This window comes from Cavia porcellus, unplaced genomic scaffold, assembly GCF_034190915.1.
Source record: "Cavia porcellus strain 051 isolate PalLab524CR breed Dunkin Hartley unplaced genomic scaffold, mCavPor4.1 scaffold_6, whole genome shotgun sequence".
Taxonomy (NCBI): domain Eukaryota; kingdom Metazoa; phylum Chordata; class Mammalia; order Rodentia; family Caviidae; genus Cavia; species Cavia porcellus.
The window spans coordinates 58,915,923-60,069,355 of record NW_026947489.1 but is presented as its reverse complement, the minus strand read 5'-3'; the positions used below and the strand labels follow the sequence as shown (position 1 = coordinate 60,069,355).

Here is a 1,153,433-nt window from a genome sequence, read left to right as displayed (position 1 = left end):
TCTAACTAATCTGCCCAGCCTGACCTCCAATTTAGGATCCTCCTGCTTCAGCCTCCCAAAGTGCTGACATTTATAAGCACGTACACTGAGCTGCTTCAATCATGTTTCCACTGACCCAGCTTCTCAGCAGTCTAAATGCACCTGGTGGTGAAGGTGGGCACAGGAGCAGAGCTCAGGCTTTCTGATGATGGAGATCAGGGGTGCACTGAGCCAAGCTGCCATGGGAGCTGCGAATGCAGGGCTTTTGGAGAGGAGAGCCAGTGTGGGGCCTTGTCACAGGAGCTGGAGAGGTGTGCGGGCACTGCTCTCACGGGGAAAGAGTGAGACACCACTCAAGGCCCAGGGGAACTGAAAGATCAATCTAGAAAGGGCAGGAGGGCCTGGTCCAGTCACCGTGAACAGCCTCTGGGGGCTGGGAGGTGATGCAGAGGCCTCATAGCCATGGGTTCTGTGCCACACCGCAGTGGGCAGTGGCTGCAGGACCCGCCACAGCTGCTGAGTCCACCACCACCACCAGCCTCTCCCAAGCTGCCATCCATCCTGGACAAAAAGAGACTATTTAATTTACCTACCAACAACTCTTGCCCAAGGCCAGCCCTACCCAGGGGGCGTGGAGCCCACATATACCCTCACCTGAAAGTGGCACCTGCAGGGCTCTTGGGCCTTTCCACAGAGGAGAATTGATGGCTCAGTGCCCCTTCTGGGGGTCCCCATCCCAGTGATCCCTCTTAAGCCTCGTTCTGCCAGGCCTTTGGATCAGACTGTTAGTCTCCCAAGTAAACTGAGGTGCAGGGCCAAGGTCACCAGTAAGAGTGAGGACTGAAGTCCAGGTAGAGGTGGGACAGGTGCAAGTGCCAGGGAACAAGGGCCCAGGTTGAAGGGACAGAGGAGTGGATGACTCCCAGGATGCTTAGGGGTGTCCCACACTGCAGGGACAGGGTTGTTTCACATTTTTAAAAATGTTTTTAAAATTTTTTCTTTTTTTTATTCTAAAGGGGGTAAAATCAAACACAACAAAACAGAACAAAATAGAACATAAGAAAGCAATGTAAGAGATACAGATTTCAAAGCTAGATGATGTGAGATCTTCACTGTCTATCATATTGTCTCTTGTTTTCTTCCAAATAGTTGTCCATATCTTCGCATAGAGAATACATACAAAACAACATATATAAAAGTGATCGGAACACAATGAGGAAGGCGTTTTAGGTCTTCAAAACCAGACAACAAGGAAGTCACTAATGGCTGTCATAGACTCTCATTCTCTTCAAAATAGCTGACCTCAGTTTCATGTATATTGAAGTTCAACAAAACAAAATAGGCTAAAAATAACACCATTAATTAGAACAAAGCAAAACGGGGATAAAAGTATTTGCCTTCAAAGAGATGGTAGAAGGAAATCCCCCCTATTTGCTACATTGCCTACGGTCAACCTCTCAAGGGACGTCCATGGAGATCACTGGCTCCCACTTGCTAAGAGGGTTGAGGGGAGATGTGATGTTTGATTCTCAGCCCGCTCACAGCCGCTCACAGTGGGGAGGGGTTGCTTGGTTTCCCAGGCGCTCCAGGTCCCATGGCTCGCGTTCCAGTCTGTCCCACATTTATGAACCTTCAAAAGCTGGCATTGTTATTCCTCCCTTACAGATGGGGAAGTTGAGACATGGACAGGTCTGTCCAAAGCCACAGTGCTGGTGGCCGGTCACTATGCTCAGGCCTTGTCTGCAGCTTGGTGGGAGCAGTCCGACACTAAAGACAGACATGTGTGGTCCCCACCTACAAGGTCCCTGGGGTGGTCAGTAGAAAGGTAGATTCCAGGGTGGGATGGTTGAGGACGAGTGTTCAGGAGTACAGAGGTCACTTTTATGAGACAAAGGTGCCCCAGGGCCAGTGGTGGTGCCAGCTACAGGAAGTCACGTGAGTGTCCTCCGCATCACACAGCTGTGTGCTCCGAAGTGGCTCCCACGCCAGACGGATGTGAGGTGTCCTTTGACACATTTATAAAGAGACCCAGGTCACAGAATATGGCCATAGGTCAGGGGGCTTAGGGAAGGAAGGCAGTGCCACCCCAGGTGGTCAGGGACCCACCTTATGACACCAGGTGCCTGGCACCTCTCAGTAAAAGGACTGAGTAGGAAGAGGGGTGAGGAGAACCCACATTCCACCCCCCCCCCCGTCCTCAGGAGCACAGCCCAGTAGCTCCCTAGCCCCCTGGCATGAGGTGACCAGAGGACAAGGTCAGCAGGCAGTGTACCCACTACAGCCCTAAGATGCCAAGCCAGTCCTCTACCTGTGTCCAGCTGTAGATAGCTGTGCCCAGGCAGCTGCCCGGCCTCACACAGAGGCTCATTGAAGTCTTAGGAAATGAAGTAACACTAAAACTACAGCCCTGCTCACACTGCCAGGTGGTCACCTGGACATGGAGAGCCAACACACGCTGGCAGCAGCAGAGGACAAGTTCATTGTCACCGAGCATCCCCCTCAACAGTGCTGGGGAGAAGAGGGGCTGGAAGAGATCCCTCAGGCAGAGCTGCTGTGGATCACAAGCATGAGTGGTGGAGAGAAAGGAGACCTCTGGGGGCCCAAATCACCGAGTCCTGGCCTCTTTGGGGAGCACCCAGCTCTGGGAAGTGGATTTGTGAGTGTGTGTACACAGCTAAAGGGTGACCAGAATTGTAGTAGTGGAGGCTGCTGTTGCGTGCCACCCTGTGGAAAGGCAGACTTGTGCAAACGTGACGTTATGTCCCATCCACCTTATTCATCTGGTCCGATACCATGCAACTTCTGGCTCTTCCCAGAGTCAAAATGACTACAGAGATGAAATGTTTTAGGTCAATTCAGGACATTCGGGCAGCCAGGAAAAGATGCCCAGGAAAGAGGACTTCCAGAACCACTACAAAGTGACAGGAACAGTGGGATAAACGTGCTTGAAGTGAGAGGCAGGATTTGAATGACGACAATGTGTCTCGCCTGTATGTGTTTTTCCATCTTGTTGTGTGTTTTCCCTGGAGGGGCTGTGACAGACCTGCCACTGATTATAAACCTCAGTCTCGCATATGGAGAGCATCTCTAGACAGAGACAGCAGGACTCCCAGAACCAGCCTAGAGCCACAACTGGGTCAGAAGTTGTGAGGGTACAGGAGCTTCCTTGTGGGAGATCAGAGGCTGGTCCTGGTCCCTGGTCTAAAGCAGGCACACAAGGCTGGGGATCCATGTCTGGGGTATCGGTTCCAACAGCAAATGGCAGAAGAGAAGCACCGAGTCTCACCCCCATTTTACAGACAGGAAGACAGAGGTACATTGGATCAGATAAGTAACATTCCCAGGGTCAGACAGCCACACTCAGGACTCAAACCTGGGCACTCTGACCTGTTAGCCCTCTGGACTCTCCAGGGGCAGATGAGAGCTGAAAACAGGGATATTGGCATCTCAGGGACTCACACGTCAACAGGGAGGGTCCCTTATTCTTGGCTGACACTCTCCCAGCAGTTTTCCCAGTGTCACATGCAGGAAATTGATCCTCACTCTGCTGTGTGAACACACCCCTTGGGAAATGACTGTGGCAGCCAAGAAATTAATTTTGTGTAGGTCACACAGCACCACTGCTAAGAGAATTCACCGTCTGGGGCCAGGATGTGGGGCACATCATGACAAGAGCTACCATCATTCAAGAGTCTTGGCATGTTCCCTCCTGCAGACCTAGCACCCTGGAGCCACTGTGCCTGGGCCCAGGCACCTGGTGAGGGCCTCTGACCATGGAAGAACTCTCACCCTGGATTCCTGACCCTCTCTTGAAGGTTCCTTCAGCCTGATGAGGTCACAGGACCAGTGTGGTTGGTGACAGTGATGTCTGGGTGGGACGGGGCTCTGGCCTTTTCTGCGGGTCCGTGCTCTGGAGGCTCAAGTGAGCTTACACAGTACTGAGGCTCCTGGAGACAGAGGGACCTGGGTGGGGGGAGTGAGATGGGAGGGGGCCTTCTGAGGAGCAGCCTGCAGGATACCCCAGCCCCACGGCAAGAAGGTTCTGGAAGCCCCCAGAATGTGCTGTGTTGAGGGAAGCTGGTCCCAGGGACAACGGACACAGGGTGGCAAGCTAGCAGAGAAACCTTACAATCAAATTAGGTTTAAACTCAATTGCCAGTGGAGCAGATGATAAAGAGGCTTTGCTTCTCCTGGGATAACGCTGGAGCTCTAGGGCCTGGACAGAAGGACATAGATTTTGTCACTTGGTCCACGTGGGCTGAGTCAGGACAACTTGTTCCTACCACTATCCTTACAAGCAGGACTTCCAGAACAATGTGTGAGGCAGGCCCCACCTTCCAGCTCATGGAGGCCCCTGATTGGGTCAGCTTGTCCACACCTCACCCAAGTCATTGGCTCAGGAGAAGCACGCGATTCCATGTGAGCCAGTGAGTAATGAGCAAAGTCCCCAAGAGTAGGTGGAGCCTGTCGTGCCCGCCCTTCTCCCACTGCTCACTGAAGATGAACTAGGATTCCTGGCAATGCCTTTGCCGGAGATCAGCTTGTATCCCACCTTGAGAAAGCCACAAGTCAAAGGCCGCAGGAAGAGACTAAAGGAACCGGAAGCTGGTGGCCATGTGCGGCCCCTACCAAGCCTTACCGGAAGCCCATCTTGACGCTGTGTTTGTGGGCCAGTAACTCCCCGGCCGTCTTAGCTAATTGAGTTGGTCTTGTCTGGCACTTGTGCTAAAGTGGACACAGCCGTGGATGGTCTGTAAGGCTGGTAATAGAGGACTTTTCACTCAGAGAGGAGCACCGTGTCCAAGGTTCCTATGCAGCTGCGACCAGTTTACGTGAAAGTGCCACTTGGGTCATCACCCTGCATGCCCAGCACAAAATATCACTGAGCATCAGCACCCTCCACTGGCAAAGGGCAGTGTCCATGACTGATCATTCCCAGGAGGTCACTGAAGAAATTGTGCTAACTCACCATCAGTGTTGTTTAGGATCCAGAGGGTGGATGAGAGAGACAGACAGACAGAGAGTGCATATGCTCCTCACAGTGTTAAGCAGGAGAGCAGCACACTGTGGGACAGTGTCACAGCCTTACCAGTGGTGACTTCATTGGGGCCTGGTAGGAGCAGCTCCCTGGCCTTGTCAGAACGTAGGGAGGGGGTACCAGGTGAGAGGGGATGCAGACATGTAGGGGCATGGGCAAGAAGTCCAACTGTCTTCTCTGGGCCTGGAGCCCACAGGGAAGACATCACCTTGGGGTGATATGCAGGACCCCAGCAGGTCACATATAACACACCCTACCAGAGTCACTGCACCTCTCCTTGGCCTGTCCATGTGTCCAAGGGGAGTTGGAGCCCTTTGTCCCATGAGCCACAGGGTTGCTACCTACGCAATGTGGTCTTACAGTCCTATACCCAGAGCCTGGAGTAGACAAGAACTATACCACTCACTCTCACAAGCCTTGGCAGAGGGTCCTGGAGGGCCACTGCACTCCTGACCACTGGGCAGCTCTAACCTAGTGACCCAATCTAAGGACAGAGGAGGCTGGAAAAAGGGTGAGTATACTTGGGACACTGGGGAGCACACTGTCACCACTGTCCCCAAACAATTTTTGTCCTTCAAGTGCTGATGCCACAGGATTAGCATGGCTTCTGTCAGTGACTCTTAAGAGGTGGTCACTCCTGGAGATGTAAATGCAGGTCCACCACTCAGCCCCATGGCTTCAGGCAAATTGTTCTCCCCTCTGCCACAGTTTGGATCTGAAATGTCCCCAAAACTCCTATGCTAATGGGCTTTGGGAAGTGACAAGACAAGAGGGCTCTACCTTCCCTAGGTGGGTTAATCCTCTGTTGGTATAATTAGGCATTATTGGCAGGTGATAGAATCAGGAGATTTGAAAGGGTGGCTCAAGGTGAGGTGACCTTGGGGACTTTATTTCTGTCGTCTTCCTTTCTCTTTGCTTGCTGACTGCTAGGAGGTAAGCAGCTTTGCTCTGCGGTGACCTACCACAATGAACAAAACATCCAAAACCATGACCAAAACAAAACTTCTCCCCTTTCAGTCACTTTCCCTTATGTCACAATGACCACAAGCTGACCAACACATGCCCTGTCCCCTTCGCCTGGATGTTATGGGGCCCAGCTCTCTTCGTGCAAGGATGCAATCACTTGGCCCCAGAAAGGGCTGTGCAGTGGCTAAACAGATGGTCAGTGTTCAGCATTCTGTCCTTGGCAGTGACCACGGGGCCCCTGGACTCTGGTGGAGCATGGGGCTCAGGTTTCTGGTCCCTCAGCACCAGAGCCCAGTGCTTGTCAGGTGATGGGAAAGAGCTGAAGTTGGGATATGGGGTCTATGTGCTACTCTCCAGGGCCTTGTAGAATCACTGGGGAGACATCGACTCCAAGCGTGTCCCACAAATTCTGCCACGCTTCTGCCTTCCGCCCTCCTCTACCTAGAGCACACGAAGTTTACCCTGATGCACAGTCATGTGGTCACCGCATCCCCAGGTCCCTGGGGTCCCTGGGGTTGGAGTCTTAGTACTGGGCTCTGCTAGAGGAGGAGGTCTCTGTAGGACTGGTATCTTCATCTGGAAGGCAGTGGAACGGGGTCAAGGATTCTACATCTTATCCATTGTGTGTGAGGCTCAGCATCTTAGTAGTCTGCCTAGAAACAAACCAACTCAGGATTCTGTGGTTGGTGATGTGAACCCCTGATGAAGTTAAGAGCAGCATTATGGGGTGCCTGAGAGCTCAAACGGGCTGTCACATGCTCTGCCCCCAGGACAGCTTCACTCCTTGGAGCCTAAGTTCTGTACCCATAAACAGTGAGAAGAATTATTACAGGGTGCCTGTGGGACATTCTGCCTAAAGAACTCAGTGTCTCCCAAACCCTGTCCACCAGAACCTGTGAATATAACTATGTGGACACTGCGCTCCTGTAGACATGATCAAAGTAAGCAAAGGTTCTGCTAGGCCGGGGCAGACCCGAAGTCCAATAGGACTGGAGTTCTAGTTAGAAGAAGAAATTTGGGACCCAGACACAGGTGTGAGTGGGGAGAAAAGCCACATGCCAGAGAGGACTGGAGCAAAGGAACACCAGGGATGAGAAGCTCAGGTGACACTGAAGATGGAAAAAGGTGAGGAAGAGGGCTCTGTGGCACCTTGAGCTCCCAGACTCCAGAAGGAAGAAAAGAGATTTTTATTGCTTAAACCACCTGGTCCGATGTATTCTGTTATGGTGCCTCTAGCAGACTAATACCCTGGCACCTGGCAGGGTGATGGAATACACTTAGGGAGTGGGAACATAGGAAGTGTTCACGTCTGTGGAGAGGAAAGAGGCTAACAGGATTTGCAGAGTCAAGGGGAGGAGCCAGTGCCAAAATAGTCCTTTGCTTCCTTTGGCTTTCCCAGGAATATTTGAACCTGCATCTGCAGGTTGTGTTTGTAGCAATCACTCCGTGTGCATGTGTGTGGGAGTGTGTGTGTGTGTGTGTGTGTGCACGCGCACGCACACGCGCGCGCGCTTTTGCCCATGTGCGCATGCCCACTTCTGCGCCATATACAGCGGGGATCTGTGCAGAGTGGCTTCCCGGCGTCCTGGAACCCGGAAGAGTGGGGGTAACGGGCTCAGTGTGGAGGGGACTGGGGCCCACTGCCCTCCTCTGGGAGTGAGCCTCAGCCTGGACACCTGCCCCTCTTCTGCGGCGCAAGGTCTGGAAGGGAGGGCTGGGGAATCCAGGCAGGCACAGGCTGGTACAAGTCAGGTTTTCTGCCTGAGGCGGCCAGAATTCTAACACAGCCCGGAGCAGGAAGACAGAAATTGCCTTTTAGACGGCTGCCATCAGCAATATTCAGCAGGCAGGTTCTGCAGGGCAGTTTAACCTTCTGCGACCTCGCAGCGTGTAGAGCTGGGTGCGCACACACAACACACACGCACATGCACACTTACGCACAGGCTTACGCTTACATCCTCAGCTGTACAGACACATCTTTGGCTCCACACACATCCAACCCTTGGTCTTATTTCAGGGGAGCATTGCAGACTGGTATTTTTCCTTCTCCTTGTGCCTAATATTGTACACACATGCACACGTGCGCAAGCTTGCACATTTCCCATCCATCAGAAATCGAAATGCATGGAGTCCAGAATGGGGAGCCTCTTGCTAAGCAGGGTGATGCTGGGTGTTCAGTTGGAGCTCAGAAAATAATTAATAGTAATGAAAATTGACATTGTAAAAATTAAAGTGAGAGGGTTGATAGGAAGGAATTGGCCTGGTTGTCAAACCTCAGGCCTAAAGGGAAACAGATTGCTTTGGAGAATCTTTTAATTAATTTCAGAGCTTCCCTGTTTCTCTTCGGCCAAATGAGCTCAGCTCCTTCCTCGGCCCCAGGACCTCTGCAGAAAGACAAGGAGGCTTGTGTGGTGGCAAGGATGGACCCATCCTGGAGCTCCTGTAATCCCTGCCCCTTGACCAGGGAAGCTCAAGATGGGGGTGACACAGCCCAAAGAGGGGTTCATTTTGTAAGTTTACTTTTATTACCGATGAATAAACCAAGAGGTCTGCCTCATTCATCGCTAAAATAAAAATGGGTCTCTACTGTGTGACCAAGTTCAGCCAGTGCAGCATTAACTTGTATTCTAACAAGATTAAAATATATTTGTCCTGGGGATTAGCATACTTAAGTCTCCTTTTGCCTTTTTAGCAGTGGCAGGGCACTTTGATCTACCTTGCGTGGCAAGAGCACGGCTTGGGCCCAGCTATCCGACTGCCAAGTGTGAAATCAGCCTGATGTCATCCCATTCTTCATCTTTTACATCTTTCACCAGTTTAATTATATTTCCGCCACAAAGCTCTAGTGCCTCATTGCATATGCAAGTTGGACTAGGAAGCATTTTTTTAAAAAAGTGCAGATGAAATACCCCTGTGGGGGTAGGGATAGGTGGGGTAGGGGAGTGCAGATCTTCGCAGTCTTTGACTTGCTTTGCCCCATGGACAGCTATGCTCACCTGTGTGGAGACACGTGGGCCACTGCAGCTGGTACCTAGAGGCCCGCACTCCTCCTCCATCCAGTGCCTTGGCAAAAGCATGGTTGGGTACAGAGCTCTTCTGGCAATGACGCCAGTGGGTCTGCCTCATCCTCCTCCTTGACAGGCTGTTTTCCTTTGGAGCTCGAAGTCCATGGGGAGTTCCAATCTGTCTGAAGAAGGAGTCTTTCTATTTGAGGATCCCCCCCCTGGGCTGCTGAGTATGGTGAATTCTAGGGGCCAGTCTTTGGTCTTCTTAGGACTCCCTCCCCAACCCAGTCCTGGGGTTCCAGCCTTTAGGACTGGCACAGGTCACTCGGACCTGCTCAGAAAGAGTGGCTAGTCATCAGGCCAGGCCTGGAGTCAGCCCCAGTATGGCACTGGCTCTGGTCACCTTTCCTCGAAGGCCTCGGGAACCTCCTCTTGTGAGGCTTGAAGGTTCAGCAAGCTGCCAGGCCTTCCCTGCAGGCTTCAGCAGCCATCCTCTCCAAGAGCACTGGCGTGGGGGATAGGGAAGGAGCCACTCGTAGGGGTGGCTGGGCCTCAACCTTCACCCCAAGTTCCAGCCCCAGACTCCTTTCACATCCTGCTGCAGTCCTGGAGACAGATATTCTCCAGGGCTCAGAGTGGACAGAGTTGGGCGTGACTTCCGCATACAAGCTGCACAGAATAGAAATGCAGATGGGCTGCGGTAGCCTTGGAGAGCAGGTCAGCGCTGGGAAAGCCTGCTCAGACAGCCCCTTTGTCTGCCTTTCCCTTTTTGGAGGGGAGCACACACAGGTAGCTGCTGCTTTCCTTCCAGTGCAGAGGTTTGGGACAATAGAGAGGGCTTTGAAAAGGCACAGATTTGTGACCATTTTTGTTTGGAATCTTCCCTCCTCTTAAAATGGGAGGTTAGCAACACATTGATCCTTAAATTAAATGATATAATTATAAAATTATCTCCACGTAATTAACTCAGGATTATGTTTCATTCTAGTTAGCATGTAATCAAAGCCTGTTATGCTTTTAGCTATAGGAACAGCAATTAATTTCAAAAGGTTACTTAGACCCTTCACCGTTCAGGCTCCTGTTCAGTGAGGGTGCCCCCTCCTTCATTCAGGAAGGGCTACACGGTGTATTGTGACCCACAAGGGGGTGGGTGCATGGGCCTGGATACAGGATATCCCTTTGCTGTGCTTGAACTGGACAGCCAGGCTTGGTGGCACTCTGCTAAAGGCAGTGGGATTCTTTGGAAGGGAAAGCAGGGTGTGAGCATAGTTCCTGGGCTTTTGCAGAAAACTAAAGCAGACCCTCTTACTTATTCTGAGGCCAAGAAAAATGTGGGGGCAATTCTTGAACAGGGCTGGGGTATCCCCTGGGTTAGATGCATACTTAGCATGCAAGAGGCCCTGGGTTCAATGCCTGCCTCTCCCAAACATCCTAAAGTAAAGGTGAGCGTGTCTGCTTGCACCCCCAATAACAGAGCACACAATAGCAGTTTTGGAAGAGTTGGGGAGGCAGTGTTTCTGCACAGCTCTAGAGGTGTGGTATTCTTTCTCCCTCACTTCCTCTCAGTGAGCCGGTTTCTGTGGCCACATGGAAGCTGACTCTGGCATGCACTGTGTCCTCTCTAGCTTTGCCTGTTCCACTGCAGAGATGCTTCACCGGTGGGCAGAAGCCAAACGTGCGGGTAGGTGTAGCACTCATGCTGGGGAGTGCCGCTGCCTCCTGACCCAGAGGCCCTGGCAAGGAGAGCTCAGCCTTCCACCGGCCCACCCCCATTCAGCCGGGGGCTTTGTGCTCCCTGCCTCACAAAAGGCCCTTGCAGGAAACCCATTAGGTAGATGTTCTTTCTGATCAGGAGGAGAAAGGCTCAGCGTCCTGGGAGTCTGCTACAAACTCGGTTCCTGCGTGAATTCGCTGTGGGGCTGCGGTTTGAACACAGGGCTGTCGGCTGCAAAACTCTTTTCCAGCAATCCCACAGGCTTCAGTGCCTGAGGCAGAAGATTCCAGTTCAAGCTCAGCCTGGGCAACTTAGACCCTGTCTAAAAATAAAATATGAAAAGGTCTGGACCCTAAAAAAGGGCTCCATGGTGGGGAGCCCCACCCACAATCTTATCCTGTCCAAAACCAGACAAAATCCATGGATTTCCACCGATCCGTACTTCTCTTGGTGCTGAGGGTATTGTAGAAGTATTTACACGAAACTCCTGGAGCCCAGACTGTCTGTGAGCTTGTGCTTAAGACTGGGTGTTGGAAAATGAGATCAGCCTAAGGCTCCTTCCTGAGCTCCAGTCTTTTCCTAAACAAATAGATATTGGGGAGCAATCCTATCCATTGTCCTTCTGAGTTTTCCTGGGGAAGACTCACCCGACCTTCAGAGCAAGGCTTCTGGGTCATCATGGGGCAATGATAGTGGTACTCTGGGAGGTACCTTGCCACGGAGTAGTCAAAATCACAGAGACAGAAGGTAGGAAGCTGTTGCTAGGAGCTGTGGAGAAGGGGAAGTGGGCCAGTGTTTAGTAGGGTCAGAGTTTCAGTGTTACAAGATGTCAGGAATTCTGATGAGAGCCACAGCACTATAAGGCTATTTAACATCCCTGAACTGTGCACTGAAAAGTAGTTAAGATGGTGAATTTTGTTATGCGTATTTTACCATAATAAAAATCGGGAAGTATAGCAGCCTTGGGAGAGGCCTTGGGAAGAGCAGAATTCCGCAGAGGGCGGCCACCATCAGCTTTCAGGAGTTACTGTCTTGTTATATTTGTGAGGAGCATGAAAGTAAAGCTGCCAAAAACCCCGAGGGGACCGCAGCAGAACCCAGACGTCTTGGGTCAGTCAGGGTGCAGGCAGCTGGGGCCTGTGACTACCCATCCAGAGAGCAGAGAAAGGGACAGCAAGAAAGAGGAAAGCTAGTGGAGGGGGCTGAGGCTGGGAAAGGAGGAGGGTGAGCCGGGAGGCTGACAGTCCCTTCCAGACAAAGGGCGTGGAGGGGGCGAGCACCCCAAAGGCCCTCTGGACAGATGGATGCTGCTCCGGTCTTCCACAGTCCTTGCAAACAGGGATCCTCACTCTTCTGTGCCGAATGCTGGGCTGGATCCCTCCAGGGTGTCACCGCAGTCCCTTCTGCAGAAGGAAGTGCTGCACAGGGCCTCGAGCCTTGAGCACTTGCCTCTCCCTGGTCTAGGGAGGCAGCCTGGGCCTCCCGAGGGTGAAAGGGCAGCCGGGAAGCTGCTCTCTGAGGCCCTTTGTTTCCGCTCCAAGCTGGCGCAGGGCTCAGCCCCTTGTGGGGTGGGTGTACGGCCTATGGGGCGGGTCCTGGGCTCAGGACCCCAAGTTGTGCTTTCCCAGACTACCTTCCCTGGACATGCTGGGCTCTGGATCTGGGGAGTTCTTTCCTTTGCCAGTAGGGTGGAATGGGGCACTCTATGCTTCTCTGCCCCCCCCCCCCCCCGCTGGCCCTGTTGCTGGAGAAAGGTGCATTTCACCTGGTCTCTGGGATCCAAGGTATACTTATTATGGGGGAATCCTCACCCCAAGAGAGGAACACCCCTAGACCCCTCTGGGGGGACTGGGCCCAAAAGAAGTGTCACCCAGGCAGCTAGCAAAGGACTATCACTAGCACCAACAATAACAACACCATCCTCTTCTTTACATCAGGAGCCAGAAGCGCCCCACCACCATGCTTGATTAAATCCCATCATTAGGAGTCACTTTAATGAATATTGTTACATTTCAGGCAATTTCCAGAATGACCCTTTCTTTTTCAGGGGAGGGCAAAAAAAAGTTTAATGAGGGATTTGAGGTTATTAATAAAAACGTGAATCGTCTATTTGGGGTTCCTGCCGCACGCATGGCTCTCCAGTGTGTCCACCATCCCTCCCCTTGTGCCCTGCAGCCTGCCAGCCCTGGGGTCCTAGGACCCATGCTGTGCCCGCTGCAGGCTGCCTGTTTCTGCTTTGAGGCTTAGGGAGGGCCCAGCCCTCTCTGGGATAGCAGAAAAGAGGTTTGAGAGGAGCTGAGTGTCAGCCTGTTGGGGTGGGGAGCCCAGTGTCCCCGTTGGCGATCTCTGCTCAGCCCCCGTGGTGCACCTGCGTCTATGGTGGATCTCCAGCTCCCTGTGTACAGTGCGGTGTGCACAGCGCGGTGCGCACAGCACGGCTTGGCTCTCAAGGCTGCTCCGCCTGGAAGGCTGCAGTTTTCGGCGGAGCCGGGACCCTAGGGGCGCTCTAATGCTGCGGAGGAGCACTCAGAGGCCGCTGCGGTTGGATATTAAATCAGCGGGAGACAGAATGACTTTTCACAGAGCCCGATATTTGCATATATAGTGTCTGGGTGTCTGCCGGGTACACCTGTGCCAAGCTGCCCGGAGCCCCTGTGGATCTGCCTGGTCACTCAAGGAAAGAGCACTGGAGAGCTGTTGGTGACCACACTGGTCTCCCTCCCTCTGCTCCTGAGGGGAAAGCACAAGGTGGGTCCATACTGGGATCCTCGGGCCCCTTAAACCGTGGCTCCAGGCTTCAGGTCAGAACCTATGCATCCAACACCCTGTTACCAGAGCCAGGGGCAATGGGAGCAGAATTAACCCCCTGTCAGGCACAGGGCGCTGGATCCACTCGGTGAGCCTTGTCAGGATACCTGGGAAGCCAGGCCTGCAGACTTCAGAACTTGTCTATTTCTGCTGCGTGCTCACTGCTGAGGCAGTGCACTCAGCTCTAGGCCAGGGCCAGGCAACCAGCAGAGAGACATGGTTACTGGGCTCCAGCCCCCCAGGACCAAGGACCGAGGCACTTCACAAAGTAGCCTCTCTCTTTGGAGCACTGTGGAAACCCGTCTCCTGCGGAGGACCATCTGGCCTAGCCCATCGGCCTGGCTGCCCTAACTCAGGCGACACCTCTTGGGCCTTCTGCATTTGGCATCCTGCTCTGAAAAGGATTTGGGGGCTTTGGAGGCCCCTGCCAAATTCTGGCCTCTACTTACTGTGGTGAAAGCGGGATGCTTCGGTTACAGTCTGTTGAATAAGAGTTAACACACAAAGAAACCCAAAGGCTCTCTCCACACCCAGTTCCATCCTGCACTGGAGCCCCTGGAGCCACAAATGCAAACTTCTCCCTCTCACTGGGAGCCTGAGGTCCCAGTGAACTGGGGAACTGGGGCCCCAGTACCTTACAGCGCTGCACGTTGCCTTTTTCCAGTGTTGAGCTGAAAACGGAAATTTTAAAAGATTGTTTAGTATTGATGAGTAATTTTTATTAAAATGAGCGAGGCCTACAGAGTGTTAGAAATTGTGCTAGTATTTTGTGTTTTGCTTTGCCTCTTTTTTAACATAAGAGCCAAGAGCCTCAGGAGGTGTGCTGAAGTTGAGGTTCCAGGACAGTCTGCATAATCCTAAAAGCACTGAGCTGACCCCAGCCTGCTCCAGCGGGTGTGCAGAGGGTGGGGGGACAGCTCCTCAGTCCTGTCCTTCCAGCAAACTCAGGTCACGGCTCATCCTGCGCCCTGGGGCAGGTCACACAAGAAACGCCTAAAAGCTGGCCCTTGGTCACAGATTATTTCTCAGGGTCTGAATTTCTAGTACTGAGAGAAGGAAACTTTTTCTTTCTTTCAACCCAACCAAGTTTAGAAACAGCAATGAGCTTCATGCACCTCAGTGCTCCTTGAACCTCCCTGACTTTTCTGTTTGAAATGCTGTACAATAACTTTTTGTTTATTTGTTTTTTTCTTTTTTCTTTTTTTTTTTTTTTTTTGGTACCGGGATCGAATTCAAGACCCCGTGCTTGCAAGGCAGGCGCTTATGCTGCTAAGCTAAATCCCTGGCTCTGTACAATAACTTTTACTTTGGGGAGTGAAAACAATCAAAAAGGTGAACAAATATGACCCAGAAAAGAAGAAGGTCCTGGATCTCATCCCGCCCCCAGCCGAGCCTCCTTTCCTCCTTCTTCCTCCTTGTAGCGCTGGAGTGCAGCGTGCTGAGCAGAGACCTGTTGAACTCTGCTGACGAACCATAAACAGGCTCCAGCGATTCCGATTCCTTCTAGTGATAAAATGTGGACAGAAGTTATTTTGTTTGCTCTGTGCTCACATGTGAGGTATTCAAAACCTAGTACTTTTAAAAATTAGGAATCCACTTGTTTCAAGAGTAGGTAGCCTCCCTACTAGGGGCACCAGGCAGGTAAACGCAGGCCTGTGGCTGGTGGCCGGGCATCGGCTGGACTCAGAAACAGGGAAGCCAGTCATGTCACCTGGAACTCTAATGTTTGTAATAAAGAGGTGTTTCTTTTTATTTATTGTAACTTTCAAAGAAGGTTAAACACACAAAAATGCGCGTGGGGGGATGGAATGTTCACAATTCTGATAACCACAGTTGTAAATAGAAACATTCATTCATTTCTCATAAGATTATAAATATTTGATACTCAGACTGTCAAATGCACATCTTAGAAACTAAAAAAAAAAAAAAAAAAAAAAAAAAATCAACACGTTTGCTTCCTGCTAAAAAAAGGCCCGTCATTTCATTGAATTTCCTAAGCAGTAGATGGTTACTCACAGAATTTTAAAGTACAGCTTTTGTTTTTATAATTTCCTTTTCAAAAAGGTTTATACTATTATGTACAAAGTGAAACTATTATTGAAGTGAAATAAAGAGTTTAAGGCAAAGAGACAAGTCCGCCGCCGCCCGCAGTGTTCAGCAGGGCCGTGGGCACATCCCCTGGGCAGCCCAATTCTGGCCTCCATGAACATATGGACATCTTTTCTGGACACTAAACAGAAGACAGTGTGGTGTTCTATATAATGTGTTTGCTCATATATATATATGTACTTGGTGAAGAATATATTGAATATATTTAATTTACATTGTACCACACCTTTGAAAAATAAAATGTACATTTTTTTAAAAAAACAAGAAAAGACAAAAAGTGATTAAAAGTGATTATTTACACCCTTTCTTCCTTCTAGATCCCTAAAGGGGTCTGAGTGTCTTTGAAAGTCAAGGTAGGCACAGGTTCCAGAACTGGGTCTGGTACATGCCTGCTGTGTGTGTGCACAGCTCACACAAATACGTACACACATGTGTGTTTACCTTGGAAGAACAGCAGAAGTGGCTAAAACAAATGAAAGGGGGATAAACAGGAAAAGGAAAGGAGCAGAATGCCAACTCCCTCTGCTCATGCTTTGGCGAAGACCTTGCTAGCTGGGGCCTGGAGGAGGGGCATACCAATCTCGGGGGCTCTGGGTCCCACACCCCAGCCCCTCACTCCAGAGCACAGCAGAAGAGCCGGCATGGGAGGGCTGTCGCAGAACAGGGCACAGCAACACAGATGTGGCCGGAAGTACGGAGAGAGATGCGAGCCAGGCCCAGAGGAGACTGGGAGGAGGACAGCAGGAGGACTGAAAGGAGAGGGGCAGGGAGTCCCAGAGCTGGGCCGAGGGCAGTGTCAGGCCTGCTCCCAAGACAGGCCTGGTATCACTGAGAGGCCACTTTCAAGGCCAAGACTGGACCTCAGCCAAAGACCCTGGGCTCTCCTATTTCTGCTAAGGTCCCTGGGTCCCAAAGGCCCGGGCTCTGGGCTCTGGTTTGGGCCTCTGCTGTCCTGTCCAAGCCAACACAAACAAAATGGCAAAACTCATAGACCAAATAGGAGCTATTTATTCTGTTCACAGTTGTGTGAGATGCAGCAATAAAAATCTTTGGACTTTAGCAAGTTGTTTTAATTTTTTTTCTTCTTTTGAAATAATAATAATAATAATAATAATAATAATAAAATGTCTGATGTGCCATAATGGAGCTTAGGGGATTAAAAAAGATGAGACCCTAAGCAGCCCCCTTTGCAAAAGAAAAGAAAAAGAAAAAAATCATAAAATTAGCATAACCTTGTAAACACAGAAAATCAAAAAAATATTTTATAGTCCAATATTTTGGATTTTACAACACCTGTAAATTATATACACATAGAATATTGCAGAACCATAGCTAATACACAATATTTTCACGATTAATGCTGGTATAAGTTTTATACACTGGCCCTTTATGATTTTAAATTATTGCATTGTTTTTGCGCGGCCCGCAGGCCTTGCCCACCCTGCTCCTACTCGCTGTCCGACTTGCCCTCCTTTGCCGTGGTGGAGTGGTTGTACAGGCCTTGGGCCATGAGGTGCACGGCCAGCGTGTTCTTGTTGCCGGTGGCCTTCTTGATCTTGGCGCGCTTGTTCTGGAACCAGATCTTGATCTGGGACTCGTTGAGGCTGAGCTCCTGCGCCAGGCTCTGGCGCCGCTGCTCCGTCAGGTACCTGTTGGTCTGGAACTCTGCCTTCAGCCTCTGCAGCTGTTCGGCAGTGAAGGCGGTTCGAGGCCGCTTATCCTCTTTGTTGGGGTTCTTCTTCTTTGGTTTTCGGGACCGGGGACCTGGGAGGGAGAGCAGCAGAGAGGAGGTTACAGTCTGGCAGCAGGGCACCTCCTTCCCAGCAGCAGTTCCCAGTCTTGCCGTCAGCCGCAGGCAATGGCGTGCAGCAGCCAGGAAAGCTACAGAGTCCGGAGAGAGGGGAAGGGACGGCCCACAGCCACTGAAGGATGGTGTCTGGGGCTAGGCAGGCAGCCCCCAGCCTCCATGCACAGAAATGTGGGTGTATAGTGGATTAGGTGTACGGCTGGCCAGGCAGAAAGGCCCTACGAACCAGAGGGCTCCACATAAAAGGAAAAAACTTTTTGGCCAAGTTTCTTTTTCTGATCCCTCCCTCCCTTCTGTGTTCTCTCTCTGGAACCAAGGGTAGGGTAGGTGCTCAGAGAGAAGTGAAGGGGTCAGCCTGGAGAGGGCCATAGGCAGGCAGTCAGGAGGAGCCCCCAGGGAGCATCGCATAGTGTGCCAGGAGCAGAGGGTTCCCCAAACTGGAGGGGCCCAAAGAGGCCTGGACACCCCAACTCCCTGGACTTCTCCAGCTGTCCCGAGGGCCTAAGTTCATTGTCCCCTTGAAGAACAGGGTGGTGCAGAATCTCTCCCTCTGGTAGGGAAGCTCCCTGTCTAGGAGGGCGTGGGCCTTGTGTGGGTGCTGAACACAGTGGACTGGACACTCTCCATGTCCCCAAAGGGCAGCAGCCCAGCTGACCTTGAGCAGGTCTACATCTCAGACTCCAGCCCTTACCTAGGCGGTGCCTCACTGACCCTGCACTGGCCAGGGTGGTGGGTGAGTTAAGGCCTAGGGATGGACACAGGAAAGGAATGATGAGGACAGAGAAAAGGAACTAAAGGCCTTTATGGTTGCGGTCAAGAGCTCAAATCCCAAGCTCCCTGAGTGCAAAAGCCTGGCCAGGCCACTGGCAGGGAATGATGACCTTGCCTCTTCTTTCTCCACAGCTGATCTGCAAAATCAACTCGGCCTCCGCAAAGGTTTGGTTTCCTAGAGCCCCTGCGGCTGGAAGCAAAGAGGCAAGAGAGGGCAGATCCTCCCCTATTCAGGGCTGGGACAGCCGGGTTACTCAGAGAAGCTGGGGTACAGCCCATCCAGACTGGAAGAGTGACAGAGCTGCCTACATGACCAGCAAGAGGGCAGACTGTGGGCTGAGAGTGGGCACTGAGGGACAGCTCCCCTCGGCTAGCCTAGTGGACTCCATGAAGGCGAACCTGGCAGAGTAGCTATAGGCACAAGGGGGAGCGCAGGGGCAGCTCGGCTGTGCTCACACTCATCATGCCTTAGTTGTAAAGCGCACTCATATTTACTACACTCACATGCCAGCTCGAGCACCCCACTCAACACGTGATGGGTGGGTGCTGCACCTGTGGCCTGGCCTTGCTGGGGTCAGGGGTGCGGTTTAGCTCACTAGCACCCAGGAGGGGGCCAGAGATAGAACTGGAGAAAGGAGAGGCCCTGGCGCCAGCACTTGCTCGAGCTGATGGTGGTCTGGGCTAGGCTCAGGCTCAGGCTCTGGGTCTCCACTGCTGCCTGCCCCAGAAGCGCTCTCCTTGCCCTCAAACTCCTGTTGTGGTTCTTGTTCACACACATACCAACCAGCCTCAAAAAGACACTGTTTATGAAAACAGCATCAAATGGTAATAAAATACCATTTTTCTGTGTTCTCTTTCAAAAGAGAAACATTCTAGAGGGTCAGATATAGACTCAACCTCCGTGAAAACTCTCTGCCCCTTTTTTCATAATCGTCCAGGAGCTGAAACACTACTTACTGGGTGTGGTTTTACAAAACCCAGCAGGATCTGTGACTTGGGGGATCAGGGCCATGCAACGGGCTTCTGGGACCACCAGCCACTGGACTCGGCGCCGCCGCGCAGGCAGGCAGGACGCCTACAAAGCCCAGTGCGGCTCTCAGCCGGCCAGCGCTGTGAGCCTATATGTTAATTAAATATTAACAAAGGAGGCAGCTGAGAACAATGGCGCAAATTTCAGGTCTAGCTGGAGAAATTTGGGTTTCACCAGAAATACACACATAGACACATTTCTGGGGGAAGGCAGCCCAGGGTCACCTCGGTCCTGTTGTAGTGTGTATCAAGGACCTCGCAAAACAGTCTCGAGTTGGGGGACAGAGGAGGCCCCCTGGCATCTTGAGGATCAATGAAGCACACTCCTAAGGGCCTTTCCCAGCCGCAGACCAGCGTCTAGTGCAGGTGATGATTTCTAGAAGGTCGTGGTGGACTTAGCTCCTTAAAATCACTGATGGATTAACAAAAAAATAGCCGCAGAGCCTCACACACCATCTCCGAAAGCTGCCTCTTCCCCAATCCTGGCACAGCCTGGAAACCCTCAGAAGGGATCTTTCTATCTGGGGAACTCTGGTCCCAGAACAGTTGTGTTCTTCTAAAAGCCGTGTGTGAGAAGCTTCAACAAATAAAGTCGGCAAAGGGAGAAGAGTGAGCATCCTGTCTTTCCCTCCTTCCCTCTGCAATCCCTTCCCCAAGCCTAGGCCTAAGAGAGGAGGGATCCAGGAAAGACAAGCCTTGCTCCTCTGTCCTGGATCACATTTTGGGTAACCAGGTCTAAGAACTCTGGGCCTGGAGATGGTGGCGGTGGCTGGGGATGCATCAGAATCTGGACAGAGGGGAAGATAGGGAAGCAGTTCCGAGTGTGTTCTCAAGGGCCTGTTTTCCAGCCACCCCTGTTTTTGCCAAATAAACTACTGTCTGGAGAAGCGGTGGGTAAGGAGCTGGGAGCATAGGAAAAATACATATGAATATGAAAATATGAATTCGGCTTCCGAGGTCCTAAGGGCAACTGTGCCCCTTCCTGATCCTCCCTGCCCTGTGCCGCCTGCAACTGCTCCAGCCAGTGTCAGCTGCCCATAGTGTCTCTGAGCGTATGCTCAGTGTGCCTCTTTGTGCGTGTATGTGTGTGTTTGTGTGTAGAGAAACGGACGCTTCCCATCTTTTTTCTCCCTGCACCCCCCCACCCGCCGCCAGCGCCATCCCCAGCCCTGCGCACCTCCCGGTGGCCGGCCTCTGGGTTCCGCGGGCTCACCTGAAGAAGGGCGGTCGGAGTAGCGCGTGCAGTAGACCCAGGCCGGCCAGAGCATGGGCTGCGCGCCCAGGGTGGCGCTGGCCTGCGAGCTGTCCGAGTCAGAGCTTATCGACAAGTCACCGCCGCCCAAGGCTCGGGCCTTGAGTGCCCCGTCCAGGGGGCCCCCGGGGTCGCTGCCTTTCTTGGCACCGCCGTGGAGCGAGAGCGTCTTGGAGCCGCCTTCCCCGTCGCCCGGAGAGTCGCTGCCGCTGGCGGGTAACGGCCCTCCCGCACTGGGCGCGCAAGGCGGGTTCTGCCGGTGCTCCCTGGCCCCCGGACCCAGGAGCTGTTCCACGCCACCCGTGACGCCCCCCTCGGCTCCGCCTGTGCCGCCTTCGCCGCTGGCCGAGCTGCCTCGTCCTCCGCCGGCGCCCGCGCAGCAAGTCCCCGCGTCCTTCCGCCGGCCGAACTCGGGCCGCAGGATGTTATCGATGAAGAAGTTGGTGATGCGGTGCGGGTGCTGGTGGTTGCCCGGTGCCTGGAGGACAGCGGGCAGCATCAGCGCGCGCCGGTGGCCGGTGTCTGAGTCGCCCGGGCTGCTGCCGCCGCCGCCGGGGCTGATGTCGGGCTGCCGCTGTCCCTCTGCCGCCGCTGCTGCCTCGCTAGGCTTGGAGTCATTCTCCTCCATGCTTCACAGCGAATCCCGTCTGGGTTCTCCAGAGACCCCAGTCCAAAGCCCCCGAAACCCCCACCGCGCCGAGTCCAGCGAGGGCGCGCTCGGCGGCTGCGGCCAGGGCTGGGATCCTGCGAGTCGCGGGCAGCACTCGGAGCGGAGCCACGATCGAATCCACGAGTTGGGTTGGAAAACTCTGGGCGCCGCGCGGCTCCTAGCTCGCCGGGAGATTCAAACCCCGCAGGTCCTCGTCTTCGCCGCGTGCAGGCTCCAGTCACCACGGGGCTGTCCCGGGCGGGATCCGCGCTCCTCTCCGCGTCCGGCCGCCTCTTCGGCCGCCCGGGGCTGGGGCTGCGCGCATGCAGGCAGCGCGCTCCCCCAGCTCACGCCCGCCCGGGCCCGTTCCGGCCGCCGCCGCCCGGCCGTCCCCGCCCGCGCGCCCCGGCCGGCCCTCGAGGGTGCGGGGCGCGAGCGCTCAGCGCGTACATGGAGGCCCGCGGGCCTGTGCTGGGCTGCGCCGGCCTTGGGGTCCCCCGCGCCCCGCCGCCGACCCGCTGCGGGTCGGGGTGCCCCACGAGCGAGCGGCTGCGCCCCTGCCGAGCCCCACGGAGCCCAGCGGCTCTGGGCGCATGGGTGGGGGCGGGCCGAGCCGGGCCGGCGCACTGGGCCTCCCGCGCTCCCTCGCCGTCCGCGCGCCCTTGCCGCTTCGGCCTCCGCGAGGGTCGGGAAATTTTCAGGCCACTTAGCGCAACCTGAGACACTTTCACTCTGGATTTTTGTTCTTATTTTTAACAGAGCCACCTCGAGTGACGTCGCGGACCGGTCTCCTGGACACGTGCCTCGGGCCAATGGCAGCCGCGCCGCGCGCCCACGTGACATGCCGGCGGCCGCTTGGTGACAGGAGCCACCCGCCGCCCCTCCCCCCCCGCCGCCGCCCCTCCCCCCCTTAAAGTGGCCTCGTTTCCCTGCTCCCAGCCGGAGCCCTCAACCTCGCTAGCCTCGGACCCGATCCTCTGCGTTTGCTTGAATTCTCCGGGTATCTCTTAGCTCAGGGAGCGGAGAAACCCAGCTACAGCCCTGCCAGGTCACCCTGGTGCGCCTAGGTGGACGCAAGCTGCAAGACTGCTATTTTTAACATTTCCATATTGTTTACCGTGGGGAGAAATCCCACAATTCCTTGCACAAATGCATAAATAATATTAAATGAGCTGCCGAGATACAAAGGGACTTTTGTAGTCCGCTTTCCTTGCTGGTGGAGAGGAAAACTGTCACTTACATTTGACTTTGGTAATCCAGCGGCATCCTGTCTTGCATGCAGAGCGGATGCGCAGGACGCTCCTCCTGCAGGCACTTATGATAGGTGTGCGCGCTTGTGCGTGTGCAAGGAGGCGCGTGCACCTAGTAGGATGCCATCCCAGACTCGGGATTTCGGGAAACAAGCGCGGTTCTGGAGCAGCGTGGGGATGCAGTTTGGGGAGCCCTTTGCAGAAGAAGAAATGAAGGGAGCGGGGATAAGTAAATCAGTTTTGGAAAGGAGAAGAAGGCCGATTTTTCAACCAAAAATGCAAAACCATCGGGACGAAAAATACCCGGGAGGAGAGCTGGCACCCGCAATTCCGCCCAGTCTCCCAACCCCTTCTCCTTAACTTCCCTCACTGAGAAGCTACCAGGCACTCATCTCGTTTTAGTACCTTAAGACCCTTTAAACGAGTTTCGTTGGAGAGAAGGATTAATTAGAAAGGAGCACAGGAATCTGATTACAGGCTAGGGCCCCTGTTGGTTTTACTGGCTCTTTTCTTTATCCCCTTCCAAACACCCGAACCACAGCTGCTATCAGAATGTCCGCTTCCTTTTCCTCCTGCATCCTCAAGCTTCAGTTTTGCCCACCTCTCAGCATCAAACACCCTTGCTCCCAGGCTTGCTTCTCCACCTTTTAAACCCCATTTGTATGGAGATGTGTGAATTCTGCAGACCGTCCAAGACTGTGACTCTGAACTGGGAGCGCTGGTGCACATGAGCATGTTTGGTGCAGAGACTGCAGGGGCAGGGGTAGAGAGAGTACCCAGCCCACTTCAGCAGGTCTCACCGCTGTGTGGGGACTCCCTGATCCCAGGCCCATTCTAGGCTGGGCAGCCAGCAGGGAAAACTGCTATGCCCAGAGTAAAGGGCCAGGGTCTGAGCTAGCACTGCTGCAGTGAGACCTAAAGGGCCGTCTCCAGGATGGAGGGTGGAGGGTCCCAGCCTGCCTCAGTATCCTGAGTCCACACATACTGCACGGTCTGCACAGGTTGTGTCCACACAGAAGGCAGGAGTGGGTGAGAAGCTTCAGTTTCCAAGGTGCTGCTGCGGAGAAATTAACTGGGTGTGTGGGAGTGGGGGTGAGGGCTTGGTTCTCAGCACTAAAAGTGGCCTGTAGCCTGTGTGTGGGTAAGTGCTGGAACTAGACAGGGGTCACCTGCAAGTCCAGGTAGGGGTCCAGAGAGAGCTTTTCGCATTCCCACTAGGGTCACTGACAGGAGGGGTCTTCACATTTTTTTTTTCTAAACACACACCTGGTAGGGGTCCTCCCGGTATCTCAAACACCCGCTGTTGGAATGTTCTGTAAATGCTTGCTTAGGGTTGGGGGGGGGGATTGCCTGTGAATCTGAGCACCCTCACCACTGCAGTCCAGTCTAGTCTTTTCCTGTCTCTTGAGTGTGGAGAGGTGGAGGGAGGACCCAGGTCCTTGAGCTCCCTGCAAAGCCATCCTGTGGAAGCCAATCAGGCAGTGTGGTGTGTGCTGAGGAGGATCCTCTGATTTCTTGGGATCCTCCAACTGCCTGAATCTCAGATACCCAGATCCAGGCCCTGCATCAGGGCTGCAACCTGCATTCTAGCCAGCAGCTGTCTGCAGGCGGTCTGGCTTGTGTGGGGGGCTCGATCTCCAGTGTCCTGTGGTACTGTCAAGCTGGGTCATGGGAAGGGAAACAAGCTCCTAGGCTGCCCCAAAATGAGGATTGGAAGGTGTCGGGAAAGGGGATGGAATAATAGGGGAGATAAATAATGTGAAGGAGGGAAGGGGCCGCCCAAAGAGGGACGCAGAAATGTAAATACCTCAGAGGGGGAAGAGTGACTCTCAGGGGTGGGACCCTTTAGAGGGACCTGGAGGAGGTTGAGCGATGCCAGGGCAAAGCTGCAGAAAGTTATACTGTACAAGCTGGAGGGATCTCAAATCACCCTGCAGAGACAGACAGAGACAGAGTTCAGGCAGTGCCTCAGTGAGGGCCTCTTGCCCCTTCCAAAACAAAGCTTGCCAGGCTTTCTGGGGTGCCAGGCAGGGGAGCAGGTCTGCTCTCTCATCTGCCCCTCCGATGGAGACAGGGGACATCTTCCTAGCTGCCTTTTGGCCCTGTGCTGCCAATCTGTGAGCCTGGGCTTCTTGGGCTCCACTGGGCCAGCCACCACTGGAAGCTGGCTTCTCACCCGAAGTACCCAAGGCCCTTTGCCCAGGTCCCCGGTTTCCCTTCACCCTGGCCTGGACCTGGAGCATGCTGTAGTAGCACCTGCTCACACAGAACTGTCCTCCATATTTCTGATGCCAGTTGCACAAAGAGGCTTTGGAGGGCACAAAGGGGACCGCTGGTGTCCACCCCGGAGGACTGCACAGTACTCACGCTCCTGCCACGCATGGACCTGCTTTGGCCGAAAGCCTCCAAGAGACAACGCTTGCTGCTGCTGATCCAGCCTCCCGAGTTTCCTTGAAACGAAGCCAGAGGAGAGTACCGCCCTCAGTCCTTCTGTGTAGGATTATGTACTCCCCTGGCTTCTCTAGGTGCAACTGAGGGTACAGGGAAATCGTGAAAGCAGCGCGAGGGCGGCTTTTGCTCGCATCGCCTGTGACTTGATGCATAGAGAAGCCTGACAGTTCTGGAGAGCGAAACCTCGACGACCCCTCAGAAATTGGGCCTCGCAGCCCTGCACCCGGATCCGGTGGCAAGCCTGAGCCTAGCAGCATAGCATACCCATCGCCTGTGCCCCTCCTTCCTAGTTGAGAGCCATTGTCAGCTCCTGGGCTGCAGCTTAATGTGGCCTATAGACAGAGGCTAAAAAACAGGGGTGCAGGGCATAGGGGCTCAGGGCACAGGGCCGTGGGCAGGCAGCAGGCACTGAGGTCACCTCTCTTGCTCATCTTCCAGCCAGGCAGAGGGATCTACACACTTAGGGCACACACAACTGGAGTCAGGGAACCACAACCAAAAGAATAACCTCAGAAAGGAAGGGGTTAAATGTGCCCCCACGGGCCTGGAAGGGGGCTAGAGACTTGTGAGACAGGGAACATAGACACCCAAATGCACCAGGCTAGGCCACAGGGGGCCATGTCACCCTGCAGGGCTGGTCCGTGGCTAGTGTTCCTGGTAGCTGGGCAGGGGAGGGCAGCAGGCTGGTTCTTCTCCCGTAGCTGAAGAAGTACCTCTGTCCAGTTGAAGCTCATGGGTGTTGGGGTTGTAGTACTTTCTGGGTGTGCCCTCCTCTCTGGGCCACAGGGACAAGACCTAGTCCTGAGCTTAGTTCCAGCACTAGCTTAGGAGGACCGGGATATCCTGCAGGGCAGGTATCCAGCAAAAGTGCCTCTGACCTGGTTTTTCCTGAAAACAGCCACTTAGAAACAAAGGTAGAGGGATGGGCTTGATTGCACCAGCGAACCTCACTCCCAAGTCATCTGTGGGCCACCCATCTCAGGTGATAGTCCCTAGGGCCAGGGCTGTGGCTTCCCATGGCTGGAGTTCCCTAGAATCACTCAGCCCTCCCCACCTTTAACAGCTGCCTTCATCCTGGCAAAATCTGGACCGCTTGGGAATCTGGGCTCTACTCCCCTCCAAGGGGAATTCACCAAACTGACCTATACCCTGCTTAGTGTCCTGGTTCCTGGAGAGAGGTTGGGAGTGTGGGCTGCTCTGTGGGCTAACATTCCAACTCCAAGGCAAATGCCTCTAGCCTGGCCTTCAATATCAGTCGCCCAGAAGAAAGTGACAAATTCCAAATAAGTAAAAAGAGTAAGTCTGCAAGGAGACTGGACGAGTTGCCTGTAGTGCTCCAGCTGGTTAGGCTCAACAGAACAGGAAGTAAACATCCAAAGGGGTAGAGAGTTTTGAAAAAATCAGCACTCTCTCCCATCTTAAAATCGTTTGTACACAGGAGGAATCCTGGAGTCTGCTCACTGCTGTCCGTTTGACCTTTGGAAGGAAAACAAGATGCGCAAAAGAAAGCTCCGACAACACTGCCTCATCTCACAGAGCAGGTAATCACACAAGGGGCAAGTGAGGCCCAAATGCAAACGGGCTTTTGGCATTTTGGAAAACAGGATCTAGATGCTGGGCAGATAGACCCAGGGTTTTAGACAACCATAGGTTTTCGCTCACGCTCACATCATTTACATTGATCCAGACAAACTACCTACAGTCAGTTGAGTGATGACAATCCTCGTTAGGGTAGATTTAGCATATGGAAAATCAAAACAATCTGCTTGTCTTCAAATATCGGTAGCAACTAAAAAGTGCCCAAGTATGTGTAGAATTACATATTGGATACCTCGAAGAGATAGATTTTTAAATGTGTGTTTAAGTTAAAACAATAGAATTGATTTCTCTTGTATTAAAGAGATAAAGACATGCAGTTTTATCGAAAAGGGTGGGTGGCTAAATTTTGAATTAAATTCAAACATTCCCTACACTTGATTAAAATTATTGAACAATTGGAGTTGAAAAAGGTTTGCCATATCTGGAGTGTGTGATCTAATTGGCATGCATCCTTGCTTGTGTGGTAGAAGCTGAGGGCATCCTGCATCCCATCAATTCCTGGGAAGCATGGTAACCTTTCACAAGCCCAAAGGAGCCCTTGGTAATGACCTTCTGGGATGCACCCTTGGGTGGGATCCGGTGTCTCTCACACAATGGACACCTGTCCTCAGTGCTTACCAAGGCCCCGGCACACTGCCCTGAATAACTGTCCCATCTCATGACCACCCTCTGGCCACTATCACCCAACCATCACTTCTGAGTCCCCTGAAGGAAACGCTCAACAAATCAAGATTTTAAGCTGTCTTTCCTTCCTCTGAAAAGCATTTTTGTTCTCTCCAGGAACGCCACCCCCCCCCCGTTGGATGTTGCATTCCAGGGTTTCGGGGTGTCATATGTGTCATATCAGTGAAGCCCCTAAGACACAACAGCTTCTGTAACTACGGCAAAGTGTAGCAACTCTGCACTATTAGGAGCGTTAGCACAGGGAGGAGAAAGAAACAGGATCTGAGCAAGGGTTTCCACAAGTGTAGCAAATTCCCTGAAATTCCTCGGGATTTACACCTCCCCGCTACCAGCGGGAGGAAAGGAGCTGCTCTAATTAGGCTGCACTTCCAGGACTGAATCTCAGATTACAGATGTTGGGGCCCCGCATCTGGGAGAGGAGACTCTGGGTGCCCAAGGCCTGGACCAGAAAGTTTGGTCCCAAGGAGAAGGAGGACCCTCCCAGGGCAAAGCGCTGGTCCCTGCACTAAAGATGCGACTATGCGACACATGGTTTTACGGTTTTTTTTTTTTTTTTTTTTTTTTTTTTTTTTGTCTCCTTGGCAGACCCTCAAGGAGCTGTGCCCCGTCTCCAGGGCAGAGCAGGCAGCGCAAGGTTTGAACGCGGAGCACGCACCGCATTCGCTGCACTGGAGACCTCGCTCTGGGCCTCTCTGCTTGCAGAGGCCAGGACGGATCGCGGCTGCAGATGCTCCGTGAAACGCCTATGCCAGGGCAGAGGCTGGGCGAAGGCAGGGTTGTGGCCCTGTGCCCGGATGAGAACCTGTTTCCGGGTGACAAAGGCTCTTGCAAACGCAGAGCCAGGAGGACAGAGGCGCTGCGGGGCGCGCGAAACAGAGAAGCCGAGCTCTCCTTCTCTGGGGCTTGCGCCTCGCCGTGGCCTTGGGGGGGAGGCGGTGCTCTCGGAAGCGCCCAGGCTTCCCCGAGGCTTGGTGGGGGCCAGGAGCATTCCTGGGGCCACAGTCCTGTCTGCTCCGTCCCCACTCCCAATATCCACAAATCACCTGGCGGTGTCAGGCCGAGTCTGGGCTTTCAGCCTAGCGGGGAGCGGGACCGCGGGGTCCTGAGAAGGAAGCCCCACTCTGGGTTTCCATTGGCTGTGTCCCTCGTCGCCGGCGGGTGCCCTGCGAGGAGTGCGGCCTCGGCTCCAGGCATCAGTGATCCCCAGGATGAGCAGCCTCTGCTGGGCGCAGCCCCTCAGTCCCTCTCCAAACCCTGCTCCCCACTCCAGGATGCTGGAGTTGGTTTCCACGACCCTTTCTATGGGGCGCTTGACCCCAGACTGGACCCCCACAGCGGGTTCTCTTCAGGGGTTGAAGAAATCGGGCCCTCCTAAATCGCCATCCCCAGCGCCATGTGAACAAGAGTGAACCCCAGGGCAGCAGTTTTAGGGATGCTTCCTCAGAACTTGCCTCGTGCCCGGGGTTGCCGGACACTCGCGTCTTTGGCTAAGCGCAAGACCAGGGAAGAATCGGGGCCGCTGTCTAGGAAGGAGGAGGGGCCGGACCATCGGATCCCTGCCACCACGCGGGCGGAGAAGCACAGTCAGGGTCCCCGGGCCACCTGGCGCGGAAGATTTTCCTCCTCGGTGGCGAAGGCCCTCTCCCCCCACGCCTACCCCACGCCCTTCCCCGGCGGGGCGCCGCGGCAGGAGCGGCACCCTCCACCCCCAGCGCCAGCACCCTGAGCGCACAAGGAGCCTCCGGCGCGGATTTGTGAATGAACCGCAGCTTCGCAGCTCACAGATCAGAGGCTGCGATCGCCCCACCGACGTGGTCCAATGAGCGGCTGCAATGAGCGCTTAGCGACCGAGAAGGGGACCAAGAAGGGGCCCAAGCTCCGCAGTAACTTCAAAGCCTGCACGGGGCGGGGACGGGTGCGCGCTCCAGGGAATGAGAACGCATCCGCACCCCCGCGCTGGAAAGTGCAAAGGCAGTGGAACTTAGTGCCGTGACCCGGCTGTCCGGTGTGCTGCCCTCCTCTGTCCTTGGCATCCTCCTCTCCGCCTGACCCTGGGGACGACTAATCCGGTTACTTCGGTTACTTCCCGGCTGCGAGGGTCTTCACGCCTCGCCTTCCGACCACCCCTATCTCACCGGCTCCCCACCTTTTACAATTAAAATCTTTGACTCCTTGATGCTGAGGGAGGCGTAGGAGGGACACCCACGGGTGCCCAGGGGGCAGACACCGCCTCTCCACCACCCCCACAGCAGATGCCCTGGGTCCGTCTTCAGAGAGAAATCGATCTACAAATATCGACCCGGGCAAGAGCGCACGCTTGGCCTCCTCTCCGGGCTAAGCAGGTGCAGGCGGCGTCTCCCAACCCCACTCCTGCCTGCGAGGAATTTCTCCCTGGAGGTCAGGGTTTCCTAAGCGCCGCCCCCCCAACCCCGCGTTTCAAGTGTGGGTGCTGTTTGTTCAGAGGACTTTGGAAAAGGAGGAGGGGAGAGGAGGAGGTGCGGCTGGGCAGGGTAGAGAGAGAGGTCAGAGGTTAGGAAGGATTATGACTGGGCTCTGTGACCCTTCTCATCCTTAGAGGCCCTGAAGGAAGTTGCTGTAGCAAGGAATCCGGACATCTTGTATATATATAAAAAAAAAAAATCCCTAGTGCTTGGGAAGGCCTAGGCATCCAATGAAGGCTCAGGGCGAATCTCAAGCGGAAGGGAGCAGCAGATGGCTGCAGGATGGGGATCCTGGACCGAGGAAGGAAGGCTGGGGAGCAGAAAGCTGGCTTCCCTCCCTGATGCCTGTAGACTCAGCCCCAGCTATGCCCCACAGGGGAAATCAAGATGGCTCCCACGCAGGGACCTGTGGGGGCAGAGGTGAGAAAGTCCCTGCTCTGCTGTGGCTGCAACATAAGCTCTGGTGGGTGCAACTGTCCTGCTCACTTCCTGGGCCACAGGAGGGGCTCAGATGCTGAGGGATCCAGGACAGACAGAAACCTGCACAGAATGCTCACACTGGACCCCAGCCCCACTTCCCCCCAGTGGAAGGATGATGGGCCTCACCTGGTGCTGCAGCTGCCAGCCTTTCCCTAGCTCTGAAGGGCTCCTGTGGCCTCTTCTGGGAGGTCCAACATTTCAGAAATGTTGTGAGGCCCAGTCACCATCTGACTTTTGTCCTACTGACCTCCCGACCACCTTTTGAGTGTCCCTCACCCACTCTGCTCTGGCCAGGACTCTTGGGAACACCTGGGACTCCTCCCTTTCTCTCCCCGGTGCACCCTGTGCCTTAGCTAGACAAGGACATCACCTCCCACCCACCCTGCCCCAGGCAGCCTCCTGCCTCCCCTTAGTACCCAAGCCCTTTCTCCTCTTCTCCCTCCGGAAGACCTCAGCTGGCTCCTGATGTTCCAGCCCACCAGGGTCCCCTCTGCCTACCTTTAGGTGCATCACAGACAAGGGTTTGTTCTTTTGCTGTTGTTTGTGTTTTTGCGATACTGGGGATTGAACCCAGGGCCTCCACACATCCCCAGCCATTTTATTGTTTATTCTGAGATGGGATCTTGCTAAATCACTAAGTTGCCCAGGCTGGACTCAAATTTGCCATCCTCCTGAGCCTTCCAGAGCGCTGGGATTATATTATGAAGAAGTCAGGTACTCCTAAGTCACCATTCCCAGTGCCATGTGAACAAGAGTTCACCCTTCTGCCCTTTGGTTGAACTTTCCTTGTTCTTTTAGAGCATACAATATATGCTCATTAAAGTATGTTAAGTAAATATGACTATGCTTGGGTACTGTGCTTCTAAAAAGTACAACAGACTGTGTACTTTTACCATCCTGAGAATGCGACCCACAGTCTCACAGTGCTCTTCCTGGGTAAGTCAGGCTGGCCTCTATCTCCCTCACCAGGCTTACAAATACAGCTGGGCAGCAAGTCTAGCATTCTGACCTCACCAGGCTGAGATCTGCACACTGCTTTCAAAAGGGCAGGTTCTTCAGGCCTGCTCCTCCTTCACCTGCGATGTTCTTTTTTGGATCTTTGGCCCCAGAGAAGATCTTATGATCTAAAGCAGCCACCTCATCAGCTACCATCATGGTAGTTCCATGATCATCCAAATGACAAATATGTTCTTATTTTCTGGCTCTCCTTGAGAAGAGTAAAGGTTGGTTATCTCCAGAACATCACTCTGGTTCCTGTGGAAGCATCAGGTCAGTGTCCACAAATGTCTGGTCTCAGCACTGCCCACCACCCTTAAAAGTGACTGGGACCCCACAGAATTTTATTTATTTAGGCTGCATTTATCAATATTTCTTGTATTAGAAACTGAGGGGGAAATTTATTAGCTATATTGATTCATTCATTCATTCATTTGCAATGATAGTCATATTTACTTTAATGAGCATATATTGTATGCTCTAAAAGAACAAGGAAAGTTCAACCAAAGGGTAGAAGCAGTGTTTTCCACTTTTGCACACCTTTCACTGGTTTGAGAGAAGACAGTTGGATTCTCATTTCTGTTTGTGTGACTCATTATGCTGCTTCATGTGTAGGAGGAAAATCCAGCCTCTCACAGATCTGAAGCTGGAAAAGGGGAAAGAGTTCTTGGCCTTGCTGGATAATTATGAAACTTGTCTTTAATGTTATGCCAAATGCCCTCACGTGGGAGGTAAACCTGCCCTACCATGTCATGTCAAGATCCACTGCACTCTCTTGCTCTTGTGAGGTCACTCATGGTGACTGGGAAGGCCCTGGCCCACTGAGCTCTGCAGTCCATCCAGGCACTGACATGTTCTCAGCTGCTTTCCAGTGCTGGACCAAATACCTACCTCTCACAGTGTAGAGGAAGAGAGGCTTATTTTGGCTCATGGTTTCGGACTGAAGGGCTTGGGAAAGATTCCCTGACAGCGATTCCACTGGGATGGCTTGCCCTGGCAGTGGTCAGGCTGAGGGCACGTTTTCTAGGCTAATTGAGCTTTGCCCCCAATTCTGATCTCCTGGAAGGAGACTCCTTATTATGCACTTATTAGAACACGCTTTAAATAGTACCTCCATTTGCCTCCCACCCACTGAGTGGGGTCTCCGTGGAGAAGCTGTGGCCCATGGGAACTCGTGCCCGTCTCTATTTGAGAGAAGCCATGGGTAGGGGGGCCTGATCTCCCCACTAGGGATGGAACCTGCTTCTATTTCATTTCCATGTGGGGGCGAGTCTCAGGCTATGACAATTAAGAAAGAGGAAAAGCCATTTGCATTTTTTCTGGGTGTTAATGACCTTCCAAACCAATGTTCGATTGTCTAGTTTAAAACAGTGCAGCTACACATTTGTATGAATAATTCAACAGCCATAGAATTCTCATGCATGGAGTAAAAATCCTTATTTTTAACCTAGTTCTTAAAGTTGAATAGGTTCATGCAATCTCTATACATACATGGTTTCTGTTTTCTAAGGTCTGTGCTATTTTACTCAAAGATGTTATACCCTAAGTAAAGTTACTGCCAAGGTTTGGAGACTTAAATTGATGAAGTAGAGACTTAATTCATTTTGTATAACCTGAAGCCTTAAATTTAATTAATGTTCCATTTTGGGGCACAGAGGCACCTACTGGTTAGGTATGATATGGCTTCAACGTGTATCATAAATACACAGACAAAGGGAGGAGCGGACAGATGGGGAGTAGGGAGGATGCCAGAGGATCCAGGGTACCTGTGGCTCTGGCCAGTGGTTGGGCACACGGGTGGGGCTTGGCAGTGGCTGGAAGTGATGAGTCCTTGGAATCGAGAGAGAGTTGCAGGTGGACAGTGAGGCAGAGGTGTAGATTTCTAGCACCAATTGCTCCCCCAGGAAGCCCGAGCCCCAGATGTTGGATGGTCTTCTCCAAGGGAGGGCGGGGTGCTCCTATACCATTCTGGGGAACCATCCAGATGGCTGCTTGAAAAGAAGAGCACTTACCTACATTTGGGCAGACTTGGCCCTGTCTCCATGTGCAGTATGCATAGAGCTGGCTGGGCCCTTTCTTTGTCCCTTCAGTTGGTTTTAGGCAATGTAAACTGGGCTGAGGAGCTGATATGTGATCTTTGAAGCAAAGCGACAGGTCAGTGTTACCCCACCCAATGACTCCCCAAATGTATGGCTGAGCCTGTAGGATGGAGAGCCATGCTCCACGCTGGCCAGGTGAGACTGAGCTTCGAGAAAGAGGCTGTGACTTCCCAGGGCAAACAGGATTGTATGTCAGAGCTGAAGCACTGACCCTAGATTATTAGCTACTGCCTCAGCTGTGTTATGCAGATTCCTCTCTGCATTTCCTGCCCTCTGCATATCTCAGAGGTGATCTCAGAGCTCCTACCTAGCCCAGCTCACCGGAGTCCTGGCAGTCATTACTTCCCACCACTCTGTCATTCATCCTCAAGCCACTCCCCTCATGGAAAATCAATAAAATTTGGGTTAATATAAACCTTCCTGGACCTCGACAAGAATGGGAAAATAATCTTGTTCTCCTTCTGTCTTTTTGAAATAGGGTCTTTCACGAAGTTCAGGCTGGCCTTGAACTCACAATCCTCCTGCCTCAGCCTCTGGAGTGCTGGGATTACAGGTGTGCGCCACCATGCCCAGCTACGGTAAATGTTCTTTATACACCATCCCATCGCTGGAGCCACCTATGAGCAGCACTGTGAATAGCACTGGGTTCTGGCCCCAGTGGGAAGCTGTCACAGCCAAATTTCCGGGTTGGGTCTGGGTAGTCGTATATTATGTGTGTTCCACAAAGGATCCTCAGCAAATCTACCTTGGTTCCCTAGATTAAAACACTGGGCAGCTTCAAACAGCAGCCATATCCTGGGAAGTGGGGTTGTTGCAGGAGCAGCTAGCTAGATGGGTTATCCTAGAGTAGGATGGGCCTCCCAATTCCGGAGTCCTTGGGCTTAACACCCTGTGGTGCCTCCTCAGAGTTGTGGGGCAGGCAACAGTTACCCTGTTAATGATGGGCTGGAGGTGTGGTGGTGTCTTGGGCTTTCCTGTGCAGGCCAGACATTATTTATTTATTTACTGATACCAAGAGTTGAACTCAGGACTTATCGATTACTGGGCAGGCACTTATGTCCCCCGGGGACCACACTCAGTTCCCCTGCCCAGCACAGAAGAGAAGCCCCCAGGGGATGCTGGCAACCTTAGGGATCCACTTTCCAGTCTCACCTCTTCTGGGAACAGAGCTCAGCCTGGCCTCACACTTCATCTCTTACATTTTCCTTCTCCGAACAGGAGCACTAGAGCTTTCTCCACATGGTGTCCTTGCATTGTGTCCTGGGGACATAGCTGTTCCTCACACGGAAGTGTCCTGTGCCCAGGTAAGAGTTGTACTAGTGCTTCTGTACTAGTGGCAGGGTTTCCCCCCAGTAAATTGGGTGTGTGCTGAGCGATGTAGAGAGGGGACATTGAAAATGGCCAAGGAGGTGTAAGGCACACTCTCCGATCCTGTGCTGAGGTGGGCTCCTCGGGGCCAGCATGTACTGCGGGAGGGCACACCTGGGACTGGAGCAGGGGCTGATGCCACCCCAAAGTTGGGCACCCACCTGTGATCCCAGCCTTCAGGGCGTGGACAGCCACTACATGAGGAGTGTGAAGCCAAAAAGAAGGTGGACTGTCCACTCCTTGCTCCTGCTGTATCCTCAGTGTCCAGATTCACATGGAGGTGCTGATGCTCAGGTTATGGGTAACCCTTAAATCCTGGGATGCTGTATCACTAATAGTGAACACAAACACTGCTGGGTCTGGGAAATGTGGGGAGGCCCCAGCCCAAAGCCATAGTGGTGCCCTAGGAACTGGTCCAACTTACATATATAGTCGTGCTTCAGTTCATGAACTGACTTCTCTCCACAATTCAGGTTGCAAACTACAGTGGTCAAAATCTGAATCACATTTACCCATAAGGTCAATACTGAACCTAATCCATTGAATTTGATTTGGTTCTCGTCCAACTCAGTGTGTGGCCAGAGCTGTGGAAAGAATCAAGTTTCTGAAATGAGGTATCACTATACACTCCTGATGAATGGAAGTCATGTGTGATCATGCAGGCAAAAGTGGCAGGTGTGTGTGTGTGTGTGACCTGAATTTACTTCTCTTGGTATTCGTCATCACAATGGTAGTCACAGAGTTTTCACACCAAACTACATTCCTATCCCTTTTTATTTTAAGACAGGATCTTCTTAAATTGTCCAAGGTTCAACCTTGCAATCATCCTATTGCGGATGGATCAAGAAAGCTGTGGTTTCAGCCCAAGAGGATGAAGACGTTGTCAGAAGAGGGGCAAAGCAAGATGAGGCACAGGCACAGCATGACAGGCATCCTGGAGCAGACCAGAGACCAGGGGGCTGGACCCCCATTCAGAGGTGTGGACTCAACTTCCTCTTAACAATGAGTTTGAAATCCTTTGCTTTTCCCACTGAGACTCACAGGATTGTCAGGGTTCTCCAGCAATCAGAAGCAGTTTGTGTGCATGTGTGTCACTCAGCATAAGGAAGTGGTGTCATATGAATGGATAGAGAGGACCCAGGTCAGAAGGCGGAAGGTGATGTCCCAGCTCCAGGAGCCAGGGAGGGAGGGAAAGTGGATTTTCTTATGCCCCAACTTCAGGTTCTGTCCAGGCCCACTGACATCTGGAGACCATGTCCTTGGATTCCAGTGCCCAGCTGCCCAAGATCCACCCACAAAGCACACTCAGAATGTGTAACCAGCCCTTGGGGTCTCTGCTACCCCAGGGAGTTCACATGTGGACTGACCCACCCCATAATTCATAAGAAAGCTCAGTGGGAAGCAGAAGATGCAGGACAACTAGCACCAGAGTGGCGCCCAGGCTCGAGAGTGTCTGCTGATATTTCCAGGTCCACCTAATTTCCCACCAGCTCACTTTCCCAAATCAGAGTCCCATTGCCCAAACTGCAGGGGCCTCTGTTTCTTTCACTGGGATAAATTCATGCTTCTCTTTCCTTCTATGAGTTGTCTCCAACAAAAGTCTCAGACACACACAGACATCGGGAGACTAGAATACAGAACAGGGGAAGCAGCCTTGACAGAAGCCTGCACTGCTGCCCCCAGCCTCCCACGAGGCTCTGGGCAGGGGCCACTGTCTGTCTCAGGAGAGGGGCCTGGCTCCTGCCGGTGCCCGAGGAGGCAGCCTCAGTGCAGACAAAGATGAGCAGTGCCTCTCGCTTGGTAACCAGAGGTACTTTCCATCCGGGAAGATTTATTTCTAAGCCCTTCCGTTGGCCCATTTTCCCGCAACACATTCTCTGCCTCCTCAGCTAAAGCTCCCACTGCCCTCACCCTCTTCCCAGCTTCTCCGATTCTGCTCCGGAGCCCATGGCGGCTTTGATAAATCTATCAGCTCTAACAACCAGGATCCAGGCCACTTCTTGGCTGAGTGGCAAATCTGTCATAAAGTCCTTAGCACTGAGCCTCAGTGAATTTAAGGGTAAGCCCTGGATATTTATTAAACTGGAGGCTTTACAGGAAAAAGGTGTCTTTTAGAAACACAATAGAATTCCTCTAAAAATATCCCCTGTCTTGGTTTGCTGGCTTCTTAGATCTAAGGCCTCTGTGGCCATCAGATCCTTCTGGCTCAACCCCACCCCTCCAGCTCCAGGGACATGTGCAGTGTACATCACACACACTGATGGATGGTGTCTGTGCATATACAGGCATACCTGTGTGCATCTATGTATGTGGTGTGCACGTGAATCTGCACACAGAGGTGAATATGCATGTGTGTGTACCTGCACATGTGTGAGCAATGTGTATATGTCTCGGCCACATGTCACATGGCGTGGACCCAGGCCACCCTCATCATCCCCTCTCCCTGTAGCAGGGAGATCTTCTCATGTAGATCTGATTCACAGTATTGGGATCAGGCAGCACCACGACACAGGTCCATATGGGAGTTGCCACCTCCGCTCCCGCTCTCCCTGTGCATGGCATGGTGGCCCAGTCTTCTGCTGAGATGGGGACGGGCCAGTTAGCACTACCAGAGGACAGTGAGCCAGTTGGCACTACCAGAGGACTTTGCTGGGTTGGTTCCACCTGCTGTGCCCAGACCAGGCTTGCTGCTGGCAGAAGGGGAATCAGAGGAGACCCTGCCCGGCCCCCACACTCCCTTCTCCTGCCATGTGGGACAGGTTGGTTGTGATCTCACTAGGCTCTCACTGCTGTGGCTCTCCTGCTCCTCTGGGTGAGCTCCTGGCCTCGCAGTCCCTGGGAGAGAATGGATGTGGGAAAGAACGGAGGGAATTTCCTGGCCTCTGGGGGCCAAGGGAAGCTTGAAGAAGAGCAGAGCCCGGAGTGCATCACACTGGGAGCAGATTTTCAGCCTGGGTGGACTTGGAGCCCACAACACACCATCACTAGGCAAGGGAAGGAGGAGGGCAGAATGCAGGGGTCATAGCAGACGGAAAGGCAGTGGAGGGATCCAGCGACTGTGCAGTACCCATGCCCAGGGTCAGGTGATGTGCTGGCCCCCAAGCTTGCTGCCTGGGAAAGCCTCAGTGGGAGGAGGGAAGAGTGAGGCACAGAAAACACTGAGGGGACCAGTTGGCACAGGAAGGATGAGGCGGCAGGAGAACGTGCTGGTCCCTGGTGAGGGCAGAACCCTCTATGTCCCAAGAGTAAGTGAGCTGCTGTCCATGTACCCACGGGGGCTCAGCAGAACCTGGTCAGGAGGAGGACTGGAGGACACGGGAAGAACTCAGCAGGGAGCTGCCCTGGACAGGGCCAGGGTGTGGGCGAGTCCTTCCCTTTGGGAAGTGATGCAGGTCTGCAGCACTGGCCCTTGATTTCCTCTTTGCATCTCGCTTCTTGTGTCCACACATTGTAGGGGAAGCCATGTCTCTCCTCACGGAGTCTGGAGATCACTTGTGAGAATGAAGTCTTCTGTGTACTGTAGCATACTTCGTGGCAAACACGGAAGTCACGCTTTTAACCTTCTTCTTTCTTCAGAAACAAACTTCCTGGGGCCACTAAAAAGAGAATAATTCTTTTCCCATGATTTCTAAGGATTTGCATGTGGTTTTTGACTCTGCCACCCGTAGCCGCTGTTACTCTGCAGAGCTCACTAGGTGGTCAATGGATCTGCCCTTTCCTGGGTACGTCAGGCACACCTGTGGTTATGTTAATACCTTGTGATGCTCTGAAAAGATTGTCAAGAGAAAGCTGGGTATTTTAATGTATCTTACTCATGGCAATTTAGACTCTTTAAGAGCAGAGCTTTGTCTGTTTTGGTTACTGCCCAGAGCATAAGAGGCCCCAGTGCTCCTGAATGAGTACACGATGACTGTGCTAGCGAGACTGAGTGTCTCAACCCTGATACAGTGCCACTGTGCATTCACCTGTGCATCATTTGGTCTCCATTTGGGGGTGGAGACCCCACTGTCCTGATTCTCCAGGGTCCTTAGTCCTTGGCACAGTATTTGATACATGATGGGTTCTCACAAGGTCACCATCATGACTGGAATATACGGAGAAAGCCTAAGTTGTTGAATTTGTTTAAAGTACAAGGCACACTGTAACGGATCCTCTCCAAAAGACTCTGCCTCCCTCTGAGCATCCTCATCTTCCAGCAAGGCTCTTTAATAAGGCATGATCAAAAATACGGTGAATGCTGTCACTGAGTGCCATCCAACAGAAAGACGGACAGCTGTGTGCTTCTCCACCTCACTCACCAGCCTTGGCACCATGCGACTTCTGGCTCTTCCTCAAATCAAGGTGACCATGAAAGGGCAACATTTTGAGTAAAATCAGGACATCAAGGTAGCCAGGATAGCACAACTAAGGACACAAAAGAGGACTTGCAGAGCTTTGGAAAGTGGCCAAGATGCCAGGATCAGTGTGGTCAAAGCAAGGGGAGGTCTGAAGGGGAGTTAATGGCAAAGAGGTTTTTATTGTAATAAAGTTTTTCTAATTGAATCATTTCCCACATTTTTGATCAGACTGTGTATCTATGGAAGGGACAAGTGCTGTGAGCAGAGTACTTGCCTTTTGGTGACTTTGAGGGTCTCCAGTATCCTGAAGGACAAGGCACAGAGAAGTGGGGCTGTCCAGTGTCCCCCCTGTCCTTGTCCTCCCAGCACTTGCAGGAGGTGCCACTGCCCATTTCCCTCTGTCCCCTAACCTGGGCCATCATCTCACCATGCACTGGTCTCTCCTAGCTCCACAGCCACTGTCCTGGCTCCTGGTGGCCTTTGACCCTGGCACCCTCCCTTTCTCCTGCAAACCCCAGAGCTGACTGTGCAGAGCCACTACCTGGTGCCACCTCGTGCCCTTGGTACACAGGCTCTCTCCTGTCTTGGTGCAATCCTGGGCATCCATCATCTTGGGCTTAGGTAGAGAAGACAATTGTAGGGATGAAGCTTTGGCCCCGGGCCACCTTGGCTCACCTTGTGCCACAGCCTCTGCTGAGACACTGGTGCCACCACCCCAATCCTTCCTGTGCTGACCCTGCCTCTTCTTGTCTGCCTTCCCTCTCTCCTGTGGGAGTGAATTCCAAGTGTCCCCTCATTTCTTCCCACCTGGTAACCCTCATCTACCAGATGTCTGCTTTCACTTTCTTTGTTGGGTGGATGCATTTGGTGAGAATTGACCAAATGTCCCTCCTCTGGGGCTTTCTTGTCATCCATACTGTGGGCCTGGTACCTGCAACACTCCCCAGGGCAGGATTGGTACATCCTGCCCCAACCTTCTCCACCAGCATCCTGGAATCACTCCTATAGGGCAGGGGCTGTGCCTGAGCTGTCCTGGGTTCCAAAGCCCAAAGCCTCTGGTGTGTGGGACAGAGCAGTAAGTCCATGAGCTGTCTACTCATGGCTGCTGTCACACAGACAGGTATGACAGTGAAACTCAGAGTGAGTTTGGCACAGGGAAACCTGGTTCTTCCACTTGCAGTTGGGTGACCAGAGACATACTCCACCCTGCTGTGACTCAGTTTCCCCAGGAAGTCACGTGATGAAGTGGGACCATCCCAGCTGTTCCTGTATCCAAAGAGAGGCTGATCACGTTGCTCCTAACCTCTCACCTGCCCCAGAAGCACTGTCACCCACACCACTGGCACAGGGGACACCTGTCCCTCTTTGCTGCCTGAGTGGCGATGATCCTGTGCTGAAGCAGCCCCACGCTTCCTGGAGGAAGCAGATTTAGGCTGGCACCTCCTTTCTCCCTGCTGCACGGCCTGGTGCTTGCAGCACTCCTGCGCATTCTGTAACACTGAGAGTGTGGGGATGGTCACCATGGCCGACTTCCCGACGTGAACCTTGCTACATTTAGTCTCTAAGGAGCTTTGCAGGGGACGTTCTTAGCATCGCCCTCATTTCACAGGTGAGAAAACCCTGAGAGAGGGATGGTGGCTCCCTGTGTCATCCTCCCCTTAGTGGCTTTGTGGGGCAATGACTGGGATGACGGTTGGGCTTGGGGGCTCATGCCTAAGCTACTGAATAATGGAGGAGTAGAGCACCCTGACATCCCTCTGGGCTGCAGTCTGCAGTGGCAGGTGCTGAGGTGGTGGCTGGGCAGTGATCTCATACTGAGACTGGACTCTACACTTCTTCACTGCCCTGGGGACTCAAGAAAGGCAGAAAAGAGAGGGGCAGGTCCCCTCATGGCCTGGAGGAAGCCACAGCTCTGTAGAGAAGCAGGGGCAGGTGGTGGGGGCCTGGGGGCTCAGGTGGGGCTCCAGTGACCGGACACTCATGGTAGACCCTGACTTCCAGTGACTGGTGAAGAAGTAGTGAACTCAGAGGTCTCTCATCAGATACTGTGGGGAAGGAAGCCTGCCCCCAGTTAGGCAAGGCCAGCAGAACCAGGCCCAGGGTGCCATCTAAGCCCCAGGACTGCAGCCTTGGTACCACAAGGGGCAAAATGACTTTGTGGATGCCACTAAACACCTTGGGGTGGGAGAGCCCAGGCTCATCTCTACTGAGCATCACCAGCCAGCTTTCCATCTTTGCAATAAAGTATCACCTTACCAAGAGAGGATGCTTGCCTCTGTTTACAGACTCAGGGGTTCAGTCCGTGTTTGTTGGCCCTGCTGCTTGTGATCCGTGGTGGGTGGCTCAGGAAGGCCAGAAGATGGAGGAGAAGAGGGTAAATCCCACAGTTCCCTTGATGTCACGCTCACCTTTAGTGACCTGAAGACCTCCCCAGGGGCCTGCCTCTTGAAGGTCCTTGGCCTTCAAAAGTGCTGCTCTCTAGGAAGCCAGCCCTCCATACGTAGCCCGTCTCAGATCCAAACCACCACAGCTCTGATCACAGGGTCCTGAAGTGGATAGCCTATGGTCAGAAGGAACTGCCACCAGGAAGAGGGTCACAGGGACACAGCTTGGGCTCTGAAGATGGAGGAAGGGGTCATAAGCCAGGAAACACAGGCAACCTTAGAAGCTGCCAACGCCAGAGCTGAAGCCTCCCCTGGGACCAGGAGGAGCCTGCCTCTAGCTGTGAGCCCCAGACACCCAGACTCCACACACGGTTGTGTTGTTGACTCTGTGGCCCAGCAGCCACAGGAAACTGATGTAATGAGTGACCTGTTTGGGCGTCATGCCAGGCACAGCTTCCTAGAATGCCATCACATAGGCTGGTGGTCAGGGCCGTTGTTGCTATGCACGCTCACGGTAGTGATTAGTCCTCTTCCTCCGGATGGGGGGTGCTGTGACCCTTTGAGGCTCCCTGCACAGAGATGCTATCAGAGCAATTTCCTCTGGGGCACAGCACAGGTGATTCGGTCAGGTGACATGGTGGGGGTGCAGGAAGGACAGAATCAGGCCCTGTGGCTTCAGGCAAGTCCTTTAAAGTTGTGCATTGGATCCAAAGGGGCCCCCAAAAGCTGGTGGCCTGCGGCGTGGTCTCTAGTGCAGCAGCACTCCCAAGCGGGTCTTTGGGAGGTGATGGGGTCAGGAGGGCTGTGACTCCATCCGTGATAACCCACTGGTAAGACCGGGGCTTGATGGTTTCATTAGGAGGTGATGTATACCCAGGAGTGGGGCCTGGTTGGAGCGGGAGCCACAAGTCTGTGACCCTGGGAACTGTATTTTGCTCTCATTCCCTTCTTCTCTGACTCATCTGCTTCCTGTCTGCTGTGAAGCAAGCAGCTGCCCTCTTGTGCCCTTCCACCATGATGTTCCCTCCTCACTCTGGCCCACAGCAATGGACCCAGCTGACCATGGACTGGATACGAGGAAATCATGAGCCAAACCTCTCCTCCCTTGTGTGTTTGTCCTTAGGTGTGTTTGGGCATAGTGACAAGACGCTGGCTAACACTCTGTGAGCTTCCTCTGGGCCCTATACTCACTCGAGTGGGAACACGTATCTGTTTGTTCCTGCTCTGGGTTCCTGCTCACCACCCACACTCCTTCCTGGCAGTATCTGCTGAGGGCTGGAAGGCAGGGTTCTCAGAGGGTGGGGGAAGCGAGGCAGAGGCCCTGGTCCCACGGTGCCATGCAGTCTATGGCATGATCTCTTGATGAGAAACAGGGTCAGAGGCTGAGACTACCCAAGCATGGCCATGCCCAAGTGGAGGTGGTATCTTCATGCTCAGGGACCTGTCCCCTCACAGAGCCACTCCTGATGATGGCTGTCCCTCTCCCTCCCAAGGCAGGATGGATACAGAGATCTTTACACCTTGAAGATATTAGACGCATGCACCCCCATCCCAGACCTGACCAAGTGCAGGGCTGGCAGGCTCCCCCACCCTTTGCAGCCCACACTGCAACCTTGGTGTAACTAGAATGCCAGGCCTGTGCCACAGACACCTTTGGCTAGGTGAGAGGCCAGTGAGAAAACCCTCTCTGCCTCAAGTGCTTCCCTAGCTCGGTGCTGCTGGGCCTGGAATTTCACTCTTAGAGACTCATTCTTTTGGCCGAGTTTTCTCTCCCTCTGAGGAAGTATGAGGGATGGAAATCTTCACCAAGTGGCCCACAGCTGCTGGCTCCTGAGGGAGAAGTGGGGGAGGGTGGCAGAGGCAGAGGGCCCCAAGAGAAGCTGAGATGCCACCTCCCCTGCACCCTGTCCCTTCTCCCAGAAAGGCCTGAGTGCTGATGCCAAGTTGTCCAGACTTGGAGGGGGTTGGATGCACTTGCAGCTGCCAGGAGACCGCCCCCTTTCCCTTGTTACAAGCCTTCTGGTTGGAACAGAGGACATGATGGATCCCTGGGTCTTCTAGTCATAGGAAATCTGTCCTAAATCACGGGCAGTGCACAGAGGCTACACAGGGCAGGGAGGTGGCCAACATGGGATTGTCTCCGAGAATGGGGCCGCAGGGACACAGGTGGCCCCCTTGAAGGGGCCATCTCATGTGGAGCACAGGGCATTCTCTGCCTGCCTGAGTGTCTCTGATGTGTCCCTTGGAGTTCTCTAGCTGTGCACCCTAGAGTGAGAGCCTTAAACTTCTCTGTACTGCGGTTTCTCCATTTTCCCAAAGGGGATAATCACAGGTCCTGCTTGGTGAGTGGCTTGTTTTGTTTTGTCTTGTTTTGTTGTGGTGCTGGGCTGGAACCAGGGCCCCAGTGCATGTTTAGCAAGGGCTCGCTACTGAGCCCGGTCTCGTTCCAGTGAGGTGGTTCTGAGGACTAAAATGAGTCAGTGTCTGTGGGTCACTTAGCAGTGTGCTAGGCAAGGACAAACTCTCTAAGTTGACAAATGAGGCAGAAAAATGTCACCATCAGGACCTCGGGGGTTCAAAGTGAACCTTTCTGATCTCTAGATGTGCCTGAAGCTGGGAATCCTCCACACACCCGATTCCCCAGACTCCACTGGCTGTGGCAGTCCTTCCTTCTGAGCTCATCTTAGGAGCGGGGCACAGGTGAGTCCAGGGCTGCTGGGCCTCCCGGGATAGGGCCTGAGGGCAGGGCTAGGTCCTGTCCCTCAGAGAGGACAGATTGAGGGCCCTATGTGGGCTCATGTGCAGCCCTGCGGTGTGGTGGCAGGTGGCAGTGTTGTACAGTGATGGCAGGAGGAATGACTGTGCCTTGTGAGTCCCATGTGTGTGCTGCCACCCAGCAGCTATGGACACCAGGGCTCAGACATGTCCTACAGGCACTCTAGGGTGGTTCACACCAGGCCATCCTGCCCATCGTTGCCTCTGAGCCACTGGGCCTCAAAGGCCTCTTCCACTGGGAGGCATCCCAGACACAGGGATCCATGTGGGCATGGGTGAGGTGGACTGTGGGCTCCTGCAGACAGTGCCCAGCTTGGGACAAGTGAGGAGCATGTGAAGGGAGGCAACTGGGGGAGGACAGAGGTCGTACAATCTGGGTGCCACTAGTAGGGACTTAATGAAGCCCCAGAGGCAAGGGACAGCTGCAGACAGCAAGCCTCGGAGTGCCCCCAGGGATCTGAGCAGAGCAGGCAGAGTGAGGATGGGGCCTGGCATTCTGAGTCTAGGACTAAGCCCTTGACAAATGTTTCAGGAGCTTGGGGGCTCCCACCTCCTTCCAGCATGGCTACACCCCCCCACCTTGGGGCCCTGCCCTGTTCCTGGGTATCTGGCAAACATCATGTTGAGACTCCCAGGGAAAAAGGCTTTTGGACCAGGGAGCCAGGTGGTTCTGAGATCGAGAACAACAGAAAAGCTAAGAAGACTTCAGCCCTGGTTCACTTGAACCCAGCTCCCACCGTAGTAGCATTCAGTGAACTCAGAAAATCCCACCTCTCTTTTTAAATGATTCTTAACATTTTCCTTTGAAAAATAATTAATAGGGGCTGGAGATGTAGCTCAGTGGTGGAGTGTTTTTCTAGCATGCACAAGGCCCCAAGTTCAGTACCCAGTACCACCAAAAAAAAAAAAAAAAAAAAAAAAAAAGGAAACAGTCATTTCCAGATTAGAACCACGCTGGGCTTGAGCCAGTCCTCCTGAGGTGGTGTGCAGGCTACCCGTCCAGGAGCCCCCTGAAAAAGACTTGCAGATGAAAAGCACGAGGGTCCTGTTGGAGTCAGTGCCTGCAACCAGGAAGTGGTGGATAAATGAACTCATACTCATGGCAGTGGGGATCATCTTGAGCATGGAGGGCCTGACATAGTCTTTAGAAACAGCTGGCATGGACCCCACCCCTCTGCCAGGTCCCAGACTCCCGGCAGCGTGGCCCAGCACAGAGTTATGGAACAGAGGGGTACACTGTGCTGCACCCTAAACCTGCAGTCCCCACCCAAGGCCTGGCTGGGCCAGCACAGCATCCCCACCTGCAGGGCCCCTGACCTGGCTGTCCCCTACTGTTCCTGGCCTCCTCAGCAGCCTCACACCAAGCTATGTGCCTGGAGCTGACAGCAGCCTGTGGCTCAACTTTGATCTGCTTGTGTGCTGACATCTTCAAACAGAGTGCTTCCCAGCCCCCGTGCCTGGCTCATGATGGCAGGTCCCTGGTGGGGTGTGACAGGGTGGTAAACATGGATGTGGCATGGTCTGGGCTGTCACTTCTGTTGGCAGAGTTTGGCCAGGCAACCTCAGCCAGGGTGGGGACAAACTGTCCTTGGAGCAGCTCCCAGAGCAAGACCTGCGCCCCTCCCCTCTTGTTACTGTTCTTGGCCTCACCTGTCCCTCTGGAGCTCAAGGACACCTGCCCTGCTCCTGACCCCCTGTGAACCAGCCATGAGAGAATATCTAGTGGCCCACGACAGCTACACACACCAGTCACAGTTATGGCCATCTCTGCACCCCCCGCCAGGCTGAGAATTCTTTCAGGGTCCTGGAGACAGCTGCTACCTGCACAGCTTGGCAGAAGGGGATGTCACCAAATAAGATTCCACAAAATGCCGAAAAGTCATGGATGTACTGGGGTCACATGGCTAGGAATGGAAGAGGAGATGGATGCCATTGTGACCAGATGCTGGGCCATACTGATGCAGCCCAAAGCCCTGGCCTCACACAGGGGCCTCACTCTCTCATCTGATCAGGGTGCACAGTGAGGCTCCTTCCCCAGCGAGCAGGTTTGTCATCTGTGGATGCCTAACCTGGGCATCAGGTCCTGCTCCCCTGCTGCCCAACATGTGCAAGATGACCAAGGGGACAGGGACAGGAGCTATGCAGGGCCACAAGCCTTGTCTACCTTGTGATCCTGCTCAAGCAGTATATTCACCCCACAGTGCCCTGTAGTGGAAACCAGACCGGGCCTCTTGAGAAACAGAGGACCAACCAGATGCTTGGATAATGCATCATAGGAGAGGGACTCACAGTTCCAGGGCTGCATGTGCCCCTGTGAAGTCCCAAGGCCTGAGAGCTGGAGAGGTGACAGTGCACATTCCGGGCCAAGTGTGGGAATCTACCCTCAGGACACTGAGTGAGAGAGCATTCTACACCCCTGCCCCAAACCAAGCCCAACGGGAAGCAAGGTTCACTCACCACTTCACTCTATGCAGCCCTGGCAGATTCAAGGATCTCTTTTGTTGCGCTTCTTACATGATGTGTGTTCCTCAGCTTTCCCATCACTGGCCATGATGGGCACAGGTGAGACACAGTAGGGATATCAAATATATTGCTCCCATGGCTCAGAGAGGCCAGGGTGCCCACAGGAGCAGCAGGAGGTCTGGAGGTGACACCCAGCTCAATTGTGGTTCAGGATAGAGGCATGACCTGGAGACTCTGACTGGACTGAAGACCATGTATTATCCCTGATGCTCGTTCTTGGGCATTGTGGATTCTTGAATATAAAGAAGAAGGCTGATACAGGGGATGTGTGGGAACTAATCCGATACTGGCCTTTCTCAAGGTCTCCAGCTGTGGGTGTGCTGGGCTTTGGGTCGGTTTAGGTGACAGAACCCCATAAAATCTGATGGTGGGGGAGCTTTAACTAGGCCAAAAGCGATAGGATTCCCAACAACTCATGTCAGGCCCCAAAACAGGGACAGAGGCATCACCTATGTGACACAGACTTATGACACCTGCCCAACATTCAAAGGCTGTGGTCTTTTTTTGAAACACTTCGGACACACCCCCAATGGCAGCCTGCTACTCAGGTTGACATAAATGAACCATCACAAGTGAGTTGGCCAGTCTCCTTCCCAATTCACATCCTCTTAGAACCTCAGAATGTGGCTTTCTTTGGGATAGGTTTTTGCAGATATAAGTTATGGCTCCCAAATTGTAATCAGCTTGGATTTAGAGCGGAGCATAGTTGGAGCTGTTGTGATAAATCAGAGGACTCCCAGGACACAGGGAGACAGGACTGATGTGGCCATCAGGCAGGAAAGTCCAGGACTGCCAAAGCACCAAGCTGGGACAGGTAGGGAAGGACCCAGCCCTAGAGACCCAGGGATCCCAGCACTGGAAACCTTGGTTAGGATTGACAGCTAATCTTGGCTAATCTTAGGTGTCAATTTGAATAGATTCAGTGACTCGGGGAGAGGTGGTTGTGCCCTGAGGGCTCCCAGCTCATCCATGGGTTACGCTATGAATGCATCTATTGCTAAACGGGCTGTGAGGGGTGGACTTCGGGGAGGGGAGAGCATGAGCACTTGACCTGAGGACGATATCTGACCTTGGTCCTTCCTCTCTATCTCTTGCCTTATTCTCTGCTTCCTGAGCTGAGCAACTCTCCTCTGCCATGATGCTCCTGTCTTGGAGCCAGCTGACCAAGGACTGAACCCCCTGAAACCATGACCCAAGATAAATGTCTCCTCCTCTCAGTTACAGGTGGCAAGTGTTCTGTTCCAGCACTGGAAAGCTGACTCTGCAGGGGAATTCCAGTCTACAGGACCGCAAAAAACTCACGTGGTTAGAGTCACCATGGTGTATTTGGGGACAGTCCAAAGAAATGACACCACCATGTATATAATGGCCTGGACCTCCAGTCTGAGCCCCTCACTGCTTCCTGTCCACTCTTGCTATCAGAGATAATGGTCCGCTCTGTAATGGACATGGACTCACCGGACAGCTTCCTGTGGCCAATGGAATAAGAGCAAGGATATGGCACCACATCTGAGAGAGATGCTAAGGATTTAACTGATCTCCCTTGTCTGTTTCTGTCACCTACCACAAGAGGAATGTGGAACAACTTGTACCTGCTTAGTGGCCTAAGATAGAGCTGCCTCTGTTATGCTATAGACTCAAAAGCAGGCCAGGGATTTAGCTCAGCAGCATGAATTTCTGCCTGGCAAGCAAGAAGTCATGAGTTTCAACCCCCAAAACAGACTCAAAAGCAAGACAAATCTTTTTGATGAGGATCCACTTACCTTTTGGGGCCATTTGTTACACAGCCTCAACAAAGCAATAGCAGTCTGATAGACTGTGTGGCCCTGTTTCTGCCCTCCATCTGCCTAATTCTACCACTCTAAATCCTGATGATTGCCCTCATTTCTTTAAAGAACATTTTGTTAGAAAGAAGAACCTAACAAAGGCGGCTGGACTTTATTCTACAGCCAGGGAGGCCCCACAGTGACATGATGGGGATTTATCTGCCAAGGCTCCATGGGCTACTGGAAAACTGGGGGAAGGGAAAGCATGCAGAGAAACTCGCTCAGTTTTGATCACTCTCCATTTCAGCGCCAGCCACCCTGCAAAGAACAGGTTCGGCACTGCTTGCACCGGAGTTTCAGAGCCGCCTGCACCCCAGCCTGTCTTTCAGCCATGAGTCTGGGGCCCCTGGTGTGGTGGCAGTGGTTGCAGGAGTGTGACCTCTGTCCTTTCAGGGGTGCTCTCATCCGGCTCTCTTCTTTAGAACGAGGCTGGCTGGCTCCTCTGATATCTCCACCCCACTCCTCTCCCTGTGAGGGAAAAGAGGCCCCATTTAGGCTTCTGCAGCCAGGCAAAGGATTTCTGAATGCAGAAGGCCACTCCAGGCCAGATTAAAATGCACTTTCATGGCAGCTGGGTTCCTGACAGAAGTGCCATAAGCTGGCACCTGGCTGTGTTTCTGGGCTGGCAAAGTGGAAAACTTTGATTTCTTTGCGGCTCACACAGCAGTGCCTTCGGCAAGCAGCAGTCACATCCGTGTGACTGAAGTTGCTTCGAGGGGCTGAGCAGGAAGGAGGTCGACTTGGATTCACACTGACGCATGAGGGGTGCCTGGTCTGTTTGAAGTTCTGGGACCAGGTGCTGCCTGCTTGCTGATGCACCCAGCAAGGGGGTGGGTCCTTCTGCTACCCACCTGGCCCTGTCACTGGATGCCATATATTCACAGTGGCCACAGCAGCCCTACCTAAAGGCTTTGTAGAATTAAGAACTCAAGAAAATACAACAGCAAAGTATTATTTGTCATCAGTCTTAGACTTAACAATGGAAATATCTGTCTTGGCTGGACATGGTGGTCCATACCTGTAATCCCAGCACTTTGGAGGCTGAGGTGGGCAAATAGCTGGGAGCTGGGCTATGTTACATAGTGAGATCCTGTCTCAAAAAAGGAGGAAGGGAACCTCCAGGAAAACAGGCATGCTGGGCTTTGTAAGACAGGCAACTCCCTGGCAGCAGGTGAGCGATCTGGGTCAGCAGGGCATTCACATGCTTTGTCTATGCCTGCACGGTGCCAGGACCCCACAAAGGGTGAGAGTCAAAACTGCCCCCAGGAGATCTAGGCACCATGCAAGGGGTCGGGGCTCAAGTCTGGCTCTGCAACGTGTGACCATAACCTACTTTCCGGCCTCTGTGTGCTCAGCTGTCACGTGTAGGCTGAGCTCTGGACAGTGGGTTCCAAGGCCTGAGCTCCACCTGACAACCCCACCTTCCTGAGCCTTAGTTTCTCTGTCTGTCACCCAGAAGGATTGCCGCAGTACACTCGGGGAGCACTTGCCCTGAGTTCCGTTATGTCCAGATCTTATCCTGGGTGGTGGTCACTGCTATCACTGCCACCTGTGGTCCAGGCCCCAGAGCTTCAGGGTGCACATGTGCAGATGCAGTGAGCTCAGCTCAGGGGTCACTGGGGCTTTGGGGTGCTTCCTTCTCCCCTCCACCAGCTGCAATCCATGCCAGGTTTACTGGGCTACGACTGCACCTTGGGCCTGAGTGAGGGACTTTTTGAAGTCCCCTCTCCTTCTGCAGTTGCACATACCAGTCCATGCCTGGCGGCCACCCTGATAAGAAATACTGGTTCTAGAGTGAGGACACCATGGCCTGGAGTACAGGGAACAGAGTGGCCACCAGGGCTGGACGGGAGGCGAGGATGTCAGGTAGAGTCAAGAGAAAGGGAGGCTCAGGCTCTGTGATTCTCCACCTGTCCACTCCCCTGGCTGCCTCTGTTTCCCTTCATTTTGGCTACCCACGGCCAACCAAAATCTGAAATATTAAATGGAAAATTCCAGAAATGACCAATTCCTCATTCAGTTTTCAATCTCATACCATTCTGCGTATCATGTGAAATCTCAAGCCATCCCACTCCATCCTCCCTAGGAAGTGACTCGTTTCTTTGTCCTGTGTCTCCACTGTCCTCCAGGCTTCCATAGCATCTCCTTTACCAAACTGCGATCCTAGCACTGCAGTACTTGTGCTTATTACAAATGACTTTGAACTTCACCGTAAGGACGTCAGGCAGGAAAGCACAGCACACTGGGGCCTGGTGCTTCCTGGGATCTCAGGCACCCTCAGGGGTTGGTGGTGCCTTGTGGAACTACTATGTCTTCCAGTTTTCGTGGTCAACATCACCCAGGTTTCTGGGCAGCCTGAGCCAGCTATATTGCTATGGGGAGCTGATGTCATTCTAGCCTGATGTTGCTGGGCTGTGTCTCTGGGCCGAGAAGCACGTGTACGGGACCCCAGGGGCTGGGGCACTGAGGGAGAAAGAGCCACACATGCATAAGGTCAGGGGCCCTCAGCCAAATACCCCTCCACAGAAGCCTAGCCTGGCACCCTTGGGACACAGAGGGAAGCTGTCCCTAAGGGAGTGGGTGGGGACATGTTTCCTTGCATAGTTGTCTCAACATTTTCTGGGGACTAGGAAAGGAACACGGATCACCCAAATAGAAGGCTTGGTTCTGGCTCCTTGACCATGGGCCTATTACTGTTCCCTTAATTATGGGTCAATTACTAAATACATGAGAGCCTTGGGTGCACCTGAGCCAAACAGCAACAAAACCAGCTGAGGCTCAGCCAATTCCACAGGCAATGCAAAATTCTTTGAAAAATATGAAGCCCAAAAATGGTGTTAGAGGTGGGTGGGACATACATGTCTGTAATTCTAGCTACTCAGGAGGCTGAGGTAGGAGGATTCCAAGTTTCAGATGAACCAGGAAACCTGTAGTGAGATCCTGTCAGAAAACTAAAAGGCCTCGGGATGTAGCTCAGCAAAACCAGACTGAACTGTGCCGCAGGTCACATGGTCTCCTGGACTCTAACACCTGGCTTGTCACAGTCATTCAGTGTCCTTTCTCACCTGCCACCCCACACTGGTTGCTGAGCATTCTTGTCTAGAATAACGATCTCCCAATCCTGATCAGGAGCCTTGCTGGCCTCCCTGGCTTGCCTGGACACAAGCCAGCCCAAAGGAGTGGGTGGCACTTCCTCCATGATGCCACCCTTCCCACCTCAGGCACCACATGCAGGGCCACATTTGTCACACAGGCTTGTTACCTGTCCCTATAGATGTGGTAGATCAGTTTTTCTGAGACAGGACCACAGGAGTCCCACCACACACTGCCATGTAACCCTGTGAGTGCCTGTAGTAAGATCTTGTGAGTAGGGAAAGCTAAACCTTATTATGTGAAAACAGCAATATGATACTTCTGAAATGGGTCACCATCTGGCTAATTCTTTAGGTGTATTACATTGCTGAATATAATATCCCTTTTTGATTATCTCTATGTCACATATAAAGAAATGGATCCTGGTTAAAGCAAAGTGGCCTGGCACCCTGGAGTTACAGAAAGCAGAGACCAAGCCCCATGCTGCAAATGAAAGCCCACTTGTATTCATCCTTGCTGGGCTGGATCCTCTACCTTTGACTCTCAAAAATTGCTTGCCCTCTGGGAGAAGGCTCCCTGCTCCTGGTCAGTACCACTTCTGACCTCTTTTGCTTCTGTGGTGGTGGTGGTAGGGCGGTTCAGTGAGGCAGTAGAAGGGTTAGTGTTTGGTTCTGCCTCTGACAAGGCCTTGAGTCATTGGCTGCTGGCCCTTTGTAGGGGGACAGCACACAGCTCTGCGTGAAGCCAAACTGTCACGTGCTGGGACATGGGGCCCAGAGTGCACCTGGGTGCAAGTCTCACTGTGCCCGGGCCTGAAAGGACCCTTCCCTGCCTGCTTGAGCAGCTCCCTGGCCTGCCAAGGATCCAACATCCTTCAGCAGAACCATCTTCTGCTTTGGGCTGGAATGAAGTATTGTAAATTTAGAGGCATGGCCATCGGAGAAATGGGGCCCAGGAAAGTGACACATGGGCTCTCCCAAAGGAAGAGAGAACGGCGTTGTCTTCCAGCGGAGCAGATAAATTGATGTCCTCTTTGTCTGGCCCTGTGCAAGTCATGCCCAGTACTGGCATTCGGGTTGGGAATGCCAAGTCTTTCAATGTCTGACTCCTCAGAGCCAAATACACGAGGTAGGAACATCTGAAGCCGGAGATGGCTGTCCCCAGAGCTTGTCTATGCAGCCTCTGGCAAATAGGCTCAGCCCCATCCTTGGGGACAGGAAGCCCTGGGCTGTCATCTGCAGTCCATGATACAGGGGCCAGGCTCACCTGATGAGCTGGTCTTTGTCGAGCTCCTCAGCCTCCTGGTCCTGGCCCCTGCCTCTCCTCAACCTAGGCTGTCTAAGAAGAAGGAGTTGCCAGCGTCCAGATACATTTCCTGTACTGCTGGATGCTTTAGCCGGAAGGGTGAAGTTAGCCAGGCACACACCGCCCGCATCCATCCTTGGGCACGAGGCACCGTGTCCGAGCAGAAGCAGGAAACTGGTCCCCCATGCTTGGTCACAGGAAGTGTGTCCTCCGCAATGCCTTCCAGGGGATCTGTGGATGGCCTGGGGCGCAGCTAGTTCTGAGACTTCCAGTTTGCTGAAGCAACTTAAGAAGGCATTTCAAACCTAATGTGTGCAAAATGGTATTTTCTGCCCGCAGACAGTGCCTGACAGGGTAGTAGTCCTGCTGGGCTGGTGACAAGGTGGAGCAGTCCCTCTTCCTCCAAGGTGGCAGCTGAGAGCCCAGGGAAGCTATTTATCTGACATTGAAGGAAAAGCTAATCTTGTGCTGCTGGGGCTCTGGGTGCAGAAAGAGCGCCCCTTGAAAGCACTGTGAATTTACAATTGCATTTAAATGGCTCCAAGGTAGGCCCAATTCCTCTTGCTTTAGTTACTCATAACTAGGGTTTTCTGTTTTCCATCCCACCCATGGAAAACAAGTGCGCATATTTTACGTTGTTTCTCCAGAGTGGTGGTGAAGAGTGTCCCTCCTTTAACATTTGTGCACTTCTTTCTAAACTTTAGGGTGGAAATTTCTAAAAACCTTATAGAATTACAGGGCCCCCTAATTTCTTGTTCAGAGTTTCCGTTTTCAAAGAGGTCAGACTTCCACACCTGCTCTGACTGTAGGTCTAAACTGTTGAACCCTGGGCCCTGAGACAGGGGAGCCTCACGGAGCTGGGCGGAGTGTCAGGAGGCTGTGTTGGGGAGATGCTACGGCTCTGGGCATCTTGTCCCCACACCCAGGAGTTCCTGGCATCTTCCCGCTCTGTGCCCCTGACACCTCTGACTTAGCTGGACCAGCCACTGGGTGTCTGAGCCAGGACCTTGAGGACAGCCACAGGCAGAGGGAACAGATTTACAGCAGACGAGGATTCTGGACCTTCTAGGGTCTGTGTATTAAAAACTGCTTTAAAAACAACAACCCAGGGTTTCTTAACTCCTTCACCTTCCTCCCAGCCCCAATACCAAGACAGAGCGGGAAGTGCCGGGTTTCTGCAGACTGGCACCATCCTCAGCCACCACCTCTGAGCTCAGGCACCATCAGGGTTTGACTTCAGGCCGTGCTGGCCTGGCTGCTGCCTGCTTTAGCTCTGTACTCTCATCTGCGCTGGGCACCGTGGCTGTGGAGGGTGTTTTATTAATCTACATCCCAGGCTGCGTGTATTGAAATGAGACAGGATTCAGAGGAGGCAGGGCTTAGAGCGTGGGTGAGGGTGGAGGATGGCGAACTCACAGCCCGGCTGGCAGGAGGTCAGCTCACCATGCTCCCGAGCAGGGTGTCACAGTCATATTTTAATGAAATCGCAAGCTCTATGCTCCACGCTTTTCATTTGGGGATATTTCCCAAGAGACACCAGACTGGGAGTTTTTACGGGTTAATCATTTTCCTGCTCAAACATACACAATTTATGAAGATACACTGTTCTCAGGAAAGAAAGTGCGGTCTGTTTGAATTTAAATGTCTTTCATAGTGACCAGGAATCAGAAAACTCCCTTGGCCCATCACGCAGAGAGTGGCCTTTTAATGTCACTAGGTCCTTCTGTCCATCCTGTGTCCCTGTCCATTGAAGCAGTGCCTGCCGACAGTCACATGCTTCCCTCAGCTCTAGGCCCAGGAATCCTTTTGGCAAGGCTGCCCGTCCTCCCTGGCAATATAAACACCACCAGAGCAACTTTCTTTGCAAACGTAACTTAGAGTCTGATGGCCTCTCTCCCTTGCTTCCAGGAGCATGCAGGGCACACTTGCCTGTCCCTCTGCCCCTGCTCAGCAGGGCACCCATACCTCCAGGGGAGGAGGGAGCACGTGTCTTAGCTGGATTCTTCAGTTCAGGTGGAAAGTGTCATGCAGTCCCAGTGCCCTAGTGCTGCATCCTGCTGGAGCATCCTGCCTGTTTGCTGGGCACCAGAGGCCATAGAGACAGTGAAGCAGTGACCAGGCAGGATATAAGAAGCTGTGGGGACAGAGGGCCCAGTCGGACTGTGCCCCTGTGTATCTCTTCCCTCTCAGTGAGCAGAACAGCTGTGCTCATGGAAATCTCCAACCTCCCTGGGGTCTCCCTCAGCTTGGGGGAGAGGCAAGACCTCTACTCAAGTACCTTCCCCTCACCTCTGTGCCTCACTTCTCCACCGCTCTGCACCCTGGGAGACTGAACCATTTGGGAGGAAGCAAGGAGTTCTCTAGACTTTCGACTTCTGGTTGGATGTCGCCATTGGGGAAACCAAGGCAGGGAGCAGCGTACCCATAGGTGGTTCTCACTCCTGCCTGTAGTTGTTCCTGGGCTCAGGTGGTGACTGCTGCTGGCAGTACTGGTTCTCTTCCCACAGAGTCCTCCCATTGCCCTCCCTATCTAGCCCTCTTCTCTGGGGATGTGACCATCTCCTGCAGTCTGGTGACTTCAAAGCCAATCACAGGTAACTTGCTGTCTTTGGAGCAAAGCCCAGCTCCAAATGGCTTGAACACCAACCCACTGGCCAGGCTTCCATCCCAGAGGTCACCAGTGGAGGATTCCAGGGCCTCCCAGGGCAAGGGGTGGCCCCAGAATACTCATTGTTGTGCGTATCACCTCAGACTAGAGGAGGTCACCCTGAGATGATGGGGTTTCCAGCAGGTGCCAGCAGGGTTGCTACTCTGAGTCCCCCAGCTTCAATATCATAATGCTCATCTTGCTCCTGGACACAAGCCTGCAAGCTGGGCACTGTGCTGATTGGTGGAGGGCTCAGAAGGGTTGGTGTGTTCTTCGAGGAAGGCCATATGTTGGCTTGGCATGTTGTATGATGGAGGCCATGCGTGCTCTGTATTGGAGGCTGCATGTGGGCCTGGTGTGTCCTAGGAAGGAGTCTGTATTTGGGCATGGTGTGCTCTATGGAGGAGGCTGTTCTTTGAAAGTGGCTTTCTATGTATCTGGCACATTCTCTGAATGAGGGTGTATATGCCTGGCATTGTCTATGATGTGGGGCCTCCTATATGTTATGGGGGAGCCTACGTGTAGGCCCTGCAGGTTCTTTGAAGGAGACCGAATTGACCGTGGCAATGGAGGCCCCAGGCCTGGCACCTGTCTTTGTCAGTCTTCTGCCCCTAGGTTAAATACTGACACCCACGACCTGAAGAAAATATTTATTTGGCCTATAATTCTGTGAGTTCAGTCCATGGTTAGCTTCAACCCAGAAACAGCGTGGTGGGAAGGCATGGCTGAGGAAGCTGCAACTGATTCTGCCCTGTGCCTTTCTAGTAGGTAACCTAGCCATGTGACTTCCTTCCCGGGCTCCCCTCGTAAAATGGGAAGTGTTGTGTCCTGTGTTGTCAAGTGTCTCCCATTTGAGCCAGGGCCCCAGGCTCATCCTCTGCTACTCACCCCACAGTCTACCTGGTCAGCTGCATCCTCCAGGGTGCTACTGTCCCCCTGGGGATACAGGGCACATGGTGGTCTTCCCACAGATGCAGCTAGAGGGAGACTCAGCTGGGAATAGGAGCTGGGAACTGGGCTGCAGACTGTGCTTGGCTTGACATAGCAGTGCAGCAGTCCATCCCCTGTCGGGGAAACATTGAAGCTGCCGCTGCTACTACTGACAGGGACCTGGAAGACCTGGGGAGGGGCCATCGGAGTCCTTCCTTACTGTTTCCTGCAGCTGGATTTTCTTCTTACCTGGACACTAACATTTTCTGGCAGGACTCACGGCACGGCCTGTGGATGGTTGAGAGCAGTCAGAAGGGTGAGAACAGCACACATCCCTAACTCACTGGACCACCAGTGACCTTGTCTCATCTGCTGGAAACTGACTGTGTTGATGGGTATCTGATTTTACCCCTGGAGCCACAGAGCAGACCCTCATGAGATTCCAAATTTCCCTTGGATTCGAGCTCCCCCTGAGCAACGCTGGCCCATCTTTGTCTTTGTAAAATCTTATTTCATTTTTCAGACAAACTAACACTTTCTCCTCCTATGGCCACTTGACCACAAGAACCTCAGACTAAAAGGCTTTTCATAATCTCAGAGCATCTGCTGTAGGAAGGCACTGTGGTATAGAGTAGAGGGGTTGTTGTGAGGGTAAACAGATGTATCGGAATTGAATTGGCTCCTCTGGTCATGACAGAAGGTACCGGCTCAGCAATAAACACCACAGGCCAGCTTCTCGGAGCGAGACAGCCTTGGAATGAGCTGGTGTTTGACCCCATCCCTCAGCCTGGCTTGAGCCCCAAGCAGGTCTGTCCTCTTACCTGATGAAAGCCTGCCAGAGAGAGGATAGGTAAGCAGGAAGATGCCCACCTGCAGCCCTGCCTGGCCAGCTCCTGAGCTCTGCAGGGTACCTGCTGCTGATGACAGCATAGGTGCTCCCACTGTGTGCATGCTGCCCAGGGACCTGCCACACACGGTCCCACAGGGCTAGGACAGGGCAGAAGTGGCCACACCCCCTCTCCCAGGCACCAAAACCCTGTCTTGGCTCTGTGACAGTCTCTGGTCCCTAGCAACAGCAGAGCAGATCCAGATATGCACCTGGGGCTCTAGCCATCCCTTTCCTGCTGGGATAGCAAGACACCACTTCCCTGAGAATGAGATAAGGAAGGAGCAGGTGGAAAGGGTGTGCGATGGTGGGAGGTCCCGAGTACGTGGTCATAGCACCACGCCTTTTGTGAAGATGTCTGGCCCATAGTGAGGCCTGCATAAAACCAGGTGTAGCGTCCCACCAAGGCCAGGTCACTGTGTGAGGGTCCAACAAGGCAGGAAAGAGTATCTGCTTTTTCTAAGGTGGAGAAAGCCTAGCAAGGCTGGTGGGAGGCGAGGCTCCCTGCTTAGGTAGGTGCCCAACCTGAGGTGCAAGCACACGGTGTGGGGCTGAACTCTGTCAGTGAGCGTGAGGTCACCTGCCCACTCAGGTGAGCTCGGTAACCCAGCCAGGTGTCCACTTGCTCCCCTGCACCACCACCACACAGGACATGGCTCTAACATGTACCAACTGGAACTCTGGAATGGGTTCACATCTCCTTCCACATTGCAGCAAGATTTCTGTTCCTGTTTTTATTGTTTTGAGGCAGGGTCTTCCAGCCTGTTCTGGAACTCACTATGAAGCCCAAGTCAGCCTCCAGCACATGATCCTCCTGCCCTCGCTCCTGAGGCTGAAAGGCTGTTTTGAATTGATGTGTACATCCTTGGAGCACAGCTTCTTGGCAAGAGCTTCAATCAGTCATGAGTTCCTTTGTGCTGTGGAGGGACAATAGGGATAAGTCATTCCCTTCTTTAAACACCTACTGTATGCAGCCCCACGAGAGGCCTTGTCTGCCAGAGGCCTCAGAAGCAAGAAACAGAGCCTCTGGCAGGTTGGGTAGGGGGTTCCACAAGGAAAAGCTTCTTGGCATGGCCAAGGACTGGACTCTCTGGAGTGGGCACTGCCCCACCCTATGCTTGGAGGAGGCTGGGGAGGGGTGGAAATGGACCCTGGTTCCCAGAAAGGAAGCTTAGCTTTTATGGCTTTGAGTACTTAAAAAAACAAACTCATAGAGACTTTGGAAGTGGTGGTGGTGGTGGTAGTGGGGAGACTTGTAGCTGGCTTTCTCCTTGTCCTTAGGTGTCTGGGACCACCTAGGCTTTGAGGGGAGTTGGTTTCCTTGAGTCAGGGTAGTTTCTGGGGTGGTAACCCCCAGCTATGCCAGTGAGTTCTACCTCTGATGCCAATAGAATCACTCTGGGAACTCCAGGAAGCAGCAGCCAGCAGGGGCTGTTTTGTTCATGGAGCAGGCTTGATGTCCCAGCACCAGTGTGGTCCTCAGCCCTGGTGAGAGCTTAGGATGGAGCATGGCTTTCCTGTCTGTAGATAAAACAGATGCAGGACAGCCACGCTGGCTCTGAATCTTACACATACAAGAAGTGGGCATGAGGTTGGACACTGATCAGCACAGTGCCCGCTCCTCCACTGCCTGATCAGGGAACAGGATGCTTGATTGTCACTGAGCAGCAAACAGGCAGTGGAGCTGCTGCTCAGGTGTGCAGTCCTGGGGTTCCTGTGATCACTCACTTTCAGGAGGCCGTGGGGAGAAGCTGGTATCCTCAGGAACCCAGGGTGCCACTATGCACAGGAAAATGTGCCTGCCCCTGGGGTCTTGTGATGCTGCTGCTCTCAGCTAAGGAGCCTGGGAAGAGAGGCAGGTCCTCCCCACACTCGTATCCCCACAACCCTGAGGCAGGTGAGAGGTGCTCCTCCAACCTGGGCTAACCATTCTTGCAGCCCCAGGCTGTGCACAGACAGGAAACACTGGTGCCAGGTCATCCCTAGGGACCACAGCATTGGAGGGGGCCAGTCCAGCAGCCAGGCAGCACCCACACTACAGAGAGTAGAAGACCAGGGAGAACAGGGACCCAGGAGGCAGGGGACTTGAGTCCTTGTCACTGTGGCCTACCCTGTCACTCCTGTGTGTGCACTGCAGAAGCGTTGGACCAATCCAGTGCTGTGTCCTCCAGAGGCTGGAGGCCCTACTGTGCCCGCTCTGTGCCCACCTGGGCAAGCTGACCCAGGCTTCCAGCCAGCACCCAAGTTCTTAATGACAGAGCCTGAATAAAATAAGGCATGATGAAAATATATGGTGAGTGGTTTTTGTTTGTTTTGGTACCAGGGACCAAACTCATGGTCTTGTGCTTGCCAGGCAGGTGCTTATGTCACTGAGCTAAACCCCTGGCCATTATGGTGAGTGTTTGAATTTTTAAAATATTTATCACTGTAATTCCCTCAAAACATCCCTCTCACTTCCAACACACTCATCCCATCGTTCCTGCCACTTCCTGCAGCAGCCTTGAAGTGTCTTCATAAAGTGTGACAAAAAATACAGTGACTGCTGCCACCAAGCACCACCCAGCAGAAAGGCGGGCCCATAAAACACAATGCCATGTCCTCACGCACCTCACACACCACCAATGGGAGACCTTCTGAATTGATTTAGGACATCTAGGCAGCCAAGATAACGCAGCTACCGACCCTCACAAGAGAGGACTCCAGAGCTGCTGCAGAAAGGGGTGGGATGGTGGGACAAGCGTGTGTGAAGGGATTTAAAGCAATGTAGATTTTACCATAATAAATTTTTTAAAAATATAAACAGCCACCCAGAGAGCCCCCAACAGCCTCCCAACTTCCTCTCCAACGCAGTCTAGGTGTCCTTGGTTTTGTTTCACTTAGAGAAATATTTTTGCTTTAGTTTAAGGTCCTTGGGTCATTTAAAAAATGTAAGTTGCCTCCTATGTTATTTTCTTTATTCCTCTCTCCCCACGCAAGATAGCATTGGCCTTGGGTAGAAGGGGACTCGATGCCCACCCAGCGAACAAAATGAGCTTGATCAGGAGTAGGTAAGAAGAAAGAAAGAAAGAAAGAAAGAAAGAAAGAAAGAAAGAAAGAAAGAAAGAAAGAGAAAAAAGCAGGAAGAAGGGAAGGGAGAGAGAGGGATAGGAGGACAGAGGAAGAAAAAGAGTAGGAAAAAAGGAAAGAGGGAAGACAGAAAAGAGGGAGGGAGGGAAGGTAGAAAGAAAAAAGGAGAAAAAGAAAGAAGGAGGAGGAGGAGAGAAAAATAGAGAAACAAAGAAGGAAGGAAGGAGGAAGGGAGAGAGGGAAAGAAGAAGAGCTGTTCCAAAGATGTCATTCCATCCTAGAGATGGAAACAACCCCTCCACGTCCTGCCACTCCCACCACCAGCCCCAGAGTCTGTGCCAAGGAACCTTGCTTTGGAAGGGAGCCTCAGCCCCAGGTTTCCATCCAGACTGCAATCACAGGATGGGGGACAAAGAACATCCCTGCCTCCCTTCTCCCAGACGGCAGTCCCTGGAGCCCTTACCTGCTGCCCAGAATCCCCATCCACACCCACTCATCAGGTCTAACACCAGACAGGAACACTTGTGTCCATTCATGGCTACCTAGGCTGGAGGATGCAGAACAATTCAGCAGCCAGAGAGAGCTCCAGTCTCTGAAATCCTGAGTGGAAAGGGGCATCTGAGGGACGAGGTCCCACCCAGGACCTCCCTGGACCGATGAGTAGCATGCGTGGACATTCAATGTGCAGCCAGGGCCCAAAGCTGGGTCCCGTCTGTACTCCGGGGACTGTAGCCAGGCTTGCAAAAGCGCTTGCATGCTTGTACTATTGCACACTGGGTTCAGAGAGCTGGGAGAGAGTCTGGGTGCTCAGGGTGGGTAGTGAGGGGGCACTGAGTCCAAAAATCCCCAGATGTCTAGAGCTAGTCAGAGAAGACACGGACTGAAGCTGGGCTTAATCCCGGGAAGCCTGTGGGGTTAAGTGAGGCCCAGGCCCCAAACACTCAGAGATAGGGACCTCAAGGGGTATGGTGATGACCTGGGCTACCCGGCCTGCCCAACCGGCATCCCCTCTCCACTGGGCACCGCACTACTGTATACCAGGCTTTGCCCCAGATGCCCTGGAAGCAGAAGATGGAAGTTGGCTTTTGTCTGACCTGGTCAGACAGCCGTTTTGTGGGATAAAGGCTTAACGCTCCGTGAACATGCAGAAAAAGCACTGTGCTGGCCCTCTGACAATTCCATTGTCTCGGGCCTGAGCCGGGCGATTTGGTCTGAAAGCGCCAAGTTCATGACATTTCAAAGAGAAATGATACCGGGAGGAGGGTGAGAAGGGGATCAGTTTGCGGGGTGTGCAGGAGAAATAAAATCCCAAAATACAAAGATAGCAATATTTGACTCCTTCCCACTGTGCCCCATAATCCTCCCAGCAAATCCTCCCTCCAGCTCCATCTGGAAGGGAACCAGGCTGGAAAGCCAGCAGCCCTCACCAGGGGCCGCAGTTTGGAAGGTGAAGGTGAGAAAGGTGCCCAAATAAACCCCAGGAAGCTGCCTGGACTTCGGGCCAGGAGTAGTGCCAGGCCATCAGCACCGGCTCCCTGGACAGCCCTGCCCTGCAAGATAAGGATTTGCCAGGAGGACTCAGGGTGCCAAAATGAGTTTATTTTAAAGGACGGGGTGTTATTGTTTTCTTTCACTTTTACTATTATTACCACATCTTTTAAAAAAGCAAAACTGTCTTTTTGGGCCAGGAAGCCAAGGAAGTTCCATTCTTTCGCGTTCCATTTGTTTAAGGTACCTCTGTAAAAGCAAATAATTTGGCAGAAAAAGCGGAGTCGCCAGGAAATTGAATGTGTTTTGTCTCCGGCGAAGTTTCCCTTGAGTGATTTAGTTTGCTTTCTGTCTCGCTGAGGAGCCGGCTCTGCACTCCGGACCTCCAGACCTCCGACCTCCTCCGGGGAGCCTGGGCCTGCAGCAAGCAGCCCCCATCCTCTACCTCTTTAGGTGGCCAGGGAGCTCCCCACCACCACCACCTTAGGCCAGGTAACCCGCCCTCCCGAAGAACAAAACGTGGACTTGCAGAATCATCCTAATGCAAGGAGAAAATAGGATTAGGCCAAAGTATCAGCAAGGTAAGTCGGATTAACAGCAAGGTTCAGTACATTTTTGGCTTTCTTCTGCGATGTTTAATTGTACAGAGGTCTGCGTTTCCCTTCCCTGGTTTTATTTAAAGAAGCTGCTTGTTTGTGCCCAAGAGGTAGATGAAGAGCGATAAGACTCTGGCTGGAATTGGAAATGTATAACCTTGCAAAATGACATTTCGCTCTGTAAAGGGTGACACGCACGGGTAGATAAAGAGAGAGCTGGAGCTGCTGGCCTTTGTTAATGCTTCTTGCCCCCTGGCGTCGCTTTGATGGAAGGACACCCCACTTGCCTGCTGAGGTGTCTGCCAGCTCACCGCTCCTTCCCACAGGCAACTGCAGGGCTGACTACAAATCGATTTGCTTTTTAAACATCCGGGCAAAGTTGAGTGTTTAAAAACTTATGAACAGGGATCATAGATCATCAGACCACAGGGGGAGAAAACTGGTGAAAATCTGCTGTTTGTGTTATTCTAGAAATAGGTATTTTGTTTAGCCACATATAAATGGAATCTGTTGTGAATCGGGCTGCTCTTATGTGTCACAAATTAACACCATTTCTTTGGGGGAAGGTGAGGGAGAATTTCTAATTGTTTAAGTTAGCAGATCATTTAGCAATTAACTTTGAGGGCAGAGGGCTGTGGCTCCCTGGGTAGCTGAGGATGGTTCTGGGGCCATTTGGAAGTTATTGAGTCTAACTGTCTGTGGCATCACTCAAGACGCTTTCCAGGCTGAGCTACAGACAGAAAGCCAGAGGGGAAGAGCGCAGCCCAAATGGTTTTGCTGTTCTGGCTGAAAGGGAACTGCGTGCCTGCAGAAGCCAGGGCCAAAGGAAAGGAAAACTGCACTGGATCCAAGTTTCCCCGGTGGGGACTGCTGAGAAAGGGCAGCTGGGGATTTCAGCTCCTTTCAGGCTACGCACAGTGATGTGTCAGGGCACTGGCTAGGAGTGCCATTTCTTTCTAAATGGAGACAGGTGTCCCCAAAAGTCCAGATATGACTTCCGGGGAGGTGGCAGCAGCTGTAGGACTGGGAGGGTGCCTATCAGCTCGAATTCTTTCATCCTATTGCAGAAACAGATGCAGAAGTTCGTTAAATCTGGGGTGGTCTTTGCCTACCTTGTTTCACTTTGGCTCAGGCCTTCTTGGAAAGAGGCTTCAGAATTCCTTGGTGCCGAATTTCTAGTTTTCTCTGGATGCTCCCTTTAGGTAAACTCGAGAAGCCTATAATTCCATTTTGATTAATCTGGTAAGACGAAAGCCAGGCTTTTGTTTATCTTTCAAATTTTTTCCTCTTTTCTATATTTAATGTAGATGTGCATGTATATCAGGAGTAATGAACTTTCACAAAGGCAAATCTTGCTGATTCTGTGTTTTAATGAGATGGCTGGTGAGTTCATGCATGGGTGCTCCTTAAAGCTGATCAATAATCAGTTCATTGCTAAGGCTGCAGCGCTCACAGAGCTGCTGTTCTCTCAGAAGTGGGAGAAGGATCACAACTTCCCTGGCCTAAATCCTTTTCGGGTTACTTTGTATATTATGCTTACATGGTACCTGTTTCCATTAGACCCTGAGAGTCATAAAGGCCTGAAGAGCCTGCCCGGGTGCCTGGTCCTCCCACCGTCCTTAATATACAAGAACCACCTGGAGCTTCCTGTCTGTCCCAAAGGGTCTCAGCTTTCCAGCTGTGCACAGCTGGGTCCTCCCATCTCTACCACACCCGCTCCTCTGGCTTATTTCGTTGGACCCTGAAAGCAATCTGGTGAGAAGCCCTCGAGACTGGAGAACATTACAAAAATATCCCAGTAAAAGAAAAAAAGGACTCCAGCCCAGCCGTGGAGAGGGGGTCCCAGATGAGCCCGTGGAACAAGTGTGTGGACATCATTGCACCTTACCTGGGTCTGGCTGGCTCAGGCTCCTTGGTACCAGCGAGTGCGAGTGCGAGTGCGCGAGTGCGGTGTTAGAGGAGTCCTGTTGTTCCGTTTCTATTCCTGGCAGATCTCACTTTGCCAGAGATTAGGCAAAGGTGAATCAGACTGCAAGACCCTGAAATGCAGAGGAGCACTGTTGACCAGAACACCACTCTGTTCTCTACCTGCACTGGGGAGAGAGAGGGAGGGAGATGGAGAAAGGAGTGGTGTTTTATTTAGCAAATCTAGGGCAAGGCAGAGAAACCCCAGAATCTGCCTTTCCTTCCCTTCTCTTCCAGGGCTCTGCCTTTCTCCCCCAACCAACGGATGTTGCAGATAAACAGCCACCAAAGCAGAGGCCAGGGTGCCCAGGCTGTTCAGTATGTGCCTTTGTGAGCCTGGGCATTGGCAACCTCCACACTGAGACCTGAGCTCTAATGATACAGGACTAGGGCTTGGACCACGAGCTGCAGTGGCCAGGCTGCTGTAGGACACAGGGTGGAGGTTAGAGCATCAGGAGCCCAGGCAGCCCAGCCCACAGTGGCAAGGACTGCTTGGCTCCTGTGGCCTTGGAGTAGAGCAGGCCTCAGAGAGAGCCTGGTCCTGGAGGTTTTTTGGTAGATTGCTTTTTGTTGGAGAGAAGAGTTTTGGTGATGTGATTTGTGCTGGCAAAGCATACAGGAAATATTTTGAGGTATCTTGGCAAGAATTCAGCCTCAGGGCCAAGAAAGCCAAATTAGCTAGATCTTAGGGAAACCCAACCTCCTGTGTCCTGAGACCAGAACAGACATTGTGCTAGATCTTGGGGTTATGCTCAGCCCTCATGTTAGAAATCTTTCCTGTAGGATGGGCGGGTGCACACAAGTGCCTTGGCAGCCTGGTTAGCAGTGAGATTCCAGCCCTCACTTCCCATTGCCAGCCTCTTTGGGGGAAATGAGATAAAAGCCCACACAGTCACACAACCCTTTACCAGGCTGCTTCCACCTGAGAAAAAGGAGCAAAATGGGAAGCTTTACAAATCCTCCACATTTGGTATGAGAAATGGAGCGGGAATCCATTGTCAATAATCTCCTGTAAGAGCAGGTTTGGAAGAGAACAAAGCGAAGACTGTCCCTATATTTGTAGGTATACATATTTATGGAACATTTGTCTCTCTAAATATAGCTTCATTAGGTGTCTCAAAACCCATGCATTGAGAAGCGTCCAAAAGCAGTCTCTGGTCTCTGGGCCAAGTTCATGGAGTCAGCTCCCTTCCAGGTATGCCCAGGCATTTTATTTACCCTCCAATTTATTTAAACTTATTTTTGAACCACAGGAAAGCAGTTGTATTTGGCTAGGAAAGATTGTGTTTAATTCATTGAATATGCATTGTAAAAGTTTCACAGTCACTTCCCGAAATCCAAATTGGGAAGTTTAAATATTTGTTTTTAATTTTCTGGCTCTAAAATGTTAACTAACAGAAATGATTCTTTCTGCTTGGGTGTGCTTGCAGAAATGGGGTTGTTATGAGAAACTGCCCCTAAAACATTCCTTTCTGACCCGACACACTGTGTTTGAAAACTTCACTTGCAGGAGAAATTTTAATTTGCATAAATATAAAACAGTGGCTGGCCTTCGTGTTGTGGTACAGAGCCTAGAGGAGGCAGGAAAATAACGCAGCATGTATATTCCAAGAGTTTGATGTTAGCAAATTTAGGGAAGAGGATGGATGTGCTTTGGGGGAAACTGTAAAAGGACTTGCGTTACAGTTACAGAAAATCCTGGTACGGGAGGCCCCAGTACAGTTGTCTTTTCTGAAGATTTTTGAAGTTTTGTGAAGAACTGTCAGCACAATTTGTTCACTGCTTGACTTCTGTGGAATTTTATGTTTATCAGACTATGGTCACCTCTGCAAAGAAGCAAACTGCTTTTTTCTTCTCTGACTGCAACTAAATGCAAATAACCTCACTATAACCTGTATTCTGTTAGAAACGGAGTCAGAGAATATATTTTTTCTCCCTAAAGGGGTGTTTTGGGGTGAATCAAACTACAAACCATTTAAAATATCCTGCTCAAATGGAAGCTATAAATGAACTTCCCAAACAGGAAGCAAGAGGCGACTGGATCCGCTCTGAAAAATCTGGGTACCAGCAGCCTTCAGATCAGGCTTTTACAGATAGGGAGCTCTTGTGGAATAGATACATCTAGAATTTGGGGAGATGAGAAATCCATAACAACCCTAATCACCAAATAAACATTTATGTCTTAACTCCTAAGTCCTTTTTTCTTCTATACTTTATTTTCTCATAGTCAAAGGAAGCGAAGACGGGAATTCAGGATGTGGGGTGTGTGGGGTGTGTGGGGTGTGGGAAATCCAGGCACAGCCAGGACAGACATCCCCAGCTTTGCTTTCAGGAAAGGGTTGGATTCACAGCCTGGTCTAGTCTGCCAACTAGGTGTTAACACCTTTGAGAAAACGCCCCACTTTCACCGGTGTGAGGTGGGCTGCTCAGAAGGCTTTTGGGAGTGTGCTCTCCAGGGGCCCCTGTACATGCGTGTGTGTGTGTGTGTGTGTGTGTGTGTGTGTGTGTGTGTGTGTGTGTGTGGTGTGAGCCAGTAGCCCCCTGTAAACACAAGACAGGCTTTTGAGGGTCAAATCCAACCACTCAGGTGCCCCTGGCAGCCTCCTAACCCACTTCTTCCTCCTCTTCTAGGGGACAAAGGAAGAGAGACACAGCCTTTCTAGGTTTTGGAGAGGGGAGGACTCAGAGGTTTCCAGAACAGGTCATTTCTTTTCAGCTCAGGGGTTTATAAAGGTCACCAGTTAATTCATCCGACCGTGTAATCTGCAGCCAATATCATTTTAAACCGAAGAGAAAAACTTCCTGGGTGTTTCCCCTTATTCCCCTTCTGAGCCCAGCTATGGGACCACCTTGGAGGGCTGGCTGCCCTCTTTCTGGGTACTGCGTTTGGGGCAACCGTTTGTATCTCTCCCTTGGCGGCGGCGGCGGGCGCGCCACTGCCCCGACCTAGCAAAGCCCTGCATACCAAGCCTTGTCGCGTTGAGGGCTGCGGCTGCCTGGCCTGGCGGCAGGACCGGGAGATTATCCTTTTTAACGTTTCCTGGAGCTCCTGTTACAACAGAGAAGGTAGACAGCGATCCTGCCACCTCTAGCTCGCCACCGGTTTCCAGCCCCTCAGCAACAAAGGCTGTATCTTTTTAAAAATCTTCCCATGTCCCGACGATGTCTGAAACTCTGATGCGGGCTTCTGCCAAGCCCTGCGGCCGCCCGCAGGTGGACCTGGGGCGTGGCGCGTCGCGCTCGCTTGGAACGCAGCGTGTGCGCCCTGGGCCGGAGCCCTGGTTTCTTGGCAGCCTCCTACCGCCACCGCCAGCGTTTGGAAGCCCAGCTGTGGGTGGAGGGTTGCAGGGGAAGAGGAGGACAATTAGGGTTTGTCGGGGTGCCTGAACTTTTCTACCTTCCCCGAATGACCTTTTGGAGCCCGTGGCGGCGGGAGGGCGGACCGTATTGATCAGGGTCTCCTGCGGCCCCGCGGCCCCGCGCTCGGCGGTGCCAAATGAACGTTAGTGGACGCTATTGATCGAGCGCGCTCGCGGCCTCTCCCCATTCACACGTCCTCGCGTAATGAATTCGTCCATTTAAAAACATTACAAGGAATATTGGAGATTGACTGCCAGAGGAAGTGACACTTGACCCCCGCATCCTGCGCCCCGTTGGAGAAGCCACCGCCTTTCAAAATAGCAGTCCCCGAGTCGTGCCGCGCAGCGAGGTGGCTCCACGGGCCTCGCCAGTCCCTGGCCTCTCCAGGGTCCCTTCCTTGCCCCTCCCTGCCTTGCACGCCACGTCCTCTGCGCCACACTTTCCTGCAGCCGTGTTTCCACCCTACGCGCTGGGATGGCACCGAGCAGGCTTCGGGGACGGGGAACCCTGCGCAGACCACAGCGCGCGAGCCTGCGGAGCCCCGCGCCCCGCGAAGCGCCATCCGCACGCGCGCTGCATGGGAAGCCGCACCCGGAAGCCCTGCCTGCGGTCTCCAGGGCGGCCTAGAGAGGCTGGGACCCCCGATCCCCCACTCCAATCTAGGTGTCTGGAAACCGAGCCGCGCAGCCTGTTCTGCCCTGGGGAGTGGGGGTTGGGGACTGGAGAGTGAATTTAAGGGACGTCGCGCTCTCCAGTTGGTTTTTCAGGAAGGAAGGCAGCTGCAGAGAGGGAAGAACGAAGGGAGGAAGAGAGGACTTGCTTGAGTCCCTCCCTTGCGCCTCTGAGTTGCACGCTCGGGCGAGGCCACACTTGCGAGGCCCAGGAGTGTTGTCTTCCGCGGAGCGCGGAATCACGGCGCCGGGAGCGTTCACGACCAGGACCCGGGTGCCTAACTTGGCCTTTAAATTTGAAGTCAGGATGGGCTGGGCGGCTAGAGGCGTTCAGGGTCTGCAGACCAGCCCGTTTTGTTGGGGTCCGGAGGCCACAGGGCCAGGAGGCGCGGCCCCTCCTTTTGTCCTGGCCAGTAGCTGTAATTTAACATAAAATGCCTATTAGAATCACTGCTGCTGGGACACGAGTTTCTTCTTGTTTTGCACCAACTAACAGGATTAGCCAACAAGAGCGAGATTTCAAATTAGCCGTAAAAATTACAAATTGCAATTCATTTAGCTGCCCATTTACTACATTAAAAAACATAAACAAACGAATTTATATTCGGAGAGGAAGCTGAGCGATGGGCCCTGGGCCTAGGAGTCCATGCGAGTGCGCACCGAGACGGTGCGGACCAAGGGCGGAAAGAAGCAGTGAGGGTGCTCGGGGCCACTCGAGGTTTGCTGAGCAAGAGCCTCAGAAAGGAAGTGTGGGGAAGCGTGGGCAGCGAGGCTGGGTCCAGGTGATGGGGTGGGACTCCTAACCCAGGTCTGCCAGAAGAAAAGCAGCAATAGAGATTCAGGGAGGAGCGGCTTGAGCTGGGTGCTTGGAGCTTAAAGGGAAGTGTGGCGGGGAATCCCCAGCGAATTTGGAAATGGCCCCCGTTCTAGATCCATTTGCAGGACACCCCTTTGCCTTTTAGGAGAGCAGGGTTTTCACGTACGCAGCGCACAGCGAATGGTGGAGCGCAGAGGCCCTTTGTGCTTTCACTGTAATTGCAGTTTTTGTATAGATATCCAGAAACCTAAAGCCTCCTCTAAAACGTAGCCTTAGTTTGGGAGCTGATGCATGGGGATGGTGAGGGCAGTGCTCGGGGGCCCAGTGAAGAGTAAATCCCTCCCTGGTAGGGGGCACCATGGGTAGGGATCCCGGAACCCTCCCCTAACTTCTCAGGCAGAATGACTCAGAGGAAAACGCCGGGCTGTCTAAAATGGCCATGCTCCACGACCACCAGGTTGGTTTGTTTGGTTTTAGCCCTGGGAATCTTATCCTGGCTTTTGAACCCAAGACTGAGTGAGGTTGCCCCGGGGTGCGCAGAGAGCCAGCATGCTGGGATGCCTCCCCCTAACCCTTAGGTCCCAGGGCTCATTCCTGAAGAATGATCCCCTAAGTGGGCTTCTCCCTGCTGCAGTGGACAGGTGGACAGCTCAGTGAGGTCTCAGTGCCTGTGCCATCTCCAGTCCTAGCGCTGCCCCAGGGTGGGAAGAAAGCACTGAGTTCCTGGGTGCATCCAAGAGCCAGCTGACTTCTTTGCCACATATACCCATCTCCCTAAAGTCTCTGCCAAGCCCAGACCCTGACTGACCTTTCCCTTATCCACAGTAATCAACTGGGAGGGTGGGAGTTGCTTAGGGACCTCTAGGGGACTCAGTGTGACACAGATCCCCACCATCTGACTGTCCTTGTTCTCCAGAAGCTGCTGCTCAAAGTCCAGGGAGCCAGAGTGCCCTCCAGCAGGTCTTTTGGCCCTGGTCAGGCCAGGAAAGTGAGTGATGGGACTTCAGCAGGGCTGCTGGAGCCACAGCTACAGTGGTGTTACCTTGAGGGGGAGCCCATGCTGCCTTTGACGGCTCCCAGGGAAAAAATCCTGGCACTTTGTGCTGCCGGCTGTCCTGCCCTGCTAGGCTTCTGTACCCAAGGGGGAGCACTGCTCCACCTCACCTGTATTACAGGCTGTGTTTGTTGGAAAAAGGAACAAGGCAGGGGGAGCAGGTAAGTGCACTGTTATCCTGTTCTGGGCTTGCTTTGTTGTCCTTGTACGCTGATCTTATAAATACAAACCCCGTCCTCTGCAGATGCGTGGGCTGCTGAGCTGAGGTCCTGTGGGTGGGGTAGGATTGTATCTTGCTGAGGCCCCAGCCTGTGCCCTGGCTGGAGCCCACTGGAATTAATGCAGAATCCTAGCAAAATTTGCCACCTGTGCAAATCGGGGCTGGGTGGAGGTTGTGGCTGTGGAGTTAGGAGGAACTGCCTATTGGCCCCCATGCAAGAGGGGTCAGGGTTGCTGAGGAACATAACCCAGTAGCAGCATGGAGCTTGAGGACTAAACACAGTGACTTCCACACACTGGGTCCCTTTGGGGGACTTTACATGGTGATGTTGTTTGATCCTTCCAAGACTCAGTGAGAGAGGTACACAGTATTCAGTTTGCATCTGAGGAAACTGTGAAAACACCTTTCCATGCACACGCAACTACTAAGGGCACAGAATCAGATCAAGAAGAACTTCCTCTAAAACACTGTCACCGGGTGCCCCTTTCTGCCTGCATATAACCCTTGCCCATCTGGACTCTGGTTTGTGCTCTCCCTAGCTGGAGACCCTTAGAGATTGCTGTGTGCCTTTACCTTCAGGTTACACACTTGGAAAATGAAAATAATCAGCCAATCCCTCTTCCCTCTAGAAGGACTCCTGATTAAAAAGGGTGAGAGTATCTGAGAAGCACAAGGAATCAGCAAGTCCTTATTACCCAGTTGCTGTGGGCCAGTTACTGCCTTGGGCACATTGGGGCTGTGCAGGAGTCTTGCCCTGGCAGGGCAACCCTGTCCTCCCAAAGAAGCTATCCTCATGCAAGACTTCTAACTGGGTCCCTGGCCGGTTTCCATGGGGCTCTGGGCTCTGACAGAAACTAGAACTATGGTTTGCTGCTAAGCCGTTCCTGTCTCACCAACAGCAACAGTGAGCAGCAGGTTGAAGGGCCCTGTGGCCTTGCCCCTGGACCCTAACACAGCACTGGGCTGAGGAGGGATGCCCAGCACTTGTTCATATGTCCTGGCTTCCTGTCCTCTTCCTAGGACTCTTATGCAGGGGCCTTCACTCCTGGGGACCCAGATATCTGTGTCTGTCCACTCCCTGGGCAGTCTGTGAACCCCTCTAGGTGTCTTGGGCTTAAAGACCTGTCCCACCAGTGACCTATGTTCCTGAAGCCTCCTGCCTTCCTTGCTGAGGTGAGGACACCACTGCCCTGACCAGCTTTCCCAGATCACTAGGAAGGGAGTGGGTGCTTCACACAGTGCTATAATGTCAGATGGGCAGGTGTCCTGAAGCTGGCTTGTTCCCCGCAAGGTGGACAGGATAATGTGGGAGAATCAGGTAGGACTCAGAGGGCTTTGAGGGGACTTTGATCTGCAAATTATAGCCTTCAGGTGTCTGGGGCTAATACAACCCCACTACCACGGCTGCCACCACACTGCCACCTGAGGTTCTCCCACCCTGCCAGTAGGGACTGACCTTTTTAGAAGGGAAAACAAAATCCTAAACTCTTGACATTTACTTCCTCTGGACTTGCAAAATTAAAGTTTAAATTAAAAAAGAAACACTCTGAAGGCAAAGGCAGCCGCAGTGTGGGTGGAACGGGCAAGGTGCCTTTGAAGGCAGGAGTTGGCAGGTGCTACTTTGCAGGTGGTAAATGGCTTTTCATTAGGCAGAAATCCTAACAGGGTGCAGGCCCCTGGGTGGGAGCAAGGTGGGCAGACACAGAGGCCTGACTTGAACAAACAGAATAACAGAGCATGCAGTCTAAGGCCAGAAAGGCTGGGAAAGGCTGCCATAGCAGGCAGGGTTGGCTGGTTGGGTCTGGGCATGCATTGTGAGCTCCTCTAGTCCGGAGCCTCAGGGTGGAGTCCTTCTTGCACCATTTCCTTGTGAATTTGGCTGAATTTGCCCTACCAGGTCTTGATGTCCTTGTACCCAGCACAGATCATGAGTCAGTAACTAAGTATGGGTCCAGGGTTCCAGAGAGCTGATGCTCAGCCTGTCTGGTCAGAGAGAGCTGTCAGGGGACACAGGGGGTGGTAGCACAGTCCTCGAACCTTTGTGACCCTCATTTTTCCCTGTGTGGGAGACACTGTCCCTACCCACTCCCTGTTCTACCAGCTGAACCTTGGTACTGGGTGGGAGCTCCCTGCATCCCAGTTCTTGAAGGAGGCCTGGGAGTGGACACTCTTGGATTTCTTCACAGCCTATGACCTGGGACAGCTGATTCCCTGGAGTCTTGTGTCCCCCAGGGGACACTTGCATCCCCCAGCTGTCACCACTGGCTTAATGGAGTACCTAGGGTTCACTCCCTTTTGATCTCTTGCTCCTGGGGCAGCTGTGCTCTGTACTTTGTCACCTGCAGGACCCTTACTCAGCTCTGCTTTCTTTCCCTTGTTCTCACCCCAGCCACTCCCGCTTTGTGATGGGAGGGCTTCCCCCTGGTGTCTCTGCTGCACCAAGTGCATTGCTTCAAACCAACTGCTGGGGGAGTAAGGATTGGAGGCGCTGGGCTCCCACGTGGACACTGGCCACCTGCAGCCTCTCCTTCCTCCGCAAGCTCACTCTCGGTTCCTTGCTCACTTCTTTCTTGTGCAGACACCGAGTGTGGCTGAATTGTGGTCATGTCCACAGTGTGGAAAGGTGGACTACAGAGATGAGCCCTAGGCACCCAGGGCAGGTGAGACATACGTACATTAGGGCCCCACCCCACCCAGCAGAGGCCCCTCCACTGGCGAATCTGGAGAGAGTGGTTTTATTTCTGCTGTGTTGCAATTGCTGTGTGAACCCAGGCCAGTCACCTCCACCCTGGGAAGACACGATCCAATCTAGGGGCTGGAGGGAGCTGGAAAGGTGTCGCTTCACCTGACCTTTTCCAGTGTGGCAGAGCAGCGTTGTCCAGGCTTAGATGTACATTTGGCCCTCCATGTTGACCCCTTTGGGCTCAGAGCAGAGACCACACTGCTGCTGGGGTCCTGTGCCCCTGTTGTATAGCATCACGGCTCCTCACATCACGGCTCCTAACCTGTCACCCTCTCAAGGACCTCAGAGAGGACCTGAGGCCTTAGAGTGCAGGGCCCCTGCCTGTTGGGGAACATGCCTGTCCTAGGGTTCAGAGTGTCCACCAGGTCATGTTCTTCCCAGATCTTGATGAAGGGACCTTCTTTGGAATTGCCAAGGTGACTTGTTGAGCTGAGGTCATCTGGGGGTGGCGTGCATCCTCTGAACGAGGGCTTGTGTCCTTGTAAGAGGAGATGCCCAGGAATGAGGCCATGAGACAGCAGAGGCAAGGTCCAAGTGACATGCCTACCAACCCTGGAGCTGGCATGGCCAGGGGATCACAGCTTGGGGCCCAAGCCAGAGCGCAGAGGTTTCTGTTGTTTCCGTGCCATCTGTGGGGTTTTGCTATTTGGCTGCAGGATACTCGGGCAGTGTCCTGGAGTACCCAGCTGTGGAGGAGGTATAGCAAGAGGAGGGCGGGGGGGGGGGGGACCTGTCATTGGCTACCTGCCCAGAAAGGAGCATGCAAAGGCCCCAGGCTGTGGAGTGAGGTGTGGCCCCTCCCTCTACCTCCCCTTCAGTGAGGGCTCCGCTGTGTTGGATCTGGGGCAGCTCTCTGCCCCACGAGACTGGAGGCTGCCAGTCACGCTGATGGGGTGGACCTGGTGTCCAAGGCTACAGAGAGCTGGTCATGTGCTTGCGGAAAGCAAGGCCACCACCTTTATGGAGCTTGGAGAGCCCAGGCAGTTTCAGGCTGGAGGAGCCCAGGATTCCTGGCTCAGAGGGGCTGCTGTCACCGGCATGTGAGCCGGGGCTGACCCAGGCAGAGGCAGCCCCTCTAGGAGTGGACCAGAAAGACACGCCCCCGCCAGGTAGGGGCTTTTTAATCTTTAGCTTTATTAGCTCGTGTTTGCTGTATTAATGATTGAAATCCTCATGGGGAGTTGGTGTTGTTCCTTTTCCATTCTGTTCCCTCCCTCCTGTCCTCCTTGCTTCCTTTCTTCTCTTGGTTCCCTTCCCATTTGCAAAAATCTATCTCAAAAAAAAAAAGCCTCTTGGGGCTGGGGATTTAGCTCAGTGGCATAAGCGCCTGCCTTGCAAGCAGGCAGTCCTGAGTTCGATCCCTGGTACCGATAAAAAGGAAAAAGACAAAAAAAAAAAAAAAAAAATCTATCTCACAGTCTCCTAGCATCTGCCTTCTATTTTAATGTATTTATGCTTCAAGTTTCTTATACTAAAGAAAGTGTGCCATATTTAAGCTGATATGTCTGATTTATTTATTATAAAGTGTTAAATGAAGTAAATCGGGCGAGGGGAGTTAATGTGTCAAAATACCGTAATATGCAGAAAATTAAAACCTCACACATAGAGTTTATTGCTCTCAGCAAGTCCTGTGTTCTGCAGGCTGCAGAGTTACAGCCAGAGTCACCTGAGATCACAGGGCCACTCAATGCCTGTCTAGGACATAGGACAGGAGCGAGACTCTTGGGGAGGGTGAGTGGGAAGCAGGTGAATGAGAAGGTGGGTCAGTTGGTGAGCATCACCAGCTTGGCGCCCAGGGCCCAGAGACCACAGGCATCCTCAAGCATTACCTGGTGCCTGAGGACATGACATTGTTTGCCATCTGCCTGCAGTGTACTGCTGTGTGGTGACCTTGGAAAAGGGCATTCAGCTCCAGAATGTGCCAGACCCCCTTCCAGGGCAGCAGGGTGCCCCGCACATCTGTGTGTGAGTAAAAAGAGCTGCTGCCACCTGCATGGTGACAGCACAGCCTGGAGTCAGGAGGGGACCTCGAATGCTGTGTGCCCATCGCTGTTCCCATGGCCAGCTGGGTCTGTGAGGGCTCCAGGACAAGGGTGACCAAAGAGAGGGAAGGGCCTGTTCCTCTCCTGTGCTTCCTGGCCAGTGCCCTTCCTTTTTTTCCTTCTGAAGGCAGGATCTGGGAACAGAGGGACACTTGTCCTGCACACCCTGCATCTGCTGTGTATTGCAGATCTTGCTGTTTGGAGTACACAGAGACCCAGGCTCCTGGTCCAAGGCCCCAAGGAGCTGCCTCTTCCTGTGGGCTGAGGGCTGGAGGCTCCCAGCCTAGGTTACTTGGGGCATTGATCTCACAAGGGGAGATGCTGCTGTCTTGCTGTGTAGACACAGAGGGGAGGCTGTGTGGGGAACACCAGCACTGGTGGGGTCCCCTGGGGGGCACGATATACAGGAGAGCAGGTTAAAGGTGCTCTCCCCTCTGGGTTGGGTTGGGTCGGTGTTCTGGGATTCCGTGGTCAGGTCTATCTCACAGTGCTGGGAAACGGCCCAGCAGCAATCAGCACTGCACCTGGAGATGGTGCAGTCCTTAGCATGGCTGGATGTGCAGCTCCTGAGTAATGATGGCAAAGAAGAAAGTCCTCAGAGCCACAGCCCTCCTTTGTCCCAGCTTCCTTCCTGTCACACTTCTCTCTTCCCTCCTGCTCAGACATCAGGTGTTGACTGGCTCTTTCTTCCCCTGTTCCAAATTATCTTTCTTTCATGGCAGAGATGGGGAAGCTTATTTATACTAACGTGCAAATCACGAAAGCATCTGATAGGCCTTAAATTCTGTGCATTCAGAATTCTTTGTTCATCCTGTTCACAACCCCAGGGTTGCTTGCTTTCAGGCATAGGACCATCCCCCATTTGCCTTGTGCCTTGTTACTTTTTTCTCGTTGCTGAGACAAAATACCTGATGCCAAAAATGAAGGAAGGAAAGGTTTATTCAGCTCACTGTTTGTTCAGATTTCAGTCTTTAATCAGCTGGCTCTAAGGCAGGGGTGTCCTGGCACTGGGGCAACATTTCAAGGCAGCACCCAGAGCAAAAAGGGGAAACAAGCCTCTTCTCCTCCCTTTTAGGGTACACAGCCCACCACCCCTGCTCCAGGGCAGGTGTAGCACTCACAAAATGTCTGTGTATCCTTTTGCCAGGATGAGGATTATTTACAAAGTAAGGATCCTGGTCCCTGCTGAGTCTCTTAGTTAAACTTCTAAATTTCTTCTCAAGTTGACACAAAGTATCAACCATAACATCTTGGGTCAGTTCTGTGGGTAATCATCACAGAATCTTGAATACTAGGAAGCTGGTAACATTATCAGTTCGTGGAAACCTTCATTTATTTAATAAGCATTTGCTAAGCACTACTGCCTTAGGTAAGGTGGGTCCTGCTACAGTGAGGACAGACACTGAGGCACAAGATCAGCGTGGGGCTGGGGCTGGGTTTCTGGTCAACCAAGAGGGACAGGCCCCCTTTCTCCCAGCTGAGCAGGGAGTGAACATCGGCCAGGAGCTGCATAGTGGAGCAGGCAGAGAGAGAGGAAGCGAGAGGTGCTCCTCACAGAAGGCAGGAGGAGAGAGGTGAGCTGCTGTGTGACCTCCCTGCTGTCTCTCCATGGTCATTATGGGGTTGAGCTTAGCGTAGCTAGGATGAGCAGTGTGCCATGCAGTTCTTTGGTAGCTACAGTGACCCCCATCCCACCCCCATCATTCATGCTGGAGTGAGGTAGTGACCTCGTATGTAGTGGGCTCACCCAGATGAAAGTGTTTCCCAGAAATGGATACAGAAGGGACCTCACTGTTGGTCACCCTCTCTCTCCAGCTGGCAAGATGGCCCTCAGGTTTTAGCCTGGCCAGCCTGGATAGTGTGCTGCTTCGCCAAACAAATCTCTTTCATCCTGTCAATTTAGGGAGTCATGGTTGAGACCTAGAATTTCCCCCTAAAATCTCATGCATTCAGAGTGAGACTTTCAGAAGGTAACTGCATCAGGGGACACTGGACTCAAAAGTGAACTGACCCATTGCGGAGTTCTTAGCCGACTTGCTGTTAGGAAGTGGAGCCTTGTTGGTGGTGGATTCCTGGAAGGGTGCATCTGTATGCCAGGCTCCTCCTTTCTCTGCTTCCCATGACATGAGAAGCTTTCCTTCTATCATGCCCTTTCACCATGATGTCCACATGATGGTCAGAGTCAGCTGACCATGGACTGAATCCCCTGATCCAGACTAAATGTTTCTTCCTTTAGGTGGGAGATATGGAATATTTTTCTCTAGAGAGAGGAAAGCTGCCTCCTGCACAAGCGTAAATACACAGAGGTACATCCTCAGTGGGCCCTGCTTCTCTAGGAATCCCGGCTCCCCCAGCAGTTTAGGGGACAGCTGTTAGTCTATACCACAGCCTCTGAGCCTTACAATGCTAGGCCTCTTCCAGCTGTGGCTCCTGCTAGGGCTCAGCTTGCCAGGAACCAGAAGCAGCTGGCTCTGGATGAAGCTCACACACCAGGAGCGCTGGTTTCTCCAGGGACTCCTGATCTGTGTTGGAAACTAATGAGCCTAGAGACTCTTCTGCAGAGTGTCAGGGTTGGCTGTTATCCCTCTAGATACACTTCTGTCTCAGTGTCACAGAACCATGCACTGGAGAGGAACCACCACTGGGAGGGGACACATTCCTGTCCCCTCTGCTGGCTACTTTGGGCTGTGGGTAGTGAGTGGCAGGGACCTTGCTCTTGTCTACCCCCTGTGGGCTGGTGGTGGGCTGCCGCACCATGAGAATGCCCTGTCACCAACCTGTCTGCTCCTTAAGAGACATATACAGCCACTCTGCACTCTAGGGGCATCCTGTTGGGAACCTGGCCTGAATCTATGTCACTTTAAATCTCAAGGGTCTATGGGCTGGAAATTTAGTTCAGTGGCACAAGTGCTTGCCTGGCGAGCATGAGGTCATGAGTTCAATCCACGGTACCCAAAAACCCTCTCAGATGTCTGCCCCACCCTGGTAGAGATTCGGAGCTACCAGGTGTGGGGACACCTTCTGTGTGGAGGAGCCCATTAGAGGCAGGACATGTGGAGCTACAAGGCCTGATGCATGGTGGATGGATCTGCTGATTCCTGGCCATTGTTCTTGTGTGGCACCCCTGTGGCTGTGTGTGACCCTCAGAGCCTCTGTGGTCTGTGTCTTCTCAGCAGGAGGAGTGGCAGGGAAGCAGGGGGGGCAACAAGTGATCCCTTGTGATGTGATCTTCTAACAGTAGCCTGAGTGCAAAGAAGTGTGTGTGTGTGTGTGTGTGTGTGTGTGTGTGTGTCTGTGAGAGAGACAGGGATCAATCCAATCCAGCTCATGGGTTGTGTAGTGTGTGCACACGTGCGCATTCATGTGCTCAGCCAGGCCTTTCTGTGCCAACATGGACCACCTGCTGAATTCAGGAAGGGAAGCAATCGGTGGAGTAGGAGTAGGGCATGGAGCCTGTGTTTGAATTCTTGGTTGTGCAGTCAGAACGTGCGAGTTCACATAAATGGCTGTGCTGGTGAGGGCAGTCAGCAGTCAGACAGAACAGAAACATCAGCCACCAGGAAGATGCTTGCTGATTGGCCGTCTGTAGAGCCGAGCAGCAGTAAATGCCTGGTAGAATTATTATATAGAGAGAATGAATTTTAAAAATTTATGCTTCCTCATGTTTTCCTCTTCATCACATGGTTTTTAAAAATATCACATTCAAAAGGCAATCTGAAATATTCAACATGATCACTCCTGATTAAAATCTAATAAAAGGTAGGGGTTAAACCACCCCTGAGATAGCCTCCATATAGACAAGGGGGTCAGACTCCTGGAGGAGATCTGTCACTCTTTTACAGCATCGCAGCCCCATCTGAGCCACCTGAAGCTGTGTCCTCTCCCTTTGGTTAGGATGAGGGTGCAGCCGCTGGGTCCCTCGGGGCACCATGCCCACACCATGTCTACCGCGAGCTGTGCCACAGTGGTGGGCAAGGAAGTGGTTTTCAGAAGGCTCTTGATGATTCCCACAGCCAAGGCCTCGGTACCTGACCTTGGAGGAGCCAGGGCTGGTGCCTCATCCTCCTGTGATGGACCTGTGTCTGGGCACATTTCCTGGGTCCCGGCTGCTGAGCTCTGGCCGTGCCTGTGTGCAGTCTGTGTGTAGGGTCTCTGCGAGTTCCACTGCTTTATTCTTAAGATGCTGTGCTGATCGGTACCTCGGATGTCCTGATGAGTTCCTCCTGCGCAGGTCAGAAGAGTGACATGAGATACATTACAGGGCAATGCTGTGCCTGCTCTGTGTGCATATCCTCTTGATAGTGAGTGGCTGTGCCCCTGGAACTTATGCATAGAAACTTATGCATAGTCACTGATGTGCAAAAGAGCTCTATGACATTCCAGCACACACACAGCAAACACACGCCCCTGCATATGCACAGCCTTTCTTCCATGCAGGGTTGCATTGGACAGCACTTTCCACAGCAGTTTTCCTGGGCTCCTGGAAGCGGGAGGGGGGCCTTAGTTTTGGGGTGAGGCCCTCCAAAGTTCCTCCATGGCTAAGAGATTGATGTGGCAGGCTGTGTGTGGGTGAGCCATGCAGGGAAGCATCAGGCACTGCCAATTTGGACCTCAGAAGGGCCCTCCCCCGAGGCTCAGCTGACATTGATCCCACAAGACCCTTATGACAACCTTGGCCCTCTGCCTCCTGGGACAGCCTGGCAGATGGGCCTGTTACTGTCCCCTTGTAAAACTCAATTTAGTCTCATCTCAGTCACATCCTGGCTGAGTGACTCCTGCCTGGCCTTGGTGTCCTCCTGAGACATGCAGCTATGATGCAAGCAGGCAAGCTGTGGATGTTAGCCCTGAGTCTGTCCAGGGTGCTGGACACCAGTGTCTGCAGTGTTGTGGTCACAGTCACTACTGCTTTGGGCAGCACTTGGTGCAGGCAGGCTGTGGCCTTAAAAACCCACCACCTGGGCTACTCAGAACTCTGCTGCTAGCATCCGGAGCCAGGCACAAGGTCCCTCCAACTCCCAGGGTGAGGTGCTTCTTAGGAGAACCTGGGGATTCTGTGAGGTTCTGAAAGAAAGGAAGGAATACCAGGCAGGACAAGCTTGACCACGAGGGCCTGGTTTTGGAGCACTGTGACCAGGTGTGAGGCTGCTTTGACACTGGGGGCCCCAGCCAGTCTGTGCCACCAGCTGAGGGCCTCTTGCAGTCTGCGTGTCCCCTCCTCCATGTCTTCTGTGGGTCTACTATACCCCTACCACCTCTCTACAGATGGACGGCAGCCAGGAACATCAGCTTGAGGTGAGGCTTATGGGCTTCTGGCTTTTGCAAGGCATCATGATAGACTGTGTGGCTTAAATAGCAACATTCACTGCTCCGGTCTGGAGGCTGCAAGTGCAGCACACTCCCTCTCACATGCTAGGTCAGGACCTGTCCCAGCCTCTCCGGCTTCGGGGAGCCCTGGCTTCTGGCTTCACCATGCCAATCTGCATGTAGCTTCTTCCTCTGTGCCTGTATATGTCACAGTGCCCAGAAGGACACCACTGCATTGGACTCAGCACTCATCCTACTCAAGTGTGACCTCAGCTGTGTTATGTCTTCAGTGATGCCATCCCCAAAGGAGGCCATGTGCTAAAGTCCTGGGGTTAGGACTTCAACAGAGAAACTTGGGGGTCCCAATAAAACAGCAAATGATACATCAAGAAGGGAGAGGGGGAAGGATGAGGGAACCCCAAGGGGTTTACTCTGCATCTTTTATTGGCCTACAATAAAGGTATAAAACCCCACATTCAAGAACAGAACAGCAGAGCTGAACCAAAGAACAGAACAATGCCAGGAAAAGCACCTAATGCCCACCATGCAGGGGCTGCTGATGGGTGGGGGTGGAGCTGCAGTGGGGCTAGGTCTGGAGTCTCCTGCCGGAAACCAGGAAGAAGGGAATTTGGAGCAGTGTGCACTAAAACATGGCCTCTTTGATGTCTTTTGGGGTTGGTCACCCCTGGAGTCAGGCTGAGGACAGTGTGCTGGTTTCCAGAGTGTAAGTGCTGTGCATTCCCTGGACTTGTGGGTACCAGGTGCCTCTGAGGGTCAGGATAGGTGGCAGCAGGAGTCCGGGGAAGCCCACCCACTGAAGAATGAGACCAAGGACTGATAGTCTCAAGTCTCCCCTAGGAATGCAAGAGGATACGGCTGTCACAGTAACCCCAGGGTACAGAAGACTAGGAAGCAAATTCTCCAAAACTTTGAGTCAAAAATGAGGCCTCTGGTGGTCATAGCCAGCAATAGGATTCAGCAGGAAGCCAAAGGGGCAGGAGTCAGCAAGCCTCAGGAAGCTGAGTCCTCTGAGCTGTTTTACTTAATGGGGAGGGTTCAAGGTCCTGCTAGGGAGTCAGACACAATGGCTGCAGAGGTGAATATAAGAATTACATTAATGGAGAACAGGAAGACAGCCACTGACTTCAGTTAAAAAGTTGCCCGAGAAAAGAAACACAGGCTGGCACACACCTGTAATCCCAGCACTGGGAAGGCTGAGGATTGCCACAAGCCTGCCTGGGCTACATAGTGAGTTCAAGGTCTACCCAAACTACATAGGAGATCCTGTCCAAGAAGAAAGAAAAAGAAAGAAAGAAAGAAAATCATAATACAAGAAATGGCTTAGCCATGAACAATATTTCCATGATAGTTCATAAAACCAGTGAATATGTTTGATAAAACACTGTGATCTACTATGCTGGAAAGGACACAGAAGAGAAGAGGTGGAAGGTGAGGGAGTTAGCAGACTGGTAAACCACTGAATTCCATGGAGGAATTCAGAAGAACTAGCAGGTGATGCACATGGCTTGTCCTCACAAGCGTGTGTGTGTGTGTGAGTGTGAGTTTGTGTGCAGAAATTCCCAGTGGGTGCGGAGTGGGCAGGGAAGCTCTATTGTTTTTTTCTAAGCAGACGGAACTAAGTTACTATAAAAATTGAGATTATTTTGGCAATAGAAGACAGAGCCGTTACACATAGGAAGGTTTTTAAGAGGGGGATCCACCCAAGTTCAGTGTTCTGAGCATCAGGGGCTCCAAGACACAGAGAGTTGGAGTTACTTCCTCAGCCTTGCACTAGAGTGTTGTGTTGGGGTTGGCCCACCTGACAGGACTGTCCTGGGTGTCGCTGGCCTCTGCCCATGGCACATCACTAGCACCGGCCCTCATCCTGACCTGCGCCAGATGTTGCTCACTGTTCTGGAAGCGAGTGTCTGGCAGCTGAGAGCCAGGTCAGCGGGCAGTGTTTTGGTGGAGGGCAAGATGCTCTGTGCCTGGAGCCCACAGAGAAAAGGAGTGGGGATTACTGTCCACCCAGTGGGCTGGCCCGGAAAGTGTTTTGGGGAGAAGAAGATGCTCTTAACTCATGTGTCCTGAATCTTTGCTGTGGCCTCAACTTGGCCCCAAAGCAGCTTGCACTGCAAAGCAGCAGTGCAGTCTTGCACTGGCCAGCTGCCCACTAGGGACTTTTTGGGTCTTTCCTATACCTGGTGAGCCTTGCAGAGGTGTGCAGGAAACGGGGATCTGGGACCCTCCTCGGTGGCCTCAGCGGCCTGTGGACAGTGTTTGGGGACACTTATTGCTTATCTAAAAGAACGCTCTCGCTCTCACTGGGGAGTGTGCAGCGCTGGCCCTGTGCACCTCTCTGACAACGCAGCTCGTCCTTGGCTGTAAAGAACAGAGCATTCGCCCGCGGAGCAGGGATCAAACCCAGCTCCTGCCTGGGTGCTGGGGCTGCCGGCTGAGCTCTGCGGGAGGATGCCCCGCCCCCTTCCCTAGCCCACCAATGAGAAAAAAACGCCCTTTTCTTCGTTCCTGTTGCCAAAGTGACTGGTGTACAAATCCGAGCTGGCAGAGGCGCAGCAGCTGCTGTAATTTTTACCTGGGCCCCTAGGGCAGAGCTTCCTACCTGGCTGCCTTCACATTATCTTGCATACTTGTCTCCCCTTTCTTCTGGTTTCGGCTGCAGGCAGACCAGCTGGGAATGGATGGGAATGCTACACCAGGGCAGGCAGGTGAGCCCACCCGAGAGCTGGCCTAGGCGGGCTGCCGCGGCTGCTCCTAGTTAGTCTGACCTAAGGGTGGTTTACCTTTTGGTTTCCAGTCTGGATTCAGCCATCTGTGCGCACGCGCGTCCTAGGTCTCTGGGTCCCAGGCTTTGGTGAGCAAATTGCATCAATGTCCTCTGCTTTTGTGAGACCCACGGGAAAGAACAGATTCCTTGCAATGTTTCCAGCACGGGCATTTCCATGGAGATTCGGCTTTTACAGAATACCTTACCCTGCTCGATCCCTTGGGCGGGGCGCGCTGCCCGGGCCCGAGGCTCAGTGGCCACGAGGGGGCGCTGCGGGTCTTACAAACGCGCTGTGGAGGGTGTGTGTGTGTGAGAGAGAGAGAGTGTGTGTGTGTGTGTCTGTGTGTGTGTGTGTGTGTGTGTGTGTGTGTGTGCGCGCGCGCGCGCGTGCAACGACCGCTGACCCTGGGCTCTGGGCCCACAGCTGCGGATGGGCGGATCCTGGTCTCGTGTAGGCCTGGTGGGCAGTCACCCCCACGCCAGGCCCAGGTAGCAGTCCCCAGTTTAGGGATGTCCTGGCATGGCACAGGGGATGGCTGACAGGGTGGGACATGGGTACAGCTCATCCCAGGGAAACCCGAGGACCCAAGACCACGAGGACAGTTCTGGTAGATATTCAGGGGACATTTTAGGCCAATAACATGCAGTCGATTTCTAAAACAAAAATTAAACAGCAAGAACAAATCAAAGTCAGCAGTCTCTTCCAACATCTGCTGGGTCCCCAGCTGGAAGCCAAGGTGTCTGAGGACTCATGCCAAGCTGGTATCCAGGCCTGCACAGGATGGACCTGGGATGGACTCTGTTCCTGAGAGGCAGTAGAACCTGCAGGCTGAAGGGACAACCCTTCAGGAGCATTAAGGGCCTGGGGCTCCCAGCTCCTGCGAGTGGGATGGCAGGATGGACCCTCACTGGAAGGGCCTGCTGTGTGCCCAAATGAGGTCAGGTGACAATTCCTGGGCCTGCCTTCTCCTCTCAGTGGGGCCCGCTGCACATGGGCGCCATCTGGAGTTCTTTGTGGCTCGGGAAGTGGGGAAGGTGGAGAAGTCTGGGGACCCTGTCCTGGGCTGCTCTGTCTGGCCATGCCCCGATATGGACCCAGTAGCTTCTACAGGAAGAGAGGACCCGCAGAGTGGATGAATCACATCATGTCCGTATCTGTTAGGGACCTGTTCTCTTGGGGAACGAAAGGCCACTGCAACAGCTGCACTGCCGTCTCTGCACTGAGAGCTGGGCACCTACTACCCCGTTGGCTGTGGCAGGCACCCCATTTTGTCTCCCTTGTGTCCAAGGAGACTGGGGGAGATGCCAAGCTTCGTTTGCTGTTTCCATCTGGCCACCGCTGTCCTGTGTGATCTACTCACCGGGCAAAGCCTAGCTTCTAAAGCCACATGAAAGGTCACCTGTGCCACTGTGCAGATGAAAAGTGCCTGCTGTCCCTGACATGAGAGGGGTTCAGAGGCACAGCACAGCGTCTGGCAGTCCTTTGGCAAGGTCAGCCTGTCACTGCCCACTAGCCAGACGGCAGGAGGGCCCAACGATGTCATCTTAGTTGCCAGGAGCCCAGAAGCACCCTAAAGGGAACCAGGACAACTAATCACCACAGTCCCTTGACAATGCGGTTAAGCAAACATAGTGTACTTCTCGGACAGAGGGGAGGAAGAAGAAGAAAAAAAAGAGCCAAAGAAAGACTTGTTGGGTGTGTGCATTACCAGTGCTGGCAGAAGGAACCCTAGAAAGCTGCATACGTCTCCCCGTCCAGGGCCAGAAGTCCAAGGTCAAGGTGGTGGTGGGGTAGGCTTTCTCCTAGAGAGCGTCCATCCCATCTTGGTGTCTCAGCTTCCTGTTGCTGGTTGCCCTGCTATTCTATGGGGCCCACTGAGAAATTCTGTATCCAGATCTGTTGTCATTCAGATGTCTTCCCCTGTGTGAGTATTCCAGTGCCTTCTTCCTGTGGGTCTCTCCTCTCTTCTTATAAGATCCCTGGGACTATCGCAGTAAGGCCCTGCGCTCCAGCCTGACCTTTTCTCACCACTTCTGTGGTAACCCCTTTTTTCAGGGTCATGCTATGGTTTTGATCTAGAATGTTCCCCCACAGACTCACGGCTTCAGAGATGGGGCTTGCGGAAGGTGATTGGCTCGTGGGGATGCCATACTCATGAGTGGATTCATTCATCGATGAGCTCACAGCTGAACATGCTGTGGGGAGGTTGGAAGAGGGGGCTACTGGGGTGTTCGCAGATCCCCCTTATTCTCTGTTTATTGGCCACCATGACATGGACCACTTTGCTTCACCAGACTCTTCCACCCTGTGCTCCCACAGTGGAGCCGGCTGAGCAGGGACTGGACCCACTGCACTGCGAACCAAAACACACTTGTTCTCCTCCAAGCTGCGGGCATCAGGTATTTCATCCCAGTGATGGGAAAGTGACTAAAACTGTCACCTTCTGAGGTCTCAAAGGTAAGGACAGAGGTACCCCACAGAGGTCTCAGCATGTGCTCTGGGGCACTCAGCAAGAGCTACGTCCCACCAGGGATGGGAGTCTTGGAGCATTCAGGGGCATGGGGGAAGTGCCCAGTCAGAGGTCAGTGCCTGGGGGATCAGGAGGGGTTGGCTCCAGCCTGAGCTGACACAGGAGCCAGAGCAGGCAGGATAGACCTGTTCTTAAGATGTTTTCTGAGGTTATCAGGTTCCAAGGAAGAGGAGAGAACTCTGGTCTCTGACCTCCACCTGCTTGAGCCTCTTTAATGTGGCCGGGAAGATTGGCTGCCAACCTGGCTGTAAACCAGGGTGCCCATCCATGGGTGAGGGGCAGAAGATCACCAGGGCTCACACTGTGTCCCTGATTTGCCCTGAGGACCTGCTGAGGCGGGCATTAGCAAATCTTCCTAGCAGGAGAATTTGACACTGGGTTTTGAATTCTGCCTGATCAGAGCTGATCTGAGGTAGAAATGTTTATTTCTATACAAAGATTAGCAAACTTTTCCTGGTTTACTTAAGAGCCTTTTGGGTATCAGCTTCCTCTACCCAGGTGTTAGGCTTGTGCTAGGCAGCTTCAGGTCTCCTGCTGAGGGACACAGCCCTGTGCCTTTTTCTCTTGCCTGGCTGAAAATCTAGAAGTTCCAGCCTAGGGAATTTTCCAGAGAACTAAAGCTCTCTAAACAACAACAAAATAAACAAGCTTTTACTTCAAGCAGTAGAATGCTTACATTTTGGGCTTCTTTAAACAGATCTCACTGAGACGGTTTGCATCTTCCTGGTTCATGAATACTATGTGAAGCATTCTATCATCTTTGATGACAAGGATAGAATTTTTGGTGTGGCCAAAAAGACAAGACATATGAAATAAAAGTGGCCTTTATTTTAAGAATGTGGAGAGAGATTCCATGACCTCCGGGGTCTGGCATCCTCTCTGCTTGACACATGGTATGGGGGCATACATGTAGCTTAGGTTTGGGGTGGAGCCTAAGGAGCATTACTGATGCACAGATAGCCCATTGAAATTCATTTTGCACCACAGGTAAATTGCTTAGGGGCAGGAAAGGTGACCTCAAGATAGAGCCCCCTTGGATCCGCCTCCCAGGTTCCCACCAGCTACAGTGTCCCATCTGGGGCAAAATCCTTTCAGACAAAGCAGAGTGGCCCTTAGGGACTTCATCCCCAGGATGAGGCTTATGCTGCCCTGTCCCTCCTGGGGTTGTCCTCTTTGCACTGGTCTTGGGGGTTCTCAGGTGGCAGCATCTGTCTCAGCCCACAGACCACATGCTCTGTCCTGCCTGTCCCTTTCTGTGCAACCCCAAGTTCAGGAAGGTTGGGTGCTCAGCTGTGCTTTTTGAAGCCGCTCCTCCTTGCTTTGCAAGCCACCTTGGAGCTCTTAATGAATGGGTGTCACAGGTCCACTTTCTTTACAAGTGTGAAGGCCCAGCAGGTGTCATGGTTGCGAATGTGTCATGGCTCTTGCTGGTCTCTGGGGCTGCTGTAGCAGGGACCTCACTCTGTGGCCTTCAAGAAACACAGATTCCCTCTTGCACAGTTTGGGAGGCCAGGAATTGGAGGTGAAGGTGAGGCTAAGTCCAGCTCCCTCTCAGGGTCGAGCACAGGCTGGCAACAACCCCCAGTCCTGCCTTCATGTGCCATCTCTTCTCTCTCCTCATATGGTCTTCCCTCTATATGTGTTTGTTCCAATTTTTCCTTATAAGGACATCAATCATACTGGGTTTGGGCGCACACTTTGAGGACTTCATCTTAACCTGCTTCAGTCTGCAAAAATGCTTTTTTAAATGAAGTCACATTCTGAGGTGTTGGGGGTTTGGATTTGTCTTAGTTTCTTTCCTTGTCATTGGAACACATCTAACACCCACAACTTAAAGGAGGAAAGATTTATTTTCAGTCCAGCTTTGCAATGTGCGTGGTCAGCCAGCTCCAAGGCAGGAGAGCATGGCCAAGGGGCATGGTGGAAAAGAGAGGTGCTCACAGCATAGTGGACAGGAAGCAGAGAAAGAGAGAGATAGAGAAACAGAGAGAGACAGACAGACAGAGACAGAGACAGAGACAGAGACAGAGACAGAATCAAGGGAGGATTGGGAAGGGAAATATAACCCTCTGGGTTATGCCTGCAGTGACCACCTCTTATGAGTAGCCCCTACCACCTAACAACAAGTCAATTTAAACCTTCATGTTCCAGTAGACTTCCAAAAACCACACCCATGAGAGCATGAGGCTCTTCAGGGATATCTGGATATAAACCACATCATTCTGGCCCTGGCCCCCAAAAGATTCATATACATTCCTTTATGCAAAATGCATTTAGTCCATCTCTAGGAGTCACTGAAGTCCCGACAGTTTCAGCATTGCTGAAAAGTTCAAATCCAAATTCTCCTCCTCTAAGAATTAAGGCAAACTGTAAGCCCATTTCAAAATCAAAAAGAAAATTAAACACTACTGTCTCAGTCAGGAAAACAATTATATTGCAGGACACATAATTTATAGTGTGATTTTATAATGGTCACCCAAAGAGTCAAATACAAAAGAAAGAGCACAGGAAATCTGTCCACACACTAAAATCCAAAGAATACAGCTGAGGGCCTGGATCCCATGGCAACACCCTGCATGAGTCCAGCTGAAGACCTAGAGCCCATGACAAAGTCATGTGCAAATCTGTTTTACAGATGTATGCTGAGAAGGCCCAAGGTCAGCAACGAAAGTTAGAAAGTCCGTGCCAGTGGAATGAAGGACCTGTGCCAGTAGGTTGAGGATTCTGTACTGGAGTCAGGAAGTGATGCTCAAGATAAAGACCAGGGCTCTCCTGAAAAGTACCACAGCCATCCTCAGTGGCAGCGAGGTCTGAGTGCCTCTGAGGATGAGAACAGCTGAGCGTATATCAGGAAGCCAGCATGACCTCCTGGAGGTTATACAGCATTCTATCTTCACCTCTGGAGCCAGGAAGTGGTAAAGACAAGACCAGAGCTCCCCCAAAGTGAACCACAGCCATCCTCAGTGACAATAAGGTCGTGAGCTCCTCTGACAGTGAGAGTGTTATAGATGGTTGAGCACTGTGAACAGAATCCCAACCTTAGTTATGTTCCTACCACCTTGTTTTGAAAGCCTATATTGTTATTGTTTTGGGCTCTTCATTATTGTTATTTATTTGTCTTTTTGTTTCTTGTATTTTGTTTTTTTTCCCTTCTAATAAAGATCTTCTCCCAAAGAGTCTATAAGAATTGATTTTATTGTGAGTGATGGTATCAACAGTGATGGTAGCTACTTAGAAGAAAATGAGACATTATGGTAGTCATTGCTGATTTCCTATCATCTTGTTTTGAAGTCCAATAATGCTTTTATTCCTGTTTTGATTAGTTTTAGTCTGTTTTCTATTATTTGATTTAAATATGTGTGAAGGTATGGACAGCTATTTTGAAGAGGACAAGAGACATTATGGTAGCCACTGTTGATTTTCCTATTGTCTGATTTTGAAGGACTGTAATGTTTTCATTATTTTGTTTTGGTCAGTTTTATACTATTTTATCTTGTTTGAATTCATTGTGTGTGAAGACATGGACAACTATTTCAAAGAAAATAAGAGACATTACGGTAGCCACTGTTGATTTCCTGTTGCCTTGTTTTGAAATCCTGTGTTGCTTGCATTGTTTTGTTCTGATTTGCCTTATTTTGTTTTATCATCTTTAAAATAAAAAAAAAAAAGCCTTGTAATGCTGTAAGCTAAACTTGATGGGAGATTCTGGTCAGAATTTAGAATGCTGATAAAAAGGCAAATGGTAAAGACCAAGCTCAGGAGGTTTCAGTGGGAATAAGAACTCCATTAACAGTAGGACTCCATGGGACTTCCAATCCCAGCTTTTTGAGGAATCTCCAGACTGACCTCCACAGTGGTTGCACCAGTCTACACTTCCACAAACAGTGCAGGAGAGTTCCTTTTCCCCACACCCTCTCCAGCATTTGTTGTTGGTAGTTTTCTTTATCCTGGCCATTCTTTCTGGAATGAGATGGAATCTCAAGTGTGGTTTTAATTTGCATTTCTCTAATGACTAATGATGCTGAACGTTTTTTCATGTATTTATTTGCCATTTGTATTTGTTCAGCTGAGAACTGTGTATTCACCTCATCATTTTTGGATTGGGTCTTTGAATTTTGGGAGTCTGATTTTTTAATTCTTTATATGTTCCAGATAGAATTCCTTTGTCTGAGGGACATTTGAGTGAGACTTTTTCCCAATTCTTGGGTTTTCTTTTTTTTCTGTTGAAGGTTTCTTTGACATGCAAAAACTGTAATAAGACAAGATCCCAGTTGTTGGTTCTGGGAAATATTTCCCATGCAGTTTGATTTTTGTTCATGAATTCTCTACCTACTCCTGTGTGTTCAAGATTTCTACCTACTTTGTTTTCCAGCAGATTTAATGCTTCTATTTTAATATTTAGATCTTTGATCCATTTTGACTTCAATTTACTGCATGGTGATAGGCATGGGTCTAGTTTTAGTTTTTGGCATATGGAAAGCCAATTTTTCCAGCACTACTTTTTTTTTTTTTTGTCTTTTTGAGACAAGGGTCTCTATGCAGTTTGGGCAGGCCTTGAGCTCACTTTGTAGCCCAGACTGATCTTGAACTCGCAAGGATTCTCTTGCCTCAGCCTCCCTGAGTGCTGGGATTACAGGAGTAAGCCACCACGCCCGGCTCTAGCATTACTTATTGAAGAGGCTATCTCCCAGTGAATGTGTTTGGCCCTTTTATCAAAGATGAGGTAACTGTGGCTGGCAATTTAGCTCAGCGGCATAAGTGCCTGCCTTGTAAGTTCGCAGTCATGAGTTTGATCACTGGTACCGATTAAAAAAAAAATAACAAAAGATGAGGTAACTGAGTGTGTTTGTAGTTGTGGTTGTATTTTCTAATCTATTCCACTGATCTCCAAGTCTGTTTGTATTCTAGTACCATGCTGATTTTATCACAGTAGCTTAACTTCAAGTCAGGAATTGTGATGCCTACTGCCTTGCCTTTGTTGCTCTGAATTATCTTTGCTATTCTAGGTCTCTTCTGGTTTCAGATGAATTTTCTGAACGATTTCTCTAGATCTGTGAAGTATACTAATGGTATTTTGATTGGATTGCATTAAATCTGTCTAACAGGTTTTGGAAAATGGCCATTTTTCATAATGTTTGTTCTTCCTATCCATGAACAAGGGATGTCTTTCCATTTTCTGAGATCCTCTTCGATTTCTTTATTCAGAGTACTGCAATTTTCACTGAAGAGATATTTTACTTCCTTTGTTAAATTAATTTCTAAGTATTTCATTTTTTGGATGCTATTGTGAAGGGTATGGCTTCTCTTATTTCTCTCTCAGTGAATTTGTTGTTTGTGTACCGGAATGCTTTTTATTTTTGAGTGTTGACTTTGTATCCAGCTATTTTACTGTATTTGGTTATTACATCTAGAAGTCTTTCAATCGAGTTTTGTGGTCCTCTATGTAGAATATCATGACATCTGCAAATAATGATAATTTAACTTCTCCCTTTGTTATCCTTATTCCTTTTCTCTCTCTTGTCTAACTGCTAATGTTTCCAGCACTATAGCCATAGCTAATGTTCCAGCATTATATTGAATAGGAGTGGTGATAGTGGACATCCTTGTCTTGTTCCTGATTTTAGAGTGAAAGCTTTTCACTTTTGACCATTTGATATGATGCTGGCTGATGGTTTGTCACAGAAGGCTTTTATCAGACTGAGGTAAAGACCATCTATTCTGATTTTCTGTAGGGTTCTTATCATGAATGAGTGTTGGACTTTATTAAAAGCCTTTTCTCATCTATTGAAATGATCATGTCATTCTTGTCTTTGGATCTATTGATACGGTGTATTATGTTTATTGATTTACATATGTTGAACCATCTTTGCATTCCTGGGATGAATCCCACTTGGTCATGGTGTATAATCTTCTTCATGACTTGCTGCATTCTGTTTATCAGTATTTTATTGAGGATTTTTGCATCTATGTTCCTTACGGAGAGTGGTCTGTGGTTCTCTTTTTCAGTTGGGTCTTTCTCTGGCTTTGGTATGAGGGTAATACTTGCTTCCAGAAATGAGTTAGGGAGAATTGTTTCCCTTTCAATTTCATTGAAGAGTTTCAGGAGTGTTGGCATTAAGTCTTTCTTGAATTTCTTTTAGAATTCCACAGTGAATCCATCAGTCCCTGGGCTTTTCTTTGTTGGTAAGGTTTTATTTACATTTTCAATTTCATTAACTGAAATTGGGTTATTCAACAGTTTTACATCTTCTTGATCCAGCTTTGGTAATTCGTATGTTTCTAGGAAAATGTCCATTTCTTCTGTGTTATTGAGAGTAAAGGTTTTCAAAATAGATACTGATGATCTTTTGTATTTCCACAGGTCCACAGTAATTTTGCCCTTTTCATTCCTTATTGCATGACTTTCAGTTTTTTCTTTTTCTTTTTTATTATTATTTATTTATTTATTTTTTAGGCCTACAGCACCCGGTATTCGCAGGCAGTCTCCCATCCAAATACTAACCAGGCCCAACCCTGCTTAGCTTCCAAAATCAGACGAGATCGGGTGCGTTCAGGGTGGTATAGACTTTCTTTCCTTTTTTTAAAAATAAGGCTGGCTGGGGGTTAACAATTTTATGTATTCTTTCAAAAACCAATTCTTTGATTTGTTAATTTTTTGTATTTTTTCTTAGTCTCTATTCTATTAATTTCTGCTCTGATCTTTATAATTTCCTCCCTTCTTTTGACTTTGGGCTTGACTTACTCTTCTGTTTGTAAATGTTTGAGGTGTAGTATTAGGTTGTTTGTATTCATTCTGTTTTCCTGATGAGGGAATTCACCACAATGAATTTCCCTCTGAGGACTGCTTTAGTTGCATCCCACAAGCTCCAATAAGTTGTATTTATATTTTTGTTTGCTTGTAGATATTGTTTATTATTTAATTTCCTCTGTGATGCATTGATTGTTCAGGAGTGTATTATTTAATTTCCATGTTTTTATGGAGTTTTTGCAGTTTCTTTTGTCATTAATTTCTAGTTTCATGGCACTATGATCAGATAGTATGCATGGGATAATTTCAATTCTTTTGCATTTACTTAAGCATGTTCATGGGCTAGTATATGATCTCTTTTAGAGAATGTTCCATGTGAAGATGAGAAGAATGTATATTCTGATGTTGGGTAGAACACTCTGTACACATCTACTAAGTCCATTTGTTCACAAATTTGATTCAGTTCTGTTATTTCTTTGCTGGTTTTCTGTCTAGTTGATCTGTGTCTCTGTGTCAATGGGGTGTTAAGGTCTCCCATTTAATTGTATTATTGCTTATTTGATTTTTCATTCTATTAATAATTGTTTTACGCAGCTGGATGGTCCCATGTTTGGTGCACATATTTAGAATTGTTATCTATTCCTCTTGAAGTTTCACCCTAACCAGTATGTAGTGACTTTCTTTATCTCTTCTGACCATTATTAGTTTGAAGTTCACATTGTCTGCAAACTGAATAGCTACCCTTGCATTTTTTTTTTTTTTTGGTTCCTATTGCATGGAGTATTGTTTTCTATTCTTTGACTTTCAGTCTATGAATTTCCTCTTGGGTTAGATGGGTTTCTTGTAGACAGCATATACTTGGATATTAGGTTCTTGATCCATTTTGCCAGTCTATTTCTTTTAATTGGTTAATTGAGGTCATTTACATTAGTGATTATTGTTGATATATACTGGCTCATTTTTGTCATGTTATCTTTATGCTGTTGGTTCTTTACCTTTCCCCTTTATGCAATTGTTTTCCTTGCTTAGTGGTTTTTTTTCCTGTTGGTGTTCTTGGAGTTATAGTTATTTTGTCTATCTAGAATATTTTTCAGTATACTTTTCAGGGTTGGTTTGGTGGTCATGAAGTTCTTCAGCTGTTCTTTGTCATGGAAGTTATTTTTCCATCAATTTTGAAGGACAGTTTTGCAGGATACATCAGTCTGGGTTGGAAGCTGTTTTCTTTTAGGATCTGAAATACTTCACTCCATGCTCTTCTTGACTTCATTGTTTGTGTTGAGAAGTCTGCTGTGATTCTGATAGGCTTTCCTCTGTAGGTAATCTGTCTCTTTTTCTGTAACAGCTTTTAATATTCTCTTTTTATGTTGAATCTCTGGGACACTGATTATTACATGTCTGGGTGTAGACTTATTTTGGTTATGGCTACTTGGTGTTCTATATACTTCATGTATCTGATGTCAGTTTCCTTTCCCATGTTTGAGAAATTTTGAGCCATTACTTCTGTAAATAGTCTTTTTATATCACTGTGTTGTCTCCTTTTTTGTTTACACCTATTGTTTTCCTTTGCATTGCCTTGGAGCTGTTGCTTATTTTCTGATTCCTTGTTATTTTAAAAAGGTTTTACCTTTCCTGTTCATTAGCTGCAATCTTGTCTTTGAAGTCTGAAAGTCTATCTTCACTTTCATTCAGGCAGTTTTGCCAGCTCTTGATGGAATTTTTGATTTCCTGGATACCTTGAATCGTTTCATGCATTCTATTGCTTTCTCATATTGTTCATTCAAGGTTTCCATCTTTTTGGAGTGCTCTTCAGTTTTTTAAACTATGTCTTCTTTAGATGTGCTCAGCATTTCTTTTATTATCTTTATTATTTCTTCTTATACCTGGGAGATTATTTCTGATCTGAGTTCCTTTACAGCTTCATGGAGTTGTTTACTTCAGTTGCTAATATTTCAGAAGTTTCAGGTATATGGTTTACACTTTCTTCTATGTCCATGTTTCCTAGGCTTGTTTGGAATGGGCTGGAGGTTTGAGACTGCATTTTGCTCTTTTATTTTGTCATTTTCCTATATGTCCCTGGGGAAGTCGAATGCAAGGTCTCAGTTGCTTCCTGGATTGAGGATGTCTGTCTGTACTGCAGGGAGTTTCCCCAGTTGAGTAAAGTTTTTAGACAGGCCTCATCAGGTCCCCAGTGGCACTTGAAGACTCCTAAAATCGGGGGAAGCACACTGGGAGGATCTTCAGCACACCCCAAGTGGCATTCTGAAGCTCCCTGGCTGCTTGAGGCTGCTGGGTGGGACTCTATCAGGTTCTTAGTGGGGTACCAAGTCTGAACAGCCTGATGGAGTATGCTGTGCATGCCTTCAGCTCATGTCACGTGGCACACCAAAGCTCCCAACTGTTTGGGAACTCTGGGTGGGGCCCCACTGGGTTCTGTGCGAAGTACCAAGGTTGCACAACAGGTGGAATTTGCTATTTAAGGCTTCAGCTTGTGCCACTCAGCACAGGAGGTCCCCTGTCACTTGGGATCACTGGCCGGGGCCCAGTTAGGACTTGAGCAACCTACCGCAGGCTCCTAGCTGTTTGGGAGCACTGGGAGGGGGCCTTACCTGGTTTTGAGCGAGGTGCTGAGCTTGCATCGCTAGATGGGGTTTGCTGTGCAGGCCTTCAGCTTGTACCCCTCAGTGCAGGCGGTTCCCTTGCAGGGCTTCTTTAGCTAGCATCTCCAAAGCTTTCCGAACTCTGTGAACTGGTTTCAAAGCTTCTGAACCACATGATCTTGTAGCATCACAGTAGTGCCTTCTGGTATCAAAACCTATCTTGGTCATTTACTTCATAGCTGGGCCACAATATCCAACACTCACCATTTAGAAGAGAAGTTTATTTTTGGGTCATGGTTTGTAGAGGTTTTATAGTTGGCCAGCTGCAAGGCACAACAGCAGGTGGAAGGATGTGGGGAGAGGAAAGTTGCTCATCTCACAGCACCCAGGAAGCAGTGAGAGTAAAGAGAGGGCCTGGGAAGGCACATATCACCTTCCAGGTCACACTTGTGGTGACATGCCTCTTCCCACCAGACCCCACCTCCTGCCATCCAGTCACCTTCCCAAAGCCCAGCCTAGGAGTCCATGAGGCTCTGGAGGACATCTGGATACAAACCATAACCAGATGCGAACCTATCTTCTCCTGGGAAAAACATAATTTGGCTCATGGTATGAGGTGAAGAATAGTGAGATTCCCGGAGAAAAATGGCTCTGGGCACACAGAGTCCCAGCCTTTGAATGAAAAGTAGGAGTCCAGCTATGATGGGTCAGGGATACTCTCCCTGACCTTGCTTCCATTTTCATCATGGAGAACCAATGTCCTCAGGGATTTCTGATGCTCTTTGATGACAACCAAGTATCAAACCCAGGTACTAGATGAAGGCTACAGGTCATTTTAACCTAACAACTGGTGTTTGTAACCACCAGCAACCCAGTATTTGACAATTAACCCAGCCCTTTTCTGCCTCATTCTCTGCCTCTTTTCTCCCTTTTTATTTCCTTTCTTCAGCCATGGCGTTATTTTGAATATCTATTATGGGGAAGGACTGGCATTACTAAAATGCCACATAAAAAGTGTCCCAAAAAAACCTCATTTTCCAGAGGCACAGAATACATCTCCCTGGTAGCCAAGTGGGTTTTTTCCTTGTTGGGGCCCTGATCTAAGACCACCAGTCTCTTGCTCAGAGTTATGGTGACAGAACAAAATACAGACAAAATGTATATTTTAGTTACATGGGGGACCAGATGGTCAAAGACCAGTGATGGGCTAAGACACAAGACACCAGTGTCCTTGGCCTTTATTAGGTGCCCGGCTTGATTGGGGGTGTGCTGGTGGGCTGCAGGACAGTGTGGTGGTGAACCACTGACACAGTCAAGGCTCAGGGGTTGAAGAACAATGCATTTTTGGAAAAGCACACAGGAATAGATCAGGATTGATCAGTAACCTGACTGTCTGCTGTGACTACTGAGCTAGACCGAGTTTGCAGGAGTCAGGTCCTCAGCTGCTCTGTTATCTTGCTTTGAGGTGTCAGAACTTTAGACTGTTTGCAGCCATGGCTCTGGCCTTGACTTAGAGATTAATGTCCTTACACCAGCTTGGGGGTCTCACCATAAGTCATGTAGGTCTAGGACAGAACTTCAATTTAATTTTGTGCAAAATTATTAATATTAATTACTGCCTGCCAGGCAGTGAGTCAGCTGGTCCTCAGCACTTTCCCAGTCAGGAACCAACTCGGCAGATGCTGGGCGCCGTGGCCCAGCATAACTCCATGTGCCTTTAAGTGTGCAAGAGTGTGATCTTCCCAGGTTCTCAAGGAACAAATGAATGACTGCACATGGCTTAAGAAGTGCGAGTCTCCTGGGTGAGAAGCCACAGGGAAGGGCATTTCCATGTGCCAGGGTTTTTCAGGGAACACAAAGCCTGTTTCAACTGCTGGCTGGAAGTGATGGAATGTACTATCCCCTGGTCGGGTGACACCTTGTGATACTCTCTGATGATCTGTTGGCATGCTGACCTTCAGATGACTCCGGAGGCTGCTGGCTGTTCCTGGAAGGACAGGCATAGCACTGTGGGATGGAGCAGCCTTGGCCCAATGAGACCTGCTTGGCTGTCCTGCCCAGCATGCAGTGGGCACAGTATAGGACTCACTAAGAGAAGGATGTGTCATGTCACTATCTCCCTCCCTCTAATGTTTGCTTACAGCTGACCTGCTCAGGCTCACCCTGCCCCGCCATGACTGATATGGACCAGGGTCAAAGAGGGTGTCAAGGTACAAACTGGCCCAGGGTGGTGGGCCCCTGGGCTTAAGAGGATTTAGTGCAAGGGCAGTAAGGTATCGCCTGTCAAAACAAGCAATGTCAAAGGCACAGGTGTGCACATAGAAATACAAGGTTCTCAGGACATCCATGGCTAGCACTGGGTGGGCACCATGCTCCCAACCACCAAAGATGCCCCCACTGCCTGCCAGCCTAGCAGATGCTGGGCCCTTGAGGAAGCAAGGCAGGAGACCATGATTGCCCAAGCAAATCCAACCCTGTTTCAGGGAAATAGGTCCCAGTGCTGTGTCCTTGCCTGGTGATGACCTCTGCGTACAGGACAGTCCAGGACACAGGAGTGGCTCTGCTGTGGCCCACACCCAACTGCCCTGGCAGACCAGCCCACTTGGGGCTCAGTCTCATCTCTCATTGTAGGGGCTACACCTATGATGAAAAGGGGGAGAGTACGCTGCTGGCACAAGACAGTGCAGTGAACAGAACACTTGCTCTGCCACACAGCAGGCATGCAGACATGTGGGCAAGTCGAGAATGAATGCATGAGTTCATTTGTTCAAACTCTTCAACAGCATTGCGACTGGGTCAGCAGCAGACACTATGGCTGGGCCCCAGAAGGGGACAAGTGGAAGGCACTGCCTCCTCTGTCTTAGGGTTGCAGCCTGCAGGAGCATCAGTCAGATGCCACCAAACTCAAGTGGCTGCTGGGACAGAGGTCCTCAAGCAGAAGTGAGTGTGGGCGTTTGACCTGGTGAAGAGCAAGAAAGCACATTCTGGCCAAAGTCTGAGGGCAAATGGGAATCAACTGCAGGAATTTAAATGAAAAGCTGGCCCAGAGAAAAGCGAGGGAAGAGCATGGCTCTGGTGATAAGCTCCCCTTGGGGATGTCCTGCGGGAGCCTCACTTTGCATTATGGCTCCTGGAATTGAGAATGTGCATATCACGGACAGCAGAGCTGTTAGTCAAGGGCCATTGAGAGACAGAGACAGGAAATCTCAAAGAGGAAGCCGCTGCCCATGTGCTGTGCTGTTTCCATTAGAGCCTGACAGAAGGTGAGGGACTACCTCAAGACCTTCTTTCCAGAGAAAACTGGGGAAAGGAAAAGTGATGTTTCCTAAGAACTCACCTTGTGCCAGGCACCATCAGTTCTCATAAATTCCCTAAGAAATGTGGGTATGAGGTTAGGAACACTGACCAGATCCAGAGCCCTAGCAAGGTGCTAAGACTCAGATCTCCTTGAAGCCCTCTTTCCTTCTCTCTTGCCATGTTGGGCTTGCATTTGGATCAACACAGAACCTCTCATGGCTGCCTTACTGCCCACAGGCCCTCCAGAGGGCCCACTGAGCTGGATCCTAGCCTGTTCAATTTTATAGTACTCCCTCGAAGGCACCATCTGCTATGTGGTTAGATCACTGCAGAGAACCTGAAACTCAGGACTGGACACTTTGAACAGGCTGTCTATTCCACGGTGTGACATAAGCAGAAAAGCAGTTTGGGTTTACGATGGTCCTTTCTGGGGGAAGGGGTGGTGGGGTGGTAGGGCAAAAGGATTAGAAATACTCCTCTTCACCTTTCTTTCCACCACCGGCAATGACCGTGGTTTGAGGGTGGGGTGGTGCCCAGACATCACATGATTTGATACCACTTGGTAGCCTTTCATACTCACCAAGAATGTCCCTTCTGGAAGATCACGGGTAACTTCACCTACATGAAGTTGCCCTTTGAACTGATCTTGAGTTTATTTACTCAGCCCAGCCTATGCAGCTTGAGAACTGGAAATCTTTTGAGACTCACATACCTTGACCTTATTGAAATGGAATAATTCAATTATTTGCTTAAACCCAAGTTCCAGGCAGCTTTTAACTTCCCCAGCAAGACTTTGTGTGTTCTGGGTGAGCCTTGCTCTTGGAACTGCCAGGAAGTAGGCCATGGGGAGGGAACATGTGCAGCTCCTCGCACCCCAAGTCTCTACCTGCCCAGGGGTGAACACCACGTTGTCTCTGCACAGAGCCAGGGCCAGGGTGTGGGCTGGTGGTGAGTGCTTACTTAACAGCATGCGACAGCCCTGGGTCCATTCCCAGCACCACTGAAGGAAAAGCAAGTGTGAATGCACAGGAGCCGGAATGCTCTGGGAGTGCACATGGCTGGCTGTCAGGTAGTGACCATGATAGGGGAGGGGAGATCCCATGACAGGAGCCACGTTCTAACCCAGGCCCAGTGGGCAAGCTGCCCTTCAACTCAGCCCAGCTTCCACCACACAGAAAACATAACCCTGCCATCCACAGGCCCTGCAGAAACATGAAGCACTCTGACACATTTTTACGTGACAAATTCTAACATTCTAAGCTGAGGATACCAAGACCCCGACTCTTTAAAAAGAAAAACCCAGAAATACAACAGCTGGTTTTAAACCTTTAATAAAAGTAAAAAAAAAAATGAATGCAAAAAGAACACAATGTTGAAAACTTAATATCAATGTGAATCTCACTAGTTGTTCAAATCTGGAATAGTGCAAATTTTGCTCATACTTTTTACATTTTTACAAACTCAAATGACTTTGGTTCAATATATTTGCTACAAACTATTGGCAAAAAATTTTTTGGATTCACATTTTTTGGCTACATTGTTTTAACAGATACAGATTTACTTCCAGTTTAAGAGAAAAAAAAAACCCCACACTGTTTGTGCATGATCAAGTATATTGGAAAGATTCACATACTGCTTTCAACTAGCAGCCTCTGGTTTTCATAAAAGGCCAACATTTTCACTGAAAAATGTTTTCACATAACCCCTGTTTTCATTTTAAGAAAATGCATAAGGGATCATCCCAAAATTCAGGACAACCCATCTGCTTTTAAACAAAATTTCTCTAAAACAAATTAGCTTCAGAAACCTAAAATTTACTCCAAGACATTTTCCTCAAAATGAAATACAGGCAGCCACACCCGGAATGAACCCACATGCGTCGGCTGGCAGCGGGCAGTCACGCTCCTGTCCTGCTGCCTGGTGACTTCTGGAGTCTCTGCATTCATCTAAAATGAGCCCAAAACACTTATGTTGCAAAATACAAAACAAGGTAAATTTGTAAGTAAAAATTACCATCCCCACAAAACCGGAGTATATCAGTGGGCCTGGGCTGGGGGAGGTCTGGCGGGAAGGGACCTCGGGACTGAGCAGTACGCTCACCTGCCTCCCTGCGGCACTGAAATGAGTGGAGAACCCTTCTCTGGAGCATCTCAGACATTAAAAAAAAAATAAATATTTAAGAGGATACAAGGCTCAGATTGGTTTTCATGTACATTGCACTTGAAGTTTGAGACCCAATGCCTGCAAATTAGGTCCGCCATGGTCTACGCCATGGAATGAATACGCTGTGCTCACCACCGTGGTCGAGCGCTTAGAACATCACACGGGCAGTGCAGTGACGCACGCACTCTTCTCTTTACAGGGCAATCACAGATTGCAAGTTCCACAGGGCTGTGGAAAAACAGTCCTCTCTACTCTGGAGTCACAGAGAAACAACTTTGGCTCGCTGAGATTAAAATACACAGCAGACAGCGAGCCACTCATAGATGATTCCAGACTGAATAAAAAGTCACACACTGAGGTCAACGCCCTAGATCACAGTGTAGGACTTGATTCCTCATGCCTGCTGCTCCCGTCAGATTGTCTACACAAAGCTCTGTGGGCCAAATGCAGCTTGTGGCCTGCTTCCTGGTGACACGCACATGTGTGACTGCCTGGGTGTGCATGGTGCCACCACAGCAAGTGTGACCATAAGCTGCTACGGGACATCCTCAGAGCGCCACCTTCCTACACTCACCACTGCTCCTGTTTTGCTTTTCTACACAGCCCTATTTTTTAAAACCTTTTGGATAAATATTCCTATTATACCATACTTCATCATTAAGCACCATCAACCTGTTTCTGTGGGCACCAGTACAAACTGAGAGTTGGAATTAAGTTTTAGTTCAAGGCTTTCGCATATGGCAACTTGCTTTTAATAACACGAATGTGAGCTAATACTTGGGAAACTGCCGCTGCTGGGTGCCCACACACAGCCTGGGCAGGGTGCTCCAGGGCACTGGTGGGCACTATGTATTCAGCCACTAAGACTTCAAGGTAAGCACTGTCTCCGCTCTGCTATTCTAGACATTTCTAGGTGGACATTTCTTCTGGAGTCATGAGTACAGTCAGCCCAATCTAAATAAGAGTATTCAGGAGAAAGATCATCTTCATTGCAACCCACTGCCCCAAGTTTCTTCCCAAATCTGGTTTCTTATTCTTCAGAATCAGTGGGTTTGGAAGCTCAGTCGCTATGCGGCTTCTCAGGAACACCCTATGTGGAAAAGGGAAAAGCAAACACATTTAGCTGCTTGGCAGGTGTGAGGTTATAGTTCAATCCCCAGCACCAGAAAAAAAAAAAAAAAAAAGATTAGCTCCAAGTATATAACTACTTAAATATCAAGAGAGCAGGTCCCAAGAGGCTTCTAAAAAATCACACTTCCTGACAGTAGAGCAAATGACCGAGATGGGAGGATCGTGGAGACCTGAGGCCTGACAGTAGCTCACTGGCTGCCCTGCTGGGCCCCACCTAGTGGGACCGGCAGCACTTGTGTGAGGGAGCCTTGCCATGTGGCCCCAGCAGTGACCCTTTTGGCAGAACAAGAACCAGAGAGTTCTGACTGGTACAGCTGACAGCAGTCTGGCCAGAAGGTCTCTGACCCACCTGACCTGCCAGCAGTTGGCAGTTCCTGCCACTGTTCTCTGTCCCTTCCCCCACGATCCTTATAGGAGCCTGTGTGCTAAGTAAACTCTCAATGCAGGATCAAACAGACCTAAGAGACCGAGCTGCTTCGTGCTCTGTCCCCAGGCTGGGCCCTCTGCACACCACTTCCTCCACTGGGCAGGCAGCTTTGAGGTGAGCACACCAAATGCTGGGACTGCCAGCCAGAAAACCATAGACTGTCTTTTCTGAACAGACAGTTAAGGACAGAGTCTTAGCAGAGTCAACAAGGTACTCCAGAATGCTAACACCCGGCATGCCTTCCAGGTTAGGGTCACTCCTAGGAACAAGCAGAGTCAAAATGAACACAAGAAGGCTCACACGTGTCAACCAGAGCGCATATCCTGCCAGTTATCTGGAGACAGAACTGCTCCTCAGAGTTGCCTGCCTCCTCCCTCGCACTGGTAACGAAGAGAACGAAGAATGCTAAGAGCGCACAGGTCTCTCAGTATACTCAGATTAGGTCTGTGCTTGCCAAGAACACAAACGACCCCGCCACGAGACAGCTGCTAGCAGACTCCTGGGAGGCCGTGTGACAGGCGAGAGTGGACGTGAGGGTGGCAGGGGTGTGCTAAGGGCAAGAGGGGTTCAAATGCCACCTGCCTGGCAAATTGTTTGCCACTCCCCATTTAAAACAGTCTGACAGTAGTTTCACCTCGGTGCTGGGCCACCAGGGCTCCAAAGCAAACAATCAACGTCCCACGGACAGCAGCAAGTGCTCAACCAGTGAGCGCTCACAACTGCCAGAATATGGCTGCTGTCAACGGTGGCTGAGCTGGGTCAATCAACAACAGCAGCGCCAAACTGAGCCACCAGCAGGTAGCAGGCACACACCTGATTGCTGTCCTCGCCCGAGGCCGGGTTTGAGAGATGTTAAGGCCAACAGCTTCCATTTCTATAAGTAACAGCTGGCGACCTGTTGTCTTCCTTCAGTCACACAAACTGGCAAAAATTCCCTGCCACATTTCTGGCCGTAGGACAACAGCAAGCAGGGAGAAGAAACACCGAGAGCACTGAACTGCGAGTGGAGTTAGCGTCAGTGCTGCAGGGAGCGGGCCCGGCAAGAACCCCCATTCTCTTAGGGAGGGATTGCAGGTGGGACCACAGGAGAACCCACGCGTGAACAAGAGCGGAGGCAGGGGTCACCTGGAACAACTCAGCACTCACCCACCCTCCCAGAACGACTTCTGCTGCTCCTAGGATTTGGAACCTGCACATGCTGTGAAAGTTCTACCTCCCCCAACAACAGTGCCCACTGAGCTCTCTAACAATGACCGAGAGCCTTCAGTGCGACTGTGCAGCAGCACTGATCACCGCAGCCCCAGCAGCCAGCCTCCTAAAGCCACTCACATTTTAACTGAATGACCAGGTAACCTGACTGAAGGCCACTGTATTCCAAACTTCTTCACAGAAATGCTCTGCCAAAGAACACTCAAAACTTTTAAAGTGGCCTAGCACTACTACTGACACTGTTGTATCAGCCACTCAGGAGGTAAGACTAGAGGGTCGCAAGTCTGGGAGCAGCTGTCTCAAGATGAGAAGGGTACAACGTAGTTCAGTAGTAGCATGCTCCTGGGTTCCACCTGCAGTGCCACAAAAACCAACCCATGAAACACACACATAGCAATACAGGAGTACTTCAGTTCTCCCCGAGAACTGAAGTACCCCCAAGGGTACTTCAGTTCTCCCCGAGGACAAGTAAAGTACGCTCCTGGGAAGTGACCCGGTGTGTGCAGAAGTGCACCCTTTCCAGGTGAGATCATCTGACCACACAAATTTCCAACGTTACAGAAAACAAAACCCTCTGATTCTCTCTTAGGGACATGAGAAACAGTGTTTTCAGTAGAGACTCCCTTGTTTTGGCAGGAGATCTGTAGGGAATTAACAGAAGCAGATGAAAAAGACTCTTAAGACTCAGAAACCAGTGGAACACTTTACCAGTTCTAGCCTCTGGAAATGACTTCTCATCTGAGCAACACGGAAGGGGCATTCGAATCCAACTCCAGGTTAGTCAGCTCAGCAGGTGCAAATAAATGCACCATTATAAAGACAGCAGAAGTGCTACGGTAAGTTTCTGAGGCCAGGAGAGCTTGTTTCTGAGGCAAAGCTCTAGTTTCCTTTTAAATTCATTCTACTTCAGCCCTTCAGTCAAACTCACCTACAAGTAACATCTGTCTGTCTGCATTTGCTTTTAAAAGTAAAGTGCTCAAATGTCCATGCTAACCTTCAGAACAGAACTGCCGCCACCGCCCTCTCTCCTTCTGCCTTCAACCCTCAGGATGTAACTGTGCCCTGGGAGGTGGCACTGCCTTCTTTCCCACTCTGAGCCACCAAGCCTTGTACTATGACTCAGGAGGACCCTGCCCTGCACACATGGCTATCTGTTCCCAAAAGGGCCCTGCATGCTGATCCTGTCTCCTGGCCAGGATGTAGTCACTTGCGGTTGAAAGCAGAGTCTCCCAGTGTCCTCTGTTCCCATGTAACACAGCCACGTAGTAAGTGTCATTTATTGGTAATCTGGGTCCCTGACACATTGGCTTCAGCTGTTCAGGACTGCTCTCTGCTGCTTACTTTATCAGATCTGCAAACTCAAGACAGGCCAGGGCCACACCCGGAGGCCAAGGACTGCACTGAACCTTAGCTGCTTCTAGCACAGGCCATGAGTTTAGAAACCCATAAACTTTTAAAATGAAGCGAACAATTAATTACCTGAGTACTACTACCTCTTTATGCCACGCTCTTCTCAAGTCTGTTTGCCACTCTGTCTGAACTACACATGTGTTAAAGCAGATGAAGCACAGCGCTGACACAGTTCTGTTAAGATAAACCACCGGGCAGAGGAGGCCGTGCAGTGGTCACTTCACTTACCATAGCTAACTGTCGTCCTATGTTTCCCACTGTGACTCCTCCTGAGAAAAATATACATGGGAGCCACGATCGAATATAGAGGAAATCTGGGGAGGTATACCTAGAGGAAAAAAGAAAGGAAGAGCTTAGGAGTCTGCTTCACCAGGGTGATTCTGGGCCGGAGATCTCTAGTATGGGGTCCACACAATGCTGCATAACCACAAACTGCTGCAAAGATGTCACCATCTGAGTGCCACGCCTCAGGGTTACCACTCGGTGTCTGCTGCCAGCAGAGCAGAGGCAGGTGGAGGATTCATGACTATGTCCTGGGGCCGTAGGCAGAGCAGCATGTAGGGTGCACACTTACTGATAGACACCATTGTACACGAGAAACTGAGTGATGAGCGTCGCTAGGAAGGCTATGGTGATCCCGAGCCCAAGGCCACTTCTGGAGCGATCAAATGTCCACCAAAGGCCCAAGGACAAGGCTGCCAAGGTCAAGGACAGCTGGACATTATTGGCAAAATCCAATTTCTGGTGATGCACAAGTTAAAGAAAAGCTCAACAGTTTTTCATAGGATCAAAAACACTTAAACCACAGGTGCTGCTCACAGGAGTTTGTCAGTGCACAGCAAGTATTGCCCAAGAGCTGTGCAGGGAGCTGGCCCGGCTTCCTGGGCCACCAGGTCAAAGTAGAATTCAGGTACAGCCCCTCAAAGCTACACATAAGTCTTCTCAGGGCTCCGGACATAAAGCAACGTATTTTGCCACGAAGGAATCACTTTTTTCCTTTTCTTCTTTTCGTGACTTAAAGTGAGCAAATAGTCTCCTCAAGTCTGCACGATGATCTCCAGGTACCCTGAACAAGACACTTAGAGCTGTCATTAAACTCTGCTCAACTGATGGCAAAACTGATTTGTTGGAGCTATCATCTAGTAACACGGGAGGGGCTAGGGATGCGGCTCAGTGGTAAAGCACCTGCCTGGCAAGCGCACCATCCTGAGTCCAATCACTGGCACACACACACACACACAAAGGCGTATGTTAAATTAACATAGAGGGAAAGCAACCTGAAGACCTCTAAGAATATCTTTCCCTTCATCTTACTACAGCTAGCAACAACTGAGGGAGTCACTCCTTTTCTCCATCTAATTCTAAGCAGCATCCTACTTACTATTACTTTCATTGTCCGAAGACACAGAAAGTAACAAAACCTCAGGAAACTGCCGATGCTCGCCTTGGTATGTACTACCTGCCCTGTCATAATATAAGATCAGAGTGAATTCTGGGACAAGCATACGTTCTGAGCACCTCCACTGTGACACAGCACCTGTCAATCACAGCTAGAAACTCAGCAGGAGGCCCCCAACACTGAGGTGCACAGTCTTTAAATCCTGGAGCCCACTTTATCTGTGCATGTCACTCTGCGGCTGAGGCTATCTTTCTGTGCTCTGACCCAAGTGTAGTGTTTCTCTACCACCCTTTTTCCGTCTGCCTTATCTGACGCTGTAGACTTGCCCTGAGCATAACTTGCATATGATCTTTAATAAAGGGAGCTGCTCACTTACTCCTGGGTGCACCACTGGGCAGTTCTTTCCTTGCTGTACACAGCAGCCTGGGTTTAATGGCCCATTCCACTGCAAGGACTTTGTTCCAAAGAAAATCTCAATCTTTCAAACTATGGACAAATTCTCAAAAAGGCAACATGGACAATGCCAAAGCACACTGCACAGGAGGAGTTCTACCCACAGATGCCGTAAGCGCCGGGTCTTCCACGACTGACCCTGGATATGAGGGGCAGCTGCAGGCGCTGTCCCATAATGTAACGACAGCTCCTCTCTCCAGTCCCTTCCATCATAGGTGCCACCATACCCTCAGCCTAGGAGGACAGCAGGAAGACATGTCAAAGTGAATTATGAGAAGAACTCTTAGGAGCCAAAAGATAACTGAGAAAGGAGCACAGGGAACACAGATTGGCTCTGGCACTATTTTAACAGTGTCCCAAAATATAAAGGCACTCTAGGAACTGTACCCTAAGACTCCTGCTAGGTGTCAAGCAGATGATATACTCAAAGATATGGATGAGGTACGATACCAGATGCTCAACAGAAATAATATGGTGGTTACTCATGTGACCTCAGGGACCCTCTGGACACAGCACATTGAGTCAAGGATACAGCACTGGCGTGATTAATGCCAACAAAAACCGCAATGCAGCGCATGACGCTAGCCCACTCTCTCTTGAACTTGTGGGGCTCTCCCAGATGACTGTCGATACAGGGGTACAGTAAGCCGACAACAGCTGTTTAAGGAAAAGACAACACTGTTAGAACATACCAGCTGAAAGCCACAGTTCTCACATTGATGCTCTGGAACGGTCGTCATTAATACTCAGAGCAGCCCCACAGAGGGGCATTGGCCACCCCTCAGGTGCTGCAGCTATACTCTAGGAGACACAGAGCACTGCTGCATGTGCATGGTGTGGACAAAGCTACCTTGCCCTGAAAAGGGTCAGGCAGAGGAAAGTGGGCCACGAGTCCCAGTGTGCCCTGTGTGGACGTAGCTCCTGGTGTTTGTTTTCTCATGTGTGACATGAAGAGGGTTATGTAACTGGTGGGCAGAGGAGGAAGAGCTCCCTCGATCTGCAGTCAGGAAAGTGCCACAGACGCAGAACCCTAAAGACCATTTGAGCAGTGGATGGCAAGCCTTCCAAAAGAGCAGTATAGTAGCTAAATAAGCCATCTGCAGCCCAAGCGGGACACAAGGTTCTCCTGTAAAGTGCACCCTGTCAGAGGAGCTAAAGCCTGGTAATGGCTTTACTCAGTCTGGCAGGAGAGAGGCAGGCATTCTGGTTTTTTAACGGTGAACAGAGGAGCAGGGTTAGCCACCCACTCAGAGTCACAGAAACTATGGTACATTCCTGGAACTCACCAAAGTTCTAGTTACAAATAACCTCATTTTGCAGATTGTTTTTGATTAAAAGAAATAAACTACCGTACCACATTGTGCTTGAAAAGTGCAATTTCAAATCCAGCTCCACTTTTCAAAAAAGAACTCTTCATGAGCACAGCCATGTCCTTAAAGGTTCAGAGAAAAAGCAGGGTCCCATCTTTCCGAGAACAAAGATGAGCAATTTCTGCCCCAGCAGATAAAAGCAGCACCCTGCCTGGCTGGAGCAGTCCTCCAGCAGGGCGGCTCTGCACTCACCACTGTGGATGCTGGAACACTGCACACTACACTTAACCTCTGTGCCTCAGTTTGCACATCTGGTCACAACCAGATGGAGTTAGGGTAAAGCTATAAAGGGACAAACAAAACTGGATAAAGCTATAAAGGGACAAACAAAACTGGATAAAGCATGCATGCTGCCAGTGGAAGTCTGCCACAGAGCACACAGGTGCTTGCCCTGCCTAGTTTTGTATTTCAAGTGCTCTTGGGTGGAGGCTGCACCTGATAAATGTCTATTATATAAACAAATGCTGGGTCATTAGGTTAGTTAGCAATATGCTGGGCCATGACCATACAACGTTTTTATAATCTAGCTAAACTATAATCAAGAAATTCTATTAAAAAAACACACCAGTCCGCAGTTTAACTATTTCTTGTTGGGCTCTGGCGTGTCTCTGAGGCAGGTCAGGTGTGCTGCAAGCTACCCTCTCCAGTCCTTCCCTCAGGAGACAGGGTGGTGGTGGTGGCTACTTGGCGGAAAGCCACCACAGAAGGAAGTGCTAACGAGTTGCTGCCCTGGCAACGGCTTCTTGCACACGTGACGGTTTGTTTTCAGTTACCCGCAGGGTAGCATGTTCATGCGGACAGCCAATGGTGTGCAGCCCTGCCCTCACCAGTTCTGCAGGTGGCCAATCCCTGGGCGCAGGCCCTGGGTGACAGCTGGGCCTCTGTCATCCGGACGCTAGAGGACGCGACTTGTTAGCTGGCCCAGGTTTGCTCAAACAGCCAGTTATCTCCGACCTCATCTCCATCCCTGCTCCTCAAACTTCAGGGCTGAGGTTGGCCGGCGCGGGCTCCCCACCCTCCCGGCCGGTCCTTCTCCGGACACAGACACTGCGATGCCAGCTGTCACTCCTTTGCAAACGTGCGCTGCTCCCGGGCTGGGAGGGGCCTGGCAGGGGACGCTGCCTCCCAGTCCCGCGCAGAACACTCACCAGCGGCCGTCCCGCAGCACGGCGGCACCCACCAGGCCGAGGAGAAGATGGTGGCAATCACCTCGTCCGGAAAGAGCGTGACATTCCTCTGGATCTGCAGCAGGTTGAGCACCAGAGCCAGGACGACCCCGACAGAGAAGAGCACGAGGCTCCTCTGCACCAGGTCGTGGTGCCAGCTGCTGACCCGCGGGCTCTGGGGCACGGGGTCGGAGTGCGGGACCCCGGCAGCAGTGGGCGCAGGGGTGACCAGCATGCCTGGAGTCAGGGCGGCGCGGGCTCGCGGAGGGCTCGGACGCCGCGCGGCGCAGGGACAGCTCCAGAAGTGGTCGTGCAACCTGGGCATCGGTGCGCGCCGCGCCGAGGGTCCTGAGGGCAGCAGATAAGTCATGCCAAAGCCCGCCTTGGCGGGACCAAGTCGGAATCCCCGCCCACGCCCCAGTACCCGCGTACCTGCCGAGGGGCACCCGCCCGCGGCCGGAGAGCGAGCGAGCACAGGTAGGGGGGCGGTGAACACCCGAAGAAGAGAAGGAAGAAGCAGCGCACCCGGCCGCAGTGCTCTGCTGACCGTCCACTTATATGGCGGGCCGTAGCCCCGCACCACGTGACCTGGCCCGGCCTACCCGCCGTTCGCGCGCACCGCCCAAGGGCGTGGCCCCTCATGGCCCCGCCCCTCCCGCGCGCCCGTCCGCACTGCGTCTGGTGAGGCGGCCGCGACCAATGGCAAATGGGCGGCCGATATGACGTGCTCACACGCCACCGCGGCGCGCGCCGGCACGCGCTTGGCGGGAGCGCGCAGGGCCGCTCAGCGCGAGGGAGGGAGACACCAGGGGCGGAAGTGGGACGCTAGGCGGAATCGAAATGTGCTGGGGGGCGGGGAGTAGAAGGACCGCGGGCGCCGGGCTTTCCCACCTACCGTCTGGGGCCCTGGCGAGGCCCCGCAGGCGCTGGCAAGATCGTTGTGACATCATGGCCGTGCGCAGCGCGCCGATGCACGACGTCCTCGTCCCGCGCCCTCCGCATCTGGGACAGCGAGCCGTGCGAGCCAGTTGGGCGAACGATCGAGAACGCGGGGCTGGTTTGCAGGCTGCCTCTGGGATCTAGGAGCCGCGGGTAACACGTCCAGACTCGGGACATCTGCCCATCTGGAGCCCATCTGAAAGGCCCGCGCCTGGCCACGAAGTCTCCGCGGGGCCTGAGGCAGAAAGCACCTGGGCAGGGGACCCTGCTAGCTCAGAATGTCATCGAGTCACTTTCCCTGGCGCTATGCCAAAAGAAAAAAAGCAAACAAAAAACCGCCTGAGTACAAAGAGTGACATCTGAACTGTCAATATTTCTCAAAGTTCACGGGGCATGAAGGGAGTCTGACCTGTCCCATTTCTGGAACGTGACCCAGCAGGGGATGGAGCGTCCGTGTCCCTTGTCCCATGCCCAGTGTACAGACTAGGCCGGCTTCCACCTCTGCACACTGTCCCTGAGTCTTGCTAGCTGCTGTGGGTTTGTGCCCCAGGAGTCAAAACTTGTGACTTGAAGGAATACTGTGGTCAGGGTCCCTGGTGAGTACAGATTGCACACACATACACAGGCGTGCCTGAACTTGGGCACTGTGTGTCTTGTCATAGCAACACAGAAAATAGATGAAGCTACCCAGGTCAGGGAATAGAGCTCAGTGGCGGAACGCCTGCTTGGCAAGCCCAAGGTCCTGAGTTTGATTCCACACACAGCAACAATGAAAAAACAAAAGGAAGCTGCCCGAGGTGCTAACTGGTAGGAAACTGCTTAGACCGGGGTTGGGGGGTTCTTTGTTACTAAGAGTGCTCCAGGAGCAGTGCTCTCCACCCCACCCCACCATCAACCACCAGTCCATTGTCACTTATTTTGGGAAACTGATACAAATCAGGAAGTTGTGTCAGCTACAGCCTTGACGCTGGATTGGAAAGACTCCGAGATGTGGGGAGCATCTAGATTGTGCCCGTGGGCTGTGAGAGGGGCAGTGAGTGGAGGCAGCAGTTCTTGATGGACCTGTCCAGCCGCTCAAATGCAGGCTCCCATCTCTCAGATAACAGGTGTATACGGGATGTTCTCTCTTCGTGGTCTCCGTGTTGGCCATGCAGACTACCGCATGTTCTCTCAGTTGCAACACCCCACACATGCAAGTGTGTAGTTTATGGGCTCTGTGGATTGGTACGTTTCCTGTCTAATATGGAAAGTGGTGTTGAATCCTCCAGCTCATTGCTCTGTTAAGAACTGTTTGTTACTTTTCCTACGCAGGCAGCATCAATGCAGTCTGGTACAGCCCCTTTGCCTCCCCAGCTTTCCTCTTCTCATCTGCACTGAGACCACAGCAAGCCTGGGACTTTTCCAGAGGCACAGGGACACTGGGTGTTCCAGGACATAGACCAGGATGTCCACTCAGCAAGAATGTGGAGGGATGCCTATGTCTGGTTCTGTGGGTCCCTTGGAGAAGTGTCGTGGACTCCTAATCTTAGGTTAGTCCCTCGAGTTCAGTGTTTGGGGAAACGTGTTTAGGATGGTTCTGTTTTGTTCTCATCACACTGCTGTATGTTAATCATTACAGGTATGCTATGAACTTGGAAATGTTTACTTCGCAGTGACCAAAGAACTTGGCCAGTCCTTCTGGATCACTAGTAAGCAGGCTGGTGGGATAGCACCTTGACATCCACAGCTCCTCTGGTTATGGAGTGGTCAAGGGCCCAAGGGCTTTATTTGGAGGAAGGGGTACTGGGAATCAAACTCATGCTTGCCAGGCAGGTGCTGCACTGCTGAGCTAAATCCCTGGCCCCTGCCCAAGGACTCTGAGCTGCCCTGTGGTGAACAAGCAGGTTCCTCATACCCTTACTCGGGCCATTATTTCTACTGTAACTTTAACAATCCTTTATAATAACTATTCTTAAAATAGATCTGATAACAATACACAGAGTCTGCCAAAAATGTATACACACTTCAGGAAAAGACATACTTGTATAAATATTTTAATGCTAAACTTGATGAGCCATCACAAGATGCATACAAATTGCCTTTGGCCTCTGCCATTACAAGAGGTGCTCAAAGTGCTAAGTTTATTGGGACAGTGAATTGCTGCTTAGTCTTTGAGATTGCTGCATGTGCACTTTCAAGTTCTTCTCTAAAGACCAGCAGTATAGTGGCTTTTCTGTGATACATGACATCCACTAGGGTCCCCCCCATGAAGGTGACACCATCTGTTGGAAAAAACATCACACTGGGCTGGGGGTAGAGCTCAGTGGCACAGTGCCTGCCTAGCATGTGTGAGGTTGTGAATAATTCCCAGTACCAAAAAAAATGCACTATTTTTCTAAACTGTGTATACATTTTTTGTTGGACTTTGTATTTACTTGTTTAAAAGAATCAGGTGTTCATAAATCATTTAGGAAATATGAAAAACCATGTTTTAAAAAAATCATGTATAGTCCTACCACCTAAGGTAGATATTTGGAGTATGCATTTCCAGATATTTCCCAGTGCAAAATGTCCTTGTTTTGTTTTGTTAAGCAGAACCACACTTCACATGAAATGGAACCAATTCCTAACTGACACAAATGTCTTCTGAGCCCATGTGCCATTGTTGTGATGTCTCTACCGGAACCTGATTTACATGCCACACAGTCCTGCCACAGAGAAGTGCAGCCATCACCACAGCCACTGTAACCCAGTTCCCTCTACACCCACTCCCTGGCCACCACTCCCCTGCTTTCTGAGCCTGGACTTTGATGTGGATGTATTCATAGACTATGTGGTCTTTTTTGATTGACTGCTCACAGTGCTTTCAGGATTCCTCCACGTTGCAGTGCGTACTCATACCCTATCTATCCCTTTCTAATGGGCAAATAATATTCCATTATGTGGAGGTACCACATTTTGTCTTTGCATCACCTGGTGATGGACATTTGAGTTGTTTTGACTTTTTCACTCTGATGAATAATGGCGTGATAAACGTGCACCAGTTCTGTGTATGTCACCCCTTCTTTTGGGCAGGTGGAGTTGCTGAGTCCTGTGGGAACCCAATGTGTGATCATCAGAGGGGTCTTCCCAAAGCAGGTACCCCATTTCACAGTCCCTCCAGCAGTGTGCCAGGGTCCTTGCCAACACTTGTTACTATTTAACTTTTTGATTTCCCCATCCTGGGAGGTGTGATCATGACATCAGTGTTAACAGTCCTGTATGTGGGGCGTCTCAGCTAAGATTGTGGTAGGTGCCATTCTCCAGGAATTAGGGGAAGAGGAGAGAAACTGTGTAGGACTGCAGCAGGCCGCCTGCCATCCGGGCTGCAGATGCCCATCACATCTGTGTGGACTTGGGGCAAAGAGGAAATAAAAGTTTCTGTGATCTCTGCATTGCTTCTGTAATTGGTTATCATGCCTTCCCTCTTAGTGATCCTGGGACTCACCCTTGAGAGTATACCTCTAGTAGGGCCTTGTGATCAGCTAGGGAAGCTGCAGGAAGAGGCTGCAGGGGAGAGCCCTGCCCAATCCTGCATCTGTACCTGGAACATGAGGGAAAGAGGCAAGGTATGCAGGGAAACCACAGCTGCAACATAGAAAGAAGGTGGCCAGGAAGGTCATTGTGGAGTATACTACCACAGCGCTGACCGACTAGAGGGAATGATTGGCTGAGGTGGAGAGGAGGAGGAGAAATAAGGGTCCCTGGACAACCCCAGGGGTGAGCACGAAGAGGCTTTGAGAGCACTCTGGGGAAAGGTCCACTGAGGTAGGAAGAAGATTCAGAGGGAAACCCCGGGGGTGGCTCCAGGAAGAAGAAGCTGTCCCTGGTGGCCTTGGAGATGAAGATCAAGTCATGTCCCATGGCTTGGTGATGTGGGGTCAGGGCACCTCCGTGTGAGTCCTAGGGGGAGAAGCCACTGTGAGCAGCAAAGACAGGAGGGTGATTTTGCAAGAGCGGCCAGTCCTGGAAGGGGTTGGCTGTGATGGGAAGGAGATACCCGAGGCTGGGAGAATCCATGAGGAGGGAGTTCTGCTTTTAAGATAGGCAAACCTTGAATGGCTTCAAGTGCTGATGAGAGATTTAGGGGAAAGCAGGGGGTTGAGGAAAGAAGAGGGAGCAGGCACTGGTGGTAGAAAATGATTCCCCATGGAGCTGAGGAGGCCAGGTGGGTTGAGCCCTGGGAGAGGAAGGGATGCCCGGGGTTGGGGTGAGAGGGAACTCAGGGCCTGGTTGTTCTCAGGACAGGGATGGAGCAGGTGCAGGCAAGATGGGTGGTGGCAAGTCCCTGGGGTCAGGGGCCTGCAGGGTGGCTGACATGGTCTTCTGTACCACTGGCTTGCGGAGCAAGGCTGACCAGGGAGGACATCCTTAACTGGGCTGCTTTCTACTGGCATAAAAAGACAGTGGCACAAGGGATCATGGCTGGTGACTGGGTGGAAGGAGGGGTGGACAGCATAACTGGAAGTGACACTGTCCATTGTCAAAGGGCACAGTTACTTAGCTTAATCAAACAACCTCATCTGGCATTGATTGCTAGGATTGGGTCACATTCCGTTCCATAAAGCAATAATCACTCTAGTGGGCTAAGCAGGGGAGCTTGGGTTTAGAGTCAGAAACCCAAAAAAACGCAGAAATGAAATGAAAGCAGACCATGCAAGTAACTTTCCTTGGAAGGGACCAGGGAGCGAGAACTGTAAGCAGATAACTGTCCTTGGAATCAGATGGCCTTAGGCTACTTTGGGTAAGGATTAAAGGATGTAAGGATTAAGGCAGGGAACTTTGCAAATCTGACCTGTTTGGGAAACTTCTCTGTTGTGTCGTGATTTCTGGGAAAGACTGACAAGGAGTTAGTTTCACTTTGATGATGTCGCTCAGTAGAGCGAGTCTGCTGTGAGCTGGACAGGTGGGGCCTGGGCAGGGCCTGGTGCAGAATAGCGGTAGCTGTGGCTGTGCTGCATGCTGAATTCACTGCAGACCCACCGTGTTCCTGGGTAGCCTTTGGAGAAGCACAAGCACCGCAGGAAGTGGTGAAGTCCACTAAGTGGCAAGGCCACGTGTTGGAGCTGCAAACAGAGGGCAGTGGGGCAGAGCCTGGCCAGAGGTTTGGGAAATGAGTAGGCTGGGAATGGAGATGGCGCTGGGTGTCCTGGTCATGTCCCTTGTTATTGGGACAGGATACCCAAAGCCTGTAGCTGAAAGAAAGAGGTTTATTCTGGTTCACAGCTCAGAAGTTTCAGTCTGTGGTCGGTGGCTCAAGCACAGAGATGATATGGCAAAAGGCCCAGGCCAGGAAAGCCGCTCATTCATTCAGATCAGTGAGAGGGAACCGTGTAGAGCTTTCAATGACACAGTCTGCTGTGGGCCCGTGGCCCAGGCTCACCACCATGGGGTCAGACGGAAGGCGGCACCTGAGAGCGGCTTCCCCAGCTTCACTGAATGTGACAGACGAACGACTTCTTCCTGAGCTGGGATGAGAGCTGTAGGAGGAGATCAGAGCTCTGTCCTAGAGTGGATTAGTCCACTGGTGGGCTCCTGGCTTCCCTGGAGGATGGCCTGCTATAAAAGCCTCGTGCAAGGGTGCTCGCTGCCTTGTCTCTCGTGTAGCTTGGGCTGTGGCAACCCCAAGACTGTCATGCAGCCCCTCAAGCTTTGCTCAGAATTGTGAGCCAAGGTGAACCACTTTCCTCTATAACTTCCTTGTCCGTGGTATCATGTTATTAGCAACTGAAAATGGGTTATGACATGCAGTTTAAAGAGCCAACAGATGAAAGCCAATGTAACTGTAAACATGATTATAAAAAATAAACAACCATGCCAAGGGAAGGCGGGAAAGGAGGAAACGAATAACAACAAGATCAAGGGTTGAACAAAACAAACAGCAAGGGGTCAGGAATTTAGCTCAGTGGCACAGTGCCTGCCTGGCAAGGATGTAGTCCTGAGCTTGAGACCTGGCACCAAAAAAAAAAAAAAAAAAAGTTAAACAAACACCTAGCAAGACAGCCGACTCTGAACCATGTCTGCAGTTACGGTGAGCATGGCAGGGTAAACCCTCTAAGGAAAGATGGAGACAGGCAGAGTGGATAAAAATATAGGGAAGGTGGGTGCGGTGGCACATGTCTGTAATCCCAGCACTTAGCAGGCTGAAGCAGGAGGATCCTTGAGAGACCAAAGCCAAACTGGACTACATAGTAAATTCAAGGTCAGCCTGAGCTACATATCAAGACTCTGTCTCCAAACAAACAAACAAAAAGCAGGAGCCCAGAGGTGTGCCCTATGTACAAGAGAGGCTCTTTAAATGTGCAGGTGCAGGTGGGCTGCCAGGAAAAGCCAGGAAACCAGTTACAGCTGGTGTAACTCAACATCAGGTGAAGATGCTTGAAGACTGAGCTAGAGAAAGACCTGCACAGTAATAAAGGGTGAGTTAATCACACAGAAACCACAGCAAAAAACATGTAAGCATCTAATAACAGAGCTTCAGAATCTATAAAGCAAAGTTTGGTTCCCAGGTGCAGGTGCTGAGAGCCAGAGCCCTGTTGGCTCCCATTGTGGGAGGAGGTCTGCATGGAATCACCCACATGTCAGGAGAAGAGCCCTTCCCCTGTGGTGACCTGCTATCCTGGGCAATTTTGCTCACATTGTAGTGTAACAGGAAGTGAGATTTGTGAGACAGAGGTTCTAGGTTCCTGCTCCTGCTAATCCCATTCACCCTGCAACTTGGAGTAAGTCATAAAGTCCTTTGAGCTTTAGTTGCCATTAATATCCATAGACAATTAGAAGTAATAATCTGCTTCCAGCTGCACGAGTGATCTTCATCTTATTCTTGGCTTTGATAATTTAAACATTTTTGCAGAAACTCCTGGGAGGAAAAAGATATAATATATATATTTTTTGTTGACTATAAGATTTGAAGAACTGATACCTAAATGAAATGATTCTCACAGAGAGCATGTGAAGAAAATTTCAATGATGAAGTTAGAAATATCTTCCTAATTTTATGGCGGGATAAGAACACACAGCATGCCTTCACAGCTGGGCTCAGTGTCAGCAGCAGCTGGGTCCCCTCATGCTTCAGCCTCTGCCCAGCCTCCTTGGGGTGGTGTCAGCCCAGTGCACCAACCCACATCCGACTCTTGGGAGCACTCTGGCCTTGTTCGGGTGTGGAACACACCTGCGGCCCTGGGGACCCTGGACCCTGCTTGTCCTCTGCCTTTCTGCTGGGTAAAAATTTCAGGTTAAAGACTCTCCCACCTCATGTTGGCAAGTTTCCCTTTCCCGCCCTCCCTTTGATCTCTACCTGTGGATCGGTCAGCAGTGTGATCTGCACTGTCCCTCTCTGAGCAGAGGGAGACTCCCGTGTTGCCAGCTGAAAGGTTGCTCTTGGGCTCAGCCAAGCCCCTGCATCTTGGAGACCTGGGCTGCTGTGCCATCTGCCGAGGCCCACACGGTTGGCTGTCAGGCAGCTACACAGGATGCGTGTGGGGAGAGGCGGGACGTGGGTGTCCCTCAACTCATTTCCAGAAGGTGTAAGGTGCAAGATCTGCACGTTGGCTGTAAGTCAGCACTGCTGGAGCTGTAAGGTGCCCGCCCACTACCAGAATTCCCACCTCCTTTTGCAGATCCCCACCACCCTCCTTGCCAATGGTGCCTACACTTCCGTGCATCTTTTGTTTTGTTATTTTTTCTAGTTTTGGGAATTGAACCCAGATCTTCACACTGAGCCACACCCCCACCTTCCTTTTTATTTTCCATTTTGAGATTGGGTCTCACTATGTTGCTGGGCTGCCCAGGTTGTGCTTGGACTTTCAAAGCTCCTGCTTCAGCCTCCCAGAGTGCTGGGGTGACAAGTGTGTACCACCATTCCTGAGGTGCTTTCTTTTAACTACCTTTCATTGCACTGAATTGAGCATGAGATTAGCAAGCACTGCTCCCTACTGGAAAAATTCATCCAAAATATAAACTATGCCGACTTCTCTCAGGTTTGAATCCTTTTTCCTGGGTGTGTTTTCCTCATGCACAGATGAACTGACTGGGGAAAGGGTCTATCTATCATACAGTGACCTGGGAATTAGGAAGGTAGTAACCCTGTGAATCATGGAACAAAGTAATAATGTACCATGCTAGCACATCATTAAACAACAGGTTAACAAGTTGTGGACCCCTCTTTCCGGCTGGGTTCCTTGATGGGCCAGGGTTGCCAATTCTAGTCCAGTTTCAGTCCCCTCCTGCAGAGCCTACTTAGGGGTTTCCCTGCAGGGAGCTCTTAATTATCATTAGGTTACCATAGGCTGGTACCACTCTGCTATGGACTATAATAGATTCCTAGGCACAGTTAATATTTGGTTTGCATTTATACATTTAAAACCCAGTTTCTAGAAATAGGTCTCTTGAGAATCTTACTGTTATCCATGGCTCAGCTTGCCCATCCTGCCCTGAGCCTCGTGGAGAGAGACGACTGTCCCCTGTCACCATCACTTCCCCACTGTCTTTGGTTGACACATTTAGGAACTGGCCTTAGTGACGTGGGTGGCACCTCACTGCTGACTATGAGTCAGCTGGAAGAAGGGTTTATGTCTGAACCTATGGGGTTCCTATGACACCTGGCATAAAGATGCTCAGAACCTCATGAAACGAAGCTGTGTGGCACAAAGCCTCATAGCCTGTGAGCTGAGTCCATGTCAGTGTCAGAGGGGACCAATGGAGGGAAAGTAACAAGGAAAGACAAGCAAAGGCTCTTGTGCTTTCCCCACAGACCTTCCAGGTGGGGTTGGGGTCTTTGATCTGGCAGTGGATGGACTCCTAGTAAAGAGTTCTTTGATTTGTGGTGGAATACGGCCAGTGGGCCAGGAAGCAGGGGCACTGCCCTATGATGCTTGGCGTCAGTGCCAGGGGTTGCGACATAGATTCTGTTGACATTTTAGTGAGCAGAACTCACTTCTTCACCTCGATTGATAACAACAAAGTACAGATCCACTCCCCCAAGCTCATGAGACCCCAGAGACAGGAGTGGTTCTCTTTTCTGCTCTTGATTTTAGATTCTCTTTTTCACATTCAAAAGTTTGTTTCCATTAGAAGGAAAGGAGAGTAAAGGAAACCAACATGGAAATGTGACTGTTGACCTTGAAGTATTCTGTTTGCCAGGGAAAGAAAACAGGTTTCTCAAACTCTGGTGCTTTTAGATTTTAAGTATGCGTGTGTGTTTCATCTTCCTGCCAATGTAAGTTTTTTCCTGGGACTTCATCCACAGATTTGTATTCAGAAATAGCCAGAGGTTTACATTTTTAAAAGCAAATCCGAGAAATCTTTTTTTGCCCGGTGAAACCATGCATGATGCCAACTGTGAAAATGGCACGTTCCCAGTACTGTTATTCTCTTAAATTCTCAGAGAAGCTAACCCAGACTCCTTTGGTGGATTCGAGATGTGCAGCCTTCAGCTGGGGCTCCCTGCCTCCCCAAAGCTCCTTGTCCTTTCTCAGCAGACAAACGTGTACTAGCACTCTTGTGGGGCTGCTCACTGGAGGAATCTCCTCGTCCCACACCACATCCCAGCAAGACAAAACCACTGCCTCTCTACTCTCAAAACAGCTTTTGGAGATAATCGCTTGCATGGAAGGCTGAGGGACACAGGTTGGAAAGGGAGAAGGCAAGAGAGAAGGCGGGCCAGCATGGGAGGTGGCCTTTGGGCATCCTTTGGGCATCCTTCCCTCCTCTGAGGCCCACTGCCCTTTGTCCCTGGTCAATGTCACATTGCCAGGGTAGAGGTCACCTTCCCTGTCCTCATGCAGAGCAGCCCAGCCCTTCAGGAGCTCAGTCTCCACCCCAGAGGGACCTGAGGCCATGTGGAGTGGCCAGGAGCCAGGGACAGTCCTCTCCTTTCCACTTCAGCTCCACCACGCAGAGGTCAGCTTTCTGTAAACACTCATCCCTCCACACGTGTACTCACTTCTCACAGTTCCATCATTTAGCGCTGGAGAAGTTAAATGGGAAGTTGATCTGTGTCATGTGACAGTCTCCCTCAGGCCCACTCTGTCCCTCTTGTGATGATGAGAGCCCTGCCTTTGCACATCATATCCATGCTGCACCCTACCCTCCCATTAGGCATGGGCACTGGGCCACCTAGGTTATCAGATCAACCCTTCAGGGTAGGTGGTGCATATTAGCCATGGCCTCAAAGGTGCAAGGCAGGAGATTCAAGTGCCAGAGAGAAGCTGCCAAGGGTTTCCTTTAAGTGGAAAAATGGAATTTCTCAGTCCCAGGTTTCTGTTCTGTTTATGAATTGCTTTTCAATGGGTATTGTAGAGGGTCTTTGTTGTTGTTGGTGGTGGTGTTTTGTGTTTTGTTTTTGGAGGCATGGTCTCACTGTATAGCCAGGCTGGCCTGAACTCTCAGTCATTCTCCTGCCTCAGCCTCCTGAGTGCTGGCCTTACGAATATGCACCACTGTACATGGAAGGACTTTAAATATATTTATGTTTCAAACTGACTTATAGAGATAGATTTACCAAAGAAAACATGGTGCATATATACAGTGGCATACTATTCAGCCATAAAGAAGGGAATATTGTCTTTGACAGCAAATTGGGTAGACCTGGAGGATGTTGTGTCAAACAGACTAAGAAGGAAGCCTAAAAGGTGTGTGAACCTGAGTGCTGTCCAGTGATTGCTAGGAGTTGGGAGTGGTCTGAAAGGCAGAGAAGGGAGGCTGAGTTTGATCCGTGCATGCTGTACGCATGTGTGGAGATAGCATGTTGGGCCCCATTAGTAAGTACAGTTAATATGTGTTCATTTAAAAAGGTGGTGAATCAACATCTACGGAGTGGGTGAAAAGAAAACAGAGTAAAAGTTTATATTTGCTGATTTATCAGTGCCATCAAAGCAAGGCGCCTTTTTTCTTTGAAAAAAAAGGAGAGGATATTTAAAGCTTCAAAGAGGTTTTAGGTCAAAGAAGAAACCAGTTTTTACACTGAAGTACTTATATTTTTGATTTGTTACATAAAGTGAAAAAAATACATTCAAGAAAAGTTTAAATAAATACCCATAAATACCCTATAATACCCATGGAAAAGCAATTCATAATTACAGAAAACTGTGGCTATTTGGGGTATAACCTTAATCACCCTTCTATGAACTGTCCTAGGGTCCTATGAGTGACAGAAATCTTTGCAGATGGTGGTGGTTTCAGCCAGTGTGACATTTATTTTATTTTGTCCTTTTGAACTTTTAGAATGAATATGTTCATATTTACTTGAGGGATGCAAAGAATTATATTCTTTACTGGAAAGATAAGTGTCCTAAAATTGCTTTTAGGGTAGTTTATCTTACTACTCTCTTCATTAGTGAGGCTGGTTTTGCTCCTGTTAAGAAATCCACTAAGACATCTCTCCCCATGGTATGGGAGTCAAAAATCTGTGGAACTGAGGGCTGGGGGTTTAGCTCCATGGCACAAGTGCCTGCCTAGCAAGCTCGAGGTCATGAGTATGATCCCCGGTACCAAAAAAAAAAAAAAAAATCTTTGGAACCTGAAAAGCAGGTAGATGCAGAAGTCAGTGGAAAGTTGTGGGCATTTGTTACCCAGTGTTCTCTGGCATCACTGGCACCCACACCTGCATGCAGGTGATGCCCACGGTGGCTAGGAAGCATAGGATGTCATGCCATCTAGAAAGTCTCCCCACTCTTCAAGGCGATGCCAGAATGGCAAGATGAGCCTTGCCCCTTCTCCAGCGTCTCCTTAAACAAAGAGCAGAAATAGCAGCTTTTATCTCAGATTTTACCCAGTGGAATTCAGAATCAGTCTGGGTTTGAACTTGTAATCCTCCTGACTCAGCTTCCCAGAGTGCAGGAGTTGCAGGTGTGCACCAGCACGCTCACCAAAACATCCCCCTCCTTAACTTGGATGGAAGTATCTAGATGGTTGTTCTCACACCAGGCAGGAACAACTTTGCACCAGAGGCTCTTCCTTGTCAGTAGAGCATGGGTCTGGTTGATTGAAGCAAAAAAGGAACTTGTCAGAGGGCTATTGTGTAGTTCACGGATGGAGGCAGGGGCAGAGACCAGACTCATCTGAGCAGAAGAAGGCGAGGCCAGCGACCGTCAAGACTGGCCCACGAGAACTCCCCCAACCATAGCTGCCTCTGCATGCACAGACGGGAGCACGCACATCTCTGGTCCCCTAGTCCCCTCACTGCTGCTTCCAGGAGAAGTGTGCCCCAGCGTACACAGGAAAGACACCATCACCAGCTTTCCAGGGCCCTCACAGGCTGCATGGCTTGGGTGCACTGATTTGGCCACTGCAGCTGGACCTGGACACTTCTCAAGGGCTTGGAGGAAAGGACCGTAGATGCTGGGTGTGAAGGGCTGAGTGACAAGTATCCATCCAGGCTGGAGAAGCTGCAGTAGGCCGAGGCCAGGTGGATCAGCACAGGAAAGAGGCCATCAGAGAGCAGCAGCTGGGTTTGTGCTCGGTTTGGTCAAAGCAAGGGGCAGCTAGGCATCACGACCGCATCTCATTACACAGTGTACTTGCAAAGTGTGGGAATTCCATGTAATATTGAGGAACAGTCACTGACCGTGAACGATGAACCCCCATCTGAGCTAGGTGTGTTAGTTCTCTTGAGCTGCTGTTAAAAAGTCACCATGAACCTGGTGGTTTAACATGACAAATGAATCCTCTTTCAGTCCTGGGGACACAAGTCTGAGATGAGGGTGTTGGTGGGCTGTGCCTGGGAGGCTGTGGGGTGAACCTGGGCAGGCCCTTTTCACTGATACTGATGCCACTGGCCACTCTAGGGGACTGTTGGTCAGAGGGACATCCTTCCAGCGTCTGCCTCTGTCTCCACACTCGCAGTCCCTTGGGCTGTGTCCTCACAGGGCTTCTGCTCTCCAGAAAGCAAGCTCCCCCAAACAGGCAGGCAGGTGTGGGCAGACATTTTCTGTCTGAAGAGAGAAACGGGAAGAAGCTCCAATCCTAAGAAACTCGAAGGCATGAGAATGGCTCTGGCCGGATGCTCTGTCCTCTGCCCTCTGGGCTGGCAGTCGCAGCCTCAGCCTTGCCTGCCTGTGAGCTGTCCCTGTTGTCCTCTGAGTCATGCTTCCCTGGACTTGCAGGAGGATGTGTGTCGATAACCACGTAGCTTCCTGTCTGCATGGATTCCTCAGTGTTAGAACACTGATCCACAGCAGGGCGATCAGCTCCAGCTGGCCATGGGATGGCAGCTCAAGGCTCACATCTGGGCGTCCCTCTGTGGAGTCCAGCGAGCGCCTCTCAGGATGGCCCCGCAGCAGCTGTGCGTGTCAGATGTCAGTCTCCGCCTATAAGGGCTCCCTACATCGGGCTTGGCTGGCTTTCCTTACCTTTTCAGTCAGCGTGTGTCTCCGGGCAGAAAATCTCTCTCCTTGTCCTTCCTGCTGTCTGCTGCCCAGAGTGCCCAAAGCTAAATGTATCTGATCAGAATATGACACTCCCAACCCCCGAGAGGTTGCAATTGGGCTGGGACCTGCTTTTCTACAGAAGCTAGTAAGTGGAGATCGGCAGCAGGGTTCGTGTTGAGGGAGCAGCTGAGGTTTCTTTTGTTTTTCTGTCTTTTTGAGATAGGGTTTCACTATGCAGTTCAGGCTGGCCTTGAATTCACACTGTAGCCCAGGCTGGCCTCAAACTTGCAGCGATCCTTCTGCCTCAGCCTTCCGAGTGCACAGGTGTACACCACCATGCCTGGCTAGCAGGTGAGCTTTCTTCACAGGTGTGATTGCAGGTGTAACAGTGGCCGGGGCCTACTCAGATGAGCAAAGGGCATTCTGCCCACCAGGAAGAAGGACACATGTTAACTCTGGCTCTTATTGTCAAATCTGGAGGAGCCCAGGAAAAGAAGCTTCATCACATGGACCCCTGAGCTTCACAGCGAGGCTTTCTGAATCCTGTGGGTCCCCAGAAAGACAACAGACTTTCGGTCTGGGTCCTGTGTGGAGGACACATGTCCTGACTGTTTTTGTAGATGTCTGCTTTAAGGGCTGGGTGAGGTAGAGAGGGCAAATGCAGCGCAGTGTAACTGCTCAGGGTGAAGCTTAGCTGGGTCCCTCTTGGACAGATGTCCAGGCTGGGGCCCTGGTTTTCCCTGGCAGGGCCCTCTCTGTGACAGTGCTGGGCCTCCATCCAGACTGTGGCTCCCGGTGGCAGAGCTAAAAGAGCAGACGGGGCTCTGATTGCTTGGGGGGCCACATGGACAGGTCTGGGCTTTGCAGCCTGGCTCACGGGGACCGTGCCCTTGGTGCTGCCTGCTGCCCAAGCACTGTGTGCCCAGCAAGCACTCACCTATCCCTGATGAAATGGCGCACAGGCTGACCTTCCACATCATGTGACAATCCCTCTTCCACAAGTGGATGCATGTATATCTGGCCAACTACTGCAAAGTGGGGCTTGAGTAGGACAGCAGAGAGGACACCAGGGACCTGGGACCTGGCTGGGGACACAGGCCTGCAGGTGACTCCATGTATGCAAATGTGCTGAGTGACACTCCCTTGAAAGCAGCCCCAGAGAGTGTGTAGGGAAATATCTTGCAGGTGGCCTGTGCCTTAACTGGAGCCGTGGCTGCACAGTGGCATCAACTAAGCCAGGCCAGCGTGGAAGCTGTTGTCCTTGGCCCAGGCCTGGTGTTCATGGGGGCCCAGGCTCTTCACCCTTTTGTGAGATTGGTGGCACAGGAGCACATGTTACCCAGGCCAGCATTTTAGATCTCAGGAGAACTTGTGTGCAGCAATATAGTAGGAACTGCCAGGGACTCCTCAGATGGGAAAAGGACCCCATCTCACTGTCTCCCTGTCCCTATCTACTCTACTGTCCCTCTGCCTGCAACACAGAAGAGGTTCCGATTGAGCAATGGCAATCCCAACAGGAACTGGACAGGTGGCCATCAGAACACTTTCCCTGTAGGAATTCTGCATCTGCAATGCACACTGTGCATGCATGTCTACCCCTCCCTCTATGTACCAGCATGTATTTGGGCACACACACACACACACACACACACACACACACACACACACATTCTTCTAGACACAGAATGGTCTAGAAGAATGTCTATATAGATTCAGTCTGTATTCCTTGGGGCACTGAAACACTCCCCAAAACAATGAACCACCTATAAATCAATTGCTTTAATTCCTTTAAATCCCTTTGCATTATTTATCAGAAGCAGATAATTATAGTCCAAACACAGTTTAGGTTGAAATGTTTATATGAGTGAGGTGGATGTTTTTCAGCTGGAGTTACCCAAATTTTACACTCAACTGGATCAGCGCCCAGGCAGGGCTAGTCTCCAAACCTCTGGCTGGGAGGAATCTGGGATCCACTTATTCCCAAACAGTAGGTTCTGATGGTCCTGAAGGGACCTGGGCCTTATGCTACGAGGGGTGGCCTGGGTTACGGAAGTCTTGATAGATAGTGGAACCATGAAAAATCCCACAAGAGATGTGCAAAGCTCCCACCACACACAGCCACCTGGTGAGGCTGTGGAGACACCAGAGACACAGGAAAGCCGTGTATGCAGTCCCTGGACAGGAACAGAGCTTGGGGTGTCCCAGGAGTGATGGGGGCTCAGCCTTGAGGGAGGTCCTGTTTGGGGCAGATACAGCAAAGCTAGGTGGACAGCCTTGGACAAAGAGATCATGCTGTGAGTAGGGCTTCAGCAAGAGGGCGTGAGGAACACACAGGACTTGTCCCTGGTGCTGCCCGGTGTGAGAATGGCCAGTCCCACAGCTGCCAGCAAAGTTCTGGTCAGCCCAGCTTGGCCCACAGAGTGGAGTCAGTGCGGCTCTGGGGGACTCATGGCTGCGAGCTTCTGGGAGGGTCTCCTGGGAGCGCTGTCCCTGTACATTTGCTGGACTGGATGGTTCTGCTGCCTTGTGACTGGCCCGTAGCTCAGCCAGCTCTCACCCTAGCCCCATGGCCAGATGATTCCGTGGTTCTGCCTCTTGGCAGCTGTCCCTAGGTCGTTTTCTTGGTGCCACCTTGCCTCATAGTTGGGGACCTTTATACAGCTCAGAATGTTTTCCTCTTGGGGATTTGCTCTTTCATCCGCGGGCTTGCACCCTCTTCCTCCAGTGTCTTTGCTCAGGTGTTTGGAGTCAGCTTGACTTGGCATCCTGTCCTTTCGGCCAGGTTGCTGGATTGAGTTCTCCACTACCCCTGCGAAGGAAAACACACCTACTCCATATTAGATATTTTGGATTATGCTCAGATTAATCCGAGGGTGCTGTCTTTTTGCCCAAGGATGTTACCTGGTGCCCTAACCTTGCCGTCTGGCTCAAATGTCTTCAGGTGCCAAGTTCCTGTATTTTTCTGGGTCTACAACTGTTGTGGTGGTGGGGTGTTTTGAAATGCTTAACCTGCTCTGTAAGGACCCCAGGTCCTGGCTAATGATGGTAGTTTGAGGCAAATGTTTTAAAAATGGCTTAATTTTCTTTTTACACAGAAAGTCCCAACCTTGAGGAAGCTGGGGACTCATCCATGTTTAGGTCAATACAGAGCAATTGGTTTTTTAATGACCCCAGGGCTTTGTATCTTTGGTTTTTCACTTTGTTTCTTTTATGTTTAATAGCAAGAAAGGTATTGTCTGAGAACATATGGGACAGATTAATTCAGGGTCAGGGACAGTTAGAGACAATGGGTGAGAGTGGAACCAAGCTCCTTGCAGTATCAGAAGCCAGAATGACACATTTGGCCTCTGAACATATTTTTTTGTTTTCTGGTATTGGGGTGGCACCCAGGGCCTGCTGCAAGGAAAGTGCTCTACCACTGAGTTCTGCTTCCAGCTCCTGGACTCAGTTCAGTCTTTTCAGAAATCCCTGGCCTCCCAGTTGTCCAAGGCAGCTAGTAAGAATGGAGGGTTCTTTGCACCTCATCCTACAGTAATCCTGCTTATTTCTCAGATTCCTGAACCCTTGTCTCTCTCATCCTGGGTTTCTCTGTTTCCCACTCAAACAGGAGATGGGTCAAACAGCACCAGGAGACACAGAAGAGAGTTACTGTTTTGTCTCTCCACAAAGCCACAAGCCTTGTGACCGAGGAAGAACTGGAAACAGAGTTTTCTGCCTGCAACGCTGAGTACAGCAACCTCCTTGGGACCCAGTGAGGCACCGTCCAGGACCAGCCTGGCCGTTGTCTGAGGCTTTTGGCCTCCAGACTTTTGCACATGCTGCTGTTTGCCTCCAGCCCCCAGGGAGAACTTGGCCCGTGCAGAACCAGTGCCTCCATGCAGGCCATCAAGACAAAACACCCCTAGTTCAGGGCCTTGCACAATACAAGTTTATTCTATGGGCTGTGAGTGCAGCTCCCTTTCTGGCTCAAAGACAGACACTGGCATGATTGGGCCTTACCTGCTAGAGAGGCCACAAGAACCTCTTTTGTCTCCTTTTATAAAGACACTGATCCCAAAGGCAGGACCCCACACCAGGACCTCATCTGGCTGTGGTTACCTTCCAAAGGCCCATCTCCAACTTCCTCACCTTGGGGGATTAGTGCATGAATTTTGATAGGACGAGCAAATCTTCCACCCATAGTAACCAGTAGCATGGACAGAAGCTGTGGGTTAAGTGTGGTCTCTGAGCCAGGTGCAGCCCTGCAGTATTCAAAATGTGGCTGGTCCACAGGGAGATTCTCTGTGGACTGTAAAATACACACTGAGTTTCAAAGGCTTAGTATGAAAAAAATCCTATAAGTAACTAAAGTTTTTGATTACATGCAGTGATAACTTTTTATATTCTTGGATAAATAAGATAATACTAAAATAAATTTAATCCCCCCTACACACTTTTTTTTGGTACCAGGAATTGAACTCACGACCCCACACTTACTAGGCAGGTACTGTGCTGCTGAGCTATATCCCTGGCCCCATCCCTTTCTTTTGACCTTTTGTTTTGAGACAAAGTCTTGCTAAATTATTTAGGTTGGGCTTGAACTCTTAATCTTCCTGCCTTGGCCTCCCAAGTGGCTGGAATTACAGGCATAAGCCACCACACTTGGTGTCTTTTTGACTTTTAAAAAAATGTATCAGTGGGATAATTTCAACTCACGCACATAGGTATTGACGGATTTATTTTATGTTTCAGGTTTACAACAGGATTTTAAAAATTGTACATGGTATTTGGATTGTGTATCTGTATAGCCACCTGGTTGCTGAAGTTGAGCAAGGGAAAACGTCCATCACTCTGTGTGTGTGTGTTAAGGCTCTCTAACATGTACCCTTGGCCATCTCCAGTATAGCACATCACTCTCCTGTGCTACCTAATTATATACTGGTTAAAGATGAACCATGTATGGTACAGTGTTCCCGTAAAATCATCTCACCCATCAGTGGCAGAGCTATCCTATCTCCCATAGGTACACACTGTCCTGTTTGCACAATGATAAATCAGCCACGGACTTGTTTCTCAGACTGTGGCCCATGGGTGGTGAAGCCCGGCTGTGTTGTTCACTGTCTGCTCTTTGGGGGCAGCTAGCCGTGCACTGCAGCTGTCTTCCCTCCGGGCTGCCCACTGCAGCTGCAGGCTGTGCTGCATTTCCCAGGGTGGTGCTGGATTGGCATTGGTACCAAGGTGGAGGGGAGAAGGAGCCCGGCTCTGAGAGGAGCTGGGCATCTGCTGGTGACTGGCTCGGTTGGAGCAGTGTCAGGGACAGGGCATTGGGATGGGGCTGGCAGGAGACCCAGGGAAGAGCTGCTATTGAGGCTTAGAGTTGATGGTTGGGAGGGGTCAGGACAACACAGGTTCCTTTAAGATCAGATTTACCTTCTATTGTCCATGTCTATGAGAGTGGCCCACAGGCTGTGCTGCATTTCCCAGGTGCTCACTCGGTCCAGATACTGAGGACAGCTCAAGGAACTCGTGACACTAAAGATGTCCCTGAGGTGGGCAAACACTGGCCTGGCATTAGTGTTGGAACTGCCAGCTGCAGTGGGGCTCCATTAGGAGGCTGTGCATTGGTTGTATCAAAGAACCCAAGAAGAGGAGGTGAAACTGGAGGTGACCTTCCTGGGTCTTGAGGAGCCTGGCATGTCTGAGCTGTATCTGGTGAGAATGCAGAAAATAGGGCAAGCACGTGTGCTCTCCTCTGGTGAGAGGGAGAGACGAGCAGATTCAAACTGACTAACCTGAGAGCAGCGCTGTGAGGAAGGAACTGTTACCCTGTGCCCTGAGGAGCACAGTCCCTGCCCACCATGCTGCCAGGGCTGGTGGGGAGAGGAGATGCCCTGCCCTCCATCTGACCACACCCTCCCTCTGGTAGAGAGTTGTTATCCTGAGGCCAAAGCGTTACAATGTCGTTGGGAGCCGGCAGTGGGAAGCAGGGCAGCTCAGCAGCTGTTAGAGGCCCCAAGTGTTCCTGAGCCTGGTGTTCTAGAAGCTTGGAGACAGTGGGATTTTTGGGGGGCAGGGAAACCTGTCTTCCTCTAAGTGGAGCAGGGAGATAAGAAGAGGAAGGGGACAAGGTGTGGGGAGGGGGCAGGCTGGGCTCCAGGTCATGGATGAGAACCAAATCAGCTACCAGGTCTGCTCCTGTGGTGGTGACACAGGGAAGACAGCAGCCAGGAAGCCCAGGAGAGGTGGGCGGGGGCGGGTGGGTGCTCTCTGTGAGCAGCAGAGCAGTGAGGGCTTTGAGGTGAGGCGCGTACAGACAGAGCCGCAGGCAAGTGTCTGAGTCAGGAGATACAGAGCTTGGACGCCAGGTCCTAACCCAGTCCCTCATGCCCCAATGAGGGATGGATGCAGAGGGGAAAGTGCATCTCAGGGACCAGCTTCCCTCCCTCGGGCTCACACATCGACCAGGGACCTCACAGCCTGGCTTGACTTACATTCGTGAAAGTGAGCTGACACTTAAACCTGGGCTCCTCAGCCATGCTGGCTGTGTGTCAAGTGCTGAACAGCAACATGTGACCAGCAGCTGTCACCCTGGCCATCACGGATCCAGGACATTTTCTGAGTCACACAGAGTTCCTGCTGCAGCTGCTTCTCCCTGGAGGCCTTCAGAGGTGCTTGCTTTTTCAGGGCACAGGCTGTGCCCTGGGGCCGGGACTCCTGCCTACCCTTCTCCCTCCAGGCCCCACCTCGGTTCCTCAGAAGTCTGTGCTGCTTGGGCCGGTTCCTGTTCAGCTTCAGCCTCTGCCCTGCGCTCACAGCTACAGCTGGTGCTGTTGGCATGGTCCCTTCTGTGCCTACCGCAAGGTGCTGTCCAAACAGCTGAGGCCTGAGCTACAGGAAGAATCCGAGCTGGACTGACAAGGTGGCACCACTGTGGCCCAGGAAGTCCTGCCTGTTGGGCCAGAATCAGCTTTGGAAGCCAGGGAATGTACAAAGGAACCCATCGAATGGCCATCAGTGGTGGCCTTGTGAGAGATTCTCAGATTTGCCCAGTGGCAGCTCCACCACCCTGGGAGCTGCCTGTAATACTGGTGCCCCCGTTCCTTGGGTGGTCATCTTGGTGGAGGAGAAAGTTCAAGCCTTGCTGGTGTTATTTTGGGAAAATGTCATCCCAGATCATGTCGCCGTGTCAGGTCATTTATTTGCTTTATTCTTTTTCCTCAGCAGGTGGCATTTTTTTTCAGTGATTTTATCCATAGTTGCCTGTATTCATCGGCTGTGACATATTAATCATGCAAACGAGGATATTATTAATGAAGGAAAAATTAATCCTGCCACTATGTCTGGTCTTCAGTGACAGCTTTGTTAATGCCCTCTTACCACATGATATGGTCCACAGAGTCTCCTGGCCACTGCACGTGGGCACATTAACATCCAGGGGAAAGGTCAGAGGCTCCAGCTCTGCAGTACCAGGCCCAGGGTCACCAGTTCATGTGATTTGGAACGCACATTCTCAGGACAGAGTTGTGTGATCCTGACTTCCTTCCTGTCCAGGAAAATGTTGGTTGTGCAAGGAGATTGGCACTACACTGAGATTCCCCTGGGGAAGCCCACTGAATATAGTGCCAACCAGCCCTTGGTCCCCTGCAGGGACCAGCATGCTTAGGTCACTAGCCCCTCTCCCCCGTCCCAGTACCCGGCATCTCAAGTTTGCAGACAGTGTGAAGCAGCCTTCCTTGGCCAGTGAGCCTTCTCCTCTGCCTCTCCTCTGGGGATGGGAGCTGGATGGCCTCAAGGTTTGTTTGTGTGGCACTAGAGACAGGCAGGAGATATAAGGGCCCAAACTACTTCCCTCAGTATCCTCTCTGGAACCTGGCTCTTCCTGCACTCCACTACAGGCAATGACTTGCTTGCAGTCTGTGCCAGCTCCTGAGATGCACTGCCTTGGGTGCTTCGGGAAGTCACTGTGTCAGGAGGGCAGCACCCCAAAAGCTTGCTGAGTCACCTCACTTTGGCCATGGAATGTGGCTGACCCAAGGGAGAACGCTGGGACCACACAGGGGACCCAGAGGATCTGCAGGGGACAGTGTGGATCTCAGCCAGCTGTGGCTCCAGGCTGAGGACCAGAGCCTGGGGGTTTTAGGTCCTGCCCAGGCCTTGCTGCTCTCTAGGCTCTGGGGTCATGGAGGGAGGAGTTTCTAGGCCACTTGCTGTCTGGAGACCTGGCCTTTCTTTTCATGGTCTTCATTACTTCCACTGCCGCCCCAAAATGCCCAGGCCCTGGCCCCTCTCTGGGTGGTGTTATGGTGGGTACTTTGTGTCAACTTGAGCAGCTTAGAAGTTTAACTGAGAGACTCAGCAGGGAGCCAGGGTGCTTGCTCTGTAAACAGCCTCATCCTGGCAAGGGGAGGGCACAGAGGTGGTGTGACGGCTACACCTACTGGGGGTGGTGTGGGGTAGCCTGCATACAGTATAAGGGAGGAGAGGATTGTTACCCCTTTTGGCTCTGGCTGCTTTTGCTGGCTGCTGCCTAGAAGTGTTACCCAGTGCTATGCCACCCTGGCTTGGAGTCAGCTGACTATGGACTGACACATGCACAAACTGTGAGCTAAACAAACCTTTCCTTTCTTCATTTTGGGTGTCAGGTATTTTGTCCCAGCAATGAGAGAAAAGTAACCAAAACAGAGGACTCTCACGATGCCTCTTTCTGAAAGCAGGGGGGGAGGGTGCGCACAGTTGAGATATTAAACAGGAGACACTGTAATACAATGTCTTTAGCCCCTTCAGGAAGATACCTAGCAGAGGAACAGCTGGGTCACATGAAATTGCTAGTTTTAGTTAGCATTTCTCTTATTTGCTTGGTTAACTATTTTTTTCCCTGAAGGTCTTTGATTCTTTTCCTTCCTGCTTTTAGGGGAAGTTCTTGATAGAACTTGAATCAGAACAAAGCATAGTCGATGGGCATTGTGTTTGGGGCTGCCTTGCTCTCCACAACTTCTCTTCTAGGCACAGCCCAAGAGCAAGGGGTCAGGCTGGCTGCAGAAGGCCACAGGCTTGCAGGCATCTGGCATCACTTGAAACCCCCACCCCAGGTGTCTGAGGCCCTTGGTGCTGGTGGGATGGGGTTGCCCCTCCAGCTTGGCGTGACCCCACCCTGTCCTCTATCCTCACCACCCACCACTGCCCCGCACTCGCAGTCCGGCCAGCTGCCACACTGCTGCGGCTTCTCCTTTCAGGCTTCTAGTCCCGTGGTGCTCTGTCCCTCCTGACCGCTTGTCACAACTAAACTACGTCATTTTAACAGCTCCACCTGAATCTGAGTGGCCCCACAGCTAGAGCTGCAGTGTCACCCTCACCGCCTTCGCTCCCAGGCTGCACTTCCTCCATCTGGCTTCTGCCTGGGCTCCAGGCATGGTCACTGGGCATCACCAGTCAGCTCCTGGGCATCACCAGGGCATGATCTTGGCCTTCTCTAAGTTTTCCCTTGCAGATAGATACTTATGTTCTGTGCCCAGGGCTCAGGCAGGTGAAGGAAGCACCCTCGGTTCTCACAGTCCATGGATGCCTGTCCGAACCAGTCAGCAAGGCGGCTCTTTCCTGGAGACTGGGCCCCACCTCAGCCCTCTGTGTCCTGCTGGGCACAGGCAGCTGGCAGAGTGTGGAAATCATTGTGCCCCCTGGAAAGACCCGAGGTCCAAGCTGCATCCCCCCCACCACAGCTCCCCCAGGCTGGACGGCTGAGACTCCCTTCCCTCCTTTGAGGTGTCTTCCCCAGGTAAACAAAAACTTCACGGGGGCCAGGGCTTTGCCTCTGAGCATGTGGGACACAGATAGCACCCACCTGCTGGTGTGGGGCTGGGCTGTGGCCTGGTCAGATGTGGGACCAGGAGCAGGGCTGTGTCCTGGGCCCCCATGCACTGAGCATCAGCCTTGAGTACGAAGCGTCACTAGCCTCCTCCTTCCTCGTGGAAGTTTCTAAAGCCTCCAAAGCGTCTTTCTGTCCAAGCTGCCACCTCTGGCTTTGTGAATTAACCTGCATTTTGAAAGCCCATTATCAACAGGAGCTTTTAAGTTTAAAGAGCACTTTAGGCCCTCAAGTCTAGTAAAGTCCTTTTATGTGCAACACCTGTGTGTGAGCACCTAGCCCTTGCCAGGGCCCTGGCTTTGGCTTGTGCCTGCCCCTTCCTCTGTCTTTCTGGCTTTGTTGGGAACTGGGAGCTTCAGTTCATCTACCCTGCTCTTTCCGCTCAGGTTACTGGGTCTTTGGTGCTTCTGTATGGATTTCAGGATTGTTTTTCCCAGCTCTGTGAGGAACAGCATCACTGTCTTGGTGGGAGCTACACTGAATCAGTGTAGTGAATCAGACCTGGCAACACTGTCATTTAAAGACCTTGCCTCTGCTGGGGCATGAACATGACAGGTCTTCCACCTTCGGTGACCCCAACACTTTCTTCCTTTAGGGTTCTGTTGTCTTCACTGTGGAGGTCTCTCTATCCTCAGTCAGGATTGGTCCTGGATGTTTTAGGGTCTCCTCCTCTTAAAGGCTGAGCATGACCTGTTGTGTGGAGAAGCCATGTTCCCTCTGACCCCACCTCTGCAGGGCACTGCAGGGCTGGGCATGGGGACCTGGCCTGTGCACAGTGAGGTGGACTTGGGCGGTGGAAGTTGGCACTGATGGCTTTGGGAATGGGTGGTCCAGGGTATGGACAAGTGCCATGGCTCTGCCCAAGTCACACTGATGTTATGCATGGCCTTAGTGATACCATGGCTAAAGGGGGCCAAGGGTGATGCTGAGATAGCCCACAGCTTCAACCACAAGCTGTGCGGTGTCCTCCCAGGGCTTGGTGACTCCCAGCTTCCATCCCCACCTGCCAGTGGGTGAGCAGTGCTGGCCCTGCCCCTCCTAGCACCACACAAAAATGAGCAAAGTGTATGTGGAAGTCTCTGTGGTTCACAGCGCTCCCCATGAGTGACCATGTGCTTACGGAAAGACACCTGCTCTACAATGGAGCCGTGGCAGAGGAAAAGGAGTCCTGGGAGACAGCCCATGGGTCTGTCCCTCTCTGTCCCCATGTTTCTCAGCACGTAGGTGTGACCGTCCCAGCCTGGTCACTCTGCACATCACTTTGGTTCTTCACAGTTCCCTGCTGTTGACAACAGCCCAAGCAACCATATCAGAAGTGCCTGGAAGCTTGTTAAAAACAGAGGTGGGTCCCAGAGCCTTCACGAGTCACAGACAAGGGGACCCAGGGTGAGGAACAGCGGGGACTTAGCCCCAGATCCCCCTCTCATAGCAGCTTGGCCCAGGGACGCAGCCTCCTCCCTGGAGAGGTGCCACTGTGGGAACTGAGGGTGACTGCCGGAAAGGCTGTAGGCACACCACCACTGTAAGAATAGGGGGGACCCTAGGGTGTGTTCACGGTGACAGGATGTCCATTACCCTGCTGTAGTCATCATGGGATGGACGCAGTGACCAAAACTTCACCCTGTTCCCAAAATACGTCCCAGTGTAGAAGAGGAGGAGGAGGTGAACAGTATGGTGTCTAAACCTAAAACGCACTGCAGTGAGAGACACCGCTCCACTGATCCCTCAGGTCCTCCCGCTTGCTTCAAGCACGCTGGACCCCTCCTTCATGGACGCTTTCCGAAGCAGCCTAGAGGTCCCTGCCTGTGTCATGAGTTGTGTTACAGTGGCTGCTTCAGTGCCCTGAACTGATTCAAAACCTTTCCTTTTCATGGTGATTTTGGCTTCAGGGAAGTGGCAGAAGTCATGTGGTGACAATGTATCTTTTACAGTAGTAAATTTTTTTCATTTAAACACACATCATATTTTGATCAGCTCTTGTATGTGTCAATCAAAAGTTTCTGAAAAAGCTGCTCAGGCAAGAACTTGTTCTCCGTGGCCACCTCCTGGGTGTGTCTGTGTAAGGGGAACTGGCCGGGCACCAGGGTGCAAGGAGGTGCCACCTCCCCTCGTGTCTCCGGTGTGAGGCCCAAGGCCTGCTCTGAGCCAGGTCGTGCCAGGTGGTGGGGTCACTGAGGCTCAGCGAAAGCAGCCTGCCAGACTGGGTCTTTCCTGGCCTCATTAGTGAGGCGAGGCAGGCATGCCCTGTAATTACCCTGTGTACACCCTGCTTCTGCCTGACACACAGCTGGTGCTGTTGTGAACTGGCATGGGGCTGCATCTGCAGTCTGGAAGCCTGCTCCACCAGCCCACCCAGCTGTGCTCCTGCTGCGGCTCGTGATGGCTGGGTCACGTGGGTGCACATGCACAATATCGGTAGGTGGCACGGACGCTGGACACTGAGCAGCAGAGGGCGTGGCCTGCTTATCGTGGGCCAGAAGCTGCTGGGAGGAAGGGAGCTATTTTCCTTTTTCATTTGGAAAAATGTTAGGAAGCATTCGGTGGGCAGGTTCTGAGATCCTTGAAGCAGAGGACCAGGGAAAAGAGCTCCTTCCTGGACCTGGGATGTGTGCCCGGTTCCTCGCCCAGACTCCGGGCCACTCACATATCCTGATCTGAGGGTGACTTTGTCACGCCTGATGACATAGGATCTGACAGCCCAAGTGTTTTTAAGACTTTTAGAATCTATTTTAGCAATTGGACTGAAATGTACATTGCTTGGAGGTGCAGGAGGCAGTGGGCACAGGGTGGTGGGCAGGAGCCAGAAACAGGGAGCTGAGTTTGGGTCGTGGCTCTGCACTCACAGCCTTGTTGCTGCTGATTCACCTGCCAGGTGGGAGGAGCCTGAGCTTCAAAGCAGGTGTTGGGGGATGGAGCCTATCAAGGAGACTACAGACAAGTTTCCAGCAAAAAGAACCTGGTGTCAGAGCCCCTAGGACACTGAGATGCTGGGATCAGGAAGCAGCAGAAGGGACATGTGTTTTTCTCTCCCTCCCTTGTCGCTAAACTGGAGAGGACAAGGGGTGGCATGATGGTCCCTTTGGTGACATAACGAACCCCCCTGGGCTAGGGCTTCCAGAAGTGCTCATCGACTCCCTTAGGGTTCTGTGTTTCACGAGCACGATGTGTGCCAAGCTGTCCACTGGCCAAGGCTAGCCAGTCCTCTGAGGGTGACCCCTTCTGCCCCCAGCCACACTTTCTCTGACTCTCTACTGCTTCCCAGTTTTCAGGGCCTGCATGCAACCACTTGCATTGTCCAGCATGAGCTCCATTTCCAGCTCATCCATCAGTAATCATGGTTCCAGCCGCACCCCAGTTCCCGCGCCATGGAACCCAGCACACACTTGCATTCTGGGATCAGGATGAGATTGTATTTGGGGCCATTCATGTTTGCTGACCACAGGGAGCAACTTTTTCTGAGGTGACTTGTGTCTTTTGGTCCCTTTCCTTCCAAAAGGACAAAGAAGATTCTAGGCCATCTCCAAAATGCTTAGCACCTCCTACTGTCTTCAAACTTGGATTGAGGTCAGTAGAGAAGTAGGTAAGAAACTGGTGCTGGCTCACCCATGGTGCACGGTATGAACACACCCTCTTGTGCTCCTGGTAGGGTTGGATGGAATTGGTTGGTCTCGAGCCAGGGAGGCCGGACCATTTTCCAGTGGTGGCTTCCTGTAGGGTGTTCCCACCACATCCCCAGCCATGCCTCTTCCTTGTGGACAGGACTTTTTCCAAACCATCTTCTCTGGAGACTCAGCTGCATTCCCAGTGTCAGGAGAGCCCTTCCCAGCACACTTTGTGGTGTCACCTTGGACATGTCCCTGAGGCTCCCATATCCTCTGTAACGAAGTAAGCAGACAAGGTGAACTATTTTTATTTTCCTCAAGGCCTGAGAAAGGAAGTGCCACTGTGGGGTCCCTACTGTGGAGCTGAACCCCTACCCCAAGACCAAGCTTAAGGAACAGCACTGGGACAGCAGGCAGGCACCAGGGTAGAGAGGGAAGGGGCCACTCTCCTTTCCTTGTTCACTCAAGACTCAGGTGGGCCAAGGGCAAAGGTGTCATCTAAGCAGGATTGTGTCCTGACAGCCCCATCTGAGTTCCCAGGAGCAAAGGGCAGGAAGCCTGGGGCAGGGTTCTTCCCACGCACCCATGCACACATGCATGGGAGCACACAAGACGCTTTACCACAGTAAATACTGATACCTCTCCAGGAAGGAGAGGCTCTAGCATGAGGTCTATAGCAATAACCATACGCTGGCCAGGAGTGTCTTAGGCTTTGAAGGGCATCACTGAAGTCTTGATGGTGACCTGCAGATAACCATCCAGCCCGTCAGCACACTCTGACCCCACTCTGAAAGAGGGTGGGGAGGTTGTCTAGGGAGATCGCTGTCTGGTCTACCTGCCCCTTCTCCTGAGCTGCGGTCTTCCTCCCAGTGCCCTGCTCTCCTTCCTCATGCCCAGGACAGCTGGTGTCTCTGCCCTGGCAGAATATCCCACACCATACTCTGACCTGAAGGCAGAAGGAGATGAGATGAAGGACATGAAGATTTTACTGGACGGAGCGTCTTTGGAATGAGGTGCACTGCCAAAGAAGGCTGGGTGGGGTTCCGGGTTAGGGCTAGGGTTAGTGTTGGGGTTAGGGTTAGGGTTAGTGTTGGGGTTAGGGTTAGTGTTGGGGTTAGGATTAGGGTTAGTGTTGGGGTTGGGGTTAGGGTTAGGATTAGCTTGGGAAGCAGCATGACAGGCTCTGCCCAACTCCAGCACAGAGGCTGTGATGCTGGTAACTGGGACTTAGCCACCGCCCTCCGGGTAGAAACAAATGTGCCCTTCCAGCAGTGTCATCACAGCTGACTACTGCCCACTGCAGACTGCTGTGGACTTTGCAAGCTGTATCCATCTAGCGGGGCTACATACCTCCAAGGTCAGGGCCTGCCTCAGTTTCCTTGCTGTGCTCAGGTGTTGGCTAGGAGCCCAACCTGCGGACATGGTAGATGGCTCAGCCCACGTGGTCTGTGTGGGCTTCTGCAGTGGACATGTGTGACTCCCTCTGTGACCACCACTTCAGGCTGCACACAGAACGTTAGTCCTCAAGGCTGTGTGGGGCCCCCTTCTGGTTGCGTTTTCTGGCTTAGTCCTGGTGGCCCTCAGCCCCTGTAACCACTAACCTGACCCCACACTGCTGGTGCATGGATGCCTGAGTCTCCCCTCCTCCTCCCCAGCATCCGGTGTCTCTGGCTGGAAAGCACTGATGCTCTCACCCAGGACATGGGCACAGAGATCATGTGGAGGAAGCAGCCCTGTAGCTGGGGCAGAAGGGTATGTGGCCTGGCTGGGGCGGCGAAGTGCTGGGCTGGCCTGGACGGCTCTCGGAGACTGGACAGTCCCTTCCTCAGCCCTGGGGGTCTCTCCATCTCCCTCAGTCTCCTTCAATCTCTGTCACTTTCTAAGAGGATCCTCACTTTTGTAACTTGCCCAGGCTCAGGGATCCCCCAGACCAGGCTGGCCTGCATAGTGTTCTGGGATTGGATTAGCTGCTCTTCCTGGCTGGCTCCTGGCCTCCAACCAGCTCCTAGCAGCAAGGAGCCCCCATAATCCATTTACTCTGAGCACATAAAGCTTTGGGGGGTACCCTGCTCCAAACTACTATGGTGAGCAGCCCCACACAGAGTGGGGCCCCTGGAAATTCAGCTTTCCAGCATCTGCCACCCTCCCCTGCCTGAGCCCCAGTGGTTCAGGCCTGGCCTCCAACCCTGCCTGGCCCTTAGCCCACCTCAGTGCTGGAGACCTGCCAGGGGTGAGCTGGTCCTCCCCCCCCCCCCACTGCTTTCTTTCCTCTTTGGGGTCTCCTGATGTAGGAGGCTGAGCTACACCCCGAACCCCTCTGTGTCCTTCCCAGAGAAGATCAGTGAGTGGATGGTGTTCACTGGCTTGCTTGACTTTGTAGGCTATGAACATTGACTGGGTGTTCAGATGCAGAAATTTGATTTTTCTTTCTTTTTTTGTGCTGGGGATTGAACTCTGGGCCTCTGAACTAAGCTACAGCCCAGTCCTTGTTTAATTTTGAGACAGGGTTCTACTAAGACATTAAATTGCCCAGGCTGGATGAGAACTTTTTTATTTTTTGGTGCCAGGAATCTAACTCATAACTCATGCTTGCCAAGCAGGTGCTGTGCCACTGAGGAATATCCCTGGCCCTGGGTAGGAACTTTTGATTCTCCTGCCCCAGCTTCCTAGACAGCTGGGATTACACATGTGCACTTCCACCTGGTCCTAGCTGCAAAAATTTGAAGAGAAGGAAGGAAAGGAGGAAGGATGAAAGGGAGGGAGGATCGAAAGGAAGGGAAAGGAAGAAAAAGGGGAGAAAAATCACTTAACATTATTTTTTTAAATTTTAAACTGCACCAAACCATTGGGTGGGCTGAAGGGCCACCTCTCCTGACCTGGGGCAGGACCCAGAGCCTTTTCCTAGGCTGCCCCTACACAAGCTCCAAACCGCCTCCTCCTGGAGGTCAGAAGCGCCCAGTCTCCAGGTGATATTTATTCATGACCACACTTCCCTCCTCCCAGGCTTCATTCTGAAAAGCCCTTCCAGAGTTGTTAACGAACATTTGAAAAGCGGGAGGCCCCGAGCTTTGATCCGGCTGCTTAATTGCCTTTACTAATCACACAGAGATCAAGAGGATGGAAACAGCCCACAGGGGTTGGGTGGGGGAGTTCCAGGCCTCTTGATGCAAGTTTTGGAGGAGGAGGAGGGGAAGGTAATAGACTGGGCTACAGCCTGAGACTTGCCTCACTCAGTGCTCTAATTAACCAGACCAGCCTTCCTTCGCTGCGGACAGTGCCACAGTCTTGGGGTACTGACACACAGACAGGCCGCTTCTCCAGCCCACCGACCCGGCTGCAGGTTGCCTTCCTAGGGGCTCTGCCCCAACCAGGGAGCCTCCTGCTCCATCTCCTCACCTCCTCTTCCCTCCACTCCCCTCCTCTGCTGCAACCCCCCTTGCCCTCCTCTTCTCTGTTTGCCCCCTCTCTGGTTCTCTTGTCTGCTCCTATCTTACTGGTTTTTCTTGAGAAAAACCTGCTGGGCATGCCTGTGTTTGCTGCTGTGGCCCCTGCATTTTATTTGCTTGGCCCCCTCCTCATTTTAGAGCTACCTCTGTCCTTAAACCCCACCTGAGCTCCCCACCCCAGGCTTCAGGGCCAACTCCAGGGCTCACAGCTGACTTCTCAGGGCCTGTATCCTGGCAGGGCGGGTCTGTGGCCTGCTGTGTGGCACCAGGAGCTGCTTTCACAGTGCCCCAGGGCTCTGCAGCCACGCAGCCACCAAGGCTGCCTGTCCTCTCTCCCAGCGGCTGAATGATGGTGCATTCCATCAGGTCTACATCAGAAGCTCAGCAGCAAAGCGATGTCAACACCCAGCTCCCACCTGGGAAGACTCCGATGGCTCCCAGCAGTGTCTACAGTGAGCCTTCTGCTTCAGGTCCAGTGCCCTGGCATTCATCAGGCAGCAAATGCCAGGGTTCTTACTCCTTACCTTGTGCTCTGGAGCCTGGCCAGGCAACAATGTGCTATCCAGGCCGCACCTCCATACCCCAGATGGCATCCATCGCCCAGAGCCAGGACATATCGTCGGCTCCCCTCAGATGGCCAGCGTGGCGCCCATCCTCCCTCTCCTGACCGGGAGAGCATCCCGCCCCAAACCTGACAGAGTCGCACTGGGTCCCAGTCTGTTAGTACCTCCCGTGGCTCCTCCCAGCCCTGTGTGGGGGGCAGGTTCTGTGGCCCTTCTGTTCCCAAGCAGTGACTTTGCTGAGCCTGGTGACCCTCTGTGCATGCAGGCCCTGGCGTTTCTCCACGGGAGCTGCAGTGCATGAGTGTCGCATTCAGGCCCTGGGGGAAAGCTATGCTCATCCTGCGGCCTGGGAGGGCGGCCTGAGGACCCTTTCCTCTTCCCTCTCTTTCCTACCATCTCTCCTTTAGTCTGTTCTTTATTCATATTTTGTGCCTCTTATAGAAACAAAGTCTTGGGATATTTAGCCTTCTGAGTCTGGTTTATTTCACATATTATTATGGTCTTAAAGTACATTCATTTTCCTCCCAATGCCTCAAATGTCTTTCTTTATGGCTGAGTAGTATTCCTCTGTGTGTAACTGTCATTTTTCACATTCATTTGCTGATGGCATTTGAGGCCTGTTCTTACCTATGCTGACCTGTGACTAGATTAGGTGTTTATTTTGGTGTTTTCAATGGATTTTCCATAAATCTTTAGATTCCATAGTTGAATTCAGCAAACATTGGCAAAGCATGTCCTGGGCAACCGGAACTGTGGTTGGTGTCTGGAACACAAAGATGGGTAAGACAGTGCCTTGTCCCCACTACCCAAACCCCCCCACCTCAGACAGACTGGCCACCAACGAGTGCCAAAGCAAAGCTGTGGGAACCACCAAGGAGTGTGTCTCGTGTGCAACATGACAGAACCACACCCAGAAACACACCAAGCCTGCAAACTGACTCCGTCACAGTGGAGCAAACACGAGTGACCTGGACTCTGCGCTTGGGCTTGACACCCGGAGCACATGAGCAAGGAAGCCGCAAACAAATCCTGGAGTCAGGATCAGGTTTGCCTCCTCGGTGGCCCGTGGATGGCCCGGAACCCTCGGGGTCTTCTCCCTGAGCAGGTTGAGCTTGTCCCTCGGAGGGCAGCGGGTCCCTAGTGCGTTCCTCTCTTCACAGCGCCTCCCACCTCCCCACCCCGCAGCACCCACGTGGGCCCCTCTGTGCTGAGTCCCCTGAGTCTGGAGTCAGGTCTGAGATTCGGAATGTTGGGGTGTTGCTCGGTGTGATAAAAAATGAAGTGAACGTTTGAATTTGTAATCTGATTACAGTAAAAGCCACGTGCCTGTGAGTCCCCCTGACACCGCCCTGCACTTCAGACACACTGATTCGTGCTTCTTGTCGCCCTCCGACACAGCTCCGGAGTCCTCTTGCCTGAGTGTTTCCTGTGGCTGCCTTGAAGTCCGGCATGGACTTGAGTGTTCACAGCAGTTTCTGCCAAAGAAGCGGGAAGCTGCAGCCTCACCGTGTTACTTTCGGGATCCGACACTGCAGGCTTCCGGCCGCTCCCCACAGCTGAAGGGACCTTGAAGGGAAGTGTTTGAATGGACTCAGGACACTGAGGCAGGTGTGACGGTGGATCCCCCCTTCCCCTTCCCCTCGGCTCTCCTTTCCTTCCCCTGCCTCCGCCTCCCTTTCCCGCTCTCTCCTCTCCTTCCTGCTCCTGGTCTCAGGAAGGAACCAGCCCAGCTCACAGAACTGGTCTGGCGGCTGTTCGCAGTTGTGGCTGGTCTCACAGGTCTTCGTGGCACGGATGTGGGTGTCCCGGATGTGGGTGTCCTGGGGGAAGACTGGCTTTCTCCCAAGACAAATCTCTCCCTTAGCAGCGAGGGCCACTGGCCCCTCAATTCTTTTTCTTTTCTTTTTTTTTTTTTTTTATTATGTTTGCAGTGCACAATGATTACATTCCTCACGGGGAATTGGCACATGTATGTAACACGTGTTAATTTTCTTTCAGCCCCTTCTCTTTCTCTCTCTTCTCCTCCATCTTAAGCTCCTTCCCATTTACAAAAGACCTATCTCCGTGTTTGCTAATTTGTCTTTATTTATACTTTGGATTTTTCATATAAGAGAAACTATGCAATATGTAAGCTGAGTCTGATTTCTTTCATTGAATATTATGGTCTTAAGGTTTGTCCACTCTCTCACAAGTGACCCAACTCTGTCCTTCTTTACCACAGCGTAGTACTCCACTGTGTGTGATGTTACATTTTCTTGTAACTTCCAAGATGTAACTATTATGAACTGTGCTGCTACGTACATGGGTATAAATGGATCACTGTAATATGATGTCTTTCACTGTTTCGGAAAGAAATCTAGAAGGAGAATAGCTAGGTCAAATGGAATTTCCAGTTCCAGTTTTTTATGTCTCCATACTGGTCTCTATAGTGTTTGTACTAGTTTACATTCCCACCAATATGTAAAAATGTTTCTTTTTCCCTGCAGCCACTCCACCATTTGTTATTTGATTTCTTGACAGTAACATTCTTTCTGGAGTGATCTCTGTATAGTTTTAATGTGCTCTTCTCTAACGGCCACCAATGTTGAGCATTGCTTCTTGCATTTATTTAATCCCCTAAATTCTATCACACAGAACCCCAAGGTCACCAGGGAGGGGCTGTCCAGTGGCAGGAGCAAGAAGAGGCGGGGAGGGCAGCAGGTAGGAGATGCAGGTATCCAGAGTGGAGTGGGCAGGGCAGCCACGGGTCCTGGCTTGGCATAAGGGCACCAGGAGACCTTCTCCCTGCAGCAGTGCAGCCCGGTGTGCAGCAGAGGCTGCGGAGGAGCCCATGGGACTACAAGCTAATCCCAGGGGACTGGCCCCTGGTTACCCAGCGTGGCCCAGTCACAGCAGCATTACCTGGTGGCCAAACACACCTCCCACATACCCTGTCCTTGTGTCTCTCCACCTGGCACCTAATGCCACCATCTCTGTGTGCCCAGTTGCTGTTACCACTGGGCTCTGGCTACCACTGGGTCCTGGGCAGCATCCTGCAGCACAGCTCTGAGAGGCTGGCGCAGACCTAAAGCATCGGGAAAAGGCCACTTGCCCTGGAAGGATGCCAAAGGTCACGTGGCCTCAGGTGGGTGACGAGAGGAAGGGAGTTGAGTTAATTTTCTACTGGCTCAGGGAAAATGAGCATTAACAGAGCTCACCGCAGAGCCTCAGAGACCACACGCAAGAGTGGAGAAGGAAATGGAAGCCTGTCCACTCCCTTGGTTCCTTTCCACCTCTTCCTTCTAGGATGCCACTAGAGAATGAGGCTCTGCTGTCATGATCCTGTAGTTTTCACTGTGGACTGTTTGTCTCGGGTGCTGTTTGATTACCTTAAATGGCCACGGTGTATTTCAGCTCACACGAGGGTGTGTTAGGGTTTATGTAACCTTTTGCTGTGGACTTCACTTTCATCAGAACTTCCATTGTGGGTAACTGGCAGGGTGCTGCGGTCTGGGTTCCCTGAGTGCTTGGACCTGGGTGCTGAGGGAGCCGAAGATGGAAGGGGCAGAGCAGAACGGAGATGTGAGGATTACAGCTCGGGTCTAATGTAGCAGCTATTGTAGGAAGGGCTTCTTGCTGGTTGCTTAATTGAAAAAGCTGTGAGCCCTGAGGGAGACGTTCTAGAAGACACATAAATATCCTGTTTACATTTCAAGCTAATACAAAAGTCAGTCTGTCCTTCCTTCCTTCCGTCCATGCATCCTTGTCTGCCCCATGCTGACTGGAGCTTTTTCCCTTGGTATAAACCACATCAGTGATCAATTGTGGCCTGGGTTCCCTGGAGCCTTGAAACAGGATGGCAGTTTGGAGAGAGTGGGGTGACCAGTGAACCCCCAGAGTATGTAAGGGCTTCTCACTGGGGATCATTTTCCATCTTGAACCACAGGGTGGTCACAGGGTCAAAATTTAAGCTGTGCAATTAAAAATAAGCAGTTTTGAGGGTATTTTATGCCTCCACAGGAACATTTTTACAGACAGAGCACTGTGAGAGCTGAAGCCAGCCGTGGGGTGCCAGTCCCCCCCGAGGTCTGCCTTCTCTCAGGCTTTCCACACTGGGCACTGCAGTGTTCTGTCGAGCACGCCCTGCCGAATCTCCCACAGCTGTCCAACCCGGTTTCTGCAGAAGCAAAGACTCACTCCCTTTGGGGCCTTTTCCTCCACTGAGTCTTGTTCTGTTCCCTGAAGACATGATTTCATCTTAGGGACAAGTGTGGTACCCACTTGGGAAGCATTTGGGGCCTGCCAGCTCCCCTGGCCCTGGCCAAGCTCCACAGAGAAGCGAGGACCACCGAGAATGCTGTCGCCTGGGGTCTCAACTCAGACCCAGAGCTCTGAGGAAGTCTTTGATTAGCAAACAGTCACCCTGTGATTTTTAGTGCACAAATGATGCTATTGCAAGTCAGTTCATTTATTTAGAAAAACAGTATCGACAGAGGCCCCGCCTGCCATAAATTCCCTGTTCACACCCGCCTCCCCAGTTTCCACATGCAGGTGCAGATCCAGAGTTAAACTAGAATGTAACCTTGCTGAGTCACTCTGCCTCAGTTTATCCATCTGTTAAACGGGGACACCAGCACTCCTCTTTCACAAAGAATCACAGTATGTGTTGCTCATTAAAAATGAGGTGCTAATTAGCTTGGCTGAATCAGTGCACACCATGTGAATGTGTTGAAATGTCACACTCAACCCTATTAAATGTGCAATTAGCACAAGTTACTCAAAGCAGACAAACAACAGAATCAGACTAGACCTCACCCAGGTAGCATCCAGGCCCACATGTCTGCACCTGGTAGGATGTCACACTGCACCTGCCCGGGGGAGGGGGGGGGCTGCAGGCCAGGCTGGGTCAGCCCCAGGCTGCAGGGTGCCCTGCCCTATCAGGTCCGCTCTGCCATTCCACTGTGGCCACACAGAGCCTCCCTGCTGTGAGCTCTTCTAGCAGGGCTGGTTCTTGCTGTCACTTCTAATGCATTCCTTCCACCCCAGTGTGGTAGACAGGAGCAGCTGTGGGTGGCTTCAAGGGCCGAGGTGTCAGCCAGGATGGGCACTGCTCCGTACATCTCCCTGGGGGACTCACAGAGCAGTGGAAACTTAAGAATGAGGAAGGAAGAGAGCGAGGAAGAGAGGGAAGGGTCCAGGAACCAGGAGTCCCCTCTGTGTCTCCCTCTGTCTCCCTCTCTCTGTCTTCTTCTGATCTGCCCCTCTTCTCCCTCTCTCTTCTCTCTCTGCAGGTGTGGGGGGTCACCATCTGTGCAAGGTCCAAGCCTAGGCGAGGCAGAGGCCAGTCGGCCTGGAGCCAGAGTCAGCGCCCTGGACACAGCTCCTTCCCATCTGCCCCGTCTGTGTTTTGATGACTAAGTAACCACTTCCTTGAATTCTCCACAACCCCCAACTCCAGGCTGATGCTGTCTACGAGAAAATTTTTGCTTGTGCTTGGCAAAATGAGAAAAAAAAAAGAGTAGACTACAGTGATTTTTAAACATTTTTTTTCAGTACTAGAAACTGAAACTTGTGATCCTCTCACCTCAGCCTCCCAGAGTGCCGAGATTATACCCTGTGCCACCATCCCTGACTTCACACACATTTTAAATTAAAAGAAATGTTCATTCTGCCGTTATGCTGATTCTTGGTATGGAAGAAGCTGTTACCATGTGTGGTACCCCGTCAGGCCCTGGAGACTCTGTGTCTTGACCGTCACCTCTTCTGGGAAGCCTCCTGGATTGATTGCTAAGTAACCACAAGGAATAGAAGCCGTTGGGGTACTGAGGCCTCCCAGAATAGCTGACAGCAGCACCAGAGATGCCTGATGAACTTCTCACACACAGGATCTTCCTTTCCAGAGAGGCCACCTCACCCTCACCAGCACCTGCCAAGAGTCCAGGGGCTTTGGTGGTTCCCATGTCGAGTCGTGAAACATCCCAACTCTAATCTGTCCAGGGAGGCAGCCCCATCGAGAGTCAACACCAGGAGCAGCTGGCAGGGGTGACAGAGGGAGGGCACCGAGTGCCACATCTGTCCCAGAAGGGGCCTTCAGAGAGTGCCGAACCCATCCACAGGAGCAGAATGCAGGTGGGGTGGCCTGAGGAGCAGAGGCCACCGCACCGAAAGTGGAGGGAACGTGACAGGTGCACCAATCAGGGCGGCAAAGGTTGAGGCCTTTTTAAAGAGGTTATTTTTCAGAAGCAAGTAATCAGGGCAACAGGAAGTAGAGTGCAGCTCAAGGTCACCTTCTGACTCTGGTCTCTCATCAGTGTTGGGGGCCCTGCCCGCAAATCTAAGCAAGGCTATGGCATGTGTGGTCTTTACAGGAGCACAGAAAGTAAAATGAGCCTCCTGGGGTGGCCCAATCTTATCTGCCTAACAAGAAGAGAGCAGGACAGGACACACATGGGTAGGCCAGATGAGAACCCAGAGGAAGCCACCATCCGGGAACCTGGGAGTGAGGGCAGCGCAGGAAGAGCCAGGCAGCCACCCTTGGTCCTGGCCCCCTGGCCTATGGGATCCAAGGAAGTGAGCCTGGGTGGTTAGGCCTGAGAAGACGGGTACACGGACATGTACCTACGTACACACACATACAACACACATGCCCCTGTATGCACACAGTCACAAATGCGCTCACATGTTCAGACACACATGTGTACCTACATGCACACATGCTGTTCACACATATACACACACAGTCACAAATGCACTCACAGGTGCAGACATATACACATGTGCATACTCACATACATGATGTGTGTTTGCTCACACATACACACACACATACACACTGAAGCCCAGGAAACAGGTCCAGTGGCTTGAACAGCTACTGAGTAAGTCAGCATGGGCGACAGCCGTGTGTGCGGGGTGAAGTTCTCTCCAGGTCAGATCTTTCAGCCACTGCTTCCTTGCTGCGGGCTGCAAGCGAGGTCTCAACCTCTCCACCCTGCATCTGTGAGCGAGGTAGGGCCTACAGACCTTGTGGTGCTGAAAGGGGTCCTGTTGTGTCAATGTTTGCAAAGGAAAACAGAAAGTATGGAATTTGCTGTTCTGTCTCTCACCAGAGGAGCCTGGTAACACAGACAGGGATCGTGGCTTTCTAGGAGGGACGAAGAGCTGAGATCCCATCACTGCTCTCAAGAGTTCTGACGGAGTCGCTCGTCCCAATCCTGGATGCTATGGCAGATCCAGAAACTTTTGCTCTGTGGCTCCTGTGTGTCCCCACCTAGGAACTACCAGTTAGAAATGTAATAGAAACTAACACTGAGAATGTTTAAAGCTATTAAGTCACCTAAAAATAACAAGAACATTGAGGGCCAGGGTTTCACTCAGCTGCACAAATGCCTGCCTGGCAAGTGCAAGGTCGTGAGTTTGACCCCTGTTACATAGAGAGAGAGAGAGAGAGAGAGAGAGAGAGAGAGAGAGAGAGAGAGAGAGAGAGAGAGAGAGAGAGAAGGGAGGGAGAGAGAGAACGAAACCTACAGATGTAACATAAACACTTTGTGACAGTTATATTTTCCAAAACAAAAATACACTTTACTAAGAAAAATGGTACTGTTTGCCTCTTTTGGGGGATTGAACCTAGGGCTTTTGCACTGAGCTATATCCCCAGTCCTTTTTGTTTTTCACTTTGAGACAAAGTCTCTCTAAGTTCCCCCAGCTGGGCTTAAACTTCCTGTCCTCCTGCCTCAGCTCTCCAGAGACTGGAATCGACAGTTATTTTACATTTTGCAAATTTCTTTCCTGTCACACTTAGTGGGTGCCTATTTGCTTGGTGCTTGTCCAACTTTTGTCAGATGTCATTCTGGTTGCAGAGAGACAGATGTTTTGTGACAGTTATGTGGTTGGGACAGGAAGGACCCTATGGGTCTCCAGAGAGAGCTCAGGAGCACTGGTGTCCAGGAACCTTGTTTAGCACCCCGGATGCAGAGTTTGGGGGGTGCTTAGGAGAGCCCTGGGCTTCAGGGAGCAGGACAGTGGGTGGAGGGGACTCTCCATCCTCCAGACAGCCTGCACCATCAGGCCCCTTCCTGCTTTTCTGGGTGGACGGTGCATAGACGAAGAGCAGCTGAATTCAGTCACTGCAGGGTGAAGTGCTCTGTACAGCCCAGGAAGGGACATAGAGGGGACTCCTGGAGATCTCAGAGAGAGGAGGACGGGAGCTGGGCCAGAGCTCCTGGGCCAGCTCAGAGCTGCCTGGGCTGGCGTCTGTTTCCTGTGTGTTTCCTCCCATGGCCCATACACACTCCACCTACTCAGGGCGCTAGGTGCTGGCCTGCTGTGCTGATGGCTGCGGGCCATGGTGCAATGGGCCTGCCCTGACCACTTGCTGCTTCACCAGCCTGTGGCATGGAGTCTGGGGCACTAAGCCACATGGGGCATGGGGGCTGTCAGCACCACCGGAGGTGGCACACATGGACAGTGCCAGCCCAGGCATGTTGCTCTGCACCCGCCTCCTCTGCATACCTGGTCCACGCACCTGCCGCCCACACCAGGGTTACTCCACAAGGCCTGGGAGTCTGTGGAGAAGGATGACTCGGGGTTTGTTCCAGACAGACAGTGGCAGGGCACAGCCAAAGCCTCTGCCCCCAGAACTGGTAAGATTCACAGCAGGGCCACATGGTGCCCCCTAGGGGCTATGGGCTCTACGCCCTGCCTAATGCATCTTGGTCTCTCCTCTCCTAGGTCAGTGGCCTCAGGATCTCTGCCTTTGCCCTTACTGGACACCACTGAGATTCTGGTTCTCTTCACCTCCTCAGTGCCTCCTGCCAGCTCAGAGCTGCCCGGGCTGGCATCTGTTTCCTGTGTGTTTCCTCCCATGGCCCATACACACTCCACCTACTCAGGGCGCTAGGTGCTGGCCTGCTGTGCTGATGGCTGCGGGCCACAGTGCAATGGGCCTGTCTGTGCCAGACTCCAGGTGCTCCGGTCGTTGCAGCCACCTGAGGCCTTGAGATGCTGGCTCACACCTGGCAGCCTCTTTCCGGTCCAGATGTTGGGGCCAAGAGCTTTGGACTGTGAGTTGCTGCTTGGCGTATTGAGTTCTTTAAAGGGGCAGAACCAACAGATTCTTTAGGGGATGCCTGAAGAGGAATGACTGAAAAACACAATAGCTACATGCTTAAAACGTGTTACTTTACTGACATTGCCACGAATCCGCTCACAGTCCTCCTCCTCGCTTCGAACACGCCTGCTCCGTCGTTCTGCCCCTTGCTGAAGCCGCGCTGCAGTCCTCTCTCCTTTCGTTGCTCCATCCCAGCTGGCCCAGTGCCCTGCACTGGTTCAGAACCATTGTCTTCCATGGCCATTTTAGCCTAGGGGAAGAGCCCGGAGTCTCATGGTGTCAGATCCTGTGAATAAGGTGGGTAAAGAGGCGCCGTGATTTTTAAAAATTTTTATTTTAAAGAGAAAAAAACCCCTCAAAATTTTGGAATAAGATAGTAAGAGGGTAACAGTGGTTAATACACTGCATACTGTTATCTTTAAATTAGTTACTCAGCACAAGATATCAACATTGAATTTTCCAAACAATAATAACCACAAACCTTTCTTTTCAATGAACTAAGAGAAAGTAGTATAGCTTTCTTAACTATCATATATATATATATATATATATATATATACATATATATTTGTTTTTCCCTTCCTTCTTTTTTCCATTCCCCCACCCCAGTTTCTCTTTTGTTTTGAACCTTTTTCCCATTTTACAGTCTCTACTGTACATTTTGGATCTTATTTACTCTTCCAGCTTCTCACACTAGGGAGATAATATGACATTTACACATGTGTGTCTGTTTATTTTAATAATGGTCTTGACTTGCATCCATTTACCTACAAAAGTCTCCAATTTATCCTTCTGTATGGCCAAATAGTACTACATTGGATAAAAAGACCACTTCTATTTTAAGCATTCCTCAGTTAATGGGCATTTGGATTGTTTCCAAGGTTTAGCTATTACAAATTGTGCTGATATAAACATGGGTGCACCTATATCGCTGTGGTATGATGTTTTTAATTCCCCTGTGAAGATACCCAGAAGGGGAATAGATGGGTCAAATGGGACCTCCAATCCTCGTTTTTTTTTTGGGGGGGGCGGTACCAGGAACCGAACTCAGGACCTTATGCTTGCCAGGCAGTTGCCGTGCTGCTGAGCTATATCCCCAGTCCTCCAATCCTAGATTTTTGGGGACTCTATAGATTTTTACAGTGGTTGTACCAGTCTGCATTCTCACACAGTGGATAAGGGTTCCTTTTCCCTTCAGCCCCACTAGCATTTGTTATTGGTTGATTTCTTGATAATAGCCATTCTTTCTGGGGTGAGATGGAATCTCAGTGTTGTTTTAATTTGCACCTCTTGAATGACCAGTGATTATCGGGAACCCAGCCAAAAGTCCTGATTGTCTCTAGGACGCCATGAGAAAAATAAAAAGAGACAAGTATTCCTTCTATGGCTGAAAATCAATGTCTCTGGATCCGACCTCCCCTCCCAAAGCAGCCACTCTTTATTAGCTGTATCCAGTGGTACGTAGGGCTAGCGAAGGATTACCAAAGACTATGACTCCAGAGGGTGTAGATAACCTTATTATTTTTTTTTTTTTGTCTTTTTCGTTTTTATCGGTACCAGGGATCAAACTCACGACTGCCTGCTTGCAAGGCAGGCGCTTATGCCGCTGAGCTAAATCCCCAGCCCCTGATAACCTTATGTTTAATGAAAGGTTTTTGCCCTGGTATAAATTACCCCACCATAAGACAGTTTGCCATCATTTTGTGACAGGTCATAGGGTAAATGGTCGCCATCTTGCTGTCCCTCATCATGGGACAGCAGCAGCCATCTTGTTGCAGGTCACATGATGACCAGATGCCATCTTGTGCTTCCTCATCATTTCACCACCAGCAGCCATCTTGTTGTGGGTTACATGGTAACCAGTCACCGTCTTGTGCTTCCCTGTGCATGGTGATAAGTGACCATTTTATGGTCGATCACCCTGTAATTGCCCACAGATGCCTGCTGAGCAGTTGGCTGATCAGTGGCCATCTACTCCTCCCACTCTACAGCTTTCTCAGCCTCAGCCCTATTACCTGTTTGGGAACAGGCTGTTCCTTTTTTCTCTGCTGACCTATCTCAGATTAACTGTAAATTAGGTTCTTTTTCTGCTATTCTTCTTTCAAGAGATCTCTGTTAATTAAACTACAAAAAAGTTCACACTAGTCTTTATTATAATTTAAATTGGCCAAACACATTTGAGAGCATTCTGATTTTGTAAGATGTTTGTCAGTTTGCTGTGCATCTGCTGTCTGTTTGTCCAGTCTGTTTGTACTGTCCAGATTGTCTGTCCATGTTTGTCCATTTCTCTGCTCTGAAAACAGCTGTTCCTTTTTATTTGATCTCAACAATCTTTTCTCTTTCCCTTTTTCTTTTGCATTTGTAGATCATTTAATCAAGGTTTATTTATTTAAAAAGCATGCTTCCACCTGGGTTGCTAGCTGGTCAAAATGAGATTGGGCAAGACTTCAACTGACCGATAAGAAAGCAGCTGCCTGGTAACTTTAACCAGTTCTTATTCATTAATTAGAGGCCCCAATAATTCCCATAGCCTTATGAGAGACACTCCAACTAAAGTTATAAAAATATACTAAGATTCTTGGTAATACAAAGGTTTTTTATGGTTAAGATAATTCATTATTGCTGATCTTATTGTACACTCAGGCCTTCAAATATAAAGTTGGTATTGTTTATGATGATAAACATCTTCTTTCAGATCCAGACATCTGCCTTTTTCTTGTGCTCCAGCCAAGAGATCCAAGTTAAACAAACACGAGGTCACCAGTCAAATGATAATTTTTAAACAAAAAATTGTGTAATGTCCATTAACAAAAGGACCTAAGAGCCATGTGTTACAATTGCTATAACCTAAAAACAGTTTCTAAACTTAACTGTCAGCCCCACTGCTTATGCTTCGATTGTACAGGCCTTTGAATATATATATTTTGATTATATGTTTTGATTAAAGTTTGTTCTTGCCTAGAAAGCGCCAAACCCCAAGGCATCATACAGATGAAAACAATAACAAATATGCTAATTTCCTTTTAGATTCCTTTAATTGGGATCCACCAGATCTTTTCCAGAAAAAGGTGATATGATGCATATTGGGGCCATAATCAACTGGCCTTGAATGACAGACACCACGGCTTAGCTCTCTCCTAAATAAAAAAGGTAAAATTAATAACACAGGTTATCCTCCAAAATCAGATGGCATTAGACATTCTAACAGCACAGGAGGTACTTATACAACTATAAAACCTAAATGTGTGTATGGCAAATGAATGATATGTCTGTTCCTAGAATTCCCTGGACCTTATCCTTATCCTCATTATGAGAAGCCATTACTAAATTTATACTCATAAGTACCCTGTTGATTCTATTCTATTATTTGGCCCATACATACTTAATTGATTCTTTGCCTTTGTCTCCTCTAGACTTAAAGCTGTGTGCCTACCCAAGATGAAAATGCCTGCTAACTACTGAGGGCCACTATTTGAAAGCTCTGCAGAGTATCCCTGACTGCCATCCAATAACTTCAACCTCTTCAGACTGAATTGGTCATTGCCCATTACCCCTCATGGCAGTTAGGGTTACTTCTTCAGAGGGAAAAATGTTACAGGTAATTGAGTTAGTTAAAAATATTGTAGGCAGTCAGACAGGACTAGGGCCTCATAGGAGCCAGCACAGAGGACCAGATGTTTTGTGACGATGGAGGAGACAGATACCTTCCACTGTGGGCCAGATCCCAAGACAGAAGGCTAAACTCAGCCCTTAAATTCCTTAGGGAGACCTTTTTGTATTTTCAACAGCAGAGATAAAACTCAAAAGGAAATATCAATTAGCATTAGCACTTGGGGCTCCTAAAATAGGTAAACCAAAACAAGGCAGAGCTGCCCAAGACCTCCCCCCTCCAACCATGCTTCAAATGCAACAAGAAAGGACCCTGGGTGAGAGAGTGCCCCTGCTCATGAGTTCCTCTGGAGCTCTGTCCTCTCTGTAATCTCAAGGGTCACTGAAAGAGTGACTGTCTTAGCTGCCAGAGAGTGGATAAGCCATCCTCTAACTCCCTGCTCTCACATGTGATCTCGTTACCACCAGATTCATCGCAAATTGATCTACTTGGACCTGCTCCTGAAGACCGATGGGGCTCAGGGACCACAGACCCCATTAAGGTATCCTTCTCAGAGCCCCAAGTCCCACTGGAGGTTTCAGGTAAGACAGTCTCTGTACTTGTGGACATACAGGCCATGTATAGGATTCTTCTTGAGTTTTCAAGCCATTATATTAAATCCTCAGTCTCTGTCACTTTTGGCTGTAGTGGCACCAATGGCATCAAACACAGCCTAGAAAATGACAGAGTGAGCTAACTATTAATTTACTATTTTTAATCATATGAACTAGATTTGTGGTTATATAATAGAGTCTAAACAAACTAGAAATGTATATATAGTGTACAAGTCATCAGTATGCCGATTTTCCCTCAGAGGTTAAAATTTAAAATGAGTTAAGAACAGAATAGAGAAGTAGAGGAAGAGAAAGAGATCAGAAGTAAGGTTGGGGAACAAAGGGAGATCACACTAAGCTTGGGGAATTGCTGCTGAAGACAGGAGGGAAAAAGAGAAGAAAGACATAAAAAGAAAAACATACTAGAACAACAACCACCAAGAGGCTAAAACAGACTCATGTAAAAGTAAGATCAAACAATGGAGGGAAAACCAAAGACTAAATCACCACCACTATAACAAAAAACAACATGGAGAGAGGAAAAAACAGACAAGAAGAGAATAGAAAAAGTCCGCTTCCAGGATTGTTTCTGCTTTCACTGATAGACAGTGTGTGACAACAGAGTCCTGATCCATTGCTGTCCAGCCCAGCAAGCCAGAAGAAGCTTTTTATTGGGGCAGTGGATAGTCTCAGTGAGCCTGCACTTTCTGGCTAAGATCAGACTCATGCGGCCTGCAGCTCTCTGCACACCTTCTGTGGTCCTGAGTCCGGATGGGAGCCGCTAGATGGAGCCAGCAGCAGCTCTGAGTTCTGAGGTCAGCCAGCCCCTCTCTTAGATGGTCCCAGGCCAATTGTTCTCTCACTACAGGGTGACTGAGCCTTCAGCACTCTCTGCCAGCCAATGCAGTCCTTCATACCCACTACTGCCCCTGTCTGCAGAGGCCGCTGAGGTCCCAGCCATTCCCGTGTGTGCCCAAGTTTGAACTGCTCCCAAGCTGAGTGTGCGTTTGCGAGATGGTGCAGGTGGCTCCTTCTTTTTTGCTGAAATTTTTCTCTTCATTCTCGTCATGGGCTTCAATTCTCACTTTGGTTCCTTTGTGGGTCCAGGGGACCCACTTCCCTTCACTTTGTCTTCTCATGTTGCTATATTCCAGTGTCTGGACAGCAACTCTCTGAGAGGATCTTTCTCTGCTGCTTATTCCTCCACCGTCTTGGTCTCCCCCGACACCATCGTGTTTTACAAGCACTCAGCCACAGGCACACCCGTGTAATGTGTCCACACCCATTACAGACACCAGTGCTCCAGTGGCTTTGGATCCTGAAGTGCACAGTTCTTCTTTGCAGTGGCTGGGGACACATAGCCTGGACCTCCCTACTCCTCCAGCTGGGTCCTTCCACAGGACCTTACCTCTTTGGTCAGTTTTTAGGCCATCTGATGACCATTACAACTTTCCCCTAAAATTTGCTTCCAAACAATAAAAAACATAAGGATTGGCTTATACTCTCATGGAGTTTCACACACACACACACACACACACACACACACACACACACGCCAGCTATGATGTCACTGGGGATAGGAGACTTTAGCATCACTGCAGACTGATGAGACCATTGTCATACCTGTGATCTGTCACTAACCTTATGTCATTGGGTGGCAGATGACCACCTTATGTATAATACTTATCTCCAGGTAAGATGGGTACAGGCCCTTGCAGTCCACCCAAAGGAAGGACGTTTGCTTTCCAGGCTTTGCCTCTTAAACTTCAGGTACCCACTTTGATCCAAATAGGGATGATGGAGACACCCAGTGTTGGCAGTGAAGAGCCCTCTCGGTGACCTGGGGCCACAGGGCCCAGAGGAGGAATGACATCCTGAAGACTTCTCTCCTTTCACCCCACCCTGTCCTCTCTTAGGTGACCCAAGGGCAGAAGTGAGAAACTGAGCAGACACAACTGTTGCTTTGCTGATGCAGAGGTAAATACTGACAGAACTTCAGCTGCTAATCAATATCTACCTTAAGGGACAGGACACCCAGACTTCAGATCTGGGACATGTGCCCCCATCTCCAGACTCCCACATGACCCAGGCATCGGGCCATTCCAGCCAAAGTCCCCTGGAAGTGGCTGGCAATGAGCTGCACCCGGTGTGCCTATGTCCATACACCTGTCCTGGTTTGTGACAATGGCTTTGTGTGCACAGAACCTCAGTGCACAGAGCTGGCTTAGGCTCTCCCCAGGAGGTCAGGCCCTGGCTTGGCACACCAGCTTCTTACTGCGGGGCAGACCTGATATTCACAAAGGTGGTGCCCACTGCTTAGACAGAGGAGCCATGACAGGCACAGAGGCTTAAGGAAAGATGACCACAGAAAAGAAACCACAAGCTGAAAGTGGACAATTCTACCCACAAAATATCCTGTCCCTGTGCATTGGGAAAAGAGGGACATTGTTTGGCATTGACAGGGGCTGCACCCACCCCCAGCTGCTTCTGGTGTGCCCATGGACACAGCAGCAGAGGGTGGGACCTTTAGGAGGTGGTTCCGTCATGAGGCTCTGCCCTTGTCCGTGGGTCAGGACTGTTATCTTGGGAGTGGGTTCCATACCAGAGGGTGGGTTGTCCCCCCAAAAGATGCACTCGCAGCAAGGAGGCTCTTCCAGATGCAGCCCCTGGACTTCCAGCTTCCAGAACTGTGTGCCCAGAGATTCCTGCTCCTTATGCATCCCCCCAGTCTGTGGCCAAATTGGAAGCAGATAGGGGCTGAGCAGACTGGAGAGCTTCCCTTGCAGGCCGTGGGAAGTGAGCTCTGGCCCTCACCCTCTTCTTATACCTCTTCTTGCAGTCTTCCTCAGCAAGAGGTGCTGTCCTGGCCCAAGTCTCACCCTGCTAAGGCACAGCCCATTCAGCAGACCCTGACTGTGGGTTGCAGGCTGGGTCTCCTGCCTCTGGCAGTTCCCACTCCCCAGGTCCTGGCTGCACCCAGTTCCACTCCCCTCTGCTCTCTCCTGCTCATGGAGGTGTTCTGGAGCCCTGCAGCCTCTCTGTGTTCCACACAGGCTGTTGCTGGGACCTCGGAGAGGAGAGCAAGGGATCTGCAGGGAGAAGGAGTGGACAGATAGTGCTGGAGACGGGAATCGAGTTTTCCTTATTAAAGGGCCCTGGTAACTCCTGCTGTTGGATACTACATGGCTTATGGTTCTCTTTTTAGTGAATAAAGGAAAGAATTAGTGACCTGTTAAGAAGAAGAAGAAAAGATGTATATTCTGCAGGAAACTCTTTTTAAGTTCTTTGGTTTGTTCCACTCACCTTTTCCTTCTCAATAATATGACTAAATCCCCAAGGTCCCACAGCCAGAGAGGCTCTCCTGGGGGTTGTGATGGCTACAGGTGAAGCCATTGGGGTGTGGAGCTCATCACACCTGAGGCCAGGGCTGGAGCCAGGTGATGGCCTCCAGGACTGAAGGTGAGGAGTGGGTGGTAGTGACCTAAAGGTGTCAGAGTGGGGGGACGTCACGGGAGAGCATTCAGGGGCACTGTCCATGTCATTAAGGGCTCTTCTCAGACTCAGCACACAAGCCTGTCTCCAGGTCTTCACGTCCCAGTTTCTGAGGAAGAGGAAGACGTTGGTCTCTTGGATCAGGACCACCTCTCACCATGACCACACGCACACTTGAGCATGAAGAAAAGTCCACCAGGGCAGCAGTGGGCTCTGACCACACAGTGTGTGTGTGTGTGTGTGTGTGTGTGTGTGTGTGTGTGTGTGTGTGTGCAAAAGAGGCAAAGAGGAAGCACCCATAGAAATCAATAGCAGCCAAAGTACTTGCACACCAGTGCCATCCTCTGGATGAACCCAGACGTGGTGGCACACAAATGGCTGAATTCTAAGAGCTGGTTGATGAGCACAGTGTGGCTGGTCACCCCCTGACAGGCACAGGGCACTGAGCTGGCTGGGAGGAGGTGACACAAAGATGCCCAGGAAGGCAGCTGACAGCTTGGTCCACACAGAGCCCAGTGGGAAACACTCCCAGGCTGTGGTGAGAAGTAGACCCCACAGGCCGTGCTGTGCAGGGCGAGGCCTGGGCTTGAGTCACCTGTGTGGGGCCTCGGGGCTCAGGCCCCACCAACAGGTCTGGCTCAGGTCTGGCCATCTCCACCTACAGCAGTTGAATTCAGCTACCTCCTGGTCCACAACACAGGATAAGAGAGGGCATTGTCCCAGTGGTTTTCAGTACGACCTGCCTGAGGGATTTTATCGTCACTGTCAGCACTGCTGATCGCCTCTGTGGACTCCCACTTCTGTCTGAAATCTGCTGGTACCCAATGATCTTCAGTCCCTTTCCGCTCTGTTGTACCACAAAGATGATTGATTAGACCAGTTTCCGGTTTCCATGGTGATGAGGTTGCTATGGTAACACCTCAATTAAAGCTGGCTTGGGCCAGGCCACGGAGAGAGATCTGCTCTCTCCGCATGCGCAAGCAGCCCTGTGCTGTCTGGGGAAGGCACGGGGCTGGGAAGGTTTGGGGACTTGTGCTTTCCTTCCTACCTTTGTCTGAGCCCGAGTAGTTCCTCTGTGTGAGTCCTGATGCTACCTGCTTCCAAAGATTGTGGTGAAGAGTCAGTGAGGTGGCTTATTTATTTATGTATTTCACAATAAGTGAGATCTCAGCCGTTTGCTGAGACAGGGTCTTGCTAGAGACAGAGTTTTGCTAGAGACAAGGTTTTGCTAAGTTCCCTAGGATGAGTTTGAACTTACGATTCTCACGCTGTTGACTCCTAGAATGTTGAGATCACAGAGCCACACCCCAAACCAGGCTAGAGATGGTGCCTCTGAAGCCAGTGAAAAGCTGCATGTTCAGAAGTCTATTTGGTGCTCTGGTCCTGGTAGGGCTGCTCCTCAGAACTCTCGCAGTTTCCCAGACGGCAGCTCTAGCTTATCCCTCTCAGATCTGACTTTCCACTGGAGGTTTTTGATGAAGCACTTTTATTAAGCATCTAGGGGCAGCACTGATCCTTTCCCAAAGTTGGAGACCGCAGGCAGCAGCTCGCTAACTTCCCAAGCCATTCCCCAACCCTTGGAAAGCAGCCTGGGCCACTCCTTAATAAATAATGCAGCTCTGCAGTTATACTGTTAATGATGTGATCTTTACTACCGTATTTGCAAACCAAAGCACTTGCCGGGAGTACAGATTTGGGCCTGTTGCTGTGAAGATGGAATTGATATTTAAATCAGGAGACACAGATCAGGAGAGAACAGCAAATCACGCGTCCTGAAGAGGGTCCTTCGTCCAATCAGGTGAAGGCTTCAGGAGGAAAGAGCCCAACCCAGCATACCTCTAGAGCACAGCGAGCCTAGTCCCACAGCCTGCCCTTTGGGCCTCAGACTTGCAGCAACCCAGTGTGGGAGCAAGTGTCCTCGCCCTCTGTCCCTTCCTCTCTTCTCCCTCTCCGTCTCTCTCTTGTTTATCCCAAAGACCTATTTCTCTGTTGTGCGTGCCTACCTGCCTGTGTGGGTGCGTGTGGTACTGGAGAGTGAATCCAGGTGTTTCACACAGAGCTACACCCTAGCACATTTTAACTTTTTATTTGGAAACACAGTCTCACTAAGCTACTAAGTTGCTCAGGCTGAACTAGAACTGGGGTCCTCCTGCCTCGGCCTCCCAGAGTGTTGGGATTATAGCCTATACCCTATCCCCAACTGGCTGCAGAGCCTTCTGAGACTGTAGAAAATGTGGGGAGGGACCAACGCAGGGCACAGAGCTGTGAGAATTGAGTGCTAATGAGGTCTGGGAAAATATGCAGCAGCTTGGTCCTTCGCAGTGATTTTTCTGGGTTTGAAAAGTGCAATTATTTTGTACATGGTGACTTCACAGAGCCATTTTATAAACAGTGATTCTCCTGTTTATTTGCGGAGGGGTCTCAGATGTTTGAACATCTGAGTAGTCTGATAGGCACAGTCCTCATGCATGAAGGCACTGAGTCCTTGAATTTGGAAAGCATTGGGCCTAGGGGCTTCTGCATCTCCTGGAAAGGAGCCGAGGCCAGAGACCCCGGAGCACAGTAGATAACAGGACAGAGAGTCTGCTGGTCCCTGCAGGCTTGCCCCATGGGGCAGCATCACTTTGTATTTCCAGTCTGGACTTGGGGACCCTGGCTCAGGGCTTTGTAGGAGCTGCCCTGGGGAAGTCCGCAGCATGCAGTGCACGCATCCTGCGCCTCCCGGGTCGGGCCCTGTCTCCTCTCTCTGGCCTCAATCGATGATTGCTCCAACCCAGTGAAGGATGTAATGCCTTGAACCAGAGCTCAGGGCCAAGGGAAGAAGGCAGAGCTTAGGGTCTCATGCCCCCCCACCCTCCCACCCCCCTCCACCCCCTGCCACGCCGGCCGCACTGACAGCACCACTCGCAGCACCCAGATTGCTGCGTGAGAAACAGCAGAAGACGGAGCTGATCGCTCATCCAGCGGGCGCCGGACACCATTCCCACGTGTGACCTGCAGCGGCCCATTAGCTTTTGGATACCAAGTCTGCGAAATCCCCTTGTATTTTCCTGTTACAGTACATCTCAGTCAGATGCTCAGCACCAGACACGGACGTGACGGTAGGGCCTCCCGGACAAAGAGGATACTCTTAAAGGGAAAAGAATTTACACCTTTTAAATCGACCAGAGGTAAAAATGTGCGTTCCAGTCCCCCGACCAGGTGGACTCCGCCTGGTGTGAGTGGCCCCTAGTGGCCATGCCTGGCAGTGCAGGGTCGTGCCCAGGACCTGGGGACTGTTTGAAATGAATTGAGTTTCTGGTCTCGGAAGAGGAAGACAAAAGGCACGCGCTTGTTCAAGACCTCTGTGTCATCCTGTTCTTCACATTCTACCGGCCAGAGCCACCCGCTGGACAGGCCAGCGCGGGGGTGGGGGAGGGCGCACAGCCATGTGACCAAGGCGAGCTGCGGAGTCCGGCCATGTGGAGGGCGGGGGCGCAGCATCGGGCCCTCGGGAAGGTCAGGCAGGGCGGAGGAATCTTGTGTTGGTGCAGTCAAATGAACATTCTGTGTGTGTGTGTGTGTGTGTGTGTGTGTGTGTGTGTGTGTGCGCGCGCGCCTTTCACCTTTTGACTTAGAAGTTTTGTTGAAGTCCTTCCCTACCTTCAGGGTCACAAAGGCATTCTGAAATTTCTTCCATGAGTCCCTGACTTCATACTTAAATTTTCCCTTCATTTCAGCAATGTACTTCTCCTCTTCTCCAGAAGATTCAATTTAAATTCATGACATTACTTACACTTTAATTTCTCAGTTTATTCTTAGGGAGAGATTTTGCTTCTCACAGACAAAGTTATTTTTCTCTGGAAAAAGACTGGTAGAGTTTATACAGGAAATTAGAGAGTGTGTTCAGAGCTGTCCTGGAGTGACCTTGCTATGACACAATGAATGAGTTAAAAATTGATTTCTAACAGTGCTTGAGGAATCATTACACTTGCCATTTTGTTCTGTTTGAGGTTAGCTCTATTATGAGAACTAAAAATAATTCCAATTTACTTTGCATCTTGTGTCCTGGAAAGAAGATTTCATGGCCCAAATGCAAAACATAATGAAAATAAAGCATTCCCAACTCTAATTGCAGAAACTTAATTGATCGCAATAATAACTAGGATGCAGCCTCCCTTCCTGGGTCTGGGTGGTTTCACTGCATGCACTGAACACACTGATTTCTGTTGTTTCCTCTTTCTTCTTGCCTTACCATCCCCTTCCCCATTTACACTAATTTTGAAAAACAGAATTTTGAGTGAGCAGATATCTGAGTAAGCGGATTTTACTTTTGGTAATTTACCAAATTTAATTGCCGTGCAACACATGTATAGAGAAATATGCACACCCTGAGCTCAAAGCTCAGCACATTACACAGAAGTGGATATTACCATCATCTCAGAGATCACACAGGCCCCTTCCGGCCTTCTCCTTTTGCTGAGACAGCCCTGCTCTGTCTTTCTGCAGCCTATATTAGTGCTGTCTATTGAGTTAGTGACTTCATGGGTGTGCAGGTGTGTACTGGTTGTCATTCGTCTGCATTACTGTGTGCTGGTCCATGGTCCATCCAGTCAAATCGACCAATCCATTCTATCACATATATGCTGCTGGGACGCTCTGAGACATGTATTTTGTACATGAATTTGTGTACCTTTCTATTGGTATGCACCTGGGAGTTCCCCTGCCAGATGCTCTAGAAGGTAGACACTCAACGTGGTTGTGCCGACTCAAACTCCCAGCAATGAATGGGTATCCTAAATGCCTCACATCTTTGCTAATACTTATTTCATCTGTCTTTTATATTTCATCAGTCTGCTGGGACTGTGGTTGCTAATTGTGTTTCTCTGATGGCTACTGAAGTAGAATACTATTCCACATGTGTGTTGGAAAGTAAAGTACAACCCTTTGTGAACATCCTGTTTTCTGTCTTTTTCTAGTTTGTCTGTCATTTATTTACAGATTGTCAAATACAAATACATGTATAAAATATATAGTACTAAATATACATTAAATGTATACTAATATACATAAAGTATGTCTACTAGTATATATATATAGATAAATCCAATTCATATAAATATACATAAACCTAAACTAAATGAATGCATAGTAAATACACATGTGTGACTGTTTGTTGTGATTTGTCAGCTTCATGTGTAAGAATCCCATGGCAGAATAGTAAAGCATATTTCTGGGTGTGTCTGGATAATTGACACATAGGTCAGCAAATTGAGTGGGGAGATCTACCCTGAATGTGGGTGGTGCCAGCCAATAGCCTTGCAGCCTGAACTGGATAAAAAGGGAAAGGAACAGGAAGTGTGCCTGTTCTCAAAAGAGCTACGGTCTTTCTGAGGAGATGCAGCCTTCACTGCTCTTGTCTTTGGCCATTAGTTTCCAGCTTCTTCACTACCCAGTGAAGTAACTGTGCAGTGAGCCTCCGGGACTTTGACCTTGGACCTTGGACCTTGAAATCTGTCACATCCCAGCCCCTCTTGTTCTGCAATTTCCACCTTCCTGGGCTGAGTACCTGCTGGATCCTCTGGCACATTGATGGCCTTTGTGGACTCTCCAGCCTCTGATCCTGTGAGCCACCTAATTAATACCCTTGCAGAGTTATACCTGTATTTTCCACTGATTCTGTTCCTCCAGAGAACCCTAACTAATACTTTGACATCAGTCCTTTGCATTGCACTAACTTCCCTCACTCTGGGCTTGATTTTTTCTATCGTATTTTGTCTTTGTATACCTAGAAGTACGTAGTCTGAATTTAGCTCAGCTCATTGTGTTTTTAAATGTGAGAATTGAAGATTTATGGGAGCAATCACCCAGATTTCAATGGAAGTCCTGGGAGGCGAGACAATTAGCCCAAAGAGAATGACACATGACAGTGAATAAGAGGTGCAGTGGATACATCAGGAAGTTAGGGGAGCCAACCACGAAAGAGGCCTCCAGGGCTGCAAGAGCAGGGCTGCAGGGGCAGAGCTACCCAGGTACTTTAGAATTCACAGGTCACTACAGCATGCCCTGGGCCCTGAACACAGAGCCACAAGACTTCATGTCTGGCCTGCTGATTTTCAGACTTCTTGAGTCTTATTCCTTCATATTCCCCTGTTCCTCCAGTTTGGAAAGGAATGCTACTCTGTATGTGTGTACTCTTTTGATTTTCACAGAGACTCACAGCTAGGAGTTTGCCTTGCGTCTCAGAGGAGATTCTGGATTTGCACTTTTTATCAGTGTCTGAAACTGTTAAGACTTTGGTGACAGAGATGGACTAATGGCTTTTTGTATAAGGAAATGACACCAGCCTACTGAGAATCAAGGTTATGGCTTAGAACTGAATGGATCCCCACAGTCTCATGTAGACCTAGTAAGGAGACACCAGTCACCAAGTGTAGGACCTGGAAGGTGTTCCCTTGTCTCTGGCTTTTCCCTGTTTCCTGGGTGCCATGAGGTGAGCATTTCCTCTGCCACACCCTTCTGCCATGTGTCTTGGAGTCAGCCAACCATGGGCTGAATCCACTGAAACTGGGAGGCAACATAAACCTTTTTTCCTGTAAGTTGTGATTGGTAGGTATTCTGTGACTGACACACAGTGTGAGACTGGTCCCTGTGAATCAGAGGACATCCGCCTGGTCCCTGCTATTGCAGAATGGGCTGACTGCTTAGTTAAGGCTGGGGCTCATCTGGCATCGGAAGCCTAGTGTGTTGATGGTACTGCGGCATAAGAGGGAAAGCAAGACCGTTTGTCTTTCTGCCACAGGACACCCTGTCATCCTTCACATGGATTTTTAAAGGTGGAATGCAAAAGATTTTAGGGACCCAAAATCCTTCTGTACATGTGAAAACCCAAATAAATACTTGGGATGAGAACAAGGGACAACTTTCCTTATTAAGGAGACTTTCATTTTCAGTGGCACAAATACATATCCCTCTTCTACAACCTAGACTCTTAATAGCTGAGTCCCTCAGTGACTTCCCCAGAGATTCCCAAGGCAGAGGCAGGACACTACGTGTGTTTGAGGGCTCAGTGGTGTGACACCAAGATGGGTTCCTGAAGCCTCAGGGTCACTCAGGGTCGGGAGTCAAGTGGAGAGTTCGTCGTGGGTTCTAGAAGAAACCTGGTGAGCATGCCCATACACAGAGGCAGGCGACAGGGCCTTGGGAATGGCCAAATTTCCACTGCAGGTGGTCCTGGACTTAGGTTAGATGGTTGGGCTGCAGATTGCTCTGCAGTCTGAAGGTGTGAAAGTAACTCACACAAACACCCTGCTTCTCAGTTCAGTACAGCACTCAAGAGAGTAGGTGAAATTTTTGACACTGCATTGTAAAACAGGCGCATGGTGGGTGATTTTACCCAATGCTAGGCCAGTGTGAGTGATCTCAGCACATTTCAGGTCAGCTAGGTTGAGCTGGGATGTCAGGTAGGTGTAAAATGCATTTTTTACTGGGGTACATCTGCAATACATAACGGTTTTGGGGGGTAGACAGCTATAGGCATATAGATGTAGATCATTGCTGACCACTTTCCACCTCTTTATTCCCCCTTTCCCCCATCCTCTCCCTCTCCTCCAAAAGGTCTACTTTCCTGTTTCCTACATCTCTCATTTAGTTTGGTCTTTAATTAAATTACATTTTGAGTTTCTCCTAGAAGAGAAACCATGGGCTATTTTACCTTCTGTGTCTGGCCTACAAAATGTATTTTTGGCTTCTAACCTTCCAATTTGCAATGCATTTAGGAGAATGCAACCTCGCAAATTGAGGAGCACCTGTCTCAGTCCACACCCAATTCTGCTAACGCAGCCCTGGTAACCAGGGGAAAGGCTCTGGGGGTCCCGACGCAAGCCACTCACTCGAGACAACCACGAGTGCAGCCCACTTGGGGCAGAACCAGCCACGGCACAGCCTGCTTCTTGTGCTATGTTGAGCTTCTCAGTCACCCTCAGAGAAGACAATGTTTCTGTTAATAGCTGATAGATGAGGCACTGTGCCTTAGCAAGGTGAAATGTCCTGCTCAAGCCCACCTAGGCAGGGGGAGCAGAGGCGTGACTGCGACCTGGCCATCTCAGAGCAGCTGATGGAAATCCGATGGCCTGGCCCAGGGGGCTGCCTCCCCTGCCTCCCTGGAGTCTGGGTCTATTGCTCATTTTCCCATCTGTTGGCTCCTGCAGCTCTGGCCAGATGGTGCCGCCCACTCCTGTGCAGGTTCATTTTCTTCTCAGGAAGGGGCTCCTTGGATGCTGTGTCATGTGTCACAGGGGCGGATGGAGGGGACGCCAAAGCTCAGAGCCGGGGCTCTTGGTGTGGGATGTTGGGAGAATAGCTGCAGCTTGGCACCAGGGCCACTCTGCTTCCCAGAGCGGACCATGGTCCCTTCCCCCTGGAGTGGACCTGTACCTCCCAGGGGCCCTGACCCAGATACTGAGCACCTGGCAGTCCGGGAATCCCCTTAATCTGCTGGCACTCCAGGTCCAGGCTGCCTGGCCCTGGCCTTATGTTCCCTGGTGACTGGCTGCCCCCCTCCTCCTCCCTGTCAGAGGGGCAGCCAGTCTAGGTGGATGCCCTACTCCCACCTTGCCCCCTTCTGGAGGGAATGTGGGAGGGAGGGCCCTTGATGACCAGGCCTTTGGTGATTGCACTTTCCCCGGAAAGAGTAATTCTCCTAATTATACTTGCTAAGGATTATTGGTCTTTTTGTTATTTCAAGTATTTTAAAATATGGTTCACATATTTAATATGTCATGAAGTTAAGCATTACTATTAATGCCCAGTTCTCTGGCAACTTAAATTTTACTCCTTGATGCAAAACATTTATGAGTAAGCCTTCTGAGTTTTCATAAATCATATTCGAAACCTATGCAAAATCTATCCACTTTCATGTTATTAAGAAACAAAGCTGGGCGTGGCAGCATGTGCCTGGCTCCTAGCCATTCAGGAGGCTGAGGCAGAAGAATTGCCTGGCTCCCATCTTCCAGGCCAGGATGAACAACGTAACAAGACCTCGATAGAAAGAGAGAAATAATTTATTAGATCACTGCACAAAAAATTTTCTACTGAAACTGCAAACCCAATTCAATGCATTTTTTACTGGAATTATTTTTCCCTTTCCTAAATTCAAATGAATTAAAAATAATTGCTCTTCAGCCTAGTAGTTTTCTCTTCATGTAGTGTCTCCTAAGAAAATAAGAGACATTTCTAAAATTTTTGTAATAAGATCTTCATCGCAGGGTTACTTACAGAAGAAATCACTCAAATATCACTGAGTAAGAATTGCATGAGGGACACATTCTGACTCAGTGGTACAGTACGATGCTCTATAAAACGTTACTTCTGAAGAAAAGCATGAAAAAATGCTCATAACACAATGATACAGCCAGAAGCACAGTTCTGAAAAGGGAGGGAGGCAGAAGTAAGAAAAGCCATTAGTTGGGTGGGTTTCTCTGGGTTAGCAAGATGAAGGCATGGTTGTTATCATCGTGATCTTTTTGGGAAATTAAGAAGAGCAATCATTTAAAAATAAACCCGAATGGAGAGTTTCCAGAGGACTTGCTGTGGTGTCTACTGCCCAGTGACCCTGCGGCAGGCAGGAGGGCTGCCCTGGTGCCCTAGCAGGGCAACTGTTGGCATAAACGCTGCGTGGCACCCCAGGAGCTCCTGTCCTTTCCCTATGCCTTACCAGATGCTAGGCAGACACTAAAGAAGCCACCAAGACCACATTTATCCTCCTCAACTGCCTACAGGAGGGTCAGAACCACAAGGAGGGAAGGAACTTGTCCAGGGCTGGGCCACCATGGGCAGATCCAGAACCAGCACCTCATTCTCTGTGTTGCATGGCCCCACGAGGCTCAGACTAAAATCACTGCAGCTGGTCAGAAGCCCAGAATCCCTTTGCTTTTAAGCCTGTTTTAGGCATCTTTAGGCCAATGTCAAGAAAGCAACACAGTATAGCTTGGGGAGTGTGGGCTCCAGCGCTCCTGCAGTTAGCAGTGTCCTGCCTGGGTCACTGCTCATTCTCTCCCTCTCCTCACTCCTGTGCCCATGCGCCCTTGCAGAGTTAACTCCAGGCACGCAGCCCAATGATTTTTCCAAAAACATAGGGAACAGAGACGGATGCACCCCATGGGATGGCTTCAGCGTACTGAATATGTGACTCGGGTTGACGGCTTTATCACACACCTCTTGATTAGAGAACTTGGTTTTTGGTAAGGCCAGTGCGGAAGTGCTGAGCTTCCCTGTTGCACCCTCCCTGTCTGGTCCTCGGCTCCACCACAGCTCCGCCACTGTCCAAGGAGAAGTGCAGGCACCTGGAGTGCCAGGCCAATCCTGGCCCCTCCTGAATGAGTGTCCATCCCTGAGGCAGGAATGGCTGCACCCTGCAGCTCGTCATATCTTATAGACAACTCCACCTCTGAAGTCTCCAGAATTCCCAGTCAAGGCTGCTGCACGGAGCCCACCCTAGGCCCCCAATGGACCTCACAGCAGGCACTTCTTTAGCCACTCCCCAAGAAGGACACTAGCACCTTCCCTAAAAAAGTGGGGTGCCCAGCCCCAGGAAGATGCCCTCTCAAATTTTAATTGCTCCCTTAGGATTGAGCAGCAGCTCCCCAAAATGTCACCGAGTCCTGTGTGGCCAGAGGAATAGCCAATCCTGCCATCCTTTCTTCCCACAGCAAGATGTTCTTTATTCATTAGGGGAAAGCAGAAATAGATTAATCTCCCAAAGAAAGGTAGACAGGAAAAGGAAGGATGGCAGTGGTCTGCAGCCTGGCAGGAACTCAGCCTGGACAAGGGGCTGGGGATGTGGGTTTTGAGCCCTCCAATCACTACAAGAGCAGAAACCTCAAGGAAGCGTAGCAACGTGGTTGGTGAGCTGTCTGAGTGCAAGTCTGGTCTCAGCAGCAAACAAGGCACAGTCAGCACTGCCATCCTGCAGATGAAAAAAAAATAAGGCCGGTTGAACAGAAGACCCCAGCTGTACATGGAAACAATACGACTGCTCCACTGGTCAAGGTTCCCAGGGTAACTAGAGGTAAGGTGTGCTGATGCTTGGGGCATTTCCTGTGCCACCTCTGCACCACTTTTGCTGAGATTTGCCACTTTGTCTGATCTCTTGTCCAAGCTGCCTGTCCTCCTCCCCAAGCGAGAAGCAATCTGTTGGATGTTCATGTCTGTTACCAGGCCTCCTCCATATACTAGCACTTGTAAAGTGCAAAGAGGGTGTATTAGACCATTTTGTGTTACTATAATGAAATGCCTGGGGCAAGCTAGCTTTATAAGGCAAGAGGTTTATTTATGTCGTGACTTTGAAGATTTGAGGACTGGGAACCAGAACTAGCTTGTGTTGGTGGGGATTTTGTGGTGGTGGCATCACGGTAGCAGGAGTAGATGTGGAGGAGGAGATCATACTCTGAACCAGAAAGTCAGAGAGTGACTAGCAGGGATCAGCTTGTTCTTAGAACAACTTGATCTTGGGAGGACTCTAGGGTCCTCTGCACTATATGAAAATCCACTTCCTAGCTGTGAGGACAACTGGATATTGATGTGCAAGCTGGACCCTTACACCAACACAGAGACTCAGCACAAAGAGTCAACTGGACCCAACCTCACAGCAACTCAAAAATCAATCACAGAAAGTAGGCCTGGAATGAACATTCAGCTCCGACTAAGTGGAAACACATGGGTGCATGACTCTCCAGTACCTGCACTTGCTTTATAAGGATGTTGGCAAACAAATCTAGATAGCAGATGGCATTTAGTGGCAAAAAATACGAATAGAGACTCCCTGGCACCAAACTGTGTTATCCATGAATAATAGTTTATCTTTGACTCATCTGGTGTTCATGGTGACCTCACAGTATGTGGTCATCATAAGAGGTGTTGAGTTTCCCAAAAGACACCTGAATTTTATCCACATTTTGTTTTATTTCTGTTTACTAATACAACAAGGGAGCCCCAACATTGAGACTCTGGCAGCCCGAGGCCTTAGACCTCATGTCACCATTAAGGTCACTCTAACCAGCCTTGGTCACCCTTCCTGACACCAGGAGGAACCTGCTGTGCAGACTTCATCCCAGGCTGTCATGCATCTGCCACCGAGTCCCCCTGCCCAGGCCTGGAGCTCCCTAAGTTGTCCGTCTCTCCTCCCTCGCAGTGCAAGGAGGGCTTCTCTCCTGGCTCCTCCCTTTTCTCTGCTTCCTGGCCACTATGACATGTAACTGTAAGCTTTCTGTGGCTGTTTCTTCCTTAGAAGCAGCAAATCATGGACGGATAGAGACTCTGAAACTGGGCAATCTCGTGTTTAAGTTGTGGATGTTGGGTATTGTGTCCCAGCTATGAGAAAGTGACCTAGAAAAGTCTAGAGAGGGGCTCACAGGATGTGCAGTCCACCTGAGTGGACCTGCAGAATGGGAAAAATCTCCAATGTGGGCTCCTTTCAAGGTACATAACCAGCCCGGCATGCTCATGTTACCTGTAGAGGTGGACAGGGACGTGGCCAGGCCTTACTCGCCATCACAGGACACTAACTCAGCCTCAGGGATTGGGGAGATTCGGAGTAGTGTGGGAATTTGTGTTGGTCGGTTTTCTATCACTGTGATAAAATGCAAAAGGAGGAAGGGTTTATTTCAGCTTGCAGTTTCAGAGGTTTCAGTCCATGGTGGTTTGACTCCATTGCTTTGGGCCTGTAGTGGCAGAATGCATCATGGCAGGAATACATGGCACAGGGGTCCATTCACCACATGACACCTAAGAAGTAAAGACAGAGCAAAAGGGAAGCTAGGGGCATGCTGTGACATCACAGGCTGGTCCTCAGTGCACTAGGGAGCACCTTTCAGCCTCGAAGCACTGGTCTTGGAGTGGGATGACTCTTCACTGTGGAACACTGCAGGATGTTTAGCCATACCCTGGTTTCTTTCCACTTAATGCCAATAAATCGTCCCGCCCAACCACACCTCCCTGCTACTCCAACTTTAACAACTCTAAGCCTCTCCAGCCATTCCAAATGTCCCCTGAAAGGGGTAGGGCGCTCCCTCAGAGTCTTCCTAGAGATTTTCGAGATCCAAAGATGAATTTCTATGGATCTTTTCAGAAACTCAGAAAGATCGCTTCACTTAGCATCTCCTGCACTTACTGGGCTACAGATCACTTACAGTTACATAACTGTGATAGCTCAGCCCTTCTTGGAGCTGGGGTCCTCAAGTCCACACTGCCCAAAGCAATCTGTACCATCAGTGCAACCCCTATCAAAATACAAACTGAAAGAAATATTGCATCTTTAAGGTTCTGCAGGGCAGTCTTACAGCACTAAACATTACTGTACAAGCAGCATGGAGAGTGCCTACGGAGGACTCAGGGAGGCAAACATGAATGAATGTGTCCCTCTGCACAAGCTCGCTTCCCTCCCAAGCCCTGCAAATTATCTACCCGAAGGCAGTGTCAGGAGCAGAGACGGGCCCTAGAGATGGAGATATGGACATCTGGACACTGTGTTCTTGGGAGATGAATCCATCAGCTTCCCACTGCTGGAACAAAATGCCTGACATCACAACTTAAAGGAGAGATGTTTATTGTGGCTGATGGTTTCAGAGATTTTAGTCCCTGGTCTACCTGCTCCAAGGCAAAACCATCATGGCTGAAGGGCAGAGCAGAGGACAGCTGCTTCCCTTATGACAGCTCGGAAGTGGAATAAGTGGGGAAGAGCCAAAGAGGAAGGGGAAGGGGACCGGATGTATCCACCAAGCATGTTTCTCATGGCCCGCTCCCTTTGATAGGTTCTCCTCCTCCTAAAGGCCCATTCAGCTATGGACTATCAATGGATTAACCCACTGACAAGGACATGCTATGACAGTCTCATAGCATTGCTGGGCATCCCTGCGATGGGTATCAAGCCCTGCTACCTGTGTGCTTGGGGGGTGCTGCATGTTTAAACAACAACAGGTGGAAACTGTGACAGAAAGTCATCTTGTCAGTGTCCTGGTGGGTCCCTGAGCCCCCACCACGAACTCTTGCTCTCCTCAAGCTGTAAATGCCCTAGAAACACTTCCTTCCCTTTCCTCTAATAAGGCTTCAAATGGCATTCTTAAATGTCACATTTCACCTGTGCAAAATGTTTGAGGTGATTCTGCTCTGCCCAGCCCCTCCCCCCAGCCCCCACAGGCAGCCTTCTATCCCCTGAAGGGCCGTGGTGACATCTTGGTTCTCATCATCTACTCCAGGCTAAATCCAGCACATGGAGTCACACACCAGGGTGTCTCGGCTGGATGTTTATGTGAAGTGTCAGGAGAGTCTTCTTTCTCCTTGTAGCGCTTGGGTCTAGGCAAACAAGAGATTTGGAGTTGACAAGTAGTTCTGCTCAGGAAAAATGTACGCTTTCTGCCTTACATAAAACATCAGGGAAACCAGATGTAGCCCCCTGAATATTTATGGTCTCACAGCTTCTTCTATTAATAATTCATCACACATCGTCACGTCTACCCATCAACAAGGACTGGAGAGCAAGGCAAGCGATGGGAAAGTGCTCCTCCCCTCCCTGGGTCCCTGTGCCCCTACCAGACAGATGGGCAGCCACATGCCACGTCGCACCACCCTGTGAAAGATAATAAAACGCACTGTGTTGGAATTTTCTATAACAAGCCTTGATTACTTTAATAAACCACAGGGGGAATCGTGAAGAAGAAAGCACTGCTTTTCCAGCCTGACTTCAAAAAGGAACATTTGGCTTCTTTTGTTATTATTGGGCCAAAAATTGTTGCTAAACTAGTCTGTTTGAAATATATAAAAAAAGCCCTTTGCCTCCCAAAGTTAGCTTTATCTTCAACTCCTATAGATGTTTCTGTTTCTAAAAATATAGTCACTACAAGTGTCAGAAAAGATTAGACGTTGAAAATGAAGTCACCCGTAATTTCATACACCGAGATAAGCACCATTCCTGTCTTGCTTTATAAACTTCCAGGGTAAATGAGCCCACACACGTGTAAATGTGTGCTCACAGAAATGGGATCATAATGAGGACTAGGGAGTAGCTGGGGAGCGAGCTTGTGCCGGTTTCATGAACAGCATTACAAAAGCAAAAACGAGGTGGGAATCGCACTGCAAGTTCCTGTTTCATAAATTTCTTCCATTGCAAATGTACCACAGTCCTCTTTCTGTGTAACTCACATATGTGCGCACACTGCAATGGCTTCCCTATTGTATGTGTTTTTCTGTGACATCGAAATCTTTCCTGCTTCCCTTCCCCTCTGTTCCTGCCCTACCAATGGAAGGTCAGTGCACACAGCTCTGTCTTTCTTGCCACCTCATCTATCTCTGCTCAGTGCAGAGCAAGCAGAGATGACTTGGGACCTTCTACCTACAACTGTGTTAAGACCTTGGACGGAGTGGCAAGAAGGGGCGGCCTGATGGCCATGCCCAGACCCACTTGCTGTGGGGTGGAAATCCTGCAGGAATTGACAGTCTGTCAGGAAATCCACTTCAGAACTGTGGTGCGGGGAACTGGAAGTGGGGATTCGAGTGCTAGAGGATCTTGTCCTTGACCCTGGATTTTGATGTCATAATTAAAGAAGCAAGGAGCTTCCACAAAGGAAGGGGAGGATCTAAATTGTTCTCTGGGAGTTAAAACAGAGGAGAACATCAGAGTGTTCACCACAGAGGCCAGCAAGCATGCAGTCACACAGCCTGAAAAGAGCCTGCTATCCTCTCAGGACATTCTGGCCATCTACTGTCCTCCAGGGATACCCTTATTACACCTCCTGTCCTCCAGGGACACGCTTCGTCATCTACTCTTCTCTAGGTCACTCACTGTGAACCAAGCCCTCTCTGTGTCCTATCTTCTGTGACACCCCTTGTCTACCACCTATCCTCCAGGGACATTCTCTGTCCATCTGATGTCCCCCAGGGACACCATGCTGCCATTTACTCGTCAGGTCACAGCCAACCCAAACTTGGGATCCCCAATACTGTTTTGAAGGCTCTGCTCTCCTCTGATGGGATTTTCCTAAAAACTGGTCACCTCCTTGCTTCAAGAGTCCATTGGCCATGCTTCTTCCAAAGCACAGTTCCTTTCAAAGATGGGTCTTCATGGATTTCATGTCTGGGGACTTGCCCCTTTCCTTGTAAAGTAGAACTTTTCTCACAAGTGCCTCTCAATTCCTACTCTAGCCTCAGAATTCATGATTCCTATGGAAAGCAGTTTTTGACTCTTTGTTGAATCTCTTAGGCTAGGGCTTTTAAAAACTATTTTAACGAAAAGACTGCTTTTTATTATTGTAGAGACCTGCATAAAAATGTGATTCATTTCAACAACAAACAACAAACCTATAATTTTAAAGACAAAGATGCAGTGTGCTAAATTCTTTGGTTAATTAAGGGTTCACACAGCTCTGCAGACATTGTGAACAGGGCCACCGGCCAGTGCTTATTACACAATAGCTCCATTGCTAGGCCCCAGTCTCTAATGAGGACCCCGGCCAGCATGGATGCTCTGGCTTTGGGAGAACATTATCTAAGGTCCAGTGCTCTGGCTATAAACACAGCTGCCACCATATTAGTGGCTGTCCTGGCACTCACTGAAGGAAACACAGAAAATGAGAGCCTTGGCTCCAACAGTGACCATGCATGGGAGTTCAGCAGACGGCTGCCCGTGGGAGGGAGGAGTGTGGAACCATGGTTCTCTAAGAGCAAAGTGCACTTCACAGGGCTGGTTCTGCGTGTGTCAGCACCACCCGAGCCTGCCATTTCTGCTTCCTAGTCACAGTCCTCACGCAGTGCCACAGCAGCCCTACTGGCTTTTGGAGGCTGCTTTCTTGCACTGACTTCCTTGCTGTGCCCTGTGCGATGGGAGGATGCACCACGGAGCTGCCTCGAAACAGGGGAGAGAAGCAGCGGGAGAGGTCAATATACAGAAGATCTGCAGAGAAGCAACCCTTCCTGCTAGGCTCTCTCTCAGTGCAGCAAGGTTTTTCTATAAGCTGCCTCCCGATCTTCCAAGGAGGAAAATAACTATTCTGGTGAACCTAACCCTTCAATTAGGGCCCAGAGGCATACCCAGGGACTGGAGTGGTGAGCGAGATATGCTAATTATTTTAAAGCAGCCAGGCTACACCAGGGAGAAAACACCACTCAAGGTAGTTCTTTCTTTCCATGGCGTTTATATCAGACAGATTTTTTTTTTCAATAGCGGGTTGAATCCAGATTTTTCACACTGAGCTACATTTCAAGTCCTTTTTTATTTTTATTTTGACACCAAGTCTCACTAAATCACCACATTGTTCAGGCTGGGCCTGAACTTTTGATCTAAGGTGGTTTTGTAGTAAAGCTTCAGTGAATCTACTTCAGCACATACATACGGAGCCTGGGCTCCACACATCAGTCATGATGCCTGATGCTTCTCATCACGCATGTGCTGTGCAGAAAGACCGTGTGTTACAGGTCAGAGGTAAACTTCAAGACAGAGCCACAAAGAAACTGTCACTGATTTCCGACTTTGGAAATTTTAATTGGTATAATTTATTATATACAATATAATATATATTGTCATGTATTACAATAATTTAGAGAGAATATAATACATAATTTTTAAATGTATGTGTTCAAAAAATCAGGGACATTAGTGGACAACAGGGAGTTTTATTGCCCAGGAGCTTTCTAAAACCCACATAATGTCCAAGGTTTTTTGTTTTGTTTTTGATTGACTCTGTGGGTGAAATCACCAAATCTTATGAGAGGAGTGGTGTTAAAAAGGTCAGAATCTTCTATGGTTGAGGCAATGAAAGAATAATTCATGTAAACATTTAGCAGGGAACCTGGTAGGCACTCACTGGTACGTGGGTTTATTTTTACTGAAAGTTGCAAAGTAGGAACAGAAATAACCATGCTTCGTGTTGCTGCTTGCTCTTAAGGTTCACTGTACTGAGCGCTCCCCCATAGAGCAACGATCAGTAAGTAGACAGAATTTGTATGACTTAGAACATTTTAAAAGTGTCTTCATAGGATTAGGACTCGAGCGAGGGGGGCCTTTTTATATTTATCAATTTGATTTTAAAGAGCTCTTGAAAAATTAACTTTGGCAAAACCATACTATGAGAAACTTTTGTGGCTTTGTGGCTTCTTCTTTATGATATGATGTGATCTCAGTTTGCTTCTCAGTCTGGTGCGGACATGAAGACCACAGCTGGCTGAGCTCCTGATAGGAGATATGTGATCTTTGAGGCTGATGCTCCAGGAAATTGGAGAACTTTTTCTTCAATTAAAGTGCAAAATTCATGAGGAAGACACAAGTTGCACTTTAAGCCAATTAAAGAAATGCATGGGTGTACAGGACTCTGGTGCTTTTGGCAGTGATTCCCCATCTCTCTGTCCTGCCAGTGGTGAGTTTGCTAATGGAGACAGCCTCGAAAGTGACTTCTCAAGAAATAATTCCATCACTGTACGTTTCTGTGACCTGAGGTCTTGATCCATGTCTAGTAAGAAAAGCTACCAACCAGCAAATTAGGATTTTGGTGGCAACCAAGTATTCTGAGATGTCTCTGGTTTGAAGATTGTTGGAATGAGCTGGGCATCCTCTGTTCTTGGTGAGAAGGCAGCATGTACAAAATTCTGAAAAGACAGCTGCCTTGTCAAAGTTTCTAGAGATTCTTCAGTGGTGTTTTTCTGACAGTTCTTGGCCTCTGGAGATGGGGCTGTGACCAAGTCTGATACGGCTGTACATACCCACGTCACTCCCTTACTGCCTCAGCCCACCAGTTACATAGCTGACCTGTAGGGGACCAAGGCCACACTGACCTCCTTCTACTCTCTGGTTACTTATTCTGGCATCCACAGGCCAATACAAATTGCTCAATGACTCCACCCAAGCGCATGCATCTGGAGAACATGCCCTCATAGTTGCTGTTGTAAAACTGTTTAAGAAGCTGTGACAATTTCACAACAGTCTAACACCAGGATCTGAGGATAAAAGATTTTTGCCCAGAATCATTTCAATAAATTCTGCACAAATAAGCAAGTTTGGGAGATTCTATGAAACTAGTAGATTTTTCTACTGTTTGTGAATTGTTGCTTCAAAACGGAAGGATATATTTCATTTAGCCCTTAACACATAATCTAAGTAAATGAGTTGTGTGTTGGGGTAAACTAGTCAATTGAAGTAGTTGCCTTTTCCATAGTGTATGTGTGTGTGCACGCGTGCACATGTGTAGATGTCATACTGCCAATAGTCACTGTCCTCTTCAGAGGGGCTGCATACTTTAATATGTTTGTAAACAATGCTTTGTGGTTGAAAGTTGGAAATAAATGGTAAGAGTCAGGACACGGTTACTAGGTGCACACGAGAATGAGTCTGGACAGCTTAGTATTATGGTCTCCTTGCATCTCATTGGGTTTTTTTCCCATCCTCCTTCCCTTGCCCCTATGCTGTACCTCCTCCCACTTGCTTCCATGATAGGGCTTCTCCAGGTCCATGCCAGGGGCTGTGTTGGAGTGGACTTAGGGAAGGAGTGGGTCCTTGGTGGGCCAGGTCTGCGGCTGCTGGTGCAGAGTAAGGGACAGGAGGCAAATGGGACACACAGAGCCCTGGGTGAAGATGTCCCCGCTGTGTGCAAGTTAGGAAATGGGTGAACTGAGCTCTGAGATGGCCATGTGGTACTTGGAGAATTTTACCACTCCGTGGCTGCAGGGTGCAGAGTCCAAACTTCTACAGAGCCACAGGACAAAGGCATTTTTGCCCTCAACTATGATCAGTGCTGTCTCGAAAAGAAGCTCTTGAAGGCGCTGCTATAGTTCTTGTTGAAGGCTGTGTAGATGAGGGGGTTGAAGAAGGAGTTAGAGTAGCCAAGCCAGAGGAAGATGCTTTTCCAGATGGCCGGGATATCCCAGGAGCAGAGGGGGCCGACAAGCTCGGTGACAAAGAAGGGGATCCAGCACAGCACGAACACCCCGATGAGGATGCCCACCATGAGGGCTGCTCTCTGTTCCTTCTGCTCCCGCCACGTGTCCCCGTCTGTCTGGAAGGTGACAGTGGTAGGGCGGACTGTGAACACCATCTGGGACTGTTGTGTGGAGTCCTTCACCTGCAAGACACAAGCAGGAGTGTCATGAAGACCTAGCTCTCATCTGCCAGGCTGAGCCCAGGTGAGAATGGCCTGGGCCCCACATGTCCACTCCAAGACAAAGCTGGATTTCCAGGCATGGGAACCCAGTGGCTGTGGGACTCAGCCATAGACAGGAAGTGGGACAATAAGCCCGGCTGTTCACGTGGGTCGTAGATGTGGAGGAGTGTGACACCACTGCCCTGTTTGCTCAACAGAGGAGACAACAGCAACTACAGGGCTGCAGTGCATGTGATTCAGTAACAAAGACTTAGCACAAGGAGCTCCTAATTTACCATGGAGTCCTGCCCAAGGAGCCTGTGAAATGCTGCAAATATCATAAGCATGTAATTCTCTACCTTACTAAGCATGCTGGCTTGGTGGCAGAGCGTGCTATAGAGTTTGGGACTCAGCCTTTGTGATCACAGAGTGACTGGGACCTGCTTCTCTCTGCTACTCCTGAGCCTCGGGATCGAGGATCCTACTGTTAGTGAGGAAAATCAAAGCGCAAACAAAAATTTAAAGGGCTGTGGATATAGTGCTGCACTATCCAGGTCCAACACCCAGTAAAATGAAAATGTGATAAATCTTTATCCAACACCTATAAACTTAGGGCCAGATTTCTAAAATCTTTATGATGTTCTAGATTTCAGTGAGTCCTTTCAAAGTAACAGTGCCCTGGTCAGGATGCCTACCTCTCTGGGCTTCTGCTTTGTCTGACCCCACACACCTATGTGTGTCAGGAACATACTTCAAGAGTCACTGGACACTGGGCTTCCACCATTAAGTGGAACACACCACAGCCCTCGCTCTGCTCCTGGGTCCTCCAATGGAGAGCTTGCAGCAGGACGGTCTCCGCCTTCAGCTCCTTCTTTCACAAAAAGCTGAACTTCCTGAAAAGAAAGTACCTCTCTCCAACCCAGACTTGTGTTTAGCTTGTAGGAGAGTGGAAGCCACAAGTGGCTGAGCATGCAGCAGTTAAATATGAAGGAGGGAATTGCAATGGGTGAATTACCTAAGTTAGCAAAGCTACCAACTCAGCTTAGCCACAGGACAGATCCTAAGTTGGCAGATCACACTCAGAGGTGACACTGGCCTGACCATCACCTTGCTCTTCCAGACTCCAGGCTTCTGAGGCTCAGGAGAGCTACAGAACTTGCTTGTCCGAAACACACAATCCTTTTGGTGCTAGACAAGGAGGAAAAGTCTGCCTGGTTAATTCAAACCATTTACCCAATTCACACTGTGTTGTAGTCAGGGGTTGTGCAGAGAACAATTAGAATCAGGACATGGAGTTTATAATACTTTTATAATGGTCACCAGGAGTTGACACAAGAAAATGCAGGAAATCTATTCGCAACACCAAGAACATAGAATATTTAGTCAAGGGCCTGAGTCCCCAGTAATGTCCCACATGAGTCCAGATAAGAACCCAGAGCTCATAACAGTGCCTCCCACAAGTCCAACTGGAGATCCAGAGCCCACAAGAAGGACTCACTCCAGTCTCTTTTATGGATCCGTGCCGGGAAGGCCCAAAGGTCAGCAGGGGAAGCCTGGAAGTCCATGCCAGCAGGGTGAAGGAGCTGTGCTAGTGGGATGAGGGTTCTACACTGGAGCCGAGAAGTCACACTCACAATAAGACCAGGGCTGTCCTGAAAAGCACCACAGCCATCCTTAGCTACATGGAGGCCCAGAGCTCCTCCAATGACCAGCACAGTCGGGTACATGCCAGGAAGCCAGCATGATGAGTTCATCCTGGAGACCAAGTGGCACACGTCTTCCCCTCTGGAGCCAGGAAGCAATGCTTGATGTGAGGACCAGAGCTTCTCCAGGAGAGCCAACAGCTCAAACAGCAATGCATAGGAGACCCCACAATGCCTCAGTGCAACAATGTATTAATGTCTCAACAACCTCCTTCTCCTTCTCCACCTATTTATCCTGGCAACTTTCCTCAGGTGGAGCATCTTTGCTCAGTGCCATGATGATGTAATCCAGCTGGCATTAAGTTGACCACCAGTTCTTAATCCATAACACACTGCCTCTCTACAGTAGTGGATCTGACTTGTTTATTATATAACACATATTAGAGTGTAGTAAGAATACTAGCATTAAAATAGCATAGTTGATATATGAATTATTGATTTTGCATAACAACCTTGCTGGAATTTATTTGAAAAACAGTAAAATATCAGGTGCTGAGCAATTAAAGATGAAGATGTTGGAGATAAATACTGGAAAACATAGTCCATAACACTGCAACCCTTAACACACTCACAAAATCAGAAGTAAAATCTCTCTTCCTGTACCCTGCACCTCTTATCAAAGAGCACAAAAGAGTGAAACTCTCACAGGGAAAGACTCCTAAGGATAGGGAGTGATTCTATTCATGATAATTAGGTAAATAGAAGTTTTCATTATTGTTTAAAAGCTGTCACAGTAAATAATGCCACATAAGCTTTCAAAGCAAATTACAGCCAGTGCTCTCTGTCCCCAGGCAATGCCTGAGCCCCTGTAGCCATGACTAATCAAAGAGCCTGAAGTTTTCCTCTGGTCAACTGCAGAGTTGACTCCTCAGGCACTACTTCCTGTACAGCAGTTACTACTTCCTGTTAGACCTGCATGCATACATGGTAAAATGACCTCTGTGTAAGCTAGAAGAAAAGGCAGTACCTAAATCCCTAAGAAAAAAACGGAGAAACTTTGAGACTTGCTTTTTTGATCAGAGAGAGGAGAACTTGCATCATAATTTGGGATCTCATCCAGCTCTTCCACAGTCTGCTTATAGTTAAACTTGTTTGTCCCATACCTGTTCAGTGTCTTTTGTCCACAAATTTGCATTCTCAGCCTTATTCAGAGAGATGATTAGAATGATTGAAAGACTAGACAGTCATGTGAATCAGTGCACAATCTCCCTCCCGTTTCCTCTCCTCTCCTCTCCTGTCCTCTCCTTTCCTCTCTTCTCTTCTTTCTCTTCTTCTCTTCTCTTCTCTTCTCTTCTCTTCTCTTCTCCCTTTTCCTTTCTCCCCTCTCCCCTCTCTTGCATTCCCCTCCCCTTCCCCCACAGGCTGGAAACCAAACCTAGGGTCTCATGCATGCAGACAGGTACTCTACCACAGAGCTACCCCAATCCTCAGTGAGCACTGTTGACCTCAGATCTCCACATGAAATTTCACCTTTAATGAGAGCCAACAACAGTAGTTAGAATGTGGCAAGTCCTCGATGGTCTCCCTGAAGCTTTGGCTGAATTAGGACCACAAGTAGGAGGCAGAGAAAAACACATGTAGGGGAAGACGGAGGCTCTCCAACTGGTTCTAACCAACTCCTCGATCAAGGACAGTTCACCTCAATGAAGATGTCTTTACAAGCCAATCTACAGGTGTTGGCCTTTTGCTTCTAAATGTCAGCTCATCAATAATGCACTCGCTCCAACAAATTCCCATCAGAGTAACAACCAAGCAACAGCTGTTCATACAGATGCACCTTGTACCTTAACAGCCTGAGCCCCAGAGCATCCTTCCAGAAGCACTGTGCAACATCAGCTTTCTCCTTTCTGCACAGGGAGAGTGTGTCTGACCAGACCCGTATGGCTTTCTCTGTCTGGTAAGTTATACCTTTCTTTCCATCATTTAATTTCAGATCTTCTAGGATGGTTTATGTCCTTTGACAAGTTTAAGGACATTTTTCTCCTGTTGCCAGTTTCCATCCCAGTGCCTGATGTAGGTTAGGGCCTGCATGCATTCAAATGAAACTCAGAAGATGAAGAAACTGGGAAGACATGCTGTGGTTTCCCTAGGTAACACAGCTTGCTGGCAGTAGGACTGTATTTAGAAACTTTGACACCCACTATCACCAAGCAGTCAGGAAGCCTGGCTTGCTGTTATCCTTCAGCATAACAAAAGGACAAAGGCACCCCCATTTTATACACAGAACCCTGGATCATGTATGGGTCTCAGAAAGCGAAGGGACATGTTTTAAAAAGAGGCAAGGACAGGAAGCAGTGTGTGTGTGTGTGTGTGTGTGTGTGTGTGTGTGTGTGTCTGTGTACAAAGGTCTCATAATGCTTTGTTTCTGCTATCATCAGGACAAAGACAATGGACCACGCTCTTCCTTTCACAACAAGCACAAAGAGCCAACTGGAAATGATTTTCCTCTTAAAGTGGGGATTGGTGTTCATTGTCAACCTTGCTTGCCTTGATGGGCATCCAGCCTTAGAGGATTCCTGTAGACAGGGCTGTGGAGGTGACCAGCCCTCTTACTCTTGATCCAGAATCTGAGTGTATTCTCCTATACTTTGGTGGTCTCTCTGGCATCTTTCCTCATTGCTGCTTCCTGTTCAGTGCAGAAATCTAATATCTCAGAGTTCCCAGTGTTTGATGTTCTGGACATTTTGGTTTGAACAAGTCTTGGCTGCAGGGCTGTCCAGTTCAGCAGCATCCCTGTTCTCTGCATGCTAAAGGCCAGTAGCACACTGTTCCCAAGTCTGAATTACCAGAAATGTCTCCAGACTGTCCACCTGTGCCCTGGGATGCAATGCTACCCTTAGCTGAGGACTACTGTCACAGACAAAGGACAGATGACCTCTGAACCCTTTTCCCCTCTTTCTTCTTGAATCCCTCTACTTTCCCTAGAAACATCTCTAGTCTCTTTAAGTTTTGGCCACTGGGTATGTCTAGAATTAGCTACCAACTAGAGAAAATGCAGCCATCCTGTAGGACTCACAAAAGGTGTCTGTCTCCCCAGCTGTCCATAGATCCATCTGTCTCCCCAGATCTCCATAGGCAAAGCCTGTCTTTCCGCTTCTTCTCTCTTCAAGCCCATAGTGCGCACGGTGCGGGATGCTTCATTAAATGCGTTTTGCTGCCCCAGAGCCCAGTAACAGAAAATGAGGCCTGTGAATGTTCCTGACCTGACTTCGGTATGTGAGTGAGATTCAGAATGAGCCTTAGTAATCAGTAAGGAAGGGGTAGGGAAGAAGTCTGCACATCCAGTGGATTGATGTGACTATAGACTCTGGCATCATAGGGTCAGGTTATCAAGAGTTAACAAAAAACAGGAAAGTGTGGATGAGAAGAAAATTTAAAAAAGGAGGCTTCCTGCTTGCTGGAGCGGTGGTTTCACATTAAATGCTATTTGTGGGGAGCTGGTCAGTTGTCAGTCGTGAGTTTTTAATTTCCTGCCATAGTGTCCTCACGATCAGGAGGGAAACAAATGGTCCTTGGGCAGCTGATGGGGCCACAGGGAATAGAGCTGAGCAGTGCCACAAGGCATGGAACAGACACCAACATAGGCACTGAGACCCAAGTAAACAATACTTGCAATCCCACATCAGCAGGGGAGGTCGCCGTCAAGCGACAGCAACCCAGGCACATTTTGCAAAATTGGTAGCCATAATTTTCAAGGAAAAGAAGGACTCTAAGGTGCTATTCCTGAGTGTGGTGATCTCCTGTGGAGTCCAGAAACTCCTCTACCCAGTACCCACTCTCAGGATAGAAAGCTGCAGGGGATTCAGAAGTGCAGACTCCAGATGCCCTAGGCACCTACTTCTCTGTATGCCTTAAAGGTTGTCACAGTCCCACAAGGTTTTAGTTCCAAGGGAGACCAAGTAGAACAGGCAGCTCAGGCTCCTCATTTTATAGCTAAGGAAGTCCCCTATCAGAGATGCCAGTAGGATGGGTAGCTCCGGGATGTGAAGTTTGTCAGAGCAAATTCTGGCCCTTGGTTTCTCCCCAGCCTGACCCTCCCTAAATCCAAAAGTTCCACTTTCCACCAACGTCAGGGATGGATAGCGTCCCGGGTACAGCCTGCACAGATGCGAGTGAGGGATTGTTAGGGATTGCTGTGCACCCACCTCCATGGCTTCAGGCACAGGTGAGACGCTGTTGGTCTTCCTGGCACCCACACGGAGCTTGGCAGCCTTGTAGATCTTCCAGTATACGAAGAGCACCACGCAGAGCGGCAGGTAGAAAGCCCCCACGGTGGAGAACACGGCGTAGGAGGGCTCTCGGCTCACCTGGCACTCCTCTCGGTGCTCAGAGTACGTCTCCCCCCAGCCAAACAGCAGCGGGGCCAGAGAGATGACAGCCGAGAGTGCCCAGGTGAGCGCGATCATTACATTGGATGCGCGCTTTCGAGCGCGGGTCGTGTATTCCAGGTGACATGCGATGGACCAGTATCGGTCCAGGGCTATGGCCGTCACATTCCAGATGCTGGCCGTGCAGCACAGCACATCGCATGCCACCCACAGCTGGCACAGCCTCCGGCCTAGCTGCCAGCGGCGCCCAGACAGTTCATGCACCAGACTCAGTGGCATGACCAGCGCGGCCACCAGCACATCGGAGACAGCCATGGAGGCCACCAGGTTATGTGGGACACGGTGGAAGGTGCGCACGCGGAGGATGGTGGCCAGCACCAGCAGGTTCCAGGCGAACGTGGCTGCCACTAGAAGGCCCAGCAAGGTCAGAACGAGCATGCTGAAGACGGAGAGCAAGGGCGGGCTGGGGCGCAGGTCCTCAGCTCCCAGGCTGTGGTTAGACTCCAGAGAGGATGGGGTGGAGAGGGTAAAGGAGAAGTTCACAAGCAGATCCATCGTTAGGGCAGGACACCAGCGCGGCACGCATACAGCAAGGGTGCGCAAGTCTCCAGGCGGCCCTCTGCGCTCAGAAGCAGTCTGGATGTTCACTGCCTTTGGCAGGTGGCGAGGCGTCTGGAGGACAAAGGTGGCCCCGGCCTCCTGCCTGAGCGTGCAGAGAGACGAGACGGTCTGGAGGAGGGCACAGAGCTGCAAGTCCCTGAGCCTGGAGTCCCCAGAGGCTAGGGCAGCTGGGTCAAGGAGCTAGGTCACATGCTGCAGGTTCCTCACCTGGGAGAAGACGGCTGTCCCGTAGCCCGGAGTACAGCATCCCAGGGTTGGCCCTGCAGAGAGCTGGTGCTCAGAGCTCGTCCGTGCGTCAGAGCCGAACTCTCGGCGTGGCTCCCGCCGCCAACCCCCTCCTGCCCACGGTCTCAGCTTTTCATTAGGGAAGCCACATAGATACCTCCTCCCAGGAACTGCCTTCTGATCCGGGCGCGTTCCTTTCCCACTCTGTCTGGGGCTGCGACTCCAGGGAGGGGATGCTGGCGCGCCCACCAGACCTGCCTTATCAAAGTGGGATCCAGCCCTACGTAAGGCATCAGCTGATGAAGCCGCCAGTCCCCGCCTGACTCCGCGCGCGGGTATGGCGCTGTCCGCGGTGCCGCGCGCTCACCGTGCTTCGCGCAGAGCAGAACAGAACTGAGCGCAGCAGGGTTTGCGTTTGCCGCTGTCCGCGGTGCTGACACAGTCTGTGGCAGTGCTGTCCGAGGTCCTGCTGCTTTCGCCTGAAATAGTTGTTCTCCTGGGACGAGTTGGCCAATGAACTTTTGGCACCTGTCCTGGAGCTGCCATGCAGACCTCGAACACTGTCTTCCACTTCTCCTAGCTGCAGTCGGGGGTGCTGCGCCTACTTTTCTCGTCCAGATTTGGGTACCTGACTGCTTCCTTTGTACATAACTCTTGGTTACTACTCTTAAAGTGTTTGTTTTCTTTTGGGTGAAAAGGCAAGATGACATTTTCTGCTACTCTCAGAGATGTCCCGGTATTGGAGGTAGAAGGCCTATCCCAGAGAGAGGCTAGGCCATCTCGCTGCCCACTAAACTGAATTTGCTGTATCCAGAAACAGTTGGATACAAGACGTTATAAGTGCTGTATTACAAAAAAGAGAAGGGACACATCTAACTCCCCTCCACCTATAAACAACCAGATACACATCCCCAGAAATTAGGAGAATATTAATAGATACTATCCAGAAGTTTGGATCTACTACCTAGCTAGTGTTGGGAATCAAAAGTAGGGTCTGTGTATACTAGGCAAACACCCTACTCTTTATTTATTTACTTATTTGTGTATTTAAGTTTTGAGACAAGGTCTTGCTATGTAGTGTAGGCTGGTCTTAAATTTACTTATGTAGTCCAGTCCAGGTTGGTCTTGAACTCATGGCAATCCTCCAGCCTCAGTTTTCTGAGTACTGGAGCTACAGACATATGCCACCATGCCTGGTGCCACTCTAACATAGCTACACCCCCAGTCCCATAAAATATGTTAGGACTTGCAGCACCTCATACAGAGACACATGATGCAGCAAGATGAAATAAGTTGAAATAAGGAAAACTATATGACAGAAAGGAAAGTGGGATAATATTTTTTAAAGTGCATTCAATGTGTATCACGAAGTCCTGTACATATATTACGTGTAAATTTGGTCAAAAGTTTTCTAATCATTTGAAAACAAGAAGCAGGTTATTTTACAAGATTCTATTTCTCACAAAGAAAAACAAGTATCATTAGAATGTACTGAGAAGTTAATCTCCCTGTGGTAACTTCAAAGTGATGTAATGCATTCTTAAAAACATAGCTATTCTAGTGAGGGCAAAAAAATCAGGCTTGGATACACATTAACTTGTTACTGAAGTCTTCTAAGAATAAGATTAATACATGAATTTGAAAACTGTGTGTTAGTAGCTAATACAGTGATTCCTCCATAATCATTGACAAGAATAGAATGGTGTCCAACAGACAAGCAGTCCTGGACTCAATACGTAGACAGTCAGAGAGAGTGGCTTAATTCATCACTCAAAACAAACCAAGGACAGATGACCAGGAAGCCGATGGCCCAATAAGGAAACCAGTTTCCAAGGTCAAACCATTTCTGAGGCCCAAAGAGGGGCTCAATGTCTGTGAGGAATACTCCAGCAGCCCAGCAGCAATGATGGTCTACAGAAATATCTGCAGTATTCCTCCCCAGGCAACTTACAGCTATCTGTGCAGGTAACTGCACCAGGAAAAGGACGTACCCACAGGGTGAATTGACTCTGACATTCAGGGACACAGCATGGCTGGCCTCCCTGCTACAGCAGTGGTAGGGAGAAGACAGTCTAGGCCTGGCTCATGGATGATGCCCTGGACCACTGTACGCACTCCTTGGTGGCCTCTCCATTTCCCCAGGGCATCATCGTATGTATATCATGGTCATTGGCAGAATCCCACTTTGGTGCTTGACCTTCAGGGTAAAATTTACTATAGAGGGCAGGTCAAATGGAGTCTCCAAAACTTCCTCCTCAAAGTAGGAGCTGGGATAGTGGATAACAACAATACTACTTCAGAGGAGAGTCTGATGGCAGAGATTATGGACTTCTGTCCTAGTCACGTGTAATCCAGGTGGTCTCTACAAAAACTGGGTTATAACAGAGAACAGCAACCTGCCACAGACATGTCCAAGGACCAGCCACATTACTGGCTGTGCAGGATGTATGGGTGAATGTAGTTGCTGGAGTGGATCTACGCAGCCTACGATACGGGACACTCAGTTATTGATCTGGGTATGGGGCATTATTGTTCCTCTAAGAGGGGGAATGGAAGCAGTTTTAACTCACTAGGAACAGACAATGTAAGCATTATGTTCTTGCTCCAATCCCATAGCCACTTTCCCTCTCTCTGCCATAAAATCAGAAGAAATTGGCTCATTCAGATTTTCAAATTGTGTTCCATGATCCCTGGAGGTCCCCAGTCCCATTCAGTGGGTCATGAAAGGTCAGGTTATTTTCACAATGATGCTAAGGGATTGTTTACTTCTTCATACTGTTGACTTTTGTGCTCATGGTGCCAAAGTGGTAGTGGGTGTACTTGGGGGGACCTGCGCACAGACCATAGCAGTTATATGAAACCCAGACCATGGTCACTGGCATTCTTCACTGCACTGCACCCACAAGAAATATAAAAACTGCAGGTTTCACTTAAGAATGTCTTTAAGGGTATAATAAAGTTAGTAATTATGCTAGAACTTGACCTTTGAATGTTTATCCCAAATACCTGCACACCATTCTCTGCCTCAGAATACATTTCCTGAGAGCAAAAGCCAAGACAGCTATCTAAATGCCTGAAAGGGATGGGCAAAATTATGCTGTGAAAGAAGAGAGGGGAGGAATGAGTTACTGTTTATATCTAGACGTCCACCTGAAGCCTCCTGTGCTCATAGATGGATGCTCGTGAGGTGGCTGCAGTGCAGACTCATTGCTGATTGCTGTACACAGTAGGGCCTGGCAGGAAGAGGCAGTCACTGGGGATTTGGTCTGGAAGAATCATGTCCCTCTCCGGTTCCTCTCTTCTGCCTGTTTCCTGTCCACCTATGTTGTGAGTAGCTCTGCTCTGCCAGGCCTTACCTTGGAGTCAGCTAACTATGGCCTGAAATGTGAGCCATAAGAAATCTCTCTTTCCTTCAGTCATAGGGTTGGCATTGTGTCTCAGCTACAGGAACAGTGACTTAGACAAAGGGGATTGAAATAAAACTGAGTAGGGTATGATGTGTGGGTACCAACTCCCCACAATGACTGTAATTGTGATATACTGCAAACATGGAATAATAAACATGTTTTTAAAATGAGCCCTCACACCATGCTCACATCCATCTGCACTCAGTGTGTGCTGAGATAACCGTAAAACACTAGGCCCAGGTTAGCTGGCTTTCAAAAAAAGAGAAGTATTGGTACTTAGTTATACTTCTATCGGACAAGGCTACTCCAGGGGAATTACGGAAGTGAAAGGATTTTAAGAGATCTTTCAGAGAAGATGTTAGAAGAAGAGGGCGATTCTCATTTGCTTTGCTCTGACATTTTCTATGATGTAAGGGGCTAGCTGTGACCCCTCAGGTTGTCATTACACGGGTGATGCTACATTAATATCTCAGGAGGTTTCTACTGTCAGCATGAGTGACATTTCCTGTCACTCTTGGGACAGGAGCAAAAATCACAGTTATTCTTAGTCTGCTTTTCTCTCCTTGCATTCTTCAGAGAGCAGGAAAAATGTAACAGGACACAGGCATAGAAGGGGTGGGGATCACCAGAGTCCTGTTGCTCCTTTGTTCTTCTGTTTGGGTTTTTGGAAGCAGGGTCTTGCTACATAGTCCAGACTGGCCTTGAGCTTACTATGTAGCCCAGGTTGACCTCAGAGTCATGACCATCTTTATACCTCAGCCTCCCACTTGCTGGGATTACAGGTGTGTACCACCATGCCCAGCTTTGAAAACTAAATCCCTAAGTCCTGAGGTTGTAGCATTTGGAGGTGAGGACTTCAGGAGGTAATTAGAGTTAGATGAGGTCATGACGCTGGCTTCTTACAATGACATCAGTGACTTCAGAAGCAGAGGAAAACAGATCCACTTAACAGCACAGCAGGGGGCACCCACCAGACTTCCAGTCTCCATTCTGTCTCGGGTGCTTGGTTACAGTAACAGAAAACAAGGTCACATACATAGTATCTAATGCTAGAGAATGCTGTCTTGGGGGGACACAGAGAATGTCCCCTTCACAAGCCCCTCTGGGAGGAACTTCTGGAGCTAGGCATGGAGGCACACACCTGTAATCCTGGTCCTCCAGGAAGCTAAGGCAGGAGGACTAAAAGTTCAGCTCCGGCAATTTAGTAACTTAGTGAACTCTTGTCTTGACAATAAAAAATCCAATAAAGACTGGGCTCTAGCCCAGTCCGAGACCCTGGATTTAACCCCCAGTTGTTTTTTTTTTAATTTTATTTAAGAGGAAAAAGAGAAAAACACCAAAACAAAACAAAGCGGTGTAAGGGTACACGTAATACAGAACTACAAAAAAATCAAAACAAAAAAAAAAAACATAACAGTAAGAAATCACCTGTTAATAGATTACATATTATCATCTTGGAAATAGTTGCTCAAATCACAGTATCAAAGGATACAAAGTGGACATTCAAACAGAGAGATTGCAAACAGCTGTGTTCAATGATCCAAAAACATTAATATAGTCAGCTATTTAACATCCCTAAACACACTTGCTGTTATATCTGTTAGAGCTCTTTTTTTCCCCTCTCTTTTTTACAACAAAATTTACACATTTTGGATTTTATTACTCCTTAGTTCTTATTACTTTTTTGGGGGGGGGAGAGAATAAAGTCAAATATGGCAAAACAAAGCTGTCAGTCAAAACCAAGGATAGACATAGCACATGATGTAGAACAGAGTACAAGGTTGTTTTAAACAAACTGATTAGTGAAAAACTCTCCCCAGAAGCTGAGAGTGACGGTAGGAAAGGTGGCTGCAGAGCAGGACTCACACTTCCTGCAGGTGACCGAATTCTGAGCTGTAGCTGTGTCCATCTGTCCAGCAGAGGCTGAGGCTCACAATTACCATCAGGATCAAGGAGAGGTGGCTAGGGGCACCTGAGCCTCAGCACCACGGGGAGAGCACACCACCCCAGGGATGGAGTAGGCAGGCAGCCAGCAGGATATCTAACACCTTGCAGCCCAGCAGAAAAGCCTAAACCAGAGGCACAGGAGGCTGTCACACCAACAGGAAGCCACACTCTGTCATTCGGTTCTCAAATATGAGGTCTACAGCCATTGCCTAGAGAGAAGCTATGTGCCCAGGGCAAGGAGCCTGTGACACTGCAGATAGCACACCCTCCCGTACTTCCTCAGGTCTGGCCCCAGAGGGGTCTGCAGCCACCATTAAGGGCTGGTGATGGCAGGAAAGTGAGTCCCCAGATGTGTTTCAGGTGATTGGGCCTGAGGCCGCAAGCACCATGAAGACCTGCTAAATGCCTCCTGCTCCCACTCTCAGTGCAGCAGGGGACGCTGTGCAAATGTATACTAGATGCCACCTCCAGTCACCCACCCTGCTCCTGGTGGCCTGCGAGGCTGCTTGCACTGCAGCCTGCACTCCACAGGAAAGTGTGATGAGCACACTTTCTTTGTGCTTAAAACGGATAACTTTAGCTGCATGTGCTGGTGCACATCTGTAATCTGAAGGGTCATGGGAGTTTGAGGCCAGCCTGGGCTACATAATGAGACCATGTCTCAAGAAAACATAACAAACACTGATGGCTTATCAGTAACCGTTGGGTCAGAGAAGCTGTCCAAGCGTCCAAAATACAATAAGACAAAATACTAGAGTCTCTCTCTCAAAGGGGTGTGTCCTCACATCAGAGAGGAGACTGTAATGTACTCCATAGCCCTGGACATCCTTCCACAGACTCTGCTGGCTTTCAGCTCTCACTGTGTGACAGGCAGGTAATTATTACTAGACTACCTGTACCACTAGGTAGTTTCTGCTCCACAGATACAGCCAGCTGCTCACTGTCAAAGGCCAGCTGGGGTCCTCTGGGACACCAGGTTTCCTGAAAGCGAATTCCATAGAGCAGGAGAGTCACCAAAACTCTGAAGGTGATTTGACAATCATGCCAAGTCAAAGGAGATTGCTTCAGGTTTCCTTTACCAAGCTGACAGCACTTACTTGGCTCCTGCACATGGTCTGAAATAGTTTACTCTATTAAAAATACAGCATAGTGCAATAGCTGTGAGGCCAACTCATATACTTGTGTACTAGACAAACAGGTGATTTGAGCAGTGGTGGGATAGGAACTAAGGCCCTGGCACTGGAATCTCTGAAATCAAACAGATGTGCAGAGGCAGGAGGATTCACAGGCTTTACCTCGGCTCTTCCTGCCTGCCTGAGCCCCTCCTCTGTGGAACCAGACATCCTGCAAATTGTAAATGAACAACAAAGCACTGAGGGATTGTTTGAGTCTGTGTGTTTGCTGACTGTGGGCTGAGATTTTGTTCTTTTTTTTTTCTTGTAAAGAAATTAGGGCAAAAGAGGACAGAACAAAGCAGATCAGAACAGAACAATATAAGCAACACAGTACTTCACCACAAGACAAGCCTGGGCTACACCGGATATTAATAGTAGCTACCATAATGTCTCTTTCCTTGAAATAGTTGAGCATACTTTCACATACAATAGTATCAAACATAACAAAATAGTATAAAACCATTCAAGAGAATGAAAGTATTACAGGGAACTCAGAACCAAATAACAGAATATGAACAATGGCTACTCTATTATCTACAAATTGTGCTGCTATAAACATAGATGCACACATATCACAGTGGTATGATGTTTTCAGTTCTTCTGGGAATATGCCTAGAAGTGGAATAGCTGGAACAAATGGGACCCATTGTCCATAAAAATTTGTTTATAACTATCACACACATCAAAATCCAATAAGATACAATATGATAGAATCAATGGAAACAGAAGAACAAGAGCATGGTAGGACTTTAAAGCAAGATGATATTAAACAGCAATGGCTGTCATAATGTCTTGTGACATTATGACACATGACAAATAGTTGTTCATAGCATCACACATAATAAAATCAAACAAAGCAGAATAAAACCGGTCCAACTAATGAATGAAAACATTATAAGGCTTCAAATTAATGTAATGGGGAATCATGATTACCATAAAATCTTATGTATGCTTATTATTTCTTACACTAGGGCGACTATATGGTATTCACACATGTGACTTCAATTTATTTCACTTATGAGTATGGTCTCAAGCTGCATCCATTTATTTATAAATATCTCAATGTGATCATTCTTTATAGCTGAGTAGTACTCTGTTGTATAAAAATACCATCGCTTTTTTTTTTTTTTTACCCATTCCTCAGTTGATGGACATTTAGGTTGTTTCCAAGATCTGGCTATTACAAATTGTGCTGCTATAAACATGGGTGCACACATATCACAGTGGTATGGTGTTTTCAGTTCTTCTGGGAATATGCCTAGAAGTGGAATAGCTGGAACAAATGGGACCTCCAATCCCAGCTTTTTGAGAAATCTCCAGACTGATCTCCACAATGGTTTGCACCAGTCTACACTCCCATCAACAGTGCAAGAGGGTTCCTTTTTCCCCACAGCCTCTCCAGCTTTTGTTGTTGGTAATTTTCTTGATCCTGGTCATTCTTTTTGGAGCGAGATGGAATCTCACTGTTGTTTTAATTTGCATTTCTCTAATGACTAATGATGATGAAAAATTTTCATGTATTTATTTGGCATTTGTATTTCCTCATATGAGAACAGCATATTCATCTCAGATGCCCATTTTTGGACTGGGTCTTTGAATTTTGGGGGTCTGATTTTTAAAATTCTTTATATGTTCTAGATAGAAGTCCTTTGTCGAAGGGACAGTTCACTAAGATTTTTTTCCCAGTTTGTGGGTTTTCTTTTCACTATGCTGGAGATTTCTTTTGACATGCAGAAATTTTTTAATAAGACGTGATCCCAGTTATTGATTCTGGTAAGTATTTCCCGTGCAGCTTGATTCCTGTTCATAAATTCTCTACCTACCTCTATGTCTTCAAGATTTTTAGTAATTTATCTTCCAACAGATTTAGTGTTTCTGTTTTAATATTCAGATCTTTGATCCATTTAGATTTTAGTTTAGTGTATGGTGATAGGCATGGGTCTAGTTTTAGTTTTCAACATATGGAGAGCCAGTTTTTCCAGCACCATTTATTAAGGAGACTGTTGTTCTTCCAATGAACATATTTGGCCCCTTTATCAAAGATAAGGTGGTTGAGTGTGTTTGTAGTTGTGGTTGTATCTTCTAATCTATTCCATTTATCTTCAGATATGTTTTATTCCAATACCATGTTGATTTTACTACTGTTGCTTTGTAGTATAACTTCAAGTCAGGGATTGTGATGCCTTCTGCCTTGTCTTTGCTGCTTAGAATTGCCTTTGCTATTCTAGGTCTCTTCTGGTTCCAGAAGAATTTTAAGAGTCATTTCTCTAGATCTATGAGGTATCTTGATGGTATTTTCATTGGGAATGCATTGACGCTGTATAATGGTTTTGGGAGAATGGCCATTTTCACAATATTTATTCTTCCTATCCATGAACAAGAGATGTCTTTCCATTTTCTGAGATCCTCTTCGATTTCTTTTTCAGGGTATTATAATTTTCCCTGTATAGATCTTTTACTTCTTTTGTGAGATTAATTCCTAAGTATTTCATTTTTTTTTTTTGGATGGTAGTGTGAAGGATGTGGCTTCTCTTATTTCTCTCTCTGTGATTTTGTTGTTAGTGTATAGGAATGCTATTGATTTTTTAGTATTGACTTGTATTCAGCTACATTGCTAAATTTACTTATTATATCTAGGAGTCTTTCAATGGAGTTTTGGGAGTTTTCTATTAGAGTATCATGTTATCTGCAAATAATGATAATTTAACTTCCTCTTTTCCTATCTTTACTTTTTTTATTTCTCTCTTTTGTCTAATTGCTCTGGCTAGTATTTCTAGTACTATGTTGAATAGGAGCAGTGATAAGGGACATCCTTGTCTTGTGCCTGATTTTAAGGTAAAGGCCTTCAGTTTTTGGCCATTTAATATGATGATGGCTGTTGATTTTTCACAGATGGCCTTTTCGTATTGAGATAAAGACAATCTATTCCAATTTTCTGTAGGGTTCTTAGCATGAATGAGTCTTGGACCTTATCAAAAGCTCTTTCTGCATCTATAGAAATGATCATGTCATTCTTATGTTTGGCTCTATTGATATGGTGGATTACATTTATTGATTTATGTATGTTGAAGCATCTCTGTATGCCTGAGATGAATCCCACTTGGTTGTGGTGCATAATCTTCTTGATGATTTGCTGCATCCTGTTTGTCAATATTTTATTGAGGATTTTTGCATCTATGTTCATTAGGGAGGTGGGCCTGTAGTCCTCTTTTTAAGCTGGGTCTTTCTCAGGTTTTGGTACTAAAGTAATATTTGCTTCTAGGAATGGCTTAGGAAGGATTGCTTCCCTTTCAATTTCATTGAAGAGTTTGAGGAGTGTCAGCATTAAGTCTTCTTTGTATTTTTGATGAATTCTGCAGTGAATCTGTCTGGGCCTGGGCTCTTCTTTGTAGGTAAGGACTTAGTTACATTTTCAATTTCATTAATAGAAATTGGGTTATTCAACAGTTTTACATCTTCTTGATCCAGCTTTGGTACTTCATAAATTTCTAGGAATCTATCCATTTCTTCTGTGTTCTCAAACCTATGAGAGTAGAGGTTTTTGAAACAGGTGTTGATGATCTTCTATATTTCCACATTGTGAGTAATGATTTCACCTTTTTCATTCCTTATTGCATGAATTTGACCTTTTTCTTTCCTTTTTAAAATAAGGTTGGCTAGGGGCTTACCAATTTTATTTATTCTTTCAAAGAACCAACTCTTTGATTCACTGATTCTTTGATTGTTTTCTTTTTCTCTATTGCATTAATTTCTGCTCGGATTTTTATAATGTCCTTCCTTCTTTTGGCTTTGGGCATGACTTGCTGTTCTTTTCTAGTGTTTGAGGTGTAGCATTAGGTTGTTTATTTGTGTTCATTCTGCTTTCCTAATGTGGGAACTCAGTGCAATAAATTTTCCTCTGAGGACCGCTTTCATTGCATCCCACAGATTCCAGTGAGTTGTATTTGTATTTTCATTTGCTTGTAGATTTTAATTTCTTCTTTAATTTCCTTTGTTCCCACTGATTGCTCAAGGGTGTGTTATTCAATTTCCATGTGTTTGTGGGGTTTTTTCACTTTCTTTTATCATTAATTTCTAGCTTCATGGCTCTATGATCTGATAACATGCATGGGATAATTTCAACTCTTTTGTATTTACTTAAATAATTTCTGTGGGCTGGTATATGTTCTATTTTAGAGAATGTCCCATGTACTGCTGAGAAGTATTTTAATGTTGTTGGGTGGAACACTCTGTATAGGTCTATCAAGTCCATTTGTTCACAAGTGTGATTCAGTTCTGTTATTTCTTTGCTGATTTTCTGTTTGGTTGATCTGCCCTTTAGTGTCAATTGTGTTAAGGTCTCCTGTTACAACTGTGCTATTGCTTGTTTAATTTTTCATTTTTGGTAATACTTGCTTTGTATAGCTGGGTGCTCTGGAATTTGGTGCATATATATTTAAGATTGTTATCTCTTCTTCTTGAAGTTTTCCCCTAACTAGATGCAGTGACCTTCTTCATCTTTTCAGATCATTCTTGGTTTGAAGTTCACATTGTCTGCAAACAGAATAGCTACCCCCGCTTTTTTTTCAGTTCGTGTTTGCATGAAGTATTGTTTTCCATCCTTTGACTTTCAGTCTATGAGTTTCCTTTTGGGTTAGATGGGTTTCTTATAGACAGCATTTGGTTGGATGTCATTTCTTGATCCATTCTGCCAGTCTGTTTCTTTTAATTGGTGAATTGAGACCATTTACATTAATGGTTATAACTGTTATATATTGGTTTATTGTTGACATGTTATCTTGCTGTTGCATCTTTATCTTTCCATTCTGTTTAATTGTCCGCCTTGCTTAGTGATTTTTTCCCTATGTGTATCTAGACCATCTTTCAGTACTCTTTTCAGGATTGGTTTGGTGATCATGAAGTTCTTCAGCTGTTCTTTGTCATGGATGTATCTTATTTCTTCATCCATTCTGAAGGACAGTTTTTCAGGGTACATCAGTCTAGGTTGGAAGTCATTTTCCTTTAGGATCTGAAATACTTCACTCCATGCTCTTCTTGACTTCACTGTTTATGTTGAGAAGTCTGCTGTGATTCTGATAGGTGTTCCTTTATAAGTGATCTGTCTTTTCTTTCTAACAGCTTTTAATATTCTGTTCTTATATTGGATTTCTGGGATGGTGATTATTATATGTCTGGGCATAGTTTTATTTTGGTTATGGCTATTTGGAGTTCTATATGCTTCACTAATCCACATGTCAGTTCCCATTCTCATGTTTGAGAAATTTTCAGCTATTACTTCTGTAAATAGCCTTTTAATATCACTTGTGTTGTTACTTTCTTTTTCATTTATCCTTATCAATCTAACATTGTTTTTTTTTGCATCATCTTGCAGCTGATGAACTGTTATTTCCTGATTCCTTGTTATTTTCAAAAGATTTTTCCTTTTATGTTCACTAGCTGCAATCTTGTCTTTGAGGTCTGAAATTCTATGTTCACTTTCATTGAGGTGGTTTTGAGAACTTTCGATGGAATTTTTGATTTCTTGTGTATCTACTTGCATCTGCTTCATGTATTCTGTTTGTTTCTTACATTGTTCATCCAGGGATTCTATCTTTTTGTTTTGTTCTTCTAATTTTTAACTGTGTCTTCTTTAGATGTGTTCAGCCTCTTTTTTATTACTTTTATCATTTCTTCTTTTACCCGGGAGATATTTCTAGTTTGAATTCCTTTAGTGCTTCCCGGATTTGCTTCTTTATTTCAGTTTCTATCATTTCAAGTATTTCAGAAGTATGGCATATATTTTCTTCTATGTACATGGCTTCTAGGCTTTCTTGGGATGGGCTAGAGGTTTGAGATTGTATTTTGATCTTTCATCTTGTCATTTTCCTATATTTCTGTATTTAAAGTGATGTTCCAAAGCTTCCCCTAGGTATGTTGGAAATCATCTCCTATGCCCTTGGCTCCTGGGACTGAATGGAGGTTGTTGAGTGTGGTCCAGTCAGGCCCACAGGACTTCCAGTGCCACCTCCGGTGTTCCAGGAAGTTCGGTGGGCTCCTAACCACTGTGGATGATGGTCCAAAGCTCTCCCTGGGCAAGGACCAATGTGCTTGTATTCACCTCACATGCCCTCAGCTCCCCCTGATTGAAGAAGATCACTGGGCGTGGTCTAATCTGGCCCCTGAAACCTCTCAAACCTAGTCTAGTGTTGCTGGAAGCTGGGTGAGTCCTTGACACTGGGAGGGATGATCTTATACTCTCCTGGGGCCCGAGCTGGTGTGCTGGAACTCACCTCCAGGCTGAGATTTTGGCATCTGCCCTCCATCATCCCACACTGACTGGACACCACTTGCCACCATGGCCTAGCAGTCAGTGAGGTAGAAAGAATCCAGTTCTTCCCTCTGTCCCCTGTCTCTGCAGAACTTTAAAAGGCTCCCTTAACAATGAAATTGTGATTCGTTTATTTATCTTTTCTGCTACCCAGAATACCTCTTTCATCAGTGACCAGCATATCAAAGCTGCACATGTCCCTCACTCAGCTCCCACGCATCAACTCATGGTCAATTCTGTCTTATCTCTACTTCCAACTGCCTTTTCTCTCTACCCAGCATAGTTTGGGTAATTTTGAAGCAAATTCCATGACAGTATTCCACCCACCAAATATTTTAGCTTGTACTTCCAAAATAAGGACTCTAAAAACATAATCACATGCATCGTTGTACCTGAAGAGTCCAACCCTATTAGGGCCCAGACCTAGGACTACAAATCTCCTGCTCAGAGGTATAATAATGACACTGCAAAACACAGACAAGCATACTTGGCTACAAGGTGCAAAGGGCTGGTCAAACCCAGTGACAGGTTAGGACACAAGACACCAGTGTCCTTGGCCTTTATTAGGTGCATGGATTGATTGAGGGTGTCTTGGTGGTGGGGTGAGCCACTGACATGGTCAATTGAGGAACAATGCACTTTTGGAAAAGCACACAGGAAGAGATCAAGGTTAACTAGTAACCTGATTGTCTGCTAACTGTGACCACTGAGCTAGAGTTTGTAGGAGTCAAGTCCTCAGCTGCCCTGTTATCTTTCTTTGAAACACCAGGACTTCACAGACTGCTTGCTGGCCTCAGCTCTAGTCATGGGCTTAAAGATTAATTTGTCCTTAAACCAGGTGGGCCTCTCACCACAAGACAGGTAGGAATAGGACAGACTGTCAATTTATTTTCATGCCAACTTATTAATATTAATTATTGCCTGCTCTGTACTGTGTCACACTGTTCCTCAGCATAACCCTACCTCTCCAATACCATCGAAGCATCAAAATGGTCACATTTTGCCTACTTTTAATGGTTGACCTGCTGGAATCAGAACCCAGGCAGGTATACTTACCTACTCCACATGGTTAATAAGTCTCTGAAGCCTTTTTAGTCTGTGAGGTGCTTGCCTCTTGTGTTTTATTCTTGTATGTTTTGAAGCAGATCAGTTGTTTACTTACACATCACGTGTCTCAAATTTTGGTGTGTGAGTTCGATCCCCGGTACCGATAAAAAAGAAAAAGACAAAAAAAATTTTTGGTGTGTGCAAATCATCCTGGGCTCTTTTGAAATGTAGACTGAAGTACAAATTGAGCTTCCTGGCTCCCATAGAATGTCTATGCTGTTGATCTACTAACCATACTTCTTTTCTCCTTTCTTTCTTTCTTTCTTTCTTTCTTTCTTTCTTTCTTTCTTTCTTTCTTTCTTACGTTCTTGCTTTCTTTTCTCTTCAGTGTGGAAATGAAACCCAGGGCCTTGTGCATGCTAGACAAGTATCCCTGAACTACACCCTCAGCTAAATCACCCTCAGCTGAATTCTTCACCAAACTGATTGTATCTCAACTTGTATCACTCAGCATGTTCCTCTTCGCACATGTTTCTTATCAATTATTAGCAGAATTTAGAGGCTTACTCACATTCAGACCTAGATGTTTTGCAGGCAAAAGTGCTTTCTGGACAGGGCTTCCTCTCTTGGGAGGCTCTGTATAGATGATGACAAGATCAGCTGGGGTCAGTTCCCATGAGCATTACTGTCACCTCCTTAGAATGGCTCATCCTGGGTTTTCACGTAATGGCTAATAATAATTTCTGTGACCCACTGTTTCACTTTAGGTTGCTAAGTGGTGATGTACTGTCATTTCTTCCTCAACGAGTAGCTGCAGTACTTTTATAAAAATGGCCTTCTTAACCATTCAATGTCCTTAAGTTATACTTAATGTATGTGAGCCTATGCATATAAGTTTAGTAAGAGGAAAGCATCTCTACAGGATGAGACACCAGGAGAGCTTGTCTGCTTTGCAGAGACGGGGCAGGAAAAGGGCTATTTTTTGCTGCGTCCACTTGTGAAAATTCTTTAAATTATGCACTTGTGACTAGTGCATTTTGTTATATATGATGATTTGTGTTTAAATATTATGCTTTGTAGGGGCTGGGGACCTGCCTTGCAAGCAGGCGTTCATGAGTTCGATCCCCGACACCGATAAAAAAAAAAATTATGCTTTGTGTATTATAGATGAGACTTTCTTTGAGCCAGTGTCTCACTATGTATTTCAGTCTGGACTCGCACTCATGATGTAGTTCACGCTGGCCTCAGACTTGTGCTGATCCCTCTGCTTCAGCCTCACAAGTGCTGGAACTACAGGCACATACCACCATGCTGACTATAGATTATACAATCAATCAATAGATAAAGTTCAGTGTTTTCCAATATATATTTGTCCTTCTGGGGTTAATGACTTCCTACAGCAACAACTACCTTTAGCAAAACTGGAAACTCACGATTATCCTTAAGTCATTTATTTAAAAATTTTGGAAGAGGGGAGGGAGAGGAGAAATAAAAAGAATTAAGATGGTTTATGTACTAACTCCCCATGACGAATGTAAACATGTACTAACAAAAAATTCTAATTAAAAAAAGAAAAATGTTAAGGATGCCAGATATAGCATTGCCACTGAAAATGTTAAATTTTACCATACTACAATGTAACAATAATAATTTAAAATCAGAATGCCATTTGCTGCAGCTGTCTGCTACTTTCTGATTCATTTTATTGCCATTTTGACCAGGAACACAGTCAGTGGGAAATCACAGAACTATTGCTGGTCAGTGATTCCAAAATGACATCATCGCAGATGACCAGGAGCCTGGGAAGTCCGCGAAGGGCTGCAGCCGCAGCTCGTGATGCCTTGGGGACAGCGTCTCCGCCTGCACCTTCTTCACAGCCTGGCTTGCCACCTTGTGGCTGCAAGTCGGCATCTACAGGTTCAAACATCACTGTACTCTCAGAGAAAGGAGTCTCCGTGCGGATTCCTACAGGGGTTGCACTGGTGCAATGGCTAAGGCTTCCTTTCACCTGCAGCCCTGTCAGCATTTGTTACTATCTGGTTTCTTGACGGTAGCCATAATTTCTGGAGTAAGTTATTCAGACATTCTGAATTTCAGCGCTGTTTTCATTTGCATTTCTCTAATGGCCAATGAGGTTGAGCATTTTTTCATGTATTTATTGTCTATTTGTACTTCTTCTAAGGAGTGTTTATTCATTTCAGTTGCAGATGGCCAATGGAACACGCACAATGGGTCAGTTTAACACATCATTGCACTCTGTGGGGTCACTGGGAGTCCAAGACCTAACAAATGATGATAAACATTTTGTACACAGGAATCTCTATTTCTTTACTTAAGTATAACTGGCAAAGTATCCTTTTTTTTTTTTTTTTTTTGAGACAAGGTCTCACTATGTAGTTCAGGCTGGCCTTGAACTCACTATGTAGCCTACAATGACTTTGAACTCACAGTGATCCTCCTACCTGAGTGTACCAAGTGTTGGGATTACAGAGCCCATTTTAAAGGCATTTTGGATGTCAGCCCCTCCTTTTTGTCCCTCAAGCTCCCTTGGGTCTAACACTGGCCTAACAGTTTGATTAATTATTATCATTGAGAAAAACTGATGATAGACTGAACAGCAGAAAGGGAATCCAGGTTGTTAATATACAAGGGAAGGAATCACTGCAGAGGGGGAAATTATAGGCATGCAATTATTCAATGACCCCTATCCTGACAAAATTTATAAGATTAACACTCTTTTCTATAGCAGAGGGGAATGTAGACAATTCCAAGGAGTCATAAGCAATGCAATCATTATATGCTGCAAACATGTACTAATAAAAAATAAAAACTAGCCAGGCACGGTGTTACAAACCTGTTATCCCAGCACTCAGGAGCCTGAGACACAAGTATCATTGAGAGTCTGAGACCAGCCTGGGCTACATATGAGTTCAAGGCCAGCCAGAGCTACATAGTGAGCCTCTGCTTCAAAACAACCAAACTGAGGAAAAAAGAAATGTACAATAAAAAAGTAAATAAATGGATAAATAAATAAACAAGCAGATTTTTAGAGAAATGAATGATCCCAGTGACAGAAATGTGCTTATAAAATGATTCTCTTGCCATGTGAGTACAGCCAAGGGATAGACAGAACTTGGGAATCCTTTTATTTGCCCAGTACAAAACACAGAACCCCAGGACCTTCACACTGAGCTACACTTTTAGCCTTTTAAAATTTTTTTTTAATTTTGAGACAAGATCTTACTTAGATCATTAAATTGCCCGGGCTTGACTTGAACTTGTGATCCTTCTGCAGCAGCCACTGAGAGTGCTGGGATTCTGGGTACGCATCACCACAGCGGCTACCCATGGTTCTTTGCATGTCTAGTCTTAACAAGGATGGGAGCATCCCGAGCACGAGATACCCTTGGCCTGGAGATGACTGTGTGGCTGTAGCTCTCTTCTAGGTAGGGTCACCTCTGTCTAAGAAGCTGCAATCCCAAAGCAAACAGCTCACCAAGACCACTGTCCAAGAAGCAGGACAAGAGCCTCACTTGGGGCCCTCAGTTGTTTGAGGTAGGGGTCCTAAGCCCCGCTAGCATCTTAATTGACAACAATTGCATGATTACAGCTTTGAAATGAAAGAGGACAGAAGCCTCTGTGATTATGCTTTGCCTGTCTGGAAACAGAAAGAAAGCTATAAAAGATTTACTACTTTTCCCTGTTATTTCTCCAACAATCACTTCTCCTCCCTGGAAGAAAATCTCAGTTGTTTGGGGACCACAGCCTTCTTCCATTGTGAGTGGTTTTGGGGGAACAAGCGAAGGCACCTGTCTGTGTAGACACTGGAAGGCTCCCAGTCTGTCCCAGTCCAGGGGCACGGATTGAGAGGTGTGTGAGCCAAGCCTGGCATCAGGTGTGCCCTCCAAGGACCTAAGGGCACAAGTGTGGGCGCAATGGCTCAGTCTGGCGTGAATGCTAGTTAAAGCCTAACTGAACATCCTCACTCGTGGGAGGCCGGCCCTTTTCCATCCTGTCCCCACGCCTGCATTTCCAGCCTTGCTTTTGATTCTTTTTTTTTTCCAAGACGGAGTCTCACTATGTAGTTCTGGTTGACTTTCCACTCACTCTGTAGCACAACCTGGCCTCAAACTCCCAGCAATTCTTCTGCCTCCGTCTCCTGAGTGCCGGAATTACAGGTGTGCACCACTATTACTGGTTCCTACTTTTAATGAATGTAAAACCTCATTGTCTTTTTCATGCATCTTTTTTCAGGACAACAAAAACCTAGAAAGAACCCTTGAAAAGAGCCCACAGCACCTCAGAACCCAGTAGTAAGATCACATGACTCCCATTGCTCCGAATCTTCCAAAGATCTAAATTATATGTGTCGGTTTTCTTTTTTATTTTATTTTTGAGACAGGGTCTCACCGTGTAGTCCAGACTGCCCTCCAGCTCATGCCAACCCTCCTGTTTCAGCCTCCCGAGTGCTGGGATAACAGTTATGCACCACTGTGTCCAGCTCAACAGTATCCATCCCACTAGCCAGTATTACTCCCGCCAGTCTTTGTCTTCCTAAGGTGCAGTGTCATTAAATAATGACAATAAGCTGATTTCATTGAGGAGAGAATTTCAGGTGGGCTCTCTTCAGGAAATACAGCATGATATTAGAACTTCCAGAAAGCTGGAGTTTTAATAGCTTGGAAACTGTATCTTGAGAATGCACTGGGATTAGAAAATTCATAGACTGATTCACAGATGCCCTTTTAGATTTATAGTCCCTAACTGTATTGCAAGCCAAGTGTGGTGGCAGTATATGCCTCTAATCCCAGCACTTGGGAGGCTGAGGCAGGAGGATCTTCACTAATTCAAGGCGAGGCTGGGCTACATAGTGAGTTCAAGGGGAGCTGAAACTATGTAGTGAGACTCCTATCTCAAAGAAACCAACCAAACAGCTCACCAACAAAACAAACAAACCAAAAGACAAAAATGTACTCTAATATTAAAGTTCTAACTCTTGCTTATGTTCAAAGACTGAAAATTTTTTATTTGATTCTTTTAAGGAGTCACATGACTACATTTTGTGACCCTTTTAGTGAATATGTTATTCATAAACACGGTAATCATATACTGAAATAGCTGCCTTTCTGTGATAAAAACTGTTTTTATTAATATCTGCCCCTAAGATCTCCAATCATGACACAAAATATTTTAACATTTCTTAGACTTGTGCTCTTTCCCCCACAAACTTCCCTGAACAATAGGCATTGATATTTTTTGCACTGTGAGCGGATTTCAGTGAGACTGTTCATTTTCACCTGTGCCCTGCTAATAAGTCTCAAATTAAACAGCTCCATCAGGTCTCAGCAGCTGGCATCATGCCCCACTGAGCATCACAAACTAAAAAGTGATTATTTGGGGAGGCTACATAATTATGTAACGATGAAATTCTTGGCAGCCAGAGATGCATATTTTTCAAGATTTGAGAGAAAATGTAATGAAAGTGCCACAAATATATTACTTAGGATGACAGTTTGCACTTAATATGAGGTCCTTTTCTCCGAGGATTTCAAAGTCTTGACTAATTAATTAGCCTGAATTCCCTGGTTTTCTTGATGGTCAAGCGTTCAGGCAGACCTCTGGGTGTGCGACGCCATCACGGGGAAGCTGGCAGAGCGCTGCTGGGTCCCCGGCTGGTAGCTAGTCAGTACCTGTTGGGAGTTAGTCTTTCTTTCCTTTCCTTGCTTGCTTGTGACCTTGGAAGCCTCGATCAAGAGTTAGCAAACCAATGCCCACAGGTCAAGCTTGCCCCTGCCTATTTATGCATAAAGTTTTATTAGAACACAGCGGTGCTTGTGTGTGCGTGCCGTGGGATGTGTGCACACCGTCATAGCGTGGCCGAGACCCCCCAGCAGAGGTCACAGGGATCACAAAGCCTAAAGCATTTTCTACTTGGGCCTTGACAAAAGAGAGAAAAGGAAGAGGGGAGGAGGAGAGAAGAGGAGAGGAGAGGAGAGGAGAGGAGAGCAGGAGAGGACAGTAGGGGAGAGGAGAGGATAGGAAAGGAGAAGATAGGAGAGGAGAGGAGAAGAGGGGAGAAGAGAAGCTGCCAGCTCCTGACCTATCCTCTCTAAAGTTACTTTCTCAACTTTAAAATAAAATGCTATAGTCAATAGCAAAACCACCTCATTAGGAGAGCTAAGTTTTACATTTGTATAGAACTCTATCTCTGAATCTGCATCTTCCCGTTAGAAACTATCTGCCCCTGAATCTTTCTACCTTAAAACCAAGGTGGAAAGTCTTTAGCAATTTGTTTTTTGACAGGCTTTCGGTATGTCATTTATTTATTTGTTTGTTTTTCTGAGACAGGGTCTCGCTATGCAGTTCAGGCTGGCCTTGAACTCACTATGTAGCCCAGGCTCGCCTTGACTTTGTGGAGATACTTCTGCTGCAACCTGGTGAGCATTTAGATTATACTCACCTCCCGCCATGCCTGGCTATAGCAAATTTTAAAAGCCTAACACATTCAAAATGCACCCATTTACTCCTTAAATAGTTATCATTGTCCACCTGATATCAGGCACCACCATGTACATACACAGAGCAGGAACATGGGTTAAGAGGTGTAAGACACTTTTAGTTGTGCAGGGCCAGAGCACTTTGTAAATCCTTCTGACATTTTGGATGCAGGTGTTAGGATGTGGGTGGTCTCCCACCTGGGACCCGCTCTGGGCCTGTGAAACATCACACCAGTTGTCCCCTTGGTTGGGATGAACCCTTTCCACCTTGGGTGAATGGTCAGACTTGACCCATCTACAGAGCTCTGGCTCAACAATGCATTTTTACTTTTGTGTGATCACAAGAAGGAATCAAAGCTGTCCATCTCAAGGCAGTGGAGAGGTGTCAAGAAACAGGGTGGGAAGAAGAGGTCAGATTTGCAGAAGTGGCAGTGTTAGGTGCCAGGACCAAGTCTGGCTATGCAGTCTGGTGGGAGAAAAGCTGGGCTCCTGGGGCACCTAGGTGGAGTGTAGGGGAAGAGATGAGAGACCACAGAGTTCTCTGAGCAGTGCTAGAGTAGGTTAGACTTTGAAGTGCAAGCAGGGGAAACTGAGGGGCTTTGGCACAGACTGCCCCCCCAAAGCAAGGGGGCTATTTTTCCTGCCATAAACCCATGAGGGACAGATAGTTTCCGATGGAACCAAGCACTAAGGGTTTACGCTTAGATGGTCTCCCAAGCCTCACGCAATCCTGGGGGCAGCTGGATCTAGCATTGGTGATTGGTTTGTTGTCTAGCACTGGGATTGGCAGTGTGTGTGCTACACCCTCCCAGGGGTGGGGAGCTGGCATACAATACAGGGCAGGCAAAGAGGTGAGCTTTCCCCCTTGTAGCCTTTCACTCTTGCTGCTTGCAGCCACCATGAACTGCCCCTCAGCCATGCCATCTTGCCTTGGGGCCAGCTGAGTATGGACTGAAACCTCCAAAACCTGTAAGATAAATCTTTCCTTCCTTAATTTTGGGTGTCAGGTATTTTGTTCCAGAAACAAGAGAAAAGTAACTAAGATCCAAATGAAAGGCCAGTTTCTGTTGATTTAATTTCAGTATGTACCTTCCCCATGTTTGTTTGTTTGTTTGTTTGCTTGTTGGAGTACTGGAGATTGAACCCATGGACTTTGCACTGAACCGCATCCCTAGCGGGTTTTTTTTTTTTTCTTCCCTATTGAGACAGGATCTCACTAAGTTGCGCAGCCTGGGCTAGAATTTGTGATACTTCTGCTTCAGCCCCCAGAGTGCTGGGATTACATGATTGTGCCACCACCCCTAGCTAGAAGTATTTGGTAGGGTATTTATTTATAAATGTATTTATTTTTTGAAACAGTCTTGCTCTGTAGTTCAGGCTGGCTTTGAGCTCACTATTTAACCCAGGTTTTTGAGCTCACTATTTAGCCCAGGCTGACTTCAAACTCAGGACGATTCTCCTGCCTCAGCCTTCTGAGTCCTGGGATTATAGGTGTGTACTACCATGCCTGGCAGAAAATTTAAATAGATGGGTTTTCATCTATGAGAAGTGTGGTTAGTTAATGTAGACAGTTGTTCTCTCTCACACAGCTCTTCCTTGAAGGTCTTCACCTGTCTTACTTACTTTTTATTCTCACTGAGACAAAATACTTGAAGCCCAAGTTGGGAAAGGAAAGGTTTATTTCTTACAGGTTTTGAAGGTTTCAGTCCACACTCAGTTGGCTCCAAGACAGGCAGGCATGGCTGGGCCGCAGTTCATGGCGGCCACCAACAGCAAGCAGGAGCTGGCAAAGGGCAAGACACACCTTCTTCCTGCCATTACATCACATCCTGGCTCCACCCCTATGTGGGTGGAGCACTGACACCATCAATCCAAGCACTAGACAATGAACCATCACAAATGTACAGTGCAAACTCATGAGGCCTGGGGACCACAGACGTAACTGATGACATCACCCTTACTGTTTTACTTATGTTGCTGGCATTCAGCACCACAACCTCCTTCTCTAGTCGGTAAGACAGGATTCCCATGCTCCAGATGGTTGTCTCTGTCCTCTGCAGTCTTCACCTCCTCCGGGAAGACCTCTTGGATGTTCCTGAACCTGTGGCATCTCCAGTTCTGCATCCACTACCCTGTTCTGCTTGGACTGACAGTGACCTACAGGGCCTGAGGCTCAGTTGCTTCAGGATGTGCCTCACAGCTAAGCCAGGACCGTGCGTCGTGTGCCTGCCTGCTCTTAAGCATTTGCACAGCTGACGCGGGTTTCCTCTCACTGAAGATGTCAGGCTCATCCTCATTGAAACTATGGCTATGCCCACGCTTTCCTCCTATAATCTCTGTGCCCTGAGGTCCCTCCAGGTGGCAGCATCATGGACACGAGTACTAAGAGACTCAGTGACCATTCAGGTTACAGCTTCTTGAGTGCTTTGCCTGCAAAGGGCTGGCTGCTCCAATTTACATCCAGGCCATCACAAGGTGGGAAGGGAAGGCAGACTCAGCCTTTGTAGGTGCAGCCTTATTTCTCCCCATTAAAAGACAGGTACCCATCAGTCACTTATATTTATGCCTGCATTAATGGGAAATAATAGGATTAACCTGAATTCCAGAAATGATAGATATTAAGCTTTATTGTTTTGCTGTCTCCCTAAAATGTAACCCATTCCATCCATTGAAAAAATCTGAGGAAAAAAACTAAACATTGTATTATGCAAAATAGATAATAAGAAACTAGATAATAAATAAAGAAACTCTCCCTTTCATCCTAATTATTTACTCTTTTTGATGTTTGATGACTATTGTCTATAACTAAGACTGCATGTTAGTTATTTCTTATAATATAAAAGTCTATGTTATTGGATATTCTTAAGTAAAGGATGTATCAACTGAGTTCTAATTTGGTAGAAATTATTGATTCAGTCCACATTTTTATCAAAGCAAGAAGGACATATCCTTTGCTGATATTTTACCTGATATTCTCTTCAACTTCTTCTATACTGGCCATCTGATCACATAGCAATGAGTGTAAAACTTGGCAAAATTCCCTCTTGTCATAAGCTTTCCAATTATTGAAAATCCAGTCTCTCCCTATAGAGGAGAAATCATTAAATATATAGTAAATAATGAGGTTAATTAATTTAACCCTTCTAATTAGGAAACTAATTAAATCAGAAAATTAAAACTGACACAAGACATTAAAATTAGGAAGTTCTGAATTTAGATCTAACCAATGTCTCTTCCACTTCAACCAATTTCAAAAGAAGACTGTTATTAGCTACAGAAATTGTAAATTAGTGGACTGTTTTTGGCCTATTAAATAACTTTTCATAGTATGATTTTTTTTAGGTTATATAACAAAACCTAAAATGAATCAGAAAATTGTATGCAGTAAGCTCTCAGTGTGGCAATTTTACCCTCTAGGGAGAAAATTTAAAAGGTGTTAGGGGAAAAATAGAGGAATAGAAAAAGAGCTAGAGATTTTAAGGGAGGCTGCAAGACAAAAGGAGGAGCACACAAACTTTGGGAAGATAGGAGAGAAAGAGAGAAGAAAGAAACAAAAGCAAGAACAGAACAGAACACAAAAAACTAGGAACTATATTGACACTCATAAAAACAAGATCAAACAATGAAGAAAAAACAAAACAAAACCAAAAACAAGAAAAGCGAGAAATAAAAAAAAAAAAATGTGTCTCTGCTGTCACGGGCAGAGTCCAGATGCATGTAGATTTTTCACAGGAAGCCAGCGGTAGCTTTATGGCATGGTAGCAGATAATCCAGGGGAACCTGCACCTTTACTTCCACTGAAGTTCAGGCTGGTTTCTGCCATGAAGCTGGAACCAGACTGGTTCGGCCTGCAGCGGTCCATGTGCCTTCTGTGGGCTTGCGCGTGGCCAGGAGCCACTAGGTGGAACCAGCAGCTGATGTGAGTTTTGAGCTCAGTTGGCCCGTCTCCATGATGGCTCCTAGCTAACTGCCCTCTCCTGGGAGAGATCTGAATTTGAATAACCCACCGGCCACTGCGGGCTGCTGTGTCCACTGCTCCGTCCCACTGGCGCATTTCCCTGTGGGGACCTCTGGGGTTGCCAGTAGTCAGCGTGCAGTGCGTCTGCGGGTTTGAGCAGACAGGAAGAAAGCCCTGCTTGCCACCTCCTCCTTCTTCATTGAAGTTTCTCTCCTCACTCTCCCAGGGGCTTCAGTTTTCACTTCAGGGTCCAGGGACCCACTTCCTTCCTTCTTCTCTTCCTCATTTTGCTGTATTCCAGTCTCTGGACATCAAATCTCAGAGAGGCTGTTTCTCTGCTGCTCACCACTCCATTGTTTCTCCAGCATTCTCACTTTTTGAGAGTTTGCCTCTTTTCCAGTTTTATTTAATATGAAATCAAAACTTTTTCCTATAAAAACATTAAAAACTGAATCAGAAAAGTCAAAAAGATGGATGAATTCAACTAAAACTTTGCCAGCAACTGGACAAGCCACTTACACAAGGTGGCCTCACATTTCTTATTCTTTGTGTCTTCCAGAAAAGAAGTGTGATTGAATCTACCTTCTTGAAGACAGAAATGGACTTAAGTAGGAGTAGCAAACCAACCACTTGAGAAAATTGTTAAAACATTTGTCAGTGTAGTGAGGACAAGAACAAGATTTGGGCTCAGATCTCCTTTAATTAGCTGGTGTGCCAACAAGTGAACTCATATTTTGAAGACAAGTTCCTCTCTTTACCGCCCTAACCTGCTGTGCTTTGTCAGTGTGATTCCTGGACATAAATTTGTAACCTCTGGGGAAAGTCTCAGAGCGACGGCCAAGTGAGAAAAAGGTTGTGCTTGGATCACCATTGGACATTGCATTTCTAAGCTTAAAAATACCCTAGCAGGTCTCTAGGTATGAATTTTAGGACTCAGCTTGGTTTTTACATCATTCTCATTCTCAGACTCCCCAAAGCCCAGGTTCCCACGTGACTTGATAGCAGAGGAGGTCTTCTGTAGACACGGGTCTTACCTAAAGGGAAGCAGTGGGCCCCAATTTGTGGAGTCTACCCTGTTTCAAGGCCCTGTTGCTTCTTTGTGTGTTGCTCCTCCCTGGCCTCCAGGAACTCTGGCAAAAATGCAGTGTAGCCTATCTAATCAAGGTGATTTAATTACAAAGCAGAAGCTGAAGCTGCTAGGACACAGTTTCCTTCCCCAAATTTCTTCCCTCAAATGAGGGTAAGCAAATGTGTTCCCTGGGCATGTCAGTGCAGCTAGATACTTTTAATTAAGTGACCAATGCAGTTCACGATGACAGTTTTATTTTCATACACTCCCAGGCCATAAATGAACCTATAAAAGTTTTCCATCTGTTATGCTTTAGGCTAATATAGAATACATTTCGTTATTTCCTGGATATGCATTGTCGTCTTCAGTTCTTGCATGTTGGGTTGTGTTAACACTAGACACAAACTTGGAAAGGTGTGATAGGTCAAAAGAAAATATTTGGTGAGAGAAACAGTTAATGAACGGAGGCCCACTTCTTCATGACAGGACACATGAATGTCTCCTTGCGTGGCCTCTCCAGCTGGGTCCACAGACGCTGAACAGGGCACCTTCCAGATGTCCCTGAATGCCCTTAAATTCATGCTTCCTAATGGGGCAAAGTAAATGCTCACAGTAACTGAGAAAAGCAAGATACCATAATGTGAAGAATCTTAATCTTTCAAGAGCCATCAACTGGTGGAAGTGTCCTGGGTAAGGATCCTGGAGGGCATTACTTGATGACAGATTAACTAGTTTGGGTAATCAAAGTCTGGTGATGTGCTGGAAGCCTGAACTATCTTGTTCTTCAGGTCATCTCTCATAAGTGTGAAAGGATAGTTTTTGGTTTTTTGGGGTTTTTTTTTGTACCAGGAATTGAACTCACAACCTTGCAATTGCCAGGTAGGCGGTTTATGCCCCTGAGCTAAACCCCTGCCCTGGGTTGGTGCTTTTACCACAGACAAGAGCCAGCCAAACAAAAACACAAAGAATGAAAAGCCATTTTGATGCTGCAGTGGATTCTTGTCTTTTGTTGAGGGTTGGCCCTGCCTTTCCTGTGGGGTCACAGTTTTCCCTTAGCTTTGGCCTTGCCCACTGGGACTTGCTTGGGTCTGGTTTCTCCATCCTGTGGAAACAAAAGCTGTGTGCAGTATGCTGCTAGGAAACTAGCCCAGGGGCTGAAACAGGGCTGGAGGGCCATGTCACCAAACTGGATGGGCAAGAAGATGGTGGTGCTCAGCTCTGAGGAGCCTGGGGACATGACTTTCACAAGTAGAGGAGAAAGGAAGGCTTTCACCCATGGGTTCTTTTTTTTTTTTTTTTTCTTTTTTAGTTTTTCGACACAAGTATGTATCACTCACTGTGGATTCCAGGCTGGCCTTGATCTCACTATGTAGCCCATGCTGGTTTTAAATTCATAGACATACATCCTCCTGCCTCAGCCTCCCAAGTGCTGGGATTTTATGTGGTTCTCACCTGCCACTGTGCAGGTAACTCCCTGTGCCAGCTCCTCTCAGTTCCACCTTCTCCCTGAGTGGGCTGGAAGCTGGGTTGCTGCAGTGGAATTTAGTGAAAGCTCCCTGGTGGTGGCAGTGTAATAACAGGAACATTCTCTAAACCTAGGTGGAGTTAGGGATAACATTTGCTCATTGGGCTGGGAGGCCCATTGCTGCAGACCAGGGTCTGTCCTCAGATTTCACCCCTCCTAAACTGATGTCATTGTCACCACCTTATTTTGGGGAACAGAAGGATTGGCTACCCATGTACAGGAGCCACACCTAGAGTTGCTGCCCTTCAGCCCAAGGCTATAAAGGGGGCAGCTTCAAGAGCTCTCCTGAGGGGCTGGGGATTTAGCTCAGAGGCATAAGCGCCTGCCTTGCAAGCAGGCAGTCATGAGTTATTGGTACCCTGGTACCAATAAAAAGGAAAAAGACAAAAAAAAAAAAAAAAAAAGAGGTCTCCTGGGAGGGACTACGTGTGTGCTGTGTGTAAAGAGGTCGAAGCAAGGAGGATCGTGCAACCCAAGGCCAGCCAGATGTGTGGACAGAATACATGGATCCTGGTACCAGCAGGTCAAAGTCCAGTTTTGTTTCCACAGGGAAGGGAGGGAGGTCTGTGTGCAGAAGAGGATGAATCCGGCCTCCACATGTCTGCTTTCTCACTGCTCTCCCTCTGCCCTGCTCCTTGCTAGAGAAGCCCACACACACCTGGACACAGTGCCATGGTGATTTTTGTTGGGAGCTGTTGAAGATCCCCTGTGCAAGGCTGGAGCATGACCATCCCAAGAACAAAGAGCCTTAGATCAAACCACCTGAAGAAGCTGCTTCAGCCCCACCCAACCCCAAAACAATCGGAACCCTGGGTTGCTAGGACACAGGATGTCAGGTGACATTAAGTTGCTAAAAGGTTTACATAAATGCCCCTGGAGGGAGGGGCAGTTCCTTTCCTCCCATCACAGGGATAAGGACTCCACCCGACCCTAGCTTTGTCTCTTCTTATTTTTCTCATCCTTTCATGGTCCTTCATCCCAAGAATCTCAGAGCTGCATGAGTTGAGGCAGATTTTGAAGGGAATGTATTCTCCTATCTCCTTGGAGCTGGCTTTGAATGAATCTGTTTCACAATTAGTGACCTTCTTTGATTGGATCAACAGTGATCGAACAAATCTAAGTGGTCTGTAACAGGCTGTGATTTTTTTTTTGTATTTTTGTATTTAACATTTTTATTTTAGATATTATAAATAAGGAAACAAACAACCAAAAGGTATGAAATAGGTTCATCAAATGATATAAAGTCATCTTTTCTAGAAAAGTAGAGGGTAGACCCTACCACAATGAAAAGGCGCTTGGTTAATGGATGTTAAATTTAGAAGTACACTAAAATATTATCAGTTTTGCTAGGATTATTTCCAAAAGATGAAAAATATTTGCAAAAGATGAGAAGTATAAAATAAAAAGTGGCCTTTATTCTGAGAACACAGAGAGAGATGACCAGCACCCCCACGGCTGGCATCCGGCGATCTCTCCAGCCGACACGTGGCGTGGGGGCATGTAAATAGCCTCGGTTTGGGGTGGAACCTAAGGCGGGCATTAGGGATGCACAGGTAGCCCATTGGTCCTAGGTTTGGCGCTATATGTAAATTTCCAGGGGTGGGAAGATGGCGTCACAGGTAACTTCCTAGGGGCAGAGGAGATAGGGCTTCCTGCTTCCGGCTGAGGTTTTCCTGGCTACAGTGTCCTGTCTGGGCCAAAACCCTTTCATATCCCGTCTTATGATTATTATTATGAAAAGGGGCAAAGATTTCTCTCTTTAACTACTTCCTGCTGGCAGAGGGCGTTGTACTGGAGCCTAGGGGAGTTGATGGGATGAAGGTTGATGCCCAGGTAGACGCTGGTGCCAGGTGTTTTTGCCAGGACAACTTCACTGGTGAATGCATGAATGTTAGACTGGAAAAACAAAGAGACAAAATGTTATGAGGAGATATAGCACTGTCATATTTAAGGAGCCAGGTGAGGTAGAAGAAAAGGTGCCTTTGATTTAGACATATCATTCTATCAGGACCATGTTGAGGTAGAAACATTTCCATGGTAAGGCAGAATTCTGAAAATTAAACATGGGGTTAGGAGGAGTGGAGTTATGAGAGGTGCTTACTCCCCCATCTGAAAGCATAAAAGACAGTAGGTTGGTAAGGCTTGTCTCTGGTATGCATGATGCTGGAGTTTGTAGGAAATACTGTTAAAGAGTCCTGCTGTAAAAATTATCATTAACAGAATGTAAGGAATTAGGAACCAAAGTGGATAACAAAACATGACTTAGCCTGTTAACTGTGGCTGCAAGGCCTTTGTAAGATGGAGACGGGTAGGTGACAGAAGATAAGATGACCACTCAGGATGATCAGATTTAGGGCTTGAGTGATGTGAAACCAGGATGGGAGTCCAGAAACTTTGATTTAGGCATGGGTCGCTGTATCCTGGTTGTATGAGCAGTTTACCTGGTTGTGGGAAAGGCTTTTATGTATCCTGAAAAAGTATAAACAAAGTGAGAAGACAAAAATGTATCTGTGAGTCTTGACTAGTGTTACTTGAGAAATTGGTGAATAAGAAAGGAAGGGAGTGGTCTTATATCACTGAGGAGAGGTCCACCAGCGACAACAGGTAGAAGCTGTTGAGTCCTCAGTGTGTCTAAGTCAGCCTGTATAAAAGGCATTTTGAGATTTAGGACTGGGACCTGCACAAAATAGGCCCTGTTTGTAAATGGCATAGGTTGACCATCAATACCCTGTCATAGAGATTGAGGACTTAATATAGCAGCCTGAATATTCAGGAAGAACTCTGTATATATGTCCTCTATGTCCACAAACATAGAGAATGTCTTACCTGAGACTTTAGTGTGACTTGGAATCTGACACAGACACCTTAAAGAGGGCTGTTGTTGCCCTGAACCACCTCAGCCTTCAGCAGCAATTTTTGTCAGTGATGAATCTGGCAGTGTTGACATTTCCTGTGAGGGCTAGAACTTAGGATGACTTACCCACTCTCTGGTGGCTAGGACAGTCCAGTAGCCCTGGAGTAAGGTCTCAAAGAATGCCAGGAAGGGGCATTTTCTTGCCCAATGTCTTCTGCTGCATTTGAGCGTGGTCCATGGAGGGGCCAGGCAGCTCCACCTTGTGTAGGTTTACCTGTCTCAGAACTCCAAGTGTCACAAGTGTTAAAAGTATGAAAAACCATATTAAGATCTCTCTAAGGTTTGAAGGTCAAGTTCTGCCTTTTTGTTTGGGATTTGGACTACAGTAAAAGGTATCTGTAGAATTAAGTAAGTAATGGAAACATTTTGCAGTAAAGGTTTAGCAATTTATGAATAAATCTATCAAAACTGATCTAATACTGTCAAATTTTGAACACATTTACTTTTAAAGTTGTTATTTGCAGTAGTATGAACCAAGACAAATAAAATAAAACTTTGAAGAAAACCCTTGTCTTGAAACAGAGCTAGTGATTCCCAGCAAAAAGGACTTTATAACCTTAGTTGTTAAATGGGAGAATGCTGAAGGCTTTGACTGATAAACAAGGCTGGTAAAATTATCAGGTGGCCAGTAACTTTGATTAAATGGTTTGAGAATTGTGATAAAAAAAATAGCATCTCTTGAGTGGAACCGAATTGTAAAAAAAGCATGCCTGAGCAGAGTCGCTGAGCTGCTGTTTTGCAGTGCTCCAGCAAAGCACACCCAGCGGGTGGGGCAAGCGCTGGGACGTAGCACGCAGGGATGGGCTGGGACTGCCCTGGAAACGTGTAAGATGGCAGCGACGACGACAGCGCATGGGGGAAGGAGGGGCTGGGACGGTGCGTGGGGGAGGGGCTGGGAGGCGGCCTGACACAGCGCGTGAAGCTGGAACTGCTTGCGGGGCTCGAGGATTAGAAAGCCAATTTAGGAACACAGCTGGGTTTTGATTAGCCTCCTGGACCTGTTTTAAAAGTTTGTTATGGTTAGTATGCTTGACCTGCTCTGGCACAGCTATAGGCCCAGGGTCATTATCAGTGGTGTTTACCTTATGTCTGTGATCAGCTTTTTCTCGAACTGCTTGCCACAGCTGATTCTGTTCTTGTGAGCTAAGGGCAGTATTTAAAATCACATGAACATCCGTAAAATGTAAATCATAACAATTAGTAATAAATGTAAATTGCCTGATATAATCCTGTGGGTCAACAGAGAGGCTACCAAATTTATGGGTAATCTGAGATAGATCAGAAAGGGAAAAAGGCACATGGATGTTAACAAGTTCCTTGGGGCTAGCTTGCTCCCGAAGTGGTAGCAGAGCCTGAGGAGAAGATTCTGGAGCAGAGGGCCATTGGGCAGCCATTCGTCTGGTAGGCGCATGTGAGCAATCATCTGTAGAGCGGCTACAGAGCTGTTGCTGGTCACCCTGGGAAACACAAGCAGATGGCATCTCACAGTGTGCCTTGCAGTGAGAGGATTGCTGTCGGCAGCACAATGAAGCATCATGTGCACTGCAACAGGGCAGCTGTTGCAGTTCACAAGAGGAGCCACAAGGAGACACCCGTTGACAGTGAGCGTCCTGGAAACATGGCGGTGCCCTGTCACGTGACCCAAAACATGGTGGCGCCAGTCACCATGTGACCCTCCTGAACATGGCGGCGCCATGCCACGTGGCAAAGGGTTGCAACATGGCGACTGTTCCCGTCGCAAGCTGGAACAATCATGCGGCCTGCTGGAAGGACATAGCGACCGAGACCTACTATGGTGGGCGGAAGGTGAGAATGCTGTAGGGGATAGAGAATTCTCAGGAGAAGTCAGAGACTGCGAGGAAGCACTAACAGAGGTATTAGAGCTGCTGAGAGAGTTATGGGTCTCGGAAGGCAGAGAGGGAGAGGATCGCACAGTGGGAGGTATCTGTGACAGAGAGGGATTAGAGCTGCTGGGAGAATCAGGCATAGGGGGAGGGGAGAGCGGTCCGGCGGGAGGTAACAGCAGGGAACCAGTTTGGTGGGAGGCAGGCAGCGGCGGCTGTGAAAACACCGGAGGAACATCCTCAAGCGAATCCTGAGGGCAGGACGGAAAAGTTTGCGGCACGGTAGAGTTAGCTAAAAGTATCTCAGCGGGAGCATAAGACTGGCGTGTTCTCAGAACAAGAAATGCCTGGACATAAGGGAGTTCTAATAACTTGTTGCCAGCTTGACAAAAATCATACAAGTTCCTGAGACTGCAGGGGTCAAATGTTCCTTGTTTGGGCCAAGGCTTGCCAATAAGCGGGTAGGTTGGCCAGACCTCCTGGCAGTAAAAAGTTAGTTGTTTAGTTTTTATGGTACCTTTAAGTTTTAGAGTACATAAATTGGAAATTAGGCATTGTAAAGGCGTCTTTTGGGAGTTAGAAAATACATTCCCCATGACTGATTCAGGCAAGAAAAAAAAACCGGAGGTCCAGAACAAGTCGTCACTTATTTGTGGCACCACACCGCAGCTACGGTTCCAAAAATTCATAAATTCCAGTCGTCGCTGAGAGATTTATGAGTGGAGCCTGCGTGGGGTCAGTAACAGTTTTGCCCGTGAAAGCGCAAGGCTTTAAGGGAAGGGAGGCATTCTTTCACTGTGGGCGATCCCAAAAATCTCTGTTTTGGGCTATCCGAACCCAAAGAACATGAGAGATTTTGTGGACACAGGGTTGCCCAGAAAGAACCCTGCCCTGGGCGATCCTAAGGACGTGAAAATGCACAGACCCATGCAGATGGGGAGAACAGTTGACTGGGGCTTCCCAGTGCCAAAAGTTCCCCGGGGAGTGCTCACCTGAAATCAATCTGGCCGATGCTGAGTGCAGGTGGCTCACGACAGGTACGTCTCGGGAGAGGAAAAAGCTCAGGATTAATCCAGGATGTTATCTGGTTATCGGCTAGAGGACTCAACTGGGTGTGTGTCCCAGGAGTCAATTGCCTGCCAATCCGAGTGATGGCACCAAATGCTAGGATTATTTCCAAAAGATGAAAAATATTTGCAAAAGATGAGAAGTATAAAATAAAAAGCGGCCTTTATTCTGAGAACACGGAGAGAGATGACTGGCACCCCCACTGCTGGCATCCGGCGATCTCTCTGGTGGACACGTGGCGTGGGGGCATGTAAATAGCCTCGGTTTGGGGTGGAACCTAAGGCGGGCATTAGGGATGCACAGGTAGCCCATTGGTCCTAGGTTTGGCACCACATGTAAATTTCCAGGGGTGGGAAGATGCTGTCACAGGTAACTTCCTAGGGGCAGAGGAGATAGGGGCTTCCTGCTTCCAGCTGAGGTTTTCCTGGCTACAGTGTCCTGTCTGGGCCAAAACTCTTTCAAGTTTACTTGTGAATATTCCAGGTTTTATTCACCTTCCTATGATAACCATAACCATGTGAGTTAGGCTTCATTACAATTAACTGTTAACTAAAATATAAAAATTCATTAATAAGCTAAAAGTTAGATTTGGTCTTACTGGAAGATTTTTTTTCTTCTTCTTCTTCTTCTTTTTTTTTTTTTTGTCTTTTTGAGATAGTCCCTCTATGCAGTTCAGGCTGGTCTTGAGCTCCCTTTGTAGCTCAGGCTGGTCTTGAACTCACAACAATCCTCCTGCCTCAGCCTCCCAAGTACTGGCATGCACCACCATGCCCAGCTTTACTGAAAATTCGTAACTACAAGTTAATTATTTTCCTTTAAGTGATGAATTGTATTAGTATAATCACTGTATCTCTGTAGCAAAAAAAAAATGAAAAACATAAGTATGCAAACAACTTAAACCCACTCTACTACTAACAGGAAAAACTATTTTGATTCTTCAGAAAAATGATCAGTTAATCTTCACAGTTATACTCCAATAATTATATGATGCAAAGAACTAAGTCATAGAAATGAATATGCTTCATTGAATATGCATATTCAATGTATCTGACAGTAAAACAATATTAAAATGCTAGTGAGAACAAATCAGCCTTTACTGTATTAATTCCTTTAAAAAATTATTGAGTCTACCAAGAAAATACAAAAACATACGATTGTAGGTAAACAGAAGTTGTGTTCAGGCTTTTGCAGCACTGGGTGCCTAAGGGCCACTCACATCCTCCTCACTGCTGCTCCCGTCCTGCTGGGGTTTGAATCTTCTTGCAGCTGGAATCTGCACCAATATCCTCACCTCCCTTTCCCCCTCCTCGCCCATTTCTTCACCTTCTTCATGATGGTGGTCGTCTTTCCAACCTCTTCTGTAAAGTGTAGCCGTCTTGGTTTTATACGCTCATGTAAAAAGCAACCACCTGCAAAGTCCACAGGAAGGGTAGCAGCAGCAGCAGCAGCAGCAGCAGCAGCAGCAGCAGCAGCAGCAGCAGCAGCAGCAGCAGCAGCAGCAGCAGCAGCAGCTGGAGTCTGCTCTCAGGAACTTCAGGGTGAGCAAATCCAGGAAAGAATCACTGGAAACTGTTTCAGTCACAGCACAAACTGACCATGTGTTTCTGCTTCTTTTTAATGGTTTTCAAGGTGATATCCTTTCCTTTTCCTCTGTCGATTTGGCACCCTATCCAGCCTGTAATTTCCTCTCCATCAAATGAAAACGAATCAGGATCATCTGGTCCAATTCTCATCCTATACATCTTTGTTAACATTTTGTAGAATACTCTTTGGGTTCAAAGTGACATACTGAGGTAAAAGGGAGAACTTCACTTTAATGTCCTTTGAATGCTTCAGGATAGATTCCTCATGTTCCTGAAAGATGTCACTGAGCAAGTCAGCATTCTTAAAAACACTCAACCAAAATTCAGGAATTTCTTGAGAAGCTTCTTTTTCTTTATCCTTTTCTCATCTTCAATTTTGGCCTTTCCTGTCAGCTCTGAAGTTTCATGTTCCTCATCTGGTTTCCTTTCACATTCTTCTCCTGTAGGTTCATAAATTGCATTAACGACCTCAAATTGCTTACCAAATAGTGGCTGAACAGTATATTTCCTTTCAAGATCATGAACCTACTCATAGAATTTTCTTTCTCTCTGTACACATTTAACCTGAGGCTTACCAAGAGCGTCCACTCTTCTTTAACCCACTTTTTCATTGTTTCCTGTTGGTGTGTCTACCAGACCCAGGCTTTGTTGAAGGGCTGCAAGAATCCTGAGGAGTTTGTGTCATCTGAACAGTCAACTGATGCACTTTGAATTTTATCCCTCCTTCTTCAACATCATCCCATTCTTGATCAAGTTCAGATTGTTCTTGATAGGATTATTTCCAAAAGATGAGAGGTATAAAACAAAATGCGGCCTTTATTCTGAGAACATGGAGAGAGATGACCAGCATCCCCCACTGCTGGCGGCCAGCGATCTCTCTGGCGGACATGTGGTGTGGGGGTATGTAAGTAGCCTCAGTTTGGGGTGGAACCTAAGGCAGGCATTAGGGATGCATAGGTTGCCCATTGGTCCTAGGTTTCACACCATAGGTAAATTTCCAGGGGTGGGAAGATGGCGTCACAGGTAAATTCCTAGGGGTGGGGGAGATAGGGGCTTTCTGCTTCCGGCTGAGGCTTTCCTGGCTACAGTGTCTGGCCTGGGACAAAACCCTTTCATATCCCGTCTTATGATTATTGTTATGAAAAGGGGCAAAGATTTCTCTCTTTATCTACTTCCTGCTGGCAGGGGGCACTGTATTGGAGCCTAGGGGAGTCGACGGGATGAAGGTTGATGCCCAGGTAGATGCTGGTGCCAGGTGTTTTTGCCAGGACAACTTCACTGGTGAATGCACATATGTTAGACTGGAAAAACAAAGAGAAAAGATGTTATGAGGAGACATAGCACTGTCATATTTAAGGACCCAGGTGAGGTAGAAGGGAAGGTGCCTTTGATTTAGACATGTCATTCTATCAGGACCATGTTGAGGTAGAAACATTTCCATGGTAAGGCAGAATTCTGAATATTAAACGTGGGATTAGGAGTGAAGTTATGAGAGGTGCTTACTCCCCCATCTGAAAGCATAAAAGTTAAAAGGTAGGTATGTAAGGCTTGTATCTGGTATGCATGACGTTGGAGTCTGTAGGTAATACTGTTAAAGAGTCCTGCTGTAAAAATGATCATTAATAGAATGTAAGGAATTAGGAACCAAAGTGGATAACAAAACATGACTTAGCCTGTTAACTGTGGCTGTGAGGCTTTCATGAAACAGAGATGGGTGGGCGACAGAAGATGAGAGGACCAATCAGAATGATCAGATTTAGGACTGGAAGGGTACCTCTTAGCCAGAGTGATGTGAAACCAGGATGGTAGTCTAGCAACTTTGATTTAGGCATGGGTCGCTGTAACCTGGTTGTATCAGCAGTTTACTTCGTTGTGTTGTGGGAAAGGCTTTTATGTATCCTGAAAAAATATAAACAAAGTGAGAAGACAAAATGTATCTGTCAGTCTTAACCAGGGTTGTCTGACAAATTGGTGAATAAGAAAGGAGGGGGTGGTCTTATATCACTAAAGAGAGGTTTATTAGTGATAACAGGTAGAAGCTGTTGAGGCCTCAGTGTGTCTAAATGAGCCTGCATAAAAGGCATTTTAAGATTTAGGACTGGGACCTGCACAAAATAGGCCCTGTTTATAAATGGCATAGGTTGACCAGCAATACCCCCTCATAGAGATTGAGGACTTAATATAGCAGCCTGAAAACTCAGGAAAAACTCTGTATATATGGCCTCTTAACTCACTAATGGGATGGAAAAAAAATATGTGGCCTCTATGTCCACAAATATAGAGAATTGTCTTACCTGAGACTTTAGTCGACTTGGACTCTGAGACGGAGACCTTAAAGGGGGTTGTTGTTGCCCTGAACCCCCTCAGTCTTCGGGAGCAACTTTTTCAGCAATGAATCTGGCAGTGTTGACATTTCCTGTGAGGGCTAGAAGTTAGGATGGCTTACCCACACTCTGGTGGCTAGTCCAGCAGCCCTGGAGTAAGGTCTCAAAGAACGCCAGGATGGGGCATTTTCTTGCCCAATGTCTTCTGGTGCATTTGAGCGTGGTCCATGGGGGGGCCAGGCAGCTCCGCCTTATGTAGGTTTACCTGTCTCAGAACTCCAAGTGTCAAAAGTGTTAAAAATGGGGCTGGGGATTTAGCTCAGCGGCATAAGCGACTGCCTTGCAAGCAGGTAGTCATGAGTTCGATCCCTGGTACCGATAAAAAGAAAAAAGACCAAAAAAAAGTGTTAAAAATATGAAAAACCATATTAAGATCTCTCTAAGGTTTGTTGGAAGGTTTGTTTTTTGTTTTTGTTTTTTATCGGTACCAAGGATTGAACTCACGACCATGCACTTGCAAAGTAGGTGCTTATGCCACTGAGTTAAATCCCAGCCCCAAGATCTCTCTAAGGTTTGAAGGTCAAGTTTTGCCTTTTCTGGGGGGATTTGGACTACAGTAGAATTAAGTAAGTATGCAGGAGTTTAATATTGGCATTTTAGATCAGAGAGCAGGCTTTATCTGGTTGGCATATCACTTTTAGGGTGTTGTGTGGAATTATATATTTAATAAAAAGGCTTTAGTCTGCCCAAAAAGGTTTAATGGAAACATTTTGCAGTAAAGGTTTACCAGTCTTAGGAATAAATCTATGAAAACTGATCTAATACTGTCAAATTTTGAACACATTTACTTTTTAAAGTTGTTAATTGCAGTAGTATGAACCAAGACAAATAGAATAAAACTTTGAAGAAAACCCTTGTCTTGGAATAGAGCTAGTGGTTCCCAGCAAAAAAGAATTTATAACCTTAGTTGTTAAACAGGAGATTGGTGAAGGCTTTGATTGATAAACAAGGCTGGTAAAATTATCAGGTGGCCAGTAACCTTGATTAAATGGTTTGAGAATTGTGATAAAAAATAGCATCTTTTGAGTGGAGCTGAATTGTTAAAAAAGCATGCCTGAGTGGAGCCGCTGAGCTGTTGCTTTGCGGTGCACCGGAAAAGCACACCCAGGGTGGAGGTGGGGTGAGCGTTGGGACATAGCTCACAGGGGCGGGCTGGGACTGCCCCGGAAAAGCGTAAGGCAGTGGTGATGACCACGCACCAGGGAGAGAGGGGCTGGGACAGCGCATGGAGGAGGGGCTGGGAGGCGGCCTGACACAGCGCGTGAAGCTGGAACTGCTCATGGGGCGTGAGGATTAGAAAGCCAATTTAGGAACACAGCTGGGTTTTTATTAGCCTCCTGGACCTGTTTTAAAAGTTTGTTATAGTTAGTATGCTTGTCCTGCTCTGGCACAGCTATAGGCCCAGGGTCATTATCAGTGGTGTTTATCTTATGTCTGTGATCAGCTTCTTCTCGAGCTGCTTGCCACAGCTGATTTCCCTCTTGTGAGCTAAGGGTGGTATTTAAAATCACATAAACATCCTTAAAATGTAAACCATAAAAACTAGTAATGAATTCAAATTGCCTGATATAATTATGTGGGTCAACAGAGAAGCTACCTAATTTATGGGCAATGTGGGGTAGATCAGAAAGGGAAAAAGGCACATGGATGTTAACAAGTCCCACGGGGCCAGCTTGCTCCCAAAGTGGTAGCAGAGCCTGAGAAGAAGATTCTGGAGCAGACGGCCATTGGGCAGCCATCTGTCCGGTAGATGCGTGTGAGCAATCATCTGTAGAGTGGCTACAGAGCTGCTGCCAGTCACCCAGGGAAACACAGGCAGATGGTGTCTCACTGTGTGCCTTGCAGCGAAAGGACTGCTGTCGGCAGCACAATGAAGCATCAAGTACACTGCAACAGGGTGGCTGTTGCAGTTCACAAGAGGAGCCACAAGGGGGCTCCCGTTGACAGTAAGGGTCCTGGGGAACATGGCAGCGCCCTGTCGCCATGTGACCCTCCTGAACATGGCAGCGCCATGCCACGTGGCAGAGGGTTGCAACATGGTGACTGTTTCCAGCGCAAGCTGGAACAATCACGCGGCCTGCTGGAAGGACATAGTGACTGAGACCTAGTATGGTGGGTGGGCGGTGAGAATGCTGTAGGGGATAGAGAATTCTCAGGAGAAGAAGTCGGAGACTGTGAGGAAGCGCTAACAGAGGGATTAGAGCTGCTGAGAGAGTTATGGGTCCTGGGAGACGGAGGGGAAGAGGATCACACAGTGGGAGATAACGGCAAGGAACCATTTTGCGGGTAGGGAGGCGGCGGCTGGGAAAACACCGGAGGGCAGGATGGAAAAGTTTGCAGTGCAGTAGAGTTAGCTAAAAGTGGGAGCACAAGACTTAATGAGAGACTGGCGTGTTCTCAGAATAAGAAAGGCCTGAATATAAGGGAGTTCTAATAACTTGTCGCCGGCCTGACAGAAATCATACAAATTCCTGAAAATGCAGGGGTCAAATGTTCCTTCTTTGGGCCCATGCTTGCCGATAAGCGGGTAGGTTGGCCAGAACTCCTGGCAGTAAAAAGTTAATTGTTTAGTTTTTATGGTACTTTTAATTTTTAGAGTACATAAATTGGAAATTAGGCATTGTAAAGGCGTCTTTTGGGAGTTAGAAAATACGTTTCCCATGACTGATTCAGGCAAGAAATAAGCCAGTGGTCCAGAACAAGCCGTCACTTGTCTGTGGCACCATACGGTGGCTACAGTTCCAAAAACTCGTATATTCCAGTCATCACTGAGAGATTTGCGAGTGGAGCCCACATGGGGTCAGTAACAGTTTTGCCCGTGAAAGCACGAGGCTTTAAGGGAAGTGAGGCAGTCCTTTCAGTGTGGGTAGTCCAAAAGTCTGTGCTTTGGGCTATCTGAACCCAAAGAATGTGAGAGATTTTATAGAGTGTGGACACAGGTTTGCCCAGAAAGAACCCTGCCCTGGGCTGTCCTCAGGACGTGAAAATGCACAGACCCATGCAAATGGGGGGAACAGTTGACTGGGGTTTCCCAGTGCCAAGAGTTCCCCGGGGAGTGCTCACCTGAAATCAATCTGGCAGGCGGCTAGCAACAAGGACGTCTGGGGAGAGGAAAAAGTACGGAATTAATCCAGGATGTTATCGGCTGGGGACTCAACTGGGTGTGTCCCAGGAGTCAATCGCCTGCCGATCTGAGTGATGGCACCAAATGATAGGATTATTTCCAAAAGATGAAAAATATTTCCAAAAGATGAGAAGTGTAAAACAAAAAGCGGCCTTTATTCTGAGAACACGGAGAGAGATGACCAGCATCCCCCACTGCTGGTGTCCGGCGATCTCTCCAGTGGACACGTGGCGTGGGGGTATGTAAGTAGCCTCGGTTTGGGGTGGAACCTAAGGCAGGCATTAGGGATGCACAGGTAGCCCATTGGTCCTAGGTTTTGCACCATAGGTAAATTCCCAGGGGCGAGAAGATGGTGTCACAGGTAAATTCCTAGGGGTGGGGGAGATAAGGGCTTCCTGCTTCCGCTTGAGGCTTTCCTGGCTACAGTGTCCTGTCTGGGCCAAAACCCTTTCAGTTCTTTGTCATCAAGGTCTGCTGTGTTACATGTAAGAACTCCAAGTATCGGAGCTAGTTCAGGGAACTGTGACGCGGAGCAGGAGGTGGTGCTGTGAGCAGATGGTGCTCAAAATTTGAAAGCAATATTTCTATCCAGTCCTGGTGACTGAACTCATGGCGTTTGCACTGAGCTACATCCCAAGCCCTGACTTTTTATTCTGAGTCTTAGTGAGTCGCTAAGTTGCCCAGGCTGGGGTTCAAACTGTGATGCTTACCCCTTAGCCTCCCAGAATGCAAGGATTGCAATCATGTGCTGCCATGCTTGTCAGGCTGTGATAACTGTTTTAGTATTATTTTTAGTAGTAGTAGTACTAATAGTATTTAGTGTGCCATTTGGTTTACTCAGGAAAGAGTGGTTTTCAGGTCTTTCTCTTGCTTCCAGCTATTGGATACAAAGGGTGTGGGTGAATGGAAAATATAAACATTTTCATGATGTTTGTTTAAGACATGCTTGTCTCACCATGTAGCCCTGGCTGTCCTCAAACTTCTGGTGATCCTCCTGCCTCTGCCATCTGGGTCTTGGAATTAGAGGCGTGTACCACTACACCCAGTTACATATATGATCTTTTTTTGGTACTGGGGATCGAACTCATGACTGCATGCTTGCAAGGCAAGCACTTATGCCGCTGAGCTAAATCCCCAACCCTACACACATGGTTTTTTTTTTTTTGTCTTTTTCATTTTTTTATTGGTACCAGGGATCGAACTCACGACTATCTGCTTGCAAGGCAGGTGCTTATGCTGCTGAGCTAAACCCCCAGCCCCCACACATGCTTTTAAAGCATAAGTTTTCCGCCCTGGCTGTTTACTAAGATAGTAAAAGTGTAACAACATGTACAAGTCTAGTGGCCATCCTCCCAAGATGCTGAGTGTGTTTCTGTTTCCTTCATGGCTGTTACTGGATGGCTTGGACAACGGAAATTGACTCTTAGTCTGGAGGACAGAAACTCCACATCAGGGTGTCAGCAGGCTCTGATCTTTCAGTTCTCAGCCTTCCCTGGCTTGTGGATGTGTTACTGGGTATCTCCTTCTAAAAGTGGTTCACCAAATAAATGTTATCAGGTTTTTTAGATTCCAGGTTCTTCCTGGATGTGTCCTTCTTTTTTAAACTTGGACTTCTTCTTGTGTACCTCTGTATCCCAATTTCCCCCTTATAGGAAACTAGTAATTGCTTTCGGGGCCCACCATAACCTGGTATGACCATCTTAACTTTATTACAGGTGCAAGAACTTTACTTCCAAACAAAATGACATTCTCAGATATGGAGAGCTAGAATCTTAGTTCGGAGTTAATATTTCTTTGGGAGCAAATACAATTCAACACACAAGAAGGCAGCCCTCAGGCACCTTATTACAAAACACTTAGCTGGAAATGGCCAGGAAGCTACAAATTTTCCAGTGCCAGGGTCGCCAGACTTAACTCCACAGGGCTCCAGGCTCTTCTCGCACTGGCTGTTCCTTTTTATTTTCTATTGCTCCCCATTTTTAACCTTACATCAAATCATCAATTACTTAATACCTGAAATACACTGAGTGTGGTGGTGCACACCTGTAAAGCCAGCACTTTAGAGGTTGTAGGAGGATGATTAACACAATTTTGAAGCCAAACAAACAAACAAACAAAGCAAAGCAAAAAATTCTGGCATCAAGTTTCATGTCCAGCACTATCAGGACCACAGTTGGAAGCAGCACACGCAATCTAGGGTCACCTTGGGACATATATTTATGAAGGGACTAATTACCATGTGGTGGCTAGGATGTACAGATGATGAAAAAACCCAGACAAGAAGCAAGGAGCCCTCATCACCCCAGGTCCAAAGGATGAGAGGAAGGAAATATCCCTGGAACCTGGATGCAGAGTTACACAGAACAGATTCCTTTGCTGCCAAGTGGCAGCCAAGGAAATGGGACATGAGCACCCATGAAGCCTCCGCACAGGAGGATCAACGTTGAGTTCACGTCCAGCCTGGGTTGCACAGTGAGTTCAAGGCAAGGCTGAACTACATAGGGAGACCCTGCCTAAACAGCCACAAAAATAAATTTGTTTCCAGTAAGAGAGAGGAGGAGCAGGGGCAATGCCTGTGGTCTCCTGGGTGCACACCAGATACTTGGCATGAGTTAGCAAGCGCCTCCTCCCATCTGACAGCTGGACTATGGTGGTTCTATTGCTTCTCTACAGTTCTCTCAGAAACAAGAGGTTTACAAACTCCATCTGCATAATAAGCACCATTAAAGTAACTGCATGGAAAGACTGTCTTACACGGAGTAGTGACAAAGATGTCTTCTCTGTCCCCAGCTCTCTAGGTCCCAAGCTACCTGTGGCACCTGGACAGCTATCCCTGGGTCCCCCACAAACCAGAGGGATAAGGAAGGGCTTGCCAGGCCTACCATGAGGCACTGAAGGCCTTTATTGGACTCACAGTAGGAATCTGTGCGTCTTGAAGAACTTGGTAGTTTTTTCCTCCGCATTCTTTTCTGCCTGTTCTTGTAGCCTTGTGATATTTTTTTCTTCTGGTAATAGATCTTGGTCTTTCTTCTCTTTTCTTCCAGGATGGCTGTCACTGCCCAGTACTTCCGGCTGACCTCATGAACCAGAAGCTCCCAAGGAGGCAAACCTTGTCCTGGGATTCAGATGCTCAACCTCAAAGGCAACAGAAACCACTGCTCACTTTTTCTTGTCATAGGGTGGTAAGGTCTTGTCAAATACCGTGAGGCGGTCCAGGGTGATCTGGCTTGGCCTGTTGAGGCAGCACTCCTGGCACAGTCTGCCAGAAGATATGCCAGGAGTCCAGAAGTGGTAGGGCTGCAGGATAGATTGGTGTTCATCTCCCTGCGGAAGAAAGTCAGGTATGTTTTGGTAGAAATTGCCAGAAACGTGGATGCACTAGAAGTGCACAACCACCACCTTCTGTCCCAGGAGTCCCCTGCTTGGTCACAATAGCCTCCGCTGTCCAGCATCAAGACCCGTTCCTCTACCATCTCTGGGAGCCACCTTGGGGCAGGGAGTGGTTATGTTGTATTACACTTCCTAATCTTAATTTGTAGAAATTTTAAAAATTGGCCAAGATGGGCAAGATACTATGGATGCCATATCCTTTCCCTGGCAATTAAGACTAGGATCACAAGGTGAGCTTTTGGCTAATGGACGCGGGCAGAGCTGGAAGCACGCGGCTACCTAGGCCTGCAAACTGCCTACAGTTTGGAACCCTTGATCCAAGTCGTCTTACCAGTGTGTGTCTAGGTGCTCATGTGACAAGAGGTACAGCCACTCAAAGGATGAGACAGTCTAAAACACCCTATGTGGACTCCTCTTTTAAGAGGCCAGCTTCATTGCACCATTGTTTATAGGTGTTAAATGGGAAACAAGGGACATGCAATACCACAGGACGAAATAAATTTTGGTACAATGGGGCATTACTGTTATGGTTTAGACTTAAAATGTTCCCCACTACAGACAGCTATCCTAAAAATAGCAGGATATAGTACAGTAATCATCCTTAATTTCCTATTAACTTAATCTGGAGCCTTGTATAACTTATACTGTTTTACCATGACTGATCTTAGTTAAATTTCATTTGATTGCTGTTTGTTATCGACAGATTTTATTCAAATGATTGATAATATCAAGTCTGAGAGTACAAGAAACTACACTGAAGACGACAAGATTCACTAGGATACCCACTCTGGTTTGATTATTACCTGCTTTTGAAGTTTTACACAATCTACAAAGTTGTTTTTATTAATATTGTTATGTACTGCTATATTCAATTATACTATGTAGACAATTCTATTGAAGACAACACAGTAACCATTGTAGATCACCTTGTACTGTGATTTTGACTTTTTCGTTTCATATGTTTATAGGAATATATTGTTTTGTCTTGCTTTGTTTTGTTTCTCCAATATAGAAAGGATAGAGATACATGTTAAGACTCATGCATGTGTACAACTTATAAACAGTTTATGAGAACTGATCTTGTAACACATGATGAAATGAACAAATACTTTGAAGAAAAAGAGATACTACAGTACCCAGTGCTGATCCCTTAGTGCCTTGATGTGAAATCCAGAATTACTATTATTCTTTGTTCAGAGTGATTTTTAGCCTGCTTTGTTTTGTTCAGTCTCAACATAATTGAAGATATGCATAACTGCATGTATGTTTAAGTGCATAGGATTGATAACCATATTACTAAGTTTTTGTTGGATAAACAGAACTGTTTGCAGTCTCACTGTTTGAAGGTCCACTTTGTATACTTCACTTTTGCAACTTGAACAACTATTTGTAAGAGGTCAATATGTAATCATCAACTAGTGATTTCTTACTGTTTATTTTGTCTTTGAAATTATGTATTATTTCTGCCCTTTTTGTTTTTTCTTTCTTTAAATAAAAACAAAAAAAATGTGCTCCACGAATGCTCTTGTGTTCAGTGAATGGTGACTGGACCAAGAGGCCTTTGACTTCATCAAGTGGATTAATTCATGGGTGAGACTATAACTGGTAACAGTTAAGTGGTGGATGCAGGAGGTAGGGCCCAGGGGGAGGGCGTGCTCCTGCGGGTGACTTTGGGGACTGTACCTGCTCACAGACTGTTTCCTCTAGTTCTTCTTTCTGCTCTCTGGCTGCATGAGGTGAGCAGTTTTCCTCTGCCATGTTTCTGCCTCACCACGGGCCTGAGAGCCACCTGGCCACGGACTGGCACCTCAGAAACTTAAACCAAAACAAACTTTTCCTCCTTTAAATTTTCCGGGAGTTTGCTACAGCAATGCGAAGCAAACACAATATATCTATTAAAGGAGGTAGATCCTTCTGACATGGAAGACATTTTCTTGGGGGCGGGGGAAGGAGCAATAGAAGTGTATACAAGGTGTGATTTTTCTTGTTAAAGGAAAAATATATTTATATGGGACAGTGTCTGGAAGGATCTCAGTAGGGATTGAGGATAATTTACTGTTTTCTTACTTGTGTTTCCTAATTTTTCCATGCTGGCTAAGTAGCTAAACAACCACAGGGACAAATGAGAAAACTGTCCTGTGTCTCTAGGATCTGGACCCTTTCATGAGACAGGTGTGTTATAGCCTATAAACTCAAGACAAAGGTTTATTGAACATGGATAACATCTATCTCTGATGTTATCCAGGCGTGTGGCTAAACTGAACAGAACCTGAAGCCAAGATTGTTGCATAAAACACAGAAATGCAGTTTTAAAAAGCCATTTGGTAAGACCTAAGTAATTGTGTCTCGGGTTTCCCTCAGAAGTACAACTGGATGGAAGTACAATTGTACATTTTTTCTAAACTCAATATAATTTCCCACTTTACCTGATTTGTATCAGCACCAAGGCTGATCACTCTTGGGAAGTCACATGATCATGTTGTAGCTTTACTTGGGAAAACTATAAAATATCAACACTCAAAGCATCATATTGGGGGTACTACATGCCTCCAAGTTACAGAAGAGATGGAAAACTTTCATTTAAGGAAGTACTACCTTACGTGGGTTATCTTTCAAATGTCACAATAATCAGTGATAATTATCTATTTATGAGTAAAATACAGCAATCTTAATGTGGCATTTTCCCAGTAATTTTGTAATGGGCATTTTATATTACAAAAGTGGACTTTCTGTAAGAGTAGTTTTCTCACGAGTCTCACTGTTTTTCTTTAAAAGTTGAATCACCATGCTTCATGACTTCAGGCTATTTCTTAGAACATCCATTATCTAAATGAAGATGATTTCAGGTAAAATTTGGCTGAACCATTTTTCTTGATTGGATCTTAATTGTGCAGATTTCTTAAACTCCCGATTTACCTTACTAATGGCACTTGAAGTAACATGAAATAAACTGGACCTGCTGAATGTTACTAATTATTTTTTTCATTTACAAAAGTAGGTACCAGGTTGAGGTCAATTTCCAGGGCTTTAATAAAATGACTTGCTCAGTTTGTGTTTAACCAAGCAGCAAGCAGCTAAACAACTCTGATACAAGCCAACAAAGACATGAGCTTCAGAAACACAATTTATTACGCTGATGCTTTCTGTATATTCTTAGGCATTTAAAAATTTCCTGACAACAGAGTGATGTCACAAAAACATAAAAAATGGGTGACAAATTTCTTGGTTATTCATTCAGGCCAGTACTCAATAACTATTTGTAAAAGAAACTTGCTAGGCATAGAACAGGGTTTCAGGTCACTCAAGTGTAAAAAGCAGAACACAACCAGAAAATAGATGAACACGAAATGTGTACTGTTCACTTTGCTTTAACAAAATCACTCACACCTACATAAAATTAAAGACAACAGAAAGGGCACCGGCCGGAAGTGGCCAGTTAAAGGGCGCTGGCCAAAGGACCAGCTGACGACGTTCACCTCCAGGACCTCTTTCCATCACAGACCCGAGTGACACATGGGCCGACTTGAGTCTCCAACGTTGAGAGAGCTATCGAACTGCGGTGTCACGGAGAGCTGCAAAGGCGTAGCCTTCTCTTCGAGCGCCCCGCTGACGTTCACAGCGAGGGTTTTAGACCCCGTCCAACCCCCGCGGCCCAGCGACGCTGGGGACCTCTCCGACCGCACCGCCTTCGCCTTCCTCGCGATCGCCGGGTGTCGCGGGGGTGCGGAACGCGATCCCCGCTGTCGTCAGAGCCGGCGCAGCTCAGAGCTCGGCGTTGGAGCCGGGAGCGGACAGTGGAACCTACACGTGTGGCCCAAGGTCGTGGATGGGCAGCTTCGCTCGGCCGCACAACGCCACGACACTTGCCCCACCAGGTCGCCGTCGCCAAGCCCGAGGCCCCGCCTCCTTCACACGCATGCGCCGCCCGCGGCCGCGCAGGGTGACGGGAGGGGCCGTCCGCCCCCGCCCCCGGACTAGCTTACCGCGGCCCGCGGGGGCAGCCGGGTTTCTGCGTGCCCGCGGCTGGTTTATGGGAGGCAAGTGGCGTCCAGCTGTCTGTCTTCGAAGCAGGAGCGCCAGTGTCTGTATCATCTGGGGTCTCAGGCTGCAGGAGAGACTCTTCTTGGCTCTACCGGCCATGCTGCTCCCAGGAGCCCCCCCCTACCGCTGGCACGATGGTGCGGTCCGCAGGGCGCGCGCGGCTCCCGCGCTTAGTGCACTCGGCGCGGGTCGGGACGCGGGCGAGCAGCTGGCCCGATCTGAGGCCGGGCCGGGCTGGGCCGGGCCGCGGGGAAGTGGGCAGACGGTTGGCGGACTGCGGGGACACTGGGCGCGGGGGCGGCAGGGGACTGGGAGCGGCGGCGGAGCCGGGCGGGGGCGGGGCTCCGCGCTGCCTCCGCGCCGCCGCGAACATGTCGGACCCGGCTTCCGAAGTTCCCGAGGAGATGTTCCGCGAGGTCAAGTACTACGCGGTGGGCGACATCGACCCGCAGGTATCGCCAGCCCGACCCGGGCTGCCCAGTGTCCCCCTCGCGGGCGTGCGCCGGGGCGCAAGACGGGCCGCCAGGTGGGCTGGCCCGCCGGGAGAGTGCGTGGGTCGGAGGTCCCGTCCGCGTCCGCGTCCTCATCGCGTCGCGCGTTCCTAGAATGGGGACGCGACCTGCCTGACCCGCCCCGCGGTCTCGGGTTCCCGGCTTGTGCTGGGTGAGGGTGGGCACCGGGGCCCAGAGCGCCGCCGACAGCCTGCGCAGAGGGCTCAACGCGGGGACACGGGTCGCCCAAGGGTGGGGGCTACGGACCTGCCCAGGCCGGCCTGGAGCGCTCGTGCCGCATGCAGCCGGGGTTCTGTAGCCGGGGGTCCTGGCGGAGGGCTGGCCTTCCGAGTCCCAGGTGGTTCACATGTTGTGAATTGGAAATACAGAATATTCCATGCAAACACCGTCACAGCGGGCGCAGCATTTTCCCTAACCAGAGGATAGTGTGGGTTGTCCTAGGTAATAATACCCTGTAACCATCAGAGTATAGTAATATCTGCTAGAAATGTACTTTAGCTTTTAGTCCGTGGTAGAAATGAACCTCTGTTTGGCATCTTCTTGGAGCCAATCTTCAAAACATTTCCTTTCTTAAAGGTTTCACACCCGCAGCGCTGAGCTTGGAGCAAGGAAGTAATCTGTAATCCTAACTTAATTAGACATGGAGCTGTGGGCACTACCATTTCACAGATAGCCTGGATGGTAGAGAAGGAATTGTGAAAGACAGCCTTCCAGGGGCTGGTCAGTGTGTTTGCCTAACTAAACCGCATTAGGTATTTTTCTCCTGTCACTTTAGTGTGTAGAGACTTCCAGCTTTGAGTTTAAAGACTTAAAAACAAGTGCTAAAGCCTGAGTGGTAAAAATGGGCACTTTTCCCAGTATTTGTCATCTCCATTTTTTTCCCCACTATCCATGATTGTCTTCCCCCTCCTTCCTGCTCTTCTTTTTAGGACTTTGGCTCTTACAGGAGACTTGAACCCACTGTTACTTGAAATGGGGAACAAGCTGGCCCCAACCATATTTGTTCAACTATGTGTCAAGTCTAAATATACTTAAGGATGTCCTCTGCAAATACCTTAATGTGAGACAGTGTGTTTTCTAAAAAGTTTAATACCAGAGCAGCTTTTCTCTGTCTTTGGTAAATGTGGGTCGAGTACCATGTTGGGAGTATCTAGTATGGGTCAGGCCTTGGACCAAGTGTCAGAAGGAGGAAGGGGCCCTTCAGGGTGGGAGAAGGAGTGCAAGTGGTACACGTTTCTCCCCTGGGATCCATAGAAGACCCCACTGAGTTGTGGCTAGGTGTCATTTCAGTTTAGCCTTGAGATGAGAGATTATTGTCACATGGAATGCCCATGCTAGAGTTTGAAGACATTTGTGTATGTGGGGTACCTCAGGATGTTCACTGTGCAGAGTGCATGGGAAAATCAGGCAGGAGAGACTGGGGTGTGAACTTGGGAAGAAGTGGTGGCAGCTGGCAGCTTCCAAGTCCATGGAAACTTGGACTGGGCTGCAGGGAGTGTAAGAGTAACTAAGAAGTGAGACTGTGAACACAGAAAGCTGAGACTTGTTTCAGGAGGTTGGCATGAAAAAGAAGCAGAGTAGGGGCCTGAGGAAGAGAAAGAGTTAACTGCTGCAAGCTGGAGTGTGTAATGGTGGGGGCCCCTAATGTGCCTGTGTGAACCCAAGATGCTTGGGGTCAAGCAAAGATAGGGAGGAAGAGTGGCCCCAGGTGTGAATGGGTTTGCATGGCACCTCAGGGTTCACCTGCCCAGCTACTGGACTCTTGCTTTCTTTTTGCCTGGTTAACACCTGTGTGTTCTCCACTTGTGGGTCTCCACTTGTGCTCATGAGTTGCTTCCTCGCCCTAATGATAATGAAACTCCTGGTCCTCAAGCCCTGGGCTGGTGGTCCGGAAGATGTCCTAGTCTGTCCTGTCTGTCTGGAAGACAGACAGGTAGTAGCTGACTCACAGTACCTTCTGTAGCTCGGTCAGTAAATCAAGTTTGCTATCTTTTATTGTTCCCAAAGGTGGTTAATTCTACTTATGTGGTGTGTTTTTAGTAAAATGTCCTGTCACTTTTTGCGATTATTCACATAAATCAGAAATGGAGTACAGTAGTGTTCACTTTAATTTATGTGCATGTCTTTAAAGGTTATTCAGCTTCTTAAAGCTGGAAAAGCCAAGGAAGTATCCTACAATGCTCTCGCCTCACACATAATTTCAGAGGATGGGGACAACCCGGAGGTCGGTGAAGCTCGGGAAGTCTTTGACCTACCTGTTGTAAAGGTCAGTAGGAAATCTGATTTTGTATCTTTAATCAATACATTGGCATTTCAGCATAGTTCTTTGCAGGATTGTTGAAATTCTGCTTTAAAGGGAAATCTGCCCAATGAAAAAAGCTCTTTGTCATTTCGGTGACTTACCTCAGTTTCCAGTCCTTGAGTTCATCTTGATGTGGGAGGGTTGATTCTAGGTCAGCTTTGACGTTTGCTGTAGGCTAGCATGGGCAGGCTGTTTCTGCCTGGAAACTCTCAGGAGACCTGTGCTAGGAGGGGTCTGTTGCTGGAGACTGGATGGCGTTAGGTCCCTGTTGGAAGGTGTGTTTGATACTGCACACACAGTGACAGTCTGCCATTTATATATCTGATTTTTACAGATGTTGGAAGCTCAGTTTTGGGAGGGGAGGAGGATAGGGGAATGGAAAAAAGTTACATTGTATACGGGTGCAGATTCTCTATGATGGATTCGATCATTATTATGTGTGAAGTATACCAGTAAAATCTGGCTGAATGAAGAAAGCTCAGTTTTGTAGGCACCAAAACATCTAGCATGATTTTAAAATTTTATTTTATTAGTACATGCTTGCCGTACATGATTGCCTTCATAATGAGGAGTTAGTACAGGCAGGTAACATAAAACTTTTTCCTTTGGCTTTCAGACAGGGTTGCAGTGGAGGCTGGCCTTGAACCCACTGTATAGGTTACTCGCAGTGATTCTCCTGCCTCAGCTTTCAAGTGCTAGAATTACAAGTGTGCACAACTGCCTGGCTCTAATTTTTTAATGGAAACTTTTTCCTCAGTGGCCCTGACATCATTGGAAATACTTCTGATAATACTGATTTGTGGTGGGCTTATTTTGTATGCTACTTCTTTGTTTTTTTTGTTTGTCTTTTGAGATAAGGTTTTGCTTTGTAGTTGAGGTTGACCTTGAACTCAAGGCAACCTTCCTGCCTCAGCCTCCCAAATGCTGGGATTTTAGGTGTGTACCAAAAAATCACTTAGTACTTTGCCTTTTTTCTTCTCTGTTTTTGCTTTATCAGTGTATCCTACTTCTTAACTTTGCATTATTCTACCTAGACACACCTAACAACGGCCTCAGGGTGGCTGTCCTTGCTGGGACTGGACTTTATGATCACTAGGACAGGCTCCTTCAGCCCCGGGCTGGCTCCCCAGGGTGTGTGATGCAGGGCAAAGCGGCCTGAGTACACACCTGTGGTTTCCACTGCTGGTCCCCAGTCAGCAGAAAGGGCACCCTATCTTTCCCAACCAGCCTTCCTGTAGGGGCAGGGCCTCAGGCAGGGACAGCTGCTCTGGGGGCCTCCTCCCTTAGAGCTCAGTCCCCCCACCTAGTCCAGGGCTCTGGGGGTCACTGCCCAGTGAAGCCGGGCCCAGTGGAGGATGTTGTAAAATCAGAGGATCCAAAGTCACACAGTTCGGGGTGCTGGCCCAGGACTTGGATTTAATGTGAATTTTTTCAGAATGACCAAATTGGGAGGGTACACTGGGCAAACGAAATGGACGGCAGCATTAAGATGCTTTCTTTCAGATATGGTGCACTTTATCCAATGCTGAAATACTGGAGCTGTAACCTGAACACTGATGCAGGGGCACTCTTGTCCAAAACCTGTGTGAGGCATGTGTGATAGAAGGGGTGTGGAGACCATTAGCTAGCGTACAGCTTGCTTGAGAGAGGGAGAAATGCGTCTTTCTTGTCATTGTTCTGTCCCTCAAGCCTCGCGCTGGTTCTGCAGGAAACATTTGACATCAGTATTTAATGTCCACAGTGGTGCTGTGTCATGAGTGTGTGTGTGTTTCACTTGGCCAGGGTTCAGAGGTCAGCTGGCTAAAAGGGCGCTTTACTGTATACTATGTTTAGAATGTACCTTTTACAGGTAGATTTCTTAAGGTAACGATTAGTGTCATTTAAGAAAGTAAATATAGAAATAAAAGATGAGATAATTTTCTAAAACTATAAAGTATCCTAAAAGGTCGTATTTAAACTGTTTTATCATTAATGAGTTTTGGAATTCATAAGATTACTAAGTAGTTGGAAATAATTTTTATATTTTGTAACCACTGTATCTCCTTGACTTTACTAAAAAACATGCTGTAAATTTGAGCCTGATTTAACTCAGGATTCTATAAAGTCCGTGCTGGGGCTGACTGGACCCTAGCTGCGGCTCTGGTGGTGGGTGGGTGGGCAGCAGCCTCATCTCAGGGTGTGGCCAGCAGTAGTAAGTATGTACACCCACGTGGTGAAGGTGCGGGAGCGCTGCCCCGTGGAATTGGGGTTTTCGGCATGCACAGTTGTAGCTGATCTTTGGCTTGCGGATATTGGGACTGTAGGAATGCTCATCCTTACGCCTGGAGCACTTTTTTATTTGATGTTTTTCTTTTTCAGCCTTCCTGGGTGACCTTGTCTGTGCAGTGTGGAGCTCTTCTGCCGTATCCTTTTTCATGGGTGGAGAAAGGATAACTCTGAATTTAAGACCGAAGTGATAATCACTGAGAGAAAAGTGGACTCATTAGTTAGGCACAGCTGTTTCCTCTGCACTCTGTCCCTTTCTTCTCTGTCCTGTATCATGTGTTATGTACCCCATCCTTGTCAAACGGGGACGAGCTGTGCCCTGCAGCTCTAGCAGCACCAGGAGTTGCGAGTTGCAGTTCTTCTTAACTTTGATGGACTATAGCTAGACGGTATTTCTCGACTTTTAAGTCCATAGAAACCAAAGCATGAGTATTTGAAGGCATAATGGAGAACATGAGAGGAAAACGCCCAGCTGTGTAGTGGGCAGAGTTACTTGTTAACCACGTGGGGCGCAAGGTTGGTTAGATCTGTGTGCCTGGGCAGCACTTGCTGACACTGGACCATGACAAAGGCCACCTCCTTTCCGTCTTGGAGGGGCTCCCTGGTGCAGTGCTTGCACACGTGTGTCAGGTAGCAGTCTGAGTGTGGCTGCACCCCAGAGTCTTTTGGGAGCGAGCCATTCCACAGCCTGCTGTTTACTTTCCATGGCCTGGTAGCTTCTGTTTCGTTCTGCAAGGGTGAAGCCTCTTGGAGATACAGACCAGGCAGAGCCTGAGTGTGAAGATTGCTTCTTTTAAGAATACCTAATAGTATACAGTTACAATGTTGAAATTTTAGGCTTGAGCAAGAAATTCTGTCATTCACCCTATGTTATTTTATAGCTGTGTCATACCGTGCCTTTAAAAGCACTTACTACCTGTCGAATCAGTGCAAACAGAAGGAATATTACTATGAAATTTATATGGAGGACCTCAGACTGAGATGTACCCTTTTAAAAGCAGCTCTTGGAGGAGAGAAGACTTCAGCAATCCTGGCCCAAGACTGTGTGGCCTCTCCTTGTGGTCTGAAGAGTTGAAGAGTGTCAGCTCTGGGTAGAAGCAGTTTTTAAATTTCATTTGTTTTGTTTTTATAAGCTCAGAAAAAAGACAAAAGAAGTGAGTGTTTCCAGGATAAGAGGCTTATTTTCTTGTTCTGTACCGTTTACTGTCCACCAGGCCTCCTTTGGCAGCTCTTGCCTTGTGGCCATCAGAGCGCAGAGGACCAGGAGGGGCAGCAGAGCTCCGTGAGGTGTGTCTTCAGTTGCTGGAAGTAAGAGGCCTCCTGAGCTGAGGCAGGAGGGGTGAAAACTCTTGGAGAAGGGAGCTGCAGGCATCTTTTGGTCTGCAGAGTCTGTGACAGCCAGAGAAGGCTGTCTGCCTGCTCAAATAGGAACCCTTAACGTCACAAGTCGGGTTACTGTGCTGTTCTGAGCGCGCCTGTCTCAGTAGGCATACTCTTATGTAGGGAGGGAGGAGTACTGTCTTAGCCGTTTTGAACTCTGGCTGCTCCGTATTATTCTGAGATAGTCGGGAACAGGCCTGGGGAGACAGATCCCAGCTGCTTGCTGTCGCTGTGCTGTGTTGTCAGTGTCAGGAGCATGGTGAGTGCAGCAGCTAACCTGCCTGGCTTCACTAGGGAGGGTCTGGGGCTTGTTTCCTGCTCCTGTGTGCGAAAGGGGCAGCGGAGCCCTGAGCTGGCCCACTCGAGGTCCCAAGGATGTGGTGGTGTTGGGGCTGGAGCTCAGGCCCCTAGGAAAGGGTTTTATGCTGTGCAGTCTAAGTGATTTCGTGGGGACTTCATTCTAGGCCTTGTACTAAGACATTACCTTGCTTTTAAAGCAGTTGCAGTACCCGTGTGTGCATGTGTGTCTGTATGTGTGTGTGTGTCTATAAATGTGCACTACTATCCAAGATGAAGATGTTTTTCCATGCGTGTCTTATGTCCATTTTATCTATGATGTGAGTGACGAAACTAGATATTAGAATGTATTCTACTGAAAATCCCTCAGTTCTTTCTGCTCTGTGCAGTCCTGTTTATTCCAGTCCACTCTGCGCTTGCTTTGGTCATCTTTAGTCTCGCTTTGCTAAAAGGACTGAGCGGGAGGCAGAGGTGGGCCGTGTCTCTCAGTGAGGTCCAGGCTGCGCTGACCATATCATTGTGATCTTAATGACTGTCAAACAGAGTCAATGGTTTTTCTCCAGAGTCCTGTCAGATTTTTTTTGGAATCACTGCCTGCCTTTCTCAGGTAAGCATGGTCAACAGTTCGCGATGTTTATGCACGGCAGCAAGTGTTTATGTGACTGGATTATTGATCTATTAACTGGTTTTAGAGGAGACCCGTGTACTAACCAATTCTATATTCCCTGTGAGTGTCTGAGGCAGTTATTTAGATATCAGGTTTACTTTTAGTAATTAAAATTTTAAGTGAGTATAAGTGCCTTTGTAATTTAAAGAAAGGAATTACAAAGATTTAAAACTTAAATATGAAAACATTTGAAATGAAAAGATAAGGAGAGTTTAGTCAAAACTATAGTCAAAAATTTTAAAATTTGAACTTTGGTACAGAACATAAGAAAGTAGTAGTAAGACCTAGACAGGTCAGAAAAATGGGCTCACAGCTTATAAAAAGGAATTGTATAAATAAGTGTGACAAAACATTTGATGACACTTTCTAATTTAAGACATGAGTGCGTTAATGGCGAGACAAGGATGTTTGCTCATCAGAGCCAGAGCAGTGCGCCAGGTGTTCACTGTGTCCCATTGCTGATGACACGGGAAGGGGGACACCAGCCTTCCTGTCAACTGCTGGCGTAGTGTAGCTCAAATACTCACTCTGTGTGTATCCGGGCAGACTAATGCTGGAGGATGCTCAGAGTGATTGAAAAAAATCAGGGCACTATTAAAGAAACTGTGTACTTACACAGTGGTTTGGACACTTAGACATTTTGAATTGCAGTTTATGAAAATATATTAAGACATGGGAAATATTTCAGGTGGGAAAAAGTGTTGTAACTACATCCGTCAACCAGTAGAAAAGGGACAAAATATCTGAAAGGAGGGGCCGGGATATCTAGTGTTTAGTTCTGGGTAGTGGAAGGATGGGTATTAGTGCTTATTTGTTCTGTTTCGTCTTCCTAACCTTCAACTGCAACTAAAACCCTTTATCAAAAACCAAGTTGTTAGCTCAGCGGTATAAGTGCCTGCCTGGCAAGTGCAGGGTCGTCAGTTCGATCCCCGGTACCAGAAAACAAAAACAAAAACCTGACAAGTTGGGGTTGTTTAAACATATGTCAGAACTGCACAGGGTAGCTATGACATGAGATAGAGGTGTGCTGACAAGGGCTGGCCTCCCCTGAGCTGTGGTCGCAGTCTTGGCCTGTCCTTGGTGCTTGGTGACCTCAGAAAAACCAGCCACGTGGAGGTGGGAGGGCTGTTACTGTGGTTCTGCCCTGTCCCTGAGCCTTTGGGCTAGAGCGTGAGGGAGCCAGTTAGTGTTTAATTACCGCTGTGAAGCGCTGGCCAGGCAGCCTTTAACAGTTTGAGTATGACTGCTCTCCTCCCAGTGGTGAGTTTAGTGAGTTTAGCCATGGTTACTATGTTCTTGCTTCTGTTACCAATTCTGTAAATTCTTCAAGACTATCAAACCCTTTTGGTTCGTTTTGCATCAGTTTGATGCAGATTCTGAAAAGAGAAAATTGTCTCTTTTTCCCTTCTGAGTAGGAAGCTGGGATTTGTATTTTTTTGATCATCTTTACATCTGGTATAAATGTATACTCACATGGTGAAGATCTTTAAAGTTGTTTAAAATGAGGATTTTTAAATGCCAGGTGCTATGGTTATATGTAATTTTACTGTCTTCTTTATACTTCTCTGTATATCCTAAATTTGCAATTAGCACATCAGATAAATTTTTAAAATGAAAACATTTTATCACTGTTTATGCATAAACAAAGGGTACTTTGGCTACAGTGTATGCATTTTACTTCCACTGTACACCGACTGGGTTTCTGGGGTCTGAGACTCAGAGCCCAATGCTCAGAAAGGAATCTCATTTGGTGACCAAGGGTGGAAGGGAGAAGCCGTGCTAAGCTGGCCTTTACCATACGGGACCACATGGCATGGCTTGGCATACCTGAGGGAATCAGAAACCAAAAGTGTGAGACTGTGAGGGTGTTCATCTTAGCTGAGCTGAGGGCTGAGGAGACTTTCGGAAGGCATAAACGGATACGTATGTTAGCAAAGACCCTACTCATGAGAGGCAGAATGGTGTGCAGGGCACATTCTGTGTGATGTGCTGTCTTAAGTGGCACAGGGGATGGATGTGTCAGCTAGAGAGGAGGGCATCCGCCTAGCTCAAGGCAGGGTGGGCCCTGACAGGACATCAGGAGCTGTCAGTGTCCTGGAGGGCAGCACATTGGGTACAAGGAGAGGAGAGTAGGGTACCTGCAGGAGGCCAGCTTTGAGGCAGAAGCAGGGTGTGTGTCTGGTGGTGAAGAAAGACCTGGCCAGGGAGGTGCAGGGTGGAGACTCCAGAGGCTGGGATCTGGTGTATGGCTTTGGACTTGGTGGAGACTCGTAGGGTGCTGCTTCACTTTATTTCCTCTTACATATTTAGTTTTGGATTATGGCTGTTTAAAGAATTAGTCACTTGTAATCATTTTATTAAAGCTGGCCTGGGAGCCATGAGTGTGTCAGAGTGGTCAGGGTAGAGACAGTTTTGGCACTGAGCAGAGTCGCCGTCTACTGGACTTCAGGTGAAGATTTGGGATCAGGTTGGCCAGCCCAGCACGGTACCTAAGCAGTGAAGGTGACTCACAGGTCCTGTGGTGTGGGAGCACTGTGGTGCAGGAGTGGGGGCGTTGGCACATTCCACAGGTCTGTGCCAGTCCTGGTGCCTGCTTTGCCATGGAGATCAGGGGCCAGACATCTGCTGTGCCTGCAGATGGAGCTTGGGGAGGTGGCGGGTCGCTGGTGAAAACAGGAGAGCCTGGTTGGTGACATGGGACAGAATGTGGAATTCTGGGTAGATGTAAGCTGTTCGGACCCAAGCTGTTAGACCCATGTACTGGCACAGCTGAAGGGGATTCCCCCAGCAGGGTAGAGACAGGATCAGGCAACCGCAAGTAGAACCCTCCACCTCTGGTAATGTGCATGCGAGGGAGGTTCATTCTAGAGAGCTTGGAAACAAGTGGAAAAGAGGCTAGAGAGAGAGGTATTGTTTTTAGAAACCAGGATGAAACCAGACCTGACGGTTTTTATTGTCCTTGCTGAAAATTTGCAGTGTCCAAGCTAAAGGTTTAGGGCGTATGTTTATAGCAGAGTTGTGCGTGGTTTTCCCTTCCCAGTTCTGTCTGTGGTCCAGGAGCAGGGAAGGAACATATGTTGAAAGTGAGGCAAGAGTATTGATTGGCTGCTTGAGCACTGCACAGGTACAGGGGTCTGCATAGGGCTTGGGTTCTGCAGAGAAGACACTATTGTAGTCCGCATGGGCAGGAGCAGTCCATCCCACAGAGAAGCCGAGGGGAGGCAGAGTGGCCAGTGAGCACAGAGGTCCAGAGGCTCAGAGTAGGGTAGTGTTGTCTGATGAGTGTCCCAGGGGTGGCCCTGCTGTGATGGACAGAGCAGAGGCTCTGCTCTCTGACTAGGTGCTAAGCTTGACCAAGGCAATGGCTGGGTCTGTAATAGACAAGCAGGAAAATTAATCTCTGACAGCAGATTGATGAGGTAAGAAAAATCAGGATTCTGAATCAGCCAGATCTTCATGGATAACTCACTGGACTTACTATGGGTTGTCATTTATGGTGATGAATTGAAATCCCAGTGTGTCATGGGGTAGTTTTCATAAAAAGTACTTTACGTTCAGAGAGGTTAAGTAAGGATATGGGAAGATTTTATTTGGTAGTAGCTTATGTAAAGGAACCCTGGAAACGTTAGTGTAAGAAAAATACACGGAGCACAATGCTTCGTGGTTGCTCAGAATGTTAATTTAGACTAAAGACATGCTGATGAATATGTGTACAGTGTCCAGTTAAGGGAGCTGGGTTCACCAGACCTCTGAGAAGTACTTCCTTTGCAACAAGGACCACGCAAAGGGGTGCATGTTCATCACCATGCAGTTTCTCCTTCAGTAACCACACAGACTAGATGGAGCCACGCGTGTAAACAAACGTGGTTGTATTGTAAAGCACAAAGACCTACTGGACGCCAGGTATAGACACCGAAGGAGGGAGCGGTTGCAACGATCTGCACCCTGGGACCCCTGTGCACACGCCAGGCAAGATCCACCTTACTGAAGGACTGTTTGCTTGGTGGTTCTCAGTGACCTTCTGTCTTTTCCCGTCAGGGTGTTGACACAAGCTGGAGCTCTTTGTTGGAGTCTTCCAGAGCTCTCCCAGGGAGAGGTAGGGAAGGGAGCTTGTGCCAGCAGAAGTTGGGAAGCACAGACACCATCTGCCTTCTTCTGAGCCGGTATTGATGCAGGCTGGGGCCTCTGTTGTAATGTGCTGGGTAGGTTTTGGGGAATAGGTTGAGAATTTAATGGAGAGCCTGGTCAGGTCATGACTCAAACCTGGAAGCCTAAAAATGAAAATCCTTTCTGTTCTGTATCTCAATCAATAAATATTTCTTGACTGCCTACCCATGTGCCTTGCACTGTACTAGGTTCTGTGAAAGATAACAAGGAGTTTAGCTCATAATTCTTCCGTAGGACTCTAGTCTTTAATAAATGGTATTGTACCTGATCAGTAAGATGGGACCAGGAGGAAAGCAATGCAGCTAGAATTCAGGCCTGATACAGGAGATCCAGACTGCAAGGAGGAGAAAGGTGCTTCCGATTGGTTGTAGGAAACATTTATTCCCTGGAGCAGCAGGTGGAATTCTGGTCCTTTGCTCCTGAATGCTGGAGTCGAGTGAGGGGGACAAGCACATAGGCTGTTCTAGAGTGTGGGGATGCCCAGGATTTGCATGCTTGCTGGTGGTATATGGGTTGACCCCTGAGCTGGGTCTCAGGAGGGGCCAGGGCCTGGGCAGGGTCCGGACACATGCAGGCTTAGCATGTCTAAGGGATGTTGTTTCCATGCAGCTTTTCAAGGTCCACAGAGAACCAGTGCTCCGCAGCAGGAGCCAGAGAGCCCCACTTGGCGTGATGTCCTGGGGTTTCTGTGCTGGGATTGCAGCTGCACGTGTTGAGGGGACAGCATATATAATTGATTGGTGTTTTAGACATTTGGCTGTTAGAAAGGAAAATGCTTTTCCCCATTATAAAATTAATGCTTTTGAAAATGCGGGAAATGCAGAAAAGTATAAAAAAGAACATACAAATCTCCCCTAACGTACCACCACTAGGTAACTACTGTTGGCATTTTGGTGTGGGAAGAACATGCTAACCATGCAGCTGCGAGGCATGGTATGAGCTCTGCGGACGCCGTTAAGTGTGCAGACCAGACTTGCTGCTGGGAGCCTAGGCTCCAGGTCTCCAGGGTGGTGTGAGCTGGTTGGTGGGTACACAGTCTTCACCCCAGCCCCTCTGCTTCTCCATGCATACTGCTCTGTCCATAGCAAGGCAGGCTCCCGGGAGGCAGGTAGACAGCACACAGGGTTAGTCACGAGGGCTGGTGGGTCAGGCAGGCTCGGCCCATGCGGCTGCACTTGCTGGTGAATGCACATGGCAAGTTTCGTTCTAGAGATTGTAGACTGACCCATTGGATAACTGTCTTGTTAACCACACCTAGCTCTCCAAATGCTACAGAGCATTGTTTGTGAAATGCTCTAATAAAAGTAACCAGGTCCGTGTGTCTGAAGTGTGACATTGAATTATTAAATTGCAGAGATAGAGTGACTTTAAAAAGTTATTTTAAAAAGTTAACATGTTATTCGGAGTAGTGTGGAATACAAAATAATTTCTAGAAATGCTCATCAGATGGATCCAAGGAGATGTGTAATGTTAGATTACTAGCAAGCTGCAAAATGCGTTCAAAATGCGTTCAAAATTCCTGTTCATAAGTATTTTAAAAAATTAGCTGGAGACACATTTAGGATTCTTCAATCCTCATGACCCTCAATTTACAATAAAATTGTCCAGACAGAAGGGATTATCCTAGAGTTCATGCTCACACATTAGTTTTCTTAAATGTTTCTTTTGTCTTTTAGACTCTGTAATTTTACTCTTTTAGAAATTATTGTTGACTTACCTAGAAGTAGCTGCCCTTGGAGAAGCATTATAGAACAGTAAAAAAATAGTTCGGAGCAAGACCTGAGTGTAGGTTCTGACCTAGGTGTTAAAGCAGTGTGTCCAATGGCAGGCGCAGTGTAGTCTGTCTTTTGCCTTCAGAGGGGGTGGCAGGTCCTGTCTCAGGTGGCAGTGGAAAACGTGGAGTGTATGTAACACACTTGGCACAGTTCCTGGCACATAGTAGGCAGGCAATAAATGGTAGCTGTTTTTACCGTCACAGCAAAAGCCTGTTTTAGGACATAGCCATTGTACCTGGAGTCTGTTTCATCCCTGCGCAAGCATAAGAATGACCCCTCTATGCTTGCTGTGTTGATTTTGTTTTGTTAAATGATATTTATGTTTTCCCCTGTGCTTACAAACCACTGTTTCTATCTTTTTGTTTTCCTATGTCATAATCAGTATTCGTTACTCATTGGTTTTAAGCAGTTCCTTATAAATATGGTTTGATACTGCTATTATATTAAAATTACAGACGGAAGCTGGAATGGTCTACTAGTTCTGCCCTTTTGTCCCCTATTATTTTTGCTGAAGACTGAAATAATACTCCATGCAGTTCTTGGAATGTGGATGTAAATATTTATTCTTTTGTAAAAAGGGAAAAATGATTTATATCTATAAAACTGTTAGGATAGGAATACAGCTAAATGCTTCTCTTCATTTTTCCGCTAATGGCCTTGGGTTAATTAATAGGGAGAAAGTTAGCTAAGATTGCTGTGATCGTAGCCTGTGTTGTGTGGATGGAGTGCTGTCGAATGTGAACATGCGGACTGAGTCCTTGCTAAAGCACCTTTCTGACCTTCTGTCAGGTGTCATCTGAAGACAGAAGTGCCCTGTGGGCTTTGGTCACTTTCCACGGAGGCAGTTGCCAGCTAACCCTCAATAAGAAATGTACGCATTTGATTGTGCCAGAGCCAAAGGGGGTAAGTGTCCCCTGACCATGTCCTTCTATGTGTCCATGAATACCATCCTTACCCCCAGTCTCCTGAGCTCCTAAATTACTAGAGTCCACTTACAAGAGCTGATCATATTGGTTTATAATACTTGTTTCCAGATTCATTTCACAGAAATGTGAGATAATTGTAAATTGATGACAATTACAAAGAAATTTGGGTTTATTCTGTGGGGAAAACAGAGTTTTCAGAATTCTCTTACAAACTCTGTCAAACTTGCTTATTTTTATATGTGGAAAAAATGTATTTTTAGATTCCTTTATGATTTTTTTTTTTTTTTTGAGACAGTTTCACTGTGCAGTTCAGGCTGGACTTGAACTCTCTTTGTAGCCCACACTGGCCTCAAAATTGGAGCAACCCCCTGCCTCAGCCTCCCAAGTGCTAGGATTACAGGGGTGTGCCACACCAGACCAGGTATTTCGTCATGGTTTTTTTTTTTTTTTTGTCTTTTTACATCAGGGTCTCACTATGTAGTTCAGGCTGGCCTTGGGCTCACTTTGTAGCCCAGGCTGGTCTCTAATTTGCAATGATATGCCTGCCTCAACCTCCCGAGTACTGGAATTACAGGCATACGCCACCACGCCTGGCTCGCTCATGTTTTTAAAAAATAGGTTTTGATAGGTACTGAGGATTGAAATCGAGGGCCTGGTGTATGGTAAGCATGTGGGCTACCAAGTTACTCCTAGTTTTGTCTCAGAAATTTTTAAAAGCTTTATTTCAGGTATAACTAAGCATTTGCTAAAGGTTGTTTTTTGGGTGAGGGGACTAGAGATTGAACTCTTGGCCTCTGCTTACCAGGCAGGTGCTTAGGCTGTTGAGCTAAGTCCCCAGCCCTTGGTAAAGGGTTTTGGAGGCAGGGTTTCACTGTGTCTCAGACTGACTTTAGACTCACAGTGTAGCCCACGTTGGCCTGGAACATGCAGGAATCTTCCCGCCTTAGCCTCCTCAGTGCTGGGATGACAGGCATGTGCTGGCTTGGTAAAAGTTTCCTGTATGATACATTAGTAATCTCGGATGTATCAACACTGCTCTTAGCCCAATTAGCACAAGACATTGGTGTCTGAGCAGTGGTATGGCCAGAGACACTGAGGTTCGCGTGGGGTCCCTGGGCCCCCTCAGATTACAGGTTGCCCTGCAGCTTCCCAGGCTCATGATTCCAGCAGTGCATGAGGAAGTTTAGAGCTTGGAGAGTCCAGTGGAGAGTATTTGTGTAGCTAACTAGGCTTCTGACTAATTTTTCCCCATGTGCTGGTCACTGCCTTTACAGTTTGGCATTGCTTTTGCTTGGAATTGACCCTGTTGTCCTGTTCCTGCATGCGGTACTGTCACAAAGGCAAAGAGGAGTTGAGTGTGCTGGGGGCAAGGGCTGAGACAGGGTGCATCGGCTGAGACAGGGTGCGTCAGGAAGGTGGCCTGTGCCTCACATTGCTCAGTGTCCTGGCCTCGGGGGAGACCCTTGCCTGCACTGTGCCCCATGGAGGTTTCCTGGCAGATGGCCAGGACTGGCCACCCTCAGCTTCCTAGGCGTGGCCCAATATGAATTGTACCTGAAAGTAAATCATTTGATTTTACATAGTCAGTGTGAAGAGGAAATGAACCGTTTTGTAACTGAGTGATGCTTCTGAAGGGTCAGCTCTAATTTTAAGAGGCAATACTTGAAGAAAGTAGGTTTGTTAAAATTGTTTCAAGTTGTAATTTAGCTTGTAGTTTTTTTTAAAGTATTGGGCATTGAGTCAGGGATTTTCTGCCCCAGAACTGTATCTCTAGTCCTTTATAACTTTTTATTTTGAGACAAAGTCTCACTGTTCAGCCTGGCTGCAAAGTTGTGATCTTCCTGTCTCAGCCTGAATATCTGGGATTACAAATCTGTGAACCTGCAGTAGCTGCAGTCTGGTTTTAGAATGCTAATTGAAGGTTTCCCCTTCAAAAATATTTTGTTGGTGGATCTTTAGTAACTCTTTGAGTTTCCAGCTAAATATGTATGTATTATGTATGTAAAATTAAGTAGTTTTTCAGTACTGGGAATCAAACTGATATAACTAAAAGTGGAATATTTTTTAAATGACTATCTGGAAGGAAACCGTCTCTGAGTCAACAGTTTATTTAAGTATGTATGTGTGTACTTTAATTAGGCTTTATCTCAACAAAGAGTCCCATACAGATAATTTTTTTTGGCTAAAATGTGCTCATGAGTAAGACAACAAATGTGCTACATGGTCATTTTTAGAAAAAGCAAATAATTCATGCATTTTAAAAGTTTGATATTAAACAAAATATGTGTACACACAACATACTACACTTGTATGTAGGGATTCTCCCATCAAAGTCTATAATGGAATTACAATATTATTCTGTGTAATTTATTTACTCCTCATCCTTGGTTTTACTTGTAAACTTTGAAAAAAAAGAAAGTTTTGTTCTTCACAACTTCTCAGTTTTTATAGCTATTTCTTACAAGACCAATTATGATGGTGTAGTTTTCTGTGTGGATACTTGGCGATTCCCTTGGGAGGCGGGGGAATGAGCCTCAGCTTGCAGTTTCTGTCTGGGTCGTTCTATGGGAACGTCCCTTGCTCTGTCCTCTCTGCTGGCTTTTGTGTAGACGAAGCAGGGGCCTTTAACACATTTCAGAACTAGGCAGCAGGAGCAACTTCTCGCAGTGTCACTGAATTAATAGAACCGAAAATCTGAGTGGTAATGCTGGTGCTCAGGTTGTCTGCTGTCCCTCTGAACGGCATGTTGTTGGTGTGGGGCTGGGACGGGCCATGTGGCCTCCTGGTCTGGTTCAGGGGCTGGCAGTAACCCCAGGGTTATGACTTATAAAACCTGAATCAATACAGATTATAGGTAGCTCCTGTAGTTTTGAGCCAGATTGTATCTGTGGCCTACACCATATGACTAAATAACCACAGTATTTGATAGTAAATCCCTTTAGAATGGCTTCCTTTATATTACTGTATTCTACACCCGCTTGAGACATCACTTTTCAGGTCTAATGATGAATTTAAAGTTTTCTAGTTATGTGAGTGCTAAATACAGACCCACACAAAAATAAATGGCATTTCTTTTTAATGTTAACTCAAACTTCTGCATTTTAAAAAAATTGACCGATCGATTGGTTGATTGAGATAGGGTCTCACTGTGTAGCCCAGGCTGAACTCTTGGAGATCCTCCTGAGTGCTGGGATTACAGGTGAGTGTGAGATTTGCAGGGCAGGGTATGGCTATAGTTACAGGGAGGGGCTGCACTGCAGCTGCTGCATCCCGCTGGGTACAAAGGCCCCTGCTGCCACCTGACTGTCACACTGCACGTGCATGTGGTGGGCCAGTGTTGGCTACCCTGGTCACCCCAGCCCTCGGGCCCTTGCTGACACTTAGAAGTCAGTTCGAGAATTCATAATTTCAAAACATTGCCAGTGAACTGAAACAGCAGAGGCATTGAGTCGTCAGTAGTAATAATGCTTTGGGGACAGAACCTCTTGGATGAGAAATGAGAGCAGTCTGGCTAAGGCTGATAGGGCAGTCTCCTCCCCACACCCTCTCCTCCAGTGTGCACAGGAAGTAAGTAGCCCGGCCAGCCCTGAAATGGGACCATAACAGCCCACATAGGGACTCGCAGATCACAAACTCCTGTGTGTGTGTGTGTGTGAGACCACTTTTCAGTTTCCAGTGTGTGCTGCACTGCATCCATGGCTGTAGTAGTTTTATTTTTGATACGAACAGCACTTTTTTTTTGAGACAGGGTCTCACTGTGAATGCAGCTGACCTTAAACTCACAGCAGTCCTTCTGCCTCAGCTTCCCAAATACTGGGATTAAAGTGTGTGCCACCACATCCAGCTATAAGCCACATTATATGCCATCTGTGTTATTGTTATTTGAATATATATTTGTATTATTGAAGTTATAAATACTTTGCTATACGCTTGGTCTTCATATTTTCCTAAAATAACTGAATTTTCTGGGAAGGGAGGATAGTCCAGAAATTGGGCCTCTACAGAGACTATAGAAATTTCTCCTTGCATTTACTGGGAGAGGGGGAAACTTGGGGAATGTTTTTATACTTCCGTGCAGTGGTACCTCAGTTCACGAATTCAGTTTATTCCGTGATTCTGGGGAAAATGGCCATGTTTGTTTGTGTTCATGTTAAAAAGATGGCCACAGTTGTGTTTGTCTCCTGATGCAAAGTTTGCAAAAAAAACTTCCTAAACCCAGGTACCATTCTCTTTAAGAACGACATAATTACTGGGCGTGGTGGCACTCAACTGTAATAGGAGACTGAGGCAGGAGCATCACAGTGAGTTCAAAGGCCAGCCTGGGCTACATAGTGAGGCCTTGACTCAAAAACAACAACAAAAACAAAGGATGACAGAGTTAAAACAACAACAAAAACAAAAGATAACAGAGTTTTTAGGATAAGAAATGAGAAATGTTATTAGGATTGTTGGTGAATTGGTATGTGCCTGTACAGCGCTAGAAGTGTAATCCACGTGGCCTTTTGGAGGGAAGTGTGGTCACACACAGGAGGCAGTGGGAGTGAAAGGAGTTGAGATGTGTCACACACATGCAGCAGATCCCTTTGAGTGGAGCCACGAGGTCCTGAGATCAGGTGGTATCAAGAATGTAGAAATGCAGGGAAACAAACGCAGGGGAGCCTCAAGTCTGCTTTGCCCTCATAGCGAACATCAGAACTTTGGAGTCAGTTGTGAGGTCTGGCTTCCGTTTCTTGCTGTAGCAAAAGGTCAGGCTGTCTGCTGCTGACCACACGTGAGCCTTTGCATGTGTCTGTGAAGCGGGAGCCTCGTGGCCGGGTGCAGGGGAGCTAAGGAGCTGCCGGGTTGTCTGGTGGGCGTGGCGTGTTTGGGAAGTCGTCCAGGGGCCCAGGTGTGAGGTGGGCAGAGGCAGGTGAAGTGGGTGAGATAGCCAGGGAGCTCCAGGTTTGGACGGCGTCCCTTCTGTTTGCATACTGCGTGTGTGCGTGTGCCCGTTGATACGGGGTGTCCTAGCAGAGCGGTGCCGGTGCGGCTCCCTGGGTGCCCTTGTACATGCGTGTGTACTTAGGACGAAACAGAGCTGCTCACCAACGCCACCTGCGCCCTGCCCGCTAGCACTTGCACTTGTTTTCCTTGGCTGAGGTTTCTTAGCCTGAGTGTGTTATCTGGAGAAAGGTGCAGTCTTTGCTGGGCGGAGCCGCCGCGGCCAGGCAGCCAAGCAGGCTGTGGGGTAAAGAGCCTCACCTTGTCAAGGCCTCCATCACGACGCTCCCATGTCCCCAGGGGCGCAGCCTTGCCCCAGCTGTAAACTACAAGTGCTACCGTGGTGTCTGAGGTAAGCTTTGGGGCTCCGGGTAGGGCCCAGTTCTGTGGTGGTCAGAAGGGTATGATTCCACTCCCAGCTGAAAGCCAGAGAGCAAGGCTGGCCGAGCCATATTTAGATGCATTTTTCAGGAGCCATTTCCTTGCCTGTGCATTGTTCTGTCTGCCCTTGCATGGGTGCCCACCTCCCAGAGGACGACCTCCTGCCCATGTCCATGTGGGCCTGCCCATCACGGCATTGGCACGGGCTCTGGCTTGTATTCTCACTGCACAGTGAACTCCTCTAACCTCGGAACCAGTCTGTGGCCCTTCTCAAGCTGGAGACTTGTATCCTTCTGGCCTGTAGCTCCTTAAGCTGCTTGGCACGTAGAGTGAGCTCACTGAGTACCAGATACCTGGGGAAGTTTCACTGTGACCACCAGCCACGTCCTGGTGACAACTCCTGAGGGACTGAAGGTGCCAAATGTGAACCTATCATGGCAAACCAGCTTTGCAAAAATGTGTAAAACTTAGTGATTGTTTACTTTATCATTTCCTATAACATTCCTAGCTCTACTTGTACACTTCAAATGCCCCTTTCAGATTATGTTAGACAAGATGGCTGTTGCAAGGATGTGGCCTTTGGTGGCACTGGCATGGTTGCTTCTTGTCTGCAGGAGCGCAGGCTGTGGACACCAAAGCTGTATTCCTTCTTGCACTCCCTCTGGAAGTGCAGAATTCCAGTGACATCTCTATGTGTTTGTGTCTCACTCGCAGGAGAAGTATGAGTGTGCGGTGAAGCGAGCTGGTATTAAGGTGGTGACTCCTGACTGGGTGCTGGACTGTGTGTCTGAGAAAACCAGGAAAGACGAAGCACCTTACCATCCACGCCTGATCATCTACGAAGAAGAGGAAGAGGAGGAGGAGGAGGAAGAGGAGGAAGAGGGGGAGAACGAGGAGCAGGACTCCCAGAACGGGGCCAGCACTGAGAAGTCAAGCCCAGCCAGCTCGCAGGAAGGCTCTCCTCCTGGGGACCAGCCGTTCTCCCCCAAGCCCAGTGCGGAACCCGCCAAAGGGGAGCTGATGTTCGATGACTCTTCAGACTCTTCACCCGAGAAGCAGGAGAGGAACTTGAACTGGACCCCGGCTGAAGTGCCCCAGCCTGTGGCCGCCAAGCGCAGGCTGCCCCAGGGCAAGGAGGCCGGGCTCATTAACTTGTGTGCCAATGTCCCACCAGTTCCTGGGAACATCCTGCCTCCGGATGTCCGGGGGAACTTCATGGCTTCTGGACAGAACCTTCAGAGTTCTGAAAGAGGAGAAATGATCACCTCATGGAGTCCGGCTGTGCGGACGTTGAGGAATATTACTAACAATGCTGACATTCAGCAGCTCAATCGGCCATCAAATGTTGCACATGTAAGTTACTCTAGTAAGGAAGCTTTGTTTGTACTGGGAGTTGGACCCAGAGCCTGGCACTTGCTAGGCAGGTGCTTATGCCCCTGAGCTGTATCCCTGGCCTTGGCAAACAGATTTTAAAATTGGATTTTAAGAACTGAACTTCACAGCTCTTTTAGGATGGTTCATTTTACTGTTTCTGCTTGTTCAGATCAAGTCACTCAGCAGTGTTTGTGAGATTCCTCCCAGCATCTTCTGTGGCACTTGCCCCTTAGAAATGGGCTGCCAGGCTGGGCTTTGGGCTTCCTTGATCCTCTCCCTCTTTACATTGTATCCCTGCCCTGGAGGTGAGTAAATTTGCAGCTGACCACTGGTGTGACTGGTAATAGAGTGGACAAGGTCTTGTCCACACAGGTGTTTGTGAGCCCTGCTGTTGCTCATAGAAGGGTCAGGGGTGTAGGTATGTCCACCCAGTCCATGCACAGCAGGACAGCAGGCTGCCGAGAGCCACAGAGAAATGGGGGTGCAGTGTACAGTGTAAAGAATTGGTGGGCAGGAAGGCTGTGAAACTCCTGACCCCAGAGTGGTCCTCCCACCAGCAGGGGGATTGATAGCCAAGTGGTTGGGAATGGTAGTACGTGGCTAGCCACATAAGCAGCAGGGCACATTGCTGGCTACAGTTGTCCTTGGGAGGTGACGTGGCCTCTGCTGCATGCTGGCCTATAATGGAGGACCAGTCACTGGTGGCCACTGTAGAACCCTCCACCAGCTTCCAGTGGATGAGGGGAACCATGAGGACAGCTGTAAGATATGAGCTTGGAGTCTTGGTGAGAGGGGTCATGGGCCCGCACTGCAGTGCTTCCTATGGCAGTGTGCGTCAGGTGACAGAGTTAAGGAAGGGCTGTGATAGTGACGTCGGAAGGCTCCGCCCTCCATTCATCCGTAATGACCTGCAGCGCTGCAAGTTACAGAGTTATTAGGGTGCCTGCTTTTCTTCCATTCCTTAGAGGGGCACATTTTCCCCTGTGGCTGGCGGAACAGGGATCTGACGAGCACATAGGTGTTGAGTGCATGTCTTGATGGCACCTGGTCCTCTGGCTGTCCTACCCCAGCCCTGGCCTGCCAAGCTAGGGAGAGTACCCAGGCGGTGGCCTCTTTCTGTCTGGTCAGGTACTTGTCCTGGAATGGGCTGAGCTCTCTTCACCTTTGCTTCTCAAGCCCGAGGCAAACGGCTCGGTGCTGTCTTCTCTCATGCCTTGCCCTCCTTTCCCTCTTAGATTGTGACCTCCCCTTGTTGACAGCTACCCTGCCATGTGCATGGCTGCCTCTCCTGCAGGCATTCCTCTGAGACCCTGTCCTAGAATCTGCTCTTGGGTCTGTAGGGGTGTCCCTCTGGCCCCCTTACTCTGGGGTAGGTGGTGCATGGCATAGACTGGTTGTTTTTTGCCTCAGGACTCATTTGGTTTCCTTGGGCACTTACTTCTAAGGGTGGGAAAATGTGCCTTTAGAACAAAAAGGGAGAGGGGACCAAACCCATAGCTCCCGTGTTCTCCCCAGGAGGCAACCTTGTGATGCTCAGGGTTGCGTTCAGGCTTGCTGCTGGCCGGATGTGCGCCCCTAGGCAGATAGGTGTCTCCTGTAGGCTCCCCTTGGACTTGGTGGTGCACTAAAGGCTGCATGACTAGTTTCCCCCTTTGCTTTATGAAATACGTTTAAGCCTTGGGAAGACACAGTATTCATGAAGTGCATTGTGCTGCATGTTTGTTTGATTTCGTACCTTGTAGAAAAGTACTTTGCAGTGTGGTGCTCAGCTTGCTGGGTGACCCTGGTCACTGTCCCTTTCCTTCCACCTTAGCAGAGTGCCCTTCACTCAGCCCTGTCCTGCAAAGCACAGAGAACTGAAAGGGAATTGGGCTGGCTCACTGTCCAGCTTGAGAGGGTCATGTCCATCTAGGAGCCCATGGTCTTTGAGAAGCCTATTTAGCACCTGTAATGATGGTCTCTTGGGGACCCTTGCCAGGCATCAGATATATGGTTGTGTCCTGTGTCATGTTATTGTGTGCAGAGGATGTGCAGCAGGGGAGGCCTTGGCCTGGTGGGGTGGCTGCGTGGTGGGTATGCTGGGGTTCAGTGTGAGGTGTTCCTCTTTGGAAATTGAACCCTTGCTTGGTCACACAGCAGGAGAGGGTGGGGTGGCAGCTGAGAGAGGAGGTGAGGGTAGGTTTGAGTCTGGCTGCTGGGCGCCTCCACCCTGTCATTCCGTGGGCACCTCCTGGTCCGAAGGAGGCTTGGGTGGTGGAGGAGAGGATGGTGGGCCTACAGGTACTGACCAGGAGTCCAGCCAGGTCGGGTAGCTTGTACTTGAGACACTGAACTACAAGTCTTCACATTTGCCCCTTTAATCCATTAGTTTCTCCCATGTTATACACGTAGTTTGAATTGTGATATTCGCAGAAGAGGAGCTTATGGACTTGCAGTGTTGGCTGTGGAGAAGGAAGCGTGCAGAAGCTGCGGTGTGACTTCGCAGTTTGCTGTCACCTGACGCTTCTGAAAGAACATGAGAACATGTGCTCTTGCTCACTCTCCTGCTGTGGGACCATGGATAAGGGCCATCCTTGCTCTTGTTTTTTAGATCCTACAGTCCCTATCAGCTCCCACAAAGACCCTGGAGCCGCAGGTAGGCCATGGCCAGCAGGGGCAAGGCAGTGCCAGCGCCGGTGCCATCCTGCTCAGCCAGACCAGGGGCACTCCTGATACACATCTGCCCCCACCGCACCGCCAGCCCCCACCGCAGCACCCATTGCAGCACCCTGTCCTCCACCTGCAGCCCCCACAGATGCCCCAGCAGCCTTGTCCACAGCAGCAGCATCCGTTTCCACAGCAGCCTCAGCAGCCCCAGCAGCAAGTCCTTCAGCACCCGTTCCCCCAGCAGCAGCTGCACCCCCAGCCGCAGTTGCACCGCCCCCAGCAGCCCTTGCAGCCGTTCCAGCAGCAGCACCTGCAGCAGCAGTTCCACCAGCTGCAGCAGCAGCAGCTGCAACACCAACAGCTGGCGCAGCTGCAGCACCAGAGCCTGCTCCAGCAGCAGATGCAGCAGCAGCAGGTGCAGCAGCAGCAGCTACAGCGCCTCCACCAGCAGCAGCAGGTGCAGCATCCCGCCGCTCCGCACCTGGGCCAGGCACCCCCAGCCATGCAGCACCAGGCCCCACACCTGCAGCCCCCGCCTCAGCAGCCCCCGCCACAGCTGCCGCTGTGTGGACATGACCCAGCTGTGGAGAGTGAGTAGTGGGTTTCTTTAGGTCTGGTGCCTGTGTGAGTGCTTCTGGTGGGTAAGGTGTTTGGTGGGTTCACACCGGTAATTGTCATGGAGCAGGGAGCTTGGGTCTCACATCCGGCAGAGCAGCTGTGGGTCACTGTGCTCTTTTTCCTGTTGTGGGGTATTACCTGCTGACAGAGGACAGACGCCTCAGTCGTCTCTAGTACCTAGGGCATTTAGCATCCAGGCATAAATTCTTTTGGATTACTTTTTTCATGCTTTACATAGACAATGAAATCTGTGTGTTACAGCTGTGTTCTAAGTGTGCACACATTGCTGGCAGCCTCAGGTTACAACTGACTTAGTACAGGCTGAACACACAGCTGTGCTTGCATTGTGCCTGCGCGTTCATCAAGTCCTGACCTTCCTCTCCCCTAGTTCCAGAAGAAGGCTTCCTGCTGGGCTGTGTGTTCGCGATTGCAGATTACCCAGAGCAGATGTCCGACAAGCAGCTGCTGGCCACCTGGAAGAAGGTGAGCTTCCTGGAAGGTTGGACCTTGTGCTGGAAGACGAGCTTTTCTGAGCCAGGACTGCCTACTCCTCTAGCTTCATTTCCTGGGGCTCATCTGTGGGTTCCAAGCACGCGACGGGCATCCTTGCTGTGAGCACTTTGGCTTTGGGGAGTTCTGGGTGTCACCTTTCTTGCCTTTAGATGAAAATTTATCATCTTTGAGGTCCTTGCTCCTAGATAGTAGGAGTATCAGGTAAAACCAGGTGCCTAGTGACCTGGGACATGGACTGGCAACTTGTGTGTGTCTGAGTCATTCTGCTCTTCAAAGGTGCACGCTAGAGTGCTAGTGCTATAGGTAGCAGGGACCTGGAACCCTTCTCATTGTGGAATAGTGGTCCACTTCCTTTTCATTTTGCCTGGTGGCTTTTAGAGAAAAGAAAAAGCAAGCACTTTTCTTGCCATGCCACAGGTAAACAATCCAGCAATGTTTTGAAATGACCTGAGTAGAATTCAAACACATCTTGAAATGCTTTACTATAGATATTCCTGGCATTTAAACCCCTAGTATTGCTGGCCATGATAGCACATGCCTGTAATCCTAGCACTCAGAAGGCTGAGGCAGGAGGATTGCTACAAGTTCAAGGCCAGCTTGGGCTTCCTAGTCTGAGACCAGCCTGGACTACATGGCAAGACCCCTTCTGAAAAATTAAAAGAACTGTAACCCTTACTGTGTTCCGAGCATGCTCCAGGAGCTGGGGTGTTGGATGACAGACAGAATGACCCTGGGACATGAGGAGCAGGGCTCTGGGGCTGGGACAGAAATGGCACAGATACCGGGGGAGCCCAGGGAAGGACATTCTCCTGCCAGTTGGGAGTTGCATTATGAATCCTGGGAAGATAATTCTGGGCTGAATTTTAAATGCTAAACAGGGGTAAACACCTGGGGGAGGATTGTACAGAGAGAGAGAGTAGCAGGCAGAGGCTGGTGCCTTCCCAGATGGATGAGCAGAGCCTGGCAGAAAGCAGCTACATAAGGTCGATGAGCAGGGAGGGCAAGGGACGGGGCCAGTATGATTGGGAGCTTCATCTGTATGCCGTGCTGTGTAGCCTGTGTTTTCCCCTTCAGGAATGTTATGGGGAGGGGTAAGAGTTGTCAGCTCCCCATGTTGTGCAGAGTCACCAGCTCTGTGACATCCGGGTATCTCTGCCTTCCTAGCCGAGATGTGCTGATGGCCCAGCCAGAGCACCATTGGGGAACAGGGTGCACTTCGAGGGGGTTAGGGTGAGGATGAAGGTGCAGAACGCTGTGGGGGGGGGCTGTTTGAGGGTCAGTGGGGGATTGTTCCCAGGGAGGACTAGCACAGGGTCTGGTGTCTCCGTGGAGCTGCCCAGCTGAGAGACAGGCTTCCAGCCTAGAGTAACAGCCAGCCCAGCACTCATGGCACAGTGGACTAGAAGTGTGTTCAGAGCACCAGCCTCTCACACAGCAGGTCAGCGAGGCAGTGGGGCAACGGAAATGAGAAATGGGAGCTTCCGGGGGAGAGCAAAGGGAATACCTGGCATAGAAGTAGGACTAGAGAGGGACCAGGCTCAGGACAGCAGAGCACAGGAGTGCTTTGCAGTGAGACAGTGAGTTAGGGGAGAATCAGCACTGCCTTAGTTTTCTGGTGCTATGTAACAAATCACTCTCAAGCTTTGTGCTTGACACAGCATTCACTGTCCCACAGATGGGAAATCCTGCGGTAGTATAGGGTGGCCATGGCTCTCCTGTCCCCTGTGGCTGCAGGAGCTGCTCCTAGGCCTCAGCCCGCGCTGACTATGTGCTGGGGTGGCCACAGCAAGGCACAGATGTCTGCCCCAGAGCACACACCCCACTCTGCATGAGCAGAGCCAGTCTCCCTTGTAGCTGGTGGCGAGAAGCCACGCTCAGGCCTGGGGGAGTGTCTTGGCTCTTGGGGAGAGGTAGCGAGCAGTTTGTGGGACATCGGGAAAAGGAAAAGAAGAAGGAAGTGGCAGGTAGAGCAGTGCAGCCACTGCAGACCCCCGGGAAGCAGCAGGAGTTGGAAAGGAGCCGGAGTCGCGGTGCTGATGGGGTGGGGTACACGTGCTGCCACAGGGGGGACAGGAGCTAACCGCACCTGAGGCAGTCCGATGGGTCACTCAGCAGTGACAGCTTTTGGCGGGATGTGGCGTCAGGCTGTTGTCACCTGCCTCACATATCACAGTTAGAGGGACCATGCAGCACTGAACTTCCAAGCAGTGGGCGTGGGAGTGGTCAGGCTGCTTCTGATCATGTGTTCCATGCCGTACTTGTGTTCCCCTCCCTGGGTGTGCAGTGCTTAGAGGTATGACGGGTGCCTGGTACCCTGTAATCAGTACAGAGTGTAGGACTGCTCCTTCCCCCAGAAAGCAGCTGCTGTTAAAATTACGTTTTGGGATTCATTCCTTTATCCCCTCCTGAGTTTCTCTTTTCCCTTTCCTTTCCTTTCTGGTAGTGGCTCTTGAGGGGTGGAGTCTGCCTGGGGCACTTAAGGCATCTGGAGATGTGTGCACTACTCAGGTCGGGAGGATCTTCTTGGTGAGAGGCTCCTGGGTCAGGCACAGATGCTGTGCTGCCCCGGGCAGCCTCACCATACACTGCTCTGGTCAGGACGGAGAGGCCCCTTGTGAGAAGGGCCACGTTTCATTTGTCCTTCTTTCTCCCCGGACACGAGGTGAAATGTGTGTTGGGGTCATTTGTGTTTCCTGGTGCTGAGTGGAAAGTCCAAACAGTGTTGCCGCATGTTTCCTAAGGTGTGGTAGTGGCGATGGGTCCTTGGCCCAGCTGCCTGTTTCATCCACAGTCATGCTGAGGCACGGGGCTGATTCGCTCTGGCTATGTCTTCCGTGCAGATCATCCAAGCACATGGTGGCGTGGTGGACCCCACCTTCACGAGCCGGTGCACGCACCTCCTCTGCGAGAGCCAGGTCAGCAGCATGTATGCACAGGTAAGGAGTGGCTCCGCAGCGCCGGACAAGGTTGCCTTGTGTGCTGACAGGTGGCTTCTTGGTCAGCGGCTGGTATTTTGTAAAGAACTTTTTTTGCTTGGTTCTTTCATCATGTTTGGCGAACTGGGCACTTTTGTGGGTACCATTTGTCTTTGGGCACTGGAGAAGGAAAGGGAAGTCCCAGGTGGCTGTGGAGAAAGGGTAGGCATCCTTGGGGTCATTGGCACAGAATGTTATGGATGCCAAAGTTAATTCCTGCCCTGTGGCCACAGAGTTTCTCTATGCCTCTGAACAGAAGCTTTCTCCCTAGGTCAGCTCCTTTTACTCTTAAAGTCTTGCTTCTCTTCTCGTAAAAATGGTCTTCCCTGTAAATGGGGTGGTGTCAGTGTGTTTGTAACAAATGGTCCTTAACATACTCCCCTTGGGTGAGGGTAGCTGGGTGGTAGAGCTCTTACCTGCATGTGCAGACCTTGGTTCAGTCACCAGCCTGCAGCAAAGAAAAGCAACATAAAGAAAAAGCCATCTTACAAAGGTAGCCGTTTACCATGCCTACTTAGCATTTAAAAAGTGAGAAATTGTAAGCTTTCTTGCTTGGTTAACTGTAGGTGTACGGTTGCGTTTTATTCCCTTGCTCTGTATTCTGCAGGGATTTTAATTCAAGGATCATCAGCCTTCACTTCATTCCGGGTTGTTTTTGTGGTGGTTGCACAATTTGTTGCTTCTATCCCCCACTGCAGGCTCTTGTTCATGGATAATAACATTTTCTGGTTGGATTGGTGTTACCAGCTATATTACCATAGTGGGTTACTTTAATAAATTATGTGTTCAGTGTCTTGACATTGTTTTAATTTGTGGGCTTTTGAGAAGGTGGCATTGTAGTCACAGAACCTTACCGTTTTGCATTTAGCACCGCAGCCAAACATCCAGAGCAGCAAACCTGTAATCTTGTTTGACAGGCGATAAGAGAGAGAAAGCGATGTGTCACTGCACACTGGCTGAACATGGTCCTGAAGAAGAAGAAGATGGTGCCGCCCCACCGAGCCCTGCATTTCCCAGTGGCGTTCCCGCCAGGGGGCAAGCCGTGCTCACAGCATGTAAGGCAGGGCTGTGTGGTGTTTGGTTGTGTTCGTTGGGGGGCCTGCGATGTATCGCTTGGCCTCTCGCTGCTTGCTCTGGGAAGTTTTTCATGTCATTTTGCCCAGCCTGCCGCGAGCGTAGCCTGTTTCCTCTTAGGCCCCATTGCAGGCACGGTTCTCTGCACATGCTGGTGTTAATGATTCCCCAAAGCCTTGGACTATATTTAAAATTCTAAAATCAACCAGATATCCTGCTGCAGAAGCAGCCAGTATTGGGTAGAATTTTATCAGTAGTTGTGGGTTCTCTCACCTAATGACTAATGATCTCAAAATCAGGATTAGTGCAGAACATAAAAAGCTGATTTTTCCCTTACGTATGCATCTGAGCAATGTCATAGGAACCCCAAAGAGGTTTTCTGCTACTTAATGTCTTACATTTAGTTGTCTTCTTCCTTCTGAGGGTTGTGTGTATAACGTGGTAGCCATTAGTAAAATTCTAGTCTTGCCATTCTTAGGAATGATAGCGTGTTTCCTGCAGTGCCAAGGAAATAGTGAGAAAAAATATTAAAACAGCTGCAAAGCTGAACCAATGCTCTGTATTCTAAAAGCTGCCTTTGCTCTTGTCTGTCTACAGATCATCTCTGTGACTGGCTTTGTAGACAGCGACAGGGATGACCTGAAGTTGATGGCATACCTGGCAGGCGCCAAGTACACGGGCTACCTGTGCCGCAGTAACACAGTCCTTGTTTGTAAAGAGTAAGCCCACACCGTGGCCTTCCCACCTCCTATTTGTTAAGACTTCATAGTTTCCTGGCAGACATCCCAAGGAGGAGTCAATTGTAAGAGTGGGTGTGACGCTCGTGGCTGGCGGCATTAACAGGGACACGGATGCAATGTCTGGGCTGTTGCTGTGGGTGACTGAGTGGAGCTTGGATGAATGGGGTCTGCCCCCAAGGTGAGGGCAGTCCGAGCCCCAGCACAGCTCTACCTCTGGCCCGGGTCACCACAGCTTTACTGAGATATGCCTGCCACTTCTGTCATGAGAGGTGTTTTCATTGGCTTTGATTGCAGATAAATGCGAATCTAGACAGCCAACAATCCAACATCTGGTAACTGTGATTTCTCCTCAAAAACAGACCCAGTGGTTTGAAGTATGAGAAGGCCAAAGAGTGGCGGATCCCATGCGTGAACGCACAGTGGCTCGGGGACATCCTGCTGGGGAATTTCGAGGCGCTGAGACAGATCCAGTATGGGCGCTACACGGCCTTCAACCTCCAGGACCCCTTCGCGCCCACGCAGCACTTGGTGCTGAACCTGCTGGGTAGGGGCAGCGCCTGCTGTGGGGGTGCGCAGCTCCCTGCTGTCACTGGCCTGGCTCTGCTGTTTTAGCCGCTTTTGACATATCCTGCTGCCTTCCTGCACCCTGGGCCCTTGAGCACTCACAGGAGGCTCTCGGCACTAGGCAGTAGTGTGAGGAAGCCTGAATTGGTCCCTTGGGCCAGGTGCCTTGTGGTAGTGGCCCAGCCCTGCGGAACGTCGCCTGCTTCCTAGGGATCAGTGTCTTCCCTGTCACTGCAGGCTTTGCTGTTGCATCCTTGGTGTCTCTGTGCTCCTGTGGTCAGCCCTTTGCTATCACCCAGTTTCCCCAGGGGGACCCTCCCTGAGGAACATGGCAGCACTGCACTTCTGTGTTGCTTATTTGGAGCTAGACATTAATTGACCGTTCAGGGCGGGCTCTGGTGTTCTCTTGAGGGAGCCCACTCTGCTCTGGGCTGTCTTTAATTGTGGGGAAAGCCTTTCTCCTTTTGAGTCTTGATCTGTGTCCCAGCCCCTCCCTGGGCTGACCCGCTCTGAAGCATTTGTAGAGGGCCAGCCTGTGAGAGATGTCCACTCTGCACCTGCCCTGGTGTTGGGCTGCTCCTCCCCTGGGTAAAGCATGGCAGTGCCTGGACAGCCTCCATCTGCATGGTGTAGTCCTTCCTGTCACCTCCTCAGATCCTAGTTGGTGCGTGGCAGGCCAGCCAGTGGTGCCTGGCGCTGGAGTGTGCTGTGAGACCTGGCGTGTTGCAGTGCGTGCTGCGGCCTGCTGAGTGCCACCTCATGTTGATGAGCACCTGTGACTCCCTCTTGTGCCTCATCCCCTGGGAGTTTACACATAGCCCTGTTCAGTGTTTTGTGAAAAGCCACCTGTGTGTTGGGGTCACCACCCCAAGGAAAGGCTTGTAGAAGAAGCTTCTTGTGTCTAAAAGCAGTGTGTTGTGAAAAATAACTTGTTTCTCTCTTTAGACGCGTGGAGAGTTCCACTGAAAGTGTCACCAGAGCTGCTGATGGTACGTCATATCACTTAGCTCCCTTTGGCTGTTACCATGCTGTTCAAATGCAGCAGGGATATGTTTGGAAATTTGGAAATTAAAATTGTCTTATTGTTGATAAGATAAAATTGTGTTGCTGACAAATGAAGACTGTATCTTACTATCTTTATTGTCATAAAATGCCTGTGTGCCTTAGGTCTTTTTTTTTCCTCATTATTAGTGTTGATGGTCTGTCACTCACATCTGTCTGGGTTGAGAGCATTTTGAGTGCTCCTAGATGAGGCCACAGTAAACTGTTCCAGGGATCCAAACCTCCTCCTCCTCAGGGGTGACGTCTTCCTCTGCTGCCCGGTTCCAGGCCCATGCCCTCTAGTCCTGGGCTCTGATGGGACCCTTCTTGCCACGTGCATGGAATCTGAGTGCCATGAGGTGCTCACGCGAGGTGTCTTGTAGGAGACTGCTACGTGCCCGGCTCTTAGTGTGAGGAGTAGAACATTGTTCTGTTTTCCTGTAGTAATTCTTGGTTACCAACAGCAGTGTTTTTATTTTTGGTCAGTCATGGTGTGACATATACATAGGATAGTATACACACACACACACACACACACACACACACACACACACGTGACTTACTCTTCCATATCTTTAGGAAGCCTGTCACTTGGCTGCTGGTTTCTTAATGCTAGTGATGTGATGATGTCTGTATTTTCTTCTGGTTTAAACTGCCCAGTTTATAATTTTAGCAGAACATGACTGACTAACTCTGGCACATCAACAGAAGCACATGTTCTCCTGGTTCATGTAGATAAGAGGAATTGTAGAATAACTTTGAAAATCAAGCTGGAAAAGTGGTCATCGGTTTTCCCCCATGCCACATGTGGGTATTCTAAAATTATCAGGGCTCCACGTTGAAGTTCTCTGGTGGTTGTGTATTAAAAGCTGAAAGTAGCAGAGCTGCCAAGGCCCATTTTACCTTTCTCCCATTCTGCCAAGGAGGGTTGAGATTCAGAGGCAGACTTGTGGTCTGAAACAGGGTTCAGGGACAGTGCTCCTGAGGGCTTTGCATCCGTTTGCTTTGGTAATGCAGAGATGGCAGCGATAGTTAGAAAGCACAATGTGTACTGCTTAGGTAAATAACCTGACAAGGACGTTGAGGAAAGCATGCGTAGTTCAGACAGGCAATCCTGGGCAGACCAAGTATCATTTTGGAAGCACCCTGAGGAAGGAGTGAGCAAGGGCAGCGTGGAAGCGCTGGCAGCGAGCGGGGCCCTTACGGCCATGTCCCTTCTGCTGTCCTCCTAGCTCTGGACAGTCCCCTTGGGCACTGTCCGCGGGCAGAGCGTGAGTGCCACGGCTCGGCCTCCTTTGGAGGACTGTTGATCTGATCATCATGTAGAATCTTTCATGACAGCTCGAGTGCCGTTTCTGTTCTTGGAGCGGTGATTTTTTAGGAATTTTTTGTAGTTATCATACTTTTCACATTGTAAGTTGGGGCATAGAGCAAAGCACTTAAAAATGGTTCAAAAAAGTTTCAGGCTGAGGACAATAATGTAATGTGCAACACGAAAGGATGGACAAGGACACAGGAACCAGGAAGGTTTGTGGACGGAGAGGGGAGGCAAAGCTGCACAGAGCCCCATGTGTGGCCCTGTGCTCCTGGCCATGGTGCCCAGCTGTCCTCTGGTTAGCAGTTCCAAGGGCTGAGCACATGGTCCCTGCAGACGTAACTGGTCGCTCGTTTGCAGATAAGCTTCCTGGAGGCTGGTACATTACAGGGAGGCCTGGTGTGGCTGACGGGGACAATGCTTTCATTGCAGGGTGTAAGGTTGCCTCCCAAGCCGAAACAGAATGAAGTAACCAGCGTCCAGCCTTCTTCCAAAAGAGCCAGGTAGGTACAGCAACTGCCCTGCCTTGTGGCCGGCCACCTTTGCAGCTCTGTCTTAGAGGACTGGTAGCAGTTGGACAAAGTTGCTTACGGGTTTTTGTAGTAGGTAAGGCTTGAAAGGCCTGGTGTTTGCTTCCTATTACTGTGGTCTGTCTCATTACTGGAGACAGGCAGCAAATGAAGACAGGGCCAGCAGATGTCTCTTACTTTTAATTAAGAAAATGAAAATAGTGCTTTTCTTTAGTCATGGCTGTACTGGGACCGCCACCAGTGAAGCAGGAGCTCCTGTAGCATGAGGGGCCTAGGCACAGCCCGTGCCTGCCTCTGCGGTGCTGCTGCATGTGACCCTGGGCTACTGGAACCCTGTGTGGCCCTTCAGGCCCCTGTGGAGCAACGTGGGCGCCATGCTTCCTGCCTGTTGCGCCGGCCCTGTGAGACAGGGCATTTGCACATCTCCTGGCCTCATGGTCGCCACTGCAGAGTCAACACAGAATGCTGTACTCTGTGCTTACTACAGCATATAAGGCCAGGACCTGGGATTGCTCTGGTTCTAGAAAACTGTTTCCATGCTGTGCCTGGTGAAGTGGAGCTCGGGGCTGCCTTTGCAGTATGTGTTTCCTCCCTCCTGCCCTTACCTGCACGGCCGGGACGTATACTGCAGAAACCCTAACTGCGGAGTAGTGGCTGTCATGTGGATGTCATGGGGACTGCACTCCCAGCCTTGTGCTGGCCGCACCTCCAGCCGATTTTATTAGTCTCTTTGGACGATCTCAGTAGGTTGCTTTTGTGGGATTGGAATTTGTTATTTCCCTCTTCCAGCTTCCCAGAGCACTGTGATTACAGGCGTGGGTCCCCACACCTGGCTGGGTTTCTATTTTTAAGGCTGTGATCTGATGGCTGCAGATAAACTATAAATTTTCCTTACAGCATTTGATTAAAGAGTAAGATTTTTAAAATATCAAGTAAATAAATGTACAAGGTGTGATAGAAAAGTATATTACTCATTTATTTATTTGATTTTTTTGAGACAGGGTCTTGCTATGTAGTTCAGGCTGGCCTTGAACTCACTATGGTGCCCAAGCTGCCCGTAAACTTGCAGCAGTCTTCCTGCCTCAGCCTCCCAAGTGCTGGGATGACAGGTGTATGCCACCACGCCTGGCTCAGAGATTTAAATTTTGAAAATTTAGAATAATAAAAAGCATTGGCATTAACCCCCCTCAGAATCCCAGTCCCCCTTCACTTCACATACACTCATCCCGTTGTTCTGGCCACTTTATAGAGCATTCTGGAGTCCTCTTTCCCGAGTGTCTTTCGTTGTGCTGTCCTGGCTGCCTCAGTAACCTGAATCAAAGCAAGGTGTTTACCTTCCATGATCATTTTGACTTGGGGAAGAGCCAGAAGTGCGCGGCACCAGGTCTGGTGGATGAAATGATGAAAGCACAGCATTGTGTTCTTGTGTGTTCTTTCTGTTGTCTGGTGCTTGATCTGACCTTGTAAAGACTCAGGAAGAAGGACTCCAGAAGTGCTGTAGACAGTGGCAGGAATGATGGGTTACATGTGTTTGAAGCAAGGGGGTTCGTTGCAGTGTGTCTCTTACTTATAATAGATTTTTAAATTGAAGCATTCAGCCTGAAAAAGACAGAAAGGTCTGATTCCATAGCCTGTAGTTTTCAGTGAAATAGCTTGGCAGTCCCCTAGGAGGAGGTGAGAATGAAGAGGGCGGCAGGGGCAAGGTCTGTACCCTCCTGGGTCCTCGAGTCGGTGTGACTGTCCCAGTGAGGAGCTGTGGCTGAGTCACGCAAGGTTACCTTATAAACTTACAAATGAAGAGTGGCAGGGTATGGAGGAGCGGATCTGTGATCCCAGCCACTCGGGAGTCTGGGACAGGACTACTGACAACTTGGGCCCAGACTGGTTGAGCAGCCCAGCAGGACCCTGTCTCAGAAGCTAAGAAGGGCCAGTGTGTGGCTTGACGTGGAGGCCCCAAGTTCAGTTCCCAGTATGCAAAGAGGGAGTCAGGCCATCAAAATTGGTGAGGCAGAAAACCAGCTGGAGTCTTTCCCTCCTTTGTTAAAGTGCAGTTAGGACCAAAATCAGGTGGAGGCGGGATGGAGAAGGGAGAGGAGACTGAGTTCTGTGTCACTGAAGAACAGTTGAAGAAAGTGGCATGGTGGTCACTGTTCTATGTTTGTTTACAGAATTGAGGATCTCCCCACTCCCACCAAAAAGTTGACCCCGGAGCTGACGCCTTTAGTGCTTTTCACTGGGTTTGAGCCTGGCCAAGTTCAGCAGTACATTAAGGTAAAGTTTGCATCCACACAGGGCATGCTTCGCTGTGTTCCTTTCTGTGCCTGTACACTCCAGGCTAGTTGCTTAGTGCATGTGTGCTTAACCAGGAATGTCTTCTTGCAGTCGCCTTAGGGTGTGAATCTGCAGAGTATTTATAGGTGTTGTCCAGGGTGTTAGCAGCCGTCAGATGACTTCCCCTGCGTTTGTACTGCTGCTGCTCACACTTGGTTTCTCGTTAGCATAAACATGTGACTCAGAGGTGCCAGTGAGAGCCAGGTCCCATCCCGGGGTGTCCCAGGACTGGGAGCTTCTATCCCTGGGTAGAACACAGCTGGCTGGACCTGCGCTCTGAGGGGCACAGTCTTTGAAATGACAAGTGGGAGCAGAGTTGTAAACACATTTTCTGAAATAATAGCACAAGGGATCTTGGGGCTTTATTTGGTCATGGGTGTTTTGTTTTGGTAGTGGAGAGGTAGAGACTTGAGACACCTGTAATAGACTGGATTTGTGCAGTGTACTCTGGGTACAGAGAAGAAACAGTTAAAATGTTGCTGTTGCAAATGTAGTACAGTTTTCTACTGCTTTACCTGTGAGTGTAGCTGTTAGAGGTCTTATGTGCCCATGGAACAGTCTTTTCCATGCTGTTCTTTTTAAAAACAGAAGTCGTACGCCAGGTCAGCCTGGTGACCTGGCTCTGTCAGTTGTGTCCCCCACACTTGGAGGTTCCTGTCTGGGTCCTGTTTTGTGTGTAGTGGCCCAGGGGCAGCCTTCCCCTGACTTCTGCCCACACTAGGAGATGGCTAGGTCCTTTGTCTGGCTGCCGTGTGGCGCCCTGCTGACCCGCCCTTTCCTCCCCGTGTGTGCAGAAGCTCTACGTCCTGGGCGGTGAGGTGGCCGAGTCTGCGCAGAAGTGCACCCACCTGGTCGCCAGCAGAGTGACGCGCACCGTGAAGTTCCTGACGGCCATCTCTGTGGTGCAGCACATCGTGACGCCCGAGTGGCTGGAGGAGTGCTTCAAGTGCCAGGAGTTTGTGGGTGAGAGCACGGCACCAGGGCCGGTCCGCATTTTCACCCCAGTGCATCCTGGGATCTGAACCCTGCTTCGTAGCTCTTCACTTGTGTTGCTAAACTTACTTCATGTTCAGGGATTTCCTGTCTTACCATGAAATAGGAAGGTTTGGGTAGTTTGAGTGATATTGGGGAAGAAAGTTCTCCATCCCTCCTTGTTAGTTTTTGTTGGGGAATCTGGCTTGCACAGTGGGGAGCGTGGTTTGTATCTGTGTTGGAATGGAGCAGTCCGCCCAGAAGTCCTGGCCTGTTGGTGTGAATGGCATGTGCAGAGCTGTGTGTGCTGGCGGTGAACACGCTGTGTCGGGGTAAGCCTGCTGCTTCGTCGTCAAGCCTGTGGCTGGGTCTCCGCTGGCCCCTCTTGGTGTGGGCTGAGACCTGTGTCCCTGTGTTTGCAGTTGCGGGTTTGGTCTTGTGCCCTAGCCGCACTGCTACCAAGTGGAACTTTCTGCCACCTGTGCTGTAGGCAGGCTGTGGCTCGCCAGCCTCTACCACAGCGTTGCACATGCTTGCGGTGTCCTGGCAGTGGTGCACCTGGCTGTTGTGTTCTCACAGTGCACACACACACACACACACACACACACACACACAGCAGTAAGGCTGCAGACAGGTGGTTAGTCAGTCCTGTTACATGAGGCTTTTTCGGACATGTCATTTTCTGCTCAAGATAGGCTGATGGCACAGAGAAGTAAGCCTCAGCTGAACACGGCTGAGACTGCTGTGTGCGGGAGAGGCAGAAGCAGACTAAGACTTGGGGCTGTGTGTGTGAGACAGCAGAGCCTGGGAGACAGTTCAGTGGCCAGCAGGTCATGGGCCTCTGCCTGGTAGAGACGGGGACTGCGCCCCACCCAGGGCCTGCATCTGAGCAGTGCAGGGCCTCATCCCCCTTGTTGAGTGATGCCAGTGTTTGCTCACCTCCGTGCTCCTGGCTGGCGGCACAGACAGAGCAGGGTCTGAGTGTCACCGAGCAGACTGCTGAGGGGACAGCCAGGCACGTGGGAGTGGGAGCAGGGAGGGACTGCAGGTGTGAACCTGAGGAAGCCAGCCTCCTCAATCTTCGGGTCCAGGTGGCCACACGTGGCCACGGGCACTGAGAGGTTACAGCGCCACATAGACAGTAGGAGGACTAGTGAGTGCGGAGACAGCCGTGTCTCCGTGCTCCTGGTGGGGAACCAGGGTCGAATTTCCTTTGTGAGTGGACTGCTGTGCATGCCTAGCGGTCCCCAAGCTGTGGGCTGGTTTTACGTTTCTTAAGAGAAGAATGTGTGGCAGAAATTGTTGAGGCCCACAGATCCTTAAATCTGTGTCCTCTAGCGACCCAACTGCCCCTGCCGTGAGGGCCTTGGGGGCTGTGCAGGCAGGTGGAGCCATCTGTCACACAGACATGATCACACACCAGTGCAGCACGACTGGACCCATATTTGTAACTTCTGGCCCGTGGACATTCCTTAAAATCTTGCCATGGAGACTGAAACCAGTTCGTTGAGAATCCTCAGAAGTCTTCAGACTGGTGGACATTTGGCTTTCTGTGCTGGGCATTGAGTGGTGCAAGTTTTTGTCCATTTCAAAGGAGCGGGTGTTTGATAACTAGGAAAGTTGGGTAAATTTGCCTGATTGGCACTGGGGAGTTGGTCGGTGTGGTGGCAGCAGATGTGATGACAGCGTGTCGCTGGCCACTCAGGCCTGGCATCTTGACCTGGACCGTAGTGAGGAGCTGTGATACCATTTGGAAGGGGATGGGATTGCTGCTAAGAGCGGAAGAGCCTCCTAGGTCGCAATCGGTTTCTGTTCCAGCCCTGGAGGGTTGTCGCTGCTTACCTAGGAGAAGAGCTGTCTGCCTGTCTGTTTTGGCTGATCCTTTTCAGGGGGAAGCAAATGAAAGGTAAAAGTGAGGTACAGATGCCCAGCATTTACTCAGGTCAGGGTAGCCACAGCTAACGGGCACTTATGAATGTGGGCAGCCTGCAGTGTGGTGGGCCCCATCGGGCAGCTCATCCTGTACTTTTCTGGTGACACTGCTGTGTTTTCCAGATGAGCAGAACTACATCCTCCGAGATGCTGAGGCCGAAGTGCTCTTCTCATTCAGTTTGGAAGAATCCTTGAAACGGGCGCATGTTTCTCCACTCTTCAAGGTAAGGCCGAGAGCAAAGCTGTGTCCGTGTGGGTGGCACTGCAGGGGCACATTAGAGGGTGCTGGGTGTGGTGAGCACCCTGCTGTGTCCACAGCATCTTCCTCCTTGGTCCTGGCCATGAGGGCGGCTACTCCGGGGAATCTGTACACTCTGGGGCCTGTTCTTTACCGAGCCTAAGAATTGGCACCCAGAGTGCAGATGCATTAGGATATGAAGTTGTTTGGGAGCTGTCTCTGAATAATGTAGTTGGTGAAGTTTCACATCTTAGGAGGACATTGCTTACGTTGCTCTCAGTAAATGTGTTTTCAGCTAGAGAAGATATTGGAGAAGTGTTCATTGAATTTTGCATAATTGCAGAACTAAAGATTTTAAAATTATTTGTTAGATGAGAGACTTAGAAGAGTTGGTAAGTACTTTTTATATCAAAGAACAGAGTAAATCAATAACCTGTTCTTTTAAGTTCTCCTAAGGAGTCAGTTTAGGAATCAGAAATGACTTGGAATATTGAATTAGCATGCATTTTCCCGAAAATAGTCTGATTTTTCAAATATTTATTTAGGTTTTTTCTGTGAGCAGCTTAAAGCAAAATAGTTTGCTGCATACATAGAAGCAAGCTCATTGGGAACCAGATATTAAGCACTGTCTTACCACTTCCCTTTTGAGTCTAATAAAGGAGGTTTCATGGCCTCAGGCGGCGTCTTTTTGGGCCATGGCCCATGAGCAGTGTGGCAGGTGTTGGGTAGCACCAGTCATGACAGAGTGTGTAACAGGCTCAGGTGTTTGCTGAGCGCTGTCTCCTTTGAGAAGCTAAGGTCCAGCTCCTGTGTGTTAGCACAGGTCTTACGTCATGGGTGACGTTTCCCACCTTAGAGCTTTCTGGGCGGAACACTAATAGGAGACCGCTGCCTTCATACTTTCAGGAAATGAGACGTTTTGTCAGAACTCTCAGGGCTGAAAGCATCTGAAGGCCAGTGCCTATGTTTTCCTTTCACTTTCAGGCAAAGTACTTCTACATCACCCCTGGAATCTGCCCGAGCCTGTCCACCATGAAGGCCATCGTGGAGTGTGCGGGTGGGAAGGTGCTATCCAAGCAGCCGTCCTTCCGCAAGCTGGTGGAGCACAAGCAGAATAAGGTGGGACGCGGGTGCGGGCTTGGGTAGGGCGCAGGCACCGGTCTCGGTCTCTGTGGCGCCCGAGGGTTCCTGTCGTCACTGACTAGTGCGTCTTCCTCAGAGTCTGTCGGAAATCATCGTGATATCCTGCGAGAACGACCTCCACCTGTGCCGAGAGTACTTCGCCCGAGGAATAGGTGCAGCTCCCAGCCCCCTGTCCCACCCCCCTGTCCCCCCCTCTGTGCTGCCCTGCACGCTTCTCCTAAGGGCCCAGTCCCTGTTCCTTTCAGATGTTCATAACGCAGAGTTTGTGCTAACCGGAGTGCTGACCCAGACCATGGACTACGAGTCATATCCTTTGACAGAGCGGGCTGCGGCTGGGCTGGGCTGGGCTGGGCTGGGCTGGGCTGGGCTGGGCTGGGGCCGTGGCTCCATCCTGCCCTGGGTGTTGGGGTGCATGTCAATGGCAGCCCTTCCTCACCAGCACGTGTGCACTGTCTTTACCAGTAGGCCAATTTAGTCCTGACTCACTGTACTTCTGCTTATGTGGGTGGTTAAGTGTTTTACAGTGAGATAAAATAGAAAATAACTGCAAAATTAAGTACTTTCAGTACTCAAGTACATGTTGAGTTTGTATTCTCCAAATGGAATGCAGCTTGCATGAATTCTCTGTGCTCTGGCGCTTGGCCGGGGAAATGGATGGCTTACTAGAAGCACTGTGAGGAATCACTTAGTTTTACTGGTAGGTAGTAGGCAAGGGTAAGTCTTTAGAATGATGTTTGAATATTTCTAGGCTTTTTATCTCATGCAGTTGGAAGAAAAATAGGTTTCTTATGTTGTTGATAATCTTCATTAAAAGTCAGGAGCACTATTTTAATCCATGCCCAGCAGCCCACAAAACAAACAAAATGCGCCTCACAAATCCTTGTGCAAAACTACTACTCAACCCGTTTCCTATGCAGGGGTGCCTGCCACAAGGGAGCCCCGGGAGAGAGCTCAGGGTCAGGGTCTGCGCTGAGCATAGCCACTGCAGACATTTCAGCTGTCACCAGATCTCACCATGTGCTGGCATGAGCTGTTTGAGACAGGAGGTATGATGTGCCCACCCTGGCCCCGGCTCCCGCATGGGCACTGGGGCCTTAGGGTCCTCGGACAGCTCTCAGCATGAGAGGGCTTCAGTTTATGCTGTTAAGCACAGAACCAGGGTACCTTCGGGAGGAGAGCGCTTTAGGGGAAAGGCTGTCCAAGGGGCAGCAGGCATCTGCCAGAGTGGCACTTACACGAAGCAACCGCACGATCTGAGCAGTGCTGGGCATCCATGAGAGGTGGCTGCTGAGTCCTGAAGAGGGGACACTGTCCAGGGTTTGGTGTGCAGACATACTGTGATCGTGGTCCGTGCAGCGCACGTGACTTCTCATCTCTTTCAGATGGCTCCGCTGCTGAGGTTTATGTTGGTGAGAGCCTGCTCTCTTCTGCTCCTCAGGAGCAAGAGTTCCTTCGTGTGCTGTGTGTGATTTGTGGGTGTTGTCTTAGAGGCCTGCAAGGGACCTGGCAGCGTGTCTGAGGGTGTGATGCTCTGGAAGGCGTTGATGCTCTGGGGACTCAAATCTGTCTGGCTTGTGCATGCTTGTGTGAGCTGAGTGCTCCCCGACTGGTTGTGGGCTCCGCTTCAGCTAGGGTCAGAGTCACATGGTGGCCCCTTATGAGCCTGAGTGCCCCTGTCCGTGTGGCAGGGTTCTGTTGATTCGATTTGTTTTTAGTTTTTTGTGGTACTGAGGATTAAAGCCCCTGGGGTTTGGATGTGCTGTGTGGACGGGTGAAGAAGTGCAAATTGTACTGTGCTGAATGGGACTGAAAACGGGAGCTCTTGGCATTCAGAGTTGTTCCTCAGCGTGCCCACGTATAAATTCAACTGAAGGCCGAGCCAGAGCCGGAGCCGGAGCTGGAACTGGAGCTGGAACTGGAGCTGAAGCGGAGCTGGAGCTGAAGTGGAGCCGAGCCCAGCCCAGCCAAGCTGAGCCGAGCCGAGCCGAGCTGCGCTGAGCTGAGCTGAGCTGAGCCGAGCTGGAGCCCGAGCCGAGCTGGAGCCCGAGCCGAGCTGGAGCCCGAGCCGAGCCAGGACCTCTGACCGACTGCATGTGTTTTCCAGCTGCTTCCCTAGGGATGAGATAGAAAGCAGGAAGACAGTGGCACCTATGATGCATCTTATTAAGATGTGTAATTTTATTCTGAGGAAACATAAATTATGTTTTGTATTATATGACTTTATGAGCACACATTAGGTTTTATGATTCATTTGCCAGGTTTTTAAATGTCTTCACAACACTATGAAATTTCAAATAAAATGTGTAAAGACCTTGCTATCTAAATTATGGATGTTAAAGATTTGAAATGTTTTGTACTTTATTTTTATTTCTTACACTCTTTTCTTTTATACTGATATCTTACCCACATTTTAAATAAATGTACTTTTGAACTTAGAATTTAGTGAACTTTTTTTTTGTAGTTTCTGGCTTTTAAAAAAATATGATTATGATACATAGTAACTATTTATCATGGGATATTAGAAAATACACATCACATCTTAACCCTTGGAGAAACTTGTTTGTTAGTATTGAATGTTTTTTTTTTTTTTTTTTTTTGTATTTCTGCTTTGACTTACATAGACTGGGTCACACATTGGAGTCATTTCAAGGCCAAATATTTTCTAGTGAGTTTTCTCCTGAAAGTATATATGAAGAGCAAAATAAAGTGATAGAACAGGGAGAAAGATCTTTTGCTAAGGAAAGAGGACCAAAAGATGGAAGGGCAGGGAATGAAGGAGTTGAGTTGTGTTATACTCCCCGCTGTGGGTGTGGTCCTCGTGTGCTGCACATGTTGACTGACTGGTAAAAATCTATAAAGGCGTGGCTTCTGGGTGGCAGCTGTCTTTCCCCTGTGGGGCATCGTTGCCAGCTGCACCCTGGGAAGTTTGGCTGTTCCTGGGCGTAGGCTATACCCTGCCTGCTTCTCATGGAGTGCTGAGGTTCTGCCCAGCAGAGCCCAGACCCGAGAGCGGGTGCAGTGATGACTGGTATTGTCAGTCACGTCATGGCAATGGACCTGTCTTCACTGCAGAGCTGCCCTCTGCAGTGTGCCCGAAACTCCATTTATTTCCATGACGCTTTGAGCACACATTAGGTTCACAAACTCCTAGAAACACTTGCGATCTGCGTCAGGGTCATTCACTGATCTCACAATCTACAGTTGAGTTGTGTGCGGTTTGGGGAGCGTGTGAATGAGGGAGCACCATCCCCACTGGGTGCTCAGAGCTCCTCCAGCTTCATGTTGGCTGCACCTTCTGGCCTAGCTCTTGCAGGCTCAGGGCCTGTGGAGTTGGCCTGCAAAGGAGAGGAAAGGATATTTGGCTTTAGGGACACCCTCATGCTGCATGTCACGTTTTAAAGGCGGGGTTAACACCTGTGTCACTTGTTTTCTGACTTGACGTAGTTTCACCATGGTCGGATCAATGAGGGAACACCTCTGGTCTCAATACAGCTTTCATACGCAGGGGTACTCAACTGCTGAATGTTTAAAACTGTCCTGACAGCAATACTTTCCAGACACACGGCTTGCTACGGGTCCCTGACAGAAGCCACCGAGTGAGGAGAGTGGTGGCAGGGAAGGCTACCTCAGGCTGGCAGTTTTGGTTCCCATTTTCAAGATGGGTTATTTTCTGATGAGGTCATACTTTGGAGGCAAGAGGGAAGCTTTGTCTTTGGAGGGATTAGAACAACTTGAGAGAGACTGACCTGAAAGTGGAAACCGGGAGATGGAGAACACGCTGGAGTCACCCATATGGGAGGTAACAAGACCTTGACCGTCTGCATAGGGAAAGTGCTAAGATTGCGTGAGTTGGTACAGACGATAAATCCATGCGCTGGAAGACAGGAATATTCAGGCCAGGACACTGAAAAAGGGACAAGATGGGCCAGTTCGCTTCCCTGTGGGGCAGAGAGCAGAGGCTCAGGCCTGCACACAAGAGATGGAGATGGAAGCCCCAGGATGGGTGTCCAGTAGAAGTCACTCAACCATACCACCAGGCCTGGCCACTGCCCATCTTGACCCTCTGAGCTGTGGCCCCAGCTCCTCCCCACAGGTGGTCCTGGGGCACCCCCACCCAGACCTCTGGCCGGGTGCCTGCAGGAGCAGCTGCAGGTCTTTGGTGGAACTGTCTTCCTCCCAGGACACCTAGACTGTCACAGAAGAGAGCAGGATCGTGATTAAGCAAACAGACGGGACACGAAGAGAAGGCTGCTTGGACACGTGAAGTAAGAAACTAGCAAAGAGTCTGGGGATTTAGCTCAGAGGCATAAGCGCCTGCTTGGTCAGCACTGAGGTGCAGAGTTCGATCCCTGGTACCACCAAAAAATAAAAAAATAAAGAAACTACCAAAGAGCCCAGTGGATTTGACAGGCCTTGGCAGGAGTTACAGGAATAAAGTGCAGTGATTGAAATAGGAAACTTAAAGGATATCTCACAGGCATTAGGATCTCATATGCAATGAACCAAAGATGCCACAGAAAACTTGTTAGAACTAATAACTCAGCAAAGTTGCAGGATGCAGAATCAACACAGGAGTCTGTTTTTCTGTACACAAATAATAATTTAAAATGAGAGTTCCATTTAAAATAGCACCAAAAATAATACAACCCATATGAATAAGCTTAAAAGTCAAGGAGGTTAAAGACTTGTACACTGAACGCTGTAAAACACCCATGAAAGAAATTGAAACCCCAGTCAATGGAAAGACACCCTGTGTTTATGACATGGAAGACAGTAGTGTTAAGATATTACTCAAAGCAATACGCAGCTTCAGCGTAAGCCCTACAAAAACCCAGTGGCTTTTTCTCCCCCTAGAAGCAATGTATCCTAAAATTTATACCAAATCACAAGGAGCTCTGAGCAGCCAAAACAATCTTGAAAAAAGCAGAAAAAGTCAGGACACATCCTTCCTACCTCCAGGGTTTATTCCAGGCCCCCAGCGATGCTGACCCTTCCCCAGGCCTCGAGCATAGATAGGAGGAGTGAGGAACCACACAATCCGAGTGGAAAGGAGAGTGACCAAGCCACCAAATCGTGGCCAGTCTGCTCTTCGGGTCTTTGCAGCCAGGGCAGCAGAGGGGACAGTCAAATGACTATCGTGGCTGCAGAGGAGACCAGCACACATGAGGAGAACTCTGTCACAGCAACTGGGGGAGAGACAGCCTTGGGAGACAGGCTTACAGCTGGGAAAGCTGACAGGTCCCCGGGAATGCAGGGGTGTCACAGGGCCTGTCTGGTGTGGCAGAAGGCTGGGTTTGGTGGATGAATCATTGGAGGGATGCAGCCAAAGGAGAAGGCATTTATCTCAGGGGCTGCTGGAGCTCTTGTGCTGCTGCTCATGCCCAGAAGAAACTCGTGGTCTGAATGAGTATGGGTCAGTACATGGGTGGCCTAATGGTCTTCACAGAAATCGCAGGCCTCGTGCCCTGGCGAAGGGGTGTGCATGGCTTCTTAAGGTTTGTTGGCATCCAGGTGACCTTTGATTCCGTCCTTGTTGTTCACCTTACTACTACGGTAGTCTGTTGGCTCATGAATTTGATTCCTCCTATGATTCTGGTCACAAAACAAACTGGATGAGAACTGAATCCAGTTCAGTAGTTAGGTTCACAGTAGAGCTCATGAGGAAATTTGATTTGGTTCTCATCCAATTTGGTCTGTGAGCAGAATCGTGGAGAGAACTGAGTTTGTGAACCGAGGCACACTCTACAGCCAAAGCGACACGGCCATGCTGATGGTTGGTTTTCTCTCTGGGCCGGTGTCTGGGTTGTTGGGGAGGGAGGTGGGTCATGACAGTACAGGGCTCATCTCGGAGGAACAGGGCACTGGGCCGAAGAATGTGCACACCCCAGCATGGAAAGCTTTCTGGTGATCTCAGCTGTTTCGAGTATTTTCTGTCAGTATTTGTCTGTTATTTGTCTGTTAGTGAATGTTGATTTGTGTCTGCATGTAAAAGACTTGGTTTTTATTTCAGTGTCCTCCTGTTTTCAGATATTTCCCAATGCAGAAGTTGTGTGTGACTGTGGTCATCATGATGACTGTGGTCATCTGGTGTTTTGGGGTGGTGACGAGAAGGACCTCAGCTTTCGCACTGGGCGTGGCAAATCTCCCTTAGCCCTGTGTCTTTCCAGATGGAAAGTTTTCTAGAGAGGACTGTACATTTCTTTACTGAACCTGTGAACATATGCACACACACACACACACACACACACACACACACACACACACACACGCATGCTTTCATTCCCCTTGGGAAAAATCAAACTTCTGAAAAGTCTATCCCTGTGTGCAGTAAGAACGAAGTTACCCAAGTCTGGCTGCAGAAGTGGCTGAGTTTAAGAGCTGGCCACAGCATCCCACATTTCACCACCAAACCCCAAAGGCCTCACACAGAGCTGCAAAATCGCTCCTGTTGCTTTCTGCTTGGGGACCAAGGAGCAGAGGCAAGAAGAACAGCCCCCTCGCAGTGACGCCCTACGGTGCTCCCAAGGAGATGCTAGTGGCAGGCTGACTCCCGAGGCTGAGAGCATCCGTCTCTTGGGCTGCCTGTGGGGAGCACATTGCTTGTCCTGGAGAGACATGGAGACGACTGCAACCCAGGGCTGCCTTGGGTATCCCTATGGGTTCTCTGGCACTGTGGCTCTAGCAGTGAATGGAGGCACATGTTTGAGGGCAGGCCTCTGAAGACACAGTGTGGGTTTGAACAGCAAAATGTGCATGTGTGTTGTGTGTTCCTGAGGACTGAGCACAGGGCCTTTGCACTGAGCTTTATCCCCAGCATTTTAAAATTTTTTATTTTGAGACAAGCTCTTCCTTAGTCATTAAGTTGAAGGCTGGCCTGGAGCTTGTGCTCCTCCTGCTTCAGCCTCCCAGAATGCTAGCATTTGCTTTTTTTTTTGTACCAGGAATCAAACTCATGACCTCACACTTGCCAGGCAGTCATTGTGTCACTGAGCTAAATCCCCAGCCCTACCATTTGCTGCTAATGTGATTGTGAGGCTCTTTCTTCATTTCCCTAGTTCATACTTTTGCCCTTCATAGTTTACATAAAGAGTAAGAAATTAGCATGCAGCTCGATCCTCAACCCTCATTCCTGATCATGGACTGGGAAGAGGTTCAGTGCAGGTTCAAGTACCTGAGCCCTAAGTCATACCCAAGTGTGAGAGGCCCATGGGCCCCACCAGCTATGGGCCTCTTTGACCACCCTTTGGTGCTCCTGTGACCTCAGCATGCCAGGTCCATCTCTAAATTTCGTCCCGTAGGTCCCAGGCGCTGGTGGGACTCAGTTCCTCCAGGATCCTGGCACAGCTTCAGTGCTAGCTGCTGCTGGAGGGGTGGTAGCAGCCGGGTAGGGCCCTGACACTGGCATTTGCTGAACACCCTCTGCTGAGACACAGACGTCCCCCTCCTGCACGTGCAGTGGTGTTGCTGTGGTGTTGTCTGCACTGATGTTTTCTGAGGATGTCACGATGACCCAGAGTCACTGCCCTTGGGATGCTGTGGAGATGGAAGAGGGGGAGCATGCTGGTGGCCCCCGCTGCCCAGCACTGTACTTGCTAAGGCCTCGGGATGCTGCGCTGCACCTCCCATGCCTGCAGCCTGCCCAGTGGCCTCGGCCCAAGACCCCCTGCACATCCCTCTCTCTCCTGAGCTCTGGCTCTTGGTCCCCTTCTGCCCTGCATTAATGTGCAAGTGACTTCCAGGGCTCCCCCTCGTGTGCCTCACTGTGCAGTCTTGGGGGCTCCATGACACGATGCCAAGGTCCTTATTTCTGCACATAGTGACCAGAGTGCGGCCTTTGCTGCCCCCTGCTGGTGGCTCTCAGGCGACAGGCAGGAAAAGGACAGCTCCCAGGCCCAGGCTGACCCAAGCTTTCCAGCCCCAGGTTCCACAGGCACAGCTCTGCCTTTGGATCACGGAGGCCACCCCGAGGGTCCTGCTCATTGGCCACAGGTGACTCTGTGCAAATTCAGAGCGGGCCTCTCATGTCTGCAGCTGCGGTGTCCTGGCTGCTTAGTGTCATGAACTGGTTCAAAAATTGAGTTTTGTGCCCTGGTCACTTTGACGGTGGAGAAGGGCTAAAGGCCACACAGTGCCAAAACACAAGTGAGCAAGAGCACAGCGCTGCATCTTCACCTGTCTGCCTTTCTGTGGGGACGTGTAGTTGCAGCAGTTCTTGTATTTTTGATCCCACTTCCTAAAGACACTATTGTGCTTCAGGAAGTGGCAGGAGCTGGGTTTGAGGTGCGCACTTATGATCCCAGCACCCTGGGAGGCAGAGGTAGGGGGATTCCCCTGAATTCCAGCCCAACCTGAGCTAAGTAATGAGAGCAGGTCCAATCTGAATTCCAAAGTGAGACTGTCTCAACAATAGCAATAACAAAGCAGCAGGAATGGCGGGATAAAGATGTTTGACTGAACAGTTCATTATCTTTTATTGTAAGATTTTTAAAACTTAAAGCACTTACCGTATATTTTAATCACATTTTGTATACCCCATGTGCCACACGAACTATCCTGAGAAATCACCTTGAAACTCATTGATCTGAGTTTCAAGTGTAAGGCTTCTGGAGAGCTGGGCAGGCTTCTTTCCTCACCCCACTCACCAAGCTAACTCCCAGAAGGAGGTGGCTGTGGGCTGGATTGTTGAAGACCTCCCCAGCAGTGCCTTCTAATGTGACCTGATTTCAGGACAGTGTGCACAGAGGTGACCAAGAATAATGGGTCTTTTAGCGGGTACTTTCCACACAGGAGATGGGGACTGAAGTCACACAGGGCTTCCAAGGTGGGGCCACAAGCCAGGGACTGGTGGGAGTAATAGGTCTTTGTTATGGTTTGTGTTCAGATGCCCCCTGCCTCAAGGCCTCATGCAATCATGGATGTAGTTGAATCTAGCGTTTGTGATTGGTTTGTTGCCTGGCGCTGGGATTGGTGGTGTGAGTGCTGCACCCGCCCACGGGTGGAGCCAGCATACAGTGTAAGGGTGGGAAGAAGGCAGGTCTTTCTCATTTTGCCTTGTTCGCTTTTTCTGTTTGCAGCTGCCATGAATGATTGCCCCTCAATCATGCCATCTGCTTTGGAGTCAGCTGAGTATGGACTGAAACCCCCAAAACTGAAAGATAAATAAGCCTTTCCTTCCCTAATTTTGGCCTCAAGTATTTTGTCTCAGCTACGAGAGGAAAGTAACTGAGACAGTCCTTCTCCAGCACTTGATGGGATAGGGGACCATCCTGCCTGCACCCTGTCTTTGGAGTCCAGCCCAGGATTCTGTTGTCCTGGCTGCCTCCTTTATGAGACTTTGAGGGTGGCCACAGGAAGCCAGCCCGGTGGTCATACTTATTTTCATAAATAATATGAAGGAAAGCTAGAGGGACAGCAATTTGCTAGAGCCATACAGCAGGCTCAGGGGAAGTGTACTTGCCTTGCATCAGGGCTCCCAGATCCAAAGGCCTCCTCCCTTGTCTGCCTCTGTCACTGTAGCTTCTAGGGCTCCAGACACCTAGACCACCCAACTGGGGGAAGAGGAAGGAAGAGATGGGGGAGAAAGGGGAGAGAGGCAGGAGGAGGAAGAGGAAGAAAGAGGGGAAGAAAGAGACTGCAAGAAAAGGGGAAAGGGAGGGAGAGGAAGAGAAGGTGGGCGCTTGCCACCTCCGAGCTGTAACTGAGACTTTATGAAGGGTAGCTTTGCAGTAGGTGAGTCCCCAGCTGACTGACTAATTGAAGAAACATTTGCAGGTCCACTTGGGGTGCTAACTGATGGCTGCAGGACCTTTAATGTTAGGAGCCAGATGAGTTATACGTGAGCTGGCCACAACAGGGGAGCTTGCTGTGGGCTCTGGACACCTGTTCTTGTGTTCATTGTCTTGTGGTCACTGCCTTGGTCTCTCTGCTGGTCCCCTGCTGTGGGCTCAGCACAGCCTGGTCAGGACTAGGGTGCCTATTCCTCCTCCCTCCATGCCCTGTTCCTCCAAGGGACAGCTCAGCCCAGAGCAGGACCTGGGGGGACTACTTGTCACATGGGCAGAAGTGACCAGTACCCCATCACGATTCACCCCAAGGTCAGGTGACAGGTGTTGACTACGGTGCTGTGGTAAGGGACTGTGTCCAGTGCCAGGTGCCCATTTGAAATCAGCCCCCACAGGAATATTTGCCTGTTGGGAATAGGACAGGCCCATAGGTCAAGGGGTTTCCTTTGTTTTTCTTTTTCTTTCCATCGGAGGGAAGCCTTTCCCTGGCACTCCCCGATCATCCTGTGCTGCACAGATTTCAGGATATCTGGGTGCCGCAGTAGGGGACCGTCACAGTCATTCAGTCCTGTCTTCAAGCATGTGGACATTGAGCAGATGATTGTTTCCATCCTTTGAAGACACTAAACTACTGATGTGTGGAGTTCTTTAGAGAACCATATACGGGATGGTGCATTCTAAGCCACAAAGGGCCTGTGGTCTCCATGTGCTCGGAAACAGAATTTGGAGATGTGATAGAGATGTTTTTCTCTCCAAAGCAACAAGTTTAGAGTAGTTACCACCTATTTTAAAAATACTACTCTCAGAGCTGTGTAGGGGATGCACGCCTATAATCTCAGTACTTGAGAGGCTGAGGCAAGAAGATGGATCTCTGTGAGTTTGAGGCCAGCCTGGACTACAAAAGTGAGACCTGGGTTCAAAGCAACGAAACAAAGTCCACTCTTGCACAGGGAGGCATCGGTGGCTTCAGAGAGACTGGTGACCGGTCAGGGTGTTGGGACAGGGAGAGTGGCCTCTAGGACTTCCCAGCAGGTCTGCACTGGCAGCCAACAGTCAGAGCAGCTGTCTTTACTGGTGGTTCCTATTGCCTAGCTGCTGTGTGTGCCCAGCTTTCTGTAGATGTGGTCCAGGTCCTGCTTTATGTTTTTTTGGACCACTACTGTGTGCCCATCTGTTCTCTCAGGCTCCTACTGGTTCTGCTCAGCACCCCTGAGGAACCCACTCAGGAGCCAAGGAGGACAAGGGAGGAGGTAAGTGTCCAGGTCCTTCTGAGACAGTCAAGCAGGGGACAGAGGATCCAGGTTGCCGAGCACACAAGGAAGCCTGGAGGCTCAGACCACAGAGGAAGAGGCACAGCTGGGGGCCTGGAGGAGCCCTTGGGCCTGCCTTGTGTTCCCAGAGCTATTCTAGAGCTGGGGAGGACAGAGGGTCTTCCTGGTGGGAAGCAGGGGATCCTGGGGGCTGTGCCCATTCTCAGTGTTTCCCAAAGTGGAAAATGCCCCTTCCTGTGGGCCTCTTCAAGTCCTGCCTGCAGCTCCAGCCCCCACCCAGGAGAGACACTTGTTAGAAAGGTTGGGGGAGGAGGGGAACAACTCCTAGGGGAGGCCGGGGAGCTCAGGAGGACCCAGCCAGGGGATGCATCCCATGGCCTCTGCAGCTCTGGTACTGACCAAGAAAGGCAGCCAGGGCAGATAATCCAACGCAGTGACAGGGCGGACCTTGAGTCTGAGGTGGCAGCTGCTGTGGGATGCAGGGTCAGTCCCTGTGCCATCAGGCGGGGCTGGGTTACACCAGAGTCAGTGACTCACAGCACGATGATTGCACACATTTGTGACAGAGAAGTTTTCCTGAAACTCTCCCTTGGGCAATGCGGTGACCCCACGGACAGACATTTCCGTTCAGTGCTGGGGCTCAGTCGCATCTCCCCAGCCATCTGGACAGACGGCTCTCCCCCCATGATTGCCTTGGCTTGGACGCCACTGAGGGGTCCTGCGGGTGTTGGCCCCTGCACACCTGGTACTCTATGTGCCTGTCCTGGGGCCCCCATGAGTACTTCTACCTCGACCACTCTGGGAGAGGACTCAGTAGTGGAGGAGCAAGAAAAGAGCCATCCAAGTGGTAAAATAATGTTTTATTCCATGGATGAACAGACGCTACCATGCCGAATCCCCACATCCCTCCAGCCAGGTCTCGGGGCCAGAGCTGGTGTCGCCATCCGGACCTCACTGAAACAAACAGCAGAAGCACAGCCAGACAGCACAGTGGCCAGTCCTGGTGGCCAGTGCCCTGCTCCTCTTCACACACAGCCCTGTGTGTGTCTGTCACCTCCGAGCCACCCTGGGATGGAGCTCCTCCCACAGACCTGGCTGGAACTGGCGTTCAAAGCTCACACGTCTGGAACCAAACCCCCAACACCATAGAGTGACATGGATACTTCTCCTCGTTGGACAGGGTGCCAAGGACACCCCCGGCAGGCCCAGAAGCTGGAAGTCAGGTTATCACCAAGCCCAAAAGGAAAAGATGGGAACTGACCTACTTCAGCCTAGCGCTCTAGAGTCCAGATCAGCCACGGTGTCCACATGCAAGGGGGACACCACAAACGCCGGACACACATTCCTCTCTTATATACAACAGAATGAGATATACATGGGGGGCAGTGGCTGTACATCTGGCCAGCGTGTATCTTACAAGGCTGGTGGAGACCAGCGTCACTGTCCTGCCGGGGCACAGGGGAGTGCACCGCTCCCAGGATCGAGGAGGTGCACTTGTGACCTTGGCTTAGAATTTCTGTGACCGAGACTCCAGCTTCAGGGTGCACCAGGACTTTGTCTGTTTATACTTTTTAACCACATGTTATCAGACAAGACTCGACAACTCATCAAGGAGGAAAAGGACAGTTTCAAGGACATAGATGAACAGACAATGTTGATCTTCAGAGAACCCTAGTGCAGCTCAGTGGAGAGAGGATTTGTGTACGTGTTCCGTTACTGGGCAGTACTGGGTATGTTTTCCCTCCATGTCTAAAATGCCACCACAAAATCTGAGGACAATAGGGAGGAGGGAGCAGGGACTTCGGTTCTATTTCGCTACCCAAACAAATGGCAAGCAGAAAGCAAAACAAAGCAGTAACAGGAAGAAAGAAAACAAAAAAGAAAACAAGAAAAAAAGAAACAACAAAACCAGTATACGCAGTGCTCATCAGATTAAAACATAAACATGTGAGCGAATTCTAGACAGCAAACCACTAGCATAGCTACAGTGATGCTTTATACAGGATGGGTCTGTTTTCTTGGTGCAGCCCAGACAAGCTTGGAGGTCATAATTACAGCAAGGGCCAGTCTGGGCCCTGACCATGCACTGCCCACGGCTGGGCTCTTCAGAGCTGTCGAAGGCCGCTGTGTGCTGGAACGTGGTGCTCCTTGCAGAAGGGCAGGGGCTAATGCTACTGGTTGGATGCTTGCACTAAGGGCTGGCTTCCTGGGGCTCCCAGGTGGCCCTCACTGCCCTCTGTCCTTTGCTGTGTCCCTGGGGGAGGACTGTGGGACGTGCCTGTCACTGTGGGGCCAGGAGGAGGTGATGCTGCTGAACGGGGTGGGGGGGTGTGTTCCAGGCTGCATGGGGAAGCATCTCCCCCCCGCCAAACCACCTTCCGAGTCTGAGACACACATGCTAGGGAAGGTCCTTGACTCTGCCCCACCCGCCCTCACCCCAGGGCAGAGGGAGCAGCAGGAGACTCCTCTTTGCATATTATAGTGGAGAGAGCCATCTGTGCTCAGAGCAGCCAGGTGTTAGTCTTCCTCCTCGTCCTCTTTTGCCATGGCTGTTGGGAGCTTGTCCTGGATCCTGAAGCATTCCACAAAGAAGTTGATGATGGACCGGTATAGATGCTGTTTGAGTGCAGGGCTGTGGAAGTAGTGGCTTTCATCTGGGTATATCTGCAAGCAATTCGGGGCATGGTGTTATCACCGTGTTCTTCCTCCAGGATACCACGAGGTGCAGCAGGAACCAAGGCCATCCCAGGCCCACAGCCTCTGAGTTTTACTTGCATATGAGTTCCCTAACCATTTCAGCCTCCACAGAGAGGTGCCTTTAGCCCAGAGCTCTGCCTGCTCCAGAAGGCTGGAACCTCTGATCACAAAGCTGCCACACTCCCCAGCACCTCTCCCCCTGCCTGGCACGGGGAGCTTGGTGACGGCTGAGTAGGTTAGAAAGAGCATCACCCCTTGCAGTCCAGACTTGCCTGTCTGAACGTGGCTGCACAGCCTGGGTCTGCACTGGAAGAATTCACACTATCTTGGAATCTTTGCATCTGACCATACCACACTCACATCCCTGGGCCTCGGACTTCAGGAGTGACAGGGAGAGGATGCACCCACCAGAACCGGACCAACACGCTCTGTGAGGATTAATGGTGTGATCCCTGCAGAGCCCTGAGAGGCCGGGGATGGAGGTGGCTCACGGGCTCAGCAGTCTGAGCTGGATGCCAGCCGAGAGGGTGTATTCTCTGGCCAGCACATGGCTCCCGTGCCTGGGGATGCTGCACCATTCCCGTGCCCTTGGGCTCCAGCCTGACTTGGAGGTCATCCTTCCTGTGACCCCAGCTGCCCTGCAGTTAGAGTCCTCTCTTCCTTCACTTCACTGCACTAACTATGCCTTCTGGTCAGGAGGTATTTATAGTAGAGTGTACCACAGGGAACAAAGCCGCCCTGTGTCCCCTCTGCCTCTGGTGCCCTCTGTTCCTGTCTGCAGCTGGCCATGGCTACAAACTTGCCAGGTATCTGCTAAGACCTGCTGTGCTCTCATGCCTGGTTCCAGGTGGGCCCCTCACTGGCCTCGATGAAGCAGCAGGGCCTCCTGCTCGGTACCTGGTGTACACTCCAGGGTGGCCCCGTCAGCACATACGGGAGGAGACGCCTTTAATCCAAGAGTCAGATGTGTGGGCACCGAATTCTTCATTACAGTTTCCAGATGCAAACCCAAACATCCCATAACCACGTCCTTCCGTCCATTCAGGGACGGCCTCCCTTCCTGCTCTCCCTGACCTGCCCGCATTCACATGTCCTTTGCTTGCTAGAGACAGAGCCAGGTGATGGTTGGTACCCAGCAGCCCCTCCTAGAGGGGGGCAGGTGTGTGGCTGAGGTCTCCTTTATCTCTAGACTCCCAACACCACCAGGTCATACAACACCACCAGGTCATACCCGTTCCACCAAAGGATCTGGGGTGCAAAAGGAAATGGGAGAAGTTTGCGGCATAAAGTTAGTAGGTGAGGACGGTGAGGCCAGGCCAGGTACCGGGACAGCTGTGGACGGTGGTCCTGAGACACTCATGGCTTCTATCTAGATGTGCCCAATGCTTCGTGCAATGGCAGGCTGGACTTTTGGGAGGTGATTGGCTTACAGATCGTTACTGCTGACTTGTTGGGGAGATGAGTTCTGCTTACTGGGGCATAACCTGGAAGGTTCACTCAGCCTCCTGGCTTCCTCCTTTCATTTTCTGCTTCCTGCGGCCATGGTGTGGGCAGCTTTTCTTCCACCCTGCCCCTCTGCCATGTGCCGCCCTGCCTTGGAACCCAATGACTATGGACTGACCCCTCCACAGGCCTCTCCTGTCAGCTTCCAGTGTCAGGCATTGTGACCCAGCGACAGGAATGTGACTGAGACAGTGGATGCCTTGACAGTGTCCGCGGTCACAGGTGGAACTACACAGGGCACGAAGGCTGAGACCCCCGAAGCGCAGGCTGTACCTGTAAGGTGTAGTTAGCCTTTTCCTTGATGAGCTGGGTGATCAGCTCTGCTGTGTGCTGGAAGTGGATTTTTTCTGTAAGAAAGGCAAAGTAAAGCGGTAAGTTTCCATGGGTAAGTGCCCATGCCCTCTGGGCGCATCCCCCCCACCCCGCGGCAGTGGCATCAGATCCTCACCGTCTGCGGTGGCATGGATAAGCAGGAACTGCTGTCCCTCCAGCGCTGACAGTCGGTGGGCCACCTTGGTCATCTGCACAAGTAGACAAGGGCACAGGGTTAGTGGCTGCAGGACACATGATGGAGAAGTGGACACAGCTAGAGGAAAAGTCTGGGAGACACTGGCCCAGGAAAGCAGGGATCTCTGTATCACAATGAAAATGACAAGGACAGAAGCCTCAGCTCCCTTCCTTATAGGGCCCCCTCTCGGGGTGCTGGGAGGAGAAGGAAGGAAGTGGGATTCCTCCAGGGACAGGTGGCCTCTGCGGATACCCTCTTCACTTGGGAAATGGATTTGGGCAGGCCCACGGCCTCTGTCCACACAGGAGGCTCACACCAGTCCTGTCAGCCATGGTGTACCCTGTGCTCATCTCACTGAGTCACTGCTTGGTGTGGCCAAAGGGAGAGAGGAGCTTCCTGTTGCACCCTCCTGAGGGACAGCCAGTGTCTCATAAGCCTGGGACAGATGTCAGGCCCAGGGATCTCTCAGCTTCCTCCTTCTCCCCGAGTCGAGCCATGGGGACAGGCGGCCCTGAGAGGGGACAGTCCCCAGGGGGCTTAGCTTTGGTGTAGAGAGGGGGAAGCTGTTGCTGAGTGGGGCCGAGCTGCAGTCTTGGTGAGAGGGGTGAGGAAAGAGTCCAGTGGCAGCTGTGTTACACGTACCTCATATGCCCTGTTGTCAAGTCCGTGGAGGCCCAGGTACCGTTCAGAAAATGCAGAAGCTGTACAGAAGCAGAGGGAGGGTCACTAGTGCCCTGAGGGCCCTGGATGTAGCATCCAGGCTCTGGGGGTGGACTAGGATATGGGGGGGGGGGGCTGCCACTTGCGCAGTGGATTCTGGCTTTTAGCAAACATCATCTTCTACATTTCTCAGGCTTGGGGGAGATCAGATAGAGGGGATGGTGTTCAAATGTGTCAGAGGTGGAAACTAGCTTTTCTCAGGACAGCAGTCAAGCAAAACGAAACCAGTCCTGATCAGAACCCTAAGCAGACAGACAACCCCTGCTTCATTTCAGTGTGATTTGTAGGTGTTAGGAAGCTCACGGCTTTCATCCCAACAAACAACTCGAGACTCTGCCCTAATTCTGCTGGTGCTCAGCACAGATGGGGGAGTTGACCCGGGGTTCAGTGCGAACTGGGGGTGCCCAACAGCGGGTCACCTGGACCAGGGAGAGAGGTGCTGAGGGGAACAGGCCCTGCTAGGGACAGCACTCTTGGTCCCTGCAGCCCATTACCGTAGAGCCTGAAATCCGTGATGGGAGAGAGGGCTGCGCCACAGGAGAACACCTGCCCCTGGTTTTCCCCCTTGGCCGGGAGGATGTAGGTGCTCAGGTATCCGCCATAGTCCTGGAGAGGGGCACAAAGGAGAGGGAGGGGGCAGGGCCTGAGTCAGTGTCAGCGCTCACAGAAACCGGCCTCCGCCACGAGAAGTTCAGAGAGAGAAGCAAAGCGTTAGTGAGGATTTTAGGAATTTTTGCAACTGTAAAGTTTCTTCCAGGGCAGTAGGTGGAGATGCAAAGGAGACCCCTTCCAGCTACATCCTGTGTGCTGTGAGGTCCCCACCTTCTGGGCACAGCACCAGGGGACAGAAGATGGGTGTGCTGCGGGGCAACACTTGGCACACACACCCTCCAGCACCCTGGGTCTGCAGGCTAGGCCAGCCACAGACTGGACGCCCCTGGAGAGAGGCGAATGCCAGTGCCCCAGCCAGGTGCAGGCCTGGTGCTGCTGCAGAGGGGGAACCCTCCATTTCTGCTCTGCCTTGACCGTAGTCTTCCACACACCCTTGGTTCAGAGGTGCTGCCATCTGCCAAGATGGGTGGGAGTAGTGGAGGCAGGAACCAGGGACGGCACTGGGTAGGCCGAGGGAGGTGTGAGCTTCCAGGAGGAGTGTGCTGGGTGTAGTGTGTGTGTGCACGCACGTGGGGCTATGTGGATGTGTGAGTGTGAGCGTGCAAACATGTGTGGCTAGGTGTGTGAGCCTTTAGTACATGTAGATGTGTGCACATGTGTAGGTATATGAGCATGTGTACATGAGTGTATATGTGCATGAGTGTGGAAGCACATGTGGGTGTGGTGTGAGCATGAGTGTGTGTGACTGTGAGTGTGACTCTGCTTGGGCTGTACCAGGTCAGGCCCCATGAGAGTGGAAGTGGCTGAGTTTCCCATGCTCCTCTGCACCTCTCACCAAACACAGACATCAGGGGCAGACACCTGCCTCCCCATTCTGGGTGCCGTAGTGGGAGCCCACTGGCCTGGGAGGGAAAGTACTGGGGCGCCCCCTCCAGGGGAGACCTGGCTCCTCTCTTCTTTCTTCAAGAAGCAGAGGTAAGTGAGCTAACCCAGGAAGCTCCCACTGCTGGGATTGCTGAGCCTTACCTCTTGTTCTTCAGAAAGCAGTGACTAACTCTGAGAGGCTGAGGCAGGAAGATCATGATTTTCTTTGTATTTACTTTTATTTATTTTTTTGAGACAGTGAGTCACCTTAGTTCAGGCTAGACTTGAACTTGCAGCAGTCTTCCTGCCTCAGTCTCTGAAGTGCTGGAATTTCAGATGTGGGCCACCAACCCTGCAGCAGTATCACAAATTTGAGCCTAATCCGGGTAACTTAGTGATGCAATTAGACCATGTCTCAAAGTAAAAAGTGAAAAAGGGCTGGGAATGCAACTCAGTTCACAGGAAGAACTCACGCTCCCACCAAGGAAGAGACTTCCCAGTGAGCCGGAAGGAACTTGGCAGGATGCAGCCCCCCTGCCTGCCCAGAGACGACAGGGAGACTCACCTGTCCGAACACCGCCACTCGCGTCTTGTCGATGTACTGCTCTTTCAGCATCGTCCTGCAGCCAGAGAGAACCAGGAGGGTCAGGGCTCTCTGTAGTGGGACTTTGTGCCCCAAGGCCCACGCGTCCCCCCAATCCTTTCAGGCAGGAGAACCCCTCTTCACGATGGAGGAGTCCTGGTGCTCATATGATGGCTCACTACTTTTGTTTAGTTAGTGCCCAGGGTATTTCCAGACTCAGAGCACTGTGCGGCCCCTCTGTGGGCCCCTGAGCAAATGCAGCATCTGCAGAGCTCAAGGCCACTCCTGCTGACCTGCCCCCTAATCCCCCACTTATAGGCGTGTGACTCCCAGGCACAGGGGCTGTGGGGTGCTTCTCTGAGGTCAGCACAGGCAGAGGGGCTCTGGCTCTGGGCCACAGTCAACCACTGAGCATGTCCTGCACGGTGTCCTGGTGGAAGCATCTTGTCTCGTGAGTGTTGAGCTCAGTCCCAGGTGCAGGTGGAAGGAGGCCCAGGTGACGTGGACAAACACCCTTTCCAGAAGTGGGACAGCCATAGGGGAGGAGAAGGCGGTAAGGATGATGACATGGGTGACACTCAGGGTGCCCCCCAGGCAGGGCTGTCCTCCATGCTGGGATACAACAAAGATCAGGACAGCAGAGCCTTGAGAGCCGAGAGGCTGTGCAGCCTCCTGGTGGCATGATGAGCCTGAGCCAGTGCAGGAGCTGTGGCATGCGGGGCCCCAGGGCAGACGGAGGTGGGTGTGGAGGGATGGTACATTACTTCTGCTTGCCTTGGGCCAGGGTGGGCACAGGCTGAGGGCCGGCATGCCTTCCACCTGTGGGCTGCTCCTGCCCAGGGAGCCAAGAGGGCCCAGTGGGCGGGAAGTCAGATCGCAGTTTCTTCCGTGAGCTTGCCACAGGCTGTGTGTCCACCTTGCCCCCGATGCCCTCTCTTTTTCCTCTGGTCCCCATGGCCTACCCACTCTGTGAGTCTCAGTGTGCCCAAGGCTGGCCTGTGGCTCTCTTGGGCTCCTTCACAGTAGAGTCTCTGGAGTGGTGGAAACTCCTGTTTCTTTCTTCCTTCCTTCCTTCTTTTCTTTCTTTCTTTCTTTCTTTCTTTCTTTCTTTCTTTCTTTCTTTCTTTCTTTCTTTCTTTCTTTCTTCTTTCCTTCTTCCTTCCTTCCTTCCTTCCTTCCTTCCTTTCTTTCTTTTTTTTCTTTTCTTTCTTCTCCTCCTCATCCTCCTCTTCCTCCTCCCCTTCCTCCTCATCCTCCTCTTCTTCTTCTATTTTTGTCTTTTTGAGACAGGGTCTCCCTATGCAGTTCAGGGTGGCCTTTTGTAGATCAGGCAAGTCTCGAGTTTGCAAGGAGCCTCCTGTCTCAGCCTCCTGAGTGCTGGGACTGGCACTGGTGTCCAGTGCCAAACCTATTCTTTTTTCCTTAAAGATCCTGGCCCTGGGCCCCGTGTTGTTTCTTATGTCCTAGCCTGGAAACCAGCTTGCTGCTTCTAGTCCTGGGGTGCAGGTCTGAGTGGCTCCCCTGGGCCTACCCCAAGGGCCTCGATCGCTCTCCACTTTTTTTTGGCACAGATACCTCTGCTTGTTCCCTGAAGATGGGAAGTGAGTGTGGGGGGAAGGCGAGGTGGGAGATGGGGAATTTGACAGGTTAGGGAGCTGTGGGGCACGAGTGATTTCTGGTCTTACTGATTTTGACCTCCTGCTAAAATTGCTGCTGCTCCCTGAAGAAGGAACATTTCTTAAGGAAGCTTCATTACAGTTCCTCTGGCCAGAGGCCATTGGGCACTAGTGTTGTTTCTGATGTCCTAGCCTGCAGATGTCCTGAGCCCTCAAGCCGTGAGCTTCTGGGATTCAGGTGACCCAATGACTGTTTCTGGAAGAGGTTCCACCTTGTGTTCGGACATGCGCTGTGCCCACTCCTCAGGTCTGATCCCCTGTACGTGAAGAAGCAGCCTCTTGCCTTGGGTTCTGAGCTCTCAGGGACCTGTGGTGCTGAGCAGATGCTTAGGTTCCACCTGGGCCCCCAGTGGGGGGAGTCAGAGCAGGTGCAGCAGGATGAAAAGGACCTGCATGCACCCCACAGGCTGCTGGCCTGGCCATCCCCTCCCCAGGGTGGGACCCCGGACTCTGCCTGCTGCGTCTCCCATCTGTAACACGTAGCTTTGAAGAAGTTGCTTCCTCGGTCTTCACCAGGCCCACGACTCCTGGTGGAGGGACGGCTTCTCCCGTCACTCTTGGATTGTTTAGAATCATTTGTCATGAGCATCCATGTGCTCTCAGTCTTGATAAACAAGGGGACGAGGCCCTGAAAAGCCAGCAACATGAACTCTTCTATGTGGCAGAGGACACCAGTGCCAGGCCAGTACAGAGATCCCGCTGATATGCATGTTCCCTGGTGCACCAGGTCTCACTGACCAGGCTCTGTGTTCCCTACATCTGCATCCCATGGTGGGGAGCTGTTATCACCATGGATCCCTACCATGTGTGCTTTTGTCACCCTGAGCACCTGCATCTGTGCCTGGTAAAGAGTTCTCCACCCTTCTTTCAGCGGGAGTCACACTGAGGACCATGGTCGCCTGATGTGGGTTCTCTGTGTCTTTTTATTTCCAGAAAACAATGCAACCCAATAACTGCCTGTGAGTGCCCACGCCTTAACATCAAGCACTGCCTGTCTTCAGGGGTCTGGGGAGGGTGGGTCTTGCAGCCTTGGTGACCAGGATGCACAAGAGGAGCCCTCAAATCTGGGTGCATTGGGGACTTTGGGGAGAACATGGCAGATAGATAGCAACAGCTTTGGAGGCTCTCTGAGAAACTGCACTTAAAATCCAGGAATGGTGCCAGGCAAGAAGTCCTAAGCAAGGGGAGATATACTTTGACAACCCAGGAACGAACTAAACTAAGAGAAACCAAATGGAAATGCAATCTCGGTGATATAACAGGAACAGATAAGGTCTCAGCGCGGAAGCTGGGGTGCGCGCCACTGGAAGCCGTGATTTGAATTTCCTGCAGCCACTGCTGCATCCCAATTGGCACGGCAAGGACAGAGGCGTGAAAGCTCTGAGAGTGGGAAGCGGTGAATGGAGTTGAGAGCAGGACTGGCCGGGAGCATTGACCTGAGGTGAGTGAGTGGATCGGGGACCCTTCCATAGAGTAGGAGGCTTCAGCAAAGGACATACTGGGACCGGGCAGACTAGCCAGAACAGGTTGTTGCAGTGACTTCAGTCACATATTCCTCTCTCAAGCGGGATTGGTGGGGAGTGCCTGGCTTGGGTGATGCCGCTGACTAAGACCCAGTAAGCTAGCCCAAACCAGGTCCCAGAGCCTGGAGGTGCACCCTAGCAGTGAAGCCTTCGGTAGGTTGACCTGGAGGGGAGGACCCAGCATAGGCTGCCCAGGTCTGTGTCTCCCTAGTACACTGCAGTGGGCGGGAACACCTAGCCGGTGCAATTCAAACAAACGGTAAATGACAAGGAAAGAAACTGGGCCTCCTATACATGCTTGTATAGCAGGAACAAAAAATATGGGAAGAGGGAGCAACAAGAAAGAGTCCTCGGCCCCCAATCCTGAGAAACATGCAATATCAGACACAGCATCAATAGACATAAAGCGCTATCTGCAGAGCCTCATAGACGAGTTCAGGAATGAAGTTATTAATGACCTGAAGCAAGATATAAATAGAATAGTTAGAGAAATGCTAAGCACTGCCCAAGAAAAAACAGATGGTGGAATGGAAGAACAGAAAAAAAGGGGAGAATTGTTTGATGGAGAAAATAGAGAAAACATAGAATGCGTGAAGCAGGTTCAAAGACATTACCAGAAAACTAAAAACTCTATCAAAAAGTGGCATAACAGCTTGAAAGAAATTAAGGATAGATTATCTGAACTGGAGGGAAGATTTGTAATATGGGAGCATGAAATGAAAAACTTCTTAAAAATAACAAAAAAACCCCAGCAACAATACAAGGGGGCTGGGGATTTAGCTCAGTGGCATAAGCGCCTGCCTTGCAAGCAGGCAGTCGTGAGTTCGATCCCTGGTACCGATAAAAACGAAAAAGACAAAAAAAAAAAAAAAAAAAAAATACAAAGGCTAGAAGATGATAAGAGGATCTATAACTTAAGAATTAAGAACATGAAAGAAGAAGTAGGGACACAAACAAATGGACTACAAAAGCTATTCACAGAAATAATCTAAGAGAATTTCCCTAATTTAGCAAATGGTAAAGATACTAAGATGTATGAGGAATACAGGACCCCGGCCACCTACAACCCAAACAGAATTACACCCAGGCATATAATAATCAAAATTCCAGAAATCCAATATAAAAACAGAATATTAAAAGCTGTCAGAGACAAGAAACAGATCACTTACAAGGGAACACCCATCAGAATTACAGCAGACTTCTCGGCACAAACCATCAAATCACAAAGAGCGTGGGGGGAAATAATTCAAGCTTTGAAAGATAATAACCTCCAGCCAAGATTGGTATATCCTGCACAACTGCCCCTAGAAATTGATGGAAAAACAAGGTATTTCCAGGATAAAGAGGAACTAGGGGAATTTGCAACCACAAGTTCAACCCTACAGAGAATACTACAGGATATTCTAAAAAAGGAAAATACCAAGATTCTAGAAATAGTGGCAAAGTGGCCACAATGAATGGAACAGAAAGCGAAATGAAGAATGACAAACTGAAAACAAAGGACAGAAAAAAAGCTCAACAGAAATGAGGCAGAGAAGATCAGATGGTAGGAACAGCTATTTTGGAGAAAACACGACATCATAATAGCTAGTGCTGATTTAGTATCATCTTGTTTTGAAGTCCCATTAAACTTGTATTCTTCTGCCTCCATTGGTCTTATAAGGTTGTATCTTATTGGATTTTATTATATATGATAATATAAGCAAAAACTTTTATAGGCAAGGAGATTATACAGAAATCATTGTTCATTTTCTGTTAATTGGTTCTAAATACCCTGTAATAATGTCATTCTCTTAAATGGTTTTATAGTGTCTTGATATGTTTGGTGCTACAGTATATGAAGTTATACTCAAAGATTTCAAGGAAAGAAACACTATGGTAATTATTTTTATGTCAGGATATCTTGTGGTGAAACACTATTTTGCTTAAATGGTTATGTTTTGACCTGCGCTGTTCTGTTGTTATGCCCTCTCTTATCTCAATCCCCCTTTTTAAAAAAATATTTACTTTTTATTTTTACCTTTTTAATTAAGGGAAAAATAAATAAAAAATAGCAGGATACATTATAGTAATCTACTTTGCTTTCCTATTAACTTGATTTGAAATCCTGTATTGCCCTCACCATCTTGTTTTGACTGATTTTCCCCTATTCTGCTTTGCTTGATAGTACCAAGTTCGAAAGTATTGGCAACAACTGTGAAGACAGTAAGATTCATTATGACGCCCATTCTGGTTGACTATTATCTTCTTTTAAAGTCCTGTAATGTCTCCAATGCTTTGGTTTTGTTCTTTACTGTTTTGTTCAATTTTATTATAACTGGCAATTCTTAAAATAGCAAGAGGTAATATGGTAACCATTGTTGATCACCTTGTATTTTGTTTTTACATTATCTATTATGTCCATCCTTTTGATTTGACTGACTCTGTTCTGATATGTTGCATTTGGTTTTACTCTCTTCAAAAAAAGTAATAAGAACTGTGGGAGTAATAAAACTCAAAATGTGTAATTGTCATTGTACAAAAGAAAAGAAAAGAAAGTGCTCTAAAGGTTATAACTGCATATATGTTTAAGTGTATAAGATAGATAACCATATTACTTTTTTTTTGGATCATTGAACAAAACTGTTTGCACTCTCACTGTTTGAAAGTCCACTTTATATGCTTTAATTTTGTAACTTGAACAACTATTTCTAAGATGAGAATATGTAATATTAACTATTGATTTCTTACTGTTTATTTTTTAAATTTTGTATTACTTGTACCCTTTTTCTGTTTTTTTCTTTTTCTCCTTAAATTAAAAAAAAATCTGGGTGCATTTCTTCCTACTGCCCAGATGTGCGCGGTAACAGGGGACCATCTGCAGCCCCTCATATTCACCGTCCTTCCTTCCCTATGGCCCCTGCCTGCTATGGTGATGGTTGGCAGAGATGCAGGGGCTCTGGCCAGTGTCAGCAGCCCCAGCACTGAGGACCCCAGCTCACCGAACAGCCTCCATCTGGTCTTTCTCCTCCAGTGCGCCCAGCCGCCTCCTCACTTCCTGCAGGAGTTTGGTGCCCTGGAAGCCACTGCCTCGGCCATCGCATTTGACCACCACAGCTCCATGGCTGCTCACCAGCACTGTCTCCCACGTCACCTGGAACTTCTCAGCCACGCTCTGGCTGCCTGGGGTGCCGTCCCTGGAAGAGACAGTTAGGGCCTCACAGTGTGGCTGACACCATGTCTGATGGTTCTGCCCCAGGGATTCCTCCTCTGCCCTGGCCTCAGGAGCCATCTATTTGCTAAGGGAAACTTCAACCCCACCTCTGACTCCATGGGGTGCTAACCTAGCATAGCGGGACTCTGGCGGGACTCCGCCACTGGGTCTTAGGTTTCTCCCCTCAGTGGTGTCACATGGGTGCCATTTGCAGAAATCCTCTGTCCCATGTTAATCTGTGAGAAGCAGCACGTGTGACAGGCCTGTGACACTGAAGCTCTTGGGAAGCCTGGCACTGCGGCCAGCAGTGCTGTTCTCAAGGGGATGCTGGGTGTTAAATCAACCCTGGCCACAAGAGGTTTTGCGAGGCTTTTTCTTTTCATTTTTACACTGTACAGCAGATTGGGCCAGAGCTTTTGCATTGAGCTACATTTCCAGGTCGGTTTTAGTTTTTATTACATTACAAGGTCTCAGTGAGTTGCTAAGCCATGCAGGCTGGGCTCGAACTTGTGATTCTCTTGCCTCACACAGAAATTTTCTAACCACATCCCTTAGTGACAGGGCTGCATTCTGAGAAGGCGCTGCTAGGTGATTTTGCCATGTGAACTTCACAGAGCACTCACACATGCATCACTAGGTGATAGAATCCTACGGGATCACTGTCACTTGCACACCCTTTCACTGACCAAAACACTGTGACGCTGCTGTGACTGTGTTTCCCCTTGAAGGGGAAGGATGAGGAAGAGAGATGGTCCAGGGTTGGCCACAGATGGCCATGCTCCCTTCCAAAATCAGGGCTGCCAGGACACGCAGACCCAGCCTTCTCTCCGGGGAGCTCACCTTCTGCGAGGACCATGAGGTATAGGTGACGTGGGGTGCTGGAGGGGAGCAGACAGCGGACAGCCCAGGAGAGCTGCAGCCAGGGGCTGGCAGCTGAAGGGCCTGTGTTTCATCATGAGATTGTTCTCTGTGAATGTGGGTCCTGTTTATTTTTGTATTTTTTTGTTTTAAGCAGGCATTGCTGGCCTAGTATCTTAGGAGTGTCGGAGTCCCCAAATCTCCTTGCTGTCACATTTGAAGTCATAGCAAGAAACAAACAAGCAGAAAGCCATGTCCTGCAAACTGGCCCCTGAGGCAGGCGGCAGCCCATCTGCACACGCGGTAAGTTTTGCCACCCCTGACTGCGTTCCTTCTGCTTCGGATGCCCGCCTAAGCTGATTCTGGAAGGAAAGTGGGTAGTTTTGTAAATTGAGAGGCTTTGCAGTTTTTCCCTTATGATCCCTGGAGAACTCTGAGTTCAGGAAAGAAGCTGGCTTTGAAGTATGTAGTATTTCTTAGAAAGTTGTAAGAATGTAATGTGGTGAGGGAGAAAAGAGGAGAGAGAGAGAGAGAGAGAGAGAGAGAGAGAGAGAGAGAGAGAGAGAGAGAGACAGACAGACAGACAGAGACAGAGAGAGAGAGGTGTATGTGTACTTAGGGGGATTTTGGGCGAAGTGTGAAGTTGGTCCAGATATCCAGAGGAGTGGTAATAGCAAACCAGAGTAAGACACTGGAATTTATGCCCTGGGTGTCTTTATAACAAAGGCTCTTTGTAACTTAGGAATCAGGCCCCGGAGTAACAATGGTAGGGTGAGTTGTCAGGGTCACCTGGAGCTCCAAGGGGAACCTGTCATTCACTCAGGGAGTGACTCCTGATGTCCCCAGAGCCACTCCAGTGCAGGCTTGTACTCGCCCAGCTCCCCGAGGCCCACATGGGCTCCATGTTCCCTGCCATTCCCTGAGTCTAGGAAGGGCTGGTGACGGTAGACAGGGATGGTGTGAACCCTTTTGGTGGCCTCTCCCTCCATGTGCTTTTGGTGCTAGCACTGGAAACCCCTCGTGGGGAGGTGCCCAGCATGCCAAGAACCCAACTGGACTCCATACCCTCCGGGTGTTGATGGGGCACTGGATGGTTGTCTTGAGGTCTAAACACAGGCCCCCAGAGTCTCACACACATGGAGGGTGCTCAGGGGAGGCTTTGGGGATGCTGTTTAGGCTCCCTGAGCACTGGCTTCTGCTTCCTCCCAGCCAGCACTGGCAGAGTGGCCAGAGCAGCCAGGAGGGCAAGGAGCCCCTCTCATCTAAATGTCGGGGGTTTCCAGGATTGTGAAGAGCACTTGCAGAAGATGATGGCGTGATACTTACACAACCAGCAGCAAGGGATAGTGGGCTGTGTCCGTGAAGGTGGCTGGCTTTAGTATTTGCACCGGCAGGTCTGGGGAGAGACCAACATAGCCAGGTCAGGGCGCGGGGACAGAGGGTAGGGTGTCTGTCCCCGGGTGGAGGCTGTGGACACTGGGAAGGCATGGGTGGGAAGTCCAGAGTCATCAAAGTGACTCCAGATGTGTGCTCTTGGGTGTGTCACCCAACCTCCCTGAGGCTGTGTTCCCAATCTGAAGCTTAAATGCAGCCACATATGCGGGAGCCCAGGGAAACCAGGACCTGCTGATTAGGAGGCTGAGTTCTGAGCGCAGTCAGTGCTGTGTGCAGCACCCACAGTGGGCTGGTACTTGGGAGCAGTGGGTTTGGGGTGGGGAGGTGACCAGGAAGGGAGGCTGAGATGGGGACCGGGTACGAGTGCGCTGAGGATCTGGCCCGGCCTGGTGGCTTTGTAGATAGGAGCTGGGCAGGTCTGTCTGCTGGAGCCAGAGAGGACTCTTACTTCTGCCAGGGTCACTGAGCTTGGTCCTTGGCAGTGTGAAATGCAGAAGGGGAAGAGAAGAAGAACAAGCAGGTCTCAAGAAACTGCTTCTCCTAGCCATACATGGTAGTACATGCCTGTAGTCCCAGCTGGGGAAGCTGAAGCAGGAGGATCGCCGTGAGTTCAAGGCCAGCTTGATCTGCACAGAGAGATCTAGCTTCTACACAGAGGGATGTAGGATTTCCTTACTGATGTTAACTACCGCCCAGATTCCTAAACATACACATCCCCAGGCCGGGGCAGCTTCTCATAGAGATCTGGGGTGAATGTTAATGGCTTGCGAACTGTACCTGTGGCCCAGGGCCAGGTGGAGAGATAGGCAGGGGACTTTAATGCTCAAATATCTACAAGATGTGTGTGTGTGGGGTGGTCTTGGCCACTGAGAGAGCTGGGGAGGCCGCATTCCAGCCCCTGCTGCCCACTGCTGTCTCCAGGTGGCCTGAGCCTCCGGGGAGCAGAATAGGAGGACAGGCCCTGGAAACACAACAGCCTCTAGGCCACTGTCCCAACACTGGAGTCCTGGGGACAAGTGAGAGGCCGGGGAGGGCTGTGGTTGACTCCTGAGCTGTGTGAGAGGTGCAGTCAAGGTTTGGAAACCTTCGGGGACAGCAGTGGCAGAGCCAGCTGGAGGGATAGGGTTAGGGAACCAGGAGAGGAGCTGGGGGTGGGGGTGGGGTGGTCTATGCTCCAGGGCGGGGCAGAGGAGCATTCTGGGAAAAAGCGGACTGCCACAGCCTTGCTTGCTTGGGGGTTTACAGTTTAGGGCTCTTCTGACTTGAGGGGGCTGCCCCTCATGTCTTCTTCACTGTCCCTCTCTGCAGAGCAGCAGTGTCTGGAGGATTTGACTGGCGGTCACTTTCCAGACCGCAGGGCTATTGTGAGTGTGTGCTTGGCGGAGCCAGGACAGGTTCCAGCAGAGGCCAACTTGGCAAGGGAGGGCCACCTCCCTTGCAGGGGATTCTGGGCGGTGCCCCCTTGCCAACACCTCTTTTCTGAGTAGGTCTGTCCTGTCCCACACCCCTGCAGGACCCTGCCTCAAGGATGTGGAGGTACATAGAGGTGGGCTCTAGGCTGAGGAATTTCGGGGGCTATTCTGGGCATTGCACCCTGGTTAGTGTTCTGGGGAGTGATTGCCGCTGTGAGGCATACCCAGGAGCCACCCCAGTGGCGCTAAGTGAAACTGCCGAGAGGCAGTCAGGAGGGGCGCTAGCCCACGCCTGGGTCTGCACTCACAGACACAGGTCCAGGGATGGAGACAGGCACAGGGTAGAGTGCTGGGTACTCCTCAGGCTGTGACAGCACATACTCTCCTGCCTCAAGACATGTCTCTCTAGCTATAGGAAAGCTGTTGGTACCCAGGGCCTGCAGGCAGAGGATGGAGGCTGCAGTCCTGGAAAAATCCACGAGTGCCCTTCCCACGACAGTGCAAGCACATGGCGACCAGGGAGAGTTCCAGCCGAGACCTGACCTAACCCATTGGCCTCTCTGGTGAGTGTTTCCTGTGCTGGCCATCAGGGCTGAGGGGCAATCTCTGACATACCACCGGCTTTCTTTTTCTTTTCAAATTTTTATTTTTTTGCATTGTGGGGGATCCAATCCAAGGCCTTCACACTGAGCTAATCCATTCTGAGACAGAATCTTTAAGGCAATAAGTTGCCCCAACATAGCCCAAAGTCATGATCCTCTTGCCTCAGCCTCCTAGTGCCAGGATTACAGGTGTGGGCCATCAGGCCCAGCTTGCTTTTCTGTGAAAGGGAAAAAGACTTGTACTTACTGTAGTCATCAATCTCGATTCTCCTGTACTCTATTTTAGGCATCTGCCGATCACTGACAGCCTTCTGCATGTGTTCATTTGTTTCCAGGTCGAAGATCTCTGAAAGAGAGCAAGGAGCAGCATGGTGATGGTCCCCTGAGCATCCACATTAGCAGTGGGGTCATTTCCACCCTGTCCTGGCAGTGATGCTGCATGCTGCATCTCAGAGCAGGAGCTTCTGCAGACCAAAGAATCTGTACCTTGTCAGACCACCTCCTCCCCACTAGACCTCTGCTGTCTATAGAATAAGTGAATAAGTCTATCGAGTTGCACACTTGCACGGAAAGGCCTGGGCCCGAGCCACCAGGAGGAACCTTGTTACCTCCCTGTGCGGATGGAGGTCCCCATCAGGAGGAAAGGAAAGAAGGAGGTCTACACACTACACTGTTTTCTCTATTAAATTTTCCCAGGATAAATGGACTCAGACTTGTGCTTTAGACACAACAGGCCTTCATTGCGGTGGCTATATTTGAAGATACAAAGCTTCCAAGTGACATGTCACTGTGTTGCAGGACTGGCCCTTTCCTGCCCAGCAGGCAGAGCTCCACCTCTGCCTTAGAGGATCTCTTCTTTCAGGTTTGTATGATGTTGAACACCCTCATCATGAGCTCCTCCTGTTGGCCAGAAGCGCCACCTGTCACCAGGGGGGCCAAGCCACCTCATTCAGCAGCTGAGAGGTGATGAAAACCTTGAGATTCCTTGTCCTTTTTCATTCTGAGTTCACCCTTGGGGACAACTTTTGGTGCACTATGAAAGGGAATTTTGTGTTTATAGGACTCCACACTTATGCTTTACCTCTAGGTGTTGCCCAACGCCTCATGTGCTTATGGGAAGCCCATTTGGAAGGTGGTTGGACCATGAGGCTTACAGCTCATTGCTGTCAGGAGGAGGAGCCTGGTCAGAAGAGGTGGTGACTGAAAGTGTGGTCTAGAAAGATTTATCTCTCTCCCCAGCTCTTTCCTTCTTTCTCTACTTCTTACTGCCGTGCCACAAGCAGCCTTTCCCCCATGGTGCTTCTCTGCCATGAAATCCCTAAAAACTGTGAGCCAAAATAAACCTTCCCACCTTAATTTGCTGGAGTCAGGTATTTTGTTCCATTGGCATAGAAAATGACTAAGACATCTACCCTCCTTTACAAGAGTTATAGAGGGGAATGTTTTAGACCTGGAGTGCCCAATTCCCAGGTATTGGTCCATAACCCATGGGAACTAGGTCACATAGCAGGAAGAATGTGACAGGTGACTGAAGCCTCAGCTGTATTTCTCATCACTCCCAGAGTGGGTGCCATCACATAAGCCTTGCATCCTGTCAGATCAGCAGCAACACGGAACTCTCTCAGGAGCCCAGACCCTACTGTGGACTGTGTGTGTGAGAGACCTATGTTGCCACCCTAATGAGAATCTAATGCCTGGTGATCTGAGTAGAGCTGAGGCAGTGATGATAGCGCTGGGGAGTGTAATTATTAGGGTTGCAAACATAGACTAGTCTAAAAGCAATAAAAAATGATCCCTCACCCATCTATGGAAACACGGTGTTCCATGAAACTGGTCCCTGGTCGCTGGGGATCACTGCCTTAAAGAGTGAACCAATATTAAAAGTCAAAAAAACCCATGATGTTCCCTTGGGCGTACAACTTTCCAAGGCTGCTGGAGGGTATGTGAAGTGTCATCTGCAAGTGACACTTGGTGGCACCTCTGCTCCTGGATCTTCAAGGAGAGGCAGCAGGTGGGAGAGTTCTCCCCCTTGTGATGAGTTAATGAGGAACCAAAAATGATTTACTAGTAACTGGGTACATGGGCGGTTCACTTTCAATGGAAAGACAGAAGGAGAAGTAGCCAAACAGACCTAGGAGAAGTCAGCAGGAATTGGTCTATGAGGCTTCACTTATTACCTGTGTGCGCGCGCGCGTGTGTGTGTGTGTGTGTGTGTGTGTGTGTGTGTGTGTGTGTGTACGTGTGTGGTACTGGGCGCGGAACACAGGACCTTCTCACCGAACTACATTTCTAGTTCCTTTTAAATTCATTCTTTTAAAAATTTTTACACAAGGTCTTGCTGAGTCTTACAGTTGCCCTGGCCAGGCTTGAACTTCCAACCCACCTACCTCAGCCTCCCTGAGTGTTAGGATTGTAGGTGTGTGCCACCACACCTGGCTTTATCTGCATTTAATGGACATTTCTAGGGTATAAGATGAGAAGGGACTCCAGGATAATGAGGAGAATAGCTTTCCACCAAGCCTCTTGCTGTCTTTGGGTCTTGGCACTTGCTGTCCCCTATATTTTGGAAGCTTCTTTGCTGGCTCCTCTTCCATCAAGTAAAGAGCCACCTCCTCAAACAGAAGCCATGGCCATCCCATCGTGGGTGTCCACCAACCTCTGTAGAGCTCAACAACAAGTGGAAGAGGGTTGGGTGTCTGCCTGGCCCCACCCTCTCACCCCCACACCCCAGGGGCTCACTGTTAAATTCCACTCACTGGAAACAAACTCATTTCCAGTAACCTGGCTTTATCTATTTGTGGAAACCTAATTCATACTCTGAAAATTAAGCACCTTTAGATGGTAGCTGAGCCTAGGTTAGGTTTCTATCCACATCTTTCTCCCTATGTCCTGCATGGGTATGGCCTTTACCATGGCCCCAAGAGGGTCTTGAAGAAACAAAACATGACTGAAAGATTCTATGGGTGTCTCAGGAGCCTAAGGCTCTTGGTGTCCCCAGAATTCAGACTGCTCTAGAAGCTTGACCATCCATTCCTGCTCCAGTGGAAAATACAAACCCATACAAAAGAAAGCAAATAGTTAGGAAGTAGGCTGAAAAGTTCCTGGTGCTTGGAAGGGCACACAAGCTGATAGTCTCTGATGCCAGGCTTATCAGCCGGCTTACTGACACACCAGACTCTGTGTGTGGGTCATGTGGGATCATTTCGAAGCCTCACCTTGCTGGAAGCTGCTGTGGCCCTTGGGAGACTGTGACCTTTACCACTATGCCCACCCTTATGATAGCCCAGGTGGGTAGCAGGAAGAAGGATGGGGTGGCAGATGTGGGTCAAACTGTGAAGTGGAAAACCTGTGAAGGTTAGTGAAGAAACTAAACATTCCATCGCTGTCAGTCAGCTTCTGCTGTGGAGGATCTGTGGGGGTTTTGGCTGGGGGCAGAGGTGGAACTGGATGAGGAAATTTCAGAATAAAATTGACCCCCTCACAGTTCACTGCAATGACACAGAACACCTTATGAAATTTATGACCACCAAACTAGCACTCCAGAAATCTTTTAAGGATATCCTAGACAGAGACAGTGAAGCCAATAATGTCCAAAATCTAATGAAGTGAACAATCAGGCAGGATGAGCAGTTAACCAGAGTGGAGCAAAAAAGAATCAGTTACAGGGAAATAATCCAATGACAAGAATGAGCCAATACCTTTGAGTAATAGCTCTCCATGGAAAAGGTCTCATTTCCTTAGTCAAAAGATACAGGTTGGCAGATGAGACTAAAAACAAAACCCAACGGTATGCTGCATACAAGAAACACATTTACTCCTAAAAGAAATTCATAGATTAACAATCAAAGAATGAAAAACAAGTTTTCATGCAGCTCAAGCCTCCAGACAGGCAGGAGCAGCTATCCTGTTTCCAAACTCTTCTCTCCTTATGGATACCTTTGAGTGAAATAGTTCTGACATTCCTCTACAATCCCAAGTTCAGATTCAGAAGGAGTGGTTTCAAATTCAGCGCAAAAGGCTGCTGTGCTGCCTGCTGAGCTGGGTTTGCCACCACATTCCCTGTTACCAACAAGGGGGCCTCGGGATCCTGCCTTTCGGTGGGAGGCACACTGTGTTCTAATCGCTCCTGGACCGCACAGGCTGCATCTGAATAGCTCGCTGCTGTCTATTGAAATCCCACCCTTCACTGAAGAGCGCCAAAGCAACAGACTATTAAATTTAGTTAAATATTAGATTTCTCATTTAATGATTGCCCACACAACTGGTTTTATCAGCAGAGAGCTGGCTGTCTCACCAGGGAGTTGAGTTAAGCCATTTTATTTGTTCCCATAATTGCATTCAAAGAGGGCAGGAGCTCAACAGAGAAATAAGAAAAGATTGGCATATTCCCCAAAGGACTCTTCTTTTGACTTCAGGGCAGCGGGGACCCCCAGTCTGGAGCATACAAATGGCCACTCCTTAATTAAATGTGAGCCCCTCTAATATTTGGTGGAATTAGCTATTATCAGATCTGGACACAGCGAGCCCACAGAGACTGGTGCCTGCTCAGGAGGGCGGCTGCTTCCCAGTCTGTGAGGCCCTCAGGCTGCTCTAAGGCCTGCTTCCAGTGGCCCTGGGCTCGGGGGATTGCTGGTATCGCTGCCTGATAAATTCTGGAAAGTAGGGAGCTGGATCCTAATGGTAACCAAAGGCAACTGTTCAGAGATGTGTACATGGCCCCACCAATGCCTTCCTGTCCCACTGCCCAACTTCCCTTGGCTGTGTTTTCTCTCCCTTTCTCTTGCCCATTTCCCAATCACTCCTTCACACACTATTCTCTCCCTTGCCCACTCCTCACCTTGGGTGCTGTCCCCACCCTGGGCCCATCTGTGCAGTTGTATTCAGAGATCAGATCCAGCCCAGTGCCTGAAGGGGCCTTTCCAGACTAACTCATGTCAAGGGATAGCTCTTTGCTCTAAACACTGGAGGGTCCATTGTTGATTGTATAACATACACTGGCTGTTTTTTTTTTTTTTTTTCCCTTGGTACTGAGGCTTTAACCCAGGATCTTTGCACTAAGCTATCTTCCTAACTTTTTAAGTTTTAAAGAAAATTTCTTACACAGGTTCTTGCTAAGTTGCCCAGCTTCACTTGCCATCTTTCTGCCTCAGTTTCCCAGAATTCAGACATCACAGTTGTGTACCACCATGGACAGCTGTGTTGCTATTTTGATGTGAGCAAGTGATACCATAATCATGTCTTATAGTTGCAGGGAATGAGAAAACAGTATCTAGAAGATTTTCAGGCATAGGACAGAAGGACAGAGCTCTGGGGACTGGCGAGTGAAATGTGACAGCAGAAACCTTTAAATGTAGCACAGAAGGATTCAAAGTGCTGTGACACATGGGCATCCAGGATTACAGAATGGTTTAATTTTAAAGTGAAAACATTTTGCCAGGTACTGCAAATACACCTCATATATTCTTTAAGAAGGATAAACTTGAGGTGACAACTTAAAAGTACGCGAAATACACTGTTGATGCTGATTCTCCATGGAGCATGTCTTGGTGCATGGCCCCCACACCAATGCTGATTTACGATAAGACTCCTTTCTATGGCCACTAAGCCACCCTGGGCCACTAAGCCCGGGGTATCTTCAGATGAGCTTTGAGTAAGAACCAGGGTCATCCTTGGCAGGACAGGTACGAAGCTGGCACCTAATTCTGCTTTTGGGAAACCCCAGGTGGGCAGTGTCCCAAGGAATTCATGGGACTGCTTGGGGCCAGTCAGAGACTGGAGATGGTTTTGTTTCTTCATAGTACCAGAGCATTCTGGGAGGCCGAAGCAGGAGGACCACATATTCCATCCAACCTAGGCAACTTAGTGGCTTAGTGAGACCCTGTCTCAAAATTTAAAAAAATCAGAAAGGGCTGGGAATACAGTTAACACGGAAGGCCCTGGGTTCAACCCCTGGTATCAGAAAATAAAATAACAACAAAAACTAGACTGATGAGGGTGAGTGGTTAGAGAAACCTGTCTTCCATGGGACCCAGGGATTTGGTAAGTGGCAGCCCAGTATCCAGAGCTCCCAAATACACGTGCAAGTGCAAGATGCTGCGGGGGGGCCTGGCTGTGGTGCCACCTTCTGTCACCTCACCAGTGCGTGTGTTTTCTCCTCCTTAACACCAGTAGCTTGGCCCGCTGGCCCATGTTTGGCTGGCTTTCTATGCACACCTATGTTGTTTGAAGTCTCAGGGCCATGGGCCTCCTTGGGTCCTGGCCATAATTACATTCTTAAGGAAAGGCTTCTAAATAATTCAGAGTCACAGCTGTGAACACCCGCAGGCTCTGTTTGTAGAAAAGATTTTCGAGAGGGGGAGAAAGAGATTCCCAGGGTGGTTTGGGGCCAGTGAGGGGGAGCAGGAAGGACAAAGAGGGCTGCAACAGTAATTCCAGCCTCCACTAGGACTAGAAGAGCCTGGCCCAGGATCCATCCCTGTCAAAGCGTCTGGCTCCCAGCCTCCGTGCTTCCCGACACCCAGGCCCTGACAGAGTCTGTGCCCTGCTGTGCCCACACGGCCCTGCCAGGGGCATAGAGGCCTCTGCCGCCACTGCTCCTGGGTACAGAGCACTGAGAGCACCTTTCAAACACAGAATTCCCTTCTGTGGGCCAGGTCATAGCTTGGGGATGTCAGAAGAATGGTCACAGAGCCACAGCCGCACCCTGCCTCCCATTGTGGGTGGACTGTGAATCTCTTTTCTTGACCATGAGCACAATAACAGGTGGGATTTCAGATACTGCACCAGTGGGGCATGAAAAGTGGGTGCCAGGGAGGACTTCCTGCCCCTTGGAAGAGCCTGAAAACTAACTAGACCCTGGCGTGTGTAGCTACCACATCCTAGGCACATAACACTCTCCTTTGCTTAGCCCACATGGTCTGCTCTGTGTCTCCAGGAGACCCAAGTGACAGCTCAGCTCTAGGCTGTAAAATGCTTCTTAGGGACACAGTGGCCCATTCCTGAAGTCCCATCACGCTGGGAGGCTAAGGCAGAAGGGTCACAATTTCAAGTCTGGCCTGCACAACTTAGCAATTTAGTGAGACCCTGTCTCAAAATAAAAAAATAAAAATAAAAATAAAAAAAAATGAAACGTGCAAAACCTGCGTGAAAACCTTGGGTTTAATCCCAGTACTGCAGAAAGGGAAAGAAGGACAGTGCACATCATGGAGCCCTCTGTGGACAGCAGATGACAATAGAAGATTGCTGGTCCACCAGTGCTGATTGGACTGACAGGCTCAGGAGCCATTCTGTTCTGCAGGTGACAAGAAGTGGTGATAAAGCATCTCTGAATGTTGGGAGCATTCGCGTATTACAGGTGCTGGTGGCAGATGGCACATTCTTAGGCAGACACTCCCAAAGCATTGCATCCTGCCCCACATAAGCACTTTGCTTTTATGCATAGAATAAGTAAGACATTTTCTCAAATGTCTTATCTAAGACATTGGTCTGCTTCACTGTCATTTGCTCCTGTGTCTTGGGAGCTCAGAGAACCTTGTCTAGGACTATGGAATGTTTTCACAGGGAGTGTGGTCACAGCCACTGCGAGTCAAAAAGTCCTCTTCAAAAACAGATGTGTTAATCAGTGTTCCCATCACTGGTATGACACCTGATACCTACTACTTAAAGTTAATGGGGCTCATGATGCAGGGGGTTTAGTCCACAGTCAGCTGGGTCCAAGGTAGGAATATCCTGGCAAAAGGGCATGAGGATGAAAGCTGTTCACATCATGGCAGCCAGGAAACAGAGAGGGAAGAGGAGGATAGGAGGGAGCTAGGCCTTTCCAGGTCACGCTCCAGTGACCCAGTTCTTTCAACCGAGCCCTGCCTCCTAGAAATGGATCCTAGCTATGCAATGAATCAACCATTGATGACTGTAGCACCCTCATGATCCAATCACCTTCCAAAAGCATCTGAGTAAATGAGATTTGGGGAGTGTTCTAGATCTAAACCATAACAGACACTGTGGTGACCTTTGAAGCAGATAATGTTAATAACTGCATTTCCAAAAAGAAGCAAGGGAAAGCATCTGAGTGAGTGGCTTTTGTAAGCGATACATGCTGTATGTTTAAATGCCTAGAGACAGTTTTGTGTTTTTTTCTTTGACCATAGCCTTAAAAAAACAACTTTTAAATAGAATATAATGATAGATTTGTAGGCAGTTGCAAAAATGGCTTACAGAGTCTTGGGTCTCTTTTCTCTGCCCTCCACCTAAGGGTGACATAGGCTGAGACCGGAATCAACATGGTGCCATGCTGTTGTTACCTACTTCAGTCACTTTTCACCAGACCACTGATTTTAGGAGAAAAAGCCCTCACAAATATACTCTTAAATCTTAGCAAGTGTTCTAAATGAACAGCATGCATTTTCTTAAGGAGAAACGAGAGACTCGGGAACTTCCAGCTCCTGGCAGAGTCCCTCTCCTGGTCCACACCTGTGGGACCCTCTGAACCCATTCTGACCCACCTCATGGTGGATCTTTGGGCAGCAGCATCAGTTTTAGCAAGCACCCCACTAAGTTACCTTGGAAAAACTGCCCACCTTGATGTGGGTCACCCTTGGTGCCTGATCAGTTCTTCCCCACCTTGAAATCTTTGCTCTGCCTTCCGTTGAGCAAGCACTCCCTCCTCTCAATCTCTCCTCTCAGCACGTTTCCAACTACTCTGCTCCAGGCCACGAGTCCCAGCCGTGTTTGCTGTTATTAGAGTTGAGCATGCCTTCTCCCTCTTCACGAAAGCCTCAGCCTGCCCTGACGGTCCTGAACAGGGTCTCCCAGCATCCCGGCAAGGGTCAGAGAAGTTTATCATTAACCCGCTGTGCAGCCTGCATGTGTAGACCCTCCATGCCATGCACACAGCCCGGGACCCACAGAGACAAAGGAGCCTCCTGGTGCCCATGGGCCATAGGCTCTAGAACAGAGGAGAGTACAAAGGCCCATCCCAGGCTTCTGAACTTCCTCCAGCCTTTGGCCCTGTTCGGCTTGGGTGGCAGAGAAGGGGTATAGGACTCCCCACCCCACTGGCTGTCCCTCCACCCATTTCATCAGCCCTGGCCATCCTTGGGGCCATTTTGTGCCACAGCATGTGGCCCATTCTTGTGCCAATGCAGGGAAAACCCGGATTATCCCCAGAGCCTTTTCCCTCTTTTCTCCAGACTCTTGAGAAGGTCTGAGGAAGTGAGCACTTACTTTTCTTATCTGTGGTGTTGTGCACAGTCACTGTGGGCACCCCGGGACCTGGATTGGGCAGTAAAAGAGAAAGACAAGTGTTATGGTTGATACATTGAGCAGTTTAGAAGTTTAACTAAGAGACTCAGCAGGGAGCCAGGGTTCTTGCTTTGTAAATATTTTCATCCTGTGCAAGAGGACTGCAAGCAGATTTTGTGAGTGCTACACAACCCGAGAGTGGGGAGGGGCTGGTCTGTGTACAATATAAGGGAGGAAAAGACACTCATTCTCCTGTTTTGCTCTGTCTGCTTTTGTTGGCTGCTGCGTTGAAGTGTTGCCCCAGTGCTGTGCCACCCTGTCTTGGAGCCAGCTGACTGAAACCTCCACAAACAGTGAGCAAAATAAATCTTTCCTTCCTTTGTTTTGAGTGTTGGGTATTTTGTCCCAGCAATGAGAGAAAAGTAATCAAGACAAGAGAAGTCATTAGTTTAGTTGAGGAGAAGCAAAGAAAAGACATTTTTCTGAGGACAAGAGGGTTTGCTGAGCACGGAGAAGCCAGCTCTGTGGTAAGGGGTTAGCAAGAGGATTGAGCCCACGCTTTGTCTCTGCAGTTGGGACAGCAGCCAGGAGAGGGTTTCACCGAAGGTTTGGCCATGAAGGTGCTGCAGAAGTGCGATGCATTCAGGAGGAACCATGCTTTGAATCCCATCTTTGTTCCCATTCCAATCCCTCTGTGTTGCTGGGTGGTGGCAGGTGGAGCTCCCAGTTATCCTTGAAGGAAAATGACTTCACAGTGCTGTAGGGTAGAGCCAGGATGGGTGCCAGTGAGGGGAGCAGGTGCATTATAAACTTAGGGTCTTTTCAACCTCTGATCAGTTTATGGGGACTTGGCCCCACCAAATGCGGAGGGGCACCTGTGCAATATTTTTAGAATAATACAGTGATGTTGAGCATTTTATGGGAACCTCTATTCTGTTCATTTCCTCATAACGTCATTATTACCATCCAGGTTCAAATCCCTGATGATACCCTGGGGTCCTCAAAAATCACTCATCCCAGCCTCAGTCTGACCAAGATGCTCGTCTGCTGGGCCCTCCAGGAAAGAAGCTGCTCTGTCATCTGCTTTCCGAGAATACTTCATCCAGGATTGTGAACAGGTAACAGGGCTGTTTTGAAAGCCTTGTGTCTGGCTGTCCCCAGCATCCCAGTCCCAGGTCTCAGGGTCTCAGGGGGAAGATGAAGACCTGACTCAGCACAGTGAACTCTGGTAGTGTTGTGACATCGTGCCTCAGAATACAAATGCATCTTGTTGGAGACTCTGGGTGCTCAGGACTTGTGTGCAGGGCCATGTCAAAATCTCAGGACACAAAGCATTTGGGCAGAGAGACAGATGGAGTTTTGTGTCCTTGGTACCATTTCCTACACGCTTCCAGGGGCCATGTGACAGTGTCTGAGCTGACAGCCAGGTGTCTGCTATGGATACCACCTGGTTTAGAGACCCCTCTGCAGAGGCAGCAATGTGGACACCCTTGCTGAGGTCCAGAGAGGGTGTTGACAGTCCCAAAGGGCTTCATCTGAGAGGGGCCATGGGCCAAGCTTTACCAAGGACATCCACAGGTTGTGACTCTGCTGGGAGACATAGACCATGGTACATCAGCAGCAGACATCAGAGCAGGTACCTGGTTGCTCAGGAACACCCGACACCACCCAGTGCATATTCAAGTGCGGGAGCCTAGGGCTCTTCTCATCCATCCAGAGAGGGTGGCCAAGTAATCCCTAGGGTGCTGGAGCAGCAGATCTAGGATAAACAACGCAGATTCTCTCACTACAAACAGGGCCTTTGCAGTACTCAGGATGCACCTTTACAAAAGCATTCCTGTGTACCAGAAATTCAAATGTAACTGGCCATCCTGTGTTTTTGCCCACTGTGTGGAGGGGCAGTGATCTGAGCGTCCATGTACATGTACCCCAAGAGACGGTGCTTACTGTGAGAGAGCTAAGCATTGACTGCAGGTCTGAATTATTGAGATGAGCTAAGTTTCCCACCCTGGGATCTGGTGCCTGTGATGGGGCCTCCTGGAGGAGGAGAGCAGTTATGAGAAGGGGAAGAGTCCGCCCGGCTTCCTGGGCGCAGGCAGGGAGCACACTTGCTGATGAATAATGTAAACAATTATTATTTATTTAGGACCTACTCCATAAAAGGCTCACTGCTGGATGTTTCTAATTGGATCTTCACAGCAGTTCTGCAAAATAGATATTTCTAATCAGATTTTAAAGAGAAAGCACAGGGTCGGGAGTCTTCAGTCTTGTCTCACCCACTCCTGGCAGGATTGCTCTCCCCGGATTACTGCCTTCTCATTCTTAACTTGTGAATTTAAAACATGTTTCTAAAGTCACTCAGACATTAAAGAAAGGCGTGAAATGATAAGTCCCATTTATTTTTTCTCCCTGCCTTCCAGGTGTGACGTACATATTCACACAATGTCTTGAAATGTTTATCTGCAAATGGGCGATCTTATTCATACATAAACACCCATCTCACTGTGCAGAGAAAAATAACATACAAAGTTGCTTGTATATCTGCAAGTTTTACCTAGTCTCAATGTTAAACTATGCTTATCCTGGTTGCTATTTTAAAAAATGAAACACAGATAGATTTGAGATCACCAGTGTGTCTTCCTTTAATCTCTGTAAAAGTACTAGAAGAAAACCCAGAGGGCATGTCCCAAGACATTGTTTTGGGTAACTACTTTTTTGGATATGAACCTGAAAGCATAGGTAACGAAACAAAAAAAGTGAAGAAAATGGGCTGACATCAAACTTCAAAGCTGCTGCTCAGGCAGGGAAACAATCAGCAGAGTGAAGAGGTGACACGCAGAATGGAGGAGTCTGCACCAGACCTCTGAGAAGCGCTCAGTAGCCAAAAGATAAATGCAACTCATTTTTAAGTAAACAAGCCCATTATATAACTGAAAAGGGTCTGAATAAATATTTTTTGGAAGGAGATATACGAACGCCCAGCAGATGTGTGAAGAAATGCTCACCACCATGAATTACAGAAACAGAAACTGAAACTACGCTTAGACTGTGAACCTGTTAGAACAGGTACCAACAAAAAAGTGAAGAACAAAGAGAATGGGAGAATGAGGAGAAGGGGAGCTTGTGTACCACTGTGGGGATTGTCAGTTAGTGTGGCCATTGTGGGAAAGAGTATGGATTCTCAGAGCATTACCAACAGAGCACACAAGCCAGCAGCCTCATTATCAGGTGCATATCCAAAGGAAATAAAGGTGGGGTGGTGCAGAGACTTCGGCACTCCGGTGTTCGTGCAGCTGTGGTTACGGTAACCAAGATATGGAAACTGCCTGCCTGTGCATCATTGGGTAAACAGATAAAACATGAGTCAGGTAGGCATACGATGGAATGCTACTCAGCCTTGAAAAGCAGGAAATCCTGTCCCAACAACAGGAGCCAAACTGGAGGATGTGATGTTAAGAGGAGGAAGCCAGGCACAGGAAAACAAGTATGGCATGATCCCACCCACAGAGGGTAAAAACTGGACCTCACAGAGAGCGGAACAGTAGCCCCCGGGGCTATAGGGCTGGAAGGGAGGGCTGGGGAGGTCCTGGTAAAAGGATACATATTTCATCCAGACAGAAGGATTAAGTTTAAAGAGATCTGTTGTGTGGTGCAGTGAGCAGGGTGGAGTCCCTATCACTGGAGGTGGCTGCGGGTCTTATGGCAGCACCTCTTATGGGTGGGGTAGATGAGGTTAGGGACAGTGACACAGTTGACCACTGCGAGCAGAAACACTGTGCATTTTGGCAAATATTATTAAGCTGCCCTGTAGTCAACAGTGGATGGAGGTCTAAGGTTATCACTTTTTAAAATGCTTTCACTTCTCTAATGGGGAAACTTTTTAAGCATTTTAAGATTTTTGAGCAAAGTTGAAAATCTTTTCAGGGTTGGGCGTGTGTGTTTTGTCTACACACTGCCTCTCCTCTTCCTAATCACATATAAATTGCTCCATGACTATTTGGGAAATTACTTCTATCGAAATAATGCAGAGATCGCTCTGTGCTCCTTAGAAGGGCTGGCAGCACCAGTGATAGCAGTTAGCATGCAGTGTGGTGGATTGATCCACTGGTGGGCAACTTGTAATACTCAGGTGAACTGAATCAGCATGGTGCTGGGTGTGGAGGGCCCATCTGAGCACTGTTGACAACAACATAAAAAGGAGAGCTGGAAAGGAAGAGGTGGAGCTGTTGATTCTTCTGGAGGAGCTTGTCACACTGGTTTTCCTGATGTAAATTCGGCTGTTATCCAGGAGCTAGGGACCTCACTGTCTCTGGGGATAGCTGCAGTTCTTTTCAGGGAGCTCTGGTCCTTTGAGCATTGCTTCCTCACTCCAGGGCAGATCCCTCAGCCTGCTGGCACAGACTTTCTAGCTTCCACACTGACCTTTGGGCCTTCCCAGTGCAAATTCATGATGCAGACTTGCATGAGACATCCGTGTGGGCTCTAGGCCTCTAGTTTGACTTGTGGGCTCTAGTTCTTCAGCTGGACTCATGCAGGACATTGCTGTGGGATCTAGGCCTTCAGCTAGATTCTCTGGGTCTCTAGTGTGTGGACAGATCTCCTGCACTTTTTTGTACTTGACTCTTTGGGTGATAGTATCAAATAATCATATAAATTATGTGACTTGTATTAAACGGTTTCCCTCACAAACTCTGACTACAACATGTAGAACTGTAATTTTAAAATCATAACTGTTTCTGCCCCATCCAAATAGGCAGCAGGGTGGATACATACGGAAATCCTTGGCTCAAGGATCTGTGCCTCACTCCCTCCACCCACCCGTGTCTGGGAGGGGGTGCTGAACACAAAGTGTTTGCCTAATAGTTTAATGATTATAAGTGACCTTCTGAGCCCATGCGTGGCTGTGACATATCAAGGTAACAACTTTAAATTAGACTAAAGAAGGGTCTCTCAGGACCGTTTGTTGTGTTCTGTTTTCAGTAATTCAGGCACTGTCTTCTCTGCAGTTGCTTAGGGTACTCTCGGCATCCACACTAAGTGCAGAGGGCAGCTGACTCCATCCACAGGACCTGAGTAGTGCGGCTTCGCCTGAGAACATCGCAGCTGAGCTGTCATCACTGCTCTACTAATGCAGTACAGGTCAGGCTGCTGAAACACATCACGAGTAAAGATTACATGTAATGAGGCTGCTACCCAAAAGCTAAAAGGCAGCCTCCATACCCTGCTGCATTTGATGATCGATCACACCTTCCAACCCTTCAGACTCCTGCGATTCTGGGCTCCTAGTCTGTGACTGGCTGTGGCCCCATTTTGTGAGATCATATCTACCTACTGATTTGGAGATTTCTACAGTGAGGAGGCATCTGAAAATTTCAGGTGACTTCAGAAAACACCTAAATCAAAATGAGTTTTCTTTGAAGATATAAAGAACAACAAGAAGAATTTTGAATTGGAATCAGCTATCTGGAACGCAGGATACCAGACGGTCCTGGGTTAGTGTTTACCTGAGCTCTCTCCATGCAACACAGTGAACACAACAGGAGTGTGCACAGGATTCTGGGCGGCCTGGAATAAGCAGAGGAGAGCACTCCAGGCCTGTTTTAAGCAACTAGGAATGGTGCCGCTAATGAGGCTTAGGAGGATTTCTCTCACTAAAGTTCTAAATTGGCCTTTCAGCTTTTCTTCTTCTAAATCATCTTACACACAAGTAGCCAAAAACTAATTTATCTTTAGTTGAGATCAATTTTGAAGAGAAGAAAGCTCTGCTGTTTTGCTGTCTGTCTATAGTATGCTCTCTCGCCTGTACACAGAGTTCTGTGGTGGGAATCTGGAGAATCTTTCTTGCAGCTTCCTAGACAGCTAGAACCTTAGAAGGCTCTGCTTAAGTGCTATTCTGACATCTATAGTTGGTACTTTATTTCTGCTCTGAACATAATTCAAGTATCTATTGCAATTCTAGTGTGTGCAAGCCACAGTGCCAGGTCCAGGAGAAAGAGACACAGATAAAGTATTTGTCACCAGGGTCTGTCAGGAAGACACACACACTAAGCATCTTTGATGTCCCAGGCTCAGTGCAGTTGCCAGAGTTCCATATCTGCCATGGCTCCTCTAAGCCAGAAAGCAGTCAGGAGGCTGCAGCTACCGGCAGCTCGGTACTAACTGCCTTGTGGAGCCAGACAATGACTCTTTCACTGGTCTCAAGTGTGGAAGGCAGATCGCTGAGGTCTACTTTTGCAAAAGCAGTAGCAACATGGGCAAATCCTGCCCAGCCAGCATTTCCCATTTGGCACCAGGCATTGTGTTGGGTGCTGCGGTGATGTCTCTTAGCCTACTGCCACTTGGACAATGAGGGTGCACTGTCTGTACAGCAGAGCTCCCTCCAAGATGTGAATGGCGGCCAGTGGCCGAACACACACCCCGACAGGAGGCTGTCTTCCTGCCTGAGGCGGAAACAGGGAAGAAGGAGGAGTGGTAGTACAGGGTCCCTGTTCTGCCCGCTTCACCCATTTCCATTGCACACCCTGCTCTGTTCTATCTTAGGATGGGGGGTGCGTTGCTCATTGGATTCCTCTGCCAGTTAGGCCATGTCAGACATCTGATTTTGGGTGTGCACACTCTTGCGTGTGAATTTTTCAATTCACGTGAGTGAAAGGGTTTTGACCCAGGCTGGATACTGTAGCCGGTAAAGCCAGGAAGCTCCTATCTCCTCCACCCTTAGGAATTGCCTCTGGCGCCAAACTAAAACCAATGGGCTACCTGTGCATCCCTAATGCCCCCTTAGGTTCTACCCCAAGCCGAGGCTACTTATGTGCCTCACTTTTCGTGTTCCACGGAGAGATCCCCGGCCCCGGGGTGGAGATGCCACGCCCCAGGGGGTCGGGGGTGTCTCTCCCCACATTCCCAAAATAAAGGTTATTTGTATTTCATACTTCTTATCTTTTCAGCCGCCACCGGTCCTCCTCCTCCTTCCCCCCACAGTTCTATCAGTGAGCAAGTACTTATCACATGAGCAGGAGACAGATGCATGTTACTGTGCTTCTTTTGGCCCCATCCTAATATTTTTCCAGTCTTCAAAAAGGACTGACACATGGCTGGTGCACCTGGAGACAGGTGAGAGTACACACATGAGGACTGCGGGGCTGTTACCCTGGTGCAGTCTTTGCTTACAAGGGAACTGGAAACCTGTGGCCTTTAAACGTTGGTTAGTGATGGGTATCACTTCGATGCAAGTTAAATATCTAATATCTAAAAATATGTTGTTCCTAAAGGGAAAATAAACAAAGCAAAAACACTGAAGTTGTAATCATCACAGATGGTAGTTTTCTTGGGTCATAAGAGATCCTGTGGGCAGAAGGGAAAACTTTCAGGTCACATTAACAGCCCAGCTTTGGATTTACTGAACAGAAAACAGTTACTTTTCTGTCTGGTTTCCAGCTCCATTCATAGAACGAGGTAACCGAGACCTCTGCTTGACCGGAGCGAGAAACAGAACAGTTACAAATGAGAAAGAAGTGATTAACAAGGGCACAAAGCTGTGAAGGGAAAAAGTCATTGGGGTACATTAGGAAGGTTCATAGAGACGAAGCGTGTCCCCTTGCTTCTAGTCTATGTCCTTGGAGGGTGCTTCTTTGCCACCCCATTTCCACCCGCAGCTAACCTCTGCGTTGGTAAACAATGACTCTAACCCGGACCACAACCCTCCCTGTCTCCTGTCCATATCAAAGAGCAGCTGAGCCCAGGCGGGGGAGGAAGGCTCTGGCTGGGCAAGATAATTTGCAATGGCCCTGCTGTGCACGGATTCCAGATCTCTCTATTTGCCAGCTCATGCATTATGGATGGTGGAGACATAAAGTGTATACATTGCGGTGATATTATCATACTAATAAACGGGGAGTTGGTCTGGCTACCAGGACTACTGCAGATAATTAAAATATTTGTTCCGAAGACAGTATTTCCTAGTCAACACTGCAGAGGGGGCTTTGTTGCTGTTTGATTTTGAAACCTTGTTATCTCGGACATCAAACCTGAGATTTAGTGCTCCACCCCCACGCCTCACAGCATTTAGTTCTGCTTCAATCCAATTTGATGTCCAGGGAACTTGAAACTGATGTTAGCTCCCAGGCAAGGGTTTGAGTGGCGGCTCTCAGTGGGGGAGGTAGGAGTGGGTGGGTCGTGAGACCCACTGAGAGATGGTGAGGACCTGGCTCTGCCTCTGTAAGGTCATGTGTGCCCTCTTGCCCAGAAATTGTCAGGGACGCTTAGGGCTTGTGGCCGATGTTTTAGGAAGAGAAACCTTTGCAATGACAAAAATAAAGCAAATGGGGGCTGGGGATTTAGCTCAGTGGCATAAGCGCCTGCCTTGCAAGCAGGCAGTCGTGAGTTCAATCCCTGGTACCGATAAAAAGGAAAAAGACAAAAAAAAATTTGTGTGATTTTGAAATTCACCCTTGCCTTCGGTAGACATTTTACCAAACCTCTTGATTTTAGGAACTGTCTGCATTTAAAGTCACAATATCACATCAGCCTGAGTGAAGCTTTTAGCTGATTCAGAAATTCAGAAACCTCAGAACTCAAGGTACGAAGGGAAGGGACTCAGTTTTGTACGAGGAATGCGGGCTGGACCTGGGTTTCCGGCTCCCATCCAGGCTCTGACCTGTGTCCTTCTCCAGCTTCTGGAATTGCCCTGCACCCCCACACCCGGATTCTAAAAGTGCTGCAATGATTGTCAAATCAAAAAATGACATTCTAATGTGACTTCAAATGTCATAGGTTAGGTCTTCAACCATTCTTGAATTTAGGAATCTTTTAACAACTTTGTATTCTACATAGAACAAAGTACTGTGAGGAGCTAAGAGTCAGTTGCTGGTGAACAGCTGAGGATGGATGAACAGATCAACAGTTCCTTGGCACTGTGTCTTCCTCGGGTAGCCGAGCATGTGGCAGGGGCTCGGAACAGCCTCAGTGCTGCCCATCTCTGGCACAGAGGTCAATTTTTCTTTTTTAAAAAAGCGTAAAAGATTGTGCAAGCCAAGTTGTGGAATGGGGAGCTATGAATGTGATGCGCAGGGTGTTCCTTCAAAAATTGAGCAGATGCAACAGTGCAGAGCTGGGTGGACCTCATCGGTCTCAGACAAAAGGATCATTTTAGGGAGAATAAGCCCTAAACGCTCTTTGTAGTGTTCTTGTTTGATCATCATTCCTTGTGGGGATACCTGTCCTTCTGGATCCAGGAGGACAATGCTGACTTGGATGCACAAATTAGGATGTGTGGGCACCAGGCTCCTTTAGATCAGGACCGTGGGAGGGGTCACACACAGAGCTAGACCCGGGATAGGCGCCGTTGGTAGCAGATAGAGGCCTCACAGGCCTGTGGCAGCAGTACCTGCCCGATCTTGCCTTCCTGTCACCTCTGTGTGTCTTATTCTTGACGCGCAGCTGACGAGCAAGCACCATGTCTTCCCCATCATACTGTTGCTGTGACCCACCTCACCCATGTGGGCTGCTTTGTGTCCTGAGGGTAGCTCCCTGGCTCCGAGGTTTGGGACGTGGGGACACAGGTGCACACGGGATCACAGGACGACTGGGTGGTGGAGCAGTCCAGCCTGAGTCTCTGCCTAAGATGCAAAATTGCCTGCTGACTGGTCTTGTTACTGTTTGGCTTTGAATTTTGGTGTCTTTCTGGATTCGGGGCCATGGAAGAAGCGAATAGTGTTTTAAATGAACACAGCCCAGCCCTTGGTTCTTTATGCCACACTGCATTCTTAGGAGTCCTCTCAGTGGAGCAAGAGAGAGTATCCCATCTCCATGGTGACATCCCAGGCCTCCCACATTGCTCCTGACCAAGGATTTACACACAGCTCTGACTCTGTGGTCCTATTCGGCAGTGGCCTTGAGTATGTCCTCTGCCTTATTCAAAATGAGATGCAACCTTGGTGTGAAACACGAGACATCCCCAGACTTAATCTCTCTCCAACTCATGCCACAGCTGATTGGGGAACCGCATCCTCTCAGTCCTGACCTCGGCACCTGCTGACCCCTGCCGGGAAATCCTGCCTACCAAGCTCCTACACACCCTCTACAATGGAGTCCTGAAGATTTTCCCCTTCTCTGTGGTGCTCCTTTGACTGTTCTCTCCTTTATCTGTGGTCACAAGAATAATGACAATGAAGACCGTCACGGATCATACCATGCTTACAATGTGCCACACATCATCCTGAGCATCTTACATACATGAACATACTGGTTCCTTAAAATAGCCCTAAGAAGCATATACTTTGCATATGAGTAAACCGAGGCACATTTACACTCAAGCGGCCTGGCAGATACTGTCCACTACCTACTGACACCAGCTTCTCCCCATGGCCACTGGGACCCTTGTATTTCTTTACCATAAAGTAAGCAGGAAAACTCAGAATGAGCCCTCCGCCATGTAGGAGAGCTCAGCACACTTGAGCCACTCACTTTGAGTCTGTCCTTCTCTTTGCCACCTGTGAAATGGTGATAAGACCATGCACGGCTCCTCTGAAACAGAGCTCTGAACTCTCACAACTCTCGCGGGATGCTTGGAGTAGACCATGGCCCTGCAATCTCAGGATATCGTGCATCCACTGTCACCATCACCATTAATCTATGTGCTACTGTTTCACAGGGGGCTGTCTGTGTTCAGCCACTCACGTCTTCTCCCAGCCTCCCCGGGTGAGTGGTTACACCAGTGAAGACCCTGTGAGGTTAGAAGCCACAGCACCAGGAGGCAGGCTTCAAAAACCCTGGTCCTCACCAACTCTAACCTTTTCTGGAACCCTCTTCTCAGTTCCTGTGTGGACAGCTTCTCTGCTGTGCCAGCCACCACAGGCCCCCACCACCACCTTGTGAGCTGTTTCTAGGTGGGTCCTTTACAGTGGTGTGTTCCTGCCTTTCAAGCATTCAGAGGCCCCTGTTACCCTGTTCTGCCACCCAGAACCCTCCCCCACCTCTGCCTCTAAAAGGACTGACCCTACCCAACTCTGCCCCCAAGGGCCTGGAGCAGCCCCTGTGGCTTGGTGCCCTCTGTCTTCTCTCCAATAAAACCCTTAGGTATCTGAGGTGGGAATCCTAGAGTGTGAGGGTCCCCCAGTCTCTACTTAAATCATCCAAACTCTGCTGTCATGTGCAGGCTCTTGCTACGATTGAGTTCTGTTTCCTTCAAGCAGAGTTTTCTTATTGCTCAACCTTTTTGCCCCCGCAGTTCTTTAATCTGCAAAAGGAGGCACTAGAACCAGATCAGAGCTCTTCAAAGACAGCCTGGGAGTCCCCGGAGGAACCACGATTTCCATACTGGGCTTCCCAGGAAGTTGCCTTTTGAAGAAGGCTCCAAGGCTTAAAACAAGTTACAAACATTTGGATTAGAGGATCTTACCCTTCCTTCTGCCCTCACCGTGCATGCATTTAAAGTGCTCCCATCACCCTCTGGCTGGGAGGAAGTGCTCAGGCCTCTGAATTATTTAACAATCGCCTCGCTGCTTCTCTGTCTTTGGCTCTCCCTGTGTATCAGTGTTGCAGGAAATGTGGACCTTTGCAGCCATCTCAAGTCCGAGACCTTAGAGATCCTTGTAACACAGCCCTTGCAAATAGAATCCCAAGTCCCCAGCAAACACAGGGCCCCATAAAGAAAATTCTATGTTTTCTTTAAATAAATGAACACATTTAAAAAATCTAATCTCTCTGGGGGAGGATGTGATGTTTGAAATCTTTGCTTTGGAAGACAATGGTAGAAAAAGAAGTGAGGGAATAAAGAAACTGGAAAAGGTGTTAGGTCTTTGGTGATGATCGTTTTGGAAAACGTCACCGATACTGGGGAGAGGAAGGAAAGAAATGAGCAAACACATGTCTACAGATGCAGTATAAGTTACGCGTGTGCATGCATGAATGTGTGCATGTGCAGTGTGTGCCTGAGTGTACATTGTGTGCACATTCGCCTGAGTGTACACACGTCACTCGTGTGTGCACATGTGTAGTGCGAGCCTGTGTGCATGTGCACATGTGTGTGACTTGTGCATGTGTATGCATGTTGTGTGCAGGTGTACCCATCCTTGTGCATGTGTATGCATGTTGTGTGCAGGTGTACCCATCCTTCCAATTTTTTTCAGTTGCTAAAATACAAATCTCTTCCGATTTCCTCCCCATTTCTTGTGTCACTGGGCAATTAGGCATAATTTCAGTGGGGCTAATGATGTGCAACACCACAATGAAGCATCTGAGAACACATGCATGAGAGATCTGTGGTGAGGAGGTAGGAATATAACTTGAACAGCCACACAAGTGACAATTTTAATTAATCTTCTGCTTTAAACAACCATGTTGTTAAAGTGTGACAGAACAGATGTTCTCTCTTGAACACCAGCCTCTTTGCCACGCACTATTGTCATGGGGAGCCCAGCCTGTTGTGCCAGTGGGGAGGGTGGGATGGGCCATGTGCTGCATAGAGACCTTGCAGGTGGAGGGAAGGTGAGACAGCCGCACAGCTCTGCCCACACATCAGGTACTGAGAAGAAGACTGGAGAGGAGATAGAGGTCTCGGGAATGACCAATGAGTGGCCTTTGGAGACTGGGCCCTGCGTCTGCTTTGATACATCAGAAAGGAGCTAATGGTTCTGGGGCCACAGAAAGAACATTCCAGAGGGCTGCAGATAGCTGGGGTGTGTATGACACCGCCCATCGTTGGGACAGACAACTTTGGCAGTACTGGCTATGTTGATAGGTGCATGGGATGCCTGGTTCTGGGACACCAAGATGAACCATGGACTTGAGAGGTTTCACAGAGACACTAAGACTCATCTCAAAAATTAAAATGGAAATAAGCCCATCTGGGAAGCAGGGAAATAGTGCTTCATACAGCCTTTAAAGGCAGGGGTTCTCAGACTCTAGCCACAGAAGGGCTGGGAGAGCTGGGCTGGCACAGGTGAGCGCAGCCAGCAGCTCTGATTGCAAGTGCTAGTGATGGGGCCTCAGGAACTCTTCTCCACCTGAAGCCACGCACTGCATTTGACATGCTCCGCTCCACAGTGACCATGTGCAGCAAGGTTCTCTCTAGCCAGCCCCAACCAGCAGAAGCTTAGCCTTTGACAGTCTGTGGAATTTCTGCTGATAAAGGCGCAGCCTTGGTCTCTGAGCGTTCTGGCCTCCCGTGTGGGCTGTGAGCGGGATGACTGAGCACAGCTGACTTTCGTGGCCATTGTAAGAGCAACATAATGGGAAGCCCCTCTGTGCAGTTTCCTGAGAAACGCTGGTCATTCTAGTCTGAAGCTGAACAGGTGTTATTAATTGATGGATAAGTAGTATTAGGTTGCCAGTTATTAGAAGGAGGAAGTGAACTTGGCTTCCCTGTCTGGGGAAGAGGGACCCATGGGGTCACCTCTGAGGTGCTGAGTCAGCTGGTTGCAAAGATGACAGTAGTCACAGCATTATCAATATCACCACCACCACATCCTTTGTCAGTACCCCTTCTACCTCTATCACCACCAGAACTGCTACCATGACCACCACCTGCACCACCATCACCATCACCATCTCCACCATCACCACCACCATCACCACCATCACCATCATCACCACCACCTCCATCACTGGTCACCATCACCATCATCACCACGACCACCACCATCACAATCACCACTACCATCATCATCACCACCATCACCACCACCATCACCACCATCACCATCATCACCACCACCTCCATCACTGGTCACCATCACCATCATCACCACGACCACCACCATCACACATCACTACCACACCATCACCATTATCATCACTATCACCACCATTACCATCATCACCACTGTCACCATCGCCACCACCACCATCATTGTCACCATCACCATCACCATCCTCATCATTGACAAACACAGTCACATCACTGACACCACGGCAGCACCTCTGCAGTCAGCCTGCTCCAGGTGTTCTGCAGGTAACACAGAATTTAACCTGGTCACAATCTGCAGGGCGTGTGTCATTATTCCAAGTGTATAGAGGAGCCTAGGGAGGCACAGGAAGCCAATTTCCCTTGCTTCTTTCCACTCCCTGCAGGACCACCTACCTTCACCCCTCCCATCTTCACCACTAACCAAATCCTTTCTTGTCTACCTGGAGCATGAATCGTCTTCTGCAAGCCATTTGCTCTGTTCAGCCCTTTCCTGTCCCCTTGGATGTGTTTGCCCCCGAGGCCTTCTCGTTTGAAGTTGCCCACGTGTCCTAGTGTCCAAGGCTGTGTGCAGTCAGCAGCACCTTGCAGAGGAGACAGCCACCCTTGGTGGAAGGTCTCTGCAACTCCTAGCATCCAGGTATGGTTCTCCTCTCCCAGTTTCCAGCCTTTGAGCATCCTAGAGCATGTCTGCTTGAGGGCAGGGTTGTTCTATGTTCTTCAGGCTTTCCTGGTATTCAGGCTGCTGTCTGCCTAATTGGCAGGCATCTCAGACTTCTCCAGTCTAGGGCTCATTGCCTCAAGGACCTGATGAGGCTGACATGGCCCTAGTTAGGTGGCAGGCAACACCAGGCACTGGGCCACGTCAGGCACCGGGAATCAGGTGGATTGGTTCTACAAGGAGGAGGGTGATGTGCGGGGCTGCAGCGCCCTCTTGTGTCCGTGGGAGGCTGTGCCCAGTAGAAAGCAGAGGGCTCTTGGGTGGCTGTGGGCCCTGCCCTGGCCAGCTGTGTGCCCTGGGCTTGAGATGCTCATCTAAGAAATGGGCAGGGCTTTGCTGTGGAAAAGGGCTGGGCAAAAGCCGGTCTTCCAGAGTAGCTTCCGGGTGCCCAAATCACCATCACCATGAGCGTCTGTGAGTTCTGTGGGCGCATGCTGGCTCCTCCACAGCTCCTGAGGGTGCAGAGGGAGACCTCCTGGTCTGCTGGCCTGCGGGTGTCTGTCACCACACTGAGTGGTGGACTGCTCAGAGTCCTTCTCCCCTGGCACTTCTCAGCATCACTGTTCGGCCCTCAGCCCTCAGCCCACTGCTTGGCCTGCAGCAGCTGCTGGAATCAAGTGGGGTGGTTGAGTGTGGGTGTCCGGGAGAGTGTGGCACTGGCGAAGGTACCCTTTGTCCCCGGAAGTAGAACGAGAAAGACACTGGGAAACTCTGCTTTTTTAGTACAGTCAGCCGCATGCATTTTGCAAGATCTTGCAGTAGATTGTCAAGTTAAATTAACTTGCAATAACAAATTAACTTGCAATAACAAAACGAGGTAAGTGCTTTTGTGTAACTGCAAAAAAATGGCAACATCTCAAGCTAGCCGGCCATGCAGACTACTCCCATGTGTTCTCCTTCGTAGAAGTCACAGAGCTCGGTGTGACAAGTCAAGAGGAGACTCGGGGGATGATCCCCTCTGATGGTGTTTGAGAGACACAGCAACCACTCCCAGTCCTCATAAGCTGCTTGTCAGTGAAGGCAAACACTTCTAAGCTGAATGGTTTTCTTGGCAGCTGTTCCCCAGGTAAAGCTTAAGGTAAACAGCGCTGGGAAGAAGTCATGTCCATACAATAATAAAAACAGCTTATCCTAAGTGGCAAACTCCTCCAACTTCATAATTAAAGCTAGGAAATAGATGAGGATGCCTGGGGTCAGCACCTGTATTTAATATTTTTGGCGGCATTAGGAAAGGGAATAGTAGGATAAAATAAAATAATAGATGTGAACATCGGAAAGACATCCTTTTGTACTAGTGATGCAATAATGCCTGTAGAAAACCTGGCACTATAGATCAAAAGACTTGCCAACAGGAAACAGAAACAGGCAAGAGTGAGTAACTTTATGGTAAAAATGGAAATGGAAAAACATTTCTAATCCATTAGTGACAAAAATTATAAACCCGTCAAGAATACACTTAACTTTGAAAAAGGCGTAGGTTCTAGGTGAATAAAATTGTGAATGGTCATAATTTGTAATTCTCAAAAATTATGAATTAGATACTCATGATTTATTTTCAGAATTTACAAATTTTAAAAACACCAAGACTCCTAAACATTCTTGCTTCTTTCTTAGTGTCTGTTTATGATACATGATAAATACATTCATCGTGGGACAAGGGGTGAAAACAAAAATGTACATGACATGCTCCCACTTGTGCTAACTAGGAAAACACAATCTGAGTTTGAGAGAAGTCTGATTTCAGGATGATTTTTGAAACCAGTATGCAATGGGTAAGGCTGTTGCTGACACTGCTCTTTGCTGAAGTGAGAGAAGGAGCCCCGTCAGACACTAGCACGGAAGGCAGACAGGGTGTACGGGAGTCTCCTCAAGCAGAAGCAGCATCTCTTTTGCAGTTTCTATTTCTGATTTTGTTTTTGCAAGAAATAAATTGAACTTCTACTCAGTCCTTAGAGTCCCTGGAGAAGTGACACTTTGCCCCAGAGCATGGTGGTGTCTGTGGCTGAAGAAGACACCTGGCTCTCCATCAAGACTGAGGGAATGTCCTAACTTTGCTTCTATAAAAAAGCCCTGATGGAAGATGACCCGAGAGCACCAGGTGGCAGATGGTTAGGCACTGGTCCCAATTTGTCCTGTGAGGAGCCTTTTCTTTCAAAATGGAGGGTCCTATGGTCCTTTGTTCAAGGGAAGAGCTAAGGACCAGAGAAGGCAGCTGTAAATGTGTTGAAGACCCTAGCTTGCTGCAGATGACTGGATCTGCTTGTGGAGGGTGGAAGAGGGTCCTGGAGAGGGCTAGGAATAGGTGGATGATCCTCAGATAACCTGGAAGTGAATGCCCAGTTCCTCTACCAAAGTCACATTATGACTGACCACAAAGCAAAGAGATGAGAACTGGGGTCAGAACACTGGGTTTTCCTGCAGGAGGGCAGGAATGCACACGGTCCTCTCTTTGGATGTGCCACAGTATGTAAGAAGCTGTTAAAATGTGGGAATGCATGCAGTGGGATACGTGCTGGCAGTGACTTCACTCCATGCAGACCAAACAATGCAAGGAAGCCTGAGCATGAAGTCAGGTATCTGGCCTCCAAGCCTGGCTTCAGAGAACTTTAGAAGTGGTGAAAATTAGGATCAACCTAGCTCAGGGATCTCTCTGTCTCTGAGAAATTGCATAAATTGAATGAAATGAAAACTCACTGCTAATTTGGTGCTGGGGTGTGGAGACCATGCGCAGAAGCTGCTCAGGCTGCTGCGAGGTCAGGACCATCACTAGGCACAGCCAGGAGCTGACCAGGGCAAGCTGGTGTGGATTTGCCTCTGCTGCAGAGCCAAACAAGCTGCCCACAAGAGTCAGGCCCTCCTCCAGCACCTCCCACTGGCCAAGGTGCTGAAAAGCAAAGTCACTCCTGAATGGAATATTCTGGGCACCTGAGTGCTGTGTGGGGCGTGCCCACAGATGTTTCAGGGATATCTGCAAGTTCCTTCCCTACACCATGGAGCCTGGTCATTGCCCCTCCCTGCACCTAAGCTGGGTGTCTGATGCCCTCACACAGAGGCGAGTTGCTTCAGTGTCTTTAGTGCTGACCCTGCCTTGCTGGTTGTGCCAGAGCTGCTAATGCTCATGGTGCCCTGCTAGGGTGGACAGGGTATTGCTAATGCCCATAGTGCCCTGCTAGGGTGGACAGGATGCTAGGGTGGACATTTCTCCTTCCAAAGTGAGAAAATGACTCTGTCTCCTGAAACCAAGGCTCTATCTGCCCTCGAACTGTATGCCTGGACTAAGGCAGGGCCGGGATTCCTAGGGTCTCCTGTACCTCAGACTTCCAAGCAATAGCTCTTCTGTGGGTTTTTCTGGAAGTTCCTCTCTGCCTTTGAGTATTTTTGGGCTTTGTGATTCCAGGCAGGGAGACTGGATCTAAATGACACCTGCTGACCAGGGCTGGCCATGTGTCATTGGCACAGCAGGGAGTCTTCATGTTCTTCTGCATGGATATTTTCCCTGGAAGTCCCCACCTTAGGAAAATGTACTGCTAACATGCCCCTGAGAGCTGTACAAGCCCCAAACCTTGCATGCCTGTGACTGACACATAGTCTGAAATGCCCAGCCATATCACAAGATGATGGACAGAGAGGAAGGCTTTAGGGGAGACATTGTCCAGTGAAGACTAAGAGTTTACCTTGGAAGCCTAAGCAGCCAGAGATTCTCAGGGAATCATGGGATCTCCCATGTATACCTTGTAACCAGAGTTCCCTGTGGTTCACGAAGTGTTCTTCCATGAGGTGCCCAAGGCTTCCTGATTACCTGGAGCCTCTGGAGAGCTGAGGAGTCCTCTGTCACACTCGGCTTATCCCATACCAGGCTTCCCAAAGGGACTCCAGAGTCCAGCAGGGAGCCCAAGATGGAATGAATCTCGAGGTAACTGTTGGTCCAAGACTGAAAGAAGGTGACATGGGGCTCAGGTGAGTCACAGGGCTCTGTGTGCCCCACTGTGTGGAGTGCAGGGGTACAGAGGATGGCCACTTAGCAGAGGCAGTGGTATGGGTGCCACTCACAGCAGGCAGAACAAGCTGACATGACCCTGGGGGTGCAGCTGCTGACCCTCACTCTTACAAGGCCGTATGCCCAGTGCCTTCAATGCTCAAGACTTGGTCTTCTAAGGCTCAGCTGAGGTTGCAGTCATTCCAGAAGTTCTCCTAGAAGTTCCTTGCAGAACTCTTGTGATGGCTTTGAGCGTGCATGCTGGAGACACCCCCACCATCCAGTTACAGACCAGGGGGAGTCGGTAGCTCGAAATTCAATATCGTCCCACCCATGGGAGGCTTGACAGCACTTGGCACCCACATAATTCTGGGGTCTGAGTGTGCACTCCCAAGTTTGAATGCTGAAACTCAGATTCCCATCAAGCAGTGCTGGAGGGCCTTGTCAGAGGTGTTACAGTCCGAGTGGGGGAGGGTTGCTGTGGAGGTGAGTTTTCCTTCTCTTCCCTCTCTCCCCTCATGGTACCTTCTGCCATGGAGGATGAAGCAAGGACAGCCCTGCTGGCCAATCCCCTTGCTTGTGCATATCACAGCTTCTAGACACATAAGTGAGGCACACTTCTGTTTGTCATCTATCTCCCAATGAGACCCAGAGGATGCTAACTCAGCGTACAACTGGCAGATGATCAGGAGGCTATGGTTGGTGAGTTTCAGACCTGTATAGCAGTCCAGTCCTTTCTTGCTGGGGACTTTCCATCCTCACTGTGTGGTGTACGGTCAGTGCACTGGGCACCCTGGCACATGTAGATAATGACCAGGCATTTGGAAACATGATTGTGTACGCTATTGGTGGTAACATGGTTTGCAAGGTGGTGAGACTGCATTTGCATTCAGGACAATGTAAAGAATTGAAAAGGTTGAAAAATTTAATGCATAAGCTATTGACTTTGAAATTGAAATGTCAGTAGGAGACAAGTTTAGGATTTATTACCATTTTAAAACAGGTATTTGCAATCTATATAGAAGAGGGTTGTATCAGGGTATACATGTATCTGAATACATTAAAGGCCCAGGGGAAACATTTTTAGATTTTCTCCATAAGTTCTAATTTAGCATAATTATGTTCATAAGATACAGGTGATCCTTGACTTATGATGGCTTGACTTCTGCTTTTCTGACCTTATGGGGACACAGAGGCAATAAGTGTTCAGTACAAACTGTAATTTGAATGCCAGGATCTCCCTAGGCTAAGGCAAGCTGACCTTCTCTTGTGATGCAGGGTAGTGGTGGCCACAGCTCCCTGTCAGCTTATACCATGATCTTTCTATGAAGCGCAGGGTGCTCTTGAGTTCTCTTTGAACCTCCTACTGTAGCCTCCTGCTGATGACAAGCGTACACCATCCATGACAGGTTACAATGAAGCTCTGATATTCTTAGTTTCCACTGGGTCTCTCAGCCACATGGTGGGTAAAGAGGCCCCACTTTATCTGACCAGGTGTTAAACAATCCCACTAGATCTATAGAGAAGATAAAAACTCAGGTGGACAGAATAACTGAGGCAAAGCCTCTTGTACCTGACTTCTCATTTTTTAAGAAAAATTTTTAAAGAAACTTCACAAAACTATGGAGAGTAAACTTGTTCAATATAGTAAAATTTTGCCATTTGCTGACAGCCACAGCCATAAGAAGGGAAGAGCAGCATGCTCTGGGAGGCTTCTTTGGGCATATGGTGTAGTTATTCTTTAAATATTTACATGGCTTTAAAAAGATTTTATGGGACTTTTAAACTTGGAGGAGAACTGTGAGTCCAGTGTGAAGAGCTACGAGGATCTGAGGCTGAACCTGGGGCCAATGTTGTCTTCCTCAAACGTGGCCCCCGTGTTTCCTACAAAAAAGCCACCTCTGCGAGCCCATGGCAGGCAGCACCACCAGATCCAGGGAGCTAAGAGCACTTGCTCAGGGCTGCCATGCATGTTATGACCTGCCTGGCTTTTGCTAACTGTCTCAGGGACACCTTGGCACCAGGGCCAACTAGAAGCTCCATGTGGCACAGAAAACCAGGGATGTAAGTGCATCACTGCCCGGGGCCCAGCTGACACCAGTGAGGGTTCCAGGCTACTGTCCTGCCTTCCCCCCTTATCCCCAACCAGGAGAGATCTATCCCTTGAATGTCAAAAATGTTCTACCATACCTACCACTACTTGCTACCCGTGAGTCCCCGAGACACTCCTCATTAAGCTTGGACTCTGAGTCCCACACCAGGTGCCGCAGCAGTAGGTGGGTGTCATTGTCACCTGGCATAGCTTAGCCACCCCATAATAGGCTACCCTTCTGGGAAGATGTCTGCTCTGTCCTGTGCCAGCTGAAGGCTTAGGACTGAACTGGGGGTGGGCAGGAAACAGAGGGGAAGGAAGAGAGGGGAGAGAGAAGAGGAAAGAATGAAAAAAATGAAGATGAGAGTGAGGAAGAGCTGGTTTAGCATTTCAACATCCATCAGATAGTGTGCTGTGCACGAGAGGGGTGGATTTCACTGTGGCTTTTATACCCTGTAACAGCTGACTAAAAATAGTGTGCATTACTATTCTATGCAGAAACAAGTAATAGAAATTTAAAACCCTCTTGTCACCATAACTTAAATTATAGGCTAAGAAATGATGTCTAATAGAGCGCTTTGACTTTGTGATTGTAGGTTCTCTCTATTCATGTCCATTTTGTCTCATGTTGTGTGAACTTAACAGCTATGAGCTACATAATAAGTGGCTTTCAAAATGTGCTTAGAGTGTTGAGTTACCATTCAGCAGCTGTCTGACATTATCTAATACCTTCTCTGGGAGAACAAACCCAGTGGAAGTGAAGGCAGTTTTAATGTTGAGCCAGATGTCTTGGCTCCATTTGTTTTGAGTATGACTCCCGTAAGTACATTCATGATCTTCTACAAAGAAGGGGTGCTGGCCTCCTTGACTTCTTAAGGGGTTTGGGTCTTCTTAAGATTCATTTTGTAAACCTCCCTCTTCATCCTTTGTTGTTGTTAGGTGGTAGTGGAGAAGTCGGCTGCTATGGCTTATTTTGTCACACAACTTCCTCCTCATCCTTAGGTGTGATGGAGATGTGGAGAGCCTCCTTCTTATAAGTCTTTCTTAGTCCATCGCATAATGGCAGAACATCAGCCATCCAACAGTGGCCCCAAACTCCAACCACCCAATGATGATCCTGGAACACCAGCCACCCAACATGACCATCAAACACCAGCCATCAAACTGACTGCTGTATACCACCCACCAGTGATTCTGAAGCCAGGCATGAAAGAGTGACAGTCAAACATCAGTTTAGTGCGACATTATCAAGAAGACAGCAAGGATCGTGGTTCAAAGAATCAATATTAAATAATGTTATGGTTTATATCAGATTCCCCGCCCCAAGTCTCATGCAACCATGGATGAGGCTGAATCTAGCATTTGTGATTGGTTCATTGTCCAGCACTAAGATTGGTGGTGTGAATGCTCCACCCCTGAGTGGGTGGAGCATACATTATAAGGGTAGGAAGAAGGCATGTCTTCTCCCTTTTTGCTGTTCATGCTGTGCTGCAGAGGTGGCCATGAACTGCTGCCCCTCAGCCATGTCGCTTTGCCTTGGAGCCAACTGAATATGGACTGAAATGTCCAAACTGTGAGAAATAAACCTTTCCTTCCTTCATGTTGAGTGTAAGGTATTCTGTCTCAGCAACAAAAGAAAAGTAACTAAGACAAATACCAACATCTAATATTGTCAGGGAGCATTTTCTAAAATAGGGTATTGACCAAGCACAGATACTAAACTTCATTTCTAGAAGAGAAAGATTGGTTTAGGAAGACAGTTATTTTCTCTAGTGCTAAGCCAACAATTGCTCCTTTCTGCAACAGGTACACAGACATCTGTTCTAGCTATAAAAAAAAACTTCATTTGTCCTTGTGGGCATCAAATCTTTATCAAATGTACACACTGTGTTAGGGGAGAAGGTAAGGTTCAGGGTGACTGCTCTTTTCCAGGATGATCTGCTGTTCTCATCCTGCAATTGCTAAGTGTTTACGTTTGTCACATGTGGGATGAACACCTCCTGTGAGTCTCCTGTTGACTAGTGGCTTTATAGGGGTTCATTACTAGCATATACATCCCCTGGGGGTGGGGCAGTGATTGGGATCAGTGGTCTTCTGTATTTTACCTAAATGTGAATGTCCCCTGTTTTTGAAGGCTATATAAATGCCATTAGTGAAATCAAGTGTTATGAGGGTATGACCTTGGTTGCAGTTTTCTTCTCTTCCTTGGGGGCATCTCTCAACCTTGCAGCCTGTCTCTTTTCCATGTATGCTATGCCAAGCACATTGAACATCAGTGTCCAGGCCCAGATTAGCAGAGTGTTTAGGGGCAGGTGGGCACAGCAGAACCTCAGTTCTGTGGAAGGACAGTGGGGCCCAGTGCTGAGTCTACTGCACATGGTTAGGAAGTATCCCAAAGTCCAAGGGAGGAGGGAGAGGGGTGGTTAGGAGAAGTAAAGAGCTGTGTCTTGGAGGTTGTGTGATACATTCAAGGTTGGGAAGGGTCTATAGTTTCATAGGCATTGAAATAACATCTAGAGAAGAAGAGACATTCCTTCCAGGAACAGCCTCCAACAGAAGTGCTGCCATGGTTCTGTGAAAATTTTACCTGAACTTCACAGATGTTGAAGCTGATAAATAAGGGCTGTAACTTTTACCCCTGTTGACACATTTTATACCTACCAAAGTGGTCTTACTGTCCCCATCGGTACAAATTTCTTTTTCTGACTGAATGTCCCCAAATTTCTTTTTCTGTCCATTTCAGGAACAAGAACTGAATTAATATAAGGCTGAAAGTTAAAAGTCATTTTCCACCACCAGCAATTAAGACCTTGCCTATTGTTGCCAGTGTGTTGATTTGAAGCTGAGAAGTCTGATATCATTCAGAATATTTAGAACAAGAAAAGATGAAAGAAAGAAAAGGGAAAGAGTTCATGCTTTTATTCTTCTCCTTCTACTCTTTATGCAATTTTTAACCTTGAGATTGTTAAATTTCAATAGGAAATATTTTAAATTTTTATGACTATATTAAATAAATCTTTTCTCTCTTATGACTCAAACTTCAGGACAGCTTTGGCCACAGTGTTTTAGTTTATTTTTCCCCAGTCTCTTTTTCTGGAGCCACAGGACCATAACACATTTCTTGGGTCTCTTATTCACAGTACTCCAAGTTGTCTCTGGATTTTCCTTTTAGTTCAGTTGTATGTTGTTCTGGAAAATTCATCAGCTGTTTTTCTTTGGTATTGCTCTGGTTATAATTTTGTCAAAACAAGAACACTCAGAGGGGAAATAACAGTAGTGGACAGGGCTTTACTGCTAACTGCCAGGCAGTACCTAGGGCCTTCCTGGGGCAGGCACATGATCCAGCTCTCCATTTGAGCTTTTAAAAAACAACTTTGCTGAATACTTTTAGTCTGGAGTAGCTGGTTGTCTTCCTTTTCACAGCATCTTGCCCTTGCAACGTGGAATCATACCTTCAGGGGTCTCTGAGGATATCTGCAGTCAGCTTCACTGCAGCAGGCAGAAGGGGTCTGTAATACAATGCACATTCTTGGATCCCCTTTCCTGGCTTCATCCAAGGCCTCTTGCCCATGTTTCCTGCACACATCGCAATTCTTGGTTGGATCTGTGCAGCCAGCAGAGGGTCTAGGCTGGGGAGGCCCAGCTTCCTGTAGACTCTGGCACCAAGACCTTGGAGGTGGCCACACAGGCTGCCCATTGGTGCTTGAGGCCACTGCCAATGCAGCTTCCCTCCAGCTCTGGCCCATGGTCCTCTCCAACATCTTAAGGCCAAGTCTCCTCTGGTCAGGGGCACCGGTGGGACAGCAGGACTGTATGCCCTGCACCAGCATTCCCAATGGCCCAGAGACTGCACTGATGGGAGCTCCAGGGTACAGCACCCTGAGAACACAAGCCACTACATTTAATAATCATGCTCTTTGCCAGCTGAATAACACATCCTCATCCTTAGCCTTCATTTCCATGTGAACCGTTTATATTCAGTTTGGAAAATCCTTCCATGTTCTAGTCTGCTGGTGCCTCTTCCTGGTAGCCCAGGGATACTGTTTATTTTATATTCCTTCTATCAAGAAATGGCTGTGCAGGATCTGGTTATTTCCAGAGAGGAGCAAAATGAATTGCCTGGAGGGAGCTCACCAGGGTGAGATGACTTGTTACATGCAGGCTTTTGTCATCTGGAGCCCAGGCCACCAAAATGAAAGGAAGATTCTGGAAGCATTATTGACCAGGACTGATGCCACTATTTCTTTTTTACTTAAAATGTCTGTTGACACAGAAAGTATATCATCATAAGTATCAGTGTACCCATCACCAGCCCAGTGACAGGACAGGTGTCTAGGAGGATGGTGAGAAGTTTCTTTTCCATGGAGACATCTACTTGAGTGTTAATAGGCAGTGTGGCTCCTGCAGTGTGATTCTTGGAGCTGGGCTGTGCTTACAGAAGAGGTTACATCGTCCAAAATATTCATGAAACTTACACTAATGATACAACCTGTTCTTGGTATGGCTGTCTCATAGGGAATTGCTCCAAATGTCTGAGAGATGGAACAGATGTTCCTACTCACAAACACACTAGCAATGCTCCAAGGAGCCACATGCTTGGTTTTAAACATTTACTTGGACAAATTCAAAATTACAAAGGGCAGCTGAGGTTAATGTCCTGGAAACTCAGTGTAAGTGATGGTCTGGAGAATTAGGTGGCTGTAGAATCCAATCATTCATTTTCAGATTTCCTTCTGGGAACTGATTCTTCCTGCAGGTTTGAAGTTAATGATATGGCTTTATCAATGGGGTACAGGTTCTTTATTATTTTCTAGCTCTGGGGCTACTCATTCACAATCAGCCATGAATTATTAACAAGTTCTACATTGGGGCAGGCTGTAAAAGGGTGCACTGGACAAGCCATTGGTCTGCACACTAAGGGGAAGGACTAGTATTAATCCTACAGTGAGGTGGATTTTCTTGACTGTAAAAAGCACCCGAGAAAACCAGTTGATAAGGAGGGTTGATTTTGGCTCATGATTGCGGAGTGCTCAGTCCATGGTTACTTGGTGTCATTGATTTTTGGGGATCAGGGTGAAAGAATGAAGATGCTCATCTCATTGTGGTCTGAAGTGAAGGCTAACAGGAAGATGAGGGAGTGGTCTCAACATCCCTTCCAGTGTACACCCCAATAATCTAACTTCCTTCCACCAGGCCTTCCTACTAAATGTCCCACTGCTCCCTAACAGCACTATGGACAGGCAACCAAGCCTTCAGCAGGCAGGCCTTTTCAGGGACACCTCAGGTCCATGATGTCCCTGGAGCTCGGCGAAGGAACATGGCAAATCTTCCTGCATGGTCTGAAACCTGTGTGAGAATCAGAGGTGCCCATCAGATGGCAGCGTGAGTACGGGCTGCCTGCAGGGAAATCTCTGAATTGGTCACTTTCACTCCTTTTAGCAGCAATCACTGTGCGTGTGTCTCTTTATGACACATTGTCATTTTTTACCTTGCTGGACCAGAATGCTTTAGTTTACTTCTCTTTCAAAAAACCAATCTATCCTACCCCAATCAGCATTATGAGATAAATTTTAGGATACAGCTTAACTCTCAGACAGGTCCCGTGTCAGACTGCGTGGAATGTGACACTTTATCATTTAGTGTTCATTATTCTCAGGATTGCACCAAATGTGACAGACACGTGACATGTGGCTGCGACCTCCTCCTCACTTGTGTGGTTGGCAGAAATCACCAACCTGTCCCTCAGGACTTCCATGACATCACCAATCCACTCCCACACCTTCCATTGTCACTGAGCCTGGAGTCAGCCTTAGGACCCTTTTCACCATAGTAGCACAGTCAGTAACGTCAAACAGAGTTGGCACCCTGGTCCCTGTGATTTATCCCAGCCTTATTCAATGCTCTGTAATGACTGGAGCTCAGGCAGGGGTAACATGATACACGAGTGCCATAGTGTACACTTCCCAGTGGCCAGATATACACAGACACCTGGGAGTACAGGACACTCATGCAGGTGGGGCGACACAGACAGGAACAGGCATAGGCTAAGGAAACCCAAGGAAGTGTGGTTATCACATAGCACTGGTCGAGAACCAGCGAAAGGAGAAATCTGGCTATGTGCACTCCCGAGGCCACCATACCTCTCTTCCCTATGTCCATAGGCGGATGATCTAGTCTCCTGTCGCTCTGGCACCAGTGGTCACTCCATTAACTTGCTAACCTGCTGGTGAGTGCACAGGGACTCCAACCCCGCTCAGTGGAATGTGAGAATGCACACTCTGATTTGGGAGTCACACAACACATGCCGATTGTCATTTCATGGAAATTTACCATCTCTCGACTCAGCCCCAACTTTGCACCTTGAGTCTATAGCAAGTAGACATCCAGAAGTTTTGAAGAGATTACTAGCACAATAGCAATTACGATAATAAAGATAAATTAGTTACATTTACCAAGCACTTGCTGTGCCTCAGGTACACAATAAGCACCCTCCAAGCATTAGTGCAGTTCCCTCTCCCAGTGACTTTACAGGTAAACACCAGTGCCTCACAAAGACTCAGTGTGTTTAGCAAGATTAACTGGTGTGCCCAAGGTCACAGAGACCGTAAGTGGTAGAGCCCAGATTCTAACCCAGGTCCATCTTCTCTGTTACTGTTACTTCCGGGGGCTCTTCTGTGTATCATGATTGGTCTGATAGGACATACATGTGATAAGGATAAATTATCAAGGAGCTGGGTCGCAGGAAATATTTTTCTGAGATTACTTGTACAACTCCATTCTTTATATGCTGGAAAAGTTGATCTCTGAAACTGCTTTATTACTTTTCTAGATTATCCAGGTTTGCTGATGTGTGGGATACCACAACTATCTTATAGAGAATGTGAAGCGGATTTTGGGAGTGGTCACCTTAGCAGGGGCAAGGTGCCCCGAATGTTGTGTCTTCTGAAGATGAGTGAGTAGGTGCTCAGGAGTGTCCCATGGGGATCTGCACCCATTCCACCATGAGCTGCACCTTCTCACCATGTCCACGCGCACCCAGCACCCAGCTGTGGCCAGGCAGCAGCCACTCACCTTCGCACTGCAGCAGGAAGTAGTCAGCGCTGTGGCTGAAGGAGGCGCTGAAGTAGGTGCAGTTCTCCACCAGGTCACACGACAGGCACTGCCTGTTGAAGTTGCCCACTGTGTTGGCACTGGAAGACAAGGACCCAGAATGAACCAAGGAAGTGGGGCACCGTCTGTGGTCAAGGTCAGACTCCCGGTGAGTGCTCAAGCCAAGTGACATCTCTTTTACAAGGACCCTGCCACTGCCTTCACTGGGCCTCACTCCCACCTATCTGCTTGGGGTGCCAGAATCACCCAGCTCGATCCCACCATGCTCAGCCCCCTCCCCTCTTGGAGTTTTCAGCATCTGTGCTCCTGGAACAGCTGGGCTCGTACCTGCACACCTATGGCTCAGCTCTGAGCCTGGGAGGGCACACTCAGCCCTGAGTGTGTGAGTGTGCTGCTCTGAGCATGTGACAGTGTGCTGTTGCTTTGTGCTTCCCCCTAGTGCTATGCCTCCCTGTGTGCCATGTTCCGAATGAACAATAGGTAACTTGAGAACAGGAATAATTTCATAAAGGGCAGAAGTCCAGGGACACAAGCTGACCCTGGTTGTTTCCAAACCTGCTTCCCAGTGGATGGTGAGGGATGTAAACAGTGCTGTCTCCCCAGCATGGAGTTGGGTAGATAGGGATGAGTTTGTGGATACCACAGGGACTGCCCTGGTCAAGTATAGTGTCATGTGAGAAGGGCTCTGAGTCCCCCTACAGGGGATGCATGTATCCTGGGAGAAGCTTTCATTGCACGTCAGCTCAGGAAGAGGCCACTGTAACCACAGACTCCAGCATCGAGCCCACCTTTGCAGAGCCGAGACTTTCATGGGTCGAAGGTGACATCTGGTGCTATTTGCTGTACACAGGCTAAACAGGGTGTTTTCTCTTTATACACAGACTCAGTGGCTGTATTCCAAGGACCCTAGCAGGTGTGCAAGTGTATGACCACAGGCACTCACCAGGGGTTTATCCTGCCACTTGCACCCCGTGGGCCAGCTTTATATTCTCAGGCGGGAGCCCAGAGGGTTGAGGGGAGATGGCCATGCATCTAGGCTCCTCTGCCCTCCCTGCATTGGACAGAGGCTTACAGGCACTGGCCCCACCCAGACTTTCAGGCAGTAGCCTCAAGTCCTCTGATCTGGGAAGCATCTAGGAGGCATCTTTGGTCCCTCTTCTTCTGCCATCCAGGCAGAAGCACCCAGGGCCTTCTCAGTTCTGGGATAGGTAACAGGGTTCTATGCTGACAGAGACCTCAGGTCTAGCTCTGTCCAGGCTCTGTGCACCTCTGTGAAATTCACAGCTTGCTCAGAGTTCATGGAGCTTGTGCAAAGTTGCACAGCAAGTGTGCAAGAGACGAGGACAGTACACTAGCTCCCATCCCAGCCCACCAGCCCCAATCCGGATGCTGCTATACTCTAACACTGAGAATGACCCTCAAGTCCACACTTGGATACAGATTCAAGGAAAGACTGTGACGCCCACCCATTGTCAAGAGGGGGCGAAGCAGTGTGGAGAGGCCTTTCATCCAACCAAAGCAGGCAAACTGAATGAAGGTTCAGGTATTCAGGCTCCTCTCCAAATGTTAGAGCTACCCCACCCCAGGTCCTCTGTGTGCTGAGGGGTGCAACCCTGTCCCACAAGTGGGGCCCAGAGGAGGGAAGCCCCATGTGCCCGAGTCCAAGCTACCTGTACAACTGGCGTCTCTGTGGCAGGTCCTCTGTGCTCAGGAAGTAGCTGCAGAGGTGGGAAGATGCACAGGTTAGCTGTCCAGTGCATGCCAGGTACCACCCTACAGTGTCCCAGTGAGGCTGCAATTCCCTGGTGATGCCAGCAGCCCAGCCCTGAGGCCAGGGCAAGTTTCTCAGCCCCAGGTCCCTCCTGCCCTGGACTTGCCTTGGAGCTATGGGTCCTGTTTCAGGGTGATGGGCACCTGATTCTGGACCTGGGAGTTTCTTCCCCAGAGCAGTGACCACATGGAGGACAAAGGCCCCAAACACTTTTCACAGGGGTGAAGTATGGCCCAGTAAATACTCCTTGCCTGACTTCCCTGAGACTCGGACGCTGCCCTTGTGTGAGTGGGACTCAGAAGCTTCCGGGCTTTGTGCTGGGGCCTGGGCTCCCGCCATCTTGGCTCAATCCTAGCTCTGCCAGGGGCCATCTGAGGAACCTGGGGTGGGTGACTCAGCTGCTCTGAATTTGGGCTTATTTAATTTAAAAACGGGAAAGTAAGGAGCCCGCCCTGCGCAGCTATGAAGCGAGGCATCACTTGCGATGCATTCGGCATTGAGCCCAGGACAGCAGAGACCCAAGGAGATCTGGACAGTGCTGCCACCGTGAGGCAAGTGGGGCCTCATGGGATGGGCACGGGCTTCACTCTGTGCCTTGCAGAGAGGCCGGCTGTTGAGACGGAGGTGTGCCTGGGCAGCTGGTAGCCCGTGATTGCTGCCCAGCATGGAAGTATAAGAAGACCGGGAAGTGCAGATGGGCCTGCTGGTCAGGAAGATGGCGTCCTGGGACACAGCCCAATGTCACTCACATCTTACTGCGCTTCTCATCATAGGACAGGATCTTGGTCACATCCCAGTCCCCAGAGGTGATGGACTGGATGTTGTCATTGCTGCTGTTGGGCTGAAACAGAGAGATGGGGTCAGGAGCCCAAAAGGACTTGGCTGCCACCTCAAGTTGCCTTCATGTCACCCCTCTGCCCATTCAGCCTCTCTGCATTGGGTGACAGCCGTGCTGGGGCCCACAACTCTAGTGCTGGTGCCTGGAGCCCACCCCAGACCTTCCAGCTGCTCCACAGAGTCAGGGGTTTGTGTGCTGCTAGGTGGCAGGTGCTTGCCTCTCTGTGACTCTACAGGCCTGCAGGGAGGAAGGAGAGAGGAGGGTAAGGGTTCGTGAGATTGGGCGAAAAGCCCACACAGGTATAGAGGAGGGAAGATAGGCAGTCTGCTCTGCACTCTGCGGCCCAGGTGGGGTGACTGGTGTGTATTTCACACACACACTCCCCGGGTGCTCCCAAGAGCCAGGCCCCACCATCAGTATTAATCATCACCAGGTTCTGGACACCAGGTATTCGGGGAAGGGGGTGGGAGGCAGGTGCCCAGCAGCTGGAGATTAAGGTAGGTGAAGAAGGGCTGGTGGGCCAAGGCCTGGAGTAGGGTGGGCAAGGATCTGGGGGTGGAGGTGGACCTGGTGGAGGCAGTCACTGCATCCTCTAGGGGATCCTGGGCCCAGGGCCGGAGTGGGTGCCGTGGGCAGGGTGGGATCTGTTTACGGCCGCGTATGGATGGAGGTCTCAGCAATGCTGACCATCTGAATTAATTCAGAGACTGAATAAAAACATCTAATTTTTAAAAACACATTTCAAATGACCCCAAATGAGGAAGAAAAGGAATTTGGCTCTGGAGGATGAAGACGGGAACAGTAAATGGATGGGGGCAGTTTAAAGGCTGGAAGTCAGCAGCTGGAAGATGAGACCCTTTCTCTCTGAGAAGCTTTGGGGTCTCTCCTACTCCTTCCCTGCTGCTCTTAGGTGAGTGTTCTTGGATTTTCCTTCTTTTTTGGAATTGGTTTTGGGCCACATCATAAACACAAGCCCCCTACTTCAAAGCCATGGGATACTTTGATCGACCTTTTCTCTGTTCACTTGTTCTGACCTCAAACAATTTGAAGTGATTTCCAAATGAACCCCAGAAAGAATAGAGTGTGCGACCTTGAGGAGCCGCAGGTCCACATTCACTCTGCCTAAGAGCAGCAGCAGCAGCACCTCCCAGGTCCTCTCTGGGAAGGGAAGGTGTCTACTGAGAAGCCTACTTTGAGGTCTGAGTCCACGAATGATGATCGCTGACATCTTGGCTCAGAGATGCTCACTCACCAGACCCCACAGTCAGGCGCTTGGTGAGAGGAAGCCACTACATCATAAAGCTGGAGCTGCCTCTGGCTCCTGGGGTGGGAGGGTGTAAGGCACAGTTGACCCCTCAAAGTCCTGGTTGTACCCAGCCATGTCCAGTGCCCCCTGCCATTGCCAGATGTGCCCTTTCCAAACCAAAGTTCTCTGAGCAGAACCTGCTCTGCTAGGAATCTCTGTCCTTGGATCTGATGGCTCCACAGCTCTAGCACAGCCTTGGTAGCCAATGTGAGTGACACCTCTGGGGCTATTTAGGCTCCTGAAAAGGACACGCATGCTCAGTTGTGAGAGCTGCTCCGACACACACAAACTGCGGGATTCACCTGGGATGATGACACTGTGATATGATAGAACTTTCCTCGTCCGCCCTGTGGGATTGCTCTGACGAAGAAAAACTTCCGGCCATCCTTGGAGAATACAGGCTCTTCATTCTGTGAACAAAGACAAGGCGTCCAGTTAACACAGCATGCCTGATTATTCTGCAGAAGGCGAGCGGGACACAGTGTACCACGGGTTCATGTTCTCTGTGGTTTCTAGAGAGAGAAGCTGTGGGGAGAAGGATGCTGTGAGGGTCTTCTCCTTCCTTAGGAAGCATGAATCGAACTGCAGGTTTCATAAAACAAGAGAGAGGAACAATGGGGAATTAAGAGGCCACAGTGCAGACAGAGGTAGACAAAAGAGCATCCCTTAGTCTCCAAAGCACAGCGGGAGGAGGGATGTGTGTGCGCCCCAAGCTCTCCTTGAGAATAGGCATGCGCCTCCCCAAGGCACTGCTGCTCACTCACCCCGGGCACGCCCCAAAGTTCTGCAGCGGTCTTGTGACCAACCAGGAGGGGCACCCCAAAGATCCAGGAGGAGCACCCCAAAGCTCCAGGAGAAGCAACCCTGCAACATCCCAAACCTGATTTTGTCTACAGCATGAATTCTCTTCCAGTCCTGTCTTTATTTTTCCCTTTAACATAACCCATTTTCTATTGAGTAGCTCATCAAGGAGACAAGGTGAAAAGTGAAAAGGTTGATATCCCTGAACCCTAACGTGTAGATCAGAGGAAGGAGCAGGAGCCTGCCCGTGGCCACCCACACGGGGAGGGAGGGTGACCTAAGCTGGCACTGACGGGCCTGCGGTGCGGGTCCACCTTTGCTGTTGTCTGGAGACAGAATCGCATTCCCGGGATTCCTGGGGACCAGGCCTCAGGCGGGGTGTAAGGGCACAGGAGGGCAGCCTGGCTACCACCTCTGCCTGGCCCCCCAAACCCAGACCAGCCAGGCGCCAAGCTCCAGCAGCCCTGAGCAGGGCGGCTGCCACTCCAGCGGTCAGAAATGGTTTGTGCAGCAGCGGTGGTTCTGCACTTCAAGTTCGGAAGTTTCCATCCGTGAACACCAATTAGTTGGCTATGACATACATTTTCTGATTCAAGAGGCTCCATGCTAAGGTGGGGATGAGAACAAACGGTAAATAAACCTCAGCTGGCACAAGGAAAACTCATTTCCGTGCAGTGAATGAGTACATGCAAATACGATATGCCCAGAGAAATAAACTAACGTGTGATTAAAATGACATTTAATCTTCATGAATATTTGCAATAAAATGAAACCTTTAATCTGCAAATATTGATTTTTTTTTTTTTTTTTTTTTTTTTTTTTTTTTTTTTTTTAAATTTTTATTTAAGGAGAAAAGAAAAGAAAAAAAAACAGTGAAGGGTACAAGTTATACAGATTTACAGAAGAAAAAAATGCGCAGTAGGAGATCACTAGTTAATAGATTACATATTGCCATCTTAGAAATAATTGTTCAAGTCACAGAATTAAAGTTTGTAGAGTGGACATTCCAGCAATGATACTGCAAACAGTTCTGTTCAATGATCCATTAGAACTCTGTGATATCATTTTCTGTCTTATACATTTAAATATACATGCAGTTATATAGTTTAGAGCACTTTCTTTTCCTCTCTTTTGTACAGTGACTATTACACATTTTGGGTTTCATTGCTCCCACTGTTCTTATTGCTTTTTTGGAAGAGAGTAAAACCAAATGTGACATAACAGAACAGAATCGGTCAAGTCAAAAGGGTGATTTTTCTATTTAGAGCTGGGAGCGTGGTATTTAAAAGGAGAGAGTGGAAAGACCAGCCGTTAATTTGTCCCTTTGCACGCTCTTCTGTTTGCTGACAGCAGGACAGACAAAGGATGTTACCCCAGTTTTCTGGGGGGAATGTTTGCACTCTGGGCAGGGATGAAGTGTAATATAATTAATTCTGGCCAGAGGCATTGTGTTTATCATGAGGAGGCCTCCAGGTTCTGATGTTATCTTTACCATGCACACCAGGAAGGCGTCTGTGTTCACCTCCCTGAGACTCAGTTTCTCATGCTTAGACCTAGTTTTAGTGATAAAGTAAAGGGGCCTTGGATTGAGTGCTGATTCTGCTTGTCTTTGGAATCGAGGCAGCATTTCTAGTCTCACATGGTTCCTGCAACTCCATTCAAAGCAGGTGTGTGAGGATCGAGTCCTTTACATCCATCAGAGCTGCTGCCTGAGCTACTGGGAGAGTTCCTGCCAGTTCTTCTCACAGTTTACGTGTGTTTGTCTTCTCCAACCTCGCAGGCCAAATTGTGATGAATTTTGAAATAAAAAATTTGGTGAAAGAAGAACAGTTAGAAGTCAAACCATAGGACATAGCACAAGCAAGCCAGCTGCTGCGGGTTCCACGCCCGTGGTGTGAGCAGTGATTTTGGGTCTCGGTGACTCACTTTCCGCCCAGCACAGCAGCGATGGGTCTGTGTGTGAGGAACGAACTGGAGAGGGACCCGGCAGGCATCCACACACATCACTCCTTTTCAGCTCCTAGGGAGCTCTTGGGGATCCACATGGGGGTTGGGGAAGGGGATGGAAGGAGAGAGAGGAGATGGGGCTCAAGGATGTCAGCATAGCATGAGGACAGCTTAGCACAGCCCTTCCCGCCATCTATAGGTGATCTGGGACTGGCTGATGTGAGCACACAGGGTCTCCCTGGGCTCTGCAGGTTTACCAGATGCACCTAGGCAGGGATATTCAAGGCAGGCTCCTGTGACCCGCTAGAGATGGGTGGGTGGAGGTGCCATGGCAAGGTCCCCATTCAGAAGTCCCCACAAGCCCCTGAGGAGAAATACTCCAACCCGAATAGGTAGGCAGCAGCTTTGTGGCCTGGCATGGCAGGCCCAGCCAGACATGAGCTCCTAAACTGCAGGATGTTATGGTGTCCCAAAGGAGGTGAGGATAATGTGGGAGATCTTTGGAAAGCTGAGTCCACAGAGTCCTCCAGGAAAACAGGTTTTAATGAGAAGCTGCTTGAAACTGGCCCTTCCGGGATGAGCAGGACCCTGACTTCCCTGCGGCCCTAGGCCTGTGGTCTGCAAGGTGGTTAGGCACGTGGGGACCCTTGCTGTGCCCAGGGCGGACCACATCTAACTCACGCTGAAGGAGGGTTCTTGCATCCAGAGGCAGCTCCTCCCAGCACACAACACAATCCCTTATGCTCCAGACTTCATTGTGTAGTTTTTAGTAGTTGTCCCTTAAGCAGTGAGCTGTTTTTTCAGTAAACACTTCACAGTTTACATTTCAAACCCGTAAGAGTGGTGATTTTAATTCATGGTACTCTTTAAGGCTTGCTTTGAATTTGGTACTCTTTAAGGCTTGCTAGAAATGACCTGGCATCTTGAATCCCAGGCAGGCTGTCCCCTTTGCGGGGCTGGTGTTCTGTCATGGGCAGTGGGACTCACAGGGATGCAGAAAGGTACACTCTTGACCCTGGCTCTGAGGCCACTCGGGCAGGGGAGGGAGAGTACACAGCTTGTCCCTGGTCCAGAGCTTGCAAGCTGCTGCCCCCTAGGGCTAACAGCTCACCAGCCAGGTCCCTGTGGAGTGTTCTGGGGTGGCACAGAAGCAGGATTGAGCATCTCTCCTTCCTTTCCTGTCTGTCCCCGACAGACACTGCTGGCCTTTCCTGGCACAGCCATCGCTGCTGTGCAGAACTGCCACTATCCAGGCAGGTGTCCCATGCTTCCCCCAACAGGTCACTCTGCTTTCCTGTTTGTCAGGCACCGGCACTGAGGCTCAGTTTTTGAACACATTTGAGGGTGCACACATTCCTTGTTTGCACACTTGGAAGTTTTACACACATCTCTGTTTTTTTTTTTTTTTTTTTTTTTTTTTTGTCTTTTTCCTTTTTATCGGTACCGGGGATCGAACTCACGACTGCCTGCTTGCAAGGCAGGCGCTTATGCCTCTGAGCTAAATCCCCAGCCCCCCACATCTCTGTTTTTAGTCCCAACTGCACTGGCTCAGAGCAGGCACTCGGCCTGATTTAGTCCTTATAAATTATCGAAGTAAAAATGATCATAGTAGAAAGTGAAAATGAACAGTTCTGTGCACTTAGTAAATTCACAGTGCCATGCTCTGTTGTGAAATCCTTTCATCACCCCACACAAAACTCTGCACCCACTAAGCTCTGCTCCCACTGCCTTTGCACCTGAAAACCTCTGGTTGGCTTTCTATATTCATGAACTTCTCTATCCTGGGCATTTCATGGATGTCTACACTCACTGTGGGTGGCCTTTGCATGTGGCTCATGTCACATGGCTCGTGTTCTTGCAGCACGATTCACAGTGCTGGAAGGTGGAAGCTCCCTAGAGCTGTCAAAAAATAGGCAAATAGTGGGGGTCCCTATGAGGGAGCGCTATGTGAGCCTGAATGCAGTGATACTGGCGCCTGCCACATACAACACCGAAGGGGCCTATTCACCTTTTACAGTAAGAAAAATTTAGATTAACAAATTATATGTATATGGCATAATATTATTTAAAAATACATATATTATGGCATGACCATGTCGAGCTAATTGACGTATGCATTTTCTCATATCCTTATCATTTTTCTGTGTTGAGAACCACAGGAAATCTATTCTGGTTGCTTTAAAGAGCAGAACACATTGTTATTCGATATGGCCACAGCTGTACTTCTGCCTAACTGAAGCTGTTTTTCTGCTGGAACAGACCGGCAGGGCTGAAAGAGGAAACTCTAAAGTGACGGTGTATGAACGCTAGGCTTCCACCTTGAGAGGCATGGCCCGGTGCTCTGCCAGGTCACTAATCCCACACAAAAAGGCAGCACGGAGAGTCAGGGTACAAGGATAGTCTTTTTTCTTTTTTTAAAGTACATTGTTATAATTTTTTTTTTTTTTTTTTTTTTTTTTTTTTTTTTTTTTTTTGGTACTGGAGATCGAACTCATAACCTCATGCTTGCCAGGTGAGCCCTTATGCCACTGAGCTACATCCTCAGCCCCACGAGGATGTACTTGAAGGACCATTGTTGATAGGTACATTGTCCAATTTCAGTTATTTCTCATACATAGGGTTTACCATATCAATAAAAACATGTCTGAACCTCTCCACTGTAATTCATTAAGACTCAAGTCTGGTTGAGTTTTCCCACAGAATTTTAAGGCAATGTCCCTTCCTTTAGGTGAGACAGGAAGAAAACAAGCCTCCCGAGCGTTACCCCTGTTCTAACACAGGAGTGTGGGAGGAGACCAGAAGGACTGAAGACAGGAAATCTCAGCCTGAAGCCTTTCTCTCTATGGTAAGTTTAACCTAAAGTTGTCACAGGCTGGGTTGCATAGGGTGTTCACCATCACTTTGTGAGTTTGTTTCGGTGGTGCTAGAATAGAACCCAGAACCTCAGCAGGCCACGCAAGCAGTCACCAGTGGACCCTGCCACCATTCCTTTCAGTCTTCAGTGCCTGCGTCCTGTTCCAATGTGCCTGTTCATTTTCCTGGAATCGAACTCAGAGCCAGGCAAGTGCCATGCCACTTAGCTATGTCCCCTGCGCCGTGCATCTCTCTGTATCTGAGCAGGGATGGAAACCCTGGGGGCAGTTCTGAGGAGTCTGTCAGGTCACAGAGGCATCTACTCCAGATGTTTTACCATCACAGACTAGATCTGGGCAAGTTCTGTGACCCATCATTTGAAGTCACCCCAGGGGGTTGCCCAGCTGGGAAGGAGGTCTCTGAGCCACTTCCGTTTGGCACAGAGCTGTGATCTTCCCACGCCTTCTGGGGACACAGTTTCTGCAGGAGCCCGAGGCTTCCAGGGAGGTGGGGACGAGACAGGAGTCCACACCCTTACCCGTTGCTGGGTTACTGCTCCTCAGAGCTTGGAGAGGTGTCAGAGTCCCAGAAGGGCTCAGAGGAGGGAAGGCAGAGATCAGGTGGAGGTGTTGGCGAGGACCACAAGGGGACAGTTACCTGTCTGTGGAGCCAGGCTTCACTTTCATCCTCGTGTTTCTGCAAAATGACATAAGAGCGTCAGTGTGGGGTTCTGCATGTGACCAGTGGCACACAAGGCAGTTTGGCTTTAACGGCACGGTGGACGCACAGGCATGGGGTGATGGGTGCGGGAGCGAGTAATCCTGTTCTGCTCTGTTTCTATTGTGGCTCAGAGCCCAACGCTAGTGTCCTCTACAAGAAGAATGCCACCGTCCCCAACAACAAGGGCAGTCCACTGTGGAGAAGAAGCCTTTGGAAGACGGTAGCATTTCTACCACTTGGGGTCACCACTGGTCAGTGTGTGCCCATGTGGGTGTCCCCACAGATGGACCAGCTCCCTCAGAGGCAGACTGCACTATGGGAGTCTCAGGGTGCTGGGAACTGAAACTGTCTGAGGTGCTAGAAGTCGTGTGGTAGTGGACCTCCCAGAAGAGCCTGAGCAGATGCCTGAACAGAACTAAAACAGATTCCAGCACAGGACACAGCTGCTGGGCACCACAGTGTGCCCCAAGGTCCCAAACCTTCTCCAGGTGGTGGCCTGACGGGGCCTGGGCCGGCCTGTGCCCCAGGATCTATACACAGGCTGGGCATGGGGAACAGGTGCCCAGGCGGCACTTGCCATGCTAGACCTGGCCTGTCTGTCCATAGACACTATGGCTTGGCAGAGTAACCTGAGTGTGCTCCCAGTGGCTTAAAAGGGAAGAAAATCCCTGGGCATCATGGTGACATTATTCCCAGGAACAAGCCTGTGACTTTCTGCCATCCTGAGGCAGCTCAGGGAGGGCTGCTTTATAGAGCCCTGTAGGGAACCTGCTTACCAAGCCTGGCCTGAGACTGAGGGTCCATCTTTCACACTCCATGCCAGGTCATCTGCTTCTCAGGGCTGGGACCCAGCAGTCTCTGCCTATGCAGGACCAGGCAGGCTAGTGCCCAGGCTGGGCTCCATATTGCAGTCCTCCTGCCTCAGCCTCCCAGAGGACTGGGATTACAAGCATGCATCACCACACCCAGCCTTTCAGTCTTTCTTACTTTCATGCCTCTTTACTCCTTTTCTTCTTTCACTCTCTTTTCTCACATTTGCTTCCTCTAAATACACATCACTGTGTACTCCTTCCTGGCTTCCAGGACCTGCCCATCAGTCAGGAGGGAGTGCCTGGCACTGGGGTGCGGTGGGGTGGGGTGAGAGCAGAAGTGGTTCTGGAAGCCTGGGCTCTGGCCTGAGCCAGTTTGCACCCCTCCTTGAGCACCATTTAGAGAACAAGATGATTCAGGGGCCCTGCAGCTGTGGGGCCGTGGAGATACCTCTGGTACGTGAGAGCACTCTGGTGGGAGCGCAGGGGTTAACCACGCCTCTTCTTGGCCAGTGGCTCCTCACAGTGGTACCAGATTCACCCAGCAGATGGCACCAAAACCAGAGGCCTGGATGCCAGAGCAGCTCTCAGAGGCAGCTCATGCTCAAAGGGGCTCTGACGCCACCTCCCCTGCTCCTTGCCCTCAGTCCCCTCCCCCGTACCTTTGTGCAGACCCCCGTGGTAGCATCACAGAGGGTCAGGATGGACACGTTCTGTGCCCGGTTCAGCCAGGTCACGGCGACCTTGGTGCTGGTGGCCCACTTCACCATGGTGATGTAGTACTCCCTGCAAACACACCAAGGCAGAGGTGAGCAGGGTGCCTGGGAGCGGGACAGGTTGTGCCCCAGGCTTGGGTCCAAGGCAGCCTGCAGGAAGGGTGCGCAGAATCTGAGTGGGGTTTATGGAGGATGTGTCTGAGACACTAGCGTGCACTAGGGTGAGGTTCTCCAATGTACCTCACTCCCGCTGGGCTGGGTGGCTGCTCCTGAGCTGGAGGTCACATGCCCGGCCTGTGGCCCACACCACAACACACCCCCACCGCACACCACACATAGAGCTCTATAACCCTAGGCAGGGCAGATGGGGGTGAGAGGGAACCTGGGCTTCTCAGCACTCCACTCTGCAAACCTGGGCTCTTCGAGGCTCTCTGCTTTTTTCTCTCATCCTTAAAGACAAATTCCCGGGGATATCACAGCTAATTAGGGAAACTGGTTCATACTCTGGGCTTCCAGTGATCTTGGCCTGATGACCTCAGTGCCACATGCTGAATTCTGCTCAAACCTGAAAATACCTTTGGGCTCTGTGCCATCCTCTATGAGCTTATGAGACTTCTGCCTTCTAGTGATTAATCCCAACCTCCAGAGCCCTCCAAATGCTGGCTTTAAAAGCTCCAATTTCATATTTAAGACCAAGAAGAAAATATGAAGAACAGGAGTGCCCAAAATGAATATTGTCAAGTGACTTCCCAGCTAACCTAGGCCAGCAATGGCAATGCTTTCAGAGGCAATTGCCCAGACCACAACTCAAAACCCCACATATTTATCTCAAAACACTAACACTGCAATGAAACCTGAGTACTGCTGAGGTTTTAGTTTAGAAAGAACAATGCATACATTAACATGTTTTGTCTTAAAAGAAAAACAACACACATGCCCTAGGTTTGCTACCACTGATCTACCCTGTCTCAATCTATGGTAAGAGCTGCCATCCAGAATGATTACCTGGTGGTCTTGCAGGATCATTATCACCAACAATGTGGTACATTCACCAGACGATTCCTAGCAAGCTGGGAAGGAGCTTCACTGCACTGAATCTTATTTTCACCCGAGGCAACTGAATACCCAGGTGCTTGAGACTAAGTCTCAGTTGACCAGGAAGCTAAGTTGCTGGGTGTCTCCCATTCCTCAGTCTACTTGTTAATTAGTGTTTTTGGCAAGTTTATCTAAATTGGGGTGCATGTAGTGAACATACCATCTCTGAGCTGAAGCCCCTGACTCAGGGGGTCACATGGCTTGGGGGCTTGGGGAACGGGATCCTTTAACATGTTTCACTGCAGCCTGGGACACTTGCTGAGGATGAGAGAGGTAAAGAACACCAGAAGAGCACACACAGAAAGGAGGGCATTGAAGAGTTGTCCAACTATCGCGATCTTCAGCCTTCCCAGTTAGGCGCTTTTTGGAGCATAGCCACGTCTTGGACGCATCTGTCCCCAGCCTGCACGCCCTGAACCCAGGGCGTGGCTCTAAGAGGCAGTGTGTCCTCTGCCATTCTCTCAAAGGTCTCGCTCTGCTGCAAGCTGCACTGCCCCAGGAGCTGGGATGCGTTATCACGATGGAATTGGTCATCTCTGAATATCTGCAGGTGTTACCGTTTTTAGGCGCTGAGTCCTTAAAGGTATTTCAAGATCAACACCCAGATCTTACTTCCCATGGAACCCTTTCACCTTTGCTGATGTCCTGGTTAGCCTCTGATTCCGCCTTAGATGGAGGCTGGCAGTCTGAAGTGCTCAGGGGATGACTGAGGGCTGACGGTGACCAACCAGAGCAAGCTCACGGGCTGGATGCTCTCTTCAGGGACCAGGGAAGTGGTCCACACCTAGCAGGATCACCTAATGACCTGCACTTACTCGCATGTACACCCTCCCTCTGCATGTGCTCTGGGAAGGAGGGAGGGCCTCTAGAGTAAAGTCCTTATCCATGTCCTTCACACGACTCAGTGACAGCCTGAATTCTGTTTCCGTTTATTGGAAGCACTCATCCGATGCTTGGTTTCCATGCTGCGCTTCAGCATGAATGAGCTTCATACAGGCCAAAAATGATCATGTTATTCTCAACTTTTCTGCTCCTCATTTGATAGGTGAAAGACTAGAAACGGCCACAGAGATTCTCTTTTGCCAATAAGTTCCTTTGGGATGGCTCTGGAGCAGAGCACCAAGGCACAGCACTGCGCTGGGTGCTGCTAGTTGCTCAGGGAGGCACTGAGAGCAATCGTGTGGCCCATGCAGCCACTTCGTCACTCACGCTGGAAGTGCCTGGTCACAAGCATGGAGGGAAAGCCACCGCCAGCCCAGAGATGGAGTGAGGCAAGGACATTCTCCTGGAAAGACCAGGACATTAGCCTAGAGAGGCAAGGACATTACTCCGGAGAAGGCTGTAGCTCCCATGGTGACCATGTGGTGTCTTTCTCTAATCACTAAAAGTTGTCCATTTAAATCTAGGAAGTGCCACGTCATTACCTGTGTGTTACAGGAGTCATGTGATATGAGGGGCAAAAGTAACAGCAATTGTGAGAACAGGTGACCCAACTCTGCCACATCCCCAAGGACTTCGGCCCAGAGGTGTCCCCACACATGATAATAGGGTTGCTAGGGCTGAGACTCCCCTCCACACTGCTCACTTTACACAGAACTCAGGTGTTCAGCTTCTCCACTCGCACAATACGAACTTAAAACATGGGTGTCACTTTAGAAACCGTTATGTGATGAAATGTGATAAACAGTCTTAAAATCTTTAAAGAGTAGAAATGATCAGGAGACTCCCTAAAGACTGATGACTTCCTCGTTGTCAGTGAAGGGGTGTCAGGGGCACCCCACCTCCATCAGTGAGTGTGAGCATCCCCTCACCTGTGGCTTCTGACCCTGGGGCCCATCTCCAAACCCCTGGGGCCCCTCTCCCTTCCCACCTTGCAGTGACCTCACCACTGAGGTGATTGAGTACGCTCATCTCTAGTCAGAGCTTCCTAACTTCACTGAGTGCTTCCATGACTACACTTGGTGTCAGATAAAAACTGGTTCTTTTTAAAGAAAATCAAGTCACCTTACAAAGACAAAGCATTGTCATCCACAAGGCCTTTTGGAGCACTGTGCATCACAGAGGTGGCACTGTGTGCAGGGCTCTTCTGTGGCTGTTTAGGGTTTCGCAGTCACTGGGAGCTGAGAGGCAGCTCCTACGTGTAAGGTCTCTGCCTGCAAAAGCTCCCGAGCAGAGTGCAGAAGGCCCTGTTCCTACTGCAGTCTGCACCAACCCTCCTTTGACACTCTCTGCCTAAATCCTACATCAGAGGAGATAGCCGTGGCCCCTCTGACAGCCAGGCCATGTTTACATCAATACCCTTCTGGCTTCTCCCAGGACTGTCCTAAACAGCACAGATGTAGTCACTTCAAGTACAGACCCCGTGAGCACCAGAGGTTTACAGCATGCAATTGGGAAAGGTTTGAGGCAGCCTCGGCTTACTCTGTGTTATCACAGCTACTAAGATATAAGAAAGTGTCATAGTGACACATGACACTAACAGCATTGGAGATCCTGACCCACAGCACAGATGGGTCCAGGCAGCCGCCAAACATTGCCCAGGTGTAAAACAGAGTGGCAGGAACACTGAAAGTGGACAGGGCGCAGGCTCCTCTCCCTTTATCTCCTTATCTCTGAGTGCTGGGCTTGCATCACCCAGAACCAGGGAGCCAAACCTTCACTAACGGGTGCGAACTAAGACCGTGGTTTTCATGTACCTGTCACTGTGGTTTTAATGAGTGTCCCCCACAGGGTTGGTGTTAAAGACTTGGTCACAGGGGAGGCTGTTGGGAGATGGTGGGAGCCCAGGGGGAGATCCTTGATCAGTGAGGACAGTGAGGCTGTTGTCTATGAGATCTGGGTTTCTTTCCCTTGCTACTTCCTGGATGCAGTGTAAGCTGTGTGCTCCGCTACATGCCCCTGCTGTGATGGGCTGCCCTCCCTGGAGGCCCAAAAGCACTTTGGAACTATGAACTGACCCAAGCTCACCTTTACCTCCTACATCACCTACAGCAGGCATTGTGGTGATGAGGAGCTGCCTAGTGACCAGATGACTTAGTATTGAAGGCACAGCCTGCAGGGCATTGGGCTGGCATGGGATGGCCTCCACTTCAGGCTGAGATGGACAATGTTGGCTCCAGGCCAGTATGGGCTAGTCTCAGCTGCAAGACAATATGGACTAGCCTCAGCTCCGAGGCTGCATGAGAGAAGGTCAAAGGCACCCAGAGGGCTGAGGGAGGGATCCTGGCGATGCACACCCCTCTAAGGTACAGGAGGCGCTCTCTGTGGGTGAGAACTAGGTCAAAAATGCAAGACAAAGGAAAGGGAAATCACTCTAAAGTAAAACAGGTCCTAAAATACAAGGTGTGGTAAAGATGGCGCAGTGGGGGAAGGTATCAAGGAAACAAAACCTGAAAATTAAAAAAATGAGGCTTAGGGAAGTTGAAGGAGGGGAAGGAGCCTCTCCAGGAGCCAAGGAAGCCCAGGAGCAGCTGGGTTCCCCCCACTCTGCAGACAGAGGCACCCAGTGCATGAGCAGGGGAAGAATCGTATACAGTCCAGTGAGAGTGGTAAACTAAAACATCCTGACAGAAACTGGGGTTATGGAGAAAAGAAATTCCACATCAACCCAGTAATAAGGAAAAACATTTTGATAAAGGATCAAGATTTAGGCTGATCTACAATTTTTCTGTCCCATGTTTATTGTTGTTCAACATCTCAATGTGTTTTCAAATGATTAATATCTTGTTTAAAAATAATTCTTCCTGAATATACCCTACACTGACACAGGAAGGCAATTCAATATTAAAGGCTCAACATTAAAAATGTCAGGGTATTAAAAACAATCTCTAAAATCAGGTCACCCACAGGCAGTCAAAAACTACTATCAATTGGTTACAAATGCAAGTAAGTTGTTAAGATAACATAAATATATTGGGTGAATGCTTTTGTAGAAGTATATACTCAGTAAATTTGGAGAGGAAAAATGAAAGATAATGTATCTTACAAATAACCAAACAGAAAAATACTATTAAATAGAAGCATGTATTTGTCTAGGAGAATATCAGGGCATACTTTCTTTTTTTTTTTTTTTTAAATTTTATTTAAGGAGAAAAGAAAAAAAGCAGGGAAAGGGTACAAGTTATACAGATTTACAGAAAAAAAAATGAACAGTAGGAAATCACTAGTTAATGGATTACATATTGTCATCTTAGAAATAATTGTTCAAGTCACAAAATTAAAGCTTGTAAAGTGGACATTCCATCAATTATACTGCAAACAGTTCTGTTCATTGATCCAATAAAACTCTGTGATATCATTTTCTATCTTATACACTTAAATATACATGCAGTTATATAGTTTGGAGCACTTTCTTTTCCTCTCTTTTGTACCATGACTATTACACATTTTGGGTCAGGGCATACTTTCTAAAAACATAATCAGTTTGGGAAGAAGTGCATTTGTTACATTTCTGCTCTATGATGGCAGTGACCACACCCACTTTGTTCACTGGTACATTTTCAACAGTGGATGTAATTTTTTGCACGTGCTCAATAGTGAATTTTTGTTAAGGGAATTCATTGAATTCTGACCCCAGGACTGATGGGTTTCTTTTAGAAGGAACATTCAATAAAATGACTTTAAAAATTCATGTGGAAAAGTCTACAGCAAGTAGTTAAGATGGGTTCAAAAGGAAGAACAACAAAGGGGGTTTATAGAAGACACTGCTAATAAGTAATACAGCTGCAGAACCACCCTGGCTCCTCTATGCAGCGACAGTCGTAACCTGCAGAGGGAGGAGCTCTGGGCAGTTTGCAGCACAGTAGCACCTGGGGAACAGGATAGTCCCAGGAGAGCATCCTGTGTAATAGGAGTGTGGTCCCAAGTCATGAGCAAAAAAGGCTTCCACAACAAATGGTGCCAGAAAAATGGCTTAATTATAAAACATAACAAAGTAAATAAAGAACAAGTATACATAGCTAGTGAAAAAATCAAAAGGAAAATTAATCATGGCCCACGTGTTATCTATGGGTAGAGGGAGGGCAATTATTTTTTTTTTTCTGGGTTATTTTTAAAATAAGAAATTTATTAAGGAAGCACTGCAGGATCCCGATTTAAGTTGGCAGGTAGATCTTATTTGCTTATTTTTCCCCTCTGGAGACCTATTGCAATGATAATAAAAGAATAAATAGGGGCATAGCTGCAGTAATGAAGCTATAGAGCCCAACACATTTCTCTAAGACTGGGGGCCTGTGGGGAGCCCTGAGGAGTAAACCTGGTGGCAGAAGTGGCACCCACACATCTGCAGAGCTGACGCTAGAGAGAGGGCACTGAGGACCCAGAGGTCCAGTCAAGGAGCACAGGAGAAGGGGAGTGGACTTGGAGCAGTGGCAGTCACGGAAAGTCTGTGGATGAAATAGGAATGAATGAAAAGAAGCCCACGCTGAGGTGCCTCATACAAGATTTAGAGAGTTCTTGGAAGGAAAAACTGGGTGATTCACAAAGGAATTCAAATCAGCTTAACATCAGGTTATCAGCAGCAGCACCGCATGCTGGAGCCAGTGGAGCTCTGCTCCCGAATTTTAAGGGATAATGATTTTAAAAACTGCAACTTTACATACTTTCTATGTTTTAAACAAGCCTGAGAAAAAGGAAGCATTCCTACAGTCAAGAACTAAGAAAGTTTATCCTCACACTTCTTTCTTAGGAAAGTTTCCAAAGGATGTGCTCCAAACAAAAGCAGGAGCATTCCAAGAAAGAGGATGATGTGAGATCTAGGAAACAGTTGCTTTCAACTGGGAGTGGGCTACAGGGAGACCCCTCCAGTTCCACCACCATCCTGGTGTGGATGTAAAGACTAGATCAGACAGTCTAGTCTTAAAGAAGACTTGGAGAAAACGGCAACATAGCAGTATCTGGTAGAATTTTTAAAAAGAGAAACTATGAAATAATTGAATAATTCAATTAAGAATCAAAAATAATTTTCAATTACAGATGAATGGGTAAAGAAAACACGGCATTTATATACAGTGGAGCACTGCTGTGCCACGGAGAAGCACACATTGAGTCATTTGTATGAAAATGGAAGCACCTTGAGACCATAACATTTAGTGAAGTAAATCTGTCACAAAGCATCAGCATCACGTGGTTTCTGTTACATGAGAAACCGAAAGTGTAAATTAATCAAAGGACAAAATAACGGACAGGTACGAGGAAAGAGGAAGATAGATTTTTTTTACAAATGGGAAAGGGATTAAGAGATAGAGTAGGAGACAGAGGAGCAGAAGGGGATGAAAAGAGAATTAAAATGCATTATGTCCCTGTACTAATTTCCCACAGTGAGTATTATCACTATGCACTGCAAACGTGTGCTAATAAAAAATGCAAAAAAAGAACCTCTAGGAAAAACAAAAGGAAATGTGATCACAGGGCACTCATTAACTCTACCAGGCAAAAGAATTATTTAGTTGTGATAGAGTGGGTAGGTATTATTTATTGCTTTTGATCTTTTAGAATCAAACTGTGTAAACATAAGGGAGGTTTAGTTCTGCTCCAAGACAGAGTGTAAATACACTACCAACTTCCACACCACCTCCAACCTTGGTGTTTTCTCACTAAACACAGGAAGATAGAAGTTTCTGGGTGGCAAGGATGGAAAAGGAACTGCAGGGAAGGCTGCAGGATGGGTAATACTCATTTTACAGGTCAGGGAGCTAAGAACTCCTATCTCTGGTTAACATAATATTAAAATAAAACCCTTGCACAGAGAAGAATATGCACTGCCCTCCAGTCCCAGCTCTTACACTCTGAGTCCCACTACCTCTCATGAGGGAATTGGGATGTGCTGCTTAGAGGGAGAATCTGTAGGGACGTCATATGGAGAAAAAACTGACTGCGAGCAAACCACACAGTGGTTTGGACAGGTCATGCCCAGTGGAAGTACATTCTCATCTGGGGTTTGCAGAGGAGGAACATGGTTCAGGGGTGGCAGGTGGCAGCAGGCACCATGGGTGCAGCTGTGCTTACAGCATGGTTGTGGGGTGCCTGCCAGCTGAGTCATTGAACCCCTATAACATTGCCTCTTCCCCTATCCTATTCAATTCCTCACAAGGATAGGTCACGTTGATGACACACCTGAAGCTGTTCTCATCGTGTGCCTGTACAAGGGGGGCAGTAGACAGTGGGAAAAGAGAATTTGTGACTGTCAAGCCTGTTAAGTCACCTCTTTACAGACAGAAAGTCCTGGGAGATTGGTAAAGCATGCTTCTGGGTGGGTCTGGGTGGGTCATGCAGGTGTGAGCTTGGGTGCTGTATCTGGTCCCTTTCTCTTTCCTCTCTGGAACTGTTCTCCTGCTCTGTTCCCTGACCACCATGAACAGAGCAGTTTCCTCATGGTGATCCTGCTTTGGAGCCAAATGACCATGGACTAAACCCCTCGAAACTATGAGCCACATCAAAGCTCTTCTCTTTCGAGTTGTCGGTGGTCTGTGTGCCCCAGCTATGGGAATCAGTCCCCCTCACTCATGAGGTCAGGCCTGTCCAGTACAGCAATGAGCATCTAACACACTGGTGGCAAGACCAACTGATGCCTGTGTCACTAGAGGAGAAGGCAATGACAGGAACAGTCTCCATGCTATCTTTCATGACCTATGTGAGTGGCTCTCCAAGTGGACGCAGACCAGCATTACTAGGGGAGACACTAGAAACACAAGTCTCAGACCTTGCTACAGACTCACATGATCTTGGGGAGCTTGGAGATTCGGTCAAAAATATCAAGGTAAACTCTGTTTCCCAGGGATCCCAACACATGCATATTTATGGTTAGGGGCACCAATCTGTGTGAAGGAGACAGTCCTGAGCACCGTTCAGCTTTGAATGCATACACATACTGGGAGGCAGACAGGGTCTTTCAGAATAAAGAGAAATATGCAACAGAGAGGGTAAGTAGGGTGCAAAATAGAATATCTCTGAAGAAGGCAGGGCTGGAGCCTGGCACTGAAATTCAGCATCATCAGGATTGATGTGAGGATGAAATGGAGGGGCACTGAAGCATTCTATTTGTCCCACAAAGTAACTGACTGTATTTTGATAATCACTGACATTGTATTTAAAAAAGAACACGGCCCACAATACTAGCAGGAAGCAATGATGTGAATGCGCTCTTTGTTCCATAGCACCCCGTCTGCTTACAAGCACATTTGCTCATTCAAAGAGCGTTGAGCAGGGGCTTAGCGCGTGGTGGGCAGACATGGTTGCAGGGCGCTTTCTGCTTGGCAGGGAGACAGAGGAGTAGGCTGGCTGCCCAATGGAGGGAGGCGGGCTCAGCCTCCAGCACACGGGAGGAGCACTTGTGGGAGCACAGCCTGGCTGAGCAAACACTGTAATGTTTCTGGAGCCCCAGCCAAAGGTGCCTGCACACCGAATACGGTGGTTCTTTCTGGCCAGCTGTCAATGAATCTTTTATAAGCCCATTTGTTCACCATGAAATATTAACTCCCTGGGATAAGTGTGCAGTGTCGCTTCTTGTTGTTCCAAACTCTGGTAGAGGTTCTGACAGTTGTGTGGCAGTCAGGGGCCAGGGAGGTGCAAACCAATTTGTGTAGTGAAAGAAGAGCCTACAATTAACATCAGCCTTCTTTTAAAGCAATATTTTCTTCATGGATCAAGCTGGGATAGAACAATTCTGCAAGACAGAAGATTTTGAAAGCATGTGCTTTAACAGGGGGATGGCAGCTTGGAGCAAACCAAAGGGATATGGAGCACCAGCGTGATCTGTGACCGTGTTCCCCCTCCTGGGAACAGGGTCACTTCCATGCGTGTTCCCAGAATTAAATTTTCAAGGCAGGGACAGAACAAGAACAGATCATGTCTGTCCATCTTGGTGATGGGCTACAGTGCAGGGCCAGCTGTCAGGATGCTGGGGGAAAAGATGGGAGTGAGATCACAGAGAGAACATTTCTATCTTCCAATGTGTACCTATCATCTATCTACTTATCCATCATCTAGCTAGCCATCCACTGCTTCACCCTCTACCCTTCCACTCATTCATCCTCCATCCCCCATAATCCACTCATCCATCCACTCATCCATCCATTATGCCTTTGTCCAGTCATTCATCCATCCATACAACATCCGTTCATCCACTCATCCATCTGTCCACTGTCTACACATTACAGATAGGACATTTCCTGGATAAGTTCCTGGTGTAAGGAGAGGATATTTTGGATGATCTCCACGTGTCCCTCAAGGTTTCTTCCATCGACTCCATCTGGATGGACTGTCCATCTGGATGGGCAGCATGAGAAGGCTTTGCCTGCCCCCTAGCTGTACTGGCAGAAAGTTAAAGGAAGGGAAAGAAGAATGTAGGTGTTTACTCCAGTGGCTTCCTCTTTGCCCTCCTTCCCTCATCAGTCCAGTGTTACAGCCAGAGGTGACCCAGGCCATGTAGCTCCGTATGCTTGGCACCCAGTTACTGCATCTCCTATTTGTCTTTCAGGACAGCGAACATGACAGAGACCCAGCTGGCTCCCCCATCCCAACCTGCCTCTGTTAAGGACCTCAGGAATGAAACTACTAGGTGTGCCCTGTTTCCTGCCATAGCACCAGTTGGCAGGAGTGGATCCCCTCTGCCCCCAGCAGCCGCTTCTTCCACCAGGTGCTGCCTCACGGACAGTCAGCTCTGACTCTGGCATCATGGAGCCTGTAGAGTGCCAGAGAAAAGAACTGAGCCTGTGTGCTCATGGCCAGGAAGGCCCTGATGTATCAGGGGACCCAGGGTCCTCCTCCTGCAGAGGGGGACCTGAAGGATTCTGTGGGGCCTGGGCAGACCAAATGGTTACCTGGCTCTTCAGTGAGTCCTTGCTGATGCCCAGAAGCACCATCTCCTCTATGCCTTCTTGCACAGCTGTGACTCGCTGAGCACAGATCACAATTTGCCTTGGCCACACCAGGCTTTGACTGGTCCCTGGCCAGCTTCTCAGTGTCCATACCACTCCCTGGTCATGGGGTGACACTTACTTTGACACTTTCTTTAGTCCTCCTGCTTCACAACAGAGCTCACATCATGGGCTTGCAAGCCCTTCTATGTTCAGGCAATGCCTGAGGGCTCACAGTGCCTACCAGGCGCCTCTGCTCTTCCACTCCAGGTGAGGGCACTGTGCAAAGGAGGATCACTCCATCTTGCTTCACTTTGGGACATGGAGGACATTTGAAAGACCCTACTGGCTACACCCTGATGAAGGAAAGCAGGAAGAAGAAGGATATTGCCTGTGGACCCTAAAGTCCCTTGTACCTGGATGCTTGAGCACAAAGGGACACATGGCAGGTTAGAGGTGGAGGTGGATGGAGGCGGAATGGTGGAGAAGGCGTAGGCAGGTGGTGGAGAGGAGGAGGCAGATGTGGTGGTGAATTCAGGCAATGACAGTGAAGGAGGTAGTGGTGCAATGTCAAAGGCGATGGTGGAGGAGACCTAGACCCCCAAGTATGGGAACCCCATTGTTCTGTGATGTCTCCCCTGCTCCGGTGATCTGTGCCTTCCATTCCCAGGAGGACGAGCCAACACGCCACGCTTTATTTACCTTGGAAGATGACTGACTTTTACACCTCAGTCAGTGTGTCACATGCATGTCATGGGCCTGCCTGGGCAGTGGCAGCTGGCTGGGGGTTGGCAGCAATCTAGAGTCACTAGTTCCACTGTATACAGTGAAGACCTATGTGCTGGACATACACAAATGGCCTCATGAGGTCCTTGCATAGCTGGAGGGGGACAGGGAGAGAACAGAGCTGTCTGTGTAGATATAATTACACCTGTCTCTATGTCTGTATCTGTATCTATAGGTGTATCTATCAGGAGTGTTTCTGTACCCATATCCACGCAGACCCATGTTTATACCTGTATAAATGTAAATACATACATTCATATCTGTGTCTGTAAAAATATCAATAGCTACATCTTCAATCATTATTTACACCTGTATCTATACTTCTGCTTACATCTGTATAATACACATATCTATATTGAAATTCCATTCATGTAAAGGTATCAATCCATGAACACATAGTAATCCATGTCTGCACAGATACACAGGAAAGAGCTGCACCCCCAGACTCCTGATAGGGGCCTAGAAGGGGAGCAAGGCTGAGACAGAGCAAAGCAACAAACGCATGCAGCCTTTCGAGGCCACACAGCTATGCAGTGAGTGACCAGACCCGAGCAGCCCCGAGGCCCTTGGTATCAACGTAAGTAAACGGCAGAGGAGGTGAGCAGAGCCCACGGCTGTGCTCTGCACGTGGGGCCATGGCTGGTGGGGGCCGCGAGCCAGCGATGGTTCTTGGATGACCCAGTGCAGAGCCAGAGCTGTCTCTTTTTTGGGACCAGCAATTCCTTTCTCACCTGGCGTTGCCAAAAGTCCAGGGCCCTCAGGTGTTTACTCTGCAATAGAATGTTTAGAGGGGAGTAAACACACATCAGAGCAGTGCGACATGTCTTTAGGATGACACCCCTGGGTATCTACTGTATCTCAATTCAGCACTGAGCCGAACAGCTCCGGAAAGGGCCGAGGGAAGCATGCACAGAGTGTGTTTGCTTTAGCAGCACAGCTGGGTGCTGTGTGCGGCTGAAGAGGCCGCAGCACCAGCGGTGCCTGATGATTTCCCTGCTGCTTTCTCCCTGGACAGGTGCCCTGTAACTACTGTTCTTGGACGAAGGGGGCATCTGGGCCACTGTCTTTGCACACCAGTGTGGTGCTCAGCCCCACAGAAGCGCTGTTCTCAGTTCTCTTGCATGCGCTGGAATTGTTTTCCCAATCAGTGTCTCCTGGATCTGAGGCATCAGTGGGACTGCTCTACAGACTTCCCTCTGCTTCCTGCCAGAGCCCTCTGCTTCCACAAAGCCTTCTAGTTCTTTGTGATTGGCAGCCTGCGGTGCTTGCAGTTTTCTGGACAGTGAGCTCCCCATGGCAGGAGCCACCAGCTCTGAGTCTCCAGGTGCTTCAGCCAAGGCTAAGTAGAGGGACTCTAAAGCCCTGATTCGAGTTGCAGTGTCATGAGGGGCCCCTGAGAGCAAGGGCTGGGTTGGACCTGAGCCGTGGATGCTCAGGCATCTCTGCATCGGCCCTTCCTAGATGTCTGAGGTGTATTTGCTCTAGGTCTTTTCATATTTAGTGTAAGCCTTTTGCAACATCTCCCCAACCTCCGCCATAAAGCAGCTGTCTGAGTTTTGTCTTTTCTTCATCGGTGCCTTTAGTGGTCTCTGTTTGAGGCAGGGAGAAGTCATCAGTGGCTAAACACTTCAAATGGTCCTTAGACATGAACCAGAGCCACTGAAGAAATCTGAAACAAAATGTTTATGGTGAATGTTTAGGTTCATTTATTCATTCAGCAGATGCGTGGGGACTGAGTGGCAGCCCCAGCGCAGAACCAGAGGCAGCCAGGCACATGTGGATGGGCTCCCTGCCTGGCCAGCTTTGTGTTCCAGGTGGGGCTGGGAAGGGTGATGTTTCAGCCCTTCACATCTTCCGGTTTCCATTTCCAGAGTCAATCAACTGTGAATCCAAACTGTGAAAAACACAGCCTGCTGTCTATGGTGGACGTGCATCCGATGGGCTTAGGGCACAGGTGGTACTGCGCTACTTGATGCCTGGGGCAGTTGGAGGTGGATATTTGCCAGTGCTGAGGCTGAGAAATTCTGGCCTACACCGACACTGTCATCTGCAGGGAGGTGGCCGCTGCAGTGCACATCTCCATGGCCCAGCCAAGCCTCTCTATCTCCCAGCTTAAATGATTTGTTCCAGTTCTGTGGCTCCTTCTTCCTCATAAGCCTGGGTTCCATTTACCACTAAAGTCTTAGTACTCAGCTTCGTGACTGCAGATCCTCAGTGTCTGCTTGCAATTCTGATTTCTGATATATCTGTGCCCACTTAAAAAAAAAATCTCAAGCATGTGAGACAGAGACACAGCAGGACATGGTGTGAGATCTGTGTATCACAAACCCATGTTGCTTAAGAATTGAATTACTGCATTGAGCCTCGGAAATTAGAGCAAGGGAAGACCTGGATCCCAACGCCTGAACTTCAAGTCCTCACTGAGGCTAATTTTTCATTGTCCTTGAAGCTAATCATGCCTGCGGAAACAGCATCACCAAATTGACTAAACGAGACTTTCAATTAACTCAAACAGATGGCTGAAATTTTCCAGGTGACTTTCCATATTAATTCAGTGAGTTGGCTGGACCAGGCCCCAGGAGGCTGGAAGGGAAGGGGCTGTGAGGGAAACAGTGAAATATGCAGATCTTCAGGACAGAAGCCAAAGCCATAATCTGAATGTCGTTTTATGGCAGTGAAAGAATCAGCAACCAAGTTGATCCAATATCCCCAAGCCAGTGTGCATCGAGGGAAGCCTTCCCAGGAATGCTCCAGCAGTCAGGTGGTCAGGGACAGCTGCTTGGGGCCAGGGTCAATAGCTGGCTAGAGCCCCCCATAGGAGAAGCTCTCTAGGACCCTCTGTAGAGTGGAGAGGACAATTCAGGGCAGGGACAGAAAGGCAGCACCGGCTTTCACAGAGCACTGGGGTTCTGTGCCTGGTCTGCAGCAGTTTATGCTGGAGAAAGGCGAAGTCAGAAGCTGGAGAAATGAGAGTCAGAAGCTCTTCACTGGGCAGGACCGAGGACCAGGATGAGGACAAGCAGATGCCACTGCTGGAAAACACCACTCAGAGTACTAGCTACCCTTTCTGAGCCAGACCTGAGCTAGCGGGGCCCCAGCTCGCCTCCTTTTGGAAGCTTCTGATGGTAGGGAGTTCTGTGACTGAATCATGAAGCCGGGGCTAGTGGGTGTGGCAAAATGCAGGTTGAATATTTGCTAAGACCAGAAGGAGTCACTGTTGACTTGAACAGCCTTACCAATGGAGTCACAGGGTTTATAAATGAGCGCAGTCCTGAGCCATGGTCCCGCTATTTCTGACTCTTCCATTAACCATCTCCACAGAGAAAGGCTTAACGGTGACATAACTGGGCCAGGGTGGTGTAACCAAGCCAGGTGCTTGGATTTGGGGAGCAAAACTGAGCTGATATTCAGAACATACCACTTAAATAAATCTTACTCAGTTGTTCCAATTTAGCCAAAAACCTACTCAAGCCAGAAGTTGCAATTAATATCAGTAACACGGATTGTTTCCACCAATTGCACAGTTACCCTATGTGGCAGGGGTAGAACAGGACCCAATACACAGCCAGCCACGGAAATCCCCGGAGCCACTGCTCTAAAGTGAGCTCTGTTCACAGAGAGTCTGGTTGTGTTGGCATTCATGGGAGGAAGACCTGTTCCAGGGTACCCTGTGGATGTCACTAAGGGCCTGCCAGGTATGGGGCGGCGTACTCCTGGTGTCAGCTAAGAAGCAGTAATGCTTATTGATTAGTTTGTGTTCTGCTTTTTTCCCCAGAAAACTGAATCATCCACCAGCAAGAAACACTTTAGAAAGTATATCCAATTCTCGAGTGCTTAAGTCAGCAGTAAAACAAGTCTGACCCTGAATATGCCATGGAAACTATGTGTACCAGAAGTGAAGGGACAAACCTCATCCGGGGGTCATCTGGTGGCATCATCTCCAGGTCGTGAGTGGGTCCATTTAGGCCGATGACATGAAGGGAGATGCTGGGATTCTCACTGCCCGCCTGTGAAGGAAGAGAACAGAGACAAGAAGAGTAAGTGCCCTTGTGCCAGAGAGCGCTTTGCAGAATCTTCCCCGGAGACTCCCAGTGTGGGACTCTAGCAACTTTGAAGCTCAATGCTGGGTTGAGAAAGTCAGGAGGAGGACAGCTCGTCAGCTTTACGACATTTAGAATGGAAAAAGGATAGTCAGATGAGTTCTTTACCTTCCCAGGAAGCCAGCTCTCTCCCATCCTGCCCACTGGCTCAGTTTCCCATCTCAAGCAAGCAATCCTCCTGGTTTTGGTGAACCATGAAGGAAAGGAGGAGAGATACAGCAGGGGAGGAATGATGTCTCATGATAGCTGGGAAGGAGAGGGAGTGGTGGGGACACTGATCTAAGTGTCACAGCTCAGTGTGGAGAGGAGGGGATCCTATGACAGGAGCCAGCACACCATTCTGCACCCAGTTGCCCTTTCTCATGGTAACCAATGCTGGGCTGGATGGAGCTGGAGGAAGATGTGACAATTCCTCATCAGGAGACGGGGGCTGGGCTGACATCCTCTCTCCACATCTGCACAAGGCACTCAGGACCTGGGAGGAAGTTAGCCAGAGCTAGGTGGGTTTCCCAACTCCAGGATCTGATTTGAGAGTGGATGGGAACAACAGAGAAAAAGATATCTGAACTTTGTTGATCAAGTATGTTGATTTTCTATTAAAATGTGAGACCCCCCACATCCTGAGCAACCTGAAACAATATGAGCATCTGTCTCAGAGTTCACTGGAAAACAAAAGGTCCCACTAGATGCCAGTTGGTTACTCCTTGATTTGAGCATCTCCTCAGAGAGGGGGATCACCATGGAAACTAGTCTATCCTTGGGCAGTTGAATAAATGGCAGATAATTACATACTTGTGGGTGTGCATGTGTTTGGGAGGATGCAGAGGAATTAGCCTGGCACCCCTTGTTTAACTGGGCATTCAGCTAACCCTGAACTTTGTCATGTAGTATGGAACTACATCCAATCAAGACTGGCTGAAGATGAGGAGAAGGAACCCCACTCTGTCAAAGGCAGATCCACACTGTGTGCTGAAATATAGACAGACTCAGGATGGGACTAAGGAGAGACCAAGCCAAGGACTCCAGGGACCCATGTGTCTCCACTCTGCACAGAGGACTTTATCGCCCCCTGTTGTAGGGATAATGGCCTACAAAGGGTTGTTCAGAAGGATTTGCAACATTAGCCCCTCTGGACTGCAGTGTTGCCCCAAATGCTCATGCTTAAGCCCTGACCTTCCATTTGGAAGTGAGTCCCTTGGGTAGCTGGGAGGCTGGGGCTGATGACTCGATTAATGTTTGTACCAGGTGGGAGGGACCAGAGTTCTCTGTCTTGCCCCTTGTGAACAAGGCAGAGCAGAAGCCATGGTGTACCAGCCAGGAGGAATGCCCGTGCCAGGGATGAACCGGCAGAGCTCCGACTGCAGCCCTAAAGGTGTGAGAAGTGAATTTCTGCTGTGCAAACTTCAGGGTCTGTGGATGCTGTTCTGGTAGCTGGAGCCTACAGAATGCCTTCCTGGCCTATAGTTCTACAACCCTGATAACCCTTTTGTCTCAACCTTTTACAGCAGTCAAGGGCTGGCAGGTGCAGATGCTCCTGGGGCATGGAAGGTTTAGAAGGTAGTGTGTCTGTGCCCAGCACTGTTGTGGTGAGGGTGCTGTGTTTCCCTGGTGGACACTAGGGCTGCACCAGAGGCCAACGGCAGGATGAAGCTTAGTTGCTCAGGGGTCCAGCAGCAAGGGTCTCATATTCATTGACCTAGTGGCCTTGGGTCAGCTAGAGAGGCCAGTGGGCAGACAGCTCTGTGTGTGCACACTCTTGGACATCAGTGCCCTCCTACCAAGTTGGCTGTGAAGGATTCAGCATCCACTCCCTTGGCCCGGGACACCATAATTAGGTGAGGAAGTGAGAGTTGGGCATCTCTTCTCCTCCTGTGGAGGTGTGCTGTTCTTTGGGTCAGAACAAGACTGTCTCCATCTGCTTGGGTTGTTCTAATGGAAGGCCAAATGCTGAGTGCCCTGGCACTAGGCATAAGCATTTCACTGTTCAGGGGGACAGAAGATCAGGATGAAGGTGATGGTATACTAGGTGTTGGTTGAACCTGTCTCTCATGAATGGATCCTGCTCACTGTGTTCTCTCCTGGTCCCATTTGCAGACAGAACTCTCTGGAGTCTCACGACAAGGTACCAATCCCAGTCATGAGGACTGTCTGTTCCTGACCTAGGTACTTCTCCAAGACCTGGCCTCCCCATGCTGCCATCTTGGGGTGAAGACCTCAGCCTAGGAATGCTGGGGGAAACAGGCCTAAAGACCACAGCAGGGGCCAGACACCATCAGCCCACTCAGGCCAGGCCAGGGGGTGACCACTGTCCCTCTGACTCCACAGAAGCCACATCCAGGAAGGAGCAGGGCTCTCCTGACAACGTGAGATTTTGTCACCCGGAGTCAGGAATGGGGTGATGTATTTATTTTGGTTCTGGTGAAAGGCAAATGATTAGCAGTTGCTCAGTTATTTAAAATAAAGCAAATCTGCCAGCAAACTCAGTTCAACAGCAATGGCACTGTCAATGCCATTGAAACGGTCAATGTCTCCTGTTTGCTGCTCACTCAGAAGCATGCTTGTCTTCACCTCTCCCGCCCTGCCAGCCTACCTTGGGGTAGTGATAGGGCTTCACCGCTGGGTACGCTGAGCCCGTGTAGGTTGGCAGCTCCATCACGGGCACGCGGGAGTCATTGATGGTGGCGTAGGCCAGCCTTGTGCCATCTGGAGACCACCAGTGTGCGATGTGAGTCTTCAGGATCTCCTCTAGGGAAGCAAAGCAGAGACTCGTGGTGAGTCCCCAGGGGAGGGGACTTCGTGCTAAAGGGGAGAGGACCACACGGCCTCCAGGGCCCGGCCGTCCTCACTCAGATACCTTCTCTCAGGCTCAGGATGACTCTGAGGCTGACAGCTGAACCCAAAGATTGATGTCTTGGTTAATTTCTTATTTCTCCTTATTTAACAAACACGCTTATTCAAAGCCCTGTCTCTGCTAGGGAGCCCTTCTGAAATGAGTGATTCCAGCTTGTGATTTGTATATGACGTCAAACACAGAGCCAGAGGAGGTCAGAGCAGCACAGCAGTTTCTATGACCAGAGCTCCCCATGGGAAAGGCTGCTCTGCCCAGCTCTCAGCCTGAAAGGACGCCAGCCCGCAGAGGTGCGTGCTGAGCCCTGCAGACAACATACGCTTCTGCCGTGTCCTGAGGGGAAGGTGGCGTAGTGTGTGCTGCCTAGAAAGCCCAAGACCTTGGCTTTCATCCTCAGCACCCCAAACCAAAACCAAACCAATAAAACAGAAAACACTAAGGGAAAGATGGACACAGTTCAGTTCACTCTAGTAAGATATGAAGTACAGCAGCCTAGAAAGGACAGAGACTCCTAGGAACCAGGACTCTCTTAGGTTCCCACCAGCGGCACAACCCAGTCCTTCCCTTCCCATAAGCACCTGGCTACACAGTGTCCACTCTCCAAAGGTTTTCCAAGTGTCTGAAATACAATCCAGGGAGAGAAATTCTACTGTGTGGTTATTTTTTCCTGTACTGAGATTGAACCCAGGGCCTTTGCACTAAGCTACAGCCCTGGCTTGCTTTTTATTTTGTTTTGACTCAGGGTCTTGTTACATCACTGAATTGCCAAAACTGTTTGAATCTGTCCCCTTCCAGCCTTAGCCTCCCAGAGTGTGGCTTGCCACAGTCCCAGCACAGCCGCATGCCCATGGCTCTGAGCTCAAGAGGCTCTCTCCTATGGAAAGAGCTTCTATGAGGTGTAAGTGAACTCACATTGAGTCTGATTTTGGGATGATCATTCCTGCAGTTACACAACAGGAAGCTCTGGTCCCTGGTAGGTGAGGACCACATCCTGCCTGTACCCCCACAGTGTGGAGGGCAAGGAGAGGCTGAGGACACTTGAGAAGCAGCATTGGTGCATGGCTGGGTGGGAGCAGAACTGATTGGAATGGAGCTGGGATCACTGTCCAGGGAGCACATATCCACCAAGAGGAGGTGCAGTGGGAGGACCCAGAGCCAGGCCACACTGGCCACAGAAGACTCAGGCTTTGCCCATGGCCACAAGGACATTTCCCAGGCTGGGCAGAGAAGCCAGGTAACCATGGGTACAGATTTTCCCATACTCATGTTGGGGACCTGGATAGCCTGGGAGGAAAGAAGACTGAATCTGAGACCCCTCCTTCAGGGACCCTCAGCCTAAAGACACGTGCTGCTGCTTCTAGCATCAGATGGCAAAGTCTGATGACCCATGAAGCCAGGGCTGGGCCACTTCCATCCCTAGCGTACCCTAACCTGGACCCAGTGTTCAGACAGCTCTGGGTCCTGAATCAGAGCCCCATCAAGCGGTCTGCCCCTGAGGCCCAAGTGGAAGGGGGTCCACATGTAGCTCCCGAGAATGAGGCAGGGAAGTACCTGCTCTTACACCCTGACCTGTGGCACTGTGATCTCACAGAGCGGCCCCACTCCTGCGGGGCTTTGGGGCCCCGTGCAGGTGCTGCAGAAGAGAACAAGCCCTGTGGGCCAGTCTGCAGAGTTGTGATTTTCCAGCACTGTCAGGCGCAAGCTTGGAATGAGGTGACTTGGAAGTGGTTTCACACAGAGACACCTGACCTGCCAGGGTGCCAACAGGAGCCATGAGTAATAGACTACAGCAGATGGCCGACTAGAAAACAGGAACCATTTGAGTACAGTTTTCGGTGATTCTGTTCAAACACTTCTCCAGTACAGAAATCGTGCCAGTGAGCAGAGTCTGAGGGCAGAACGAGGAGGGAGGACAGCCCAGCAGAAGTCAGCTCAGGGGCCTCTAAGGGGCTTTGCAGGATGCTAATTCCCAGCCACAGTTTCATGAAAGAAGAATGTTGGATGGAGACAAACAAGAAAAACAGCAAAATCCCCGAGAGGTGACTTGTCTGTTCCTTGTCTTTGAACCCAGCACCCTCTCCTGAGACCAGAGAGGTCACACATGACACATGGACAGGTATCTTCATCCCTCGGGCACAGTGAGAGGTGACCAAGAAAGGCGAAGTGTCTGGCACTTTCCCATCCATCCCCGTTTGTTTCTCATTGCTAGATTTGTGCTTGGACCAGAAGGAAATACTGTTTTCTCAGTCTGCTTAGCGCAGGTCAGGGTGAGTCACATGTGGGGACAGAGACTGACTAAACAGGAGTGCGGGCCTGATGCTGCACTGAGGAGACCACATTTCCATCAGCTCCATCAGCAAAGCACCAGGGTCCTCGGCCCATGCTTAACTTGCCATTCTGAGAATGTGGGCGCAGAGAAACGATCAGTCAGTGCAGATCGCAAAATGTAATGTTTGGAACAAAAATTGGAATGTACTGAGTTGAGGGATGGCAAACTGTGTGTGTGTGTGTGTGCATGTGTGTGTGTGCACACGCCTGTGTGAGGCATTAGCTCCTTCCAGGTCTACCCCATGGTGTCATGGTGGCATATACAGAGGTGCCCTCTGAGAGGCTGGCCCTATAAAATAAGAATAGCTTAATTTACTTTCCCTGCATGTTCAAGAACCTATTGTCCCCTGGTGTTTTTATTTTCCTGTACTCTGGCTGCTCATTAAGGACATCATTAAGTATGAGAAACTAAGGGGAAAGGGCCAGGAGGGCAACACTGGACATCATCACATTCATTATCAAAATCCCAGTTCTGCGAACATTTTCTTCAAGATCTCTGGCTTAATGAGGCAGCTGCTTAAATGCCACATACCAAGTGTGGCTCAGGAACAGAGATTTCTCAGACAGAGGGAAAAGATCACTATTTCATCCACTGAATTAATTGCACCAGCCCTTGCTAAGAACAGAACAAATAGCTCACCTTTGCCAGCAAGTCCTTCTAGGATTGCTCAGCTCTCCACTCCATGGGGGACTAGTTTAGCATCACACAGGGAGCTCTGCTAAGATGCTCCGAGATACCCAGTGGCTCACAGCAGGCACAGGCTCAGTTGGTCTCTATTTCTTGGCAAAAGTGCCATTGGCAGTGCCACTTTCCCATGCCAACCTGTGTATCAGGCATATGGGCTCCAGATGATAGAGGGTGACTTGGCCAAGGGAAATCTTAGCATCTCTGGATTGGTTGGCAGACACAGATTAAGAGTCAGACACTGAGGTCATTCTGTCACTTTCTCCTGGGGTGGCATGGGTTTGAAGGCACCACTCAGCTATGCTTTGTGCATGCGTGTGTGTGTGTGTGTGTGTGTGTGTGTGTGTGTGTGTGTGTGTATGTGTGGTGGCCCTGCTCCAGGCCGGGGTCTGCGTGTGCAGAGCCCCTGGGAGTGTCCACATTCCTCTCTTGTAGAGCCCAGCAGGGTGCTTGGTGGTGCATATTTTGGTTAAAGATGACTTGAGCAGAGAGGAAGGCAAGAAGCCCTGTCACTGTGGGCATAAGGAACCCTAAGGACACCATGCTAAGGGAAGTAAACCAGGGACAGAAAGACAAGTCTCACCCAATCTCACCTGGGAGTGGGATCTAGGGAATGTGACATCAAAGGGACAGAGGGAGGATGAGGGACTGCCAAGGCTAGGTAAGAGAAGGGATGTGTTTGTCACAGGGTATGGCATCTCAGTGAGACCGCAGGAGCAAGGCACGGGCCCTACTGAGCACCGTGGTGCTGTGGTTAATCTAACTGTGCACCTAGGAGATGTGGACAGAGTGCGGTTGATGGGTTCTCCCCACAAACAACACAGATGCATGTGTTAATTAGCCCAAGTTAGCCACCCCAAGGAGCGTAGGCATCTCAGAACAACCTGGTACACACCATAAATACATCACATTTTTACCTGTGAATTATAAAACACCAAAAAGCAAGAATGATTGACTGGAGACATTCACGCTATCTTGTGAAATAAATATTGGATATGGAATTGTATAGGGTTCCACCTCCACACAGGAAATTCTTAGAAGTGGTCCTTCTTCAACAGAGAAATGACAGACTCCCTATACAGGTATTTTGTGTTCCCTAAGAGAGAAACCCCCAGATATTGAGCATGTGGCCTTATTTGGCATGAGGTTCATGCAGACATAATCACGAGCCAGCTCAGGATGAGGTCATACTGGGGTGGGGTGGACTTCAGCTAATATAGTTACTATCTTTACGGGGAGAGGAGAAGGGTACGGACAGACAGGGGTGATCACACGTGACCACAGAGATAGAGCAATGTGTCTCTAAGTCTGGGTAAAGTCCCCTTTCATAACTAGAGAACTGGAGTTTCAAAGAACTTTACTCAAAAAGCCTGGGGACTCGGGACATGGCAAACCTCATGCTGTAGTTGAGGGAGACAAAGTGTGTAATAAAAAATATTATCGTCCACTAACAACTGCAGCACACAGGCAATCCACATTGAAACTGTAAAGGATGGTAGGAGCTGGAAACAGAAATTAGCAGGAAATTTGAGCAACATTAAGGAGGTTCTTACTGGAACAACAATGGCAAAGCCGGACATTGACCTCCAGTTCCCACATTCTGTTCTTTTAGTAAAGAACCTGTAAGCTGTGGTTGGGCACATGGCCTTCCAGGGCAAAGGCAAGGGAGCTGGGGCTCCTGGAAGTAGGGCGGTCTGTGACCAGTCCCACATTCACTTCTCTTTTCCTTTTCCTGCTGACTGGGGTGGAGACATGGGGTGAGACCACATCAGCACACAGATGATGGTGACACTCGGCATGGACCATGGTGGGTGGAAGGGTCCTTGCTGACCTCCGTGTTACCCAGAGCTCTTCCAGCAAACAACCTGAGCCACAAGAGGAGAGCAAAGGTCACTGCCAGGGGGAAGATAGAGCCATCTACTGTGTTGTGCTACCTGCCTGTGCTTTAGCAAGGAGCTGAAGCTCAGGAAAGAGCGCTTGTCCCCTGGTCTCTTAAAGCTCTGTCATGGGGATGTACACCCCTCTGTAGGACTCCAGGCTGGATGGGCAGTTGGTGTCTAGGGCTTTCTGAGCTCAGCAGGAGTACTAGGAATTCAAACTTGGGATAGAGAAAACGGCTTCCCAGCTGCAGGGCCGCCATCGAGAGAGGGCAGGCTGGGATGGGAATGCAGTCCCTGGGGAGGCTGGATGGGCAAGGTCCACTGCTGACATCTAGGGGGAAACCCAAGAAAATGGTGCAGCCATGGGGCAGAAAGGAAAGCGGTGGTGTGGGGACTGTGGAAAAGACCTGTGCACATTCTCTAGGTTCTGGACATGCGTCCCACACAATGGGCTCCCCAGACCTTGCTGGCTTCAGGGATGAGATGGGGCTGGGGAGAGGAGAGAGGCTCTTAGCAAAGCCTGTATCTGAGTTCTCTGGTGTGCACTCAATTCCCTGCCCTGTGTTGGCTCAGGGGACATTGTGGGAGGCCACCTACTTCATCTTTCCCTCCTTACAACAGCAGAGCTAGTGCTGAGTGGCTACCAGATAGCCAGCCACTGTGGGGGGACAGTGAATGCCAGAATTTTCCTTCTCTTGCTTTAAACACAGTCCCTGGCACTCACACTCCTTATCACCTTCTCTGGGTTTTCTGCTTCTGGTCAACACAGGCCACCCGCACTGACACAGCCCCATTGCCTCAGTTTGCACTAGGGTCCCAACCTGAAGCTCTTTCAGACAGAATGGAAAGCCACAGACTTCCTCTAGAAGCAGGAAGGAAAATGCCCCTGGGTTATTACAGAGACAGTGGAACAGTGGCTCAAAGTGAGAGGTCCATAGAGACCTCTGTGTTGGCCCTAGGTGTCCAGGCTCAGGGAGCTCTGCAGGCCACCATGTCTCCTTCCCAGACCAGGCTATGCAGGCTCCCAAGACAGTGAGGCTGTGGGCTGCAGTGTGTGCCAAGTCCACACACTTTGAGGCTGGAGCAGAGCAGTTTGGGGAAGGCGTTGGGAACAGTCCCTGGAGGAGGCAAAGAACAGCAGACTCATCTTCTAGAGGAGAAATCACAAATTCATTCAGGCACCACCTCATAACGCTTTGGTTAATGACAGGCTGCGTACATGCACGGTGAGGGCCCATGAGGTAATAATGGAGCTGGAAAGTTATCACCTAGTGACAGCCTGAGGGTTACAATGTCCTGGCACAATGCTTGCACCCTGTCTGTGGAGACACGTAGGTAGACAGACCCACTGCATTGCCAGCCATGTGAAAGTACAGGGCACAGCTACGCACAGCTATGCACCCTTAATGATGATCAAACGTGACTATGCACCTAATTTATGTATTTACTACACAGCTGGTCATTTTAAAGAAATATATTGCTTATTGTTATCGGGAAATTGGTTGTTCAGATTGTAAGATTCAGGAATGAAAAAATGACCAAATGATGGAACGGTGGAAGCATAAACTGTTCTTTTTGGTGCACTTACAGAGATTAGTGGTATAGTTATCTATTGTGTATACATATATACGTAGACACACACGTATGTACACCTATATACACATAATTGTTCCCCTTCTTTCTTTTCTCCTTTTCCCTCTTCCAGTTGTTCTTTCCTTTTGAGCATTTTCCCTTTAGTTTTCACAATATCTATTTTGGGGTTTATGTGCTTTTTCATATTTTTTATGCTAGGGAGACAGCTTTTTTTCATTTGTGTAGAGCACACTCCTTCCTATAAATACAGAAGCTCACTATGCTGGCCCTGAATCAAGGCCAGCAGCTTCCTGACACTGTTGGGTTTAAGCAGGAGCCTAAAGAGATGTCTTTCTATGGTCTGTTTGCCATTTCAGAACTTGGCCAGTGAAATGGTCAATTCATTACAAAGAGACAGCTTGAAGCAGCCCCTCCCTGACCTTGGTGAGTGGCTGTGAGTGTGGCAGGCTCTGGTGGCCCAGGACGGGAGCCACGGGCATTTACTGGGACCCGAGCCATGCTGGGACCTGGAGTGCCAGGAAACAAAGCAATCCTTCTCCCCCTGCCTGTTTTGTTTTGTTGAACTACAATATACATGAAAGTACGGTCAGCTATTTTGAAGAGAATTAGAGACTTTACGACAGCCATTAGTGACTTCCCTATTGTCTGGTTTTGAAGACCTAACATACCTTCCTCATTCTGTTTGGATTAGTTTTATACTATGTTTTTTTGTATGAATTCTCTGTATGTGAAGACATGGACAACTATTTAGAAGAAAACAAGAGATAATATGAGAGACAGTGAAGATCTCAGGTCATTTAGCTTTGAAATTTATATCTCTTACATTGCTTTCTTATGTCCTATTTTGTTCTGTTTTGTTGGGTTTAATTTTACCTCCTTTAAAATAAAAATAAAAATAAAAATAAAAATAAAAATAAAGAAGTTCGCCATGGAAGTGTGCTGTGCTGTATGGTCAGCAGTGACATCCATCTCCTGTTGATGCTGCTCTTGAGATGCTTCTCTTGACTGCCCTGAGAGGCTGTGTCACAGGACCTCCCTGTACATGCAGGCTGTGTTTGCACCCTCCAGGGTGTTTCCGTGATGCAGGGTTACATAAGACATATTTCTCAGAAACCCCCTCTGCCATTGTTCAGTGAAGCAGAATCCACTTGACATTATTTGAGGGTATTGGTGTCTTTTCTTTGGAAAGTCATTGTACTGATCATCTTTCCTGCTGTTAGCACACAGTGCCTGACCTCCATAACTTAGAGGAGGAGAGGTTAAGGAAACTCATGTTTTTGGGAGATTCAGTCCATGATTGGGTGCTCCAAGGGGGGACCATCATGGCAGAAGGGCGTGGTGCAGAAAGAAGATGTGTTCATAATGAAAACTCAAAATGAAAGGGCACAGCAGGGAAATAGCACCAGAGAGGAAAGACCCAGATACAGACCCATGACCCACCCAGGTCCACTAAGAAGCAGCTTTCTCTAATCAGAAGCCAATTCAGATGACTCAGTCAAGCTTACCCACCAGAGTCATTTATACCTCATTACAAATGACTGAGATCCACATCTTATTAGATGTGATGGGCTCTATTTCCTAAAACTGGCTTCTATGCTAGAGCCAGGATTTGATATTCTTCCCTACAGGTATTATCCTGCCAATAAGCCAGCCCCACATTCTGAGCAGCCTGAATATGGTGGAAACTGATGCCAGAAATGTCCAAATCTGGGTTCTAGCAGGTGGTGTAGCTCTATGGTTCTCTCTGGCTAAGGGCACTCAATCTTGATAGCATCTTCCCTGCTTTGAGGGAGCTCTGACCCCTCAGAGCTACCTGCAGGAGTATAGTCAACATGGCAGCGAGCACCAGCATGCAAAGTGATGTCTCCATCCAGCTGCGCAGTGTTGAAGTCATTGGATTTTAGATTAATGAGACCAACTTCAGTTCCAAAAGGTTTGGAATAAGGAGCAGCAAGGAAAGGAATAAAGCAGAGCCTGTGGGGCAGCCTTCCGAGAAGAGCTATGATCTTGGTTTGCATTTCTCTCCTCTGTCCTTTGCACTTTTAGCCAGGGCACTTGTGAAAGCATCCAGGACTTATGAGCCTGGGGCCTCTGCTCAGAGGCCTCATGCCCAAATAGGCAACAGCATGCCCAAGATACTTTCCTGCCCCTTAGCACTTGCCAGCTCATGCCTCCAACCATTCCTGTGTTCCTTCACCCCACCTTTGCCATCCCGAGCTGTCTCTGGAAGGAAGACCAGGCCCTGGAGACCCACAGCCCACATGGCCTCTTGATTCCCTCTCCTCTGTGCTGCATTATAATTGCATGTGGATGTGGAGAAGGCATTTAGGGTACAAGAGGGTCCTCATCGAGGGAGATAATCCAGTGGTAATCAATACATGCAAAGATTAGCCAAGCAATAGCTGGAGTGTGTACCCTCCTGAGTGCCCGTGGGAGTCCCCACAGAAGAGGGGACCCACTCCAGGCTGCGGTGGCCAGGATGGATCCCCATGGCAGGTTGTGGAAGTGGGGCCTGAGTGCCTCTTATGCTTTTTCTAAAGAAATGTCCCCCAAATTTTATAAACTTCCAGTTTCTCAAAGCAGAGACCTTGGGGAGAAAAATATCCATAAAAATATTGCCCTGCTTAGAAAGATGATTCCCACCCACTCACAGAGGACAAGAGCCATCCCAGGGAGGACTTAACAGGCTGTAGGATAGGACCCCGGCCCCCTTTCTAGGCTTCTGATCCTCAACTAGGAAATGAGGGTTCAGCAAGGGTGGTTTCAGAACCTTTGTTTTCAGAACCCCTCTTCCTGAAAAATGGCGGACACCGCCTTCTAGTGCAGTTCTGAATCCTTGGTGGCGTTTTAAAGGCAATTTGTATTTCCTTATCCCAACAGCAACTGCATGGATTTGAAAGACCTTTCAGTGCGATGTGGACTTTGGTCCCATGGGCTGGAAGTGGCCATGGATTTGAAGACTTCATGCAACCACACAGGCCTGTCTCTCACCTGGCTCCTGAACTCCCCAGCTTTGACACGACTGGGCTTCCTGTCGGTAAATTCTAAGACATTTATCACCTGCACGTGAGCACCAACTCTGGGTCCCCAGGACAGGGCCCATGTGAGGCCCACTGCAGCAGCCATGTGGCTATCAGATGTCACACAGGACGTCTTGCACTCTTTCTAGGACAGAGACAGGGAACAGCAGGCTGTGCTCTGTGGTCAGAGGATGAGACTACCTTCCACACGGGCACATCAGGCTCCTCCTACACCAAGCCTAGACTTTGTCCCTAAGCTGGAAGCCCCCTCCTCATAGGAGCTGTGACTGTGAAGGGAGAGGGTGAATGAGAGGCAGTGGTGCCCCAGATCGCCCCATCCCTCCTCTGATGATGATGACAATGGTTGTATCTGCCACCCGAGAATGGTGACTGTGGTCTGACATGGGACAATAGTGGCCAATGGACTGATGTCTTCTGAGTCCTTGTCCTGAACTCAGGGCCATCACTGAGCATATGGTTCCAGCCCTGTCATCAAGAAAATAACAGACTCAGCATGAGGGGTGGGCACTCTTTCACGCAGCAGATCAATCAGCCTCACCAGCCATGACTGATGCCTGCTAACCACTGTCCCAGACTTCAGCAACATTCTCTGTTTGGAAGAAGATGGTGGAAGAGTTGGGCTGTAGGAGGTGGCTTAGAAAATCCTGACCACAAAAGGGAACCCCAGGGTATGTACCATGTGCGCGCGGGGGGGGGGGGAGGGACGGGGGGGCGGGGCTCTCAGCTCCTTTGGTATCATAGGTCTCTCTACACCCAGGGTGACAGGACCCAGGGCAGGGCACACAGCCTGGCCCAGTGCAGGGCATACACAGATGCCTGGAGAACAGCTTGGCAGGACCAGAGATGAGCAGAGGTGGGGGCACTGTGTTCACAAGGTTCTACTGTCATTCCCTGGACAGAGATGGATCCACCTCCAGTCCACACCAGCATCTCACCTCAGAACCTGGCTCTCCAGGTCCAGCCTGCACCACCAGTGTCCCAACACTCCCCAAAGCCCAGTAGTGCCTTCATGATGCACAACCTTCCATGGTGTTGAGTAAACAGAAGGGGCTCAATAAATGCTTTCAAAACAAACACAAGAGTGAGAACCACTATCACCAGCACAGCAGCTCCTTGACATGCACATCAGCAATGGAGGCATGCGGAGGGCTTTCCGAGAACCGAGACTGACTGTGTAGCATCTCATCCTCAGGGAGCACTGGGAACAGGATTGGTATCCCCACTGCCTCAGGGGGAGTCAGCCTGGTCTCAGGAGTGCTAATGAGAGGGGGATGTGGAAGTAGGCATTTAGCAAGCAGCATGGGCCCTGCTGGGTCCTGTCCTGTCCTGCCATCAGCATGGTGGCCACTGAAAGACCACTTGTGTCTTCCCAGAGCCAGTTTCTGAGCATCTCTCTGTCTGCTCTGCAAGCCAAGTAGCATTCAGGGATTCCAGGACCTCCTGAGTTGGGCTTTCTTGACACCTTGGGTAGCTTGGCATTCGAGGTTGCAGGAGAACCCTCACAACTAGTGGTTGATCCGAAGGTCAACAGGGCCAGACCAGTATCTCCTTTCTGCTGTTGACATCCAAGGCCACACAAAGCTCCCTCAACCCCAAATCAACAGTTAGAGTCAGAGCACTCCCACCTGAGTTAGTTTCTCACTGCTTATGGCTTTACAGAGAGACTTGCTTGTGGAGCTCTGAGTGGCAGGAAAGAGCCATGCTCTCATTTTTCTAACACACGGGCATTGCCATTGCCAGGATGGATAGCTACATGGCACCAAGTGCCTAATAAATGACCACTGCTGCTGGAGACCAGTCACATGGAGCATGGTGATGCTCACAGGTCACCACGAGCTCACTACTAATGCTGGTCTGAAACCTGAGGTCTTACAAGTGGGTTTATTTGCGCCATGTCACACAGCCAGAGTTGACAGAGATAGAAGCCCTAGCTGTCACAATCCCACACTCTTCCCCTCCCCAGGAGCCTGTATTTTGTTGGTGGCTTCAGGCAAGTTATGTAGCTTTTAGGGGACTCAGCTTCTACCTCTGTATAAACACGGTTTCACCATTCGAAGAGCCTGTGGCTTTAGATCTAAAATTATAAAGGTAAAATAAAAATTAGCTGGAATTCAAGGCTGACATTCCTGGAATACAAAGGGACATTAAGCAGTCCGAGGGCCATCAAACACCAGCTCTCTATTGAAACTCAGTGGTGAGATGGACTCTTCTGCCCAACAGAAAAGGTGGGGTGGAGACAACTGTGCTGAGAGGTAACTTTGATGGCGCTCATGATGTTTCTGAGTTGTCTTCCTGCAAACCTCTCAGTTTTCTAACATACGGGCAACCTCATTGCCAGAACGGATAGCAACAGTGCTACAGTGCTTCTCCCAAAGTCTCTGTTCCTGGCTAAGCTTACACGATCGATCACCACTGGAGCTGTCAGCGATGAATGGTGTAGGCGCTGAGGTCCTACTAGACTCTGGGAGCAGAAGATAAGCTTTGGTTTAAAGGGAAATCCCTTCTGACTTAGAGAAAGGCTTGTGCTCCACCCTCTCAGGGAACTCATCTCCAAGACAAAAATAGTTTATTTTAATTGTGTTCTGTAGGATCAGATGTTTCTCTTGTTCTTTCAATGAATCTTCTGTTTGTTTCTGTGCAATAGTTGGCAGAATATTTCCACTTATTTTTGTAGTGAAAAGTAAGAGTAGCAGAACAGTCTCCCCTGCCAAAATCGAAATAGCACATGAAGTCTAAAAATGGAACCCTTCTAAGATTGGTTTTCTCCCAATGCTTTTTTCGTTAACTATGATCCAAAGGTCTGGAATATGAATATATTAGTTCTGCTTTATCTTTTTTGCCCCATGTATCAAGTTGTGTTTTTTTCCAAGAATGCTTCCTGAATACTTTTACATATAAAGGAGAAATGAGAGATGTGCAATTTAGTAGTTCAATGTTAGGGATTAAAAACTTCAGATATGGAACTACTGACTGGCCGAGATGTCTACATCTGTCTTCATGGATCTTTACAGATCAAAACAGATTTTTCAAGGCATATATTTGCAGTAATTTTGAAGTAATAAAGAAACATCCCCTGGATCTGTTTTGTTTCAGTTTTGCCCTAGCAACAATGCACACGATAGTGAAGAGAACAGGCTTTGGAGCCAGACAGATAAGGACTAAATCTGCCTCCCTTATTTACTACTATGCGATCTTGCTCAAGTTAGTAAAAATGCTTCTGAGCTTCTTTTTAGTGATCTTTAAAAGAATAAATGATTAAGATATAAACTCACTAGGTTTATGAGAGCTTTAGATTATCTGTAGTACAGGATGACACAGTTCAGCTGCAGGTGGAGTGGATTTCTCACAGCGAGGAACTTTTCCTTGAGCCCCTAGTTCACAAGGCTACAGATGAGATGGCATCGCAGTGGTCCTGTCCAGTGCCCAGCTTCTTCCCCAGAGGGCCCACTGCCATGTAGAGAAACCTGAATCTTATGACAGCTTTTAGAACTCAGAGATCCAGCAACTCATGCTCCCATGTAGAGGACCCCGCTCAGTTATGTTCCCCTGCCACTCCTCAAATACTGAGCTTCTAGAACCTGCTCTGGGCCCTCCTGCAGTTTCCCATGCCCACTCTGAGCTCATTCTCTTCCCCCCTGCCTGCCTCCTTTCTTGGGCAAGTCCTGCCAGAAGCCATTCACACCCTAGCTATGTCCTGTGAATGCCTCATGTGAAGAGCAGGCCTTAGTTACTAAGGTTGATGTGTACTTTTTATACCAGTAAGGGAACAGTTCCAGGAAGTCAGTTGCTGGGACAATTCTGCTGTAGCCCTTCTACTGATCTTTGGATAGATTTCATTGTCTTGTTTTATGGAGGAGAAAGCTGAAGCTCCCAGACACTGACAGTGACAGTCACTAGGACATATAGATCCCCAATTTCACAAGTAAGATTGGAGCCACTCCAACATCAGGGGCCAGTGATGGAGACCTCCAGGAAAGGAAACCAAGTCATAGCATTGAGGAGCAAGTACCAGTAGAACCTGTTTAGTCCTGGTTCCGGAGCACATGCAAATCAGGAAACTAGACTGCAGCGAATTGTCTATTACACTGCACACAGTCTGGCAGCCCAGGCTACAGCTCGCCATTTGGAAACTCCGTCTGCCTGAGTGATAGCAGCGCTGCAGATTGTTGTCTTTTAATGAGGCAAGAGACAGACCCAGACAGAGTGCAGACAGTGAGGTGGTGTTCAGGACTATCCTTACGGGAACCAGACCCCCGCACCCATCCAGACTGTCAGCCACGCCTGTGAACGCTGTGCTATTTCATTGCACAGAAATTTGACAGAATCAAAGCACCCTGAGAAATTTGGGTCCTAAAAAATTGCAAAAGACATAAATAACACGCCCGATAGCTCTCTCCTCAGAAATAAATGGTCTCACTCTAAATATGGAAAATCTTGTTTATTCCTCCTTGCATCTGCTGCCTTTTTTCCTGCTGCTAAATATTTTATCCAAGGTGCTGAGACCAGAATTTAATGGGGGGTTAAAAAAGAAATCAGCCAACATCAAGCCAGAAGGCAAATGGGGCTTTTACCTTGCAAGGCTCACAGCTCCCTGGCTAATCAATGCTCTGTTATTTGCATATTACATATTGCAAAGGCCTCATTATCATCAGAGAGATTTGCAAATTCCCTTGAATCAACTCCCCTGAGCCTGCCTGAGATGGCCACCAGGTGGCAGCATCGCTGCCTCTTGGACCTTTAGTGGGAAGCAAGTGGGTTTGATTTCGTGTGCTGCCATGATGCCTCAGACAGATTTTCACTGCAAGCTTCCTGGCTGCTAACCACAGGCTCTGATGGGTGGGTTAGACCACCCTCCACCTTTTCTCCTACAGTGTGTGTCTGGAGTGGAGGAGTGCAAACAAATTCTTGTCTCTGTGCCTGGAGAAATTTAGGTAGAGATTTTCCAGGGCCTGCTCATGAAGGGTAGGAGGTCAAGGCTTGGAATGGTGTCCTGCCATGGTCATTTCAGGTGATGTGAGGATGCGCAGATGGCTTGTTATCAATCTACCTGCTGCACAAGCCAAGTTAGCCACATTCCATGGATGTGGGGGGTAGGGAGGCTATTACCCTTTACAGGACAGGGATGGCAAACTGCAGGAACCCCAAAAGCAACAGCCCCATTAATGGCATCTTACTGTCAGGCTTTCTGAGCTTGGTTAAAGCAAGTATTTGAGTAACTTAATGAATTCTACTCTGTCTCTGTCTCTGTGTCTCTCTGTATCTCTATGTTTCTCTCTCTCTCTCACACACACACAGACACACACACACACACACCTGTTCACCTAGTGTTATCTGCTTTGGAAAATCTCCATGCACACAAATTATCCTATTTTGTTTCTCAAATTGCATGAATCAGAATCGCCTGGGGCTGGGTTCTGGACAGGCCACCTCTGGGCAGCTGGACAGACCTCTATTATAGTTTGCCTTTTCAACCTCAGTTTCCTTCAGCAAGGATTTCCTCAGACTCAGCTAGTGCCACAGTGGCAATTTCTGGCTGGTAGATTGTGAGCCATACACCAGAGCCCTGAGAAACAAGAGGTCACCTTGTAGGTACACCAGCCTTCTGCTGGGGTTCGCAAGTTCCAGCTTCTTGGCTCACTGCTGCTTCTCCTCCTTTATGTCTGGCTCTGCTTTTGCCAAGTGTGAAAGACCATCTGAGTCCCCAGGAAGATTTTAGAATGGCTGAGGCATAAACAGGGCCCTGGCAGTTTCAAGATTCAAACAGTGACCCTTGTTAGTATCTGCCTTGTGTCCCTCAATGCCAGAGGCTCTTGAGGCCCCCAGTGCTCTCACTAGAGACTGAAATTGGACAGACCAGCATCATCTAGTTTGAGCAGAGCCAAGAGGGGGACCCTGACCAGTGGACAGTGTCTGGCTTGGGCCACCCTGGAGCATGGAAGCCATGGCCATGAGGGCAGGGCCTGGGTATTCCCAATGGCATAATGGTTTAAGACAACCATGCATTTTCAACCAATCTCCCCCGGCTCTGTTGCAGTCTCCGCTACAGGAAAAGCTTATGTCCTGTCATGCCTCACAGGATCCCAAATTGTCAACTGTAATGAAAGACAGAAATTGGATGAGCTTGGGAGTGAAGTTACGCTAATATTACCAGAGGAGGAAATTTGGAATAAAAAAAATTTAAGAGAATTAGTTCTTAAACTAATGGTTACTTGGCTTTCCAATTCTCATCTCTGCAGTCTTGAATCTGAATATTGTCTATTATTCTGCTACAAGTGTGCTGTAGATCCATACCACCTGATTAGTATGACAAAATGCCACTATGCCTTATAGAAACTTCCTCCAAAGCAGGTCCAGGTCTCACAGCACCCCTATTTCCTGCAGGGGTCCTGATGAGGGGCTTTGGGTCACCAAGTACGATGGCTGGCAAGTTGCTCATTCTCTGGGCTGACAGCCTGTCATTCCCGAGGAAGGTCCCTGTCTTCTCTTTTGTCTCCTTTCTCCCTCCTTTCTGCTTTGTCATGGCCACATGGTCCTGGGCTCCAAACTCCACTAGCCAGTCTGATGCGGGGTGCCTGGCATGGATTCAAAACACAGTCCTTGCTGAGCGAGGGATGCACAGGCATTGTAAGCACCAGAGATCTTCAGGGAGTGCATTTTGTCACCTGCAAATGTCTGGGCATGCAGGCAACCTGGAAGGGAAGCAGTTGGTGGCTAGTGAGATGTCACCTTTTATGAAACCGATGCCATGGGTTCTGGGCAGACCTGTAAAGGAACTGAATAATCATAAGCAAGGTGAGAAGCTTGAGTGGCCTGGTAGTTCTGTCCCAGGTGGGGATGGAGCTGGTAATGTTACCTCTGTGGGTGACATCTCCATAAGTGTCCCAGTGGTGCATATCCTCAGTTAACATGTACATGAAATCCCAGCATTTTCTGGATCCGGTACCCACCCACTGTCTGTTTTGCCTTTTAATAAATGGAGAGCCAGATGCATTTATTTTTGCCGAGAGAACAGGTGGAATATTTTGCCCTTAGAAAAGGAAAAGTCCTCACCCCCTTATGTAGTTCCAGGGCTCAGATAGCCATGTTCTTTGGCTTTCTGCTATTGCTGCAGGCATGGAGGCCCTGGGGTGTTGGCCATGGATTCCAGCAACATGCAGAGTTCAGTCAGCTCCTTGGGTCCTGCTGGGGCCCCTGGACTCCAGGACTGGGCTCAGTGCCCAGAACCATGAACTTGTGTGGCTGGAAGAGGAGACAGCTCACCCCAGGTGGGACACCCTGGGATGACCCTGACAGCAATGTGACCTTCCCAGGATAGCCACTGTGCTTGTGGATTGGGAACCACACGCTGACCACGGACCTCCTGCAGTATCAAGTATTTCAGCCAAAAGGTTTAACTTTCACCAATATTCTGTATCAAAGTGAAAGTGTGTTCGGCTTATTCTCATAATCAATGCAAAATTTATAACCACTGAACATCCATTATGTATCATAAGGTCTCAGAATCAGCAATAAACTGTAAGCAACATTTCTCAAGACTAAGGAAAATTATTTTTGTACCTTTGGTAACATTTCCCACTATATTTCTTTGATTTCTGATTTTTATAAGTCTAAGTAGATTATGAGGCATGATGAAAATAGTGAATATTTAAATTAAAATATTATAATAAGTACATGACATTAATCCTTAGCCCCAGGATACTTCCTCTCACTTCAAGCACAGGTATCCCATTATTCTGTCACCTTCTGAAGCAGCTCTGAAAGTCCACTTTTATGTAGGCAGTTGTCCTGCGATGGCTGCCTCACTGTTTGGGATCCATTCAAAAAAATTCCTTTTCTTGGTCATTTTGGCTTTACAGAAAAGCTAGAAGTCACACATGCTAGAGGAAGAGGGAGGAGTCACCACTTCTAGTGAACAAGGTGGAAGAGGACGCACCATGACTTTTTAAAGAGCCTGCCTTTTATGTTGGATGGCGCTCGGTAGCCGCAGTAACTGTATGCGTGTTTATTTTAATCACAACTCCTAAGAATACTCACAAAGGAGGACTCCAGAACTGCTTTAGAAGGTGGCAGGAATGACGGGATGGGATGTGTGTTTGAAGCAAGGGGGAGCACCCTGGGGTGATTTATAATAATGCTCCTTTAACTTTAATGGTTTCTCTCTGGGGATCCTGCCCACCCACTGATTTACAGATGCCAAGAAAGAAGGGAGGCAGGCAAGGTGTACACTGTATTCACAGATCTTTCCACTGGAGAGGCCACAGACACTAGTGGTTTTAGTTGTTCCTCTTAGCTGTTGTCTTTTGTTATGATTTAGATCAAGAATGTCACCAACCATCCTTCTATGTTTATATGCAGGGCTTTTGGACGGCGACTGAATCATGGCTGTGGCATAGCTGAGCGGCTGTTAGGAGGTGGTGCCTGGCTGGAAGAGGATTCACCGAGGGTGTGACCTGGAAAGTTGTAGCTCCCTTCCCGGCTGGCTCCTCCCCTCTCTCCTTCCTGGTTACCATGCTGTGAGTTTAAGTTGTGGGTGTTTTAGGTATCTTGTTCCAGCAAGGAGAAGGTGACGGAGACATTCCTTAAGTGAGAAATGATAAACTGAATTTGCAACAAAAAACTACACACTGCAGCTCCTTCTTGGCATGATCTTCATTACTGCTATTGTATGGTTGGTCCAGTGAGGGACATGGCATTTCTGCTTGCAGCACAATCCTGCCATTCATGACCTGGAAAGAGCACTCCACTCTCTGACCGCATCCTCCTTTCAGCCCCACCTCTACAGTAGCATCCTAGCCAGGTAGACCCTGAGCACCTGGGATCTGACTCTGATACTCTAACCTCCTCGCTGATTCTGAGATGCCCCAGCATCCCTCCAGGAAATCCACTTTTGCTCTGGTCACCAGATTTGTGTCCTGCTGTTAGCAAGCGCTCCTGGCCGGGAGTGGAACCTTCAGTGCTGTTCTCAAGCCTGTGTCTACGAGCTGTGCTACTCCCCAGCACCCTGCTGGGGCCATACTGATGGGTTCTATATGGTGAGTGGTCTGCTACAGAAGTGCCTGCCACTTCCAGGCCAGGTGCTCAGTCTCCAGCAGGCTCCTCTCTTCATGGTGAGGCTGTGGTGCCCAAATAGTGGAGGCCTGGCAGCCTGGGGCCCCAACAACTGACATTGAGAAGCAGAGTCCTCCTGCCACCCAGACTGAGCTTAAGTGACCGCTGGTGAGAAACACGCAATGCTATTTTAAATTAGAGTGGTTTTTGATTTGTTCTTGCTTGTTCTGTCTGCCCAGAGGCCTTTTCCTGTCGCATTGCTCTGATCCAGCTTATTTGTTGCAGTTCAAGGTAGAGAATGCTGAGCTGCAAGCAGAAGTTGTGGACCCTGCCCTTAGCACTGGACTTCACAGAAACTCCCACCTGCAATTCTCACAGGTCCTTGTACAGACGTTGCATTCACACGGCAGGCGCTGGCTGTTGACCCAGGTGCAAGAGGACTCTAAACACCTAATGCAGAATACTGTTCATCATCAGTGCTTACTGTGGTTTCCCCTTGGTTCCTGCCAGGGAACTATTACAGGCTGGGACTGCTGCAGTGTTACCCCAAGACTGTGAGGACAGCACTTCATCCTAGCTGGACAGTGTGTTTCCCTTGTAGTCTACACAGCTAGCTGCCCTTAGCCTGAGCTCTAGAGGGCACAGTGCAGGAGGCAGGAACAGAAATTAAACAGTGAACCACTGGGCACCCTGAGATCAAAGGGGGCATGGAGTGGAGCACGGGGAGCAAGGAGGAAGGATTCCAGCACACTTTCACACAGCCCCTGGGGACAAGTCCAGGCCAGGACAAGTCCAGGTGCAACCAGTGCCCTGCCTTCTCTTCCAGAGGGTTCAGGTCTGGATTTCTGGTGCCCTAAACCAGCCTGTCCTCTGACTTGCACTGTGAGAAGCATTTTCCCGGACTGAGGTGGTTGGAGATGCTGGTGCCCAGTGGACCCATCCAGAGGATATGAGAAACATGTCCCACGTGATATGAGTATTGACCCAGCCTCGTCTCCATGCACAGAATGGACAAGCAGTGGGTGCATGGTGGGGTTCCCTGGACAGGCAGCAGATAGCTCCCAGCTATGTGGCCAGAGAAGGTTACAGATCATGGTCAAGCCCAGGTCCCTGCAGCAGTGCATTCTGGGGCTCCTGAGGGGTAAAGTGAGTGTGTCAGTGATGGGCCTAGTATGGGAGAGGCACTTGCAGGAAGGTCCTTCACTCAGGTACACTGAGGGGTGGCACTGATAGGAACCAGTCTAGACAGTCTGTCAGCCCTGAGCACTGAGCAGGGGTTGCCATTGTCCCCAGAACCACCTGACTTCCTCGAGTGTGGGGGTCAAAGATGAAGCCTGCAATCAAAGTGAAGTTAATGGCCACTCTGATTTTTCCAGCACCAAGTGTCTTTATGCCCAGGAGATGTGTGGAAGAGCAAGTCCTGGAGCAGTGAGGAGGGTGCCAGCGTGACCTCTTTGGGAGAGTTCCAGAACAAGTTTCTCTCTGTGTTAACCCACCAAACCCATGCTCTGGCATTGATCAAGTACTTGAAGATGCATTTGGTGCTGTAGGAAGCATCCAGATTTAGACACATTCCTGCCTTTAAGAGTTATTCCAGTTGCTCTGGATTCATTCAGAGATGTGGTCTGAAACCACTGGTTATCAGCATAAACAATCTTGATCCGGACAGAGTAGAAGAAATGCAGCCACTGCAGCCTTTAGATGGCAGCTGTCGTCTCTGTTAATGTGACAGTTGCACTAATTGGAGTTGCAATGGTACTTGGGGGACAAATCCCTCTTGTTGCCTTGTTTTCTGTGACCCTAGGAGGGGAACCATTTGTGTGTTTTTTAAATGAAAGATGAAAAGGAAGGATATTTAATGACTTAGGAGAACTATATCAAATTCAAATTTCATTATCCATAAACAAAGTTTGATTGGAATACAGGTACCCATGACATTTGTCTCTTGTGGTCCATGCTATGACAGCTAGAATGAGAGGCAACAAAGACCACACGGTCTGCAACACCTAAAGTGTTTTACACTTGGCCCTTTCTGGAAGTCACTTGCTCCCGAGGCTCAGCTCATGCTCATTAAGGTGCCTTTCACCTCCAGGGAGTGGGTGCTGAAGCGCATTTCAGGGCCACTATAACCTGACCTGTGACCACAGAACCAATAACCCTGTGATGCCTTCAGGAAAGCCCAGGTGGAAGGTGTGCAGGTAAGGTCAGTGCCTTGGTGTCATCCTAGCAGTAGGAGGCATCGGGACAGTTGGGTGCTCACTGAAGCTGGACCCGTGGGTAAACTTAGGGGCTGGGGCAGCATGTGGGGAGAGGGAAGGCAGGGGTAGTAGAGAAGGGTCTGACAGTACTCAATAGCACAAAAAGAGGTGGCCAGCATGGATGCTGGGGGCCAGTGACTGCAAGGAGAATCTCAGTCATGGCGAGGATTTGGACGTGGTTATCACATCAATGAGATGCCCCTGACAGCTTCAGTTCCTGCTGTGGTGCGTCCTTCTCCTGATGTCTGTGCAAATGCAGAGACATCTGAGCCCACCTCATGCTGGACAGGACAAAGCAACAAGGTGGCAGGTCCACAGGTTCTCTGCTCCCTTTGCTTGGCAGAGCCAAGGAAGTCTCTCCTGAACACCCTGCATCTTCTCCTCCATATCTCTACAGGATTCTAGTCCTGTGTGCTGTTATTGAAGGATGCAGAAGGGACTGGAGACAGGGCTGGATAGGGACAGTGCCATTCAGTGACATCAAGTGCACTGAGCTCCTGCTTGACACCACAGCTGTTCACTCAACCAGTGCTTGCCGCATGGCACCTTGCAGGTCTGAGAGCTATCCACAGCAATGTCATTGAGATGCATTCACTGTGACTGTCACTTTCATTTTCTCCTTAGATATTACAGATGCAGACAGTGTAACTGTCAAAAGTATTTAATTTCTACAAGCAATCACAAGGCATTCGTTTCTGCTGAGTCACAGAATCTTCAAGGAGTAAGAAAAGCAGCTGTCTCTGTGGGGTGTCAGGGACAGAGACACTCAGAAGGAGGGAGAAGAGACCTTGGAGAGAGTCCTATACAATGTCCTCAGCCTCTGCAGGCTGGCTTGGGACTCATCACACATTTCTGTGCAAACATACTGCAGCCAAGAACTTAGGAGGACTCAAGCCTCACAGTTTGCAGAGATGCTCTCGGGGGTGTCTGATGACACAGGAATGTTCCTCACTCTCAGCAGCCCCAGGGAAAGTGGGGCAGGTCTTCTGATTTCACATGGTTTGGAGATTACCAGGTAAGATCACAGCTCAGAGTACAACAGGTCCTGCTGTTCTGAGAGACTCTCCGGGTGCGCTGACTCACTTTCATTTACACTTTGACCTTAGGGGACAAATGCTGCTGAGACCTGATTGCATACAAGATGGCAGAAGTTACATCTTCCCCCCGGAGTCACAGAGCTTGAGGAGGTGGGGCTGCCATCTAGCACCAGCACACTCGGGAGAGCCTGCATCCGGCTTCACAGTCTGCCTCCCGACAGCCTGGTAAAGAAGCCCCAGGATTTTGCCCTTTACTGACTGCGACTTCCTGGTTTAACAAACATTTCCCATCCAGAAAAGCAGAGACTGGCAGGAAGTTCCAAAGAGCAACAAATTAATGATTTGTTGGCCTAAAATGATTAATGGCCTAAAAAGTGAAGGCCTTTACTTTAAAATTAGGTATAAGATAAGGATGTCCCTTATCACCGCTCCTATGCAACATAGTACTGGAAATACTAGCCAGAGCAATTAGACAAGAGATAGAAATTAGTGATTTGGATGGAACTTATGAATTTGAATATTTTTCCAGGTGTCATTGTAGCGCTAGACCTATGATTTGCTTTTAAAATAACAGTTTGAGGTGAGTATGGTGGTGCACACCTGTAATCCCAGCAGTCTGGGAAGCTCAGACAGCAGAATTGCAAGTCTGAGCTCAACCTGGGTTATTTAGTGGACTTAGTGAGAACTTGTCTCAAAATTAAAGGAAAAATAAAAAGGACTGGGGATGTAGCTCTCAGAGAAGTGCCTGGGTTCAGTCCTCGGTACCCTGCTCCCCACCTCCACAATCGACTTGGCCAGAAGTATGCGTGATGGCTATGTAAACCCACTTTGACCTGAGTGAAACTCACTGGCCACAAATGTGCCCTAACCAGGGACTGTGGAGACAGTCAGTGATCTGAAGAGCCTAATCAAGAATTTACATCAGAGCGGAGTCTGTACTCCATGAATGTCCCAAACACTGCTCTCTAAGTGCATATCCAGGGTGGGGACGCTGTTAAACACAGCACAGGAGGGGCACAAACCTCTGTCCTCTGTAGGAAGACAGTGAGTGGCACTTCTCCTCACAGTCCAAGACTCCATGGTTACCAGAAGGTGGTGGCAGTCATCATGGTCCAAATGGGCTCTGGTGTCTTCACTACAAGCATGAAATGGGCTCATGGCACACAGCGGGCCAGTGTGTGTGGCAGACACAAAGGGTGCGATGTGCCACGGTTAAAGCCAACAGGCAGATCACATGTAGAATGCTACTTGACCGTTGTGTTTGCCCCTGTGGGATTTGGAGCACCTGGGGGGAGCTGACAAGTGTCCCTTTCCCTTTCCTTGTGGGGACAGGCTTCCTGTGGGAGGCAGGCTTGCTCAAGGTAGTTGCAAGTCTCTGTAGATGCTTTCCCCAACTCCTTTGCTTCTGTGAATACTTGAAATTATAAGGCATAAAATATCAGTAATTAGAATTTATCTACCTGACGTTTCATTGGATTAGAAATCCATGAAGTCACTAGTGCTGACTCCAGAAGGTGCTTTGAAGCTGGTTGTTGTAATCTGGGAGACTGAGACAGGAGGATTACAAGTTTATGCCCTGCCTGGGCAACTTAGGAACTTAGTAAGACCTTGAGACAAGCCTGTTTCAAATAGATATAAATAGGCTCAAGGATGTCGTTCATTGTGAAGGTCTTGGGTTCTACTTCCAGCACTGGGGAGGAAAAGAGGCTTTGAGAAACTGTTTAAAGACAGCAGAGAAGACCTGAACCTGGCTGGCTTCCAGGGATAAATCTTTGTATGTTGGCAGCAGAGGGCAAGGACCTCAGTGCTTGGACTCAGTCCTGAGAGAGAGAGGTGGTGGTTTGCTCACGGGATGGAGATAATTGCTCAGAGGCTCCCGGGCAGATGAACACAGGTCAGGGGCATCACGGGGCCTGGATGGTCACAGGCTGTGGACCCAGGAGAAGATGGGACTTGGGAATGGCAGGCAAGGCCACGGGAAGTGGGGAGAGGGCCAGTGAGACAAGAGGAGGTCAGTGGAGGCAGCGGGGTGGGGTGGGGTCAGTGAGCCCTGTGGTCACAGGGCCTCCCTCTGGATGCCCTGAGAGGATGTCCCCGGACCAAGGCGGAGTGGGAGTGAAGCAGGGGGAGCTGGGGAGAAGCAGTGCAGAATGTGCTTCTCATCCCCCACTGAGGCTGCTCAGCTTGTCAACCAGGTCTTCTGGGTTGACCCCAGGTGCGAAGTGGCTGTGAGTTTTGAACTAAAGTTAAAATTCAGCACTGGAATCTGCACTAGTCATTTTCCTCTCACTGGGACAAAAGACCTGATGTCCGCACGTGGAGGAGAAGAAGTTTGTAGAAGACTGATGGATGGGGATGGCGGAGGACACCAGCTTACCCCATGGATCCAGTAAGCAGAGAGAAGGGAGGAGCTGGGATCAGCACTATGCCCTTCTGGGTCACACCTCAGTGACTGCCTCCAATTGGGTCCGACCTCCCGTAGCACATTCAGCCGTGAGATCATCCACAAGGAATCTTTTATTTTATTTATTTATTTATTTATTTATTTATTTATTTTTTTAATTTAAGAGGAAAAAGAGAAAAACACAAAACAAACCAAAGCGGCGTAAGGGTACACGCAATACAGACCTACAAAACAAAACAAAACAAAACAAAACAAAACAAAACAAAAAACCATAACAGTAAGAAATTACCTGCTAGTAGATTACACACTATTTTCTTGAAAATAGTTCCTCAAATCACAGTATCAAAGAACACAAGGTGGACATTCAAACAGGGAGACTGCAAACAGCTGTGTTCAATGTTTTAGATCCAAGCCATAATGAATGTCATCCTTGCCAAACCAGACTATAAGCAAATGACAGAAATGCCCTTCAGGGCATTTTCTCAAATTTGTCCTTCCAGTTGGATGGTTCCATGCTCTATTTTGTAAGCAACTTCTCAAGTTCACTGACAGCCCCACCCCTACCTCCCTTTCAGATGAGTTGAAGCCTTCTACAGAGGCAGGAAGAGAGGTTGCTCGCAGTGACCTCAGCCCATCTAACTTTGCACAGGCCTGGCCATTCCATGACAGTGATTTGGGCCTGAATAACCTTTATTTGTGCTGGGAGTTGAACCCAGAGCCTTGTACCGAGTTACAACCCCAGCCCTTTCTTAGCTTTCATTTTGAGACAGTGCCTTGCTAAGTCATTCAAGTTGTCTGGCTGTGATCCTCTGCCTCAGCCTCCCAGAGTGCTGGGATCACAGGTGTGCGTCATCACACCCGGCTTTGGACCATATCTGTGCTGCTTGCAAGTGGAGGCCTCCTTGTTCAGGGGAAACATTTAGTGACTTAAAGTCTCATTATGAGAAAACTAGGGGTCAGAAATTCTATGCAGCACTTCCATATCTCATGTGAAGGATGATAAGGATGGAAACAAGCTGACAGTACTTCATACACAAAGGCAGCAACTAGAAAATATACCAGCCCTGTAACCATGGCAACAAAGGGCCTTTCAGAAAAATTTGGAGCATCACGATTGATGCTTTGCCTATATAGTTACTTTCTTGTGAAATTATTATCAAGCCTTGCACAAAAGAGCAAATTCTTTGTAGAATCCTCTTTCCAGAGTTTCAAAATGCTTGAGGTGCATTTTACATTTATGGATAACCAACTTTAAAAAGACTTATAGCAGTCATAAGATACCCTCGTGCTATCTTTATTTTTATATTAAAGTCAAAATTCTATAGAATTCCATGATATTTGTCCAGAAGAGGATAGATATGCAGTTTGCTCATTAAAACCCCTCTCCAGTCACCCTGAACCACGAACTCTTTTTGGACGTCGATGGTGCTAAGCTCACATCGGCCTGGAGCCTATGATTTGCCATGTGTCAACTGCCCAGAGAACCGCAGGAGCATTTCCCATGCTGGACGTGGGTTTCTCAGCCCCAGGGATGGAGACGTTTGCAGCTCCCGTGTTCCTACCTCTTCTCCACTACTCTGTCACACTCAGTTTTTTTCTGAGATCCTTTTTGGGAAGCAAAGCAAATCAATATTGCATTTTGCTGGGGAGTTTCTGACAGAGGCAGGAGCTGTTTGGCATGTGTGGCCTCAGCTTCTTCTCCACTGTTGTCGCTAAACAATCAGGTGACTGCAAATGCTTTCAGACCATGTTTCTCCCCAGTTACTGCCCAGCCGTCCCTTTAAAGGTAGAGTCTAGGATAAACCTGTTAAGATACCTCGTAGGAAAAAGCAAAAACTTTCCCATTACTAAAAGAGGAAGCAAGATTCTCCAGGGCTCTCGGGCTTCTAACTGCAGAAATCTAAGCATCAGTACATGGAACCTTCCTGGGAACGACACTAAGCAGATTAAGCTCCCACATCACTGAGATTGATTTAAAATATCTGGGGCCCTGTTATCATAGCTACACAATTTCTTGTAATGTAAATGGTTTGAAGAAAAAAAAATCCCTTTCAGTGGATTTGCTAAAGCAAAAGCTTAATGTGAATGGCAAAGCGATGAGGTTTTTTTTTTTTTTTTATTTCATTAAGCAGATGCTGAAAATGATGTTTTCGATCTCCTGGCTGTGGATTTTTAAAGATCAGCCACAGAGCAAGTTGAGACTCCACCGCCAGACTCAAGCCGTTTCCTGTGGCCCTGGGGGTGCTTAACAGGTACAATCTCTGCAAAAGTCTCAACACACAGATTCCACATGGAGTGGGGTGGCAGCCTGTGAAATGCTGCCCACCGACACCCTGCCTTTTGGTTTTATAAACGGCTCTCCTTCCCTTACAGTAAAAATAACAGTGACAAAAGGTTACCGAAATAGTAACCACATTTATTATGATTACAATAGTTTATTATTATTATTATTATTATAAGGAACAATAACTGTAATGCGCACGAACAGGCCATTTTTCCCATTATGTATGAAACACGCTCTGCTTGCAATTTCACCTAAATCCCTAGGGTACGGAGTGCCCAGTGCGTGAGTCCCACCCTCAGATGAGCAGGCTGAGCTCCTGGGGGGAGCCCAACTGGGCTGGCTCACCTGTCTGGGTTCCTGTGGCCCCATGGTCTTTCTGTAACCATGTAGCACCCTGCCCGCAGAAGGTTCCCTTTACCATTCAGCCCCATGGATGTGGGACAAAGCAGCTGATCATGCATTTCAGATGTCAGGTACGCACAGAACCCAGCGTGCCAATTGTTCCCCGAAATAAAGCTTTTTTTTTTTTTTTTTTTTTTCCAAGGACAGCATTCACTCGACTCCAGGGTCTTTACTCCACTGGCTACTTCCTGCCTTCAGAGAACTGAGGGGCTGAGTGATGTCCCCCTCACCTGCCACCTGTGAGCCCCCTATGGAGGTCCCCTGAAGCTCTGATAGAGTTTTCTCATCTTGGCCAAACCTCAAGAAACTGCGGGTTAGTCTATAGTTAAAATCAAAGAAGTCCAAGCCCCAGTCTGGTGACAGTCGCACCTGTGGGACGGGGGCACACCTCTGGGGCCCTGAGCTGCCATGAGCCTTACCTTCATACAGCCAGTCACTGAGGCCATTGTAAATGACACCCTCCTTCCCCGTGGAGACCACGCGGATGGCCTGCTTTCCCACGTGGGCACAGTAGTAGATGTTATTCTCAAAGATGAATATCTAGTTTGGAGAGAAGAAAAAAATTAGCATTTACAGAGGAAGTAAGTACAAATTAGGTGTTCTTAAAAAATCTGAGCTCATCAGGAGGTTTTCATCCTCCTGTTGCGATTATCTAAGAGAAGGCAGTGGTCCCAGGGTCACTGCCGGTCACCCACCTGCCGCGTTCCCTATATGTAGGATTACTTAGTGGATTTCCTGGAGTTTGCCCAAGCTGTCATCTTCCAGGACTGAGCATTTCATGGTTGCATGCTCTTGGGAACCTAACCTCAGATAGGACTGGATATTTTGACAAACGTGGTTTCTCCTAGCGATTGAGATTGGTGGGCTGGGAATGCAGAGGCTGGGCTCTGGTGACTTGGCGTTGAGGACAAATCTCAGTCCAAGTCTGTGGCAGCCACACAACCGGGGGAAAGGTGGAGATGGTCACGGGTTGAATGATGCTAACCATCTGGTAAGAGGAGGCCAGACTTTAAACACGCTGTGGCCTTTTCTGAAAGTGCTGGAAAACAGGTTTCCTGACTGTTTTGGTCACATGGAAGTGCACAGCCCTAAGGCACTGAGCTTGTTTGTGCTGTGACAAAACCACCCTACTCCCTCCAGAACTTTCCATCGTCCTGAACTGAAGCTCTGCTCCATTACACATGGACTCCCCACCCCCTCCCAGCCCCTGACACCTGCCTCCTGTCCCTGTGTGTCATCTGTCTATTCTGGATCTCCTTTCTCCGGGGTCCTTACTGGTGGTGACTGCCACTCCCAAGGGCCATCCAGTGGGAAACAGGTTGGCAAAAACACGAGGCTGGGTCCTCATCCGCCTGATTCTTCAGGTCTGGCAACGTGTGACTTCTGATTTTTCCCCAACGTCAAAATTATCATGAAGGGGAAGTGTTTTGAATTGATTCAGAACATTGAGGCAGTTAGGACGGCACAGCTAAAGATTCAAAGAGGACTCTCAGAGCTGTTGCAGAAAGTGGCAAAAATGATGGGGCAGTGTGCTTGAAAAGCAGGGAGAACATTTTGAGGGGAATTTGTGGTAATTCTTTTCCTGTACTAAATTATTTTTAAAATTTAAACATTCACCGCAGTTTTCAACTGCATCTCCTATGTGTTTGGATGCTCTCATGTTGTGATTGAACCCATGCTCTCTCTCTGAAGCCCCGTCAGCCATCCCCCATCTTTTCTGTCTGTACCTGATACGTCCTTTTAGTGGTTCAGACAAGGCTCTGCAAACATCCATTGTCAGTGGAAATTGAATCATATGCATCAAGAATAGGAATCTGTTTTAGTTTTTTAAAGGAATTCCAGGAAAAATATTGTTAGTGTTATTGAAAAGACTATGGAGAGAAGGTATTTTGTGCAGTACAGAAAATGGCACAAATATTGAATGTTTTCTCCTGGAAACAGTAAAAGGCAGTTTCCTCAGATTGTTCTCACAGAAGGATGATCCTGAAAGCCCTATCAATTATTAGTTTTTTGTTCAGGCTTCCTGGCTTCCAGGACCCAGTATATCTCCTCATTTAATTTCTTATTTGGTTCTTATGTGTTTGCCTAAGGGTATGATGTATGCCTGTGTTTTAGCTTCTTTTATGTGTTCTAAGCCTGAAAAGGATTTTTGAATCAAAGAAGGCTGTAGCCAATTAATATTTCAAGTAAGTAAAATCTGCGGTGATAGATATTAAACCCTTTTCTGCCTTGGCTTTGTTTTTGATGGCAGGGAAAGGAAAGAACATGCCATGAAGGGAGCTCTGGGCTTTGATGACATTTCTCACTTTTCTGCCCACGTTCAGGTTGAGGGGGCACTGTAAAAGGTACTGCTGCCTGTTCCAGCAATGCTCAGCACTGGGGAGATTCTGGAGCAGTCAGAAATTGGGGTTCAGGTCAGCTTTTCACTCTACCCACAGTGTGCTCCTCCATGCACAGCTGGTGAAAGCTTCCAGCCTTGGAGCTTCTGAGGACCTGGGCTCTGCAGAGCTGGGCACCTTCCTGGGTGAGATGGTGATCTCTGGATGTCCTCATACATTCTCACTTTTCAGTCCAGTCCAGCCTGACCTTGTTGCGAAAGCCAGGAGAAGCCAGAATGAGCTCAAGCCTTGAGCTTCTGATTCATGGCATCTTGCTTTACAGGTAATGGCTCATTAATAAAGGAAATGTGTGACTTTTAACCAGAAATGCACCATGGAACGACACCACTTTGAGACACAATACTACTTCTCATGTCCCTTACATCTTCCTCACCGAGAAGGAAGGAGGTGACCCAAACAGAGGCACGAGTGTGAGGCACCATCGTGTGACTGTGAGACTCCCAGAGCCAGGTCCGCCTGTCCTCTTATTAGGTTTACTGGGGTCTGGTGGCCCATGGCCCCCTGATTGATGCTGGTCTTGAGTCCTGTGCACCTGCAGGCATCCCTCTGGCTCTGTTTCATCTGTCCATCTGCCCCCTGGAACAAGCTCAGAGTTCTGTGGCCTGGATGCAACTACTGAAGCTGAGGCCACCATTCTGGGGAGACCACACCCCATTCTGCTACCTGGCCTTTTTCTTTCCTCCAGAAGCTTCCCAAAGTTCCTGCCCAGGTTTGCCAGTGACAATCAGAGGTGTGCAAGCACAAGAAAGCAGTCACAGAGTTTGCTCAGTGTCTTCAGGGTCACTTCTGGTGACAGGGAGTGACAGGGAGTAACAGGGTCACTCCCGGTATGCTTGGGGAACCCCAGGCTTTTCCAATGTGTCAGAAGCTACTACAGGTGCTCCCTGTGTTCCCACCCAGATGCGCTGTCCCTTGGCTCTTCCTTGTCCTGGGGGCTGGCCCATTTCCTCCTTGACACTCTCCCCGTCTCCTGTCCGGACTGCTGGGTCCTTGCTGTCCATTGTCTGAGGCCCTCCCAGACACCCATGGCCCTGCACATGTCCATTCCTCAGCAATGGCTCTCACCTTGCAGGTGGCAGTGTTGGAGCGGGTGTAGGAAGCTCCAGGGGAAGGAAGGGACAGAAATGGCGGGCGACACTAGCACCCTGCCAGTCACCTCACACATTCTCATTTCTCACCCAGAATCAGAGTTATGTGATGTTAATGTAGGATCCAGTAGTTCTGTTCAGAGGTGACATGTTTACCAGACCTCGGCTAGCTGGCAGGTGGGGCAGAGGTGACTGGCAGGTAAATGGCACCCGTGGGTCCACAGCAGGTGGGGGAGCCGCCAGCTGGGTTCCCAGGTTCCCACACAGGGATCTGGCTGGTGCTCACTGGGAGAGCGGAGGATCTCCATTGTTTTGGGAGTCCTTGGTTACTTCGGGAGACTTCACGTGTCAGGGACTCTCCATGTCTCCAATTGTGAGGCACCCCTTTACACTAGCTGTTTCTCCTTTTCATAGAAACTTGTTTTTCTTTGTTTTAAATTTTTAAGTGACACGTAGTAATTTAGTGGGTTCATTTCATCTTTCCAACTGTCTGGATTTCATACTTGATGAGAGCAAGGCCATCTGTCAAGATTTTTCTGCTCTCTAACTTCTCCTCTCTGCTCCTGAGGTCACCTTATCCTTGGGTATAAGAAGCCACACTTTTGCAGCCTTAATGAAGCTGCTTCACGAGAGCTGGGCTAGGGCCTCTTCCTGGCATCCCGGTGGCCCACAGGAGTCTGTGTGGAGCTCCCATGCCCAGATAGTGTCTCATTGCTCCAGAGAAGCTGGGGTGCACCCTGACACCCCAGACAGGTTTGATCATGAGGAACAACCCCAGCAGCTCCCCGAACACTGGCCGTGGGCAGCCCTGGCCTTCAGCTCAGAAAAGCAAGAGAGAGGTGGGGACAAGACATGCTGTACCTAAGACACAACTCCGAAAGGATTGGGGAAGGGGACTGTCTGGCATTTTGGGGCAATGGATGGGATGCACACCTAGGAAGTCCCGAGACATCAAAATGGAGGAGGTGACTCTTCAGAGGGGAATGGAACACTCTAGGATGGCTCAAAGACAGAGAGAGATTGAAAAGCACAGGAAGTCCCCTGTGCATAAGAGGACACCAGTGCCATGCAGAAGTGACTGAATACAGCAGCAGATGGGCAGGAGAGGGAGGGGAAATATGACAGCAAGATGCTAATTTAAATTTAAAGTTTCACTCAATCATAGTGGTGTGAAGTGAATAAAGGTGCACAGAACATTAGGCTACCTTTAAAATCAACTTGGGCCATTTTGGAAAAATAATATACTTTTTTCACAGGGTAAATTTTACATCTTGAGCCATCCAACCTTTCCTCCAACTTGTGCACCTTCTTGGCACCACTGTGTTGATATTGAAGCTGCTTGGCGACCTGGTTCTTTCCTGTTCTTAGGGTTCCAGTGGGATGCATAGGAGGGTGATGAGCTGTGCTTTCAGGACCCAACCTGAAGACCTCCGTAAGGGAAGAGGTGGAGAGAGGGCAGAAGCAGCAGCAGAGGCATGAGAATGGGAAACAGGCTGAGCTTAGGATCCACAGCTGCAGACTGTGGGACAGTGCATGTGTGCCAGGTAGAGCAGGGATGGACCAGGGAGGGGCCCTCTTGAGGTGGACAGCACGGATGTGGTGTGCCTTTGAGACACAGGGCTGAGGGAGGAGGCCACCCTTGCAGCTGGAGGTGGGGAGGTACCAGAAATGGGGAAAATACACACTAAATCCATGAAACAAGGTACATTTGGAACAATGTATTTAGGGTGTGTGGCAGGAAAGAATAGAATAAACAAAGTGTGTCAGCACTTAGGTGGCTGGGAGTGGGTTCGTTAGGAATAAAGTGGGAAATGCCTTCAACTACTTCCCCAGCCCTTTTCAAAAAGAAATCACTTCCTGGGTTCTCACTGATGGCTGAATTGACTTAGGCTTGCAGTTCTCCTGCCTCAGCTTCCCAGAGTGCTGGGATTACAGGTGTGTCCGCTCAGCCACAGAGCTGGAGATAGGCAGGATGTGAGATGCCTCTGCGGCACTTCAGGTGGAGGCATCTGTGTTTAGAGGTGGCCCAGGGATACAGCTTCAGATCCTCTATAGGAGAAAGCTAAAAGCATACATGTCATTCAAAAGAAGTTTCTCCGGAAACAAGTTTCTCTCAAGCAACTGGAAAGCCTGCAGCCAAGAGCAAGAGAACATCCATTTCTGTCCTGTGAGTGACACAGAGTTTCTGTTGGCAACTCACACTCATGAAGTTCCTCATATCTGCCAGCACTGCTGGGAGGAGCCATAGCAGTCCAAAGTGGTGCTTTAATTCATCTCCTGAGACAGCCTGCCACAGTCCCATTGCATCTCTGTCACAACCCAAGTGTTCCAGTGACAAGATTGGACAGCACTATTTCTTCTCTTTGTCTGAAAACTTTACTGAGGTAATGTAGTCTTCACCATGAAGCAACCCAGAGACATCCCTTTGTAAAATGGTTTAGTATCTCTCCTTCCGTGCCTTGCGGGTGAAATCTGGAGACCTGTGCTTTGCTTCATAGTCACTGCTACCCATCCGAATTATTTCCACCAGATTTCTTCTAGCCAGGCTCCTCTGTTGTTGTTCCTCAGGAAACCCACTCATTTCTGCCTGGGCAAGATCCCATCCCTCATCTCTGCCCAGGCAGGCCTCACTGCAGTTCTCCGTTCCTCCGGGGTGCATCCTTTCTGGGTGCAGAACCCTGGGCTTTTCCTGCATTTTCTACCTACTTGCTTCCTTTTCCGGTCTTTCCTGTTCATTCTGAATTTTCTGAGTGCAAGGCTCACGCCCCCACTGTCTTGCACATGCCGAGGCCTCCGTAAATAAGGAGCTGGATTCACCTTTAAACATAACTAGTTTTCTGAAGTGTATTCCTGTAGAATCTACTTGAATTTCACCTCGATTCACCAAGACCATTTCCTCCCCTTGTTCCCAGGCATCTTAAAACCTTACTGGCTCAATCAGACAGTGGCTGACAGGGAAGGAAGCTGGGCCTCTTATATACGCTTGCATATATAAGGAACAAAGAATATGGGAAGAGGAAGCAACAAGAAAGGGTCTTTGGCCCCCAATCCTGAGAAAGAGACAACAGCAGACACAGCACCAATAGACATAAAGCGCTATCTCGAGAGCCTCATAGACAAGCTCAGGAATGAAGTTATTAATGACCTGAAGCGAGACATAAGCAGAATAGTTAGAGAAATGCTAAGCACCACCCAAGAAAAAACAGATGGTGGAATGGAAGAACAGAAAAAGAGGGGAGAATTGTTTAATGGAGAAAATAGAGAAAGCATAGAATACGTGAAGCAGGTTCAAAGAGACTACCAGGAAACTAAAAAGTCTATCGAAAACTGGCATAACAGCTTGAAAGAAACTAAGGACAGATTATCTGAACTGGAGGGCAGAGTTGTAATATGGGAGCATGAAATGGAAAACTTCTTAAAAATAACAAAGAAACAAACAGCAATAATACAAAGACTAGAAGATGATAAGAGGGTCTATAACTTAAGAATTAAGAACATAAAAGAAGAAGTAGGGACACAAACAAATGAACTACAAAAGCTACTCACAGAAATAATCCAGGAGAATTTTCCTAATTTAGCAAAAGGTAAAGTTACTCAGTTATATGAAGCATACAGGACCCCAGCCACCTACAACCCAAACAGAGCAACACCCAGGCATATAATAATTAAAATTCCAGAAATCCAATACAAGAACAGAATACTAAAAGCCGTCAGAGACCAGAAACAGATCACTTACAAGGGAACACCCATCAGAATTACAGCAGACTTCTCGGCACAAACCATCAAATCACAAAGAGCGTGGGGGGAAATAATTCAAGCTTTGAAAGATAATAATCTCCAGCCAAGATTGATATATCTTGCACAACTATCCCTGGAAATTGATGGAAAAACAAGGTGCTTCCAGGATAAAAAGGAACTAGGGGAATATGCAATCACCAATTCAACTCTACAGAGAATACTGCAAGATATTCTAAAAAAGAAAAATACGAAAAATCCAGAAGTAGCAGTAGAGAGGCCACAATGAATGGAGTAGAAAACAAAATGAAGAAGACAAACTGACAACTAATGACAGAAAAAGAGCTCAACAGAAATGAGGCAGAGAAGATTGGATGATAGGAACAGCTATTTTGGAGAATGACGTCTTAAGAGGTAATACTGATTTAGTATCATCTTGTTTTGAAGTCTCATCAAGCTTTTGTTCTGTCTCCATTGGTCTAAACAGGTGGTATCTTATTGGATTTTATTATATATGCTAGTATAAGCAAAACCTTTTATAGACAAGGAGATTATATAGAAACCATTGTTCATTTTCTGTTAGTTGATTCTAAATACCCTGTAATGCTGTCATTCTCTTAAATGGTTTTACATTGTTTTGATGTATTTGATGCTACAGTATATGAAGTTATACTCAAAGATTTCAAGGAAAGAGACAATATGGTAATTACTTTTATGTCGGGATAATCTTGTGGTGAAACACTATTTTGCTTAAATGGTTATGTTTTGATCTGCGCTGATTTGCTGTTATGCCCTCTTTTATCACAATCTCCATTCTATTATTTACTTTTTTATCCTTTTAATTAAGGGAAAAATAAATTAAAAATAGCAGGATATATTATATTAAAGCCCTGTATTGCTTTCACCATCTTGTTTTGACTGATGTTCCTCTATTCTGTTTTGCTTGATAGTATCAGGTTCAAAAGTTTAGGCAACAGCTGTGAAATAGTGGGGTTCATTATGACGCCCATTCTGGTTGACTATTATCTACTTTTGAAGACCTATAATGTCTCCAATGTTTTGGTTTTGTTGGTTTTGTTCTTTACTGTTTTGTTCAAATTTTATTATAACTAATGATATAGGCAATTCTATTAGAGATAGCGGGAGGCATTATGGTAACCATTGTTGATCACCTAGTATTATGCTTTTACATTATCTATTACATCCACCCTTTTGATTTGACTGACTGTTCTGTTATGTCACTTTTGGTTCTACTCTCTTCCAAAAAAGTAACAAGAACTGTGGGAGCAACAAAACCCAAAATGTGTAATTGTCATTGTACAAAAGAGAGGAAAAGAAAGTGCTCTAAACGATATAACTGCATGTATATTTAAGTGTGTAAGATAGATAATGATATTACTGAGTTTTATTGGATCATTGAACAGAACTGTTTGCAGTCTCACTGTTGGAATGTCCACTTTATACGCTTTAATTTTGTAACTTGAACAGTTATTTTTAAGATGACAAAATGTAATCCATTAACTAGTGATTTCTTTCTGTTTATTTTTTTCTGTAAATCTGTATAACTTGTACCCTTTCTCTGATTTTTTTCCTTTTTCTCCTTAAATAAAATTTAAAAAAAAACCTTACTGACTTCACCACTGTTATACTAAGATGCTGAAAAGTTAAAATAATTGATTAAAAGATAATTAGCAAAAATAGTTACTTAAAAGGATAGTTATTAGCAATATTGTCATTCTGTACTGAGCTTGTTACCCTAGTAACCAAGCACCAATCACATAATTATAAATTAACTGACGGCGTCGTTATGCTGTTCTGTAATGTGTCACCCCCGACCTTAGTAACCTGTGTGCTAATCAACTTTTGTTCCCCTTGTAAGAGACAAATGATGCTGTGTCAACCATTGTTCCTTTATGAGAGACAAATGTTCCTGGAATTGCCAGACCAAAGGCTATGAGTTGGCTAACCACCCACTGTGAAATGCCTCTGACCTCAAGCAAAGGGGAACAAAGGCCCACCTTATTTCTGTTTCTCATCACTATGTACTTAATGATCAGTGAGCTAATCATAAATGAACTATAAGAATCAGTCAAAACTCTAACTCAGTTGCACAGCTTTGCAAATTCCATCTGCACTGTGTCACTGGACCAGCTAAAATAAAAGCGCTTCTTCCTAAAAATGACATCAGTCTGCCCCATCTTTTCCATCTGAGGGGTTTTGCCCCATTTTTCATCTCAGGGGCCTTTTTGGGGAAGTACAACAACCACAAGGATGGGGATGGCAGTGCACACTCTGTCCTCAGACCAAGCCCTGATCCCGAGCACACGGTCGTGAAACAAAGATCAGCTGGACAGGAAAGAGGGAATCAGGTATATTTGCTCTTTTTCACAAAACACATCATTTCCATAGACTGATATTTTTAATGAAGATTCTGAATATGTTTCTGCCACTCATGGATGTGAATTCTGTGGTAGCTCAATTGACTGGAATTCTCTAGAGGAATGAAAACTTCCATTAAATCTTCTTGGTGAATTTTCTAATGAAGGAAGAGATTTCTTCAATTTCCACTCTTACTAGGCAAATACTTCCATATTTTGTACTTCCTTGGTTTATTAAACACAAGGAGGTGCACAATATGGAATCGATACAAGTATACATTTTTCTTGCCTGGAGCTATTGGTAAATTGTGGATAAAGGGATTGGATCAAATCTGTATCCATTCCCAGAAATGGTTTTCCTGGATGTTGTGGGTAACCATTTCCCCTTTTCCATAAAAGCAGTGCACAGAAAAACTCTACTAGGGTTTAGCAGGTGAGGTGTCTGTTTTACCTAACTGAGGCTTGATTTGAGTTTTCAGTGAATCTGAAAAGCTAATATAAATTCCCAGTAACTCACTGAGTGGAGCATGATGCCTCTGTGTGTGTGTGTGTGTGTGTGTGTGTGTGTGTGTGTGTGTGTGTAAGTGATGATAATCTGCACCTTTAATATCCCTAAAGCTGACGCATAGTAGATTACAAGCCGCATGTTCCTAGAGTCGTTATAATAAAACTAAAAGAGACACATAGTGCTAAAGAGGAAGCTAATTACATCAGAAACCAGGGATGAGATAATTACTATAATTAGGAGCAATTTAGTTTTTAGTTCTGGAAAATCAAGGCCAAAAGGGAAACATGTGGAATAGCTTAGTGTTCGACAAAGATAAGGGTACAGCTCCACGTAGAATGATAACAGAAAAAGAGCATTGCATTTGGGGTCAAATCTGAATTCCAGCTGAAACTACTGATTGTCCAGCCCTGGAAAGTCACCTACCCTTGTTTCATCTAATTTTCCCCATTCTGAAATAACAACTCAGATTGGATTACCTCTAAAAGATTTCTTTCTTTTGCAACTTTAGAGAATTCAAAAGAATCAAAAAATATTTACATCAAGAAAGGATGTATAACAAATTAACTTAGTTATGCTTATTAATTACCAAGTACTGGTTATGCTTGTTATTATCAAAGTTTTATTGAAATGTGTACTATTTACCAGGAAGGAGAAATTAAACATTCATTGTGAACGCCATGTATCTTATTGAGGTAGGGCTAGACTCTACATATTGATTAAAAAATTTCGAAGATCACATTATCCTTAATCACTTTAATTAGCATTTTGTGGTGACTTTCCTAATCTCAGGAATATATCCAGGAAGTAGTTACTGTTTATTAATTGCTTTTCCTCTTGTATTCTGAGTTCTTATCTCATTCCCTGAAGCACTAAGACTTTACTGACATTTCCTTAGTAAATAAAGTGGAAAGGCTTTATACATGATATGAAGCTTAATTTGTAGGGTGGACCAGAGGTCCATGGGGTGGGATGGGATGGTCACTGGAGTGGCTATCTCTGGGTTTAGCAGTGATCACAGCCAATCTGGCAGCCTCTCTTCTTATCCTATAGAAAACTGCAGTTGACTTCCATCACTGGAACCCAAGAGACAAGGAAAACTTGTCCCTGGAGTGCAGGGATTCTATTTGCAGATTTAGAGACCCCATCAACCTATCACTTGAGGAGTCTGGTAAAGAAGTGGAAGTAGGACCAGAAAAGTCCATGGGTGGCTGTAGAGAAGCGGCAGAGTGAAGAAGGACTTTAGTGATGGTCTGAGACACATTGTATTCAGGTATCAGTGATCAGCTGGTTTGTCTACTGCTTTAAACTTTGGGTGTACCACGAAGGCTGCCTCTGGTTCCTGTTCATCAGCAAGCTCTGTAATGCAAGTAAGAGTCACTGACTAGGGCTAAAGGACTGAAAAAAACCTTCTTGCATTCAGAGCCTTATGACCAGCCCAATGTGCAAAGCATTTGACCTACAGCTAACCTTCTGCTTCTGTTGTCTCAGAAAATTGGCAAGGGGCGGCTATCAGCTCTACTCGCAGACGGTGTTACTTATGACTGGTTGCATGTGGACAAGGAGAACTGTATGCCTCAGAGGAAGCTGTGGTGCAGGTGACTGTAAGTGAGCACGACATCTCTTGGGTTGTTGAGGACCCAGAAGCCACGCCTCTGATTCAGAGGCACAGGGAGGCCAGTTCCATCCACTGCAGGAGTCCTGTCTTGTTGCATCTGAGCTGGCATCATGAGGTGGGGGAGGGGATAAGAGGGCTCTACGTGGATGTCTAGTGGGCTGTTGATGAATCCTGCAGAGAGATACATCCAATAGCTCTGTCCTGCTGCTGACAACTTCTGCCCTGAATCTCCCATGTGCAGCTGGTGCCAAGCATGGACTGGAATGAGTCTGAACAATGCGGATCCACAGGAGACCCCTGCAGGTGTTTCTGAGCTGCACCTGGCTCTTTCCAGAACAGCCCACCCTCCATGGATGTGGGGCAGAAGAAACAGGATGATGAGGAAAATTCTGAGTTTTTACTGGAATAAGATTAGTAGGGTAGTGATAAGAAGACATAGCTATGCCTCAGCATTGAATGGGGCAGAGGAAGAAGAGGCTGGCTGGCTTGAGATGGTGCAATCAATCTGACAGACTACAAGTAGCAAAAGCCACCAAACTTTGCCCTGGGTATCATTATGGCTGAATATATAGAAAAATAAAAATGTCGCAATCCCTCAAACCGTATGTGTATACATATAAAATGTGAGCTTTGAATAAACTGCTGTATTCTATTACTTTCTAGATGTCTAGATGTGAGGTGGTAGGGGCAATTTAATCAAATCTGGCCTCTGTTAGGAATGTTTTCTGTGTCATTAAGAATTCTTGGAGATCTTTTAAAGAGATATAACAGAGGTTTTTAATTATTCCTCTGTGGTCTAATGTATCCTATTTATTTTTACTACAATAAAAACAATGTGTGCTTTGTGGTACAAAAAGCTTTGCCTCCACCTTTGATATCTTCCTAGGATAAATATCCACATGGGGAAATCCTGAATCTTGCTCATTTACAATAAAAAATGTGAGCGAAGGATATGAACAGGTGGGCAAAAGACCATGCAAAATTTCAAAAAACATTCAAGTGTTTGTACAAATAATGGAAATTAATCTCATTATCAATTATTAAGGACACTAAAAATGATGCTCAGTGCTGCTACAGATAAGTGCTCTCTCAGGACAGAGCACAGACTGCTAGAATAGTCAGAAAAAGCAGTCAGAAAGTCACACCAAAGAAACCTTCCTTTCATGGATCGTGTGCAGAAAGCTTGCTGGAGCAGGGGGAGGTGTGGAGGTCGGCTCACAGGTGTGGGGTGCATGGGCCAGGAACAATGAGTTGGGGTGTGTGCCTCACAGCAGGGTGACCACAGGCAGCAGTAGTTCACCATTTGTTCCAAAATAGCTACGAGGGAGGATTTTGAATTCTCCCAACACAAGGAGATTATAACTGTTTAAGGCAATGGATCTGATAGTTACCCTGACTTAGGCATCACACATTGTGTACAGGCATCAAATTATCACACTGCGCCCCATCAATATATACAATTATTGTGGATGAAATAAAAAATGTCATGAAGAAGAAAAAAAACAGAAAGAAAAAAGCTGTTGGATTGAGTGTACCTGGCCTCTGCAAACCATGTGCCATGTCTATAGAAACTTACGAGAATGGAAAGCTTGGTTACTTTTAACTAAAGGAACAAATATATATACACACACACATATATATATATACATATATATATATATATATATATGTATATATATATATGATGCATTTTTATTATGCATTACACACACACACTGACATGCTTTTTCTGTGGAAGACAGTGGTTGGTCAGGCAATGCCATGTCCTCGTGCCCTCCCATGATGCCGGTTTGTAGCTCCATGTGGAAAGTGCGCTACAGAGGAAGCCAAAGCTTCTGGTGATGAGCTTGGGAAGCTTGGTGACTCTTCCCCATCTTGGTGGCACAATCGTCAACACCACATGTGTCATCTGCATCTCTCCTGTGGGCCAGGCTCCCTGCTAAGAAGCTGACATGTCATGTCTAGTCTGATCTTATTCTGGGTACATTCTAAGAGTGTATTTTGTATTTTCCAGTCAACCCATCAGCCTAAAATCAGTCGTTTACTTGGCTCTTGCCCAGGCAGCTGCAGGATTTTGCAAAAATTGCTTAATTGTGGTACTGTTTCTTTTCCATCGTGGAATGGAAGCAGTCACACCTGGGCTCTCAGGATGAGGGATGCAGGTGATTTGTGGGGAGACACATTAGCACAACAAGCCCTCAGCCTGGCCAGCCACTCTGTGAGGACTCAGAGAGCATACCTGTCCCTCCAGGCTCGGGGAAGCCCCTGCCCTTAGGGCTTTCCCTTGGGCTCTTTCCCTAAAAAGCCAGCAAAGTGTGTCACTGTCAATCTCCATTCCAGCCAAGACAGCCAAGATTCAAAGCTAAAGGAAGAGAAAGTGCAGTCTGAGATTGAGAAGTTCTCCCATCTCTTTCTAAATGTCAACAAAACCAAGGTGAAAAGCCCCAAAAGCCACAGTCAAGACTCTTTTGTCACTTGGTTTCCAAATGTGAAGGAAAAAAGGAAAAGCTACCTTTTCAAAGTCAGCTGTCCTGGTTTAACACAGGAGCTAAAGAAACTCACAGTGAAGAAACGTGGTATTTCCATAGCTGCAGCAGCAGCCATGACACAACTGCCCCTCTTTTTCCAGGGAGGCTCTGACTGCTGAGCGGCCTGGCCCAGCTTCCTGACCTGACCCCCAGGTGGGGAAACACTGAGTGGAAGAGTGCAGCTGCCCCAGGGACTGATGATAGGGAACCCCTGTAGACCTCACGTGGGTGCTGGTAGGTAGGGTCACCCTGAGACAGGAACCTGAGCTTTGATCTGAAGGTGACAGGGTCTGATGGGGGCGGGGAGAGGACAGCCCAGGAGACAGCTGCAGTCTCTGTGGCTCTGGTGAGGTGGAAGGAGGGGGACAGAGCTCTGGGTCAGGACAGACATCCATGGGGGAGGCTGAAGAAAGGCCGGGATGGTAAACACAAGCTGCAGAGGTACCCTGAGAGCGCAGTGCTTTGTCTGAGCACAAGGGGGCGCCACTGGAAGGGCCAGTTGGTCACCGTGGAGATGGGCTGATCTAAGGGAGATTACGGTATGGATGGAAAGGGCTTCCAAAGCCTTCTGTGCTCCAGGGGCAGGGCTCTGGGAAGGTGGCTGGGTTACAGGAGCTCACAGCTGACTGCTGCTAGGAGGTGAGGCCTGCTTGGAAGAGGCGGATGCTGGGAGTGTGGCCTGGAAGACTGATCTCTCTCCCTGGCTTCTCCCTCTCTCTGCTTCCTGTCTGCCAGGCTGTGGGCAGCTCTTGCCTGTTCAGGTTGACTATGGGTTGAAGGTGTCAGTCAACACACGCCTCTCCTCCTGCAAGTTGCTGGTGCTGGGTATTCTGAACCAGTGATAAGAAAGTGACACAGGCAAAGGACAAGGTGACAATTGTGTTTCCTGTGATGCTTCCACTGCATGTGGAAGCAGAAAGTAAGAGACTGAGGACAAGACAGCAGTGGGATGTCCAGACAGGGACAGAATGTAGATGAATACAAGAGCATAGAGCAGGTAAAATCAGGGCTTGACGCTGCCTGGAAGAGGACTGGCTTCCGCTGTGCTACTGCATGCCCTGTAAACCGCTTGGCCTGATCTCTGTGCCTTGTTTGCCTGATTGGAGTTGAACCTTCCTATGCCCCATAGCTTGGGGGGCTGTCTGCACATGTCTTCCAATATGGTGTGGCGTGCCAGCACCCACAGTGACAGACACTCTGGCTGGGTCAGGCTCTCAGCACCTCTTCGGAGCTCCAGTGTAGACTGCCTCTTGCCTCTGGGCCCAGTGTTGGGGGACCCAGGTCAGGGATCACAGGCTTCTTGTCTTCTGAGTCACTCACAGAAGATCTCTGGTGTGGCAGTGGCAAGGAGGGTAAGTGCAGAAAGAGGCTGAGCGGAAGAGACATTGCAGAAGGAGAAGAGGGAGCCGGAGAGTGAGCCGTGCTCGGGTTGAATGTGTCCTTGGACACAGTTACACCTGATGCCACACACACACTTCTGCACACACCCAGTAAGACACGCCCTTTCCTGTTTATTCTGGTTTAAGCTGGGGTTCTGTTCTTTGTAACAGAAATGTCCCTATGAGCCTACACACTTCTGTTACATTTTTTCTGGGGTGAGAGAGGGATGTATCCTGATATATCTGAGCTCTTTGGCAAGGGCTGGACCTTGGGCTCTCGTGGAGGTCCCCAAACACCTCATGCTATGCAGGCATGGGGCCAGAAGGCTGTGATATTCATGGGAAATGATTGTGAGACTTTACTTGAAAGAACCCAAGTAGATGAGCATAGTGGCACATGTCAGTAACCCCAGCACTCTGGCGGGCTGAGGCAGAGGGATCGCAAGTCCAAGCCAGCTTAGGCAACACAGTGAGTTAGTAAGACCCTGCCTCAAACCAGAAATAAAAGGAAGGGAGAAAGGGGATGTAGCTCAGTTCAATCCGCAGTGCTGCAACAAAACTAAATATAAGCACAAACACCCCCCAAATCACTTAAACACGTTTGCAATGTGGCTTTAGTATGAGTCTCAACAGTTCAAAAAGTCACACTAGACACCACCAATCCTTGTGGCCACTGCCCCTTTTATCCTTTTGTCCACAAGAGCTGTTGGTCCAGCCTGAGTCTGGAGGCTCTGGAGTTGAACCTGTGATTTCACTGTCCTCTGCTATCTGATCCAGGGATGAGGTCCTCATGACAGCTCCCAGACACTGGACGCTCATGTGGCCTCCCTGGCAGCTGTGGTCTGGAAGGCAATGGCCAGCTGGCCTCAAACTCCAGATGTGTTTGCAGTGGGGCCTCACAGCACCTTGACACAGATTTTCTGTGATTTCATGGATCCAAGAGCCTTAGCAGAACAGGACCGTGTGTCGCAGGTTCTTGTCAGGCACTGAGATGTGCTTTCTTTCTGTCTGTTTGGTTTTACTTGCACTCATTCTGTATTTACGATTGGCTGAGCCGTGAGTATAATTGATGTGATCCTATGAGATGGGTGTTTCCAGGGCTTACTCCTCCCACTTTAGGGCTGGGGCAAGATAAGAAAGGATGTACCCCACCTGTAAGGAGCCAGGATTTACATTTAGAAGCCAACTTAGCAACCTGGGAAGCAAGGTGCCACTCTTATTTTGCAGAACCAGACTTGGGCTCAAAAGTGATAGTGTGGCCCATGGTCACACAGTGAGGAAGGAGCAGAATCAGAAATGTACATCGCTTGACCCATGACTCCAGCAGTTCTCTGAGGGTTCCTGGAGCAGTAGTGTGGGGAACTTGTTCATATGCATATTCTCAAATCCACTGAGTCACACCCTAGGCTTTGGCTGGGGGAGGGTAGCAGGTCCCCTGGTTGCTGGACACACATGGAATTCTGCATCCACAGTGCTGATCCAGCTGCCTCTTGCAGCTAAAAATACCAACTGTGCACAACTCTGACTGTAAGAACAGGGGGACCACTGGCTATGGGGTCTGAGTGGAGACATGGGTACTTTAAACTCCTGGAAGGCATCAGCAGGTCTGATGACTGGTGGAAAGCAGTGGCATGCACTCTTACGATACAAATCTTTTTATCTTACAGTTATGTTCAGGCCTCATGGGTTGCCAAAGCTCGCCCTCTTACTCCAAGAAAGTGAATGAATTTTCAGTATCTTCTTAAGATGATAGAAAAATCGATTTTTTTCTTGGAACCTTTCCTGGATTTTTGGCACACAGTCCAAACACGGATGTCCTCTGGCTCCCGGTGAGGTGGGAGTATTTCCAGGGAAACGTGCTCAGCCTCTCCTGGGAGAGGCTCCTGGATCGCAGCAAGGATGTGCAGTGATGACCTGTTAGAGAGTGCACCGAAGCCACTAGCACACCTGCCATGTGGTTCTTTCCCTCTGCAGTCCTGCGGCCACTGATCCTGGAACTCACTCTCCTCCAAGGTGACGACATGAACTGTTCACTGCTCCTCAGCCCAGAGGGGCTCATCACTGATTGCAAGTCACTTGAGCTCTTAGAAGAGCCCTTTCTCTCTGGCCCTGCACCTCTGTAGCTGGGTCCTGCATGTCAGCACTCCCAAGGCTGAGCAGGAAGCAGCCACCAAGCACCCAAGGCACCCAGCTCTGCCATAAATGCTCAGGGGACATCCGTAGGCACATGAGGCTTGCTTCGGCTACACTGTGTCATCTCCAGATGACTGTGCACTGTCTCTCCTTTAAGTGACCTTTCTTTCATGCTCTCCAAACACTCAGGCACTAAAGGCCAACAGTAAAGCCAGGCAATTCACAAGAAAGATATGCAGCACCGACTGACAGAAAACAATCACTTCACTATGAAATAATGCAAATTTAATCTGCTGTGGAACATGACTGAATATATAGTGGGTTAAACAGCAATGTGATTGAATTATGTTAGCTAAGGTTTTTTTAAAAATCATAGAACTAGCAAGACTTGCTGAGGTTTTAGCTCAGTGACATAAGTGCCTGCTTGGCAAGCATGAGGTCATGACTTTGATCCCTGATACAAAAAAAAAAAAAAAAGAACTTGCTAGTTACTTCTCTGAAATGAATGCAGGTGCACATGGTGGCAAGTGGACGTAATTGGAGGGGCGATTAAGGCATTTGGGGCACACCATTTGCAAAGCCACTCTAGAGCTCACTGAGAAGCCTGCAGGGTTCCCCTTGGCCAGTCCCTCGCAGGAATCTTAATGTCAAAGGTATTTCACAGCATCTGGTACAATTTGAAATACTATAAGTAGCCCAGCCGTCTGCTAGGAAAATGATAATCACATTTTCATAATTTATTCAATGAAATATTGTGTAATTATTAAAATTACAGTTACAGTAAGTGTTTACTTGTACAAAATGTTAATTGTAGCAGAGTAGGCCTGAAAGTTGGGATGCAAAACTAATCCTAGGTATAAAAAAATGTGTTTTCAGAGCAAGGTGATGTAGTACAATCTTGATAGTGATTGTAGAGCCTAGGTCTGTTGGTGCTAGTATAAGTGAGGTTTTCCTAAGTTTTTTGTAATTTTCATTGCCTTTGTTCTGCAGTATTTTTACAACGGAAAGCAAATGATTGATGAAGTTAATCAGATGCTTAAAATGAGTTGGTATTAGTACTGAGAATTGGGGTGAGCCCATGAACTTGCACCAGGGACCTTGAGCTTGTCCCGAGCCCCAGGCATGTCCATGTGATGGGAAGGGATCCCTAGACAAATCTTCACTATGGCCTATATTGTGGGTACTCACCCAGGGGGCAGGGTTCTAACCTGGGGTGGCAGAGACTTTCCTAGAACAGGTGGCATTTCTCCTTTAGACTCCAGGCAGTGCCTGTGGATGGTTCTTGGTGAGCTCCTATCTTTGCTGAGGCTTAGACAAAACTCCCAAGGCCTCATGGGTTCAAGATCAGTCACATGACTGTGATGTACTTCAAGACAGGCCAACATGAGGAGCTGCAGGATCAGAGGGGTGGCTGGGGTGCACTGGCTGTTTGAAGTCACACATCAGTGTCTGCACTGATGAGCAGATTCTGCATAAAGACACTTATACCTCCCTCAGGAGCCAGCAGCCTGCTGGTCCTCAGAGCTCCTCTGGTCAGAAGAGACCCCAGCCTGTGAGCAGCACCAGGCAGGGGCCTCCTACCCTGTCCCAAGGCTAGTGCAGCTGAGTGGGGACAGCTTTGAGCTCAGTAGGGGGGCTGTGTGAAATATTTTAATATGCAGCCAACCTTCTGCTGTGAGCATGGTAATTAGCACTTCTGGAAAATCAGTGCACTCCAAAATTTAGGCAAAATGAAAATGTTAATTAATAAAACAAAATTTCAAACTTCTTATAATATCAGGAGACATTCAAACTGCAGAATATCACTTGGTATTATAATAAAAATGTGATCTGGAGGAGACGTAATGGAAGGACTGTCAGGAAGGGCTGTCTTTCATGGCCACTTGAGCATTCACACCTCTCCCTGGAAGCTAGCACACAATTGCAATTGCATTACAGCACTTACACTGTGACTCACATTAAATTTAGAGATGACTGACTTTAGAAAGTCCTTTTGAGGGAAGCAAAAATATCACTCTTTAATCCTTAAAGAGGCTCCTAATACGGTAGAATGTAATTGTCAGTAGCTGCATAAAAAGAGAGAACAGTTTTCCAATAGGAGAATCACAGGAAGAAAAGGTTGAACTTTTAATTAATGAACCAGGTGTGTCTCTATTTCAAATCTGGAACCATAGCTGAACTGCAGAAATTATAATTGGGAAACCCAAATTCTCAAAGCGCTAAAGAAATGTCTCAGCATCCTGTTGCTTCTTGATTGCAAACATTTGTGAAATTATTTCCCTCCTGACACAGAAAAACGTATTATGCACACGAGGTTATTGTTTAAAAGAAAAAGCCATTACCATCCTGGGACGGAAAGTCATTGCAATTCCCTGAATATGGACCATGACAAATAGCTTATATTTATTGACTGAGTCATCTTTGTTTTATGCAATCACTATTGAGTGGTGTAATTATATATATTACCTCAGGTTCATCAATAACCATGCAAAATATGTATTTTAATCATCCTCATTTTATGGATGAGGAAATCAGCCCAGAAGATTCAAGGTCAAAAAGGCTAATGATCTTGCTCCAAAGTTCATGTCTCTACATTTTGTAATTTTCTCATCACTTGTGCAAAAATCATTCTGCCTCTGGCCCGGATTCAAGATAATATTAGATTCTTTCTCAATATCATGGCCAACAGAGCAGATGATTGTTGGCCATGTTAAATAATGCCCCCTGTAAGTTATAGCATTATGGCATCTCCGGCAAGTCTTTACCCCTGTTTACAAATGAGGAAACTGAGGCCCAGAAGGGCATCATCCACTCCTGTGAATGGTGGGGCTGGGTACCAATCCATCATGGGCAGATTCTACACAGTAGGTGCTTTCTGCTATAAGTACTCTCAACATTCTGCTTTCCCATAAATTATCTATGTGTTTATTGTAATATTTGAGTGTCATTGAAACTATTGTTTGCTTTCCCCACAATCAATTCCCTTTTTTATGTAAATCAGCTTCATTTATTAGGAAATTTTTATATTGTGACTACAGGTGGCATCAGTATTCCTAGCAATGGTAAGTATAAGTAACCAGACCAAACCCAAACCGTCACTAGTTCTGGCCAAGTCTGTTGGCAGTCTTGGCCTGAGTACTCTCCCCTTGTTAAAAAGGAAAATGAGCAAGTATTAAAAGACACCAATGACTTTGTCCTTGCCTTCAAGCCGGGTCTGAAAGAGAACTGCAAACTGAGTAATATCCTGTGATTGAAAAGTGAGTAAGACGGGCCAGGGATTTAGCTCAGTGGCATAAGCACCTGTTTGGCAAATGTGAGGTTGTGAGTTCAATCCCCGGTACCACATATGGAAGTACCGTATTGTCTCACTAGTATAAGAGACTGAAAGAGTACATAAAATCCCAATGTTACAACAGACATAGCAAAAGGGAAAGAAACTACTCAAAGGGAAATTACACTGTTTGATCAGTCTTGCAGGCCTGTATCTGGTAACCTGAGTCATTACTTTGAGGATAACAGTATGCAATATAACAACCATGTTAAATCCTTATCATCTTGTTTGAACTCGTACATTGCCACTGGTTGATTTTTTGCTGCTGTCATCATTTTGCTTTTATTAGTGTTTTTAAAAACTGTTTTATTGCTTCTTGATTTTTCTGGGGTTTTTTTTCTTTTTAAAATAAAAAAACTTTAAAGTCGCTTGTCACAGGAGCCTAAGAAAGCAATCTTTTCTTTTGACAAAAACCATGCAATTTACAAACAAATCTGGAGAGTGTTTTAGGTTTCACCTTAGCCTTTAACTGAAGCACTCAGGGTAAACCAGACAGGACAGGTGGTCCTCAGGGGAGGGCTGGCCTGGTACACAGAAGGCACTTAGTACTTGTTGGAGAATGGGGCTTATGGCCATCACTATGGAGGCGAAGGGATTCAAGCAAATAAAACTAGGTTTTTTCTCTATTCTCAACACTTACTGAAAATCAGATTGAAGAGGGAAAAAAAGCAGCTGGAAAGGTAGGACTGTCACCATAGGTAGAGGTTATTCTGTGTGGAAAGATATCTCGCCTGGTCACAAAAGCATGATAGCCCCTTTTTTTTCTAGTTCAACATGTAAGTGGTGACAGTAATTCTGAGCAGTTCTGTTGTCTGCATGGTCAAGACTTGGATGAGGTCACCCAGGGCAGGGGCTGCTTTTCCAAAAGACCTTGCTCTGCTCAGCTGGGTCTTAGCTACCCAACTTTGATTCCAAATGGGAGGCTCACATTCACTGAAACACACTGTAATGATTTTTACTACTGGTTCTTCTAGAAGAGAAAACAAAAATAGCTAATGACTTAGGAATCTGAGAACATGTGCCTTTTAAAAATATTTTTAAATTTCATATGTTCATTTTGATGTGAATTCTCAAATTAAAATCATGCATACTGGACCACTTGGGTGGCCAAATAAAATTAACTGGCAGGCATAAATTAGGGAAATTATATTTCAGAAAATGAAATATATGCATAGTACCAAAATTATCCAAGGAATATACCTATGAATGAATTTAGTAATCCTAGCATTTGAGAGGTTGAGGCAGGAGGATTGTTGCAAGTTTAAGACCAGCATATGCTACAAAGTGAGCTCAGAGCCAGCCTAAACTGCACAGTGAGACCCTGTCTCAAACACACACACACACACACACACACACACACACACACACACACACACACCCCAAAGATTTCTGAATGATTTATGACAAAATTTATGAAACATTAGTAAAAGGTACTTTTTAAAAGTAAAGAAGTCTGAGAGGCTGTGTCCCGAGACTTACAAGTATGAGCCCATCCTGGGCAACTTAGAAAATTAGAGAAATCCTGTCTCAAAAACAAAATAAAAACAACAACAACAACAAAAAACAAAAACAAAAACAAAAAACTTAAAGGGGAAAAAGGGATGGGGATGTAATTCAGAGTTAGACCTTGGTTTCAATTTCCAGTAATGACAAAAAAGGTAAATAAATTGGAAACTTTGCCACATTGGCCAGTTCAGTAGCCAAAGTTTATAAATTCTCCCTTGATTGCATATAAATGTATTGCAATTCATACTAATATCCCAAAAGTATTTTTAAAAGAACCGCGCAAACTTATTCTAAACTGTGCATGTGAATTTGCATACATGAGCACAAAGAGCCAAAGATAGGCAAGATGCTCTCAGGAATGACATGTTTGGGGACTCACTGTGCTGAAAATTAGACTCATTCTAAAACTATAGAAATTAATAATATGTGGTATTGTTACCTCCATGGATAAGGGACCAGAGGAACACAACAGAGATTATGAAGCTAAACCTACACATACTCAGAACTGTACAGTATTCAAAGATAGATCTAAAGATCAGTAAAGACAGGAAGAGTTCTGGATGACTTCCACAGACAAGGAGAGACTTGGCGCCCCTCTCCCATACTGGGACAATCTCAACAGTTCATGGGAGCATCAGTGACCCCTTCCACCATTTGTAGTACCTCAGTGGGCTGGTAAAAGCCTTGCTGGTTCCCCCCACCAGAAGACCTCTCCAGGACAGTGAATGTATGGTGAACCCTCTCTCTCAAGAAGAGGACCTCAGTGGGTCAGCAGGAATCTCAGTGGCCCTTCTCCCCACCTGGAGGACTTTGGTCAGCTGGCAAGAGTGTGGATGAGTCCTTCTTCCTTACAGAGAACTCTGGGTGGGCTGGTGAGTGCAGCAGGCCACCCCATCTGGAGGAACCCAGTTGGGCCTGGGAGACCCCATGACACAGTATAAGGTACCATCTGGGGTATGCACTATAGACAGGTGGGACTGGTGGCCTGGAACAGCCTGAAATCACAGTAACACTATGAGCTAAAGGTTGGTTCACATCAATACTCTTAGTCTAGTTAGCCCAGGAAGAATATAGGACTCAAGCAACTGGCCTGCAGGAGGAACTCTGGTGACAGGCCCGTCCCCTACACGGCAGGACCTAGCAACTGTGTGAACATCAGCCATTTAATAGGACCACAACGCACACATGATGCACAATCGAGACTAGTGGGATTGAAAAGACCAAGATACTAACCCAAGAGATGAAAATGACAAAATGAAAAAGCAAAATGCAATGTCAAATGCCCAGGCCCTCTGAAACACATACAGGCAACGTCAAAATAGAGGACTTTGGAAGTCATACACCTGAAATTTCTGAAAAGGTAGCAAGTGAAATAAAGAAACAAATCCATGAGGCTATAGAGGAAATCAAATTGGAAATAATCTCGATAAAGAAATGACAACCTTAATGAAGGAGTTGCTCAGTGTAGCTAAAGAAGACATAGATAAAAAGGTACAGGGGAATGGGAAATGATGGAAACCTTGAATGAACAATGCAGGAAAGAAATTCAATGCATGAAACAAATTGATGGAGATATCCAGTAAGTCAAAATCTCCATTGAAAGCTGACAAAACTGCTTAAATGAAACTGACAGTAAACTTTCAGATCTTGAAGACAGGATCATAGCTAGTGATCAGACAAGGAAATAACTCTTAAAAATAACAAAGAACCACGAAATAACAATTCACCAGCTCTAAGATGATACAAAGAAAAACAATATAAGATTGATAGGAGTCAAAGAAAATGCGAGAGTCAAAGCAAATAACATAAAAAGTTATTTAATTATTTGCATAAGTTATACAAGAAAATTTCCGAAGCATGGGAAAAGAATTTGATGTACAGATAAGTGAGGCATATAAAACTTCAAACAGCCATAACCAAAATAAGTCTATACCCAGACATATAGTAATCAAGATCCCAGAAATTCAGTATAAACACAGAATACTAAAAGCTGTTAGAGAAAAGAAATAGATCAACTATTAAGGAAAGACCATTAGAATCATGGCCAACTTCTCAACACAAATCTTCAAGTCAAAACAAGCTTGCAGTGAAATATTTCAAGCCCTGAAAGAAAAGAACTTTCAACCCAGATTGATGTACCCTGAAAAACTATCTTTCAAAATTTTAATGGAGAAATAAGATACTTCTGTGACAAAGAACAACTGAAGAAACTCATGTTCCTCAAACCAACCCTAGAGAGAGTACTGAAAGATATTTTAGATAAAGATAAAAATGATCACAATTCTCAGAACAACAACAGAAGTCATCAGGCAGGGCAAGCAATTAAACAAGGGGGAAAAAGTAGGGAACCAACAACAGGAAACTAACTTGACAAAGTTAAGCCCATATGTATCAGTTATAACCATCAGTGTAAAAGGCCTCAATTCTTCAGTTAAAAGAAATAAATTGGCAGAATGAATCAAGAAACAGGATCGAACAATATGTTGTATATAAGAAATACATCTGACTCAAAAAGAAACTCACAAAAAAATTAAAAAAATAAAAAGAAACTCACAGATTGAAAGTCAAAGGGTGAAAAATAATAGTCCATGTCACAAAAACTCAGAAAAAGCAGGGGTAGCTCTTCTGTTGGCAGACAATGTGAACTTCAAACCAAAAATTATGAAAAGAGATAAAGAAGGTCATTAAATGCCTGTTAAGGGAAAAATTCAAGAGGAAGAGATAACAATATTAAATATATATGCATACAATATAGGAGCAACCAACTATATATATAAGACAAATATTAATAGACATGAAAAATCAAATATGAAATAACACAATTTTAACAGGGGACCTTAATACCCATTTGTCACAGAGATAGATCGACTAGACAAAATATCAGCAAAGAAATAACAGAACTGAATCAAATTTGTGAACAAATGGATGTATGAGCTGTTTACAGAGTATTCCGCCCCACATCACAATACACATTGTTCTCAGCTGCACATGGGACATTCTCTAAAATAGATCATATACAAACCCATAGAACTTTCTTAAGTAAATACAAAGGAATTGAAATTATCCCATGCATATTATCTGGCCATAGTGCACAGAAATTAGAAATTAATGTCAAAAAACCTCAAAAACTACAGAAACCCATGGAAATTAAATGTCATTCTTCTGAACAACCAATGGGTTACAGATATAATTAAAGGAGAAATTAAGCAATATCTTCAATGAAATGAAAATGCAGATACAACATACAAGAACCTGTGGGAGGCAGTGAAAGAGGTCATAAGAGGGAAATACATGGTAATGAATGCTCACATCAGGAAAATAGAATGAGCACAAATAAACTACCTAATACTGCACCTCAAGTTCTAGAAAAAGAAGAGCAAGCCAAGACCAAAGCCTGAGGAAGGAATTTTAGAGGTTAGAGCAGAAATTAATGCAATTGAGACTAAAAGAATTAATGAAACAGAGTTGATTCATTGAAAGAATAAGCAAATTGATAAACCTTTAACCAACCTTACCAAGAAAAGGAAAGAAAAAACTCATATTCTTGCCATGAGGAATGAAAAGAGTGAAATTACTACAGATCCTGTGGAAGTTCAGATCATTGACGTCTACTTTGAAAATCTTTACTTGCATAGGCTGGAAAACACAGAAGAAATAAGACAGATTCTTAAAAATATGAATTACCAAAACTGAATCAAGAAGGTATAAAATTTTGAATAATCAGTATCCGTTACTGAAATTGAAAATATAATTAAAAGCTGAATTCTATAAGAAATTTGGAGAAAATTTAAAGCCAATACTTCTCAAACTCTTTAGTGAAATTGAAGGGGAAGGAAATTTCCCTAACTCATTCCCAGAGGCAGGTATGACTGTCATACGAAAACCAGAGAAAGACCAAACCAAAAAGGAGAAGTACAGTGAACACAGATGCAAAAATTCTCAATAAAATACTGGCAAATAGAATGCAGCAAATCATCCATTAGATTACATAGCAGGACCAATTGGGATTCATCCAGGAATTCAGGGATAGTTCAGTGTAAATCAATAATTGTAATACACCACATCAACAGAACCAGAGATAAAAATCATATGATCATCTCAATAAATGCAGAAAAAGCTTTTGATAAAGTCCAGCACTTGTCCAGATAAAACCCTACAGAAAATCAGAATAGATGGTCTCTGCCTCAATCTGATAAAAGCCATCTATGACAAACCAACAGCCAACATCATACTAAATGGGCAAAAACTGAAAGCTTTCACTCTAAAATCAGGAAAAAGACAAGGATGTCCACTATCACCACTCCCATTCAATATAGTTCTCAAAATATTAACCAGAACAATCAGACAAGAGGGAGAAATAAAAGGAATAAAAATAGGAAAATAAGAAGTTAAATTATCATTATTTGCAGATGACATGAAATTCTACATAGCAGACTCCAAAAACTCCATCAAAGGATTATTAAAGTTGATAAGCAAATTCAGGAGCATAGCTGGATACAAAGTCAACACTCAAAAATCAATAGCATTCCTGTACACAGACTACTGAGAGAGAAATTATGGAAATAACACCTTTAACAATATCATCCAAAAGAATGAATTACTTAGGAATCAACCTAACAAAGGATGTAAAAGATCTATACATTGAAAACTGTGGTACTCTTAAAAAAGAGATTCTGGGGGCTGGGGATTTAGCTCAGCGGCATAAGTGCCTGCCTTGAAAGCAGGCAGTCGTGAGTTCCATCCCTGGTACCGATAAAAAGGAAAAAGACAAAAAAAAAAAAAAAAAAGAGAGAGATTCTGAAGAAGATACCATAAAATGGAAAGCTATCTCTTTCTCTTGGATAGGAAAAGCCAACATTCTGAAAACGGGCATATGCCCAAAACTGTTACACAGATTTAATGCAATCCCAATCAGAATACCATTAGCATACCTCAGAGATTTAGAGAAAACATTACCAAAATTCAAGGCAGAAGGCATCAGAATGCCTGACTTGAAATTATACTACAAAGCTGCTGTGATAAAATCAGCATGGTATTAACAAAAGAACAGACATGAGGATCAGTGGAACAGATTAGAAGACGCAGACACAACTACAAAGACACTCAGCCACCTTATCTTTGACAAAGGGGCTAAATATCTTCACTGGAAAGAAGATAGTCTCTTTAATAAATGGTGTTGGGAAAAATTGGCTTTCCATGTGCTGAAGACAAAAAAACTAGACCCATGCCTATCACCATGCACTACACTAAAGTCAAAGTGGATCAAAGATCTAAATATTAAGACAGCAACACTAAATATAATGGAAGACAAGGTAGTTAGAAGTCTTGAAGATATAGGGTTAGGCAAAGAGTTCATGAACAAAACAAAAACCACATGGGAAATACTTCAAAGAATCAACTAGCATCTCACCTTATTAAAATAGTTTTGTTCATCAAAAGAAATCACCAACAAATTGTAAAGAAAACCCACAGAGTGAGAAGAAAGTTTAGTCAATTGTCCTTCAGACAAAGACTTATATCTAGAACATGTAAAAAATTGAAAAACATCAGGCCCCTAAATTCAAAGATCTTCTCCAAAAATGGGCATCTGAGATGAGTACACACTTCTCAGATGAAGAAATACAAATGGCAAATAAATACATAAAGACATGTCAAACATCACTGGTCATTTGAGAAATGCAAATTAAATCAACATTGAGATTCCATCCTACTCCAGAAAGAATGGCTATCATCAGGAAATCAACCCATGGCAAATGTTGGTGGGGATGTGGGGAAAGGAACCTTTCTCCACTGTTGGCGGGAGTGTAGACTGGTGAAGCTACTGTGGAAATCAGTGTGGAGATTCCTAAAACAACCAGGATTGGAGGTCCCATTTAATCCAGCTATTCCCCTTCTGAGTATCTTCCCAGAAGAACTGAAAACATCAGCCACATCGATGTATGTACACCCATGTGTATGGCAGCACAATTTGTAATAACTGAATCTTGGAAACAACCCAAATACCTGTCAACCAAGGAATGGATAAAAAAGATACTGTATTTTTGTACAATGGAGTATCACTCAGCTATAAAGAAGAATAAATTTGAGGCTTTTATAAGTGAATGGAGGCAACTTGAGACTATACTCATGAAGGAAATAAACTTACATGTGTAAATATCATATTGTCTCTCTAGGGTTAAAAATCCTCCAAAACTGGAAGAGTAATAAATCCAAAATATATAATAGATATTTTGAGAATGAAAGGGAAAGAACGTGGTCAAAAGGAAAGAACAACTAGGATAGGGAAAAGGAGAAAAAAAAGAAGGGAAAGTATTATATACTGGGTATACATATATTTTTGTGTGTGTATATGTATACACACACACAAGATAGACAACTATACTACTAATCTCTGTTAGCTCATCAGAAAGAACAGTTTGTGTTTTCATTGTTTGATCATTTTTTCATGCATAACTCTTGTAATCTGAACAACTACTGTTAAGGTAACAATATGTAATGTATTAACTAGTGTTAATTTCCTACTATTTTTTGAAATTCTGTATCTTTTTATCTTTGTCTTGTTTTAAATAAAAAAATGTTTAAAAAGGAAGACTTATTTTCAATAAATGGTTTAGGGCGGGGCATGGTGGTGCATGCCTGTAATCCCAGCACTTGGGAGGCTGAGACAGAAGGACTATTGTGAGTTTGAGACCCGCCTGGGCCAGCCTGAACTGTGTAGTGAGACCTTATCTTAAAACAAAAAGAAAGAAAGGAAAGAAATTCTGTATCTTTTTTATTCTTGTTGTTTTGTTTTTAAATTTAAAAAATTAAAAAATAAAAGAAGATTTCTTTTCTTTTTTTTTTGGTACTGAGGCTCAAACTCATGACTTCACATTTGCCAAGCAGGCACTTACACCACTGAGCTAAACTCCCAGCCCACGAAGACTTATTTTCAACAAATGGTTTAGGGCCAGCATGGTGGCACATGTCTATAATCCCAGCATTTGGGAGGCTGAGGCAGGAGGACTCCTGCTAGTCCTAGGTCAGCCTGGGCCACAAAGTGAGTTCAAGTCCAGCCTGAACTGCACAGTGAGACTCTGTCTCAGAAAAGGGGAAAAAAAAAAAAGGTTTAGGGTAATTGGTTGCTCTTATGGAGAAATAATTGTATGCTTTACATTATACTCTCAAATCAATTTCAATGTGTTAAGAACATAACTTTGAAAGATGAAGTTATTAAAATTTCAGAAGATAATACAGGAGAATATATTTATGTCTTCAAGGTAGGCAAGATTTTTTTAAAGAGGACATAAAATTCAAACTATAAGTGAATACACTGAAGTTGAAATTAATGCCTTTTAGCACCAAAGTTATTCAAAGGAAAGTGAAAAGAGAAGTTGTAAAATGAGAGAAGATAATAGACATTACCAAAAAGACTTGGGAATCTATGATGTATAAAGAAATGTTACACATCAATAAGAAAGTGACGGTCTCCTAAAATATGTTAAAAACACGAAAAGGTGTTTATGGAAGACGTCACACAATGGAAAACGTACCTATGAGCAGATGTTCAACCTCCTTAGCAATCAGATGTCTGCAAAGAAAGGCCTACAGAAACTTGAGGCTCCGTGTACTGGGAACCATGAGAATCATGTGCATAGCAAGGCTCTAAACAGATTTTTAAAAGGAAAACTAGAAATAACCAGCGTCTCCACGGACAGGAGGCTGGACACATGCATTGTGATACCTGTCTGAGGGTGACCACACTGTACTGGAGCAAGTGACTCCACCTACGTGTGGCAATGCCCCTGCTATCACACCCAAGGCTGTGCACAAGTAATAGGTGTGTACATGTCGTATGGTAACAGAGACAGAAAGTTAAAAATACAGATGATACACTGCCAGGGGCTCACAAATGTGGTAGAGCTGTTTTTATGAACCAAGCAGGGAAGCATAAAAATTCATGCTAGGGAGGAATCTGATTGGATGGCCTTCTGAGCCCTGCAGAGCTTGGTAATCTTCATTTCATGCTGACTGGAGGGCATATGAGCGTGTATTTATTCACCTTTATTCGTAAGATATTTTGTTATTATGTAAAAATTACCTGAAATTAATAAAAAATGGGGAAAGGAAGGAACAAATGTTTAGGTCCTCTTGAGGAAGTTGAGGTACAAAGCTTTATTTATTTAACAATTTCCTAAAGGATTGTGTTGCAGTTCTGTTCCAGAAAAATGATCAAGTCATAACACTCAGGTGTAGGAAAGAAAACGGAGCATTTTTAATTTTTAATTTGGTGGAACCTGCTGCTGAGCGACATCCCCGGCCCCAACAAGACATTTTTGCAACATCCTGACCTTGACTCTGAGCTGCACACACAGATTGGCTGGGGCCCACACAGACTGCAGCGTGGTTGGAGCTATCTAACTGTGTCTTTTCATGACAGGAGCAAAACAGCCAGTATGAAGCAAGGATTTCCCAGAGAATGATTGAGCACTGGCAGTTTTACAGATAACAGTGTCTTTGTTACTGGGTTGGTGATTGGAAGGATAACTGACATATTCTCTGCCTTATGATGATGTTGCAATGGCTGCTAAGCAGCTTCCAAGTTTATTAAAGATGCTGTCCCAATCCAGTCTTGCTCACAGTCATTCAAACCAGTGAGGCTCAACTGTGACTATAGGCTGGAGACACCTGGGAAGCTGTCAAGTACCCCGATGCCCAAGCCCTTCCTGGTGCAAGTGAACCAGATCACTAGGCATGGAGCTGCGGCACAGACAGGAAAGCTGAAGACTTAGGTAGGAGCTGCCAGTCCAAGCAGTCATCTGCCACCATAAGCTTTTTGTTCAGAGTGTGTACCATGCTGTCGAATCCTTGGCTAGTTAAATTTTAGGGTTATTGAATGAAAGGATTTACAGACTCTGACGACTTGTCAGGAAATTATGGATACATTGGCACATTTTTCATGATGCAGGAGGTGAAAGGCTGGCTGAGCAGCTGCTTACCAGGCTGGCTGTGTTATTACACAGATTTACTGTCCAGATATGACTCACCAGGGACGGGGGTGATGGCTGAGTCCAGACAATAGTGAGATGTTCTATTATGCCCCATCAGCCCGGAATAGATACTTTACTTTTCCATTGACTGCTTAATTTATTCTTTTATTATTTTAAACTTTTAGGTAGGGAGATGTTGGAGTCAACTAATCTTGTAATGCAGGAACACATGGAAAATGCAGAAGACAGAACTGACTAAGCAAGCCCGTCATGAACTTCTGGTGATTAGATTTGGAGGAAGGAGACTTCAGGGAACATTCTAAATGACTCGTGTTCCATTAAGAAGTCACGTCTCAGCTAATTTTTAAAATGTAAGTTTGTATGGCTATGGAAAACTTAGCTTAATTAAATAAATACATGTATACGGCAATTATAATTTTTAAAAATAATCCGCAGGGCACTGGGGTGAGGCTGAGCTTGAGTTTAACATGATGTCATGGGCAATTATGACTTATCTGAGGCAGAAAAGTTTAAGACTGAAGGGAGGTATGTCACAAACTATGGGCTAATGGAGAAGCTAACTTCCAAAAGGTTAAGACACAAAACAAAACAAACTGAAAAAACCAAACAAAAACGAAAACAAAACAAACCACAAATGAGTCTTTTTTTGTGTTTATATTGAGAAAACTAATTGCTTTTTTATCTTAGGTAAATAATATTCCTTCATTGCCTAAGTCATGCACTCAACCTTCACGTACTTAGTCATGGTCACTAAGAGAGTAACCAAAGGGATAAGAGTACTTTCATGAATGGGAGGAGGTAGCTGTTCCTGTGAGCGGTCAGGCAAAGAATAAGCAGATAGATACAATCGTAGCATATCCTACATGTGTTAATAATGTCCCCTACAGTAATGGGGGGCACAGAAGAAGGTCATGAGCCCATCTTAGGGAAGCTGGAGTTGGGGTGAGGGAGTGAGAACTCAGGGAGCTGGAGGAACAGGGAGCACAAGGACCATAAGATAAAGGAACGTCCCGGACTTTTGAGGACCTACATATGGCTCACTGTGGGTGACAACTACCTGGGAGGCATAATCAGCCACAGAGGTCAGAGAACATCTGCGGTGAGGTTGGTGGTGGGGGGGGGTCAGGGTCTGGCAAAATACGTTAAAGAGTGGACTTTACCTTAAAGGCAATGCAAAGCAATGGGAGGATTTTGTGTAGCACATTTGAAAAATGTGACCATATTTTTACTTAGAAAAGTTGTTCAGTTAATTTTGGCTAGATTTTGGGTAGAGAAACAAAAGAGGAAGCTTATAGGAATCTAGGTGTGAGGTGATGGTGGGATGGGGATGGATTTTATCAATATGTACCGAAAGGCAGACCTCATAGGGTTCCTTGGTAGGGACTCATACGGCATGAGGAAGCTGGATAGGTCAAGACTGCTGAGCTTCTGGCTTGGTGAACTGAGGGGGTGGTGGTGCCATGCTCTAAGGAGTGAGCACTGCGAGAAGAGCTATGGAAGGTTTAATGGAGACCACAGTGCATTCAGATTACAGATGAGCACAGCCTGGGGCTGCTCAGATGCCCAAGGGAAGACACAAGGCCAAGAGCCTAGGGGACACTGAGTCTGGGCATGGTGGTGCCACATTTAAACGAGCACTGACTATGGAAACTAAAACAATTTCAATGTTTCATGACCATAAAAATCATTATAGTAAAAACGAAAATCATTCAAATAAATGATCTGGCTCGAGAAGCCAGAGTTCCTGCCTTGTTATGGCTCTCTATCTAAATTACTGAGTTAATTAACCATAGGATGAGTTGTTGAATCTTAAGTCTTTTAGGTTACATCAAGTTTTTCCACTGTCTTTGAGTTTTGGAATTGATGTCCATAAATCTAACATTAAATTTTATTTTCGCTATTGGATATCACTCCTTTAACAACTATTTGTCGAGAACCTGGATTCTGCTCAATCTTGAGCAATGGGCCATGGGAGATAAAAGAATAAATGGAATTGCCCTTGAGCAGCTAACATTATTTAGTCTGGGAGATAAGGTTATTCAAAAGCAAAAGAGTTGATGATTCTTTTTGGGGGGCCAGGGATCAAACTCACGACCTCACACATGCCAGGCAGGCACTTATGCCACTGAGCTAAATCCCCAGCCTCCTGATGATATTTATACAAAGAACACAAGATTAACTGCTACCATAAACAGGACTGACAGTTTTCCAGCACTTAAAGAGGATGAATAGGTCCTACTTATCCTACATAGATGGAACCATGATGCTGATATTTCCAATTGTGAAATATTTTAGAAATTATCATGCTTTCTCCACCCAAAAGAATGAATTCCATAAAGCAATCCACAGAAGCTCATTATGTGCAGTCAGGTGAACTCTGAGGGGCACAGAGAGCTGGCCTCACCTCTCCAGCCCAGGCCACAGGAAGCAGCTCTAATCATCCGGAACCTGCATCCTCCAAGGCAGCGTAAATCACTGTAGCTCTGTTCCCCATCTCAATGCCACGAAAGGCTGTTTTAATTTATAATTGCCTCATTACATTATCTTAAGACTGTATCATTAAGTGCTCTCTTCCTTAATGCAGAACTTTGGTCCTGCTTATTAATTCTCGGTGATAGATTACCTGGAAATTCTCTAACTTAATACTGCCAAGCCTGATGTAGGGCTCCTGTCTCAATTTGATTCTTTGGAAGAAATAATACTCTGTTTCAGTCTCAATAGCATTAAGTAAGCCTTGAGGGAGCTAAGGGAGAGAACAAGGTTTGCTCTTGCAGATTGACGCGGGTAGCTAGGTTGGGCTATTTTCAGCAATAAAAACATCTTTTCCTAAAGTCTGCTTTGGATAAAAACTGAGTTGCATTACCGTGTTTACTTATTGGTTTTTGGTAATCATATATTTGAAATATTCAGTGCATGTGTTGATTAACCTTCGTGGCCAGCTTGTCTGGTTTAAGAGACTTTTGGAGTGGTCATCCAATTGTGATGGCCCTAATTCATCAATGGGTTAATCCCATTGAATTAAGCCCCTCCTCCTACTTAACCAATGGATTAATCCATTGATGGGTTCACAGCTGAATGGTCTGAGAGGAGGAGGGGCTTAGATGCAGGTCAGGGAGCATGACCTTGGGGATTATGTCTGGTCCTGGCCACTTCCTTCTGGTTCTCTTTTCTCTGCTTCCCAGATGCTAAGAGTTGAACAATTTTCTTACACCATGCCCTTCTGCCATGATGCTTCTACCTTGGAGTTAGCTCACTACGCACCGAAACTCCAAAATTATGAGTCCAAATAAATCAATCCTTTGGATTGTGGATGTCTGGTATTTTGTTCTAGCAATGAGAATAGTAACTAATACACATTATTATTCATCAAAGTGACCTTGGACCTATAAATATACACAACTATGATTTACAAATTAAAATATATAATGATTGAAAAACAGTGAGCCCAAGAAAACCCCCCTGAAGAGTGTGTAACAGAGCTGCAATAGCACTGAATCCCACAGCATTAAAGGTCTTGGGATTTTCCCAGCGATAAGAACCAGCCCATTCCTGTCCATACTCCCTTTAAATAGTGTCTAGCTTTTCACTTAAAATTGCCTAAGCACCTATGTTTGGAGTGGAATACCTAAACCTCATATCTCCCAAAAAGTTCTCCTCCCTTTTTAATTTTTGAATGAATATATAATGTTGAAGTATCCAAGAAACCTTTAGAGGCAGGAAAACACCCATAGCCAAGTAAAGTAATGATTTTGATTAACGCGTCACTGTCACTTTCCAATCTTTTCCTATGGGCAAATGTGTGCCAAGCTGCTTAGTTTGAGTCCTAATATTTAACACAAATACCCTGCTCCCATACAAACTTCTTTTGTAAGGGACATTTTAAAAACTGATTTTTAGTCAACAAACATTAACATGCTTAGGGAGGACCGTGTGACACTGTTACAGATGTACGTTACGTGGTGTGTCGTGTTCAAGTCAGGGAAGCACACTGATCTCAAACACTTGCCCTTCTTTGTTGGTGAAAATACTCCACATCCTTTCTTCCAGCTTTCTAAAAGTTGCACCATACATTCCCATTATCTGTAGTTGCCCTGCTGCACAGTAGAGCTTCAGCACTTGCTTCTTAGATTTGACTACATTTTGGTAGCTGTGGACCTTCCTTCCCCATCCCTCATCCTGCTACTTTCTCCTTCTTCTAGTGGTAACCACCATTTTCTTCTCAACTCCTATGAGATCAGCCTTTTTCAATGTCACACAGGACTAAAATCATACATTTTTTTGTGTCTGGCTTATTTCATTTAACATGCCTTCCAGTTCCATCCATGTGGTTACAAATGACAGAATTTCATTATTTTTGTGGCTGTGTAATACTCCACTGTGTATATGTGCCTGTTTTATCTATTCACTCATCACTGCATATTTAGGTTGGCTACAGTTCTTGACCATGGTGGATAGTGCTCCAATAAGCATGGAAACCTAGATGTCTCTCAAATATACTAACTTTTTTTCCTTTGGCTGTACATTCAGTGGTAGGATTGCTGGATTGTCTAATAGCTTTCTTTTTTTAATTTTGAGGAACCTCCACGCTATTTTTCATAGTGGAAACACTAATTTACACTGCTGCCAGTGGTGTAAATGGTCCCCTTTTCTCCACGTCCTCACTAGCACTTGGTATGTTCTGTCTTTTTCACAGCGTTGCAGTGGAATGATTGGATTTGCATTCTGACAGTGACCAGTGATAGGGAGCATTTTTTCCTGTATATCCACTGGCTGTGCACACATCTTCTCTTGGGACACGTCTGTGTAGATATGTTGCCCATTTTGTAATCAGATTATTTGCTTTTTTGCTATTGAGTTCCTTACACATTCTGAGTCTCTTCTCAGATGCACAGGTTGTAAGTTAACTACTCTCTCCATTAGACAGGCTGTCTCTTGTGATCATAACTTTTAATGGTTCTATAATTGCTCTTCCTGTCCATGTACCATAACTTACCAAACTGCCCTCCTGTAAACACATACAATATTTCAAGCTTTGAAAACTGTTATGAGTAACGTGATATGAGTGTGTGTATGCAGCATTCAGTTTCTTTTGAAAAGGATTTCTGATGCAAGCTAGCAATGTCTTTCTGAGCCCTACTGCATCTTTTCGTACTTATTTTTTGAGGTGTGAGGAGTTGGATGCAGGCCTTCACTCTGGGGTGTATTTCCTTCCCTACTTAGTGCATTTCTTTAGACAGGCTTTCCCTACATTTTAGGCTGGCCTCAAACTTGCGACCCTCCTGCCCCTGCCTCTGGAGTCTCTGGGATCACAGGCATGTGCCACTGTTCCCAACTTCCTGTTACTATATTCATATACCATGACAAAAGTTCAAAAATGCTCCATTGCATCCTGATCAGAGTCTCCATGTTTAATCTCACTGTCTCTACAATCCCACAATTATGAAGTTGCATTTGAGCTTTGAAATTCCCATATGATCAGAGAGTTGGTTGAGAGCAGAAAAGAGCTATCATGGTCATTTTCCTGCGTCCCTACCTGTGATTGTCCAGATGTTATCCCATCCCATCAAGTTAATTACCAACCACTTGCTTATTGACTTGAGTGCAAGAGAATATTAAAGTGATTTAGCTCACTCTGTGTGCAGTGTAACACAGTGCAATTCAGTTCCATGTGGGCCCTCAGCAGAGCTGGTAAATCACTCACCAAACTGTCTCCATCTATTATTTGAGGATATATAAGGCGATTTCCCTCCCTATGATATTAATTTCCTGGCTACTGTCACAGACTTCAGTGCCCATGATAAATGTTTTTACAATGAATAGCAAATTAACCCCAACTGATTAGAGGCATTTATAAGTTATTAATGGGATGTCTCTTCAGTCTGGTCCTCTCTGTGTTTGTGACATTTCATTAAATACTCTCCTCCAGCAGGGAAGATCCTTCTTTTTCCCTTGCTGGGCTGGTCAACTACAGTCAAATGCTCCCTGCTCTCTCTTGTCATCCACCATGGACTTGGGTGAGTGACAATAACCTGGAAGACTGCCTGGGACCCTGGTGGCTGCCCAACGAGGAACACCGCAGTCTGAGGGGTTCCCTGGAGAAGGGTGATCTGTCTTATGGGAGTGGAGGACCACAGGCTTTTCATGAGGGACATGCTTTCTGTCCAGGGCATACTGGGTGGCATCAAAGCGGGAGACTCAGTGCCACATGTAAATAGTCTTTCCTAATGACACAGGCAGCTGCCAACTTACTGGGAGCTAAAGACTTAGAAGAGGAGAAACTGATAGTCTTAGCTACCTTTCTTGTTGTGGAGACAGAATATTCTACATCCAAAGTGAAAGGAGGGAAGATTTATTTCAGCTCACAGTTTGTAGAGGTTTCAGTCCATTGTCCACTGGCTCCACAGCAGGGTTGGCATGGCAGAGGGGCATGGTAGAGGAGAGACAGTTCATGGCAAAGCAGGGCAGGCACAAGGAAGAAGAGCAGTGAAGCAGCAAGCGATGGCAATAGCCCTGCCCTCTTTCTGTCCCTTTTATTCCACCAGACCACCCACCCTGTGGACTTGATCCTTAATCCCAGCATCACATCCCTGATTCCAGCATCGCAGCACCAGCTACCTCTGAAAAGCTCACTTATGACCACATGAGGCTTTGGGGAGGCATCTAGATACAAGCCATAACACTGATGGTGTTTTCTCCAAGAAGCAGAAGGTAGCAAGATATGAGGATGCTCAAGCACCTAGGGTGATGACAGATAACCGGGGACATGTCACCGAGCCCACTGACTTCCTCTGGGGTGGCCTTCCTCCTGTGTCTGACACATGCCAACCTTCCCATTGATGAAAACATGTGTTTCCTTTCATTCTCTGCATCATGGCTATTCAAATAGCAGTGACAACAGTGAAGCCATCTCCTGTTGAGTGTGTGCCTTTTCATGGTGTCCTTGCAGCTACTGTAACTGGATTAACCTGATCTATGCGGTGGCCCTACAAGGTCCACCCTCCTGCCTCCATTTTACAGAGGAGGAAATGGAGGCTTGCGAGATGAGCATCTTGATCACGGCCAATTTGTCCTGTAAGTGCCAGAGGCAAGATCTGATCCAGTCCTCTGGACTCCAAAGCTCCTGTTGGCAATGACCCTTGAAAAGCAAGACAGGAAAATGAAGGTTTCTTTTCCTTTTGAAGCTCAAGGTGAGACTTCTGAGATTCTGAGAATGAGGAGGTGGACTGTGTTACTTCCATGGAGCTCTGATGGGTCTTCTGGATTCAGACTGGCTGCTCCTGGAAGTGCTTCACCTGTTCCAGACACTGGGACCAATGGGTCTCACACTGGAATGAGGTGGCCTCCCAAGGGGCAGGAGGCAGGTGAACTGTGTCCTTAGGCTGTTTTTCCTGCCCTCCGCTCCAGCTATCCTTCATCTCATGCTCAAGTACTGACATTTTGGCTTTCCTAGCTTCAGTGGATTTTCTTGTGAATGTGTGTGGTACTGGGCCTTGCACAAGCTAGGTAAGTTTTTTTTAATGTACTAGTTTTAAAAAATATTTAAAATAGAAAGCTGAATGGCACACAGGAACCCCATGTAGGCATCCCAAGCTTCAGTCTGATTCTTCTGGCTCTTCTTTGTTTCACAAGGAGAGGACTGAAACCGTGTCTGGGAGGATGGGGCTAAATCCCACTGCTGGTGACAGAAGAGCCAGCCAGCTGCTGACTCTGCAAAGGGGAAGGGCCCATCTTCAGATCAGTTCCCTTGGGAAGAATTTTGTCTTTATAAGCTGTGGAGCCTGTCACAGACCCAGGGGACAGCACTCGGGTGTAGGTAAGGAAGGCCCAGAGCACCAGGCAGCAGGCAACAAGGTGGAATACACGGGGTCACCTAGGATTCCAGTGGTCCACTTAGACCCAAGGTGGCTGGACTCCCGCTGTCAGTGGAGACAGCTGGGGGAGCTGGGTTGGCCGCAGGGTGGCACGTCCAGCAGCAGGGAGGACAGATGATGAGGCAGCTTTGTGCTGGGAGGCAATGTTGTTTACTCAGGGATCCAAGGAAAGCATCACACTCAGGGCAGTGCCCCGTCTCCTGGAGCCTGGTCAGACAAGGGAGTGTGAGTGGGCAGGATCAGGGAAGACTATGCCAGACAGCAAGATGGCAGGAAACGAGTGAAGCAGTAGGGAGCGTGTGAGTGTGGTGGTCCAGCTGCAGCAACCCTGACTTCATCCAGCAGCCCAGGGAGCTCCTGGGGCTGGGGGACACTGAGGATTGGAATTGTCCAGGCAGACCGTGCCAAGAGAGCTGGCATCTGGACCTAACCATGAGGATGAAATGCAGCTTCCTAATTCTCCCTTAAGAATTTTTACACCCAAGATCTTCCCTGGAAAAACATTTGAAAGGGAAAAAAGCCAGAGAATCAAGGAAGTTCTCCTTAAAGTCTAGCTGAAATCCTCTGTGGTAGGTAAAGCTAACTGCATTCTCCGGTCTCGGAGGAGTATTCAGTGTAGTCCCCCACATCTTCAAGCAGAAGCGATCAGGAGCACCATCCTCCTCTCAGCTGGCCAGCAAGGCCTTCTCCCTGCCTGGCTGTGTGGCCACCACTCTGCCACCTTTCTGGGACGCTTTCTCTAAGGACAGCTCCACCCCAGCTGGGCCAACTCCACTCCCTGCTCTTCATTTTCCATGTGCTAAGCCGTGGAAGATTTCCCAAGGGGCTCACTAAGTGTGCTTTTCAAACTGCTCGTTTATCTCCATCACGGTAGCAAGCCAAGCAAAGAGAGATCGTTTTCTCCGTCTTGGAGCCTCTGCATATCCCAGCAGCTGCCGGTCGCGCATTCTTAATGTTGTTTAATGCTGGGCAGTCTGAGAGCTGCAAAAACTTCCACACTTCTTGTTTCCAGAGGAACAAATATTATATAACAAATTCACCCGGGCTCACTACACTCCGACCAGCCTGCCAAGGCACAGGGGCGGCTTTCACTCCAGGTGCAGGTCTCCAACCCAGAGGCAACCACAGCATCAACTTCCTAGTGTGTTGGTCTCCAGCAGAAAGGACAATAAGGGAGTGACAGGAGATTTCTAAGCCAAACAATTCAGTCATTTTCTAGGTGAGCAGAGAGAAAACTTCAAAGAAACAGCTGACCATATACGGGGTGGCGGGGGGCAGGACTCCAGGAGAGCAAAGATAAGAACTCCTTGGGTCAGCAGTGCAGGAAGAGATTCATCCAAAGAGGTAGAAATGAAGGCAGCTACAGCATGGAGAAAATCCCCAAAGTGGCTGTTCTGAGCCCAGACGTCTGCACTGCGGACTCCTCCAGATGGAGAATGGAGCACGGGGAGATGCTGTGGGGTGCCGTTCACCTGGCACATTGCTCCTTCTTTAACCCTGTTTAATCTGGCCACAGCCAGCTTCTTCTTCCTGGGCTCGGTCCTTGGTGAATGTTTTGGAAAGAACGTAGGTGCTTACCAGGAGCAGTCACTACCACTGACCAGCAGGAGGGCAGAAGCTGATGCTGGCAGGCAAAGACAGCTGGGGTTTGCTTTTTCTTTGTCTCTGAGGAGCCCACGCCACCAGGCAGGACTCATGCCCACGTGAACTGGAGGTCGAGAAAAGCTGGCTCTAAGGGATGCAGGTCACTCCTGAACCGTATGCAGAGACATGGGGAGAGATGCCCTTTGCAAGCTCTTAGTACTGCCCACGTTTGTCTTCTGGTGACTCAGGGACTCAGACCCTGGCAAACTGAGCCGCAGCTGAATCCTTGGCTCCCAGCGGGGAATTACTCACTGCAGTCTGCCTCATTATCCTCAGAGCAGATTTCCTTTAGGGAGCAATATTTACTTTTTAAAATAGAATGGCAACGAGGGATTTGTCACTTGCCATCATAATAGATTAGTATTTGCAAGGCTGCTCATGGTTGCTGCTTTTCTCTGCAGATGAGCAGGCTCAGGAGTGCCTGTCATGAGGTGGTGGCTGAGAGCTCAGGCCTCACTAGTTGAGGACCCCCAAGAAAAATAAAGTCAACTAAAACCGGGGCCAGCCAGTGACAATCCCCAGGCCAGTGCTCCTGCATGTGTGAATGTTTTTGGGGAAAACAGCCAAACCTGTGTTCTACATTGTCCACATCTGCCTTTGTGCTACAACCGCAAAGAGAACTAATTGTGACAGAGCCATGAGACCTGCAATGCTTAAAATAAAACTTTTGCCATTTGTTCCTTTTTTGAAGAAGTTTCCAACCCTTGCTCTAACATACGGTCTCTCAACCATAAGTTATATTGCTTCTTAAACGCAGTACAGGGACTTATGCTAAACCCCTGAAGTCCATATAGGTTTAAAAACAAATATTCCAAGAGTCTATCAGCATCTTTGGAACTAAACTCAAATATCAGCAATTAGTAATTAACTGGAAATTCATCACTCTGACACAGAAAGAAAGTGAAATCTCACAGGCAGAGGCGTATTCACGAATTCTGGCTATTTACCTTCCTCCACATTTTTCATGCTGAAGTGGTTTAGCACTAGAATATGTTATTAATTAACCAGTCTATTTATTTATTCATTTTTTTTATCTCAAAAAATACTTGGTGAGCATCAGACACTGAACCAGCCCTGTAGAAGACAGGGAGGAAAGGTCTGATTCCTTGGATTAGGGAGAAGGGTATCCATCTGCATGTCCACTGTGACCAAAGGTCACACAGTGAGATGTGGACCCCAAAGAAGGCTGCCTAACAGAGTTTGTGCCAGAGGAGAGGGGTCTGGGCAGCTTTCTCAATGAAGTCACACTCTTGCTCTGTTTCTTCTCTTGAAGAAGTTGAACATGATAACCTCTATCATAACTCATGCTTACCTCTGTCCCTAAGGCGTGACATGTGTGAAAAAACACTTGTCCATGAGGCAGCAGGGAAGGAGCTGTCCTGATAGGTGGTCTGGAGAGTCACCAGCCTGCCTCTGATTCTAGACCTATGTCAACAGCATCTGTGCACACATGTGCATGCAGAGTTCCCCCTTTCACACTGGGATTTTATTCCCCTTTACATTGTAAACTCTGTCACTGGGCAGGAAGACACAGTGGTCAGTACACTGTAGGGTCTCGTGTACCTCTAGTAGGTGACAATGAGATGCAAGCCCTCAGGCCTAGTGCTAACCCTTGGGTGACAAGGAGGGAGGTGACAGAAAGAGATCTTGACAACTGATCAATGATGACATCCTTTTCCTCATAAGTGCCAGAAGTGGGACAAGGGCCACTCAGTAAGGCTCTTGTTTCCATCCTCATTTCCCCAGAGGATGTCAGAGCATGGGTGTCAGGCTACAGGACCAGTGGAGGGCAAGAGGGCTCTCTACAGAGGCATGGTGGCCACACCTACAGAACCGTCTGATGGGCACTGGGAACCTCTTCACCCATAGGTTCCAGAGGGCTGCTGAGACTTATCTTTCCAGTCATCAGCACTCAAGTCTTCTATAATTACCATCACTTTGCCTGTGCTTCCAAAGAGTTAATGCCTTTGGGGAAAGAGAGCTTTTATCTAAGTCAGCTCTCTGCCCTCCCTTTTCTGCCACATTCTGGTTTTGATCCACTAAATGTAGTGTTTGAAATCTCTGATTAACAAGTTTGTAGCATTAGGAATGCTGTAGTAATAGCTAAAATATTTTAATTCAAGACAAGGGATCTAACATGCATCCAAGAAAATGTAATTGTAGTGGGGGGGGGAATAAGACTATTCCCAATCTTCAGACAGTAGGCAGCTTATCCAATGCAATCCTATGCAAACTTTTGAATGTAATCACTTTGTATGCTATTTTAGGGGAAAAGAGCTTTAAAAATGGAGCTTTGGTTAATCTGCTTTAAGATACAAAATAAATTGGTGATTTAAATGTAGCGTCTAAGTCATCTTGTCTGCAAATCAGAAAGATTGTCCCCAAGGGTGAAACTGTCTCATGGAGTAAAGCTAGGCAGGTCTCACAGATATTACTTATTAAACAAATGTAAGGTCAGAGGACACATCTTCCAAACCCTTCACTTCCTCCTTTACAGGGAAGCTGACAGCAGGCTTCCCACTGAACAAGCCATCTGTGATCAGTCAGCCAGTAGGTGTGCAGGGCTGGCACTCTTGCGTTAGCACCTCCACACCTACAGCCCTTTAGAAACACTTCATCCTGGGGGTTCCAAGCAAACCTGGAACCTGTACATCTGGTACGGGTGGACATCACTTCAAGGGTCCCAGAGATGGAACCCACACACATACTATTCTGATTCTTCAACAGTTCTCTGTCCAAAGAGAAACAGCTACTTCACATACTCGGGTCCCCTGGTGCATATGCCCAAAGCTTCATTTACACACACACACACACACACACACACACACACACACACACACTGCGTACGAGGCTGACTCCCGTGAGGTGCACTCAGAGTAGAAAATGCAAACTTTGAGAAAAGCAAAACACGACACTGCTGTGCTTACCAGCTGCTGCCCTTTGGGGCCCCATCCTGCATACTGAAGCTTGGCATTGCTGACTTCTGGGGGGTCCAGACTCTGAGGGTCCCTACAAAAACAAAAACAAAAGCAAAATGTTGGGCAGCACGAATTTAAAATGCTTTATTTTCGCTTCCAGCTATGTCTTACTCCTTTATCCTTCCTCTGCATCCATTTTCTCCAAATGTATGTAATTTAAATGAAGCTGAGGCGGGTCCTGCAATGCTTAACCCCAGTGGTAAATATTCACTGCGGGAAAACATGCAGAGAAGTCTATAGGTCACTTTTTAAAGGATAATCAAAATCAAAAATCAAAATGCTCAACCAGATAGTAATAAGTCCCTGTAGCTTATCTCTTCATCCTTGGCTCTCCAGAAGTTTTTTTTCCCCAAAAATAATGCCAGGCCATTCTGACCTTCTAAAGCCCAGGCTTTAGAACAGATTGAATCTTTTGGTTTCTGCTGATTGGTACAATAAAAGAGAGAGATAGAGAGATAGAGATAGAAATAGAGATAGAAATATAGAAATAGTATTTTCCCCTATCAAACATCACTTTTATTTTCATTTTTAATTTATTGATATGCAAAATACCATGAGAGTAAAATGCTGTCTGTGTATTTAAAGGTCATAATGAATAAAGGTCATAGTAAAAAAAAATGAAAAATGAAAAATGAAGGTAACTTTTGCTGCCTTCAGCATCAGACTGACTTCCCTGTTTCTTTTGGAAGAGGCCCCTCCACACGAAGCAGGTCACCGCGCTCTGCCTCATGTTGGAACTCCCCAGTGGGTGCCTGTTCTGGCGTTGCAGTTCTTTTTCTGCAGACATAGCAGTAAATGTACCCACTCATTCACCTAAGAAGAGGAGAGGGCTGAGTGGTCTTGAGGAAAGGAAGATGCTGAATGTTAGGGGCTGCAGGAACAAAGAAGGAGAGGCAAGAAAGAGGGAGGCAGAAGTGGGGAGCAGAGCTATTGGGACTGGAGTCAGTGGGAAATTCCAAGGTCATCAGTAATGCCACAAGAAAGAAAATGAAGCTAAAAGGAGGGAGTATCTAGGAGACACAGGAGAGAAAGAGAGAGAGAGAGAGAGAGAGAGAGAGAGAGAGAGAGAGAGAGAGAGAACCAGAAGGTAGGTGGAGGTAAATTCTTGCCTTGGTGAAGCCACAAGCCGTGGGGATGAGTGGCCTGAGGTCTGATTGGGTGTCAGCTGGGAAGGCAGCTGCTGGGGGAAGCTGGTAGTGATGGGGGTGGGGGCACAGCAGATGGAGGATAAATTTCTTACAAACCCTGCTGCATGTGTTTGGAATATTATTTTCATAAGCATGCAGGATTCCTCCTTACCCCTGGTGTAGGGACAGCCTTTATAAGAATGACTCGGAATCCAGAAGCAAAGTAAAATATTGATAAATTTGACTATGTGACATGTAAGATTTTCATGTGACAAAAACATAATGGAAAAATAAAAAAGACTGAGGAACTGGGAGAAAATCTTCTTAGCACACACCATAAACAAACTGCTAAAATCCTAAACATATAGAGAACTCTAAAAGTTTAAGATTACAAAAACAAAAAATGAAACATGAGAAAAAGATATGAACAGGCACTTAACAAAATGATGTAGAAATGATCCTCACACATAGGAGAAAGTACTTAATATATATAAAATTAGAAAAATAAAAATAAACTGAGATATAATTCTCACTTGTGAGGTTGATCAAAGAAAAGAAGTTGAACAAAATAATTTTCATAGGATTAGATCAATTTTGCATGTCTATATCTCATAGAGCAACTCTTTTGAAGATAACTATGCAAAAGAACAACCTTTGTTATGTTTCTACCACCTTGTTTTGAAAGCCTAATCGTTATTGTTTTGGGTTTCCTGCTCTTGTTATTTGCCTGTTGTTTCCTGTTTTTCTTAGATTTCTTTGTTTCATTTTGTTTTTTCTCTAATACAGAGAGGATAGATGTACATGGATAGGATTATACATGCCTAGCATTTCTCCTCAAGAGTTTACAAGAATCAATTTTATTATGTGTGATGATATGAACAGCTATTTTGAAGAAAATGAGACATGGTAATCAGTGCTGATTTCCTATCATTTTGTTCTGAAGTCCAGTAATGCTTTTATTCTTTGTTTTGATTGGTTTTAGTCTGTTTTCTATTATTAAATTTCAATATGTGTGGAGGTATGGACAGCTGTTTTGAAGAGAACAAGAGACATTATGATAGCCATTGTTGATTTCCTATTGTCTGGTTTTGAAGGCCTGTAATGCTTTCATTTTTTTGGCTTGATTGGTTTTATACTATTTTGTTTTGTCTGAATTTATTGCATGTGAAGGTATGGATAATTATTTTGAATAAAACAAGAGACATTATGGTAGCCACCGTTGATTTCCTGTTGTCTTGTTTTGAAGTCCTGTGTTATTTTCATTGCTCTCTTTTGATTATATTTGTTCTATTCTGTTTTGTTTTGTTTTAGTCTCTTTACAAGGAAAGAAAAGAGGGTGGGTAAAATGGGGACTCTAGTACCTGCTAGTAGGAAGGCTCAGTGATCCAGTCATTTCAGAGGTGAGTGTGGCATTGCCTACCAACATGCACTCCTAAATTTAGCCTTGGCAGTGCCACTTCCAAGTCATCCCCCACAAGGTACCCTTCCCATAATTCTAAAATACAAGTGTACAAGACTATCACCATTGCAACTTTATAGTTACAAGATGTTGGAAATAACATATGGTTAAACAAAGATGGTGCACCCATCCATACCAATGTAGGTAAATTATCAAATAGACAATGGCAGTCATCCTTCCTCACAATATAGTACAGTTTCTTAGTGTGGAGGGAGAGAAGGAAATCGAGTCACCCTTTGGCCAACACCACACTAGAAAATGATGTGACCAGAACCACTGATGGAGGCTGAAGTTAGTGGGTAAAAGTCTGAAGGGAAAGAGAACTTGCGTAGTCTCAGAGTAGCTTCCCTAAGATACTACTCAAATAGCAAGTGGAAGATGAGACCTTTGGGTAGAGAAATCTGCAGATAGCAGCTAAACCTCATGACCAAGGTCAACACTGCCAAGAATAAGACTCGTCAAGGTCACTCATCAAGACAGAGTCCTGGGAAGGATGAGGCACCATCTATGTGATGGGTTTACCCAAGTACTAACTTTACTTCATTCATGAGAAAATGTTGGAAAAACCCAGTCTGAAGAACAAATCCAGTCACCAGCAGTACTCTTATAAAGGGTAATTGGATCCTGGAACAAAGCAGGGATGTTAGAAAACTCTTGAATTCACAGGAGGTCAGCAGTTGAGTTAATGTTATTGTAGCAATGTTAACTTCCTTTTCTTGATAACTATCCTAGCTATGAAATATTTAAACACTGGAGACTCAGCATGAAGAATGTAAAGGATTCCTAGTGCTATTTTTGCAATTCAGAAGTCTGAAATTATTCAGAATAAAAGTTAAAGAGTAATTTTCTCAGTTTTGATCTCACTGGCTATCAACACTGTTGTAGAAAGAATAAAAAAGTTAGTTAATTTCTTCCCAAGATACTATGATCTTGGTACCAGGCACTGAGAAATGTGTTTTTCCATATGGAAACTCACTACATATGCTTGAGTCACTTGAATAAATCCAGAGGGGGTGGTGCTCACTCTCAGTGAAGATACTTATGCAAACTCAGAGATGATTTTAATCATGGCTGGGTTGATGTGGAGTTTTCTAAGCACTCAGGGAGGTGAGGAGGTAAGAACACCATGAAAACATCACCTCAGTGTATCGAAGTGCAGTACATCAGACTGTTTCCAGTAGGTGTCCAGATGTGCAGGAACTGAGTGTAAATTCCTACCCCACTGAGTAGGAATGGCAGGGGTGACCCCAAGTGGATACAGGGCCTTCCCCTTTACTCCTTCCCTACAGATGATGGGGGCTTCCCTGCACCCCTCCAACCACATCCTAGATCAGGGAGCCTAAAGGCAGGGGCAGAATGTCCACCGTTCCAGCCCCAGGTCATGACATGCTAGTCACAGACACCTGAAAGTCCCTGAGTGTCAGCTTCTTCTTCCAGGAATGAAGGGGTTGCTATCTCTCTCCTAAGAGTGTCATGGAATCAAGAGCATCAGTGAATAGTAATGTGAATACAAACACATAGCAGAGACAGGCTTCTCCTCTTTCTGCTCCTTAGAACTCTGTCTCTAACTAGCACAGGGCTGGGGGGCAGTGGAGTGGCTTAATCCAAGTTCGCTTCCTCATGTAGAAGGTGAGATCTATAAAGCCTGTCTCACAGGTGGGGCTCCATATATACTGCCAGTGACAAACCTCACAGATACTCCTGGCTTTCCATTTAGGGGCTAGGGCCAATTGGCTGACTGCTGCTAAAATATTATTATGAAGAATAACTATATAATTTCTTCACAAGGCCAATAACTGGCTGGATACAAGGGGAAGTGTCCCCTGTGGAACCCAGTAGCAAAGACAGATGGCCTAGTTCCCTGCGGGATGGTGTAGGGAACTGGGTTTAGGGTTCAATCGTCAGTCATGCCCTGCACATTGGCTTTTGTGAAGTCAGTTTTTGCACCGGCATTCAACAGTTTCAGATTCTTTTGCTTTCAAGTTGAAACAGGGTTTGGGGTACTCTCTCCCAAGGAATGTTCCAGGCTCTGTCAACTGGAAGGGTTTTCAGTGTATGGTCCTTCCTGGCCCAGCTTCCCTGCTGAGCAGTACCTGGGCCTCCTGGAATCTCCAGCAAGGAACACGGAGCCCAGTACGATATCTTGGGTTCAGCTGGCTGCACCCTGCTCTCCATCCCCCATCTTAGTACCTCCTGCTCCTTCTCCAGGCCCATTCCAGAGCCCCAGCCTTTCTGCTCTTCTCTGAACCCTCCTTAACTTCTGTCCTTACTCTACATGGATGCCTGTGTGGGTGTGAGGGGCAGACATAGGCTTCACCCCCTGGTGTTCATCACCTTTTGGGAAGGGCTTTCTCTTTATGGGTCTGCCGTACAGCCAGGCAGTGGGACTCCTCCAGGGCAGGTTGCTTGTTCCTCTGCCCAGCCAGCCTGGTGCTCAAATTCAGCTCCTCTAAAGCCCCAGGTGCCCTACTTAAGCTCTGGACCAGACACACTGGGCCTTGCCCTTCTTTCCTTTATCCTCTCCCTAGGGCCTCCTGCCCCAATAGCATCTCTTCTGGTCCAGCCAGGAGCCAGAACGCTTTTACTTTTTCCATTTGCCTTCTTGGGAAATTTTCGTTATTATCATTAAACTACTAAGCTGTATTAAGAGGCTGAAATTGACAGAACTGAATAAAAGTAGAGTCCCAAGCATTCGACCTTCCCTGCTCGCAGTTTCCTGAATTACCAACATCGTGTGATAGTGTCACATCTGAACCAATAAGGACACGTCATCCTCCGTACAATCGCATGGTTCATGTGAAGATTCACCCTGCCAGGTATGTCCCAGGGTAAATGCGTCCTGCCACATATCCACCACATGGTATGACATGGAAGAGGCTCATGTGTACTTCAGCAAGTGCTGGTGACCTCTGGCCTTGGTCTCCATCTCCTGCCCACTCTAGAAGGGCATACACTGTTGCCTATGCTAGGTTGCCTTCTTCAGTCTGGGCAGAAGATTTGTCCTGGGCTTAGAGGTTCAGCTGGCCTCAGGATTTTGCTCTCTATGTTTGTCCTCTGTTCTTATTCCTGTCCCTAAGTTATTTCCTATCTAAGCATCAAACAGCAAAACAGGCAAAAGAGACACATAATTCCTTCTTGACTCAGTCAGAGTTCGAATTCAGGATGTATCCAGGCAGCTGCATGCTGGAGCCCAAGGCTGGGACATTAGCTTGTGTGCACCTGAGTGTTTCATCATGTCTACGTTCCTTTCTCTGGTGGTGGCACCACCACTCACTTGGTCACACAAGTGAGATGTGTGCTGCAGGCCTCTTAGGTACCCACCAGCTGGGAACGTGTGTCAGGGCTCAAATTGTACCCTCAGAAACATATACTGGAGCCCCAGCTCCTAGTGCTTCTGAATAAGACCTCATTTGGAAAGTGGGTCCTTGCAGATGCAATCAAGTTAAAGTAAGGTCATACTTTACCGCTGTGAGGCATAACCAAGAGCAAGCATCTTCACTAGAAGGAAGGAGGAGACAGAGAGGAGCCTTGGAAGACAGAGGTAGAGACTGGAATTGCACATCCTCAAGGACAGGATGGTGGTGCCATGGGGACATGGAAGGGGTGAACACTTATAATAGGGCTCAGAGGAACCTGGCCTCCTAGATCTGGGACTTTCAGCTTCCAGCACCAGGAGAGGAGGAAATATCTGGTGTTTCAAGCTATCCTGTGGCAAGGGAAGGTCCTCTAGGGGGCTCACATACCCTTCACTTTGCAGATAAACCCAAATTCACAGTGATCTGCTCCAGGACATGATGCTAATTAGCTTTTATAAGAAGATTTAGTCAGATTTAGGCTCTAACTTAATGAACATAACAGAAAGATGTGCCCAGAGTAGAGCCCTAGTGCACCTGAGGAAGTCTGTGTCCCCCTGGGGGCATGCTTTTCCTCAAGAAAACTGGTTCCCATCGCCACACCATGCCTTCTGCTGTGAGTCCATCGACTTTGTGGTCAGCCAACAATTTCCTTGATGCACTGGGTATTTCTGAAATTCTTGGGGTGTGTGGGGTGCATGTGCAAGAGACAGGAAGACAGGGCAGAGCAAAATGCAGCTATTGATTTACTTGGGGCTGGCTGGGTGCTCTACTTTTCCTTCTTTATTTTTACTTATTCATTTATTCTAAAAAGTCCGTGGCAGACCTGTGATGAATTATATCCAGGGGGGCAATGAATTGGTGAAAAAATGATTAAGGAAGAATAAATGATTTGAACTTAGTATATCTCAAAGTAATCACACAATCCATTCTGATTTTGCTTATTTAAGCAATAAGCAAAACAAAGCATAAATCATTTTGAATTCTGAAGAGTAAATTAGTGTAGCAAAGTTTACTCATTTATCTTCCCAAGCTATTTTGAGGGATTGAAAAGCTTCCCACTGACGATAGCACTGGGAGAGACAAAAGCTGAAAACTGCTTTTCTGGCTCCTAAGCTTTCAGAGCTAAAGAAATAAGAACTCAGATTTGCAATGTCAAATAATCGTTTCTGAGTCTTTCTGTGTGCTTAGCATGGTGAATGATACAAAAATGTAAGGTACAACTGCCAGTCTGAGATGATTTCCCAGCAAAATAGAAGAGCAATAAATATTAACTGAACAACTGATGGATGGATGGATGACTACGTGGAGCTGGATCTGGTCTCAAATTAGTGATTGGTTAGTGTCAGTAGCACCAGCTCATGCAGGTCTTAGAAATTTGTGTTACCTTTTTATGTTTCTCTTCAATAATTTGATTAAAATATTGTGACTAGGAATCCTATGTCATAAATACTTAAATCCCAGCAGTCAACAGTTGATATTTTCTCTTTTGTTAATTTAAATGTCTCCTATCTATAAAATAAAAGGTGCTCAGAGCTTCTCTCCTTCAACTGTAGATCCATTGTGAGACTGAGATGGTCTGCTCACAGAAATTGTGATCAGGGGAAATGTGGATGTGGACTTTCCCAGGGATAGGAGGAAAATCACAAACATCACAGTGGCCTTTTGGAGATGACAGAGGCCAGAAAGGAGTGGCTGGATCTCATCTCAGCAGTGCAGACTTGATGCCATGGTTCTTCTCCTGACCATCATTAGACACAGCTTCAAGGATGCTGCTGCTCTGAGACCTGCCACTATTTTCCTGAGTTTGTTGAGAGTACAAGGAAATGAATCTTTCAAGAGAAGCTTTAGTGTCTCCAGGCAAAGAAGTGCTATTTCTCAGCTCCAGCTATGATCCTGACTGTCACTTAACAATGCAGTGCATAAGGCGGAAGCAACCCAGTGGACTCCTGTCCCACACCAAAGTCATGCAGGTAGCAAAGGTAGCTGGTTCTCCACAGGCTCTAGAGCCATCTGTTTGGGGTGGGCTTACTGGTGCATCCTCACTGATTCTCTCCAATGACCAGCCAACATCAATAGGGTCCTTCTGTGCCAGGGAAAGGGGTGTGGAGGTATTATTAGGGTGGACATGGGGCCTGTCTAAAGGATGAATCATGCATATTTTCACCTTTTGAAAGGATTTGTTTGAAAATCATTCAGACATGAAAAAGAAGTCCTTGAGGATAATGATGTTTCCCCTGGCAAGGATGGCTGAAGAAGCTCCCACTGCAGGGGGCTGATGAATTTCCACCCCATAACACACTTCAGCCTGTGGTCTGAGACTTGGGCCAGAGCTGAAAGAGCAAGACCTTCAGGTGCATTTTTCTGTGCAATATGCATTATGCCAAGTTACTGTTCTGGGAAGTGGCCATTGGGTGACAGGCACAGTCCAAGACCCATGACCTCTTCTCTCTGATGCTGCAGAATGATAGAGAGGAATGTGCTAGGTGATAAGTGGATGTTGAAAATGCTATTTCTTTAGAATATGATGTTTAAAGCAAGCTAAGTAGCAATTTGATACAAGAAGAAATCAGTGCAAAATGCGAAGCAGCATTTACTCTTGGAATTCAAGTAGTTAGAGGAGATTTTCACATCAGGTTTCAGAGGTGAATGATCAGAGGTTTGGACATAAAGCCCAGCGTGGAGCAAAATTTTGTTGTGTATATAAGGAAGGATGAGAATGAAGGCAGCAAAGGTGTGAACAACCAGAATCATTCTCAGGTTCAAGAGCAGAACCAGACCCATTGCTTGATGTGGTTCATGCAGAGAAGCAGGATGGGCAGTTGTTAGCTTCCTGTGTGCCTTCCCTTACATTCATGGTCACAGCTTCTTTCCCAGGGACCCCAGGCTTGGTTCAGCTGACTTTTAGACTCTGAGCTTCAGGACTGAGAGCTTCTGATTGAACACAGTTATTCCCTGTGAGGAAATCTGTCGTCTGTCCCAAATGTAGGAAATTGTCTAAGAAGGATGATAAATTGGATTTGACTATATTATGTCAATGTCTGTGCCTAACTTGCAAAGACCCTGTAGCATTTCCAGTGCTCCAACGTGGGCATTAAAACTCACTGTCTCATATTCATACAGTGTTTTCCAGACTCTTGCATGTGTCCTATGTGGGAGGCATTTTATAAGTGAAGTAATTGCGTCCAGAGGAGCAAAGTGACATTTCCACAATTATAGAGGTAAGAGAGGCTGATCAGGAATTTATTCCAAGACCAATTTGACTGGGAAGCTTGTGTTTTGGTAATGCTGGACCCAAGTTGAGAGCGCAGGGAGATGGGGACAAACAGCCAGGCCAAGTCCCCTCCACGGTAAGACTGATGCGCTGTCCGCAGTCCTGAAAATTCGTGCCGGCAAATGTTACTGCAGAGATTTGTATGATGCAATTCCGAGAATGTCTCCTCCTACAGTTTGGCTTCATGTTGGTATTTTCCCAAGGTATAGAAGGAACTCTAGTGCTGCAATCTCGGGAAGCTGTGACAGCAGCTCTTTCTGTAGAGCCAGTGTGTCTGTGTGTGCAGGAAGGGGTACCTGGGGACCCACACAGGATCAGGCATATTGCTCAGACAAGAAATGTCTGGAAGGGAAAGGTGCCAAGTTGCAGAGTCCTCATTGCTGACATTTCACAACTCATGACAGAGGAGCTCCCCATGCACCAGGCTCCACTCATGAGACACAGGCTGCCAAACTTTCATTAAAGGAACATGGAGTACAGACACCTGAAATCTCCGCGCTCCAAGAGAACACCAGCCACCCACAGACATGACCTGTGTGGTTTCCACACTGACTGAACACTCACAGTCTGCATCTCCCACAGGCTTCCTGGTTGAACATGGGCTTCTCATTTTCCCTTTGCTTTGGTCTACTCTGTGCCAGCACCAAGCTCACTACTCCACTTTTTCTATCTTCTGCTCAAAGCATTTGTGTGCCCAATTATAAAGACCAATCACTCCAGAGTGGTGTTGAGGTTATCTACCCTCCGGACATGTCCTAACACTCAGTCAGCCCTGTTACTGCCCAGATGAATCCCCCCAGCTTGGCTTGGCACCCCACCCATTCAGGCAGCCTTGGTTGCCTGTTGAGGTCAAGCCAGTGGAATGCTTTATGTAGCCCAGAACATCTCCTTCCTGCATCTATCTATCAGAACAATGGACAGACCACTAACCCAACCACAAGGCTCAGCTCTAGGCCAGCTTCCCTCTTGAGATTCTTTATGAAATCAGGGTGGCTACAAGTTTCTTCTTTCTTTGCTGCTCAGATCTGAAATACTCATGGGAGGCACTTTAATATAGGTTGTTATGTAAGTCTGTATCTTTCCTTTGCAATGAGATCTTGAACTCCTTAAGAATAGCAGCCAAGCTTGTGTGCTCAGTGCAGCATTTTAATATTTGCTGACTTAAGAGTATCTTTTCTATATCACCAGAGGAAAAACAGGAAAGCCTAAAAAGTTAATTACACTAGGTCAGAATGATCTGAGATTAAAAAGCAAGTAATTGAGCATTGAGAATGGTAGATTGTTGAGGTGATGGGCATTTCTTTTAGGAGTGAAACTAAAATTCCACAGGCCTTGTAACTATTAGAATGTCAGGGGAGAAGCTCCTGTTTAGAATGGTTATGAAAGGGAAATTTATTACTGTCTGTATGGTTGTCACAGAAAGGATTTGGGCTGGGGATAAAGAGAAGTCTGAGTTACAAGGCTACAAATACATATTGTGCACACACTGCAGCATCAAGTAGCATGATTCAGTTCTGTGAAGTTTGCATGTATCAGCAGACTCACTTCTCACAGGGAGCCTGAGAGGTCAGCACTGCTATCGTCACCTGTCAAAAATATGGAACCTTAAGCCTGTGGAAGTGAAACAGCTCTCCAGGTGACATAGCCAAAAGTCAGCAGTGGTGGTGGTATGGACACAGCTTGAGGTCTTCATGACCACAGATGTGAAGTCCCTAATATCAGTGTCATGCTTCCAGGCAGAGGGATGGATCTTGTACACGTGTTTGTATCCAGATCTCTCAATAAATGGAAGCCTTTCTGCATCTGAGACTGGAAAGTTAGACTGTAGGTCCAGGCAGTAAATCCTGTGACTCAGTTTATTTTAGTAGATGCAAGAGGGAACTCTAAAAGGTCTACTACATTTCTAAAGAAATAAAACTTTTGTACATTTTTGTTTGATACCTAAAGTATAGCAGCAAGCAAGAAATTTAGGGCAAAATTATCCACAGAAGATGGCCTGATATGGAAAGAAATACCTTCGGTATTTCTCAGTTTTTCTTCTATTATTGATCTGAGTCTGACATACTCCAAACTGGCAGCTTTGAAACTGTCTGTGCTTCAGTGGTTTCCTTTGGGAGCTTTGTGATTATGTCCCAAGGCATAAGGTGGAGGTGGGTGGCATTTAGCAGCTGTAGAAGAAGAGCAAGAGAAAGAGAAGGATATCAGATTCTTAACTATAATTGAAAAATGATCTTCCCTGGGAGTGGTGGCAAAGTTCTATAAGAAAGAAAAAAAAAAAAAAAAAAAGAAGTTGCTGCTGAAAAAGATAATGATTCTGATGAGAAAACTGAAGGAAAATTGCCAGTGAAGAAATGTGTATGAGATAGATCAGCACAGGATACACAAAAATCGGACCCAAGTGGGAAAGACTCAGGAGCATTAAGGGCTGGGGATTTAGCTCGGTGTTGTAAGCGCCTGCCTGGCAAGTGCAAGGTCATGGGTTCAATCCCTGGTTTAAACAAAAAAGCATTAACACCAAGATCAAAAGGTCAATTCTTCAAAAAAGGAAGGAACTCCTAAAGTAAACAAAAGGACCTCATTCTGTAGATGTTAAAGGCAAACTGCACAGAGCCAGGTACCTCTCCCCCTAACGCAGGAGCCAAGCTCCTCAGTTACGGCTTCCAGGTGACTGACCAGGAGGCCACCCAAGGCCTCCAGCAGGGGAGGAAGTATCTTTCAGAAAATTGTTTAAAGAGTTTGCTAAAATTTTCTGTCTTATTTTGCTCCATAACAGCTAGTATATAGCTGTCCTCTTAATAGTGCAAAATGAGAACTTTCCCTGCTGGGTTTGACAAATGTCATCCAGGTTTCAAAGGCAGGAATGTGCCATCCAGAACATCTGTCATCCTCTGCTTGGGTCTAGGTACATTGGAATGCTCTGGAAGGACAGCATAATAGCAGGGGTGGGCACATTCAGGAAAGTAAGGGAGATAAAGATACACATGAAAAATAAATTCAGTGTTTTAATAAAGTAGAAAAAAATACAGTTCTGAAAATTCAATATGTGAAAGTCAAACCAACCTATTCCTAGGTACTTGATCATTGAATAAATGAAAATTTAGTCATCTGGGGACTGTGTTGTCGCTTCAGCCATTACATGCAAAATGAATTCAGCATGACTGTAGCTCCAGGGACCAAAAAAATAATCAGAGTCATATCAGTAAGAACTGCGTTATTAAAAGGACATGTGTCTTTTATGAAAATTTATTTATTCAAATAGAAGTAAAATTGATTATTTTTTAGCATGCATTTTACTGCCTTATACCTGCACAGTGCAGAGCTGTACAAGAGAGACAAGCAACATGCTTGGAGACTGAGGCAGGAGGATCACAAGGTTGAGCCCAGCCTGGGTGACTTAGAGAGAATCTATCCCAAAATCAAAAAATAAAAAGGGGCTGGGAACATAGCTCAGTGCAAAGACCTTGGGTTGAAGCCTCAGTACTACAAACAAAGAAAAAAAAAAACGAGAAAGACACCTCCTCCTCAAACTCTCTTCTGCTATTTGCAAACAGGAAGGGAACCAGGAGTTAGACGACGGAGAGAACTGACCCTTTGCTGCAACTGGTTGGAAAACTTGAGAGTAAGAAAAGACTCATCATAAATGACAGATAATCCCCCGTGGAGATGGAATGACCTCTGGCTTAAATCCAGGGAAAGGGGTGAGGAAGGAAAGATGAGACTGCAGAAAGGTACAGACCCCAGTCTTTAGAGTCATCAAGAAATGTTTCCTCACTTTCATATGAATAATGCAGTTATTCATATAATGTATGTGCATAATGTAATCTTAAATATGTTACTAGGATATTTTTATTTTTACAAAATGAGCAAGTGTTCTCCTCTGTCTCAGACCCACCGGTAACGTAGGTAATGAGCCCCTGGGCTATGCTCCTGCTTGCCATGCCCAGGTTGCAGGTGCAGCTTCCAGGGAAGGGAGAGAAACCCATCCAGCGTTGCAGTTGTCAAAGCCCCAGGCAGAAGGGTGGCTCGGTTCAGTAATCCATGGACTCATTAATACTAATAAAATTTTGACAGCATTTGAGGTTAACAAATTAGTGAATTTCCTTCCAATCAAGGATCTTATGACAAAGAGGAAGAACTAGAAGGTGGGGAAAGGCTGTGCTGGCACAGGAATGTCCATTTATGTGGCAATAGGGTGACAGTGATCTCAACAGCCAGCAGAGGCTGCAAATGGGACAAGAATCACTACATCTTCCAGTCACATAAGGAAGCTTGGGAAAGCCATAAACCAGCTCTTCACTAAGATTCTGACCTTCCCGGATGTAATGTTTATTCTTGGCCTTGCTAAGCCTCATTGTACTTTGTCTTGACCCAAAGAGGTTATTTAATAACATGGAGTTTGGAGTCAGCCAGCGCTGCCCTGGGATCTCAGCCTTTCTGAGTGCCTGCAGAAATATGCTGGGCAGGTGATGTCACCTCTCTAGGATCCACTTACAGTGAAGAGCACGATGTTTGTTTTTGCAGGGTTGTTGATTGAGAGCAAACACAGCCACCAAACATGGTCAGGGAATGATGGTGATCACTATTACTATCAGAATTTTAAAAGTTCTGGAAGCTGATTACTGCAAGACTCCTGTGAACACATGCGGAAACCCAGCCTAACAGGGACTCTTGCCCTTCATTTCCTGGTGTGTTTGGTGACTCTTCTGCCATATTCTTGGGAATACGGCAGCATTGTCTTCCAAATGCCGTCCAGTATAGTTTATTATTATCACAGTATGTCAGGCATAGGCTGCTTTTAGAGTTTAGAGTTTAACAAATTTATATAAGATGGAATGAAATATCCATCATCTTCAGCAAATTCTATTGTTCCCAGAAGGGGTAGATAAATCTCCAGGCATAATTATATTCATGCCCATCGTGACCTTTGAAGATGTCTATCTGCTTGAAAACGAGCAGAATAATTCATCTTTGCTGAAGAATCCTTGCGTTTCTATTTGAAAGATGCTTTTAATGGAAGATTCTTATTGATACCTTATTTTCAGTAAGACAGGCTATCTTTAGCTTATTTGGCTTAATTTTTAGACTATGCTGCAAGATACAAACAAGTATACTTTACTGTATATCTGCAAGAATTTATGTCCCTTGTGCTGGAAGTAAAGTGAAATTATTTTATCTGTGTTTGTTTTCTAAGCACATGCCCAGATTCTACCTGAGCATCGTGGAAAACAGAAAGCAGCAGTTGTAAACACTCATGCTGTGATTAACGTTCTTCTCTGGAACAATACTTTTTAGCAGTTCCTGCTGTTTGTTTAAATTAGCTTGGGAAAATGAGGCTGCCTCAGCCTGGATATTCACAGGGGACATGGACAGCAGCGTGATTCCATTCCATTCTGCACATGTCCTAGTTTTTCCAGAGTGTGATGGCAGAAAGCATGAGGGTGGAAAGAGAAAGGCAGAGATCAAGGGGATGGGGAGATAAGAAAATTGGAGAGGAGAAGGGAGAAGGTGGGGACAGAAAGAAAGGTAAAAATGGAAGCAACAAAAAACCACCCCTGCTGGATTTTTCTAGTCATACTTCTGGTTTCTATGTAGTGTCTGACTCAGCCAGGGCCTTGAGAGGGAAGGCAGAGGTCCTGGTCATGCATGGGAATGCTAGGAGGGATCAGTGACCACACCGAACCCTAAAAAAGCTTCATGCTCATTTCTGCTCCCCAAGATACTTTTGGGTACCAGCCATGTACTTGGGAGAGACTCGCTGAGCTGAGCAGTACAACCCAAGGTCAAGAGGCAGCAGGTATCTCCGCAAGTGGACGTGGAGCTCTCACTTCTGGGAGAAGAACTACACGGAGCCTTCATAAACCACAAATGCAGACTTCTCTAGGGCTGGCTCTTTGTTTCCAACACCAGCCCTTTTCCCAAGGCACTGCTACACATGTCACAAAAGTAGACCCTTTAATATGACAAACACACCAGACAGAAGTGATGTGTGGAATAGCGGCAGAGACTTCTCTTTAGCCAGTAAGGATGTGACCAGTAGTTTCATGGGAGTCCCAGGCCACTGCTTGTCCCTGAGACTGGCCATGATAACCACTGTACTAGGGAGAATGTGACCAGTAGGCCCCTGGGAATTCACAACCAAGCTGCAGTTTTAGTCCCACTGAGGAGACACAGGGGAACTTGCCTTTTACAGTCATAAGGGTTGTGGGTATGGAACAAGAAGTGACCAGAGCAGTTCTGGGGAGAAGCCTTCACTAATGGGCCAGTTGGTGGACTCCAGTGACCTTTCTGTCCTTAGTTACCTAGTGATGAGTCACCTTGGCTTCAACAAGATCTGAACCCTTCTCTGTAGAAGTCAAAATGCTCTGTGCCTGCCCTGAGGGCTGAGCTGGCGGTCAATGTTCTGTGCCTCACTGTGTTCCACAGAGTTCTAATTAAAAGAAAATGAAAAATCATCTTACCCATGAGGAATTTTGCTCAGGACATAATATCCAGTGTAGGAGTGCTGATAGATCTGAAACAGATAAAGGGAAAGCAAGCATTGAGACACAGCCGTGGCTATGAGATTTCTTTTCAAATCACTGAATGTTAACAAACATCGGTGGATAAAAGCAGCAAATCTGGAGACCTAGAGGCAAAGGCAGTTATTGACTTAGGGTGTCTATTTGCATATCCTGTTTATTTTTACCACTTGCAATGGTTTATAGGGCAGCCAGGAGCTCGATGTCATCTATGTCACTATTTGGTTCATGGTTAAATTAGGGGCACAGATTTGCAACCCATCTAAATATGACACAGAACTAATGAGGTCACTGTGGTCCTGGAGATCACTAGACAGTGCTCTGCTGGAGTTCCTGCCCTTTAAGGTCAGGAGCTTCTCCTGTGTGTCTTCAGGGAGCTGCACTCCTGGAGCCAAGATGTGCTTAGCTGAGAAAGTTCTTGCTCCATTGCACTATGCGGTGTGCATCTTCTGGCCACTGAGAGAGTGGCCAACAAGAACTCACCATAAGAAGGGAGTTATCAGTAGCTGGCTTTCAAGCTGGAGGCAATGAAAAACCAAAACAGAATTTGTAAACTCCTAGAAGTCCGACTCACAGATGCCTCTCCTGATCTCTTGAGATGGGAGATTACTCCCCAATTCATAAATGCAGCAAAGAGTTGGCAGAACATGGCAGCCCAGGGAATGTTAATGGTCTCCATCCTCAGCCTTCTGGAGGGAGACCCTCCCCACCATAGGGAATGTGATGGGTTGTTCTGTCAGATGGGAATGTGGCACTATTTCCCTTACCTTCTTCCTCCTGCGAAGCTGTGGAGGGCAGTCTGTGTGGCTGAGTACTTGGTGATTAGCATGTAAAGTTGTCTTTCTAGCAGGGTAATGAGGACATTTGCATTAGGAGTGCCCATGAGGGACATAAGTCTACACAAGGAACTGGCTTAGATTTTCTGACCTCTTGTTCTGTTCCTAGTCCAGATCTATGGTCCCTAACTGTTTGGTACCAGGTATCAGTTCTGGGGAAGGTGATTTTTCCATGGGGTGGGAGGAACGTGGAGTGGGGATGAGGAGTTGGAGAGGAATGCTGGGGTGGTGGTGGTTTCAGGGTTAGATTCTCATACAGTAAAGCTGACCTAGATCCCTCACATGCACAGTTCAGAGTAGGGCTCAAGCTCCTATGAGAATCTAATGCTACACTGATCCCACAGGAAGTGGGCCTCAGGTGGTGATGCTTCCAGGGGAAGTGACTGGAAATACAGAGGACGCTTCTGTTTCTTCCCACGTGTCTGCACCTGCTGTGTGATCTGGTTCCTATCAGGCAATGGGCTGATAACCAACCCACTGCCTGGGGACTAGGGACCCCTGGTGTGGCCCTCTGATTCATTTCTTTCTGGGACTCACAGTGGACTTGGAATTATTTGGTGAAAATAGGCCCAGATATAAAAGCAAATAGCAACACTGAAATCCCAACAATCTGCTGCTTCTTGGGACTCTGAAACCCTCGAGCAGAAACATGGGGTCTGGGGTGGCCACTAGAGGATTCTGGATGGGCAAATCACAGGGTGTGGTGTGTTCTGGCCAGGTCCTTAGCACACCAGGCTCTTGTATCTCTATGAGGAAGATGTTATCATCCAGTGTCACAGGCAGGAAAATAGAACTTGAGGGAATACAAGCCAAACCCTAGTGGGACATGCTGTGAGGTCTTTCTCTTTTTACACACTGCCTTGGACAGTGCATGGCTCAGTTCTCAAATGACTAGTTTCAGTTGATGGTAGTCAACTGAAAAGTCCAGAACAGGACTGACAGATGGAGGGAGAGGAGACAATGGAGGGGAGGGAAAGAGGATGAAAACAAATTAGGATGTGTTGTGTACATACACCATCTCCCCATGATGAGTATAATCACTGTGTACTGCAAAATTGAACTAAAGAAGATTTTTAAAAATGAAAAATCCAGAACAACAGGAGATATGACAAATATACAAACACATTGCGTATTGTTATGCATAACACCTCTGGCACTTTTCTTGGTTGACGGCCTATTATTTTAAGCCATCTACAGACAGTGATTGTGTTGGAACTTTCTACAGGGATTTTTTAAACTTTTATCCCAAGTCTATCTTTTGAAAACTAAAATATTCTTTACCTTTTAAAGACTGTCTAGTTTTCTCCCATTTACCTGGTCCCTTGATAGAGAAATACTAGAATTAACAGCAACCATTCCCAGTTCTTCCTTTCTGCTCTGAGGAGCACTGGGTCCCCAAGTACAATGGACTTTGTGACTTTGTCCTTAACTTCACCTACTTCTCCCCTTGGCAGCACTCTCTGGCTTGGCTGCCTGCCAGGACCCCACCTCCTTGCTGGCACCAGGTCACTGCACCAGGCCAGGAGCAATGGGGAGGTGGCTGAGAGCAGTTCTGGAGTTGAACACAGCTATCGCCTTGTTGATATCACTCAGCCGTAGTTTAAAAGCCCATATCAAATAGGGATGAAATATATGGGTAGTTGCTAAGGAAATTTAAACCATAAGCAATTACGAGGGCTCTTGTTTACGGTGTCAGAATTGTGTGATGTAGTCACTAGCTTATGGAACACGCAGGAAACTGCTCCTCCTCTGCTCTCCTGGATGCAAGGAGCAGGAATTTCATAGGAATGGCAGAGTACCTCTTCCAAGAGGCTGTGTGGTGAGGAAACCAATGACTTTATTGCCCAAGATCCCTTTGGTGTGAGCACCTCGTTAGCTCAATCGCTGCAGTCATTGGGGTGTTCCAAGAACACTTGGGTGTTTCAAGTCATTGCGGTGTCCAACTAAAGGGTGTGTGTTCTTCTGTGGTAGTGAGCACCCTGCTTCTGATGGTTTTCAAGAGAAGGCACCATATTCATCACCCTTGGGCTGCTGTGGGAAGGGTGGGATCAGAATGCTGCTCTCAGAAATAGTTCACACCTGGTTGCATTCAAATAGCTGGTTCCTATTCTTGACCTTGACACATTCTTTAAAAAAAGACAACTTCTCTCCTTTCATTCCAGTAATTCCACCCATTGCTAGGATTTCCCATAACCAAACAGGTGCTGAGTTCCCCAAAAGCCCTGGGACAAAACCCTGGTCCCAAACAGATGATCACCAGGTGGGAATTCTGGGCAGCAGTTTAACACAGATGATTTTGATGATTCCATCTAGAACTTTCTTTGAGTAATTAAAAAATGTGCGCATCTCTCAAAAACCAGGTGGAGATCAGGGCTAAGCAGTTGCTAAGGTCTTGCCACACAGAAATGACCTTTCTTGTTTAGAAACCCTCTCCCTCCACACCTGGAGAAACAGATGCAGTGGACAGAATGAGATGAAAAAGCCAAAATACTTTGGAGAAGATGAGCAGGTTGCTGGTGTCTGGAAACACAGCCCCTGAGGGACTGTGGAGGAGCTGGTGGAGGTGGACATGTGGAGGAGAGAAGAGGGGCACTTGATAGATGCCTCAAGGCTTGAAGGAGCATCCAGAGTGAGTAGGAGCAGACCTGTCTCATTGGCTTCTGGGAAAGTTGAGGTGGATGGGTACACTGTACAAGGAGACAGGCTTAAGATGCATGCAAATGCCATCCAACATCCTTAAGGCCTCTGGCTCCTGTTAATAAAAGTCTAGAAGTAGTTTATTGGTGTATCCTGGAAAAGGTGGTGAAGAGGGAGGTTAAATCAAATGCCCCTGAATTTTCCTTCTGCTTGACTTTCAATAATTTCTCCTCAAGCATCCATGCGCGGATGTGCAGCCCCTTGCCACACTTTTCAGTCTGCTCTCCACCTGTGTAAGTATAACTGCTTCTCAGCACTGGGCCCATTGCCCAGCCATGGCCCAAGTCCAAGCTCTTATATGTCATATCTAACAGACTCTCAAATGTGACAGAAACCATGTCTCTCCCTGCCACATGCAACATCCACACCCTCTCCTTTCAGGTTCTATAGAAGTCACATCCCAGAGCAGGGAAAGCTCAGCTTGACTCTCAGCCCTCTGTTCCATTCATGTCTTTCCCTGGGCCTCCTCCAAGGTCTGCCATCTTGCTGGAACTTCCAGCTTCCTCTTGGTCTCCATCCACATTTCTATAGTTGATGGTCTGGGAACCATAAGTTCTGGTGTTGGAGCTGTATGATGGTGAACTTTCCAGAATGAGCTCTCTCTCCGCTTGGAAGGTTTAGTGCAAACCCTATGCTCTAGAGATTCCATTCAGCACACATTTCCAAGCACTGTACAATTTTTGTGTCATTGTTATGAAGTTGAGCTAATTTGCTCCAGGACTCCAAATGCTATATAAACATTGAAATAGTGAAAAGTAGAGATATTTAGCTTGCATGACACAAAAAAAATGTTGAGAAGTAAACATAATATGAACTGAAAGGCCTGTGGTTTCCCCCTGGTCTGGGTATGGCTTGAGTGTATCCCTGATACTATAGCCTTGGAAGCTTGGTCCCTGATGTGGCAGTGCTGAGAGGAAGCAGTGGCCTTAAGAGCTAGTCTGGGTGACAAGCAGTTAGGTCCCTGGGAACACTGCCCTCAGAAAGGATCAATATGGTTCTTATGTGATCCTAGTCCTTCATGTGTCCCCACCACTGTGGTGCCACCTACTCTGATGCCCTCACCAGAGACAAGCAGAAGCCAGCACTCTGCTCTTGGATATCCAGAACTGACAGTTAGTGACCCAACCAGCCTCTTCTCTTTGCAAGTCACCAGCCTGAGGTATTTTTCTGTGGCTACAGAAAGCAGGCTTACCCACTTTGGTTGTGTGACCTTTCTTCCCCACCATGTATGAAAATTGCAATCTAGTGCAACAGTCCAGGCAAGGGTTAAAAGAGATGACACAGAATTGTCAGACTTAAAATGCAAAAATTATGGACAAAGCCTTAAGGTTCAGTGTTTATATCTCCTCTTCTCTCCTCCTGAAATAAGTGGTCTTCTAGAAATCCTCTTACATTTAAGTAGGTTGCTGAAACTGTCATGTTTTGACCTGTATTGTTATGTTGTTATGTCCTCTTTTATTTCAATCTCTCCCTTATTCATTAAAAAATTATTTATTTTTTATGATTTTTTAATTAAGGAAAAAATCAAAAAAATTAGCAGGATATATTATAGTAACTTTTTGATTTCCTATTAACTTGATTTGAAGTCCTGTAATACTCCCATTATCTTGTTTTGACTGATTAGACTCTGTTCCGTCCTGTATGATAGTATCAAGTTTGAGGGTATAGGCAACTACTTTGAAGGCAATAAGATTCACTATAATGCCCATTCTGGTTTGACTATTAACTTCTTTGGAAGTCCTGTAATGTTTACAAGGTTTAGGTTTCATTGGTCTTGTTCTCTACTGTTTTGTTCAACCTTATAATACCTAATGAGATAGACAATTCTTTTTAAGGAAGCAAGAGGCATTATGGTAACCACTGTTGATAACCTTGTACTCTGTTTTTACATCATGTGCTATGTCTATCCTTGGTTTTGACTGACAGCTTTGTTTTGCCATATTTGACTTTATTCTCTTCCAAAAAAAAGCAGTAAGAACTAAGGAGTAATAAAACCCAAAAAGTGTAAATTTTATTGAAAAAAGGGAGGAAAAAAAGTGCTCTAAAGAATACAACTGCAAGTGTGTTTAGGGGTGTTAAATAGATGACCATATTAATGTTTTTGGTTGGATCATTGAACACAACTGTTTGCAGTCTCACTGTTTGAATGTCCACTTTGTATGCTTTGATACTGTGACTTGAGCAACTATCTCTAAGATGATAATGTGTAATCTATTAACTGGTGATTTCTTACTTTTTTTGTAGTTCTGTATTACTTGTACCCTTACACCGCTTTGTTTTTTCTCTTTTTCCTTTTAAATAAAAAAAAGAGTAGAAGTGGCAATCTATTTCTTCTTGAACCTGCAGCCTCTTCAAATAGACAGTATATGTCAGGTGTCTCTCTTGCCTTCTGCACCACACCAGTCTTCCATGAACAAGAAGCATCCATTCTCCCTTTCACTGTCAACAGAGGATGTTTCTTTCAACCCTTGTATCTTCATGTATGATGTTTGTAGTGATGCGATCATTTGCATAAAAAGCAATATGATTAAACATGAGAAAGAAATATATATTATATATTTGTCCCTATATATTACATAGTTTATGTAAATAAATATATCTCAAGCATCTGCAGTAAAAATTCCAGTTATGATTCCAAAGATGTGTCCAAATAGCCACTTCATTAACAAACAGCTAATTTTTAAAATCATGCTTCCCTTTTCTGCATGGACATTTCTGTTCCAACCACCATAGCATATGTCTTAGATGCACTTTCTAGAGACAATGGAGTCAGCTTGTATTGCTAGGAAGAACAAAGGAAGTGCTCCGGGTGAATGCCCTTTCCAGCTCATGTCCAAGGACACACATCTGGGCGTCCTGGCTGCCTCTCAGACTTGTCACTCCTCGTCCTGCCCTTGGCTGCCCCGGAGAAACAAGCTCTGGGTTTTCAGATCACTGCTGGCAGCTGACTTCCTACTTCGCTGGTTTTCTATTTTCTTGCTTTGCCAGATCTTCCTGCTGACTCACTCCTTATTTTCCCTGAGAGCACACTTTGTTCTTTCTCGCTCGATTAGCTGACTTCTTGTCCTTGGCTGCAGATACTGCTTGTAGGACCAGGCTTGCAGAAAGAAAGAACTGAACTGTCCATGGAGATAAATAGAGCCTCTCTCCTCCATGTGAATCTTCAGAATTTACCAGACAGTTTTCTACGTTCCTTGATTTTCACAACTTCCCTTGTTGCTGGAGACTTTCCTTGCTTCACCTTGCAAATTAAGAAACTGAGCCTCAGAACTGCAAGCCAATTCGTCCATAGTCACCTGACACCCCAGGAAAGGAACAGGGGATTGATGCTTTAATGTGTGTAGAGTAAAACCGTATCCATGTTGACATGCTGGTGCAAGGCTTCTTTCACCCCAAACCACCTTTTGCTTTTTTGTTTTGTTTTGTTTTTTTGAGACAGGGTTTTATTGTGTAGCTCAGACTAGTTTTACACTTATTATGCAGCCCAGACTGGCCTTGAACTCATGACAACCCTCCTGTCTTAGCCTCCCAAGTGCTGAGATCACAAGCATGCACCACTATGGCTATCTCTACAGCATGTTTTCTTTAGAAAAGGTCCATCTTTGAGAAAGCCTTTCTAAAACAAGTGCTCAGGGATAAAACACTGAAGACACAATTAGCTAAGTCATGGGAAAGGTCAGTTAATGGCCATTGGAATCAGCTCTTAGAAAACGGCCCAGAGTCCAGAATGGGTTCTGAGGGGCAATGTGGGAAATGGACAGGACTGGGGGCAACCGCAAGAGGTAATGACCACAAGGTATTGTCTGTGCCATACAGCTTGCATATCTCTTGCCCACAGCAGCCTTGGGTTTCTTTGTAGCCTTGATGGAATATTTTACCACCTGGCCCTGGCCTGCACTGACTCTGCAAGTTCAGGGCTCTGGACTCGCTTCCAAAGACAAAGGAGATAGTGTGCAAACACCTGCTTCTTTTCTTAGGAAAGTGGGTCCTGATGGAACGGTGAATTTCACTTGGCACTTAATTGTAATAATTCCCTGGCCCTGAATCAAGGCCAGCAGCTTCCTGACGCTGTTGGTTTCAAGCAGGAGCCTAAAGAGATGTCTTTCTATGGTCTGTTGGCCATTTCAGAACTTGGCCAGTGAAATGGTCAATTCATTAGAAAGAAACAGCTTGAAGTAACATCCCCTCCCCTGCCCTATGAGTGGCTGTGAGCATGGCAGGCTGCAGCGGCACAGGAAGGGAGCCACCAGCATTTACTGGGACCCACGCCATGCTGGGACCTGGAGTGCAGGGAAACCAAGTAACACCCCCTCCCCCACCGTGAGTGGCTGTGAGTGTGGCAAGCTCTGGTGGCCCAAGACAGGAGCCACCGGCATTTACTGAGACCCACGCCATGCTGGGATTGTAGCACAGGGAAACCAAGCAACCCCTCTCCAACTGCCTGTTTTGTTTTGTTGAACTTCAATATACATGAAAGCATGGACAGCTAATTTGAAGAGAACAAGAGACTACGATAGCCATTAGTGACTTCCCTGTTGTCTGGTTTTGAAGATCTAAAATGCCTTCCTCATTCTGTTCAGATCAGTTTTATACTATGTTTTTTTGTATGAAATTTCTGTATGTGAAGACATGGACAACTATTTGGAAGAAAACAAGAGAGAATATGATGCACAGTGAAGATCTCAGGTTATTTAGATTTGAAATTTATATCTCTTACATTGCTTTCTTATGTCCTATTTTGTTCTGTTTTGTTGTGTTTAATTTTATCCCCTTTAAAAAAAAGAAAAAAATTGTAATAATGCCAATGTCTACATATTTCTGCCTTCCAAGCAGATGTACCTATGGGCATGTATGTATCCACACTGGGTCTAAATCAGCTCTGCACTAAAGGTCAGTAATGGAAAGTGCAGGCAACTTGGCACCTTTCATTCCTGCTCCTCCATTTCCTCCATCTCCATCTCCTTCCACTCCTTCCTCTACTCATTCCTCTTCTCATTCTCCTGTTACTGAGTTTTTAACACATCTATCTTTATGAGAGTGTGTTGATTGACTTGGCAAGTCAGTTTTACTATGCTGACATCTAAGCTGATGGTTCCAATCCTTAGTTTCATCATTTGCTTGACAAACATCTTTACCGGGATTTTCTGCCTATTTATGTGTCTAAGGTGGAGGAGAGCTGTCCTCTCAGTTTGTCTTCTGACCTACCTGTTGTGAGGACAGCAGATACCCCTCTGTGGTCACTCATGGGGATGAGTTTCTTATTCTCTTCATCCAGATTTCACAAGATTAAGGCCCTGCCACACCTAGACTTTGGAATCTGATAACGTTGCTATGGCAGCCCTAGGAATCTGATGCACCAAATATGATTTCTGTTAAAATCAGCATCACCTGGGATCTTGTTGGAAGTACAAATCCTCCTGTTGGAATTAGAAAACCTGGGAGTAGAGCCCAGAATTCTGTATTGAGAAATCTCCAGGTGATTTGGAGGCAGTGCCATGTTGGAGAACCACTGCTGCCCACTGGCAGGGCTGGGAGAAGCTCATTTCCACTGGAACATGGCTCTCTCAGCCCAGGAAAGTAGGAAGAAGATTGCTGAAAACTTCATGAACAATGGTCAGAACCTAATTGATAATTATACCACGTAACACAAGCAAGTTATATTAAGATTGTAGGTAAATGTTACATATTCTGACAGTTTTCAATCACCTGGTCACATATTTCACAGTTATTGTTTTTTCTCAAAAAATTACCTTTTTGTGTGCTTGGCATAAATACCAAGTAGATATAATTTCTCTCAAATTCTTAGCTTTCTGAGAGAAATAAACTTACAGTATGGGTGCTGACCTGTGTGTGTGTGTGTGTGTGTGTGTGTGTGTGTGTGTGTAGGGGTCATTAAGTGCCCTGTCCAGGGACTCAGCAACCCACGACAGGGACTTGCCATACAGGGCTCCTCCTACTGTGTCCTCGTTTGAGTCTGTCTGCGCCAGAGTGTGGCCCACTGTGTCCATTTCAGTGTCAATAGAGACTTTAGAAATCGCTTCCTCAGCAAATCACTGTAAAAATATGGAGCCAGCATCCAACCTTTTAATGTCATAGAGCAAAAACCTGAATGCCCTTTGTAAGTCCACCTTATGACTGCATCTCCTATTTTTTTCTATTAACTACCCATCTGATTGTTAAGTGCCATCCAACTTCTCTCCCCTTCCATCTCCAGAGCGTTACTGTTTTAGTTACTTTTCTCACATTGCTGAGATAAAATACCTCTTAGCCAAAGTTACAGAAAGATTTTCTTAGTTCACAGTTTGTAGAGGTTTCAGTTTATAATTGTTTGGCTCCAAGGCAGGGTGGCTTTGCAGAGAACAATTTCTTGGAAGGCACAAGACAGCAAAAGTGGCAAGGGGACCTTAACAGCATCTCTCTGTCCCTTTTATACTCTAGTTGGGCTACCAGGGTTACAGGTGTCAAACCAATCAGTGGGCTAATTTAGTAATTACACAACCTTAATCCCAGCATTGCACCATGAATCAAACACACTCTCGATCCAGGCACCTCTGAAAGAGCACTACCTATGACTACATGAGGCTTTGGGGGGGACATCTAGATACAAGCTGTCACACCTAGCAAAGCCAAGGCAGGAAGAGGTCCCCTTTCCCTACTGGAAGGGAATTTTCTGTGGGTCCATCAGTATTTGGGGCTCTCCCATGATCCTCTTTTCTCTGTGCTCCTGATTCTCTGATTGCTTTGCTTGTTCTTGTCCATCTGGCCATCTGCCCATCTGCCTTGCCAAGCTTCAAGGCCCTGGGCTCTGACACACCTGCCACTCACAGGATTAGCTGCTCATTGTGGCTTCTGTCCCTTGAATGCTGTCCACTCTGGCAGGGACAAGGTGACATTCATGGCTGTGTGTTACTTGTTGTCAGGGATAAAGCAGCCTGGGGACTGACTATGGCTTTGGTGAGGAAATTTTACCAAAGATGCCTTCGTTCCTGACCATCCCATGCAACATTTCCCATAATCACATGTGCATCTCAGAAGATGGAGAAAATAATGGGGTTAGAATATCAGATACCATAGCTGCAGAATCCACTATCACACAAGCCAGCATCTACCAGCTATGGGTTTTGTATTTCTGGAGAACACGCTTCTGCTTTTGTTATGGGCCATGCAGAACCTGGGAGCCTACCCTCCTACCACTCCAGCACCACAGCTGGGTTCCCTCCTTTGTTCTCAGCTCCAAATGCAGGGCTGGGGCCTCTGCAGAAATGCCGTGTATGGTGAGTGCGTACTATAGGTCACAGCTACCTTGGTGCCTCCTTAAACCAAGCCAGACACATTTTGCCTGAGACAGGGTAACCAGGATGTGGTGCTGGAGGAGAGGCTGATTGCCTGTTGAGTTGCTTTGGAAAGGTAGTTCCTTGGTCTCCAACTTGCACCTGTAACTTCCTCCTGTTGAAGGCTGTAGATTTCTAACTTCATGAAATAATATACGTATATTTTAAAGAAGTTAAAATTAGGGAATTTATCAGCTGCTTCCTTGGAGTATTGGTGCAGGAATGTGCAAGATGCTTAAGGCCTTCAGACAGAGCTGATCTTAGTCCTAGGAAAAGTTTCCTGGCCTGCTAAGGGCATGAGACTCCCCAAGCCCAGAGACGGTTGGGTTCTTCCATGGACCCCAACTCTGTTAATGCTGAGGCCAGGGCTTCTAAGGTGAAAATAAGCAGCATTTGTCATCCCAGGGAGCTAGCAGCCATCTCTTTCCAAAAAATCTCCTTGGGAAGATAATATACTAACAGCAATAAGGTGACACAGAGTGTCACATTCTGCATAATTAGACTTATATGAGGTACCTAGAGTAAGAAAACCCTAGAGAATGGAGCAGAATTGAGACTGTCACTTGGAAGCAGGGAGAAGAAACATTTACTGTTTACTGCACACAGTTCCTTTTGGGGAAGATAAGAACACTTTATCAATGGATAATGGTGGAGGGAGAGTACATGAAGTGTGATTCAGTGGGCTCCAAAGATTTTCCTTTTTTCTAATTTTAGTGTTGCGATTGTATATTACTGGCCACTCATAGAATAAGTGTAAGCGTTAAGAGTTGTCAAGCTAAGGGGAGTCACCAAGAATAATCTCCCAGTTTTCTTATTTTGCAGGTGAGGAAGTTCCTTGGCCTGGTTCTTGGCCTGGAAGTTCTGGTCTCTGGACACAGAAATCTGTTGGTGATCAAGATGGGCAGGAACAGAGGCCTCCTCATGTCCTGCCTAAGTGTCTCTCACAGACTCGCCTGCACAGAGACATGCAGGACTGCAGGGAATGCATGTTTGAAATTCTGACCAGCACCTTCCAAGGTGAGGCCACCTTTGGACCACTACTGAAAAAGTACCCAGGGCAGGTCCACTCCAGGAGCCACAAGCATCAGTCCAGGTGAGCCTTGAACATCCTCAGGGGAAGCAAATGATTTGACTGCACATGGGAACAGGAGGACAACAAAGAACCTATGACACCCACTTTGCAAACCTTTATCCAAGCCAACTCTTCCATGCCCAGAAACATTTCTAATGACTTAGGGTCAGTAGAGTTTTCTCTTTTCTTCACTCTCCTTTGCTATCTAATAAAAACATTCCCAACAGTTAATGCTAATACGCGAGAAAGCTTCAGTGGATCCAAACATTACCATTTCCTATTAGCACTCAGGAAAATTAACTGGGACTCCTACTGGTTGCCTTGCTGCTGAGTTAACTTAGGCACAAACAATAAAGGACTCCAGATGGTTCACAATGACATGGTTGTCAAGAGAAGGTAGGACAACTCTGTCAGAGTAAAGAAAACAGAACCATAAAACCCAGTATTCTATTCAAGACAGAACAGTGAGGAACAGGATCTGACTCAAGAGGAAATCATTCTGCTCGCATCCACATTTTTCCTGAAAATAGCCACACCAGCGCATTATCTGTGGAAATGCTGCCTCCACTCCTCCCTCCTCCCCAGCTCTCCCTCTTCTTGGCTGATCCCACTGTAGCTGGTATTTAGGAACTATTTGGATTGCATCTCCTCCTGTGATTAAGCTGACTCATAAAACAGGGAAACAGAAGAGCCAGTGAGACAGGAGAGCAGAAGGAGGAGACTCCGAGGCTACACTGTGGCAGGAGAGATTCTGGAGGGCCGAGTCAACAGGAAGCCTGCAGGACAAACTAGTGATGGATTCTCACTGTGCTCTCCTTGCCTCAGTGTGAAACCTGCTGCACTCCAGCCCCAGCACCCAGGAAGGTCCTAGTACTCTGGGTGTGCTTGACATCCTAGCATAAAAGCAGGAAGCTTGTGTACACACATGCACGTGCACACATGTACATGCAGGTGAACTATGAACACAGCTATATCAGTGTCCTCTAGTCATGCAAGGCCGGGAAATCAAACACAGCCTTGTCAGTGTCCTCTAGTTGTCCAGGGCATTTCCGCTGTGGGGACCCAGATAAAGGGTTCCCAGGATATTTTGATTATTTCTCACAGCTGTAGGTAGATCTCAAGTGATGTCCAAGCTGAAAGATCAATTTCTAGAGTGTAAAAAACTAGCATACACAAGACGAAAGTGAATGTGACCAGGACAAGCACCCTTGGTATTAAAGTCACCCTTTCCAGCTAGGAACTGTGGTGCAGTGGTAGCAAAAAGGCACTTTTCGGAGTCACTTCTGAGAGAGAAGAAAGCAAGAAGTTTGTAGAACCAAGACACAGTACCTGTCATGGAAATTTGAAGAGGTCCAGCTGCTTTTTTTTAAACCCTAGAAATATTTGCAGAATCTGTTTTGTATGTGTTCATTTGTGTATCAGACATAAGTAAGTAAGACACTTCTGTCCCTCTCCAGCTCCTAACCCTGGTGAGTGTGAAGACCATTGCTTTTGCATCTTCCTTCTAGAAGGTCCACCTTATCTAGCCATGGTAGAGGGCAGAAATATTCCCACGGTGGCAGTTATGACACACCCAAGGCAGAAGTCATAAATTAACAAATGGCTTTGGCTACTAAGTGATCATTAGGCCAACAGTGTCATTACCTTCATGAAACCATCTGTAATGTAAAGATGGATACAAATTGTCTCTGGATCAAACACTGAAAATGAATTTACCTGGCACCTGGCTTGGATTTTAAATAACCTTTAGATGGACAGTTTGAAAGAATTGAGAGGAAGATGATTCAGCATGGATCTAGGAAAAGAGGCCATGATAGAATTTTCCAGAGGAGAGAGACAAGTGGAGCCATGTATGCACACACACACATAAACAAGAAACAAATTGGAATTGATTTTACTGAGACTTCAGTACAATGTTTATAACACTGTCTTAGTCACTTTCCTTGTTGCTGTGATGCCAGTACCAAACTTAACGAAGGAAAGGTTCATTTTGGTTCATTTTTCAGTCCGTGTCTGGTTGTTTCCAAAGAAGAAACAGCATAGTAGACGGGCCCAGCAGAAGAAAAGCTGCTCACGTCCTGGTGGCCAGGAAGCAGAGGGAGGGGAAGAGCCTAGGAGAGAGGCCACATCTCTAGTGACCCACCTCTTCTAACCATGCCCCACCGCCTAACATTGCATTTACATCACTGCCCCCATGATCCAATCACCATGCAAGAGCCTGCCCATAAGTACATGAGGCTTTGGGAATCCCCCCAAATATAAACCATAACAAACACTAATACAAGATCTTAATGTCAAAGAACATATGCTGGCTGCAGGAACAGTAAGACTGCCAAACCTAAAGAAGAGATTTACAGGTAACTGAGACACATTTACTGCCAGAAATGACAAATGCATTATTGGTTGCTGTACCACCCTGAGGAAGGGATGAAACTTTGAGCTTAGCTGTCTCCTTGCTCTGAGTGTCCTTTCTCTCATTCCATATAACCTGGGACCTGATCATGTTGGAGCCCTCACTGAGTTTCTTTCCTCTTCTAAAAGGTCCTCCCCTCTATGCTTTTGGGCTGGGTAAGTACCTTGCCTTTTCTAAGCCTCCACACTGGTCAAGTGAAGCCCCTTTACACTCAGAACTTGCCACTCAACCTTGCCAGCTAATTAACGGAAGTCTTGGCCTTTCACAGGAACCATGTGCTCCAAAAGGCAAGACTAGGGCCTTCCGTCTTCTGCCAAGGAGCAGAGTTTGGTTACTTTGCTCACTTGTGTGTGTTCTGCATCTAACACACTGCCCATGACAGGACAGCTACTACAGCAATCACCGGATGCATAGCTGACTTGATTTTTTTACAGCTCTATATGACGTTGAAGACAAGGGCCAATGGAGGTAGTTTTGCTTTACAAAAAGGCTGTAAAAAGTAGTAACACTTTCCAGAAATTGTCAGTGTGGGAAGGGACTAATGGATCTACTGAAACTAAAGACTAAATGCAGAAAAGGAGGATGTGCCCTATGTTAATGAAGATCCTGTAAGATGGGTCATAGAAGGGATTCCTAGGAATAGGAATAATCCAGGGAGCAAAGGTGAATAGTAAGAAGCTGTGTGCACATGTCAGTGAGACAGGATGTTTGTGCTGTCAGCAGATCACCCTGCTCTGCTGGACTGTGCATGGCGTGTGAGAGGAGAGAGAGTGGGAGAGAGGGGTGGAGACAGAAAGACAGAGAAAGAGAGAGAGAGAGAGAGCAAGAACATGTGTGCATTCCTGTATTCACATGAACATGTGAGAATGTGTGCATATATGTGTCTGAAAGTACACTATGCACATGCATGAGTCTTTGGTGTGTGTGTGTGTGAATAATGCAGAAATGCTGGAAGACACACTAGAGGTGCTTGAGAATTAGGAAAATATTTTATATCACAAGTACAGGAAAGCAAATGGGTAGACTTGTGTAAGCAAGCATGTGCATTAAAGTTAGATCAAAACCAACATGTCTAAAAGTATCTCCCTTACTGAACTGACTTATAAACTTGCATCTTATCTGTGATCCTGCCTGGGAAACGATCTGAACATGTGTCAGACAGCTGTGACCAACAGGAGACCTGCAGCAGGCTCATGTTTGCAGTTGGTGTGGAGAACGAGAGAGTCTTAATTCCTGCAACGCAGTGTGCTAACAGAGAACATGCTCCCCTTTAAATGCACGTGGTGCAGCAGAGTGAACTGAGAATCCATCAAGTTCCAAATCGGGGAGATCCTCAGAGGCTACAAAGCAGATAGAATTCATAAGAACCCGGAGTGCCAGCTTTGGCTGAGACAGTGGGAACAAGGCCTGAATAGGGCTGGAGCTGGTGCTGAAGATTCAGTGCCCTATCAGGGGTGGTATAGGTACCCAAGGTCTCCATAGGGACAAGAAATAAAATTATAGACTTCTTAATAATACCGGGACCCACGCATGGACCAGCTCATCTTGAAAATGGGGCTTGAAGATTCTTTCTGCTTATCCTAGAAAGAACCACTGAGGTTCTGTGCAGCTGTGGTTCTGCACAGGAATCTCGATGGGACATATGAGTACAGGACACTCCAGGAAAGCTGAAGTTCTGGAGCACTCACGAAGTCATGTGCAAATCCCTTTTCAGGTCACCTACATAGAAATCTTGCAGCAGGACCACTCTGGGTAAGAAGAACTTGCAACAAAAGCATGATAAACCCTAAACAAACTACTCAGAAAGTAAATTAATAGAGGAGAAGAACCTATACCCTCCTTCCAAAATACTTTTAAAGACGCAAGCAAGGTTTCTAAATATAACAAAGCAGATATCTTCTGAAAGAAAAAACTGAATGGGTCTGTACCCAACAGATTAAACACACCTAAATGAAATAAATCAAATCCGGATCAAAACAACGTCCACCTAGTGTAGTGCAGAGACATGATGAGATAAAAACAGACTTAAAAAGATACATAAGGAAAAAAGAAGGTACAATGCACATGGAAAGAATTCTAGAATGAAAAAAGAAAGGATAGGAGAAGGATGGTTCCTCTGAATAGACAGAACACAAATAAGAATTTAAAAAAAAATTAATGAAGAAGCATAGGGTAGGAACTATAAAAAATAAAAAAAACTCAACAAACTAAAGGCACAGTGAAAATGCACATATATTTAAAAATAATCAAGGACATAAAGGGGTTTATGCAAAAGAACAACACTAGCTTGTATACAGAATTATGATCAGCAATGAGAGAGGGCATTCAGCAAATTAGGAGGGATTGAGCACATTTTGAAGCCTAGAGTCAGCCTCTGTGTGTGTGTGTGTGTGTGTGCATATGTGTGCATGCGTGTGCGTGTGCGTGTACGTGTGCGTGTGCGTGTGCGTGTGCGTGTGTGTGTGTGTGTGTGTGTGTGTGTGTGTGTGTGTGTACAGGATGGAGATAGCACGAGGGACTGAGTCCTAGAGGCCAAAATTTGAGAGAAGAGAAATGGCAGAGATCAAATGCAGATTCTGCTCTACACTCTGCTGAACAGGATCACCAGCTACTTGGGCCACTTCGCCTCTCTTGTGTTTAACATAAGAGTGTGATCTTCTTCCAGTCAAGCTGTACCTTCTCTACTGCAAGCTGAACCTACTCTACTTTGTGAAGTAGAAAAGGCCATGACGTGACAGCACTTCATGATCTTAGAGCAGAGTGCCCATCCTTAACAGATCCACAGGGCTACATCTGTGCCCATTTCCTGGCCTTCATCTACCCTGGACTGTTCACCTGGCATGAGTACACTCTTCAGTTTACTTTGTTTGGACCTGTTTGTAAGTGTAAGGAAGATGGCAGCCAATCCATACTGTGCAGCACAAGTTTATCACCCCAGGATTAGGGTGCAGTTCACCCCAGCTCTGTCCTGGGAGAGCCCAGCCTCTGCAGCAGTGTCTCCCACAGGAAAATGGCCAGCTGTTCCTGGAGACCACACTCCACATGGCCCATTTCCTTCCCAATTTCACTGGATGCCAATTGTGGACATCAGGGTGGTGGTTTCATGGTAAAGGCTCTGAAGATGAACATGTCAAATACAACATTATACAATTAAGTTTCACAGGGTCACTAAGCACCATGCAACAACAAACCAAACACCAACTTGCAGCTTCCTGAGCATTCTTGCTCATCAGAAGATGTGCACAGGTCTTTGACAGTGTGGTGTCAGCTGCAGTGTGCCAGAGCTATAGTCCAGGACACCAGGGAGGAGGTGAGAATGTTTTGTCTCCAGGAACCTGTCTTGAATGATAAGACATGTTTTGGCAACACATCTACTGGAATTGTGTCTGTTTCCAGGAGATAAATGCAGTCTTTTGTCCACCAAGCTTTCTGTGATGTGTATGAGGTTGTTAGTTTTATGTACCAGTACTGTTTTGTCAGAATCAGTGACCAACAGATGCAGACTGGCAGGCATAAGCCAAGCAATAACCTGGCAGGGTGCATCTTTCTGCATGCAGGAATGGTCCCATAGGAAAAGCCAGTCTGAACTGAGCAGCACCACCTGCAAATGCTTTTCACTGCATGGACACCAGGGATCCTTTCACTTCAGGCCATGGACTAATAGCCACTCTGTTAGGAACTAGGTCATATGCAGGAATTGAGTAGCAGTCAAATGAAGGAGCAAACAAAGCTTCATCTGTATTTACAGCCACTCCCTGTAGCTTGCATCACTGCCTTAGGTCCACCTCCCATCAGAAGAGCAATGGTATTGGATTCTTGTAGAAGCACAAATCCTACTGTGAACTTCACATGTGAGGGATCTAGGTTGTGCCCTTCTTGTGGGAATCTAATCCCTGATGATCTCAGGAAGAGCTGAGGTAGTGATGCTAGCACTGGGGAGTGTTTGCAGGTACAGTTGAGCATTAGCAGGGAGGTTTGGCTGCAGAGGCCATAACTAATTAATTGCTTACAGACTCTTATCAAAACCCTATCAATGAGTGGTAGGTAGCAATTAAGCCTGCCTGCGTCCCTGGGAGGCTTTCTAGTGACATGAACTGATGAAATTCAATTGTACACCTACATCTGCTGGCAGGCTTTAAGTAAGAATCTGGCACTTATTTTAGTTTGCATGTTATTTTTATTTAGTTCATTGAGGCATTTAGGTTCATTAGGTGTTAGGTATTTAGGTTTAAGTATTTAGATATTTTATTTACTTTGCATATTATTGCCCGTTATTTTATTTACCACTTCTATCTGTGCCTCTTTCTTATACTTGTCTCAGTCACAGGTTTGGAAAGCTAGAAGCTAATCTGAACCAAAATAAGTAAAAACCAAATTTCACTGGAGAGCTTCTTTGCAAAGAGGGAAAGAAGACTCAGTGATGACACAGTAGAACATTCTAAGACACAACAAAAAGAACATTTCACTGGAAAGAAAATATCAAGAGGTCGTTTTTAGCTGCAAAGATGACTCACATTTTCTAAGGCGATTTTGTATAATATGTGATCATTGTCTATCCAAGGAAGCTATGAAACTTTCAAAGCTGCTTTGCCACATGGAAAAGAAGAGTTTTTTTTTGTTTTTTTTTAAACTCAAAGAACTCAAAGTTTTGAAGGTGACCATTTCATGGAATGTGCCTCCACTGAGAGCATTCTTCGTGGTTCATTGCTAGAGCCAAAAACCCCTTCATTGTTGGTGAAGGGTGGGTCTTGCCTGCTGCTGGGGACACTTGTCTTGAAGTTTTAGTCAATGTTGAAGTTAAAAGGTGCCACATGTTCCTCTTTCAGACAGCACCATAGTGAGACAAAGTGATGAAATACAGAGGATATTGCAGCACAGTGGGTAGAGAGGAGCAGGCTGAAGAGTCTGCTGGTGTTGCTAACAAGACAGCAGCACTTGTTTCTCTGTGCTGTTCTTTTCAGCTGGATGTGCATAAAGGTGATATTATGTATACTTTTGTTGTCAACCAACACCACAGTTGCAGTTGTTCAAGTGTTTGAATGATTACATATGAGGAAAACCGAATTGGTCATTTTGTATCTTATATACATGAAAACATATTGGTTGCTAAGACTGGATAGCTTTCTGGTTTCACTGCTCAAGTCAGAAGGTCACTTCTGAGTGTGACCCTATACACTGTTTCATATGTAGAGAAAGGCTGGTTAGCTGAAAAATGTCATGCAAGCAATGTTTTGCAGGGGGTGAGCTAAATTGTTAACTAGATTAAGGTGCACACCCTAAATTCACATCTGTTCACACATCTCTGTGAGCAGACGGGTGTGGAGTACACACATCTTCTCTTACACATAGTAGTAAGATGGCTATCTAAAGGTAGATTGCTGGCTAGAGTGTTTGAGTTATGAGATTCATTCCATTTTTCTTAGACAAACAGGTACCACTGGCAGCACAATTCAGTGACACAAACTTGCCTGTTTTTGTGACATATTCAACCTTCTTCACCTGTCACTTCAGGGGAGAATGACAACTACGTTTGAGTCTGCAGATTCACAACCAAACTGGCATTATGGGGCAATAAATAAGCATTAGGATTCTTAACATGGTTCCAACATCAGCAGAAATTCTGAAAGAGCCTAAGCCAGGACCTTCTTCCTCCCACATGGTACAAGCTCAGTCATCTCAGCTTTAAAGAATTTAAGCAATTTCTGGGAAGATGGAGGAGTGGTGAGCAGCAGAGAAAGAGCCTGTTATGGTTGATAGATTGTGTCAACTTGAGAAGTTTAGAAATTTAACTAAGAAACTGAGAGGGAGCCTGAGTCCTTACTTTGTAAATATTCCAAGCCTGTGGAAGAGCAGGTGTGGAGGTGATGTGAGTGCTACACCCACCCTGGGAGCAGGGGGGTGGCCTGCATACAATCCAAGCGAGGAGAAGAGGCTTATTCTCCAGCCTCCTTTTTTTTTTTAACTGTAGATGCTTTTGCTGGTTGCTGCCTTGAAGTGTTGGCCCTGTGCCATGTCACCCTGCCTTGGAGCCAGCTGATTATGGACTGAAACCTCCATAGACTATGAGCTAAATAAACCTTTCCTTCCTTCATTTTGGGTGTCTGTATTTTCATCCTAGCAACAAGAAAAAAGTAATCAAGAAAGAGCCTCTCTGAGATTTGGTGTCCAGACACTGGAATGTGAGGAAGAGAAGAAGGAGGGATGCTGGTCTCTGGAACCTAGAAAGGATCTGAAGCAAGAATTGAAACCCAAAGGGAGAATGAGGAGAAAAACTTCAGTGAACAAGGAGGAGGCTGATGGTACTTATTGCCTAAGCCCAGAATAACCTCGTGGAAGGGAATGATTGCACTTGTGGAAGCCCAGTGGGCAACTGCAGTGGACTGCAGTGGCAGGTGGTGAGTTGTTCCCTTTGGGACTGCCCCCAGGAGAGGCTGATTGGCTGGGAGTCATTTTGGAGAGAGGCTAACTGAGCTCCAGACTCAGAATGGCTGCAGAGTCCAGTTCAAGACACAGGGGTTGTGGGGACTGCAGTGGGCTGGGCCAGCCTGGACTCAGCTATGCGGCTGGAGGCCAGCCTGAACTTCATCGGAAGTCAGTCTGCGGGCGCCCTAGGACTGTCCACTGTCTCCCCATGGAGCTGCTGCCAGCTTGCTGGGATCCACTGATGTGGACTCTGTCTGCCCAAGTTGCTCACCAGTAGCAGCAGGGACACACTTTGAAGTGAACTTTTTTCATTTATTTCTTTCTCTCTTGTTTTTTTTTAAAAAGATTTTTTGTTTGTTTTTTGTTTTTCTTCATTGTCTGTTTTCGTAGGAGTGTGAACAGGGTTTCTAGTTCATGTTGTTGTGCTATATTTTTGTTTTTCCTTCTTCCGTCTTTGCCTCCTGTGTTCTATATCAGATTCCCAAAGTTGGTGTGAGCTTCATTTGTCCTCCAGCCTTGCTTTTAATCTCTTCCTTTGCTTCTCTTCCTCTGGTTTCCCACCTAACCTCTTTCCATTTTTTTCCCCTGAGGATAATTGTGCCATATCGAGGGCTTATTTACTGCATGCAATTTTCTGGTTCATTTTAGAATTTTTTATGTAACCACAAAACTAGCTCATATGGTTAGAGGTAGAAAATTAATAGTTACCTCAGCCTGTCATTTTCATGCTACTGTTATTACCACATTAAGCAAAGTGACATAGTCATTCTAACCATTGTTTTTCCTGGTATATCAAGACTGAGATAATAGGCCAGTGCTAAAGAACAAGGGGCTTGGCCAAGCAGGCAGCAGTTTCCCATCCCTAATAATTTAAAGAGGTAAAACCTTGCAACAGACTCAAAACCCAAAAGCCAAGTACACCTGGAGAATGTCTCTGAGTAGGCATTTCCTAAGAGTTCTAAATACTAATGATAAGGCTACTTACAACAGGAAATTTACAAGCATCAAGCCAGGAATTAAACTTAAAAATACAAAATAATAAAATTCTTAGACAGAATGCAACCCCAGACATTGGGTTCACCAAAAGCAAACCCAGGGAGCAATGAGGTGGAGCAATGCAAAGCCACCCCCTGGGCTCTGTGAAGGGGTAAGAGCAAAACAAGTGAGTGAGATCTAGAAAAGATCAAATCAGAAGTAATTTCTCAGATAATTAGAGAGGTGGTGACCATAATGAAAGACACTTCTAGTGATTCTAGAGCAGATACAGATAAAAAATAGTGGATCTTAGAAAAATGACAAAAACCATGAATGCCCAAAATAGGAAGGGAACAGAATCCACAAAACTGATTCAAACAGATACCTAGGAAAATAAAACTTCCATTTAAAATCTATGCAACACAATGAGCCAATGTGAGGACAAAATTTTAGCTACAGAAGGCAGGAATGAAGTTAGAGATCATGAAAAGAAAGATTTCTTAAAAATAGTAAGGGACCATAAGAAATCAATCTGGAAGCTGCTAGATGACGCAAAGAAGAAATTGGTTGGAGTCAATGAAAAATCCAGACTTAGCACAAATGACATAAAAAACCTGTTCGCAGACATCATGGAAGAAAACTCCCCTAGTGAGGAAAAAGAATTTGACATACAGATAAGTGAGGGACATAGAATGTCAATTCATTGTGATAAGAAAAACTATCCAAAGGAATATAATATTGGTATTCTAGAAATACAACACAAGAATAGAATATTACAAGCTATTAGAGAAAAGAAAAAAATCACCTACAAAGGAAAGACCGTGAGAATCACATCAAACTTTTCAACACAACCCTCAAGTCAAGGAGAGCTTGGAGTTAAGTATTTTAAGCCTTAAATGAAAACAACCTCCAACCTAGATTGATGTACCCCACAAAAGTTTATTTCAAAATTGATGGAGAAGTAAGATACTTCTATGACAAAGAATACTTGAGGAAATTCACAAACATGAAACACTCTAAAATGTTCTAAAAGACATTTCAGAAAGAAGTAAGGATTTGAGCATGAACTCCAACAGAATAAACCCACCAGGCAAAGCAAACAATTAAATAGTTAAAAAAGGAGCCAACAACAGGAAAATAACACGACAAAGAGAGGTCAATACATATTAGTTATAGCTATCAATGTTAATGATCTCAATTTGCCAATCAAAAGAAACAGACTGGCAGAATGGATCAAGAAGCAAGATTCAACAATATGCTGCATACAAGAAGCACATTTAATTAAAAAAGAAATTCATAAACTGAAAGTCAAGGGATGGAAAACAATACTTAATAGGACACAGGAATAAAAACTTTGTGGAGAATTGGAATAGATGGTCTTCATCTCAATCTGATAGAAGCCATCTATGACAAAGCAACAGCCAGCATCATACTAAATGGTCAAGAACTGAAAGATTTCACTCTAAAACCAGAAGCAAGACAAGACCATCTATTGCCATCCTTATTCAATATAGTTTTGGAAATATTAGCCAGAGCAATTAGACAAGAGAAATAAGGAATAAGAAAAGGAAAGAAGAAGATAAATTATCAATATTTGCAGATGGTGTGATACTGTACTTAGAAAACCCCCAAAACCCCACCAAAAGACTTCTACACTTGGGGATGTGGATCTAGCTCAGAAGGGGCCGGGGATTTAGCTCAACAGCATAAGCACCTGCCTAGCAAGCAGGTGGTCGTGAGTTCGATCCCTGGTACTGATTTAAAAAAAAAAAAAAGACTTCTAGACTGAATAACCAAATTTAGTAACATAGCTGGATACAAAGTCAACACTTAATAAAATAGCCTTCCTATTCATGAATCATAAACTCCATGACAGAGAAATTAGGAAAACAACACCTTTGATAACAGCATCTAAAAAAATGAAATACCCAGGAATCGATCAAGCATGGGAAGTAAAGACCTCTATGCTGAAAACTAAAGTACTCTGAAAAAGGAGATTGAAGAAGCTATCAGAAAATGGAAAGACACCCCTTGCTCTTAAGAGGGAAGAACCAGTATAGTGAAAATGGCCACACTTCCAAACTTGTTAAACAGATTTAATGCAATATAAATCAAAATTTCAACAGCATATTTCAGTTAGAGAAAACGATCCTAAAATTCATTGGGAAGTAAAAGACACCTAGAATAGCAAAAGAAATTCTGGGCATCAAAGGCAAGGCAAGGGTCATCACAACTCCTGACTTGAAATCCTATTGCAATGCCACTGTGATATAGACAGCATAGTACTGGCCAAAAACAGTCCTACAGATCAGTGGAACATTTTAGAAGATGCAGAAACAACTCCAAACATATTCACCCAACTTATCTTTGATAAAGGTTCCAAACACCTTCCCTGGAAAAAAATAATCTTTTTAATAAGTGGTGGTGAGAAGCCTTAAAATTAGACTCATATATTTCACTGTGTACTAGACTAAAATTGAAATGGATTGAAGATCTAAATATTAAAACAGGAACACTAAATATGCTGGAAGGCAGAATAGGTAGAACTCTTGAAGACACTGGTGCAAAGACTTTATGAACAAAACCCCAATTGCACAGAAACTATCACAATGAATCAATAATTGGGATCTCATCCTATTTAAATGCTTTTAAATAGTAAAAGAAGCCACCAACAGAGTGAAGAGACAACAAAGTATGTAAAAATTTTTTGCCAATTATTCCTCAGAAAAGGGAGTAATATCAGAAAATATAAACAACTCAAAAAACTCAGGTCCCCCAATTTAACAATCCAATCCAAAAATGGGGTTCTGAAATAACTAGATACTTCCCACATGAAGAAGTAGAAGGGGCAAATAAATACATGAGAAACTGTTCAACAGCATTCGTCATTTGAGAAATGCAAATTAAAACAGTGCTGAGAATCCTTCTCAGCTCAGAAAGAAGGCCAGGATCAGGAAGTAAGCCAGTAATAAATGCTAGTGGGGCTGGTGGGGCTACTTCTCCACTGTTGGTGAGGTGTAGACCGGTGCAATCACTGTGGAAATCAGTGTGGAGATTCGTCAAAAAAACTAGCACTAGAAGTTCCATTTGATCCAGTTATTCTTTTTCTTGGTATCTTCCTGAAAGAATTCAAAGCATCATACCACAGCAATATATGCACACCCATGTTTGTAGCAGTACAGTTTGTAATAGCTAAATCTTGGAAACAGTCCAAATGCCCATCAACTGATGGATGCATAAAGAAGATACCGTTTTATACAATGGAGTACTACTCTGCCATAGAAGGATAATCTTGAGGCATTACTAGCTAAATAGACATAGTTTGAGGCCATTCTGTTAAGTGAAATAAATTGACACATGTGTAAATACTCCATTGTTTCTGTGATGTGAGAAACCAAAAGTGTAAATAAAGGTCAAAATGTATAACAGATATTGTGAGATGGGAAGAAAATGTTCAAATGGGAAGGAGAACTAAAGAGGGGGCAGGGGGAAAGGAAGAAAGGGAAAAGACAAAAAATGAGATAGGAAGAAAAAATGGAAACAAACTTTTGTTAATAAGGAGGGGAAGAGGGGCTGATGGAAGGACAGAGGAATGGGAAAAAAAGAATCAAGTTATATCATGTCTAGATAGAAATTCTCTATGATGAATGTGATCATCATAAATACCAAAAAGTAACCAATAACCTTAATTAATAAATAATTTCAAGCATTACTTCCCAACCAAAAAACACCTCAGAACCGGGGAGGAAGGGATCTGAGCATCATTCATCAATAAGCCAGCTGAACTGACTGTGCTAGAAGAGGGTCAATTGTTTGAGATCGCAAATCACTAAAGGTACAGTTCGGGCAACTTCCAATCTCCCTACGCTCTGGATTAAAGGCTAGGTAGGACATCCAGAGATTGCCACAAAGGCACTGAAGAGCCTGCTTCCTCTCCCAGAGTCCTTTCTTTGTGAAGCAGAGACAGCACCCGAAATGAGATTATGGGGAGGGACAGACACACGCACTACACTTTGAGCACCACTGTCTCCTGTCACCCCTGAAAGGACTATCCAGCATCAGGAAACCAAACTGAGGCCCAGCCATCTTTTATACTGGGTTGTATAATTATTTATTATATATTACAGTGTAATAATAATAGAAATAAAATGCGCACTAAATATAATTTCCTTGAGTCATCAAAAAATCCTCTCTCCCCACCACCCCTTGGAAAACTTCCACAAAACTGATCCCTGGTGTCAAAAATGTCGGGAATCATTGTTTTCACAACAAATTTCAGGGTTCGACTATTACAACCAGTAATTGTTTAAATTTTTGGAGCAGTTTCTATCTTAGGAAGCGCTGAGTTGATTATGTATAAAACTCAGGGCTTTAAGTGCACTTGTGAAATGCAAGCATAGTATCATGAATAACACTACTGGCTCATAAGCTGGTTTGGATTTTGGTAAACAAACATTATTTTAACAGACATCTAAACAGAAGACAGTTGCTGAATTCGTTATTGTTGCTTAAGTATTTTCTGATGATGGAACCGTATCTCCAAAAACGTAATCTTCCTGCCCAGGACATCCACGTGTGCCTTTATCTGAAGGTGCAGACGGTACAGTGGTTTTGGGGTTCAAATGAGGTCCTCAGGGCAAGATGCACTGTGGCTGTTGTCCTTACCGACAGGGAAGCTAGGACTTAGAGACTTGCCACGTCCAGGTGACAATGACAGCAGAGATGGGCGAGGACACTGCTGCATGCTTCCAGCTCCCAGCATGGCCAGCAGTTGCACAAGTCAGAGTTCTCAGGGACAAGTCCTCCCAACAGCTCACAGGCTGCTGCCTGAGCCCCGATTGATTCCTGGCTTCTCTCTGTGAGCTCCTCCCTCTGCCTCAAAGCCCCAGGAGTCCTGGCTGCTGCTTCCCTGCTCCTCTGATTTAATGTTAGTGAGAAGCTCATAAAATAATGATCTGCAGCAACACACCCCAAACTCCACAAGTACTTCACTCACACCCTGCTTTCTGCTTCAGCATTTCCTAAAATGGACAGATAAATACAGTTCTGTGTGCTTCCGGACACGGAGGGAAATGAGTTTTATCTCCACAGAGCTGCCGGCCATTATTTCCCAAAAGCTTTCCAGCTTTGCACAGCCGTTTGGCTGTGTGGAGTGCCTGCCTGCACTGGGCTGGCTGTTCTGACCTCTTTGCCACGTGGTAGATTTGTCACTGTGTCCTCCCTCAGGGCCCCATTCTTGCGCCCAGGAAGCCTGAATTCTCCTCCTCCTTCTCCCCCCACACGGCAGTCAGTCGGTGCTGATACTTTCTTACTCCCTGTCCATTTCTGTCTAGCAGTTTCTCCTTATGAATCAGTGTCACATCAGTCTTTCCTTTCTGTTTCCTTAAAACCTGAATGTGCAGGGGACAGAGAGACCCAGTGGGTACCCTTCAAAGGTTTTTCACAACTGTTTGAGTTTTGCCACAGTGAACTGCAGAGGCGGAAGCTGGGCACTGATATGACCGGCTGGCACCGGCAGGGACCCCTCCTTCTGCACCTCCACCTCTGAGCACCCAGCTCCACCCTCAGCAGGTAGGAGGAGGGCAGGAAGCTTGAAGAAAAATGGAACTGTTTTACTTCAGTAGTTTCTGTAATTTGGGTCAAATGCCCTTTTCCTTTCCGTGACTAAAATGAACACTTGGCTCTTACAAGCCTGAGCTGGTTCTGTTCTAACTGTGAGAGGAGGGGCCTTCCATACAAAAATGATACAATGATGCAGTGGCAAGTCCCTGCCCTGCCAAAGTACATCAGGCTGATACGGTGGAGGACAGTTCCACTGGGCTCCTTTGAGGACAGGGGCTGTCCTGCCTCTGTTTCCTGCTTCCCTCCAGGGTGCAAACTCAGAGGTACACTGGTGACAGACTCCTCAGCAGGCAGACAGAAAGATGAATCTGGAGATATAAAAACTCCATTGAACAGGAGAAAACCTTTAGCTGGCACAAGTACCATGGAGATGTTTATGAAAATCCTAGGTAGTTTAAGATGTTAGTGTCAGGCAGAAAGCTAGATATAAGCCAGCTGGAATAGGCAGCTGGAGCTCCAAGGAAAGCAGAGATGACATGATGTTTGTCCCCTTTCTAGCATTTTTCATCATCAGCCATAGAAAAAATCCACACCAGTTTATGGATTTAAACTTTGATCCAAGGGAGAGCGATGTTCTCTGAGCATGTCGGGGAGTCCAGGCTGTGCAGTGCACAGAGCACACTGGGAAACCTCAAGTCTCAAAGTAGACACATGGAAACCATCTATCTATGGAGTAAACTGGAATCTTCTTCCTTTGGAAGTTGTTCAACACAACCCTCCCTCTTTAACCTCAGAGGAAAGAGAGGCTATTCCTTAAAGATGCAGTTAATACTGTCAAAGCAACAGCTGACCTAATTTGGTATGTATGACTACCATTTTGGTGCCTCAACTCTGGAAGGAGGATTTTCTCTCTTGCTCTAAAATGCACAATTTGCAATAAACTCTTCCTAAAACTCCACACAATCCTGGGCATCTTGTCTAAAAGCTTTCATCAAAGATACAGTGAATCCAGCCAGGTGTGGTACCAGTTCCTCACCACACTGGGATTTTTCGGTGTCAGGACCTGGCTATTAGAATTAGTGGTCTTCGATAAATGATCTAGCTGGCTCATTGTGTAGGGGACAAAGAGGAACCTTGGAGTGTTTTAGGGATTCCTTCAAGGTCAAACCAAGAAGTAGCAAGCAGGGCGCCACCATCACCCTCCTGGGGTCTCGTCTGTGATCTGGGTACGAGAAGAAAGGGCACAAACGCAGGAAGGTGCTTACAGGAGCTGTGAGAGGCTGCTGACAGTGAGGAAGGACGGTGGAGAGCAGGATAAGGAAGGAGAGAGGTGAGGACAGGACCAGGCTGAGGTCAGTCCCACATCCTCAGCTCCTGCGGGCTTCAGTTACTTTCCAAATTACACAGCTACTTTTAGATTCATCAACATCAAATAAAAATCTTAACACCTGTAATTCAAGTGTGGCTATAAAACAGGGCATCGAGATGCAAGTGCTCTGACCTTAAACACATGCCTGTCCCGACCCTGGGTCTGGAGCTCATCTGAATGGCCTCTGGTGTTCACTTAGAACCCAGGAAATGCTGGATGCCATGAAGGTCTTGGTCTCACCCAGACTGAGTGAGCATCCTTGGGAAACCCACAGCCCTGCCCCATCAGCTCCACTGGTCAGTGCCTTATTACAGACAGTCCAAGTTCAATGTTGTGGGTAGATTATTTTTAAGATACTTAAAGCTGGACATCAAATGTGCCTATTAAAGATAGAAATAAGTGGGTGAAACTAACTGTCAACCAATCAGAGAGGCAGGAGACACTGTAGGAATTCACAAACAGCATCTGTCATAGGCGACTTCGGTGGAAGGGACAATTCCTGCCACTGGCTATGATTCGAATACAGTTTGTTCTCCCTGAAACTTACACTGCGATCTGATGCCACCACTGTGGTACTGAGAGGAGGGACAAGGTGAGCCCTTTAAGAGGCCACCAGAGTCCTGCTCTCATGAGTGAGTTAATCCATTTGTGTAACTGGTGAACTGATGCCACAGTGGGCTACTGGGGAAGCCAGTTGGTCCAGGTATCTCCTACATCCCCTCTTCTACCAACAGGTACCTGGCCCACTTCAGCTGTGTTGGCTGGAAGCCACCAACAGAGCAGCAGCTCCTAGACCCGAGGACTGCAACAGACCTCTGCCAGTTTGTGCTATTGTGTCATTAGCAATAGGAAATGAACTTCAATATGACCTAAAGAGAAATGACCAATTTCCTATTATTTCTTCACTCATCGAACACACAGAAACTGATGATACGGTCTGTGAATGAGACACATTCCTAACCATCAAGAAGTTGGAGCCCAGCATGGGAATCGGACTCCTCCTCCTCCCACTGGACCTGTCTTGCAGTTTGGGGAATGGCATTAGCACACAGTCATGTAAGTTAGCATGACGTTAGGAGGCAGGGACACTTCTGACTGCAACCACCCTCCCCTTCCTGCTTCATGACTTCACCACCCAGCAGAGTTACCCAGGCAAAGGAGTCCACACCAACAAGGTGACCCTTAGAGTGACTCTTTAGGAAGGATCACCGGCACTCAGTGCTGCAGAAGGTAAGGGGATGCACTACCCCTGGGATGCCGCCCTAAGAGTCGGGGTCCACAGTGTGTGGAGCATCTCTCCTCTACCTGCATGCAAGCTTCGGTGAGGCTGAGGACTCCTGACATGACATAGGTAGGATGTGTTAACTATTAAACTGTTCCCAAAAGGTTTGCGAGGACAGCACAGAATCATAGCATGATGTGGGAACGCAGTTCGTCTCACTACGGAATCCTCTGCGCACAGGGCTGGGGCCAGGATTGCACAGAAGGTTCTTTTGCTGTCCACTTTGAGCTTCTCCTGGGCCCACACAGCTCCACACTCTCGAGGTGCTGCTTGTGTGTGCTGACTCCCTGGGTGCAGCCAGAGGCATCTCCTCACTCCAGTCCTGGCACAGAATGGGGGTCACAGGCAGACGCCCATTTTCTGGCCATGTGACCCTTTGGGTCACTCATTTAACCACACACCAGTGGCCTCCAGAGTCCAAAAAGGACACATGACTTTTTAAAAAAGAAGTCCAAAGATTCAGACTCCTCAGCTGGCCAGAATCAACAGCTACTGCTCCAACATCTAGTGAGACCAATTCACAATTTGAAACAGCACAGTGTTGGAACACAATCTAATTTTTGAAATAATGTCCCATATATTTGGCTTTTGAAAGATTCATGGGAAAGGCAATGTGCTCTGAGGCCCTAGCATGGTAGCTCTCACGCACTTGGAATTATTAACAATGCAAAAGGCAGCATCATTCACCCACGATGTGGCTGCTCTGCTCTCCTCCTGCCAAGGAAATCAGACTGCGACTGGCCTCGGGCTATCCATCTCTGCTCCTAACAGGACACAGTAAACTTGGGCCAGATGGAAATACTGCCCGCGGTGCAGGGATGCTGATGAATGTGCATATCTATCACACATGCTGACAATAGCGTTGCACAGTTATCGAGGGGACTGGGAGGGCTTCTGCTCTTTCCATAGTGGTCCATTCCCAGCCCCAAACTTCTCCTGCTGTGCCTTTCACTGGTACCCGGACACAGGCATGTCCCTGTTCCAGCACCCTGGGTCAGCACACAAAACAGCGTGTGGATTAAGGAAGGGGTTCCTCTGCCCACCTCGGCCCTGGACTGCGTGCCCCTTCTCCTGCGGTTCCTCTGTAAAGCTGTGTCCTGGTACCTTGGGAGCAGAGTGAGGGTGCTGTGGATGGCTGGGAGGCCACCACGAGCCTGTCACCATATGTGTGGTTTGTAGACGAAGCAGTGTGTGACCGTTTCGTGGGCTGGTGTGGAATATCATGAACATCAGCTTGATGGCCGGCGGGCTGTGCTTCACAGGTGGTCTCAGACCAGAGCTCTTAAGACCCAGGCCTCCCACTACTTCCTGTCTCTGCCTCTCTGGGACCCTGCTGTCCCTTCCACCCCATTCCCTCTCAGGCAGCCTTCTTTGCTGTCTTTCCTGTACTTCCCCTTCCAGGGGGCACACACCCTCCACAGACGCATGTGTTATAGACGTACTCGCCCATGAAAGCTCTCTTCCCAGTGGGCTGCAGGGTCCCTGAGAGTGGGAGCTCCGCTGTGTGCTCTTTGTAGCATCCTCTGTGACCCCAGAAGTGCCCAGCACCTGTTGGGGATGAGTCAGCCTCCATGGAATGCACAAGCATGTCCTAGGGGTTCAGGGCCCAGGCAGTAGGCCAGGCAGTAGGCCAGGCAGTAGGCGTTCAGCTTTTCACTGCCTTATTTTTCATAGCATGCTTTAACCCATATTTCTTTCCATTTCTTCTTCCATTTCTCCTTCCCAAGTCAACAAGGAATGTTCTAGGCCAGAAGGGACATGGCACCTGCCCTTCTATACATTCCCATCGCCATTGTCTGGATAGGACATAGCTCTGGCTACCATTGACCTGGCCTCCCTCGGGTCCACAGGTGGAAGAAAAGATGAGAAAAAGAACAGATAATGGCCCACAGGTCAGTAGGCACTTCTGCAGTAGGGCCTGGTACCTGGCACCTGTGCCTGTTGCGGTCTGGTCTGTCTTGGGCCTGTACTGGGGCCCTCAGCAGTGGTCAGGGTCAATCTGAAGTCTTACAGGACCTCTGTGAACCCTCAGAGGCTCAGCCTGGGAACTGGGCCCCTCTTCCCTCTCCTGACATGTAGAGACAAAGTCTGTGTGCAACCTGACTGGCATGGGCTGGCTGGCATTCCTGGACGGGACCATATCCCAGGCTTGGCGTTAGGGCTTCTATTCCTGGCAGGTGGCTTTTGTTCCCTGAAGCAGCTGCCAGAGCCTGCAGCTGGTGAATCTGGCAGCTGTGGCCCCCTTTGCAGAGCACAGCCAGGGCTGTGTACCTCTGGGGAGTGGGGACATTACTGGTTTCACTCCCAGCACGAAGGAGGATGGATGCCACCAAGCAAAATCCGAGGAGTTGTGCACCTCTCATCCCCTCTGTTCCTTCCAGGCTGCTAATCATTCCCCCTTTCCCTAAAGAGAAGCCCCCTGGAAGTAATGACAGTGGGATTTCACTGACCAGGATCATTGTCAGCATCTATCAGTCATCTCCAACAGTCAGCACCGAAATCAGCAGGGCTACCCTCCTCTTCCTCCTTCTCCTCTTCCTCCTCTCTGCTGCTTTCTTCTGCATCCTAATCCACACATGCTCCAGATAGCCTCCACCATGATCTGTTTCCATGATCAGGGCTGAGCCCTTGATTAGCTCAGCCTCAACCCAACCTCTTGCACAACACCTTTCCTGTGCCCCAACCCCCCACAGTTTAAGTTCCTGTAGGTATGTGTGCTGGAGATGAGGAAGCCAGTCGCCCAAACAGCTCTTAGTCACTGGCCTTGACCCTCCCTAGGGAGTGTGCAGCATGGTCTTTGCGTCACTGCCCTATAACCTCACTACCAATGGCAAATGTCCAAAAGCTTAAAGCAGAGCTCAGACATTCGCATTTCTGATTGCTCCCCAGCCCTGGCAAACTTCCTTCTCGGCTGAGCCCAGGGCAAGCAGATTTGCTACTGTTCAAGGGAAGACAATGACCAGGACCACTTCCTTCAGTCTTGGTCCAAGACATAGTGGGTCATGAGTGAAGACGTGTTAGCAGAATCGAGTTTTTGGCTTGAATAACAAGATGTGTCTGCCGTATTCACCACATGTTTGTTAGCCTTTGCTCTTCCCTTTCAAATGAAAACATAGGCCAGCACGTACTTCTGTTTTGAGGAACTTTGGTGTGATAGTGAGAAGTTTGAGAGACAACTGAAAGTGATGTTCAAGCCCAGAGGAGGGCTAACAGCATGAGTGAACAGCTTCTGGAAAGATAAGGAGTGAGTTTTTGGTAATGAAAGGTAGGTGGGGGTTTCCATGCCCATTTTGCTCTCTCTTTGAATTTGAAGGCTGTGACATTCTGTGGGGCAATTTGGATCATTTTGCTTAGCAAGTGACACCCTAGGTGCCACTGCAGGATCTTTCGTGGTCTCATATGTCTTATTTTAGTAAGACATCAATACCTGAAAGCAAGTAAATGGGAGAGGGTTTGGGAAACATGACCCTCCCTGGTCTTCTCCCCATGCATGGACAGGAAACCCAAAAGCTCAGTTTGTGTGAGATTAGAGGACTGGACAGGAAGAGCTTTACAGGAAGAATGAAAATGCATGTACTCTGTTCCTAGTTAGGCAGAATGATTATTGTCAAAATGGTCATATTACCAAGAATGATGTCTAGATTTAGTGCTGTCTCAATCAAAATACCAGTAGCATTCTTCATGAAACTAGAAAAAACAATCCTAAAATTTATATAGAACCAGAAGAGACCTGGAATAGCCAAAATAATCCTGGGCAACTAGACCAAAATAGGAGGCACCACAATCCCAGATTTCAGTAATATTACAGAGCTACCATGACAAAAACAGCATGGTACTGGCACAAAAACAGATACGTGGATCAGTGAAACAGAATCAAGGATGCAAAAACAATCTTAAGCACATTCAACCACTTGACATTTGACAAAGGAAAAGACAATCTCTTTAACAAGTGGTGCTGGAAAACCTGGCTATCTACATGCAGAAGAATGAATCTTAATCCACATCTCTTACCCTGTTCTTAAATCAAATCAAAATTAATCAAAGACCTAGATACAAAAGCAGAAACACCGAATCTGTTGTTAGATAAAACAGATAAAAACACTGAAGATATCACCTGAACATATAGGAATAGGCAAAGACCTTCTGAGCAGAACCCCAACTGCCCAAGAAATAACAGTAAGAGTAGACCAATGGGTTCATATCAAATTAAACATCATCTGCACAGTGAAGGAACCAACAAATAGAGTGAAGAGATGACCTATAGATTATAAAAAAATTTGTCAGCTACTCATCAGACAGAAGACTAGTATCTAAATATATAAAAAACAAAGGATAAAAGAATAGTAAAAAAATGGACACTTGAAGTGAACAGATTCTTATGTGATATTTCAATCAAGATCAAGAGCTAATAAGAAATACCACTCAACCCAACACTCTCCTACTCAAAGTAATAACAGCATAAAACTTAGCCAGGAACTCTAGGAATGAACATGCCCAGGTAAAAAGACAGATATGGACAAGGTGATTTATCTGGGCTGCTCCAGGGCCTGTGGACTGATGGCATAGGGAGAATGGATTCCTCTGTTGCAGTCATCAGGGGAGAACACTGTCACCCACCAAGCCACCAGGCAACTGCACGCAATCAGAAATCACATGCAAGGAATTTGAGGGGTGCGTGTTAGCTTTAAATACAAAGAGAGAGAGGCTGTAAGGTAGTTTCAAAGTAACAAGTAAATGTTGGTTTGATTTATAAAAACCACTTCTGTATTTCATTCAGTAAGGCCCCTGGATATTTGATTTCAAGAGAAAAGCTGGTCCTTTCGTCTTGCCGAACATTACAATAACATGGGGGCACAGCGAGGTTAAGTACAACCTATTGGATGAAGTCCTAGAATCAGCCAATAAAGAAGGCAAAAACAACAACAAAAAAACCTCAGCAATAAAAAGTCTGGAAAACGGGTTATTTTCCACTGCAATAGCCAAGAAAGAAATCTGCGGTCACCTGAGATTTCAGTGTGTATCCTGTCCTGCCAGAATCCACGGGAGGCTAGTCTCACTGCCACTCGAAGACTCAGGAAGGAACCCATAATTAGGAATTAAAATATTCACGGGGTCTGCTGCCAGCCCCTCTTAGAACACTGTCCCGTGCAGGACTCTTCTCCTCTCAGTGGGAATGCTCTGGGGTGCTACCCTGTGATGGGGTGGCATGAGGAGAAGAGGTTCCTCTGAGCTCAGTGAGAGGTCAGGTCTCTCCCCAAGTGCTATCCACCTCTGCAAGTGACACTGGCTGGCGCAGCATGGCTCCTTCTGTGGTCCACAGACCTGGGACCTGTGTTCAGCTGCCCTCTGCCACCAGAGGGTAAGAGATGTGCCTGATGTACTTGGAAGAACCCTACGGCAGCCACAGCCTGGCCCAAAGCTTGGCCCCAATGAGGACGCATAAAGGCTGATGGGCACCATTCCGGGCTCTGTGTACATGCAGCTGCAGCCTGCGGCAGTCAGTCTGTCTCCATTTTGCCTCAGACTTGGGACAAATTTCCCACTGAGAGTATCTGAGACAGAGCCACTCATGGGTGCAAGCGGGCCTCTCCTGTTTGTGCCTGTAGGCCGCTGAGACTCGGTCTCACAAGGCTGCTGAGAAGGGGTTGGTGGTATCATGGGAGAGTGGGTAAAAGGCCAGGATACTGTGCTGATTTGGCCTCTGCTGAGCCTCCTGGCTTCGAGGGAACCGACTTCTCTCTGCACCTGACCTTCCTCATCTATGTGGTGAAGAGTGGGTAGGCGCATTTTCGAGATGTCTACGTCAGCTCCATGGTTCTAGGACGCTGTGTCTTCGAAGGGCATGGGAGACTGGGGTTTGGGCGTCACAACCAGAGTGGCTCCAGGGCTGGGTGAGACTCAAATCAGTCTCCAGGCACAGGCAGGATGGTTTGACTGCAGGAGAATGATCCTCAGACCGTTCCTAGGCAGCGCTGTGGGGCAGCAGCCTTGTGTGGGATGGTCGAGAGGGGGTGGTCAGCGGGCAGGAGCAGCGTCAGTCCTACAAGAGGCAATGAGGGTCCAGATCTTGTGGGCGTTGGGTTGTCAGAACGATGGGTTAAACTACCCGGATCAGGGCAAGCGAGGGAAGCTGTTTGTGTTACTTTGGAGTCTGCGGTGCTTGGCTGCTTCTGTTACCCTGAGCGCTTCCTCCTCTAAGAGCCCATTCCATCAGAGCTAGAGTCCACCGCTCCATTTGGGATTCTGGAGACTCATATTTCTTCATTCTACTTAAGGAAATAAGAGTTTTCAGTTTTTTAAGGATTGGTTATCCCTGGCAGCTGACCTGGTGGATAACTCCGAATGTCCCGAGGAAGTAGGCTAGGCGCGAGCTGCATCATGGCCTATTGGCACTGTGATTCTTGCACCTCCACTTAACAGAACGATGGTCTAAGGGTGTGTGATTCCTTACTCAGGCAGCAGGGGGCAGTGCTGCTGGGGGACAGCGCAGCCAGCTCTTCCTCTCCTCCCGCGTTGAAAGGGAAACAGGAAGTGAGGAGCTCCATTTGCACATGCACACACATGCACATGCCCACACGTACACCCTACAGACACAAACCATGTCTAGGAGAAGCCCTGAGGGTCCCAGGCGACAGCAGTGTAGGAAGTGTCCCAGCTGCTCATCACAGTGCTTATTAATTTCTGCAGATTCAACAACTGTGGCCGTGGACTTGGCCCAAATTCCACCACAGCAGCTGCACTGGCAAAACTGCCAAGCCGCCGTCCCACTCACGTCACGTGCGGTCTGCAGGACGGTGGTGAAGGCACAATCCATTGCTCATTTTCAGGCTTTTTGTTGCAGTAAACACTCAGGGGAAAAGCAACCCAGTAAGGCAGAAAAAAATAGACGAATAGAAAATGAAAACCTATAGTCTGCTCCAACCGCAGATTTCTAAGCACTTGCCACAGGATACACAGTACAGGGGACATCTTGGAGTTCCCCAAAACAGGTCCGTGTCCACTGAGGTCAGCGCTTTGGAAAATTATGCTCTGGAAAGTCTATCTGTTGTATTAGAATAATCATTTTGGTTGTCCAAAGTAAAGCAAAGACATGTCCTAACCTGTTTCTAGGAGTGGGCTGTCTCCTGTTCCCCATGAAGATGGTGACCTGAGTGATAGTACAGGTAACAAAAACTTAGCTGAGCATTTTGCTTAATAATTTTCTTAATAGGAGTTGGAAACTCACCATTGGAGTTGGTCCTAATCCACCACATTGATTAATCAGTACAGTTTCCCATAGTATAAAGACGCTTTCCAGCCACAAAGTAGAGATAATGAGTGCAGGAAAAGTCTCTAAGCCCTAATCATTTGCCGAGAAGGCACTGGTAACCTGGTCCATATTAATCAGCTTTGAGGCTCTGTGTGTAATTTCTGCTAACCAGCTAGCCCACAGTCATGGACTGCTAAGATGGAACTGAAGCGCAAGTCTTTCAGGAAGCGTTTGAGTCCTCTCTTCCCTAACGATGTCACAAAGAAGGCCGGTCATAACCAAAGCCATTGCTTCTGTCTGCTGGATGCTCCCTGTATCACTCAGCAAACCTATTTCTCTCTTCACTTACAGCCCTTCCTTTCTTTTATTACCAGTTACAGAAACTTCACTGGCTAATCTCAGTCACTCAGGGCCCCTCTATGAGCTGATGGTCTGGAAGACTGTCATTATTATTATTATTATTACATCACCACTCTCTGCTGCAGGATGCCACAGCACCTGTTACTCTCTCTCAGAGCTTTGTCTTCACGGGCTTCACCTAGTCTTGTGTGGCCCAGCCCGCCCCTCAGGTGAGCAGCTGCTTCTGTGTCTCCAGCTTCTCCCTTCCCACTCCTGCTGAACAGGGCTGGCTCTCAGGAGCCCACCACATCCTACTCCACAAAGGCCCCCATCTTTCCTCCCATGTTCCGAGGCACAGAAAGCCGGAATGAGGGTCTTTCTCCTCTGTTGCCTGAGGCTCTGAGCCCCCACACTCCCTTCTCCTGCAGCACCACCGAGCATCCTCCACCGCTGCCCCCCAGCCCAGCCGGTGCCTGACATCTCCCTGGCCCCCTCTCTGGTCCTTGCATCTCATGTTAATCTCATTATTCCAGATCTGTCTCACTGTCCCGAGCACCATCTCAGTTGCTTTCTGACAACCACCCTGTCCTGTCACCATCTTTTCTCAAGCCTGGCATCTCAGATGTCTGACCCTATGCCAGAGCTCACCCCAGAACCTACCATCCTCTGCCCCTGGCCCCTCCTGGCTTCACTGCTCCATGGACCAGGTGTGTTTCCATGGTCTGTGGTGACAAATATCCTTAGCCCCAAGTTCCAGCTGGGCTGTGCCATCTCTGGACTGTGCTCAGGCTGTGGGCAGCTCCATCCTCCTGGAGAGGCCCATGACGGGGGGGTCTAGGTTGGCCTCTCCCCATTTACAAACCTTCTGGCCTGGAAATCTGCCAGCCTCTGCAGGAAATGAACTACCTGCACTTTCTCTGCACTTTCTCCATCCTCCCTCTCAACAAATGAGTTCATCTCAAGCTGCACTGAGAAAAATGCAAGCATACTTATCAGCCAGCTTTCCCATTGCTGGGGCCAGACGCCCAAAACTCACAAGTTAAAGGGGGGCGGCTTAATGTGGCTCATGATTTTGGGGGATGCAGTCCATGCGTGATTGCACGAAGGCATGAACATGTGGTAGGAGGGGGTGCTAGAAAGCTGCTTGGTTTATGAAAGCCAGGAAATAGAGCAGGGGACAGTGCCAGAGAGGAGGGGCAGAGGTCAGATATAGACCCCCAAAGTCGCTCATCTATGACCCACAAGAAACTCCCAGAAGAGTACTTTACTAATCCCCATGAGGTTCCAGGTCAGTTTAGTGACACAACTAAGCTGAAAGATCACAACTGCATAGGAGGAAGCATTGATCCTTCCATGGGAAGCCTATAGGCAGGGACAACAACAACAACACCCTTTTATTGCCAATTACCCCCTTTCTATCCCAGTGGGAAAAATTCTTTCTAAACATTCTGCAGAGAAGTTTTAGTAAGTGCAAAGGACCTGAGGCTGGGAGGAATCAGCACCTTGAGTTACAGCTGAGGCCACATTTTCTGGAAGAGCTGAGGACGTATGTCACATGGTGCCAGGCGCTGGGCAGTGTCTCCACCACACTGTGAGGTGGAGACAGATGAAACCTCACTCTCACAGTCGAAAGGAAACCATGGTGGTGTGGCAGACACCAGCCTCAGCATGGGTCCCAAAGAAACAGGGGCTAACAAGGAGGCCACTTGCAGAAGCGCTCTGTGCAGAGCCACCCTGCAGGCGCTTATGCAGGGTCACCATGACAACCTCCTGCATGACAGGGCCAGGCAGTCTGCACAGGGTCCTTCAAATGTCTCTTGTAGGACCACTGCAGGATGCAGATGAGTACTTCAAGTGCCCTCTTACACTCCTTGACTGGGCACGGCGTTGTGGGGCACATTTGTAATCCTGGCACCCTGGGAGGCTGAGGCAGCAGAGTTACAAGTTAGACCCCAGTCCAGGCAACTTTAGTTACTGCCTCAAAATAAAATATAAAAGAGCTGGGGAGCTATCTCAGCGCAAAGTTCCTGGGTTTGACCCCAGTACTGGAAAAGAAAAATTACTGCTATGTAGAGAATTAGGGACAATGTTGCAGAGAAAAACTATGATGATAAATATAGTTTTAAATACACAGTCACGTAAAAGTATCAGTCAGTAAGCTTTTTGGTCCGTAGGAAATTTCAAGCAAATAAAATTCTCTAATTCTTTCTAGCCAAGCAAAACACACACACACACACACACACACACACACACACACACACGTACAGAGGTACAGAGACAGGATTATCTTGACATTGTAGAAAAGAAGCTTTGTTTGGGTTACATTTTTTTGTGCCTACATTTGTACTTTTAAATTTAGCTCCAGAAACCTGAATAAGAATATACATAAAAATAATCAAGAAAAGAAGAAAAAACTCTGTGTCAGCTTTGAGCCAGAGTTATATTAGGATAATACAACAAAACAAAAATTCTAAAAACGTAAACTTTCAAAAACAAACACACTACAGCAGTCAGCACCGCTCCAGAATGGGGGAGGAGGAGTGAACCCATCTCCCCTGCTGATGGGGAGGGAGCTCCTTGGCAGGTCCCCAAGTTCTTGAGGAGACAAAACACACACCAAGCCCCTTAGGGTGTCTTTGCCAAGAACTTCAGTGCTGCTGATTCCCACCCCACTGCAAAGTCATTTCTTTTGTGCTTAGCTACATACTATGTGAAAACACACATTTCAGAAATCTAAGAACAATTTTCAACAATTTCATAGTAAGAGCTGCAAGCAAGCAGTCCTTAGACGGCAAAATACCAGAGTGCGACCAGGCAATTGGCAGAGTTATTTATACAGTTGGCTGCTGAGGAAAGCTTTGTGGACCAAAGACATACATAAATCACAGGGCAAAGGGGCTTTTGAGAAATGCTGACGGGCCTGGGGTGCCCTCCTAGGAAGCACTAGGGGCGCCTCTTCTTCAGAGGAGGATGGTGGGGGATCCAAAAGGCTGGTGCCAGCTCCCTCTGTTGCCACAGCTGCCGAGCTAAAGCAGGAATAGCAGCACAGGCCACAGGCTCACCAGACGCTGCTCTTTGGAGTTTGCCCTTCAAAGCAAATGGCCAGAGATGAAGGACTTCCTGCAATTCCACTATCAGCCCTGATCACTCAGAGTTTATTAGGGATTTGCCACACATAAACTATGGGAGTCAGCTGGTTCTACAGATGGGCACAGAAAAGGCTCTACCAAAAGTGCTTGAAAAGGAGTCCAACAGCAGGAGAATGGAGAAAGTCATTGCCTTAGGGATGCTGGGCAAACACTCCGTCAATTCTAAGGAAGAAGGGATGGTGGTAAACATAGGAGCCGTGTTGTAGCAAGAGCTAAGTTTGCTGCAGTGTGGGAAAGCTCACAGTCAGAGTCACGAGAACATACTTAAGTGCATAAACACAGGCTCCAAATTAGTAGCTATCCCTTATGTTTATAAAGATGCAAGTTATTTTTAAAAATTAATCCTCACAGATAGAGACAAGCGGGTGACTCTACCAGGCAGGTGCATAGAAGATTATGGAACTGGGCTGGGATTCACTTCACCAAATTTGCTTGATCTGATCCATCCGTGTTTGGTTGTTTTCCAAGCTCTGCATGAATAATAAATTTCACAGCCCCTTAGACAACAGAATTGGCTACACTAACTGACAAATTCAGAAACAGAGTCGTATGTGCAAACAGCATCAAATTCCTGCAGGAAGGGCTCCGAGTCAAATCATCCTTTCTCTGGATGGAGTGGGGTGTAAGGGGGAATGGAGCAAGGGAGGCTGTGCCCCGCAAGTTGCCCTCCCTCTGCTAGGACAGGAGCTGCTGGAGGTGAGGGACCTTTCAATCTCCAGCACCTGCATCCCCGCCCAGCACAGAGAAAAACAAACATGATCCAACAGCTGGGGGTTGTTGGCTAATGAACGGCATAGGAAATTTCAAAATGAAAAGTCACTTTCTGTCTTCCTAGGAAGGACTCAGGCCTGAGGCTCCTCATACCACATCATGAGAGCTCCCCGGCTTCTGTGCTGCAGGTAGGACCTGCTGCAGACATAGACCCAAAGACAGTGAGTCTGGGGCACAAACCAACGTCATGTCAAGGAACCGCTGTCTGCATTAAGAATGGTAAATGTGTAGTGGCCTTTCTCAGTGGGGACTGGTATGCTCTCACATAGGGACAGTTCCTTTTTTACATACACAGCTCGAGCCCTTTAAGAGTGGTATCAATACTGTGGGTGTCTTTGTGTTAGTACATAATAATCACATTCATCGTGGAGAGCCTGTACGCACACATAGCACCTGTGTGCTCTCTTTTGTCCCCTTCCCTATCCTTCCCTCCCAGCTCCCCCCAACTCTCGTTTCCCTCTCTATGTATGGAAACTCTATTCCATTTGTTATTCAATCCTCTTTTAAAAATCCCATTTCCCTTCCTTTCTCCCCTCTTCCTTCACTTCTTCCTCCCCTTCTTGTTTGAAAAATATCCTACTTCCTATTATCTATCTTTTATTTTATTCTTTATGTATATTCTGGGTTTCTCATAAAACAGAAACCATGTGATATTTAAGCTGTATGTCTTGTTTATTTTACTTGACATTACGGTCTCAAAGTGCATCCATTTATCTACTGATGCTTGAAGTTCATCATTCTTTGGCAGAGTAGTACTCTGCCATGTATAAATATCATGGTTTTCTTTTTCCATTCATCTGCTGATGAGCGTACAGGATACTTCTTGGATTTAGCTAATATGAATTGTACTGCTATAAACATGGGTATGCATACATTGCTGTATCTTTGCAAAGACAGGATCTCACTGTGTAGTTCAGACTGGTCTTAAGCTCACTATGTAGCCCAGGCTGATCTCAAACATATAGCAATCCTCCTGCCTCAGCCTCCTGAATCCTGGGATTACAGGCATTTGCCACTACACCTAGCTTTGCATACATCACCACAACTTAATCTATTTAACTCTTTCAGAAAGGAGAAGGAAAATAATTGAATCAAATGGAATTTGTATAAGGGAGGGGAAGAGGAAATAAAAGGCTTAAGAAACATTTTGTACATGTACTAACTCTTCACAATGAATGTGTCATCATGTACCACAATGGTACTAAAAAGAAGTGTATCAAAAAACCAAAGGAAATATATCTAATTAAGTAAATTGTTGGATTTCAGATTCTGGGAGTAATTAGCACAAAAATAAGATTTTACTTGGATTCCTAAGAGAATCAGAATAATGCTGCACTTCTATGGATTTACATAGCATCATTACTCCACTGAGCTTGAATATATAAGCAGAAGATAACAGTAAAAAGAATCTACCATCTATTGAGAGATCTGAGTCAGGCATTTTGTTGTAGTGCATTTGCAAAAGACAGACAGTAAGTGATGTCCACAATACATCCCTGAGTCACTGATGGACAGCTCACAACCTCCATTCCTCTGACAGCAAAGCCAAAGTCCTTTGGTCCCAGAGGTCCCTAGGCTCTTGGAGAAGAATGAGGAAAACATGGCTTCTTGACTTCCTGCCTGGTACTTCTTCAAGACCAGCCCATGGCCAGGTCTCCTCGCTTCTCTGTCTTGTGGGAACTTTGGGGGCAAGGAGAGATGTGAGAGCAGCCATCGTGTGTCCACTTAGCACAGGGCAGGGTCGGTGGCACAGTGCAGACGTGAGGCTGTGGCTGAGAGAGAGGTCCTCCTGGGTGTCTGCAGGGAGCTTCTCTCCCCCATGTCCTGCTTTTCTTGTTTCTAAAAGAGAATCTGGAAAAGGAGAGGATATCCCCCTGACATTCATCGTCTTTAGACACTCTGGCTGGTTGTCTGTGCTCCAATTCAGCAAACTATCATGTTCCAGGCTGGCCTGTGGAGGGCTTCCAAACAGACTGTCCTCAGTCCCTCACGATGGGACCTCATGAAAACCCCAACAGCCCACAAGGAATTGCGCCGGGGGAACCACGCAGCAGGGAGCGGGGGAGAAGCAGAAGTGGGGAGCCACTGGGATGATTTATTACACAGCAACAGATAATGAAACAGACCAGGCAACATACATCAATCCATTCTTTTAACTCAAGGGCCATGTGATTGATTGTGCTTTTATTTAGATCAGATTTTGGACAGCATACTATCAGTAACAGGAGGATGTTCTACTAGCTATGAGATCATCCTCTTCAGCAACTCCTTAAACACTGTGGTGCAATTCTTCAAAAAAACATTCCCATGACTTTTTCAGAACATCTTCTCTGAGGAAGAACATTTCCAGATATAAGTTTTCTTTCATCTTAGGAAGTTATGAAGTACATTAATTTTTAAAGGATCTAAGATACTGCATTTTAAATTACTTTCCCTCCTCCCAAAAGAGTTTTGAAAGCTTTCCACAATTATCAAATATTTCTTAGGATTAAGAAACATAGTCACCCTAATTAAAGAGTTTGTTCAAGACAGTTTTAAAAATCTATTGGTAGTTAGTATAGTTTTCAAACTAATAATTAAAAACAAATTACTACTCCCTTAACATCTCACTTAGCTTCAAAAGAACCCTCCAGAAACCATACATCGAGAAGTAACATAAAGTTCCAGCTACAAAATAACAAACCAAAAATCATTAGAACTTCAGAGCAGGAATAACATTTAAAGAAGAAATGAGTTGGGAGAAATAAACACACTTTGCAGACTGTAAGGCTGATGCCACATAAAGAAAAATATGATATCATTTATTATTTTCTGTATTCTAGGTATTGTTTTGGGGCATATAAATATCTGTGTCCCAGAAAAACGGAACATGGTACTTTCTCACTTTTACCTGATTACTGATTTTTTAAAAATAGTTTTAAAAGGATATTTTTGAGTATACCAATAAAACCTAGGGCAGATATACTTACAATGAGCTGATTTGTGGGTATTCAAGATATTCCCCAAGTTATACATGAAGTAATATAAAAGGAGTTTAGTAGAGAGAAGCACCCCAATTAACCTGTCCCCACATTTCCTAGTTAATGTGGTCTGTAGGATCGTTCATAGTGTGCTCATGGGGGACTTTGGGAAGGTGCTTGGATGGTGGGAGTGAGACACTCACTGACGAGTATATAGCTAACTGTGGTGTCAGGAGGTGAGGCCTGGTAAGAGGAGGTGATCACTGGGCGTCTGACCTCGAAGGATCCATCTCCCTTCCTTCTCTTCTCACCTCGCTCTACTTCCTGCCTGCCATGCCATGAGCCTTTGCCCCTATGCCATGCTCTCTGTCATGCTGCCCTGCCTCGGAGCCAGCCCACTATGGACTGAAACCTCTACAGACTGTAAACCAACATAGATCTTTCCTCCTCTAACTTGTGAGTGTCAGGTATTGTCTCAGTGATGAGAAAATAAGACAGCAGGTCTCTCCTTCTGTTTTAGAACTTATCTGGCATTTCAGGATGGCATCACAGCAACCCAGAGTGCACCTTGATACAGGAATCAGAGGTTCAGAGAAAGGAAGATGCCACAACACACTTACTTGGCACCTTGTACACATAGATAATCTTATAGTCGGACCTGGGAGGACACAGGAGAAAGGGTCTGTCCCTGTGTGTGAGCATCTGCCAAAGGCAAATGTGAGCAGATGAGAGGTAATGTAGCCAAACAGCTGGAAACTGATGCACCATCATGACTAGTCAGAATGAGGGGGGTGACAAATGCCACAGTGAAGCACCTGACCCCCTTCAGGTCCTGCTCTTCATGATCTGTTCACTATGGTGTGGACTTCATAACTGTGGTTTGTGGAGGCCTGTGGCTGTCATGTGCCATGCAGCCCTGGCAGCTCTTAGCTTACACACTGCCCAGATGGCTGGTTTCAGAGGGCCCTGGACACACATGCACACACCTATTAATTGTTACATTACTGATATAATCACACACTGATACCAAGCATAGCTTAGGAGGCCCCTGTCTAGTCCGGTATTTCACAATCACTGATCTCCACTCTTCCCTCAAAACCCACCCTGCTTTGTAAGCTCTGTTCCACCTTAGCCTGTCTGCTAAGGAAGTTCTGTCTCAGGTAACTCCAGATTCTCATGCAGAATCCCAAGCTCTTTCTCTTCCAAGTTTTCCTCCAAAAAGCAGAGATTCCTTGCCTGGGGGCAGGTAACTGATCAGTACCTGGAAGGCATGACAAGTGTTTCTCATGGGAGCAGGTTGATTTCTATAGATTTCCCATATTTTTGATCACTTTTATAGTTCCCTCAATCCTTTCCCAATTCCCTTTATTTTACTGTGGCTCAGAAAATAAGCCAAACTTGGTCTCACTCAAAGCACCAATAAACACTACAGAGCAAGACAGGGTTGTGTCAGGGTTCCCAATGACAGTGAGTGTTCTACATACTAAGATGCTAGATAATCTTTACTAAATCCGTTACAGCTTGCAATGGGATCCCAGGGTCCTACTTCAAAGGAGTGCTGGGAAAGAGGAGCAGGACTGGTGGGGAACCCACCTACCCCAGAACCACAGCTGTGAACCCTCCCCTTCAACATGCAGCTGGGAGAACCTTCCATGATATTCCCAGATGCAGACAGCACTTTTCAAGGCTCCTAGGAGCAGAAGGCTGGATGCCAGTGTTGGGTGCTCCAGTGATGAATGATTCTTTATTGAGATAACCTGACCTCCTTCCATACTTTCCTCATTCCCATGTTAGCTATGTCTCCTGGACCAGCAAACCCACAAGGGTCCTGGAGATTCATGATGACTCATGTTCTTGTTTGTTTGGGGTTACTTCGGTGTGGAGATGATAGATTTAGGAGTTTCGGGGGTGATGGAAAGGTTGAAATAGTCAACATCCATGGGTGGCAATCATGTCCATGTAGGAAAAGCTACCACTTTAGGGCTGGAGATTGGAAATGCAGAGACCCAAGTATACAAAGTCATCTTCAGAATGTCAAGTTCACCAGATGCTTCCAGTCAGGTAGATACAGATGTTGAATGTTGGTAAGGATTTGGATGGAGACTTGTGTCTCCATCAGCACAACCTCCAGCTTTTCCTAAGAGCAGCAAATCAGAAAGCCTGCCCACAGGGGCCAGAGAGGCCTTACTGGCCTGGCATACGATGCTGGCACAGATTCCCCACTGCCCCCACAGGGCACGATGGTCTCTGGAACCAGAAAGCCAATACAACTCTGCTTTATCTCCCAGAAAATAAACTTCTTAACATGCACTTTTTAAGGTTGCCAATCTCCTTTTAGCTGAAGAAATATATAAATAAATTTCACCCCGAGCCAAAAGGAATTTTAAAATACCAACACATTAAAAGAAAAAAGTGAGACAGAAAGAGATCAAAACGAGAGAGACACAGATCCAGCATGGGAGGTTTTAGGTTTCTACTGAAGCCCTGGGTAAGAGTTTATGAAAAATTCTGGTGAAAATTTATTGCAGGCATAGATTTGGTGCTAAAATGAAGATTTCTATAATGAAAATGATGGTTTAGCTTTCACCAGAACACAACAACAGCAAGGAGACAGTTAATGCACTACTTCAGTTTAGCAAGAATTTGGCATCTGGTTTTGATTCTCAGGGTAAAAAATATGGTTTGTCAGACATGGAGAAAAAAACCACACACACACACACACACACACACACACACACACACACACACACACACACACACGGTAGGCAGAATGTCTAGAAACAGACCATTTCCCCAACAAAAACCTATGAAATAATTCCTAAAAAGAATGATTTGCTTCCCCTGACAAGGAAGCTTTTATCCCTTTCTTCTCTCCTAGGTGGCGGTATGATACACACAAAAGAGGACTCCAGGCCCTACAAGGTATGCTAGCGCTCAGAAACCAGGAAGAAGGAGGAAGACCCCAGGAAATTCACTTAAGGCATCAGTGAAGTCGAAAAACAGCATTTGGAGACAGAGAAGACTGGAACTCACCGGCTCCACATCATAGGAAAAAAGTGCATATTCTCTATCTGGAGATATTTCATATCTGATGGCTTTTAGTGATTCCTAAAAGAAAAAGAAAAGAAATTTAAAGTATTATATATTATGCATTATAACTCAGTATCTTGTAGAAAATCCATGTCTGATGGCATAGTTTCAAAATTTGCTACTAAATTAGTGGGCAGCAAACTAATAACCACAGCATCTAGTAAAATGACTAGATCCTCTCTTTGTTAGCTGATTGACAACCAATGCTTTTCCCTACTTTATTTGTATTTTTCTATTTTCAACAAGACAATTTTTATTTTATCTCCTGAAACAAATCAACAAAAAGGTTCACAGAACATCACAGAACAACCTTTTCCTGCAAGACTTCTCAATATGCTTTTTTTCTCATATTACCATACCTCAAAGCATATACGAAGCAGTCGGCTATTAAACAGACTGATAGTTTACAGATCATTCTTTAACTTGTTTGCTCTCCCTTGGGGATACCCTGCAGGTCAGTATCTGGAGGACTCCGATAGCTTTTCTGCCGACTTCCTCCCTAGAGCACCAGTCACTGTACCTAAGCAAAGTCACCAGGCACTCAGCTTCTCCAACTCAGCCTGCCTTCTGCACTCAAATGCAGGGCCGTGCCAACCCCACCCACTCTGGGGAACCTCTTTGCCAGCTTGAGGGCCATCACTGCATAATACTCAGATGCCCATAAGGGACAAAGGCAGACAGGACGGTTGATGATGACACATTCTGCATCTTAGCCTTCTCGTGCAAGGATGCCTTAAGGAAATAACACAAAGTTTCTTGAATCTTTAAAAATTTCCTAACACTTTATTTCCCATCTGCTACCTTAACTTTCTCAGTAGTCACTACTAGTTGCCAGCCTTGTTCTTGATGACTGTTCTAATAAGTCACCATAAATGGAGAGTTGGTAAATACTAAGCCACTGCTGCAAAGGGAAAGACAGGTCCTGTTCCTGCAAACCTTTTTGGTTACATTGTGCTGACCAGTGACTGTGTAACCTTGCTCTGTTGCAAGGTGTCTTTCTGGCTGTGAGGCACTCAGCACTGGCACTGAACTCTGGGCTAGCAGTGCAATGGCTCAGCTCAGATGGAGCGTCTCTGACACACCTATTTCCTCCTCTCAGGCTTTAAGCACCTAGGACAGGAGACAGCACTTCAGCACTTTGTCCTCAACAGACCACGGGAAAGATGCAGTAGTTGGTTATGGTGTGAGAGCAGAGAGGAGGGCAGAGCACGCCTGGCTCCCCAGCTGGGAAACTGAACACTGGACCACACCCAGGTTTGCTGTTCTCCCGGAGCACAACTGAGCAAATGCTACACTGCTCAGGAGATCCAAAATCCTAGGGAGGAAGTCGTAGCAAGCAGTGAGGTGCAGACTGCAAGCCTGGATGTGTGCTACGTGGTATCTCCTGTGTGTCCTGAGTGTGTACCATGCAGTCAGAAGACGCTAGTGCATGCATGTTGGATGGTGTGCATGCATGTGTGTGTGCATGTGTGTGTGTGTGCATGTGTGCGTGTGCGTGTGTGTGTGTGTGTGTGTGTGTGTGTGTGTGTGTGTGTGTGTGTGACATTTTCACAGGAGACACTTGTAAGCCTGGCAGTCATGTAGCATTTGTGGGCAAGTGTTTTAAAAATGTAAACAGTTGTTGCCAAGTCGCTTTTTAGAAACGGTTTATTCACAGGCATTTCCAACACCAAGATATGGTGGACTTTTTCCTTCTCAAAGCATAACTAACACGCTTGTCCTTTGGGTGTTTTGTGTACTAGGGACGTGACCAAGGCCTTTCACGCTGACTTACATCTCTATACTGAGTCAGTGAATTGGCCAGGCTGGGCTTGGACTTACGATCCTCCTGCCTCAGCTTCCCAGAGTGCTGGCATTACAGGCATGCACCCCTACATTCAGGGGTCCTGAGACCTGAACCCCGTGGGTTCCACTGATCCTTTATGAAACCATGCTCATAGTTACCAGTGTCCTCATTACTGGACTAGGCAGTGGGGATTTTGTCCTTAGAAATCTGTCCAGCCACCTCCCCTTAAAGCGCTTTCTGTACTGATTTCCCTCTTTCTATTCTTTGTTAAATGTACTCTTGTCATGTACCTCGCCCACCGCTGCACCCAGATGATCTTCTCTAGGGTAACAAAGTCTTACTTCGATAAATGCAATAATTCTTGCTGTCACTTTACTTGACAGCAAACCCTGTCCTCCTCCTCCTCCAAGCTCTGCTGTGCGTGGCCTCCTGTGCTCCTCCCGCCTCCTCAGTGGGGTTTGCCTGCTCTTCAGTGTGCCTGGTAGCCCCTTGACTTCTGAGCATTGTGGTGCTGGGACCAGTATTTACATCACCTGGGTGACACCTCTGGTCTCGTGGCTCTAACACCTGCTGAATACACCAGCCTGCACTCTCCTGCCCAGCCACTGTGCCCAGGCGAGGCCTAACCTTAAACCTCATACTGCACATCTACCAGCCTCCCTGGCAGCTCTCGCTCAGTGGATGCCCGCAGGGAAGTCTCACATGATGCAGGGGCCTCTGAGCTTCCCTGTCCCTTTCCTGTGTGTTTCAGAACAGGGAGTGTGGCCCTGTACCAGTCTGGAGCCTGTTAGGAGCTGGGCCACACAGCGGGAGGGAAGCAGTGGGAATGCAAGGCTTCGTCTGTATTTCCAGCTGCTCCCCTCACCCCAATAGCATCCCTGCCTGAGCTTCCCCTCCTGGTAGATTAGCAGCACCAGCGGGAAATTCTCACAGGGGCAGGGACCCTGCTGTGTGCTGTGCATGGGAGAGATCTAGGTTGGGTGCTGCTTTGAGTCATCTCAAAACCTTTCCCTTTACAGGTCCCCAGGCTATGGAAAAATTGTCCCCCATGAAACCGGTCTCTGGTGTCAAAAAGGCTGGGAACTGCTCTCTGCAGTTCTCATTTCTCTTAGCTTTGTTCTCAAATGCAACCATCTCAGTGAGTCCTCCCTTGTCCTCTATATAGAGAAACTAATAGTGCACCTCAAGCTTTCCGTGGTGCCCCACTCTGATGCATCTCCTGGACTGCATCACTATTGGAGGTAACAGACATACCTATTTTGTATTTTGCCCATTTCTTTCACTAGAACGTAATCTTCATGTAAAGAGGGTTGCTTATTTTAACGTTCAATTTCCCTTAGCAATATTTGTGGGTTTTAGCACAGGTCTTGCCATCTTTTGTTAAATTTATCCCTAAATATTTACTATGGTTGATGTTTTGTATGGAATACATGTGTGTTCCAATTCCATTCTATGCCTCATATGCAGAAATACAATGGGCATTCCCACCTTGACACTGTGTTCTCAAACAGCTAGGCTCATTTGTTTTAGTAGTTTTTATAGATTCCTTAGAACTTTCTACATGGTCCTATCTGCTGTGAGCAGTTTCCTTCTTTCTTCTCTCTCCGCTGGGATCTTTTTATTTCCCTGTCACCCTCTGAAGAAGACCAGCCCCTAGGTGAGTGTTAGTAAGGGTGGATGCTCTCTCATTTATCCTGACTGTAAGGAGGATGCATTTGCCATTTCCATCTTGTATAATATTAGCAGCAGATCTTCTTCTAGAAGAAACCTTATATCAGGTTGAAGATGTTCCTGGTGAGAGCCCCGTGTGGGGCCAGGATGGCAAGGAGCATCACATGGAGGGGGCAGGGAAAGTGCCCTGGCTTGGTTCTCTCTTCCTCTTGTTATACGGCCTCCATGCCATGATGGGGCCATAAACTGAGGATATCATCCTATCCTAACCCTGCCTATAGGCCAACTCCAAATAGATTAGCATAGGAACTGAGGATTTCCTGATGCAGGAACACCGGGGGACATCATCAAGCACTTGTTTTTGTAAGTTTGTGTAGAATTAACATTCTTTTCTCCTGAAATGCTTGGTAGAATTGATCAGTAAAGCTGTCTGGGTCTCAGTTACCTATAAGTGTATATACTTGATTACGTAATATGGAGCTGTCTGTTCACTCATTTCCCCATGAGTGAACTGTGGTGATATGTGGGTTGCAAGGACCCACACTGTGCACCCCACACACCAGTCACCTAAGTGTTGCCCTCAGTGTTGTGATAGAATGTTACAAAGCCTTTGTGAACAGGGGGCGATCCATGTGATTTGGGGAATGGGTGAAAGGCTCGGACCGAAAGGTCCAGAACGAGGATGGAGAGAGCATCTTCAGAGCCTCCTATGTGTCCAGTCTTCATTGCACAGGACATAGTAAAGAGCCCAAGCAGTACACATCAGGAGCTTAGGAAGGTACTGTAGGCTCTTAACTCTTACTTTACAAAGCTTAGAAGCAGTGATGCTGGCATGTGGATGTCACTGAGAAGGTGTCACGTGTTTTAAGTGAAAAGTCAGAAGTTCCTGACTTAGTCAAGGCAAGAAAACCATCCCATGTAGAGACTGCTAAGACCTATGGTAAGAACCCATTTTCTGCCTGTGGAAGAGTTAAAGAAAGTCACTCCTGCTCCTTTTCTGGCACACTTGGACCCACAAGTACGATGCCATGATCTGCTTGGCTAGGAGAAAGGCACTGGATGTACAGCGCTGATACCCATGGGTTCAGGCGTGGCCTGGGGGGTTGAAGGTATCCTTTGTGCTAAGCTGAGACCACTCTGAGGGGGCCACTGTGACACAGCAGAGCTCAGCTCTCCATTCTCTCTGCTATCAGCTGAGTAACCGAGAAAAACATTCTTTTAGCATCATGTTTCTGATCAATAAAATGAGTAAAAAGCATTCTGGCTCACTGAATTCCTAAGGAGATAATGTCCATGCAGCATGAAAGAAGTGACCTCTGGTGAACATTTCCTTATAAGCTTTCCCTTCCCTAGCCCCTTGTTCCTGTCTATCTACAGTTATTTTCCTAAAGCTCCTGGTGTACCTTTGCTTGGGCTCCTTTCTGTACCCTGTGCAGTGAAGACTGGACACCCAGGAGGTTGGGGGCAAAGTTTTTATCTCTAAGTGTAAGCTACCTAAGAGTAAAGCTGCATGTTAATACTAATCCTGGTGTCCCCTGCCCAGACTTCATGGCCAGTGCCTCATCAGGGTCCAGAGACAGTATAGGCAGGGGGAAACCTACAACATCCCCCAGACTCACAGAGAGCAGGAAGTGTGGGCATAGGAAATTAACCCTGGCTTTATATTTCTTTTAAAGACATATCATAAAACAGTCTATCTACGTACCTTAATAATTAAAAGGACAGCATACGAGATAATAATTAGAAAAAGGAACAAAAAGTACTGTATTTTTCTGTCCTATCTCATAGTAAAAGAAGTACAAAACTAAGGAAAAAGATAGGAAAGATGAAAGAAGAAACCATCAGAGACATAGAAACACATACCAAAACAGAAAACTTGCATCATGATTTTAAAAAAAGTTTTTGAAAATGTTGGGTTCTAATGCCCCACTCTGGTCCTGGGCTGGAGCGGGTACGCATTTGGATGGGCTGCTCCAAGAAAGTCAGGGCGGTTTCCCTGGGGCTGGCAAGCCCATGGCTTGTCCCAGGGCCCAGCTGCCTCCAACATCAACAAAGTTTTGTGTTCCATGAGAAAATGACACTACATCTTCCTGCTTTTCAAGATTTTCCAAGAATTTCCATTTCACATATGTAAGAACCAGTCTTTGGCCAAAGCAAACATTTTCATGGGTGGCCCGTGTCACTCAATCTGCCACCTGATGATAGACACAGACAAGCTTCTTCCCCTGGGGGTTTGTGAAATCTGGACAGGGCAGGGATTGCCTGTGTCCACTCTGGCTCGTGTCTACTCGCCACCTGCAGTCACTGCACAATTGTGGGTTACACACAGGCATTTCTGTGCAGGGAGCTGAGGATGCCGGGTCTGGTATCCAGCAGGCCTAGGTGCTCCAAGGCTCTCCCTAGATGTGCAAGACTCCTGCACAGTCATGCCCTGGGTTCTGGAACAGAAAGGGACAACACAAATGCCATGAGTGACTTTCTCCCCTCAGATGTGATACTCATTCTGCAGGGCAGAGTGAGGGGTCAGCCATGGGGCACTTGGCGGAAACCAACTAAACTTGGTAGAAGTAGCAGAGGAATGATGTGATGGATGGCATTTTAAAAAGCCCAGGGGTGTGACTACTGGGATTAAATAACCAGATACTGGCCCCAAAGTGAAAATGACGAAACAAAAAACCAAAATGCAATCTCAAACATCTAGTCCATCAGAAGCAAGAACAGGTGACAGTGAAATGGAGGAATTTAAAAGTCATACACCAGAAATCTAAAAAGATAGCAAGCAAATAAACAAATCCATGAGGCTATAGAGGAAATCAAATTAGAAGTACTTTCTTATGTAAAGACAGATATAACAATCTTAGGAAAGGATTTACTAAACATAGCTAGGGAAAAATAGATAAAAATAGAGGATCATGGGAAATTGATTGAAACTTTGAATGAACGATGTAGAAAACAAGCAGAATCCATGAAAAAATTCAAAGAGATATCCATGAAACAAAAAATTCTATTGAAAGCTGGCAAAACCATTGAAATGAAGCTGAGGATAGAATTTCAGACTTTGAGGACAAGATCACAGATAGCAACCATGAAAAGATAGAGCTTATAAAAACAACAAAGCAGCATGAAATGACAATCCAGCAGCTCCAAGATGACACCAAGAGAAACATGTAAGACTCATCGGCATCAGTGAGGATGCAGGAGTCAATGCAAATGATATAACTAAACTATTCGCAGAAGGAATAGCAGAAAATTTCCCAAACAGGGGGAAAAATCTGACACACAAATAAGTGAGGCATATAGAATGCCAAACAGTCATAATCAACATAGATTTACGCCCAGATATATAATAATAAAGATCATAATCAACATAGATTTACACCCAGATATATAATAATAAAGATCTCAGACATACAGCATAAAAACAGAATATTAAAAGCTATTAGAGAAAAGATACAACTCACCTATCAAGTAAAGCCTATTAAAATCACAGCAGACATCTCAGCACAAACTGTCAGGTTAATATGAGCTTGGCATGAAGCATTTCAAGCCCTAAAAGAAAACAACTTTCAACCCAGACTGATGTACCCAGAAAAACTCTCTTTCAAATTTAATGGAGAAAAAAGATGTTTCCATGATAAGGAACAACTGAAGAAATTCATATCTACCAAACCAACCCCAGGAAGAGTACAGAAAGACATGCTAGAAAGGGATAAAAATGATTACAATCTCCAGAACAACAACAGAAAGAAACTACCAGGCTGGACAAGAAAATTAAACTAGGGAGGAAAGCAGGAAACCAACAACAGGAGTACAATATGGCAAAGTCGAGCCAGTACATATCAGCGATGTCTGTAAATGTAAATGGGCTCAATTCACCTGTCAAAAGAAACAGGTTGACAGAATGGATCAAGAAGCAGAATCCTACAATATGCTGTGCCAAGAAACACACTTGACTCAATAAGAAACTCATAGACTAAAAGACAAAGAATAGAAAACAGTATTCCATGCAACAGGAGCCCAGAAAAAAGCAGGGGTAGCTATTCTGTTTGCAGACAAAGTGAACTTCAAATGATTAAAAGAGATAAAGAAGGCCACTACATACTTGTAAGTAAAAAACTACAAGAGGAAGAACTAACAGTTATAAATATATATGCACCAGATACAGGAGCACCCAACTGTATAAGAAAAACACTAATGGACATGAAAAACCAAATGCACAAGAACACAATTGTAATAGGAGACCTTAACACCCCACCGTCACAAAGAGATAGATCAACCAGACAAAAAGTCAGCAAAGAAATAACAGAACTGATTCATACCTGTGAATGAACGCACTTAGTGGATGTTTACAGAGTGTTCCACCCAACCAAATCAGAATATATTCTTCTCAGCTGCACATGGGACATTCTCCAGAATAGACCACATATATTAACTCACAAAACATTCTTAAGTAAATGCAAAGGTAGTGAAATTGTCCCATGCATAATATCTGACCACAGTGCACTAAAATGGGAAATCAATGGTGAAAAACTGCAAAACCTGCATAAATACATGGAAATTGAATAACAGCCTTCTGAACAATCAGTGGGTCACAGATGAAATCAAAGAAGAAATAAAAAAATAACTATAATATAATGAAAATGCAGATACAACATACCGTAACCTATGGGATGCGATGAAAGCAGTCCTAAGGGGAAAATAGATAGCAATAAATTGTCACATCAAGAAAATGGAATGAGCACGAATAAATAACCTAATGCCACATCTCAAGCTTCTAGAAAAGGAAGAGCAAGTCAAACCCAAAGCTCACAGAAAAGAGGAAATTGTAAAGATTAGAGGAATTGAAACCAAAAAACCAACACAAAGAATTAATGAATTCAAGAGCTGGCTTTTTGAGAGAATAAACAAAATTGATAAACCCTTGGCCAACCTAATGAAGAAAAAGAAAGAAAAATCTCAAATCCATGCATTAAGGACTGAAAATAGGGAAATTACTACAAATCCCAGGGAAATTCAAAAGATCATGAGCACCTATTTTGAAAATCTCTACCCACATGGGGTGGAAAATAGAGTAAATGGACAGATTTCTAGAAGCTTATGAACTACCAAAGCTCAACCAATAAGATATAACAATTTTGAATAACGCAATATCAGTTGCTGAAATTGAAAACATGATTAAAAACTTAACCAACAAAGAAAAGCCCTGATGGATTCATGGCTGAATTCTATAAGACATTTAGAGAAGATTTAATGCTAATACTTTTTAAACTCTTCAATGAAATTCAAAGAAAAGCAGTTCTCCCTAACTCATTTTTGGAGTCAAGTGTCACTCTGATACCAAAACCAGAGAAAGATCCAACCAAAAAGCAGAACTGTAGAACAGTCTCATTAATGAACATTGGTTCAAAGATTCTCAATAAAATACTGGCATCAAGAAAATTATACACCACAACCAAATGGGATTTATTCCAGGAATGCAGGGATGATTCCACATACACAAATCAATAAATATAATACACCACATCAACAAAGCCAAAAATAAAAATCACATGATCATCTTGATAGATGCAGAAAAAGCTTTTGATGAAGTCCAACAACTATTCATGACAAAAAACCTCCAGAAACTCAGAGTAGATGGTGTCTACTACAATCTCATAAAGGCTATTTATGACAATCCAACAGCCAACATTATGCTAAATGGACAAAACCTGAAAGCCTTCACTCTAAAATTAGGAACAAGACAAGGATGTCCACTATTACCACTTCTATTCAATATAGTTCTAGAAATGTTAGCCAGAGCAATCAGACAAGAGGGAGAAATAAAAATAGGTAAAGAAGAAGTTAAATTATTATTATTTGCAGATGATATGATACTCTACATAGAAGACCCCAAAAATTCCATTAAAAGACTACTAGAGGTAATAAAGAAATTCAGCAGTGTAGCTGGATACAAAGTCAACACTCAAAAACCAATAGCATTCCTGTACACAAACAAAAAACTCCATGAAAGAGAAATTATGAAAATATCGCCCTTTACAATAGCATCTAAAAAAATGAAATACTTAGGAAAGAACCTAACCAAGAATGCAAAAGAACTATGTGCTGAAAATTGTACTACTCTATGAAAGGAGTTTGAAGAGGATATTAGAAAATGGAAGGACATTTCTTGCTCTTTGTTAGGAAGAACCAACATTGTGAAAATGGCCATACTCTCAAAAGTGTTATACAGATTTAATGCAATCCCAATTAAAATACTATTACTTTACCTTACAGATCTGGAGAAAATATTCCTAAAATTCATCTGGAAAAACAAGAAACCTAGAATAGCAAAGGTGATTCTGGGCAACAAAGGCAAGACAGGCAGCATCTCAATGCCTGACTTGAAACTATATTGCAAAGCCACACTAATAAAATCAGCATGCTACTGGCAAAGAAATAGACCTGAGGATCAATGGAACAGATTAGAAGATGTAAAAACTACTACAAGGACTCTTAGCCACCTTTTATTTGTCAAAGGGGCTAAACATATTCACGGGAAAAAGATAGCTTCTTTAATAAATGGTGTTGGAAAAATTGGCTTTCCACATGCCAAAGACTAAAAATAGACCCCTGACTGTCACCATGTACTAAATTAAAGTAAAAATGGATCAAGGTTCTAAATATTAAAACAGAAACACTAAATCTACTGGAGGATAACATTGGTAGAAATCTTGGAGACACAGAGGTAGGGAAAGAATTCATGAATAAAATGCAAACCACACGGGAAATATTCCAAAGAATCAACAATTGGGATCTCATATTACTAAAAAGTTTCTGCACTTCAAAAGAAATCACCAACAAAGTGAAAAGAAAACCCACAGAATAGGAAAGAATTTTAGCCAACAATCTCTCAGACAAAGGACTTCTATCCAGAACATATAAAGAACTGAAAAACATCAAATTCCCCAAATTCAAGGTCCCTCTCCAAAAATGGGCATAAGACATGAAGGCACACTTCTAAGACGCAGATATATAAATGGCAAATAAATATATGAAGAAATGTTCACCATCACTGGCCATTTGAGAAATGCAAATTAAAACAGCATTGAGATTTCATCTCACCCCAGAAAGAATGGCTGTCATCGAGAAAATGACTGATAGCAAACGTTGGCAAGGATGCAGGGAAAAAGGAGCCTTTCTCCACTGTTGGTGGGAGGGCAGACTGGTGCAACCACTGTGGAAATCAGTATGGAGATTCCTCAAAAAACTAGAATTGGAGGTTCCATCCAATACAGCTATTCTCCTCTTGGGTATTTTTCCAGTAAAACTGAAAAGGTCATGTCACAGAGATATATGTGCACCTATGTTCATAGCAGCACAATCTGTGATAGCTAAATCTTAGAAAAAACCAAAATTCCCATCAACCACAGAGTGGATAAAAAAGTGGTATTTTAATACAATGGAATACTACTCAGTTATAAAAAAGGATGATCTTGAGGCATTTATATGTAAATGGAGGCAACTTGAGAATTACTCATTAGTAAAATAAAAAATGATAAAAACTGACAGAATAATGGGATCCAAAAAAGTATAATACATACGTAAAAGTGAAAGGGAAGGAAATTGCTCTAAAAGGTATAATGGTATTTATAGTGTGTAAGATAGATGACCATACTATTGAATCTTTGTTGGAACATTGAACAGAAGGATTTGCACTGTCAATGTTTGATTGTGTAGCCACTATTTATGCACTGATTTTGTGACTTTGGCAACTATGTTTAAGATGACAATGGGTAATGTATCAACTAGCGATTTTATGATGTTAATTTTTAAAAATTCAGTATTGTTCTACTTTTTTTCTGTTTTTCTATTTTCTGCAATTTTCTTTTCTTCCTTTAAAAAGAACAATATGCAAAATTGTTAAATTTCTTACATTCTGTTTTGAAAACCTATATTGTTATTGTTTTGGGCTTGCTGTTGTTTATCTCTTTTGCTTTTTGTTTTTCTTTCCTGATTTTTTCTTTTTAAAATAAAAAAAGGCCTGGGGAAGCACAAGTTTTAATCTCAACAGACTCTGCAGCTCTCTGTGATCAGGCAGGCAGCTTGCTTGTTCCTCTTGGAGTCTGAACTGCTGCCTGGTGACACCCTTCTCTGTGAGGGGTCAGAATGGATTAATATTCAGATAAAAACTCACAGTCTATATCTGAAGAGTACATAAAATCAAGGGCAAATATAAATTACCAAAACAAAAATGCTCTTCATTTAAATTCTAATCTAGCAATTAAAATAAATAATTACCACAAGTCGAATTAGTAATTAAAGCAAGACATAAAAAGTGAGAAAAACCTGACCTAAGCAGAACAACAGAATGGCTTTTTTAAAAATGGGTATATTTTATCTTCTAAATGTCTTATTTTCAAGAATTGTTCTTACCTATACATCACTGGAAAAAACTTAGTTCTTTGGAATACGAGGCTACACTTTTAAGAATCTGATTAAAACTACTGCGTGCATGGCACTGAAGCAGTAGTTATGCAACTCAGCATACTAGAAAGTCAGATGAGCCCAATAAAGTTTTCATAGTTTCCATTCACTCCTAACTTTTTCAACACACACCCTTGATGGCTGTAGTTGTTAACTGAGCAGTACCAGGCTCTCTTGCTTGTTGAATATGATGTCATAACGACCTTTCATATTTCTAGAGTTTTCATAGTTATTATTTTATGGCCACATGATGTTTCACTTATATTTGTTTATTCATTTCATGTTCCTAGTGTCAGGTATTTCGCTATCACAAACAATGTGGCAACACTGTGCCTTTTAGGTACTCATGACAAATTCTCTGGGGGTGATTCAAAATGCATGACTATTTTTATTGTCCTTGAAATGCATTTCCAAGTTGCTGTCTAAACACCTGGTGCAATTTAATGGGACAATGAGTAACTTATCAATCTTTGTTCCTACTCCCTGTCCCCAGTGGTACAATCAGTACAGAGGACATATAAAGTGTGATTGACGCACAGACCAATACAGGGATTTATTTGAAAACAGCCCTGGTGGATCAGCAGCACTGTAAGAGGAGGTTAAGCTAGAGTTTTTTCTGTATATGTTCTGAGTTTGCTCATATGAGAAAAGCTTGGATATTGACATAATCTCCGAAGACAGTTCCAGTTTAAGTATCTAACTTTCAGACAAGGCTAACCACCTCTCTCACTCTGTTATGTTTAGGAAGTATTGCTCTATTATGTTTTTGAAAAATTGGAGAGATGAATTACATAAGAATTACAGCCTCCATGAAAGCTATTTAATTAAATTCAGCAAAATGCATCATGCTGATTTTAAGTATACTGCTAGAAATAAAGGGAAACAGAAAGGAGGCAGAAAGAAGGAGGGAGTCAGTTTTCTGCTCGGTAGAGATATTTATGAGATTTCTCAGGAATGAGGTGACCACTGGGCCAAAGTCCAAAGACCCAGGTTAGACTGTGAGAAATATTTACAGTGGCTCACTTTTTCAGGCAAAATACCATGCACTATAGCAAAAACTTTCTTACAATTTGTGAATTTTTTGATAAAAGTCTTATTATGAGAATGAAAATAAGTTTGACGATTAAATTATTTAAAAATGAGACTAATATGTGATGTCCAGATTTCCTGGTACATCAAACATGTACTTGAAGTGGAAGTTAGTTTTTGGTTTAGTTTTTTCTTAAATTGTTTTTAGAAATCTGAAAGTGCCTCTTGCTATCATTACCAGCTTTTAACAACCCTGCCTGACTCTGGAGGGCAGCCTAGATCTGATGTCCATTGGGAAGGAGATTCTGCGATCTGCTACTGCTGTCTGGACCCTCAGGGCTGTCCAGATTCTGCTATCTGCTACTGCTGCCTGAACAGTGATCTGCTCTGGGGACTTGACTGTCTTCTGGGTCTTCCTGTGTGGCACTGCCTGTCTTGCCTGAGCCCTGCCTGCACTGCCTGTCCTGCCTGAGCCTTGCTTGGCTCCCTTGGCTAGCATAACAAATGGAATCCACACATGGTGTATGTTTGATCTCCTACACGTGACCTGGAATCTCTTATCTATCCCTGCACACCCCAGGAAGGTAGGCCTGGGGACCATAGAGCTTGCATAGCTGGACAGAACCTGTGGCAACAAAATAGTTTGATCCACTGGGGAGAAGAATCTTGCTGTTGTGACCCTGAGAACCCCTCTCTCACTTGGATGCTTCCAGAAAACCTCTCACCTCTGTCACTCTTCCAGCTTTCACCATGGATTTGTGGACTGCATGGAGCACCTACCATATGAGGGACAAAGTCAGAGACAGATGTGCCTATTACCCGGGCCATCAAACCCTTCTCTACTCTCTAAAGAAATCCAAAAGAGTACTCCAAAAGCTTTTGAACTGGAAAATGGTCTAAGACATTTTAATAAATGTCTTCTAACCCTTAATTATGATATACCATCAAATATGCTATTGTTAGGATCAGAAGTGGATGCCCTCAAATGTGCTGCTTTGGAATTTAGACCCAGCCCCTAGGAGCCAGAAATGCAAGGAAAGGCTTTCTTTGAAATTCTCTACCTAAGGAGGAACCCAGCTGTTTTTAAATCTGCTCACTGGAATGTTATTAACCAAGGAAGCTTAAGAGATTGGAAATCAAGCAGTATGTCTGTAGTCCAGGGCTGAGGTGGCAAACCTATGGCACACATGCCTCAGGGGGCTGCTTCTATCATCAAATGCTCTGAGATGTTCACCATCACTGAGCTGGAGCAACTTTGTCCCATGGCACTGTCTTTTCAGACTCACGTATTCCCCTAATGAAATCACTTACCACCCCAGTGAAATAGCCCACACCTTCCATTTTTTCACTCTAGAAAGAGGGTATTTAAGCTTCCGCTGTCTGGTCCTTCCTTGAGTTTCGTATTCTGTGTGACTCCTGCGTACACATATGTGTTACATAGATCTGTCTGCTTCTGCTTCTGCTCATGCTAATGTGAGTCCTGCCAGTTCGCTTCAGTAGACCCAAATATTGAGCCTTCAGAAGGGGATCTAAGCTTTCTAACACTATGCTATTAAATAAAGATCTGAAAAGAGCTCATTAAAAAAAAAACCCAAAAGATATGCACCACAATGTTACCACCATAGAATGTTAAATGTATGCATACATGTGAACTTATCATGTAATGAGTTTGAATATTTCCGAATCTCTCCCACCTGGAGGTACAGCAAAGGCCAACTGAGTTAAAACTTGTAATCCGGAGTCATTGTTTGGGGCAGCCAGGTGTGACAAACAGTGTGAGCACACCACTTGTTCCCAAGCCTGCATTTGCACTATCTGTGACCGTGCTGGCCCAGGCTGTCTGTATTTTCTTGCACATCCATAATCCAGCCCTCCTGGAAAGAGTCAACCATCATGGCCAAAGAGGCAAGAAAGGCTGGAGGCGAATGGGCTGGGCACACAGTGTGACCTCTATGCCAACAGTTTGTTTTCTTGGCAGGGGAAAGAGAAGCCTCGTAAGACTGCTGACCAGAGAATGCGTGGCTTGTTTGCCATTTTTCTGTTTGTTTCCTAGATCTGCCTGAGGGTTCCAGTTGGTCTTACTGGGACTTAGGTTATACCTTCATGGTTTAAACACGCCCCAGGTTCCTGTCATTCAAACAAGAAGAGGTCACCTGCTGTCACCATAAGACAAGAGCACAGAAAGTGGGGAGACTGCTCTTGACCCCTATCTCTCCAGTCCCCCGCAGCTGCAGATGGTGTTGCAAACTCTTGATGTTTCTGCAGGCCTGCGTCCTTCTTCAGTCCTGCTCAGCACAGTTACCCAGACACCCCACTTTGACCCGTGTTCCGGGGTTGTGGAGAGACCAGCTCTTGGAGATGGAGCAATTGAAGCCCAAACATTATAAATGGCCTCCTGGTTCAGTGCAAACCAAGTCTCCAGCTTTTGAACTCTAGATTATGATGTAGACCCCAAATGCCATCTATCCTGCTTTTTTTTTTTTTTTTTGAAGCTTGATGGTAGGAACCTTTCAGTGTAGTTTTTGAAGTAATTATTTTGAATCAATCTGGCTTATCTATTGGGTGCCCAATAAATGTTTGTAAAATGAGCACATAAGTGACACTTCAAAGCAAAAAGGCTGCAGTAGAAGCCAGCTAATGTGTGAGACGAGGGTTTTACTGTGATGTTTTTTTTTTGAAGTCACCTTATTATTTGTTTAAAACAACTTTGGTTAAAATATAAGATCAGCCACTAACTATTGATTTTAGAAGGAAGAAGGCTATTCATATTCTGGGTGTCAGTACTACGTACTGTCGTGTGTCATCCTGCTTGACTAAACCAATGTCCTCTTAGGATACACCGGGGACATTACGACACTAAAATGTACCTGCCCTCAGCAGCAGACAGTTCATTGTCTCCTCTCCATTAATATTAGAAAACCACTTCTGCAACTGTGGTACTTTTAAGTGGGTGGAACCAGATTTTCTTCTTCTTCTTCTTCTTCTTCTTCTTCTTCTTCTTCTTCTTCTTCTTCTTCTTCTTCTTCTTCTTCTTCTTCTCCTTCTTCTTCTTTGGTATTGGGAATGAAACTCAGGACCTTGCACTTACCAAGCAGGCACCGTGCCGCTGAGATACATCCCTGGCCTAAATCAGATTTTCTGAAGGGAGTAATCCTACCATTGGGCATTTTGTAGGCTGAAACATAGGTACATTCAATCTCTCTGGGTCTTACATTGCAGAATATGATTCCATTCAAAAAAGTGATCTTTGGGAGTGTGCCATCAACCCAGGCTTCCTAGCACCAGCAGGCTACTCACAGGGCAGGGTCCATGCAGTACTAAGCCTCAGTACCCATCCCCCTTTAAAGAAAAGATATCTCGGCATAAGTGCCTGCCTGGGAAGGAGAGAGGTCATGAGTTCAATCCCCAGTACAAAAAAAAAAATCTTCATAGCAAAAGAAAAGGAAATAAAAGAATGCATCTAGGGCTAGTGATTTAGGTTAGTGGCGCAAGCGCTTGCCTGGTAAGTGTAAGGCTGTGAGCTCCAACCCTGGTACAAAAACAAAACCAAAACAAACAACAACAGAAAGAAATATGCACCTAGTCAGTTAAATTTCCTTTAGAAAGGAAAGAAAGGAAGAGCAAGCTTTCTGTGGGTCCACAGATGGGATGGCCCAAAGACAAAGTCCTTCTTTCCAAGGACTGAGGTCCTGGCCTAGCCACCAGAGACCTGTGGGACACAGAGGTTCATCAGCCGACGAGGCTCAGGACTCTCATCCATAACATCAAGGATCTGAGTACTTCTTCCTGTGTGTAATCCCAGAACATAGGAGTCTAAGCTTTCTATGAGTCCAAGTCAAGCAGAGCTGTTTACGATTGTTCTCATTCAGAATTCCCAGTCTGCTCCAATTCTTGTTTTTTAAAACCTGGATTTAGTTTCTTCTTTTGAGTCTCTCAGTGTGTCAGGAAAGAAAATGTTCAACTCCCTAGAGTTGGACATTTATTCTGCTGGTACTGTTCAGGAACATATTGTGAACCAAGAAAGTTAATTCTCTTGAAATTGGATTTTGTATAGAACTTCAGTCAATGCTACCAATATCTTTATACATGATCCCACAGTCTTAATGTCATTTAAATCCCAGAGTAAATAAGCTTTCCCAGATGGTAAAATAGTGGAATCTGTTTGACTCTGTTCTTGCTTTAAAACATCAACATCACTTAACATATTTGGGCACAGTCACTGTGTTTAAGTTAATACTCCCTGTGCACAGCAGATTTTTTTTTCTTTGAAATAAGATTGTGAAAGTTCTCCTGAAGTATTCTGTAGGCATTATTAGAATTGTTCTGTAAATGTGTAAAAGCCTCAGGACTTTATCTTTCAATTATATATGATATGCAACACTTGTTTCCAACACCTGCAGAGAAATTCCTGGACGCGGAAAGAAACAGAGCTTTCATCTTATTAAATTAGTGTGGTTTCAATTTCACATTATCTTCAGTAGCTTGGCTCATAGTATTACAAGTTTATTGCTTCTCCTTGTCTATACGAGAAGTTGAAACCTAAAGTCATTTTCTGCTTTATTGACTTGCAGGAGAAAAAAACCTGAAATTATCCTGGTCATTAGAGAGAGTACTTACAATTTTTTTGCCTTCTATTAACACTTCGGAAAAATTGGTCTCGACGTCCCGCAGTATTACAGATCCATTTCGTTCTCTGTAGATGAATTCTTTATCTGCAAGGGAAGAAATTAAAAAAAAAAAAAAACAAGAACCATCAAGAAACTTGGCTTGGCTTTTGATGGACACTTGCACAGAATGTATTGCAGGGTTTGGAAACAATGGGCCATGGCTCTTCATCCAAGAATCCTTTAAAGATAGTGAATCCACTTTGGTATCCTGTGTTCTCATGGGCTGCTTCTGTCTGGTCTCACTGTGGGCTCCCCACCGGACGGAACACACAGCTTGGGCGTGTACAAACCTTAGAATACTGTGGGAATTCCTTGAATGGTACACACAGGGTAGATACTCAGAGAAGGTGAGGAAAGGAGCTGCTATGAGCTGCAAGGTAGTTGGGAGGGAAGAGACCCATGTCCTGCACCTGACACGGGGGATGGGTCCATGCAGCACCCTAGCAGAAGGCAACTATAAACCCACAGCCCCAGCTCTTGTCCACATGGACTTCTGGCTATTCCTGGAGGATGCAGCAATAATCTGTCCATCACGGTGTTAGAGACCCTAGTCTTCTGTATATCACCATTCAAAGTTTCAATTATTCTGTTGGAAAATTAATAAGTCATATACTCCATATTATGCAAAGGGAAGGGTACCGTTTCTGCAAGCAGGATTGTTGGTGGGAAGCAGGCGTGCCACAGGGACCAGAAAAACACATCTTTCCAAGAGAAGGTGCTGACATTTGGGTGGCAAAGTTCTTTCACACTAAATAGGTGATGCCCGAAAGACCTGGTGCAGACTAGATTCTTTCAAAGCAAAGTTGCAGTTCAAGTATACTCAGATTTTATGGGGAAAACTAAAGGTTATACATAGAGAAAGGTTTTAAACATTTGCATGGTTCTAGGTTAATCCATTTTGTGCATTAATGTTGATTGTTGATTGTACGCAGAAGATTAGTGCTAAAGTTAGCAAGAGACATTCAGAGGAAATCGAAGCCGTTTACCTTTTTTGGTAATACTTTCATGTACCAATCAATAAGTCATATTTTTCTTTTTCTTTCCTTTTCTTTTTGCAAACAACCAAGGCATTTAATCATTTCAATGAAGTGAATTTTATGCTCCAAATTTTAAAATTTCTTTTTGGAAAAGCACTTGAAAGTTGGCTTATCAGTTCCAGAAGAAAGTTGCAGAAAAAGGCTATCATTTAATTTAATTACCACTCTATCTCCATTTGTTTACCAGCTTTTACACTAAACAAATGTCAAAAAATCAAATTATTGTGAAAGGAGGAAGATCTACTACCACCAGTTCCTCTAGAAAGACCTAGGCTTTGCTTTAAACTACTCTTCATGGCATGACTCACCCTAGAATAAAAGTTTTTCTAGAAATGGTTTTATAATATTTGATGTATATACAATATGTTTCTGTTAGAAAGTGAAACCAGCAAAACAATGTAAGCATTAGAACACAAGGTTTCTGCTCTGTATTTCATTTTTCTTTTCCATCTGTGTACTCCCTTTCTTTAATTTTCATCCCACATTTTATGGTGTATCTTTAAACAATGTGTTATTTAGTCTTCTTTGCAGTGTGTGTGTGTTGCTGAGGATGGAACCCAGAGCCTCACACATCCTAGACAACTGTTCTACTGCTGAGCTACACCTTAGCCCTAGTTTTGCTTGGCTCTGAGCTGAAAGACCAGTGGTGTGCAGAAATTCCTATGATGTGTCCAAGATTAACTTTTATAAGCTCTCAGTTTTCACAGGCGTACGCTATTCTCGTTTATGTATGTCACAGTGAACACCAGTCATTGCTAGTTGTTGTTATTACTATAAATGCTTCTACCAAGAACATTTCGTCCCACATTTATTAATCTAACCGTGCAAGTCTTTCCCTCACATTGTGTGCAGGGCTGGAAGTGCTGGGTCCTGGTTGCATGAACACTTATGGCTACAGTGGTTCACATCCTCTGGAAAAGCAGTCATGTCCTTTTTTTCAATTTGTTTCAGTATAGTGGGTGAAAAACAATACCTTTATAATTTTAGTTTATGTCATCTTATTGTTAATGGCATCGAGTCTTTTTTACTTTTGTAATACCATTTACTTGTTGAAACCAGGTCATTCATCTTACAAAAATTTTTCCATGTTTTAGATTCAGGTAGTTATTTCCTTGTGGTGTTACTTGTTTCTTTTAATTCATATCAGTACATGTGTTAGTGTCTAATGATTACCTTAGTTGATTTCAAGTCTTACATGCTTATTTATTATTTTTATTTCTTATTTATTTATTTTTTATTTTGTAAGATTCCTGGGGCTTTTTTTTTTTTTGGCCTGTTTTGTTCTGTTAGACTTTTTAAACCTTGTTGATGTTTAAGGATTTTAAAACATTATAAATGAAATTTTTATTAGTTTTACATGGTGAAGGTGCCTTTTCTTCATTGAAATTCTTATTTGCTTTATGTAACGTTTTATATTGCCCAGATTTTTAAATCTTTTATTGTTACTGTTTGAAGTGCCCCATTTAAGAAATCTCTTCCTCTCACAAGATCACATAAACAGTATCCTGCATTTCTTTCTGAAACATTTTTGGTTTTCCTTTTCAAAAATGAGATTTAGTTCACTGGCAAGTGATTTGCAATCACGACGTGAGGCAAAGATCTAATTTTATCATTTAGATGTGCAACTCTTTATCCCCAACAATCTTAGAGCAGTTCATTAGTCTGTCAGTAATCAACCATGCCACCAAGGCTTCATCATTTGCATCTATGGGCTCCCACAGGGCCTTTTCCGTGGGTACTGATGAATGGGCCCCTCCCATTCAGTACCGTACTGTGCGGTTAATATGCTCTGTCTTGGGAAAGGCTGGTCGTTCTTTGGAATGTTGTTTTTCTTTATATATACTAAATTCAGTGTAAGTTCTAGGAAACCAAATTGACTAAGAGTCTATTAAGTGAAGAGGTCATTTTGGATGAAATTTGACATTTCTCCAACATTGAGCGTTCCTTTTGTGGAGTTGGTCTAGCTTTTTATTTACTTATTTAATAATAAATTTTTATGTTTTTACTTTGAAAAACTACACAATCCATCAGCTACTTAGAAATTAATGTAACAAAAGGCACAAAAGACCTGTCTATCCATGGCTATACATAATCCACTCTATCCATGGTCCCAGGAAACAGCAAGAGAAATTCTACAAATTGGCTGACCTGGTCTCCTGAAATAACTTCAGAAAAGACAGGAAACTTAGACAAAAGAAACATTAATAGAAACTTAACAGACAGAATGAAGTATATAATGATTTTCTATTGGCTGTAGAAGCTATAGTACTTTGAGAATGAATGAAGAAATATGAATACGGCCTAGTGACTCAGTATTTGAGAGTAGAGTTTTGGTATGTGTAATACTGTTCTTCACATGAATAATTAAAAAAAATCAGGTCCACCAAATTCAAAGACCAAATCTCAAGATGGGCATCTGAGATGAATACATACTTCTTAAATGAAAGAATACAAATGGCAAATAAATATAAGAAAAAATATTCAACATCACTGGTCATTCGAGAAATGGAACTTAAAACAACACTGGGATTCTACCTCACCCCAGAAAGAATCACTATCATCAAAAGATCATCAATAGGAAATGCTAGTGGGGCTGTAGGGTAAAAGGAACCCTTCTCCACTGTTGGTGAGAGTATAGATTGGGGCAATTACTGTGTAAATCAGTGTGGAGATTCCTCAGAAAACTAGAATTAGAGGCCCCATTGGGCCCAGTAATTCTCTTCCAGGTATCTTCCAGAAGAATTGAAATTATCACACCCATGCTTATAATAGCACATTTTTTGGTAATAGCTGTATCTTGGAAACAACCCAAATGCCCATCAATTGAGGAATGGATAAAAAGATGTGGTATTTTTATACAATGGAGTACTACCCAGCTATAAAGAAAGATTAACTCAAGGCTTTTATAGGTAAATGGATGCAACTAGAGACTATACTCACAAGTGAAATAAATTAGACTTACATGTATAAACAATATTGTCTCCCTAGTGTAAGAAAGTGGAAAAGTAAATAAATAAGGTTCAAAATATATATTACGAAAGGGAAAGAAACTGCTCAAAGGGAAAAAAAAAACCAACTAGGATGGAGGAAGGAGAAAAGAAAGGGAAAAAATATATATATACATACAAGATAGCTAAGATAATTGTACTACTCATTCTATTAGTTCACTGAATGGAACAGTTAGTGCTTATACTGTTTGGTCAATTTTGCATGCCTATATCTGGTTATCTGAGCAACTGTTCTGAGGACAACATTATGCAATATAATAACCATTATTAATATTCTATCTTCATGTTTTGAAACTGTGTATCATTTTTATTGTTTTTTATTCTTAAAATAAAATAAAAATAAAAAAGAATAATATTCTTATAGGGTATGGGAGAACATACTTTAGAAATGTATGATTTACTATTCAGAGATGAAAGAAAATCATATGATTTATATTTAAATATGTTTAGCAAAAAAACAAAGAGGAAGCACAGTGATCAAGGCATTGAAATCCCCTGGCACAGATAACATGCATGATATTCACCAGGCTGGTAAACAGGGGTTCGTTGTACTGCCCTTTCTATTTTTCTGTACATTTTTTGTTAAAAAGAAAGGAATAAATAAAGTGACCCTGATATCCAAGAGCATGTGACAGGGCAGGGAGGACAGAAGAGCTCTGTGCACAGACGTGGTCTAGGAGGGTGACCACTTAGATCCTCTAGAGCTTCTCCCCAGGGTGGGGAGGATGGAACCCCCTGAGGACAGCTGGAAAGGGCTTTGGGTGAGGCAGAATCTGGAAGGACCATTGCAGGAAGGGTGCTATGTGTCAGGAAGTGGAGCAGAGGCACAGGAAACCACTGCTAATGAAACCTAACAGGCAGCAGAGACCCTAAGGTGGATGGACTGTGCCTGTGGGGATGAGGTGCAGGGATTTCTAGGACACCTATGGGCCCTGGGGCAGGGCTACAGTTTGTAGCATGGTTAGGCACCAAGGAGAAGACGCTGCAAAAAATTAAAAAAAATAATTTGTGTGTGTGTTTTCTTGGTGGTTTACAAGACAAAACTTGTTGGAGGAGGCAGGGCTGGCTCGGCAGATGCAGTGCTCAGTGTGTCAAAGCAGTAACCTTAGCTGGCTGCGCTGATGCGTGTCTGTTATCCCAGCTCTGGGAGCTGACATAAGACTCATGCATTTGAATCCAGTCTAGGCAACTAGCAACTCAGGGAGAGCCTGCCTCAAGGTAAAATCTAAAAAACGGGAGGGGATATGGCTCAGTGCGAAGGCTCTGGGTTCAATCCCCAGCTCTGTTTAAAGAAAGAAAAAAGCAGCAAGCTTTTCTAGTTAGAGTTCTTAATTTCTGGGCATGGAATGCACGGAGCCCAGGTGGAGCAGCAGGACTCCAGGAGGTCCAACCCACACGACCCTAAGCACAGAATTGGGCCAGTGGGGCCACACGTGACTCGTGTGACCGGTGGACTTCAGGTCACAGTGTCAGATGGCAGAGTCGACTGCTCCACCTTGGGTAACCGTACAGCGGTGCCCTCTAGCTCCTCCTGTTTTCTGCTTGGAAGTATCTACCTTTCCAAGATGATATCAGTGCTTGTAAATTTCACTTCATCCTCATCACAAGACCTGAGACTGCCTTAGGTTGTTTGAGATGAATGCACTGCCGAGGAACTTTTAAAAGCTTTTAAGTTTCCATCCTTCTCATGAACAATGATTTTTCTGAACCTCAACAGAATTGTGATCACTTTTAGACAGAGAGTGACGGGATTTCTTGCAAAGCAGTTCCTTGTAACATGAGGAATCAGATACCTCACATGTATAGGGTAGGAGAAAAAAGATACATCTGGAACTATGATTTGCTTTTGAGATTATTTTTCATCTGAACCTGCCACAAAGGAAATGTAGATGCGAACAGGCTTTCAGATGTCTAAATGGGCGAAAAAAAATAAAACACTGGTGAAGAATAAATGTTCTCAAACATTTATCCAAAGAATGAATACTGTATTCTTAAAAGTGTGTGTTACCAGAGCCCTTTCCTAGTAACAAAGCAAAAGCACTTTGTTGGTAACACATTTTCAAGAATATTTATGATTCCTTTTCATAAAAATCTAAGATTCCCTGCAGGATTGATAAAACGATTACAGGAGAATGGCTCTATTTTTCAATAAATCTCACTTCGATTCAATAACAAGTGTTATGAAAGGTATCAAAAGATCTGAGAGACTTTGAAGTCTGTGGAAACAGATCATTGTCCGTCTCCTAAGCACAGGATGCCGAATCTTCTAGCATGATTCTTGGGGTCTTGGTGGTGTCTGTGTGTGTTCCTGTCCAGGTCTCTGGCTCTGCAGGGCTGTATCCGGTAAGAAACTGAAAACAGTGTAGATGATGCTTACGCGCCCTGCCCAGCCCAATTTAAAAGGCCGGGTCCATGGCAAATTGATTTCGCTACACTAATTGCCCATATGTGTACTTAATTCTTACTTCTCCTGAGCTCATTAATTCATAAACTAAAGAAAATCTTAACATGTTTATCTTATATTAAGTCTCATGAATTGTATCCCTAAAAATTCTCTCCTAATTAAAATATAGTATGGTCAGAAATGGGTAGAATTTCACAGAGGAACCATGAAAAAACCATGAAATTACTCAGAAAGTGATTTGGGTTACTGGTTTGTTTCAAAATTAACCAATTTATAGATACTCATGAGGGTGTACATAATACCACATGGGATCCTAATCAGTTGTTCTTCAAAAGTTATGATGCATGAAAGAGTCCATGAAACATGGTCCAATGTCATTTTACTAGTAAATCAGTAGCTACATTTCCAAAAGGCCCCCTTGCATTGCCTGAGGGCTGCCACCTTAGCTTAGCTATTGAGGCACAGCTGATTCTAAACTCTGGACACACTGATCCCCAGGGTGTCTGTGACAGACACTATTTTGTCCTACAAATATAGAAATTACTCCTTTTCAGTAGCCCAGTTTTCAGTTTCCTCTTTTGAAGATAGTAGACGGTTGCAGGAAAAAAACCTCCTCAGTTTATTGTTCTGCTTTTTGCAGTTCTGAAGAGTGAACCCAAATGTGTTCACCCTAAATAATGATCATGGAACTAATTGGCAAATAAATGTACCTAGAGGTCTACTTTAAATGACCACGTTTCTGTCCTCTACCTATGCTTCCAGTAAGACATACCATCTTCCAGCAAAGCCTAAGGATGGGAGTGCTGCAGAAGAGACTTGGCAGAGCATTTCATTCAGAGAAACTGGCAAAAAGTACCAGGGCTAGGAGGTGATTGTTGGAATCGGTGTGTGCAGAGCACACCAGGAAATTTGGCTTGCATTTTATAGACTGACTGTGCTACTCCTGTGCAGTAAAACTTCTACACGGTGTCCTTAAAAGGGCAGAGGATGAATTTTCCTCTTCCTTTTTCATATGCTAGCAGGAATGCTGTTGTGATAGGTGGAACCAGAACCACCACCCTGGAACTTTAGGTGATCTTAGACAAGGACCATAAAAGGAAAACTGACAGAACGCAGATCCCACCTCCTGGCTTTTATGTGAGAGAGAAAGAACTGTGACAGGCCAATTTCTATCTGGCTTACACTGGCACTATTTTTATTCTTCTGTTGCTCAGAGTTGAGTGAATCCTAATAAAGAGATATGATCCTACCCAGACTCTAATTTCTGGCTTCAGAGTCAGGGGAATTGGGTTGTAATCCTGTCCTTGCCAGTGTTTATTAAAACAGGATCCCGGGTTTTTCAGCCTTTCATTTTCATAAGAAAATAGCTTAATTTTCTGAAACGGTTACTAAGCCGGTTCACTGAGATTAGCCATCTTGGGGTATGGTAAACGGAGAAAGAAGAAAAGGAGGGGGAGAAGAGGGAAGGAGGAGGAAGAGAAAGAAGAAGAAGAAGAAGAAGAGGAGGAGTGCTAGAATATTTTGTATCAATATAGAGTGCTTGCTGATTTGTCTCTGGCCTCAAAGCTCTGAACTGTGTAGGGGTCAGTGTGCAGGGTCCTGCAGAGGGGACTGATCTGTGTCTCACACACAGGATGGCAAAGGCCGAGCTCCACCAGGGTGCACAGCTGTATGCATTTGTCTGCTTCAGTCAGAGTCTGAGTCTGAATTTACTTGTGCTGGTGCTGTGTTAGGATCACCACTAAGCTCCCATCTACTCAGCTGCAGCTCTCGGAGGGCTGAAAGGTCGCCAGAGGTATTCTGACCCAGGGAGCTCTGCTGGATTATTAATGTCCAGGCAACCAGAAGCTAGGAATGGCCTTCCAAAAGGCACTACAAGGTCAGCCCTGGCTCTAGCTCTCGATGGCTTGTGTACCTGTCACACAAGACTTCACACAGTGTCATAGTCATTGCAAACAGGGGAGTCCGCACCATTATTTGGTAGGCAAGAGAGAATGCCTGTCTGGTGTGGACCCTTACCAGAAGTTTGAGAACATTTCCACCTTTTCTAGCATTCCCTGTGCAAGTGCAGATAGGTTCCTTGTCTTTTGTATGCCTTGATCTTCCCATCTGAAAGCACAGCTCTAAACAATGTCTATTCTACATGACATGAGGACAATGTGAACTTTCACTGCTGCTCAGTGTCATGTGTTAAGGACTGCTGCACTGGTCCACAGAGGACAATGGGGATAGCACCCAGTGCTTGGAACATGGAACTCCAAGGACTTTGCAGTATGCCTTCCCTGCAGGACCTGAGGCCCAAGCACTGCAGCAGTCTTTCTCTTCATGTGTTCCTAGTCAGGGTGTGAAAACTGTCATCTGTGCTAGGCCATGTGGCAGTGCTGTCACCTAGACGTGGAACAAGCATTGCTGTCCAAGCATGGTCTGGTTTGGATGCTGCTCAGGGAGAAGTAGGGGTGGTGGCTGGAGCACATGCTCAGTTTTACCCAAACTTCCAGGCCCAACACTCACTTAGGTGTGTGTGAAACAAGCGCGTGACTCCAGTTGAACCGGCAGCTCTGTGACTCTAACAGTCACACTCCATGCCAGCCACTGAACAACCTTCTAATTCAGCAACAACAACTCAGCTTTCAAAAAAAGAGCAAATCGATTGTAGTATAACAAACACACAATGGGCTCCGGTGATCTGGGGGTGCTATTATTGTAGCCATCCAGAAAATCAATGCAAGGCATTTCAGGTCTCCTGCAGTAAGAGACACTGCACTGGCTGGCATGGTGCATTCCTCCGTTAGGGGCAGCAGTGGTCCTGGGGCAGGAATGGTCCTGTCCTGTCAGCTGCCTGGCACATTGGCACTGGCTCTCTGAATGGCAGAACCTCTGAGTAAATTCTTGTAGCAGAAGAGCTGTTTACTCTATTAGCACATAGTTTAAGTGCTCGAGTTCTTTTGGCTCCCTTTCCTTCCATTTGCTTTTGCGCTTGCTTCCTTACATAGGACTGCGGAACGCACACCTGCACCTTTGCGTGCTGAAACAGGTTGGTCAGTGGCCACATGGGTGTAGTTTAAAGGCAAACCACTTCTCTCCTACAGCCCACAGAATTACACGGTGAAATTTCCTCCTCCAAACAATATCATCATACCTTACCTATTCGGTGTTAGTAACTCTCACCCCAGTGTGTGCACTCCAACTTCAACGATGCTGAAACATCTGACTTCTGCACAGCGAGCGTGTGGACCTGCATAACTCTGCTCCAGGTTTGCTCTCCCAGTTCCATTCCTCACTAACTGTTGTCAGAATCACTACCTGGCCAGCCACTCACCTTGCGCCTGTGCAGGAGGTTCCCCGGATCTCCTGTCCCCAGTGGGATGGCTGGACACACCTTCCCTAGACTCCAGTGACTGTTAGATGTGGGACATGCTTGGGTCTCCCTTTTAGTTCAACCCACCATAATTGCAAGTTGGATCACCAAGGAAATAGCTTCTGTGGGCTCCTCCAACACCTGCCCCAGAGTCCGCAGCCCTGAGATCACTTTGCTTTTGCCAGGACCCTGCCCCAGGCACCATTCTCCCTTGAAGGGAGAGCTCGTGCCAGAGAACACTGCAACACAGAGGTAGTGAATATTGCCAAAGAAAAGCAAAAGTAACACCGAGAAATCTGAGATGTCAGTAAGAGTTTGTCATTGCCAGGGAAGAAGATTTTACCCCCTTCTTTGTAACACATGATTTCTCTTTTGAGATGTGTGACTTGAGAGGTCATTTGTGGGACAGACAGACAGCCACCGAGGGTCTGATGCTGCTCAGCCCCTTCATCACCTTCTCCACCACCTTCTTCTTCCACAAGAGCAAATCATCCAGTGATTTCAGAGGATCCAATCGCTGCTCTTAACTCACGATATCGCTTTCACTCAAGAGCAAGGAGAGCTGTGTCATTATACATGGAGCCACCAAGCAGAAAGAAGAAAGCTGCTGTGTTATAGTGCCACCGATGTGAAGAGCGGTACCACAGCATGCTGTGAAGCACTTTGTGTAACCATACCCGGGGAGGAGGCGGGCACCGGCTCACCAGGAACAGAGGAAACCACTTCACAGACAGAGCTACCTGGGAAGGCAATGCGGGGCTCACTTGGCTGCTAGAAGAAAACTTGCACATAGGTTTTAGACTTTTCTCATTACCTGAGTGATCAAAGTTAACACTCTTATGTCTGAACATCTACAAAAATTAGGAGAAAAATGCAGGATGCTTATGAATTGAGTGCCATGGATTTGGGAGAAAACACAGCCTTTTGTCAGTGACTTCAGTGGTTTCTAATCTTTCTCAATTGTTAGTGGACTGATTTTCCCAAAGTGGGTCTGATTTTCATAAAGAATCAGGAAATGTTTATGAGAAAGGTCAGCTTGACTTATATCTAGAAGCCATGTTTCATTAATAATTTAAACATTTTAACAATTTTATTGAGACCATTTATAGTTTTAAAAATATACTACCAGAAAATACTTGAATAAATAAATTTCATATTAAAATATAAAAGTCATTAATCTTTTGGCAAGAGAGTATAAAAAATCAGGAAAATGCAGGCCTGGTGGATGGCTCTGTAATCGCAGCACTCTGGAAGGCTAAGGCAGGAGGATTACAACTTTGAGCTCAACCTGTGTAACTTTGCAACTTAGTGAGACCATATCTCAAAATAAAAAAATAAGGGCTGGGGATGTAGTTCAGGGTCAAGGCGCTGGGTTCAATCTTGAGTCCCAAAAAAAGTTAGAGAAATGGACTTTTCATGCGGTCAACAATCAAGTTCCTTCAGGATGTAACATGCTTTCTGGAATGTACACATTTGTTATTGTTTTAAAATTTTGTCAATTATAAGTGTATTCCTGCAAATTATGCCTTTTTTGACAATTAGTACAGTGATTCCCTTCTCCCAGTCTTCAGCTTCCTCTCCATTTGCACTGTGGGTTATTTATGACGGTTCTATAATTTCCCTGGCAAATCCAATGATGCAAATTAGGAATCTAGGACTTGGTTACTAAACAAAATATCACCAGTGCCAGCACCGTGTGTCTTTTGCCTGCTGAGAACTCACGGACAGTGGTGTAGATTTGCTAAAGAGGTGTGTGCAGACTGATTTTGGTCCTGCCATGAATGTAACAAGAAAAAGAGACATATTAACTACTTCCCCCAAGACCTGAAAAGCCAGCACAAACAATATTACATGTGTTCTAAGTCTAAGTAGACAGAAATAACTGGATGCAAGAATAAAAAAGTCTAGAGATAAATTTTAGTTTGATATTATAAAGAGCTTTTTAATGATTACACCCTTCAGATGCAGCCTGGTTGCTGGCCCACCCTTGCAGCCCGGCTTCTCTGCTCCTGGGGGTGACTGATGCCCACCTCAGCGCCTTAGGACACTGAAAGCCCCTTTCTGACTTACCCACATAAATGCCTTTAAGATCTCACTTTAAAGTTGCCTCCACAAAGGCTTCAAAGATGACCCTTCTCTTCATTTTACATTGAGGCTGATTTTACGCTTTCTTGAACCTCTTTATTTGAATATCCTTTATAAACATTCTCTTGTTGCACCAAGATTGTTTTTTAAAAAATTTTGCTGTTATTCCCTAAGTACCAAGAATCTTCCATCATTTAATGTGTTTCTCATTACACAGCGTTTATAAGATAGGATTGAAAGGCACAGTGAATGTTTGAATTTAAAAGGTCATCAGAGAAAAACATATATTACCATTAACCCTCCCCCAAATATTCCTCCCGCTTCAACCACACGTATCGCATCATTTTTGCCACTTTCTGAAGCTCTTCTGGAAGTCCTCTTTCAAGAGTGTTTCATTGTGCTGTCATGGCTGCCTTAATGTCCTGAGTTGATTCAAAATGTTTACCTTTCATGGTCCTATTGACTGTGGGGAAAAGGCAAAAGCCACCCTGCCAGATCCCGGGAATAAGGTGGAGGAGGACACAGTGTCATGTTTTAATGAGCCTGTCTTTCTGCTGGATGGCGTTCAGCACTAGGATTCACCATACTTTTTAATCACATCTCCTAAAAACTCTCACAAAACAAGACTTCAGAAACACTTTAGAAAATGGCTAGAATGATGAGACAAGAATGTTTGAAGTAAAGGGGAATATTCTGAAGAGGAACTGTCATAATTGTTTTTTATATAACAATATAAAATTAATTAGGCCGATCTAGGATTCAAAAATAAGGTCTGGAATTTGTGCGCTTTCAGAGGACTTTCTAGGGAAACTCTTCCCTTTCTTCCTGCTAATTTATAACAATAGCAAAAAACCAGGCAGGCTTACATCCTGGCCTCCTCACTGGAGACAGAAGGAGATACTCAGCTCCTGGTTATCCTGCTCAGCTTCCTGGGATAACCTGGGTAGGGGCTGCCTTATGCTTTCCTAAATACAGACCTCGATTTCAGTGAAAAAGGAAAAAAATCATATTTTTCTCTTGCAGGTATTAGCTTCGTATACTTTCCACATTCTATACAGAAAAGACTGAAAAAACTGCTTTTAAATGGGTTATTTTGGAGGAATTTACTGCCTCCATCACATTACTGCCGACTATCACATTAATTCGATCATTAAATAAACAAAACAAGACAACGCGTATTTCATTATCTGGAGGCAGTGCTTTCTCAAGGCACCAGACACTTAACACTGCAGAGTGAATGTGCTAATGCGGTTCTTTCTCAGATAATTGTACTATTATAAAACAGACTGCAAAAACCGGAAATGGTCACAAGTTCGGGTTTCTACGCATGCAACATTTACCCCTAAAAGCACACTGCTATGAATAGAGGAGAAATTTGTAAATAGTTTAAAATTCTCCTCTGAAAACTCATGAAAGTATTGACAGGCAATAATACTTGTATACTTTTGCGTGTCATCCAATATCACATGTGTTAGAGTTGAGAAACAAGCCATTCTGAACACAGAAAAGAAAAGAAATGCAGATAAAACCTTACAGAGGAAGCAACCACGTCCAAACTGGTAGAGTAAGGAACCAGCAAAAATCTGCTGTCCACCAAAGAAATGAGATGCGAAAATTCGAGAAGATCATGTTTTACAAACTTTGGCAACTAACGCATAGTTTTCAACACACTGAGCAGGATTTGCTCAAGAAAAGTCACTTGCTCTCCTTAACAGGAGTGAGCCTTGGCCTTCTAAATGCCTCAGCCCCAGCTCCCCGGCTCCAGGTAGTCTTGTTGAAAAGCCATTAACAGTTGTTGAACAGCTGTCTGAGGTCGTGGTAACAGCTGAAGCAACAAGATGTCAAATGTCCCTGAAAGGGAAACACAGGGAATGATATATGCACGGAGCCTCTGAGGAGCTTGAACATGCGGCTGTGGATCTACCTACAGTCATTTTCATGCACAGGGCTGTAACTCAGGAAAGGTACAAGAAGGTGTAACCCTTCACCGCTGTCCGACAGGAGAGCTCCAAGCGAACAGGGAAGGGGCGCTCCCATCTGGCTACTCTGGCATGGGTAGGACTTGCATAGTACTTGCTGGCGAGAGGTTCATGGGTTCTAGGTATCTGAGGGCCTCTGCCAATCATTACCTGAACATTAACCTACAAAGCAGAGCTTTAGTGACCAGGCACGAGGAGAACACAAACTTCAATAAATTAGCTCAGGAAAATCGTTAAATAATCAGAACAACAGTTAACAAATGATGAAGCAAGACTTATGTAGGAAGGAAATTTTATTTCCAGAATTAGTACCTTGTATTATTTAAAATATTCAGTATTTCACAAAAAGTCTAACATGTACAAAGAAGAAAAGTATGGTGCAAGCATAGAAAAAAAGGATTAGTATATGGCCGTGTAAAGTTTTTAATAATAAGGTGACTCCTGAAGAAGATTAGACATTGGACATATTAGAATAAAGCTGTTAATTTAGTAGTTGCGAATATATTCAAATGAGTATGAAAACTGTTTCTCATCACATACAGAAAATCAATTAAAGGGCAGAAATCATCAGACACAAGAAAAGAATCAGACACAAATTCTGGAGTTGAAAAATACTGAAATGGAAATTCTACTGAAATGGAAATAGTATTTGACCTGATAGAAGAAAGAAGCAATGAATTTGATGCTAAATTAAGACATTTAGTCTGAGGAAAAAAGGTAAAAGAATGAAGAAGGATGGTAAGAGTTTCAGACATCTCTGGCACTTAGTTCAGTCAGCAACGAATGGGACTCTCAGAGGTGAAAGACCAGAAAATGGCACACACAGTATTTAACCAAACAATATGAATCTATACAGTGAAGATGCTCACAAGTTTCCACGTACAATAAGCTAAAGAGATCCAAATCTAAATTCACTACAATCAAACTGTTCAAATGAAAAGACAAGGAGAAAATCTTGAAAGTCATGAGAAAGTGTAGTTCATCATGTAAACGTGACCCTCAAAAAGATCAGCAATTGATTCTCATCAGAAACCATGGAGCTGATAACAACATAGCATCATGGTTTATGTCGGTGGACCCCGGGCCTCATGTGTTTGCATTGTGCATTTGTGATTGGTTCATTGTCTAGCACTTGGATTGGGGGTGTCAGTGCTACACCCACATAGGGGTGGAGCCAGCACACAATGTAATGGCAGGAAGAAGGTGTGTCTCTTGCCAATTTCTGCCTTGCTGTTTGCAGCCGCCATGAATTGTGGCCCCACCATGCCACCCTGCCTTGGAGCCAACTGAGTATGGACTGAAACCTCCAAAAACTGTAAGAAATAAACCTTTCCTTTCCCAACATTGGGCACCAGGTATTTTGTCTCAGCGATGGGTTAAAAAGTAACTAAAACACATATTCAAAAGCTGAGAGAAAAAAGATTACCAACCTAGAATATGTATCCAGCCAGATTGTCCTTCACAAAATTAAGATATTGTCAGATAAAAATTGAGTTCATGGTTAGAAGATCTGCTCTCTTAGAAATAATAAAGGGGACCCTTCAGTCTGAGAGTAAAAGGTCACTAGATGGTAACTGAAATCCACATGAGGAACTAAGGCACACCTGTGACAATAAATACAGAAATATTTATGAAAGACATGCAAATGCACTTTTTGCTTGTGACACATTTTTCTCCAATATGACATAAAAGTCACATGCCTACAGAAAAATTATAAAACTATGCAAGATTATATATATAAAGAAGTAAATTGTATGACAATAATAGAAAAAAGGAGAAGGAATAGATTTATGTAAGAACAAAGCTTTTGAATACCATTAAAATTAAGGTGGTAGTAATCGGATTCACTTGCCATAAACTGAGATGTTCTTTATGGCCAATCGAAGCAACTAAGCAACTAAGCAACTAAGAAAAATAACTTTAAAAATACAGTACAAACTACCAAGGACTTTAAATGGTACAAAACAAGGCAATGATGAAGAATCAAGAAATCTAATCACACAAGACATAGAGGTAACCAATAGCAAAATCACAGCCATAAGTTATATGTTATTGAAAAAACTTTATATAAATGGATTAAAGAATGGTTGGAGGAATGGGAAAATATGAGATACATCAATACATATCTGTAAGTGATACATTTACATAAAAATTTTAAGTACATTGAAAATAATAACATAGTGAAAGATGTAACATGAAAATAGTAACCAAAAGCTTGCTGGATTGGTAGGATATTATCACTCAAAATAATCTTTAAGGTAGAAAATTGTTACCAGAGATAAAGAAAGATGTTTTGTCATGATGACAGGTTCAATCTATGTGGAACATATAACATTCTGAAACATATGTGCACCAAAATTTCATGAATTAATGGAAAGCTTTCACTAACTTCCAAAATACAGAAGAGTATTCTATGAAGCCACTATAAGTTTGATATAAAAAGAAGATATGAAACCATGAACCAGCATTTTTTGAAAAACAAAACCTCCTTAAACTATTAACAAACCAAATTTGGCAACCTAAAGAAAGTTGTTCAGATGAGGCAGGTGGAATGCATCCCCAGAATGCAAGCTTGCCTTCATGCAGTAAGTTAACCAGCCTAGTGAGCCATAGTAAATGGGATGTCACAGCAAGAGGAGGCTGAGAAGAAATCAGACTGAAACCAGCCTGGGTGGGGTCCTGTGGCCACTGGGGAGAATGCTATATCAGAACTAAAGAAATACAAACAAACTAAAGAAATACACACTTCAGTCAGTAGCGCCACATCAATATTGGTTCATTGATCATGCCTGATGCACCAGAGTCGTGTAAGACGGTAAAACATAAGAACCAGGTGTGGGTACCTGGAGGTTTGTACCACCTTCCCAATGTTTCTATATATAAATCCACTATCCTAAAACTACAAGTTTATGTAAAAAATTCCCACAGAAGATCCAAGCCAGGGATTAGTAAGTGTGCAGGGCTGTGCTGGGAGAGACCGTGGCTGTGGGGTCTCCGAGCATGAGTAGCAGACACCCACGAGACCCCATGGGTGGCTGTACCTGAAGATGCCACCCAGCATGTCCCCACTGCTCAGGAGACTGTCCAGTTCTGCAATGACAGCATGTGACACTTATTCTCCATACACGTCTCCAGACCTCTTAAGTCTCAATGCTGTATCTCTGATTGCATGATCCAGGTGCTCAAATGTTGGGTGATGGATTTAAAATAATAACTATAACTTTCAGAAACACCTACTAATACCGTTCCACATGAGAAAGAGAGAAAAAAAAGGGAAGAAAAATGCTGCGTATTTTTCATTTACTCTTTTGTCTTTTTAAACTAAAAGTCATCTACACGTTTTTTTAAATTTTGGTATTTTTAGCCAAGAGAGGCTATTTTCAGAGGCAGATTTAATTTGCATTTTGAGAAATATGGTATTGAGCTCTTAGGTTATAATGATCCTTTGGACAAAAAAAGACAAATGAGACAAGAGTAATTTTTCATAAAAATTAGGTCGCGTCTGTTGATCCTTTGACTTCTCTATTCCTGTACGCGTATCTCTACCGAATCACACCTAACTACACTTTAAAAAATCATTATTGAGGCTCTTGGCTTTGGCATAAAGCAGTGCTCTTGCTCAGATGACAATATGTCACATTGCTAATGTTATTATAAATGACAGGAAGCTAAATTTACACCCAGGGTAACATTATATATTAATAGGTGGATTAATAGGTTTGCGATCAAGAAATCAGACACCCATTAACAAGCCAGATTGTATCTGTCTTCATGCTTATTTGTGACACATACACAACACATACATTTGCAACGAGGTCATAAATCTCTTTAAATGCTGGCCTTACAATCAATTCTCTAGCCAGACTAAAAATAGCATCCCTATTTTAGCTTTCAAGTGAATTCTTAGCCACTAGAGGGCACCGTTTTACAAAATGCTCCAAGTAGAGAAAACTAAAAATAACAGAGATTGTAGAATGTATCAATGTTAGTAACAGGGATAATTTAGCTAAAATGATCATTTATTGTTTATATTGTTTATCCATAAATCAAGAACAGTACATTTTGATCTCAGTCCTCGGAGACGTACACATCCATCAAATGTCTTGGACATTTGTTTCTTTACCAAAAAGTTTACACGGTTGTAGGATTTTTTTCATGAAATGCATGCCTTGGCTATTCAGCATTGTCTTGAGCATCTCAGGTTTCCGGAATCAGAATTTATAATGCCTGTGGCTGTGTGTGTCTACAAAGATTTTCCAGTCCAGGCACCCCAGGAAATAATTTCACAGGAAAAGCATAATCGTGGGACATAGTACCATCAAACACTGATCATTGGGAAGCAAGAGTCATTGAGCCAGGAAGCACAGATCCTGGCCTGGAGTCCTGTTGTCCTGAATTCTCAGCACAAGCCTTGCCGTTCCCTGACGAGACACTTACCCTGGCATGGAGAAAATGTTTAAAGAGTATTTGTCCAATAGTCAAATAAATAACACAAGGATGAACACAAGAGCTATGTCTCTTGTGAAGAGGCTTTGATGCCAAAATGGAAGGCAGTGCTACATGACAGGTCACTTTCATGACAGGTCACCTTCATGACAGGTCACCTTCAGTCCCTCTCCACATTTCCCCTGCTGGAGAAGACAGAGTCCAGAATTGCATGCAGCACTGTGCTGCTATCAGCCCGAGCAGAGGCCTCCAAGACAAGTTCCAGCCGCTGCTACTGAGCATTAAGGCTTAATGACTCTCTGAGACCTCAGCAGATGGATGACAACGTCCCAAAGGTTGGGGACATACTTAATCTGTACATTATCCTTTTTTTTTCTTCCTGTCTGTGTATGCAGCCTGTTGTTAGGGCAGTGACAATGATGGACAACTTTCCACTGGACAAAAACATCTTAGGGTGCTTTCCTTTGAACTACAAAATAGAGCTATGGCTACAGAAGATCATGTAATTTGGCCTCAAAATCAACTCGGAAGCTTTATCTCCCACAGTTCCTTTCTATAGGGATGGTGCCAAGAGGGTCACACTGTACTCCTTAAATAAAATGCACATTAAAAGTTCTTGTTGTAACTGTTTTGAGGTATTCAGGGTGGCATTTGGGGTGTATCCACACAGCAGCAAACATCACCATGCTTGCAGAACATTTCACTGGAACTGCTCAGAGTTGCTTTGTGCCCATTACTTAGCTGGGATATGTGTGGCTTTTAGAACATGGTGCTGCCACTTCAGCACCATGGGCATTTGGACCAGGGGGCTCTGTGAAGGTTCCCTGTCTGGGTGCTGGGGGATGCTGAGCAGCCTCCTACCCTCCACCTGCTGGCGCCAATAGCAGTACCAGGATGGTGAGTAGTGTCCTGGAGACACCTGGGAACATGTGAAGGCACTTTGGTTTTTGCAGTGTGGGTGATGGGTGCTGCTAGCTCTAGCCCTACTCGCTAGGTAGAGGCTAAGGGGAGGCAATGGGCATTCTTGATGACTTTAGGTCTATGTGAAGAAAATGAATTTCCCTTTTGCTGAACCCATTTATTTGGATTCCTGTTACCTTCAGCCAAAACTGGCTCATGTGCCTCTGTTTATCTATTGACTTATTTTGCATTCTCAGCTCCTTACCTCAGAGTTCTCAGAGGGCCCTTCTCTGAGTTATGTCAAGCACAGCTGTCTCCCTGGAATTAAGCCCTGGCTCCCTGGAGTTAAGCCCTGTCCTGTGGGCGCTGTCCTCTGATAGTATTCTCTCCCATTCATCTGTCACCCCTGTCCCTGACCACAGAAGGCCTCATCCATTGCCACAACAGAGATACAGTAAATACTTTCTTTTCCATCTTTCTTCTGGGTGGGAGAGACCTCTTGTGACCGGACACCATGACTGACTGCTTTCTGGCATATGGATGAGGGAGGCTGGTTGTCTTAGAGGTTAACAGGGTTTAAAATAAGAAGCACACCTAGTCTCACTTCTTGGAAATAGATACTGTGGGTACCTTGTTTAATCCCTTTCCAGGTATCCCTCCCCCTGCTGCATAACAGAAAATGTAGCTTTTTTAAAAAGAAAAATGAGCAAAATTATGGGATTGTCAGATTTTGTCCTTCAATTCTGTGAATTTTGTGATTATTTTTCTGAGGGCAAAGACTCAGCCCTGTAGTATTCTTGGGAATGGCGCTATACTTGCTCCCTGAGTCTCAATTTCAGAGTAACAAAGACATGGAGAAGGAAGAGGTGGAATTAGCAGGTGGTTGGGATGGGGAGATCCCCTTGTGTCTGTAATGGTTTTGTCAGTCAAATAAGTGGCTCGATGATACCATCATGAAGATTGTTTCCTGCTATCTCAGGCTTTGAGAATCTCATTGGCCTTGAGTACAACAGGAGCTTTCTGGGACAGGGCTGATCTCCACAAGCTCCCAGGCGGTTCCTGACATGTACTAGTTCCCCCATCGTGGGCTCCATGAATGACTTCTGTTGAGACTGAAGTGGGTATTCTTTATGTTCTCTGCATGTAACGCAGGCCAAACAATAAAGACACCCAAAAGTCAGCAGCTATAATCACAGACAGCCGACTGACAACAGCATTTAGAGAAAATAGGTGTTGGTACACATTTCTATTTCAAAGTGCCATTAAAACCAACTTCTATCTTATTTTCCAGTGCACAGTTTTACACTGTTCTGTCTTGCTTTTGAGCAGTACTGATGGATCGGATCTAAACAGACTGTGAACTCCGTTCTTTTTTCTGGCACTGAGGACAGAACCCAGAGCCTGTGCAAGTCTTGTGGGAGACAAGTGTTCTCCCACTGGGCTCCATGCCCAGCCCTTTTTCTTGAAGAGAGGGTCTGACGAAGTTGCTCAGGCTGGTACTGAACTTGCAATCCTCCTGTATTTGCCTCCTGAGTAGTTGGGCTCAGGAATGCACCTCATAGCTGTACTTTTGCTTTGGCTAAAGCTGTGGCCTCATAAGCCAACAGCATAGTGGAGGACTCTGTCCTGTGTGGGCTTAATAACGGGTACATTCTCCTCACTGCTTTTGGTTACTTTTCTTCTTGCTGAGACAAAATGCCCAACACCAAAAACTAAAGGAGGAAAGGTTTATTGAGCTCACAGTTTGTAGAGGTTTCAGTTCACCGTTGGCTGGCTCCAAGGCAGGGCAGCATGGAGGGGCACCACAGAGGAGAAATAGTCAGTGGTGGGAAGAGGGTAGGAAGGCAGCAAAAGAGTGAAGTAGTGAGGGAACAAGTGCAAGCAAAGAGCAACAAGCCTCTTTCTGGTCCTCGTATTATACCTAGTTTACCTGACCCAGGGTAGGTAGCGCTCACACCCGAGGTGGGGCACCCTTCATCCTACACAGAACTGTGCCAAGCCAACCAGAAGAGTGACTCAGAAATCACACAGCCTCGATCCCAGCATCACACACTCTAGCTCTGCTATGTCTAAAAACCCCCTTCCTGTGACCTCATGGAGCTTTGGGGGGCTATCTAGACACAGCCGTAACAGGGGACACGGACTGGAGAAGAATCACCCTCCTGGAAAAACGCTGGGATAAACACATGATCCTTGGCAAAACCCCAGAATCTCTGGGTCAAGCTAATTATATTAAGTGAATCCTTACATCTTTAATGTTCCTAATGTCTTCCTCCTGCTTTTGAAAAATTAATTCATTCCTTTTAGAGAGGAGATTTGCAGACTTGGAGTCTGAGAAAAAAGGATAACACTGAGTGCACTTCATAGGCTCACCTGCCTTTGTATTTTTCCTGGGATAAATTCACTAGTACTTAGTCCACAGAAAAACAAATCTTAAAAACAGATCCTGGAAATCTCATTAAAAATTAAGATACATAATCTTTGTGAGATCTCCAAGTCTTTAGAGATTTTTCTGCATGAAAATTTAGGACTGTGCTATGCAACATACATTGTCCATTGCAAGCCTGTGTTATGAGCATTGTACTCCCACTGTCCAGTGAGGCCTAAGAGCATGGGGCAGCTCCTGACTCCTTGTTATGTCTCCTGTGCAAATGCCCTGTGGCATCCTTTACCTGAGCCCCCTTTACCAGGAGCATACCTAGGTGTCTGTATGCAGGGCTTGTGTTCTGTCATATTCTCAGGATGACACAGGAGTGATTTGCATGGCTGCTCCAGTCCCTCACATGCCCTACGGATGACCTGGCTATGGAAAGTGACTCATGAATCCCTGTACATGGACACTCTGCTGGCCCTCATACTCACCCTCAGCATCTAAGGAAAAGAGTGGGAAGAATTTAGAAGGGAGATAATGGGCCCAACAGAATTGCTATTATTATTAGATCTTGGAAGTGGTCTATATATCCATCAACAGATCCATCAACAGATAAAGAAAATGTGATATCTACATGAAGAAAGAAAGATAAACGAGTCATTTGCAGGAAAATGGGTGGATCTTGGGATCATAATGGTAAGTGAAGTAAATCAGACACACAAATGATAAATCCAAAACATAAAGAGCACAACAAAAGAGAGATAACAGGAAATTGGGAAATGGTATTTTTCCCACATGGGAGGACGATGGAGTGGGGAGGACAGGGTAGAAAGACGCACATGTGCCATTCTCCGTGAGAAATGTCGTCATGCTGTAATGCTAACAGGAACCAAAATAAAACTGAGAACGCAGCGATCAGGCTGGCTCAGAGGGGCTCCCGGTCTGCCGTGCAGACCAGTGGCACATCTTACTTACACAGAGGAAAAACAGCCAAGCCCTCAGCTTGCACCAGTCAGAGGCTCAGGAATCACAGCCCGGCCTAGGAACGTGTAGTTCCAGGTATGCACCCCTTGTGGGGAGCGTCCAAAGCTGGAGATGGATCACAAGTGTGGAGTTAGAGCGGGGCCCACAGGAGAAGAAAGAGCACCCAAGGCAAGCACTAGCAACAAGTTGCCCATCCAGAGACATCAAGCCCTTAGACTACTACACAAGCCGGTTGCTAGGCAGAGTGGTGTCACGTGACGTCAACCTGGCGAATGTATCAATAAATGCTCTGCTAGGATCACTTCCTTTCTTCCCATTGGAAGAGAGGGCTCCACCAGACCCCAGCTTTTGTGTGTTGTCTTATCGCCACCCTTCATAGTCCTCACCCCAGAAAGTCTGAGAGCCCTGCAGGCCTTGGCATAGCTTATCCAGGATTCCCTTAAAAGTCAGCACTCACAGCCAGCAGGGTGGGAGGCACCTGCAATCCCAGCATGCCATGAGGCTGGTGACTGCAATCTGGCTCAGCCTGTGTGACTTAGTGAGCCCATGTGCAATAGAAATCAACTAATTAGCTGATGTTAAAAACTCAGGGTCTAGGTCAGCACAAAGGCTTGGGTTCAATCCTTAGTGCCACAAAGAGTTAGAACTTATTACACAGGTTAAGGCAGTCAAATACAAGCAATTTGGTAAAGTTAACTATCCTGGGCATATCACAGTTGTGTTCTCATTTATATAAAAAGGCTGTTACCATGCTACAACCATTGCATCTCTCCAGCATTCAAAACATAGACTGCTATGCTAAGCAAAATAAACCAGACTCTGAAAGACAAAAACTGCATATTTTATTTCATATGTGGAACCTAGGGGGGAAAGATACCTTGAAAGCAGGATAAAGAATACCAGGGAAGAGGAGGACCAGGCTGCAAGACAGGCAAGAGGCTGACGATGGTCAGGGTGTGCTATGCACATGTGTGAAAGTGTTACAAGGAAACCAGCTACTGTGCACAACTAGTGCACGCTGATTCAAAAAAGATGGAGACAAAGGTGACTCTTTCCAGAGCAAAATAAATCCAAGTAGATATCTGCCAACATCTATGTCTTTAAATGGAACTTCAGTTTGAGAGTGGCAACTGTTCATGTCCATTTGAAGAAGCTGGGGACCTTTCTGGTGCACTAGCCTAGGATCCCAGGGTTGCTGGACCATTGGGAGCAGCAGTTCTGTGTTTAGAGATAGCACCACTGACATGGCCCCAGAAATAGGTTCATGCCATCAGTCTGTCCTCATGTTTGGCCCTTTCCTACCATGTAATTTGTCCTCTTACGTCATATGAAACTATGCCAAGTGTGAGCTTTAGGATGGCTGGGTTCCATCTCATGTCTGCTCCGGCCACAGTCATGGATGGGATCATGGTGCTGGCTGAGCAACGTCTTAGACTGACTTTCTATCAAATCTTCTCAGCTCTGGAGACAGCTTTCACTAAACTGCTTGTCCAAAAAGCACTCTCTTCTGAACCAGTCTGGCTGCTGGGCCTTGTTTAAGGCTTGGTGCAGCTGACCATCTGCTTATGTTGGGTTTCATCATAGACCTGGCTAGTTGAAAACCAGTCTCATCCCTGGAGGGAGGTTTTACAGCTGCTATTCAGTGAAAATGCTCAGATGCAAGGGAGAAGGGAAAGGAGAACCAGGCTTTCCTGTGGAGTAAAGGGACTTTCTCCTGTAGCAGGAAGTCAAGTCATGTCATAGGCCTTAGACCCAACAAACCTGCGCTCACATCGCCTGGGACCCAGATGTGAGCCTTGGGTAGATGCACTGAGCTTTGCAGACACATCCTTTCCCCTGTGTCAGTTGAGGCCTCCATGAGCAGGCTGACATGGGCACGGGAGCTGGAGCAGTGTTTCTCCAGAACTGGGGAAAGGAGGAGGGAGAGCAGACATGGGAAAGTGTGAGGTCTTGGGATCTAGCAGTGGAGGCACAAGGAGCAGGAAGCCTCCTTTGAGTCTTCCAGGCCCTGGGGATTTCCATTTATCTGAAATTCCTGCTAAATCAACGGACACCTGGGGTACAGGAATCAGGTTTTACCATTGACTGTGGTTGTTGGCAATTTATGTTGTTGCCCAATGTCTGCACTGACAGCTCCAAATTCTTCCTGGAACAAAGCAGTGCTCATAAAGGAGGACCTTTTTGGTTAACCGTTTAGAATATGCCTTATGTGAGGTACAAACTACGTGCTGTGTATCTTGAGGATCCCAAGTTACCTAGCTGCTCAGGTCCAGGCTCTAGTAGATCTCATTAATATGGTGCAAGGGCAAAGTTCCCTAAGCATTTTATTCACTGCTTTATGCAGCTCAGTCAGTGGAAGACTTAGTCTTCTTTGGCACCATGATAGCATATTCAAGTGACTAGGGCTAGACAAAAACCATGCAAAGAGACGGTCCCAGAAAGGAAGTTATGAGAAGATCCACTAATAGAAGATTTTTAGGGTGATAAAGCAGCAAAAAGCTTGCTAATTTTTGCTTGGGGACTTCAAATGACATCCTCCTTTCTGAATCACAGGAACCCCTCCATTCCTAGGGAACAGTGAATGATCACAGCTAAAGGTGTGGGTCTAGAATTCAAACCATTCATAAAAATCAGGTAACACCTGCTTTCCTGACCCATCCTTTCCCCTCTCTGTCAATATGATGTCAGGTGGATCGGAATGGGATGTGATGGGTTCTGGGTATTTTAAACTGCTGTTTTGCTTTGATCAAACAGAGGGAGGAGATGAAAACTGTGAACAAATCTGAAGCCCTCACAGGGGAAGATCAGGGGAAGTAAACAGGGAAACAGCTTAGTTAAGAGTCCAAATAAAAACGGAAACCTTTTAGCTTTTACTGCATTGCTTCATTTCTTAAGCATTTCATGATTTCTTTTAGACCTGTCTTGGGATCTGAGCAATCAGAAAGAAAGACTTTTAGTAGCTTAAGGAGAGTCTCCAGGGACTGTCTCTAATGCCTATGAACTGGTAAATTACCAGGCTCTAATTTTATTTTCAATCTTCTTGCTTTTTGTTTAACCTTACTTATTAGGAGATCTCAACCAAACATTCGTTTTTAAAACCTAACAATTTAGTTTAAGGATGAACATTGGTCCTTTCCATTCAGTAAACCTATTGAAACTATTTCAATGTGTGAAGTCATTGAGAAAAAAGTTAGAAAGGAAAACATTCCATAAGGCAGAGGCAGGAGGAAGGCAGGAGAATGGAGAGTTTGAACCCTGCATGAATAACTTAGTGAGACTTGTCTTAAAATAAAAAAATAAAAAAGGCCAGGGATGGAGATCAGAGCTAGGGCATCCCTGGGTTTATGTCCAGTGTGTTGGTACAAAGTACCTGCCCTTCACAAGTTAAAGAAGGAAAAACTTATCTCCCCTCACACTCTGTTGAGGTTTCAGTCCATAGTCAGCTGGCTCCAAGGCTGGGTGCCATGGTAGAGGGACTTCACCGAGAGAAACAGTTCGTGTTGTGACAGGTAGAAGGCACCAGCAGCAAGCAGCAGCAGCCTGCCTTTCTGTTCTATCCCACCTAGGCTGCAATCCTATTGTTTGCCCCCCCCCCAGGAGAGGGCTTCCATTGTTCCCATCTTTCATCCCAGTATCACAACCTTAGTTCCCAGTCACATACAGTAAATTAAACCACTGGTGGCTGAGGATGTGGCTCCGTGGCACAGTACCTGTCTACCAAGTGCAAAGTCTTGAGTTTGATTCCTGGTACAAACAAAACAAAACAAAACAGAAGAAAACAAAACAAAGCAAAACAACCAGTATGGGAGGACATCTAGATACAAACCTCAATAGGAAGATAGGAAGAGAGCAAAGAAAGACAGATGGAGGGATTAAGGAAGGCAGAGTAGAGAAGGAGAGAAAGTAAGGGTAGTCAGAATAAGAAATGAAAGGAAAGGAAAAGAAAGGAAGGGAGAGATTGCAAGAGAAAATGTCGCTAACTTTGCTGTCCCTTGCCTGAGGCAGGTTCTCACCATGGAACACGGTCCTTCATTCTCTGCTGTGCAGGCTGCATGGATGCATCTAGGACACATCTAGGACAGATCTGCAGTGTCACGTAACAGAGATCTCTTCAATGAACCAGTGTAACATCATAACTAGTAACTGCAATGAGTCCTGAGGATGCATTCCTGGTCCACGGCTATCACTATGCTACCAATTCACCAACGCCAAGCACCTAGCATGGACCTACAGGAAGGCCCGGCAAAGTGTCAGACTGAGCACAAAGTCAAACTAGTTTAAGTAGCCTAGCAATTACCAGCCCCCAATTTCTGCATAGGTGCATTCATTTGGCCCCTAGAGATTTGTCTGATTTTGCAGATCATAGCTGCAGGGAAGAAGGCATTTGGTGTCCAGAGGTGTTAGGAAGAGACTCAGATGCTATCACAAAAATAAGTCAAACAGCAAGAGTAAATAACATCTGGTGGGGAAAACAAAGCTTCACTCCATCTGGCTGCCGTTCAGGGCCTCAGGAGGCTGTGTGAGTGTTGGCAGCCCCCCTTACACCACCACATTTCTGCTGTAATCTTCGGGTGCCAGGCTTGGAGCAGACAAGCCACAGAGGCAGCTGTAGGCATAAGACTGGGCTGAACTGGGATTTTGGGCTGATCTGTGAGCCTGAGAGGGGGACTCAGGATGGATCTGGTCCTTCTCAATCTTTTCTGGATTCCCCTTGTATGTAAAGCACAGCCCCTAGTGCTTCCTGTTCAATAAACAACAATTGGGTAAATCTGTGGGTAAATCTTCAGCCTCACAAAGGACATTTGCAGAGCTGAGGCAGGACATAGATAAGGAATAGGTCTGAGAGAGAAAGGAGGGCTGGCCTGGCTGAGCGTACTCTTTCTAGGTCAGCTCTGAGGTATCTGGTAACTAGGGAAACAGCTGAGGATAAAGGGTGTGCCCACCTTGGATCTGCTGTCCAGGAGCAGACCCACCGTGTGAGTTAAACATTAGCCCAGGAACAGGATGCCCAGGTCTATACCAACAGAGAAAGGTAATCAGGTAACAGCAAGTCCCTGACATGCACTCAGTGGTCTTCTGCAATCCTCAGCCAGCTCCAATCCAAATTATCATAATATTGATTATGTAGCTCTGACCTGTTCTGGGATTTAGACACTAGGACAGTCCTCAGAGGCCATAAAAGGTGAAAAAAATCCCACCTCCATCTCTCCATGGAGAGGCTGAGGCAAACATGAGTCACCACAGACTAGACCCTTATATCCCACCCGAACTCTAAAGCTTAAAACCCTCAACTCCAAGCCCATCAGTACAACGAGCCTTTCCCACTGACCTGGTCCCCCATCCACTCTGTAGAGCAGATCTCGTTTTATTCTCATTCAAGCTAGTCACTGATCCTGGTGCTACTCTTGGGTGTCCTGCTGAATTCTTTGTTTAAGACATCCAGAACCTGAAAAAGATCCCTGCCCGGTAACAGAGTGAGTTAGATGCTTACGAAGAATGGGTCAGATTTCTGTTACTGTGACAGATCTGAGATGCCCAGCTTACCAAGAGACAGAGTTTGCCTTGGTTCATGGTTTCAGAGGTTTCAGTCCATGACTGAAGAGACCCTGTGGCTTTGGCCTTTGGGGTGTATGTGGGGGTGCAGGGAGTGTGGTCCTGGCAGAAGCAAAATGCATCACCTTATGATTGGAATTTGCAAAGAAGGGAAGAGGAAGAGGCTAGGTCCTACTTTCCTCTTTAAGCACACACCAAGGCCCCACTCCTAAAGGTCTCACCACCTCCCATCACCAACGGTTGGTGACACTGAAACTATAGAGACCTAGTTCTGCCCCTCCTAGCTGTGTGGCAGGGAAAGTGCTCTGACTTCTCTCACTGATGGGGAAGGGATGAACAGCACCCAGGGCAGGAGCAAGAGCACAGAATGGAGAAGCCCAGCCACCATGATTGCTTGCAAGATGATGATTCTACCCTTGTTCTTTGTTGTCACTGCAAAGAGATTTTATAGGAGCTCAAAATATTCAGAAAAGGGGGGACTGGTAGTGGCCTGGAAGGAAGAGAGGACTGTGATCCAGAGACAGTCTGGGCTGTGGTCCAGGGAGCTCTGGGCAGAAGCATCAGGTGTGAGATTGGCAAATATTGGGGGAACTTAGACCTAAAAGTCCCCAAACTGCTTAGCATTCAAGACATCCAGCCACCAACATGGCTACAGTGTTCCTGTTCACCTTAGCTATTTCCATTCCAGTAAGAGAAGGAGGGAGACACAAAGAAAGATGATTCCATTCCAGCCATTTGTGAACCACAAAATACAGTAATACCTCAGTTCACAAATACTTCCGTTTGTAAACAATTCTGTTTGCAAATTTTGCTTTCGTTTGTGAACCGCAAACTGGATGAAGAGGACTGTGGTCATCTTTTCCAGAACTGCGGAATTAATTAAGTTCGTGAACTGAGGCACCACTGCATCAGCAAGGTCTACCCTGATTCTCAAACTGCCCCTCCAGAAGATGTACAACTTAGGGAGAGCACAGGACCCTTGCAGCCAGACCCACTCAGATACCCTGAAGTCTTTAACATGGGAATGCAAGACTGGTGCCCAGTGTGAGGGCAGATTTGATTCATTCTATACCTTTTACCCCTGATTCAACTATTTCTGGCCCCTGAGTGGGCAGAGGACTCCTGAGGGCCACAGCAGTGGAGTAGTCCAGATAGTATTTGAATGTTGACCCCATGTGAGGACAAGAGGGGAGGCCATGGAACTATCTAGAGCAGGGTTCTAGGGGGCTGGGAGAAGCCAGGTTCAGCATTTTCAGCCAAGCACCTTGTCTATCTGTGAACCATTGCTCTGCTCTGCCATCTTGTAAGTTTTCGTGAGTCTGCTGTCGAGCTGTGATGAAAGAATGGTGTCAAGATGGAGGACGGAGGGGAAGACGGAGAAGAGGACAGCACAGAATCATGCACAGTGTTACACCGGTCACCAGCCATCCTGGGGGAGTTGGGGCCCTGATTACACTTCCTATTGAGCTATGTCGTTGGAAGAGCTGAAGCCATTGGCTTATGTAGAAATGAGGTGGCCTGTCAGTTCTGGGGTGGTGGAGTGATTAGGGAGAAAGTACCCGCAGAACCTGGCTCTGTGTTCAGATCTCTCTGTGCATCAGTGACAAACATAGCATTTATGATGGGAGCAAACTTAGTATCAGGCACTGTTCCAGTTACTTTTCTTGTTGCTGAGACAAAATGCTCCATAGCCAAAGTTAAAGGAGAAAAGGTTTATGCAGTTCAGTTTGTAGAGCTCTCAGTTCATCATTGGCTGGTTCCAAGGCACAGTGGCTTGGTAGAGGGCATCGCACAGGAGACACATGCGTGGCACACAGAAGACAGCAGAGCAGGAAAGGGCTTCTTTGTGCCTGTTTTACACTCTATGTAGGCTGCTAGGGTTAGGGCGGAGCCACACCAAGCAGGGAACTGATTGATTTAGCACAAGGCACACACCCTTAATCCTGGCATCACACACTGTAAATTCAGCCCCACCCAGAACTGCATGAGGTTTTGGGGAGACACCTAGACATAAGCCATAACCCTCTCACTGTCTCACCCTACTAGAGTTGTCAGTTAAAGCAAGATAATAGGTATATTATATCTTCAATTATAAGTACATGTACAACTATAAATACATGTACGTGCACACTTTCCTTAAATGCCAAGACTTACCAGGAACAAAGGATCTAGTTAGCTCTCAATTAATCAGAAATTCAGTCTCCCCAAGTTTTCTTTCATGGGCATGATTTTCCCACTTGCTGACTCAGCCATTCAATCGATTAATGTTTACTGGAAGTTTATTACACCCTAGATACTCTAGCTTGTGAGGGAAACATAGCCATTACGACCCTACACTGAAGACCCCCAAGAAGCTCCCTGTTAGGGGCGAGATAGGGCTGTAGATGGACATGGAGGATGGAGGAAGCTACACCTGGGCGGAGGGCTGATGGGCCAGAGGGGATTCTGCTCAATTACGGGGAGATGAGATGATTCATTTTTTATTAATTAAGAAGCTGATCCATGTTTGAAAAGATGTCAGTGGTAATTCATTAGGCTCCAGCAGGCTGCCGAGGTAAGGGCTGTGTGGACTAATTTAATTGAGACAATAAATGATACTAGTGAGGGTCACTGGATTGAAGGAGGCAGACCTCCAATTAATGTGGTTTCCTGGTGCTTGTTACAGAGCCACTCTAGAAAGGGTACCTGGCAGATCTCACCCTGCTATCACAGCACAACAGGACTCATCTAGGTTCTTAAATCTTTTCATTTTGGGGTAAGTAAAATAAAACCAAACCATCAGGCCTGGATTGGGGAATACTAGGCTGAAGTGTCTTTGCTGGGACCAGGTTGTAAAGCATCGTAGGACAGAAGATCAGCTGTCCCAGACCAGGGTTCACCTTGGGGGCAGATTTGGCATCCCCATCCACCATGCTCAGGTCCATATTGCTCATCGATTGCATGGGCACAAAAAGTGGCGGGACAATATGTGTTTTCCCAGGAAATTTTCTAAAGAGGCTTGGTGCACTTAAAGTGATCCTTTGATATCTTGGGAAAGCAACACTCCCTTGGGATCCCCCCTTTTGACATATGCATAGTTACATAGGAGGTATAGTTAAAAATTACACTGAGTATTTAAATTTAAAAATTTATGTCAGTAAAGCACACATTGCCATGAATCCACTTCCAAATACTCTGCCTGGCTTCCCACATACTTATCCCACTGTTCTTCTGCTTTCTGAAACAGTTCTGGCGTCCTCTTTCCCTAGAGTCTGGTTGCACTGCCATGGCTGCCTCCATGACTCCAAAGGCTGATTCCCTCTCATGGTCATTTTGACTTTGGGGAGGAGCCAGCAGCCTCAGGGGGGCAGACCTGGTACAGAGGGCAGACGAGGACACAGTGCCAAGTTTAATAAGCCAGCCTTTCTGTTAGAGGGTACTTGGGCAGCAGTGTTCGGTGTATTTTTGTTTTATTACAGCTTATAAAGACATGAATGAGGACTTTCAGAACTGCTTCAAAGCGGCAGCAATGATGAGAAACGTGTGTGCAAAGTGAGAAGGCGCATTCTGAGGGTGACTCAGGGGCAATGTGCCTTATACTGTAGTACATCTTTTAAAAACATGAACATTCCCCACATATTTTGACCACACACGCACGCGCGCGCGCGCGCACACACACACACACACACACACACACACTTAAACTTGCTCACTCCTTTGTAATACAAATAACTAAAGTTAGGATGGGAATCTACACTTGACAAAACTGTATTCCACAGAGATGGGACTTGCTTTTAAATTTTTCCTGGAAGCAAATACAAAGTCATCATAAGCGGTAGGACCACGTGTCCCTTCAGGAAGAGGGCCGGCCCACCTGGGTCTGGGCACACCTGAGTGCCTCAGTCCTGAGTTAAGTCATCTCTGGACAGGCCTGGCCTCCTGCAGGCCCTCAGCGACAGTAGAGACTCCCACCTCTGTCACCAAGTGGGGACCTCCAGCAGGTCAGGAAGGCATGGGGTGCAGCTGAGGGCATCCATCTAGCTGCGAGGGGTGAGCTGAAGGGCTGAGGTGGGCAGACCCTGAGTGCAGATTGCTAGTCCTGGTGCAGCTGCAGGAGGGAGCGTCTGATTCTAACTCAGAACAGCCATGAAGAATTTCTGAAACAGAGAATCATGGCTCAAAAGCAGTTTCAGAAAAAGAGAACAGAGTTGAGAAACTGCTATGGCCGGGGATGCCGGTCCCATCCAGCCAGAGAGCAGAACAGTGGGAGGGGAGGTGCTAGGGAGGCCTGGGAGGGACACTGAGGCAGGGATGCCCTGGATCTTCAAGAGCTGCATTTTTGAAAAAGCAGCTTAAATTTTTGATTTGCAGTTTCCCAGATGCTAATGTAAAGATAAGACTTCCCGCCTCCTGTACCGCAGCAAGACTGGAATACAGTCCAGAAGGTATCAAATTAGCTATTACTGTTACTTCTGTAGCCATTGTTATTGATTGCTTTTTTTTTTCCACTGCCACTAAATGCTACTGTCTTTTCCCATCCATGTCACAGGACACTGCAGAAGGAAACTTAGAAGGGAAGCACGCGATAGTTTTAGCCGAGACACTAGGAATGTGAAAGAATGAGAGAGAAAGACACGGGCAGGCGGGGTTGAAACCGTGTCCATCTGAGTTTCTGGCAGCATGGTGTGGGCCGTTTCACTCGTTAAAACAGTGGGAGGCATAATTGGTCTCCTGATGCCGGGCAACTGAGGTTCCCTTGTCCTGAGGAAAGAGGGATCTTCAAAATGCCAACGGATGGAGAGAATGTGAATGGGTGATTTGCACAACCGGTGCGATAATTACACCTCGCTTTCTTCTTCGGGCTTCAATGTGCATTTGATGTAATGACTTCAAATGATGGCTATTGTTGCTTCCTCCCCTTGTTGAGCCTTTGAGGATCCCTCTGTCTCTTGCGGTGCCTGTGTTCCTGGGCACGGTCCTGTGATCTCTGCTGGTCACTCTGCAGGGCCGCTGCACCAGACGTCGTTTGGGAACATTTTTCCTATCTAGTCATCTGGGTCTTAATGGTGCTACTTGGACAATGTGGCCTCCAGCCAGGAATAGAAAAACCCAGATCATTCAAAGCTCGTGTTCCCCTTTATTGAGCTCTACAAGCTTTATTTTAAAAAACACACCTGAATTTTCAGATAGCAGAAGAGGATAAAGCACACATGGAAACTGGGTTCCTTTGAACCCTGTGCACCAACTCCAACCTTATCTTTTCAAACATATACTATTCCAGTCCCAGCCAACCAGCCGACCCTGTCTTGTGTTCAAAGGAAGCCATTCTCTCCACTTTTAGAGTCTCTGCAGCCCTGTGCCTGAGACACAGAGGGCTCTGTGCTATCCAGTGGCAGGATGAGTGAACCTGGACGTAAACACTGACAGTGGGAGATCTGGGTGTCCGGCATAGGGGCTGCCACCACATTTGGACTCAGTGGGACATGGTGCAGGGGGTAGCCAGGGCACAGAGCCCTTCCTGCAGCTGGCAGATGATGATTTTCCTTCACAGCCAGGCCTGCTGGCATCTAGAAACATGGAGGCACTGGGGTGCAGGTTCCCTGGCAGATGGTGGTGGCTTTGCTGGCTCCTGGCACAGGGTGTGGAGTGTATAAAACTGTTTCTCAGTCCAGTCTGCCTTTTGCAAAAGCATTATATGAAAGAAATCAGATATGCACCCTTATACATCACACAATTTCTCTTATATGAGGAAGCCAAAGCATAAGTAGAATAAAGAGTAAAATAGAAGCTAGATGATAGGACAGAGGGAAATGGATCTTTTGCAAAAGGAAGGGAATCAAGAGATGGAGGGCGGGGAGGGAAAGGGGAACATGAGAAGAGTCAAAGTGGGTTATGTCGTGTATTGACTCCCTGTGATGAATGTAGTCATTATGTGCTGTCAAGGTGGACTGATGAACATTCAAAAATCAACAAAAGACGAGTTTGCAAAAGATAGATGTGCATTCCAAGTGCTGCCATTCAGGGACATGGTCAGGCGCCGAGGCTCTGTGACAGATTCCCCAAGCATGGAGGAGACCAGGAGGAAGGCTATGCCTGTTTACACATCTTCCAGCTCTTTTCTGGAATTTTTCTTTCCCACTGCTACAGTGCGTGATGGGGTTAATAAAAGGGTGGACGAGGGAGGCTGTGGAAAGGGCAAAGGTTTTAGATTTTGTACTTTTAGGTTTGGAAAGAAGTCAAGAACTCTGATTTGGAGGTATCAAGGTTAAATTTGCAATGTCCATGAGACACTGAAGACCTCAGGAGAGAGGTCTGGAATCTGGTGATGGCAGCAGTAATGCTGAGGAGTGATTGCCACGTCTACTGCATTTAGGTGACAGCAGAGTGGGGGGAAACCCTGAAAATCATGACACTCAATAAAACGGGGATGGAGTCAGACACCAAGGGAGACCACAGCCTGGCTCCGGGGCTATCAGTGTGTGGCACAGGGACAGCCAGCGTGGGGTGGCTAGGATTCCAGCCAGGAGGCAGAGATGAGATTTGGGGGCAAAAAGTTTCAAGCTACAGAGTGACTTTGGCTCAGAGCAGGAGTTATGGGTTGTGTCATGTGTTGCTGACGGCAGCATAAAAAGTAGTCTGAGAAGTGACCAGACTATAGTCATGTGGAGGCCACCAGGGCCCAGACAGGACAGCTGCTGGGCATATGAAGTAGAGAACAAATGCAGTGGGGTCAGGAGAGAGAGAAGAGGGATTGGAAATGCAAGGATGGACAGCCACTTCCTGCTGCACAGGAGACAGAGACAACAAGGCCTGTGGAAGGTGGACCCAATGAGGGGTCTGTGTGTGTGTGTAAGGTGAGAGAAATGAAGGCATATTTATTTCAAGATCAGAATAACCTATTGCCAGAAAAAACCACAAAAAATTTCCCCAGCACAACAATAAGAACAATAACAAAACAAAATGAAACATTTTCAAAGCCCCACTTTATGTCAGTGATGGTGAACCTTTCAGAGATCAAATGCCCAAATTACCACACCAAATACACTTATTTTATTGCACAGTACCCATGCCGTAGTTAAACCCAAATATCCAGTGCTCAGCTGCCAAGGGGATGTGGCTCATGTGTCAACAGAGAGGGCTCTGTGTGCCTACGGCAATACGTGTGCCGTAGGTTTGCCATCACTGATCTACACATACAAGAAGGGACCAACATGCTGCCCCCTATGGAACCCCAGAGCTGCACAAAGGGATATGGAAGGTGGGCAGGGCAGGGTGGCTGCCACAATGGCGGTCAGCAGTGCCTGAGCAAGGTGACACCAGACAGAGCACACCGTGGCTGGCCCCTTCCACTGCACAGGGACAACACAAGAAGTGCTAGGTGCTATGGGGCCACTGTTATTTATGTCCCCTTCTGCTGCCCTGGGCTGGTGACCATCAGTGAGGGAAGTCCAGGGATGCTAGGGTATTACAGGATGACAAGGCTGTCACACCAATCATCTTTAGAAAAGGTAGGTTGAAAAAAAGTCTGCTCACACGGGGGAGGGAAACTTAACTGCAACCCAACACATTTCCTCCTGACAAATAAAGCACATTAGTTCTAGACTATTAACTCCAATATTAAGCCCAAGATACATTTGTTCACTTTAGCAGTTAATGTGTACTAAAAATATCCCATTTTTTCCTCTGAAGAGAATTACTCCATTTTTCTTTATCACTTGGGTGTTCTGTTGCTTTGATAAAGGCATTGTGGGAAGGGGCATGCTGGGATAGAGAGTTTAAGGGTTGCAATAATTCAGAAAGATTCATAGCCTGGAATCTTGCTTAAACTACATGATGCAGCTCCTGAACTGGCTTGCACAAGAAGCTTGCCAGGGCAGAAGGTCTAGATCCTCTCTAATGCAGCACAGTGTCTCGAAATCAGACGGACCTACATTCAAGTCTAAATTTTGCTATGATATTGATCAAATTCCTTAACCATCCCAAGGATATTTCCTCATCTGCAAAATGGGAACAATAGAAGTTATGAGAATAAAATTAATATGCATAAAACACTTAGCCCAGAGGCTAATATATAACTAGTGGATTATGATTATGATAAAGATATGATGATGATTATGACAAGGAAGAGGATGAAGAAAAACAGGAAGAGGATAATCTGGTGAGGACAGTAGTGGTACTAAGGGGTGATTCCCATGTCTACTGCTAACAACTCAATCATGGGTGAAGCTTTTACCCTCTCGGGGCCCAACAGTCTGCCTGCCTGCTACACTGTGGGTCTTTGGTAAAGTCTTAACACGTAAGTGAATGTTTTAATAATTTCTAAGGCTCATCCCAGCCTGCAGCATGAGATAACTGAATGAATTCATAGTAATCTTTTTATGGACCTTTACACTTAGACTTGTAGTATAAGAAAATGCGTGAATTCTCCATGGCATTTGTAAAAAAATAATTAGAAACCACTATCGATCTTGGGTCACTCACTTTAAACTATCAACTTTTAAGGGGCAGGAAGCAAGGGCATGATTAAGAAGAGGAATAAATGAAGGGGAAATAGGAGAACTTCTAGGAGCAGTTCGGGGAGACCATTTTGTTTCCAGGCTCCAAAAAGCCTGTTCTTTGGGGAGACCACCAGACAAAACTTCACTCACAGTTACAAAGGGGTGGCCCTTCTGTGAAAGACCACACACCCCTGCTGGTTCATCCATGAGAACCCCAGTGCACTCTAAGTGGATTCCCAGAGCAAGGCTGTGCAATTTCTGCTGGTGCATAGCTGCCTTCCCAATGGCTTGTGTTAAATCCTGACTTTGGGGCTCTGAGGAAAGCCTGGCTGATTTTCTGTGGCCAGAGAGACAGCCAACTCATCTCCAGGCCAGTACCACTGACTTGCTGATGACACACGCACTCCTGGTTCTATTCACTGGTCCAGATGCCTGCAGAAGCTTACGTGACCTTGGGACACCAGATCTCTGCTCGACTTTATTTTGCATGTGCAGTGCTGATTTGGTCCTGCTCAAGCCATGGCACCCTAGAATCTTCCAGAACCTTCTCACGTACTCTGAACCCTGAAGCTTGAATTTGCTGTCCCTTAATTCTGATCTTTCAGTGAGGCTCAGAATCTGCCTCCTCACCAGCTTTTTTGCTTTGCTTTTCCTGGGTGTTGTCTCTCATTTACCCTGGGTTCTCCCAAGGTTATTTAGCACACACCAAACTTTTAGATGTGGATTTTTCCAGGGCTCTGCTCTCTCATTTCTCTAACAAGTCCTAGTTTATCCCCAGAAGACTGAGTTCACACACTGTCTCTGAAATACCTTTCTGGGTGAAGGAGGAAATCAATTCCTTCTTGCATTTTGCATAGCTGCTCATCATTTGTCTGCAGGATGTGATCCTGTGCTCATTAAGGAGAGGAACTGTAATGTATTTCCAAGGTCTGGCCCAGAGCTTGCCCTTTGTGTGCACACTCGTCTATGCCATGCTTTGGCACAAACATACTCCAGAAACTCAGATAGCCTCAAAGCAAAAGGTGAAATCAGTGCCTCCGTCAGCAGAATTACCTGTGCTCAGGATAGAACCTCGGTTTCTGTGTGTAGTCTGTTGCCATTCACAATGTTCTCTTCTCATATCTCCCTCATTTTTATAACATACGTTTGCAATTAAACTAGGGTCAGATATTGATAGTGAAGTCATAGTAGAGAAGGAAAAAGAAGCTGTTGCTCAAAGTAGGAGATGAAAGGCATTATTAATTGATTTCTGAGAGTTTGGGACTGTGAGAAACATTTTGGAGGCAGTTGGACAGCTAAAAGTACAATCTGCAAAACAGGGTAATGGAAAGAACATAGAATTTTAGAAGTCAGAAAGTGGGCTTTGAGCCAAACTGCTGCTGACTGGCTCTATGACCTCCTAAAAGCAACCTGGCCTCTCTAGACCTCATTTCTTATGAAAGTAAGGATTTGAGCTGGACCTCAAGCATTGCACTTGAAAGGGTCCCAACCTGGAGTATTTTCAAGTGTGTTTTACTGAAGCACAGGCTGGAGGCAGAGTGCAACGTCAAGATAACCCTGCTGCAGGGAAGAAACAGCCGGGAGGGGATAGGGAGCCATTCATAAGGCTTTGATACAGGAGGGGAAAGAAAGAGATCATGCCAGCCCCCAAACAGTACACTGCCTTCTGCCCCAATTCTCTTTTGTTTTGTTATCTTAAAAAAATTCTTCCTAAAATAGCCAGGTTTGGTGCAGATTAAAGTTCAAGAGGGAAAATAAACTCATCAGCATCTGCACAGCAGGTTCCCTGTGTTTGGCAGGGTCTCTCAGGAGTCCTTTGTCATTGCTTTTTCCTCCGCCTGGAGAAGCTGACAGTAAGAGGACAGAAGATCATGGAGGACCACAGAGAAGGCAGGCAGGTTCAGCTTCCTTCAGGGCTGTTGCTTAGCAACAAGGCAAGTATCCCTATGAACTAGTGACTCCAGGAGGGGACCCAGGGAGAAAGCGTCTTCAGCATATTTGTTTCTCAGGAAGCTGATGTATGTTAAGTCTGCCAGGGAGCACCATGAAATGAGAGCTGGGTTTTATCAGGTCTGCATGGTCTTAGTGTTAGAGTAAGGTGACTGTAACAGCAAAGCCCTGCACATCTGCAGAGCTCGCACAGCCAGCAAAGGGACAGAGAACAAAGGAACCAGGACATGGGGGGGGGGGGCTTGGGTGCTGGGGAGGGAGCTCCTCAGGGCTCCAAGGACTCTGTACTCACCACTTATCCACTTTGCCTCTGGATCATGGATTTTAAAATCTTTACTGAAAAGATCTTCCACGGTGACCTTCTTCTTTTGAGATAGACTATTATCTTCCGCTAGAAAAGAAATGAGAGCAATAGTGAGACTTTTTAATTGGTTAAAATAACATATATATATTATATAATTTTTGGTAAGTGAGTAGTCAACAACAGCTAGTCTTGCTTTTTCTTTTTCATTAAACTATCAACATCTATGGCAATTCAGTAAAACAGCATCTCTGGAGCCTTACGTGCATACACAATGCATAAGTGGTTCTGTTCCTTAGAAGAGAGGCAAATACTTCCAGGCTGATGCATGAGTAAGGTGGGGATAATAAGACAGAAGGAGCTCTGTAATGAGTGTAAACAATCACTCATTAAATGTCAGATGCTACTAACTACAGGCAGTGTGTTGGCTGCTGGGAATTCAAAGACACACGAACTATTCCATAAGTGTTTATGATCCATAGCCTCACTTGTCCCTGGCTACCACTGGGTTCTGGGTTAGTGCTTATTCCGACAGAACGACACCCAAATAAACACCTGCATGCCAGTTGGCTGACCAGCCTGCCTCATCCATGTTTAGGAGAAAACCCTTGACATAAGCCCCTGAAGGCATCAAACTAAGACCCAGCCCCAGAGGGCATTTTTGCTCATGGCCCTAATGTGTAAGACTTTAAAAGCCTGGCAGCTTTTTGCAGAGGTCAAAGCTTCCAGGATGTTAGCTCTCCTGGGAAGAGGCTGTCTGTATTACAGTCACAGAAATCCATTTGTTTGTCCTATTAGGAGAACCTCAGCTAACAAGAAAGCTCACAGAGCAATCCACCAAGCAAGCACCTCTTCTTTATAGTAACAAGAATCTCCATTTCCTCACCTGTCTCTGCTATGCAGCATCTACCTGGGCGCCTAACCAAGGATGTTAACATTGCTGCACTGCTCTTGATGGCTTATGTCCTTCTGTTGGGTCCCTCATATTCTTAGTTTGTGCTGTGCAGCTGTGGGGTCATCCTGGGGCTAACTGTGCACAGCCTCTGGTAGCTGAATGTGGATTGGTGAGTGTCTATATTTGATCTCTGCTTCTTATGTCTCTGCAATTTCTGTCCATTGGACCAGCACTGGGCCGTGATGGTTCCTGTTCTCCATAGTGCTCTTTGCGTCTTTTAATTTTCTCTTTCAAAATTTCTAGCAGGTTGGGAAAATAGCAAAGAATCTAGAATTGTATAATGAAGTAGGAATAGACAATTTCTGGATGAGCTCTTCAAAAGCATCTTTTAGGGCTACTGGTCATAGTTTTTTTGTGTGACACAGTTTCTCCTTTCTGGCCTCTCTGGATATTAGAGTATTGAAGTTACCAGACAAACCAAGTGTCCCTTGTGCATTGATTGATTTCCTGGCTATCAAATGAAATGACTTTGGATGAAAGGTTTCTGAAAGCTGCAGAATGCTGCAACTCAGGGCGGTTCTTGTAAGATGTAACTGAGTGTGAAGCTACATGGCTGATTCTTCTCTCCAGCTGGGTTCTATCTGCCACTGAAGCTGCACTGGAAAAGACACACAGTTTCTAACAAATGATTTTCTCATGAAAAAAAACCCAACAGAAAATAGGATTTAAAGGTGAGTAAATATCCATCGAAGACGACGCTACTTGACCCAGCAATTAAGAGCGATAAATCTTTCTGTGACACTCTCTAAGTATATGATCAACAAACAAGCTTAAATATCATGTTTTATCTCGTATGGGAAGCCCAAAGTATAAATAAAGTAAAGAGCAAAATGAAAGCTAGATAGTAGAAAACAGAGAGACCTTTTGCAAGAGAAAAGAGGATCAAGAGATGGAAGGGGAGAAGAGAGAAAAGAGATCCATCAAAAATTTATAAGTGATGTATACATATACCAGCTCCCCATTATGAATGTGATCATTATGTCCTGTAAACATGTACTACTAGGAAGAAAAATTAAAAATACAGTCACATTAAAACTTACATTGTACCTAATTAAATTTCACTATTTGAGGATGATTCTGGTTCCATATTCTGAGGTTTCAGTGTGTCAAATAAGATAAAAATACAGGAGTAACATTTAAACAAATCAGGGGAATGAAAGATGGGAAAGCAATTTATTCACTTGCTAAAAATTTTTTTCCCATGAATGTTTTATTATTTTGAAAAATGCTCTCCTTATTTGGTTTCTGAAGACACGTTGACAACGTACAGATTTTTATATGAAGCAAACGAAGCACCATGGAATGTGTTCTTCGAAGTACCTTCGGAGCCAGAAGCTTGACTTTGTCAGTGACTGACTCTGTATCCCTAAGAAACTCAGAGCTGGCCAGCCAGGATGCTGAAGACTCATTCATACATCCAGCCAGCTAACTCGCTCACTGACTGGCAGTGGGACATACTCCCAAATCATTTGAGGTGACTATGAGCATGCTGACCACCATGTTCCAGGAACCATGCTGAATTCTGAAAATCCAAGACAGCAGATTTCACTCTTGACTGCAAGAAACTCATGGTGCTGTGAGAGCCAAAGCCATAATACTATGGTGACGTTGGGTGCTGAGAGGAGGAGAACCTGTCCTTCTAACATCTACGGTGACCAGGGAGTGGGAAATCGGGAGGGACTATGGGAAGACTTTCTTGAGAAAATGATCTTGAGCCAAGATAAAGGAGGTAAAAGAACATACAACTAGGAAGAATTAAAGGTATTGGTGGGTGCAGTATTTTCAGGAAACTGTAGTGTAATGGCATGGGCCAGAAATAGCTAGACATGAAGGCAAATTTGGTCATCATGTTTGCTATCCTAAAACTCCATTAGGGCAGGTTCACCTGCAGGGTGTCATCTCAAATTCCATGCATGGGTCAGTAGCACCTCCAATGTAAGAATTACATATCTCCACATCAGAAGTAGTTCCAGTAATTACCTCCTCAGCACCACTGTCCTCTTTGTTCCTCCCAGAATTGCAGCCAGCTGTGCAGAGCTCTGGGGGTGATCTCCGCGCCCACACTTTTTCTTTCACGTTTTCCACCTTTCTATGTCTTTAGGGAACATTTCCATGATATCTTCAGTTCAGTCTTCCATTTACCACTATTGTCTTTAGCATATCTGACTGTTCTTTTATCCAGCTACTAAGCTTTTAAATTTAAGATGATTAGAATTTTAAATTCTAAAATTCCTCTTTTCCAAGATTATCAACTTTTGCATTAAATTTCAGGCTCCTTTAGCCAATGAATAACTGTTTGAAAAGCCTAAAAGATTGTTTCCCGCTTTCCCTATTGATGTAGACTTCCTTGGATCTCAGAGACCTGTGTAGGTTGGTGCTTGGCTCCCTGGGCAATAGCTTCTTCCCAAGAAGGCCTTGATCGGATTTCTGGTCCTAGTGTACTTGGTTGTGAGAAACTCTAAGTGCAGTCTCATCAGGTAGTTTGAAGATGCTCTCTGGGCAATGGTTCTTGATCAGATCTCATTTGAGCTGCACCCCTTGTCCCTAAATTGGCAATGTTTAAGGCAGGGGTTCTAGTCTAGTCCCTGTCCTCTCCAGGACAGCAACACACCAGCCCTTCCCTGACTTAAACCTCCCTGTCTGTGGGTTGCAGGATCTGACTTGGCCTCCTGCTACAGGTTCCTTCTTGGTCTTCCCAGGAACACTTCTCCGTCCTGCATGAGTGGCACTCTTCCTGTTTCTGAATGCAGCTACAGTTTCATTATGTATTTCTCGGTTACTTTCCCATGCTTGCTTCTAGAAAGGAGGAGATCTCTTCCAACAGGAGGGCAGTCAACCTTAAATCAGAGATGCAAGAAGCAGCCTCTGGTTTTTGTAATTTGGAATTCACCCTAATGGGAATCTGGGAATCAATGAGAAGTAAAATTTCTTGCAGGTCTTTACCTTTGTGCATTATCAATACCATAGGATAAAAACAAAGTTAGTGAAGACTGGCACAATGGTCATATATGGGTTCATGGAAGAGACAGTTATAATTTAGATCCAAGATATCCTCCCAATGACTCATGTGTTCAGAGGAAGCCTTTAAAAGATCATCAACAGACTGATGAGCTCATAGCTCAATGGGCTGTTGAAGCAGAGCTTGATGGAAAAAGTAATCTCTAAGGATACATCCTTGAAAGTTATGTCTTGTCTCTGGCTGTGTTTTGCTCCTTCTGCTTCCTGGCCACCATGAGGTTGGTAATGTTGCTCTGCCCTTCTCTTCCACCATGATTATTCTGTTTTGGAGCCAGTTGATCAGGGACTAAACCCATGGCCAAAATTAACCTCCACTCCTTCAAGTTGTATGTGTCAAATATTTTGTCCCAGCAACAGAAAAGTGACCAACACGGAGACTCTATGCTGAGCTCAGAGTAGAATACATTTCTTTTTTAGAGTACAGTTAGACACCCAACTTCCAAGCACTCAAGTTGCAAACTTTCACAGGTACACTGTATAAAGCTCACTTTGCCAGCTTATGAATGAATCTGACTTATGAATAATTCTCCTGGAATGGAACTCATTCATAAGCCAAGGACTTACTGTAATGTTTTATGTTATTTCTACAAAAGCTGGTGATTTGTTTTCTCCCTTACAAGCACATGGGGAATCAAGGTGACTGCCTCGTTTGCAATGATGATACCATTAGATCAAGAGTTCTGCTGAGGTACTAGATGTGCCAGTGCAACCTGTTCTGCTAGTGATGGACCTCTCATGGATATGGCTCGTCAGCACCCTGCACTAGGCACTGCCAGGTACATGAATTGGCACTTCAAATTAGACTTCCTTTTAAGTAAGAAGTGTGGTCAGTGACACCTGCTGTAGATGCTATCATGCTTCCTTGAGAGATCTTTATCATAATGAAGGAATACTTTTCTAACATGCTGTACTATCAATAGATCAGGGACACTGAAATGTAAAACCAGATACATCTCTGCAAATTGCAAGGTGCACCCTGGGGATTTTTGACCTATTTCTGAATAAAGCGTACAGCCGCAGCAGATTCTTCACTAGATGAATCCTGGGCTCAGTGCTGAGAAAGTGGTGTCTGAGCTGCACACGGAACCCCTGGAGACAGGAGAGGCAGCAGCTGTGTGTCTAGGGAATGCTTACTCTGTTCACAGAGTCAGCCCGACTCCAAAACACAACCAAATAGATTTCTCTAGAGAAATCTCTCTAGAACAGTTCGACCATGAATGTAAGAAACAAGCTAAGCACAGTGGTGTTGAGCATTACTTTAAATCTCATCTGAGGAAGAGTAGAGGTTCTGTAAGGAAACCCGTCAGCACTGGGTAGGATGTGGTTCCCGCCGAGGCTCCAAGCTGTCTGAGCCTTCTTTCCTGCCTCAGGAGCAGCCGCTGATCTTGAACTCTGTATTCCAGACTAGCCTGACTTTTCTCTTTCCCAGGTAAGACAGGAAACATGACTTCACCTTTTAAAGGGGTCTGGAATCTAGTAGATGCTCCATTGGTTTCTTTTGAATGACCAAACCATTTGTCTTAAAATCTTTACCCTTGCTTTTATTTTTTGCTATTTTTTGTAATGAAGTCTTTGTATTACTAAAGCATATTATTTACGGTTTTACCCAAAGTTTATGTCTATGAAAGTCCCTCAGATATCGATTTATCTTAAAAATTCTTAATAAAGGAACTAGCCTCATTGCATTTTTTTTTTACTGCAATTCTGGCAACTAAGTCATCAGTCCTCTGTCTAAAGTACTTAGGACCACTTTTGATGGCTCAAGGATGCCTTCCTCCTGGTTGTTGCTCTGCCCCATGGAGTCTTTCAGCATCTGCTCTTGTCCGTTCCCTACAGGGCTGTCTCTATTCTATCATGGTGAATGATACCTTTGACACTCAGTTGGAATGCTCAGCCACAACCAGCACTAATGAGTCAACAGCAGTTACAAAGAACACCAAGAGCAGTGGCATCATCTTCAGCCCAAACAGATCTGGGTTCCATGGTCACAGTAGACACCATCTGCTTCCTGGGTGGGCTGGCAGATGGGTGCGAGCAGAAAGAAAGCCGTCCAGAAAGCCACCTGGGGCCCATGTACAAGTGAAGTTCATCACAGACTCACTCAAGATACCCATGCTCCCTGAGAAGATGCTGGGGCCATAGTCACTGTGGAGAGATGAGAAGCCACTGGAGTGGATTTAGATGTGTTCAACATTAGACACAGAGCAGAGAGAAGGGCCTGAAAGGTGCGGAACAAGCTGTGTCCTCTCTAAGACTAAGAAATTATAAGCTACTCATCAGTTGTGATGACACACACAGTAGTAGTGATTACTGCTACCCTTACTTTGGACTATCACAGGGCTTATGTGGGACTTGGTGATGACTTGAGCCAGTATAGGGTAAAGAGTAGACAACCAGTATAACCCAAAGGGCCTCAGTGAATTTCAAAAACAATCAGGCCAGAAAATGCACAAATTATATAATTGATTACATTTAAATTATAAAAGTAAAAAGGACAGCAGTACCTTTTCATGAATAGTTTCATTTGTGAACAGTTCGGTTTACAAACAGAAGCGTTTGTCAAAATTTTGTTTCTGTTTGCAAACTCTGCTTCAGATGATGAACATGATGATGACCATCTTTCCCTCAAGAACACAAACATGGCCATTTGCTCCAGAATTGTGGGATGAATTAACTTTGTGAATTGAGGTACCTCTGCATGAAAATTTGCAAAACGATTCCAAGATGTCAACAATTAGGTAACCCTTGAGGGAATTGGGCATGAGAGGTGCTGGGTTCTGAAGATAGGATTATGTTCAGTTTGAGAATTCATTCAGCAATGTATTATTCATAAGTATTCAATTTAGATACTTCATTATTTATATAATGTAATGTATATAATATATAAGGTAAATTTTACTATGTTATTTTATGCCATATTTTAAAGTAATTTGTTCCAGAATTTTAAACAGATAAGCAGAGGGTGCACAATAAGGTCATAGACACTGCACATAAATCAGTTATGACATTTCAATTGTGTAAAATAACGTGTATGTCATGTTTCCCTCTAAAGATCACTGAGGCTTGTACCTGATAACTGATAACCTGTACTTGGCCTTACTCTGGAGTCCATCTCCAATATGACCTGCTGGTACCCAGGGCTTTCATTTATGCACCCTCTGAGAATGTTCTAGAATTGTCCTCACAAACCACTGTCTGCCCTTAATACAGAAATCCATCAAAACTGAATGTCAGGAATATTCTAATGTGAAGATGACCCTGCTGTGTTTCAGATGCCCCAACCATGAGGATGCCACCACCAGCTAGCACAGTCAGAATGTGAGAGCACTGGCTGCCAGAAAGACATGCACATACTTCATATCCAAAAATTTTATAAATCTTAACTTTGGGTCAATTATTCCAAAGAGAAATTGAGGAAAGAGCACAGACTGGCAAGGGAGAAATGAAAGACCAAGCTGAGAAGGACATATTCTCATTTGATGAAACCCTTCTGAGCTAAGATTGCCTTAAACACTTTTAATTTGATTTCTGAAACATAAATTGTGTGGAACCGTGAGAATTACACAGTATCACAGAACAAAAAGCCTCACTGCTCAGAGTGATTGCCACAGACCCAATCCCTGCATCCTGTATCTTACCAGGCAGCGAGGGGCCATGTGTTCCAGGAAGTGGATTTAGAAAAAATCGAATCCCCTGAGTTCAGAATGGAGTCTAGACAGTAGTCTCAGTTTCCAGAATACAAGAATGCAAATCAGCAATGTTAGAGAATTTTTTTTTTTTTTTAAAGCACGTGGAATTTAAACTAAGTCTATTGGGATGAATCCAGGGCTCCAGAGTGCTCCCTACACTGTGTGCAAGTGTTTCCAAAGTGTCCCTGTCCACTCACTGAGACCAGAGTGTTCCTCCATCCCTACCCTTGGTGATGTTTATGCTGCTAGACCAACGCTCCAGTTATCTATCCACCGCTACTGGCCAAAGTCACCCCTGCCTGTGACTTTTATTTCTGTTCTGCCTTTACAGGACTGTGGAATCTCTTATCCGTGGTTCCATGGAGAACACTCGTGTCTTCTTTTTCTGTATTTCATGCTGCACCCAGCAAGGTTTTCTCAGCTCCTAACAGGGCATCATTAATGCTGGGTCAATGAGCAGGTAAGATCAGCTGGCACAACGATGCCCTGCACATTACTGCACTTAAGAAACATCTGGGGCCAGTGGAAGGTTGCATGGTTTGACATCCTCCTCTACCTAATATGATTTTGAATGTTGAAGCAGAAGTCACAGCCAGTTGACAGGAAAGTGATGTAGAGAGCCCATGATGGGGAGTAGTTGCTGAGTCTCAGGGAGGCTGGGCCTGAACCAAAGTAGGAGCAGGCTCCCCCAGGGCTCCAGGAATACTTGATTTCCTTTAGAGTAATTAAAATATGCTGTTGCTAAGGTTCCCTGCTGTGTTAGATCAGCAGCAGCCCAGCCTCCAAAAAAAAAAGGATTTGTCTTTATTAATCCTTTTCCTTCTCTCTCAACTCTCATTCAGATCTCACCTGCTGCAGGGGTTCTTGTTCTGCTCAGGGGGAGCTGCTGCATTCTATCCTGAGGCCCCACCTGCCAGCAGCTCTGGGTTATTCACAGACTCCAACAAGAAGAACCATACCACACTTCTGCAGAATCTCTGCTCAAACCTCTTCAATGTTAGGCAAAGGTTATGCATTTTCCTATGCAAATGGCCAGATATTTTTTTATAATTTTGCTGACATTTTTTAAACAAACAGCTTAATTGGGATAATATTTAAATACATAAAGTTTATCTTTGTAATGTCTGCCACTCAGTGCTTTTTAAAAATATATTAACAAGTCCAGGGTTTAGCTCAATGTCTTAAGTGCTTGCCTGGTAAGTGAGGTTGTGAGTTTGATCTCTGGTACCAAAATAAAATAAAATAAAATAAAATAAAATAAAATAAAATAAAATAAAATAAAATAAAATAACATATAAAAATGCCTTTATTTCAGAACATTATTGTCACTCCCTAAAGAACTTTCATACCTACCAAAAGTCCTTTTCTCCCTATTTCTAGCTCCTGGTAAATGTTAATGTGATTCCTATCTATGATTTGCCTATCCTGACCTCACTCAATCTGTGGCCTATTGTGCTGGGTTTCTTTCACTTATATGATGTTTTCAAGATTTATCCATGTTGTAGCATTTAGAAGTACTTAATTTTTCTTTGTAATTGAAGAATATACCATTGTACGCATAGACCTCAATGATTTGTTTATTTAGTTTTTTTTTTTTTTTTTTTTTTTTTTTTTTTTTTTTTTACTGAGACAAAATACCTGAAATCCACAAGTTAAGAGAGGAAAGATGTATTTCCGCTCACGGTTTACAGAGCTTTCAGGTGAGATACGACAGGCTCTCAGGCAAGGTGGCGTGCAGAGGGGCATCACAGAGGAGAAATAGTCCATAGTGTGCCAAGCAGGAAGCAGCAAGACGCAGACAGCCAGCCTGTCTTTCCCTTTCATCCTATCTGGGTTGCAAACCTTTTGGATGGGGCCTCCCACAGCCAGGGTGGGGATTTGTCTTCAGCGCATCCATTCAGCCACACTCAGAAAAATGCTAATTCCAGTTAATGGACTAATTTAGTACCACGCATCCTTAGTCCCAGTATCACATACCCTAAATCAGTGGTGGCAAACCTATAGCGTGCGTGTTGTTTTTCTTTTAAAACAAAAGATGTTAATGTATGAGTTATTTTTTCTAAACTAACACTCGGTATTTGGGTTTGATTGCAGTGTTGGCACTTTGTGAAAAATAAGAGGGTTTTGGGTTGCAGTTCGAGCACTTGTCTCTAAAAGGTTCACCTCCACTGCCTGAGATCTAGCAAGCTCAGAAAAAAAAAGTCCCACCTAGAGTGCATGAGGTTTGAAGGGACATTTAGACACAAACTGTAACATTCATTCCCTAGGTGATAGATATTTATTTAAGTGATTTCCATTCTTAGCCTGCTATAAATAATACTATTACGAGGTTCATATTCAAGTTTCCATATAAACATGTTTTCAGTTTTCTTGGTATATATCTAGAAATAGGTTACTAGATAATCTGGTAATTCTTTGTTTACTCTTTATTTAGAAAAAGTAGGAAGACTTTATAGAGAGAAAGAAAGAGTCTACCTAAGAGAGACAGACAGGGCCTGCAAAGTGGGCTGACCCTTACCTTTCTGAGAAAGTTCCATGCTATCTTTTTTCTGCCTTAAAAGCTAATAACTATCTGTGTAGTCTGTTTACCGAGGATTGGAAGCTTGGTGTTTCTGTTCACATATGTGGGCATCTACTGCGATCATGAGAATGGATCAAACAAACAGGCATTGTTATCTGTGGCCACGGTATTTTCCCACGGTAGCCCTGTAATAGACAAAAGCTGTCTTCTCTCTCTGCCCCTCTGCTCTGGACAGCATTCTTCCATTCTGTGGAGCCACCTCGCACACTGCCTGCTCCTTGAGGGTCCTCATAGAGGACTCTCTGCCTGCAAAGCCCCTAGAGGACCTTTGCTGGCACCACTGCCAGATCCCCGAGGGGAGGCCTTTGCCGCAGGTTTCTGTGTGCTCTTTCCTCCCTGAGAGACTGTGTACTCCGGCTTTACTCCTCTTCATTAGCAGTACCAAAAATGTATGGTGTCGTGAGTTCTCACTCACTGCACGCTCTTTTAATAGGTTTCTTATTTTGTTGTTACTGATTGACTCTAAGATCTTTGTACTGAGATATATCTTCAGCCCTTCTTATTTTTATTTTGAGACAGAGTCTACCTAAGTCATCAAGCCCCCCAGGTTGTTCTTGTACTTGCGATCCTCCTGCCTTAGCCTCCCAGAGTACAGAGATTGCAGTAGTACATCACCACATCTGCTTTTAAAATTCTCCTCATGACACTCCATAATTCTATTATACACATATATTTATATTTATAATGTCACTGCTTTTAAATTCATCAAACATGAATAAGTTATTTTGAATTTTAATAGATGTCAAACATTCTCACCTAGGCAACAATAACATAAAGAACTTCAAAGCATACGAAGTGGATTTTTTCTTTCATTGAAAGCATATTATCATTTTATCATAAGGCACAGAAGAAGTAGAACAAGGGGAAGTAGAACATGGGAAAAACAAATTATGTAATAGTGGTTACTTAGAAAACATCACAAGGTAAAGCTATGGCCCTGCGACTTAGAAAATGTCTCAGATGGGGCTGTGCTCTTTCTCCCCGAAAGCGATGGGTTTTCCAAGAAGGAGCTCAGGTACCTGGTGTCAGCAGGATGACCGAGGTGATGATCAAGGAGCAGATGACCAGAATGACCAGCAGTGCGATCGCGATTCCCTTCCAGTTTCTCTGTGGCGGATTACTGCCCACCAGCTCCTGAGAACAACCACGGAAAGACAGAAACCCAGTGAGCAACATGAGGAAGTGAATCCCATCCCAGATAAACATTCATGGTCCACGCCAAACAGCGAGATGCAGGAGAAGGCATCTCACCGCTTTGAGCTCTGCCAGTAACTTTCTGTGACTTTCCACTTCTGGGGCTGCCTCTGCCCTGGGCCAGGGTAAGATACCAGCTCCAAAGAACCCAGTATTATGCTGTGTGGACAGCTTTGTGCCAACCCAGCGCCCTCCTCCCAGTGACAAGTAAACAACACCTTGAAGCATGGGGTGCCAATGGCATGTCCCTTCTCACACCGCCCCATCCCCCATGGAGGCCAACTGAGAGTGATGGGATTTCCCATCTTCTCCCATTGCTCCCTTCCTTTCCAACTATGCTGTATCTTCTAATTCAGAGTACCAGTGTTAGCGCATACAAGAGCCAGTGTTAATGGATTTCTGCACGTGTCTTCCTCTGCTTATACTCCTGTGCAAGGTCTCTGGGTTCCCAATTCTCTTTCCCTGTGCAGCTCTCTGTCTCTGTTCCAGACAGAGTACCCTCCACGGAGCCTGCTCACAAAGCAGCAAGCATTGTGGGTGGGAGAGGGTCTGCAGACACTGCTGATGGGTTGAAAGAGTGGGTAAGTCTATAAATGTAAGCCAGTAAATTGGTTGCAGAAATCAGATTCTCAGTTCTCTTCAAATTATGGTGGTCATATAATTTATAGATCAACCTGGGGCTCTTTGAGAGACAAACGGAGCAATATTAATAAGTATAGGTCATAAATATGACAGTACGTTAGTAATATTTATTAGTAGTTTTACAGAAACAAATTTTATAGAAGCAGCTAAGGGCATATGGCCACACTGCAAATGAAACTTCTGCATTGGTAAAGATGTGAGAGTCCTTCCTATCTAGGGCCATAATTACAACTCACATGACCGAAGCTACCATCAAGTGGGAAAGTGATGATCTCAGAAAGTATATAAAACAATGCATAAATACATCTTCACCCACCAGTGAAAGTTCACTAGGATGTATCACGTTGCTTCTAGTGAAAATAAGGACAATGCCTTCTCTGGCCCAGACACACTCACCCTACGGCAGAAGGACAAGACTATTGTCATGGTTAATGATAGAGAGAGTGAGTCTAGGAAGATGGCCAGAAGACAGCAGACATTTGCAGAGCTGGTCCCATGGATGAGGTTGAAGGAAGTGCTCAGCTTTAAAAACCAAGGCATTAGTGAATCCAACTGTGACAGGCATCGCACAGAAAGTGAGACAGCTTATGTTGTGCAGAGGGCAGAACAGGGCCCCAAAAGAAATTTCAGAGAAGCGGAAATGCGTCAGTAAAACTCAGACTGTTCATACTGCCCAAGAGCAGAATGGGCTGTGAACAGGGTACAGGGGCACCTAGCACGGACCCTGGAGGGGTGGCTTAAGCTGACATGCGTAAGGCGATCTGCTGTTTCTTGGGAGGTCACTGTGATGCATGCCAAATTTTAACTCAGGCAAACAACAAAAAAGAAGCAAACTAAAACAACAAAACCCTTTCTTAAATTATATTTTCTGAATGCAAATTTTATCTTTGCAGAGTATTATCATCTTAGTCATTTGTGGTTACAGCTTGGTATTTTATGCACCACTTGTAACATCTGAAATGGAGGTGCGGGTTACAATAATAATTCCAGGTGGTGTACTGAGAACTAGTTTGGGGGTGACTCCCTTGCATGTGGAGTTATTTCCTTCCCAGTTGTAGAAGATAGAACCTGTGCACCTGCAGCACAACCTGGGCCTGTGCTCTCTCTGCTCCATTAAATGTGGCCTCATCTCTCCTGGTCTGAGCTTCCCTCTCTCCTGAATTCCCTTTGATCCTCTCCCACATTTTGTGGCTTATGAGGAGCATGGATTCAAATGCAAATCGTAAGATGAAGGTGATTTTAGAAATTACAGAAAAGTGAAAGCTGTGAGGAGGAAGGAAATCTCGGGTAGCACTGAGGATTAGGTGTAAATATATTCGAGAGCACATTAAAATTTACAAAGCTCTCAAAACATCAGATGTTGCTTTACTATTTATTACTACCCACACTAAATAATGGTTCAGGAACATTTAACACCCAATGTGGGAAAGAACTCAAAAGGGCATTAAATTCAACTCAAAAGGAAGAAATAGCTGGAGACTAATCAGACCTCTGTCTCCCTTTCAGTGCCTCCTACACTCTATCGAGGTAGAGTCCGAGCCTTCACTTTTGCCAGGTCCCTGAAGAAAGGTGACACAGGTAACAGTCCCATGAGCCCACCATAAAGCACAGCTGTCTTCATGCTGCAGGTTAGTCCACTGAGTAGCCACCAAGGGACCTGCCAATTTCATGAGAGGAAAGTGCAGCTGCCCACCTAGAGGGGCAGAAGGAGCTGCTCTCAGCAGAAGAAAGGATGGATGACCTCACAGTGAGTGGAAGGAAAACACAGTGCAGGGAGCTGGGGACGCAGGAGGTGTCTCCACAGTGGAAGGTAGCAGGTGCACAGAAGAGACTGCTGTGATAGTGTAGGCCTGGCAGTGCCAGCCACCAAGGGCAGCTGGCAAGTTTGCATTTTATTTCTCTTAGTTGAAGGCAAAGAGGTCAACCAGATGGCCCTCTCTGCAGGAAGGAGAAAGTCAGCTGACTCTGTTTTTCACAACAGTGCATGATCCCACGGATCCATTGCCCCTTCTCTCTGGCAGCCTTCACAAGCAGATGAGGACCAGAAAATTGTTTCTTTCTCCCTCTATGGAAAGAGGCCTTTATCAGGCTGTAGCTAGAAAAGGTGATAGTTTTAAAAATTCAGAGGCTGTGCATAAATCAACAGGAGGTTGGGCTTTGCAGGGGAAGCTGGGCATGAAAGAGCATCTGCTGGCTGAGAAGACCCTGGCGCACCATCCATGCAGCAAGGTGCTGGGCAGCAGGGGATGCATCCCACAGCTGAGATTCCCTCTTACTGGGCCTCGCTCATTGTGGGTGTGAAGATGCTTCTGCTGGCTGTGAGTGTGAAGGATGGATGAGGGACATAGCTACAACACGCCAATTAACACTGGCTCTGTAGTATGAGTCTGGGGGTTGCAGGGGGAAGGCTGAAGAGTGGCTTCCCAAGGACTGAAGCATTGTGCTTTGTGAGCAGAGGAAAGGTGCCAAGAGGTCCCCTACAGACCTACTGATTACTTTGAAGTGAAGTGTGGCTGGCCAGCCCAATTCTGGAGGATTATGAGTTAATTATGCATCATAATCACCTCAGAAAGAGGAGTGTGGATATTCACTCCCAGCGCCATCAAGCAGGAGGGCTCAGAGGCCTCTTCCACACCTTTCCTTCCTGCTCTGTGTTCTAACAGGTGCTCCTGCCTGTTCTCCTGGGTCCTCCATCCACTTCTGTATGGGCTTCAAGGATCTATCCAAGGTCTGTCACTGTCCTTCCTCATACAAATCTGGAGACTTCTAAAGATGATTATTTTATACAGTGTGACTTTACATTCTGCCAGAGTACTTAAACCCCAGTGTTATATCAATTTCATTCCTAAGGAAGCTCCTAACCCTCTACCTGGAGTCTGCAAAACTATGTTCAGAGACTGAATGCTTGCTCCATTAAACCTAGGAAAAAGTTCAAAATAAAAATAAGTCAAATTACTGACTCCAGTATCTATCTGTTAAAATTTCTTCTGGATTACTACTTTTACTTACAAATTAATTATCTGCAAACACCAGGGCTCAATTTATTCTAAGTTTCCACAGCTTAAATGACTGTGACTGATGGATTCTATTATGAAATTCATTCCAAATACATTATTCTTACTTTCAGAGCTCAGCCTAACTCAGATCTATTTTGATCAGAATGTTTTAAAGGTATTAGGTGGTTCCATAAATTCCCCAAAGAAATAGCACTGTGACCTGATCACCTCGGAAGAAATTTCACAATGCGTCTGTGAAAACGTGGCTATTGAAGGCAGCAGCAGAATTCAAAATCAAGCATCTGCATCTTTCCCGTTGCCAGGCCTGAGAACAATGTCTTAGCATCTGTAGGTAACGGCTGTCTTCCCTAACACACACTGAAACCCACAGGCAATTCTGAGCTGAGCTTTCTGTACTAGGCATTTTTTTTTTTTTTTGCAAATTCACCACATCATTTTGAGTGTTAAAAATTCCCACAGGCATATAATAAATATTAAGTGACTAACAAAGTAAGTTTCAAAGACAAAAACTACCAGCAACTTAGTGGCAGACACCAAAATGTGGGCTTGCCACCTGACCCAGTGTTCCAGGGGGGAAATTAGCCTTTGAAGAAGCATCCCAGAAAATGATCTAACTCCCTCAAAACCCAGGGGTCACACTCTGCCCCAGACCCTTCTCCTCTCTTCTTGAAGACTGCTCTAGGCTTTCAAGTGTGGAGTCAAAACTTGCCAGTGTATTCTTGGCTGGTCTCACGAACCCAAGAAGCTGGGCAGGTGGAGGAGGATTTCCATGTAATGAGAGGGTTACTTAAACTGGTTTGAGCTGATTTTGGAAATCTCAGAACAAAGAACATAAATTCACTGCAATGGATGTGGCCCTGGTTCTGTGTCCTCCATGTGGCGTCTGGTCACTGGCAAACACCTCCTTTGTGTGTGTAGAGAGATGAGACCAAGCCTAACTTAAAAGCCAGGATGCAAGTGACAACCACTCTCTTGGTTGACTGGCTGTTTTGAAACAACTAATTTATTAGTTTTACATATAATTTCTTGGGGGAAAGGCTGTCCATTCCAGTAGAACACAGTTACCAGTCCAGGAAAGCTCTGTGTGCCATGTAGCTGCCCCAGTAACCCCTAAGAGGAAGCCAAGATCACTCCCTGGATGGGAGGGTCTTCAGAATTCTGGAAGCTGGGGCTGTAGAAGAGGTTTGAGCTATTGTAGGCATTGCGTTACACCAAAAGAAGGAAAGCGATCCATTCACAGCTCCATGGAAACAGCAGCTGATCTAACATCATAACCAGACATGTAGATACCATCAGAGTTAGCCACAGGACACAACTGATTAATGCTTGTAATATTTCTTATTATTTTTTTATTTGGGGGGCATGAGACTTCACATCGAGCTGTATTTCCAGCCCATTTTTTATTATGAGACAGGATCTCGCTAAATTACCCAGGTTAGGCTCCAACTTGTGATTCTCCCATCTCAGCCTTCCAGACAGTGCAAGGACTGTCCCGGTGGATTACATGGGTCCTTGCAATATCTTCATTTCCTCTGTCTTATTAATTCCCCTGTGCCATGCACCTCTATATTCACGGGGTCAGGAGGATGTAGACATCTTGGTGGGACTGGTGTCATGCGTCACTGCTTTGCCTACCACAGTAGTGTAGTCCATGGAAGGAAATTCCATACAGCAACAAAAATAACAACCTCCATGCATAGTATGGGTGAGTCTCACAACGTTCAATGAGTTGGATGAGACATATGGGATGCACAATGAATGATTTGATTTCCACATAGTTTAAAAACAATTGAAACCATGTTATAAGTAAGGGACTCACAGTGAAGTCTATGAAAACCAGCAAGAGCGTTGCTACAAACTCCAGATGTGGCACAGCTCAGGAGAGAAGAGAGTCCCACTGAGACGGAGTCATGTGGGCACCAGGGCTCTTGGGTCTGGAGCTCACCTGTTGTGAGATGGATGGGGTTCTGGGGAGTTTCTGGTGAGTTGCGTCTACCAGTTCTGTGTTCACTGATGCTGTAGGTTTTCACTGCAATATTGTACAGCAGCCAAAGGTAACTGTGTGGCCTGCATAACAGCTTTGTGACACAAGCGGTAGCCAAAGTGGTGAACTGCAGACACACTCCTGGATTGACTTCCTGTAGGGGGGGACAAACTTGATACCCTGGAGGACAGCTTGAGCAGACCTTAGACAAGGAGCTTGGGGCACAATGAGATGGAAATAGCTGGGGTGCAAATCCTCATTGATTTGAGGGCTGGAGGCCACAAAGCAATTAAAAGGAGCAGAGCTGGGCTAGTGTGTCCCCTACATGAACCTGCAGGAGTGGGTGGAGCCTGGTGCTGATGGGCCACACCTGGGGACCCCATGAAGTTTCTGGAGCCTGAACTGGGGAATAGGCAGAGACAAACCGGCTCCTAACATGGTACCTTATGATTCATCCCAATGGCAACAGAGCAATCTGTAAGCCACCCTCAATACCTTCTAGAAGCAATCAGGCATCGATTAATTATTCATTGTATTTCCTGACATTAGAAAGGAGCATAGGAAAAGGCCAGGATTTCTCCTGCTGCACTTTAATGTGTGTCAGATATCAGGCCAAGATGGGCTTGCATGCCTTGCAATGAAAAGCATTCACAGAGCAACAGTAAAGATGATTGGGAGGAAATGAAGCACAGCGACAGGAGGTGGGTCTCCCCTCACATGGGCCCATTCCATTGTTTAAATGCATTTTCTTCCTAATATTTATTCACTGGGAAGAGGTCCGACATAAATTTCTTTTATGTATCATGGACCATTTACTGTAAGTAGAAGGTAGCAACAAATTACAAAATCAATGATGCGTCTATGTCAGGGCGGTGAAGCAGCTTTCAGGTCTTTGTGTTCCCATATTCAGGGGGACCACAAATGACTTCAGGGCCAGGAGAACACATTTTAAATAACAGTTAGCCACTGATACACGGCTGTCAATAATCACTCTGGACTGCTGTGGGGGCACATTCTCTAGTGTGTTTTATTGGTTCATTTCATTATTGAGAGCTCTGAACTGTTCACAGAAGTGCTAAGCACAAGCCAGGGGTAATCATTAGCCTTCGGAATTTAGGGCAGATTTAGGTAAGATGAACGACCTTGCATAGCTCCAACCTCACACAATGGTGATGAGATGCCAATGACACCAATCTTGATCCAGAATGCTATGGGGAAAGGGTTGCCCTGGAATGCAGCTGGTTCGGTGCAATCCCTCAGTCAACCTCCCAAGATCCCCTTCCTCCTCTCTGCCTCTGTTTCCCTATCCACATCCTTCTCCCAGGCTCTCTGCCATAAGTATAGCTCCTGTCCATGAATTCATGGTTGCCATGCTGTTCCCTCCCCTGAGCAGTGGCCATGAGCAACGAGGCACCAGCATCAGTCAGCAGTTTCTGAGTACAGGCAAGAAAGAGATGCAATTCTCAGAGCCACGAATTCTGTCCCTCGTGGGACAAGCCACTGTGAAGTCAGAAAATAGAGCCCTGTGACTTGATGGTCTAGTCAACAGCAGTGCAGCACAGGTGAGCAGTTCAGGCAGAGAAGGGGAGGAATGAAGCAACATGGGGAGAAATGAACAGGCACAGAGAGGAAAGTGCAAGGGGCCTGAGACTGAGGCAGAAGGGACGAGCCAGGAAGGATCCAGAAGCCTGAGCCAACACTAGGAGCTGTGTCCTCAGCTGAGCCAGGACCCTAGGACTCAGAAAAGGGAAATGCAGGCTGTGGTGGCCCTTTCATGGCAGCACTTTGCAGGGTACTTTTTCAAATAATCCGCACCTGAAATACAAGACGCATCCTGACTTCAGGAAGCAAAACTTGAGTTATGTGGAAGTTGCGCACATCAGGAATGCGATGAGTAAGTTTATTTCTTAAATGAAATTCAGATTACTACTTCATTTCTTCAGCTTTATCAATCTACTTTTAAGTGATTGTTAGGACCCAATACCTTCACCATGGTTTTATTTTTTCTGTTTTTCCATTTGTTTGAGAAGGGTCTTGCTATGTAGCCCAGGCCTCAAACTTACAATGATCCTCCTGCCTCAGCCTCTGGAATTACAGGTGTGCACCACAATGCCCAGCTCTTCATGACAGCTTGTTTGTTTATTTATTTATATTTTTATTACAAAACACCATTTATTGATCGTTTACTTTTCTACAAAGCACAGCAATGTAACCATGAGAACTGACTAAGACTCACTCTGTCCTTGCAGGACAGAACGATGCCCTGGACAAAGAGCCTGAAAGTGATCAACAAAACAATGTCTGGCTTCCTTATCTCCCCACATAATGCATGTTTTGTCACCTCTGAGCAGGAAAAAGAAACTGGTGAGAAAATTCAGGTACAAGGAAGCTCACAACAGCTTTGAGGCTATCGGTATCATCTGCCTGGAAATTCTAGTTTGTAACTCTGAGATACCATGTCAGGAAGCACTGTCAAACACCCACTCCTAGCTATGTGTGCTGTCCTTATTCTTTGAAGTTATTTTAGTGATTACGTTTTTTTTTTTTTTTAATAGCTTCTGTTTATCCCAGAGCACAAACTCTAAAACCACGTGCTATCTCCATGTTTGAGTATAAAGGTTTGCTTCAGGACCATGCCTGGCTGCTGTAGTGTTTATAACTTTGTGGTGTCCACTGGGTGTCACACCTTAAGACTGATTGTTCAAGTAGCAGCACAGAGCACGGGCACAGGAATGACTTTCCCACAGCCAGACTTTCTCCCCGTTCAATCTGTACACACACCACAGTCAAAGCAGAGATCTCTGAGATCAGAGGTGACCCTGCTCTACTGCAGTGGCCCGTAGGAACGGGAATCTGTTTCATCATCATTAATTAAATGGAGCTTTCAAAAGGTATCAGGCCTTAGGCTACCTTAAAATGTTTATGAACACCATTGTTGTTTTGGATAAAATGAATCTAAAAAACACCCAGATGAGGGTGTTTTCAGGAGACCTGTGGCCTGTCTTTCCCCACCACAGGTACGACAAGAAAGAAGAAAAGGTGTCTATCTGAGTTGGAGTCAGACATCTTGCAGCAGATGAAAAGACTTGGGAGCCCAGGGGAAAGCAAAAAAATCAGTCAGCCTTCAGAGCGCTGGACTGCAAAGAAAGGTTGAGGTAATCAGCCATGTACTTATCTGAAGAAAAATGAAATTAATGCATTTCTGAACAATATCTTCCTGTGATCCACAGGTTTTTGGAGGAAAAAAATAAAGAAAGAAAAGTATGATTGGAAAATACATTGCATGTTTTTAAAAAATGTATTACAATACAAGTAGATTACCATTAATCCCCCTCAAAATATCCCGCTTCCATTCAAACTTATCCCATCCTTCTCACCACTTTCTGAAGCAGTTCTAGAGTCTTCTTACTTGTTCAGTTGCAGCATCATGGTTGCCTTGACCACCCAATTCAAAATGTTTCCCTTTCATAGTCATAACTGAGTCCTCAGAATCTTCTAGAACCTAACTATTCCCAAGTGGTCTTCTTGAATACAACTACAGACATGCCCAGGAGAAGAGAAATACATTGTCTCTGATTTTGCTCTTTGTTCCTTTGGGTTACCTTGGGCCGCGGGTGCCTTGGACTTATCCAACCTCTTCACTGTTCCCCCAATTCTCCTGGGAGACAGCCAAGGACCTGAACCTGCTGAGATACGGTCTCCAGCTTGGGCTAGGGGCAGGCCTGGGTATCACAGCAGTTCAGAGTTAGGGGAGCAGGACACAGCCTCAGGTTACAGTGTGCACCCTAGGACAACAGGATCATAAATATCAGTGCCAAAGAAGTGGCTTCCAAAGAGAAAAGAGAGGGGAACCTGGAGTCCCATGGAATTGTAGCTGTCTGTGAGCACAGGAGCTGGAGGGCCCTGAGTGCCCACCATGCCCCTGGGTAGGGCCACCTTAGGAGGGTAAGATACTGCAGACCTGGTGAGCAGGGGGAAGCAGGGTGACCAGGCCTGAGTTTAGTCTAACATGTGGCAGGCATGCTCTAGGCACCCTGGGGCTCAGAGTAGCTGTGTCTGTAAAGGAAGCAGGGGTTCCTCTGGACTGCTGTATTCCAAGCAAGTAAACACAGGACACAGCTCCTGGCCCCCGGCCTCTCTAAACCTGGATGAGCTGTGTGTCCCCTCCACAAGGTCACATCACCTCCACTTCACAGCCTACTCCTGGCTTACCTACATGGCCCAACCACCCACCGGCACCCTTGGATGGAAACCAGCTCTTTCTCCTCCTGTTTCTCTTAGGATTCTGCCACCCTTCCCCATGGTGAGCTATCACATCTGCTCTCCTGGCATTGCTAAGAGCAGGCACCTGGGCACGAACCATCACCATGACCCAGCCACATGTCACCAACTCTTGTGACATTTTCCCAAACGTAGCATGCAATCTTTGCTCCCAATGGAAGAGTGACAGGTCACACTCAGAGGTACTTGGGCCCAGAAGTCCCACACTCCTAGATTTGTGTCTGCCCTAACTTGTGACTGGACATCAGATCACGGGTTCCCAGTATTCTCATCTGGGAGCCTCTCTCATCCATGTGACTCAGAACAACACCCAGCAGAGGGCAGTTGATTAGTACACATTGCTGTGGATGTGTCATGGATGAAGACACCAACCAGAGCACACTTCTGCTATGCCTGTGTAAAAGTGCAGTGGGCCGAGTATGTCTCCTTAAATTCATGGGTGTGGGTCCTCACCTCTGAGGTGATGGTATGAGGGGAGCCTTAGATGTGGAGCCTGCCGAGTGGGGTTAGTGTCCCTTTAAGGAGAAGAGATTGCTGTCTGGTCCACTATGGGATGACACAAGGGGAGGACACAGGGGACAGCCAGCACCACCTAGCCATATGGCCTCAGATTTCGGACCAAGTGTGTTGGATTAAGCCTCCCAGGGGAAGGGTTTTCTGTTCCTGTCTGAGCCTGGAGGTTGACGCCTGTGTTCCTGCAGTTTGGAGCCCCCCATTGACTGCATTGCCAAGCGAGGCCTCACCTCTGGCATAGTGCTCTCTGCTCCAGGGAAAGAGGACAGACGAGCGGCTGCACCCATGCAAGAATGTGTGGGTAGAGGAGAGAAAGCAACTTGCACCTGAGATGCTGAGAGCACCCCAGAAAAAGAAGGCCTAGGTCTGGGAAAGGCAGCGGAAGAGCTATCTGATTGATGACAGTGGCAGGTGTCATGACTGTGCTTCAGATCCTCCAGGAAGGAGAGAGGTCTGAGGTCCAGAAAGCGGTAAGAGTCAGCCAGGTCCCCTGGGGGCTGGTGGCCATCCCACAGCACCACCTGAATTGGCTGCAGCCTGCCAAGACGTGGGTGTTGCTCGGCCCCTTCTGCCCTGCTGTGCCTGGTTCCCCCTGACCTTTAGACTCAGGGTGGAAGCTGTATACTGTTTTGCATAGCAACTCTGAGACAGTGCATGCTTCCATGTGTTTAAATAAGACAGTGATATTCTGCCGGATATGGTCACGTGACCCGCAGTGCTGTGACAGGGTTGTGACAACTGGCTTGAGCCCCTGCTGTGAACTTTATGAAGTGCTTCGGATGCATCACAAAGGGGATTGGGTTATGTGCTATCCTTGGAAATGATGCTCTTTAGCAGTGACTCCCATCCTGACACCTCCACCCCCAGCATTTATGAAACAGACTCAAGGACCTTCAAGACACTGGAACAGACAGACAGCAGGAATGGGTCCAGGCCAGTGGCATGCCTAGAGTGTCCCAGAAGTGGCCATGAACTTGGGCTTGGCACTGCTCACACTTGAGTGCCTCTTAGCTGCTTAAAGTGACTCTTCAGTGCTCACTTCAATTTGAGCAGAGCAAGGCTCAAATTAGATTTGAGCAAGCTAGGCATTACCTTTTTCTACGGGTTAAGAGGCTCAGAGAGATTGGGGGACTCATCCAAGGTCACACAAATACAAAGCAGCAGAGGGAACCCAAGACCAGACCCCGAGCCTCTACTTTAGGCATTTCAGGACTACACACGCCCAGCAAGCAGACATCCCTGAGAATTCCCTTTCTCTTCGACATGCACTGCACCCCTGAGCGTCTCACTGAGTGGTGAGACGTCGAACACAGTTAAGATACGCTATGTTGAAAAGGGGGCTTCAGAATCAGAATTTAGATTTGACTTTTCTCTTTTTGACTTCTCAAAATTTCTTTAAAACAGTACTGAAGTATTTTATGAAATCCTGTGAAGAATTTTTACCTTCCAGTTTTCATAAAAACCCTTCACCAGAGGTTAAGTTAGATTTCTAACTACCTCCTTCATCTGCAGGTCTGTCCCATCTTATGCAGACTTCAGAATCCAGCTATCAGCTTCTCTAGGTCTCCTGTATAGGAAGTTACTTGGCTACAGCACCAATATGAAGTTCAAAATGCTGATAATGTAGACTGAAAAAAATCCCACACCACTGATACCTAAGGCACATAGTATTATGAAATAAATTGCGGACCTAATCTTGGACAAGACAGTACCTATCTATTCTTTAGGAGTCAACCTTAAAAAGAAGTTTTTCCTGGCTATTAGGTTAACCCCACACCTTCCCCACAGAAGAAACAAGAGATAAAAACATTGACATCATTGCAAGATGCAAAACAATGTCTAAATTGCACATGAAGATATTTAAATGTCTACAACAGTTTTTGTCAAGATTATTGCACATAATTAGGTTGAAGGTTCATGTTTTGGCCAAGTTTGGCCACTTTTGAAGGCTGTTTGCTTTCACATCACTATACTCTTGGGTGCAATATAAATTCCTGAAAGTGACTTGATTTTTAAGAAAGAAAAAAAAAATCCTACAGAACAAAGAGGATGCATATATTAATATCTCAATATCAAATAAAGCCAAGAGGTAAGTCTTAATTTTATTCCTTATCAGCTTTTGTCAATAACATGTGAATTTCAATCAATTTCAAGTTTTCTAAAAGAATTTAGCACAAAACAATATTTATTCCTCATTTTGGAAACTGAGGCAATAATACTTGTGTATTTCTCAGCAGCATATGTAGCGGTAAGAGAAGTAGAGAACAAAAAATAACAGATGAAAATGTGATTGCAACCCAAATTGCTTATGACATTACAATTTTAATGATTTTGTTACTATTTTGATGTTCATGGAAATGCTTATCAAAGTTACTCTGATGGAATAAACCCTTTCTCCCTGGCCCACTGTTACCCAGCACTGCTGGAGGAGGTAGTAAATAGAAGGGTCAGGAAACTGCCCAGATTACTGTCTAAGCAAATACATTCAATGTTCAAGAGATTCTTTTTGAACTTTGTGTTTGATGATCTATTAATTCTTACACTTTTTGAATAATTTCTGGCATTTTTCTGAAGAATACCAAATAAGCCACATACTGGTGTTTATCAAAAGTCATCATCTCAGGGCTTTATATCATTCCAGCACATCTTTTCAACAGTGACCACCACAAGGCCAGTCTTTAATCCAGTGTCATTGCTCACGGTGCAAATCCCTAGACAAACACAATGCAGGCTGACTCCTACAATCCCCGCACTATGACTATGGAGACCTCCCAGATGGGTCCAAGTCGAACGACCGTAGGAGTTCTGACAGGGCCATCACAACACTAGAGTCAACACAATATAATAAATATGAAGCTAAGGTGGGGTTTTGCACATCTTTCTTCATCTTAGAGCTGCACCCCTCTGAAGTCACATCAGTTACATTCATCACCAGAATTCCCCAAATTCCCATGTGATTATTTGTATTAAGCCTCAACTGCATAAGCAACCAAAAGTATGTGCTGTAAGAATTACCTTTCAGATGTGGCACTGAGTGGTTCTAGAATTGGCTGATTTTTCTATTCTGATGAAAAGACCAAATGTTAAATTAATAAATTTTTTTATTGCATCAAGGCATCTTGCCAAGCTCCTGGTTGGACAGCCACTCACTGAAGATAGTTTACACACGCAGCAGAAGTGACAAGACCATTCCAGTGAGTGTCTGGGCAAGATCAGAGAGAAAAATCACATCTCACATAAATCCTTTGGCATTTACTGTGTTCTATAGTGGCAAAGAAGTCAAATCTAACCTTAAATTTGCCTCTAAGCCTTTTACACTAAAATCATATATTTCAGCTCTAGAATATTCAAACTCATTGCTAATCAGTTTAAACCACTTAAGAATATATACATTTTTTCCAAGCTAGTCTATAAACAAAGGGGAAGGAGAGATTCCAATCCTCCAAAAGCTGCTGCACTTCTGGCTGTATTGAATTGCTACAAGTCTATGCAGGGACCAGACCATGTTCATGTTCCCACACATAAGAGATGTGCCCAGAGTGTGGGCCCAAATGCCGGTTAGAGCTGGCCCTGAACACTGAGGGGACTGCTGGGGGGTGGAGCACTTGCTTTTACCTGTAGGAATGTTGGGCAGCAATATTTACATATACTTTTTTTTTTTTTTGTACCAGGGATTGAATCATGACCTTGTGCTTGCCAGGAAGGTGCTTATGCCGCTGAGCTAAATTCCCAGCCCTTCCATACATTTTGATAGATACTCTTTAGGAGTATCTAATTTCTGTGCAGTGTTGTAGAGTGCTTTATATGAGAAAGAAAAGGTGCGTTATTGATTTCTGGAAGGAATCCAAGGTGTACTGTGACAGCCTGTTAAACCGCACACCCAATCCTCCCCATCAGACCTAAGGCAACTCAGTGACTTCTGAGGGAACAGGGAAGTTGTACAACGCTGGTCTGCTCACCTGCTTTGGAAACACTAATCTACCCATCAGACACTGCACACTGGGCCTCATCTACGTTCAATTATGCCAAATAGAAATAATGAACTTTAAAAGTGCAGAAGACTCTCTTGGCATCCATGAACAAACAAACCAATAAGAAAGTAGTAATCTACCAAAGCACTTGGCTGTGTGTGACAGTCACCTGATGTAAACAGATCTCTCAGGCTTGAAGGTCTCTGGATGAGACCTTAGAGATAGCCTCACAGAAGCCTGCAGTTCACAGGTGAGGAGACAGAGAAGCATGGGAGGCAGTCAGGGGGTGACCTAAAGCCACACAGGTGTCACCTGACAACTGGGTTCTGACTAGCATCTATGCTGACTCTTAATGCCATTCTCAGCTCACTTATGTTAGAACGTCTTACTGTCATCTGTCATAGGTTCAGAGCAGAGCTCAGTGAGGGATGGTCCTCTCCAGGCTCAGCAAGGAAATAGCTTCATGTTGCATGCACATTCACCAGGGGTAGACAGATCACAGAGCTCCCAAAGATACCTACAGCCTACTTCCCAGAACCTGAAAATATGTCACACTAGATAGAGAAAAGGAACGACGGAGCAGATGGCACTGATAATCTTAGTCACTAGGCTTTAAAATAGAAAGCACTCTGGGATCTCCACATGGACCCAGTGTGATACCAATTCCATTGGGAAGGTCATGCTATTTGTGTGAGTTGAATTAAACACCAGGTGAGATTCTAGGCCTGAGACACTCTGGCTGCTCATGGTTAAAGATGGCAGAGAACAGCAGGACTATCCTTTCTACACTCTCTTAGGGAGAAACATAAACACTGTCAGATACAGCATGTGCCCACATAGGCAGGAAAACTTGATTATTTTCTTCCAACATAAAGAGAGTTGAAATAAAAGGCAGGAAACAATAGCTACGAAGAGTGCACAATTGCATCAGAAGAGCTCATTGCATTGTATTCTGACTCTGTTAATTTCTGGGCTTAACTCTGATTTGTATCCTTCCTTGGACCCATTTGTGTGCACATGAGAAATTCCATGGGTACTTTTTTGAGAAACTTGGCTAATCTGCTTCTTGGATTTTGAAATGAAGATACACTCACATTCAGTAGTTTTTTCCCCAAACTTGGCCTTAAACAATACAATCAAATTCCTTAATCATGCTGCAAAACACAATTAATTTTGTAAAAGTGATTAAGGGAGGCATCTTACAATTTTCCAACTCATTAATCATCACAGAGATGTGTTTTCCAATAAAACCATTCTTTGATGACATAATTGGTTGTATTCATTTTTTCTATATCCTCTGTTTAGTATTTAGAAATAGCCAGATGCTTCATTACTGAGCAACAACAAATGATCGAGGTAGAGACCACTCCTCAATCAAAACCCCAGCCAGGTCCCTGAGCCTTTTTCTGACTGGACCCAGTCTTGGTTATAAAGACTGGAAGGAACATCAACACAGATCCCAGCAGCCCAATACCATGTCCCTTGGGACATCTTTCCTGTGTTGCTGTGGTGATTCCTGTTCCAGTGATTGCTTTCCTGGATTAGGTGGTAGCAACTTGTTGCCATTCTGGTTTAAAATATTTCACTATCTTTTATTGCTTTCTTCAAACCCTTCCCTTCTAAATCAATACTGCATTATCTCCCTTCAAACACCTGTTTTAAATGTGTCACCTACATCTTGCAACTATGACTGATTCAGTTATTTCAATAATTAAACAAATGTTTCCTTAGTATCTGCTGTGTGCTGGACACTGGGTCACTGTCATAAACCATATGCACAGTAACATTTAAATTAAGTAGCAGGCTTTGCTTCTTCCCTAATGACTTCTTTGAGGGAACTGATGGCATTCATTAAAAGCGTTCAGCATCATTTGAATGTACTGTGTTAGGTTATAACCTCTACACAGCAAAGTCTTTGTAACACCCCTCATAATCTAGTCTAATCCTTCCTTTTACTGGGGTAGAAACTGAAATTCAAAGAAGCAAAATTAGAGAACAAATCACAGAAGAGTACCTGCAGGTTTTGAGTTCCTGCACAGGGCACTTTCTGCTGCAGTGTGTATGATTTCTGTGACTATGATGCAAATTGGACATGATTATGTCCACTTACAGACATGGGAACTGAGGTGAGAGCAGTTAAATATGGTGGCAAAGTCACACCCTCTGATCAGCAGAGTCAGATTTCAAATCCTGGCTTGCCTAGTTCCAGAGGTCAAGAATTCTCATTTCAAATCAGCCTTGTTTTCTTTATTCATTTGTAAGCATCTTCAGTTTAATTATGATCATAACATGTCCCAGGAGACTTTGAAGTTTATTGCTCCACATAACGGGAGGGCTCCATCCATCTGTTAGCCCCTCCCACTCCCCTTCATGCAACCCTGGCAACCACAGCTCTGTTCTTTGCTCCCATGAGTTTGACCACATTAGATCCCTCTTGCAAATGGAGTCACACAATCTGTCCCTCTGGGACTGACTTCATTGCTCTGTGCAGGGTCCTCTATGATCATTTGTGTTTGTTGTGTAAGGCAGGATCTCTTTTCCTAAAGGCTTGGTAATATTCCTTTTGCATATACACTGTTGTAAAATAAGCATTGTCCTGTCATGTGACCACACTTGGGCTATCACAAATAGGGTTACAAAAGCATACAACAGGGGTAACATCTCTTTGGGATTCCATCTGAGTTCTTTGGGGTAAATACCCCTCCCAAATGCCAATAATGCAAAATAGTACAACAGTCACTGTGGAAATTTCCATAAAAATTATCAATAGAAGTAATAACATCTCATCTGAAGCCCACAAGCTTTCATGTAAACTGGGCTTCAGATTTCTAAGGCTCTTTGTTCTCTCTGGAAACAAGATTCACAGATTTCATAAACTGGTTTATAAAGCTTCTAGCTTTAAGCATTGCCAAGAGAAGGAAAGAGTGGGGAGGCTGCCACGGGCCTGCCCCACAGCCCAGAATGACTGAGATGCCCCTGGCACCATTGGGATGACTGGCACACCTTGGACCACTACCATGGGCCCGCCCCTTGGCCTGGCATTCTTGAGACACCCCAGGCAGCTGCTGTGGCCTCACCCCTTGAGGAATCCCCTCACATCCTGGACCTAGTACTGAGTTGATCTTTGGCTCCAAATACTTCTCCCAGAAACTTGGACTACAGCAGATTACCATGCTGGCTCCATGGGAGACTCAGGAAACCCTCAACCAAACAGAAGACCTCAGCAGGCTCTAGTCAGTGTGGTGAGTTTGCCCCTAAAATAGAGGTCTGCAGTGGGTATATAAGTGGAAGAGAAGTTTCCTCCAAGTGTAAGAACTTGGCAAACCTGGAAAGAGAGTGAATAATCCCCTCCTCCACACAGAAAACATCAGACAGGTTGAGGCATGCGCCAATAAGGCCTCCCCCAACTTGGAGAAAATTAAAAGAGCTTATGAGATTCGCACTGACATAGTAGGGACTCAGCTGACACAAACACTATACACAGGGAGATCTGGTGACTTGCAACAACCTGAAGACATAGGAACTAAGAGTTGACCTACATCAATACTTCTAGGCTAGTTAACCCAGAAAGAATATAGGACTCACCCAACAGGCCCTGCTGGAGGAATTCAGGTGACTGGCTCTCCTCTTTATTGTGGTACCCAGCAATTGGACAAACACCAACTACACAGAAGGACCCTAAAACTCACACTATGGACAGTTGAGACTGTTGGAAATGAAAGATCAAGTATTTATTCAAAAGATGAAAATGACAAGATGAAAAGGCAAAATGTAATCTCAAACATCTAGTCCATCAAGAGCAATTACAGATGACACTGAAATAGAGGACTATAAAAGTCATACACAGGAATCTCTGAAAGATAGCAAATGAAGTAAAGAAACAAATCCATGAGGCTATCAAGGAAATAAAATTAGAATTAATGTCTTACATAAAGACAGAAATAACAACCTTAGTAAATGAGTTGCTCAACCTAGCTAGAGAAGAGATAGATTAAAAAAAAAACACAGTACTATGAGAAATTGATTGAAACTTTGAATGAATAATGTAGAAAATAAGCAGAAGCCATGAAACAAATTCAAGGAGATATGCAAGAAACAAAAAAACTCTATTGAAAGCTGGGAAAAGTTTAAATAGAATTTAGCTGAGGATAGAATTTCAGATCTTGAGGACAGGATCACAGATAGCCATCATGAAAGGATATAACATAAAAACAACAAAGCAGCATGAAATGACAAGCCAGCAGCTTCAAGATGATGCCAAGAGAAACAATATAAGACTCAGAAGCACCAGTGAAGATGCAGGAGTCAATGCAAATGACATAACTAAACTATTCACAGAAGTAATAGCAGGAAATTTCCCAAACATAGGGTAAGTTTAATATACAAATAAGTGAGGTATATAGAATGCCAAACAGTCACAACCAGCACAAATATACACCCAGACATATAATAATTAAGATCTCAGACATACAGAATACTAAAACCTGTTAGAGAAAAGACACAACTCACCAGTCAAGGAAAGCCTATTAGAATCACAGCAGATTTTTCAGAACAAACCTTCAGGTTAAGACGAGCTTGGAGTTAAGTATTTCAAGCCCTAAAAGAAAATAACTTTCAACCCAGACTGATGTACCCAGAAAAACTCTCTTTCAAATTTAATGGAGAAAAAAGATACTTCCATGACAAGGAGCAACTGAACAAATTCATTTCCACCAAACCAACCCAAGAAAGAATACTGAAACACATGCTAGAAAGAGATAAAAATGACCACAATCTCCAGAACAACAGCAGAAAGAAACCACCAGGCTGGACAAGAAATTAAACAAGGGAGAAAAGCAGGAAACCAACAACAGGAACATAACATGGCAAAGTTAAGCCAGTACATATCAGTGATATACATAAACATAAATGGGCTCAATTCACCTATCAAAAGAAACAGATTGACAGAATGGATCAAGAAACAGGATCCCACAATATGCTGTATACAGGATACACATCTCACTCAAAAAGAAACTCAAAGATTGAAAGTCAAAGGATGAAAACAGTATTCCATGCAGCAGGAACCCAGAAAAACTCAGGGGTAGCTATTCTGTTTGCAGACAGTGAACTTCAAACCTAAAAGGATTAAAAGGGATAAAGAAGGCCACTACATACTTGTAAGTGGAAAACTACAAGAGGAAGAGCTAACAATTGTAAATATATATGCACCAAATACAGGTGCACCCAACTATATAAGACAAATACTAATGGACATGAGAAACTGAATACACAAGAACACAATTATAATAAGATACCTTAACACCCCACTGTCACAAAGAGAGAGATCATCTAGACAAAAAGTCAGCAAAGAAATAACAGAACTCAATCCTACCTGTGAGCGAATGGACTTAGTGGATGTTTACAGAGTGTTCCACTCAACCACATCAGAATATACATTATTCTCAGCTCCACATGGAACATTCTCCAAAATAGACTATATATATTACCCCATAAAGCATTCTTTATTAAATGCAAAGGGAGTGAAATTATCCCATGCATAATTTCTGACCATAGTGTACTCAAACTGGAAATCAATGGCAAAAAACTGCAAAACCTGCATAAATACATGGAAATTGAATAAGAACCATCTGAATAATCAGTGAGTTACAGATTAAATTAAAGAAGAAACAAAAGAATCCCTACAATACAATGAAAATGCAGATATAAATATCATAACCTATGAAATGCAATGAAAACAGTCCTGGAAATATATAGCAGTAAATAGCCACATCAAAGACAATGGAATGAACACAAATAACCTAATGCATGTTTCAAGCTTCTAGAAAAGGAAGAGCAAGTGAAATTCAAAGCTCATAGAAGAGAGGAAATTGTAAAGATTAGAGGCAGAAATTAATGCAATTTAAACTAAAAAATACAAAGAATAAATCAAAGAGCTGCTTTTTTGAGAAAATAAAAAAATTGATAAACCTATGGCCAACCTAATGAAGAAAAAGAAAGAATAAACTCAAATCCACACAATAAGAACTGAAAAAAGAGGAATTACTACAGATCCTATGGAAATTCAAAAGATCTTGAACACTTACTCTGAAAAATCTCTACTCACATGGGGTGGAAAACACAGAGGAAATGGACAGATTTTTAGAAACATATGAACTACCAAAGATCAATCAAGAAGATATAACAATTGTGAATAAGCCAGTATCAGCTACTGAAATAAAAAACATGATTAAAAACTTACCAGCAAAGAGAAGCCCAAGTCCTGATGGATTCACAGCTGAATTCTAGAAATTTAGAGAAGATTTAATACTATTCCTCCTTAAACTCTTCAGTGAACTTGAAAGAGAGGCTGTCCTCCCTAACTCATTTTGGAAGGCAAGTATCACTCTGATACCAAAACCAGAGGAAGCCCCAACCAAAGAGGGGAATTATAGACAATTCTCACTAACGATCATTGATGCAAAGATTCTTGATAAAATATTGGCAAATATAATGCAGCAAACCATCAAGAATATTATACATCACAACCAAGTGAGGTTTATTCCAGGAAAACAGGGATGGTTCAACATACGTAAGTGAATAAATGTAATACACCACATCAACAGAGCCAAAAATAAAAATCACATGATCATCTCAATAGATGCAGAAAAAGCTTTTGATAAAGTCCAACACATGTTCAAGATAAAAACTTCACAGAAACTTGAAATAGATAGTATGTATCTCAGTCTCATAAAGGCTATCTATGACAAACAAACAGCCAACATTATACTAAATGGACAAAAACTGAAAGCTTTCACTTTAAAATCGAGAACATGACGAGGATGTCCACTATCACAACTCCTATTCAATAAAGTTCTGGAAATATTAGCCAGAGCAATCAGACAAGAGGGAGAAATAAATTACTTGCAGATGACACAATACTCTACATAGAAGACTCCAAAAGCTCCATAAAAGACTACAAGAGGTAATAAACAAATTCCAGAGTAGCTGGATGCAAAGTAAACACTCAAAGATCAACAACATTCCTGTATACAAACAAAAACCCCCATGAGACTGAAATTATGAAAATATCGCCCATCACAATAGTATATTAAAAAATCAGATACTTAGGAGTCAACCTAACCAAGAATGTAAAAGACCTATATACTGAAAATTATACTACTCTGAAAAAGATTAAGAGGATATTAGAAAATGGAAGGATATTCCTTGCTTTTGGCTAGGAAGAACCAACATTGTTAAAATGGCCACACTCCCAAAACTGTTATATAGATCTGATGCAATCCCAGTCAAAATACTATTAGCATATCTTAAATATCTGGAGAAAATATTCCTAAAATTCATCTGGAAACACAAGAAACCTAGAATAGGAAAGGCAATTCTAAGCAACAAAGGCAAGACAGGAGGCATCTCAGTTCCTGACTTGAAACTATACTACAAAGCTACAGTAATAAAATCAGCATGGTACTGGCACATAAATAGTCCTGAGGATCAATGGAACAGATTAGAAGATGTAAACACTAGCACAAAGACACTCAGTCACCTTATACTTGACAAAGGGTCTAAACATGTTCACTGGAAGAAGGATAGCCTCTTTAATAAATGGTGTTGGAAAAATTGTCTTTCCACATGCCGAAGACTGAAAAATAGTCCCATGCCTATCACCATACACTAAACTAAAGTAAAAATGGATCAAGGATCTAAATATTAAAACAGAAATCCTAACTCTTCTGGAGAACAAAGTAGGTAGAAATCCCACCAATGCATTCATGACAGTGCATAGACAGAGGAGAGATGGCTCTCGAATTTATTGGAAGAACTTAGGCAGGGGATGATAAGTGCAAACAGCTTCACCATGCTGGGGAGAGGGGAGATGAAAGAGAAGTGACTCGGGAAGAAAAGGTGCAGATGGGCACCTTGTGAAGCCATCGCCCACAGAAGTTTCACCTACACATACAGCCATGATCCACACACAAAGCCATCTTCTACAGGCAGGAGCATCTTCATCCACGGGGCCATCAGCCAAGTAACTGATGTCTGGGGCAGGCTGGATGAAGGAGAGGCTGAGGAGAGGTGAAGAATGAACCCTCTAACTTGGGAGAGTGTAACAGTGTTGAAGTTGTTGACCAAGACAAGGGACAAGGAAAGCAAAGCTGTACTTTTCTTTGTCTCTGAGGGTATAGTGGGAGGTGAGGAGGGACAGACTAGTGGGAGACACTCTTGAACCATGTTGAGGCACATCACATACTGGGGATTCAGAGCACCCTCAATGGGGATGACCTGTGCTGTAGATGTGATTTTCAATTAGTAAAGGTTCAGGCATTACTTTTTAGAGGTTTTTGAATTTTAATGCCTTCAAGCATGATCCCTGGACTAGCAGAAGCAGGGACTTTATTGCAAATCTATTGCACCAGAGTCTGATGTTAACAAAATCTCTATCAGATCAAGAGGACTCGATACAGTCCTAGACTTTTCCAAAGTAGGAAAGTACTATAACCACCCGGGGAGCATATCTAAAGTAAGGGGTGTGGAGTGTCACAGAGCCAGTTTGCAAGACACCTCGGATGGAGAGAAGCCCTGAGATGACTCAGAAGCCAGATGCCTTGGCCTTGCTGTACTTGTCCCCTGGCAATGGTCATAAATCCTGTGAACAGAGAGAAAGTAAACATCGCAACTGGGGTCCAAGGCTGTGAGCTCAACCTGGGCTACAACTGAGTTTTTATAGAGACTGAAAAAGGCTTTAGTAAACAAGGTGAAACTGTAAACACAATTTCAAGGAGTCTTCTTAAACCACTTGAGGAAGAATTACTAGAGATTTTGCATATTAATTGCTACAATATGAAGAACTTGCTGGCCAGGCCCTTCTGATAACCTCCATCTGGAAGCATTTCCTGAGTTGTCCACTGAGGTCATTCACATTTGGAATCAAGAGAACAACACTTCTGTAATCAGTACTAAGTTTAATTTATGCAAATTGGTAAAGACTAACTATATGGACAGGCTAGAAGTTAGCAGCTAATGTTTCTGAAGATGCTTCTCCCAGAAGAGTTGCACAGCTCCAAGGTGAAGACATGGAGGAGGAAGGAGAGGCTGGACCTTCCAGTTCAAATCCATCTTGTGCAGCTGTTGCTTTTCCAAATCCACAGTCACTGTCATTTTTGGAAGTCACAAATGTTAAACTCAATCAGAAGACTGAATACATTTCATGGGGGCAATGGCTCAGCCTCTCCAATACTGAAAGTGAGCCTCTTGGCCTGGCCAGGAATGGGTAGTCTAGATGACAGGAAGGTGTCATTTTAAGAGTTCCATTCCTATCCTGAGTTTAATCTTTCTTTACTTACTGGGAAGGGAACCCAAGGTCACTTAGTGGTTTTATAAACCACTAAGCTTTCTTAGTGATTCTGAAAGTTATGTCAGTCCTCATACCCACATGTGCCTCTGATTGCAGTGTCAGCCCAGTTCTCCACAAAAGTCAGCATGGTTTCAGTAGCATGACCACTGCCACAATATTTACTTATGTGTGCTGAAGGCCTGTTAATTTTGGATTAAACCACACAGAGTTGAGGGCATCAGATATATGCTGCAGATTTTATCCTCTTAGTTCTAAGAAATAATCATCAGGAGTCTTTCTTAATGCCTTCCATATAGAGGTTGCTCCTCTAAGAGCCAGGCCCTTAAACAATTTCCCTAGAATATACCTCAGTTCGGGACAAATCTTCACATTCAAAGAGAGCATACAGTCCATGACTGATACGTGCTAAAAAGGAAGAGTGCACCCATTCATTTTGCTCTAGGAAGGTTCACAGAGGGTGGGCTCTATCTATGTGCTGGAGGAAGCATGAGCAGATGGGATAGGGTGAGCTCTGTTGGCATAAGCAAAGGTGTAAGTGGTTGACAACCTTTGGGGTGGTGCTCACGATCTGAAACTCTTGTTCTTCAATTCTGAAAAATTAAATCACGGTCTACAGAATGCAGAAAAGGTGACAGCATGTAACTGTGCCTTAAAGAGTCCCAAGCAGCACTGTGCAGAGGTTCAGGCAGAAGGCCTGAGAGTACATCCCGTGGCTTGGCCCAACCAATGGCCATCAGGGAGCCTTTGCCCAGTCCAGGTTTCAGATGAGCACCCCCAGATGGCATTTGACTACTGATTCTTGAGAGGGGTCAGTATCTGCTGGCATGTGTCAGGGTTTTTTTTTGAACCAATAGGAAACTGGTGCAGGATCTGCAGACAGATACCCAGAGCTGAGCACTGCTCAGAGAGCAGAGAGAAGGGAAAAGAGGACCAGATATGCATGTGGGCTCAGCCCAGGATACTTTTGGTACCAAGATGGGAGCTTTGATTCACCTCACATAAAGTGAGTATCACCAAAGCGAGATAAAGGTGATGAAGCAGAGGAAGTATTCAGGAACAGACTCAAGCCACATCTCTTGAAAGAAGTTTTTTAAAAATATAATTTCAATTAAATCTAACCTCATAGTTGACATGAATGCAGAAAATCAGAAGATGAAAAATGTCTCTGATGAAAAGTCTCTTTCTTTTCCTCAGACGTATTTGGGGTTCTTTAGTCTGTAGTATTTGTCATGCAAATTCACAGCAGCCAAGGACTCTCTACTTGAACACTGGAAGCCAATATTGTAGTGATGGCAAATCACAGAGCAAAGTTTGCAAATAGCCCTTTGGTAGGTTTTAGGAGATTATTGTCAAGCAGAGGTATCAAAGCTTTTTTGTCACCATAAAAACGACAGGCATGATGGCTACAAAACCTCAGTGATTTACAAATCTTGTGCTTCATTCATTTTCCTTTTCTTAACTTACAGACCACAAAACTGTGAAATAGCAGGCTGCAAAAAGCATTTTGTGATTGCTAAAATATTCTTGGATTATTTTTCCTGAGGATACAGGTCATTTTCATTTGACTCCCAAGCATGCTTGGCAAAAGAAAAAGATGTCCTATGCCTACTGGGATATTTGATTCTCATTTAATTTTCAGTAGAATCCATTGTTGAATTTTTCAAGAAGTTGCAAAGGGAGAGTTTGATTCATGCAGCTCATTCATATTTTAAAAGTCTAATGATAAACAGTGAAAATACATCCCCAGGGAGGGTACTGCTATTTGAAGTCCTTATTCATAAAACCTTTTGTGTATTTAATATAAAGTAACTGTTCCAGTTAAAAGTACTAAAAATATGGGTTCAAGAAAGTGAATTAAAATAATAGCCCATATTTTCACTCCAGAAAATCAAAATGGCATATCAATAAAAGTTGAAGCCACAGAACAAAAATTACCATAAGCCATTTACCATGCATGCCTGACTCTTTGTATCCAGCCTTCTGATGTCGTATGATTACCTTATTATCAAAAACATTCCTGCATCATGCATCGGGCTCCATAGAAGTGGCCTGTGATCTCTGAGTAGCAGCATAAAAGACAGCAGGTGCAGAAACATCAGATGGGAAGTCTGAAGGAAAGAGTCCCCTGAGAAGTGTGATAAGGTTGTTTTAAACTAACTGGAAGTCACTAGATGACTGGGGTAGAAGTTGCTTGGAATTCATGTAAAAAACCATCCTAGAATCATGTTTCTCCTCCTCTGCCAGGTATGAAGACCAGCGGGGGTCTTACAGAATGCAGGTCCTGCTGCAGGATATCCAGGAAGGATACTGAAGTCTATATCCTTAACGTCTCCCTGGGGAAGCCAATATTTCTGGGACTATAGTTTGCATACTACATGATGGACGAACATCAGACAGCAAGGAAGATATTTATAGTGAGAAAGGGTTGTGGGGCAGTGGATCAAGCCATGAGGGATTTCTTTCAATCCAGAACACAAAGAAGGGTACATCCATGGGCACAGGGAAATGCAACCATCCACTCTGATGAACACCCTTGAGGGTAGCAAACAAGACATTATTGGTGAAGTCACCAAGTCAAAAGATGTCACTGTGATTAGGCAGCACTGAGTGAATTCAGAGAAAAGATGTAAAACTTTAATGGAGTTCTTCTGTTACAGATGGAACTGTGCCTCTGCATTCACTACTGAAACCCTCACCCTCAGATGGTGGTTGGGAGCTGCAGCCCCACTTAAGATAATCAGGGTTAAATTAGGACACAAATGGGGAACCTGATGAAATAAGATAGAGACACTCCAAGGTTATTGTCAAGGAGAGAGAGCTAGATGCTGGAGAGGATGAAAGCAAGGAGAAAGTGCCGTCTGTGAGCCAGAAAGAAAGGAAGGAAGGAAAACCTTGTGGCTTTAGTAAGTAAAGGAGTACAGCTCAAGATTAAGCTCAGGGGTAAAAAGGTTCAGCAACATTCAGATAGATAACAGGTTGACCCCATAGTCTAAAAACTAAAGGAGCTAGTGGGACCCAAAGTATACAAAGCATCCTGAGAAGGGGAAAGGTGAGGAACTGCCTAAAAAGGAAGGCAGAGGATATTGTTAAAAGTGTATCAGGATTTAAAAGCCACAGTAGTCTTATCGCTGTGTTTAGTTTGATTATATTTTGTTCCAGTCTGTCTACTCATATGAGATTTAAGGGCACAGACAGCTATCTCAAAAATAGCAGGTTACACCATGGTAACTATCCTTAATTTCCTATTAACTTAAACTGAAACCCTGTATTACTTACATTGTCTTCCTATGACTGATCCTATCTGAATCTGGTTTGTTAGATCACTGTTTCATCTTGACTGATTTTATTCGAATTGGGTATGCTTGATAGTATCAAGTCTAAGAGTAGAGGCAACTACTCTGAAGATGACAAGATGTAAAAGACATACATTCCGATTTTGATTATTAATTGCTTTCAAGTCCTACAATGTCCTCAAAGTTGTGTTTTTATAAAAATAGCTATGTAATGCTATGCTTAACTATATAATGCCTGATGATGTGGACAATTCTATTGAAAATAATAAGAGACAGCATAGTAACTACTGTAGATCAACTAATATTGTGGTCTTATCTGTCTTTTTAATTTCATGTTTTTCCAGGAATTTTTTTTTTGTTGTCTTGTTTTGATCTGTTTTTCCCTAAAATACAGAAAGGATAGATGTAGAGATTCACACATGGGAAGAATTTCTAAACTATTTAAGAGAACAGATTATATAATACACAAGGTAATGAACAGATACTCTGAAAAAGAAGAGACACTAAAAAACCCAATGCTAATTCTGTAGCATTGTGATATAAAATCTAGCAATACTGTTATTCACTGTTCAGAATGATATTAGTCTATTCTATTATATTCAATTTCAGCATTCATAAAGATAAAAACAGATACTATGAAGAGAATGAGAGACATTATGGTAGCCATTATTGACTTCCCCAAAATCAGCTCTTGAAGACCTAAAAAGCCTTTATCATTCTGTAATGACTGGATTAGTTCTACAATGCTCAGTATATATTCAATGTGTGTGAAGATGGGGACAACTATTTGGAAGAAAACTAGAGACAATAATATAGACAGTGAAGATCTCCAGTTGACTTGCTTTGAAATCTGTGTTTCTTTAAATTGTTTCCTTATGAACTGTGCTGTTCCGCACTGTCATGTTTAATCTTACCTTCTTTAAGATAAAAAACAAGTGTGTAGGACTGATAACCATATTATTAAGTTTTTGTTGGATCACTGAGCAGAACTGTTTGCAGTGTCATTATTTGAATGTCACTTTGTATGCTTTAATTTTGTAACTTGAACAACTACTTCTAAGATGAGTGATTTATTACTGTTTATTTTTCTGAAATTCTGTGTTATTTCTATCCTTTTTAAAAATCTCTTTAAATAAAAAAAAAAAAAAAACAGAAAGGGCTCACCTGAAACCAGCCTGCTGGGCCACTAACTCTGGACTCCTACCCACTGCCCTGTGAGAAGTTACGTTTTCACTCCATCTGGTAACCCAGTCTCTCATATTCTGACACTGCAGGTGTGGTAGCCTGAATATCTATGCTCCTAATGTACCTGGGTTGAGATCCTCACCGCAAGATGGTGGCATTAGGGGTTGGGGCTTTGGGAGGTGGTGTGGTTACAAGAGTGTGGCTCTCATAAATGGGACTGCCACCCTTATAAAAGAGAAATGCCTTATCCTTCCCACCAGGTGGACACAGCAATAGGTGCTATCACTGAGCAGAAAACAATCATACCAGAAGGCAATCATACCAAGAAGCCAATTGTACCCACTTTCCTGAAAGAGAAGAGAAAGGCCTGGGTGTGTTTTTCAGCCTCATCATTTTCCAGGAGTCTGCTGATTACTATCACCACCCTCCAAAAATGGGAAGCTACAGCTACTCAAATACAGGTGATTTAGACTTCTGTTTCCTATACAAGCAATGCAATCGTTTACTTCAAATTAAAAATGACCTATAAAAATTTAAAAACCACCAAATAGTATAATAAGTCCTGGGGATAAGAAGAATTTGCAAATGTCTTTCTGTGTATCATTGACTTTGTCTTGGGAGGTAGAATTTTTGGAAGGTTAGTTTTAAAGACCTAGGTTTGTAACTGCTATTCAGAAAGGACCATCACAAATATCCTGGAGAGATGACGCATGATAATTTTTTAATTGAAGAAGATCAAAATGCAGTAAGAGTTATTAAAAACTAGACAGGGACCTGAGAATGTCATTACATGTCCATCTCTGCAATATTTCTGCTGAATATCAAGGGGTCATCTCTTTATAAGGCCATTAGGTTTTAATAAGAACAGTCAAGGATGTCTGCTGTGACCTTCAGTGTGATGTGTAATCTTAGGAACATCTGTTCTGATGGGAATTTTCCATAGGGTTGGAGCAGGGAACATTCTGAGATGGGATGCATGATAGGCAGGTCTTGTAAGTATCTCAATTCCTGACAGTCCACTGCAAATATTCCTGTCATTTTCACAAACCCAAATGTGTGCTTATTTCTTTATGCAAAGAATGGCAACAATCAGTACATTTTCCCATGCACTAAACAATGATTTCTAAATGCCTTTTAATCTAGAAAATGAGTCAAGCTGTATGGGAAAACACCAAACTTAATTTTTTAAAAGGAAAGAAAAAAATTATTGCACTTCGTGGAACTTTAATGTTTATTAACAGTAAAATTAAAAATATACTGTTGTAATTATGCAGAATCCATTTTGCTCTAAACATACATTTATTAAAGGTCTTTGAGTGTAAACATATATTTATTCCACTATTGTCAGCATTTCCCCTTGCATCTATCTCCATAGAGCACATGTTAGCAATATATAGAGCCTAAGTACAGCTTACCACAACTTTGGTTATCCAAAGATATATACCATCAAACATGCATGCACATAGCCAAATGAATCCCAGCATTCCCTCTGCTGGATGAAAACAATGTATATCCAATTAAAAACTGGATCTGAAATATTTCATTACCAGTATATTTATTTAGCTAGTTTGCACTTGTTTACTAGAATTAGAAGAAAATTTCTTAAACTGCATTATTGCTTCCTCCAGCCTCCTCTAACCTTAGCTCTCAAGAAATGTGCTCATATGCCTAAAATCAACCCTAGCACACTTCTTGAATTGTCTTCAATAAGACATGGCATTAAGTAAATCTGCAACTGTGTGGTCTGTTTATACATAACAGTTTGGACAGTGCCTTCCCATATTTCTCTCTACAGAGGTTTTTCTTGTCCCCTTCAAATGGTGAATTTGCAAAGAGATTCTTACTACTTATTAACTACAATTATCTCTGAATTTATTTCCCCTGAGTGATCTATCTGCCCTCCACTGTTCACTTCATGAATGCGAGCAGGCTAGAACTAGGAAATGTGCCTAAATAAGTATGATGCTCTTACCCCTTGGTTCTCTCCTAGCATGATCATCAGTACCTTGGAGAGTGACTGCGCTCCCTGAATAGAGAATCCAGCTCCATGCGCCCGTCACCCCCCCCCTTTTTTTTAAATTTTAAAGAGGGTAAAATTAAGCACAACAAAACAGAACATAATAAAACAATGTAAGAGACATAAATTTCGAAGCAAGACAATCAGAGATCTTCGCTATCAATCGTATTGCTTCTTGTTTTCTTCCAAACAGTTGTCCATATCTTCACATACAGCAAATTCACATGAAACAACATAGTATACAACTGATCTGAACAAGGTGAGGAAGGCGTTTTAGGTCTTCAAGACCAGGCAATTGGGGAGTCACAATGGCTGTCATTGTGTCTCTTATTCTCTTTAAATATCTGTCCATACCTTCATGTATGTTGAAATTAAACAAAACAAAACAGACTAAAATCACTCTGAACAAAGAATAACACTATTGCTGGATTTCACACCATGATGCTACAGAATCAGCACTGGGTACTTTAGTGTCTTTTTTTCTTCAAAGTAGTTGTTCATTTCATCATGCGTTAAATGATCAGTTCTCATATATTGTTTATAGTTTTAGACATGCATAAGTCTCTACATGTATTTCTATTCTTTCTGTATTAGAGGGAAAAACGAAACAAAGCAAAACAAAACAAAACAAATTCCTATAAAAACATGAAACAAAAAAGTATAAAACCACCATACAAGGTGATCTACAATGGTTACTGTATTGTGTGTTGTTATATTCAATAGAACTGTCTATACCATCCTGCATAGTATAATTGAATATATCAGTACATGACAATATTAATGAAAACTAAACATTGTAGACTGTATAAAGCTTCAAAAGCAGGTAATAATCAAACCAGAGTGGGTATCCTAGTGGATCTTGTCATCTTCAGTATAGTTGCCTATACTCTTAGACTTGACTATCAACAGATTTGAATAAAACAGATTTGAATAAAATCTGTCAATACAAAACAGCAATATAACAAACCAGATTCAACTAAGATGTCATGATAAAACAGTGTAAGTTATATAGGCCTTCAGATTAAGTTAATAGGAAATTAAGGATGATTGCCATACTGTGTCCTGCTATTTTGGGGATAGCTGTCTGTGCTCTCAAATCTAGTACAAGTAGACACACTGAATCAGAATATAATCTATCTAAACAGTGGTGTGAGTAATGTGGGTTTTAAATCCTGATATACTATTAATAATATCCTTTGCCTTCTTTGTTTAGACTATTCCTCCCCTTTCACTTCCACAGGGTACAGTGCACATTTTGGGTCTCATCAACTCCCTCAGTTTTTAGATTGGGGAGGAAACCTCCTATTTACCTAAGTGGTTCCGAAACTTCTCACTCCTGGACTTAATCTCAAGTTGTATTCCTTTACCTACAAAAGTCTCAAGGTTTTCCTTTGTTATAGCTAAGTAGTTCTCTATTGCCCATAAATATCCTGTCTTTCCAACCTATCTGCAGGTGCTGGTCAAGTTGCCCCTATTTCTCTCTGGTTCCTTGTCACACAGAGTATTGTTTTTCTCATATTTAATTTTCTGTCCATAAACCCTTTTTCAGGTTAATTGTACTTCCTATACAGAGCATCTCTATGGACCCTACCTCCTGATCTACTCTGCATGTGTTTCTTTCTTTTTCTTTTAGTGTATCAAGGCCCTCTATGTTAGAGATTATAGCCAACCTTCTCTGCCTCATTTCTGCTATGCTATTTTTCTGCCATTGGTTGTCTACTTTTCTCCTTCATTCCACTGCCTGCTCCATTCCTTAAGGCCTCTCTGCCACTGTTTCTGATATCCTGGTATTTTTTTCTCTCTCTCTAGAATGTTCTTCAGTATTCTCTGTAGGATTGGATTGGTGGTCATGAACTCCCCCAGTTCTTCTTTGTCATGGAAGCATTTTGTTTCTCCATTAATTTCTAGAAACAATTTTTCAAGGTACATCAATCTGGGTTGGAGGTTATTTCCTTTAAGGGCGTTGAATACTTCATTCCAAGCTCTTCTTGATTTGATGGTCTGTGTCAAGAGGTCAGTCATGATTTTGATGGGCTTTCTTTTATAGGTGATCTGTTTCTTTTCTCTAATGGCTTTTAGTATTCTGTCCTTATATTGAATTTCTGGGATCTTGATTATTATATGTCTGGGTGTAGCTTTGTTTTGGTTGTAGGTGGCTAGAGTTCTGTATGTCTCATGCATCTGAGTATCATTTCCTTTTCCTATGCTTGGGAAGTTTTCCTTAATTATTTCTACGAATAGCTTTTGTAGGTCCTTTGCTTTGTACCCCTGCTTCTTCATTCACATTCTTTATTCTTAAGTTATAGATCCTCTTGTCATCTTCTAGCTTTTGTATTGTTACTGCCTGTTTTCTTGTTAGTTTTAAGAGATCTTTCCTTTCATGATTTCATTGCAAACCTGTCTTCAAGTTTTGATAGTCTATCCTTAGTTTCTTTCAAGCAGTTTTGCCATATTTCAATGGAATTTTTAATTTCCTGGTAATTTCTTTTGAATCTGCTTCATGTATTCTAAGTTTTCTTTATATTCTTCATCAAATGTTTCTCTCATTTTCTTGTGGTCCTCCATGCTTCTGTCTGTGTCTTCTTGAGAGGTGCTTAGCATTTCTTTTATTAATCTACTTATATTTTGCTTTACTTGAATTAATATTTCACTTTTGAGCTCATCTACGAGGTCCCAGAGATATCTCTTTATGTCCACTGATGCCGTGTCTGATATTGCATGTTTGCTGCCCTCAATCTCTTCTGCATTTACCTCTCCTGGGCCCATTTTCCCTGGGTTGGGGGCTGGAAGCTTTTTCTTATTTCTTTCTCTTGTCATGTTTCTGGTTTCCTACATACAGGTGTATAGTGGAGGCCCCAGCCCATTTCCTTGTTGGTTAAGGTTCTTCTGAAGCACTCTGGCTAGGGATTTCTGCCCTTTCCAGTTTTCTGTTGGTCATTGAGATACAAGCAGGAGTGGCATATGCTGGCTCTTCTCCTCCAGGCCAGTCAACCTGCAGGGCCCTTTACCATATTAGTGTGTGCTGCATGTATGGAATTGGTTTGGGACAATTTATTGGCTCCTGGCCAGGGGCGTGACCCAGGCAAAGCAGATTCCACCAATCTGCTCTGGGAAGGGGGCAACCAACTTAAGTCACTGCCATTCCTTGTTGCTGCCTGTCCTGCCCAATTCCAACATGTTGTCCAGTTAGTCACCCCTTTTCCATGAGAAGGTCTTATTGCCTGCACTCACCGGGTTAATGCAGGTCTCCACGCTGCCTCTGTTCTCCATTGGGCTTGCCGACCTCCAACTTCAGCATGGCTGCAGATCCAGTGGGTTGCAGTGGCTTGTGTTTGGATGGCTCCGGACCCTCGCCCTTCTTGAGCTCTTGGCTGGCATGTTATACAACCATCCACAGGTCCACAAACAACATGTGGCATTGCAGATTTTGGTTTCTAAATGCCACTTCCAAACAAAGGAACCAGCATCCTTTAGAGAAATGCTGATTTTTAGGGCCAAGTCAAGAAAGTATGCAACGTGAATCCACTACATCTGGTGATCTCAGAAAGGAGGTGTTCCGAAGTCAAAAGCAGGGGACATGCCAAGGGAATACAAGGTTCAACCCAAAAGACTCCCAGGGGCCATAGGTGGTATCTTCTGAGCCACAGAAGAATTGGATAACAAGGAAACATTTAGAATAGACACGTCCATACTCACATGGACATAGGAAGTTTCCTGCAGCTGCCATGATAAATAGCACAGATGGGGTAGATTAAACAGCAGACATTTGTTTCCTCTCAGCTCTGCAGGTGAGAGGAAGGTCAAGAGCCAAGGTCAAGTTAGTACAGGACTGGGTTCTCCTAAGGCCTCTTTCCTTGACTTTTATATGGCTTGTTCTCCTTTCTGTCCATGTCTTAATACAGATAACAGTCATAAAAGGTTAGGGCCACCCTAATGTCCTTATTTAAATTTAATTACTGTCCTAAGACTCTGTCTCCAAATACCATCACATCTTGAGGTACTGAGGACTTGAACTTAGTTGGGGCATAGTGTGTAACTCATAATGATAATGATATGAATAAATGATTCAAATCCAGAAAAAATAAGGAAAGGCAAAAATTGTCACATACCGGGGAGTATTAGGGAGATATGACAACCAAATCAGTGTTGTACTCAGGATTAGATCTGGCACATGAAGAGGACATTGATAGAAAAGTTGGTGGGATCCAAAGAAAATCTGGAGTTTAGTTAATAGTTATACGGCAGTGTAAGTTTCTTAGTTTTGATGAGTGTATCATGGAATATTAAGACATCAATAAAGAAGTTAGGTAAGGAATACACAAATTTGTTGCCTTTGAAACTTTTCTTTAAATCTGAAATTGTTGCAAAACTTAAAAATTGCACTCAAAACATTATTAAAAGACCAGTAACCATGTAAATCTGATATTAGAATTTGGTTTAAAGAAATAGTCAATTCACTCTTTTAATCTAACCAAGACCCAAGCAGCTAATTGTAAAATTAGCCTGACATCTTAAGTAATAGACTATTTGACACCAAAGCCATATGTTTAGCCATTGAATATGTCATAAAATTATTTACTACTGAAAAGAAATTTGCTTTGTCCCATTTTCCTATTACACGTGATTTGCTTGTTTTTCTCCTCTGAGAAGAAACATCAGTAAATACAGTGACTACTGTCACTGTTACTAGCACATCTGACAACAATAGCAGCACTTCTTGAGCCTTCAGTATGTGCCCTGTTTGTCTAAAGCAATTTCTTCATTCATTACCTTATCACAGCAGCCTTTTAAGTTAGGTATCATTTACCATGCCCAATTCAGGGAACTCAGAAGCAGAGATGCCGTATCTCACCCAAGGTTGCTTAGTTATGTCCACTAAACTGCAAAACCAGCACTGGAAACCATCCAGTGCTTACACAGAGGTACACTCAACCTAAGACAACCAATAGTGTTCATTGAAATTAATAGCAACACAGCATCCACAGTGGACACACTACATCAGGCCTTGAAATTCATGTGCCCTGGCCATACCAATGTCCATTCCCATGGGAACGAAGAGCCAAGGCCTTCATCCTCATTTTTTTTTCAAAGAAACCCAGATGTTTACTTTCTTATTTTAAAACTTCTCAAATTTTAACTTGAGATTCAAAAGGAAAACCAGCCTTATGAGCCAATTAAATCAAACCTATCATCCAGGATTCAAGGAGCCACGGAAGGAAGAGGAACCAAGAAAAGATGCTCTTCAGCAATCTGACCATGTTACATGGGGAAACAGACATGGAGACCCAGGCAAGTAAGTCCACACACAACAGCCATGGAAGCAAAGCCCTGTGAGCTGTGGTTCCTCCTTGTGGAATGTTTGCAGTAAGACTGGGGTAGCCAAAGTGTGGCCTGCAGAAAATGATTCTTGCACCGAGAGCTGTGAGGAGCCCCATGCCTCACAGAGTTACAGGCTGCTCAGAAAAGAGAAGGCTTGGAGCAACCTTCCCCAAGGATCTTAAAATTAAACTGAAAGCTCCATAGTGCAGAGTACATCAGTCATAGCAGAAGGTGACCAAGGAGACCAGAGGTCAAGCTGGTGTGTGCTGTGGAGTCTGCCATCTCCCCAGAGCAGACAGAAAATTAATGGCATACTTATTAGACATGTAGGCTGGGCAGTGCAGTCCTGAAAACAAATTGAAAACTTGGGATCTGAGCTTATCTCTGAGATAGATGAGGGGCTAAAGATTATAGTGGTTGACACATGCATGGATGGAAAAGCTGGTTTGCCTGGAGTATCCAGGTGTCAGCCAGCAGTGTCCATGCATTCTGTTGGCAGACAGAGAGGAGACACATCTTCCTAGCCTGGAGAAACCGGGTCAGCTGTCCTGTGCACTCTGTCCTGATACCTCCCTTATGTGGTTTTTCTGTTGGCCATGAGCTAACACAGAACTGTGCTGGGAGGAATTCTGAAGGCCTGATGGGTCGTGAGCTTCTGATTCCATTGGCCTGGGATGGAAACTAAGATTTTCTGTCCCATAAGTTCCCAAGAGATGCTGATGGTGCTGGTATGAAGACCACTCTTGGCCTCTCATCTGTCTTAGAGATGAGCTCATGTGAGATTTTGTTTTCAGGACCTCACTGCCCCGGTGTCTGAGAAAGGCTGGCATAGGAATCGTGGTGGATTCATCTCTCTGGGTTACTGTGGCGAAATGTGTGTGTGCACACACGCACATGATATGTGTGTGCATGTGTGTGTGGACACTGCCCACTTCTTACATTCCCAGAAGTTAGTGTAACAGCCATTCATTAGTGCTGTTAAATGGTGAAGAATTTTAAGGAAAGACTGACTCACAATCTACAACTGAATTGTGAAGTGCATTGAATAAAACAAAATGCTTACCTGCCTTTTAAAACCTTAAGAAATCTTCACTGCTCACATCTTTTGAGATATAAAGGGTGATGGGTAAACTTCTGGTGTCCTCACAAAAGGGTAAGAATACCCGGATGAATGACAGTGACATTTAGGAGGCATTTCCTCTGAGGTGGCTCTGCACTGGGCAGATGGACAGATAGCCTGCCTGCAGCTTCCGCTTTAGCTTGCTGTCAACACGATGTTTCTCCCTATCTGCTTCTCTGGGAAGTCAGTGTACTGGGATCTAAGTTTAATGCAGCCAAATGTCCTTTTGTATTATACCTCATCTTTCAAATGATTGTTTTTCCTGAACAGCAGCAGCACTGTGGGCTTCCTCAAACTTCTGAGAATGTGAGCGCAGCGGTTCCTTCACACCGGGCATACCTCATATGCTCCCTGGGCGGCTCTGATAGGTAATGGCACACCTGGTCTAAGTGCATTCTGGGAAAGGCAGGTATGGGTAGTGTTCATCGCCAGAACTGGGTGTCCAGTGTCACCCTGTGGAGTTCTCTATGTCTTGCTCCAAGACCTTACCTGGGATCCCTCCTCTATACACTCCTCTGCAGGTCCTGCCTGATCAGGCTCTGTCTGATCTCATCAGCTGACTCTGCTATCTCTGAGCCCAGCATGAGTTGGAAACAGCTCTACCCATGCCTGAGCCTGCACACAGGGTAATTTGCATTTTAATATATTCCTTTCTCAGTTCGCATAGAAAACATTTCTGTTTTTCAAGCATGACAAGCAAGGATGGGAAACAGCTCCTAAAGGAATATGTAATATTTTTCTATTGACAAAAATAAGATCTTTATTTTCATTTATAGCTGGCAGGAAGAATGAGCAAAACATTGGTACATGCACTTCTAAATGTTATTTAAAACCCAACATCTTTACCTACTACTGGGAACATTTATGCAGAAAGGAACCATGGGGTCCCCCCTTCAATATCTCTTCCTTTGACATCTGAATTCCTAATGGAAAATCTGGACTAAGTGCGATTTACCTCACTGAGAGTGAGGCCAGACTCTTCACATAATCTAGGTAAGAGCAGGTCCTGCTCTGCAGGCTAGCTCTCTGCATGAAGGAAGACAAAGATGAGTCAGGAAGTGGATGCACTTCAAGACCACCATGATAAATGGAATAAATTAGACACACAAGCTCAAATATTGCTTGACTCTCTTACATGAGAAATCCAAAATACAAATAATTTAAAAACAAAATAAAAGACAGAGACTAGAAAGCGGGGAGCTAGATCTTTTGAATATGGAAAGGAAATCTAGAGATGGAGGGAGGGGGAAAGAGAGGGAGGGAGGAGAAGACGAGGGGAAGAAAATAACTCGTACATGCTACACACACACACTTAGCTCCTAAAATGAACACGAACATTACACACTGCAAACATGCACTAAACAAATGTAAACAAAACGTGTAAAACATTTAGAAGTATATGCACGTCTTATTTTATGATAATTAAACATCTTTTAAAACTTAATGAAATTATGTGTGTATACCTACATAGCAAAACAGATAATGTCCCTTATCAGAAGTGATTGGGACTGGAAGTTTTCCAGATTTCAGGTTTTTTTTCAAGTTTTGGAGTATTTATATATGCAGCACACAATTAAACAGTTTGGGGACGGAACCCAGTCTAAATACAAAATTCATTTCTTTTTCTTTTTTAAAAATTTATTTATTTTTTCATATACAACTTATACGTGCAGTGTAAGGGTAGTTTTATATGTCATTTTTAGTACATCTACGTTTTGACAATGAAATGGGATTAAAAGTGTGGAATTTTCCATTCATGGTGGTATACAGGCACTCAAAAAGTCTCACATTGGAGGATTTAAGATTATGATTATCTGAATTAAGGATAGACAACATGTATATATAAAAATATGTGTGAGCACATACAAATACATATTCGCTACATATGTGCCATGCACACACAAGTCAGAGTGCTTGGAACTACAGGTACAAAATGTACATTTGGTGTTAAGAACACACTTAAGAATAATTTTAATGGATAACTTGTTTGGGGTTTTATACCCTAGCCAGTGCTTCCATGAATGTATTGGTGGATATTTTTGTATTGGGTCTATATTCGCTCAGGAACAGTTTCCGGAAGTAGATTATGGATTTTGAGAGCATAGACTTTCTCCTGTCCTCCCCGGAATGCGGGCATCAGTAACAGCCTTCCCCAAGGCTGGCAGAGGCCACTTACTGCATCACTGCTAGAGATGAAAGCTGTCTAATTTTTAAGCATTGATTAATTTTTGGTTGTCCTTGATCACTCTGAAACCGAGCAGACTGACTTCTCTTTCATCTCATCCGTCTCTCTCTCGGCTCTGTGTGAATCTGGCTTGTGTCACTTTTCTCTTCTTCTCAACTCACATGAGCACCTCTATAGCTCTGTGATAATAATCTTTCTTTCCCCACGGCTTTTTTTCCTTTGGTTTTTCCACATGGTATTTTATAAAGTCCATGTTTTCGTACTCATGCAGCAGGCACTGATTTTACCTTCAGGATTTCTTCTCTCCCTTCCTCAGGTGCCCTCCTCTATCTGGGAACAAGGTGCCAGGCACACCTGAGGGTGCTGCCAGCCAGGTGCTGCAGCTACAGCCACATGCTGAGAGTCTACACTGCAAGTGACAGTGTCAGGACAACGATGGAAAGGAAGGAAGCTGGGGAGATGGTGCTCTTTTCAGTGGGCAGAGCTCTGAACGCTCAGGTATGTAAAACACTGGGTCCTCAAAAACCTCGAGAAACTGTATCTCTATCTTACACAAAACCAAGCCCAGCAACTCTGGGTGGGGACTGATGTCGCCCAGACAAATCTTCTACTAGTACTTCAGGGTGTTTCCTTTCACTACCCCCTTCTCTTCCCAAGAATGGTGTTAAGTAGCCATCTCAGAGTCTGTCTTCAGAAACCCAGGCTTTTAAAAACAGCTGGAGGCTTCACTTCTCCGGCTTCCCACTTTGCACTGCCTGGCTCCTGCATCTTCTCTTGACTCCAAGTGGCTCATGGGTCAAAGATTCTGTGATGCAGTGATCAGAGTTAAGCTCCATGGCCTGAGGTACTAGTTTCCAAAGTCCTCATTATCTAAAAGTGTCTCTACTTCTTCCCCGAGGCATCCTCAAGTAATTCCTTCCTTTGATCAAGCACAAGAGAATCTGGAGCTCTGTTTGCAAGAGGGTACAGATGCACTTACCTTTGAATTCGCTGGGAACATACCTGAGATAATATGCACTGCCTCATAAATATTTTTAACTGGATAATAAGAAAGAGTACGGATCAAAAAAACACAATTAGCATCAGGACTAACTCCTGGTTCTTTCCAGTTAAAATATTTCTTGAAAAATCAAACTTTTACAAAATATGTAGTGAGTTTTTGCTTAACTGTCTGTAAATGCATATATCCCTCTGAAGGTACATTCTGTATGCCCATGTGTAGCTTGCAGCTCATCTACCACTTGTCTGACAGTTGGTTTTTATTTTAAACCAAACCCACGTCACACACTGATGAGAGACGTGAACTGGAGAAAGGGATTCTCCATATAGCTCCAAAGAAAACACGAGCTGTGGTCAGATATGAGTGGGGCAGGTGACCCTCACATCTTGTGGGTTTCACAGCCCTCTGCCTCAGCACACTGGCCTGACTTGAGGCCTTAGAGCAAGACCAAAGGACAGCATGGCAGTTCCTGATGAAGTCATAGAACACATCGTGGCCTCCTTTACCTTTCGCACACCCTCAGTCTGGGGGAGCCAGCTGCCTTGTTAGAGAAGGGGTCCACATATTGATGGAATGCAGGACCTGTCAACAGCTTCATGGGCGACCCTGGGTGCAGGTTCCCCAGCTGGGCCCAGGTTGGAGCCACCCAGCCCATGCTGGTGCTGGCTGTGGCCTGATGAGAGGGTTCAGCACCACTGCCCCCTTGGACCTTGAGGACAGTGACACTCAGCATACCTGTCCTTCCAAGAAGTTAATTTTGAGGGAATCTGTCAGTAGCACTGGATATACGAGGAGAGATATTTCAAGAATGTGGCCAACCTCCAGTGGAGGCTTTTCTGCTCTAGTGCTTTCTCTTGTACCTTTTGATTTTAAATCATACGTCAAAGCCTCTGAAAGTCAGGGCAAGCCTTGCTGATTCTGTCCACTTTCAGTACTTACGAGTACAGATGTAATAGCCTCACAGTATCCAGATACAAGCTTCCTTCCTTATGCTGATTTCTGACCTCACAAGATCCGTCTGGTTTTATGCTTGGCTTTTTTTTTTTTTCACAGTTTCACTGTCTGTCTCCTTAGCATTCAGGATGAATCCAGAACACTAACCAGGAACAGTGATTGCCCGGCTGCTTGCTTAGTGTCCTTGGGGGTTGATGGTGATGATTATGAACATAAATTAAGACTTGAAAACCACTGGGGGAGTCACAGGCTGGGCGAGCAGCTGCTCTCTGTCTCTCACCTTCGCTTCTGGCTGCACTGCAATCTCACCTTAGCACGCTGGGTCCAGGCGACCCAGAGGCACGGGGCAGCTGTCATGTCCCCTCTGGACTTGGAAATAAGGGAACAAGGAAATTTCTGCCTGTTTCTCTTGCTATCCTAGCATTAAGTCTGAGTACGAGGGGCTTCAGCTTTCTCTGCAAGTTGGTGATGGATGGTCACACTTTTAGGGTTGCATCCTTCAGAGACCCAGAGACAAACCAGTACCCAGTTAAAGCCTTTTGGGACACCTGTCTCTCCTATTGTGATTCCTGCAAATCAGCCCCAATAGAAGGCAAAATGAACAGTCATAGAGCCTCTAAGGTAAGTCAGCATTCACAGTGGAAAGTCCCATTCCTCCTACCATTTATTCAGCCCTAGACCTGCTTTTCTTGCCCAAGTCCTGCCTGTTCCTGAGAGCAGACTCTTCTGTTCCTGATTAGCACTGCAGCAGGCACACTCTGACCCTTGGATTCTCTTTCATCCCCATCCTGACGCCTGTCTGATTTCAGCAAAATGAAGCACCTGTGCAGGGAGCTCTCGGCAGTGGAGCCATGCTCAGGGGAGTGTAGAAAGAAGGAAATAAAACACCCAAATGAAGTGAGCAAAGTCCAGCCTAAAGCCGGAGCACACACCTCACTGTAAAGGCACCTGGACCACACAGAAGCCAGAAGGAGAAGGTAACGTACAAGACTCAGTCTCTCCCAAGACTGGGTGTCCTCCTGCAGGAACTCTCCCTTTCTACCAGGTTCCTTTGAGCAAAGAGATTCATTTACCATGGCAACACGAACCCAGCTCTTCACCCAGAGTATAGCTCAGTATCTAACACGTGCTCTGCCTCATGTCATCTACCTGTGACGTTAACAGGGAATGTCTGATCATCCTCATTGCCTGAAAACAACAATGGGTCTTAAAAATTACATTAGTTGTTCTCTACAACCATAACATTAAGAAATTGCTTCAGGTATAATCCAGATGTCTGGGTGATGGAGCCATTTTATTGCACAGCTGCAGAGGACATGTTAGACTAAACCAATAACAAACAAAGTCACTGAGGTCATGCTTAGCTGGGACATAGGCGCTCCTCTAGAGAGAAGATCGCTTCTCCCCCTTCAAAAAGGGAAAGTAGTAAATATCAAGAAATTTCATGGCTTTTCCAGAAAATCTGAAACCCAAAGCTTCATTACATTTGTTCTTTGTTCTCTCACTAACACACTATTAAAAGGAGGAGCACCATTCTGGTATTTTAAAATTTCCATTCACAATTAATTATTAAAGCAGTACCTCAATTAACAAAGCCCTGTTCCAACAGCTCTGATAAAGATAGCGTTGGTGAAGAGTCAAGCCCTCTTGAGAATCAGCTCATAATAATTTACCCTGAAAAAATAGCACAGCATCACTGCTTCTAAGAAGTGCGCTTTTCAAATTTGTTTACCTAAGCAATCAAGTGTGCCATATAAAAATGACCTGCAGTATGCCAGAGAGCTGTTGCTTTTAAGAAAGGAATTTATTAGTCAGAAGTGATAAATGAACCGGGTCGGCAAAAATACACTGCACCTCCCAGGGCACGAGAATATGATACCCTGAGTTTGAGTGAGGCTTGGAGCTCCTGGACCACTGGATTTCCTGGCACTTGTGGGCTTTTTCCTTTGCAAAATGAAAGAGAGAGAGAGAGAGAGACAGAGAGAAAGAGACAGAGAGAGAGAGACAGAGAGAGAGAGACAGAGAGAGAGAGACACAGAGAGACACAGAGAGAGACAGACAGAGAGAGAGACAGAGAGACAGAGAGACAGAGAGAGAGAGAGAGAGAGAGAGAGAGAGAGAGACTGCCCACTCCTTGAAATGGAAGAAAACCAAGATAGCAGACAGAAGAGGCCCCATGAGAATGACAGCCATTTTTTCTCCTCAAACACAGTGTATTCAAATTGGTCAGGAAGTCTTTGAAGTGGAAATGAAACAGAAGATGCTATCCTTGCATACAACTTGCAAGTGAATGCAAACTGGACAATCCGGTTGGTAGAATGGTGGAGCATGCTAATTTCTAGAATTAAATTCACCTTGGGATGAACTCGTGCTCTGTTACTAATTAGCATAGATCTCTCAGACAAACCATTTCAATAATTTGATCTTCAGTTCCCCATTTCTGTGAGACGGGTTAATAATGAGAAGTCCTGAGAAGATGGACAAGTTGCATCTTTAAAACGTTTGTCCGCAACATCACAGACACTCAGCATGATACAGTGCCACCTTACAGTGGGGTCCTGATACAGTGTCACTGCTTTGCTCAGTGTTGCATTCTGAACTGAGACACACATTCAGGCCAGTGTCTGAGTTTTATTAGTAGTTTTACCACACTCAAAATTACCAAATCTTTTATAGCATCATAACTGTTGGGTATAAATCTCAAAATGTAGATTCAAGGAGAGATAAAGTTGAAATGAATGCATGTCTAAAATTGTTCTATTCAGAAGATTGGCTATCGAGCCCAAGGACACCAAGACCTGGATCTGTGTGCAAATCCAGTAGGAGAAGGAAAGCTGTTTAGGGGGCAGAGGCTACAGCTTCTCTTCCCCACAGACAGAGCAAAGGGGATGAATTCTCTGCCAGTGCTTAAAAGTAAACAAATATATTCGAACTCACCCCAAACCGTGTAACATCACCATGCCATCAGAATCAGAGAAGTTTCCCCATCAGAAGAGAATTAATCTCGGTATTAATGGCATGCAGTGGTAGTGCATGATTTATTATGGGTCACTGGCCCATCATTTCTCCCTCTGAAATCACATCACACCCAGCCTGTGTAATATTTCATTCAACACCGCAGGTATAACTTTGTAACAAAGACAGCATTTTGCGGGGCGGGGGGAGGGGGGGATATTATTTTCCATCCATTTCATGACTCTAGAATTGTTCTCCTTTTCTAATGAAGTTTCTGGGTAAGAAATTAAAACTGAAATGTGATTCTTCTTCTTTCTTAGAGTGTCTCTTCCATTACCATTTTCTTAAGAAGCCTGCTAAAATTTAACACTATGCAAATTTTTCATAATTCCATACTGTTATGCAGTTGGTGCTCACTGCTGAACAGTCATGGAAAAACCATCAGCTTCATTTTGCTCCAAGATAATGAGATGATTCTAAAAGCAGATCCCCATTCGTTTCTAGCTCTGGTGTATTTAGTCATTTATTACAATACCTACGTTGCACAAAGAGAATATCTCATTTATATGCTTGCCTAACAATTGGCCACTATTTGTAATGAAAAAATTGAGGATATCAAGGCAAAGTCCAAGCCCATTTAATCTCCACCGTGATCCTTCCAGGGTGGTGTCTGGTTCTCCGTTGAGCATAAACTTTCTTTGTGCACAGGAAGGACTGAGCCAGGCAGCAACACTCTCAGAAGTTATGAGAAATGAAGAGCACTTCCCTCCTGTTTTTCCTCTCCACCCTGCAGCTTCGGGATAAGGGTCCCTGCACACAGAGGCACAGCAGTCACACGGGCGGGCGGACTCAGGGGACAGGCACCTGCTGCCCAAGGCCATGTCTGATGTCTGGTCCCTGTGACCAAACATCTCCTCACTGTGTCCCCTCCACAGGGTGAGGAGCTGAGCATTCAGGGCGTGGTGACAGCACACTATGTGCACAGTCACAGCCACACAGTCAGCACACATGATGGTCAGCTGTTTGTGCTATACTGTCATTTAAATGAGACTTCAATCCAGTCAGTCAAAAAATTAGTAAATATACCTAGTCTGAAGTTATTTGTTATTTGTTGAAAAAAGCAATCAAGCTGGCAAACTGTGGCCCTTCCAGGGGGAGAACCAGCAGCAGCTCCTGAGATCCACATCATGTTGGAACTTAGGATGATGTGAAACCAAACAACCAGCCTGCCTCCTTGCTAAGCAATAGTGAACCTACTGATGCCGATGCACGGCCTAGAACCAAATATCCCATTCCCCTATCCCCCTCCTCTCCCCTCCCTCCACCACCCATTAGCAAATGGGAACCAGAAATCTGAGTGTTTCCTGGGAGGTTGACATAGAAAATAAGGGGGACTTCCTTCTACCATCTCTTTGAAGGCAAATATTTTTATTACTGTTTTGTTCGTTTCTGATTAATGATACTGCTCTATTCAATATTCTGTTTTAATAAGTTCTATAGTGTTCTATATTTCATCTCATTTTGATATATGTGATTGAAAGAACAACTATTATAAAGATAACAAAATATACTGTGATACCTATTACTGTTATCCCGATAACCTGCTGTGAAGTTCTGTACTAATTTCACTGTATGATCTTAGTTGGCTTTATTCTGTCTTGTTCTGTTGTATACTTTCAAAATAAAATTTAAAAAAAAAATTAAAAAAGCAATCAAGGCCATCATCTCAATTTCCACAGAGAAAGCACTTGACATAATTCAACACTCTGATAAAACATGATGAAAACACTCAGCATAGTGGGCCTGGACAGAAGCTACCCTGACATAATAAAAAGCCACCCGTGAGCGGTGCCATTCATGGTAAGACTGGGCTCTTCCTCCGAGAGCAGAGGCAAGGTGAGGTGCCCACTTTTATCTCCCAAATACTTAACTTAGTTATAGAAATTCCAGACCAAGTAAGAGATTTTTAAAGTATTTAAACCCACTAAATTGGAAGGAAGAAGTAAAACTACTTATGCCTGATATGAGCTTAGAATCGTAGAGATTCTACTTAAAAATAACTAAAAAATTAATTCAGGAAAGTAGCAAAATACAAAGCCAACACACAAAAATTAATTGTATCTCTACAGGCTAATAATGAACAAACTTAGAAGAAAAAAATTAAAGACAATTTCTTTATAATAGTATAAAAATAATAACAAATAAAATAAAATAAAAAATTTGGTCCATGGCTAGGTTGGGCAACTTGGTGAAATGCTATTTCAAAATAAAATAAAAAGAGTTGGGGATGTAGCTCAGTAGTAGAGAATTTGTCTAGTATTCGTGAGGTCTGATCTCTAACGCTACATAGGGATAGACATGGAGATGGAGAGGGAGAAGGAAAGGGAGAGACAGAGGGAGAGCGAGACAGAGACAGAGACAGAGAGACAGAGAGAATAAAAACTTAACCAAAGAGGTAAAAGATTTATATAATGAAAAGCATCAACCAGCTGTGACTTGTTTCCTCCAAAATTTGAGTGTTAAGACCTAATCCTCAGATGACAGACTGAGATGTGAGGCCTTTGGTAAATATTTAGATCAGGAACAGGTCTCCTAGGGACAAAGTTAGCACACTGCTAGAGAACCCAATGGAGCTTGCGTGCCCTGATATCATGAGAAGACACAGGGAGAAGGTGCAATCCGTATAAGTGGAACCTCACCAAACAGCAAATCAGCCAGGGCCTTGATCTCAGACTTTTCAACTTCCAGAACTGTGGGAAACCTTTTCATGTTGTTGGAAGACACCTTGCCTGTGGCATTTCATCTGAAAGGGAAATAACACACTATGCACAGTGATCGACAGAGTCAGTGTAACCCCTACCAAAATCTCAATGATATTTTCAGCAGAAATAGGAAACCTCATCCTAAAATTCATGTGGAGTCCTGAATAGTAATTTTTAAAAAGAAGAACAACTTGTTCTTCTTGGTTTTCAAACTTGCTATAAAGCTACAGTACCAAACCAATGCAGTATAAACATAAAGACAGACACAAAAATGGAACAGAGGGAGAGTGAGAACTAAAATTTTACCCATATGGTAAAATGATTTTTGAGAAAGATGCCAAGATTTTCAATGGGGGAAGAACAGACTTTTCAACAAATGGTGCTGGGAAAACTGGTTTCTATATACAGGAGAATAAAGTTGGGCCATTACTTTACACAAAGAATAAAAACCAAAAACGCATCAAAGACCTAAATATAAAACAAAGAACTACAAATCCTTAGAAGAATAGGACAACACTTCACAATATTTAATCTGGCACTCATGTTTTAGAAGTGAAAGGCACAGAAAACCAAAGGGAAAAATACACAATTGTACTTCATGAATCAAAATATGTCAATGAAGTAAAGGGCAGAAGCTCATGGAATGGGAGATGACTTCAAGTCATATATCGGACAGGAGATTAACATTCAGAACATATGCAGGGTTCCTAACACTCAACAAAAGCATATGCAACTGTGATGCTTAGATTCAGAGTGTTTCTTGAACCCTCAGGTGCTCAGAAGCGAGGCTTTAGGAAGGTGGCTAGATCATGGGGGATGCTCCACTCTTCAATGGATTTCTCAAAGGACTAAACCAGAGCTGCCTATGCTGTTAGGAGGTGGAGGCTCGTTAAGAGAAGCAGGTCCATGGTAGTATGACCTTGAAGCATCTGTCTCCCTCCATGGCTCCACCCTTCTCTCTCTGCTTCCTGGCCACCATGATGTGAGCACTTTCCTCTCCCCAGTCCCTGCCACCTTACCTTCTAGCTTGGAGCTGGTGACAGTGGATTGAAAGTTCTGAAACTGTGCATCAGACATAAACCTCCTCTCCTTTCAGATGTGGATGTTGGATATTTTGTCCCAATGACTGAAAGTGACTGAAACAGCAGCCCAAGATATACAAATGACCAATAGCAAAATAAGAGAATTTCCAACACCATGTACCATTAAGGAAATGCACCTCAAATCCATAATGACTTCTCACCTCAACCCATCACAATGGATACTATTTTAAAAAAAAAAGAAGATGATAAGTTTGATAAAGACATGGAGAAATGGAATTTTGTGCACTTCTGCCAAGGAAGTAAAATAGTAAAACAGTGTGGCAGTCCTTCAAAAAACTAAAAGTAGAATTATTATACTATCCAGCAATGCCACTTCTGCATATACTCCTGTAAGAATCAAAATCAGGATCCCAAAGAGGCTTTTGTGCACCCCATCCATAGCAGCATTTCTCACAATTGGGAAAGCATGGCTGCAAACAAGGGTTTATCAGTGACAAGTGAAAAAGCAAAATGGTGTATAAAACCTTCTGAAATAGTATTCAGGCCTAACCAGGAGGAAATTCTGATACCTGTTACAGCATGAATGAACCTTGAGATCAGGAAACTGAGAGAAACGAGTTAGCCCACCAAGATAGAGTCTGTATCATTCCACTTCCACAAGCCACTCTACATAGTCACAATCAAGGAGACGGAACAGAGAACAGAGGGGGCCAAGGAAGGGTAGGGGTCAGTGGGAACAGTGTTTTAGTTTTACATACTGCAAAGGTTAAGGAGACGGGTAGTAATAACAATGATGGGTCATTTTGAATGTATGGAATTCCACTGACTGGCACACTTAAAAGTGGAAGAGGTGACCAATTTTGTATTTTATGTATCTTATGATAGTTACAAGGAATAGGACAAAAAAATAATCAATGTAAGTCCCAAAGTCACTGAATCTTAAAAGAGAAGAACAAAATGGAATCATTTCCAGGATGGGGCCATTTGCAAAGATTTTCTGCACCTTGGGCCCCTCCTACAAGTCACAGATGTGAGCACAGCAAGAATCTGAGGACAATTACAAGGAGGTGTCTGTGGCTAAACTCTTGCCCAGAAGCCCGTATGACTTCTGTTCTTCAGTCATAAGCAGGATTTGGTTTGCCCAGCAGCCTCCCTTTGCACAAGTGTCCTACACAGCAGGGCTAATACGCAGATGCCAGTTGTCTCTGCTGGTGAACAAAATCACATGGATAGTTCAGATTGTAGTTTTCTTCTGTTTAGGGCAGCTAAAGCTTTATCCTAAGATGGAGGGTGTCTGACTAAATCCCTTGGGCATTCAGACGTTGATTGCTCATGGCTCTAGACCATCTTCCACTCCACCCCTCTGTACTTCTGTCTTGTCTAAATATCCAGAACACATAGAAAATGGCCATATGCTGGGAGGGTGACAGTAAGATTTTAAACAAAAATTAAAAACATTAAGCCACTCTCATTCAAAGACTTAAACCGAGATGTTTTTTCTTCCACTGTTGAACATCTTCATGCTGTGACCCTTTTAAGGAGCTCTTGACCTACATCTGGAGCCTCCTGAGTGTGCTGCCCCTTAGCTGTCCCTACTGCCCACTCAGCAGTGTGTTTGAAGGGGGCTTCTGGGAGGGCTGCTGCTTCAGAGTTTTGCAAATTATCTGCGGTGCCTTCTTTCCCAGATTCTCCACTTCTACACAATGATAACCTGGGGCCTCCTGGGGCCTTCTCTAATCCAAATACAGTAAAACATCAATTAACCAGAATGCTCTGGGAGTGAGCATTGTAGTTAATTTAATTTTCTAATTAACTGAAGACTAACAGGAAACACTGCTTAGCTTCAACTCTCTATTGGAAATCTTCCTACAATACATTAGTCCAACCTCTAGGAAAGTCAAACAGACAAAAGCCATCCTGGGTGACTAAAGATTTAAGCCACCTATCCCCAAGCCATGTCTCACTGGACCCCTTTGCAACCAGAGAGAGCACAAGAAAGATCAGTGCACCCTGCTCCTTCGGCACGGAACAACTCCCGGGCTTGTTGTCGTGTCCCTGGCTTCTTTTCTTGGATGACAAAGGAAATCAAAGGTTAATGTATGATGTTTCTGCTCAGTTGAACTCCGGTTAAGTTAATCGCCCACGCTCACTTCTTAGCTGAACACCTCCAGAAGAGTGCATTTTCTAATCTGCTCCAGTAAATATACGGTCTGTTTTTTTATTTCACTGTGATGATCCTGACATCACCACTGTCATTAGAAGACAATTTCTGTGACTGTTCTCTTGGAACACTGGTCACTGAGACCTAGGTCATGCCTAGGTGGCCTCTGAGGTTGGGAGTATTTTAAACACTATGCTTCACTCAGAGAATTCCCAAGTCAAATCAATGTCACACCTTGGTGGGCACCTGTGATTCATCTTCACCTTTTTTAAGACCCAAAGATTTCACTTGTAAATCGTTTGTGGCCAAGATGATGAGGGTGCTGCAGGGAAGCTGGGGTTGCTCAGGAGGGCTGGCGTGAAGGAAAGGGGAAGGAGTCCCACGGAGGTGCCTTGCCTGATGGATGGCCTAATGGATTTTGAGTGAAGAGGTGCCCTGCAGTGAGCCCAACTTGTCCCATAGGGAGGAAGGCTCCTTCAGATACCCAGACACACCAAGAGGGGGCTCAGAAGAGTCCAAAGGTAGGGACATATATAAGCCTAGAGGTGACACCTGAAGCCCAGCAGCTGTGGAGATTTGGGGACAGAAAAGAGGTTAGAGAAGGTGTCTCATCAAATGCCAACCATTGGAAAACTGCACTGCCCAGCGTCTGGGGTACACAGATAGAAACCCTTAGCAGTGTAGCTGCTGAGGAGAAGGTTATAAATAAGCAGGACCAGCATGCAGGGTGCACATGTGAAGCAGCATCAGGGGCTCACAGGTGGGACAGAACAAGAGGTGACCAAAGCACACACGTTTAAATGTGAATGTTTAAAAATCCATCGCAGTGAAAGACACACTGCCGTTCACTGCCTCTCAGAATCCTCTCCCCTGCCTCGAATACTTATCACATTGTTCTTGTCATTTTTGGCAGCACTTCTGGAAGTCCTCTGTCATGAATTTCTTTGTGAGTTGTGGTTACAAAAGAAAAAGGGAGGAAACAGTGAATTCTGTTGCACAGACCCATTAAATGTAAAGGCAGTCCCACAAAAACATGACACAATGTCTCCATCCTTCTTATTGACAAGATCTTTCACCATGTGACTTCCGTCTCTTCCTCAAAGTCAAAATGACCATGAGAGGAAATACTATTTAATCAATAGAGGATATTGAGGCAGTCACAATAGTGCTACTAAAGTCCCTCACAGAAAAGGACTTGGAGAAATGCTTAAAAGTGGCCAAAACAATGAGATAAGTGTGTTTCACACAAGGGGAGTATTTTGAAGAGAATGAATGGCAAGATGTCTTTTTATGCAATGCATGTTTTTAAATTTAAATATTCACCATATTTTTGATCATTCCATGAATTTAGAGTCCGTGTTTACAGAGTTCCCACTGCACTCTGTGCACAGGATTGGCATCTCCAGGAACATCATGCCCTTCCGTTCCACGAGGCAGGTAGGCTGGTAACAAGGAACTTCGTGACCGACCTTTCACCCGAATGACTGTGCTCACCTCCCGACCTGACACACCCTATTGCTCTTTCTCACTTGGATCTGAACATGAACAGATAACTGACCTACAACAGCCTCTCAGTGCTTGAAAATCAGTTTGCTGAATGAATGAGTTGACAGTGAGCCAACAAAGGAACAACTCCAAGTTCCTTCCTCAGGAACCGCATTTTAATATGTGTCGTGGCTCTCCTGTAGGACATGCGTTGAAAGTGTACCTTTTGCTGTGGAGAAAAATTGTACTGTTTGAGGACCACACATTGCAACACCCCCATCTATAACCACCGTCGTATTTACAAGGCTGTGATACTGTCGCTGTCTGGAAATGAGGTCAAATTGCACTAATCTGGCTTTTATAATAATCGCCCTTCTGACTTCAAAGCTTAGACATTTAATCCTTTTAGAAAGAACTCATTTACTACATATGAAAATTACCATGTGAATTTGACTAAGTGGGTTTTATCTAAGAATAAACTTAACCAATTAAGAGTGAGGGAGTGGGGCTTCAGCATACAAGGACAATCAGCCTAGAAGTGGTATATTTTCTTTTTTCCCCCCTTTTTAATTAACCTTTATATTTTAACTGTTTTTTATTTTAAAAAGATTAAGACAAAAGAGGGCAGAATAAAGCAGATCAGAACAATGTAAGCCACATAGCACTTTACCACAAGACAACCTACTAAAATGTCTCTTTCTTTGAAATAGTTGAGCATACCTTCACATACAATAGTATCAAACATAACAAAATAGTATAAAACCATTCAAGAGAATAAAAGAATTACAGGACATTCAGAACCAAATAACAGAAAATGAACAATAGCTACTATATTATCTCCTTTTCCATAAAAAATCTGTTTATACTATCACACATATTAAAATCCAGTAAGATGCAACATGATAGAACCAATGGAAACAGAAGAACAAAAGCATGGTAGGACTTCAAAGCAAGAGATATTAAACCAGCAACGGCTGTCATAATGTCTTATTTTCTTCAAAATGGCTGTTTATACCATCACACATAATAAAATCAAACAAAACAGAATAAAACCATTCCAACTAATGAATGAAAACATTATAAGTCTTCAAAGCAAGAAAGTGGAATATTTTTAAGATATTATCTAGATCACAAATCTAAAAAGAAAAACCCTTGTATTACCTTTCTAACTATTTAGGCAGTGAAATAGAGAATCATAACCTATTATAAATATATTATTGCATGACTCTAAGTTCAAGATGCAAAAAGGTAATTTTTAAATACCAAAACACAGTGAAATGATCAAAACCCACTTCATGAAAGTATCTGATCACAGATCTCTTTTGCAGAGAGGAATTCAAGGAAGTTCCTTGAAATCACAGGCACATGTGGAGCTCATTAAATCCTCTCATTTTTATTCATTTCTAAGTGACCATTTTCACTCTGAAGTGAAAACATCTAAATTTCAAGGCAGAATGAAACTTTCATCAGCCTCAAAAGTCCCTGATCTTGCAGCGGGGTCTTCCCAAGTCCCCTGCCTTTTCTCTGGTTGCTCTGAAATTACTGATATCTACAAGAATCCTTCTCTAAAATAATTTACCAACATTTCTACGCAGTTAGATACTTCTAGTGAGGGTGTGGGACTCAGTGTCAGCCGGGTTCCTCCTGGGGACAGTGAGGTCCACTGGATCCCCAACCAGTAAAGTGAGGGACGTTTACAACTGCAGAGAGGCAAGTGCTTGGGGGCCAAAATGTGCTCCTAGAAAGTCATTGAGAGGGGAGAGAACATTTGAGAAGGAAATAAACCACCAAGAAATAAGACACAGCCTCTGACCATGCAATACTCCCTTAAATTGTCTCAGTTCTCTGATTTTAACTTCACTTAAATGGCGAAAGATTTTGTTTTCTTCACCTCCAATCCATTTCCAAATACCAATACCAGTCCCAGGCTTACAGTTCCCCTGGGAGCTTGGTCCCCGTGCCACTAATGTCATCTCTTCTTCTGTTAAGTGCATTGCAGTGCCCACCCCTCCTCCTGGCTCTAGGTCTGGGTAGACATACGTGGGAAACAAAGGTACAGTGGCCTGTCCGGGATGACACCTCAGACACAAACTCATTCTCTGCCGCTGGGTCTGCTTTGTCCCTTACAGATCGTAAGGTGGGCTGGATCTGTAACTCTCACAGCTAGACGATCATCTACGTCAAAAATAAAACTCCAGAAAGGCTTCCAAATGTCTTTGGAAGGCTTGGGCGGATTTCTGGTTTTTTCATGTGTACCAAGCAATTTTGGTGATCACCTAAACTTGGAAACAACCGGATTTTAAGAATACTAATGTCTTTAAAGTCTCAAGCCTATTTTTTAGAATACATGATAGGACAAGGTTCAGAGAAAAATTTAGCATTGCAATTCATTCATTCAGAAAACACTTTGGGTGCTCATAGCATGCCATGCAGGCTTCTGGAAGTTGAGCACATTGCAGCTGGAAACCCTGAACTGTGGCCAATCCCTGTTCCCCTAAAGCTGTCCTGAGGGCATTTGGCCATGAATCACAGGGAGATAAGGGTAGAGGAGAAATATGCAGCCCAAAGGGAAAGGGACTGCAAGGTATGTGGAAAGCTATGTGTGACCTGTCATAGGCTTTGCCTGGTAGCCAATGGGAAAGGCAGTAAGAGCAGGACAGTGTACAGATTGCCCTGGTGTGGACAGTGGTGTCACAGGAGATGGCGGTTGGAGAGAACCAGGAAGTGGTGGAAGGAGCAAGTCATGGTACTGAGAGTGCTAGCAGAGGCCTTAGATGCTAAGAGAAAGATGCACAGACCCGAACAGGTTGGCAGTGTCCCCCCTAGGTACGAGATGCATGGCCCTGGACACCTTCTCTTGGCCAGATATACCCCTCCAGCCCCCATTAGATGCTCTTCTTTCAGGAAGCCTCTGACAGGCCTGCCTTGTTTCCCTCGATAACTCAGCTCTTCAGGGACAAATACTTTGTGTGACTCTGAAGTCTAGCCCTTGAGACCCAGCACTCACTAGGCAGACCACAGTGCTAGTGAGAAGAACAATGTCTTCTCCTGCTCCCTTGTAAAGGATACAGGTCACTGTCAGAATTTGTGGAATGACCTGTTTCCAGAACAATAACGCTTCACTGGAAGCCTTCCAGTCTATTTCTTCTCTCCATACTCTTTCCTCGCCCGGTCTGTGCTGTCTCCCAGGCACCTCCCTGCACCCATTCACCTGTTCTTTCTGTCTTGCTTCTCAGGCAGGTCCCATCCTGCCCACCTGCCCAATTGCCCAGCCCCTATTTAGCGGGCTTCCTCCATTCCACTGCCTGCTACTCCCATTGCCCTCTCCCAGGTTTCACTGTCCCCCAGATGCCCACGGGAGTGTGTTACTATAAGGTCAGTGCCACAGGAGCTCTGGAGTGCTATGGGAAGTGGTACTTGGTTCTAGTCGATATATTTGGATTCTCCTTGGCTTTCTCTTAGGTGAAGGCATCACATCCCTTTTCCTGAGCTAACCCACCTCTCACATGTTAAACAGAGCAGACAAGTGAAAGTCCAGCTGGGAGTTGTACATGCTGCCCTCCCTCCTCCACGGGAGGCACAGAGTGATCATGCCACTCCTATGCCTGTCCCCATGGAGGTTAAATGCTGAAGAATCCCTCTACTGCTGCAGTGTCCAGAGACAGTGGGAACCGTGGAGGCTGTGGTGAGTGTCTAAAGGGGAGCACAGGCCAAGGAGAATTGAAAGGCAGTGGAGGACAGGGCCTTGGCCACATGGACATTCCCGGCCAGTATGAGCACACAGTGGTAGGGAGGAAAAATTACGTAAATATGTGCATAGCTCTGGCAACATCCATGTAGGAATTTGGATAAGTGATGAGCTCTTTCTTGCCATATCAGGGAAAGCAGGGCAGAGACATCAATAGGATTTATCAAATTGCAGTGAGCTAAAGTGGTTCATCTCCATAAATATCCAGGGGCCACAAAAGCTGGCAAAGGAACCTTGGTGCCAGCTGAAATTCCCAGGATGCTCCCGTGGCTCTGGGAGAGCACCATGCACTGCATCTAAGCTCTGACGTCTCTGGGAGGCTCCAGAAGCTACAGAGTTACCTCTGCCTGCCACAAGCTCACCTGCTGGGCTTGCACACCAGGTAAGCCTGAGCCAGTCTGCAGGCTTTCTCTCTGAGCTCACAGGGGCAGCCATGCATTGCGTGCTTCCTTCCCTTTAGACAAACTTACCTGCACACTAGGTTGGGGGAGGATGGCTAAAGCCTCCCCTGCAGGAGGACAGAGGAAGAATGCTGGGTATGTGGCCTGGGCCACCATGGTGCATCTGAATGTCACAGCTTATGAGGGACATCTGACCCATGGAGACCAAGAAGTGTCTCAAACATCCCACAAAGGGGACTCAGACCCTGTCCCAGAACCCAGGCAACCCTGCCATCAGCTCTGCCAGCCACACAGAGCTTGATGTCTCCCCAAGTAGCAGGGTTAGGGTTAGGGTGGAAGGTGTAAAGCTGAGTGATTAAGGAAAAACACCTAATAAAAAATTACTACTCAGAAGTAGAAGCCAAAGTCAGAATGTGACTATTGCTTTCTATTTCTTGGCAAGAAAAATCAATTAACTCCACTTATGTGGTTCTTGCTGTTTTTCAGCAAAAAATATGGATTATAATTTACAGAGTGATAGGTTGGGGGTAATTAAGATCCCACTTCTTAATTGCCTTAATTAGTTCAGGGCTCCACGGTGACATGGTCTTTCCTTTTTCTTTCTTTGAGTCCCAGTATCCTGGTACCCAGTCTGCCCACTCCCAAATGCTTCCCACTCTGTTTGTATCTGCGCAAAATCAGTGTGGTCCTGCACATCTTTCCAGATGTCCCCGCATCCTTACTGGAGGGCTCAGATGGAGGACCACCTTTCCTTAGCACCAGGTGGCTCTTTCCAAAGAAACTTGGACTGCTTCCATGGGCCTACAAGATTGGTGTTACTTTTATAATTCTCTAAAACTGCCAGGTTCACATTACTTTTCCATGTAGTTACTGACAGTGTGCATCATTTCTTCATATGAAAATTGACTAAACACCTCATATTTAGTAGTAACAATGCCCTTTAAGGCTCTATGGAGCAATCTTTCAGGTGTTAGACGCAATTCTAAAGGTGAAGCTAGACAGAAATGTAAGCATTTCTGTGAACTGAGGACCCAAAATAAAAATAAAGGAGTGCAGGTTGCAAGTAGAGAGCAGGAAATTAGATCCTCTATGAGCCTGCAAGTGGCCAGCCCCTTGGGCAAGGGCCAGGGAGAGCAGAGGCCGGGGAGCTCTCAGGGTTTGGGGTTTGGGCATGGACCTGCTGTGTCAGCAGAGAAGGAACTGAGAGCTTTCTGGTCACACACTGGGCCTCACTGGAAACAGCCCCTGGGGATCACAGCTGTAGTCACTGAACCGTGTGCCCCCTTGTTACCAAGCTCATTCTGATATACAGCTTTGGTCATTCTTCCTTTGTCATTCTTCCTTGGCAGGTGTGAGGTTTTCAAGAGGAACATTAAAACTGAGGCCACCAGCTGCAGGTAGGAAAGAAGGAAACAGAAGGAGTGGGGCAGGTAGCTATGGAGCAGCTGTGGAGCCCCCTCCACTGAAGATCGAGGATGCCACCATCACCATGTTAATGCCATTATCACTCCATAGGGGAGGTGACTTGGGTGAATCCTTCAACTTGGGAAAATAAAATTTGCTGCCACTACAGGTGCACCCACTTGGGTGTCAGAGTAGCAAGTTAACCCAGCAACACCTCTGTGAGGGCAACAGCATGTGCCCTCACATTCCAGAGTCCTCACTTCATGCTGAACAAACCCTGCCCAGCCTGGCCCTGCCCAGGGCACCCACACTGCTGCAGACCCAGTGCCCTCCGAGTCCAGATGGCCAGGCAGAGGGAGGCAGCACGGCTCCTGAAGTGTGGCTCACGTCAGATACAAACACTCTGCCACTACTTCAGCCATGGCCAGGAGATAGCTCTGTCCCCCAAAGACAATGTCCCCTCTAGAGGACATGAGCCGGCCTGTGTGTCATCCCTCCGACATGCAAGCTGCCCTCTGTGGTCCCTTCCTGCACAGGGTGGCTGTACCATCCTGTGATCTTCTGCAGAGACAAGGCAGAAGCAAGCACTGAGAGCTGACCACACCCTTGGTCTTGCAGGGCATGGTTCCAGGGAAGCTGAAGTTGGTGTAAGGTCACTGACATACACAGCCTAGCAGTGGCTGCACACACACACACATACACACACACATACACACACACACACACACACACACACATGTGCGCGCGCACTCACGCACGCAGAGAAACAAGCAAACACAAATACACTTATACAATTACACACCTATAAGGTACAACTGGTTTCAACTCCCTGCTCTGCCATTTATTCCTCTTATTGGTCTCTGTTACTTATTTAACCTAGCCCTTCTAAACCACAGCTCATGAAATGAATTCCAGAGGCCTCAAAAGCAACCTCCGTTGAAGAATAGAGCACACTGGTAAACAGAGAAGCAAGAGGGGTTTCGATAAGACTTTGTGCCACATTTTACAGATGTATACACACACATGGCTACACACAGACCTGCACATTCAAGTTGGAATACGTATCTGTCATTGTGGGTAATCATCAAAAATTAGAGAACGCTGAAATTCTTACCTGCACCCAGGGAGAATCAGCAAAGACAAACGTCGGGCAAGTAGCCAGGAGGCTGAGAGAGAAGGATCTTGGATTTGCTTAGTGGCGTTGAGACCCAGGACCTGGCAGCACTCTGTTAGGAAGCAAGGGAGCCCAGCAGCAGCCGTGGCACTGGGTGTCCTAGCCTGCCTCTGCATGTGTGCTGTCCCATGGTCCTAGGGCCCCTCTTTGCATAGGCAGGGAAGCTCTGGCCTGAGACTGCAGGCCTTGAGAAGCCAGGACACTAGGGTGATGGAGGCTTTCCTTCCCAGAGCCAGTGCTATTTCTGGAAGTCCCCATCTCTAGGCAGGTGAAGATAGTGACAACTTTACCCACCCACCCTTCCTCTTCTCCGTCATCTTTCTCTTCACCTCCTCTACCTTCCTCCACCTTTCTCACCTCCCTCCTCCTCTCTTTGTCATCCTCTTTGTTGTTAAGAAGTCCAGGCTATGGTAATTTGTTACACAGCCTAAGCTGACTAATACAAGAGGTTTGTAAAGAGAGCTTTAAATCTGTTTTTGATGTCTGTTTGTGTCGTTTTTGCACCTGAAATGACACAAGGGTTCAATCCTATTTGTTATGTTAGCCCTCAGAGTAAGCCAGAGAGCAAACTTCTGGCAATAGCTGGACAGTGACATATGAAGTTAGCCTCAAAACAATGGCATTTGCTCATTTACAAATTTGTGAGTGGCCCTGACATTTCTCTAGAGACAAGAATGAAAAGATATGGCATTGGGTCCCAAAGACACCTCAGCTGGCACTGTTCACCCACACTAGTAAGAGCTTGCTGAGGTTACTGGAATGGTGGTGAACTTCCACTGTCTCTAGAAGACATGGGCTTGGAGGGCCTGGGGCCAAGGTCTGCCTGTGCTGGTGCCCCTGGCTCACCTGGGCTGCTTTATGCATCCTGAATCTCAGATCTGCTTTAGAAAGTCTTAGTGAAGAGCAATGGGAGAGTCTGACTTTAACCAATCTGTACTGGGTTTTATCTGCTTACAGTTACTGTTGGAGTGGAATGTGACCATCCTCTCCCTCTGTTTCTTCATCCGAAACTATGGTTAAGAAGCCCTACCTTGTGGCATTGGTAGGAGAGCTGTGATCTATGCAAGAAAAGGTAGAATTCTTCTAGCATAACACATGGGTTCTATTTGGTGCTTGAGCTGGAATAGTAGGAAACTCTCTCAGTCTAATGACTATTAGTTGCTATTTAATGATGAATTTGACTTCCTAGCCATTTAAAGACAACTAAGGGATCCCTCTAGAGGTAAAGAATACAGCAGAGTCCTTGACCATTCCCCAGAACAAAGTGCTGGGGAAACTCCATTAATTTTACTGTACCACAAAGTAAAATGAGAGAAATCCTCTAGTTAGCACCAAATTACAGCACACTAATACAGAGGATTATGGTCCATTGCATGGAGAGGAGTTCTTTGACTTAATGAGACCCAGGCTGCAAACTATTAACCAGAGAGATTAGCTTCACAGACCAGTGGGCAGACAGACCACCCCGGAAGAGCTGGTGCTTATACCTGCAAGGACCCACCACAAGCCAATTAACCCAGAGGGCATCAGCTGTGGAAAGGGTTGTCTCTAAATTCCTTCCACAGGACACATGTAAATGTATTTCCTATTTGGTTTACATATTATTCATGGCTATTGCTAGATGCAATTTTAGCAGTGCTGTGAAATTTTAAACTCCATTAGACTTAGCCTTGATCCACTGAGAAAAATAACCCTTCTCACCTTTTACTCACATGATGATTAATGAGAGACTGCATTTCTAAACATTAGAAATAGTTGTTAAAGCTCAAGGGTGACAAAATGATATTTACCAAGTCTGATATTTTATTGGCTAGCACTGCCTTGAATGCTGAAGGATTTTTGCTAAAAGTCTCTCTAAGTCAGACTAGGGTAGAGATCCTCCATCCACCACTAGTGGACTCAGTGCTCCCAGTACAATTAAACTGGGTCACGTGTTGGGACCAGTAATGACCACCATCTGCTCAGGCTGACAGCCTGGTGGCCCCTCACCCCTCACTGCACAATCACCACACATCCGGTAAATTACCCAGAGCTGCCCACTCCTGGAAGGACCAGAGCAGCCAAGCGGCTACCCCACAGATGGCCCAAGGCTGAGGGCAAGTGTGCATGTGTCTGAGACAGCCAGTAGCGAGGCAAAGGTAGTGCGTGCCACCTAGCCTGGGCCAACCCTGTTGCCCCCGGGCAGAATGCCACTGGACTCTTTGAGGCGGACTGGTCAGCAGATGTGTTGGCCCTGGTGCAGGAAGGTACTTAACTCTTCTTTTCTTTCAGTATCTGTGTATCAATAGGCAGAATTTATTGTAAATTTTGATGGAAACCAGAGGGAAAATGTGGGTCTTGAGAGGGAACCTGAATCACTTGAAGAATCAAAGGTCCATCTCACCTGCTCAGGCCACCAGAGCAAAAGACAGGGACCCGATGGCTAAAACAGGAGATGCTCAGTTTCCACAGGCCAAGGTCAATGTGCCCATAGATTCTCTTGCTGGGCGAGATCTCTTCCTGGCTGGTCATGGCCCCCACAGTGGTATATGGCAGTGGGGAGCAGAGAGAGACAGAGCTTTGCTGTCCCTTACTCTTTCTATAAGGACACTTCTGCCCATCCTGAGGTCCTGCCTTCACCACTTCATCTAATCTTCTTTCTCTCCAGAAGGATGTACTTCCAAATCCCAGGTTAGAGCTTCTATCAATGAATTTCAGGGGACACGAACATTTAACAGTGACAAAGTACATGCTGGGAGCATAGGAAATAAAGGCCAGCAATAGAACCCTGCAGCAATATGGCTCCAGGTGTCCCACCTGACTCATTCATTACCCGAGCTCCTGTCCTCAGGCTGTGCCAGGCTTGTCACCATCTGTGGGTTCTAGAATGTTCTCTCCTCTGCTGGAACACCCTCCCCCTGTACTCTTCATACTGCCTTCCCACATTGTGCCAGTCTATCTACAGTGTCATGTCCCCAAGAAAGCATTTCTTGGATGTCCTTGCAGACCTGTTGCTATGGCTTATATACAGATGTCCTCCCAAAGCCTCCCATGCTTATATGTGGATTTTGAGAGGTGGCTGGATCTAGGGGGTACGATGCAGGAGCTAGGGTGTGTGATGCTGAGATGGAACACGTGTAGTGCTAGATTCGCCTACTGATTGGTTGAGCATAGTTCTGCGTGTGGATAACAGGAAGAGCCACTCTGGGTATGGGTGGCACCATCCAATAGGCGTGAAGCCTGAATAGGATGAGCTCAGAAGACCTGCCTTCTCTGTCATGGGCTGTTTCTGCTCTGCCATGCTGCCCTGCCGTGGAGCTAGCTGACTATGAACTGAAACTTTTACACTCTACCAAACGAAATAAACCTTTCCTCCTTTAACTTATAAGCTTCAGGTACATCATCCCAGCAGCCGGGAAGTAACTAAGATATCTGTCTTACTTTTTGTGCTAGGCTCTCAGTACCACCCTGCTTCCCCTCCAGCACCTCCCAAGAGCTGGGGGACTGCTGTTCTCTGAATTCCACATCTGCCAGGACAAGTCCTCAAGTCCTTCAGGGTTACTCTTGGGTATTAAGGGAAGCCAACACATAAAAAGAATTAGTTAAAACTATAATGTTGCTAGCTTTTCCTTTAGTGTGAAGGAGAAAGACCAGCAAGCCACTGTGGCTGTACAAAGTAGGGCATTGAAACACCTTTGGTAGGTCCCTTCCTGGCACTCATATACTGACAGCCTTAGCAAAGGACAAGAGAGACATGCCCACCTTTTCTAAAATGGGTCATGACCTGCAGTGCCCACAATGGCTATGATCCCAATACTTAGCAAGCTAACCATTATCACTTGCCAACGGAGTCCTGTGGTTCATGGAACAGCACCATGGGGTATATGTGAGTTGTAGAAACATGAAATTAAAGAGGTCAAATAACTTCTCCAGAGTCCCAAAGCTGGTAGTCACACAGCAAGGATGCTAATAAGAGTGGGCCTGATCTTCAAAACCTGTGGCTTCTTCATGGGCCTCATTGGAGGTACTCAGAGTCAGGAAGATTTCTGGAAGCATAGAGTCCCCCACGTAGAAACAGGCTGCTTTCCAGAAAGTTGTTTATAAACCCATCAGCTGAAAAGCTGCCCATCCAGCCATTTAAAAGGAAGGAACACTGCAGCATGGATGAACCTTGCAGGTATAAACCAGTCCCCAAAGGACAGATACAGTGCGATTTCACTTGATGAAATTCCCAGAGTGGTCAAATTCATAGATACAGATAACAGTATGGCGGTGGCTGGGGTTGGGGCTGGAATTGGGGTTGGGGTTGATTAATGGGAAGGTTTGCATTCGGGGCGTTAGAAAGTTTTAAAGATGGGTAAGTGTGAGTCCCCCATGGGAGTGAATGTGTAATGCTCCTGAACTGTACACTTAAAATGATTATGATGGTGAGTTTAACATTATTTGTTCCACCACAATAATTTTTGAATTGAGCACATGCAGAAATTGTTGAAAATGTTTATGATCTGCCTGAACATTTCTTCTGGGTTCAAATCTAACAGAGCTTGTGTCTGTTTGTAGCAGCAAGCTGTTGGCAAGGAGGCAAATGCCACAGATATGTGTGAGACAGACCCAAGGTGCCAGGTGTCTACTCAGTATGGGGTGGGACCTTGGAACAGATGCCTCTCACGTGCACTGTGATGTGTGTCTACACCAGGCTTGGTTCTTTAATAACAGTGAAGGCATCAAGTTAAAAGGCTATGTTTACCCTTTCCCAAAGACTGATCCTTAAAGAAAATGACAATGAGCCAGAGGGAGTTTGCCGGTCACAAGGCTCCAAGATCTTCAACTTGTAAATGAGTCCCTTTCCATGCACAACTGAGACCATGACTAAGTCTGCTCAGCTGTTTAAAGTCAGTTTTTCCACTCATACTTAGAGTTTAAACCAAGGTGGAAGAATGAGAGGAAGTGGATGGTTCAGGGAACCAAATACGGGGGTGGGGAGAAATCTAGAAAGAGATTTTACAGAGTGATGAAGACAGGACGGGAGACGAGGCCAGGAGAGGTCCTGGGTAACTCTGACTGTCCAGAAAGTTTGCTGGAAAGTACTCAGCAGGGACTGAAGGAGGCATCTACCAGGGACACTGTGATGTGGTCAGCAAACAGAACTTACGTGCCAAAACAGTGTCTGCTTACATGTAGCTTTTATTCCTGGGTTACTTGCTGCTCTCTCTAGGGTTAGCTATCCCTCCTTTGGCTTCTGTTTGTGAATTAACTTTGCCTATGCCAATTAATGCACTGTCTTAATCAGGTTCCTTGTTGCTGAGATCCTCCACATGACTCCTGCAGCTTACTGGAAGGAAGGTTTATTTTGACTCACATTTCAGTCCATCATTAGCTGGCTCTAAGCTGGGGTGGCATGGCAGAGGCATCTCACGGAGGAAGCTTCCCACACCATGGTAGCCAGGAGGCAAAAGTGAGGAGAGGAGCCATGGGGGGAGACAAACCTTTGCAGACCGTGACCCCACTAACCTGCCTCTTCTGATCAGATTCCATCTCCTTGTGTAAAGTCAGCTCTGGCCACTGTTTGATATCCACGATCACCTTCCAGGAGCCTAACCTTTGGCCGTATGAGGCACTGGGGGGATGTCCAGATATAAACCATCTCAGTATTAATGGCAATTCCTTTCTATTCGCAGGAAGTAATGTTTCAAAAAGCATCTTTGGACACTCATAACATCTTGACTCCATATGCCAGTAGAAAAATCATCAACATCAATCCTGTCATCCAGAGGGCCCAGTTGATCACCCCATCCTAGAAGAGAGGCAGAAACTTACTACCTGACACAGTCATGCTTTGGGGTCAGTGCACACCATGCCCTGGGCGTGGCTGAGGGGTACAGTGTGTGCAGGACCCATGATGCACAATTGCTTTGCCTGTTAGAAAACTCACACTGGACAATGCTCTCAGCCCCAACAAGGCTTCGTAAAGCTCCTTTCTAAAGCTCCGGAAGGTGCTTCAAGTTGCAGGGCATCACACGCTTTCCACATCTACCATCAGGCAGCACCAGCCTTCAAAGGCCAGGACACTGAAAATGATTCCTGCTGGAAGAATTTGATCTGACAGCTTGAAAGTGAGCCATGGCCTCCAGTCTGGCGGCCCCAGCCTGATACTCTGGTTCTGCTCCCCTGTCCTCCTTCTCATCTTGCTCTGCCCCCAGTGTACACATCTCACAGGCCACAGCACCCGCTAATTCTGGCTGTACTCCCCCCGCTCCACACTCACATTCTGTCCAGTCACAGCCATTTCCAGGAAAAGGGCCTGGAGAAGGCCCAGAACCTCTGACTTCTTGGCAGTGGGGAGAAGGTACATTTTCCCTGGATCCTTCCAGGAGGAAACAGTCAGGAGTACCTGGGCCAATGGGACAGAGGCCTTCCTTGTATGTCCTGGTTTTTGGCACCTTAGTTAAGCATTTGGAAAAGAGGATCCTATAAGTAACTGGGGTGCCCTTGCGAATCACAGTGAACAGGAATGGGACAAGTGACCCCTGCCATCTCTTCCCAGAACCTCTACTGTGTTCAGGCAAAGGACCAATCCTGCTTCAGTTTTCAGGCCTCCATCTCAGGGCCCCAGACATGAATCTGTCTGCACATCACCCTGTCCCCATTTCAGACACCTGGACTTAGGCCCAGTCTGAAAGGTGACACCACACATAGGGACCATCAACTCCTCACTGTTTCTTTTGGAACTTTGAGTTTATTCTAGAGAATGGGCAGAAATTCCCTTCCAGACCAGCAAGAGGCGATCCTTTCTCATTCTGACCATTCACTGGAAGCTGAAAGAGGATTTCCTTCAGCAGACAGCTAAAAACTACTCCTTACCTAGAGCAACCTTAGAATCAGACAACCAGCAAATCTGTACAGGAGAGTTTGGTAGAATGCTCAAGCCAGTGAACTTAGGCTGCTGCCTTGTTTGAGTTTGAAAGATGTTCTTGAACTTGGGAGGCTAAGAAATGAATTGTGCTGATGCAATAGAATTTCTGCACTCAGTTTATTAATGAAAAATCTCTAGCAGGGTGCATCTGCTTAAATTAAGAATAGATGGTATACCATCACAGAAATTCTGCAAATATTTTATCTGATTTAGCACCTGGGTAATTCAAGAAAGCAGGTGGCAAGCTGGGTTAGCAGTGTAGCTTCCAGGGACCCAAGTGAACTGTCCCTTCAGTGCAGTGTCAGAATGGCCCAGGCTGTGACATGCTTGGCAAGTGTGCACCTGACCCCAAGAAGCAGAGGCTACAGGTGCAGGTGGTGACCCAGTGATGACAGCATAGGGAATTTGTAGTCATGCACTGGAGGATACTTTTTCAATGTTTGGACATAAAGCTTACTTATGTGTATATACTTACAATTAGTTTGATTTGTTGTACTTATGAGTTAGGTTTGCCTTCATATAAAGTGATTGGTTTACACTTACTGATTAATCTTTGAGGTGAGAAAGTGACTGAGGGCAGACAAAATCATGCAGCACACGGATGATGGTATCCCAGCACAGGCAGCTGCTGTCACAATAATGTCCCCTCCTGTCCCAACCTCATGGCCACTCCCAGTTAGAGCAGAGCTAAGTAAATCAGCATCCAGCTGGAGTTACTGTAGAATATTAATGCCACGCATCGGGAAATGGCTGAAGCATAAGACTGCTGTAATGTAACAGCCATAATTTAAAATATTTGTTAAACACTCTAAAATATGAGATCATATCTAGGTGGTAAAACTACTTTAAAAGAGGAGCACATGCTAGCTGAAGAAATATAATCATGAGTCAAAGTGAAAGCATTTATATTAGTTCAGCTTTAAAATTGTTTTCAAAGCAAACCTGGGGATGTTGGAACCCAGGACCCTGGGCCACAGGGAACCTCAGTCCAGGGTGTGTGGAGACCTCTCCCTGTGAACATTACTAAAAGGGTCCAGTCATTCAGCTGCTTCTTTAGAAACTGCCCTAAACAATCGGCCATGCAGTCACTTGGCATGTTACTGCCACTTAAAAATAAATAGTAGAGTCTGGGGCTGCTGGCGGGGCAGCATCAACTTGATTTGCTTTGAGATTCACTCAGGGAACTGGTGGAACACACTTCCACATTTGGCTGGGTGAGCCAGGGAGGCATGGCTGAGGGCTGTGTCTAGCCCTTAGCCTCTTCCTCTCTGGTGCTGTCTCTCTGCTCTGCTTCCTGGCTGCTGTGAGCTGAGCAGTTTCCGCCCATTCTGCAGTGGTGTTTCTGCCTTTGAGCAGCTGACCATGGACAGAAACCATAAGCAAAGTCAAACCTTTCTTTCTTTAAATTGTGGGTGTCAAATACTGTGTCTCAGTGACAGGAAGACTAATTAGTAAGAGTCTGAAGGGCCACATGGCACTCTGTCTGCTAACTCTACCTGGGATGCACACTCCAGTATTCCCAGTTATCCCCTGGCTGTGGAATTGAGATCCTAGCACAGATGTGCTCAGTCCGCTCAATAAAAACCCCGTGTGCTACAGAGGCAGACCCAGAGCAGGCTGTTGATGGATAACTCCAGGCAGAAGAAGATCCTAATAATTCCACAGCGTCCTGTTATTTTTAAGCCTCACAGTAACTCTCACATTATTTATCTCAGTGCTTATTTATGCCATATAATTGAGTTTTTTCTCAGATACTGTCATAAATCATGTAGGCTGGTCACGCAGGACACAACAGAACAAGGCCATCATTTAGTCCCTACGTGCTTTTATATTCTTAATGTGGAACAGAATCCACTAACATATCATATAGAGACATCTGCTGAAAAGTACTAAAGTGAGGGACTTTCAAAGGGATCAACATACTTATCCACTTTTCCATTCAGACCTATTTGAAGTCATTTTCAGGTCTTGGAAAGATCATCTTGTTCTGGCTTGGGAGTAAGCTGACCCCTAAAATATGGGGGACACTGGGCCTACCATTGATGCTCTAAGGAAAAACTAAGGGAAGTCACTTAATGATCTGGATTGAAGTGAAGACTCAGGAGAGATGAAGCGGTTAGATATGGGTAAAGAGGTGGCTACATCTTTCCAAGATGCCCATAGTGGTGGCCCCTTGAGATCAGACTGTGCAGTGTCCCTCTGGTCCCTCTGATATTCTTCAAAGGAGCAGAGTTAACACATAGCCAACTAAGACTCGAGACAGCTTCCATCCTTAAAGACATAGATAGGAAAGAAAGGATCATTGTCAGCACAGTAAAATCATCCGGGAAGGGTCTAACATGTGAATCTTAAACTTCAAAACCAAGTAGCATTCAGAAAGACCAGTTTTCTTCTACATGCAGCCTGGCTTCAGCCAGCTACCACATGGTTTCCAAACCCAAAAAAGCATTCTATCCTCAGTATCTTCCCACTACCTTCAACTACCACTGTTGATGTGGAAGTGTCCATTCTCTAGACAATACTCTTGATCAGCTGTAATACTTTTATGAGCACATTTTAGGTTGTTACACTTGTCTGTGTCAAATCTAGGGATGTAACTAATGGAGTTGGGTTTCCCAGTGCCAACTTCAAGTTCTGTTATTCAATATTTGTATTCTTTATGTGCCTGGATTCACTCTTCTATAAGATAATTCCTTAAAAAAATGCTCGTTAAATGTGATGCCTTCATTGGTCCATAAAATAACCATAGGAGGACAGCCTATGTAAAGATCATTTGGACTGATTTCCAGAAATACTCCAGGTTCAACTTATGAGTTCAGGACATTTCTACATCCTTCATGATGAACTCGGGCTGGAAAAGATCCGATTGCATTATTCTTTATTATTCTGCATATCACATGATCAGACAGCCCCACTCTTTTTAGAAAAATTCCCTTGCATTTATTCTATCCTACCTCTAGTGCTTGGGAAAGCACCTTTTAGATTTCATCCCGACTCTGGAGAACATGGCGGACAGACAACAACAACTACTGAACGCTCTCTAAAGGCTCGGCTCAGAGGCCAGGAATGATGCGGACTAAGGAGATACGAACCAGTAGAGATATGCTCTGCTGACTCAGGAACGAACTGGGCTGAGAGAATCCAACTTGGAATACAGTCCTGGCGCTAAAATAGGAACAGAAAAATCTCGGTGTGGAGGCTCGACTCCGCGCCATTGGAAACCGCGGCTTGGATTTCCCGCCGCGCGGCGGCCGGCTACCTCCACAGCGGCTCAGCAAGGAGAGACGCGACCCCCGAGCTCTGGGAACGGGCGTCTGGGAACGGTCTCAGAAACGCGACGGGCAGGAAGGAAGGCTGACTGGTGGCGAGGTGAGCGAGGAACTGACTCCCTACCGCAGTCTGACTCCAGCGGAGGATTTTCTGGGCGCGGGCAGTCCTGTAAGAGCAGGGCGCGGTGGCAACTGCAGCCGCGCATTTCCCTCTCAGACGGGATTGGTGAAAGGTGCCTGGCCGGAGGGACGCTGCTCGCGGACTCCCTAGGCTGGCCTAGCCCAGATCCCAGAGCCTGACGGTGGCCCGGAGGAGCGACCGACTTCCGCGTAGGCTGCCTCCTCCGCAACTCCCTGGGGCGCAGCGGTGAGCTGGAACAACTAGCCAGCACAATTCGATCAAGCTGTAGCTGACAGGCAGGGAAGCCGGGCCTCCTGTGTAAGATTACATTTTATAAGGAACAGAAAATATGGGGAAGGGAAGCAACAAAAAAGGCTCCTCGACCCCCAATCCTGAGAATCAGGCAATAGTGGACACTGTACCAATATACATTAAGCGCCATTTAGAGAGCCTCATAGACCAATTCAGGAATGAAGTTATCAATGACCTGAAGCTAGAAGTATGCAGAATAGTTAGAGAAATGCTAAGCACCACCCAGGAAAAAGCAGATGGTGGAGTGGAAGAACAGAAAAAGAGGGGAGAATTGCTTGATGGAGAAAACAGAGAAAGCATTGAGTATGTGAAGCAGGTGCAAAGGGACTATCAAGAAATCAAAAAGTATACCCAAGACTGGCATAACAGCTTGAAAGAAACTAAGGACAGACTATCTGAATTGGAGGGCAGACTTGAAACATGGGAGAATGAAATGAAAAACTTCTTAAAAATAACAAAGAAACACACAGCAATAATACAAAGACAAGAAGATGATAAGAGGAGCCATAACTTAAGGATTAAGAACATAAAAGAAGAAGTAGGGACACAAACAAGTGAACTACAAAAGCTACTCACAGAAATAATCCAGGAGAATTTTCCTAATTTAGCAAAAGGTAAAGATACTCAAATGTATGAGGCATACAGGACCCCAGCTACCTACAACCCTAACAGAGAAACACCCAGGCATATAATAATAAAAATACCAGAAATTCAATACAAGAACAGAATATTAAAAGCTGTAAGAGACAAGAAACAGATCACTTACAAGGGAAGACCCATCAAAATTACAGCAGATTTCTCTTCACAAACCATCAAATCACGAAGAGCATGGGGAGAAATAATTCAAGCTTTGAAAGATAATAATCTACAGCCAAGATTGAGATATCCTGCACAACTGTCCCTGGAAATTGATGGAAAAACGAGGTGCTTCCAAGATAAAGAGGAACTGGGGAATTTGCAACCACCAATCCAACCCTACAGAAAGTATTGCAGGATATTCTAAAAAAAGAAAAATACAAAGAACCCAGAAATAGGGGCGGGGAGGCCACAACGAATAGAGCAGAGACCAAAACGAAGAAGACAAACTGACAGCTACTGACAGAAAAAGAGCTCAACAGAAATGAGACAGAGAAGATTGGATGATAGGAACAGCTTTTTTTTGGAGAAAATGACATCTTAATAGGTAATGCTGATTTAGTACCATCTTGTTTTGAAGTCTCATCTAGCTTTTGTTCTTCTGTCTCCAATGGTCTAAACAGGTTGTATCTTATTGGATTTTACTATGTACGATAGTATAAGAAAAAACCTTTTAAAGACAAGGAGATTATACAGAGACCATTGTTCATTTTCTGTTAGTCGATTCTAAATACTCTATAATGGTGTTATTCTCTTAAATGGATTTGCATTGTTTTGATATACTTAATGCTACAGTATATGAAGTTGTACTCAAGGACTTCAGGGAGGGAGTCAATATGGTAACCATTTTTGGGTCAGGATTAGCTGGTGGTGAAACACTATTCTGCTTAAATGGTTATGTTTTGATCTGCCCTGTTTCGCTGTTATGCCCTCTCTTTTTCTCAATCTCCACTCCATTATTTACTTTTTTATTTTTACCCATTTAATTACAGGGAAAAATATAGCAGGATATAATATAGTAACCCACTTTGACTTTCTATTATCTCGATTTGAAGCCCTGTATTACTCTCACCATCTTGTTTTTGACTGAGGTTCCTATATTCTGTTTTGCTGGATAGTATCAGGTTCGAAAGTTTAGGCATCAGCTGAGAAGATAATGAGATTCATTATAACGCCCATTCTCGTTGACTTTTATCTACTTTTGAAGACCTACAATGTCTCCAATGTTTTGGTTTTGTCGGTTTTATTCTTTACGGTTTTGTTCAATTGTATTACAACTAATGATATAGGCAATTCTATTAGAAATAGCGGGAGGCATTAGGGTAACCATTGTTGATCACCTTGTATTATGTTTTTATATTATCTATTATGTCCACCCTTTTGACTTGACCGATTCTGTTCTGTTATGTCACATTTGGTTTTACTCTCTTCCAAAAAAGCAACAAGAACCGTGGGAGCAATGAAACCCAAAATGTGTAATAGTCACTGTACAAAAGAGAGGAAAAGAAAGTGCTCTAAACTATATAACTGCATGTATATTTAAAAGTATAAGATAGAAAATGATATCACAGAGTTTTATTGGATCATTGAACAGAACTGTTTGCAGTATCATTGGTGGAATGTCCACTCTACAAGCTTTAATTTTGTGACTTGAACAATTATTTCTAAGATGGCAATATGTAATCCATTAACTAGTGATTTCCTACTGCGCATTTTTTTATTCTGTAAATCTGTATAACTTGTACCCCTTCACTGTTTTTTTTTCTTTCTTTTCTTTTCTCCTTAAATAAAAATTTAAAAAAAAAAAAAGATTTCATCCCTCAGAGTTCAAGACTTAACCTGTGAGGTACTACTCCACACTTTGCATCCTTGTGAGTTCACTCATGACTAGGTCAGAGCTTGTAGCACCATGGGGGAAACAATCAGAGGAAACCAGAGAAAACACCAGGCTCTGCATGCTAGTGGGGAAGACAGATAGTGGATGAGCTGCTCTAAGGGAGGCAAAGGGCAGCGATACCATCAAGAGGGTTGCAGGACGAGAGGGCTCAGGTGGGTGGAGGAGGAAGAGGCAGGACACTGCTGTAAGGAGGGACTGGGGCTCCTGCAGCAGGAAAGAGTGGGGTGAGCACATCCCACATCCTGGTTTTAAGCTTGTCAATCACTCTCATGAGGCCGTGAGATCCCCTAGGACAAGAGCAATGTCCTTTCTCTATGCCTCCAACGCTCAGTCCAGGCTAGCATGACACTGGGAGATGTGAAATCAGAACAGGATGAAGGTGTTGTACAAGGCTCCATAGCATTTATGCTATAAAGTGAGAAAGGCCCCTAAACTACCAGCACATCAGGCTTATCTCAGAGACATCCAAGTTCCCTTCCAGGCTTTTCCTTTGCATCTACTGGGACATGAATCTTATTTACTTCATTCAGCAGCTACTGAAAGTATCTATGTGTAGTTCTGTGGGAGAGAAGATATTGTGGCTTCAACCTGAACAGCAATGCTAATAATCAGCATATGTAACACACTCAGTAAGAACTGTGACCTCAGATGGATGCAAACACAAACAAACAAAAAGAAAAGTACCACACACAACTCTTCAAGGGTCACTAATCATTGCCTGGCACTCCCAGATCACGGCTTTCTACTTCCTCTCCTCTACCTCCTGTTTCTGCCTGACTGTAGCTAACACTTGCTGGTTTCTGGTTTTCCTTGCAGTACAGATTACACGATGTGCATCTCCACTATTTCAGAAACACACGTTTACCCAGTGTTCAGCATTTGCAGTTAGATGGTCAGATGAGTATTCATCATAAAGAAGAATTGATCAAATCCTAGGGTCTCTGTCTGCTCTCCAGCATTAAAGGGACCACAACAAAGCCCCAATCCCCCAGGTACCCTGGCCCTTCGTTACCCAGGCCTCAGATGCTTGCCCCTGTGGTAGTCCAACTGGTCTACCTCATGCTTCAGCTACCATGGAGCTGACTTACAAATGCAGACTGCTCACAACAAGCAAAACTAAGGGGAAAGGAATGGCATGGCCTAGTGCAGTGGTGGCGAACCCATGGGCACAGTGCAGTGCCACAGAGGGCTGTTTAGCTCCCTGAAAGCCCTAAAAGGTCTAGTGTTGTGACCACAAGATAAGCAGCCAGTCCTGGGGCACAATGTGCCTTGAGCTGTTCAGCAACCCCCGGCTCTGTGTGGAAGCACCACTGCCACTGTAGAGGAGTGACAAGGGATGCCTAGGAGGAAGGTGCCTTCTAAAACCACTTGGTACCTCAGACTGCAGACTCTGCCTGCAGGTCTCTAGCCAGGCACACATGCAGATCAGGTAATGAATATCTAATGATTCTCCTGCTAAGTGTTGCCCCCAGCCTGAATGCATTACAGGGAAAAGGCATTTATTTTCTGCCTTTTCAAGAGAGAATATAAAAAGCCAACATTTATTGACCTCCCCAAAACCTTTGATGCAATTAACAGCAATTTGGTGAGAATAAAACCACACGCAATTGACCCTACTCCATTAGTTTGAGGATTATTTTACAAATGGAGAGCAGAGTGCTGTAATTTAACAGTTGAACTGCGGTAGTTGATTAAATGAATCTTTTTGCAATTCTGACAAACTTGGGCTACTTTCTAAAGATAATTCATTAATGAAAGAGGCACTGTACGTGTTTGGTTTGAAATCAAAGATAACTACTGTAGTTTATTTTAAATCTTAATTTTAGATGATCTTTTAAAACTTTAGCCTCTTGCTCTATGTATAAAGGTCACGTATTTATTATTCACTGATCATTTGAAATTTATCATGAGACTGACAAAACACGGCAATAGAAATGACGTGAAAGGATGTGGTGACACACAGCTGTTATCCCAGGACTGAGGAGACTGAGACAGGAGGATCACCCTAGTTTAAGGCCAGAGTGGGCTATAGTGAGTTCAAAACCAGCTTGACTACACAGTGAGACTGTGTCACAAAACAGAACACAACAAAACTGACTTATATATTAAAAGTGACATGAAAAAAGAAAGTGAAAATTCATGAACAAAAGCACTTTAGCTTAGTATCACCGACCTAATAGTACTTAAGAGTTAACCTATTAAATGATCTCTAGACCTCTATCCAGAATTTTTTTTCCCTTGTTACTAGAGATTGAACTCATGACCTCGTGCTTGCCAGGCAGGCTCTGTGGTACTGAGCTATATTCCCGGCCAGAAATTTTGTTAAGAGAAAGTAAAGATCTAAATAAATAAGGGATATATCATACACATGAATTGCAAATTGTTCTGTTGTAAATATGTGAATTTTTACCAATTATATTTTTATTTGTAAGTTGTATTTGGTGTAGGTTGACGCAAAAGCCAATTTTGTCTATCATACACAGAATGCTGAAATTACATTCTATGTATGGTAGAACATTCTCTGTGTATGTTTGTGTATAACTGGACAAGCTGATTCTAAAATTTTTATGAAAATAATGGCAAAAAGTAGTAAAAATAATTGTGTGTGCTTTACTGGGGATCAAAACCAGAGCCTTCACAGGGAGCTGCAACTCTCACTCACCGCTTTTAAACTCTGTTTTTTTCTAATTTTTGAAACACTCTTACTTCTCTCAGAGTCCTGGGGCTACAAATACATGTCACCAATCCAGGTCAGTAGGGACATTGTTAAAGATGATTTGGAAGGACCTGAATTACCAGCCAACATGAATAGATCTAAATAGCACAACTGCAAACCCAGAGGTAAGCAGTTTAACGAAGGAACAGATGGAGAGCAGACACAGAGCTGCCCAGTGTCTGATGGCCAGCAAAAGAGCCATAGAGCCACAGCAGGCGGAATGAGCTGTCTCCACATCATAGCATTGGTCACACCCTGACCAAAAATATCCTCCTTGATCTATCATACAGCTCAGTGCTTCCAGTGAAACAATAAAATTCCTCGCAGATAACAAGGGAAAGTATTTTCATGACCTTGAATAAGGCAAAGATTTCATTAAAATATAACAAACACAAAACACTAAACAAAGAGGAAAGACTAACTAGTCTTCATTAATATTTTAAAGCCCTGCTCATCAAAAGACATTGTGAAAAATTTTGAGTAAAAAGGCAAGCCACAGAGAGGACATTTACAGTAATATATCAGACACAGCCTCACATTCAGAATGTGACATATAAATGACTTTAAAAGATCAACAAGTGTAGGGGAGAGGGAAGGGACCTCAATAAGATAAAAAGAAGCACAAATATTGTGCAGGTGTTACTTGAAGAGGCTCTGGAAAGGCCAATAGCATATGAAAAGTTGCTCACTGGTCACCAGAGAAATGGAGACAAAGTGACACAGAATCATTTCATACCTCCCCCAGAGTTGTCATACCACACCACCCCCAAACACCAAAACATCCTGAAATACTCCTCGTGTTGGAGAAGAGAGGCGTGAGGAAAACGTCATCTATACTGTGAGGGCCACAGCTGGCTGCAACTACAGCCGGGCTCTGTGTCTGCTAAACCACAGTTCACATTCAACCAATAGAAATCAAAGTCATTCCCCCAAAAGTTGCATCCGTGTCCTACTGCATCCTGAGTTGTACAGAATTTTTCTTGCTGTTATTACCTGACCAATACAGTATAACAAACATTTACACACCATTGACATTGTATGAGGTAGTAGAAGTATTCTCAAATTGTTTGCATTACAGAGGAGGACTGGTTAGGTTACATGCAATGTTATATCAGTTTATATAACACACATGGGCATCCTTGGTGCTTCATATCTGCAGGGGTTATGGAACAAATCACCCATGAATACCTGAGGGTACCATGGTTTGAAGTCTCCTGTTGTCCTAACCAAAATCACAGTGCTCATATTTCATGATCATTCAGGTGAATGCATGTGTTCATGGTCGAACACACAGGTGCTCACGGCATCCATAAAAACCACCTCTGGAAACATGAATGTCCAACAGAAGAATGGTGAAATGCTGTTAGGCTCAGACATGAAATGCTGGAAAGCAAAGCAAAACATATGAGGTGACTCAGAAGTAATTCTGAGCCAATTAGATTTGACATAACATAATATGTTTTCCACAATCCCATTTTTATACGAAGTTCAAAAGAAAGAAAAAGTGACTGGGTGGTGAAAGCTGTCAGAGCTGTGTTTAACACTGGGAGGAAAAGACACAGGTAATGAATCATCATTTAGGAATAATAACAAGGAGGGAAGCAAGCTTCAGGGTACACTGAAGATGGGAGGTGAGGCTCGGAGAAAAGGTTTCTGATGCTACAATGCAGAGAGTCAGGTCAGGACAGAGCGTGCGGACCAGCCCCTGCCACCCCGGCCATCAGAGTGGTATGGAAGTCCCAGCCACAGACCTGCTGATTACACCCTGAAGGAAAGTTTTTAGCTGGGAAAATTCCTATTCATTGACAGAAGATGCACAGGAGAAAAACCCACGAGTTTACTGCATGTGCAGAGTTGCTCAGGCAGAGGAGGAGCCGCCTTTTGGGAAAGTACTGTGCTCCCAAGTGCTGACCCAGGAATATGTCTTCAATAGGATTTTAACAAAGACCAGGGAGTGCTAGGAACCAGAGACAGAAGTGAGAAGCCTAAGGCTACAGAGGCAGTGCAGTGGGAGGGTGGGAAGTCCGCTCCTGTGCCTCCTTGGTCTCTTGTGCCAGATCTAGTTAATACAGTGGGGTCCCAGCAAGGGACACTCATACCTCCAAGCTCAGGCAGCTCAGGAGAAAAGCATAGAAGGCCTTCTGTGGTGGGGCTTTTGCCCCTGTCATGAGTAAGTTTTAGGGGCGAAGGCAGAAAGGCCTCCTGCTTCTTAAGAGTCTTCAGCTCTGTCGATGATGGGTACCCAGGCTGCTTCCAGTATTCAGCTACTGCAAAGTGTACACCCCTCAACAGACAACTGAATAAAGGAAGTGGAATACTACTTGGGTATAAAGAAAGACAAAATTGAGACATTTGTGGGAAAATGGTCGCATCTGAAAATAAAATGCTGAGTGAAATAAACCAGATCCACAAGCTTAAATAGCACATGACATCTCTCAGTTGAGTGAGGCGAAGTACCACAAAGAGAATAATAAAGGAAGGATAGAAAGAGATAAGGGGATGATCTCTTACAAATGGGAAAGGCTCCAAGGGACCAAGGGTGAGGAGTGAAGAGAATGGGATGGGAAATAAGAAAATAAAGATAAGCCATATGCAGGATCCCAATAATCTCTATGAATGGAGACATTATCTGCCATAACAGAAACTATGTTTAATAATATCAACAAGAATGAAAATGGAAAAAGGAGAATAGAGGTGGAGAGAGGGAAAGGGAAGAAGGATAAAAAAGAACCAAGTTCTATTCTGCACATGCACCACCCCCAAATGATTGTAAAGTGCAGGTAGTATAGTAATTAAAAATTTGAATAAAAAACTAAGGGATAAAAGAGTCTTTAACCTTGTAATCCTCAAGACCTAGGGAGAAACACCAGTTTTGTTTCCTTCATTGGTAAAATCTGCACAAACTCCTACTGTTACCTGCCACACAACACAGGTTGGTACTCAAGAAATGGTGACTGTGATCACTGTTAGAGAATGCAGCAATAGGCAGAACGCACTAGAAGACACTCACTAGGGTGGAAACACCAGTGTGCATCAATGATTGGATACAGAAACAGGAAAGCTGGCTCAGGGGTCACTAGCCATGCAGATTTGGCTGTGGTATGTCCAGATGTGAACCTAGCACAAGTCCTCCTCTGCTACTGTGACCTCCCAGAGCCAGGCCTGGTGCACAGGACCTGAAGACGGTAGCTTGCTTACTCCATGTAACCCCTGCAGCTAACACAGAGCCTGACCCATGACCTTTAAGGCTCAATAAACCAACCAGGAGCAGGAGAAGCCCTGCCTTTGTGGACTTCCACAGAAGGTTTCTTTGGACACCAAAGAGTAGAGTGGAATAAGAAAGAAAACTTGACCATGGAATTTATTTTTCTACCAAAATTACAATCCTCCTCACAAGGCCTTGCCTGTCTGCTGTGCTGTGTTCGCTCTACAAGCTTCTGTTGCAGTTTGTGTCTGGATGTCCCCTCAAAGCCCTGCACAGTCAAGAGAGGGGTTTTTCAGAAGTGGCTGAACTGAGTGTGTGATTGTTTCACAGTGCACTGCTAGGATTAAGGTTGGGTGATGACCAAATCAGTCCACTGATTGGTTTGGTACTACCCTAATCCCAGTAACCTGAATATGATATGAGACAGATAGGGGCTTGTTTTGTCCCGTGCTTGCCTTGCTGCCTTCTGCCCATCATGAACTGTTTCTCCTCTGCAATACCAGTCTGCTGTCTCACCCTGTCCTGGAGTTACCCAATTACTTACTGAAAGCTGCACAAACTTGGAGTTAAATAAGCCTTTCCTCCCTTAACTTGTGGGTGTTGGGTATTTTGTCTCAGCACCGAGAAAAGCAACCAAGACAGGCACAGACTTCTGCTTGTCATTGGCCGAGACAGCCAGCTGTCCTCCAGCTGAATTTCAACTGCAGGCTTTCTGGTCCTAAATCAGTGTTATTGTCAGTGCTGTCTTCTGTCTGCAGGGGCTGACTGCTGATTTGTGGCAGGAAATTGTCTTTTCTTTGGCTGCTGTTCAATTTTAATAGGTTAGACGTCTGTTGTGTTTTTCTCTCTTACATTGAAGACCCTGTTAATCAGATTTGGGGCTCATCAAAGTCCTGTCCATTTGACAGAAAAAAACATACAGGAAAACATTTGCGATTTATCCTTCCTTCACTGAGGTGCAGGGAGAATGCCTTCATCTGAGAAAAGCGGTGGGCTGGTGCCTGGGCTGGGAGTCAAAGTCATGCCCTTACCCTGGCCAAGTGTCTCATGGCTTTCAGGGGTTGATGCCTGGCTCTCCATGTACCCAGTACCTCCACCAGGAAGCATGGGTGCCTTTCCTTCTGTGTCAACTCAAAAGCCACAGAATACGTATGTCCAAACTCTGGTCACAAGAAAGTAAGTAGAATTTAATGAGGAAGGAAAAAGAAACTTCCCTGAAAGTCTTACCCAATAGACCAGTAGGCACACTCCCAAGCCTAGTTCTGTAGGCTGGGGCGTCTCAGGCCAGGATTCTGAGTTCCAGCAGGTCTTGGCTCCAGGATGCTGGTACTGCAGTCCCAGGCCCAGGGCCACAGAGCATACTCAGAGCATCTCTTTCCTGTAGTTTGTATTTTAAAAATGGAAACAAACAGGGCAGAAGGAAGCTGCCAAGTCCTCTATCTGATAAAGTGAAAAGCACAAACAACTCAAGGACCTTGGAAATGAATCCTTAATACCTAACAAGGCATAGTCAAGAAGAGAGAGCCCAGGGCTGGTCCTCCCAGACAGACATCTGTTCCTCCTTCACCTGAGTTTCTGAGGGTCAGACAGTGGAGGCAGCCTTGTGTAAAAGAGGACAGCCCATCGTCAGCCCATGATGCCCAGAGAGCTGGTGGGGACAGGTGGCACTGCAGCCCAGTGGAGGCCTCTGTCCTTTGCCACCCCTCCTTTCCCCACTTCCTTCAGGCTTGGGCCCACACCTCCAACCAAGGCCCTGCAGGCCCCAGCGAGGGAGGTCAGCGGCCTTTCTATTCTAGGGTTCAAGAGCTCAGATACAGGCAACATATCATCGCAGGGCACAGCGCACAGCAACTGGGGTGCCACTGTCTGGAGTGCCATGGCTGTCATCTTCTGCCACCTGACCTCTTCATGACTACCTAACCTTCCTGTCCTCACCTGAGGTCACTTGGTAGGTTGGCTGAGGCCTGAGAGGGCACCTGCCTAACTGAGACCACCCTGGAACTGTGCCCTGCAGCCTGGTGACTTTGTCAGCTCCGTTAACTGGGGCCACATATGCTCCACATGTAGGTTGCAGTGGGGCCCGGCTGAGCTGGGGCAGGGGTGGGGGTCACCCCTTCTCCCCTTCCTTCGTCACTATATTCCAGCTTGTAACTGTGAGCCAGGCTCAACACGAGCAGGGCTTCCAGGGAGCCCAAGGCTCTGCTGAAAGCGGGCTGAGAATACTTGTCTTCAACCTAAAATGCAGGGGGAGGTCCTCAGTACCCTGCTCCCCAGCTCCCTGTCCCACTTAGAGTCTCGGAAGAAACAGGAAAGTGGCAGGTGAAGTATAGGAAAGGGGGTGATTCAGAAAGCTGTGTGGTCCAAACCCTGCAGGGCTTCACCTCTTGGGCCCTCTCTGTGTCTCCTCTCAGTGGGGGAGGGGAGCCCTCAGAACTGCAGTCATGATCCCAGCCACTCTGAACTGAACACCTCATTGGGCCTAGTACCCCATCTCTGAGCACCTCCATTATGTTCAGCTCCTCCTTCGGGGGCCAATGAGTCAGGGGTAACAAGCTCAGGAAACCCCAGCTCTAGGAGTATAAGGTTAGTCCCCACCCTCCAGGCCATATGTCTGGGGCCATTGAACAAACCCTGGCTTCTAACTGGCCACTTAGCTCAGGCTGCTTCCTCTTGCACCCCCTTCCCTGACTAGAATTGAATCAGTCTGGTAGCTGCAGCTGGAATTTGCAGCAGCCCTTTGTGGGGCTTCTCTGGGGTCTCCAGGCACTGTGCCCAGAGTCCCCTCTGCCTCCCAACAGCCCTAATGATAGTTTTACCCCTGGCTCCATCGCTCACTTCACAGAGCCAGGGCAGCCTGTGGCTCGTGGCTCATCCTGAGGGCAGATGAGGCCCTGAGGCCCCCCACAGCTTTACCCTGGGGATCGGTTCATTCAGGGGAAAGAGCGCCCAACACCAGCCAGCCTGGATCAAAACATAATTCCAGTCAGCTTCCTGACTGTCGGCGTAAAAGATACATTAGAAAGTCTTAATGCTCGTTTTTTACTTGACATACAGACTAAATGACTGAAATTCTAATTCTGACCTTTCCTCACACACACGTTCTCCCAGCGCTTGAGTTCTGAGGAGGAGAAAGCTGTACAGGGATCCACTGAAGCACTTCAGCCTTATAAGGTGCTGCCGGGTGGCAGAAGGACTTCGGCTGAGATGGCTACAAGTCACATGGGCTAAACATGTCACCAAAGAGTGCTATCTCTTCTAACAATCTCCTGGAGATGATCCACGAACACAATTCCTTTTCCGCTGTGGCACTGAGGATGCACCGGGTAGCATACCAAGCCCGTATTAAGGCAACTGTGCTAAGAGCCGTGTTTGTGCATTTATCTGAAAACACTGCCTCAGTCAGACATCAGACAAGGGAACAGCGTAAAAACCACACATCACTCTCTCTTTCTCAGCTGGGATTTATAGCTGATGTTTACCAGGATGACTTGATTTACAGCTCTAAACCTCTCCACATTCCTCTTGCCTGCCTAGAAGGTGGCACTGAAGATCACATTCTCCTGTTTAGATGGAGCTAAGAGCTGATGGAAATAACTGTCACTTCTTACACCATCTCAATCAACCATCGCTCATCAGGCAGTGATGATTTTCCAGGACCCTGAACAAATACAAAAGACAACAGGTGTCCTGTGTGCCACTGTCCTTGACTTTGCATGACCTTGGGGTCATTTAGCCAATGGCAGAAAATGACTAGGTGACTACTAGGAAAGAAGAAAAGAGGACAGCAAGAAGCAGACCAAACCATGCTCTAGGAGCTGCAATTTTAGGTTAGATCACATTGATATAGGGATGACATAGGACCTCCAAATGACATAAGGGAAACATTGTAACTCCCAACCTGTTAGAGGTCAGATACGCTGAGTTCCTGTTCCCTGAAGCTGAAGAATGAATGCTAAGGAAAACAGAGGTTAAGGGTAGGAAATGCAGATGGAGGGGGAGAAGTATAGACCCTGAGAGACAAAAGTGGTTCCCGAGTGGGCTGCCAATGAGCCCACTTTCTTTTTTTTTGTCTTTTTCCTTTTTATCGGTACCAGGGATCGAACCCATGACTGCCTGCTTGCAAGGCAGGCGCTTATGCCACTGAGCTAAATCCCCAGCCCCAATGAGCCCACTTTCTTGAGGGAGTTTTAAAGAGCAAATCTTGAAGTGGGTACAATGTGGAACAAAACTAAGATCAACCAATAAAGTTACAAACACAACCTCTTAGGTAATGTTGATCCAATGGGGAAGCAGGTCACATATCAAGTGTACATGGAAAGAACAAAGAACTTTGCAGGAAAGGAAGAGTGTAAGGGTCTTGGTCACCCACTGAGATGACTGGTGTCCAGGTAGCCTTTATTACCCCTTATCTCTTGGGAAAGTATATCGAGTTCATTTAGTCTTGAGGCTTGGCCTCTAACAGATTCACTTCTGGTCACAGTTGTAATGTGTTTTTTATCTTTTGTGTTAATTCTCTTGAGAGTCTGTTCCTGTTTGATTGCCTGTATTTCTACCTGAGTTGTCTATAATAAAATCAGTTAGAGTCCTCTCTCAGTTCCATCTCCACCCTACTGCTTGGAAAATGCCATCAGAAGTGGTGATTTGGGAGAACTTCCAATTATGCTACTCTAGAGGGAGGGTAAAGACATGGACAGTTCATGATCTAGAAGTTCTCATGCAATGAAGGTAGGGCAGGTCTCTCTTAAGCCCACTATCCATGAGTCTAGAAGGATTTCTATGCGCTTTGGATCGTTTTTGCAATGCTGCCCTCTAAATAAGAAGTTACTTCATCACTTATGTTCCAGTTCAATCAAGTTGGATGTTTAGGAGGATGAAAATTTATACTTAAAACTTCAGGCTTGCAGTTTAAGATTTAATTAAGACTCTCATTTCTTTATAAATTTTGATGAAAATCTCCAATGCTCTTTAATTTTAGTCCAATTATTTACAAGCATATTACTGAAGAGTATCAAGAAGAAAAGCTTCTCTATCACCAAAAATATCATTGTCTGAGTCTGAGATCACTTTTAAAAACTGATCTATGTTCCTGTGAGAACTTCCAGAGACCGAGGAAGGAAGGCGGTTTCATTACAGGACTCAGAGTGTGGGTGCCTGTGTCCTGTTGTGATAAGTCTTGCAGAAAGGCATGTGTAGCCCCCAAGAAGGAGTTAGCTGCTGCCCCAACTCGGGTTGCTGGTGCTGCAGACTTCTCTGCACCCAGAAAAGCCCCTCCATTCTGCCAGGAGCACCCACCAGCACCCCTTATGATAAACTAGCAGCTTGAGGCTTTCAAAGAAACCTCCCTGTCTATCAAAGTCCATTTGCCTCAGGGGGCTTAATTATATGCAGATTTCTTCACAATTGTGCAAAGATTTATCGGCTTTATTGGGGTGACTGGCTCCTTCTATAAGCTGGCTGACCCACTGCAGGAGGAGCAACTGGGACAAAGAGGAGGCTACTTGGTCACAAGTGGGCATTCGTTTGCACTAACATATTCTTCCAGTCTAATAGCTCTTAGTCTGCAAACACCTGTTGTCATGATTGTTAGTCAAACACCCATTCTTCCAGTGGTCCTCAGTTTGGCAGCATTTGAATGGGATCAAATGAAAATGGTAATTTGTTTCTAGCAATGTGCAGGGAAGAACAGATAGGCATATTTATATGTACACAGACTAAACACCAAAACACTAATTAAGTAAATTTAGTTTTCCCTTTAATCAGACTTCCAGGTAATTAGCTGTCAGCTAAGATAAATTATAGTTTATTCCATTTTTATACTGTGCTTTGGTCAAATAAAGATTATGTTTTAATGGCCAGATTTAGTTGCTAATTTTTCATGCATATGAAAGGATTTGCAAATATTATCATTGGAATCTCTTAATGATCTGAAAACTAATTTCAGATATAAAACATCACTCAACATTTGCACCCGTGGCTAGGAAAAATTGGTTCCAATCTTTTCCACTCAATGCACAATCATTCAGACTTTTCAAATCCTAGATCAGGAGTTGAGAGTGTCTGTGAATGTGTCTCAATTCAAGCCAAAACTGGCAGAAGGACTTTAAACTCAAAAGAGCAAGTCCTCCATGCTCCAAGCACGGACAGGAGAAATGATTGAGAACCACAGCATTTGGTGAGTGGCAACAATCAGACATAGAAACCATTATAGGAGTGTGTGTGTGTGTGTGTGTGTGTGTGTGTGTGTGTGTGTGCCCCTTACCATGCCACCTTGCCTTAGGGCCAGCTGATTATGGACTGAAACCTCCACAAACTGTGAGTTAAATAAACCTTTTGCTCCTTAATTTTTGGTGTCAAGTATTTTGTTCCGGCAATAAGAGAAAAGTAACCAAGACAGTCCTGTAAGTGTACCACCTATGGGTCATAACATACCTCTGTCTCTCTGTCTCTGTCTCTGTCTCTGTCTCTCTCTCTTTCCATGCATACTTTTAAAATGCTGCCTAATAAATCCCTTTATGTCTTTACCTAACACATCCTTAAAATTCTTTTTCTGCAACCAAAGTCAGTGAACCTATAATTTACTTTGTAGGATGGGCTAAAATTTCTTACCTCAGTGGGAACTTCTTTGGACCCCATCTGGTGACAGTTTCAGCCACCTAACTGACAATGTCCTATTACAGAAACCTTGGCTAGTGGAGACTACACCAGAGATGTTTGATGAGGGGTTCATTATGGTTTATATCTGGATGCCCCAAGAATCTTATGGCATTATTGGCAGGGCATTTGGAAGGTAATTGGATTATGGGACATATAGCTGACTTGCTTTTAAGAGCTCAAATCTGACAGGAAGACATGGGTTACTATGGGTGTGGCCTGGATGGCTTGACCTTTTCTGGCTTCTCCCTTGGGTCCACTGCTTCCTGTCCAGCATGCCATGGGCAGCTCTCCTCCACCATGCCCCTCTGCCATGGTGTGCTGCCTTAGAGCCACCTGAAATGTCTACCAAATGTGAGTCAAAATAAACCTTTTCTGTTTCTAGCAATGAGAAAATTGACAATACAGGGTTACCATATGAGTTTCCCTATAGTGTTTCTTCAGATGCCAGGAATGAAGCGCTTCCAAGAACATTCCCAGATCTGAGCCCTATAGAAAGTCTCTACAGTCACTATCTGTCACCACCAAGGAACTGGAGACACAGAGGGGCAGCAGTCAGTCCAAGCTCGCACGCCTGCTGATCTTGAAGCTGGAGGTTCTGGGCTTGGATGTTTAGTTCCACCTGAGTTCTAAGAGGGCCTTGGACTTTTTAAAAGACCTTTCCCTGGCAAGGAATTAACCTGAGGCATCGCTCAACTCTAAACTGTTATCTTTACTGAGAGAAAGTAAGTTGGACTGAATTCCTGAGGACAGAGGATCATGAATGTGGGACTTTGAGGAGGGATGTCATCATACCACAGGTGACCAGGGGTTAGAGAAAAAAGAGGCTGGGATCCATGACAGAGCTGTGCCTCTCCTGGCTGCATTTGCTCAACCCACTCAGGTCACGGCTCCCCCAAAGCAACTTTAGAAAAGCGTGACACCTTCCTCCTCAGGGGACGGGTCCTGCTATGTGGGAGCATTGTTTCTCCATCAATTTTCTTTTTCCTTTTTAAAAATTATTATTTCTCTGGAACATTTATTTTATCTGTCCTCTTCAAAGCTGCCCTCAGGCTGACCAACTGTATAAATCAGGGCAGAGGAACAGAAACAATATTCTATTCAGAATTGAAGGAATTTCTGTGGAAAATGTGTCTTAATGTAAGTATTTCATGATGGTCTTTGACTGTCTTAGGGAAAAATTACTGGCACTGACAGAACAAGATGGTCCCCAAAGAACAAAATGGCCCCCAAAGGACAAAATGGCCCCCAAAGGGCAAGATGGCCCCCAAAGGGCAAGATAGCCTCAAAGGATGTATTGACAGCAGAATAACCCACTTCTTCACCTTCCAATTGTAAGAAAACAGTTCTTGAAATTATATCTGCAAGGACTAGTGCTAATTTGGGACAACAATGAATCAATGACGGACCACTTCTATTTCTAGATGAAGGTAGTGCCAACATTTTCCATGAAGATTGAGGTTCTGAGAGGATTCCACCTCAGAGGGCCCAAGCACTGACTCAAGATCATAGTTTGCAGGTTACACTAAGGGTCACCTATTTTCACACTGGGATTCTGTTCCTGTGGATTCTCTGAGGGAGCACCATTTCCTGCATGAGGGGCTGATGTTCATAGGCTCTAGGTGCACAGCGGGCCTTTTCACTATGACACTCATGCCCATGTCACTGCATTACAGAGCCAGGTCACCAGGGAGCAACTGGGTATTTCAGCAATTTCTATGACCCTAAGATAACGACACCATCTTTAACAATCCTCAAGGGAGAAGCTAGGCTCTGTCTCTGTCATTCTCCACATATTCACACATCAAGACCAAACTTAAGGGACAAGAAATGGAATGATAGCACATTTTTCTGTTTCTACATGATAATCTACAGTAGTGGTTTCTCTCTATCCTACTTGCCTCTGACTTGTCAGATCCATGACTAGAGACTGTCAGAAAGGCATCTCAAAATGTACCTTTCATTTCTAAAACCTGAGGTGAGATACGAAAGAGGGTTGTTTTCCCAAGTCACACAGGATGTCCCCTTCATACAGACCACAGGTACCACACAGAAGGATGGAAGAGGGAGTGTAGTGTGTTCCCGGCTGCAGGGTGGCATCCCCAGGTGGAGGGAGCGGTCCACAGGAGCTACTTTGGCCCTTGGACCCCATCAGTGAAGCTTAGGTCCATTATTTTAAAACCTTATTGGGACTCTTTCCTAGATATATTTCTCTGATATTTTCTAAATACCTAAATAGGGATGAATAACTTCCTGGAATCTGGCCTGCATAATATTTTAGTGTGATTTATTCCAACAATACAGTAGGTTCAGAAACCAGTGTCCCTTATAATAGCTCTGGATTCAGTCACTGGAAAGGCAATTCATATATTTCTATAAAAATTTGATTTATATGTTTGATGTGTTGAAACAAGTTCAAACATTATGAAAAGTGGAAGTCTTAAGAAATCCTTTTTTAGTTTTCTTTTTAAAATTTTAACTGTATCCCCAGTAAACAGAATCAGGCTTTCTGTGGTGGTCATGGAGTTGATGCCACTCTATCTTCCTGTGAGACCTACAGCTAGTAACTGAAACTGTGCAAGCCTTACCACTAGCTGGACATTAACAGTAATCAGATGGCGCTGCAGTGATGAACACATTGTATGCCAACCAGGAGTGGGTACAGGATAAATGCAGTAGAGGTCAGCTAGCGTTGCTACCACTTACGTTTATGTGGCCAATACATAGTCAATTAATGGAAATATTGATTTATTTATTATTTTGTTCTTTATTTTAGAAAGAAAAACAGGAAAAAGGATAGAAACACAGAATTTCCAAAAATAGTAGGAAACTAACATTAAATACATTGCATATCGTTATCTTAGAAGTACTTGTTCAGGTTACAAGACACAAGCACAAAAAAAGTTCATACAGTCAAACAGTGAAAGCACAGACTGCTCTTTTGGGTGAACTAACAGAGATTAGGAATAAGGTTATCTCTCCTGTATGTATATGCATGCATACACATACATAGGTATATCTATATACATACAACCCTTTCTCTTCTTCCTTTTCTGCTTTCCCCTATGCCAGTTGTGGAAATACTTTTTTTTTTTTAAAGCACACCTTTAATTTAAAAATCACAGCAAAAGCAACCTATGTCTCCAAATTTTAAAAATTCCACGCAGCAGACTGCCTGGAACCCAGAGGGGTCAGTTGCTCATGACAGCCAGGGGGTCTGAGTGAAGGTCACATGAGTCAAGGGCACGTCTGCAGCAGGCTACAGGAGATACCAGAGCTGAGGACGGCCCGGGAAGGAAATGCTAGGGAGATCCCAGTGGGTTTCTGTGAGCCTGAGCTGGCCGGGCAGAATCTAGGGTTTTGATTTGTTTCATTGTTTAACTGCTGATCCACTGCAGCATGTTCACAGACTATACAGGACATCAGCGATTATAGAGCCTGTCTAACCACTGGAACTTTGTAGAAACTTCTTGGCACCCTCGCTGCCAAGTTTCTGGCTGGCTGAAATGGAAAGAGGGAGAACCCTGGATGAAAGCAACCGTGGTCGGATGGAGAGAATGTGAGGTGATGATTCTGCAGGAACCACTGGGCAGCCTTGCCTGTTGCAGTGGGCTTCCAACAGCCTACACTCATGGGTGCAGGGCGCTGACTGGAGCATGTGGGATGAGTTTTCCATTCTGCAGGCTCAGGAGAAACAGACTTAGCAAACATCAGGAGCCGTGGGAGGGCCTCAGAGCCCCTCCCCATGAGACAGGCAGGTGGCTACAGGCTCTTCTCCACCCTGTTTCCTGGCCAGACTTGGGTACAGAAAGCAAATCATTTCTCCACCCTCAATTGCTTTCACAGGGAAGTCAGAGTCCGTCACATTTGCAATACATCACACGTGCAGCCTGATACGTCTCAAAGAAGAAAAGGAAACAGAATGTTTTATTCAATCACATTTCCCTGCAGCCTGTACATGTTTATTACATGACAGTGACCTCTCAGGACCGACCCCACACAACCCAGCCACCAAGCACTTTATTAAAAGGCAACAAGCAATCCAGCCTGTCTGCATTCAGCCTGGTGCAAGTTTGGAAATTTGGAGCGTAAATAGTAGCTCTGAGAGCTGTGTAACGCCAGGGAGACAGAGTGACCCTGTACTTTAGCAGCAGGAGGGAGGTGACTTAGCATGGAGGAGAAGGAGCAATGCCTGGATTCAGGATGAATGAGGGTGACACTGTACCCAGGCGCATAGGGTCTCACATGGGCATTCAGATCACGATCAGAAGGGGACAAAAAAGCACGGAAGAGAAGCACAAAATGAGTGCCAAAGAGGACATTCTGTCAAAGGGTCTGTTTCATTTCAGCTCAATGGGGCTTTTGTTCTTGAAGGGGCTCAGGCCTTTTTTAAGACATTGATCATGCAGGGATGCGAGGGTCTCACTTTCTGCTGCCTATGAAAGAAGTAAGACAGAAGAACTCAAGTACACTCCTTCCACAAGGTGTCCCGAGGGGCAGGTGGAGAAACCAGCCCCAGCCCCATGGAGGCAGCCAACCTCCCACACTCAGGGCTTCTCTTCTTTACTTTGGGCTTCATTCACTCACAGATTAGAAACGCCTTTGGGGGGATATTTCAGATTTTATATTGTTCAGAATCATGAGGTGGTGTTAAGTTTTTGTACATTTTTTTCCTTGATGCTTTATGGGGTTTTATCATCCTTTAGGCATTTGGTTTCATATCAAGATGCTCTTATATGAGGACGCTCCTCCCACATTTCTGATTATTCTGGGGAGCTCTGGGTCGGAGCTGTTCTCTGAAAGTCTTGCCTGACCAGCTGGACTTTGGCAGGACAGTTCTATCCCAATAAATTCTGCTTACAGAGCCCTTGGAAAACATTTAAGCAGTTCAATGTTGTCATCCCTCTTCCTCTGATGGTCTTGGCTGGGAGTCTTGTCGTCTGAAAGAAACCATCCAAATGTGGGCTAAAAGTCAGCAAGAAGCCAGGCATGGTGGTGCATGCTTGTAATCCCAGCACTCAGGAGGCTGAGGCAGGAGTTTTGTTGCCAACTTTGAGACCAGCCTGGGTCACAAAGTGAGCTCAAGTCCAGCTTGAACTGCATAGTGAGATCCTGTCTCAAAAAGAAAAAAAACAAAAAAAAACAAAAAAAAAACAAAACTTCAGCAAATTGTCATGAGGAAAATCTCTGCCAGTTGGCAGAACAAATACACACCAAGGAGGATATGCTGTGAGTGGTGGGGCCACCCAGATTCACCTCCTAAGGTAGGCAGATGGCAGAGTGGGGTGAGGTCCAACCTAATCCAGTCTCAGGGACTCCAGACCAGATTGCCAAACAGTAGACCCACTAGTGGTACATTAAGAAACCCCTAAGTTTTGCCAGGACTCAGAAACAATAACGTCCAGTGCTGACAATGAACATCCATTTACTTTATCACTGGACATTGAGTCTGGTGGGGAGTGACCTACTGTGAGAACCAGTTCTAAATTTTAGATTATGTCTTCTGAAACTTCAGATGCCTGGAATATGCCCCTGTCCTTAAGGAATGGGCATACTTTCTCCTTCTGTTGCAATGCTAACAAATAATGATGTGCAAGTATAATTTCTATTTGGATTTGCGTTAACTTGATGTTTTCCAAAAGTGTAGAAATGGTTTGAGAGGTGGGGGAGGAAGTAATTTCAGACCTGTGTAAGTTACATTTTGGTACAGGTGGCTTATACAATCTCAGGTCCCATTTCTAGGAGCTTACATAGCCACCATCTCAGTGCTTCATATGATGTCACTTAAAATCATTTTCACTGTTCTGTCGCTATAGAAGCCAGCTCAGGTTCAGCTTTGTAAAGAGCACAAGTAACAGAGCAAGCACTGAAAATGGTCTCGCTGTCCATGGGATACTCCAAAGTGAGAACAGGGCCAGGGTGACACTTAATTTCCTTCCTTTCCTACCCTAGCTGCTTCAGCTCCACTTCCTAGCTACCCGTGTTGCACACCCAGCAGGAAACCAGGCCTGTCTGTCACACGTTCAGATACCACTGCCAGCCACACAGGCACCTGCTTTCATGCCTGGCAAGCAGGAGAGCAGAGCCTCTTCACACAACCAGCCCGATTCTTGGACCTAGCTCGTCCCTTCCCTGCCTTCTACCACTCCTTGTATGTTTTATCACAGTCCTCCCCACTACCCTTCCATCAGTCAAAATCCTGGACCAATGCCTTAGGTCTCACACCATGTGGGGAATGGGTTCCTGTACTGCTCAGCAGCTCTGGGGATCCCGATGAAGCCATGCAGGTCCGGCACTGAGCTCACGGAGAAGTCCAGGCAGGCAGCCTTATGGACCAATGGAGAACTGAGGCACAGTATCTCCTGCTCTTTCTTACCCTGTGGCTGGACTGCTCTGCACCAATCACTGAAGTAAGACAGACCACAAGTCCTCTGGGGAGAGATGTGCATATGTTCTGTCCCGGCATGGAGGTCCTAGAGCCTCAGAAAAGACCCCCTATGTATTTTGGATGCAGCGTTCAGCAGCAGGCAAGGGGACCGACTTGCGGATCATTTTGCGCTACTGTTCCCTTCCTGTATCTGCACTACTGGTTTTAGAATGTTCGCTCTCTTTTCTGCAGGCATCCAGATGTATGCTCCCCATCCAACCCATCCAAGGCAAAAGAACACATGTTATGTTTTATCACACCCACAGAGCACCTCAGTAACGGCTGTCAACACCAGGAAGTGTACACATTTGATTAATGTTTTGATTGATGCTTTCCCGCAAATACCGGCAGAATTCCAAGTGAGAATAGAAAGTGTGAAGTACTTTCAGATGGCCTGGACCTGTGCAATCCCAGGTGGTGAACAAGCTCCCTCTGATAGCCCCAACTGTACTTGGACTGCGGTATCTGATTCTCAATTTACTGGCCTCCCGGATTGATTTTGTATTTTTAGTAATTGTTTATTAAGATGTAAAACATTTCTTACTGTGGCATTACTTGGAGTTTGCGTATCATATTTTACAACCTGCATCACACATCATTCATAGGTTAATAGTGCATACTGTGTCCAACAAATCACCTTAATGGTCATTAGTACAATCCCTGAGTGGCAAAATATCGATATCCATTAGGTGAAATGGTACTTATTGTTCATGTGTGTGGTGTTGGGAGCTTTTGTTTTTTAAGAAATACTCTGATCCGATATGATGGCAACAGGGTAAAACGTGGGAGGCTCGCACCTAGCATCCCATTCAGGTGTGACAATTAATATCTACCACTTTTTCTGAATGGAATGAATGTAGCAATGTTAAGTAGCCAGAGCATGAAATTTCCTGCTCACCCCTCCTCCTGTGGTCTTGCCCTTCTTTTATGTAGTCTAGGTTGTACTTGAATGGAGTTTGTGTTGAAGAACTGAAAAGAGGGAAGCAAGCATTTCCGTCCCAGGAGCGGGATTAGCTGGCACAATAGCACACCCACTCTGAAGGATGCTCTGATGCAGGTACACATGTGGTGTTCAACTGCAGACCATGCATGGCTACCTCTCTCATTTTGCAGAGAGTTTCTGTGTTTCATAGCTACTGCTGTAGTATTTATGGAGCAGCTACTGCACTCCAGACTCTGTATGAATGCTGTCCTGGCTTTTGCATCCTCCAATGGGTACCTGAATTGGAATTCAATTCGTGATCAGAACCTACATCTGCAATCTTTTCTGCACTGCAAGCAGTGGGGGTAGGATTTCCCTCCGGGATCCATCGTGGGAGGCTGGTATTGTTGACGAAAACACCCATGACCACAATGTCTCCGCAGAGGGATGTTGCACTTGCCTGGCTATCTCCTTTTGCCCAAATACTTGCTAGGAAAAGGGGGAAGAGGGTTACCTGTGGGTTCTGTTCCCTTCATCCCTTGCCCCTTCCCCCATGCTATGCATGGGTCTCCACAGTCCCATCGAAACGAAGGACTTTTGAGCTAATAAAAGCCCTCATGTTTGTGCCCACCATCCAACACACACCCATGGGCACTCTGTGGTGAGGGGGTGGGTGCAAGGAGACAGGCTCTTCCCTCAGTCATTCAACCACAGGACACAAAGACATCACAGAGGCGATATGTGTGAGGACACAGAGCAGCTGAAAGCTGTTCATTCACAGAGCACCTGGTGCAGATACAAATACCTGCCCTGCACTGGCTACTGATTCTCATGGATGACCCTTCCATCCTTAGCATGGCAGCTGATTTGCTGAGATCCCTCATGTTTGAAATGAGGAAAGCATCTGCTTGGTGGAACTAGAGGTGGCCCTGGAGTTGCTCTGGTCCCTCCATGTGCAATGGCATCTTGCTTCCACAGTAGCTGTGAACAGCAGGCACCTGATCCCAGGAAGGAGAACTGGAAGGGGCAGCTGAGGAGGCTCCCACACTCCTCGCCTACCCTAAGAGTGAGGATGTCCAGCAGGTGTGGTGAATGCTGGCAAAGGCAAACCTATAAAGTACCATGCTCTGTGTTTACAAACCAGAAACAGTCCTGCTCTACAGAAAGAAAGGAAGCTGCTAAATCTAAAGTCTCCATCAGCCTGAGAAGCAGCGCTCAGTTGCCCAATTTCCCATTTCAAAAATACTGGGAAGCACTTGGAAAAGAAATGAAAAACATGAAGGAAAAAAATGAAATAAACACCATTTGTTTTGGCACCAGAAGGCAGTAACAGCTAGCCAAGGATACATCTCTCCGCGACTCTCTTGGGCTCTGGGTGTCTGCCATGTAAGTTTTGCTACCTATGAGTTAGGATCACCTTCTGTTTCTGCTTTGAGATCTGAAATGGACTAGAGTTTGCCATGTGGCTCAAGACCTAGGAGAAACTTTTCCTGATATTTCTGAATATCTGGGGCCCCTTGGGCAGGGTCACTATGGCCTGAGGCCCACTGAAACTCAATGCTCCTCGTATATCTGGAATCCTGCAGGGCATGGGTGAATATCAGCTTTTCACAGCACGCAGGGATCCTGCCCTCCCCTTGACATCCACTCTATGTGCAGAACGCTCCATCTAAGAGGGTGATACTGACAGCAAACTGCCAGTGCAGTAGCAACCCACCTTCTGCCTGTCTCAGGCTCGCTAGTCATCAGGACCTGCAGAGGTATTTTTGTCCTCTTCCCACCGGCATCCTACTGTCCCTTGCCTACTGGAGAACTTCTCTAAACTTCCCCCTTTAGTATCTACACTGGTCATCTGATTTCCCTAAGAGAATCAAAGGGCCTCACTTGCTCTGGAGACAAACTGAACTCGCCAGCCCATCCTGCTGCAGATGCAGCTCTACACTCCCATCCCTGGGACTTTGAGAACACAATGACACCACAAAGATGTCCCCTGCATGTCCTCATGGACCACGGAAGCAGTGACAAAGGGGTGGGCTTGGTGCCACATGTCTATAATCCCAACAACCTGGGAGGCTGAGACAGGAGGATCAAAAATTCAAGGCCTACCTGGGTGGGTAACTTACTCCAAATTTAGAAAGTAAATATTTAAATAAGGGGCTACAGGTACTCAGCGTGAAGGCTCTGGGAAGGCTCAGGAGCACACACAGGGACACAGGACCTGGCTAGGGTGTCCTCTCTGTCCTCCTTTCTTGCCTACACCATAGCAGATATGGGGACAGCTGGTTTAGTCTTTAACCATTTTCAGCCTGTTACATGCATTTACATAAGCTTGGAATACTGTCTCTATATTTGTTTGTGCTATTTGTTTAATGCAGAAGCATTTCCATAAATCCCTCAGTGTTTTCTTCTGGTTGTAGTTTTCTACAGGATAAGCCATCCATTATTTAAACCTTCCATAACTATGAAGCTCTGAGGTTCATTTGCATGCAAATGACACATGATAAACACATTTGCTCACATAATGCCCGGACACTTCTGCCACTGTGCCCTAAATTTAAGTAACTAGAGAAAGACTGAAGGCTAATGAAATCCTAATATTCACCTTGTGGCACTTGGTCCCCACCTTGGGAGCTAGTGGTAGGACTTGGAACCGTTAAGAGGCAGACACAGTGGGAGGAAATTAGGTCATTATGGCTATGTCCTTGAAGGGAAAATGGGGGCCCAGATCTTTTCCTCTCTCACTGCTCCACAAGCACCATAATGCAGTTATTTCCCCCGCCTCAAACTCCCTGCCTCAACAAAGGCCCAGAGGTGATACACCAACCTGCCACAGACTGGCACATCCAAAACCAGGAGCCAAAGTGTACCTTTCTTCCTTTTCTACCTGAAGGAAACTTGGTAAGCAAGAAACAGCCTTGGAGGAGTCAAGAGAATATGTTCTGGTCAGGGAACACTCAAACAGAATCTTGGTGAAGACTCTTGTCCCCATACCCTATTTTTAAACAAATGACAAAGTATCAACACCATCCAAATTCGGTCAGTCTCTACTTAAAATCATCTCAGAAGATGAGGTGCTGATGATGTATCTGTGAGCAGAATGATTTCTATTAGCACATAACAGCATGACAGATGTGAAATGATTTCTCACTGAAATAGTTCTGTATTTACACTACTGAGTTATGAAAGGGATTTGAGGATGCATTCTGGAAACACTCCATTAAAATCTAATTTCTGGCTACACCAGATGATAGAAAAGAATTGGTATTTGGCTGCTTCCTCTTCAAAGGCAGTCTTGTCCATGAGGTGAGCATTCCAAGAAACTTTGCTAGAAATCATTAAAAAAATATAATGAAATCACAATGACTAACCTTCACAATTAAAATCATACAAAATCAGATATTATGTTCACTGCCAAATACAATACTGATTGTTGGTTTGGATCTGAAAGCCTTGAGGTTAATGAATAAGTTGTTTTTCTGATTCCAATTTTCACAATGATTTAAAGCAATCTTCATATCCATGATGGATCTTACCATAAAGTAAAACTACAAATCTCCCCATTACTCACTACAGCAAGCAACATATGTGCCACAGAGATTAACCAAACTCCCCCCCTTTTTTTTGGGCATCCAATATCTTCAGAGTTGTCAGAGAGAGAAATCAATGCCTTAAACCATCTAAATGCAGCCAGAGCTCCGTGTGAGGCTATAGGAAGCATTAATCTACACTGCTCGCCGCCCGTGATTTAAGTACAGAATTATGGAACAGTAGCTGTCAGTGTGCTGCTGTATTAGCAAGATCAGCCTAGAGGTTTCAAAATGGAAAATAATTTCCAGTAACAGAAAATGGATGTGTTTGCCCTTCTTATCACAGACTGTCTGGAAATACAACATCAATGTCCAATATCAGTCAATTAAAAAAAGAGAGAAGTGTGTATATTTCCTCATAGTGTCAAACATGTAATCTGTTTCTAAACTAGATGATACAGAATCAGAAAGATCTTTCTCAAAGACATCTGAAAATAAGAAGTCTATTTGCTTGATGCAGGATGACTAAAGGGACAGCCAGCAGGGGACATCTGTGGTTTCCCAGTGGAGGTCCAGCTCCAGGGGCACCACAGGCTCTCAGCATCCAGTGCTTCTTCCTGCAGCCAGAACTACGGTCCCCTGAGCCCACGCAGATCCAGCCATGCCTGCAACTCCCAGCACCCAAGTCCCAGATAAACATCTCGGGGCTGAGGCAAAGATGTCCTGTGTTTCCAGTGGTGCTGCCAAAACCAGGCAGGAGTGCTGGGAAGGGAGGAAAGGAGAAAGGCCAAATGTACATTCTTGAAGCAGTTATTCCTAGAACTTGTCAGTGGAAGAGTTTGTTTTGCTTTTCCCCAGAAAAATCCCTCAATTCAAAACATCTGTTAATAAACACCTCCCTCTCTTTGCTTCTTAGATTTCCTCGGTCTGAATGTTAAAGCTTGGCAATGTCTTTACTTACAGCACCTTTACAATGTCTGAACTATAAAGGCCCCATGCATTGTTATGGTTGATATATTGTGTTAACTTGAGAAGTTAGAAGCTTAATTACCTAATTGAGCAGTTCTATATCCTTACTGCTCTGGAATGTTGTTTACTGTGTCAATTTGAGAAGTTTAGAAGTATAAGTGACTTATCAGGGGGCCATGGTCCTCACTTTGTAATATCCTGAGCCTGTGCCCTCCTGAAATGGTGTGACTGCTACACACACCCAGGGGCAGGTAGCCTGCATACAATGTAAGGGAGGAAAAGAGGTTTGCTTTCCCTCCTTTTTGCTCTTGTTGCTTGTGCTGTTTTCCACTGCCATGAACAGTTGCCCCTGTGCCATGTCACCCTGCCTTGGAGCCAGCTGATTATGGGCTGAAACTTCCACAAACTGTGAACTAAACCTTTTCCTCTAACTTTGGTGTTGAGTATTTTGTCCCAGAAACCAGAGAAAAGTAACCAAGACACATTGTTACCCAAAGGTCTACCACTGACCAGCAGCACCTGTGCCACGCAGCCCGCCCAGGGCTCCTTGGAAAACTACCTATCACGTATACCCGCAGTCTCCAGATGCCTTTCTGCACACAGGGCAGGGTTTTGAAAGCACCTGGGGAAGATGCCACAAAGAACATATTTTTTATTCCTTCCTTGGTTACTTTCTGAGATCCTTGGCCACAGACTGCGAAGTATATACATCAGTAAAAATATGAAAGGTCCGTTAGAATTTATTCGTTCCCTCAAATCACACCTGCTAAGTGTAGATGTAGGAAGACACACATCATAATTTAATATCCCTGGGATATGTGAGGCACATGGATATACAGCAGCTGTATTCGGGGAGACTCCAGGAGCTTGTTTTTGCAGACCCTGACAAGCGTCTTCATTCTCCAGCAGCCTATTAGTGCCTCACTGGACTCTATATTCAACCACACCTGCTGTCTTAACGACCATCTGGCATTTGATTCTCTGTCCACCTTGGGAGGCGACAGTCACAACCCACCCTGGGTGTGTGACAGACTGGAAGAACATGGATGTGCAGGCTCTGAAAAGCTGCTCCCCTGGGCATATCTGCCACAGCTGGATCTTCCTGATCCAACAGCCAACCTCTGCTGTTCGATTTCCTGCAAAGTTAGCTTCCCTGAACATTAGTGCCTCATCTTAAATGGAGAATTTAAAGCCCGACAAATCAAAATGTGACACATTCATTGACCAGACAGCTTCTTCCTCTGCATGGTGCTCTCCTGGTCTGCCCATTAGTGAAGCTCCTGAGGGTTTGGCAGAGAACTCTAGTAGCTAGCCAGCAGGTAGGCCATGCAGGGAAACAGACCTTATATTCCAACACAAAAAGCCACACAGACAGCCCCTGTGTCCTGAGTCTGCCGTCAACTGAAGTGATGGTAGATAGTGAATCTCCACAATAGTGTCTCTGCCTGCCAATTCCAAACAGCTTTTAGTCTTCCTGTGAGTCCCTGAGAGTAGCTGTTTCTGGAGTCTGAGAAACTTGAAAGGGGAGAAGATAATGCAGAAAAATACAGGAATACAGAATAAGAAGCTATTATGTAAGCTGGCAGGAGGGCCATTCTCAGGGAGTAGGGTGGCATCACAGGAATCTCTGAGCTACTTTGTCACATAAAGACCACTCCAAGAAGGTTTCCATGGCCTGAAGAGAAGGCTGTCATGGGAGCTGGTGGGTGCAAATGGTACCTGTGACCAATGTGACAGATGCGCATATTGCTAAGTCACAAAGCTGCCTTGTCCTGGCCTTTAGGCCAGGAATTTTTTATTAATTAAAACTGAATAAAAATTAAATCTCACTTCTCACACAATCCTTATTTTAAGGCCTCAGTGGTGTTACACTGTGACCAGTGGGTGCCATATTGGTCACAAACTCATCACAGCTGAAATCTCTCCCGGACCACATCTTTCTGGAGAATACTATGCTTGTTACACCAGGTCTTGTTGAGATCAGGAATAAAACAGATACGTACACCCAAGTTCACACACTAGAAAAAAATCAAGAGGGTCCTTCTGGGTTCTGCCCAGGTGTCAAGTTCTGCCAGGCTCAGCATGGCGACTGCCCAACCTGGTGCTGGACCCTAAAATGACAGCATGGCCCCTCCATGCTAACTTCTGCATTCTTCCTACAGGCTGAAGTTGAAATTCCTGCTTTTTGTGGGTGCCAACAACCCCCTAATCAGCTATCGATATGTTATCCTGCCTATCCCTTCAAACTCCACCCCCTGTCAAACCAAATAAAAGCCATGCTTCTTTGTCTGCCTCTCTTCCACACTCCCATGCCTGCAGTAAAGGCCCATTTCCTTTTTTCCTCTTGCTTCTCTATCATGCCAAGGAAAAACCTTTCAGGTCCAACTAGTTTCTGTTTTCCTGAATAGCTAGGGCTTCAACCAGTTTCTACTTGTCATTCAAAGCTAGTCTAGGAAAAAAAATAATGAGTGTTAAAAAGATAGAAGATGCTGCTAATAGGGATATCCATACTTAGACATATTTATTTTTAGTGTTTCTCAGTGGCCTTGGTTGATAAAAATTTGAAGAAGTGCAAGGGGAAATCACAGACATGGTCAAGGTTCACAAAGCGACAGAGTTGCCTACCCAGGTTTTGGACCCGGCCCTGCCCATCCTGTATCTTGCAGGGAAGTGGACTCATGCGAGGGAGGTCAGTTCTCAACCTGGTCCCTGCCATCAGGCAGCAAAAGAACTGGGAGGTAAGTAAACCCCTCACTTCTGTGGGCTTGACTTTTTCTCATTTCAGGATGAACTTAAGGATCACCAAGTCTCTCTTAGTCTTTAATATTTTATGGCTCTTTGATAGTAATCAATAGGATTCCCAGGGTTTACCCTGCTATTTTAGACCATTCCAGACAGAAGTGCAGAGAGTATTTTCAGGACTATGTCTATACCAAGTGAATAACTTCTCTATTTATGATTCTCTCTACATTCTATTTCACACAAACACTGATAAAATTCAACTTTTTAAAAATTCTTTTTAAAAAATTTTTTTTATCAGTACCAGGGATTGAACTCACAACTGTCTGCTTGTAAGGCAGGTGCTTATGCCACTGAGCTAAATCTCCAGCCCCAAAATTCAACTTTGACAAAAATATTACACACACACATTGATTAAATTTGCCTTTGGAAAACTGGTTGAGTCAAAGTCCCAGGTCAGCAAGCACCCCTACTTTGTCGGTCATTCCTGTGGGAGCCTGCTTCTCTGATTTTGGAATGTGACTTTAGGGTGGTCCAGGTTATCAGGAGCCTTTCATTACTTGTTCTTGTCTCTAGTCCCCTTGTGCCACAGGTCATTTCTCCAGGTGGTCGCAGCCCGCAAAGCAATGCTTAATCCTACAGATGCCCCCTAACTCTGCCCAGGCACCACACCCAGCAAGGGCAAAAGGATGCGGAAACCTAGCAAACTATGTGCCCTGCTCTTGGGCAAGTAGCTTACCTCTGGCAAGTTTGTCCCTGTGACCTGAAATGCTCATGGGGCTGGTGGAGAGTGTCCCAGTAAGTGAGACTGATAGCCACCTCCATCACTGGGCCCTGGAAAGTAGCCCAACAACTCTGGTACTTTACAGCATTAGAGGGTCAGGAATCACTCACAGGAATGCGCATTTCCTATGCAGGGGGAACACGGATGTCATAGCTGGGCAGATGAGGTTTCTGTCCCAAATCAACACAAGCCTCATAATCTGCATGTTTTTCTTGACTAGCCTGGAAAACTAAACAATATTTCTAGCACAAAAGGCTAGAGACAAGAATACCAGCGCTGTGGTTTAAATGTGTGCCTTAAAGCCCATGTGTTGGAATCTCCACGGTGTCAGTGTTGAGGAGCTGTAAGAGGTGACCAATGTCCTGATTGCAGGAGTAGGTGAGTTAATCGCAGGAAGGGTCCCTTCCCTACCTCTTGTGACCTTCTGCCTTCACCATGGGAGACACAGAAAATGGTCCTAGCCTGATGTTGGCCCCTCAGCCTTGGACATTCACATCTCCAGGGCTTGAAGACATGAATCTCTCTGCTTTGTAAATTCCTCAGCCTCAGGTTCTCAGCTATTGCAGCACAGGATGGACTAAGACAGCCATGGAAAATATGAACACTGCCAGTGTGAACTTTTCTGGATCTAGATGAGATCTCCTCTGACAGCAAGAGAAAGCAGTTGATCCAGTGGTGCTGGGAAGAGCTCTCAACTCTTTATATTGTGTTCCTGAAATAAAAGGCTCAGCTTTACCACAATTATATTTGCATCTTAACTGTGTCAAAGTACAGATTTGCTGCACAACTGTAATCCCGGTGCTCAGGAAGCTGAGGCAGGAGGGACTGAGGCATTGTGAGTCTGAGACCAGCTACAAAACTACAAAGTGAGCTCAAGGCCAGCTGTTTTGACTACCTGTCTCGAGAGAGAGAGAGAGAGAGAGAGAGAGAGAGAGAGAGAGAGAGAGAGAGAGAGCACAAATTTCTGAACCAATTCCTACCCTCCAGGGATAATTTAAGACTGTGAAAGACATAGCCAGGGGTGGCAGAACACACCCAGCTGCTTGGAAGGTTGAGGCCAGAGGATGGCTGGGGGCCAGGAGTCTCAGGGCAGCCTGGGCAACATAGTGAGACCCTGTTAGCAAAAAGCAAAAACAAAAGAGGTGAAAAATTACTTTCCATAAGTTAGGGACCACCAAGGACATAACCACAACACGATTCTGGATGGGGGACTCAATCCATAGAAGGTGACACAGCCATACACAGAAGCCTCAGGTCCTGTGCTACCCACTGACCTCAAGCTCGGGATCCCACCACTCTGGACAGGTCATCTATAGATAATGGATCACACTTTCCTTACAGGTCTTTGGGGAGTGGGTGCTCAACTTCTGCCAAATCTCAAGGATGTGAGACAGTGTGTTTTTATTTGCTTTGTGGTTTGGAGGTAAAGTCATCAGTATCTGGGAAAGTCTTCACCGATGGAGCCCAGATTTTGTGCACAAAAATAATAACGTGAAATCCATTCTTTTCAATAAAAGTGTCAGGCTTAAGGTTCAATTAAAATGATACATGCCTGTGATTTGGCAGTTGACAACAATAAAACCTCCAAACAGGTAAGATATTCAGGTAACAGAGAGGCACAATTTATATTTGTTATTTGAATCCATTAAAAATGTGTCCTCAGTCTTGGGCACACTGAGGGATGTGCATGTGACAGAAAATATCAGTGTCTCCCTTCTGAATATTAGTAATACTGATCGGGTAAGACAGCCTTGGTGTGGTTCTCAATAGATGATGAGAACCTCCTCCAAATCTCTGGTTTCTAACTAGAACAAAGCAAAGGACCAACCACTGTGCTCTCTGGACCATGCGAGTAAACACCTGATCAAGAGACATTCCTTTTATTCTGTGGGGATGGAGTTTACCAGACTCCAGCAAAATTCTCAGTTTAAAAGTGATTCCCAGGACCCTTTGCAAAAAGATCAGAGGAAAAAAAGCACAAGGAGAGGCTGTTTGTACTGGAAAGGAAGCTGTAGGGTAAGTGCTGGGGACAGCCCGGGGTATCTGAGTAAAGGTGATGGTCCAGCCTGGAATGTCTCAGAGAGCCGGAGGTATTTCCCTGCAACAAGATGCCTTGAAAAACACTGTTTTCACCCAGGCCTGAATTCCTCCCCAGCTGACGGCCAGGGACACAGAAGTGCTGTGAAAATAGAGGCTGCCCAGGCTATGGCTCATTAGTAGGAACCTCTCTCCCTCCTTGCCTTCCGTTTCCTTCTAGGGCAACACAGGAAGCTTGCCAGTCCCACCCTAAGAGCGTATGAGGATCAACAAAAGCCCATGCATCTGCCAGCCTGTGGTTTCCATGTCATACTCATATTCAAGAGATTCACAAAAGCTGCTACTGCCTACCCGGGTGAAAAAGTACCCATCAGACCAGGAAACACCTATGACCCGGTGTGGGCATGGAGGACAGCAGCCTGGGGCAGTTACCTGGGGTGGGAGATACAATTAAGCAGGGTGGCAGGGGACCCAGGGTTCCGCATACCAGCACCTGAGGGAGGGGATCCTGCCCTGGGATGTCTGTGTTGAGAGGAAGAGACACATTGCAGCTCAGTTCTGATGTGGCCCAATGAAGTGCAGACCGGCAAGGACAGTCCTGTCTGTCATTCAGGGCCGGCTTCAAGGAGTCAGACATGGTTCAGAGGAGTTTTATCATCAGAGAGGGAAAGTACGGTGCACAGCCAGGCCAGGCACAAGCTGCCCATCCTAGGTGCCCCACAGCGTGTGTGGAAGCTAAACGTGTGCAGGAAGGACTATGCCAGCATTGATCCAGCAGACATCAATTGATTGGTCAGGAAATATGTTTTACTTCTGCAGAATTCAAACCACTTTGCCTCCAGTTCCTGACTGGGTTCTTATTCAAGAAATGGTCAAGCACTCAGTGTATCCTCCAGCCTCATACTTTCCAACTATCAAAGGGTAAGATGTGCATGCGAGTGTGTGTGTGTGTGTGTGTGTGTGTGTGTGTGTGTGTGTGCATGTGTGATGTATATCTGTCTGCTGTGAAAGTTTACACCTGTGTGATCCCATCAACCTTCCCCTGTACCACGCCCACCGAATCTCTGACATGGGGACATCAGATTGGTTTCATCTACACAGTACTGGACTGCTTCAAAAATCAGTGAATTTGGCAGTTGATCGATTTTGATGGAAATGCTTTGCCTGGTTTGCATCATTTGCTTAGCACTCTGCATGCTATCCAGGTCCATGGCCTCATGATGTGACACCCTCTCCAACCAAAACAACTCATTCAGTGCTCAATGGTTTTGGTACTATTCCATTTCCCAGCACTAGTTAACAAGTACCGAGATACCACTATGTTCAAACTTCAACCAAGTCAGATAAAAACATTAAACACATAGGCACCAGCTAAAAAGAGGATGTCAAGCTATTACAAAAACTCTAGGAAACTGAAAGCAGTGTATCTACAGTTGACAGAGAAAAGGAAGCTAATGTCGAAGTCTGTAAACATGGTAACTGTTGAGACAAGCAATACATGATTCTCGAGGTATCTCCCAAGAGAGATGCTTCCACTGCCACACATGAGCAATGAGAAATGCATCATGAAGGTTGCAGGACTGGGGACTCACACATCTTGTGCACAGTGAGCACATATTTTGTGTAGGCTCCACCAAGTCACCGTCACTGGGTAGGGGTGTGACTCAAAGGAGAGCCAAATGCCTCTCAGGCCAGATTCCACACATGCACAGAATCCCCACTCACTTTATTCACAGCCTCATCTCCCATGGCCTTCCACACACACAAGATTTTCTTTTAATACAGATGACAGACTTACTTGTAGCTTAGGCCACTGCACCAATTCAAGTACTAGACATAAATTCCTAAGAACCTCCCACAGGAGAGGCATCTTGGAAAAGTGGATCTTGGGAAGGAAACAATATCCTCCCAGCTTTGTTGTCCAGCTTACAACAGCCCTTCATGTTTAAATGGCATTGTACATTTCTCCAAGAGGTGCATGGAATGGCGGCTCACTTGGATTCACATTTTCTTCATCATTCCATTTATTTTTCCTGAACAGGGATAACAGGGCCATGGTTGTGCCTGAGCAGAAGGATGTGGGCCTTGAAAAGTCAAAGTGAAAATACCTGATTTGACAGCGTGTTTGACTTTGACACCAGACTCATAACTTCAGAGTCCTGGGACATAGGTACTTGCCTTGGATTTTATTTTTGAGGGGGAGGGAGTTATTGGGGATTGAACTTGCAACCTCGCACTTGCCAGGCAGGTGCTTATGCCATTGAGCTAAATCCCTTGCCCAGATACCAGCCTTGAAAGCAGGCGTGTTTAGCTAATGTAATGTGTTTTAAGGGTTCAGACATCTTAAAGATCAGAGATGACACATTTGCTACCTAGGAATTCCTCTTGGATATGACACCCAGTAAGTAGCACCATCTTCCCAAGTACACTGACAGCCAAGAGGTTTGACAGCTGGGGCTTTCCTGTCTTATCCAGTTCTACTGTGGCATCATGAATGCAGTCCACGCATTCCCCACCACAGGACACCACCACGTTTCCCAAGGTTAGTGAAGGTGCCACATTTTCTGGAATCCTCTCTACTGCCCAACACAGTAGGGAATGGTTCACGGCACAGAGAAGCACCAGGTACAAAGGTTTAGATGGAAGGAAAACCATCTTCCTGCAGTCACTGACACGCCTGTATGCACAATGACTTTCTAAAGAGTTGGCTTTAACAAGGATGGAGTAAAGATCAGATGTACTGGTCCATAGGGTAAGGCTTATTCTGCCCAAGTAGGAAGAAGAGGGGAGAAGAGGCACGTTTCAAATGCCTTTCCTCCCAAGCAAACCCATCTCCTCATCATCACACAATAGCAACTTTTCAAGTCCCCTTCCTCATGGTGTCTGCAGGGAGGGAAGCTTCTCAGTAAGCCAGTTCCCATTTCTGACCTCACTGATTCTGACAGCAGCTCAAAAGTAGTAACCAGCTGGAATGGGCGCAGAGGTCCCTAAGCTTCTCCCGACTTCCTCAGTTCCAGCAGGCTGTGGCCTCCTGCAAGAGCTGGGGCCACCTTAAGGAGGGCAGAGAGCTGGTGGTAGATAGAGAGGCCAAGGATGTGGAGATGGGAAGGGCGTCTGGAGACGGAGGGGACAGGGGAAGCGAAAATGATGGAGGTGCGATATGTACACACATCAGTTCTCCAGGATGAATGCAATTATCAAGTATCGCATGGATATATCAAACAGAAAAAACCGGTGAATACTAAGGAGAAAAGAGGTAGGAGGAAAGCAGGTTTTCTAAAATTACAAATCCTTATGAACACTAATCCAGGTACAAGTATAAATTCTATTAACAGAGCTAAGCCTGCGCACAGTGCAAAGCTCACTCAACATTTATATTCTTTTTTTTTTTTTTTTTTTTTTTTTGAGCATTGTGCCTGAAAGTCTACTGAACACCTAGTAGATTTTCAGTGAATATTTATATTCAGTGAAAACTGCCTTTTGCTCAAAAAGGTCTCTGAGTGTTATCGACAACAAACCAGCTTTAGCTTCTTTGAAGTTCTGGAAAACTGATCAATGGAAGTTCAAATAGAGACAGAGCTGGCTGGTTCTTCTCTCCTTAACACAGACTTTGGATATATAGTTCCACTGCCTGGGGGCACCTCCTTCTCTCTACTATGGAGCTGCAGGGATTAGGGGTTGTGAGAGCTCCGAGGGATACCGAGTACAACACAGAGCTGCCACCCCACCACCAGACATGAGCCCCACAGGGACATCCCGCACTGGGTGCACACTGAGACCACAGCAAGCAGGGGTATGGGTGTACCACGCGGTGTCGTCACAAAGACTCCATGTGGAACTAATAGAATGAGATTTCATTAATAATTTTTATATTCATTTCTGTCAGAATAAGATTTTAAATCTGTTGGTTTAAATAAAAATACAAAATTCACCTCATCTGATTCTTTTATACCATAGGGCTGTGGCTGCCAGCATCTTGTAAATTAGAGCATATCAACAGCCCGGTGGCATTTGTATTGGCACTGCATAAATATAAAGTAGTATTACTAGGTGACTAGATGTTATGTTCACCCAAAGAAAAGTTAGAAGTTTTCACTTGTCTTTGGAAATAAAGATTTCACTAGAATTGGGGTCAAGAATTCAGGGTGGAAAAGCAATTGCTGTATTTTAATCTTTATATCAAAATATTCTATTTTTAGATGAATAAGTGAACATCAGGCAATGTTTTTACTTTACAAAATCAGCAAGGCTGTTTGGGAAGTTCATGGGCCTGGGACCCTCTTGCCTGGTGTGGACATCCTCAGTTTGCAGGCCGCCCCTGGACACGGTGGTCTGCTCCTCCTGACGTCAGTCTTGGGGTCATCCAGCACTGCCCTGACAGGTCACCCACTAGAAGGGTAGAGGAGGGCATTTCCAGAGGACCCACAAGTCTATATCCTTTTCATAACCATATTTACCTCAACGCAAACCTTGAGATAGCACCCCAAAAACAGTCAGGCATGTTCACACTGCTTTTTTCTCCTGGGACATGTTGGCTAATGTACATGACGGGGACTCCCGCATGACATGGTTACTGCACTTTAATTCCTGAGCCTAAGAACAAATGAAACAGTACATCCCGAGTAGCAAAGGACAGAAACCTGTCCCTCCATTCCTAACCTGCAGGTAGAAGTCTACCTCTGTCTTCAAGTTCTGCTTATGATGGTGCAGGTCTGAACTGGACAGTCCACACTCTCCTGGTAGATAAATTGGTGGACTTATCAAGGAATTTTATCAGTGCATACATTGTTTGCAAAGAAGTGGTTCTCGGCTCTTTGGTCTCTGTGGTGGTAGGTGGGGTCATAGACAATGTGATGGACAGGGAGACAGCTGGTGTGTAGTTTGGGAACTTCTTGTTCCAGGATTTCTCATAGGATCTCTGTGAATGGTTTCAGTGCTACCAAATAAGGGATGTGAGGCTAGAAATAAAGATATTCTAGAAGAGAAAAATTTAGATAGAGATTTTGGAAATTTAAATTTTCCATTTTATCTAAATTCTGCATATAATCCTCAAACTCCAGACATCGGGTCAGCTCAAAAACTATTTCAGACTTAAAAGGCGTCTTGTATTTCTTATTTCTCCTGTTTCCTTCCCTTGCTATCCACTTGTGGAGAACACTTTTGGCAAGCCACCACAAGCTTCACAAATGCACAGGCAACTAGTAGGTGTGCACTGAATTTCATCTTCTTTAGCATTTTTTTGGACTCAAACACTGTTTCTTTAAGTATAATTTCCTCAGTCAAGCAAAGACAACTCAATTATATAAATCTGAAATTTGCAGGAGAGATATTACCAAATGAAAACACTCTAACAGAGAAATCTAATCATATTCATTCATTACAAGGACCATAATTCTTCAGAATCTCAACTTTGTCATCTATAACCTGGTCTCTGGGTGAGGCTTTAACAGAGACAATACAGAGTGTCTGTCCTGCATGCAAGGCCATGTAAACTGGCTGTCTGACAGTGTGGTTTATAGCAGCATCTCTTCTGAGCAAGGTAACTAAGTGTCCAACACGCAAATACATTCCGACAACTAATAAACCACAGTTAAGATTCAAATACCTGGGCACAGCGGCTCAGCCCCATACATGAACAAATCCAGCAGTTACCAACTGCAGGCTAATTGCTTTGACGGCAGCTTATTATCACTCCAATCTCAAGCACAGCAGCAGTTAAGCACAGTCCAGCCGCTTCACCGAGAGCAGCAATCACAGCTCCAGGAAGCAGTGTGCTTCCCTCTCGGAACCTGTCCTGCAGTCCTGGTGAGGTGGCAGACAGGCATGGTCAGAACCTGACCCAGCTCCTCAGAGTCTGCTTACTGCTTCCTACTGTGAGAGCTCAAGTCCTGAGCTGGTGACACCTGGTACTAAGTGGAGCATCATCTGCTCAGTGTGGAGACAGAAGTTCCTGACTGAAGGTGTCACTTGGGGAATCCAGATCCGGCCCTGTTTCATATGAAGCCAGTTTTATAAAACCCTGTAATTTCACTAGTTCCTCTCTTTCTTTGTAAGGCAGCATGTCACCTTCTCACCCATGTGAAAGCTGTCATCTTGTCACCTGACATCTCCTCAGACTGTACTGCCTCACTAAAAAGATCATCAAACTTTCCCAAGAACAAGGATCAACAGGGGAAACCTGGGCAAATGTCCCAGAAGGCTTCACTCCCTGAATCTTTATTATTATTATTATTATTATTATTATTATTATTGTAAGACAGGGTCTTGCTGTGTAGTTCAGGCAGGTCTTGAATTCACTTTGTAGCCAAGGCTGGCCTCGAACTCATGGTAACCCCCTTGCTTCAGCTAGAATTCCAGCCGGGTGCCACCATGCTTGCCTCACTCCCTGAATCTTGATCCACTGCTCTGTTTTTTTCCTCCACTGGCACTTTTAGCCCCTCGTTAGAGCAGCCCAGATACCATATAACAGCCTCTATAGCATTTACCCTCTACTCATTGCCTCAGCCAATGCACAGATGTGACAGCTGGGAGCCCTCTGCAAACTTGAACAGCGTTCCCAGCATCTGGGGCAAGCAGCTGACAGAGAAGCAGCTTCAGGAGGAAGATGCAAGCTGAGTGCTAGGGAAGGAATGGTGATGGTAAGGCTGTGAACATCGGTGAAGCTGAGAGGGACCGAGTACTCCAAGCGGCATTGGACGTCTGATCGATTCTTTCAATGCTTCATTTGTTGAATACAATCTTGCATGTGTGAATACCGAATAGTTTCCCTAATGTAAGTAATGATTCAAATATATAAAAATATGTGGTAATCATGATTCCCCATTAGGTGGCCTTGAAGCCTTATAAAGTTTTCACTCATTAATTAGAAAGGCTTTATTCTGGGCTTCTTGATATGAAAATATTTGAAGCTAGAGTATATGAAGTTTTACCCAAATATTTCAAGGAAAAAGACACTATGGTAACTACTATTAAGTCAGGTTATAAGGTGGTGAAGTACTAGGTTATTGAAACAGTCATGCTGTGACCTCTATTGTTATATTGTTATGTCCTGTTTTATCTCAATCTCCCCCTTATTGTTTCAAAAAAATTATTTAGTCATTTCTTATGTTTGTCTTAATTAAAGAAAAAATTCAAAAAAATTAGGATATATAAATAGTAACTCTTTTCGATTTCCTATTAACTTGTTTTGAAGTCCTGTAGTACTCCCACGATCTTGTTTTGACTGATTAGACTCTGTTCCATTCTATATGATAGTATCAAGTTTGAAGACATAGGCAACTACTTTGAAGACAATAAGATTCACTAAGATACCCATTCTGGTTTGACTATTGTCTTCTTTGGAAGTCCTGTAATGTTTACAACGCCTAAGTTTTATTGGTCTTGTTCTCTACTGTTTTGTCCAACTTTATAATATCTAATAAGATAGACAATTCTTTTTAAGGAAACAAGGGACAACGTTGATAACCATTGTTGATAAACTTGTACTCTGTTCTACACCATGTGCTACGTCTATCCTTGGTATTGACTGACAGCTTTGTTTTGCCATATTTGACTGTATTCTCCCCCCCCCCCAAAGAAAGTAATAAGCACTAAGGAGTAATAAAATCCAAGATGTGTAAATTTTGTTGTAAAAAAGAGAGGGGAAAAAAAAAAAAGAAAAGGAGCTCTAACGGATATAACAGCAAGTGTGTTTGGGGGTGTTAAATAGCTGACTTTATCAATGTTTTTGGAACATTGAACACAGCTGTTTGCAGTCTCCCTGTTTGAATGTCCACCTTGTGTTCTTTGATACTGTGATTTGAGGAACTATTTTCAAGAAAATAGTGTGTAATCTACTAGCAGGTAATTTCTTACTGTTATGGTTTTTTGTTTTGTTTTGTTTTGTTTTGTTTTGTAGTTCTGTATTGCGTGTACCCTTACGCCGCTTTGGTTTGTTTTGTGTTTTTCTCTTTTTCCTCTTAAATAAAAATTAAAAAAAAAAAAAAAAAAGGAATAAAAACAACAGGCTCTCGACTTGGGGGATCGTTCAGTGGAAGAGGTTTAGAGAGAAAGAACCCAGAACTTGGTTGTCCACTCACTCAGCACACAGATCAGAGGGTCGGTCTGGCTCTGTGCATGTGGTGAGGTTGGCAACATGGGGCAGGTTTGAGTCTCCAGAGCTCATAGCTATGCATCAGAGAAGATGAAATGGGGACCCTAGTGAAGTCGTGAAATCCTCAATAGAGGGTGACCTTTGTCAACATCTTTCCCCACCGGAGACAGGCAGAGCATGGCAACCTAGGCTGATGTCACAGTGCACCCTCTAGAGCCACCTGAGCTGAGGCTGGCAGATCAACTATCATGCAAAGTCTGTCTTGCCCCTTAGTGACAGCTGCTGTCTAGAGACGCAAATTCACAGATTCTCAATTCTGACTTTTACAGCAACATAGAAAATTTAAAAGATCATAATCCTATCTCTCTTTGTGGTGATATTCAGCCACCACTTGAATATGAATTAAAGATGGCACGTTACACACTTAGCTCTTCCTAGACATACAGTCACATACCCTCAGCCCCTCACTACCTAACATGGCTCACAGATCCATTGCCTACCACATTAGGGGGACCCTACCCCTGCGTCTCTGATTGCTCTCCCCCACCCTGACTCTCCTGGGTGCTGAGTTCCTAGCAAGACTTCTCTGTTGCATGGTTTGCATCTGCATATGGTTTTCAGCACATGTCTTCTGATGTATCTTAGACTGTGCCATCTTGTTGGTGGACCAGAGGAACAGAACAGGGCTTCTGTTCCTGGGATCTACGGACAGGAACATAAGGACGAGAGAGGAATGTTTCTGGTGAATAGGTCTGCAGCTTTCTTCTGATCCTCCTTAAAAGAGATCCATGCTCCATGGTTATTCATCCATATATACTGGTTCCATTTAAGTTTGTGAAGAAATGAAAGTCCAGATGTTTCAGCATCTGTAACCCTACTGCACCAAAGCCCTAGTGTATGCAGGTGAATCTGTGGGCTCCTCTCCTTCCCTTCATACCCCAACTTCTCACTCCTGCAGTATACCTACTCCTAAGGAGGTTATTCAAGTGAGTGAGACTGAAAATTACCTACTGCATCCTTCCAAAGCATGCATGACATATTAATTGTTGCTTACCTTTAACATTTGGAGAGATAAGCAATTGCTACACCCTCCTTTTTTCCTTGTTGGGAAAGCAGCTCATTAAATTACTAATTACTTGAATATGAAAAGTTGCCGTGAACTTCCTGAAGCGCCCAGGGTTGGCACAGTGAGCTGCGTCTACCAGGGAAAGTGAAGACAGTGTCACAGCTGACAGAGCCTGGAGCACTAGCCTTTCCTCAGCTGATCTCCAGATAGCGAGTTCTCATCCATTCTTATCCTTGGTTTCCTTTTTACTGTCCAGTTAATTTCTTTTTTTGTGCTAGTTTTTTTAATGTATAATTTTTATCATGCTTCACTCATGATCAATTGAGTTAGAGCAAAAATTTTTAAAAAAATGGCTGATGTTCTAAATCTGAAGTTTCTCTGCTCTATGATTATGACATCTTATTCAACTTCTCTGAGTTTTGTTTTTACCAGTGTGAATCACTGCTGAATCAAGTGTGTGTTTGTGAGCTGTGCAGCTCAGTTGCCTGGGGATGGGTCTCCGGACCTCTGGGAAAGTGCACTGTCCTCCTTCTGTGACAGTCGTGGCTTTTTGCCTTTTGGAAAAGAATTTCAGCTACTAAGTCAAAAGTCCAAAATCACTGGGCAATCTAGGGTACAAACTGTGACCTATCCACCCCATTTTGCCCTCAAGTTTCTAAGATGTTAGTACAAAAATATTTTTTAAAGAGAAATTAGTTACTTATGTGCATTAACTGTATTATACAGTTTATATGTGGCCCAAGACAATTTCTTTGTGCTAAAATAAAACAAAACAAAATAAATAAACAAAATGAGGGGAATAAAAGGCTGAGTTGCCGGTTGGAACATGACTATAAGCCCAGAGATCAATGATTTTATAAAGCAACTCACCTTAGAATGAACCCACAAGCCCTTTTCAAATGGTAAAAATAAGATCTACAGAAATATAAGCACCCATTAAGCAAGAAGACTGAAATCTCCACGCCAACTCCATGCGTAAGCAATGATTTTTTTTCCTCCCACAGCAACGGTGATCCATGGACAGCTTATCATTTTCCAGAAGTGACCCCAGCCCAAATTTGGCCCAGGTCCCTCAGTAGCAGGTAGGAAGCCTGGGATTGGGAGTTGGTGATCTCTACACCAGAGCACAGATGTTACCCAAAAGGGGTCTTGAAGAGATAAAGGAGGGACTTTCCTCCAGCCCTGTAACAAGGGAACAAAATGAATGAAATGCATTAAGGGGAATTTGGAGACATGACGGTTTTGTGTTACCTGCCAAAGTCCTTCTGTTAGTCCGTCTCATTCTCTGACTAGGGACCATGTAACTTGGTGTTGGAAGAATGGAGTGCATGTGTTCATCGAAATCACAGCCAGCAGTCCCAACTGCCCTGTACTTTCCTAGATACCACTCTCGGGCAATCTCCAAAATTGCTACACACAAAGTCTGTGTATGAGCCATAGTGTTTTAAAATGCTTTAATGCAAACTGGATTCTATTAGTGAAGTCACCGTGTTTGCGTTTTTTTGAAAACCAGACCCTTGACAATCGCTCTCTGTTAAGAGACGCCCGACATCAGGATACGTCTAGATTAGAGCATGGCATTCACACTCTTTACACCTGAGTCGCTCTTCAGTTTCCATAGATAACCCAGATTCCTGTCTTCTCAGCTCTGGCCCCTGAGAGGGACAGGAGTAGACATATTTTAATATTCTCACGCAGGCTCCACTCTCTTCCAGACCCATGCTACTGTCCACTGCTTTCCCTGAACATTTCCCAGCCCTGCTTCACACATTTTGGGTAACTTCTTCAGGTTCCTTCTCCCCTGAACCACCTCCATCTTTCTTTCCCAAGCGGCCCATCGCAGTGGCCTTCAGGTGAGGCCACATGGAGCAGGGAATGCTTCTCTCTCTGGACTTTGAGCCATGTGTTCTCAGCATAGGAGAGCATATTTTGCTAAGTTGGTGCATGGGACATGGGAAGAAGACAGCCAAAGGAGGAGGAATGAGTGAGCAGATGGGACATTCAGTAGGGTATTAAGATGAAAATATGTTTAATTCTGTCACGTTCAGGGACCGTATCTTAGATACAGAGGCAAGCTCATCATTTTTTAATCCCCAGTATGCATACTGTCACAACTTCAAACAGTAAAAAAAACCACCTTTTTTGAAATTAAAAAAAAAACACAAGTATTTTCCACTCACTTTGAGGCATATATTACTTCCACTCAAGGCTACTTCTGTTACCCGTGAGCTTTGGGGAAAAAAAAAAAATGAGGCTATGGCTGCGATCTTTGGTTGGGATGTGACATCTATCCAGAAGGTTCAATCAATCCTTTTAAGAGAACAAATCCCCATTATCTGCAGGAGGAGTCAGGCCAGCCTGGCAGGACACTGTGACCACTAGTGTTAGGAAGGAGCCCCCCACCTCCACAGTTTCCCTCTTTCTTTCATCCACAAGCATATGCCCCTCCCACTCTGCCTCCCCTTCCATACACAGATATCTGTGCACACAGATAGTTTTAGACGCCTGTGCCCCAGATTAACAATGCGGCATCTTGAGATGATGCTTAGAGGTTCAGGAGGTGTCAGATTGGGGAAAGCAGCTTTTCTGGCAGCAGAATCTAAATCTCATAAAAAGTTGATTAGATACCAGTCATGGAGTAATATATAAATTGTTCCCGGCAATTCTATTCACCAGACTTTATTATATCAGCAGGGTGCGTGGTGAAGCCACGGGTGCAGCACTGCATTCAGGATGCCATGGCACCCTCGCTACCTCTTTTAAACATACATGGTGCTGCCAAGGCAGGTCCAGGGCTCAGCCTTCATGTTGGCCCTTCTGGCAAGTTCTTAAAAGGAAGGGCTGCAGATTTCAACTCTGTGGCAATAACGTCTCCTGGACGAGGAAGAGACAGCAGCAACAGGCTCTGCTGGGTGGCACTCGCCAGAGGGAGGCAGACTCTGGGTGAGGAGCTGTTTACAGGATGCTCATAGCTACAGGTGACCCAGGAGGGCCAAGGCTGCTTGCCCTGAGACCTTCACTTCATGTCTGTCTGTGACTCTGACTGAATATCCTACTGCTTCTTCCACTGGCTCTGCTATCTCTTTGTGCCTAGAATGAGAACCATCAGAAATTTCACTGGGTTCCAGCCCCAGTCAACCTGGCATGTTCATGGTGACAGTAACCCTTACATCACTGCATGCACTGTTCATGATAGCTGAATTTGTCTCAGTCATTTAGCCAGATCCAGGCAGATGAGCACAGGTTCCATTTGGAACACAAAGGGCCAAGTCTGAGTGGACTTTCTTGTGCCCTGAGTCCCTGGGAAATGAAAGAACCTCGGCTGTAAGATCCTGCAAAACTGAGGACACTGAGACAGAAGGAGACTAAGGGCGAGCTCTCCAGATTGAGCCCTTTCTCTGGGCTGCATGTTGTGATCTCTCTACGCTCCTCCTCCCTCCTTACAGTCAGGAAGACCCCAAGGACGCCGACCATGTTTAGACAAACAACTTGTCAGTCAATACTAGATTCTGGTATCCATGATTGGACAGGTGAACAGACAAGGTAGGACTATGAGCACATATGCTGCTTTCAGGAACCCGAGAAGCAGCGGATAAACCAGGTCATATCGCAAAATATGGTTCTAACACTGACTCCCAGGTACAAGGAACTAAAGTTGTGATTCCAGTCAACATATGACAAAAGGCCTGAGTTAGCAAATGCAACACAGGCTGCTTCCATGTGAGTGTGCACTCGTGTGCTCAGTGTGTGCGCCTCTGTATGCATGTGTCTCTGTGTGTGTACACACACAGTCACGCACCTAGCTGCACAAACATAGTGTATGCCACGAAAAATTTGTCTGTGCTTAAGAGTTGAGCAAGAATATCTTATGGCTCATTGGAAAATTCCTGGATTCATCTGTCTTTTCATACTCAATAGCATTACCAGATCCTGCTTTTCAATTTTAAATCATCTGAATTTGGGGCGAGCATATGCTAAAACAAATTTGTACTGTTTTATTATAAGTAAAAAAAATCTCTGAGTAAGGTTATTAAAGAAAAAGTTTAGGCCCTAAGGGAAAGCACAGTAAATTTAAGGAAAATGCCCTCATCTTTCCCTGCTTTCTCCCCTGGCTTGCTCTCTGGGGTCAAGGGTAGCAGAGAGACAGAGGGTCAAGTGCTCTAGGAGATAAGGTGCCACCAAGAAGGGCCAGCACCCTCACCCTCAAGCTGGCTTCAGAACCAATGAGAGAATCAGTCCACCAGATATCATGGGCTCTCAACGGAGCACTTAAAAGAGAGGGAGATCATCTGCAGGTGTGCATATACATTCTTCTTTTTCTTCAGGTGTGTTCATACAATACTCTCTAGAAAATAAAACTCCCCAAAACTCTCCACACAGCCATCTAATTCTGGTACTTATTTTAGCCAGTTAGGAAAAAAAAGGAAAAAACCACAGTCATCTCTAACTATCAGCAAAATAATTGATTTCATAACTTTTTGTAATTTTTCTCATTAATTTGTGGTGACATCAGCCTTACAGTAATGTCTTCGCATCATGCCCAGTCCTGACTCTCAAAGACCAAGGCAGGTGAGAAGCAGTAATGCCCCAGCTGGACCTGCTCAGAAGAAAGGTGGTCCATGCAGTGGCCAGACACTGCCCATGACCAGTGTTGATGGGCATCAGTGACGAGAACACAGGCCTGGGTTAGTGCCTCTCCGTGAGTTTTTCATAGAAACAGCACTTGGAGGCCTGAGATGGCCATTGAATTAATCCCATTAAATAGCTCCAGCTTAAGCTATGAGCCAAACCACATACCCAGGAATCCTCTGTCTCTCTGCTAAAACATCCAGGCATCCTTCCCTCAAGGCTTCCCTATGAATTCCATCAGCCTGGGCCTGGGGCAGTCCCCCAAACTCCACATTAACAAGGAAGAAAAGGAAATAGAGAGCTGGGGAGCTCTTCCAGGGCCATGCAGCTGAGCACACAGACAGATCAGTGCTTTCAGACAGCCACTGTGATGAAGGCAGAAGACACAGCTTCAGGAATTTCATCTCAGGATTCTAACTGTTCTGTTTATGGCAGTTAAGATTTTAGCTAAGCTCTTCTAAAGCTCTGCAGATAGATAGAAAGATAGATAGGTAGATGAATAGATAGGCATATAGATAAACACATAGACCCAGATGTACATATAGATGGTATAGGTATCACTTCTCTTATCTTGGCTTGCTGCTGGGTCTCTTTCTGTGGACTTCATGAAGTAAACTATATTTTTCAGGGCCAAAAACATGCCACTTGGGAATGCAGGGAAAGGACTTTTCATCTGCATGTGACAAGGACAGTTGCCTCTGGGTGTCCCACCCGCTGTCTGGAGCCACGCTGCCTCAGGACTGCAGTCTGGACCAGCTTATGTCTTCCACCACAGAGGCAGGTCAAGGACAGGCAATTTCCAGAGATCAGGAGGTGTAGAATCAGACTGAGGGCTCACAGTTCTCAAAAACCCACACCCTAATTAACCACTGCCACATTGCTGCATGCTTCAGGATCAGGCAAAAGAAGAAAACTGTAACAGAAGCCTGTACTTCTTTTCCGTCATATAAATCGAGCTGTGTGCTCCTGGTCTCTGGGTTTAGACCCATGAATACCAATGTGCTCTTTTACAATTATTCTCTCCTGCTCAGGGGGGCTCCCTGAGTCCTAGCTCAAGCCTGCAAACTCTGACAGCATTTATTTCATAGCCAGTAAGGGCAGAGAACTGTAATAAAAGGAGACCAATTCAGTTACAGGATGCTAATGTAGCTAGAAATATTTCTTTACTGAGCAAATATCCTGCAGAATTCTTAAAAGAGGATCTGATTTTTCTATTCTGAACCTATCAAGCTATACTTGGCTTAATGAAAACTCTTATATTGAATATAAATAATTTTAAGATTCCCATATTTACAAATCTTCTCCCCAGAAGAAATAGGATTGTATTTAAATATTTTAAGTGGCAAAGATGTAAGAAGATGGTTGATTTTTTATTGAAAAATTGGCTGTGGGTAAATGACCCCCAACTGAAGCTCTCACTAATACATATCCAAAGTTGTCTTCCTGTCTTCTCTAAAGAGTTGATGTGGGATTCTGTCACACATCTCCAACAAGGCTCTGCTTCTCTGAACTCTAGAGATATCTCCCTTCATTACCCTGGTCCCAGCAAAAGCTACCTAATGACAGCCCTACAACACAGAACGGAAATCATCTTACGCTATTGATTTACTGGGCTCTGGCAAACTGCTCTGCAAATCTAGTGGTGTCTCCCAGGATCTATTTTAATGATCTGCCTGAGGTGAACCGAGCAGCGATTAACAGACAGGAGCCCTTTGGATCCTCTAAGCGGGGAATCACAGGGTCTCCAGGAGTGCCTGCAGATTCCCCCTCGCTCCCCAAATGTGCCTAAGCCTGCAGAAGTTGGGATCCCCAGGCCAGGGCAGCCCCTCTGCACCAGAGGCCCCCTCCCCACCTAGCCAGCCTTCCTGACCAGGCTTTCCATCTGCTACTTCCCAGCCAGTTCTCCTGGTCCTCAGTGGGCACTCCAGGAGGCAGAAGCTTCCCTGTCTGTCAGGAGCAACTCTGAGCGCCCATGCCTTGCAAGGATGCTTGCAAGAGAGGGGCAGGGGCAAGGAAAGGGCAAGTCAGATCCTAGACACACAGAGCCCCTTCCCCTTCTCCTTGTCTTTGCAACAGCCAAGTCCTCTTGGAGCTTCAGCAAAAGCTTTTTTAAAAAAAAATTTTTGGCATGCCCTTCTTCCCCCCAGTTACAAAGTAGTTGGGAAGGTTTGCAGCCAACACAGGTGAAATGAGGGAGCTGTGAAGAGGCCTTTGTGCATAGGCGCCACTCAAGTTTACGTTGCCAAAGGCACTCTGTCCTATGAATAAGGCCAGGGCATCCTTTAAAAATAGGAGTGGGGGCGGTGGAGGAGTCGACACCCAGCAGCACAGCTTGGTGGCCCAGGCAGGGAGCCACAGCCTTAGCAAATAGCAAAGCATCGAAGGAACACACACACACACACACACACACACACACACACACACACACACCCAGGTGTTACCTGCTCCTGCTGTTGCACAGATTTCCCTGAGGCGCTCGGCTCCTTGGCAGTAGTCATGGTCTATCCCTCTGTCCCGGGCTCTCGTGGTCAGCCCAGGGCCAGGTGGGCTCTGATTGTGAGTTTGGAGCCACCAGCCTCAGGATGGCAGGGAGAGGAAAGGGAGTGCAAGGCTAGTCCATACTTCCGAAATCGCAGGGCTATTTTGGGGCGCGTGGGGGAGGGCGCTGGGGTGGACCAGCCTAGTTTGCTCTTGCAATGCCAAGAGCAAAGCGGATCGGAAGCGGGAAGATGCCTCTACTGCTGCACGGGGCTTCTCCAATTAGCAACAGCCTCTGCAATCGCCACAGAAACAATAACTGCTTAGCAACCGGCAGCAGGCGGCTGGGTGCGGGAAGGGCCTGAGTGATGCGAGCTGCTGCCTGCCGCCTCCCGGCTGCGCAGGGCGCATGCTCGACCGTGCTCAGGCTGGGGCGGGGGCCAGCGGAGGGGACCGTTCGGGGGACGCAGGCAGGCCGGGGGATGCGCTCCCACGCACCTGCAGCCTCGGCTCCGCGCGTGCCCAGACGGTTGAGCCCGCGTGCTGGTTCCCGACTCACACCTGGGCAGTAGCACCGAGTGGCAGGGGTGAAGGTGGCCTTTGCTATTCCTGCTGCAAAGTGTGGGGTGCATTTGGGAAAGCCTGGATCTGGGCGCCCCACTAGCAAGACAGTTTCCTTGTGCCCTGTGGATTTGCAGGAGTGCGAGCTGGTGCAATCTTGGCCTTTATTTTCCTGACAGTTTAGAAAACTTAGGTTCCATTCTTAGAATCGATGAATCTATATATAAGAAATTATAAGAATCTATCTATCTATCTATCTATCTATCTATCTATCTATCTATCATATATATATATATATATATATATATATATATATATATAATGAAATTTGATCTGCACATCAAGGTGTTTTCCGACTAAAAGAAGAACCCATCTGGGTGGTGAACCTGCCGCATCCTGCACTCAAAGAGTGAGCAGGTGGCAGGTGGCTGGGGGCTCCGGTGCTCGTGGGCTCTGTTTCTGGAGCCTGAGCACAGGTTAGTGGGTGAGATTTGCCTGTGGGGAACTCTAGGTAGAATATCATCAGCCCATAGGTTGCAGGTGGAACTGTTTACCCTTCGTTCGCGAACTGGGACAGGATCTCCAGGGTGTCCACTCTGTGTGACCAGGACATCTCTCACTCCTGCTTTGGAACCTCTCGTGGTAACAGGCATTCACTGACCGGGGCACCCTGGCCATCTGCACACAGATCACTAGTAAGCCCAAGGCCTGTATCAATGGGTGGGTTCTTTGCACCTGTGTGAAGAAGTCCAGTGTGGTTCTGACCTGAGACACAAAATGAATCTGGGTCCATTTAACAGGTGCTTAAGAGAAGACTTCCTGTGGCTCAATTCCATACTAGTACCCTCCAGGCCATCATGTTACAAAAGCAGAGAACCTGGCAGAATTTGAGGCATTGTGTCTGTCTTTGGAGGTGATGGATGAATGGGAATCATAGCAGAAGGGCCACATCCTGCACCAAATTCTGCTCTGCGTGTTCACTTAGCACAGGTTATCAGAGGTCTGGACAGCTGGTAACACACATGGTTTGGCCAAGAGTGTAAGAAAATGCCATGCAAAACCCCGCCACCCTGAGAAGGCTTGCATTTCATTTTGTCTGCATTGGGTTCGACCTCCTGCAGGACTAGAGGCTCAAGGGGTGGTTCCAGCACAGCCATGGGCTGTAGTTCACTTCTCTCCATGGCCTGCCTGCTAGGATGCCTAGAACCCAAGAGTTCATCAGGGCTGGGTGAGGGGCAGGTGCTAGACCAAAGCAGCAGCTCGGAGGACTTTGCAAATCACTATATTGTGTGCGGACAGTGCCTGGAACCAAGCTGGTCTCACCACTGGCCACTGTAGCATGAGGTCATTAAGAAAGCCTGCCACTGAGACCCAGGAGCAAACGGGACAGAGAATGGAAAAAGAGGACCAAGCAGCAAGCTGGGCCATCCCATCCCCTCAGGTCTATCATGCAGCTGCCCTGGCTCAGCGTTTCTGAACAGTGTGCCTCAGGGTTCCCTAGGCCCTGAGATTCTTCTGCAGTTCAAAATCCTGGGCTGGGTCAAATCTTGGGCTATGTTTTGCTGACAGCTATACAGTGATCTATTGCTGGCTCCTTGAGGCAGAGAACTGGTTTCCACGAGCAGGGACAGCACTAGATGAAGAAGTGGTGCAGGTGTGAGGGGGTGCAGGCAGTGTCGTCCACACTCCCAGGACCTGGACCTAACCGTGCAGGGTGGCCTGGGACGCTCAGCTGTCTGTGATGTGGGACACAAGAAACCCCTTCACCTATTGTTTCACACAAAATAAATACAGACCTAATGCAAAAGCTGCCCACATTTATGAAATCATGCATGGTACTAGCCAGGGAGGTCTGCCTGGGCTCAGAGATTTTCAGTTTGTCTGGCTGGACCTTGTTCCTAGGCTTTCCACACCCTACATGCATCAATTCTGCCATCAGAGCCACGAGGTGTGGGTGTCTGAGGGTCACTGCTAAATGCCTGACCAGGTGGTTCCACTCACAACCTTGCTGTGGGGTTTCCAGGCCTCAGGTCCCCAGCTTTTCCACACACGACCCTTTGAAAGACAAAGGGGCAGGAAGTCCTGTGTTCTCTATGCATCAGAGGAGCTGGAGGATGTGCTGAGCACAACAAGCCAGGCAGAGAGGACAAACTCTGTCCTTGTAGGTGACGTCTACAGAGGCCAGGCTCTGAGAAGTAGCAGAGCAGAGGGTGGCAGGGGCTGGTGGCAGGGAGAATGGGGAGTTGCCACCGAATGGGCACAAGGTCTCAATTCTGCAAAATGAACAAGTTCTAGAGAACTGCTCAACAGTGCTGAGCCTGCAGGAGATGGAGCTGTAACTGTGCTGTGTGGTTAAAGTTGGTTAACAGGGCAGATCGCATAGAATCGTTATTACCATAGCAAAATTAAAAAGGAGTGTCTTTTAGTCATATTTTAAAATTAGTTAGGGTCCCTCCAGAGGGCATGGATTGAGCTTCAGTTTATCCTCCCAGGCTTGAGATTTCTCTTGCTGAGATCATACTCTATGCCTGTGAGCTATCAGCATGGTCATCCCAGAGGCACACATCAGGGGAAAGGGCTCTATTATAGGCCATATCGCCCCCAAGGCTGTGCAGATCAAAGTGAAAGAAAGAACACACAGCCAAAGCAGCATGTAGAAACACTGTAACTATGAGATGTGATTGAAACATGCAGTGAAAGTAAAAACTCATTACAGTAAAAGACACATTACTAGCAACCCCAGTCAAAGTTTTCCTCTCACTCTGCACACACTTATCCCATCGTTCTTGCCGCTTTCTGGAGCAGTTCTGGATGTTCTCTTTCCTGGGTGTCTTAAGGAGGCATGATAAAAATACAGTGACTTTTGCTGCTAAGAGCCTTACTCACCGGATCCAACACCACGTGCAAATTCTGATTGTACCCCAAAGTCAAAATGAGCACAAAAGGGAAGCTTTTTGGACAAATTGAGGACATCAAAACAGCCAAGACAGCACAACTACAGCCAACACAGTACAACTACAGACACTTGGGAAAGAGGACTTCCAGAACTGCTTCAGACAGTGGTGAGAAGGCCGGGATAAGCACGGTGAACGTGAGAAGTGTTCTGAGGGGAATGAACTGTGATGTGTCTTTCAGCATAACGAAAGTTTGTAAATTTAAACATCCACTGTATTTTATTCTTTTATCACAACCATACAGTTTTCCAGAGCCTGAGTGAATTGAGGATGCATGGAAGGGATCCCTGCATAATCTGCCTGCCTCTTCCAAGGCCCTGCCCCAGGAAAGCGGTACTGCCACTGCCCACACTGAGGGACGAGGAAGGGGACTGGATGCTGACTGCCTTGGAGAAGATGGCAGGAGTGACAAGTGCCACCTGTTCTTGTGCCAAGTGCTCTGTGTCTAGCTCTGGTGGAAGAAATCCAGAAAATGTTCAGTTTGCCAAACTGGTACCAACCACCATTTACACAAAGCACTCTCCAGGATCTGTTTGAATTAGTGGGTAATGCGGTGTCTTCCATTGCATGTCACAAGGGTTTTGAGCTCTCCTTTTCCTGAAGGGCACCTTCCTTGCTAGCAATAACCCCTAGGAAATGAGCCAGCAGGACTACAGTGCCACAGCTAGGTGATCCGTCTTGCTATGGTCTTCACTACCCCAGGACTGGCTTGGCCTGAGATAAATCACCCAGGCTCTGTGTTCAACTGCTTGCATTGTGTATAAGCTCAGGAAATATGCACTCACATCTATAGTTTAGTAGGAGAAAGAAGCCTGTAAAAGCACAAGTCTTTGGGCTTGCCTTGGATGTTCAAGGAAATGGAGGGGAGGGGAAGGCAGAGGCCACCATGCATCCCTCCAAAGAGAGTATGGGTGAGCTGGAAGCCCAGTGCTCAAGGCAGAAAATAAGAAATACTAATATATACAAGTAAATGCACAGGCACAGAAAACATGTATACCATTTCAAACCATTTAAGCCACAAAAATACACACTCATATAAAATATACATTTTGCAAAAATACAAATCAACCTGGCAAGCATACTATAACATGTATTGATGATACAGAGGGGAAAGAGTAATGAAAAGGAAAAAGAGATGGGAAGGAAGAAGGAGAAGAAGAGAGCAAGGAAGAAGGGAATGATTGAATGAAAAGTGGGAAGTGTTCCTTGCTTGAACCATGTGAACCGGCTTCCCACATGTAAATGAGGGTAGAGGAGGTAACACAAACGTCAACGCTGGTCTTGTCTTAACACTTCAGCAACAGTAGTTGCTGCCACTGGTCACTTATGCCTAAGTGAGAGGGGTTCAGGGGGTGGACGGCCACCCCTGACACCCAGGAACCCCACTCCTCTGCAGCACCTTACACGCTTTAGATGAGACACTCCCTGAATGACCTTCCAGTTGAGAATTCCACCTTTTGAGTCCAGGTAGGCTTGCCAGGGTTGATGATTAACTATCCGAGGTGTGCTGTTCTTCAGAAGAGGGTGAGACCCGTTCACATCCGCGTCTGCAGCACAGCTATTGGATGGCAGCTTCCGTTCAGCATGGGAGGGAGCCGAGTGTGTGTGCTGTTGTGAGAACAGCCGTGGAAAATGCCCGCCTTCAGCCCAGAGCAGTGCAACTTCCTCCACATTGCCTCTCCCGCCTGGCGTGAGCCATGGGCAGAGCAGGGTCCATGGTTCCCAGGTGGGCTGCGCCCGCTCAGCCATCAATTCTTAGGCTCCTCGTGCCACAAGATGATCTTGGTGCCAGCAATATGACAAATGTGTTTATAGTCTTTTTTTTTTTTGTATCAGGAATCAAACTCATGACTGCGCCTTTCAGGCAGGTGCTTATGTCTCTGAGCTATATCGTCAGTCCATGTGTATAGTTTTATTTTTGTTTGCTTGTTTTTGGTAGCGGGAATTGAACTCATGACCTTGTACTTGCCAGGCAGGCGCTTATGCCACTGTGCTAAATCCCCAGCCCCCATGCTTATAGTTTTTAATGAGGCTCACCAGTGTGCCTGGGGCTGTTGAATCAGCCGCTGTTTGGTACTCATGATGGAACAGGTTCTCACATGGTTTAGGGACACATGTCATGGGGTAGCCCAAGTGTCTCCCCAACTACGATGGGTTCAAGGGCATTTCAGGAACGATGTCCCGTCCTAGACCCTGCCTGAGGTTCATTAAGAGGACTGACACCTGGGAGGGTTCTGCTGGCCAACATAAGACAGCGTCTCAGGTGTGCGGTCCCCAGCTTTTCTGCTCTCATCCCTCATTTCTAACACACAGGAAATCAGTGAGCAGATGAAAAGCAGGAAATTCCCAGCAAAGGCTCGGTCAGTGCAGTCTCTGCTGCCCAACTTTGCAGAATGTATCTGATTTGGCTTTGGGCATTAGTGCAAGTGACCTTAAATGGGCTACTTAATACCAAAGACAGGGGGAACTAGTAGAAGTCTAAAACATGTAGCAGTTTCTCCAGAGACCCACTATGCAAACAAAAGCATTTATCAGTGTGCATAAAATCCCACCTTCCCACCTAGCCTCTAACATCAGCTCCATGCCCAACTCCTTCCCTGTGGCGAATTCCTATGCATCCTTTAATGCCCAACTCAAATATAACCTTCTACCTCAGCCTTCATACGCCTGATTCTGCATCACTGTTCCCCATCACCCTTTACATGTCCCCTGCAGTGTCACCTCTTTACTTGGGGTCTTGGCCCCTTGGTGGCTGCTCTGTGGCAGGCAGTACATATGATGCAGCTTTGCCCTTTATTAAAGGAAGGAGATTTAAGTTAAAATAGTTTCTTGTGAGCAAATGGGAGGTGCTTTAACTTGTGGCTGTGTGTACAGTGCAGGGTCAGAAACTTAGAGAATGGTGCTAGGGTTAAATGAGAGAGACCAAAGCAACAGATGAGGACCCAGTAACAGCCCTGCTCCTGTCTGTCCTGAGATTTCTGCAGCACAAGGATTTCTCATCTGTCCATCCCTAGGACTCAGCACCCAGAAGGAACAGAGCAAGTGGCATGCTGGGAGATGGCTGTGGGACCCTGAGTACTGTGGGATCACAGGTCAAAAGACAGGTGTGTCCCCTTATGCGCTTCACCAAGAGAGGTTGGAACCAGACCTTTCATTTGAGGCAACACTCTGAGATTTAGGCAGGACCACAACACGGAGTTCCCCACAGGGCCAAATGAGGAACCCCACAGGGTCGAATGGGAAGTCTTTAAATAACCTAGAGTGGCCAACGTGAACTAGAAAACATTCCTGCAAGTGGCCATGGGACAGTGGAGACACAACAGGAAAGGCAGTGTCTACTGCAGAGACTCAGCAAGCCTCATGTTGGGCCAGAGAGCCCCACTCGCAGGAGCCAACATGAAGGGGTTTGGAGGATGGGCTTTGCCAGAATTTAGGGCTCCAGCCCCACCAACTGCAATTCCAATCCACAGCCTCACCTGGCGCCTGGGCCATTGCCTCTTTGGTGTGAGTCACAGGGGCGAAGAAGCAGGAGACTCACAGCAGGAAGCCAGCAGCGGCCCCTATGCGGGAGCACTTCTGAAAGGAGAAAGGGTGAGGAGGAAGATGGGACTCCCTTCCTCTTGGGCATCAAAAGGGGGACCCCTCTCCCTGGAGGACAGACCTCATCCACCCACGGGCAGGAATAAGTTACATAGGGCTCATCTCTTTAAATAACAGTCTTCTTTTTAAGTGAAAATTGGGACAAAGTGTAAATTCTAATAAATTGGAGCCCCGACTGTCAATTAAAAAGAGGGTGTCTTGAATGAGTAAGAGACAAGATGGGAAGACAGAACCTCCCCCAGGTCCCCAAGAATCAGAAAAGACAACTATTAGGAGGAAGCGGAAGAGAAGCAAGCGGAGACGATCACCATTCTGAGACAATAAGCAAGGTGAGATTTATGCTGCAAAAGGAACTTACTTTCCCTTGTTGCCTCAAACCATCGTTAGAAGGGAGCAGAATAAAATAGGGAATGTTAGTGACACAGCTCTTCACTAAGGTATTATGTCGTGAAACTTTTTTGAAATGAGATCACCCGTGAAATTTTAGGAAGGGTTGTGCTATAAAATGTGATGGAAATATATGAAGAAATTTAAATTTTACGTTTTTTAAATTACAGTAGAAGGCACATAGCCACGAGTCTCGCTCAGAATCCTCCTCCTGACTGAACGCACTCCTCCCACCATTTCTGCCATCTTCTGAATCTCTTAGCTGGGCTGCCCTGGTTGTCTTGATGTCCAGATTGGAATCAAAGCATGACATTTTCTAATCATTTTGAATTTGGGCAGTGTCATGTCCAGTGAATTAAATGGATGATAACCCATCATGATATTTTTATTTGACGGAAAGTGCTGTAAATGGTTGATCAAAAAATACGGCGAGTATTTACATGAAAATATTTATCACAAGGACACACTGCCATTAACCCTCATCAAAATATCCAATATACTTCCCTTCACTTTGAGCACATGACCATCATTCTTGGAAATGTGTTTTTATCTCTAATAATTTATTTTTTGTTTAAATTTAAACACTGCATCTTTCATCACCCTTATAAATTCTATATGTTGATGTCATTCATAAAACTGTGGATCACAGAGGACTTAACATAGGCAAACGTTACCTCACATGTCCTTATGAGCCAGCATCAAGAGGCATGCATGGATTAAATTAGCAAGGTTACCAGAAGGACTAACTGGAGGAAATCCAGGAAAGTCACTTCCAGATGCAGGGGTCCCCCTCCTTTGCTGTTCTCTACCTGACCTCTGAGAAGGACCAGGATTGACAACTATTCACCAGGGAGCACTCAAAATGGAGGGTGCCCTGTCTGGAGTGTTTACGTTCTCCTGGAAATGCCCACAAGGTCCAGCTAAATTCCTCTGGGCAGAAGACACCTTGGCATCTTCCTCCTAGGATAAGATGAAGACAGTGACACCAGGGGAAGCTGTGGGCATAAAGTCAGGGTGAAAGCACGAGGTGGGGCAGTCCCAGTTTCCCTTTCCAGGACTTGAATGGAGGAAATTTATCTGCTGGTGGCTCATGGGTAATTGGGGGCTGAAGGGTAAGAGGGAGAGACCAGTCTCCAGGAAGTGATTCCAAGGTGGCAGAGATGGCTGGGGACACTCTGGAGGCTCAGGGAAGAAAACACATGAGAAGTACTTGGTTGAAAGAAAGAACTGGGCATGGTTATGGTGGCCATTATTGATTTCTTGTTGCCTTGTTTTGAAATCCTGTGTTGCTTTCATCATTTTGTTCTGATCTGCTTTGTTCTTTTTTGCTTCGTTTTGTTTTATTCTTAAAAAAAAAAAACAGGCATGGTAGTGCACAGCTGTAATTCCAGCATAGGGGAGCTGGGGCAGGAGAATTTTAAGTTCGAGCCCCACCAGAGAAATGAGCAACTTAGTGAGAGCTGGTCTCAAAACTTAAATAAAAAGGCCAGAGATGTAGCTCAGTGTGAAGGCCCTAGGTTCAACTTTCAGTATTATGAAAAACTGAAAAGAAAAGAAAAAAGGAAGGAAGAAAAGAATGAAAGACTGAGAAGAAAGAATGAATAAATAAATGAATGAAAGAGAAAGAAGAAAGCAAAAGAATGGGATGTCTCACCGTCCTGAGGAGATGGGGAATGACCAGCCGGCCTTGCAGTGGTCCCAGCTCCTGGGGACCCCCAATTTCCATTTCCAGGGGGCTATGACCTTAACAAAGCTGCTTTCATCCAGAGATCACTGGAACACATCGTTTTTCTGCACCGTAAAATGCACCACAGTAAACGGTCCCGGCCGCATCTAGGCTGGGTATGAACCAGGGTCTGCCTTTCACACTGAGCTGGAAAACTACTTTCTGATCTCACACTGCTCACAGAGAGGAGCCCGGGAAAGGTCCCCCAGGGACCGATGCTCACAGATTCCCAAGGCTGCTCTCTACCTCAGTGACCCCTTGTCCTGGGGTGAGGTAGAATTCACACAGGATTTAGGGGTGAGGAGAGGTTGTCTGTGAACTAATTCATGTCCCCAAGTTCATATTCATTTTCTAATTTTTGAGAATTTGGCTCCATCCCTACACAAAAAATTAGTTCTGTCTTCCTGAATGGTCACATATCTTTCTACCTCATTGAACTCCAATTTCTTGAGCATCTATTATCAGCCAGGTATACTTTTTAGATAGAGGAGGATACGGGACACACAAGTCCAACCCCTGACCTTGAAAGACCCCAGGTTAGTGAGAAAACAACCCAGGCAATGAAGCCATCAGCCCCGGTGAGTGCTGAGGCAGATGTGTCCACAAAGCAGCCTGCCAGAGGGAGAAAGCTGCGTGGCAAGTGGCATGGGGTGCTCAGGCCTGGCACTGTTACCCAGAGCCCCCACATGAATGGGGGTGTGGCACAGGCTGCAAAGGCAACTGTTCACTAAGTCACAAATTCTTCCCACAGATGAGGGGAACGCTTTAGGCAATAAAACATCACAAGGGAGACCTTGCCATCTGGAAAGGCCTCTTTTGGAGTGTAGAAAATGGAGTGCGGGGAGGGGGGGACAGTTTAGGAAGCTGACAAGTAATTCAAACAAGAAATGAGAAGCATCTAAAGGGCAACAGAAGATGTAAATGGAAAAGAGAAATTAAAACTCGAGTCAGGGCACACCCAAGGGAGGCAGTGGCCAAGAGAGGCTTTCTCTGTTTGCTTCGGACGTGTTTGGCTGCATCGGCACCAATAACTCTCTCGAAGGCTGGGAACAAGGTGCTGCCAACCTCAGAGATGTCCTTCGCTTATTTTTCCCTTTCATCTGATTCGCCTTTCTGTGGCAATGCCCGGGCCCAGGGAGAACATGGTATTTGTGAGGACAGGAATACAGTGCAGTGATCACAGCTCAGTTATCTCTCAGGATCCTCTCCCACCTGGCCACCCCATCCCATGCAATGTCCCATGCTGCCCCAATCAGCCCATTTCATTGCCAGCTCCTGGGATGCTTATGTTACCTGGACAGCCTTAGGGTAAGGCTGGGCCAGGATTCAGACATCTAGGTTGGGATTCAAGCTCTGCATCCACACTGGGCTGGGCATGGTGGCACTGGACCAGCGGTGGACAGAGATGCACACAGGAGCTCCACAGGTCACACCGCCAGGGTTGTGCAACACCTGGGCCCCTTGGGTTTTACCATGGAGTCTGCTATTTCTAAGGGAGTTTATGATCAGAGGAGACACCTCTCCCTTCCTGGCTCTTGTTTTATTTCCCTATTCTGGGTTCCATGGGGGCAGGGATCTATCAGCCTTGTTCCCCACTATGTTCCTAGCTGCACCTGTGCTTGGTATTCTTTGTGCTCCCCAAAGAGGTGGTCACCGAAGACCCCACAGGACTGAACTGCTCAGTGTGCCCTGTGTCTGTTGTCCCTGGGTCTCACAGGGTCGAGGTTGGGCTCCATCACTGGCCTGGTCTGGTCCACTTGCCCCTCTATGGTTGCATTTCCATACTGTTTATGCACAGCTACCTTGGCCGGGAACTCTCAGAGTCCAGGATGTACTTTCCTGCCTTGGCGATCAGTTCTGCCTCTTATTCAGCTCCGAGGTTACTTACTGAACCCCTCTTTCTCCCACACTCTGCCGCACCAAGGCCCCTTCCTCTCACATGTTCATTTTTCCTCCACCATCGGGGGCCTCTTCTGCCACACTGCAAGCCTTCTTTCTAGCAGGTCTGCACTTGTCCACCTCTCATTCTTTGAATTTAGCAGGGAGAGAGGAAGGAGACTCAATGCTTAATCCAACTCAGATATCCAGCGCCTGGCCACACTCCCTCATTTTTAGGATGAGCCATTCCTGAAACCGATGTTTGTGGACTTCCTGGCTCGTGATTTCTGCAGTCTGTAACTTTTGCTGCCATTTCCGGTTTGTTCAAGGAACTCTCTTGAAATGTCCACCAGAAAACCAGTGCAACAGGGCAGAAACTCACATCAGTTTTTGGTTTTTACTAATACTTCACAAGTGCTGGAAACAGTGAATAAATATCAATAAATATTGCTTGAGATAGTCACTGTCCAGCGTCTTTCTTTCCTGTCACTTACAAAGGCCAAAATGCAGAGAGCCATCCTGCAGACCAGTCTCTCTGTATGAACAGCGGTTTCCCGTGTAGATGACAGCTCATAAAATGCTTTATCTGTCACACTCTTCAAAACTGTTTCAGAAAGTGGGCACAGCACACATCATCTCTCTAATCCTAAAGATGAATTGCTGAAGGCAAGTACACAGGGAGGTTAGTCCCAAGGCTTAAGGTCACAAAGTTAGTTAATGGCAGAGCCTGTTTACCTGGAGCCTCCAGACACTGCTATTCTCCCATGAGCAGGGATTTAGGTGGCCAAGGCATCTTCATGGACTCTCACACATGCCCTAGAGATGGTGATGCAGATTCTGATTCCCTTGGCCAAGTGGACACCACCACATCCACTTTTCTGTTCCAGGTCCAAACGTCTATGAATTTGTCCTTGATGTTCTTGTCCCCTGCGGTTTATTTCCCTGGTCTTTTGGGCATGATGAGCATCAGGGAATGAATCTCCTGATGGACACTTCTACAGGAAGTGACTCAGAAGCCAGGGGGTGACTTACTGTAGTGAGTTTGGGCAGGTATATGCACCAGGAATAGGATCATGTCTTTGTGGTCTGCCTAGTGGTTGGGGCACCACACTGCAGGGGACACTGGACATCTGGCAAACTTCTGGGCACAGACTTATTTTCGGTAGAAGAAAAACTATTACACAATGGCCAAGTCCTCCAGAACTCTGCAGAGACCTGTGAGATGGGTCGTGTCCCATGACCTTCAAAGTCCTCCATCATCTGGGGATACAGATGCCACAGCATCCCAGAAGAAACTTCCATGTCAGACGGACACTGACCCTCCTGCCAAAATTGGGGCAATACTGTGTCATCAGGACAGTGGGAAGTGACAAATGCCTTCCCATAGCCCCTAGAGTCCATCTCTGTAGTGTGGCTGAGCTGTGGTCTCTGCCATCCAAGTCAATGGATGCCATGGCTTCCTGTTCCCATCCATCCCTTGGTCCTGGGCTTGTCATTGGTCTTCTCTTTGGGACAGAAATTTTAGGAAATAGCAATTGCAGGAGATGGGAGTGTGAGATACGCTAGCTGCAGGATGACAATGTGACATTACCCAGACAGTGGCATCAGTGGTCGCTGGGGGCTTTCTGTGTTGAGCACTGCTGTTAGGACCCATGGTGACCCAGGCCCTTGCATAGACCCTGTCTCCTCTGTGGGCACACAGGCAGACCTGTCACCCCAAAATGCAAGCCCCTGGCTTTTCCTTCTTCTGCTTCCTCCTGGTTATTTCCTCTTCTTGTCACTAGACAGATTCTCTTCCTTCTCACTGAATCCTGCCCACTCCTTTCACTTCCAATGCTATTCTCAGGGCCGGAGATCTGCAGTTCCCATCTACCCGTTCCCCGCATGTGGCACACAAGCCACAAAACACCATGCTGATCAAGAGCTTGTATAGTTAAAAAACAAAATTGTGGAATTAGCTTATTTTCTTCCTAGTGTATTTCAGTGTGACAGGAAAAAATAGATTATAAATGATTCTTAAGAAAGTAAGGAGAAAGAAGCTCCCCAATGTGGTTTCTCATCTGCTTTATCACCAGTTTGTCAGAATGAAAAATGCACCTGGGTTTTCTTGTAAAGAGTGGAGTGTTATCTCCTTACAGGCTGTCTATTCCACATTCCGAACTCATCATGACTCCCCATGTTTTTAATAAATGCACAGCTGTGGAAGTCAGTTTTGAAATTAAAATCATATTCCTCTGCTTTGTGATAGCAGTGCTTTTGGGTGTGTAAAATGCAAAACCTATCACATTTGCTCAACTGATAACATTCCTTATGAAGTCTCCTGTGCCCTCTCATATTTTCCCACCATTTGTTCGAGAAACTTAGCTATGGCTGTGTTTTTCTATTCTGAAAAAAGTTGCCAGCTCAGTAACAAATGATAATTCAGGAGCAATACATACATTCATAATATTGTGCAAAAATCACTGCTGTCTAGTCTCAAAAGTTTTTCTCCTAAATGCAAATTTTGTACCCTTTAAACAATAATTCTCACTTCCTCTCTGCTCCAGCACCTAATTAACTTCTAATTTACTTTTTGTCTCTACAGCATTGTCTCTGTGAATCTGTCTCTATGAATTTGCCTATTGTAGAAATTTCATAGAAGTAGACTCATACTATTTCCCGTGTCAAGGGGCATAGGGCTTTCAAGGTGTATCCATATTGTAACATGAATCAAAAGTCATATTTTATGGGAGAGCGAAATTCTACCGTGTGTCTGCATCACATTTGATATATCTGTTTTATTTGTTCATCAGCTGATGGACCTGTGAGTTGTTTCCACCACTTGCCTACTGTTGATAATACTTCAGTGAACATCAGTTTGTAATCTGTTTTCAATGCTGCTGTGTTCTTCATCTATTTTTAATTTTAGAAATACAATTAACTAGTTGAGATTTGTGGGATTCCCTTACTTCTGCATGTTGTTCATGGTTCTGGCAAAATCTAGTAATAATCACCACCTCCTTGGGCTATAAATTAACCCACAGGAGCCTCTCAGTCCCTAGGGCCAAGAGCTTAAAGATATCTTGAAGAAAACAGTGCCATTTCCTCCGCAAATAAATGACCAGAGGAGGCTCTTCCGCTAGGCTCACATCCTCCTTTTTAGGAATAACTCTTGCCAGGCATGCTTATGAAGCAGGAACAGCATGAGGATTTGAGAAGCAGACTGCAGAATGTCATGTCATCCAGAGCAGGACACGCAAGCTTTGGACCCTGAAAGAGCAGTTTCATGCCACGTGCCTGCAAAGAGAGCTGCACGGCTGGTTCAGGGTAAGGTCAGGTGTCCCAGCAGCTGGTGTGCAATACTCCGCCCCCAGCCCACAGATACAGCATGGGTACTGCCTACAGTGAAGTCTCTGACCCTTGGCCATCCAAGAATCACCAAGCAAGGTCTCCAGGACCGTCCACAAGGCTCACATCCATTCACAAAGGCAGGGTCCTCAGCACGCTCCTTGTTGCTGACCTCCCACCACATGTTGGGCTGAAGAAATATGATTGATACTTTCTGTTATTCTGCTACTCTTTGCCACAAATGCAGAGGTTCATGTTGAAGAAAGGAGCTGCTTTTGAATACTGATTGTCTACACCAAAGCTGTGAATGTGGCTTTGCTTTTGTAAACTGCTGGTGTGACAGGGCCATTGAGCACTATAGTCAGGGCATTCTGAGAGTGACTCGGTATTAACTTGCTTATTCTTAAAATAGCCCTGTGAAGTATATCATCCTGCCCCTCACTTACAGTGGGGTTAACTGAGGCACAGAAAGTTTCAATGCCTTGTCCAGGACAACACAGCAGGGTCCAGTCTAGGGGTACAGCAGCAGACACGTGCTCAACTGCTGTCCTCTGTTCCTTCTTTACAGCGAGTGAAGGAGGGCAGCACAGTGGACACAGAGACACCGTCAGTGTCTCAGGGAACAGCAGGCAGAGCACAAGCAGGAACCAGGGACCAAGCCAGGAGGGCTTGTTCCAAATGTCACCTGGTGCTTCACCGAAGTGTGGGGGTGGGTGGGGACAGGGTGTCAGGCATCCCCGCCTGCAGAGCAGGGCCCCGCTACCCTGAGACCCCAGTGAGTCGCAGTCTGTGTTCTGGTCCTTGACTCATCTGCCCCCTAGCCCAGGACATTCCAGGACATCTTAGCATCTGGATGTGGCTCCCAAGAGTCACAGCTTCCTGTGACTTAGCATTGTCAATCAGTCATCTGTGTTACATCTACACAGTCACCTGCATAGACATAAATGCATGCTCCTATCAGTTCCATCTGTTTTGTGGAGAGAGGAAGGAACTACCTTTTTTTTTTTGAAGGGGCAGGGCACTTTCGACAGTGTCATAGTTCTCTTGAGGCTACCAAGAACAGAGGGGAGGAAAGGCTCTGAGAGGAAGATACCAGCCTTCAGATCCACACAGGGGCCTGCAGATCAGTACTTAGGTGCCTGTCTCTGCCTAATACCATAGGCTGTTCAAGAAAGTCTTTCTGGTGACCACTGAGGACATGCATGCCAGGGGACATGAGCCCTGAGAAGTACATCAGTGATTGGGTTGGACTCCCGAGAGACAACTTACTTGACAAAAACTGCCACCACTAAATGAAAAAGGACAGATAGAAACTTTCTTCCTAGGGCTGCATGCGGGCACAAAGTAGGGATAAGAAGATGAGGTTATAAATGCTCCAGACTTGCTTGGCAGATAAGGTAGGAAAAGTGTGGAAAGCAAAGCCCCTGAGAAAAAGTACCAGGTGCTGTGTGTCCAGTTTGTGCCTGCAAAGCCCCGTCCATCTGTCTCCCTGGGGCGGATTCCAGCAGACCAAGGTGCTCCATGTGCCCCTTCCAGTGTCAGCCTTCTGCGGCAGAGAAAGTCCAATGCATAAATGATGCAGAAGGACTTCAAAAACGAGGTCACTGATGTCCACAGGTTCTGAGGCCAGCCTTTCATCTGGTGGCCCATTTGGCCCCAAGTCCTCCTCAAACACAAATGGCATACTTATTCCAGATATGGAACACGGAGACAAAAATAGAGTTAGCGTAACAGCCTTCAGCCTCATAGCTCATTCTCTTCCAGTCAGCAGAGAGGAGTCTTTGTACTCAACGGATGAACTCAGTTCCTACAAACTCAGTCCCAAGTTGTGTGGCAAGCAGGCTGCTGTTACTTCCCCCAGCACCGTTTGGGTCTTGGCTCCTGAGGTCACAGACTAATAAGAGATAAGAATGTGGCTCATCCACCATTAATCACAATTCTAAAGTGGGGACATCACAGCAAAGAGAGAGCCTGGGCCACTGCCTGGGGCAGTGGGCACTCAGAGGTGACACTTCTGAGTGTTCCAAATTGTATTCCTGTTATTTCACAGTAAGCTGTCTCTACCACTTGCTAGGTAGGTCAGGTTTCTCAGTCTGCCTCAGCATCCTCCTGTGTCAGCATGAGATGACAACTATACTTATTCCTGGCCTGGCTGTGATATTAGTAACACCATTAATGCAGTTGTTTTTTGACTTTAATGGGATCACATCCCATTGCACCCAGGGTCAGCAGTGTCTTCACTGCCCCTGAGACACTGTACATGCTGGCTCAGCACCACAGAGTGTTAAGAGTGATCCCTGGTCACTCTTTGGATTGGGGGCATTCTTGGGGGAGTATAGTTTGCTTCTGACCCCAGTATCTTGAGAGAGAACCTCACCATAAATAGCTTACCAGGTAAAAGATTCAAATTCAAAATAACCACTACAGAAATTCTTCAAAAAACCCAAACTAGAAATTCCATTTCAGCTATCCTTTTCTAGGCGCACTCCTGAGAGAGCTGAAGACATTGTATTACAATGATCCATGCACACCCATGTTTATAGCAGCACAACTCATAATAGCTAAATCTTAGAAGTAGCCTGTGTACCATCAGCAGGTGAATGGATAAGAAGATGTGACATCACACACAATGAAGTGTTACTCTGCCATAAAGAAGGATAAACTCAGAAAGTGGATGCACCTTAAGACCATCATGCTAAGTGAAAAGAATCCACACACAAGGTAAATATCAAAATATCGCATGGTTTCTCTTATATAAGAAACTCAAACTATAAAGAGCAAGATAAAGAGTAGATAATAGGAAGTGGGGAGACAGAGCTCTCTTAAGTAGAAAGTAGGATCAAGAGATGGAGAGAGAGAGGAGAGAGGAGAGAGAAAGGGGACGAAAAAGGGATTGAGACGTGTTATGTGTGTGTGCCAACTCCCATGGGGAATGTGAACAATATACATTGGAAACATGGACTAATAAAAAAAATTGAAAAAGAGCAGGTGTGTTTTCCACTGATAGAAGATAACTTTGGTGCCCTGCAAAGTGTAAAAATCACAAACTGAGCCATCACAAGTAAGAGACATAAGGCACTTGGGATGGAGTTAACAAGGTGGGTGACCAGTGAAAGGGACACTCAAGTTGTATGATTGGAACAAGGAGGTTGGAAGGACTAAAAAAATGTTGATATTGTGAGTTTCCTGAAAATGATTTTTTTTTGCCTGAAATTGTCTTTGAGTAGTAAAGAACCCACTCATCATGATTGTTAATTAAATGCAAATGCAAATTGAATTGGCAGCCAGTTAATTATTAGGTTATATCGTGGTCATTATTTTGCAAACAGCCACCAACGGGATGGGCTCTGTGCAGGGCACATCCTTGAGATTCCTGGGGTAACTCACAGCATTGTCACTCTTTGTCCGGGGGGAAGGGAGGCTCAGAGGGAAGGCAGACAGTGGAATGACTGGGGACCCCCTGGCCCAGTCCTGATCCTCGCACTGCAACCAGGGAGGGGCCTGTTTGGGGACCAGTTGTGTTGGTGACACCCAAGGGACATACTGAACTCTCACGGAGGTTTTAAATCTAATACTCAAGCCCTGTGGGAAGAAACCTTTACAAAAGTGAATAAACCTAAGGGAAATGCACTGAACCTGTTGGTGAACCTGTTGGCTACCATGAGGCCCAGTTCAGCAGAATGGGGCTGTCCAGGGTACTGAAAAGTCCCAGGGCATAAACAGTTGTTTAACTTTTATCTTTGTTAAATGCAACTCTTTTTTTTTAAATGCCCTGCTGACTATTCTTAACATTTATTGAGTTATATAAAATTCTGAGCTCTGAATAGATGTAAACATTATAATTAAAAAGATACAGTACACGTACCATCTCAAAGGGGTAGGGCATAATCTTTGCCAAGGGTTTTGGAAACATTTCCTCCAGCATTGCCCCTCTGCTTGCTGTGTACCTGAGGCTAACTCCAGCAAGGACAGCTGGACTGGACTGTTGGACCAAATCACAGGTGTCACGCCGCACTCTGCACCCAGGCCAAGCACGGCCTGCAGGATGATGCAGAGCAAGGGTCTTTCCCAACAATCCGTCCGTGTCTTCCCTAACATTTTCAAAACTCTAGCAATGCAGACTGCTGTGCTCAGTGCCACAGCAGGAAAGGATCTCAGGAGTGTGACTCTTGAAAAGTAATCCCCACACTCAAATGCTACTTTACGTACAGCCCTGCTCACATATTACTGTTGCAGTAAAGAAAGTGTTTCAAAACTGGGGCCTTAGAAAGTCACTCTTTTGCCCTGATACTCCTGTGCTAGAGGAGGCAACCTCACATATCCTGGCCAGAGTCAGTCATTAGGTAAAAGAAAAAAAGTCACAAACTTTTATAATAGTACAGCTCATCTCTAGCACTATACAAATTTACCAAAGCACTTGACCATGATGTTTCCCACATGTACTTCTAAGTGACCTCTCCACACACGTGTCATATATGTACATACATGCACACAATTGAACACACGCAGTATGTATACACACACCACACTTTCACAGGTAAAAACACAGGCCGATGCATACACAACTTCTTTTTCCTGGAAAGACTGTGACTTAGTTCATTAAACATAGTTTTAGAAGACAATGTGTGTGTTTAAACACTTCCTAATACCTTCAGTGACAACACAGTAATAGATGAAGTGTACATCACAGGTAACTCCATTTTTGCTTTTTGTTGGTGGTTTTTGTACATTTTGCTGGTGGTTTTTCACAGTGCTTGGGTACACTCTTGAAGGCCATTAAAAAGTCACACTGCATGCAGCCAAAGGTTCTCCATGCACATTTGTCATGGTAGGAAGCAGGCATGTGTGCTGCATTGGTGATTAACCTGAGTGCTTTACCTCAGTGAGGTGCAGGGTTACATGCACGAGGGAAGCCTTTTCTCATCTGAGGTTTCTCCAAGATGCTTAGGAAAACAGTCATAAGCACATTCTTCAGAGACAGTGTCTAGTGGAACATCAAGTAAAAGTCTTTTAGGATGTTTTGAAGTGTAAAGAGTGTTTCTCAGTGTTCTGAGTTAGATATTTTTAGTCAGCAGCTGGTAAGCAGCCCTGACATTTGGTCTGAGCCTCCTGCAGCAGTGGCTGACTTCTTGCCCTCACCTGTGGCATAAGATAGGGGCCAAACTGTTGGCGATCTCTTCCCCAGTGTCCATGGCACCCACTGCCACAGCTCTCCCTGGTAGGATAAAGTGCTCATTGAATCCAGCTATACACGCAGGGGTCTGGCTTCTCCTGTTTGAGTGTCTGAGTCATATTCCTCCCTGAGGCAATAGGGAAGGTGGCTTTAGCCCTGCTCACCTGTGTATGGGAAGAAACTTCGTGCTGACCACTCACGTAAGGCTCTCAGAAGGTGTGAAGCACTTGTGGATGAAATCAAGCTGCCACATAATAGTTCCCAACAAGCTAAGCACGTTGGAACTGCCTGGCAAAGAGGAATCTAATGTCTATTCTTTTTCATCTTCTTCACTTAACTTTTAACTTAGAGAATAAAATGGACTTCTCAAGCAAGCCATCACTTCTCTGTGTGGGTAACTACACTGTTGCCTTGGGCTGCCTCATGGCTTTAGATACATCCAGAGGACCTGTGAGGTGGACCGTGTGCCTATGCAGACTCTGGTGACCCTAGTCATTCAGAGTCTGCAGTTGAGAGTCTGAGTCTGCCTATTTACCAAGATCTATTTGCAACTCCAAATTCAATTCTCAGAGTGCCTTTGAGGTCATCTGCAAATGCGCAGAGTGGAAATGTATGTATCACCCAACATGCAAGCTCCAAGGGAAGGAGAAGCAGGCAATGCTCTGGCTCTTTGATTCAGCTCCTATTGCAAGCTACTATCCTCTCTGTGGTTTACTTAGGGCCGTATATGCCACAGTTTTATGCTTTTTGTTGGTGATTTTGCTGTCGAAAATGGCCCTCTGTACAGATCTAAAGTGCCATCCAGCATTCACTATCCCAGGGTTCTGGTGTGTATGGAGAAACTGGTTCAGGTCAGCTTCAGTACAGGTGAAGCACACAGCTATTGACCATGAGCTCAATGCTAAGGTCTCTTTAAACAGAAGCACATATTTGCAAGGGCCATGGGCTGACCTGTTGATAAAAATGTGATCAGAGGTCCAACAGAAGCTGTGTGCTTCCATCGGGAGCAATGGCCAAGCTTTATAGGCTCATAGTTATAAGCTTTGTCCAGGGACTACCCAGCAGTCTTCACACCAGAAGTTAGAGATATATTGTCATCTCCAACTTTAATACTTGACTTCACCACTATTGTTTCCTAATCCTTACTCTTCTGGTCAATAAAGAGAAATTCCCCTCTTTCCTCAACCTTCCCTATACCATCCCCACTGTGATTCTAAAGCCATTTAACTAATAAGACTCATGCAACATCAGCATCAGATGGACTAGAATCTGAATTCAAGATTTGTCTTTTATTTGAGTGATACTGGGAAACATTAGCCAGGAATTTTAAGTCAAAGTTGCCTCATTTCTGGTGTGGGGACATAGACTGCTCACAGGCTCTAGGGCGCTTCTCCCAGGTACACACAGGATCTCAAGATAAAGGAGGTTCGCCTGCAGGGTCATATTCTGCTGCTGCAGCATGCCTGTCCTCAGCATCATGCCTCAGCCACAGGAGCCACTGTGGACTGAGAGAGACCAGGAGGCAGGGAATCACTGCTTGAGGTGAAGCAGGCTTGCAGCAAGGTCCCAGATGACCACACAAGGACAGCATCCACTTAGCCTCCTGAGGAGTGAGCAGCAGAGGGCGGGCACCCCGTACCTGTTTTCATTGATTCTTTTATGAGTTATTGCTCTTCTACTCTGCCTCTTTCTGAGGCAAGATGTTGACAGCATTCATAGAGAGACAGCCAGAAGTGTGTTACTTGCAGTGCCACTCTCCCCGTAATTGCTAGGGCTTCTAAGACTCTGTCTCTCCTCTCGTGCCAATCTGTCTATCACATCCTGGCTACATCTCAAATAAACTCAATCTAAGGAACAGTCCCCCTCCATCTGTTTATACATGAATGATAATAGTGTGTACGATACTTTGGAATTGTAGTTTAAAATATGCTGCTTATTAATAAAAGCAGACATTGTGAAATAATCCATACAACGTGAACTTTTCCCCTACTCTTTTTTGTCATCTTACATAAAGAGGCGCATTGTCACACAGATAATTACCCACCAATAAGACTGTCTCGCTTCAGTATAAAAAGTGCCTTACCCCCAAATGTGGGTAATTGTCGCTTGACAATTTTACAGCTAATGAGCATCACAATGGTGAGAATCGTGCATGTCTTGATGCACAGTAGATGGCTTTCTGAGAGAGTGGCTGTGACACACGTCATATTTTGTCATCAGCATCCACTGTCTTCAGGAGGTGCCGTGCCGCTTGGGTCCTGACCCTATGTGAAGCTCTCCCATCCCTTCCCTCTTCCCAATCCTTAAGACACTCCTAAGAGTTCACATGTCTAGGAGGAGAGCTGCTACAGCAAAGGTGACAGTTGTGGCTGGGGTTCAAATGGATTGGATTTGAATCCACATGGACTGGAAGATACTAGGGACAAACAGGCAATGTGATAGAGGGAAGTGATGTGCATTGGCCATGTCCAGATGGTCATGCAACTCTTCTACATCCTGAAAATGAGGATAGATCTGCCTTGGGGTCCATATGAGAGAAACGGTAAGAGACTCTGGTGACAAAGGAAAACAGGAACCTTCCCAGCCTGTGAATCTGACTGTGGTCCTGTTTGGGGAGGAGTTGTCTTGGAAAATAGATTTCTGGGGCCTCTGTGGAACACAAGCCTCCTGGATCTGAGGACACAGTGGTCTTCAGGATGGGGTAGATGAGGAGGGAGAGTATGGGGAGAGCAAGAGGACAGTCCCTGAGATTGGTGGCCTGAGGATCCATTTATGTGCTCATCTTTCCTTCTGAGGACCTCCTGGCTCTTTCATGGCTTTTCTGCCCCCAGGATTCCACATTCTCCTTTATATTTCCTCCAATATCCCTCAGCAAATGAGGCCCCTTGCATTGCCCATATTTAATTGGTTCTATAAAAATTAGACAAATGAGTTATTTACAATAAGGCTTGCTATGTCATAATTTTTAACACAAAATTTAAAGTTTGGTAGCATTTTCAATTTCTATGCCCATTATTTCACCTAAAAAAGTGATAACTATATGCAACTGTTAATTGTGATATGTCAATCTGAATGGATTAAGAACCACTTAGTGTATTAGTAGAATGCAGCTCTGGGTGTATCTGTGGATGACTGACAGGCAAGCCAGCAAACTGAGGAGGGGAGAACCATCTAGGAAGTGGATAGCACCAACCAATAGGCTTGTAACCTAGAGACAGTAAAAAGGGAAAGAAGAAGGAAGTCTTCCTTTGCTTCTTCTGAGCTGGCTTTGCCATTGCCTCGAGCATTCATCTCCAGTTCTTCCAGCCTTCTAACACAAACTCTTTGGCTTTCAGACACAGACTCTGCAATGAGCTCCAGGCCTTCAACCTTCAACTGGATCCTCCCACTCTCCAGTGCACAGAGGACATTGTGCATTCTTCCACCCAGATTCTGCAGGCAGCACTATAAGCCTACTTTTTAAATCCTTTACATAATCATATTTATTTTGAATATTATATTAAATCTGTTCCTGCAGTGAATACTAATTAATACACTACTTTTATGGTTTGTGTAAATATCCCCCTAAAGTTTCACATAGTCATAGTTTTATTGGAGGTAGCTGAATCTAGATTGTGTGATTGGTTCATACGGCAATGCTAGGATTAAGGGTGGGCAATTTCTGGATTGGTACACTGATTGGATTGGCACCACCCTAATCTCAGCAGTCTGGATAAAAGGGCACAAAGAGGCTTGTATCCCTCTTCTTTCTCTCTCTCTCTCTCTCTCTCTCTCTCTCTCTCTCTCTCTCTCTCTCTCTCTGTCCCTCCCTCCTTCCCTCCCATCGCTTTTGTTGTCTTCTGCAGCCATGAACTGTTGCCCCTCTGCCATGTGCTACTCTGCTTTGAAGCCAGCCAACTATGGACTGAAACCTCTACAAACTGTGAGATAAATAAACCTTTCCCTGTTCAACTTTGGGTGTCAGGTATTTTGTCCCAGTCAGAGAAAAGTAAATAGTACATATATGTGGGAGTGGTATCATATTTCAATACATGGGAACATATGATCATGGTCAAATCAGGGGATTGGCAGATCAGTCCCCTTATACACTTATTATTTCTTTGTGGTGAGAACATTCGAAGTCCTCTCTTCTAGGTCTTTTGAGATTTTCTGTGCAATAATCTTAGCCATAATTACCTTTCTGTGCCAGAGCTCACCAGAGGTCATTTCTCCTGCATAATTGTGACTCTGTATTCGTGGGCCAGCCTCTCCTTATGCTTCCCTCCCCTCCTTTGCCCTCACCCTGTATGAGATCAGCCTGTGTAGCTCCCACCAATGAGCTCATGTAGTGAGTGCTGGGCTGTCTGTGTGTGTCTTATGTCCTCCAGGTCACCCACGTTATCACAAATGACAGAACTTCATTATTTTGTGGACTTTAAAAAATGATTTCCCATAAAACTTGATTTTCCCAAGTGTCTAAAGTCCCATCTAAATGGGGAGAGGGAATTGTCCCTGCCTTGCAGGTTTCCTGAGAGCCAGCCTAGAGTCTGCGGAATGCTTCCCTTTGAAATCATGTCTTTTTAAATTACACTAATAGACTACATAGCAGTAAATTTATGGCCATCCCAAAAGGACCATAAGAAGTGACAGAGGTGTGTTCTTCTGGCCTGAGGTGACACGCTGGTAAGTTCCTGCTCTTGGGTGATGAATGTCCCGTGTCACCAGGAGGAAGGATCGGGAGGCAGCCAGGTGTCTCACAATGAGCATTCATCCCACTTCTACTGGAGGCAGCTACTCAACTGGAGGCAGAGTTGGGTTCAAGGCACTGTGCTAGGGTTGGGGGACCCAAAGGTGATTCATCTGGGACACTTGTATGGAGAAGGCAGTCATCTGTCCAGGGAGATAGATACATGGATTATTGCAGAATAGTGGGGGCAGAGGGGGTTGTGGACTTCTTGTTTCAAAGCAGGAATCTGGTCACTATGGCTCCACAGCCTTGATCCAAAGCATCGTGCCAGTGTTTCTGTGCTGCAGGAGACCCTGGGGACAGGCACACTGCAGGGATTCCCTGAACACCACAGGCTCCTTTATTTCATTCATTTTTTTCAGGGTTGTTGATTTTACTTTCAGATCCAGCATTTGGGAGATGCTTGTGTGAAGATGGCAGCCCATGTCCGGTGTCTAGCTTTGACCTTCTGACTTCTGCTCTGAGGCTTGCGTAATTTCAGAAGAAAGTGGGCTCTCTTTGGGTGACTGCCATGGTGTGGGCACATGATGTGTGGTGGTCCTGCTGAGCAGGGCTCTGCTTCTTAATGGGAAGGCTTTCTGACCCATCCCCAGTGCTGTGGACGAGAAGGGGCCGCTGTGCTGTTGGAAAGAAGATGTGCTTCTCATCTATAGTGGATCTTTCCCCAAGCCCCTCATCCAGCACTGGCTTCTCTATTGATGGCTGTTCTGTACCTTGGGGAAGGGCAGGTTGCTTGGGCACTCAAAGCTGATCCTCACATCTACCTTCATCCCATTCTGATGTGTTTCCTGCTTGTAACAATGTACGTGTGTGCGATAACGGTCAGTAGAGATTTCAGTTTGATCCCTTCCAGTTTGCTACCCCAGGTAGAAACTACTCTTGGTTCCTGTTTGATTTGACTGGTGGAATAAGAATATTCTTGAATCCTTAAGTCAGTAGAGACACAATGAGCTGACAGCCATCCATTTATTACAGCATTTTTGGGCTTAACCTGTTGAGCTGTCTCCTCTCTGACTGATGAAAACATGGAGTCATCTGAGTCAGATTAATAGAAAGCAACATCCTGGGACACAGGAAATTTCCAGTAAGTGTCTACAGCACTAACCAGCAGCCTAACCGCTAATCACAGCTCATTATCACAACAGAATCTCTCTTCATTTGATTTAACAAACTTTTATTTTGGAAATACAGGTTTTCAGTGAAAGACAAGAAGGCCTACACAGACCTAGGGTTTTAGGGTGGTAAAGGAGACAGTTTTATGGGCTGAAGAAATCAGGGTGAGTCCTAGAAGCAGGGTGGGACACCCCTCAAACACTCCTGGCACAGACACCTGTACTCTTATTTCCCGAAAGAAAGCCATGCCCTGCTCTGCAAGCATTGTCTGCTCCCCGTGACCCTGTATAAGCCTGGCAGATATCGCTGAAAGCTGGAACTGGGCCTCCTGATCTTGGGTAGAAACTCCCTGTACAGCTTGATCTGAGAGGTTAATGCTTAGATCTGAACCTGAGCAGCCTCAGAGGCGGAACCTGCATGAGTCACTTCCTGTTCTTGGTCTCCTAGGGGCTTTTCGAGCTCTTTACAGTTGCAAGACTCTAACACACTCAGATGTGATTCTTCAGATTTTATTTTGCTTTTTTCAGGAAAGTGTTTTTATTTTTTTCTCCTTCCATCCATTCAAAATGGTTTGCCCCATAAAATTAGTTCATAAGCAGACATGATCAGATTTTCTAAATTGATGTAAGATGTTGTTCATGCGTAGCAACCTGACATAATCAGATTGACAATGGTAGCGCATGCTGCAAAATTGGACAGCAGTGCTCAGTTTTTAACTCAATAGCAACATGATTAAATGCACTTAATGGCTATAGAACATAGTGAATATGGAAAACCAGCAATGTCAGAACCACACCGCATTGCTCTTTGAACACGCCGAATTTAATCTTCTTTCTTTCATTTGAAAGCAAAATGAGAACTCCCTAATCATGAAAAGAAGCATGAAATGAAGGGCTTTGTGGTTGGCGCTGATTTTAAAAATGTCCAGATAATGGCCACTGGGACATTCTTTTTATTTGCTAATATAGAGCATACTTCCTTTGTGTTACTGTTCATTACTAGAGTTTGACACTAATAACACTAAAAGACGCAGAAAGTCGTTTTTATAGCATCAGTTTTATCCAGATGCCTAAGAATTATAGGAAAGCAGACATATTTTCCTACTTTTCTAATACCATATTTCCTTAACTGCCACGCAGATTTTCAGTTTGTACCTTTGGGGCTTGAGAGAAGGGAGTGAAATAGTAAAATTCCACTGTGGGAAGAAACTTCTTAGTATAGATCTACGAGGCACAAAATCTATGCAGTCTTAAGGTAAACTTGTTCAAACTCAGACTTTTATAAAAAGAAAATCAGAACCCAGAGAGATTGCAAAATGTGTCCCGGATCACAGAGCTAGATGACAGCAAAGCCGTTCAGTGTTTGTCATTGTGACTTTATGTCACTTCGACCTTCATTTCAAACATACGAGTTTAATTTTCTCATGCCAGAAGCAGAGCTCAGCCACCTCAGTGTGTTTTCCTGTCTATGCCGCACCTACACAGTTACAGACTTAGATGGAGAAAAGAGAACTGAGAGACATCTCCCCCACTTTGCAGGAGGGGCTCCCACTTTTCCACCGCTTCCTGCACAGACCAGTCAGGTCTTTGCTAATGATGTTCCATTTCCCCCGTGGAGACTGCTAGTTCCCATGCAAGTCATTCAAGTTGCCTGCTGTGTCTGAGTGTCTGTGTCCCACTACACTTGCAAGTGGAAATGCTGACTGCCAGTGTGATGGTGTCAGGAGGGGAGAGGTGAGGGAGGATTCGCAGTGGTAAGGATTTCTATATGACTGGACTTACAAGAGAGACTCCAGAGAAAGATCCTTCTGCCCTTCCAACATGTTCTTGAATCTTAGCAGGCACAGAAACTGGCAACACATATTTGGACATGAAAATTTGTGGCACCTTGATCGGAGATATCCCATGCGCTGGAACAATGAGACTTTTACTGTCTATCAGCCACTGGCTTTATGGTGTTATAATACATCAGACCATGCTGCCTGCTCCCCTTATTTTCCTAACTGTGTTGTGGAGAACATTCAGGTCAGGGGAAATTACTCCTATTCCTTGTGGAACAAAGTCATATTTTTGACCTGTAAACCTTCAGATCTGAGGTTAAGAAGGCAATCCAGGATCTTTCAAACATTTTGGCCTGATGAGCTCTTTATACTTTTAGATGATAGTGAGAACACCCAAAGCTTGTGTTTGTAGGGGGAGCTGGTAAAAATTAAATCTAAAATATGCTTAAAAATATTCATTCATCAAATTATTTAAAACTAATATATTTAAAACCTCTCCCCCAAAAAAGAATTACTGAGTAGAGTCACATGGCTTTACACATTTGCAAATCTCAGTAATCTCTAGCTTTATCTCTAAAGGAGGAGGAGAGCAGTAGTAGACAGCTGGGTTTTCACTTTGGCATTTGCTTTTAACTTGTTGAAAATATGCTTTTTTGTTCAAGTACAATACATGAAAGAAATCTGGTCTCCTAAGGCCAGGTCATTGGAAAGGGATGGGGTGTGTTGACTGCCTTATCAGGTAGTTGTTATGAGTTTTACTCCTGTCATGCTTGGGTTCTAATGTTTTAAGATCTTTTATTAACTGAGGCATCATACGTAATGAGATTTAGGAATACTTGAACCAAATACAAACATATGTAAAAAATGCATACCTTGCACTCTTTGAAAAGGTATGTTTTCAGCCCAATGAGGTAAAATCGTATCAAAGAGCAGGGATTGGGGAACTTTAGTTGACCATGTAAGCTATTTCCTTTTTATTTATAAAATACAGCCTTCATACAAGTCTCCACAGACCCCCAACAGAAGACCATAGTGAGGGTCTTTCTGAAAAGCCATGAGTTGGAAGACTGTACAAGAGAGGTATTTAGGAGGATGCAAGGAACAGTTACGTAGGGCTGGGCACAGCATGTAAAAGGCCTTGGATTCCAACCCTAGCAACACCAAACATAATATCCTCCAAGGAACAGATGTGCAGACAAAAATCAATAAAGTACCCATTTATCACAGAAGCATATTGGTCAAATGTTGTAGTATCTCACTTCTCAGTTTATATCTATTTTTTTCCATTTAATAACTAGAACTGTAGACACATGGTAGGTTGATGTAGCTTTTGTCATTTAGGCAACCATTAGTAAGATTTCCTTCCAAAACAGGTATGGAATTTGTAATGGTTAATACATGTGTCAACCTGAGAAGTTTAGAAGTTTAAGCAACTCAGCAAGGGGGTCAGGGTCCTCAATTTTTAAATATCCTCATCCTGTGCAAGAGGAAGGCAGCGGCAGGTGGTGTGAGTGCTGGACCACACTGTTCCAATCAGCTTTCTTATCTTGCTCTTAAAGGTAAAAAACTTATCCTGGTAAAACAAAACATCCCTATGAACTCATGAGCTGTCCTGCCTTCCCTCTGGTGGAATAGCCCTGCGCACATCACGGGTTTTTTTTTTTTTTTTTTAATTTGTTTATTTTGTTTTTTGTGCCAATAATGTTCTTTATTATTGCAAAAAACAATTTAAGGGTTTTTCTGACTCTTCCCCTTTTCTCCCTGTAAGTCACCTTCTCCAGTAAAGACAATGAGTGAGTTTCTTGTTTAGACTTTCTGTTGGTTATCACGGTTATTCGCATTAAACAAGTCCTGAGTTTGCCTGGCTTCCTCCCAAATTTGAAAGAGATTCTCACAGAACTGAAGCATTGAGGAGTGAGTAACACCTCAATTCCAGGCTGTATTCTTCCTCATTGGTGAGCAGATGCTGGCACTAGGTGGAAGATAAGTTTTCCTTGGCTGTTACCTAATCGGAGACTTTCCTAAACCTCTGCTCCTCTTTGCTGACTGGCGCCCTTGTCCATGGGTAAAGGATTCAGGGACATCTGGAAAAGCTACCTGAGCTCCAAAAAAATCACCAAATGACATTCAGTATTTGGTCCCAAGACAGAAAAGCTGCATGTTTTATCTACAAATTTTACTTTTATTCTCTCTTACTTCTGTTTGTGTAAGCTTTACATTCTCTGTCTCTGTCTCTGTCTCTGTCTCTCTGTCTCTCTGTCTCTCTCTCTCTCTCTCTCTCTCTCTCTCTCTTTCTCCGTCTCTCTCTCTCCCCCTCTCCTCACTGAGGTTCACTTGACGCCTTTTAACATACCATAAAAAGCGGCCCTTGGTTTCTTTCATTGCCACACCTTCTCATACTAGTTTGTAAGAGTTGTCATACAAAATGTCACAGACGAGGTGTTTTAAAGAACAGTATCTTGCTGTGTGTCCAAATGCCCCTTTTCACAGAGACAGCTTCCTACTGGATTAGGACCACCTTGAATACCTTGTTTGGACCTCACTGCCTCTTTAAAGGCTCTATCTGCAGATAGGTTCATACCCTGAGGTCCTCACAGAAAGTCCAGATTCCATGTGTGAATTTAGGGGGTGCTCAACACTACACTTCTCAAGCTCACTCACATCTAAATGGAACCCAGCTATGCAGAAGCTGGGGAGGCAGAGTTGAATTCAGCCCCAGTTTCCACTCCTTTGTACCTCCCACCCAACCTGTGAGCTCCCACCGGATCACTTCTGACGGTGAACTTGGTGGACAGTGGCCTCTGTCAACAGCTCTGCTCCCTTTCCATCTCCCCACCTGAGCTCAGATTGTGGGCTACCTGAAGACATCTCACCGTTTCCCATGGCTGTGTCTTCTGCGCAGGACCAGCTTTTCCACACCTGTCCTCATCTGTATGACCACATAGATTGTTTAGAGAAGGCTTCCTGAGCTGCCCTCTGAACAGCTCCTTCCCCACAACCTGTCTTCCATCTCCACACACCCTCAGCCTCCTTTCTTTGCACAGCGAGAGTTCACTGCCTTGCTTTTTGCTAGTTTGTCTCTTCTGCTAAGGCACAAACTGCTTAGGGCAGGTATTCGCCCTTCCTGCTCACAGCTGTATCTTTGGCTGGCACAGAGAAGGACCTCAGTAGACATTCCTGAATCACAGGCCAGCAGGCTGGTGTAAGATGCAAAATGAAGGTGTGAATTAACAATTCAAGCTCTCAGTCTGTGTTGCAGTCTTTAGAAAGCCTCCCTGGTTGTGATACCCCTGGGGTTCATGTCAGCCACCCTGGTATCAGCCCACATCTACTCTTACCCTGAGCAGGTGTGGCATCCACCCCAGCGTTTCCTCCCTTTCCCTATCACATTTCTCTCCACCTCTCTGATTTCCTCTAAAATCACCTCCTTCAGAATACAGCATTGCGGAGCAAAGCTCTTGTTTCAGAATTCTCATGTGTCCACTTAGGCACTTAATTTACTTTCTTCTCTGACCATATGTGATTCTGAATGCAATTCTCAGTCCTCAGAGGGGAACCCAGGGTGTCGACTGTCTATTCAATGCTTTGTTTCGGCGTAACTGACATGCTAGAGAATGACTTCAGCATAACTGTCACTTCATAGTTGCTTAATCACCACAAGGTATCATCCAAGAGAAACACCTAGGACACATGGGAAACACTACTCAGCAGAGGAATGGAGCCTGCAGGATATGCTGATCACACACTCACACTCATGTGCACCATCAGATATTGTGGGTCACCTCAGGTCACCAAAGGCAGGCCCACCCCTAAGCTCTCACAGGTCCACATGACCTGAGACACCTCCCTTCCTCTGCTCACAGAGCCAAGCTACAGCCTCGCTAGCATGTGAATCACCCAAGCCGACTCCAGGTCTCCTGTAACATTAAAGTACCAGTATGTTATAGCCTTGGTATATTCCTTAACTTTCCTACTGGTGGAACTGTGCTAACCTTTCTTACCAAGTTCTTATCTTTTTCTTTATGGGAAAAAGCACTTCATAGCCTTTTCTGTAACTCCATATCCCCCATAAACACCATGGTTTATGTTGTGTGAGGCTGTACCATGCAGTGATATTTTAGGATGGACATGTTAAATGTCATTATGTGTGTAGTGCTGCCCCCACTGCTTCCGGGGAACCAGCCTTACCCAATATTATTATTGACTGTTTACTGACATAGCTTAAAATACACTTGAATGCGATCCTCGCATTTCCATTTTCCTGCCCACGCATCTGTGGCCTTTGCTCCAAACAGTAACAGTAACCTAGAACCAGCAGGCTACACACACACACACTGTGCCACACGCTCTTCCTGCCTGGCAGCTTGCACTTCTCCAGGAGCCCTCAGTGACCGATGGCTCAAGTTCTAAAACAGAGCTTCTCGGAGATTTCAGGTGGGTAGCAAACATCATTTAGGATTTTCATTTTCTCATTTCTCAAATAGGTATGATAAAATCGGAAACTGCATCTTGATGGGGATAAAATGAACCACATATTAAAACAACATGCTTCAATCTCTAATGAACGCACAATCTGAATTTCCCTGGAAGCCAGAGCCGCCTGGGTAGGTGAAAGGCTGTGTAGCCCCTGGCTGGTGCACCCTCCTCCTAGCCCTTTCCCACTCAGCTGTCTTCTAAGTCCTATTTGTTGCCCTCTACTGTACGTAATTTTCAGTGACGCTGCTGGATTCTCATCCTTTAAAATACTGCATTAGAACATAACAGCTGAACACAGTATCAAGAGATTTACCCTTTAATTTTTGTTCTCAGCAACAAAGGAAGGGAAAAGCTGAGACTCAAGCTTAGGCTGATGTCAAGGATGTCTTCCAGTTACGGCGGCCAAGCAAGGTCACCAGGGCCCTGCCATTCCCTCCATGAGATGACACGGATGTTTGTCCACACATGCCCCTCTTGCCCAAATGCTTGAACTCATTCCTCCGTGTACTTGGCAGCCTCCTCCAGTCGTTTGGGTGTTCGATTTGAATATTCTAAGTGGGAAACCTGACTTCTGAGGACCCAGTGAGGCCACTTGGATGGGGAACCGCTCATCATTGTCCTCAGGGCCCTAGCGAAGGGCAAACAGAGGACACACATTGCAACAGTCATGCTTTGGAAGAACCACTGTGGTAGTTTGCACCTTCACATAAAAGCCTGACATGTTATACAAAATTTGACAAAAAAAATATCATGACTATTTAAAAAGTTCTTTTAAGAAATCATTACACTAAGTGACACATTGCCTTGAAATCGTCCTCCTTACTGTGAATGTGCTTACTCCCCCATTCTTGCTACTTTCTGAAGCAGTTCTGGTGGCCCTCTTTCATGAATGTCTTTAGTTGTATTCATGTGGCTGCCTCAACTTCCTGAATCAATTGAAACCATTTCTTTTTCAGGGCTGTTTTGACTTTTGGGAAGAGCCAGGAGTCTCACAGGGCCAGATCCAGGAAATGAGATGCAGGACGCAGTGCCATGCTTTTATAAGTCTGCCATTCCATCAGATGCTCTGTTCCAGAACTGTGGTGACTGATGACACTCCTGCACTGCACCCCAAGGGCACGGAGGTCACCAGCCTTTGCAAGAGACCCTGGCATGGTGTGGTGCAAGTAGCCGATCAATAGTTCGGCACACTATAACTCATGAAACTTTCTACTGATCAAGATAAATTATAACCACTGTGGACTTAAAAAAAGTCCAATAATTTATTCCATAAACTGAGTCTCATAATTCATCAGGAAGCGATTTCTCTCTTGTAGTCAGAATTTAATCATATTGTGTTAGAGTCTGTAAGAGAATATATCTTTTCCATGCCAATTCTTAGATTCCAGGCGCATCAGTGTTTCTTCATTCTTAGGAAAATAACACAGTCAGTTATATAGTATTTCCTGCTTTTTGCTGCATGATTCCATGTATCTATCTTGTATTGCCCTTGGGCAGGCAGATTTATTCTCCTTTGTTTACAGGTGGGAGAAACAAATATGCAGGTGTTGTGAGTACGAAGAGATGTGCAGAGAGTTCCTGGGTGCAGACAGCAGGTATCCTAACATCTCTGGATAACTTTCCCATCTTGGATGTAATGTTCACCCTGTCATACTGCCTTTTAAGTGTAAAATCATTGAGAAGCCAAAGAATATTCAAGCGCTCCGCCCTAAAACATCTGGAAAATCTAGTTTCTCTCTGTGATGGGACTGACCAGCCATGGGCCAAGTAGGGAGGACAGATTGAAACCAGAAAGGCAGTAATGCTTCTGTCCTCAGAGGGTAGGGGACAGTAATGGGTGAGACACTGGCCTTCCTGAGAAGAGTCTGGTCCAGATGGCTGTTCTCAGGGGCTACCAGATGTGGGTGTTTGCCCCACGCGCACTCTGCTGGTGAGACACACATTTCAAATGTCACCTCCAGTGACTCTTGGCCTTTCTAGCTTGAGACAGAGGCCACTGAAGCCCACTGCCTTGTCTGTCTTCAAAGAGCTCTAACTGTGGAATAGTTCATTCTGGAATAATCATGAAACTATTTAACACTCCACCCTGTAGTGGATTTCCATTCCTAGGGTGTGAGCTTCCGTTCTCTCCTCCTGACCTGGAGCTGAGCAGCTCCCAGGCCCAACAGGGCACCAACCTTTCCTCCACCGCTTGCCTCCTGCACAGACCCTTGGGGATGCCCACCTGAGCTGCCCTGTTGTTCTGAGCTGCACCTAGTGTAGTGCTCTATTCCCTTGTGGGTGTTGTCTGGAATTTTTAAAATATATCTTTATTTTCCCTCATATAGTTCCTTTAATCATCCTGCTTTTCCTTAGGTTTGTAATTGCCTGTTTCCAGTTCCTCAACAATGGCTCCTCCTACACTTACTCCTCCCATTAGTGTGTGATACCCTCATTTTTCTACCTCTGGTCTTCCGGCAGAACCTCATCTCAGACTCCAGCTCATGTGCTCATCAAATGTGTAATGTGTGTTCTTTCCCTGATTGGAGTTATTTTTAATTCCTCACCTAGTGAGAATGGAACCACAGTATCCTTTTCCTTCTGCTCTTTAATCTTCCAATCACACCTCGGCAGGAATGTCAGGTGAAGCCTGGTGTGTGCCCAAACTGAAATCAGTCACTCAATTAACCTCCCAGCCGTGTGCCCTGCATAGAAGGATGAGCACAATCACCATTAACACTGTGTATCACACCCACAGAACTTGAGTGTGTACCCTTAGGTTTCACTTGGAAGCTCTGAGAAGCCCCAGTTTTTCACCAAGATTTTTGATGGGCTGTGACCATTATTTTATGACTTTTGGGTCACAAACTAAACTTACAAATAAACAGAATAAGTCTACCTCTTGTGGCATCAGAATTACAATATGCTCTGCGGTGTAGGCTGATAGGAGCAAAATAACTGAATAACTATTTAAATAAATCTTTAAGAGAAGTCAAGGCCAAGAGATGGCTTTGGTGGCACCAAGGAGACAGGCACAGTTATGGGCAGAGGTGCCCATGGGCAGTTGGCTTGGCCTCTCCACCTCTCTGTAGATATAGAAACTGACAATGGCCAAGAGTTAACTGTTGTAGCTTCCTGGTAATATACAACAACCACAGCTGGAATTCTCTTCCTTCTCCAGAGAGCACAGGACCAAGGTTTCCATTCCCTCCTTCCTCCTCATCATCATTGCCCTGTTGATCACAATGTTTATAGCATATATGAGGGATTTGCTGCATATATTTCTGTAAAGTTGAAAATATTTTCTTTATAAAAGATTGACACCCAGCACCATCCCTAGTGAAAGCATTTCTAACTTGCAGGCAGCACTGACTCATGCTCACCCTGTGGAGGATCTGGGGGGCTGAGTAGGTGTCCCTTTTTCCCCTCGTAGGCAGCTCATCTACGCAAATGGAAGAGGCCATGGTCTCTTGCTTGACAGAGGATTGTCAAGCAGAGCGTGGCGCTGAGAGCCGCTTGTCTCTCCATCTGCCTTGAAGTTTATCTTAAACGTGGGCTTACTGTGTGCAGACTGTGTAAGATGATTTTGCTGATGGCTCCAGACAGCTCTTCACCCCACGTTCTCCCACTCTCTCCCGGCATTATCTTCCAATCTGTCTTCTTGGGAGAGATCTGAGGAACTGTTATTTCTGTGTGCCAGTTTAAAGTGCTCTTGAACAGTAGGGAAAGTTCTTAAGTGAGCTATCAGCGAGCCTCTTCCCATGCGGTAAGGATCTTACAATCATGTCTCCAGCTGGGTACAGGTAATCCAGACCATTCCCAGAGCAGTTCAGCTGACTGTCCATGTGGTGGCGCCGTAGAGGCCACACCTGATTCTAGGCAGGTGAGTCACATCTCCAATTACCCTGGAGATTCTCCAGGGAGAAATCTAAATCTCCTAAGCAGTTTTTGATTTTTAATCTTCTATAAATGTTAGTAAAGGCCTTGCTTTAATGACATGTCATTGCTGATGAAATTTGTCTCCATGTTATTGATAGGAGCAGCACAGGATTCTTTGGGGATCAGATGTCTGTGGAGAATATGAAACAATAACAGACATGACTGAGAGCCCAGCTACTTGGGTTGCACAAGGGCCCAGCAATTGTAAACAACTGGAGCAAACTGCCTCACTGGCTGGGAAGATGGTCCCCCTGGTCCGTTGCCAGCCTTGGCTCACTGTTCAGCAGAAGAAGTTGTACTGAAGATTCGTTCCCTGTACATCACACTTCCTCTACACCCAACACACATGTGTGCAGGTGAAAATGCACTCCACACACTCCACATGAGTGATGCTGTGGGGTCCTGACTTTCAGTTTAACTGAAGGAGATCAGCGTGCCTACCCTATTTACAGACTGTACCTGGTAGGGTCTAATAATGACCTTTTCCTTTCTACTCTGAAACATATGTCACAACCACTAGGCTGTGCATCATGAGTGTTCGCTTACACATACTTATTTCACAAAGTGCTCCTGTTCTTATTTGAGCGGCACCGTCCCCGTCCGACCCCTCTTCCTCCAAGACTGCACAGCCTTCTTACAGGCTCTGTCTGAGAGGTGGTCACTCCCCGATGGCTTCCTACCTTTGCTCCCTTCTTGCTGCCCTTCAACCAGCCTCCCTAGAGCGTCTCCCTCCCCAATCCTATCATCTTCTGAGCCACCTGGAGCTTGGCCCACAAAATGAGCTGCTTCCTGGCAGACACTGAGAGCCTTCTGCTGGGGACTTCCTCCTGCAGCTCCAAAGCCCCTGATTCCACTTTCTTGTGAAAGAAAGAGAAAATGATGGGCAGTGGTATTCCTGGAATAAGCCAGGCTCATGTGCCAACCTTTTGCTTCACTCTGCAACACATACTCCATAATTCTTCCCATCTGCAAGTGGATAAAATGAGATTCAGGCCAGTCCTGCACTTGCTGCCCATGTACTCCTTGGCTAGGTTGTCTCTGGAAGCAGGAGACCCCTTGCGGCTCTCAGCACCCCCTACACTGCCACGAAGTTCCCAATGTCATTTTTTAACTGGCCAAGCGCTAGCGTGGGAAGCTGAGGGCCTGGGATGTGCCTGCGGACTTTAGTTCCCCTCACCCCTGTGGCTCATTCACATTACACTTTTCTTCTTTTGCCTTTTCTCTCTTTCCTTCATCTTGGCAGAGATTTCTTTCAGTCAAGAGACCAGTTTTCCTTTTGCATTTAGAAGCCACCAGGGAGGACTGCTTTGAGAGACAGACAAAGCATTTTCCATTAAATAAAACTGTCTGAATTCATCTTTGGGAAACCATTTCTTTCTAACTAGAAGCACCATACAGGGATGTGACTGTGTGTGTAGTGCCCACACAGGATCAGAGAAAGGAAGGAAATCTATTTGTCTCCCACATGAATTCACAGGCAGAAAATGAAATCAACAGTGCCTCTGCTGAAGGCAATGAACTTAGCTCTTAGGGGGACCGTACACCACCAGAACCCTCAAATCCTTACACGTGCATACCCAGGCACTTGGGAAAGTAGGGCTGGGCAGCCTGTGCCTCCACTAGCGGACCTTGCACAAAAGTGAGATAGAAACCTTCTCACTTGGACACCATCCAGAGGACCGCAGACAAAATTCTAGAGACCCACACTTATACTTCTGAGGTCACACGCTTACCAGCGTGTGTTTGCATGGAGCTGTGTGTGTCTTGCAGACAGCTCCAAGGCATGCAGTATATTTTCAAGGGGCTGAGGCTCCCAAAAGTCTGGGTGTGTGTAGCAGAGCAAAGCCTGGAAGCCCCCAAAAGTCCCTCCTCCCCGCTACAAGACAAATACAAACAAAATCCTTGAACCACTGAAGTGTGATCTTCATAAAAGCCCAAGAACACACTCCTGAGAGAATCAGAGTTCTTTGATATTTAAATTCTCTGGAATATCTTAGAGAGAAAAGGAGCACACTGATATTTGCAGAAGTAATTATTCGTGCAGTTTCTCTGTTGCTGCCAGGTAATCTTTCAAAAGCAATTTGATTATCACTCAGGCTCATGGTTTCTCTGGGATAAGTAATAGGTTAATTGGTATTTTTCTTTCTTTATCAAATTAAAGCTCCTTTCCTAAACAAAGTTAGATTTGGTGTCTAAAAAATGAATAGGATGCTTGTCTTTGATGTTAAAAACAAAACAAAAAAAAAATGGTCTCTTGCTAGCGTTTGAGGAGAAAAAGCCAAATCTCAAGATTTTCCAAGTGAATACTAAAAATTTACGTCACAATCTAACATAATAGCAACAAAACACCTGATTCTGATCATGGCCCATGTCCCCATGATCAATACCAGTAGATCCCAAGATTTTCATCTATCGGTGCCAGACATTCGTAGTGCTGAATCTGGATAGCCCAGTTTTATTATTAACAGGCTTCAAGAACATGGTGCAAGCTAAGAAACACCTCCTCTTCCACTGGGATGAAATTCAAGAAAGTGAAGTTCACTAGTCTTAATTATACAGTTCAGTGAACTCTGTCTCTGTAGCTGTGTCTGTCTCTGTCTCTCTGTCTCTGTCTCTGTCTCTCTCACTCTCTCTCTGACATACACACACACACACACACACACACATACACACACACACACACATACACACACACACACACACACACACACACACACACACTCACACAAACACACACACCAGCATTTGGATGTATATGCTGAGTGTCTACACTTCAATGAGTATAAGGCATTTTCAGCATTCCCTAAATTTTACCTTTTTTTATAGGTCAGTTCCACTCCCACTGTCCCATAGGCAGCCACGATTCTGATTTCTTTCATTGTTCTTAAACTTCTTAAATGCTGAATTATAGAGAACATCTCTTTTTTTGTCTAGTTTCATCCATGCCAGCCATGAAGTCTGTGTCTGAGACTCATCCTTATTGCCATGAGTATCAGAAATGTGGTCTGTTTTATTTTCTTTTGTATTACTGGAGATATAACCAAGGCCCTCACACTGAACTACATTTCCAGCCCCTTTTAAATTTTTTATGCTGACACAAGGACTAGCTAAATTGTCAGGTTGATGAGGCTGGGCTTGAACTTATGATCTTCCTGCCTCAGCTTCCCATAGTGCCGGGATTACACGTGTGCACCACCATGCCTGGCTAAATGCAGTCTTATTCTTGCTCACTGCCGTGTCTGACTGTGTCCACCATGCATATGTTGAAATTTGAACTTCTAACACATCACTATTAGGAGATGAGCAGATCATTAGAGTAGATCCACAAGAGCTGCTCACTCTTTTTGCTGGGGGAATGCAGAAAGAGAGGACAGCTTACAGCATGGAAGATGTCTTAATTACTTTTTACTCATTGCTGAGACAAAATACTTGAAGCCCAAAGTTGGGGAAGGAAAGATTTATTTCTTACAGTTTTTGGAGGTTTCAGTCCATACTCAGTTGGCTCCAAGGCAGGGTAGCATGGCAGAGCCGCAGTTCATGGTGGCTACAAACAGCAAGGCCGAAACTGGCAGAGCAAGACACACCACCTTCCTGCCATTACATCACATCCTGGCTCCACCCCTTTGTGAGTGTAGCACTGACACTATCAATCCAAGCACTAGACAATGAACCAATCACAAATGTACAATGCAAACTCATGAGGCCTGGGGGCCACAGACATAAACCATGACAGAAGAGAACTCACACTAAAACAAACTCTGCTGGTACCTGGATCTTGAACACCCAGCTTCCTCCAGAACTGTAAGAACTAAATCCCATGTGCTTATCATAACCACACTGAGATAAGCACATGGGATTTAGCTCTTATCTATATCTATCTTTAGTTCTTATCTATATCTACCTTTAGTGCTTATCTATAGCACTTTATAATAATAGCCCACTACAACTAAAACACTCACCAATAGTTGATTGTATGAATACACACCATTCATTTATGCATTATCTTATTGAAATGTAAATATTCTAGAAAGAATGGGACTGCTATGAGGAAGTCTGATAAACATTCTCATACCAGACTTCTTGTGAGCATATGTTCAGTGCTACTAGGTAAACACTTAGGCCTGCAGTCAACTGCATTTGGGGACTATAAACCCACATGGATACAAAACTTTCAAACAGTTCTGCAAGGTTGTTGCATTTAGTACACATGCCCACAGTGTTCAGGGTTCATGTTGCTTCATACACTTGTCAGTGTTTGGTGTTAACATCAGTGAGTATTGCCACTATAGTGGTCTGTGAGAGCCATGACAATGTAGCTTATAAAATTTAATTTTAAGTGGTGTTATGGTTTAGGTCTAGATGTCCCCCTAAATACTCATGCACTTGCAGGTGGGGCTTTTGGGAGTGACTGGATCATGGTTGAGTGATACTATAATATGAGTGTGTGGCACTGGAATAGCCCACGAACTGGTTTAGCATGGTTCTGGGTGTGGGTGAGGGACTCACTGAAGATGGAAGAACCAGTCTGGGTGTGGGTGGCATCCACAGATAGATAAGCCTGGATGGAATAAAAAGCGGAAGAAGGAAGTCCTGTCGCCTCCTACCTGCCATGCCACGAACTGTTTCTCCTTTGCCATACCCCTCTTCTATTTAGCCAGTCATCAGAACCAGACTTAGAATTATGGACTGAAATCTCCACAAACTGTGAGCTAAAATAAACCTTTCTTCCTTTAACATGTGAGTGTCAGGTATTTTTCCCCAGCAATGAAAAACTGACTAAGACACATGGGTACATAAAAATCTAAAAGTTGTATATGCTTAGGGGGCTTAATATGACTTTAGTTGACCTATTTTACAACGTTGAGCATTATTTTCTGTACATAATAATGATCTATATGTCCATTGTAGAGATCATTTTCAAGTGTTTTGTGCATTTGGTTTGTAGAAGTTTTTATACACTATGGACAGAAATCCTTTCCCAGATATATGGAACTAAATATAACTTTTCCAGTTGATTACTTGACAATTTATTTTATTAACAATATCTTTTGATGAGTAGAAATTTTCTTTCTGACAAAGTAAAACTGATCCATGTTTTTTATGATATGAGTTCCTGTGTCTTATAAGTCTTTATCCACCCCAAGGTTATAACATTTTCCACTCTTCCAGATGCTTCATAGTTTTAAGTTAGGTATACTATCCACTGAAGACTTTATTGCTGGTGATGAGAGGTATGGGTTAGAGTTCATTTTTCCCATAATTTTACCTAGACTTTCTCCACTTACCAAAAATCAATTGGTTGTGCCCAAAAAATCAATACATGTGTCTAATTTTGAACTCTCTGGAAATAGGTTCCATTGATTGTCTGCTTTTATGCTAATACTATAGTCTATTGATATAACTTTGTAGACAATCTTGAAAAATAGGTTGTGGAAGTCCTTAAAAATTGCACTTCATTTTCAAGATTGTTTTAGCTAATTTAGAACCATTGAATTCCTAGGCAAGTTTCAGAATCTGCTTGTCAATTTCTGTTGCTTTGCTGGAATTTTCTCTGGGCTTGTATTAGACCCATCAATCAATTTAGGGAGTACTGATATCCTAACAATATTGATTGTTCTGCTTGTACACAATGTCTCTGTTGTTTGCTAACTTGCCACTTTTATTAATATTACCTTCTGTATTCTTCTCTTTTTCATTCATTTTATATTTCTTTTACTGACTTTTTCAAGAGGGAATTTAGACAATTGTTCTTATAATTTTTTCTATTAATATAAACATAAAAAATTATAAATTTCTCAACAAGTTATTTTATCTGCCTACCCAGAGCTTTGATAGATCATTGATATATCATTGATATATTTATTAGATATAGCATTGATATATTTATTAGAAATTAGATTCATACATGTATTAATTTAACTCCGTACTTTGACCCATGAGTTAAGAAAATATTGTTTATTTTCTAAATGTTTGTGCTTTCTCCAAATGGTCTATAGTTTATTGATTTGTAGTTCAGAAGCACATACATGCTTTAAAACTTTTTATGATTTTGTTTTTTAGGCACATTATGAATTTACATAGTGTGAGTTCTATTTGTACTTTGAGATTGACTGTATTGTATATTCTTAAATCATTGGGAAAATGCTTTATTTATGTCAATCAAATCAAATTAATTCTATACTTTATATCTTGTAGAAATTATGCAGAATTGGGCTGGGGATTTAGCTCAGCGGCATAAGCGCTTGCCTTGCAAGCAGGCAGCAGTCGTGAGTTCGATCCCCGGTACCGATAAAAAGAAAAAAGAAAGTGTAAAAAAAAAAGTAATTATGCAGAATTGTTCTACCAATTACTGAGTGAGTTATGTTAAAATGTTCAATTATTTGTATACTTATGTAATTCTGTAAGTTTTTCAAAACATGTATTTTAAAGCTTTGTAACTGTATACATGCATGTCTATTATTTTTATGTATTTCTATTAAGCAATTTTATTATGATATAAAGATATTAAATATCTCTCTTTTATCTGGAAGTCTACCTTGTTTGATGCTAACAGCCATAGTGGTTTATTTTTTATCATTTCTTCATTTTCAATATGTTGTTATTTTTAAAGTGAACTCTTGTGAATAGTATACATATATATTTTGATTTGTTTTTTAAAAATCAATCTAATCATCTTTACCTTTCATTGATGGTGTTTAATGTTTACATTTAATGTAATTATTAAAAGTTTAGTCTTAAATTTACCATTTGGAACATTTCTACATATTATCTCTTTGTTTCTACATTTCTCAACTTTCTCTCTCTCTCTCTCTCTCTCTCTCTCTCTCTCTCTCTCTCTCTCTCTCTCTCTCTCTCTCTCTCTTTCTCCTTCTGCTTTCCTCCCTCTCTCTTTTGAGAGGGGAGTCTCTTTTTTTTTCCCAGACTGGACTGGTCTCTTTGAATTCAGGTATGTCTGACTTCTGTTCCTATCTTTCTATTTTTTTTAGGACTAATCAAATATTTTCAGGATCCTAGTATCAATTCCTTTGTAGAATTTTTAGATGTATTTAGTTGCATTTTTATCTGTGTATTTAACAATTACATTGGCCATTCTTAACTTTTCACTATTGATATAAAATTACTCATAATAATTCACAAAAATTTATAACAATTTAATTCCAGTCAGTGCTATATCCCCAGTATTATAATTGTCATACATTTTGCAGTCAAGTCAGGGACCTTAAGAGATAAACACACATACTATTTTCTAATTAATTTCATCTTTCCTATTTCTGATGTCTTTCATTTTTTTCCTGTAAATATAACTTTCTGGTCTCATTTCTATTTAATCTGAAAACCTCTTTAACATGTCCTGAAATGCAAGTCCACTGGCTCTTAATTTTCTCAGTTTTTATTTATCTGAAAATATTATTTAACCTATATTGAAAAGGATATTTTTGCTTGCTATAGAATTTTGGGTTAATAGGGTTTTTTCCTCATTTTTCAATATTCTAAAACATTATTCTATCATTTTATGGCCAGAAATCTACCACTAATTGAAGAATTGCTTCCTTCTATGTGTTATGTCTTTTCTTTCCAGCCGTGTTAAACATTCCCTATGTATGGTAGCTTTTTAGTAATTTGTTTATTATTGGCATAGGCACGATTCTGTTTGTATATCACTTGGGATTTTGTGAATCTCTTAAACCAGTATTTTAATTTTTTTCACTAAATATTGGAAAGTTTAAATTATGTATTTTCTCTTTCTTCTCTACTTTTGTGGCTCCAAAATACATGGATTTTTGATGACTTAGATATTGTCCTGATGACCACTAAGATATAGTTTATTTTATGTACATGCATATGTGTGTGCGTGTGTGCATGTGTGTGCTTGTGTATGCATGTGGTACTGGGGAGTGACTTCAATACTACACATGCCATTCTGGGGTGCAGAAACAGCAGCCTCTGGTCGTCTTGAGAATGGCAGCAGATCCCAGAGAGGGACATGAATACAGAAAAACCAAGAGTAACTTCTTAGCCTTGGAATAGATGTCTACGTGTGCTATTTTAGTATCTTCCTTTTCTAAGTTCAAAGAGATCAGGTAATCACATATGAAGACTTAATTATCATCTATCAGGAGCTCAGCCTCCTATGAAGGAGGAGGACAACTGTGTGAGTGGCATAGGATGAAGGGAGACAGGGAGTCCCCACAGCCGTGGAGTAGAGGAACAGACGCAGTGGCTCCTGGCCGTGCGCAGGTCAGGCATAGACTTTCCTAGTGTGCACACACGTTTTTGGTAAACTTTAAACTTAACAAATGAGGTTGTGTACATGTGTGTTTTCTTTTGGAGACAATGAAAGATGTGAAAATCAGGTCCTGGCTAATGTGATGATGTCTCAGAAGTCTTAGTGTTTTGAGGATGAGTGACTCAGTCACTGAAAGGATAAATCTGCAATATGTTTTGGAGTTGATAGGAATACAGTCCACTCTTAGGAGTCAATGTCTGAGTGAAATAGGGAAAGACAAACAGGAAGGCATAGTTCTATTCAGACTCTAAAGAAAATGTATTGGCATTTTCCCAGATAGGGAACAGCCAAGTCGTATTTCACAAAACTGCTGTTATCCATGTTTTGTGGTGTGTTTGTCTATGTCCCACAACTGCATCACAACATTAGGTTTAAATTTTAGGAAGGAAAGTTTCAATCAGTATCTTTATCAATGCAACTTCTTCCAACAACAAACCAAACCATGGCTTAGAATAAGATTACCTACGCTTTATAGATTAAATTCTCCAGGTTCACAGCTTTCTGCCCAAAGGGGTTTGTCCAAGTCACACATCTCATCAAGATACCAGACATATGGCATGGTTTCAAGGCCTAAATGTTGTTCATTTCAAATAATTGCATGGTCAGACTTCAGTGTCCATGATGCATAAAATATACTGAGAGCAATTAAACAACTGTCACTGTGCATTTTCTAATAAAAGAGTGCTGGAATAATCATTGTACAAATTAACAGGACTTGAAGAAACAGAGTCCAACTGTTCGCGGACATGGCTCTGATGTTTTAACTACGCATCTTGGACTACATCCTCAAAGCAGCAACACTGGTTCAAGGGAGTCATCATCAACCAGTAACAACATTCTGTCTAGTTTAGGATGTTGCTGGAAACAGCTGTTCTTAATACACGATCAACTATTGCACACTGCTATCAGGTACAGGATGGAACCTGGAGAGCTTGCTGTCCTTTTTTATTCCTGTTTTTCATGGAGTAGGAATGACTCCTCAACACGGAGGTTCCTGCTCACTGTGTGATATATGGGGTTAAACACTATCCCCACAGTGGCACTCAGTGGCAGTCGGGGGAATTGGTGTGGTTAGTATCTTAAAATATGACCAGAATGTGTACCCGAGATACAAACTTAGCTGAATACAGAGATGAATATATCAAAGAACAGATTCTTTCTTCCTAAAATCAGCAACAGAAAAACAGTAAATGAAATTCTGGAATATTTTACACCACAGCAAAATATAGTGGAGAAACTTACTTTTACAACACTGGAAATACACATTTTGGACTGGAAGGTCAGGTTCTGGTTGCTCTGGTTGCTCTGGCCTCAATGCCATATGCCAATGAGATATTTTCTTTCTAAGAGTGGGTCTGCAGAAAGCTATCTCATGCTCAGTTCCAGTTGTGGATGGGCTCCTGTGACCCTCCAGCCTGAACTCACTTACAACTTTTTTTCAGAGCTTGCAGGATAAAAGCTCTTCAGACCTCTGCTTTATATTCTCCACCCTAGTCTGATCATCCAGAGATGTGCACAATTTAGCTTATCTCCTAAAAAAGGTAGTTACCTTCAATAATGACAATAATGGCAATTATTTTGTGCTGCTCAAATCAAAGGCATCAACAAATCTTGGGAATACACACTCTGAGTTTTGATCTGTCTGTAATTACCAATAGGGCATTGGAGGAACCCTGAATTCCTCCTGGAGATGTGGCAGCAGGCACTTTGCTTTGACTTGGTTTGATTTGCTTCCAGGTCATGGCGATGGCTGTGCTGTCCTGAATGGCGCATTATAAGACTTAAACCAGGTATTCTAGTGAGTGCTTCTGGAAAGTCATCCTATACTCTATTTCATTTCAAAGGAGAGAGATCTGACACTCCTTTTGAACTGCTCAAGTTTCATAGCAAATCTTACTCTTTAATATGTGTCAATATTATTTCAAAATCTTGAGTTCCAGCCTTCGGAAAAGTGCACATCTTCATATTGGCTAAGAAGATGATATTCTTGGGCTCAGCTACCAGACACAGCTTGAACACAGGAGCAGAGAAAATGAAAATGCTATTTATAATCTCAAATATCAAACTGTTCCCCAAAGTGACAAGATCAATATTGCAGCTCTGAGCTTCTCTCTCCCTGGCAGGTGGTGCTATTAAAATACCAAATAACACATCTCTTTGGTGAGGAAAAGGCCCCTTAGACATCCCCAACATCCTCCTGAAATCTGAAGTCTCCCTTCTGCTGACAAGGAAGAGGCTGCAGGAGTGTTTCAGAGATTCTTTCTCTCTTGGATGTGAGTTTTTGGCAGATGGGAATGCAATAGCTCCCATGCATCATCCTGTTAATATCTGCATCTCTGCCCAGCTGCCCTGCTCCAAAAGCTGCCTATGAGTTATCTTAGCTAGCGTAAAGCATTTTGTTTTTACCAAAGTTCTATTTCAGTACAAGTGCGGGTCCTCTACCATGCAGTCAACAGTGCTGCTTCTACCATGACTTTGTGGGAATTTGTGTCCTCCAGTCTTTTCACTTCCTGAGGGAGTGTTTTACTCTGAAACAGTGAGGAAGTACTCAAAATGTCCTGGGGAAAAACAACACACACCCCAAGAGGTTTCCTGGGGGACAGGTCTTCACTGCTTTTCATTTTAGGAGGCTCCTGGGAAAGAAAGAAAAGATCAAAGCAAAAGAATGACAAGGGAGCTTTAGGGCAAGATAAACGGAAAGTACCAGGAGGAAAGCAGGAAAGGAGTCCCCAGGTGAGGTCTGCCTGGGCGTGGGTCCATCCATCACTAGCTCGTGCCCCTTTCCATTTTCCGCATAGCCCATTGTATCCAGTGCTGAGGTCCACTTCAAAATGGGCATCTTGCATTTGAGAATTTAATTATCTTTTCTGTCATTAGTTGAACTGGCCATTAAGTCTGTGACATTCTCCTGGCTCAGATTATTCTCCTCAGTCATTCCACTTCCTGAGAAACTTGTGTTGAAGTGCGTACACTGAGACTCTGAGGAGTCAGTCAAAATGCCCTAGAACTCTCAGACTTGGAGTCTCCAGGCCAGCTAGCATGAGGCAGGCTGAAGGGTGACAGGAAGAAATATTGTTCCCCAATTGTACCCTACCCCACTCTGGAGACCTCCAGAGCTCTACCGCCAGCTTCTGATTAGATTAATGTCAAGGTGTACAACCCTGTTGTTCCTCTCTATGCCCTGTCATACTTTCCTTATACCCAGCTATAATCTTTTAGGTCATCACCAGTTGTCTTAATTACTTTCACATTGCTAGGACAAAATACTTGACACCCACAAGTGAAAGAATAAAAGGTTTATTTTATCTCATAGTTTGTAAAGGTTTCAGCCCATAGCTGACTGGTTCCAGTGCAGGGCAGCATGGCAGAGGAGAAACAGTTCATGGAAGGGGAGGCAGGAAGCATCAAGCCACCAAAGAAGAAAGAGGGATATAGAATGCACTTCCAGGCCAACCCAGGGACCCACCTCTGCCAACCAGGATTCACCTCTCAACATCACACCCAGCCATCAACCCATCAGTGGACTAATCCAGCAGCACACATGCATGATCCAGTTACCTCCAAAAAGCCCCACCTATGAGCACATGAGGTTCTTGGGGGGCATCTAGATATAAGCTGTAACACCAGGCATTTAGACTCTCTGGGAAAGAACTGGAGGATATAGACGTAAATGTGCAAGGAGAAGAACACAGATGAGGCTCAACAGAGACTCTGCAACCAGGTTAGATGGGGCACTGAAGTCTCCAGGGGTATACCATCTGGTTCTCTCACTTCCTCTGTGTGCTCTCTACTCCACCATGGGGCCTTCTGTGAGCACAAGAAATTGACAACCAAGTGGAAAACGTGGTGCCTGTGATGTATTCACTGCAGCAGTCCCAGCATGGAGATGTCATGTGGATGTGCACTGGATGTGTGCTGGATTTCATCTGCTTAAAAGTGAGATTTCCACAGAGCCACATAAAGAATGGATCAGCTGGACACACAGAAAGCTATGCCAGCCTCACAGAGTGACCAGAACAAAATGGCCAGCTCTTCCCTAGCCAGAGAATACTACTGTCCTTGCATAGGAAGCAAGGGGATATTTCATTTAGTTGTAAAATAATATCCAAAACAGTCAAATACTTCTGAGAGAATTGGTATAAATTTCAATTTTCAGTGCATAAAATTATAGTGAAATGGTTTACTTTGTTTCCTGAATGCTTGGATTCATAATAAAGTGAAAATTTTAACATTATTCAGTATGATGTGCCTGAGCCTGCCAGCAGACATAAAATGTAGCCTGGCTTGTTCATAGTAAAAACCAAAATGGGATATTCAATATTTAGTTTTTAAGAATGTTTCCAATGTGCCAGACACTGTCTCATGCAATCTAATGATTTACTGAACAATGTATTGTAACAGCCTCCCTATGAGCTTGCTGTGATTATTAACTTCAGTTAAAGATAAGACAATTGAGATAAGAAAGACTTGGTTGTTACTCAGGTTACACAGGGACATTAGAGTGGCTTGGTAAAACTTGAATCTAAGAAGAAGGACCTCAAGTCCCACATCTGCCTACCACTTAGAGCTGTAGCAAGGGAGGGAAAAAGAAAAAAAAAATCCATAGCCTTTGAGTCAGCAAATTTGGCAAACTTCAGTCCACTAGCACGCATTGGAGGAGCTAAACTATGTGGAAAGGGGCTTTTTAAAAAGTGCGGCTATTTCATAATAAAAAGGAATGAAGTCCACCGGGCACCATGAATGAACGCTGAAAACTGGATGCCTAGGGAAGCCACACACAGACAGCTACCACGTCCTTCAGGAAATGTCCAGCACAGAGAAATCCACAGAGATGGGCAGGAAGCAAGCCAGTAGTGGCCAGTGGCTGGGCTAGGAGAGGTGAAAGGCAGAGACAGCTAACGGGTACAGTTTCTCTTTGGGGTGATGAAAATGGTTCAGGATTGACTGTGGAGATGACTGCACAATTCTGAATACCCTAAAAACACTGACTTACATACTTCACACAAGTGAATTATACGGCGTATGAATTAAGTCTCAAGAAAGCAATTACCAAAGCAAAACAGAAGAGAGTGGCCTGCCTCCATCCAGAGCTGAGATATCCAGGAATAACTGTAAAATGGCCACCAAGGGATGCCTCAGAAGGTGGCCACAGGAGGTGGAGGGACAGAAGACAAGGTGACCCTGTCTTTTAACACTCCTCCCAGTGATATTTCTGACCCTCCGCAGGTTTAAAGACTCCTGTTCATGAGTGAGGGACCAGGCTCAAGAAAGTTCTAGGATTTACCCAGAAGCTTGGGGACAGGATTTGGCCTGGCTCCCTTAAGTTACCAAATTCATAGTTTGTTACTGTGACTGTGTAAGCTCTTTCTCTCAATACCCCAGGGAAGTCATTGGTGGTGGTCACCTCAAATTCCTCCTCTTGAAAATAACAGACTGGCATACCTCTAAGTGCTAGCTTACTGGCTCCAAATTACTGGTTTCTCCAGGCTTTTTTCACTCTCTCTGCCTCCCAAAATGATCTTTTCAATAAATTGCTTACAACTTCATTATCTAGGAAATAAAAGTGATAGCTCTGTCTGTCCTCCACTAGAGACAGATCATTTACTAGGGGTCTGGCTTGCTCCTCCATATCCATGTGAGAACTGGACAGAGTCTCAAGGTCTAAGGTGGAGCTCAGGACACAGAAATACTCTGAGAGAAAGCCTGACTGCAGGACACCACAAGGAAATGCTATTTCTAGGACAAGTGTCTGGCAGGTTAAAAATAGGTATGTTAAAGGTCACCAGTTCTATTTGGAATTGTGAGTCTCTAGCGTGAAGATTTAGTATCTCATCAGCCCTGAAACCCAGTTACCTCCCAAATTCAAGACATCAAATGCTACACACAGGTCATTAACTGAGACAGCCCTGTCTAGCGGGTGGCAAAACACCATAGTACCCTCATCCCCCAGACACTTTGGGGAGGGCTTGTCTTTTAGATGGCTGCCTTCCCTCCGGTTCAAATGAATGAAAGCCCACAGGGCCACACAGAACTTTTCACCTTGTCACCTGGCAGGGACCTGACACCCTCCATCAGCAAAATGCACTTGAAGTAGCTGGCACAATGGCACATGCTGGGGGTGAATTTGGAAACAGGACCATTGCAGACGTAATCAGGCTATACTTATGTAGCCTGAGCCTTGGCCTATTATTCCCCAAACCCTGCATTTGTCTCCAATAGTCTGTGAGGAATTTACTGAACCAGCCCAGCCCAGATCTTACTTGCCTTTCTTACTTATGGTCATAGTGATACCTATTCTATACTCAAGTCTCTACACTTCATTGCTTTTTGCTCTTTCTAAATTATTCATTTCTTCAGGTTGCTGTAACAAAGCACCACAGACCACAAGGATTAAACAACAGAAATCCTTCTCCCATGATCCTGAAGACCAGGTCCAAAATTCAGGTATGGGAATGGCTGATTCCTTCAGAGGCCATGAGGAGGATCTGTGTGGGTGTTTGTCTAAATGTCCTCTTTTTACAAGGATATCAGACACGAGGATCAGGGCCCTTGCTGGATGAGTAGGACCTCGTTGATTACATCTTCAATGACTCTATTCTCAAACTAGGCCACATTTTGTGGCACTGGAGGTCAATGCTACTCCTAACAAGTGTGCTGAGCATCTGTCTCTTTACTTTGTGAGCTCCTGAATCAGTGGAGCTCTGATTTCTAAACATTTTGCGCCACTGTAAAGATGAGTACATTAATCCTGAATGAATGAACCAACAAACGAATGAATGAATACTTGCCCAAATTCTTTGCCTCCCCACTATAAAGAATAACTACATCTTGTTCTTAAACTGGCCAGCAAAAGTCCCTTCTTCATTATTCCAGTATCTTCTCCAAAATAATTTCTGAATTCATAGTTGTCAGGCTACTCTGGTTCACAGCTGGTGAGACCTACTCTCTGTACAGATCCTCTTACGCTTCATAGTTTCATCCTGGGGCTTCTTCATGAGATAATTTTAACCATGATTCTCTCTTCAAAACCGAGCAACTGCAATGACTTATTTTTATCACCAGCAGCGAATTTGGTAATCTGTAATATAAGCAATGATGAGCTCAAGAACTTCCTTGCAGAGTTTAGCACCGTGTGCTCCTTGCTCTGCAACTCTTGTACCATCTATTCCCATCTGCATTCATTCTGTGTGGTGTATAATTGATCTCAGCTGCCCTCCACTGACTTCTGGCTTCTGTCTGTGTTCCTTGTGCTTTGCAGCCTCAAGATTCCAGCTCAGATAGAGCTAGAAAAGCAGATACAGATGGCTGATGTGACCAGTGCAGGTCTGATGTGTGAGGACCATTAAATGTCTGGACAAAAGATTTGTGCAGTAGATAAACACTAACACAGACACCTACCTGCTCTGGAAAGTACGAATCACAGATGACTGCCCAGAGCCTCTCTTCTTCCTCATGAATGAGGTAATTTGTGCTCCATACTCTGCCTAAAGAATTCACAACTAACCTCTAGGAGACAGGAGCCATGATATCAGGGAGAACTTGTGATCAAGGCACAGTCTGGATATAGTGCCTGCTTCCAGTGGGGCTGTTCTGCTTTACAGAGGTTAAGGTCCAGACCCAAATAATAGAGACTTTGCTGTCATTGCATGATCACCCAAGATGAGAAGTCTACCTGCTTGCACTCCCAAGTGCATCCACCCCAGAGTCTGTTTCTGAGCTTCAGTTTGCTACAGTGCCCTGGTCCCTCAGAGCATGATTCCCTGGAAAGCCCCTCAAGTACTGGATAGCACAGCTGTTTTTACCATCTGTCCCCAATCTTTTCTCACCCTGTTTTCCCCATTATCTGTCCCACCTTTTTAGGGCAAAGTCATGACTCCTTTCTACCAGTTCAGAGGCAAGTATTTGTTCCTTTGGTGCTTCATCCTAACACACAATGCTGATCGATCCTAATGCTCATCCCTAGAGGTGCCTGACACATAGCCGCCCTGAGCCTCATAACTCTGGGGCAGGTTCACAGACAGTTCCATCCCAGGGAAGAGTTAAAAGATGGCGGTAAGTTTGATATCAAAGGCCATGAATCTTCTTGAATATTTCAAAGTCATAAATAAGCTGCCAACAAGCTTTTGGAGCTAGATGTGGGGTGTTCTGCTGCCTTTTGGTGTGAGTCCCTGGCAGGCTAGACTTCATCTAGGACTGCTAAGTGCTCTGGGATAAAGGAACTGGAAAGTCATGGGTAAAGATAAGAGGGACCAGAGAGATGCAGATAGAACACAGACAAAGGGGAGGGTAAATAGGACACACAGGGTACAGAACTGGAGCCGGCAAGGTCAGAGAAGATTTCAGGAGGAGGAGACTTGGTACAATCAGAGGTTGTGTGTTGCTTGTCTATGAAAATATCCTAGCCCCAATCTCACCCTCTTCTGAGCACCCCCTAAGCAATATCTCTGCCTATCCCTTACTCTTTCTGCAGACCATCTCAGACAGATTTTGCCTAGTGTGTTCCTTCCTATGAATGGGTAGAAAGTCACCTTTTTCACATGTGGCTCACAAGGACCTCTTTGGGTCACTGTCTTGCCTACACTTGCAGGACTTGTCCTGACATTCCAGGGGTCACAATAAAGCAGCCAATACAGGCAGGTAGCACTCCAAAAGATACCTGCAAGTTTTAATTTTTCATAAATGTTTTAAAACAGTGACCTTTTTAAAACCAGGTTGCTCATTACCAATGACCACAAGGACATTTCTGGAGGACACAGACAATAAAATACCAGCCCTGCCCAGCAGTGAGAGTGGGATGTGCAATGTTGGCAGGTGAGGGTTTGTGTGGGCAGTAATGCTTCTTTTCTCAGGAACAAATGGATCAAGGGAAATGAGGAAAAAACATATGGAGATGGTCTGCAGAGGGATTGACACTGGGCCCTGTGGACGCTGCACCTGACATTCATCTGACTCAGTTTCCTCCACTACACCATAGTGAGGCATAAATGGAGCAGTACCACTCAATGCCTGGGGCAGAAGATGTTCTCAGTAAGGGGTTGCTAAATGATATCACTTTCTATTCTATTAATGAGGTTGTGCATGGCTGACACAGTAGGGCTGCAAGTCAGCATGCAGCTGGGTAACCAGAGATTGCTGAGCACATCAGAATATTCCAGAAAGTTCTAGAAGCAGACTATTTCCTTTCCTTGTTTCTCATTAAGCAATGTAAATACCTAAGGAGAAAGCCTTCAAAGAAATCTCTGTAGACAAAACAAGGGAAATCTGGTAGGGTAAGAAAAGAGAATGTGCCTTTGTATGCAAACCCCTCTAATCCTTTTACTCTGTTAACTAAAGTCAATAATCACCTCTGATTTTGCACATCATATTCCTCAGGGTGCCCTAAGAAGCCAATCTGGGAACCACACACTAGCACACTGATGACAGAGTGGCAGTGAGGAGGACTTAAAGGAGAGGAGACTTTCAGGAGTGTCATGAGTAGTCTGCTCTCTCAGTTCAACAACCTGAGTGGGAGCAGAGAGCTCACTGGGGTGTTCCCTGCACTCTTTCTTCTGCTTCTAGCCTCCCTAGTCTGAGGCCTTGGCACAGGATGATGCCCACCTGGGCTTGGGTCTTGGAATCCAGCTCTGACCAGGGAGGCCCAGCATGTGTCCCACTTCCATGCGCCCCCTTTGACAGCTGAGAAACTGGAGGTTCACAGTATTGGGGTCTGCCCAAATCTCTCTCTCAGTTAGATGTGGGGCTGAGAATGGCAGCAGTTGTCCAGCTCCTGGCATCTTACTCAGTCTTGGGGCTCCTCTAACCTTCATGTGGAAATGTCTGTTATCTCTTTACAAGACAAAGACAATTCTACAAAATGAAAGGCACTATTCAAATGGGTTTGTTCCTGCGTTCTGCCTCTCCAGTTGAGTGTTCAATGATCTCCATACCACTGTGAAGCCTTGGGCCACTGCTCCAAGACTGATAGGCCCCCGTCCAGTGTCCCACATCACTGGAGGATGCACCAGAAGATCCCCTGGACCTATTTGGGCCCCATCCAGTGACCCCCGAGTGGCCCACAGCCACCTGCCCTCTGCCTCATGAGCTGAAAGGGTGCTCAGTGAACTACATCCCACAGGAAGCCTTGGCACATCGCTCTGAGACCAGTAGGGCCCCATCCAGCAGCCCCAAGTGGCTGGGAGCCCCCTGGTAAGATCTGTCTAAGGGACTCCACTCAACTGGGGAAACTCCCTCAAATAAGGATAGATTTTTCTTAACTCAAGAAACAACTGAGACCTTGCCTTCAGCTTCCCTAAGGGAATATAGGAAAATGACAAAACAAAAGAGCAAAATGCAACCTCAAACCTCCAGCCCATCCTGAGCAAGCCTAGGAGACATGGACATAGAAGAAAATGTAAGCCATACACTTGAAACTCCTGAAATGATAGCAAGTGAAGTAAAGAAACAACTCCAGGAAGAACTCAGATCAGAAATAATCTCCCAAGTAAAAAAAGAAGTGATAAATATAATGAAAGAAATACTGAGCACATCTAAAGAACACATAGTTTAAAACTAGAGAAACAATGCAAAAATATGGAAAGTTTGAATGAAAAATATAAGAAACAAATAATGCATGAAACAGATTCAGAAATATACATGAAATCAAAAATTCTATCAAAAGTTGGCAAAACCACCTCAATGAAAGTGAAGATAGACTTTCACACCTCAAAGACAAGATTGCAGCTAGTGAACAGGAAAATAAAGATCTTTTAACAATAACAAGGAATCACTAAATAACTACAGCTGCAGGATGATGCAAAGAAAAACAACATAATATTGGTAGGGATAAATGAAAAAGAAGGGAACAACACAAATGATATCAAGAGGCTATTTGTAGAAGTAATAGCTGAAAAGTTCCCAAACATGAGAGTATAAATTGACATACACATCAGTGAAGCACACAGAACTCCAAATAGCCATAACCAAAATAAATCTACACCCAGACAGACAATAATCATCATCCCAGAAATCCAACATAAGAACAGAATATTAAAAGCTGCTAGCTAATAGAGACAGATCACCTATAAAGGAAAATCTATCAGAATCACAGCAGACCTCTCAACACAAACAATGAAGTCAAGAAGAGCATGGAGTGAAGTATTTCACATCCTTTTAACGACTTCCAACCCAGAATGATGTACCCTGAAAAACTTCCTTCAAGTGGATTTATTAATAAAATCATGCTTAATGCTAAGTTCAACCCGCTTCTACCTGTGCATTGTGAACAGAGCTCAGTTCCATGAGGGTCTCTCTGAAGGGAAAGAGATGCCTCTCTGGTGAGCACAGGTCTGTCTTTCTTCAGCCTTCCACTATCTGTTTTCTTGTCCTATTGAAACCAGATGAGAATCTCTGATATTTAACTCCCAAACAAAACAATGGCTTGTTTTAAAGAAAATTTCTACCAATCACATAGTTTCATTATCTTCAAATTGAAGACATAGTAGGGGACTACTTTTGGCAATTAAATGAATTCTATTAATCAAGTCAGAGTGCCAAGTGGCTTGGTAAGCAAGGCCATTGTGACAGGCAGAGGGAAAGACAGGGTCCGTCTAACCACATGACAGGTGTTCAGCAGGGTGCCTAACCTCTCAAGTCTTTAAGACAATCACTTTGGTATCTTTCACAGGCACAGAAGTCGCTCCACAATGCTTTTGAAATAAAAGTATCAGGTTCAGTCTACAGTGTTTGCTGGGAGCAACTGCACTGTAAAAAGCAATTATTGATGAAGGTCTTATTTGATTATTAATTCTATTAAGCTTAGGCTATAGATGGAGTTTCTAATGATATATTTAAATCTGCTGGTGCCCATGGGATCAGGAAAAATAACCCCTAATGATAATTCTCAACAGGAGATTGTTCATTACTATTGATTTTGCAGCTCTTAATTTCCTCCTGAACTTTCTAAGCAGGTTAAACAAATGATAACTCTGGTGAAGGACTGCACTGGAACCTGACCTAAGAGGCTCCCAAGATGCTGGGACTTCCCAGTTTGTCCTGAGAGTGCACTCAAGTCCATGGTGAATCACCACCCAATGACTTGTACTCACTCGATCTACAGGACGATTTGTGTCACCCTTTTCACCTGCCCTGGACTGTGCGTGTGGCTGGCTGGGCAGAGTCCAGGAGGATCTGGGCTACTAAGGCACAGCAATGTGAGCAGGAGTTGGGGGAGAATCCCTAGGCACAGCTGCTAGGATGCTTTATTGCTGTCCTGATAGGATGGATAGCATGAGACCTACCCTCCTAACACAATTTTAAGCATGTATTACAATATTCTCAGCAATAGGCACAATGTTACACACCAAAACTCTGGAAGCATAATGGAAACTTCATTTCTGCTGACTCCAGATAGCCCCCTGAGTTTGACTATTTTAGTGCTTTCAGAAAATAAAATCATGCAACCTTCATCCTCTGTATCCAGCTCCTTTCACCTAGCATGGTGTCCCCTTCTTCACCCAAGAGCACAGAATGAGATTTTCCTTCTTAACAGCAGAATATATATATATATATATATATATATATATATATATATATATCTCCTTTCACCTGTCAGTGAACATTTAAGTTGCTGTCATATTTTGGCTGTTATGAATAGCACTGAAATGAATAGAGAGCAGATAGGTCAGATCCATTTCTTTTGGGTAAATATGCAAAAGAGGGATTGCTGGATCACATGGTAGTTTAGCTGTAATTTTTTAAGGAAATTCTATGAAGAGCACATACACACATGTTCATGATGGATGGATGCACAGACAAATGGGTGGAAAGCAGAAATGCTTATTGTCTACAATCAACAAGTCATATCTACATGAATTAGCTTCTGCTAGTCAAGATGGGAACTGTGATTTGCTTGTTGTTGGTCATATTGTTTTTGGCAAATATTTTTAATCTGGAGAATTTACAGAAAGATCCAAGTCTATTACAAGGTATCTGTGACCCATATCTATGCAAAGATTCATTTTTTTTATTTTCAAAGGCTGCTTTCTTTTACCCTCAACACAGTTGTTCATGGCTACTTGCTGTCCTTGAAGTTAGAATGAGTGCAGGGATGTTGAGACTTGAGTTGTGCTTTGGGGAGGCACCAAATTGGGTTTGCTGGGAGGATGCCAGGTGATAGATTAACAATAAGAGCTGAGATATGTAGACAGCGCCTGAAGTTCTGAGCTGTCTGGATGTCATAGTGGGTCACAGGAGAAATACATGGGGAGACAAAAGTAGGGTTCAGAGAGTGCAAACTGTCCTCAGATACTCTCTTACCAAGCTTTCTGTTCCCAGGGTCAGGGAATTAAATAGAATAGTGATTCTTCACTTCCCCACCTAACTAATCTATAGAAAATTAAATCTTGGTTTGCCTCTCCCAATATTATAAAATTGTGATATTTATGCTGAGAATGCTTTGATGTAGCCATTATCTCTGAAAAGGGTCTGGCCCCTTCCGACACTGCTGGTCCCCCTGGTTCTAATTCAGTGGATGTTAATAGCAGTTCTCAGATGCTGGAGTCTGGCAGCTTCTCTACAATGCCAAGGCGACCTGGATGTCTCCTTAGAGAGCAATGAAATCATTCTAAGAGTGATTGTAATAAAAATTTCAAGAGTTAAGTCACTTTTTGGACTTATTAAAATAAAAAACCTAAGCCACTGAGTCATAGTGCTGCAAAGGTCATTGAATAGACTGCTGAATGAAAATTATCAAAGAAGAAAGTGAGGTTAGAGTTGGGGGTTGATCCTGGGCACCAGTAGCTTTGCTCTAATTGGATGGATCCTAACATTCACAATGAAACTTTGTTGTCTAGTTGCCATGGTAGAACTAACAGGTGAGGCCCTAGAAGTGCTAGTGACCCTAGTAAAAGCACTGCAGGGAATGAATAGGGTCCTTCTGCCTGTCCACCACATGAAGATAAACAGGTCCTCTCTTGGCAAGGACAGAGGAACAAAACCCCACCTCCAAAGCAGAGAGCGGCCTCACCAAACACTTAACTTACTACTGTCAGGATCTTAGACACCAGTGCTCAGAACCATGAGAAACAAGTCTCTATTCTCCATCTAGTTTCATGTATTTCATTATGATAGCTTAACTGACCTACGACAAGCAGGGCACCTGCTTTTAAATTGGGTGCCTGTCAAATACATGTCACGTTTGGGTTCCATCTGAAACCTCTGCATGCTTTCCACACATCTGATCTGGAGATCTGTGGTTCAAGATCAATGATGTGGTAAGGAAGAAAGTAGTTTTTCACAATACTGTCTCACAAGAGAGCCCAGGGTCTCTAAAAGAGTGATCAAAAACCCACTTCATGCCTTATATTGCAGGAAGAGAAACAAGAAGTTCTGCCAGACTTAGCAATTCTTGATTGATAAGTTGTCTTGGTGTATTTCATGCTGTTGTAAGAAAATACATGAATCTGATAATCTAGAACAGAAATTTGTTTCTTGTGGTTTTGGAGGCTGAGAAGTCCAAGACCATGGTATGTATGGGCTTTGCAGCTGGAGGTTTCTCCCTGCATTCTCACCTGTATGAAAGTGGGAGTGCAGAAAGGGGCATGGTCTTAATTACTTCCTTTGCTGCTGTGACACAATACCTGATGCCCACAATTTAAGGAAGAACAGTTGTCTTTTGCTCCTGTTTTAATCCATGATCAGCTGGGTTCAAGGCAGAATAGCATGGCAGAGATGCATGGTAGAGGCTGCTATTCATGGCGTTGCACACAAGAAGCAGTGAGAGAGGGGAGGATCCAGGAAGGGAGATAAATCCTTACAGGTCTCATCCCCAATGGCTCACATCTTCTGACCAGAGCCCAGCTGTTAACAGAAAGTCAGCTATAAAACCCCCATAATCCAATCATTTTCCCAAAGCACAGCCTGTGAGTGCATGAAGCTTATGGGGGACATGTAGGTATAAACCACAGCAAGCAGGGAACTCTCTGGAGCCTCTTTTGTAAGGCTGTTAATCTCTGTTCAGGCACATCTTCAAAAGCATCATCTCCTAATACCAACCAATTGGGGATTCAGTTCTGATCTGTTAATTTTGGCAGGGCGTATACAAATCATCATACAATTTCATCTGTGACCTATTGCTTGTTCAGGAGGGTGTTACTTAATTCCCATGTGTATGTAGTTTTTGTGATTTCTTATGCCATTGATTTCCAACTCCATTTCACTATGGTCTGATAAAAAACACATGATAATTTCAGTTCCTTTGCATTTATTTAAACATGTTCTATGAGCTAGTATGTGCTCTGTTTTGGAGAATATCCCACTTGAAGCTCACAAGATTGTGTATTCTGATAATGATCCTCATGACAAACCAACAGGCAACATCATACGAAATTAAGAAAACTGAAAGCTTTCAGTCTATATTTAGGCACAAGACAAGGATGTATACTGTCACCACTCCTAGTCAGTATAGTTCTAGAAACATTAGCCAGAGCAAATAGACAAGAGAAAGAAATAAAAGGAAAAAAGACAGGAAAGGAAGATGATAACTATCAGTATTTGCAGATGACATGATACTCTACATGGTAGACTCCAAAAACTCTACCAAAAGATTTCTAGATCTAGTACCTGGATGTCAGCACTCAAAAGTCAATAACATTCTTCTACAGAAGTAACAAATTTTTTGAGACAGAAGTTAGGGCAGCCAGGCCTTTCACAGTATTATTAAGAAAATGAAACACTTGGAGATCAACCTAACCTAGGAAATAAAAGGGTTTTACATAGTACTCTGAAAAAGGAGATCAAAGAGAATGTCGGAAAATGGAAAGATATCCCTTGCTCTTGGACAGGAAGAATGAACAGAGTAAAAATGACCATAGTCTCAAAGTTGTTACACAGATTTAATGCAATCCTAATCTAAATACCAATAACATACATCACAGAACTAGAGAATATATTACCAAAATTTATTTGAAACCAGAAAAAACCTAGAATAGCAAAAGCAACCCTGAGCAATGCAGGGAGCAACACAATCCCTGACTTGAAATTATGCTACAGACCTTCAGCCTCTAAAAAAATGGAGAGCATGGTACTGGTAAAAACACAGCCCTAGGCATCAGTAGAATAGATTGGAAGATGGAGAATCAACTCCAAACACAGTCACTGCACTGCCATGAGGAGCAGCTGTCCTCTACCATGCACCTCTGCCATGCTGTTCTGCCTTGAACCCAGCTGATCATGGATTAAAACAGGAGCCAAGGGGCTGGGAGTTTAGCTCAGTGGCATTAGCACTTGGCTGGCAAGTGCTAGGTCGTGAGTTCGATCCTTAGGTCGTGAGTTCGATCCTTAGGTCATAAGTTCGATCCCCAGTGCCAAAAAGCAAAATAAAAAACAAAACAAAACAAATAAAAAAAACCCAACCAGCCAAGCAAACAACAAACAAACAAACAAACAACAACAACAACAAAAACCCAGGAGCCAAAAGAAAACTCCTTCTTCCTTAAATTGTGGGCATCAGATATTGTGTCACAACAGCGAAGAAGTGACTAAGACTATCCCCCTTTCTGTGCTCCCACTTTCAGATAAGTGAGAATGTAGTGACCAAACATCCTCACTGGAAGAGACAGCCTCTTTAATAAATGGTGATAGAAAAACTGACTTTCCACATGCTGCAGACTAAAACTGGGCTCATATTTCTCATCATGCACTGAACTAAAATTGAAATGAATCAAAGATCTAAACATTAAAACAGAAACACTAAGCCTGCTGGAAGAGAGAATAGAGAACTCTTGATGACTCGGAGTAGGCAAAGACTTTATGAATAAAATTCCAACTGCACAGAAACTACTACAAAGAATCAACCAATAGGATCTCATTTCATTAAACATCTTCTGTGCAGCAAAAGAAATCATCAAAGGGAGTAGAGAGACAATCCAAAGGTGCCAGTTACCCTTCTGACTAGGGACTAATATCTAGAATATATGAAGAACTGAAAAGAAGCAACCCTTCCCCAAATTTAAAGACCCAATCCAAAAATAGGCATCTGAGATGAATATACACTTTTCAGATGAAGGAATACACACAGCAAATAAGTGTATTAAAAATTGTTCAACATCACTGGTAATTCACAAGCTACAAATTAAAACAACACTGAGATTCCGCCTCACTCCAGAAAGAGTGGCTATTATCAACAAATCAACTAATAACAAATGTAGGTGGGGCTAAGGCAAAAAAAGAAACCCTTCTCCCCTGTTAGTGGGAATGTAAACTGGTGCAACCAGTGGAAATCAGTATGGAGATGCTTCAAAAAACTAGGAATAGAGGTTCAGTTTTACCCAAGTATTGTGATATGCACATCTTTGACATCGATTGTACAATGTACAATAGCCAAATATTGGAACCATCCCAAATGCCCATCAACTGATAAATGGGTAAAGAAGAGGTAGGGTTTTCTTTTGGTACAATTGCATACCACTTAGACATAAAGAAGGATAAACTTGAGATATTTCTAGGTAAATGACTATATCTAGAGACCATACTCTTAAGTGAAATGAATCAGACTCAAGTGTAAATACTGCCTTGTTTCTCTGATATAAAAAACTGAAAGTATAAATAAAGAATAAAATGTGTAAGAGATTTTGTAAAGTAAGAAGAAAACATTCAAATGGGAAGGGACGCAAGGGAGGGGAGGGGAAAGGAAGGAAGAGAAAAGAAGAAAAATGAGAAAAGAAAGGTCAAATGGAAATGAAGTTTTTGTACATAAGAAAGTGAAGAGGGGGAGAAGGGAGGAGAGGAAAATGGGTAAGAAAATAAGACTTGGGACTATTATGTACGGGCACAAGTTTTGCATGAAGAATGTGACCACTATGTATATCTAAACTGTACCAATAAACATAGTTAATGATAAAAATGTCATCAGGCAAGTTCAGGTTTGGGGATCCTAGTTTTTTAAACATGACGGGCAGACACCACAGGGGAAGGCTTGGAGCTTCTGTTCACCTCTGGTGAGACCAAGGAAGTCACAGTCAATCTCCAAAACACGTAGAGAATGACACAAAACAGCCATAACACCATGCCCAGTTAAGTGGCAAACAAATGATTTAGTCAAGGAAGCTGCAATAATGCTATTGCAAAGTTAAATAAGAAGCTCAAATGGGTAAGGTCTGGTTGCCTGGAAAGTCCTTTCCTCCTCAAGAGGTATGGAAACCTGCATGTGTCAGTGAGAGCTTATGTCACAGTCCAGTGAGGACAGGAACAAGGAACATAGAAGCATGGGGTGTTTGTTTGCAGACCTTTGCCTGATGGCTGAATCCTGCCACTGCCTTAGCAGTGGGTTTGGGGACTGGTGATGTATTTTTTTAGTTGGAGATTGCGAGGCTGTGGAGCCTTAGAGTCCCTGGGTCTGTCTGAGCAGGACTTTATCTGGCCTGGGATGAGGTTCAGGGAGGCTTCCCACCATACTAACTGGAGAATCTAATTAAGTCCTTATATTTTTAACCTCAGTCAATTCCATCTTACGGCTCTGCTGAGCGAATAATTTTATAAAGCAAAGCTTTGGAATAATCAAAACTTAATGTACCAAAACTTCTGCAAAATATACACCTCCCAAATATAGACCCATTTGGGAAAATCTCCACATGGGTACCTGTTCACTATGTGTCAAGATGCATACTTCTGATGTCCTTAAGTCAAAAAATTTATTCACTAAATTCTAGCACTTGATTTTTCAGACAGTTCTTTAATTTTTGGAAATCAGACATGGCTGCATATATTTAAAATATATATGTTTGCATTTTAAGCCTGCTGTTTAATAGAAAAGTGATTTATAATTCCTGACTGGCACAGAGAGTTGGTGGTGGTGGTGCATGGAGTCCTTCCAGATGAGCTGAAAGGTGGTTTCCGAGCATGAATTATGTGTCCGCATGTAAACAGAAAGACAAGCAAAACGATGAATCATCTCCGATCGGCTCTTAGTGCAAAACTGCAGACTATATAATTTAAAGTTTACTTTACTGCCAGCAATACCCATATAATGTGATCAGACACAAAGCGCCTATCCAATAGGGTTGGAAACAAAAGCTATATTAAGGTTTCCTGCAACCCAAACAAAGCCCATGAATAATTCACATTCTCATGCATTAGGGCACCTCAAGGTGAATATGCATGTGGGTCCTTAATTAGGAAGAGAACTGAAAAATCAGCTGAATCACTTGGTTTGCCATCAATATGATGTTTCAATTACCTTCAAAGATAAGGTTGCCCTCTCACATCTCTCTGAAGGTAATCTGTGAGTCTGGCAGTTTAGGGTGGCTGTAATTATAATACTCTAGGGACCTGGGCTTGGTGGTTACTGTGTGCCTGTAATCCCAGAACTCAGGGAGGCTGAGGCAGGAGGGTCACAAACTCATATCCCATCTGAGCAACTTAGTGAGATTGTGTCTCTAAATTTAAACAGTTAAAAATAAAAGTGCTGAGGACATAGTCCTGCACATGGCCTTTGTATGGAAACCTCTGGTCACACGCACAGGCTCATGTTTATCCTGAGTGCCACCATGACACTGGGACACGCATTTTCAGCACTCGTGTACCGAGAAGGAAACAGAGACCTGGAGAGTTTAATTAACTTGCTAACCTGATCAGTCAGAAGGACACATGGTGCTACTTGAACCCAAAGTGTCTAATTTTTCCTCTGCACGTCCAAGTAGACACTGGATCAATCAATGACACCGTGCTCCTGATTAAACCTCAAGTGAGTTGCTGTGATTGTGAAGTGCCTGGTGCTGGACCAGGGCTGTCAGTGTGCCACACGCCTTGGAGGGTACCCCAGGCTACTGGCTCCTCAGAGGGTATTTGCCTCAAGGTCCTCATCACATTGCATGTAGACATATGTTTGAAATGTGTCACGTGTGCAGACAGTGTCCAAGGGCCATCACACTTGAGATCTACAGTGTTTTTGGTCCTCATGAGTGACTGCCTGACCATCTTACAGTCCTTGCAGCCACCTGTGCTTGCAGCTTCCGGTTCCCCAAGAGCTGCCATGTTGGAGCTCAATTTTTCTGCTGGCAGGGGAGGAAGTCTGTGTTTTCCATGCTCCCTGTGAGAGGGTGGAGAACAGCTTCCATCTGGATGTGCAGTCCACTGGCGGGGATGCTAGGGCCTTCTACCCTGGATCGGCCTTTCTCTTACGGTTGCCCATCCAGCTGGCACTGAGGTTGTCTTGGACTTGCTACAGATTCCATTTGTCTCCCAGAGCAAGGGAGAGGCACACATCAGCCTTGTGCCCTTGATTTCAAAAACCTCTGTTAGGTGTGAGTGTCTGTCACCACGGCTCAGATCTTCACACCTGGAACCCAGCTAGACAGGAACATGACTTTCACTGCCTGGTGGGGTGGGCAGGGCAATTAGTTAAACACATCCAGCCTAATTCCAAGTCTTGGTGCTTCTGTGCTGGTTGTTCCCTTATGCTTCTGTTTCCTCTGGCTCACAGACACATGGGGGAAGAAGTAAGTAGACTTTGGAGCCAGGCATGGTGGCCCACATCTATAATCCCAGGGTCTTGGGAGGTGGAGGCAGGAGGCAGGAGAACCATAAATTCATGCACAGCTTGGACAATTTAAGGAGGCTCTGTCTCAAAATAAAAAGGGCTGGGGATTCAGCTTGGTGTGAAGGCCCTGGGTTTAATGCCTAAGACCACCAGAAAAAAAGACTCTGGAGCCAGAGAGGAGCACCTTCACCCATCTGCAACTAAGCCCATGCAAAACTGGTGGGTGATGGAGAGGGGCCGTCAGCTGTCCCTTACAGCTCTGCTCTCCCAGGTCACTACCTCAGTGGGGCAGCTGGATTCTCTGTATCTACAATGCACTGGGAATGCCCTGATCTTGACACGGTTCCTCACCCAGCACTCATCGTGAGAACAGAATAGTAATTGTGGCTTCCACCTGGAGACACAGGCTGGGACTCAATGGCAGAAGAGGAATGGCAAGCAGCCTTCACTCCTTACAGCACCCACAGGGACTTGTTTTACGGGGCTTCCGTGGAGCAGCAGGATTGAATTCCCACTTGCCAATCCTCTGCCCCGACCTTGTGCCATCCTGACTCTGACACTAGACCAAGGTGACTCCTTTTCCAAATTGCAAACATGGATTATGCCAACGTCTGGCCTCATCCTCCCTGGTGCCAAGGTGCCAGCTGCACTGCTCCTGTCTTTACATCTGCATAGCCTTGCTTCTGTCTCCTGCTTCTCTGCAAGGGCTGATGTCTGGCCTTTGCCGTTCCCTCCAACATAGCCTGGGCTCCCATACTTCACCTTCTGGGCATTTTTGTAGAATGAGGTGTTGTAGAATCTCCTTCTTCTCTGGGGGCTAACTTGTCTTCAAAAGTTCCTTTTGCAGAGTCCTTAGCATCATGCCCTGGGCCTCTTGCATTCCGTTTCCCTGTTCACCTGCTTCTGTTCCTGGCACAGTACTTGCTATCTGGCTTCTGAGTAATCATTAGGAGTCCTCTTTCTGGTGGCTGGAGTTTTCCAGGACAAGGATTTTATTCTGCCTGTTTGGGATTCAGCAATAGATCATCAGAACTTAGCTTTGAATCCATTCACCTGTGATATTTACACATAATGAAGTGCTATTCTGCTATAAAGAAGGATAAATTTGACTCATTTGTAGAAAAATGGACACACTTTGAGAATATAAACCAGAAACACAAAGTTATGTAAGAAGCCTGGAACATAAATAAAGAGAAAAATAAATGATAATGGTGAGTAAGAGACAGACCTTTTTCAAAAGGGCAGCGGTGGGACCAAGAGATAGAAGGAGAGAGAGGGGAAGGAACTAAAACAATTAAACTATGTTCCATACATGTACTGACTCACCACAAGGAATCTAATTACCACGGACTGCACACATGTAGTAATATAAATCTTTTAAAATAGTCTTTTAAAATAATAAATCAACAAAACTTGCATTTCTGTTAGCACATTAGAAACGCGTGCTGACTGCTGGCTCTGCAGCTCTAAGACCTCGCTGTTCCAGCTCCTGATGCCGCCACATCATTGGCCATGGGGTCCAGGCTGAAAGGAGCCCACAGCAGGAGAACCTCCTGCCCTCAGTCGCTTCATCAATGGCAGCCCGGCATGTCAGGCTGGAACCCTTCACTTTGACTTTTTAAGGCACCTGGACCCTTGCTTTGTTGCACTCTTGGATCCTCACTTATTTTCCGTGGATCCCCTAAGAACTCCCACAAGCTCAAGGTCCTTATTTTCATACCAGTGATTCAGGTAGTTACATTTAACATTTCTTCCAAGGTATAAGAAGTAGTATAAAATTATGAGAAGTGAAATAAGCACCTAGGGAAACTGTACCAAGATGAGAAAATTAGTGTCCTCAGGAACATGGGCAGTGGGAATATGGTAGGACTCATTAATGTTTCCTTCATTTAAAGCTAGCTTCATGGAGAACACGGAGTTGTTGCAAAAGTGGCGATTTCTTATTCAGTGTTCACCACCCCCTGGTTGTGACAGTAGCAAGACTGTGCCTTTGCTTTGGCTCTTGCTGTCTAAGGTGAGGAACAACCCAGATGCCCTCTAATGCACTTATGAGGCCCAGTGGCAGAGCAGGGGAGAGATATCACCTGTTCCCATGCCTGGGCAATATGGTAGCCCTTAAGACTGATCCTTCTCTAGACCAGCTTCCTGACCAGAAGTGTCTCATCTTTGCTGTCCTTTGGTTCATAATTGGGAGTAAGATTTCTTCCTATGAAGACCAGAAAGAGCAAACTTTGAAGTTAGAGGCTGGGGTGTTCCAGGCAGCATTCTGCAGCCTCCTTAATTCAGACACTTTCCTGGCAGTCCAATAGCACAAGAGATCTATGCACCGGGTGCTAATGCACAACTGTTACTGCTTCCAATTGGTGACCAAGGGACACTGCCATGGAACTGTCTCATCCCTCCCTTTGGCCAGGGTGAACACAGAAATGTAATATTCCCATTCTCAACCCTGTGGAAGGCGTTAGCACCATGATGATGACTGAGGTGCACTGTGGATTCCTGGTCTTGCTTTTGTTTTTTGCAATTGCCAAGAAGCACAAAGCCCTCTCTGCATTCACTGTAGGAGGAGATGATCATAATTCATGGTGGTTTACAGCTGGGCTTTTCTCTTCTTAAGAGATTGCTTCATGAGGATGAAAACTGAGTACTATTTTATCACAGTTTATATCACTTTTCAATGAGCTCTGAAAAGGGTTTTCTTTTTTCACGTTCAAGTTGCTTACAAGATCTGAGAATTACAATGAATGTTTAGTCTTCCCCTGGGGACACCACCACCCTTGTGACAAACTCTCAGATAAAGACTAGAGACAGAAAGGAAAGCTGCAGAGAGACACAGCAATCAGGGTTGAGTTCTGCAGACAAAAATGAATTCAACATGGAGCCCTTGGGCCACCTTTTAAAATATGGAATTGAGAAGAATATTCCATGTCACTTAATGTGATGAACTTTATTCATCCTTAAGACAATTTTTGCATGAAGTGGAGCGTGCTTCTGAAGCCTAGCCATTCTCTTTGGAGACCACACATACCTTTGACCTCTTTCATTACCTAAAGCAAGAGGTCCAACTCTGTGTCCACATTCACACTGGAGCATAAGTCCAGACACTCATTCAGTTTCCACCGGAGGGAACAGAACAGCCTTGTTTTTCTGTGAGACAGTTTCTTAAATATTTTTGGTAAAACATCCTAAATCTCAGTTAATTCCACTAGACCTTGCTAGGTGTCGGCATTTCTCACCTTAGATGGTAAATCCTCAAATATCCTTGGTCATGCCTGCAAATGTGTTTCTCAGACATATAACAGTCTGCTGGGTTTGGATAAATTATTTAGGCAAGAAAAGAATTTTAAAGTCTGCATATTTAATATGTTCTAAATCCTGAGTTAGGAAGTAGTATGTAGGAGGAAGGAAATTACATTCTGGTGAGACAGAAATCCAGACTGTGGCTTCCCTGTTTCTTCTCTTCAGTTTCTGGACTTGACTTGTTAATGGCCAAACAATGAAAATTTATTTCCCTGAATGCGCTAGCTGGAGCGTCCTTTGAAACTGTGATCATTTTACAATAGGTTCCTAATGCACAGTTGCCAATTAAGCTGTGCATTTAACCTTTGGACGAAGTGCTCCATTTTATTTTGCTGGAGAATCAGGCTTTTAAGTTATCAGATCAATTCTGAAAATCATGTAAATACACATCACTTGCTTAATATTTATTGTGCTAGGCAGAGTGGAATATGACTATCATAGTGACAAATAACACATCACCCTTTCCAGATGGCATGAATCAGCTCGGCTATTTGGATATTGCAAAGGTACCTTAGGTTATGCAGGGCTTTGCAAATATTTGGTGGGAGGAATAAACAGCAGAGGAAAGTTAGCAACTATAGCAGAGGTCAGCTCTATTATTGGCCAAGAAAATATTTTGTTTTCTCTAGCCAACTCTTACCTAAGAATCTTTTTGTAAAGCCTTCATTTCTGGGTGCCTGAAAGTTCTAGAAAGAGTCACACTTGTACAAGATTTTGATCATGAGTACTGTAAGGGCTTTTTTTCTCCCTAATTACTGCCCGTAATTGAGGCTGTCTTTGGCATGTTTAGTAAACACTGATGGAGACCAATGGTCCAGGTTTCTTTTCTTTTTAAATAATGAGGAACTGTCAATTGTGCCTATTTTATGGGTCATACCACTGGAATAAAAAGCAAAAATGAGCTGTATCTGCTAGCATTCAACTGCATACAAAAATCAGAAAACCAGCATTCTTAAAAAACAGATGCTGTTTTTAAAGTTTTTTTTCACCCTTCAAATTCCTACTTTAAGAGTCTCTAGGTTCTGATTCTTCACTCTCAACAAGACAGTGTATTTTAGAAGTTCTATTCTGGGTCTAACTTTATACACTGCTCCAAGTTTACTTAAAAACAAACTTTACTGTGATCAGCTTAAGCACTGTCTCAACTCCGACTGTAACTGATCTGTTGTGAATAATAAAGTCCTGCAATGCCCAGTTTGAGGTTCTCATCTTTGAATGGTGAAAGCAACCCTGCAACTTTAGCAGAGATGCCTCCCGCCCACTCACAGTGGTCCCTAAATAACAATAAGCTTTGTCTGTGACAGTGCTGAGAAGGCTAAGCAAATGGCCTTTTGTGTAGTGAGCTGATTTTGCATCACTGACATTAAACACAACATTGCATACTGAGAATTTGTTGGTAATGATAGATGTTTTTCTTTAGATCCCCCAAATTGATAAATATACCATATAAAATCTAAAAGTAAAATGTACACCCTCCAACTATGGCAACCTTTTACTCCTTGGAAACAAATGACATTATAATTGCAAATCCGAAATGTCAGGAAATGCATATGATTAGGTTTTCACAGTTACAGTGATTAACTTGAGGCATCATATAAGCCCTGGAGTTTAAAGACTCAGACAGTTACCAGGAGCCCCCTCCTGTGCTGTGTGGGTGTGTTAACCAGGCTTTGCCAACGCAGACTATGTATCTTCATCTTGGTATTTCCCCCATAAAGTTCTTCCAATCTGAGCACACAGTGCTTCTGCTTTGAAGTCTGTGTCTTTCATACAGCTGGTCTTGGGGACAAAAGTATCTTTATACCCCTGACTTTGCTCTACTGTGATCCCAGTTGTACTCAAGGATATTCTATCAATACACCATGTCTGAGATGAATCAGGCTACTTCAGTCCGAAGTAATATGAGGTAAATTTTTCAAAAATAATTCATTGGGGTGAAGTTATTATATCATAAGCTTACCACGAAAAGGTGCACTGTTCAGAATCATCTGACCCTTGCACAGTACTGTGTGGCCACCACCTCCATCTAGTTCCAAAATACTTCCATTGTTCTAAAGTAAAACTCCTTATCAGGTACATTGCTTTCTAGAATTTTGCTGATATAGCTGAGAGATAAGAGAATGTATTGAAAAAGTGGTGAATTCTATAAAGTCTCCTATCGTTTGGCAGATGGGAGAGGCCAGGGCAGGTTAGGGTAGGAGTAAAGAGAGAATTCTTGGATTCAGGCCATCTGAGCATATTGGGGAAGTGCCTAAGATATTTCATAAGCCCTTGAGACCCCACAATGAGCCACGTGTCCGGGACCAGGATATAGGTAAGGATGTATCAGGCTGATACACAAAGCTTATCCTTCTTTGTGTCCCAGAGAAGGGGCATAGGGTGGCCACAGGCTGAGGAACCCTGAGGAAGGGGGTGGTTTATATGAGAAGGAACATGGTGGAGCTTGATGGTCTTTTGACCACCCTGGTCCCAAAAGGCAGGGGACAGGGGCGTAATTACCCATGGGTGAATCTTCTTTGAGAGGGAAGAGGAGACTTTGCAAAGAGATGAATGATCAGCCACGTGAAAAACAGGATACTACCGGAGAGAGCTCAGGAAGATGTAAGGGTCCACATTCAAACCTTGTTATAAATGAGACTCCATGGGGCCAAAAGGGAGAAGATTCTGATAGCATCTTCTGCAGAGCCAGTTGTAGAGGGAGAGGAAGAAGGTTAAGAGTGGCCAGTGCCACCGATGCAAGCCATGTTTCAGGCATGCTCACGAGCACTGTGGGAGAACAGGCATAGGATAGTCATGTTGGTGACCACAAAGGCCTGGAAGACCAAGAATCCCTTGGGGCTGACAGGAATTGGCACTGCATCTGTATGGTAAAATCAAGATTGTACTGCATATAAATCATCTCCCAGAAATGTACCAAGTGGATAATGCCAGTCCTCAATGGCTGCATGGGTACAATCTCATCTACATAACCACAGGACATGGCACAACTGTAGAAAGGGGGGCAGACAGGTGATAGCTAGACTTTCTGAGCAGTGGGTGGAGGTAGGAGGGGGTGGGGACAGGTATAAAAGGGCAACAGAAGGGGTCCAGGCATGGATGGAGTGTCCATACCTGCAAAATGGAACCATCATGGGGATCTAGCAAAGCATTAATGGGAGCTGTTTATGTTTTGAATTGGTGTGCATTAATCTTCAGTTATCTCAAAATTCAAAGCTTAATATTTTTTAAGAAAAAGAATAAAAGCATATTGTGAATGTTCTTTAAAATAGAGGAGTAAACACTCAGAGGAACAAAACATCCAAGATGGTACAGGAAGGACTGGTGATGGCCTGGAAGCAGCCTTGGGGTGGTGTCCATGGGAGGCTGATGAAAGCCATCGCTAACCCTGAGACAGACACAGAGTGGGGCTCAGCGTGGGAAGAGAGACTCATGCATATCCGTGTGTGATGACACCATGGCTATCTCAGGGTGAGTTAGGAGGGCAGGGCAGGAAGATGCAGGAGTGTGTTCTATCACCACCACCCACAGCCACAGGGCGGTGAGCAGCAGAGATGAAAACCAGACCCTGGGGTGCTGCTGCTTCCTCAAGCAGCAAGCTTTCTCACAGGACAAACCAAGACCAGGACAGAAGGCGACTCTCCACCCCACCCTGACTGTGACCTGCTACACGCACAGACGTCAACGCCATGCTGTGTTTCCTGTTCCCTGAGAAGGGAGCTGAGGCACTGCTCCTTAAGGAACCTATAAGGATCCTCTTGGGTCCGTTATTTGTTCCCATTGGGAAGAGGCTGCCAAGGCTGTCATTAACTCTCCTTCCAGAAGAAGCACATTGTTGAATCAATAATCCCCTCCATAACGGCTGGGCATGGTGGATGCCTCCCTTCCTGCTTATCAGCTGGGCTAGAAGCTGACCTTTAGTGCCCAAAGCTGTAAAGAAGAGATTAAGTCTCATGACTGCAGTGTACATCCCAGCACTGAGAACCAAGAGCTGAGAGAGCTGGGTTTCTGCCTAGCATGGACTCGGTCCACTCAATACGTTTTGCACTCAGCTTTCCAGGCCCCTGCATCCTGAGGTTGGGTGGTGGCATGGTGACAGTGCTCAAGTCACTCCAGGTCTGACCTTATAACATGATGCTGGTCTTGGGTGCTCACACATTTGCCCTATGCCAGGATCTGTTTTACCACCTGGCATGCAGCTGTGTGGGGAAGGATGCAAGGCATCTTTCTGGGGTTTCTCTCCTGGGACGTGGGCTGCAGAAATCACCTGTCCATGCACACCCAAGCAGCACCTCAGACACAGCCTACTTTCAGTAGCAAAGAGTTGTGAAGCACTTCAGTATCCAGCAGGACTTTACCGATGCTGACTGTCACAAAAAACACAAAGACATCTACTAATGCCTCTGCATTCTAACACCATGGGCAACCAAAGTACAGCATCTTTAGCCATGACCACGTGGTCACGGGGTAGAGCCTCCACACAAAGGTCAGTCTCCCTTTGCTAACGCAGGTGCTGCTTCTGCAGCCCATGACCTTCCTCCCACGCTCTCACCATTCCTTAGCAGCCCATCCAGCTGCTTCCCTTCCCTCCTCTGCTCTCCAGAACCTAAGCACACATGTTGTTCATATTTACTTGATTTACAGGTTTCGTTTTGTTTTGTTCTTTGGTACTAGGGCCTGAATCCTGGCCCTTAGCGCTGAGCTACATTCCTAACCCGTTTCATTTTCTATTTTGAGGCAAGGTCTAAGTTGCTAAGTCGCCTGGGCTGAGCTGAAACATGCCGTTCTCCCACCTCAGCTTCCACAATGTCCTGGGTTCTTTTTTACCCATCTGGGTGCATTTGCCTGTATGATGCCTCATCTCTGCTGTGGTCTTTGCCTGCAAGCTAGGGGATGAGAAAGGGGACACAGACATTTCAGTGACAGCTGCATGAACTGGGTCCACCAGGTCCCATGGACTTCTGAACAGGGCCTGGAGCTGAAGAAAGATCTGCGGTAAGGTGATCACAACCTGATACCTCTGTCCTGCCTCAACATTGGCTGTGGCTTAGCCATGGCAGGGGAAGACACCAAGGAATTCAGACCACAGCACTCATCCCTTCAGAGATGGGGCTCTGGGCCCAGGTCATTCAATCTCAACCTCTGCATTCCACTAGTGGCCGTGTTTATGCAGCTTCAGCATCAACAGAGCAGCAGTGCCATTTACCCTAAGTACAGTCTTCAAGGTTCCTGGACCAGCCATGGGTTTCCTTGGTCTCATTTCCATACTTAATCCTCTCTAAGTGTATTAGGATCATGATGATTGCAGGAAGAAAAACATGGCGCATGTGTGCATCTGTGTACCTGTGTGCACATTTGTGTGTGCTCGTGTATGCTCATGATTATTAGCTGATGTTTGGGGACAAATTACAATGTGGATATAGTCTGGCTCCTTACTAAACTGAGGCACAGAGATAAGCTTAGTCCTAGAAATGGAGGTGGATGAGGTGACACCAGCCTGCGGGAGAGCGTCAGGTTCCCACAACTGGCAGGGGACACTGGTTTCCAGCTCACAGACTGCTGATCCCTAAAGGGATAAGAGCAGGAAAAGGCATGAGCACTGGCGGAGATCACAGAGGCCACGTGATTCACAGAGACCACTGGAGCCTTAGTGAGACTGAGATGCAAGGTGGCAGGGAGTTGGGGGCGCGAAGCTGATAAAGCGTAGTGCGATGGCCAGGAACCATAGTGAGGCTGAAGAGCTTGTGTCTTCACAGCCACAGATGAGTGTGCTGGGTGTCTTTACCCTTGTCTCCAGATGTCTTTGTCATGGTTCCTGTTGTGATGGAAAAGTACGATGAATATTTAATTGATAAAATATTCATTACAGTGAAATACATGGTGGCACAAATCCCCCTCAAAATCATCATCCCCCTTTCTTGGAGCATCCTTATCCTACTTTCCTTGCCACTCTCTGAAGCAGTTCTGTAAGTTCTCTTTCCTGAAGGTTGTTAGTTGCATGTTGTGTTTACTTCAATGTCCTGAGCTAAGTCAAGACATTTCCTTTCATGGTCATTTTGGCTTTGAGGAAGAGCCAGAAGTCACATGGCGCACATCTATTGAATAAGGAGGGTGAGACACAGCACCACGATTCTGTGAGTCTGCGTTTCTGCTGGACGGTGCTCACAGCAGCACCCACTGCATTGTTGATTATACCGTGTAACTATAGTGTGTCCTTTACACTAATATTTCTTAATTTAAAACTCTTACATTTTTTGGATCAACCCTTCTGCCCCCGTACCAGGCCATATTCCAGTCTCCCATGACTCTATTTCAATCCATCCTTCTATGCCTATGTCGCTGTGTATCTTATTTACCCTCCTCCACACTGCAGGATCCTCGCTGCACCTTCAAGTATACTAACCAGAGGGGATGGGGAACAGCTCAATCAAACAAAAACTGGTATATGCACAGCCCTCTAGCCATATTTCATCTTTTCGGTGACCCTCTGATACGAGAATTCATAAAAGAGTTCAACAGCATGAAGACCCAGGAAGTTTTAATGAGATAAAGATGTCAATGTGGCACACTGCGATGGGAGCTTGGATTTTTCTGATTTCAGAACCTCTGTCCACAGTGTGAAGTCTATTGTGCTCTTTGAGGACAGTAATTACTAGCCACTTGCTATCAACCCATCTCTTCCACATTGTATACTTCATCTCCAGAGAACAGAAGTTGACAGTCACTGTTACGTGGAGTCAGCCTTAGTGTGACCTATTGTGCCTGTCCCAACTCCTTCTTAGGGACACAAGTGACCTAGACAAGGTCTATGGAGTTTCAGAACCTCAGTCCAGCCGTGGATGAGACTGAGCTGTGTGTGTGCTGCAGGTAGGTATGGCCTCGACCAGCCTTGGGCAACTTTCAGCTGCCTGAGGATGCTGTACTGCGGGAGGGAATCTTCTTTCCACCACAGAATTCTAACTCAGATTTGTCATTTGACTACTGATGATGAAATCTGTGACTGAGGAGACACTGTCTAGTCTGGGACACACCCCAGATTTTCTTCCTTAGTCTCACAGGGATGTCACTTCTCAAGGAAGGGAAGCCTCCCATCCCAAATGTTTTTGGGAATAAGAAACCAATTCTAAGAAGATTGCTGCAAAAACAAGAAAAGCCTGGAAGTATTGATACCTTCCACAGGGTTTTCTTGATTAAGAGAGAGCCTCATAACTGCTCCATGCACTCAGCAAACCATAGATCATGGCCTCTCATTTCCCAGGTACCAAAATGATTGGGCTTTGGCTTTTTTTGCCACTCACTATTTTTTCAAAGAAAACTCAGGAGAAAAATGCAGAGTACTCACAACCTAATTCAGTAGAGCTAAGGAGATCCTACTATGAGTCTCATATCAAGCCAGTGATGGTGGTGTGTGGCTGTACTCAGCACTCTGGGAGGTTAAAGCAGGAAGATCAAAAGTTTGAGCTCAGCCTGGAAAATTTAGCAACTTATTAAAATCTTTGCTCACACTTTCAAAAAAGGGATGGAGATGTAGGCTACTATGAAGCCCCTGGATTCAATCTCCAGTAAAACAAGGGCAAAAACAAGAGCTCTACCTGGGAAGGATTTCCTAGGTCTCTCCTGCTTGGGAATTTTTCTGAGAGATAAATACCTCGGAATGGACTTGGTCATTGGCACTGACCTTTAGTACTAGTCTGAGCCAAGACTTCTTAGTCTCTCCAGGGCTTATAAAAGAACCAAATCCACTCCTGACCCCCAAGATAGATGTTCTTGTCCCTGCTCCACTATAAAACCATCTAGGGTCCTTTACCTTCCTAAATACCCTGCCGATAGCTTGGACTAATGAAGACCCTGCAATGTGTTACCTCTCTGTCTCTGTCTCTTTCTGTCTCTGTCTCTCTGATTGTGATTTTAAATTGTTAATCTTTTTTTGTTTTGTTTTGCTTATAACCGCAGGTGGCTTCCCTGTGCTGCCCTGCACTGAGCTGGTGAGAATGCTCCAAGCCCAGCCTCCAAGTCAAGGCACAGGACAGGGGCTCTACCAGGCAATCAGGAGAGCTGGGGAGGGCAGAGCTGCCTTTTCTACCCCTAGCTCCTTAGTAGGCCCACACACAGATTCTTCCTAACTATCCAAAGAATGGATAAACAAAGGACTGAAACAAGTAGCTCAAATTCAGGTACCTTGTAGCTTTGTCTGAAGTTCATGCAAAGAACCAATTATTCATTTAACATACTCAAGGCCTGTCTGGTTGATAGGGCACAGAGGAAATCCTGTGAGGCGGCGCAGAAGGAACACATAAAAATGGTGCTGATTTCTGGACTGGCAAAGCGAGTGGTGACATGGGCTACACAGGCCACCAATCCATGCCTGGGCCAAAAGACTGCTGTCAGCTGAGAAGGCTCCAGGAAGCCCACGAGCCTTCTCCAATGTTCTTGAACATTTGACCTGATGTGAATCCACACTTGGGTGACAGGGACCGAGTGACACGAGGGTTGACTGGGGAACAGGAAGAGCCCTTGCTACCACCCCAGCTTGGTCTCCAGGCCAGGATGATTCCCTGGTCCACACCTGCCCTAGGTGGTGAGTACATGTTTGCCACAGGAACTGTGAGGACCCTACCGGTGACAACTGGAATCTGAGGTTGGAGAAAGGGCTGCCAGGAAAAGGGCTGTAGACTTGGAAGGACAGGGAGATTATAAATGCTAGGTCACTATTCATCCTTCTCAGACTCTCACCTCACTCGGTCACTCATCCTGGGCACAGACTCTGAAGGTCAAGGTACAGAGCCAAGGCCCAAGGAAGCCTATGATGGTCACACACCTATTACAAGTACACAACGGAGCCAATCAGCCAGGATCTGTCTCCTTTCCCACGCATCCTTGTCTTTGTTATCTAGCCAGTACTGTGCAATACTTAAATGTTGGGGTCATTTTGAAACAGAAGGAAAAATTATACTGAGATCCCATTTGCCCAGGACAGCATGGAGAAGGGTCTCCAACCAACCAGGTGATGCTGCCTACGTGCAAAACAAAGCAAAGGACATTAATAGGAAAAGGAGACAATGGACGTACAAAAATGTGGTCTGAGTTCCATGGGGTCACGCGTGCTCTGGGACAGTCAGGAGGCTGCACATTGGGAGCTCTTTGGCCGTGATTTAAGCCCTCAATGTGAGCCCTGATGATCAAAGAACTCTCCCACACACACACACGATGGACCTGCTTTTGGCCCAATGTGTTGTGAGGTCACCAGAGAGAATCTTATAGTGGTCTGTGGAGGGAGTCACCACCAGGTGTGCTGCTCCTGATAGGATGAAATCCCAGGACTGAGGGTGGGCCATTAAAGTCTCTGCCTTTTCCATCCTAAAAGTACGGCTTCCAGATGGACATTACCAGGCTCAATGAGGTCAGTATATGAACTGCTAAGCACTGACGTACTACATTAACTGCTTAGTGACATGATCTATGGTCCTTGACCATTATTGATTCTAACTTTGCACAAATGGGCAATCTGGCACAAAAACACTGACCTGTCAGAAAGTCCTCCTCCCAGTATCGGGTCAGCGGGCACTACCCACAGTTGTCCTTGTCACAATACCCAGGAACATCAGAGGGTGCTGCCTTTGTCCCAAGCTGGGCTTCCTCTTGCTTACAAATGTACCATCAGGACTGCTTCCTGCTGACCAGGTGCTTCAGGGAGTAGCCTGCCACCTGTGCTCATGCCAGGGCCCCAGAGCCTTTGTTTAGCTATTCCCACTGCAGAGTACTCAGTGCTCAACACCCTGTGGCGGGCTGTGGAAGGGGCCTGTGGGGAGAAGCACAAAGGGCCACAGAAGTTCCTCCTCCCCAGGTGGCTCTGCTCTTCTTCCTTTCTGTGTGTTTTCTTGTTTCTGTGAATCATCACTCTATACTTACAGCTTTACATTCACTCCAATCCTTGACCTTCAGTAAAATCTTCTCATTCCCAAGTTCACTGCCATCTTAACATTGGTGACCAACACTTGCAATGCCCTAACTACACCACCAAGTTCAGCACCACACAGAGGGGTCTACCTACATGCTGGATCCTGGATCTGGGGCCAGATTTGTGTTCAGAAAGAGAGAATGAGCAGACAGGATGAGACCCCAGGGCCTTAGTCCATTTATGCTACTGGAACCAAATCTCAAGATGAAGTGATTTGCAAATGAAAGAGAGTTGCTTGGTTTCATGGTCTCAGAAGTCTAAGAGCTATGGCAGAAAGAGGAAGGGAAATGGAGAAACAGAAAACATAGGAGGGAGGAGACCTTGCTGAATAACATACCCAGTGCCTGGTAACTAATGTTGTCCTGGGATGAGGAGAACTCACACCTCAAGCAGCATTACTGTACCCCCAAGGAGTCTATGTTGAAATCCTAGTGCCTTCTCTCCCTGAATCTTGAAGTCTCAACCCAGGTTCTGTTGCTGTCCTTTTCAACAGGACACCCAAAACAGCAAATTAGAGATGAAAGAGAAGGGGAGGTTTTGCTTGACTTCTGGGGAATTTCCACACAGGAGTGGGGACATGTGGGATTGGAGGAGAGAGAGCTGAATTTTAATTGTGGGGTGTGTTCCATAGGGAATGGGGCTGCTCTAGCAGAGGGTGGGGGAGCCTTTCTGGCGACTTGGGCCCCTCTCTGAAGGCATGAAGAATGCAACATTCTCAGATGGAGTCCCAGGTCTCTGGGGAGACTTGGCCCTGGGCCATGGAGCCAGGTTCCCTGAAGGGAGACAGGTAGGTACTCCCCACGGTGACAGTAATCACTTCCTAGACAGCAACATTCAAAACGGAATTAGGTGCTCTACACAGAAGCAAAATTTCACCCCCTGTGCACACACTCATTACTAAACACCTGAGAGCTCTTATTTCAAGCAACTGATGGACCAGCTATTGCTAGGGTCAAGATCTAGGTCAAGCAGGCCTCCATCACTGCAGGACCCTACAGGGAGTTCAGAGAGGAAGGACGGCCAATTCCATGGCATGACGAACAGGATGAAGAAACTGGTTGGGGGCCAGCAAGTAAGAGACAGGTACTACGGGGAGCTCTGGAGATGTTTTCACAGAGGCCCATGCAAAGTGAGCAGATGTTTGCCATTAGGGCAACCTACCAAGCTAGGATCTCAGCTTCAGAAATAGTACCTAGCAATGAAGTGAACAATGAGTTGGGGTGGTGGGAGGTTGGGAAAGCCTGGATAAAGGTCCTGTGGTCACTTTTTGGGTGCCCAGTGCTACCTTACCAACATGTAGTGGTATTTTTATCCAGTCTGCCCACTCTTCTCCAATATGGCATTTGGGACAGAAGGGAGGCCAGGGATGTAGCCAACACTGCTTGCCCAGCATTTGCTCAACACTGCTGATTCAGCCGTCTGTGGTCCTAGCTGGATTCTCATCTACACTGGGGAATGGGACATTCCTCAGGTGAACTGAAGTGTGATCATGGAAGTTATTCATATCAAGTATGTGATCATGACAGCCATATTTTCTGGAAAAAGTGTAGTCTCTCTCCATGAAATATTTCAGAACAATATGCAAAAAAGAACATCAATAGATATTTGATACAATATATAAAAATTATCTGAAAAGGAACCATAGATTTGAGGATAAAAATTCTAGAAGAAAGGAAAAGAGAATGTGTTTGTGATCTTGTGTTAGGCAAACATTTCTTAGCTATGTGACCAAAAGCATGATTCATATAAGAATCAAATGGCAAATTAGGTGTTGTCAAAATATCAATTTGTCAGAAAATACCTTTAAGAAGCTGAAAAAGAAAGAAGCTACAGCCTAGGAGTAATGTTCACCGATCACATATTTGTCAAAGGGTTTGCATTCAGAATATGTAAATAACATTCAAAATCCGATCATAATAAGACAGAAACAAATCTCATCAATAAAATAAACAAAGATATAACCAGCTATTCTAGTGAAAAAGGCACAGGGAAGAGAAGTAAGTCTGTGAAAACATTTTCCAGCAATATTCTTCATTAAGGAAGGGCAAACAAAACCACAAACTTGGGACACATCTACTAGAGGAATAAAGAAACCAGCCTGGCAAAGAAGAAACCATTCTGTATGGTTCTGTATATGAAATCTTCCAGGAAATGCACAGTAACACACAGTGTCAGGAAGTATGTCATCATGAGGTGTGATCAAAAATACGGTGAGTGTTGCTGCTGTGTGTCACCCAATGCCAGGGCAGGCCACAAAACCTGACAGTGTGTCTTCAGCCACATTCTTCACCATATCTGGCACCATGGACTCGTGGCTCTTCTCCAGAGTCACAATGACCATGAAAGGGAAGTGTTTCAAATCAGTTCATGGAGTAGCCACAGTGCCACTAATGACATCCACCAAAGACTCAAGAAGTGCTTCCGATGTGGCAGGGATGGTGTTGGTGTGCCCAAAAAAGGAGCGGAATTTAAGAAGGAGTAACTATGATGTATCTTTTACTGTAATTAAAATTTTAAAATTTAAACATTCATCATATTGAAACTTTACCTATTTGTATATTTCCAAACATGAATAGTTTATTGTATTCCATTTGTTCTCTATAAAGCTATTTTTAAAATATAAAAGAATTAAGCACATATACTTCAGTCCACAATGCTTTAGTCTTGATTCTTGTGGCAATTCTTTCCAGTTTACCTCTGGTTGTATTTTCCAACATTTAGATTTTTCTGTCTCTATGCTTTGCACCTAAAAACATCCATATGCTGCCCTTGTTATAAAAAATGATATTGTTTATTTAAAAGACATAATAATAGCATCTGGCAATGAGGTGGTTTGCTAAGTTTCATAGTGAGCAACTTTTGAGAAAAACATCTTAGATATATCAAGACTACCACGTTTTCCTGAGATTCAGAAGCTTCTCTGATGAGAGATGCTCTTTTCCAGATTAATTAGGGCTAAATCAAATTGTGTGCAACGTCTTCCTTCAGAAAACAGTTGCTACATTTTGGGGGGTGAGGATAGAGGCTCTGCAGGCCAGGCCAGGCTAGATCTCTGCGGGACTGCAGAGCAGGGTTGTTTGACGATGCAGGGATTTTCCCTAGCTGGCATAGAGAAAGTAATCAGCTTGCTTTACTTTTATGTTAGCACTGTATCTTGGACTTAACAGTGTTAACATAGTGCTTACCTCTTTCCCTTCCTGCAAAGAACCTGGATGCACGGGTCACCAGTCTTGCAAATGCGAGGAGGTATCAAATGTGTGAGATCACCCATGAGGAGAATAACCATGTCTGCCTTCTGCCTCACCTCAATCTTCCAAAATTTGATTGTTGTGGCTATGTAGCATTCAGGCTTCACTCCTGTGTCCCTCATTGAGTTTTCCTGTTCATATCCCCTCAACCAAATTTCTCTGCTTATTAAAATGTCACCTACTCTTCAAGGTCAATCAAAACTTAGCCCTGCTATTTAAATTTCCCTCAGTAGAGTTTCCAACAAATACCTAACTCTTGCTTCTCCAAAAATGTGAATACAATCAAAATGGCAAATAGGGAATTGTACATAAAACAGAATCTATGTATTGCACACAGGAATGCCATTTTCTCTTGCTTCTCCTGCAACACCCACCTTTTCTAGCACAGGCCTGAATGCACAGGTGATACTCGCTAGCAGGTCCTGAAGACAATTTAAAAGTCTAATGTGCTTTTTATTCATAGTTACATCCCAACAATTTCAATCTGGTACTGAAATGTGCAGATAAATAGCCATAAAGAAGGACTGATGTGACTGAGATGCAGAGTTCATTTCTTCTTTGTGGCGTGACCGGGAAAGGTAAACCCATTTAAGACCCTCTGGTTTTGCCTGCTTAAATATACAAGAAGAATTCCCTCTGACATTTCCCACTGAACATACTGGACCACAAACATACTCATTTCTGTGTGGACTGATTACAATAATCCACATATCATATCCGCAGCTCCAGGCCTTTAGGACGCTGTGCTTCCAACTGCCCTCAGGTCCTCTCTTTCCCCAGCACTCACACCAACATCCTCAGAAACCTGCCTTGCTAGCAGAATGGAATATTTCCTAACAGCATGAAATCCTATTAGAATTTCTCTTCTCCAACCCATGAATCACACAGTGGTCTCTGCTTTGTACTCTTTTGGTTTATATTAACCTTTTAAAACTCGTTTTAAAGCATGTAAATGAAATATCTCCTTTCTGTGCTGATCCTCAAGATTGCTGCTTCCCAGGAAAAAACAATTACTCTGTTTGGATATTTTAATGGTGTTATCCTGATCTCTGTCTGGCATTTAATCTCTTAGTGTGCTTACTTTTACTAATTTCCCATGCCTGGCTACAGGTTCAGTGAGGGTCAATGTATCTATACATCTGTTTGTCTGACTGTGTGTCTATCTACCTATCCACCCATCTATCCATCTTGTCCATCTATTTTACATCTATCATCTATCTTGTCTTTATGTCTGTATTGTCTATTAAATAGTATTCATCTTATCCTATCTATCTATCTATCTATCTATCTACCTACCTATCACCTACTAAAGCTGTTTATCCATCTATACATTGTTTGATCTTCCATCTAAATTCCTCTAGCAGAGCCTATACAATCCATGATACCTATAGACAGTTAAAGAACTGAAATGTCTGTTAGTGGAATTGGTGAATAAGTGTTATCTAATTTTTAGAGAGACAGAATTGGGGGATTCCAGAGATGGGAGAAATTTGCCTTTTGTAAAATGGGCTCATCAAGTAGGACATGAGTATCTTCATGGGGAATTGATGATATTATCTGCATAGAACAACTGGAAAGAAAATTCTGCGGAAAATGAAACCCAGTGACCACTACCTGTTCAGCTTGAGACTTCGCTTCCTCCTTAGAACCTGAACCAACACGAGGCAACCTGAGTGACACAGCTCCTTTAACTCTGTGTGCCTTCACTCTGGGGGTGCCTGCAGAGTGAGGCTGGAAGAAGTCTTGGAGTACCGGAACACAGAAACCCACCAACAGTGGACCCCTAAAGGGCTTACGTTAAATGCTGTTTTTTTTTTTTTTAATATCTTCTTTTCCCAAGTGTAAAATGTGGGGTAGAAATGCTCTACTTTCTAAGTCCAAGAGTCATCTTAAATTCAAACAAAGCATATGCGATGTCTACGGAGAATGAATAGCAGCCAGGACTACCAGGTGTTAACATCCCCAAAGAGGGCCAGGTAAAAACCGGAATAAGAGACCAACAGGGTAAAGGGTCTTTCTTCTGATATAGCTGATGTTTCCAGATGATGAGCTCATGCTAATATCGGCAGTGAGTCAGACTCATTAAAATTAGATTCAACACACACCTAAATGTTCAGGATTCCATCAGTGCAGACAGTAACTAAATGTAAGCTATATGCATTTATGCATTCACCTAGCTATCGGTCTACCCACCAATCAATAGATATTAACTGACCACACCCCTCCCTTTTGGTCTACTGCACTGGCTGAAGATTGATTGAGTTAGAAGCCTCTGAAAAAAAAAGGCACTGACGTTTGTTGAAAAGTGATAGGTTCTAGTTTGCACACTATGTTTATGTTCTCAGTTATTCCTCCCCAAACCTTATAGGATAAGCAATCTTATCACCATTTTAGAGACCAGGAGGTGATTAAAGAATTACTCACGATACTTTCATAAATGTATCTGCCTACAACTGTTCTCTATCTACTTGTGATCAAAGATAAACACCAATCTTCTTCATTAATCCCAGCAGCCACATTTAGTAGTAACCTTTAAGAAACCTTGTAAGTATGGTGCATTACACACACACACATGCATACACACACATCCTTCCAATTAATAATGCATGCAGAAAATAGCACCAGCAAGCAAAGATAAGGTTATCAACCTTGCAAATCGTTCCCCTCACAATGAAATACCATCAGACTCAAGATTCATAAATTTGTTCAGTGAGCATCTCTACAACCTATAGCTCTTTGGTTGTTAGCAATCAAGCAAATCATCAGATATTATTAATTTTCCCTTTATAGAACATTCAATGTTCTGTTTTTAAAGGCCTGATGTTTGAAGCTCTCTAGGTTCTTTGCAAGAGCATTTAGTGGAGCAAGTTTTTAAGATTTCATTTGCTAGCAATAGTTATTTGGAGGACCGTCCTCTGCAAAATCTATTTAATGTCGCCTTTCTCTCTAAGAAGTAACAGCTGTTGCCAGCATCCAAGATAAATCTAAGTACTTTCTGAAATCTCTAGAAAAAAAACAAACTATTCATCGTGAATTTTTCTTCCAGGCCATCAGAAAGCCCTATCCATCTGTACAATCAATAGTAACCCCGAATAAATGCTCCTGGCTCACTAGGACACAAAATTCTTTAAAGGAAACCAACAACTAAAGTCCTGAGAACATTTGCAGAAAAATATGACATAGTATGAACTAAATGTTTACTTAAATATTATTTAACTGGAAAGAAGGCATGTCTGCTCTCTGTTCCAACACTGACATCTGATTTTCAAAACTAGTTGGAAATGCTATTCTGTATTTCTCACGACATGGTGAGACACACTGATGGTGTCACTGTAAACTCCTGCTTCCTGTTCAGAATTGCAGACAGCCTCCCCTCTAAGGCTGGAAAAGGCTGCACCCACCTGGAGCCTCCCAGAGCACACCAGGCTTCTTGGCAGCGCATTCCCAGGGAGACCACCTGCCCGATCAGGCCACTGTTAGTTAAGCCCACGCTAGCTTACTGAAAGCTCACTTTGCATTGATCTTGCAAATTCTGGAAAGGGGAGGGCTATTCCTTGCCCTTAAGCCTCCTTCCCTCAATATCAATCAGCTATGTGCTGGAACTTTATAATCATAAAATATTTATGAACCTCTAGCTTTTAATGTGCATGAATAAAGAGGTAAATTAATAATTTTTGAGTGTTGGTTACAAAGAAATTGTGAACTTTCTCTGAAGGGAGAGCATTAAAGACTGAGTAAAGGGCTGATGACCAGATACCAAGATGACCGAGTGCAGAATGTCATTGGTCATTTCAGTGATGGAGACTGAAAAACGAACAGAATTGTTGGAATGGACTACACTTTTTTCTTTGTTTTCTTCCAGAGTTTAAAGCAGTTGATCTGCTTTGTGGGGAAATATATGGAAATACACACATTAAAATTACAGCCAGACTACAAGGAGAGACTCCAGTTCAAAGACAGCCTTACTGGTACAAACCTTAGTGACCTCCGTGACCGGAAGACGGGTGACTGGCTGCTGTTCACCCAGGTCACTTAGTCCATCGTCCTGAGAGATTAATAGTGTGTATTTTCCTTCCTCAAAGGGCCACAGAGCCCTTCCCACAGCAGACAGAGCCACAAGCCAAGACTTTGAGCTGAACATCAATAAACACATTTCCTATGTTATCCGAGTATCCACGTGTACAGGTGTGGGTGTGTGTGTCTATTCTTAGAGGTCTTCCTGTCTCCAAGACCTTGAGAAAGACTGACAAAGTACATGCTGCAAAACTGCATGGGCAAATGGGGGTTTGAGGTCCTCCTCCCAACTGTGCATGCACTGCCCGAGTCCTTGACACTAGAAAATCGCATAATCGGGCAACATCCCCAAGTCACTCAATTATTACTTCTCTCTCACTCCGTTTTGTGCATTTGTTAAAGATAAAGGTAGTTTCTGATGAATCTTTGTAGATTTACAACTGATTACATTTCAGGGTAACCGAAACAAACATTTGGGGGCAAGTACTGTTTTTACTTGTTTTTCCCCCCTGCAAAGTAGAGTTCACTGATCATAAGAATAAAAGCATCCTTTAAGGCATGAAAGATTCAGGGCTTGGTCTACACCAAAGATTTTCGAAGCTTTAAGCTTGAAAAGTCACCCTGGAAGGTTAAGCCCTTTGTCTGTTTTGCTCTATTTACTTTCTTCTCATCACTTTAAGGAGCAGTCCAAGGAATCGCCATAACCACAACTCAATCCTTCATACAGAGAAGTAACCATTTGGCTTCACATATGGAGGCAGATGAGACCCGAGGATGTATGGTAACTCTAGATGCCAGCAACCCACACAGAGACCTGACGGCACATGCAGCATAGGTATTCATATCTCAGGCCTTACCTACTGTGACTTTGACATGATCAGAGTGGAGAAGGGTTAGACATCAAAATCAGGGGGCCAGAGCTTTCTTTTAGGTTATATTATTCTAACTATACGGAAAGTCGGCAACTTCAGTAATACCCTCTTCCTCAGGTGAGAGCACTAAAACTTTGGGAGGTAATCTGTGTCCTTTGGACAAAGGCATGGAAAGATGCAATGCAACCAGGGTTCCCTGTACCCTACCCATTGTTGTATTACTTCTCATCGCTTTTGTGGCTGTCTTCAAATGTCCAGGTCTGGGCCGTTTCACAATAGAAAGAGGAAGAAAAGGAAGGAATAAAAAACTACCTCTTTGGTTTCTCTTTATAAATTTGGGTCAGCTTTTCCACTACATCATTTTTTGTGTCAAGTATGTGCTGAATCAAATGGCCTCATCTCACACCCAACAATTAGACTTGGAGACTTTCTGGGGAAATCAAATCATCATTTGACTATTGCATACATGCAATCTAAGTAGTACAGATACTTAAACAGTGGCTTCAAAACTTTTCTCTTTCCCATGACTCCAGTAGAATGGTCCCCTGGTTTAAGCAATGTCTCTCTTACTCCTGCTTGCTACCAATAAAAACATGCAATTAAATAGATAAAATCATGGAAGACTATTGTCAATTTTAGAATAGATATAGAACACAGGGCCTTGCACATGCCAGGCAAATGCTGTCCCACAGAGCCACAGCCCAGCCCTGTTCCTATTGTGAGGAGAGTAGTTCAGTGTTGTAATAAAGTTCATCTCATGGTAGTACTTAAAGTTTCTGTACTTGACATCCTGTGCCCACCATCTGGAAAGGGACCTAGCTGCAGGCCACCAGAGAAGCACTGAAGATACCATGGGTAACCTGTGCAGATCATCACTGGGACAAGTCACAGTAAGAGGGGTGGCACTATGTCCAGACTAGAGGTTGAGGATGTGTTCAAGAGTGAGCTCACCTCAGCCACTGAAACCGTGAAGGCAGTTCTCCACTAAGAGGCTTTTAAGTCCTTTCTTCTTTGAAATTGTTTGCTAATCTATGATTTTAAAAAATTATTACTAATAGCCTGGGGTTATTAACATAAATCTACTATTGAAAAGGAAATGAATAATTCAGAATCAAGAAAGAGTGATTGTGTCATCCACTTACCTTTCCTAAATAATTGAGGAATTTCTCAGATTATTTACAGTCTGCTGCATCATCTTGTCTGTGGTGTTCGCTGGTGAAATCCCTGGCATTGTTTTATACCAAGGTCTCCTTCCAACGCTCAGGGAAGGGTGTCATTGTTTGGGGGTTTGGTCAATTGCCTTTGCAAAGTATGTGCCTCTGGCATGGAAAAGATAATCTCACTGAGAGAATGCCCAGGTCCCAGGGGGCCTCCCTTCCAAGCACAGCTTGCAGGGGTCCTAAGCAAGCTTTGAGGTACCACGTGCAGTCAAGCACAGGAGCAACCAGTAGTTATAAAGAAGGTAAGCCCAAGAAGACATGACTACAAACTAATGCTCATTAACACATCCACAAGTGGCTGACCCACGCAATGGTGTCATGGAGGAAGAGTATTTGACAGTCCAGAACCAGCCCTGAGAAAGATTCAGCAAGGCACAGTAAGAGTCCTCTACCCACTAGAAAGCATGACAGGAAAATTCAATCAGATTCTTTTCATCACACTCCAGACAGATGTTCGGTGCATTTAGAGCAGAAAGTAATCTGAGGTTAAATCCCAGAGCTGGGAGGAATCGCTCACATCATGGGTGAACCATTCAGATCCAAAGGCTGATCCCCAAATCCACACATGGTCACTGTCCAGCCTCGGGCTCGGGGCTCTGCACGCTGCCCTTGGTGCTCCTGCAGAGTCTCCTCATTTGAGTGCTTCTAATAGCTTCTCATTTGCTCAGAGGAAATACACATTTATATGTTCTACACATGCTTTCATTTGGAAAGATATCTTTCTGGTTCTACCCAGCTGAATGTAGACTCCCTGCTTGGGAAGTAATTTCAGAATTACTGGCAAACTCATACTATTATCATTACGAGTCGAAATAAATAGATTTGACTCAGTGAGCAATTGACAAAGCTCATCTGTAACTCCAGGCCATCGTAAATGACTTAGAACACCAGACAGAGAAAAACAGTTAATCAATTGTCAGTAACATATTAGACACACTAACTGCTTGTTATGTATTCATCCAGTAAAGTGATTTCTAATGAGCAAAGTACCAATAGGAACACTTTTTGAAATCACAGAATCGTGTAACTCTACAGCACACATCACTTTACTCCAGCTCTGCACTGTGTGTGTAAAGGGTCACTGTCAGGCTCAGAGTTCTCCCTTCCCAAGTCCTCTCACACTTGTGAAACTTAGCCCTGGCATTAACCTGCAGCATGGACATTTGCCTTCCCGCCGAGTCCCATCTCACTATTCAGGGAAGAATTTTTACTTGTTGCATGGAACCCAGCTGCTGGCAGTTGGGAATCCATAGTGGTTCTCACAGGAATTTTATCCTCCTGCCAGAGAGGTAAATGTTGGGCTCTCAGAAGCCGCCTGCTATCAGACCAACTCAGTGCCGAGCCTCTCATTACAGGAGATTATGCTAATATCTGCACTGGGTAGCAGTTTGGGATTACAATTGCCTTCGTACTCCCTAACGCTTTAATAGTACAGTACAAAGCTATAGACTTTCTCAGTTCTTTTCTTTGCAGTCAGATAGGACTTTGACAGGTACTATACAATCTGGAGGGAACATGCATATACTTCATCCTCTGACATCCATCACTTAGCTGTCACATTCAGCACTGCATCTGTCTCCTGAGGATCTGACCAGAATCTGACATGCTGGCTGACACCTGGGTGATGGAAAGATGTTGGTGAACCATCCCACTCTGTTGCGCTAAAATGCATTTTCCAAAGCACTTTGCCCTGACCAAATACTCTGAGCTGAGCTGGCTGCTGATTACATTCGTAGCAGATTAGTTAAAATTAAATTCTAAACCTTTGGCAAAGCATCAAATATGCCCCGCTGAATCTCCCAAAGGGAGTTTTGTAAGATATTACAGTATCTCATGGCATCTTTCACCCTGCTGGTTAGCTATATACATATACATATTTTCAGAAGTTTAACTTTTTTTCAGTAAATTGATTTGTGTCTTTTTACTCACCCTCCAGAATCGTTTTAATCTGTTCACTCTAGGCAGCTTGGAGGCGTTCATCCCTGCTGCTTGCAGGTGGAGATAGGTATTCCCTTGGAGTTGCCAGGATGGCTGGTGGCTGTGCAGTGAGATGTCTGGGGATTCTCGCGGCAGGGACACTCCCTGGCTTTTAGTGCTGCTGCTTACAAAGACCACAGAGTTTGCTGGCAGCCCAGAGCAGCCAATAGCTGAGCTAGATGTTTTAGCCTCTGGGGAGCAGGGAGCAGAGCTGCCCCGTATCAGCAGTGCCTCTGACCTGCTCTGGGGCTTGGCCTCCCTAGGGACAGTGGTGTTTTCTGAACACCGTGTCTGCCTCCTTCTCCTCCTCCAAGAGTAGAGAGCATACTCTGCTCTAAAAAAGACTCACTCATCTTTGTCTCACCTCAAAATCACCAGCCTAAAGCCCATGGCCCAGTGTCTGGCTGGCCCTAGCTCCTGAATTCTGACTGTGGACCGGTATGTGTCCTGAATTCTTGCAGCCAGAGCTGTCTGTTCACAGTTCCCAGTCGAGGCTAAATGCAGACTTCCAAGTGAAGTCTTTCAGTGCAGTAGGGATTTGACCACAATCTACTTGCCCTTGTGCTGGGAGAGTAGACAGGGATTTTGGTGCAGTATTAAGCAGCTTTTAAGCCATTGAAGAGTCAATGCACTCTCTCAGTACCTGTCAGGGAAACAGAATGGACAGAGGGACTGTCCCAGAACTCTCCACACTCACTTCTGTGACAGCCCTCGTGTCAAGTGGCTCATTCCACACCTGGGGCTTGATCCCTGTCTCTAGACCAGGCACTGTGGCAGGTTCTGAGCAGGTGTCAATTCTGAACCCAGGGTGTTATAGTTTGATCTAGGATCCTCCCCGTGCCCCACCATGTGCATGTGTGTGTACACACACACACGCACACACACACATTCTCAGGGGCTCAGAGGTGGGGCTATTAAAAGGTGATGGGACCCGGGGATGTTAAGCTCATTAGTGGATTGATTCTCTGATGAATCCATAGCTGGATATACTTTTAGAAGCTGGGGTCTGTGCAGAAGCAGCTGGTCACTGGGGTGTGACTGGGAGGGTCTGTCTCTTCCCAGTGCCTCCCTTATTTCTCCGTTTCTCAGTCCTCATGACATGAGAAGCTTTCCTCTACTGCAACCCTGTTATGGTTTGTGTCTAGGTGGACCCCCAAGCCTCATGCAATTACAAAGGCAGCTGAATCTAGTGTTTATGATTGGTTCATTGTCTAGAGCTGAGATTCATGGTGTAAGAGCGGCTCCTGCATAGAGGCAGAGCCAGCACACAACATAAAGAATGGAATAAGGCCTGTTTTTTTCTTTTTTTGCCTTTCTTGCTCTTGCTATTTGTAGCCACCATGAACAGGTGCCCCTCAGCCATGACACCCTGCTTTGGAGTCAGCTAAGTATGGACTGAAACCTCCAAAAATTGTAAGATAAATAAACCTTTCCTTCTCTAATTTTGAGTGTCAGGTATTTTATCTCAGCAATGAGAGGAAGGTAACCAAGACAACCACTCTGTCATGCTAAGCCTCTAAAACCTGTGAAACAAAATAAATCTATCCTCCCTTGAGTGGTGAGAGATAAATGTTGTGTCCCAGCAAGGAGAAAGGGCTGAGACACTTGGGTTTTGCAGTCCATTATTGTAGTGACCTCATTATGTGCCATGCCTCCCACATGCCTGTGAAGCCCTCAAATGATTTGATTAGTCCCAGACTCACACTTGGCACAGTGTGCAAACCACACCAGGACTCAGTCACTGAGGAAGGAAGAAAGGAAGGGAAGTAGAGGGAAAGGAAATAGGAAAGTAAAAGGGGGATGGAAAGAAGGAAGGAAGATACAAATAGCTAATCCTGAGGAGGCTGTGTGTACCTGGGGTGTTTGCAGCAATACCTTGGAAAAATAATTCCTGCAAGGTCTTTCTACCTTTATAGAAATTTATCAGGGAGGATTGGACATGCTTAGACAGCTTAGCTCCTATGCAGACCTTCCACAGGGCCCAGCTGCTCACCTAAGCAATTCCTCTACCCACACCCCATGCCTCCGACTGTTACTGTAGGAGCTGTAATGACACACTCCATGGACAGTCACTCAGAGCATACAGAGGCTGTGCACAGACATTGGATCTCTGAAGCTTTGCTGATAAAGGTCTGTTAGGCAGCAAATACTGCTCTGAGGAAGTGCAATGCAGGTGACAGAAGGAATCTGCTAGAAGATGTGGAAAAGATATGGTCTAAATTAAACCAAAAGGGGGAGGAAGGAGGGATGCAGGAGAGAAGAGAAGAGTGTAAGGGCACATAGATCCATGAAGTTGGAGATGCACATAAACATGTGGCAAAGGCTCACATGGCTTTTAAGAATCTTCATGGGTGTGAATGTAAAAATTGGCAGTCTTAGCCTTATAGGCAGGCTCATTGCAACTCAGGGAGAGAAATCCCTGGAAGGTTGTGGTCTCATAGTTAAAGCGAGGTACTTATGGTCTCTAAGGGAAGAAGAATCTGAACAAAGGAGACAGAACGAAGAACACATGTCTGAGAGAGTACTGAGGCAGGGCCAAAGATCATGAGCTCGCCAGGCCTACCCACCCTCGAATGCAACTGTTGAATTCATTTCTAAACCCCTGACTAGAAGTGTTCTCTATACCAGCTCTGCAGATAGTGTGAGGGCCAGGGCTTGGGGTATCAGGTACCTAAAAGTCACAGCCAGTGTAGACCTCTTTCCATGGACCATGGATCTGCCAATAGGCAGATGTTATATTAATTATTGTTCCCAGTCCCTTGGGGTTAGGAGGAACCAAGTGACTGAATCCTTGAGCCATGACAGGAAGCTTTAGCACCTTGAACTGTCACTTGAAGCTCCCAGACCTCTTGTTGTCTAGCAGTTGGGTGGGGTGAGGGGGCTGGCCACAACTAAGGCAGAGCCCCCAGTGGGCCACCATAGATGCATGGCCAGAGAGCAATAGATACTTCCTTTTTGGGACTCACAGACATTGGACCACTAGTCTGAGGTTACAACTTGTAAAGTTTTTTTCTGTAATTTGTTGTCTTGCTGAATAACCACTAACTAGCCCAAAAAATATTTCAGTGCACAGTGGTGTTTTATAATTTCCTAAATTAGAAGACAGGCTCGTTTGTGGTTCTTAATCCAGGCCAGACCACAATTCTCCAACCCAGACACATGTGAGGCCAGAGAAGGAGGCGAGGAGCTAAATGCTTGTTACCAACCACTATATGCTGCTTTCTACAGTAAGCACTGTCACACGACAAGTAGGCTTTCTACCATAGCACGAAGGGATGGTAAGGGCTCAGCAAACTCGGTCTGCCTCAGCTGAATAGAGAAGATGGGACACTCAGGTGGTCATCCTGGCCTCTCTTTAGCTGGGCAAGGCACATTAGAGACAGTGTTGTCTGAGGTCCCATTGACCCTAGGAAGACTGGTTAGCCCTTGGGAGTTTGTGGGGACTTCAGAGCCTCTTGATCATGCTGTACTCCCACTGCTGCGCAGAAGCACACCTCTCTTCTCTGAAAGACAGTGCATTAGTTCCCATGAACGGGAAACCAAGGTAAACAAGTGGCCATCATCTTAGGAGCTTAAGGAGCTCCTGGAATTTAGAAGCACTCACAAGAAGTTTCCACAGGGTGTGTGCTAGTGTTTGGGAATCGAAATGCATCAGCTCTGTGTGTCATCTACAGATCACGTGGATATGGAGAGAGAGCAAAGGCTGCTGGGAAAACCCACTGGCCACCTGAGAGAATCACAAGGTAAGCAGCACAGACAGCTTCAGGACTGGGCTTGTCGGCAGCACAAGCCAAGGGTTCCAATCTGGCAAGAATTCTGGTAGCTCCCCCAAACAGTCTTGTGAGGAAGACAAATGTACCAAAGACCAGTAAAAACTGATGAATATTTAAATGATGGTTGATAAAAATAATGTGAGCTTGAACTGGTAGGTAGATGGATTTATAACCTGCGGGGTAAACTGAGCATCAGAAAATACTGTTAATCAGTGAAAATGTGTAGAAGAAAACATAGGTTTCTGACACTTTGCTAGGTAAAACTTTAAAAAAAAAGATTTCAAAATGATTCTATCATTATAATTTTCTGTAGTTTTCTCACCTACCTCATTTTAAAAATGGAGCATTCATAGCTTTCAGTATGTAAGGAAAGGGATAGCACAGCTTTTGAAATTTTGAAAACATTCACAATGAAATCAACTATTTGTCAACCAGCCAAATATTGCCATTTACATAACAATATATTAATATATCCTGTTCGTACTACCATTTCTGTACAAAAGCAGTCTTCTCAACCTTTTCAGTCAAAACCTTCTTCTGAGGTTCTAAATCTTTTTAAGAAGCTGTTGGCAAACTAGGAATTGTAACATCATTTTTAGCTTATATAATTTTAAAATAAGGCTAATGGTTTATTGATTTTTTAAAAATAAGGCATGGTGTGGCTGTTACTGGGTTTCTGCTGTACTTCACGGGCAGAAGTGTGAGGCAAAGTGACCGCACAGCGGTGTGAGACACTGAGCCCACTGCCCCACGTGTCCTTCCCACAATCAAAAGAGGCAAAAGCAACATGAAGTGAAGCACTTCCACGGCAGCCCAAGTTCACAGGGAAACCAGGGCTTTGACTCACAGGTCCAGGAAGGGCCAGTCACTCCTGCGCTGGGGCCTGGAGACTGGATGGACATTTGTGTTCCATGGATGACATTCATGCAGTGACAGTCCCTTGGCAGGAGGAAAGCTTGAGCCTGGGCTTGCCAGGAATCAGCTCTGGAATACAGATGCTGAACCTTATTGGCTTGTCGTGGAAATTCCACTTCAAGACCCTTTCCAAAGTGACACCAGGGGCCATCTCCATGCTCTTGACTCTCCATCCACTGAACCTTGACAAGAGCACACTGCACAACACTCTCAGGTCATTTTTGTCTTCTCTGGTTCTGTTCATAATCTGTAGAGGTACCAAAGGTGTTACTTCTCTTTATGATTTTTTGGTACTGGGGATAGAACCCAGGGCTTTCACATGAGCTACATCCCCAGTCCTTTTTGCTTGTTTATTTGTTGTTTGTTGCCCAGGCTGGGCTCAGATTTGTCATCCTTCTGCCTCTGCCTCCCAGCGTGGTAGGATTACACGTATACACCACCACACCCAGCCTCCTTATTTTATGTAGAGTAACTAGAATCTGAGTCTATTTCTCTGTTCCAAGCAGGTGGCAGGAAACTCCACCCTGTCTCCATGGGCAGCCCTCCAGACTTGCTCCAAGATCCCATGGCTGTTCCAGTTTGCACAGCTTCTGAGCACTCTCTGTGGCTGCAGAAAATATTCCAGCCTGTTCTGTCTTTCTGTTCCCCAATGCTTCTGTGTCAGCCCAAGCATCAGAGCTCTTCAATGGGCTGCACCCAAAATCTGGCACTCCCAGCTTCCCCTGGGGTCTTGTCATGTACTGCATTCTGTCTGGAAGCATCACACAGATCCCTGCCACCAGCAGGCACCTCTCAAACTGAGGCATGTTTCTCCTCATTTGGCTTCCAAAGTCTCTCCCACCATCCCATCCCCACTTGATACCTCTGGCTGTCAGGGCTGATGCAGTATGAAGCAGGCTAATCAATGAGCAAGAAATCTCCCAAACTGTAATGTACTGCATTACCTAAGCTGCATATTGCTAGATACACCACTACCTGGTGTCACTCATGCCCGAGGCCCTGTGCTCAGTGATGCCCTTTTACCACTTCAGGCTCCCTGGCAGAGCACTGAGTAGTGATCTCCAGAGCAGCTCAGATTTGCAACTTCTCTGTTGTGCGACCTACAAAGCAGTGATGTGCCTGGCAGGGATGGCAGAGAGAGCCCATTTGCTGTACTCTTCTGCCTTCCTGTGGTTCTGGGCTGTGTGGTGAGGGACTGAAAATGGGAGCCAAAATAAATAAATAAATAAGTAGCAAGTGATCAGCAGGACAGCACTGTAACAGAGATGCAGTGATCCTTGCAGGCTCAGCTGTACCTGCCCGAGTTTGTTCCATGGCTTCTTCACTTCCTGGGCAAACTGCAGGTGCTGTAGTAATTAGGGTGTTGTCTATGTGAAGTGAGCAATGACCTTTTGTCCTCAAGCTCATTGAACAGAGATGTGCAAACCCCACCTTTTGGAGGGATTACTCCTGAGCTTTGTTTGCTTCAAAGAGCAGCACCAAGTTTGGGGACAGGGAGGGGACCTCTCAGTGACAGACAGGGCTGGTTTTGGGAGAAGGGAACTGGGAAGGGACTCAAGTCACAAGCTGCCTCCCGGGCTCTGACAGTGTCTTTCTGAGTGTGGCCACTTTTCCTCTGTAGGTTCAGTCCTCTGGCCCATCAAGTGGTAATGGCAGTCTTTTCTATGTGAGGTACAACAACATCTGGTGTTACAGCCACTGCAAGCTTCTATCAGTGCTGGGCATTACTGCCACACTAAAGTAGGGTCCCTCTGCCCACAACAGTCTCCAAGCCCTGGTGAGATTGCTAGCTCTGTGATATACTTTAAAGCTGGAAGAAACAAGGGTTCCTCTCTTATAAGCCCAACTGATTTATGCATATTAGAGATGATTCTCTTACAAAGTACAAAAAGGAAACAGTGTCTCTATTGGGGTGACATGGTCAGAATCACTTACTTTAGGGAGTCCCAACCGGGCTCTGATGGCTCTTTGTAGGTCACACAACAGGCTCCCTGGTTTGGTCGGAGGACTTGGGCAGTGCCGTTATGGTGTGTGGAGTCAGGAGAAAGAGGTCCCTCCCCAGCATCTCCCTGCATCATTCTGCTCAATTCACTTTGTAAGGGACTCCTCGGAGAAGGCAGCTTGTCGCGGAGTCCTGTTCCTTGGACAGTCAGGAAGTGGTTGAGACCAAAAGCCATCATGAGGTACTTGAAAAGTCCACCCTCCCATGGAAAGAAGGCTCTGCTTTCAGCCAGGACCTATGGGCACTGTGGGTAGATGTGTTCATTTTCTGTCATCATAACTAACTGGTGCCATCTTATCCTAGCAGAATTCACAGGTTGGGGGTCTAGCATACAGCACAGCATGGCTGGGCTTTCTGTTCAGGCCTAGGATGGGGAAGACATAGGGTCACACCTTCTTTCCAGGCCACTGGGCAGAGTCTGCTTCTATCTCTTTCTATGGTAGCTTCCAGAATCTTCTGGGGTCTTCCTCAGGTAGCCTGAAAGCCATGATGCCATATGGAATGGACAGAAGGGAAATAAATCAAACACAGGTTAAATATTGAATTGCTTTTGTTATATGAGACACCCCACATATAAATAATTTAAAGAGCAAAAATAAAAGATAGATGAACAGGGAGAAAATCTTTGCAGAGATGGCAAGAGGATTCGGAGATCGGAGAGACTGGAGGAATGGGGAAGGGAAGGGGAAGAAAAAATGATTAAGAAGTGATATATATATATATATATATATATATTCCTCCAAAATGATGGATGTAATTATTATGCATCATAAATATATTATGAGTGAGGAGACAGAGAGAGAGAGAGAGAACCCAAAAGAGGGCAGAAGGGTATGAGTGTCAGGAAAGAATACTTTCCACTTCCTGCAGAGAGGGACAAGCCAGTTAAATGTACAAAAACAAGTGTTTTCCCCGGGGAAGTGATTGCTCTGCAGAGCCAGGCTTGCCATGGTGAAGAGAGTTTGTGAGAAGAAAATTCTAAAAGGATCTCTCAGCAGGTCCGTGAGTGGCCTTGGTCACCCTGGTTCACAATTTCCTCACCCCAGAATACATTTATGATACATAATAATTACATCCATCATCTTGGGGGAATTGATACATATTTACACAATGATGTCCCTTGGTGTGGTGGAATCTCAAGGGTCCTACAGGGGACTCTAGCACACACCAATTCACCAGACTCTGCAGTTGGCATCACCAAGATGGTGCACACTTCACTCTGCTGAGCAAATGTGAGAATGGTGGTGACAGGGCACATCCTCTGTGTCACTAAAGCCGTGCACCATGAGGAGGCAGTGTGCCCGCTCCTCCTGACCCCTCAGTGGCACTCAATACAGTATCTCCATTCTCACAGGGAAGGAAGCCAGGAAACAGGAAGAAACCAGTCCAAAGGTGCCATGTTTGTGGTCATCAACCCAAACTACCCTCTGGTCATAACTGGCTTATCCCTGTCTCACTCAAAGAAACTGTATGCAGAAAAGAAAAATTAAGAGTTACTCTTAAATTACTCTGTGACCTTAAACAGTTGACTGATCTCTAGAATATATAAAGAATTCAGAAAAATTAGACTCCCCACACATAAAAGACCAGTGAAAAAATGGGCAACTATAATGAATATAGATAATTTCCTTAAGAAGTACAACGGCTAATAAGTACATGAAAAACTATTCAACATCTCGGGCCATTAGAGAAATAAAAATCAAAACAACACTGAGATTCTTACTCCAGAAAGAATGGCATACCATCAAACAAATAAAATAATAACAAATGTTGGCAAGGATGAGGGGAAAGGAACATTTCTGCATTGTTAGTGGGAATGTAAACTAGTGCAAACACTATAGAATTTAGTATGGAGATCTCTCAAAAAAGTGAAGCTAGAGATTCCATTTGATCCAGCTATTCTCCTTCTAGGTACCTTCCCCAAAGAGTTGAAGTCATTATATTGCGAAGATCCCCATGTTTCCATGTGTATAGCAGCACAGCTCATAACAGCTAAGTCTTAGAATCAACCTGTACAGTCATCAACAGTGCGCAGATGAAGGAAATGTGATGTTTATACACCATGGAGTGCTGCTCCTTCATAGAGAAGAGTAAGCTCGAGGCACTTACAGGAAAACATTTTCACCTTGAGATCAGAATGTGAAATGAGATCAAGCAGACATGCAGGCTTAAAAGAGAAACCCGCAGTGTAAATAAAAGAGTAAAATAAAAATAGACAATGGGAAATAGGAAGATCGATCTTTGCCAAACTGGAAGGCGACCAAGAGATGGAGGAAGAAGGAGACATAAAAAGAAGTAAGATGTGGCACGTACCTGTACCAGCTACCCGCCATGTATTCACTGTGTGCTGCAAACATGTTCTAATAAAATAAATAAGCCTATGGGGTAAGATTAAAATACACCAAGAGTGTCTGAATGACAAATTCATCATGAATCTCCCTCAAAATCCTCCCATTTCCAACACACTATCCCGCTGTTCTTGCTGCTTTCTGAAACAGCTCTGAATGTCCTCTTTCCTGAGTGTCTTTAGCTGTGCTGCAGTGGTTGCTCTCATGTTTTGAATTTTTAAAATTTTTTTCTTTTCACGGACATTTTGACGTTGAGGAAGAGTGAGATCCAGTGAATAAGGCGGCTGGGGACAGAGGTCATATTTTTACCAGCCTGTTTTTCTGCTGGATGGTACTCAGCAATGTTATTCACCAAGTTTCTGATCACCCCTTGCAAAGATACTCATAAAAGAGGACTTCCAAAACTGCCATGGACGTCTGCTGTTGCTTCAACATTTGACCTCCTGCTGAGGCGCTGTCACAGTGGGCCCTAGAAAGGCCTGGCCTGTGTTCACCAGGAATCACACTTCCTTCTTCAGCCAAATGCAACAGCCAGAAATAGAAGAAAGGATGGAGAGAGAAGCCAGGTCCTCGCTCAGAGCCTTGGGGCCCTTCAGCACTTACTTGGAACCCCTGCCTTTACTTCTCTCTCAAAGAACAACTAAGAATAAAAAATCTTGCCCATCTGTTCATTCAGAATTCCTTCAATCTCCCACTTCTTAAAATCAATTACAATGACCACATGCAGGCACAATCAGAAGCTATTTCTCTTAAACAAATAGTTGTAACATTATTGTTATTGGGGATAAATTAAACAAGAGTTACATTAGGCCCAGAAACAAACTCTATTTGACAAAATTCCTCTAAAGGGAAAAAAATAAAAAACTATTACAATTTGATATTCATTCCAACACAACCCACCAGGAAACCCATTTACTCCTAACATTATTTTTAAGTGGCCTGCTCTTTGCTACAGTTCCTTCTGCAGTATAGATGTTTAGCAAATCAAATAGATGTTTTGATGAAGGCACATTTGCAAATAATGTTTTCTGTTAGAGTCCAGTCTCGGTGGTCTCTAAACATGTCTTTGCCTCAATTGCCTTTGCCTTGATTCAACTCACTTCCAGGGTAGGATGGGGGCAGTGCACTTCAGGCATCACTGAAGGTCGTCAGCAGGAGTTGCGTTTCTATTTTGACAGGCAGACAGGCAGATCTGGGAAGCCAGTGAACACACACAGAGCTTGCAGCAGGAATGACTGTCCCCACTGTGGTTGCCCAGCTGCTCGATGTTATGGTTTCTACCTAGATGTCCCCCCAAAGCTACATGCACTCCTATGTGGGGCTTTTGGGAGCTTTTGCTTGGATCACAAGAGCTTGATACCCATCACTGAATTTGTTCACTGATTAATTTACAACTAAATGTGACGTTGGGGGTAGAGCTTGGCTGGAAGAGGTGGGTCATTGGGTATGGCCTACAAGGGTTTATTTCCCTCTCTAACTCCTCCCATGATCCCTCACTGCTTCCTGCCCACCATGCCTTGAGCTTTTTCTCTGCTAGGCCACTCTGCCACACTGTCCTCTCTTGGAGGTCACCAACTGTGGATTGAAACCTCTACAAACTGTGTACCAAAACCTACTCCTCCTTCCATTTGTGAGTATTAGGTAGTGTGTCCCAGCAATGAGAAAGCAAGCAAGACATGTGGGCTCCTCAGTCCCCTCCGCCCATTTTTTCATCCGTAATCATACCAGTCAGGAAACGGTCTCATGGGGTATTCTTATTACTTCTTGGTAACTTCTCATTAGATATTGTTTACTTGCTCTTTATAAACTTTACATGCACAGGAAGCTCTATGTATTCCCATTGTACCCAACAGCTCCTGGAACACGGTTGATACCCATTAAATATCAGTGACCTAAAGGGGGAACAGGTGGTGTGGTGTCTGCATAGACATCTGCATACACTGTTGGTAAGTGGCTCATTTTGAGAAAGATGTGCCCTTTCCACTGGGAGACAGGAGTCAGAGGGTGGACCCGGGCTTTCCTTTGAGACACGTAAGCTTCCTGGTTTCTGGGTAAGTTTGTGGCCTGAGAATAACAGTGTTTGCCCTGTGTGATTGCCAGCATTAGTGGGGAAATCTGAAAATAACCAATCAGTGCCAAAGGTGCTCAGGAAAGTGAGCATCACCTCAGCTCTGTGTGCATTAGAAGGAGCAGGGGGAGTATCTGCTTCCAACTACAAAGGCAATTTGTAATTATATATGTACAGCAACGGGGAGAGGAGGGAATAGGAGGCAATTGTCACAGGCTTGGTGGGGACCCTTGAGTCCTTTTGGGGACTACATAGGAAGCAGTGGGCTGGAGAATGGACCACTGTCAGCTCATTCCAGGTCTGTTCTGCATGGTTTATGGTGGGACTTGTCCCAGAATTTGGGAACCCTTCCTCCCCGCTCCCTCCCTCCCTTTCTTCCTTTCTATCTCTCTCTCTCTCTCTCTCTCTCGCTCGCTCGCTCTCTCTCTTTTTCTTTCCATCTGCATTCTCTATGGCAAGTAGACTAGCAGGCTTTCCAAGGTGATCAATGTGTTTATTGTCTGTCTATCTCTGCATCCAGCCTGGATGAAACAGCTCATTTACTGTATTGATCCTGAGCATTTCTGCAGCAGGCGTAACAAGGCCTTCTGGGCTCTGTCTTCTCCCCTCAGTCTATACTTTCAGTCCCAGCCTTGAGACCCTGCACTGCTTTTCTGTGGATTCTACAACCTCTGGAGAAAGAATATTTTAATAGCAGGAGCTTCATTCCACCTAGACACATGGCTCCCTGACACTCTTCAGTCACCTATCTCTGCCCAGGAGCGGCCTCCTCCTCTGTTCACTCTTCTAGAAAGAAGTAGATTTGCTTGTGGAATGAGGCTCTGAATGACTGGACAGGCTCCAGCCGGCAGCGTTGGGACTTAAGATGCTGACAAGCACAAGACAGGTCATTCTATCCCCAGCGAAGCTAAAGTAGCATTTGCTCCAGGAAGTGGGTGCTGCACCTGACAGATCACTGCACTTCAGGGCTTCTCTCATGGGTCCAGTTCTGTGCTTTTTTGGTGAGAGTCTCTCTGACTCTGACCACATTCTTAATCCTATATGAGTCTCAGTTTCTCTTTTAAAAATAAATAGAATAGTAACTATCTTTCAGGCATTACATTGGGATCAAAGAAAATCGTTCATTAATTTATAAAGTTTACAAAGTTGTCAAATAAACTGAAAAATCAGATTCTTTTTGCCTGGTCCACATGCAGCTAATCTCATAATGGGTCACACTGGAGCTCAGACACTCCGTGAAGACAGCCACCAAACTTGTGTGTGCCACATCCCTGGAAGGATCTGCATTTACTGGACAGTGGGTTTCAGCAAAAGACAGTTCCACTTGGGAATCCAGCAGGCAGGAGTAACTGGCTAGAGCTTCCAGGAGGACAGGACATTCGGAGGCTGCAAAATGCTTATGCAAAGAGTTCATCTCCTCAAATCTCAAGATCTGGCTTAAAATATGAAAGCCTATCCAAGCAATCATCTTCCTAGGGCAAAATGCATTACCTCAGCAAATAAAGTCACGCTCAGAAATGGAGACACCAGCTTAACACATTCCAAATGTAGCTTTGTTCAAGCTCGGTACCTACAGCCCTGCATTTATTCAGGAGCTTGGCATTAATGTGAGCGGCTCTCTAGAAAATGCCAATTGCTAGTTTTTCTGTGCGGTTCAGCTGTGAAGTCTGAGAAGGTTCTTTTAGGGCATTTAGCTTTCCTCTCCCTGCTACTGTCTCCTTGATGGCTTACACAGCACCCCTGCACAATTTCCATTGCTAGTTACCTGGCATGCCTAACTGGGAGCAAGAGGGTACCCTCACCTTTGGTGGTTTTCCTAATGAATGAGTCCACACTATGGACAGACTCAAGGTACATGGGCAGAGATGCTATCCCCCAGATATGCACAGGAGCCCCCTAATATGCAAGGCAATTTGCTGTAAACCTAAGGTGGAGAAGGTGCCTCTGCTGCTTCTGGACCCCACACACCCAGCACAACACTGGAGTTTGATGGACAGACCTTGCCTGCTTGTGCAGGGGTGAGCAACACTGCCCTCAAAGACAGGTAGGTCAGTCACTTAGTTATTGGGTACAGAGATCCTGCCTTCCTGTGCAAATCTTTGAGTAAAGAATGGTTTTCTCTTCTCTAGTTACATATGTGCGATGCCAGCCCTGGGCAGGAGTCCTGCTGGCCTGAGAGACAAGGTCTCAAGCTGGTTCATAGGAGAGGGTCCTGAGAGCTACCAGGGACTCTCCAAAGAGCTGTGCTTCTCTCCAGGGCCCAATCATCTTCTCCTCTCCCCTGCAAGTCAAAACCCCTGGCAGAATAGCTGGTGGTACCCCAGGTCGGGGTCAGAAGGGAGACAGATTTCTCTGGATGTTAGCAGGAAAAGAAGAGGAGTTTTAAAACTGAGAACTGGGGGACCTCTAACCTCCAGGAAGCCTGGTATCCTGGAGGGCCTTTGAGAAGTGGGAGTCTGAGCTTCACTTGGACATATGTGAGCCACATGTAGCTTTGTGTCTGTCAGGGTTATGTGCTCTCCACATGGGAGGGATTCATTGCAGAAACCTTTTCCCTTCCCATGTAAATGCTTCCTTGTCCCCCAGCTTGATGGGGCTGCCATGGCTGCAAAACAGCAGAAAGCTAGATGCCCAATCTTAGCAGTCACCGTCCTAGGCAAGCTTCCCCAAGCAAAGCCATGGTGCTTGCTTGCAATCCTGGCACTCAGAGGCTGAGGAACAAGGAGTGTAAATTTGTGTCCAACCTTGCAACACAGCCAGATCCTATCTCAAAATAAGACATAAGGCTGGGGTGCAGCTCAGTGCAAAGGCCTTGGGTTCACTCTGCAGCACCATCTCTGTTCTCTGTCTGCTTTACCTTCTCTTCCTATGGAGCCTTGGTGCTCCCTCTCAGCTCCTGAGTTCCAGATCTCCTCTTTGGCTCCCAACCCTGGGCCCTAATGCCTCCAACAGGGATGTGTGATGAGGAAGCCCAGGGCAGCACCCCAAAGTGAGCCCACACACACATGCAGCAGGTCTCTGTCTGCAAACTCCTGTAGGTCTGTACTTTCTGGCACCTTCAGGGCTTTGCTCAGTCCCTGCTCCACACAGCTGTTTGACTGACAGGTCTCAACCCTCCAGTGAAAGGAAATGTCAATCTGCAGGCTTAATAATGCCAGAGACCTGTGCCATTATTATAGAGGGGAAGAAGAAGCCAAATTCCAGCTGCAAAACAAAACTCCATTAAAATATATTGTTCTGGGGAAGCCAACTGCAAAAAAAAATTTAATAAACAACAACAACCTGACCAAGACAAACTCTAGGAGAGGCATTAGTTGTAGCAAAACCAAATCTGGGACTTGTTTACTTTAAGCTGAGTATTTTATGCAAGGATGAGGAGGTTCTAATTACCAAATGTAATTTATGTTTAGCAGTTCGAGTGTCCCTTCTCAGAGAAATAAAATATATGGTTGTATTAAAAAGTACAAAAGTAGCTAATTAAAGCCATTGTAGATCTAATGGTTACATCCACATAAAATCTTGTACATGACAGTTCATAGCCACCTTTTAAATAATAGCCCCAAAGCTGATTAATGGCTAAACAAAGCAGTAGACAGGTCCATAAGCAATGGAATGGTTTTAGTTACAAAAAGAAATAAAATTCAGATACATGCAGCAACATGATAAGTCTAGGAATCATTGTGTTCAGTGACAAAGAAGCTCACAAAAGAGTTGCACTGGCAAACTGAGACAAAAATAAGGACATGCTTCCCAAGGCTACTGGAGCACGGTGCTACGCACCTGTAGTTCTAGCTAATAGGGAGGCTGAGACAGGAGGATGGCTTGAGCCATCTTGGGCAGCAGAGCAAGACCTTATGTCTATTTAAAAATCACAGACTGTAAGGATGGATGGGTGGGAAGTGACTATCAAAGGACACGGGATTTCATTTGGAATGACTCTAAAATTGAGCCAGGCATGGCGGCACATGCCTGTAATCCCAGAACTCAGGAGGCTGAGGCAGGAGGATCCTTAGGAGTTCGAGACCAGCCTGGGCCAAAGTGAACTCAAGGCCGGCCTGAACTACATAGTGAGACCCTATCTCAAATAAAGACCAGATAAATAAATAAACATACAATAAATAAATAATAAAATTGGACTGAAATGATGGCTGCACGATTCCAGAAATATACTGAATCTGACCGTTAGGGTACATTTTACAACATATAAATTTTACTTTAATGAAGCTATAAAATAAATGCAATAAATGAGATAAGTACTATATGAAGTCCAGCACAATTAGGATGTTTTACACAGGATTTTGAAGATAATTGCATAATCATCTCTGGCTCTTCTGGCATTTTTTGAGAAGTCATGGGTGTGAGATGAAATTTCAGTCTTAATTCTGGGAAGGAGGGAGAGAGGAAAAAGAGGAGGAAGAGGAGGAGGGATAAGGGAGGAAAAGGAAGTAGAGGAAGAGGAGGACACAGACAAGAAAGAGGAAGTAGAGGAAGAGGAAACAGGGGAGGAAGAGGAGGACTATCTGTAAAGGCCTACCTCTGAGCTCAGGCAAAAGGGCCAACAGGCACCCACCCTGAGGAAGGGATTGCACAGGTAGCCTAGCTGGGGCATCCCAAGAGGAAGTCAAGCACCGGTCCTAGGATATCCAGATGGCCATCAGCATATGAAGCTGAGTGCCAGGAAAAGTGACAAAGAACTTTGGGAAGATTCTGCTCAGCCATTGGAGGGTCAGGGTCCCAGCAGTGTCACGACTGGTCCTGAACAGGGAGCAGGGTCAGAATGGGAGCCAAGTGAGGCTCTTTCATCTGAGCACAGTTGCAAGAAGATGGCCTGGTGCCACAGGGACCCAGCAGGGCAGGGTGAGCAAGCTGGGGGAGGAGGCCGAGATCATGCTCCTTGCTGACTCCTTCTTGCCGGTGCCCAGCAGTACTCAGTGGCCCTGTTAATCCACAGAGCCTCTCCAGAGGTTGATAACTCCTCTGCCCATAGGTCTAAGAGAGACACACCCATCCACTCACCTCACATTAAAAGGAGTCAGCAGTCCAAGGAAGCATGGCCACACCCCAGTAATGGTGACATTATGATACCGTGAGCTCAGTGCAAACAAATCTCATAAATTACTTGTGGGAAAATTCAAGGTACAATTATAGTTTCAGAATAGATATGTATCCCAAATTCATAATTGTGGATTATGTGCTTAAGCCAGTGAATAACACTGAGCATGCTTAAAATAATAGAAGCGTAATATTGAATTAAAACAAAACAAATGTAAAAACCAATGTATGGTAATTACAACTGAAAATCATGATCAATTCAAATAGCAGAAAGACCAACTTGGTACCCTGCAATGCATGATATTAGGTGTGGGGTTCCCAGTGAGGACTTCTGGGCAGATAGCAGCTTGCATCATGCCAGGCAGGTGGGACCTAGGCTCAGCATACCAGAGAAGACCCTGGGCCAGTGGCATGGACCCAGAGAGCAGACAAATCAAGGCAGGAGCATGAAAAATAAACCATTTCAGGCCATGTCCCACTAACCCATCTCTTCTCCTTGCAACATCATGATCCAATCATCACCCCAAAGCCCTGCTTATGAGTGCATAAAGTTTGGGAGGGGGCACCTACATGTAAACCATAACAATGGAAAACAAAATGAAGTCAGCCCTCTGAGCACCCACGTCCCACATTCATGGATCCAACCAGTAGGGTGGTACAGCCATTCAGAAAACAAAAATGGAGCCCGTACCAACCATGTGCAGGTGATTCTTTTAGTAGTTATTCCCCAACAATGCAGCACAATTACTTAGTTCTCGCTTTTCATGAAAAATCATTACTTTACTTTTGGACATCACATCATGGTTTTTCAGATAACAAAGGAAACATAGGATTCCTTTTTCAGATGACTTCTATGAAGTCGGTGTTGACTCAGACTTTGATCTTTGGCTTAGAATATTAAGTAAAATTTTCTTTTAGGAAAAAAGAGAATTCTGAAAAATACTTCTGCCCTTCCCAGTAACACGGCCTCTGAGCCTCCTTCTACAATGTCACACTGTGGAAAACGGACAGTCTCTTTTCAAGTACACAGAGCATACCTTGCTCTAGACAGACATCATGTTATCATCAGCACATCCCCTTAAACAGAATAATAACACTGGAGCAAAGCAACAGAGCCAGAGTGGATGGGACTTTTTCTGTTTATTACCTCCTTTAAATCGGTAGGGTGATCCTATTGTAACAAAGAATGTTTCTTCCTAAGTAAAGGTGAAGTGTGTGGTATCTCAGCTCCCATGGGCTTAGGGATGAACTATGTCACCTGAGCTCAGTGCCCACCCAAGTGCCCATGCCACAGACCTATCAAAAAGTTCCTTATTGCAGGGATACCCTCCATTCTTCTGTGTGATTACCCTTCCCAGAGGAGCTATCAAATGTGCCTTGGTCTTGGTTAATAGGTCCATGACCTATGGTGCTCCTAGGAAACCTACCACGTGGATGTTATGGCATTCCAAGTAGAGAAAGGACAGGGAGCCATATTGGCCAGTTCTGGGTATGTACTGTGAGTCTGAGATGATCTTTCAGCAAGAGCCAAGTTGGGACCAGTTATTCCTGGCTGCACCAGAGGCCAGCACTGAGCCTTCTTTGTGCTGGGGGACACATTGCTCCTCCATTCCTTCTCTGTTTCACCTTGCATGTGAGCTGACTGACCTGGGGAAAAGTGACCATGCAGACAGGTAAACCCTAACTTACCTCCAATTCCATGCCCAGTAGATCCTACAGACTGATATGTCCCAAGAGCAGCCTGGAGGGGGTCAGCTGTGACCTAGAGTCTAACATATAAGCAAAGACACCAGCTAGGAGTATCAAGGTCAGGTCAAGGTCCCAAGCATAGAATACCAAGGCCAGAGGGGGAGGGAAACTAGAGTTTAGGGACCATCAAGGTGCCTTCTCTATAAAAGACCAAGTCAAATAAAGGGGGACCCAATTGCCAAGGCACAGAGTGCCTAGAAGTGGTTTCATCCCTTCCTGAGAGATAACCGCAAAGATCTTGCATGGTTTGGTAATCCTCCCCCCACCACTAATAAGTTCTCTTTTAAATATGATTATCATAGTTCGCTTATGGCCAAAATGATAGAAGGAGGGCATTATGTAGTTCTCTGTCTTTAAGACAGTTTCTATGTCACCTCTCTCCACATTCTAGAAATAAGGCTAGGATTCATGATTGAAAACCCCAATCTAAGCAAAAGCTTGGTATACACCGGCCTTGGGTAATGAGTTCTATAAGGTGTTATACTCCTCAGCCGATCCATCAGGGACTGACACTCTCTCATGGCCATGGGTACTCAGGGGACCCTGGACTTGGTCTTTCTATGAAAGTTTATACAAACTAAACTAGATAAGCATGCTTCACCCACTTAAAGCCAGTTTATCGGGGAAATATAAGTTAATTCCCATGATGACTTTAGAAAGCCTGAGTTAGGGAAGCACTTGTATTAAATATCCCTTTTTTCTTGTTCTACGTTTTTCATAAAATAAAGAAGTAACACATGATATAGCTTAACACAAAATAATGTACCAATAGCCTGTAGTGGCCTAAAAGGAGTTAATGAGTGTCCTCAAGGATTGTGATCACTGATTCCAGAGGAGTCACTCAAAGGACATTCTGTGACCAGTTCCAAGTCCTGGGTTCAAGTGTTATTTCTGCTACCTAGTGCTCTGCACGGGCAAGTCAATTAATCTTCCTATATCAAAGTTTTATCTGCAAAATAGAAAAATTACCAACATACAGCACTCATGCAGAGTTGGTATAAATAGTCCGCATGTAGGTCTCTGTATCTGTGACACTTTGTGTTTTTCTTATCTAACACATAGCTGCTTCTATAACATCCTGTGCAAGACCCTCCCTTTCAACTTTGTGACTAAGCTCATGTTTGGAAGGCACAAAGGATGGGGGAAGGACAGACTTTATATTTGCTGAAAGAGAGGGACAGAAATTTTTTGTATCTCATAAATATTGGGGTTAAAGTTAAATCATCTTATTCAGTTGCTCTAAAATAAAAGAGAACATCAAAGACTTTCACATAAACATTCTGGATTTTTCAAAATGCAGTAGATCTTTACTTTGGCTCACTTCTGAAAAACATGAAAATAACAACAAAAGACTGTGAATGTAAAAATCCACATGGTAAAAAGAATAAGAGGACTGGGCATGAGTAGGGAACAGGAGGAAGAGTGCTGGCTGGTGAAGCCAGGCGGCTTGGATGCCCACGGTGTGCAGTGACTCTGCAGGGACCAGGAGGGCTCAGGAAGCCTGGGTGAGGGGTGCAACAAGGAGCCAGAACTGAGGTTGTAGGGGTCTGTGGGTCCCATGCAGGCAGGTGCAAAGTCAGCCTGTGCAACTGGCTGATAAAACCCTCTTGAGCTACCAGAAGAGATGGGAGAGGAATCCCCTGGGCAAGCTGACCTGAAGAGTTCAGGTGTCTGGGAACACCAGTCCCAGGGGATGGTGGGCTGCGGTGCTGGGCTGATGATGGATTCCAGGAAAGGGAGCAGTGGGTGTTTCTTCCCCAGCCCTGAGAGCATCAGCCAGGTTCAGAGTTCTCAGGTAAGATGTCAGGGGGTTCCACTCTGGGTCAGTGACAAGGTGGCAGAGAAAGTCCTCTATGCTGAGGATTCTGAGCTAACAGCTGACTCACTGCTTCCTCTCTTGCAGCAACACCTACCACGTGACCAGCTCTGCTGTAACTCCCATGATCCTGTTCAGCTTTTCCTATTCTAATCACATAAACATCAGCAGGCTTTTGAAAGAAAGGTGCTTCACACAGATAGAGAAAAAATGAGTAAACATTTTGAAATTACATAATTGAAGTAGCATAGGGAGCAGGAAAAATTCAGGCAGGACAAAGCATGCTCTTTTTTGTAATAAATCCAGAAAATATGATAATTTCCACAATTAATTGTAATTACAGATAATTTCTGCAATTTATGGAGGAAATGTTATAAAAAGGGAAGAAAAAGTATAAGACAGGGATCTTAAGATTGTATAAATGAAGCCAAATGTACAGTCAACACATTGAATGATAAAGGTAAAGAAGCAAAGTAAAAAGTAAAAAATACTAAAAGTAAAAATAAACATAAGAAATGGAGATTATAAAGATCAGAGCATCCATCCAGATTATTTAATTCCAGGAACTGTGAGTAAAGTGTCAGGGTTGGATATAATTGAGACATAACACGAGAACACCTCTTAGATCTGAGTTATCCATTTCTCTAGTTTTAAGGGTCATCCCACTGAGACCATTAACATCAACACTTCAAAAATTTCCAGTGAGAGAATGCAGGTTACACCTTAGGAGATCAGTAGTCAGAATGACTCCAGGTTTGTTGATAGAGACACTGAAAACCAGAAGATAATGAGACAAAGAGCCCAACTAATTCTTAGGAGGAAGACACAAGTGTTAGGAAAAAACCAGGACAATTCCACACATTCAGTGTCATAGAAGTTTACCTGCCACACACCCCTGCTCAATGAAATAATGTTAGGTGGATTCACCAAATGCAAGTGATTGCAGTAGGCTGTGTGTAGAGATTGCAGTAGGGTGTGTGTGTGTGTGTGTGTGTGTGTGTGTGTGTGTGTGTTGTACACATCTCCTGACACAGGAGAAAGGCACAGAATCCCAGGATGGCAATGAGGAGGCTCCCATGGTCACTGCAGATTCTCCCAGAATGCTGGTCCCTGTGGATTTGGAAGGTATGCTGGTTAAGCTTAACTGTGTTAAACTGACTGGATCTGGAGCCACCTAAGGGTTTAGTAAAGCATAGTGGGTATGTCTGGGTGGAACATGGATGCAAGATCTTGGGGATTATGTATGGCCCCTGGGGCCCTCTCCTCTGGTATTTTCCTCCTGCTCTGCTTCCTCGCTTCCAAGAACTAAACAGCTTTGCCCCACTACACTTTTCCACCATGTTTTGGCCTTCAAGCCACCTAACCATGTACTGAATCCCCTGAGCCGAGAGTCCAATCAAACCTCTTCACCTTTAAATTGCAGCTCTGGTATGTTGTATCCTAGTAATGAGCAGGCTGACTGATACAGATGGGGATTGTGGGTCTACTATCTAAGAAAGAAGAGTCTCTAGCTGAATATTACAGCTGTGTGGATGCTTCAGGGAGAGGAGTCCTATGCCAGGGAAGATAATCACTGAACACCTCTTGTGCATTAGCACATCAGTGAGCTGGGTGGAAAGGAACAAATACATTTTTGCCTGCTGTGACAGGATAGCACAAGGAGTGTCTAGATGAATAAACATCAACACTAAAGTATGTTACTGAGCTAAGTTAAAGTAGACACTGAGGAAAAAAATAGCAAAAGTAATGAAAAACGTCTGATCAAAAACATGATACAAATGCGATCATGCTATCCAACAGAAAGGCAGGTCATGAGAGCCTGACACTGTGTCCTCATCCTCCTTATCCACTGCACGTGGCACATGCAACCTCTGACCCTTCTCCAAAGTCTAACTGACCATGAAAGGGAAATGTTTTGAAACAATGCAGACGTTGAGGAAGCTGCTACCGCACAACTGAAGTCATGCAAGCAAGAACACTCGCAGATCTGCTTCAGTAATTGGCAAGGATGACGGGATGTGTGTGTGTGTGTGTGTGTGTGTGTGTGTGTGTGTGTGTGGAGTAATTATAATAGTCCTTTATACAATAATCTTTAATTTATGCTTTTGCCTCCTTTTTGATCAGACCTTGTAGAGCCTTTCATAGAGCCTGGGCTGGGGACCACAGGAAGTGTGAATGCAAACTCCCACATCTACATTGAGTTTTAGGCAGGCCGCCTTGTCACATGTGTAGGTTCTGTGTATACTTAGGAATTTATTTATGTAGCTGATGCAGTCACAGCGATTGCTGAGGAGCTCCACACTGAGTGACAAGGACAGCTGTCATTACATTGACAAAAGGATGCTTTCCTTTGTGGTCCTTTGGAAAACACTATGGATCAGACTGGCCTTCTTGGAGAGTTGGTTGGAAGCTCCCTTCTGCCCACCCTAGCTCTGGGTGGAGTTTGTGTTCAGTGTGACACCACATCGCAGGACAAGTTCATGGAGTCTGGACTTCTTTCCTCAGGGTGAGACATCTCTGAATGGCCAACCCATTCAGAGAACTCCTCATCAGTGCACAGGGATCAACAGGTCCTGTGGGCATCCTCCTTCTGCCTTCATGCTTCCTGTCCTTCCCAGAGGTGCTGATTCATGGCATACCTTAATAAAATTCCTACATGTAAACCACCACTCAGGGGCAGGTTCATCCCATTTGAATCACCTGGTTCCTGAGGCTCTTCTCAAGTTTGTCCTCTGCATAAATCCACAGAGAAATTAACCTGAGTATTGGAGAAACCCAGACTAGGCCAGCATTCCAAGGATTCAGGACTGGCCAGGAAAGAGGAGGGCCCACTCATGCAGGGCATCCCCTGGAGGACATGGCTAATGAAGCTCCTAGATTAGTCCTACTATGAGAGGCAGGAAGTTTGTTTTCTAGAATTCTAGCCTTTGCCAGCTGAGCAGAGTGTGAAAAGTCAAAGAAAGAAGCCTGACTCCTGAGACAGCTGTACACTTGCAGAGCTCAACTGCGCATGTGTAGGACCAAAAGAAATGTCAGGAAAGGGCTGTGTGCCATCAGATGCCAGACCAGATTCTGCCACCTCTCTCCTTTCCCATCCCAGGACTACAGGATGCCCAGCAGGTGCATAGTCATTTCTTGGAGATGTAATAAATGTGAGGAGCATAGCAAGACCCTGACAACTAATGCCTGCACTGAGCCAAGGTTTTTGCTATTTTCTATCTGTTTCATAATATTCTCTGAAAAAAAGCCATATGTCAGCAATCTCTTGGGACTTGGCCCCAGATCAAGAGTGTGGCATGTGGCATTGCATTTTCAGGATCATTTCCTTACATCCTGGCTCCTTCCTCAGTTTCCTCCACAAGCCAAAATCAGAGCTGCCAAGGTGGCAGGAGATATGGAGCTTGGACATGAGAGACATAGCTCTTGAAAATTCTACTTATCCAAAAGTCTAGGAGGCACACTTTTCCTTAGAACAACAAAATATTTTAATATCTAATATCCTAACCATCTAGTTTCTTGAAACCACAAAAGCAAAAATGAAGTCTCCATATGGAGTTACACTGTAATGAGGTATCAGAATTCCACAGAGACAATTTCTCTGCTAGTCTTGTTGTGACAGCTCAAGATATGCATGAAAAACCACCCAAAAAAGCAAGCATATTTTTCCAATGTGCATTGGTCCTGCTTTGCCAATATCTGTAATACAAAGCAAATCAGCAGTGAGGCCATTACAGCAACACTAGCCAGAGTCCTTTAACCAAATTTCCTTGCCCGGAAAGCAGGTGAATTTGCCTCCCGGGAATTGCCGGGTTACCTGGACAGCCCCAGTGTGGGGTGGGTAATAAGGTCCCATTTCCAATGAACCATTTATGTCAGGGCAGCCAATATCCCACTCTAGCTCTTCATTCTACAAATTCCCATATAGTCCTTAAGGACAGGGTCTCAGCAGTTCAAATGGCTTGCTTTCTGGATCTGTATCATCTTTTCTGTTTGTTCTTCACCCACCCACTTTCTTTCAAATGCCTGACATGTGATCTGCCTGACATGTGATCTATACTGGAAGGAGCCCTCTGAGTCACCTGCTGAGCACAGGGTCTGCAAAGCACTCCATGGGGGACCTCCAGGAAGAGCAGTGCAATTTGCAGCCATGTCTGTAAATGGGTCAGTCCTGCCAATCTTACAGGTCAGATCTGAGGTATCATTCATCTCTCTGCACATGGACTGAGGAGTGGCTGCAGATGTTTCACCAGATGGAGCTTCCAAAGGAAGGAATTTCCCTGCAATTCCTCATTTAGCAGCCAGAAGGTAGGGCAAGGTTTGCAGGAGCAGGGCTGGCACTGAGCATTTTGCCAGGCTTTGATCAAGGGCTCCAGCAGCCTTCAGTGAGTGGCAGCCCACAACTCTGCACCTCCTGGAGCAAGAGTAATTGGGAGCCCAAGAGTATGCAGGCTTCCACTGGAGGTCACTTTGTCTGCTATTAGGAAGGGGCCTCGGATATTCTGGTGGTGCAGCGCTGCTGCCTAAGGTTTATGGAAGCGGGGGACAGAAAAAGTCAGGAAACTACCTGTGGACAAGACCTGGCATTTCTATTCTATAGGGACCCTGAAGGAGACATAGCACCCTTTTACACACTCACCTGGCAGAGCCTCTGGCTTTGGGGTCAGATCTCAGTCTTGTGGTTGGGTCTGTTTGCTCACAGCAGTGACAGACACCTAAGGGAGCTGAAATAGCATGCGAATCTCAGGCAGGCCCTTGTAACCTTTACGATGTGCTTGCAGTGTGCACATTACTGTGGCTTACACCCTGGAGCAGAAACCCTCTGTGTGCAAGTGTTGAAGCTTAGGGAATGACAGGTGCATGATTTCAATAAGGATGACGAGCTGAGGCATTTTGGAAGCATTTTAAACTCATGCCCTAAAAATAGCACATGTCCTTTAATGGCATTTGAGATTTCAAAATAAGTTAAATATCATAGCTTCAAAAAAGAATTTGAGCCCTCACAGTAATAAACAGTCCTTCCTCCTCGCGGGTGATGGATGAAGCAAAGCTGACAGCACTCCCGCAGCACCTGGCCCAGGGACATCAGTAGTCTGAAGTCACAGCAGCCACTCGGTGCCTTCTGCAGTCACTAATGCTATTTCTACAGTTGAAGAGGAGGGCAAGGCTGACTGGGGGCACCAATGTGTACAAGGTCACACGCAGCAAGGAACAAAGCTTGGCCTGAACCCCTCACTGTCCCTTAAAGATGGTCCTTCCTCTCACCTCCCACACCAGGTAGCCTCTGGGACTTAAGCCAGAAGTCACAGAGACTGGAAAGGTGCATGCTTGCCCAGTTGGTTCCTGGTCACTGCTGGTACCAGAGGCAGATGAGCCCTGGGCAGGAGAATCACTCACCATCTTATTCAATGCACACTGAGGTTCAAGGGCCCAATGTGGTCCCCTGTGCAGCCTGGAATGCACAGTGAAGTTGTGCAGGCCATCAGCTGTCAGAGCACAGCCACCAATATCTCCTATAGACCCTGGGCTCCCCTGACTCAGGTTGGGTCTGCCTGGAGCAGGTGTGATCAGGTGGGAAGGCCAGAGTCCAACTGTAAGGCTTGGTTCATTAGGAAACACAAACCCGAGCTATGGAGAGCCACCACTTCTGTGTTCTTTCTCTGTTAAAAGTGTGGATGTGTATCCTGTGTTCAAAAACTCAAACACAAAATTAAAAAGTGAAAGTTAAAATCTTTCCCATTCAGTTTATGTGTTAGTAGTTGATGATTAGCAACAGTTGGCTAAATTCCCTTCAAACATTTTCCTTCATCCCTATGTGGGTGCATATATTCATTCACAGAAGCAAAAAGGAGAGAGAGAGAGAGAGAGAGAGAGAGAGAGAGAGAGAGAGAGAGAGAGAGAGAAGGAGAGAGAGGGGGGAGAGAGAGACAGAGAGAGAGAGAGAGACAGAGAGAGACAGAGAGAGACAGAGAGAGAGAAACAGAGGGACAGGAGAACACAAGTGAACCAGAGAAGGAAAGAAGAAGACAGAAATAACCTGTGGTTATACCGGGAAGTGTCTGCAAAGAGTGATCACCATGTAGCAAGGGCAGAGAGAGGAGGGGGTGCTCCAGGCCAGCAGCAGATCCCTGATTTTGAAGAGAAGTTCTGGTGGGGGTGAGGAATAACACAACTCAGAAAATGCACAGGAGAAATGTCCTTATTTGAGTCACTTTCAATGTATGGAGAAGAGAGAGGGCACTAGAGCAAAACAGATCAGGGGAGCCCCAAACCAGAGAGCTAGTGCGGCTCTGCTGAGAAGGGGAAGAGGGGAGGTGGATGCAGCAACCTGTAGAGTGGGCTGGCTATGTCCCTTGCTCAGTACCTCCATATCTCCAGCCTGTTCTTGGGGTGCCCTGCCAAGCAGTCTTTAGTTCTCACAGCCTCTTTAGGTCTTCTCTACACTTACAGACACAAGGCAGGTCAAACAGAGAGGAGACATGAAGTTCTTCAATAGGCTCTTCAGCCACGGCCACTGTCCATCCTCCCCATCTTCCTGCAAGCCCTTGCTGAGCCCTGCTTTAGCAAGCAGCAGGCCAGGAGCTCTGGAGTTGGGGTGGAGGACAGGAGACAGCACACTGGGGACTTCAGTGTTGCAGGGGTTTCCTTAGCACTCTGGGCAGGGTCAGGCACCAGGAACAGGCTCCAGGGAATCAGGTGGTTTCTTGCAGTAGTTGGCATTTCAGCTGGGCAGCAAGCTGGGGACAGGGGCAGGTTGGGCTGGCAAGTGTGACATCTACAAGTCCATAGGCACATGTGGCATGGGGACTGCTCTCAACTGTTACATGGCTGGAGATCTTGAGTCCCCAACAATGGCCTTTCCTCAGGACAAAAGTCACTTCTCCTAAGTCTCTTATCACCTGCCAGGTCCTCAAGTGGCCATGGACTTGATCTCCTGAGATCAAAGGACTCTGTAACCTGCTGTTCTCTTGAGTTCACATTTTCTAAACGTTCCAGTAGGTTTTACCTGGTGGAATTTCCACTCAATAATTTTCCAAGGAACAGGTTGGGAGCATCACCTAAGAATGGGGGACCTAGAGTACACTCAGCAGGGCAGTGCAGCCTTCACCCCTGAACAGAGAAGCAAAGATGCAACCTTCTATTTCTGTGTCCAATCACCACACACTCAGCAGCCTGTGGCAGGGCCATCCATGTGTTGTGTGTAGCCTCTAGGGGTCAGGAGTCTGGGCTGAGCTTGGCTGGCCCCAGGGCTCTGGTCTAGAGGCTAAAAGGCAGATTAGCTGGGCTGCACTTCTTTCTAGGGCAATGGTGGCAAACCTATGGCACATGTGCCACAGAGGATGCACAGAGTCCTCTAGGCATATGAGCCAAGTTGTTCCAGCAGCTGAGCACTGCATTGGATACAGTTGGTTTTTCGAGACTAAAACCTCAGTATTCAAGTTTCACAGGCATGTTGGCCCTTTGCAGTTTGTAAGTAAGGCTTGGATTGCAGTTTAGCACTCAGTCTTTAAAAAGTTCACCATCACTGTTCTAGGGTGTGAGGCTGTCTTCCAACTCACTGGTCACGTGGGCAGAATTCATTGGCCTTAACAGTGCTGAGCCCTCATTACCCTCTGGACCTCCAAGTACAGTGACACTGAGGTTGGGGCTGAAACATACAAGGTAGGCGTGCCACACAGGCCATGGCAGAACGACAGGCAACTTTGCTTTCTTTCTGAGTCCTTCACTATGCTCTCAACAAACCCTGTGCCCTATCTTCAGCTCTTCAAGCCACTGCTGTACTGAGCTGGAGTGTGCAGGTGAAGAGACAGTTAAGATCAGAAGTCACAGAGGTGAAGGATGGATGACATCAATCTAAACAGAGGTACAGATGTCTGAAAAAAGCCCAGAAAGCGTATCTGCCAAACTGTAAATACAGATCATCTCTCAAAGAGTAGACTATGGATTACATTGGTATCTTTTGTTTACTTGCTTTAAATTTACTTGATAACCATGATTCTCTATTTTTTTTTAACTTTGTTATTCATTCAAGACTAAAAATGGTGTTTGGAAGCTGATTTGAGAGTTAAGCTTTTATCCTCTGTCTCATCCATTCCAGTACTTTCAGACAGCATTAGAATCGGACAGTGTATCTCTCTCACAACTTGTTACCGAGGGCTCTCTGGCTTACAGCTCAGAATTGTGACCACCCAATCAGGGAAGTCTGGTCACCTACGAGGCACTTTGCCATCACAGCCTTTTGTATCTAGGTAGAACAGCCCCCTCCCCCTTCTCTCTCTCTTCTCTCCCACAGCCTACAGATGCTGCACTCGGGCAATCCCTAGTCCTAGGCACCTCTGCCTGTTTTCAAACACCCTCTGCCCTCTTAGGGTTCCTTAACCTAGGATACTGTGTGGTTACACTGGCTGTCCCCTCAAAGCACCATAGCTCAGAGGCGGGGCTTGTGGAGGTGATGGGCTGCAGCAGTGGCCTGGTTTGGGAGATGGGTTTGATCAGAAAAAGCTGGTCACTGGGGGTGTGGCCTGAAAGGGTTATGCACCATGGACATTATGTCCTGGCCTGTGGGTACATAAGACTGGTAAGATGGGACAGATTCTGAATTTCCTCTAGTTGACACCTGACTATTGAATAGACACCAGGATGCCGACAACCGATCGTGCTTAGAGAAACATCCTCAGTTTCCACTGTTCTCAAATATCTATGTGGCTTTTATTCTCAAGTTTTGCTATTTTTTTTATAAAAATGAGTAGAAAATGTAAAAAAAAAAGTAGCAGTAATTCTGAAGATAAAAGCCTTAGGTCATGTTTGCTACATTTTCATTTTTCAATTAATTATGGGACTCAGCAGAGCTACAGTGGAGAATTATGGGGAAGGATCCTCTTGAAGTGAGTCACCCAGAAACTCCCCTGACTGGAATAAAAGGAAGTAATATGTGTAAACCCCATAAATATACAAAGCAAAACTGTATCTTAAACATGAGATGCAAATAAGGATTGTTAAAGATATTTTGTAGACTTTGGGAGCCCTGAGGACATTCCGATCACATAGAAAATTACTGTTTATCATCTTCAGAGTCCACCTCTGCCTATGGTTTTGGGAATGAATCCCAAAAGATAAAGCCGGTGCTCACCGTATTCATGGTATGTATTTCTATCCACTGAATTACATATTCCATTTGGAATCCAAATCTCAAACCAAATATATTACCAATGCATTCAGATTCCAGTTTCTTAACCAATATTTAGCAATCTTGTATTGATCTTACTTAGATTCCAGTGTTTTCCTATTAATATACTTGTACTTAAATTATGACCTCTATCACTTACTTAAGTCACTTAACATAGTACGTGTGCCATGAATTAAGTATGAGGGCATTAGCAATTTATTTTGTGGTGATCTTTGCTCCTTTCCTGGAGAGATGGTATCTTTCAATTCTAAGCCACAAATAAGAACACTGTTCTGAAGAGGTGAGGCTTAACCACTGTGTAAATCTTAGTACATACCTTTGACATATATTTCTGTAGCTTTTGATTTAACCCTCTTTGACTGGTCCTGTTGCAACCAAGATGTTGGCGTTCGCTACGGAGCATGAGTAATATCCAAATCTACCCATACCATGAGCCTTTTGGTAAATTAGATGTGGATAATATTGTCCCAGTTTCTGGTTGACTTTTCTGCATGTCTGTCAGGCCCTGACTGGTGACTTGAAGGCTGCCATGATTGTGGGGATACTGAGAAAAGTCTGAGGACTGATTTTTGTAACAAAAATGTAAGTCTTCAAATGGGCTCAACGGGAATATCTGCTAGGTACAAATGAGACTGCTTCGCAGGTAGCAGCAGGTTCTGTAGGAGCTGTTTGGGTGTTGCAGGTCCAGGACCCTAAAGTTGCTTGAACAGAACAGAACAAAGGGAAGTTCTGAAAACGGACCAAAAAAACTGAGAAATTTTGGTCAGTTACTGAGTCTCTGGCTCATTCATTCACTCATTCACTCACTTATTCAAACAAGCCAAGAGCAATGCAAGGCGACAGGAACACAGCAGCAAACAACATTAAATCCCTGCAGCTCAGAGTAAGCAAGGTGCAGCCCTCGCTGCTTCCGCCTATGAAATGATGGGACTTGCTGTGGAGAGATGAAGGGGAGTGTCACAGAGCACATGTGCTGTTTTTTATAACAAGCTGAGTATCCTCAACAGAGAAGCTTAAGGAGACTATCTGCCAGAAGCCAGCAGACTTACTTCTTCAATAGGATAAGAAAATAAACTAAATTATGGTATGGGTAAAGATGACTCTAGAGTCCTGTACGCTGAGATGTGATATGCTCAAAGGTTCCTTTGTCCTGGGAACCTTTGCAGTACCATGAGGATGAGCTTGTCAGCATTTTCAAAGGCTGCTGACAAACTCCAGTGATGTTTCTCTCTCATGAAAAAGGTTGCACAGTGGCTGGGCTGTTGGGGGGAGGATGGGGTGGGGAGGATGGGGTGGGAAGGACAGTCCTCAGTGACATGGTCTAGAATGCACAAGGCAGCATGTGGAGAGCCGGGAATAGACCTGAGAATTGCACCTGGCTGGCACTGATGGGTAGAAGGAGCTACTGGGTGCAGTCATTTCACTGCACCCTAAAGCTAGGGGGACCCATGATGTCACCCACAGAGCAGCCTCCTGCTCATCAGGAAACACCTTAGGCACCCTTCTCCTACTCCACTGGGAGGGCTGATTTTCAGTGTTGATATGACCAGCTAAAGAAACAACCAGAGACTGAAGCATGATCCCTGAGTATTCCCTGAGGGCTAATTGGAGAGCCCAAATTTGAATCTGTGGATCCAATGGGGAAGAAGAGCTGCCCTTATTCAGGGAGGGTGCCATCCAATCAGCTGAGGCTCTGGATGGAACAGAAAGGCCAGTGTTGTAGTCAGGGGTTGTACACAGAGAACAATTCAGATCAGGACATGGAGTTTATAATATTTTTATAATGGCCACCGGAAGTTAACACAGGAGAATGCAGGAAATCTATCCGCAACACTAACGACATAGATTATTTAGTCAAGAGTCTAAACCCCACGGCAATGTCCCACATGAGTCCAGATAAAAACCCAGAGCTCAGAACAACACCTCCACGAGTCCAACTGGAAGTCCAGAGCCCACAAGAAGGACTCACGCCAGTCTCTTTTACAGATTCGTGCCGGATGCCAGGAAGCAATGCTCGATATGAAGACCAAAGCTTCTCCAGGAGAACCAATAGCTCAGACAGCAACTCGTAGGAGAACCCACAATGTCTCCTTCACACCTCAATCCCTCTCTACACCTCTCTTCTTCTCCACCTATTTATCCTGGCAACCCTCCTCAGGTGGAGCATCTTTCTCAATGCATGCTGATGTAATCCAGCTGGCGTTAAGTTGACCACCAGTTTTCAAACCGTAACAGCCAGGGAAGGCAGAGTCCCTTGCTTTGTCACTCCTGGAGCTGTGATGGCCTTCTCCTAATGTCCTGAGTCTTTAGAATGCTGGGTTTCAGCCTTCGGACCCCAGGACTCCCATCAACACTCCAGGGTCCCAGACTCCACAGATGGAGCCGTGCTCTAGGAACCCAGAAGCCTCCAGCTTGCAGACAACGTGCACTGTCAGCCTCCCATCACAGGGACACAACACCTTACACTTAATGCAGGAGAGGTTTATTTTTGGCACACAGTTTCAGAACTCTCAGGTCATGCATGGTCAGCTGACTCCAAGGCAGGGATACCTGATAGAAGGGCCTGATGGAGGACAGCTGCCCACCTCATAGAGCCAAAAAGTAGAGAGAGAACAGCAGAGCTGAGGACAATGCACCCTTCTAGGTCACATTCCAGTGACCTACCTGACATGGATTTGTCAATGAATTAATTCACTGATGAGTATAACACCCACCCATGATCCAATTACCTTCCAAAAGCCCCACACTGAATACATGAGGTTTTGAGGGGATGTTTTAGACTCAGACCAAAGCACAATCTCTTGTGGGGTTTCTTGACCTCCATGATCACATGAGAACTTTCCCCAGTAAGTTCCTGTGCATCCTGGTTCTGCTTCTCTGGAGACCCCTGGCTGACACATCTTTTGTCTGAAAGTCCCCTGAGTCTGGCCCTACCTACTTCCTCTGCTCTCAGGGTGACCACAAGGGCTGTCTCTGACCTGAAAAGAAGGCACTGCTGCATCATTGGAGCTCCCAAAGGTTCGGGCTGCCACTGCACATCGGCAGGAAGTGGTTAGAACTTGGGTCCTCTCTGTGCCTGACAGCTTTCTTCTCAGCATGAGCTGACAAGCAGGTGCTAAGTGATGTCCCTGCCCTCCTCTCAGAAATAAGGGACCTCATTTAAATCACCTGACAGGCCCAAATACTGTTTGCTGCTAACTGGGTTCATATTGATAGTCCAATTAATAAAAACAAAATCAGTTTAGAAAAATAATAGCTCAAACTCACTGTTTTGCAGTAGAATTCCCCAAAACCAACAGGGACAGGTTTCCCTTCCCAGACTTGTTATGTTACCTGTGAGGTCATAGGTCCGCACTCACAGTACCAGTTTCAAGGCCAAGCCAACATGCCCTTGTCCAATGAAAATCGATGAGGAGTCCTCAAGGAAACAGCCCAAATGAAATCTTTGTCCACTGATATGAGGCTAACGGAATGGGCTGGCCCCTTCCCTGGTGATTTTTGCTGTGCCTGAATAGAAGGAGAAGGATGACAATTTCCATCCAGATCTATTTCAGAGTCACCTGCTCAATTTTGACGTTTGTGACTTTGAGTGTCTGGAGATTTTCCAAATAATGTCTTCACTCTTGAAAGCACCTTCAAAGCCAGATTGAAAAATTCCCTCATTTGCTTTTCCTAGCCAGTTGAATTAAGTGTCTACTTTACATAAACAGTCCTGGCTCCTTCTGGAGAAGTGTCTTTATTGGCACCATACGCATGAAACATCTTGGCTATGTCTCATAGAAACCCTTGATTGGTGTGGATAGAAGCTCTTAATAAACTTCAGAGAGTAAGCAAAACAGTAAAGTCCACATATTTTCTGTTCATTAAAAAAAAAAACTTGTTTGCATAGAAGAGTTTGGATGCAAAGGAAAGTGACAGGGAACATAAGTCTTGTGGGTAATTCCAGGTATTGGTTTCTTGTTTCTCTGAGAGATGATTTTGCTTGCACAGACTAGCTCCTGACCTCAGAAAAGGTGTCCACTGTGACCTGTGGGGGCATTAGCAGAACCTCAGTGCAAAGATGGCCTAGTACCTAGGGAGGAACATACCACATGGACTTCATATCCTTGTGGACTATGGTTATTCCCAATTAAAATCGCTGTTGGGAAATATCTTCTGAGAAGGGGCGTGGAGGTCACACAACTGGTAACCATGACCAATTTGGAGGTTTCCTCAACAGGAAGAAATCCAGGACTCAGGCCCTTTCCACTATGGGTAAATTGGCTCCTTCCCCCACACCTGTTCAGATGCATCATCTCTCTAGCATCCTGCTCAGGGGTATAAGAGGTCAAATTTACCATGGACCTCAGCAGAGACCAGGTGGCTCCTTCCTTCTCTCAGATATGAGCATTTCTCACTGCAAACCCTATTCTTCGCAGATTTCAGCTCTGTACAGAAATGCCATTTGTCACCACAGCTGTGGGAGAGGCACTAACTGGACCAGAATGTCACCAATATCCTCTCTTATTTCAAGGTATAATCCTGCCTTTGCAGGATATCCCTGGAGCAGGGGCCTCCATGTCTATGCACGTTGGAGAGGAGGACAGGTGCAGGCAGGGACAGGAAGGTGATCAGGCTAGGAAGAGGGCTGACTTCCAGCACGGATTTCATGCATGAGAGAATTTGGTACTGAGTTGGGGAGAGATAGCACTGAATGGGACAGGCCAGAGGTGCTAGAAGCATCTGAGTCCAGAGAGTCAGCAGAAGACACAGTCCTCAAAGAGGCAGAAACAATTTTATGGTTATTTTCCTCAGGCAATTATAAGAAACTATTGGGAAGCTGTAGGTGGGACTTGCCCCTCTAAGCTTCTTTTCCCAGGTTCCTGTGACACTTTGAGTGACTGTAAGTGTAACTGATAAGAAATTGGATATTTCTACCAGCTCTGTCTACAATCTTATTGTGCTTTTTTGATGAGCACACAGTTTGCAAGTGGACTGCAGTGTCCTATTTATAGAGTGGATTTTCATAGAACTAATATATGAAATAATATTATATATGCAGCCATTTTTGTAAATCTACCCATAGACATATATGTCTTTTCATAAGGTTCTAAAATTCTAGTATTACCATTTTAATGCCCTTTGCCTTTCTTAAGAAAACTGTCAAGAGTTCTGAAGCCAGTTCACTGAGTCTGAGGATCTGCATAAGAGGGAAGAATGGGTGTGTTTAAGGGTTTGGAAGAGCATTTGGAAAGAATTTTAGGAGATTCATGGGTGATATGTATCTGACAATGTATTGACATCAGTACAAATGTATTGTTTATCCATGTTTTTGCTTATTTGGTATTTTGTTTTTGCTTTTGTCTTTTTGAGGCAGAGTCTCCCTATGCAGGTCAGGCTGGCCTTGAGCTCACTTTTTAGTGCAGGCTGGTCTTGAACTCACAATGATCCTCTTGCCTCGACCTCTTGAGTACTGGGATTACAGGCATGTACCACCAAGTCTGGCTCTGTTTATCCATCTTAACAAAATGTGCTGCCCACCTTTCAAAGATCTGATGTAGTAATGTGTTTTGCAGCAGCATATCAGATTACAGGGACAGCAGGAGAGAGAGAGAGACAGACAGAGAGAGAGAGAGAGAGAGAGAGAGAGAAAGTGTGTTTACACAGGGTTCTCTTATTTAAAAGATGCATGCTAAATACACCGCATGCCCACTTCCAGATCTAATTACATCTTCTAAGGAGAAGGACCCCCACTGTAATTCATCCAGCCAGTTGGGAACATATGAAGAACACAGGAAAGACGACTCTGGAGCCACTGCAAAGGACAAAGCCAACTTGGTTCTGCAGTTTTTGAATCTGCCTCCTAGCAGAGGAGACATCAACTATCATTAAATCCCAGTCCTTGAAAAGAAGCACTACAGAGAAAAAATGCAAGTCTCCACGAAAGTGCAGCATAAGTATAGCACTGGTATTTTGAAAGCAATCTGAAAGGTGGATTGGTGTTGGGTGTAGACAAGAGGTAAAAGTCACAGAAAGCAATACTCTCACAGAATCTAGGGTAGTGAGAAATCCAGTATGTCTCAGGAAAAAGGTGGTACTTCACACAGGCAGTGAGGGCTTACAGGAAGTGTAGGTACACAGGAAGTATGTGTACATAGGAAGTGTGGATTCACAGGAAGTTTGGACGCATAGGAAGTGTGGGCTCACGGGAAGCATGTACTCACAGGAAGAGTGTTCATGGGGCAGATGTGCACACAGAAGTATATACTCGCGGGAAGTGTGAACTCATGGCAAACATATGCATACATGAAATTTGGGGTCATAGGAAGTATCCAGTCACTCATAGGAAATGTACATTTAAAAAATCATATAATAGGAAGCCAGAGATCCTACTGGGGCCAGAATATGCAAGAAGAGAGACCAAACCCACATGCTACTGGGTTCTATACAAAATTAGTTCAGAGAACTGGAAGACAGGGCTATGCCAGCATCATTCAGAATCTAACCATACTGTCCCAGGAACAGTATTCTGGAACAGTATGTTCCTAGTGTCTCCTCTTTAGGCAAACTTGTGCCTCACCTCCAATATCTGTGAATAAATCTGATAGTATCAAGTAAAGCGAGGAGTAGGAGCAAACATGACGTCATACCTCTGAGCAATTCTAGACTGAAATTCTGATACTTCTGCATGGAGACCACTCTAGGAAGATGAGTTTCAGCCCAAAAAAGGGGAGAGGGCCCAGTGGACAGACGTGAAGGAAAACGTGGCCTCTTTTGTGTGCACAACCCTGGTGCTCTCCTGGGGGTCCTGGAAATCTATGTGTTGCACTGGTTCCCAGGCAAACTGTCCACTGCAGGAGAAAATGTTTCTAAATTCAGATTGCCCTGAGTGGCAACAATGCACAGTGTAAAACGGAATTCGCCTCTTTGAATTTCCAGGCATGACTGTCCATAGACTAGTTTGGGAGCTCTGCCAGTAGGGGAAGTCTGGTCATATTACCCGGCTGCTGAGAGGAGGTGTGAATCTAATTAGCAGAGACCACAGGAGTGAACAGAGCCCATGGAGGATCGCATGGCCTGCGGGCAGCAGTGTGTTGACCTCTCTGTCTCCCTGGAATCATGCCAAGTCTGTGCCAGAGGAATGAGTCACTGAGCTGGTGGAGCCAAAGGTCGAGTGTGCCCCATAGATTCAAAAGCTGCTAGCAAAAACTGTTCCAGATACAGAGGGATGGTGCCCAGGTTAAGGACAGACCCCCCACCCCTGTCCAAGCCACTTTCCATTTGAACACACATTTTCCTCCCTTTATCTACCCTTTGATTAGCTCCAAATTACTGAAAAACCGAAGTGAGCAAGTTGAAGGAGGATGACTGCCCTGGGTTCCTGCAGCAGGACCACACTTCCTGTCTGACACTGTCACTTCCAAAGCTGCTCTCTCAGGCTCATGGAGGAACGCACTCTCTTCCACTTCCCCAAACTTCTGTGTCTCTTATGGAAAGACTCTGCTCATGGCAAACAGCCTTTCCCTTCTGCTCAGAAATATCAGAGACTCTGCACAAGGACAAATCACAGGCATGACAAACATGACTGACAGGGAGACAAGGAGAAAGGGATGGGAAGGGGGACCCCAACTGTGTGACCTGGGGGATTTTAGCTGACCTCTCTGAGTCCATTTCTGTGGGGTACGAAAAATGACTTATTTTCAAAATTCAATAAAATACCATTTAAGGCAGTTAATACAGTTCTGGCCAGAGTGAACCCTTGCTGTGTTTTTATCAGCCCTGGTGAGGACAGCTACTACAGCGGTCACCTGTCTGTCTTTCGTGTCTTGAGGCGCATGGATGTCACCGCATAGGCCACAGTAACTTCTGTGAATACAAGAAGCATCCTGTTAGATATGGAGAGCGAGGGGCATTGGGACAAGCGTGGAGCTCTGACAAGATTCTTGAAACAACACAAGGACCTGAGACAGGATGGTCACAGGGCCATGAGGGGAAGGATAAGAGCAATGGAAGTGACCACAGTGAGAGGGGTGATGGGGATCCCAGGTCAGAGAGGAGGGATGCAGGGGATGGAGAGCAGTCCCCGTCTGCAGCCTAAGCAAAGGGTGGCATCCTGCCCAGTGCCTGTCTTAAGTCCCCAGGGGCTAAGCCCCATGGAGTGCTGGTCTTAGGTAAAGACCACAAGAACGGCTCGTTTCCTCTTAAACCTCACTTGATTTCTGTAGAACATATTTAGCAAGCCAAGGGGAATACTTAGCCAGATCAATACTAAGCCAGCAGTAACCCAGCCAGTCAATGCCAGCTGCCCAGCCATGGCTTCCCCAGTAAGTAGGACTGATGGGGATTTAAGCCTGGTGACTTTAGCTTGCATGCAAACTGTGAACGGGCAGAGCAGACTGCAAGGGAAACTTCCGGCTGCCCGAGACATACTCAGGAAGTGGGTAAGGTCTGATATCAACCTGTGCAACTGGCACAATTATCCCTTAGAGAAGAGCATGTGTTATTTATTGAGAGCAAAGGGGTGTATGCGTGTAAACATACAAAGTTGGAAGATTCAATTTATTTTGTATTTTCAAGCTAATATTTAACTTTTCTTTTCTTTTCTTTTCTTTTTTTTCTTTTTTTTTTTTTTTTTTTTTTTTTTTTTTGTCTTTTTCTTTTTTATCGGTACTGGGGATCGAACTCACGACTGCCTGCTTGCAAGTCAGGTGCTTATGCCACTGAGCTAAATCCCCAGCCTCAATATTTAACTTTTCAGAGAAGCATACAATTTATGAATTGAACTCATTTCTATTATAATAATTAGAATTTATACAAAGTTTCATGAAACTACTTATTCTTTTATCCTTGGGCATCTTTCCACTAGGCATATATGAGCCACAGTCCAAAGGGTGCCCTTCCAAGACATTTTTCTTTAAGCAACTTCATTTGCATAAGGAACAAAGCTTCATCTTTTATTCCTAGTTGTTCCAGATGTAATTAGTAAGAGAAAAGCCCCTTACTATTCTAATTATTGATTTTATCAAATGTTATGTTAATCCAAAATTCTACAAATATGATTTTGATTATTTCCCTGCTGCATGTTATTATTTTGAGGTTGACCTGTTTCCTTTGGGCCTCCAGGTATCTTCTCAACTTAGCCCCGGGACCTCTGCCAGAACACTCTAATTTTTGGTCTTCCCTATGCAGGTATAACCAGCAAATCTCTGAAGTGAAGAGAAATTTGAGATTGCCCAGGTCAGTTTTCCCAGCACCGGTCCGGTGCATGATCAATTAGGACACTTTGTCACCTTTAAGTACAAAATGTCACAACTGGCTATGTTACATGTCACATCCCTTCTGGAAACTTTACAAAAAGTAGCCTCTGGGTCTTGGAAGCAGCCTACAGGTCCATCAACAGATGAATGGATAAAAGGTGTATTTATACACACTGGAGCACCACTCTGCCATAAAGAAGGATAAACCTGAGTCATCTGTAGGGAAACAGATGCACTAGAGACGTTAAATGAAATAATGAACACATGCAAGCTTGATTATTGCATGATTTCTCTTTTATGAGAAACCAAAAGTATAAATAAATTAAAGAGCAAAATAAAAGATGGATACTAAAAAACAGGAAACTGAATCTTTTGCAAAAGGGAAGGGGGCCCAGAGATGGAGGGGACGTACAAAGAACAAGGATGTGATGTACATGTATCGGTTCCCCTTGGTGAATGTAAAATAATGAAACTCAAATGTCTTAAGACAAATAGAAATTGCAGTGACCCTAGGATCTCCTGAACTTAGCAGATACTCTTTCTACACATCAACATTCCAACATCTTGCAAAACCCAAGGAGAACTGGAGCCTCTTGCTAGGATTCTACTTTGAGTCCCACTCACTCTCTACCTGCTCACTGTGTATGAATCAAATCACACTCCCCATCTACACTCACACAGCCACTGCTACCCTAGAGAAGAAAGCAAGACCTCCTCGTCAGAGTGTCCAGGAGGCCCTAACCCTTCCATCCAGGTATTTCCGGCAGCGACTTGTTTCAGGCTGCCTTTGTCCCCTCTTACATAGCCTCTTCTTGCTTTATTTCATCTGTACTGTGCAGGTGCCAACCAGTGTGGCATTCCACTGGGCAGTCCTGAGGGCACGTGGGACCCGGCCCACTCTGGTTCTCTCACAGCAAACCACACTGCAGGTACCTTTATCGCCCACCCACCAAACGTGAGATCAAAACAACAGAGCAGTCAGACCTGCAGTGACACAGACCTCAGGTAGGACACAGTGAGATGAGGAGACCCTCAGTGCCTAGGGAAGTGCAATGCACAGATCGAGCAGAGGTGGACAGCCCTTCCCTCACATGGCACCCGGTACTCCTACGCCATGCTGGAGACAGGAACATGTTGGGAGATGAATGGATATCCCTCCAGGATGGGACAGGGCCCTTTCATGGAAAAGTATCTTATGAAGCCTGGCAGACATCATAGGGTAATTCTGCAGAGGAGGAAACATATTCACAGTTTACAAGACGTGCACTAGCTGTTCTGGCTATCACTAGATGCCAAGTCATCTCCCCCCATCCCGTTCCATTGGGATCAGCTTTGGATGGGGAAGACTGGGGAGTCCTTTGGGAACCTGAAGCTCCCTTCTGAGCTCCCTCTCAGTGCTCCCATCATACTCCCCCAGCTTCTCCTCTACCTGGGGTGCAGTCCATGTCCACCGTGCAAACAGCTGACAACTGCAGAGGCTCAAGTCAAGGAGAAGGAGCTTCAGCAGGATGGCAGAGATTGGGTCACCTGTCCTTTTCCATTTGGCAGATGTGTCTCAGAAACAAACTCCAGGCCACACCTGCAACACTGGCTGCCCCTGACTATCAGAGAGTGGTGGAGGGCAGTGTGGAGGTGCAGAAAAAATCAAGCACAAACTGAGGGGCACAGCTGCAGCTGGCCAGGGAGACAGCCCTCTAAGTAAAGCTGCTCATTAAAGTCAGTCACTCTAATGCCAGTAAACTCACAGAGGACACACACTCACTTACCTGTGCAGATAGCCATTCCCACAGCACAAGGGACTGAGCCAAAGGAAGTGAGCATGACAGAATCTTCCCTGGGAAACATACAATTGTGCAATGATACCTCCCAGACCCCAGGAGAATACCAACGGCAAAACTCAGGCCTGGGTCCCTGCAGAGGTCACCTTCAGCTGTGTCCAAAAGAATGGCTGCTGCCAGATATGGATCTACTTTTAATTGTAGGGTTAAGTATCCCCACAGCAACCCAAAGATCATCTGGGAGCTTCTTCCAGGGTAAAAGTAGTTTCAGGGATGCAGCAAACCCTGCCTGGGATAGGAATGTCAGGACATCAGGGCCAGGGGGAAGAAATAGCGACCACCCCAGTAGCCTCAGGCCCCTGTCACGTGCAGTTCATATGCCTCCATGGAACTGCTGTCAAATTCCTTTTTCTTCTTCCTCCATGGTCAGCTCTGCATTTCCAAGCTCCTTCCCTTTGTGTTCATGGCAACCAGGACTTCAGCTTTTCCTGGGAGGTAGCAATGACCTTGTGTCCTTCCCAGGGGCAAAGTCAGCCTGCTGCTTGAGAAGTCACACAGATCACAACTAAAAAGCCTTTGTCAAGGTGAGGGACCAATGAAAGGCAGCTTATGAGCGGGAACATCATCTGTGATCCTGTACAGAAATGGATCACAGCTTATGTTCAGGACATAAAGCAATGGAAAGGATCATTCCTTCTCAGGCCAGCTGGAGCTTGTGGCACTGCCTGCCCTCCAGCACAGCCCAGAGGACATGCACACTGGTGCATGACAGTCCTCAGAAACTGCTGCCCAGTATGCATCCTGTGTATAGCAAGTGTCCAGGGCAGGGGGTGGGTTACACTTCTCCAGTGCCACTAAAATCCTTTCAGTGACTCTATGTCCTCATTAAAGATTGACTGTAACTCTGTTCTTTTCTCTATGTGAAATAAAACGGGATGTCTCCCTGGCAGGAGAAAGGCCTATTTTATTTTGACAACCCATTTCTCCTGGCAAGTGTTTTGTTAAAATGTCCACAGCAATCCCTGGAACAAGCTTGTTTTGATTTTGTGATATTAACCTAATTGCTTTCAAACAACATAATGCAGCATCCAAATACCCCAACCATATCAATTACGGTGGCTATGACTGTAAGATTAGCTCTATGTGAGAGTGTTCAGCAGTACAGAGAGCTTTAAAAAGAAAAAAGAAATAGAGAGTTTCCTAAGGAAAATAAGGCGAGTGGAGAGCTACAATGGAGTAGAGGTAATTAGTTTAAATCTGACTCCATGGCTCAGGTCTTAAGAATGCCAAGGAGCTAGAAGAGGGATTAAAAGAAAAAAGAATTAGGAAAAGTCTTGTAATGCAGTTTTGGGGATAGAAGTGTTTAAGAAGACTGTGGCCAGGAGGTTTATTCAAGTTGTAAAGAGTTTCGCAGGCATCAGAGCCTCCAAAGGAACGTGCTGGCCTCCGGAGTCAGAGCAGTGCTTCTTGGCAGGCACATCGTCCTTACACCTGCGACCTCTTCAGCCAAGTCCAAAGAGACCTGTACATCCTGAGCCACTGTCCAGTGCAGATTCTAGCAGGATGGGGGCAGATAGTATCTGGAGAGGCCATAAGGCAGGAGAAGCCCTCAGACATGAGCTTGACACAGCTCAATGGAAACTGCTGAAAACTGTACCCTGTCAGTGTTGGAAACCAAGTCCTGAGAAGTTTAGTGCTCTATAAGGAGGACAGCAAGAGTCCTGATCTACTCTGTCATGCTGGGGAAGAGTGAAGGCTACCCAAATGCTCCCAGCACAGGGGACCCTGATACAGTGATCAGACCTCCGGCTTGTACAGGGCTGACCCAGTTTATAGTTGTGATATCAACAGCCCTATTTCTCACTTTCATTCTCTCTCTTTCACCCCCTACCTGATGATCAATTTGATTTTCACCCTACTTACAGGTCAATTTCTCCTTACACTAATTCACTTTAGCTCCGTTTCATATTTATGCCCTCAACTAGAACACTGGTTCTATTTACACATCTGGCTGTGTATTGAGTTTCTACACAGTTTAGCTCCTTCTCCCCAAACCAAAATGAATTTCAAACAAGCTAGACATTGTACTTTCAAGTCTAATGATGCCTTCCAGGAGTTTATCATTTTAAAGGGTTTCCTAAACTAATACATGTCTATATAACACCCTCATAAGTAGCCAAAGGATTAATGGGGAAAGAACAAGGAAAATTTAAAAAATATTGGGAGCTGAGTTAAATAAAAATCTCCGATGCTAACACTCGAGGGATGCACCTCCAGTGAGATGTTAGGAGAGAAAAGGAGGAGTTGAATGTTCTGTGTGTCATTGTTGACACGGCATTGGTCTTTCCCAGCCAGAACACCTGTGAGAGCCTGGGTGCATTGAGTTATGACAGACACACCAACCACGGCAGAGTACACATTTCCTAGCGGTCACCATGTGTTGGGTAATAAAACAAGCCTTATTAATTTTCAAAATGATTGAAATCCAATCATCCAGAGTATCTTTTCTAATCACAATGGAATGGATGTAGAAATCAATAACAGATGGAAAGCTGAAACATGTACACAAACATGAGGAAATAGAGCATTACCCTTGTAAGTAGCCAAAGGATTAGTAAGGAAAGCACAAGAGAAATGAAAACACTTGGAACACAATTAAAATAAAAATTCCACATACCAGCTCTCAAAGGATGCAGCAAACACAGACCTGGGAGGGAAACTGAAGCTGTAAACTTCTGTTAAGAAAGACAAAAAGACTTCAAATCATGGAAAGTAGAGGAAGGAAACAATAAAGAACAAAACAAAATAGAGAATAGAAAGAGAATGGAACGCTATCTAAATCAAAAGTTGGCTGTTTGACAACCCCAAAGTTGACTCCTCTGCTACACTGGCTTTTGTGAACTACTCTTCATTCTGAATTATAGATTTATTTCTTTCAACTCACCATCAAAGCAGTTTTCTCCTGTGTCCTGTTAATAATCAACTGTGTCTTCATAGACAGCTTTTTTATAAGGAGCTGTTCCTGTCCTTATAAAGTATAAATCTTTTATCGACAAAGATTTTTCCCACATTATAATCTGTTTCTGAATTTGTAGTTTAAAGGTATCATTTTTTAGGGAAGCACCTTCGGAGTGAATAGGTGTAGGGAAGACAGAAGCTGGATGTCACCATGTGCAGAAACAGAGACCAAAGCTTCACCAGTGCCTGCTACCTGAGTAGCCATGGGTAGAGGGTACAAAGGTCTGAGCTTCATTCTGGGAGCAGAGGTAGGTAGCATTCTAGACTAACATGGCAGGCTAGGAGTGGCTCTGCATGTTTGTGAAGGGGCAGAGGGTGTGCAAGTCTGCCCGGGAGGCTCAGCACTGGGGCTGAACTTACTGCCGAGCACCAAGAACACTGGTGACCCTTGTGGATGTGGCACCCTGGAGTGGCTCTCCTGTGCACAGAGGCACAGCAGCCACTGCACCTCCCATCCTAAGTCACTCAGGCTTGCATCCTGGCCAGCTGTAGCTCAGAGCCAGACATGCAACGGGGCCTGAGAAATGTCCCAGCACAGGCTGGAGACAGAACACTGCATCACAACTAAACGACCCAATACTTCTGCGTCTCCCTTGCACCTGTTAAAAGCCTAGCTGATAGGGCCCACCTCGCAGCATGACTGTGTCAGATGAGACGATGTGAAACTGTGAAATGTCAGCTCTATTGTTCCTATTTATCACTGGAGTTGCTATTGTTCCAGCCAATCTGTTTTTCTCCTAGAGAAGCCGAGCTAGAAAGCTAGAAGGAGGCAGCGGCAGGACAGGATGAGATGGATGTGCGAGGGCGCAGAGGAGGAGCTGAGCAGACAGCCACTCCATCAGGGTGGCAGGGGCACTTCCAGGTAAGGTCTCTCTGGGAGCACAAAGGAAACAAGCACTGAAAGCTTCTCCACAGCACCTCCTCTGTCTCCCAGCACAGGTTGAGGCATTTGGTTGGTTCACATGGAGAGAGGCTGTGGGGACTATGACCTGGTTTGCTGGTGCCCACTGATCCTGATTACCACTGGACACAGGTGTATACCTTCAGAAGGGGCACAGATTTGTGGCTTTTTCTATGCATAACAGGGATATGTTCCCAGCTTGGATGTTAATCTTCACTGTCACCTGGACTGGCTTGAGAGAAAACAGAGAAAGAACTATTGTGAGTGTGTGCGCTGACCACTGGGAACGCGATCATAGGAACTCTGTCTGGTCCTGGGCTCTTGTTGTCTGACTCTTTTCCCGAACTCTGCTTCTTGGATGCCATGAGTTGAGCGGTTTTCCTCCACCACGTCCTTTGGCTATGATGCACTTAACCTGGACTGAACTTCTGAAACCTAAGCTGAAATAAACTTCTCCTGCTTTAAACTGCAGCATCAGGTATTTGGTGCCAGCAATGGAAAGGTGAGGGATACATCCGGCAACAGATCGTATTTCCATCCACCTACTGTCCTCTTGGGTTTCTTTTGGGAGCTGTATAGCTGCACACATAACATTTAAGTCTGAACTATTTTGAATTGTTTACTGCATTTGGTGCAACTTCAAAGTCTGAGTTTATTCTTCTGCATAGACATCTGGTCTTCCCAAAGCCATGCTTTGAAGAGAGCACTTGGGTTTGTTTGGTTTGTTAGTTTTGACTAGGTCTCAGAGTTTTCATTTTTAGTAATGGGGGCGATATAAACTATAAAAGTTACTGTGAATACACAAGCATCCTGGTAAAGAGACCGGTATTTCTCTCTCTTCCACTTGCTCTCTCTCTCTTTTACCTCTCTTAACTTTGGATCTAGATTAAGTTTTGTAATCTCTTCCTTTATTTTTTTTACTTCTATTAAATTTGCATATAAATTCAGTTTTGGAATCAATGCATTTACATTTCTTTTATATATACTTTTCTTTTTTATTTTAAAGAGAATAAAATAAAACAGAACAATGAGAACGATACTGAATTTCAAAACAAGACAGGAGGAAACCAGCAGTAGTTACTTTATTGCACGTTGTTATCCTCTAAATAATTGCTCAAGACTACCAGATATGGGAATATAAAGTTAATCAAATGATATAAGCACTAAGTTGTTTATTTCTGTTGCTATCATTTCAGAAATTGCAGGTGTGTGACTTCTAGTCTCTTTTGTGTCTGTGTCTCCTGGACTTGTTCTGGCTGGGCTGAAGATCCTACACTGAACCTTGCTCTTTTGTCTTGGCATTTTCCTGTGCTCTTCTGAATCAGTTGGTTGCTGAGTCCCAGGTGTCTCCTTCACTGGCTGCCCATCCCACAGTGCAAGCGGTTGGGATAGGCACCTGGGTTCCTCTGATCTGAGGTTCCTGGGGAGTGGAGAGCTGTGCAGGGTGGCAGCTCACTGCTGCTCCCCTGATAGCAGTGGGGCCTTGGGGCTGACATCAGCATTTCTGACTGATTAGCTTTCCTATGTGCCCTGTGGTAAGATTGCTACCAGTCATGCTCTAATGACCAAGGTACGAGGGAGCCCCATTTGAGTATCTCCATTCTAAGCAAAGTGTCTCACTCCAGCTATGAACATCTTAGTTATAAGCCCAATATAAAATCAAAATTTAAAGATGTTTCTATGACACACCTTTAAACTTTCACAAAACATTCAGTGATTATAAATTCTTCTGTATCCATCATATTTATTCATGGCGTGAGTGGCCTTACTTTAGTTGGCTACTCTGAGTTCTCTAACAGCACATAACTTGTTAAAACTCTGCTCCATTTAAATTTTCTTACCCAAGGAACAATTCAATATAGACTGTTTGGAGGAATGAACTCTTGAGTAAAACCTTGACATCTGACTCAGTTTGGTGTCCAAAACAATAGTATTTTAGCTTGATTTCCTTATTTTGATAGTCCTTTAGAAAGCAGGACCCTGCTTCTGAATGTACCTCTTGCAGAAGGATTAGGAAACAAATTATGTTGTAACAGTCACTACTCTATAAAGGCCTTTCACTGAATTGATTTGTGGCAACTCATTGGTTTCCAGTTCTCCCAGAAAGTCACTCAATGAGCAAACAGGCAGGTTAACATGCATTTTTTCTTAATAAAATAAAACCTGAGATGTCTTTTCTGCACTAGGGGTCTGAAAATGGGCTTCATATGCCCATTCAGGAGTCAAATACTCTCTCATTTCAACCTCCCTTCAAATATTAGACCAATCAGCCTAATAGAGTTGTAGTTTCTGTTTCTCTCATTTTGAATCTGTCTTTCTTGACTTGTTCATTATTAATCCAGCCAAATCTTTGTTTAATCAGGTGTCTCAATTATTTACTACCTGTCTCTTTTTCCCAAAAGATAAAGCAATTTTAAGAAAAGCAAGATGATATGATTTTTAAAAAGAAAAATAGCCAGACTCAGACTGGACCCAGGGCAAATCACTTCTCACTTCAGTTGTCCACCTCCTTCCTGGTCAGTGAAGAGCACCCTCAGAATGGTGATCCCCAAACTTTCAGAGCTCCCAAGATCCTCCAGCATCTTCAGACTTCTCTTCCCTATGATAGCAGGGAGGTAAATACGTTCCTAACTCAAAATACAAATTAGAAATATTTCTTTGCTTAAGGGTCTCAGAGAGTTGCACTAATTCATTGGTTCTCTAAACATTTCACTTACCAGAGCTATTAAGGCATTCTGTTACTGCATGTGAGTTAAAAAATTTGTAAATTTTGTAATTTCACTTCATAGTCACTAATTAGGAGCTCAAAAGAGTTCCTTGGAGAGGTCATTTCATTCTGTCTTTGCCTTCAAGGGCTTTAGAAATGTCTTCTTACAGTTTCTTAAGATTTTTTTGAAAGCACCAAGTACTCTTTTCCTCCTATTTTATATTCATATGCAGCAATTGGTTCCTTTGTCTGTCTTTCAGGGATCAGAGGGGACCCAGGTCATAGACCAGAATAGGACAAATGCTCTTATACTGGTTTCTCTAAAAAAGGTTCAGTCTTGAACATGAGACACAGAGTCATCTCTTCCTCCATCTTCTCTTGCAAACTTTTCCTTTTTCCCAGTGGTCAACCTGACTTGAACCTTGCCAGCTCACCACAAGGCAACATACTGATTTTTAGAAGATGCTTGTAAGATGCTTTTTAGGCAGACAGTAGAGCTCAAGCTCTGCTGCAAACTAGGGCATCACCGTCCAGGAAATTGGTGACATTTTTATAGCTACAACACAAATACTTTCCTGAATTCAGAAGTCCCCAAGACGGGGGCTGGGGCTGGGGATTTAGCTCAGCGGCATAAGCACCTGCCTTGCAAGTGTGTAGTCGTGAGTTTGATCCCTGGTACCGGTAAAAAAGAAAACACACACAAAAAAAGAAAACACACGGGAATGCATGTGACATTGATCTGGAGAGTGACTTGTCAGATTTTGCAGCAAAAGCACCAGCAGCAAAAAATAAAAATATACAAGTGGCACTACATCAAACTGAAAAGGTTCTGCACAGGAAAGTTCACAAAACAAAAAAAGCCACCTGTTGAATGAGACAATATTTGCAAACCATGTATCTTGGGGGTAAATTTCTGAAAGATATAAGGAACTCGTACAATTCAATATCAAAAGAACAAATAATCCAGTTGAAAATTGGGCAAAAGAGTAAAATACATATTTCTCCAAAGAAGATGTACAAATGCTTAACAGGCATACAGACCTCTAAATTAAAGCCACAGTGAGACATCTCCTTTGACCAGTTAAGAAGATATTATATTAAAATGACATCTATATAATAAAATGACATGATAATTTTTTAAAAACCTAACTTAGTAGCATGTATCTGTAATTCTAGCACATTGGGAGGCTGAGGTAGGGGGATTGCAAACTTGAGGTCAACCTGAGCACCTTCGTGAGAGCTTCTCTCAAAATAAAATGAAAGTGGGATGTGGATGTAGCTCAGGGATAGTGCTTAACACTTGCTTAGCTTGCATTAGGGATCGGGTTCAATCCCCAGCACCACAGGCAAAAACTGAAGACAGCACAAAGAGATGCACAAAGCAAAGAGGTGGAACAAAATCTTGATACATTGTTGGTGGCAATGTGAAATGGTACAGCTGCTAAGAAAAGCAATGCGGAGGTTCCCCTTAAAAACAGAAATACCATATAATCCCACACTCCTCTAGCTGGGTGCAAAAGACTGAAATCAAGAGCTCAAAGAAATACCTACATTTCTATATTTGTGCAGTATTATTCACAACTGAGAGGCAATAGCAACCTCTACCCTGCTTCAACAGACACACAGATAAAGAAAACGCAGCAAGTAGGCCCTGTGAAATATTCTTCAGCCTTAGAAAAGAAGGATATTCTATTAAATGTGGCAAACAAGTCACAAAAGGACAGATATGACTGGAGTCTACTAGTCTACTCATCTGAAATAGTCAAACTCAGATCATCAAGGTGTGAATTGGTACTAGAGATGTGTGGAGGGGAAATGGAGTCTTGCTCTTGAGGATGTAAAGTTTCAGCTTCCAAAGTGAATACAGTAACCTGCTTTACAACAGTGCACTTATAGGAAATAAGGAGATATCGTGCTTTTAAGAGTTGTTAGAGGGAGGTCTTGTGTTGAATGTTCTTATTGAAAGAAAGGAAGGAAGGAAGGAAGGAAGGAAGGAAGGAAGGAAGGAAGGAAGCAAGGAAGGAAGGAAGGAAGGAAGCAAGGAAGGAAGGAAGGAAGGAAGGAAGGAAACATTTTTTTCCTGTCTTAATACAGGTTACAGGTTGAGGGATTCCTTTTATCTCCACAGATTTCTTACTGAAAAGCACCACAGGTTTCTTCATCCTGCATTGCTGATGATGTAATACGGAATCCAGACTCACCAGTATTTTGTTTGATGTGTCTTTGGTACAAAGCCCCAGAGTGTCTGACACATTGTGACATAAATGCTAGCGATGACAATGCCTTCACCCTCGCACAGGACATCACACCTGGGCACGTTCTCAGGACCCACCAGCCTGCAGATTTCACGTGTCTGGGTGTTTCACTCACTCTGCTCTCCTCTCCTCCTTCTGTGATCTGTGACAGTGTGTGTGATCTGAGACAGTCACTATGCAAGGAGAATCTTTGGGAGGTAAGCGTGTTAGAATACAAGGGTTCCATTCCATCTTGCTACCCATTTTGACCTTAACGTTTCCAGCCATATTTTTAAAATTAGGAATATGTGTGTATTGCCACTTGCTTTCCAGGGAAAAGATCTTGCCTACTGTCTAAAAATATTTTAATGCTGTGGAAGAATGACCCTTAGTTATTGAACCTTCTCACATAACAACAAAACTTCAACCTGGTGTTCAGCCATCTGGTCTACCAGACACTGCCTGTGGACTCTCTTTGGTTATATTTAGATGGGACTTTATGTTCCAGTTAACAGGGAGAAAATATATGAGAAGAGACATCTAATTTCATCAACTAAACCATGCTTAATAAAGAAAAAAACTGCCTGTTTTTATTTTTATTGTCCCCTCTAATACTCCTGAGACAAAAAATAACAGAAATAAATGCTTTCCATTAGCCGCTAGCATAAGTCAGGATGCACCCTGACAGGCACCTCACCAGCACCCACACGTGTGACAACCAATAATGATGTCAATGTTTATCGAGTGCTTATTGACTGCAGACACTTCAAGAGGCACTTGACATGACTTTTCTCATGTGGTGCCACAGTGTTCTTGTACAACAGGCATAATTTCTGTCCCTAGGTTATAGACAAGTAGACTCAGACACAGCAGAGTTAAGGCTGAGCCAGCGAGTTGCTGTATTCACGGAACTGGACTCAGCGGGCACTATGAGGCCACCCTCTGCTTGTTACCACCCTACTTGGGAGATGGATGGGAGAACCCTACCCAAACACAGAAGGCTTCCCCCAACCCATGGTGAGTGGGCCATAGTCCAAACCAGCAATAGAACATCTGTCCCTGCCTGCAAGTCAGTGCAGAGAGGGCCACCTGTCCAGAGCTTGTGCTCTGAACCCAGAAGCCCTGACTGCATACTTGAACTTGCCAAGTCCTGTTCTGACCTCCTCATGCTCTCCTGTACTACAGGCCTTGCTATTCACACCAGACTCCCCAGCCAATTACACAGAAAAGTAGCAACAAACACTTTTTAAAAAAGGATACAGGCTATGTTTTGTGTCTTGTAGTGCTCCTATTCTACACTTCAACTAGGGGTGTGCTATCTCTCCTGCCTTATCTTAGTGTTGACCCCTCCAGATGTCTGAGGCTACTGGCTAGTGGGCTTCCCCTGCCCAGCAGAGACACCTGGCTCTGAAAGTTCTGTCATCAAAGCTTACTTGGCCAGGGTCTAGATTCCCCCCCTGTCGCCAGCAAGGGAGCCCCGGACCCACATATTAGCCCAGGCAAATCCTCAGAGACAACTGTTTGCATGCTCATTCATGATATTTGTCTAAATCAAACATTTTACACCCAGGAATCAAGGGCTCTGGGATGAATGGAAGACTTGGTGAACCGGTAGCCAAGAGGATGGGCTGCCAGGGGTAGATACCCACCCATCTCCTGCTCTACCCCTGGCCCTAGAAGACTCCTGACTGGGTGCCCTTCAGCACCCCACCCTCCTCCAGTGGCCTGCATCTGTTCACAATCCACTCAACCTATTACAAATAGAAGAGAGGAACCAGCTGAGGTCCAAGGTGACCTTTACACACTGGGTGGACATACTCATTTTTCTTTGTCTTTAATTTTCCAGACCCTGTCAATTATTTATGCATTATAAACCAGCCCTTAATGAGATTTAAAAGTCAATAAAAACTACAAATAAAACCAAATTATTACAATAAAGGTCCAGGTGGCCCTGGTTCTCAGCTTATTCCTGCAGAAGTCCCCAAATGTGTCCACTGAGTCTTTGATGCCACCAGGTACAGAGAATTCCTGATCTGTATCCACAGCAAAGAGCCAGGAGTTTGGACCAGAGCTGGGATCCCTGCCTCTCTAGTCGCCAGCCCTGAAACACCACCCAGGGACAGGACCACTCTGTTGAGGGGTCTCTCTTTAAGATATTTAACTGATAAAGAGGAAATCACAATATTTATGAAATATGTGATAGATAAATAGAAGATGTGCTAAATGTTTAAAGTTTTAAAATTTACTGAAGCAAAAGACACACTGTCACGAGACTCCTTCAAAATACTCTGCCTGGCTTCTAACACACTTATCCTATCATTCTTGCCACTTTTTTCTTTGCAAGAGAATAAAAGAAAACTAAACAAAACAAAATGGAATAAAGCAAATCAAAACAGAACAATGCAAGCAATACAGGACTTAAACCAAGACAACAGGAAGTCAACAATGACTACCATGTTGCTCATATTCATCAAAATAGTGTTATCATAATACATTTCATTATCTTCAAAATGGCTGCCCATACCATCAGACACAGAAAACTGAATAAAACAAGACAAAATAAAACCAAATCTATCAAAATTGTGAAAATGATACAAGAATTCAAAATAAGATAATAGGAAATTAACAGTGGTTACCACTTTCTCTTATCTATTGTGCTTTTTGGATCTCACTGTTTCTATTTATTATGCTAGTGTAGAACTCGTTGTTCACCCATATGAGTTCAAATCTTTTCATCCATGAGCATGATCTCCAGTTGTTATCCATGTACCTGTAACAGCCTCGAGATTATTCTACTTCATAGCTAGGCAGCTTTCCATTGTATGGAAATACCATCTCTTTCTTATCCATTCTGCAGTTGATGGACAAGCTTTGCTTATTTTTTTATGGTCTCCTTTTGTGTGAAATAATTGGTTTCTCTCCTTTGGTTTTAAGTCTATGAGTTTCTTTTCCAGTTAAATGTGTTTGTTGTATACAGTGTATTGATGGATCTCGTTTCTTGATCCACTCTCCCTGGGTTTCTTTTTATTGCTGACCTGAGGCCATCTACATTAATGGTTACAACCAGCACATGCTATCCTCCTCATGTTGGCCTTCCACTTTCTCCCCTCATTCAATTGTCTGTGCTGTTTGGAGATCCTCCTCTGCTGCTGTGCCTGGAAACATGGTCATCTTTATCTCTCTCTAGAATATCCTTCAGCATTCTCTATGGGGTTGGTTTGGTGGTCATGAATTTCTCCAGCTGTTCTTCATCATGAATGTATCTTATTTTTCCATCATGAAGGATAGTTTTGCTGGGTACATCAATCTGGGTTGGAAGTTGTTTCCTTTTAGCATCTGAAGCACTTCACTCCAAACTCTTTGTGACTTGATGGTCTGTGTCGAGAACTCTGCCATGATTCTGACTGATTTTCCTTTATAGGTGATCTGTTTAATTTCTCTAATAGCTTTTAATATTCTGTTCTTGTGCTAAATTTCTGGGATCTTGATTATTATATGTCTGGGTGTAAAAATACTTTGCTTTTGGCTAGTTGGAGTCCTATATGCCTCACTTATCTGAATGCCAGATCTTTTCCCCATGTTTGGGAAGTTTTCTGCTATTACTTCTGTAAATAGTGTTGACCCCTACTTCTTCACTGATACCTATCACTGTCAAATTATTTTTCTTTGTGTGATCTTACAGTTATTGAATTGTAATATCGAAGTTCTTTATTACTTTAAGAGATCTTTCCTTTTACGATTGCCAGCTGTGATCCTGTCTTTGAGATCTAAAAGACTTTCTTCAGTCTCTTTCAAGTGGTTTTGGCAACTTCTGATCAACTTTTTATTTTCCTGGATATCTCTGTGAGTCTGTTTCATGCATTGTAATTCTTTCCTATATTGTTCATTCAAAGTTTCCATCATTTTCCCATGCTCTTTTTTCATCAATGACTTCTTTAGATATGCTCAGCAATTCTTTCATTATGTTTGTGATTTCTTCTTTTACCTGAGACATTATTTCTGATCTAAGAACTTCTATTAAATTGTTTCCTTCCTTCAGTTGCTATCCTCTCAGAGATTTCACGTGTGTGACTTCCATTTTCTTCCATGACTGTATCTCCCAGACTTGTTCTGTGTGGGCCACAAGTCTGAGATTGTCTTTTACTCCTTTGTCTTGACATTCTCCTGAGTTCCTCCAAACAAGCCCAGTTGTGGGGTCCTAGGCACTTCCAACATTGGCTTCCCCTCCATGGTTTAGGGGACTGGACAAGCACCTGGGTTTCTCAGAACTCAGGTTCCCAAGAAGGTAGCAGAGTATGAGGCAGGCTTCTGCAGACCCCTGCAGCTACAATGAGGCTTCCCTGATAGCCAGGGTGCATGGTTTCATGGTTATTTCTTCTCTCAGCCTGCGTGTCTACATCAGGACTCCCCCAATGGTGGCAGGCACACAAATGTGTGTCTGATTCTTCCAGTGGGTGCCCGAAGGAAGTAAGAGTCTCCAATGGTGGCCTGCAGGTGCCCAGGTCATACCTGGCTGTGTCTCCCTACCCATGCTGGCTGCCTGAAGGAAGCAAGTTTTCCTTGGTGGCAGTGGTATGCCACTTTCTGAAGCAGTTGAGTGCACTTATCTTCTATGAGAGTCTTTAGTGGTTCTGTCATGGCTGATGGAATGTCTTGAATTGATTAAAAATGTTGACCTATCATGGAAATTTTGATTTGGGGGAAAAGTCAGAAGTTGCCTGGTGTGAGGTGTGGTGAATAAGGTGGATTAGGACACAGTATCACATTTTTATGAGGCTGCCTTTCCACTGGATGGAGGTTTGCAGCAGCAGTCACTATACTTTTCATCACACCTCATAGACACTCAGGAAAGAGAACTTCTAGGGCTGCTTCAGAAAGTTTCAGGAAGGATGGGATAAGTGTTTGCAAAACAAGGGGGAGGAGGATGCTGAAGGAGATTAATGGCAAAGTGATTTTAACTGCATCATTTTTAAAAAATTCCAACACTCAACATGTGTCAATCACTTTACCACTTGTAACTATGGCATTATTAAATCTACTCACCTCCTCAAATACTTGACATTTTGCATGTATGATGCAAACATAAAATCTCTTCCCTTGGACACTTTGAAATATTCATTGCATTATTATTTTTAACTCTTTTAAAAATAATTTTATTAGGACATGATTGAAGAACATAATGTTGGCATTCTTCACTGGGCATACCTAACATATCTTAATTCTTTTTTCACCACTCTCCTCTCCCCTTCCTCCTTTTTTTCTGGGCAGGGTCACCTCTGAGAGGCAGCCAAGGAGACCAGGCCCATGATAAGACCTCTCCCCTCCCTTTCCATGGCAGCAGAGGTGGACTGTCACAGAATGTGGTGTGTTTTGGGCTTACAAGGGTATCTGACCAACTTTTCCTCAAGCATTACCTCATCAGCCAAGGGAGGGACAGTGCACTGCCCCCCAGGCTTATGCAAATCACCGTAGGAGTCTTCCTGACATAAACACTGCTGACATCTCAGACTAGCTGCCAGACACAGAGGAGGGGTGGCATCCAACTTCGCTTGGACTATTCATCCCTGCTCTTGGCGTGGTGTCCTGAATGACTTACTCATAGCTAAGAGTTTCACAGGAACAAGCAGATAAACCCGCAGCGGATCAGATCAGGAGGGTGTCTCTGAGAGAATCCCAAATGTGCCCCGCATCCACATCACACATGAGTACAGGATGCTGGGCAAGTGATACACGCCACACCACCCAACTCTCAGCACAAGGTCTAATATGCTGAAGCAAGCTCAGCCGTGGCTGTCACACTTGACTTTGACAAGCTGTGGCAGGAAAAGCTTATTAGGCTTCCCCAGCCTTACATCACATTGTCCAGGTCCCTGGCCATTGACAAATGGTCTTCATAAAACACAATCAATTTGCCCAGGAAGCAAAATTTCTCAAAGTCTAATAGCAGAAGCTAGCCTATGGCACGCGTACCACAGCGGGCTGTTTGTCATCACTGAAAGGTTTGCCTTTACCGCTCTCAACAAAAATGTCAGGAAAGCTTGATCCCTTACCCTCTGGACCAGATGTTTCCTAAGGTCACCCACATACTACAGGGGTGCATGTGGAGATGTGCCCCAGAAGAGAATGGGGTTCTGGGAGGCAGAGGATTCTGGGAGGCAGGAAAGCACCATCCTGTGAGGCTGCAGGGATGTGCAGGTGGCCAAGGAAGCTCAAAGAAGAGTATGGGCATGATGGCGACACAGTGAAGACCAAGATGGAAGGAACTCAGGAGACAGAAGCTGTACAAACCCAAGACAGGGTACACATCGTTAAAGCCCTGGCACCCTGACTCTTTCTTTCCTGCAGCGATGGGGCCTTCACTTAGGGAATCCCTGACACTGAAATTCACTGTAGGGTTCTCTTTCCACAAGGAGAACCCAGACATTTTAGGGAAACCTAGTCTTATGAGCAGGGCAGCTCCCCACATTGGTGAAGCCATAGAAGAGACAGAACGGAAGAAAAGGGATGGCAGAGCGGATGGCATCTTTTTGGAGTGGCACCATTGGGAAACTTTCTGCGTGGGCTGAGGATGGGACCATTCCACAGCTCCCCCTTCGACTCCCTGGAGCACATTGCCACAGAAAAAGGAAGTGTCTGATGGCAAAACTTGGGCTTAGTGAGGCTCTCAGGTCACCCCCGGCCTCTTTCATTATGAATGGTGCCTGACCTGAGGCTCCCATAGGGATCCCAACTGACTGGAACACAGCCCGGCTCATCTCAGGTAGGTTCTTTTCTTTCTCCAATTTTTATAAGACGGTTTGCAGCACGTGATCACATTCACCATGGAGACTTGGTACATGTGCTAACACATCTTAACTCTTTGTATCCTTTTCCCTTCCTTGTCCTCCTTCCTCAAACTCCAGATTCCCTTCCACTTTTGAACGATTTAGCTTTCTATTTCCTGTTACCTATCTTTTATTTTATTCTTTCATTTCTTTATTTTTTGGGTTTCCCATGCAGTAGAAACCAAGCAATTTTTAAATTGTATGCACAGTTTATTTTCCTGAGCATTCTTTTCCTGCAAATGACTTGAGCTTACCCTTCTTTGTGGCAGCATAGTACTCTGCTTTGTGTAGATATCACATTTTCTTTATCCACTCATCTGTTAATGGACATGTAGGCTGTTTCTGAGACTTAGTGATTATGAGTTTTGCTGCTTTAAACATGGATGTGCATGGATCCCTGGAATGTGATGTCTGTAACTGTTGAGAAGATAGATATCAGGGTAATACCGGGTTGGGTGGGATTTCTATTTCGACATTTTTGAGAAATCTCAGCTCTGATTTCTGAGGTGGTTGAATCAGTTTACACTTTACCAACAATCAAAGGGTTCCTTTCCCCTCATCTCTCATAAAGCTCTGGCACGGTTGCCCATGGCATGAATTTTAGAGACAAACAATGCACATGGTAAACCACTAGGAGAGAAACACGCATTAAGGTGTGAGGAAGAACGAGTTAGAAGGAAGACAGAGAGACAGAGTTAGCTGACTGGAGTACAGGAGAGGAAGGGTTGCACACACCATGCCTCTTCCCCCACCACTCAGGAGCCACCAAATCCCTCTGGATGACTCCAGAACCCTCAAATAAATGGATGCCAAGCCTGATGCAGTAAAGTTGCTGCTCATGTCCTGACCTCTCTGACCATAATGACTTTGAATGTTCCTGTGTGCGCCAGCACCCACCTGCCGCAGGACCTGTGCACCACCTCTCCATCCTGGAATGCTCTCCTCCCAGTGAGTGCAAGTGTCGGTCCTTCCCCTCACTTAGCTATTTGGGAAAATGTAAACTTCCCAGTGTGACTTCTGGGCTGCAGTTTTTAATAATTTTAAGTCATTCTCTTTAAACCCTCTATATTCATATCTTGTTTTTCTCTTTTATCATCAGGTACCACATAATACTTTTTATTGATGTGTTTTTCAGTCCATGTGCTTTAGCACATAAAACCAATGAAGGCAAAGATTTCTGATATTTTCTGCTGTGTCCAAAGCACTTAAAACAACACCTGGTACCTGGTACCCATTTGGCACTCCAGCTATAGTCATTGACGAATGAGCTTGATTTTTCAAAATAAATTGGTATTTATTTTATATAGAACTTTATGCAGAACTTCAGTGTAAAGGCAAACAGCAGAGTAACTACGTCCCATTTATCTCCCTAGAGTGGAATGAACTCCTGTCCTTCCACAGAGTGAACCTTCATTTTATTTCTCTGAATTTACAACTTATTCTGTGCAAAATATGTGCTTATGTTTTCCCATTCTCCCTGAAAAGCATAAATCTATCAACTATATCAGTATATTAGAATAAGCACTGAAACAATGATTTTAAAAATAAATAAGATCCAATGGCTGCATAAAGTCCCTGCCTGTATGCCCAGCCCGGCATCATTTACTATTTCATGTAAGAATTTTACAAAGAAAGAATGCATTCCAATGCTTGTTTTATTTATGGAGATTTTAGAAGTGGATGCTTCTAAGTGGAGCATCCTCATCATGTCCCTGCAGGCAAAGACAAAGGTGATAGCCACGGGGCTCACAGTGGACTCTCCTACTTTTGCCCTCCTGAGCTGGATCCTGAAACACAGGTGAGCCGCAGATGTCACTCACCAGCCTTGCACACTCAGCCTACAGGGAGGGAGGGCAGATCACACTCACTCAGCAAGCAGAGCCATTCTTGCTGGGGTTAGGTGTTTTGAGCACCTAACCCCACTTTGTGATATACAAAGGGACCTCAAAGATGTCTCCAGAACACAGAACACAGACAGACAATCACTGTTAGCTGCTCACGCTTAGATCTCGTTGTATTGCAGATCTTGCAACCTTGCATTGATTTAAAAGGTCTGAGTAGAAATTCTTTGCTTCTTCTTCCTCCCCAAAATGGAGCCCAGGACAGGGCTGGACCCAGTGACTTGCTGCCCAGGGAGGAAACAGAAGGACTGTGTACTTCTGAGGGCTGAACCCCACACAGGGACAGGGCTCTCATCTGCTGGTCATGTCCCTCTCCTGCCGCCTCCCTCAGATCGCTGACTTTGGGAAGAGCCAGGTGTGCCTCCTGAAGAAGGGTCCTCATGTGTGCCTCCTCCCAAGCCCCTGCTGCAGTCTCCCAAGTGAACTCTGACATGAAAGCCCAGACCCTGGGGTGATTGCTGAGCCAGTACATGTGCAGGTTCTCCTTAGGGATCACTGTGAGCCGGGACCCACAGTCTGGTGTCTTCAGCTGTTGCTCCCAGGTGATGTCGTAGCAAGCGTTGTTTTAAACTGCAAGTGTTGGAACAGTTTGTTACCATCCAGTCTTCACGCAGGGATGGTGCCCTTTTAGATATTAATGACTGTGTCATGTGAAATTGTGCAGAGTACAGAAGAATTGGAAGGATTCCACAAGTATTCACCCATGTGTTGTATTCCAAGTGAGGAGCATGAGCCCTGTCCAAGGGCTCCGTGTCCAGCCTCTGGGGACCTGTCAAGCTGGATAGATCTCGGTCTGCTCTAGAGGGGCTCTACCACAGCAGGAGCAAGAGACAGATGAGCACAGAGAGCTCTGAACAAGGTCTGTGCGCGCTGCCTGTCCTGTGTCTGCGGTCAGTAGATGTGACCCTTCAGCTCAGGTAGCAGAGCAGAGCAAGATTGTGGAGGGCGTGTTTGTGGCTAGCAGAGAGACAGCAGCAGGCCACGGGTCTGCGGCTGGCCAGTGCCCTGTCCTCCCAGGGGTCCTAATCACAGTGAATGGGGAGGTGGGGTGAGTCAACTCAGAGCCGGGCACACAAAGTAAAGGGGTTTACTGTGCAGGGAATGGGGAACAGCTGAGAGACTGGCAAAGGAGATGTCGCTCCATGTGGCGCTGGCCCTTCCACCCCTCAGCAAGGAAGGTGGCACTGGTGATACCATACAAACCTGTCAGCTTCTCTTGTCAGAGTATGGCTGGTTTCCAAGGCCAGTCTCCTGCCATACAACTTGATTTCTAATTTCTGGGGTTTGGTTTTGTTTTGCTTTTATTTTTGTACTTGGAATTGAATCCAGGGCCTTCTTCCTGAGCTACATTCCCAGATCTCTTTTTATTTCTTATTTTGAGCCGGGCCTCACTAAGATGCTAAATTCCCCAAGTGGAGCTCAAACTTGTAATCCTCCTGTCATCCTCCCAGAATGCTGGGATTCCAGGTATGTGCCACTGTGCCCAGCCAATTTCTGCCTTTTTAAAAACTTTAAGTCATTAAAGTATTAATTGTGAGATGCCTGGAATAATATACAAAGAACAAGGGTGAAGCTATTTTTCAGCCATAATCACAGAGACACCCTGTGTTTCATGGTCATATTTCTAGAACACATGCACTAGCTGTGTGAACAGGTGTGGAGATGACTGTAGCTCTTGTAGAAAGCTACAAGTTGTGCTGTGTGTGCCCTGTTTCTGTGCAATACCAACAAGTGGACTTAGAAACAGCAATTAAGGGGAAAAGTTGCCATTTGCAACCTCCAGGCACTCACCCACCAGGTGGTGTGATCGTTGATACATTGTATCAACTTGAGAAATCCAGAGGCTTAACTAAATAGTTCAGCAGTTCTAGCATGTAGAGGACATGCCCTTACTGCTCTAGGATGTTGTTCACTGTGTGGCATCTGAGAAGTTTACAAGTTTAACTTTTGCTAAATCACTTAACAGGGGACAAGGTTCTCACTTTGTAAATATCCTGAGCTTGTGTAAGAGGAGGGCATGGAGATGTTGTGAAGGCCTGAATACAATGTAAGGGAAAACAAGAAGCTCATTGCCCTCTGCCATGCTACCCTGCCTTGGAGCCAGTTGATTATGGACTGAAACTTCCACAAACTGTGAGCCAAACAAAGCATTCTTTCTTTAATTTTGGGTGTCAGGTATTTTGTCTCAGCAATGAGAGAAATGTGACTAAGGCAGTGCCAAAGTCAGCAGGTGAAACACAAGTGAAGCAAGAAATATTCATTTCGACTTGAAGAACTGCCATACAAACAACTCACTAATCTCAAAGGGAGTACATAACTCTACAGATGCCACCATGAACAAGATGTCTCAGGAACATCTTGGTGGAGTATCATGTGCCACCCCATGGAAAGTCATTGTGAGGACAAAGTATCATTTCTGTGAGACTCTGACCAAAATTCTAACTAGGAAGAAGTATCATGAAGATCATAGTGACAAGCATTGTCTATAGAAACTAGTATGTTCTTACAAAAAATGTAAAGATCTTAAAAAGTTAAAAGAAAAAGAAGGAAATGGAGGAGGAGGAGGAGGAGAAGGCGAAAAGGAGGAGAAGAAGAAGGAGGAGGAGAAAGAAGGAAGGAAAGGAGGAGGAGGAGAAGGAGAAGAAGGGAGAGGAGAAGGAGGAGAAGGAGAAAGAGTAGAAGAGGAAGAGAAGGAAAAGGAGGAGAAGGAGGAGGAAAAGGAGAAGGAGAAAGAGGAGATGGAGGAGCAGAGGAGGAGGAGGAGGTAATGTCCCCACTGGAAAGAGATGAATGAGATGTGACAACTAACCAGGCCCTGTAGCAGGGTAACATCTGTCGAGTCTTGATCCAATCTCCACATTCCCCAGGCCAAGATGACCAGTGCTGGCCAGCCCAGAAGCAAGGGGCAGGAACACTGTTCTCTTCCTCCGAGCTACACTACAGCAGGAGAATAGGTGGTGGGATGCCTGGTGAGAGGTCTATTCCTTTCTCCCAGGGACCCTGTCCTCCTTCCTCAACAGGTCCCCAGTGGCCTAAATCAGCTCACTCTTTCCCTCTGCCTTGAATAAAAAAGACTGTCCAAATGCTGTCCAAATGGGAAGTGTTTTCCAAATGCTCCCAACAGAGCACAGGTATACAGCAGGCTCTTGGCTACTTACAAATCAGAGAACAAAACTAGTCCCTTCTGATAGGCTAAGAACAACTTTTCTTCCAGTAACAGCAGGCCAGAGCATTCAGCTAAACCAGGGAGAACAAAGATACATGTCCATAAGAAAGCTTCAGGCTGGGGTTGGAATAGTTAAGGCCTGACTGCCGGACTGAGGAGACTCCTCTGGAACCATGCTGCTCTGGGGGTGGTGTGAGCCTGAGAAGGTGCAGGGGCACCTCCTTGCCCACTGGAGGGTCCTGGCTGGCTGAAGTCTGAGCACAGGCAAGAATGCAGAGGAAAGGAATTGCAAAGGGTGCAGACAGGAAGAGCAACCCTATCTTAATGTGGGAGGCTTCCATGCAGACTAGGTATTCTCGGGATGAGAGGGAATTGGGGGAACCAGATAGAAAGAGAGGGAAAACATCATTCCAGACTGAGGAACATCAGCGCAGCATGAGCCATATCCTTAACTACTCAGTCTTCCTGGGATTGCTGATCCTTAACAATGTGCTTTTCAGCAACAGAGAGAGAGAGAGAGAGAGAGAGAGAGAGAGAGAGAGAGAGAGAGAGACAGAGAGAGAGACAGAGAGACAGAGAGAGACAGAGACAGAGACAGAGAGACAGAGACAGACAGAGAGACAGAATGTTTTCTCAAGATAAGGACATTTTTTTCCCCAATAAAGAGCCCAGTTTTGGACCTGGATATGGCTCAGAGTTCAGCTGTCTTGCATGTGACCTGAGCTCCATCACCAGCCCCCTGGGGGGTGGGAAATGAGAAAATGCTGGTTCCCACCCTAAAGCTCTCTTCTTGCTTCCTTGACGTTAAAACGTCCTTTTGTTTACGAGGCCATGGTAGCAGAAAATAGCAGCGGTATTTTGTTTCAAGTCAACCTTTTAAGACCTGTGGTGAGGCAGGGAGGATCCCCACTGTCTATGCCTGCTTTCTACTGTTCTTTACTGAAATAATTCTTTTGTAATGTAAATAGTCACTGGAATTTCAGTCACCGCTCACACAGGATGCTGAGCAGACCTTCCCTGCTCACATGGAGAACAATATATTACTTTCCACAGCAAACAAGAGCACAGAAAGACATGTTCCCTCTACAGTTAGCTCTTGGTACTGAAGGCGCTGCCTGAGGGTTCTGTGAAGTCCCCAGCAGAAAACACAGCTAGTGTTTTCTTCTGACAGTGAGCGATTGTCACTGGGCTCCTTGACCCAGCTTGGCTTTTCCTCTTGTCTGACCAAACTGTAACACTGACCATGAGCGAGGCCCACCTGCCTGGATCGTTTACTGGCCTGTCCACTTTTCATCCTGTGCCACAATGAGCACTTCCTGTCCTCTGGCTCCCAGTGGCACAGGTCACAGGAGAGCAATGGAGGTGCAGGTGACCACAAGTCCCTATTTTTATTTAAATGCAGGTGTGGACAGTGGGGATCCTCCCTACCTCACCGCAGTTCTTAAAAAGTTGACTTGAAGCACCACCTCCCAGGGATCAGGCTCCACGTCATCACCATTTCATCTTTTTGGGTTTTCAGGCAAAGGCCTTCTCCATTCAACAGCTCTCCCTCTTCACTTACTCACTGGTGAGTGTTTCTCCATGTCCTGGGGGAACACGTGAGAGCAAAGACATGGAGTGTATCTGCTGCTCACATGGTGCAGGATACAGGGGCTCAGCACACCTGGGTCACTTGGTGAGCTGATGCCGGTGGCTGAGCATCCCCAGGGCTTCAGGGAGTGAGTGGGAGGTGGTGTTGGGGTCCCAGGAAAGGAGTATGAGCCCTTTCATGCAGAAGGAACCTGTTCTCATTTCTCTGGAGTTCTCAGCATTTGGAATTTTAAAAGGAAGACCTTACTTTTCTTTTAAAAATGTACAATTAATTTGGGAAATAAAATAGTTTGTCTTAGAAATAATTTTGGGTGGATTTCTTTCTCTCAAATTAAATTCTAAAACCAGGTGGCTTTTTCTGATTCCAATCCTTGTCATGTTCTGCCATGTGTCATGAGAACGCACAGTTGCTATGGCAACCACTCATTATTTTTCAGGAGGTGTTAGATATTTTAACAACAACAAAAAAATCTCCAAATCTCTCTAGCCTCCAGATAGTCTTAATTTATATCCTATAGTGGTTTCTAATTTACAGTTCCTTAACTAAGCCCTTTACTGCCACTGTAAGCATTCTCAGCAAACCACAACTTTGTCACTAAATGAGCTTTGGGGAGTAACTCAAGGATTTGATGTTCTCCTTATATCGCTCATCTTCTAAGAGACTTAAAAAATTTTCTGACACCTTAGACTCTTGCTCTGTCTGTAGGGTGGAAGATGTATGTAGGCTTAATGGTAACTAAAAACGGTGTTTGTGAGTGTGTATGTGTGCACATGTGCACTGAAGTTTCAGAGGTGCAATATAAATTAAGCAAGAGATTTATTCTCTAATTCATCTACCTTCTAACATTGTTTCAGGGCCGTTGTTACATGCTTGGCATGGTGCTCTAAATTTTGAACAATCCAAGAGAAGTGGTACACAGCATCTCCTGCCTTCAGCACACTTAATATCAGCTTGCAAAAGGAAATTAAAATAGATCACAGTGCAGAGAGATGACATGCAAAATAATGGCCAGGTCACAGTGACAGGAAGCTACAGATGGGTAAGGGAAGAAGAAAGGCCTGAGCCCAGGAGGTGTTGCAGCAGTGATTTTCTGAAAGGATAAATAACGGAAGGTTTAGAGCTAGTCTATTTAGGGTTCTCTTTTCTCTGGTTTTGCTTTTAAAGCCATGGTTTGCAATATATAATAAATATATTCATTGTGGGACACTGGTGCACTTGGTACGTACACAAACTACATCTTGAGGCTTTTTACTTCCCTTTCCCCACCCCTTCGTCTCCCCCATCTCCAGAGCCCACAGGGGGCATTCTGCCTTGTACATGGTAGTTTTTAAAAGGAAAGTGTTTCTAGGTGTCACAGTGACACCTGGGGTGGTGACCAGGGCCACACTGATCAGTGCTGTGCACCGTGCCCACCCTGAGAGGCTGTGGTTGTTGCTCCAGTTTCAACAGATGCGCTGGAATGAACCCACAGATGTGCAAACCAGTGGTGCCATGGTGCACAAGGAGCTGCAGGATCTTGTGAGATGAGAAACAAAGCGCTCAGGGACGCAGGAGAAGTGAGTGTGGGCCAGCAGCTCCCTTTCCCCTTCCCAGCGACCACATAGACAGTGCAGCAATCGAAAGAAATTTTAATCACCTCAGTCCCACACTGTCATTCTTGGAACCAAACATTAATCTTCATGTAGTGTTTCATTATCTTTTACCAAAAAGGTTATTTTAAAACTTTATGGTTTTAAAAAACGTTCTATATGCTTAAAATTACATTTCCTGTGATGAATGCCATCACTGTATACTGCAAACATGTACTAGTTAAAATAAAAACTAAAAAAATTATAGCACAATGATAAAAAGAAAAATGGCCATGAAAAAAAATCTACTTTGTAGAAGTTACATGCTGTGACTCTTTTGTGGAGGGAGGGGAGGTCCTGCTGGTTTCCAGTCCTGCTGGAACACCGCTCTGGGGTGGTCACCCAGTCTGCCCAGACTCCCTGCTTCTGAGTTTCCTCCAGTCCAAGCTGTGTTCCCTGTCACATACAGAAGCACAGGGGGGCCTCCGTGTCCAATCGAGTCATGGACACTCAGTGCAGACCTGGCGAGTGACAGAACTCCAAGGACACCACACACCCCTGTCATCACAAGGGAGAAAGGTTTCGGGGTGCTGAGCCTCATTCGTGAACTCTGTATCTGTTGTCCACTTGGCACTCATTCCTTCCTTTCAAGGACTCTTCTCCTCTTTCTCTTTTCATTTAAAAATAAATCAAGTCTATTACAGTTACCCTAATGCCTTATTCTCAGGGTCATCTGTCCGGCCCTCTCTCCTTTCTCTGCACTTCCATACAGGGCAGTTCCTGATCAGCCTGCTTTAAACCCAGCTGTGCTCTTGCCCTGTGTGATGACTCACTGACCTCGTCCCTGCCGTGTCCTAAGGTAGCGGGCACCATCTCAGGGCTGGACGTGCACAGGCTGGGGTACATAGAGCTGTACAGGAGTTGCCACCTCTTTTCCTTCTGTATGAAGTGTGATTCAACAGTACAAGTTTAAAATTATTTTTAGAAAACATTGCAGCAAGACACATTGCCATGAATCCCACTCAAAGTCCTCCCGCCCCCTTGAACACAGTGACTCCACCATCCATGCCACTTCCCGAAGCAGCTCTGAGGACCTCCAGGTGTGCTGTCCTCACCGCCCAGATGTGCTGAATCTATTCAAGATGTCTCCCTTTCTCTGTGATTTTGACATTGGGGGAGAACAAGAAACCACACAGTGCCGGTTCCGGTGGACAAGGTGGGTAGGAACGTGCCATGTGATATTTATGAGCCTGCCTTTCCAATGAATGGCTCTCAGGAGCAGAATTCATCACAGTTTCCATCACACGGGAAACTCACGAAGGAGAACCTCTAGAACCTCTCCAGAAAGTGGCAAGAGCAACTAGACAAATGTTTGCAACGTGAGGTGGAATATTCTGAGTTGAATTCATGGCAATGTGCCTTTTACTGAAATATTTGTTTTATTTTTAAACATTCACTGTCTTTTTATCACACCTCATACTTACATATTCTTCTATTTGCAAACTAATTGAATGGTTTAATTTTCTGTTATTCCAAATAAATATTTCTGTGCATTAATTGTTCTACTTCAAGTCAGACATGCCCTAGGGAATAGATTTAAAATGATAATTTCTGCGTGTTATGTATAAACTCTATGAGAAGCTTTGAAATTGCTTCCAAGAGTGGTCCTGCCAACTTGTTCCACCAACAGTACATGGGAATTAGCCTCTTCCCACATTAGGAAAAGGTTCTGGGTTCTTTAACATTTTGACTTATGGCATGATTTATTTTCAAGTTCCTTTTTCTGATTATTAGAGCTTAATCATCTTTGCTGAATTTACTAGCCATTCCGGTTTCCAAATCTGACACTGCCCAGTAATAGTATGTTCCCTTTCTCCTATTACATTGTTTAGCCATTATTTATGAGTTTTTCTTCTGTCTTCTATCATGCAGAAAAAAAATGCATCTTTTTCTTTTATAATTTGCACTTTTCATGTTCTGTTTATTAAACACATCTACACTTCAGTTTTGTACAGATCTTCTGTGATTTTCACCATTTTTAAGAGTTTTAGTCTAATCCCTAAGAATATTCTTTGGTACAGTCAGAGAATTTAAACTAATTTCAATTTTTTTCATATGAACAGACATTTTTATTAAATATGTAATTTTCCAGTGATATATGGTAACACTTGTCTCATACACCAATTCTGCAGACATAAGATGGCATTTCCAGTGATTTATTCCTCCTCTTCCTAGATCTTCTGAAACATTAAGTGGGCTCCATAAATGCTGCTCCATGGGTGGTTATGGGGACCAAAGGAATTTAGGTTGGCAAGTTTTTTAAGCAATGCCTGGATTATGGCAGGAAGGACGTGAGTGAGATGTCCCTTCTGTTTCCTCCACTGCCTGTTTGGTCTCTCTTTGCTCCAGTACAGAGTGAGAATCAAAAGCATCCAGTGAGACAGAAATGCTTTCTTCGCCATGTTGTAGGTCATTTTGGTCATCACACTTCCTGAGGATTTGCACAGCGCTCTCAGACCACATACAACACCATCCGTACCCTTCCCACCCTCCTTCCCAAAACTTCACAGCCACACGTGGGTAATTGCAGTTCTCAGCCTTCGCATTTCTTTCTTTCTTTGTAGCCTCCTTTCTGTGCATTTTTATCAAAGCTCAAGCAAGTGCATACTTTAAAAAATAATGTAATTTTTACCATCCTGGGACTCACTACCTTTACTAATCAGTTTAAGTTTTCTAGGGGAAAATAACCTATTGGAATTTTTATTGGGAAAATGACTTTATCAAGTCATTCCTGCAGAATGAACATATTGTTAAATAAATTTTAAAATATCAGTATTCCCCCTCCATAAACACTGGTTTCTCCTTAGGATCTTTATCTAGCCTCTCCTTAGTATCTTTATTCACTAGTGACAATTCTGTGATTGCCATCCGGGGACTGCAGGATGATCGAAGCTCTTCCTAGATGCTGGTTTTCCCTGATACCATGATGTCTCTCTGTCCACATAGACGTGATTCCTCACAGGCTCTGCTCGTCCTCCCAACCTCCCTGTGCTTCTGCAGAGCCCAAAACACAGAATCTGAACAGTAAACTCTGCCCTCTGCTGTCCGTGCTCACAAAGCGCACAGGACGGTCAGCATGGGTATCTGCATACCAGAGAGGCTACTAGTAGCCAGGGGTGGTATCTGTTTATTTGACTGCTGATTATTCTACTTTCAAGGAACTGAGGCTTCAAGCTAATTTTGCTAGCTGGGTTTTCCCTTGCCACACAAAAGGGAGCTCGAGAAAGAGAAAGACCCCTCTCTCTTCCTCAGCAGTCTCATTTGGTTACCATGAGAGAGTACCCTCTTAGCTGCAAACTCAAAGTCACCCTAGAATTCGTGAGAGGGCTTAGCATGACGTGGGAACACAGTCAGGATCCAAGCCACCATGATGAGCCATTTCCAGGGAAACGGAGGCAGTTGTGGAGAGTAAGATGTTCGGAGCTGCATCCCAGGGCTCAGGGTGACACTGTGGCTGCAGGAATCATTTGCTCACTGATTAGTTCCCACTGCTTCCCTCTGTGTTTGAAAACTTCCTCAAAGTGCCCATCTTAGCCTGGTGACCACCGAGCAGCCACAGCTGGAGGACAAGGATGAGATGGTGACGTGGTGGCCAGGGAGGGGAAAAGCTCGGCTCGGCACCAGGAAGGTTTGGATCTCAACTGCCTGTCTCTGGCTGGCTGAGGACTCCACACATCCCTGGGTCATCTGTCTCGGTTCCTCAGCTCATCTGTAAAGCGAAGAGAGCCAGCCACTGCGGACGGTTATCAGGAGGATCAAAAGGACAGGGGATCCGACACCTCCTGCACAAGAGGCAGAGGACTCATCTGCCCTGTCTCCTCTAGCCGCCCCAGACAGGAGCACCTTTAAAGCCAGCACAGGTAACTTTCTCTTGGGATCACCTGGCAAACTCTGATTGAGACACTTACTGCAATTCCAACCTCTGGAAGTGAAATTCTCTGTAGGATCGCCTAACTTGTATCAGCAAAAAAATAAACTGAATGCATGTGCATGCAGCATAAACCATTATTTCACATTCTGTGCTGCCCTTGACTTTGTATATGAGAGCATTCACACTGGTGGCACTTTCATGTCACAGGCTTTATTATACCAGAGAGTGGTTCACAGGCAATTTGAAAGAATTAATGTAATACCATACCACTTTCACAGCACCAGTTCATTCTTGAATTTTGATAATAATTGATTTATTAAGAATTGATTGAATATTGCAGTTTCTTACACTCTCACTTAACCACATTTGAAGAATACTCTGTGCTGCTAATTTAAATTTTTACTAAGCTAATGGTTAAAAGGCTATTTTTAAAAGCAGGTGTGTGTGTGTGTGTGTGTGTGTGTGTGTGTGTGTGTGTGTGTGAGTGTCAGTGTGTGTGTGTGTTGAGGATACTGGGTATTGAACCCAAGGCTTCTTCTCTGAGCCACATTTGCATCCCTATTTTATCGTGTATTCTGAGACAGGGTCTCCCTCAGATCACCAAGTTGCCCCGGTGGGTCTCACCATTTGTAGCCCTCTTGCAGCAGCCTCCCAGGGTGCTGGGATTAGCGGTAAGATCCACCACTCACAACAGGATGTAGACATTTCTGAATAAAACTGAGTTGGCTATTTTCCCTAAGACTTTTTGCATGGCCTCATTCATTAATGATTTCATTTAGGAAAAATAAATCTCAGAAAAGTGAATGCAGAAGTTGAATGAAAATCCAATAGCATGAATATCCAACCTAATCTTCTCACTTACTAGCATTCATACAGCTGATCACATAAAACATCCCATAATGTTCTAGGACCTTTTCAGTAAATTGATAGAAATTTCTCAAACTGGTAGACTTCTCATAGCCACTGTCTGAGAACTAAATGTATTATTTGTTCCATTTTATAACGGAGAAGTGAGGTGAGGCTTGAAGATTTTCTTGTGTGTGATGAATTTGTAGCAGGTTGAGGATTTGAACCCAGGGTCCGCCTGTTCATAGCTCCCTTTTACCACGTGCACACTTACTGATGCATCCAGAGGGAAGCGTGGCCTTGCAAGCTCTGCGCTCCGCAGAAGGCACTGAGAGCAGTGGCTGGCACCTCCCCAGGGGAGGCTGGAGGGGCTTTAACTTCTCTGTTACTGCTTCACTTCAATCCCCTCTATTAGCTCCCATGAAGCACTCTGCTCTAACCATATTCTGCATTTGAGAAATCACATTCTCTAACTTCTACGAGTACTTACGCAAAATCAGATTTCTCTTCAAAAGAAAATGCCTCCCCAAGGAGGAATGTAGTGTACACTGACCAACTCATCTAACTCTCTCAGGCACAGGCGTTTATTTATAAGTAAAGGAAAAATCATTAGGAGCTAAACCAATGGTCTCAGCCAACCTCGCTCTCCAGTAGGCTTGAGTTTTTGGAAAACTGAGTAAGTGTCAGAAATACTTATGACAAATATCATACACATCTGCAAAAACAGGTACCTTTTTCTCAGCTCCTGGGACCCAAGGTTACCTCTCAAAAGCAGCCACAGGACCACCCCATAAGTCGGCCATCCATACTGTGTTTTCTCTCTTTGCATCTGTAGTTCCAGGCCACAATATCTTGAAAACTCAATATCTTGAAAACTCAACTGTGCCTTTTTCAAGAGGACTAGGCAATGACAGGGAATCAGGCCTGGGGGCCTCCTTTGGATACTGCCTCTGCCCTCCAAGATTTCACAACTCAAGTTAGGGGAATGGGACACCATCCTGTCCCGCAGGACAGCCCCCTGCACCTGTAGCACTGACATGTTTATTGCAGATGATTTTTTTTTCTCTCTTAAGAAAGTGTGTGTGTGTGTGTGTGCGCGCGCGCACATGCACACACGCATGCAACTGAAGGAGACCCCAAATCATTGCTCTTTGACAGTTCTCATTGATTAATTTCCAATAAAGGGTTGGTAAAGACTGGAAGTCCCAGGGGCCAGATTTATTAAGTTTCCAACAGTCACAGTCAGTCCCAGAGACACCATCTGGCCAGGAGATCCTCTGTACCTATAGTTGCCTAGATGTCAACTCTTGTTAGTGGCACCTTGTCCTCTTGGCTCTAAGCTGCCACACATTCAGGCTCCACCAGGGGTCGCTGCCCTACCCTTCAGTGCGTAGGGACTCCCACGTATGTCCCCTTCCTTCTTTGGTTGATTCACCCAGTATGCAGGGACTCACAAAGATTCACAAATCCTCCTTTCTATTCAGCTAGTGACGAATGTCCCCTCCCTCCTGTTGTCCCACCGCAGCATCAACTGTCCTCAGATGCCGAATCCCCAGAGCACTTTCCCGCTTTGACATTTTGTGCATGGTGTGGTGCTGTTGTCTCCTTATAAGGAAGGTTTTCTTTCCCCATTATCTCTTCCTGCTTTCCCCTTTGCATGAAGCCTTTACACACAAGGATGCTCCTGCATGTCCCCAGCACCTCCTCTTACGTTTCAGATGTCACCAAGGAAGTCATGACACCCAGCTGCAAACATCTGCATAGCAGGCTGATTGTAGGAAACCAAGTCATCCTTCCACCACCCTCCTTCCCAGCAGAGTCCATGGCCCCAAGAGCCTCACCTTCCACACTCACCTCTCACATATTCCACCCATTTCATTCTACCCGTAAGAGCTCTCTCACTGTCTCCCCATCTTCTCAGGGACCCTACTGCTCTCCAGAAAACACTGGAGTGGAGATGACACGGAAGCCACTCAGAGGGCAGTATCTGTATGGAGTGCAGTTTCTCTTAGCTGCAATTCTATTTCATGGCTTTGGGTGGGATCATCCTGGCAAGATCTTCAACCTGCTCTTCCAGCTCCTCCCATCCAGACTTAAACCTGTAGTCCATTCTCCAGACTGAAGTCACAGTGGTTGAAACAAACCAAGGAAGGTGTCTCCTGTGTCTGCTTGGGATACTCCCATGAATCCCCTTACCTTGAAACAGGTCAATTATGGGTGATGCCCTGGGTCTGCCCCAGACAACTTGGTGTCCACAAGCCCACATCTCAGCTCTCACCACATCCTGTCTTCTGGGTCCCCACCCACCCACCTGCACTTCTGAGCCCTACTTTATGTCCCCGAGCCTTTGAAGCATTCTCCTCCTTCCCATGGTGGCCTGTTTTAATCCTTCATGAGGCACCTCAGGCCCTGGCGTCTTCAGGAAAGTCTCCTGCATCCCCTGGAGACTGGATCATGTGTCTCTCCCATCACAATTCCTTCTGCACACAGGATGGGGACTTAACAACAGGAGGGGGCTGTGTGTGCTTCCCTTGAGAGGAGAGCTGTCAGGTACAGATCCCCGTATGGACAGAGAGATGCATGCAGGGGTCTGAACCCCAAAGACCAGTACACATGTCCTCCTGTTGTTGCAGGGAATACAATCACTGAACCTCTGTCCCCACCCTGCACAACATTTAGTGATTCAACTGTGTGGTTAAGTAGAAGGGAAGCTCTTAGGGCAGACATGGTCACAGAACAATGTGTAGCACACATGGAAATTACAGTGAAAATGGTGAACTCATCCAAGAGCTTTAGATTATAATCCCAGGAAAGGGCAGCTCGGGAGAAAGAGTTCCTAAGGAATGGGACCCTGGGTGGGGGGTGCTCTAGGTTGTGAAGGAAACCTTTGTCCTGTGCTTTGGTGCCTGACCAGGCCTGTCCTGGGTGGAATCGAGGTGGATACATCTTCCATGATGGCCTGACTCTGAGTGTCAAGGACATGTGTACAATCAGATGCACCAAGTGCAAACCCAGGGATGGAGCTCTGTCTTCCTCTGTCATCAACCTCAGAGCAGCCTGGGCTCAGACAAAGCACTGGCCACTTCTGCCACATGTCACTGACACCAACAAAAGGGGCAGTGAATCTCAGAGGCCAATGAGTTCTGGACTTATCCCCTGAACACCCTGTCCCAAATTCAACTGAAGCCACACAACCTGCTGTCCCCAGTTCTACATACAACAGACTGACTGAGCGGAGGAAGAGGTTTCTTACTGACCCATCCCTGCTCTCTGTCCATCACTAGAATGTGCCTGTCATTTAGAGTGGAAGGGAAGTTGCCAACTAAGTGTGAAGGTCAAGAAATGAACAATTGGCCGATGGACAGATGAGAGGATTCAGAGAACTCAGTGTATTTCAAGTTGGTGACGAGCAAAGCCAACATGGACAGTCACAGGAGGCCACAGCAGGGACATACAGTGACCGAAATGGCAGTGGTGGGGAACAGATAGCTGTGAGGAAGCCAGGGGGTCTTCCATGGGGTAGCAGAAGCATCAATAGGCACTAGAGCCACACTGAAGTCCCCACCCATCAAAGGGCTCTTTCCACATGACCCAGAGCAGGCACCCACTGGCACTGGCAGTGACTCACCCTTGGGTCAGTGCTGTGAGAGAGAACCCAAGGGAGCTCAGGACATCAGTGGAATTTGGGAAGGTGGTGCAAACTCACACCAAAAATCCAGTGACTTCTGGTTCTCCAGATGTCCCATCCTGTCAGAATGTCCAAAAGTCACAGAGAAACAGAGGGGTACCGGGATATCATATGAAGGAGGGAGACACTTCTGGCCTTTGGAAGCCCCAAGTGGTCTTAGCAGAGAAGGGGTGACACTCTGGTAAGCCAACGTGCTGGAGTGACTCCAGCTTGCTGGGAACACCCAGCCCAGCTCTGTGCCATGGGACTTCACAGATCTTTTTAATGAGGCCCTCAGGCACATTTTGGGTTCATTATGTGAAGAGCCTTACGGTTGCCTTATTAGCACCAATTTTAGACACCCTTGTGAAAATCGTGCCCTAAATGGCGTGTCCTCCCCAGGATCCTTAAAGTTGAACATGTACTTGCGGGACAGAAAGGAAACCCTTGACCTGATTTGCAAAAACAGACCACGGCCCCTGTATTCAACTGCCTTGTGCACAGTTCTCCCTCTCCCACCTGTCCGTCCGCCCTCTGTGAGCAGCCCAGGCCTAACTGTCAGGTCAGGACAGCTCCTGGACCTTTTTCTTCTTAAAAACACTGCCTCCTCCTCAGCCTTCCTTGTCTCATCTCTTGAACACTCAAGCTTTGTAATCTGTTCCTAGCTCATCACCATCACTGGCCGCCATGCTTTTCCTTCACTGTCTCCATATCCTGTCTTACCTTAACTTCCTTCTTGCATGGTCCAAGAGAAGACTGCACCCATCCTCCATGACTCTGTCTCCTCCTGGACCACCAGGTCGAGACCAAGGAGGCTCTAACCTCTGTAGCTTCTCTCCCCAGTGCACAGTGGTTTCACTCATTCTAGGGATGTGGACAACTTACCAGGACCTGCAGATGCTGCTCCTCAGATTCAGGAATCTGTCAAGTCCTTCTGTGGGCTACATCCACTCTGCCACTATCTCACAAATACCTGCTCCCTTTTGTCACTTTTGGGGACCTGCTCCCTTACGTCATCTCTGTGGCTGCTTTTGGGCTATAACCATAGTGGGGAAAAGTTATGGCACATACCTAATGACCCTCAGAGCCAACAATGTTTACTGTCTAGATCTTCCCCCAAAAGTGTACCTATGCTTGGATGGGGCCAGTGCACTGGATGTCTGTTCTACCTGTATCACTACTAGGTTTGTTTATGATTTCCTATTTTAGAAGGCGGGAACATGCAAGCATTTTATAAGTAATCCAAGAAATGTGTGTCTTTGCCCATTTTGCCAGCACTCCTAACATGCATATGATGATAGATGCTTCAGTTTCCAACACTAGGGATCCCGAAATAAATTAAGTATATCTGCATTCCAAAAGGTCTGACCTCATGCGGACACAGGGCACACAAAAGAGTAGTTTTGCTGAGCCCTACACAGATGTGGCATCTAGAAGCAGGGGAGGGGCTTGTCCATGGCTCGCCTGGCATGGAGTGACTCTTATGCTGGTCTGAGGGATGCCCAGGCCTCTCCCAGAAGAGACAGATGTAGAAAAAGAGGGGCACCGTTCTTTCCAAGTAAGGAGACATGGAAAAGTCACTGCGCTAGAGAAGAGGCCCAGCAAGCAACCAAAGGCTGCCCAAAGAGGTTGAGGAGGGACGTGAGCCAGCCACACTACCCAACTGGAGAAAGAAACAGTTACTTTGGAAAGCAAAGCTGTGGCAGCAAATCACCCCTGGGGACATACACTTAGTCTGACAGGCTGGACGGAAACAGCAGCAAAGGCAGTGCTGGTTTTAATCGTTTGTGACATTTTACACTTCTCCAACTGAACTGTTCCCTTGCATGGCTCGTCCCCAAACACAGGTTTCAGCCACTGCCTGGGAAGTAGCTAGAAACCCCAAGGGAGAAGAGGCCGCTGCTTTGTGAAAGGACACACTCAAAAATAACCTCGTTTCTGTCAAATTGGACACAGCAGGAGCTGAGGCATCTGTGAAGGAAGTCATGAATAATGGAGAAATGTCGGGGGCCCATGGGGCCCTTTGAGGAGGTCTGGGTAGAGTTCCCTTCATCTCCTTCCCCATGTTTGGCCTTGGGGATTTATTATTAATGCCTTTCCTTCCTGCACTGGCCTGTCTTCCAGGTGAGCTAATGAGCAAGCTCCACGGGGAACAGAGACTGCCAGGGCTGGCCCTGGGTCACACAGACACCCCAGAGGACCAGGTCCCTGGAGGACCTGGCTGTCTCGAAGCTCCGAGGTCCTTGAAGGACAGACAGAAAGACAGCATTCTGGTGACCCTCAACTCTGATGGGGGGTTTGGGGGCTCTCAGGAAGCAAGACCAAAAAGTCATAAAATAAGGTTTGCTACCCTGTTTCCACCCAAATTGCAGAGTCTAAACTGACACGTGTGCAAGAGGGGAACAGAGTGATGCTTAACAAAATCACAGTCACCAGTTTGCTTGGATGTGATCTGGGTCTGAGTGAGATCACATAGTATCTGTCTTTCTGCACCCGTCTTATCTCATCTAACATAATGTCCTCCTGCCTCCCATGTTGCTGCAGTGGACAGGGTGTGAGTCTTTGAAGGCTGCACATTTTGTCTGTCTGTCCACCAGAGGACACCTTAGTAGCTTCCACATCTTTGCTCTTATGAGTAGCCCTGGGTGGGACAAGGGTATGTGATATCTCCCTGACAGCATTGGTGTCACAGAATGAGAGTAGGACACAGGTCATCAGCCAGGGAGGGAGACAGAGAGAGGCTGGATAATAGACACCAGACATAACTGGAAGGAAGGGCTAAGTTCTGTGCTCTAACACACAGTAGGGTGACAGCATTTTAGAACAATGCAGATATTTTAAGACGGCAGAAGGAAAGGATTTTGAACATTCCTAGCAGAAAGACAGCCTGAATCTTTAAGTAGATGAAAATGCCAGTTACTGGATTCCATCACTACACATAGCATACATGTACTGAAATATCACATGCTATCCCAAAATGTGTATCATTAAAATATTAATCACTATTAATTTTCCTTTTGGTACCAGGAATCAATCTGAGGAACTTGTGCTTGCCACTGAGTAATATCCCCAGCTAAAATAATAAAAATTAAATATGAAAGGTAAAAAAAAAAAATACCCTATGATAGGAACTGTCACTGGGCTAGCAACTGCTGTCTCGGGTACAGAAGCAGCAGTGACCAGGACCAGTGTAGAGGCTGCGCTGGAGGATGGGGAGGAAGGGCCGGAGGCTGCGCTCTGGGAAAATCTCCACGGCTTCTCATCTGGCTTTCCCGCACATATACCACATCACAGCTCTGATGACAGGCAGCACCTGGCACTCACCCAGCGTCCACACTCAGGTCAGAACAGGCAGGTTAGGCCTGGTGTGTTGAGAACTGCGGTTACCAGGCACTTTCTCCCGGTGCCTTTGGGTCTCAGGAGCCCAGCCCACTCCTGAGGCCAGGAATAGAAACCCCGAGGCCAACACATCACCCATCTAGGTGGCTGATCCCAGTTCCAAATGTCAGCATCTTCCCAGCCCAGATTAGAGACACTTTGTGTCCTGACAGCACAGAGTATGCTTGCATTTTCTGCTTATGGCTGACAACTCTCAACCTTTATTGTATTTTCTAATTTCTCCACTTGGCCTGCCATCTGCCTTGACCAAAGGCTTGGCTTGGCTTCCTTCTTCAACACTGATGCCATCAGAGACTCCTTAGTGCTTGGAACAAGACCCTGGATGCAGAAGTGTGTTCTGGGTTTCCTGTCACACAAGTGACTGTGCCTTACATGGCACACCAACATACCACATCAGCATGGCACCCAGCAGCTCAGAAGAGGATGCACTGGGACTCCCCACAGCATGACGGAAGACACATTTGGGGCTGGACAGTCACTGCACTCTCATGTCAATTACCTGCCCCATGGCCTTCCTGTCTCTTCTCAGGTCCCCTTGCTGAGCTAAATCTCTGCTGAAGTGCAAGGCTGAAACTTCAATATCTTCTTATTTTGATTGTCCTAATTACTTACATCAAAATCGGTTTCCTTTTTCCCTCCTCCCATTGCTCTTCCCAAAACATCTGAAAAAGCCAAGCACCAACACTAGGTAGTGATTGATCCACTGCAAAAAGCAAATCAGTCAATTTAGTGACAAACATTCCTTTATATCCCAGGGCAAGCAGGAACCCTGCAAAACAGTCTTACACAATCCAAAGTATTACAGGGTTACAGATTGTACTGTATCCCACCTCCATCAAAAGATACCTAGTTCTAAACCAACATCCCTCCAAACTAAGGAGACCTTGTTCACAAACAGGGCCCTTGCAAATGTAACTCATTAGGGGACAATCACACTGGAGTAGAGGGGACCCTTAATCCAGTGTCTAGAGTCCTTATAAGAGAATGGAAGACACTCACAGGGAGGAGGTGGCTGTGGGAAAATGGACACAGAGAATGGAGAGACACAGACCCCAGAACACAATGTCTAGGGCCACCAGAAGCTGAGAGTCAAGAAATGATCCCTCTTGCAGTGTCAGGGGCAGTGCAGCCCTGCCTATGACTTGATTTTTAACTTCTCACCTCCAGAACTATAGACAACAAAGGTATTTGGTCCAAGTCAACAAGTAGGAGGCACTTTGCTATCCCAGCCCTGCAAACTAATACAGTCAGAGCTGGCTGGACTTCTGAACCTGGGAATGGTGGCACATAACCAGAATGGTGTAGGCATTGCAAGGTTCTTTCCCTGTTGAATAGGGAGGGACATATGGTACCTGTCCCCAAGATACTGTCATCCCCACAGACAAATATAGTTAAGTGAGAAAAATGTGTCCTAACTACATCTATTTAATATTCTGATATGTACTGTGAAACAATCACTTAAAACCTTTAGAAAAACTTTTTAGAATCTGTTAGAACCTGGTGTTTCCCAAACTTTTTGACCATGAACTGCTCTCCGTATGAGCAGAGGTGTTTAAAAGACAGCTTGGAAAATGGCCCTGAAGTTGCCTCCAAGCTCTGTGTTAACAAGGACCCAATCTTATTTCAAAGCAGGTGCAAAGCTGACAGTTAAGCATATACATGCACTTTACTGATGTTCAAGAATTAAATTAAACCAGGTTCGCCCTAATTGTATCTTTAAATGAAATTCTATATTCTACCAGTGAACAGATTGCATTTGAACTCTGTGATGAGAGAGAGGACCAGTCCTGGAGCCACAAGGACTAGGAAAGATGCCAGTGGTGGCTATTATTCAGAGAAATAAGATGTGCTCTGATTTTTCAGTGTGGAGCTGGAATCTCATCAAGACAGGAAATATGGGGTGATATCCTTGAAAGCAAGATGCCAAGAGCTAGCAGGTGTTTCTTACAGCATGGACCAACCTCCCTCTCTGGCCAGACTTCACTGAAATCTGCATCTGCTTCAAAGTGAGCATCTCCTCATTTCCCTGGATGCATTTCCCCTCGGAGCATTGGAGCCCCCCTGCCTGAGATGCCCTTCTGTCTCAGTATTCATGATTTGACGGCATGGAACTTCAAGCAACAAAACCTCCAAACATGAACTGGTGCCTGGGGTATCGCCGGGTCTCCCAAGGCTACCGCTGAGTCTCCACGTCACACCGACGGCTGGTGGCCACAGAAGGTGATGGAGCAGCAGGTAAACAGGAGTCCAGGGTCCAAGTCACATATCCCAGGTTCAAGCAGCAGGTGTCCCAAGACTGGCCAAACTCCCAGGGCCTGTGAGGGCCATCTCAGAGTGTTTTTCTCATTCTGGTGATCCTGGAGGGTATAGAAAACTCTCAAGATAGTGCCTGCTGCTGTCTCTGGGGAGGGAGCTCACACCTGTACATCGTGCCTGTGCCACCTGCTCCCTAAACACCTCAGGAAACACCCAGGCACGTGTGGACTCAGGACAGAGTTGGCTTGGAGGAGGAGAGACCTCTCAGTACGTCAGAACAGCTCAGGTGACAGCCTTCTAAGACTGGCATGTCACACCACCCCAAGCCCATCACAGTCTTTGCTCATGACCATGTGACTCCTGGGGCTGTGTGTACATGTGTCTGACATGTGGGGTACTGCGTGAATGTGTGTATCTGTGGTGCACACATGTGTCTAGTACATGTGCTGCGTGCTATGAGGGATGTGGAAGTGGTGCGTGTGTGTGGTCTATATGAATGTGGGGTGTGTCTGTATCAGCTATGGCACATGTTGTATGTAGTATTGTCAGACATGGTATATGTAGGTGTGTATGCAGTGTCTGTGGGTGCTATGTGCAGGCTGTGTAGAGTGTATTTATGTGAAATATATATATGCCGGTGTACATCTGTGTGTGGCATAGGTGTGTGATGTCTGTGCATGTACATACAGTATGTGTGCAATGTGTGTCTGTTTGTGATGTGTGTGCATGGTGCTTGTATGTGCTATGTGTGTGGTATGTTTTATCCATGTTATTTGTGTGTGGTTTGTTTGTGTGAAATGTGTGCTGTCTGCATGGTATGTGTGTGCAAAAGTTAGATGGTATGCACATATCTGTGTGTGATGTGTGTCTGTGTAAGGTATGTGGCAGGTGTAGCATGTCTTTGTGTGTGTTGAGTGTGGTATGTGCACATAATAGCAACCCAGGACTTGACTTGTCTAGGATGAAGAGAATTGGGGGGCCCTCGCCCCTGATTCGGCGGTGAGGAGAGCACATGTGGCTGTTGAGTAACCCCCAGACCCCTGCAGCCCGAAGGGCCCTTCCTTGCCCCTTCAATGCAGAGACTCCATGCAGCCTCCAAGCCTCTGGAGGGTCCTCAGGACCAATGTCTATGGCTAGCTCTGGTCCTGCAGGAGAGACATTTTGAAAGTGTTAAGCAAAAAGAAAAAGTGCTGGCATGATTGCTAAAACAGAAACAGTAATTTCACACTGAGGATTGTGTTAAGATGGAATTTGAGAAGTAGATTTCGGATTATTATTTAAAGTCAGAGCACTTTTTTAAGTTACTGCGCTCAAACCCATATTGGGCCAAGTAACACAGCTGTGCTGGGCTGTGGTGGTGAGATGGCTCATGTGAAGGAGTTTCCAGCCAGAATCCCTGGAGCAGCCTCCTCCACACCTAGAAGTGAGCTCCTCAGCACTACACCCAGTATTCTGACCACTCCTGGAGCAGAAATGTTTATTCAGTACTTATCCTTTATAAAATCTCAAGTTCTTAGTCAATAGAATGATGCACAGGACACACTGAGAGGGAACAAATCTCCACAGACCCTCTCTGGTTTAGTTTTGAGTGCTGGGCTCAGGAAAGCCAATGAACTGCCTGTGTGCAGCCTGTGCCCTGCAGGAGCAAACCTCTGAGTCTCAGTTCTGGTTGCTGTGAACAAAATACCATGGACCAAGTGGCTCCAGAGGAGGAAAACTGACCTTTCACAGTTCAGGGAGGTGGAAGCCAAGGCCAGGGGCCAGCTTGGTCAGCTCTATGAGGGCCTCTTCTGGGCTGAAGGCTGCTAAGCTCTAATTATATCCCAAGGTGGGAAAGAGCTGGAGAGCTCTCTAGCTTCTCACAAGGGCACTAATCCCATTGATGAGAACCTTACCCTCATGACCTGATTAATACACACTGTAGTCACGGCTCACAAGGAGAACAAGACAATACAGGACATATTTTTATAGTATTATAATAGTCATCCAAGGAGTCAAATACAAGAAGTGCAAAAAATCTGGCCACACATTGAAGACCCTAAAAAATCTAGCTGAGGGCCCAGATCCCACAGCAACATCCTGCATGAGTCCAGATGAAAGCCTAGAACCAATGCCAATGTCTCGTGCAAGTCTGTTTCATAGATCTGCACTGGGGAGGCTCAAAGATCAGCTTTGAAAACAGAAAGTCTCTGCCAGCAGCATGAAGGGTCTGTGCCAGTAGGCTGAGGGTTCTGAACTGGAGCCAGGGAGCAGTGCTCAGAGTAAGGACCAGGGCTCCCCCAAAAAGTACCACAGCCATCCTCAGTGACAATGGGGTCCTGAGCTCCTCTGATGACAAGAGACAAGTTCACATCGGAAAGAAGCTTAACAAGCTCCTTCAGGAGAGCCAACAACACCACCTCTTCCTTACCACCTTTTTATCTTGGTGGCAAGCCTCAGCTGGGCTATCCACACCCAGCACCATGCTGATTCAGTACAGCTGATGTTACAAGATGACCACCAGTTATCAATCCACCACATGTACAAATGCACCCTCTAAACACCAGCACACAGGGGCTGAGCACTTCAGCTTATGGATTTAGAGGAGCACAGACACTCAACCTACTCTGTTGTACAGGTTTTCTTGATGGTATGAGCTCGGTGGTCACAGGCACAAAGCCAGGCCCAAGGTGACCTTAACTAGTGATACCACAGGGTCTCCCCAAACCAGCTGTCTATGCTTTGCATGGATGAACCATCAGGTTATCTGTGTGTCAGGATTGCAAGTGAATTATAAATAAAAGGAAATGGGGTTAAATCATCAGTGCACTGGTGACCACTGGGTGCTGGTGGCCTCCTTCCCTCTCCAGGATTCCAACCCAAGCTGGGTCAGCCCTGCCCCACAGCCAGCCTAGTCTTTCACCCTTCCTTGTAGAACCTAGGCCTGGCCAAATGGATTCTATGCCAGTATTGCATTAACTCATGGCATGGAAGTACCATCCTATGTCTTACACCATATCCAGCCTCACCTTCATGATGAGCCAGTGAGGATGACTCCCTTACTTTATCAAGGAGAATACTGAAGGCCCCTGAGAGTCCAACATTTTCAGATGCAACAACTAGTACATGGTGGACAGAGTCAGTTTTCTAGCTCCAGTGGTCAGTGCTAGAAAGGACAGTCCAACCACTGTGCAGTCCCCTTGGTCTTCCCACGTGGATAGCTTTGGGGGTGGGGCCTGGGAGTCAGGCAGCACACAACGCCTCAGCCCTGCTTCCTGTAATAATGGTATTAGGTGCAGGCTTGATTGAATTCTATGTGCAGTGCTTTTATAAACTGTAACAAGAACATCTCATTACACAACCCTGCTGGATATCTGTGAGTTTATTGAATAATTTGGTTGTTACTCCAACAGAGCTCATTTAATGCCAAAATCCTTTCTGCATTTGAAATTGTATATACAAGTACAGTATTTAAAAAGCACAATTGCTTTAAGGGGAGCTAACCTTCTGTTAACTCTGTCTCCTTCTTTCCCTGCACAGCTACCACAGGGAACCCTGTCATTCAGAGGTGCACGGTTTGAATGTCATGACTCCCAGTCAGAGCTGGGTTTGGGCCACTGGAGCCAGCTGAAGCCAGCATCTGTGGGTGTACATTTGACCTCACAAAATCACTCAGAGCCTTCCCAGCTGCTGCAGGATGGATTCTAGTCATGTGGCTTACATCAATTCCCCAAGGTTTCCTGCACCCCAGTTTGCAAGCTGAGCTCAGTCATCCATTCTATGGTTTCTCCATTTAGACTCTGTCCTAAAAGCCCACTGCCCTCCTTCCTTGACCTTGGCTCCCCAGCCCTGTACACACCTCCTAGACATCTGTCTCCAACATTGTTTATGAGCCAGTTCCTCAAAGCAAAGGCTGAGGGCAGCAGCCTGAGCTGGCTCAGACTTTGCACCAGGACAACCACTCCTTCTGGGCCCATCAAAGCCAGACGTAGGGATAGCAGACATGGGGTCAGATGGGTAAGTCACTTCCTGGGCAGCCCTGCTGGGGGCTGCCAGCTCTATGGGTGCCTAGGAGTCTGCAGGTCTTCTTAAGTGCACACAAACAGCCTTGGACATCTGACCAGTCCTGTAGTGGCTCCTAGGTGCACTATTGGCTCCCCTGCTCCCCAGACATGAACTGGCTGTTGAGCCTTTGGTACTTTGCCACACTGATGACTTTCCTAGCTTTCTTGTGACAATAGCAGAAAACATGATTTTAAAAGTCATTTGAATTTAGTGCTCTGAGGCCCACTGGCCACTGCACCAATGGTCAGAGAACAGACTGCCCAAGGCCACATACCTGTCACATTGCCTTTACCTAATTTAAACACTGTGCCACTGTGTGATTCCAGCATTACGCATACTTGTTAGGGTGTGTTTAGGCGGCAAACCTAGCCACAACAGGCTTCCTGAGACATTCTAAGTTCACACAGAAGGTTTGGCTTAGTGGTCCAGAGTATAAGCCACGCAGCACTGTTGCGTGTGGACACCACGGCACCCAACTGCGGCACCCAACTGCAGTGCAACTCTTTCCAGCCACGCAGAGCAAAACCTGCACATCTTTGTTTTCACATTTGATTTCCAGACTCTGGTCCAGAGTGAGTGATTGCAGCCCAGCCTGGATCCTAGCCAAGGAGGTAGATGTCCAGGGCACTCGCAGGGGCCAGGCAAAGGCAGAGATTACAGCTGCCTGTCTGCCAGACAGTTCCGATCCTGTTATCACAGAAATGTACACTGCAGACAGCTGAGAGCCTCAGACAGTCTCAAGCAGATTACAGAATCCAGGAACTGTTTTTTTTTTTTTTTTTTTTTTCTGGAAGAAACTATGCATTCTGGTCTTGGAACTTCAGTCTCCCTCTAATGATGTGTGCTCTGATTTGACTCCCTATCTATCAGATAGAAAAATGATCATAGTATCATAGAAAGAGAAGCTGTAATTTTTTTCTTTCAACTGAGAATTAGGCAATGCAACATTCTAATAAAAAACAACTTACTGCATTGCTATCTTTATAGAAATCTTTTTCTCAATGCTTTGCATTTTCTTCCGTGGTTTTTCTTTTCTACTACTTTATTTCTCTGATGACCACAAAAAAGCCAAAAAAAAAAAAAAATAGTCCTACATAGACTATTGTAATTTTACTTACACTTTTTAATCCAGCAAAGAACTATAAAATATTACAATGAAAATATTATGCTAAATGCTGTATATTTTAAACAGATCCAACAATAGTAAATGCTATTTTCCTAATAACTACTTTGTCTGCTCAACCAGTTGCTCTGCACTTGAGCAATCAGAAAAAGCCCACGCAGAAACAAACAGTAGTGAAACCCTGAAAAAAAATCCATCTGCAGACACCTGGGATAAGCCATGTACAAACTGCAAAGTTCAACATTCATTTCAGAACTGTTTCCATTTTCAGGACTATTTGGGAAACAGAAGCAAATGAACTGGGATTATTCTGTGAGCAGTTCCAGGAGGGTGTCAATGGCTCACCCATTCAGCCCACAGACAGCAGGTACTTTCCATGCATCAAACATTTGGCCAAGTTTACAAAACAAAAGAAGGAAAGATCCTTAGTCTCAGTTCAGCTGACACTCAGAGAAAGCGAGACAAAACAGGTAAAATCATACAATATTCAGTGTGTTAGAAGGTGACAAATGCTACCTAAGAAGTTACGATAGTGCAGGCAGGCAGCCCTAGGCACCATGGGTCAGCTGAGCTGTGATTTAACTGGGGTGGGAGGGGCAGATTGCCAAGGTGACCTTGGAACCAGTCAGATGGGTGCAGGTGTAGTGGTCCATGCTGGGAGACCTAACTGTGAAGACTCAGAGGTGAGAGTGAGCTGACCTCACCTGCGTGCTTAGAGGATAGGCCATGCCCAGCCTTGCAGTCACTTAGAGAGCTCTGGTTTTTGCTTGGGGTGAAATGAGGTGGCTTCACGCAGTTGTGATCTGGGACAGGCATAGGTCACTTGCGATGTGGGCACCCATGGAGAAAGTGTCCTTAGCATAGTCAGAGCCCACAGAAGTGAACTTGGCATCACGTTTTGGTGAGAACACACATCCAGGGTAGCGATGGGAAAACAATTTGCCTGTCCAAAGGGAAGTGAGGTGCAGGTACCTAAGGATGAGGTACAGACTCAGAGGGCCAGAAATGACAGTTGGGCCTCCTCTGTTTTACAGGGATATTGTGATTTGCCCCTGGAGCAAATATCCTGTGGCACAAAGACACAACTTTCTAGCAGTGACGAAAACAGAGCCAGCACTGAGCAAAATCACCGTGGGTCAGATACAGGGGTGGGGCGAGCTCAGGTCCTGGCTCCTATCTACAGAAACAAACACCTGGTCCCCAAGTGACCTCCACCTTGTGAGGGCCACAGCCCTGAGGACAGAGGGTGGCCCAGCATTCAGTAAAGGCCTGGCTGGCAGAGCAGCTCCTGTTGCTATAGAAACAGGGTCCCTGACTTCCCTGAACTCCCTCCCTTCTTCCCAGACACCATCTGTGGGTATAATCAGGGGTCGAATTTCCTGTCCATTTGGAAGATCCGAAAATTTGGAGGCAAAAGGCAGGAAATCCAGGATACACTACACTTCCCCCACACAAAATGGAGGAGAAAAAACCAGGCAGGACACTAATCGTGCTGACGCTGAGCTGCTCCAGGCAATCCCTATGATTCGAGTGAAGACTTTTAACCTTCAGTTTCCCCGACTGCAAAGAGCTTCTCCCAAATCTTTATGAAGCTGACAGTGTGGCATCTACAAAGGACAAAGGGCGGGACTTAGATTTTTCTCCATACCAGGAGCCCTCCCTGTGACCCTCTGCTGAGGTCTCATCCCTTAGAGACATTCTGTAGCAGCCGTAGAGATGATGTCATCCAAGCCCTGAGAGCCGAGGAAGGGAGGAAGGGTGACCTGTGCACACCAACATGAACCTGCAGCACTGACACCATCTCAGTGACTTACAAACCAAGGCCACACCCTGCTGCCTCACTGAACAAGGTCACCCAAAACGTAGCTGGCTCTGATCCTCCACACAGAGGAGCTATGCCCTGTCCTCCTCCCTCCCAGCACCCAACTCACAGCAGGCACAAAGCATAGTCCTACTGGGTTCTGGCAAACCTGGGCACATCTACAGCTACAGACCTGCAGGAGAAGCTAGCCTCCTCCAAGCACCGAGCTTGAATTCAACTTTTGAAAAACCTGACTCTCCCCTCTGGCCATCCATTAGCATCATCCATGTTCCATCCCACTGTGATCCCCATGCAAGTTTGAGCTGGAGCTGCGTTCTAAGGGAAAGGGTGCTGTAGCTGGCACTGGGTGTGAGGGCTATGTTTGGGAGCCCTCACGGAAGTGTGCACATCCACAGGGGGGTGCACTGTAGACGCCACGGTTTGCTGTAGCTCATGCTGTCAGATCTGGCTGTGGAGGGCAGGGCTTTGCAAAAAGAAAGGAGAACATGAACAAAGTAAAGAAAAACCAAGGGCCACCTGAGAAAGTAGCAAGACACCCTATATGACCTGCCTCCAAGGATCTGAAGAGACAGCATCATTCCCTCCATGAATATTCCAGAGAAGAAAGACATGTAAAGCAATGAAGGGCTCCAGGTGTACTGCCTGCAGAAAAGGGAAGAGGACAATGACCTGGTTTCCTCAGCTTCCTCTTCCTCAGAGGCCATGGAAACCGTGGATTCCCAGACACGAGCCACAACAGAGTGAAGCCTGACAGCAGGAGATGCAATACTAACAATTTATGAATAACAGCCCGCTCCTGGCAGGGGAGGCTGAAAATGCCCAAGAAGTCTAAAAGTGTCCAAAGAGGGAAGACTCTACAGCTTAAGATTTTCCACAGCTTTTTATTTTCGAGTGTTAAAAATGCTAGGTAGGATTTTTGCGTTGACTATTTAGAGTTTGAATACTACTCCAATAAGCTAAATAGTTTGGAGAAAATGCCATATAATACCTATATAAAGCTAGATAAATATATGATAGGTGATTTAACAAAGAGGCCATTGCTGCAAGAGCAGCTGTATGGTTCTTAGTTCTATCTTTAAAACAAATCTTCACTGTTCATAATGAACAACAGCAGACAGAAAAAAATCAATCACTTCAAACTAAGGCAAATGCCTCTATCTCTTATTCCATTTTTCTTAAAATATAAGCTCTATGTCAAAATTGACCCAAATGGTCTAAGGTAAAAGCTGATGTCTAAGTGAAATTTGACCACTGTTGAAAATTAAAAATTGATTTTTTACAATGATTTTGATGATCTGGAATTTCCCTAAACTTCTTTTGAATTAAAATAATTGTGTGCATGTGTGTGTATGTGTGTGTGTGTAGGAGCCTGTGTGTGTTTATCTCTATTGGATTCACTATCAGGATGATTTTAATGAATTCCAAATGTCCTCATGTTTGAATGCGCATATGTGGCTCACTGGTAGTAAGTTTGCTACTTTTTAAAGATAAAGACTGTCTCAGCACCTGAGAACCTTCTATTTGCAGATACAGGGTTTCCCCTGTCCTACATTCCCACAAAGCCCTCCTCTCCAGGCCTCCTTTTCAGTACCCACTCCATATTCTACGCCTGTCAGCCAAGACAACTCCTCTGTAGGAGTCAGGGTATGTCTCAGTGGCAGCCACTCCTGGAGCTCATCATTTGGATCTCACAGGATCTGTAGGCTTCTAGTTCTCCTATAATATTTGCCTGTGTGTATGTGCGTGTGTGTGTGTGTGTGTGTGTGTGTGTGTGTGTGTGTGTGTGTGCATTCACCACCATGAGACAAACCCGAACATTTCTTATGTTTGAAATAGATACAGATGCTTCTGGGAAACACAGAAAATAATATATGCTAGAAAAAGTAATAAAACTATTATAGCAACCAAATCTAGAAATTTTTATATTACTACAGCAAATTTGTGGGATTTTCTTCCTTTGGCAAATGTCATATCCATTCAGAACCAAAATATTTAACACTTAATAGAAACCCATGTCATTTTTTTAAACTCAGTGATATAATTAAGTCAAATCCCCAACTCAAATACGGTCCAGCAACTTGCACGGAAAAGAACTGAAGATCCTGAAAACAGGAACGTGTTTTCCGACATCAACCAATAATTACCTGTAGTCTTCTCATTTGTAAAGCTTGATGTTATCAATTCTTAAAGCTTTCTCCTCAGGATAAGCTCCAAATGTTAGGTCATTCTAAAGACAAATGTGCTCAATGTTGTTAATGAGCAAGGCTGAAAATATTTTTGCATGTTTATCAAATCAAAGCAACATGCTTGAAATCATGAGGTGCCACAGGGGTCCTCAAAATGCCCTTAACAGTGCATTTATTTGACCAGAATTTAATTTTGGAAGCATTACAGTGATTATTATTTTTATCATCAATGCTTCATCAAAGGATCAATAATGCCCAATGCAAAGGCACGTTTCTCATGCATTTGATTAATGCGTTGTTATCATCGGGGTAATTAAGAGGAACAGGGACGTATACCATCAGCATGTGCATCTTACTCAGCAACTCCTGCCAGTTGCTTGCAAAAATTAAACTCATTAATCATTCTGACTCTAAAGGATAAAAACCTTTGAGTATGAAGTTTTTAAAAAAAATCTCTTTTAGGAAGAAAGAAAATGTCCAAAGCCAACATGCAGAAAAATTTCTGTCTACTTAATGGGAACAGACTATTAATCCCACGTGAAAAAATAAGCTGATTCCATTGTCAAAAACATAATATTATGTTATTTCAATACTCTGTAACTCTAGATAGCAAGTACATTTTTGGAAATGTGGGCACTAGCAACAGTATGAAATCCATGCCATGTGAAGTTGGCTGTCACACCCACCTGAAAATCCTTTACTGCCAACACAGATCTCAAATCCACTGGGAAGACAGAATGCTTGGTTTTCACAAACACACATTTTGGCGAGCTCTAGAGAGCAAAAGCTTGTTACACACTGAAATTTGTTTGCCATAGTTCATAGCTGACAAGTGGCCTACCCAACACAAAGCCACTTAGCCTGACTTTTATTAATTTTCCAAGCCAGAAGATTAGCTCCTTGTGGGCTTTTTCTTCCTGGTCAAGGGAACTGTGAAAGGGAAATGGGCTACCTGGGGTGGTGCTTCACAGATTACAGGTGTGGTCCAGAAGTAAGGTGTTGTTGATGCTTCTCTGGGTATTCCAGTATGTTACTTTTTTTGTAACAGAGGCCCCTTCCCAATCATGATGACATTCTGAGAACTGAGCTGTTAAAGCAAAATTTTGTATAGTTTTGTCACAGATATAGTATAAGCAAATTCTTTATTGACAAAGAATTATATTCGTAAAGTTAAGTGATTATTCACTCCACCTAAGCATTTACTGGGAGGCTGTTTAGGTAGTAAATATGTTCTGGAGTAAAAGAGTCTAATTTTTTCAAATACTTTAAACTACTGCATCCAGCAGGACACATGATATAATGGTATCGGGCCATAACTGAATGTCAATTCTGATCTAGAGAAATAATTCTAAGAAGGAAACCCAGGCAGAATGTGGTTTGGACATATCTACAAGCATTGCATGCTGTGCTAGGAGGAGGGAAGGATGGTATTAAGAGGGGTGGAAATAAGGAAGTGGACTGAAAACTTACTTGGAACTGCAGATAAAAAGATAAGGGGAATGACTAAGCTAGTGATATATCCCATGTGGATATTTTATGATCACTACAAAAACAATCTTGTAGGCTGCTTGACGTGGTAAGAAAGCTTGGAAGAGCTCTTTCTAAGGTCTTTGTAATTCTAGAATTCCCTGATTTTGTAAACTATAAAAACAAATTATCTTCAGAAATAATGCTAAAAGTATCAGTATAAAGCTGTATTTATTCATCATTTTCTAATGTAGAAGCTGCAGAATATACTGGGCTCCCTTTGTGGAAAGTTTATCTTACAGAGAAAGCATAAAAGAGGAAGAATAAAATGCTGGAGAACAAAATATTAAAGGATAGGAGAAAGGAATGATTTACCAAAGACTTGAAAGGCTGAGTTCAAAGAAAGAAAGATTCAGGGCTTGGATTCATGCAGCATCATGAAAAATGTGAGATATAAAAGTTTTAGGGTTGGGGTGTGGTCACCAGGAGCAAAGGCTACAATAACATCAAGGTAAAGGAGAAATCAGACAGGCGCCAGGACACTAGTGCAGAGGGCAGAGGATGTGAGCCTGGATCCACGACAGACCAGGAAATGAGGGTTGCTGATCACAGTCCTGGGTGAGTACTAGACCTTTTACTTTATCAGTTACAGAATAAAAGAAGAAAGTGAGACAGGAAAGGAGGAGGGACCAGTGAAGATGATCTTTGATTTGCCTGCAGGTGGAGAAGAAAGAGCCAGTAGAGAAAGCGAGATTAAGGAACAATATTATTGCTAACAGCAGCGGCATATGCTCTTTGGGCACCTTTTTGGCACCTGGTCGTGCCTATATAGTAAGTGACACTAAGATGAGGGGTAAGTGAAGGTGAAGCTCTGCGTGCATCTTTAATTAATCCCTCACTGGACTTGCGTTTTCCTCTGCCCATCCTGGAGTGAGCATGCCTGGTACTGCCAAACTCATGATGAGAGTCCTGGGACCAGGCCTATAGCTGAAAGATATTTTCTCATTCTGTGAATTCCAATTAGAAAAAAATTAAACTAGAGATAACAACAGTGACAGAGTATATAGCAATATTTCTGCAGGCAAGGAATCAATCACAAAATTGATAAATCCCAAGCACATATTGAAAGGGTACACACATAATAGCAATGAGCAGTAGAAGTAGAGGAAAGGAAAACGGACCAGTGGCCAAAGACACACAGGACTACAAAATAGGCCTTGTTACACTAAAGACATCATGGACAGTAATTTGTCATTCCATCTCTGTTTTGGACAACTTGTTATTTTCAAATCATGTTGTCACCATATTTACATAGACAGGAAATCACTTGTCACCAAAAACAAAGGGGGTGCTATGTGATCTCAGCCAAACTACTTCCCTGGAAGTATACAAGACTTCAAAGCCCTTCAGGAAACCACAAATAGATGTTCAAGTGGGGGAATAAGAAAGCTCAGTATTTAATAAACCAGTTACAGTTAATTTCAGTGGGAGTTCACTCATTCCCATTAAAAGTCCCTTGAAGCAATACATTCTTCAAGAGTAAAGTTATTTTTAAATTAATACAGTGAGTTTTGAATAAAATGGTTTTGACTTTGGAGTTGTCCAAGTAAATAGCTTTATATTTAAATAAATCAAAGAAATGGATATAAAGATACTGGCTATTTCAAAGTCAGACTTCACCTATTAGAAGTAATATGCCTAAATAAGCCACTCTGTGAAGACTCCCTACCAAAAGGTCCCTTTATTATAAACATAGTGTGTGTGTTTATACAACATCTATTAGCATTTCACTGCCAAACTTTAAACATGTATGATTTACCTGTGCAGACTTGGTTACATCTTATAGGTGTGTCTTAGTGATTACCTTGAATTCTGTCCAGAGAGAAATTATTCCTTTTCAGTCATATACAGGAATGTCTGTGCACACATACATGCATATGCTAAGAATTAGTTTATTTTTCCCTTTCTGGGTCAAAGGGCAAGATGTACAAAGCCCAGTGAATTGTAGAGACATGCTGTCTCCATCATCCCAGTGACAAGATGAGAAGGCTTTTCCATATGTGGAAACTGCTTGCCCTGAATGACAAGACACAGAAGAGCAATACAGCCACTAACCTTGGGATTGGGCCCTCTGGAGCATAAGTGATTAAAATTTCTCACCGGTTAAGGAAAGAGAACTTCAGCACCCCAGAGAGCTCCTGCCCAAGGGCTGAGCTTCCCAACTGGAAATGTCCACTATTTGTTCCCCAAGATATCAGCAATTCGAATTTACATATTCCAAGTTACATATAACAATATAACACGTGTTCCTAATCATATATATTTATATATATTCAGCTTTAAATTTGGGCCTCAAAATGATTGCTTGAGATTCTTCAATCTTTACAAGGCCTCATATCTACAAGCTAACTTTAAAATCCAAAGCCTGTCTTCAACTGTACCCATCAAAAAAATTAAATTTTTGTTCCTGGAAGTATGGTGGTTTGTTTAATGTGTATACCTTTCTCTAAATTTTTGGATATTACTTCAATTTGAAATAACTTTTTAAGAAAAGTACTTCAACTTTTTAAAGGAACTGATGCTACATTTTGACTTAATTATTTCTTACTGTACACATTTGAGGTGCACAACATGATGGTAAAAAGGTTACCAAAGAGAGGCAAATGAACACATTCATCACCTCACATAGCTATTTTTGTTTGTTCTGTGGTAAAATAGTTAAAATCTACTTATTTATCATGAATTGCATTCACATTACATCCTCATGACTTACAGTCCTCAGGATGTACATCAGATCTCTAGCCGGCTAATCACACTGATCTGCTGTACTATAGGAAACTGGTTTTTGCGTATGTGTACTGATTATGCCCACACACACATATACAGAAAGTGGAAATATACACATATCATGGTATACTATGCTTATGCACTCTACATCAACACCCACGGGCTGGCATACATACACATACAACTCCACATTTTCCAGGAAACAGACAGAAACCTCGGAATTTAATCTAAATGAGAGCTACTACTGTTTAGCGCTCTACCAATGAAAATTATCTGCACTTCCCAAATCCCTGATTCGTTCTCCAGTTCAATACTTTTCTTACCTGAGAAGCAGTTCTATACATATGTGAAAAATGAAAAGAAGAAAATAGACAATATGATATATGCAAAGATTTTTAAAAGAAATAAGGCCCGAGATCAGTTTAGGCCTTTCCTGTCTCCTGGCGACACCTAGAGCCTGCCGAAGGGAAATTCCATTGTTCTCAATGGAAATGTCCACAATTCAGTCCCTTTAGGCAAAAAATCCACCTTGCTGTTTGCATTGCTGCTCAACCATCTTCTCCAAAACCCTCAATCATAGAGTCCCAAGCATCCTCCATCCTCCCCAAGGGACTCGCGTTCCCCGAACCAGATGTCTGGAAACTGCATGCATTTTCCTTAGAGCTGGCTCACTGGAGTGAGTGGCATCTCTTTGATGTCTATCTAACCAAGGGACTCTATAAAATGATTTGAGACGGAATTAAAAATCTCATACAAACCCTGATTCCAGGTTATGTGTGTGTACGAGTATGTAAAGTACCTCTCCCACAAACTTGGTCACCTCTGTGAAAGCCATCCCATTCCATAATATTGATTATAAAAAAAATTTTAAAAAAATAAAAACTACCATTAAAACGTAACCATGCTGGTTTTGTAGGACCTGGCAATTGAGAATCAGCTCCATGGAAACATCCCCTCCCTACACAAACACACCTCGGGCACAAATAAATACCAATGGTGAGGCAATATGACCCAAGACAAGACCAGTCTAATGGCCACAACCTCCTGCTCAGTGCAGACAGACTCACTGCCCTGGCAATGTGAGGAAGCCTGCAGGCTTGTGCAAGGACTCCAAGTGCTTCATGACTGTTCAAAGAGACCCCACTGAGCAAACTGCTCAAAGGCACATGAAATGACTTCTACCAACCCACTCTTGTTTCTGTGGCTGGGCCAGGCCAGGCCAGACCAGCTGATCGGAGAGTTCTTCGGTGATTTGTCTCTATGCTCTGAGAACAGAAGATCTCAGAAGAAACACAAGAACAGAAGAAAAACAAGTTTCCTCTCTTCCTTGCCCCACACTCTGAGTCCCCTGAAGGAATTCAACCTGTCTTCTCCGGAGCTGGCTCCTGTCCAGCAGGAGTCATCCGTTACTAGGGGGATATGCAAATTCAACCTTTGAGACCCAGGTTGCTAGCCTGACAAGAGCAGGATTTGCTACTCTGGGAGAAGTTTTCAGGGCAGATAGCAGTCTGTGTACAGTTGCTGGCCCAAGGATAGGAGCTGGACAGGGCAACACCTGGGGTGCCTGTCAGCAAAAAGGGGCTGGGCCTGGGACAGGGCTTGGATCCCAGCCTGGTACTTTTATGTTTTCCTCAGAAAAGATCATGATCCCTGCCACCATCACTGAAGGAGAAAGTGTCTGGTGGCATTTTCATCAAGGGACAGAGTGGACAGGCCAAAGGGGTGCTGTGGGTAGAATCCAGTGACCAGTGGAAGGAAGGGACTTGGTGTTGTTCCCTGAGCCTTAAGCAGGACAATGAAATTTTTTTCTTTTTTTGAGAAAAACATATCAACTTGTCAGCTCAGGCACATTCTAATTCCCTCCTCGGACACACAGCAGCCTGTGACAGAAGCAGGCTTTCACGAATCCAGTAAGCCCTAGCGCATTCCAGACCCCAGCATGCCCAGCTCCAAAACCCTGCTGGCTCCAGTCACCAATTCCGACCTCTGCGAGGGGGTCAGACCCGTTCCGGACGGCGGCGACTACGACCGAGCGCTCGGGAGCCGCGGGAGCCCAGAACAGGGCAGGGAATGGGGGAGGGCGGCCAGTGCCGACCCGCTCTCCCGCGCATCCGGTGCGCCCGGCCCGAGCTTGCCGCCGCCGCCCGCCCGCCCTCCGCGGTGCGCTTACGTCCTCCTCGTCCCCGTCGCTCCGCGCCTGGTACTGGAACCGGGGCCGGACGCCCGCGCCCCCGCCGCCGCCGCGCGCCCGGGGAGCCGCCGCCTGCGCCTGCGGGCCGAGGGGCTTGCCCGCGCCGCCGCCGTCGTCCTCGGGGCCCTGGCCGCCCAGGAGGTGGCTGGCCTCGGGGGGCGGCGCGGGGAAGGAGCGCGACGTGTTGATCTTGCCGGTGAAGCGCTGGTACAGCGAAGCCATCGGGCCGCGCTCGCCGCCGCTCCGCAGGGCTTGCTCCCGAGTGCTCCAGAATCTTTCGCCGTCTCCGCCGCCTCCCGGGTCCCCGAGCCCCACCCCCTCCAGAAAAAACAGGGAAGAAAAAGAAAAAGGAAAAAGGAGGCGGCAGGGGAGAAGAAGCGGCAGAAACAAGGCAGCCTGCGGCGGCCGCTCCTCCGCGCGCCACTGTGAAGTCTCCGCCGGGCGCCTCCGCCTGGCTCAGCCTCCTGCGCCCCCTCGCGCGGCTCCGCCGAGCCGGGGCGAAGTGTGTGCGCTTTCTCTGTGCTGCTTTGCTTTGCTTTTTCTTTCTTTCTCTTTTTAAATCCTTGCTACAACCACGTACGGCCTAATCAAAGAGATGGGAGCGGGGGTGGGTGGGGAACAACAACAACAACAAAAAAACCATAATGGGAGGGAAAAGCTTAGGTCGCGTTATTTGGCACCACGTAGAGATCCAGAGCGCGTCCAGAGCGCCTCTCCAGGCCCCCGCGGCCGGTCCCCACAAGACTCTCTTTTTGCCCTTCACAGCCAGGCCCAGCAATGGGGAGGCCCTGGGCACCCGGGGAAGTTGGGTTTGAGGAGCCTGGGGAGACCTAGGGGACCAGGAAGGGTGCAGGAGGTGCCCGGGACGCCGGGAGGGGGGGGTGAGTGCCATCGGATGAGGGCGCCCCGGGCCCGCTGAGGTCACCACCGGGCGCGTGGGCAGAAGCACAGATCACGCGGGAGGAGACGAGGAGCAGCCCCCGTGCCTCCGAGGGCACCCCCTGAGCACCCGAGGGCGCCCGATCCTGTAGCTGTTCTGGCTTTTCTCGCCCAACTTGAAATCGCCAGTCAAGTCCCCTAGAGTCTACAGAGAGCCCCAAGGTTTGGAGGAGGGAAGCAGGCGGGGAGGGACTGGGCGGCATCATTCCCCCCCCCCCCCCATTCCAGGCCTTGGAAAACAAACTGGATTGTTTTCCTACTCCGCCAGCCCTGGATAGGGGAAGCAAAGGGATCGCAAGCCCGGCGGGAGCCTCCGGAGAGCCCCGCCAAGCGTGCCCCTCGCGGCGGCTCCGGCGTGCGTGGATGCCAACTCCATTTCCTCCCCAACAGACTCCGGGACACGCAGGATGCCAGCGACTATCCCAATCTGCTCCGCCTGCTTCCTTTCTCCCTTAGCGCCACACCAGAGGAAGCCACAGGGGCACGGTGACCCCAAATGTCTTGCACCATCCAGGGGTTTGCATGAACTCATTTTGCAGCTTTAAAACGTGCTCCAGCGCCCCTGTGTGGCGCACAAGCAAACTGTGCCTCCCTGCTCGGCTCAGACTCTGGTGTCCTCCCCTCGCTTCAGCCCTGTGATGGCTCTTCCTGTGACTTGCTCTTGGTTCCCCAGAGGACCAGGGGCTCACACACCCTTGAGCACTCTGGCCCTTCTCCCGCGCCTCAGAGGTGCCCCCTCCTCCTCTACCCTTTCCCTGCAAGCCCCACATGCTGCACCCCGCGCCCCAGTTGGCTTTCAAAATCAGAGGCAATGCAGCCAGAGAGAATGCAGGCTTAGGCCTCACCAGGCCACCTGCTATCCCCGAACATCACCCCTGACCCGGGCTCAGGGAGGTGGCCTGGTTCCGAAATCACCACCGCATGGAAACCTACAGAGGGTCTAGGGGAGGTAGAGCCTGGAACAGCCTGCTGAGGCCACAATTACAGACGTGGAAAACTAAATTTTAAAAGTCACCCCATTTAACCAGACAAAAGCTAGCTTTTAAACTGGCTTCTCACCTCAGTGATGCCTTTGAGAGAAGGAAGCTCTTTCCTTAGCAGTCTTCAAAGAAAAACTCCCGCTGCCCTGCCCTCCAGCAAGACAATGTCATTTCATTACACACTGATGCTACCGGGGTCCTGCTTACATGCTTATGATGGGTGACATACACTTGCACATTGCTGCACAAACGCTCAGCATACGAAGCATCATGCCACACCACTAATGTCATATGAGACAGAAGTTGTAGACACTGTACTTTATAGATATATGCATATTAACCATCACAGATCAAATCTTTTAATGACAAATGGAATAATAACAAATGAATAAAGAATGCAAATTGTCTCGCTTACAAAAATTATTTTCTTCAGTGAGCTTGCAGGTATTGAAATTATCGTTGGTCAAGGTTTAAAACCCTTATGAGATTATTCAGAAGTGTAAATGATTTTTAAATCGTGAAAGGATACCAAAAATCAGGGCCCAGTAGAGCAAGGTGAGCCCACCGAGCAAATTAAAGAATTTCACTGCTTGCACCTTGGACACAGTGCTCCAGGAACTTTTCAAGGAATGTTTTAGGTAGGAGCAAGGATGTACGTGTGCGCCTGCACACAGACACCTCCAAATGTGTCTGAAACTTTGACACACAATTTGCCCATATCTTTTACACACTGTGGGGCTCTGATTTCGACATGCAAAAGAGTACCGTGCTTAGGGTTTTAGAGATGGGCCAGCAAGCCATGCCATTTATGTTCACAAGACATAGTTCATTCAATTCTTTGTCAAATATCCTCACATGTAAGCACCAAAAAGTACGCCAAGGGGCATTAAAATCCCAGGCATTCCAGGGCAGGTGCACCATTTCAAAAGGGAGCATGTCCATATCTCTCTCCTCTCTCCCAGGCTTTGATCATCCTGACTCTCCCGAATTGAAGCTGATCGTCACTCCTACATGCTGGGGCTGGATGTGAAAATGTTTCTGAAATTATTTCTGTGAACCATCTCATGCGGAGATTCTAATTCCTCAATACTGCTCAAAACCAAATACCCACTTACCCACTTTTCAATCGGGCTTCATATGAGTATGTCTTCTCTATTTATTAAGCAAAGGTGTAAGGGTATGTTTATTTTTCCTGGGCCTAATGTCTAAAACAAATATGGTAAGTCACGGGAATTAGGAACCAGAATATGATGGATAATTGTTTTTAAAATGACAATAAAGAAACATTTTTGCTGTACATGCAAGGTAGGCATTATAGGAATACCAAAAATACGATGTGTTCAGCAGCCTAAATGTGATTTTTATTAGGTAAGCAGTTTTCTTAGTTCTGTGAGAACTGTAGTCCATAATTTACTTTCTCTTTCTCTGCATGCTAAGGGAGGAGAGCATAATCATGTTAAAGATTTTATTGTTTTCCTAAAACTAATATTTGGGCCAATAGGGGTATATTCCAAAGGAAAGGCCTCCCCACAAGGGTGGGCACCAGCATCTTTTAAATAGTATCACCTTGTTTTTTCATAAATAGGGAAACATGAAACAAACATTCAATAGCTTGAGAAAAAATACCCCATAAGTACAAGGCATGTTCCCAACTCTGAAAAACTTCTTCTGTCTCTGTCTCTGAAAATGTTTTGTTTTTGTGCTTTTCTTTATTTTTTTAATTTAAAGGGATAAAAAAACAGAAAAAAGGGGTAGAAATAATACAGAATTTCAGAAAAATAAACAGTAATAAATCACTAGTTGATAAGTTACATATTGTCATCTTAGAAATAGTTGTTCAAATTAAAAATTAAAGCATACAAAGTGTCATTTCAAGATGACTATCAATTAGAAACTGGGTTCTTACAAACTTCTGAATAAGAAATATCCAGCACACACAGGCCCATAGGTACTCATGGCACACACACACACACACACACACACATACACATACACGTGCGCGCGCGCGCACACACACACACACACACACACACACAGCAATTACTGTTCTGAGTGTTTATAAAACATAAAGTTAATCTGTAGAGTTGAATTGGAGGCTTTCAAATTGATATTTAAATACCAATATGTTTTAAAGGAAAATAATTATTTTAACGCAATCAACAGGCTTCCTCTAGAATCAGTAACTTTAAAATTTAATGTCCCAATAGCACCGTACTCTGACTTTTACTGCTGCCATTGTTTAATTGCCTGGCTTTTGCACACAGGTGACAATATGTATACAACTAACTGCTCTCATGTCCTACACACAGACACAGGTGCTGGGAAATCAACACGAGCTGTCAAATTCATCGCCATCCGACCCACGAATGGCTGGGTGGCCCTGGCCACCTGCTTCTCTTTGCCCCGCGCAGGCCTGGTCTCAGCATCATTGCCTCCCTCCCCATCCAGCTGCCTCTCCTCCTTCCTCTCCTCCACATCTGGACGCAGCTCGAGTCTTCTCTTCACCCACATTCTGGCTTCCTTTCTCCCCTTTCTCTTCCTTAGCTTTCTTTCTCATCCTCTCTCTGGATCAATGTCAGTAGACTATGCATATATATTTTTTCCCTAACCTGCCTTGCAGCTTTATAAATCCTTATGAAATCTTGCTCTTTTTTTGTTACTACCAATACCGCTTTGGAAATTATACAAATAATTACTTCTTGTCCCAGAGGATGCATGGAACTTGTATCTTCTATTTCTTACTTATGTCAATAGCTTCTACAGTACTTCCTCCCCAAGGCTCTCAGGGGTCTTATACTACAAGGTATAGAAAAGTCTGCATCTCTGTTTGTCCCTGTGGGTCGGTGAATATAATCAAGTCATTCTCAGAGGAACTTATCCATGGATCTAGCATGGCTGCATTAGAAGAGACCTGATTTCAGCACTCCCCAGAGCCTCCCATCCTGCCCTTTTTCAGGCCACGTACATCCATCCATGGTCCCAGTGAATTAAGTTGTATATTTCCTTTAATGCTCAAGTGAAAGTAATGAGCATCTGCACTTTGGTGCTTGAATTTTTTATTCAACAGGGGCAGTAGCTGTGATCTGGAAGGAGAGAGAGCTTTTATCTGTTCTCTCTGGTGCCCCCTGGCAAGCACTCTGAAGGACTACATTTTTCAGGGTAAATGTGGTTGGCTGCAGGATGAAGTGTGAGAGAGAGGTAAGACAGGGCTCAGGCCATCCCCTGAGAGGGTTAGCATCATGTCACCCTGTGGGGTTCTTATCTCAGGCTGTGATTTGAAAGAAACAGTGGAGTGGAAAGAGACTGGTCAAATGCAGACTCTTCTCTAGACAGAAGGAAATACAAGGGGGATAGAAAACTACGGTGAGTGAAAGATTCATTACGGTTAAACACACACTGCCTGAAACCCCTTCAAAACACATCCCTTCAATCAAACACCTCCCCCCATCACCTCTGCCACTTTCTGAAGTGGGGCCAATGAAGATGTTGCCCCAAGTAGAAAGCCTGACTCCTGGAGAAACTGTCACAATTGTAAAGGGCGGGAGGGGGCGTGGTGCTCACCCAGACTAAGGGACTAAGACTGGAGAAGACTCAGTGCAAGTCTGAGTCTGAGTCTTTCACCTGGGCACGAAGGCTCTTCTGCCAGAGAAAGGAAAGTAAAGCCCAGCAAACTGGCCTCTGGCCAGATCACCACCAACCCCTGTGTATCCTGGCATCTCTCAGCAGTCCCATGGCTGTGGGGTATAAGAAAGACAGAAGAAAGACAGCATCCTTTAAACCAACAAGAGATGGCAAGGGGTTTAGCTCAGCAGCATATGTGCCTGCCTGGCAAGCAAGAGGTCATGAGTTCGATCCCCAGAACAACAAGAAAACAGATGGCAAAATGTCTTAGAGTGAGGGCAGAAGCCACCCTATAAGAGGGCAGCGTGGGACAAGGACAGCCTGTTGCTCCCTGGATGTGCCCTTGGCTGAATTTTAAAAGTCTCTTAAAAACGGATTTCTTTCCTTTTTTTAACCCACTTCAAAATGTCAGAATGGGGTGTGTAGCACTTAGCTCAGCTGCTCAGGCACTTGCCTGGTAAGCATGAGTTTGACCCTGGTACAAAAAAATGTTGTCCAAATGAAGATAATTTCTGTCTAAAACAGTATCAACGAAAAGTACAATGATGAGGAAATAACCCACTCCCAGGTGAAATAAAAGCAAGCAAGCATAGGTGCATGTGCCAAGGCCACGAGGCCCAGTGGAGGTGTGCAATGGGTGTGCAACAGTGCAATGCATGAGCAATAAGCAGCCTGAGCAACCTCTTCTGAGAACACGACTCATGGCACCTTTTCCAAGCCACAGGTTCTAGGCCATGGGATTCATCTTTAGGATCAGACATTATTTCCATGGCACACCAGGATGTGGTAGTAAATATCCACCTCCCCTTTGCTTCTGGGAAGTATCCTCACCTCAGCGACTGCCTTTGTCTTTGATCTTGCAATTTACTTTGGCCAGTGGAACTTACAGGGACCTGAGAGAGGCAGAAGCTTTGCTGGTTTGCTTAGGCTGGCAAATCTCTGCACTCTGGCCATCTGTGATCAAAGAGCAGGCCCCAGGCAGTTGCTGCCACTTTGCACTGGCCAGAGGAACAGCATATCTGAGCCACCCACAGCCTGGGGCAGAGGCCAGTGATGCTGAGAGGCACAGAGCCACCTGACTGAACCTGGTGGGGACCAGATTGACCAGAGTGGAGGGAGTTTGGGTCTTGGGGTAAATGCTTGCTGTGCAGAACATCGTATTTGGGGGGTGATCTGTTGTACAGAGCTCTAGTGTCATTAGCTAACTAAAGCCAGGTCAAATCCCTGCCCAAGAAATGGTCTCCTGTGGTGGAGGCTAAGTGTAAGCATTTCACGTACTTGTTCTGTAAACACCTGGATGCCAGCAGCACCAGCTGGGTGATGCTCCAGGGAGGAGAGGATGTGGGAAAGTGAACTTGCATTCACACGGATTACAGTCAACATGCCTAGCGCTGAATCAGGCCTGATGCTATAAATGATCAGACTGGTGATACTTTCCTTTTTTAAATAGATACAGTTTTTTCAGTTTCTTGCTCCTTTCGGTATATCTACAGCTCTGCAAGCTTTATGAGAAAAAGACTGTTGGAAACCTCTGGGTCATGAGTGTGTTTCTCACAATGCCTAGGTTTGTATTGTGGGAGTACTGGGCAGCATTTTTAACTCAGTGAGGCAGGGCTTTCACAATTGTTTCTAGACCTGTCCACCAATTGTGAAAGTTTCATCTGGGCACTTATTAGAAATCTAAATTCTGAAACCCCATTCCAGACAAACTGAGGCAAAATTGAGGCAGATAAATATGTATTTACCAAGTCCTCAAGGTGATTCTGATGTGTGCTTGTTATGGTTTCTGTCTAGAAGTCCTCCGAAGCCTCATGTGCTTAGAGGTGCAGCTTGTGAGGTGACCGGTCATGGGGAAGTGATGCTCACCAGTGGACAGCTAACTGCAAGGTTGGGAGGTAAAGCTTGATAGAAGGAGGTAGGTCTCTGGGGGTGTAGCCCAGAAGAGTCTCCAGGATCTCCCTCCCTGGCTTCCCCCTTCACCTTCTTTCTGCTTCTGGTGGAACACGCTGGAACCAGATCCTCTCTGCCCTGCTCCCTTCCCATGCTGCCCTGCCTTGGAGCCAGCCAGTTATGGGCTGAAACCTCTATAAACTATGAACAGGAAAAAGTCCCTGCTTTAAACGGTGAATGTCATGTATTGTGTCTCAGGGCTGAGAAAATGACTGAGACAAGATTCAAGTTTGGGAGCTACATACAAGATAATGCCTACAGGGCCCCAAGATAGTCTGAAGGACTCCCCAAGCGGCTGCTTGTTCCCCGGGGATGACTCTCACGGTTAGAGGATCCATCTCACAAGGGTTGTCCCAAGGGTAAGCATTTTTCAAGAACATAAAAGGAACCTTTTTTTCTTTAAAACAGGTTTATCCCAGCAGGTCATGCATCACAGCTGTCACTGCAGAACAGTTTCCAGTGTGACTTCGGTGCTGAGTTAGTATTTAAGATAGATCTGGAAGGAGAAGGTGGTTTTATAAAGAAGAGAGGCAGTGGTCAGAAGGGAGCTGCCAGAAAGGATGCAGATACGGGATGAGCTGAGATGCCATAGCTGTTGATATCTGTCTCAGAGATACTTTGATACTGTCCCTTAGCAAAGTGCCTCTCTAATCTTGCCAAAATGTGCTCAATTCAGTAGAAGAACTCTGTAGACAAGTGAAAAAAGGCTTACTTTCAAAAATGAATCTCATTTTTAAAAAAATCTGTGCCTCTGCTTTGGACTGGTGGTTTATTTCATGCAATAAAAATTTCCTGCCCTTAATTAAAAATCAATAAATTTAATAAACATATCTAAGTTAAAAGCTCAATTTTATGAACTTCATTTTCCTGAATCAACTCCTTGGAAACATGTTAAAATGTTCATTAAAATTCATTTTATTTTCTTTTTCACCACATATTAAGATATTAAGATTTCCTCCAAATTTCCATGGAATAAAAATACAAATTTTAAAATGGGATAGTGCTATGCTGGAGGAGGGGGGCGCTCAGTAGCTTTTCTTAAGTGGTACCAGTCTTCAGCTCATGATGCATGTTTAAGATGTGTAGGTAAAGTCATCATGCCCATGGCAGATCTTAAATAGGATGTGAGACCGAACTCGGGTAGACAGAAGGCACTTTATGATCACACCCGCATGAGCAGAGCAGAGAGATGTCAATGCAAAGCCCTGATCTGTGCACCCAGTGTCTTACGCTTCCTAGATGGTGAGTTCTTCTTAATAAAAACAGATCACATTAGGAACGGTGAAACCGAAACTAAGCCACCCATTAGCTTCTCTGGGGTAATTCAATTCACTGCGGACTGCAACTATATCGGCACCACTCCACTCATTTCTGAACAATTTCCTTCTCATAAAGGCAAAAATAGGTTTGTCTATACCACTAATTGCATTTCAAATCATAGTAATTTGGAACTCAAAAAAGTAATTCCCCTAACAATTGCTTATATTTATATTTTGCTTGACAGGTAAACAGAAATTGCCGGTTGGTTAAATAAATCCATTAGCCATAGACGCCTGCAATTCGAACAGCTTTTTTCCTCACTCACAGCAACAAATTAGGCTCTCAGCTACAATAGGATGAGGTGGGTCCCATTTCTTCCTTGAGTGTACTTTGAATCCCCAATGGATCCCATTACCTCAGTCCTCCTCTCTGTACCTATAATCACAGTCATTACATTGCTTTATAAGCCAACAATGCCCAATAGTGTCTTTTATACAGAACCTTTTCAACCCACATGAAGAAAGCTAGAGAAAGTAATGCTTTCAAATGACTTCAAAGGAATTCTTAGCTATCTTGGAGCAAAAGATGAAATAGTATAAGGTTATATTTGTATCTGTCTTTCAGGCTCTCTCTCTCTCTCTCTCTCTCTCTCTCCCTCTCTCTCTCTCTCTCTCTCTCTCTCCCTCTCTCTCTCTCTGCCTCAGCTGTGATATCAAGCATAGCTTGACTTCTGCTCCAAGTGAGGTGCAAAAGGCTCCAAATGATCTCAGTGAATGCTGAATTTCCCAGTCGGGATATTCAAATCCATAAACTAAGTATCTTTCTTGAGTAGGCAATTTATTCAAATAACATAAAATTATCAAATCTGAAATAAAGCTATAGGATAGAATACAGAGATCACCAGTATTCTAAGATAAAGCTTAAGCTTTATCCAAATAGGCACCTAATTAGACTCCAGACCTCCAGGTAGTGTATTTATACTGTGATGGATACTTTAATAGAAAATTTGGAAAAGATTCTGGTTAACAGCTTAACCAGTGATTACATCTGCATTGTGGTAAGTCCTCCAATCAAAAAATGTGAATTTCAGGACCTGAAAATCATAGATAGCTCCTGATTTCCAGGGAAGGTGGCCTGATTTGATTTGTCTTTATGATGAGAAGCAGACCCATAAGATGGGCACAGCTCATAGAAGCTGAGCTTTCAGCATGGAAGCCACATTCAGTCCTGGGCTTCCGTTCCTGAGCGTAATGAAAAGATTTCATCTCTCAAACAAAGTTAGCCAGCTACAGAAAGAGACTCAACGGAAGTGATTCACACTTTTCTATCTACCCTGACATCACTGATATTTGAGGAAAAATGTCATCACCAAATTCAATGCAATTCTGGTTTGTTTAAATCTCTTCCTCGAGAAGGAGCCTGGAGAAGTCCGTATGTTGTTAACCCCTCCCTAGCAACCTCTGGGGGGACTTTCAGCTTTGGGAAAATGTCTTCTCATCCTTTCCTTCTTGGTGCTGGCCAGATCTACCTTTGTAGGGCATGATAGAAGCAGTCTACACAGATATGTCCTATTGCTCACCAATTTAAAAATACCCTAGCTTGGTAGAACTACATGCTGAGAAAGGCTAGGGATTACTCATTGAATTAGTACTTGGAGAAAACCAAAGAGTTCTGCTTAATTTTCCAGAGGAGATGATGAAAACGCTCCCTCAGCATTGCCTTCTCCTATTTTCTGCCTCTGAACACAGCTGAGTGAGAAAGCAGAGCTGAGGCTTGTGGCGCTCTCTTTGTGGTCATGAGAATGAAGGATGAACATTTGCAGTGAAGCCACTCCAGACTTTTAAGAGCATGGAGCTGCTGAACTCAACCCAGAACCCTCCTTCACTTCACATAGAAAGTCTTCTGCTTCAGCCCCTGGCAGTCAGGCATTGTTACACTAACAAAGTACCCCCAAAACAGAACCAGACTCCTGGCTTTGACAAAACCTGGCTCCATGCACTAGGACAGATCCACAAGCATCAGATTCTCCTCCAGAGCACGAGGGTGTTGAGGGCTGCCAACCCCATTAGCTTTGCCTATGGCGCAGGGCTCTGGAATTACATTAAGGGAAGCTCAGATGCAACTGTAGAAATATGATTGCTGGCTGCAGTTAATGGAGCACACAAATCATTGAGTTTTTCCATCTGGATTTTGTTTGTCATTGTCCATAAATCTAGGGGGAAAATATCACTATATTTTGGCTTCTTGTTGACCTTTGCATATTCCTTTAATTCAAATATTTGGAGGGAAATGTATTTCAATGCTCAAAGACCTTGTGTGCTTGGAAGTGACAAGAACAGAGTTAGTGAAATATGTCTATAGGACAAGAACCACTGACTCCAACCTTGATGGAGTATAGAGGGAAGGAGAGGGGGCAGAGAGAGGGAGGAGAGAATCACAGGTTGCCAGATTATGTGACAATAAATCTTTGAGCTGGGTATGGTGGCACATGCCTGTAACCTCAGCACTTGTGATACTGAAGGAGGAGGATCTGTGCAAGTTTTAGGCCACCTGGGCTGCATAGTAGCTCCTGGCCACCCTGAGATAACAGCAAGACTCTGTCTCAAAAGGCCAAGGGAAAGAATAAATAAGACCCTTATGTTTATCAGCACTTTATTTATAATGTGGTTTCAGCTATGCATACCGTTCCTGAGTGTAATAAAAAGATTTCATCTCTCAAAGAGGCTCCTCAGAAGCAAACTTGTATTAGTGACACAGGGCCAGGATGGAACCCACTGCACCAGGGAACAGAGAGGAAGTGCTCTACCCCAGCCACTCCTGTTCAGAGTAAGGATTAACATAGTGGAAAAAATCTTGCAGGGCAGATGAACATGTACAAGGTTTGATATTCAGACTATCTTGGGGAAATCTGATTTTCCATGTATGCATGTGCTTTTATTAGCTTACAAGATAAATTTCATTTTTCAATTGCTTGTGAAAGCCACGACATGAATTAATTTTTAGGGTCTTTAAGCCAAACATGAATTTCAGGCTGTAGTTCATATTTATCGGTACTATGTATCACAGGAAGGGGTCAGCCAGGAAGCAGATGTGATGAACATGGTCTGTGTGTCTTGGATGATCTCACATGGAATTTGGTGTTGGGAAAAGTGTCCCTTTGTCCCACAGCCTCTTGATTGCTCTGACTCTGTTCACGTGCTGTTTATTCTTTGCTTTGATCCCAACAAAAGAAGCAACAGGGAAAAGTAGGCAGTTGCACCTCTCAGAGTCCCCAAGATTTCTCTCTTTCCTTCTTCTGCCCCTCCCTCCCAGCCACGCCAACAGCATCTCTGTGGCAGTAACTCTGTGGTTCCGACACAACCGCAGGTCCTGTTCTCTGGCAGCTTTCTCTGTTGATGATCTTCTGATGAATTCAGTCAAAACCAAAGTGGCAAAACAGGAAAGCCAGGGCGAAACAAAACAGGAGTCCAGGTAAAGTGCTGAGCACAACTGGAAATAGCTCTGAGCAAGTCGCTGCCGCTGGAGGGTGCTGTGGGAACTCAGAAATGCCAGCTCCATCCCGCCTCCAGCCTGGCAGACTCAAAACAGCCCTTCCTGCAGATTTCTGTATTCAAGTCATTGCATGGGCAATGAGACAGCCTTTTAGGAGACTTTTGTTTCCTATGAAGAGGAAGACTGATGCTTTATAAATGTTTGCAGTGCTCTCAGAAATATTAAAGTCAAGCCAGTAAATGAACCAGAACTCTGCCTTCTCATTTACTGAGGAATCAGATGTTCCAGGAGGAGGAGAAAGGCTGAAATTAGCTACATTTCCACTCCTGGCGGGGAACAGACATGCCTCCTCAATGGATTTGTGTACAAAAACATCGCGTGGCTCAGAAGAGATCCTGAATCATCTTCAGCCTTGTTTCACCCAAGGGGCCAGTGGTAGAAGGGACACAATTTTGGCCCTGAGGAAGTAGAGGAAGACCAAGAGCTTCTCGGTGGTGGCAGCTCTGGTTGCCAAACAAGAATTGACTTATTTCCTCCTCCTCCTCCTCCTCCTCCTCCTTCTCTTCTTCTTCTTTCTCTTCTTCCTCTTCCTCTTCCTCTTTCTCTTCCTCTTCCTCCTCCTCCTCCTCCTCTTCTTCTTCTCCTCCTCCTCTTCCTCCTCCTCCTTCTCCTCTTCCTTCTTCTCCTCCTCTTCCTCCTTCTCCTCCTTCTTGTCCTTCTCCTGCTTCTCCTCCTTCTCCTCCTCCTCCTTCCTCTTCCTCCTCTTCCTCTTCTTCTTCTCCTCCTTCTCGTCCTTCTCCTTCTTTTCCTTCTTCTCCTCCTCTTCCTCCTTCTCCTCCTTCTCGTCCTTCTCCTTCTTTTCCTTCTTCTCCTTCTCCTCCTCCTCTTCCTCCTCTTCCTCTTCTCCTCCTCCTCCTGCTCCTCCTCCTGCTCCTCCTCCTCCTCCTCCTCCTTCTTCTTCCAAAGTAAAAAGAGATTTAGAGGGAAGATGCAGTGCTAGGATATCTGGCATTCTTTGAGAAAAAAATAAACAGGATATTGGAGAGTGGGTTGGTGGTCATGTCTGAGCATTTTGTGATTCTTGAAAAGTTGTTGATTCATTTGGAAAAAACAGCTTTACAACTTGTTTTTAAAAATGTATGCTTTCATGTAAACAGACCACAGATGTGGGGAGCTGAGATGCCCATAGGCCCACTGGGTACTCCCAAAAAACTGAATGTATTACAGGTAGACTTTCAACACATGAAGGACTCTACTGAAGGATAATAATAGGTTCAATCTGGCAGTAGACTTATGCCTACATGTTTTGTATACATCATTTTAACCATTTTGGAAGTTCTGTCGTGTAGGTAATAGAGAGTTGTTCACTCCCAGGTCTCTCTGAGTGCTGCACCATACAGGGAAACTGCAGGAGTGTTCTGCACTATGTCCCAATCACAGTGATGAGTCATTCCCTCATAGCACAATCCAGGAAGGTGTGAAAATGGATTTCCAAATGGCATAATCATGGCCTTAACTTCAACACTCAGCATTAAAGTCCCTCTCTTGGTGAGATCTTCTGTGACTTCTCAGGAGTTCTGCCAGCCTTGCTGATTCCTCCTCAGCCACCTGTCTTCTCAAATGCCTCTCTCCACCTAGTGAGCTTCACTGACTTAGTCATGCAACATGCGTTCCTAAGCATTCACCACAGCTGGCCACGTCTTCATGCAGGTTCTCAAAGGAGAAGGAATGTGTTTGGCTGAGGTTCATCTAAGGAGCTCTGTGGTGTACAGAGCAGAAATTTAAATGAGAAGAAAGTTCTTCGAAGCCATGCTTATCTCCAAATGGCCTTCATAGAGCTGTTGGGATGGGATATAGCACCCTGGAGTGTGTGGGTTCGCTCTGGTTGGTGACCGCAGAGCCACAGCAACATGAAGATGCCTGTTATTCACAGCGGCACCTGCAGGGGACTGCAGCCTGCAATTCACTGGTCAGCCCTTCTAGTCACAAAGTGTTTAGTGATCTGAGAGTGCAGGCTCCCTGAGGGAGGGACTATGCAGTCCCCTTCACCATCTATGACCTGGATCCGTCACTGTGCCTCAATCTAGAAGTGACAATAAGTATCTGTTCAGGGATGAATGAAGCTGTAACAGCAATAAGAAAATCATGGGGGCATATCTTGGTTCAGAGCACATGGAAGAGCTGCCGTTTTAACACTGTCTCCCTGAGTGCATTACTACATATTTTATCTGGTGGGAGGTGGTGGGATCTGGTGGCTTTTACCATGCTGGATTCCCAAGGTAAACACAGGCAAATTGTTTTCATGTCAGTCCAGCAAAACACCTGGGTATCTGTGTTATGAAGGGATGATTTTGCCATAGAACTATGATTCATTCAGGAAAACTGCCCCACGCACAGGGAGAGGTGGCCACAGCACCCACTTGTGATCCTAGCAGCCTTCTGGGTTGAACAGAGCTTCCACCTAGGACACACTTAACAGGTGGACAGGGAAGGGCTTACCTTTAAACATTTACCTGTCAAGGCCATATATCTCTAAAGTGGTAATATAAATGTATCTAAAAGAAACTTGTATTGCACCATGACAATTATAAAGTCCCCCCAAAATAGGTTAATATTATCAGAAAGAAGCCAGTTAAATGATCCTATATTGTTAGAATTACATCATATCTCATATACATCTACATTACACAGACATATAGATCTACCTATTTGTAATATAGATAGATATTTATTATGACATTAGTATATGATTTTAAAGAAAAGCTTCAAAATACCATGCTATGTGTGATTTCTCAAGTACCCAGGGCAGGGTGTCCTTCAGGATGCATCTAAAGAGGTTTGAATGTTTTAATTATTTATTCACTCATTTATTCAACACTTAACTCATTTTTAATTATTAAACCATTGTTTTTAATTCCAGCACCAGTGACTCTTTAAAAAACGCTCTATAAATATTTGCTCAAAGGGCTGCCTGGGAAGCTCTGAAATATACATGTGGCTCCAGGCTTGTGCCTCTGGGTAAGCCTGCCATGTGGCCTCCAGAGCCTTCTGCCATCCATGCCAAGCCACAGATCTGCCCAAGTAAACCATTTAAGATAGTAGTAGAGAGCAAATTCACACAATTTAGCAAACTGAAAGCTTCCCTCCACAGTAAGTTGCCTATCTCATTTCTAGTTTCTTAGTCTTGGAAAGTCTTAGGAAAATGTCTCCCTGCAAACCTCAAAGCTGCTCTTGTATATTATACCAACTGGTTTGGAAATCAACATAATTTTTCCATCAGTCTAGGGATTGTCAAATGTCTGTATCAAGACTCATCACAAATCAACCCTGAACTAGAAAGATGCAGCCAGATGATATTGTGGTTTTGAATGTAATTCTCAAATAAATGTGGACACTGTTCACAAATAACTTGCTTCTTAGTTCTTGTTGTGTTTATATCTAGATGTCCCTCTAAGGCCTCACAAACTCATAGGTGGGCTTTGAGGAAGGGACCAGATCATGGGGGCATGATCCACATTAGTGGATTAGAACACTGATGAGTTTATAACTGACTTGCATTCAAGAGGCTGGATCTGGTCAGAAGGTGGGTCACTGGAAGATGGCCTGGAAGGGGTTATCTCTTTCCTGATTCTTCCTTCACTCTCTCTCTGTTTCCAAAAAACATACATCCTGGGTGAATGGTAGAACAGGAGGCTTAGAGTTGGCACAGCTCTGTCACCCTGCTGTCTTACCACACAAAAATTAGAAAATGGCCATTAGAAAACAGCAAGTGACTTCCCATACAATTCTGATCTATAATATTTTCCAGGGGTCAAATATTTCTTGCATATATGGACAGACACTTTCAGTGCAATCTGCTGCCCATTTCTACACTTATTTCTTGGAAAAGGAGACATTATACCCGAGGCATGACATGCATGTATATCATCTGAGAAGTTGGATTCTTTCCACATTTCAGCTGCCCATGAGTGATGGAGCCCTTGAATGGCCTCACAAAGGACACAATAAACCCAGCTCATTCCCTCAACATTGCTGTAGGCAAGACGTCTGAAGCTTGGTTCCCATTGGGGAAATACAGAGATAGCACACACTTCAGAGGACTGTTCAAAAGCATAAACAAACTATGGCATGATATTTTGCATACACATCTCACCGTAGCCAGGTCACTCCTGTCCTTTCAATAGAATTTAGCCAGTAAACTCACATTTGTAATGCAGTGTATTAATTTGTTTAATATTTTAGGTTTTCCAAGGTCTCTAACATCAGTGGCTCTCCTATATACCTCCATGAAGCTAATAAATACATTGCATCGAAGACATCAAAGGGCAAATGCTATTACTATTCCCCTGCTCCATGGCAATGATCTACAGATGAAATCTTTGTGAGTGTCTGTGGATGAGACGAGATTTTAAAACATTCTCTCTGTGCCTCTGCTGTAAGTTTGAGTTTCTGGATGTTTTCATGTCTTGCAGATAGCTATTCTAGGTGTGTTCAAATGGAAAAATGCCTCTCCAGATAGAAGCATAGTCCTAGATTATCAGTTTATACACACAGAGTCCCCATATTCGAGCTGGATATCTTAATTCCCTGTTCTACCACCACCACCACCATCACCACCTTGATTATAAGTAATTCCTGCAAGGAGCAAACAGGCAGATCTTCTACTCTGATGTGGTACAGGAAGGAGATGAAATGAATTAGTAGGCTAAGGAAGATATCACTTCAGGCTTGTGCTACTGGTTCATTATCTGTAAGGAATGAAATGATTCACACAATTTAAGATGGAAATCCAATGTAATTATTGAATATCTACTATTGCTATATATGAAAGGTGATGAATTATAGAGTACAACTTATACACTTAATTTTCAAATCTTAAATGGACTTTATAACTATACCAAGTTATTCAGAGGTGGCATACAAGGATCCGTAATCCACCGAATCTACTGATCAGCTGGTGAGCCATTGCTTTACATAGTAAGAGGAAATATGTTACCTTGAACAAAACAGACCCCAGAAAACCTTAAGGTTGAAAACCCTCAGCACAGAAGTTGCTAAACTGAGGGTGGCTCAGGATTGGGTGAAAGATCCTCTGCTTAGAAATCACCTGGGCTTCGAAAGTTTAGGCATCAGCTGTGAAGATAATGAGATTCATTATAACGCCCATTCTCGTTGACTTTTATCTACTTTTGAAGACCTACAATGTCTCCAATGTTTTGGTTTTGTCGGTTTTGTTCTTTACTGTTTTGTTCAATTGTATTATAACTAATGATATAGGCAATTCTATTAGAGATAGCGGGAGGCATTATGGTAACCATTGTTGATCACCTTGTATTATATTTTTATATTATCTATTATGTCCACCCTTTTGACTTGACCGATTCTGTTCTGTTATGTCTTATTTGGTTTTATTCTCTTCCGAAAAAGCAGTAAGAACCGTGGGAGCAATGAAACCCAAAATGTGTAATAGTCATTGTACAAAAGAGAGGAAAAGAAAGTGCTCTAAACTATATAACTGCATATATATTTAACTGTATAAGATAGAAAATGATATCACAGAGTTTTATTTGGATCATTGAATAGAACTGTTTGCAGTATCATTGTTGGAATGTCCACTCTACAAGCTTTAATTTTGTGACTTGAACAATGATTTCTAAGATGGCAATATGTAATCCATTAACTAATGATTTCCTACTGTTCATTTTTTTCTTCTGTAAATCTGTATAACTTGTACCCTTTCACTGTTTTTTTTTTTCTTTTCTCCTTAAATAAATAAAAAAAAAAGAAATCACCTGGGCACAGGAGGCATGGGAGCCATGGGCATCTTGCTGACCTTGTGAAAGGTCAGCTTCCTCAATTGGATTGGACAGGTGTGAAACTCCCAATTTAAAAGCTAACACTGGTTGGATGAATCAATGGGTTAACTTTCCGAACTTTCTGTTGGTAGAGCCTTTATCAGGCAAAAGCACCCTGTGAATAAGTGGTGCAAGGAAAAGAAGATAGAAATATAATAGGACTGAAAGAAACCAGTTGACAATAGAGACTAAAGAGATCCAGAGGATGTTCAAGGATTTCTTTGTCCTTGGCTGGTTTCATGGCTTTAGGTCACTTAGACATGGTGTTATGTTGTTTGGATTGTTCTAAGAGTGGATTAATGGTTCATACAGGTACAAAGGGAAAGGGACATTAAGATGGTAAGTTAATATTTTACACTTACAATATTAATGATAATAATAATCATAGAAAAGAGAGTAATGCAAATCAAGTCATGAGTATAAAGCTCCAAAGCAAATTATATCTTGGTTCAAGTCAAAAGGTAGCTGAAATATGCACCACTGATCTCAACACACATGGGAGGAAGGGAGGAAGGGAGAGAGGAGAACTGTCCATGATTTTGGTCAGGGACTGTGGCTACACAAAATGGAACCATAGCACTAGCTATGGTGTGCAGAGGTGGCACAAAGGCCGGTGAGAGCCATATGGGCCCACTTCCTCTGCCTGTGTGACCCTAAACAAGTCTTATACCTTCTTGGGAGTTTAGCAACTCAGAAATAAATTCAAGAGTGGAACAGCTGAGTATTTGGGATTTTTTTTTTACTGTAAGCTTTATAACCATACTATAAGCAACAGAACATCTTCCTTAGAGTGAAAGGCTTTGACTAGGAACATCTGTGCCTATAGATTAAAAATAATAGGTTATGCAATTTTGGGGAAGCAGCCAGTTAATCTTGACAACAATTATAATGTGGAAATCAGGGATATTGAATAACTTAATAGGTCAGCTACTTAGTGATACAGCTACAAATGCCATTGCTAGAATTGTCAGATTCATGTTATTCACAGTGCTCATCTCAGTGAATTTTCTTCTGATATACTATAGCCAAAATATTCTGCTTAGTGACTCTACAAACATGGGTTGTTTGGTGCCAAGACATGAACTCAAATACATCATTTCTGTCTTAACTGCAAAGGGATCTAGAAGGCGTGAATCCTAGAAGGACCTGCAGAAGTGGTTGTTTGTCCTAACAAATGTCTCACTTGCTCCTGTCTTTCCTGGAGTGGGCACAGAGGAACATGAGTATTTTGTGCTAGTATTCAGATATATATTATTATAGCTTGTGTCTAGCTGTCCCCATAAAGCCTCATGTAGTCATAGGTGGGGCTCTTTCAGAGGTCACTGAATCTAGAGTATGTGATGCTGGGTTAAGGATGTGTAGTTAATCAGTCCACTGATTGGTTTGGCACTTCCCTAATGCTGGTAGCTGGGATACAATATAAGGGACAGAACAAGGCCTGTCTTTTCTCTCTTTCTGCTTTACATTCTGTTGCTATGAGCTGTTCTCCTCTACCACTTTGCCTTGGAGCCAGTTGATTGTGATCTGAAACCTCCACAAACTGTGAACTAAAAAGCCTTTCTTCCCTTAACTTGGGATATTGAGCATTTTGTCTCAACGATGAGAAAAGTAACTAAGACACATATTAAAGTCCTGTTGGGCTTGCGGAAAAGAATAATGTTCATGAATGAATTTCTCTTTTCTAGGAAAATAATCAACCAAGGAATATGTGCAGTTGGTTCCGGGTATGAAATCATTAGTGGTGACAAATTCAACTGCACCCAAAGACATGGAGAGGGAGCAGTGATAGGTATGTGGTGATCTCTTCATGGGAAAGATTTACAGCCTTGCAGCAAATTCTGAGACACTGTAAGCAAGGTGAAGAATGATTTGTCCTCAGCCATGTTCTGAGACCGTCATAGTCAGGTGTCCTGTTCTATATTGGATTTAAATAAGAATATTGATGGCAGCTGCAGGCGGCATTGGAGACAATTCAGTTTGACCTTCTTTGTAAAAGGAAAGAACATAGTTTCACAACGCAAGAGATTTTTTTACCAGAGCTGAATTCCCAGGTCAAAATGGAAAGGCGGGACATTTTTTGTAATTGCAGAATTCTGGGGACAAGAAAGAAAGTTGACAATTATAGTTGAATTTATGTGTAGAGAAAGAATACAGCTATAGCAGATGACACAGTAATTAGCATCTCAGGCCTCGAGCCCCAGAAGCAGGACCTCTGGACCCAGGGTGCAGCTCTGTCCCCATGTGAGATTTGGGGTAACTGGTTTAATGATGCTAAGAAACAGTACAAGGAGATCCCTCTGATACAGAAGGTAGCTGTGATCAGTGGCACCATCTCCCCAAGACACAGGACTGCCTGAGGCAGAAAAAGCAACTCCAGGGTCCCCCCAAACAGAATAAGTCACTGGCTGGGAACAAGGCACAGAAGGGAGTTGAGGCCCTAAACTTTAAGAAAGATAAAATAAATCCAAACCTTATTTTCTCTGCAGAGAAAAATGAAAGAAAAAAAATGAACCCTTCAGTCAATATGGGGAAGTCTATATTGCTAGCCTCAAAATCTCGTACTGTAAATACACAAGCCAGGATAGATTATGTAGAAAATGTATTACTTTGGAACACAGCTCCATATCTTTAAATATATAAATAAAATAGATTGATATTGCTTAATTAATGATTCATAATACAATACATAAAACACAGGCAAGTTAAAGTGAATTTTTATTTTAAGTATTTATCAGTGTCATGACCATTTTGCTCAGGTCAGCTAACAGTATTTAACAGCGGGGCTGTCTTGGATGTGGATATATGCTTCCCAAGTGGACATTTAATTCTGCCTTTTATCTTCCAATGGTTATAAAAATGAAGCTCGCTTGCAAAGACACACGCTGATAAGTAAGGTACATTTATGTACCTTACTCTATAAGGAAAAAAAGAGGAGGGACCCAGAAATGCACTGTCAGACAACTGCAATTGTCACTGTACTATGAAAATACTTGTGACTTCTGCTGGTTACAGGTTTTTCCAAATCTACCATGGCTTTGCCTGCAGGCGTGCTGCAGGGCAGCTATACGTTGGCTAATGTTCATGAAGAGAACTGTGACTTTTCCCTCTTCCATCCACTGTGAGACTTCTGGTTCCTCCCCAAAGTGAGAATGACCACAAAAGATCAACATTTTGAATTGCTTCAGGATATTGAAGCTGCCACACAGTGCAACTAAAGGTACTCAGGAAAAAATACCTCTAGAATTGCTTCCGAAAGTGGCAAGAAGTATGGTATTACACCTGTCCAAAGGGAGGGAGAGCATTTTGAAGGAAAGTGGTGACAATGTTTTCTTTGCTATAATAATTTTAGGGAATCTAAAACTGCAGTATATTTTCTGGTGATAGCTCTTATACCTAGTGGTACAGCTGTCTCTGGAAGGTCCCACAACATTAGCATCATGGCTTTGAGCAGGGACCTTGGTTCCCTCATTCACAACTGTGTGTTCTTGCTTCTTCCCCAGTGTTGCCTACCATGCTTAGGCTGGAAAAAGGGAAATAATATAAGATATCTACTATTCAGTTGTTTTTGTTGAGAAGGTATGGACAGGATTTTAAAAAAATATAGATCAGGGGGCTGGGGATTTAGCTCAGCGGCATAAGCGCCTGCCTTGCAAGCAGGCAGTCATGAGTTCGCTCCCTGGTATTGATATAAATGAAAAAGACAAAAAATATATATATAGGTCAGGGCAAGAATGAATCAGGCAGGGGCCACAGTCCCTAGTTTTTAAGGTAAGCAATTTCTAATCCACCACTGTGCTCTTCCAGGAAATAACTGGCCTGGAGTCATGGTTGATACATTGTGTCTACTTGAGAAGGGCAGAAGTTTGAGTGACTCAGCAGAGGGCCAGGGTCCTCACTTTGTAAACATCCTGAGCCTGTGCTAGAGAAGGGGAGAGAGGCGATGTGCTGTATCTACCCTGGAGAGTGGTGCCCACATACAGTATAAGGGAGGAAGAGGATTCCTCTCCCCACACTTTACTCTTGCTGCTTTTACCATCTTCTGCCACCGTTGCTCCTCTGCCAAGCTTCTCTGCATTAGAACCAGCTGTTCATGGACTGAAACTTGCACAAACTTAAGCTAAGTAAACTTTTCCTTCCTTAATTTTGGGTGTTAGGTATTTTGTCTCAGCAACCAGAGAAAAGTAACTGATAAAGAGTTAAATAACAATGATCCCGTCTCTCCTTCAAAATGGAAATAGAAAACACAGTGAAATATATTGGGAGGTTTTCAAAACAAAACTCCATTGTCCAGCGTCATTGGAGCTCCCACCAACTTTTTAAGTAACACTCTTTCTCCAAACTCCTCTTTTCATTCTATGAGATGCATATTATAGGCTATTTAGAATCTGTGTGTGTACACATATGCAAGTACATATATTTTTCCCTGTTTTCATTTTAGCAGAATTAACAGTCAGAGTCTTCACCACAGATTCTCCTATCTATAAAGTGTTCCCATGGACAGTGATACCAATGTCCTTAAAATAAAGAAATGGATGCTTTCAGAGTTTCAGATACTGAGGCAAACATACTGGGGCTTGACTTGGGGAGCCCTCATGGTCTTAGCCCTTGTAATAGGGGCCCCCTGAAGGGTGCCTTGTCCTCTCTGCCATATGAGGACACAGTGAGAAGACACCGCCTATGACCAAAGAACAGGCCCTCATGAGGCATCAAATTTGCAGGCACCTCCATCTTAGATTTCCCACCTTCTGCTGGCTGCCATTACAGCAGATGCGTTTTAGTGACAGCAGCCTGCGTGGGTCAGGAGAATCAAGGAAGAGTTCCAAGTAAAGGTCACTCCAGGTGGAGCGGGGTCCCAGGAGATGGGGCTATGGCAGAAGGACTTGGGCAGGAGAAGGGACAAAGCACAAAAGCCCCAAATGTAAGGTGCCATCTAACAAGGAGGAAAGGGCACACCTCACACTGAAAACACAATGTGGACAGCGTGCAAGGTGGGGTGGTGAGAGACAGAGCATACACAGGATCAGCTGGAAATGAGATCCAATTAACCTCCAATGAGTGCTCAGGCTGAGCAGGACAGCAGAATCATGCTGGTGTAAAGGTCATGAGTCTGAAATCCTTGACACTTTGGACAGGAGAATGTTGCCAACCTTATGGGATCTGTGCCTGCTACACAAAGTATATATTCATTATTTGTCCTCAGGTTGAAAGACACACGTTTGGAAGACAGAAAGTATCAAATCTTTTTTGCTCTCATTAAGTAGTGAGATAACCAAAATGACTTGAAGCAATAGACCTATGCCAGTAAGAAAATAATTTCAGGAAAGAAATTTAATCAGGTTTCAGGAAAAGGAGAAAGATCAAGTACAAATAAAAAGCAAACTGTGAGACCAAATATTTAGGTGAGAGTCTACACAGTTGCAGACCTGAGAGAGGTTTACTTAGATCCCCAAGTACAATGCGTCAAATGCAGATTTCAAGGAGAGATACAGGTGAACCACACTGACGCGATGTATGACCCAGAACGAGCAGAGTCTGTAATGTAAAGAAAAAGGCGTTGTCTTTTCTGACGACACTATGTCAAGAGCCAAAATGATTCAACAACATCTGAGTTAGCTGGCAAAGGGTCAGATGAAAAAAATTCTAGTCGGCATAGAAAAGGGTGAAAAGTACCAGGGACAGGAAGAGACAGAGTCTATCAAGAGCAAAAGTGTCCATGCAGTGGACCTGACCACAGAGTCAAAGTCCCTGGTGGCCACTCAGGATTCCACATATGTGCAACCAGGATCACCAGATATTCACTACAGGAGCCCAAGGATACTTTGGGTAATAGAGGAGGCAGGGGGTACTATGTCAACCACTCAGTGTTCCCCAATCCCTGCTTTGCAGAGGATGGGAAGGACAAGTCCCTATCAAATCTTTCCTATGCTATTTGAAAATGACACTTCTAATAAGTAAGACCAGGGAAAGCAAGTAAGTCAACAATTTGCAAAAATGTTCAAAATAATAGAAGCATCCTAAAAATTCAGACATCATTATTGGTTCATGAGAATTCTCAAAGTTTTTTCTCCCTCTTGAGATTAGAAGTATGAGATAGCAGTGTGGGAAGAATTATTCATTAAGATGCTATATTTGATTTATATTTTTTGAAAAGTAATCATGTTATGTTTAAGGAACTCCCTCCTCATCATCAGATTTCAAAGCTTTTATGATGAGTCAGTTGGGTGCTCTTTTCCTAAACCACACAAGGGAACAGAGGGCATTGCCTTTGTTAAACTTTCTGCTTCTGCCTTGGATTCTGATTTTGTATTGATTTCAGGTGAAGGCCAAAGAGGAATCTCATTTCTTTATAGTATATCATAATTAAAATGATTTTTAAAATGAAATAGCACTGAATTCATGAACAGATAGAAAAACAAGCTTTAGGTGAAAGATAGGAGAAGGCTAGGAGCAGCTTTTGTGAGGAGTTCAATAGGAGCTTTTGGCAAGATTTGGATATAGTTTGAATGTGTCCCACGAGCTGAGGGCATAGGCTCAGGGCTAGGGTGGTGATGACTTAGGAGTCAGGGCTCAGTGAATGACATTACAGGGACTGAATGAATTTGGAAGGAAGTGAGGTGGCTTTCTTCAGACCCTGGTTAGTTCTCATCAGAGGGTTTTTATAAGAAATCCACTTCGACCTTGACCCTTGGCTTCCTGTGTCACCATTCAATCCCTCCGCATACCCTCACGCTCCCACCACCAGTTTCATCAGCAGAGTCATCCTCCACAAAGTCTCCACAGAGCCTTTCCCAGCCCCTGAACCTCCATACTTGTGAGCCAAAAAATTTTTCTTCATGAACAACCCAGAATCAGCTATTTCACTGTAATGAGGGAGAAAGGACTAGTCCCGCTTCACTATTTTATATGAGGCTTATGAGTGTCATTCCTTTGTTGGAGACTGAGAAAGACATGAAATATTTAGTTCCTTTGTTTTCTCCAGTTAAATTCACCAGTGACACTTGGACAGATAATGTCCATACATCACTGTTGCCTTGAATGGAGAAATGAAAAATACTGTTCCACCACCTCACTAAAACAGGACCCCTTTCATGTATAACCCAATGCCAGCCCAGTTTCCCATGGTCTAGCCAAACACCAGGTTTTTCTTTGGACTCTTTGTTCTGGCAAGCCCCTTACCTTCTCCAAGTCTCTGCCTTGTGTTGGGATACTGGGAACTAGCTCTGAACTTCAGTGTCAGTAGGACTCCTCAGATTCAAAAGAACCCAGTTTTTTTAGTTTATCCTTGCAGCTCTGGAGCATCACACCCCGAGGACACAGGAGAGAATCTGAACAAGAAAGACTAGGTGAGCCAGTACAAGTTTCCACGAGTCCTTTGCTAGTGAAATCTCCTGGCCACAGTGAGTCTTCCCAGAAACCATGTTACCAACCATAGACGCTCACCCAGCCTGGGTGCCCACAGGATTTGGGAGTTGATCACATAACCTAGCAGGACTTGCCTAAATGACCTCAGCTCTACCTACTACCCTGGAGCAATAGTAAGGAATCTATGGCACAAGTGGAATCTGTTTTTCTTTTAAGACAAAAGATGTTAATGCATGAATTGTTTCTTTTAAACTAAAGCCTGAGTGTTCAGATATAACTGCAGTACCAGCACTGTGCAATAAATGAGTGGGTGTCGGGGTGCAGTTTGAACACTCATCTCTTGCCATACCCACCCTAGAGCAATGCAGGCATTCACCACAAGTCACATTATTGGGGTAATCTCTCTGACCAAATTGGTTTCGTGTGGCACAAGGCATACAAAAACAAACAAACAAACAAACAACCCCAAAATGTTATCACTGGTCCAATCATTCCAATCCCTGGCAGCTAATTTCTCAATCCTGAAGACAGATCTTTCCTAGGATGAGCAGGGACTTTTTATCCTAGGGATTGAATTTGGGCTTTCACATTGAGATCCACCTCCAACCTTCTTTAAATTTTTAAAATTTGAGACTGGGTCTTACCAAGTCTCTAAGTTGCCCGTATTGGACTTGAGCTTGTGATCTTTCTGCTTTATTGTTCGAAGTGCTGGGGTTAAAGGCCAATATCACCACTTCCAGCTCTGAGCAGGTAGCAGGAGAACCAGGGCTACTCAATGAGCCCTTCGCTGTGTCACATGCATTTCCTTCCAGCATCAAAACAGACTTCAAAGGTTCAAACTCTGTGATTTCAGTCTACTGCAAGAAATGTATTTCACATGGTGGCCCAATAAACATACTACATGGATGTGAATCATATCCAGAACTCCGAGCCACAACAGTTCATTCCTCTGTTGTGGGAGATAACTCCAGTGACTCCCTTTGAATGCAAAAAAGTTACTGTGACTTTGATTATTGGGAGACTCATTTCCTTATACTGATACGTAAAAAGCTGACTAGGGTATTTCCTTCTCTCTTCAATTGGCTCGAAGCATTGCAAATAAGCTAGTGAGGTGCTAATATGCAATCTCTATAGCCAACAAACACTATTGTTTTCTCACATAGTGTTCTCCGTACAGGATATGAGCACAGCGGGATGTTAGAGCCAATAGCTCCGTGAATGTCAGCTGGGTAAGAGTCTCAGGGTAAAGAGGCTATGACTCCCCAGGGCACAAGAGTTTGCGTATCAGAAACCAAAGTGACAGCCTCCCAAAACAATTCCATTGCTAGCTTAATTAGATTATATGAATTGATCCTTCTGCATATCTTTATCTCTGCAAATTACAGAGATGCCATTCTTGCACCTGGGCAGCCAGCTCAAGTTAGTCACCTAATTCCCCAACATCCTCACCGTCACTCATTCCTGAGCCACCCCCCTTCTTCACAAGATAATAAATTCTGGGAGATGCCTGGGATCAAGGCCTTTGTCCACATGCCTTCACAGGGATTGGACTTAGGACCCCTTGGCTGACCTTAACTTGGAATATGTCTTGGTGTTTTTATGCTCGCTGTGGGTGCATTGATGGTCATACATTGGAATTAACTTGCTGGGATTTCAATAATTTCTCAAAGGGATTACAAATATAACTTTTTGGATTGTATGGAAAACTAGAAAGAGAGTTACAATACTTGGATGACTGAACTCGATATTTGGGATTACAATACGCTGTGACTCTTGACTGGTCAGAGTTTCTATTGCATTTTATTTTCTTAAGCAGACCATGATCCACTAAATTAATTTCATGACCTTCTAATGTGTCAGAGCCTTCATTATAAAAAAAAAAACTGAGCAGGAGAATTAAAACATTTAGAGTATGAGGGGTTCCATGCCACTATTTGAAGAAAGGACAACCACATTCATAATTGTGTTGGGTTTGGAGTCATTAATCAAGACAGATGACATGGATGTCATCACATAGATGAGCAAATAGCAGTGGGGTGGAAGGAGATCCTGGGTAATCCTTGGAAACATAGTCTACAGTGATCCAATTGTAGCAAAAGGTAGTGTTTTCACCAGCTCCCTCCAGATTCCTCTTCCTAATGCCTCCCTACATCCTGTCTTTCCCGAGTCTGGCACACATTAAACTGTTAGTTTAATAACATCACTAGCAATTACTTTATTCCATGTTCAAGCCTCTCATTTGCTCAAATTCCTTCTAAGAAACCCTAAAGGAAGGAAATATCAGGCAACTTGGTGAACACAATGCGTAAAGTCCTGAGAAGTCTGTCCTGACTGTTCTTGGTATTCAGATTTAGAGGTGTTTGAGGAGAAAAACTGTTTCAAGAAACACAAACATGTGCACACACGTGCACAAGCATATGCATGCTCATGTGCACCTGTACATTCTCCAAACCATCATAGCTCTTGGGGACCAGAAATCCTGTGGGTGTCAGAGCTATGGATGAAACAGAATGCACCATTCACCCATGTGGCTTGGTCTGGGGAAAAGCTTTTTTTCCGATTATGTAACCCCCAGAGGACTTCAGTTCATGCTACGCACATGAGAGTTTATTACAAAATGTCAAACTGGAGCACTGTACAAAGTCTTTGATGCCTGGCAAGGAAAATAAGGGGATCAAGATGGCACCATGCAAAAGATCCTCCAGTCAAAGGGAGAGAAATCCATCCCACTTATAAGACAGTGAAATTACTTAGGGAAGAGTCAGCCCATAAACCCTCAAAGAAGAGCTGCATCATACAATCATAAAATAAACAAGCTAAAACAGATCTGAGAGTCATCTTGATGACGAAGTCCACTTCTGAAATCTGTGCAGCCAAGTCTAACGTCCAAGTCACATTTCTCCATCCCAACACCAGCCTTCAGAGCCATCTCTTGGGACTGAAGCCAGTTTTCCTAGTCCCAAAGAGATTGGTTTTCTGACCTTTGAAAGAAAGTGTCCCAAGAGCACTGGTTTAAAGAGAAATGAAATCGATCATCTAATAAATTGGTTATGCCTCCGACAAGCTCAGTCTTTAAGTACATGTGGCAATTTATTCAATTACCATCAGTTTTCCTGCAATATGATTTGTAGGGACAAGAAAATAATACACATAAAAATGTTTTTGATACTTATGGTGCTTTCATGGAAAGATACCTACTCACCAACCTCTCTGAATTCAGCTGCTAAGGACAGACACAATTTGTGGATTGATAGCTGGACTGTTTGTAGGTTTAGTCTTTTAATTCAAGTGATAAATATCAGAGTTGCTCCCATAATTCCTTCTCACCCACTCTTTTTAAGAAGAGATACATTACAGCTAAGAAGAAAATTATGCAGCTGGAAGCATAACTTCTTCTCTTGGCAGATTGAGTGAACCAGTAGCTCCGGGAATGATAAGAACACCAAAGGCCATAGGTTAGCATTCAAAAACAGAACTCAACCTAAAATCACTGCAGGTAAGGTATTTTGACAGCCCTGTCTTGTAGTAACTATCTAGATTTATTTATAACAGAAGCTGATAAGCTTCTTGTAATTATTCTCTCCATGTTTTGGGTACTATAAAAATATAATATTTTCGAGTGCAAGTTTTGTGATACCACTATCTGGCATTTAAAATATGCAAAGAAAATGCTTTATGTGCTCCAATTTCATTGAATCAGACAGCAAAGGCCTGCAAAGTTTTGTCATACAGATGGGTGGGAAAATGCATCCCTTAGTATTTGGGAAATGTGCATGTGTGCGCGCGTGGAGAAACATTCCCAGAACCTGCTATAAGAGCTGTTACTCCTGTTCATGTCAGCGCACACCACTATCGAATGCCAAGACTGAAGCACACCCCCTGCTTCAAGCTAATGCCTGAGGGTGCTTCTGTCAAGATGGGGTAACAAGGGCTCTTCTGGGGCCACCTAGCCAGGGTCAGGGAGCACTCGCTGTGGAAGGCCAGGCTTAGAAAGCTACCAGCTTGTGAGTGCTGGACATCTCTGGAGCCTTGGCATCTGCTACTGTGTGAGGCTGCATGGTGACCAAGTAGAAGGAACCATGCAAGGCTCTTAGGGCTGAGACTTCTCAAACTCCAACACCTTAGGGCAATGCCCAGTCAAGCTCAAGAAATGACTGCAGTAGTAAGAATTGTCAGCAGCTATCCATGGAGTGCCGAGCCCCTCCACAATGAGTGGTGCAGTAAGAGAGGGTCCTCCTTGCCAGTCTGGTATTGGTCACTTTGCAAACCCTGCAGTGCTCACTGGTGAATGGGTGCTGGTCCCACAATGATGTCTCTTCTCCTCTGTGCCCATGGACATCCTATGCCCACATCCACAGGTCCCCAGCCCTCATGCTCCCATGTCCTCATGTTCCTGCTCTACTCTTGGTAGCCATAAACTCCTTGGAAAATGGCCCCACAGCTGTGTTCCTTGTATTCCCTCCCAGTGTGCACTGTCACATGTCTGGGTGCTTTCTCTGTGGAGTCTTACCCAGCTCTGTCTTTGCATTCCTCCTTCTTCTTCTTCCTCCTTCAACTCCAGTCACACCCTCCCCTCCCCAGACATTCCTCAGTCCTCACCTGATCTGCTGTTCTTTCTTGCACTTGCCTCAAGGCCCTGTCACTGGAGTCAAGCCCATTTGTTGGATGGAGGGCATCTCCATAGCGACAGGTTGAGCTCATTGAGGTCAGTGGCTATTTAAACTCCCAGCTGATATTCAGATCTGGACATCTGGAGGAAGGTCAGCAGGAAGCCTGCACTTGCTGTGGTGCTTTGAACAAAATGTGGCTTGGAAGTGATGGCCAGGTACAGGGACAGGCTGTGGGTCACACTGGCAAAAGAGGTTCCAGCTCTGATCCTCTGACCACCTGAGACACCGGGCTAATCCTCTAATATTTGTAAAAATATTAAAATATTACTTGCAAAGTGGGAGGCTCTGCTCCCGTGATTAGAAGGGTTCAGGGTCATCGCCAGCTTCCCCATCTGTTTCTCCCTTCTCTTCGTTATCCCCTCCTCCTTTTCTTCTCTTCTTTCTCACCTTAGTCACCCCTTCTCTCTCCCCTTCCTCCTTTGTCCATATAGCATTCAGCAATGAGGGCTCTGTACATTGGGAGAAAGTCCATCACATTTTTATTTGAAGAACAAATTATATACATAAATATATAATTGCAAATGTAAACAAATCAAACAAAAGTCCATGAAGGACACTAGGGAGTACTGTGTGTGTGTGTGTGTGCATGTGTGCATGTGTGTGTGTGTGTGTGTGTGTGTGTGTGTGTTGTGTGTAAAATGCCATGAGGCTTGGTTTGAAACCCGGGATGTCAACTCAGACACACATCCAGGGTGTGGCCAGCAAGAGGTACAAAGGTGACAGTCTCCTGTGGACTGTCGCTATGAGATTCCACACAGTCACTCCCTCAGCCACAGTGAAAGAGATTCCTGTAGAAATCAGAGCCAATGGAGGAGGCTCCAGGGCCCTTCTGTAAGCTCCCCCCGAGACTCAGTGTGACCTTTAGGAAGAATGATCCTAATGGGGTGTCAGCTGTTATTGTTATTGGCTCTGGTTCCTCAATAAAGGGTTTATGAAGGGGGAAAAACAGAAGCTCAGAAGAACTAATTTCAGGTCATTATTCGCAAGCTATTACTAAATCAATAACACCAGCATCTTAAGAATTTGGAGACAGCCACATTATAAAACTGTTTCCCCTTGATACGGTTCTTTAATGACTATGTTCAGTGGAGAGAGAATTTGAACAACAACACAGCTGCTTGGTATGGGCTCCTGGCCTTGTAATAAAACATCTCCCGAGACAGAATGAGCAGCCATCGAAGGCAGTTACATGGTGCATCAACTGTGGGTGAAATTAAGTCCAAAGGAAAGCAGGAAATGGGGCCGGAGACATTTGAGAGAGGCTAGCGGGAATGAAGAATGCCCGACTTTAGACAGGATATTTATTTTCCTTTTTGGACATTAAATTATTCACAAAATTAAATTTTAAGGAGATAACAAAGTCTTAATAAGATGGGTTATGTTAGGAGTGGGTGGTTATCTAAGGTTTTTAGGCAGAATATAGGTGGCTTGTTAAAACTCGGTGATGGTTCTCTTTGTAAAATATTAATATTAAACCCATGCATCAGAGTTAACAAATATGATGTTAACATATCATATATGATAACAAATGTGTTGTTTTGTTCATCTGTGCATGGAACCTTTTAAAATTGTTTTCTCTAAAATTGGATTTCTTTTGCATTTTCCCATATTTCCCCTTCAAAGTTGCTTTGAAGACAGTACTTGCTGCTTTGAAGATAAGGGGAAGGTGAAATTTGAGAAGTCATGCCATAGTGGTAAAAAATGCCGCCCTGAACCTTTTCTTGTGCTAGAAGGGCCCCTCTTAGGTGAGAACAGAGGCTCTGAGGATGCTGGTTCTCTTCAGCAGGAGAAGCTCAGCTTCAAGAGGCCCTGGGCTCACACAGTGTTCACCCAGATGTCCTCCAGCCCTGCTCTTAATGAGCTTCAGGCCACCTTGATTTCCTCCAGGTTGGAAGAGCAGCAAAGGCTCCTCTTAGCACTGAAGTCCCTGTCCGGTGGCGTCAGTGTGGTAACTGCCTAGAGGATTCACCCCTGAGATGTCATAGCAACTACACACACACAAAGCCCCATCACACTGCTCTACAAGCTCAGGGACAGTAACAGTGGCCCCTTCCTGGACTCTGTGAACACTTGGCTTCCTTCCACTCAGTCAACAGAAGCACAAAGGAATGACTTGAGATCATTTGCAGAGCAGATGACCCTCCATTACCTTCTCCTTCCTTTACCTTCTCCAAATTGTTGTTACATCGGCAGCCATTTTTCTGTCCTTTAAGAATTTAGAACCATTGAGTGGCTGTTACTTGCCAGGGACTAAATTGTGCTCTGAGGGGCTTGAGCTAAACCAGACAGATGAACTTGACCTGTGCTCAGAGGAGGCGTCTCTAGAGGAGCAATGCACATTGGTCATCTGCAGCTGGGGAAGGCTCCTTTTGGTGGTGCCTTGGTAGACAGGCACAGAGGTTGCCAATTTTCCTATTCCACCTACCACAGGCAGTCCTGGGTGCCTGGTGGGTCCCCTGTGCATGCACGTTAATGCCAAGGCCACAGAGACTGGTGCTCCTGACCACCTCCTACCTCAGTGACAGGAATTTCATCTGCCTCTGCACTTCATCAAAGAAAACTTTCCAAGCAGCTCTTCCAATATAAAATAAGCAAAAATAAGCATTAAGTGGAACTTTGTGAATCTCTGTGTCTACTAGTGTCCTTTCATCCAGTGTCCTCCCTAATCCTACAAAGAAGGAGAAGAGAGATATTACGAGGATCTACAGGTGCATATCTAGAGCTCGAGGTCACCCTAGATAATGACACTTTTGATGCATACACCCCAGGCTTCCTGATTGTTCAGGTGTTTTATTACCATACAACCAGGTATGTGGCATCTACAAAAGAAAAAAATCTTGCTTTTCAAACTTTGAATTTTTAATGTTTTATATGTTGGCATAATTATGTAGCAAATATATAGAGGTTAGCAGACAAACAGTGGCAGGCCCTTCTCTAAGGAAGAGCTGGGATGCTAATCTGTGTTTCCTCCTTAATGTCTTCATGGTGGTGCAGGCTTAGGGATAAACAGATGAGACAGTGCTACTGAGGGCATGGAGAGAGACTGTTGGTTGCACCTGCAAAACCTCTCTTGGGAGGTGACACAGGGATTGAGGTAGGACAGGAAGAAGACTGTCTAGAGAGATCCCGTACAGAGATAACAGAAAGCCTGGATGCCATGCTTAAGAAGAAAGTGCATGTGAGGAATAGGAAATAGGCCAAGACACTGAGCATGGTGGCTGTTTGCAGGGGTATCCCAATCTGGAAACAGGCTGTGCCCAGGGGCAGCTGTCAGTGAGAAACTGCAGTCTGCAGTGCACAGAGAAGGGCCAATAAAGAGTGACCAGGCCTCTAATTTGGGAACCTCTGGCTTCCTTGTGGAGATGAGACCACAGGAAGGCAGAGAAGAGCGGGGCCTTGGGGAGCAGCTTTGGTGTCCTGTGAGACACAGCAGCTGCACTGCTGAGGCTTAGGGGAGAATTAATTGATGGATTTTGAAGGTGGGGTTGATGGGATTTGATGAACTGCTTAGATGGATTTTTGTCTGAGCAAGTGGGTGGCTGGTAGGAGATGGGATACTAGGGCAGAGGGGCAATTGCAATGAGCTATGGGTGAAAAGTTCTCTCTTGATCATGTGCCTAGTAAGAATGTGGTGGGCACCAAGGAGCAGTCAGATGGACACTTCTAGAGCTAAGTGTGGCATTCACTGATGGCGACAAGGAAAAGGATGTTAACTGTGGTCGTTATCATAGGGACAGCTTAAAGGACCATGGGACACAGAGGTCATCCAAGAATAAAATGCAAACACAGAAGGGGAGGACCCGTGCTTGAGCTCCAAAAGATCAAACAAGGGAAACAGTGTCACTTAAAGAGATCAGAGGGTGGCTAGCATGGTACAATGGGAAATCAGGAAACAGAACTGCACTGAACACTGTTGAAAAATGAAGCAAGGTTAAGGTGGAAAAACAGAGAGAGCAGAGGAGATTGTGGTTGCGCTGGGTTGGAGAAGAAAACTGACTATCCACACACCCCTTCCTTTTTCACCTCATTAAGACAAGTCTGTCAATGGGAATCGTTCTCCAGCATTCCCTTTAATGAAGCTCAAGCGTTTGGCTGAATAATTGGCTCATCTTAAAGAATTATTCTGAGGAGTGCATTTAAAGGAATCCATCACTATCTTGCAGGTGTCATGGGATTATGAACCCGGTGTCTTGACCTTTAATGGAATTCCAAGTGCATGTTTTATCTGACTTCTGCAGGACCAACACTGTGCCTTCATTATCCATAGGAAACACTCAAAATCTGAAGTGAAACTTGGTTTTAGAATATTAGATGTAAAGTAGGAGGGTGAGAGGAATTGGAAAATACAAGTGGAATAGCTGGCTAATGCTTTATTTTGCTCACAACAATGAGGCATAAAATACCACATACTCAGCCTCAGACGAGGTTCACTCTAAGCTGGTATGAATTAAAAATATTACGCACACAGGGGCAGCGACTTTCTATAAAGACATGCTGTACTCTCTCATGTCGTTTGTGCTACCTCAGAAATTTCCACAGTTCTCATGGGGAGAAGTGATCACGCCCCATGTTGTGCTAGGGTCTCCTAATCTTAGCTGTGCTGTCTGGGACACACTAGACATCCTTGGGTCATTGACATCTTCTTGGAAATCAGGTATCTGCTATAGAATGGAAAAAACAGATTGCAGGCCAGGGGATTGCTGGGAAGTGTGATGCTGAAGGTGAGTAGCTGAGCAGAGGGCAAAGAGCAGGAGGCCTGGATTCCCACTCTCCTTGCAGATTGGCAAAGGTCAATTCGAAGTTCAGACTTCCCCTACTCACAGGCACAGGATAGTGGGGTTGTTCGAAAGAGACTTGGAAGATGGCTTGTATTCTGCCTCAAAGAACTTTGTAAGCCAGTAAAAGGTTGAGGAGCAGGGCAAATTACATGCCAGTCAAGACAGAAGACGGGATTCCAGAGCAGCCACCCACAGGAAGCAGACAGTGAGAGCAGCACATGCTCTGAATTGTTTCTGCAGATTTCCTGTTACACAGAGAACCAACTTCTAGATGTTTTCTTATGAAGGGAGAACTCTGCACCATTTCCCTAAACAGGGCCATGTCACTCCAGAGGATGGGATGCCTCTGCAGAGTCTCCTGTTTCATCTGTGTGACTGTATCTAATTATTTTAACTTCTAAAACAAAGACTCAACTTTGTTTAAGCCTGAGATTCTGTTAAGTAAAACACACTAGACTATTAGTCTGATTAATTTATTATTTGTCTTGAACCTCACCCCATAAAATAATTGAAACATCAGAAAGTGCTTAAATATATTGAAAAGGGAACACATGAAACTGACAGAGGAGAGACTGGCTCTGGGTGTTTAAATTTGCCAGCTCACTTAAACGATGCTTGGCAAAACACATGAAGTGAACATTTCCAGGAGTTAGGCCACTGACACTAGAGCACTGTGGACCTGGGCGACAGGGGGACCATGGGGAGTCCTCACTCATGCCTGTTTTCCACCTCCATTATTCCTCTGTCTGTGGCACACACAGTGCGGGGCAGTAGCCTTGCTGGTCAAAGAAACAGAAATCAGGCTGAATTGGATGGGAAACAGGAGAAGACCTCTGAGGCTGACTCACCTGGTGACAAGGCAGAAAAGAAGCCAGTGGGGACTGGGATCACTAGCCACCCAACCAACTGCTTCCAGAACAAAACTCTAACCCTTAGAATAAATTTTAAAAACTAGGTTCTCAAGATAGAATCCATCATGTGCTATTTGCAAGTAAAGGGTATTAGAAAGATCCTACCACAACCAAGGAAAAAATAATGTCATACAGATAGAATCAAGTATGATGGAGAACTAACAAGATAAGAACTGTAGGATGGCTATGATTTGTTGGATGATTTAAATGAAAAGATATACACAATGCCTCCATTTTCAGTTGACTCATTTGCCTTCATATTATTGAATGATATTGCATTCTACATACATATTTTTAATGAAAAAAATAAAAACAATGGCATACAATTTCAAAACAAAATAACAGAAGATTAACAATGGTTGTATTGCATATTGTTATCTTCAAAGTAGTGGCTTAGATGATAAGATTTAGGCATGAAAAGAATGATTGAACAATCGAACAATGATGTTTATATATTTTAAATACCATTTTCTGGTGAGAAATAGGATTTACAAAGTCATGTCACATTCTGTGTGCTCTCTTTTCACATCTTTGTGTTCTTTGGGACATAAAAGGGTTTATTTTGATGAGATTCATTCATGTATTTTTCTTGTTTTTTGTGCTTTTGATATAAGAAACAATTGCCTAAACAGAAGTCACATTTAATTTGTGTTCTCTGTTCAGATATTTAAATTCTAAAATTAAAATTCTAAAATTCTAAATTCTAAAATTCTCTGTTCAGATTTTTAAATTCTAAAATTTCTATTTGGGTCTGTTTTCTATTACGTGGATGCCTATGTTTTCTTCTAAAAGTTCAAGAGCTTCTGCTCTTACATTTAGGTGTTTGATCATTAGACTTAAGAAGGCTTCTGGTTATAAAACTCAATGAACAGGAACTTCTACAAGTGGAAGCTTCAGTTCATGAACTGGATTCTTTCCATGACTCTAATCGCAAATCAGCTGGGTGAGAGCCAAAATGAATCCAGTGGTGGGATTCAGTTCTCACTGAACTCAGTTTGTGATCAGGATCATGGAGAGAACTGAGTTAATGAACTAAAGAAAGCAATGGATGCTCTGGTCGGACCACCCCATGGTCTAGGCCTGGCCCAAGCACTGACTTTCTTGTGCCCTAGAAAAGTGGCAGTGCTGCTGAGTTGAGTCTTAACATCTGTAAGATGAGGACGGTAAGGTGCTTCAGGAAAGTGTGTGGCAATGGCTGTTTGCAGCATTATCATTCTTCCCATTCGATGTGTTGTCTTCATAAGAATATTAACTATTCAACAGTTTTCCCCAAGCATTGCTTGGGCAGTGCTGTTTGTTTACTGACTGTTCTGAGCACCAGGCAGGTGTTATTTCAATGAGTCAATTATTGTATTGAATAAATTTGATAAAAGTGTGGTTTTTATATTTCCTGTCATATTATCTTATAAAAATATGCGATTTTTGTTGGTAGTGTATTTAAATAATTGGACTAGTGAGTGGTTAACATGGAGTCGGTCTTTACTGGCTATAAGCTGAGACCTCTAACTTACTGGTTCTCTGAAGTTTGTCTCTCTGAACCTGATCTCTCATCTGTGAAATGAAGCATGGATCATATCTTCACCCAAGTTCTTTCCAGCACAAAACTTTCTGCTACAAATCTTAAGAATTCACTTGGCAAATTGTTTAGATTCACCATAGAGAATAACATTTTGATGAAAAACTTTTTTGTTTGATGGGCTGAGTTACTCACCCTAAACTTTTTCTACACAGATATTTGCCTTAAAATGAGTAAAGGAAAGTTTTGATGAAAAAAAATATATATATATACATATATAACAGAGGTATCTCTTACTTGGATACTATCTTCTTAGGAAAAAGGCAGAAAATTTGGATCATTTCTGAGTTTTTCAAGTTCATGACTGCGATTTATTTTTGCAGGTCTGCTAGCCCACTTAAAAACCAGTCATTTTTTGAAACTCCCTGTTGAGATAACTTGGATTTGGGCTGCCTGCTGTGCCATGCCATGATCCAGGAACAGAGACACCACATTGGTCCAAAACACAACAAATCACACAGTGGGCATGCTGGTGGCACCAGCCACTGGGGCAAGTGCTCATTAGCATCCTGGTACTAGGCACAGAGCACTCATCTGTCACTGCCGGAAAGTAGGACAGGCATCTGTCCACCATTCTTCCCACCCAAGTGAAACCCAAGGATGCAACGGGAAGTCCACAGAGCAAGGCTGTTCCAGGGCTATAGTGCGGGCTCCTCCTCCAGATGTGGGAGCTGTGGAGTACCCAGGGAGGTGATCAGAATAATGCACTCTGTAGGAGCCTCAGCGTTGCACTGGAGACTCAGGTCACACGCACCCTGCAATGTTCTGGGTGACGAGCTCCGTGAAAGCAGGACCCAGTGCTGTCCTGCTTTACAACTCCACTCTGCCCCTTGTGGCTCCTTTTCCAGCTCTACTTCTAAGGAGAACAGGAGCCAGAGGAACTAGCAACTTGAAATGCCAAATAATCAAAAACAAATACCATTTTTCTGCAAGGTTTTTTCTTTTCTTCTTTTGTTTTTCCCCCCTTTGCCAGGAACTACATAGAATTTGGCTCGAGTCTGCTCAAGACTACCTGTTGTTAGTATAGTCAAAATTAGTCAAATGGTTAGGTTTTATAAAATTTTTCAGACTCTGGGTTACTTCAGTCATAAGCACCCTTCTTTCATCACTGATAAAAATAAAAGCCCATTTTACAAACTGAATCAAAGCCAGAGCCACTGTGTGTTTCAATCTTCAGTTGTCATCTGAATTGACACAATGAGAAAGCAGGAACTGAGAACCAGAGCTAGCCCTGTGCTTTATCTTCTGGGTTACAATAAAGCAAAATATTGCTATGCGATGAGGTGAGCTCATTAATTCATGAACATTCACTTGAAGCAACAGGGAGTAGGTGTTATGATAAATAAATTATTGTGGTTTAATTGGCGCGTTTGGCTCTGAGTTATGCTATTTCAGATGATAGCTGAACAGCAGGTGAGGATGGTGAGTTTTGGGAAACGTGTTTGATTTTGCAACTCACTAGGATACTTTGGACTTTGGCTGTGTCTGTCTATAAATCACCTGCTTGATACCACAGATGAAAGTTGTGCATGCGTGCTGGCTGAGGCAGATTTGCTACACTCTGCTTCTGAAAGGCGCAGGAAGCATAGTCAGGCCTTGGAGAATGTAAACTGATTTGAATTCTTTATTTAGAGGCTTTTTGACTAAAGGCAAAAATCCAGAGTTGTTCAAGCAAAGTTGGATTGGCTCCTCAGAGGCAAGCTGATCTCAAGGCAGGAAAAGTCAAAAGCTAAACAAATCTGGGAGGAAAAATAAATTCCTCTTCTGCAGACCCCCTCCAATATGGGCCTCGCAGCACGGTGGCTTACAGGAGCAGAAATGCATCTCATCTCTTTAATTACCTCTGTGACTTGAGGCCAGAATTGCTGAGATGTGAATTTTCTTATGTAACAGTGATGAGTTGGATGAAATGTTTAATTATAAGGGTTTAGTTGCCCACGAGTGTCTGAATACCTGGTTCTCCTCTGCAGGTGTTTTCATGCTGGGTTTTATGACATCTTTAAATCTTTTCCTGGTGGAAGCTCGTGCTAGGTGGAGGCAGGAGAGCTGCTCCATGCTGTGAGGGCTCGGGGCCCAACTCAGCAGCACAGACAGCAGCGAGCACTTCCCTCTGCACGGCCAGCAGGAATTAATGAGCTGGCACACATTCCTTGAATATAAGCCACGGTTGGGACACAGGGGACATCATTGCTCTCAAGCTGTGGTCAGGACTCCTGCTTTCTGTCCTCTCAAGAGGAGGTCAATAAGCAGGCCTCTAGATTCCTTCCGTGGAGCCAGGGGAAGGGTCAGGGTAAATCACAAGGGGCCTGAAAGTCCACAGCCTCCTTATGGAGACTCCATCTTTCAAGGTCAAGGCCAAGGTGAGTGCTGTGTTTTCCCAGGAGGGTGAGCTCACAGTTGGAAGCCTGGGTTGGCCACTCATGCTGGAGCTGCAGAGTTGCCTCCAGTATAGACATATGCCAGTGACAGTTGGGAGCTCCCTGGGTGTCCTGGGGACTGTGAACTCCCAGAGGATCTGGTCTCCTCTGAACAATATTACCACTAGGGAAAAGAAATACAGTCTGCTAAGTCTGGGTTGTCTCAGGCCCCTCACTCTCCTAAAAATCCTTATTCGTGTGCAGAGGGGAGAAACTTTTTAGAAATATATCTGGTATATGTTGTGGCAGGAACATCAGGGAATTCTGTTAGGAGGAAGTTTACCTGCAGAAGTCCTCCTGTGGATTATACATAGCTTCACTAATTACTGAACTTGTAGTTAGTTGTGGATCTGGGAATGGCTCTCAGAGAGAAATCCCTCAGGAGAGGTCTGGGTGGATTTAAGGATGTAGAAAATTCTATATTTCTGCACAGTAACAGAAAAACTTTCTAGCAACTTTAAAGTAAAATTGCTTCTTCCTACCCAGTCAACAAAAATCTGCCTAACCCTGTCTATCATCCACAGGGTGATACAGCGTACTCAAACAAGACAATAGCTTTTCCTGGGGAACAAAAACACCAAAATGGCAATTGATGAAGCCAGTTCCAGATTTACTCTAGCTCTAGGTTCTGTGGGTAGCTGGCAGGAGCAGATGATGCTGCCCTGAGCTGGGGTGAAATGAGCACACGTCCTCTCATGTTAGAGCCATGAAAAGGGGTGTGTGGCCTCTGGCAGGGCGCATGAATTCTCTGACTGACTCTCAGGTTTTCCAGTCTTATTAAATGGGGAGAGAAACCACTACCTAGCAGGATCGCCACTGTGATAAAATGTTAGAGAAAACACCAGCTTTTTAGATGCATTACCCTAAGACAGAGAGATTATGGCATCTGTGCCCAAATATGCAGGAAGGTGACATGGCCCAGAGCTGTGCTGACAGGGAAGCTGTGAGACGGGCTGGAGTTCTGGCTGAGAGCACAGGATTAGGGACAAAGACTGCCAGTGCTAGGCTGGCCATGACATCCTCGTGCTTGTTCTCTGCCCACACATGTGGGAGTGAAAAGCACTGAGACGTGGGACCAGAGAAGTGCAGACACGACCAGTTGCAGAGATCCCAGAGGATCCTCTGAGTGGTGCCTGGAAGCCATCAGGTGGCATCTGACTGCGCAGCAGAAATATACACCCCAGGGTTAAGCTTAGGAGCTATTGGCTAGAAAAGTGATCTGGTCCTAGGAGCCTATCACATCCTCAAGGAGCCTGATCTTTAAAGTCAATAAACCAACGTGAATGTCAGAGAAGCCCTAAGTGTACACTGATTAATGACATGGCCTTAGACAAACCCGAACTCTAAGTCCTTGTGCCTTGTTATCAAGGGGGCAGCAGCATCTACTCAGTTCTCTCCCACAGATTGTCATGAGAGCCAGCACAAGAAAGGCACTTGAGGTCATGTTCCCCGGTTGCTCATGTGAGTGAGCGTTTACACATGAGCACTGCAGTTTCCAGCAGACCCAGCTTCCCTGGAGCAGGACCCTGGGATGCACATCTGAGTGCCCAGGGGGTGTTTTTCAAGCATAAGCAGCTTTTCATTAATATCAAATTACCCCCCCCCCCCAAAAAAAAGGTACAGGTGGAAATGTCTTACACTCAGATGTGAGCAGACAGTAACTTTACAGGAAAGCAGAAGACACTCAAATCTCAGTGGAAAAACCCAGAGACAGGCCAGTGGACAGATGTGTGCTGGTCTTCTCTCTGGAGTGGTTAACTCCACCTCATACTACAGGGTTTGCCACACAAACCCTCCCTGGGAATCCAGACCTGTAGTCCAGGCAGTTGAGGGGGTGGCCCTGTACTCAGCACATCCTCACCTCATGAAACTTCAGGACTTTGAAGAGCTGAGTATCTGCTCAGGTGAACCTTGAGACAGCCGTTCTCACGGGAAGCAGCCAAGCCATGACATACCTGGGCCCGGCAATGCCATAGGTACCTGCAGACTTTCTGAAGTGACATGCAGGAGAAACACTCATGACTCCAGCAAACAGTGAATTCCTGAGGCCCCCAGGTGGTGGGCACTGCAGTGAACCCTACAAAGATGACAGCATGCCCAGATGCTGGTACAGATTTTTCTTTTCATTATTGCCTAAGCAAGACAGTATGGCAAGCAAGACAGGATTGGGATTATAAATCATCTAGATTCAAGGTAGGGAGGGTGTGGGGAGATTATAGACAAATACTGCACTGTCTTAAGGTAGAATTCATCTGTGTGACCTGATGTTCATGGGGGCCCCTGAACCAATTGCTAAAAGACACAGAGCCAGGACAACTCATTTACTTTTCACAGCATTCTCCCATGTTGGCACAGCCCAGCCCTGGGATTCTGGTGAGCAGCTGTGACACAGATGGCTCAAACAAGGAGCAAAGCTGAGATTTCTCTCAGGCCACAGTGCTTCACCGCAGACAGAATCACTACAACCTCCACTTTGCTGGCAATCCCTTGCTGACAATCAAAAGCATTTGAATCTAGCAGCTCAGATCTACGGACATCTAGAAACACTGGAAAGGTCATGGATAACAGAAGTCACAGCAAACGTACTTCTGCCTCTAGTCAGTTTCTCTCATGCTACAACCAAGACCCTCCTGGGGCCAGCAGACAGGACTGAGTCTGACTCCCACTGAGCATCCTGAGAACCCTGAGACCTAGCACCCAGGAGCGCACCCAGCATGATAATAAGCCTGTGGTTAAGGACTATTTGTTCTTAACAATGTGGCACATCACAGGGCCAAGTATGATGTAGATGCTTGAACATGCAATTCCTCAACATTGCACCCCCCCCCAAAGACCTCTTGGCACTGATCACCAGCTGGCTCTCCAGTTGGTAGCTGCTCCCAAGGCCTGGCTTCCTCCAGCCCTGCATCTGTCTGTGGCCCATCCTATAGCCCTGCCCCAAGACCCAGAAGCCCTCTACCTGCCAGTCCACCACCTCCAGAAGGACAAGCTCCCTGCCCTGGCTTCTCCAGCTGCTCTGCACTCCTTTGCCAGCTTTTCTGCCCTCTCTCAGCCCATATCTCTTCCTAATTAGCAACTGTCCAATGCAAATGACTTGTCTTCATTGCTGAGTAGCAATTTTTTTCCATGTTCTTGAAAGTTGGATCCCAAGATCAGACCATAAAGATTAACCATCACATAATTTGGCCTTTCAGTGTTGGATTCCAATCAAAACTGGTAAAATCAACTAGAATTCACTACCCCTACCCCCAACTGAAGCTTTGCAGACCACCGAGGCCCTGACAGAGCCTGCCTACTTCTTCAAAGACCCAGATAATGGTCTCAGAGTATTCCATGGGCAGCAACATTGGACCACATCTGACCAAATTAGGTATTTTCTTGGGAAAAATTGTGACTGAAGATCTCCACAATGAAATTAGGGAGAAAAAAGAGGCTTTTTCTGATCATCTCAGCTTCTTTCTATTGTTTGCGACTATACACACTTGAAGACTAAGAATTTCCTTCAGCTAAACATTGCTTTTTGTATGTCATGAATAAAGTTCCTTTTTTAGAGTACGTGTTATCATTTATTTAGTAGTATAGTATCAGCTAACCCTTACAAAGTAATCCATAAGGGAAATTAAGAAATACTTAGCACTGAGGAATAGCAAAAGTTGTACAGATCAAAAAAATTACTTCAAGTCTGACTGTATCTCATTCTTGAAACCATGCACACTGAAAAATAAATTAAGCAGGAATATCTTGAGATGTAAAAAGAGCATGACAAGCTTTTTTGAAGCCACTAATAACCACTGGATTCCAGGAGAACGGTGTGTGAGAGGGTTAGGATTTATCCAGAGAAACTAACCATAAGAGTGTATGGATTGTTTGTATGTCTGAGGAGTGAAACCACAACATTTAGAACAAGAGAAAGTTGTATAAAGTTTTCTGCTCAGACCACAGTCATGTAAGCGCTCTGTGGTCCATGTGTGGGACTCCAGGTGGTAACCTCACAGAGATGACAAGAAATGCCTTCTGTTCTGTGGGGTTCAACACACACAGGCAGATGTTCTCCCCAACTAGTTCAGAGGTCGCAGGACTAATTTATCACTTCTTTCTAGATAGCAAACTGACATCCATAACCAAAACCATGCTTCTTGCAAATTTTTATTTTCTGCTTCAAGCCAAACCCTGGACATTGGGCCCCTTTCTTTTTTAATTTATGACTCTGAGGACTCTTCGTACTTTCTGTATTTACTCCAGCTCATGACCACAAAACCCACACGGCACCCTCCACCAACACATTTACCTTCTGTCACTCACTCGTGCAAGGATCTTTTTTTTTTTTTTTTTTTTTTTTTTTTTTGGTCTTTTTCATTTTTATTGGTACCGGGGATTGAACTCACAACTGCCTGTTGCAAGGCAGGTGCTTATGCTGCTGAGCTAAACCCCCAGCCCCTTGTGCAAGGTTCTTGAAAACAGTTCACACACAAGGCCACTCACTAGCAACTGTGCCCCCTCCTCAGGCCTGCATCTTCATGAGCCAGGGAAGTTTCTCATTTGGATGCACTCAGTGAAGATGGATTGATTTACAGATGACAGAAAAAAAATCCAAGAAAACTGTTCACTATTCAATGCGCCTTAACCTCTGTTAGTCTGATTACAGGTGAGCATGCCTAATCAAAGCACTTTCTCAAGGCAGGAAACCCAGCTCTCTCAAGGGCAGGATAGACCTCTGCCTTCAGGCAGGCTGTGCCACGTGCAAGGGGTCCTCAGGGCTGGGACTGCAGGCATATGTCCTCTTACCCACATGAGACTGGGGGCCACTCTGCATGGACTGTGCTCCAGGACTTGTGTCAGCCTTCACATGTCAGCAGCTGAAGGGGTCCTGTCACCAACTCCACCTTTGTTTGTTACAGGGAACCAATGCCCCTTCAGATGTGCATGGAACCCAAGCAGTGACAATTGATGGGAAACCATCAGCTCTTCTCTGACTTCTTACCCAAGCTTTTCGGCTTTTGGGGGAGCTGTTCTCTGACATCTTTATTTGAAATGAAAATTTTAAATATTTTTACCTGTGAAACAATGTTGAGGTTCTTTGGTAATTTTTCTCACTGCTTCTGATAGTCATAAAATATGTTTGTGTACAAAGGAAATATCACATCCAGAACTATTCATTTCCCCACTCACTTAGGTGAAAAATGCTTAATGCATAATGTATTGTGAATGCTAGAAGGCAAATTTGGTCTCATTTTCCTGTTTTCTACACATGCTCTGCCTTGGGGGAGGTGGTATTTGTTTCATGTATATTAACCTGGTATCTCCAGTCAAACTGAAATTAAACAGCAATATTGAGTAGGATAGATCTAGGCTATAAAATGGGTCCTGCCTTTACTTTAGGGAGTTGCCCTTCACCTTGACCTTAACTTATTGCACAGAACACAGCAAGTACTCAGGGAACTGGAAAGGCTATGACACACAGACACGGTCAAAATCAGCAGTGTCCACAAAGAGCAGAGAGGCTTTGCAATTTGGAAAGAAAGGCTCAGTGAATGAATGAGATAACAGGTAAGTTTCATAGATGGGTCAGTAATTATATAGACACCAGGTTTCTAATACTGAAGTGAAGTTAAGATGACCTCAGGAAATTCATTTGCACAAACTAAGTAAGCTGTGATCCAAAATAAGAAACTATTCTTTCCCTTGTGGCAAAAACAGTGATAGTGAGAAGGTCATATCACTTCTCAAAACTCTGCATCCTGACCCTGGGATAACATAACTCCCAGGATGTCAGAGCCTTCTTCTGGGGATGATTAGGCCACCCACAGTGCAATGGGGGAACTGGTGACCACCATTACAGGCTCCATGGTGTGGATGGGGCTAAAGTTTTCTTCAGCCAGAATCAGTCAGGGGCCACATGCAGTAACTTAGCAACTGACACAGGCTCCTTGGTTGCTACCCTGCCATCTCCCTACAATTCCTTAAGTTAATAATCAGAAGATGACCTTCCTAACACAAAGGCACAGAAAACTTTATGTGGATGGGATTCCACGTACTCAAAAAATACAGCGCAAATGACAGTGGCAGAGATGTAACAAAAGGTGTCTTGTCTTCCCGGTGCAAAGAGCAAGAGAAAGGTAGGCAATTCTTCAAACACTAACTTCCAGAAAAGCTGTAGAGGAGGACACAGGAAGGTGGGAACATTGGAATCACAGAATGATGGCCCCACAGCTGTGACTGCTATTGCAAGAACAGCATCGCTGCTTCCCGCCTCACCTAAGTGTGTGAATTTCTTAGTTGGATATAATGTTCTCTCTGCTTCCTGACCCAAATCCAACCCACAGCTTGCTCTCCCTGGATACTAGTGTCAGAATATGGTGGTTACAGGAAGTGACCAAATATTTATCAGCCTCCTGATCCCCAGGCATTAATTGTGTTTAAGGATTTGAGACAACAGCTCCCCTGGCATATTTTTCTACTATCCAAGGACTAAGGGTGTGACCTGAATCAAATTTACAGAACAGTGTCTATGACTGATAAAAGAAGAAAAAATACTTTTTATATACTATCAGATGCTAGTATGGAATGAAACGTAGAACGTGTGATGAAATTCTCAGGAACTTATCTTTCAGCTTTTCTTGGGCATTTGTTCAATAGTTGCAAATTCTTTGTATCACCAGATTTTAATGTTTTCTTTAGCATCTCTTCCCTCTCCTAGCTAGAGGGACTAGGTCTTTGTGTTGCAGCGCACAGACCTCCAATGCCTGTGGGCCTTGCTTGCTAAGCAGTGCAGTGAAGGATGTTAGGTGAGGTGATGCCAAACTCCTTCCAGCTCACACACCCTGTGGCTGGGAGGCTGAGCAGCTCTGAGCCAGGATTCTGGTATCTGTGCTGAGATGGTCTCAGAGTGCCAGCCTTCTTCACTCAGATGGCTCCTGTCTCCTAGCAGAGAGGCCTTCTGTAACCTTCTGAAATAAACCCTCCCCATCATTCCTCTCCTTCCTTTCTTCCTCCCCGGCACCCATCATCCCTGGAAAACACTTCCTCGCTCTTCTTTTCTCAGCCCTTATTAATATGTGAGTGGCGTACCCAGCACCAGACCTGCCGTCTGAAGTGGATATCTAGTAACTGCTCTCAGATGCTTGATAAATGCGTTTCCCTCAGCTGATTGTCAGCTACCTTCATTTTGTAGTACCTAAGATAAGGGAGAAGCTGTGTATAAATGGTGTGATTGGCTCTTTCAAATATAAAACAGGCGTGTATGTGTCATGGCCACATTCCTCCGCAGAAGAGAAGACCCTTATTCAGGAAAATGAGCTGGGATCAAGACAGCAATAGTTATCACCAGCTGAATGCCTAGATTAAGAGGATAGGACAGTGTGTGAAACTAATGATAAACTGCATTGTTCGTGCATTCAACAGGTAAACAAGACTTTACGGAAGGCCTAGAGACCATGGGAGATGGCTTCTTAAAATTACAGTACGGTAACCAGGCTCACAGCTCAGTCTCAGCTGAGAAGAGTTCTGGAACAGTTCTTAGGTATGCCCAAGAGAGAGGAAAGGAGTAGTGATCCTGGCATCAGGCTAGCAAGGTGGCTGGGTAGATCTTGAGTTGGGGCTGAGCCTTATTCCATGCCATTGTGTGCAGCTGTGAGAGACCCAGCCACAGCTTCCATGATGGCACCTGGTCTCTACTGCCTTGTGCTCTTGGTGAATGCTGAGTAGGTCCAGCATTAACAGCACCTACAGAGGTCATCCGCACAGCTGTGCAGACAGCTGTTGACGGGCAGGAGAGAAGTATGCAGATTCTTTTTCTTTTTCTTTTTTAAAAATTTGTGAGTATTTTTATTTTACTGGAACATTTTAGATATACATAATTAACATTCATCATAGGGAATTCCTACCTGAACATGCCATAGCTTGCTGGTTCTTTTTTTCCTCATTTCTCTCCCCTCCTTTCAGTCTCTCTTCCCTGGCTTATTTACGTTCATTTCCATTTTTCTCCTCTATTCTCTTTTTCTCTTGTGCCTTCTTTCCTCTCTGCCCTTGTTCCCCTTTTCATTTGAGTGGATCATCATTTTTTTTTTAATTCAAAGGGAATATTGTGTTACCTTGTCACTTATTTCAATGACCCTGACATGGTTGAGAACACTTTTGTTCTGCAGGAAACTCCAGAAGGAACTCAACACTTACAAGCAACCCATAGACACAACTGGTTCCTTTACTTATAGGACAGGTAATTTTTGAAAGCCAGATTTCATAATATCATATCCCTCATTTTGGTTATTTTGCATATTATTCTTGGCATAGAGTTACTTTCTGTCCTTTGCAGATTATTTACAACAGTTGTCTGTTGGTACTAATTAAAAAACTTGACAACCTAAAATTTATCCAAAAATCTCCAAAGGAAATTACCCAAGAGAATCATCAAGTTAGACAAGTCTGAAGGGGAAAATACACATTCTAGTATGTGTGTTTTTCATCTCTTTTCCCATGAACCAGTTGGCATGCAGGTGTGAAACATTTATCACGAGAAGATGCTCACAGCAGTCAGCCCTACAGTCAGGTCTGGGGATGAGGGGTGTGTCTGTGTAGCCCAGCCTGATGGGAGGAGCCTGTGAGATGGAACACGGAAGAATGGGTAGGAACTGCCTTGAGTCCTACAGTCCCACATCATTCTAAGACGGGAGGAACTGGTTACCTAGTGAAAACATTTACATCATTTTCTTCTAAATGCTTGGACATAAAACACTGCATTTTATTCTGAGTAAATCACTTATCTGTTTAAGCCAATATCATGCAAAATATAAGGAGTGATAAAAATATACAGAGAATAAACAAATTTTAAAATGTATTGGGGCTGGGGATTTAGCTCAGTGGCATAAGCGCCTGCCTTGCAAGCAGGCAGTCGTGAGTTCGATCCCCGGTACCGACAAAAACGAAAAAGACAAAAAAAAAAAAAAAAATGTATTGTAGTAAAAGAAACATTACCATGAATCTCTACTTGCTTCAAGTACATTTCTATCAATGATTCTGCTACTCTTTGAAGTGGCTCCAAAAGCCCTTTCATAAAGTTTACAAAATATGATAAAAACTATAATGCATATTATTGTCAAGCGGCATCCAGCAGAGAGGCAGATTATGACCACATGACACTGTGTCTGCATCTACCACATTCCCTGGACTTGGCTCTGGGTGGCTTCTGGATCTTCCCCAAAGTCAAAATGACCATAGAACGGGAAAATTTTGAAGCATGGAGGCAGCCAGAAGTGTGCACCTGAAGACACTCATGAAAGAGGACTCCAGACCTGCTTCAGAAGGAGGCAAGAACCAAGGGACCTGTGTGTTCGAAGTGAGGGGAGGGTTTTAAGGGGTATTTATGATGCTGTGTGTTTTAATGTAACACATTTTTAAAAATTTAAACATTAACCATCTGTTTTGATCATGGCCCCTAAACGTACGCTTGCTGTTGCTCAGTGGGCTGAGCTTCTCCTAACTGCATGGGATGTGTCCAGTCAGAGCATCTTTTGAATGTTGATTTGATGGCTGTGGTGCCCATGGGCTCTAAAGGCCATGGCTGTGTATGTGCTTGTCCAAGGTCCTGCTGGGGGCCAGGAACTAACCAGTGCACAGCATGTGAGAGAACCTCAGCCCTGGTGGAATGGCACCTACCAGCCATTGAGACCTCCAGCTGACCAGTGTCCTTTATGCTGCCAAGCAGAAGACTGGCTTGATTATGGATGCTTTTGGGGGTTTGAAAGCAGCCAGGTTGGTCAAGGCCTGAGCCTATGAAAAGTTTCTAAGAGGAAAGGCTACCTTTCCCAAGTCTTGGATGAACTGTCACTCCCGCACCTGCAGCTCTTATGGCCTTGAGTCACCCTTTCTGATATGACACCCTTTCTGACATTTAACTACTGAATGTCACTAAGGGCTCATGGCGCATTCTAAGCAGAGATGTACAATATTTTCAGCGACAGGGATGTGAGCAGGCATGTCACCCACCAATTTGCTACATCACATTGCACTTGCCTTCTTCATTTTTTCTCCAAACAACTCTTGAAAGAGTTGGGCATGCTTGTAATCCTAACACTCTGAGAGGCTGAGGCAGGAAGATCGTGAGTTTGAGCCCAGTGTGGAGAACTTAGCAAGACCGTTTCTCTAAATAAATAAATAAATAAATAAATAAATAAAAGAGGGCTGTCTATGTTGCTCAGTTTTAAGGACCAAAATTCAATCTCAGTACCCTCCCTCATCCCCCTAAAAAAGACCTTGAGAAAAATCATTCTGGTTTGACTAGCAGGAAATGGGCACCAAATGGTGGCTTTGCTTTCATCAGGTGGCCGCCACATGAGGATTTTCAGTGGCCGGGAGGCTACTTCTTGCCAGTGCCAGGAGGAAGCCTAGAGCTCCTGCTGCAGCTGCATTGACACAGCCTCCATACCAGCCTCTATACCATTTCTGCCACCTCTGAAATCTGTTTTCATTTCTTGGGCTCACTTCAGGCTGCCTACTGCCATTATTTATAAGTTTAGAGGACACAGAGTTTTTTAAAGCATGAAAATCTCGATGGAAAAACTAGCCTCAGTGTAAGTAAAGAGACCCACTGCTGGGTCATGATTCTCTGGAGGGACACTGCTTATGACAAATTAAAACCTCTAAAACCTCCTTCTGAAAACAGTGAGGTGGAATTTATCTGTTAGAACATTTTGTAAACAGGATGATTTTAGTTTTTCACGGGCAGCAGTTATATAAGAGGTAAACTTTAATTCATATTGGCAATCGGTATTACTTTTGATTTGCATTTCAATTTGAAAAAAAAGACTTTCTAATTAATCAGATTCTTCTCAAAATTAGGATTTTAGGAGACGCTTTTAATAGAAGGTTACAAAACATCAGTAAAATAAGTGTCAGTCTCTGGCTTACTTAAAACAAGCAGTGTCTGGCAGGCGTTCAGGAGTCATTAGAGAGAGCACCTGATCACTCGAGCCTGTGTCTGCCGCAAGTCTAACTCCACTATCTCCGACGCCCAGATGGAGGGCTCTCTGCAGACTTCAGAACCAGAGCACAAAAGTTATCACAGACACACTGAAAAGAGCTAACAATATATTCAAAGTTGGAAGCAAAAGTGAAGTCTAAAACTTAGTCCCTGGGTGACTTCAACTCCAAGCACTATCACACATCCTATCATTTCTGTACCAGCACAGCTGCAGTTTTACTGAGAATTGATAGAGTTGGTCCCATGGCCAGTCAGAGAAGTTGGTATTGGAAGAACCATCTGCCTAAAATCACGAACCCCACCTTCTTATCTGCTCATTGGGAGTCTGTTCCTTGGCGTCTTTCAGGGAAAAGCAAGATGCTATAGTGGCACTTGCATGGGCTGGGGTTGGGGCACAGGTTGACAGGAATTGTGTGCTCATCCCAACGTCATGGAACTGGCTAGGTAAACAGGGAGAACAGGCACCCATCAGGTTCCTTCCGAATCTAACGCTGCACAGTAGCGCCCACTTGTGCACGGTTTCCTTTCCTGTGTCTTCAGTTATCCGTGGTCTACCATCAGAAAACGCTAAATGAAAAACTGCAGGAATAATTCCTAAGCTTAATAGCTTGTGGTATAGCCTATATTTACAGCTTTCCCTATTTCATTCTTAGTTAATCTCCTGCTGTGCCTAATACATAAATGGAATTTGATCATAGTAGTGTACATACAGGGAAAAACACTGTGTGCACAGGCTTTGGGACCATCGGCAGTTTCAGCCATCCACTGGAAGTCTTGATGTGTCCTCCGTGGATGAGGGTGGACAGTTCTCTTTACCAGCAGCATTAAGTCACTAGCCCAATGGTTCTGATACAAGTTTCCTCTATTAGACTAATGCACCCTACTTACCAATAGCCACCAGAGAGTGACACTTAGCAACTTGGCAAAGACTGCCCAGAACTGGGTTCCACAGGCAAGTGGAAGGGCAGAAGGTGTGTTTTTTGGTGCAAGGAATGAGGTTTTGAGGAGTCTGTTTTTCAATTTGGTTTAGAACTATACCCAAAGAGATGTGGGGAAGAAAATCAGCTTTATGTAAGCAAGGGCAGAAGAATGAAATGAGATAATTTGGGCAAGAAGATGCTGCGACCAGAAATCACACAAATTTTTATCTTCAGCTTCAGCTGCCCCAATCCTGTTCCTGGCTGAGTATGAAGTGGTCTGTAAGGAGTGGGACACACACACAAACACACACACACACACACACACACACACACACACACATACACACACTTCATATTTCTCCCCTTGGGTTTGAACAGCACCAACCATAGTTTGCTGTGATTTCCCATTGAGGCTGATATCACCAAGAATCCATCCTAAAGTCAGAAATATAACTCTAAAAATCCTCAAGGTGGAGTTTGCTAAGCAAAGCTGGGCTCTGGGCAGATCATTCCCACACGATACTTCTTCTGTTCATTGGAAATAAAGTTTTAACAAGTACTGGGGTCACCTTTGAAGAGCTCACAGAGGCACAGCCTTAAGAGGCATTTGGAAGATGTCAGAAACAGCACTAGAGCAGAACCCACTGTCTCAGCAAACATTCATTCAGCTGCCCATTGACTCAGCTCTCGAAGCCTGCTACATACTGAGCACTGATTTGCACAGAGGTAGGGACAGCACTTACCAAACCAAACATTCCTGTTTATAAATTCTGTGCTCACAAAAGGAGTTACTGTAGTGATGACAGGAGTGGCTTCTACACATGATATCTCACGTTTAACAGAAAGATGAAAAAAGTTAGCACATGTGTTAGAGATCTACATTTTACACAATACCATTTTTTAAATATGTACATGTGCGTGTATTTAAAATAACACACATATTCCCATAATAAAGGTGTGAAGGGGGAGTTTTAGGGACTGAATGAGTCCTTAAGCATAAGCACTAAAATATGAGAGCAAAGACACAGAAAGACGCAGAGTTTGGGGGACAGATCAGAGTGTCCTGTTCAAGTCATGGTGTAGACCACACACAGAAGGCAAGGATGAAAGCAGGTAAATCACAGTAGCACAAGGGCTTTGGCAAACTCTGAGACTGGACTGATGGTTTAGCTGGGATGCATGTGATGGAGTCTGACCTTTCCCACCCTGACCTGAGACACTGGGAGGAAGGGTGAGTGGACTCTGGAGAGGAGACCAGGAAGCTAGGATGCTAGACATGTCCCTAGACTCATGCATGGGGCATGAGTCATGGGTAGAAGAGCAAACTGTAGTTGCTGGTATTGTGGGGCAAATGAAAGAGGACCCCAAAGCATCAGGATCAGTAACTGAGAGAAAAGGGGCTTCCATAAAACTGGGCAGTGGGGAACATGAATTTGTGCAGGAGGAGCCCAGCAAAGGGAGGCATCGATGCCAGGACATGTGCAGGGTGTCTGGGTGAATATGCAGAGGAAGATTAGGGTCTCAGGGGTGTGAGCCAAAGATGGGGACACATAGGGAGGGGACGCAGACAAGGAGAGATAGGAAACCAGAGGACAGAGTGTGTCGTGTTGGAGTCGAGCTGAGAGTCTGGGAGGTTAAAAGATGAAGGCTGTGGAACATTGGGCGGTGGCATCCGCGTGGATTCCACAGACTGTGGGGCTGTGCATGGCTGGGGTCTTCAGGCACTGGAAAGACCCAAGAGGCCCAGGAAAGGTACCTGCGCAGGACCGGGTGCAGCTGGTGCCACGCTGCAGGGGAACAGCGCAGTCCTACGTCAGTCCGAGACAGCACACGTTCCTCCCACAAAACCCCATTTCTCTCTTTCTAGAAAATATCTCCTTTGTATTTAAAACTACAAATATAGCGTATTTTATTTTATTGGAGTCATTACTAAAAGCTTGTGGCGTAAATTTTAAAGCTTTGCCTAGATATCTTCTTCTCAGAGTGTAAACTAATTCAGGAAAATAACAGTAGGAAGTGAAGTTTCCATTTTATAAAGATAGAACAACATCAAAAAGATCACTTGAAAATCAACGCAGATATTTTAAATGAGGTGATTCTCTGAAGGAAGAGGAAACTCAGTATGCTTCAGAAAAGACACTTGGCATCTTCTTCCCTAATCCAGGGTGCGCATTACTTCCTGACCTCCTCCATCCTGCCTGTGACTACATCAGCTGTGGCTCTGGCGACAGAGGCAGGCTTTTCTCAGGTGCATGCTGGCTCCAAATACCTTGCCTTTCTTTCTCCAGACTTCCAAGTACCCTGTATCCCCTCACTGTTAGCCCTGGTGGTGCCCCTACGCCTTCCCTGGGGGGCTCAGATCCTCACACTCTGCCCCAAACACTGACAGTTTAATAACCCAGGGAGGACATCAGATTTTGATTACCAAACTGGGCCCAGCTGGTCTTTAAAGCTCAGGAAAGCCACTTCCTTGGGTATCTTTTTCTGTAGTGAGCTTAAAACTTCTATGTTACATGTGGGCAGGTTGCCCACCCTCCCTGAGACCCCACACTGCAGACCCCACAGAAGGGAAAGACTCCTTGCACCCCTCCCCAAGAATGCCAGCATGGAAAGCAAGGGGAAATGGCCTCTGAGGAACAGGTGAGGGTGCCGTCTGTTCTTGACACCCGCTCCATGCTTTGCAAAGGAGCAGCACAAGCCCCCTCCCCCTCCTCAGACCAAGGCTCCTTCTTTATTAACTGGAAGTGATTACAACTTCCTGGGAAAACAAAAAATCAGAGCTATCTTTTTCCTCATTTAAATAGTTCCTTCTGCTCTGTTGCTTGCCAGGCATGGTGAGGTCACCCCAGTATCTGTGGGCAAGGAGTGCCCTAGGGACTGTGAGGCTAAGGGGCAGGGCCAGTGGGTGGGTACGGCTTGGGAGGGGGCTGTCACAGGGGCAAGGCCAAGCAGTGCTCAGGTGGGCTGGGTTCTCCTGGTCTAATTCCTCTGACAGCCCTTGAGTAAAGCTCTTGCTGCACCACCACAGAAAGGTACACACATCTTCCTACCTTTGCCCCAGAACGAGTGTCCCAGTTCCCAGGGGAGGGCTCTGCCTGGGGTTCCCCTAGGGACTCCTTACCTGTGAGCCTACCCTTCCTGGGGGCTTCAATTGTGCACTCGGACAAGAAGGGGTCTAACATTCCGTATGGCATGCTGGTGACCTCCTTGAGGGCTAACCTGGCTGGTAGGCACATGCACTCCCATGTGTACCCCCAACACACACATGTACACAAATGCACACCCACATCCCATGTACTCACACATACGCATCCAAATTCACACATACTCCCTTCGTGCCCCTGTCACCTAGGGATAGAAACAGGCAGAGCCGCCTGCTCCCCCCAACCTGGGCTTTGCCCCAGTGAAGCGGCAGGGAAAGTCACACCCAGGACAAATGCACCTGAGTCCCACAGCCCAGGACCCTGATGTGCTGCTACCATTTCTGCAGAGAATCCCCCCTGCGAGCTCAGTGAGGGCCTTCTCCCACCTCAACTCACTGCACACCTCTGCCCAGGCTCAGGTCACCAGGCGCCTGTCTTTGTGAACTCCTCTTCAAGCCTCGGGAACGCAATGCAATCTCCTTAGTAATTTGGAACTCACAGGGACTGGACTGCATTTCCGGGAATCATTTATTCCTCCCACTTACTGCCGGAGTCTTAATAATTCCTCATTTCCCTGATTTCTCATCAGGGTTGGGCCGTGCACCCAACATGCAGCCATCAGGACAGAGCTCGAGGGGGCACTGCTCCCCTCTCTCCTGAACCCTGTTTCTTCTCCCATTTGCCCTTCTCCCCCGCATTCCCCTTTCTGCCTGGTGGGCTAGGAAAGACCTGTTTCCCCACCCTGTCTTCTCCTTCTGTTTATCCACAGCAGTCTGGGTAAGATTCATGTTTAGAAAACTGGATGGATGAGATAGGAACCTCAAAGACCAAATTTAAAAATGTGCAGACCTCAATCATTCTCATTTCCAATGAATAAAGGTAAAACTACATGCTCCTCCCCTCTGCACACCCACGCACAGCCCTTACCAGCATGGCAGGGAGCCCGGAGGTCACTGTGGTATCCACCTTCTGATGGGCAGCCACCAGGAGCGACACAGTGGCCATTTCCTCCTGCACACCTCCAGAGCAGCCAGACCCCAGGAGCTCTGGGCTCCTCTACGCCCTCTGCATTGCCAGCCCTCCTGGCTGGGAAGTGGTTTAGGAGCCGCCAGCTTCTTGTCGTCCTGGATGTGATGCATGGCCCTCCCGTGTCCTCCCTCCCTCCTCCATCAAGGGGACAAGGGAAGGGGGAGGCACCCACCCAATATGAGGTTCACTCAGAAAATCCCATTTTGCCTCTGGAAATCTCCAGGGACAAAGGGCAATTAGGGAGCATTTGCTGAGCAACCCTGGATGGATCTGGGGACTGGCTCCCAACATTCAGGCCCCCACACCCCAATTCAATACCTCCTGACTGACATCTTACCCTCCCGCCCTCCCTTCCCTTCCTCCAAGCTCCTCTTTCTGACCCATTCCATCCTGGCTTGTGATAAAGCACCCCACATATTTATGCTGCCACCTCACTCCTCGTAAATTATATCGGTTCCCCAGACGAAGGCCCCTTGGCTCCAAAGGAGGATGCCACGTTATTTATGCCGCACTTACACACCTGCATATTGAACTCTATATTTAAATCAGACAACAAATCAATGGTACCAAGGGGAGCAGATGGCAGAAGCCCTGTGTGTGCTCCTGCACGGTGTCCACAAGGTGCAGTGGGGCTCTTGGATGGATGGCCATTCCCTGGTAAAGGTCAGTGCATACTACCCACCTCAATGCTCCCTGCTCAGGCTCGGTTTAGGGGCTGGGGGATTCAGCAGTGCAGTCCTACAGAAGTGGCATAGGACTGATAGTTTGGTCTTCTGAAGGCAAAGCCCTCCAGGGTCTGAGGGTCCTTCCCATGACTGTTACTGGAAAGTGGGTATCAGGAAGCGGGAGTGGGCTGGATGGAGACCTCGTGCAATATCTCCTGGGCAGAGGAAACAAGCTTCCAAGAGGAGCTCTATTCTAAGACTGCAGGAACAGCAAGGACTTCAGGATGGCTTTGTAAACCTGCTCAGTGCATAGAAGGAGTCTGATACATGTGGTCTCAAGTTAGACAGGGGCTTAAGAGTAAGACAGGGGTTTAAGCCTAGCACTAGGCCAGGAGCTTTCTTTGGTGGAGTGGCTCACAAACAGAGAGCTTTTAAAAGCAATGCACATTGCAATCTATTTCTCTTTCCAGACGGTTTACTTTCCTACTCATGAATGAATCAGTAGGGGTGTTAACATGAAACACAGAAGCATGGACTCTTGCATCTTGGTGCATTACAAGTTTTATCAAATAACAAAATCCTCAAATTAAATAATTAAGTGTTTATTTTCCAAATAATATATGTCTTCCAAAAGATAAGCAAATCAAGCCTATTCAAATAAACCTTACCTCTGGGACACTATGACTTCTTGGCATATTTATTCACTTTATAAGAAGCAATTTTTTTTCCTTTTTAATCCCCAAAGCTTCATTCAAATAATATGATTTGGCTTGGAGTTGGATACCCACAGATGGGCTGTTTTGCAAAATGATACCTAAGTTGAAGAGAAATTTGAGACAGCCCTTGTCTCAAGACCTACCAAACCATTTGACCAGCTTTTCTTATAGAAAGCCAATGTTTTTTCCTTCTGAAATGTAAATTATCTAAGGAATGTTTAGGATAAAGTTGTGTGCCAAATTACAAAGAATTTCAAAATTTGGAAAGAAAGTTCACCATTGATTTCTATTAAATCCTGAATTTGACATCACAGCATCTCTTCAAGCTCAGTACAGATCACTCTGAGTTCCAGCCTGATTTCCACACTTATTTCCACTGTCCCAGATGAACGTCCAACAAGGCCTTTCAAGTATGAACAGGGGCACTGAGGTGCTATTCTTCCTATTGTTCGATCTTTTTTGCAGGGCATTTTTCTTTATTAGATCTGCAGGGTCTAAGCAAATGCCTGGCTGAATCTCAACTTAATTAAAAATACTATGTCCATTTGGGGCATGCAGAAGTGAGATGAACTGTTCTTGGAAGGAGTTCAGAGTAGGATATAAAAAATGAGTAAGGTAACTTATTTCTTTACTTAGACAAATAGACAAGAGGCATTGAGAATTTCTGAGGAAGACAGAATGGTACAGAATAAGTTGAAAAGCAATTTTGCACATAAAGCCTTTATTTAAGGATTGACAAATGGGTATCTATTTTCTATTCTCAAAGAGGAGAAAGAGAAAGAAAAGATTCCAATTTGCATTTCAGCAGAAGGGATGTGGGTCATACATTACAGTATGCAACTCATGAAGTCAAGAGGATTTCTCTCCTTTTTTGTCTTTAGAAAATTTTATAAAATATGCAAATTTAGTGCCTCTAATTTGAAAACGTGAAATCCAAAATACACCAAATCTAAAATGTTTGGAGTACTGATGGGGTGCCACAAATGGAAAATTCCATATTATGAAGCTGTTTCACACACAAAATCATTAAAAATATTGTATAAAATGACTTTTAAGTTATGTGTGTAAGGTGCATACAAATCATAAAAATGAATTTCACATTTAGACTCGGATCTCAGCCTCGAGATACTGCATTACATACACGAAAGTACAGTGATACCTCAGCTCACAAACACTTTTCTTTGCAAACAATTTGGTTCACAAACAGAGCCATTTAGCAAAATTTTGCTTCTCTTTGCAAACTCTAGATCGGGTGAGGAACATGATGGTGATCATCTTCCCCACACAAACACAAACATAACCTTCTTTTCCAAAATCCTAGAACAATTAAGTTCTATGAGGTACCACTGTATTCCCAAATCTAAAAACACCCTAAATGTGCCTTACACATGTAATCCCTAGTATTTCTGATGAAGGGCCTTCAGCCAATATTAGCTGCTTGATTTTTTGAAACAGAAGTTAGAATTCACTTTCAGGGCTGCCCAGGTGCCTAGAAGGGACCCATGGATACTGATTATACTGTCTGTTAAGGTCTTTATAGTTTTCTTCCCAGAAAGCTGGTGCTTCTCAAAGGGAAACCATGAATTGGAAATAAAGCCTTAGCCTTTTCACAGCCATGTTCTTGTGATAACACACAGTTGGTGCAGGGTCCTAATATGACCAGTCTCATAGAGTCTGCTTTCCCCTCCGCTCCAAATTGTCAGGCACAGTGTCTACCAAGATTTTGTAATTCCCTAAAAATGTTGTTGTGTAGTTTCTCTTCTTCTGTTTTGTGGTGCTCTGCTGGGTTTGTTAGCCTTTGTTGAAGAGCAGACTGCTCAGCTTTGCACTGATGCCATGAAGGCAAGTGCCAGGAGCTATACTGGGACAAGGCCTGGCCTAGGCTCTTGTCCTTGGCCCAGCACTGGGAGGACAGCACACAGCAGACCCTGCCTCTCAGACTTGGTGCTTCAGACAGCAGGAGCTAGAACCTTGGGCCTGGTGGTGGCTCATCCATGCGAAGAAGAGGATGCCTTGGGCCACAGATAGAGAAGTCATTTTGTTCCTTAAGGGGCGTCTGCCTGGGATGGGCCTGAGGACAGAGATGCCACCCAGAGATGCCTCCTGCATGCCTTCACCCCCTCAGGCACCTGGCTTCCATGGCAGCCGTGTTCCAGACTCTGAACACAGAGATACAGACAGACAGCATCCAGATAATCGGTGCAAGGCTCAGGCTGCAAAGTGGGCAAAGGGCACCTTCCTCTTCACCCACCCAACTCAGACTGGCAGGAAGCAGGTGGTCAGCAAGGGCTGGGGACAGGCTCTGCCACAAAAACTTCCCTGCCACAGACCACACATGGCTGTAGTGGGGCAGAAGCATGTCGTGGAAGCCAAAATGGTGCTATGGTGCTCAACATCTCAAAAGTGTAAGTTAGAAGAGCTTCAAATAAAAAAACAACGTCCTTGTGAGACATTCATGGAAGGAAAAACAAAAGGGGCACTGCAAATACCAGCGGGATCCTGCACTGTGCCCCTCAGTCCCTGGCCTAATTCCACATGCAAATATGCAAATCATCAGAAAAGCAGCTGCATTTCCATAATGTGCATTCTGCAGTAGATGAGGAGCATGATTCCCCACAGCTGCACCTGCTCAGAGGCTGCCTGATGCTCATGGAACTCAGGCTGCTTTTTTTATAGGGTCCCAGCCATCCCAGTGAAGTAGCAACCGAGCTCAGGAGTCCCACTCTGTGCTCATATGCTTTGCAGTTTGGGCTGATTTCTAGTAACATTGGATGCACAATTATTTCCATGAAGAGGTTTTCATAAACTTTCCTGTAGAAGTGCAGTAGAAAGTACTTTACAGCAATAAAGGACTATGTACTTTTTTGGATTGTTAGTTGAATGTGCGAATCAGACAGAGAGGACAGACGAAGGGAGAAATAGCTCTGACCTCAGAATAGCATGCCGGTTTCTTACACTAGAATAATTACAAACTTGCTACACTCATGAAACTCAGAGAGATCTCAGGGCCAGCCCCAAATTTCATCTGTAAATTGAGTGTGTATATGTGTGTGTGGGTATGCTGTCAGAGTGTGAGTGATGCTGGGGCCTGGAACAGAGGTGACCACATCATAACACTTAAGATCTGATAACCTGAGTAGGAGCCTCAGGGAGCCATTGCAATGCAGTGATCTCTGATAGGCTTGAGGAAGGAGTACAGAAGCCCACGTGACCATGGCCTGAGTGACCATCATCAGCACTGCTGCATACACCTACGTGCAGAGAGCTGCCAGAGGCCACAGGAAAGATACTCACGCAGGGAACCCACTGAGCGAGGGCTACGGAATTAGGTTGGAGTAGGGGAGTGAGAGGCAGAGCAGAAACAAGAAAAAAGCCATGGCAGTGGCCTGCAGGCACTCTCTGCACTCTTGCAGAGAACCAGAAGGCACCTCAGCTGGAGAGGCACCTGGGGAGCTGAGGGCCTGGTTTCCTGCCTGATGGACAGGACAGCAGATGCTCCAGGGCAGGAAGTTCCAGTAGGGCCTGAGATGTAGTCAGAGGGACTGAGGGACAGCATGCAGCTCCCAGCCACCCTGTCAGCTCTTTACCTGCTTCCAAGCAACCCTGGATTGCACCCTAGGTCCCAGTCCAGAGCCAGCTCCCAAGGGATGTCTCTTTATGTCCCTTCCTAGTTCAGTAAGGTTTCTCAGCAGTGGAGCTAAAAAAAATGCTGTTTTTTCCTTTTCTTATGAAAATTCTTCTTTGTCCTCCCATCCCTATGAAACACCTTATTTTTTACTTTCATGAAAAACACTTATAATGCACTTTTCAACAGATTTTGAAGTTTGCATTGCTTTTAACAAAACATGTTTTGCATTATTAGTGTTTAACCGTGTCAGGGTGCTTGCCCAAAACTTTCCAGACTGCTACAGGGAACAGAAGACTCACACACCAAGCATGCCGACTTTCAGCCTTGTTAGGCCTGGCCAGGATGGTATATTCCATCATGGTCCACTAGAAACATGTCCTCAGGAGGGCTTAGAAGGACAGTAAGACTTCAACATCACAGGAAATGTTACTTTAAACCCCAGTGGACTTTTGGTGCATGAGCATCTAGTTCCTGATGTTGTTCTTGCTGTTCCTTAGATCAGTTTCTGCTTTGTTATTGACTAAAAAAATGTCCCCAAGAGGGGTACAGCAGTGCCCAGACACTCACGTTCAGGAGCAGAGAACCCTGTGGACTCTAAAACTCTTTCATCCTCCAACAGCTCCTCCCCAACCCCAAGACCTCTGCTTTGCTTTCCCCAAAGACTGTCTTGAGATCTGGCTTCTCCTAAACAGTTAATGAGAACTGATTATATTATACACGATGATATGAACATCTACTTTAAAGAAAAAGAGATATTATGGTATCCACTGCTGATTCTGTGTCGTCATGCTGTGAAATCCAGTAATTCTTCTATTCTTGTTTAGAGTTGTTTTAGTCTGTTTTGTATTGTTTAATTTTAACATTCATGAAGGTATGGACAGCTATTTTGAAGAGAATAAGAGACATTACGGTAGCCATTGTTGATTTTTCCTATTGTCTGGTTTTGAGGGCCTATAATCACTCTGTTCTGATCAGTTTTCTACTATTTTGTGTTGTATGAATTCATTGTATGTGAAGATATGGAAAACTATTTGGAAGAAAACAAGAGACATTATGGTAGCCACTGTTGATCTACTGTTGTCTTGCTTTGAAATCTGTGTCACTTACATTGTTTTCTTCAGATGGGCTTCATTCTATTTTGTTATGGCTTATTTTATCTTCTTTAAAATTAAAAAATTTAATTAAATTTTTAAAAATTAAATTAAAAGCAAAGAAAGAAATCTGAGCTTGTTCCTGTTTGCAGCTCCCTGCTTCCCCAACATTCCCCCACTTCCGCAGCTTCACTCCCTTTTCACTGTTGAAAGATTTGCAGTGAAGATTTAAGGAAAATTATTATCTGGAGTTATACTTCATGTTTTGCCATCTTGATACAAAGCCAAAGTAATAAGAAAACTCTTATCTTGACCATGGCTTTACAGGGACATTTCAGGTCTGCATTACTTTGCCAAAAAGAAAGAGAATTATCACTGCAGTATGTTTTAGAGAATGTATCATGCTTTCTTCTTCCTTTTTAGTTCAGTCTACTCTAATTCCCCACAGACAGTTAACAACAGTATTTTCCCCTAAAACTTGCAAGTCCTCTGGTAAAAAAAAAAAAAAAAGAAAGAAAAAGAAAAAGAAAAAAAAAATCCCATCTTTCCTGAAAGATAACATGTTTGCAGGATTTTTCTAATGAAGAATCTAAGAAGATTCTACATATGCAAGTTTCCAGGCACTTGAAAGGGCTCTCTGTGTGTATGCATGCATGCATGTGTGTGTGTGTGTGTGTGTGTGTGTGTGTGTGTCCTCTGTCTAAGGATTCATCCTTAACGCTTGTACCTAGAGCTTATCTCACAGATGACTCCTTTTGAATGGGAAATATTTTCTGGAAAGTCAAGGATTCTGACTTTCTTGCATTTGATATTTCTACTACATTTAAAAATTTGGATAGGCCCCCTAAATTTCCCCAATTCTGGGAAGCTCAAGACTCCTGCTGTGTAGCTAAATGTCCTGATGCAGGTTTACACCAGTACCTGCTCCTCTGGCAGGCACTGCTAGAACTGTGCTGTCAACTTGAATCAGAAATGCCCTGCTGATTGGTTTAGCACAGTGTCTCAGTGAAGACTGAAGACCCACCCTGGGTGTGGGTGGCACCGACCAACAGGAATAAAGTGGGGAAAGCAGGAAGACTCCCTTTTTCTTCTCTGGAGGAGCTCCAGTCTTCACCCGCGTCTCTGGATGCCCATCTCCAGGCTCCCGGCACACACTCTTCACTCTTTCAGTGCAGAACCTTCAGCTCCCGACACAAGCCCACATGGAACCTGCAGTGAGCTCAGGCCTTCGCCTGGGACTGGATCCTTCAGCTCTCCACTGCACAGACGGCCACTCTGCAGTCTTTTACCCAGACTCTGTAGGCAGCACTGCAAGCTCGCCTAGCAAACCTTTTCTGTATGTATTATGTTAAATTTGTTCCTCTAGTAAACCCTGACTGACTCTATATTATTTGACAAATAAAGGAGAACCTTCATTAACTGAGCAGAAGTTCTAGAAACAGATTCAGAAGAATTCACACAAATGCGGACTCTCAGGGGGACACAGGCAAAGGGCTCTGGCCTTAGGTCGGATCAGCCACATCGCCAGCAATAAAACCACTGGAAGGTGTTGAGTGCTTGCTCTCTGGCTGAGCTGGAGCAGAGCTCCCAAGCCACGTTAAACCAGTGTCTTTTTGAGCACAGGACCCCTGAATCCAAATGTCACAAATGCACCCAGAATTAGACTGGCTGGCAACAGAAGGACAGAGTGTGCAGAGAATAGGAGTGAGAAGCCTGGGAGACAGCAGAGAGGTGGAGAGGAAGGAGGAAGGCCGGGGTCCATTCTTGTTGGGGTAAGCAAGCAGGAGCTCTTTACAAAGGCTCCTGTTGGGTTTTCCGATGTCCTGTGCCTTCCCATATTCACGTTCCTAGGCATTCACGATTCAAAATCAGGAAATGGATTTTGGCCTCTGAAACTGAAAGACTTTATCTAACCCACAGTCTTCTTAGTTTTGCTTAATCAGAGATGAGGAAACAATGTTAAGTTACAAATACTCCTTCTCCAGGAACTGAAGCTCTGGAAACACCAAACCCAGGTGACACTTCGCTGCAGGATGGAAGGGAGCTGCCACTGGAGAGCACACGAGGGTGACAGCCACACATCACTGCCGCCAGAACCAGTGCCAGAGTCCCCAGAATCCATCCCAAGACCCTGCCCGTGACTGGCAAGGGATGAACAGGTACGCTTAGTCCTGGTGACTCAATTTGGGATGATGTGATGAGAAGCAGAAAATGCAGCAACTTGCCACAGGATTCGTTCCCAGTGCTGCCCATTGGGACCTCTACAGAGTCTGTTTTGGATTCTGCTGCTCAGCTGCCTTGTATTGAACATCTGTGAGGCCTGCTAGATGTAGGCCTGAGCCAAGACTCAACCACGCCGAGATCTCCACAAGCTGGGAGTATCTCCTGCTGTCTCATAACTTCCTACAGGGAAGCTACACTCTGCCTGTGGCCAGTGGTGCTATTTATTTGAGCGAGGGCCAACAAAAATCCAAGAGGATTCTGTCCTATAAGAAGAATATTTAAATAAAGAGTAAGTAACTACAAAGGAGAAATACATAGCTACGGACTGTACATTTCGCTTAGTGTGCTCATTAAAATATTTATTTTGGGCCAGCCTCGTCTACATAGTGAGTTCAAGACCAGCCCAAACTACATACTGGGACCCTATCTCCAAACAAACAAACAAGCCTTTAATTTCTTCCAGAAGTAAACCTACTATCCTCTGTGAGCTAACTGAAATCAAAGCAATGTATATTCGCACAAAGTCTAATTTATTTTTTCTTTTGCTTTCTTTCTTTCTTTCTTTCTTCCTTTCTTTTCTTTCTTTCTTTCTTTCTTCCTTTCTTTTCTTTCTTTCTTTCTTTCTTTCTTTCTTTCTTTCTTTCTTTCTTTCTTTCTTTCTTTCTTCTGCTAGCCAGGCAGGCACTTACATCACTGAGCTAAATCCCTGGCCCACAAAGTCTAATTTCTAAAGGTACCCTAATAGCTCAGTCACTTTTGGCTTAGAAATAAGTTAAAATAACTTATTTAAAAGACACAAAATAGTACATAGGATTTTAGTTTTCCTCTTTTTATAAATTTCAAAATTTTTTCATATGGTTAAATGAGCACCATCAAACCTTGAAGATAACAATAGTAGACCATTTCACACATGAGAACACCAAAACAGTGAAGAGGCTCAGGGATATTAAATTCCCTGATCAAATTCATGCAACAAACCCATTGGAATTTACTAAATGACAACCAAGTGTTCCCATGGAAGCATCCAAACGTCCTGCCTCAGTTCAGAACACCATCAGCACATATGCACGGGCACTTCCCAGATGCTGTTACACACTGGGGTCAGAACTCCCTGCTTCTCAGCTCCTCCAAACAATCCCAACATATTTGTAGGTGTTAAGAGTCATAATTTCCTAGGACAGGTTGCTAACCTGTTTCCAGTTGCATATGTTTCCATCTTGGTGGTGAGAACCACCCCTTGCAACAGGCCAGAATCATGACACAGGAGTTGGCACTCTGGTTCCCATGTGGAGGTACACATTGGACTTTTGGAATAGGTTTTATAAGGCACTGATGTGCAGACGCAGATCTGGTTAGTCTGAATCGAGTCAAGCATGAGTGTCTGCCTGGATCCTCCCCAGGACAACCTAACACATGCCTAAGAACCTGAGTGCAGAGGAATGGGTCCAGTCCTGGAGTTTCATGCCTGGCTTCCATCTCTTACCTTTTCTCCTTCAAAAAGAGTAGGTTTTTGGAAGCTCCTCACATACTCTTCCTAGTGCTCTTCCCTCATAAGTAGTCACCATCACAAGGTCAAGTGCAGATGTCAAGGGTTTCACACTTCTGCTCCTGACCATAATGGAATGACGGGAGTGGGAGCTACTCTTTCTTTTACTACATGAACACTGGGGAAACATGCAAAATGACAGTAAGTCCTAGAGAGAGTGACAGTGGCAGTAAGTCCTAGAGAGAGACAGAGACAGAGACAGACAGACAGACAGACAGGTCCCTGAGAAATGGGAATGATTCACGGGTCTTGTAACTACCCCCAGCTCATAGCCTAGAGAAAATTTCTGGCTTAAAATGAGATGTGGCATAAAACCTGGTGGCTGTGTGACCAATGACCCAGAATCTAGAGTTCAAAGAAGTCGGTGAAGTTGGCATCAGATAGAGCTCCAGAATGTGCATTGTGTTCTCTGGAGTCTTTAGCTGAGCATGGATGTTAGCCCAAGGGTGAGCCACAACATGTCAAAATGTGTGCGCTAACTGGGTCACCAAGTGGAGATTCATGGCAGTTTCCCTCAGGCAGGAGCTTCCACATCCTGGTAAAAGACATCTCTGAAAAGCCCACAAGTAGCCTTGCAGTTAAAGTTTTAAGACTGAATACTTTCCCCTAAGATCAAAAACCATGCTGGGATTTTTCCACTCACATTTCTATCCCTCACTGTCCTGGAAGTCCAGAACAGTGTGACAGGGAAAGGAAACAAAGCTGAACAAATCAGAAGGACGTAAGGAAAGTGGCTTTATTTGCAAATATACAATCATACCTACAGAAAATTCTAGAATCTATGAAAAAGCTATGAAAATTAATGAATCAAAGTAACAAAATTGTACAATTAAAGGTCAATGGAGAAATCCAAATTATACGTGTGTACACTAACAGATGACAAGTGGAAACAAGGAGTAAAAGTTTTTTAAAAGTGTATAATACTATTAAAATATGAATTAAGCTATACACTTTTAAAAATGCATAGTATTGGTACATGGAACACTATATAACAATATCAAGCATAAGTTTAAAAATCTACATAAAAGAATATATGTAAATATATTCAACATCACTAACATGAGAAGTCAAAATGATTGATAGTCAAAGCAAGTCTAATCAATATTCTAAGTAGATTACTTCAGAAATTGACAGGATCATTCTAGCTTTGGGGGACTCTCCATACTTATTTCTACAGTGACTGTACTAGTTAACACTCCCCAACTATGAAGAAATGCTCCTCTCCACACCCACAGCCTTGCTATCATTTGTTATTAAGTGATTTTTGATTTCTTGATGATAACCATTCTTTCTGGCATAAGATGGACTCTCAATGTTGCTTTATTTGCATTTCTTCCATATTTCATCATATATTTATTAGTCATATGTACTTCTTTTGAAAACTGTCTATTTGTTTCGATTGCCCATCTTTTAAAGAATATGTGTTGCCTAGACAACTTTGAAGAGGGAGAATATCTGTGGATCTAAGTTTCCTGACTCTGAGACTTTTAAAAAGTGATATTAATCAAGATAGTAGTACTGCTCTAAAGGTACTATTCTGACAGATTGATTGGACAGGACAGAGATTAGAAATGGGCCACACAGTGAAGTCACTGCTAGAAAATACAGCAAAAGTCTCTCATTAGGAAATCATCACCTTCTCAACATACTGCACCAAAAGGCTGGCTCACCACATAGCAAAAGAGTGAGCCCTGGATTTCACTTCTTACCATTTATGAAATTTAGCCTATGGCATATTACAAAGCTAAATGTAAACATTTAGACCAAAAATTCTATAAATAATGAGGAAAAAGAATAATGGCTTAGATGAGACAAAAATTTCTTAAGTGGAGCATAGAAACCAGAATTATGACAGAAAACAATCGACAAATTAGACTTCCTCAAGATTACATGGTTTTGATCTTCAAATGACACTATTAAGGATGGTAAGATGATAATCAAGCCACATACTGGAGTAAACTGTAGAAAAAGTGCAGTTTTGAAACATACAAATTTAGAAGTCTTACAATTCAATAATAGGAAAACACTGGCCTAGTAACAAATTGGCATAGGTTTCATATAATCTTTTGCAAAAGAATTTGTAGATGGCAAATGAGAACTCAGAAACTTGCCCGACATCATTGGCCAACATTTGCCAGGTTTTCACTAAGTTTAAACAGACTGACAGTAATTCTAGCAATTTTCCTAAAAGAAATGTAAATGTGATGCTTTCTGAATTATCTGTACATGAAGGTTTATAGCTTTACACTAAATGTTATGAAACAGCACAAACGTTCTCCAACTGTCAAATGGAGAAACCAAGCCATACAGATAACAGAATCCTGCAACACAATAAAAAGAGTCCAAATGTTGACAGATTCATCACAGTGGAGATCCTGGTAATGTCCTCCCAAGAGAGAGGGAAGACACAGGAGGGGTCATGGAGCATGTCCCCATGGACAAGCAATAGGAGAAGGGATCTCACCACAGGAATGGAATGGAAATAGAGCATGGGATTCCAGAGGCCAGGGAGTGAAGGAAGCCACTGGCTAAAAAGATGGTAGAGGGCCCTTGTTTTAGGGATACAAATGATTTATGTCACCACTGTGATGGTGTATACATAACTGCGTTTTCAAAGCTCATTAAATTGTACTCTTAAATTGGAACATTTTAATGAATGCAAATTATACTTCAATAAAAATAGCAAAAATGGATAAGGAAAATGAAAGATAGAAGTAGAGCAGGAGCTCACTTACGGTGCAAAGAAAGAAAAATCTCTCAGAGGAAATCTGAGTTGCCAAAACTCTCCAGCTAGTTTGACTTTTTGTCAAGTTTTGCGGGTGTGAGGTAATTTGATGTATTGACCTCAGAACACTATGCTTTCATTACAAGCAAAGTCGAAGCATTAGCAACAGAGTTTAAAAATGAAGAAATTAATAAAAATAAATCGGATGGCAGTTTTAGCACAGTAACAGTTAGCCTCCCAAAGGCTGTCCCTTCCTAAGAAAAAGGAAAATGTTAGTCACAACTCTAGAAATTAACCAAATCTGTTAACAACTGGAGGGGAGTTTATTCAAGAAAAACATGGTTAAATCTTAGCCAGGGCAGAGGGCTTCAGATCTTAAGGATTCACTCTGACACTGACCTTCTCCTTCCAGCAGTGCAGGTGACAGTTACCACATGACCCAAGGAGTCTACTCCTAGGTGTCCACCCAAGAGAAAAGGAACCATGAGTCCACACCAAAGCCTGCCCATAAATTCACCGCAGGACTGTTGACAGCCACCACAAATGGAAAGAATCCAAATGTCCACAAAGGATGGAGAGACACACAAAGTATGTTGTATCCACACTGTGAGACAGTGTGGGCCACAGAACCAGGAAATCTTGACACAAGCTACTTCAGGTGAATGGAAATACCATGCCACATGAAAAAAGCCACACACTGTAGGAATTCATATATGTGAAATGTACAGGACGGCACTCCTTAGAAACTACACATATGCTTGTAAGCACAGATTTCCCATTTGATGTGAAGAAATGAGAAGCTGAGACAGGAGGATGATAAGTTTCAGCCCAGCCTGGACAACTTAGTGCTTAACAAGACCCTGTCTCAACAAATAAACAAACGAACAGAGCTGGGATTGTCACTCAGTGGAAAGGCTGTGGGTTCTATTCTCTCTACTACAAAAAAAGGTCATTATGTATCAGTGAAAACTCTGTCATTAGAAATCTTATACTCACAACTAATTAGATAAAAAAAAGACAGCAAAGCTGTTAGGATGGCAACTATAGGGGAGAAGAAAAGGAGGAAGGGACACTGTCGATTTGGGTGGTACTGTTAGCTAAGACAGGCCCACAGAGAGCAGAGAAAGTTTAGAAGGGCACAGGGTGTGTTACTTCTGACATGTGGAGCAGGAGGTCTCTGGGGGTGCTTCTGTTCAGGAGTGGGCCTGTGAGGGTGGAGGAGAAAGGAACGGGGACAGACAGGTCCCGGCCTGAACAAGGAAGGGTAAGTTCTTCTCCAAAACAACCTGGAGAAAAATGTCCAGCATAGGAACACTAAGCACACACACACACACACACACACACACACACACACACACACGCAGCATGGATGAATCATTTCTAATGCAGCTTCAGAGACTGTCAGCAATCCACATACATGAATTTCTCCCGTCTCGTCACCTCCTGGTGCAAACAATTCCCCCCAGAGCACACTCTCTTGATTGCCCTTTCCTCCTGCTCTCTCTCACCCTTCACATCCAATTTCTCACCACGTCCGGGTTGTCTTGTATAACGTCTCTGCACATCTACCTTTTCTTTAAAGGTCTATCCAACTCCAAGGGTCCAAAAACACAGAAACTTTTTGTATGATTTTCTCCATGGGGAAGATAACCATCAGCAAGTTTGTATGATTGGGAAAAATAACACCAGTTTCGTGTGAAAGCCAGTGATACTTCTGCAGGAAAAAAAGCCTGTTTCCAGTTGGGGCCGCAGGGTGAGTTCTTCTGCTACTCTTGTATCAAGGGTCTGTTGGAAATCAGGCACCAGGGGAGAATAAACAACGTTCGCAGACTTGAAACTCAGCTTTTCACATCCCTGTTCCTAAAAATGTGAGTGCATGAGTCTTGACTCCACTCTGGGAGGCCACGTGGATGTGGTCAAAGGAAAGGCCAAAGGGAAAATGAGAAAAATAACCAAACATTCAAATGGTAAAGGCAGTCAAGGGTTGCAGTGGTGGAGAAACAAGAGCTGTGCGAAGACTGTGAGTGACTACGTGCTCTGAAATGCTCACCAAGGCAAGCACCAGTGACTGTGCATCCCCAGTCACTTTAGAGGGCAGGCTGGGCGTGTTGGTGCACACACACCCGTAATCCCAGCACTCTGGGAAGCTGAGGCAGGAGAATACAGGTTTAAGCCCAGCCTGGGAACTTTAGTGACTTAGTGAGACCTGGTCTGAAAATAAAAATTTAAAAAGCCTGCGAATGCAGCTCAGTGCAGATTCTGGTTTCAATCCTCTTACCACAGTAAAATAAAGTAAATTAAAATGAAAGCCTGGCATGCACAACTGGGCACCATGCCACAAGCACAGCCTTGTGACAAGGAGGTTTCCCAGGCCACACCAAGGAACACTGAGACCAGTGGGAGCAGAACTTTCTCAGGCCTGCAGCTCACGGTGCTTCTTGCTCTTGATTCCAGCCCTCTAACAAGGAGATTCCACCAGACACGCCCATCGATGTAGTTAATGAATATAAGCACTGAGACGTCCTGTTTTGAGCACTTTTATTGTAACACAGGCACCTCTATCCCATGTACCCAGTACACAGAAGTTTCTCAGAGCATGGAGGGGCAGCAAACTCCCTGTCCATGAGCAGTTATTGCTCTGTCCTCCCCTTTCTCCCTTCTCTGCTCCCCTTTTCCTGTTATCTCACCTCCCTCGGGTCTCACTCCCACCACTCAGAATGGCGGGGCACTCACTATGACAAAGTCACGAAGTTGTGAGGTTACAAGGTGATTTTCCAGTTCAGTGCCCTCTGAGAAGGGTGCTCACAAACTCTTGGACAGCCCACATAAAGAGCAGTTCATTTGGGCCCCAAGTCAAAGACACAGCTGAGTCAGGCCATACATGATGGGTAGGAGATATGGACACAGAAAGAAAGGAAGAATACAAGGAAAACCAACATGGACCAACAGGGAAGAAAGAAAGAAAGTGCACGCTGCATCAAGAAACCGCTGGTCATCTTACATCACTAAAAAATAGCATGCACTAAGGGGAAACAGTTTGATGGGAAACAGTATTTGAGGGTGACTCTTTAACTTCCCTTTAGGGAGATGATGGTACTGTTGATCAAGACAGGACCCCAGGAAGCAAAAAAAGTTTAGAACGCCATAGGATGCATTACTTCCAGAGGTCGTAAGTAAGCCGGAGGTCTCTGGGGTGCTTCCATCTGGAAAAAGTTTAAGACAAAGATCAAGCTCATAAAGGGACTTGGACTTAATCTGTTGTGTGAGGGAGGTGGCGGGTTGAAGCCAAAAGAGTAAATAAAATCACATGGTGAACACAGGACGTTAGCTAACAAGCATTAATGAAGACAGGAAGGCTGGAAACACATATGCAATCTTTGGGCCCAGGGAGGGAAATGCAAAAGAAAGGAACTCTAAGTGAAAGTTTGCAGAAGAGGCAAGAGAGTTTTTCAACATGGGAGCAAAAAGGCAATGTCATTAGCAACAGATTCTATAGAAAATATCAAATAGGCTAAGGATTTAAATGAAATCATTGATAAAAAATGAAAAGGCCACTTCACAAAGCCCCTGTCAGGGTTTATGTCTGTGTCCCCCAGGCCTCATGAGTTTGCATTGTGTACTTGTGATTGGTTCATTGTCTAGTGCTTGGATTGATGGTGTCAGTGCTCCACCCACATAGGGGTGGAGCCAGGATGTGATGTAATGTCAGGAAGGTGGTGTGTCTTGCTCTTTGCTAGTTCCTTTTTGCTGTTGGCAGCCGCCATGAAAGGTGGCCCAGCCATGCCTGCCTGCCTGGGAGCTGACTGAGTGTGCACTGAAACCTCCAAAAACTGTAAGAAATAAACCTTTCCTTTCCCAACTTGGGCATCAAGTATTTTGTCTCAGCGACGAGTAAAAAGTAACTAAGACAGCCCCCATCAAAACTTTTATTGTGCAGAACACATTTATCATCTGTGCATCCCTGCCCCAACCACCTACTTTTTTCAAGGGACCTAAGACATCTTTTTATCGCTTCTAAAATCAAGTTCTCTGCAGAAGTTATACCGTGCCCTTCAGTGCTTCCTGCATTTGGGACTCAGCCTCCACAAGAGATCTGGTGTCCCAAGTATTCTGCAGCTCCCAACCCCATGCCTCTCTTCTGAGTGGTCTGAGCTCAGAAATCCACTGTTTAGCCACTGATCTGCCTCTGACAGTCATGCCTGTACACTAGCAGGTCACGAAACTTCAGGAGGCAGTGTTCCTGTCCCACCTTCTCCCACCTCTTGGTATCCCATCCAGCCTCAGCCTGTTCTGCCTGTGCCAGCACCGGCCCTCACAGGCAGGGGGAAAAGACAAAGGACTTCTGTCCTCTCCAAACTCCTCACAAGCCCAGAAGCAGCTGCAATGAGGTCTGAGCTCCCGACTTTTGAAATGCCGACACTGACTCAGCCTGGTTAGTTCAGTTCCCCTTTGACTTTCAAGAACAGAGAACTCCATAAAGCCTAAATAGCATTGTTCTTTGCAGCAGAGGGCTATCACCTCTCTAACCTTCCTGGATAATCTTTTTATTCTGAGGCTTCTTAAAAATAGCTCAGAGCAATTTGCAAAGACCAATAGTTCTAAAAGGAGGTGTTAGGAATGACAGTGTCTATAGAAGCTCAAAGCCAGCCGGATTTTGCAGCTGTGGCATTAGCATGCCTGCTATGCCCAAGGAAAAAACTAAGTGCTGGAGTTCTTTTCCTTGTGGGGAGCCATTTGGAGGGCCAGGGGCTTCTTTCTGAGGGAGATCAGAGGAAAAGGTACAGATGGCCACAGTGGAGATGCACCAGGGACTCTGCGGGCACCACGCTCTGCATGCGGCACTGAAAGAGATCACACACATGTACACTTCTCCCTATGTGGGAACACTCGGGTTGCTGAGGTGGGCTGTGGTCCAGCCAGTGATTCATAAGCTCTGGGAAGGAAACACTGCATTTATTTTTGGTAACACGATGCTGTTCAGCTTTCCTCTACTCTTGAATTTTGACTTCCCCTCACTCATTGGCCATCTCTGATTACTACAGTCATGGAAAGAGCAAATTCCTGCAGCTTTTCCTACAGGAATTTTCCCTGACTCAATGAGGGTATCACAATAAAGGACGTGGCCAGTTTTTTGGTTTTTGTGCTTTACATACTAAACTATGACTTCAAATTGCCAGATGATGTGTGCATAAGGAAGTCACTGTGGTGCTTGGTGACACCAGCTGTCTGAGGGAGGCAGTTTGGTCACGTGCCTCATTTGCCAGATTGGCTCTGACAGCTCTGCACTCTTATAAAACTCTTCAAGATGCAGGCAAGAACTTTATTAAGAAAACCTCAGTGGCACAAGAAATAATACTGAGAATCAACAAATAGAATCATATCAAATTAAAACTTTCTGCACAGCAAAGCAAACAACCAACAGCTCGAAGAGACAACCTGCTGAATGAAAAATATTGCCAGCTATTCCTCCAACATAGGACTAACATCTAAGATATATAAAGAAATAAAGAACAATTAGATCCACAAAGTGAAAGACCTAATCAAAACATGGGCAACCAAAGTAAGAAGTGAACCACACTTCTCAAAAGAAGATGTATGAGTGCACAGTAAATACATGAAAAAATGTTTAACATTTCTGGCCATTAGAGAAATATAAAACAAAACAGCACTGAGATTTCATTTCACCCCAGAAAGAACGTGCTCATCAAGAAATCAACCAATAACAAGTGTTGAGGGGGTTGCAGGAAAAAAAGGAATCTTCCTCATTGCAGATGGAAATGTAAACTAATACAATCGTTGTGGAAATTAGTAGGAAGATTCCGCAAAAAACTCAAACTAGAAATCCTATTTGACCCTAATTATTTCCTCTCTCTTATCTTCTCAAAAGAATTAAAGACCTTATATAACAGTGACTCATGCATATTTGTGTTTATAGCAGCACAACTGACAGCTAAATCTTGGAAGCACTATGTCCATCATCCAATGAATGGATAAAGAATATATAGTATTTATACACAAGGGAGTACCACTCTGCTATAAAGAAGGATACACTTGATTCATTCATAAGTAAGTGGGTACAGTTTGAGACCACAAAATAAGTGAAATGAATTATACACACAAGCTTAAATATTGCATGGTTTCTCTTCTATGGGAACCCCAAATTATAAATAAAGAGCAAAATAAAAGATAGGTAATAGTAATTAGGGAAATCTCTCTCAAATGGGAAGGGAACCAAGCATTGGGATGGAATGGCAGGTGTGTGGGAGGGGTAGGGAACAAAAAAAGAATTAAGATGTTTTATGCACATGTACCAGCTCCTCACAATAAGCGTAAACATTATGTATTGCAAACATGTACTAGTAAAATAAAATTAGTTGAATCAATCCTATCTTTAAAGGATAAACTTTTACCACCAAATTTCTGAGAATAACTAACAGATTTTGCTATAAGATTCCAAAGACGTGAAAAATAATTTACCCAATAGGTGCACTATAGTAGGTTCAAAAGGGAATCAGTGGAGTTCCCACTGATTGATATTTAGAGTCCTCTTGATAGAAAAAAATCAGTTTTATTACTTTATATTAGGCACTTTAGAAAAGCGCATTTTAATCCAAAAATGTGAAATCCAAAATTCTCCATACTCTGAAATGTTTTGAGTACGGACTTAATGCCAGAAGTAGAAAATTCTGCACTGTGAAACTTGGCTTCATGCACAAAGTTATTAATAATGTTATGTAAGATTACCTGCAGGCTATTTGTATCATGTATATGTGAGGAATAAACGAATTTCATAGTTAGACTTGGCTCACCTCTCCAGGACATGTTACATACGTGCAAATATTCTAAAATCCAAAACAATTCTCACAAGCATTTCACAGAAGGGATACTCAGTTTGTACGCCAATTCATAAAAATGTTGGTGTGAGCTCTGGAAAGGCTGATGTACCCTCTCAGAGTCTCAGTCTACACGCTAAATGTTTTTAAAAATACCCTATCAAACCAGGCAAGGTGATACCCACCAATAATCTCAGTTCTCTGGGAGGCTGAGTAAGGAGGATGACAAGTTTGAGTTGCACCTGTGAAAAGCTGTCTCAGAAAAACACTGAAACAGGGCTGGGCATGTAGCTTGACATGAAAACCCTGGATTCAAACCCTAGTGCTGAAAAAAATTACTATCAGTAAAGGTGAGGGTAAAATGTATATTTTCATGTACCATCAAAGGCAGTATAAATTGAGAACAAACACTTTTGAATATGGTTGTCGTTTTCAGTTTCTATTTCAAATTTTTAAATTTTTAAGTGCTTTAAAATTTTTATTAGTACATGTGTGTAGTATGTTTCTCTGGGTTATTTTAGTTCAGTTTATTAGTACGTGTGTATTGTATGCAATGTTTACAAGCCTGTACAGAGTGGGTACATATACATAACACATCTTAATTCCTTTTTCAACCACAACAAAGAAGGAATCAGTTTCCATTTATGTAGGCTGTCTCAGGCATTCTATTTCTCGGTACTGCTAGAGAAAGGCCAGCAGATGTGTCTGAAGAGGAAAGGGTTCAGATGACCACTGTAGCACAGTTGTCACTGACTTGCATGTCCAAGACAGGCACAGGGTTTATGAGCTGCAGGAGACCCATGCTACACAACACTACACGGCAGTTTCAAAGGATGGGGATGTGTGGGTTGATCCCAACCCAAGTCTATAAATGGATATCACCAAAGTTGTTTTTTTGAACAACAAATTGAGAGAAATACACATTATTCATGAGAAAGATAATTTAGAGCCCACCCCAAAAATGCATATGCCCTTGACATAAAGAAAAACTTGCATAAATATCTTAATACTAAATTTATTGAGACATCATGAGATTAATACAAGTCATCTTTGGCCTCCACAGTTACGAGAGGTGCTCAGAGTGCTGGCCATCACCTTGCAGATGTTTATTAGTACGGCAAGCTTCTTCTTGGGTAACCTTGGTCATTGAGATTACTGCAGGTGCATTTTCAATTTCTTCTCTGAGGACCAGGAAGGTAGTGAGTTTTCTGTGGTATAGGATATCCTCTGGGGTCCCCATATAGGGGTGACACCATCAGTTGTAAAAACATCACAATATGTTTCTTTCCCTAAAGTGTGTTTGCAGTTTTTGGAGGACTCTGCCTGTACATAATTCTATCTTTAAGGATAAACATTTCTAGATATACAAATGTACATTTCTTTGCATACATGTACCAAACATGTGTGGATGTACATATGTACATGCATAAATGTGCATCCATCACACATATAAATATTAGTAATTTACAAAGCAAAGAAATGAAGGCAGAAGGTGCTGGGATAAAGGCTGTGGGATGCTAAGAGGGGACTCAGCCTGTGTCTAATTATTAATAAGTTACTAGGATAATAAACTGATACATTCTTAATATACTTTAAGTAAAGATACGAAGACTTACTTTAAATATGATTGTACACATAATCATCTTTGTTTCGCTGTTGGAAAAGTTACTCAAAGAGAACAAGAAGAACCAAAAATATTTATTTATTTATTTATTTTTGTCTTTATCGGTACCAGGGATCAAACTCACAACTGCCTGCTTGCAAGGCAGGCGCTTATGCTGCTGAGCTAAATCCCCAGTCCCTGAAGAACCAAAAATAAATGAGTCAATATATTTTAAAATCCCCTGCCCATGTGTATACACTTTTGGAGAGAGATGTGCACACACAGCGTGACTGCGGATCCCAGTGATCGAGGCTCTGTCATACAGCTGTCTTCCTATGCTCTCCGGCCAGGCACTGCCACCATGCTGGGGAGTTTACGGAGCACACACAGGGATGTCAGGCCTTAAGCACACTGAAGATGTGTAAGGGAATGGGATGCACATGCGTGTGCACACACACACAGATGGGAAGGAATAGGCATCATATTGCTTAGCTACTTTGCCCAGAAGTGGGCTTGACAATAGAGAGGCCAAACATCGCACAGTTGTGTTGCCCCTTCCCAAGGGAGCTCAGTGTCCTTCTCTCCTGCTGCAAATCACTTTGGATGTGAGCGACAGTGTGCCGCGTCTGCAGGGGGCCGTGCTCTGTCTCCATACTCACATCCTTCTTCTGGGGTGCTGCTGTGGAAACGGCAGCAACTTGGGTGCCCCCCAAAATCTGACACCAGAGGGAGCCCTCTCTTGCAGAGCATGTGTTACTCAGTCCCCTGGGCAGCACTGGACACTTAGGCTCATCTAAGACCAGCTTATGCCAGCATGGTGCCACCAAAGGACGAAAGATTGACAACTTGTCGAAGCCCAGACCTATCCTGCTGCTTACAACACAGGAAAAGGAAAGGCCTGGCTTGTTGTTGCCACCCTCCTCTACCCTGTGACCAGAAGCATGGGAGCAGCCCAAGAACAGAACAGAGTGGAGGCCGGATCCTCATTCCACCTTTGAAATATGCCCCAATTAATGTTTGTCTTCCCTGCCTTTCATCAGGGCATCTCTGAGCTCCCCAAAGCAAATGAACTCTCTGGCCCTCTGAGCAGGTCCTTCAGCCAGGCAGGCAAACATCATCACTCCAGGCCAGCAATTTCTACTGCTTTTTATGTGCAGGGATGCAAGGGCCAACTTGAGGTCCTGCAGGACAAGGGCCTTTCTCCACACTCAGGATTGAGCAGTGATGGAGGGAGGATGGACACAGTTGGTCAGGATGGGGATGGGTGGGCCGGACCAAGCTGCAGCATCTGCTGCCTTTTAGGCCAGAGACTGTGGCATTTAAAGTGAAATCAGTCACCAGACTCCAGCCCATGGATGTATCCCAAGTCCTCAAAGGCCTTGGCTAGAGTTTTGGGTGCTGCTGGGCCAAGGAGGTTGCGCAGATTGCTTCTGGAAAAGTGGCCCATGCGGAGTGCCCACAGTAGGGCAGAGCACTGACTGTGACCAAGTGTTTTTCCTGACGACACAGCTCGACTTTCTGCCTCAGCCTCTCAGAGTGCTGGCATTACAGGAATGCACCATCACATCTGACTGGCAACATTACTGTTAGGCAACACCTGCTCCTTCCAGGATCTGTTAGGTATGAATGGGTACCCAAGGGTGCCACTGCATTACTTCTTGCTGTGTACACCCCGTGGAAGGAAGACTGCAGAGAAGGGGGAATGAAGGGCCAGGGGTTCTACTTCTTCAGTCTCATGTTGTCCTCAAATTTAATAACATCATCCGCGAGTCCACACTGGTTAAAATGTAGGCCCCAAAACAGTACTTCCTGGGTTCAAATTCCTACAGGTGAACTTACCAGTCAGGTGACCTTTCTTATGTCCCTTGCCATCCCTGTTTCACACTCTTTGCTCTAAAATAACAATGACAAAGGCTGCTCTGGTGATGAGTGTGAAGATTCTCTAACACATGTGCAGGGACAAAATGGCACATGGCACACTCCTATGACTCCAGTAGGATGGTGAGGACAACACTGAATGCTCCCTCCAGCAAGACCTCGTTGCTCTGCCCAGCCTCTGATTCAGATGTTACCAGCACAGCAGAAGCAGAGGGTCTCCCACAGCTCATCCAAACTTCTTGCTAGGTTGTCTTTCAACTGTCCTGACCTCCTGAGTTCCTTCTCCATCCTACCCCATAACAATAGAATGACAACCACTTCCTAATGCCCTAGAAATCCAGAGGGTTACACTCAGTCTTCAGGTTGAAAGCTTGCTTTTTAAGAATTAGCAGCCAATAATTAAATATTGTTAAATTTCATGCAGAATCTATATTTACAGCTTAATTTAAATATCGGGAAATCTAGTTATCTTGGGGCCCCATCCATATTAGGGTAACTGACTAGGACTTGCTCTGTAAGGTCGGAGATCTCCAGTTACTGTGGTCCAGCTGCCCACCCACCCAGCAGCACGCCTGACCCCTTGCTCTCATTTTCTTACCTCCCTGGGCCCTGTACACAGAGATTCTGCCTTTGTCGTGTAGCAGAGAACTGCAGAGAGAAAGAACCAGTAGGTTGTGTGTATGTAGAGGAAGATGTACTATAAGGAATTGCTTCATGTGATTTTTGGAGGCTGGGTGAGCCCAAAACTGAATGGGAGAGGCTAGTGGGCTGGACAGTGGCCTTGCAGTGTGAGTTGGAGGCTATCTTCCCTAGAACCCAGGATAGTCAGTGCCAATTCAAGTCCAACGGCACCCTTGGAAGAGTCCCTGCTGCTGGTGTAAGGTTAGCCTGTTCTTGCTCAGGACTTTCACTTATTGGTTGAAATCTCCTAAATTATGAAGAATAATCTACTTTTCTCAAAGTATGCTTATTTAAATGTTAATCTCTTTCCAATATGCCATCATACAACCACCCAGAATAATGTCTGAACATACGTCAGGGAATCACAGCCCAGCAAAGCTGACCCATGAAGCCAGCCATCACCAACTGACACAATTTCTGTGATGCGCCAACCTTCTGTGGTAAGTATGCAGATTTGTGCTATGTGCAGGAACTTAGAGTCCCTCACGTTGAAAATAAGAGAGGTAGTAAGTGAACAGAAGGGCTAAGTTTACGACAAATCTGAGTCTTGCCTTTTGCCATGCATGAAGTTATTAGCACAAAATGTTATTGGTAATTTTCTATCTTTCATTCAAAGAAACACACAACATAGTCGTGATGGCTACATTTTACACACACCCACACCCACACACACACACACACACACACACACACACACACACACACTATAGTGTGAGACATATTTTGCGAGGGCCAGTTTTATGTGTCAACTCGAATACCATGGTGCCAGTCTACGCGTTTCTACAAAAGGTTTTTCTGAAAGTCATTAATATTTATAATCAGATGACTTTTCACAAAAAAAGGTTACTCTTGAGAGTATAGATGCACTGTACTTGATTTGCTGAAACCCTTAAGAGCAGAAATTGTGGATTACAAGCTACCAAGCCTCTTCACGGTAACCCACTCTCTGCTCTAGGGTGCACTTTGATTTTTATTTTTTCCTCCCTTTTCACTCGGCCCAAACTCACTCTGCAGAGCTTGTTTCCCCTTTACTTTCTGTTTTTTTCTACCTTAGTATGTGAAACTTTGCCACTAGTGGTTAAAAAAAATTGTGGCTTTTTGGAAAAGAATATATTCTACCTCAATACTATGTAATATTGAAATCTTATGTGAGTTCTGGGCCTGCAGGCTGTTCTACAAGTGAGCCAGATTCTAATAGTAAACTGCACACACATACTCACATACACAGTCACACACAAACACACACACACACACACACACACACACACACACACACACACACACCATTCTGTTTCTCTAGAGACTCTTGACTGAGACAGAACTATGTCAGAAATTCTCACATCTCGGTGTTCAGTTGAGGTGTCCAGGAGTGGCCCTGATGGGTCAGCTTTATTGATTTAAGAACCGCCTAAGGGATGAGGAGAGCACACCTTTGGTTGTGCCCATGTAGGCCATGGAGGTGTGGTCTTGGGGTGTCCATTTGCTCCCTCATATTCTGCTTTCTGCAGCTGCTCCCCTGCTCTGCTTCCTGGCCACCGTGAACTATACAACTTAGCTCTGCCACATCTTTCTGCCATGGGGCCACTTTGCCATGGACTGGATCCTCCTGCATTGTGAACTCTACAAAACCTTTCTCCTGCAAGCAGAAAGTGTGGAATGTCATACCCAGCAATAAGAAAGCTGACCAATACCAGATAATAAGTCTATTTTCTGCCAAGCTCTATCAATTTTTAGAGTAGGACACTCAGATTTGAAAAAACGAAGACTGGCTGGACATCACACAGTAAGCCAGAGGAGGAGTGTGGTCTACGGTTTTCATCACACTTCACCTCTGTCCTGAACCAGAGCAATTTGTGAATGAGCTCCATAAAGCACACTTAGCACTCAGAGAGGAAGCTGGGGAGAAGATTAGACACTTTTGCTAGAAAAAGAGAATGCCGTGCAAGGCGTAGTGATGCATTCCTGTAATCTCAGCACTTGAGAGGCTGAGACAGGAGGATCACCATGAGTACGAGGCCAGCCCAGGCTACATAGTGAGTCCAGGCCAGTCTGAACTCCATAGGGAGACCCTGTCTCAAAACAAAATAAAACAAAACAATGCAGGAGAGCTGTGTCATCATCCATGCCCCATCTCTGAACAGTTGTGTGATCATGGGTAAATTTCCCAACCTTCTTTGACTCTTTACCTATAAACAGCCATGAGACTATCAACCCTTATCTAATTCTTGTGGTCTTAAAGATTAAAATATAAAAATAGATTTGAGGGTAACTTTAAAATTTAAACAGAGAAAAATAGTGTTTTTAGATGTGGGCAAGACTACACAATTTAATAAAATGAAGAAAGAAAAGAAAATCACAGTAAGCAGATTTACCCTCTTCCAGTGGTTTACCAGCAATGTCTCTTGAATGGTTTCATATTAGGGTCAAGTTGGAGACAGACATAGGGTCTTTACCACTTCCTCCCACAACCCCACCACCTCATAAAATTATATAAGAGAATATGAATCCTTCTAGAAAAGATTTATGACAATACCTCACTCCTGGTTAAGATATACTCAAGTATCCAACGACTTAGAGCTTTCCATGCCAAGCCTTTCAAAATTGGATCTGACTGGCTCCTGGACTTCAGAGGACTTTGAAAGTCTATGGGCACTACTAATGTTTAGCATTTGCCATAAATTGTTATAGCTGAATGCCTGCTTCTATCTCAAGTCGCTGTGGTAAAGATGTGATTTGTTAAGACCTAGAGATTTAGCCAAACTCATAAACCATTAAAATAAATATGGAGTGTAATAAAGGAATAAGTAAGGCTTCCACAATGTCCTTTCCCCCAGGGCAGTCCCTCTGGAGACAGCTCAGGAGTTTGGGTTCTCCCCACCTGATCCCTTCCTGGGATGGCCTCTTGGTGACAAATGCTGTGTGCATCTCAGTCTGTATTTGGAAAACGAATTTGCCTTTCTTGCTGGAATTTTTCAAGGAAAAAAAAGTATTAATGATCTTATTTGGCTTTCGAATACCTGAGAGAGTTAAAAATCAGATTTGAACCTGAACAACAGTCCCCCAAAGATATAAGTGATCTATTAACTACCTTTCTGACTTGAAACAGTTGTCTAATTGTCCTGGACCTCAGTTTCATTTTCTGTAAAACGGGAATATCTATTTCACAATGTGGTTTCAGAGTATGAGTGATGGCGGCCACCCAGGAGCAGCAGAAATGGTAGAAAGCTGTACTTGCTCAGGTACTAATGGAGCACAGAGAACTCCTGCCTTCCCATCCCCAGGCTACAAATATCCTCTCGTTTGGTGACCTACCTGTCTAATGACTGTTCAGACTTAGGATTTGTCTTTATTTATTTTTCTGAACTGTTCTGTGGTTTTAGAGCCTCAGTGTCATTTTTTGTACAGTAAACCTTATTTCTACAGAACTGTAATTTTTTTTTTGATTGCACTATACAGTGGAACACTATAGTTGTATGTTCTGTTATGCATTATAGTACTGCATGTAAGAGTTATGCAAATGAAAGCAAAGCCAGCAAGTTGGAGCTTCCTTTTACTGTTTCTTTGCTCTGAATATTGTAATGTCCATCCTACACACAATTCCTCATTTGGCCATCAAAATGAAGAATGCCTAAATCAGTTTACTCACATGCTCAGGAACCACACTGCTCCTGCTGGTTTGAGTAGGGAAACCCCTAGCCTATGTGGATGGACAAATTCCGCTTAGCTGCTCACACCTCTGGGGTGTGGATGAAATGAGGCAGTGGTATGTGTCATCAGATGAAGTTCGGACTGTCCATCCCAGGTGCCTCCACCTCCCCAGGTATCCCTACCACTCTGAGCCTTACAGGCTTCCCAGAGAAGCAGCCTCAGCCGGGCACAAGGAGGCACATTCTCCTTCTCCCCACAGACGCCTGCTTGCCTCCCTCCCTGTGTTAACAAAAAATGCCAGAGTCTCCCATCTTTTGAGGTCAAAAGATGTGTAAAATGCACACATATTTTGCAGTGCTGAAGTCCAGCAATAAATAACGAAAATTTTGATGTTTGGGTGAGTGAAAAACCAATATGCTCATTTTGGGGATGAGACACAAATCAATTTTATAGTGGCTTTGACGGGGCTCAGCTTCCTCTGCTTTTCCTGTTAGGTGTCAGTATCTTCCCTAAGATGAAGAAGGCATAAAACAAGCATCACGGAGCCTACACAGTCTCAACAGAGCCTTGAGGAGAGCATCCTGTTGTAGTTATGGGTTGTGAGGAGAACAATTAGAATCAGGACAGGGAGTTTATAATATTACTTTTATGGTGGTCACCTAGAGTTAACACAAGAAAATGCAGGAAATCTATCCACAACACTGAACACATAGAATATTTAACCAAAGGCCTGAATCCCACAGCAATGTCCCACATGAGTCCAGATGAAAACCCAGAACTTATGACAATGCCTCCCAGGAGTCCAACTGCAGGTCCAGAGCCCACAGGAAGGACTCATACCAGTCTCTTTTATGCATCCACCCTGGGAAGGCCCAAAGTTCAGCAGTGGAAACCAGGAAATCAATGCCAGCAGAGTGAAGGAGCTGTGCTGGTAGGCTGAGGGTTCTACACTGGAGCTGAGAAATCACACTCACAACAAAGACCAGGGCTGTCTTGAAAAGCACCACAGCCATCGTCAGTGACATGGAGGTCCTGAGCTCCTCCAACGACAAGCACAGTCGAGTACATGCCAAGAAGCCAGCATGATGAGTTCATCCTGGAGACCAACTGGCACACGTCTTCCCCTCTGGAGCCAGGAAGCAATGCTCGATGTGAGGACCAGAGCTTCTCTAGGAGAACCAACGGCTCAAACAGCAACTTGTAGGAGAACTCACAATGCCTCAACACCTCAATGCACCAGTGCCTCTTCCCTCTCCATGTCTCTATTGATGCTGGCAACTTTCCTCAGGTGGACCATCTATGCTCAGCACCATGCTGATATAACCCAGCTGGCGCCAAGCTGACCACCAGTTTTTTAATCCATAATACATCCGCAGACAGGCAAGAAGTGGGCAGTGCTCAAGGCAGTAGGGACTGGACTCTGCCTGTCATAGCAGCATCCAGGACAGTGGACAGACGTGCATATCCCTCTCCTTCTGCAGAAGACAGCGTCCTAAGCTTTGGTTTGCATCTTTGAGGGGGCATCCACTCACCTGTGTGTGCCAGCGTGTGAGCAGAAAGAATACAAATGGAGGCCACCTTCCTGAGAATTGGGGATGTGTCTCAGAGTTAGGGCATGTCCCCAGTGAATTCTGGTGATTGCCTTTGGAAAGTACTCAAATGTTGTTCTTGTGCATGTGTGCATGCATGTGAGCACGTGTGTGTGTTTTGTGTTGTCATTGTACAGTATGACAGAACTGTAAGCTTTCAAAGAGAAGGAAGCACACAAGTTTTCTGTTTCAACGTTTTCCCCAGCTTTGCATAATGTCACATCACACCTTAATATCAAGCAAATAACTTCCTGGGGGGTCTTTAACTGTGTCTGCTTATTTGACACCCGTTTCTTGCATCATATTGACAGAGCTAACTATGCTGGACAGAATGCTGTTCCCCCTCTTGCTAGGTGAAAACAGTCACTATTCCCATGAAGGCTGTTTGGAGACAGGCGGTCTGTTACATGGGAAGTTCACTAATTTTACTGAACATTATCTATGTTTAATAGGCTCACATATTTTACCTCATGTACTCGTCAGTTTCCCCACAATGCCTAACACCCACCACTTGAAGGAGCAGAAGTTTAATTTGGCTCATGGTCTCAAGACGCAGTCCATGGTGCGTGGGCTGCAAGGCAGGAGCATGATGGAAAGTGCAGTGCAGCAAGCTGCTTAGTTCATGGTAGGTGGGGAGCAGAGCAGGGGACAGCACCAGACCGGAAGGGGTCAGGGATGAGACAGGGACCTCAAGGCCACACCCCCATAATGCGCCTGGCATATCCAGAAATGTGCCCCACCAGCCCCCATAGGGGGACCCAAAGTCAATTAAATTACCACTCTATTCTCCTTTGAACCTATGGGAAAACCTAAAAGTAAAGTGGAAGATCTCTCTTGGCCACATCACCCACCCCAATACCTGCTCCTATTTCAGAGCTACCTTCTCAAAGCAACAAGGCCCACTCCTGGCAGGGCTTGGGTAGCACTCAGTGTGATCCTGCCATGCACCCCATGTGGGAACCATTGCCGTAGACCAGTTGCTTTTTTGGTAATAGGTCCAGAATTTATGACTTTTATCTTCAAATTTTAATATTTCTCTCTCTCTGTCTGTCTCTCACACCCATACATATTAATGTTTTACTTCTCAGTAAAACACAAGGTGAGAATTTGGTCCTTCCTTTCTTATCCCTGGACCGCACAAATATCATCTGCTAGAGGCAGAAAACAGTGTAACAATAATACTAGAATTGATTTTTTTAGGTAGCACTGACCATTTTTTTAAAGCATAGCAAAGGTTATGGGCCAAATTTCCATGTTGACAAACTCAGCCCCAATACCTCAGAATGTGACCTTATTTACAGTGGGATCTATACTGAGCCAGATAGATTACCATGCAGTCACTGGAATGGTATCTTCTTAAAAGGGGAAATTTGTACACAGAAACAGACATACAGGCTGATACGCTGCCCTCAAATATGGCACCTGGGAATACAGGGTATTTTAAAGAAGAAATACTCCTTCCCGAAGGACCTTGAGAATCAGCAGACACAAGGGACTCTGACATCACCTTTCCTCTAAAGGCCTCATAGGATCCTCACACTACAGGGGCCTCCTGCCCAGGAGGAAAGAAGCACCCTTGTGTGGTCACTTTTGCCATTGCTGGGACAAAATACCTGACACCCACAACTTAAACGAGCAAATGGTTTCTTTGACTCCTAATTTGAGAGGTTCTGTCCACAGCTGGCTTCTCCAAAGACAGAAACATCATGGTGGAAACGCATGCACGGCAAAGCTGTTTACCTTGTGCTGGTGGGAAGTGCAGCACAGAAGAGCCCCAGCAAGAGATGGAGCCTTAAAGGCACTCATCATGCCTGGAAGGTTCTGCCTCCTGTAGCACGCTCAGCTGTGGGGTACTCCTGTCATCCATCACCTCCCCAGGGGTCTCCAGATCCTGTTAAAATAGAGGGCTCTGTCCTTATCTACAGGGGAGGCTGAGGAAAATCAGAAGGAACAGGACTTCTAAGCACTCCCCATTTCCTGCTCTGAGCTCACATTCTTGCTCTGTCCCACTCTCCTATGATCCCCAGCCTTCATTCATTCAGCCTCAAGGGCTTGGGCATCCTGCTCCTTGGTACTCCCTTACTTATGCAGGGTCTCCCGCCATAGAACATTCGTGTTAAACACTTGCATGTGCTTTCTCTCTTCTGTCTTCTGACAATCTGATTTACAGGGCTCCATCCCAAAAACCAAGCAGAAGAAAAAAGGAAAAGATATCTCCACCTCTACATGGGAGCCCATCACGTGAACCTGAAGGAGACAGAGGGAAGCACAGACAGGCCCATCCCTGCAGCTCTGAAGGTCAATGGCAATGGTGACTTTGGACTGTGACACCCTGAGTGGCTGCAGTAGGACAAAAGCCACACCAGCCCCAGGACACTAGAGCTCAGCACCGTGGTTTGAAAGGCATCATCTGACACACGGTGGTGCAGTGTGTCAGTGGCTTCCTGTGGATCCCTTTGGCTAAAAGGAGTTTCTTTTCTATTCTAAACTGCTCCTCTGAAAGAGAATTACTGGGTACCTTGTAAATTATGCAGGAACGTATCACTGTCTGTAAGGATAGGCAATGTGGGGGTTTACGACTAGGTGTCCTCTCAAAGCCTCACAGGTGTGGTTATAGGTGGGTGAATCTAGAGTGTGTAATCCTGGGATTAAGGATGTGTGATTACAAAATCAGTCCATGACTGTTTGGCACCAATTTAATTCCAGTTGCCTAGACAGCGTATTAAAGGGGCCAAAGAAGCTTCCACGGTCCCTTGCTTGCCTGCTTGCTTGCTTTCAGTGTTTTCTGCCTGCCATGAACTCGTTCTCTGCCAAGCTTTCCTGCTCTAGAGCCAGTTGATTATGGATAGAACCTCTACAAACTATGAGCTAAATAACTCTTCTTTAACTTTGGGTGTTGGGTATTTTGTCTTAGCAACTAGAAAAGCAACTAATATAGGAAGCGACATTGTTCAGGGGCTTGCAGACCAGGGAGGGGGAGCTTGGCTCTGTCTGTCATGGGTCTGGAAATTGATGCCCACACTAGGAAAAACTCTCTGCATCTCAGTCAGCCCACCTCACTCACCTAAACTTCTCCCTCTACCCAGAACTTTCCACCCGTTTCTGTGGGACCACCCTTGCTCATGTTTGACATACCACCCCTCCCAAACATCCTGCCCATCTGTCAGAGCCCTGTCACCATAGTGCTCTGGACCTCTTGCTCTCAGTGATGCTGGTCACATTCAGAGAGCCTCCAGTGAGGCTGCAGCCTCCAGAAGCAGTCGTCTTGCACTTTGCTGCCTTCTCCATCTTTCTCATGAGCCCTTAGATGTGCTCCATTTAGAATCCTGATTAACTGATTGGAAATATTTGTTTGAGTGGTTGGTTGACTTTTTGAGATAAGGTCTTAGTCTATAGTCTAGGCTGGTCTTGAACTCTCTATATAGCCCACACTGGCCTTCAACTGGAGATCCTCCTGCTTCAGCCTTCTGAGTGCTGGGATTATAAGTATGCAACACCATGCCCACCTATGATTGAAATTTAACCCTGTGAACCTTCAATAAAAAGTAAAAATGGGGGGAAAATCCAATACTTGGTCAGCATGTATGCACACTGGGAAAGAAGTACAGCAAGAGTGTACAAAGTGTATTGTGTCCTGGATCCTAATAGATCCCTTGCTACTAACTGGGCTTTATCCTTCACACTCACCGACTGGTAAAGATATCTTTCAAGAAATATGATATCTGACAACTTGATTAGATGCAAAAGAACTTTAGCCTCATGTTTCATGATGAAAAGCAAAGAGGAAAGCCAACCAACCAGGGCCATAGGAGCTTAATCCTGTGCCCTTTGCTCTTAGCTAAGATGATCAACCAGTCCTTTCTCTAGCCTAGTTCTATTTTTTCTAGCCTCCTCATTTTACCATTTTATTTTTACCTTTTTACCATTTTACTTTTCCTCTCAAAAAGACATCCATTCTCTGACTCCATGTTCACCACTTCCATGTCATCCAGAAGCCAAAATGTCTTCTCCCCAGTACTCTGCAGCAACCTACTAGAGGAGCTTCCTAGCCCCAGCATCCTTCCATCCACCCATCCATCCACCCATCCACCCATCCATCTACCCATCTACCCATCCAAACATCCATCCACCCATCCAAACATCCATCCATACATACATCCAAACATCCATACATCTAAACATACATACATCCAACCATCTATCTGTACATACATACATCCCCCATTCCTCCAAATATCCATCCATCCAGCCAGCCAGCCAGCCAGTCAGTCCACTGACCAATCTACTCATCCATCCATCCCCTCATCCACCCATCCATCCAAACATCCACCCATCCATCCAAACATCCATCCATCCATCCTAACATCCACCCATCCATCCATCCAAACATCCACCTATCCATTCGTCCACCCATCCATCTATTCATCTACCCATCCATCCATTCATCCAACATCCATCCATACATACATACATCCACCCATTCCTCCAAATATCCATACATCCAGCCCTTCAGTCCACCTATCAATCTACTCATCCACCCATCCACTCATCCACCCATCCATCCAAGCATCCATCCATCCATCCATCCATCCATCCATCCATCCACTCATCCACCCATCCATCCAAGCATCCATCCATCCATCCATCTATCCATACATACATACATACATTCATCCACCCATCCATCCAAACATCTATCTATCCAACCATCCATATATCCATCCACCCATTCCTCCAAATATCCAGCCAGCCAGCCAGTCAATCAGTCAATCAACCATCCATCCACCCATCAGTCTACTCATCCATCCATCCATCCATCCATCCATCCATCCATTCACCCATACATACATACATAAAACCATGCATCCAACCATCCATCCTCTCATTTATCCATCTATTCATCTACATATCACCCATCTATCCATCCATCCACCCATTCATCTATCAATCTATCCATCCATTCATCCATCCAAACATCCATCCATCCATTTATTCATCCACTCATCCACCAACTACTATCCAAATATCCATCCATTCATGCATCCATTCATCCACTCATCCATCCAAACATCCATCCATCCCTCTATCCATCCATACATACACCCATTCACTAATTCATCTACACATCATTCATTCACCCATTCATCCACACTGCAATGCTTTCTGAGGGCCTCTGCACCAGGTGTGGTTGAGCCCGGTGCTGAAGGGAGACGGCAGCCTATTTGCCCTCCCATCAAATTACAGAGGAGCAGGAAGCAGATGGACACAAAATAAACAAGCAAACAGAGAAATAAGATAATTGTGAGTTGAGCACTGCTCTGAAAGCAGAGTGGCTGATGCAAATTGTTGGCAAAAAGAACCATCTGTGCCTGAGGGCAGGTAGTGCTCAGATACCCAGGGAAGTGTCCTCAAGGCCACTGGCTAGAAGGGGCTGAGAAGGCCAGCACAAATGGCATGAGGGCTTAAACAAATGGGCTGATCCAGGAACAGAAAGGTGGGGTTCAAGTCTCTGCCGCCTCCTGTTCCTAGGTGCCACTGCTGCCTGCCTGCCCATGGGAGCAGAGGTTGGGCAACTTCTCCGGGGTCTAGGAGCCTCTTCATCTGCATTGCTGCACTCTGGGTCCTGTAGGGCTCATTTCAACACCTCTGACAGTGGCCTCTGCTCAGAGGCATTGCTAAGTGAATGGACAGATGGTCCTGGGGCGGGCTGCAGTGGGAACCAGCAGGATCACAGGCTCATCGCGGCAGCTGCACTTATGCAAACCCATTTCCGTGGGTGACCGGGCTGATGACTCTGCTGGTTCACTTGGACCTGTTTCCATGTACACAGCAGATGCTCATTTGCCTAAGTGGGGAAACCGTGGAGCTGCCTTTGGAGGAGGAGGAAAAAAAGAAAGGAAGCAGCCAGACATGGCAGTCTGGCTGGGACTGGTTTACCCAAAGATGGTGCTGGAGCACTGAGCAGACTTCAAGTCTTTTTTGTAAAAAAGTAAAATAAAATGCAGGCCAGCGTCACTCAGACTGGGGCACAGAAACGCTTACATCTCAGGCCTAAATTCTCTATTACTGTTTAATAAACAATGCCAGCTTCTAGGGCAGCAAAGTTGCTTTCTATCCCTACCAAAGCTGGCAGACACAGCTTCCTGGCGACACTCAATCAGGAGGATTCACACCCCACAGGGCTGAATGGGGCGATGTGTGGATGTGTGGCTTCCCAAGTGTCTGCCAGCCACGCCGACGCTGGAAGTGATCAACACAGAGACTCCACATGGGCAGAAAGCAAATGAGTCTGAGAAAGCGCAGTATGCCAAGAGGAACTGCCACACCGCCATCCCCACAGAGCGGAGTGGGAAATGTTGAGAATCACACATCCATGTGCCACTCTGTGGCTGGAGCTGAAAGTTTATCAGGGCCCCAACCTGGACCCCTAGTACTGAACCCATCTGCTGTGTGACATTTCCTTGACTGGTCACTTATCTAGCAAGATCACACTTGAATCAGCATATCCTGGAAACTCCACAGAACACAGATCCAGAAGCTTCTTTTGAATTCTAGTTTATGTCCCATCTTGCTGGTGCCTGGCCCACCATGAATTTTATGTTTGCAGACCCTGGCTGGGGTCAGCACACTTTTGGAAAGGCTCCAGAGTTTTGTGCACAGAATGAGAAACAAGAGTGGCCTGGCTGTGGCCAGACAGGGCAGCACACTTGTATTTCATCTGTCCTTCTTCCTTTCACACTAGGGTCGCCTTGTACAGGCTCCTTGGGGTCCTCCATCCAGCAGTCTGGAAGGAAGTGGTGGCCAATCCTGCATCAGCTGATGAGAGGGCAGCCACTTGACTATCCCTTGTTTTCTGCTAAGTGCTTTCTGTTCTTGACATGTAGGACCTGGGCAGAGTCTGCTTCTGGACAGCAGAAGCAGAAGAGGAAGTGGAAGTCCTGTGCCATTGTTAGCATGGTCTTATCTGTGGGAAGGAGCCATGCCACTGCCCATCCAACTCAGTCACTATCATGGGTAAAACAGTAACTGGCTTTCTTCAGCTTCTGCCCTTCTAGGACGCTCCTGACTGGACAGTGGTTGGCAATGCTGCCTTTAGTTGAGTAAAAGAAAACTTCCCGCTGGGCACCTCTGAGATCTGCCTGGTTCCTTCTATACTCCATGTGGCTGGCACTCAAGGCATCACCTACCATATTGCTCCTATCTGTCACCTTCCATGCAGAATCCAGGAAATCACACAGTAGGACCCATACCGTCAGCTGGTGGCATAGCTGTTTTCATGCTGGTGTGCGCAGGCCTTCAGGAGAAAATTGCCTCTTCATCTTCTTATCCCCTTGCATCCAGCTCATGCTCAGTGCTTTCGATGAAATGCCAAGCAAATGGATGAGCTCTCCCAAAGGGACTGGCCCCTGGGGAGGATTCTCTAAGGCCACCAGGTGTTTGGTCCTTGCACCAGTCATCACAAGGTCCCTCGCTCACCATCTTGTCCCTGACCCAGCTGCACCTGAAGCCTAACCCAAGTGACACTTTACTTAATGTCTGCTGTGCACTTTGTACAATCTGGGAGCCCTGGGCCAGCATCTTCCATCACAGCTGAGTCACAAATCGGGCTTTTAATAAATACTTGTTGGACAAAGTGAGAGAACGTTGCTCAGCAGTCAGAAGGGAAATTACACACTGCCGTAACTCAAGGCTTGAACTCCAGAGACACAATGCAGTCTCCAGAGTCTCACAAGCCCTGAGTCAGTATCAGCTGGTAATTAGGAGCTGGTGCTATATATAAAGTCATGAGCAATGGCCCCATGGCTAAGGCAGTGCATGATGTTCTTAGCACACCTGGTCTAGGCCCTGACAAACAGATAACTGTTCATCAGAAATCACATCATCCAGCTCCTTATCCAGTTATTTCTATTGTGATTATAGGGACTCAACAGCCCAGTGATAGCCCAGAAATGCACTTTTCCTTTTAGGGAGGAAAGGAAAACCTTAGCATTCTAAAAGCACACAGATGAACTCAAACCTACTTTTGTGTTGGCACTGATGGATGTCGAAAAAGTACTTTTGTGCCTATGGCCTGAGAATTTTTAATTAAAGGATTCGGTTGGGCAAATTGAGTGTGTCTAATGCCATTACACTGATGAGATTCAATTAGGCATTCTTTGGACTCTGCCGGGTGACAGCCAGCTGACCCGGTGTAGCTTTCTGCACACAGGAACAGTTGTTTTTGTGTATGTGGCATATTTTACATTTTTCTTCCTCAAAGAACAGGACTTGAAGGACAGGAAACCACAGAGGAAGCTTCAGGAAAAGGGAAAGGAGGCAATGTGTCAAGCTCTGGCTCTGTGGAGACCACATAGCCCTCTTGGGGCTGCAGTTAGGTGGTCCCATAGCAGAGGACATGTGCATGGGCGGATCCATTAGCGGTGTGACTCATGCATCCATTAGGCCTCCCTCAGCATCTCTCTGATCACCTGCAGGCAGAGGAGGGCTTGGGTTTGTGGAAAGAGCAAGCATCATTTCTTCTGCTTTGCTTTTCCTTAAGATGCAAAGATGTAGTGTCTGCATTTGAACTCTCAGGGATTCTAGAATGATTTGAGCTCCTGCTCTAGACATTCAGGGGATGAGCCAATGCACCTCCCCACTGACGCCATAGCAGAGCTTCAGCACAGCACAGGAAGCCCCTGGCCCCTGGATCTGACAGCTGACCTGCCCACCTGAGGAAGAGGCCCAGACTGAATGTTCATGAAAGAGAAAGAGTGGCACCCTGGATGCCAAGCACAACACAAACACCCTCACTCTTGGGGTCTTCCTATCCCTGCTAGCCAGGGAAGGGACTAGAATTTGAGGAGAGTGCTAAGAGTGCTTCTGAGAGAAAAGGACCCTGCTTACAGGAACACAGAGGAGAGTGGTGTTCTCTTGCTTGAGCCTAACACTAACATAAGAATAGGGCAACGCTCAGAGAACTAGTGAGGTGTTTGGGACCCCTGCCACCTTTTCTCTCAACAAAGGAGACAAACATGGGCAGCCTCCTGGCACCCAAGCAAAGGGTGTGCATTCTTGGCCCTTCCTAGGCACCCTAATTGCTCACTAGGCAGCGTGGGATTACAGTGGGCACCAAAAGCAGTTTGGGAAGATAATAAATAGGAAGGTTCCAACAAAAGAAAGGATGTGTGCCCAGCCAACTGGACAGCACTTCCCTTTTGTTTCCATGGTAAGTCAGAGGGAATTGGTGACAGAGTTAGTGTTTTGTTTCAGTGATTGGCCAGCGCAACCTTATATCCCGCCTCCACAAGTGCCAATGGCAACCAGCCAGAACTGCGGCTTTGCAGACAGACTCTCTCCTCCAGACAGGTCTAAGGTGGCTCTGGAATTTGTGACATGAGAGACTTTCCTGAGTTGAGACATGTTCCCACCCCTCCAAGGACCTCCCCAGAACTTCCCAGGGGCTCCTATACCATGAATCCACACCCTCTACTAGCCATACTCTCAGCAACCTCTCAGGAACAGACTGCCATTCTAGATGGTGCGTCAGTTCACTAGAGTTCCTGGAGCCAAGTGCCACTGGGTGGGACCAACAGAACTGTATGGCTCCTGGCTCTAGACACCACCACCCGGCCTCTCCTCTTACCTTTCTGAGGCCATAATGGAGGGATAGACCCTTGTCAGGCTGTAAGAAGACAAGAAAAGCACTATCCACACAATGCTGAGAAGAGTGGAGGTGACTGGAACATGGTAGCTCCACTTGCCTTCCTGGCCCCCCAGCCACACTCCTTGTTACTATCCCCATCATCTCTGAGAATGCCCCCTATGCCATAGGTGACTTCCCCTAACTGCCCATCATGTCCTGCTCTGTCTCCACCAACTACCTTGGAGGCTTCTTGGGAGGCAAACTTGCCTCCCATGACACATGGCTGTGATGTCCATGTATTTCCTAGGAGAAGTTAAAGCCAGAAACTGCCACAGGCTGAGTGACTTCCCATGGAAGGAACTATACCCAGCCAAGCACCAAATCAATGGCTTTATGTGACATTAGGCTTGTTAGAAATAAATCATCATACATATGTTAGTGATGGTAAATGTGTTAGTCAGTGTTGGAGACCAGACAGTGACATAGCACATACTCCAGCTGGGTCAGAGCCAGGTTGTGAGCCCAGGACTCCTATGTCTTCCGGTGTAGGCCTCAGTTTCCTATTTGGGGAAGATAAAGGCTAATTCCTAAGGTTGCTATCAGGAGGAAACAAGATGTATAACAGGCACAAGCCCACAGCCTGACATGGTGCCCACTATCCAGTGGATCACAATCAAGAAGGAGGAATGGGGCTTTCCAGGGTAGAGGGCAGCTGGACCAGAGAAGGATCACTCCATGTAGCAGATTAGGGGAAAAGGCTGGACAGGAGGCTGCCCCATGTGGCAAGGCTCATAACATTAAGATGACCCACAGTGGTATTAGAAGTCTCATGACCAAAGGTAGGATTGTGCAGCCTAGCAATTAGTGCCTCTCTCTGCATGCCTCTGACTGTGCCCTCTCTGTCCTCCAGCCAGGCATGGCCCTTCCTTCCCAGGGCTCAGGATATCTATTCTTTCTGTCTGTCTGACCAGGGCTCCAGAGCCTCCTGTTGGTCTCTTGATCACAGAGTCAGGAATGATGAGTTTGCCCCATCACCATGAGGATCCAGAACTGTCTTTAAGTCTCTCCTGCATCCTGGGGGCTGAATGGTCTCAGCCATTTGTTGGGGGTCTCACCATTCCTGTAGTTCCTCTGGCCTCCCTCCCTGGCCTTCAGAGATGGCACAAGAGCTTCTGCTTGGTAACTGTGGAAGCAGATGATACCACCAGCACCACATCCAGCCTGCCAGGTCACACAGGGCATAGGGCCTGATGTTGGCAGCTCTAGAAGGTCTCTCCCTGCCCTGGGCCCCTGAAGCACCTGTGTTCTGCTACCTCATTCCTACTAACAGGTGCTGTAGCAGATTAAGGTGCATGTCATCACGGAAGTTCTAAACTCTCCCTTACAGATGGAGGCCATGAGCAAGTGCGTGTGAACGTGGCGTGTGCAAGGGTGATTCAGAAGACTGTGTGCCTGTGCGAATCCATGCACAGGCCACACATGGACTGAGAGTGTCACAGGACACTGGATCAAAGCGGGTTGGATTTAGAGTAATCAGTACCCAGAAGAAACTATACAACATATTGATAGGCTATCCCCCCAAATGTGGGAGAGAATCTGAAAAGCTGACCCTGGAACCTCGCCCATCCTCTTTTGCAAAACTGTGAACTACGTGCAAATGAAATCTGGTCAAAATAAATCCAAGAACCGCCTTGCTGAAAGAAGAGGGATGTATCAGAGGCTACAGGGGGCATCTGAGTCACAGCACAGCACAGGCTGCCAGCTCCCTTGGGAAAACAGCAAACCTGCTTCAGTTTAGATGGGGTGCCCATGAGATGCCCCAGTTCTGGGAACGGCCGTCGGAGACCACAGAGGTGTGTGATGGTTAATGGAGTCTTCCCAGGGTAGGGCTCAACAGTGCTTCACCTGTGAGAGTTCAGAGGTAAAGAATTTGGGCTGTTCTGGTGACACACAGTGCTGCTGTAGCTGCCAGCTCTACAGGGGCTCCCCCTCTGCACAAATCATCACTTGTGCACTGTTCACAAACCGAAGCAGGGGCTGGCTTGGCCTGATGCTGCAATCTGATGACCTTGGGACCATGAAATGGCCCTGGTTGTGGCTGTGTCAACTGTGGGGGACATAGATGGAAAGAGAAATATGTGTCCTTGGAAAGGATCAGTAGGTTTTGGGTTCTGTATTTCTACATAGAAGTCAGTGTGTGTGTGTGTGTGTGTGTGTGCACATTTGTGCGGGAGGATGTGGAAATACGTGATCTTGTAAACACATTGACCAAAGGTGAGCAGCAGGATGGTGGCGAGAAAAAATCATCTGAGTAATCTGCAGAATCACTTTCTCATTTCCTCTCTGCCGATTAATGTGCACCAGAGCTGATGGGGCAACACCAGGCACTCGGTGAATCACCAGAAGAAATTAACTTATTTCAGATGGGAGAAGTGTTCACAGTGTTGATAAAGACCCAGATACTCCTGTATTGTTTTCCTCTAGTTATTATAAACTTAATTATATTTTCAACAAAGGCAAAGGTTTGTGTAAATTGGACACAGCAAAGAGGAGAGTACTCTCTGTTCCTACCAGACACAGAACTGGGAGCCGAATGCAGTGGAAGCAGACACAGTAGCGGTTTTCTTGGGTTCGCAGAATATTAAAGTCAAATGATACTGTGGAAGAATTCCGATCAAAAAGAAAACCTCATTCAGAGTGGCTGAATGGAGGATAACCACAGAGAAGACAAAGAAAGCAAAAGCAAAGATTGGATTAGAAATGAGGCCAGGGACCCCTCTCCCAGGTTCTTTGGGACACAATGGGTTCCTGCTTTGTCTGCATCTCCCAGTGTAGCTTGTCTCCTGGCTGAAGCTGGGGCCTGTCTCTGAACAATACTCCTTACACTACCAGGTTCTCAACCTTGTCAGCTCTTGTCACATCTGATCACAGAGCAGACAAAGCCACCTCTTGTCCTTCAGCTATTTCTTACTGTGACTGGGAAAAAGAAAAGAAAGCTCAATGAATCAGAAGACATTTTCCCCTCTGTGGGTATTGGTGGGCTATAATTCATATAAACAGAATGATAAATCAAAGACTCCCAGTCAAAAACAAAATAAAATAGGAGGTTTATGTTTGCCTTTTATGGCTCCCATTTTGTCATTTCTAAATGATCAAGAGTTGTTTTTGCAGTCCGATCAGGGGAGGAGTGCGTTTCTTACAACTGGTTTCAGACCCACTCTCCAGCGCTGCTATAAATTAGCCAGCCTGTGAAGATTGCTTTCCGCACCCTGCAGATGATCAGCTGATCAGGCAATGCAAATTAAGTCACAAAAAGCTGGAAAACAACTGGATGGATGGCGCTGTGATGTGCCACATCCATTATGGACACTTTTAAGAGGCTGTTGAAATACAATGTTTAGGCTACCAGCCATAACATGGGTTCTGAATAAACATATTAGAATTCAATTGTTGTACAAGGAAAATCATTTGTGAGAAGGATTTGTGGACTCGGGGCATGGCAAACAAAGACTTGCTGGTGACAGTCCCAGAGGGGCCCCATGCAGGCTGGTAGAACAATGAACTTAAATAGTGTTTTTTTTTCACTCCCATGAAAAAATATTTTAACTGTGCTTCTCTGCAAAGAACAATATTTTTTTTACCCCTAGGACATTTACATGAAGAAGGAAAAGTTACATTTCTAGCAGTCAGCCTGGAAAGATGGTAAAATCTGTGCCATTTGCCATCGTGCCCTCACTCAGTGGGCAGAGGGTGGCAGTCATTCTGGCTCTAACACTGTGTCCTGGGAATGCTTACAACTGAGATGTTCTTCTGCAAGTGTCAAATTTTCCCAGTTTTCTCTGTCTCTGTCTGTCTGTCTGTATGTCTGTCTCTCTCTCTCTTTCTTTCTTTCATACTGGGGATTGAACCCAGGACCTTCACACTGAACTGCACCCCCAATCTCTTTTTAAATTTTCAGACAGAGTCTTGAGAGGTTGCTAAATTGCTCCAGTTGGCCTTGAACTTGCAATTCTCCTGCCTCAGCCTCCCAGAGTGCTGAGATTATAGGCATTCACCACTTTCTCTGGCTCAAATTCTACTTTGCTAAATAAAGTGGCACTCTGATCCTGGAGTTCTGGTTTGACTGGCTCACTGTGGTTTTACATGCATATTGTCTTGTAATGGACCAGTGCTTTAATTCCATGAGAAAGGTGTAAGCAGGGAAGGATGACTAGAACCTTCTCAGATTCTAAAGGCCAACACGAGTAAGCACTGTTTCCTGCAGCAGTGTCACCTTGGGGTAGTCACATTTAATCCTAATAATGCTGTTGCTGCTGCTGCTCAGCATATTTTTGGAATTCCTTTTAAAAATTGTTCTCAGGACCATAAAAGAAAGCCAGTCACACTGTTCCAAGGTGAGCACAGTTGGCACTGGGAGCTCACCTGAAGCCAGGTCTAATATCTGATCCTCCAAGTCAAGCTCACCCCACTTGCTATAATTGATTGACTCTTGTTTTTTGAAGACTCACAATATTCAACAGGACATGCTCAGGTTCTGAAGCTGATTCTTAAGCCACACTCTGCCTCTCAGGGCTGGTCCCCCTCACCCTCCCCAGTGATTGTGAGTGGACCACAGCAGAGGTTTTAGTGAAGGTCTGCTGAAGGATGTCTCATAAAATCTTTTGATGAGAACACTTAAAATTTACTGTCTTGTAATTTTCAGCATAGAATTCTGTGTTCCTTACAGTCTCATTGCTCAGACAAGTTAAGGAATGAAAAGTTTATCTTAGCTCACAGATTTTAGAGTTGAATTCGTGGTCACCTGGCTCCAAGGCAGAAGGTGTGGCCGAGGACAAAGAGTCCACAGTAGGGCAGGCAGGGAGCACTGAGCCTCTGTCTTCTTTCCCTTTTTATTCTATCCAGGCTACGAGCCTGTTGGATGGTGGCATCACACTCATGGTGGGTCTTCCCTCTTTAGTAAGTCCATCATCCATGCCCAGAGCTACGCTAAACCAGTCTGCGAACAAATCCAGTGTTACACAGCATGATCCAGTCACCTCCACGTGGCCCACCTATGAGCATCTAAGGCTTTGCGGGTCATCTTGATATAAAACATAACAAATACATTGTCATTAACTAGAGTATTCACATTCTACAAAATGTTAACTTGCTCGATTAAGCCATTTATATAATGTGAGCTTATTTCAAACATCATTCAGTATATGATAAATGCATACAATTCCTGTCCATTAAAAAATAAATGAAAGATCTTTCAGGATCACAGCCTGCCAAGGTCATCAGGGATAGTGAGAGAAGCCAAACACAGTAGCAACTTCATGTGATCCAGAATTTTGCAGCAAAATACGACTCCAGATGTCATTAGGTCAAAGGGAAAATCTCACTCACAGCGGATGGAACTGCAGAAAGTCACAGAGAGGTCAAGGAAAGAAAGGACAGAGGTTGGATTGGAAATGAGGCTTGGAAATCCTGCCCAGGTTTGCTGGGCCACAGTGGACCTGTGCCAAGCAGAAAAGTCACATCAGCTTTCCTGAAAACGGTCATCACCAGACCCTAGTGACCACTCTGCTTCTGTTTTGCACAAGGTGGCCAGGAACACTGCCAGCCCTTCCTGTTTGGCTGGAGGGAGAGTGGGATAGGAGTTGGCCTCAGAAATGGGCATCAGGAAAGGAGCAGGTAGAGGGTGGGATATGTCTCCATGTGCTGTGTCTTGGCACAAGCTGAGAGGTGCCTTTAAGCAGCTGTTCCATGTGGCAGCCAGCAAGAAGAGTCGCGTTCCAATCCATCAGGACCCAGGTCCCTTACCTCCCCTTGACAGGATGCTGTCTAAACCAGTGTCTCCAGTCTACACAAAGTCAGGGCTCCAGGTGTCAGTGGATGGATTAGAAAGAGAGGACACAGGAACAGGAACTTCCCCATTAGTATTCCCGAATAAATGTCTGCCAGTGTGGTGTGCCTTAAACATGCTCAGTGGCTTTCACTGTGTCAAAATGAAACACAGCCTCTGACTGAGTTATGGGAAATGAGCAAATAACTCACTCCACTGCTCATAAGTAGTGCAAATGACTAATGCACTTATGAAAATCCACCCTTTTCTGACAGTCAAATAAATTACAATCAAATGGAGTAATTCGGCAAAAGAAATGTTCTTTCAAGTTGGCCATGATTAATAAATTAGAATCCAGAGAACAGCTGTGGGTACAATGAAGAAACTTCACCTCACAGAGGGGAAAGCACCTTTGGGTCCTCCTCCAAGTCCACTGCTCACATATTAGCAGGAGGTTTAGAAATCTTGGTGCACAGTGTGATAAAAAATATCATGAATGCTTAAGGTCTTTGTGTTTGTTTTGTTTTGTTTACAAGGGTCAAACTCATGACCTTGCCCTTGCCAGGCAGACACTTGTGCCACTGAGCTAAACCCCCAGCCCCTAAAGCTGACATTTTAAACAAATGTATTAAAATAAAAAGTACCTTGCCATTCATCCCCGCTCAAAATCCTCCTCCTCACTTTGAGCACCCTTATCCCACTGTTCTTGTACTTTCTGCAGAAGGTCTGGAAGTCCTGTTTCTTGAGCGTCTTTACAAGGTGATCAAAAATACAGTGAATGTGCTGCCAAAGCACCATCCAGCATAAAGCCAGACTCACAAAAACCTCATGGTGCGTCCTCAGCCAGCTCAGTCACTTGTCTAGCACCCTGTGACTCCTGGCTCTCCCCCAAAGACCACCAAAGGTCCACTTTGACACTGAGGCAGCCATGGCAGTGTGACACAGCACACCCAGGAGAGAGGGCTTCCACAGCTGCTGCAGAAGGTGGAAAGATGACGGGAGAAGTATGCTCAAAGGGATGGAAGGGTTCTGAGGGAGATTCATGGCACTGTGTCTTTTTACATAATAAATGACTCAGCTTAAACACCCACTGCGCATTTTGACCACCCCTCATACACCTGCATCTGGATTTTCTCAGACCTACAATATCATGTATCTGCTGGCTGGTCAGCCTCTGTGCTCTGCTCTTCCTCGGGGCCTCCTGTGTCTCAGGTAGCCCTCCTTCCACACATCAGGCAGCTCCTCAGCCATCCCTGCTCTTCCTGACACCTGCCTACTAGGCCACCTTGCATCTCCATGTAGCCTTCAGTTAGGTGTCTTACACAGAAATAGAATAGAAAAAGGTTGAGGGGAAGTGTAGTGCCATATCCAGGTTGGCCCAGGATGATGGCACAGCCCAGTGATAGACCATCTGTTCAGCATGCACAGGACCTGGATTTAAACCCCATTTCCCATCAAAAATTAAAATAAACAAGTCTTCTCTGAACCTAATGTTTTGTCTACATGCAAAAAATTCATGTTAGGACCCTACCCCGCAATGTGACACTACCAAAAGGCGGGGTCTGTGTCGATGATCAGGTCAGGAAGGCGGAGGCCCTGTGAATGGTATCAGTGCCCTTACAGAAGGAGGAGCTGGTCCTTTCCCCCACCAAGTGAGGACAGCATAAGAAGGTGCAGTCTTAAACCAGAACCTAGGCCTTCTCTAGGCGCTGAATTCACTGGTGCCCAAGACTTGAATTTCCAGCCTGCTGAGCTACAAGAAATAAATTTCCATGGTTTCATAAGAAATCTACTCTATAGTATTTCCTTATAAGGCCCAGATAGACTAAGGAAGACTTCCTAGGATAGTTGGATCATAATGTTATATTTTTTCTCTCTATTCTCCATATTTTCTAATTCATCCATAGTGAAAATGTGTGAGAATACACTTTTCAGGTAATGTTATGTGCATTTTGTTCATACACTCAGCACCTTAGCTGGTAATGTCTGCAGAGCACCCAGTGTTCCTGGTGGATATTATAATTACATAATCGAAACAGACTTCAGGATCTAACTCTTGATATACAAAATTCCCCACCGCAGGTGCACCTGTGCAGCAGAGCTGAGGGTCAGGATGTCCACCTCAGTACCCAAGGTGCCACAGTAGCTGGACATAACCTCACATTCATTCTTACTTTAGGACTTCTTCCATGAGCATTTCTCAGTGGAAGTTTTAGGTAGAATACATAACTTTTTTCTATAAAACAAAAACGAATGCCCAGAAGACATTTGTAACAATTTTTTTAAAGCTTTGCATTTTTCTAGGGAATCTGGGAAGAGCAGTTTTGCTGAATGCTAGCCAAGGAGGGATTCTAAGGGACCCACGGTCCCTCCTGACCCTATCCAGGTAGTAGTCAGTGTCTGAACAGATGTATTCTGGTTCTTCACACCATCACAGGGAAGAGATCAAAGAGGGAGCTAAGCTTAGATACACAGCTAAGGTCTTCACACTTCATTTGTGCTAGCTTTTCTACACATTTGTCCTTGGACCACATAACAATTACCTACCAACTATATAAAACCACCCCCTGCAAAAACCTGAACCACCTAAATAAGGCACCCTATCTTTCAAGACAGCTCTCCAAAGGTAGAGATACCCTCAGCCTGGGCTGCTACAGACATGACAACTGACTTCTCTCTCCCTCACAGAGGCCCAGGACTCTCTTCCCTTCCTTCCATGTCAGTTCTCTTCCTTAGAAGCTGGGCCTTGGGATTGTTTTCCTCTCTTTTCTTTTCCAATAGGCATAAGTGATTTCAAGCACTCTGTTATACAGTCACGTAAATTAATTGCGTGATTGCCACTCCACTGTGGTTTATATGTACACAAAAAAATCCAAAGACCTAAAGGTACAAATGAACGATCGGTGACAGGTAACACAGATTATGCGAGACTGAGAAAGTCTAAATTGGGACTGTGAATATCTCAGTCCTACAAAAAGGGCTGGTGCCCTGGGGCAGGCTATGGAGTTAGTTGCATGAATGGTTTCTTTCATTCTTTCCTTTTTTCTTTTTTTCTTTTTTTTTTTTTTTTTTTTTTTTGTCTTTTTCCTTTTTATTGGTACCGAGGATCAAACTCATGACTGCCTTCTTGCAAGGCAGGTGCTTATGCTGCTGAGCTAAATCCCCAGCCCCAGCATAAATGGTTTCTGAGTTCAACTGAAGAAGTTACCTGGCCGTGGCAGCTGCAGGGACCTGGTCTCTAACAGGTACTAGAAGCATGTCCTTTGTCTGCTGCAGTGACAAGTGCACTGCCCCAAAGTGTTACCATTACCATGTCACCACAGGACAACTATGATATACTTGCAGACTCACCAGGTGCCTGGTTATGCCAGTGAGAGGTCATTTTCAAGTCTGCAAGGACAGAGGCTGGGAAAAGACAACAGGCCTTTCCTGAAGCACACTACTAGGGTGACCATCCACCAAGATTGTCATCCACCCTTAGCCAAAATCTAAGTGTCCACTTGGCGGGGTCTGAGGTCAGCCATGCAGGGAAATTCTTTCTCCCTGAGTTTGGTAGATGGCTCCTTGTCTCTCTGTGATCCATTCTGTGACTCAGTCCACTTCTGGCACAGCCCAGGAAACCCACAGCATAGACCCTTCGCTCCATGAGGCATGGTGATATGTTTATCATGAGAAAAATCCTTTCATAACATTTCATCATATCTCAGAGACTATAAACATAACCTGAAACACTGCTGCATGGGTCCTTATCAGGAAAGTACGTTAACTTAAAGTAAGACAAGACATTACTTACTAGATATACTATGATATCACAGATATAAAATATGTAAATAATTTGCACTTTAAGCTTGAAGAAATACAGCTGTAATTGATAAGTGCCCAGATTGTTGAATTTACATTAGAGAAAACCCACGTAGGTAGGCAATTTCACTGATTTTGCACACCACATTCCTGCCTGTGGACCCCACTCAGATCCAGGTTCTCAGGTGAGTCAGACTGAAACCACACCCAGGATCACCCCCAGCCCTTCCTCCAGGCCTTTGGTCCCAGAGGCAGAGAAAGGAAGGTCTCCAGGATGCATCAGAATACAAATATGTCCAGTGGACAGTGAGCAGCATCTGCTCCTTGGGTCCTCTACCACTTCCCTGGGGTAGAGGAAGATTTACATCTGGGGCTAAGATGGAATACAGAGAGTCAAGAAACTCTCCCAAGGCTGCAGACTTGAGGGCTGCATTTTAGGCCAGCACTGCAGTGAGTTAGTTCTTCCTCTGCTATTGCCAGCATGTGCAACGCTTCTGGGAGATGGGACCCGATGGCTTAGTTAAGCCACGAGCAGTGTCATTCCTTGTTATCATGGCTCGGTGTGGCTTGACCTAGGAGCTTTCACACTGTCACTGCAGCCAGTGTGGCTGGCTTGTGTGTGCCACATCATGTATGCATGTTGATTCCACCTAGCTAGAAGTCTTTTTTAAGCAGCACTGGACCCTTTTCTGGAACAGTACACACTGTAAAGCTTAAATAATGTAAGTGAGGGAGCACAGGAAGTCTGTGTTGAAGGTGCCTCGTATCAGACAGGCAGGCTGATGTGTTCCATGCTGACACCTGGGGGCTCACAGGGGCAGAGGTTGCTCTTTGCTCTCACAAGCTGCCCACTGTCTCCAGCAAACTAAGTTGGTTAAGAACTGAGTCAAATTTCTCCATAAGATCAACACTGAACCTAACCATTGAATTCAATTTGATTCTTGTCGAATTTGGTCTACAACCAGAATCATGGAAAGAATTAAATTCATGAGCTGAGCTTGTATATTTGCTATTTGTATGTACTGACACATTTTAAGCAATGAGGAGACAAGTAGCTTGATATTGACTATAAGCACAACCTTCAAAAATGTGGTCATTCATTCCCTCTCCCCAGGAATGAACGCTACTTCGTAACAGTCCAATCATGAGGCAAAGCCTTTAATCACAGGGATCTTTGGGGGAATGGTCAGAGTCAAAGCCATAGCACCTTGTGGCACATCAGCTATAACTCTCAACTTTCAGGGAAGCCAATTGTCACCAGCAATAGAAAGGCCTTTAGGCCACACTTGGCAGGAATGGGGCCCCATTAGAAGCAACACATAGTGAAAATCTCATAGTCTTTGTGTGGCCTTCCTTGACTTCTGAGATACATTTAGGTCATGCTTACTGTGGGAAAGTCTGGCCCTTGACAGCAGTTAGCAGTGAATTAAGAAGTCTATGCTGACTCTAGACTCCCACAGTGGTACAGAACCCTCACTTTCTAGATAGACACCCACACAACCCAACGCACTCACACATGCTCTGGACAGGACCACTTGTGGTATAAAAAGCCCATCTATTATCTGGTCATCTTCACAGTAAATTCCTCAAGCATGCAACCCCAACAACCCTAAAGATGATCACAAAATCCCCATCTCCCATTTGGACCCTTTACAAAATACGTGAAAAAATAGCTCATGCATCTTATTAAATAATTTGCGTTTAGACATTAGTAAAATCAAGACCTGAGTTATTATTATTTTTGAAAAGCATTTTCCACAAGATGTTAGACTTCTGTCATTCTGTATATATCTCGTGAGCTCATAAAACCAACTAGAGGTTAACAGGTTGTTTCACAACATATATTCCACAGGAATGTCTTAAGTGAAATATGTCCTTTAAAATATTTTATATTAGATTTGATTCTCAGAAATTATATTTTCACACAGATCCCAGTGGCTGGGGCACTGCTGTTTCCACACAATCAATAATAACACCCAGGTGTTATTATCTGTCTGTCCCATGTGAGGCAGGCAGCACCCCCAGGGAACTTGCCTCCTCCACATCCCCTGGGGCACCAACCACCCAGAATTGCACAAAGCAGCCCTGGATAAATTTCTCCACGCATCACATCTGTAGTGTGTTTATGATACTCCCAATGAGGAGACAAGTAGCTTGATGTTGACTACAAGCACAACCTTCAAAAATGTGGTCATTCATTCCCTCTCACCAGGAATGAACGCTGCCTTTTGTAAATGAAATCCATTCACCTCAGTTTACAGGATTCTGAGTAATGTGTGTTTCCTTTTCCTAATCCTCTGCAGATTATTGACTGTAGTTTGCTAAATCAGGAAATCTTACATTAAATGCATTTGCATCACTGAAGACAATGGTACAAGTTAAGCGGAATTAGAGTTTACAATACAGGAAATGAAGTGCGGGCACTCCTGGGAAGGGGCCTGAGTCTCTTTCCTTTCATGCCCTCTGGTCTTGCCAACCCAGACAGGCATCTTGCCAGTGATGCCAGAGATGCTTCAGGAGACCACATGAGTGGCTGATCAGTGAAAAGTGGAGCCTGCTGTTCCCCTGGTGGGCAGCAGCGTGGCATCAGGGCTCCTCCCGCTCCCAGGCTCTCAAGTCCTCACCATTACAAATAATTCCTAAGGGAGACGGAGAGGATCCAGACCTGGTTTAGAACCTTTCTCTAACCCACAGCTGCTGACAGCCATCCCCCAGCAGGGGCAGCATGGATGGACCACGTCTCACCTACAATAGCTGCCTAGGGCTGCAGAGGGGCTCCGCTATTATCATGCAGAACTTCCCGGTGACCTCAGGCCCCAGCTTAGCTTAGCTGCGTTTCTCAGTACTGTTTTAAAAACTGACCTCTTCCTTTTTACCTTAGTAACAATAGGGAAGGGGATTTATATGGTTATCATTTAAGACACCAAAAAGAGATTCAGCTGAGAGAAAACTGCTAGAGCATGATTCTCACAGCTTAAAATAAGAAGAGATGAAGAAAACATCAACAGACAAATGAAAAGTATGCTTCTCTCCATTTAAAGGTACCCAAAGGACCCTAGGGTCATGCTGTGGAAACCAAGAACTCATTGCAATTTATGATCCTGTTTTGCCAGAAGATTCATCCGACAGGAGAGATTTGTGATAAAAGCCTGCGGCCTAGTCCACACTGCATAAAGTTTGAAAGTGTCTCATGCAGGGTATCGTCATGTTTTCCCAATCAGTGCAGCAGGTCTGTGTCTCCCCTTCTGAAATAACTCCTCCCAGATAACAGAAAACATCACCAAGAATCAAGTAACCAGAACCGATGTTCAGGATAAGCCAGATCTGTGCTTTACTTACAATTTCATTGCTGACACTCAATACTGGACACAAGTTAAGGAGAAGTGGTGTATTGTGCCCTATAGTTTTAGAGGTTTTATTTCATAGTCAGCTGGCTCTAGAACAGGAATGGTGTGGGGTTAAGGGCTACCAGGCTGGAAAGTCACCTACGTCATGGCAGAGAGCAAAGGGAGGAGCCAGGGACAAAGACGTACCCTTCTAGGCCACTTCCCCAGTGACCAGCTTCTTTTCACAGGCTTCACCTCCTGACAGCACATTTAGCTACCGAGGACCCATGTTCCAGTCACCTTCCCAAAGCCCCATCTAGGAATGCTTGCATATTTGTGGGGGAGGCACCCAGATATTAACCACAGTACCCAGGGGAAAGATGCACTAGTTGGTCCTATCTTCCAAGTCACCCTGAACACCTGTAAGAATTTGCCTCCCAAAGTATGGCTCAAAGACAGTGTCAGCCTCACTCTGGAGTTTGCCAGAAATCTAGACTCCAGGCTCCACGGAGACCCACTGAGTAGCATCGGCATTTTTAAAGGATTTACATGAGATCTACCTGCACACTCTAGTTTGCAAAGCAATGCTGCAGGACCGACAAGGGTGACTGTCAGGGCTGCTCTCCATCTGTGACCTCACTCACCTCCATTGTCTTCAGGGGAGCATTCCAACATCCTTGGACAATAAACTTCGCAGACACTCAAGGGCCTTATTTCATATGGTGTAGAATTTACAGTAATGTGCATATCCATCTGTATTTTCTAATCACGCTAGATTACTTAGGATATGTACTGTAAGGTCAGTGCCTAGAGATAATTGTCACACTGTGTTACTTAGGGAATAATGACAAGAAAAATGTTTGTGGATGTCCAGTAGAGGTGTGACCATTGTAGACCTAACTGCACAGTCCACAAAACTGCAACAGAAGCATTTAAACAATACCACATTCTCTATATGTAGCTGGTTGTTTCAAGTCAGCTGCAGAACATGTGGCCAAGGAGGGCTGGCTGTATTTTTATTTTATTTAAAAAAAATTTTTTTGGTATAAGGAATCGAACTCAAGACCTTGCACTTGCCAGGCAGGCTCTTGTGCTACCGAGCTGTATCCCCATGGCCATACTTTTAAAGACAACACTCATGACAGGACAGTTAGCAGGGGGAATAAATAAGAAGAGGAAATGTCTTTAAAACACACATATACATAGAGAATAAAATTTTTAAAGTATTTCTAACAGTAAAGAAATGTACTTGCTCCATTTTCCAGCTTTGATGGTAAGACCTGGTGTGAGCTGAAAGCCATTTGTCCCAATAAGTACACAAAACTACAGGAAAAGGGAGAGGGGAAGAAATGTGGCAGATTGTTCAGGCCTCACCTGCCCTAAAAACATCATGTTTGGACTCAAAATATGGGGGCGCTTTGTTTTAGGGGGTTAGCTACTGGCTAGGAGAGAAGTTATTTGTGTTCATTCATTTTACTTTGTAGTTATGAATATTCATCTTTCAAAGGCGTGTCTATAGATATGATTTTCTTGTAGCTCTATGCTATTCTACTTTATTGTCCCCTCACCAAAAATGCAAAACAACAGCATTAGAGCCCTTCCTGTCCCCAGCCCAGGCACCTGCAGCTCACAGTAAGTAGGGAACAATTTCTCATGTTCCCTGGGGCAGTCCAGGCCCCAGCACCTCCACCCCCAGACCAGTGGTCAGCGCCAAATCTAGCTTATGTTCAGGCCACATTTGGGTCTCATCCTCTGGAACTGACCCAGCTCACCATCATCCAGAAGTATCTGGCCCTTGTCCTTAGTTCTGACACCGAGCCTTCAGCCCCCACCACTGCTACACTGGTTTAGATGGAAGCAAACTATTCCTAAAGTGAAGACCTTGTTTAAACTCTTGGTCATTTAAACTTGGGTAGGACATCGAATGGTCATTCAGCTCCTGGGTGAGCAGGCTGCACATGTGAACTTCAGAGCTGGACTGCTGGAATGTGGGTCAGAAGATTCACTTCCCCGATCTCTTACACAACAGCCGCTTTGGACTGGCTTATAAAATGTTTAGATGTTTTCTACGACTTTTCTGGAACTGAAATTACCAAGCCTCATCATAGGCATTGAGCCTAAACTTTGTGCAATCCCATTGACACATTCACCAGCCAGCTTAGAAAAACAAAATCATTCTCTCCCAAAGACCAAACACAAAGACCAGCAAAGGTTTCACTGGTGAACAGTTAAATGGCTTTATTAACGAGAGCTAAAGGAAACATTAGCCATGTTAGCTAGACAATATTGAAACAAATTGAAATTGTACGTCATGCCTAAAAATCAGACTCCACGCCCAATTATTGGTGACCGTTGCAGGGATAAGGGGGAGAGAGCAGCAGCAGAAACAGAGCTAATCTAATACTAGCTTTGCATTTGTGTTATGCTTTATGCTTGACAGTGCATCACTGCAGCAGTTTCTCAGAGGGTACCTGTGCTGTTGAGCCTGGGACATGGGAAGAAAGGCACTTGGTTTCTGAACCTGATGTCTTCATCTGCAAAGCACAGGAACAGACCTTTTCAAGTCAGGAAATGGGATGAGATTTCTTTTCAGAATGAAATGAGGTGTTAGGAAGTTAGGTAGTGGTGATGGTCGTGTACAACTCTGAAAACAATATCCTCACATTCACTGACATTCATCTATGCTATGGAAGTGAAAACCTAATAAACTGTTTAAAAACGATGTCTGTGGTCAGGAGAAGAGCCCCCTCCTGAAGAAAGAAAATGTTCACCAGCAGAGAAATGCAACTGGGGAATCTCTGGGCTCAGGATCTGACTGAGGCAAAAATATTTTAAGCGTATACTGAATGCAAATCTTCTCCCCAGCTATTCAGACTGGAAGAGAAGCAGATAGCTCTTGACACTGAGAAGATGATCCATAGTTTTCCTGTAGAACTCTCAGCTGTGAAGATCTGATAATGCGTTGCAAACAAGAGCCTTTCTGAATTAGCTGTTGTCATTCTGGATCATTACTCAGTCTGAGACCTACATAGAACATTCAGCCCATTCTGCAGGCTGGAGCACCTCCAGCTAAGTAGGAACAAAGGGCTCCTTTGCAGGGCTTTAAAATGTTTCCAAGCTTTGCAAAAAAGCACCAGGCAACACTGGCTCCCAACCTGGACTCAGCCATTTTTTCACCTTGCAAATAGAAAGTTAAAGGAAGCTGGGATGGGCTTGCTCAAATATTGAGTGCACAGCAAGTAAAAGAAAGATGTACCTGGTGCGGGTCCAAACTACAGTTCCGGGAGCAGGGATGTAAAAATAGAGGTCAATAAGAGTATTTTTACAGTCTAGAAAAGGCAATAGCAAATAATTTCTTACTAGGATCATTCCGTTTTGAGACACGGTGGTATTTTATGTAGTTTATGGATAGGCAAAGACACAATGAATCTGTGTTACAAGAGTTACTGGGTTACATCCTAGTTTAAATCAAAGGCTGGATATGCAAAGACTAAAGGAACCACAGTGCTTAACTCCAGTCCATTACTTGAAGATGAGAATGGACACTAAGACCCAAATACAGTTTTGTGTAGAAAGAATTTTGCTATGAAGCTAAGACTTTGGTTGTTGGTCTGCAGCTAATATACTCATGGTTACAGAGATTTCAATAGATATCATGACGCTGGAAAGCTAGGCTGATGATGTTCACACATGACTTTTTTTGGACTATCCAGAGGATTGCTATGTTTCACAGTTTAGAACAACCATAAAGGGCAGACCAGAGTTCATAAGGAGGCCATTAAGATTACCTGGTAAGTAGAATTTACAACTCAGCTCCCCCCAATAAAGTGTGTGTGTGTGTGTGTGTGTGTGTGTGTGTCTGTGTGTGTGCATGTGTATATGTAAATTTCAAAAAAAATTAACTTTTCTTCATTTAAAAAAAATTGGAGTGAAACTCCTTAGAGAAAAATTGGGTTTGGGAAATCTCAATATGCAGAAGACTGCCCTAATTCTAATCCTCATGTTGTTCCTTTTCAAGCGCACCCTATTATTCTCAGCAACCCACTTCTCTGCCTCTATGGCTTTCCTCTTACAAATAGCTCTGTAGGATATGCTGCAATTTTTAGTATCTCTAAATCCTTCTAAGCACCGAATTCAAAGAGCTATTTTGGCAGTTGAAATGTAATAGGAAAGAGACTTTGGAGCCAGGCTGAGAGGATGCAGATCTTTGCAGAGAGGCTCTTCAATTTCAGGGCATGTCCGGGGCAAGCTCTATGGGCACAGACCGTCTGTCAGTGCCCTCCCATGTCCCCTCTTGGCTGCCACTTCCTGCTTACATCCTAGGCTCTGGTACTTGTTTCTTTTGATTGAATGTGGATAAAATGGTTCTGCAATGATTGAAACTCCAGGAAATCAGGGATTATATTATGTCAGTCATAATTTCAAAACCCAGAAAGCTCCTTGAAACTCATTTGGGAACAAAATATTCTATCCCTTGAACTTCTCAATGACAAAACTTACAGGCCACAGTGCAGATGTGGGGATCTTAGAACACAGATGTTGCTCACAGTGATGTGGAAGAATTGGATCACGCAGGAGAAGGCCGGGGAGCAGCCCCAGAAAGAAGGCCTGGGACATCTGGAAGCAAGGAAGAGGAAGAGGTCGCAAGAGTCACGCACTATGTGAGCTGGGCCACGGGCCAGCTGCACTAGGAGCTAACTTTGAACCTGGCTGGGAGTGCACAGAGAACACTCAGGAAGAGGTAAGAACCAGAGCCTGAGCAAGTTTAGAGGAAGTAGTGACATTGGAGTGTCAGGCCTGCACGGGACAGATCAGAACTGGTGGGGAACACCTGGCACGTTGGATTTTTAGTTTTTTATTCTCCTATTCATTTTTATTTTGACTTTGTGTTTTATTTATATGTATTTATTTTCATTAATACATGCTGTGTTACATAATGTTGCTCTACTCATTTTAGGAGCTACGTACATGTACGTAACACATCTCAATTCTTTTTATTTCTCTCCCCTCCCTTGGTAGTCCCTGAATCTCCAGATCTTCTTATTTGCAAAGGAGCCATCTCCCTGTATGCTGTTGCCTATATTTTATTTTATTCTTTAATTTATCTCTACCTGGGGTTTCTTGCATAGGAGAAATCATGTCATAGTTAAGCAGTGTGTCTGATTTATTTCACTTAATATTATGGTCTCAAAGTGCATCCGTTTTCCTACAAATGACTCAGGTTTATTCTTCATGGTGGACTTGTGCCTTTGTCAGCTGATGAACACAAGGCTGCTCCCAAGATCTGACTCATGAGCTGCTCCCCAGATTTGACTATCATGAATCGTGCTGTTATAAACATGGTTATGTGTGTTTCACTGTAATGCAATGTCTTCAACTCTTTTGGAAAGATACCTAGAAAGGTTGAAATGGAATTCCTAGTTTTAGTGTTTTGAGGAATCTCTATGCTGATTTCCACAGTGGCTGTATTGGTTTACATGCCTACCAACAGTGCAGAAGAATTCCTTTTAAAGACAGGAAGCTCTGAGTACACGCTTGTCCCTCTTATATGGAATGCCAGGTGTTCCCTGGGCAGTGGCACTGCTGCTCCCCATAGACAAGGAGGAGCATGCACATGGGCGAATCTGCAGAGCTGTGACAGGAGGACCGCACCCCATCATCTGCCCAGGGAGAGCCTCAGCTTGTTCATTAACACCAGGGCCATCATGAGTTTTGCATGAACCATCTGGGAAAACAAAGCGTTAAAATGTCCAAAACAATAACCATAATAGATTTCATTTCCTGATGTTATTTACATGACACTGGCATAATTCTTTTAAAGTTTTTTCAATATGGCCAGTCAAGTTTTCATTCAAATGCAAAAAATTAGACTACCTAGCTAGTTGTTCACTCTGTGACAATGGCCCTGAGCAACCCTACAATGAAAGCCTTCAAGACGGCAGCTTTGGATTCCATAATTTAAAAAGAAAAATAGGCATCACATTCTTCCTGCAAAAGTTATAAAAACTGAGGTGCCTTTCTGCCTCCAAGCCAGCAGTATGATAATAACCAGACACTGAGGCTGCAGCCATTTCCAGGGTTTTATTCTTATCTTGCCATGGTCTGAATGTTTTGGTTTCAAACTCACAGCTGTCACTTTCAGATTAAGTCTGCCATCCATTCCCTGGGGAATAAACATGTTTCCTCTGCCCTCTGCTGCATGTGTTACAAAAAACATGGGCTGTTAGATTAAAAACTCATTGTAAATCCCACTCGTGATGGATATACTGAATCCGGTTTGCAGTACCTTGCACCAAGAATCTTGCCTGCAAACTCTCTATTTGGATTTCATTGTTATATCCGTGCCTAAAATTCTGCTGTCTGTTTCTGTTAAACTAAAACCTTCCGGCCTCTAATTTCTATCCAGGGAGATGACTCTCAAAACCACACAACATAAATCTGATCCTGTTTCCACAAGAGCCTTGCAGATGTTCGTAAACACTTGGCACGGCCCCGTCCCTCTCTCTGCTTTCCTACAACTGGGGCTCTGGAGAGAAATGGAACCAACAGGACATAAGCAGAGACAGTCACAGCAAGCAACTGGCTCACGTGGCCACTGGAGTGGACAAGTCCAAAATCGTTGGAGTGGGGACCTACGAGCACTGGAGCTCGAGCCCAAAGGCCTCTGCTAAGAAGTCACCTGTGTTACGCTGAACTGGAAGTTCGGCTATGATTTGATCTGCATATAGTATTTGGTGTTCATTTAACAGGTTTGACTCATTTAGCAGAAGCTACAATATTATTCTGCCATTTTGATATGGATTTCTTTGTAAAAGTTGGGTTCAAAAGTCTTTTTGTGCTTTAAAAATATTCACTTAAAAATGAAAATACATAGATAACTCTCCCTCTAGTCTCCTTATTTTTCTCCAATTTTCACAGAAGTCCTCTCGCCCAGCTGCTCTTTTATTTTGATTTCTCTGTCTTCAGCCCAACTAGCTTTTTCTCAGTTCTGTGATCTTTAGTACCAAGCCCACATGGTGACTCCATTTCCTCCTTCCAAAGTGACGCTGCCCACAGGTTGTGCCTTGTCCCGGGTCCCGGTCCGTCCTCTGCTACTGGCTCTGACATCTAACTCCCCAATCTTCACGCCTGATTGAGCCATTCTTACGAATTTTTCTCAGTAAAGTTCTTCTGTCTCTTTTTGTAACTTATAAATTGTAGCTACCTAAGGTTCCCTTTAAATTTCATTTAAATTCTTCTCTTTTCAAAATCCTCCCTGTAGTGGTAAATTGCCAATTTATAGTTTTTTTGTCTTTAAGAAATATTCTTCATTATATTTTTATTGTGTGTTAGAGTGATAACTTACGGGAAATAGGTTTCTAAACTGTGATGCTTTACATAGACATTAGCTTTAAAATGCCTTTCTTGTTTGTAAAATTACCCAAGCCCAGACTACATCAATGTTGAAATAGTAAGTCTTCATTTATGCTTTGTGATGAATATTTGTACTTAACTAGTACCATGATTAGTTGTCTCCACCTGTTTCAGCCCCTGGAACGTAAGCCCCATTGGAGGGGAGAAGGCAGGGCTATATTATATTCACCCATGTGTCTTCAGATTTGTTAGAGGACACTCAGTAAACATTACACATCTGTTCTGTCACACAGTCATTCAGTGAACCATTAGCATGTGTGCTCCCTATCATCACCAGGGCCTCTCACTGTCCCCACTACCCTTTTAGAGGGTTATTAGCAATCAGGGCATCTCATTAACCCTCTCCCCTCTCCCAGTGCATAGAGATTAGTACTGAGCTTAGGAAATCACTCTACATGTGAGAACTGAAGGCCGATGGAGAACACAAGAATTATCTCCTTTTGGTTCTCTAGTTAACAAAGTGTTTACCTGTCTGTTTCTATGCATGGGCAGCCCAGACCCAGGAAGGCCCCTGCTTGTCAGAACTGTGACCAACACTTTCAAAGCACAATAAAAGTCCCAATTTCCAAAGTCCTCCTCTGCATTATGGAGTTCTTCACAGTTGGTGCTCTGTGAGGTCAGAGCAGAGCACTAAATGCAACAACCATGATGCAGACCTTAACCCCAGAAGCTAAGTTCTACAACCAGCCAGCAGGTGATGTGCTGAAAAAGCATAAGAAGATTTTTTTAAGAAGCAAAGGCATGGGTAGCGCCTGCAGAGTTGAATGGTGGCACAAGCTTCCGGGACCCCTCCGGATGTGACAGCCCTGATGCATTAGTAATTGTTATTGCTGAGTATCAACTTAGTGTGGGACATACACACTCTGTGCTAGTGTCACACATATGAATTAGATGCTGACACCTTCTCCCTACTTGGCTGGTCACTCTGGGCAGTTTGCTGATTGACCTCATTAATCTTCAAGTGAAAATTGAAGGCAGTGTTCTCTGCCTCCTGGGCAGCTGTGCGCTGCATAGAGGCTCAGGGTGTTGTGCTGTGCAAAACATGCCCCTCCTCACTCAGCACAAGTCAGCCTGCATCAGTGCTGGCCTTGGAGGCAAGGCAGTGGGAAGATGGCTCTTGGGACCTGACTACTTCCTTTACCCACTGCCCAACACAGTCCCTCCTTGGAGGCTCATTTGTCCCACACTGTTGGTCACTGTGCCTCCCTTCTAGGATCCGCTTGTGCTGTCTCTGGGGTTCTGTGGAGAGGTCTTGCTCATAGATTCTTGGATGGGGGAATGGTTCTATCCAGGAATGGTGTGCCAGGGCATAACCCTGGACTCACCTTGGACTCAGCCATGAGATACTTCACTATTCCCCAGCAACCACATATCTTGGGTCTGTGACACTGCTGATTGTCATAAATCTTGCTATTTAAATCTTATGGGTTGTAAGGACAATTGCAAATTTAAAACAAGAGGCTCATTCTCTGAATCCAAAGTAAAAGAAAAGATTTTCCTTTTTCTTAGAGAATTTGCCACTCAGGATTTACCATGGTAAGTCTGTGCATCTTTTTCAAATCTATCACCCTAAATACTATGTGGTGGGTCTTTGTCAATCTCCTGACCCAGGAACCATCATTTTGAAAAGCAAAAAAGACAGATCCAGAGAGAGAAAGAGAGAGAGAGAGACAGAGAGAGAGAGAGACAGAGAGAGAGAGAGACAGAGAGACAGAGAGAGAGACAGAGAGAGAGAGAGAGAGAGAGAGAGAGAGAGAGAAGAGAGAAAGAGAAAGGAGAAAGAGAGAAAAACAGAGAAACAGAGACAAAGGGAGAGGGAGAGGGAGAGGGAGAGGGAGAGGGAGAGGGAGAGGGAGAGGGAGAGACTCCTCTATCAATGTTTGGAGGCTGATCCTTGGGCTCCTGGCTCCAATTTGCAAAACCAGTTTATGTCTGGAAGACACAAAAGCTTGTTTTTCTTCTGGAGAAAGCCAACAAGCAGCCCAGTAACACAGATGTCACCCCAATTACCAGGTAAATTTGGAAGGAGCTATGTATGGTAGATCATATTGTCAGCTCCTCTTAAGGACTGGCTGCTACCTATGTTGAAAACATGCATTAAATGGGTTCTACCTGCCTGGCCACCTAAAGGGATGAGGTTTTCCTCTATCTGCTATCTCTCAGCTTACTGCCATGGAGTCCATCACATTCTGCTTATTCAAATGCTTATTCAAATAATGGAAGTGTTCTCTTTCTCTGTTTTTATGGAAATGATTTCTAGGTTGGGAGTTTTTTTTTTTTTTTTTTTTTTCAATAACGTTTTCTCATCAGGGTCCACTCTGAAGACTCCACAAAGGAATTCTACAGCCCTGGCCAAGCTCAGAAGACCTTACCCTGGGGGCTGGGGATTTAGCTCAGCAGCATAAGTTCCTGCCTTGGAAGCAGGCAGTTTTGAGTTCGATCCCTGGTACCGATAAAAAGACAAAAAGTAAAATAAAAAAGAAGATCGTACCCTGGTACCTATTGCTTTGGACTTTAGAGAAGAGTCCTGGCAAGTGTGAAGTTCCCCTGTGGGCCAAGGATCAGATGCACCAAACAGGGATACAGTTATTATCAGTCTTCTTACTGAAATGCCACTAAGCTGATATCAGAAAACAAAAGTGAGAATTGAACACACCAAAAACAGAGAGGGGAGGCCAGGGATTTAGCTCAGTGGTGTAAGTACTTGGCAAGCGAAAATTAAATGGAATACACGTAAGACCCCAGGAGAACTTTGTTCTAGAACATTGCCTTCTGGGACCATTCATTTCTATTAAAAATCATATACTTCCCCTTAAAAATTGTCTTTTTTTTTCTTTTTTTTTTATTTATAGAGAAACACAAAACAAAACAAAACAGTAAGAGGGTACAAGTAATATAGAATTTCAAGAAAATAAGAAGAAATCACTAGTTAACAGATTACATATTGTCATCTTAGAAATAGTTGTTCAAGTTACAAAATTAAAGCATACTAAGTGGACATTCAAACAGTGAGACTGCAAACAGTTGTGTTCAATGATCCAACAAAAACTTAGTAATATAGTTATCTATCTTACACACTTAAATATACATGCAGTTATATCCTTTAGAGCACTTTCTTTTCCTCTCTTTTATACAATAACAATTATACATTTTGGGTTTTATTACTCCCACAGCTCTTGCTACTTTTTTTTTGAAGAGAATAAAACCAAATGTGACAAAACAAAACGGAGTCAGTCAAAACAAAAGGATAGTCATAGTACATGATGTGAAAACAGAATACCAGGTGATCAACAATGGTTACCATAATGCCACTTGCAATCTTAAAAAGAGTTGCCTATATCATCAGGTATAATAAAATTGAACAAAACAGTACAGAACAAAACCAATAAAACCGAATCATTGCAGACCTTACAGGACTTCAAAAGAAGATAATAGTCAAATCAGAATGGCCATCATAGTGAATCTTATAGCCTTCAAAGTAGTTGCCTATACCACCCTCAAACTTGATACTATCAAATAAAACAGAATAGAGTAAAATCAGTCAATACATGATGGTTAGAGCAATACAGGAGTTCAAATCAGGTTAATAGGAAAACAAAAAAGTTACTATATCCTGCTCTGTTTTAATTTATTTTTCCCTTAATTAAAAAAATAATTTTAAAAAAAGGACAAAAAAGGGGAGATTGAGATAAGAGAGGACATAACAACATAACAACACAGGTCAGAACAGAACAATTTAAGCAACATAGTGTTTCACCACCAGATAACTTGACATAATAGTAGTTACCATAGTGTCTCTTTCCTTGAAATACTTGAGTATAACTTTGTATACTATAGCATAAAACATATCAAGACAGTGTGAAACCATTTAAGAGACTGAAAGTATTACAGGGTATTTAGAACCAGCTAACAAAAAATGAACAATGGTTTCTATATTATTTCTTTGCCTATAAAAATTTTTTTATTACATATAATAAAATCCAATAAGATACAACATGATAAAACCAATGGAGACCGAAGAACAACAGCTTGATGGGACTTCAAAACAAGATGATATTAAATCAGCACTAGCTATTATGATGTCTTGTTTTGAATCCCCCTACCCTGCTCATTTCCCTCTTAGAAAAATATACTTGAGCCTTAGCTATCTGGCCTTTCTTTCCGTCTCATATTTTGCATGGCTATCATGCACCTGTGTATTAATAACTTTCCATGCTGTTCCTCCTGATAATGACCAGTGATGTTCTGAGTAGACTCCACTCAAACACTGAATCATCATGGGAAAGTCTGAACTCCCCGAATACCAGATCCTATTTTTTACCATGACTAAACTATGGTTCAATTTACACATGCCTCCCCTAATTGGTATTTGATATTAAGGAACTCAAGGAAGAAAGAAGAAAAAACAATGTCAACATAGAAAAGCTTCTAGAATGTTCACTGTAACAAGATCTTGAGGCAAACTGAATTAACCTAAAACCCCTGTCTGCAATGATTATATTTGTTTATTACTCAAATATGCTTGCAGAAAGAATTCCCTAGGTCAGTGGGAAACAATTGGGGTTCATCATCTGATACTGGATCTAAAGAAAAAATCCTACTGCTATAGTTTGGATTGCCATTATAGGTTGCCAGCCTACGACATTATTTGAAGGTGGCTGAACATTTTGGAGATGTGACATGGTGGAAGGAAGTTAGTCACCAGAGGTGTGGCCTTGAAGGGGACACTGAGAACCCAATCCCTTCCTGTCTTTTTGCTTCCTGGATGCCATGAGATTAGTATTTCCTCTTCCCTGCATGATGGTCACAGGTCCAAAGCAACAAGATCAAATGTCCATGGACTGAAGCCACTGAAACCAAGAGCCAAATAAACCTTTTCTCTTCCTAAGCTGTTTATCACAGGTGTTTCATTACAGAGAGGGAGTCTGACATACCTCTTATGTATGGACACTGTCTTTGGAGTCACAGCAATTGGTCCCAGGGGAAGCTCACATCATCTTTGCAAAAGGAAACTTCTTTACCATCAGGTGACCATGCTTAATTCCCTTTCTCCCCACCTGCATCTGTTATATTTTTTACAGGACAATTTCTTCTTCTCAACAAACCGTGTGACCACCTCAGAAGCTGTACTGTCACTGTGAACAGGGAAGAGGGTTCCAACCTTGGCCAGATTCACACTGATGTTCCAGCTCTCCTTTGTCTCTTAAATCCTACAGTGAATCCTTCTAAGGAACCAATCTCCATGGAAAATTCTACTCCCCATACATTTCCAGGGTGGCCCTAAAACAGTTCAGAGCTCTTGGAGTGTTCTGGACCCCAGGAAGCTTCAGGAATGCATTAGCTGTCATTAGCATTGTTAATGCAGCAGGGAATTTTTAAATTTGCATAAGAGCATTTTAACATTATCTCCTTTACATGTTCTGAAGAAGCAGCAGAAGAAAAGCCTTTGTGATTGACTTCAGAACTGGGAGTCTTATAGGCACTAATTAACGTTTCCTAGATGTCTGAAAAAACTGAACCACTTTAAATAATCGTAGCCAAAATGAACTTTAGATAAAATGTCCATTTCTTTCTTGATAACAAACTTTAAAATGACAAACATCTTTTTGACCTTAATTCTACCCATGTAAACACTTTAGAGTGAATCAAATTAAAGTGGAATGGTAACACTAAGAAAGCAAAATTACCCCAGGGCCGTGACTCAGAGACCTGCTGGCTACCAAAAGGCATCCTACAGATAAAGCTGGGGAAAAAATAAGCATAACATCCTCAGAATTAAAAAATAAGAGGTTTATCTCTCCCTGTTTAAAATAAAAGACAATCCCACCATCACCCTCTGGCATACAACTTTTCCTTCTCTGTCCTTTACAAATGGATGCATTACAGACCAGGGTCAGGCTCTTTGGATGTAATCAGGGAGATAAACTATCTCCTAGCAGTAGAGCTGCCCTCCTGGCAGGAGAGGGACCTCGCTTGTCACTGGATTCTAAATTGCAAAACTTGGCTAATATAAAGGAATGGGTCTACCTATAATGCTGTATGGTAGGATGAGCTCTCAGTCTCTCTTTGCAATCTCTTTAGCAGATTGCCTGAGATGACCATGACATTGTAGTTTAATGCTTAGTAATAAAGCTGTTTTCTTTTTCACCCAACTTTGTGGTGAGGTTTTCTGGGTTGGAAGGAAGTTTTGTTTTTCATGACAAGCCTCTAGCAGGGACTTGGACATGTAACAGGTATTACTAAAAACCTCACAGAGGCTGCACAAGACTCTCCCACCAGAAGCTGATGGGAGGGAAGCCTACAGTGAGTCCACATACCTGGTCACTGCTTCTCCAAGACCTAACAACAGAAATTCAAAGTATGGTATTCAGAAAGGTTCAGAGCAATGGAACTCTATGTGTTGTAATAACACAAAGATTACAAATTGTAGTAATACAATTAATACAATTTTAATAACAATAAAAATATTACAATATTACATTTCATACATATTGGGGCTTTGTAATTTACATCTCTTTCATTTTTTAAAATTATTTCACTTTGATTGTATTTTGCAAAATACTGATCCAGATGGTGTAGAATCTTTAAAAACAAAATCCAGAACAACAAAAGCAATCCTTCACCATGGATAGGTTCAGAACTGAGAAGCTTATAATCGAGTTTTATCACACTGTGGAATCATGAGCTTCTGGGTTTCAGTCCAGTAACTCTAAGAGCCCCAAGAAAGTAGAGCCTGGCAGGACCCATATGTGGTACCAGGCTTTCCATTAGTATGACAAAATGCTTGAAATAATCAACATCAAAAGAGGAAAGGTTTATTTTGGCCCACCATTTTGGAAGTTTCAGTCCCTTGCTTGTGGCTTTAGGGCCTGTTTTAACACAGAATCTATGCTGGGAGTGGGAGTTAAAGAAGCTGCTCCCGTAAGGGGGGCAGAAAGTAAAAGGAGGAAAACACCGAATTCTCATCATCTTTTTTAAGGGCACACCTCCCCCCATGACCTCACTTCCTCCCACTAAGCCCCTGATCTGAAAGATTCCACCACCTCTAAGTGGCACCACAAGCTGAGGACCAAGTTATTAACACAATGGTCTTTGTGGGCAGCTATCCAAACACAGCATCAAGGGATGCTGATGTTGTGGGTCCAGGAACCACTGGTTAAGAATCACCTGGTAGAGATTTCATAGTAGCAACAACCCTGGTTTATCTTCAGAAGCTAAATGGGGTGGGACAGCATCAAGTTAATTCCTGCATACCCTTTATTTTGATGGTGAGGTCAGTTTTCACTCCCATAATGAAAAGAATGCGTGCCCTCTTCCTAAGCGTGAGTATGCACAGGGACACCCACTCTGCACGCAAGCACATTCCCCAATTGTTAGAAAGCACATCTGAAAATCTTTAAGCACTGTGAGATGCAACCCAAACCCAGAAAAGTGCATCAAACATCTGTACAGAGAGGAAACGTGATCATAAGGCAGCCTGGGCCAAGTGCCAGAACCACCCCTGCCCCAGAACTGCACACACACACCCTCCCAGCCAGTCCACTCCCTGCTCCCCACTGTAGCTGCTGCTGCGATTTGGGTGATTATAATCCCCTAAGAGTCACGAAAATTGTATCCTCTCCACCAGGGATACTACATCAATACCACTGACAAAATATTTCAGGGTTAACTGTTTCTTAACTTTATAGAAATGAATTATTGATGTGTGTCCTCTCAGCCTCAGCCTTAGCCTCTTTGGTTTAACATTGTGCTTGAGGAAATCCCCGTGTTTCTAGTGTGAATTTATTCATTTTGCACCTCTATCGGATCCAGTGTGTAAGTTCACCAATGCTTCTCTCTGCCCAGGGACACTTAGTTTGGACCCAGTTTGAAGCTACCAGAAACATTTCTGCTACAAGCCTTCCTGTCCCTTTTTTGGGGGAGACTGTGGTTGGGTCATAATGTACCTGGATCTTCAACTTCAGCAGCTCAGGTGAAAATGGTTTCAAAGTTATAGTCACTGCCCTACTCACCATGTGTGTACAAAGTTCCCACTTTTCTCCATCTGTTTCAAAATTTACTACGGAAAGCTTTTCAAAACCTTACCTTTAACCTGTAAGAATGCTAATGTAGTTGAAGTGTTGAAAACATTTTTGTGCAATTCCACTAGCCCGGAGAAAGGCTGCTCTGCAGATCTAAGACAGGGCCTGGGCTGGTGTTGTGGTGACAGTGAGCTGCTGTGCTCCTGTCTGCCACAGGTGACCCCCTGGTGCTCCAGCAGAGGTTCTCCTGCTGCTGAGATAGGTAGTAAGAGCACAGGTGGGTGCTCATTTCCATGTTGCTGTTAATGCTTCAAGTTTCTTTCTCTTCCCTGTTTAAAGATCCTAACAAGCAATCTGCCTGTCAATGGTGGCAGATGTTTCTGGTGCCTAAATGTGCTGCAGAAGAGGCTGGAGGATCTGGAAGTGCAGAGCCCAAGAGGTAGTGCAGTGTGCTGATCTCCACATCCTTCCATCCTGCTAGGATCAAACATTTCCTTCCAGCTGCAGCTGTAAACAACACCTACAGCACTGTTGTAGGCTGCAAAGCGGCAGGCCTGGAAGTGGGGAGCGCCTCCTGGCTCCTTCTCACTCCTGCTGCGCCATCTCCCCAAGTTTTAGTTCTCGTACCCACAAAATTGAAATAATACATGGAATGATCATCAACTACAGTGAATGTCTAAATTTTTAAAACGTGTTCCAACTTATTAAAAAACATTGCCATGAATCCCGCTCAAGGTTCCCCTCGCTTTTAACACACTTGTCCCATCATTCCTGCCATTGTTCTGAAGCAGCACCAGAAGTCCTCTGTGGTGAGTGTCTTTAATTGCACCGTTGTAGCTACCTCAGTGCTTTGAATTGATCCATAATATTTTTCTTTGATGGTTATTTTGACTCTGGGGAAGAACCAGAAATCACACAGTACCAGATCTAATGAACTGGGCAGAGGAGGACACAGTGTCATGTTTTTATGAGCCTGTAAAATCCCATTGGGTGGCATTTGCTGGCAGGATTCACTGTATTTTTGGTTACACTCATAAAGAAGTTGACAGTAGAGAACACCCAGAACTGCTTCAGAAAGTGGTCTGAGCAATGAGATAATTGTTTCAAGTAAGAAGGAGCCCTCAAGAGAGATGCATGGTGATGTGTCTATTACTGCAATAATTTTTTATTTAAACATTCACTATACATTTTTGCTCACACCTCCTATCTTTCCTGTCAACACAATGGGTTGTTCTAATAAGATAGGATACCAAAATTATTTTGTAAGCTACACAGACTCTATGCAACTTGTCTTAATTACTTTTCTCTCATTGCTAAGACAAAATAACCAACATGCACAACTTAAGGGAGTTTGCAGAGTTTTCAGTCAATAATCGATTGGTCCCAAGACATGGTAGCCCAGCAGACTGGCATCCAAAAAAGATGGTCACAGCCCTTTTGCTACCCCTTATGTGTTATCCAGACTACACAGGGCAGGAAGTCCTTACCCCTTAGCCCTAGCAATGATAGTGAATCAATACCAGTATCACACAATCTAGATCCAGCCAACTCTGAAAAAGCTTCATCTGTGATGCTTGGCCAGCAGGCCATGAGGCTTTGTGGGGACATCTAGACACAAGCCACAACACAACTGCAAGCTATTAATGTAATTAGGTTTGAACTGAAAGGACAGGCATGTTAAAATATGCATACAACTTATAAGTCACTGGATGGGTAGCAAAGAAAAAGACTTCATCGAAAATTTACTCAAGATCTGATTTGGTCTCATAAACAGAAATTTCTAGGAAAACAGCATGCTTAGCATTTAACTACAAAATCTTTTATTTTCTGCTACAGATAATTAGAGATAATATTTTAATAATCTTTTAAGCATTAGCACAGAAAATCTACCAAATTACCTGGTAAGAATGATAGAATTTGAGACTTCAGGCTTAAAGACTGTCAGTAATTATTTTCCAGAAGTATGGAACAGAAAGACACAGAAAACTAAGTAGAATATGTACTGAAGGTTAAGGACAGACCCTAGAAGTTCTGTTTTTAGATTAAAGTACTAGAATAATAATCGGATGGTTAGTTTGGATTCCTCAAGCTCACAGTTGGGCTGCTATTAGTAGCTGTTTTATTACATATTGCTCATCTATAATCAAAATCATAAAATAAGAATTATTCAAAGTAAAATTATACGTAGCATAATAAGGACAGGAGTCTAGCTGGGAGGGGGAGCTCACCGGTAAAGGTCCCATCAGTGAAGACAGCGTGATGCCCCTGAGCTTCTTCCTGGGTGGAACATGATACCATCTCAGTCAGCCCAGCTGGACCATTGCCAACCAGGCCCAGCGGCCAGCACAGCCAGCCAGCAATTCCTTTCCTTTTCACAGATGAGTAACACCAGCCCAGAAACCAGAATGTCCTTGGCTTTCCTGGTTTCTCATGGCATTGATGTTTGCATTTAATAGCCAAGGAAATCAAGCAGAGCGACTGTGCCTACAGCAGCTCTCTACAAGGAGGTCTGTTGCCATGGTGTGCTGGCCAAGGGGCATGGGCATAGTGTGGGATGGTGTGTGTATGTGTGTGTGTGTGTGTGTGTGTGTGTGTGTGTGTGTGTGTGTGTGTAATGTGTGCCCACATGCACACACCATTTACAGCTCTGCCTGTGTCATCAAGCCTGGGCCACATTGCTCTATACTTTGCTATTTATTGGCATATAAATTTTGTTTATGTATTTGCTCTACCTGTAAATATGGACACACAGGAGCACAAATTGATGAGTGAGGAGATGTCACATAGCTCGAGGCAGCAGAAGTTCTAGAGCCAACAAAATGCTTAGTGTGGTAGGGAAGGTGACTTCCTGAGGTCAAGACTGAGCACCCCTAAAGGAGGGGTGCTACACCTTAGGAGCAATCAGTGTACTCATTCCAGCACTGACACAAGGACATAGTCCAGATGCAGGCCACAGAGCCATGGGAGGCATGGAAAATTCCCAGTCCATCCTGCTGATCCCAGGCTCCTCAGCCACTCTCTCTGTTTCTTCCTTGTCTGTCTCTGACTCCCTCCACTTGGTCTGAAGTGCATTTTTAATAGTCACAGACAACAGAACATCTTTCAATGAAAATTATTGGTCTTTTCCAGGGAGGAACTGGGCTTCTTCAAATGGCCCCACTTTTTCCTTCCCGAGGCTGCAGAGAGCCTAGAAAAACTCAAGTCCAAGTTCAAATTAGAAGAAAGGAGTTGAACACTTTCATCATAAAAAAATGATAAATGTTTGAAGAGATGAGTATGTTTAACCTGACAGAAATATTATACAGTGTACAGCATTATGGAAGTACTACATGCTAGTTTATGACTGTATACAACTATGCTTTTATGTGTCAATTAAAACTAATTTTAAAAAAACCTTAATGTGTTTCTTTGGTGTAAGCTCCTGACACCAATTTCCTAATGTCTCTTACATGTGCATTTCACTTTATCTTACTGCATATTCCACCTATCTTTTGACGAGCTGCTCAGGTCTTGATGGTGATATTTATATTAAAAATTCGCCCTCAACCAGTGGCAGCACCATGGAACCACCATGAAACTGATTAATGCCCAGCTACATCTCAGGGCAGCTAACCCAGAATCCCCCAAGTATATAAGGGTGCCGGGCAGGGATGTGTGTAGACAGCTGAGAACCTCCACCCTCCACCAGTGATGCTCACACACATTTGTGTTTGGATGTCCCACCAAACCCTCATATGACTTCAGGGGTGGGCTTTATGGAGGTGGCTGAATTTAGAGTTTGTGATTGGTTCATTGTGTAGTTCTGGGATTGGGGGTGTGAGTGCTACACTCTCTGGGATAGGCCGCCTGCATGCAGTATGAGAGAGGGAAAGAGGCTTGCTCCTTCCTCTTGTTCTAGTTGTTTCTGGTATCTTCCACTACTTGTGTTAGAGCCAGCTGATTACAGACTAACTGTAACTGCTAACTGTGAGCTAAATAAACCTTCCCCTCTTTAACTTCTGCTACCTGTCAGCTAAATAAACCTTCCCCTCTTTAACTTCTGCTAACTGTGAGCTAAATAAAGCTTCTCCTCTTTAACTTTGGGTGTCCACTGTTTTGTCCAGCAATACAAGAAAAGTAACTAAGACAATGTGCCTGCCCATGGGTGCCCAGATTTCCCAAGACCTCCCAGCTGACACTCTCACCAGGAAGTCACTGAGCTGCCTGTGTTCACTCAGAGCAGCGGGTGCTGCTCAGGACTCCTAGGGCTGAGTGTGCTCCTGAGCTTTCAAATGTGTTCTTGTTAATCAATTAAAACCGGCTCTCAGAACTAAAGAGTCCACAAAATCCTATATTGTTGGATTATTTTAAACTAATACATGATAAGGAAAATAACTGGTCTGGTGTTCATTTATTTATCTCCTTAAATAAAAAGGGTATTGAGGCAGCAGTTACTTCTCTAAAGTGGGCATGCGCTTCAATTTTAGTGTAAAAATGGAAACAACAATGGAATTCTCCCTCCTGTTACCTACTTAGAACTTCTTAAAAAATCAAAAGAAATGCACACCAACGATTCTTGGCCTGTTCACAGAACAGTATTCGCTTAGCAGAGGAAAGACCAGCGCTCCACTCATTCATGCCTTTGAATGTTTACTACGCACAGTAAATGTCAATGGAGTTAACCATCGATCTATGCCGGTATTTCAAAATGCACCACACTTCTCAGAAATAACACAGAGAGCTCAAGGAGGAATGAGGAACGCCTTTTAAGTCATGTGGTCAGTGACCAGGATGGGTTACCGGACCAGAAGTGGCCAGTTTAGTATATTTGTGTGTCTAGACAAACAGACCCAGAGGACATAGGAGCAAAGACCCACAGGGGCTCTGCAGAAGCAGGACAGCCCCCACCAAAGCTCCCGTTGTAGGATATTTTATAAAACAGACTGAGTGCTTCTTCTCTGTCCTTGGGCACTTCTTCCTGTAGCTGTATCAACTTGGTATATTTTACTGTGTGTTAGTACGTAATAACATGTCTTCCCACCCAGGAGGTGGTGTGAAGTGGGCTAACCCCTGGTCCTTTCTCTGCACAGATGGGATTAATCGACACTGGAAGAGGCTGTTTCTAGAGATAATGATTTTATGGGGGCTGTTGGGCAACCAGAAGTAGAGAACTATCCCCCTTAATATTCACCCTGAGACACAGAGTGACAACTCTCAGAACCTGGGGCCTTTGAAGTAATTTTTAGAACTCATTTTCAGAAGTCAAATTCTCCCCCAGTTCCATGCTGAAATGCCCACATTTAGAATCGTACGGGAGGTTTTATGCTGCCAATTCACTGATCTGTGAAAAAGCAGCAAAAACAGTGCTCCCAAGCAGCTGAGAGTAAGGGGAGTATGGCCACACTAGAGAATACACTCCCAAACATCAGTGTGAGATCATATGTTGCTGCATGCAACAGACTGAGCCCCACATGAACCCAATAACTTGCCCCAAACTCGAAGAGCATCTGTGCACCTGTATGCTTTACCATGGAGCATCCTGGCAGATGCTGCCCATCTGTTGACCTAAGTCTGTGAAGTGCTCTACTGGGCGGAAAAAAAACTCTTACTTTGGACAGCTCAGATCCTTCTGGAGGTGTGACCTCACATAAGAAGGGAAGATCATCATTCTGAAAAGTTCTGAGGCTGATAGCATCACGTCTAGATCCAATCAGAGACCAGAGATATAAAGCCAGTTCCAGTGTTGTGATGGCTGACTGATGGGTCAGCTCGGGAAGCTTAGTTAAGAGAAAGACCTATTCTAGGGCAAGCTGTCATCTAGTTCATATAAAGGGGAAATGAGGAAGGACTGATTGCTTCTGTTTCTTCGGAGAATTTCCAGTCTTTGACTTCACCTCAGATGTCATCTCCTCTCTTCCAGCACAGACTTCAACTTACTGGCACAGATCCTCTGGCCTTCCTGCATGGATTCTTCAGCCTTCCGTCCCAGACCCTTCCGCCTCCTGATAAGCACTAGCACAGGACACTGCAGTGAGCTCCAGACCTTGGGCTGAATTCTTCGGTCTCCAGCATGCAGACACCCTCTGCACACTGTGGGTGACCATCATAACACTATCTTGTCATTTCTTACACAGTTGTATATTCTGTGTCATATCTGTTTCTCTGACAAAACACTGACACAAGTGTCCACAAGGAACAAAACTTTAACTTCCCTTGTGCAGAGAATTCATAGATTGCAGCTCTTCTCTAAAGCCAAGCAATCATGGGATTGTCACATATAGCAGGGGCTTGTACACATAAAACCTCTGTACTTACCTGTCACCACTCTGGCTTCCAAAACCATGCCGAACCCTTGTTGACTCACTACATACTTGAACACCCAACAGTGCAGGTAGCAAGGAAGAGGGAAACACTAATGATCATGAGGTACTTCCACCTCTCTTCACCCAGCACCTTAGCATAGGAGAAAGGCCCATAAGGACAGAGCAGGGAATTTAGCATGAACCGGTATCTTTCGGATAATAAACTTTTCCATTGATTCTAGACCTTTCGGCCCAGGACATCACTGTTAAATAAGCAGGGTATCAGCATATTAGTAACAAAGTAAGACTGGCTTAAAAATTCGTATTAACCCCTCTGTGCATCTTCAAATGTAGACTTACAAACAATATGGCTTCCAAGAAGGTAGAAAATCTTGATTTCTTTCAATGTGTTACATGACACATTAAATGGTTAGTCTGTACATCCTGAAAATATTAGAAGTTTATGAAATAAACCTTTGTAGAGAATGGGAAGTTGTGAACTGGTACAACTAACAGCTTTTCTTTTGCTTGCTGATTCACTCCAACAAGACTGGAGAATGCACTGCAACTGGGAACCTTGCCTTCCCCGAGACATCCATCTGTGATCAGAAATCAACTCAGAACAAAACCTACACTCCAATTTCCATCCCAGCAATGGCCGGGGCCAGTATAAGCCAGGGTGCTTGCTGTCACAGTCCTCAGGGCTTCTGGTTATATCAGGGTCTGCAAGTCCAGGATGTTGCACACATGAACACACATGCAGAGCTGAGGGAGTAGCTTCTATGCTTGGCTGTAAGAGCATCTGGCCTTTCCCTAACTCCTGGGGGCAACAGCCAGTCTCTTCAGGCCCTCTGTCTCCTCTATCCCTTTTAAACCTCAAACCTCAAGTGTGAGGCCAAATCTATAAACCGAGACTTGGCTTGTATGACGTGTCTGTGTACCCATGTGCATGCACTGACAGATATGACACAACATAAAGGCATTCTGGTACTTTTGCAGCAGGTACATGTGCCACAGAAACTGCCAGACCCCATCTAGAAAGTTAAATATCACCTGAGTCCAAAGAGGTGCCAGGCATGTAATCTGGGAGAGGCTGTGATGCCCAGGAGTTCTTTACAGTAACTGATGAAAATTAGGGACTAGGAAGTCCCAAATTATGACCCAAGTATGGGGTGACTGCTGGGTGAAGCCTCCTACAGATTTAGTTGGAACATGAAATAGCAAATGTTATGATCTTAAGCATCCTAATTGTCAATTTAAAAACTGAAAGAACATTTAAAAGTTGAGAAGATTGCATCTTTATCTTCCCCTGGGTCAATAGGAATGACTTTTTAAAATACTGCTTGCTGGAGAATTCTCTAAGCTCAGTTCAACACGCCCAGATGCTACTTATTAATATGGTAGGAGAAACAGTCAGTGAACAGCTCCTGGGGCATTTTTATCTCCCGCACAAGAGATGTGCTCAGCAACCCTCACAGTCTTCATTTTTGGAAGTAAAAGGTAGAAAAAGGAGCAAAGGAAAGAAGATCTTGAAAGTTTTAAACAAAGATCTCATACAATGTTGCTGCTGTTATCATAACATAGCTTCTGTGATATGAATAGAAATACTTATTTGATTTTTGCAATCATTGATGAGGTATCATTATCAATATCACCCAGACCAATCCTTCAGCCTCTGTACTTAGTGTGTAGGTTTCACTAGCACATGGTAGCATATTATAAAAAAGGAATCACAGGTGTGGGTGGACTTTTAATAGCAAACTATAACTTCATACATATTTCTGCCCGGTGCAAACAAGAAATTATGCTGAATAATATAATAGCTTTTTTAAAAGGGTGGAAAATTAGGAAAACAGATGCATTTTCACAAACGCATAATTAGGTCAGCCAACCCAAGAACCCACAGACTGAAGCAGCCCGGGAGGGGTGCCTGCGGTCATGGCGGTATCATCTACGCTCACTGCACCTAAGGGAGGGTCTCGAGTGGAGAAGGCAAGTTCTGAACTAACCCAGTGCCCCTCTATGCCAGGCAACAAGTGCCTTCCTGTGGGTGTAGTTAAGCCAGCCTGGCAGTTTGGTAATTAAACCAAATTCTCATTTCTTGTCTCTTTTTTCCTTAAAGGGAGACTCTGAAATGGGCCACTGACTGGTTCTCCAAGCACAGCCCCTCACTCACTGCCCTGGACCCAAACCACTTTTGTAAACAGCCCCAGCTCTTGAAGGAATGCTCATGTTTCCTGCTGGACTTTTCAGAGAAACTTAGAAATCTCCATTCCCTGGCCCTTCCGACGCTTAGAAAGGACCGGCCAGCCATGGAACATTCGCAACAGCACCAAAAGGGTTAAAACACAACCCCAATAAACGCACAGACAATTCCCCCAGAACAAGATGGCACCCTTCCGGGTCCTCGGGTCCTTGGGTCAGAGCCCAGAGATCCCCTCACCGTGACCCATGCCCCAGGCTGCAGGCACTCTAAGCAGATGCACTGCCAGGGCCAGGAGGGCTAACCGGGTGCAGGCAAGAAGGGGTCGGGTGCTGGGAAGGCACAACACTGAGTCCTCAAGTTAGCAAAGTTATCCACACCAAGATGCTCCTTGGCTTGCAGCCAGGCTGCAGGTTCATCTTTGGGGAAGGGAGTGCCCTTATTACTCTTTTGGGGGAATAATCTTTCCCAAACCTGAGGGGAGGGGTCCTGCTGGATGGGCAGCCATGGACAGGGGTGCCAGTCACCAGCATAGAGGGGCTGGCGTGCGCTTGGGGGTATAGCAGAGGCTTGGCCCACCCCAACAGGTCTCAGCTCCGGGGAACCCGTGGCCCTGAGGCCGGCGCTGGCGGCAGGGCCCCGTGGCCCTGCCCTGGCTGAAGAAGTGACCCGTCCCTGCGTTTCCTCTAGCACAATCCAGGTTAGCTGCTCAGAATTTGCACACACATGCATCTTGGAGGGCTCACCAACAGCCCGCGCCCAGAGACACAAAGCCACATGCCCAAAAGACAGCAGCCACGAAGGTAGCAAGTTGTGATTCTCAGAAATGTCTGGTCCCCTCGCCCGGGCGCCTCCGGGTGGGCTCGAGCTGGAAGTGATCTCTGTACAGGCGCCTGAGGACCCGAAGCTGTCATTCTTGGGAAATGGGAGACTCGGACTCCGGAGAAGAGGACCCCCTCCCCAGCCCAACGCTGGTCGTTGCAGCCGGCCGGACCAGCTGCTAGCACTCACCATCACGTTCCCTTGCATTTTAGCCGTCTTGATCATCGCCTTTTCCTTCATTTTGCCAAGTCTGAACCTGACTTCTGACTTAGAGAAGAGTAACTTAATCCATTGTCCTGGTGAAGATTAAAGCGGACATCAGCGTGGCGCACGCCCAGGTAGAGATGGCTTTTTGAAGAAACAAAACCAAAAATTTTCCCGGTCTTTGGTTTCTCCTCCTCCACTGGACTCTTTCGCACCCTCACGGATCCCAATAGCAATCAAGCCTTCTTACAGCGCCGCCAGCGAAGGACCGGCAGAGCTGGGTGGCGGGCGTAGCTTTGAACAAAAAGCCGGGAGCTGGGAGAAAGGAAGAGGCTGCCGGGGCCACAGTGTGCAGACGGCGTGCGTGTCCGCGGGGCACACACCGGGACACTGCGCGACTCCTCGTGCTGGCAGCACCCGGCACAGCGGTCCCCGCGTTGGTCCCTAAGGGGGGGTGCTGAGCAGTAGGCGATGCCACGGGCCGTGTGCGTGCGTTTGTGTGAGCTTATGTGTGTGTACGCGTGCACGCGCGCGGGAGGTGTACTGCTCAAGCTGAGCTGGACCGGGAGGACCAGACCTGCGGCGGGACGAAGGGAGCCCTAACTGTTGCAGTAGCGCCGGGCGCGTCCCCCACTTTCCCAGCGCCGCTGCTCGTAGACGCCCCTTTGGCCGTGGCGGGGCACGCGCTGTGCACGCACGCGCGATTTCTAAACAGGCGCTCGGTGTGCGCGGGTGGAGCCGCCGCCTGCGGGCGGTGTTAACCATTGATCCGCTGCGACTCGCTCTGTCTGCGTCCCCCACCCCCAGTACCGGAGCTGGGCGAGGCAGTGGAAACCAGACACGGCTGTGCACGTCTAGAGATGCAGCCGGGGGCAGGACCCGGAGCCTGGCGGTGGCAGTTTATAAATGATGTTGTTTCGGGTTACTATGGCACGCACGTTGCGTCTCCATGGTTGCGCCCCACTCAGCCTTCCCGTCCCGGCTGCGGCAGCGCCCAGCCCAGCGACTTGCGGAGCCTCAGTGCACTCTGGGCTGGCGTGGCCGCGCGCACCCACTCCGAGCTTCCAGGCTGCCTGTCTTCCAGGCCTCCGCCCCAGTCGCGGCCCCACCAGCGGCTTTGTTTCTTTGCTTCCCTGTCCCCTGCCTGCAGGATCTGATCTCATCTGCTTCCCACAGGCCAGCTCAGGGGCAAGGAACCCTCCGACGGGGCTCAGATCCCGGCACCCAAATCCCCGATCGTTGCCCAGTGGCCACGCCCTGGGCGCTCCTCGGATCGGATCAGCCTTTCAGAGCCGCAGTTTCACACTGTCGTCCAACCACACCGAGATGTTCGCTCCGAGAGAGAGCGAGCGCGTGCGGATGGTAGGCACGTTTGTGCGCCCACCGACCCACGCTATTTCAGTCCACCAGCAATTAAGGTTTGAACTCAGAGCCTTGAGGTTAGGGATGGAGAATCGGGCGCCCTCACCTGGGAAGGCGTAGTAGTGGCGTAGGAGAGCCTGGGTATAAGTCTCTTTCTTTCTTTCTTTCTTTCTTTCTTTCTTTCTTTCTTTTTTTCTTTCTTTCTTTCCTTGTCTCTCTCTCTCTCTCTCTCTCTCTCTCTCTCTCTCTCTCTCTCTCTCTCTCTCTGTTTCATTCACAACAAATCTTTAGTATAAAATAGAACAGTCAATTTTGAACTCAAAAAGAAATAAAAATTCTAATTGTAGCAGCAGCACTCACGTGAAAATTACAAAGCCTCCCACTATCCTGTGTGAGTGTGTACACTGCGTACATAATGTATAAGCACAAAACACTTGGCGGACAGGTGTCAAGCAGTCATTTAGACTCGAGGGAGAACAGAAGAAATAGGCAAACCAAAGCCTAATGGGTGAAAGGCAGCTGTAAAAGAGGTGTGGGTTAGGCTAGGCCTGGAAAGTGGTAGGCACCTCTGAGGCATTTCTGGAGCTTCCTGCAGTCACAGGTAGGGCTTTTTCAGAGGTGGCTGAATCAGGGTTTGTGACCCTAGGATCAATTTGTGATCGCAATACTAGGACCAAGGGCACTAGGATTAACAGTGTGAGTGTTACCTGCCCTTAGGGCAGGAAGCCTGGATGAAAGGGAAAGAAAGAGACTTGCCCTTGGTCACTTGCTTGCTTTGGCTGTCTTCTGCCTGCCATGAACTGTTTTTCCTCTGTGATCCCTCTCTGCCATGACACCGCCTTGGAGCCAGCATACTATGAGCCAAAACCTCTACAAACCATGAGCTAAATGAAGTTTTCCTCCTTTAGCTTTGGGTGTTGAATATTTTTTTCAGCAGTGAGGAAAGTAACTAAGACAAAGGTGTTTCTCCTGTTAGGATTGGTCTTAATCTCTTCTAGCTCCTGTGATGAAATACCAAATGTGGGTGGCTTATGGACAACAGAAACACTTCTATACTACAACACAGCTGCCCTGAGATGAGCTCATGCCTCTCACACCAGGCCACTGGCTGTATCCTGGCAGGACTGGAGGGAGGAGGAAGGTGGCTCTATCAGCTCTGTTTTATTAGGGTACAAAGAATCTCACTGAAGAGTGCCATCTTTAATGGCCTAACCACCTCCTAGAGGCCTCACTGCCAACCACCATCACTTTGGGAGTGAGGATTTCCACAGGGATGGGGAGAGAGGTGGGCACGTTGTTTAGATCACAGAAGAATTCTCAAACACCACGCTTATCCACAAATGAACCCTTGGTACAGATCACCGTTGCACTGTTGACTGCTTGCTCTGTTGAAGGTGAATCTGGCTGGTTGTGGATAGACCATCTTGCCAATCTTCAGTCTTTCTTAAGCAATATTAAAATGGTTCTTTTTCTTCTTTCATTAGAATAGTATTAATTCACCCAAATCTTCCTGTGTTCACCATCACGAATGGCAAGAGGGCTCCCAGGGCTACCCATCTATCACCATAGTCAGAGAATGGGCCTCCTGATTGGACCCCAGACTGCCTTCTCCAACCCCATCATAATTGGGGAGGAAGAAAGAAAATCAAGAAAATGGAATAAACATTCTTTAACTTGTCATGTTTATAGTTTCTATTTAATTATCTTGGGAAATGGTAAGTGGAATATTATGGATTAAGCCTTATGTCAAAAGCTAAATAGCTATGTTGGGTCACTGAACACCTTCCCTTAGGACTCACTAAACAGCCACCAGCCAACTGCTGGCCTGGTGTCTTTATGCTTCCGGCTGCTCCTGCCCAGTTAATGATGCCAAAAAACCCACCGAAAAGACAGTACTAACCAGCAAGTTCAAAGAGGAAGCAGAATAGGGAATATGAGAGCACACATATTCTGAGCAGTTGTTTCTCTTACTCATTTTTTGGAGCTCATCTGCTTTTAGCCATTGCTACCTGGGATGCTGAGGAGACGGAGGGTGAAGAGGCTTCCCGGAGCAAAAAAGAGGGCAGAAATACAAGGGAAACCCTTAGGACAGGATGAGCCTCAACTTACATATTAATTGGGATAAGATACTTTATAAGAAAACTAACCTAGTGTCATGGTTTATGTGGGTGGCCCCCAGGCCTCATGAGTTTGCATTGTGCATTTGTGATTGGTTCACTGTCTAGTGCTTGGATTGATGGTGTCAGTGCTACACCCACCTAAAGGTGGAGCCAGGATGTAATGTAATGGCAAGAAGAAGGTGTGTCTTGCTCTCTTGCCAGTTTCTGTCTTGCTGTTTGCAGCCACCGTGAACTGCCTCCCACCATGGCACCCTGCTTTGGAGCCAACTGAGTGTGGACTGTAACCTCCAAAGACTGTAAAAAAGAAACCTTTCCTTTCCCAACTTTGGGCATCAGGCATTTTGTCTCAGTGATGACTAGTAAAAAGTAACTAAGACAACTAGGAAATATTGGAAAATAAGGTGACTTCAGAACCTTTTCCCCAGCCCTTCCATAAGACTTTCTGCCCTGCAGCATTCACAGGCAGGGATGCTTTCTTCATCTGTTTCTGTTGCTAGATAAGAATCCCACCAAAGAGAAACAAAAAAATAAAAGTTCGTGCAATATGTGGTTCCCAAGGCTGGAAAGCTGATGATTAAAGTGGCATTATTGGGTGGGGATGTGCCAGAGTCCCAAGGCAGAGCTGGGAATCTCACAGATCTCTCTTCCTCTTCTAGGAAAGTCATTAAGGCCCTTTTGACCCCACCCTTAGAACCTTATTTACCTCCATTATCCCCCAAATGCCCCATCTTGTCCCTCCCAGTGGGGGATCAATTCGGACCCCCAATGAGTACTGATGGGGACATTCTCAACTGAACAGACACAAATGTCCCTGGACTTAGCAGCAGGCTGGCTCTTACACGTGCATTTCCTGTTTTCTTTGCAAGCTATGAGAAGTACGGTCTTGTGAGCATTTCACCATGGAGTTTCTGATGGTTGGTGCATTTCCCAGCACTGCAGTGGCCTTTGCTTCCGTCCCCTGACTGATGGGCGCCAGTTAGTGCTGGCAGGCTCACTGCAGACCAGCTAGAATGCAACCCTTGGTTTTGTACAAACTTCGGCTTCATCCTTAATTTATGCATTGCTGGCATTAAAGCTTTTTTAACTAAAGCAGCTTCAAATGGAGACTTTTGGCAAAAGGTTCACTTTCACACTTGAAATCAGGTAATGTTTACAACACAACACTAGATTCCTCCTGCGACTTTCTTATTATTCCCTTCCCATTAGTTTATTTGTAGTATAATTGCTGAATCTCTACCTAAATCAACTTCACCTCAAGGAAATTCAGTCTCTGGAATTCCCAATTTATCAAAGTGGCAAAGGAAAAGAAGGTGGCTTTTCTGATTACAAGGTGCTCTTTTAAACAGATTCTTTCATTACTGACATTTCTAAAAATGTGAGCTTTTTTGTTCTACTGAAAACCTCATTCACTCTGTCTAATTTAATTTGCTCATAACATTGTAGGAAGACATGTACTAGGAAAAACGTGAGATCGATCATCATTAATTTTACCAAATGCACCTGTCTGATTCTGATGGTTTGATGAAAGCACCTAATAAACTTTTTACCTTCTCTGCATCTATTCAGAAATTAGACAAATTAACTTAAAATACAACATGACAATAGTGATTCTCACAATGAGTTATATTACTGAACATCCTCCCAGTCTTGAAGAGTTTATGTAGTCTGGCAAGGGACATTGAAATTAATAGTATAAATAGAAAAATTAATAGTACAAATATGATCTGGAATATAAATAATAGTGCTGGTGCAGTGTTTGGACAAGGAGTAAATGGTAAAACAAGAGGTGACAGCTGAAATACATCTCATAAGACCAATTAAATGTGGCCACCAGGGACCCAGAGCCAGAGGACTGCAGTGCTTGAGGAGAGGGAATTCATAAACAATCCAGAAAAAGAAAGAAGAAATGTGAGGCCAGGCTATGGGAGCCCTGTGAGTTGTTTCCTATGAGAACTGAAAAGCCAAGTCAGGACCCCAGTAGAGAATGACAGCCAGACCCAGGTTTTAGAAGATGAGACGGCTTCTCCCCTGAGCTATCCTCCAAAGATTAAAAAAATGGAGTTAGACAGCTAGGAAGTCCCTGCACTCATTCACTCATTCTGAGCAGGAAGATGAGGCTATGGGGTTAGAGTCCAGGCAACACGGTTTATCCATGTAATGTTAATAAGTCTAGCATTACCTCTGCTTTCCTCTGATGTGTTTCTTTAGCTTCCTTTACAACCACACACTGGCATTCTACAAAGAGGTGGAAATGAAGTTTGATGTGTCACCAGAGTGATAATATAGCACCACATTGACTGCATTGGCCATTTAATCAGCGATCCCTCTTATGGCTACAACAGTACTTTTCATAAGTTAATCATATTTGCTTATATCTGCGTCTGTCTTATCATACGTGACAGGGCCCACTTTCCTTTGCAAGCTCACAGTCTCAAAACGTGACATAGCATATGAAAGAAGAGAGATTATTTGTACCATTGTCTCTCCGCTATGATATCTTCAATCAAGAATCGATATAACATTTTTAAATAAATATCATTTTTAATCCTAAAACGATGACGCTGTTAATGCAAATAGGTGGGAGAAACCCAAGCAAAAATAAAAGATGATTCATATTTTATGAATATTAACAGGCACACTCTGCTACCTGCCTGACTTATACCTGGAGGAACTGAAGATAGGACCCTGGGCTTCCTACCTAGAATCGCGTTTGCGGCTTGCTGTGAGTTCAGCTCACAACTCTGTTAGTCCCTCAGACTCATCCCACAATTGGTTAGCTCATCTGCCAGTCCCTCAGACCCCTCCTACTAATTGGTTAGTTCAGGCTCCTTAACTCAAACTGTGATTGGTTACTATTAAATACCTTAAGAAAGTAGAAATAAAAAACTACGGACTATTAATGGGCCTTTGTATGTAACTATAACAGTATAAAGAAGCTTTTTAAGTATGCAAATTTTCAGAAAATATTTAAGTTGATAAGTGTGTGAAAACCCTATCATCTTCAGAAAAAGTGAAAGTTTTGACATTACAAATCTATTTTATGGAATCAATGCAGAAAAATATATACTGTATAGTCACTATGGAATGGTTACAGAGAATAAACAGTCAAACACTTATAAACTGAATCTAATCAACACAGACAGTATATTTTGGCCAAAGAAAAACGTGTAACTTTGCTTAGAATAAAACTTACATGTAAGAACCACTCAAATCACAGTTTAAAATTGTAATATCCAAGCATAGGTTGTTCAAGGAAAGCAGGTTTGCGACACATTAATAAATATGCCTGCTTAATTTTCTCATTAAGTGTCAATTAATTAATAAATCTGTTTACATTTTTTTCAAAAAATAAAAAATTAATAGTAACTAATAATTTTTAAATATTTTATTTTTGTCTGCTAATACAGCAAGGCCTATTGAGTCCATCCCATAAAATATGAGAAATTCGGCCTCAAAAATGAGCATCAATAAAACTAAAAGGCAATGCCTATTAAAACAGTTAATCCATAAAGTACTGCTGTATTAATAGGTTAGAATGTCAAAAGGTTTTAAATATTGATAGGCAATTAATTAAAAGACAAATGTCTGCTTGCATGATTTGTAAAGGGTTATTAGAGTCAGGAAAACTCAGCCCAGGGTTTTAAGGTTTTAAGTCCATTTCCACCCTTGGTACTATGCTGCCTCAGTTTCCCCCATTTGCACTCTTGTCCATCCCTGAGGCTCCTTGCACACATCCTGTGCTGGCTGCTTTCCACTACCCAGACCCCAGCAGCACATCTTTTCTCCTGTACCAGTGCTAGTGTTTCTTAGCTCATCTACCCACATCTAACTTGCGTCTTCCCCAGTGGGTTTACCTGGACAATTCATAAAATAACTCACCGCGCCACAGCAAATCTCACCCTGGCTCTAGTTCCCTGCTGCTATTAAAGCAGCAGCCTCCTTTCCAGAACCTTGGAGAGCTGTTAGCTTTGTTTCTCCAGGTTCTAACCTCTCTTCCTTCCTCTTCTCTGTTCTTTACTTCCTTTCTCTTTCCCTGGGCCTTTTTTCCTCTCATCCTCTTCTTTCCTTTTTCCTTCTCTTTTCTCCTCCCCTCTCCTCCTTTCTCTCTTAATCTCTGTACTCCAGGCACCTTGGCTTTATTCAATCCCTGTCCCATCCTCTGCACAGGGATTATTACACACTAGCTCCTGTATCTTAAATACTGTCCTGCCCTTTTTCTATTTAAAAACACAAATGAACCAGAAACATTTTGTTAAAATAAAACGTGTGCAGAGACATGTACAAGTCTATATCACAGAGTGGACACAGCCATACAATCATGACAAATCAAAATGCAGAATAGTCGTGGCATTTTGGAGGCTTCCGTGGAAAACTCTTTCACTCTTCTACCATTTCTTCTTTCAGGCAGCCACTACCTCGCTTCCTGCACTGGTGAGTCCTGGAAAATTTGGAACAACATGCGCTCTTTCAGATCTGGCTTCTCTTGTTCACGCAGCTTGTGCACAGGATGCTGTATGTAGCAGTAACTAATTTTAATCTCCATATGGCGCTCCCTGATATGAATATGTAATAATTAATCCATGTTTTCATAGCATGGCTGCTCTTTTGCCAGCTATTTGCTCAAATAACAGTGTTAAGAATATTTATATACAAGCCTTTTTCATCTGTGTGTACAACTATCTGAGGGCTCTACCTCTAGAAACTGAATTAGAAGTAATACATGTTTACCTTTAGCAGATACTGGTGAACATGGTCACACACAAAATTACTGCCCAACATGCAGTAAATGATTGTCCTATGAGCCCACATTCTGCATACAATTTGATGTTGTTGAGTTATTTTTGTTTATTATGTTTTAAATGCAACATTCTGATGATTTTACATGAGCTTATATTGATGTCTATGAAATCTTACATATGTTTCTTATTCATTTGAATATTTTCTTTGAAGTACCTGTTAATGTTTTGCCACAGTGACAGTTTTTTCTTTCTATTTTTATCTGTAAATATTTTCAAGATATCCAGGATATAAATCCTCTGTCAATTAATGTTTTGAAACTATATTCAGGTGCTCTTTTTGAATTACATTAATGTGAGATTCCTTTTCATTCAGAATACAATAATATTGATTTTAAAATATCAACCTTGCCTGAAGTTTATCAATTTTATTAGGTGCTAGAGAGACAACTTGTGGTTCTTCAAATTGTGTTACATATGACTCTCTAATTAACTAAAAGAATGTTCATACACACTATTTTTCTATTTTTTAATTTATTTCCTGTTCTGTTGTTTATGTTTTTGAAATGTTAGTTTAAAAATTAGTATTTTTTTCTTTCCTAGTTTTTTTCCATTGGGTTGTTCAGATGTGATTTACAAATATTTAGATATGCATTGGATCTACTTTAGATATTAATTTTTAGCATAATCTTACTACAGAGAAAATATTATGCTAAGAATTTCAATCATTATAATTTTGGATTGTGTGTGTGTGTGTGTGTGTGTGTGTGTGTGTGTGTGTGTGTATGTGTGTTTTATTTCTGAACATCTGATCACTTTGGGCAAAGTCTGTATATGTTGGTTATAATGTAACACACTTTCTAAGACTATGCAGTTTCTGTGTTTCTCAACCACATCACATTTGTTCCTGTTTGCTCTTCAAAACTACTATATCATTTCTGATTTTTGTTTGGATGTACTTTCAGTTATTCAGAGAGGTATGATATAATCTATGATTGTAGATACACCTATTTCCTCCTTTTTAATTCTGTCAACTTTTGCTTTATATGTTTTGAAGTCACATTGTTAGGTGAATAATAATTTAGGATTATATAAATTCTTATCAGACAGCCACTTAAGTATGAAATGCTTATATTTATATTTAGACGTGTCACTTCTTGCCTTTTTGTGTTTGTGCACGACCACATCAATGTCAACTTTATTTTGCTTACTTTTTTCAGGTATTGTATTTAACTTGTCTTCACTTTATTTCCAGTCAATTTTTTCTGTCCTTATATTTTACACAAGTGTGTATGTGTGCATATGTGTGTGTATGTGTGTATTAGTTCCACGTATTTATTTTCTAATACACTCTGATGTGATCCTTTTAATCTTAGTTTTCATTCCATTTCTATTAATGAAACTACTGATGTATTAGCTTTTCAATATAACACCTTATTTATTGCATATGTTTTCATTTTTGATGTACATGCCGGTTATTTTTATATCCAGATCTCCCTCCAAAACTTCTTGTGTTTACAGTGAGGGCTTTTCAAGGGTCACTAGATCGTGGAGGCTCTGTAGCTAAATATACTGCTGGGGGTAAGTTGGAAAAGGCGAGCTCCTGGAAGGGCTTATCTCCCTCCCCCTCCTCCCTTTGACGTTTGCTTCCTGGATTCCATGAAGTGAGCAGCTTTTATCTCCACCATGTCCCTCTTCTGTGGAGTCAGCTGAGCATAGAGTGGACCATGAGCCCAAATCTACCTCTCCCCTATTAGGTTTTGCATTTTGTTGTGTCCTAGTAACAAGAGAGTGCTTAAGGAAGTATCTGTGTTGATGAATCTCCTCCATTAATTGTTATTCAATAATTTTTATCATTATTCTTTCAACGTTTATCCTAGAAGTTCACATTTTATCCTTAATTAAGTAATAGAAGGAAAATACATAATGTAAAAAGGTATTGTCCAATTGATATTTATCTTATTACATCTACAGTTTCACATGTATTAAGAAATTTTGAATAATCAAAAGTAGTTAACAAAATCCTGCCTTTATGCTCTTAGTTATCACGAATTATTTACCCAGGGCCTCTTTCTCATTATCATCCGTATGCTCAATATTTACTTGAATTTACCCATATGTTTATGCTTTCCATTTTTTTCTTACCGTTGCTGTTTACATCTGTGATTGTTTCTATTATACAGAACTCTCTCTTATATCCCCTCCTCCCTTTACTGGAGGCTTGATGCTGACAAATTTTCTAGTTCTTTGGTTTTCAGGAACTGCATTTGCTTTTGAAGAAGAATTTTAGAGTGTATGCATGGTGTGACTGAAATGTGGGGTGAATGTTTAAATTTTTAAAAACTATTTCCTTAAAGACAGCTTGCCATGAACCTCCCTCAGAATGCACCCTCCCGCTGTGACCACATGTATCCTACCCTTGCTGCCACCTTCCAAAGCAGTTCTGGAAGTCTTCTTTTGTGAGTGTCTTTATGAGGCATAATCGAAACACAGAGAATGCTGCCAAGTTGCAGCCGATGGGAAGGCAGAATTGTAGCAACCCTACAGTGTGTACTCATTCACCAGCTCTGTGCAACCTCTACCTCTTCTCCAGAATCAAAATGACCGTGAAAGGGACTCAGGACATGGAGGCCACCACGACAGCACTGCTAAAACATTCATGAAAGAGGACTTCTAAAGCTGCTTCAGAAAGGGGCAAGAGTGACGGAAACGTGTTTGAAGTAAGGAAGAGTACTTCGATGGGAATTACTGGCAATTTGTCTTTGCTGTGATATATTTGAACAGACACCTATATTTGATCAGACTCCGTGAGTTTCTAAGTGGGTTTTCCCTAGTATGTGATGATGACATATCTTTGTAGTTCCACTTTCTATGCTCTCAGTCCATTCCTAGTTATTTCTAGTCCTCTTCTGGAGTCTTAGTACATGCCTGATTTTCAGGTATTCGCTCATCTTCAGTTTTCAGAAAGTACATCATGATGTCTTCAGATATAGTTCATCTGTTTACACTGGGCTGGAGTTCACAGTGCTCCTTAAATCTGTTTGCATATTCTGCTACATCTTAAATGTTTTTGCCTTTAATAGAGTCTTGTTTCTTTTGTTCTCTTTCTGGACCCTTAAAAATGCCTGAGCTGGATATTTTCAATGCATACTGTAGTAATATGTCTTGCACTTTTTATATTACTCTATCTGTAACCACAAAACTGAATTTTTTTTATTCTTTTCCTCACAGATTCTCTTTTCCTGGGTTTGGACATGCTGTTAAATCCATCCAGCAAGTTCTTTACCTTGTATCTTGATTATTTCATTTCTATTATTTCCATTTTATTCCTTTTAACAGTTTCCAGCTTATAGTGTAGATCTCTTTCATCTATTTTTAATGTGCTAATTATTAATATCCATGTCTGATCATTTATATGATTATTTCACTCGTGTGTGTGTGTGTGTGTGTGTGTGTGTGAAATAATCCTTTTTTGATTATTTTGCTCTTCCTGTTTGGTAATTTTTTATTAGATTCCCTATATTTTCTGCCACTTCCAAAGATAACATGGTGCTTTAGTTCTGTCCTTCTCAGAGGGCATCTGCTCTTCCTCTCAGCAGGCCGTGGGGTACGTGACAAGCAGTTTAAATCCGATGGGGTGAGGTCTTTAGAGTGAGCTTCAGCCTTGAGGGACAACCCACTGCCCATTCTCTGCTTTTGATGTGGAGCCTCTCGGGCTCCATCTCTGCCCTGGACTAGATCTAGGCCCCCAGTCATGTGCAAATTCCTCTCCCATCTGTTCTCTCCTCTCTCCTGGACCCCTGTTGTCCACACTGTCCTTTCCTGGGCAGCTGTACTTGACCTACCCTTTTCTGGATGTCCTGCTGTTTGAGGGGCACACTCCCCTGCATGTCCTTTTCCCCTCAGTCAATGCCCACATCCTGCACACACCCCTCGTCTAAACCAAGGAAGGCCACCTCTAGCTCTGGGCTAGAATAAAAGCTCTCATAGTTCTTGTAATTCTACCTAGTATTATTTATCAGAGTTGCAAGTCTGTTATATTTCTGTGCTTAGACTTTTTTTAAAACTCTGAAAGTAGATTTTTAAAAATTTTATTTATTTTTATTTTTATATTTTGGACCAGGGATCAAACTTGTGACCATGTGCTTGCAAGGCAGGTGCTTATGCCACTGAGCTAAAACCCTGGCCCTGAAAGTAGAATTTAAGCTTTGTGGAAGTGGCATGAATATTTTTATTCTCCATTTTACATTCAGCCTGCCTCAATATGTATTTACACACACGAGTATATTATTAAAAGCTATAGATATGTACCTACACAATTCTGAAAGGCAATATAACGTTCAACTATAGTTATTTAATCAACAGGTCTTTGATATGCCCTCCAAAGGCTTTAAAGAAACATGCTTTCATTATAAAGACAGAAATTGTGTGTGTGAAGTCACTGAGCATCAGAACTTTAACAACTTGCACAACTTCCCAGCTTTGCTCTTATTAGCCATGTGAAGGCCCAATCTTTCTGATCCATGGTGACAGTAATGAGGGCATCCTTTGGTTCATCATTGTGTTTCAATGAATAAATGTAAAATACTCATATAAATGAATTCGTTTATGAAAAAAAATGTGTCTATCTAATAGAAAGCACTAAGTAGACATTGCCATTTTAAAACACATGTAAGATTTGCTAAATCAGTGAGAATTAGGCTAATCTGGCAACCAGCAGCAGATACATATCCTGCATTTAAATTTTACTAATAATTTAAAAGCACTGAAAACCATGTCTGCCAATTCTCCCCCTCATCATACTACAGATCTGGAGAGAATGAGTAAATTTGTCTGCCACTGCCCATAGCATCATTGATCAGGCAAGGGTGACACACAGTGCCATGCTTGTGTGATGGACAGAACCCAGCACCTGATGGTCACATCTCTGTGGCCCCCCTGAATGCCCGGGGAAATACAGATGCCCAAGTCAGTTCAGCAACCTAGGGATCTGTTTTCTGCACGCAGGCTCTCAGAGGCAATGACAAGGCCTGTTCTTGAAGACACTTAGAGAAAAGCTGCTATTTAGGGTAAAAATTAAAAATGAAAGAATATGAGCCCACTAGAAAGGGAGTAAGGTCAATTTAGGGAAATAAAACAGCAAGAGGTCTGGAGGCTGGAAGGAAAAGATGATTTTGTCTCTGTGGTTTCCGTTCAGTGTGATTTCCCTGCAGGGATGAGTCGTGTCCTAATGCAGTCACAGCTGGTGGCGGTCACCATGATGGAGAGGTGCAATCATAACAAGACAGTTCATAAAACCAAGCCCTAGAGGAACGACTGTGAAAGCTGGCTGAGTGAAAGGGTGATTTCTGAGTACACATTGTGTTGATCGTTTTATTTGGGAGCAAAAGAAGTAATAGTTAAATCAGAGATGCTGGTGATATATATTTGTATGTCACTTAATTTTGGCTAAATTTTGCCCACTAAACTATCATGTGAATCCTAGCTATCATTAAAATTGCAGTTATGAAGTGACCACTGTATTCAGAAGGGAAAGAAATGAGAGTCCCTCAATCACATCCCTAAAGTCAAGACCATGACTTCCTCCCAAGAAGGACACCAACAAGCCAACCACCCTCTCAGAAGCTAGAAAACAAAAAGACAAAGTAAACTCAGTATCAGCAACACCCTTGGTGTTACCCTGATGAATAACCTTAGTTTCCTTTATGTTCTGTCTTGCTCTACAATTTTTTTTGTGAGAAAATACGGCTGTCTCTGTGATTTATGCAACATAAAGCTTTCTTTACTTTTTTCCATCCTATATAAATAATAGAGTGCATATGTGTTTGTGAAAGCCCTGAATACAAAGCACAATGCATTTATAAACTATAGTGCATTGTTAAAGCAGTTTAAGTTTTTCATAGTTTACTTGTACCCATTCATTTGCTTCATCTTTACAGTACTTCTGTAAAGCCTTAGAGGCAAGTTATTTTTAACTGCTGATGAGGTTTAGGGCCTAAAAACTCCATGCAGCCATTCTGGAGACAGAAACAGAGACACAAACATGGATCTAACTTTTGCTTGGGTTTTTTTTCTTACTGAGCCTGAGATTATATGTGCCCAGAAAACAGCAAAGCTCCAGAGGATCATCAGTAAGCTGCCATCCATCTGGGTAATCAAGAAGAGTAAATCTTGTGTGTTTCAGAGCCTCAAGCCTCCTGACATGTGTATCAGAGGGGAAGTGTGCTGCACACTAGATTTCTCCCCTATTAAAAATGCCCCACATATATAGTTTTTAAACTGTAGGTTTGACTTTTTTTTTAAAGAATATTAAAAGCTATGTTTCATACCCACTAGAACTACTATGACAAGATGTCAAGTAACAAGAAGCAAAGCAAAGGATGTAGAGAAATAAACTCTTACACGATTCTGGTAGGAACGAGATACAGACAGTGCTGCTGCTGCTGGGGGGGACAGGCAGCTTGCCTTCTGACCCAGGGAGCACACAGCCAAGAAGAAACAAAACATACCCACATGAAGATCTGGACACAAATGTAGGGAAAACGGGGAAGTGTGAATTTGCAGCACAGGAGATTGGAACCCACTGCAGGAGTCTCCAGTAAGGAAATAACTCGAATATCCAGGTGGGTAAACAATACATGTGTCCCAAATGTTTGTTGCATGTAATCTCTGGTCCATCATAATGGAATAGAGCTCTAATATATGCTGTGATTTGAAAACTCTACCCTAAGTGAACAAGGCTGGTTGCAAGAGACTACATATCATATAATTCCATTTATTCTATTATCCCATAGCCAGGATGGGAAAATCAGGACACTGAACATCGTAACTGCTTAGGCACAGTGACAGTGAGGGACTGGGGGTCTGAAGAATGACTGCAAACGTGTGTAAGATTTCTCTGTGGAGTTATAAGAATTTCCTAAAGTTAGATTCAGTCGATAGCTGTGTAACTCTATAAGCCTTCTACAAATCACTGAATTACTCATTTTAAATGTGAACATTCTAGCAGGGTAATTCTTCCTCAACAAAGATGTTTAAAAAAAAAAAAAACCATGAAGGGAAGTCTAGAAGCAATCCTCACTACAAGATTTCTAAATTCTTGTTGTAGTTCAAAGAAACCAAGATTGGAAATACAAGGCACTACATTACAGATAGGTTAAAGAATGAAGAAAGTGCCAGGCACCAATTATGTGCAAAGATTCCCTAACCAATGTGAATTCCTGTTTCAAGTAGAAATCAAACATTTAAAATAGGATATTATTTACTTAACACTGTTTAAGATAAGTACATTTTCTTCTATATCTTTTTTCCTGTAAAGTGCATGTAATATTTGCTAGTTTTTTTCCCATTGATCTACTTCTTTTTTCATATTCTGATTTGCAGGATTATTTGCATTAAGGAAACTGGCCTTGGATAATATGAAATTTAAATAATGTATTACTCACCTGTGGGTTAGCACTCAACTTTTTTAACTGCATAATTTTCATAAATGTATTTCAAATATATTAATGTATTAAGACTGACTGACTTTTGTTGAGAGATTTGGGGAAACTTAGACTATTTTTTGAAAAAACAGTTCACAGCCACCAAATCCAGCTCATCATCTCTTCAAAAGCTCAAGTGCAGTCTGGGTCTGTGTTTGCAATTTCATTTGGCAAAGACAGAAATCTATATACTAGGGAATGCTTTGCAGACACTGTTGCATACATGACCTGAAAGCAAAATAAATGCCAGAAAACAAAATAGAAATTCAGAGTTTAGGATGAAAATTATCCAGGCTGGGTGTGAGGTCTCCTGGCTCTGAAAGAAGGGGACAGTCACTCACGAAGACAACAGGTGATCTCCAACAGGAGAGTCCAGTAATTCAACAATGTAGAGTTATCCTGGGGGCGCAGCCTGGTGTTCACCTGACCTGAGGATTTTTCACTGTATTTTAAATTGACAAATGTTAAGAGTATGCTGTTTCAGCACCTGTAGAGTGAACAGCATGGAATGATGAAATCAGGCTGAAGAGCACATGAAGGATTTCCGTTTCTTAAATGTTATGGATAGTGCTGCAGGGAACTTGGGATATGTGTATCTCTCAGCCCCCTCGCTTTAATTAAGAAGGTGACTGCTGGATCATACGGTAACTCTTTTCAGTTTTCTGAGGAGCCCTTATTTTTACAAAATGGCTTCTCTAGCTCACAACTCCTCAGCTGGGTTCCTTGCACTCTATGCCCTCTCCAGCACTTGTCCTTGGCCACACTTTTGATAATAGCCAAGCTGACAGACGTGACTGCCCATTTCGTTTTGGTTTAAATTTGCATTTCTCTGATAATTAGAGAACTTGGACGCATTTTCATGTGTCTATTGGCCATTTATATATTTTGAGAAATATCTATTCAGAACCTGGTAGATATAAGTTATTCATATTTATTTATAGTCAATCATGCACAAGATTTTCATCTTGGAGCTGCAAATTGCATGGAATGTAGTTTTGAAAATTTCTACAACAGGTACTATATTTTAGCATATAAATTATAATTATATTCATGGCTCACAATAGCTATTATTGTTAATAACATTAATCCCTTATGTTAATACCTTAAATATATAAAAGGCCTTTCTTCAAATATATAAAATTAATTAACCCAAAAATTCTAAATGTCTAAATATGATCTCAAAAGAAGCATTATCTGTGATCACTGGCTGGAAACATTTAGCAAATGGTAAAATAGCTAGAAACACTATAATTTCTATGCGTTATATGGAGAAGTATAATAAAATGCATTTTTTGGAAATACCTGCTACTTTATCAAGCATCTGAGCAACCTTTTAAAAAATTAACGTATCTTACATAATTAAAACAAGGAAAAGAAGGCACAGGGACTAATGAATCTCTCCCCACTGTTTGTGTATAAGGTGTATATTTGTGCGTCTTTACCACAAAGGTTAAAACATAAGCTACAAGATTTGATGAATGTAGAAAGAGACGTGGTCAAGTGTGCTGTAAACAACTTCTAAATCCTGGAACAATTGTGTGGAGGAGATACAGGACAACACGAAGTGCCCATCAAGGAAGGAGAAGAAAAGCAATGTTCAATAGTTTTCTCCCCTTTTTCTGAGGATCAAACGAAGGGGTGCTGTATCCCTGTGCTACATGCTTCATCCTAAGTCCTTTATTTTATTTTTTCTTTTGAGAAAGGTTCTCATTAAATTGTCAAAGCAGGACTGGAATTTATAAACCTCCTTTATCTGGCTCCTTTGGTGCACTTTTGAAAGGCGTGGCAAGATTTAGGGGAACCACCCAAAGGTCCTACAGGGCCTGGGGTTGGAAACTGGGTGGCCCAGCCACACACTACCACACCCTCAAGGGGAGGAGGGGGGCAGGAAATGGGACTTAGGAATGGTGACTGAACACCACGGCTGTACAGGACACTAGAGGGCAGGGCTGGGGATGATGCTCTGACCTCACTCTCCTCTACCCTCCAACAGTGTAGGGCTTCCCAAAAACCAAGCCCGGAAGAGGACAAGTGTGCCATGGTCATGCCTGTGTCCCTCTTTTGGTTCCTGAGCTGCAAAGAGAAGCCCTGCAGGGAAAAAGGAGAAACCATACTCCTTACATCCAGACGTGGTAGGGCTTCCTTCAGGGGCCTCAGTTCTTGAAACTTACATCTTTGGGGATTGCTGTAGAATGAAATAGGGGACAACTTTGAAAAGCTGAAAAACACTAGGATAGATGGTGGATCTCTGCTGACCTGGAATAATGATATTCACTTTCTATTGAAAAGAACAATAGTGGTAATCTTTATTTAGCTGTAACTAAGCTAACAACATTGCCCTAGGCATTTTTATGCATTAGCTGTATACATTTTATGCACTTTTAATACATTAGCTTAGCAAGGAACCTGTTCAGCCATATCTTGATCCATTTTCCATTACTGTAGTGAAATACCTGAGACTTAATAAGAGGAAATTTATTTCCTTTGGACACTAGGAATTCAAGATCCAGAAGCAACACTGGTGAGGATCTCATGTTATGTCACAGGATGGTGGGCCAGCTGAATGGTGATAAAGAGGTAAACCCCAGCCTGCTCTGGCAGTAACTAATCCAGCCTTGTGATAGTCTCCTCCAGAAAGAAAGGCATTAACCCTTTCTACTGATCTAGTCTCCTTGAAAAGGCTCCTCTTCAACACTGCCACAATGACAATCAGATTTCAAGGAGGCTCAGAGGGCACCCCAGCAGTGGTACCAGTGCATCTCTTCTCTGTAGGAGGTGACCAAAGCAGAATGGACCATCACAGTGCTTTTGGTGAGAAAGCCAGAACTTGAATTTCATGAGGTTGTCTTAGAGTGTCTTTCCTGACCAGCTCCGAACACCAGTTTCAGTTCTCATTTCTCACATGAGTTTCCCTGACCACTCAGTGTAGACAGGAGATCTCAGATCTAGGCACTGGCAATGGACCACATCTTGTTCCTGTTAGGCACCAAGCTCCTGCCTCTGGCCGGAAAGAAGCTTCAAAGGCATATTGTCAAGGTTCTCTAGAGGAACAGAATTGATAGAAAGTGTAATATAATTATGTAAGAAGACCTATCAAGTGGCTTGCAGGGTAGAGGCAGGAGAGTCCACAATGACTGTCTACACACTGGAGACCTAGAGGATTCAGGAGCTGCTCAGCCCAAAAAGACGGTAGTGGCAGAGAGGGAACTGAGAATGAAGCACTAGTCCAAGGTCAAGGATTTCTGAGCTCCTGGGAGATTGTGGTACAGGTCTGCATTGGCGGCTGAAGAAATTGGAGACCAGTGTCCAAAGGCAACAGCAGAACAGGGTGCACCCTTTCAAGCAGACCAGAGCTCTTCCTCACAGGCATGCTTCCTTTATTTACTTATTTTTTATTCCAGTGTGGGCCTTTCCCACAGTTTGCTGGCCAACATGTCAGTCATCTAGGACACCCAGAAGTGTGCTTACTAATTTATTAGGGTCATCTTGCTCCATCAATTTGACACAGAATCAAGGTCGTGAAAGGTAAGCCTATGCCCCATCAGTCCTTGCATCCCTAGTCTCCAGGGGCAGCCCAGTCCCTCCACCTGTGATGGCCTTGCCCCTGTGTTCTGGCCCCTCTACCACTCGCGTCTGGCCCTGCTGCCATAGATCCCAACACCCATGTGAGACCAGGGAAGATTTTATTCCTATTGCCACTGTTTGGAGATTTGCAGTAGAGTAAGTTTCATTGTGTGGACCATACTCCCTATTGAAACAGCCAGCCAAATAGGAGAATGCAGAAAACATAAGCTCTACCTGCAGAATGCATTTATATAGTTATGGATCCCTAAACTGCAGAGCAGCCATGGAGGGATAAATACCATTTTTCCGCATCCCCCACACACCACAATAAGCTGTCACAACACAGCCTGCTGCTGCCTTAACGATAATTACATACTGCCTCCATTAACCCCCCTCATCCGGGCAAGGGCATCTCCCCCCTTTGCATTCAGCAGCTCCTATATATGGAAAAGGAAATAAAAATCTCATCTTCATTAAACATCTCTGCTCAAAGCTGAAGGGGGGAAAAGGCTCTGCTAAGCAGCACGTGGAGAGTTTCAGGGAGCGAGATCACTGGATTTAATTTCTACACAGCAAGCCAAAAATGTACTCACTGATCAGCCTTCACAGGAAATAAATGGTCCTTTGAAACCCCAGACACATGCGTTGCACAATCCTTTGTAGCCTTTTGAGTAATATCAAGGATCTAAGGGGTGGGCAGGTACTGTGGCATAACTGGGCTGAAAATCAAGAGAGACATGGAATGGAGGGAAACCAAGAGTGAGTTTCCAGTCTTAGGCCAAGTCTAGACCCTCCCCTGGAGAAAGGAAATGTTGAAAATATTACTAGTATCTCTGCTTTTTCAATGCTGTACTGAAAATTTTCCCATAACATTATTGTGGCAGGACCAGTGTCCTGGTGTGACCTTCCCACATTCAGGGCAGTTGCTTTGATGGGAAGTCATCAGCAACAGAGCTCCCTCAGAGACTCAGGGTAGTCACAATTAATCCACTCATTCGAACTTGAGATTCTTTCAACTGATTGCCCAGAAAATTATCGTGTCATTTTCTAAGAAAGAAAGAGAAGAAGAAATATTAAACAAATGAAGGACCCCTAATTCAAGCCTGGCTAACTGTTTTCTGGATTGTCCTTAGAAGACATATGTTAATGATGGCACAGGATGAAAAGGAACAAGCACATTAGTATGGAAATGGTACTGGGAAAATCACATCATCATGGTTCTGAATCTGGACCAAACTCTGGAGTTGACTGAGAATTCAATACTTTTTTTTTTTTTTTTTTTTTTGTCTTTTTCCTTTTTATTGGTACCGGGGATCGAACTCACAACTGCCTGCTTGCAAGGCAGGCGCATATGCCGCTGAACTAAATCCCCAGCCCCTTCAATACATATTTTTTATTACAATTAATTTAATTCTTCAACTTGTTCTTCATTTAAACAAAGGACAATTTAATGCTAGCCACATTAATGTTGTCAAAAAAAAAATCTAGGTACCTAGTACTGTATTTAATGAGGCTTTAGAATTACACAGATAGGATCTGAATTATTCAGGCCAAGCAAATATTACTAGCTTCTGCGTATCCACGGCTTCGTGAGAGTAAGGATTCCAGATATGAATGCCATAACCAACCCAGATATATCTATTTCGCATGTGATTTATTTAATGGATGTCTTAATACTACATGAACATTCTGTACAATATACAGGAAAGAAAACCTCATCCCGAAGGACTTCACATTCAAAGCATGTCCCCAAACATTCTCCAGGAGAAGAATCATGGCTCTGTTCCAAAGTCACATCACAAAACTGATCAGGGGCTGGACAGCAGAATAGCTCCTTTGTGATGGAATTTTAGATTCTGTGTTCTTAGCACTTTAAATATTGACTATCGCAACTAAAATCAGCAGTGCTTCACATGTGTGTGTGCATGCTCACTCACACAGAATTTCTCAGTTCTAAGGACACAGTCACAAGTGTAAACTAGAATTCTAAGTTACTACCAAGAGTTCTGTTTAACCTGTTCAAAAAGGGAGATGCTCAAAATGTTTAGACCAAAGTTTTAACCTAGCTTGTGACCTAAAAAAGTGGCCTTGTAAAGAAATAAATTATTCCTATTTTAAAGGTTTTTTATAACAGAAAAAAGATTTAATTTAGAACATTTATCTGATAATTTTATTAACATTTTGCATACTTGAACGTAAACAGCCAATGCACTCTATGATAGGAAGTGTAGACCATTCTTACGCTTTGCATAAGATTGTGTTTGGACATTTTCAGTGACACAATAGCACCTAACTTGTCCAAGGGGGCTGGGTGTCTTGCTGGGAGCTCATTCTGTGAGTGGTGCAGATTGATCCCTATTAACAGTGGGTAACCTCATATCACTCCTCACCTTACATGGAGGCACAGAAGACCTCAGTTATTTTGGAAATGTGATCTGGGTAATTACATAAAGTGTTATTATTAGTCATTAACATTCAGACCCTAGATTAATTATTCTGATAAATTAGTAAACAGGACCTCTTTGGGTGGACACAAGGCTGATGCATTTATAGATTGACTCAGAGGAGTCTGAAAGATAAGGAGATCTGCTCACATCAGACAAGGGTCAGATGTGAATCCACAAGAAGAATTCCTTTTAAATCATAATTAGGCTTCAGACTAGCTGCTCCCCGCCCCAGTCACATTCAGTGCCTCAGACTTGTGCTAATATTTGTCATTTATAACCCCCTGAATTAAGTAAGCTAGCAGGATGTCAGTGGAAATGGCAGAATAAGAATCTCTGAACATTTTCTTCTCTATTAAAGTAATGAAAAAACTGAAAAAAAGTCAGAATCAATTTTTCAGAAATATGGAAAGTAACCAAAACTCTACATAAATCTGGAAAGCACTTATTCAAAATATTGGCCCAACTTTGGCAAGATTTATGACCTTGTGTTGTTTTTACTTTTCCTATGACCGTCCTCACTCCCAGCCCAGGCTTCACACTCAGTGAAACCAGCAGCTTGGTGGTCTCCACAGGAAGAGGAACAGAGTTGGAGCTCCTGGAAGCCTCATTTCCAGAGCATTGTCTTATTTGTCCTGAATGATAGTGCACATCAAGCCTCATCACAGATTACCTTTATTTTTAAAAGATTTGGTGCTTGCCCCCTGTAGAAAGTTTGCAACTGGAGCACGTCATTGGAATCCTTCACTGAAGAAATGCTTTAGCTCCTCAAATGTCTGCCATCCTAGCTGTCAGTCGGGGGAAACAATAAGCAAGCCAGATGTTTTATAAGGTAAACCCAAGAAGTGACATATCCACAGGACCTTTGGAAAGTTTAAAACATTTCTCACAATAAGGAAGGCTGCACATGTTCCAATAGTAGCAGTCGTACATGAAAGGGTCTCAGTTCTCACTCTGGATGACTCTGATGTACAGACTTTGAGGAACTGCTTAAATAGGAAGTGAGGGCTAAGGCAGAGTTCCTAAACATGTGGCTGAAAACTAACATGTCCAACACACATGTATACATTGGCAGAGACTGGAAGACTTACTGGAACCAAACTAGTGCAATGAGAAGTTTTTGTCCAATCATTAGCTGAGCAATGAGTTAACCAGCAGACAGATCAGTGTCTATGTATAAAAGCGAATGTAGACTTTCTAGAGGTAAGAAAAGACACTAAATAACAACAAACACTAAGAGGAGCGATCTGAATTTCTGAGTTGCTACAATATATTATTTCAAATGCTCAATTTTCAAGAATAAAATAGAACAGGCAAATCAAATGAGAAGAATCTCAGCTCCCTTCTAGGAAGAAGTTGAGAAGCTGAGTCTTAATCCAGGCAAAATGCAAGGGACCTTGAATGGCTGTGATAATCTCGAAGAAGAACTTATTTTTTGTTTCTTTGTTATGTTGAACTTTAATGCATGACTTGGCTGAGTCCACTGAGATCACAGACTAATGAGTTGATGTTATGGACATCACCTTGCCTTTTTTTGTCAGCTTCCTGCTGAGCCCTAGCCCCAGGGGAAGTTGCCATCTGTCATATCACAAAGAAAATGTGCACTTCCTAGCTTGTAAAAGCTCTGGTTGACATAAAAATATCATCATATACCAAAGCTTTTCAGTGAGAGGTGAGGAAATGACCAGAAGGTACAATCACCCATCTTGCCCCAGTCCCTAGACATAAGCAAATTCTTCACAGCACTGGACAACAAAAGAGTGTTCTTGGTGGGACAAAAGTGACTAGTACTTTCTGCAATGGAGGTCACTGAGGTCAGAGTGAAGTTGGCACAATATCATTGGACACACACAGCTATATAATGAGAGTAAAAGCCAACTGTCTTGGACAGTTACGAAAGAGAGGGAAAAGAGGGTCAGGGGTGGGTTGAAAGGTGTCAGTTTGCATGCTACAGCTGGAGCCATGGGGCATTTGGTGCCTCTGTTCCTCTTTTCCTCCTGCATCTCCGTGAGATATGGAGACGTGGGCAGGGTATGCACAAGTGGTTGGTGTAGGCAGGAGATGGCCAGCTAGGTGCCAAAAATTAGCTGTGGACACACTGTACTTCACAGCATGTTCACTCTCTTCCTTCATCTCTCTAAAATAGCCTAAAATTATGTCTATCCGTTGCACCTGAGATTCATTATGGCATATTGAAATCTATAAACTGCTCAACTAGTGTGTGAAGAAAAGGAAGTGAAGAGAGTTTTTATGTTTCCAAGAACATAAGAAAGTAAAATTAATGTTTGGAAAGTCCTTTCTGTCTTTCCTTCTTTCTTTTTTTCTCTCCCCTTTTCTTTCTTTTCTTTCTTTCTTTCTTTCTTTCTCTCCTTCTTTCTCTTTTTCTTTCTTTCTTTCTTTCTTTCTTTCTTTCTTTCTTTCTCTCTTTCCTTCTTTCTCTTTTTCTTTCTTTCTTTCTTTTTGAGACAGGGTCTTGTTGTATGTTCAAGTCAGCCCTGAACTCACTATGTAGCCCAGACTGGCTTCGATCTTGCAGCAGTTCTCCTGTCTCGGTCTCCTGAGTTCTGGGACTGCAGACATGTGCCACCACTCCCAGCCCGATTGGTTTCCTATGTAAACACTCATGCACACATGCTCATCATGGCTCCACCACACGCTGTATGTCTTGATGTACAGCGTGGTCCAGAGAGAGAGACTGAGGCATGCAGCATCTTTCTCTGTCCCTCCCAGCCAGGTTGCCCCAATGCAGAGTCCAGCAGAGAGTCTGAGCACTTAGCTAACTCTCAGTACTGCAGAAGGAACTAGCAAACCTGATACTGGAAAGTTAAAGTCACCAGACATACCAGAGGATAAGGATAATCATCAGACAGATGAGAGACAGAGTATGGCATGTGGAAAATTAAAGAGAAGTAATGCAGATTAAAATTGTATCACTGCCAAGTTTGCTTGTAATCTTGTCCTTCTGGAGGTTGAGGCAGGTGGATTGCTGTAAGTGCAGGGCCTGCACTACATGAGACCCTGTTTCAGAAACAAATTATATCCCTGAAATTAAAACTCAGCACATGAGGCAAATACTGTTAGAGACCCCTAAAATGTAAGTTATACAGCCATGAAATTATTCTTTGGAATTATTTGAGAATTTAGTTAAGTAATGAAAAGAAAAAATATGAAAGCACACAGAAGCTAGATATGAAATTTGCAATATTAGTGCACAGGAATGTACAGAAAAGGAAAATGAAGACACTATACGAGAGAAACATTCAAAAAATATCTGAAGAGCCTTTCATAGACTCAGGGAAGTCATGTTGAAATTATTCTCTGTAAATGAGTAGAATGAAGTGGTATAAGTAATACAAAACAAATATTTAAAACCGTCAAATATTAGAAAGCAAAACATAAAAGAGTAACTCTTAAAAGTGTCAAAAAGAAAGTAATTTATGTGCAATGAAACAACAACAACAACAACAAAAAAAACAGACACGCAAAATATCCTCATAGGAAACTATTGCAATAACTTTAAAATTCAGAAAGAAACATAACCTTGGACTGAGAATTATGTATCTCATTAGCATACAATTCATGAGTGAGCATAAGACAATAATAATTTGAAATATAGGAAAAAAACTAAGAGAAAAGGAATAGCATTAAAGAAAATTAAGCAAATAATTTAAGAGTGGGTGAACAAACACATTACTGAATAATATGGCTTTAAGCTAAATTGGTATTCTCTACAAATTTTTAAGTAGACTTTTGAAAAAAAACTTGACTTTTATTTTGTCCCAAACACGATGCATAAAATTTTAAATAGTTCATTTCTTAGTATGTGACTTAACAGGAGTTAAAATGAGACACATATTTAGGGTTTTATGGAGCATGGAAAGAATATAATTCCTGGGCCCAGGTGAGGAGGAAAACTGAGTAAAGGCAAGAGGATAAACAAAAACCCAGCAAGGAACACTAAATAGGACACCTTGCTGTGTAGAGGGTGGTGTGGGCGTAGGTGTCCAACTCAGGCTTACTTGCCTTCCTCCAAAAGAAAAGTATGAATGTCTAACTACCCTTGGGCTTAGGTGTTCTATTCACTGCATATTTTGTGTGGCCCATAAAATATTAAGTCAAGTGTTAATTACAATAATTTTTTGTATTCAGTAGGTACAAATTCTCCCCATGGAATTGATTTTAATATCCATGCTCAACAACCATCCAAAGATAATGTTTCAAAGGGGAAATGATAGCAAAGTTGCCTCAAATAAACACAAGAAACTGAGCCATCAGAGACTAAAAAGAAATCAACTCCACTTCTCGTATCTCTAGTCCCATGATGTGAAGGAATGGGATGACTGAATGAAGAGACCAAAAATAATTGAGAGTATGATGACAGCAAGAAACTATCAAAACTGACAAGTCACAAGTCATGTAGCAAAAACTACAAAGTAGAATGTGAAGAAATATAAATAGAAGCAGCAAAATCTTGCAGCATGGATATAACAATACATAAAACACAACTCAAGAGAGATTTCATGGACTAAAATATTGATTTGGATAGTTCTGATTCTAGTACTGGTAAAGTAGCTTATATCATACTTATAAACTCTAGGAAACAAAATATTTGATGGGTCTGGAGAATTCCTAAAAGTAGACATAGGCTGAATTTGCAAGGAGAGTGAACAGTGAGGTACACATTTGGTCTACTTTTCCTCAGCATCTGCATGGTACGGCGGTGCTGCTTGACTGGAGAGAAAGCTGAAACCATGTCCTTAGGTGACAAGAGAGGGTAAGAGACTTCCAGGGGGCTGGGCATGGAGATGAGAGATCTCAGAAGAGCGGAACAAATCATAGTGAGGAGTGAGCAAAACTCTGCATGTCAAATCTTGCAAACATGTGAGTGGACTATGATTTGCAATTGCACAGGAAGACAGGGAGTCCTGGAGAAGCAGCACCCGGAGCCTAAGAGACCGGGTACATCTTGCACCTGCTGCCACCAGAGGAGGGCAGAGGTCGGGTTCTAACATGGGAGGGGGACACGTGTCAGAGGACCTGGGAAGAAATGCCAGAATTTTATGCTTATCGGCCTTTGTCAACAAAGTGCAAGACCAAACTCCACAAGTTCAAGATGACTTGTCCTGAATGCCAGTGCCTGCTAGCCCAAGAATCACAATATCTCATCTCCAATGTCCACTAGGCACACAAGGTTACTAGGTGTACAATGAAGAAGAAAGAATTTACACAATCAACAGGAATCAATAAAATGTGAGACTGCCAGTGTGTACATCAGCAAAGATTCAAGCATGTTCATTGTAATTATGGACAAGGCTTAAAGAGAAACACTTGTTTAATGAGTGAAAAAATGAGTAACCCCCTTAAAAATGTGTAATATATGAAGCAAAATAAATGCAAATTTTAAAGTTAGAACTTGCCTAATTTTTCTTTTCAAAATCACAGGGTACTGTTGACAACAAAATGGAAAGAGGTGAAGAAACAGTCTATGAACATGAAGATAGATTAATAATTGTCCAATATGAAACCAGAGAACAGAGCCATGTTGAACTCTGCACAATTTTGAGCAACATAATGCATAGATAATTAAAAGTTCCCTAGGAGGAAGAGGGATGAGTGAGACAGAAAAGGTGATGCCCATAAATTTCACCAGGTTCAAACATGTGCTGGACCATTAATAGGTTTACATGCATTGGTTAGAAAGAATACATGCATAGTAAACAATGAGAAAAACTTAATCAACTGAACCTCAGTGATAAATTGAACTCCATCCAAAGCTCCTTTGAGAGAATGAAATGTAGGAGCAGATTGGGAGAGTACTTTTGCAGGTGTCTGGCAAAAGGCTTATGTCCAGAACTTATATGATGAACTACTGCAAATCAATAGCTAAGAAATAATGCACTCAAAGATAAAATGGTGAAGGATTTGAACAGGTGCTTAGGAGAAGGATTAATATGAGAAGCCAGGAAGCACAGGGAAAAAAGGGAGTTGTTTGAGACTACAAGTTTTCAGGGAAAGAAAGTAAAACCCAGGAGAATTGCTAAAACTTACAGCTGAGGGCATCAAATGTTGACCAGGTTATAACCAGGGCACTGAAGGTTCTTCTGCATTGCTCAGTTAGTGGGGTGAAATGTAACTAATTTGCAAATATGTTAGATAGTGAAATATAAATTTAAACATGCAATACCCTATGAGCAAGGACTCTATTATTTTCAAGGGAAAGAAAATAGTATATAATTGGATAAAAATTTAAGCAATTCAAATCATTAAGACAAAACTAATCAACATATAATTAAATTCAGGTGCCATTAAAATCTGGGCAATGATATAAATATATTCAAGGCTGGGGAGAAAGGGAAGGTTGACTAGAGTTAGTCTAAAGATCTTGTTTTAAATAATAAATTGAAAAATTTCAACAGGTTACATTAAATATGCATGTCAAAATGCCTACTATGATGACCAAAGAAGAAAAATACAGTATTTTAATTTTATATTTATGGAGGAAAAGCAGTGATTTGGTCTTTTTTTTTTTCTTTTTTTCATTCTTTTTGTTTCGAAGAGAATAAAGCCAAGCAAAATAAAATAGAATGGAGTCAATCAAAACAAAACAATGAACGTGGTACAGGACTTTAAAACAAAATATAAGGAAATCAACAATGGCTACCATAATGCCTCTTGTTGTCTTCGAAGTATTTGCCTATACCATCAGACATGATACACTCAAACAAAACAAAATAGAATAAAATCAATCAAAACAAAACAGTGAAACCAATACAGAGCTTCAGGACAAGATAATAGGAAATCAATAGTGGCTGCCATAGTATATTTTGTTATCTTTGAAACAGCTGTTCATGCTATCAAATATAATACAATTAACAGACCAAAACAGATCAAAACCAAAGTAAGCAGAACAATGAAAACAACATGGGTTTCAAATCACAATAATAGACTCACAATGGCCACTGCCTTCCCTTTTTAGGCACTTCCTCCCCTTTCACTTTCACAGGATGTATTTGTATTTTGGATCCCACCAACTCTGTTAGTGTTTTATTCCAGGGAGACAATACAATATTCACCCATGTGACTATGAACCACTTCATCCATGAGCATGATCTCAAGTTGTGCCCATTTACCTACAAGAGGCTGGAGTTTATCCTTCTTTATATCTGAGTAGCTTTCCCTTGTACCTAAATGCCATGTCTTTCTTATCCACTCTGCAGCTTATAGGCAAGCTACCCTACTTCTTTCTCTTTCCCTGTCACATGGAGCATTGTTCTCTCTCCTTTGCCTTTCAGCCTATGAAACCTCTTTTGGGTTAAATGTGCTTTTTGTATAAAGCATATTGTCTCCTGATCCACTGTGCCTGTTTCTTTTTATTGGTGAATTGAGGCCATTTTTATATTAATAGTTATGGCCAACATGCATGGGCTTGTCTCTGCCATGCTATTTTTCTACTGTTGGTTGCCTACTTTTCCCCTCCATTCCATTGTTTGCCCCACTTAGTGAACCCCCTCTGCTGCTGTTCCTGGAACCGTGATCTACTTTTATCTGTCTTTCAGTATGCTTTGTAGGGTTTGTTTGGTGGTCGTGAATTCCTTCAGTTGTTCTTTGTCCTGGAAGTATCTTGTTTCTCTATTAATTTTGAAAGACAGTTTTTCAGAGTACATCAATTTGGATTGGAAGATGTTTTCTTTTGGGACTAGAAATACTTCACTCTAAGCTCTTCTTGATTTGGTGGTTTGTGTTGAGAAGTCTGTCATGACTGATTAGTTTTTCTTTATAAGTGATCTGTTTTTGTTTTGTTTTGTTTCTTTGTTTGTTGGCCAGTACCATGTTAATTTTATCACAGGAGTTTTGCAGTATACTATCAAGTCAGAGATTGTAATGCCTCTTGTCTTGCCTTTGATGTCCAAAACTGCCTTTGCTATTCTAGGTCCTTTCTGGTTCCAAATGAATTTTAGGAATGATTTCTTTAGATCTGAGAGGTATGCTAATGGTATTTTGATTGGGATTGCATTAATAACAGTTTTGGGAGTATGGCCATTTTCACAATGTTGGTTCTTCCTATCCATGAGCAAAGGATATCTTTCAATTTTCTGAGATCCTCTTTGACTTCTTTTTTCATAGTGCTGTAATTTTCAATGTACAGATATTTTATTTCCTTTGTTAGATGGATTCCTAACTATTTCATTCATTTTTTGATACTATTGTAAAGGGTGTGGTTTCCATAATTTCTCTCTCAGTGGGTTTGTTGTCTGTAGACAGGATTGTTATTTATTGTTGAGTGTTGATTTTGTATCTAGCTATGCTACTGAATTTGGTTATTAACTCTGGAAATCTTCTGTTGGAGTTTTTAGGAAACTCCAAAAATTCCTATGAAAAATTGCATAGGAAGTATTTCAAAGAATCAACAACTGGGATCTCATCTTATTATAAAGTTTCTGCAAGTCAAAAGAAATCACCAATGAAGTGAAAAGAAAACTCACAGAGTGAGAAAAATTTTTAGCCAACTATCCCTCAAACAAAGGTCTTTTATCTAAAGCATATTAAGAATTGAATAAAAATCAAAACGCCAGATTCAAAGACCCATTCCAAAAATGGGGATCTGAGATGAATACACAGTTCTCAGATGAAGAAATACAAATAGCAAATTAACACATGAAAAAATGTTCAACATCATTATTCATCTGAGAAATATGAATTAAAACAACACAGATTCCATCTCACTCCAGAAAGAATCATCATCAAGAAATCAACCAATACTGAATGCAGGAGAGGCTATGCGGGGGAAAGAAACCTTCTGCACTGTTGGTAGGAGCGTAAACTGGTACAATTATTGTGGAAATCAGGGTGGAGATGTCTCAAATAATTGGGTTTAAAGGTCTCACTCAACTCAGCTATTCCCATTTTGAGTATTTTCTTAGAAGAATACCTCAGGGATATATGTCCATCCATATTTATAGCAGTACAATTTGTAACAGCTAAATCTTGGACACAACTCAAATGTCCATCAACTGAGGAATGAATAAAAACGATGTGGTATTTTTATATAATGGAGCACTATCCATCTATAAAGAAGGATAAACTCTGGGCTTTTATAGGTAAATGGATGCAACTAGAGACCATACTCATTAGTGAACTAAATCAAACTCCCATGTGTAAACATCATGTTATCTCCCTAGTGTAAGAAACTAAAAGAGTAAATGAAATACAAAATCTGCAATTAATATTGAGTAAGGGAAAGAAATTGATCACAAGGAAAGGACAACTGGGGTGGAGGAAAGAAATGAAGGAGGAGAAAGAAAATGAATACATATATATATATTTATATAAATTATCATAATTCATATTATATTATATATGTATACAAGATAACTAACATAACTATACTACTAATTATTTTTAGTTCATTGAAAAGATTGGTTTGTGCTTGTATTGGTTGATTATTTTGCATGCCTGTATGTTATAATCCTAGCACTGACTATGAAGACAACAATAAGCAATGTATTAATCATTGTTAATTTCTTATTATCCTGTTTTGAAACTCTATATCATTGTTTTTATTTTTGCATACTTTTCTCTCTTTAAAATAAAAATACACATCACACAATAAAAAATTCATAACATATTATCTATTACCTCGATAAATATCCTTTAAATGCGCTGCATCTGTTAAAATCAAATGCCTTTTACAATTTTCCTGGTGTTAACTTGCCTTTATTCTAATGAATGCCTATTTCTTTAATTCAAAAATGAATGGTAAACACTTCATTGTATTATTTTTTATATCTTCACTGCCAAACATTTCACATCAAAACTTAATGGTGTGTTAATTCATCTAAATTTGGGACATAAGCATTTATTATTTTTGTTTGCTTCTACCATATAGATTTATATAAATTCATTGTAACTCACATCAAATAATTTATGTCTATGCCACTTTATACCTATGCCAATTCAAAGCATCATGTTTTAAAAGTATGTTAATTGCCAGCTAGAAATCATGAACAGGACGCTGTGTCTTCCAAGAGCCCTCACCTGGACGAGGGCAACTCTGAGTCCCACAGCCTCAGTGTGGCTCGCTGCTCATGTGATCCATGAGCTAGGCATATGTTTTATGCTTTTAAATTATTTTTTAAATAATCAGAAAAGAAAACATATTCTTCTGATGTGAAAACTTTGCACAAGTCTCTTTGGAGTGTCCAGTGAGAGAGGCAGATTGGGACATACCTAGTCTGCTTCATTTGGATACCAACTGTACCCTTGTGGATAAGGAGGGAAACTGAGGCAGAGATCTGGGACCACAAGGCCGGATATGTTTACAGAAAGAATCTGTGGACTCCTGACATAAAGGAGTAGGACTTCATGTGCACATGTGTGTGTAGGAGAGTGAGAGGGATAGATTTTTATTTAATAAAAGGTACTCACTATGAAATCCTTGCACTAGAAACATTAGTGAAGAATTTTTATAGGAGAGTTGACTGCTGGAAGACTACTTGTGCCATACAATTTCTTCCAATATTTGTTTATCTCCAAATTTAAGTTTACCCCTCAAACCTAGCTACAATTACAGAGAATAATTTGCAGCATGATAACAGTGAACTTTTAATAAAGAGGAAGTCATTACTTGCAAAGGTTTTATGACAACTTGATAATCACTTAGAAATTAAGGTTGATCTCCTTACTCACTTTTATAATGTAAATCAGATGACCTGAAGATTTAAATGTAAAAGATCAAATCCTAAAAGGATTACAGCTAAACTAAAATACTTTATCATGCTGGAGGAAGAAGCAGCTTTAAATGTAATTAAACACGCAAACATCACAAAACGAAATAGCGAGTGGAAAGCAGAAAGCAACTCTGTCTCAAAAAGGAAAAAATACAAGGAAAAACTATAAGCAAGACAACATCAGCCACAAGAGTATTGAATTATAAGAGCAGATATTCATTCAGTATTGATCAGGAATCCTCATCAAAACTATTGGCAGATAAAGAATGGCAATTTAGGAAAAATGGAATTAAATAATATGCAATAAAAATGAGGAGAAATGCAAATTAAATAAATGAGAAGTTTCTCAAAGCAATACCAGACTGTTTCAGTATGGAATCAAGGGGCATTTCTGTATCTTGTTTCTTGTATCATAAACTTTTGGACCTTCTGGAGGACAGTATGGATTATGTATATGTATATGTATATATGTATATTACGTATGTATACTTGTGTGTATAGACAGAGTACCATGACTAACATATATAAGCTATGTTAAGACAACAAGCCTTATAAGCGCTATGGAGGGCTACAACATATTGTGAAAGGAATTTATTTCTTTAAAACTTAGTAGCAAAACTTAAATATGTTCATCCAAAGAATGGAGAAATTACTGTAGCTACGAAATGATAGGTTCTAGCCATATAAAAAATTAGATTGAATTATAAGAATTCATAATATAAGATCTGCAGTCTAGCAGACTTTTTCTGGAACCACATTTATGCGCAAATCTGGTTTATCTGTTCGCATTTCACCATGAGTCCTTCCAGCTCGGCATTATTTGTTTTTATCTCCAGTGGGCCACCGATGGAAAGCCAAGAGGAATGCAGACATGCATTGAGCTAAAAGAGTCATATGAAGATCACAGGGTTAAGGGCGTACTGTTAGGTGCTCTGTCTGGGGAAGCTTCTTCCACAGAATAAATGCATGGCACAGAATGGCATACACAAGCTGGTGGCTGCCTCTTTCCATCGAGCATGTTGAATTACAAAGCTATGCATTTCAGGATTCTTTCCAATTTCCCTCAGCGTAACTTCTCAAATATCTTTTGTTCACGGTGAATGCTTAGAGCCTTTCTTTTTTCAGCTGACTCTAGTTGCTTTAAGATTTATGCATTTGTGTGGAATCTATCAGTGAAATGTGAAAAGATTTTAAAATATGAGCAAAGCCAATTTGGTTGGAGTCCTCCTTGCAAACTCATTTGGCTCCAACAATCATATTGTTTAACAAGATACAAATCTTCCTGGTAATGCAGAGATACTCTTTAATTTGTATTTGCAGAATTTAATTCAATGCCTCATTCAGCACAAGAAAAATGAGTTTAAGCAGCTGGAACCCAGTACGTGGAATGGAGATGAGAGAGTGAATTTAACTGCTGACAGGACAACATGGTGAGGTCCTGGAGAAAGACACCTCAGTCATATGAGTTGAGACCTTGGTGTTGAACTGTCCTGGGGTGACTCATGGGAGTCAGTGATAAATAATAATAATTTTCAAAACAAGAAAGCATCTTTGTGTAAAATCAGTACAATATAAAGTCTTTGACAGTTGGGAATTCATTTCTCCAAACTATTTTGTGCCTTCACAGAGCAAACACCACTATTATATAATGTTTAAGACCAAAGTTAGGGTTACTGGGGGTGGGGTTACTGCGTATGGGGTGTTGGTGTGGTTTTATCTCATGGGGAATCTTCTGCCTGCAGCCCCTGAGGACACATGGGTCCCTGCAGAGTAAGTAGTTTGCCCTCTGCTGCCTCATTGGCATTGTTTCACATTTGAGTGCATCCTCCACTGGCAGCATAGCCTCTGCCTTGTGCCTTCAACTTGGAAAAAGCCCTTGTACGCTGCCTGTTGCAGGCGAGGACTCTGCCTGGGCAGTAACATCAGCTGTCGGTGTTTGAGTATGGAGATCCAGGTTCCCACAGCAACCCCTCGAGTTTGGAGCACAACAACGTTTTCCTGTGGGCCATTTCCGATGCCACATTCTGCTGCAGGTTGTCTCTGCACTGTATCTTCTCATTTCATCTCCCTCACTGTGTGCTCATTCCCAAGTTCTCACACAGAGAGATGGGCTAAAACTTTGATGTAATGACTAAATGTCTACTGTCTGCTACCTTTGAGGCACAGGTGAAAGCATCAAGATGAGAAATTTTTAAAATTATTTTTAACCTGCCTAGAAGTAGGCCTGGGAATGTAGACCAACCATAGAGTCCTCCTGGTTTACTTTACCAGGATTGCAAAACAAACAAGTAAGCCAGGTATGGTGGTGAATGCCTCCAAACTTAGCTCTGGAAGGCTGAAGCAGGAAGATCCTCAGAAACTTAGTGATTTCAGGGACATAGTCTCAAAATAACATTTAAAAAGTTAAGTTAAAAGGCTCTGAGTTTAATATAGGAAAATTAATCAGTGCAATATATCATTAAACAAGGATAATGACAAAAAATTGCATGATCATCTCAATAGATGCAGAAAAAAGTCTTTGACAAAATCCAACTTCCTTTAATGATAAGAACAATGAAAACATAGATATAGGAATAACTTACCTCAATCTGATGAAAGCTACTTACGACAGACCTATTGCCAACATCACATTAAATAGGAAAAAATTGAAAGCTTTCTTTCTAAAATCAGGAACAAGACAAGGATGTCCACCATTACTACTTCTGTTTAACATAGTGCTAAAAACATTAGTGAGACCATTTAGGAAAGAAAAAGAAATAAAAGGATATTCATAGGAAAAAAGAAGTCAAATTATCATTGTTTGCAGATGACATGATTCTCTATACAGAGGATAAAAATATTCACCAAAAGCCTCTTAAAATTAATGAGCAAATTCAGTCATTTAGCAAGACACAAAATCAACACACAAAAATCAATAGCGTCTTGTGCACTAAAAATGAGTCCATTGAGAAAGAAATTAGGAAAAAAATACCATTCTTAACAGTACTAAGATAAATGAAATAGGAATGAAGCTAAGGAAGAGAAAGACCTCTACAATGAGAATTACAGTACCTTGGAAAGGAAATTAAGGAGTGCATCAGCAAATGGAAGGGTTTCCCCCATTCCTGGATAGGCAGCACCAATGTAGTCATACTTTCAAAACTGATATAAATCCCAACAAAATTAGCTAACAAAAGCAGAACTGATGCACAGATCTAACAGAATCCCAAACAAAATGTCAATGGCATCCTTCACAGAACTGGAGAAAACAACCCTAAAACTTATATGGACATAGCTTTTTTCCCCAGCTAGTTCCCTGAGACCACCCAGGATGCAAGGTGGAAATGCTTAAAAAATCTCCAAAGAGCCATAAAGTGCATGGTACTTTGGAGTGGTTATCACTGGCCCTTAAACATTCGACTGTACACAACTAGTTCAGTCTGAGAGCGGAGATGTGTTCATTCTGGATGATAAAGTTGTTTTGCATAAATAGGCTTCCTGGTGGGGGAATGTGATGCATATAAGAGTTTGTTAGACAAAGTTTAGTCCAATCCGGTGTCTGGGACCTGTTAGCTAAGCAAATGTGGTTAAAATCATTTAAGCTGCCTGAGCTCTTGTTTCTTTAACCAAACCTAGAATTAATAAGATCTATTAGCAGCAATCCTAAATTATCATAAAACATGTGGCCCACAGCTGATAGTCAAAGACTGACAGCTATTTCCAAGAAGACCCTGGAATGAAAACAAGACAGCTTTCCTAACGCAGTCAACCCCTACTATGAACAATTTCCTTCGGATTTGTTACCTAAGTGTGACAAAGTGAGACTTATGTACCTTTGACACAAATATGCATTGCAAAACACAGTGTTGGAGCTGGGGATTTAGCTCAGTGGCATAAGCGCCTGCCTTGCAAGTGTGTGGTCCTGAGTTTGATCCCTGGTACCAATAAAAATGAAAAAGACAAAAAAATAAAACAAAACCAAACCACAGTGCTTTTCCTCCTTCTTCCAGACATCCTGGGCTCTGATTGGGCACTGTACCACTATACACCACTACACTACACCACTCCAGTAAGCACACAGCAGCACAACTGGGACAATATCCAGCAGACTTCTGCAATTTATTCGCATTTAGGGATGTTCTTCATGTGAGGTTCCTCTGTGTCTGTGAAAATTTGAAAATAGAATGCTCCTAAGTCAGAAACTTACTCAAGTTATAAAGCTGTGCACCACCCACTGCAACAAACAGATTCGAAACTTCAAGAAAGAAAATCCCTCACACATTCTCATTTTTCTTGAGGTCTTAGAATCCTGTTTATTCCCCTGGTGGTTAGAAATGATTGTGATCTAAAAAGAAATCTCTAAGTCTCTTGCATGCCTACTTCAGTATTGAGAAGCAAGATCTTTCCTGAGGGTCGGGAGTGAGGGCAGTGACCAGAAGCTTGTTACTGTGCTGGGCCTTGGTGTGGAGGCAGCCTCACCACCCTGGCTGGGTCAAATGCAGGGAAAGATTGCCCTGGACTTCTGTCTTGGTAGTGCTAAGACAACATGTGATCAAAACATTTCTCATCTAAATCTTGACTTGACTTTAACTAGGATGCGGATAGAATCCAAGATTTGTTTGTGTTACAGAGCCAACCTGGTGATGAAATACTGGGGACAAATTAAACCTAAACTAGTAACCCTAGCAGACACCATGTCTCCTCTCAGCCTGTGCTGTGCATTCCGGGAAGGGTAGATATTGGCAGGCACTGCAGTTATGGCAGCTCCTGAGTTTTATGAAAAATTATTGAAAGAAAACCCAGACATTTCTAAAATTTAGCCTACCAACTGTTTTTCTGCAAACTTGGGACAAAAAGCCATTATTCTATTTTTGTAGTGGAACGACACGGTCTAGAGAATAGAATCCAATTTCTACTATGACAGAGAGGCATAAAAGATTATGTTATATAATCTTCTTACTGGAAGCATATGTAATTTTTAACCCACTTTGCACTGGCTGCTTCAAAAGCAGACCAAACTGCTCTTTTTAGGGTGGATACTAAAGTTTAAATATCACGGTGATGTATAGGTCACCCAGCTCCTCCGAATGCTCAGTCGAGCTTAAATAACTAGAACATCTATTTTATGTCTGAGTTTTCAGCCAAAATCAACAAAATATGGGAAGGACTTGAGCCTGGAAGATGTGCACAGGATAGCTTGATGTGTTGACATGTGTCAGGCTCCATCCTGCACATTTTTGCACTTCTGAAATCCGTGCACCAGCGTGTGTACCAACAAATGTTCAAATGATAGCAAAACACAGGGATTAGCAAGCTGGTGGACTTTAGGCACAGATACAGAAATAAACTGAAGGATATTTGCCAGAAGTGGGGGCAAATAAGGGCCATGCTTTCCAGAGTTTATAGCCAGTTTTAGGAGCCACACCTACCTGATCCATCTCCCACCTTCTCTGAGCTCTGCAAGCCTGCCTTCCACACTGCTACTGGGCCAGAGATGGTTCCCCTGATTCTCCTGCCACCCTAGACTGCCATGCCAGAAATCCTCAGATCAAGAATCCAGGTGCAGCTTGTATGATAGCAACTGAGCAGCTTTCACCTGCCCGATATTCTCTTTCCCTTTAAACTCTCTGATAGGTCTGTGCTCAGAGCCTTCTTGTTTGAAGGTGAAGCTCAGTCTGGGATGATTTTATTCCTGGTTACATTAAGCATCTGATACTAATTCAAAACTCTCAGGGTTCTGCTCCTGTGTAACTCAATTCTCATATTTTTTAGAATGAATAATAATAAGAAGAAGAAATGAATAAACCCCACTGCTGGGATGCCTTTGAAGGCCACCAGATTCTTTTCTCTTTAAAACCATTGTTCTGGGAACTGACATCCTCTCCGAAAACATTTGATTCATAATCTATGTTTAGAGTAGACACAACAGAGGAGTAACCAATCTGGCAAAAGAATGCTTGAATTTTTAATGTGTGAAGCGAAAATACATAATTCTTTCTTCCCTATGCTCATCAAACCACCAGTGATGTAATTTGGAATTCCAGCAGAGGGCAAACTTAGTCTTTGAGTTTCCTAAGCATTTGGACTACACCAGGAAGACAGCTTTCATGTTTAAAACAATGCTGCTCACAATTATTCATCACTACCTAAAAGCCACATTAGCATTAATCACATTCATTACTATATTATTTATCAGGGATTTTGCAATAATTTATATTACAAAGGAAAGAAATTGACAAACAACAATAGAAAAAATGTTAAATTTCCTTCCAGGAGTTCACCTCTAGATGCACAAACATCACATCTACTTACAAATTGCCTTCTGCATAGCTAACAGAAGGAGGGCACCGTAACATTACTTCAGAATCCAAGAGTAAATTCTTATCTTGTCAACTTGGCTTGCTTTTTATTTTTTTGGCCTGCTAAGGATTAAATCCAAAGTCTTTGCACTGAGCTACATCCATAGTTTTTTAAATTTTTTGTTTGTTTGTTTGTTTTTAAGTCAGGAGCTTACTAAATTTCTGAGATGTTCAGGCTGGATTCAAACTTGTGATCTTCCTGCCTCAGTTTCCCAGAGTGCTGGAATCAGAGACACACACTGAGATATTGCATAGAGCTCTTGCTAATGATTATTACACAATGGGTGTACAATGGTTTCAATTTTACCCACCTACGTAATTAAACCTAAAATTCAAATTTAGCATGTATTTACTTAATGTAACTGCATTTATCTTTCGTTCACCACATTATCTCTCTAAAATGATGCAGTCTTTCACATTAGCACCAGTTTGGAGGAGATCACTACCAACCACTCTGGAGAACTCTGGAGAGTCTCCTTTGCAAGAGCGGTGCACTTTAATGGAAGCTCTACAAATACTCGTTTATCTCACAAATGTTTACCAGACAAAGGAACCAACGAGAAATGATGAGAACTCTGACGTTCCAGTAGGTACGTCTTACTAACAGGTCATTCTAATAGTTATTATTTTGTTGAATTTCAGTTACTTAACTGGAAGTGAAAAGATACGTTCAGGCCATTTCATGGCTTCTAGCATCAAAGAGATAATATTTGTAAGGTGCTACATAAACCAGAATGTCACCTGCAATCATTCTGAGGGACGCACTGCTAGGATTTTCATTTGAATGCATGATTTAATCTTTAGAAGAATCATGTAAAGTAGGTCTTCTCCTTATTTTATGCATAAATAAACTGTGATGCAGGAGATCCTGGATCAGGAAACAGAGTCCAGAAGGACTAAATGTATTGCTAGAGATCTGTCTATAGCATTGTTGACATTATTAGTATAGAAAGAAATTAACTGATCATTACTTTCTCAGAAGATGAGATATAGTCACACAACTAAGCAATGTGTTGGGCATATGAGGCCCAAAGCAAAAATACAACAGAAGTCTTGATTCAATGTGTGACTTAGAACTCACTAGAATGACAAAGGTCAAGATGCAGAGAGGAACATGGTTGGCCCACTTGGTAGGACCAACAAACCGAGATCTAGGTCTTAGAGCAGATTTATTTTTTAGGACTACAGGTATAACATGCCACATAGGATTCAAGTGTGCCATGTAGAGATTCCAAACCAAGATTGGCTAGTTTGACTCCACTTTTCTCTTCTTTACATTTCAGCTTAATGTTGAGCATCCATAAATTTGTGTTCATGCCTGTACAATATTTAGACAGGGTCCAACAAGGGGTAGATGCGGGGCAGGAGAAAGGACCAATTAGGGGATTAACACCACCAACAGCTCTGCAGAACTCTAGGAGTCTCCTTTGCAAGACTGGTCCCCTTTTACTGAAGCATCTGCAAGGAAATTTAAATGGCCATTAAATCAGCATTTTACATATAAAGAGCCATTTACCTGTGTCACACTGATACATAAACTACTATATCCTTCTAGTGTCATCCCACAGTCGGCCCTCTAAAAGTATCAGAGGAAGAGATTCCAAATGAAACAGTTCTGTGGGGGACCATCTCACAAGGTAATGTGAAGAATGAAAATTATTTAAAAATACTGAAGACTGAAATAAAATTATTTGTGATTAGAAATGCATATTATCTTTGACATAAGAGTCATAAACTTACAAAAAAATGAATCACTGATAAATATAGGACATTGCAACATCTAACTACCATGGACCCAATTTTCTGTCATAACATTGGCCAAAATTAAATTCTGACAATGGTCATACCTTATATTCCCGTAGATGCTGCTCAAATTACCCCACTGACAAATGGTACCTCTGGGTCCTTAGGATCAATAAGACATGGAAGACACAGAAGGCACAGTGATGTGGTGTATCAGTCAGGTTTTACCAGAGAAACAGATATGACACAAATGTTCAATGTATAAGAAATTACAAGATTGCCCTATGATGGTCAGCTACAGTGTCAGATGAGGGGGTGTGCAGAAGGTGTCTGCACACCGGAGACTGAAGGATTCAGCCCAAGGTCTAAAGTCACTGAAGTGTCCTGCTTGAGCTCACATCTGGAGGCTGATGGGTATGCAATGGAGGCTGAAGAGTCTATGTTGGAAGGCCAGAGGATCTGCACCAGAACCCAGTAGGTGACGTCCAAGGGGAAGTTGAAGGCTGGAGCTCCTTAAAAGAACCAAAATGAGATCCGTCCTTCCTCATTTCCCCTCTGTGCCATCCAGGTGATGAGGGGCTCTAGGTCAAATCTTCTACACCCTAAGGTATAGAATTCCTAAGCCAATAAAGTTAAGCTTCAAAACTTCTCAAGTTGACAGAATTAATCAACCATCACATCAGGGCAGAACCCTCTGTTTGAGGAGTGGCTGGTGGCTATACTCCATTGACAGTTGTTTTTCTCCAAACTCAAACATCTTTGGCTTCAGGTTCAGTGTGGCAGCTAAGGAGAATTCTGGGGGAGCATCTGCTAGACATCAGAACACAGACTGACATATCCGGGATTAGGCATGGTCATTCATGCAGGCATGAGGCAGCATAAGAAGCACACTCTTGTGGGTATAGACCTCAGTGTCTCCCTCTACCTGAAGAAAGGAAAGAAGTGGACAGTGTGTATTCACCCTTCCAGTCAAGGACGATGGTGTAAACACTTACATGGGGGCACAGCTGAGACCCAGAGTTGGCTAATCTGCACAGCTGAGACCCAGAGTTGGCTAATCTGCTCAGCCCATTTATAACTTTGGGCTGCTTACAGAGCCAGGTTGGAGGTCGCGGGCAGAAAGCCAAAGTCAACCACTCTCTGCCCTCTCTGCAAACATGTACTGGTCTAAAGTCTCCTGACTTCCTCACCATCATCTCTGTGCCTCAGTTTCTTCATCAGCCCCCGGCTGCTGGTCAGTGCAGCATTACTTCTTCATCGAAAACATTGCTAGATGTACAGACCACCTGTGTGTCTCCCACACAGACCGTAATGGATGGTACAATGCCTTTGAAACTTCCTTCCTTTCATCTGCCAGAATTCAACTCCACAAAAGCAAGGATTTGGTTGTACACTGGAGTGGTTTTTATTTTTTCTTAGTGCTGAGCCCACAGTTGGTCAGCATCTTTGTGCTGAATAATCAAATGTATGAAATTAGTCAAATGTAACAGGAATTAGTCAGATATACGTTAAGGTTGGTGAAATTAAATGCAAACCCGGAAGTATTGACTCTGCTAATGTTTTTGTGCTCAGATCATTTTTAGGCTAATTTAATCCCTGAAATTTTTCCTTTTCGCCAAAGAATGTTAAATTTGTACCAAATCATGTGTGGATGCTCAGTGAATCGAATAAATGTAGAATAGCTTGTTTAGAAAATGCTAATCAACCTTTTATTTCATGAAAGTGAAACAGCCAATATTTAATAAAATGGCTTGCATTTTCTCTTGTTTAATGAAGCTCTTGAGGGAAAATATGTGAAATGCACCCCAAATTATTATGCTGTCCAAGAGTGATACTGTTCAAGTACAAAAGACATTAAATTTAGAATGAAATAAAATACTAAACATGATGGACACAGACCAGATGCCCAAACCATAACTCCTGAAGAGATGCACAAAAAGGACTAGTTGTGGCCAATTTGAAAGCAAACACAGAGAGTATAGAGAGTTCCTGTCAGCACTCAGCTTGACCCGTCTTCCCCCTGCCTTCTTCTTAGCTGCTGGAAGGTTTGCTAAGGAGAATAGTCTGCTAAACTCTGACTGACATAAACTAAAGTGCTCAGAGAAATTCAAGAAAAATGTGCAAAATTCTCAAGGACATTAATCAGAGGCCAGCATAGTCCACAGATTAATTGCACAAAAGAGAATCATGTGTCTTGAGATGCTCTGCTGGCAAGCTTGGCTCTGGTAAGAAATGAAAGGTCCAAGGACTGATAGTTTGGAGCCTTTGAGGGCTTATTGAGAGAAAAGCAAGACATTTCCTCTGAAGTTGTTTACCGTATGGAGGGCTCTTGACTAATAGCTGAAACTGAAAAGTTCCTGACATCCATCCACTGCAGCTGATGGTAAGTCAAATTAATATAATTGAAAGGGCTTATACAATTTAATACCTGATTAAAACTGCACCCAGGAGACAAGGGTATTCAGTGCTGAGCCCCAATCTACTCTGCCTTAGTCTATTTCAGTTTCTTATAAACACATAACAAAACAGAGTCCACATTTTGCAGTACAGTTCTGGGCCCACATTGCCATCTCCCATAAAATATCTGCTTCTTTTCTGGGGAGGCCTGATGGTCATTACCTAGTGCTGCTCAGTCACTTTGGTTATGCTGGATGAGGGGCACCTGCTTCCTGGAGCTGGAAAAATCATTTGGGCTGTCTGTAGATAAGGCTGCATGTGAAAAACACCCTAAATGAACCAAGCGTATTTGATTTGCTAGGTTCTTCTTCCATTTAGCAGTGATGCCATTTTCCTCAAAGCTGTATTCACAATGCTCAGAACACTGCCTGGAGATGCCCAAGAAAGGTCTGGTGGAACAAAGGTGTAGCAGAATGCTTGTGGACAGCAATCTGGAGACACCAGATATAGGAGGAAGGAGAGAGGGAGCTGGGAAGGGAAGGATAGAAAGAAAATTGAATATGACCTTAGGAAAGATGGAGGGTTTTTTTTTGTTTGTTTTGTTTTTTTTGTCTTTTTCATTTTTATCGGTACCAGGGATTGAACTCACGACTGCCTGCTTGCAAGGCAGGCGCTTATGCCGCTGAACTAAATCCCCAGCCCCCAAGATGGAGGTTTTTAAAATAATGCTTTGCTCTGTGGGTTTCCCTGCAACACAAATTACAAAATATTACAGCTCCTGGTCCTATATTTTTGCTTAACTAACCATGTGGTCATGGAGATAACATAGACACAAGATAAACACACAACCATAACATATCTGTGAAACTGTGCCACACACTGGGAATGTTGGAAGAAACCATAAAATTTGGAATATAGTAAAGTGCTCCATGGACCTTGTGTCAGAATTACTCCCCAAATCCAGATTTCTATAGTATGGATTCAATTTCATTTTAATATTATTTCCAACCAGGGCTTTTAAATATATTTTCAAGATCATTTCTTCCTTTATAGCCTTAAGGTGGAGCAGTTCAATTATGAGAGTGATAAATTCTCCTGGTAAAATTTGAAAATACTACAAAGAGGTAGAAATGAAAAGCAAATTCTCAGATTTCTCTCTATTGTCAATGTTTTTATGCAGAGCCTCCATGAAACCTTTTGGAAACTTCCATGCATAGGCAAACACTCTCTCTCTTATATTTTTTTTATTCTTTGCACATGAACATACTCTCAAATTACACATAATTCCTTCCCTAATTGAAAGTTTTATCTTAATCTCATTAATTGATATTACAGTGGCATTGTTCGTATTCTTATTTATTTATTCATGGCATATATTTTGTTAGACCCGTTTAGTTTTAGAACAGTTATGGATTCACAGGAAAATACAGTGGCAAGAGGCCCTAGTACCCTCTACTTACTGCGGCCACTAATCTTCACATGTCAGTTTGACTAGATTAAGAAATACCTGCCAGACTAGTGTGTCTGTGGATGATGGACACATAGGCCAGCAAGATGAGGCAGGGAGATTCGCCCTAGCTGTGGGAGGTAAGCCGAATGGAATAAAAAGGGAGAAAGAAGAAGAAAACGTACCCGTTGCTGAGGAGCTCTCATTTCCTTGAGCAGATGCGTGTTTTTCTGCCATTCTTTTGACCTCAGTGTGGAGTTTCCTCAGTCTCCAAGGAAGCCATGCGCAGACTCCCCAAGGAACTTCTAAGATTTCAACCTTGGCCTGGTGCTGCATTTCATTCTGCGGTTTCCATCTTGTTGGGCCCAGCAGCTCCCGGGTCCTCTATCTCTCCAGTGTGTAGACAGCCACTGTGGACTCCCTGCCTCTGATCCAGTCAGCCACCTAATAAACCCCTTGCGTCATTGTGCATAGATTGTCTTTTTGATGCTGCTCCTCTGGAGAACCCTAATCAGTATGCTCACTTTCCTCTGATGGTCACATCTTACATAACAATGGCACAATATTAAAAATAGAAATTTGACCCTAACACAATGGTTTTGTGTGTCTGTCGTTTCACACCATGCAAAGATTCCTTGCAACAATGACCACGGTCCAGATGCAGGGCCATCTCCACCACCCAGGACACTGGGATCTGCCATTGGCCAGCCTGCTTGGTTCCTGCACCCACAGAGGAGGTGGGGTCCCTCAATTCTTCTCCAAGGCTGCCTGGGGCATCAGTGGATATTAGGGAAGGGTCCCACGCTGTAGTGTGGACCAGGACTCTACCACACCCACACTGAAATCCCATGTGTGCGCGTGGAAAGGGGATCACTCTCCTTGTGTCATTTGCACTGATGCCCAGGGGAAACCCCTGGTTGGCCCTTCATCCAGTGTAGGTGGAGGGAAAACCCCAGCCCTCTGCCAGGTCTCCATGGCTCCAGAGCAGGAGAGGATTGAGTAGAAGTGAACAAACATCCTCGGTCCATGCTGTACCATGATGTCACCCTAGTGGGAGTGAGGTGTCTCTGGGTGCTGTGCCACGCAGAGCACACCAGCTGCAGCACTGTGCAGTGAGGAGGCGCTGCTGTCTCAGGCACTGATTGTAGGACTGAGTGGCTCTGTCTTGCCAGCTCCCCTGGATTCAGCCTGGGGCACAGCTCTTCTTGGGGCTCCTCTGTTTGTAACCTTGAGGTGCATACTGACAGATTCCTGATGGCCCAGTCTGGAAGATGTGAGGCAAAAACCAAACACACAGGGTCACAACTGGGTGTGTCCCCTGGTCAAAGGGACCTTCCTATGTGCCACCTCTCAGCCACTTCCTGGGTTTGCCATGGCAGCCAGCAGGTGGGAGGCAGAGAAGGGGGCTGCTCCATCTCTCCCAAAGTGCAAATATGAATTGTGACGTGTGTGTGTGTGTGTGTGTGTGTGTGTGTGTGTGTGTGTGTGTGACTTTCAAAGCCTGTTCCTCTTTTTGGAAAGTTCTTAAAATTTCAACTTGACAAATTTTGAACCTGACATTGTTATGTTTTCTAAAACACGAGAAAGTTTTCTTTCTGATTTTCTGTCACTGTATCTTGAAGTAACCTTAGTAATATTTTATCACTTACTGATTTAAGGTTTTCATCTATGCCTCCTCAATATTTTCTTTTCACACTTGGTCTTCAAATGTGATCAGACACTTCCTATAGAGCATCATAAGAAATGTTCATTTCATTTTTTTTAGAATTTTATTTTTAAAACCTATAGATTATGCATTTGAGCAAATAAGCTACATTTCACTTTCAAATATTTATGTCAAAAATTGTATTTTGTATTCATGCACATCTATGAATATGCTTCTGCATGCTGAAAATGATTTTTCAAGCAAAGGTCAACAGAGATCACCAACTGTGTGACTAAATTTTGGGTTAAATATATTGGGCTTCTAAATCTACTTTTCTCTCTTTTCAGTTGCGGCATGTGGAAGCCAAAGTGGTATTTTTACCTGCAGACTAAAGTCATGGGAGTTTGAGGTGAATTTTTAATAAAAGTGATGGTTCTCAGACACTTTCTTTCATATAAATATGGAAACCATTTGAAGTTGATTAGCACATGTAACTTGTACCTAGTCATTAACAGGAACACAGTTTTTCAGAATGTGTACCCTAGCAGTAGGAAACTGAAAGTCTTTAAACAATGTGTGGAATTGAACTGAGGAAAAACAAAATGAACCCAAGGACACAGAGAGATCATGTTTCCCTGGGCACAGTTCCAGCTGAGATAAGACATTATACAGATTATTAAATAGGCAGCCTAACTTTCCATATCCAGAAAAATCCACTGCGATGCAAGCAAACTCCAACTTGAAACATTTATTCATTCTCTTGTCATCCCACAATCTATGGACTCATTTTTAAAGCTAGCTGATCTAAATGTCTGTTAGCTTGATCTATTCGTTATCCAATTCCATATCTTCTCAAATTCCATATGCATCCTGAGGCTTTGTTTTTTAGTAAAGACAGCCCTGTGGCTTGGTTTCCACATAATATTACCATTTTTGGGTGGGCAGCCCCACCCCATCTCACATGGATACATGTCCTGTCTTCTCCTTGCTGTCTTCCTAGGCTTACACCTTCAAGAGCAGACAGGCCCAGCTATTGTGTTTTCTATTTTTTTTAATTTTTAATTTTTTTTATTTTAAAGAGATTAAGACAAGAGGACAGAACAAAGCAGATCAAAACGGAATAATGTAAGCAGCACAGTATTTCACCACAAGACAACCCGGTATTAACAGTAGCTACCATAATGCCTCTTTCTTTGAAATAGTTGAGCATACCTTCATATACAATAGTATCAAACGTAACAAAATAGTATAAAACCATTCAAGAGAATGAAAGTATTACAGGGCATTTAGAACCAAATAACTGAAAAAGAACAATGACTACTATATTACCTCATTGTCTATAAAAATTTTTTTGTACTATCACACATATTAAAATCCAACAAGATAAAACATGATAGAACCAATGGAAACAGAAGAACAAAAGCATGGTAGGACTTCAAAGCAAGATGATATTAAATCAGCAATGGCTGCCATAATGTCTTGTTTTCTTCAAAATAGCTGCTCATACCATCACGGATAATAAAATCAAGTAAAGCCTTTCCAACTAATGAATGAAAACATTATAAGGCTTCAAGGCAATGTAATGGGGAATCATGATTACCATAAAAATCTTATGTACTCTTACCATTTCTCACTCTAGGGAGACTATATGGTATTTATACATGTGAGTTTGATCTATTTCACTTATGAATATGATCTCAAGTTGTGTCCATTTATTTATATCTCAATGTGATTATTCTTTATAGCTGAGTAGTATTCCATTGTATAAAAATACCACAAACTTTTTGTCCATTCCTCAGTTGAAACACTTAGGTTGTTTCCAAGATCTGGCTATTACAAATTGTGCTGTTATAAACATGGGTGCACATATATCACTGTGGTATGATGTTTTCAGTTCTTCTGGGAATATGCCTAGAAGTGGAAGAGCTGGGTCGAATGGGACTTGCAAACCCAGCTTTTTGAGGAATTTCCAGACTGATCCACAGTGGTTGCACCAGTCTACACTCCCACCAACAGTGCAGGAGAGTTCCTTTCCCCCCACAGCCTCTCCAGCATTTGCTGTTGGCAGTTTTCTTGATCCTTGATTCTTTCTGTAGTGAGATGGAATCTCAGTGTTGTTTTAATTTGCATTTCTCTAATGACTAATGATGATGAACATTTTTTCATGTATTTATTTGCCATTTGTATTTCTTCATCTGAGAACTGATGCCCACTTTTGGGTTGGGTCTTTGAATTTTGGGCGTCTGATTTTGTTAAACTTCTTTATATGTTTTAGACAGAAGTCCTTTGTCTGGGGAATAGTTCACTAAGATTTTTATCCCAGTTTGTGGGTTTTCTATTCACTATGCTGGAGATTTTTTTGACATTCAGAAACTTTTTAATAAGACGTGACCTTAACTGTTGATTCTGGGAAGTATTTGCTGTGCAATTTGATTCCTGTTCATGAATTCTCTACCTACCCCCATGTCTTCAAGATTTTTACCTAATTTGTATTCCAGATGATTTAGTGTTTCTGTTTTAATATTCAGATCTTTGATCCACTTAGATTTTAGTTTAGCCCATGATGATAGGAATGGGTCTAGTTTTAGTTTTCAGCACATGGAGAGCCTATTTTTCCAGCACCATGTATTAAAGAAACTGTGGTTCTTCCAGTGAACATGTTTGGCCCCTTTATCAAAAATAAGGTGGTTGAATGTGTTTGTAGTTGTGGTTGTATCTTCTAATCTATTCCATTGATATTTAGATCTGTTTTTATTCCAGTACCATGTTAATTTTATTAAAGTAGCTTTGTAGTATAACTTCAAGTCAGGGATTGTGATGTCTCCTGCCTTGCCTTTGCTGCTTAGAATTGTCTTTGCTATTCTAGGTCTCTTCTGGTTCCAGATGAATTTTAGGAGTGATTTGTCTAGATCTATGAGGTATGTTGATGGTATTTTCATTGGGATAGCATTGAATCTGTATAATAGTTTTGGGAGAATGGCCATTTTCACAATATATATTCTCCCTATTCATGAACAAGGGATGTCTTTCCATTTTCTGAGATACTCTTCAATTTCATTTTTAGGGTACTATAATTTTCCCTGTATACATCTTTTGGAAGATTAATTCCTAAGTATTTCATTTTTTGGATGCTATTGTGAAGGGTGTGGCTTCTCTTATTTCTCTCTCTGTGATTTTGTTGCTAGTATATAGGCATGCTATTGATTTTTGAGCATTGACTTTGTATCCAGCTACATTACTAAATTTATTTATTATATCTAGGAGTCTTTCAATGGAGTTTTGGGGGTCTTCTATGTAGAGTATCATGTCATCTGCAAATAATGATAATTTAACTTCCTCTTTTCCAATATTTACTCCTTTTATTCCTCTCTCTTATTTAATTGCTCTGGCTAGTATTTCCAGTACTATGTTGAATAGGAGTGATGATAAGATATATCCTTGTCTTGTGCCTGATTTTAACATAAACGCTTTCAGTTTTTGGCCATTTAATATGATGCTGGCTATTGGTTTGTGATAGGTGGCTTTTATCACATTGAGATAAAGACCATATATTCCAATTTTCTGTTAAGGTTCTTATCATGAATGAGTGTTGGACCTTTTCAAAAGATTTTTCTGCATATATAGAAATGATCAAGTGATTCTTACTTTTGGCTCTATTGATATGGTGAATTACATTTATTGATTTATGTATGTCGAACCATTCCTGCATGCCTGTGATGAAGCCCACGTGGTCATGGTGTATAATCTTCTTGATGATTTGCTGCATCCTGTTTGCCAATATTTTCTTGAGGATTTTTGCATCTATGTTCATTAGGGAAATTGGTCTGTAGTTCTCTTTTTTAGTTGGGTCTTTCTCAGGTTTTGGTAATAGAGTAATATTTGCTTCCAGGAATGTCTTAGAAAGAACTGCTTCCCTTTCAATTTCATTGAAGAGTTTGAGGAGTGTCAGCATTAAGTCTTCTTTGTATTTCTTGTAGAATTCCACAGTGAATCCGTCTGGGCCTGAGCTCTTCTTTGTAGGTAAGAACTTAACTAAATCTTCAATTTCTTTAATAGAAATTGGGTTATTCAGCAGTTTTACATCTTCTTGACCCAGCTTTGGTATTTAATATGTTTCTAAGAATCTGTCCGTTTCTTCTGTGAGAGTAGAGGTTTTTGAAATAGGTGTTGATGATCTTGTCTATTTCCACAGTCTGTGGTGATTTCACCTTTTTCATTCCCTATTGCATGAACTTGAGCTTTTTCTTTCCTTTTTTAAATTAGGTTGACTAGGGGGCTATCTTTCAAAGAACCAACGCTTTGATTCATTGAGTCTTTGTATTGTTTTCTTAGTCTCTATTGCATTAATTTCTACTCGGATTTTTTATAATTTCCTCCCTTCTTTTGGCTTTGGGCTTGACTTGCTCTTCTTTTTCTGGATGTTTGAGGTGTAACGTCATGTTGTTTATTTGTGTTGATTCTGTTTTCCTAATGTGGGAACTCAGCGCAGTAAATTTTCCTCTGAGGACCGCTTTCATTGCATCCCACAGATTTCAGTAAGTTGTATTTGTACTTTGGTTTGTTTGTAGATATTGTTTAATTTCTCTTTTAATTTTGTCTGTGACCCACTGATTGCTCAAGAGTATATTATTCAATTTCCATGTGTTTGTGTGGTTTTTGAAGTTTCTTTTATCATTAATTTCTAGTTTCATAGCACCATGATCTGATAACACGCATCTGATAATTTCAACTCTTTTGCATTTACTTAGCTAGTATATAGTCTATTTTAGAGAATGTCCCACATACTGCTGAGAAGAATGTATGTTTTGATGTTGTTGGATGGAACATTCTGTATATGTCTATCAATCATTTGTTCTATGTCTATCTATCATTTGTTCATGAGTATGATTCAGTTCTGTTGTTTCTTTGCTGATTTTCTGTCTGGTTTATCTGTCCCTTGGTGTCAATGGTGTGTTAAGGTCTTCTGTTATAATTGTATTATTGCTTATTTGATTTTTCATTTCTTTTAATACTTGCTTTTTATAGCTGGGTGCTCTGGAATGTGGTGCATACATATTTGATTGTTATCATGCCCAAGGTAAGTTCTAGCACACCAGTGCCGGCCTGGGGAGAGTTTAAGATCATTGCCCCCAGTGGTTAAGTGCCTACCCAGTTTCAGCCATACTAGAGTGGGCTCTGCAGGTTTCAGAGGTCTAGCTGGGCCGTGCCCAGCGACCTTCTTTCAATTCGAGGAACTGGGACTACCATAGGTGAGTTCCAGCATACCAGCATGGGACCCCTGGAGGGTTTAAGATTATTGCTCCCAGCAGTTAAGTGCCCTCCCAGCTTCCAACCACATTAGACTAGATGTGGGAGGTTTTTGCGGGCGAATTAGAACATGCCCAGTGACCTTCTTCAATCAGGGGAGCTGAGGGCACGTGAGGTGAGTTCCAGCGCATCAATGCTTGCCTGGGGAGAGTTTTGGACCATCACCCACAGTGATTAGGGGCCTGTCCAGCTTCCTGGAACAATGGAGGTGGCACAGGAGGTCCTGTGGGCCTGAATGGACCACGCTCAGCAACCTCCATTCAGTTCCAGGAGCTAAGGGCATAGGAGGTGATTTCCAACACACCCAGCGGAAGCTTTGGAACATCACTTGAAACATGGAAATACAGGAAAATGACAAGATGAAAGACCAAAATGCAATCTCAAACATCAAGCCCATACCAAGAAAGCCTAGGAGCCATGTACCTAGAAGAAAATATATACCATATACCTGAAATACCTGAAATAATAGCAACTGAAATAAAGAAGCAACTCTGGGAAGCTTTAAAGGAATTCAAATTAGAAATAATCTCCCAGGTAAAAGAAGAAATGATAAAAGAAATGAAAGAGATGCTGAACACATCTAAGGCAGATACAGTTAAAAAATTAGAGGTACAGTGCAAAAAGATGGAATCCCTTGGATGAACAATATAAGAAACAAATATAATACATGAAGCCGATTCAAAGAGATATACAGGAAATCAAAAATTCCATTGAAAGGTGTAAAAACTGCCTCAGTGAAAGTGAAGATAGAATTTCAGACTTTGAATACAAGATTTCAGCTAGTGAACAGGAAAGGAAAGATCTCTTAAAAGTAACAAGGTATCAGGAAATAACAATTGAACAGCTGCAAAATGATTCAAAGAAAAATGACATAAGATTGATAGGGATAAATGAAAAAGAAGGGGACAATACAAAGGATATTAAGAGGATATTTAGATTTGCCACTTGTATTTCTTCATCTGAGAAGTGTTTATTCATTCAGAGGCCCATTTTTGGATTGGATTTTGCATTTTTAAATTATTTATATATTTTAGACAGAAGTTCTTTGTCTGAGGGAGAGTTCACTAAGATTTTTTCCCAGTTTGTGGGTTTTCTTTTAACTATGCTGGAGACTTCTCTTGACATGCAGAAACTTTTTAATAAGAGGTGGTCCCAGTTACTGATTCTGGGAAATATTTCCCGTGAGGTTTGAGTCCTGTTCATGAATTCTCTATCTACCCCTATATCTTCAAGGTTTCTACCCAATTTGTCTTCCAATAGATTTAGTGTTTCTATTTTAATATTCAGATTTTTGATCCATTTAGATTTTAATTTAGTACATGGTGATAGGCATGGGACTAATTTTAATTTTCGGCATTTGGAGAGCCAGTTTTTCCAACACCATTTATTAAAGAGACTGTCATTCTTTCAGTGAGCCTTTTTGGCTCATTTATCAAAGATAAGGTGGCTGAGTGTATTTGTAGTTGTGGTTGTATCTTCTAATCTATTCTATTGATCTTCAGCTCGGTTTTGATTCCAGTACCATGTTGATTTTACTACGGTTGCTTTGTAGTATAACTTTTAAGTCACAGATTGTGATGCCTCCTGTCTTGCTTTTGTTGCTTAGAACTGTCTTTGCTCTTCTAGGTCTCTTCTCGCTCCAGATGAATTTTAGGAGTGATTTCTCTAGATCTATGAGGTATGCTGATGGTATTTTTATTGGGATTGCATTGAATCTGTATAAGAATTTTGGGAGAATGGCCACTTTCACAGTATTTATTCTTTCTATCCATGAGCAAGGGATGTCTTTCCATTTTCTGAGATCATCTTCCATTTCTTTTTTCAGTGTATTGTAGTTTTCCCTGTATAGGTCTTTCACTTCTTTCGTAAGAGTAATACAAATGGCAAATAAATACATGAAAAAATGTTCATCATCATTAGTCATTAGAGAAATGCAAATTAAAACCACACTGAGATTCCATCTCACTCCTGAAAGAACGGCCAGGATCAAGAAAACCATCAACAACAAATGCTGGAGAGACTGTGGGGAAAAGGAGCTCTCCTGCACTGTTGGTGGGAGTGTAGACTGGTGCAACCATTGTGGAGGTCAGTCTGGAGATTTCTTAAAAAGCTGGGATTGGAAGTCCCATTTGTTCCAACTATTCCACTTCTAGGCATATTCCCAGAAGAACTGAAAGCATCATACTACACTGATATATGTGCACCTATGTTTATAGCAGCACAATTTGTAATTGCCAGATCTTAGAAATAACCCAAGTGTCCATCAACTGAGGAATGGATAAAAAAGTTGTGGTATTTTTATACAATGGAGTACTACTCAGCTATAAAGAAGGGTAACATTGAGATATTTACAAATAAATGGACACAGCTTGAGACCATATTCATAAGTGAAATAAATCAAACTCACATGTATGAATACCGAATAGTTTCCCTATTATAAGAAATGATTCAAATATATAAAAGTATATGGTAATCATGATTCCCCATTATGTGGCTTTGAAGCCTTACAAAGCTTTCACTCATTAATTGGAATGGCTTTATTCTGGGCTGTTTGATATTATTGCCTGTGATGAAATGAGCAGCTGTTTTGAAGAAAACAAGACATCATAATAGCTAGTGCTGATTTAATATCATCTTGTTTTGAAGTCCCACCAAACTGTTGTTCTTCTGTCTCCATTGTTTTTATCATGTTGCACCTTACTGGATTTTATTATATGTGATAGTATAAACAAAAATTTTTATAGGCAAGGAGATTATACAGAAACCATTGTTCATTTTCCATTAGCTGGTTCTAAGTACCCTGTAATACTTTCATCCTCTTGAATGGTTTCACACTGTCTTGATATGTTTGATGCTATAGTATACGAAGTTGTATTCAAATATTTCAAGGAAAGAGACACTATGGTAACAACTATTAAGTCAGATTATCTTGTGGTGAAGCACTAGGTGATGAAATTGTCATACTTTGACCTGTATTATTATGTTGTTATGTCCTCTTTTATCTCAATCCCTCCCTTTTTCATAAAAAATTTTATTTTTTATTATTATTTTTAATTAAGGGACAAAATCAAAAAAATTATCAGGATATATTCTAGTAACTTTTTTGGTTTCCTATTAACTTGATTGGAAGCCTTGTATTACTCCCACTCTCTTGTTTTGACTGATTTTACTCTGTTCCATTCTGTTTGATAGTATCAAGTTTGAGGGTATAGGCAACTATTTTGAAGGCAATAAGATTCACTATGATGTCCATTCTGGTTTGACTATTATCTTCTTTTGAAGTCCTGTAATGTTTCCAATGTTTAGGTTTTATTGGTCTTGTTTGGTACTGTTTTGTTCAATTTTATTATACCTAATGATATAGGCAATTCTTTTTAAGGAAGCAAGAAGCACTATGGTAACCATTGTTGATAACCTTGCATTCTGTTTTTACATCATGTGCTATGTCTATCCTGTGTTTTGACTGACTGCTTTGTTTTGTCATATTTGGTTTTATTCTCTTGCAAAAAAAGTAATAAGAACTATGGGGGTAATAAAGCCCAAAATGTGTAAATTTTGTTGTAGGAATGAGAGGAAAAAATAAAAAGTGCTCTAAAGGATACAACTGCAAGTATGTTTAGGTGTGTTAAGATAGATGATCATATTACTAAGTTTTTGTTGGATCACTGAACACAACTGTTTCAGTCTCATTGTTTGAAGTCCACTTTGTATGCTTTGATTCTGTAACTTGAACAACCATTTCTAAGATGACAATATGTAATCTATTAACTAGTGATTTCCTACCTTTTTTGAAATTCTGTATTACTTGTACCCTTATACTGTTTTGTTTTGTTTTTTCCTTTAAGTAAAAAAGGAGGATATTTAGAGAAGTAATATCTGAAAATTTCCCAAATGTGAGAATGGAAACTGACATGCAGATTAGTGAAACATATAGAACTCCAAATAGCCATAACCAAAATAAAACTACACCCAGACATATAAAAATCACCATCCCAGAAATCCAACATAAGAGTAGAATATTAAAAGCTGTTAGAGAGAAAAGACAGATCACCTATAAAGGAAAACCTACCAGAATCACAGCATACTTCTCAACACAAAACATTAAGTCAAGAAGGGCATGGAGTGAAGTATTTCAGATCCTAAAGAAAATGATTTCCAACCCGATGCACCCTGAAAAACTGTCCTTCAAAATGGATGGAGAAATAAGATACTTCCATGACAAAAAACAGCTGAAGAACTTCATGATTACCAAGCCAATCCTGCAAAGAATACTTAAAGACTGTGTAGATACACATAGGAAAAAAACACTAAGAAAGGCAGACAATTAAACACAATGGAAAGATGTAACAGCAGAAAGATAACATGTCAACAATAAACCAATATATAACCACTTGTTATATATTGTATTAATGTAAATGGTCTCAATGCACCAATTTAAAGAAACAGACTGGCAGAATGGATCAAGAAACAACATCCAACCATATGCTGTCTACAAGAAACCCATCTAACCCAAAAGGAAACTCATAGACTGAATATCAAAAGATAGAAAACAAAACTGCATGCAACAGGAACGCCCCAAAAAGTGGGGGTAGCTATTCTGTTTACAGACAATGTAAACTTCAAGCCAAGAATTATCCAAAGAGATAAAGAAGGTCACTACATACTAGTTGGGGGTGGCACAGCTATTGTGCACATGTCCGCAGTCCAGGCACGTCCATCTGCTCACCCAGCGCCACAGATTGGCAAAGCTTTCTCAGATTTTAACAATGAAAACAGTTGCATTTAGCAAATAAATACCAGGTGCCTATTATTGTCCTCACAGTAAACTGAACTCAAACATGGAAAAAAGAACAAGACAATGGGCGGATTTCCAGGGCACCCTTTAGAGTGGAACTGTGAAAGGCAATCAGTCTGGAGCACAGTGCCCCAGAAGGTACACATTCCATACTGCTCCTTATATCACAGGGGCTCCTATCACTGCCTGAGGTTGTGAAGAAGTCAGAGCCGCCCCAAAAAGGATGCAGTCAAGGCCTTCAAAGGCATGCTTATCTCCTCAGCCTGTGACTCAGCTCCCCAGTGCGACTTTTTAGAGTGACTCTTCCACTGTGAGAAAACAGGACCATCTTCCCATCTAGAGCAGTGCAGATAACACAAGACAGATGAGTGCAGGGGTAGTGAGACAAACTGAAAGCAAGGAAAGGGTATTGGGAAACATGGGACCTTGAGGATTGGAAAAGCTGCTGCGGTGCTTCGATCCAAATGGAAATAACAGTTCAGAAGGCTTCATCCAGCACAAACCGAGTAATGTTGCTCAGCTGGACAAGGTGGCACACCTGAGGAGAGGTGTGGCCTCTCACTTACTGCTCTCTGTCCTCTCAGGCCAGCTGCTGTAGACAGAAAGCAAGCAAGGGAGAGGCCACAGCACATGGTCACAAGTATCTTTGTGAGGGGTGCATTGCCAAAGCAATCTCAACCCTTTACTTGTACCTTATGACAAAAGCTTTATGACAGGAGCCTTGAAACAAAGACTTCATAGACTTCATGAGTAGAAATTTGGTCATGAAAGCTGCCCAAGCACCGAACAAGATGTAAATCCTGACATTTGCCCCAGATGTGACCAAGGAGGACACCAAACAAGAAGGAACCACCCTGAGATTGACTGCTGGAAAGGAAATGAATGAGCCTACAGACTTCCCGAACACATTCTGTTCAGCATCTCCTTGCATACTCAAAATAAGGAGGGACTAAGTGATAGGATTATAAATATTAATGACTTCTGTGAATGTGCACAATGCATCATAGGGTTCTGATATTTGAGCATCCTCCATGAGTGTCATGTTAGTAGGGTACAGAAGGCGGTGACAGTAGAAATAATTATTACTTCTGTATTTCTCATTTCAGGTTGGTTCATTCAACCAAATTTACATGCAACAAAATTGACTCCTTTCAGTCTCCAGGTTGAGGAGTTTCAACCAGTGTGCAGAACCACATGGCAGCCACTGCAATCAAGATGGCAAACACTGCCAACAGGTGCTTCATACCCTTTTGCAGAGTCCTGTCCCCATGTCCCAGAGAGCAAATTCTCCTCATTCCACTGATATGACAGCCTGGGGAAATGGAGGTGGAAGAGCAGGAAGTAGAAGGGTGGCTTCCAGAGCTTGGAGAATCTTGTTGAATGCCAATCATACTGTTGCTACAGAAGAAGAGTGCTGATGGAAGATCCAGGTAGGGGAGTCACCGCACCTATGCCCCTGGCCTCTTCATCTCCTTCCCTCCCCTCCCATCAGTGACTCCCACTGCTAGATGCAGGCAGTGTCCAGAGGAATAAAGGTCCCTGTAGCTCAAGAGCATACTGGAAAGAAAGCAGACAAGCTAGTCTTTGGACAAGAACTAAGGCTGCCAGTTTGCCTTCTTATCTTCATCAGGAATTACACAGATCAGAGCAAAATGTGAAGTTTCCAAATGAAACCCATACACCTTTGCTGAAATCCACATTGTCATTTTTGCCAAAGATGGCAAAATGCCTTTGAGTTAAGAAAGGAAGCTGGTGGCAAAGGGGATGAATGTCAGCCTGATTGCTCAAAATTATTAAGTTTGGCAACAATACTCAACAATGCCCTGTGGCAGTGAGAGGTGAAAACACAGGAATCATTTCATTTGGTGAGCAAGACACAGAGGCACACATACCAGCTAGATGCCCATAGGATGATGTACTAGGTCATCTGTCAGTAAGGGAAACTGTGCTCTGAAGCCTGCCCCAGCCACCGTTCTGTCCTTCCCCAAACCAGGGACATCTCAAGCTCTGCATCACTTGCAGGTAGCTACGGTTTCTTTCCTAGTTCACTTATCTTTTGACATCAAATATATTCTATTTCAATTTTTAAATATTAGACACTGATATGATTTTTCATAAATATAGATGGCAATAGAGACAAAAATAAAGGAGTTATAATGCATCATAAAAAAATAGATGAAAGTCAGTGACACCTTCTAGTTTTTTCTGTACATAGTCATTATATTTTTCTATAATTCTCTATCCTCCTTTTCCCCCATCATATTATGATTTGTTAATGTAATAATGAGAGTTATAAAAATATTCCTAATTTACTAAGGCTCATTATTTAAGTGGATCTTCCCATGGATTTAATTTAATAGCTTATATTTTACTATTATAACTACAATTAATTGTATAATTATAAATGTTGTCTATCTATATGAAAATTAAAGCTAAAAATAGTACCCTAAAGTAATAATAAATCATCTCTCATCACAACAAAAGCCAATACGGCCACCATTCACAGCTCAAGATCTCAAAGAAAACCACATTTTAATTGATATTGTTCTGGTGGGACCTCTCTGTACACCTGGGGAACACATGGATATACCTTTTGGTCTCCCAATGCCAAAAAATCTATTAACTACCAGCTATAGAAATGAATGCAACTTGAGACCATATTCATAAGTGAAATAAATCAAATTCATAAATATCATATAGTCACCCTAGTATAAAAATAATAAAAATAGAAAACTGAAAGAGTAATAAGATCCAAAATATACAATAGATATTGTAATAATGAAAAAGTAAGAAAGTGTTTAAAAAGAAAGAACAACTGGGAGAGAGAAAAGGAAGAAATAGGTATGTATAGGTATACACATATAAATGTATGTATGTATATGTATGCAAGATAGATAACTATACTAGTAATCTCTGTTAGTTCATCAAAAAGGACTGCTTGTACTGTATTTGTTTGATCATTTTTTGTATCTATATATTGTAACCTGAACAACTACCTCTAAGACAAAAGTATGCAATATATCACCTAGTGTTAATTTCCTGCCATTTTTTGAAATTCTGTACCATTTCCATTCTTTTTTCTGTTTTGCTTTTTAAAATAAAAAAGAAATAAAGAGTTCAACCTATTAAAACTATTCAATTATTTTTTGTCTATTTATTACCACTTTCTTGCATTACCTTCTCAGATTTCTCATTATTTTTATAAGTTGTACAGATTAATGAGGTAATGTAATGTTTTCATGTATGCAAATATTGTGAAATATTTAAATCAAGTCAAAGGAGCTATCTCTTCAAAAACTCATCATTTATTTATGGTGAAAATTCTCAGTAAACTTTCTTCTAGAGTCATGACATGCACAGTTCATCACTGCTCACTGCTGGCACCTACTGCACCCACCAGGTCCTCTTGGGCCCATTATGTAGTACCCATTGACCTGACACTCCCATCCCAACTTCCCCAGCCTGCTCCCGGCCCCTGAAACCACTGTTCTACTCAACAATGAAGCAAGAAGCATTCTTTCTTTCCTGTATCTCTGGTTTAGCATGGAAGTTACTTCTTCCATCCTCAGGGCTCAGATCATGCCCCACCCACCCTGCCAGTGGCCAAGATATCCTTTGTAATTATGTTGCTTTCTCCAGCACTGTTGGTGTCAGAGACTGCCATTCCTGTCTGGTATGGGTATGAAAAGATGCCTATCATCTTGAGTTTAATTTACATTTTCCTGATTCGGAGGAAAGTCTGAGGTCATTTATATATAGAAAATTTAAATAAAAAATCTAGCAGAAAGAAAAATGGTGATTAATAGGGACTGGGAAGAGTTCTGGTGGGGGTGGATGAAGGTCTTTAGCTATGTCCATGTACATGGTGCATGTATGGAAAGAGCATGTGGAATCTCATTCATCTGTGCACTAAGATATGCTGATGAGAAAACCTGTGCGCCACCAAACCCACCATTCCTTCTGTCAAATGTGTGCCCTTTCCTCTGCCACGGCAAGGGCTCCTCTTCTCTGAGCCTTCCCGAGTATCAGGCTCCCAACAATGATGGCCCTGACAGGCTACCCATGAGAACACAAATGAACTGAACTCTACATTCGATAAAGTCTAAAATGCCACAAACTGCCACAAAGATCACTATTTCGAACAACATGGAGGGTAAAAATCATCATTGTGACATTTAAAATTAGACACTCCAATTCATGTCAATAGTAGGAAATGTACAGGAAAGAGACTTTTATTGCATTCCTGAAACACCTTCACATGTGAGATGGAGAAATCTATGCCACTTTTCAATGCAAGTCAAGTCAGTATCATTTTTTCCTACAGTGCCATCCTCAATGTCTTCCTTGTCTGTGGGGTTTTTCCTTAAGCCTCTGAAACCCCTGTTGTGTGCTTTGATACAAATCTATAAGCAGCAGCAATAATATCACCACCTTCCCTGACAGTATGTTGAGATGCGTCTCAATTTTTAGAGATATTCAAATGGTGAAAACAATCATTGCGTTAGAATCGATGAACTGTACTATTATGAAGTAGAAACAAGCAGAGCAAGATAAAAGGTCTTAAAGGTGCTAAGGATATAATTGCAATTGCAAACAGGTGGAAGGGAGACCTCCCTGCAGTATGGACATCTGAGACAGATCTGAAATTGTTGGGCACTATGGTGTGCAGATAGAAGCCTGCATGAAGGGTCTGTGATCAGGAGAAGAATGGGGGTGAGAGGAGACGTGCTCACATCCTTCACTTTATCTCACATATTTATATATGTGTGTGTATAAGCATATTTTACATGTATCTCTATCCTCTCATGTTATTTACACATACATATATCATTTTATATATTTATTATTTAGACATATGGGTATCACATATATTTACACATATATTCCCATATGTACACACATATCCTTATATTTTTGCTGTAGTTAGGGGCTTCAAGGAAAACAATTACATACAAGACACAGGATTTATAATATTATTTTATGACAGTCACCCAGAGTTAAATACAAGAAAGTGCAGGAAATCTTTCCACTACACTAGACCTAGAAAATCCAGCCGAGGGCCTGGCTCCCATAGCAATGTCCCACATGAGTTCAGCTGAAGACCTAGAGCCCATGAAAATGCCTCCCATGAGTCCAAATGAGGCCTAGAGCCCACAACAATGACTCAGTGCTGAGAAGGTCCAAAGTTTGGGTTGGAAGCTCAAAAATCTATGTCAGCAGTGTGAAGGAGCTAGGCCAGTAGGTTGAGGGTTCTACACTGGAGCCAACAAGTGACTCCAGTGCCAACAAGTGACTCAAAGCAAAGACCAGGGCTCCCCTGAAAAGTACCACAGCCATCCTCATGACAGTGAGGTCCTGAGCTCTTCCTATGATGAGAATGACCAAGAACACATCAGGAAGCCATTGTGATAAGCTTCTGGAGATTAAACAGCACACATCTACCCCTCCAGAGCCAGGAAGTGATGCTCAATGTAAGGACCAGAGCTCCCCCAAAATGAACCACAGCCACTCTCACCAACAAGGTCCCAAGCTGCTCTGATGATGATGGCCACATTCATATTAGGAAGCCAGCATGATGAGCTCCTCCAGGAGAACTAATGACTCCATACAACAACACAGGAGAATCCACAATTCTACACTCTTCCGCTCCATATCTTTATGCCAGCAACTTTCCTCAGGTGGGCCATCAGCACCACACTGATTTAATTCAGCTGGTGTTAAATTGACCACCAGTTTTTAATCCATGACAATATATACACATGTAAGCTATCATATACATGTACGTGTTCATATATATAGATAAAAATTCTTTTATTTATATAGAGCAACATAGATTCTTGTATGTAAGATATGAGATATTATATTACTAATTTGACATTAATAAATTCATATTAATGAAATATATTTCTATGTATAAAATACATTATTATCAGACTACATGTAACTAAATTACATAGTTATATATACTTATATAATTTACATAAAAACTTGTTTATGTCTGGTATCGCTGATATTCAAAGGAGAGGTATTATATTAGGTATAATAGCAAGGTGGGCTAACGTGACAACAGAGCCAGGGAAGTCCCTCTTCTGTCACCTGTGGGCTGCACCCCAAAGGAGCAAGTGTCAGGAAAGGTCAGTAGAAGTCCAAAGACCTGAGAACCAGGGAGCAGTGTGTGAAATTCCAGCCTGAGGCCCAGAGAAGATGAGAGGAAACGCCACAGCTCAGGTAGGATGTGTCAGGGAGTCTCCTCCTACCTTAGCCTGGCATGGATTTATGGGAAGGGACCCACCTACCCAAGGAATTCCTTCTGCCTTACCCAGCCCACAGGTTCAAATACTAACCTCACCTGAAACAACTTCAGAGATGCACCCAGGAGTAATGTAGAATATGGGGTCCCACGGAACAGTCCGACTGAAACATTAAGTTAACCCTCATGGTTTGCAGGACCTAAACCACCGACAGGCCAGCTGGAACAAGTTGAGGAGGAGAGGAACGTGGAAGACCTGGACCTGGCCAAACAGGTTGCTGGGGAGGGGTAAGAGATGCAGAGAGATGGGTGGGACAGGGGTACATGGTGGGCATGGAGGTCTCAGCTCACAGGTTGGATTCTCTGTGTGGGTGACATGCTAAGCAGGAGGAGCCACTAGTGGGTGGTGGGATCCAACCCCAGAGCGTTTCCAGGGCCTCTGCCTGCCAAACCCAAGATGGTGGATGAGAATGCAGTGGGTAATGGTGATTGCCAAGGACGCAAGGGGCACAGTGACTCAGGCAAGGCAGACAGTAACTCAGGACTAGACAAAGGCAACAGAAGTGGTGGAAGTTAGTCAGGCTCCAGGACCATCTGAAAGCCACGCCGTGAGACTTCCCACACATTTCTTCCCAGAGTATTCAGGATAAGAAAGGGTGGTTCCTTATCTTAAGATTAACACCCCCAACTTCACAACAGAGGTTCACCTTCAGGACTAAGGATTTAAATCTCCTTTCCCCATGCATTTCTGAACAGGCATGGGAATTGGAGGCAGCGCCATCAGAGAGATAAAAACTTAGTGCATTTGAAAGCATCAATAATTGAGTAGAGGAGTGTAGGAACTTGTGCTGAAAGAGAGGTAATCAGATATCATGCTCCGGGCACCATAGGAGCCAATTTTAGAGAGCACAAAAAGCCAATATTTGTGTTTGTCTTTTCTTACTTATCTTCTCACATTTCTGGATGACAGATAGAATTCTATTTTCAAATACTAACTATATCAGAAGAGCAATACAATTTTGATATTCAACAACAAACCTCCTTTCAATGCTGCCCAAGACCACTTGGTACATGGCAGATCTCCATCAGCAGGGCCAGCAGGCACTGGGTTTGGGGAGGCGGGTTCTGTGATCTCGTTCAACTTCGCCGAACACTCCACACTCACAGTGATCTCTGTACTACGGGATTGTTATCCGTGCATCCCAGTAAGGAAGCGGAGCTTCTGGAGGGTTTGATCAGCTTGGTTCACATGCGCCCACCCAAACACTGGGCTGATCTGGCTGCATAGTGTGCCTGTGACAGGTGACAACTTCTAGAGCTCTGGCTCAGCATCTCGGTATTTCTATCATGTGTCTTTGTGATCTTAGACATCACTTAAATTTTCTGTGCCCTTTAGCTTCTGTTTTAGAGATCAGATCAATACCTGCCCTTCCTCCCTGACAGAACTTACCTGAAAGCAGAGTGACATGCTAAATGCATGACGAATTTAGATGAGAGGAAAAAGAGCTGGGGAAGAGGAGTCAGGCTAACCTTTAGTGAAGCAGGATCAGCCCAGGGACAGATGCTACCTGAAGGACTCTCTGAACTTTAACACCTGAGTTTTTGTTTATGTGCCTTCTGGGAAGAGGTTCTCTGTGTTCTTCAGAAAGCTGTAAAAATCTCACCTTGTGCCATTTTCTTTTTCTTTTCTTTTATTTCACTATTTTCTTTTCTCTTCTCCTTTTTCTTTCTTTCTGCCAGAGGGCTAAGGGCCTGTGCATGGCTCTCCAGGCAAAGCAGCCCATCCTGCACCCCCAAGCCCTCATTTTGGGGCCATCCCTTTCCATCGGGCATAACTGAGCACAGGGTCCAGGACCTGGAGTCTGCACCCTCTTCCCCTGGGCTGCCACTGCTGCCTCTGGTGTATGGTTTGGGGACAGAGAGGTGAGACATGGAAGACCCCGACAGGGAAACAGGGACACAGAACCCCTGACAGAAGATGCGATGTGCTCCTCCTTTCCAGTGTTGCTGTGGAAGTCTTTTAGGTGTTGGTTCCTCTTCATGAGTGCTACATGTATTTCTTAGAATAGTTAGAAAATAAAGGGGGCCAGGGACTCAGGTCAGTGGCACAGATGGCTGCCCGGCAAGTGTGAGATCATGAGTTTGATTCCTGGTACCCTCCCTTCCACAAAAAGCAGGTGCTGCTGAAGAATACTTGAGTGCTGTGCTCAAGTTGAAGGTGATTAGAGCACTGGGCTCCGGAGCTGCAGAAAGGACACAGCCTGTGCTTTCAGCCGCTTGTTGGCTCCTACCTGACAGGATGGCCACTGAGCAAGGGAACAGTGGTGGCAGGTAAGGCCAGGATGGGCGGATGGCGGAGGGCACATTTGATCTCCAGTTTTCAAGGCTGATAATTTTCTGCCTAGCTCTTAGTCAGGGGGAAATGTGCTCTGCTCATGACCTAGAGAGTCATCTTACAAACTGTGCATGACCTAGAGTGGTGGTGGTGACGCTATGGCACACATGCCACCACAGGTTTTTGGTACCACTGAAAGCTCTAAAGCATTGACTGTCACTGATCTAGAGTGTGACACATGCACTGTGCATATGGCACAGAACACACTGCCTGTGTTGTGCAGTCAACTGAGAGCGTGATGGGTGTGTCAGTGTGTGACTCCCAAAGGCAAGGACAATCATCTTTATCCAGCCCAGAATCCACTGCTGCCATGTAATGAACACCCCATAAATGTTCCTTCAAAAAATAGTGAACAATTAGGAGCTGGCCAACTCAAAAAAAGTTTTATTGAACAACTATAGAATTTATTTTCTAGCTCATAAGACTTGAACTAGGTAGGGCTGGCTAGTTCTATAAAATATGTATATTTGGATAATTCAAAAATCTGTTTTCAAGCCACTGGGGATGATTTAAACAGAAATTTCAAGTATGTTCCATTAATGATAAAGGTGAATTTTCCTCAGAGGGATTCCAAGCCTCATTAGCACTGTTGGCAGTGGCCAATGCCAATCCCCAAATGTCTTTCCCAGTTTTAATCCAGTGCCCACCACATCTCCTCGTCCAAAGCCTGAGGGGCAGAGAGCCATTCCCAGGCCCATGTGGGTCTTAGGAGTTCTGCTGCCTTACCAGCTTTGTGCAGGCAGTGACAGAGCAGCAGGCAAAGAGACAAGAAAGATGGCTGTGGATTTTGAACACTTCCGTTTTGTGCCTAAGCCTCTTCCTTCCAGGAAAATGTCACCATGCCAATGCCCATGCTCTCCAAGTGCATCATGGGAACTGGGGCCTTTTATTTTATAAGTTTATTCATTCATTGAAAAAGTGTTTGGAAGGCATTGATTATTAGTCAGGTCTATAACAGAAAGGGAGTTTTCAGGCATGAGTAGAACTCTCAAGGTCCTTGTTTTTTATGGAGCTTAGTGTTGAGTGTTAAACACAGATAATTATCACAAAAGAAGACAAAGAAACATGAAATCACAGAAAGTGTAAACATCCACCAAATAAATGAGATAAGACATCTGTCATGGAGCTGGTCATGGTGGCTCATGCCAGGAGGCTGAGGCAGGAGGACTGCCACAGGTTCAAGGTCAGTCTGGGCTACATATTGAATTCAACATCAGTCCAAACTACATAGCAAAATTCTGTCTCAAAACAAAACCAAAAAAAAAAAAAAAAAAAAAAAAGAAATCTACTATGAACAAGAGTTGGCATGTAGAATAATATAGAATAAGACCCAGAAAGACTGTATATTTGAGTGATCAGATATAGAATATGGCATAAGAGTTTTTAATAAGTTTAAACAGATAAGAATGATATTCAAAGTGTGACTAAGCATTAGTGACTACCAAATTTTACCAGTTTTGGAAAAACACAAAGATAATTTCTAGACATGAAATTTAAATGAATAGCCCAATAGATTAGTTAATTAGAAAGTTAGATACAGCTAAGAATACTGACAAAATGGGAATATAAGTATTAAAAGAACCAAAGTGCAGACACACACACAAAAAAAACATGTGATAAAGTATAAGTAAGAAACGTAAGGCAGGAGAAGACAAACAGAATTCTGGAAGGAAAATTATGGAGTAGAAATTACTCAAAAATATAATTTCAGCTATTGATGGAGAATTTTGGTTACTGATGGAGACTTTTAGTTATTGATATATATCTCTGAATTCAGGCATTGATATAGACTCTAAGAAAAAAGAAAATTCTAGATGAACACATCACATTTAAGCTGCAGAGGTTTAAGGACAAAGCATAAGAATTTCTGGATGGGGAAGGGAGATCCAGATAATTTCAAAGAATGAAAATTGGACCAAGAGAAGCCTTTTCAGCAGCAGATTTGCTAGTCATAAGATAGCAAGAGCAATGTCTGCAATGTATTGCAAGATAAATAATTGTCAAATTATCCCTAAGAACCAGGGAGAAGCAAACATCATTATTTTATAGCAATATATGTAATATCAATGTAGTTGTGGGGTGGAATCTATAGGTGTAAAATGTATTTCTGAAAAACAACATGAAGGTAAGGAAGGGAGAAATGGGTATATCGTTACAATCTGGTGTACGTATAAAGTGTATACTATGACTTGAAAGTAGACTTAAGTTGCTGAGTTAAAGATCGGCACTCAAAACCTACAGCATCTTCTGAAATAGCAAGCAGTATAGCAAATAGGGTAACACAAGGGATGCAAGAGAATCAAAATGCACTTAATCCAAAGGAAGTCACAGAAAGAGAAGAAAGGAAATAGAGATCAATGGAACCGACAGGCAACCCTGCAGAGGATAGTAGGTTCTACTTTAATAGTTTGTTAGAAAGACTCTGGGAACCTACTCAAAGCCATACAACCCATGGCGAGATCATTACAGAAAAAACTACAAACATCAGCCAGCAGGAAAGACAGAGAGGAATGGTCTGAGAGGTTCCAGGCATGAGGCTCCACCGTCCTCACTTGAATACCAGAGGCGCTTCTATCCCTCAGGAAACCCCAAGAATTTAGAGCTTCCCGCTCCAGGGCTGCAGACAAAGGCCAACTGTTGTCTTGGAAAAATCAAATTCTTCACTAAGCACAACTGGTGCTTAATACTGGTCTAACGAAAGCTGTTGTGGTGGGATTAATATCAAATGAAGTAGAGTTTTTAACAAATAATGACACCAGGGAACAGAGGTCATTTTGTAATGATAAAGTCAGGTTACGTCAATTGCAAAAGTTATTAAATTAACAGTAGAGCTTTAAAATGCACAAAGCAAAAATGATAGGCTTCCAGAGGAAAACTGGCAAGTCTATAATTGTAACCGTAGATTCCAAATCTCTCCACAGTGGATAGACCATGAATATCTATATTAAAGGATATATATATATATATATATATATATATATATATATATATATATCCTGGAACTGCTTGCTTTGCAGTCTACCTCCAGAATGTCTTACCTTGAAGAACTGACCATGGCTGCGTTTTGGGAAGCTATAAGAAGAAAAAACTGATCTTGGACCTATTAGAACAATGCACAGAGCAGATGCAGTTTCCATTCGTCTCTTTCCCACTTGTTCAGCACTGGTCTCACTGATTCTCAGCTCCCTGCAGAATCTAACCCAGGTTTTGGAGTTCCAAGGAGTCCTACAAATGCAGTCTGCTGCAGCAGCCCAGTCAGAGCACAGAGGGAACACAGTGGCATCCAGTGGCTCATGTCACATTTCCAAAAGTTTTCAGCAGTGTTTGATGAAACACCTGCCTCACATCACTCAGTTGGAGTTTCCCTGGTGTGTGAGAAAGCTACCAATGCTGTTCTGGATGACAAATCCCAAATCCAGAAGGAGAAATAAGTTTTATGCATGTGGCAGAGTCACAGAGCTCAAACAGAATCCACAAGGATGAGATGGAAAATCTTTCAGAGTGTTCAATAACAAACAGTCTGTCATGGCACTCGGGCCATAGGTTTGCCACCACTGCCACAGGGCAATGGTGAGAGTACTGTCCAAGGAGGCAAGGTAGCTGTACACAGCTAACACATACAGTGTTACACTGTCACAGTCGTCTACTCTGAGGAAAGCCGGTGATCAAACATATGGAAGATATGCTTCAAAATTTTAATATAAGGTGGAACTGGATTTAAGCACAAATACTTCAAAACAGAACAAATACAGCTTAGAAATACATTGGCTAGTTAGTACAAACATTTTTTGAGTTCTGACTCTGTTGTAATAACTGCAAATATATGCAGGAAAGGGATGCACCCTTACATTGTTACAGGGACATAGGGATCTCCAGTGCTCTCACAGGAGGTTCTCTGAAGAGCACTGTCACTCATCCGCACAGGTGGTGGTAGTATCACAGATCCCTCATGGTTCAAATGAAAAAGAAAATAAACCTTGTTATGGCTTGTGTCTCCAACTCCACTTTCCCCACAGAGCATCACGCAATCGTAAGTGAGGCCTTCACAGAGGTAGCTGGACCTAGAGTGTGTGATGCTGGGATAGATTCATGATGCAATGCTGCACTCAAGAGCACTAGGATTAAAGTGTGAGTCCTACCTGAGCTGAGCAGTGTGGATAGGATAAAGGGCAGAAAAACACTGCTAATGTCCCTTGTTACTTTTTTGTCTTCTGTCTGTCATGTACTGTTCTCCTCTGTGAAGCCACCGTGCCTTGGGGGTCAATTATGCACTGAAGCCTCTACAAACTGTGAGCTAAATAAACATTTCAAACATTCTCCCCTTGAACTTTAGGTGCTGGCATTTTTTCTTTTAATTTTATCATAGTTAGTGTCACACTGGCATTATACCCTTTTAAAATCCTAGATTTTGCAAAGGCAATTTTGGGCAACAAAGGCAAAGCAGGAGGCATCTCAATTGCTGACTTGAAGTTATACTACAAAGCTGCTATAATAAAATCAGCATGATACAGGCAAATAGACCCGAGGATCAATGGAACAGATACAGCCATGAATACAAACAAACTCAGCCACCTTATATTTGACAAAGGGACCAAAAGAATTCACTGGCAGAAAGATAGTCTCTTTAATAAGTTGCACAGGGAAAATTGGCTTTCCACATGCTGAAGACTTAAACTAGACGTATGCCAATCACCACACATTAAAGTCAATATGGATCAAAGATCCAAATATGAAGACTGAAACACTAAATCTCCTGGAAGACAAAGTAGGCAGAAACCTCGAGGACATAGGGGAAAGTAGAAAGTTCATGAACCGAAATCAAATTGCCTGGAAAATACTTCAAAGAAACAACAACTGGGATCTCACCTTACTAAAAAGCTTTTGTACATCTGAAGAAATCACCAACAGAGTGAAAAGACAGCGCATGGATTGGGAAAAGATTTTTGCCAACCGTCACTCCAACAATTGGAGTTCTCTTCTGTGTCTTTGGTTGCATTGGCCTGGCTGTTTCAGTGCCATGAATCAATTCAAAAAGTTTACTTTTTTTGGTCGTTTTGACTTTGGGGAAGAAGCCACACAGTGCCCAATCCAGTGGATAAGGTGGATGGGATACACTGTCCTGTTTTCAGGAGGCTGCCTTTCTGTTGGAGGGCAGCAGTGTTCACCACATTTCTACACATACTACCTGAAAGAGAAATTCCAGACAATGGCAACTGTGAAGGAAGAATTGTGCTCAAGGTAAAGGGAATATCTGAGGGGGCCAGTGCTAATGTGCCCAGTACGGTAATGAATTTTTTCAACTATAAAAATTCACCATAAAATTTGATCACTGTTTGCATATGTACATATATTTTATTATCCATCTGTCTACTGCCAGAATTGATGATTAATATTTCATAAACTTTTGCTTAACAGAAAATAACTGAAACTTCATTTCTTTAGTTACTAGTTGTTAAAAACTTATTTTATATTTATGATAAATATTTTTCATTTTCTCTTTTGCTCTGTTCTCATGGATGTTTTTAAAATTTATGAACTCAAATTTTTTGGTTTTTCTGAAATACTTCTCTTATTCTCAAGCTTAAGATATATTCTCATTAATTTAAATTTGTAATATAATTTTCTATTTTTCCATTCTTTTGGAATTTACCATTATTTTAAAATTTTTCAACAGATTAATTTTTACACCAGAAAGCTACTGTCCCCAAATCATGTATTGAGTGACACTTCATTTCTCCGTTCAAATCAAAGAGATGATTTCTAGGTATAATAGTAGCTAAATTAGATGAGTTTGACTTGAACAGTGTTTTATCATTTTTATCCTAATAGGTCATTTCTTGTAATCATTTCCATTTCTGAATGAATTTTTAATACAATTTAATTTAGTAAGGAATTGTTTTTATGTTTGACTTGCTAAGACAATAGAATGGGAACCAAAAAGGAGGCACTTTGGATATGTTTCAGAAGGTCCTTTTGGTACCAGGCATATGTGTGTACGCGCGCGCGCGCGCGCGCGCGCGCGCGCGCGTGTGTGTGTGTGTGTGTGTGTGTGTGTGCTTCCATTTATTTTTTTATAACACTGAGTGTAAACTGGCAATACTTAGATTCATTCCCCAGTGACTCTCTACTGGAATTAGACACTCCACTAATTTGCCGCCCAGAACAAACAGCCCTTCCTATATAATCCAGGTCAGATTAATAACCTGCTGTTACAATCCAAGGTCACTGCACCTGACCATCCCAAGGGCCATCCATCCCTCAGAGTGTAGGGAGAAGGCTGTGGAATGGATTCCTTCATTTTATTGCCAGATTTATAGGGAAGAAAGCTAAATGGTAGATCCTAATTTACAGCAAAGGATCCCCCAGGTTAAATTTTGTCGTGTGTTCCAATATCCAAAGCTTCATCACTCTTTAATGAAAAGCTTCAACCTGGGGCCATGATCTGCTGCCCGGCTGGACCATGTTAAAGTATCATCCAGCCCCACAGCACTCAACTGCTGCCCTGGCTGGAGTCCTGGGTGTCTGTCTCCCACTCACTTCCTGTCTCCAGCTCCTGGGGTTCTGACTGTAGAGCTTCTCATTGGGGTGACACCACCTCATCTGTGAAAGAGTCATGATCAGGGGCACCAAGGGCATTATAGCCTGGGGAGTACTTTGCTATCCATTTATCAGTGCAGAGGTCAGTGCAACAAAACAAAATCAAGCTCCCCTCTCTCATGGATTTCAGATGTCTCAGGTGACTAATCTATTGCATATAATATATTGCTACTATGTTAGTGCTGAATCCTCCCGGAAAAGTCTTAGAAGGAGTTTCATAAAACTAGATGTATTTAGGAAAGTATTGTGCAAATAAATGCTTACATGAAGGAGGGGCATCACAACAATTTTGTGTAAAAAGAGCTGAAGGGTGTACCAGACCCATATCTATTCTTTAGAATCATTCCTATTGATGAATTGTTGATTTTAATTTTATGAGTTTTATTACATTAAACAATGAGTGCTTAACAGAAAAAATATTTTAAAATTAACCATTGAAATTTTAATATTTACTGTTTATAAAAAGTTTTTAAAATTTCAACATCAACTATCTTTTAGTTTACAAAATCTAAGAAAAAGAACAATAGCAATAAGTTACAGTATGAACTACAATGAAAATACCAATAGACCTCCCCAACAAAAATAATCTTTCCCTCAATTCTCCCACGTAAGGCAGTCTGCATACATGATAATGGCACATTCCATATCCACACGCAGCTTATACCCTCAGCACATGTGTTTTGCTTTCCTGTCTTTTCTGTAGGACATATTTGATCTCTCACTGCTTTTACTATTTTGTCATAAGTTTCTTATTAAATTATACAAGGTAAAATTAACAGGCACATAAAATGTTAATAGAATAAAGCATTATATTCTTAATATGTAATTGTACATTTACATTAAGCATTAACATTTCCACATCAGCTATATACTTGATTAATATCAGAAATAATTCCTATATGAATCACAATGAAAATACCAATAGAACTCTACAATGAAAATAATCTTTGCTTCAACTCTCACAGTCAAGTCAGTCTTCACACATAACAACTTATACACTCCCTGTATACACCTCACTCACAGCACATGTGTTTAGCTTTCTTGTCTTTTTTTGTAGGACACACTCAATATCTCACTGGTGTTGCTGCTTTGTCAGGAGTTTCCTACTGTATTGTACAATGTGCATTTAGCAGAAAAAATATGGTATCAACAACACAAATTATCAAATGAGTACTTAGAATAGACGTCACTATTTTCACATCAGCTGTGTACTTGCTTACAAAACCTATAAAATAACATCAAAAATGAATACCTATGTGAACTACAATGTAAATATAAACACAAGTCTACCACAGAAATAATCTTTCCTTCAACTGTCACACTCAAGGCAGCCTTCAGCATGACAATGACATACTCCATACAAAAGTATTGATTACACTGATAGAACATAGGTTTTGGTTTCCTGTTCTTTTTTGATTTTCCTGGTGTAGCAGGCTTTTGTGATGTTACACCTGCCTGTTAACCTGTGAGTTCACCAGTATGCTCCACCATTTTTTTTGACATGCTTTCTTGGGGAGAAACATTTTGCTTTTCTTTCATTGTAAGTGATGTCTTATGAGTTTTAGTACCAGACTTCGAAGAAATTTCTCTGTGATATTTTGCTCTTGTTATTTTCTTTGTAAACCATTGAACTGTTCATTCCATACAGTTTTAGTTTCCACTGAGTGACATCATAGTTGCTGCATAACTCACCAGTAACATCTACTCTATCATTGGTTTGGTTGTAAAACATACAATATCAGACTTCAGTCTTGTCAAGGTTTCTCTGTCAATTTTTCTATCATGGTGCAATGTTGACATGAGCAGTTTCAGTTTACTTTTCTTGGCCATATACAAGGCCAATGTTGCATCTTTCTGAAATCCAAAGATGGTATTATACAATTTTTCATTTTGAAATTGCAACATTTAATTGGGAACTTCTGCTTTATTCTTGCATATAGTTCCCACACTGGTCAACTTGTGGCCTGTTAGCAAATGTAACATCAATTGGAAACTGGTAAAGCAATTAGCAAATGTCACATTCTGATTAGTTTGGAAGGTGGAGCAGTGAGTCTGTTCACACCATCATTTGGTTCATTACTGTATAAATAAAGACCTGGTGGCTGAGTTTCAGGATAAATTGCTAAATTGAAACTCTATGTTTTCATATTTAGCAAAGTATATATTTTTTATTTTAAAGGGGTAAAGTTAAACAGAACAAAACAGATCCATAAGAAAACAATTTAAGAAACACAGATTTCAAAGCAAGACCACCAAAGATCTTCACTGTCTATCATATTGTCTCTTGTTTTCTTCCAAATAGTTGTCCATATCTTCACACACAGTGAATAAATACTGAATGATATAGTATTAAACTGATCAGAACAGGATGATGAAGGCATTTTAGGTCCTCAAGACCAGACAACAGGGGAATCAACAATGGCTGCCATAATGTCTGTCGTTTTCTTCAAAATAGCTGTCCATATCTTTACGAATGTTGAAATTAAACAAAAGAAAATAGACTAATATCATTCTGAACAGAGAATAATAGTATTGCTAGATTTTATATCACAATGCTACAGAATTAGCACTGGGTATGTTAGTATCTCTTCTTCAGAGTATCTGTTCATTATATCATGCATTATATAATCTATTCTGGTAAACTGTTTACCAGATCTACAGATGTGTGGATCTCTACATATATACCTATCCTTTCTGTATTATAGGGAAAAACAAATCAAAACAAGACAACAAAACAAATTCCTAGAAAAACATTAAATGAAAAAGACATGTAAGACCACAATATTAGGTAATCTACAGTAGTTACTATACTGTCTCTGTTATTTTCAATAGAATTGTCTATATCATCAGGCATAATATAATTAAACATAGGACTAATAGCAGTATTAAAAAAAACACACCTTTGGAGGCAGTTAATAATCAAACCAGAATGGGTATCATCTTATTGCATCTTGTCACCTTCAGAATAGTTGCCTCTACTCTTAGACTTGATACTATCAAGCATACCAAATTCAAATAAAATCAGTCAAGACAAAATAGCTATCTAACAAACCAGATTCAAATAAGATCAGTCATAGTAAGACAATGTAAGTAATACAGGGCTTCAGTTTAAGTTAATAGGAAATTAAGGGTAGTTACTGTAGAATATCCTGCTATTTTGGGGATAGCAGTCTGTGCCCTCAAATCTAGTATAAGTAGACTGGAACAATATAAAATCAAAATAAACAGAAAGATTAGACTAATGTGGCTTTTAAATCCTGATACACTATTAACAATGTCCTCTGCCTTCCTTTTTTAGACAGTTCCTCCCCTTTCCCTTCCTCAGGGTGCTTTGTACATTTTGGGTCCCACTAAATCTTTTAGTTTTTAGATGAGGGGGGCAACCCATTATCTATCTATCTATCTATCTATCTATCTATCTATCTATCTATCTAAGTGGTGCTGAACTATTTTACCCCTGAGCTTGATCTTGAACTGTATTCTTTACCTACTAAAGCTTCAAGATTTTCCTTCCTTATAGCTGAGTAGTTCTCCACTGTACAAAAGTGTCATAACTTTCCAACCTATCTTCAGCTGCTGGGCGAGCTGTCCCTATTTCTCTCTGGTTCCCTGTCACATAGAGCATGGTTTTCTCACCTTTGACTTTGGTTTATTAACCCTCTTTCAGGTTGAGTATATTTCTTAATCAGAGCATCTTGATGGACCCTATCTCCTGATCTACTCTGCCTGTGTTTCTTCTTGTTAGTGTATCAAGGCCATTTATATTAGAGATTACAGCCCACCTTCTCTGCCTCATCTCTGCTATACTATTTTTCTGCTGTTGGTTGTCTACTTTTCTCCTTTATTCCACTGTCTGCGCCATTCATTGAGGCCTCTCTGCCACTGTTGCTGGAATCTTGATATTTTTTCTATCTCTCTCTAGAATATCCTTCAGTATTTTTTGTAGGGTTGGATTGGTGGTTATAAACTTCCACAGTTCCTCTTTGTCATGGAAACATCTTGTTTCTCCATTAATTTTGAGAGAGTTTTTCGGGGTACACCAATCTGGGTTGAAGGTTATTTTCTTTCAGGGCTTGAACTGCTTCACTCCAAGCTCTTCTTGATTTGATAGTTTGAAGTCTGTCATGACTTTGATGGGTTTTCCTTTATAGGTGATCTGTTTCTTTTCTCTGATCACTTTTAATATTCTGTTCTTGTGATGAATTTCTGGGATCTTAATTGTTGTACATCTGGGTGTAGATCTGTTTTGGTTATAGTTGGCTGGAGTTCTGTATGCCTCATTTACCTGGATATCATTTCTTTTTCCTATGCTTGGGAAGTTTTCCTTAATTATTTCTGTGAATAGCCTTTGTAATTCATTTGTTTTTACTCCTGCTTCTTTGCTCATGTTTTTTATTCTTAAGTTATAGATCCTCTCGTTGTCTTGTGGCTTTTGTATTGTTACTTTCTGGTTCCTTGTTATTTTTAAGAGATCCTTTCCTTCATGATCACACATTGCAAATCTATATTCAAGTTTTGAAAGTTTAACTTTAGTTTCTGTCAAGGAATTTTGCCAGCTTTCAATAGAGTTTTTAATTTTCTGGTAATCTCTTTGGATCTGTTTCATGTATTCTAGATTTTGTTCATATTCTTCATCAAAGGTTTCTCTTTTTTTTTCTGGGTTCCTCCATTGTTCCTTCTATGTCTTCTTGAGAGGGCCTTAGCATTTCTTTTATTAACCTTTTTATATCTTGCCTCACTTGGATTAGAATTTCAGTTTTAAGTTCGTCTATGAGGTCATGAAGGTATTTCTTTATGTCCACTGATGCTGTGGCCAATACTGAATGATCGTTGCACTGGTTCTCTTCTGTATTTACCTCTCCTGGGCTTACTTTCCCAGGGTCAGTGGCTGGGGTTTTTTTCTTTTTTCTTTCTCTTGTCATGTTTCTGGTTTCTTTCAGATAGGTGTGTGGTGGAGGTCTCAGGCCCTCTCTGTATTGCCGATGGTTTTTCTGAAGCGTGTTGGCTGGGGGCTTGCCGTCTTTTCCAGTTTGATGTCATGTGAGATGCACACAGGGACTGTGGGCTGGCCCCTCTCCTCTGAGCCAGTCAACCTTCACCACATTAATGGTGAGTACCTTCACCACATTAGTCTGTGCCATGTGGATGTCACAAGTTTGGGACAGTTTCATCCCTGGCTATTAGGTCCTGACCTGGCCCAAGCAGGTACCACCAGTCTTCTCTGGGCCAGGGGTGGCTGCCTGATACTACTGTAGTTCCGGGTTCAGGCCCATTGTGCCCAACTCCAATATGTCCTCCACCTGGCCACACACCCACTGTGAGACCAAATTCCTAGCACTCACCACTGATTAATGCAGCTCTCCACGTTGGTTCTGCTCTCCATTGTGCTGCATTCTCCCACCAACGGCCCTGGGCTCACCAACTCCTGATTTTGGTGGCCATGATTTCAGTGTGACCATAAACCGTCCGACTCCACGGCATGCCCAGCACAGCGTGGGACCAGTCCCAGTGAACACATCTAGTTCCAGCCTTTCATCCATGTTTTTCCTTCCTTCCTTTCTTTTTTTTCCCCTCAGGTTCTTTCAGGGTCATGAGAATCCCTCTCCTTTTATCTGGTCTTCTCCATGTTGTTAAACTTTAGCATCTGAGTTGTTTTTCTCAGAAAGGCTCTCTACCCTGCTACCTATCAAGCCACCATCTTCAGACCCCCGTCCAGGGCATATATTTTTATGCCATATTTTGAAGGCTTTCTTGGCATATATGGTCTCAAGCTACAGTGACCATGTTTTTTATGCATCATTGTACTGAATTGGGTTATTACTACAAGAAAAATCTTATTTATACAAGTTTTAAGTGCAAGAAACTCAACAGTGAGCGTTTCATTGGTAAAGCTCACTTGTTGCTGCTTAGGAGCTCCCTACATGCATTGCTGTTCATCTGCCAAGGGTGTGAATGTACAGATGGGTTCTTGCTTTCCCCAGGCACAGTTACTACGAGCCACACCCAAATTCTGTTATGGCAAATAAGATGTTTGCAGAGAAGAAGGATGGTATGGGTGTATTTAACACTCCCACCCCGATGCTCAGGAATACATAGGCAAAAAAAGTTACACAGAGAATTATGTAGGAAAAACTCATTATTTGACACTTGTATAGGTGTGCACACCTTGCCGTGGGTGAATGCAAAGACTGCTTCCTGCATCACTGAGGAGCTATGAGGATGAACCACCAGGTACTATTATGCTAAAGCACATAATTCCATTAGAAAGAACAGAACACACTATGGTAACCCACAATAATGACCCAAAGGTGAACACATTGTCTTGGATAATGGAATAACTTGTTCATACACGTTCAACAACAAAGATCCCAACTTAATATTTCGTAGAAAATTTGATCATAAAAGCTATGTAAAAATGTGTGGATCTAACTGCAGAGAGATAATAGATTAGAGACTCCTTCTATGAGACTTAAAAACCAGATACAGTGAAAACTAACAGAGTCATATAAAACTCAAGGATCTCATTGAATTTCATCAGTGTAGTTTGTGCAAATATTTCCTAGCATTGCCAATTTGCACATTTAAATAATTACATAGCCCAATGACAGAAATTTATTTTATGAGAATTAGCTCCTGAAGTTATTCCTTTTATTCTGTAATATTACCTCTCCTCACCGCAATAACACGCCTACAGGTCTACACACAAGCCCTGTCTGATCCTCCACTGTGCTATCTTACCGGTTATCCTGTGGATAACATTGTGTATCATTTCCAAAGCCTGCCTTGATTTTACAGGGCTGCTGTACACTGGCCTGTCATGGGATCCTAACAGTAACTTGTATTCTGTGATGCTTGCTGCTAACCAGCCCATGTCATAACAAAGATAATTATGTGGAGATTATACTTGTAAATAAGTCCGGCTCTCTGCAAAAACATTTTCTCATTATTTCCTCTTCAATGCTTTATAATTTTCCAAGGTATGTTATCACCACTTCAATTAAGATTTCTTTCTTTGACCAGTACAAATAATTTCCACTTGTTATTATTTATCGCGATATTTGTTTTTATTCTGGCATCCATCTGTACCTGGAAATTTCATTTTCATGCACTTCTTTGTTGCAGAACAGCCCCTTTCTCTCAGATCCAGCCCTCACAGCTGACTGCTCTGTTTCATATTCAGGTGTGTTTAGGCCAAATTATTCTCCCAGTGAATACACACATATCCCCTCTCCTTTATCTGTCATGTTGGAAATAGATGACTACATTGATTCCAGACCACTGTGTATACAGGTAGCTGTATTATCTGTGCATTTAATTTTGGTCCAGCAAAGGACATGACATAAATTCTGGTCCTTATTAAATTAACTCCAAAACAGCCTCAGTCTTAAGACACAACATATATTATATTAAGACATTTACCAAAAAAAAAAAAAAATCACACTGCAATTAAGAGATGGCATGATATCCTATCATCACTTGCAGGTTTTGATAGTTCACAACCTTTGAGGCTGCTGAGAACAGTAATTACATAGCATTTCTTATGTGCTGCCTCACAACTGACACCCTGATTTCTGAGTGCCAGCAATGGCACTGGTAATTCTTTGATCTTAACTGGAGATGTCGGTGTAAGACAGTAGTTACAAAACCCACAGTCAGTTGTGGTCACACATTACCTATAACCTAGCACTCTGGAGACTGAGGCAGAAGTATTCCAAGGTCAAACCCAACCTGGGCAGCTTATAGATTTAGCAAGACCCTGTCTCAGAGTAAAACATTTTTAAAAAGGGCAGAGATATAGCTCACAGTGAAGGCTCTCCAGTACTAGGGAAAAAAATTCACAGTACTTAGTGAACTCGGTGGAACCCCTCTGATCAGATGTTCACAGTACAGGTTGTGCCTGCCAACTTTGATTGCAATGCCGTGCATTGGAAAGCATGTGTGATTTCATGAAGGTGAAACAACCAGCGTGGTGCCACACGCCTACAATTTCAGCACTCAGGAGTCTGAGGCAGGAGGATGGCGGAGAGTTTGAGGCCAGCGTGATCTACATAGTGTGTTCAAGGCCTACCTGAAAACACTACATAGGAAGACCCTGTCTTTAAAAAAATGGTGAAACAGTGAACTCCTGCATTAACTAGGGTGGACATCAGAATTAGTAAGGTCCGATCCATGAGCTAACAGAACAATATTCATCTGAGTCTTTCTCCAGAGAAATTGTACGTGTCTAAGTAACTCTACAGAAACAAGCCATGCTGCCTAATTTGGAGCAGGTTATTCAAATTTTAGTGAAGATTTCAGTGCATAAAGTGTTACTAGAATTTGAATCAATCCCATACATCCAGAGTCAGACAAATTCACTAGAGATTTTTATGAAAAATGTCTGCATATGTCTCAAAATGTAAAAAAAAAAAAAAAAAAAAAACAAAAGAACCACCCCAAGATGCAACCAAAAGCTTTAAATTGTTCATATTATTTTTGAGATTTTCAGAGTCATGGCTACAAGAATAACTCAGATGTTTACAAAATTATTTCCCAAGTCTTAAACAGCTTAGAATTTATTTTCTTGTCATCAACTGGTAAGATAGAGGTGGGAAGGATATTGAGTTGAGGCAGCTTGAGGAAGGCCAGGAAGTACTGTGTCACCTATGAGTACGTTTTTTTCCCCTCGGTCCAGTTCCAAATGCAAACTCTAATGGCTCCCACAGAGGACACCTTGGCAAATAAGCTCTCACTGCATAAAAGCTTTTAGGGTAATAGAACCTGTACGCCACTATTAATCTCCACGTGGAATACAGCCACAAGGAGGTAACTTTTAAATTTTTACACTTGAATTTATGTCACTTTTTAAAACAAAGAATGCTTCTCTTAGCAATGTGATATACACAGTTGCCACTTGCATATAGAGAACAGCTCCTGGAGAATGATACTGCATTGCTTCCTCTGTTTTCTTTTAACTTTTTATTTTTCTTAGTCTGTGTTTGTAGTACCTAATGATCCCCTTCTTCATGGGAAATTGGTGCATGTTCATAATACATTTTAACTTTCTTTTTTGGTACCAGGGATGGAATTCACGACCTGATGCTTGCCAGGTAGGCACTGTGGTGCTGAGCAATATCCCCGGCTTAATTATTTTATATACTCCTTTTCTCCCTTTCTCCCCTCCATGTCTTAGTCACCTTCTCATCTACAAACGTTCTATCACATGTTTTATATTATCTGTCTTTTATTTTGTTTTTTAATTTATACTTTGGGTTTCTCACATAAGAGAATTAATATGCCATTTAAGCTTGTGTATTTGATTTATTTTGCCTCACACTTTGGTCTCAAGATATATCCACTTTCCCACAGAGAACTTAGGTTTTCCTTCTTTATGGCAGAGTAGTACTCCACCATGTGTACACCCCACCTGCTCTTTATCCATTTTTCTGTTGATGGATATGTAGGCTGCTTCCAAGTTTTAGCCATTACGAATTGTATACACATGAGTATGCATGGATCACTGGAAACAGCGTCTTTAGCTCTTATAGGAAGATATACAGAAGGAAACAAGCTGGAGCTTCCTTGTTTTCTGTTGCAATAATTATTTCTTTGCAAATACTGCTGCTTAATTATCCAATTATTTTTCAAGAACTTTTTCATAAAGGAGACTTTCTTTACATGCAACGCTCAGTTCATTTCTAGAGTATTACACTTCTTTCTTCCTTAACTAGTGGTGAGGCTTTGTTTTTACACTACAAGAGTATTAATAAGAATTTTAAAAATGATTTCCTCAAGCTGAAGGATCAAAATCATATTTTAATTTATACTATCATAACTATGAACATTTTATATTATTTTTTCATCTGAAGAATTTTGTAAATTATTATTAAATTATCATGCTTGTGTTCACATTTATATTGGTATGTAATCTTTGATTTGATTAGATTAATAATTTATCTAGTAATTCTAATTATAGGTCATTAGTAACACTAAGGAGAGATTAACATGAAACTATTGAAGGGTAAATATGCAAAAGAGAAGTCAAAAGGGTGTGAATGTCTAGCAAGAATGCAAAACAAAACCAGTTAACAATCTGTCTTTCACAGTCTAAGTTTAGTAGCCGGCTGTTAACAAAATAAATACCCAATGTTGATGGTACCTTGGCAAATATATACTCTTTCAGAACAGGCAATGGATAAAACCTCACATTAGAAGTAACAATAAAGATTTAAATATTTTAATACTACACATTTGTTGCTTATTCTCATGTGATGGAATCAACCAAATTCTATTAAAGATAGAAAACACTTCATAAGATAAAGTGCTAACATGCATTTTCCAAGGAAAGAACTCAGAAATGGAAACACTTAGAATTGTAAGCTGATTTTCAGGGAACACTCATCATAACATTAAAAATGAAATATTTTTAACAAATTAAATAGCACAATAAATTTGAAAGTAATGGAAAAGTAAGAAAATCTGGAAATTTTTTGAAAAAGATTAATGCATGGAAAAAGTGGAAGAGAGGAAGTGAAATTTGTCCTACAAAAAACTAAAATTGTGTATAGTTAATTTAGTCAATCAATGTTCATGAAATTTCCAGCTGCCAGACCCAGTTTAGGATGGTCATGTAGGTCCATGTGCAATGCCAAAAGCTGCCTCCATGGGGCTCAGAGTCCAGGAAAGAATGAATGGCGCCAACTGGGAACAGCACCAGAGACAGTATTTTGGGTTTGTGTTTATCCATAACAACCCACTCCTTCCAATTCATCATGGTTCCTTTTTTCCTGCCCGATTGATCTAAACTCATCCTAATTCCTGCTGCCCATGACTCACAGATTAAAAATCAAACAAATCTGAAAACAGTATCAACAATGCTGGCATGAAAACTGGCGACCTCCTGTAGGTATTATGAATTTGTCCGGGATTTATGCATTCCTTATGCACTGGAGGCAGCCTTCACTCCATTTTCCCTACACAGCCTGGTTAGTTGGGAATTTGCTCTCTGCTACAAAGATTTTATCTTGCAACAATCAGGACTGCTTATTCAGCCTTTGATTTTTCTCTTAAGTTTTCAAGGTTTCCTTAAAATTATTTTACTCAAATACAGTCAATATGAATGCAATATATATCCTTTATCCACCTGCCTGCTCCATGTAAACTTCATCATTTGAGAAAAAAGAAGAAAAAACAACACAGACCTTTTTGGGTGGCCTGTTAATAACCACAGATCCTTGCAGACTCCTAAAGCATACCATTAAAAACTCAATGATCCATCAATTATACACAGCGATTTTTATGAGCTGCCTTGCAATTTAATTCTGTGGGTGTTTAAGATTTAAAATGGAAGTCATCAGGCATAGCTTCACCCAAAACCAAGCCACTTTTATCACAATATATCACTGAAAACAAATTCTTCAAAAATGTGAAGAATTTAAACATTCGGGGTTAATACATATCTACCTTTCAAATAATTTCATTCTTTTCCATGATACAAATGACCATGGGCTGAAATATCAACAAGAAAAAATCAATTGGGAAATAAGAAACTATATTCTCTATCATTTTCATTAGCATGCAGTTCCAAATTCAGGAATTCTGTCTTCTACAAATCAGTTTTATTCTAGGTGCAGCAAATACATGTTTTTGTTTCCATTTTGATGTCGGATTTGCAAACCAGGCTAGACTGCATGATAAGGATAATGTTCCTTACGAATCCTGATTACACATTGATCATGTTTATTAGAGAAATGATAAATTAACATTTATAGAGTAACTTCCGTGGTGCAATACTGTATTGGATGTTTAATAGACATTATGCATCTGTTCCCTTAAGAGTATGGTTGTGAGATTAATCTACAGTGCTCTATGTAGCTGCTATATTCCTGTGTATTAAAAATGCCCCAATACATCCCAATATATCCAGTTCACTGGCATCAATGTTGTTTTCCATTTGGGACCTTGTAACACCTATGATTCTTCTGCACACTTCTCTGGATTCATGTATGTGTTTAACAGCAAAATACTGGCAGGTGGGGCACAGGCATGGTCACTTCAGGGCAGAATCACAGTTTTCAAAAACAGCTGTAATAATTACCTTTGTGTTTTCAGAGTGTACAAATTCCAATTGTCATTTTAAGAGTTTGGGGGAAGAAATTAAAAAAAGCACAGATTTTCATTTTTCATATCTTTACATCTCATCTAGGTTTTATGACATTTTTTAAGTTACAGGTGACTGTGCCTAAAAATTAAGCCTGCCTTTCAGAAACACCTCACTGCTCACCAGTGCTGCCTGGGACAGGTCTACAAGGCACCCTGCTCAACAAGTCCCCACAGCAGTTTGCAGCAAAGCTCATCTTTCCCTGCTTCTCCTCCGGTGAAGTTTAGTGCGTAGTGTAAGAGACAGCCCAGCACTTCACGAAGCTCTGAGCAGATCACCTGCACACCACCTTTTCCCCTTCTGGGAAAACCACAGAGCACGCAGCAGCAGCCCTCTAAGAAGTACCAAAGATGGTCCTGGAGAGCCCTGCACTGTAGGGAAGCTCAGGGTTCTCATTCACTGGGTTTCTTTTCTCCAGTGTCCATAACCCTGACCTGACCCTGGGTAACTACAGGACTTGGTGAGAGAAGCATCTGTAGCACACAAACCATCTCCATTCCTGAGAATGCTCACCACCAAGGGAGGCATGGTGAGAGCCACCTTTGCAGAAACAACACCACAGACAGCACCAACAAGCCCTTTCCTTTCCATCCCTGTGTGTGTCCCTGCCTGTTCTCTGGCCCTCTGCACTTCAAGCAGTGCTACATAACAGTACCATGTAGAATTCATTTGTGTTGTAAACAACAGTAAACACAACCTAGTGGGTCCTACAGACTGAAGAGATTTGGGTTCACATCCTGCTCTTTCAGTGAGTGACCCTTCTGTCAAGTTTAAGGCTGAAATTCTGTTTCTTTGGCTCTTAGTTCTGCCTGCCTCTGGCGGAAGATTTCATTGTCACAGTGGCAGCACTGGCTTCCTTCTCGGTGATAAGTGGATTCAGTCATTCTCAGCTTCCCACCTCCCCAGCACAGTACAAAGGAGAGGGAGGCACAGGGTCTTAGGTTCCCAGGCAAAGTCCAGCCACTGAAGCTCCTCGGGCCCTTCCTAAGCCTAATTGCCTTGGGTCTTGCTTCCTGGCACTAAGTACTTGTTGTGATCTGATAAGGCAAAATGTCACTGTTTAGAGAAGTGCTGTCAAACCTATGGCACCAGTGCCACAGCTGATTGTTCTTCCTCACTGAAAGCTCTAAAAGGTTTGCCATCACTGGTTTACAGGAATCAGTCCAACGGAACAACAGGACTGTGTTCAACCATCCCAACAGCCCAGAAGAAAGGGTTCAACAATGTTTGGGTAAAAACCAGTGACTATGATTGTTCCTTGTAGACTGAGTTGTCAGTAGGAAATGTTAAACCTGTGAAGTAGGTATGTTCACTTACAGTAGCATGCACACGCCCTGGGGAAAGAGCCTACAGCTTCCTTCTGATCAGAATTTGTGACCTTAAAGTAGCTAATAATTACTGCTCTGTGACTCAATTAGCTGATTCTGCATATGAAAAGACCCTTAGTGACATCTCACAAATTAAGGTAGAATTCAAATACCCATATACAGGTTGAATTAGAGTTATGTCCCTCTCGTGTCCTCTGTTTCTACATGAAGGGGTGAGCCAGTGTGACTCTGAGACAGATTCCTAGGGAAGTCACTTACACCTTCTGTCCCTTGCCAGGTACCCTGCTATCTTACAACTATGAAGAATGACTATTATTTGAGGACTGCAGAGGGGAGGGGAAACCAATTTTCCTTCTTCTGTCCTCCCTCAGAAATCCTCAGGGAAGACAAAAAAGCCTTCACAGGATAAACTCATCTCCTGACCTGTCTGTGTACCAGTAAGCTGACCACAAAGAGGACATCATCTGTCCTGGGTCTGCTCCTTGCCCCTACCCATGTCCAGGCCCATGAAGGAAATCAGCACAGCCCTCTCAGAGCACCTTCTGCTACTAATCACTTATTGTTGAGTCTGCCGGAGTTTGGGTCTGACAGCTTCCTCTGCAGCCGTGGGGAATTTGAAGCAGAATTAATGAGGAATTTAGACAAATTGTGGGGCTATTTCTCATCTTGGACTGAAGCATTGGAAAACCAATGCAATGGGCAGCTAATCCAGAGCCAGGGAGAATCTTTAGTCTGCACAGGTAGGATGAAAAATGGACCTAGAAGTCACCCTAATGCTTCGTTCTCCTGACTTCCACAGATAACCCATTAATCTGCATTTAAAACTGCCTCTTCCAAAACGATTCGGAGACTACACCCAAGTGCGTGAAATGGTTCCGTCCTCATCAATGTCTGCTTGACAAATGTTTCAGGAAAGGATAGTAATAAACGTCAGGGAAATTAATCATGGCAATCGTTTTTCTTTTTTATTTCTTCTTTAGCAGTCAGAAATTGTGTTTGTTTGTTTTCCTCCAAGTCAAGAGCTATGAAGAGACAGCAAGTGATGTTTCCTCTCCCAGAGAAACAAGGTTGTTGAAGGCTTGCGTCTGTCGGAAAGTCACACTCTTGCCTCCAACATAGCTCTCCAAATTCTCTTGGTCTTAGAGTATTGCCCAATTCCGTTCCTCAGAACCTGAGGCCCAAAGGCCCTAACAGGTGCACAGAAATTATTGTTTAACCAACACTTCTCTGTGATGGTGTTGTGAATTGTGTTTGTGTGTCTGTCTGCAAATAGATCTGGCTTCTGTTTACATCAAGCTGGCACTGAGAGGCTGCTTGGAAATGCAGACTCCTACCTGAGCAGTCAAAGAAATCCATTTGTTGAGAATGTTCAATAGTGAGGCCTTTCTCAACTGTGGATTGTACTAATGGGCACTGCTGAGCACAGGAAGACTCCTTTCTCTATTCATGGGGCTGTTGCCCAAGAATGCTCCGTAAGAATGCATTGGGGGCAGTCTTGCTCTGTGGGTTGCCTTGTTCTCTGCTCACGTCTCTGAGTGCTCAGTTTCCAGGTACACATCTGTTGTTTTACTTTTAAAATAATAACAAACCTCAAGGTTCTCTTCTTCTACTCTCTAAGTCTCTAAGATGATTTTTTTAACTCTTAAAATAATTTTAGATATTTTTAGAAGTATAAGTATGGAGAAGCCATGCTAGGTCTGAGAGGAGCACATTAAAATCAAGAAGAAGCCAGTTCCTGTTTCCAATAAGCTGCACAAGCCATGTGGGGTCCAGGAAGAGAGAAGCCAGATCACCCCTCCAGGGAGATCACTAGCTTGTGGGCTGAGAATAAAGGAACAATCCACCTCTCTCCCCGTACAGAAATGGTGGGTTCAGAGGACAGGCTGAGTATAGCAACTGAGGTATAAAAACACCTGGATGTGTGTATTGTTTGATTGACTTTGCCTAAGGCTGCGAGTCTGAGCATCTATTAGGAGGATAACAGTATGCAGTAGAGCAAATACGGGGGATTTCCTCCTGTCTTGTTTTTGAAATTCAATATTGTTCTCACTGTTTCTTTTTGTTCTGATTTGTTGTCTTGATGTATTTGATGTTCTGTTTTTTTCTGTTTTATTTGTTTTTACTATGTCTGATGGAATGGACAGCTATTGAGAGGATAACAAGATACACTATGGTAGCCATTGTTAATTTCCTGTTATCCTGCTTCAAAGTTGTGTACCACTTTCACTGTTTTGTTTTGACTGTCTTTATTTTTTTGTTGTTGTTGTTGTTATATTATTGGATTCTGTTATCTTTAAAATAAAAACTTTTTAAAGTATGAATATTTTTTAATTTCTGGAAATATTTCCACATTCTTTTCCATATTGGCTTTGCTGATTTACCTTTCCACTACCAAAGCTGTTCACCTTCTCATTATCCTTGCCTGCATCTGTTATTGCTTGTCTTTTGACAGTAGTTATTGTATCAAGAGGAAGGTGACAACTCAGTGTGGTTCTGATCTGCATTTCCCCAATGGTCCGTGAAGCACTTTTCGCAGTTTTAAAGGGAGCTGTTCTGTGAACTGAGTCACTAGGCAACTTCATCATTTCACAAACTCCATGAAGCACATTAACACCAAGCCTAATCTGTCTACTACACTAAAGACCTAGAAAATCCAGCCGAGGGCCTGGATCCCATAGTAATGTCCCATCTGAGTCCAGCTGAAGACCTAGAGCTCATGAAAATACCTCCCACAAGTCCAACAGGAGGCCTAGAGCCCACTACAGTGACTCACTCAAGTGTTTTATAGATCTGCACTGGGAAGACCCAAGGTCAGGAGTGTAAGCTAGAGAGTCAGTGCCAGCAGGATGAAGGATTTGTGCCAGTAGGTTGAGGGTGCCACACTAAAGCCAAGAAGTGATGCTCAAAATAAAGACTAGGCCTCCCCTGAAAAGTACGACAGCCATCCTCAGCAACAATAAGGTCCTGAGCTCCTCCTCTGATGATAACAGTTGAGTACATGGCAGAAAGCCAATGCAACAAGCTTCTCCTGGAGATTAAGGAGCACACATCTCCAGAGCCAGAAAGTGATGCTCAGTGTAAGGACCAGAGCTCCCCCCAAAGTGATGCTAACCGAATTCATATCAGGAAGCTAGCCATGACAGGTTCCTCCAGGAGAACTAATAGCTCCAAACAACAGCAACACTTAGGAGAACCCACAATGCCCTACTCTTCCTCTCCATGTCTCCTTTTTATGCCAGCAGCAGTCCTCAGGTGGGTCATTCATGCTCAACATCACACTGACTGAGCTCAGCTGCTTTTAAGTTGACCACCAATTTTTAATCCAAAACATATACCTTGAAACCAGGTGGGAATCTCACTATATTATTCCCACCAGATTTGGGGGTAATAATTTACAGTGAGCTTGTCAATATCTGCTTTAAAAAAGCCTTTCGAGATTTTGATTGGCTTTGCATTGACTATACATTGGAACAGAATCAGAGAGAATTAACCTTGCCAATGTTAAATTTTCCAAGCAATTAAAGTAATGTACCCTTCTGCTTGTTTAGATTTTAATTTCTTTCATCACTGTCCTGTAAATTTCAAACCCTGCAGATATTTTTCACACTTACACCGAAGTGTTCATGTTGTGATTCTATTTTGAATAGTACTTTTAAACTTAGAATTACAACATGCATTTCATGAACATAAAAAACAGATTTTTGTGTATTGATCTTAAATTCTATGACCTTGGAAAACTCACTAATTAGTTTTGAAACATGATTGCACATGTTTTGGGATTACTGGATTGTATTTGCTAATGCTGTATTGAGAATATTTGAATCTTTATTCAAGAAGGATACTGTTTTTAGTCCTCTGGTTTTTTGTTTGTTTGTTTGTTTTTGCTTGTTTTGGCCTTGTAGACTAAGTTAAGATATCTTGTCTTCTCTGTTTTCTAGAAAATGTTGAATTGAATGTGCGGTATTTATTCCTTAAGTGGTAGAAGAATTCATGAACAAAGATCTCTGTTGCTAAAATTTCCTTTGGTGGAAAATTTTGACTGTGAGTTGTTTAAAGACATAGACTTACTCTGTTTATCTGTCTTGAATAAAATTTGGCAATTATGTTTTTAATAAAGTGATTGATTTAATCAAAGATGCTATGGTTATTACCATAATGTTCATTTCACTCTTCTTTCTCCTCTTTATTTGTGTCTTTATTTTTGTTCTCTTGCATGTCCAGTTATAGGGTTATCAGTGTTATGGACCTTTTAAAATATCCATGTTTGCTTTCATTCATTTTCTCTACTGATTTTTTGGCTTCAATGTATTTGTTTCTAATATAATCTTTGTTGTTTCCTTTTCCTTTTTTGATTTTAGTAAAACTTGCTTTTCTTTTTCTTGCTTCTTTTCATTTTTTACATACAAACAGTGGTTTGTATACATTTATCTCTAAGCTTGATTTTATTTGTATTATATTCATTTTGATATACTATATTTTCTTCTGGTAGAAATTATTTTTAAATTTTCCTTGAAATATTCTTTTTTTGTTGCTTGGGCTATTTATAAATATGCTGTTTAATTTCCAAATACTTGGGAATATTTTAGATTTCTACTTGTTATTAATTTCCAATTTAAATCCCAAACAACTTAAGACAATATTTTATATGCTTCGTATTTTTTCAAATGGTAAAGTTTACTTTATAAACCCAAATATGGTCTTTCTTGGTGAATGTTTACTTTGCTCTAATCCTGTGTAATAATATAAATATCATCAAGCAAAGGGACTCAATAGTTTTTAAACACATCATATTACATGCTTGCTTTAAATATGTATATATATTACATGTTTTGAACATACATATTTGTATATTATCAGCATAAAAGAATTTCAGTCTCCATTTTGAAGCTGAGAATTTCTTTTAAGTTTTTGCTTCATGTGTTGAAGCTTTGTTGCTAAGTACATGTATTCTCAGGATTGTTATATTCCTTTGGGGAATTTCCCTTTTTATCATTATGTAATGTTCTTCTTTGCCTCTGAAAATTCACCTTTCTTTGATTCCAATTTATTTTATGTTAATATTGCTACTTTGTTTTCCTTTCTGTTAACGATTGCATGGTACATTTTACCCTATTCTTTTTCTTAGGTCTGTGTAAGCCTTTACATTTAAGTTGGATTTCTTGAAGAAAAATGTCTGACTGGTAATCTGGCATGACCAGACTTGTCTTAATTCATGTGTATAGACCATTCACATTTCAAGACTCCTGATCTCTTCGGATTAAAAGTAACTTTCCTGCTGTCTTCTATATGTTTCATTGTGTGTTTTTTTTTTTAATCTCTTTCTTTTCTGACTTCTGCTTATTTGTATTATATTGTTTTGTCTATTTTACCAATTTTCTAGTTATGCCCATTTAAGATGTTTTCTTAGTGGTTTTGCTAAAGTTCACAGTACAGGTCTTTAGAATCTGTGTACCTTTAAATAACACTATGCTGCTTCTTGTGTGTGTTAGGGTCACAATGTATCCACAAGGGAAGAACTGGGGAGATTCTGTTTCAAGATCCTTCCACCACACTTGACTTCTGCCTCTGCTAAAAACTCATAGTAAGTCCCTAGAATTTTCATTTTAAGGAGTCACTTATATTTTGGAGCAATTAAGTGGAAGGCAAGATTTTTATTCCTTAAGTGCTCTCCCCTAAGTAGATCCAGTTTTCTTCTGATATCATTTATTGTTTCAGCATCCAGATCTTCCTCTAACATCCTCTTTTTTTTAAATTTTCTTTCAGTGTAGGTCAATTGGCAAAATAAAATTCTCATCTTTAACTTGTCTGATAAAGTCCTTATTTGTGCAGTTTAAAACATATTTCCAGTTCATATAGAATTCTGTATTGGCATTTTTTCAGCATTATGGGAATAATAACTTATGGTCTTCTGTCTTGTATAATTTCTGACAAAAAGTCTGATGTCATTCTTATCTTTGATCTCTTATGTCTTTCTTTCCCATCTATATACCTCTGGGACTTTTTTCTTATCTTTTATTCTCAGTATTTACATATGATACATGCATATATGTATATGTGCACTCAAAATTGTCATGTTCTCACTTATCAGGTGTCATCAGAAAATAAACTGACTAAATTAAAAAATTGTTATAGTAAAATACATGTCATTAATCAATCCCCTCAAAATTCCCTCTATCACTTCCAACACACTGACTCCACTGTCTTTGCTGCATTCTGAAGCATTTCTGGAAATCCTCTTTCCTGTCTGTCTTTAGTTGTGCTGTCATGGCTGCCTTGATGATTTGAATCCATTCAAAATATTTCCTTTTCCTAGTCATTTTGACTTGGAGCCAAAAGTCACATGGTGCCAGATTTAGTGAATAAGGCGGATGAGGACACAGTGTCATGTTTGTCCTGAGTTTGCCTTCCTGTTGGATGTCATTTGGCAGAATCCTTCACTAAATTTTTTTTATTGCACCTTATAAAGACACTGAGACTGAAGCAAGAGGATCACACGGACAAGCCCAGCCTGGGTAACTTAGCGACTTAGGGAGTCTCTGCTTCAAAATACTAAAAGGGCTTACTATGGATCAATTCTTAATACTGCAAAAACAAACAAACAAAACTAACAAGTGTTTTTATTTCAGAATTTTCATTTTATGCTTTTTTTAAATTGATACAATCACCCATGTGACTTTTGTTCTTTTTGGCTTTCTTAATGCAGATTAAAGCTTTTACTACACTTGCAAATTAAAGCTTTCACCCCACAGCTCAAATTAATTCCTGGAAGTTGATGATTCTTAGGTTTATGGTCCTAAAATCACACTGTGATGGTTAAGTGCATGGACCCACCTTAATCCATGAACAAACTCTCTTCCTTTTCTCTTTTTATTTCCACCAAAGACTTCTATTTTCCTGGATTTTTGTACTTGATAATAGGAACTTAAAAATGCTTTCTCAACAAAAATGTACATTATTTATTTTAAAGTATATTTTCATGTTTTCTAAATATTGTTCTATGGATACTATAGTAACTTTCTAGTTCATTTTTCATCATATTAAACACAAACCCAGATGAGTTTCCTATTTTAGATACTAGAATTTTTTGCAGATACCAAAAGCCTCACGGCAGTCTCTGTTATAACTCAGCCCCACCTCTCTGGCTCTGCTGCTTTTTCCTGACCAATGACACACTCATTCCAGGTACTCATTTGGTGGCATTTCTTGCAAAAACAGATACATGTGGAGCTCTTCAAACAATTGTGCTACAAGGAGAACTCTGATTTAGAGAGATTTACATTCAGAAATCTGAGACATCTGTTACATTTTCCCAGGACAAAGACCTCCACTTTTTACCTCATAGCAAAAACATCTGGCTACAAATTACATGTCTCATTTTTTTGAAAGTTGGATAATCCTGAAGTTTTACACTAGACTCTTCTTTCTCTATCTTCAAAATTGCATTAAGTACCTAAATTTACAAAATGTATTCTTTAAAATAAGAGCTATAATTTTACAGGAAAAGAGAAAGTGGTTATTCTTCTGCTCTGCTTGACAAGTGAGGGTCTTTGCCTGCTAGTGCCACTTACCTGTACCAAGCAGAAGTTTCTGAATTGAAATCATTCACTCCTGCTACCCAACTCTTCCTCCTTTTTCTTTCCTAGCTACTAAATGTCATAGTGACATTTCCTTGTTTGTAAAGACCATGACTGGGTCATTCTGTCTTTTTCATCAGTCTGTTTCTTGATTGTCCTGTACTCACAAACATGTAACTCAGTAAATTCTATACAGGCATAGCCCACAGCTCATTCAATGATAATAGGAAACTATTATCTTGTGGATTCTGATACAGATAGAATAAAATAAATGCATTAAAAACACTTTTCTAATAAGAAAAGATTAAGTGCCTTTGGAAATGTCTTAGTAAATTACAGTTTAAAGGACATGGAAGGCTTCATTGATGTATCTAGACTTATGAGCGAGGAGGTATAGGTTTCCTTTGCTTCTTAACAATTTTTGTTTTGATAATGATAAAGCTTACAGTATTTTATACTATTGTTGCTACTGGATTTTTGAGGAACTGTGAATTTAGTCAAAGTCAGAAATGAAAACCTCATCGTACATGACTATTATGATATTTATTATTCTCATTTTAGTAAGTTAACATCATTAAGCAGCAAGATTTGCCACAGAGAGATTTTTAAAAGCCTGTGGATTCCTCACTACTTAGACCTACTCTTACTCTCCAATCGAGGTTTTTATGCACTGTCATCATCATTAACAAGTACTTACTGGACACCCACTCATGGCAAAGTTCTAGCTTTTGTTCTAGGAAGAAAAAGTATATGTAAAAATAGCTGCCAAGATTTTAATAATGTAGCTGGGTAAATAAACATAAAATATATCTGAAAACAAAATAAAATGTTTGCTAGACCTTTGGTGACCACTTAATAGGACAAACATTTAATGAAATTGGCCAAAGGTAGAGCTCCAGATGCTCTTTAATGGCCTAAGTAGCCAAATACAGCAGTGGGCGTGGAAGCCTATTCTCCTTGTTCCCACTTATGTCCTCTTTTGCAAGCACATGGCACCAAAACTTCTACCCACAGTTCAGAGAAGTACGAGAGCACCATGTAGAAGCAGCTGCTAAGACCATTTTCATGACGTGAAAGCTTCCAGTGATTTGCACGTTGTGCATATTCTGATGTCTTCTGTGTCACTCCTGCTAATGGTGTGGTCAGAGGAAGGACCGGCAGCATCACATTTAGGAGCATCTCAAGAGATACATAACCTCAGACCAACTCAGCCGAATTTGAGCAAGAAAACCTAGAAGACCTGTGTGTACAAAAACATTTGAGAAGTGCACTGGAGACATTTGACTAGAGAGGAGAAGTGAGCAGCCAGAGGCTCCTTCATACCACCACACTGAAAAGGACAAACCTGAGTCTCCAGAAGGAAACTGCACGCACTCCAAAGCCAAAATGGTAAGTGAGACAAATCAGACACAAGAGTTTAAATCCTGCATGGCTGTTTTTCTATGAGAAACCCAAAGTATAAATAAAAGAATAAAACAAAAACTATAAAATAGGACACAGGAAGGTGGATCTTCTGTAAGTGGGAAGGGAGCCTAGAGATGGAGGGAGGGAAGGAGGGCAGAGAATTCAGGTATGTTCTGGGTATGTATCCACGGCCCATAGTGAATGTGATCATTATGTATTCTAAACACACACAAACAAAAAATACATCCGGAGAGCTTCCCTCATCCCTTATGCATTGACACACAAATAATCGCAGTATAAGTGTCCTCTTCTCCATAAAGAAGAGTATAAGAACCCCAGTGAATCCTTGAGGCCATGAATACCAACATCCCTAATATGCACTATGATTTTTTCCTGTAAAGTTTAGTTTGTAAATTAGACACAGCAAGTGATGGACAATAACGAATTTTAAAACTTTAAAAACAGTCATGATAACAATAATGTACAGTACTGAAGGTTATATAAATGCTTTCTCTCTCTCTCTCTCTCTCTCTCTCTCTCTCTCTCATTCTCTCTGTCTCTCTCTCTCAATGTGTTTTTGTATTTTCACGTTTTCTCCCACAGGAAGCAGTTCCCAGTTCTCTTTGGCATGTTAAAATTGTCAGCATCACAACTCTTGTTCTTTGGAGCCATCATTTAGTACACAGGCTACCTGAACACAGCCTGCAACATTGCCACAGTGATGTGAAAGTGGAGAGGGTTAGATGTGACTAATGGCGGTAATGAGGATGTGGCACCTACAAAGGAATGACTCAGACCCCCAAAGGGATGGAATCAGGAGATTTCATCATGCTCTTCAGAATAGTGTGCGACTTAGAGCTTAGGAATTATTACTGGAATTTGCCATTAAATATTGAGGATCATAGCTGAATGCTACTCCCACTAGCTAAAACTGGAACAGTGGAACCAGAGATGAGGGTGTGCTACTGCATTGAGGATAGAAAGGAAATGCAGAGTTTCTAATTTCATGTGCTTCCCAGGTAAAACATGAGCTTAAAATGGTGCCATGTCCTCCCATTCCTAGCTAAATTCCCAACTCTTCCATGAATCTTTTTCCAGTCATGTGAGCCAAGGCCATTTACCCAGAACACACACCCAACTTAGACACCATTTGTGATTTATTTCTAGCACCAACTGCCTGGCATCCTTAGATATAAGAGGCAACCACCGATAGAAAGGTAGGTAAGTCCACCAGCATCTTCTGTTTCTATTGAAGCACTAAAACCTAAGAACAATTAGAGAGGTTACTGTGTATTTCTAAAACCTAAAGCAATCTGTTACACTACTGAAAAAGGAAATGGTAAAAGGATGTGAACTTGGGTAGGACACAGTTCTAATTATGCAGTTGACAAGAGGCATTCAGCATGGAAGGTTCTAAGAGTTCTATGGCATCACTGTCTTCCCCATGGAAGAGGAAGGGTGCGCACCTGGGTGGGGACAGGATAATTGTAGAACTGCTCAGCTCAGGCCAGGTGATGCAATCACAGAACTGTTCAGAGATTATGCAGTGGCCTCCTGTACTCTGGAAAGCATGGACCTTGAAACATAAGCAGTCACATATAAACTCACTAGGAGAAAAGTGAAGTCAAAAAAAGACAACTGCCTCTGAAACAGCCTAATCTGAAGAAGGACTGCTGAGCAGGGGCAAGCTGCATCCATACTGGTAATGATGGGAAAACATGGGTGTTCCATGGGAACCACACATGGAACATTCAGGAAGGGCCCCACCCAGTGGGGCAGGGTGACTAGTAGGGGAAGAAGGTTGGAAACACATGGTTAAGTGACAGCCTCACCACTGGACAAAGGCTGCAGCCACCTTCCATATCCTGTGCAAGGGTCTCAAAGGAGAATTTCCCCCAACCTCCCCATGAAACAAGTGACCACAACCAGATTAAAATTGTTATGCCATGTAACAATGTGCCTTTTTCCAAATCCCTTTTTCCTCAAACTTGGAGAAGTGAGAAACTCAGTTTAGGGGACCAAGAAGAGGAATGAGCAACACTCTAGTAAAGGAACAAGGACAAGGCCCCATCTCCTCCCGTGCAGGCTTCTAAACCTATGCAGGCTCAGGCTGGGAAAGAGGAGAGGAGGAGCATTGAATGAATTCTAGAGCTGAAAATACTGCATCAGGCTGGACTGGGCATAGTAACCTCACAAATTCTGCTATTTGCAATGCAGAAAGATTAGAAAAACCTATATCATCTTTTAACATCAAGGTAATTCTGTTGAGACTACTCAAAGACCTTTTTTTGAAAGATAACATGTAGAAAAAAACAAGTTGTTTCATGATGGCCCCCCTGAGTCTAGCATATTCAGTAAAACACTTACAATTCATTGAAGAAGTGAGGTCATGTCTAATACTTATTGAAGCCTGTAAGGTGCTTTGTACATTATACATCACTTTTCTTAGAACTCATTTGAATGCAGAAGAAAAAAATCAATAGCATGCAAAGTAGCTCAGAAAAAAACTACAAAACAATGCATTATAAGGTAACCTAGGTTCTCTAACCCCTGGAGTAGTTTAGACTCTTGTCCTATTCCCAGTCTTGAACTTTTACTTAATGTTACACCAAACTATGCAACATGTTTGGTACCAAAAACAAACACACAAATCAAGTCCCACTGCAAAGAACATTAGTGAACTCAAAGTATTTCTATTGACACTTCTCTGAAAAACAAGACACAACACAGAAACATTTTTATTCTATTCCCCAAAGCATCTCTCCTGGAGGCCAGCAATTTCTTTTTTCTTTTTCCTTTTTATCTCTTGTCGCAATGCCTCACAGACACCCACTGTTTGTCTGATAAGTTAGTTCTGGCATGCACCCTCCAATAACAACCTGGAAACTGGCCATCACTCAAAGTCCTGCTCAGAAAGCAATTCAGGATTCAGTGCCCTTTTTCTTGACAAGGAGCAGGCATTGGTTCTGCTCTATCTGGGAGCAGAGCCTCAAACTCAGCCACATCCCACCTGGAAAGGGAAGAGAACACAGTCGTGCATTTCTGCTGAGATGACTGCAGGTTCATCCATGCTAGCACATACATATAACCTTGAAGCATCTCCCAGAGCCCTGTCCAACTGCTGACTCAAAGACAGACACTTCCTAGTCAGATACACAGCCTGGATCTGGGTAACTATGGAGCCATCCAGCAGCAGCTCAACTGGAGAGCAGAGCCCAGCCTGTTGCCCTACCACAGTGGAAAAAATGGTGAGTGTCCAGCCAGGTGAAGGAGCTGAAGCAAGCTCTGCCTGGCCAAGAACCTCACCAGCTGGCTCATCCAGAATCATAGAAGAAACAGTGAAAGTCTGTTCCTCCCAATGAACATCTGCAAAATCCAAGAACTATGGCTTCCTCCACATATGCGCAAATAGCAATGCAAAGACACGAGGCATGCAAAGGCTCAGGCAATCGTGGCTAATCTAAAAGAATCTAAGAAGTGTCTAACAATGCACACTAATGAAATGACAGGAAGATAATTCAGAATAGTCCTCTTAAAAATGTTCAATGGACTTCAGCAATGTATAGATAAATGAAACTTGTGCAACAACAATGCACAAAATGAGATTTGAAAATGACAGAAAAAAAAATAAAGCCAAAAGAAATTCTAGAGGTAAAGGATATAGTGACTAAATGAGAAATCCAATGGAAAGTTTCAACAAGTTTGATCAAATATGAAGCATTTGGAATCACCCAATCAGAGGAGCAAACATGAATTAATTGATAAAATAAATAAAAAAGAATAGAGAAAGACTATAAAAATAGTAGGACCTAAGCCACACAGAGTAGGGATTTAAGAGAGACAGTAAAGAGAAAAAGGCCCATAAGTTATAGTAAAAGAAAGAATGGATAAAAACTTTTCTAACTTAAGGACATAAGATAACATTCAAGCAAAGAGTAGTTTTTCATCACATTTAACCCTGAGGCATTCACTAAGAAACATCATAATCAAACTGTCAAAAAGTAAAGGAAAATGATAGACTCAGAGAGCACCCCAAGATAAGAAATACATCACCTACAAAGAGTTTCAGGGCAATTATTGGCAGTCAAGAACTGCATGTTCTCAGTTTTATGTGGAATCCAAAACAACTGGGCTCATAGCAGCAGAAAACAGAGTGCTGTTCACCAGCAGCTCGTGTGGGGAGCACGCAGATGACAGTAAAAGGATGTAAAGGAAGTGTAAGATATGATGTTCAGTAAGTTTTATTTTTTTAAATCAATTACAAAGCAGTATCAATAAAGCCTAAAATTTAGTACTGTGTATGTCAATAGTAATAAGAATAAATTTCAATTTTTCTCATCAAAAAGCACATTAAATATCTAAGCAGGACATGGAGGCACCCAGCCAATAATCCCAGCACTCTGGGAGGCTGAGACAAGAGGATCACAAACCCAACCCACCCTGGACAACGTAGTGACCTGCTGAGACCTTGCCTCAAAATAAAACATGCCAAAAAATCTTGGGGGATAGCTTCCTGTGAAAGGTCTGAGTTTAATATCAGCACTATAGTAGTAGTAGTAACAATGATAATAATAATAGTAATAATAATACTGCTAAAAATTTAAAGGGATACATGTAAATCAGCTTGATTTAATTCCACACTGTATTAAATTCATATCACATCATACCCCATAAATATACACAACTATAATATGTCAATATCTAATTAGTTTTTATTTTAATCAACAGAAGTACAGAAAATGTGAAAACTAAGTGCCTATTAAAACTTTATAGTTCCCTTGGGTACCAAAAATTAGAGTTATCACTGGGAGAAGAATGGATAGGTTATTACTCTAAGCGTTTACTCTGCAAATATTTTCTGTGCATGTAAAACACACAGAGCAGATAACTAGAAGAAATTGTTCCTATTTCCCATATGAACTAAGCTGCACTGTAAAACCACACAATTTGTATTTATTTTTAACAACCACAAGCATGTTCTATGCATGTCCTGTCTCATTTGTGCAGAAAGCAAAATTAGGAGCCTTTTGTGGTTGAATTCAAAGAACAGTAAGCAATGAATTCAAAGTTTATGAAGCTTAAAGAGTGTATAAGTGATAGCTTTCATTAGTAGAAGCACACAGTTTCACAGAAGCATGGATGGATGCTGGCTGAACAAAAGACTGAATAATACTTGCACATTTTCACACTGAAATATTTTCTTGAATTAACTTGCCTCATGATCACAGTGATTCACATAAGAATATATAGTTGGATTTTCTCAGTTGAAAAATAAAAGGAGAAAAAATGCATTTATTTTATGGCTGCTGTGTAGATGAAAGAAGCAAACACCCATGGAAAAGTTATAAAAAGTGAGAAGAAGGAAGGAAGGAAAGAAAGAAGCAAGGAAGGGAAAAAGAAAGGTTGCATCATTTACACCTCTTCATTTCAGTACTTGTCACTTTCAGTCTTCTGGCTTATACCAAGCGTGCTTCTTTTAGACATATATCATTCTTCCTCACAGTTTTAAACTTCTAAGAACTCTTTGGCTCATTTTATTTTAAAAGTAAGATTTCTAAAATGAAAGAAGAGACATTCCAGAAAGTTCCACTTTGGGTCAAAATGGCTGAACAGAAAGTACACTCCACTTCCTTCCTGGAACACGTATTGTGAAAACATGGCAGACAGGTGTCTCAAGACCCTGGGTATCAGGTAAAGAAAGACACGTTTTCTGACAGGTGAGTAATGACTGAGATGAGCCTGTGATAACCTCAATTAACTGTTATGGACCATTTCCAGGACATCCGGTAAGAGCATCAAGGTGAGGTGTCCAGGGAGTCTCAAACTGAAGAAATGAAAGTCCGGTCTGGGAGAAGAAAGCAGCCACTGCCCACAGGTGAAAGGTACAGGACAGAAGAGAGCAGTGCACAGAAGAGTACTGGAGTCTCTGAAGGTCCCTAGGAAACATCTGCTCAATTTAGAATAGGTATGCATGAGAGAAAATCTCCACGACTGGAGAATGAAGCACCTGAAGGTTTTGGAGGCGACAGAGCCATGATCCGCAGGACAGGACAGAGTTTCTGTTTATGCAGCTGAGCTACAGCATTTCACAATTCACAGATGCTGCCAGTTCACAGGAGATTTCTTGCTCTTGCAAGAGGATAATTGTCCCCAGACTGAGCATACTATTGATTCCGCACAGTATATCTAAAAGCTGTATCTGAAACAAGCAAACCGGAGGTTGTGTATGCCTTATGGAAACTGCTTGGGAGCAGCAGTGCTTCAGATTTTGGATAATTTTTTAACGTTTTTCTAGAATTTGTGGCTTAAGCATCCCTAATCTAAAAACTCAAACATTCAAAATGTCCTAAATTTGATTGTCACAACTGTACCCCAAAAGTTTCAGATTTCAGGCCATTTTGGATTTCAGATTTTTGGACAAGGGATGCTCAACCAGTATTTCCAAGTAACTTTACTGGTTTCCAAAACTCAAGCTCTGGAATATGTACAGGAATATTAAAATATCTAAAACATTTGAGGCAAAATTCACAACACCTGGGCATCTTAATCAAGCATCAGCAGATCTGCTGGAAAGGAAAGTTTCAAAAATTCTTGGGGTCACACCAGTTTATTAAACTGATAGAGAGTGATGACTTGGTTGATGAATTTAATTTGTTTTATGATGCTGAGAAACATGAGTGGTGTGTTTGTCACCTGATGCAGGAAAGGAAAGGGAGCTTTTGTTGAATGTTCACAAACTGCATTGTTTGCAAACAGAAGCATTCTTGAACTGAGGTATTATTGTAGCTTTTAAAGTTAGCAAACATGAGTGTAAAAGAGTTTTTCTATCTGTATTCCATTATGCACGTTAAATGAAAACATAGTAGCAAATTGAAGTCCTACAGTGCAAAATATAATATGCAAGAGAAAGAGATTTCAGATAGGATTAGCAAAAAGAAAATAGTATCAGAGAACATAAGGGCATAAATATATAAATAAACCCAAATAAAAAGCATGAAAAAGAGAATTTGAAAGAACTGAACAAAGCATCAGTGAAATTTGTGAAAACTCCAAATAGCCTAAAATACATCCACTTGGAACCCCTGAGAGAGTGGGAGGAGTGGGTGTGAACAGAAAAATATGTGAAGAAATGATCTCAAATTTAATTAAAAAGGGAAACCTATGGGTGTAAGAATTTCAGTGAACTTTAAGCACAAGAAAAATGAATAAAACTACACAAGGATCAAAATAATTACCATCAAAAATTCTCAGACAAAAAAAAGCATATTTTAGTGTTTTTACTCATATAAAAAATAACAAAACTTAAAAATATATATATTAATAGAAAAAAATTAGCTTTTTTTTTTTGTCTTTTTCCTTTTTATCGGTACCGCAGATCGAACTCACGACTGCCTGCTTGCAAGGCAGGCGCTTATGCCGCTGAGCTAAATCCCCAGCCCCTAAAAGCTTTTTATTTGGGGATAGGTGGGAGGAACAGTTAGAAGATATGGCAGAATGAAACACAAGGGACTCTTGAAAATGATGACTATGTGAGTCCTACCAATTGTATTTCCATGGGTGTGCACCTACATTTATAAAATCATATCAAATTACACAATCTAAATATTTATGTTCAACTGTACCTCACTGCAGTTCCGATATGATTTTCTAGTACTTTTAACATTGGTATCACAAGCCAAAAAAATAAGTATTATCTTTTTTGCCTTTATTTAAAAACTATACATTGTGAATTTAGTTCATTTAAATACCTTGTAAAATTATGTGATAGGGGGTTGGGGATTTAGCTCAGTGGCATAAGCGCCTGCCTGGTAAGCATGAGGTCATGAGTTCAATCCCTTGTACTAAAAAAAAAAAAAAAAAAAAAAAATATATATATATATATATATATATATATATATATATATGTAATAGATTTGGTATTCAATAAAAATGAAAAACTATGATAAGAGTCTCTCTAAAGATTCACCTGGCAACTGTAATATATTCTTTCCCTGAAGCACTTGTCCAATGCGCTTGTTTTTATAATGAAGTTGAAGAATTTCCTGTGTTTTAAGTTTCACATTAAATGTATTTTCCTATAGAACTGTCTTTGACACCCAAGCCTTAATAACAAGTCACTTTGCCCATGGTGCTTTCTATGGTTGGACTTCATAAGGTGGTGGCCTAGTTCAACACCCTCAGCTTTCAGACCTGAAAAGTTCCAGAGACTGCACAGGGGCCAAACAGGAAATCCAGCTCAGCTAGTTGTAAGTACTCCTCTGCTGCTTTCGTTTTCCCTGTTTCCTCTTGACTTCATTACCTAACCTTACTGGATGAGCTTTCCATATCTAAATGTTGGTTAAAATGCCTAACAAGGGCCCACTGCATCATCAGCTCTTTTATTTTTCTTTTTATGATAAGTAAAATATGAAAACATGAACTGGTTCTGTGCACACATTTTGTCAGATGCAATTTTAAATTGCCTAGTAATGGCTAAATATCTTAAGACTTCTTAAAATTGCATTTGAAATTTTCATAAAAGGGAAAGATACCAGACATTAAAGGAATACAATTATATCTCTGCAGCATGAAAATAAGACAAAATTTCTAAAGGACTTAAAAATGGGGGGGGGGCGGCAAAGATGAACGAGTTATATAAGTTCCTGTATTGTTGGCTAAATACAGATTTCTGGGCCCCAAATCAAAAGTAACATCAGATTTGGAGGTCCTGTACAATTCCAATGATTCCATTTCCTTCATGAAGTACAAGGTGTGAGATAATTAAAACAGTCATTCTTTGGCATTCAGAGGGGTTGGCTCCGTAATCCCTGCAAACATAAAAGTTCTCAGCTATTCAGCTTCCTCCTGTGCACCTATGAAATGGTGCAGTATTTGCATATACCCTGTGTGACCCTCTCATATTGTTTAATCATCTTCAAATTATGATGATATGGAAGTCAGTGTAAATACTTTGGAAATGGTTATTATAACTCTGTGTATTTTCAGTACAGGTGCAATTTTGCTCTAAATGTTTTGAATCTAGAGTTGATCGAATCCATGAATGGAGAAGCCATGGAAAGGGAAGACAAACCACACTGCTTGTCAGGTACAGCTTGCAACTTAAAAATATAATCCAACAAACAAAACCAGAAAAACAATTACTCCTCATTCATCACCTCCAATTCCTGGCAATTTAACTTATGCATGAGTTTATATTATTTTTATGTATTTTACTCAGAAAACAAGAACAATTAAAAATTTAAAAATCAATAAAATATTAAACCAAAATAACATAAGTAGATTTTCACTAATATCATGGAAGTCATTAAAGCGATTTATATTTTATGTGTTCCATTAAACTTTTTAAAATTCTTCAGAATGATTTAAGTTCCGGGCCATAAAAAGGATCAACATTTTTTGTTCATATGAGTGGGCTTCCCTTTTCCTTCTTTCAGAAATTACCAACCAAACATACAAGTTTCTCATGCAGTATGAAGAGTAATCATGGATAAGATGAGCTATGGACCAGATGTGCCCTTATCAACAAGAAGTGTCGTGAAATTGCTTCAGGATGATTCTACTTGATGTCTAGCTGCATCAGTCACAGCTCTTGAGTCTGTGCTCAAAAGGAAAAGACAGCCTGAATTAGCCCAACGTGATGGAATACACCCAAAACAGGAGGTCATGGTGAAGAAGTGAGCTCATCCTGTTGCATTAATCAGTGGGATTCTGTTCTTTTTTGATTTTTATGCAGTGGGGGTTTGGAAGAAATGACTGGGAGATTAGATGCTGTTTCTAAGGAATGGAGGATGCTCCAGCACAGGAGGAACCAGATAAGACCTCAGAGAGCCACAGATGCCAAGTGGTCGGAAGAGGGGGATTCAGAAAGAACCAAGCTCAGGAACATCTGGGTGCAGATACCAGCGTGGGTGGAAGAGTCTGAAACTAAAACTCCAAAAATTGCAGCGAAGAGCCCTGCTATGCTGAGCTGTGAGGGACCTCCTCCTTGGTGTAAGCCATTTCTATGCTACGCTTATATCCAGTGAAAAACATGGGAGAAAGGAGTCCAGGAGAAAAGAGATCAGCACAGGGCCAGAGCCTATCAGGGCTCATCCTATCCTTGGGAACTTGGGGATAAGTGGCTCATTCAACCATTCCAGGGAGGGCATGTTTGAGAAAACCAAGGAGGGAGCCTTTGTTCCAAAGGGGCATAGACTGAGGAAATGTTGGGGAAGTGAGTAAAATCCCCAGGAATATGAAATTCTGCTGATCCAAATGAAAAGGGGCAGGGAAGAGGAGAAAGACTGCGTGTATTGTGGAGAGAGAACAAAATGCTGCTTTTAATGAGGGAGAAGGAACACACAAAAGCCTTCAGGTCTAATAAGTTACAATTTATAAGAATGTGAGCTTTAAAGAATATAACAGGCAGGAAAATGGAAGAGAAAAAAGTGGGGGAACTGACAGGACAGGAAACTAAGGGTTTGGATAGTGATTAACAAGAAGATGTTCACAAAGAAAACGGAATGTTGATGCAGAGAGAGAAGATTACAACATTTTGGAAGAATAGACTCATGGCGGTTCTTCCCTGGACATAGCCTTTGGGTACAGAACAACATTAAATTTGAATTAAAAACTTGAGAAAATACAGGGAAAACTCTTGAGTTATAATAGAAACTCGATGCCACTAATTCTGGGACCATAATACATTGGTTCTGCAAAACTTCTGATTCTCGGTCCTGGGAATTGAATTTACAGAGCAGCCACTAAGCAAGAGAATGAGGCTGGCTTTTTTGATCTGTAGTTTTCAAGGCTGATTATTTTCCAGCTAGGTCTTCTTTTCAGGGAAATGAAGTCCTTTTTCTCATCGACGACAAGGAAAAGACAGAATGTGAACTACAATTGTAGCATTAAATATCTACCTTCACAAAGAGAAAGGAGCTTTCTGATCTTTAATGTCAGGCAGCCGCTCAATTGTACGTTTCTGAACTGACAGGATTTTGCCCAACCTCAGCAAATTAATTAATGGGCTTCACTGGCAAACTGGCTAGGAAACGGATCTCACTAGCTGGAAAATGTGTTTGTGAGATCTGCTACCTTGAATATCATTATAAAATGGTTTAAATGATGGGTCTATTAGTAAAATAATATGACCCTTATAGAATATGTATACAATTATCATCCCAACAATGACATCAATGAGAAAAAATAAATAATTATGGCCTGAGTTCAATCACCAGTACCAGAAAAAAAAGAATGGCACAATATCTCCCTAAATGGCTAGACACACACTAGCCAAATATGGAATATCAAAGATAAAAAAGCAGTCTTAAAAGTAGACAGAGAAGAGAGGAAACATGTATAAAGTATGATCACAATATCAGAGTATAAATAATTTGATAAAATGAGACCTGAAATTAGAATGTAAGCAATGTAAACACCTCTTTGTTTTTCTTTGCTTTATAAATATTCAGTGTATATTTATATCCTGAACTGTTTCTGAAGCTCTGAGACCTATGTTCATACTTGGTACAAAGATTTATCATATGTGGATGCTATGTGAAAAAAACACTTTCCCCAGATTGTTTTAACAATTCAATGACACAATATATATATACATATATATATATATATATGATCTTTCTTTTTCCTAGTCTTCAAAAGGAGAAATCAAATCAAGTACTATTTATTTATTTCTGCTACTTTCCCCTTATAGAATCTTACCATATTACCATCTATCTCACAGAGGAGCTCACCTTTGTAAGGAATATGCCCCCTGCCCATACCTGTCACAGAGGAGCTGGGCACTTAAAACATAGCTGTTAAAGAAAACCTTGAACAAATGAGGTCATGAAAAGAAGTTGTCCCATTCTCCCTGGTTTGGACATTTAAGGTAAAACAACATCTGTCCCTGTGTACCATGCCCAAACAGGCTTAGCTTACCGAATGCTTATAGGATCCCTATGATAAAGGTCTCATCAAACTTGTACACTAAAGTTAAGTAATTTACCCAAGATGTCACTGGTCCAGCTGGATCTCAAAGCCCACAGTTTAGTCAGCTACTTCTGCAGATGCAAAGATGGAGAACTAATCCTCTCAGCTTGCTGAAAGTAATGAATGTAGACCATCAAGTTACAGCATGTAAGTTTCTTTTTCAGAAAAAAATCAAAGTGAAAAGATTCAACTCAAGCCTTGGCTTTCTCTCCAAGACAGAGGTTGAATGTAGAGCCTCCTTTAATGGAGTTGTCTTGTGTGGGGCATTTTGCTTTCTACCCGAAAGATCAGTGTGGTCCTGTGATCTGAAGTTGTGTGATTTTATATTTCCTTACTTTATGCTGCTTTACAAAACTCGAGCCTGCATTCTCTACTCGAAACCAAGTATCCATGAAGCAACTATGATTCAGGGCATGCATCAGACCAGGCCAGCATCCTCCACTTAGGCCATCATCACTTTATAAGGCTTTATAAGGCTAGTCATCAGCACTTTATAAGGCTAGTCATCATGATGCGCAGCACCACATCAGCACAAATTAGGTAGGACTAAGAAGACTCCACAAGAAGACCTCCCATGTCCCAACCTCATATGACCACAATGCCTGGAAGTTTCTCCTCAGGAATGACTCCTGCCTGCATCAGAGGCAGCAGTGTGGTGATTATCTCTGCAGTCCTCAACAGATGGCTGGTTGTTCCACATGCAGGAGCAAAGAAGTCACAACGAGGATTGTGTCCCTCATTTCTGGGTTTCAGTCTTTGTGAATGAACCTAGTGGTAAGTAACACACAGCTGGATTCACTCACTGAAGTCATCTAGCTCCTCAAGATCTGTGTGCACAAGAACAAATCACAATGACTTAGCAAGTTTAAACACTGTTAGCAGCAACAGTGGATGGATCAGATGAGACAAAGGGAGTCCAGCTGGCATATTTTCAGCAGTGGTTACAGCCTTTCCCCCAGGGAAGTCTCCCAAGATGAGATTCCAAATAACATATGAAATGGAAGCAAACTTCTTTCAAATACCTAAGAAAATCAACCAGTATTATTGAGTTTTATTTTTAAAATGTTGTAGCCACTGTGATCATCCATGCCTGTAATGCCAGAACTCTGGAAGGCTGAGATAGGAAGATCCCAAGTTTTAGCCCAGTCTAGGAATTTTAGCAACTTAGAGAAAACTTCTCTCAAAAATTTCAAAATGGCTAGAGACGTAGCTCCATGCAAAGGTCCTGGGTTCAATCCTAGTACTGGAGGGGGGTGGGGTGGGGATAAAAACATAACCTAAATATTGTGTGAGGTGTCTAGTGCTTTGCAGACTGTCAACACTCTGCTGCCTTTCTGTCCCACATTCAACACCCAGTGGCACCATGTCCCGTTTTGTCACTCTCCAAGCTTTCTCTCACAGCAGCAACTTACAGGATGCACCACCAATTTGGAAGGAAAAGGATTTAAGTGAATTCTTCTTTGAGAAAAGGATTTGATGTCTTTTCACTCTGAGTTAATGTCCAGCCTTGTATCCCCCTGAATCAAAGCAAGCCACTACAGATTTTAAAGGTCAAAGAAATGTGGGGTGCCACCCAGAATGTGTTAGACTGAAAGCTATGTCTAATCTCTCTCTAGGGTTTTCAGTTCCTGGAACTTAACAGGTGTTCATATATTATATGAATGCTTGATAGTCTCTGTTCACTGAACGAATGTGAGTCAGTGAACCAAGCATTAGTTGTACACCTGACACATGGATAGGGTTCCCTCAACTAGTGACCAACAGGTTCTCCAATAGCATCTACACCATCAGTGTATACTCCAATATTTCCCAGAAAGTTTTATCAGTGTCAGTACCCTGCAGTCCAGTTCTGCCAAAAAGGCACTTTAACACTGGAGCCAAAGGCATTTTTTAAAGGAAATTACTGTGTGATCTTATGAACTCCATAAACTCTCCACTACATAACCACTGATGCGTGAAACTTTATTATTTTTAATTTAAAATCATACAATGACAGCTACTAGGTATTAGAAAGACATTTCTTATGAATATTAAATAACGCAAATGTGAAACGTGTAACTACCACAATGATAGTTAATGAGAACAGAGATCAAAGAGATGACTTGCTGAAGCAAATATTTCATCGAGATGTAAAAAGGGAAGAGTTGAAATACAACTACTCAGCCTTGAATACTCATCTTTCATAACATGTCAAGAATTTGTTCACTCACTGAATCCAATGTCTTCACCCAATCTTCAGATCCACACACACACCCCAACCCTCAAGAAGTAAATATGAATGGTAACACTTTTCTAATGTGCTAGTTAACATATGCATGTAAAACATACATATAAAATGCATGCAAAAGTAAGTGTCGCAAACACAAGATTAAAGAGATAGATTGAGGCTGTACAACTACTAATCTCCAAAGAACTTGCTATTTTTCAGATTTAAAGCAAATTAGTGCAACACTATACAAAGTTTTAAAAGCACATCGACACATACATCACTGTGTGGGGTTCCTGTGTAACTCAGGGAAGCAATTTCCTTGCAACTAACCATATCCAAATCGGAACTACAGGCAAGTGGAGAGGAATCTTGGGCTTGGCCTGAGCTACGCACAGGGCGGTGTGGGAAGCATGGCGCTCGGGTCCTCTCCTTTTGCACTTAGGAGAGTAACAGTTTCTGATCTTGCGCTTGCACATTCTGGCTACTAGAGAGGATCTGTTTGGATTCCTCGAGTCACTGACTGACCGTCGCCTTTCTCTGAACCTCGCTGATTTCCTGGAAATAATTCCAGGCACGTGTAGGTCCATTAAAGTTAATGCAGGATGCCATCAGGCACAGCAATGCGAGCCCTGCCGGTGGGAGCCTAGCGCACTGCTGGGGAAGCCTTCTCTGCAAGCTAGCCTTGGGGTCTGACGATGGGACAGGTTCCTCCCACTGCAGAGCTCTCCTCCTTGAAAACCCGCCAGCAGAGGAGTAGCTGCATCGCCCACCCTAGCCCGCGCTAAGCCCTGGACCTTCTCCAGTCCCCGGTAGCCCGGGGCAGGTACACAACCAGCGCGCTCTCGCGGGCGTGTTTGAGGTCTACCAAACATCACCCTTTTCGCAAACCCCGCCTCTAGGAGAAAAAGACCTCGCTAGGGCTGAGGACAGATCGGCTGCTACCCAGATCACAGATCACACACCAGTCCTAGTCACAACTGGCCGCCAAACTGGAGCCTTGACTTACTCGCCAGGCTCGCGCCCAGACCATCACCCTCGCCGTCGCAGGTCCCTTACCTTGTGGCCTTTCCCTGGGGGACACCTGACGTTATTGGAGGCTCCAGCTGTTTGATTCATGTCCACAAGAAATTGGAGGCTCCGGATCCTCTAGCTGTGAAACTTGTTTGGCGCGGGGAGGTGGCAGCCGAGGTGCGCGCCCCCGGGGAGGTGCGAGGGGTCCCTGCTAGCCAGCGCGGTCCCTAGAGCGTGAGCGAGCGAGGGGCGCTTTGTGCTGCGGGTGCCTGTAAGGTTCCTCTCCCGGGGAGGCTGAGATCCGCAGACCAGAGCTGGAGGAGTCGCGGCTGCTTGGACCCCGGTGGGATCCGAGCCGGCGCCAGCAGCTATGAGGGCGTCCAGCTCAATGCTGCGTTCCCTGAAGCAGGTCCAGGGATCCAGCCAAGACCTCCGGCAAATCCAGAAGATCCGAGTGGGGTCGAGGAGGTGTAGGGGGAGCCGGGATGAAAGACTGGGATCTTCCCTGAGCGAGAGGTGGGAACCCGCGGAACCAAGAGTCCAGCGCACTGGAGCTGAGCAGAGCGCTGCGCTCCTGCATCGAGCCCTCCACGCCCGCAGAAGCTGGGGCTGGAACGGGAATCAGTGTGGATCCCGGGCCCCTCCCGCCTCGCAGGGATTGATTAGGGAGGGCAACTCAGAGGGGCTGGCGTCCGCTCCCGCCTGCAGCTGGAGCCCGGGGCTCCACTCGCCACACCTCAGTATGGTCGAGAGGTGGCATGCGCGGGTCTGCAGGAACCGCGCACAGGCAAGGCGAGAAAGTGGAGGGCGGAGGAGGAGCGGGACTCTCCGGGGTTATTAGCACTGACCCCACAGGCTACCGCGAAGGGAGGGAGGCATCCTGAAGCCTGGAAGCTCTAGGGATCACAGCAGCTTCCGTTCTGAGGCTGACGTGTCTTCTCGACTCCCACACAGTCCCTGCAGCTCAATTCCCGCCCCCCCCCCCAGGTCCCTCGCTTTAGAATTTTTCTTTTTCTCTTGGCACCTGTTAAGTCCTGATCTCTTTAGGCAGCGTTTGGACACAGGTGGAAGGAACTAGGAGAACAAATCAAGAAAGAGCAAGTACTTCGGGCAAACTACCTTGCAGTGTTTTAACATGGCAACCCTGCACAGCCCACCAAGAGCAGGTCAGGCTGCAACGTTATGAGTGAGCAAGTGATTAATTTTTTTTCTAGATTTTTTTTTCCAGGTAGAGATTGTTGAGTTTGGATGGACTGTATGGAAAATCAAGACACATTCAATTTTTATTCTCTTATACCAAATCCTTAATTTTATTGGGCATAAAGGGCAGGAAGGAGTTGACTGGTAGCTGAGGACTAGAGGTACCTTTGCCCCTGTGGGCACAGAGCTTGGTGATGGAAGCACATCCTGTACGATGCACCTTCAATTGTAAAAATGAGACTTCTTCTAATTCTTCAGTTCTTTTTCAGTACCCATTGTCACTTCTTTAATGTTCCCATTTCAAGTTGGAATGATGATGGTTTTGTGAGGTCAGTGACTGGATTAGGTCACTTTTGCCCCCTGAAGTTGAAAGGCAGTTCCACATTTCTACAGACTTGGGCATCAGAGCACTGCAGAGGACAGAGCTCGGATGTGGGGTCAGCTATTGGTTAGAACCTTGACTTTGCCACCTTCCAGCGCTCATCTTTGGGTGAGTTATTTCTCCCACTGATTCTTACATCTCTGAGGCTGGTGTTATAACTGCTGCTTCCTGACATACAAAACTGAGGCTCAGAAATATTGATGCATGGAAGGTTCTTGGCATAGGAGCCAGTGCTCATAAATGGGAGGTATTGGTATTGCTAGCTGTCTGGAACAAATGTAGCACTTGCCATTAAGTCACAGCTGCTATCCATGGTCCACACCTGCTCCCATGTACCCATCTGTGCGGTCACCTGTGTATCTCCCTTCCACTGCTCTAGCCTATAAGCTCGGTGGCACCAAGTGACAGGCTCTGGAGAATGATCTAGCCATGCTGTCCAGAGGTGTGCTATGCCTCCAAGATAGACACTTCCCTTTTGTATTAGGATATATATTTTGTTAATTAAGCCTCAAAATCTTTCAAAGAAAAATCTGAGAAGGACACCACTGATGTTTGGTCAGTCTTATGCCACTTTCATACAGATATGTTTGACTTTGGCATTATCTATTGTTTTAGGAGAATAACAACAATATTTTTTCATGATGTGAATCATTTCATTCCTAATGATTCCTGCACAGAAGACTGGAGTCTTCACACTTTTTCTTTCTTTTTCTTATTTTTTCAGTTTTTTTCTGCTCTTTGTTGTAGTGCAATTTGCATGGAATAAAATGAACAGATCTGTTTTGACATTACCTCCATTTGTATAATCCACAGCCCTGTGAAGATGCAAAACACTCATCATTGCCAGGTGGGGGCTTTGGGCTTCTTCCCAATAACCAACCCATAAGTACCCATAACCTTGATTCTGTCATCATAGATTGGTTCTGCTTATTCTGGGATTCCATGTAAGTGAGATTGTACATTGTGACCCTTCATTAAACACAATGTTTATGAGGCCCGTCCCACTCTGCACATTACACCACTTTATTCTGTTGGTGCTGAGCAGTGTTCTGTTATGTGGGTGTCCCACTGTTTATCTATTCTCTGCTAATGACTGCATGTGTTGGTTCTAGTTTTGGCCTATGAGGGATCCAGCTGTTCTGAGCATCTGTGTACAAGTTTTGTTCTTAAAACTGTGCTTCCTTTCCTCACTTACAAACCTAGGAGTAGAAATGGTGGGTCTTAAGGTAGATTCAGGCTAAACTTCTTTTGAGGGGCTTGCAAGAAGTTTTCCAAAATGTTCCTATCATTTTAAGCTCCTTATTTAGCTATTACTGCATAGATAATCATCTGAAAATATGAGGTTCCAAATAAAGCATATTTTATTTTATTTTATTGGTACCAGGGATCTAACTCATGACTTCATGCTTGCCAGACAGATGCTTATGCCACTGAGCTAAATCCCCATCCCATAAAGCATGTTTATTTTCTCAGTCTGTGAGGGCCTGGGGTCCTGGTGCAACTTAGCTCTGTTGGCTTTCCCCAGGGTCTCTGACTGACACCAGGAAAGCCAGCAATGGAAGCCCTGCTAGGAAAAAGCACCCATGGCACCCAAAAGCTGGTTATAGGCACTAGTTCCTCACAGGCTGCAGAGACATCTCTGGCCTGGGCTGGAGGCAGGCAAATGGCTACTTCATCTCCACACCATATGATCCAGTTGACTAGGTCACGCACTCTAGAGGAGCCAGAGACACAGTGTACACACAGGATAAGTCAGTGTATAGCCTAGTTGTGTGAGTGATAGCCCAGCAGCTTGGACTGGGATGAAGCTGTTAGGTTCATCACACACTCACAGGTAGGAAATAGCAAGAATCTAGGTTTGCAGGGCACCATGTCAGGATCACCATGTCAGGAGCAGCCTGTCCTAGTCTGCTCATCATGGGAAGCATATTCAATTCCTTTCAAGATCCCCCAGAATCATCCCACTATGGCATCAGCTCCGATTTCAGAATTGTAGCACCCACAACCAGTTCCCCGTATGGAGGAGGCTCCCAGGCACAGCCCTGGAGTTCAGTTCCCTCCATTTTTAGACTTTTGAAATAGAGAGGCATGGTGGCCTTCCTACACATCTGATGCTGAGCAGGGGATAGTGATAGGAGGATGCTGAAAAGGAGGAGAGCAATGATAGAAAGGTCACCACTCTGCCCTTCTCAAGCCCAGCCAGTGAAATGAGGCGTTTCCCGGGCTGACATAGAGTTTCTCAGGTTTCCCCACACTCAGCCAGTATAACTCTTGCTGATTTCTACACAGTCTCTTCAGAAGGCAGCTTCTGTGTGTAGCCCTCTCTGCGGGAGCAGGGAGCGATGCTCCACCTCCATGAGGCCAGGACATCCATGTAGGTGTTTGGCATCTTTTCTTAGATGATCTGTCTCTTCTCACATATTATTTAGTTAATAACTCAGCAATGTAGTGAGAGACTTGTTTTTCTTACACATCCAGAAATGAACCAATTCTACCTTATGTTAGCCAAAATTATTCTGTCATTGGTAATTGGGTACCCTTCAGTGGCTCGCATATATGTTTGTTATTTCTCCATCAACATGCAAGCATGTGTGTTTGTGTGTGTATGTGTGTGCGCACGCATGTGTGTGCAGTGTTCGTGTGTGTGTGTGTGTGTGTGTGTGTGTGTGTGTGTGTGTGTGTGCTGGGTACATCCTTCACTGGGCAGCACTAGTGGGTGCTTCAGGCTCATCCTGTACACTTCTTGCCACTTGAATCTGTCACTTCTCAAGGATCCATGGTTCATGTTATCTATCGGGCAATGATGGTGTTAGAAGCCAGTCCCCGGGCCCTAGGTATGCTCACTTCTCTGGGAGTACTGTTGTTCTCATCAGTGAGATTATAGAGATGTGTAGCCTACCCCATGTCATGCAGGGATAGCTAAAACATTTGGATTTTCAGCTGCCTTTGGATTATATGAACCCAAATATGAACTCAAGCTGATGTCTCTAATTCCAGTCTATCTCCACATGGGTGACTCTGCCTGTCTCTCCTTCTTTATCTGTAAATATCCACCCTGATACCCAGAAATCTGGCAACTGATGGATCATTTACTGATGGTTTGGTTCAAAAGCACACATGTGACAGGTTCAGAAGGTTTAACTGTTTAACTGCTAGTGGGGACACCAACATTCACTGCATGTTATTAACTGCAGTACCCTTAAGTTTCTCTTCATTTGGCTTTGTCAACTTGACTCATTTTGGGATGATAAATTAGCACCTCTCTCTCTGTCTCTTTCTTTGTCTCTCTCTGTCTCTCTCTCTGTCTCTGTCTCTCTGTCTCTCTGTCTCTCTGTCTCTCTGTCTCTCTCTCTCTCTCTCAGAGACTATTCCATGTGCTTGTAATAAAGTTAGATTATTTTTATTGTGTCACATCTGTTTTATTGTGTCCACAGAACTGGGCCATATGACATTTAGAGTCGTATTATTTAATCTCCTAATATGTAGCAATTGTCAAACCATGCTGCTTCTAGCTCAGGTTCATCGTGGGCTGAAAACACCTTTTGAGTGATTTTTCCTTACACTTGTTCCCATGTGTTTTATGGCTCACAGGATGAGGTACCACGGTGCATGTTTTGTGGGAGTTTGTGAATATGGACAGTGCTGTTTTGTGTGGTGTATTCTATAGCCATCAGCTACATGAAGCTGACTGAGAGTTGCTAAAGTCAGCAATACCCTTACTGATTCTCTGCCTGCATAAACTATCAGTTACTGAAAGGGGAGGAGTGAGACTCCAACTACAGCAGTGAATTGGGTGAGTTATTCTCTTTAATTCTGTGAGTTTTTGCAGCATTGTCTGGTGTTTTATCTGTTGTTAGGTGAGTAGGTGTTTACCAATGTTATGTATTTTGGGAAAATTAACCTAAATTATATTTCCTTCTCCTTTTTTCCTTACAATTTTTTGTCCTCATATCTTCTTTGTTCAAAATTAATACAACTCCACTGAATTTCTTATTGTTGGTGTTATCATGTGTTATATGCCTTTTAGTGTTATTCTTTTTGTCTTATGTCCTTTCTTTTGACATGTGCCTGTGTATTTATAATAGCTTTCTAATAGATTACATGGTATTGGGCTTCTTTATAAAAAAAAAAAAGCTGTGTCTTTTAACTGATGATTTTAAATCACATTTGAAATGATTTAAATATTGTAGGGTTAATATCTACCATATTCTGACTTTTCTGCTTGTTACATCTGTTCTTTGTTTATTTTCTTGGCTTTCCTGGCTGCTGTGGTTTGAACTGAATACTTTGTATGATTCCATTTTTCGTTTTTCTTACCATATTAATTATGTACATTATAAAGCCATTTTAATGGCAGTCTGTGAGTTTCCTATGCATTTTTTAAGGAATCTGAATCCATTTTTAAGTGACACAGTGCCATTGTCTTTACTGTATCCAATTCACCTACTCAAATAATGTAATCAATCAGCACTTTATTTTATTATTCCTTAAACAATCACTGCTAGATTAAGAATAATGAGAGGAGCAGCCTTTACTCACCATTATTTATTCCTTCCGCAGATGCAAGTTTCTGACCTTTATCAATTCCCTACCTCTGGAAGAATTCTATATGTTTCTTTTAGGTAAAATTTCTTCGTGACTTTTTCTGAGCTTCTTATCTGAAAAAAATTCTTTATTTTTGTTTTATTTCGAGGTTGATTCTTTTTCTTGTAATCCTTTATATATTTCCCTCCACTTTTTTGCTTCCACAGCCTCTGATGAGAAACCTGCTGTAATTCATAGCTTAATAGCTCTGTGGGTAAGATTAATTTTTCTCTGACTTCTTATAAGATTTTCTTTTGTCTTTGGCTTCCCGTAGTTTGGATATCATATGCCTAGTTTTTGTCTTGATGTTTATTATCCTCAGTGCTCTATGTAAAAGGAGGTTTGTGTTTTGGTGCCTGTATTCAATTTTAGAAATTATGTGTGTTTTTTTACTTCAAATATTTCTTCTCTTTTTCTCTTTTCCTTTTCTGGTGTTCCAGATGCACATATTTATACTTTTGAAATTGTTTCCACTGACCTTGCTCCATGATCAAAGATTCTTTCCCAGGGCTGGTACATTCTATCTATGAGCCTGTGGGAGACATTTTTCACTGCACCTGGTGTTATTTCTAGCATTTCCTTTTGTCTTATTTCTAGAATTTTCATATCTTTCTGTATCTTATTGATCTGTTCTTGTCTGTTGTGCTTTTCTCATCAATTAGTATATTAGTAGTTATTTCAAATCCCTTATCTGACCAGTTCCAAACCTATATAATAACCAAGTCTACTTCTAGTGTTTACTTTCTCTTCTGAATGTGTTTCTCTTACCTTTTTTATGGTTAAAAATTTCTGTTGAAAGCAGACATGAAGCATTCAGTGGTGATAATGGAGATAAACAAACTTTTGGTATGAGTTAACTTTTGTTGTTTTTCTTCTTGTTAATCTGGGTAGGGAGAGCGATGTCTATGTTTGCTGGGGGTGTGGGTAATGGTGTCCTCAGTTGCCCCAATTTCCTTATTTCTTCTTCTTGTTGACTTTGAGCTTCCCTTGTCCTACTCCTCCAAGCCCGTCTGTCTTTCTGCTGTGAGCTATTGTTCTGAAGTGGAAGCCATGTTGGGGTGGTGGTTTATCTGTCCATGAGAGAAGTGTCCTATAACTTTAAGGTCCATCTCAGTCTTCTGGTGGGCTTAGGCACCTTGACTGAGGCCCTCACAATTATTTCTTAGTTTTAGTTTCTCCTTGGAAGGGAGCAGAAGGGTACTCATATTTTTGTTCTGGGAATCTAATCTATGCCCTTATGCATGCAAGGCAAGAACTGCCAGTAAGCCACATCCCCAGCCCTGACATGTATACTTATTGATTATTTACTTAGTATCCAATGGGTCCTGTGTGGAGCTTATGTTTCTGCAGAACCCAGGAACACATTTGTCATCCTAAAGTTCTGGACTATGCTTCTTGAATGTTCCTAAATCTGTAACAATGCCATGAGAAGACTGCCAGTAACCCGATGCACAGTATGAAAGCTATCTGTTTTTAGGACCAGAGACTTCTGTGTGTGTAACTGCAAGTAGGAGCATTTCCCTTGCTGAGTGTGTAGTTTTGATTCATTTGGCACTTTCTGCCATTACTAGAGACCCTGCAGGGTTGCCTTTAGTACACATTGCACTCCAGTCAGGAGCTCCCATAGCCACCTTCTCCTCCGGGACCCATTCTTCTCCCATGGGAGATGTGTCAGTGTACCCATCACCTGCTCTCAAGAATAAAACCCACCTGGATTCCTGGGCTCCTGGCTGCAGGGCCAGCTGTGCTTTATGTGGGGAATTAACCATCCTGAATCTCAGTGTCTTGCTTCAGGTGTGGTAAGTCCTCTTAGTTGATAACTGAGTAATTACTTGTAGATAATTACCTCAATGCATCCCATAAAGAAAAAAAGAAGGGCTATTAGAATCTGTGGTGAGATCAAGAGAAATAAAGGCAGCCCTTTGGCTGCAAAGATAGGATACTTGCCCAAGGTTTGATGCCTTGCTGGAAAGTTGGCCGTAAGAATGGATGGAGCTGTTGGTGGAAGTGTAAACTGGTGCAACCATTGTGGAAGTCAGTCTGGAGATTTCTCAAAAAGCTGGGATGGAAGTCCCATTTGACCCAGCTATTCTACTTCTAGGCATATTCCCAGAAGAACTGAAAACATTATACCACAGTGATATATATGCACCCATGTTTATAGCAGCACAATTTGTAATAGCCAGATCTTGGAAACAACCTAAGTGTCCATCAACTGATGAACAGATAAAAAGGTTGTGGTTTTTTTATACAATGGAGTACTACTTAGCTATAAATAATGATCACATTCCGATATTTATAAATAAATGGATGCAACTTGAGACCATACTCATAAGTGAGATAAATCAAATTCACATGCATAAATATCGTATAGTCTCCCTAGTGTAAGAAATGGTAAGAGTACATGAGATTTTTATGGTAATCATGATTCCCCATACAGTGCTTTGAAGCCTTATAATGTTTTCATTCATTAGGTGGAATGGTTTCATCCTGGTTTGTTTGATTTTATTATCTGTGATGGTATGAGCAGCTATTTTGAAGAAAACAAGACATTATGGCGGCAGCCATTGCTGATTTAATATCATCTTGCTTTGAAGTCCTACCATGCTTTTGTTCTTCTGTTTCCATTGGTTCTATCATGTAGTATCTTACTGGATTTTATTATGTGTGATAGTATAAACACATTTTTAATGGACAATGAGATAATATAGTAGCCATTGTTCATTTTCTGTTATTTGGTTCTGAATGCCCTGTAATACTTTCATTCTCTTGAATGGTTTTATACTATTTTGTTATGATTGATACTACTGTATATGAAGGTATGCTCAACTATTTCAAACAAAGAGACATTATGGTAGCTACTGTTAATATCGAGTTGTCTTGTGGTGCAATACTGTGTTGCTTAAATTATTTTTTTCTGATCTGCTTTGTTTTGTCCTCTAGTCTTAATCTCTTTTTTAAAAAAATGGATGGAGCCCCAGTGTTTTGGCTGCGTTCAGGCATCCACATGGCAAGTCCTGATTGTGCTGTCTCTAGAAGTTCATTCTGGGTGAACTTGAGGTGGGAGGGAGGACCCACACACACACCAAGGTAGAACCAAGTGGACCCCTTGATTGCCACTGTCTGTCTGGCTCTTTGCAACAGACTCTCCCAGTGTCTTCTCCAAATCCTCTTGGCACGGGCCATTTCTGTCCCTAATAGTCTCCTTATGAACTGCACAAGCCTCTAGGTTGGTATTCTGAGCTTTTCCCGCATTCTGTCTGGGTGTGTGGCTGACTAAAAGTGCTGAGGAATCCTGTTCCTATTGGCCGCTAGGTAACTGACCTGTGAGACTTAGCAGGTGAATACCCCAGCTCTCAACCTGAGGCTGAGGTGACCTGGAGGTGCATGTCCACCCTGACTCTCTGATCAGCCACTACTCACACCAGAAACTTGATAGCAACACCCTGTATCAGCCTCCCTTCCTCTCCTTTCATGGTAGCCCTGGGCTCTGGCAGCTCCAACAATCAGCACAGAACTGTCCCTGAGCTTTCTACTACCTGCTTTATACCAGGCCCTGTCCTTCCTCCTGGTCAGTCCCATATTGTGGCAGAGGTCCTCTCAGCCAGCTAGACGCAAAGACTCCCAGACACTGGCAGTGACATAGCTTCCTGTCCTCACTCCTTCCCTGGAGTCAGACCCCTACTGTGGCTGGGTGACATCCAAGAAGCCCACCCGGCTTCCCTTATACACGTGTTGCCGCCATAACAAGAACTTTCTCGTGAATCAAATAAGAATGGAGACTTGTTAAACAAGAGAAAGGAAATAAGGATGAGCGATCTAAGGGAAATTGATCAGGTAGGATGAATATGATCAATATACGTTATATGCATGAATGAAAACAGCACATTGAAACCTGCAATTTTGAAAATTATATGTACTAATAAATATTTTAAAAATAAATTAGATGTTCAAGAAGAATTTGAGTGTTGAATATTACGTGCTGCCAATCTCCTGTAGAAGAGAAACTTCTGAATCCCATTACATCTCAGAGGGTTGTGGCCAGGATTATCTCCAACTTGACCAGCTCTAGAAAACAATCCCCAATTTAGAATTTCTTCTTAGGGAGAACCCTATACTAAGACACAGTATGGGACCAAGCTTAACAGACACAGCCTTAAATTACCCTTATAGTTTTATATAAATTAGATAATTATTGGAAATAGATAGAAGGGCCTCCCAGTAGAGATAAGCACAGAGCATTTAAGGTCCACAAGACAAATGACAAAAATCCATCACTCCCTCAGATAAACACTGCGAAGTTGCATGTTAGGGATTGATGACTTGCATGTTGAAGGGAATTCTTCCAAACAATTAAAATGATTTGAATTTTCAGCTCTCTTTTAGCAATATTTTTAAGTCAGTAAGCTGGAAAACCCAAAGGCTATGGATTGATTGATCTTTTTTATAATGAACACATAATTTGGAAGGTGGAGCCATCCAGCAGCTCACCCACCTACACACAGTGATTTTCAAAATGCTCCGAGAAGCTGTTGTGAATATTGTGGCTAAAGGAATTTGTATTTCATAAGCAAAACATCTATTTAATTCGGTATGTGTTCTCAATCAACTTAGCCCTCTATTCATGAGGTGGTATGAATTGCTCTGACATTTACAGAGGCGAGGGGTGTTGGGTCAGAAGATCCTGCAAAACAGTGCTGTCCCACATCCTCGCCTCAGGTGAACCATGCCATCGAGGCAAGGTGGTGTCCTCTCTACTGCCCTCTGTTCCAACTGCATTGGCTGAGTAGAGGACACTCCTCAAGTTAAATGGGTGCTTTGGATTTGATTACATTAGTTGATTCAAAGTATGGAATTACTATTTCTGGAACTGCACAGAACTGTCACGTGACAAAGTTTATTCTTTGTTCTCTGACTATGTTAGATGCTGGCTGAATTCAGCATAATGACATGGAAGGTCGTCACTGTTTTCTCCTTTATCCTCTCACCCATCATCCTACCATGCCCCTTGTGTCCATCGACTGTGTAGTCTTTTGACAGCCCCATGACCCTTCCCCTTTCCTGAACTCTGTGTCCCCAGCACACTGCTCCCCACATTTGGAGCAGCCTCATCCACACACCTGGCCAACCACTCTGTCTCCCTGTCTCTGCATTTTGGGACATTCAGCCATTCATGAGACCTGAGCACTTCAGCAGACAGTTCCACTGACTCCCCATGAGTTCATAGCAGAATGTACTGATGGTCAAAAACATACTCTAGTCAGGTGTAAGGCTTCAGATCTTGAGCTTGCTTCTCTCTCTGTCTCTCTCGGGACCCTCTTATTTTATTATTATTATTATTATTATTATTTTAAAGAAGATAAAGTCAAAGAAAATAGAACAGAATAAAACCAATAAAAATAAACCTATATAAGTGAATACAGGAATTCAAAACTTTACAAAATCAATAGTAATGCTGTTTGTTGTCTTCAAAATAGCTACAGATACCTTCAGACATAATAAAAATCAAACAACAGAATAGAATAAAAGCAAAACAATGAGTATGATAAAGGATTTCAAAAATAGCCTATAGTGAGTCCAAAATGGCTACTGTAATATGTCTAGCTATCTTTTAAATAGCTGCTCCTGCCATCAGATTTAACATAATTAAACAAAACAAAAGAGACTAAAACCCAACCCAACAAAACTATGAAAATGATATGGCTTCCAGGCGGGGATGGCTTCCTGCTGAGACCTGGTTCTCTCCCCACCACAGCCCATTAATGGTGCTGACTCACAGAGAGAGGCTTGGGGTTGGCTGTCCCCACTCTAGAGTTTGCTTCTCTTAAAGTCATTGCCATTATGCAAATGGAAGATCTGTAACATCTCAGAGGCATGAACAGGTGCCACAAATAATATATTGCATAAATAATATGTATGATTTATATAAATAAAAAGAATGTAGTTGAGCTGTGTATGTTTGCCAACTCCCCACAGTGAAGGTAATTATTATGTTCTGTAAACATGTCCTAATAAAACACATGTATATATGTTTATATATTACACATATACACATACATTTATATATATGCTTATATATTATATATATGCACATACTTCAGGAAAGTTAAATGAGTTACTACATTTTGAATAAAAGTCATTGGGAGGTCTAGGATTATAGCGCAGCAGCACGGTGTCTGCCTGGCAAACACGAGATCCTGAGTGTGATTCCCAGTACCAAAAAAGTAAAAAATAAAAAGTCCAGCTAGAAATACAGCCCAGCAGCACAGTGCTTAACTGGTTAATATAAGGCCCTGAATTGATTCCTGGTGCCACAAAAAAAAAGTCATTGGGCCCTTGTTTATTCTATTGATATTGGTAAAACTTGCTGGAATCCAACTCTGCTTAGTGATTCTTAAATTACATTCTGAAGTTTCATGAGGGAGCACCTTAATATGTCAATAATCCAAGTTGGTTTGCTTTTGTTTTCTCTAGGAAGGACTTGATTTAGAGAATTAGTAAGATAAATAAAAACTCATTACTTAACAAAAAAGTAATTTTTCAAGTAATTTAGGGTATTAATTACCTTCGTTCTGATAAAGGACACATAGCACACAGTTTTCTGTTTTAATCATTTTAAAGTGTGAAATTCAGTAGCCCAAAGACCACTTGCAGTGCTTTGTCAAATCCATACTCTCTAGTTCCAGAGCTTTTCCATACAGCAAATGCTGTGGGACTTCTCTTCCCTAACTGTAACGATCTTTATTTCCAAGGCTACCAGAAAGGTTTTGCAGCATTGTCCACAATGTCGGAAAGCTGGACACCACGAGAGCAGATGAGGGGACTTGGAGGACCACATCACATGCTACACAACAGGGAAAGCAACGTAAAGAATAAAAGTGTCAGGCACCACAGATGCTTTTGGGAAAAAAATCCAACTGGTTTGTGTTCAGGGGACTGCAGGCCACTGGATTTTCCTCCAACCATGCATATCCACAGCCAGAAGAGTGTCAGAGCAGCCATAAACAGTATATAAGCTGATGGGGTCAAACGTGTTCAAATAAAACTTTACAAGGATTAAAATTCAGATTTCATAAAATGTTCATATACCATGAAATAATATTTTGTTTTTTAAACGAATTACAAATGTGAGCACGATTCTCAGCTGATAGGCTAAAAAAACAGGTGCTAGGTTGAAATTGACCAGTGGGTCATAATTTGATGACCCATTGTTAGGAGAGAAAGTAAGAAAGAGCATGAAATGTGTAACAGAATATAAATCACTATTGTCAAATACTTACCAAAGCAATCATGCAGAGTCAATAAATGCATTTCACTAAGAAGTCCATCTTGAACAGTAAAATAGCTGTCCAAAGAGAAAAAAAGAATAGTAATGGGGTGTGGGTAAAATAAATGACAAACAGATTAAAAATAACAGAGCTTTACTGGTTATCATCATTTCTACATGATCTGGTGCTACATATCCTAGCCAAGGAACTAAGACAACCAAAAGAAGTAAAAGGCAAAAGATAGAAATTAAATAAATACTGTTGTTATTTGTAGAAGATACAAAAAATACAATGAAGCATACTATTAGTGATTAACGTTTTAAAATGTGTTACAGTAAAAGTGCCATTACATTCTCTCCACAAAAAAGTACACATCCCAGTGTTCTTGCCACTTTCTGAGCATTTCTAGAGTCCTCTTTTGTGTCTTTGATTGTGCTGTCCTGCTTTGATGTCCTAAATCAATTCACAGTACTTACCTGTCAGGACATTGTGACTTTGGGGAAGAGACAGAAATCCCCAGTACCAGATCTGAAGAATGAGGTGGAGGAGGACTCCCTGTGGTGTTTTCAGGACCTTGACTTTCTGGGTGACACGAGGCTGCAGCATTCACCATATCTTCTTTGTTATACCTCATAAAGATGCTCATGAAAGAGGACTTCTAGAACTTCTATTGAAACTGGCAAGAGCAGTGGGATAAGTGTGTTCAAACTAAGAAAAATGTGTATTTTGAAGGGTATGAATGGCAATGTGTCTTTCACTGCAATACATTTTAAATTTGAACACAAAACACATTTTTTCAATCAGTTAGTATATGAAGAAAATCCTTGGGAGTTTATATACCAATGACAAGGAAGATATGAAGTTAGCATCCCCATAACAGGTCCCACAATAAAATCTTACGTTTCATCCCAGGTTTTCCTGCTCATAATGCTGCTTTCAGTTGTGTGTCACTGGGTATGTCTACTGTGACATTAGCAATAGCAACTTTCAGAACTGTCTGTGCAGATGACAGTGAGTAGTGTCCCTGCTGAGGGTTTGGGGAGACCACAGGTGAGCAGCCGTGAATTTACCTTTGTCCTGAAAATTGAGGAGGACTTTGGAAGATAGGAAGAATGGTCCAAGTTATTCTCAGTCCCCACATTATCTCCCAAAGGTGAGTAGGAAGAATTCTCACAACTCATCTTGTTAAACCAGGCAGGTCTGTCTTAATTTAGCAAAATGGTTATGTAAAGAAAGAGTCGGATGGATCTTTAATGCTTAACTGCAAAAACTGGACTTTGCAACTCCTGGTTAATAGACAGGAATTGGTTCAGTAGCCGGTAATTCCTAGCAGGAAGGGAGACTGTGATATTTAGGCTCTCTAGAACCAATTTCACTCTCCATTTGTATTTGCACAGTCAGCTTTTATACTATTTTCTTATGTTCTAAAATTGAAAGGCCAGCATTCAGAAAACAGTTGACTGTATGTTTCTGCCTTGGTTTTTATAATGAGAGCTACCAGTGCACTGATCAGTGATGTTCTTGGGCATGGAGGACCCAAGGAAGCAAAGGCAAGGTGACTCCCTGTGAACCATGATAGCACTGCAGAGGACGTGGTGTCATTACCAGAGTGAGAAACGCCTGTCCTCAGCACCACTGAGTCTATTTTTGTGTGGCACAATGGACTTGTGGTCATTATTTTAACTTGCAAGGGTGAACCATAATCTCTGGTAACCATTTCCCATCACTTGATATAGAAAATAAAGTTGAAAATTCATTTAACATCATTTAAAACAACATACATAGAATTTAAAGGCAAGTGGATGAATCAGGCCCTGATAATTATTATTGAATTATACTGTAGTTACCTAGGAAGTAAACAAAAATCAAATGTCCTAGAAACAATGAAAGGTCAAATTAAAGTATGTTAGTAGAAAATCAACATTGTGTATTTTTGCTTTCCCATTTGGAATTGTTTAAAACCTAAAGCGATGATACTACATTCTAAAAGAACAAAATATTTTGCTTTATTGACATCCTATTTAACCAAAGAAAACCTTTAACAGATTATGATTTTCATGATTCTAATGCCCCATTTTTCCTGCCTAGATAACTTTTTCTTGTGTTTTTCCATAAGCAGGGTATGGGTGATAGTTAAGAATGAATTATGCCATTCTCACCATTAAGAGTGTCAGTATATTTCCTTTGCTATTAATTTTTGAGGTACCGAAGATTGAATCTAGGTTCTTCACAGTGTGCTATATCCCTAGCCCCTTTAAAATATTTTAATATGAGACAGGGTCTCTGACTTCCTAAATCGTCCAGGTTGGGCTCACACTTGCAATGCTGCTTCAGCCTGCTGAGATTAAAGGTGTGCACAACCATGGCAGCTATGGGTTAATCTTAGTTGTCAATTTGACCATATTAAGAGATTCTTAGTGAGGTGATTGGTTCATAGGACAATGAAGTTAGAGGACAAAACCCAGTTGGAGGCTGTCACCAAGGAAGGTGTGTCTCTCATTGGTGTTCTTTCCCTCTATTGTTTCCTAGTCACTGTCAAGTGAGCATGTTTGCTCCACAATGGTGCTTTAGCCTGGAGCCCACTGGCCATGGACTAGACCTTCTGAAATCATAAGCTAAATAAACTTCTCTTTAACTTCCAAGTTGCCAGTGTCAGGTAGTTTGTCCAAGCAACAGGAAAACTGATTTGTATATTACCTTTTCTGGCAATGTGTGTGCTTTAATACTCTCATCCTATTTCTCCACATGTGAAAGGTACAGTTTGCTGTTTGGTAGGGAAGCTAGCCTCTAGCTATCCAGTGCAAGGAATTTTAGGTTCTCACTCAAAGTGGAATGTGAAGGGTTCATGTGAGTTTTCTTTGATAATGTATTTGTGTGAAGGAGAAGACAGGGTAACAGAGCATCAGTGGAACCAGGAATCTGCAAAACAGACATAAAGCAAGAAGGGAGGGAACAGACTACTCAGTTTGCCAACTTCATCATGTAAGATATTCAGGTTCAAGCATTAAATCAGGTATTTTCTCCTTTAGCTTGCATATAAACAAATTAAAAACAAAGCCTTACGTGGAAAATGTTTCTACCCGAATTAACCAGTAATGATGTTGAAATACAGGTTTTCACCATGAAAGCTGGTCTTCTGTTATTTAGTCAGCACTTGTACAGTGAGTACAGACCTATCAGGTACCAAACACCACTTGAGATTTGCAGGATGTGATTTTTCTAGATAGGCACAACCCAGCAGTCACACAGCTCCTGTGCCGATGGATGAGACAGTAAAACAAGTCCATGCATAAAATATGGTAACTATAACTTGCAATGGGGGATGTGAAGAAAACAGATAGGGGGCTTATATTGAAGTAAGGGGTACAAATAAATTTACACTGGCATTTGAAAGAGGATTTTGAATAGTTACGTTTCAGTTGACTCTCCAGAGAATCACATGTGAGGGCTCTAAGGTGGGAAAAGTTGGGCACTACCAAAGGGTGGACAGGGTGGACAGGGAGGACAGGGTTGGTCAATGTTCTACCAGCATTCGGAATGAAGGAGGGGATTGCAGAAGAGAGAATCTGTGTAGGGACTTTTTAAAGGTGACTCCACAACTTTACCTGGAGTCCCTTCTGCCCCAACTGCCCTCTGCTTCTGACACAGAGCAGTGATACATAAAAGCATCATTGGAAGGAATTTAGGAGACATAGCTGACTTTAAGGAAGATATAACCTCTGAAGAATAAACCAGCAAATGAAGATGTAAAACATTAATGAGGATCAAAGAACCATCTTGGTGATCTTTGATCCTAAGTTTGGTTTATGTAAGGTAACCAAGTCCAGAAGTGTCCTTGTGCAGCGTGGGGATGGGAGGGGGAATTATACAGACACATTGCTTGACACCTAGAACTGGGGGATAGAAGTTCCCGTCCAGTTAGTAAGTGATAAAAATAGTTGTTATCAACACATACATGTTCAAAGACCTGAAAGGAATAAGATAGAGTCCAACACAGAACAGGGACCAACTTCCCTTCTGGCTCAGGACTAGAGATTTAAGGTCCCTGAAGCCCCAGAAGGAGACTTAAAACCTTCTCCAGTGAAAGATCTCTGGAACTCAGTAGAAAACATTACAAAAGAACAAAAGGAAGTTTACAAATCATTAACTATCCTTTTGATGCGTATTCAGAACAGGCTACATCAAGATATACAGCCAATCACTATAACAGAAATAACTGTGAATAATGTAAATGCCTATGAATAAAACAATCGATCAGGAAACTATGTTACTTCCTGTAATAGACCACAGTGGTTACTAAACTGGAGGAGCCAAACTGCAGGTGCACGAATCCCAAAACACTTATTATTGGTGGCTCTGACAAAATAGAGTGTCTCCCCCCACATCAGATTCTACCTATTATAAATATAAATCCTGGGCATGTCATAGATATGCAGGGGACTGAAAATGGAGAGGATGAAGGTCAACAGTCCAGGAGCATCAGCACCTGAGGGCAGCAGAGACGGTTCCTGGTATCCAGACAGAGCAGTGCAGGAACTCCAGCTCAGAGCTCCAAGAGCAGGCTCTGTTAGTGTGGCTTACCATCATAAGGTTCTCCTGGCATGCCTGCCCCTTTCCAGACAGGCAGAGTTTTTACTCCTGCCTTCCATGGTTTCAGAAGGGACAAGTAGGAAGCTGTCATTCCTCCAAGTTGTCTCCCCCAGGGCAGCAGCAGGGGACTCTGGCTCCTTTAGGATACTAGCCAGATGTTATGTGAGCTGAGCAGATCCTGCCATCACCAGCATCAGTGATGCAGAATGTGGAGATTGGAGGTAGAGAAGTTGGGGCCTAGCTTTGGCCATGTGTCCCAAAGGAAGGAAGGAAATGGAACATATGCATCCCTCTGGCCCTTGGACGCTGCCTGTTTTAAATACAAAAAGATTAAAGAAGATGCAGAACTTCATAATATCCACAGAATCACTTATCCTATCAAGAATGAGGAAAATCACTGCCTGAGCAAAAAGACATGATAAACAGACTCCAACATCACAGAGCAGGCTCTACTGTTGAAACTTAGAGCCAGGATTGCAAGACAGTGGACATCAAGGGATTCAAGAAGCAACTGTGGATTCCCCTGAAACGAGGAAAAGAGAGAAAATACCATCAAAGAAATGGAAGTTAGAATTTTAACATTTGCAATAGTAGAATTGAAAAATGAAGCTAAAATCCAACTGGGCTCGGAGGTGACATGGGATTAGCAGAGGGTAAACTCTGTTGGTAGACTCAAGGTCAGAGCAATATAATTTATTGTCTGAAGAAGAGAGATACAGTGCCAGAGCAGCAGGGGTCTGCTGGACAAAGAGTTAGCATTCACACTCCTATAGCTCAAGAAAGAGAGAAACCATTACAACAGCCCGAGAGAAATGAGGCATCGCTTAACAGGAGAGGCAAATTCAAATGGTGAGGGATTTCTAACCTCACGGTGCTGAAAGAAAAGAGCTCTAAAGTGCAAGCTCTACACCCTCAGAAATCATCCTTCAAGGGTGAGAAGGAAATGAAGGCTTTGAGAGAGGAAGAAAATGAATTCCTTGCAAGAGTACCTACCGCTAAGGAATGGCTGCAGTACGTTCTCTAGGCAACAAGGAAATGACAACAGAAGAGGACTTCTGAGTTCAGAAGGAAGTAGACAATCTTTACTGCACAGGAGTCTTTCAAATCATACCTGGTGGTTCAAACAAAATTTATGATGCCACATGAGATCTGAGATGGTTATGTTTAAAACACAAAGGAAAGACAGCTGTCTATTCCTGCACCTTAATCAAAGTAGCAAGATGTCAATTGTAGGGACAGCACTGGTGTATGTTACTATATGTACAACAAGCACCAAGGAAACTATATAAAGAACTCTACTGAGATATCCTATCAATAAACCAAGCTGGTCTCTTAAAAATATGTTCATACCACCAATAGGAAGGTAAGAAAGGAGGAAAAATAAAAAGAGGAAGCAAGCAGAGAACAAACACTTTTCCCTTAATATGTCATTGATTATCTTAAAGATAAATGGTTTCACTACCCTAATTAAAAAGAAGAGACTGACATGTTGGATGGAAAGCAATGTTAACTACAAAAGTACAGAAGGAAATGTAAAGAGTTACATTGTAAGTATGGAAAAGGAAACCCAAGCCAGGCTGTTTTGCATGATTCAGTACAGAAGTAGTAAGGGTAAAAGGAAAAGATGGGTGCCCACATGCCAGCCTGGAAACCCTTTGGCTGCGGGATGAGTGATGCGCTGCAGGTGTACCTGTGTGGCACTTCACAAAAAGATTTGGAGTAACAGGACAAAGTGAGCATTGGGTACACTGAGCTGTTCTTCTATAAACATGGGCATGTGTGGATCTCTGTAATACAATGTCTTTAATTCTCTGGGAGAAGTACCTAAAAGGGAAATAGCTGGGTCAAATGGAATTTTTAGTTTAATTTTTTGAGAAATCTCCACACAGATTCGCATACTGGTCATACGACTTTACATTCCCATCAACAACATAACAGGTTTCCTCTCCCCAGAGCCTCACCAACATCTTTTATTGTTTGATTGGTTGATAACAGTCACTGTTTTCGGAGTAAGATGAATTGTTATTTAATTTGTATTTCTCTGGTGGTCAATGATGTTGAACACCTTTTCCTGTATTTATTGACCATTTGTATTTCTTCTTCTGAAAAGTGTCTGTTCATTTCAGTTGCCCATTTTTTGAGGGAATCTTTTATTTGGGAAGGGAATCTGATTTTTTAACCAAATGCATAAGCTTAGATATAACTTCTCTTATATGAGAAACCCAAACTATAAGTAAAAAGCAAAATAAAAGATAATAGAAAATAAGAAGCTAGATCCTTTCACTAGGGAAAGGGACCAAGAAATAGGGAGAGGGAAGGAATGAAACAGGATTTAAATGTTTTACGTGTATGCACCAACTCTCCATGGAAAAAATCACTGTGTACTACAAACATGGGATAAGAAAAACAAAAATTGCAAAATGGACATTGGATAAATATCAGGTAGGGTACCCAACAGCAGCCCAGCCCCTCCCTGTATGAAATAATTGTTAATTAACCAAACAATTTTTTGATATAGCATATTTATTCAGTATTATGAGATTTTATTTTAAAAAGCAAAACAGAAAAAAGGATAAAATACAGAATTTCAAAAATCATAGGAAATTAACACTAGTTAATATATTGCATATTGTTATCTTAGAAGTAGTTGTTCAGGTTACAAGATCGAGGCATACAAAATGATCAAGCAATCAATGACAGTACAAACTGTTCTCTTTGATGAACTAACAGAGATTAGTAGTATAGTTGTCTATCTTGTATGCATATGGATAGATTTGTATATGTATACCTACATTATCTTTTCCTTTCTTCCTTTACTCCTTTCCCCTATCCCAGTTCTTTTTTATTTTTGAGCATTTTCTTTCCCTTATTACAATACCTATTGTACATTTTGGATCTTATTGCTCTTTGAGTTTTTTATTTTTGTTATTTTTTTACACTAGAGAGACTGTGTGATATTTATAATAGTGAGTTTGATTTATTTCACTTATCAAGTTGCATCCATTTACCTATAAAAACCTCAAGGTTATCCTTTTTATACCAAAGCAATACTCCATTGTATAAAGATATCACATCTTTTTATACATTGCTCAGTTTACGGGCATTTGTGTTGTTTGCAGGACTTAACAAATTGTGTTGCTCTAAACATTGAGTGCACATACATCACTGTGGCATGACATTTTCAATTTTTCTGGGAAAATACCCAGGGGAAAATAGCTGGATTGAATGGGACTTCCAATCCGAGTTTTTTGAGGAATCTCCATACTGATTTCCATAGTGGCTGCACCAGTCTGCACTGCCAGGAACAGTTGAGCCATGTTCCTTTTTCCCCACAGCCTCACCCACATTTATTATGAGTTGATTTCTTGATGGCAGCCATTCTTTCTGGAGTGAGATGGAATCTCAATGTTTTAATTTGCATTTCTCAAAGAACCAGTAATGTTGAATATGTTTTCATGTATTTATTTGCCATTTGCATTTCTTCATCTGAGAAACATGTATTCATCTCAGATGTCCATTTTTAGACTGGGTCTTTGAATTGGGGGGGGCCTGTGTTTGTTCAATTTTTTATATGTTCTAGATATAAGTCTTTTGTCTGAGGGACAGGCTGGCTAAAATTCTTTCTCATTCTATGAGTTTTCTTTTCACTCCATTGATGGTTTCTTTTGAAGTGCAAAAATATTTTAAAATGATGAAATCCTAGTTATTGATTATTGGAAGTACTTCCCATGCAGTTTGCATTTTGTTCATGAACTCTTTGCTTACTCCTATGTTTTCAATATTTCTACCTACTTTTTCCTCTGGTAGATTTAGTGTTTCTATTTCAATGTTTAAATCTTTGATCCATTTTGACTTTAATTTTGTGCATGGTGATAGACATGGGTCTAATTTCAATCTTTGGCATAGGGAAAGCCAATTTTTCTAGCACTATTTATTAAAAGAGGCTACTTTCTTCCAGTGAATATTTTTATCCACTTTGTCAAAGATAAGGTGGCTGAGTGTCTTTGTAGTTGTGTCTGCATCTTCTAGTCTTCTCCATTGATCCTCACATCTGTTGGGGTTTTTTTTTTTTTTTGCAGTACCATACTGTTTTTATCACTGTAGCTTTGTAGTATAATTTCAAGTCAAGGATTGTGATGCCTCCTTTGTTGCCCAGAATTTCCTTTACTATTCTAGGTTTATTCTGTTTCCAAATGAATTTTAGGAATATTTCTCTAGATCTATAGGGCATATTAATGGTATTTTGAACAAGATTGCATTAAACTATATAAAAGTTTTGGGAGTATAGCCATTTTCACAATGTTGGTTCTTCCTAACCAAGAGCAGGGGATGTCTTTCCATTTTCCGACATCCTCTTCAATCTCCTCTTTCAGAGTACCACTGTTTTCAATGTATAGGTCTTTTACATCTTTTGTTAGGTTGATTCCTAAGTTTTTCATTTTTTTGGATGCTGTTGTGAAAGATATTATTTCCATAATTTCTGTCTCAGTGAGTTTGTTTTTTGTGTAGAGGAATGCTATTAATTTTTGAGTGTTGGGTTTGTATCCAGCTACTTTGCTGAATTTGCTTATTAACTCTAGTAGTCTTTTGATGGAGCTTTTAGGGTCATCTATGTAGAGTTTCATGTCATCTGCAAATAGTGATAATTTAACGTCTTCTTTTCCTGTCCTTATTCCTGTTATTTGTCTCTCTTGTCTAATTGCTCTGGCTAACATGTCCAGAAGTACATTGACTAGGAGTGGTGATAGTGGATATCCCTGTCTTGTTCCTGAGTTTAGAGTGAAAGCTTTCAGTTTTTGTGTGATGTTGACTGTTGGTTTGTCATAGATGGCTTTTATCAGATTGAAGTATTTAGCATTCATTCTGAGTTTCTGTAGGGTTTTTATTATGAGCAAATGTTTGACTTTGTCAAAAACTTTTGCTGCATCTATTGAGATGATCATATGATTTTTGTCTTTGACTCTGTTGATGTGGTGTATTACATTTATTGATTTGCATATATTAAACCATATCTGAATTCCTATATTAAATCCAACTTGGTCATGATGTATAATCTTCTTGATGATTTGCTGAATTCTATTTGCCAATATTTTATTGAGAATTTTTGCATTTATGTTCATTAGGAAGACTAGTCTATAGTTCTTTTAGTTGGGTCTTTCTCTGGTTTTGTTATCAGAGTAATACTTGTCTCCAGGAATGAGGGAGAATTGCTTCCCTTTCTATTTCATTGAAGAGTTTGAAGAGCAGTGACATTAAATCTTCTATAAATTTCTTGCAGAATTTAGCCATGAATCCTTTAGGACCTGGGATTTTCTTTGTTGGTAAGTTTTTAATCACATTTTCAATTTCAGTAGCTGATATTGGGTTATTCAAAATTGCTGCATATTCTTGATTTAGCTTTGGTAATTTGTACATTTCTAGGATTCTGTCCATTTCCTCTGTGTTTTCCACTCTATGAGAGTAAAGATTTTCAAAGTAGGTATTCAAGATTTTCTGAATTTCCATGGGATCTGTAGTAATTTTACCATGTTCATTTCTTATTGAATTTGAGTTCTTTCTTTTTTATTGATAAGGTTGGCTATAGGTTTATCAATTTTGTCATTCTTCAAATGTCTCTTTGATTCATTTATTTTTGTATTGTTTTCTTAGTCTCCATTGCATTAATTTCTGCTCTGATTTTTATAATTTCTTCTCTTCTATGAGCTTTGGGCTTGACTCACTCTTTTTTTTCTAGAAGCTTAAGGTATAGCATTAGTTTTATTTTTTCTTGTTCTATTTTCCTGATGTGACAGTTCATTGCTATATATTACCCTCTTAGGACCTCTTTCATTGCATCCCACAGATTTCTGTATATTGTATCTGCGTTTTTGTTGAATTGTAAGTATTGTTTAATTTCTTCTTTAATTTTATCTGTAACCCATTGGTTGCTCAGATTTTTATTCAATTTCCATGTGTTTTTGTAGGTTTTGAAGTTTCCTTTATAATTAATTCTTAATTTCAGGGCACAATAGTCAGATAATATGCATGGGATAATTTCAATCCCTTTGCATTTTTACTTAAGCATATTCTGTGGGCTAGTATACGATCTATTATAGAGAATATCCCATGTGAAGCTGAGAAGAATGTGTATTCTGATGTTGTTGGGTAGAACACTCTGTAAACATCTACTAAGTGCATTTGCTCACAGATTTTATTCAGCTTTGTTTTTTTTTTTAACCAACTTTTTGTCTAGTTGATCTATCTCTTTGTGACAATGGGATATTAAGGTCCCTGTTACAATTGTGTTATTGCATATTTGCTTTTCATGTTTATTAGTATTTGCCTTATGTAGTTGGTTGTTCCTGTATTTAGCAAATATATATTTATGATTACTAGCTCTTCTTGAATTTTTTCCCCTGACAAGCATGTAGTGACCTTCTTTAACTCTTTTGATCATTTTTGGTTTGAAGTTCATATTGTCTGCAGAGTAGTTACCCCTGCTTTTTTCTGGGTTCCTGTCACATGGGATATAGTTTTCCGTCATTTGACTTTTAGTCTATGAGTTTCCTTTTGAGTCAGACATGTTTCTTGTATACAGTATATTGCTGCATCCTATTTCTTGATCCATTCTGTCCACTATTTCCTTTAGTTGATCATTTGAAACCATTTACATTGTTTGATATAACTGATATATATTGGCTTAACTTTGTCATGTTATTTTCTTGTTGTTGGTTTCCTGCTTTTCCCTCTTGTGTAATTGCTTGTCCTGCCTGGTGGCTTTTTTCTGTTGTTGTTCTGGGAATAGTCATTTTTGTCTGTCTCTAGTATACATTTCAGTATTCTTTCTAGGATTGATTTGGTGAACATGAATTTCTTTAGTTACTCTTTGTCATGAAAATATCTTATTTCTCCATTAATTTTCAAAAACATGTTTTGCAGGACATATAAATCTGGGTTCAAAATTGTTTTGTTTCAGGGCTTAAAATGCTTCCCTCTTAACACATCTTGACTTGAGGCTTTGTACTGAAATGTCTTCCATTTTTCTAATAGGCTTTCCTTGATAGATGAGTTGCATCTTTTCTCTTAACAGCTTTTCATATTCTGTTTCTATGCTGAATTTCTGGATCATAATTATTTTAAGTCTGTGTGTAGAGTTATTTTGGTTATGGCTGTTTGGCACCCTAAATGTCTCGCTTATCTATATATCACTTTATTTTCCCATGCTTGGGAAATTTTCCAATATTGCTTCTGAAAATATTTTTATGTCATTTGCATTTTCATTTACATCCGTCAATATTATATTATTTCTCTCTGCATCACCTTGAAGCTGTTGAATTGTTATTTCATGATCCATTGTTATTTTTAAAAGTTTTTTCTTTTCATGATCACTACCTATGATCCTGTCTTCAAGTTCCAAAAGTCTATCCTCAGCTTCATTCATACACTTTCAACAGCTCTCAGTGGAATTTTTTAATTTCCTGGGCATCCCTTTGAGTTTCATGCATTCTATTTCTTTCCCATATTGTTCATTCAATGTGTCCATCATTTTCCCATGCTCCTGTACATTTTTTATCTCTTTCTTCTCTAGTTATGCTGAGAAATTCCTTTATTAAGGTTTTCAGCTTTTTATTTACCTGAGATTATATCTAATCTGATATTTCCTCTATAGCCTCGTGAATTTGTTTCTTTATTTCACTTGCTATCTTTTCAGAAATTTCAGGTGTATGTGTTCTAATATACTGTATTTCAAGGTCTCCTGTACATGTTCCCAAAGGACTGGACATTTGAGATTGCATTTTGCTTTTTTGTTTTGTCATTTTCACTTCTTAGGTTAATATTTTGGTCTTTCCAATCCCATTAGTCTCTACTGTTGGTCATGTGTGTTTTAGGGTCCTATTACATGGTTGATGTTTGTCCAATTGCTGGATCCCACAATGAAGGGGAGGGGCCACTCACCTGAATTTCTCCTGCAGGGCCTGTTGGATGAATCCTGTGTTCTTCCTAGGCTGATTAGCCTAAGAGTATTGATGTAAGCCAAGCCTTAGTTCCTATTGCTACTGTGGCTTCAGGCTGTTTCGAGCTGCCAGATTTACCTGGCTATAGAGTGCACTTCAGCTGGGACCCTACTGTGTCTCTGGGGATCTTGTAGGCCCTTTTGAGTTCCTCTGGGTTGGGGGAAGCCTTGTTGGCCCTCTCCTTGACCCACCTGTGTTCACCCTGTGGAAGAAGCACTCAGCCTTGTGCTGGCTCAACAAGATCCTACAGCTGGACAGGAGAGTTCATTGTTGTTCCTGTTTACCCAGGAGGTTCTCTACTTGACAAGAAAACCAATCACATTGTTGCAGGCCCACTGAGGTCCTCAGTGTGGATGAGGAGTTGCTCTGGCTCATACCAGCCCACCAAGGTTCTGCAGGTCACTGATGGTCCGTGGGCTGCTGAAATCTTTGTGGGTGAGGGAGAATCACCGATGATCCCATTGGCTGCTGAGTTCTCTCAGGTGTGAAGGAAGGGTGATCAATGATCCTGCTAGCTGCTGACCTCTCTTGGGTATAGGGGAAGAAGGGCTAATGATCCCACCAGCTTCTGGGGTCTCTTGGGTCTAACCAAACAATTTTAACAAAAATGAATGTTTAAATTATTCATAGTCTTACTGGCCATTACTAGAACTTTTGACTTATTTTTAATTGACACACAATAATTTGTGTATATATGAGACAAAATTCATTAAGCAAATTGATACTATGGTTCCAGTACAATAATGGTATTCATCAGTTTTCTGAACTTGTGATCAAATACCTGAGAGAATCCACTTCACAGTGAAGTGGTCTATTTGGGGTCACAGTTTTATACATTTCAGCTTGTGTTTGGTTGGCTCTGTCATTTGAGGTCTGAGGTAGCGCAGGACATCAAGGTGACAAAAAACAGACAGTAGAAAAGATAGCTCATCTCATGATAGTTGAGGAGCAGAGACAGGAGAAAGGATGCCCAAATCTACAGAGCACTCCCCAAAGACCTACTTCCTCCCACCTCCAAGTGGTTCCACCTTTTCCCACCAGCACCGTGAGCTGGGAAGCAGACTTTAACCCATGGACCTCTGAGGAACACTGAAGATAACAGTAATGCAGAGATGAAAGTGATCATTACATAGCTTTACAGTAATGTAGGAATGAAAATATTCATCTTTTCCCTACCCATTAGGCTCATGACTGAAGACCTACAACAACAATCAGACTGGCAAGAGGAAAACATACAAATTTATGTAAATTTTCTCTGTCATAGAGACCTCAGAAATGAAGTCACATACACCAAAAGTAACCCAATATATTTTGACAGTGGGTCTTGTGGGGAAGTGGCTAAGTGGGGAGAAGCATGGTCCTATAAGAAAGTAAAATGGGATGCTAACGGACTCCAGGGAGGGATTAGAGGGTGCCCGTCTTCCTCTCTTTCTCCTGGATGCTGCATCTGAAATGAACACCTTACTTACCTTATGAAGTGGAGCCGGGGGAAGCTGAGAAGGACTTTCCTACTTTGGCTACTTTGTCAAATGCTAAGGTGTCCTATATGGGAAAGGTATACAATAGGTGGTCTTTGCTGAGAAATCATCTTTTTAAGCAACTACACAGAAAAATGTAAACTCAAGTCACATTATGTTCAAAATGATATATATGTACTCAAAGTTTTAAAATCAGTCCCATACAAAGTTGTTCCTAAGTCTGGACTCTAGTCTGACTTTTAATCAACTTGGTTGCTGGGAAGAATCATATTCCACCCTTAAAATGTGCCACCAGAAGAGACTGTACATACAAACAATTACGACCTCAGCACTGAGGCCACCGAGAAAAAACTGAATCTAACTTTGCCTAATCGGACAGCCTAGGTTATTCCAAATGGTTGGAAAGGCTGCAAAACTGGAACACGAATAAAAAGACCAATGTTTACAGTGGCCTTTCTGCCCTCTCAACCTCACCCCCCAGCAGCTACGTGTTACTCTTCCCAGTTATGCACAGAGTAATGTCTCTTCAGCCAATGCTTGTCATTCATGGCAGTGTGTTTTGTAAGATCCTGGGAACACTGAGTTATATAAAAACAAGACTTAGCCCTAAAGGAAATTCAAGGTTAGCTTGTTAGGAGTTTCTGGTCACAATATTTTCATCCAAAATATTTTCATCCAATTAATCCAAAGCCTCCTGCTACACATATATTTGTAAAACAAATTACTTAAAATCCATTATTGATCCATTCCATTGGGAGTGCGCTGTGCATACGTTCAGAAGGGTAAGGGACACTGGGGTTGGGGGTCAGGAGAGAGGGGGACAGGGCCATTCAGGAGGGATGGTGGAGGCTGCTGTAAACTTGCTGGGCTTTCCCTGAACAGTGTACTAAGTTACTAGGAATATAAAGCAAACATGACATGATGTGACTTCTGCCTTAACACTGTCACCCTGGTGACCACATACGGATTTAAGGATAGGCAGACTGTGGCTAGTTAGGAGCCATTCCAGTTCCAGCCAGGCCATCAGGCAAAGGTGGCTGGTGAGGAAAATCACTGGGGTCTGGAGCACAGGGTCCCTAACACAGAGCCAAAGGGTTTTCTGCCAGGAATCCTGGCAGAGGAAAGGAGAGTAGAAGTCAGGCTGGGCTTGAGCTGCCTGTCAGACATTCACAAGATGAGCTGCAGAAATCCAGGTTTCCGCAGAGGGCTACAGACCCAGGGATACAAGGTACAAGTCTAGCCTTTCTGCAGACAGTGTTTAAACCACAAGGCTAGAGACCATTGCCATGGGAGTGTGCATAATTTCATCAAAATGCTAATCTGCAAGAAACAGTTGCAATACCAGAAAAAAAAAAGTTTGGGTGCTGTGTCTGTCTTTTCCTGGGGGCACCCCATTTGTCATCTACTGATTGGAATGGAGAAAACACTCAACGTTCTTTAAGGAATGAACAGTGATTTATTTGTCCTACCCAGCATCACCCCAGCGGGGTTACAGCAAGGCCAACAATGGGAATCTTTTTCATTCTCATCCACAGGTCCTGTTCTCTCCAACTCTCCTGCCAAATTTAATTTAACTCTCCTCCCATTATCTTACTCATAATAAGCACCACAGTGCTTTCCATTTTACTTTAATTCTTTTATTAATATGCAATTCAGTTATTTTTATACATTTTTCTCAAATTTATAATGCTTTTAAAACTGAAGTTTGCTACATTTCTCACCGATTTTAATAGAAAATGAAGACAGACTAATATATTGATGAACAAAAATACAAAAGAGACAAAATGTTTTTTAATTTAATAAACATGCTTTTTACTCATCTATTGAATTAGAACAATATTCATCCTTTTTGAATCTGGTCGTTATGGATTTTCTTTACATCATAAGGGATTAAATACTGTAGTCTACGTTAAAAGCCTAAAAATAATAAAGATTCATGATGGTTTATGTGAGACACATTTTATAACCAAAGGCAAATAAGCTTAAGGAATGTATTAATGATATAATATGTATTTTGCCGAATATAGGTTAAATTTGATTTAAAACTATGTTAATCCCAAATGAATCTTTTTATTGGTGCTAATGTAGCAGGTCCTTTCCTCCATGTAAGGTACACTGCTATGTATATTTAATATTGCTGAGCTATATAAGCCAGTAGAGTTTCATTTATTGTCCTCGTTGTGGCTTTTCTCCATAGAAGTGAGAATTACCCTCTTATTTTCCTATTTCTTCCTCTCTGTCCCCTGAGGATCTTAAAATCCCTGCTACTTTCTCACAAAATGAGAATTTTCTCCAATGCAGTCCACCTACCATTACACCTTTGTGTGCTCTAGAAATTATAGACACTTGCACAAACACTGTGAAAGTTCAGATTAGTGTCCTGTCTAGCAAGATACGCCAATTCTTATGGCTTGTACCTATATGTTCCTCCAAAGCCTCATTTGGTCATAGGTGGACTTTTTGGAGGTGGCTGAATGAGTGTGATGCTCAGGTCGAGAGTGGGATGCTGGGGTGACTAATGGTATGATGCTTGGATGAAAGCTGCCTTACCCTGAGTATGAGTGGTACCCACCATGAGGGTGGGCAGCCTGGATAGGAGATAAGGGATGGGAAGAGGGTCACCGCTTGCAGCTTGTGGCTTGCCACTTCTTTGCCTTCTTTTTTCCTAGTACCTTCTGCCTACCACAAACTGTTTCACCTCTGCCATTCCAGCCTGCCTTGGAGCCAGTCAGCTATGAGCTAAAACCTCTACCAACTGTGAGATAAATAAACCATTCCTTCTTAAACTTTGAGTCTCAGGTATTTTGTCTTGGCCATGAGAAAAATCAACTAAAACACAGATGCAGGACATTTTGTTGTGAAAATGTGTCTACAACATACCTGGTGGAGAAAAAGAAGTGGTCTGTGGTTTAAAGAATTGGAAATGGGCTCCATGACAAAGACTGGACTCTTCTGTCAGGTCAGATGGAAAGGCCTAGAACTCACCACTGTAGTCTAACATTTCTCCATTAACTTTAATTTATCATGCTTTTTACCTTCTTCTCTTGCTTTATTGCTTTCATTATGATGCTTTATACCATGTGGAATAAGAGCAATGAAAGTGGACATTCTTGTCTGACTCCTGATCTTAGGGAACCAATATCGACGTTTCCGACTTTTGTTATGATAATTCTGTAGGTTTGTAGTCTTTATTGTGTTAATGAATGCTACTTTTATACCTGATTTTTGGAGAATTTCTTCCTTATGAAGGTTGTTGATTTTGGTTGAAATATTTGAAATGGTTTCATAGTTTGGCCTTTGATTCTGTTAATTTGAATATAAGACATTTATTAGTTTATCAATGTATTGATTTGCAATCCTGAGATAAACAGCACTTGAACACAATGCATGATCTTTTTTATGTGCTGCTGGAATTCATTTTGCTAGAATTTTGTTAAAAATTTTTACATCTATGTTTGCTAGGATATTAGTTTATGGTTTCATCTTTTTATTGTGTCTTGGTTGTTGCTATCAGGGTAACATTGACTTTCTAAAATAACCTTGGAAATATTGTCTGTCTTTCAATTTGTTGTAATGCTTTGAGAAGAGTTGATGTGAATTCTTCTTTAAAGCAGGGTTAAAATTCACCAGCAGAACCATCTGATACTGAGATTTTCTTTGCTCAGAGATTTTTGAATTACCGATTCAGTCTCATTACTCTATTGATTTGTTCAGATTCTCTATGTCTTCATGGTTCAAATTTGGTAAATGCTTTGTGCTCAGAAATCCATCCATTCCATCCAGACTTTCACCTTTGTTAATGTACAATGGCTCATAATAGTCTCTAATGAGCCTCTGGGCCATCAGTTTCAATCATTTATCAGCTGTAATGGTTCCTTTTATCTCTGTTTTTACTTATTTAGATCTTCTTTCCTATTCTCTTCATCAGTCCTGCTAAAGATTTGTCAGTTTTGTTGATCTTTTCAAAGTAACTCTTATTCACTTCATTGATTTTTGTGGTTTTCTTTTTAAATCTCTTTTTAAATTTTTGGTATGATCTTTGTTATTTCTTTCCTTTTTTCCTCGTCTTTCTATTTCAAATTTATTCCTCAGCAATATAAAAGTCAACCAAATTTAAAGCAAAATTTCCCAGGAGATTTTCACACTATAATGACCTGTGTATGTTTATTGTGACTTTATTGATTCCTTTGCTCAAATAGAGAACAGAGAAATAAAGATCCAGGAGAAAGTGAGCACCTACTTTCCTCACAGTGAGCAGACAAGAGTGGTCACAAAGAAAAATAAAGTTGCTCAAAAGAAAAGAAATGAGTGTCAGAGACCTTGTCTATCAGACGAAGGGCGACTCTTGTTTATAAAGAATGATGCTTGGGTTTTTCAGGCTCACTCCCAAAACTGGAGCAGGGCCAGACATCCGTGGAGCTGAAGGGAAAGTACAAGGCAGGATGCCAGTGGCTTCACACAGTCGTGATGGATGGGCCGCCCAATTCATCACCTGCCTTGGGCCAGAGCAGGGTAGGGTGGGAGGGACCATCCTGCCACCAGGAAAGGTGCCATGGTGACCGTCTGACAGCTATGCCTTCTTTTTAAGTGTGTCAGCCATTCTACTCTTTCTGTGGGATTCCAAAGCTTCACTGTGAAAATGTGCCTCAGTTTTGAAGTAAATGTTCACTGTGTGAGCTCAATATGAATCAGTAAATGGCTTTTGGAAAGGAATCCTACTGTGTTAAACTCAAATTGAATAAACTCTATTGAAACTCAATAGAAACATGCATATTATTTAACACAAAACAAATAAAAAAGACTGCTATGTTAATGCTGTTTTGGAATTATTTTACTGTGCTTTAAATGCTTCGTGTGAAACATTTGAAATATTCAGGGTTAACATTTGACTGGAAACATTTTCACTTTAAAAGTGCTATGGACTTCTAATAACATTGACAAAATAAAACACGGGGAGCCAGATGTGCCCTAGAGTTGACGTGAGTGGAAGCCCCTGTCCAATTTTATTTTATGAAGAAATGGGCACGTGTGCTCACATATACACACACAGACACACACACACACACTCACACACACACACACACACAGCTTATTATGGAACAACTTCCTGTCTGGAAGTCAGTGCTCTTTCTAAGATGCCCCTTAAAGGACATAGATTGTCTCAAGGGAAATGCTGTAGAAGAATAAGTCCATCTCAGACGACAAAGCAGGCCTGTGGCATCACCTAGAGTTGGTCCTTCTTAATCATAGACTCCGTGTTTGCCTAATTGCCTACCTGCTGAAAAGTACCTGTAACCTCAAATAGATTCTCAGGGTACACACAGGCCATTTTCAGAGAGGCCAGTAGTGAATCACTTTGAATGTGATTCACTTCAGTAGTGAAGGCCACTTTGAATCAACTTTGCACATATTCTGAGCCAAGATGGATCAAGTAGATTCTTGACATTTGTGCTTCAGCTCATAGTAGAAACAAGAATCTTCTTCCTGCTCTCTGTAGAGACACGCCCTTCAAATTGTGCTTTGTAAAGTGATTTTGCTGGGAAGAGTTAAAGTGAGTCTACTATTTCTAATCCCAGAGATCCAAGAATCACTTTACAGCGAAAATATTCATAGCTGTGTTAGGTAAGCTTCGGGTAGGCTGTTCTGTGCTGTTGGCCAGAAGTTCTAGGTTAAAAAATCAACAATGTACAAAATTTGCTTCCAACAGGAGCACATATATATATATGAAAAAAAGATGTGACCAGAGGCTCACAGAAACCTAACACTGTGTTTTCTGTAGGACAGACGGTCTAGCATTCACTAATTCCCAGTGTCTTTAAAGGGCTACTGTGAAAATGAGAATTGACTGTATCTCTTTCTGAGTCCTTTAAAATCAGCCTGTTGATTGGGCTTAAAAGTGTAATTACTGTATTTCTCTCTATACGTGTGCTTAAATTTTTCACAAATTCCTTGGGATGATTTAATTGATGCTTTACTAAATCTCCTACATCAGCTTTTCCTGAAGTCTTTTGGAGAACATGGACATAAAAAGCATTCAGTTCCCTGGCTCCCAAAAGTGTAATCTGAGGCAGCACATGTTATAAACAAAAATCTGGTAGCACAATATTGTAATGGAACTAAGAAGGGGTAGGAAGGTTTATTGGTTGAGCCTTCTCTGAAGATCACCATATATATATATGATCTGAAGATCAAACCAAAGGTTTACCGATAGGATTCAAAGAACAAAGAGGTTAGGATTTGAACAGGTGCAGAGGAGAAGCAGTTCAGTTCAGAAAGAATACATAGTGCCCCATCAGCACTAGGAAAATGAGCTGGGAGAAAGTAAATTTGTCATGTGGCATATTTTAGCACAATACCATGAAGTACAAAGCTAATGAGAAAAAACTACTAAATTACTGCTGTTTCATAACTGTTTATTGTAATTTCAAAGTTTTGCCTGAAACAATGTCTGACACCTATTTAATTTGAAACACTTTTATATTAAAACTACTATGTACATCTAATAACATTTTAAAAATAAAATACTAAGAGAAAAATGTTCCCTAGAATTAAATTGGTTTCAGGTTGTGCTCAGGTAAAGTGGTGCTTGCATGCATATAGTTTTTATCACTGCAACATATTGTGTTTTGTCTGGGCCTCACAGCTTGCTGGTTGTAGGTGGTTGTGGGTTGTGGGTATTCATAGAAGAGCAGGCTGTGGGGTGCCAAAGATGTAAAGGTCCCAGAGAGTGAAGTCTCCTTGATTCTGATTGGTATGATGTGGATGAAGATGTGGCCACGTGGCTGGACTGTTTCTGCAAAGGATGTGCCCTGCTTGTGGGACATCACTCAGAGGGTCATGGGAACCTGGAGAAGGTCAGAGAACAGACAGTGTGTGATTTCCACACTGTAGGAAGATGGTGGCAGACTCTGTGCAGGAAGATTGAGCCATGCATAAGTGTTTTCCTGGGACTCCTGAAATAGATAAATACTGCCTGTTAGTAGGGACAGAGAAATTATTTTTACTCTTTGACCTCTAAAGTTTAAAGTTGTCTTTCTAAGTCTGCATGGCTTTTTAGTATCAGGCAATACCCCAAGTCTTCTGATTCCCACTGAAGGGCTTTTCTGTCTTCTTGTTCGCTTACTTACTATATTTCAGTATTTTTCTGTGACCCACACACAGCTCATTTATACCATCATCATACTGTAGTCATATCTTGCTCTGCCCGAGATCTCTTCTTTCCATAGTGACTGTGCATAATGAATTTTTGGTCCCCTTCGGGGTGATATTATAATTTAGCTCTGAGAAGAGCTTCTTATTTTCAAGAAGCTGAAAGCTACATAATAATTAGGAAATTAATAATTAGGGATAATAACAAACAGTTTAGTTTTATTTTCAGTCTGTATTATTTTTCTAAATTACACATTGATCCCTTTTGAAGGCATGCTGCCGATTAGTATTGACTATTAATAATAATTAAAACAATACACCATGCGGCATACCCTGCTAACTCTGCCAGTGTAATGAAGCGTATATCAGCCAGATGGAAGCTACAGTGGGATGCACCTTGACTTGCCATTGTAAGAGTTGTTGGGTGCAGGTTTGCTTCTAAGCATTTTCACTGGTATCTTTGTCTGCAGACTCAGAGTTAGATCCATAGACATCTGAGCTTGGAAACTCGGGAATAATGTCCACACAGCCTTGAATATTCCTCACTGACCATTCCCCTCTAGAGCAATTATATGCACTAGGTCACAGCTAAGCTGGTAGTTTGTAATGAAGAACTGTCTTTTCCTATCCCCAAATGAGAACAGATGTGGAGTACTGAGCACTGGAGAGAGGCAGGCTGTACCCTCCCTGAGGGACTCTCCATAATGATTAGAGTGACAAATGTCCTGCAGAACTGATGGAATGTTTAGAGTGAAACCTTTAGTCCATTTCAATAGTGAAATCCTGAGCCTGTGTTGTAATTAGAATGTTAAACATACAACTATGAATTCTGCAATCAATTATAAAGTGAACATGTGGGTGTCCTTTGAGATGAAATCACCCCCCAGAGGCCTTTAGCTTGTGCTTATCTTTTGGGGACATGGCACCAAGCTTGATAGTGGTCTTGCAATTTTGATGAGTTAACTCATGCAATATCTAAATAAATACACATTAAGCCAAATAGTCCAGAGGATTATGTGAGCAAAAATTATAAAATATGTGGTGTCTAAGTTGTTGTGTTTCACACTGCAATTTCAAAATTTAAAAAATATTTCTTTCAAAAAAGAAAATTTCAACCTAGAATAAAGAAATTAAAAGATTCCAAAAGTCACAACTCCAAAACATATCTTAATTCTCCATAGATCGTGAATTTAATGGGAGCAAAATTTCTTCAGGGTGCAGATGCTCCTTAGAGCAATTAGAAATCTTCCCAGAGTTTTCTGGCAGAACTTCATGTTTTTTCAATATTTTCTAGGCTTACAAAACAACACAAACATATAAGCTTCTTAAAAGAACAGGTGGAAACCAAAATTGCCTGAATTACATCGTGTGTTTGTCACGTTCCTTATTGCTAGGACACAATACCAGGTATCCAAATTTAAAGGTGGAGAGTTTTATTCTGCCTTGTTATTTTAGAAGTTTCAGTCTCTAATCACCAGGTTCCAAGACAGGAGCAGCATACCAGCACGGACCCTTCTGGAGGAAAAGCTGCCCATGCCATGGCAGCCAGGGAGCAGCGAGAAAGGAGGAGCTGGGGAGGGAGATGCACCCTTCTAGGTCACTCCCTGGTGACCAGCTTCTAACCAACCTCCGCCTCTGCTTAATTACAGTGCCCCTTGATCCAGCCACCTCCCAAACCACTTGGGACTTTTAGGGGACACTGTGGCTCTAAACCATAACACATCATTTCTTTAGACTGAAGTGTGTTTTGATCTTAGCTTGAATAAGCCTCCGTATTCTTTATTTGAGTCTAGACTCCAGACCTGTGGCATTGGCCTTATGGGAGACTGTTTATTCCTGGGGTCAGCATGCTCACTTGGGCCTCTGAATATAGGTGCTCAGCCTTGAATCACCTCTCTGTTCCCTCCTAGAAAAAGAGTCAAGTTCACCGCTAGGAATCAGTGAGCCTGAGAGAACCCAGTCCCAGTCCCACTGGAACATGGACAGTGAAGGGACAGCATTGCACCTGCAGTTCAGTGATAACAACAGAAGCCATTTGCAGTGACATGCACTAGGATGACCTAGGATGACCAAATGCAGCAGAGATACTCCCAGCTTTATAGTGGAACTTACCACACATCCTTCTCCTCTCCTTATCGAGGCCAAGAGTGTGTATGAGTATTTAGGTCTGAAATTCACTTGATTATCAAGAAGTATGGGTTCTCTAAAGCTTGTGTATCCTGGGCTATTACAAAGTTGATTTGAGTGAGAAAAGAATATTTTAGCAACTTATACACTTGGAAGAGGAAGTAAAGTGGTTTCTGTAAAAAACAACCACCACGTGTTCCATATTTCCTAGTTCTACAGCAGCAGTGTCTACAAAGTAAGTAAGTAATTTGTTGTGGCAAGTTGTATTAGCACCTGCAGAAAGGTACAGAGAGGCTGAGGGACGTTGCTGTTCATGACTGAGTGGGAGGCAGAGAGCTTCTCTGCTAATTTCTAAAGGGCTTGTGTCTCCTGCGGTGAGTGGGTGGTGGCAGGACTAACCACAGACCGAAGACCTGCCTGGCAGACCTGCAGTCTCTGGGAACATTACAAACATGGTTGGTGCATGGCTAAGGTCCATGTGCATGTAACACAAGGACTCACACCACAGGACATGGTATGGCAGCAACTTGGCATATGCCCTAGAAGATGCTGATTTTCAGATGCCCTGCAACTGACTGGACCTGCAAAGGTTGGGTTTCTGGAGTATAAGATAAAAGCCATCTCAGTGGAAAAAGCCAAATGGAAGCCTCTAGAAGTCACTCCTCACTCCCTGAAAAATTAGTCATAAAAACCAAATGCTATCCTAAAGGAGATGGCAGAGACATGTACCACCATGAAAGACCCAAAAAACAACCAAACTAAGGTCCCTTTTGTGCTTCTAATCAATTCATCAGGTTGCCCCTTGCAAAAAAATGGATGGAGCTTGCAAAGACACTGCCAGCTAACAGACTAGCAAATAGCCCATGTGCAGCAAGGTAAGGTGGGCTCACTAGGGAAGAGAAGCATGGCCATGTGTGCGTCCTTGCAACTGGTGATCTGGTAAGGAGTTCTTCCAAGGAGTAGAGATTATCACAAATGGCCTTAGTCACTTAGGCAGTGTATGGATAGTACCCGCATTTGGTCTCAGTGGTGTTACCCACTCTTAGCTGTGATTTCGAACCTCTTCTAGCTTCCCTAGATTCTGCCCAATTTTCTTGAAGTTTTCAAATCAGTTTCTTGTATGTTTACTCTTTCCTTGGTGTCTGCTTCTCAGAATATCCAGACCAACACTTGGAGTATCTCAGAGACTATGGAGTGTCCAACAGTGCTCACTGTTTGCATATAACAGTGTCATGGTGGGTTGTTTTCTCTAAAATAAGTCAAGTCAGTTAAAGGTCTGTGTTGCCAGTGCACATTGTCAATCACAATCAGATGTTAAAATCACTTAAAGCTTAATAAAACAGTAATTTAAAAAACCAGCAAAGCCTTGCATTGCTCTAGAAATTCACTGCCTGAATTCTGACATGCAAATCGACTTTTCTACATCTCCTTTTCCGTCTGGCAGAAGGAAATGCTAATGTCCAGCCGGTGTGGCCACTGTAGAGTTTTAAGAAACTGGAGTCCTCTAGTGCATGGTTTCCTCCCTCATTCTCATTTCCTTGAAACATCCTCACATATTTGTATCTCAAAGAGGCCATCCCCGTCACCCTCACCAACCTTGTGACCGCCCCTGCTTAACCCCCCCCCCCCCGCCAGGTCTGTCCTACTGGATCCCTACACCCCTCCCTACAGCCCTGGTAACCTTGCAGTTAGCTGTGCAGTTACTTTGCTTTTTCCCAAATTGCACAGCCCCAGTGCTGGAAAACGAGCTGCTAGAGCAGGAACTTTTGTATCTGCTGTTCACTGCCCTGATGTTCAGAGTAGACGAAGTCAGTTCTTGTTGTTTAAATAAAGTGTCATTGAATTGTCACCCCCTGGGACATATGTGCGTGTAGAGCTGCTCACACTCTGCTGTTTGTTTTTCTGTGTTGTACAGAACAGCAGCTTTCAGATCGAACTTTGTCCTGAGTGATTTCATTGCCTGCCAATGTTGAGACAGAATGACCTGATGACTCACCTTTGTCCACAGATCAGCCCCAGCTGTTGGACAAAATAAACTCTCAGCTGCACAGCACAATCCTCAGGCATAAACTAACAAATCAATTAATCTTAGTGTGATAAAATGCCGCTCGTAAATATCTGAAGCTAAGTCAGCAACTCATGACATACTTAAGTTATATCAGAGAAAACTGTACTCATGGGCTTTGTGGACACACCAGACCGACCAACACTGTAACCCCTCGCTTCAATAATACAGCAGGAGGACACCCAGCCTTGGGGTGTGGCATGGCAACGCTGGTGACCACCAGCCTCCCATCTCAGGAGGTCACCTGATAGAAATGACACAGACTCTGCTCTCTGTCCCCTGCTTCAGCTTAGCTCAGTCTCCTCCCTGCTAGATGCAGCTCCCTGGAACTCCCTGCCCTGCAGACTGAGGCTTTGAACCAGCTCACACTGGTTCCAACTTAAAGCCCCTGCGTCTGATCTGTGATCTTCCTGAGCCAGCTGTGGTGACTTCCACATGTCTGCAGCTTCTCCGCCTGGGATTTCAGCTCTGTGTCTTTGAATCCTGCAGCCACAGTGACCATTTCTTAGCTACGCTGTGACCTGGGACTGTGTGAAATGAGATGGGTCACTTAATACTGCTAATTAAGATTGCAATTAAAAAATCTGATTTCCAGGCTCACTAGATACTGATGAAACAGGCACAGCTCATGGATGGGCTGTTATTCAATAAATTCTGACTTTGTGAAAAGGCACAAATGTGTCCAATTTATGTCACTGCATAGCTCATCACAGTGTTGCTGATGACTTCTTTCCTTCTGAACTCTTTTTTGATAGAGACCAGCATGTGGCTTGGGAAATCTAAGGCATAGGTGGAATCAAAAACAAAGAATGTTTACATTTTTCAAAATTATTACCGTTAAGAGACACATGCCGCCAATTTCCCCTCAAAACATTCACAACGCTGGCTTTGAAAACACTTACCCCATTGTTTTTGACACTACCTTTCACAGTGACTGAGTTTTTTTAACATTCACCCAATCTGATCCTGTGACAAAAAATTTTGACAATCTTTGATATAGAAAAGTACTTGGTATATGGTAAGTGATCAATAAACACTCATTCATTTATTATTCTGTGCGTCTAGTCCAAAATTAGCAATCAAAATGGTGAATTTTATATTTGATTTAATTATAAGGTGGTACACACCTGTAATCCTGGCATTCAGAAGGCTGGGGCAGAAAGATCACCTTGAGAATTGTAAGGCCAGATCAGACAACCAAATCCCTAAAAGTTTATCAAATGAAATGTTCATCCATATGGATGGATGAAGTGATCTGCTTAAATTATAAATTTGAAAAAGTGGATAGTTTCTCTTCCTTCATACATTTCTTTCTGTCTTTATCTTACGTTATGTTATTTTGAGACAGAGTCTCAGTATATAGTTTAGGCTGGACTTGGACTCACTATGTAACCCTGGCTGGCCTGGAACTCAAGGTGATCTTTCTGCCTCAGCCTCCTGAATGCCAGGATTACAGGTGTGTACTACCACAGCTGGCTTTATTCTTATTTTTAAAGGAAAAGGAAAATAATTACAAAAAGAGGCTTTACTGGTGGTCCTTTTGTCACCTACTGAATATTTGTGCTTGTTGGTAAGCTCAAACAGTGCCAACCAATCTTGTTAGGAGAAGGAGTGCTTTTGCTACTGTATGAAAGGTTGCTTTTCCTAGGACAGGGAGGCCTCTGTCTTCTCCTATGAGCTGGCCATTTGGAAGGGATCCTATTTGGAATTACTCCGAAATTGATTTTTAAATTGCCCATTAGTGTATTCATATGGGAGCATTGCTTTTTTGCCCAGAGCAAAATTATGAAGTTGGAGAAATTTATTAACAGAATCCTGATTTTTCTTTCCCTTTTTGACCTTCATGGCAGAGATTCCTCTCTCTTTAAGATATGGAGCCCTTGGCAGGCCGGCCAACTGTGAAAATGCTTCTCAGAATGAAGGTTTTAAAAGCTAAAAGAAGAAAATAAGATAAAATCATAGTATTACAAAGGAACTAGTAAATTAAAATTGCATGACCAAAAGTTAAAAAGGTAAACTTTGATATAGCATGTGATTCTGGTGGGTGTGATCACATTGAGGAGTCTCTGGAAGTAGCCCTTGATACCACACACTGAAGTAGTGATCCTTGAAATCCTAATATAGGTGGAATAGGGTTCTGCTTATTACAAAAGTGGCTTGGATACCCTGTAGTCAGTTTTTCCAGAACTGGTATAGACTTAGCATTGCAAAATTTGCAATTAATCTGTTAGGCAGTGATTGGCTACATTTGGTCATATGCAAAATAACTCATGTAGCATTATGGCAATTTGTCTTTTCCATTGCCTAGTCATCTAGCTTTTATGTGAGTTCATTAGCAGGAAAGTGTACCAATAGAATACTATACTATTATTGGTCATAAAATAATAATGATATTTCATAGTCACTGTACATCTCTCCTTGTTCCTTGAGTGTGTGGACACAGGAAAATTAAAAGAACAAATTATCACTGAGCACTTTTCCACCTCTGCAGTAAAAAATCAACAGGGAAGCAGGAGCTCCGAATTATTAATGAGCAGATACTAACAGGTTATGAAACTCTGAAAATCACAGTGTTCTTAATAGTGAGGGAAAGTATTTCACATTAGACACAACTGATAGAACTTGAGTATGTAAGCCAAGGAAAACATCTAAAACTCAAGGAAAGAAATATCTAATATTTTCCTTATTTTTGTAGGTAAAGAATTACTGATAATTTGCAAACTGTTTTACCTACTTACCTATTTTTCCATTACTTTCTAGCAAAAACCAATTTTTCCTTCCTCCCATGAAGTCCTCCACTAAGATATGAGTTTGTACTGGTCAATGAGGCACTAAAAAAGATAGTACGAGTATTCTAATTTGTATCAGTCTCTACTGCCAGAGACTGCCAGAGATAATGGTCTCATATGTCCTTGATGTGTTTAGTAGCTAGATTTTGTATTCTTAGATTTGTGAAGGGAGGCAAGCAAAATCACAAAATGATCTTTCATTTGCCCCCTGCCCAAAATGAGTATCATAAAGTAGAAATATATAGAAATTTCTCTGAATGTAAGTTTTTAGAGCATAACAGGCTTTAGGCTTTCTTCTACATCTAATATTTCATGATTCCAATATAATCTTCTTTGCTTTTTGTTTTTTTGAGACAAGATCTTCCAGTAT

The 1,153,433-nt window shown here is 45.2% G+C and overlaps 5 protein-coding genes, 6 long non-coding RNA genes, 2 other non-coding genes and 3 pseudogenes across 24 annotated transcripts; 7 read left to right on the top strand and 9 right to left on the bottom strand.

The window, feature by feature from the left end:
* Nucleotides 1–15,235: 15,235 nt before the first annotated feature.
* En2 (engrailed homeobox 2) lies at nt 15,236–21,870 on the bottom strand. The gene is made up of 2 exons (XM_003469447.4): nt 20,440–21,870; nt 15,236–17,383 (listed from the first exon to the last, which is right to left on the bottom strand). The coding sequence occupies exons 1-2, from the start codon at nt 21,104–21,106 to the stop codon at nt 17,067–17,069; spliced, it is 984 nt and encodes a 327-aa protein (XP_003469495.1). The 5' UTR covers nt 21,107–21,870; the 3' UTR covers nt 15,236–17,066.
* A 40,005-nt stretch (nt 21,871–61,875) lies between these two features.
* Nucleotides 61,876–89,517, top strand: LOC134476460 (uncharacterized). Of its 2 annotated transcripts, none has more exons than XR_010048139.1 (2): nt 61,876–62,336; nt 88,482–89,517. It is a non-coding gene; the product is annotated as an uncharacterized LOC134476460 (long non-coding RNA). The 2 variants fall into 2 exon arrangements; XR_010048138.1 differs by lacking the exon at nt 88,482–89,517 and adding an exon at nt 63,912–66,509.
* On the bottom strand, nt 76,145–83,538 carry LOC111756747 (uncharacterized). Its single transcript, XR_002791156.2, has 2 exons — nt 83,332–83,538; nt 76,145–79,446 (listed from the first exon to the last, which is right to left on the bottom strand). It is a non-coding gene; the product is annotated as an uncharacterized LOC111756747 (long non-coding RNA).
* A 2,782-nt stretch (nt 89,518–92,299) lies between the features above and the next one.
* LOC111756807 (5S ribosomal RNA) lies at nt 92,300–92,412 on the bottom strand (annotated as a pseudogene).
* A 7,391-nt stretch (nt 92,413–99,803) lies between these two features.
* On the bottom strand, nt 99,804–109,811 carry Insig1 (insulin induced gene 1). 3 transcript variants are annotated; one of them, XM_003469777.5, is made up of 6 exons: nt 109,649–109,811; nt 109,199–109,564; nt 107,213–107,337; nt 105,403–105,569; nt 105,057–105,156; nt 99,804–101,741 (listed from the first exon to the last, which is right to left on the bottom strand). In XM_003469777.5, exons 2-6 carry the CDS (start codon nt 109,539–109,541, stop codon nt 101,712–101,714), a joined length of 765 nt encoding a protein of 254 aa, XP_003469825.2. In that variant the 5' UTR covers nt 109,542–109,564; nt 109,649–109,811; the 3' UTR covers nt 99,804–101,711. The 3 variants fall into 3 exon arrangements, with proteins under 3 accessions (XP_003469825.2, XP_063106895.1, XP_063106896.1); XM_063250825.1 differs by having other exon boundaries at nt 109,199–109,739; XM_063250826.1 differs by lacking the exons at nt 99,804–101,741; nt 105,403–105,569; nt 107,213–107,337 and having other exon boundaries at nt 105,074–105,156; nt 109,199–109,747.
* A 197-nt stretch (nt 109,812–110,008) lies between these two features.
* Nucleotides 110,009–113,568, top strand: LOC106027661 (uncharacterized). Its single transcript, XR_010048134.1, has 2 exons — nt 110,009–111,684; nt 111,774–113,568. It is a non-coding gene; the product is annotated as an uncharacterized LOC106027661 (long non-coding RNA).
* Nucleotides 113,569–137,138: 23,570 nt separating this feature from the next.
* On the top strand, nt 137,139–146,648 carry LOC134476459 (uncharacterized). 3 transcript variants are annotated; one of them, XR_010048136.1, is made up of 6 exons: nt 137,139–137,266; nt 137,881–137,996; nt 138,639–138,735; nt 140,796–142,037; nt 142,391–142,600; nt 146,263–146,648. It is a non-coding gene; the product is annotated as an uncharacterized LOC134476459 (long non-coding RNA). The 3 variants fall into 3 exon arrangements; XR_010048135.1 differs by having other exon boundaries at nt 137,252–137,996; XR_010048137.1 differs by lacking the exons at nt 137,139–137,266; nt 137,881–137,996 and adding an exon at nt 138,068–138,498.
* A 6,189-nt stretch (nt 146,649–152,837) lies between these two features.
* On the top strand, nt 152,838–157,529 carry LOC134476265 (uncharacterized). The gene is made up of 3 exons (XR_010047848.1): nt 152,838–153,227; nt 154,155–156,257; nt 157,120–157,529. It is a non-coding gene; the product is annotated as an uncharacterized LOC134476265 (long non-coding RNA).
* Nucleotides 157,530–177,115: 19,586 nt separating this feature from the next.
* Htr5a (5-hydroxytryptamine receptor 5A) lies at nt 177,116–185,040 on the bottom strand. Its single transcript, NM_001172755.1, is given in 2 exon segments — nt 177,116–177,850; nt 183,717–185,040. Coding segments are annotated over 2 exon segments (1,071 nt in total). The 5' UTR covers nt 184,455–185,040; the 3' UTR covers nt 177,116–177,517.
* A 34,037-nt stretch (nt 185,041–219,077) lies between these two features.
* On the bottom strand, nt 219,078–222,751 carry LOC101787306 (nucleosome assembly protein 1-like 1; annotated as a pseudogene).
* A 4,741-nt stretch (nt 222,752–227,492) lies between these two features.
* On the bottom strand, nt 227,493–230,462 carry LOC111756765 (large ribosomal subunit protein uL13-like; annotated as a pseudogene).
* A 1,580-nt stretch (nt 230,463–232,042) lies between these two features.
* Nucleotides 232,043–274,121, top strand: Paxip1 (PAX interacting protein 1). Of its 3 annotated transcripts, none has more exons than XM_063250823.1 (21): nt 232,043–232,162; nt 234,669–234,803; nt 237,198–237,241; nt 239,325–239,388; nt 246,180–246,293; nt 252,392–253,030; nt 255,642–256,287; nt 256,704–256,798; nt 259,669–259,764; nt 260,721–260,858; nt 261,475–261,596; nt 261,977–262,161; nt 263,127–263,170; nt 264,970–265,040; nt 267,236–267,338; nt 268,193–268,361; nt 270,426–270,526; nt 271,525–271,659; nt 271,760–271,835; nt 271,929–271,989; nt 273,539–274,121. In XM_063250823.1, exons 1-21 carry the CDS (start codon nt 232,160–232,162, stop codon nt 273,552–273,554), a joined length of 3,057 nt encoding a protein of 1,018 aa, XP_063106893.1. In that variant the 5' UTR covers nt 232,043–232,159; the 3' UTR covers nt 273,555–274,121. The 3 variants fall into 3 exon arrangements, with proteins under 3 accessions (XP_063106893.1, XP_003469824.4, XP_063106894.1); XM_003469776.5 differs by lacking the exon at nt 232,043–232,162 and adding an exon at nt 232,207–232,477; XM_063250824.1 differs by lacking the exons at nt 232,043–232,162; nt 234,669–234,803 and adding an exon at nt 243,487–243,650.
* Nucleotides 274,122–283,581: 9,460 nt separating this feature from the next.
* Dpp6 (dipeptidyl peptidase like 6) lies at nt 283,582–1,111,557 on the bottom strand. Of its 5 annotated transcripts, none has more exons than XM_063250818.1 (26): nt 1,111,483–1,111,557; nt 570,170–570,284; nt 558,899–558,997; nt 520,005–520,099; nt 502,382–502,456; nt 454,861–454,913; nt 439,139–439,220; nt 395,526–395,646; nt 367,889–368,043; nt 365,108–365,205; nt 349,410–349,533; nt 347,876–347,914; nt 341,920–342,027; nt 340,223–340,314; nt 339,373–339,420; nt 337,664–337,782; nt 310,105–310,152; nt 301,130–301,228; nt 298,800–298,869; nt 296,404–296,598; nt 290,206–290,260; nt 288,659–288,770; nt 288,087–288,145; nt 287,385–287,457; nt 287,210–287,283; nt 283,582–285,400 (listed from the first exon to the last, which is right to left on the bottom strand). In XM_063250818.1, exons 1-26 carry the CDS (start codon nt 1,111,540–1,111,542, stop codon nt 285,254–285,256), a joined length of 2,415 nt encoding a protein of 804 aa, XP_063106888.1. In that variant the 5' UTR covers nt 1,111,543–1,111,557; the 3' UTR covers nt 283,582–285,253. The 5 variants fall into 5 exon arrangements, with proteins under 5 accessions (XP_063106888.1, XP_063106891.1, XP_023420748.2 ...); XM_063250821.1 differs by lacking the exon at nt 1,111,483–1,111,557 and adding an exon at nt 1,002,437–1,003,099; XM_023564980.2 differs by lacking the exon at nt 1,111,483–1,111,557 and adding an exon at nt 870,207–870,591.
* On the top strand, nt 374,895–375,031 carry LOC134476605 (small nucleolar RNA SNORA2/SNORA34 family). Its single transcript, XR_010048451.1, has one exon. It is a non-coding gene; the product is annotated as a small nucleolar RNA SNORA2/SNORA34 family (small nucleolar RNA).
* Nucleotides 462,488–462,624, top strand: LOC111756772 (small nucleolar RNA SNORA2/SNORA34 family). Its single transcript, XR_002791191.1, has one exon. It is a non-coding gene; the product is annotated as a small nucleolar RNA SNORA2/SNORA34 family (small nucleolar RNA).
* Nucleotides 1,111,558–1,124,195: 12,638 nt separating the features above from the next.
* Nucleotides 1,124,196–1,126,080, bottom strand: LOC134476264 (uncharacterized). Its single transcript, XR_010047847.1, has 3 exons — nt 1,125,942–1,126,080; nt 1,124,884–1,124,948; nt 1,124,196–1,124,447 (listed from the first exon to the last, which is right to left on the bottom strand). It is a non-coding gene; the product is annotated as an uncharacterized LOC134476264 (long non-coding RNA).
* Nucleotides 1,126,081–1,153,433: the final 27,353 nt, after the last annotated feature.

Bases quoted from the DNA above. Each gene is read 5' to 3' on its own strand.
- Insig1 (XM_063250825.1), bottom strand. From the start codon at position 109,586: ATGACTTATCTGCTGCCCTCAGGACCCTCGGCGCGGCGCGCACCGATG. The intron at 105,570-107,212 runs GTATCCTTGACT...GTGCATCACCAG, and splicing joins GCATTAATCACGCCAGTGCT to AAATTGGATTTTGCCAATAA. The intron at 101,742-105,056 runs GTAAGTGAAGTG...TTTTCCACATAG, and splicing joins TAGGACGACAGTTAGCTATG to GGTGTTCCTGAGAAGCCGCA.
- En2 (XM_003469447.4), bottom strand. From the start codon at position 21,106: ATGGAGGAGAATGACTCCAAGCCTAGCGAGGCAGCAGCGGCGGCAGAG. The intron at 17,384-20,439 runs GTGAGCCCGCGG...TCTCCCTCCCAG, and splicing joins CTCCGACCGCCCTTCTTCAG to GTCCCCGGTCCCGAAAACCA.
- Dpp6 (XM_023564980.2), bottom strand. From the start codon at position 870,449: ATGGCTTCGCTGTACCAGCGCTTCACCGGCAAGATCAACACGTCGCGC. The intron at 296,599-298,799 runs GTAAGTATCACG...TGTCTCTTCCAG, and splicing joins TATCCCTTGCTGCTGGTTGT to GGACGGCACCCCAGGCAGCC. The intron at 285,401-287,209 runs GTACAGCCTGCG...AATTGCTTGCAG, and splicing joins AGGCTAACTACACCTTACAG to ATATACCCAGATGAAAGCCA.
- Paxip1 (XM_003469776.5), top strand. From the start codon at position 232,397: ATGTCGGACCCGGCTTCCGAAGTTCCCGAGGAGATGTTCCGCGAGGTC. The intron at 260,859-261,474 runs GTAAGGCAGGGC...GTCTGTCTACAG, and splicing joins GCAAGCCGTGCTCACAGCAT to ATCATCTCTGTGACTGGCTT. The intron at 261,597-261,976 runs GTAAGCCCACAC...CCTCAAAAACAG, and splicing joins ACAGTCCTTGTTTGTAAAGA to ACCCAGTGGTTTGAAGTATG.